Source organism: Camelus ferus, chromosome 1 (assembly GCF_009834535.1).
Source record: "Camelus ferus isolate YT-003-E chromosome 1, BCGSAC_Cfer_1.0, whole genome shotgun sequence".
Classification (NCBI taxonomy): domain Eukaryota; kingdom Metazoa; phylum Chordata; class Mammalia; order Artiodactyla; family Camelidae; genus Camelus; species Camelus ferus.
In genome coordinates, this window is record NC_045696.1 from 59,017,167 (window position 1) to 60,170,599 (window position 1,153,433).

Sequence of the window (1,153,433 nt, forward strand, 5' to 3'; positions counted from 1 at the left end):
CAGTCCTGACTTCTCACCAGAATGAGGTTTTGGAAATGGCCCCGAAGAGGGTCATGCTATGGAGAATCATATTTTTGCCACAGGAACCACATTTAATTGGGAGGTTGTGTTCTTGAACAAAAGCCCAGGAGCAAATAAATCAAGGGCATAACCGACAATGTGCCATAAAAATAAAGATACAATAACCATAACCCCTGTAGTAATTTAAAATAGTCAAACTGGGCTCCAGCACGTAGAATGTCCTCAAGAAACTTGATGGCCTCGAAAAGCCTCTAAAAGGAACGGGACTCATCTGCGTGTGTTGGACAGTGAGGGGAAAGCTGGGCTGCAGGCGGGCAGCTGTTCGCTGCCACGTTAAACCTGCCTGTTGTGCTGGAGAGTCTGTAGGACCTGGTGCTGTCTTGAGATCTACTTAATGATGGAAAGTAAAACCTTCTTAAGAGCATGCCGTCTCTTGGTTTTTCTCTGACGTGTGTGTAGGGCTTTCAGTCAATTCCAGGTTGCCCGGGCCAGGCTCCCAGAGCGGAAGCCCAGAGCGGAAGCCCAGAGCAGTGCCAGCTTCTCCAGTCGCCACACCCACTACAAGACTTAGAGCAGCACATCTGCTTTCTTAGCTTCGGTGAGTAGTAGAAAGGGGGTGAGGGTGCTGTTTTGATGACCTCCTGCATGTCTTTTGTTCCTGGGTGGGCCTGTCCCTGTTTGCACACTGCAAGCCCACACAGCTGCAGCGCAGAGCTGGGCAGGAGATGAAACAGAGGCTCTGCCCACGTCAGAGGACAGAAACCAAAAGGAGAGAAACCGGGATTATCCTAAGGCCAGGGGGAAAGAAGACTGCCCAGCAGGATACTGCAGAGTTAGAGAGATACACAAAGAAGCTGAGAGCAGTGAGCTGAGAAATCCTTATGGCCAGGAACAACAGAACAGAGGGCTGTCAATATGTCTTTGTCTGAATCCTGTTGAGTGACTAAATCAATGCTGAGCCTGAAGGATGCGACATTAAGGAAACCTGTCAGACAGATGTCTCTCCAAAGCTGGACAAAGCTGATTCTGCAACACGACTGTCTACACACTTACTCTGATTTCTTGTAGCACACCACCCTGAACTCTTTCCCCTGTTTCAAGGCAGCTTCTTCTATAGTGAATACATTCTCCTATGATAAATCACTAGACCATGGTTAGTGATTTAAAAACTGAAAAACAACAGGAAGTAAACCAATAGTGCTGAGGAATCCTCTGCCCCATCTCCAAGATAAACTCACCCAGATAACAAGTGGACACAGATGCACAGAAAGGAGAATTAAAACATTAACACCCCAAGCAATTTAGACTACAAACAATGCCTATGAAACTTACATCATGGGTCTATTATGAGGGTGAAGAGTGAAGGGTGAGCCAGGGGCATGGCATGACCGAGCTGAAGGGCCTGGGTCTGTGTCAGCAACTGGCACCCGGCCCATTGGACAGGCAGGGACTTAATTAAGGCTTTGAATAATCCCGTTACCAACAGTCAAAGGCCTTAACGGAACCCACAGAATCCACTGGGAAGAGATCATACCAGCTAAAAACAGCAATTAGTGAGAGGCTTGAAGTGCTGGATGCTCCCGGCCCTAAAGTCTAAGTTGGGAAACAGCGAGGACAGAAGTGATTCCATGAAAAACAAAAGCAGAATGTAGAGAACCATTCCTCAGTCTGGCCCAGTGAAGGCCTCCTGGGTCCTCAGGGACAGATGCTGAAAGTCTCTCTTTGGGAACAGCCACTCTCATTTTCTAGGGCAAGTTTCTTCTCCTCTGGCTCAAGACACAGATACCCTGGCACCTCTGTATCTACAAGCCTGAGAAGTTCTGGGTTCTCCCCATGAGAGCACGAGGCAGGTTATAGCTTGGCAGCCTTGGGTTACGCCTCAGGCCCTTTAGAATCTTTTAAACAAAAAAATCAATTTCCTTTTAACTAACCAAAGCTTATCCATGCATGCAACCCTTGGATTCTCTTTTTTCCAGTTTTTCCAAATTCAGAGTTTTCCTATAAAAACAAGCCTTTCTGTTTGAACTCCATTCCCTGTGGGATGGCAGTGGAATTCCAGTCTTACTGGGAACTTCTCTACACAAAGTCCTGAGTGCTGGCTTTACCCCCTCTCGTGACCACTTCCAAGGACATGGCATCTCCAGCTGGGTAGGCTGGCCTGGGAGCTCACGCTCCAGTTTCTACTGTCAAGCTGAGATACACTCTCAGATATATTAAAATATTAATAAGACACATGTGGTATCATAGAAGTTTAACAAATCAGTGCTGTGGCTTAGTTTTGTTTGATTCACTCAGGATCTCCTGCCCACCGTTTCCCATGTAAGCTCCCTCTCCACTCACTGATGCATGGTGGAGATGCATCAGTCAGCTGCCTCCTGACCAAAATGCTCGGCCTCCCAGAATGGGCATATGATCCAAGCCAGCCAATCAGAGCTCTTCCTTGCAATTTCAGTTAGAATAAAGGGAGAATGAACTCTCTTCGCAGGGATCCCATACTGAGAAGATGTAAGCCTAAAGTTATCTGTTCACAGCCATCCTCTCTCATCCAAACCCCGTTTTCTTGCCTCCACCTAAGAGAAGAAAGCCATTTTCAGAATAAGACATCACATACACAGTGAAGAAGAGATGGAGGCATGGCCAGGTAGAACCATGGTGGACTCAAGATCAACTCGGTTATATAAGACAATACATTTCTTTTGCTTAACCCAGAAGGAGTTGGTTTCTGTCACTTGCAAACATGAGTCCTGACTGATTCAGGAAGGTGTATGGCATCTGGAATCAGACAGACCTGTGTGTGGATGCAGGCTGCACCAATCACTCGTTGCCTGACCTTGGACAAGTCACTTAGCTTATGTGGCCCTCAGTTCACATAACCGTTAGATAGGATGACGTCAGTATCCACTTCCATGGACAAGTTTATGATCGAATGAGATAGTAAGTGTACAATAGCACATTCATAAATTCTAAAGGTTAGATCCTCTGTCTCTTCTTTTCTTCAAAGTCATAATTCCTTATTATAAGGTACCTTAGAACCCACTCAGCTCCCAGCTTTGTTAACAGTGTGAAACTGTTTCTGCCCTAAGAAATATCACTCCTTGTGAACCTCTGGGCTTGCTGAGCCTCGTCTTACACAACTCAAATTCTTATAGACAACTTCGATTATCACACTCATAATTAGATAAAAACCTAACACTTAAACTGAGAATACCTTCTGCTGAGCTGAACTGGCTTATTATTTTTATTTAAAGAGTAAGCCCCTTTTGAAAAGTGATCCTTGATTTTATGTAACATCACAAAGCACATTTTAAAACAAATATCCAGTCTGTAGTTTCATCTGCACCATCATTCCACTCCTATAATACCACATGCACCTTTGAGACAAGAGACCATCCCCTTGATTTCCACCTCACTGACTAATGCAGCCCTGGAATTTCAAGGGCATGGACAACTTTCGGGAAGGAAAGAAATCTGGCGTAATAAATCTTGAGTTTCTAGCCAGTCATGGTTGGACCTGGAGAGAGAGACATACTTCACTGGCAGAAGAGATGGAACAGAGGGATCCTCCCTAAACAACGCACTTGGCAATGTCTCCTAACCCTTCAAACAGCAGAGTCTAGATGCCACAAGGCTCAAAAACTGGCTATAGATTGTACTGGAAATGTCCTGTCCTAGGAGGACTCTCTGAGAATATGAGGCAATTATGTTTAAAAGCAGAGTGGGGCAAAAGTGACCACAGGGTCCCAACAACCTGAGAACATCTCCACTTGGCTCCCTTGGCTTAACTGGTCTTTCCTGGCTGCCGCTGATCACCTGCTCCAATGCACGTCACCACACAAAGCATGCATTCTGCTTAGACTCTCCCAGGTGGCAGACTGTGTGGGAGGGGGTGAGCAGGTGCAGCTTTGAAAGCAGGACCTTGCGGGCTGCCTGCATCAATATGGCCAGGAAAGTGTCTCTGGGATGCATTGAAAAATACTTGGCACAAGGGGCAGAGGGCAGCTGTGAGTTTGCTATGTGATGGCAGAATGTCCCTCCCAGGCCCCACTGCCCAAAGGGACCCGAATCTGCATAGAGAACCACGCCAGGTAAGAAATCAAAAGTTGCTCCTTGTGCAAAGTGTGTCTGACTGCCCACCAGGCTGAAAAACACAATCAAACATGTTCTCTTTGAATGTTTTCATTCTCTCTAAGACAATACCTGTACATACATGGTTAAAATATCAACTGGTACTGTAAGTCATTTAAAAAAAAAAAAAGCAGGCCTCTGCTCTACCCTTCCTACCCCTAATTTCCACTTCCTTGAGGCATTCATCTTCAATTCTTTTAGCCATTTCTTTTGGTATTTCTTTTTCTGTATTTCTAACCAACAGGCTTACACAACTACCATTTTATTCTTTTTAACATTAGACATGACTTCTTAACTTCTCCATATGGAATACGAGCTTTCAGCTCTCAAATCTCCCCCAACATGAACCCTTCTCCTACCCCCCAATAGCTACATCACAATTTTTATTATGTCAGTGTGTTAGGGTCTGCTTCATTTTAACTTTGCTCACTGCCAAGCTACATAGTATATCACGATTACATTTTTCCTGGAGTTAATACCTGCCATACGTTTGGTTGGATTCGTTTTTTAAGAATCCAACCCTCTCAAGAGAACTATCAAATTCTTCTCAGCAATGGTCAAATGCATTAGATAATGAATTCATCAGTGGCTTTTATTTTTTTCTTCTTTGGAGATACCCTCTTGGAACATTCTGTCATTGTCCTCCAATCTAAATGATGCTTTCTAGACTTGACGCACAGTGGTCCAGGGACCTTCCTTCCCATCCTCTGGGAAATTTCTTGGCAGATGCCTCCATTTTGGTTGAACACATCCTTCTCCAGTGGTTTCTTAAGAATGAATGCACGGAAGGTTAAATTTTTAAACCTGGCATTTCCAAAAGTGTCAAGGTTCTACTTTATACTCAACTTACAGTTTACCTAGGAAAGGGATTATAGTGGAAAATCTTTGCTTTCTTCAGAATTTTGAAGGGGTTGCTTCCTGGCATTTGAAGGCAGTGATTCTGGCATCCAGTGTTGCTGTGAGAGGTACAGCGCCATGCTGATCCTTCCTCTACGACCTGGTGAGTGCGGGTGTGTGTGTTTTCCTCCCATACATGTAGAATCTTCTCTTTATCCCTGACAGTCCAGAACTCCATGATGACTTCTCTTGGTGTGGGCCTTTGTTCACTCACTGCATTGGACCCTTGGTAATAAGTCTTTTCATTATTGGCAATGCAAGTCTTTCAATTTTGAGGGATTTTTGTGTTTCGACAATCCTCTCTCCACTGTTTTTTACTGTGCTCTCTTTATGGAACTCTTGAGCTGGATATGAACCTTGCTGGACTGACTCTTTACATTTCTTTTCTGTTTGCACCTGTTTCCCCCTCCATCTTTTTGTTCTCTCTGGGAGATTTCCTCAACTTATCTTCCAGCCAGTCTACTGAAGTTATTATTTTGGCTACCATGAATTTTTTTAAAAATCTCCTTTTTTGGTTTTTCAAAACTGCTTTGAATATTCTCGTCTTCTTGTTTAATGGAAGCAACATCTTATCTGTGAGATAAGATGAAATTTCTTCAAAGTTTTCTGTAATCTTCTATTTCTACTTGTCTTTTGGTCTTTTTCCTAACAGAGGCTTCCCTTGGACAGCTGATGACCCTTCCCTGACTTCATATACATGAGTGAAGAAATTAAAACTCTCAGCACACAAGTGGAGCCTTGTCAAGTTGTTGGACCTCCCAGTAGAGTGAATGAGTAAAAACTCTCAACTATCAATATCTGTGGATCTTGTCTCTTGAGATGATCAGTTTCCACAGAGAGGAATCTTCTAACTTCCTGCTTAGGTGGTGGTGTTGGGGACACAGTAATTAGGTCTTTCTACCAGTATCTGGGACTCTGGCTGAGGGAAGGCCATGAGAGGTCTCTATGCAATATGCCCCTCTCCCTGCTGACTACGACAACACCCCTGACTGCAGCTGTGCATATGCCCAGCAGTTGAGAGCTGGTCAGGTTCAGTCTCTGCACAGAGAACCTTGGATCTTTCAGGTGTAGGGGAGGAGCAGTGGCCTGGCACATGGAGAACAGGAGGGGATTTGGGACCTAACTGCTCCTTATTGCATTTTTAACCAATCCTCCAGTTTTCAGCTTCACTCCACAACCCAGGCTTTGAAAGTATATGATGCCTCCAACTGTTCAGCCTTTTGGGTTTTTTTTTGTTGTTGTTTTTTTTTTTTTTTTTTTTTTGGCACAAGAAGGTTTACTTTTTCTTATTTCCCACTCCCTTAGCCACAGGCCTAGCACAACGCAGGAAGTTAAAATCCAAGTCAGCCAATCACCTATTTGTTTTCCATCATCCGTCAATTTGTTGACATGACTTGTCTGCTATTGTCTCTCTCCCATTCTGTTTGTCCTCACAGATTTATAAATTTTCATTTTCTTTTAATAAAAACTCATGTTAAGGATAGTTAACATTTTAGAAAACCAGAAAATAAGTAAAGATATGGAGAAACTGAAATCCCTGTATACTGCTGGTGAGAATGTAGAATGGTACAGCTGCTATGCAAAACAGTATGGTGTTTCCTCAAAAAATTAAAAATAGAATTACCATGTGATCCAGCAATTCCACTTCTGAGTATAAACCCAAAAGAACTGAAAGCAGGGACATGAACAGATATTTGTACATCCATGTTCATATCAGAATTATTCACAGTAGCCAAAAGGTGGAAACATCCCAAGTGTCCATCAATGGATGCATGGATACATAAATATGGTAGATGTATACAATGTAATGATCATTCAGCTTTAAAAAGGAAGGAAATTGTGACACATGCTACAACATGGATGACTCTTGAGGATATTAAGCTGAATGAAATAAGCCAGTCAAAAAAGGACAAATACTGTATGATTCCACTTATATAGAGTAATCAAATTCATGGAGATAGAAAATGGAATGGTGGTTGCCAGGGGCTGGGAGGAGGCGGGAAATGGGGAGTTGTTGTTTAATGGGCATAGAGTTTCGGTTTTGTAAGATGAGAAAAGTTTGGGAAATGAGTGGTGGTGATAGTTGCACAACAATATGAATGTACTTAATACCACTGAACTGTATATACACTTAAACATGGTTAAAATAGTCAATTTTATGCTATGTATATTTTATACAATAAAAAAATCAATGAGTTATATATAATGGATCTATTTTGAACATTGTTTTATTTCAATTATCTATATGTTTATCGCTTTTCCAAACATGACATTGCCTTTAGTACAACAGCTTTATGCTAGGTATTAAAATCAAGAAATAAAAGTTTGAAAACATGTAAATCAGACCAAAGTCACTTCTTGATTTTATAATTCTCCAATGGCTTCTCATTGCACTAAGAATAATACCCACTGACTGTGGCTCCCAAGACCCTAGGTGGCCTGGCCCCTGCCTATTTGTCTCCCCTCTCTGTCCTTGCCCACTGTACTCCTGCCAAATGAGCCTTCTCCCACCACCAGGAAATAAGATGGAGACAACTGGTTGCCCACCCTGGAGTGGCTCCTGGTCTGCAAGACAACAGGGCCACGCAATTGACCAGAGCACGCATGATCAGTGCCGCAGAAGAGGCATGGACAGAGGACTAAAGGAGCACGGGGAGGATGGGGGAGCCCTACAATGGTGCAGCTGCTGTGAGCTGAGCAGGACTCCAGGGGCCACCTCCCAATACAGCATCAGCCCCAAGGGAGCTGGGGTGGGGTGGCTGAAAGATCTGGGTTCGTAAGAACCAGCCACTCAAGTTTGACTAGACAGGAGATGGTTCCCAGCAGCTCTGTCGACTTTGTGGCAGCCCCCTCGGGGTCCCCATCCTGGGATGGGCTCAAAGAGAGGTGAACAGAGTCGGATCCCAGGCCAGGGCAGTGAAAGCACAGCCTAGGAGGAGTCTTGAGGCTCCTTCTCCTCCAACCTCTCTCCACAAACAGTCCCAGTGTAATCGGGGGAGTGCTTTGCAGCCACTTCTGCCTGATTTATTGCTCCTGCCAACTGAGTTGCACGCAGTGCAGTTCTTGCACAAGCTATTGTTCAGGAATTTTAGGGCAGTGCCCCAGGGGACACAGGAAAGAGAGAAGAAACAAACACCAGGACCCTCATAGAAGGTCCCACAGTGAGCAAGTCTGTGCGTGCCGTGCTTGTCTGGGTGTCTGTTGGTGGCAATGTTGGGGTCAGGGAATGCCAAGGGGGTTTGAGTCTTAGTTCAAAACACACATTTAAAGCATATTTAGACTTCCTAGTCCAAGCCATTGAAATTTCTTTTCTGAAGAAGCATCTGGAAAACTGGAGGGAAAAGTTGCCCAGTTATTTAGTGAAAACAAAACTCAAAATTTCCTTTCCCCCCTCCTGCCAATGTCCCTTTCAACTATGTGATCCTCGGGGATCTGGGGGGCTGGGGCCCAGCTGAGCTGGCACCAAGCACATTCATCCCCAGAGGAGGCCAGCCCCACACACGGCAGCTATAATCACTAGCTAGAAGGCTAGGGTATCTCCCCATCCCCCAAAGCTGTGTGCTCAGGGTCCTTAGAGCCTGCTTCCACCCGACCAACCCCTGGCTGGTGGAGGAATATTCAAAATCAGCCCATATCCCAGATTACTACAAGAAAAGCAGACCACCCAGACCACCCAGATCAGAGAATTTCAGGTGCAGCCCATGCAGCTGCTAGACATGAGTGAATGTGCTGGCAGCACCAGGGTCACCCTAATAAGTAAGGTCTTTTTTTTCACATGAAAAATATCTTTTCATAACCAGAGAGTGGGCCATGATGACCCTGACAGGGCTAGGTTCAAGCCCATGCGACTGACCACAAAATACAGGGATAGCTTCTAGAAAATTGAATTTTTGAAAAGATTACTTAGATTAATTTTTTGATAGGTAATACAATCACATGATTTGAAACCTTAAAAGGATAGAGAGGTATAAAAAAATAGGTAATGACAAGTCTCTTTCCATTGCCTGTCCCTTACCAGGCCAGTTACTACCCACCATATAAGTATGTATTTTTTTAGTTTCTAATAAATAAGGTCTTGACTGAATTAAGCAAGTCAGCTATACTCACCTCCAGGCCTGAGGAATGGGGAAGAGGAAAGATGGGTTTGTCAGTCCCCTGGAGAGTGTCATGAAGTGGCAGGGAGAAGCAATTGTCACGGAAGAATGGCGCCTGTGCGGTGCTTTTGGGGAGGCAGGCTGTTGGGAGATGGTGCCGGAAATGATGGCTTGGTTCTTACTTTGTGTTGTGAAAAAGGGTCAACTTCAGGTTGGGTATCCAAAAGGTGCGTAAACTTCTTATGCCCCCAGAGAGTCCACTCTAGACCAGAAAAGCTTGACTCTTTCTGTCATGACCACTCACTTTCTTAGGGAGCCCCTAGCCTCTGGGAATTCTGGTAACACTTCCTGCCTCTCACTGACTTCCCATGGCAGCCGCTTCACCGACACTGGAGCCCACCCCGGCCTGAGCAGGACAGGGAGCTCTTGCCCCAGGAGCCTAGGGGAGGCAGGCCAGTCTGGAGCCCAGAAGGATCAGGGCTGCCTGAGGCTGAGAGCCCATTACTCTCAGTGGCAGGATGCAAGCGTGAGAGCAGTGTTTATTCCAAAGTTGTTTTCTGTCAAGAGCCTCTCAGCTGGGTAAAGGGCCAGGGACAGGCTTCCATTTCCAAGGTTGGTGTTTTTCCCTTCCTTTGGCTGGACAGGGAGAAGTGGAAAAAACCAGCACTGCCTTGGCCCTCGGCTTCTTTGGAGCTGATTTTGCTGCCCCTGGCAGAACCTCCCCCAGAGTAGACGTGCGAGCCACGAATGCAGGCTGTGGCAGAGTCAGAATCCTCAGCTCTGCCCAGCTGGGTCACTGGACCCATGCAACTCACCCAGGCCTCCTCTAAGGCGAAGACCCCTGACAGCACTCGGGGCTCAGGCCACTGCTGCTCCTGCCCCCACCCCACACCTTGGCCACAGAGAACCTACCTCTCTAAGTACACCTGCAGATGGGTACTGGAGATAGTGCTCCATCTCTAAATAGATGGTACTTAATTAAAAAGCTGAAAAAATATCTTCCAGCCAGGACTAAATGCCAATACAATGGATTCTCAGTTATCTCTCTGCTGCAAAGGAAATAACTGTAGTTCTATTTCTATTTGTATATAAGAGATACCACACACATCAGATTTATCCTCTTAATTTTGTCCTTTTTAAAAACACTTACCACACGCTGTTAAGTGAACAAGACAGATACCCTAGAGTCTTATAGCTAGTGGAACCCAGCGAGGAGCAGTTCCAAGATACTACTGCCTTCCCCTCTCTGCTCCCTCCTCCAGGACCACTCACTCCCCTTTGAGAGCCTCCCCAATTATCCAACCCCTTCTGAGCTCTCTCACCTCCCAACTTTCTGCACTTACACTGTTATCTAAAGTGATAACATTTTAAAAACCAGCAGACATTTATCTGATCACAGGGCAGGCTGTTTAAAATCAGGCCTGTTCCAGAAAATCTGGGGCAAACTAATCACCATTACATCACCTTCCATATTTCTTTCTGCCCTATGGCAAGCACAGTGACCAGATTTTCCATGCAAAATCAGCACACATTATCTGACAAGAGATTCATGGGCAGCCTCCAGGTGCAAGAAGCAGTCGGTGTTATAAAGTCTGAACATCAAAATTTTGGAACTCCAAAAGGATATTTGGATGACTTTACTGGAAAAAAAAAAATGAGACTTTTAAATCACATGGCTCACAACAATGTGAGATGACAGCACCTATATCAGTAACATGGGTTATGCTGCTGCCTTTTCCAGGCACATTTGGCACAACTCCCTACAGGACTGCGTTACTCAAGAGGGGGAACTAGACATTACACCTACTTAGAAGCTGTCTCCATGTCCAGCATGACTAAGTCCACTACTGAGCGGATGGTTGACTGATGCCTCTCCTCTCTACTCTTTATGTCCCAGCTCAACTGTCATGTCAGAAGGCCCTTTCTTTCTTGTCCCAAACGAGGTCACGCTGCTATGTGCTCATGGCACCTCATGTTCTTTCTTCAGTGGGTCTCATCACAGTTTATAATTCTTCCATCTGCAGTTACTCCCGCCTGCCTCACAGCACTAGACCGTAACTGCTTGTGGAAAGACCTACACAGGTTTGGCTCACCAGTGAATCATCAACTCCCAGCACACTGCTTGCCATGTAGTAGGTGATCAACCAGTATTTTGAAATTAATGACCTGATCTTTCTGGGAGGTCCCAGGACTTCATATTTCTCCTTTGCACCAACTTTTTTTTACTAATTACTTGAATGAAGACAGCAAAGCTGCTCATGAGAACTAAAGTTGGCATCAATACTGGGGTCATAACATGTGGGCTAACAGAATCGACATCCTAAAAGAACAAAGGTCCAAATGAATAGAAATTTAGCAGAGAACAAGTATCGTGAAGGTTCTAAATCATCAACTAGAAATAATCGGAGTGGCAGGGGCAGCTCATGTGTCAAAGGAGCTGGGCGAGAGTCTCCTAAACATTATTCAGTCTTAAGATGCATTAATAGAGCATAGTGTGCAAACAAGGAGGGGGCAGCCCCATTCTGTCCCACCACCACTGACAGGATGCTCCCAGGTACAGATGCCACATGTTAACAGGACACTGATGAAGGGGCTCATGATCTGTGAGGTGATGACCATGCCCACTGCCCTCCTGGCACCTTGCAGGTGCTCAACAGTTGTTTACTAAAGGAACATAAAGGCTAGTTGATGGAAGGAGGTATATTTAGCCTGAAATAAAACATGCCACAAGGAGGACATACCTGTCTTCAAATATATGAAGAGCTCTTGCATAAAAGATTCTATCTGCTGCATAGCTCCAGAACAGGGAAGAATAGGTCCAAAATCTAAGCAGACTTAGGCTGATACAAAAAAGGATAGCATGCCTGAACAATGAAAGGGACTAAGTGTAACATGACAGATCCCCAACCCCGGAAGTGCTCATAAGGAGGCTGGAGGACCACCTGGCTGGGATGTTGTCAAGGGAAACTTCCTACCCTCTGAGATGCCTTTCACCCCAAATCTTAGTCTTCTAAGAATTTACAGAGTTGAATGCATAAAGGTGAGAACGAACTTGAAAGAAATATTCCATTCATATTGTGAATAACCTTTGTGCTACAAATACAGAGCTTGGAATGATCTGTTCCTTGAAGGGTTTAATGAACTCACCCACAAAACTATCTGGATCCAGCATGTTTTCAGATGTTTCCTCAACCTTCCAGTTTCTTCCACTAGACTTTTCAGGTCTTCAATTTCTTTTTTAGTCAATTTTGGTAGTTCCTGTTTTCTTAGAAAAAAAATTTCTTTCAAGATTTCTAAATATATTATCAGAGTTGAATGTGAAAATCTCATTTTTGTCAACTCCAGATCAGTGGTTAGAGTCTCATTTCTAAATTTTATGTATATTTTCTGTTTTTCTTTGATTGGTCTAGTTGGGTTTGCCTAGTTCTTATTTTTAAGACTAATCCTTAAATGTATTCACTAATATCATTTTTCTACTTTGTAATGAATTAATTTCTTTTATATAAAAATCTTGCTTCTGCTTTCCTTTGGTTTGTTTTATTATTTGATTTTTGTGAGCTGAATGTTTGGTTCATTAATTTTTAGTATTTTTTGTTCAATAATAAAACCATTAAAGGCTATGAAGATACCTCTGATATTGGCTTTAGCCAGTTATAAACTACTCAAAAAGCAAGACTGTTTTCATATCTAGTACCTATTACCAGTTAGAAAAGATCTACATGTGCAGGTGCACGTGTACACAAACACACACTCACACAAACACAAACACACACACACACACACACACACACACACACACACACACACACACACACACACACACACCATCTAGGAATAAACTTAAGATATGCAAAGGTCCTATGTAACGAAAGTTTAAAAACTTTCTAAACAACATATGAGAAGTCTTGAATAAATAAAGAAAAATACTTTATCCCTAGCTTAATAGTAATCAGTGGGATCATACTGTTAAATATGGAAATGTTAAAAAACCATAATTAAAGTCATTTTGGTTCTGATACAAAAATAAACACATTATTAATAAAACAGTGCCAAATATCCAAAAGCAATCTCTATACATGTGCCTTTAGTACATGGTAAAAAAGTGCCTTTAAATGAATGGGAAAAATAATGAATTATTGAGTAAATATGGATCATTTGAAAAAACCATATTTAAGAGCCCTACCTCACACTACACACAGAAACATCCACTTTGATTAAAATGTTAAAAGTTAAAAAAATATCTAGAAGAAATGCATATATAATCTTAGAGATTCCAAGTGATACCATTGGCAGAAACCATAAAGACACTTACCCACTTAAATTTAAACTTTTGTACAAAAGTAAAATTATGACCAAAATGAAACAAATGAAAAATATTTGAATTATACATAGAAAACAAAGGTGGAAGTTCTTAATATATAAAAAGTTTATATGACTAAATAAAAAAGTACATAAAGAAAAAAAATAAAGGGTATGGGCAGTAAGTTCATGAGGCAGCCAAACATATTAAAAAAGTTTAATTTAGTAAACTGACTATACTTCAATTTTTAAAAAGTTTAATTTAAAATTAATCAAGCAAATGTGAAATAAAATGTGATATCGTTCATTATTAAAGTTTGTTAATTTCATAGGTAAAGTGATAACCAATGCTTATGAGAATATGGGAAAATTAAATTCTATAAACACTGATGATGTAACAATTTGAATTTCATTTTTCTTAGCTATGAAATTAGCAGATCAAAGCTGATCTTATGAGGCTGTCTTAACAATTTGGAAATAGCTATCAAGAGACTTAAAAAGATCCAGTAAGTCTAGTATTTGTTTCAGATACCAGGAGGGTAAGGCAGAGGGCAGATGCGAACTGGGGCCCAGAGAAGGATTCTTGCTCAGAGAATTATCAAAGATGTCTGTGATGATGGATGTAAGTTTATGTAAAAGATCAAATATTATCAAGCCAAATGTCCCAAACGTAGTCTATTTAAAATAACTCTCCAGCCAGGTGGGAGCCACTGGGAATGGAAGCTGGTGGGGGCCTCAGAGGTGGAAACAACACCACGTCCCAGAAGGAAAGTTCCCTCAGCAGTGTCTAAAGGAAGGAAACTGTGAAGCTTTGAAATACGCATTTTTTTTAATGTAAAAGGTAAATTTTGGATGCCAGATCAATTCAGAGGAAGAAAGGGATACTGATACTATTATACTGAAACCAGGATGAAAACAATGAAGGATATTCTCTGCTCATTAAAACAGAGAAGCCAAAATAAGAAGCATACCCTTTGTTACATCTGGTCCATTGGACCAGCTTTACCCTCCAAGAACATTGGAGAAAATGGATGAGTTCTGTTTTTTAATATGAAAAATAATTTTCTAGCTCTAAGTTATTTTGGAAGAAAAGTTTAATTGAACAATTATGGGCTGAGAGCATAATCTATTTTAAGAACTGTTCTAAAGCATAAAAAATTAATTAAAATTAAACAATTATGGTACAAAAGGATGAAATATTATACAACTATTAAAAATTATAATCTTGAGGCATACGAGAAAACATTAATTAAATATTAGTTTATATAAAAAGGCAACTCATAAAACTAGTTATTTAATATGTATAATACAATGTTGAATAACCATATACATTCTTCCTGTTATAAAAGAGAAACATTAAAAGGAAATATACAAAAATGTAAACAGCTGCTATTTCTGGTGGTAAGATTATTTTTTCTATACTTTTCTGTATTTCCAAATTTTTTTTACAGTGAATATATTTTACTTTCTTGAATAACACCAAAAAATTGAAAACTGACTGAAGTTCAAATTATGCAAATTTTCTATGAGCACATTTTTGGGGGGAAAGTAAATTAAAAAAGAGAATGGCTGTGACTAACAGTCCCCTCAGAGAGGAAGGCTGAGGGAATGGCATGCCATACTTGTCTGTAAGAAAATCCGGCTGAAATCGGCATGGCTGGTGACCAAGTGGAATAAGACCAAATGGGCTGCGGCTGGAGCAGGGCTGGGAGCATTCTCCACGGAAGGCCCTTTGCAGCAGAGGGGCTGAGGCTTCCGAATGGGAGCTTTGAACAATGTCCTCACTCCCTAGCTGCTGGCCAGCAGGACCGTGGAAAGGACTTCAAAGGACAACCAAGTCCATCCATCACTTGCCCAGCAGGCAGCCCACACCCATACCCAGAGAACCTCGCATTGGTTAACTCATCCTGCAAGGATGCAAGTCAGTGGTTAACTCCAAGCCCTGAGAGAAATAGCCACTGGCAGTCCTGGCCAAATCCTCTCAGATTTAACTGCTTTCAACCTTTGAGCTGGAGTCTGGACCTGGGCAGAGCCACCACCCGTCCCCAGCTGAGGCTGCCAGGGCTTTGGCAGAGTCCCGGGAACTGAGCTCTGTCCACGGAGCGAGACAGCTCTGGGCATGGAAAAGCAAGGGGAGGCTGGGCGCCAGGCTCTTCTCCAGCTGTTTTCAATAAGGCTCCACTTCTGAGGTTGCTGGCAGACCTCCGGAAAGATCTGAACCAACCTCACATAATGTTTTCCATCAAACCCGCAATTAAGTAATAGTCTCTTAACTCATGAACTGCACACGAAACCTTTTTCCTATCACTTCTCAACTCCTCTCCTAAGCAACCTACCAGCAGGTCAGGCTGGGGTTACAGTGCTTTTGCAGGGTCAGTGGAGACCACAGCACAGGCCTCCCGAGGCCATTACCACACCTCCTCCTGCTGCACAAGGATGGAGGGGGTGGACATCTGGCCTCACTCTATATACACCACATTATACACATCATTTCATTTAATCCTCCCAGTGGTCCTGGAAGGTCAGCATTACTATGCTAATTTTACAGGTAATAAAAATGAAGTTCAAAGAAGATAAGTAATTTGTACAAGTTCCTTGAATTCATGCTTTTTCCACTCCAGCCTTTCAGGGAGGTCAAACAGGCTCATAGGCGAGAAAGTTCCAGATATCAAAAAGCTATTCCAAGACCATCTCATCTTTTGGCAAGATACTTCACCAGTCCTCCCCTCCATCCCCAAAGTATTCTTGAGAGCACAGTGAAGCACCACAGCCTTATTTTGTAATTGAATAAATTAATGACTTCTGCAATGACCTAGGATGGATCTCACTTTCTCCATGAAGTCTTCTGAGAGCTTCTTGCCAATAGCTTTTGTCACACATTTTATAGTATTTTATACTCTGACCAAAGAGCATTGGGTCTTATTCACTGACTAGGGGCTGTTCATGCACTCACTTGACAAAGGCTTACAAAGGACTGTTCCCTGGTCCTGTACTAGACATTTGTAAGAGATACATAGATGATTAAGTGGTCTCAACTCAGCGAGCACCTACTCTCAGAGAGGAGACGGAGAAGCCAGATGCAACAGGAAATCTTATAAGACAAGTGTGCACACCCAGATTTGACCACCCTGATCAATGCTTAGGGAATAGGAACCGAGTCTTCAGTGTTTCCTGCTCACAGGATGCAGCCCTGTATCTGTTGCCTCCCTCTGTTAGAGTCAGTACAGACAGCCCCTGTCTGAGGAAGCTTCCTCTCTACTGGGGGAGACAGTATCCACCTCTAAAGATTCCTCCTTGGGACCCAATGAAGACAAAGTGACAAATACACTCTGAGTAAGAATATGATTCAAATGGGAAGATTAAAATTGATAAATACGTGGGCTAGGACCTGATGTGTGGAGAAGAAGAGAGAAAAAGTAGAACAAAGAGCAGTTCCAGACTTGACCCTGTATGACTGGAGGAATCTACAAGCCTGAGACTAGGAAATTGAGCCCACCCCTATGTCAGTCAGTGTCAGACACGGGGACAAGGCAGACGGCCCTGAAGAATAAGGCAGAGGGCAGATGCAAACTGGGGCCTAGAGAAGGATTCTGGCTCAGAGAGCTGTTTGGAAGATACAGAAAAGGCTCAGGCTATGAGCTGAGGCAGGAAGAAGCTGGTGGAGACAAACTGAAAAAGTTTGCAGCTCACAAATCAGAGAGCTGAGTCTCATCCCTTAATGAAGGCAGTGCGAGCCAAAGACTAGGCTTTTGGAAAGTATTAATGCTTAAAAATGCCCAAAGCCGTGGAATTTAAAAAACAAAAACAAACAAACAAACAAAAAAACAAAGTGTAAATACAGGACGGAAATAGACTCATAGACATAGAATACAGACTTGTGGTTGCCAGGGGGGTGGAGGGTGGGAAGGGATAGACTGAGATTTCAAAATTGTAGAACAGATAAACAAGATTATACTGTATAGCACAGGGAATCACAGAGGAAAAAATGTGATAATGAGTGTGTATATGTCCATGTATGACTGAAAAATTGTGCTGAACACTAGAATTTGACACAACATTGTAAAATGATTATAAATCAATAAAAAATGTTTTTAAAAAATGCCCAAAGCCTTTGTCCTCATAATCCCTCTACTGCAAACTAATCAACCCCAAGGAAATGATATTAATTCTGAAACTGAAAGCTTCATGTATAAAGATGTTCACCAGAATTTAATTTATAAACGGAAGTACTGGAAACCACCTAGATAACCACCAATGGAGGAATGATTCAGTAAATTGTAGCATATCAAATTTAATGGAATATTAACCATTAAAGTTATATTGACAGAGTTATTTGAAAAATATGTTGGGTGAAAAAAGGCAGGATAGAAAACAGTATAAAGGATTTTTAGATTGTTCTAGGACAGTATAAATGATTTTTAGAGCGGTGCTATGGACTGACCCGTGATCCTGATCGTATTACTAGGATAATGCCTACCATTTCATTGGGGAACGACTCTGTGTTGGCACACTTCTACTGCATCACCTTTCCCCTTCAATACTGCTGTGAAGTAGGAATCATCATTCCCAGCTCACTGCAGAGCTTAGAGAACAGATCTCCTGGCTGCAAAGCCTGTGCTCTTTCTAATCTTACCACTGCCCTATGGCACGGAGGTTCTTGGTTCCCTATCTTGATGTTTTATGATCATTTGAGCCCTGGCAAGTCCAAGTTTACAAGCACAGGGCTGACCATTGCTCCCTGAAGAAGGCAAGTTGAACTAGGCCTCCCAGAGGCACTTACCCACATTCTGCCACAGCTAGAATCTGGTCTCCCCACCCACACCTTTGACCCCTGAGGCTTCGGAGAGATCATGCCTCTCCCCTGACTAGGGGACACTGAGAGATTCAGGCAGCATGACCAAATGTAGAACAGAGAGATCTCATGGCCACAGGGAGATGAGTTGAAGAGCAACCGGAGGGGCCTGCACTGGTTTAGGAACGAGGAAGGGCAGACGCCCAGGGGATCTGAGTTTTGGGTCCAGGGGGGCAGGGATCACAGAGCAGAGGACAATGACAGAGCCAGGATCCTCCACTCTTTAGCCCAAATAGCATCTCTTACTGCCTTGAAAACGCAGATACTTCCCCTTACTTAGGCATGGGAAATGGGGACGTATCCACAGGTTCATACCAGAGCAGAGGTCCTATTGGTTATGTCCTGTGATTGCATCTCCTGAGCAAATGAGTTTACCTTGGTTGGACAGACTGGGTCTTGTTCCTGACCGTGATTTTTAGGAAGCTTACAGTCACACTTGAAGTCCATCTTTATCAACTCTACAAGACTATATGGCATTTATTTCTGTGTGCTCATTGTACCCCAGATCTGTTTTTCCCACCCTAACTTTCCTTCTGCTCTTTTCTGATCCCTCACCTCCACCTCAGGAGAGGATTCAAAGCACTATAAAATTCAAGCTATATGGGGGCAATATCACCCCTAAGGGGGTGAAAATTGGTTTGGGGAGGAGGGGCAAAAAGTCTTACTCTTTTTATCTATAAAGCACTATATACATTCACATACAGTTCATGAAAACAGCATATATCCAACTGATCTCTATGAGTCACCAATGTGCTTGAGCAATAAATACCTTTCCCAATCTGAGATTGTCAGACACATCATTCCCAGAAGTAAATTACACAGGACATGGAAGTCCAGTCCCCTCCTCCTCATCCACCGCCTCAGCCACACCCACGTCTTCCCCCGTGTGCAGCTGAAACCTGCAGCCCTGACCTTTGCTTCCACCTCTCCAGGCCAATAATCTCACTTCAGCGGCTTGAAGAAGAACCTGCGTAGGGATAGTGTGTTCAGATGCAGATTCTGTGGTCTCACCTCAGTGGGGTTGGGATGGGACCCTCCAAGCACCCTAGTGGGCTCTGATGGACCCCACTTTGAGAAACACTCTCTACACAGCATCTCCACCAGTGATTCTGGCACCTAGGTGTCCAGATTTCACCCCAAACTCCAAAAAGCCTCATGCCATGGCTGTTAAAAATGAAGGGGTTGGGGTGGGATGCTGATTGATTTGACTTTATTATAAGAGCTTTGCCCTAGGTAAGTTGTTAATCAAGCACAATGTTCATTACGCGTGGGGGGGACCCACCGGCTCTAGGTCATTATGTTCGCCACTTCCAGAAACCAGTGTCTCCCCTCTCCTCTCCGGACTTAACTGTAGCAAGTCTCCCTATCTCCTGGCCCCACAGAGCATGGCACTGAATGGGATGGTGTCTGCCCCCAAGCAGCCTGGCTGTGGAGGCTGCAGCCACAGAACCAGTCTCGACGGCCTCAACCTCCCCTCCCTGCTCATGGATGAGGCAAGGCCAGCATGACCGGCCTCGGAAAGTATGTTCAGGTGCCTGGGTCCCTCAGCCTCATGCCTTTTCCATCAGGATCCAGATTTGATTTGCTTTTCCTTGCCTTCCTGGCTCCAGCTCCTCCAGGCTTATTTTTCACTCCCCTGTCAGGCTTCCCAGGGTTGGAGGGGCTGGGTGAGCCAAGTCCTTCACACTTCACGGGCCCTGTGCCAGCCGCCTACACTCCAGCACTCTGTGGGCCCCCACCCTACTCCCTCCGGGTCAGCCTGCCCTGATCCTGCTGGAGTTTTCTGAAGGGGATGGACCTGCATTTCCTAGAGGTGCAGGTCAGAGACCCTGTGTGTCACCCAGTGAGAGAGCATGAGAGGGCCCATTTCTCAGCCTCACACCACTCAGCCAGTGCTGGCAGGACACAGGATATCTGTTCACATTCCTGTGTCCCACCCACTCTCATTTCAGAGTGTCCTCAAGCAGAGGCGAGGGACAGGGAGCGAAGCTGAAGGAGCCATCAGGTCTGACATCCCACCTTCCCAGAAGGCATCCCAGCACTCGATGCCGGGGTGTGTGGAATGAGTGTGGAGGGGCCGGTTCACAGCCTCAGCGATTGAGAGTGGGACTCTCTTGAATGGAGGGATGGCCTCTTGGTCCTCTGTCATCCTTTTATCCCAGGGGGCACCAAACACCCTGCCTAGAGTTACTGTTTGCTGAACTCAGTTAACCTGCAAACCATTGACTCAGGTCAGCCTTCCTGAGTGTCACAACTTCACGTACGCTGGGGGCGAGTTGGTGGGCACACTAATACCACTAGGTCTCTACTCTAAAACCTTGTTTAAGTTTTATGTTTATGGAATTGTGGAATGCTAGAGCAGGAAGAGGCATCAGAGTCATCCAGTCCAACCTCTATTTATGGATGAGGAAACTAAAGCCCAGAAATCAGAGCAAATTAGAGACAAAGACCCAGATCTATGACCAGCAGCCCAACACTCCTGCTAGTGTCACACCACTGGTCCTAAGAGAAGCCAACTCTCTGTGATAACCAGCAAACTGCCAAGCAAAGATGCTTGTGAAGGACGGCATTTTAGCATCACTAGGCTGACTACAGTGCTCTAGTGTATTTAAATGCATCCTTGTTAGCTATGATCTAACCACAGGCCTTACTGAATACCTGCCATGGCAGGGTACCCTTCTAGATGCTGTGAAGAACCCAGAAATGAGTAAGAAATCACCCCTAATGGGCTTTCATTTTAGTGGCAAGCACGTAAATAACCAGAACATGAAGCCAAAGGTAAAAAGTATAAGAAAGCCCCAGGTGATTCAGAAGGAAGGAGACCATAACTGGCAGAGAGAAGCAGGGTGGGCTCCCTGGTAGAAGTGACTTTTGGAAGAGCCTGGGTAGCACTCTTGTATATTTGGGATCCAGATTCCAGTTAGAAATATGACAGAAGTCAGAGAGGCAAAGCCTAAGAACTGCTCAGAGATGGTGGGCCCAGGTCATAGTGCAGTTGGGAAGAGCACTGATCCAGGAGCCTACCCCGCGCTGTGGACAACACTGAATGCCAAGCCGGGAGCCTGACCCCAAACCACGGAAGGCTTCTGGGCTGAGGATAAGTGCTCAAAGAAGAACCCCACAGTAGACGAAGCCTGGAAGGGGCTGAGTGAGGAGTACCTGGGACCCCTGGCAGGTTAGCCCAGCCCCATGGCAGGGTCTCATCCCTCAGGGGGTGCTGACCACGTTTCAGCTCCGCTGTCCACGAGTGGATAGGCAGAGTCAACTCATAGAAGCTAATTAGAGACCCGACCTCATCCTTCAGCCTAGTTCTCCCTGAGAGCGCTGTGCCCTGGGAGTCACTGGGCCTCCATTCATACGTTTCATTCCATTTAATTCTGCCTCTCCCTTCCCAAGAGCTTAGAAATGGGAGACAGAGTAATTAGCACTTTCTACCTTCTAATAAACATAGAAGGGCTTTGTACACTATAACATGCTGTCCAAATGTATAGTATATTATTAAAAATCTGTCCATTGATAGATGAATGGCTCAAGAAAATGTGGTGTGTATATATATATACACAATGTAATATTACTTAGCTATATAGAAGAAAGGAAATCCTGTCATTTGTGACAACATGGATGGACTTGGAGAGTCTTGAGCTAAGTGAAATAAGTCTGACAGAGAAAGACAAATACTATATGATTTCACTTACATGTGGAATCTAAAAATGAGCTCATAGATACAGACTGGTGGTCACTGAGGGTTGGGGGTGAAATGGGTGAGGGGAGTCAAAAAGGTACAAACTTTAGGTTATAACATAAATAAGTCCTAGGGATGTAATGGTAGCATGGTGACCACAGTTAGTTAATAATACTATATTGCATATTTGAAAGTTGCTAAGAGAGCAAATCTTAAAAATTCTCATCACTAGAAAAAATTTTTGTACTATGGTGATGGGTATTAACTAGACATTGGGTGTTTATTTTGCAACTTATACAAATATTGAATGATGGTTTTGTACTCCTGAAACTAGTATAATGTTATGTCAATTACATTCAATTAAAAAATAAGACAAGATCAGAACAAAATATAAAGAAAACTCCAACACCAAGATGTTGGAACTGAATAAAACAATAAAATGTTAAAGATGAGAACAAATGTCAAGATTATTTGGTCCAACTCCCAACCTGATTTGTGGATCCCATACAGTCCTCAGAAGCTGATACAGCCCTCCTTAAACACTTCTGGTTCTGAACAATTAATGCACACAGGACCTGGTTCACGGTGAAGTGTTCGATAAACAGTTAAATGAATCAAATACAAACACTCAAACTCTACCTTATATAAAAGCAGAACATTATTTTAATGATGCAAGAGATTAAAATTTGGAAAATTCACAGACTGAACAAATAATCTCTCTTTACTGGGCACCTAGCAGGAGCTGGGACTGAGGAGTGTTTTTTTAAAAATTAGACATGTGAAGTTGGGAATACACACTACAATAAATAAATCATAGAATTTCAGCTCACAAAGGGCCTTAAGGGTCATCTAAATTATGATTTTATAAGAAGGAATCTGAGACTCAGGGAGATACAGTGATTTGTCAAAAGTTTTGAGGCAACTTCATAGGAACAAGAAACCCAGGACAGTATTCTTTCCACAACATGTTATGTTAATCAACCAACTAAATTCTAGAGAGCAGAATATAACCTTCCTAGAATATGGCAATGGAAAAGAATACAATGGACTGGAAGAGCTGGAAAAGGCTTCAGAGAGGAAGAAAAATTAATTTTCCACTACAAAAATTGATAATCCATTAGTTGCAAGATTGCTGACAAGGGAGATCACATTTTATTTTTCTCTGTAGTGCCAGAATCCAGAGCACAGAGGAATATCAACTTTTCCTGTGTTGGCCAACTTTTAAGAAAGTTGCATCTTAATGATTAACTTCATTTAAAGTTGGAGGGAAAAAAGAAGACAAATAAACTTAAATATAAAACAGAAACAGACTCACAGACATAGAATACAAACTCATGTTTGCCACAGGGGAGGTGGGTGGGAAGGGACAGACCTGGAGTTCAAGATTGGTAGATACTGACAGGTATATATAGAATAGATAAACAAGATTATACTGTATAGCACAGGGAAATATGTACAAGATCTTGTGGTAGCTCATGGTGAAAAAGAATATGAAAATGAATATGTGTATATTCATGTATGACTGAAAAGTTGTGCTGTACACCAGAGATTGATACAGCATTGGAAACCGACTATAACTTGATAAAAATAAATTAATTAATTAAAAAATAAAGTTGGAGGAAAGTTGCATATTATGAGGACTGTGAACATCTCAGGTTCTGTAGAAACTAAAGCTATGTGAAAAAATAAACCAGACCTTCCTGAGAACTTGGGTGCCCATGGAGACCCCCACTGACGAATGTCAAACCTGGTGCTTCATACCGTGTTCCTTAGGTCTCCATGAGCAAACAGAGAGAGTAAGAAAAGCCTCATCTGGTGTCTCCATCTCTCATTGCTCATTTTGCCACACAGTTCTGTTTCCATTTCAAGGCAGACAGTCAAGTAATTGGAAACATGTTAAAACAATAGGCGCCTAAAGGCTGATTACTAGAAGAGACAGATATATCTAGACAGCACCTGTCTTCTCTTCCCTGATTGGTAAACTATTGCCACAAACTTAAAAAACACACATACTTAAAGAACAAAAAATAACTCTATTTGCATGGTTCCAAATCCTCGCCTTATTTTAGGCAGTGAACACGTAGATGCTTTTATGCGGCAGCGATCAGACTGTGCAATGTCCTCGCTCTACTTCTCTATCCACTTGGTGTTATTCGCACACATTTCCATTTGTGGGTGTAGCTCCCCAAATGATGTGTTTGTTTAATTATCTCCTTTGGAGCACAAACTAGCTCCTTTTCTGTCACTTTAAATAGTGTTCTGAACATTTCTGTACCAACTACTTTTTTCTTTCTACTTTAAGTCAGAGTGTCAAAAGCAAAATTCTTGGCAAAGCACATCAGGGTTTTATTGCGCCTGTAACATTCTGCCAGTCTGAGCCCTGGAAACGCTGAACCAGCACTCCCAGCAATGTTCCCTGTTGCACCTGTTTCCTCATAGCCCCAACAGTGGGCTCTTGGCATCTTTTATGTCGCCAGTTTTTCAGGTACATAAATACTTTAAAGGTATTTTAATTTCCATTTGTCTAGTTGCTGGCAGAGTTGTGTAATGTATATTGATGCAGTGCCATATATTTTTCCACACCTAGACTGTCTACATTCCTTTCAGTGTAAACTGTGTGTTTATCTTTGACCTTTTATCAAATAGAATCTAGACATTGAACTCAGATAGATATGCCAAGTCTTTTTACAGGCAATTTTATTGTGCTTTTTATAAATTACAGGAGTCATTCTCACCTACTGTTAAAAAAACTCAAGCAACAAGAATGTACATAAAGTGCAAGGTGAAAGTTGAGGGTATAAAATGATGAAATGTTTCTTTCCCTCTCACTCTTTCCCCTCCCTGCCATAGTATCACTTTCCAGATACGATCATTGAAATCATCTTCTTATTCTTATCATTAAACTCAGTAATTCTTTTTTGTTTGTTTTTTTTTTGGCGGGGGGAGTGAGGTAATTTGTTTGTTTGTTTAATGGAGGTACTGGGGATTGAACCCAGGACCTCATGCATGCCAGGCATGCACTCTACCACTGAGCTATATACTCTCCTCAACAACTCTGTCGTTCAAGGTAATACACTCTGTCTATTTCTTTAAGAATTTAGAAATCACTTAGTGAATTCCCACTATGAATGATGAGAAATTTCACTGAGTTAGACACTGCGTCCCTCTCACCAGTCCTTCTTTGATTTTTAGATCTTGTATTGGACATTAATGACAAGATCACAAACTCAAATGCCTACAGAATCTGGGGAGGATACACAAGTATAGAAAGCAGGTGGGGACAAGAAACATCACGAGGCTCTTCCTACCCACTGATCACTTTCCCACTATTAACATGAATGTGGCCGGGGAAAAGCACAGTCATAACTGGCAACAGATGCTTGCCCACGCACTGGGAGATGACTGGGAATGGGGGAGAATTACAGCAGCCTGGCAAAGACACGCTTAGATGCAGGGGGTAGCACCCACCGACCAGGTTTTGCCACGTGGAAGTATTGCTGGATCTTATTTTTTGAGAAAAGTCATTCAGAAATGAATTGTATGTGTAAGTTTTCCATTTTTAAATCTTAGCTCAAAGTTTTTGAGAATACTGCTGACCAAACATAAAAGGTCTGTGTGCCAGATATGGCCAATGGGCTGACCATTTTTGACCTCTGTCATTATGGTTTTAAGTCATATATACTCAAGCCTCTGTTATTTGATCCGTCTGTTTTAGATGGTACCGCCTCCCTTCCCAGTGTGTAAGATGAGGACATCAGTACCCTTAAAGTTTTCTCATCCTCCTTCCCCTCCTCTCCCTTACCATTCACCATTCCTTTACTTTTGGCTTACAGAGTTTATTTTCTATTCTGTAGCTATAACTGACACTTTTGAGCTTTATCTATGGATTGATATTTTTTAAAAAAGAACAGGTTACAAATCAGTCCATGGGTCCATTTGTATATATAAAAATATATGCAGAGATAGGTTTATATTTGCACAGAATATTTCTGGAAGGGTACCTAAATTGTTCACCGTAGCAGCCTCTGGATGGTGGAAGTGAGGGTCAAGGCAAGGAACTTTTTCACTTTGCTGGAGTTTTTGTTTTAAAAATAGTTTAACATATAAATCATTTTTTTCTTTATAATAAAGTTAAAGGCACAGAGATGATTAATGAATAATACATTTGTAAAAGGCCAAAGTGGTCAACTCTTTCCTGTGGTTATGACTCATAAATGATTTTATGTGATTATTGGGAATCTTCCACATCCTATTACCATGGCTCCTCTGTCCTCTAATAAAGTGCTTTAAGGAGAAAACATACGTAAGGAAAGTAGCCTGAAGGAGGTAGCATTAAAATTGGACTTTGATGCTGGATAAAAGAGAGTGGGAGAAGGAAGGGCATCCTTGATAAAGGTATGCCCTGAGAAAAAGAAGGGAGCAGGGAGGCCAGGATGTGGGTGGGAAACAGTGCAAGGAATAGGATGGAGAAAGGGGAGGAAAGACCCTATAAGAAGCCCGGGACCAAATCCCTACTGGTTTGACTGGCAAGAGGTCTGGAGTCAGACCCTACCACCTTGGTTCTCCGGGAACCAAACATTTATTGAGCACCCCTCATGTGGCAGGCACTGTGCTCCTCCTGGGGCACAGAAATGCATAAGAAACACTCAGCGAGTTTAAGGAACCAGGTGAGACCTGTAAAAGGAATGACATCCCGAAGTTCAAGGAATACAAGATTTGGACCGCAAAGTACTGCCTCCTTCACTTACTGACATAACCTTGGCAAGTTTTATAATTACTCTGAGCCACTAGGTTCTTCCTCTATAAAAAATAGGGATAAAGCTACTTTACCACGAGGACAAAATAACTAAGATCACAAGCCTGGTGCCAAGAGGGCACAGATAAACGCTAGCTCCCTTCCTTCACGCTCTGCCCCCATTCCTAACCCCATAATCGACAGGGAAGATAAAATACTTTCTTTGTTTACCCTTTTTCCACAAAGGTGATCCCAGGACAAAGTACCTGTGCTGCAGATGTGTGGGCTGGGCAAGCAAGGCTGGGGCAGGATGTGTTAGAGGAAGGAAGGGAGGAGCAGGGGTCAGGGCTGGGGAGCTAGGAGCTGACCTAAGGCTGGAGGATATTAAGCAGCGGGTGGCACAGTCAGACCTGCAGTGTAGGAAAGACAGGAGTCAGGAAGCAAGAAACCAGTTTCCCAATTCACTGCACACCTCATCTTAATCTCCACTAAATTCCTATAGTACAAACTGTTAATTGAACTATTTCAAGCATCTGATTATCCTGTCATATCCTACTGTTTTATATGCATGTTTTTCTCAAGAACCACACTGTTAAGACTTCTGAGGACAGAGTGCAGACCAGATACTTCCTCGAAATTTCTCTAAGTGGTTGAGCACTTCTGAGTTAGAAGTGAGCTGGGAAGAAGTGCGTGGGGAAAGGATATCACTGGTAGTGAAAGTGGAAGGAAACTGAGGAGTTAGTCCTGCTTTCCTGTGTCAGACCTTCTCTCTTCCCTTCCTCCAGCCTCCACAACTTAAACGTAAACATGCCTCAGTGAGGCCAGGCTAGCCCTTACCTGGGAAGCCCCCTTCAGTAAACATCAAGCCCCTGGGTCTGGGCAGAAACCTCATCTGGGCTGTACTTCAAGAGGCACTAAAGTATCAGCTCATTGGATTCACAGCACAGCCAGGGCCCATCACCATGTTTGCTTTTTCTGATAAGAATGAATTCCAGGGCAGAAGGGAAGAATTTCCAGTAATTTCAGTATTTTTCCTACCCCCTGGCTCCTCTCGTACTTGACTCTGTGCTGGGGGAAGCAGCCCAGCGGCCCTTCAGCCGCTCGCACGGGCACCAGGGCAGCTGGCGGGCTTCAGACGGCCCCGGGCTCTCTGTGCATGGAGGCCCCAGCGCGCTGGGTGCAGCAGTGCTCCCCGGGCGGTGGCACAGTCCACTGTGCTGCTGTTCTCATCTGAGTTGCATTCTGCATCATCGGGGTCCTCCTAAGCACAGGGGCAGACAACAGACCCCCACATCTGAGTTTCATCTACCTTCTTGTCCCCCCAGGCAAACAGATACCCCTTGACCATACCACTCAGGCCTAGAAGTATCTTCTCACAGGAAGAGGTCCACAAAGGCCTTAGAGGTAGCCTTTGGTAGAGAATGCCAAGGTCCTGGGTGCCTAGAACATGGAGAACAGCGTGGCTCCAGGGGGCACATCCCTTGGGCAGACAGATCCCTTACTCTGAGGTGAGGGTGCAGCCAAAGGAACAGGGGTTTCTGGAATGTGGGCTCGGGTTGCCTGGGTCTAAAGGTGGTACTGATGAGATAGAGATCCAAAGTTATATGAGATCTGGAAAATACAATCTCCTCAAGCTGGCAGAGCAAACCAAGAAAGGGCAGAGGTAGATAGTTTCGGCCTAATCAGCAGACCCTGATTAAACAGTAGTTTCTATAGTGATATTAAATTACTACTTAACCTCACGTGATTGACTTCCTCTCATAGGCCCTAGACCCTGTTGGGTCAAGCTAGATGCACACAGCCAGGGAGGAACAAATTCTTCCAGAATGTTTTAACCACAAGACCACATTCAACTCAAGCACTCCCCTTACTGTTGGTAGAAAGGTCTGAAAGGGATTTTTTTCTTCTCTGTGCTACGTCTTCTCCCCTGTGTATTCCATCATGTAAAGAGACAGTATCTCCACATGCATCTCATTAGGTATTAATCAGTTAGGAACAGTTTTTGCAAAATTTCCTTTGTGATGATCACAGCCAAAGGTCCTATCTGGAATTAGGCTAAGCCGTAGGAGTTTTGTCTCTTAGCTGCTGGTCTTTATGCTGCCTCCACTACTGCACCCCCAACCCACGTCCACCCCAACCAATCCTTTGCACTCTGGCTTGTTGCCTCATGGTTTTAATATGACTGCCTGAGCACCAAGTATCAAAAATGCTTTCAAGGCAGGAAGCAGGAGAGAGGTGGAATATGAGAGCGCCAGCAATTTTTTTAATTTTGTTTTGTTTTAATCAGAAAAGCTAGAGCTTTCCCAGAAATTCCCTAGCCGACTTCAGCCAAATGTGTTACTGAGCCAGTCTTAGCTGCAAAGGAAGCCTCTGCAGTGGCCTCTAGAGTGGAAGAGAGAAGGGCAAAGGGGATTGGTCATGGGTTACATGTTGGTTCAAAGTATCTGCCACAAAGTGGAAAGACCCGAATAGACATGAGGCATAGATGGTGTGGGATGAACATCTCACAGTTTGGAGTTTCTTAGAAAAAGAAAAGAACCACAGGGGCACCTTTGGTCCTGCCTTAAGGTCACTAAGTCTTTTTGATAGAAAGAGGGGCTTTATTGGAGGGAGGTGGGGAGGGGTTCATTAAGTCCTTGACCTAAAAATAGGCATAAAGAGGAAGAGGGGCAGGGCAGGAAGCAGTTTTTACCTCTTTTCAGGAATAAAACCAGAAAGTGCAAGCTTGAACTAACTTCTAATTATCAGCTTCAGAAGGCAGTAGGAAACAAACTTTTAAAATATTCTCACATCTGTGGGGTCCACTGTGTTCCTACAGTGATGGGAGGGTCCCTCTGCCCCCTGCAGAAGAAGCTGGCACAACCTAGTAACTTCCACACCCAGGCTTTAGAGCTCAAGCTGGTGGAGGCAATGCTTTAGAAGGGAGAGTGGGGAGAGGAAAGCTGACAGAGGTCATGAGGACTGCTGCAAGGAAGAGAAGGGTTCCAGCGGCTGCAGTGGGCACCAGCCTGGGCCTAAGAAGTAGTTTGAAGGCTTATTTTAAAAGTCATTCAGTTGTAAGAGATTCCGCAAGAGCTCAGTTACTGGAGAGCTGAGGTCCCGGGGGTTGCTGTGAAACTGACACCAGGACTGGCTGGTGCAGAAAAAGCCTCTAGAACAGGATGCATCCCAGGGCCTGGGGAGAGGGGTCAGCTGCAGGCAGGGACAAATGGCCACAGGAGAGAAGGTTTAAACACACTAGAGGCAGAGAACCCCTGGTTGTGATCAGGGGGTGGCCCCATTTGGCACTTGGTCTTTTATAATTAAAAACTCCTACTCCAAGCTCTTGTCACTTAGGCCACCACCACCTTAACCTTTCCCCTCTCTGAAGGCGCCAGGTCAGTATCCAATCAACCACCTCCTCATCCTGGAGTCATCTGACATGGCCCTTCCCTGATGCAAAGCCTTCCTTTCTGTTCTTTGCCACAGTGATAATATGCACTCTCAGCATGCTAGTTTACAGAGCACTCTCTAGGTCAGCCCCTCCTCTGAGTTTCTCTCTGCAAATTCTCAGATGTAGCCAGACACTCCATCTAATGTCTCCCTAGAATCATCTTCCTTCTGTGCCCACCATACACCAGCATGCCATCAAGGTGTTGTGCTGGGTTAACTCCAGGAAGTTGGGACATGGTAACGGAGATCTGCAAGCTGACTTTTAAGGAATACATTCATTTTGACCTATGGTCCACATGTAATATACGAAGTGAACTATTTCCTCAATGTAGGCAAAATAAAACGTTCACATGAAGAATGCTACACTCCACAAACATTGCAGTCAACATGGTGAATGCATGAAATGCCGCTGACTTGTTTAAGACTTGTTTATGTATGTAACCATCACCTCATTTTAAAAAATTTTGTTATTAAACTTTTTGACTTTATGAAGTGTTTTTACCATTTTCTTCTTCAGCTCATTTTCTTTTCACATCCCTGCAGGCCAGAAAATACAGAAACAACTAGTTGTTTCTTCTCAGATAAGGAAATCGAGGTCCAGAGAAGGTCTGACCTGCCTACCACAGGACGACTAACAGAGAACTTCAGTGTGTGGACTCCTGCGCCAGAGCTCATTCTACGAAGGTTCCAAGTCAAATAACCAGAAAGCTCAGCTCCTGCATGGCTTCCACAGTCAGCAAAGGGAGCAGAGACATCTTCATCTACAAAAGCTAAGTCATCTCTTTCTCTCCACATCTGTCTGGATTTGAGGAAGGGGTCCATCCCTGAGAAGCAGTAGGGTGGGAGGGTGGGTATGGAGAGAGGACGGGTTTTGCTAAGCCATTCTTTAAAAGTTCACTTTCCATTTCTAAGTGTAAATCCAGTGTCTTATAACACATTCACAAAGTGGTGCAACCACCACTACTATCTAAGTTCAGAACATTGTCATCATCCCCAAAAGAAACCCACAAGCAGTCACTCCCTACTCCTCCTCCCTAGGCTCCTGGCAACCTCTCATCTACTGTCGCTGCAGGTTTGTGGATTCTGGACATTTCAGATTGTGGAATAATTCAGTATGTGACCTTTTTTGTCTGACTTCTTTCACTTCACATGTTTTCAGCGCTCATTTATGTTGTAGCATGTGTCAGTACTTCACTCCCATTTCTAAATCCCCAGGGATTCTTCCTGTTGCCTCTTTCCTGCCAGCTGTGGGGATGTGGGGATGGGGGAACCACAGTCAGGGCAACAGGAAAGAGCCCCCAGCCTGGGAGTGCCCAGAGAGCAGAAACAGACCCTGCAGCAGCAACACCAACATGCCCCAACAATCTTCTTCAGGTAAAAGACACAACAAGGAACGTCATACCCACCACCAAACAGCAGGCTAGATGGGCCTGTGCAGAGGACACAATGCACTGCAGCCCCTGAATACTCTCCAGATGACCACACAGCCAGCCCTGCCACTCAAACAAAGGCAGGCCCAGTGTCATCCAGGAAGAGTGATGTACTTGACCCCTTCTTGCCACAAGATTTCAGGGGCCTGCTCTTAACTTGTAGATTCATAGTGCCACCTATGAGTTCCTCATCACCTCAGCTTTCTTTTGTTCAGATCAAACCTTTTAGCTTCTAAAGCATTTCCTGGGGAAGACTGCCCGTGTTTAATCCAGGACGAATATTACTTGCAAACCCCCTGTCTTCCACGTGCATCTCCACGTCAAGATGATGATTCCACTTCCTGGTGGCCTGAGCCAGCAGCTTATTAAAAGTTTCTCCAATTGGGCATAACCTCAGTGTTCTTACAGCTAACCTTCCCATCTTCTTCTTCTCCTCTCTAGCACAAGGTGGGCAAGAAATTATCATTGCCATTTGCAGAAGAAGAAATGGAGGTCCAGTAAGAGCAAGAGACCAACACCCATTAGCAAAAGGTGACAGAACTGAAATAAGGGGTCCTATCTGCCACCCCACTGCTCTGGGTGTATCAAGTGCATACACGAGAAGCTTAGTTAACCAAACACTCCCTCCAGGTAGGAAGTAAGAGAAAAATAAGAGTTAGCTCTCAATAGTCCAGATGTGTGTGCACATATTTAAATCCCAGCTGTGCGCTTCTGGCCACCACCCCATGTATTCTCCTCCTATAATCAGGTGCACGTACCCAGAACAAGACCTGTGTTAATAGCAAAACATCTCATTATGTTCCCCACCCAGCACACCCGAGTTCTTCACCATAGCCCGAAGTCAACCATAAACAAAAGAAATACAGTAAATTGGTATCTATTTACTTTATATGTGGGTCCAAAAGAAAAGCAGGCTTTCTGCCAAGTCAGCCTGCAGAGGAAAAGTCTGGAGTAGAAGCAGCGACCCCCCGACTAGCCTCCCCTCTGCCTCCCCCAGCACCCCTTCTTACCCTCCCTTCAAACTTGGCAGTGGCTCCTTCCTTGATGCAGAGGTTCCGAGGGGGAAAAATGAAAGCCGGGGCCTCGGTCAGGGGCATGGAGCCGACTCCCGAGTGATCCATGGTGAGGGAGGTTTTGGAAACGTGTGTCGAGGCAGCCAGCTTCACATCCCCCATGTTCTGCAAACAGGAAGGAAGACCAGGTCAGACGAGACAGAGTGCAGTCTGTCCTCCCTGCAGGTGGTTGGTGTGCCCAGTGTGCTGGTTGCGGCCACAGTGTCGTGGGTTTTACTGGGAGCCCCATCAGGTCAGGGTCCACCAGGAGCTCCTCCCTGGGAATGGGAGGCTCTCTGTCCCCCACATGCAGAGCTACAGGGGTGAGGCCCAGCCCACCCCAGATACCAGCACCCAGGGCCATGTCCTGGCCTCCCCAAAACCCCATGGAGAACTTCCAGGAAAGGGGCAGCTGAGGCAAGAACAGAGAAACCAGATGTTTCTCAGAGTTTTTACAGTGGGTGTCTAAAGTCAGCACTTAGTTGTCATTCAACCTTCAGAATTAATATCTACATTAGGCGCTTATGGCAGAAAGTACAAGCTGCTTTTGCCTGAACTGTGAGCTCACAGGCTAAAGAAAAATGGAAACCATACTCCAAGGAAGGAATTAGTTTGGGGTTAATAGGGCAAGGATCCTGGGGGAGGGCAGAGGAGAGGGTGGGGCTGAAAGAGGGAAGGGAGCAAAGCCTGGGAGGACATCCCACATCCGGGGACTAGGCTGCGAGAAAGCCTCAAAGGTCACAGAATGTCAGAGAAGGCAGCATTTTAAGATTATCCAGGCTAACTCCTCTATTTATAATTGTGACCCAGAGAAGGTAAGTCACTTGCCCAAAGAGACAAAGCAAAATGATGGCATCACTGGCAAGAAAACCTCAGGCTCCTGACTCCTAGACCAAGGCCTGGTTGGGATTAGACAAGATGTTGACGGGGGCTGGCAGGTGATCGGAACAAAGGAACTTCCTTAAGATTGATTCCAGCAATGGAATTACAGGTACTGAGTTCCTGGTTGCAAACTAGAGAAATTGACTCTGGTGCTTCTAAATGGAGGAGGGATCTGTTGGAAAGATGAGGAAGAGGGAAGCTCTCAAACTCCACAGGAAAGGCTGGAGAACCAGGCTGGGGAAACAGGCAGTAGACGAAAGAGGCCGGGTTGTCAGACCCCAGCCAAGGTCACTGGACACCAGTTGCCACCCCTTGGAGTACATCCCCAGTATCCCTGCTCCAGATTCCAAGTCCAGGTGGGAGACTCACCAGGCTGGGATGTGGGTCCAGGTTGGGGACCACGTCTTACTCACCATGGAATCCATAGTGCCTGGCCTATCACAGGTCTGTGACAAACATCCACTAAACTGAAGAGGAACAGTATTTCTAGTTTTTATTGTTCTGTTCACTTTCTAGGGATCTTTAGTCACAAGCTTAAGCCCCATGCTGAGTGTGGTCAGCTGACAGAAATGAACAGTGGTGTCTGGGCATGTAATTAGTTTGTTTAAACTTAATAACATCTAACAAAAATAAAAGGGAGATCTATTTTGAAGTACAAGTTAAAGTAACAAAGACCGAGTTTTGTTTGTCACAGGGCTCAGCCCCTGCTTGACAAACCCAGCTTCTCTTTCACTGATGATGTATTAGCTTTGCAAACAAAATCCTTTCCAAATGATAAGACTCACAGTTTCACTGCAAAGTCACAATAAAAGCAAAATTTAGGTAGCACTGACTACAAACCAGGAACTATTCTAAGCACTTTATAAATAATAGCCCATTTGCTCCTTACAACAACACTAAGTGACAGATAATCTCATCATCTCATTTATGGATTAGAAACCGAGGTTCAGTGAGATTAAGAAATTGGCCCAAGGTCATGGTATTTAGTAGGGGGCAGAACTAGCATTTGATCCCAGGGGTCAGGCACCGAAGCTCCCATTCTTAACCACTAAGCCCTCTTGTCTCCTGTTAGCAGTCAGTGTTGGCTGGTGGGAAGGGGGTCTGAGGCTGAGGTAATAAGGGAGAAAGTTGAGAGCTGCTACCACATACATACAGAACTGAGGTTTTCTATATGTCAAAGCATACTGTTGACAACATTAAAAGGCAGCTGATGATCTGGGATAAAACGTTTGCCACAAGAATGAAGGACCAGGATGCTTTATATGTAGGAAAACAGCCGGACAGATAAATGGGCACTTGGATGGTTCACAGAACATAGACAAATGACCACAACACAAATGGATACGCCCAGCCTCCATTAGATAGAATCCACGAGTGCAAACTAAGAATAAGTTATTATTTTTTAAAAATTACCAAACTTACATTCAAAAAGAAAGATAACATAGAGTACCAGTGAGACTGTGGGCACACTCACACCCTTCTGAGGAGTATAAACTGGTGCAATGTTTCTGGAGAGCAATTTGGCAAAAAGATCCTGAAAAAAAAAGTCCAGCTCTTTCCCTAGTATCCTGCATTTAGAGATGTATTATTGGGAAAGAATCAGAGATGCAGCCCCTAATTTATATATAAGAATGTTAATCACATTATTTATAGGAAAATAAATAGAAAAATAATCCAGCTAAATAGAAATAGAAAAAAAAACAGTTAAATATCCAACGGTAGGAACTGGTTAAATACAGTAGAATATCAGGCAGTTATATGAGTGTACGTTTACAAGGAAAATAATAATAGGAACTTAATAATATGGAAATTTTAAACTAAAAATAAGTTTTATTATGAAAAATTTCAAACAGAAAAGTAGAAAGAATGAGAATTTTGCTGTATTTACAACATTGTGCTTGCATATGTGTTTGCAGAATCATTTCAAAGTAATCATATCATTTAATGGTAAGACTCAGGATATAGTCATTCACTCAATTGAGATATTTTTATTGAGCATCTACCATGTGCCAAGCTAGGTGCTAGGGTTACAGTACTGAACAATTACGTGTGTGTGTTGAGTGTGATAACAGGGGAGTAGGGAAGAAATCAGGCTCTTATATCCTGCAGAGCCACCTAGGACCACAGCCCAGAGGGGACACTGCTCCTTCCAGCCTCTTCCACTGCCACTGAAGTTTGGGGAAGGATGCACTCTGTGCTGCCAGCTCCAGGGGTGGGGGAGTGAGGGCAGTATCACAGGGGTCGGATCCAGCCACAAACCCAGGGCACTGCTACATTCCAGCCATGGTCCGGGCAATGTACTTCAACACTCCTGGTCTCAATTTCCTTTTCTGTAAATTGGGAATGATAATATCAACCTCACAAGGTTGAGGGGAGGATTCAAATGAGAGTGTCTATAAAATACTTAGTACACAGCATAAAAGGCCCTCAATAATGGCATTATCCTGTTCTTAAAGGGAAAGCAGGTTCCCCACCCTGCAGGACAGATCTTTTTTTACCAAGGATAGAAAGCCCAGGCCAGCCTGCTTATCCTCAGGGCAAGGGTATCTGAGTGGGATTAATAGCAGTGGGAAGCAGATGGTAGACAGTGAGAAGTAGGAGGGCCCGGGCCCCCTGGCAGCCTCCACAACACTGTCCTGTCTGCCCTAGCGTTGAATGGGCAGGGTGCATGCACCTGACAGAGTGCTGGGCCCTAATCTCACTCAACCCCCTGGTCCTGCAAGGCAGTTCTGATTACACTCCGTTAAAAAATGAAGACACCGAGCTCAGAAAGTCAACTACACTTGTGCAAGGTCACAAAGCTAAGAAGTGGAAACCAACTTATCGCAGCTGTACACTGTGGGCTCCCAGGAGGGGCCCCAGACCCAGATGAGGGGTTTCCTGCTATCCCCAGTGATGGGAGATGCAATAGGCAGAAGCCTGAGAGTTGAACAAAGGAAGGGGCTGGGGAATGTAACACCAGCTTCAGCTTTCAGTTCTGGCTTTGGAAGACACAAGACCTTTCCACCTCTGCTTTCAGGGGACCCGGAACCTAGGAGTGGTGACACAGGCTCAGAATCCTCTCTACAAATTCTCTTGACCCAAGACCTTCTGAGGTCTCCCGAAGGCTCTGGATGCTATCATCAAAATGAACATGCTTGGCTTCAAACACATAAGACTGATGTCATCCATCCCTGGGCAGGTGGGAATATCGGGCGGGCTTCAGGTTAGAAACAGAACAGACAAGTCAATACAGCAAGGAGACACCCCATGCCCTGCGAGGCATAGAGGTGAGTGGATAGGGCAGCTATTAACTATCACGCAGGCAGAACCAGAGCCCAGCCCCAGGCTGGCTGGGCACACCAAACAGCTCTGCTGGCCTGTTGCCCCGCCCACTGCCCTCAGATACACAAACAGATTCCGTCCGCACTACCAATTAATGGTTACTGACATATTTGGAATGTGCTATCAAAATAATAATAACAATAATAATAAATCAAACCATCTTTATTCCCCTCTAATCCCTCATCCAGCCTGGTGACCACATTCCGATTGAAAATACCAGTGGGTCTGGCTGGCTTCTGCAATTATTTCTTCCTCCGCAAAGCAGTGCTCCGTGGCTGCAATCAAATACTAGCTAGGGGAGTACATTCAATACCAGTTAAATGTAGATCAAAGGGGAGAGGAGTAAGAAGAGAACAAAAGGAGGAGGGGATCAAGAAGAGCGGTGGTCCGGGAGCTGCAAGAAGCACCCTCCCCTCAACCGCCAAAGACACACAATGCTCAGCCAAAGCTCCCCTCCAAATAAGCTTTTCACAAGTAGCAGAACTTAAGAATCATTCAAAGCAGCACTAAATTAATTTGACTTTAATTCGATCAAAAGCACTTTAAATTATCCCTTGAACCCAGAAAGGAACACTTTCAACTTTGGCCAAAAGAGGGGCAACTCTGAGGCAAAAAGACTCAGAGAAGAGCTTAAATTAGGACTCAAGTTATAAACAAAACAGCTGTCCCCTTCCCTACCCAAAGTGCATACATTTTAAATGCTCGTTGTCCTTAAGCACCTGGTCAGGCAGCAAGGCATCCTGGAAATACCATCCCTTCCCTACAGGGAAGGGCTCCCAGCAGGCTCTGCACTGGAAGCCTGGCAGTCAGCCATGAGCCCACTGGGAGCCACTGGCACACAGCAGGCACAGCAACCACCCGAGGTGCAAAGGCAATGACAGTTCCCTCTCCCCACCTTAATCCTCTCTTCAGTGCACTCAAATCTGACAAATTCCCTAATCACTCCTAATCCGGGAACGAGCTTCTCCTCGGCTGTGGGCCGTACCTGCTGACTTGCTGTGACCCAGGGGAGCAAGCAGTGGGGCAGGGCCACCCACCAGGGAACGGACACGCCTTACCGTGGCTTCTTCCCCAGGCAGCTCTCCCGGGAGTCGGGCTGCATGGGCGGCCACTCTTTAGCACTGTCCTGCTGAGATGCCTGTCCAAAGTCTGCCCGAAAAGGAAGACAGTGAAGGAGAGCCAGGGAGGCTGCAGAGCCCAGGGCCAGACTGGAAAAGTTAAGGGGCGTTTGTCTGACTGCTTGCAGATGTTGCAACTTGCCTTGCGCCGGGCAGCCAACTTCACCAGGTCAGAGAGATCTGTTGTTCTAATCCGCCCAGCTGGGGTGACCTTTGAAACCCCTGGCTGCCAGCTGCAGAGGCTCTCAATGGAGTCCCGGGGAAATCAGGGATGGAAGCTCACAGGTTTTTACTTGTTCAGGGCTGTGGGTTCCAATCTGAGTGTAGAGCAAAGGGGTGATGCTGTCAAGCAGCGAGCTGAGTCCCCCAACTCCACATCTGGCCTGGGACACCATCCACCCCTGGTACATGTGCCTGGGATTACCACCCTGGGATGAGACACTTGTTGAGACACTTGCTGCCTGAGACTCAGCTTCTTCCTCCTTGAGCTGAAGAAGGCCTGTCTAGAATCCCTGCAGTGGGAGCAGGCCCAGAGAGCAGATGGCTGGGGGACACCTATGTTGCAACTGTCTTAGGGAATCTGGGCTGGGATTTGAACCAGGCTCTACAGATTGTGTGCACGTTGAAAACAGGACCTAGCAGTGCTGCTCATGACCCCTGGAGAGCTTCAAGTGAGGTCCTTGGCGCAAACCTCACTTTGTATCAAGGTGATGCCCAGTCCAGTTCCTCTTCTCCAGGGGAGAGAAGATATTTCCATAGTTCCAAAGGCATCTCTCATTTTAGGCAACTGACACCTTGGGACAGACTGCAGGCATCCAAATCAGGAATGACGTGGATTTAAGCTTTTCCACTGGCTCATGTCTGATTCTTGAGTAACTGGTATTCTTCTAACACCAGCTGACCCTTTACCCTCTAGCTCAGCAGTTCTCAAACTTTTTGGTCTCAGAGCCCCTATATGTTCCTAAAATTACTGAGGATCCCCAAAAGCTTCTGTGTGTGAATTGTTGCTATCAATATTTACTCTATTAGAAATTAAAACTAAGAAACAGTAATTCACTTGAAAAATCAATAATAAGCCTATTATATTTAACATAAATAACATTTTTAAAAGAAAAACATTTTATAAAACAAAAAGTTTAGTAAGAAGAATTGTTCATTTTTGCAAATTAATGTCTGGCTTAATAGAAGACATGAACGTTTTCATATCTGTTTCTGCATCCAGTTGCTTGTGACATCACGGTATTTGTAGCTTCTGGAAAACTCCACTTGAGAAAAAAGGAGAGTGGAAAAGGCAGATGACATCTTATTCCAAAAATTATTTGAACATCCTGGGCCCATGGGAGAGTCTCAGGGTCCCCAGGGCCCACTTTGAGAACCATTGCTCTAGCCTACACCTCTACTCCCCTGTCACCATCTGCTCTCACTTCTGTCCTCCTTAAACACACGAGTGCAAACGGAAAAGTGGTTTTATAGGAGTAGTGGTGTGCAGCTTTGGGAGGTGGGTGGGGAAGAGGTGAATCAATACCTAATTTGATTCCATATTTTCTTCTGAGGAGAATGGTTGAACAAATATAGACCAGAGAGGTCTGAAGACTAAGATAGACACTGATGAAGACCCTTAAGTCAATTAAATCCTTGGTCAAGACTGAATATGCACCCAGATACTGGAAGACATTATATATGGTAGATACTAAAATATTTTATGGATAATAAAGGAAGAAATGAATTCGAAAATACAATGCTGTTCATCCCTGAGGAACAGAAGTGAATCCTGATCTAACTCTCCTAGATGGAGGTCTCTGCGAGGTAATGGGGCTGGGAAGTCATTTTGCACAAGGACGGCGATTTGGACAAAATCATGGATGTTGCATTTATCACACATATCACAGCTGGATGCCATGCAGTTGTGTGGTTATTTGATTAACATCTGTCTCCCCTACTGGAACACAAGCTCTTCCACCAGGTCGTAGGTCTCCACCTGCATATTTCTCTCACTACTGGATCCCTAATGCCTAGAATACAGATGAGGATGCAGTACATTCTCAACAAATGCTTGTGGACTACTATGAATAAATTGAAATCTGGGCAAGAAAACATAAAAAAATCACTTCCAAACAATGGCACCACTTCATTTTGTTGGAAAGGAGTGGAAGAAAAGGTTAAAACGATTTTAAAAATTACCCCTCTGGGGCCTATAGACATTTGGTTCCAGACACATGGGTACCAGGCCTGGCTCAAAACCTGGCATGGCAGGGAGGGAGGGTATAGCTCAGTGGTAGAGTGTGTGCTTAGCATGCATGAGATCCTGGGTTCAATCCCTACTACCTCCATTAAAAAAAAAAATAAACCTAACTAACTCCCCCCAAAATAAAAAAAACTTTTAAGAAACAAAGCCTAGCATGGAACTCGTGCCTCCTTTCTGCTCTTTGCTTCTCAGGCTTCCTGTGTGTGTAGCAGACACAATTACACCTGGCCCTGGTGCACTCTCTGGCACTCTACTGACATCCCTGAGAGACTCGGGTCCAGGTTTCTGGGTTCTTAAGGGAAATCAGGCAAAGCCAGCCCACTCTGTCCCCCACAGCTGAGTTCTTCCCTGAGCCCACAGGCAGCCTCTCCCTCCCCATGGCATCCTGGGCCTTTCCTCTCAGAAAACACATTAAAGGAGGTCTGCGCTTCTGCAGGCTGACAGCTGCCCACGTCAGCCAGGCCACATCAGCAGAGCAGCAGACCACGGGCGGGAGGAGCATGTCTGCTCAGCAATTCTACCCTGAGTGCCCACCTCTTTGGCAGAAAGTTATGTTAAAATTTTCTTTAAAGGGGACACACACACATATACACAGATCAAAATAAGAAACACCTGCAACCAAACACACAGTGTGAAGGAGTGAGGCCTGGTCTCCTGGAGCTGCTCTCTTCCTGTGGGGATTCTTGCTTAATTTGAGATTTAATGAGACCAGCTGAGAGATGCTTGCTGCAATAAAAGTCACATGGCAAAAAAGAAATTAAAGCCAGAGCCAGAAACCCCGATTATAATTAAATTAGCAATATGCACATTCCTATCCCAGTCTAGCAACGTCCTAAAGTTCACCCAGTTCATTATCGGTATCATCCCTGCAGAAGTAAGTTTGGGGTCACAAGAGTATTTATTCAGCCATCCCCTTCTCAAATACCTTGCCTCCCATCCTCCAGTGTGAGGATCAGGCAGGAGCAGCCCACCTTAGTCCAAGGGAGCCCAGGAAATCCACTCGGGGAACAGGAACAGCGCTTGAGACTTCCATCCACAGGATGCCCCTTAGCGGGGAGCAGACTGCTGTGCAGTCAAACATGCATTCTTCACTGCTAAACTGTGTGGCCTGAGGCAAGGGATAACCTCTGAAAGTCTTAGTTTATCCATCTGTAAAATGGAGCTGGCACGAATACTCCCCTACCTTCAGGGTCACTATGAGGATCAGTAACATGTATCAAAAACAGCCCCACCCTAGTTTCCGGCACAGAATAAGTGCTCAATCCATGGTGACTGCTATTGTTAATGTTGTCTTAAGATTACTCTCAGAAGCTCAGAGGACAGATGCAGCCTTGGCCAAGGAAGGGACCAGCTCAGGAGAAATAAGGAGGCAGCACCCAAGGGTAAAATAGCACAGAAGAGCCAGCCACTCTGGTGCTTGCTGTATCTGCACCCTAGCCAGCTGTGTGACCTTAAGAAAGTCACTTCCCGTCTCTGTTTCTCTCTCTCTGACCTGAAGGGCCTCTCTGGACCTTCCTGCCCTAGCTCACCCGTGTCTCTAGGACTGCCTTCAGCTCTCTATAGGATACCTGGGCAGTTAGGAATGATTCCAGCAGGGGGAGCCAAGCCCAGAGCAGGACACCAGAGAAGAGGAAAGAAGTCTCCTGCTCCAGGCTTACCACGCAGGGCTTCACAGGCCAGCAGCTGAATCAGGCAGGAGCACCTAGTCCTCAAGGTACACTTAGGAGACACCAGCACAGGCCATGAAGACTCTGAAGACTGGACCAGCGCTAGGAACGGGCACATGTGTGGTTATTCCAGCTCCTCAGCCTCTGGCCAGCCCCCAGATAGAGCTTCTGATTCTGTGAGGTCTGTCCAGAGATGTGCTGGGACTGAAAGAGTGAGGGGAAACCCCAGGAAAAAAAGAAGAGAAAAAAAGAACCAATAATAGCCACTGTTTAGTGAGCACTTACTATGTGTCAGGCAGTGAAGTAAGTACTCAAAGGGACTTCTCTTAGCAGAGTGGCAAATATTAACAGCAAAATTAATGGGGCAGGGTGCTGGGGAGTATCATTTGTTCATAAAGTAAATGGATATATTCCTTTTCTTTCTACTACTTTACACTTCCTCTTCCTCCTCCAACTCAACTAACATTAGTAATCTGAGTTATTTTGAAACAGGAGTCTAGGGCAGTGGGAGCAGATAGATGGAGAGGCAGGTGGGGGCGCTGGGGCAGCCCCTGGCAGTATGAGCCTGCTATTGGGGTTGGAGTGTCAGAGGGTCGAAAGCAGAGGGAGAGGGAGTAAAGGGAAGGGTCACCACCTGTGCCATGACACTGCCCGGCAACCTCCCTCCTGGTCTATAGAGAAGCCTAGAAAAGCTTTGGAAAAGAAGGCCCAGGAAGGAAGGGAGCTCATGATTCTGCTGGTCACACCTGGAGGGGCCTTGAGCAGCTTCTCCAGCTCCAGACAGATGTGTCCCATCCCTTCTTTCTGAGTCACGAAGCACATGCTGCCCTTAAGCTTTCCGCAGGGAGCTGGCCCTGTGGTGATGATCTGAAGGGACTGGTCCAAAGGATCCTGAGCTGGGAGAGGCCTTGGATTCTGAGAACATGGGTGCAGATGAACTGTGGCCACTGAACATGGCCCCAGTTCCTCTCCACACAGTTTAGGGGAGATGCCAGCACCCCATGGCCTTTTTCTCCTGGGAAAACACCAGCCCTGTGGCTGGACTAATGCCTGGCTGATTCAAAGAGAAAGAACAAGGAGGACCCTTCTGTGGGAGGCTGGCCTTTCCTGGTAGGAGCTTCAGGCATTGGGCTGGAACAGTGTCTTCCAAGGAGAGAGGGAGCAGGAAGCACAGCCTCCGACAGGAGGGGATGCAGAGATGTGGATGCTGATAAGAACCAGGGCTGAGTTTGAAGACTGTCTCCAGCCTCAAGCATCTACAGCTCCTGCTGGACCTCCTGGGGCCCACAGTTGCCAGCACCCAGCCAGCTCTAACACATCCTGTTTCCCCCTGTGCTTCCCTTACTGACAGGCCTGAGGAATCCTTCTTTTGCAAATCCTGTGACACAGAACAGGAAAATGAGGCAAGCCAACCTGCTCCACCAACTCCTACAGGCTCCTGGATTTGAAATTCGAATTTGCAATTGTTTTCTAATTACCTCCACAGACACAACCTGCAGCCAACAGTGTATGTATTTCTAGTTTCCCTCCCACCCTTGGTTAGCGTGACAAGAAGGCAGGTGCACAGAGAAGGAGAATGAGGAAGGAGTCAAGACCTGGTGTCTCCATCATGCCGGAGGAAGGAGGGTGCTAAATCCAGGTGGGTTTTTCCCATGGTATCTTCAGATTGGCCACTTCAACCAGAGAGGACCAATTCCTACTCTAGAGTCAAGCCTAGAACTGTATTAAGAATGCTGCTGGGATAACCACCAGTCTTGGGACTGAAAATAAGAAACTGACAATCTAAGAGTAGCCTAGGTGGTGACGCCAGCCAGTGGACTTGGGTGGGTGATTCCATCACAGGCTTTGTAGTCAGACATGCTTGCACTTGAACCCGCTTCTGCCACTTAGTAGCTGGATGAACATGGGTGACTTAATCTCTCTAAACCTCAATTTTCCCATCTGTAAATCTGTTTTGTAGGGCTCTGTGGAGATTAGAGGGAAGGTCAAGTACCTAACACAAAGCAGATACTCAGAATACCTAGTACACTGTAACTGTAATGCAGTTTCTAACAATAGCAAGCACTCAGCAAATGGTGACTCTCAGGTTAACAGTCAGCCATGGGGACCAATCAGAGGTATCACATTTCACTTAGATGTTCTAGTTCATTGAAATATTGCCGCAAACATTGCCTTATCTATCACAGAGAGTAGATTACTACTTCATGCTCTCACGTTGACTCCTTTTATCAGTTACTTGTCATATGCATTGCTCTCAATCCTCCCAAATTCTCATTTACTGTTAGCATAGCAGAATATGGCTGGGCTGCAGAATGTGAGGATTGCTGGGGACCTAAATCACCTAGCCAACTCCCTTACTTTATAGATTAGGAAACGGACCCAGAATGGACCTATGTATCTTCAAAGACAGGAGGGAAGAGACCTGAAGTTTGCAAGGCATAGAGAATGAACCATGACCATCTAAACAAGTGAGCCCTGCAGTAGAGTGCTGAGCTGGGCTGAGGAGATGGTGGTACATGCCTCAGAGCAAGGAAATGCATCTGGGAAAGGGATGGGTCAAGAGAGGGTTTAAGAGATGTAGTCATTAAATTAATTGAGACTAGGTTGTGGAGGGTAGTAGTGCTCTTCAATAATGCTACTAAAACGCTTTTGACTTAAAATAAACATTGAGGAGAGGGAGGGTATAGCTCAGTGGTAGAACGTGTGCTTAGCATGCACAAGGTCCTGGGTTCAATCCCAGGTACCTCCATTAAAATAAATAAATAAATATATAAACCTAATTGCCTCCTGCCTCAAACAACAAAAAATTCATAAATAAAATAAACACTGAGCTACTGACAACTTATGAAGTGCTTTCCCAATCAAGATCTCATTTTAATTTCACAACATATTGAGATATGTTACAACCCCATTTTATTGATGGGAAATCTAGGTTCAAAGACCAAGTGACTTGCCTAAAGTCACATAGCTAATAAAGCAGAACTAGAATCTAGTCCTTACCCCAAATTCTGGCTCAATTTGGTAACATGCTCAGGAAAGATTTAGCAAGATGTGTTCAATCTTATCCGGTAAACACCATGCCCAACAGGAAATTTCCAGTATAACAACTGTGTTGATATTCCCTTAGATTTTATTGGAATGATAACTGATAGGTATAAATTTGACTAATGTAGTCAATCCTCTTCCAGAGAAAGCTCCTTATATTTGTCCCAAATAAATGGATGACTTCATTTCAAACCCTCGTGCCTGAGGGAGATACCATGCTTACTTGCTAATTTCTAGCAAATATATGCAGGACCGACGCCACCATCAGTAGATATGCCTCTCCCCACTTACAGAGATGCTCTCTCTTCCCATTCACAGGCCAGACACCTCTATGTTCTCCCCCAAGTCTTGCTACTCTTTTCCAGGGCCCCCTTGGTTCTCTGCCTACTGGCTGGGCACAATCCCAGACCTCGGCTGTGGGTGCTGCATCAGAACAGCAAGGAGGATGCCCTGGCAGTGTGACAAACCCTGTGTCTCCACATGCAGTTCCCCCTTGTCCTCACCTACCCTCCCATGATATGAGGGCCTGTCCCCAGGACATCATGCAGCTCTGGATGGGAAACAATGGCTTAGTGTTCAAGTGGAACTTATCTGGGGTGGTGGAGAGCTGCCAACCCAGCCCAGCCAGGTTTATCAGCCCAAGGGCCTAAAGTCAGGCTCAGACACAGCCCTGCTCCTCCTTCAGACTTCTTAGTCTTTCACTCCGAGGGGCTGCATCATCTTCCCTCCCTGCTGGCTGTACCTACTGAGAACTATGCAGTCCCATCAGGGATAGGGGCACAGGGGAGCCTGCCTCTCTGCGGCTCCTTCAGGATTCTTGGGTACCAACCTCAGGTCCTTTGCAGAGGAGAGTCACTCACCTTGGGAACCTGGGATGCTGGGGCTAGAAGGGACCTTAGAAATGACGCCATCACCGTTCCATCCCCAGAGGGGTGCCACTCATCCTTGAACATCAGCTATACTCAGAGATTTGGGGGAAGCATTTTTATATTAGAACCAATGTGCTCATGTTACTATGTAGAATGACAACTATAAGTAGATTTTACAAATAACCATAAGACTTCAAAGAAATGTGATGCTTTCTGTAAGCTGCTTCAGAGTAAGCCCCTACCCCCAGAATACAAGTTCTTTCTCCACTTCCCTTGGGGATGGTGAGTCGGAGAAGCACTGGTCCCACCCAACCCACCTGTTTCACAGAAAGGTAACCTCAGGTCCAGCTAAATGAAGTGACCGTGAACCACAATGCCTACTGTTACTAATAAAAATAGTCCATTTATTGAATGCTTACTAGGAGCCAGATACTGTACTGAGGGTTTTACCTAAGTTAACTTTTATTTTCCAAGCAACTCAATAAGATAGGTAGGATTTTCATTTTAAAGATGAAGAGAAGACTCAGAGGTTGAGCAACATATTCCAAATCGCAGAAGTAACAATGACAGCTACTTCTCATCAGCTGGTTTTGAACCCAGGCCTCTGACTCCAAGATGTCATCCTTGGTGACAACATCACACTGTTAGAGATGCCACAGGGCGGAGCTGGGAGCGGGTCAGAGTCCAGGGTGCTGGCTGGCATCTTGTCCTGGTTCTGCCACTAGATCCCACACAGCCCTAGTGTACCAGGGGGCCTTAGCCCACCCTCAGTCTGTTAATAAGCAAACGGAGGCCCAGAGAGAAGGGCTTAATTTAAGGCCAGAGCCACTGAACTTCAGGGACAGGGTCTGCTAACAGTGGGCCCTGGAGAAGTGTCCTAACTTCTCTGGGAGGAGATCTCCAACATCCCTCCTGGATGTACCAATTACAATCTGATGTGCACATCCTGTCAGCCCTTGTGAGCCCAAGGCCCTGCGGGGGCCTCTCTCACTTTAGTCTGCAGACAGCCGCTCAGACAAGCTACCCTTAACCTCTCACCAGGGGGCTGGCAGGGCCTGTTGAGGGAACTCGTTTGACAGTCACCAGCTGCTTCTGGTTCTGAACTGATCAACTAGTCTGCTAGTCACTAGCTAAGCCTTGTATGCCAGGAAGCAGAATGTATACACAGTAGCCAAAAGCCACAGCCACAAGCAAGCACACCCCTCTCAGCAAGGAAATTCCAGAAGTTCGTTCATTCCTGTGGTTCACATCTGTATGACTCTTCCTTCAGATCCCAGCTTCTTAGGCCCCTGATGTTTGTCTAAAAAGCTTACTCCACAGCTGGACAAATGCATGCTGAAAAGATGCAACTCCCTTGTGACTACTTAGAACATTTCCATCATCAGTGGTATCCCTATTGGTCACCTGGGCTGAGCAAGCCAGGTTTATCAAGACTGTGCTCCCAGTAGAGTAGGAAGAACACTGACTGAAGGGTCAGAACACTCAGTCTGTCACACACCCACCACTGTATGCTCACTGGGCACCTCCATTGCCACGATGAGCACAAATAAGGTGAGAGGTTAAACAGCGTGGCAGACACTGTATCCTCCCAGAGGACGACAAGCGCTGCGGGAAGAGGAAGGACACACCCCTCGTCTGGACCTCACTCTGCCCACGGTTTCCATCTGCTCCCGTGGCCTCCTCCCTCACACCCTGACTCCCCCCCACCCCATCCCTCCCCTGCTTCTCCTTCCTCACGAAGTGGCCACTCTGGGTGAGGCCCCCACTGCCACAGGTGGGCAGGGTGTCCTCGGGTCTGGAGCTGGTGTTTGCTTAGCCTGGGCCTCTCTGGGCCGAAGTTTCAGGCTTGGGCTGGCCCCGTGCCTCCGTGCTCAGATCCCCCTGCTTCATTTCTGACAGCCCAGTAGCAGAACTATGTGTCCCCCACCCAGCTGGAGCAACTGTGGAGCTATGCAAGGACAGACGACAGGACTGGAGTGAAGGTCAGGCACAAAATGAGGACATGAGTGTTGCCTCCAGGCACTCAGCAAAGACTCAAGCCCCTGTGGTGCCAATTGAGGTGCTGGGACCCAGCGGGAACCACACCCAGCTCCAAGTCCCGATCCCATGGGGATTCATGCACTGGGAGGAAGGTATCAGAACATTAGAGGGCGAAGAGAGAGAAGTTAGAGAAGTTGAGACTCAGGGAGCAGACATGAAGGGCCAGCACTTCTCACTTTGGCCCTGAGGAGGCCGCTGGACATTAGGAACCCTCAGGCTGCTGGGGCAGAGGCCAACTTGAGAGCAGATGAAGGCAGCTCAGGGCCGCCTGCCTCCTTCCTCCCCTACCCAGCCCAGTTTCTCCGCTCCCACCCATACTGTTGCATCTACCCTGAGCACACGGGTCTGCAGGTTCTGGGTCCCTCCTCCAGCTATGGCTCTTTAAAGCTGAGCTACTGTAAGTTCAGACAACCCCTGCCTGATGTTCTAAGCCTCTCCCAGCTCCCCAGGGAGGTACTGACTGGGGAGCTGCTTGCACGGGCTCCAGGCTCCAGGACTCTTGCTGGGGGCTGGCAGGCCACCACCTCTCACCTTCCCCTTTGTGCTCCTTGAGTTGGCAAGAAAACCCACTTGTGTGCCAGCTGTGGTGCCTGTGGCAGCGCTGGCCTGGCGTCCAGGCAGACCCTCGGCTGTCCTCACATGGCCCTCACACTGGTCTGCAGCTTGAGGCCCTTCTGCACCACGGCCTCCCTGCCTCCCTCCCAAAGGACGCCCTCTGGTTCCCTGTCTCAGCAAGGCATTAGGGATGTTGCTGAGAACATCCAGCTCTTACCACCAGCAACAACAGGTGAGAATAGAGAGTGAGGCATTTTCTCCATTAATGACTTTTTCCCTCAGTCAGGTCTACCTCACTTCATCCTCAGGTATCACTGAAGATACTGATGAGGCTAACATGTGTTTCTTCTGTTCTCCCATCCCCAAGCCTGCTCCAGAGAGGGGCTGCTGAGAAAGAAAGTGGTGCCCCTGGGAATCCAGAGGAAAGGGCGTAGAGAAAACTGACGGTGCATCAGCAGGAACTCAGGCAAGCGTGACTGACCCTCCAGACAGAGGACCGTGCTCAGAGGTGTCAGCTCAACTGGCCCCATGAGGGGTGGGGGTGGGAGAGCACCTGCCCCTCCAATTGTTTCTTGGAAAGACGGGGCCAGCAGGAAGATCAAGGGCCGCCCAAGTGTCAGCTGAGTTCACCTGGTCAGGGGAGCAGAACTTGAAGACAGGGGACTTGGAATCCTATTGGAGAAGCCAGATCAACAAAAGAGAATGTAACTATGTATAAAATAGATAAACAAGTTTATACTGTATAGCACAGGGAACTGTATTCAGTATCTTGTAGAAACTTACAGTTAAAAAGAATATGAAAACGAATATATGTATATTCAAGTATGACTGAAGCATTGTGCTGTACACCAGAAATTGACACAACATTGTAAACGGACTATACTTCAATAAAAATATATTTTTTTAAAAAGAGAGAGAATATAACCACAAGGGCCAGGAAAGTGGGATTGGAAATGAAACAGCTAGTGGGGCACTGGCCTGTCCACAGGCCTTTCACCCCTTCATGATCTTCCACTCCTGAACCCAACAGTTCTGCACCCTGCTTGGGACACTCAGCCAACACAAGTCAGCAGTTCATTTCTCAGTATTCAGCCTAGAGGGGAACATGGGCCCAGCATTCATTGGGTGTTAAGTGTTCTCTCTCCCCCACAGTAACAAGACTGGTACAGGACTCTGAAGAGAAGTATGTTGTTTACCATCACTGCAAAGCTTTGAAACGGCCATCCTAGTTGTTAGAACATTTTCTTCTGGACAATGTACGGAAGCATCCATCCGGTGGGCATAGTGGCCAACCAGCTAGGTCTTTCCGGGTGCGGTGGATCAGGCCAAAAATGTACTGAATGTGCTTATCTACACCAAATATACTAAATGAGTAACGTACTTCTAATTGTGCTAATGAATAATTTATCATTCACGCTTAATGTAAGAATCAGTTTTATTCTCGCTCTGGTTTTTTATGGTTACCCGATTTCAGGATTTTTCTTAGAGAAAGCAGTCTCCTGGGACTTCCCAGGGTCTGGTGTCTGATGGAGAAAAATTCAGGACATTATACTGAAGAACTCTGCTCCCCCGCACACCGATTAGTAGAGGCTGGGTTCCATCCCCTCAGCGGCTTTGTCTCTCTTGGATCTAGGCCCAAGTGAAGTTCTGGGAAGCTGCAATTTGGCACAAGCATATACTTGCTCAGGTGTCCTCTCTCCCCTGATCTTTGCAGGTTCCTGGCAAGTCTTTCTCTCTCTTAGGTGAGGCAGTACTTTCCCCCACGCTCCCCACAGCATCTCAACTAGAGGAATGAAATAGTATTTAAGTGCCAGAAGATAACTTCTTGCTTAAGTCCAGGAAAAGCCAAAGAGAGCTAGCTTATCCCCATACGCAAACAACAGGACAAAACATCTACAAAAGCTCTAGAGAGCTCTTCACTTCGGCCATCCCTGAAGCGTTTCTCCACCTGTTCATGTGCAGAGTGAGCTATACCTCTCTGGCTTCTCTGTTGAATGGAAGCCCCTCTGAGCTGAAACTGTGAGGAGACGCTGGTGATTTGGCTATATATTTTTTTTCAGATTATTTTCCATTATAGATTATTCCAAGATATTGAACATAGTTCCTTATGCTATACAGTAAATCCTTGTTGCTTATCTATTTTATGTATTGTAGTTTGTAACTGTTAATCTCATACTGCTAATTTATCCCTCACCTCTCCCTTTCCCCTTTGGTAATCGTAAGTGTGTTTTCTATGTCTGTGAGTCTGTTTCGGTCTTGTATATAGATTCATTTGCATTATTTTTTAGATTTAACATATAAGTGACACATTTGTCTTTCTCTGTCTGACTTACTTCACTCAGTATGATAATCTCTAGGTCCATCCATGTTGCTGCAAATGGCAATGTTTCATTCTTTTTATGGCTGAATAGTATTCCATTGTGTATATATACCACAGCTTCTCAAATCAACAGTCTATTGATGGCCCCTTGAGTTGTTCCCATGTCTTGGCTATTGTAAATAGTTCTGCTATAAACGCTTTGGTTCTTATATCTTTTTTAATTATCATTTTTGTCTTTTCAGGATATATGCCCAGGAGTGGGATTGCTGGTAAGTCTATTTTCAGTTTTTTAAGGAACCTCCATACTGTCCTCCAGAGTGGCTGCACCAGTTTACATTACCACCAACAGTGTAGGAGGGTTCCCTTTTCTCCACACCCTCTCCATTGCTTGCTGACTTTTTACATGAACTTTAAACTCACCCTAGTCCCCTTGTTCCATCCTCTTTTGTCATTGTTCATAAATAAACAATATTTGCAGAGAGTGTGATTGCAAATGACTTTTTTCCTAACATAAATACTATCATTTTCTATATATTTACCAGTATTTTTCTATATATGTACTTTCTAAAACAAAATTATACATGCACATTATCATTGCCTTCATCTTCATACTTTTGTTCAAGCCAAACCACAGACTTTCTCCTGGTTATGGAACACTCGTTCTAAGTCTCATTTTTAATGATTTTGTAATATTCTGTCAAGTGGATAAACCATAATTTACTCAATCATGCCCCTGTTATTTACCATTTAGGTTGCTTCCAATTTCACTAAAACAAACAACATCACAAGTCACAATTTCACAAACATAACTTTTCCTTCACTCTAAATTATGCTTCCTCAAGATATAGTTCAAGAATTTCGATTACTGAGTCAAAGTGCTTGAAATTTTTATGGCTCTCGAATCTAAGTCCTCTTAATTTCTGTCAATGTACAACCTGGGGGTGGCCTCATGGCTCCCCAAATATTTTGCTCTCTTTCCTCAGCCCCAGTTTGATCTTGAGCTCCTTGATCTGGCACCAGGGCTCAGGTATGGGCCAGGTCCAGGGGTTCCCACACAGTTTGAAGGGATTTGCACTTAGATAGATATCTGACCGGGTTAGGCAAGACTTGGGAATTGAGGCAAGTATTGACCAAGAGAGGGAAGGATCCAACTCCAAGCGGTCATGAAGTTCAAAACAACTGTTGTTATCAAGCAAAACATGGGGCCTCTGCTCTCTCCTCAATAATCCTGCCAGCGGGGGCAGCCCTGGAGGCCTCCAAGTGTTTTCTACCCAGCTGAGTCCTTCCCCAACCTTAAGGTCCCTCTTCTCTCAGGCCCTCTTGGCAGGATTTATGGCACTGGTTCACAAGCCCCATCCAGGACAGTTTCCATGATAAAATACAAAAATGAGGACAAGACATGGAGCTTTTCACACAACTCACTGTATATAGTTGAAAAGCCTGTCCTTAATGTCAGTTTTTGTCCCTCACACTTTTTTGGAGTTTAACGTATTCTTTATTTGTAAAAATGTCCGTGGCTTTGTCTAATGAGTAGCTCTTTCATTTATCACATTGTTTTGAAGGCTCACTACCTGCCAGGTGCTATTCTAGATCCTAGAGACACATCAGGGAATATATCATACAAAGGCACCTGCAGCTAAGTACCTGACAATTTGCTTTTTTTTTAAATTGTAATGTAAGTACCTGACACTTAGCTTTTGATTACTGAGGCCTCCACTTCAAAGGCATCCATTTGGAATAAACACACTGCCAGCTATAGGATTAGAGAAAGAGCCAGGCCACCACACCCGTGAAGTTCCCTTTTTTTTGAGAGAGGGAGCTCTGGTTGACCTAGATAACTGACCATTTGACTGACTGCTTTTCCCTTCTTGCACTTTTATTCTTGCTCTTATGCTTTAAATTCACCAATTTAAGAGTGAACACTCGAAGCCCTAGGCACCTCACCCTCGATTCCAATAAAAGCAAAACCCCAGGTCAACTCGCTCTCCTCCCTCTCTCTCTCTTTCCACTCCCCGCCCCTTGTTGTGTGGCCCCAGGATGCCTTGCACCCTCCAGGACCTGTGAGTAATAAACCTTGTCTTTTCTAAGTTCCCTGATGGTTGTTACTGAGGTGTGTCTTGCAATCTCAATAAGAACCACAAGGGTCAGTCAAGCCACAACACTAGCTCCCGTCAGGGGAAATGCCTGTGGGGGCCACCACGAGTGGCATGGCCCAGGGGAGTGCCCCCAGGCATTTCTAGCTTACAGCAACACTATCACTAGGCTGAGACCACCCTGAACAGTGTCCCCGCTCAGCCCAGCATGAGCTCTGACCGGGGACTCTGTCTCCACAGCTGCAGCGTGCTTGGGTTTGTACATCTTTGTGTCTTCATGGCAGTGTCCTGCACCGTCCCTTCTCATTAAACACTTGCTGAGGATGGACACGCCCAGGAGGATCAATGGGAACACTTGTGTGCACAGCAGAGCGCCTGTGGGCAGTACGAAGACGGCATGAAATCAAATAGCTCTGGGGCTGCCTGGCTTCCAATTCCCAGCTCTGCTGTGGGACCTTCAGCAAATTCCTTCATCTCTCAGCCTGTGTCCTCACTTGTAAAGTGGGCAGGAGAGTAACAGTACTTGCCTCAAGAGGCTATGAAGGTAGAAGCCCTCAGCACACCAATAAATGTGACCTGGTAGTAGCAATAACAATAGCATTATTTGGGTGCTAAATAAGCCAGCTAATAGGTGACTGTGTCAACAGTAAGCCAGGTAAAAGGTCACAGCCCGCAGAACTAAACTGAAATTGAAGGTACATTTGATGGGCCAGAAAAAGGCCCTTAGGTATAAAAGGGAAAAGTAAATTTGTGTATGAAAGAAGAAAAATTAAAAAACTAACCAGACTTTCTCTTCCTTCTCCACTGATGTCAATGATAGAAACTGACAGATTTCATTTATGTCAGTTATAGAAACATGGCAAAATGCTCCTGCCAAATCCAGGTTTCTCGGATGATGGGTACATGCCAGGACTCAACCACAAATGGCCACGATGATTTGGAGGAGTGGAACTGAGGATAAGCACACAAGTGCAGGGACTTTCCGAAAGCATGGACATCCCATAGACAGATAATTTCCGGAGCCACAGCGGGTTTGAGAATTTAAGAAGCCTGTGGAATGGGGTAGAAAACAGAACACTGGCCTCAACAAGCAGCAGGACAAAGGCCCAGGTTTGCAGAGGTTGCTCTTAGCTCTGCGATTGAAATGCAATGCTGTACAGACTTAGTATCAGTGGCGCAGAAGCAGTAATGTTAGCAAACTAGATAATTAAAGCTTTTTGGCTCACTTTTTCACTCTCTTGCCTTCTGGAGGGAGGTTGATAGAAAAAAAGAGATGGGTCCAATAAACCAAGAATTACTCAGAGTTTTAAGTGTATTTTTAGTTACTCCTGACATTTGGGATAGCAGAGACATTATTTCAGGATCAGAGATCAGATCCTGATCATGCCCTTTACACTGGGATAAACATCGCTCTCCAAAACCCTTTGATGAGAATGTAATTCTGTAAAAAGTATGCACAGGCTAATTGAGATCACGTTGAGGGTGTCTCCAGCCTCTGACAGAAGATGTTTCTGGCTGAGGGGAACAGATGCCATTAAACCAGTTGCCACCACCCCTATTACTCACCAACGTCCCAAATTCCTCCAAATTCCTCCCTGTACCTACATGTGGACCAGGTCTGCTCCACTCAGGACTGGAGCTGCCCAAGACTAGGGGTGTGACCACAGGTTCACAGCCAGGTCCTTACAGAGCAACGCTGGACATCAATCACCTGGTCCGACTTGCTTTTTACAGAGTGGGCTATTTGACAAGGAAAGAGTAAATCACAGAACCACAGATACAATTAAGAGACCATGGAGATCTTCTGACTCAACCTCCCACCCAGTAAAGGAATCCTGTTCTGTCTGAAACTGGGCAACTTTGGGACTGATGTATGTGGACAACTGCCAGGACCTGGTCAGGTGATGAGGCTGGGGATTACAGGGATGGAACCAAACCCATCAGGGGTAGAGGCAGGACTTAGCCAGGCTCCTGGTGAGTCCCTCCACGAGAATGTGGGGAGCTGCAGGACTAGGGATACAGCTGAGACTAACTCTTCCAGCCCCCTTAGGGCAGCCTGGGTTCCCAGTTTAGGTCTCTCCCCAATCCCACTCATGCAGGAAACCTCTCTGGGTATGTCTGACAAGGGAAAATTCTCAGAGAGGGGACAGGAAGGGGTGGCAGGGGAGGGAGTTCCAATCACTGAGTTCAGCAGGGTCTGCTGAGCCATGATATGCCTCCCCCTAACTGGATCCAATTCTGGGCCCTGGAGTCACATAAATGCTACCTTTCTACAAGACATGCTTACAAGCATCTGAAGACAATCACCGTTTATCCTTCTGCAGAGGGAACACACTTGGCCCTTTCAACTATTCCTACCTGCCATGGTTTCCAAACCCTTCCATATCCTTTGGGCACACACTAGTTTCACCAGGACCCCCTTGGTGTGCCCCTGAGGACTGAAGAAAGAACACAGGAGCACAGTCGTTAAACCACAGGTTTGAATCTCGGCACCATCATTCACCATGCCTCTACTGCAGTTTCCTCTGCAGCTCCTGATAATCTTAGTTATGAAAAATGGATAAGTCAGTTTGTAGAGAACTCTTAGAGCTGTGCCCAGCACCCAATGAGCAGCTATTTACATTTCAGCTATTTCTTAGCACAATGCTTAGCATCTGAGAAGTATGCAATACAGACACAAATCCTGCAGCTGATACTCCATTGCTAACCAGCTTCCTTACTGATAAAATAACAGTATCATGTCAGAGCTTTGACGAGGTAAGAAGCGAGAAGTCTCCTAGTCAGTGCCTGGTAACACACACTAGCTTCCTTTCTCTTTATACAGATGGAGCAGTTAGGAGCCATTCTCCGTGGGACTCTCACATTTCTGCACATGCTGCAAGCAGAGGCACTGACTGCTTTTGCTCCAGACTATCTTTTCAAGAATATTTGTATCTTCAGTAACCTTGGAAGAGAGAGATAGTATCTCCCTTTGGAGCTAAGTGCAGGCATGTGTACTGTGCATTATAAAAGGTTTGCATTCCCTCAGCTCAGGATTTCTCTCCACTGTGTGTGCAGCTGCCACCTGGCCCTCTGTGTCACCTATGGAGATTGGCGCTCAAAGAACCAGTGCGAGAAAATGCTGGTACTCTGGTCACTGCCAGTGCTGTGAATCATAAAGTCCTGTCCCTAACCCACAGAGCTCACTGTCTGCCAGCATTCATGAAACTGGCAGCTAACTTGTTAGCTTGCCAGTTGGTGAAATCTCAGACCCTCCCTAGTTATTAATGACAAAGTATCCCCACCTTCTGGGGAAGAGATGGTGGCAAAATAACACCCCACCACCACAGTAAAGATCTTAAATTGTCATTGATTCTATCACATTCTGTCCAGATTAGCTCATTTTTTAGAAATTCTGAGTGAAGAATTTTTCCTTATTTAATTACCTTATTTATTCATTTTGATTTCCATCTTCTTGATTTTAATTGAAAGTTTCATTCATCTGAGGTCCTTCCAAAGCTTTTTTTGAGGGGAGACATCTTTTGAACTTGAAGGTCCTCCTTTCAAGTGCCCTTGTCAGAGATGCACAGACCACAGTCTCTCCTCCCACTCTACTCACTTCTCCCACCAGACCAGGTAGCCCCTTCTTTAAAGCTAGACTCTTGTCTATAGCATCAGATACCTTGAATTGTACACAATCCTTGACAAGCTTCTACCTTCATTTGCTTTGTGGCCAAGAGCCCTGCGAGTTCTACTCTCATCCTGGGATGCCCTTTGCTCTCCACTCACCCTTTACTGAGAGCAGTGGGAGGGCCTCTCATGTTAAACCCCTACCCCAGAAGGTCGAGATGCGTGACCTATGGGACGTGAAACAGCTGAACAGCAGCAGACACCAGATGGCATAGTTGGGAAGAAGAGGTAAGAACACCCATGTCCTGCTGGGAAATCTGGTTAAAACCACTAACACTGTAACCCAGAGCAAGCCGAGATCCAAGAAGACAGCTGTGTGAACAGGGCAGGGAAATGCAAATACTGCCATGTACGTGCTCCAGACTCATCTCTGGCACTAGAAAGACAGGAGCACAGTTGAGGCAACGTTATGAAATGCAATTTCAACTCACCCCAGGCAGCTTAGTAGGAGGCCCACTGATATGGAAGCTGTCAGTGGTTACAAATCTTCCTCAGGCACAATGAATCAGTGGGACATGAGCTTTACCCCTGCCTCTGCCACTGTCACTTATGTTCAGATCAAGGATTCATGCACATGATAAAATCTAGCTCACACAAACCCACTGACCATTCAGATAAGCTATCAGTGATTTTCATCACTTCCTCCCTTGGGTACTTTCTTGCACTTTATAATTACCTTGCTCTCCACCACGAAACTGGCTACATCTAGGCCTCAGCATCTGTTATTTAATTATAACATGATTCTTTTTAAGAATAATTACAAATAAATAAGCCAATAAATCTCTTGAATTACAATGCTTTTCTCTTATTCATCTTTTTAATTTGGGGGGTTTATTTTTAGATTTTACTGTCTAAAGATTCCTTACAATATTTTAAAACATGACTGGGTATCCCAAGACCTCAATATCTGGTCATAAGTTACTTGCAGAATTTTGTGGCATAGTTTTCTTTCTTTTGAGAATGATTAATCTGTGATGGCTTTAATGGATATCAAATGAACAAAAACAGCTTTTATCTTAACATAGTTTCAGCAGTATGCTTGAGCTTTAATTGGGCCCCATGATCAGGGATCACCCAGAGAAGTTTAGTAATTAGATTCCCAGGATAACTCCAGAGGATGGATCCTTGGCTGGCAGGCTTATTTTCAGCTTAAATACTCATCCCACACCCAGAGTCTCCCTTGTGTTGTAGAGGGCTCTCAACTTCTGGTCCTGCCTCATTAGGATGGCCTCCCATCTCTTTCAAGTTCTCACAGTGCCCCTACCCTTTCCTATGATCCCACGGATCCTCTGGTTTCACTATGTCTGTGTAGGAGACAGGACAGAATGCAAATCTTGTCTCAGACTCCCAATTGCCGGAAACTTCATTTCTCTCCCTACACAGATTAACTCCTAGTGTGTCCAGCCCTTAGGGACTTTTGAGTCTGTTCCATCATGGACACTGCCCCCAGTCAGAGATGGCTAGACCTTCATACCTGGTATCCTCCACAGGTGCAGATCAGTGGAACCTAGTCAACGAAAGTGGCCCTGACTGTGTTGACGCACTGCCCATAGAATGCTTCCCCACACACAGGGGCCATTGGAACTCTGCTCTTTGTCAGGACTTGAACTGGCAGTTCTGAGTCTGGTTCCACCAAGAAAAGCCATGAGAGGCTCCTCCATCTATCCTTCTTCAGCCACAACAGAGATGGAAGGGAGAGAATCTGTAATAGAGGAGAACAAATCTGACTCTACATTGGATCTGTTCCTTTAGTTTTAACTACTGTGCCCTGTTTCCTAGGCTTAGTCTTGCTAGCTCTGCACCTTTTGTGAAACAGTGTTGCCTTTGGCCTGGAATATACAGGAGAGCCTATTCTCCGGGCTCTGACCTTTAAGGATGTTAGCACTCGTGTGCTTATGTAGAGATAGCAAGTTGCAAAATAGAGAATAACCTTTGTTTAGTTGGAGGTTTACAGGGACACCATGGCCTGACCCACATGGACGGCTGCAAGAACATACAATTCCTACAGCAGGAAGTTTGTGACAACCAACCACACCCACTCCCCTGTTTTTTTTGTATAAAAGGAGCTTGTATTCTGACTGAAGCAGGATGGTTCTCCAAGACATTAGTCTGCCATTCTCTCAGTCTGCTGGCTTTCCGAATAAAGTCACTATTCCTTGCCCTAACACCTTGTCTCCTGCTTCATTGGCCTGTCGTGCGGCAAGCATAACGAGTTTATTCAACTGATACATCAATCTATGGCCATTCAAAGAGCTCATCCTGACCCTTCAGTGCCCTCTTCCTCAGCTTTGAGCTATATGACTGCATTTAAGGGGCTGATAGTTTCCTAAGTCAAGAATCTGATACTTCTGTGTTTCCTTCCTGCTCCTCCCATCTGTCCTCTCCTATGCCACCCAATTCTTCTTACTCGGAGCTGGGCTATTACTAGCCTCTTTGCCTAGAGTGGGACTAGTCCTGCCCCTTCCTCATCAACACCGTCCCCAGAGCCCCAGTGCCGGACAACCCCAAAAGTAGTTGCTACACGGAAGTGTCCCCTCAGGCCTCAACGTCCACATAGCAAAGATTTGCTAGTACGCAATTAAGTGACACTTTGAGAGGCTCCAAGTACAAGCAGAACAACACTGAACTAATCCCTGGCTTCAGTGAGTTCCCAGTCCAACGAGGGAAGACAAAGCCCAGGAGCTTGAAAGAAACCAGGAAATCATCAAGAGGACACTATTCCCAGCTGAAAACGTATTTGAATGCTCCCAGCTGTGTTGGCACCGTTAATCACCCCTCCTTCTGGGAAGACTTTCTTCTCTTGGTTTCTTGGATCCTGCACTCTCCTCTTTTTCCTCCTACTTCATCTTCCTGGTCTCTACATGATGGGTGTGCTCACTCCCGAGGGGATCAACTCTAGTCCCATGGTTTTATATACCCTCTAGAGGCCAGAGATTCCCAAACACATTCCCTATCCCGACCTCTTCACTAACCTGCAGTTTTACAACTGCCCATGCCACATCTCCACTGGTTTATCTAACAAGATATAACAAGATTTCTCCATTGTCTCCCACCAAGTGTGCTCCTCCTGCAGCACTTCCCGCCCAGGCAAAAGACTCCATCATCCATCCAAACGCTCAGGCCTAGGAGTCACCACTCACTCACTCACTCTCACATTCCATTCCAATCCATCAGCAACTCTCATTGGTTCTATGAGAAAAATCAGATCACTCCTCCCACCTCTAAGCCACCAGCATCTCACTCTCAGACCACCACGGCAGTCTCTTAACTGCCTCCCTAGCTCCATGCATGTCTCCCTATAGTCAGTTCTCCACACAGCAGTCAGATCATGATACTCCCCCACTCAGCACCCTCCATTACACACAGAATAAAACCCAACTCCTCATCACGACCTGTAAGGCCCTGCCTCACCCAGCCCTGCCTATTGTCCCAACTCCCCTGCTGTTGTGCTGTGTCTCACCCTCCACTCTCCGCTTGTTGGCCTACTTGCTGTTCCTGCATCCACACCAAGTTCATTCATGCCTCAGGGTCTTTGCAATAGCCAGTTCCTCTGCCTTGAATAGAGCTCTTCCTCCAGATTTCTCAAGACTCACACCATAACTTCATTCTGTTCTCTGCTTACATTTTACCTCCATAAAGAGGACTTCCTTGACTACTTGATGATCCTGTATGAAATAACCCTCCACCCCAATCTCTCCATCTCATGAACTCTGCCCATTTTTCTCCAAGTTAAAATCAGTATCAGTCATTTCTGTCTTCCTCTCTCACTAGAATGAAAATTACACCAAGCCAGGACTTTGCCTCTTTCATGACTCCAGGAGTGTATGTTGAATGAACAGATTTCATGTCTGATACATTAATCAGATCAATGTTAGCCACACTGACATAGGTTACATTCTTTTCTCAGGAAGGGGACTGAATCTCTCATAAAAACATAGTATACGAGGTGGTTACAATATTGATCAAGGCCCTAATGCCCAACTTTTAAAGAAATATGATCAAGCCCCATACTTAGTTACAAGTTATATATCAAGCAACATAAAGCTCTCTAAAACACATGTGCTTTCATTAGAAAAGAATCACAATGAAGCATCTGTAAACACAACCTGATGTGATAAAGCATCACAGTTCATTGTTCAAAGTTATTTTAGCAAAACCAGAACGGACATCTTCAATAAGGTCATGAAATTCAGATATAAGATTTTCCACAGGCATCTTTAAAAAAAATGCTCATAAGAATTAAAAGATTTCTTGCCCTTTTAAGAAGTCTAGCAAGGAACGTTTATGCTTGCTGAAGGTCCCTGCATCATCCATCAGGGGCCAGCTGGCTCAGATTTTTGGGGGCCCCGGAGAAGGGCACTGAGTTCTGGATGGTCTCTGTACATACCAGGTTCATGGCTGTGCTCGTGAGGCCCCATTTCCTCACCCAGCAGGGAAAAGAGTACTAGATGATTTCTGCAGTCCTGTCCGCTATAGGTTTTACAACAGAAGTTTGTCCTCTTTTCCTCATTGCAAACCTCCCTGTCATGAGCCTCAAGATGGTAACTACACAGAAAGGGCTTCCTGAATAGCCCACTCCTTAGCACCAAGGCTCTGCCTTCAGCTTGATTTTAGCCGAGGTACACCTGCCCTTAAAATAAAGAGACTCACATTCATTTTTCCATCATTTGATTGTCTGCTTCTGCTGCTTCACCACATCATGGCTTCAGGGCTTTGCCTTTTACAGGAGCCATGCTCAGACATACAGAGTGTTTGCTTTGATCCAGCCTCCCCTGAGTCCAAAAATAATGCCTCCCATCTCAGCCACAGGTTCTGGATTTTCTTCCAGGCAGGGGTAGGACACCACTATTTTTTTCCTTTATCAGCCACATTAGAGTCCAATTTCACAGTCATTTTTTAAAATTCCTTTTAAAGTTACAGGATTTATTTTCTTATCAAAAGAGGAGCACTTACATACTTAGTTTTGTCTTTCCAAGTAGTCTAAGAGATCACTCACTGACTGCAGTGATGGGGTCATAGTTCAAAGCAGCTTTAGAACCACGGAGGGACAGAGTCAGTGCTATAAAATCACAGGCCACAGTTCCCTTCACTAATTCCTCTTTCCCCTCTTCTTCCTTCTCACTTTCTTTGCTTCACCGGAAGTGGGTGTGGCCCCATCAGCCTCCTTTGCACTGACAGTGAACAGACTGCCCTCAGGCTGACACTGGCTGAGGTTCCCTGCAGAGCTATAAACATGAGGGTCAGCATGGTGCCAAAGGAAAATCCATCTCCCTCACTGGCTAAAGCTGCAGAAAGCAATGGATCCCCCCAAATCACACATAAGAAATCCCAAAAGATCACCCACATGTTTGACATACTATTTCAAATCTATTTCAAATAATATTATTTGAAATATTATTCACCATTGTATAGCTGCCCAAAGAAGGCACCATTTAAACAGACTCACTCTGTTATTCTCAGGTGGGACTTCGCACCGAACAGAGTGGAGATGACCACGTCTGTGCACGTGGATGGGTGTTCTTGGTCAGGACCTGGAACAGCTGGGCTCACATTAACACAGAGTTCTACCTGCGCTCCGACCCCGATGATGGCTGCTTGCCAAGGAACCACAGAGTCAAAGGGAAATCAAAACCAGAGCAGCCTCCTGGAGCAGCAGGGGAGAAAGTCCGGGGCAGTTTGGAAGACGGAGCACCATGGTTAGCAGTGTGAACAGTTTCTAGCAGAGGCCAGAGCACCCAGCAGGAGGTCAATCAAGCTTGTTTTCTCGCTGGCTCTATCAGTGGCTCCCACTGACTTCACCAGTTCTAGAATCCTGAACAGCCAAGCCAAGGTCAACAGATCATGCTAAAGCATGCTGACTTCACCCCCACCTGCCCAGGCACCTGGCCAGGTGTCACCTCACCTTGGGGGCACTGGTCCCTCCCAGCCACCCAGGAAGATGCACAGTTCCCTCCCGGCAGCTCCTCGGGTGGACTGAGGGGGGAGGGTCAGCAGCATAGTTTAAACTCTGCCCACTCACCAGTGTCTCCTCTGCTGTTTGTTGTGGCAACTGGGCTGGGAGGACAAGGAAAGGTGACCTGGAGGTCCGCCTCCCTGTGGGGTGCCCTCAGCTGGGACGTTCCTGGAGCTGTTCTGAACTGCAGCAGGGGTGGCCGATTTGGCAGCCACCTGGCAGGTGCCTGGAGGGAAGGAGGACAGGAAAGCCGAGTCAGGGACCAACTCACAGAGCAGAAGTGGCGGGAGGAGCACATCCCTCAGAGAGGCTGGTGGAAATGTCCCAGGGACAATAGTTGCCTTTATGACCGAGTGTGGGGGTTACAGATTTAGAGTTCAGGAACAATAGTTAGGAGGAGAACCAGAACAAGGTGCCTCCTTCCTCCACAGAAGACAGATGCTAGAGAATCCAGGAGGGTGGAGCTGCTGAGAGGCCCTGGCAGGGTGAGGGAGGAAGGCCACTGGGCAGGGTACTCAGGAAGCTGTTGGGGCCTCTGGAGGGAGCTGGCTCCTGGGCAGTCAAGGGCCTGGCTTTGGTGACATGACCAGAGGAAGGAGTTGCTGACAGGACAGGAAGAAAATATCCATGCCTGGGATAAGCCTGTCCTCAGGAATGAGTGAGTCCCCACCCACAACTGTCCCAGGACCCAGCCCACATCCCACCTCCCGCCCCAAGAACCCACACCCAGGCAGCCAGCCCACAGGGCCCACCCCTCGGCCTCGGCCAGGCTCCTGAAGTTCACCCCTCACCCTGCCATCAGAAACCTGTTTCCCTCCAGCAGCAAACCTCATATACTTCTTAAAAGGGAAACAAATACTTATGTTAAGTAGTAACTCCATTATCTCAATGTACAAGTGAGTTACTTCTGATAATGTGCTGTCCTTCCAGGAAAGGATTCTTTGTAAACCCAAAGGAAGTCAAGCTCTCGCAACAGAATTTCAACAGAGAGACTTGCAGACGGAAAGGTCCTTATGCATGCCTTCAGTCACACAGGAGAGCTAGAGGTGGACGCTCCATCTAGGGTGGTGGTCCCCCACACTTTGAAGAGGAAATGGGAGTGACTGGGCCCTCAGAGGAGAGGTGGGATGGGCTGGAATCCTCAATCAGTCAGTCCCGTGGCTACATGTTCTTTTCCACCTGGACAGGGAGCTTCGGCAGAAGCTGATCCCAAGAGTGCTGGCCCCATCTGAACCCAGTTGCTCCTGGTAATCCATGTGGCCACAGGACCAGGTGGGAGCTGGAGCAGGATGGTGTTCCTATAAGTAACGGTCTCTGCATCTCTCGTGGGCTCAACCCATCAGTCCCAGCAGAACTTCTCTCAACCCAGTAGGCTCAGTCCATCCGCTGCCCCTCTCCTCAAGGAATCCCCACCCTTGTTTAAGGGCTCAGGGGCCTGTGGCTCTTAGCTCCTTGCCCCGATTCCACCTCCAGCTTGAGCGCACACGGCACCTCATCGTCACCGGCTACTCTTCCACTGACTGCCAGCAGGGGGCGCCTCCTCACCTGCTGCTCCTCCTGTGCCTCAGGCCCACATCCTACCCTGTGCCCCCAGGAGCCCAGCAGGCCCCACTATGTCCATTCTTTTGTCCAGCGGATTAGGCTACTTCCAGCTCTAATCTTTTCACAGCTCAGCTGTACCAAGGATTGTTTCTAAAAGGACCCAAAGTTACTCACAAGAAAATATAAAATTAAGCTGATTACTTAAAAATTAGAACTATAAAAGCTGGTAATACAAAATGGTTTTCTAAACTAATTCTGCAAACTTATCAAGCAACACATCTATCCCTGAGTTCCATGACACTCACAGTAAAAAAAACCAAAAAACAAAAAACTGAGTACATAATTCTCCCTGCAGTATGAGGATGCCAGTCCTCTGAAGCAGGACCCTCCAGTGCTAATTTGCCTCTCCTCCCTTCCCTCTACACTGATATCCACTAGTTTGTTTTTCTATATTGGTGAGTCTATTTCTGTTTTGCTATATACATTCATTTGTTTTAATTTTCAGATTCCACATGTAAGTGATAACATATCATATTTGTTCTTTTCTGTCTGACTTATTTCACTAAACATAATAGTTTCATGGTCCATCCACGTTGTTGCAAATGGCAGAATTTCATTCTTTTTATGGCTCAGTAATATTCCACATCTTTATGCATTCATCTGTTGATGGACACTGGGTTACTTCCATATCTTGGCTAATGTAAATAGTGCTGCTATGAACATTACGGTGGATTTTTCTTTACAAATTGGTGTTTTCATTTTTTTCAGATATATACCCAGGAGTGGAATTACTGGATCATATGATAGTTCTATTTTTAATTTTTTGAGGAACCTCCATACTGTTTTCCATAGTGGCTATACCAATTTACATTCCCACCAACAGTGTACAAGGGTTCCCTTTCCTCCATATCCTCACCAACATTTGTTGTTTGTAGACTTTTTGATGATAACCATCCTGACAGGCATGAGGTGATATCTCACTGTTGTTTTGATTTGCATTTCTCTAATAATTAGCAATGTTAAGCATCTTTTGGTATGCCTATTAGCCATCAGTATGTCTTCTCTGGAAAAATATCTATTCAAGTCTTCTGCCTATTTCTTGATTGGATTATTTGTTGTTGTTGTTGTTGTTGTTTTTCTTATATTGAGTTGTTTGAGCTGTTTCTATATTTTGGATATTAACCCCTTGTCAGTTGCATCATTTGCAAATATTTCCTAGTAGGTTGTCTTTTCATTTTGTTGATGGTTTCCTTTGCTATGCAAAGGCTTTTGAATTTAGTTAGGTCCCAATTGTTTGTTTTTGCTTTTATTTCTTTTGCATTAGGAGACAGATCCCCCAAAATATTGCTACAATTTATGTCAAAGAATGTTCTGTTTATGTTCCCTTCTAGGAGTTTTATGGTTTCATGTCTTACATTTAGGTATTTTATCCATTTTGAGTTTGTTTTTTAACCTGCTCAGTTGAGTTTTTAACATATATATATTTTTTTTTTTTAATTTAAAGAATAGTCAGTTTTACAATGTTGTATCAGTTTCTGGTGTACAGCATAATGCTTCAGTCATACATGAACATACATATATTCGTTTTCATATTCTTTTTCACCGTAAGTTAGTTACTACAAGATATTGAATATAGTTCCCTGTGCTATACAGTATAAACTTCTTGTTAATTATATCTGTTTGTTTTAGACTGGTAGTCATGTAGGCTCAAACACATCCTAAGAAGAATGAAAAAAAGAGAGAGAGAAAAAAAATCTATTATTTTCTTGCTTCCCTCTACCACCTTTTATGATTTTGATGTCTTTTTTTTTTTATATCTTCATGTTTATTCTCTTGCAACTCATTGTAGTTCTCTCATTTCCAATTATGGTTTTCTTGTTTCTATAGCTTCCTGCTTCTTTTCTATTTAGAGTAGACCTTTCAATATTCCTTTTAGCAAAGGTTTAGTATTGCTGAACTCTTTTAGTTTTTGCTTGTCTGTGAAATTCTTTATCTCTCCTACTCTAAAGGATAGTCTTGCCAGATAGAGTATCCTAGGTTGCAGCTTTTTCTCATTCAGGACTTTGAATATCTTGCCACTCCCTTCTAGCCAGCAGTGTTTGTGTGGAGAAATCAGCTGAAAGTATTATGGGGGTTCCCTTGTAACTAACTCTGTGTTTTTCTCTTGCTGCCTTTAGAATCATTTCTTTAACTTTGGCCATCTTAATTATAAAATGTCTTGGTGTAGGTCTGTTTGGGTTCTTCTTGTTTGGGACCCTCTGTGCTTCCTGTACTTGGATATCTGTTTCCTTCTTTAGGTTTGGAAAGTTTTCAGTTGTGATTTCTTCAAATACCTTTCAATCCCCTTTTCTCTTTCTTCTCCTTCTGGGACCCCTATTATGTTTAGGTTGGCACACTTTATATTATCCCATAGGTCCCTTATATTGATTTCATTGGTTTTTACTTGCTTTTCTGTCTGCTGTTTTAACTGGGTGACTTCTGTTATCCTGTCTTCTAAGTTACTTATTTATCCCTCTGCATTATCTGGTCTGCTTCTGACTGTCTTAAGCTCAGCTCTTATCTCAGCCATTGAGTTTTATGTTTCTAATTGGCTTCTCTTTGTAGTTGCTATTTCTTTTTCATAGTATTCTCTGTCTCTATTCATAGACTCTCTTATTTCCTTCAGTGCTTTTATCACCCCCTTTTTGAAGTCATGATCTAGTAGACTGTCAAGGTCTACCTCACTGTTCGCTCTTTCAGAGGACTTCTCTTGTTTTAATTGGGATGGTTCCTCTGCTTCTTCATTTTACTTACATTTCTCTGGCTCTGTGGATTTAGGAGTATCAGTTATCTACTGTGGTCTTGAAGGGCTGTTCTATTTTTTGTTTGTTTTTATTTAACATAGGAGGGTTCCTGTGTAGACTGTGTTCATCTAATAGTTTTGTTGCAAGGGCTGTTCTTAGTATGGATGGTTGCCATGTCTTTCTTCCATGTGTGTTGGCTGTTATCCCTTTGATTGGGGGTGTGGTTGGTGTTGTGGGGATCAGAGCTTGCTCTGGTTGTTGTTGTTGAGCAGGGCCTCCTTTTTTTGTTCTGTGGTTGTCACAGCCTTGACAGGGACCAGGTCTGCTCTCCTGTTGCTGAAATAGAGGCTTCTAGACCCACTTCTGAGCTGTGGTATGTGGTAGGCAGGGTTGGAGAGCTTCATCTTGGAAGAAGAGTCACTGAGTGTACCTCTGCTTAAGATGTCCACTGGGAGGTGTCCTCTGTGGTGTTGTCTGTCACTTGCTACGTGGGCTTAGAAAGTAATCTTTGCTGACACTGCCTTTCTCCCCACCTTAGCTGTGGGAATGTCAGCCACCTGCTCCAGTGCCCCCCAGGTTCTGAGCCCCAGGAACCACCAGTGCAGATTTACCAATGTCAGGCACTAAGACATGATGTAATGAGCGTGGAGTCACACACCTGAATCTATTGTGTGCCACAAGGTCAGCACAGACCCCAGCCCTGCCTCCACATACAGTAAGGTACAGGCTGGTACGCCAGCCTGTTGTAAATACCCATACTTGCCCCCGTCAGAACTCTGCTCACTGTCTGTTAGTCCCAGAGGTGCGGATCCACAAAGGTAACCGAGGAGCAAATCCACCCTCTCTGCCTGGAGCTGTAAACAAATCTTTGTTCCGCCTGTGACGCTGCAGGGCCATTAGGTGTGGATTCAGCTTTCAGCCCCACCGCCAGTAGAGAACTTGGCTATCACCAAGCCCCACCTCTCTTCTCGCAAGAACACACCAACAATGGAGCCAGAGAGAGGCTATGGCGTGGTTGCATTGTGCCCCTCCCCTCCACGAACGAGCAGTAGTGCTTTTTTATGGGGGGTGGTCTCAGACTATTCTGTTCTGCATACACCCCCAGACAGAGCTCATGCTGCCCACCAGTCCCCTGAGGCTGCCTTTGTGCAGTGGGCCCCAGCTCTCTGCCCAGGCTCCTCATTGATCTCTAGCAGCCAGTCCTGGCTTGTCCCTGCCGGCTCGCATCTAGGGCTGGGAACCGCAAGGACCCCTGTGCCAGTTTCCTTTAGTTCTGTCTGCCAAGTGGCTGCCACTTTCTCCTCGGAGCCTCGGAAGCTCTGCTTCTGTCCCTGCTGACTTCCTACCTGGAGAAGGGGCGTCTCAGCGTGAGGGTGCCTTTCTTCCTATGCCACTCCCTCTCTGCAGGACGGGTCCTGCAATAAGTTTTTCTTTTTCCTTTTTTTTTTTTTTCTTTTTTTCCCTCTTACTGGATTTTGTGAGAATCCTCCTGTATTTCAAAGCACCAGACACTCTGCCAGAGTGCAGTAGGTGTTCTGTGTGATTCAGTGGGTTTATAGATGTAATTCTTGGTGTATTTGTGGGAGAGGGCAAGCTGTCTCTCTACTCCGCCATCTTCACACCTCTCTCGAGTTTATTTTTGCATATGGTGTGAGGAAATGTTCTAATTGCATTCTTTTACATGTAGCTGTCCAGTTTTCCCAGCATCACTTATTGAAGAGGCTGACTTTTCTCCCATTGTATTTTCTTATCTCCTTTGTCATGCATAAATTGACAATAGGTGTGTGTGTGTTTACTTCTGGGTAGAAGAACTTTGTGTTTAATCAAACTTGTATTTCTCTCTGAATAGCCAATACATTTATATGATTCAAAATGCAAATTCAAAAGGTATGCAGGAAAAGGTCTTTCACCCTTGCCTGCTCCTAGGTGCCCAGCTCCAACTTCCCTTCCACAGAGTCTGCCATGTCATCAGTGTCTTCTAGGGATATATTATAAAAATACATATATGTTTTTATCCCCACTTTTTTTTCTTAAAACAAATGATAGCTTATTACCCAGACTGTCTTGAACCTTGCTTTTCTCACTTAATATATTTTGGGGATTATTCCATATTAGAAATATCAAGGACCACTTACCAGACTTCTAAGTGTCTGGAAACATACAATACCCCAGGGGCATGTGTGTCTTCTCTGCAGAGAAGGAGCATCTGGTAGACCATTACATGATACTTGTGGATTTCTTAGTGAACCCCCTAGAGAGATACAGTCCTAAAATTCTTGATTTGGAGAATTCACCACAGGCCCTACTTGTATGTTGTTTTGTAACAGAAGGAGATAATACAGAAACTCTGAGGTCATTAAAGTCCAACAGTAACAATACCAGGTAACACCAGCAGTTAGTGGGTCAGATACCCTATGATACACAATAGAGTGGAGCTTGAACACTAGAAAAGCAAGGAGAGGACTTGGAACTTTTAATCTGTAAGACTAATAACCACAAATCACATTTTATCTATAGGAATTAACAAAATATATGAAGGATAAAGACATGAACTAGTTAAGAATACTTAGGAGGGCCAGTTTTCAATACTTAGAATTGGATATACAAAACAGAAAAAAAAAAAAACAGATATAATCTCTACCTTTCTACCAGCTTCAGTTATAGTAACATCCTTCAGAATTATGTTTTGTTCTGTCCTTCAGAACCATCAGTAAAATGTCTTATCCCTTCCTGATTCCTGCCAGATTTGTATCAATGTAGCATTTGAACCTAAAGCATGAAGGTTTCTTTTTAGTAACAGCTTTATTGAGAAATAATTCACATACCATATAATTCATTCATTTAAAGTATTCAAGTCAGTGTTTTTAGTACAGTCACAGAATTCTGCACCCATCACTTCAATGCATTTTAGAACATTTTTATCACCCCTAAAGAAATGCTGTATCCATTTGCAGTCATTGCCCATAACCCCTCAAGTTCTCCTAGCTCTATGAAACCACCAATCTAATTTCTGTTTCTATGGATGAAAGATAAGATGCTTCAGCAGGCTTATAAGCTGACTCAACACAACTGAAGAAACAAAATTAGTGATCTTGAAGATAGGTCAACAGAAATGATACAAACTTGAATACACACACAAATAAAGGGAGGTGGGGAAGAACAAAGCATCAAAGAGTTATAAGATAGTATCATATGGTCTACCATATGTGTAACTGGAATCCTAGTAGAAGAAGAAATTGAGAATGATGCAGAAGAAATATCTGAAGAAATAATGCCCAAGAATTTTCCAAGAATAATGAGATACATCAAACCCACAGATCCAAGAGGCTCAGAGAATTCCAAGCAGTATAAATACCAAACAAAAACAATCAAACCCACCTGCACACATCATATTCAAACTGCTAAAAAAAAAAAAATCAAACATAAAGAGAAAACCTTAAAGGCAGTCAGATGGAGAGGGAGAAACATATTACATACAGAGGAAGAAAGGTAAGCATTCAAGCACACCTCTCATCTGAAACAATGCAAGCCAGAAAACATCAAAATGACATCTGAAAAGTACAGAAAGAAAAAAACTATCAACCCATGAAAATACCACTCAGAAAGTAAAAGATAAATAAAAACTTTTAAAAATAAAGGAAAACCTCAGAGAATTCATTACTCACAGAGTATCCTTCAAGAACTGTCAGAAAAAGTTCTTTAGGCAGAAGGAATATACTGGAAAGAAGCTGAGTCTAGATAAACTAAGATCTCTAGAAATGGTTAAAATGAAGGTTAACATAAGACATTTTTAAAAAATTACTCTGAAAGATAATTGTTTAAAGTTAAAATAATAGTAATGTACCATGAGTTTATAGGATACATAGAAGAAAAATGTGTGACAGTAATATGAAAGTCGGGAAGGAAGAACTTGCAATATAATGTTCTAAGATTTTTATACTATACACTAAGTGGTATAATATTATTTGAAGGTAACTGTGATTAAGGATGTATGTTGAACTACAGCAAACACTAAAAAAAATTTTTAAAGAAGTATAAACATGAAGCCAATGGTGGAGATAAAAAGAAATAATAAAAATTCTTAGTTAATACAACAGCAAGTAGAAAAAGAGGATATAGGAACAAAGAAGAGATAAAACAAATGAGACATCTAGATGGCAGATTTTAGTCCAACCATACCAATAATTACATTAAATGTAAATGGTCAAACATGCCAATTAAAGATTATCATATCAGATTGGATGAAAAAGCAAGACCCAATTATATACTGTCTGTAGAAAGTCCACTTTAAATATAAAGACAGAGATAGGTAAAAATAAAAGGAAAAAAAGGATAAAAATGCAAGCACCAATCAAAAGAAAACTGAAATTGCTCTCTTAATATCATAACAAGTAGATTTCAGAACAAGGAATATTAGCATGGTTAAAGAGAGTAATTCCATAATGATGGAAAGGTAAATTCACTAACATAACACTCCTAAATGTGTATGCATATGACAATACAGACCCAAAATACAGTATTCAAAAACTCCTAGAACTAAAAGGAGAATTAAGTAAATCTACAATTATACTTGGAGACTTTAACACTCCTCTCTCAGTAATTGATTTTTTAAAAATGTATACAGAAAACAAGTAGGATATAAAAGAACTAAACACCACTATCAACCAACTTCTGAAGTGACATTATACCCAAGAAGGCAGTTTACACATTCTTTTCAAGTGCATACGAAACATTCACCTAGATAAACCATATTCAGGCCAACAAACAGACCTGAATCAATTTTTTAAAAGTGAAATCATGTAGAGATATTATATGATCATAATGAAATTCAACTGGACGTTAATAACAGGAACATATCTGAAAAACTCCTCAAATATTTGGGGACTAAACAGCACACTTCTAAATAACCCACAGATCAAAGAGGAAGTCACAGGATATTAAAAATACTTGAAATTGAATTATATGAAAACACAATATATCAAGTTAGGGAGGAAGTAGCTAAGGTTAGGAGGAAATTTAAAGCAACAAATGCTAATATTAGAATAAAAGAAAAGCCTCAAATCAGTGGTCTAAGCTTCCACGTTAGAAAACTAGAAAAAAGAAGAGCAAATTAAATCCAAATCAATCAGAATGAAGGAAATAATAAAGATGAAGGCAGAAATCAATGAAATTGAAAAGAGAAAAAAATACTGATGAAATCACAAGTTTGTTCTTTGAAAAGATCATTAAAATAATGAGCCTGTAGCCAGGCTGATCAGGACAAAAAGAAAAAAATACAAACCATAATTATCAGGAATAATAGAGGGAATATTACTACAGATCCCACACACCTTAAAAATGTAAGTAAATATTGTTAATGATTCTATGCCCATAAATTTGACAATTTAGATGAAATAGACAAATTCTGTTAAAGATACAAACAACCAAAACTCACTCAAGAAGAAATAGATAACCAGAATTAAAGAAATTTTATGAGGCCAGCATTACTTGACATGAAAATTAAAGATATTACAAGAAAACTACAGACCAATACTCCTCATGAACATGAACACAAAATCCTCAACAAAATATTAGCAAATCAGATTTACTTATATATACATGTTTGTGTGTGTATAATTATATAAATATATAAACACATCATTATGTGGGGTTTATCCTAGAAATGTAGGGCTGGTTCAACATTTGAAAATCAATCATTATAATTTGTATCAACTGACTAAAGAAGAAAAATTATATGATCATTTCACTAGATAAATATCAAAAAATGCACCTGACAAAATTCAATTTCCATTTATGGTTCTGAGTAGCTGCTTTAGTCAGAATGCAAAACACTGCCCTGCTTACAAAATAGGAACAACTCTTTTGAAGGATCCAGAAGTCCTCTCATGAGACAGGTCTCAGGTGATGTTAGAAGATGGAGTAAGGTGACAGATACACAGCAGAGACTTTAAATATATAATTGTTTCAGATACAGCTGGTTATTTAAGCAGATTTCTAATGAATAAAAGAAGAGCTTCATTATTATCAGACCTCTGGGCAAAGGCAGCTGCTTCCCATTTGAAGTGGTAAGATTCTTAAAACCACAAGTGTTCAAAATATCCTAGATAGTTATCTGTTAGGGATACTGTGAGGAGTCTCCTACCTTAGATGGGCATATGGACTCAATGACATTGAAAGTTCTTTATGGTGCTAAGAAAGAGTAGGGGGAAAAAATCCATTTGGCTTAACTAATGTTTATTAAGAGTCAGATAAGGGAGTATAAGACTCATACACATTCTAAAAATCATATTGCTTATCTTTATGTAGTTTACATTGGTAATTTAGTAGAGATGTGTATTTCTATAATGCACCATGTAAAAACATTTCTTTCTGTATCTCTGCTACCCATACTAAAGTGATAAGATTAGTTCTTGCCCCTTAACCATTCACTTTCTGTCAGTTCCTTTTTATCTGCTTCCAGACATCTTTTCTTTAAAAAGACCCACAATTAGACCTATTGCTCTTTCCAGCTACCACCCTATTTCTAGCTTCCTTTCCACTTAAATGTTTTCAATGAGTCATTAACACTTCCTGCCACAATTTCCTTTCCACTCACTCCCTTTTTAACTCCCTGCAATCAGCTCAGTTCTTTTATGGTCACTTGCATGGTGAAAATGCTGGAGGTTAGGGGGCCGAGAGTATCATCAGAACAACACAGAGTTTGCATTCAAAGAGCTGATCAGACAAAAATCAACATAAATCCTCCAAACATCCACTCAACAGGGCCTGGAGGAAGGGACTGTATAGGAGAACTGACATTTATTAGGTATCTTCTAGTACATTGTGTGTCTCCTCTGATGGCCATCAACAATTCTTCCACTCTGATACACTCATGTCACTCCAGTGTCAACTGTGTCCAAAATCACAATAAATATAAATGAACCAAATTCACCAGTTAACACATACACACACACACATACAGGTTTGTTTGGTATCCCCGAATATCGTGGTGACTATCATGGTGACTCTGTCATGTACACTTGAAAAGAACATATTTTCTGCCTTGTTAGGTGCAGTGCCAGGTTGGTCAAGTTTGTTGATAGTGTTATTCAGTTCTTCTACATCCTTAATTATTTTCTGATATATTTATTTTATCAATCACTGAGAGGAAAAGAGTGCTGAAAAAAATATATGTATATTTACTTATTTATATAGCAGCTCTATGTTTCTTTCAGGATGAACCTAAAACACACAAAGAGGTTGAAAGAAATGAGTGGAAAATATGTCAGGCAAAAACTATAAGAGTTACAATAGCAAATTAGTATAGGATAAAATAGACTTCAATGTAATTAATCAGGAAAAAATAATCACTACAAAATGATAAAGAATGAGATAAAGGCGTAGAGGATATCCCAGGCATTGGTTTTAGGAACATGGGTCCAGTAACTGCAACCCAAATACAACAGCTCAGAAGCAGGCCAATTCTGCTCAATTTAACTCAATCCCATAATTATTTGTGTGAAAGTTCCCAAGTTTGTTATGATGGGCAACAAAGCTTGATCTAACAGACACATACAAAACCCTGTATCTGATCATTATAAAATATGCATTATTCTTTTCAAGTACACAGGAAATATTTTCAAAAATTAACCTGCAAGAGGCCATGATGCATGTTTCAACAAATCCCAAACAATCATATAGTCAGTATCAATAAAAAGATCAACTTGTCTGTTGGTCTTCTCTGCCAACATCTCATCCCTCTGAAAATCCTCTACTCACTGTTGTACTTATATCTTTAGGCAATGTATGTGAAGGTTGTATCCATTCATTCACTTACTCAACACATTTTTGTTAAACATTTAAATACCAATCACTGTTCTCAGCACAAAGGATACCTAAGGAAGAAAAGGGCCTGAAAAAAAGAAAGATGCCTCCAGATTCTTTTGGGGGGCTGTACAATGTGATGGTTTGATATATGTACACACTGTGAAAAGATTACCACAATCAAATTAATTGGCACATCCACCACCTCACATAGTTACTGTGTCTCTGTGTGTGTTTTTGTGTGTGTGAAACACTTAAGATCTAATGTCTTAGCAAATTTCAAGTGTATAGTAGAGTATTATTAACTATAATCACCAGTCTGTACATTAGGTCTCCAGAACTTAACTATCTTATAACTGAAAGTTTATATCTTTTGACCAAAATCTCCCCATTTTCCCACCTAGCCCCCTCCCTACCACCTGCTGGCAACCACCATTCTACTCTCTTGTTCTATGAGCTTAGCTTTTTTTGGTTCCACATATAAATGACATCATAAAGTAAAGGTTTCCCCACTATTTGAAAGTAGTGCATTCCAATGAGACCTTTTGTAAGTCAAAATGGCATAAAGGCATAAAGCAAAGAAGCAATTACCTTAGAATACATCCTGCTAATGGAGGCACAAAATAAATTGAGATAAATTTGTTCCTTGTCAAAGATTATTTGACTGTATATGCGTGAGTTTATTTCTGGGCTCTCTATTCTATTGCACTGACATATGTGTTTGTTTTTATGCCAGCACCATACTGTTTTGATTACTGAAGCTTTGAAATATAGTTTGAAACCAGGAAATGTGATATTTCCAGCATTTTTCTTCTTTCTCAAGAGTGCTTTGGCTACTCAGGGTCTTTTGTGATTCCACACAAATTTTAGGATTGTTTGTTCTATTTCTGTGAAAAATTTCATTAGCATTTTGGTAGGGATTGCATTGAATTTGTAGATTGCTTTGCATAGTGTGGATGTTTTAACAATATTAATTCTTCCAATCCATGAACACAGGTTATCTTTCTATTTACTATGCCTTCAATTTCTTTCATCAATGTGTTATAGTTTTCAGTGTATAGGTCTTTCACCTCCTTGGTTAAATTTATTCATATTTTATTCATTTTGATGCTATTGTAAATGGGAATGTTTTCTTAGTTTCTTTTCAGGATAGTTCGTTGTTGGTGCCTCCGGCTTCTGACACATGTTTTAATGAAGACTAGTTCCTTCCACAGGGAGGCAACCCTTTCCAAAGGCCACATCAATCCAGAGAAAAAAACCAAAACAAAAGTCCCACAGCAAGAGACAGGAAGGAAGGGAAGCTATTCAAACTCCCTGCCCCTCTCCTCCATAGTACACAATAGCTGAGTCCTCTGCTGGAGAATCACAGCTCCAAAAGAAACTCTCTGACCTGGTGTTTTCTGGTTTTTAAGCCTCTGTTTGAGCACTGTCACTATGGCGACAAGTCTGGGATGCTCTGCTCTAAGTGAGGAAGCTTATCCCTTCAAATATGCTCCTTGAGTTAGCAACAAAGGGATTCACTGAACCTCAACTAATCTCATATTCTCCTAGAAGACCTCTCTCAAGAGGCACTTTTCCCCCCTTGCCCTCACAAACCTCCCAGGTTTACACTGTTCAGCCAACAACCACATTTATATAGAGATTTACAGTTTTCTTTCACCTACATCACCTCAATCAAGCCTCAGGGAGTCCTCTTCAGTCACATGAGCCTCTTCTACAACAACTAAACAAAGACAAAGGGAGGCCTTTGGTTTTAGGGAGGCCTCCCCTCAAAGGCTAGCAGACATGGGCTCTGCAGCTCAGATACGAGAGAGGGAGGAGGGGTAGGAGGGCAAGGAGCTTACCCGCATGACTTCTTTTCCAGAGGGAAGAATCTGCAGTGGCTTGTAGCTCTAACAGTCCTGATGCTCACTCCCCTGAAGCTCTTCTCAGCCTGCTCCAGGCTGTAGTTCTGCCTTGGCTCTGCCTTGGCTCAGAGGGGTCTTCCTTAATTATGAGTTCTTAGAGTCAGCCCTGGCTACCTATAACACAGGTGTAAAGGGAAAATTCTCCTTTGTTTTTCTCTACTCTATGATGACACTCTACTTCACTTCTGGTTACCAAATGTGTATAGGTTTGCCCCTCACCAAGCAACTCTCTGCAACACTGGCTAAGTGTCCTACAATTTAACTCAATTCTGGTGCTATCTACCTGGAGATAGCATCAGATCCCACAGACTGCCTCCACTTCAGATGCCAACTGCAAGTCTAGGTTGTTACCAGCACTTCTGACTAACCAGCTATAAATCAGAGGTTCCCACAGCCCTCTCCTTGAGTTTGATCATTTGCTAGGACAGCTCACAGAACTCAAGAACACAGTTTTCTGGGGGGAGGGTATAGCTCAAGTGGTAGAGTGCATGCTTACCATGCATGAGGTCCTGGGTTCAATCCCCATACCTTCTCTAAAAATAAATAAATCTAATTATCTGCCCCCAAAAGAAAACAGTTTACTTACTAGATTAATGATTTATTACAATGGATACTAAAGAAAATAAATGAAAGCCAGATGAAGAGATACATAGTGTAAGGTCCAGAAGAATCCCAAGCATAGGAGCTTCTGTCTGATGGAGTCTCGGGTGCACTATCCTCCTGGCATATGGATGCATTCTTGGTCACCAGTCCAGAAGCTCCCCAAACACCATTCTTTTGGGGTTTCATGGGGGCTTCCTATCAGAGGCATGACTGATTACCTCATTGGCCATTGGTAATTAAGTGAATCTCCAGCCTTTCTCCTCTCCCCAGAGGTTAGGAGGTGGAATTCAAAGTTCCAACTCTCTAACCACCTTGTTGGTTCTGCTGACAACCAGCCCTTGTCCTACAGTTTTCCAGGGGTGTTCCAAAAATCACCTCGTTAATATAAACTCAGTAGTTGAAAGAGGCTTGTCATGAATAACAAAAACCAGTCGTTTCATCTTTATGCTCTAGAGCTATTTTAGGAGTTAGGAACAAAAGATTCCCATAGAGCTCTTATCATTTAAGAAATTACAAAGATTTTAAGAGCTAGTTCAGGAAACATGACAAATTAATTATATCACAATATCACAATAGGCCTACCTCTAAAGCTGTTACCTCATCTGTAAGATGGGGGCAATTACATCTATTCAGAGGGTTTTGATAAGGATAGAGGACACAGACACATTCTACAGCTCTTAGTTCCCTCCCATCCCAGACCACTCTGCCCTCAGGGGGTAGGCTCTCTCTAATCCTAAAAGGTTCATAACAAAGAGACAAAATGATGTACCAACCTCACCTTGACCTCTCCGGCTTCAGTGTCTTTGGTCATCTAAACCATTTCTCGGTGATATGTAATTCTTTTCCTCCAGTTTTCAAAACAAACAAATAAAGGAGGTTGTTCAACCCCATTTGTCTTTATTATGAGAGGCAATGAGGTGAAAATAAAGATCATTTAGGAGGCAAAACTTCTGGGTTCCCATCCTCCCTGCTCACTGAGTTCCTCAGCTTCTCTGGCCTCCAAGAATTTCTTCTGCAATAATTCCCCTGCCTTACCTCCCAGAGGAAAGGAGTTGGATAGGGTGTTCCCTCAGGGCCCCTTCCCGCTCTAAGAGTTCCAAATCCTAGGGGAGTACCAAACATGAAATGGGAATAAATCTGACCTTACAAAGAGACTGGTCATGTCCTCTAGGAGTGTACTAATGTATTCTAAAATCCACCCCCACTTCTTAAAATAAACATTCCATTTGGGAATAATTTTAGACTTTTAGAAAAGCTGCTAAGATGATGCAGAGAGTTCCTTTAACCAATTTCCCTTAATGTTAATATCTTACACTACCATGGTACATTTGTCAGAACTACAAAACCCATATTGGTACATTACTATTTACTAAATTCCAGACTTTATTTGGATTTCACCAGTTTTTCCACTAATGTCATTTTTCTGTTCCTGGATCCAATACAAGAAAGCTCATTGCATTTAGGATAAAACATCTTTTAAATGGTGAAAGATTTCCAACATAGAGAAAAACAGATCTTTAATAAAAAGAACATCAGATACATTTGAAGCTCTTTGTGAGCCCTCTCTTCCCATTTTCAAACCCTTTCCTTTCTCCCTGGAGATAACCACCATCACAAAGTCATTGCTTATCATTCCCAGGCATGTTCACATGGGTTCCTAAAAAGACAATGTAAGTATAAGCACTATGTAATATTGTTTTCCAGGTTTTAAAATTTATATAAATATTATTCTTTTCATATCCTTCCGTAACTTGCTTCTTTCATTCAACACTGTTTTTGCCATCCATTAAGAAGTACAGAGATAATTTTTTCACTTCTGTACACTTTATGTATAGTATTTCATTCTATGAAATAGTGATACACCAACATCATTCTCCTATTGATGGATATTTAGATAGTTTCCTATTTTTTTGCTGCAGTAAACATTTTAATGTATGTTTGCTGATGTACGTAAGATTCTCCATCTAGGACTAGAATTTCTGGGTTTAAAGATGTAACCAAATTGATTTTTAAAGCTGTTGTATTGATCTAAACTCCTTTCAGAAGTGAATGAGTCTATTGCTCCACATCCTATTCATACTTGGAAATGCATTTATTTTATAAATTAATTTGGAAAGAATTGGCATCTTTATAAAAATCTTCCAGTTCATGAACACAGCCTTTTTCTCCATTTATTAAGGCTCTTTTTTTCTTTTCAATATTGCAATTTCTCTAAAAATATTCTTGTACATTTTTTGGCCAGGAGTATGCCTATCTTGAGGCTTTTATTACTATTGAAAATGAGATCCTTTATCTATGAATTTTTCTAATTGGTTATTACTTATCAGTAAGATTTTTATGAGATTTTGTGTCTAGGGAAATTGGCAAGCTCTTACTATATATTTTCCAGTTAAAAACCTCAAGAAAATCATACTGTATGCAAATAAGGACATATCATCTTTCTTTCCAACATTCATATCATTTTTCTTATTGCATTGTCTAGCATCACCTGTATAATGCTGAATATAAATGGTGAGAAAAGACATCTTCATCTTTTTCATACTTTACTGAAAAGGAGCCTAGAGTCTTATTGTTAACGATAGTTTTTGCTGTGATATTTTGATAGATGCTCTTTATCAAGTTAAAAAAATTGCCTTCTAAGTTTCCTGAAAAGTCTATTCAATCATGTATAAGCACTAAATTCTGACAACTTCTTTTTCTGTATCTTATAGATTACTGGTGTTATTAACCTGTTAATGTGTTTTATTACCTTAACATATTTTCTGATGTTGGATCATTCTTAATGTCTTACATAAATTCTACTTAGAATGTAAATATTTGAAATAGATTTGTAAATATTTCATTAGCATCTATGTTTATAAATTGGATTGGTCTGTAATTTTCCTTTCTTGTATTCTTCTTTTTTAGTTTAGGTATTTGGGTTATATTATCATTGTAAAAGTAAGTAACTTTTCTTAATTTTATATTCTCTTGAACAGTTTATTACCATTATTTTATCTATTTCTTGGAAGTTGGATACAGTACATATATAAACCACCTAAGCCTGATATCCTGGGGAGAGGAAGTCTTGGTCATCAGTTTAGGTTCTTCAGTGATTGTGCTACTTTACTGGAATTTTCTATATTTTTGACATAGTTTTGGCAAATTATATTTACCTAGAAAACTATGTCTTCTCCCAATCCAAATTTTAGCATAAAATTCTTCAGAATATGATCTTATGAAATGTATTATCTATTACAAATATGTAGTTATAGTTCCCCTTCTTTCAAAATATTATTTGTGGCTCTTTTTTTGAAAAAAAAAAAACTTAACTAAGGATTTATCTATTTTATAACTTTTTTTGATTCTCCAAATTGCTTTTTATTTCATTTTGTTTATCCCCCTATCTTTGTTTCCTTACTTCTACTTGTCTAAGGGCTTATTTTGTTCCTCATCTAGCTTCTTGAGATGGACATGTATAGAAATATAATAGTTGCCTACACAATATTTATTCTCCCTTTGTTCCTTATTAACATAGCCCCTGTTTAGTTTGGGAAAGCAATATGCCAAGCAAAAAAATAAATAAATAAACAAATTATATTTTTCAGACTCCCTTATAGATAGGAAATGCCGTAAGACACAGTTCTTACCAATGACGTATAAGTAGAAGTTACTGGGTAGGGCTTCCCAGAAAGCTCTTTGATTAAAGACGGCTGACTCAGCTGGTACATGTCTCTTTTATAACTATCCCTTTTTCCCCCATCTTGTCTGGAGTGTGGATACAAAACTGGAAGTAAAGCAGCCATCTTACAATCATGTGGCAGCAAGCATGACTATGAAAATGAAGTTTAGATGAATCAAAAGTCAGGAGGGCCTGGGGCCATGATACCATCGTGGAACCTCCACATCTGCTTTGGACTGTCTACCTCCAAGTGAAACTGAGTCCCCCTAAAATCAAGTTCCTCTGCCGTGTTCATGATTAAGCTCCCTGTCCAAAAATTTATTTCCCTTTTTGTCTCACACCTGTTTCCCTCAGGATTGAGAAGTATCAAAGAAAAGGGGGAGTTGAAACTGAGCAGGCCCTCCAGGGTACAAAAGCCTTGCTGTGTCCCCCATTTTTTGTTTGTAGAAAACAGCCTTGGTCTCCTAGGACTTCCCTGAGTTCTAAAGAGCAGAATTCAAACAGTTGCTGATTAGGGACTTGAGGGAATGCAGAAACAAAGGAGAAGCAGTCAAGAAACTATAGTTCAGTTAAAAAAAGTAGAGTCCTGGTTCCTCCTCAAGGGATATACATAATAATCTGACACATATCTTTGAGTTGTTCTACAGGAACTAAGATCCCCACCCAGGTGGAGAATGGTAACTACACGTTGACCACAAGCACGTAGAGCCCAGGCTGGCTGGAACCAGAAGGCTAATGATTAAGATACCTGAAACACCACTCTGTTACCTCACCACCAACCAATGAGAAGAAAGTCATGCTCCCTGCAACCCTTAGCCCAAATGTTGCCTTTAAAAACCTACACCCCAGTCAGCCAGGAAGATAGATCTGAGACAAACCTACATTTCCCATCTTCTTGGTCGGTGCCCTCTCAATCAATAAACTTTTCTCTGCTCCAAGCTCCGACGTTTCAGTTTGTTTGGCCTCAGGGTATGTTGGCATATGAACTTGAGTTTGACAACACAAACTTCTTGTTACGTGACAAATGTTAAACCTCTAGGTCATTTAACCCATGACCATTTAGATTCTCTTTTATATCCAGCCAAATGTCATATAAAATAATACAATATTCAACTTATTTTTCATATTTTAAATGTTTAATAAACGCATTTAAGGTCATAAACTTTCCTGTAAGAAATGCTTTCTTGACTAAACTTAAAAATCAATTGTGCTGGCCCAGATTAGAAACACCACCTAACCAACCCCAAAAGTAGTGGTATTAATGAAAATGGCCATGGTTTAGGTTCCTAAATTTTGGAGTGGTTTGTTATGCAGCACAAGCTAACTAATACAGAAGTTGGTTTCAAGAGTTGGGTACTGCCATAACAAAACCCTAAAACATGTGGCATTGGTTTTGGAATAGGAGAGTGACGAGAAAATCAGTAAGGAAACAGCTTGCAAAGGCTCAAATGGGAAAAACAAAATCAAAAAACAAAAAAACCTGGCTATAACCAATTTGGAAAACAATGACTCATACTATGTAGAGACAGAACAACTGGTAAAACCTAAGCTTGCAGTAACTTGAGAGGAAAAATGAACCTAATGAACTTTCAGTTATAGCTAAGAAGATCTCCAGAGAGAAACTGGAAAGTGCCATTGGGTGCTCTTAACTGCATGTGATAAAGTATGGCAAGACAGAGATGCACTAAAGAAGGAAATGTTTGGTTTGCAGCCAGAATTTAGATGGAATACAGAGGGCCTGGGACCTGCTGTGTTGGGAAATAAAACTCTCTCTCATCTCTGTCTCCCCATATTTGAACAGTCTTCAAGTGAAAGATTCTCAAAGTAAAAGGAGACCTTGGGATAAAGAGAAAATCAAGGGTATGACTATTTGTTAAAGCCTCTGAAGGATTTAAGAAAGTGCCTAGTGTACTTTCTCAGCTAGACAAAAAGGCATGACAGAAGCCTAATCCCAATCACAGTGAATAAATTTAGAGAAAAAATAATTGTGGGTATAGCTTTTGGTGAATGAAGTAGACTATAATGTTACACAAAAAAACCCAAAATGTTAACAACAAACAAACAAAAACAAAACAAAAAACATGCCAGCAAAAGCACCACCTGCTTGAACTAGAGGGACTAAGATCAGTGAAATTAAAAAGAGGTCCCTAGGCTCTCAATTACTTATGGGCAGGATCCCAGATGAGACAGCTATTAAACTGTTAACATGGCTATTTCTTATGGAAATAAAGGGACAGTTTCTCAAGGTGGAGAACCAAAGGACTAGAGAATGGAGTTAAGAGCCTTGGACTGGGAGGACACTCCCAAGAAGCAGAACTGAGCCCTAATTAAGGGCTATTCTTTGCCCTGGAGTAGGGCAACCAGGCAACATTTGCCCAGCGGGAATTTTAGACCAGTGATTGCTACATGTCTCCTGATCCTCCTGCTTTTGCATGGAAACATCTATTCTGTTAACCTGCCTGTCTCACCATTGTACATCGAGTGTGTAGGGAGCAGGTGACGTCATTTTTAATTCACAAATCTCTGAATCAAGAGGAGCCTTACTCAAGGAGCCATATCCATCCTGATATGGTAAGATCATAAGTAGGATGAGACAGAAAGTCCTAAAATGAGGATTAGCAAACTCTGCATGTGGGAGAAATGTGAATAATCTGTGACCAAGGAGCAGACTGTGGTAGATTCTAAAAGCAGCCATAAATTCTTTTCCTCCTACCAGGGAGGAAAAGGGAGAGTCTATTTCTCCATCCCTTGAAGCTGGACGTGGGCACGTGACTTATTGTGCCTAACAGGACATTAGTGAATGTTATACAAGCAGAAGCTTAAAAAGTGCTGTTTACACATGGAGGCTCGCTCTCTGGCTGCATTTGGAAACCTGCGCTACAATGTGAACAGCCTCAGCAGACAATCTGGAAGATGAGAGGCTATTTGGAAGAGGACTAAGGCATCCCAGCAGGCAGGCAGTCAACTTCTAGAGACGAGTAAAGTTATTCCAGATCCTCTGGCCAGCCACCAGCCCATCACAGAAGTATGTGACAGTCAAGATCAGCTGAACTGGCCCAGATTTTAAAAACTGCTCAGCTACCCCAAAGATTCTAGAGCTACATCAGATGGTGTTTCTTTGAAGCCATTACGTTTTGCAGTGGTTTGTTATGCAGCAAAACTCAACTGATACAATTATAATTTTTTCTTACAAAATCTATAATTATCATCTTCCTGACACTGAACATGGCTTTAACATATCCCCTGCCCCCCAACAGCCTGCCCCATATTGCTAGTGATGTCTAGTTTTCATTTTAATTCTATTTTTAAACCACACACACACTTAGGAATTTTTTGCATTGTTAACAGTTAAATGAATATAAATATATTTTGTCAATTTCCATGTTCACTGTTGTTTCTTATATTGTGCATCTTTTCTCGTTGTTCAATTTTTTTCTTTCTAAAGTATATTTTTAAGTAATTCTTTCAGTGAGAGTCTGAGTTTATACTCTTGGTCTTTATTTTTCTCTCATTCTTGTAGGACAGTTTGTCTAGGTAGTATTCTGTGTCCAACACTTAGAAGTTGTTCGTCTATTTTCTTTTGCTTATGCTGAAACATCTATCAGTCTGCCATTTATTTATACGTGACATATTTTTCACTCTGATTTTTAGTTGGTTGTTATGGATTGAATGTTTATGTCCTCCCAAAATTCACAGGTTGAAGCCTCAAATCCCAATGTGACTGTGTTTGGAGACTGGGCCTTTACAGAGGTGATTAGAATTGAATGAAGTCATGAGTAGAGCCCCGATCAGATAGGATCAGTGTCCTTGGAAGAAGAGACAGGAGCGAGCTCGCACACTCTCTTTCCCTACCAGATGAGCACACAGTGAGGAGGCAGCCATCTCCCAGCTGGGAAGAGAGCTTTCACCAGAACCAAATCAGTTTTGAACTTGGACTTCCCAGCCTCCAAAACTGAGAAACAAACGTCTCTTGTTCAAACCACCCAGTCTATGGTACTGTTATGGCAGCCCAAGCAGATTCATACATTGGTCTTTTCCCCTGCCTTGATTATGCATTTTCATTACAGTATGTGTAACTGTGGATCAATTTTTATTTAAATTCATAGTATTAGGAGATACTTTTGAATTAGGAATTCACATTGTTACTCAACTCTGGAAAATTATTAGCCATTTATTTAAATACCACTTCTCTTTCATTCCCTCTGTTCACTCTGTAACTTTTATTAAAGAATGTTGAAGCCTGTCAATTCACCTTTCATACCTCTAAACTATTTTTTTTCCTTACAACTTTTATATTTCTGCACTACAGCCAGGGAAAGTTCCTTTGCACTATTTTCTAATCTCTTAACTCACACTTCAATGATATCTAGGAATCAGTGTATGCTATCTATTGTATCTTTATTTCAGTAACTACATCTTTCATTTCACATTTTTTATATATACGTGTCTGATCTTATTTTATGTATGCTTCTTTTTCACAATTCCTTTTTTTATAATGAAAGTTATGCCTTTTTTTCAGGGTGGGGGCACATCCTCTACCTACTTATTATAAAGTCTTTTTCAAACTATTCTATAAATTAATTTCACTTGGGATAATTTCCTATCCTTACAGTTGATTCTGCTACATGTATTTCTTGATTTATTTTCAATTTTGGAGTTGCAAGTTCCTTTTGAGTCTGTTCTTACTTTTGTTATTTTGTTCCTCTCTCTCTCACCCTGTTTCTCCTTGACCTTCCAGGCCTCCAATGCAGAAGCAGGTTGGGTGTTACAGCCCCACAGGAAACGGCAGCCGTGGTCACAGAACCAGCAGGCAGCAGAGCTCAGTTCCTGGGAGCGAGGCTATGTGCTTGTCCTTGCTTTCCTCGGCCCACAACTTCTGTCCCAGTCTCAATCCGCAGGCTGACACTCCTCCTCCCCTCTTACATACCCAGGCTTCTTTCATGACTCAGTGGCTCTTCTTCAGCCTTGGTTTCAAACCTCACTCTGGTTTCTCAACGCCTACAGAGCACTTTTGGTCTCTTACTTCATAGGAGCCAAACTCTTCACAGCCACTGCCTCCATCCAACCCACAGCACAAGAAGTTTCAGCCCCTGATCACTTTTTTGCAATTCTCTTCTTTTATGATCCACAGAGATGGTTACTTCACATCTGAGGCTAGTTATGTCCATTTTTTTTGCTTTCTCTTTCCTTTTGTCCATCACAGATGTGAGTCTGGAGCAGAAGCAGTTTTCAAAATGTAAACAAAATGTAAATTAGCAATCTGGTCCTCCTTCCCAAAGTGGCATGCGCCCCTAAAATGAAACTTAAAAAAACGACGAGGGGACGATATGTGAATGCCAATCACTTCTCTCTGGAGCCAGACAATATTTTTACCTCGCTAAAGCCTCTCTGTCCAAAAGTTGTGCAAGTATGGTGAGGAAGGCAAAGATACCCACTGCTCTCTGCCACCACTCACCCTGGAGATTTGGGAACTTCTCCTTTTATATCTAAGTTATGCACTGATCAAACCAACTGGAACAGAGGACTGTGGCAAGAACTTGAGAGACTAATATAATCTTTCCCATTCAATCAAGGGTAAAAACTTCAGGGAGAGAGAATCGGATGGAAAGAGGACAGAGTAAATGCTATGATGTGGCGTATCTCAAAACCACAAGGCCATTCTTTTCAGAATAGAACTTGCTACACTGGAACATGGGCACCTGAGTCTTCAGTGTCTGTGATGTTGTCCAAATAAAGGGACATAACTCAGTCTGGAATCAATAAATGGAGAAAACACAAGTAGCTTTCCCTCCCCTTTGACCTGGAAAGGGACTTCTTCCCTGCCTGTGGGCATATAGGGAGGTTTCACTTTCAAATAGAATAATTCAAATTTGGCATTCCCTTATAACATACCGCTACGACTTTCTCATCTGTTTATCCACTGGGATCTTCCCAGAATTGGCCTCATAAGGGTACCAGGTGGGATGAGATGAGGCACATCAATTTTGGCACTAACTTCCAGGGTTTTACTGTGTATGTGTGCTTACATTTGGTTTTGCTTCTTGCCAAGTCTACCCTAACACAGCCAGTTTTTCATTTAGCTACACTATCCATTCAAATATTTATTGAGCATTTACTGATAATAACAGCTCCTATTTAATGGGGACCTATTATATGCATGACAATGTATTTTACATACCCATTTAATCTTCATAAAACCTAGTCATTCGAAGTAGGCAATGCTATCCTCATTTTTCAAAAGAGAAAACAGGCTTACAGAAGTTCAGTGATTTCTCAAAGTCATACAGGCTGGAGCTTGAATTTGGGTATGACTCCAAAAACCATAATGTTTTCGTTATTGCAATCTGAGGACACCTGTTCTTTTTTTTTTCTTCCCCCTATAAAAAAAAATTGTGTGTTAAGAGCTATAGCCTTAAGTTTTCAACAGTGAGTCAAGGCCAGCCTAAAACAGCCTACTCTGGGGCTGTCACCTGGCCAGTATATATTCATTTTCCCCTTCCACCTCAATTCTGCCATTGGTGCTCCTGGGGCCCGGAGTCCGGCAACTCTTGTTACAGATAGAGGCAATAAGAACTGAGTCCCTAATGGTATTGGATTCTGGGCCCTGCTTAGTCAGTGCCCTGAGTCTTGGTAGTTTTCCTACTGCTGCCGTGGATGCTCTGAAGATTTGTCTGTTTGTTAAGCTTATTTTTATCGCTTGCAGTGGTGCTCAGATCCCGTGGTACTGGCCATGGCCCTGAAGATGGTATATAATAGGTATAAAAATGCAGTGGGACTTGGAAGAACTGAGAGGTCTCCAGAGGAGGAGAGGCCTCAAAGTACTAGGGAAAGAAAAACTGGAGCTGCTTCCCCAGAAATACGGACAGCCTCTAAGCCTTCACCCACTCCTTCAGCCTCTTTAGTAATTCCCTGGACAGCATGGGAGAGCCACGGGCCTTGGTTCACCAAAATGCTTTTCCCCACTCCATCCTGAAACCAAATGTGCTAAGTGCTCTGTGTGCATAACTTCATTTGAGCCCTACGACATCCTATGAGGTGTAGTGCTATCATCTCCATTCTGTAGATGGGAAAACCGAGGGAAAGAGAGGTTTTATAATTTACACAAAATCACACAGCTAGGATTTGAAAACAAGCAGTTAGATGCAGAGGCTGTACTCCAAACTTCTGTAGAAAGAGCCTCATAATAAAAATCAGAAAAGATGGATATAAAATCGGTATGTGTATATATTAGTTATGGGGATGGTGGGGTTGGGTTGTGCTAGGTCAACATCATATTTTGACTGGTGAAAGGGGGATGCTCTGTAACCTTTCCACACATTGTCTTCTAAGGGATGCCTGCTCAGTTGGAGGGGACAGAAGAATTCCTGGCCCACAGCACATCTGACTCACAGCAGCCAGCCAATAAATGTTAGCTGAAGCAGAAGCCCTTTTAAGTAAACTCCACCTACCAGAATGACCGTTTTAGGCAACACCCTCCACTCCCTCTGTGCAAGGTACTGACGGATGCCACTGCAGGCTGAATGCTCTGGGCTACTAGGTTACTCTCGAGTTCTTTAGCCCACCTGCCCCTCCTGCTCCTTCCAGGTAAGCTGTAGGCAAGAGTCAGCTGCCTTGCGCCAAAACCATTTGTGCCAATTGTATGTATTACTTAAATTACGTAACTAAATTCACATATGATTCAGCCTGACTCAATCATGCCAACTGCCAGCCATTTCCAAAATTCTAATCAATGAAGCTGTGTCATAACACATGATATTAAAAAGGCTGTCCAAATATCACTATCATATAAAGAGCTTCTATAACTCAAGAAGAAAAAGACAAATAATTTAATAGAAAAATGAGCCAAGGACAAGAAGAGATAATCTACAAACAGCCAAAAAAACATGGCGACATGCCTAATCTTACCAGAGGTAAGTAAAAATTAAATTAACAATGAGATAGCATTTATTACCCACTAGATTGACAAAAGTTTAAATAACGGGTACCATCATGATTTGGAAAGGTGTGGGAAATCAAACTGTTACCAGTAATTTCTTGCAGGTAGAAGAAATAATAAATCCATATACAGAAATAGATTATTAAGGAATGGAGTTTTCAAAATTTTCAGATGCAGCTAAAACACACACACACACACACACCCCCCTCTCTCTCAGAAGGAAAAAGGAACTGTTCTAAACCTGAAACACTATTCTTAAACTAAAATTCCAAAAACATTTAGAGCAATGTGGCATCACCAAAATAAGAGATGACAATACATACCCTCCGAAGAGGACTACTGTGATTTAGAGGATGACTTCCAGTATGTTGATTCAAATATGCTTCTCCCAGCTCCGCAGGCCCATCTCAGAGGGTGTGGCAGCAGCATGCCCCCCACACACTCCCCCAGCTTGGGGAAGCCACACTGGTCAGCGGCAGCCCCCGTCTCTTCTCTTCCCCACGCCCTCATGTACAAGGCTGGGGCTGTCCTGGGATGGACAGTTTGCCTCTCACATTCTTTGATCAGAACACTGCTGTGTCTCTGACCTCTCATGCTTGAAACAGACTTGCTGGTATTTGAGCCCTTAGGACACCCAGCGCCTGCAATAAAATAAAGTTCCAGCTTCTCTTCAGTGGGGAGACCCACTAAGCCAAGGACATAGTGTTCTATCTATACAATGAAATGCAGATTTCCCAATAAAAGGCAAAATTCTTGACTTCAGGAGGTTGAAAAGGATGGAAAAAAATTCCAGCTGGTTAAAGTTATGGCACTGAAAAAAGTCCTGTCTGAGACTAATTCTTGTGTCTGAGCCCAAGATGCTGTCATCTTGCCATGGATTGTTAAAATATTCACTCACAGCATGCTCCAATCCTCAAAGCTGTGCCCTGAGACAGTTGAAATTGGTCAATAAACACAGTGGTTCAGTCTTGCTGCCTCCACTTCTGAAATAAAGAATATTTTAGCTGAACTAGTGCCAGGGCAACATGTACGGGAGGCTGCCTTTGGTTAAAAACTGGTTGGACGCTGTGTTACTTGTTAAGATCATGAAAGAGATGTCAATAATCCTTCTTGCTCTGTGTCTGAAAGAGGAGAGTCATACAATACAGTGAGCTGGGCCTCGTGGGCATGACAAGTAGGCTCTGGGGCAACACTACTGGGTTCACAACACAGCACCATCACTTCCAGCTAGTGACCGAGCCTAAGTCTCCCAGCATCTCTGTCCTTCTATTTTCTCATCTGAAATACAGGGACACTAACAGAGCTCACCACACAGGGTCATCAGAAGGGGCAAAGGAGTTAATCCGTGTAAAGTGCCGTCCTCCAAGGAAACACTCAAATGTCAGTTATTACCCTGGGAAGGGAGAAGTGGTGGGTTGGGGGGAAGGTGGAAGGGCTTGAATGTCTATCATTGGCTTGACAACCAGTGTAGGAGGCATTTATTCATGTGCTCTCCCCAAGCTGTCCTCTGGCCATTTACATCTAGCACTTCCCTCGTACCTCTCTGTGCGTGTGTCATCTCCCGAACTAGATCGTTGGCTCCTGGAGGGCAGGATGGTGTCCTTACCAAGCACAGAGTCTGGTGCCCAGTAAGCCCTCAACAAATAACCTGATTGACTCTGCTTGCTGTTCACCTGTGGTGTGAACTGGACTCAAAATTAATCACACAAACGACATTAAAATTTACTTTTTAATTTTTGGGGGGGAGGAAGTAGGTTTATATGTATTTATTTATTTTTAACAGTACTGATAATCGAACCCAGAACCTCTTGCATACTAAGCACACACTCCAACACAAATGCCATGTAAATGGGCTTTTCTAGAAGTGCAGCCAATCTTGCAGGACAGTCATCAAAACCAGTGACAGAGATGGGTTTCTGTGATCCACTGGACAACAACACATAGCAAGTGCTATCCCTCCGGCAGGCAGAGTGCTCTCGTACTCATGGTCTGGGAGTGCTCTGGTGCTCTCAGCAGGAGCCCCCTCCCTCCCCGCTGCAAAGCTCCTGTGGAGACCCTGTGCAGTATCAGGGCCAGCAGTCTGCATCTTTCCCCAGGAAGTCTTTAAGGCCCTGTTGGCTCAGCACCAGCCATCTGGATTGCCTCCTGTGCCACCCTCAATATTTCGAGACCAGCTCCAGTTTACAGTCCTAGCTTCTTACTCTGACTTCCTGGCCATGTGTTCTCAAACTGCCAAGTTGCGCAATTAAAGTTGGAGAATTCTAGGTCTCTGGAGGTCATTCATTCATTCAGCAAGCTTCCCTGAGGGTCTTCTACACTCCAGGTACTAATCACATTCTTAAAATACTGAATCTTCATAAAAATTACTAACATGCCATTTACTGAATGTTGAGTATGTGTTAGATTCAGTACTAAGTGCCTTAAACCCATTGTCTAATTTAATTCGGGGAGGTTGATGTTATTCTCATTTTACAGATGAGGAAAATGAGACACAGAACCAAAGGAACTTGCTTGAGCTCCCATGGTTAGTGAGCTGCAGCAGGGCTGGGATTAAGGCCTGAAACCAGGTTTGTCTGAGAGTCAGCCCTGTGATCATGATGCCTGCTGACTCTCTCTGCCCTTCTTCATCTATTTGTCTTCTCTAGCTTTATGACACTTGTTCATGCCACCCTCACCACCTAGATTCAAAAGAGCTAGACTATTTGGAACTTGTCTATTTCACGGGCTCTTCTAGACCTGGGTTGATGTGACAGGTACCAATCCCCCGATGCTAAACAGAAAAGGTGAGGTTCAGGTTGGGGTTAACAATGTCCGCCTTCAGTACCTCTTGCCTCCCTTTTCTCTTGCTTCCCTCCCTGCTCCCTACTTGTCCTTCCCTCCTTTTCTCTATCCGCTTCCCAAGGTACCCACTCAGGTATCCCACGGGCTCCCCAACTCAACCTCAAATGAAACTTTCTTCCCTTCTTGACTTTTTTGCCAATGCTTTACACCAAGCTTCCTGGCACTTAGGTCAAAATCACAGAGTCATCAGCATTGAAGGAAACAGAGCACAGTGGTTAAATATATAGGCTCTGGGTTCAAATCCTAAATCTGACCACTACTGCAGGACCTATGAATGAGTTACTTAGCTACTTCTGTCTTGGTTTCTTCATGAGGATAAATACAGTACCAAACAACAAAGAAAGTGTTTTTGCAACAAATGGGGCAAGAACAACTGGATATCCATTAGAAGAGAAAAAGAATTTTGACACCCCTCCTTCATATCATACACAAAAAACTAACTTGAGATGGGTGACATATCTGAACATAATAGTTAAAGCTATCAAGCTTCTAGAAAAAAATATGAGGTGATCTTCTATGGGGGACAGCAAAAGTTTCTTAGGACACAGAAAAAAAATTAGCCTCAGCAAGAAAATTGTAAATTAGATTTTGTCAAAATTTAAAACATCTATTCTTCAGAAGACACTGTCAAGAAAATGAACAGGCAAGTGACAATTAGGAAAAAGATTTGCAAATCATATATCTGACAAAGAAGTTGTATTAAGAATAAAATAAAAATTCCTAAAATTAAATAATAAAAAAACCCACAATTTTTTAAATGGACAAAATATTTGAATAATTTGAATAATACTTCAGAAAGAAAGATATAGAAATGGTCAATAAGCACATGAAAACATTCTTAATACCATTAATCATTAGGGAAATGTAAATTACAACCATTTTGGGACACTGCTACATATCTACCAGAATGGCTAAAATTTAAGTCTGACAACATCAAATGTTAGTGAGAATGTAGAGCAATCAGACTCTGACATGCTATTTGTGGAAGTATAAAAATGGTACAACCACTTTGTCAGTTTCTTACAAAGCTAAACATTGACCTATCCTATGACCCAGTGATTTTCCATTCCTGGGCATCTACCCAAGAGAAATGAAAAACATGTCCACCCAAAAAAAGACCTGTACAAGATGTTCACAGCAGCTTTATTCAGAATAGCCAAAAACTAGAAACAGCCCACTGTCCATCAACAGATGAATGGAGACACAAACTGCAGTATATCCATACAGTGGTATATTCTTCAGAAATAAAGAGGAAAGAACCACTGATACACACAACAAAATAAATGGACCTCCAAACATTATACCAAGTGACATAAACTTCAAACCAAAGAATACATACTGTACGATTCCATTTATATGACATTCTAGCAAAGGCACAATAAATCTATGATTTAAAAATTAGAACAATGGTGCTGTCCTAGAGAGTAGGGACAGAGACTGACTGAGGAGGAATATGAAGGAATTTTCTGGGATGCCGGTAATGTTCAAATTCTGAAAGGGGCTTAGGTTGCACAGTTGTGTGCTTTTGTCAAAAGCCATACAATGGCACACTTAAGAAGTATGCATTTCAGGTATGTAAATTTTATCTCAAAAGAAAAAGAATGTAAACAACTATTGAACTCTAATGAATGGTATGCACACTTAAGTATTTAGGGGGAAATATACTAATGCTTGCAACCTACTTTGAAATGCATCACAAAAACAAGATGGCGGATGGATGATAGCAGGCTGGCTAGATATGTGACAAGGCAAATACGGCAGAATGTTCATTTTAGAATCTAGGTGGAGGGCATATGGCTATTCACTGTGCATTTGTTTCAACCTTGCTGCATATTTGATAGTTTTCATAATTACAGAACATAGTACCTATAATATAAGATTGTTGTACTATTTTTTCTCTCTTTTCGGTCACCACTCACATCTCCAACACCTGCTAACTTCACATCACTCACATCCCTCCCCTTGCTGGCTCCCCTGCAGTCTCCAGCCAGGTCCAAGCCCTGGACTCATACGTGGATTGCAGACCCACTGTCCTCCCTATCCCCTGTGTTCCCCCACAACAATCCACCCTGAATGTCACTACCATGTAAATTTTTCTCATTCACAGCTCTTAGTATGTGAACCCTGCTGCTCAGCAACCTTTGATGATTCTCCATTAAATAATAACCTCTAAACTCTCAGCCTACAACAAGGCCCTTGCATTCTAGCCTTATTCTACTATTACCCTACACAAATACAGAAGTTCTTTACTTTGAGGATAAGCAGTAATCTAGTTTTACTTTGGCAAAGAAAGAATAGGTTTCTCTTATTCTAAGCCACCTAGATTGTGGTACTTTTGTTACAGCATCCCTAAGAAACTAATACATATATTAAAAAGTCTGGAGTTACCCATGGTCCCCAGACACAGGTTTTCTCCCTGTAATCTTGGGTCAGGCGCTCAGAAGCAGCTCCTGCCTCCCGCAACACCACTCGTTCATATCCACAACAGTAAACATGCCAAGATCTCCCAAGGAGTCCGCAGGAAGCAGCAGGGAGGCCAGCCATTCCTAGGGTTTTCAATACAATTTGCTGACCAACTCGGTTTATATCTTGCTGTGGGCACAACCTGTTTTGTAAGGTTTGGCTCCAACAAGCCTAGGATGTGGTCTTTTTACCCTCATTTAGAATGACTGATGGTTCGTCTGACAGGCTGAGGGGTCACAGGGAAGTACCATCTAAAGGAGGTAGTTCACTCTCCTGGGTCTAATACCAATTTGGTAAACAGGAATCATCCCACTAATAGGCTGGCTGGCAATATGGAACAAAAGCGAAAAAAAGAGGGTCATACCTTTCAACCTGGTAAAGCTGTTCTTGGAATAAAATCCAAGGAAATGACACAACAGAAAAAGCAAACCATTTGGACAAAGATAATTATAGCAGTGTTACTCATAACAGTGGAATAGAAACTGGAAACACCAATTGCAGAAGAGTTAAAAGATAGTATCATAATAATACCTAACATTTCCTGAGCCCTCACTACATGGCAGAGAGCACACCAAGTGTTTCGTTTGGATTATCTTATTTCACCTTCACGAAAACCTTATGAGCTAGCTGTATTATTCCTGTTTTGGAGATGAACCTGTTCAAGGTCATACAGCTAGGAAGTGGCAAGTGACTGCTCTATTTTATGCCCTCTGCTTAGTGACTTTACAGTGGCCATGTGAAACTGGGCAAGTTCTTTTTAACTTCACTGAGACTTAGGTTCTCAACTATAAAACAGGAATAAGAATAACATCATAAAGACTGACAAAAATTAAATACTAAATATGTGAAATATTAAGTAAACTATAAAAAATTTATCCAAATGAAAAATACTTACAGTCACTCGACGATAACTGAGTCTCTTATATGGCAGGACTCTAACTGCAGCCTATTTTGTATGTGAAGTTGACAGAATTTTATCTTTCATATGGTACAAGATTAACATTGTTTTTTAACCAGAGATGTTACAAGCAGATCTGTGTTTTAATGTTGTTTTAAGGTGCAATAATATAAAATCATCTCAGGATGACAAAACTGGAACTTTATTTAATTTCTAATCCTCAACAAGTTTTATGAGCTCTCCACTAAAAGCCTTAGTCTGATTCCTCCAGAGGGTGGGCAGGATGAGCCTGGAGCAAGTTTCCTTAATTCACTGGCTTTCTGCAGGAAAGACAGGGGTCTCATCCCCTAATAGCTGTACCCAAGGGTCTAAAATATTGGCCAGTGGAAAGCAGGGGTGGAGGTGTCCTGATGGCTTTTAGAAGGGACTCTCCTCACCCCTTCCTCACCTTCACTGGTAGTAAGGATGGTTGCAAGCATGTTCTGCCAGCAGTGAGAGCCTACGCATGCATGAAGGAGAGTTCTTACTGTTGCCAGGTAGTAGGGGCCAGGCACCATCAAATAGCAGGCAATTATGCAATTGGTGTCACTAACCAGGGTCTAGCGCAGCCACAGGACTCTGTTCCCCTCCCAGTGAACCAGGCTGAATAACAAAAGACAAAAGCACCAAACAATCCAAGACACCACCCAGAAGTGGCAGTCAGCCCCTCCCTGCTCCAGAGCGAAACCAGAGACTTGGCCCCTGAGTCACTCCTCCCCACCCCTCAGTCAAAAAATACCTGAGGAGGGAGAAGGGAACCAACATCCCTCTCCATACCTTAGACATTCAAAGGATTTTCCCACCATGTTTGTAATTTGTTCTGCATTTCTCTATAGACTTGTCCACCACTCTCTGCTTAATATCCTTCAGAGTCCCCCCACATCTCCCCTAGCCCAGGAGAGGGGGCGGTTAATGTAACCCTCATGACAATGCTTCAAGGTTGTGAGCATCTACTTTTTAGAAATGAGTGAAGGGAAGTTCAGAGTAGTTAAATAATTTCCCAGGTTCACCCATCTAATAAGGTGTTGAACCTGGATTCAAACCCCAGTCTGTGAGCTGCAAAGCCCAGACCCTTCCCACCAACCACAGAAGTGGCTCTCTCAGCCAATGAGGAAAAGTAGCAGAGATGAACTCTGCAATGTGCCTGTACAGAATCTGTCCAATGCCCCGTGTTGCCACGGCACCATGTGGTCAGCACGAAGCTGACCAGAGTCACAAAGGTCAGGCGTGCTCACATTCAGGAGCCAGACAGCCCGGCCCCTCCTGTGGCAGCTCTCCCACACACCAGCACACACCTCTATAAAAGGAGACCAGGGCCCTGGAAACAGGTCAGTCAAGCCCTTTCAGAACACCAGCACCGCACTGGCATCTGGATGCCTGAGTTCCTGGGCCTGGCAGCCACTGCGCCAACCACAACTCTCAGGAAAAGGAGAGAGTAATTAGAAAGCAGAGCCCCACAGACCAAACTTAAGTCATGTTTCCAAAATAGCCTCTGAAATGAAAATCAGCCTATGCCTGCAGTGGTAGCACATGGGCCTCACTCCTCCACACAATGCCCATGTCTCTGGGCCCCAAGGGGGCCTCAGCAGAGACACCATGGATATGCACAGTTCTTTCCATCCAGCCACAAATAATTACTAACCACCCACTATATGTTTGATGGGAGATAAGAGGTGGTACTTCTGTGGCTCTGCTCCTGAGAAGCTCCCAGCTCAGTGACAAGCTAAGAAACAAAGACAGGGCCAGGTGCAGATGCGATGCTCTAAACTAAGTGGAGTTTATCTTGGGAATGCAAGGCTGGTTCAACATATGAAAATCAATCAGTGTAATTCACCACACTAACAGACTAATGCAGGGATGGGCAAACTATGGCCCATGGGCCAAATACAGCCTATTGTCTATCTTGATAAATAAAGTTTTATTGAAACACAGCCACAACCATTCATGTACATATTCTCTATGGCTGCTTTCATGCTATAATGGCAGAACTGAATACTTTTGACAGAGACAGTATAGCCTGCTAAGTTGAAATTGTTTACTATTGGCTCTTTTCAGAAAAAGCTTGTCCACCTTTAAACTATTGAGGAGAGCCCTTTCACCCATAAAACTGCAGCAACTCCAACTCTCTCTGCTCTCTGTTCTACAGGTCAGGTTGGGAAGCAGATGAATATTAGGGTCCCAGATTCCCAGGGCAGCAGGAAAGCAGTCCAAAGTATGACCTCTGATGCTCCCTCCCACTGGTCCCACACCAGGTAGGAGCTTCAGGACTCTCTGGACAAATATGGCACAGGCTTTTACTAAAGCTTTCATGGTAAGTGCTTAGAGGTGGAAAACCTCTTTCTGCACCTCCGTTTCACCTTCCCAACCCAACTATCCCGGAAAAGGAGAACCCTGGAGCTATCAAATCAATGATCAGAGCTTCCACTTTAGCAAACTAATAAAGGAAGAACAACTAACCCAAAGCAAGCAGAAGAAAAGAAACAATAAAGAGAAAAGAAGAAAGCAATGAAATTGAAAACAGAAAAATAATAGAGAAAAATCAACGAAGCCAAAAGCTGGTTCTTTGAAAATATCAATAAAGTTGACAAACCTCTAGCAAGACTGGCAGAGAGCAAAAAAGATACAAACTAAAATATTAGTAACAAAAGAAGAGAAATCACCATAATCCCTGAAGACATTAAAAGGATAATAAGCAAATATTATGGACAATATTTGTCTATAAAGTCTACATTTTAGATGAAAAAAATTACCCAAAAAACACCAAATATCAAAAATCACTCAAGAAGAAATAGATAATCTACATAGCCCTATGTTTATTAACTAATTAAATTTGCAGTTAAAAACCACTCCATCAAATCAAACTCCAGGCTTCACTGGACAATCCTACCAAAAATTTAAGGAACAAATAATAACAATTCTATACAACTCTTCTAGAAACTAGAAGTGGAGGAAAACACTTCTCAGTTCCTTTTATAAGGCAACCTATACCCTGACACCAAAATCAAAGACATTATAAGAAAAGAGAGTGAGACCAATAGCTTTCATCAGTCTAAACACACACAAACACACATACACACAAAACCTCAACAAATGCTAGCAAATTCAATCCAGCAATATATAAAAAGATTAACAATACATTTTGATCAAGTGGAGTTTATTTCTGGAATGTAAGGCTGGTTAAACATACAGAAATCAATTAGTATAATTCAGCATATCAACAGACTAAAGCAAGGGGTCAGCAAACTACGCAGCCTATTTCTGTAAATAATAGTTACTAGAACACAGCCACATCCATTCATTTAGGTATTGTCTATGGTTGGTTTCATGCTACAATGGCAGAGCTGAGTCATTGATCAGAGACCTTATAAGAGTTGAGTTAGAGACCTTATGGCTGACAAAGGCTAAAAGATTTACTTTCTGGCCGCTATGATCTGAATTTTTTTGTCCTCCCAAAAGTTATATGTTGAAATCTTAACCCCCTATGCCACAAAGATGATGGTATTAGAAGTTGGGACCTTTGGGAGATGCTTAAGTCATAACAGTGGCACTCTCATAAATAGGGTTAGTGCTCTTATAAAAGAGACTCCAAAGAGATCCCTAACCTACTTCTACCATGTAGAGGACGCAGGAAGAAAGCACTGGCTATGAATCAGGAAGAGGGCATTCACTAAAACTTGAACATGCTGGAGCTTTGATCTTGAACTTTCCAGCCTTCAGAACTGTGAGCAATAAATTTCTGTTGTTTATAAGCAACCTGTTCTGTAGTATTTTGTTATAGCATTCCAAACAGACTAAGACTTGCACTTTAAGAAAAAGTCTGCCAACTCCTGGACAAAAAATCTATATATATAAATTTCAAATTTTAATAGATCCAAAAAGAGCACTTGAAAAAAATCATAATCCATTCATGATTAAAAAGAAAACCTCAGCAAGCTAGGAGTAAGGGAACTTTATCAACATAACAAGGAGCATCTACAAAAACCACATAGCTAGCATCAAACATAATGGTATGAGACTGAATGCCTGCCCCATAAGATTGGAAATAAGACAATGATGTCTATTTTCACCACGCCTTTTTAACATTATACTGATCCTAACCAGCACAATAAGGCAAGAAAAATAAATACAAGTCAAATAAATCAGATTGAAAATAAAACAATTTTGAAAAGGAAGAACTAAGTTGAAGAATTAATACTACCTGATTTCAAAACTTAAAATACAGCCACAAGAAAGCAAGAAAGCAAGGTACAATAATCAAGATAGTGAGGTATTGCTGAAAGGATATACACACAAACCAATGGAACAGAATAGTCAGAAGCAGACCCACAAATACATTCTCAAATGATTTTCAACAAAGATACAAAGGAAATTCAATAGGCGAAGGATAGTCTTTTCACTATGGTGCTACATTAACTAGACATCTATATGTGAAAAAGAACCTGTATCAATACCTTGCACCATGTACAAAAAAAAACTCAAAATGGATTAGACCTAAATATAAAACCTAAAACTATAAGACATCTTAAAGAAAGTATTGGAGAAAATCTTAATGACTTCATATTAGGTAAATATTTCTTAGATACAACACCAAAAGAATACTTTTAATTGATAAATCGGATTTCATCAAAATTAAAAACTTCTGCTCTGCAAAAATAGATGGGTAAGAGAATGAAAAGATAAGCTATAGACAGTGAGAAAATATTTGCTAAACATGTACCTGATAAATGACTCATGTCCAGAATATAAATAATTATATCTCAAAACTCAATCAAAATGAAACAATTCAATAAAACCCAGGCAAAAGATCTAAACAGATACTTCACCAAAGAAGATACACGGATAGCAAATAAGCTAAATAACAAAGATGCTCAACATTCTTAGTCATCAGGGAAATGCAAGTTAAAACCACAATGATAAATTATACCTATCAGAATATCTTAAAAAATGTTTTAAATCTGACAATACTAAGTGCTGACAAAGATGTGGAAACTATAACCCTTATACATTGCTAGTAAGAATGCAAAATGGTGTAGCCACTGTGGAAAACAGGTTGTCATTTTATTATGATACATGCACCGTACCACCCAGCAATCCCACCTGTGGGTATCTACCCAAGTGAAATGAAAATCTATGTTCACATAAAAACCTGTACATGAATATTCATAGTGAATTATTCCTTATCACCCCAAACTACAACTCAAAATGTCCTTCAATTGGTGAATAGGGAAACACATACAATGAAATAACACGCAGCAGTAAAAAGGAATGACGTACTGCATTCCTTTGACCTAATGTATATGTAACAACATAGATAACTCTCCAACACATTGTGCTAAGTGAAAGAAGGTAAAGTTAAAAGGCTACATACCATCTGACTCCACTTACACGACAGTCTGAAAGAGGCAAAATCGTAGGTACAGACATCAGATCAGTGATTCCCACCTAGGATCTTCAGGTGGTAGAAGAGTTGACTATAAAGTATACAAGGCAATTTTGGGAAGTGATGGAAATGTTCTGTATCTTGAATGTAGTAATGCTTTTATGTTTGTTAAAACTTAGAGTTGTACACTAAGATAGGTGAATTTTACTGCATGTAAATTATACCTCAGTTTTTTAAATGAGAAAGAAAAACGCCTTCAAAGATTCCATCGTGATGCAGCATTGAAAAAAAGTTATTATGTACCTAAAATGATGCCTACCACTTGTCAAGCAATGGAATCAAAGGGCAAAAGAAACTGCCAAATGTATCAGAATAAAGCATAGACTTTTTTAAGACAGGAAAAGCTGGTGTTACTGATTCACGTGCAACACATGATCAGTTGGGTACTGAACAATAATTTTTCAAAGCTTCCGGTTAACTTTCAGAAGAAGATATTTATTCTGATACTATCTTAGCAACATTATTTACTTATAGAAAAACCAGAAGTAAAAGTTTAACCTAAAGGAAATGCAGATAAAATCCTGTTATACTTTAATATTCCTCAGAATTATTCTGTCAATCCTAAAAGGGCTGAAGATGCCAAAATTGTCGGTACATACAAAATCAGCCTAGGAAAGTAAAGACAATAGTTCTATCTCACTCATGACCATAAATGCAAAAAAAAAAAAAAAAATCCAATAAAGGATTAGAAGATAAAAGCCAACGTGTTTTTTTTTTAAAAATTATACATTATGACCAAGTATCTACCCAAGAATTTACCTTAAGAATTCAAGGATGACTCAACATTCAAAAATCATGAGCACAGGTTATAAAAAACAGGACTTTAATCTTGAAATCATGTGTAATGTAAGACTGATAGACAAACACAATTCAGAAGGAACTTAATATTTTGATTGTGATAATGATGAAGAAAGTGGTTATACAACTTTTATAAATAAAGGCATACTGAAATTTAGAAATTTTTCTAAAATTATGTATATTAAAGGAAATGCTTTTTTCCTGAGAATCTAGAAAGTGATATAAATCTTACAGCCTATCATAACTTGAAATCAAGAAAATATGGGACTGTTATCTCCTTTCACCACACAACTACTACCTTTTTTTTTTTTTTTTGTCTCTTTGGCTAGCCTGAGTTGGTTTCTGTTCATTTTGAAGAATCCTACCTAATACACAAATCAAAGAAATAATTACATAGCAAAAAAGCAATAAAGACTGATTCCCAAATCTGGCTGACATCAGAAACACCTGAGGAGCTTAGTAAAAACAGATTCCCTGACCCCACCCAGGTCAGGCTGGGGACTGGGAGGCATGGATTATTTTGCAAACAAGGCTGCCATTGGAATTTTGTCATTAGTTGGATCTGAAAGATGGCTATTAGGAAATAAAGGCCTTAGGCATGGCTTTCCCTTGAAGTTTTTTCAATGTAGTTGTGGATATAAAAACTTTATCATGAAAAAAACTAAAGATATAAACTTTTCAATATATGACTTGTCACCATCAAAAGAATTTTACAGGGACCAATTGCTACAGTAGTTCAAATGAGGAAGAAAACTTGAAGCTGAGCATGTCAAAGGCAGTCTCCATGCTGGGGCAGCTCCTGACAGGCATTAGAAACTCAATTCACTCCCTGAACAAATACTTAAGGATAGAGGGACCTGTCAGTAAAAGAGGCAAGTGAAGAATATTCCAGGAGAGGATAAACTCACCGTTAAAGGCAGAGAGACAGGGAAGTGTAAACTGGGTTTAGGGACAATAAGCTAACGAGCTTGGCGTGCAGGTCAGATGATGGGGCCCTTGCACTTCAAGTTAAGGTGGTCCTGTGAGCAGCAGGGAGCCACTGAAGGTTTCTGAAGGTGGAGTGACACAGCCAGATTGGACTTTAAGATTAACAAAGCAATCAAGTGTAAAATGTATTTGTGCCACAGAGAGGCCATAGTTAATAGTCCAAGTATGAGCGAGCGAAGGTCTGGTCATGAGCAATGACAATATGAAAGTAAAACCAAGGGATTCTCTGCCTGGGGTAACCAGAGGAGGAGGATAATCTCAGGAGGAGGGGCTGAGTGGCTGTGGTCATCTGCGACCAGCTGGTGCCCTAGGTGGCTGCCCAATCACAACAAAAAGCCTGACAACTCCCTAAAACACTTCAGTGGAAACACCAGGGGGTAAAATCAGGAGCAACTGCATTAACTGTCTCATGTCCAGAATGAGGCCCTCCTGCAAAGACACCAGCTTCAGTAGTGATCAGAGGCAAGTGACAGGGTAAGGGCTGTGTTCCTCCAGGCACCCTGCAACAGCCTGGTTCCTCCTCCTGAACACACCCATTTCTACCAGGTTAGCAACCAAGCGACCGCAGAAATGCTCTATTCACACAAATACAAAAATAAGGAATGAGAACTTAACCTGGATAATGGGAAGGGTAGGGATAGGTCCATTTTAGACACATTCTATAAGCAGTCTTAGTACTTAGCAGAAAAATGCAGGACGTTCAGGAGAAAATCAGAACAGTTATGACTAACCATAAAGAAGATATTTTGCAGAAGTGACGTGGTGAGTGGAGGTTACCTTCTCACAGAGCAGCATATGGAGATGTCTTAGGGTCTTTCTTGAGGACTCCTACTCATCCCACTGCCCATGCCTTCAGTACAGATGTCTGGGCACCTGTAGTGTGTCAGGTGCTAAGACTACTTACTGGGCTAAGAGTAAGGGCACAAAGATGAAGCATGACTTTGCCATCAGGAGCTCGTGGCCTAGTGGGGCACCACACCGCCGATAGCATCGCAAGTTAAAGGGTACCAAGCACTTGCTCATCTGCCCACAGCCTCGTCAGGCAAGCAGAGAAGGGGCTCCCCTCTGCATTTACTGATGGACTTACAAAGACCAGGACAGTGCTGGAGCTGACTCCAAACCATGGCCTCTTCCTGGTTTTTCACACAGCCTCAGAAGAAATTCCATCTAGTCCAGCCCTAGGAAAGGAGAAAGGCACTCTTGCTGGGTCAGTGGAGATGGCCAGAGTCTGGAACTGCTCATAGGGTGAAATTTCTCTGAACGATGGTGCACTGCAGAGTCAAGGCAGACCCAGAATCCAGTGTGAGCCCCAAGTGTCAAGTCTGGCTATTAGATGGGATAGACTTTAAGGGTGAGTGGAATCTGTGCGGGCAGACACATGGTACTCAGGGCCCCTAACAGGAGACAGATGGCAGTAATCATAGTCAGACCAGATGAAGGAATAGTCACCCCTGCTCCCCAGGACACCTCCAGAAAAAGAGGACAGCCTTCATAGACTCTGGAGAACCAGGTGGAACAGATGATAGATCCAACTTGCACTCATTTCTCTGGCCGAAGTCAGCCCTTCTCACCCCATCACATCTGCCACTGGGGTGGAGTGATGAGAACTGGCTGTTTCTGGTTCTGCCACCCAATTACTTGGACTCTTAGACCAGGGTTTTCACCTCAGTAAAACATAGGTGCCAAGTGGACTGACATAAATGCGGCATGAGGAAAGAATACAAAGCCTTGGGAATCCAAAAGTCTTCACGGGATGGGCTTTCACTCTGGCTATAGATTTGCTTCTCATTACTTCTCTTCTAGTATAAAGTTAAAACAAAATTGTTCCAGGAATATTCTGAGTGGCAGAGGGAAAACAAGCCTGGAATGAAAACCACCCCCAAAATAAATCTTGGGTCAAAGCTGGCCTGCATGGTTGAGAGCTCACCACCGGGTCAAAGATTCTTCACCAGGTTCCAACAAAGGAGCAGCTGAGAGCTTCGGGACACTCGAACCAAGGGTTCCTGCCTTCCTCTCTCCTGGCTGGTACCCACCCTCCCTCTTCCTCATCTTTGAGGCCTTTCCTCATCACTCCAGCCCCTGAATTTCTTGCTACTCAATTCCCCTAAATGAGTCTGTACCAAGAACTTATTCCTATCTTCCAATTACACGTTATATTTCCCCATATAGGCCCAAAGCCCCTTGGGCATACTAACTTCCTTTTATAATTCTCCACAAGGCTAGGTGGAGGGGGCTCTGTAATGTTTGTTGGCTGATGTACAGGTCATTCCATAGACATGGGGAACAATACTCAGTATGTAGAGTAATAGATATTCCTTCTTTGTGCCTCTTTATATTCACATACTCATTTCATTTCTATAACCACCCTTATTGTCAGATGTGGAAACTGCAGACAACCCACAGAGGTTGACTACCACGCCTAAAAACATGCAGCTAGTAAGTGAACAGGATGGCTCAGAACCCAAGTTTAACTCCAAAGACCACATTCTACTCTCATGCTGCCTCTCCTGCCAGAAATCTGAAGGAGAGCTACTCTGTACCAAAAACATCCATCTCTGGAAATAAAAAAGACAAATAGCATCCTCAACTATGGAAGTTCAACTTGATTCCCAAAAGATTATGGGAAACAACACACAAGGTCCTGCATTAACAAATTAGCATCCATCAGATCTGGAGGCCCAGAGTGGGAGGGGAGGAAATCAAGCAGCAGATCTGAAAGAAAAAGAAAACCTCTCCTCATCATGCTTCTTTTGTCTCCAGAGGGCTCTACCCTTAGGACCTAAGAAAAGAGGGGAGAGGAGAAAGGGGACAGAAGTATCAACAGTGGGATGAGGGGACAACATTGGGATATTCGAGAAGCCCAGTCTATACAAAAATTCCCACAGCTCCCTGTGCGGTGTCCATTGTGAGCATTCGCCCTCAGACACAAGGGACAGTGAGCACAAGAACAATGAAAGCATCCGGAAATCCAGCCTTATCCCCATGAGCTGCAAGCTGGGAGCAATTCTTACTGGCTCTCCTCCTGCCCCAGCCCCCTTCCCCAGGGCTGCAGCCCCTACAGACCAGGTGCACACAACAGGGCAGGAGGGATGCATCTGCCGGCTTGTGGTGACAAACACCAAGGTCCACCCACCTTGAGATTGTAAGAACTTGCATTTGCTCCACCTGTTGGCTTAAAACAAACAGAAAAATATGATGCTGAAACTCAATAAAGAGACAGAGAATTCATCTACAGAACAGCACAGTTAAGAGCAGTGAGTGACTCACATAGCAGACCTCAGCCCAGCAAACTCACCCTCTGTGCTGGTGGAGCAGAAGTCTCAGGGCACAAACGGAAGGGGGCAGAAGTCACATGGCGCAGAACCTGTCCTAGTGGCATCCGTGCTGCCCCCACTCTAGATTCCGAGCCCACATGCCACCCCTGTGTCCACTTGTACGTTTTCCATGCAAGCAGTCCTGCCTCGTGTCCTCTGGGTATACTCTCTCTCTCTCAGTCAGAGGAAAATGACACCACAACAGTCAAGCTGGAAGAGGACAACATCTTCTGTTGGCAAAGTTTACTTTCTAAGCGTTCTCTAAATTTCACTAAGTGTACAGAGAGGATAGGACAGGAAGCTTTTAAGAATGAACAACTTCCCAATCGAAGCGTGTCGGTATGAACTAGGGGAGGGGCAGTAGGCTTCCAAGTGGCTGTGGTGTATGTTTCCAGAATACCAAGCAGTGTTGTTCTCAGAAAGATACTAAATAAGCCTCCACATGTTCACGGGGGTCTCTGCACCCCGACCCCCGGGCTGGGCTGCATTCTCAAACTGCCATCTCTTGAAACTCTGAAAAGGCAAAGAGCCAATAAACCAACTAATTCAGTTTCAAAGACTCTAGACTCATATTTTGGGGGAAAAGCAAGGGGTCATTCTTGTAGACACTGAGCACACAGTGACCCCAGATCATTTGCAATCTACTCCTCTGAGGCTGAAGAAGAACTCCCCAGCTAGGATCAAAACCCTTCCCTCACCTTTGGCACTGCAAGGGCCTCTCTCCCCACACTACCATCTGGGGCCGGCCTCCTTTTCCGACAAGCCTTCCCCGTAGACTTCCCTGCAACTGCCAGCCAGAGGCCCCCGCCCTGCAGTGACTGCACCTGTCTATCTAAGCTCCAGGTAGCATGTGGGTCTCCCTAAATTTACCAGTTAGACCATGGAACTTCACCAGGGCCTAGTCTGCCTTGTACATGTCCCCCAAGATCTAGCTCTTGAGAAACAGTCTCCTAATGAGAGGGTTAGCAAATTTCATATAAAGAAAAACTGCTCCAAGGCCCCAGCTAACCCCCTCCTCAGCTAGCCATTGCTGTACAAAAGAAATCAAACACACAGATCCTTTGCCACTGTGGGGTGGTTCACCAAGCTCATCCTAGTGGTGCATGAGGACCAGCATCTTTTTGTATCATCAGTGAGTGAAGGGACAGACATGCGCATCCTGGTGAAAAGGCTCTTGTGCAGATCCCCAGAGTACCCACTACCCAATCCAGTAGCCAGCGTCCAGCCACTCCCCACCCAGAGCCAAGTGCCCAGGCTCCTACCTGCTTTGGCTGAAGGCTCTTGGCTCACCTAGGGTGGGAGACAAAGGGCCTACCTCACTATGGGCACCAAGAGGGAACATGCCACACTGGCCTAGGGCACTATGGCGTTAACAGCATCACTTCCCACTGTCCCTGCAGTGTGCAGGGCAGGGAGAGAGATTAAGACAAAGGATTACTGAAGAGGGAAGGGAAGGGGTCAAGAATTTAAGAGAAAAGTAAAGAGATAGAGGGGAACAGGAAAATGCAGTGGAAAAAATAAAACTACTTTACTAGAACCTGAAATGCCTTTTAGGTATCCAGTAAGTTTACCAGAAGCACCTACACTTCCCCTGGAGACTTGCATTGTAGATCCCTGATGCTTTGAAGTGTGAGGGGTTCCCAAAATGGTCCTTTCAAGTTCCCACCCCCATCTGCAAATAACTTATTGACAAGTTGTGCACATTAAAAAAAGATTGCACTGAGACAGGGAACAACTTACTTTCAGCTGGAAGGGGGATGCAGCACTAAGCAGGCTCCTCAGGGCTGAGGGGCCGGACATTGCACATACTCTGCTCTTTGCACGTGGGGAGAAGAGGGATGGTGAAAACCAGTGGCCTGAAGCCTGGCACTATTCCCACTGCCCAGGTGTGCACCTACCCGGCCCACCTCCCTCAATTGCAATAGCTATTTTTAACCCCCTCTAGGCCTCAAAAGAGCTGGGTCTTTCTCCTTCAGGTTACTATACAGAACATGTCCCACCACCTCGCCCTCAACAACAACAAAATTCTAGAAAACCTCTCCGCATCAGCCTGTCTTGGCATCTGCAATACCACGCCTAAAAATTCAGTCCTTTGGGTCTTGAAGAGTGTTAGGAGCCACAAGTTCCAGGGAGGAATTCTGCCTTGGCCACCGAGAGCTAACACCTGGAAATTAGTTTAGCCTAAACTTTCCAACCGCAATGATCTGCGAACAAGGGTCTATCAACCATAAAACTCCGTTGAAGCAAAGGAGACCGAGGAGTGCCTGAATAGGAGCAGGGAGTGAGAGCAAGACTGCAACGTCCGACGCCCCAGTTTTGCCTGGGGCCCCGGGGCTGCCCCCACTGCCCTACCTTCCCAGACTCGCAGCTGGGCTGGGAGGGCCCTCACGTGCCACCCCCGCCCCCGCCATCCTCGAGTCCTCCAGCAAGAGACTGGGGAGCTGGGAGAAGAGCTACCCCTCTTCCTTGAAGGCTAACGGCGATTTGCACCCCTCAAATCAAAAGCACCCCCTTCGAATGACGCCTATAGAGACAGCCGCATCACTGTCCCCAAGCACCTCACCTTCTAAAAGAAAACCCGGGCTGCCTGGAGTCGCTGAGGTCGCCCCCTTATGAGCCTCCCCCAACTTCTCGCGGTACCTAAGAAACCCTCCCCAACAGTGGAGCCAGGTGCAGGCTCCTAAGGTAGGGTCCCGACCCCACGACCCCCGCCCTCAGAGAGTGACTCCCAGGGGCCGCCCCGGGACAAAAGCGAGAGGCGGGCTCACTCACCCGCGCGGCGAAGGCGGCCCGAGAGCCGAGGCAAGGCGCTCGGCGGGGCGTCCCGGCCGCGGGCGCGCAGCGCGGGCTCAGCGCTCCCTCAGCCGCCGGCTGCCGACAGGGCGGCGCGGGGAGCCGGCAAGGCGCGTCCTGGGCTGGGCGGGGCGGGGTGCTTGGCCCGGCGAGAGAGCGAGCAAGTGGGAAAACGAATGAGCGCGCGTGCAAGCGACTGAGATAACAGCGCTCGGGGTCTGGACCCAAACTGCCGACTCAGGCTCACACGCGCTGATTTGCATGTTATTTGCATAGCGCTCTGGGAATGGACCTGCGATTCTTCCCGCCACGCCCACCCCACGCTCCTCCCGGGAGTCCCGAGTGGAGAATCCGGAGCGGAACCGACCGCTGGACGCCGGTCCAACTCTTCCCCGGCACCACCCCGGCTCCTCCTGGCACACCGGACTGAAGGCCTTCGGGGTGTTTTCTCATATCTTCCCCTGCAAGTCTCGATACGCATGAGAGGACCACACATTAGAAAAAGTCTGTACACTTTAAAATTAATTTTTTTCTTTGATGTGTCTGTCAAAAAACAGCAACGAATCGAAGAGATTCCCCAAATGAATATAATTTTGGGTTTTGGACAAAGTATCGCGAAAAACTTGCCTCATTTTCAAAATTGTCCACAACGTGCAATTTTGTTCTGGCTGGATAACATAGTCCTTAAAGCAGCGGGTTCTGGAGTTGAGAACTCTACTACCCCTTACTTTCTAGCTGCAACATTTTGGGCAAATTACTTATCTCTGTTGTTCCGTTTTCTTATCTCTAAAATGGGGATAATCTGCCTTATAGGATTGTAAGATTTCAGTGAGATAAGTCAGGTAAAGCGCTTAGGATGGCGCCTAGCATGTTACTTTTAACTCTTTAACGTGCAGGCATGATCTATATAGCTACTTTACCGAGAGGCAATCAGACCAAGGCGAGGCAAGAGGCTGGGAGAAGAGGGGAAGAGGCTATAGAAGTCAAAGAGAGAACATTCTCAGATTAGTGACAGTCTCTCGAAGGTTCAGGTCAGGATTCCCCAACCAACTCAGCTGTTAGGCTAACCAGACCCAGTTCTGAGAAAGCACTTCGATATTTTCTTTCCCCATGGACGATCCAACATTAAATGCATTTTGAAACGTTATCTTGGGAATGTTCTGGAAAAATATTAAATATTTAACTCAGCCACTTCAAACAAACAATTAAAATGTAAAGGAATCAAAGTCTGTTCTGTGGTGGAAAAAAAAAATCCCAGATTAGGAGACCTGAATGTTAGACCTGGTTCTGGTACTAGCTTTGTGGAGCTTGCTGGAATCACTCACTGTTTCTGGGCCTTAGTTTTCTAATCTCCATGGGATGTTTTTTGGTTTTATTTATTTATTTATTTTCAGGCAGCTTCCAGTTCTGAAACTTTACCTCGAGTTTCTTTGACATTTTCCTTTGTTGGGTGTTAAGGATCATCCATTTAGAGAATACCTTTTAAAATTAGTTTTTCAACTTGCTTAGTATTTAGTTTGCACCTGATATGAAATATTTTATGGAGTTTTCTGATCTCTTCGCTTGGACTCTACTTTTTTTTTTTTTTGAACTGTTTATGTCAGGTAAAGGAGTATTTGTTATGTTTACCATAAAACAAAAGCCAGGTACAGAAAACCATACAAAACAAATATATAGGCTGGTGAATTTTTATGAGGCAAACATCCTTGCAGTCACCACCCAGGTCAACCAATAGAACTCTGTCAGTCATCCCAAAAGTCTCCCAGTGTGCCCCACCCCAATCCCAACCCCCATCACCTTCCTTCCAAAAGTAACCACCAGCCTGTCATTTATATAATCGCTTTTGCTAGTTTCTTTACTGCTTTATCTCCCAAGTGTGCGTCATGCCCATTTTTTAAAAACTTGGTGTGCCTTTTAAGTCTTTTATTACATTATCTGTTGAAGAACTTAGGCCTTTTGACCTGTGGGCTTTCCTACATTCTGGGAATCGCAGTTCGGCGTACTCCTCTGTCCTCTCCACTTCCTAGAAGTTAACAGCTGATCCAGAGGCTTCGCCAGACTGAGGTTCAGTCCCTTTGGCAAGACTATAACAGGTGGTGGTGTTCCTTCATCAAGAGGCGCATGATGTCTGGTTTTGCTATTTTTTGAGCCTTACAGCTGGTGAGGCCTAATTCCTAGATCCATGAATTCACTGAGGGCTGCAAAATAATATTTTAATTCTATCATTTTTATAATGAGTTATAAGGAGAATACGTTTATAAGGAGATGCTTTCTCTCATCTAGTATTTAGTTAGGATGAGATAAGTTCGTAACAGAAAGTCTGGATAAATACTTATTTCTTCTTTTAATTACCAAGTTTTCAAGATAATGAACTAGTTCTCTGTCATCCTCAGAAAGTGATTTATTAGGTGTCATAGTGTCATAAATTTATGAATTTAAATATATTTGATGGATTTCAATCTACTGCGGTTGTAATCTTTATTAAAGCTCAAATTGTTCCATCTTTGGCCAGTAGGTACCTTTCTTGCTACCTAATATGACAAGCTGTTTTGAGCTTATTTTATACATTCGCTGCTCCAGACCTGGAATCAGCCGTTTTTCCAAAAGAAGTTTTAGTTTCCTTTATTGATATTTCAATATGACAATATGGGCATTAGGGGGTGTTAATTGCTACTAGGTTGGTAACTGTTTCTAGGTCTTTTCAGTTTAAAGTTAGGATAGACTTCTTCATGAGTTCACGTTAATATTTCTAATTCAATTTCAGGACTAGAGGGTTTTAAATTAATCCCTTCTAAAACACATCAGGATCTCCTAAGAAATTCCATATGGAGAATTCTAATTCTCAAGGATATAAGGGATGATGAAATTAGAATATCTTAATTTGCTAATTTGCTTTATTTCACATTAAAAATATAATAATCTCAAAATAACAATATTAATATTACCACCACTGATTATAGCTCTTGAAAACAGTTAATTGTTGCATATATTATCCCTTTTAGTATAGTTGTGCTCTAATAGTTGTCAGCTTCTATAGCCATTGCATACTACAGTTTTCATTAGCCCTCACTTAATCTTAGTTCTATAGGTAAGTATATATGTAATGCTCATGATTAATTCCTTATGTCTCTCTAATCTAGTTATTTTGGTTGTCTGAAAGTTTGTCCTCTATAGATTCCTTACGAAGAGTTTATGGAAATGGTATTCCCTGAGTTCTTATATGTTGTTTACAATATGTCTATGTGTTTATATTTGAAGGTCAGTTTTATGGAATATAAATTACGTGGCTTGTGTTTCCTTTCCTTGAAAACCTTAAATATATTTTGCCACTTACTTACGGGGTAATGAATTGCTATTAAAAAGTCTCATACAGTCTACTTTTCTTTCCCTTTTAAGTGATAGGCTCTTTTTGCATAGATACTCAAAAACTTCATCATTTTCCTTAAAGTCCAGTCATTTTACTAGAATATGTCTGTTGATCATTCTGGTTTGCTATTTCTCAGGTGGACAGTGTGTTCTTTTAAAACATAGCTTCAGTGATATATTGAATTTCTCTCTCTATATATAATATATATTTAATTCAGGAAAGTTTTTCTTCAATTATAGTTTTTAATATTTGTTCTGTTTCCTTGCTTTAAATTGCTTCCATTATCTGGATTTTGGACCTCTTTTGCCCATCTTCAGTATTTGCCACTTTCCCTGAAATCCTTTTAATTCTCTTCTTCATTTATTTTTTATTTTAAAACTTTCTCTCCTTTTTACCTTCTCTTTTAAGGTTTTATTTGTTGTGTGTTTGTTTTTTTTTTCTCTGTAGCCCTTTTAGTTTAATCTTCATTTCTCAAATGCTTTTAAAAAATATTTTAATTCTTCTTTGTGTTCTGATCCAATTTCTGAGTTTCTCTAATTCTGATGTATGTTTTTCTTACATCACTTTCTCAATGATTTTTTAGCTCTTTTAGGATATTGTATCTTTGATTTATTTATTATCTTTCTGGTAGGTATTCATTGTAGGGATGTTATACTGATCCTTATTCTACCAACCCACCCCTTTTTAGTAGCTTTGCATGAGAATTAACCTTGATAGTTTTCTGTTGCTCATTTTAACATGAATTTTGTATTCCTGAACTTTTAGGAGGAGGTTTGGTCCAGATAGCCTTTCTAACTTCACAGAACTCTCCATTTTATTGTTTCTGTGTAGTGTTAAAAAAATTTTTTTTGGTGGCTGGATTTCTGAAATTTCCTGGTTTTGTTCCTCTCACTCATTTTTATCTGGCTCTTCCTTTTCCTTCAACTCTGTTTTTCCTATCATGTGTGTGTGTGTGTGTGTATATATATATATATATATATATATTTCTTTTTTTTTTTTTTTTTACCACTGAGCTATACCCTTCCCCTGCAGTCATTTACTGTGAATGTGTACGTGTCTTTATGTTTAAAGTGGGTTTCTTATAGACAGCATAGAATTGGGTCTTGTTTTTTGGTCCACTCTGACAACATCTGTCTTTTAATTTGGTGTATTTAGACCATTGACATTCAAAGTGATTATTAATATAGTTGAATTAATAGCTACCATATTTCTTACTGTTTTCTATTTGTTACGCTTGTTCTTTTCTCTGATATTCACTGTGAGAACCACTGTGAGGTATTGGAGGTGAAACTTACAAAAGCTTAGGCCTCTTCCTCCCTCCATGTTTGGGTCCGCCTGAAGTTTTTAACTCTTAGATTCGTCTACACTGAATTTCCATCAATTTGTCAATTACAGTTCGGGTTTTTCCTACCCAGACACTGGTTTCTGCAGAGGTTTCTGCTCTTGAGTTTCTGGCAGTAAATTGTGATTTTTCTGTATCCAAATGTCTGTCTCTCCAATATTGGAAGTAATGGTCTGCCCTGTGAGGTCGCTTCTCTTACAGATCTAAGAAGAGTTGTTAATTTTTCAGTTTATTCAGCTTTTTATATGTCATTAAGATGGAGATGTCCGAACTTCTTACATGCCAGACCAGAAACCAGAAGTCTCTCATCAACATTTTAAATTTTCTGTTCTTTGGTTGGTTTTTTTTTTTTATTAATAGCCATCTTCACATCTTAGCAGGTGTGAAGTATATCCCATTGTGGTTGAGATTTGCTTTTGCTTGATGACTAATGATGTTGAACATCTTTTCATGTGCTTATTAGCCATTTATATATCTTCTTTGGAGAATTGTCTTTGCATTCTTTTGCCCATTTTTTAGTTAGATTGTTGGGGGATTTTTCGTCATTGAGTTTCTAGGAAATACATCACATAACTTGAAAAACACCATAGTCCAAACACACAAACCTAATGCATGATGGCTGGTTTGTAAAGATGAAATAAATCAGCTTCGGAGAGCAATTTGTCTGTTTGTTCCTTCAGACATCCTGAAAGAATACAAGTTAACTCCATTTCCCCAAAGCAAGACACTAGTAGTTAAAGAAAATATTCCTTTGCTTGGTGGGGAGGGGGTGCCTGTATATTTTTACTGCCTTCCTAGGAAGTTTAATCTGCAAGTCTTGGCCTCCATCTGTCTGTGCACATCCTCTGCACTTCCTTCTTGTCTCTGGATCCCTTCTCTAGCCTGGCCCCCTTCAATGCTGGGCCCTTGTTAGGAAAGCCAAAGGAGGAAAGGGAAGAAAGGAAAGATAAAATATCACAATTTATTAATCTCTCACAAGTGTTGAATAACAGATAGCTCACCTTAGTTTATAAATTCATTAAATTCACCTAGATTAGTATTGGTGGAAGATTAAAGACTTGGTGGTTCTGAAGCCTGGTTGCAAGTTGGATTCACTTGTGGAGCTTTTTAAAAATACTTATGTCTGGGTGCCCCTCCCAGATAATGATTCAGTTGGTTTGGGGTGCAGCTTGGGAAATTATTATTATTTTTTTGATTCCCCAGTAATTCTGATGTGGGATCAGAGTTGAGACCTACTTATAACTTAGGTAAAATTTACAGTAGAAAGAACAATTTGGAAATTAACCAACAATGCTTTTGTTTGGCTAATGATTTCTTTAAAGACCAATGCCTTGACCAGAAGTATTACTATATGAAAGTACAGACACACAGAAAGTCCAGAATGTGTTTGTAGATTTGTTCTTGTAAGTATTTACTGTAAACTAATTTTCTACTTTAAATCCTATTTTGTCATGCATTATTATTATATAATTGAAAAAGCTTATCGTTAAGGAAAAATATTTGATTACAAAGCCATTAATGAAAATATAATTCCAAATTGAAAAAAAATTTAAATTAATTTTTTAACCATTAAAGTCACACATTGTAATTGCTAAAAAGGAAAGAAAGAAAGAAAGAGAAAAAGAAAGAGAGAAAGAGAAAGAAAGAAAGAAAAGAAAAGAAAGAAAGAAAAAAGAAATAAAGAAAGAAAGAAATACAGAAGGCATAAAATAAAAAATGACTGTCATCTTCCCTACAGCTGCACCCTGCAGTCCCAGAAGTATCCTCTATTGAGAATTTCCTTGGCATCTTTTAGGAAAGGGCTATTTTATTAGGTCACTTATTATAATAATAATTATAAAATCTAGTTCAAAATGTTATTTTAAAGTTCCTATGGTTATTACAATGTTAGAAACAAGTTTAAGATCTAAATCAATGATTTCAAGCTGCAGAATCCCCAGATTCCAAGGAGGTGATGGGGGGAATAGAGTAGGGACTGGGGCAAGGTCCCCAAGCCCCCATCCGTTTCTTGCCCAGAGCAGCTCTGCTTTTCTATATTTCATGTATCAAGCTTTTGTGTAAGATTTTGCAGGACACTTAAATCCACTGTTTTATACAGCCTGAAAGAATAGCAACAACAGTTTAGATGAACAAATATGAACTCAAGTGAAATATGAACTAAAAAATCAACTCAGTGATCACATTCTATCATTCTTCCCATATTCTACCACTAATAACCTACAAGTTCTCTATTTGCTCCCCTTCCCCCACAAACACATTGTAGAGGTTTATCTTAGAAACCATAGAGGGAAGTGCTACAAAAACCCAGCAGAACAAAGACCACAGTTAAGGACAAAATGAGCACATGAAAATCATGGCTGAGAAACCTATACATTATAAAGCAAACTTGGGGGGGGGGGTTAATATATAAGATCCTTGATTTATAAATTCTGTAAACTCAACTTTCTGCATAATGAGAATCTACAGCCAGATGATATCAGTATCATCTATTAAGAATTCTTTGTTTTGCACAAGTGAAAATGGAGGTTAGAGGGCAAGTCATACATTTCCACCTCAAGTTCTCTGTGTGAAAGGAGTATAGTATAGTGGTAAGATCTTCTGAGTCAGCCTCTTGGCTTGCATGGAAACTTTGTCATTAATTAGTTGTATGATCTTGGACAAGTAACTTAAATTCTTCTGGGCCTTAATTTCCCAATTGTTAAAAATGAGATACAAATGAAATAAATCCTGTCCACTTCACAGTGTTGTTTTGAAGATTGAATGAGAAGATGCCCTGCAAAACAGATTAGCAGAGTGCCTGGTACATAGTAATTGTTCCACAAATGGTAACATTATTCAGTGGAATATCAATTAGTTATTCAATCATGTCATACCAAATTCAATACTCTGGCCTCCAGTGGGCTAAAATTCTTTCCATTATTCGTGAGTACACAAAGTGAATGAATGAGTACATTTACTGTAATCACTTATGTGTGTAAATAAACAAAAAGGTATTTATTGCAAAAACAAAACAACCAAACTATATCATAAAGCAAAACAGAATTTCTAAGAGGAAAAAAACAAACAAAAGAAATCCTTCTTTGGGAAATTTTTACCCTGAATTATCCCAAAATGTTTTATAATGGTCTCCTACATGTCCACGTACCCACTGGAAAAACTGGCTAATTAAGTCAAGAGCCCTCACATGAACAGAAGGCTGACATTAGGAGGTTGGGTAAAACAGCAACATTCTAGGTTCCTCTTCTTTGTAGGCCTTCCAGGGCTCATCTGATCCCTCCCCTTACCTCTCAGCAAGATCTTATGGAAAAGGTCTTAGAGAGACACATATCCACCTTTCCTTCCTAATAATGGAAGATGGAGCTTGCAATTCAGTTACGAGTTCTAGTGACTGGACAGTCTGTCTGAAAAGTTCTTTCTTATGCCTACATAATCTTCATGCTGCCAATAAAAATCCATTCAAATTGTGTCAGTGACAAAAATTCTAAATACTTACAAGTAAATGTAACAAGATAGACTCAGGACCTATATTGAAGCAAACTGAGGGGAAAAAAATTATTAAAAGACACAGAACAGGACTTTAATAAACTGAAAGTCATATCATGCTCCTAGAAGGAAAGACAACAAAAAACTGTTAATTCTGGAAATTTTAATATATAAATTTAATGAAGTTCCAATTAGAATTCCAGCAAGGTTTTTCTTGGAATTAGATAAAATGATTCTAAAACTCAATAGAAAAAGAATGCCAAAAAATAGCTAATGTAACTATAATAAAGTAAGAAAAGAGAGAGTATATATGGGGGCTTACTAAGGTATCAGTCATACTATAAAGTCTATGTATGTAAATCAATATGGCATTGGTAAGGGTGTATAAAAATGTATTTGTGGAAGACAGTAAATAATTGATAATTATATTACAGGGGCTACTAGAAATGTTTGTGTGCCAAACTGGTAGTTCAGTGGGGAAAAGATGAACTATTAAAAAAAATGCAGGCATAACTAGCTACCCATCTGAAAGAAAATAGAAGTGGATTGCTATCTTATACTAAATTCAAAAGTAAATTGCAAATGGATTAAAGATTTCAATGTAAAAGAAAAATAATTTTAAAACTTGAATAAAATGTCTAGGAGATTATATGTATTATCTGTAGTTTGGGGAGACTTTCCTTACCAAGAACCAAGAAACTATCAAATAAAAGACAGGCATATTTGACCATACACAAATAACATTTTTTGGTATGGCAATACAAAATTAACAGCAATCAATATGTCTGGAAAAATGTTTGTACTACTATGTTCTCACAAAGGATTACTTTCTATAAAAGCAATCCTAAAAACTGATAAGACAAAACCAATAACAGAATAGAAAATTGTGCAAAGTGTGCAAATAAACAATTCACTAGCGAATAAAGCCAAAAGGCTCAATAAACATATGGATATGATCAAATTCTCCAGAAATCAGGGAAATAAAAATGAAAGTATTCAGCCATAAAAAACGACAACATAACGCCATTTGCAGCAACTTGGCTGTTCCTGGAGAATGTCATTCTAAGGAGGTAAGCCAGAAAGAGAAAGAAAAATACCATATGAGATCGCTCGTATGTGGAATCTAATAAATAAATAAATAAATACAAAATAGAAACAGACTCATAGACAAGAATACAAACTTGTGGTTGCCAAGGGGGCTGGGGGTGGGAAGGGACAGACTGGGAGTTCAAAATTTGTAGATACTGACAGGCATAAGCAGAATAGATAAACAAGATTATACTGTACAGCACAGGGAAATGTATACAAGATCTTGTGGTAGCTCACAGCAAAAAAAAATGTGACAATGAATATATGTATGTTCATGTATAACTGAAAAATTGTGCTCTACACTGGAATTTGACACAATATTGTAAAACGACTATAACTCAATAAAAAATACGTTAAAAAAAAAAAGAAAGTAACATAAAATTGCTTGACACCTATCACACTGGCAAAAACAAAATCAGCCATAGCAAAGCTTCCACTAATCTAATGTGGGACAACTTAAGTATCCATAAGAATTATAAATACAATGGACTGAACACCTCAAATAAATTTAATCCATTAATTCATAGCGATACTAAAAAACAAATCACTGTTGAAGGATGCTAGGGATCCAATTCATTATTTTGAAAACTGGTAAATAACTGGAAAGAATCAAGCATTTTCTTATCTTATGTAAATGAACTTTACCAGTGGATAACCAAACAGCAGAGGTGAGGAAGTTTCTCTTTATAGATGTAGTCTATGCCACAAATGAAAAAGAATAGAGTTGGATGGTCATCATTTTGCAACCCTAATGGATCTGGACACTGGTTGCTAACATCACAAACAGAAAGACAACCAAACATTATGTGAGTCCCAGTGGAGGAAACAGACAGATGCCATCTATGAATTATTCTTGTCATAAAGGTCCAACCCAAATCTGACCAAGCCTCTAGATTCCACTACCAACTCACAGGAAATAACTAGGATGAGGAAAACATTTCACTACAATATAGGGATGCAACCTGCAAAATTCAGACTGCAGGAAACATCACGGCACTGACAACCTGGTTGTTCTAACAAATTGTAAGGAACAAAAAGATGGTGGGAGAGACTGTAATTTTTTTTATCCTCCCCACCTTTCCCTTTTGGTAACCGTAGTTTGTTTTCTGTGTCCGTGAGGGAGAGACTATAAATTTAAATACACATAGAACATCCTAATTAGTTGCAATTTATGGGCCTTATTTGAAACTTTCTCAAACAAAATGTAAACATTGGCTGAATACTTAATAATTATTATTAATTTTTTAGATATTATAGTAATATTGTGCTATTTTATCTTTTAGACATACATTTGTACTTATATTTGTAAGTGAAGTAATATGGTATCTGGAATTTGCTTTAAAATAACATGAAACAGGGGGAAGTGGGTGGGACAGAATCAGCCATAGGTGGATGGTTCCAAATGGGCTGCCAAATGGCAACCTGAGAATTCATTATATTATGTGCCTACTTTTGTGCATGTTTGAAATTCTCCACAATAAAAAGCAAACACACACACACACCAAGCCATAGTTCCTATTGCTGATTGTGTAGTGTGTATGAAGGCAATTCTCACACATTGCTGGCAGAAATGTAAAGTTTTATAACCTTTTCAGAAGGCAATTTGGCAAGATCTATCTTTTAAAATATATACATCGCTTGTCCAAGAAATTCTATTCCTGGGACCCTATTCCTTCCTTAGGAATAGAAGTGGAAACCCACAAGTCCACATGACAGGTATGTTTCCCGTGAAACTGTTCATAAGGGCACCCAATCTACAGCTATCTGCAGCAATCTACAATCTACAGCAGATTTGGTAGATTGTTCCATTCTCCCTCTAGTTAACCCTTTTCTTGTGTGTCTTTCTAGTTTGCAGAGGCTGAAAAACTAGGCATATTTCCCAGACTCCCTTGAAACTAGTGTTCTAGGTTGTGAATTAACTTCACCAGTCAGATGTGTTAGTACAGTTCTGACAGATGCGGTATGGGGCTGGAATCAAAAGTTCTGGTGATAGTTCCCTGACCACCAAGCTGGTAGGTGGCATGATTCTGGAACCAGCAGCTGAGACAGCAGCTTCCTAACTGTGATGGACATTACAGTTCCCTTGGGGGGCAGGTTCTGTGGGACTGTCGTGGAGTTATCCCTGGAGGTCCAGCCTATAGCCTGCTACTTGGGTCCCTCTACTGATTTGGTAAGTCCCGAATTTCCCACATTCAATCACTTTCTACTTAAAATGACTAGTTTCTATTATATACAACTGACCCAAATTATTGAATTGTAGCATTACATCTCCATATCATGCAATATTAAGCAGCCGTTGAAAAGAATGAATTAGGTCCATATAAATGACTTACTACTCATCTAGAGGAATTTTCATAGGCACTTCTAAGTGTGAGAAAATAAAAATACAGGAAGATGTGTACAATACGACCCACCTTTGCAAAACAATGATCAACTCCCTGAAATCTCTATAAATACAGGGATCCATGTAGGATTTTATGAGCATGGGGAAAATATTGGTTATGAATATAGGTTACAGGTGTGTGGCTAGGGAAAAGGAAAGGGGCTAATATGGGGAGAGGAGGTAGAGAGCAAAAAGGTGTTATAAAAAAAAGCAAGCATGATATGATTCTATATATGCACATTTATTTGGGTGTGTATGTTGCATGTGTAAAGAATGCTTGAAAGGAAAAAACCAACATTTTAACCTCAGGATGATGGGTAGGATTTACTTTCTTTTTTGTATTTTATATAAGAATCAGGTGTTCACAATGAGTATTTTTAAGTACGATTAGAAAAAAATAAAGGTTTTTCATTGTATAAAAAGCGAAAAAAAAAGGTGACTTACAATAGCAACAAAAGCTATAAGACTGCCTAGGAATAAACCCCACAAAAGTTTAACAGGATTTCTATGGGGTAAATAAGTGGAGCATTATACAATATTAATGGATTAGAAGTCTCTATATAACAAAGATGGCAATTCTCCAAATTAACCTGTAAATTCAAAGCAATGCCTGTAAAACTAAAGTGGATTTTTCACAGAACTTGATAAACTGATCCCTGAATTCACACAAAAGTGTAAAAGGCCCAGAATAGTCATGAATAAGAAGAAAAAATCACCCTATCAGATATCAAGATGTTATGAATCTGCAGTAATTAAAACAGTGTGGTATTGCACAGAAGCAGTTAATACATAAATGAAACAGACTAGAGAGAGTAGAAATACAGCCACAGATACTGAGAAACTTGGGAGTGACAGAGATGACATTACACATTAGTGGGGGAGGACAAGATAGGAAACAAACATGCTGGCCTCCCTTTAGAACCCACCCTAGAAATGCTACAGAAGCGACAGACAGGTTAATGGATAACAGAATATAATAATAAAACAAGAACCTTTCAGGAAGATAGGAAGTGGTTGCATTCCAAATGCAAATGGAAAATGGCAGCCTAGAATTGAAGATGGCCAGTCAGAGGATGAGTTGCAAAAATACAATCTCATATTTTCTTCCCTCCTCCACACTGTTCTGGGTAAGTCACTGCTCACCTCATCATCTCTGTGGGGCAGAAGAGTAATGCCAGCACAGTGTCACTGGATGTATGCATATCGTTGTGGCAGAGCTGGAGTCTGGCTAGGAGAGCAGCTGACAACAGGCACAGATCACTGTCTTGATCCCTGAGCAGCCCTAATTCATATCCCAATCGTAGGGAGGAAGCTTTTGAAAAAAAGCAGAGCTGAGAGAGGAGATACAGGAAAAGTCAATTCATGTGGGTAGGGAGTGATCATGTCCAGACTGAAATAACAGAAGTCATTGGTCCAAGGAATATTTCCTACTGCTATGACCACCACCCCAGGACATGAGATACATTCTATAAACTCATCATGAGGGATCTGAGTTAGAATCTGGATTTCAATCTCCTAACCCAAGTATACATTACCTGTCTATGTAGCTAATATTCCCAAGGTTATGCGCTTACAGGGGGAAAGAATGATACAAACAAGGTGCACAAGCTTAACAGTCCATGCTAAAGGAAACAGAAACAATGGACTAGATGGATAAGAATTTAAAACACATGTAATAAATATTTTAACAATATAAGAGGGAGTAGTGGAAAATGAAGCAGAAACAAGCAATTATAAAGAAGAACAAACTATGTGAATATTGTAACAACTGAAGTTAAGAACCTAATAAATTATCAGCAGAATGGGTATAGCTGAAGAGCAAATTGTGAGATGAAAGATCAGGTCAGGAAACCTTCCCCAGAAGAGTTAAGAATAGATACAGATGGTCAAAATAAGAAAAAAGTTAAGAGACACATAGGTTTGAAGGAGACGCATAATAGGAATCAAAGTAGAGAGAAAAACAAATTACAAGGAAGTATTTGAAGAAACAATGACTGAGAATTTTCCAGAATTAGAAAAAGATATAAGATCACTGATTTAAAGAGCTCACAGAGCACTAACAGGAGACATTAAATCAAAAAACACTAATATTCATTAGAGTGACATTTAAAATCAAAGCCAGAGAAAATTCTAAAGGCTTCCAGAGAGAAAACTGTATCACCTTCAAAGCCACACAAGGATCTGCTCCAACAGGCTTCTTCATAGCCACACTGGGAGCCAGAAGGCAACAGTGGAACATCTGTGCAAAGGGCTAAAGGTAAAGAAGTCAAACTTAGGATTTTACATCAAAATCAATGTTTTAAATCTGATTTTCCCTCGGCTTACTTTCAATTTTGCCTTCATTTCTGAGGTGGCTTCATTTTTTCCTTCCATTTCTTTCCTAAATTCTGCCAACCCCATGCTTCCGTTCCTCCCACTGTCTCATCACCTTGTCCCTAACTTTTTGCTTCTCTGTTTGGTGCTCTTGATGTGAATTAATAGTTGTTTAAATCAGTTTTTAAAATTCATGACCAAATATTTAGTCAGAACTTTTATCTACTCTATGGTAACATTTTTTTCTGATAAGTACTTTTAATTTACAGTTTTATTTTTCTATTTCTTTCTTCTTCTTTTCTCAAAATGTTCTGTATAGATCCTCTGCTGGTCCTTCTTGATGACTTGTTTTTGTGTTTTCGTTTTTGTTTTTTGAAGCAGATAAGGAAGGTTTACCTGCATCAGCTATTTGCAGAATGCTTGTATGTAAGAAGGGCTAGAATTTTCCTTAATCTTCAGAGTTTTGCGCAGTGACTTGTTCAGTGTTCTTTCTCCACATAGCAATAGGCATCTATACTTTCCCCCAATGTAAAAACTATGGATCCTCTTCCCATTGTCGTAAATTAAGGCTTTACAACTTTTCCCTCTGGGTGAGCTGCTCATCATTGAGCAGTGTACTCTGCTAGCTCATTCTGCTATCTGGAGCTGTAGCATTCCCTGTCTGTTTCCTTTCATATAGACCCAGCTTGATAACTACTGCTTTTGGCAGTTCTTCTAGCTCATTTGTGGCTTGGTTTTAGAGCTGTCTCCTAGTTTTCCCCACAAATGGAGCTTGTACTCCTCTTGTTGGTTTTGATTTCTACAAAAGAAAGGGGAAAGGACAACTTTAAACTACCATCTTCACACTGAAATCCAATGGAAACTATAGTTTAAATGTGAGGGTGAAATAAAAATATTCCTCAGAGAAGCACCACACAATCTCTTTGAAAGTGATATTATCTAGAAGAGAAATAAATATGGAGGGCACCTGAGATAGGAGTGTTAAAGGAAAAGACAAAGCACAGCAATTCAAAGCTAAAATTCTGTATGACCCCACAGTGAGTGTCCATGAGCACTGTGTGCCTACTTCCTTTGGTGTTGGGAACCTTCTTCTTGGAAGCTGTAGCATTTTGAGCTGCAGAGAGTCATTAAGATCATATTACCTCATCTGGCAGGTCCTGGGGCTCTAGGTCCCTCAGAGGCACACTTTGGTCTTTAAATGCTCAATGTGGCACACAGTAGAGAACTAATAAATTATAAACGGTTGAAGGTCACATAGACTATGAAGATAGTCACTTGTTCACCTGACTTCCAATCCAGGGCTCATTCTCTTCTAATGCACCGTTAATAAAACGAACTTTCCCATAGACTTAACTATCAGTGCCTGTTCAAGTTAGTGTCTTATATTCATCAATGATCTATCATGACCTTTTCTCAAACTTTGGCCAAAGATACAAAACTACAGTTTAAATTCTCATACTCTTTCTGGGTTAAGTTAGGGGACAAGAGAAGTTGCTTTATGTGTCATCTATTATTACAGAAATCTGACCAGATGGATTTTTAGACCAGTTGAGATGGGGGGAGGGAAAAGGTGATGACAAGTGAGTTCAGTCTGTCATGAAAAAAATGATCATTAGCTTTGTGTGGGGGAAGGGTGAAGTGGTGGTATATAGGTCACTGCTCTAAATGGTGAAGACATACTTACTCAAATATTTATTAACTTGTTCTAGCTTGTGTCCCATCTTCCACTAATCTATCTCCCTAGTTTAAGACAGCAAGTCTCATAGTATTGACTTAAAAAAAAAAGAGAGAGAAAAAAAGATTAATTTTCTTTCCTACCATTGAGGCTCTGGATTTAAAAATTTTCCCTTTACTCCTTTCTTCTCACCAAACCACAAACTACTAACCTCCAAAAGGGTCTGTTCTGCTTGTTTTGGAGCTGCTGACTTTTAAAAATACTTGATTCTGGTCTCCTACCCTATTCTGGGCCTAGAGCTCACAGCCAAGTGCAGAATAATCTGCAAAGGATGGTGGGATAAAAATATGTACCTTGGATGTGTGCTCTCTATTGAGCTGTGGACAACATTCCTTGTTTTAGATTTGAACAAATATGTAAGTCTCCAGCTCCAAAGGGGACAAAATTTTCCCTCTGGATAGTCTGTCATACCTCTGCATGTCTCCTTATCTCCATGGAAAAGGAGCCCTCTTACTCTCTGGCTGAAGAGAAGATAGTGTTGGGGTCCTGGAAATGTCAGAACTCACTGTGAGTGCCAGTGTTGGTGGGAGAACCAACTCATGTAACTTTTTCCATCTACTTTAAAAACAAGTTTGAATGACTTTTAATGGAATTGGCCAAGTGATAGGTGGGAAAATTGTTTTATTAGCATTATGCCACATGCCAAACAGAATTTAAGAACATTGTGTGCCTTTCATAAAGCAAAAATAAAACCTTAAATTTCTAGTACAACACACACACACATACACATATATACATGTAGACCAACTATATACAATTAGTGACCATTATCAACTATATAGTGTTGATAGTTCACAAAGCATTTTTCACTTATTTAATCCTCACAATAAATTACAGAAGGAATTTCTTATTATTAGACTGTGCTAGTAGAGAAAAAGGTATACAGCTAGATTTTGGTGACAGATCTGAGGCCCCAGCAGTTTAAGTGATCATGAGATTCAGCTGATATCCAGGAGACACCATAGTGAAGAAAACAGACGGAGAATCACAATATCCGGGTCAAGGTGTTAGCTGTGGGAACTTGAGCAAATGTCTTTAATATTTTTGGCTTCGATTTCCCTATTTCTAAAACTGAGATTGGACTAGATGATCGTAAGCCCCCTTTTATCTGTAAAAGTTGACGTCTGTAAAACATAAAACCAAAACTATCCACAGTGTTTTATACCAGGAGTATTTTAAACTTCTAAGTAGGGAATGCTAATAGAAATGATGATGTTCAAATATTAGTCCTGAGATATATGGAATTATTAAGAGATACCAGGAATATCAGAGCTTTTTGAATCATATGTGACAAATAATAACCTCCCTTCTTTATATAAATCTTCTTTGGAGTTGGCAGGGCCTTCCCACTGATTGGAAGAATGACCTACTTCATATACAGTTCAAAATACTCTGAGCAAAACCTGATGGTTAACTAACTGAAAGACACGTTTGGTCAAAATGCTAGGAATACATTACCAAATAGATTGTTAAATCATGGGGTGACCAAAGAGAACGTTTAGTCAAATCCTCACATTTTATAACTGGAAAAAAAGGGTTCATACAGACAGCAGTAGAACCTGAACCCAGGGATCCTGACTCCCAGTCTAGCTCTTTTCACCATTCCTTATGGCCTCTAAGAACAAACCTGGCTTCAAGGAGAACAAGCACTTTGAGTGATAAATATGAGCTCTTCCTTTAGGGACAGCTGTGGCCAATTGTTTGGCAATAACCTCAGTCTTTGAGTTACTGCTCATTTCTAGCTGGACAGGGCCTGGGACCCCTGAGCTGTCCTAACATGATGGCACACGAAGTACCAAGAATGACAATAAGAATATTATCTGGAAACTAACTATAGCCTTAATATGATGTGTAGTATACTGTGATGGCTAAAGATAACCAACTCAATCTTTGCCCATTTTAAAACAATTTTAACTAGATCATAGGAAATGATAAGCTAACTGTATTCTGCCTGATCATATCACATCTGGAGTTCATTGCTCATTGCTGGATTTAAATTTTAAGACCTTGACAAACTGGAGGACTTCACAAGTGGGCAAGCAGGATGGCGAGGGCTATTAATTATTATTTTTTTAATTGAAGTTTAGTGGATTTACAATATTATGTTAGTTTCAGGAGTACAGCTAAGTGATTCAGTTATATATATGTATTTTTTTCAGATTATTTTCCATTATAGGTTATTGAATATAGTTCCCTCTGCTATACAGTAAATCCTTGTTGCTTATCTATTTTACGTTGTAGTTTGTATCTGTTAATCCCCAAACTCCTAATTTGTCCCTTCCCATCTCCTCCTTTTCCCCTTTGGTAATCGTAAGTTTGTTTTCTATGTCTGAGTCTGTTTCTGTTTTGTGTATAGATTCACTTGCTTTATTTTTTAGATTCCACATGTAAGGGATTTATATGTGTCTCTGACTGACTGACTTCACTTAGTGTGATATTCTCTAGGTCCATCAATGTTGCTGCAAATGGCATTATTTCATTCTTTGTTATGGCTGCATAATGTGTGTGTGTGTGTGTGTGTGTGTGTGTGTGTGTGTGTGTGTGTGTGTGTGTGTGTGTGTGTGTAGCACATCTTCTTAAACCAATTGTCTGTTGATGAGCAATTGGGTTGTTCCCATGTCTTGGCTATTATAAATAGTGCTGCTATAAACACTGGGGTGCAGTCTTTTTGGATTAGTTTTCATCTTTTCCAGATATATGCCCAGCAGTGGGATTACTGGATCATATAGTAGCTCTATTTTTATTTTAAGGAACCTCTATACTGTTTTCCACCATTGCTGCACCAATTTACATTCCCAACAGTGTAAGAGGGTTCCCTTTCTCCACAGGGTGAGTGCTCTTTAAATGTTGTCGTAAGTCACAGATTGTACACTGCCCTCCAGCTGTCAAAGTGCTTTGCCTACATTTATCCCTCCTACAAATCAGTGAGGTAGGCTGGTGGACTAGATTAACCTTATAAGGAATTAAAAAAAAAAGTTTCTGCCCTATCTCCACTCCTAAAGATTTAAGTATCTGTTGCTTCTCCACAGCACAAGCCATAGTGTAAAACTGTTTGCTAAACAAGTGAATTTTGCTTCAGAAAATAACAGGTATAAAGAATACAAGTTACAGGGAGGCTAATGCTAGGAGCTTAGATGTGTGTAATAAAGCTATAAACCAGGTGTTGCATGAAATTACCTAGAAGTGAAGCCTAGATGACCATTTGTCAAGGATTTAGTTAAGGCCAACAACAGTTATTAACTGCTTACTATCTGATAGGCACCAAGCGTCACGGGGGTGTCAAAGATGAATAAATCCTGGCCAGCTGCCCTTAAGCATGTAGAGTAGGAGAGGCTGATATATAAACTGATACACACATCAGCAGGGGTATATACAGGGTACAGAAGTAGTACCACAGGTTTGAAGGGTGAGTAAGAATTTGTCAGGAGCCTGAACTATAGCATGGTCCAGGCAAACGGTGTACCTGGGATCTTACTGGTGGTACGTATGACTGTAAAACAGATGCCCTCTCTGGGTATAAGAATAAGACAGAAGACTCTTAAAGTCCTTTCAAAAACCAACTTTAAGTCCTACAGAAGTCCCCAAGACCTTACGATCTCTGGTAATTCTCTGGGAGGCCCTACTCAGGACAACAGCCTTAAATAAGATAGTGCCCAGTTCTCTACACATGTGTACTAAAACATCAAAATACAATGTGTGATATAGTCACAGAACCCATTTGTTTAAGTGATTCTGAACAGAGTGAAATAAAAAATTAACACTGATTATGATCAATGATTAAGGGAATGTTAGCTCGCAAATCAAATCCAACTTTAACTAGTGGTATGCTTAAATCCTGGGCTCCTAAAAACAATTTTTGAGAAGGGTCCTCTCACCCTAATAATTAAAATTTTAGCCAATTCTGTCATTTTGTCCTCTTACCCCATTTTCTTCTTCATGGCATTTATCCTTTGCTTGTGTCACACTGTAAGTTCCTTAGGGGTAGAGAATACCTGTCTTGCTCACTGTTGTATTCTTAGAGCCCAGAACAGCACTTGACACATATTAGAGCTTTCAATTCCCTTATTCATTGAATGAATGAATGAATGTTTAGCTGAAGAGACTGGCCCACAATATGAGCACTAGATACATACTTAAGTTGTGATGTGGCTGCATGCCCTTTCCATCTTACTAGGCTTTGCAATTCTGCCCTACTTCCAGGTAGTTGAAGCAGGCTTTTATAACTTAAAGCACTTGACATAAATGCCACTGTTAGTGCAAAGTGAAGATTTCTGGATGATTCACTACACTCCAAGGGTGGCAAGGATAAGAGAAGAATGTGCACCAAGTATTTCTTTGGCTTCTTTAGCCCTGCTCCTGGGATCTCTACACTTGGTAAAACAGATTCAGATTCTAACTTTCATCTTCAATCGTATTCACAAATACTAAATCCATCATGAACAATTTGTATATTACCTCTAGAGATCCAAGAAAGGACAGTAGAATAGTGTCAAAATGCTGGAGGATAGTTTCTTCCCTTTCTACACCCAGTATATATCAGGAGATACTGGATTCATCCTGCCAGAGGTTAGGGGACACTTCACGTGCTTTTCACATTCTAGGACATCAGAAAAGGCTTGTGAGAAGGCTGAGACTGGGGACCAGAACGACTCTTCCGAGACTATGATGAGGCAGTTACAAAGACTCCTAGTGTGAAGATCTCAACTGAACTACTGTGAATGGGCACTCTTTCTCTCCTTTTTAACCCACTCTCCATTATCAGTTATTAAGACTTAAAATTAGAATTTGTTAAGTTTGAGCTTAACCAAGAACTTGATTTGGGGGGGGGGCAGGTAATTAGGTTTACTCATTTAGTTTTAGAAGAGGTGCTGGGGATTGAACCCAGGACCTTATGTATGCTAAGCATGCGCTCTGCCACTTGAGCTATACCCTCCCCCGATTTTTCATTTTAGACATTGCTCAGGGTGACTTGAACTGATCAAATTAAAAACCTTAGTGTCATCTTTGATTTCTCATTCTCTTTCATTTTCTATTAAGTCACCAAACCTATTAAAAATTTTTTCAGTTTGTCTCTCTTTTTTCACTTTTATTGCTAATGGCTTATCAATTTATGTCTGGACTACTGCAACAGTTTCCTAAGGGGTCTCTAGCCTCTCCCTCCTCTAATACTTCTTATTTACCATTACTCTATGCAATTTTAAGAACATTCAATTCCATCTGTGATCCTCAATTTAAAAAAAAAACAAACACCACCAAAGATATCCTTACACTGAATGACTTCATAGTGTGTAATGGTTATTCCTCAGCCTGGAGCTCAAGGCATTCTACAATCTGACCCCAGCTCTTCTAAACTGTGTTAGCATCATCTGTATTGCCATTACCACATGGTCATCTCAATCCCTCTATTTTAGTCAGGTTGGTGTACTTACTGTCGTCTTAATATACCACTCAACCGCAACATTTTGATGATACTGACTTTCTATGGGGTTAACATTTTGAGGATTTTGAGGATTATCCAAATCCTATACATTCTTTAAGATCCAAATGAAGTTTCTTCTATTCCAGTTCTTTTTCTACCATTTTTGGGGTTCTTTCTACTCTAAACTTCTATGAAACTCAGTGTCTATCCCACCCACTTTGCTATGGTCTTATTTCATCTTAAAACTGAACCAAATTCTTTCATGTTTCTATGCCATGTGTGTGTCTTACATCAAATAAACAGTAAGCTCTTGATAAAGGTCCCTCAAGGATTTCCCAGTCTAATTTATTCTTTAATCAAACTATTAACCCCTAATTAACTGAACCTACAAACATCTAAAATTGTTCTTTGCACCTGATGATGCCCATCCTATATTAAGGTCAAAAGTGGACAATTTTCTTGTATTATCATCTAATAATCTTAAGAACTTACTTCTGCCTATGAATAACAACTGAATATTTGGGAGTAGACAGATGACATAATTTTCTTCCTTGCTTTGTTATTTCATATTTCTGAACTGTACCTCTGACCTTATGTGTTCAAGAGTTGTGACCTGTTACCTCCCCATAAACCAAGGAATTAATTTATGAATATCAGAAGTAAGAAAAATTAAAAACATTAACAGACAATTCTGTGAAAATAGATTAGAATTCATTTACTATTTTCAGACTTGAGAAATCTCTTTCTATAAACTCTGAACATGTCAAAGAGACTGTACCTGGGTCCTTCAGAAGTTGTAGTCCCAACATTTAAAAACCAGCAGGAAGAGGCTCTGGTATCAGCAGAGCACTCTTTAACGCTAAAATCTGCTCAAGCACTAAAGACAATGACCCAGGCAGGTGATGTGTATGAAGTATCACTGATAGCACAACATTCACCAACTTTCTAAGAGTTAAAGTGTGCTGCTTAGATGCAAGGAGATGACACCAAGTAGTTATCATCTTCTGGAGTCTAGCAATGTTGGCATCTAGTGCTGCAAGACCATTTCAAAAGTCTTGTTCATCACGAGAAGTGAACCATGAAAAAGAAGAAATGTGCTAGGTATACTAGGAAGTGCTAGTATAAAGAAGCAGAGACCAACCTAGCTCATATTACTTATAGAATAGACAGTGTTCTCAGCTAAACTGCTAAAAAAAAAAATTCATCCAGAAAGGCAGAATTACAAATAGTTCAAGATTTATAAAATCCACCACGTTCAAACATAATGACAAAAAACAAATAAACATTTATTTAAAAACCAAATTTCCAAAAGTAAAACTTATCTGTTAGTATTTCTTTATCAGTCTGACTTCAGTTTTTAATGGTCTTAAACATGAATTCAGGATAAAAATAAATAAAAGTGTCAAAATTTTAAGAAACCATATATTAACTTAGGATGTTATCTATATATTTTTAGACCAATCAACGTTTTTAAGAAGTGGAGATATTGGCACTTTTTCTCTTAAAATAAATGTTGATATGTCTCACCAACACCACCAGCCTGTAGCACAGAACATCCCATATAAAAACACAGTGTCATTAAAATCAAACAGGAATCCTGAAAGAGAAAAGAAACTCTAGTTTTAACACAGTAAATTATAACCAAAGACTCCCTTCCCATTATCCTTTAGGACGACCAGAGAATCCTTCTAACCTGCACCCTGAGCCCAGCAAAGTAAGAAAAAGCTCTAATTGCTAAATACTAAATAAAATATTTACAATACTTACAGTACTTTCCTAGTTATACACAACTTTCTTCTTTTAGCAAATGTCAATTTCTTAGGATGACTTGTTTCTATAAGCAGTGTCAATATATTCCAATAATAAATTTATTATTCAATTTATTCTTTCACACATAATTAATATAAAACTTTTCTCTAAAGAAATTTAAAATATACATTCAATGTAGCCAAGTTCTATTCTTAAAAAGGATTTTTCTCTTCTTCTGAGTTTACTTCTCCAGAAGACCGGTCCTTAAGGACTCCTGGAGGCGAGCAATGTTGGCATCCAGTGCTGCAAGGCCATTTCGGAAGTCTTGTTCATCACGAGAAGTGAACGTTGAAAAAGAAGAGATGCTCCAATCAGAGGTCAAGTCAGAATTTAAAAAGCTACCATCGGAGACTGCACTGCTTTTCACCTGAATGCTGCTCCTCTGACAAGTGGAGGGGCCGTGACATGCAGCCAATTCCTCTAGCTCCTTGGTGGCAGCAGGGATCTTGCAAATGGCTTCCTTTATTTTCTCGAGGAGCTGTTTGTCCTCCATATCAGCTGTTCTGGAAAGTTTCTCAGGCACATCTGCTTCCTTTTTGGAAGAGGAGCAAACTCCGAGTGCACACAATTTATTTTCTTTTTCAGCGACAACAAGTCCACTGTTGCTGACACACTGCGGTGGAGCTACACTGAGTTGTGGCTGGGGGGATAATCTCTTGGACAGTGGTGATTTCTTTACTGAAGTGCTTCTAGCAAATGGAATGTAAATTGTCTTATCCAAATTATACTCTTCTATTAAAGTTGTAACTTCACTCTCTTCATCAGAATCCTGTTTTGAAAGGGCAGAAATGATTCCTGGGGCTGATACTTCCTCCATGCTCCTAGTATTACTATGTTGAGGGCCTTTGGAGGGCAGAACATTTTCATAGGGTCTACCTGGCACTATGTTTTTCTCATTGCTAATTGCAGAAAGTGGTTCTGAATGTGTAATGATAGACTGATCTGGTTCTAACTTATTTAAGTAGCTCATTATGGAAGTGTGAGCAGGGATTGGGTCATGCTGAGGTTGTTTTTCATAAATGTTCAGAAGTGATTTGGTAAGATTATTCCCAGACTTGCAGCGAGCACTGTCCATACTAAGATCTGAGAGAAGCTTTGCCATACTGCTCTGTAAAGTTCTGTTAAGAAGAATTTAGTACACTAATTATTTCTTTTTACCCACTTCTTTATTTATTCAAACACACTCATCTTTTAAAAGAAAGGATTTGAGGCAAGCACTACTTAATATGGAAAAAAGCAACTAAAAGCCCAAAATCACAGAACATACTCTGGACACAGTAAATTAAAATGACAAATGAGAAAAGATCTTGGTCTGCATCCTAATAAACACTGGAAAAGACAGACTGTGTCACTTGGAAGAATGAGCAGGTACTAATTTGTTACAAATTTTCTTCACAAACGCATCACATATGTTAAACAGTATTTAGTCCAGTTTACCCTTTAAAAAAGATGTTATTTCCCTACGTATATCAAGGACCTAGAAGCTTTAAAGACTTGAATATGCCACATTTTCTGATCCATCAATTTGCACTTCTAGGAATTTATTCTCCTGATATACACCAAGAGGTTGTACCCAAAGATATATTTACAAAGATGTAATTAATCATAAAAAAAATAGATGGACAATATCTTTACCTTCAAGTACAGTGGACTGATTTTAGGTAAATTACAGTATAACTGCATCACAGCCATTTATACTCATGTTGGAGAGAGTATTTATTAATGGGGAAATATTCGTTGTATAAGGTTAGCCGTAAGTAACATAGTAACTATACTATTTTTGTAAAAACAGTTACATATCCAAATAAAATATTAAAAGGAAATCTCTATACTAAACACTTAGCAGTGATTATATCTTTAGGTATGGAATGAGTAACTTTTTTCCTACAAAAGAAAAAAAATATTTTTTCCAATCTGGCTTACACTATCACCTTAAATATGCTATGTTTTGAGTTCTGATTGCCCTTCAAATGGCAATGGCTCCAGCCACTTTTACTCACACCTCTTTCAAGAAGCTAATGAGCTACTATTAAAAGATAAAAAATATGACATAGAAACATATCTTTAAGGAAATGCTGTAATGAATAATGACCCACTAGTTAATTCAATCAGACGGCATACTGGAATTTTTATTTTTAGAAAAGAAATACTTATGCTGAAGTTCCTTTCCAGACTTAAATAAAAATGTTATCTTTGCTGTGTACAAAATCTGCAATATAGAAAGGAAGGAAGGGACAATGTAGTAAGATCTGAATCTCTGGAATTTAGTATCAATCACTAAGTTTCTCATGTGCAAACAAAATGTGACACCACTGTCTTTGAAATTAATAGAAAACTCTGTAAGTAAAGAGATAAAAATATGTCAAAATTTTAAAGGCAGTAATACAAGTACCTGAATAGCTACAAAGTGAATATATTCATGTTTCTGTTATATAAGACTTAGCTATACACACTGATTTTTAATGCTTAGAAAACTGGCATATTTTCATAATAAGAAATGTAATGTTCTTTTTTGGCTACTTAAAAAATACAGTAATTTATACAACTATCAGCACTTGTAAGAGTGCTCTTAGACACTATTAGAATATTTACATTTACTTACTGAAAAATATATTAATTTCCCACACATTTTAATGGTTTTATAACATGTTACTAGGGTAAAATCTAAAAAAAAAGGATAAAGATGTATTTTGAAATTATTGAAGGTTGGAGAAGAAAGAGATGGTTTAGGAAATTTGTTTAGAACTTGTATGTGTAACTTCTAGCCCCATTATCCTTCTAGTCTGAGAAAGGCATTTAAAAATTTTGCAAAATCTCTAAGAGCCTATTTAACACATACAAAAAACATACACCTATCTGACTGAGGTGTACAGCTACAGGAGGAGAGATGGGGAGAGGAGCATGAAGACTCATCTGTACTGTCAGATGTCACTGCTTTACTCTCTAATGTCAAAAATAAAATTTAAATAGTCACAGTAGCCCAGCTATAGTACTGGAGATGTTCCTAATTAACTGAATTGCATAGGGTGCCACCAAACATATTACAAATCATGAATGTGGGTGAATTTTGATACAACTGAGCTCAAAGAGCATTTGTGTGTGTTTATTTTGCTTTTTAATTTAAAGGACAAAACAAAAATTTTCATCAATGTGTATACTTAGCATTTTGAAGCTATTACTGAGTCTTCAGAAAATGCAGTGGTGGTACCCACCCCTACAAAGCACTGTGCTAAGCCTGTCCACTATGTTTCTACAACCATTTAGAGTCCAGTTAGTCGGACTAATAGGTGAGCTAGTAGTCACAAGGCAAGATTTATGCCCAGCATAAATAGAAAAGATCCTTGACAACAATGGAAAAAAAAAAAACTGACAGGAAAGTTCTTGAGAGTCTTCAGAAAAGGAGAACAAAATATCTGATCCCACATAGTCTTTTCTAAAAGCAGATAATATATAAGAATTAATGAACTTTCTCAGTTCCTATGCTTCTATGTTAGAGTAATGTTAAGGCTCTAATTAGCATGCAAATCATTACTCATTCCTAGAGAACACTGGAAAATACAGACTGTGTCATTTGGAAGAATGAGCAGGTACTAAGGTATCTTCTTACAAAGACAGAAGAATCTCTCAATAACGGGTCATCTTGTCTCAGAGAGAAGCTATCCTCTTCAAAACAGGAAGCAAGGCTGAAGAGGGAACCTGAAGTCCTGGTGCAGGTCCCAGCTCAGGCCCCAAGTAAGTTAATCATGAAAGTCAGGTAAGTCCCTTCATTTCTTTGGGATTCCACTTATACTAATTTCTAGAATAATTGTACTATTACTTAACTCTATTACTGTTTAACTTGCATGGCCCCAGTTTCCCCATGGAAATGCAGATATTTAAATTTTTCCTCCATAAATGAGGACAAATAAAATAATAGAGAAGACTTTGAAAAAAAAATTCAAGAACTCTACAAATAAAAGATAACATCAGCTTCTAAGATTTACAGATACTAACCAATATATATGTAATAGATAAACAACAAGTTCATACTGTATGGTACAGGGAACTATGTTCAATATCTCGTAGTAACTTATGGTGAAAAAGAATATGAAAACGAATATATGTATGTTCATGTATGACTGAAGCATTATGCTGTATACCAGAAATTGACACAACATTGTAAACTGACTATACTTTAAATAAAATATATATATATATATTTGTATACACATATATATACAGAAAAAAAAATCAGCTTCTAATGTCACACCTGGAAAGGAGCTGGATTTAGCAGTATGAAGAAAAAGACTGTAGGAAAAAACTCCCAGGAAACTAGATCTTCTGCTTTATTTCCTGCTTGGGGCCAACAACCATGCCCCTTAGAATGAGGAGATGTTCCCAGTGACACCTAAGAATTGCTCATGGAACCTGACCATGTTGACTGCTCTGTTTCTCTTTTTCAAATTGCATACCATATATACTTCTAAAAAACAGCTTATTGAGATATAATTTATAAACTATAAAATACACCCTTTTAAAGTGTACATCCTAGTGGGCATTTCGTATGTTCATAGAGTTTCACAACTATAACTTCTTCCCAGTTTCAGAACGTTTTCATTACCCTGAAAAGAAACTCTGTACCATTAGCAGTCACCCTGCATTCTTGCCCTCTTCCCCCAGCCCTTGGCAACTACTAATCTACTTTTTGTTTCCAGGGTTTGCCACTCCGGACATTTCTTATAAATAAAATCATACAATATGACTGGTTTCTTTTACCATACTTACTTAAAAATAACAGAGTTTTTACTCCAAAATTACTCCTTAGAAAAACATTTCTTTGGAGACCTTACAAGGGCTTTCATAAGAAGGGACACTCTCTTAATCACTTCACTTTGAACAAGAGTGGTATAAGCCAACATTTTAGAAACTCTGACTAGAGCCTAGCTAATTATAACCCTACATGGATATAAAAGTATATTTTGCTTTTCTCACTGTTTGATAAAAGTTTGAGTGAAATTATTCTGTGAAAGAGGAATGTGGGAAAAAAGTAATATTTCTATATTAACATAGCTTATATAAAGTCATTTCAAATGTTTATAAAACTAAGTTATTATATATACATATATAATATATGTATATACATTTATTATATATGTATATATAGAACTATTTCATCTATTTCCCTAAAAGTTTATAATTCAAAGTGGGGAAAAAAGCTTATAATTCAAAATGGATCTTCTCATGTGAAATACAAAGAAGACTGTTTTATATTTAGGACTGTTTTATATTTGGAACTATACATTTTCAGGATCACTCAAAGGCACGGTCAGATTTGATGATATTAAGGCCTAAAATAACCAACTTCTCAAGGATTTACAAAATTAGTTGAAAATCCAATTCCTGACAACTCTCAAGAGAAAACTGAACTTGATAAGTGCGTATCACACAAAAATTGAGCAAAGTGGTTTATTTATTTGAGATAAGACATGTTAAGGAACCAAGGTATCTTAGGGGCTGCTGCCAACTCCCTCATTTTACTGATGAAATGAATGAGACTCAGAGAGGCTAAATGACTTACCCAAGATCATATGAATGAGGGCTTACTGTGCTAAGTGCTTTTCATGAATTATTTCTTAGTCCTCCCATCAACTCTAATCATGTCTCCACTTTACAGCTAAGGTTTAGAAAGGTTAACTATCTCTTGCTCAAAGTAATACAGCTAATACATGGTAGAGCTGGGATTCCACTCAGGTCTCTCTGGCTTCAGAGACACAGAACTCTTAACCATTTTGCTAAATAAGTCTTCAGCTCATCAGAGCCCTTTTCCTGGAGTCATGTGGTTTAAAAAAGCATTTAGCCATGTTTGGAATTTAAACTAACTTAATTGGAACAGAAGAAAACATCATTAGAAATGAGCAAACACATCGAGAAAAAGATAGGGGTAAGAGGGCAAGTCTGAAATTATTTTGAAGTTTATAAATACATCTAACAGAAGGCCTAAGTTATTCAAATGAGGTCAATATTACCTGGTTAATTCTCTCAGTCGAGTCACCTCGGCATCACGCTGACGTAAGGTTATTCCCAATATCTGATTTTCCTTTTCAGCAGCTTCTAATTTAAACCGGGAGCTTTCCACATTGACTAAGGCTTCCTCCAATTCTAAAACAACAAAAAAGTCTTAGTTTCCTTATTACTTTAAAAAAAGTGACCATAACCATAGTTGAAACACATACCAATTTTCATTCTTGTTGTCTCAATGTCAAATTGCTGTTTATTTTCAAGTAAAGTTTGATCTTTCTCTTTAAATATGCCAGCAAATTTTCTGTTTTCATCTTTTTGATTTTCTATTACTTTTAAAAGCTCTTCATTTTTACTCTGTAGTAATTCCTGGCTCTTTAGTGACTCCTGTAATTGATTTTGCAGGGACTTGTTCAATGACTGAAGAGAAAACACTGTAGGACAAAATAGATCAAATAATTGTTACTCCAATTTAAAAAGTATAAACTTGGAAAAGATCTGTTTTTAAAAAAGAAGAGGCTTGGAATTTATTGATTTTGCTTAACAATTATATGCTTGAGCAGGTCTATGTAAATGTATTTTAAAAGTTGATTGGCAGAAGTCATATCTTTCTTCTCCAATTGATATTTGGGGCACTAAATTTTTTACCTTTTTATATGAAATAATAATACACGCACAAAGTAAAAAAATTCAAAAACACCATGAAACACCAGTGATACCAAATGATTCTCAGTGAAAAGTCTCTCTCCCATCTCACCTCCACTCTCCCCCCAGAAGCAATCAGTATTAACTTTGATGTCTTTCTGGAAAATACTTTTGTATATGACATATATTTAAACATAAATGAATCATAATATACCCACAGTTTCTAATCTTGCCTTTTTTTGATTGTTATGTTTCAGCAGATAGGTATATCACATCCTTTATGATGGCTATAAAAATGTATGGCACCACTCACTTAGTAATTGCAGCCTTGAGTGAAGGCTTACTACATGGGAGTATTAGAATCCCGGCATACAGTGGTGAACAGCAGAGATGTGGTTCCTGTTCTCATGGAGCTAACAGCAAACAGTAAGTATGAATAGTAATAAGTGCTCTCAAGGAAACAAGAAGTAAATGGCAGAGAGTAAAAAGAGAGAAGCTACTTAGAATGGCAACCACTGATCTCCTCACTTCCCATCTTGGCCTCCTCTCTCCCACTCCTCCCCATCGTTTATTCATAATGGAACCAGAGTGATCCTTTCCAAAATTACTCTGGTGAAGTTGAACATTTTTATGAAGTGTGTTCTGTTGGGTGCTTCTGTTTTTTTTATTCCTTTGTAAGAGATATTTTTATATATTAGGAAAATAAAGCCTTTGTCACATCATGTAGTACCAAAAAATTCCCCCATTTTGTTCATGCTTTTTGAAGTATTTATAATTTTGCTCTGCAGAAAATGAAAAAATTTCTGGGACATATTTTATTAATCTTTCCTTTGTGGCATCTGAGTTTTCGTCAGGCTTAGGAAAAGTTCCCAAGAAAAGTTCTCATCTTTTTCTCTGGTACTATTAGTTCTCTTTCTTTTCTTTTACTTTAAACTGTATGATCCATAAGGACAATTTGGCAATATCTGTCAAAACTGCAACAGTATATACCCTTTTACTCAGCAATTCTACAGCTGTAATCTACAAAAACGCTCACACGTGCATAAAGACATATGTATAAGGACTTTTGTTGCAGGATTATTTGTTTTTGGAAAAGGGGGAAGTATGTAGACATCTGTCAGGAGAGGGTTTTAAACACATTATGATTGAACTACATAAACAGAATAACCACGTAGTTCTTAAATAGAAACATATTTCTGTATTTTGATAGAGAAAAATATCTACTACATATTAAGTGAATAAATGCAAGCTGTATACAGTGTCATCTCATTTCTACAAAAGAAAAAGTATATACATAGTTCTATTAGCGCCTATCTATTAGTAGATATTCAGTAAGTATTTGTGAAATAAATCAATTATATATGAACAGGAAATAGGTGAAAGAAAATACAGCCTTTTAAAAAAATAAGGGTGTATTATTGGGAAGTGATAGCATAAGTCTTTTATTTTTGTGTTTCTGCACTATTTTAAATTTTAATATGGAGTATTATTCCTACTTTTTAAATATTTATTTTTTTTTAAAAGTCCACTTTAGACAAAGTAATTAGGAAACCTCAATACTTTATCAAGATTTCTAGAGCCACAAAGAATTTACCATCAATGCTTCAAGTCCTTTTACCTACATTCAAGGTTGCATTCCAAAGAACCAGATGCCTTTTGGGTTTTTTCTCGTTCTCTAAGTTGCTGGTTCAAAATTCTCAATTGCCTAAATAAAATAATGAAGAAACATGAGTACAAGAATCCCCAGCTCATTTAACTGTATACATCTGGCAGCAAATTAAAACACACCACACACAAACAGTGGCATCCACTAGGGCAGCACAAGTCCATCTTATCCTCCAGATAAAAGACAAAAAACAAACAACAAAACCACACTATTATTATAAGGCCTGAGATAATTTTTAAAAGATTGCCTGGGATAGCATAAAACCTCCCCTCACTAGAAAAAGGTTAACTTTTTTTCTTCTTCCCTATTTTGTTTTTGTATCTTTTCAGTGATTTCCTTGGTTTTTTTTTTTTTGTTTTTTTTTTTCTATTTCTTTTATTCCAATCTCCTCTTGCTATTTCCTTCTGCTTTCCTTCTCAGGAGGTATTTTTATTACTGTAGGAATCATCTACTTTTTAAAAGATCTGCCATAACCATGAACCAGAATACCTACAGGGACTGACTGCTATAAGACATCTATCTGCTTGGTTTGTCACACAGTGAAAACATTGGGAAACACAAATCTATGCTTCTACTAATTTCCTTGCTAGATGTAAAAGTTAATGGCTTTATTTAGGTGAAGAGAATGCTAATAAGCAACAACTTTGCCCCACAATGAACTTCAAAATACGTAGCTGCTTCACAAACAGGAACATACAAAAGGAACTACAAGTGTTTTCTTAACTTCTAGGAAGTTAACACTAAAAAAAAGTTCTCTAGTATCTTTCCAGAATTACTTACCTGGAAATACTCTGCACTAAAGTATTTTTGTTACAGAATCTAAAACGATAGATCCTACCTCACATCACTTGTATGTATTAATTCAGAATGGATCAAAGAACTAAACATAAAATACAAAAACAAACAAAATCTAACTATACAAGTTTTAGGTGGAAATCTATGTAACCTTGAAGAGGGAAAGGCATTCCTAAGCAAGACTCAAAATCCAGCAACCACCAAGGAAAATAAAAGATTTAACTATATCAAAAATTGAAATTTGCTCTAGAATTAATACAGCCTAAAAGAAAATACCTGCTGCACATGTAACAGACAAAAGGTCTGTAACATTTAAGAGCTTCTACAAATCAGTAAGAAAGGCAGTAAAATATGACCAAGAATGGGAAATTCACATAAGAAATAAAATAGAAATCATCTATAAGCATACGAAAAATGCTGTCTCACTAATATGAAGAAATAAAAATTTAAAACAGGAGGCATTTTAAGGCAATAGAATTGACAAAATAAAAGGACATAGCACTTTTTGTTGGTGACAGTATATGGAAATGAATTATCTCAACTGATAGGAGTCAACTGGTATAACCATTTTGGATGGTATTCTGGCATTATCCAACAAAATGTAAAATGCTCATAATCTGTGACAAAATAATTCTAGCTCTAAGCCACAGAAATAGTTGTATATGTGCAAAAACATCCATAATCTTGTCGATATAAACAAGGATGTTCACAATAGCAGTATTTAATAGTGAGAAGTTGGAAATAATTTAAAATGCTGTATAAATTATGATATATCCATACTGTGAAATACTAATACACAGGTATTAAAAAAAAGAGACTGACATGGAAAGCTCTCCAAGAGATCATATAAAGTAAAAAAAAAAGCAAGCTACAGAACAACAGTGTAATACAACCTCATCTTTGTTTTAATAAAATTCAGCTTTTCTGAAAAGGCTTCTCCTTTATAACAAAGAGGGCAGATCTAGAAAAGGCGGCATAGACTGGTACTTCATAACTTCAACTGGAATGCTTCTTTTGGTATTTTCCAGAAAAACAGCAGGTCCTCTTACACACCAACTGTGTAACAGAAGATTTGCTTGACAATTCTGTATGTCCTCTTCTCTTCTCTTTTGCTAGTTCATGCGCCTGAGTTGAGAGCATAATAAAATTGCTTCTGTATTAAGAAAACATTCCCTCCAACCTAACTGTAGAACTAGCTACTCTCTTCCCTCACATCCTCAGCTTTCAGGGCCAGGTTTTTAAAAAATGATTGTTTTATTAAAGTAATACTTGATAAAACATAAAAGATGTCTTTTAAAAACGGATAATGTTTTATGCATTATTTTAAAATATTGTGTTTTATACTTACGTTTACTTGATTTTAACAAAGGAAAGGAAGAACTGCTGACATTTAGACAAGCATTTCTTTTTTTCCCAATCATTCTTTAAAATATAGCTTTATTCCTAATTACCTCCCCCCCAAAGTAAATAAATAAGCAAATAAAATACAGCTTTGAGATAAAACTGATATACAATAAACTGTACATATTTAAAGTACATAATTTGGTAAGTTTAACATAGGATTTGTGAAACCATCAACACAATTAAGATATTCATCACCCGCTAAAGTTTCCTCAGGTCCATTTAATAACATTCCCTTGCCAGACAACTACTGATTTATAAATTAGTTTGCATTTTCTAGAATTTTATCTAATTATATTGTAAATGAAAGCATACAATATATACTTTTAGCCTGGTTTCTTCACTTAGCATAATCATTTTGAGATCCACCCATGCTGTTGCACATACCAATAGGTCCTTCCTTCCTACTGTTGAGTGGTGTTCTACTGTATGAATGTACCATCATTTGTTTATCCATTCACCTGTTCACAGACATTTGGGTTGTTTACTATGAATACACATGAACAAGTTTTTGTGTGCACATACACTTTCACTTCTCTTGGGTAAATACCTAGGAGCGGAATGACTGGGTCATATGGTGTATTTGTATTTCTAAGAAACTGCCAAACTGTTTTCCAAAGTGGCTGTACCATTTTACATTCCCATTCGGCAAATTATGAAAGCTTCAGTTCCTCAGCATCTTCACTAACACATGGTGTGGTCTTTTGAATTTTACTCATTCTAGTGGGTATGTAGTAGTATCTCATCATGGTTTTAATTTGCATTTTCCTAATGATTAATGATAATGAGCATATTTTCATGTGTTTCTTTGATACCTATGTATCTTTGACAAAGTATTCAAATATTTTGCCCATTTTTAAACTGTGTATTTGTCTTATTGAGCTGTAACCATCCTTTAAGCATTCTAGACATATGGATTGCAAATATTTTGTTTATTGTCTGCTTCTTCATTTTTAGTGTCTTTTGAAGAGCCAAAGTTTTAAATGTTGATGAATTCCAATTCATTTTTTTCTTTTCTAGTTCTTTTGTTGTATTTAAGAAATTTTTCCCAACCCGAAGTAACTAAGTCTTCCTCCCGTGTTCTGTAAATTTAGCTTGTATATTAAGATCTGTGATTCATTTCAAATTAATTTTACATACAGTGTAAAAGTAAAGATTGAGGTTCCTTTTTTTTTTTTTTTTTTTTTGGTGTACAGCTCTCCAATTGTTCCAGCATTACTTACTGAAAAGATTATTCTTTCCCCATTGCATTTCCTTGGCATCTTCGTCAAAAATAAGTTATCCATGTGCAAGTTTGTTTCTATTGTTTCAGTGATCTATTTGTCTATATTTATGCTAATGCCACACTGTCTTGATTACTATAATTTATAGTTGTAAACTGTAACTTGTCTTGAAATAGGACAGTAAAATTTCATTCTCCTTTCCCAAAGTTGTTTTGGTTATTTTAGACTTTATCTTCCATATAAATTTTAGAATCATCTTTCTACAAAAAACTTGCTGGGGTTTTCACTGGAATTACACATAATCTACAGATCAATCTGGGGAGAACTGCATCTTAACAACAGTAAATCTTATAGTCAGAGGATCTGGTTTATCTCTCACTTACATAGGTCTTCTTTAATTTCTCTCAGCAATGTTTTGTAGTTTTCAGTGTACAAGTCTTAGAAATCTTCTATCAAATTTATCCCTGAACTGTTCATATTTTTGATGCTACTATAAATAGTACTGATTTTAAATTTCATTTCAAATTGTTCATTGCTAGTACACGGAAATATAATTAATTGCCTTTTGTATACTGATCTCATATCCTGCAACCTTACTAAGATCACTTATTAATCCCAGTAGCTTTTTTTGTAGATTCCATAGGATTTTCTACAAAGATTATGATGTCATCTGTGAATAAGACAGCTTTACTACTTTCATTTTCAATGTGGGCTGGCTTTTATTTCTTTTCCTTGCCTTATTGCACTGGGTAGAAACTCTAGCACAATACTGAACAGAAATAATACTGAATATGATTCAGACATTTTTCTAGTATATACAGACAGAAAAAAATTAGCTAAACAGTATTTTTAAATTGTGAGATGATACTACAAATACTATGTTAAAATATTTTGTATTGAATTTAGGATTACATGATTTCAACTGAAAGAAAAGTAACAAGTGAAACCAGAACTAATGAACTTTAGGCAAATATTTCTTTACTTCAGAAAAAATTATTCCTAAACAGCCTAAAATAAAGGAAATATGGATATGAAAAATGAAAAACATTGATTTTGGAATTTTTATTGTCACTATTACTAACACATTCTAGCCTGAGCCCATAATCTCACAGTTGTCTTAGTTCATATATAGATTCAATGTTCATCTCTAATCTACTCCTTTATTTGAACTCATCTCTTGGTTGAATGGACTTTTTCATTCCAGAATCTTTTTGTTTTTAAGAGTCCAAGGGGACTGTATTTCCTAAGTTCTTGCACACTTTAGAGTATGACTATTGCCTTTACACTAAAAGGATTGCTGGACCACATGTGAGATTCTTGGGGCATACTTTGTTTCCCTCAGAACTTGGTAAATGATGTTCTATAATCTTCTGGCAATGAATATTACTGTGAAAAGGTTGGGACCAGCTTGATATTTTTCTCTTTATGAATGGCTTTTCTTTTGAGTATCTATTAAGTTAAATTTTTTTGTCCTTAAGGTATAGTAACTTTACCTTACATCTTGGTGTTGATTGTTTTGCATAGTTTTCCTGAGCAGTTGTATACCCTATTATCTGCTGACACAGATCTGTAGATTAGTTGTTTCCTCTTATTTATATATCTTTTAATATTATCTTTAACCTATTTGTTCTCCTCTTTTTTCCAGAAACACTAATTACGCCAATTTTGCATCTCTTTTCTTTCTCTTCCATATGTATCACACATTCTCAATAATGTTTAGATCAATCTTTTTCTATTCTGTTTTGTATGAATTCTTCAAACTTATCTACCACATTCAGTCATTCAACAAATATTTATTAGAGTGAGTGCTAGGCACAATTCTCAGCATTGGAGCTAACAAAGAAGATGAAAATGCAGCCTTCTCAGGTTCACAGAGACAGAAAAGAGAACAGAGGTTATCAGGGACTTGAGGGAAAAGAGAAGGGGACTTATTCTTTAATGGGTACAGGCTTTATGTCGGGGATGAAAAGGTTTTCGGTACAGGTAGTGGTTATTGCTACGCAGTATTGTGAATGTGTTTAATGCCAAAGCAATGTACATTTATAAATGGTTAAAAAAAATACTGTCATATATTATACCACAACAAAAATAAATTAATAAAAATATTTAAAGGGTTTGTGAAGAGAAATAAACTAAGGCTTATAGGAGACATTGAACTATGAATAGTGGCAAATGAAACAGAGAGATTTGTTGGGGGGCAGCAAACCACAAAAAACAAAACAACAAAATTCAGCCTTCATATTGCTTAAGTTCTAATGGAATATAATATTCCTGACTTGATGTTTGTTTGATGCTCATTTTTTTTGTTGTTTCCAACAGGGCTTTCATTTTTGTAATAGTTTTTGCTTTTCTATCTTATTTTCCTGTGCTCACCTAATCTATTTTTCTTCTCCTTTTGTCTTTTTTCCTTTAAGTACTCTATCTTTTTCAATCTCTCTTCCTGCTTTTTTTGGTATATATATATTTTTATTGAAGTATAGTCAGTTTACAATGTTGTGTCAATTTTTGGTGTAAAGGATAATGCTTTAGTCATACATGAACATACATATATTTGTTTTCATATTCTTTTTCACCATAAGTTACTACAAGATATTGAATACAGTTCCCTGTGCTATACAGTATGAACTTGTTGTTTATTTTTATACATATTAGTTATTCTCTCTTCCTGCTTCTAAGACATACTCTATCACCTTTAATTTCCTTGAAACTACAGAATATTGTTTCAAGCTTTCATAGGTTTTCTTTGGGTGATTTGTCTTGTGATGTTTATTCGTGACCTATCCTTGTCCCTTTGGTCAATTTCTTTATTTTGAATGTTATACAAAGATCCATAAATTCTTCCTTCCTGTAGCTTTTGTGACATCCCTCTCTCCCAGTTTTCCTGCTACCTCCCCATTTGCTCCTCAGGTTTCTTTCCCTGGCTCCTCTTCCTGTGTTCTCTCCTTAAAAAGCTGTTACTGCCCAGTAATTCACCCTTGGCTGTGTTCACAGTCCACACCCTCTTGGTAAGTCTACCATTTATATGCTGATAACAAATCACTTGCTTTCAATCATTACCATCTCCAGTGCCTACAGCAGTGCCAGATAAATAGCAAACGCTCAGTAAAACTGTGTTCAGTGAACAACTCCCAAGCTTACATTTCTATCCTGGATCTTGTTCGTGGCTTGACTCACACCACACGTATCTCTAGGTGGTCTAAATGACACATTCAGCCTGTCTAAATCCTAACTCACTGGCTCTCCCTCTACATCCTCTAACACAAAAATAAAATGAAATTAAAAAAATAATATATTCTTCCTCTAGTAACTTCCATCTGGAAGAATCATGTTACCATATGTCAAATTATCAGGCCAAAAGACTGAATGCCACACCCTAGCTCCTTCTACTCACTTCCATTTCATTTTTTTGTTCTGTATGGGTACCAAATGGTCTTGTATTTGAGTCTAAAATCAAGAAATGGTCATGAATTCCAACTTGCCCTTTAAATATTAAGGTACTCTCTAGCTTAACTGGAACCCCCAACCCTCATCTAGAAAATTTTGGAATGTGCCAGGGCTTTTGGTGGTCACACTTGAATGGGGCACTACTGACATTATGTGAGTAGGAACCAGGAAAGCTAAATGTTAAGTACTGCGTCAGGAGTTCCACATAAAAACAGTGCAGCCCCAAATGCCAAAGAAATAATGCAGCTAGCTATTTTTTTTTAAGCCACAAGATGGCAATAAACACCGAAAAAGTCCTTGAAAGATCAGTTTTCTGGCTAAAAAGGAACATGAAGTTTCAAAATGTCCAAACAAGAAAAAAAATTTTCTTTGATTGAAAATTCTGCAAAACACTTTTGAATGAGCCTACACATTCCAACTTTCATTTGTAATGGAGATTACAGACAACTCTTTTTAAATAAAGATTACCAGAGAGACACGAAACTTCTTATACTTCTGGAAATCTCATTCTGCTAAAAAGAGCATATCTGACAAATTCTTCATTTTTCAATAATTTCACTTTTAGAAGGTCAGGTACATAGTGGCAGTAACATGCCATATAATCTTTGTGCTCTAAGGACACAGAGCCAAAAAGCTTTGGTGCCGAGCAAAACATTATCTCACATACATCTCGGCAATGTTTTCCTAGGGCAGTCTACCCAGGCAATAGAAATAAAAGCAAAAATAAACAAATGAGACCTAATTAAGCTTACAAGCTTTTGCACAGCAAAGGAAACCCTAAACAATACAAAACAACAACCTACAGAATGGGAGAAAATATTTGCAAAAGATGAGACTGACAAGGCTTGATTTCCAGAAATATATAAACAGCTCATAAGACTTAATAAGAAAAAAACAAATAACCTAATCCAAAAATGGGCAGAAGACCTAAACAAGCAATTCTCCAATGAAGACATATGAATGGCCAATAGGCACATGAAAAAATGCTCAATATCACTAATTATCAGAGAAATACAAATCAAAAACTACAATGAGGTATCACCTCACACCAGTCAGAATGGCCATCATTCAAAAGTCCACAAACGATAAATGCTGGAGAGGGTATGGAGAAAAGGGAACCCTCCTATACTGTTGGTGGGAATGCAGTTTGGTGCAGCCATTGTGGAAAACAGCATGGAGATTCCTCAAAAGACTAAAAATGGACTTACATATGATCCAGCAATCCCACTCCTGGGCATATATCCAGAGGGAACCTTAATTCAAAAAGACACCTGCACTTCAATGTTCATACCAGCACTATTTACAATATCCAAGACACATATGGAAATAACCTAAATGTCCATCGAGAGATGACTGGATGAAGAAGTTGCAGTATATTTAATGGAATACTACTCAGCCATAAAAAATAATAAAATAATGCCATTTGCTGCAACATGGATGGCCCTGGAGAATGTCATTCTAAGAGAAGTAAGCCAGAAAGAGAAAGAAAATACCATGATATCACTCATATGGGGAATCCAAAAAAAAAGAGGAAATGAACTTATATGTAAAACAGAAACAGATTCACAGACATAGAAAACAACCTTGTGGTTATGGGAGGTTGGGGGTGGGAAGAGGGTGGGAAAGGATAAACAGGGAGTTCGAGATTTGCAGATACTGGCTGCTATATATAAAGTAGATAAACAAGTTTATACTGTATAGCACAGGGAACTATATTGGATATCTTTAGTGGCTTACAGTGAAAAATAATACAAAAATGAATATATGTATATTCATGTATGACTGAAGCATTGTGCTATACACCAGAAATTGACACAACAGTATAAACTGACTATACTTCAGTTTAAAAAAATAAAATTTAATTTAATTAAGGAAAAAAAGCTTTGGTGCCAAGTCTGAAGAATTAAGTTAGACATCAAACTAATATCTTTTTAAAAAATTAAAAACACGCAGTGACCAATAAAGCAGTAAGTCTCATTTTCTTAAGTGGCTAATAAATTAGCTCCTAAAGCAATTCTAAAATGTCCTAAGGAATAGAAATAAATAACAACCACTGATATTTCCCATGGTCACAATGTTGAAATAGATAATATGTGGAGACTAAGTTCTGGTATGCTTGTTTAAAAACTAATTATTTGATAGTCATACCTTTAAAAATATACACGTTTATTTTAAATGGATTATATTCTTTTGTTCCATAAAAAACAGCTAAACAGTGAAGCATAAACTAGTCTCTAATTCCAAGCAGAGGCAAGTTAGAAGTATAGAAATTAAACCCAATGCACTCTAAAATTAAACTGCTCAGGTTTGAGTCTTGTCTTTTACAGAGATCCACAGCCTTGGGTTAAGTTACATAATGTCTCTGTGCCTTGGTTTCCTCAGCTGTAAATAAGAATAACATAACATCTACTTCATAGAGCTGTTGTAGAATTTAAAGAGATGGCACATATAAAGGATAGTAGCCTGGCACATAAGAAACATTCCATAAATGTTAGTAGTAGGTTTGGCTATTATTATTATTATTATTTACACTTAGTTTTGATTTTGAAAAACTAATGCTACTATAGGAATCCCTTAGGTCAGGACTGAAGACAAAATTACTAGAGTTTAAACCCCATCATATATCATAGTATCTAGAGACTAATGATCTTTAGAGAAATAATCCTAAACAAGCAAATCTCACTAGCTATTGTGCCTTTGCAGGCTCCAGATCCATGAATTTAAGCTATCCTCCAACTAGAAATTCTATTTTATTGCTTTCTAGTTTCTTAAGAATGTTTATGCAGGTCCTTGCAGTTCTTATCTGGTACAATGTCTACAGCTCATGTAACTGTAATGCCCTCCCAGGGCACAGGAGTGCTGCAGTGCTGCAGAAGCACCTGAAAATGTGCTCCAATTCTCTCCAAAGTATACTGATAAACAGACACTGGAGCAGTGGTCTTGGTGATCACCACTGAAATGTTCAAAGTTAAGATATTATTGATAACATGTAAGTGGTTTCTGTATTTCAACATTAGGTACCTGGTTTATGTCTTTCCTAAACAAATTAAGACCATAATTTCAACCTAACTTAAGAGAGCCAAAAGAAAAATTACCTAAGAATTTAAATGATTTTTTTCCTATGTGTAAGTGTAGTGGGCTACTAGTGTTCACCCATACCAGGTTCTCCTTTCCTTCTGGAGTATATGGGAAGTATGAGAAAATTTCATATCCCAGATCTTTATATTAGGCAAGGCAGTAAGTTTCACTTTAGCCTGTAAAATCTATGGAGAAGTGAGACTGTCCCACTTCTGGGGACATGAGCATTTAAGAGCTGGTGTGCCACATCTATGTTCTCTTTTTCCTGAAAAACATATGCTGAGACAGTGGATCCTAAGACAGAGGGAACCTAAATCCTGAGTCACAGGATGAAATCCTGAGGACCCATGCTGGTCCTGGTGTGAGGGAGAGACAAACTTTTGCTCTGCTATACCAACTGAGATTTTGGAGTTTGCTACTGCAGCATAGCCTAGACTAGCCTGGTAGTACCCTGAGGTACTTCTTCCTCTCCACTCACTACCAACCAAGTGACAACAGATGTGAAAGAGGTGGTATAAAATACGTACTAGTGAGCAGAAGTAATGGGAGAGTAGAGGATGCTGGCAATGTTTGGAAAATGGGGAAGAAATAGTAGAAACACAGTAAGATAGTGTATCTGTCGTCCTTATGAAGCCTTAGATAGGTCATCAGGCACTTTTGTTCTGGCGATGGGACATCTTTGCACAGAGACAAAAAAATTCATAGAATAATTCTTACCTGCGTAACTGAGCATTTTCACTTCTTAGTGGTTGCATGGCCAGTGCTATTTCCACCTGAATATTTGCATTTCCACTTACTGCTGGAAGCAGAGATATACACAACTCCAATTCTGTAAGCAACCTCTGAATTTCTGAATCTTCTATAAAAGACAGAAGAAATGAGTAAAGGTAATATTATAAATTGCTTTTGGATATACTTAAAAAGAAAATGTTTCAGATACATTCATACTTTCTATAAACAAATTCAATTCAGTTATTTGTGAATTTATTATACAAATCCTATTTTTCTCTTTCCTGCAGCCTGTATTTCCTTATCCAGAGGAATTCTAAAGAAATTAAGTTCAGTAATGAAAGATTAATCTTAAGTGCCAAGATTATTATAGCAGTGATTTTTCCATTCAAGTGTCTAGTAGGAAGATGGTTTACACATATCTCTTAGTTCACATTTACCAAAAGACTCTGTTGGACTCCTATAGTTGCTAAAGGGTTTCCTATAATTGATTATAGTATTAACATTTACAATACAACCTCTGATCCTAGCATAAGTAAACAATTCACTCTAGATAATTCAATTTGGCAAAATATTGAGGGAAGGTCTACCAAGATAAGGTTTCATTGTTTAATTTTACAAAGTAGATTTAACACAACCAGCCACACCTCATTTGATGTAGCATCAAAAGCAGCATCATTTTTATTACTAATTGTGGGGAGTAGACAGGTTTGGAGGTGGCAAACAGGCAGAGGTAGAAGGTAGATTTTAGATGTTCTGTCCTTTTATTTTTGTCCCCTCATGTCTATTCAAATTTTCTGTGAATTGAAAACATTTAATAAATATAATATTAACTGTCTGATATCCAAAAGAGGTAGAAAGTATATTCTAAGTTACAAAAATTTACTCAAGTCCATGAGTATTTTAACACCCTGATGAAAAGTTTACATGCCTACAGTAAACAACTGTACCCAATTATTGAGCAGACTTCTACCAATCCTCTGTAGAGTGGTTTCGCTGATAAGCATTAGAGGCAGAGACCTGGGTTTCACCACTTAGCAATATGCCTTAGTCAAATTACTTAACTCTTGAAGCCTAGGTTTCTTCGTGGTTAAATGGAGATAACAAAAGTACCTCATGGGGTTGCTGGGAGGATTAAATGAAACACTGTTCTCCAAGCCTCAGTTTCCTCATCTGTAAAATGGGGACAATAACAGTACCTCATAGGGTTGATGTGAGGATTAAATGAGATAATGCATATATAACTAAGATAATGCATATAAAACTAAGTTGGCATAGTACTGGCCACATGGTAAGTACTCAATACATGACAGCCAATATTGTTACTATTATTACTGTTACCATGATTAAGCATCTGGTTAAGAGAACAGTAGTAAGTTGAAGGTCTGAAAACACAAGAAATTTTAATATATTAAACCACTGGATTAATACTGCTACAATCCTGTAGATAAATTTTAAGATATGGTATTTCTTTGTCAGTCTGAAGATATTAGGTATTCAATCAGTGCTTCCACAATCAATTACTGTGTGTTTTGGATGACAAATCTGTAACTCACTCCAAGCTAAAGGCATTATTTAAAACATACACACATAAGAAAACAAATGAATACAACCTGGCTCAAATATCTCATAACTTCACCTAAGCATTTTTCTTGATTGCATTAAAAAATCCCAAAAGTAAACTGAAAAGGGCATAAAAAGGTTTGGATTCCCTCTCAAAGTGAGTTTTGTTAAACATTATAACAGTTGGTTATTAAAGAAACGATGAGAGGAAAATTTCTGCACCTTTTTAAAATAGGAAGTTATTCTATTCTAGGGAGTTAATCATGTCTAGGGGTCCTCTAACCTCTTAAAGTTTATCTTTACAAATTATCTTTGGCTGAATCTTTTCAAGGTCCCTTTCACTCAAGTAGAATGAATAAACACTTGCAAGTAAAAGACTGATATTCCCTAGTACATTTCAAATTCACAGGAAATAAGAGGGATCAAAACCTAAAAAATAAGAATAAAACAGACAAAATTCATTTCCTTATTAGCATAAGACATAGTTCTATGGAAAATATCACAAACTCCATGTTGATTATTTTAAATAATGACATGCCACAGAAAATTATAAAGTACTTATCTACCTTGCTCTGCTACCAGAGCCTTGAGCTCTCCCAACAAATACTTTATAGTTCTAATTCTTTCAGCACTCTGGTTCACGTTTTTTGCCTTCTGCACATCCTTTTTTCTTGAATCTCGCACATGTATGTTTAAATCCTTTCCTTCACCTCTAACCTCTCCAATTTGTTCTTTGGCACATTTTTCTTCATTGGTAGCCAAGAAAGCTGGCTGTAATAGAGTGGGACTTCGGTGTGTCTGACTGTCCGGATGAGAATGCAACAGATTCATATATGTTTGGAAACACTTTAGTAGGTCTGACTCATTAGGAACTCTTTGTTGTGGCAGAATCCCATTAGCAAGATCCAGCTGCTGAAATTTTGGAATAGCTGGTTTGTCAGTTTGGGGCAGGCCACATGGAACTCCAAGACTAGCACTGAAGGAATTCCTTAGAACATCATCAGTACAGTTCACAGAAGTTGTTTTACCCTGTGATGCAAACTCGTTGTCACCATCAGTCTGAACTTCCTAAAGAAAGAAAAAACAAGTTAAGCCTTCAAAAACATGAGCATTGACTTGTAGGCATTAACTATAATAAACTCAAATAAAAATGTTGGAAAATGACATCTGCAGGATGGAGTTAGAAACTACCAGTGAGTAAGCTGAATTTCCCCTGAGCACAATGGGAACATTATAAAGCCATGACTAAAATAGATTGTTTATATATAAATGGCATAAAGGCATCAAAACTTAGTTCACTTTGGGACTAAAACAAACTTCCACTTTGGGAAACTACAATGTAAGAAAATAAGCTCAAATATACAAAAAGCTTTTCCATAAACATATTTAGAGACATGTTATGGGAGTAAAAAACTTACTTAAATGTCTAACCACAGACTATGGTACATCCACTAAACAGTATTAACAACTTATTTAAAAAGGTACAAAAAGTAAATTACAATAAAATGTTAAGCAAAAAAAAAGGAGTATATAAAACTGTAGACAATTTAACTATGACTAAGTTTTTTTTTTTTACAGCAAACTTAATAAATTAAAACCAGAAAATGAAACCTACACAGAGAATTAAATGACTGGAACATGCCCTGCCAATGTACCAAGAGAAACTGTACTTTGGTAGTAGGTATGGGTGAGTTCTTTTTTCTACTAATCTCTTTCCCTTTTCCCTCTCACCATTATCCTTAATCAACAGATAAAACTTTTCTAATTAAAAAAAAAACTTGGAAAAAATAATTGGTCTTTACATCCTAGGGCAATAAGATACAATCAGCAAATTCAGTTTTTTCTCTTAAGATAACAATTTCTAAATGCAAATTATTACTTGTATAGTATATAAACTGTACTCACACAATGAACCATTGGAGGGCAGGGTGAGTGCTGAGATAACAGGACTGGGGTGGAGTGGGATAAGCCATAACTAGAATGTGGAGTTGCCTGAGATTCTAAAAGGTAACAGGGAGAAAAGATCATTCACATCTCATACTGCTTATACAACTACCAGTCAACTTAATTAGAGCTTATATTCATGTCTTTTAAAACCTCATTCATACTAACCAGAACCAGACACAGTGTGGCAAGGTACAGTAGGAATTCCATTAGGGTTGCTCTTTGAAGCCAAGTCATTCATCAGTGACATTTGAGTCTGCACATGCTCACAGAGGGCTTGGTATATTACGGGTGAATACATTCTATAATGATCTTGTAGTGACCAATTTTGTGGTATATCTGATGAGTCTCTTTCACTTCCAGCAGAAGCTTCATTAGGTATAGGTTTCTTACTATCTGAAGATACTAATGTGAAAAAAGGGAAAAAAGTTCTTGAAATATGATTCTTCAAAAAGAATCTTTTACCATAAGCTTTAGGGAAAAAAGGACTCTCAGAAGTAGTTCAGTACATCATATAGTTTACAGAAGGGCTTTATTGCTATCACTCCCTAAAGAAAATCACCTCAAATTATTTTTTTTAAAGTAGGTAATGAATTAAGTTCTTTAGCAAAAAATTATCTATACTATGTCCTGAAAATCTTTATTAAATGCTATTCATAAAATCTCTCCTTCATTTATAGGTCTCCTCTGAAGAGTGTTATTTAATGAAACTCTTTTCACTTTGATCCTTGTCCAGTACATGCTCTTGAGAGGGGGAATGGAATAGGAAAAACAGAATACTTTGTATAATCCTGATGCTTTGACCATAAAATAATAATAATAATAAATTAGAGTTCTCAGAGCAAGAATAAAATTGGATTTAATCTACACATTGGGCCTCAAACAACACCTTAACCTGGCATTTAAAGTCTCCAAAAAGCCTGACAACAACATACTTTTCCAACCATCTTCCCATCACCCTCTAATCAGTAATTTTTCATTGCAATCAGGCCAATTTAGACTCCTAAAATAAGTTTTTCTCACTTTCCGTAAAATATTACTCATGAAGAACCACCCATTCCAATTCAGTTCCACCCACTCACCAAAGCTCACCTGAAGGCTTCCCTCTCCTATGAAGCCTTTTCCAATCATTCCAGTCTAGTGACTGCTCTTCACCATCCTAGAGCACACTGTCTATACAAATCATGTATCACTTGCATATGGTACTATTATCATTTATTTTTCATTCTCTTGCCTACCTGACTAAACTATAAGCTTCTTTAGGCAGGGCTGTATCTTACATTTCATTATTTTCTCCCACAGAATCTTGTACTAATCTATATACAAAGTAGTACAAAGTAGAAACCTGGTATTAATAAACTAATACATGAAAAACAACAAAGTTTTCTATATAGCACTACTGTAAAGATAAATATTAAAATCTCTTTGTCTAATAAGATCCCCTTCCCAAATGTTTTTTAAAGACTATTATCAGAAATGAGAATGTTTTTGGTAGATCACAGGTTATCAGGATACAAAATAAATTTAGAAAAATATATAGCTTTTGGTAGGACTTACCAAAGCTAAACATATTCTATGACACAGCAATTGTACCTCTGGGTATATGCCTAACAGAAATGAGTGTTTATGTCTACTAAGAGATGTGTACAAGAATGCTCACAACAGGTATATTTGCAGTAGCCAAAAACTGAAAATACCCTAATAGCCATGAATAGTAGAAATGGATAAACTGTGGTATACTCATATGATGGAACACTAGACAGCAATGGAAAAGAACAAATTACTCACATACTTAAACTGCCTAGATGAAATTAACAGATATGATGTTATGTGAAAGAGTCAGACTACATAGTGTACAACTGCATCTATATGAAGTTCAAAGACAGTAAAACCATCCAACGGAGTTAAAAGTCAGAAAAGTGACCTTGAGGAGGAGATAGGTGGTAGTGAGGATACTGATGAGTAGGAGCCTGGTAGGGTACTGAAATGTTTTGTATTTTCATCTGGATAGTGGCATTTAAAGTCTCCAAAGCTACATATGGGTGTAGACATGTGTAAAAATTTACCGAGATTTATGCACTTGCTTTATGAAAGTTACACCTTAATTATTTAAAAAGTGAAAACAGTTAAATTTTTTTAAATGGTATTGAATTCCCCAAACACATATACATTTTATTGAAGGAAAAACATTGCTAAAAGCATAAAACTTATAAGTAAAGGCAAAAAGTTAAAGGCAGATGAAATACTATAACCAATGAAGATAGAAAAATAATTTAAAGAAAAAGACTACTAAATTAATATTTGACTACAAAAATGGTTGGAGTTATTGGATCCTTCCATTTCGACTTGGGCTAAGCTTCCTTTTGAGATAACTTTTTGTCGTGAACATACTTCTGCGGCCTCAATACGAGCTCTAGCAGTTACTAGCTGAGTTAACTTCTGGCAAATTACTTAACCTCTCTTGGCCTCCTCCTCCTTGTTAGAAAAATGATAATAATAACATTATCTATTTCATAAGACTGTTGTGAAAAGTGAGATAGCACATGTAAAGTATCAATGTCCAACACATAGTAAGAACTCACTAAGTGTTATATCTATTACTAAATGACTACAAAGTCAATACAGACAAGTAAATATTTCATATTCACAAATCTTCCTCTCTGATACCAATAATATACCTCTAAGCATGTCCTCTCTGAGGTGATTAAAACCAAAAACATTTAACAGTTACTCTTCACTATCTGAACAGACAAGCTACAACAAATTGGTTAATAAACATTCTATTAACAAATTATTTCTTATTGGAAATACAATTTTATAATAAATCTAATGGAAAAGTATCCTCTAAAATATTTTAACTTTGAAATCTAAAATGATGAAGGGTGAGATCACAGGCAGCCCAAGGCCGCCCAGCACACTGCTCTTCCTTTCCTCCTGACTCCTGGGTCTCTCTTCTGCTCTTCAATTTCCTTTGGTCCCATAAGATAAGAACTGCCTGGTTTGAGGAATTCTCAGATTTTACACTCACATTGGCTCTCATTCACCTTCCTTTTTTTTTTTTTCATTCACCTTCTTCTCAAGGGGTGGTTTTCACAATCTCTGATAAAGCTGAACTACAATATTATGCTTTTGCCAGCAAATGTCATCACCCAACATAATGTAATAAACTTCAAACATTTCTTAAAAATCAGAGCTTTATAATTAAAATGACTTATTTTGCTCCTTAATTAGCTCAATCTATGTGAAACTCTACTGAGAATGTTGTATATTTATATTTAAGAGACAAAATTATAAAGCAAATTATCCAAGACAAAAATGGATATGCAATTTTAAAATTTAAAAAACCCACCACTACCACCAAAATAAGCCTGTTATTATACAAATACAAAGAAAGTATGTTTACTTGCTCTTGTTTACTATACCAAAGCACCCTACATAAACATTTTACCTAACAGATTAGGAGGGCAATGTCTAATTGGTGTCAGTTGGTAACTAGAATTCATGAAAGGGATACACTCATTTATTCAGTTCACAAAACTTTTTCTGTCCTGGAATTGTAGCTGCTGTACAGCACTTTTGTTTGGATATACAAGCACTGTCTGACAGGTAAGATAATTCCTGCCACCCAAATATAGAACATCCACTGCAGATAAGAGCTGCTGGATGCCCATCATAATTTGAAATATGTAAAAGAACACCTGGCCTTGATGGGAGCAATCAGTGTTCAAAATATTCTGCCTGTAGAGGTTTATTTCCCCAAGGTGAGGGCAGAAATATATATATGATACTGAAACTAGGGTCATGTGCCCACAGCATTCAACACAGTTATCAAAATGTAAAAAGCTGCTTATTAAAAAATTTTTTTCTTTAAACATCAGGAGCACTGTCAAGTAAGCTCTCAACTGGACACTTCTGGAACTGCCTTTCTGCTTCCTTCCTCCCTTATGCATCAGGGTGGGTGGGCATGACTCCACAGACACTCATTGATCAGGGAGGCCCCAGACAGAAAGTATAGAAGGAGCCCAAGCCCCAGATGACACTTAACACAAAAGAGTAAGATAATGTATCTTAAAATTAAAATGATACACAGATACTAGTTAACATGCTGTAACAGATTCCTTACCATTCTCTTTATGATTATCTCACTTGTGGAGAGAGAGAAAAGAAAGCAAACACTGAGTGTGGTTTTTGTGTGTGCTGAGCACTGTGATAACAGAGCAAAACCCTTGTACTTGTTAACAGCTGCCAACTACAGAAAAGAAAAGAAAAAAAGATGATCCTTTTTAGACAGTGCTACAGAGTTTGGTAAACTAAAAAAGATAAGTAATTTAACCAGAGGGAAAAAGGCTTCTGCTTCCAATGAGTCAATCTTAGAAGTGAGTAAGTCAATGAGAATCAATTTCTAATACTGCAGCTCTAAAAGAGATTGTCCTGTAAGAAGTAGGTCCTTCCTTCTGATGATGAAAACATAGGGGAAAGGATGACAAGAATGTTGTATCCTGATCACTGGCCAGAACTACTCATCTGACTCTAATGCAAATAAGAATTTAATGCTAGGGACAGAAGGCCAGATCTTTCTAATGTGCTCCTCCAAACCCATCCTCTACCCATTCTTTTCTGCTCTGCTGTCTCACGGATGCTGATCTGTATGGATTACATTGTTAAGAGACACTCCATCGTGGGTCTCTTCTGCTCCTACATGTCTTGCTGGGTCTACCAAGGAAGTAAGGACTTGACCTAAGCTCTTTACCTGAGCCATTTCTCAGGGTTGTGTTTGTAGCGAGCAGCCCTGAGGAAAAAGGTAATGTTTCCCCCTGAGGAAAGTATAAGCTTGTTTACTGCTTACTACCAAAGCAATAGATTCCTCAAGCTCAGTGTTCCTCAGCTGAAACTTAAACTTGTAGCATGTGCAGCATCCACTTGGATCTATTCCATCATCTCAGTGGGAACTAGTAGTGAGGGATAACTAACACAAATATGCTAATATACATGCTGCTTGCTGTGTTATGAGTGATAAGGTCCTTTGTCTCTGACCCCAGGAGTCTTGTGGTTCCTGTAAACATGCATGACATAGTAAGGCTGACTTATTAGCTTGTAAGAACAAAAATCAAACCCCAGACCTGATACACATCAACAGGGTTCCAGCTGGACCCAATCCAATGGGAGCCCTGGCATTATCAAGGAAAGGAAGAAGCATAAATTCAGAGTATTTGTTCCCAACTACCTCTCTAACAAGGCCACCTTGGCCTGGCTTTGTCCCTTAAAGCTCACTGCTCTTCTCAAGGCAGCCTACTCTACACAACAGTATCTCTGAGTCCCAGTAACCCCTTCCCCACCTCATCCCTTAAGATCTAGGGAGAGTAACAGCTCTGTTGCTGCTGCCAGCACTGGACTAGCACAGTCACTTGTGGTTTCCCTATACCCTAGTCACACTTTTGCAATGAGTTTCTTTGTAAATAAACCCTCTTTGAATTATCTTAATTTGAGTGTTGCCAGCTATTTTCTGTTGGAACGCTGCTAACAAACAGTTAAGCTAGGATCCAACGAGTTGCTACCATGGCACCATTGTCATCGATGTACATTCCAAATGAGAGTTCCTTGAGGACGGTGCCCTGGACAAAAAATAACCTGCCTTGAAGAAAAAAGCAGGAACAGGCAGTTGGTGCTACCACTCCTTTCTTTGTCCATTGGGCCCTAATAAATAGGCCTCTAGTTTAAGAGTTAGACCTGGGATTAGCACATTTTTTCTTAAAAGGCTAGGCAATAAACATTTTTCACTTAGCAGGCCAGATGGTCGTTGTCACAACTACTCACCTTTATCACTGCAGCACAGGAGCAACCATAGAAAATATATAAATGAATTAACATGACTGTGCTCTGACGAAACTTTATTTACAAAATAAATAAATATTATTTACAAAACAAAACTGGCAGTAGTATGCTGACCCCTGGTTTAGACCAATGTTGTCCAATAGAAGTATAATGTAAACCATATGTGCAATTTAAAATTTTCCAGTAGCTATATTAAAAGAGTAAAAAATAGGTAAAATTAATTTTTGTTTTATTCAAATCAATATAGCCAAAATCTTAACATTTCAATATGTAATTAACATTAAAAATTGAGATATTTTATGTTTTGCATTAAATCTTCTATGCATACTGTGTATTTTACTATAAAGCATATTTCAATCTGGATGGTAAATTTTCATCAGAAATCCTTGATCTGTATTTACATTTAATAAAATGTACAGTTGAAAAAGTAGATTCATTTACTCAAGTTATTCCAAACATATTTAAAAGTTTTCTAATAACTAGATCAAGTGTCAGTTTTCAAAGTTAAATTTAAATTAATTAAAACTAAATAACATTTATAATTCAGCACCTTGGTTGTACTAGCCACTCTTGGAGTGCCTGATTGGCCACTTGTGGCTAGTGACTATCATCTTAAGCAGTGCAAATAAAGACAATGTGAGGCTAAATGTGACTGGCCTCCAAGATAGGTTAGTAAACTGTTTTCTCTGCCTTACTTCTCTGATGCAGGACCATCAGCAACACCAACCTCTAGTCCTCTGAATGCTCTACCCTCATTTTCTCAGCCTCTTTGCCTGGATCCTGAGCTCTTAGTGTCTAGGGCAATTGCTATAGATGATTTTCTAGACCTTACCCTTTCCCTAAGCTGAATCTAAGCAGGTACTGCTATGCTAACACTTTTGGCCCACATCAACTGTGGAACTAGCTGGTTCCATTCTAGCTGGTTTCATCTGAATTGCCATTGTGGACATTTTCATCTCCATTTAGGGCTTTCTTGTTCTATAGGCCTCTATGGAACAACGTGATCAAAACTTGCTTATCCTAAACTGCATTATTACATTTAATTAAGTCAGGAAGTTAACTGTGAGGGTGTAAAATATCCTTGGCTATTCACTGTCAATCGGTGGCAGGCTTTCTTTCCTTATATAGCTACCTAACTTGGAATTTTCCCTTCCTAGGTACCATGTCTTCTAACTGTGCAGCTCAAAATGTTGAGCTACTGAACCCACTGAGAATATATGCATATACATAGAGTATTTTTTAAATAATAAGTATACACATGAAACCCAACCAATTTGCAAGTATCTACGGAAACAAGGGGCAGGGAGAACAAAGATAACCTTACACACCTACCAAATGTTATTCTGAGTTTGAACCTCTTCTCCCATAAAACCTAGTCACTTTTTTTCCTACTTTTTTTCTTGGGAAAGTGATAGTAAACAAAGTAACTACTCAGTGATTAGAAGCTAAATAGAGGGGGAGAAAAAAAGTACCAGCACACACACACCTGAATAACCAATGTTACTACCATGAAAGACCAACTGCATAATCCCAATAATTTATCAACCCCCCCCCCCAAATAAGCATTACGTTTAAGTAAATAGGAGAAAAAATACTTACAAATTTCTTTGCGGACTACTGAAGGAAAAGCATGCTTTTCATGTCCTTTCTTCTTAGATCCGTATCTTTTGCTTTCCAAAGGTTTGGGGTTATATCTATTTCCCAAATATGCTATTTCTGAACCTATTAATAATTAAGACAAAAATTCATTAACATTAAGAGAACTACTTAATTGAGAAAAGGTGATCAGCAAATAAACATTTAAAAAATAAAACCTGAATCTTCATTTCTTAAAATGTCCCGCAGAAGAGAGGCACAACCATCAAGCCCCTGTACAGTTTCAGTCTGTAAGGAGAAAGTCATTGAAAAATTTGTACATAAAATTTTAATGTAGGAAACAAAATTCTGTAATTTTAAAACTTCCTTATTTAGAAATAACTTATTATTGGTAGAAAACATGTATTGAAGCAAAAAGCCTTCACTCTTCATAACGGCAATTAATACTTTACCTTTGAATTTTTATTCCCACTTCTTAGCTTTTACCTGAAACTAACTAAAATTGTATATATTGTATCTGTTCAGCTTAATCTTACCTGACTTTCTGAATCGGAATGAGTGGGACAGCCAGAATCTGCATTAAAACGGGGTATCTTTCTTACATGGGTCCTAGAAAACAAGTTTGTTAATATTTTTACAAGTAATACAAAAAGTTTTTTTTCTCAAAATACATTATAGTCATTTTCTTTCCAGCAAAGGTTGGATAAGAAAGCTTGTCCAACTATGTAAAAGATTTACGCAGGACTTTATAAAGATTATAAAGCCTATTAAACACTCAGATGATCGACATGGGTAGATAGGCAAGGTTCCTCCCCAGAGTTTTGTGAAGGTAGAGACCCATCTAGTTTTCTGGGATAGGCAAAATTTAGTCCAGCCCAAAGACCTGAAAATCTCTTGACATTTCCTGAAATTGAAGACTTCCTTAAGTACTTACCCTTTCTTCCCACTTGTTAACTTAGCAGGTCCAGGGTGCTTTCCTGAAGATAACACCTACGACATAATGCATTACATTGTAGTAGGTAAACAAACATTTTTCTATTATATTCTCAGTATCCTGTTTTAACAAAACCTGAAATGTCATTGCTTCCTTTCTTTATTGTAGTAAAACATACGTAACAGAAAAAGTATCAGCCACTTTAAAGTATATAGTTCTATGGTATTAAATACATTCACGTTGTTGTACAATCATCATTACCATCCATCTCCAGAACTTATTTATCTTACAAACTGAAATTCAGTACCCATTAATCATTAACCTCTCATCCCCTACTTCTCTGAGTCTTTGATAACCACCCTTTAATTTGTCTCTATTAATTTGGCTACTCAAGGAAGCTCATATAAATGGAATCATACATTATTTGTCCTTTCGTGACTGGCTTATTCTGCTTAGCATAGTATCTTCAAGGTTCATCCATGCTGCAGCATGTGCAAAGTTCTCTTCCTTGCTAAGGTTGAATAATATTCCATTTTATGTATGTATCATGTTATCTATTTTTAATAAAATCCATGATTACAATTGAACTCTTATAATTTGTTCTATATAAAATGTCAAGCAACACAAGCATTTGTTCCATAAATTTATTTAAGCTGAAAATGAAGTTGAGATATTATTTTAACCAGATGTCCCTACTATACTAAGTTTGGACTATAATCAGTCCCTGAACATGTAATACATTCATCAATTCTTCAAAACATGCAAGTTAATTCCAGATATAGAACAGAATTCTTAACTCGGATTCTATTTATCCACATTCTTTAGAATATCTGACAAGACTAGTGCATGAAAACTCTATCATTCCTCTTTATCTACATCTTATCCTCTCAATCTTTATTTTTAAACTCATATTTATGAGTCATGTTTTTTTAATTTTTAACTTTAAAGGTAATTTAAGTGGGCTACTTTCTGTATAGAATACAGAAAAAAATGTATTTGCTTCTATATGTATCCAATATCTTGGGAGTTATACGAGAAACAACTAATTGCATTTGCCTCTCGGGAAGGAAACTGAGTATCTGGGAGACAGAGCAATAAGGGACTTTCCATGGTTACCTTTTTGTATCTTAATAACTTTATATCTGATAAATATTTCTATTCAAAATATAATTTTTAAAAGATGGTTAAATTCCATACTCACTCCCTCGTTTTACCCTTCAGGTATTGTCATTGTTGGCAATTACATTTATGATTTTTTTGGACATGTTTACACATTTCATCCCAAGATAGCTTTAGGTTGTAACTATTAAACTTCCTGGAGTTATATAATATTCTATTATTTGCTTGCATATATATACTCTCCTTCTAAGAATGCTACTGAGAACACAGTTTTTAAACTGGGTTGATAAGAGTTTTACTTTTCCTTAAGATAACTTGGAATATGATGGAGATACTCTGAGATTATGCAGACATCATATTAATCAAACTTTCATCCAGTAGTTTTGACACCCACTGAGGATTCTTGACTTAATCATGTGTCAAGTGGTTATTTTTCTAACTTACATCATTCCTTCCACATTTATTAGCTGGCATTCAACATTTGTGAAGTACTTTTTCATTTGTTACATGGACTCATTGATTCCTATTTTATTTAATGGGTTATGATGCATTATTATCATTATTTATTTTGATGTTCAAATTGTCCCAGATTCTGTCAGTAGGAGCCTCTTCAAACCTTAACATATGTCCCCATTATTTTTTAGCTATTCCTTACTTTCTAAAATAAGGTGCTATGGGTTTTGTTTTGTTTTTTTTTATTGTTAGAATATTTAACATGACATCTACCCTCTTAACAAATTTTTTTAAGTGTACAATACAGTGTTAACAATAGGCATGATGTTGTTCAACAGATCTCTAGAACTTACTTTTACGTTAACTAAAACTTTATACCCATTGAATAGCAACTCTCCATTTCCCATTCCCTCCAGCTCCTGGCAACTACCAATCTACTCTGCTTCTATTACTTTATTTTAGATACCTAAGAGGCTGAATAATATTCCATTGTGTAACCACTAGTCTATCAAGGGATATTTAGGTTGTTACACCTCGAATGTTGTGAATAATGTTGTAATGAACATGAGAGTGCAAATATCTCTTCAAGATCCTGTTTTTAATTCTTTTGGATAAATATCCAAAGTGGGACTGCTGGATCATATGATAGTTCTATTTTTAATTTTTGAGGAAACTTTTTAATAGTGGCTGCACTCTTTTACATTCCCATTAACAATGTACAAAGGTTCAAATTTTCTACATCCTCTCCAACACTTGGTTTTTTTTTTTTTTATAATAACCATCCTAACAGGTGTGAAGTGATATCTCATCGTGGTTTTGATTTGCATTTCCCTAATGATTAGTGAAGTTGAGCATCTTTTCATATACCTGCTGGCCATTTGTATGTCTTAAAGAAATGTCTGTTCAAGCCCTTTGCCCATTTTTCAATCAGGTTATTTGTTTTTCTGATACTGAGTTTTGGGAGTTCCTTATACATTTTGGTTATGAACACTTTAGATATATGGCTTACAAATATTTTTTTCCCATTCCATAAGTTGCTTTTTCACTCCATTAACTGTTTCCTTAGCTGCGCAGAAGTTTTGTATTTTGATGTATCCAGTCCCACTTTATAATTTCCCTGCCTCAGCCCTGGAGTTAACCATTTCTCTGAGCAGTCGTGGTTCTTTTTAGTGGACAACAGCATTTAGAAACCAAGATCTAGGCATGAGGTGTGCTCTGTGCTATTAGGTCTTCATATGGATAATTTACTTAGTCATCATGGCTAGATAGTTGCAATTTTGACTCTTGTGTTTTTACTTTCAAATATTTTTCCATATTAACACAGTCTTCAAATTTTTTAAATGGTTGTACAGTATTTCCTTGAGAGGAAGTAATACAATGTGTTCTTGGTTTGCTTCATATTTTTCACAATTAAAAAACAAACCTGAAATAAACCTTTTCATATATTGAAAATAGCCTTTCATATTCAGGATTAAAAGCTTAATTATTTGGTAAAAGGTTATTAGTAGTTTAATGCAAAACTGCTTTCCAAAAGAAGTGCCCCAAATGGCAATGCATGAAGGAATCATTTTGCTTTATTGTACATTTACTTCCACTAGGTATCATCATTTAACTTTTTACTTTGCTGTTTGAGAAAACCGTATTTCTTAGGAGTCGTATCTTCCACCAACAAGTGCAAGATAAAATTACATGCATGGAATAACTTAGAGCATACTAAAGCTTTCGTTTCCACTTAATCCACATCTGCAAGTTGCTATTATTTCTGTGAGGTAGGACCCTAAATTTCAGAAAGGTGGCTTGTTCAGTCTTACATGTAACTAAGTATAATGTTTAAAAGAATGGACTCTGACACCAGCTATTTGGACTCTGACACCAGCTATTTGGGTCTGAATCCTGTCTCCACTGCTAACCAGTTGTGTAACTGTAGGAGAGTTATCTGAACTCTCCATCCCTCAATTTCCTCATCTAATGAGGATAATAGTATCTACTTCCTAAGGCTATAGTGAAAACTAAATGAGAAATTATATGTAATACGTAAAAGCACTTAAATAGTGCTGTCACATAACTGGTACCTAAATGTTAGCTGCTATTATTACCATTAAGATGGTAATAAACTAAGTATTTTCCAGGAGACTAAACTTGCACATTTTATGCCAAGTTTGAAATAGATGTTTTACCAGGTTCTCTCATTCAATCTCCCCAATTCTTTGCTGGCAGCATTTTATAGAGAAGGGAAAGGAGGCTCAAGAATTAGAGTACTTTGGTTACTATCACTATGATAGTAGTGGCAGAACTGTAATTTGAATCTGTACAAAAACCATGTTTTTCCCTTGCTGACTGCACATATTTTGAGTTCACTCAATATAAAAGAAAAATCTATAAGGGTGGGGCTGGTCTGGAAGTACTCATGAAGAAAGTCTTGAGCTGGGTCTTGGAAAAAAAAGTGTAAGATTCACATTAATGGGGAAGCAGCATTAAAAGTGAGTTGATAAATAAAGGAGAAAAAAGGGTGGTGGTAGTGTGGATATACTTGAGTAAGATCACTCTAAGTAGAGGGTCTGTGTAAGGAGCAGTTGCTTCCTATTGATTGACTCCTACCGATAGACTTCCTGAAAATTCAAACTGTAGTAGCTAGGAAGATTAGCAACGCCTTTAGCCTAAACAGTGGTTTAATAATAATAAGCACACAAAAGAAGCGCTGAGGGGCACCCAAAGAATGGAAATGTGAGAGTGCTAGACAAAGTTTCTAGAAGTGGTCCTTGAGTTGAGGGACAGGAGACGGCGAGTGGAGATATCAGAGAGAAGGGCATTCTAGGCAGAACAAAGTGCAAAGGCATGGAAGTCTGGGAGAACGCTGGGATCCACGGCACGATAAAACAAACAGATGAAGCGTGCTGCGTATTACTGGAACGAGGGTGGGGGCTGGCAAGGAATGCACAGGCCAGATCAAGAAATGGCTGTGTTGACAGGCCAAAGAACTGAGATTTTACATGGGGAAAAAAAAAGTTTTCCAGAGTTGAATTTTAAGCCGGAAAGAGAATCGACGAGGAAAGTGCATGTGAGAGGGGTAAGGCTAAATGCAGGGACACTAATTGGGAGACTTATTTTTTAAACTAGTAGTAAAATACCAACAACTGTGACGGAGGATCAGCTAATAGCGGCACTTGTTGGAAGAGCCTAGATACTGGATTTGATGCAACAACGTCCTGAGGCTCGGAGAGAGGTTAAGTCACCCGAACCAGCGGTGGAGGCTGCACTCAAACCCGGGCCCCACACCAAAACCAGCGCTCTGGACGACTGTAACGATTAACACAGAATATATGTCTGTGGGCAGGACGGCTGGGCTACGATGTTAAGGTTAGGTACCCCAGCCCCGCCTGCTCTCCCAGCATTTTTAATGCAGCAGCACTGTCCTTGTTTTTATTTTTTCAAAGGAGGTTGTGCACTTCTCCCGGCCCAAGAGTCCCTCTTCCACCCCTACAGTGGACGCCTCAGGTCCGCAGACCTCACCTGGCCCGGTCGAGATCCGGACCTAACCATCTCTCGCAGCTTCAGGGAAGTCCAGACGGAGTGAAGCAAAGCCGCACGGTAAAAGGAATTAACCGCCGCAGACTCCCGGCCGCCCTTGGCCCGGCCCCCGAGCTTCCGCTTCCGGGAAGGAGCCCGCCGAACGTCGCGCCTCATGGTCTCCGGCGCGCAGCCAAGGCCTCTCCTCAAACCCCAACCCGGCTCCCTGGGCTTGCGCAATAGACCCCTCCCGGCTCCGGCTCGTCACACTCGGGCGGAGGGTGAGAGAACCCCGTAGAACGCAGGCGAGCGCGCGGGGAACGGGGCGGGCCGGGGCGGGCCGGGGCGGGGCGACGGGGTAAGGCCGGATCCCGTGGGGCAAGGCGGGGAGGGGAGGGGAGAGGCGGGACGAGGAGGGGAGGGGCCGGGCCGCGCGGGAAGGGACGAGGAGCCGGAGTGCTGGGCTGAGCCGTGTGCTTGGTCACCTGAGAGAACTGAGTTCTTGTGCGTGCGGCGAGGGCTTCTGGTGAAGGACCGCTGCCCTGCCTCAGCTGGGAGAAGTGGCGGCAGGGACCCGCCAGGAGCCGACGAAGGGACTGCGGTAGAGGGCAGATAGATTTCAGAAGGAATTGCGCTGGCTCTGGGTTTTGACTCTATTTTTAGTTTGGTGTTTTGTATGCTATTTTGAATGTTTCTGTTACTGATAATCAATAAAAATCAGTCCTCGGTCTCCTTTGCGTAATTCTGACGGCAGTTTTCAGAATTTTAATATGACCCTTGATTTCAGAATGGTGCTCATTAGTTGGGATTTTGATTTTCCTTCCATGAATAGTTGTTTACTCTTCAGTGGAGTGATTACTCTTAATGAAGAATAGCAGTATTCTTGCCGTTGGTATGCTGCACGAATTTTAATGAGAGTGTCTGTATTTTAAGGCATTGAGTTTTGGGTTAATGTTTTACATCAAGTTGGGAAGAAATAAAACAACCAAACTGATTACATTTTTTTTAAAGGGAAAAGAGCTATCTTTTGAAAGTTTTAATTACAGTTAAAATAAAACGCCAGAAACTGGTATCTGTCCACCAATATATTGCATACTCATACTGAGTGATTTGGGGAAGCTAGGTATGTAATAAATCTAACTTTGAATTAGACTAAACTGTAAAAACTTCTTTCTTCATCCCTCTCCTGTAAGTTTTCAGCATATTAACCTGAGGTTACAGATTTTTTTTTCTTAGTTGACTTTTTTAAACTTACACTGATTTTTCTTAATTAATACATGTTTGTTTTAGAAAATATAGGTCAGCAAGAAATAAATATCACTCATGGTCCCACTACCCAGGGAAAACCACTCTTAACAATTTCGTGCATTTCCTTATAGACTTTTCCCAACTGTGTATAGAGAGTTTCTACTTATGATAGTCCCACTAAGGATTTTTCAACTTTACGGTGGTGTGAAAGCAATATGCATTGAGCAGAAACTACTTTGAATTTTGATCTTTTCCCAGGCTAGTGACATGAGGTAAGATACTCATGATGCTGGGCAGTGGTAAGGAGCCTCAGCTCCCAGTCAGCCACACAGTGAGGAGGGTAAACAGCATATACTCTGCAGTGTACTGTAAGTTATGATGTTCAGTAGGTTAGGTTTGTAAGTGCATTTTTTATTTATGATATTTTCAATTTATTATGAATTTATCAAGAAGTAACCTCCAAAGCGTCCCTTGAGATTCCATCTGAATTTCAGGATGAGTTTTTCCATCTCAAAATTGGCACTGGGATTGTGATAGGAATTGAATTGTAAATTACTTTGGGTAATATTGACCCCTTAAAATATTATTTCAGTCCATGAACATGGGATGTGCTGCATTTATTTATGTCTTGATTTCTTTCATCGCTGTTTTGAAGTTTTCATTGTACAACTCTTTCACCTCCTTGGGTAAGTTAATTCCTAAGTATTTTATTCTTTTTGATGCTATTGTACATGGAATTATTTTCTTAATTTTCTTTTCAGATTGTTCATTGTTAGTTGTACAGGAATGTAATTTTTGTGTGTTGACTTTGTATCCTGCTACTTTGTTGAATTCATTTATTAATTCTAACAGTTTTTGTGTGTGTGTATGTGTGTAAGAAAAACTTTAATTGCTGTTGGAAAAGCATCTGTATGAAGTAGAAATTGGTTTCAAAAACATTAGTAGAGAATATGTTCCACAAATTGGAGGTAACTCGATGTAAAATCCTGGCAGCAATTTAATATAGAACAGTCCCAGATGGCTAGGCTGAGGCAGACACTTAATGAGGATGAAAGCCTTGTCTGTGGGGCTGACAGTTTTTTTGTGTGTTTGTTGAGTTTTTAGGATTTTCTACATATAAGATAAAGATAATTTTACTAAACAAAGATAATTTTACTTCTTCCTTTCCAATTTCAATGCTTTTATTTCTTTTTCTTGCTTAATTGCTCTGGCTCCCAGTACTATATTGAATAGAAACAGCAAAAGTGGGCATTCTTGCCTTATTCTTGTTAGAGGAAAAGTCTTCAATCTTTCACCATTGAGTATGTTATTCACTGTAGGATTTTCATATGTGGCTTTTATTATACTGAAGTAGTTTCCTTGTATTCCTGGTTTGTTAGGTGTTTCTATTGTGAAGGGATGTTAGTTTTGTCAAATGCATTTTATGCATCAGTTGAGATGATTATGGGTTTTTTTTTTTTTCCTTCACTCTGTTAGTGTAGCATATTACATTGAAGATTTTTCATGTTGAACCATCCCTGCATTCCAGGAATAAATACCACTTGGTCATGATATATACTCTTTTAATATGCTACTGAATTCATTTTTCTAGTATTTTGTTAAGGGTTTTTGCATCAGTATTTATAAGGGGTTTTGGTCTATAGTTTTATTGTAGTATCTTTGGCTTTGATATCAGGGTGATGCTGGTCTTATAGAATGCATTAGGAGTTGTTCCCTCTTCAATTTTTTGGAAAAGTTTGAGTAAGATTGATGTTAGTTATTCTTTAAACGTTTGGCAGAATTCAGTAGTGATGCCCTCAGTTCCAGCATCTTTCTTTGTCAGGAGATTTTTGATTACTGATTCAATCGTCTGATTAGTTACAGGTCTATTTAGATTTTCTACTTCTTCATGACTTAGTCTTGGTAGATTTTGTGTTACTAGGAATTTGTACATTTCATGTAGGTTATCCAATTTGTTCATAGTATTCTCTTATAATACTTTTTAATTCTGTGGAATCGATAGTAATGTCCCCACTGTCATTTCTAATTTTAGTAATTTCAGTCTTTTCTGTTTTTTTCTTAATCCATCTAGCTAAAGGCTTGTCAATTTTGTTGATCTTTGAAGAATCAACTTTTGGTTTCATTGATTTTTCTTTACTGTTTTTCTATTCTTCATTTCATTTATCTCTGCTCTAATCTTTATTATTTCTTTCCTTCTGCTAGCTTTGAGTTTAGGGTTTTCTTTTTAGTTGAGGTATAATTGACTTACAATATTATATTAGTTTCAAGTGTACAACATAGTGATTTGATATGTTTATACATTACAGAAAGATCACTGTGATAAGCCTAGTTACCATTTGTCGCCATGCAATTTCTTCTTTGTCAATGTAAATGTTCATAATTATAAATTTCCCCCTTAGCACTACTTTCACTGCATCCCGTAAGTTTTGGTATTTTTTGTTTTTGTTTTCACTCATCTCTAAGTGTTTTCTAATTTTCCTTATGATTTCTTTTTTGATATATTAGGTGATTAAGAATATGTTAATTTCCACAAATTTATCACTTTTCCGGTTTTTTGTTACTGATTACTAATTTCATTGTACTTATAGAAGATATTTGTATGATAATCTGTCTTTTTAAATCTCTTGAGACCTAATGTGTGATCTATTATATGGTCTATTTTGGAAAATGTCCCATGTGCATTTGAGAAGAATATGTATGTTGTTGAGTAGAGTGTTCTGTACATGTCTGTTAGATTTACTTGGTTTACTATGTTAAATCCTCTATTTCCTTACTTCTCTCTGGTTGTTGTAACCATTATTGAGAGCAGTGTATTGAGGTCTCCAATTAATATTATATAGCTATCTATTTCTCCCTTCGGTTTTATCAGTTTTGCTTTATCTATTTTGATGGTCTGTTATTAGGTGCCTAAATATTTATAACTGTTACATCTTCTTGCTGTATTAAGCCTTTTATTAATATATAATGTTCTTCTTTTTCTCTCGTGAACTTTTTTGATTAAAAATCTATTTTGTCTAATATAAGTATAGCCACACCTGCTCTCTTTTGGTTACTATTTGCTTTGAACATCTTTTTCCATTCTTTAACTATCAATCTATTTGTCTTTGGATCAAAAATGATTCTCTTGTAAACAGTATATAGTTGGGCCATGTGTTTTTATCCATTATGTTCATCTCTTTCTTTTGGGGAGTTTAATCAATTTACATTTAAAGTAATTACTGATAGCCAAAGCAATCTCAAGAAAAAAGAATGGAGCTGGAGGTATCACATTTCCTGATTTCAGACTATACTACCAAGCTATCGTAACTGAAACAATATGATACTGGCACAAAAACAGGCGCATAAATCAGTGGAACAGAATAGAGAGCCCAGAAATAAACCCACACACTTATGATCAATTTATCTATGACAAAGGAGGCAAGAATATATAATAGGGAAAAAAAATCTCTTTAATAAGTGGCAGTAGGAAAACTGGACAACTACATGTAAAAGGATGAAATCAGAACATTTTCTCATACCGTATATAAAAATAAACTCAACATGGATTAAAGACCTAAATATAAGCTCAGAAACTATAAAAATCCTAAAAGAAATCATAAGCAGAACACTCTTTGAAATAAGTCATAGCAATATTTTTGAGGCTCTGTCTCCTAAAGCAGAGGAAACAAAAGCAAGACTAACAAATGAAACCTAATTAAACGTAAAAGCTTTTGCACAGCAAGGAAACCATCAACAAAACAAAAAGATAACCTACTGAGTGCAAGAAAATATTTGCAAATGATGTGATTGATAAGGGATTATTGTCCAAAATATATCTACAGCTCATATAATTCAGTACCAAAAAAATAAACAATCTGATTAAAAAGTGGCCAGAAGACCTGAATAGACATTTTTCCAAAGGAAACACACTGATGGTCAACAAGCGCATGAAAAGATGCTCAGCATCACTAATCATCAGGGAGATGCAAATCAAACCCACAATGAGACATCACCTCACACCTGTCAAAATGGCCATCATCAAAAAGACCACAAATAACAAATGTTGACAAGAATGTGGAGAAAAGGGAACCCTTGCACACTGTTGGGAATGTAAATTGATGTAGCTACTATGGAAAACAGTGTGGAGATTCCTCAAAAACTAAAAATAGAACTAACAAATGATTCAGCAGTTCCACTCTTGGATATACATCCAAAGAAAACAAAAGCGCAAATTCAAGAAGATACATACACCCCAGTGTTCTTAGCAGCATTATTTACAATAGCTAAGATAGGAAGCAACCTGAGACCTAAGTGTCCATCAACAGATGAATTAATAAAGAAGATGTGATATATATATGGAATACTACTAAACCACAAAAAGAATGAAATTTTGCCATTGCAACAATATGGATGGACCTGGAAGGTATTATGCTTATTGAAATAAGTCAGACAGAGAAAACCAAATACTATATGTTGTCATTTATATGTGGTATCTAACAAATAAAATAAGCAAATGTCTATAACAAAACAGAAATAGATACAGAGAATAAACTAGTGGCTACTGGTGGGGAGAGGGAAGGGTAGGGGTCAGTATATGGTAGAGGCAGGGAATTAAGAGGTATAAACTACTATGTATATAATAAATAAGCTACAAGAAAGTACTGTACAGCACACGGAATATAGCCAATATTTTTTAATAACTCTAGGGCATAATCTATAAATATTTTGAATCAACTGTGTGGTATACCTGCAATTAATATAATATTGTAAATCAACTGTACCTAAAAAAAGTAATTACTGATAAGGAGGGATTTCTGTTAGTTTGCTATTTGTTTTTTTCATATGCCTTACAGCTTTTTTGTTTCTCATTCCTGGCATTACTGTCCTCTTTTCTGTTTAGTCAATTTTTTTGTGAAAATGTTTAAATTTTTTCTCTTTTCCTTCTATGCATCTTCTATAGCTATTTTCTTTGTGGTTACCATGGGGATTACATTTAACATTCTAAAGTTATAACATTATAATTTGAATTTATACCAGCTTAACTTCAATAACATAGAAAAACTTCTTTACAACTCCATCCTCACCCCTTTCGGGTGTTGATGTCACAAAATTACATTTTTATAAGTTGGGTGTATGAAAACATGAACTGGTAATTCTTTTTAATACATTATGTAGAAAACAAAATGTCAAGTTACAAACCAAAGTTACAGTAATAGTTAGCTGTTAGCCTAATCATTTTTTTAAAATGTGTATTAGTCTCTTTGATCATGTAGAAAACAAAAAGTGGAGTTACTGTTTGTTGTTAAAATAATTTAACTTTTATCAGTGCCCATGTATTTACCTTTATTGAGGGCTTTATATCTTCATTTGGCATTAAGTTATTGTCTAGTGTCCTTTCATTTTGTCCTTGAGCTGTTGAAGGGCAGGTAGTAACAAACTCCCTCAGTTTTGGGGTTTATAGTCATGTCTTTCACCAAATTTGGGAGGTTTTCAGCTATTGTTTTAAAAAATATTTTCTGTGCCCCTTTCTCTCTTCTCCTTCTGGGAGTACCACAATGCATATATTAATCCACTGGGTAGTGTCCCACTGGTCCCAAGTATGTAGATAGATAGATAGATAGATAGATAGATAGATAGATAGATAGATAGATAGATAGAGATATAGTTGTTTTTGTTATGTATGTATATAATTGTTGTAAGCTGTCTCAGTGCCAAGGATCAGCCTGAGGTGTAAACTTAAGGTCTTCTCAGGTCTTTTTTGAGTTTGTACATTTCTTGGGCATGCATGGTCACGTTCTAATTTTCCCTGTATATACAGTTAATTTTGAATATACCAGTCTTTAATGTCTGGCTCTCAAAAGAGGAAAAAGAGAAAAAGGAAGGGAGGAAGAAAGGGTGCCACCCCTTTAAATCCCGTAAGTCACTTCAACCAGAGGGAGAGGGGCTTGCAGCAGTGATGAGAGGTGCAACAACAATGGCCACCCACCTCTTTGTCAGCACCTTTGTGATCAGAAGCAACAATTAGTGATGAGAGCACAGACCCAAAATTTGGAGGACAGGGAGCTTTTTGCCTACCCTGGCTCACATAAGCTGTGTGCAAGCTGCGCCTGGAACCTGTGTATGGCTGTCAGTTATTGGACTGGGAGTTGGGGATCTGTTGCTGCTACTGTGCTAAGAGCTAAAATTGAAATTACCTGCAATTTACCATTCAAGCCTTCCCCTAGAAATTTCAACTTTTCAATAGACTCCAGAGTTCCAGAATGATTACATCCAAAAGATTCTGCCAGTGCAATTGTTATCTAGGTGGGGAAACAGATTCCTGGTGTTTCCTATTACAATGTATTTCCAGAATCCTCTCTCTCTCTCTCTCTCTCCTATTACAAATAACGCTGCCATTAGCTGAGATCTGAAGAATGAACTAGATAGATAGAGGAGAGAAGAATATTCTAAACATGTGGAGACAGCATGGTGACAAGTAAGAGATTTTGTGGCTCAAGTATTGACAGCAGGGATAGAAATATGTATAGGGGTCAGGCTATGTGGTTCTCAGAGGCCACATTAAGGATTTGGGTTTCCTAAGGGCAATAGGAATGTGTAGAAGTTTAAGATCGGGGCAAGGTGAAATGACTGGTGTTTCACAAACATCACTGTAGTGCAGCGCAGGAGTCCACAGTCTGTAGCCCCTGGCCGAATCCAACCTGCCATCTTTTTTTCCAATAGCTGGGAGAAGTTTTTACATTTTTAATTGATTTTAAAAATCAAAAGAATAATATTTCATGACATGTGAAATTACATGACAATTATACTTCAGTGTCATAAATAAAACTATTGGGACATAGTCACACACATTTCTTATGTTTTATCTGTGGCTGCTTTTGTCTTACAGCTGCAGAATTGAATAGTTGCAACACAGACTCTAGCCTGTAATGCTAGGAACTCATTTTGGGATATGTTGATTAGGGATGCCTTGGAATCATACAAGAGATGATATCAAGTAGTTTACTGGGTATTTGAGTCTGGAGCTTGGTAAGAGGTGTGGGGTACAGAAACACATTTCTGAGATATTGTGTTAACTGAAGCATAGACTTCTGAGTTTGCTGTCAGGTTACTTTTGCAAGAAAGCCCTTCTTTCCACCACTCCTGCAAACTAGTTAGTGTGTCCCTATGCTATGATGGTACGGCATCATGTTTCACTTATGTGATTAGTTATTTAATGTCTGTCTTCCCAAGTAGAGTTTAGTCTCTGTAAAAGCAGGGAGCTTATTTTATTCAGTGTAGCATCCCTAATACCTAGCACAATGCCTTGCACATAGTAGGAATTTTTTTAATTTTTGAATAAATAAATGAACCAACCAGCGTTTTGACTGCTTTGTTGCATTAGGGCTGACAGCCACTTAAATGCTTCAAGACTCAGGATTATCCAGGTCTCAGCTGTTTGAGCCTGATAGGGAAGTTTAGTTTCCTCTAGTGTTATGGTTAACGGCTCTGTTTCGTCTAGGCAGTGTTTTGTAATCTAGTGCATTGGACCAATGGCTTTCCCAGTTGGCTTACCCCAGAAGTGTGAAAGTCTCTGTTCATGTTTAACTGTGTTCCAGTTTATAGGAAACCACCAAAGTTGCAGTGTATATGAAAATCTAAACTAAAAACACATCTAAGATTTATAGCCAAGAGACAAGACTCACAAAGTTAGAGGCTGTGGACTAGATAATAAATTAAATGTTAGGAACGTGAGTTCAATTCTGCTTGGAGAGATCTGAGGCCACCCTGTTGCTTTTCCTCAAGCCATTTGGTGACTTCTGGAATTATTTCTAACCCAAGGGTTCTTAACCTTTTGAGATCTTATACAATTTTGGGAATTTGCTAAACGTTTCATATTTTTTCCTCAGAAAAATGCTGATGTGCACATTTATGAAACATACTTATGTATACAATTTTATCAGAGACATTCAGGAGCCTCTCCAAGAATATTAGGTTGAGAATCCTATTCTTAACATAATTTAAAACCAGCTTTCTACACTCGAGTGTCCAGCACCCTCTATTGCAGGGCACTGGTGATCTTGGAAGTTGTTGATTAACTAGGGATAAGGGGGTGCCTGACTGAACAGCATCAAGGAGAGAGAGAGGGCATGGAGCACAGAGAAAATGGAGTTGAATCATAATCTTTGCATATCTGACTGAAGCTTTAAATGTATCTGCAGTCTTCACTTTAATCAAAATACTTTAATTTATGAAAGAAAGAGCCCACTTTTTTCTTTAAAAAAATCCTGGTTTTATTGCTTCCTGAATGTTGTTCTTTTTAAAGGAGAAATACAAACCATATGTTACAGGGTTCTCAGTTTGACAGCTTAACTGGAGTCATGCTAGGATTCAGATATTTTTGGTCATGATAGGAAGGCCAGTGGGATGGGTCTGACAAGGGTCTATAGGCAGCAAGGACCAGGAGATCCCCTATGGAATGATCTCATCTGGGGAAGTTGGTTTGGGACAGAGTGTCAGATTTGAGGATCAACTGTGATTTTAGTATGGCACAGTGTCAGTGGCCTGAAGTCCCTATGGACTTGCCTCACCCAAGGAGAGAAGCAATAGTGATTAAAATGCTAAAAATAATTAAAAATCTCTGTAAGGCATTTATACAGAGATTGGTGGTGCCCCATCCATATGCCTCCAAAGGTTGCTAATTGTGCACACCTGTGACTTCCTACCTGAGCAGCTTTTCATCTGGAACAAAAGGTACAAGCGCAAGTTCATGAGTAAGGCAAGCTGGAAATACCAGCAGGTTGATGCTGCCACTCAGCCAGTGACAGATGGGAACTTGGTGAGGAAGCAGCCCTCAGCCTGTGATGGATGGAGAGTTTCCTCATCCCTCAGGTTGAGGTCACTCTGAGGCATGTTCTACACTACCTCCCAGAGTCCTCCAGCAGGATTGGGCTCCAGGGATAACTGGCTTGATAACACACCCTCTGTTGGCTTTCTTCCCTTCACTTATTTCCCTACTCCCTTTCCACTGTTCCTGGGATTGCCTCCAAAATAAACCACTTGCACTTAAATACTTATCTCAGCAGTTGTTTCTGGAGGGAAACTCCATACTCAGATGGGCAGTGTGAATACAAGGCAACATAAGTCTGAAGTGAGATAGACCTGGATTCAAATTCCTTCTCACCAATGACAGTGAGCAACTTAATTTCTCTAAGACTGCTTCTTCATCTATAAAATGGGGATAATCATATTGACTTCATAAGGTCAGATTGTAAAAAGAAAAATTGAGAATGAATGCAAAGCGATGTGTGTGCATGGTGACATGCACATAGTACTTAATGCTGGCTATTGTCATTAATAATAGTATTTATAATCATTGTTAATAACAGCATAGCACAGGTTGAGGGCAAAGCTGTTTTTCACCGTAAGGGTGACAGCTGAAGCAGGCTGATTTGGGAGATGTGCTGTGGAGGTTGTGTCTCTGAGGAGCATCTGTGGCTTAGCAATATCAATGGCTTAGACGAAGCATCCCCGCAGTGAGACAGAGCAGGAGAGGAGGAACCTGGTGGACACCAAGTGGTGGCTTAGAAGACCAGCAATTGGCAGTGCCACACTGGTATTGTCAATTGTCATTGGTCTCAACTGATGGCTACAATGCCATCAATGATTTCACATCTGTGTCCAGGATTCACTTTGATGGCTGGGGTTTCGTTAGCCTCACTCTTGAGGGATTACGCTCAGGGCCACTGAGGTTTAGTTTCTAATTTCAGTCTGCTTTCTCAACTGTACCAAAGATGTTTTAACTTTTATTGTGCTTATGAACATTTTGTTTTAGGGTCTTTCAAACTCCTCATTCCCAGGCAAGATCATATTTAAATTCTTTGCTCACAGTGAAAGAGAAATGGAGAGACTGAGGCAGGTTAAAGGAGTTCATTGATTTTCTAACCCTGGTTACTTGCAGTGCAGGGTTTCATCTTTCAATCTTTTAAACAGTCATGGGTCCCAGAGTGCATGTAAACAATGCGCCGCTTTGGTAAGATGGCAGGCAGCAGGGAGGATTAGCAGTTGCTCATCCCCTGCAGGTGTAGCCAGATGACCGTGGTTGGAGAATTTGTTTCAACCCTTTTCATTGTTTCACTCTAGGTCAAAATCAAGGGCCTGTGGTGATATCCCATTGCAATCTTCTTTTACTTATTTAGACACTAGTCAACAAAATTTCCCCCAATTCAGCAGAGAGAGATACATGTACATCAAAAAGCAACCTAACATGATTTTTCTACAAAAACAACTTGCAAGAGAGGACAGTATTAAAGATAGAAGGGATCCAGCAACCCGGGCACACCTGGCCTTAAGAACATTACCCACACAGCCTGTTAATCTCATCTGCTTCCTAGGAGAAAGAAAAAATCTTCTGGTGACCTTGTCAGAAGGTCTTAAGCTCATGCAGGGGATTTTCCTAAAAGGGCCCCATAACACCTGGATACGATGTCAGACACCTTAATGTAGACACTTCAAATAATGATGTCTGAAACACTTTACTGGTACCTCTCAGGGCCACTTAAAGTGATTTAAATTCATGTCTTATCTTCATGTTAGACTGTGAGCTCCTTGAAGGCAGAATTTAGATTTGATCATTTGTATATGTCCGGTTGCTAGGTTTAGCAAAAAGAAAAAAGAAACCTAAAAACTTGTTTATCCCAAGTTCAAATTTAACTGAGTGTTCTGTATTTCTGTACTTCATCTGGCCGTCCTATCCCTGGCATATAGCTAACCTCAATAAACATTGGTTGGTGAGTGAATGAATGAACGACTAGCATAATAGCTACAAATGGAGACATAAACTGGTAAAAACATAGATTGACCACTCATGTAAGACATTCCTAACAATCGCACAACATCAAACCTGTGTCTGGATAACACCCTCCCTCTGCAAAGCTGACAGCCTGTCTTTCACCTCAGCTGCATTTTCTATCCATGCTTCGTCGGCCACTTTACTCCGTGTCCATGTGGGAAGGATACTAATCTTCTGTTAATGTAGGTGTTTTGTTCCAACAGTTTTACAACTTAGTTCCACATGTTTCTGATTTCATATGTTTGCCTAATTGTTTATTAGTGTGTACCCGTTACACAAGAAAATTGACATTGGATGGTGTATGGGGTTCAGTCATTCTGAAGCACAATCATCTCTGTATCTTCCTTTAAAATTGCCAAAATTGTGCTTTTACTCCAGCCGAACCCTGGGGTTTTGGGTAAAGTCATTCACCTTGATTAAACCATCAGGACCAATTCTGTTTGGGGAAAAAAAGATATATATTGGGGGGTTAGTTCATTTAACAATTCGTCTTAAGAAAGACACTATATAAACAACTCTCTCACTCCAAATTAATTCTTCTGTGGCTCCTGCCCTCATCACTCTTTTTCTCTGACTTCTTGACTGCCTGTTCCTCCTCCTCCCCTCCTACCACACTGGTCAAACCTGAGCATGGGTCAGAGTCACCTGGAGCGCTTGCTGAGACACACATGCCTGGCCCAGCCTCCAGAGTTTCTGATTTGATGGGCTCAGGCGGAAGCCTGAGAAGTTACATTTCTGCCTCGTTCCCAGGTGCTGGTCTGGGTAGCACACCAAGAATCACTGTCCTCTACCATTCTTTCTCTTCGGTTTCCCCTTCCCTTTCAGATCTTCATGTTCTTCACAATATTTCTCTGTTCCCAGAGCAGTAAAATACAGTAACCTCAGTATATCTTGGCCTGCTAAATTTGTGTTCCCCTCCAGTTGGTAAAAGTTTACTCACACTTCCTGTTCAATGTAGCTCAGCATCCGACTGACATGTGAAGCAGAGATCTCCCCGTCCACTTCGGCAATATACGTATAGAGGAACTGGAAGGTGCTGAAAGGGATCCGGGCAGGGCCACCATCGTGGTCAGACGATAACACTTCACACACTATCTTCAGAGTTTTGGCAATGGTCTATAAAGTCATAAGATTGAATGAGGAGAAAGTCACTCTTCCAAATGAAATTCCTAACATCAGTTCAGATACAACAAAGAAAACAAAAATTTTCCTCTAGTAAAATGAAGTATTACATCATAAGATATTATACTCGGGAAAGCTTGAATATTTTTGTGCCCAAGTGTCATTTAATTCGATCTCAAAATATTGAGTATCTACTGGATGTCTTTCTTTTTCCTTTCCTTTCTTGGTTGGAGGGATACTCTCAAGGAATTAAGTTTATAAACTGTTGAATGCTTTAAGACATTTATTACTTTAATCAGAATAACCTCACTAAAGGAAAGGAATTTGGTTTTACATTCTACACAATTAGAATTTCTTCTTATTGAGCTCCAGTTTTCTCTCTAAAGGGCAAGGTGATTGGTCTCGCTTATATACTCTAATGAGACTCTTGGAATAATGCCACAGGAGGGGAGGGGACCACTTTCATTTACTCTCTCTTGGCCTTTAGAGTCTTCTCCTGCAAGTCGTTGGGAAGCACTGGATGAGGCAGTGTGCCAGGCACTTCCATGGGTGAGGGTGGGAGGCTGGGCACACAGGAGGCTGGTAAGAGGTTGTCAGTGAGGATGGGAGGGCATGTACATGAGAGGGCAGCATGACAGTGGTTTTGGGTAGGTTTGCAAGCATGTGTGCACTGAACCTCGTAATTTCCATCTATAGCTCATCCTCTCTGCTTCTAAAAAACCCCTACTGCCCTGTTGCCTTTGTTCTGTGGTCCTCTTCCTACAGTCTCATCCATACAGGGGTGCTGTTATGGGCTGAATTATGTCCGCTCAAAATTCATATGTTGAAGCCCATTCCCTAAAGCCTCAGAATGTGATGGTATTTGGAAATGAGGCCTTTAAAGAGCTAATTAAGTTAAAATAAAGTCATTAGAGTGAGCCCTAATCCAATAGATCTGGTGTCCTTATAAGAAGAGATTAAGATATGAGAGAGAGACAGACAGAAAGATACCAGACACATGGGGACAACCATATGAAGAAAGAGGGAGATGACAGCCATTTACCAGCCAATGAGGGAGGCCTCAGACACACTGAGCTCAGATTTTCAGCCTCCGAAACTGTGAGAAGACAAATTGCTGTGGTTGAAGCCACCCAGTCTGTGGTACTTGTTATGGTACCCCTAGCAAACCAATAAAGGTGCTTTCTACCTCAAATATTTTTTATTGATCATTCAAATAACAAACCTTCAGATTCTATTGCCCTCATAAGGTTTTTAAATGTTTTAAAAGATTTAATAAACGGATGAATTGGATGAGAATTCTCCAGAGTGGAGCTTTTTGATAAACTTAAATAAATCTAAAGTAAACAGAGGATCTGCATTCTGCTACACAAGATTTTTTGGTCAGCTGGGAATCCACTCCATAGAGATAGCCTTTAAGCATCTTACAAGCCTCATTTTCAAACTCAGAGGTGAAAGGCTTAGAAAGTGAACTATCTGCTAACAAAATATGCCCTTCCTTCTCGTGAGCACAATTACACGATCTCTTCTGTATATAATTGGTCTCGGTGGAACAGGAGGTGGAGTAGTCATGCTAGAGGAGGGAGGGCTGAAAGGGAAGAGGACACAGGTCTGCGTGCTGTAGCATTTTGAATCACGTGGGTAGATTCAAAGAGCACAAAGTGGAGTAAATACACCTGCTTCCTAAAATTCCTGCCTTAGATTCTTCTATAAGGAGGGGACTGGATTTTCTAAATGGCACAGAGCTTATGGCTGGCTGGTGAGTTGACAAAGCAAGTTGGGGATTTCGGGGCTTGCTTTCAGGATATGTGGATTAACAGGAATGTAACCTCCTCCAGATGGTGACACCCTGACCACCCCCACATTTAAGTTCCCAGCAATAGTCCAACCAGAAGCAAATAGATACAACAGGATGGTTCCTGGATTCACAGAGCACCCTTTGTTTGTGGACTAGACCTTCAGGCTGACTTCACCTCGGTGTTCTTTGACATAGGGATGACAAGGGGCAGAATCAGACACCTCTCAGAATTGGCAGGGTCCACTGTTACCCAGAGTCAGGCCTGAGGGTGTCTCAGTGGAAGCAGAGAAGGTGAAATGGAATGTTAGAATGTTTCAAGATCAAAAGGCCTCATGGACCATCTAATCCAACCTCCTGAAGCAGGGAGGTAGAAAGATAGAATTCACCTCATGGTTTCCCCTCCCCAATTTGGGTGGCAGCTGTAGCAAAGTAAACCTAGCAGCTGCGGAAGGAGGGTTGGAATTTGGTTTTCCGAAGTCACTTTGGTTACAGGGAGGTATGTGGACAAGGAGAGGACTCAGACATCTCCAATGTGCTGAGGGGCTGTGACGCAGAGCACCAAAGGCAGGGAGCAGGTGAGGGCCACCTGGGAGAGACTTAAGGAGGCCCCGAACACCAGTGAGAACAGAGGTGAGCTGGTGAGGGACTCTCGTGCTGTGAAAGGGAAGAAACCAAAGGCTTAAGCTGCACAGCTGGCGACCACACAGATGAGTGTTTCCATGGAGAGCGGAAGTGCTGGGAAGGATCAGGGATGTTGGAAACCCTCCCCTCAGCTGCTCTGCAGTCCCAGCACCACCCCGCCTTGTACACTCAGCCACCACCTTGAAGAGAGGAGTGGTGAGGAGAAATCTGAGAGACTGAGCAGTTTACCTTAAAACTGTTTTCAGTTACTTCAGCAGATGGAAATTCCTGGGTTGGGTTGGATCTACTTATTTTCTTACACCACCCTTCATGGGTAGGGTAGATTGGGAAGATCAGAATTAACTACAGAGAAAGTACATCCCTCACTACCCCCTGAATGTCTCTGAACGTGGTGTGAATACACTTGTGATCCTATGAGAATGTAATGAAGTATGTCGATTTTTTGTTTTCCCTCTGTGATTTTTCCCAAACATTGGGGCTATTTCCACAGAGGTGTAATAGTGCTGATTGGCAACTCATCTGCCTCTGCTGCAGAGAGTAATTTATTCATTATATGATAGTGCTAGAAAGGACAGCAGAGAAGGGAAAACCCCATGAATGGCCTCTCCTCCTCCTCTCTAAAGAAATCATCGCAGTGAGAGTTGAGCAGAATCCATGGGAAAAGCTGGACTACAATATTCCTGGTAACCTTTCTCATGAACCAAAGTGTCAAATATGCATTCCCAAGATACTGGAGAAGAAAGAACAAGATTGTGTTTAGATCTACTGAGTGATTCAAACTACCTTTTCCGTACCATTTAGTTTTGACAGAGGTAATCATTTTCTCATTAACTTTTAAACGTGTATGTACTTCAGAGATTTTTAAAAAATCATTTTTTGATTCCTTTTCATTTAAGTTATTATAACTGTTTAATAAGAGTGAGTCCACATATAAGATGATACCTTTTAAATATGCATGTGTACTGGTTGCAGTATCTTTTTCTTTCTGCAGTATCTTTTAAAGAAAACAGGAAAATGGCTTTTCCAATTGTAAATCACGTCAAATTTGGAAAAGGCATGAATTTGTATGAGCATTCTGCATCCCTAGTGATGTCATGACTCTGAGTCTGGAAATAGCTTCCTCCTTTCCTGCTCTCTTATCTCTGATTCTTGTATCCAGTTATGCTTATCAAATAGTAGTTTTCTATAAGGATGAAAATCTTCTTCAGAGTCTCTATTGACATATCTTTTAGGTGTCTGGAACCCGAGTCTAAGTCAGTCTTCTTCTACAGCTGGCTCCTAGTGATCTTTAGGAATATGAATGGAGGAAGCAGAGTGGTGATGGAAATAAATCTGAGTGCAATGGCTGAAATTCATAAATAATCCAAAAGCTGCATTTTAGTCAACCTCTCCCCAGAGTTTGATGACAGTTTTCCCCTCTCTCCTCCTAATTCCTGCTTCTGGCTGATGAGCAGAGAAACGACCTTAATTCAGAGAGGTGAGGAAGTCAACAAGAGGAGGTGGGCTCCCCATCAGCCCCGCAGAGTTGACTGTGGGAAGAGATAGATGTACTGCCCTTCCAGGCCCCGAGAGATTTCCCCTTAACACAAAGCATTAGAGCTAACTTACAACTCCAAGAGAGCTGCAAGCAAGGGCTAGAAACTTCAGCCACTCAATCTCCTCAGTAAAGCGGCCCACATTCATCACACTATTAAACAGATCGGTTGGGAGATTCAGCACCTTCCACATCTGGGCCAGCTCATCTGTATGGATGATCAGTCTGCCAGCAACCTGCAGGGCAGGGGACAAACACAAAACGGGATGAGGGACAGGACGAGAGAAGGCCCTGAGAAACGCCTGCCAGGACAATGGCCCTGTTTTCCCAGCACACAGCAGGCAGTGAGGGAGAGTGTTGGAGGTAAATGGGGTCTCTGGCAGTTCTCTTGGCAAGGGTGGAGAAATATTCAGCCTGATGAAGAAAATTCTAAGATATAATTTAATCATTTTAAACTTCAGATGTCAGAGTTATGGGGAATACATACATGTATATTACATTTTAATTTTTTTCTGATGCTTTTATTATATGCTGTTTAACCCTAGGTTGTCCCTAGAAGGCAAATAGGACAGCCTAAAAATGAAGCCAAAGGGCAGAGGACTTGTCTGACCACGAGTTAGTGGTGAAACTAGAGCTAGATGTTAAATTTCTTCATCTAGACTCCACTGAGTTCTTTGCTCTAGACCTCACATGCATCCCTCCTGCTTTCCCAGGAATTATATGGGGTCTATACTCAGGATGCCTAAAGTTGCTTGGTCCCAGGTATCTCGGATATCTGCCATGTCCACTGCACAAGGTGCTGGTGGTCAAAAGGAGAAGGGCACTAACGGCCAGCTGTTGGCCAGAAAGCCGTAAGTGCCACACCTTCCCTGGTCCTCTTGATTCCCGTGAAGTGCTGAGCCTCCAGGACCAAGGCAGTTAGTTGTCTGAGTCAGTCCTAAATCACCCCCAAACCCCTTGGTCCTGGAACCTAAAATCGGGTATGGTTGTGCTAAGCCATATTTCTTGGGATTTGGCTAAACTGCAAGCTTTCTCAAGACAGACCCTCCTCATCCATTTGTGGGGCAGCTCCCAGGATGATGTGGCTGTGGAGAGAACCAGAATTTTGCCTAAAAGCTAGGCTGTGTCTGCACCTAGGATGACTGTGGAACTACAATATGCTCCTCCCCAAACTGTGATGGGCATCATATATGGTCCTGATGAGTAAGGGTGACACTAGCCAGGGATGTGGACCTGCACTTTCTGAAGAGAAGGGACTCACATTGCCTTGAACCCCTGGACACTCTGCCAGCTTCAGGGCAACCTGGAATGACTCGACTGACAACTCAGCTTACAGCCTATTTCACCATCATTCCTGTTTCCCCAAGGGAAGATTTCCTCTCGGTGCTTGGTTTAGTGACTTTTTAGACAATGCTGAGTGACCAGGTGATGAGCAAGGGGACTTTTGTCTGAACCCACCAACCCTGACGTCATCCTGCACGCCCCTTTGCGCTGTAGGATGGTGCCTACCCGAGAATGCAGGATCTTTAACAGCTCCGGTGTAAGCTCGGCCCAGTTAGACAAAGCCACTCGCTCAGACCGCTCTCTGATTGGAGGAATCTCTCCACGGGACATAGCCCCGAAGTACCTACAAGAGAAAAACTTGGAGGTGGGGAGAGCAGCTATACTCCAGCGGCCTTTGGCTGCTTTGAGAGTCCCCTCTCTCTTTTTTCAGGGAGGGGGTGAGGGAAAGAACATTAAGTGGCTTCTTTGTGCCAGACACTGTTTTTAGTTCATTTTTTAGTACAGGAAAAGCTTGAATATGTTACTTTACACTTAAGGTACAGAGACAGTTTAGGAAATAAAAAGATTTGTTCTTCTTTAAGGATGAGGAATAACCAACAAAAGTTTGATATGGAATTCCCTGAAGCATATTGGGTCTGTTTTTTGGTTTTTTAAATTTTTTTTAGTCATTCCTTCCTAAGTGTTTTATGCATGTGTGTGCATGCACATGCAGAGACACACACGCATATAGGCATATATATATTGAGATATATATGTATTATATATGTATATATGAACAATATGTATATTATGTATATGTATATTAGGAGAGAGAAAACCATTGTTACTTTAAATTCCTTACTCTCTTTTATGAAGGAAGACTCCTAGTACCTGGAGGATCTTTTTTTTTAAACACAAAAATCTTTGTGCTTGGTACAATGGCTGTCTACATAAAGTTGGTATTGGGTAGTGGTAGGGGTATGTAAGATTGGAAAGAGAAGTTGGAAGAGAACTAAAATGACTTACATAAGAAAGGGGAGGAGTTGAAGGTGCTCTGGGATGAGCCAGGAAGCATTTCAGCTGGAGGCAGTGAGACGTGGAGCTTCACGGGAGGGGAGAGAAGGTTGGCAGGGCACTAAGGGAGGCTCAGGTGTGAAGACAAGCCAAAGAAGGGTTTGAGACGAACTTACATGGGGTATGTTCAGTGAAATTCTCCACTCTCTCCCCTCAAAAATTTCCTTAACATCTGCCTGCCCATCAGTGCTTTGTGTAGTGGACTTCATTTTGGTGCAGTGTGGAAAAACACTGAGCCATGTTTCAGGATTGACATATGATGGAAGGGGCTGCCTGCAGCAGGAAATAGACATACTCAGTTGACACCTGGGGCACTGATGCTGTATGGAAAGGCCTGCCTCCATCAGAAGTCTTGTAACTGACATCAGAAGTCTTGTAACTGACTACCGCTGGATCGCAGCCTCTGCCTCTCTCTTACTTTGTATTAATTTCTCCAGATCCAGGTAGTATAAAAAGAATACACAGGGAATTTTATACAACCTATTTTAGGGTCGAGCCATACAATGATGGAGCAAACCATTGACTGTCTCTAAGCCCCCACGCAACGCAGAGCTACAGCTACCAGGACCAAAGCAACTTCCAGGCACCTCTTGGAGGTCATCAGCAGAGAGGGCAGAAGAAATACTTTCAGGCCACCTCTACCAATTTGTGTGAGCAATCTCTGCAGACAGGTCAGTGTTGGGGTGGGTGTGGGCTCCAGGCATAGCACCAGACTTGGGTGATGTAAATGGGAGGGACGAGAGACACATGGCACTCACTTGGCAGAACTGACTGCCTAGGTAGAGAGTGACTGTCAGCAGCAACATCTTTAGAATTTTCAGTAGAGCTGGTTGTAGTCATGGATTTAGTCCTCTGTGGTTATTTAGCTTTGTTTGCAGCGAGCAATCCCATTGTTATTCAAATTGTGTGGTCACACATACCCACCACAAGACAGATTAGTTTATGTCCTGCTGATGCCTGGTAGGTGGTTTCCACATGGACAGCACATATGCAGGGATAGTTTTGCTTGTGATGAATTAAATAGACATCTTGTCTTGGAAATATGTTGTGGAGTTTCACCTCTAAAACTGCTGCAGGTTTGTAAGTCACATAAAACCATCTGACAAGGGCTTTTCGTGTCTGAATAGATGGAGAATGCTCTTAGGTCATGCTCTGCTTTTTTACTGTAGTTAAACTACAAACTGATTCTTCACGGATACCTAAAACATTTATAGCACATGATACAATATGGGAGCAAGCAGGCTACAACAGTGGAATGTTTTCTCCCATAAATGTCAGGGACAATACCAAGAAATGTCGTTTTTCTTGCTATAAAGCAGCAGTGCAACAATAAAATGGGATTTTAAACTATTGTATAGTATAAAACAACGTGTCTAGGTGTGCCAAAAGAAATTAGTCTTCTGACAGTAAAGTTCAGTCTTAGAGGTAATACATAAAATTTAGAATGGAAAACTAAACAGGGTTCATTACCAGGCAAAGTAACCCCATTTGTGTCCTTTTTTTTTTTTTTTTTTTAATGAGCACCACTGGCTTATTTTTCCTTCCATTTGTAAAAGCTTCATCCTAGCCCAGCCCAGGAGCATGAGTGCCCTGGCCGGGAGACTCTGAGGCTCCTCTCAGATTGTGCGCCTTCTCAAAGGCGTCCACACCTTTTACCCACCACCTGCTCAATCAGTGCATCTACCCAACCTCATGTGGAGGATTCTCCCTTCCCGCAACGAACCAGCTGTGCTCAGTAGTCTCTTACTCCCCACCCCTCTCTCCCTCTGAAGCGCTAGTAAGGAGGTCATCCCCAAACAGTTAAAAAAAGAAAAGCCTGAAAATGGTCTGGGAGGTCAGGTCAGCCCCCAACTCCTGCCCCAAGCCTCAGTTCCCCAGGTTCAAGCAGGCACTTTTGTCTTAAGAAGCAATTTCATAGCTGGGAGGCTTTCAGTGTGAAACTGTTTCAATCCCGGCCAGCACCTATTGTGTAAGCTCCTTCCGTTGAGCAGTCTCTCGGACACTCAGAGGACACCTGTGTTTGAGGCACACTGTTTGCAGCCAGGCGGATACTCCAACTGCCTCATCACTCTTGCCTCCTTTCTCCAGAATGCAACCTGTACCGGTGTGGACATCCTTGTGTTGAAGGAACAAATCAGTTCAAAGAAACACTCAAGGAAAGACAAAGATACAAAGACAAGATACGAAGTGTCTCTGGCTGGGCGCAAGAATGAGTTTTAACAGCATTAGAGGAAGGTGTCACATTAAAGGAGTAAACCCAGGAGTGAACCTGCCTGAACTAATCCCACACAGTCCGCCCCGCAGGCTCCTCGCATCGTTCCCCCAGGTGCACTGCTGCCATCTAGTGGTGAGGCCTGAGAATGAGGCCCTGGTTTACACCAGGGAAAGGCAGGCTAAACTGGGGGTACTCTTAAACCCTCCTTTCCAGTGGGACCGGGGTAGGGGTGGGGATTCTGGGACGGGGTGGGGTGTGCTTGTGCTGATAGGATGTGGTAATCTAACTCTTGCTGATTGCCCCAGGATACTCTGCCTATTGCCCTGGCGTCCTGCTGCTGTATGGTTCAATTAGGGGACAGCATCCACCCTCGCCCAATTTGCTGTATTTAATGTGTGGATTTTAAAGTACCAAAGCAATGCAAGAGCTGAACAACACAAAGATTATGCTAATCAGCCCCGACTCCCAGGCTGCAGCCATGACAACCTCCTCACAGTTTTCCAAGACCTTCCCTCCTCCACCCCAGCACTTCTACCTCCAGTGGGGACCAGGGGCTGGAAGTGAGAAAGGAGTACGTACTCTGCGGCCCACTGGATGAGATCCTGCGGCTGGGTCCGAATGGCAGCTTTGGTAAATTGCTTCAGCAATTCCGGCAGCTCCGGGGGAATGCATATTTGCTTATCTGTTTGAGGCATTGATTGATTCACCTGTTGGCAGGGGAAATAAATAAAACGGAAATTTTTGAATCATAAAATGACAGGAATCCTGGACATGAAGTCACCCAGTCTGTTTGACACTCTCAATATTGGGGAGTTCACTATGCCACAAGACAGATATATTGTTACAGAACTCTAAGGTTAGAAAGTGTTTTACTAATCCTTGGGTTTTGTTGTTGTAATTGTCATTTACGTTAAAAAAACGCACACTACTACCTATTCATTTAAAAAGTAGAGATCAACAAGAAATAAGAAGCTAGAAAGATATAGCTCAGTGGTAGATTGCTTGCCTAGCATGGACGAGGTCCTGGGTTCAATCCGTAGTACCTCCATTTAAAAATAAATAAATAAACCTAATTACCTCCTCCCACCAAAAATAATAATAATAAATAAAATTGAGTGGTGTTATAAAAAAAGGAAGAAAAAAAAAAGAAGTAAGCAAAAGTACCCCTAGTGATATCACCCTGAAATATTAGTTGTCACCTTCCACAATTTTTCCAATGTAAATATATATTTCTACAAATAAAAATGGGGTCATACAAAACAGCTTATCTACTTAACATCATAACATGATCATCTTCCATATCACACAACTCTTATTGGCTCAGTAAGAGTCATAGCAAAATTTACTCTATGAATCCTCTATTATTTGACATTAGGTTATGTATTTCCAAATAAAAATAATCATTAAACAGCCACTTGATTAACATCTCTCTTTACATTTGCATGTACTCATCCACTTTAATTGTAAAAGAGAAAACATATATCTTGCTCAAAAAGTTCCAGGACAAATTGCAGCAAAACATGTAGATCCATAGAAAGCATACAACACAATGCACAAATAAACAGAGTGAAAGACTTCATCTGCTTTTAATAGAAAAAGAGAGATTAGATAGTCTGAAAAGCCTTACATCTTCAAAATACCTGGATGCGAGACAAATCTCAGCAAACATACCTTTCAAATTGCTTTGCTGGGCTTACAAGAAAGTGAGTGAAGCAGAAACCAGGGTGGAAAGCAAATGCAGAAACTAAGGCTGACTTCAGGGCCAATGTAAACACCAGGAATTTGAAGCTTCGAGGTAAATGGGCTGGCAAGGAGTGAAAAAGTAACTGAACTGAAGGATTCTCTTACCCACTAAACCTGAAACCCATCAAGGCCCACATACTCTAAGTGTGAAACGGTGGGACTGAAAATATCTGCCTACTGACAGAGGGAAGCAGCACAGAGATCTGTCTTCCTTGCTGCTTCTTGTTGGGGGAGAAATAGTTTCCCAAGAATTTGTAGCCACAAGATAGATCTAAGTTTTAAATTTATACCATCAGCCTCGTTGGGAAATCCCAAGACAAGAAATTAAATGGTCTCAGTTTGTTGGTACTCCATTATCTTTTACTTTATGTTCTTTTATTTAGAGAAAGATGAATATAAAGATACTAAATTTAGACTTTGTAAAAAGTCAAGTATGCATAGCAAAATTTCAAAGGTAATTAATACAGAAGTAATAAAACCAACTAACCAGTAAAAAGGAGAAAAGGAATGAAAAACAACACAAAACAACTTGTTTGATCCAAAAGCAAGATGGGAGGGGCGGGGGGAAGCATAGGAAAAGTGTATAAGTAACAGATAGAGAAGAGTCCGTATATAACAGTAATCACAATAAAAAGAGAAGGTCTTAAATGTTCCAGTTAAAGATACAGAAATTAGCAGACTGGATTTTTAAAATATCCAGCTGTAGGCATATCTGAAAAGACACAAGAACACAGAAGACTGAAGGTAATAGGATATATGGATAAATAGTCAGATAAACAAAAGACGTGTTAATACCAGACAGAAGAGACTTTAAGGCAAAATGCATTGTTAGGAATAAAAAGGGTCACTGCATAGTCATAAAAGCCTCAATTTACTGGGAAGAGAGCGCAGGTCTCGATGAGAATGCTACAGACACCAACATGGGTAAATCTCACGATACTGAGTGGAAAAAGCAATATATTATTTAGGTCACGTAAATAAGGCACAATATTGTAAGAAAGAACAAGAGAACAAGGGATGATAAATACTAATTCAGAACAGCTGTTATCCTTGATGGGGAGGAAGAGGGGTATCAGGGAGATGGAACAGGAGTCCCAAAGCTATTAGTAATGTTCTATGTTTCAAGCTGGATGGTGGATGCCTACATGTTTGTTTAATTATTTTTATGCCTAAATATACACTATGCATTTTATTTGTATGCATGATGTATTTCATTATTTAAAAAGAGTTACTGCTACAAGTTGTTTCTGATAACTTTTCATTTTATCTAGCAAAGGGCAGTGACTTATTTTATTCATATCATATACATAACATAAAATTGACCACTTTAACTATTTTTAAGTTCAGTGGTATTAACTTTCACATTGTTGTGCAACTGTCACCACCATCCATCTCAGAACTTTTTCATCCTCCCAAATTGAAACTGCACCCATTAAACAAAAACTCCCATTCACCTCTCCCCAGCCTGGAAACCACCATTCTGTCCTCTGTCTCCATGAATGTGATTATTCTAGGTACCTCATATAAGTGAAATCAGACAATATTTGTCCTTTTGAGTCTGTTTTTTTTCACTTAGCATAATATCCTCAAGGTTCATCCATGTTGCAGTATGGGTCATAATTTATTTTCTTTTTAAGGCTGAATAATATTCCATTGTATGCATAGACCACACTTTGTTTATACATTCATCTTTTGGTGAACATTTGAGTTGTTTCCACTTTTTGGCTATTGTGAATAATGCTGCTATGAACATGGGTGTACAAATATCTGTTCCCAGTCCCTGCTTTCAGTGCTTTGGGGTATATGCCTAGAAGTGGGGTTTCTGGATCAGATAGCAATTCTAATTTTAATTTTTTGAGAAACCACCATACTGTTGTTTTCCACAGAGGCTGCACCATTTTACTGACTGCAAAAATTTTGACAGGACCTTTTAGTTGTACAATTGTTTGATTTCTATTGAAGGCTCAAGTGGCCTCATGTAAATGGAAAGATGGCCCAGCTCTAATTAAATAGGTTTCCAGGACAACAATAACAATAACCCTTTGTTCGTACAGAGCAAACCTAAGCAAAGCCTTCACCTCATTGCCTCAGTGAGGAGATCACGTCACTATTCTGTGATCTCTCTTCATTTTTGGGCAAAGAATCTCTAGTAAGTTCTTCATACACAGTGTCTTTTCTCAATGCTCAGTCCTTCTTTAACCTCTTGCCACTTTTTCTGCTCATCATTCCTTTGGCCCCTTAAAAGTCATCAGTTACATCTGTTAACTTCTTATCTGCACCAGATACTGTGCTAAGTATTCTGTATGCATTTTTTCACTTAATCCACAAAATATCCCTGAGGTAAGTTTTATTATCACCATTTTACAGATGATGAAACTAAGAAAGAGGATAAAACCTTTGAAATGACATGTAACTAATAAGTGACAGGCAGGATTTGAACATACAGAGTCTAAGGCCAGAAATGGCCTGTTAAACTTGATTGTCCTTTCTTTCTTGAGGCTTTGTTTGTTTGTTTGTTTGATTTGTTACGATCCAGCAATCCCACATCTGGGCATATTTCCAGAGAAAACTGTAACTTGAAAAGATACATGCACCCCAATGTTCACAGCAGCAGTATTTACAATAGCCAAGGCATGGAAGCAACCTAAATGTCCACTGACAGACGATTAGATAAAGATATGGTGTATACACACACAATGGAATACTCCTCAGCCATAAGAAAGAATGAAATAACGTCATTTGCAGCAACATGGATGGAACTAGAGATTATCAAACTATATAAAGTGAGCCATAAAGAGAAAGGCTTTCTCTTCTTTTGATGACATGCACCATTCTTGTTTTTCTATTTTCCTCAGCACTGTGTCCATAACTCTTATTCCCCCTTCCTCCTGCTAAGCAAGACTAGTAATCTTCCCAAAGCTCAGCCTCGAGCATTCTGTATTCTCGGAGCGCTCACATCCTCTAATGGCTCCGGCACATCTCCACTAAAACTCATTCTCCATCTTCCAACCAAGTCTCCTCTCCAGATTTGTTTCTCAGCATAATGCCACCATTTTCTGAGTCATTTTGCCTCAAAGCCCTGGAGCCATCTAGTCTTTTTAATCTGTTGAATCTGCCGCTCAATCCCATTGATATTTCTTTTGCCATGTGTCTCCAACTCATCCCTTCCTCTCTACTTCCACTTCTTTCACTCTGGTTCAGCCCCTCATCACCTATTTGTGCAGCCTCCTAGTTGCTCTCCTCGCTGTCTCGGGTCTTTCTCTGGTCTCTTCTGCCCAGTGTGTCCAGATCTCTCTTCTGTACTGCTGTGAATAGGTCAGAGAGCCCTGCTCGCAAAATGATCATCATAAACTGACTTTCAAGGTTCCCCATGATTTATCCATATAATTTTACTAGTATTTACCAACACAGATTTCTAAAACATAGTCTACTCTGGCCACTTTCCAGGAAATTATACATTCAAAGCCTAACACTTTGTCATTCATTGTTAGCAGTGCTCTGTCCTGCTGTTTTCTTTTCCTCAGTATGTTGCTAAGTCTGGCTGGCTTACTTGAGGTGCCCTCCCTCCCTCTTCCTCTCCATCTATTCAAACCCTGCACACCCCCCACCTCAAGTTTCATCTTGAGTCCATTCTATGCCATAGGCCTTCCTGCAAAACTTGAGTATCACCAAATATTATCTGTAGTACACATTTTACCATTTCATCCCATTTTGCCTTTTATAGATCTCTAAAGCTGAGCTGCTCGCAAGTGATCATGGCAGAATGGGCTACAGGTGTGCCTCGAGGGAGATTGATGATTGTAAACTTTTCATAGTGATACAAAATTTACAACCATTCACAAGTTAATAACAGTTGAAATTATATTTGGATACTGTTTTACTCAGTCGGTAAACTTCCAGATTTCTGTAATTATTGTTTTTGTGCTTAAGGTTTTGTGCAGAGCACCTGCCAAGAGATGCTAGTATAGAAATTCCCCCTTTAACCACATGTTAAACCCATCTCTATAAGTATGATTATTGTTTTAATCACAATGTATTTATTGTCAGTGACAGTCTTTTGTGCATATGTGTTTCAAATACTTAGTTCTTCCTTTGATTCAATTTGCTCTTATTTTTAAAATTATTTCCTCCCTAAAAAGAAGGCATATATTTTCATCATTATCATCATCATCATCATCATCATCAGTTGCCATTAATAAAACATAATTGACTTTGTCCATTTAAAAAAATTGACTTGATTTATACATTTATTTATTTTTGGCATTTGATGTAATATCCAAAATCTTATTCTTAATGGAATTTTATGACATTATTTGTTTAAAGAAATAAAATATATGTTTGCTTCTAAAAGCAAATAATAGTGGAAAATAATTTAATTGGTTCAGTAAAAGGACTGTAAGCCTTTAATAGCTTATAAAAATATTTTTCAAAATATTTTAACTATACTTGAGTATAAATAATATTTATATTTTGTGGAAAATTTAGCATTTTAATTGTTAAATTAACTGGTAACATTTCTAGAATTTCCCCTTATCAAAAAGCTTAATTTTTCAAAAGTTTTGTGATTTATTTAAAAATATTCTTAAGAAAATGGACAACCTTATTTTCTTTGAAAATTGACTTGTTGTAGTAATAAAGGCCTATAATCTCCTTAAATGTTTTATTTTTTGGTTGGGGGAGCTATTTAGGTTTATACATTTTTTAAGCAGCAATACTGGGGATTGAACCCAGGACCTCATGTGTGCTAAGCATGCATTCTACCACTGAGCTATACCCTCCCTTTTCCTTAAGTATGATTTCTTTTCCAACTATAAAGTACAATTTTAAATTAAATATTAATATTTAATTATAGTTTAATACTGTTTAGATATTCACAGACATATACAGTAGCCAAAAAATATAAATTTAAGTCACTTATTAGGTAATAAAGTGAGAAGTATTTCAAATTTGGATTTGTTTGCCCTGATAATTTTCTTTACCTAAATATCTGCCTAAATGTCTTATTTTCATGGAAAAGTTATCAAATGAAAAAAGCGGTGCCAGGTAAATTATGCCAGCGCCTTAATAGAAGATATCTGTATTATACAGATACTCTCTTAAGAGAGTAATTCTTTAAGGTTTGATCTCAGTGCCCCTGTAAATTCCTAAAGGTTCTTGAGGACCCGAAAGAGCTTTTGTTAATGTTGGTTATATCTAGCAATATTTATTTTAGAAATTAAATGTTTTTATTTTAAAATAAAAGTAAATCCTTTGTATGTTAATACAGGTAACAAATTTTTATTAAAAAAAAACAACTATAGTTTCCAGAGATTAAAAAAATCCTTAATGACAAGCATGGCATTGTTTTACATTTTTTGCAGATCTTTTAATGTCTTATTTAATAGAAGGTACCTAGATTCTCATATCTGCTTTGCATTCAATCTGTTGTGATATCACACATGATGTAGTTTCTCAAACACTCCACTGTATACTCATAAGAAGAGGAGTGAGAAAGACATATAGTGTCTCAGTATTATTACAAAAATAGTTTTAACTTCATGGATTTTTACTCCCCCAATTCTCAAGGATCCTTAGAAGTCCCTGAAACCACACTTTGAAAACTACTTTTTTTAAATGAAATTGCTTAATAACAGTATTTTCAACTACAATAATAGTTTATGTCAGATTGGGTTCAAGAGACTAATTAAAAGGTGACATAATTGAGAATTAAGGCCAAAATGTCTGCTACAATTACAGAATCACTCATTTTATCAACCTCCCTGGGAAATGACCAAGTTTGGGACAAAATGAAACAAGGAAAATATAAAAATGGAAAATTACTATTAGAAGATTCATTGTTGACAGTCTCCACAAGACCAATTAATCAAAGTGTTTCCTTGCAGGGCACTGAATCTACAGATGCTAATAACAGTATTCAGTTAATAGCACTAGATAGAATCCCTGGAGAGGAAGGCTTGGCGGAATATTGATTTGCCAGAAAGTACCAAAACAAACTACTCAGGAAGAGGTATTTGGGGTAGTAACCAAATACTTTAAAACAAACAAGATTTTCTGGATTATGCAAGCACAGCGGTTTCTGTACTGGTGGGAAAGCTGTGATGACAGGAAGGTGGGAAGGCTTTACATCATATCTGTTCTCCATGTTCTGAACACCTGCGATGCAATAAGACATTGCTTTGTTCACATAGAGCTCTTGCCTGTAGATGTGAATTCCATATTAAAGGATGTTACTAATAAAATCCAGGCTGCTATAGTTCCGTCTGGTTTCAGCTTTACGTGAAGAGACAGTCTGCTGTTTCCTACTAAGTCACCTATCAAAGAAAAAGCTTTTTTCTCCCCTGAAGATTAGGAGCAAAAAGAGGAATTGAAAAATGTCAATGATCCTCATTGCAGTTGTTGAGGAGAGTTTACTGTCTTCAGAAATTTGGCTTACTTAACATTTTCAAGCACCAGAATGAATCCAATCAAAATCACAATGAATGTGTGAGAATATAATAAAGTATACCAACAATGCTCATAGATTCAAAGGAAATGTGAGGTTAGAAGTAGTTCAGTGGGGCAGTTTAACTAATATTCTAACTTCAACCCTAAGTAAGACTAGTAGAAAAACATCTGTTAGGTGTCACGTTCTTTGGAAATACATGATATGAAAAAGTTCAAGTGCATTAGAAATCCATTCACATTATCATAAGAATTTCAACCAAAGATGAAGAAATGAAATTATTCAAATCCTGGTTAATAATGAGAAAAGAGTTTCTGTCAATTGGAGAAAAATTAATTAATACCATTTTGACATTTGCTGAGACCCATCTGCGAGGCAAACTTTCTCACTGATGGTAACTATAAGAATTTGAAGAGAACAGCATTAAAAATTTTTGATCAGGACCTGCATGATATAAAGCAAAATAATGATCAGAAAGTGAGCTTTATTTCTCTTTGAAAAGTTAAAAAAATTATTTTGAAAGTTTTATTCAAAGTAAAATTTACTATCTTCACTCTCACTCTGTATTTAACTTTTTATTGCAATTATGTGATAAAACTATACTGAAGTTTTCATAAGCTCCATATAGACCTCCCCAAACCCTACAGTGTGCCTGATGTGCTTTACAAATCTTTACAAATATTTCTGTGTGTCAGGACATGAAAAGAGGTGGGAAGCTTTGCTGTAAAGTCGAAATCCAAATACTTCTGTTGAAAAACTTGTAAGTTTTGTTTGTTTCAGTGTTTTAGGATAATGTGTTATAGAAGAGATTCTGCTGAGTACCGAAATCAATTTCCAGTAAAATCTGAGATTCATATAATTTATATATATATAATAATTTCTGTAATTTTAAAAGAATGTAATTAGAAAGTAAACTGTAAAAATACTGGTTGTTAAGGGAAAAGTAGCTTCTAATTTAAATTACTTAAATAAAGTATTGATTAGAAGCCAGCAGGAAGTTTGAGACCAATGAGAAAAGCAGATACACTTTTTTGATTGCAGAGAAATAGAGTTCACAGAGTGTCGCACAGGCTGAAGGCATATGGTATTTTCTAAAGAAAACAGAAGCCAAGAGAATGAAACAGCAACATCTCACTAATACTGGCAGCAACTCCCTTACTGAGGCAGCAAGATAAGGCAGTGTAACTTTGTTTATGTGTATGAGGTTCATGAGTAGGAGCTGTGATTCCCTGTTGAGGACTGAAGTTGCTTTCTGGGGTTGGTAGAGGGAGGGGGTTCTTTAAGATTTCTGGCACTTACAACAAAGCGTGAACAAATTTTAAGTTGGTCATGTAATTCCAAGATTGAGATCAGCTGAGAGTTTGAAAGAATGAGAAAACTGGCCTTCTATCAAGTTAGGCTTAATCTAATTGGCAATCACATTTGGACCCAGGTTGTTCTTCAGGCCTCATTCTATTATTTTATAAAACAATAACATCACAAAAGTAATCTTTACAGCATCATTCAGTGCAGCACACTCCATCCAGCCTTGCATTGCTTCTACTCTCTAGCTCCTTCACGCCTGCTTCTTCACTGATCTATGTCATCCCCCAGGAACACATTTCTATTTCTTATTTAATCTCCAGTGAATAACTTTCCCCTCAAGCCTGCATCCCACTTGAGTGCTGTCCTCACTCTCAGTAGAGGAATTTCCTACCTGAGTGAGATGAAGGGTGTCAGAATGAATTCACATGCCTTCCTCTGCCACTTCAGTCTACCTCTTTGACCTCATATTTTCCCCTCTACTGCTTGAGCTCTGAGCTCTTGCCTTGTCCAAGGCCCGAGGAACCAGCATTTGACCTTCTACACCCTCTAGAAAGTTTCATCTTTGCCACCTCCCTGGCACCTTCTCTTGTATCAAATAGGCACTGTCTGGCCTTCCCTTTGGAAAAAAATTTTTGTTTATTTGTACTTTACTCTCTCTCCCAATGGTCTAATTCTCCTTTTCACTGTCAGACTTCCCAAGTGTGTTACGGGCTGATTCCTTTTCCTCTCCATGACCCCTGCTCCTTTAATCCTTCTTATAAGGCTTCCACCCTGATTATTATGGTTTTGAAACTGCCTTCACAGGTATAAATATCACCAATGTCTCCCTGACTGCTAAATCTAGTGGTTTCCCCCACAGCACTTATTCTTCTGGGCTTCTGTATTGCGTTTGAGAAGCTGACCCCTCTCTGATGAACCGCCTCGCTCCACTGGATAGCGGTTGTACGGCGTCTTTCTTGTCCCACCTCTGTGCTCTTCCTTGTTCGTTTCTGTTGCTCACCTTTGTCTCCGCTATCACTTTTTAGAGGTATTGCCTAAGGCTCAGTCCCTGAATGTTTGTGTTTTCTAGTCTATACTTTTTTTTTTCTCAAATAATTTGTTTTTAAGAATTTTGGTAAATGTTCCATGTGCACCAGAAAAGAATGTTTGCTCCACAGTTGTTGGGTGTAACATTCTATATATGTCAAGAGGTTTAATCAAGGAGTTCAAATATTCTGTATCCTTATTTACCTTTTTTTGCCTGCTTATTCTATCAGTAACTGAGAGAAGTGTGTTTAAAATCTCCCATCTATGAGATGGTTTTGTCTATTTCTTCTTTCAGTTCCATCAGTTATTGCTTGATAAATTTTCAATCCCCATTATTAGGTGCATAAATATTAAGGGTTTTTTAAAACCTCCTACTGAATTTAACCTTTATCATTATGAAATACCTCACTTTATGTTTTATTTGTCTTAAAGTCAACTTTGTCTGCCAGTATTTTTTTTTTTAATTTTTGCAAGATTATACACTTTTTCCTAAACTTTTCCATTAAGTTGTTTGGTGTCTTTTGTAAACAGCTTAAAAATACACTGATAATTTTGTCTACTAAATGCCTTCCTTTTTTTAAAGGACATTCACTGAGTATAGAATTTCTAGGTTAGCAACTTTTCCTTTCAGCATTTTAAGTATGTAATCTCATTATCTCTTGATCTCCATACTTTGTTAAAAATAAGCTAGATGTCTTTATGTTGCTCCTTTGGAGGCAATGTGCCTTTCTCCTCTGGCTGTTTTTATGATTTTCTCTTTATCTTTGATTTTCAGTAGTTTGATTGATTTGCCCAGGTGTTCCTGGTTGGAGTTTGCTGAGCTTCTTGGATCTGTGAATCTATGAGTTGATATCTTTTATCAGTTTTGAAAGGTCCTTGAGCATTACCTCTCCAAGTGCTCACTGTGCTCTTACCTTCTGGGACTCTAATTATATCTATTTCAAGTCATATACTCTGTTTTTTCCATTTTTTTCCATCTGTGATTCAGTTTGGATATTTTCTGTAGACCTTTGAGTTTACTAACCATGTCTTCTGCTATCCAGGCTGCTGTTAAATCCATTCAGTGAATGCTTTATTTCAGATATTATATTTTGAGTTCTAGAATATCTGGTATTTTTATACATCTGTGTTCAAATTCTCCATTTATGCATCTTTCCCTTGATTTTCCTGGACATATCATTTCAGGTTATTTTAGTCAATGTCTGATAACTCCAGTGGTTGAATCTACCTGTGGGTCTCCTATTTTCCCTCTGGATTACTAGACACATTTTCCTGCTTCTTTGCATGTCTAGGATTTTTTAAATTGTATGTCAGATGTTATGTAAAAACTAAAGTGTGTTGGGGTGCCTCAAATTTCTAATCTGTCATGCCAGTGCTGTTTGACTGCCAAAAGCCTTGTTGGTTTCTCTTTCCTCCAGTAAAATCTGTCTGCAAGGGCCAAGCACAATCCTGAGTCCACATCCAAAGTTGGTAAAGAAAACGACTTATGACCTTCAGCTCATCTTGGAAGGGCTCAGCACCCTCCTGGAATTGTAATTAATCTAGTATTCATCACTTCTGAAGCTCTCTGGTGCACTTACAATAGCTTTAAAAATAATTTTTCTAGATTTTAAAATTCATTGCAGTGGGAGGCTTGAGCTGCTGCAAGCTGCTGTATTCTGCTGGAAGTAGAGGCCTTTTTTGTGGCTTTAACGAGAGCTCTATGCTGATGACTCCTGAATCTCCAATTGTAAACTTTCAACCATACTATGTCATATCCACCAGCTACCTACTCTGGAGTTCCCCTTTCCCATAAAAACATCCAAGATGAACTTCTTTTACTCTCTCAATTGCATTAGTCTGATATATCATGGCCATTTTTTATTCATCCTTCTTTTTCATATCCCCACTTTAGTCCTCATGGACTTTGAAAAGATTTGCCTGGAAAATAAAAAGGAACATCTTTTTCCAAAAAACGAAGGGGCTTAATTTGACTTCCAATATAGTTCAATGTCTTCAATTTACAAATGAGAGAACTGATGTACAAAGAGGAGACGTGACTGGCACAACAGTTTGTGTTGGAGCTGAGTCAAGAACTCGGGTCTCCTTCATTGCTCCTTCTACACTATACCATCCTGCCTGTCTCTGAATAAGGCAGTTACACACCATGGATTTTCTCTAGGACAATGCTAGTTTCTAACATTATGTCTGACTTTCTCCATAAGTCAATGAATTATCCTGGATATTCCAATTTGCCTCATAAGAAGTACACTTTTAGCGCCTTGGAGTGGAACAAAAATTATCTGTCAGAGTATGTCCTAATTTTTTTGTCTGGAAAATATAATTATTGTCTCTTTAACCATATTCCATACAGTTGCAAAGAATGGAAGGGGTGCCCAGCATAAAACAGGCTTAAAAGCCAATGCACATTCCTTATCTCATTTAATACCTACAGCAATCTGTGGGTAGGTAGGTTCTACTATTATAATCATTTTTCCAATGCCAGGAAATTGAGGCTTAGTTTTTCCAGAAAAAAGGTCCTAACCACTCACGTTGTTACATCACTCTGAAAAGCCTTTAGTGGATTTTCATTTCTTTTCTCATCAAAATGATGCCCTGTGTGACTTTCAAGTGCTCCACAATTTATCTTATTCATATTAGTTTGCCTCTCCAACTTTATTTCACAGAAGTCTGGATCTTTTTCTATCCGGGGGCCAACCCCTGGATCAAGTTAACCCAGCATTTGGATGCCAACAGCAATATTGCTAAAAGCAGTCCTACCTGACCTTGTCCTTTTTTTGAGTAGTACTTTTTGGCTCTGTTATTAGCAAATTTCTCCAAATTGCTTATATATCATGCTAGTACCACCTCTTGACATTTATGAGTTCCATATGTTTGTTATTTAAAAAGTGAAGTTACCTCTTTTGACTTATGTTAACTTAGTCATGTTCTTATTTCAAAGATTTCCCCCATGTTCATATCATGATCCACAAGCCCAGAGATACCACTGACAGATTGCTGTGTTAATTGTGCTCCCTAAGATATACAACACATCTCCTATTTTGGGGACCTGGTATACAAACCTAGGGCTACCTTAACCTTGTCATTCTAAAGTGTATGAAATTATTCATTTCTTCAGTGAAGGGTTAGAATATCCCCACATCACTTCATCCTTGTACTTGTCCTCCCTACTTCTGATTTCATCACAGCATCCCTATGATCCAGGGATTCAACATATACAAGGGCTCTGAGGGGTGAATGCACCACAGTTTTCAACAAAAGATCAGGGCTACGTTTCTCTCCTGTGTCTGCTACCATTCCTGATGATGTTTAATACTGCACTTGGCTTTTCCAAAACAAAACACAGGGCTGCTGTTCCTCATAGGTCCCAGAGGGAGGATCAAGCTCCAGTGAAGAAGCACTGGTGGCTATGAGACAGGAGACCAAGATTCTGGTCCTGGGCCTATCTTTGACTAATTATGTGATCCTGAGCAATAATTAATCCAGTAAAATGTTATCTGTCAGGAATAGCACTGAGGACTGGGAGACAGAAATAAATGAGTCACACATCCTGCCTTCAGGAGCTCAGAGGCTAGTGGAAGAAACTGATAGGAAAATCAGTGATTAAAATTGGGTGCGGTAAGTGTCAAGAACTCTGCACTCTATATAGGAGAACAGAAACGCCTAGATGAGGCATCTAACTCATCTGAAGGCAATAGATGGTAGTCAGAAAATATTTCTAAAATAGTGATTATATTGAACAGAGACTTGGGGAAGCCTAGTTTGTTCATTGCTGTATTCCCAGCCCTCAGAACAGTGCCAGGTACTGATACCAGCAAGAAGGGAATTCTTTAGACAAAGGTGTGGAGGTGTCAGAGAACATAGAGAATTCAGGGAACTGTCAGTAATTGTGGAGGGCTAGAGTGGATAAAGCGGGAGTGGTTGAGCCAAAGGCTGGAAAGATAGCCCAAGACCAGAATATAAAAGATCTGGTATACCATGGTAAGGCTTTTGAACTTTACCTTAAAGGCAATAGGGAGGCACTAGAAGTTTTAAGCAGTAGAGTCACACAGTCAGATTTGGGTGTTAACTTGATGCTCTGCTTATCAATTGATTGCCTCTCTGCTCCGAATTCAACCTGCCCTGCCTTCTCAGCAAAAACAGAACTAGGTCCTTTAAGTATTTCTCCTTTGCCAGATAGCATAATGTTAAGCTTTGTTAGTAGAGGGCGCTGGAGGGAAACTGGAGGAGGGAGCTTCTCTTAAGGGTTCCAATATGATCCTCCTGCTAGGCTCCAGGAGCATGCAGTTCCCAGTGCTGGGATCCTGCAGTGCACAGCTTCAGCAGCGTCTGCAGTACGTGATCTCCTAACTGCCCGACTGCTGCAGTGCCCAGTGGCTAGCCGCTTCCCCCGGCGCCTCTCTTGGGAAGCTTTGCTGAAGAATGCAGCCAGTAGTCATCTTTTCATGAATGGCTTTTCTGGCATCCCAGTAAATGGATCTCTGCCTGCCCTGCACCTCAGTAACTTCTCTGCCATCCAGTGAGCTGTGGCCACACCCTGTGAGACACACTCTTGGGAGGTCATCTCTTTCTTGGATGATCTATCTCAAGGGTAATGATAGCTTCTTATATCTGTGATTCCTGTATACTTTAGATTTTTATGTCTGGCTAACTAATCTTCCACTACTCCAATCTTACTATGCTTAAAATTTGTTATATTGAACTTTCTTTGTTAAACTGTTATATGATTTTCTCTTTGCTGGACTCTGAAACACACATTGACTGAAAGCTGTGGAGATAGGCTGAAGGGAGTGGAGTGAAGCTTCACACAGGGAGCCTGGTCAGGAGAAGATGGCAGCATTTTTGGAGACAACTCTGGAGAGCATCATTGCCTTGAAAAGCAATTGCAATGGGGAGGGATAGGAGAGACAGGAACTAGAGGACTTGGTAACCACTGGGGGAAATGGATGAGAAGAGAGGAGTTTAGGATGACTCCCCACTTTTCAAGCTTGGATGACTGGGTAGATGGTGGCATCATAGATGGCACATAGATCACAGATGGAAAACACTGAAGTAGGGGCAGGTCAAATTCTCCTCCCATATCCCCATGGGACTCAGGACTTCCATGCACTTTTAAACCACAGAGACTTAGAGTCATAGACTCCTTAAGTTGAAAAGCACTGAAGCCCAGCGTTTTGCCTTTGGGCATTATGGACCATTTGTTCACATCAGATAAAAGAAGTGGGGAAAGGTCCATTCTACCTTAACATTCCATGATTCCAATGTTTTGTGTTCTTTTTCATTCTTAAAGCTGTCAGTATGGTAGGCCTTCCTCAATTATCCATCATTCCTGCCCCACCCCGACCCCAACTCAAAATTCAACAGGTTCCTCTTTTGTTAAACCTACATGCCTCCCAGTATGGAATGGCAGGCCAACACCTTTGTGCTAAGTGCTGAAGAATATAGGTCTTATCAAATACAATATATATATATCTGTTTCTGGAATTTCTCATTTAGTTTTATTAGTATGGGCTAAACAGGGCTTCAGTTATGTAAACAAAAGCCTGCAGTTACCTAAATGAAAGGCTGCAGACACCAGAATTTCAGAGGCAGTTTCTATGAACAGCTCTTGGAAAAGAGGACCAGGCAACTGTATGTACTTGTTTGGGTTTGGAATAGGAGATGATGGATTTTGGATACGTGGTTGCCTTTGCTGGGATGCACTCCTCACCTTTCCATAGGTTCTTCTGGTTTCAAATCAGCTTTTCCTGACCTCTCTGACTGTTGGTTCCATTATATCTTCTCAGAGCATCACTTACTCACCTCTCCTTGGCAGCAGCTAGTTCTAATTTTACATTATTTATGTGATTCTTGGATTAACACCTGCCTCCCCACAATAGACTGTAAACTTCAGGGCAGGGTCAGTCATTTTCTGCTCACTATAGAATCCCCAGTGCCTAGCTAGGTGCCTGGAATACAGTCAGTACTCAATATATAGGAGGAAAATGAATGAATGGTAGCAGTTTATAAAGTACTAGTCATGTTCATTTGTCCTCCTGACAATCCCTCATAGGTATTCTTATATGCACGTTGCAGACGAAAAAACAGAGGTTTGGCTAGTCGGGGGAGGGGGGAGGGGGAGATGTCTAATCCCAGATTCTGTTTTGTTTCCAAATCACGGTCCTGCATGTAGAAATCATAGTTTGGGCAGAGAGCAGTAATCACCCATGGTTCTGTTTCCTTAAATACCACAGTTCCCTCCTCTTGCCCTGTGAACAGGAGGGGTTTAGAATCCTGATGGGCCCATCAGGCAGGACCTGAACAGCTGTCGGGGCGCTCCGGGTGCTGCCCTCCCTCCACTTCCCCTCGGGGTGGCTACCTGAGGCTTGCTCCCAAAGAGGCTATCCGGCAGCGGGCGGCAACTCGCGCCTGGCCTCAGGAGGGAGGTGTGCGGAGAGATCCAGCGCCTCGCACCTTCGGCGGGCGGAAAGCAGCAGAATCTGGGCGGGGAAGGGCGGCACCTGCCTCAGCCTCGCGGCACAGGAGAGGTGGGGCAGGACCCGGCTTTGTTAGCGCTTCGCCTTCGCCAGGCAACGACGACGCCAGCTGCGCTGCCTGGCAACCGCGGCGCAGGGGCGCGGCCGTGACCTCACAGAGCCGGCCCACCCCCGCCGCCCCGTCCCGCCCCCTCTGCTACGGCCTCCTGCGGAGTCTCATGCGGGTGGAGCTGGGAGGCGGAGAGCTGCTTGAGGGTCGGCTTGTGGCGGAAGGACCAGACGGCTTGGCTAGCGTTTAGGGCTGAGGCTGAGGGCTTTGAGGCACCTAGGGGAATGTGTAGCAATTTACAGTGGGCTTTTTGTCCGTTAGAGAGCAGAAGTGGACGACCTTTCAATGATCTTTTGGCTTGTGAAAAATGGGCAGGTGAGGAGAAGCCCTGAGGAAGAATTTTAACAAGGTTTTTGTTTTGTTTAGTTTTTTGACCAGTGACGATTCTATGTGCATGACACATATTAATTCACTTAATCCTTACAATCACCCCACCAGGCAGGGACCGTTATTATCTTCATTTTTACAGGCGAGGAAACAGCACAGAACACCCTAGTAACTTGCCCAAGAGTTAGCAAGTGATAGGGCTAGGATTTGAACCCACAGTTTGAGGCTCCAGATTCCTCAGATTCTATAATGATAAGAAAGGGGGTTGGATCTAGTGTGGGTAGGAACAGAGCTCAAGATGCCAGGGGCAACAGAGAAAGAAAAAATAGTCACATGCAGGACGGCATCACATGTGACGTCTCACATTAACTCTGGAGGTAGGTATTTATCTTCATTTTAGAAATAAGAGACAGGCTTAAAACATTGAGTAACTTGCCTATGGACAGATAGCTGACAGTGAGGCCCAATTTGACTCCAGATTTTCCGATTTCAAGATTTTTCTTTTTTAAGCTCCTCAGGAGGCAAGAAAGCCTCATCTTTCTCTGCTACAACCCTTGACACTTCACACCCATTTTTAAGGTGTCTGTTGTGGCAGCCAATGTTTCAGTCCAACCGTGGTGTGTGCTGGTCTAAATAAATGAATTAGTTCATCCAGGGCCTTCAAAAGTTTCTGTAGTTGTGAGATGAAAGCTGTTGTTTCTCCTTAAAGCAATTTCAAGCATCAGTGAGCAAGTGGGGAAGCTGGGTTTTTGGTTTATATATGCAGAGGGCTTTCAGAGCCTGCTGTCTTCTATTTGTAAAGGGTTCCATCTCTTGGCATTTGCCAGAATCTTGCAGGTCCTTGCATAGCTGGAGAATTCTGGATGATGTGAAGATGGCTGTTTGTCCATAGGCAAGATTTGGGGATAAAAGAAGTAGAATCACTGGTCACCATCTGCCTTGCTGAGCTCTCTGGAGAGGGGACACCTGATGTTGGCGTAGGCATCTGCTCAGCGTGTGTGCCTTAGGATTGGAGAGGGAGGCTGGAGGTTTTGTGACTGGAGGATAGGTTCTTATCTCATGTAGGAAAGAATTCAAGAGCAAGATATGGTGAAGTGAAGGTAGATTTATTCAGGGAGATAAGCTCTTCACAGGCAGAGTGCGGTCTAACTTACTCAGAAGGGAGAGCGATTTAGGAGATAACATGCTTTACAGGCAGAATGTGGGCCATCTCAAAGGGCAAGAGGGAGAGGCTGTGAGGTATGGCAGTGTTTAGTTTAAAGTAAAAATAGATACATGCTCCATAGACAGAGTGTGGGCTGTCTCAGAAGGCAAGAGAGAGAGAGCGACCATGAGGTGCGGGGTTGCTAGTTTCTATATGCTCAGTAATTTCTTATGCTAACAAGTAAAAAGATTATTCCAACTACTTTGAGGAAGGGCTGGGATTCCCAGGAATTGGGCCCTGTGCACTTTTGGTCCTTTTATGGTCAGCCTAGGAACTGTCATGGTGCCTCTGGGTGTGCAGTGAGGCTCAAGGTCTAGTGGAAGTCAAATCTTCTGCCATCTTGGTTCTAAACAGTTTGTCCTATCCTTAACTGCTGTGTCATTCCTTCAGTGGTCGTGCCCTGCCCTCTTCCCTCCTGTCCTATTTTAAGGGTTGTGGGTGCATCTTCTGGGGGGAAAAGAATGCTGTGGCTACTGGGGTCTGTTCTGCAAGTGCACAAGGGAAGAAGATGTGCTGATCCCTTCCTGTTTCATACAGGTTAAGTGGTACAGAGAAGAATGAATAATGATGATCTTTGTGCAGAAGAAGGGATACTTCAGGCAAAGCTAGAGATGGAAGAAGAAAAATTGAATGTTAGTGTAGGAAATTAAATGTAAGAAAGTAATTTCATGTTACTGCCTGACCAAAGTGATCTGACAGTCTGCAGGGGGTTAGGGTGAGGTTCTATCAGTCAATAAATACAACAGAAAATAGTGATGTGAATATGACTTTACAAGGAAATGAGAATCATGAAATTCAGAAACTTTGCTTTCTTCTAAGAGAGAAGCAGGGAGGATGAAAGAAGGAAGAGCATATAGACGTGGTTGGTGGTAGTCTAGCTCTTGGTGTGGGTGGGGGGTTTGTGGGTGTTTCAGAACTTACATATGCTTTTTTAATGTTTCAGATATTCCATAAGGCTTTTTAAAGTAAACTCATCAAATAGGTCACACTATTTCTCTCTGGTTTTTTGTGTGTAATTGAGAATTGATTATATATGTTTTATTTCATTTTCACTTTCATTTCCATCAATATACAATTATTTTCTAATTTCTCCCATCATATTCTTCTCCAGCTTTGCCCCATTTCTCTACTCCCCTTTATTGCAAAGTTCTTTAAAAGAGTTGTCTATACTTGCTGTCTCTAGTCTGTCTTCCCAGTTCTCTTGAATCCACTTGAATCAGGTTTTCATCCTCATCACTCCACTGAAGCTACTTTTGTGAAGATCTCAAACAACAGGATATTAAATCAAAGATCATCTCTTAGCCTTAACTCCACTTATCGGCAGCATTTGGCCCTGTTGATTACTCTCTCATCCTTGAACCTCTTTCCTTGGTTTCAGGACATCGTGCTCTTTTGGTTTTTCTCCTTCCTCATTAGCTCTTCCTTCTCAGTCTCTTTTGCTGGGTTGCAGTAGAATGAATGCTCCTGTCCTCCCAAATTCATATGCTAAAGCCCTAAAACCCAATGTGATGGTATCTGGAGGTGGGAACTTTGGGAGGTGATTAGGCTTAGATGAGGTCACGAGGGTAGAACCCCAAGATGGGATTTTAGTGCCCTTGTAAGAAGACTGAGGGACCAGAGCTCACTTTCTCTGCCATGTGAGGACACAGCAAGAAAATCGCAGTCTCTAGTCCTTGATTTGGGCCCTCACGGGGACCAAATCTGCCAGCACTTTGATCTTGGACTTACCAGCCTCCAGAACTGTGAGAAATATATTTCTCAATCTATGGTATGTTGTTATAGCAGCCAACCATTCTGCATCCAGTTCCAGTGTGTGCAGTTCCCCCCACACCCAGCCACACCACCAAGCAAGTCTCTGACAGCAGCCGGGTGTCTTACAATTCCACTCCGTTCTATCTACCTGGAGACAGCATCCAATTCCACCAGTAAGGACTCATTCCCACAAGACTTCAGATGCTAGTCTCAAATCCAGGTTGTCACCCATGCTTCTGACCCACTGGCTAATAAATCGCAGGTCCCATGACCCCCTCCTTGGATTCAATTAATTTGCTAGAGCAGCTCATAGAACTCATGAAACTAGTTTACTCACTAGATGACCAGGATTGTTACAAAGGATATTAAAAGGTACAAATCAACAGTCAGGTGAAGAGATACATAGGGGGAGGTCCAGAATAAGAGAGCTTCTGTTCCTGTGTAGTTTGGCACTTGGATGTGTTCTTGTTCATCAACCTGGGAGTGCTCTGAAACCTGCCCTTTGTGGGTTTTATGAAGGCTGTATTCCATAGGCATGTTTGATAAAATTATTACCCACCATCGGTGATTGATTCAACCTCCAGCCCCTTTTCCCTCCCCGGAGGTCAGCAAGTGGGACTGAAATTTCCAACCCCCTAGTGGCAAGTTTAGTTCTTCTGGTACCAGCCCCCATCTTCAGGTGAGGTCCAAAAGTCACCTCATTAACATAACAGAAATACCTTTGTTGCTCTTATCATTCAGGAATTCCAAAGGTTTTAGGAGCTCTGTGTCAGAAACAATGGCCAAATATACATTTATTATAAATCACAGTATCACACAGCCCAGACTGACTCAGACATTGCTCCTTCCTCCCCTCCCTGATACCTTAATGTTTGGAGTGTCCCAGGATTTACCCTTGGACTTCTCCCTCCACACTCACTCCCTTTTTTTTCTTACCCCATCTCATGTTTTCCTTTCCACATTTGTATCAACAGCCCTAATCTTTTCCTAAACTCCACCCTAGCATATCCAACTGTCTGCTTGATAGTGCCACTAACCAGCTTCTCAAACTTAACGTGCCCCTCATTGCACTCCTGATGTCCCTTTCCCAGCCAGCTCCTCTAATCTTCCCTGTAACAGCAAATGGCAACTCCACCCTTACAGTTGCTCAGACTAAACCTTGGCATTATCCCCAGCTGCTTTTTCTCTGACACCTTTCATCCAATCAGAGCAAGTACCGTTGGCACTTCGTTCAGAAGCTTTCCAGAATCTAAGCACCTGTCTCCACCTCTACCACCAACATGCTGGTTTGAGTAAACCTCATCTCTCACCTGGACCAGTGCAGTGCCTTCCTCAATTCTCTGCCTTTGCCTCGCCATAGTCCACAGCACAGCTACCAGAGGGAGCCCTTGAAAACCTGACTGGTCATGTCACTCGTCCATTCAGAGTCCTCAATAGCTCCCACCTCACTCTGAGTAAAAGACATGGTGGTCTGCAAGGCCTTAAATTCTCTGAACCCATCATTTTCTCCATTTCTCCTTCCTCACTACCCTCTAGCCACACTGGGTGTCTTGCTATTCCTTAGAAAGGCCAGGCCCTCTCCTGCCCCAGGACCTTTGCACTTGTGTTTCCTTTGCCTGGAACATGATTTGCTCAGATATCCACATAGTTCACCCTTTAGCTCCTTCAGGTCTATATTCACATGTCACCTTTGCAGGGAGCCTTCACTGACCCCTCTATTTAAAACTGAATATAAGTGTCCCTTCCAGTTCCTCCTTTACTATCAAGGCACATTGTATTTTTAAAGATTTTGTATTTTACCAGTCTACCTATATTCTCTCACTGGAGTACATGGGTTTCTGTTTTATTCATGTGTTTTTCTGGGGCCTCAAACAGGACTGCATACATAATAGTTGCCATAAATATCTGTTTATGACATAAACTTCTCCTTTTTTCCCAGTTGTGTGGAGATGGAGATTGAGAAACTCTGCTCTATGTCTATTCCTTCAAGCTTCCTGAATGTTATAGCCTGCCTCCTAAGAAAATACACTTTGCATGCACTATGGTATGTTGTTATAGCAGCCAACCATTTCCTATTTCCCATTTCCTATATAGGCATGTCTTCTTCTGCCCAAGATGCCCTCCCTTTTCCATTTCTATGCCAAGAAAGTGCCCCTTTCTCTTAAAATAAATCCCACAGCAAGGTGTCCAGCCTGTGCCTAGTCTCCACCTGTCCCTCTGTGTCTACTCCCCACTCTTGTCTCTCCCAATCTGTGTTCCAGGCCTGCATCTCCAGGCTCCCTGGCCCTCCAGTTTCTGGTTGGGCCTATGGGAGGCATCAGCAGGTGACCAGAGGTTGGATGTTTATTCCCCAACTTCCATCCTGAGCTTCCGGCCTCAGCTTCTGTCCAGCACCCCCTCTTCCATGTTGCCAGCTCTCAGTCGGGCTCCAGTGATATGATTCCTTGCCTTGCCCCTTCAGGCCAAGAGCGGTACCAGCTTCCCAATGTTGCTAGTTCCCTGTCTGCTGCCACTGTGATTAGTTGGCTTAACTCTGCCCTTACCCCAATCGGTATTTTGTCAAATTCTCAGTTAAATTCCTTGAGCATGCCGTCTGATTTTTCCTGGATCCTCAGTGACACATCAGTCAGGACCATTCCCATGTCATTCCACATGTACGTGTATGCCTTATACTGCTGTGATCCACTCACAGCTTGTACTTCTTCTGTTTCCCAGACACATTGCAAACCCCAGTTTGCATCATGTGCACCCCTCTTGGCATAGTGCCTTGCTCTATGTTTACCAATGAAAATGACAATAAAATGTATTGAAATATTACCTTATTTTATAAACAAAGTATTCTAAATTTAAGTTACTTATTTTCTTTTGTACCACGAGTGTTTGAGGTGATTTGAACTCAGTAACTTTTCCATGATGTTTTAAAACTGCCTAGGGCTTGGGCTTTGTGGCTGGAGGTTGACTGCTCAGCTCCTTCGTCTTGCTTACTTCCTGGTTCCCGTTGGCCTTCCATATGTTTATGGATGCTAAAGAAGGGACTCCAAGTAAAACTGGGGGTTTGCACACTGGCTTCCTCCCTGGAAACCAATATTCTCTCCCTTCAAAACTCTTTGCCGCATTATTCTATTACTGGTCTGCAAATGTTCTGTTTGCACCTAAGTCTAAAATGTGTGCTGCATGGGACCCAAACATCTGCTTTATAAATGCCTTTTTGTCCCACAGTTCAATTTGAGTTTTTATTTAAATATTTAATGATGCAAAAATTGGTGTAAGTGCCTCTTTAGGGAATCTTGGGAAAGTACAGGGATGTAATCAAATGGTTTGCAAATTGTGCTTATTTATTTATAACTCTAATTTGAAAAGAAGGACCAGAGTTATTAAAGGGAATGTTCACATTTCACAGAGACCTTATCCTAAGGAATGAGGGGTAATCATTTTTATGAAAAGGGAGAAACACCGAGTCATTTCCTTTTTGTCCTTCCTGTGTTGTAATGGCTTTTTTTGTGGACAATTTAAAAAGCTGTTTCTTATGCTCTCTGCTAAATATGTCTCCATCTGACTAATTCTGCTGTGGGGGTCTCAGTCTAACCTCATAGTTCCGGTTATTTTTCATGCCAAGCGTCCACACCCAAGTTCTGTTTCCTTTGTACCAGAAGGATGGAGAAGATGAACAATAGAGAGGCATGGTAGGCATTCTGGTCCGCAGTCCACCTTGATGATTTCTTAGAAGGCCTTAGGAAAAATGGAGCTGATATAGGCTGAGTGGGGCCACATTATGACTTTTATGGGTCTCAGGCATATTTGCATTTGTGTGCCCCTTCCACCGTTAAAAATGTCAAAACCTACATTTTACAACTGTGCTGGCATATGGCAAATACATTAATATATTAGTTTTTGTGGACCCCTAAAAGTGTTGTAGTCCCTAAGCACTGTGTCTCCTGTGCCTAATGAATTAGTCAGCCCTGTAAGTGGGCAAGGGGACAAGGAAATAGCCTGACTCCTTTTTTCAGGGTCTAAAAGTACCTAGGTTCCAATCTGTTCTTCTCAATGATGCCTATGTCGGATGTTATGGTCATAAATAAGGCGAATGAATGTTCTTCCTCTGAGAGGCTTTGAGGGGGCGGGGCTGTGGAGGGCTGGGCAGCACAAAGCTGGACACCTCCCAGAGCTGGGCTGCTTATCTCTTCAGCCTGCCCCACATACCTTCTCTGTATGATACTGCGGGTGTTACAGTCTCCACACTGGGAGGGGCCAGGGCTATTGTCCCACTTTGTAGATGGAGAGCTTAAAGTGTGGTGAGGTGAGCCTGGGTGGCTTGTTCTTCTGCAGCTGATTCAGATTCTAATGCCTTGCTGCTTTCTTGGCAGCACAAAGAAGAAACACTTAAAATAATTTTTTTCTGACTATAAAAGTGATACTGGTTTATTATGAAATTTGGAAAATAAAAGAAGTTGAGAGAAGATTTAAAAAGAACTTTATTCCTAAGTCCTGGAGCCAGCCACTGCCCACTGCCTGATGAAGTCGTGTAAATGGGTGAACCCTACCACCCGTGGGACAGGACTCTTCCAGTTCCCAGGAGCTGACACAGTAGTGCTGGTTGTCGTTGCTGTTTTTGCCTGATGTCACTCTCAACTATAAAATGACTGGACTTAATGAAACCCTCCCACCTTCCAAGGCTTACAAACTACAATGTTAACTGAAAAAGGCAGATTACAAAATTTATGTACAGTATGATCTCAATTGCATAGAAACATGCATAAAAATTGAGGAAGGAAATAGATAATTATGCCAACAGTGATATTAGTCCACGGAAGCTCCAGTGTGAGTGACGGACAGCTTTTTGGGGGGTTGGTAGCTTTTCAGCACCACCTAAACCCTCCCCTACAGAGAGTTTCCTATGCAATTTCCAGGCAGTTTCCTATGAATCATATTGCTGCTGTTTATACTCCTGGGAGAGGTCAAGGGGGGTCGGTGATCCCTCCATGCATAAACCCTACACCTTTGGAAGTAGCTGTCCTCCCTCGTCTCCTTTTCCCTGTGCCCACCCATGAAGCAGCAGTTTCTGCAGACTCCTATTTGTATTCGAGGCTGGCAGTGGGTTTTCCCAGCTCTCCTCTTGGGAACATGATTCTATTCTCTACATAAAAGCAAGGATGCAATTAAAGCTACGCATGAGAGAGCAATCAAGGGAACTAACAACTCCACATTACTGTGAAGAGGATGCCACTGAACGAGGGCAGTTTCTGCAGCAGACTCTTCCTACGGTTACCACAAATGCAGAAGAGCAGCTTCTGGTGGCTCTGAAGGCCCTCATAAGCAGAGCATTCCCTGCAGGTAGGAATCTGGCTCATCCCAGAGAGATGGGGATCTGCAGACAAAATACTTTGCCTTCTTCAGTGGCCTGGTCCAGGATCTTACCATGTTTCCTTTAGCCCTAACCTAAATCCCACCTGCTAAGTTTTCACCCCATATCTGCTTTCCTTGTTGAAGACAGGAAACATTGGCTCATTGTCCCCGTCTAACTCTCTGTAGCTCAATGCTGGGTTTCTTCTAAAGCATCTATGTCAGGCCCAGAAAATTAGAATAATACCAGGTTAAGAAACTAAGTCTAAGTGATACATTCAATAATTTAAGTCAACAAATATTTGTCTGAGTACTTACTATGTGCCAGGCAGGAAAGAAATAGACAAGGGACACAGACTGAACCAGAGGTTATTAGTGCGTGCTACGTTAGATGCTGTATTCAAGGGCCCCAAGTCCTCTGTCAGTTGTTAAAGTGAGCTCTGAAGGCAGATAGACTTGGGTTGAATCTACTTACTCTTTCTGTTACCTAAGCCAAACTGCTCACCTACCTGACTCTCAGTTTTATTACCCTAAAATGGGGATAATAGTATCTATTTCAGAGGTTGTAGAATAAATGAAATCATTTAAGCAAAGTACAACTTGTAATGGTGGACGTTGCTCTGTAAATGCTGCTCTTTCATACAGGTTTTATAATGATTTGGTGATGGGGACATCAGAGATATTGGGTGTAGTAGGAAATTGGTATTTATTTTTAAAAATGTGAATTTTAATATGTATTGTTCACTTTGTGGATCAGCTGTAATTCCAGATTGGCTTCCTGCAGACTCAGTTATGATCTATCTATTATTAATATGCCAACATTCATTCACCCAACAAGTATTTCTTATGTGTCTTTTATGGTATAGTCAATGTATGCTAGGGTAATAAAAACTGCCTTTAATGTAAACTTGGTGCAGACATGATCAGAAAGGGAAATCTGCTAGGAAGAAAATCTTGTATGGAAGGAGTTTCCAGGAAGCGGAAGATGGGCCCAGGAGAAGCACAGATGCCGGCAGAGACACTTCTCCAACGCTGGCAGAAGCCCTCCTAACCAATGCTTGCCTGCAGAGGAGTCCTGGGAGCCTGGACTTGCCACTCATTCTTGAATTGCATTTATTCTGGGAACCAAGCAGAGTGCTGTGTCAATCTGCTAAGGAGGAGGCGGAATTATAAATAGGATGTGTGCTGAAAATAGGAAATAAGACGAAAGATGGTATTTGGGGCTTTCACGGCTTTACCCCCCTTAAGCAGAGAGGAAAGCCATCCAGTGTTGGTGGGGGCAAGAAATTCAGGAGTCATCGTTCCAAGAGAAGTGGAAGAAAGTCAGAAGTAAGAAAGTGATGAAAAGTGGAGAGGTGGGAAGAAGTGAGTGAGATGTGAACAGAGGGGTGGGAAGGTAAGCTGTCCTCCACGGGCAGATGAGATAAAATCAAAGAGAAAAACCTTGTGCTAGGACAAGGAGTGAAGATTTACCCAGCTGGAGAGAAACTTGAAATAACAAGATAGTAATCACACATGGCCAGAAAGAAGGATTGGGTAGGAAAAGAATTTAAAAACTTAAGCCATAAAATTAAATGGAAAGGCTGATATGATTATGAGATAAAAGACCAGACTTCATCATAGCATTCCCAGGTAGTACCATTTACCCTTCCCCCCAAAGCCCACCTTGACCCTCAGCCCTCAAGGTGAATGAATATCTTCAGAGGCATTAGTGAATCAATAATGGGATATTCTTTCATCAGGGGTGGGAAAGGGTGTTCTAGCTATGGTTAAGGGAGGCTGTAATGGAAAGAAGTCTTGGAATTGGAGTTGGGTCCCAGCATTGTCATTAACTGGACATATGACCTCAGACAAGTCACCTGACCTCTGTGAGCTGGGTTTGGATATAGACTCTACCATGAACTGCCTGTTTGACCTTAATCTATTCACTTCCCTTTTGTAGACTTCCTTTTCTTTATCCGTACAACGATGGATATTAAACTGTGTCTTAAAAGCTGCTGCCAGGTGTAAAATTCTACATTTTAATACTTGGATGAATGCTTAGGATGAGAGAGAATAATGACCCCCCTATTTTAATTCGATCTATAATAGGAAACCGCTCTCACAGAGACCATCCAGCTTAGATACTGGATGAATGGAGAGTCCTAAGTCCTGGTCTAGACAGAATAGGTCTCCTTTTTGTATTGCATAGATACATGCCTTCTCCCATCTCTCTCTGTAGATGTGCCAAGTGTGGATCTGTGCTGCTTGAGACAGGGGGCCCTGGCAGCGTTAGCCCATACAAGAGAGTTTTTAGCAATTACCCACCCAGGATCAGTTGGGCAGGAGGCTGCTGGAGAACATAGCATGGAGGTTTCTCAAGGAGGCCTTGGAGGAAACCATATAACGGCACTCTGCCAAAGAGATGAGAGAGACCTAGTTATCTTGCAAATAGAAGGTATGGAATGGCAGGTCTGGTTTTGCTTCATTTCCCCAAAATGATCTCTTTCTGAGGCCAAAACAAAGATTTGGGGAAGTTGTAGGTCAGGGGATACCAAAGTGCATCAATGTTGAGAAGTATTCTCTGAAGCAATATTGCCCAAGCTCATGAATCAGGAACAAATTTAGGAACATGGTGCATACTTTTACCTTACAAATCACATTATCAATTCACCTTGATACAATCACTTGTCCTCCCACTGCTCCCTATGCTAAGGTTGTTTCATTGGATACAGGTTCCTATGAAGATTATCTCAGCTGCCTCTAGAGATTCTGTTGCTTCTGCTCTGCACTCTTGCTCATCTCTCCTCACCTCCCCACCTCCTCATAGGCGCTAGTATGCAAAAGCTCACCCCCGTTAGACAGATAACTTTGAATCTTAATCAGCTTTTATTCGCTTGTCTAGGGAGTCCTTAAATAGCTCAAACCTTATAAATTTCTGACAATAGGTATGAATCCAGGTACTGGGTCACTGGGTCACTGTCTGGGATGTTTAAGCCTTGGATATTGGAAGTCCTGGCCTAGGAGACTTATCATATCATTTTATTATATCAAGGATTGTAAATGGGGATCCACATGTGGGGATACATGTAAGTCTTGGTCAGAAACCTTGGTAGGAAACCAAGACCATTACCAATAGGCAGAGTGTCCCCTCTGCTACAGGTGTTTTGTCAGTGCTGAAGTATATGTTTTGATAAACTGATTGACTACTGTAACCTCTTAGATGGTTGTGAACCCTTCTTAAGGGCAGACTGGTGGCCGGGTCAGACTGAGTATTGCTTAGAGTTAGAGCTTTATTTGAGTTTGGGCCTTGCTCTTCCAGCTGCTGTCCTGACAGACAGCATCAGCATCGTCCGGGAGAGGGAGCTTGTCAGAAGAACAGAATCTCAGGCTCCATGTCAGACCTACTGGGTTAAAACTGCATCTGACAAGATTCCCAGGTGATTTGTATGCTCCTTAAAGGTTAAGAAGCTCCTTAACCTGGATTAGGGTGCTCCTTTAAGAAAGAATATAAATGTCTCTCCCAGAAGGTTACAACAGGCCAGTTACTTACAATGTAATGAGAACAATTTAAACAAGGTTACTTCTCATTTATCCCTTAGCTAAAATAAACCAGAATGGGAATTTTGTTTGAAAGGGGTGGAAAAAAATCACCAAACACCCAGGCTCTCACCCCTACTGTAACCTCAGCTTTAACCACAGGGATCTGACATATAGCAGGGCTCAACACATTTTTGTTTGTTTTTGTTATTTGGCTGAATAACTGATTTACAATAACAAAGGATATGTGGTTTTGTGGTTATCGCTATTTGCTATATGCTGCGTGTGGTAGGCAGAATAATGGATCCCAAAATGCCCAAGTCCTAATCCCTGGAAGCTGTGGATATGTTAACTTACGTGGCACTGACGATTTTATGATAGGGAGATATTCCTGGATTATCCAGGGGGACCCAATGAAACCATAAGGTTTCTGAAAAGTGGATGAGGGAAGCCAATGGGGAGGTCAGAGTCAGAGAAGGATATGTAAGAAAAATTAGACCTGTTGTTGGCTTTGAAGACGGAGGAAGAGGACCAGGACCATGAGTCAAGGAATGTGGGTGATCTTTACATGCTGGAAAAGGCAAGGGAACGGTTCTCCTCTAGAGCCTCCAGAAAGGAATGCAGACCTGCAAAATCACATTTTGCCCAGTGATACCTGTGTTGGACTTCTTACCTACAGAACTATACAATAATTTATGTTGTTTTAAGCAAGTCTTTTAAATTTTTTACTATTCTAATGGATGTGTAATGGTATACCATTATGATTTAAATTAGCATGCAAATAATGATGTGGAGCATTTTATATATGCTTATTGGCCATTCATATACCTTCTTCCATGAAATATTGCTTCATATTTTTTGCCCCTTTTAAGATTGCATTGGTTGTATTTTTATTATTGAGTGGTAAGTGTTCTTTATATATTCTAAGTCCTTTGCCAGATACATGCATTAAAAGTTTTGTCTCACATTCTGCGGCATAACTCTTCATTTTTAAATTTGTCTTATTTTCTTATACCTTTCCATTTTTTAGACAGTGTCTTTCGAAGAGCAACATTTAAAAATTTTGATTAGGTCCAATTTATTAACTTTTTGTTTTATCTTTCGTGTATACTAAGAAATCTTTGCCAACTCGAAGGTTGCAAAGCTTTTCTCCTATGTTTTCTTTTAGAAATTGCATAGTTTAAGATTTTATACCACTTGTGCGTAACCTTAACTGCCTCTTTTGATCTCTGAGATCCTTGGGTCCATGGGTCTTCCCAGTAGAATCTCTTTTTATTTGTAATGGGAATAAACCTTAAGACTTAGCTGGAGTCCTTTGATTCCATCATCAGCCATTTGAGGTCAAGGCCACATAAACATATAGAAGAAAATTTAGAAATTTCACCGAGTGATAAAATTTCTCCTCTACTTAGGTACTACAATGTGCAATATGACTAGTTGTCCCATCTTGAGCCTAAATAAGATTGATATTCCTCGGAAAGAAAGTGGGCAGCAATGCCAGGAGCTGATTTGGCTAAAGGAAGAGGGAAGGTGTTTTTGCTCAGGCACCTGGCCTGGAGAGACATGGGGGATCAGGAGAGAGAAAGGTGTCTATTCTGGATATTTACGAGTAGAGTTCATGAGACTCAAGGAGAAACTGAAGGATATGATTTCACAACTGATGCTGGAAGCAGAAGAACACAAACAGAGATGCTACTTTGGCATCTAGGGGAAAAGTGTCTTCTTCTCCACTTCACATACACCCAGCATGGCTTTAACCAGAAAAGACTCTGGGAAGTACAGAGCATCTTTGGCACCATGGAAATTTGCAGTGCTGGGAGCTCCAAGAGCCACCAGCCTTGGCACAGACATTAGTGTGGTCACAGAAAAAAAAAGTGGGGACAGAGTTGAAAAACAAGAGAGAAGTTCTTGAGTGCATGAGAGACTCCCCTGGAGAACTCTCCAAAATGCGGGAGTAGAGGATTATTGCCAGTAACAAGACAGGAAAGGAGGAAAGGAGAGCTGGGTAAGCCTTGGGGACAGTCACAATGGAAATGACTGGCCCAAGGGGGTGCTACGGATTACTTACAGCTCTTAGGAAGGAGGATGGGAGAGGGCAGGCATAGCAAGTTTTCTGTCTGTTGCAGCCATAAACCAGGCTAAAAAGGCAAGAGTTATCTGAACTGCCCTCCCTAGGAGGGTCATACATTCAGGATCTGACTCATGGATGACTATCCTTAATACTGATCTGTAGATGTTGGTTTCTCTAAGAGGGCTAAGAAAGTTCGACAATATTTTTTTTAAGTATTCTGGTTTAAAAGTATCTTCCCACAAATTATTTGGAAATTGCAAAGGCAAAAATGTACTTTATAATCTAGATATTTGTAAGCTACCCTTTAACCAATCATCACCACTAGTGGAACAACCTAATATTGTATATCTCCTGCTGGGATATATTATGATGTATGTAGCATCATCTATAAAGTATTCTTGCCCAAAGTGAATCTATTCAAGCTTTCAGGCCAGCATTGTCCAACAGAAATATAATATGAGCCACATGTAATTTTAAATTTTCTAGTAGCCACCAACAGACAACAACAACAACAAAAATATAAACTGGACTATGTCCAAATTAAAAACTTGTGTCATTAAAGGATACAATGGACAGAGTGAAAAGGCAGTCAGGGGTTGGACAAAATATTTGCAAGTCATATATCTGATAAGGGATTGATATCAAGAATATATAAAGAACTATAATGTAACAACAACAAAATATAACTAGATTAAAAAATAGGCAAAGGACTTGAAATATTCCTCCAAAGAATATATACAAATGGTCAATAAGCATATGAAACGATGCTCAGCATCACTAATCATTAGGGAAATGCATATCAAAAATGCAATGAGAAAAAAATGCAATGAGATCATACTTATTAGAATGGCTATTAACAAAAAAAAAAAAGGAAATTAACAAATGTTGGTGAGGATGTGGAGAAATTGGAACTATTGCTGATGAGAATGAAAAATAGGTGCAGCCTCTGTAGAAAACAAAATTAAACACAGAATTACCATATGATCCAGCAATCCCACTTCTGAGTAAATACCCCAAAAAATTGAAAGCAGGTACTCGAATACATATTTGTACACACAAGGTTCATAGCAGCATTATTCAATGTAGTCAAAAGGTAGAAGCAATTCAAATGGACATCAGTGGGTGAATGGATAAACAAAATGTGGTATATACGTAAAATGGAACATTATTCAGCCTTAAAAGGGAAAGAAATTCTGACACATGCTGCAACATGGATGAATCTTGAAGACATTATGTTAAGTGAAATAAGACAGACACAAAAGGACAAATGGTGTATGACGTCACTTATCTGAGGTGCCTGATGTAGTCAAATTGCATAGAGACAGAAAGCAGAATGGTGGTTGCCAGGGGCTGGGGGAAGGAGGAATGAGGAGTTGTTGTTTAATGGGTAGTTTCAGTTTGGGAAGATGAGAAAGTCCTAGAGATGGGTGGTGGTGATGGTTTCACCAACAAGGTGAACGTATTTGATGCCACTGAACGGTCCACTTAAAGATAGTTAAAATGGTATATGTGATGTTATGTATGTTTTACCACAATAAAAAGGCAACAAATGGCATTCTTGCAGCAATTGAGGATATTTGATGTTATAGAATTACTAATTTTTTAGGTGTAATGATGGTATCATGGTTATAAAGGACAATGTCCTTATTCTCAGGGGATGCATTCTGAAGTGTGTGGAGGATAAAAATGTCATGATATCTATGATTTATTTTCAAATGGTTCAAAATGATTAAAAAAAAAAACAAGAAAAACCCCAAACATACACATGCACACATACCGTATATATAGATGAAGCAAATGTGGCAAAATGTTAGCTGTTGATGAAATAGGAGAAGCATATACAGGTATTCATTTTTTGTATTCTTATTATTTTTCCTGTGTGTTTGAAAACATTCAGAATAAACACGGGGGCAGGAGGAAGAAGGTGACTGGAGACCTCGGAAATGCCCAAATCCTATTCTCAAACAAGGAACATGATCTTCTCTCTCTTCCCCATAAAGTTTCTAAGGACAGTATATGCACAGGGAACAATGACAAAGGAAAGTAGCTCTTCACTGAGCTTGTGTTTGAAAGCTACATGCCTCTCTCTCTATTAGGTGGCCTAGAGCACCTGGCAGAGGCCAGAGTCTTACCTGTGCCTCTTCTTCTGTTACCGAACGCTCACCCAAAGTAAAGCCAAACTACTGACACTGGGTTGTGGTGGTGGTGAGTGCAGCATTTATTGCAGGATTTAAGTGCAGCATTTAAGCCAGGAGTCCAGGTAGCTAGTGCTCAAAAGGCCCAGATTCCCCAGTGACTTTTAGGGAAAGGTTTTCAAAGACAGGGTGAGGGAGGGGGTTTGTGGGGTGTGTGATCAGCTCGTGGACATCCTTCTGACTGGTTAGTGGTAAGGTAATCAGGAGTTAACATTCTCAGCCTTCTGGTTCCAACAGGGTCTGGGATCTACATCCTTGTGGGGATATAATTAACTTCTTCCACCTGGTAGGGGTTTCAGTATCTGCAAAACAGCTCAAAGGATATGGCTTAGAATACTTATCTATAGCCCTTGAGGAGGAAATAGAGTTCCTTGACTTTGCTTAGTAGCTAAACTATTATTTTGTCTTGCTTGACTCTTTTCCTTTCTTTGTGTATTTTCTCACTTCTTGGACTGAATTTAATCTTTGGAACTTGGGGAAAGCCTAGGAGGCTAACATTTTTCAACACGCAAGAGACAGGCAGAGGACATGGGGTGGGTGAGGGGTCTATGGAACCAGGAAGCTTCCATAGGATCCTGCTCAGTTACACTTCCCCCAAGCACAAACTCAAGTTTGAAGACCTTTATGGGACAAGATCCCAAAGAGATGACTGCACCGCAGCAGGCATAGGAGACGAAAACTGTGAGCCAGACACCCTCTTCAGCAATGCGAAGGGAAGAGGAAGAAAGGAGAGTGGCAGAGAGAGTGCCGTCTTCCTTTACTAAGCCACGCCCACTCAGTGTGCCAAGATCTCTCCATCACATTGGCATGACATCTTCCTGAGGTACCGAGGTGAGGGCATGGGGAGAAGTGAAGACAGCTTGAGTTCCTTCTCTTCCCAGGGGTAAAGGGTTGATGGATGGAGGCTCTTAGTCAATATATTTTTTGTTGTTGTTATTGAAGTATAGTCAGTTCACAGTGTGTCAATTTCTGGTGCACAGCATAATGTTTCAAGCATACATGTACATACATATATTCCTTTTCATATTCTTTTTTCATTATAGGTTACTACAAGATATTGAATATAGTTCCCTGTGCTAAACAGTAGAAACTTGTTGTTTATCTATTTTATATATAATAATTAGTATCTGCAAATCTTGAATTCCCAATTCATCCCTTCCCACCCCCTTTCACCTATGGAAACTATAAGTTTGTTTTCTTTGTCTGTGAGTCTGTTTCTATTTTGTAAATATGTTCATTTGTGTCATTTTAAAATATTTTAGTCAATATCTGAAAGCCAGTCTTCCACCCCCATAAGTATCTCTAGCATCATGAATGGTGTGTAGGCCACTGTCTTTAGAGGAGTTGTGAAAAGGAGAAGTTCCAACTTGGAGAGGTCAGAATCGGGCAAAACAGTATTGTTGCTGCCTTCCCTGAAAGCTGTATCCAGCAACAAAGATGTCAAGCAGGAGAGGAGGCACTTTGAGTTAAAATGCTCAGGAACTTGGAGAGAAAATTAAAAGCACTAATAGTTACTTTTATTAAGGACCAAAGAATTACATGATGTCATGTTAGTAAAAGAGGTACAACTTATGTGGAGGAACCTCTACCCTGGCCCTTCCTAAAATGCTACCTTTTCTTCTCTTTAACTTATTTTTCCATAACCTGACAAAGGTTCAATTCATAGGTATAATTCAGGTTTTATAATTTGGAATACTGCGGAAAGAAAGTAACTGGGTTCTCTTTGGTATAAATTACTGACATTGTTACTCCCACTTTAGCCGCATTGATAAACGTTTTATAATATGGATAAACTCAGGGAAAGAGGAAGGGTAGCAGGTGAGATTTGGGGGAAAGGGAACAGAAAGTAATAATCTCTTGAAACAGAGCAGGGAAATTCTGACTTTCAACTTGACTGGATGTTGAATGATGGTCTTAAGTTGAACCACCATAAGTTGAGTCAGCTACAACTTTTCTTGCAGCTTCTCCCATACTCTGGTCTCTTGCTGCCAACTTCCTGAAACACTCAAACATCCTTGGCTCACAGTGAAAACTTCTTCCCTTGCTACCTCACTGTAAATTTTCTTAAATGTTTAGAAAAAAACCAATGCCTTTACTGAAGTGGTTGCTAGTTTCAGAGGCACATTTGCTTGCTTCGTCTGATCAAGTATTTGTCCACCCTGTGCTCCTATGACAACTATCACAGTGACCTAGCATCACGGGATGTGGCATGGTATGGGAGCGAGGCAGTCTTCAGTAGATATTTTAAGTACAGACTGCCCCCTGGATTCCCAGGCACCACTTCTGGTGGAGTATGGCTTCCCCTCACCTTCAGCTGTTGAGAGTCACTACTTGTAATGAGAAGTATTACTGATGTGGAGCCAGAAAAAAGGTTCTATATTCTCTGTCTCAGGGTGATGAGGAGGGGCGGTTCACCTGTGTCCTTGACTCGGTTATCTTCTTGGCCTGGGACTGTGGACTCAAGGTCCCACTCAGCCCACCTGGCACCTCAAAAATACCTGTTGCTCAGCAAGTAAGGGTACACTTAACTTCCTTCCAATTTGGTTTTCCCATCTGGAAATATGAAGCAAGTATGAGACCCAGTGAGGCAGACCCGTATCTCTCAGGTTTTATCATTTTCACTGTGCTCCAGACGTCTTCCGACTGCCAGTACCTGCAAGTTGGTGCTTGAAGACTTTATCTGGAACCCTGGAAGGCCCAAGATGCATGGAAGCTCAGAAGTTCTGGAAAACTAACTGCCTTCCCCCATCCCCACACAGGAGGGGGGAACCAGTGAGTGATGGGAGATGATGTATAAATATCCCAGCAACCCCAGCCCTTGGGCAGGTTAATTCTGAAGTGTGTGTTTTACACTGTTTCCCTGCAGGCTTAAGCTATAGTTGTCCACTGTGTGGTTGGCTTAATAATTCACCTTTTATTGGCTGTCTTCCCCTTCCTGACTCACTTCCTCCCTCTCTTGCTTGTATTTCCTTGGATTAACTCCCAAACAAACTACTTGCTCTCAAATCCTTGTTTCAAAGCCAGCTTCTGGAGGACCCCAAATGAAGATGATTCTCTAGCATAAGTTAGCATCATGAAACACACATTTCTGAAGAGCCGCTGAAGGAGAGAGATGCCCCCTCCTCTTCCTATTCCTCTGTTATTATCTGAGGCAACGGGGCTGTACCCAGAGATCTGTGGGGTGTACTGCATGTGCCCTCCTCTGTGTAGAGCCTCGTCTTGTAATAACATGTTCACAGATGCTGGGGAGGCTCCTTGTTATAATGTAAATGTTCGATAAAGGAACACGTGTCACAGTGGAAAGAGAGTGGATCAAATGCTGTGCTGATGGTGAGTGAGAGGAGTGGTCTTTATTGAGAGTGGCCCCTGGATTCCCCCTACACTGTGTTCCCTGGTGTTCTGAGAGGTGCTTAATAGATGGAAACACAAAAATAAAGTTCCTATGGTCAAACGTTTGGGAATTGCTGAAACAAGCAGAGGCTATTTTATGGTAGGACTTCCCAGGACCTTTAACAAGACAAAGCACATTGTGATTCTCTGAGGGAGGGATCACAGATTTGGTGTTTTCCAGATCTCTCTGGCCATGGACTTTTTGAGGAAACATCTATTAACACCCCATTGAAGACAGTCTGGGAAGTGATATTAGAGAGACATATATTTTCCCTCTCCCACGTCTTTCAATCATGAGTGTTTTGAAATGAGTTCTGGCCTCCATCTGAGTGACTGAAATGTCTTCTCCCTTTTTTCTCATCTGTGAAGCTAGGCTTTAGAGAGGGGCTGTAACTCATTATATTTAAAGTACCATAATCATTATGAGACCCAGCAATTGCCTGGACCTTTGCAGTCTCCAGATTGCTTTTCCACACATTAATCCTCATAACAACCCCAAAGGTGGAGCTTTTACATTCTTATTTAACAGGTGAGGAAACTAAAGTTCAGACGTTTTCCCAGGATCACTTGGTAGCACATCGTTTCAGGAAAACTGCTATTTGAAGCAAGCAACACAAGCGGTAGACTCATTTTCTCTACGTTGCCTGAATTTTGAGTAAAGATTCAACTAATATAGCAGACTTTTCGGTTTGAAAAGCTCATTGGACCAGGCCAAGAGAGAGAAAGATGAAAACGCATCAACTCTCAGAGCATGACATATGGGATTCTTTCAGATGGTGTGTGGGCTGGGTTTGAATTTTTGTGCTATCATTTACCAACTGTGTGGCTTTGGGTGAATTACTTAAACAATCTGAACCTCAGTTTCCTCATCTATAAAGCGGAGAGAATAATATTTCTCATGGGGGCTACTGTGAAGATGAAATTAGATCATGTACTTAAAGCTCTTCACATGGGAGGTGCCTGGCATGTAGTAGGAATGATAGAGAAAAGTTAACTATTACTAGTAGCGCAGTACCCATAACTTCATTTTTTCTGACATGAATTAATATTTTAACAAAAACCAGACATTATTTCTGTTGCTGCTTTACTAGAAACAGTGCTATTTTCTAATGACTTCTGGCAGTAGGGTTTTTTCTCCTCTTAAATTGTTTGTTTTTGGTTTTATTTTGTATAAAAATAAGACTCAGTGAGATAGGTCTTTGCAATTTTTTTCTCTCCAACTAAATAGCCCGTCAACACTCCTAAACACTCCACCTCAGCCTCTGAAAAAAAGGAAAAAAGGACAAGTTGAGAACATTTGGAACCACAGCTCAGAAACCTGAGTGTTTCCCATTTCAGCTTTTCCTGAAATATTTTGATGAAAAGCCTGTGCTGTGGTTTTAAATGGCATTGGGATACCCATCTTCTGTTCCTCCCCCTAAGCTCCTGAACATGATTTATATTTCCCTATTTTAAGTTAGTGCAGATTTATGAGACTTTAAACACCATAGTTGAAGTTATTGGAGGTTTAAAGGGATTAAGCAAGTCCGGCAGTACCTGGAGGTGTATAGGTTGTTGAAAAGATTTATCAGTATTTCCGTGTTAAAACTCACTTTTAAGGATTCTCATAGCCTGGGTCTGAATCTATTTATTTGGGCAGAGGAGTGAAATTTTGGGATTTCTCTCAGATGGGAAAAAGTCCATCCCTTTATTGCTTCTTGCTTTGTTTTGCGGGCTGTGCCTCTGCCGTTCACCTCCTCATCTCTCACGTCTAGCTTGCTCTTTCTTCTCTGGGGTTTCCCTTTCTTCTCTCTGGTCCTGTCTTCTCTCCAGCTGCTGAACTCTTGGTATTCCTCTGTGTTCGCGTATGCATAAGCTCAGCTCTAACACGTGAACCTAAGAGCAGCTGTGGGGAGCTGACACTCCAGGGTCGGGCTGCGAGGGTTGGGACTGCCTCGTGCCATGGGGGTGACAGATCCCTGTGTTTACAGCAGGGGGTGCAATGGCTCCGCGGCTGAGAGGGGCTGGCTGGAGGCTGGAGTTTCGAAATAAAATGTCCATTCAAGGCAAAGCATGTGAAATTCCCAGGCAGTTAGGTTTTAGAGAAGCCGTATTGAGTGACACTGAAAATAGGTTCAGGGGACAAAGTGGGCACACACTCTTTGTCATATTCTACCAGTGCTGGGAAGAGCCAGCGTTCTTCTCATTGCCAGTAATTATTCTCATCAGCCTCTGCTTCTTACCTCTCAGGTTTCTTCCAAGTCTTAGTTCTGCCTACCCTGTCAAATCAGTGTGGGTGCAGGGAACGTGAACTCATTTTAATATCAGTCTGAACCAGACATCACTGGAAAGGAAATCAGAGAAGCTCTTCCAAAGTCAAAGAAAAATAACTTTTGTTGAGTACATACTCTATGATTTCACTTACATGAAAGCCTAGAAAAGGCAAATCTAATCCATAGCGACAGAAGATTGGTGGTTGCCTGGGGCCAAAGTAAGGGAAGATTGACTGAGATGGGGCAGGCGAGGACTTTTGGGATGCTGGCGATGTGCTTTGTCTCAGTTAGGGTAATGGTATGTAAAATTGTAAAAACTCATTAAAATGTAGAATTTAAATGGGTGTAAATTATACCTTGATTTTTTAAAAATGTATCTGCTGTGCGTCCACACCCTTGTCACCTCTCTCAGCACAGATGATGGAAAGCTGAGTGTAAATCTTAAGAGTGCCCCCCCAGTCTTGGATGGTTGTTGAACCAGCCGAAGCTGTGTATCCATATAGGGCATGCGGATAATCTGAAGTAGTAGTTCAACACCTGATCAGTTATCACTGACTTTGGACTGCTCTCTGTGCCCTTACATTCCCTGAGTACAACCTGACTGACAGGGGCAGGAGGGAGCAGACAGCCAAGAAATGTGGTTGGGGAAGCCAGATTAAACAATTACCAGGGAGAGACAACCAAAGAGTGAATGACCACACGGATGATAAAGAATTGTTGACTCTGTAATGTGAGCCGTGCATTGTATAAAAGTGTAAAGGGATTCATGAGTTGGAGCAGATGCTCATTAGAAATCAAACTAACCACACCGAATGATCTTGGCATCTGGATAACAGGAGGTCTTCACCAACTCCATCTTTTTCACATCTCTAATGAAATTTTTGATATTGCTTAAGTCAGGCACAGTGCCCTATTCATTCTGGCTTCCAAATTTCCATTTTAAAGTTGGCCAGGCTCACCCAGAGGATGATGTAACTTGATCAAGGATGGAGTTAAGATTTAGGACATAATATTTTTGTCCCTGCTGTGTGACCTTCTGAAAAATCACTGTTTATTTGTTCACATATTCACTTATTTAATACAGTTATTGAACACCTGCGACAAATAAGGCTGTTGAAAAGACCCTGGGGATACATGACTCAAGGCTTCGCTTGCCTCATTGGTAAATGCTATTCAGGGATCCCTGCTCCATCCTACCACAGTGCTGATGGATGGCACGGGGAGCAGTGTGTGTGGTCAGGCTTTGAGAGCCGCAATGCTGTGCCTCCCTGATAAAGCTGCCCAGGAGCTACAACAAAAATAGGACTCCCTAACTTCTCTGGTCTCTATCTTTCCAAAGGGTAATTCTCGGGCAGGTAGAGCATCTTTGCCATAAAAAGTTCCATGGAAATAAAATTAAGCATTTTAGCTTGTTTGTTGGAAAAAAAATGCTCTTAAAAACCCTGTAAGGTGGTTTTTAAGTTAATTCCTTATTGCTTCAAAGCACAAATTCACATATAGTTATAAATTAACATTTGATCTAGTGCAGGCAGTAGACCAAGGCTTTTGTTCAGCCTTTCTCCCTGATTTGCAGTGTTCCCTGTCCTACTCACTCCATCCCTAAACAAAATTGGGAGGTCAACAGACACAAAATTGCTTTTCTTCTTGAAGTCCTTCTCACACTCATCTTTAAGTGTACAAGATCTGTTCCCTTTCAGCGCATCAAACCAACTCTCAGAAGAATCTGAGAGCATGGGATTCAAATTCTACTCTGTCCATTTATAATATGTGAACCCGGGGAAGTTCCCTAACCTTTCTGTGCCTTGGTTCCTTCATCTGGAAGTAGGAATAACAATATCTACTTCAAGTTGTTAGGAAATTTAAAAAAGATAATGGTATCTAGCCAATGGTAGAAAACCAACTGGTAGTTATTAAAGTCTAGCAAAAGTGAAGTCTGGAGAGAAGAGAAGAAGTCCATCATAGAGCAAGAAGTATTTCGCTGATTCTTGAAATGGAGGAACCAGGACTTTCAGCTTTTGTTGAGTTGGTAGCTACCATGGGGGTTAGGACCTTCAGATTATTAAACTCAGAAGAGCATATTACAATTGTCCCTTGGTATTTATAGGAGATTGGTTCCAGGACCCCTATGGACACCAAAATAAGGGAATGCTCAAGTCCCTTATATAAAATGGTGTAGTATTGACATTTAACCTATACACATCCCCCTGTATACTTTAAACCACTCTAAATTACTTATAATCCCTAATATAATGTAATTACAATGTAAATAGTTGTAAATACACTATAAATGTGATGTAAATACTTGCCAGCATGTGGCACAATTAAGTTTTGCTTTTTAGAACTTTCTGGATTTTTTTTTCTAAGTATTTTCAATCCGTAGTCAGTTGAATTCACAGATGCAGAACCCACAGATAGAGAGGGCTGACTATAAAGAAATATTTCCCTGCAATTCTTACTTTGTTTAGAATATTCATTCACACCTTGTTATAGGGATGACCCTTACTGTCATTTATGCTCCTCTTTTCTCATGCAGCCTCTTTTTTTTTTACACTTTGAAAATTTTTTTTTAATAACAAACTTAATCCTTGAATTTCCTGAGGATACAGAGGGCCGACTGTATCTATCTGGGACATTCTGAGAGGGGAAATAAGTCATCATAAGCCCTTGACCTAAGAGTGAGTTTTTCTCATTAATCTAATATCCAGCTATAGGAAGAATGCATATGGAACAATGATGGAAAAAAAAGTCATGTCCCCACTAGCTGCGATGGCTACATCAGCAGATGCCGCAGTCAGATTACCTCCACACTCCCCCAGGAAACGTTGACATCTCCTGGCCCTTTCCAAAGAAGGCCCTGTTCCACCCAAGAGGTCAAAATCAGTGTCACAAACTGGGCTGAGAACCTGAAGAGAGTCTGCCTGCTGATCCAAGAACAACAGACGACTTTAATCACGGCTCAGGCTGTGATTAAAGTTGGTTGGAATTCACAGCCGGCAGAACAATGACCACATTCATGAACTGAACTTCTGCTTACTCTCCTATTCCAAAGTTCTTCATCTTCCCTCTGCATGGACAGCCAGCTGTGCTGAGAGATTTGTGGTGTTAGCACCTGGAAGTGTTGGGTGGACTTGATTACTGTGTAATAAAATCTAACTTGAATGACTTGAAAATATAGTTAAAGGATGCAAACCTATTTGTAATTACTAGGAGCCCCCAAATAAAAACCCACTAGATTGTAGAGCTCCATGTGGGCAGTGACCATACTTGGTTTTTCTTTTTACTGCTTTATAACTAGTATCAAGCACAGAGCTTCTTGGGTAACCAACCATCTTCGCTTGCCTGGGACTCTCTGGCTTCAGCCCTAAAACATCCTGCATCTCAGGAAACCCCTCAGTCACAGGCAAACTGGGATTATTGGTCACTCTAGGCTTGGCACATAGTAGGTGCTCAAAAAATTTTCTTAAATGAGCAGCAGAAGTGTAACTGGAATTATAATGCAGTAAGTTGGATTAATTGCTGGGAATAGGAGTCTACCTTCAGCAGACACTGATTTGAGGTTGAGTTTGGTGAAACCACCATACTATTTTGATGGTATATAGGCCTGGTTTTGAGCTCTGAATACTGTCTCATTTCTTTTCCTTAGTTTGACTTAAGTTTATACATCCGGGTCATTCGTCAGCAATAGGCTGCACACTTTCAAATTGTCAAAATATGGTCAAAACATGACTGGGATTTCTAAAGTCTATTTTCCATATTTGGTAACTTTCCTACCCTATATACATAGAGGACAGGTGTTTTAATGTGATCCATTCTATGCAATTGGGAAGGGAGGAGCGATTCTCCAATCAAAGTAATTCAACCACCCTTTACTGAATGACTGCTCTGGGCACGGTGCAAGGTGCTGCAGGGCATTCAAAATGAGTTGAAAGGATCCTTGCCCTTAGCAGCCCTCCATCTGGGAGAGCTCCATATGTAAATATTTATGACAAGAAGCAGGCTTGATAGATGCATGCTACTTTAATGATTTTAATTGTGCCCTCTGTGACTATGGGAAAAGGAGATCAATCTTGAGACATTATGGAATGCCTTCTTAAGGAGGTGGGATTTAAGGTGGGCTTTGAAGAAAGTGCAGGACTTCAAAAACTGGCTAAGGAATGCGGAGAGTGACTCTCCAGGTAGAAGGAAGTGTATTAGTTGGGTTAGGCTACTCATTACCTAAATCTGTCTATAGGGCCTTAACCGAATGGAGGCACGTTATTCTCATTCAGTGAGAAGTCCAAGGCTGATGCAGCAGTTCCAAGGTGCCACCAGGGTCCCAGGCTCTTTTTCTCCTTCCTCTTCCTACCCTTAGCTTTGCTGTCTCATGCTTCCAAGATGGCTGTTCTACCTCAAGCCTCCTGTCCATGGACCAGGCAAGAAAAAGAAGAAAGGAAGGAAGGAAGGGAAGGAGGGTTGAGAAAGGAGAGAAGCATGTGGGAGGGGAAGTCAGGGGCCTGTGTGAGGAGGGCAAATACTTCCCCAAATCCCTAGCAGACTTTCTCTGAGTCATGTTTCATGACAAGCAACAGGTTACATGGTCACCCCTAGCTGCAAAGGAGTTGGGGAAGGTGAACATGCTAGCTGGACAGAGTGTCCTCCTGAATAATATTGCAGTTGTTTTAGTAAGGACAATGGATTTGGGGTAGTTAACCAGCAGTGTTTGTGCCTTTGAGCGGGAGTCTAGGAATGGGGACAGGGCAGGGATTGCTGGATAACTAAGGGGATGAAAAGTAGAATCTTGTGCCTGGAGTGGGGTGTGTGTGGGGTGGGGAGGGGCAGGACAAGATGTAGTGGGATGGCTTCATGGACTATGGGGAGGAATAATCTGAAGAAGATAAGATTGGAAAAATACAAGCCAAATGCAGGAGACGTGTGGCTCTCACAGGGCTCTTTAATTTCTTTGCAGAATCTCCCGAACAGCCTAGATGACTCTGTTTCATGTTTCATGGGGTAGAATTCACCCTTTACTCCCAGCCTTTTTCCTTCTCAGTCTCATGTTTCCAAGCACCTTGGATAGAAATATAAAAAATACCACTTTCAAACTTGTACCTTCATGTTAATATCAAAAGGAGATAATAGAAACATTTAAACCATTTCTTTCCCTAAACTCTCCTGTTATTCATATTTCAATTTCATGTTATTATTATTCATATATTATCTTGATCAATTCTCTTAATTCTGTTGGGCACCATACCATATCAAACTTTTCTCCCATGAAACAACTGATTTCAGTAATGTGCAAAATGCGATTTTAAAATACTAATCAGAAAAAAAAGTATGTAAAGAAATATAATGCTTATCAGAAATATAATACATATTTCCATATATAGATTTCTGATTAGTATTTAGCAATGCTAAAATTTTATCACACACACATATCCATATACATACACATATATATTTTCCATCTATAGGTGTCTTTTTGAGAGTTGGATTTGTTCTTCAGCTTTTTTTTTTTAAGTCCTAACAGTGAACCTAACCCTAAACTTGCACTTAGCCCTAACCCTGAACCTAGCCCTGATAGTGTATGTAGCCCTGACTCTGAACCTAGCCCTAACCGTGAACATAGCCCTCACCTTGAACCTAGCCCTAAACCTGAAATTAGCCCTAACTCATCACCTAGCCCTAACCCTGCATATTGCCCTAACCCTGAAACTAGCCTTAACCCTGAATCTAGACCTAAATCTGAACCTAGCTCTAACCCTCAACCTAGCCCTAAACCTGAAACTAGCCCTAATCCTGAACATAGTCTTCACCTTGAAACTAACCCTAATCCTGCACCTAGCCTTAACCCTGGACCTAGCCCTAAACCTGAACTTAGCCATAAGCCTTCTCCTAGCCCTAACTCTGAAACTAGCCCTAACCCTTCACCTAGACCTAAACCTGCACCTAGGCCTAACACTGAACTTTGCACTAACCGTGAATGTTTCTTGTCCTAACCCTTAACCTAGCCCTAAACCTGAATCCAGCCCTAACAATGAACCGAGCTCTAACCCTGAAACTAGCCCTAAACCCGAACCCAGACCTAAACCTGAAACTAGGCCTAAAATGGACCTAGCTAGCCCTGCACCTAGCCCTAAACTTCAACCTAGCCTTAACCCTGAACCTAGCCCTCAACCTGAACCTAGCCCTAAGCCTGCATGTAGACATAACCCTACAATGGGACCTAAACATGCATCTAACCCTAAACCTGAACCAAGCCCTAACCTTGTACCTATCCCTGACCCTGAACCTAGCCCTAAACCTGAACCTACCCCTAACTGTGAACCTAGTCCTAAACCTCAACATAGCGGTAAACTAGAAACTAGCCCTAACAATGAACCTTGCCCTATCCTTCTTTTTTTTTTTTTTTCTTTTCTCTTTTTGGCATCATTTTATTTATTTATTTATTTTAACATTTTTTATTGATTGTTCGTCAGCTTTGAGATTTTTTTTGTGTCTTGGTGTGATCTTGCTTTGGTCATTCTCTAAGCTATAGATCTGAATAGTTTTCCCATTGCTTGGCACTAGCCTTGGTTTCTTTCCAGATAATAGTTTCTGAAGATAACTTTAAGTGTAAAGAATAGTTGAAGAACCAGGAAGAGCTTACTAGTATTACAGGAAGTTATGATATTATTACTCTAAGTCAGGAGTCAGCAAACATTTTTTGTTAAGGCCAGGTAGTGATTATTTTTGACTTGCAGGCCATATGTCTCTGTCACAACTACTCAGCTCTGCTGTTGTAGCATAGACATTAAGTGAAAGAATGGGCATGGCTGCATTCCAATAAAGCTTTATTTACAAAATCCCTGCTTTAAGTGAACAGCAGGAACACTATTCTCCCTTTCTCTACCGCTCTCTTTCTCTATTTCATTGCCTTCTTATCAGCATCTTTCTTCCACCTTTGTCTTTATTCCACTCCCATCCTGACCCTTCTGTTTCTCATTCTCTTTTTCACATCTTGATTCCTTTCCTGTCTTGTCCCTTGCTATAAGACATATCCACGAGGGATGCTTGGCAGGTCCTCCTAGCCTCTGAGATGGCATCAGAGAGGAAACTTACTCTTCCTCGAGTCCACTTAGTGACACAGAGAGGCTCCTGGGCTGACTGCATTCTGAGTCTGGTCACTTTTTAAGCACATGTAATTCTTCTTGGGGAGCTTTAGATATACTTTGGTTTATTAGCTGTGGGATTTTTTTCTGGCTTCCTTTGGACCTGAATCTCTGAACTGTCGAAAGGAGGCTTTCTCTTAAAATGTCAGTGGAAAATGACATATGTTTGAATGTTCTTTTGTCTTTCTGAGTTCCCCCCTTCTCTTCAGGATAGGCAAGGCTGACAGAGGCATGGGTGTGGAGTGTATGAGGACAACTTCCTCAGGGTCTGGAGGAAATCCATCTTACTTTACCTGCTGCAGATTTCCTCATGCAGGCAGGTTTTTTGGCCACCACGTGCTTTCCCCAAAGACAGGATGAGAAGGAATGGGCTGCAGCTGCAGCAGGAAAGATTAAAAGTAGAGGTCAGGAAGAACTTTGGTTTTGTCACAACTGTATATTAAACCAGGCAAAGACCGGTGATGTTTTGGCGTTCCCTTGGAATTGTTAAAAGAACAGGACAGATTACTTCCTATGCTCACTCTAAACAGAAAATAGTGTGACAAAGGAAACAGCTTTGTGTTAGAAATTTCCTGTGCAGTATGGACTGAGGGCTGGGAATCAAGATTTGAGGCCCGAATATCTTCCACCAGCTTCCTCTGTGCAGACCAGTCCTCAGGATGCAGGCTGATCCCTGCAACAGGGAAGGCCACTTGCCCTTCCAGTTTCTGCGTGATGCTGATGGTTTTCCAGCTTCAGAGCTTTTTATCCCTCTCTTCTTCTTGTGGCTGTGTCTTTCAATTTTGCATAGCTAGCTCCATTTTGAAAAACAAAGTGAAATAAATATTTGGAAACTTGACTATCCTGTCTAAGCTATTGTCTTATTGTCTTTTTTCACTGCCTGAACTTCATGAACAGATGACTCAGCTCTGCTGCTTCCACTCTCAGTCCACACACTGGCTCCTGTCCTGTCTGCAGTTGGGTTTCGCACTCTGCTTTGCTCCCCCACCACATACTCTCTCCTAATATCGGGTTCCAGTCTCCTCTATCTTCTCAAAGGTGCCTTGAAATCTATCACTTACCCACACATCCTGTCTCCATGCCCCAGGTTTCGTTGGCCCTCACTCATCTGTGGAATCTGCCATTTTTGACTCCTGTCTGCCTCCTGACACCCTCTTGTCTCTCATGTCCATGGCCACCGTGCTCCTGTCACTTGTCGTCTGTTTTTTCTTTCAGGCCTTGACTACCCTTCTCTACCTCGCCTGGCAAAACCAGTTGACAAGCTGTTGCAGAAATTCAAGATTACAGAGCTAGAGCTGGGCTGAGATGGCCCTGGAGGAGAAAGTGGGCAACAGATGACAATTCAAAGGAAAACTTTGGCTTAATGACCATCTAGATGCTGGAAGTAGAAGAGATGAAGGAGCCAATCAAGTGTCTCAGGGTTCTAGTCTGGGTGAATGGAATAATGAAGTTAGGGAAGTCGGGAAGAGGTGCTGGTTCTAAGGCGAATTTGATTTGCGTGGAAAGCAGAACATACAAGTGGATAATATGTCTAAAGAGGATAGTTAATGGAAGTGGATAGAAAACCTTTTATCTCATTTGCTCTAGCTGCTCCAGCCAGCTCCTAGCTCCTTAATCAATATTTCCTGCTCCCACCCCTCCCAGGCTCTGCGCTGACAGTCCTAATTGCCGATTGGACATTTACCACCCAAATGCCCATCATCACTTCAGATCTTCAGGTAAGAAGTAATGTGTTACAGGGAAGCAGCATGGAAAGCTGGCCCAGGAGGCAGGAGTTCTAGGGTCTGCTATGTGACTTTGGGCAAGTCATTTTACTCTGTAGTTTTCTCAATGATGAAATGAGTGGTTAGATTAAGTAATATCCTACTTGATCGCTTTCCCATCTTTCCCTAGATGGATTTCTCCTCTAGATTTCCTTCTTCTGTTAGTCATGCCACCGTTCCCTCAGTTCCCTGGTGCTGGGAGGTATTTTGAACTCCAGTTTCCCACCCTTCCCTCTTTCCTGCCCACACCTGCTTCACTCCACATATAAGCCATCAACACATGCTACTGCTTTTCCTTCTCATTGATTTCTATAGCTTCCCGTTTCCTTCCCACAGCCACACCCTCCTTGAGGTGCCTACCACCACATTCCTTGATTATTTCTGTGAATTCCAAACTCCTCCACAGTCTTCTGGGCGCATCTGCCTTCCTAAACACTTCCATCTACTCTTATGTATCAGGCCTTCCTAAACACTTCCATCTACTCTTATGTATCAGGCCTTCCTAAACACTTCCATCTACTCTTATGTATCAGCCTGTCTCCTTCCTCCTTCCGTCTCCAAAGAGGGGTGGATGGAAGGGGGTGTTTGTCAAGATTATTTGAGAGATTTTTTCCTAAATACTTGTACCTGAACCTCTCTCCTCCTTCCTCCCCACTAAATTCTTATGCACCATGTGAAAACATTTCCCCTGGTCATGATCCTCTCTCTCTCTTCCGTTATTGTCAAGAATCCACATTATGAAAATTAAAATATTTATATATGCACTTTATAGTTCATAAAATTCCCAAATAATTCCCTCAAGATAACTGCTATTTCTTTGTAAGATGTCTAGCGTTACCCTATTCTTTTAAAAATTATTTTAAAAATAGCTTTATTGAGGTATGATTGACATTTGATAAATTGCATGTATTTAAAGAACACAATTTTACCAGTTTGACATAAGCATACACCCATGAAATCATTGTCACAATCAAGAACATGTCCGTCCCTTCCAAAGGCTTCCTTGTTCCTCTCCATAGTCCTAACTGCTTGCCCCTACTCTCCGAGTCTCCTGCTCCAGACATCTCCAGACAACCAGTGATCTGCTTTTCTATCAGTATAGGTTTGTTTTCTATCAGTACAGATTACTTTGCATTTTCTATAATTTTATATAAATAGAACAATTTAGTATGGGCTTTTTTTTGACTGTTATTCAATCAGCATAATTATTTTATCCATGTACTGTGGGTGTATCAATAATTCATTCTTTTTTATTACTGTGTAGTATTCTGTGTTATGAATATATTGTAATTTGTGTATCTCATCACTTGTTGATGAATTTTGGGATTGCTTCCTGTCTTGGGCAATTACAAACAAAGCTGCTTCATAGCATTTGTGTATGAGTCTTTGCACGGATATTTGCTTTTATTTCTCTTGGGAAAATATCCAGACTGGCTGGGCCATATCATAGGGGCATGTTTGACTATTTAAGAAAATACCAAACTGTTTTCTGAAGTGGTTGTACCATTTTACAATCCCACCAGAAGTGGAGGAGAATTCCCGCTAGTCCACATCTTCACTGACACTTGATATGAATAAGTCATTTTATTTTACTCTAATAGACTGTGGTATCTCATTGTAATTTTAATTTGCATTTCTCTAATGCCGAATGATGTTGAGCATCTTCTCCAGTGCTTATTTGCCATCCATACATCTGTAAGGTGAGTTCCTATTCAAATCTTTTGCCCAATTTAAAATAATTGGGTTTTCTTGTTTTGAAAGTTTGAGAGTCCTTCATATATTCTGGATATAGCCCTTCATCAGATATGTGACTCTCAAATATTTTCTCCTGATGACTTGCCTTTTCATTTTCTTACCAATGTCTTTTGAAGAGCAGAGCCTCTTAATTTTGACAAAGCCAAGTTTATCATTTTTTTCCTTTTAAGGATTATGCTTTTGGTGTCATATATGAGAAATCTTTCCCTACCAAGGTCACAAAGATTTTCTTCAATGTCTACTAGAAATTATATAGTTTTAGGTACACTTTTAGGTCTGTGATCCATTTTGAGTTAACTTTTGTATATAGTGTGAAATATTGATTCAAATTATCTCTTTTTTGTATATGGATATTGTGATAGGTACAATAATGCACTTCCCCAAGAATGTCTACATCCCAGTCCCCAGAATCTGCAATTATGTTAGGTTACATAGCAAATTACATGAGAATTAAGGTTTCAGGTGGAATTAAGGTCGCTAATCAGATGACCTTAAAATAGGGAGATTATCCTAGATTAATCTGGGTGGGCCCAGTATAATCACAAGGGCCCATAAAAGTCGGAGAGGGAGGCCAAAGAGAGAACTAGAGAGATGACAATGTGTGATGGACTAGGCCTGTAGGTGGTTTTGAAGATGGAGAAAGGAGGGTAAAAGCCAAAAAACACAGCTGGCTTCTGGAAGCTGGAAAAAGCAATGAAATGGATTCTCTCCTAGAGCCTCCAGAGAGAACATGGTCCTACTATCAGCTTCATTTTAGCACAGTGAGAACCATTTTGGACTTTTGACTTCCAGAACTAAGATAATAAAACTTATGTTGTTTTAAGCCACTAAGTTTGTGGTAATTTGTTATAGCAGCCGTAGAAAACTAATACAGGTTTTTAGTTTTTCAAGCACCAATTGTAAAGACTGTCTTTTTTATACTGAATTCCCTTTGATCTTTGTTGCAAAGCAATTGACAATATTGGGGGGAGGGTCCTGTTTCTGGACTCCATTGATCTATTGATCTGTCTTTATACCAGTACCACACTGTCTTGATAACTGTAACTTTAAAATAAGTCTTGAAATTGGGTAGTGTAAGTCCTCCAACTTTTTCCCTCTTTTTTAATTTGTTTTGGCTTTTCTAGATTCTTTGCATTGAATCAGTTTGTCAATATCTACAAAAAAACCTTCTGGAATCTTAATTGGGACTGCATCGAATCTGCTGATCAATTAGGAGAAAATAGATGTCAAATATTTTGAGTCTTCTGATCATGACACAGTATATCTCTCCATTTACTTAGGTCTTCTTTCATTTCTTTCAGCAATATATTGTAGTTTACAATGCATGGGTCTTGCATATCTTTTATCAGATTTAGTCTTCATATTTCATATTTTTTAAGCTAATATGGTGATGCTTTTTTAAACTTCCATTTACAATCTTAATTGCTAGTGTATAAAAATACAATTTATTTTTTATATTGATCTTACATCCTGAAATCTTGCTAAACACATTATTAGTTGTACTGGCATTTTGATGGATTTTTTAAATAGGCAATCATGTTGTCTATGAATAAAGACAGTTTTACCTCTTCCTCTTCAATTTGGATGCCTTTAATTTCTTTTTCTTACCTTATTGTACTAGCTAGAACATCCAGTACAATGTTGAACAGAAGTGAGAGTGGATATTTTGGCTTTGTTCTGATCTTAGGGAGGAAGCATTTAGTCTTTTGCCATTCAGTATAGTGTTTTTTTGTTGTTGTTGTTGAAGTATAGTCAGTTTACAATATTGTGTCAGTTTCTGGTGTATAGCTAATAGTTCAGTCATACATATAAATACATATATTCATTTTCATAGGTTTTTTGTAGATGCCGTTTATTAAGTTGAGGAAGTTCCTTCAATTCCTAGTTTGCTGAGAGTTTTGATCAGAAATAGACATTGTATTTTGTCAAATGCCTTTCCTGCTTTATTGAAATGATTGTATAGTTTTTCTTTTTAAATACGGTATATGAATTTTCTATGGATACCATAACAAAGCATCACAAATTAGGTGGCTTAAAAGAACAGAAATTTATTCTGTCCCAGTTCTGAGGGCCAGAAGTCTGAAATCAAGGTGTCAGCAGGGCCCTGTTCCCTCTGTGACTCTGGGTGGACTCCTTCCTTGTCCTGTCTTCTGGTGGTAGCCATCAATTCTTGGCCTTCCTTGACTCGCAGCTGCATCATTCTAATCTCTGCCTCCGTTGTCTCATGGTGTTTTCTCTGTGTCTCTGTGTTCACATAGAGTTTTTCTCTTCTTATAAGGACACTCATCACATTGGATTAGGGCTCACCCTAATGACCTTATGCAAACTTGATTTCATCTACAAAGACTTTATTTCCAAATAAGGTCATGTGCACAGGTACCTCAGATTAGGACTTTAACATCTTTCAGGGGGACACAATTTAATCCACAACATATGGTAAATTACATTGATAGATTTTCTTTCTTTTTTTTTCTTTGTACTTAAAAAAAAATTGAAGTATAGTTGATTTACGGTGTCATGTTAGCTTCTGGTGTACAGCATAGTGATTCAGTTTTATATATATGTTCTTTTTCATTATAGACTATTACAAGCTATTGAATATAGTTCTCTGTGCTATACAGTAGGACCTTGTTGTTTATCTATTTTGTATATAGTAGCTTGTTACATTGATAGGTTTTCAAATGTTGAATCAATCTTGCAACATTGGTATAAGACCACCCACTTGGTCATGTTATATTACCTGTTTTATATATTATTGGATTTGATTTGCTAAAATTATATTAAGAATTTTGCATCTATGCTTATGAAGGATGGTGGTCTGTAGTTTTGTTGTTTTCTCTTATATGGTCTTTGTTTAATTTTGGCATCATAGTAATGTTATAGAAATAGTTGGGAAATATTCTCTCTTTATTTTTTCTGGAAGAGAGTGTATGGAATTGGTATTATCTCATCCTTAAATGTTTCACAGAATTCACCATTCAAGCCATGTGGGTCTTGAGTTTTCTTTGTGGGAAGCTCTTAAGCTACAAATTTAATTTATTTAATTGATACATGATTATTTATCTATTTCTTCTTGAGTGAGCACTAGTAGTAGTTTGTGTCTTTCAAAGAATTTGTCCATTTTATGTAAGTTGTCAAATTTGTTGGCATAAAATTGTTCATAATATTCCCTTATTATTCTTTTTACCTATCTATAATGTATAGTGCTGTCACTTCTGACAGATTTCTGACACTAATTTGAGTCTTCTCTCTGTTTCCTTATTTCAGTCTGGCTAGAGGCTTATCAATTTTATTGATCTTATCAAAGAAACCACTTTTAGTTTCATTAGTTTTTCTCCTTTGTTTCTGTTATCTATTTCATTGCTTTCTGCTCAGATCTTTTAAATTTTCTACTCTTCTGCTTTGTATTTCATTTGCTCTTATGGTAGAACAGGAAATTATTGATTTGAGACTTTTTTTTTTCAAAATAGTTTTTTTGTACTATAAATTTCTAAGTACTGTTTTATCTCTAGTCCATATATTTTTATATGCTATGTTTTCATTTTTATTCACTTAAAAATTCTATTATCTCCTTTGGGTTCTTAATTGATCACAGGTAATTTAGAAGCACTTCTTTAGTTTTCAGGTGTTTGGGGGATTTTTCGTATATCTGTTGTTGATTTCTAATTTAATTCCATTGTGCTCAGAGAACACTGTATGATTTAAAAAAAACCTGAGGTATAATTTGCATATCACTTTGCATGATGTTAATCTTCTTATATATATCAAAACTTGTTTTATGGCTTAACATATAGTTTATCTTGTGCACTTGATACTTGTGCACTTGAAAAAATGTATATTTGTTGTTATTGAGTGGAGCATTCTATAAATATCAGTTATGTTGGTTGATAGTATTGTTCAAGTCTTCCCTATCCTTACTGTTGATTTGTTTCCTTGTTAATTATTGAGACAGATGTTAAAATCTCTGACTATAATTATTAATTTGCCTGTTTTTCCTTATTTTGTCCTATTAGTTTTGCTTCAAATATTTTGAAACTCTTAGACACAAAAACTTTTAGGATTGTTAGGTCCAATTGATGAACTGAAATGTCTCTATCTCTCGTAGCAGTCTTTGCTCTGAAATCTTTGATATTAATATAGCTATGTACATTTAAAATCTTAATAGAAATTGACAAATTTCCTCTTAAAGTCTGAGTCATTTCATAAGGTTTCCCCCATTCTGGTCCACACCTGTTGAGAATTTGATATGAACCTTTCTCTAAACTTGCAATATTTCTTCTGAATTTGGGATGAGCTAATGCTCTTGCCAGGCCTCTTGTTCTTTATGTGCACAATAGTGGCGGTTAATAGCGACTCTGTCTTCATGTGCACGTGTGGGAGTGCAGGGCAGGGTTTAGGCGTAGGGTTAAGGAGAAGGCAAAATTTAGAAAGGACAAATGAAAAATACTTTCATTGTCAGAGGAGGTGGTAAATAAGGGGCATCTGGCTGCTTTAAGGCAGTTGAAGCTATCAGACCAGATGAATTAGATCTCATGGCAGTGAACTTTGGATGTCAGAGTCTCTATTCATAATTTTTAAGAAATGAGGTCTGATAGATGTACCCAAGACTGAGGACAGACAACTGTACTTATTTTTCCATTGGTTAAAAAAAAATTGTGACATTCAGTAAAGAAAGTAAGGAGTACAGGGAACCAGAAAGGGTTCACTAAAAACTTATTTACTTCATCATATTTGCTGTTAGATCTGGAAAGGTCCCAGTTGCTTTGACTGGAAACAGGTGGAACCAAGTAGGTTACCAGAGACAAATAGATCCAGGAGATTCTAGCTGGTGGGTACCCATGTCATCAACTTTACACTAAGACCTGGTTTTCCTATTAGCCATGTTTTAACACATTAGGTGAGGCCACAGCCTCTCCATCTGTCTGGATGAGGCAGCAGCAACAGTCCTCAACACACCACGTTAAGTGCTCATGTCTAAAGAGCCTCTGTTTTGTAGGCTCGCAGTCACTGGGACTATAAACAGAATACTGGCTAATTATTGTTTAATTATTGCTTAAAAACCAATTGGCACAATACAATCACTGCATTAATTACCCCATACAGCATCTGCTTTCTTTTTAGAGGTCTTCCCCATTCCTCCCCATCCCCTCTCCCCACTTTAATTGAAATTCAGCTTGCTGTAACACCTCCTTTCTCCTGGCCAACTGGATCTCTCCATTCACACGAGGGAGAAGAACAAAACAGAGCAGCCCCTGGAGATTAGGGAGTTTTGACAGCTGTCCAAGAGGAGCGCTGAGATACGGGCCAAGTACCGAGGCAGGGCAGAGACAAATGAAAGACAGAAGAGAGTGAGGGAGGGAGGGAAAGATAGGCAGGGACACACCGCAAGAGGAATGACCTGGCGGTGTCACAGAGACAGGCAGAAATGTTTAAAGGGGCGCTGAAAAGGGTAAAAAGAAAAAAGCTTAAGAAAGAGAGAAACTAAGGTGAGTTGGTGAGGAAAATGCGAATGGCTCCGGAGAGGCCGGAGACAGGACAGACCTTGTCGCGAAGGAGGGGGAAAAAGTCCAGCCTCTAGGGACAGATCAGTCCAGCTCGGGGACAGGCAATTTGGGGGGGCGGGGGCGCACACACCTGGGAGTAGGGTGGGTGGAGGAGACGGCCACCAGGCCGCGAGCACCGGCAGCGCGAGGGGCGAGGCTGAGCGCGCGGGGCTGGGGCGTAGAGCCCTCTCGGCGAGCCCGGCGTGCGCCCAGCAGCCCGGGACTCGCCCGGCGGCCCCGCCCCCTCCCCGGCCGCCTCCTTCGCCGGGGCTTTTCCTGCGGGGTTCAGGAAGCCGGCCTAGCGTAACCGCGAACAATAGCTCGGGGCCCGAGCTTGGCTCCCGGAGAGACCGGCGCGGGGCGGCGCGGGAGAGAGGCGTCCGCGCCGCCGGGGGCTCTCGGCGAGCCCCCGGCCCGGGCCGGAGCTTCTGTTGAGCTCAGCGCTGCCCGGGTCATTGTTGGCCGGGACTGAGGAGCGGGAGCCGTGGGAGGAGCTGCGAGGCGGCGGCGCTGGCGGAGCCAGAGGGGGAGCTAGAGAGCGAGCGAGGGAGGGAGGCAGGGAGCGAGCGGGCGAGCGAGCGAGGGAGGGAGGAGGTAGAGAGACAGGGAGGGTGGGAGGGAGGAGGAAAAATAAAGAGGAGAGCCGAGCAGGGCTGAACAATAGAGACAGGCAGACGGGCGAGGAGGAGAGCCAGCTGCTTCTTCTAGGGGAGAGCGGGCGCCCAGGCAGCCCAGACCCCGGCCCCGGCCAGACCGCAGGCGGCCAGCGCCCCGGGGGAAGGGGGACCATGGGGGAGCCAACGGCAGGCGCCCCCAGCCCGTCTCGCGCCTCCGCCTGAGGTAGCCTCGGCGTCCTCTGCCCCAGCCCCGCCGCCCCGGCCGCCCGCCCTCGAAGCCCGGTGTCCGCCGGGTTTGCGGCCGCGGCCGCGGCCGCTGCGTCCCGCGCCCTCCGCCCACCAGGCGCCAAGCAGCCCTTGGCCCCAGGCTTCGCCAGCCCCCGGCTGCCCGCGGACGCCCTCCCCCAGTCATGAACCCCCCGGAGGGGGCAGCGGAGGAAGGAGGAGCCGCCGACTCGGACGTGGACGCCTTTTTCCGGACAGGTAAGCTGGGCAGGGCGCGGGGGCCGGGGAGGGGGGCTGCTGCCCTGGACGCGGCGTCTTGGACAAGTTTGGGGAAGGAGGGCTGTTGCTGGGGTGTGCGTGTTGGGGGGCAGTCCCCCTCGTCGTCGGGGCTGGAGTTGCCGAGATTCTTGTTGTTATGGCAATACTGGTCGCGTTTGGGGGAGGAGTGGGGGCTGGGAGCTCGGCGCCCCTCGGCGTTCACCCCACTTGCAGGAGTCTGTGTTGGGGAGGCGGGAGGCGGTCCCCTCGGGCTGCCTTCTCCCGGAGCGCGGGGATGGGGCGATGTTGGATCACTTTGCAGCGTGCGGCTACCGGCGTCCCCCGCCCCTCCCTCGGCTCCCCCCTTCCCCCAGCCCCTGTCAGCCGGGCTCCGGCCGCCCTGCGCTGGCACCCTTTCTCGGGCCGGCGGCCCCGGGCTCTGCTGTGCAGAGGGGCAGCGGGGACCGGGAGTCGTGTAGGCTGCAGACTGACAGTCAGGAGCGGAGCGGACCGAGGACGGTCGTGCTTGGTGTGTGTGGGGAGCCAGCGCCTCAGACTTGAGAGGCAGACCTGGCTGGGAGGGCGGTGGGCGCCTGGGACCTCCTCCTTGTCCTCCTCTCCTCCAGTTTTGGGAACGGATGAGCTTTTTTTTTTTTTTAAATAAGAATCACTCATTCCTGGAAGTGTGAGTTAGCGTCCCCCTCATACACACCCACTGAATCTTTGCTTGCCTGTGGTATGTGGAGCACCCCCCATATCTGTCTTTCCAGCTGTTCTCGGCTCCTGCCTCCTCCCAGACCCAGGTTCTAGAACTCCTCATGTTCCTTGGCTACACAGTCCCTTTCCCAGAGCGGACACCGACCACCCTCATCTCCCACCACCTGTGGCCCTGTTTCACTGATGACCAGGGATTCTCTATCTCCCCTTTACCTGTGGCTTTCACCAACTCGGTAGATAGAGCTCCCCATCTTCCATGTCTGGAACCATTTTGTCTGGAATTTTTGTCCCAAGGAATCCAGTAAGTTATGGGGACCCTGGGCATCTGCCCTCTTTCTGTGAGTTGGATCAGAGGACATGAACTGGTAGGGGTCGAGGACCAGGTTAGCTCTGAAGACTCCCAGCGCACCCATCTGCTTCCTAGCCTCATTGCCTTGTCCTGGAGGTCATCTAACGGAAGGGGTGGGGTGCTTTGTTGGGGAGACTTGTGGCTTTAGAAGTGACGTCTTGGTTGGCCATATGTTCATTTTCTAATTGGTCTGAAGAGAAAAGAGCAGGAGGACAGAAAAGAAGCTGAAGCCAGGGCCTGGAGAAAGCAAAGGGAGCCCTTGTTATCCTATCCTGCTTCCCAGGGCTCAGCCTTGCTTCTCCCTCTTCCTTTTTCCCAGACGTGTGGTCCAATATACACCCTGCGCCCCCCACCCCCAAACACACACACACACACACACACTCTCTCTCTCTCTCTCTCTCTCTCACACACACACACACACACACACTCTCTCTCTCTCTCTCTCTCTCTCTCTCTCTCTCTCTCTCTCTTTCTCTCTCTCTCTCTGCCTAGGAACCAAAGCATGGATTCTAAAGAGGTGCCTGCCCTGAGTTTATCACCTTAGTTTATAATCAAGGGGAGAGGTTCTGGGGGCTAAGAGATACCTGGAAACACTCACCAGCATGTCTTCCCTGACTCCCCCCCCCCCCCCCCACCTTGGCTCCCGTCTGGCACAAAAGTCTCCCTTTTCTTAGCTCTGGGGAAAACTCTTGAAGTGTGAGCTTTCCCACCTTCCCTTTCTGGACCCACTTTCATCTTTTGGCCTCCACTCCTCCTCTCTCTTTCCTACCATCCGAACACTGATTCCTGTGCATTCTCTGTCCCAGGCCCTTGGAGCAGATCTCACTTTCTGGAGGCTTGCTAATTTCTGATAAATGAATTCACACAGTGTTAATGGTGTTAATAGCCTCTAATGGTCCAATGTGTTACTTTTCCCAGGGCCTTTCAAAACACATCGTGGGGCTTACATTGTCTAGCTCTGGCTCAAATCACAGAGTAAATAGCAGACTGGGTCTGTCTCCTGTGGAATCCTGTTGGGGATATTCTCCTTCCTCCTCAGGCAGCCTTGTTGGTGAGGGGGAGGCTAGGTCTGATGTGCACTTAAAATCAGAGAAGGGTGAAATCTTCAGTACATAAGGCTGGAAATGACTGATGACCTGTAATAAGTTGTAAGAGGGGGTGCAGGCTGCCTGTGGTAGGGTCTGGGACCACCACCCACCCTGAATGGCCTTCTGTGCTCTACTTCCTGAACTTACCCCCTTCTAGTCTCTAGCTTGGGCTCTTGCTGGGGATTCTTAAGCCTGGAAAAGCCCGTATTTCCTAACTGTCTCCCTTCGGATTCCCCATCTTTATGGAACACAACACTACACCTGGTAGGCTGGACAAATGATAAATTGATGTAGTTGAACAACTGAGAAAGCTTTGAACACATTTTCAAAGATGCTAGTGCCAGGATTACCCCCTACTATCTGGTGGAAAATTTTACACACACAAAGACCAGATTGGCAATTGCATTGTCAAAACCCTGGCATACTCTGCCTCTAATTAGGCATGTTTCGAATAATTCTGTCATTTTGGTTCCTTACTTATCCTCTTCTGATTATTTTGGTATTTCAGATCTTTTGACCACTGATTAAGCTGGATTCCCTAAATCTTGCTTCCCCTGCATGCACATGGACAGACAGACAGACAGACAGACACACACACACACACACACACACACCCCAGACCATTATTTTTATAGATGTATCGTCTTGGAATTTTCTGGTCCAAGCCTGAGGAAGTGTGTCACAATAATTTTATTGATTATGGTTATGAGGCAGAGAAGGGGAAATATGGGAACCCAGAACTGGGACTAGAAATCAGTTGGAGTAGAAAACCAACCAGGACTTTTCAGTTCCTACTAGGAGCCTTCTGCTGTCCAGGGTGCTGTGGGATACAAAAGAAATATTCAAAGTCGTCTCTACCCGTGAAGAACTTTTAAAAGAGGATTTACAATTACTGCTCAATTATAGATTAATTAATTGCTGAACATTACGGTGCTATAAGATAAAAAGTTGGCAGAACTACAGAGGGTAGAACTGACAATAGCCCTTGAAGGGGAGATGGAGGTTGGGAGGAGAAGCGTAGGCAAAAGCCCAGGGAGGTAGAGGCATTGACTTTGAGTATCCCCAGGGGATGGAGGGTGAGGTGTAGGGTAGGGAGGAATGGGAAACTGGGTTGGGAGAGTAGGGCAAGGCCAGATAGGGAGAATCTTGGAAGCCTAAGAGATGAGTTTAGATTTGATTCAGGATTGGTAGGGAGTCATTTTAGGTTCTTGAGCAAGGGCACATCCTGAAGAAAGTGGTAGTTGGAAAGGTTAATCTGGGGGTCATATGACAGGTGAAGTGGAGAAGAGAGAAAGAATCCAGGGAGATGCAAAAGTGATCCAGAACTGATGGCAAGGGGCTTGGTCTGGGTTGATGGCAGAAAGAGGAAGTCAGGGACCACTCTGGGAGACTTTTCAAAGGCAGAAATGTGGGAGTTTGTTGACAAACTAGTTGTAGGGGGGAAAGAAAATTATGCTCGGAAGGACACGGGAATAGCTGGGTTGAAAGCATAGATGACCAAGTGTCCTGAATGACGCACTCTGGTTTAAGACAGGAGCTGGTTTTGCAGCGCAGATAATGCTGTTAGCTTTGGACATGGAAAATTAGAAGTGATTGAGGAGCATCCAGGTGGAAGTGTTTTGCAGGTGATGTGGGACTTAGGAACACAGGCAGGGGGTGAGGGCTTGTGGTGAGGGCTTGGAAACCATCTGTAGCAAGGCTGGCTACAGCTGAAGTTTTGTGAACGCTTCAGTTCTCAGAGGGAGGGGGTGAAGGAAAGAGGAAAGGGCTAAAGTTAGACATTGGGGGAGAACCCTTATCTAGGAAGTGGCAGCAAAGGAGACTTGATCTCGGAGACCCCGGGGAGTTGGTGTGGGTTCTGATGTGATGACAGGCTGCAGACAGGTTGAACAGGAGGAGACTGGCTAAGTGTCACTGAATGTGATAAAAAGAAGGCCACCTGTGAGGTCTTGGAGCACATTATTTGAAGATGCATTCAGAGTAGGAACTTGGGGTGGTGGGTAGACACTGTTTACTTGCAGAATTTACCAGTGAAAGGAAAAAGAGATAGGGAGCTAGTCAGAAGGGATGTTAGTATCAAGAAAAGGAGTTTTTATTTTTTTGTCAAAGAGTCAGAGCAGGTTTGGAAGTGGAAGGGACAGAGCCTGTGGGCAGGGAGGACTAAGATGCAAGATTGATGGTTGAGTTAGATAGTTGCAGAGGTGGGACAAGAGCAGGTTCACTAAAAGAAGTAAATGCGTGGCTTTGATGAGTGGAGGAGAAGCCTCTTTCTTTAAAACTCAAAGGAAAAAAATGAAGGCGAAGTTTAATGAGACTGTTGTGGAAGTATCTTCTACCTCTGTCTTTCTGTTGAGCATTCAGAGTAGGAACTTGGGGTGGTCCTGTGAGTCTATAGACATCTCTAACTGGAGTGTTGGCTGTTACCTGAATTTTGGTCCTCCTCAAACTCAATTCTGCCTTTTCAAGTCCCTAAACCAGCCTCTCCTCTTGCCTTCCTTAATTCTGTAAGTGGCATCTTCCCTCTCCTAGTCGTGATATTTAAAACCTTGGTATTGTCTCCGAGGAATCTCTCTCTTCTAACAAACCTGACTGAATTATCTTTCATAGTTAGCTCATGGTATTCATCCACAGGGCCTCTGGCCTTGGCCAGGAGACCCAGCATGTGGCCCATGGACCCCTTTAGTGGCCTTCATTCTTGGTCCTGGGATCCTGCTCTCTCATGCCCACTCCAAATTGGCATTTGCAGACAGATCGCACTTTGTAGATTGTACTAATTTAATTGCACCTGGTTTATGAACCTACAGTGACTCCCTCCTTCAGGGTCAAGTCTGTACTTCACACAGACTCCAGCCAGGCTGCTCTTCTCACCAGCCAAGGGTGCTTTGACTCATGTTCTACTCCTGCACCCCCACTCTACGAATGCAACTCATTCTCCAAGGTGTGAGCCCCACATTCTTCTGGAAGCTTTCATAGCTCACCAGACCAGCTCTCTCCTCTGAATTGCTGAAACACTCACTTGTCTACACTCATTTTCTCACTTCAGCAGAGGTATTGTTTTTAGCCCTTTCATACAATGAAGTTATTTGTTCTTTAAGAGATCTTTTAAAAAGCTTGTGATTCGTCAAAGCCAAACCAAAACAAACCATCTCCCCCCAGTATAGATAAAGCAAACATGGCAAAATATAAGCAGTTGCTGAATCTAGGTGGTGATATATCGGTATTCACTGTACAGTTCTTTAAACTTTTCTCTCAGATGACAACCCCATTCCACCCATACAGGGACCTGGACATTATCAGGTCTAGACCATAGAGAAGGGAGATTTTGAGGTGACAACCTATGTTGGTGTACAGTTCTTTGGGTAACAATCCCCACTCTGTCTGTGCATTGCCAGGCACCTAAAAAGAGAAGGGTCTCTTGCCTCCTGAGCTCTCTTTTGCAGCAAAGGAAAACACCACTTTTTGATGTTGTGCTTAATGCTCCAGGATGTAAACATGGTGCTTAAGTCAGTGTTTACCTTTCTTTCTTGATTCTCCTCTACTTCCCCCATTATGATTTGGGCTTTTGGTCACATCATCTTCCAGGAACTTCTTGGGGAGTATTGAGAGGACTTTGTTGTTCTGAAGAGGGAATGCTGTTAATATTTCTAATATTGCATTTATTTGGCTATTTCTACCTTAAGTACTTTAGAACATATCAGTGACATCCAGGTGCACCTTCATAAGATTTGGGAGGCTTTCCTTTATCCTTGGGTCACCAGTCATCAATAACTCAATTACTAGCACATTCTGTCCAACTATATTTGATAATCCTTTGGGGAATGGAAGCGGTATTGGAATAAACTGAAGCTACGGAAAGAAATTAAGTGAGATGTAAAAAAAATATATTCCTGACTGTCGATATCAATAAAACCTGAGAACGGATGGACTAGAGGTCCTTTTTAGATGTTGGAGAATGAACGCTTTTACTTCTCCAAGTTCTTTCTGGTTTAGAACTTGGTAATTTATTTCTGACGGTAGGCAGTATGGTATAGTCTAGTGGTCTTAACTGGAGGCAGTTTTGTCCTCCAGGAAATATTTGGCAATGTCTGGAGAATTTTTTTGGTTGTCACAGCTCAGGGAAGGGGGTTGGTGCTGGCATCTAGTGCACAGAGGTCTAGGGTGCTTCTAAGCATCTTATAATGCACAAGACAGTAAAGAATTATCCAGCCCCCAAATGTTGGTGGTCTGAGGCTAAGAAATCCTGGTATAGCCAGAAGATCATGGGCTTTGGGTCAGACAGGCTCAGTAATAATCAGGGGCAGAATCTTGGGTAAATTATTTAATCTCTGTCATCCTCAGTCTTCTGCAAAGTGGGACCAAGAATGCTTGTTTCACAGGTTGAGAGGATTAAATAGGAAGAAAAAGGTGTAAAAAATATCTAGTGGTTTCTGACACACATTAGGAGCACAAGAAATCTTGGCTGTTCCTGTTGTGTTCATTTTTACCTGAATGCGATGGCACAGAGGCTGAGGGAATCTCCGAAGGGTAGTGCAGGGCTTTTGACGAGGAGTGGGAGAGGGCGCTGGAGAGGCATCACGTCGGAGTGCAGGAGCCTGGGTGGAATCAGAAGGCGAGGGTTTGGGCCTCAGCTCTTTTCCATTCTTTCATTTAATCATTTGTTTGACAAATATTTATTGAGTGCCTAGTGCAGCCGTGTACTCTGCTATGGGAGTGTATAAAATCATTGCAAGAAAGACTACAGAGCAGGAATATAATTACTATACCCCCCTCAGGGAGCACTTGGATTTAAGCGGGGAAGGAAGGGAGAAAAAGCCTGTGAAAGAGGCAGAGAAGATCACGCAAGGGAGCAAGAGGTGAACCCCCACCTTTGCTCTCTACTTATCTGAACGACTTGGGCAAATGAGTAACATCTGTGTAAGATGAGGATAACCTCCCCCGCTCCAAACACACACACTCCCCAGTTCCCTTACCAGGCTGTTGAGAGACTCAAATAAGATACTGAATGTGAAAGGTCTTTGTAAGTTGTACCATTCTATCCAAATATGTATAGATAGTTCCTTCCATATTGAACATTCTATTACTCTAAGTACCTCTTCTGACAAATATTATCTTGTTTAATCTGACCTCCATGGGACCTTTTCCAATCCTTCTCAATTTGGTTTCCCAAGGGGACTGGATGAGGCACCCTCCTTACAATAGATCAGGGCACTCTTGTTCTCTCCTCTTCCACAAAGGTGTAAAAATGCCAGCCCCCCAGGCCCTGGGCCACGTGTCCCCATGCCATCTGGAGGAGACCAGTGAGGATGGAGTTCTTGCTTCCGCTGAGCCTCAGGTGGGTACAGAGAACCAGTCCCTTCCTTCCTCTCTGCCTGCGTGCAGTTTAGACTTCTTCTGCCTCTCCTTTGAGTGTGAATGACTGGCAGCAGAATAACTAGGAAATGATTGGCAGCCATAGAGTTGTTGGATCAATAGAGCTGCTTGAAATCGTGTCTGCCGAAGAGTGAAGGAACAGAAAGAATTAGCTGAGAGGACAGAGGAATTAATTCAGGGAGGTAAAGAAGAAACTGTTGGAGAATTAGCATCATCTCCTCCCCTTCTGTCCCATAGTATTATTAGAAGGGAGCTAGAAGTTAGCTAGAAAACAGATAACGAGACATAGACAAGTAGGAGAGTGAAAAGTGACAAATGAATTGTTCTCAAGGAAGCCGTTCCTTCTTGAGCTGAGACTTGAAGGGTGGGTAAGATTTGGATGGGGAAGACAGAAAGTGTTGGAACAGTGTTAGAAAAATGTGCGACCATCCATGGCATATATAGAGCAGTAAGTGGTCCAGTTTATGTGGCTTAGAGGATGCAGGTGGAGGATCAATGGGAGATAAAACTCAGAAGGGGATGGGGACCAAGTTGATTGCTTCATTTATCAAACATTTATTGGACTTCTCGATAATATAGGGCTTTAAATGGCAGGCCAAAGAGTTTGGCCTTTCTGCAGTTTGCTTTCAGGAGCCACTAAACATTTCTGAATGGGGTGGTGACACGATCAGGAAGATAAATCTGGCAGCCCTGCAGAGGGTGGATTGCAAGGGGGGAGGAACTGCTGGCCAGGGCTGGACTGGAAGACGACTTGATAGGTTAGGAGCGTCTGAACTTGGGATGCCACAGTGGAAATAGGGAGGAGGGGGTGGATGTGAGGGAGCGTGTGGAATGTAGAGTCTGTAGGACTTTGTAAGTTGGATGGAGAGGTGTTAAGGAAGAGGCAGGACTCAAAGATTGCTCCAAAGCTTAGAGCCTGGGTGAGGATGGAAGTACCATAAATGAAAATCGGGAGTTAAGGAAGAGGAGGAGAGGCTGTGGGGAGGCAGGAGGAAAGAAAGGATTTGGGAATTTACTTTGGGGACATGTTGCTTTTCAGGTGTCAGTGAAATAGCTTAAGGAGGTGTTGATTCAGTAGGTGGATAATGAAGGGAGTCTGGTGCTTTGGAGGGAGGCCAGAGACGAAAATATAGATTTGGGAGATATCCATAAGAAGTTGTGGCTGGAGCTATCAGAATAGATGAGATAATAAATGAAATGCATACACAGACTTAAGGGCAGAGGGCCAAGGACAGAGCTGTAGACTCCAGTGAAGGGCTGGAGGGGAACCAGGAGAGAGCAGGGCTGGGAAGCGGTCGGATCATCAGCAGAGACTGTGCTGCAGAGAGACTGAGGGAGAAGGGGGCTGAGCACACCTCTGGGTTCTGGAAATTGGGAGATCACTGGTAACCTTTGAAATAACAGTTTGAATTGTGTATGGGAGGTGGAATTCGAATTTCAAGGGGAATAGGGAGTGAGTGGATGGGGAGGAAGTGGTGGGAGTGCATATAGATGACTCTTTGGAAAGGTTTGGCTGTGAAGGAAAGGTTAAAAATAGTAAGGTAGTTGGAGATGGGTAGCAGAGTTGAGGGGAGGCTTTTTTTAGGTAGAGAAGATATGTGAATACCTAGGGGTGGGTAGGAGGGAGAAGGCAGGCAAGGGGAAGGGAATGAATATTTAGAAAAGAGAGGAGCAATTGGAGGAGGAAGATCCTGGATAAGCCTGTAGGGGTGGATCTCAAGGTTAGCTTAGGGGTGAGCCTTGGGCTAGAGGAGGAGACTGGGGGAAGGCAGACTTCAGTAAAGTTTGGCTGAGGGCATAATGTGCTGATCAACAGCCCCAGCAGAGAGAGCGTCACCTGGCTTGAAGACTCAGGGGCTTGTGGTACCATGCTTGGGGAGGGTAGTGCAAGCTGAGGCCAGCTGTGAAATGGGTGAGCTGGGTTGGTGTGGCTCTGAAAGGCTTCTTTGGCAGAGAAGCTAGAAAGCAAGGCTGGGAGGTCCCAAAATAGCAATCTTTTTATAAGTGCTGGTGGCTTCTTTTTGCAGGCTGAGGTGGGATTTGCTCCAGGCTATAGTGGGGTCTACAGAATCACTTCCTACAGAGTGTGAGTCAGAAAAGCAAGTTGAGGGGTAGGTGGAGGGTGAGTGAGGATAGGACAGAAGGAGGACTCAGGCAGGAAGGTGTCAGGGCAGCCTCCTGAGAAGGGGTCCATGCCTGGCCACTGGGTGCTGTCTCCTGTCAGGGATGGACCTGCTCTTGAATTTCCAGTTTCTTTAATGCCTCTAGAAGTTCTAAAAGAAAGAGGAAGCGGAGTAGGGGTCTTGGAAGAACCTCTTGCCCATTTTTCTCCATGAAGAGGAACCCTTCATACCAGAGGGAAGATGCCAATGAGTACACTCATTCCTTTGTCCCCAAAGGGGCAAACCCAAGGACTGTCGTCAAGTGAGGAGTCTTACGTGGCCCTCTAGGGGGATGGGGAGTAGGAATCTAGGGGCTACTATTACCACAAGGTGGGCTTTAGGGGACTGGGTTTATATTTCCTGGAGTAGGAGGAGGTGGGAGTTTCCTGAGGTATGGCTCAGTTCCAGAATCATGGAGTCTTAGAACAGGAACTTACTGGCCATGTGACCTTGTGCAAGGTACAGCCTCTTTGAGCTTCAGTTTTCTCATGTCTAAAATGGGTAAAAAAAAAATCCTTACTTATCAGGATTGCTTGATGTTTGTAGATACATATTGTGATAGTTACATTCACGTTATAAATAGTAATAGAAATGGGATTATATTACTAGTAATAGAATAGTCATATTCTATTACTAGTATAACTGTATTACATATATAATCATATTACTAGTTGCATTTTACAAATTATGAAAATTATGCTTCAGTAGTTTCCTTCTTCCTCTCCCCTCCTCTGTGATGCCCTCCCCATCTTCCCTTCCTTCCTTCCTTCCTCCCTCCCTCCCCTCCTCTCCATCTTCTCTCCCTCCCTCCCTTCCTCCCTCCCTTCCTTCTGCATAGATAGGTAGGGGTATTATTTCTAAGCTTTCAGTTACAGTTATTCCAGAGCATGGCAGGCAGAGACTGGGAATGTGTCTAAACCCCCTGCCTTTTACACTCTTACCCTGCAGCCCAGGGACAATGGCCATCTATGGGGAATGGGGGTGGGGAACACAGGATTCAGTTGGCAGCTGGACAGTGGGCCTAGAGGGAGACCCAGGAGACTGGCAGATGGTTAATTGGATGTGACAAAAGGGGGCAGGGAGGAGGGGTCTGGGGCTCCTGGGGGATTCCTGTCTCTGACTTCTTACTGTCCTGGAAAGGAGATTGTGGGGAAAGGGAGGAGTATCTCTGGGAGCAGTTGGGGAAGAAGATTGGCAGGATTCCATGCTGGGTATGTGGCCTTGGAAGGACAGAATGCCATTAAGAATGATGCCTCAGCTTTAATTTGTGGGGGAGGTGCAAGATATTGTCTCTTCTCTGTACCCCAGTCCATTGGCACATAACAGGCTCAAATTCTTGGATATAAAAAGAATGCTTAACCAACTATTGGAACAGTGTAATTTTCTAGTCATTCTTCATGATCCTAACCACTGAATTTGACAGCTAAATATTGTGATTACTTTTGATGAGAACTGGACAAAGTCTGATCAGTTTCGGTAGGGCACTAGATTTCAGTGAGTGGATCTCTTCATTTATTCTTGCATTCATTCATTCGAGTGTCAAACACCAGCTGTGCACCTAATAAGTGCCAGGCACTGGGGCTACAAAAACAAGTTAGAAATCAAATCATCTTTCCCACATGGAGGGTAATGGTCTAGTGGGGTTGTCTGACACATAAACAAATGATTGCAAGGTAGTACAAGTGCCATAAAGAGGACTGCAGGCTGAACATTGAGAACATAGGGGAAGCATCAACAACCTCCCCGGATGGGTGTGGGGAGGATTCACTGAAGAGGGGATGCTTATGCCGAGCTAGATCAGGAGGTAGTGAAAATCAAGATGGACCACTGTTCAAGAAGCTTGGCAGTAAAAGTAAGGAGAATAATAAAATGACAATTGAAGAGGTATTTTTCTAAGTAATCTTCTGTTCTTTGATCATAGGTGTGATCTGTTTGTGAGCTTTCAGTGAGCTGTAGGCTTACGTGCAATTTTATACATGCAAATGATACTTCAATAAAAATTTTTAAAGGTTATCAAGTCCAGTGAAGTTTTTTTTTTTTTTCAAGAGAGAAAAATCTTTGAATGTTTGAAAAAATCATGAGAGGAGACAGTGATAGCTGCTGAAAGTGATAGAAAGTGGTACATATGTCGGTAGGGTACTAGGGTGGGCACTAGATTCCTCAAAAGTCAGAAAAGGATGAGATTCCCAGGCAAAGAGGTTACCTCTGGGATGGAGAGACACTTTTCCTCTATGGCTATGGGAAAAGACCAGGTGGTTTTCAGGTCAAGTGTACAGGTCAGATGTTAGAGCTCTTATTAAGCTTATTAAGAAGACTGACCTCAGTTTTCTCTGTGAATGGGAGCCACGGTCATCTGAAGAACTGAGAAGGTGCTGAGAGCCTGTGAAGAAAGGGGATGGATTGGATCCATTCTCTGAAGAGTGAGTGAGAATTGCATTAAAGAATGACCTGTCCATTTGAGTTCAGAATGGGCCAGGTGTGCAGACTTCTGCATTTTGCTCAGCCCTGGAGTCTCTGGAGTAGAGGTGAAAACAGGACTCTTGAGTCCTTGGGTAGTGACTTGGACAAGAGATGTCCAAGGTGGTGGACAGACTTGTTTGGACACTAGTCTCTTTCCAGAACCTTACTGAACATTGATGACTCCAAAGACTTTTGGAAGCCCTACCTTAGAAAATGGTCATGTCTGGTTTTCCCAAGTAGGCTGTACTCATCTTTTGTTTTGGACTTGTCTGTCTTCTTCCCAATATCCAATTCAATGCCTTGCAGATAATACTTGCTTGATTAGAATTTGTTGACTTAATTTTTTTTAAAAGAGCTGTTTATTGGTATGTAGGTCATTTGGGAGTTTTATAATGAATTGTTGTGCTACGGAAATGAATCTTTTTTGTGGACAAGCAATTCTACCTTAAACAAAAAGACCTATGAGATAAATATTTACTGTGGAATATAATGAACAATTCTTGTTGACTCTGGATTAATTAGAGGGGACCTTTTATTGCTTGCTTACAAATGTTCGTATATTTCATAGGCACTGGAAAACTAAAGAAGCATATAGGGAAGTTCAAACATACAGATGGACCAACTGATCGATACTGACTGAGTGTCTGCCGTGTGCCCAGTATTATGCCGGGTCCAGATACTAAGGGGGCTGCTAAAGATTGGTAACAAATGGTCCTTGTCCCTGAAGAGTTTATGGTCTTGTTTGGTTGTGGGGAGACTGATACAGGAAAAAATGGCTAACTGGAGGTCATTCAGAAAGGGAATTTCACTCATTCTTTGATTCATTTAATATGTATGTATTGTCTATAAGGTAAAAGATAATTTAAGTAGTAAATAAGGTTTCATTTAGAGAAATTTGATTTTCAGTATACTTTCATAAAACATTTATTTTTTTGTCCTAAAGTTATTTTTTATTATAAAAATAACGCTGGCTCACTATAGAGCATTTGGAAAATGAGATGAAGTATAAAGGATAGAAACACCACTGTAATCCCATCATCCAGAGAGAACCCCTGTTTGTTAATTTGAGAGCTTCTGGTCTTGTTTCCTGTGTGTGTACTCTTTCCCTTGATCCAGGTTTGCTTTTTGATCACTGAATTAAATTAAAAAACAAATGGGAGGCCAGACATTTTCCTAAATGAAGTCATTTTTCCCTAATTAGTTGAAATGTATGAAGGGGAGAGTATAGCTCAGTGGTAGAGCATATGCTTGCTACCACTAGTATGGTAGCATGTACAAGGTCCTGAGTTCAATCCCCAGTACCTCCATTAAAAATAAACAGATAATAAACCTAATTACACCCCCCAAAATAAAAAAAATTAAATATGTGATATATCAGTATATGCCTATCTATTGAACAAAGCCAATTCCACCTTTACGTGGGGATGATATAAGACAGAAGATCCGTTGGATGTTTGGAGGAGTAAAGGCATTGACACTTGCTGTTGTCAAAAATAGTCACACAGAAGTACAGGATCTGTGGTTAAAAGTAAATGCTCTCTCTCCCTCCACCTCCATAAAGTTGATAAACTCAACAGACGTATGTACCTGTTAAATATACAAGTGTGTGTTTATACAAATGCATGGCTTTCTTTCATATTTTAACGAAAAGAGAATTATGCTATATCTGTTATTCTGCAGTTTGCTTTTATCACTTTCTAACCATGGACGTTTTTCCATGTTAGGACATATGTTCCATCTCATTTGTTTTAAGAGTCGTGTTACATTCTGTCGTGTGAATGTGCCATTTTGTATTTAACCATACTCCTAATGATGGACATTTATAACCCACCTTTTCTGTGGACCAGTGTTTGTTCTGGGACATTATTTAGTCCAAAGTGTAGCATGAAAGGTTACCCATTACTGGATCATTTTCAAAGGTGACTGTGGGACAACTGCAGGATCAGGATATTTCTTCTGCTTTTATCCTCCAGAGAGAGGGAGAGAAGCCAGTCCTGGCTAACTTTCTGTATAATGTTTACGGACACTTTTTAAAATGACATTTAAATAAATGGTAGAGACCATTCTTGGCTTCTTTTGCTGTGTGCCTTTAAGTGACTTAGGAGGCAGATTTACAGTCACAATTAGCCAAAAAAAGCCACATGTGTTTTGTGGGCTTGAGTGAAAGTTAATTCCAATACCACAGGTATGGAAGTGCTTTAGGTTGTGTGCAAAAGCCATAGTCTGTGTTTGGCTAGAAGAATCCAAGGATGTGATTCGGGAGACCCTGGTTTCCAATTCTACCCACCACTGATTATCTCTGTGACTTGGCCAAGCCAGTTAAAAATGTCTGTTTTTACAGATGGGACCTGTCTTTCTTCATCTGAAGAGAGAGGTAAACACACTTGCCCTGCCATACCTTATAGGAATAGTAGACGATAAAGTCAGATAATAGAAGGAGAATGCTTTGGACAAATAAAATTGCTGACTCAATAAAAAGAGTTTTTGTCTGCCGGCTTTCTCCGGGGTCTCCCTCGGTTTTGAGTGTGGTTGAAAGCTGAGCTAGGGGACTCAGAGGGGAGTGACAGCCACACCACGTTTGAGGACTGTACATTTTTTCATGTCTGGTAAGAAATTGGCAGTACTAGAGATAGAGTGAAACGTTTCATGATACGTTCCATTTGCTTTTGGAAAAGAGACAAGTGTGTGAGTGTGGAAGAGTGGCTCATCTAACTGCCCAGGGCGGCTGAGGATTTCTCTCCGATGGGTGACACTGAAGCTTGGTTGCACATTACTTATCATCCAGACATGCAAAGACAATGTCGCTTTAAAATTTTTCTAATGTGGAGCTAATCTTCCTCCACCCCAACTTGGCTAGTTTATAGTATGCCACTTTCCCCCTACTCCCCGGATCAGCTTTTTTGGATGACTGTTTCTTTCAGGTAAATTTCTCAGTAGCTCGGATTTTCTCCTGTTCTCCCACTTCTCTGGGTCTGGGTGTGTAGAGGTGTACCTGTGAGCTTGTGGGGATAGCGGTGGGGGCAGGGGAGACGGGTGCCATGGCATAATGGTTGAATTCCCCCCTGGTCTTTGCTTCATAGGGGCTAGTCTGGTCTGATCTGATCCCTGTACTGGTGTCTGCAAAGGTGTGGCTAGATGTGTCTTGCTTTTGCGGGGTCTTGTGCTGATATCCAACACTAACATTCATGTCCTGACTATTTGCCTACGGGGTCAAGGTCCCTGTACTTGGCAGCCTCCTCATCCTAACCCCAGGCCTCTGCCTGGTCCCTGGCTCTCTGAGCATCTCTCAGTACCATCATCAGGGAATGAAGAAATATGTGGATCCCTAGCTCACTCAGTGCCAACTGTGAAAAGACAGAACCTCTACACCAGGCTCACCTAACTAATACCCACTGGGCAAGTGCTGTGTTTTCATACGGTCACCTCCGCAGGTGGTGTAAAGGAGGATGCTGAGACCCTGCTATCTGATCTCCTAGACTGAATTTTTGCCACATTCCCCTGATGCTTGAGGGTGACAGCTTCCCCTCCCTCCCTCCCTTCTGTGGCATCCTGAGTACTTTTTACCGCTGGTTTAAAGTGATCTCAACAGTCAACTCCACCCAGTTTGGATCTTGATATGTTCATGGGAACTTGAGAATTCAAGCTGTTTACTAAGAACAATCCTCTCCAGGATGTCAATAGTTGAACATGGGTGCTTTCTCTTTGTTTGCTACTGTAACTATCTTAAACTTCCCTGAGGCAAACGGTTGTTTCTGATAGAGGAAGGGGCAGGTTAATATGTATAAGGACATGCAAAAGAGAAAAATACATTATATTTAATTTAATTTATTTCTTTAACTAGCTATCCTAAATGTTACTTTTTTTAAGATCTTTTTTTTTAAATTGAAATAGTTCACAATATTGTGTCAGTTTCTGATGTACAGCATAGTGATTCAGTTATACATGTACATATATATATTCCTTTTCATATTCTTTTTCATTATAGGTTACTATGAGATATTGAATATAGTTCCCTGTGCTATATAGTAGAAACTTGTTTGTCTATTTTATATATGGTAGTTAGTATTTGCAAATCTCAAACTCCCAATTTATCCCTTCCCACCTCCTTTCCCCCCGGGAAAGTGTAAGTTTGTTTTCTATGTCTATGAGTCTGTTTCTGTTTTGTAAATAAGTTCATTTGTGTCTTTCTTCTTCTTCTTCTTCTTCTTTTTTTTTTTTACATTATGTTTTAAAAAGTGTTACCTTTGTTAAAACAATAATTTTGGGGAAAAAGAGTTTAGAAGTGGGGCTTCTAAGACTGCCTTCATTGGAATTCTATCTACATACTTGTATGTGTTTATGTGCATGTAAGCATGCCAGAGTGCAGTGTTGTTGATTCTCCCAGCAAGCATTTAGCAAGTATGCCTTACATCCCATGCATCGTGGTACAGAGGTAAGTATGGCACAGTCTCTGTCTTCAAGGAGCTCCCAGTTTTAGGAGGGTGATGGATTACTTACAGAGCTGCACTGTTGACTCCTGCATTTCTATCTGGTGAGTCTGACTGACGTTTGTGTTGGGGACCTCTAATGGCTCTGGTTTCCCTCTTACCTTGATAGGATCTGCTTTCTGAGTCTCTTCAGCCTTCTAAAATGACCAGTGCCAGTCAGTTTTGCTTTTTCCAAATAAAGCTGATTCCTTTACCACTAGCCTCGGTTTTCATGAACATGTACTCTATAGACAGGATACGTTAAATAAGATCAATTTAAATAGAAAATAAATAGAAAAAGGAAGTCCAGCTTGGGGCTGTCGCTCTGCTTCTTCTTTGGTGGAGTTGTTTGTTTGCTGTTGTTTTTAACCACAATTCTTCCACTTCTTTTAACACAGGGAGACATCTATGTTTTACATGCTGTTCTTACTCCAGGGCTCTGGGGCTCAAGTATCCTTAGTGCAGTGTTTCTCATTTGACCATGGAAAGTGGGAACTCTGTTCCCTGTGAAGGTGACAGAAACTGGGAGACTGGTAAACTGGACAGGCAAGGAAAGTACAGGGCAAAAATACAAAAGCAGGCAAATGATGGTGCCAGATAGTTGGGTTCAAGTGGAAAGAGCAGTGGGCTGGGTGTCAGGAGCCCAGCGTTGTGATCGGTAAAGTTGGTAAACCCCTTGCCCTCTCTGAGACAATGAGGGAGATGAGCTAGGTGGTCTTGAGTTCATCTCCCATCTCCAACATTCTGAGCTAACTGGACAGCAGTAAAGTCAGCAGGGAAGGAAACCAGGTGGGACGTGGTCTCAGGTTCTCTGAAGACTTTCTGTCCTTTCGAGGCCTTTGGTCTCAGCAGCTCTAGACTGCTTGGTCAGACCCCTGATGCCACAGCTTACAGGTGACCCCACATCCTTGCTTGGTGAGCACGGGCTCTAATTCTCTCGGGGAGAATCATCCTGATGGTCAGCAGTGGCTTCAAACTGTTCTGGCCCTTAGAATCTTTTGAAAGAAGGGACAGGTTTCTGGGATTTCTGGGCCTGTGTTGAAAAGGCTACACTTCTCAGCCTGTTCTTTTGGACCCCAAGTCTGTCATTAGGGATATGCTGAAACATCGTAGAGAACACCTTCACCAGGGCTCTGTCAGAGCTGCCCTGCTGGCTCTCAAGGCATGGGAAGACTAACTTGTTGATCTTCCTGCCAGCTTACGTCCTTGAACTCTTCTTTTGAGTCACAGAGAAAAGGTGGTGAAAGCAAACCAAAGTCTTCATTTCCTAGGGCATGTGCAAACCCAGTCCAACCACATCATCTTGAAAGGAGGTCACTGAACTGTTATCTTGGCTTTCTTCTACATTTTCTTCTACCCAGAATGCTGTCTCCTTTCCCTCACATTCTTTAGACCTTCAGAGGACTCATGTTTTGAGAGAGGGAAACATTAGTTTTTTAAAAAGTACATTAAAACATTCCAAGTATATGAATGACTACATTAGTGGAATTCAGGCACATAAACTGGGGAATGGAGAAGCGTATTTTGGCAGATGTGTTGGTGGTCATAGAGTAGGAAATGCTTGAATGGCATTTGGAAGATGCTCTCATTATCCAAAGTGACAGGGTACAGAGGGAATTCCTGCAGAGGGAGAAGAGTAGGCAAAGGCAGAGGGTTGTGCACATTCCTGGAGAATTAGAAGTTGTGGGCACTTTCACCAAGCCTAGCACCACAGAAATCACATTGGACTCATAGGAACATTTCACATGCTATTGTAGCATTCTACTTTAAAGGGGTTTAGCACTGCTGTATTCTTCAACCTCTTAAAATATTTTGAATACAGAACATCAACAGATTGACGACAGCCTAGACAATTAAATACCCAGAAGTCTTTTCCCATGAGGATAGTGACTGGGCACACCTGTGTGCAAATGTATGCCGCATGCACGTGTGTGACAGTGCTCATGCTTTGGATGCAAATGTGTGCTTCTTCCATCATACTGGGTTCTTGACACAGTATCATTTTTCAGCATTAAAATTCCCATTGCCTCCCAGAAGTGGTCCCTTTAGGATCCATTTCTGCTTGGCTCGGTGTGCACAAACATTCCAGTGGGATTGATTGCTTGTGTCAAATTAATTTTTTTCCTTCCCAGGGAGAGTGTTTGACATGTGCAAAGTGGGGAAATCCCAAGGCCTCTAGCCAAAGGCAAGCTCAGATAGACGAGTAAAGTCAGGCATGGGTCAAGAAGTGGTGTAGAGGACCCACAGAGCCTGCACCTGGATACTTAAGCCACCTTTCCCAGCATGCTTTGTGGCTGTTCCTAGGCAACAGGAAAACTCTAGGTTGGGTAGAGATGGCTGCTGGGAGAGGCTTGGGTCTTTTCAGCATTAGCTGTGGTACCATTTCCTCTTCTATGCCCCATCTTCCTGTTACTGCATTATTTAAAAGGTTGTAGAAGCCCCTAAAGGCAAATGGAGAACATGCTGTCATTCTCCACTCAACTGTGTGCAAGCTTCAGAGAGCTCTGGGGCAGCTTTCCTTTCTGCTGGAGTCCTGATGCTTCCCTGCACCTTTGGTGGACCCTAAGAATGTACCTCTCAGACCTTTCCTCGTAGGTAGCCCTTCGCCTCATAGTAGCAGCCAGACAGCCAGCTGTACCATGCTGTGCCTGATTCTATAAGCAGGCAGCGGGCCTGCAGACTGTCTTTCCCACGTTTGGAGCTGTTGACCTACTGACCTGTGTACAGTAGTGGGTTAGACTGTGCTGCTCACTGATGAACTAGTCTGTATCTTGGCAGGAGGAGCTATGTGACATGTATGGTAAAGTCTCCCTGAGAATGGTTATGTATTCTTTTCCTATAACCTGGCATTTTGATGTCCTGATGAGCATTTATTAAGTTAAACTTTGTGGGTTATGAATATCAGCTTTGTGGGTTATGAATATCAGCAGTTCAAGCCAAAGTTGCTCTAGTTTGTTGTCTATAGTCTAGTTGAATGTGGCTCTTTAATTAGTGGGGTTATGGCAAATATCTTAGCTCAACTCATTAACCTCAGGACCTTTGGAACTTTAAGAAGGCTGGTGAATTCCTCATCCCAAAGGGTAAAAAATGCTTAATTTCCATATTATTTGGTGTTAGAATTACCTTTAGAGGAGGGAGGTGGGATTTGAATTCTATTTGCCAAAAACTTTCACATAAGTTGGTAACAAATGATTTTTAGCATTTCCCAACAGACTCCATAAGGCATCAGTTCTAGAAGAGGCACACTTCTGGCTCGGTTATAAAATCTAATGCTCTGTTAATTCTCATAGTGTCTGATTGTGATGTCTGATTTTTGAGCCAGGACAGCCAGGCTGCTGGAGGGGTGCAGGGTTGACAGAAGTCTGCTGGTTGTTAGCCAGAATGTTTCCTCTGCCCTGCTGCTGCTGCCACCTGACATGTCTCTTGAATTTAAAAGGAGATTGCCTAATTTCTTCTCTCTACTCTGGCCCAGTTTCTTTCAGCCTTTCAATCTGTTCTACCTAGTTTGTTTAGAAGTATTTATTTGATTTGTTATGCACAGAGGTAGTTCTCTGAGACTTTTTTCAGACCACTCTTATTATTCCATCTAGTATTACACTAGGTGTTGAATAAGCATGTTTGTGATTTCCCCCTTAGGTTTCAGTTTTCCCCATGACAAAGACCAAAGCAGATCCCTAGATAAGGTCCTCTCTGACAGACCCATGGCCAAATGCGCTATCACACGCTGCCTCAGGTTTCCCAGGCCCTAGGGCCATGGACCTCCAGATTTGGCAAGACCTGATGGCAGAGGTGACACCATCAAATCCAACTCTAAGTCTCTTTAAAGTATAGCAGAAGGCCAGTCCTTTTAGGACTTGTTCAGCCACTCTGGTGGGTATCATTTTCTTTTTTTCCATGACAAGACTTTTCAAGTCTTATGCATTTAAATGGGCTGCCTCAGGTACACACTTTATTCATTCCTTCCAGGACCCTCAATATGTGCAATACTGAGGCTTTGTTCTTTGGGGCTTTTCCAGTTCTGGGCTGTTGGATTCAATTTGGTCACCCCATACATCAGCTTGGATGGAAGAGCCTTGTGAATTCCTGGAGAGCCTTTGTGGAGGTTAAGAACAAAGAAGGCAATTTATCTCTTCAAGTGTCAGGACTTTTAACCCTATGTTTTTCATTCTCTCCTTCAAGGCTGTTTGACCTTTCACAGCCCCCTGCCTTGCCTATAATGTGTATGCTGTGGTTGGAACTGCACATTCCAGGCACTGCTCAGCGCTTGAAATAAAATTTATATATGATTATCTTTTTTCAAGGGGGGAGAGTGGGAGGACTCCCCAAAAGTGTAATCAGTGGAATCTGGCCCTACTTTAGATGTCAGAAGAGACCTTCACAAGTCTTCTGGCTGCTGCAGTGTGATGCAAAGGCGTATGCCGCTGTCTGGAGTTGGGAGAGCTGCGTGCTGCCCTCAGCACTGTGCTGCACTCTTCTGTGACCTTAGGCAGGGCACTGCACCTAGCTAAGCCTGAATTTCTTCACTGGAAAGTGAAAGCGCCAAAAGGGGTGATTGCTGAGATTCTATCTCTAGGTCATTTGAAAAGTCTAAAAGATCTCCTTGAGAATATTCTTTGGTGCGGGCCCTCCTCTGCTTATCTCACCTCTGAGAAAATGCCAGTCCTATAAAGATTGCCTCAGGGGAGGAGCAGAGTACCTGTTTTCACACGTGACACATAAAATTCAGAATAAACTATCATTGGCTGATATGTGTCCCCAGCCATTAGAAATCCAGCAATGACAAACTCCCAGGCTTGCCAGTCTCTGGGGGAGACGTACAGGATAAATTCTGAGCCAGTTATAGTATCCTTAGTTCATAGATTTATAGGCGCCACCAAACATTTATAGGCTTCCCAAGAAAGTGCAGTCGATAATTTTGGAGTGGCTATCATCTATATATAACAACTACTCTTAAAAGTGATTTGTTTCCTCTCCTGGTCTGTAAAGAGGATTTTTGAAGGGAGAAAAGTTTTGTTTGAATTTTCTTAGAGCCTCCAACTTCTTTAAATTGGATATTTGGCAAATCTTATTCCCCAGAGAGATCTGTCTTGGCTGGCCCTGCCAGATCTTTTCCCTCCCTAGTAGGGGGTTTTAACTTCCACTGATTTATCCTTTACCACCCTTGGCTTGGTGAAGAGCTGGACTGGAGGGCCATCCTCAGAGTGCCTCTCCCTCTGGAGAGTAAACCTCTAGGACCATATCCTATTCTTTTTCTTACAGCTGCCCCTTTTGTACCCCCTTTCTGCCACTCTGTCTTCAGATGTGAGTATTATTCTGGGAGCTGGGCTGAGGATGAGACACTGGGACAGAAGAAACACAAGTAAGGTTTAAAGGTCAAGAAGTTCTCAAAGTTTGTAGAATGACCAAGAGTCAGAACCAGAGAGGGTGGCCAGATTCAGGACAGCAAGGGGCCAGGGACAAGGAAGGTAGCTAAAGGCCAAGAAGCTGAAATGTGGAAGAGCAGCCATGGAAGGTAGTAAAAGATCCACTCAGCATCCAGGACACCTGCAGAAGCTGAAGGGGCAGCAGGAGAGAGGGAAACGGGTGTGAGTTCTCGCTACAGGAGGCCTCACTGAGGCCTTGCTTTGGCCCCGTGCCTGCATATGCAGGCGCCAGCTCCCAAGCAGGAGGAGCCCAGTGAGAGTGCCCAGCAGGGGCTAGTTCTTGATGTCCTCAGCTGCTGTCCCCATACCTCTCTCTCCGCCATGCCTGCTGCTCACGGATGTCCTCTTCGCTCAGTGAGCCTGCCAGCGTCCAGGCTCATTCTCTAACCCTGGGGTTACAAGGGGTTCAGATTCTCTGACAATGTTAAGGAAGTGAGACACTGGGCATCCAAGTTCCCCACAGAACATTATCCTTGAGCCCTAGAGGGTCTTCATATGTGTAAATTCCTCTTTCAGTTCATGGTAACAGAGCTACCAGTATGTCTTCCTCTGTCTCTTTGGCTGATGCCACATCTTTATGTTTCTGAGGCCTTGGTGGGGTTAACTCACTTTGAAAGGTGGGCCAGATGCTCTTTCTGGCCACAAATAAAACAGGTTGTGACCTGAAGAGGCCCATTTGTCTTCAAGCTTTTATTCTGTCAACATGGAAGGCCCTTACTGTTTTTTGATCCAAACTCTTTCAGTTACTTATTTATTTTTTCTTCCTCTCAAGCTTGAAGGTTTTGAAGTTACCCATCTCCCTATGGTGCCAGAGATCTTCAGCCTTATGGCCTGGCTGTGCACTGCAGGCTTCATAGCCTTGAGCTGCAATTGGGTTTTTCTGTGATTTCTTACTAGAATTGATCCACCCCAATTAAATCAATGAGCTTCCCTCTGGTTTCTGTCTTTGTATCCTTCACCTGTGGATTTAACATCTCCTTCATCCTTTTCCAAATTAGACCATCCATCCTCCAGGCTGAAGATGAAAGGGTCTAGATTTATTTATTTATTTTTTAAATATCTGGGTAAAAGTTTGAAATTTGGGAGTAGCTTCTTAGAATGTAATGTGAGAAATGTCACTCTGTGTCAGTTGTTGGTTCATCCCTGGTTGAATCCAGCTCTGGTTCCACTGGGTATGTGCTCCTCATAATCCACGTCCTTCTCCTCTCCTTCCAGAGATGTTCATTATATGAAAGAAACGGATTGTGTAGAGCAGAGATTCCCACAATTTCTCGGCTCACACTTCTTGAATGTCTCACTAATTTTTCTGTGGCTCCCTTAGGCCAAACAAACACTTCATAGATCTGTTCATTAAGTATTTAGGTCCACAAACTTAATAAGTGCTTATGTCCTAACAGTGCAATAGCCACTTGAAGAAGTAATACACATAAGTTGAAAGAAAAGTATTTTTATTTCATTCTTAAATAACCATGGTTACTTACTGCTGAGACGGATGTCCCTGTTGGGCACTGTGCAACTTCTCAGACCTTGGCATCAGTTTGGATATTACTTTCTTCATTTCCTGTTCTATATTTATTTTTGTGCTATGCTTGCTTTTTTCATAGCAACTGCCCCAAATCTAGTTTTGCAAAGATATGATGTCATCAAAAGGAATGGAGTGTGATTTAATGCTGCAACTGAGAACTGTCTTATGCTAGTAGCTGATGTGGTGTCTGACAGATGTCAAACATTAATGTAGTTCCCTCAGAAATGTAAACATCCCATGGAACCCCTATGAATTTGCTGTGGTGCCCCAGGGTACCTTGGGTGCATAGTTTGGGAACTGTGGGGATAGTGGCATAAATGTTGGGAAATCTTTTCTGGGGCTGATTTTAGTGCTTTTTATCTCCTCAGCCTCGTTGCCATTTCTCTAGGTTGCCAGATATCTTCTCCTGAGAATTCCTTTGCTTCCCGGTGGCCTTGGTTCTCAGGAGACTCTTCTTTTTCACTCTCTGTGAGCTTTACTGACCAATCTTGAGATGGATTGGTGCTTATTAGGGACTCCTTTCATGAGAAAGGGCTAGGCCTTGCTCCCTCAACATGAGATGAGGGGGAGGTGAATGCAGCACCAAGCAGCGGAGTTGGGGTGGGGCTGGAGGCTAGTAGTCAGGACCAGCTACATAATTTGCAGGGCCCAATGCAAAATGAAAATGTGAGGCTTCTTGTCCAAAAAGAGGGGAAAAGTGTTATTAAGGTGTTAGAATATGGAGCCTTTCCCTTTTCCCACAGTCTTTCTCTTAACCTGTCATGGTGTTTTAAATTTGCTGTTTATTGATATTCTCCCTTAGCATGGGATACTCAGGGGGGCCAGTGCAGACCCTTACAGGTGCCTGGCCCCCACCGAGCCTTGTGATTTGGTGCAAGTGGCCTCTGGATTGCTGGGATTAGCCAGCTGCAGGACTGAGCCCTGGCCAGGGGCAGAGAATTTGAGACAGGCATCTCCGCATCCCAAGGGCCCACTGCTTCAACCCAGACTGGACAGGAAACTTCCAAGGATATTGCAAGCACAGGGGCATGCTGGCTACCTGGATTGCTGGTGGGTGAGGTGCTTGCTCCTGCTGAGTTGCCCTCTGAGCGTGCTGTGGTGTGGCCAGCCCAGGGCAGGGATAGCTGCCATTCTGTGCCTTGAGACGTTGTGGGGTGTATATACTTGACCTTGACCCTGCCACCTCACTAGCTATATTTGTGTTGAGGCCTCTGCTAGGGGACAGGGATGGAGAGACTGGACAAGGTCTGGAGCCCCAGAGGGTGGAGGAGTGGGGACCTGAGTGTTCATCCTGGAGTGGCTAGAGGTAGACTGTGTGTAAGCCTCAGCCCCTACCCTCGGGCACATTCTCCATTTCCCCATTAGATTTCACTTACAAAACATATATTCAAAGATTAAATTATTATTATTTTTTTAAAAAATGAAGTATAGTTGATTTACAAAGTGTTATTTTCAGGTGTATAGCAAAGTGATTCAGTTATACATGTATATATTTTCTTTTTCATATTTTTTCTATTATGGTTTATTACAGGATGTTGAATATAGTTTCCTGTGCTATATAGTAGGACCTTGTTTGTCTATTTTATACGTAGTAGTTTGTATATGCTAATTCCAAGCTCCTAATTTATCCCTCCTCACCTTCCCCTTTGGTAACCATAAATTTGTTTTCTGTGTTTGTGAAACTGCTTCTGTTTTGTAAATAAGTTCATTTGTGTCATTTTTTTAGATTCCACATGTAAGTGATAAAATATTTGTCTTTCTCTGTCTGACTTACCTCACTTAGTATGATAATCTCTAGCCCCATCCATGTTGCTGCAAATGGCATTGTTTCATTCTTTTTTATGGCTCAGTAATATTCCATTATACATACATACATACACACACACACACACACACACACACACACACACACACATATAATGCAGTATTACTAATGGAATATTACTATATTACATAGTCATGGTATATGTACGTGTGTGTGTGTGTGTGTGTGTGTGTGTGTGTGTGTGTGTATACACACACACACCATGACTTCTTGATCCAGTCATCTGTTGATGGACATTTAGATTGCTTCCATGTCTTGACTATTGTAAGTAGTACTGCTGTGAACATTGGGGAACATGTATCTTTTTAAATTAGAGTTTTCTCTGGATATATGCCCAAGAGTGGGATTGCTGGATCATATAGTAATTCTATTTTAAGCAATCTCCATTCTGTTTTCCATAGTGGCTGCCCCAAGTTACATTCCCACCAACAGTGTAGGAGGGTTCCCTTTTCTGCATGCTCTCTCCAGAATTTATTGTTTGTGGGCTTTTTAATAATGGCCATTCTGACTGGTGTGAGGTGATACCTCATTGTACTTTTGACTTCCCTGATAATTAGCGATATTGAGCATCTCAAAGTTTAAATTACTAAAAATTTTGGGACAGTGACCATAGAGCATTAAATCCCATGCACAGGGCCTTCTCAGTGTGGCATCCTGTGTGACTGCACACCCTGAAGCTGGCCCTGCTGATGGTGGGATTCCTGGGAGGGGTAACAAGTACCCAGCTGGAGCCACTGACCTCACCTGCCCCTGTCACAAACCATGCTGACTGCGCCTGAGATGCTGCAAGATGGATGGAAAAGAATGAGCCAGTAATTTTTGTGAGTGTCTCTTTCTCCAGGGAAGGCCTATAAGGCAGGTACGTACTGATCAAGCTGAATTCCTCAGTGGTTGAGGAATCAACTAATCTGTGGTTCATTGGTTGCACTGACATCTCTGGAAATATTTATAGCCAGTTTGTATCAAATGCCCACCATGTGTCAGGCATCATGCCAAGTGCTTTACCTGGAGGAACTCATTGAATGTTCCTAATAACCCCATTTTACAGATGAGGAAACTGAGGTCAATGACTTATTCAGCATCCCATGGTATGTAAATGATGGAGCCAAGTTATGAAGTCAGACAGTGTGGTGCTGGAGCCCACCTCTGAGCCAGAAGGCCATTCTCCTGGGTGTAATCCAGTTTGTTCATAGTAATGGTGCTTAAGTATATTTTTATTTCTTGATTCCCAATAAAATTTTTTGTTTGGTTCTACTAGTATTTCCAGACAAGGGCATTTATTTTTAATTTGAAGTTTTCTTTCAAGTGAAATAGTCTGATTTTCTAAATACGCTTTCAAGAAAAGTGCATGGCTACATCTTTTTAAATCCCCCATTTTCGTCATCACATCATACTTTTTCAACATGGATGTTTCAGTAACAGAGCTGAAGCGGGAGGCTTGTTAGTCTCCCTTTGTTCCGAGTGCCATCCCTGCTGGCTGTCAAAAGGTGATTAGTGGCCAGAACCTGGAGGCAGCAGTGGAGCACCACTCACTTCACACGCAGCACCGAGGAAAGCGGAAGCACACTGCTTTCTGTGGGCATGAGTGCTCACTGTAAAGAAAGAGACCTTTTTTTTTTTTTTAGAACAACAGAAGGGTGATTATTTTACTTTCTAAGCACTTGCTACTCAGAGGGCATATTGTGAACCAGCGGCAGCAGCATCACCTGGGGCTTGTTAAAAATGCAAGATCTTAGGCCCCCTAGACTTGCTGAATCAGATTCTGCATATTTTAAAAAGCCTCATGTAATTCATTTACATATTAAAATTTGGGAAGTACCGTTTTAAGCTTGTGTGTGTGTGTGTGTTCGTGTTCGTGCGCGCACGTGTGCACACGCATGGGCATGCTTTTGTTTACTTCTGTGGAAAAAGACATCCTTATGTTAAACTCTGCCTTGGACTTGTATGGCCTTGGGTAGGTAACTGATCTCCTCTGAGCTTCAGTTTTTCTTTGTCAAATGAAGGAGTGAGACCAGGTAATTACTGTGGTCTGTCCTGGTTCTATGATTTTAGTAGGAATCTCTATGCAGCAGAGCTTTGTAGCAGTTTATTGCTTCTATTTGAAGCCGGCTTTGGGCATTTACACATTTTTAGCTCTGTCTGCTTTATCCTGTACTCAACTTCTAAAACCTGATTTTTCCCAGAATGTGACTTAAGACTATTGTATCCGAATCACTTGGGGACATTGTTAAAATGCAGATTTCTGGGCCCCAGCACAGACTTCCTCAAGTGGAGTCTCCGGGGGTGGGTCCTAGAAATACACATCTTTAACCTCTGTGTTCCAGTGTAGGTGTTAGCACTTCCCTGCTACTTTCCAAGTACAGAAGTCTTTACTGGTTCTCTCATTATTTTTCTCTCTCTCTTTTTTTAAACATCATACTCTTCCTTGGTGCCTTAGAAAAATGGAGACACAATGGAGGAAATTAGGATGTGGGGAAAGGGAGCTAATTTGGAGAGGGATGGCACTGACTTGTGGTGCAAGCAGGGGATCAAAATGCAGTTGTCTAGAATACACTGGAGGCTGTGGGGCTGAAAATATATGGAGAGAAGAGGGTTGAGCTGTGCATTTGGGAGCGCCTGATGTAGGGCTGGGACACTGAGGGATGGAAGGAGAAAGACTGCTGTGCGTTTACGTGTGAGAAGGTGTTTCTGAACAAGTCAGTGGAGCCCTCCCAGGAGTGGGAGTGCCGGGGTGTGTGAGGAGAGAGCTCAGATGACCTCAGGGTTCGACTTCAAGGACAGCTCAGATGTAGAGGGTAGGAGGGAACGAGGAGTCCATGAGACATTGAAGGAGAGTTGGAGAGGCAGAAGGAGAGGCAGGTCAGTCTGTCTCCAGAAGGACTCATGCATTTGGAATGAGAGTTCAGAGTCTTTAACTGTCAGAGCTGCCAGATTATATGTGGTTTAAGAGGGCAATGGGGAGAGAAGCAGAGGAGGGGAGGGCAGTGGGGCCGGTGTTGGGGTCATGGCACTGCTGACACTTTCATGAGGGGTGAGCCACTGGGACACTCTGATAGTGGGCTTGTCCAGGGTGCAGAGGTGGTGACCTCACCTCCTCAGTTGGGGGTGGATATTTGCCCTTGGTGCCCACAGAGTGCTTACACGGTAGTGCCTATGAAGTTGCCAGCTTGGGAAGGAAGTGATGTGGGTGCAATGCAGGAAGATGGTTGGTAAAGACACAGATATTCTTGGCTAGTTGGCAAACATTGGGAGCAGCAAGCTGGAGGCAAACAGATGTCAGTATTTAGAACAAGATATTTGGACATCTTGGAAGCAAGAAAGCCCTTCTCTCTGCTCACTTCCAGGAGGGATTGGTAATTTTCTTCCTTGCTTGAACTTTGTTGGCTACTTAGCATAATTCAAACACACTGTAGCCGTATTTGGCAGATGGTCAACTTCTCCAGGGAGCTTGGATCATGGACACTATCAGGTCAATTCAACAAGCATTTGTCAATGGTGCACTGTATGTAAAGCACTGACTTTGGTGTAGCAAGAATGGAAAAAGCTTGGGCCAACCCTTCAGGAGTCATGATATAAACAAGATTGACATACAAATCTCTAATAAGGGACAGACTTACTTCTCTACATAGACTCAAGTTTTGGGGTGATGTTTTCCAGTCACTTTGATTGTCAAGGGAGCTACTGAGAAGCAACTGAAGATTTTTTTTTTTAAGTAAAGAAAAATATAGAAAAAACTCTAGTGTCATTAGCAAGACACAGAAGGCAGTTTTGGGCAAAGGGCAAGAGTTCAGTACGTTTTGACCAACACTTGTTAAATGACTGATATATGACGGCTTTGCATTAAGGATTGAGGGTACAGAGATAAATAAGACGTGGTTTTGGCCTTAAGGAGCTTGACATCTAGCGGGGGAGACAGCCAAGGAAACAGATAATTACAGCTCATCCTGACTCACCCTGCAGTTGGGTCATCACTGGATGCTAAAGAGGCACAGATGAGGATGTCAAACTCAAGAGATGATTTTGATTAAGCCTTAAAGAACAAGAAGGAGTTTAAACTGCTGAGAGGTGGTAAGAGCCTTTTAAAAAAATCAGTGAATGGAATGCTGTGATTCCTCTGGCAGCCCTTTAGAGGCGGGACAACAGTTTTGGTATTTAGAGGAATGTTAGGCACTCTAGGTCCTGAAAAGTAGGCAGGGCAGACTCGATGATGCCCTCTTCTCTGTACTCTTCTTCCTCCAATTCTCCCTTCATCATCTTCCTCCTTCATCAAAGAGGTTGGAAGCAGGAGAAGAAGCAACAGTAATGTCCTCCTTGTCACCCCCCACCACACATGCTGCCCACGTGGGGTGGGAGAGATCTTCAGATTTTTATGAGGGTGCCCAAAGGTGACATCTGATTAGGAACTGATTAGCTGGGCCCTGAGGAAGAGAATGTGGCATGGATACTAGGACTGTTTCTGATTTGGGGTCTGGATTCTCAGAAGTGACTTTCTATACCTGGGAATGACCCAGCCTTGCCTTGCCTTCCCACCTGGCACCATTTGAGCTGCATACACATTGTTTTCAGAACAAGAGTGACCAAGGCAAAGACCTGGAGCAAAATTTGCCGATTTCCTCCCTCTTAGCATGAGTACTCACACCAGGGGTGCCCCTGTCCATCTCTTCGGGAGCCTCCCCATCTTGACTCTCTTCCTTGAGTTGCTCACGGTGGACGTGGCAGTCCTGGGTCTTGTGCGTGCTGTGGAGGGTGGCTGCAGTGGGCTGTGGCTAAATTGGGGAGGTTGGTCTTTTCCATCAGGAAAGACTGGTTTGCACTAGATTTACACAGTGAAGGAGAACTAGAGTGAGAGAGATTTTTCATTTAAAAAGACTTTAAGGAGGAAAAGCACAGCAAGGAGCAGATAGCATAGTGCTGACAGGGGTGGTGCAGCATATGAACTCAAATTGGAATAATTCAGATGAGATTGGACTGGCCTTGTGTGAGGACAACATGCAACTCATGAAGAGTTCCATATTTTGTGGGGACACTTGGGGAGATTTGAATATATAGACTGGTTGTTAGATAATATTAAGAAATTATTGTTAATTTTGTTAGGTGTGATTAATAGAACGTGGATAAGAAAATGCCTTCATATTTATTTGTTTTTTTTGGGGGGGGGATTAGGTTTTTATTTATTTATTTATTTTTAACGGAGGTACTGGGGACTGAACCCGGGACCTTGTGCGTGCTAAACACGCACTCTGCCTCTGAGCTATACCCTTCCCCACAAATGCCTTCATAGTTAAAAGATGTTTATTATTCATGGGTGAAATGTCATGATATGTGTAATTCACTTAAAAAAGATTCTGTAAAAATTATGAGGCAATTACGGCAACAAGGTAATAATTGTTAAATTTAGATTGTGAGTATGTGGGGACTAGTCACACTATCCTTTTTAGTCTTTGATGTGATTAAAACATTTCATAACAAAACATTAAGAAAAAGACTGAAGGCCCCAGAGCCAGACTCCGTGCGCCCGAATCCTGGTGCGTGGCCTGAACCCCCTCTCTAAGGCGGGCGGGGTGGTGAAAGCACCTGCTGCATGGGGCTGTGTGAAGACTGGGTTGTGTGACACATAAAACGCTTAGGTTGGTGTCTGGCGCATAAACATTCAGTAACTGCTTTGTTATTATTACTGTTTTATTAAAAAGAAACCATCTCAAGAAATAGAGATGCTAAGCTTAGACTGGGACTGAGAGAGAACAATTTCCACAGAGGCCGAAGGAGATCCTGCCATTTGTGAGGACATCATGCTAAGTGAGGCAAGTCAGCTAGAGAAAGACAAAACTGTGTAGTGTCCCTTATATATGGAATCAAACTCATAGAAACAGAAAGTAGAAAAGTGGTGGCCAGGGGCTGGTGGGTGGGGAAAGTAGGGAGAGGCTGGCCACAGGGTACACGCTTCCTTTATACAGTGAATAAGGTCTGAGGACCTAATGTACATCATGGTGACTACAGGTAACAACACCCTATTGTATGATTGAAATTTGCTAAGAGAGTAGAACTTAAATGTCCTGATCAAAAAAAAAAAAAAAGAAGATAAATATATGAAGTGATGGATGTGCTCACTAGATGGGTCCTTTCACGATGTATATGTACATCAAATCGCCATGATGTACACTTTAAATATCTTACAATTTTACATGTCAATTATACCTCAATAAAGCCGAAATTTAAAAAAAAAATTCTCTAGAGGCCAAACAAAAGCATCCAACTTGGGTCACATTCCAGTTTGTGGTGAGTCCAGAGGGGCAGACGTGGAGTTGGATTCAGTGGGGATCCAGGATCCTGATGGCACCCTTGTCCATGGGAGGGTGGGCTGGATGTTGTCAGGGAGAGACACTGATGCAAGGGGCAATAAGGCCACCTCCAAGGGGAGATGTTGAGTCCCAGGTTGGGTAGAAGAGCTCATTGGACAGTGACATGAATGTTGTGCTGCTCACCCATGCACAGAACTGTGGATTTTTTAGCCTTTGTGATACATTTTTTTTTTCTTTTCAAGTGGAACAGGAAATTTTGTAGGTAGGCATGAAGAAGGCTACAGAGAAAAGAGGCAACTCAGCTTCTTGTCTGGGAATTCAGCTGCACTGGAGAAACTCTGGAATGTGAGTTGCACAGTGTAGAGATTTTCAGAGTAAATCAACTGCTCAAAGATGGGACTAGAGAGAAAATGGGTTCATTAGGTAACATGAGTCAGGGCTCCAGCAGGAAACAGATGGCTCAGCCATTTTGGGTCATCTGAGGAAGGTTTAACGAAGGGGCTCTTCACATAGGTGTGGGCAGGGACTAGTAATGAAGAGGTTAGTTTCCCTAGAACCAACGGAATGAGGAAGGAGTGGTTACCAGAACTTGAGGACAGAGAATTCGTGTTGAGGGCTACCTCAGCAGGAGCCATGACTTGAGATCAGGGGACACAGCCAGCCAGCCCACCAAGGCCCCACAGGGAGGTCATGAAGAGGTACAGGATATCCCAGCCTCACTCTCCTTGCTGCTTCTGATCTTCTGCTAGGACTTCCCAATGGCTGAACTCAGCAGGATGCCAGAGGGCAAGAAAGCCCTGACGTAGTCTGCACTGGTCAGCCCCCCAGGGCTCAGAGCAGGCTGGAGAAGGATGGAGGCTGTTCCTAGAACAGGGTGCAGAGTGGTGGAGGGTGGAGGGGCAAACAGGGGACATCTTCATCTGGGCTACTAGGAGAATATGAGGCTTTTAGGGAAAAACTTTGTTTTTTCCAGCCTTGCTTTTAGTAACTTCCCCATTGCTAGTATGTAGAAGAGCCAGGTGATCTTGGCACCCGACTATGTAAGCATCAGTAGCTTTATGCAAACACCAGTTTCTAACGGTGTGCTATGAGCTGTGGTATGCAGGCTGGAAGCAGACTTTAAATCCTCAAATTGGAGACCCAGAAGAGATATTGGAGATAATTTAGCCCAACTGCTTCATTCCTATAGATAAGAAAACAGCATTTCTGAGAGGCAAAATGATTTCTTCATGGCAGAGCCAGAAAGGGGACACTCATATCCTGGCTCTCAGTGAAATGGTCTTCCCTCAAGAATCTATTTCTACTCTGACCTCAGACATGAAATTAGCACCTTTTTTCTCTTTCTACATTCCCTGACCTTGACTACTCAAGTTTACCACCCTCCCCTCCCCTCTCCTCCCCTCTGTGATAGGAAATTACATTGATGCAATGGTGGCCTCTAAGTGAGCTTTACACATAGTGGGTCCCCTGTCCTGAGGTCGGAACTGAAAGCTCACAGCCAGAGAGGGGTGGGTTTAGGGTACGAGTGAGTGGAAGGACCACATCCCTGGCTTCTGAGTCATACGGGGTCAGAGGTCCTTTCTGTCTCTCTGCCAGGTCGGCCTTCCCCTTGGGTGATATGGTTCTGGAAACCAGAAGTGAGGTGAATGGGAGGGCACTGCAGGCAGAAGGTACCTGTGGCTCACACATGCTTTTTTTGGAGAAATGCTGGGGCAGGTCAGCCGGCCAAGCCGTCCTGATGACCAGCGCTGGATCTTGTGTGGGCAAAGAACTCATGAGGCCTGAGTGGAGGGCCGCCAGAGAGCAGTCGGAGTCCGGCATGAATGTTAGGTGCGCACTTGGTCCTCTCCTCCCTTCCCAGCGCCTCCTCAACATGTGCACATGCTGATTGTATCCATGCCAACCATGCCTCGTGGTCCGCCTGCTTACTTGTTGCCTGTGCTGTTTTCTCTCTCTCATTTTGTTGCTTTCTCTTGTTTTCTAGAGAAGAACTGAACATCCTTAAATAACAGAGCAAATACACATTACACCCTCCATTTATTCAGGCTGAATGTTTATATTTTGTATTTCAGTTTCTAGGTTTGGAGATTAAATAAAAGAATCTGATGTTGTTTCTTTAATTTCCAAAGATAAAAAGAGCAAGAGGGCCCTCAAGTGACTTTCTCTCCACTGAAATTACCCCCATTTGCCCAATGTCATGGATCCCGGAACTGGATCATTACATTATCTCCAACTAATCATGACATATGAAGACACAGTCAAGAGGCTCCTCACATGGTCTCCTCCCCACCCACCCGCCTCCTGATGTCCCCATCAGGAGCATGTGTGAGGAAGCAGTGTGATCTGTGGTGTGGAAGGACCTCGGCCTGTGCCATGCCGTGGGGGTCGGACCTCCTGCTCTTGTCCTTCATGGCCTGGAAGCATGAGTGACACCAAGGGCAGCAGTCACCAGTCACCATTCCTGCTGTTTGTGACGCAACTTCCAGTGTTAGGGATGAGGCTGGGCATTTTCACAAATGTCTCATTTGATCTTTAAAACAACCTTTGTGCTTCCCATTTTAAAGATAAGGAAACAGAGACTAAGGGAGGCTAGGAATTTACCTAAAGTCATGCAGCTCCTAAGTGGCAGAGCTCGGATTTGAATTTAGAAATAGTCTGTCAGTCTACATCCGTAGTCTGTGTTCTTTGCTTTGCATTGCTATGTGCTACCAGTCTCATGCACTGCTCTGGGGGAACATAACTTTATGGAGACCTAGGAGGAGGAGGAGAAAGAAATACTGATGGAACAAAGTTAAAATGTCTAAGAGATTGGGGGTCTCCCAGAGCTGAGTCTATGTAGTGTGTGTCTATGTAGTGTGCGGCCCAGGGATGGTGCTGGAGAGTACACAGGATCTGCTGCTCCCCATTTATTTGTAGCAGAGAACAAGGCATAATTGAGAAAAAATGGGCAGTTTGGATTAGCAGGTATGTAGGATGAAGTAGGAAATCAAGCTAGAGGTATACTGGTGTTAAAGTGAGGGATTCCTTCATTGGGCACGGGGAGCCACTGCATATTGTTGGGTGAGGGAATGGCATGGTGGAGCTCCTTTGCTTTAAGAAAATAATAAATCATAATCATAATAATAACTTTACCAATGTTTAGAGTGGATTACAGTGTGGAATAGGGTAAGGGCTATAAAGAGGTAGATGCCACGTGCAGTTGAAGCTCAGAGGGGAGGGGGTGAGCTTTACTAGGGGGACTTAGGGAATGGTTTGTAGGAAGGGGGACATTTGACTTGGGCCTGGAAGGATGGATTTGGAAAGTCTGTAATGGGTCTGCCAAGGTATCAGCAGAGTAGGGACTGGAGGGCCTCTCATGTTAGGCTACTCTGCAAATGGGCTAGAGCAGCAGGCATGCATTTAGATACGACCTTGCTTGAAAAAGCAGTTACAGCGGCTTATTGAAATATATGAACTACAACAAGGTAAAATAAGGAAGTGATAAAGTAGAGGCAGAGGGAAAATTAAGGTAAGAAAAGTGAAAGGAAGGTAACACTGAGATTAGGACAGTTAGCTGGATGTGTCCCCTATTTTCTGGGGACATGCTCCCCAAAGCTCATGGACAGAAACTGCTGTAAAAGACCGAGTGTGTGTGGAGCAAAGAGACTGTGATGAAGCAGTGGCAGCACACACCTCTCAGCCCTGTGGGCAGCACTGAGGAGAGCTGGACAAGGCTTTGTGTAGAGCAGACATGAAGGCTGCTTCAGGGATGGAGTGGTCAGACCCTGGTGGAGCCCAGAGGAGAAGAATCCCCTGGGGTCGTGGAGCAGGTAGGAAGAGAGAAATACAAGCAGCTGACTCCATCACCATGCTTGTGTTTGTGTGTGTGCGCGAGACCTTAGTGCCACTGTGATTGCTGAGAAACTTGGAGTCCTCAAGGTTTCTGCTCTGAGCACTGCTCCATGTTCTGTTGTAAGAGATCCAGGAAGCAGCCAGGTAATAGTTTCCAGGTTCTTGGAGAGCCTGCTGGAGGCTCTCTCTTTACTTACTTGAGAACATACCATCCTCAGGCTAGCCTCCAAGACTCAGCTCCTGCTGGAATCTTTGCTTGAAGGGCCTTTCCATTCTAGCCACGGTCTACTCATAGTCTCTCCATTTTGTGAGGCTCCAGAATTATTCCACTCCAGGTTGGGGAAGAGGTCTTCTGTGACATCACTGTTCCCATCTCTGATCTCCTTGAATACTTTCCAGGACTTGTCATCACAAACCTCCTTTCATTATTGCTATTGCACACGCCAGGTGTTTTCTCCTCACCTTGATGAATGTTTAGCTCCTGTAGGATGGCTGGGAACTTTTCTGAAGGTATTAGTGCCTATCCCTGTGTTGTTGGTGCAGTAGAAGTTAAGTAAATACAAGCTCGACCTTCCCTTCCTCCAGCATCTTGCCTTGTGTGTCAGCTTCAGGGGGTCTGTGCAGTGCAGGAAAGTGAATAAGTCAGGAGGTCTTGGTTTTAGGATTGATCTATCATTGGCTTGATCTGCCGCTTCTCCTTTCAAGATCTCAGTTTTCCTACCTGTAAAATGAGAGGGCTGCACTGAATTATAGCTAGGGTCCCTTCTACATATATAATTGTGTGAAATTGCCTTAATTAGGGTTATTTTCTGCTTTGTCTTGCTCTCTCTACACTTTGTGTGTGTGTGCTAATGTCTGTCCTTGAAGGGTTTCTATTTATGTTAAAACTCTGGACTCAGGAAGGTAGCATTTCCATGTGAAGGATGACCCAGTAGGGGAGGGAGGCAACCTTATGCTTGGTTGGATGATGTGGTGGGTAGGGTGTTCGCGCCTATTTAGCTGTGCTGGGATGCTTGGTGCTCTGAGCCAGTCAGATGTTACTTGGTGGTGACTTCTCTAATGGTGGTGTCTTTGTGGTTGCCAAGTTAGGCAAAAATCACCCATCATAAGTGTAACCACTGATTAGGCACTTTCCAGATGTCATCTTTAGTCCTCCCCAAACTCTGAAAGGTAGTTGTTACTCCTGTACTCTGAGAGAACAGGTTCAGAGAGGCTGAATGATTTGCCAGAAAAGTCTCAAGACCAGGATCTCTCCCAAGGCTGCTTGGCTCCAAGTGTGGGCTCTGCTCATCAGCGTTGACTTGCAAGTCAATTAAACCCAGAAGAAGAGAGCAGAAGACATCCATACCACAACCACATAGGAAAGCAAGTAACTCCCCTAGCCCACAAGGTGTCTCCTCTGTTAGAATTTCCCTCAGACATCGTCCTTGAGCCAGAGGGATTCCTGAAGGACCTCTTGAAGACCTTCCACAGCGTAAGTGATTTGTGGAATAAGACATATTTCTGTCCCAGACTCCAAGTTTCCTTCTTCTGAAAACGAAAGCTGAATGTTCTGCCACGGGCTGTTAAGACACTGGGGTGGGAAAAGATGTTGGCCAGGATTAATGTGGTGGAAGAAGAGCTATTTCTAAGTAGTGGGTATCAATTTTCTAAATACAACCCGGGGACATGTTACACTTCCTTCTACAAGTCCTTGTAAAGACAGCAGAGACAGCGGCTCAGTGCACCCTCTTCCTGGTCTTGTTCTGCTCCGATCTGCTCCCTGAATCTGTGCGCTCTCTCACCAACGCTTGAAAAGTCATCTCTTCCTGTTAGTGAAAGCAAATGTTTGCAGCTTCACTTAACAAGTCAATCAATGCCATTGATGCATTGACTACTGCTAATGAATTCCTGTTCTACTCATTAAAGAACCATGGAATAAAATAGAAGATGAGGACCCTGGCCTGGGGAAGTTCTGCCCATAGAGATTTCATGGAGGTAACAGTGAGGTTTCCCAGGAACCTGGGAATAATAGAAATGAAGCTGCCTCTGAGGGTTAAATTTAGGTCCATCCATCCATCCTACATGGATGTGATCCATCATCTGCAGCTGTGGACCAGGAGGTGTTCTGCAAATGTGTGAAGGAAAAGAATCCCTCAGTATGAGCTGGGAATAATCTCAGGGATGCTGGGCTGAAATATGACTGTAATCTAGTAATCTAAAGGCTAATTAATTGCACCAAAGTGCAGCTTGGGGAAACTGTGTACAGAAGTTGTTGGTCAGCTGAGACACTTCTGAAAGGCAAGTTAAAGTGGCAGAAGTTGATAGTGCCCATTTAGGCTCTGGCCACAGACAAGGGAACACTGGTTCTCCAGCAAGTCTAGCTTAATCTTGGGGTATATACACCACCCCATTGTGGTCTGCTGCCCTTGAGGCATGAATTATTCTGCAGACTCCTCTAGGCTTGCTTTTACATGCTCAGTAAACAAGTTTTGGATGCTGGTTTGGTTTCCCCAGTCCGACAGCCTACACAGACCATGCTGACCTGAGCACTCCAGGTCCCGTTGACAGTTGCATTTTGTTGTTGTTGGCACCCAATAAATGGAGCTTCTGGCCTATAGCTTTGGGAACTTGGTTAATGGGTCTTCATCAACAATGGATCTGCTCTCAAAGTGCTGACAAAGTCTAGTTTCAGAGTGTATCCCCTTTACCTTGACAGATTCATCAAAAACAGTATCATATATGGACTCTCTTAGAAGCAGTTAGTGACCCGTTACTGATAAAGCTAGGCTTGCTGCCTATTTCCATGCAAACTTTACCCAAGAACAGGCAACAATGACATTGGCACATGGAAGGGACTTCACAGTGTATTAAGTGACAGACAGGTCTAAGCAAACACTGCACAAGAAGATAGTAGAGTGACAGCTGAGCCCTGGGGGGTTGTAGAATAGAGGCAGCTAGAATCAGCCAACTTTTGAAAACGCGGTCTTTTAAAAGCTACATGTAGGTTGGGAGAAAGTCAAGAAAGGAACTGATCTCTTAGAGCTAGAGGGAAGGAAGCCATTGTTAGTGCTAGGTAAATTTTTTTGAGTGCTTAATATGCACAAACTACTGTACCAAGCTTTTTATAAGCATAATCTAAGTTGATCCCTAGAACTTCCCTTTGAAGTAGGTAAACGTTATTGCATCCATTTGACAAATGAGGATGTTGAGCTCTGAATTTACTCAGCTAGTGATTAGTAGAGCCAGGATTTGAACCTATGTGTATAGCCACTATATGACATTATAACAAGTTTTAGCAAGTGACATAACATAGAACTCTTTTGTTTCTGCCATCTGCAACAAAGCACTGACCTCAAGCCCAAAATGATAGTCAGTTTTAAGCTCCCATGATGCTGGAGATGTCTGTGGGGAGAAGTTGTTTTGCCTGTAGTTTTGAAGGAATGAATAGACTTGGATAAGCAGAAATGGGTGCTGAGAAAGTGTTGCACAGTCTCTTACCATGTGGCAGTCACGTTAGAAGCACTAGGACAGGCAGATGACATGGGTCACAGGGAACAGTAGGGCCAGTAGGAGATGCTGAATTCACTCAGGTTTGCATTTCTATGATCAGCTCCCTACTATATGCCCAACGTAGAGATGCAATAACAAAAATTAATTCAAAGGAATAGGTGAATCCAATCATATTCTCTTCTTTGTTTTAGAATTTTTGGTTCATAGCATCCAAATGGCTTTTCTATGGATATGTGCCTTGGGTTTATAAACGTGAAGTTCTGTGTATGGAATGGGCACTGCAGGTAAGTGAAGAAGGACCGGCCCATGGTGAACCTGACTGGTCAGGGTTTAACCAAATGCAGTGGACAATCTCCATGTTAGTCTAGCCATAAGCATTTTCTGTGAGTTGAATCTGAATTTTTCCTATTTTTAGGGATATGTAGGTTCTGGAGCCCACAATCGTAAGGTCCAGAGAATGGGGCTTAGGATTCATCTTATCAGGAGAGAGGAGGCTGAGAGACTGTCAAGAGGCAGATAGATCCCATCACACTGAAACTCAGTCGCCTCTCTTACATCAGCTCTTAGAACCTGAAAAGACCTTCCTATCGTTTCTCTGGATCAGCGGTTCTTTTTCTTGCTGGAAGAGTGTAGACCTGTAGAGTAGCTCGCCACTACTCCCTCCAACAGATCGTGTATAAGAATGTTAGATAAGGCCAGTTCTACTCTTCGTGCCTAGAGAGCTCCACTTTTACTTCTTAATTTGAAGGTGTGTCAGTTTATTTTTTCTCTTTGTTACTGGTCTGTAAGTCAACTCTCTGAAAAAGTGTTTCCCGTGTTGCATTATTCAATTAAAACATTTTTGCTATAATCCCTTGCTAATAATTTCTTGGAAATTTACATAAGTTACAGCCACAGAGTCTCTTTAATTCACATTCATATTTACTCTTTCAAACATTCTTATATGCATGCTTTGCTATTATAAGAAATGTCCTGTCTTTTTCTCTGAAAGGTCATGCTTGCTTATACGCTTAGTAGGCCTGTTCTTCATACGTATTTTGTTGACTTTCCTGGTTTGAAAGCGAGAATTCTCCCTGGATCCTTTCTTATGAATGGAGGCTACATGAGTACTCTGGCAGTTCTAGGACACAAGTGACTTGGTAATAAGAGGTTACACATTTTGGCTAGCAGCTCTACAATTTCACCCTTGAATTCCTTTAGGACTCCAGGTGGATGCCATATGGTCCTCGTGATTTATTTACACCTTATTTGTCAGTCAGGTTCCTGAGCAGTTAACTGCAGTTTCAATCCTAACCACTCTTGTCAATGGAGGAGGGCAAGTTGGGAAGGACTTTCTTTCTCAAGGATGCTTCTTGTACCAGGAGCATCACTGACTGGCCCCCCCTGACTCTCCATCTCATTGTCTCCCTTTGGTGGAACAAAATAACCTCTGATTGACCTTAACATTGATATTCCTGTTTTATCTTGGCTTGATTAAGTTCCTGGGTTGTTTTGTGTTTATATGCCAATTCTTCCTCCATGGCCTCTTTGAAATTTCTCCCTAGTCATGCAGGGATGCTTTCCTCTTCGAGGGTCTACTGTTGTGTTCCCTGTCCTTGCCCTGTCTATCCTGGAAATTCTAACACTGTATTTTAAAATAGCCTCCAGGTTTCTGTAGACTTGTGACTTAATAAACTCTTAAATCTCCCCTTTCCGATGTGTGTGCATCTCTCTGAAATTTGGCATTCGGGGCTTGGGGTACTGCTTGAGAAAGGCCCTGGAGGCAGGAGCAGGACGAGCTGGGCAAGGGAGGTACTGTGCATTCTACCAAGAGGCCCTTTGGCAATGCAGATGGGGAGCTGAGCGTGCCATCCAGGTCAGGGCAAGCCCAGTTCCTGAGACTTGTTCTGTGAGTCAGGATCTGTGCCCAGGATGTGCCAAGGCTGCCAGACTTGTGAATATACCCTCCTCTCTGCAGTGTGTCCTATGTGCAGGCTTCCCTTCCACACCCCAACTCCCAAAGGGCCAGAGGAGTGATTGACTGGAGCATCCCGGCCCAGCATGCTTCCTATTATGAGGGAGCATCTTTCCAGGACAGACAGACAGAATGGGCTAAAGTTGCAGTGGGAGAAACTGATTTTGGACACAGGGGAGAACTTCCAATGAGCTCGAGTGGGAGGCTCAAGGGGCAGGTGGAAGCACTCTGGAGATGTTGAGAATATCTGTGTGAGTGGAGAGGCAGAGACCCAGCTGAGGTGAGGGCAGTGTGGGAAAGGACCTCCTGAAGCTTCTGGGCTGAGGCTGCTGCTGGTCAGGATCACTTCTCTGCTCCAGCAGTAAGTGCCTGACTGGGGTTGTTAAGCTAATTGTTAAATTAGAGAGGCTGGAGAAGCAAATTGCTTCATGATGGGATTTCTCCATCGGTGTCCAAGGCTGATGTCATCCGTGTGTTCCTCCTCGATGGGGTGGGGCTAGGGGGAATGGTGGGCAGTCCCGACACACGTTTTAATAAACCTCCATCAGTGGCAACAAGCCCCTGCTTCTCTGGGAGGCCAGCATCTGCCATTGTGAGGAGTTCCCTGCCAGTTTTCTGTGCTTCTGTTTATTGTCTCCAATTCCTGAGCCTCCCTATGATGATATTTTAGATCTTCTTCTTAGGGATTGTAAGCTCAGGTGCCTAGAAGAGAGAGACTGTTATCCTGGAAGACAGAAATGAGCCAAGTGTAGATGGTGAGTGGAGACTCTCACTCAGGGAGCAGTAAGGAGTGTTGGGGACTGTGGCAAACTGGAGAGTGGTGCCTCCTCTACGGGGCAGCAGCTACTCAGCTCCAGCTGATTGATGCCATGTGGAAATGTGAGCTCCTTGTTGCCACATCTTGTTTCAAAGAGGGTTCAAATATGGTTTTTTTTTTTAATTTGTTTTGTTTTTTTATTAAACAGCCTGATTTTTAAATGTTGAAACTAATTCAATTAAAAGACCTTGCATTGGTAAAACAAAGTTCATTTCCAGGGTAAGTTTGGCTTGTGGCCCTCCAGTGTGCCACTTCTGGTCCAAACTGCTTGTCTTACAGATGAAGAAACTGAGATCCAGAAATGTTAAGCCTTTGGCCCAAGGTTACAGGGATGTCAAGTTTACTGCCTGGGGCTTGTAACTCCCATCTGACACTCTTCTGCTTCTTCGTTCTGTTTTGGGACCAAGCAGTCTCTATGCTGTGGCAGGCTGGCCAGAGGAGAGTAGAGCCGGATGGACATGATTGTGTGGTGCTTCATGCCACATTGTTGTTCTTGTGCTTTTGTGCGTCACTGGGGCTCAGATGCTCCAAGTGGGTTAGGGGAATTCAGGGTGCTTTTGCAGATGTGGGGGGGTGGGGAGGACTTAAGTTGCCCCCTGTTTTGCAGCCCTCACCCATGCCTGCTATCATTCCTACTCTTTCCCACAGGCACTGGCTTCCTTTCCCACAGATGCTGCACACACATGCACACACGGAGGCACTAGGGAAGCATCTGTATGCCACTTCCTGCCCACTGTCACTCAGGTGTACACCTTGGGATCATTTTAGACTGTCCCCGCTCTTCCTCTGGATTCCTCAGCTTGGAACCAGCTTTCCAGTGTTACTGCTTCTCTCCCAGTTCAGGAGTTGCACAACATTGGGACTGACTTTAGATCTGACTGCTCCCAACCCCTTCTCCCCATTACTGTCTGATAAATCTTCCCAAGCACAAACTTTGATTCCTATTCAGAGTGGCTCTACATTGCCCGTTGATAAAGTAACAACTCCTTAACTTGGCATCTCAGGCTTCAAAGCCCTATGATATTGCTGCCATAGTCATCAGTGTGGCCTAGTTGTGGATCCCAGCCACTTACCAGCTGTGCCAACTTGGGCAATTTTCTTGACTTCTCTGAGCATGTTTCCTTCTCTATAACAAGAGGGTTTCACACAGAATTGTTTGAAGAAATAAATGAACTCATGAATGTAAAACACTTAGCCTGACACCTACTGATTATTTAACTAAAGGTATTTATTCATGGACCTCTAGGCTCTGATCGCAGTATGACCTGTCCCATAGCCTTAGCTCCAGCTACTTTGAACTACTTGGTAATCCCAGTGCCTTGGCCCATTTTCTCATTCTCTAATATCCATCCTTTTTTGGTTTTGCTGTGTCTACTCTGTGGCATAGGTATTGTGTACGTGTCTCAGCTTCCTTCCTCCACTGCATGTTCTTTGAGGGCAGGGCCTGAGTATGACGCATCCTGTACCACAACAGCGCAAGAGATGCTCAGGAAATGTTTGTGGAATGGATAAACATTATCCTGGAACAGCTGTCTGGACTTGGGCTCCACATTAATTCATTAATTGATAATGTGTGTATTTATAATAGTTACATGAATATTTATTGAGTCCTACTGTGTTCAGGGATTCTGTTGTAAAAGAAACAGATACAGACTAGGCCTTCATGAATCCTGCAGTGTAACCAGGCAGTGGGCCAGTACAGAGGCCACTGAAGTCAGGGTGGAAGGCTGGGGGAAGGGCCAGTGCAGGGCTGTGTGGCAAGGCAGGTGCTGGATGCTATTGGTGCACACAGTGAGGGCATCCAGCACAGCCCTAGCCCTCCTGAGAGCTTCCTGGAAGAAGAGGTGTTTCACCTGAGACCAGAAGGATGAGTAGGACCTTGAGCCAGGTATATCATTTATTGTGATGAAACTGTCTTAAATCTCAGTTTTAAGAAAATCTTGCTTTGTTTTCATTCACTCACCAGCTCCTACATAAATACTTTTTGAGATCCAGGTTTTCTGAAGTGATCTGTAACCAAGGTGATGTAACAGGTTTAGGTTGCTGGGGACTGGGACAAGAGTTGTTGATTGTATTCAGATTTTAAGCAACACCCAAGCTGACAGCTGTGGCTGGAGAAGGAAAGTTTCTCCTTTCTTTAAGAGCTGGGTGGGAGATTATTCTCTTCTAATTGGGAAAAGATAATCATATACTTTCATGCTGTCAGGATGTGGAGATTCAGCAGCTCGGCCTATTCTGTTTTTGTTTGTTGCTTGCTTGTTTTGTGGCTTCAGCTGTGTGGATCCAGGGACAGGAAAGCTAGAAGCAGGAAATGGCTGAGGTGTTTGTCTGACCCTCCTGTTGGGTCCTCTGCTTGGGTTGGGGAGAAAGGCTATAGTAGCAGACATGGTCTGCAGCTGCGGAGGAAGCAGAGGAGATTTTTGCATGAAGAGGAGACGCAGGGATCTGGAACTGTGTGTAGGTCAGGAAACTTGACACCAGAGAGAGGAGGCCACAGAAGAAGATAAGGTTGTCTTTGTAGACCCAGTACAAAGGAAATGCACAAGAGGAAAGCAAGTGATTAAGAATCATTGTGATGGAATAATCAGAAAAATTATGAATTATACTTACATGTTCCTCTGAAATGGGCTACTTTTGGGCTTAATGCTTGCATCTGTTCTTTTTTAAATTTTATTTTAAAAAGCGTTATAAAACTGTGCTAATTTCTTTTCCACCACAGCTAACATTTAGGACTCAGAGTCCAAAGCATCTACTGCCACCTGGTGGCAGAGTACACCACCTGTGGGATTTGAAGTTGTTGGGGTTACACAGTGATTGAAAATAGATTCTGCTGCCAAAATATGGAATCATAAAATATTAGAGTTGTTGGAAATCTTAAAGATCACATAGTTTTGATTCTAATGAAATCCAATATCTTTTTAAAATAGAGTATTTTACTTGAATGCCTCCAATAACAGGGAGCTCATGATCTTGCCTGATAGACTGTTCTGTTGTCATTCATTCTATCAGAATGTTTCTTCTTTTTAAAAAAAATTTTAATAGGAAGAATTCCTTGAATTTACTTGCCCTACTTTTACCTCTCAAAAAACCCAAAATAAGTTTACTGTGTCATCTTCATTATAAGCCTTCAAATATTTGAAGGATTTTCTCTTGTTTTGAGGTTAAACAGTTGTGGTTCCTTCAATCTGTATTCTGAAGTCACGCTCTTCAGACTCCCCATAGACATTTCTTTTCTCTAGCTGCATTCTACTTTGCCGTTGTCCCTGCCTAATTGTGCTGTCAGGCTTCGATCCAACACAGTGCTGCAGACACGGTCAGCTGAGTGATCCCCGGTACTTGCAGGCTACCTGGACACTAGAATTTGCTTTTGCAGTCTTTCCACAATGCTGACACCTCTTAGGTTTGTGGTAACAGAAAGCTCAAGAATTTGTGTCCGTTCCCATATTTTTGAACTTTTTCTTTTAAAGCTAAAAGCAAGACTTTAAAACCAAAGCTGAATCACATAGCTTAACACAATACGTTCTGAATTTCAGATGTTACAGATAAAGCCAAAACCCTTTTTAACTTCATAGCTTAGTTTCTCCCTGGAGGTAGATCCTGCTAGCAGATGTTAGGGACCCTCCAGACCTTTTCCTCCATTTACATATATGTATGTCTGTATATACATCTCTAGAAATGTGTAAATTTCTCTTTGTGTGTGTGTATATGGCTCAGGTTATCAGGCTTTTCATATCATTTTGCACCTTTTTTTTTTCATGCAGTGACATGTCTTGAAAATCTTCTGTATAGTATTCCTCATTGTAGATATTTCATAACTGTCTTAGCAATTCTTCTGTTATTTCTGTTCTTTTACTTTTTTTTTTTTTTACCATTATAAACAATGCTGTAATGGACATTCATAAACAAGCATGCACATATATAAGTGTTTCTCTCGGGTAGATACAAAGGACTGGAATTGCTAAGTAAGTGATAGGTACATTTTTTATTTTAAAATGTAGATCTCAGGCATAAAGTTTGCCTCTGTTAATTTTGACCGAGTGTTCAAATCTGCTGAGATTAAATTTACATACTGATTTTGGTCATCTCTTATAATATTAAGCCCGCTATACCAGTTTTGTATTATCTATCCACACTATAAGCATATCTTTCATCTTGTCATCTTAGCAACTAGTTTTTTAAAAAAGTCAAACACAACAGACAAGGGAAGAGCTTTGTGGCTACCACCATTGGCCAGTATTCCACCTATAGCTCACTGTATTGTCCTAATAAACACTCTTTGGGTTCTGCAGTTTATCTACCATAATTCCACCCAACTCTACTCTCATCCTGTGCATTTTTAACTATCTTATCTACAAGGATATTTTGGAGGACATTTGCCAAAGGTATAGCAGAAATCCAGACACACTGTGTGGTGTTCTCCTGCTCACCCACCCTTGTGGGCCTGTCACGGAGGGAAATGAAGATGACATACATTGCCCAGGATGAGTGTCGTTTGAAGTAGATCTGGTAACACTTTAATGAGCAATGTTTTTATGTATCCCCATGGAAGAATGCATTCCATCTCCAAGACATTAGGAAAAAATAAACTGTTCTCACATTACTCTTCTTACCTACATGTTCCCAAACCAGTTGGTCTCCCAGCAAGACTCTGTCTGGTGGCGGAGACACAGCAGCCTTAATGATAAGCTCAGTGCCTAGGGTTATAGTTCCACTGTTACTCAAGCTACTTTAGCATATACAGAGATATATTCACATGAACATGCGCATTGACCCACAGCCATGGACATATGTTTTGTCCCTCTAGTTCTCGTGATGAGAGGACATTTTCCAAGTCACAGCTTTTATTAGTTTACTTTGCCTTATCTGGAAGAAGGGTAGAGATGATAGGGCAGATAATTTCCAACTCACTTTTATCTGGCTTTGAAATTCATAATACGATTTGCCACAGATGACCCTCAAAATGAAAGCGATGGTGGGACCAGAGTCCTGGAGTGGATGGGACTCTGAAAATCCTCCTCCTCTAGGATAGATGTGCAGTCACATCACTGCAAATGCATATGGTGGTGGTCCTCCAGAGTCCCCCTGCTCCCCAGGCTGGGATTTGGGAGCTCTGTTGCCTTTCTGGAGGTGGCCAGGCTTGGACTTTTCATTGAGGAAAAGACCTCCGTTGCCTCATTTTTAGGGCATCCAGGATGGAAAACATAATCTCAAGTATCTGTGATGTAATCTCCAAGGGAAAAGTTGCGTTGGCTTTTTCTTACTATAAGTAGAAATTCTGTTTCCTTTTTTTCCTTCAGTGAGCCTGAGCTATCAAAGGCTCCTGGCAAAGTTACAGCTAAGTAGATCTCCAAAATCCCACAGCCAGCTTTATTTGCAGATTGGGATGGTGCTGGTGTCATTTCTGCTTCAGAAGAGAAAAATAGAAGGAACAACAAATACGCCTTTAACTCCTGATGTTTCTTTTTTCTTTTCCCTTAAGCAAATAAACAAAACAAACATAAAAAACATAGCGAGAAATGCGGAAGGGAAGAAATGATACAAGATGAGCTAACTGTTCCCAGTTTGCATCCTGCAATGTGTCTTTACCCTGGGATGAAGCACTATGCTAGGCACTCGGTGCCAATGGTAGGCAGATGTGGGGTGGGATAAAAAAATGCACCAACTATGGTCTTTGTCCGTAGAAGTTTACAGTGTGATGAAGATTGTGTGCAGACGGCATGGATACAGTGAACTGACCAGTGTTTTTCTGGCAGGAGTTAGATTGATAGTACTTGGGTAAATAAACTACCCTTATAAAGAAGAATCCACCTTTTGTTTTTCGTAGGTCATGCAAAGCCACATTTATACTTTGAATACAGAGATAATGAACAGAATCTGAGAATCTGAGGTTCAAGTCTTCTGTTGCTAGTTCAAGTTAAATAGACCCCTACTTGAGGCAAATCTGTATTTCCCTCTAAGAACCACTCCTTTCCTCTGGGACCTGGTGATCTCTTGCCTTGGGCAAGGCTACACCCATCCCCTCTTTTTTTCTTGAGTTACTGCTAGAAGGCAGAAATTACACTCTTCAGACTGTGCGTTCTTGGGGGAGACTCCTGGGTGTTCTGGTCCTTCATGTATTTCCAGGCTTAGTCCAGGATATGACACAGAGTCAGCACCTAATAAGTGCTTGTTGAATAAATGAAAGCTGCCTTCACCTATTCCTCATTCATTCATTCATCATTCACTGAATACATGTTTATCGAGTGCCTTCTCTGCCAGGCACTAGGGATATAGCAATGAATGGGATCCTGTTGAGGAGACAGCCATATAGACGACTGGAGTATAATTTGATATATAATGGATATCATGTGATACTGAGGAAGAACAGGATATGATGGGTACATATGCAGGGATGCCCAGCCCAGCTGGGTGGGGCGGGGAACTCCTTCTAGAGACTGACAGACTCAGCACAGATAGCTTAATGACAATGTTCCAAAGCATGGGAAGAGCATATGTGATGGACCAAAAAGGAAGAGCTAGAGAGCATGGAGAGTGAGGGCCAGACAGTTAATGATGATCATAAACACATATATAGTACTCACTGTGTGCCAGGTACTATTTTAAGCCCTTTTTGTTTGCTAACTTATTTAAATACTATTATTATCATCCTGATTCTGCAGGTAAGGAAACAAAGGCACAGGAGGTTAAGTAGCTTGAGCGAGCTCACACAGCCAGTCAGTGGTAGGAGGGGCATAGGAAGTCATGGTGGTGACACAGCACTTGAACCTATTTGGGGGTGGGGCTGATTTCCAGGGGGAATCCTGGCATCCTGCTGGACATGGATAGGCCCTGGTGGTAGCAGCCCGCTTGGTGGATACGTACTAAAGACTGCCAGGGCTTCTGGTATATCCTGATTGTCACGTCCGCCTTCATCAGGCAGTTGATGACACCTTCCCTTGCTGCTGTAGATGGTTTGTTGTGTCTTGTTGTCTGTGAACAGACTGCAGAGGAGAGTGTCTCCAGCTCCTAGAGAGAACGGACTTGGGACAACAAAGAACAGTTAAACCATAGGTGACCAGATTGCATCTCCACTTCAGTCTCTAAACAGGGAAGAGAAGGAGAAATGGTTTAAAGACATCTGCCCCCCAAACTGGACACCGTCTCCTGGTGCTAGGCCCCTGGATGTGATTGTCAGGACTATGGGTGGTGAGGGACGGGTGAGGAGGGAGAACATTTTGGTTGATTGCCCCTCAGTCTCTGGAGAGTGGGCCTGAAAGGGGCGGGGGTCTTAGTTCTGCTTTCTCTCTTCTGCTTTGGAAATGAGTGATCCACTGCGAGGCGTCAGTGTCCTCACAGGCCTTGCGCATTCCCTCCTCATGGCAAGGCACAACCCTCCCTCTGAACCCCTGCAGGCAGATCCTGCCCGAGGGGTGTCCTTGCAGCCCCCTCACAGCCTGCTGCCACTCGCTCAGGAAGAGCGCAGGAACTGCACATTGGTGTTTGGAAAAATTAATGCTTTCAAGATGAGTTCCACGCAGCCTTAGCATGTCTGTCTGTCTCTCTCTCACCCGCTGAAAGAAAAGAAGCATTCTTAGACAATTACTCCCCAAGGGAGCCCATGGACTGGCTTTGTTTATTGAGTGTTTTTAGTTACAACACGTGAAGTTCTAAGATTTTTTTTGGCTTTGGGTTTTTTTTTTTAAAACCCCTGGTTTTTGTTATGGGGATAGGGAAGATGAGTGAATTCCCAATTAACAGAGCACTTAAATGGTTTAAAATTGTGAAAAGTGTGTTCTTATGTGGGCACAAACTTGAGGCCCCAGGTTCAGGAACTTGGGAAGACCTGACAGATGGAACCCAGGCACAGGGCTTGCCTCAGGCAGCACTGTACCCAGATGTTCAAAGCTTTCCATCTGCAGCTCTTTGGGGCCACATCTCTACTGGTGAGTGGCTCCTTCCCTTCCTTGGACTCTCCATGTCTTCACTTTGTCTTCTGATGGACACAGCACTTATGACACAGCCACAATCAGCTGTCACCTCTCTTCTCCTCAGCCCCCTCCCACCCTCTTCAGTCCTTAGCTACTAAAATAACCAAACTTTCAGTAGAGACTGCAGATTTGAAAGTATCAGTGTTCGAGTCAGAGCCCACCGTTCGAGGGCAGGGATGGCAGACCTGCCAGCCCGTGTGTAACGGCTTTTCCAGCCTCATCTTGGCAGCCGTCACTAATTGACAGTGCTGCTCTTTCCGCATCCTTCCTGCCTGTGGCCTCAGGGCTGCCCCCCAGCCCTGCAGCCCCCCCCCCCCCCCGCCCACCCCAGCAAAGTCTCAAAGATATTTATTAATACAAAGGGAAAGATAGTAGTTTTATTTAGCAGAAAGCTCTGGACAATCACTGCTCCTGGTTAGAGCTGGAACTTGAGATGAAACATAGTTGCCTTTTCTGACCAAAGCCACACAAGCTGTCTAAGTGGATGACAAGCGAATGGTCTGAGAAGAATTGGGTGGTACTGAGTGCTTGTTGAGTTCACGAAGCGCCCACCTAGTCCTCATGGTAAGCAAGGTGTGGAGCCAAGTGGGGGATGAACTGCCTCTGCCAGCCAGTGGACAGGCACACGAGTCTAGGGAGTTGGTTATGAGGACCTGTGGGTTCTCTGGAGACTCACATTCCAGATCCTGTGAGTGGGAAGTGGACAAGGAACTTGCTTTCCTAGCCCCGAAGGAGTACCTGTTTTCCAGAAAAGATCTGAGCTGCTACTTTAGTCAGGCTGCATAAATGCTTTGAAAATTACCAAAGTAACGAATGCTTATGGTAAAAAAGTGTAACGACAGAAAATTGTATAAAATACAGTTATCTAACTACCTACCCCGATTTCCCTAGGGATAACCACTGTTAACAGTTTGGTGTATATCTTACCAGAATTCCTTTTCTATGCATATTGAAATATATACTCATAGTGTCTATGTGTGTATTTATATTCCATATCTCCTCTCCCTGCCAAAATGGAATACTACAAATTATTTCGAATTATCTTGCAGATTGTATTCTCCCACCCAGTAATGTATCATGGACATCATTTTATGTCACTGTGTATAAAATTGCTTGTCCTTTTTAATGGTTTCAAAGTATAATATAGATTGTACCATATTTGTATCACAATTTATTTAACTAGTCTTTTGTCATTGGATTTTTAGGTTATCTCCAGCTTTTTTTTTCTGTTGCAGAATACACTGAAACATTTGTGTAAGTGTGGCAGGTGAGAGTTTTATAAGTAGAATTGCTGGATTAAAGGCTATGCATTTCAGAAATGTTGCTAGGTACTGCCAAATCAGTCTCTAAAAATGTTATCTCAATATACTCTCCTGCCAGATTATATATATTTATTTTCCAATATGATAGGTAAAATATAGCATGCTGTTATGCTTTAATTTGCATTTCCCTGATTAGTGAAAGTTAGCATCTTTTTACCTTTTCTCAGTCTTTTGTGTTTCTTTTGTGAATTACCTGTTCATATTCTTGACTCACTTTTATACTGGGTTGTTTAGCTTTTTCTTAGTGTTTTTAGGAGCTCTTTGTAAATTAGAGGTATTAATTCTTTATGTGATGTTTCGATGCAGTGTAGTAAATATTTGTCTCCTAGATTATCTTTTAACATTTTTCTTGTTTTTGTAATTTTATATATTCTTTTTTCCCCTGAGGACTTAAAAAAATCCACAATTGTTAAAAAATTAATACAATATAAAAAGGTCCTTATATGACTTTATGCCTGTCTACTCAACCCCCTCCCCTATAGATAACTATCAGTGTTATTTTTTGTGAATTCTTCCAATGTGTTCTTTTTGAAAATAGAGGCAAATCTGAATCCACACTTATTTTACCACTTTCTTATCAAAAGCAAGTGAATGCTAACTTTATTGTTCTATGCCTTGCATTTTTAACCCAACAGTATGTCTGGACGGTCTTTTCATATCAATTTGCAGAAAGCCTTATCATTTTTAACAGCTGCAAAGTATTCCATTGTGTGAGCCTACCATACACAGTTCAGCGGGCTTCAGACTGCCTTGCTTATGTATGCCCTAAAAGGATATTGAAAACTATTTACGCCTGTCACAACATTTAAGTTGACATTGAACATTTGTCTTACCATAAGTTTAAGTGATTGCAAATAAAATATTTTCGAGCGTGTTGTATATTATATACAGACTTTAAATATATTCTTTTTATTTTGGGTTGGGGAGGTAATTAGTTTTATTTATTTTTTAATGGAGGTGCTGGGTATTGAACCCAGGACCTTGTGCATGCTAGGCATGGATTCTACCACTGAGCTGTACCCACCCCCCTAAATACATTTTCTTTAAAATCTTGGAGTTTCAAATTTAATGAATTGAAAAAGGCAGCTCTCACTGTCAAAGCAGGCAACCAAATCAGACATACTTACTTACTATCAGAGAAAGTCTGACTTCTTTTTAAAATTTAAGCATGCATGTTAATTAGATACCCGTGTAACAACCTTGTCTTCAGAATTCAAATCCCAAGATAGGTAGATAGGTAGATAAATAGATATGGTTCTGAGACTGGCCACACTTTTGTCTTCTAGGTGAAATAAGGTACAGTCCTTTTCAATACTTTCTTGTGCACTCATCCAATCTTGTGGCTTTAACTCTGTACTCAATGACTCCCTGTTTCATTTATCAGTTACACTGTGGTAAACCATTCCCAGTCTTTGTGGCTTAGAACAACAGTTTACCGTTTCTTGTGATTGCAAGGGTCGAGCACACGGTTCTGTTTCACGTGGTGTCTGCCGGGTTGCTGGGACGGCTGGAAGCTCCAAAGTGGACTCACTCACGTGGATGGCAGTGGGTGTGGGTGGGGCTGGACTAGCTGTGCTTCTCAGCCTGGGTCCTTGGTTCTCCTTCATGTGGTCTTTCCATGTGGCTTGGGCTTCTCCCTGCATAGCAGCTAGACTCCAAGAATAGTTTTATTTATTCATGACCCCATCATCTTAAAATGTCTTTTAAAAAGTTAGTTGATATAATTCAAGGGTAAAAATTTGAAAGGTGTAAAAAGATACCACATGAAAAGTATTCCTTGCACTGCTATTGTCCCTCCCCTCTTCTCAGGTGATTGATATATCCCCCCCAGAGATTAAAAAAATGCATATATGAGCCAGTATGTTGAGCATTGTGTCTTGCTTAGGAAAACTTTTCCACCCTAAGACTATAAAAGTTTTTCTTCATGAAGTTTTATATATGTAGATATATATGTGTGTTTGTGTGTGTGTGTGTGTGTGTGTGTGTATGTGTGTGTATATATATATATATATTTTTTTTTTTTTTTTTAACATGGATGTCTAACTAGGATTTCCTATGTGCACACTGTGAGGCTGGGAGTGGGTGATAGACTTTTAGGGAAGCCAAATCATTGGTGTTTACTACATGGAAACTCCATCAGTGAACTCCTTAAAGTTTTCCATCTTGTCAGTACCCAGGGCCATCCACATGGTTCATGAGGGTGTAGTCAAAGGACTTTTTGTAATTGAATCTCTTTTTGAACTTTGCAACCTGTGTTAAGGCAGAGGGAGGAAGCTAGATGCCTGGGGCAGTTGGGCAAGTGAGATATACACGAGTCTGCCCCTTCCTGCAGGGCAGGTAGAGAGCTGGGGGATTTGGAGTTGTGACTTGTCCCTAACTCTGGACTTGACAAAAGCTGCTTGGCTTACAGTTGTGCTCACTGGCAAAGCTGACATTGTTTTTAACTGGCTTATCTGTCCACTTAGGTCCCATGAATTGAGAATCTCAACCTGGCACGAGCTTGTTTTCTACTGTATGAGAAGGCGCTAACTTTATGAAGCACCTACTGTGTTCGGTACAATGCTTAGTATTTTATATATAGTATTTTGTTTTTTCCTCATGCAGGCTGTTCAGATTTTGTAAGATCAACCTTATCTTCATCAGAAATGGAGATTTAGGGAAGTTAAGTGATTTACTTCAAGTTACTCAGTGAGTCAAAAAAAGATTTGGGATTTGAACCCAGTTGGTCTGATTCAGCTCAGGCCCTTTCCCAAAACCTAGAAGGCTTCAGATTAACAGTATAAACAGATCATAAAGAGATTAGCTGTAGGATTTATGGGAATCTGTTATTTTCAAGAACCATAAGCAGAATTCATTTGCTAAAAAGTAAAGTAATCATGGCAACTGATTCTTTTCTTTTTAAAAATAAGAGTCAAGGAAGAGAGAATTGAAGTTGGCTAGTGTGCAGCTACTCTGGTGTGTGTGTGTGTGTGTGTGTGTGTGTTGAGGGTGGGTGTCAGGGCATTCAGGTTAGTCAAATATTCTTATGTAATAATGGAACACACACAAATTATATGTTTCCCACACACCACCCCCCTCCGACAGAATACAGAAAAAAATTTTAGTTCTAGATATATGCTAGCCAAAATTTAGTATTTCTTTGATGGGCTCTTTTGGATCCTGTTGAACTTCACACTTATTATTATCAATCCCAGTCACTGTAGCCTGGTGCCTAATTTTCCTGGGCAGATATGCCGAAGGGGGTCTATTTAGAAAAGAAGACGTGGGATGAAGAGAGAAGGGAGAGAATTCTCCACAGCAGGGCTCCCCATGGGCTGAGGGAGGCACGAGGTTTCAGCTGTGGTGACTGACAACCTAAGTTTTCTGATTCTAAGTCAGTGAACTGTGGGAATTGAGAGATGGGAGGAACCGTGAAGGGGAACCAAACCACAAGGGGTGAATGGCTCGCCGACGTGAGGGGCCTTTAGGTCACCGAGTCACACTGCCTCCTTTGACAGGTGAAGAAACTGCTGCTCGTGGAGGAAAGAGGGTCCTCTTACTGGCCGTGAGGGAAGCAGAGGAGGCAATACCGGGCTCTCTGGATGGCTAGGCCTGTTGGGTCAGGTTCTGAGGTGTCCTCTTCCACAATTTATTCGGGTTTTTTTTTTTTTTCCTTCAAAAAGGACTGCTTTACAGTTTAGGTGCTTTGGAGAGGGCAACCAACCTGGTGGTCGTGTGCTGGTTAAGAAATGGGAGGTCAGGAGAGCAAGTGAGGGAGGCAGAGTCCCTTGAGTTGCCTTCAACAGGATGCTGGACAGGCGGACGCCTATGAAACTTACAGGAAGAGAGTCGTGGACCCTCCTTCTTGCCCCCCACGTACCCCCACCACTGCTTACCTAAGGCCTAGACTTCTGCTCCCCTTTTTGTGATTGAATAAATTGTCATTCCAGATCATAATTTGTACAAGTTAAGCTCTTTGACTTAAGAACATATACATATGTATATGTTAACTTAGCATTCCTGGTGGTGGTATTCCATTTCTCTTTTTAAAAAATTGATGTATAGTTGACATACAACATTGGATCAGTTTCAGGTGTACAACATAATGATTTGGCTGTATTGTGAAATGATCACAGCGATAAGTCTAATTAACATCTGTCACCATCTACAGTTAGAGATTGCTTTTTTTCTTAGATGAGAACTTTTAAGATCTGTTCTCCTAGCAACTTTCAAATATGCAATACAGTATTATTAACTATAGTCACCATGCTGTATGTTACATTCCCAGGACTTACCTATTGTATAACTGGAAGTTTGTACCTTTTGACCCACTTTACCTACTCCCTGCTGCCCACCTCCAGCAACCACCAGTTTGCTCTCTGTATCCATGAGCTTGGCTTTGTTTCTGTTCTGTTTTCCTTCCTTTGACTCTGAAGGCCATATCTTTTGCCAAAATGTAGTATTCCCCAAGGGTCTAAATATTAAGCTCTCATCATGAAAACCTTAGAGTGGATGAAATTAGCATACTTTTCATGGGCCCATGGGTGAGCTTTGACAAGGCAGAGCTAGAGGGGAAGGATCTGGCTTTTGGGGCATGGGGCAGGGGTGTTGGGGCACATACTGTTGTTGGAGATTCAGGGCAATGTTGGGGCTCTAGCAACTGGTGGGGAACAAATGAATGCTCAGGGGAGGGGCTGGGGAGGAACTAGCATTTCTCCCATTTAACAATTTGGTTTAGAGCACAGTGTGGTGAAGGCTTGTGAGACGTCTTTGTGGGCTGGGGCTCCCCCAGCCAAGGGAGAGTTAAAGATGCCAGTGGAGGTCAGAGGTGAACAAGGACGAAAGTGACACAAAAGCCAGGGCATGGCGGGCTAATTAGCTCCCGCCTTTCCCTCCTGCTGCCCGGCCTGATATTTGAGGTGACATTTAAAGCCATTGTGCAGATGAACGCTTTCTGGAGCCTGTGGAGAGATGAGGCTGATTTTCAGCCTCTTGGTTGGCAGTTCCCAGCCCTCCGTCTGGGGCCCTCTCCTGGGCCCCCCTTTACCTTCCAGGAGACCCTCCTAGTTTTGGACCCAGGGTCCTCCTCCCTCCCGGACTCTGACGGTGTGTGGGGAAATGGGTTACACTCTAGAATTCAACCAAAATAGTTCAGTGAAGTAAGAGAGACGAGCAGGGACAGAAGCAGATGGATCACCGTTTCAGACTCACCTGGGAGCTCGTGAAAAATGCAGGCTCCGGGAGTGAGGCCTAGTGATCTGCATGGAAAACCAACCCTCTAAGGTGATTCTGCCGCCCATTAAATTTTGAGGACCTCTGAGCTAGAGAATGCATGAGGTTAGCTGGGAAAGCCCTCTTGGGAGAAGTGGACTTGAATTTCAGTGTGACAGGTGATACCTGTCCTAGGTGCTGTTCTCCTGGGGACACTGGGCTCTCACAGGACAGACTGGCCACTGTCCATCCCGTCCACGGATGGTGTTACTGACAATATGTTACCAAAGGCCTCACTTCACCACTTGGGAGCTAACCGCCAAGGGGACAGAAGTGGTGTGGGAGGTGGCTGAGGATGGTGTCTGCCGGAGCGTGTGATAACATGTTGCAACTGAAGCACAGCTTGCGGGCAAAATGGCACCCTGGTGGAGCCCACTTCCTGGGGCGGGTGGCCGGGGTTCGTCTTCACTCTGGTACACAGACTGGCAACTCTGCCGCCTCCGTGTGGCCTCCACTGATCAGATAGCCCGACGTGTCCGAGGAGCCAGCCAGCTCTGCTGCGGGAACAGTGGTCACTGTCCCGGGAGATGAGTGGGAAAGATTTGGGACACGATTACTTCTCTCCTCCCTCCATGCTGCTTGCCTTCTGCTCCATACACTTGTGCTGCCTTTGTCTGATCGGGAACACAGTGTTTCTCCGTTGGGGCGGGCAGAGAGAGGGAGAAAGAACAGTGCCAAATAGGAAGAAGGAACAGCGACGAGAAGGGAACACATCTATGTTGTGCCACCAAGTAACCGGTGATCATCCAGATGGGCATCGGCCCTCTGGAATGGATGGGCTGTTGCTGGTCTGGAGATGCTCCTTGTCCCTGGAGAACAGGTCCCCATAGCCAGCCAGGTGGGTTGGAGGAACCACACCAACGGGAATGGCTGTGCTTGCTTTGACCACTATGAAAGAAGGAGCTGCTGCAGGAGTATTGTGTAAGACAAAACAACAACAACAACAACAACAACAAAAACCTAATAAAGCCCCTTCCTGGCCAATACCCCATCCATTCTAATTGCACTGCAGCTAAATGGCAACTCTGACAGTCTCTTGGAACATTTTATTCAACTTCTGAAGGGGCTGCATTGAAACTACGGCTTATGAGGCTCTGTAGGGGTTGGAGAAATGAGCAGTGGTGGGTTGGGGAGCTCCAAGGAGCCCAGCTTGATGGGTTGAAGCCAATCTTTAGTAAAATTGCTGGCTGAGTGGTTTCACTCTGGGCCTGACCCCACAGGTAATGCTTATATTCTTAGGTTCACAGAGTATGGGGGAAGTGCTTGCACCTGTATTATTTGTTAACATCTTTATTCCCTTTCTCTCTTTGAAAACGAGGCTGTGTGAAATGTTTGGCACTTGGTTACTAGAAGGAGGGGGAAAGGGCCAGCTTCCTTCTCCAGGCCCGAGAATGGGCTGTGCAATAGTAGTATTAGCCCCAGCAGAGTACTCGAGTTTACTCAGCATCTACACGGGCCCTGGGACTGTGCTCACAGTCAGATGCTCTTTCCAAAGCCCATCTCTGCCTAGGTCTCCTGCTTGGTGGGAGCCCTGGGTGCATCCCTCCCACCTCAGGTTTCTCCTGGCTTGGGTTAGAGCCATTTTGTCAGTTGTCATTTGGAGATGCTCTCCCTCGGCAGCCACAAGCCAGGAGCCAAAAATGAAAGGCTGTCGCTCGGTAAGAGACCACAGGCAGCCCTCTACTCACCCTGTGCTCATGGCTCGTCAGCACTGCCCTGGGGGTCCTGCCTTACTGCGAGGGCCCCCATCTCTCTATGAAAGACACCACAGTTCCTCAGGAGATAATCCAGGGCCCCAGAAACTCTTCAGGAGGAGACAGATGGCACATACTTCTCCCTCAGCCCAGCCAGTTACTAGGTACTTGACCATGAGCAACCTGTTGGAACATGGGCTTTCTCTTCTGTAAACTGGGAAAGCAAGTCCCATCCTCCAGACCTTGTAGGGCTGTTAAGAGGCCCAAGGGAGATGATGGATGTGGAAGTGCTTTGTGAGCTAAAAAGGACTGGCCACACCTGAATGATGGATCTTGTTATTCATGAAGGAAGTGGGAGGCTAAGGGTCAGTGCACTTCTCTCCAGACAGGGAGTAGGAGGGGTTTGCATTCTTGTGTTAACTACACACTGGAGTCTTGTCCATTTAAGGTAATAATAAAATAATACTAACAGAGCCTGTGAGGTAGTCTGTGGGCAGTGGTGTCTGCTCAGTCCCAATGCTGGCCTTTAAGAGGGAACCACGATGCAGTGGTGGGCTGGGCTGATGGACACTGTGGCTCTGCTCACTTTCCCTCTCTGAGCTCCTGCTCCTGGACATGCCTCCTCCTCAGCCTGAATTCTGTCAGAATCTGCAGCCTGTGTCATCTTGGAGGCCTAAGACCCCAGGAAGAGCTGACGCTGAGGGAGGCCTGCTCTCGCTGGAAGCCTGGGGTGCCAACATTTCTATTAGGACAGCGGGAAGGCACTGCAGGCATGACCTGGGCTGAAACAAGAGCTGTGATGAATGTGCACATGGCTCCCGGGTAGTTTTTAGGCTTGGAGTCCAAGGTTATTCCAGACCTGGGGTCTCCTTGGATTTCACTTCTGTGAACAGGACTTCTGGTCACCTGGTGGCACAGCCTCACCTCACCATGTCAGTGGCCAGCACCCTGTAAAATGGGTTCCCAGCAGGGCAAGGCCAAGATGCCCTGTCCTCCTTCTACAGGCCTTAGGCGGTGCCACAGGATGGAGGCCCCGGCAGTCCACTGCTCTTCCTGACTTGAAAACGAAACCATGTGGGGTGCCCAGACTCACTTGCCTGCTCACTCATTCAGTTAGTAAACACGCAAGCTCTTGCATACTTCAAGATACTTCAGGGGATGCAACGATGATCACAGAGCTGATTTTGTCTTCATGGAGTTTATGGTCAAGTGAGGCAGTGGAGTCCTATTCAAAAGAGAAAGCGAAATGCAATATAGAGAGGGAGGCCAGGCAAGGCTGCCCGGTTCTGTGGCATTTGAGCTACACGTTGAAAAAATCAGAAGGATTTGGCCACGATGAAGTCGGGGAGGAAGGTAGACATGCCATGGGCAGGAAGAATGGGGCAAAGGTACTGAAGTGGGAAAGCATGGGATGTCAGGACGAGTGGGAACTGAGAATCTGGCGAGAGGAAGAGGGGTTGGAGGGAGAGGGGGAATGATCTCTTGAGCACTGCCATCCACCAAGTGCTGGACCAGAAATGTTAGGTTCTTCCTTTTCTTAGAGCCTCACAATAGCTCGCTGAGGCAAATGCTATTCTGTCTAGTTTGCAGAGGAAGAAGCTGGGGCTTAGCAGGGAAGTACTTGATCAAGGCAACTATGAAGTGGTAGCAGGATTTGCATCTATGACTATGTGACTCTGGAGCCCATGCTCTCTCCACTATAACCGAGGATCCACTAAGGGAGAAAGGGTCTTTTTCTGAGTTCAGCAGCCTTAGGCAGGGGTGGTTAAGGTCACTGAAAGCAAAGCAGTGAGGCTCTGGCTCTTCTGGGCTGACCTCAGAGTCCAGGATGGCTGAGCTCCCAGCTTCCCACCCCTGTCCTGTTAGGGGAGCCACTGGTATCTGGTGTGGGAGACAGGGGAAGCCAGGATAGCAGGAGATCCAAAAATGAAATTCAAGACATGGCCTTGAGTGTGGATTTGTGTTCCCAAGACCACCTCTCCCCTTCCCTCTTTGTGAAAGCCCTCCCTGGCTGCCCTCCCCTGCAGCTCTGACCTCCCCTTGGGCCCATGCAGGCTTGGTCTGCACAAGGCGGCGGTGTTCTGCACTTGTTCCTTTGTTGCTGTGAAACAGGGCTCCCAGCACAGTCAGCCTCTGTGTGGGAGGACTGGTGGCTGTCTTCACAGGCAGGCATTTGCTTAGAACAGGCTGCGTGCAAGCCCGGCGTCAAGTAATTCTGGCCTTCTTGAGTCAGCGGTGGTGGGACGAGGCTCTGCTGAGGGGACTGGCTGTGAAGGATGAGTTCGGGGTGGGATGACGGACCGCTTCTGGGACCAGTGGTATCTTTGGTATCTCCGCTTGCTCCGGCTGCTGGATCGAGGTATTCCTGGGGGAGAGAGAATGAATATGAGAATGTGTGTTGCGTATGTGTGTGTGTGTGAAAGAGAAACAGAGGAGATATGCACACACAGATATATAGAGAGACAGAGATACACACACACACACACACACACACACACACAAAGACATAGCACAGAAGGGAGCAGAGAGCAAGAAGAAAGAGAAGAGGGAATGAAACGGAGGTGAATAGCCAACCTATGGGAAGTTAAAAAAGGCTGTTTTTCTGGGGACATTTGTGACCCAGTTGGGAATCAGGAGCACAGGGCCATTTGGGGATCATCTGTGTATCAGGGTTTCATTTCTTGTGGGGTTGATCACCAAGCTCAGTACTGTAGTCAAAGACAAGTTAAGCCCTGTCTTGCAGGGCTCTCGGTGGAACACTGAGCAGTGTAGCAAGGAGAGTGGTCCCTGAGCAAGAAGCTGGGGGCAAACAGATGCAGGTTCCCATCTCAGTTCTGCCACCACCAGCTCTGTGACCTTAGGCTGATTTATGTGACCTTTCTGAGCTCGTTTTCCCATCTGCTGGGGTTGTTGTGGAATTCTTAATTTAATTCATACCTGTAAAGCACATTAACATACTGTCTGGTGCATAGTAGGTGCTTTGTAAGTGTTCGTTTCCTCCTTACATGCCCCTCAGCATCATGAAGCTACAGCACCCATCCTGAGGACAGCTCCCTTTGTGGGTTATCTGTGGACAGAGTCAGCACAGAATTTGCAGTTAGTCAAAAGGGAAGGGGAAGTCAGTTTTATTCCCCAGGTTAATCTGACCTTAATACATTTCACCATGAAGTATTCATGTGATTTAAATCTCCTGGTAATGTGATACAAATCTAGACATGCCATTGTTAGGAAAAGCCACTGTTAACTTGGTTAATTGATTTTTTTTTCCCCACAATGTTGAGTGGTTTTTGTTTGTTTGTTTTTTAAAAAAGCTTTGGCTCCTTTAAGAGGTTTTGGCAAGAATGAGATCAAATCCCTGATGGAAAATGTGGCCCTGGGGAGGCCCCGCTGCACAGCCCAAGGTGTGCTTATCTTCACCGGGAATGGTTTTAGTTGTGCCAGGAGGTCAGTGCCAGGTGCAAGAGAGAGCTGCACAGTAGCAGGTGATCCCGGGCTGTTATCGGGGAGAAATCAAAGATGGAGGAAGCCAAACCAGCACATCTGAAAAGCAATCTCTCACTAGCACTGAGAAACAGGCCAGGGGGAGCCCAGACGTGAGATGAGAGTGTCAGGAAGAGAGCCAGAACTTTCTTACTGGTGAAGATCATAGACCAGTGGAGGGAGGAGACCACAGGTGTGAATCCCCCTTATCTGTGTGACCTCAGACAAGTTACTTAACCTCTCTGTGCCTCCTGCACTGTAGAAGGGAATGCTAATGATAATAGTAGCACCAACTCTGAGGGTTGCTGTAGGGGTTAAGTGAAAAGCTACAAGTGAAATACTTATCCCAGTGCCTGGCATAAAGAAAGTGCCCTTTAAATGTTAGTTTTCATTACCAAGGTACTTAATTCTCACTGTCTTACAGACATCTTAGGAAAGACAGAGCAAGTGGTATATAATAACAAGGAGTTGAGAAAAGTCCAATTAAGAGTTATTAGAGGCTTAGAGACAATTTATACTTACGTAAATTAAAACAAGATTCAAATTAACATATGATGCTAATTATAAAAAGAAACTAGATGTTAATGTATAAGTTATTAATAATAATGTGGTTTTATGCTTTAGAAAATGCTTGAATCCATGATTTACAAACTTAGGTTCAAGTTTTGGCGCCATTACTTTCTAAGTGCCCTTGAATAAATGGTTTACCCTCCAACTGACCCTCAGTTTGTTAATCTGAAAAATGGGAGTGTCAATGATAACAATACCTATATTATAGAATTTGAGGGAAATTTATAGTGTTAGTGCATGTAAAAGTGTCAGGCATCCTTAGAAATGTCAGGTTAATGACTTTATGGATTGATGGTTTAAACTTTCCCCCTTGGATAGTAAACGCTGGTTGCCAGAATCGTGTGTTCTTCCGTGCATGTTTTGTCACCACATATGGCTGTAATTGGAAAGTTTATGGTCTTTCATAAACAGTGTCTCTAGGGTTTTCTTTAATGTGAGGCTTTAGACGAGCTGCTTCTGACTGTATAAGGCAACTTATTTCCAGGCTTTAGGAGGCTGGCTGTTGATTATGTTGCCCAGTTCTGGTTAATGGGTATCCCAGTATTACACAGGTAGCTGTGTACATACCCACATCCATGTTCAAGCAACTTCTCTCTAGTAACTAATGTTAGCTAACATTGTGTAGACAACAGCATGCTTTAACGTGGCGTGCTAGACTGAGCTCGCTCATGGGAGATGCTCAGTAAATTTTTGTTGAATGAATGGATGAATGATGCACCTGTCCTCTGGGCAGTGAACAGAATTCTCTTGGCTCTCTCTTTAGTGTAGAGGAATTTAGCTCCCATCATCTGTTTTAGGATTTTGTGTCATTTCACCCTTATCATTGTCATGCTGCATGTCATTTTGAAAGTAACAGGCCTCAAGAAAGTGAGGAGGGAATAAGCAATGAGAAGAAGTGGGAAATGATGAGGTTAGACCAGGAAATTGAAATAATCGACAAGCTGTGTGCCAGCCTGAGTCATTCTCTTGGCTGTGACTGGGGGATCAATGAATCTGTGACTTGACACACCTAGGAAAAGGGAGGAAACATTAGAGCAGAAATAAACTTTACTAAGCAGTGGCAGTGTATGCTTGGTGATTGCAGATGAGTCTTTTGTCTTCCCCCATCATGATTCATGAAGGGTAAGGATTTAAGAAAATAAAAGGATTGTTTTCTAAGGCTGTACTTAACTATAGTGAGGATTTATAAGAAAATGAACTGCCAGGTTGCTCAGACACAATTATTTTGATGATTTCTTTCATTAATAGCAGATGCTGTTTTTATGGTGTTTGTTACTGGGCGTTTGTCAGCTCTGCTGATTTTGCTCTGTGCTTTCGGATGGTGACTAAGGAGATGGTTCCTCTGGTGGGGACTACCCATTGAGACAGAAGTGCTGGTACAGGTAAGGAACGTGAGTGTGCATAGAAGAGAGGGGACGTAATGTTGTGTTCTGTTGTTGAGTGTTGGTAAGTCCCCGTGGATACGACAGATGAGGTAGGAGTTTACATTTCTTTGTTTAAATCTGATTTTTTTGGTAATGAAAAGGGAAGAGTGAAAAGACTGATGTTCTTTATTCATAGAACGTCAGGCAGTGTTTCCTAGCGTGTGGGGACAACCACTGCTGGTAGCATGTGAAATGATTTCAGGCAGTTACAGGTGTCCCTGGAGGGTTTCTTGCTGGTCGCTGCCTGGCACTGTCTGGAGCACAATCTGTTTTGTCCAGTGTCAGCTTCTACTGTGTTGTCCATTCCCTGCCCCACCACATCCAGTCAGGCCCTGAGCATCTCTCAGAGCTCCCCTTAATCCCACCTCCAGTCTCCCTTTTACCTGTCCACCAGCCCTATCTGGGCATCATCTCTGGCCCAGATATCTGCCTCCTCCAGCCCTACTGGTCCCTCAGTCTACTTTCTCTATCTCTAGAGCTCCTGTCCCATACCTCCTGTCACCCCATTCCCTGGGATTCCTTCCTCCTTCTCTAACCCATAGCCAAGACTTCATCCTTCTCACTGCTATGCCTGGGCTAATTTGGGCCCATGGATCCTGGGTCTCCTGCCCTGGGCCCACCCATCCCTGATTGTTAACTCTGAGTGTTTTCTCCTCTCAGGAGCCATGGTCTTTTCTTCTCTTTTTTCTGCCTTTTTATGTCACCTTGCCATTACCCCAGTTCACTAGTTTCTTTTAAAAACAATTTTAAGTAAAAGATGAAGTCGATTTGAAATGATATCAAGGAAATAACTGTAGGAGGTATGTGGATATGGTGAAATGGTAACAGAAGTACAAAAATGACTGATGTGTGGAAAATGTAAGTGATACGTTGCATTTACATCATAGGCTTTAGGCTACTGATTTCTTCTTGGTGCTTCGTCTGCATTCCTGTAGCTAACCACAAAGTGCTTTGGACTCTGAACCAGAAACCAACTGGTTCTCATTCCTGGGCATATACCAGAATTATCTGGGGCTCTTAGAAAGCATGACATCTGGTTCCTCCCTTCCCACCTCTCTGCCCACCCCCAGCCACATAAACTGGAGTCTCTGGAAAGGGGGCTGGACATTTTCTAGGAGCTCTGCAGGTGATTCTAATGACAGCCCCAGGTGAGAAGTGCTCATTGTCATGCCTTCATGTGCATGCCAGAGAGTAAAGGCAAACATGACTCTTTAGCAAATAACAAAATAAATGAGAAAATCAGTCACTTCATGAGAGTAATACATGTAGGAGTAAACAAAAGAATGTACTAAGGAACAAAATTTAAAGGAACACAATCCTTTGGATATAATTCATGTATTTCTCCAGAAACTTAAACTACAACCGTTTTCTGTCACTACCTAAGTTGTGACTTTCCTTCGTATTTCTTTCAAATTTTTTCTCAGGAAAAAATTTTACCTGTGCCCCAAGATGTTGTCTGGCTCCAGCCCACCTTGGGTTTCTCGCTCTCCGTCCTAGCTGCCCAGGGCTCTGGAGATGGGGTGGTGGTCTGTCACTGCAGATGTCAAAAACCTCTCCTTACTTGATTAGTATAACTCCAGTAGGAGAGCACTACCCATATTTGGCTATAATCAGAGAAAGAAAAGCCCCTTTCTCCCTTCGAGAAAATAGCTGGGCAGGGAGGACAGTGACTTTCCTCAGGCCTTTGTGGTGTTGGGCTCTTTTCTGGGCCAGGAATCTATTTGTTTCTCACTAAATTCACCTCTCCCTGCATGGCCATCCTCTATTGCCTCAGTTTTCAGATCTTCCAAACGTTCTATCCAAGCATTGACTATGCTCAGGTGCAGCGTGGGGTCAGGATGCAGCTGGCCTTCAGGGCCGGGGCTCTCGGGACCCTGATCTTTGGTCTCGGCCTTCTCATGCCTGCAGCCCCTGCTTTCCCATCACAGGCAGATGCCTCGTCTTTGGCTTGCTTGCTGCTCAGTTACCTGCCCAGCTCTGGCCCCTGACTGTGTCTGTCTGATTTGGTGTCTCTACTTAGTCCACTCCTAGCCTGCCACGGACTCTGGATATTCACCTTGGTCCGGCTTGTCCTGTTCTTGTTACCTATTGCGTATAAGTACCCAGCGTGATATGTAGCTTCTTTGTGACAGCTTTTATGACTTGTTCCTTCCTTTCTATGGTTGGCGGGGAGAAAGAAGAGCATAGCATGTGCATGAAAAGCCTGCAGGCTGGTTCTCCTGTGCTGAGAATTTTCTAACTAGAGGAGGTTAGGTTGTAATCACCTTCTGATTTGAGCTGAATATCCATATAATGTGACTTAAAGAAGTCACTTTAAGTTAGCTTTTTAAGCCACAAGTAGATATCTCTTATTCAGTTGGCTTTTGGCACAAGACCACTTTCCTAAAGGGAGCAGGCCTCTTATTCGATAAACAATTTAAACACAGCACCTGTTGAAATGCCATCCCAGGACAATTCCCTGTTGCTCCACACCAGAACCTCCTCAGCAACCTTCATATTTTCCTATGCTTCTGTTTGAGATGCCCTAAGCCTCCCCTTCTTACAGTTAATCCACATCCTTCCCTTTCCAAATCTTGTAATCCCTATGTCCTCCAGAAAAAGCTCCCCCAATTAATCATACCTGATTCTGTTCAGAGACATATGGGCACTTGAGGTGGAATGCCGGTGTTTTGTGATTCACAATGTGCTCCTGTGGGTGGCAGTAGGACGCGCCTTATCAGGAGGTGCGAGCCTTGAGGGAGTTAATATGCGTGACTGGTGCCTGGAGCAAATAAGTGCTCAGTAGGAGCATGCTGCCCTCTCAGATTTCTGTCGCTTTTAGGAGCTTAGTTTCTTCAGGAGGTCCTTCCCGAGAAGCACCTCCAGAAGCAACTAAGAGAGTAGAGCTTCCCTGAGGGCAGGTCCTTGTCCCATCATCCCTTTGTATTCTCACCCAGACCCCTAGTTCAAGTTGTATCCTATTAGGAAACCCAATAAATAGAGCTAACAGAGTATCTGAACTCTCCAGGGAATTCATAGACTGTGCTGACTATCACAGAATTGTTGGTGGCGGGAGAGGGGGAAGGGAAGAAAACTGCAATGATTTGACAGTTCCAATATCTTATCCCCCTTGGTCCTGACCATGTCTCTCTGAGAGAATTTACTTTAGTTCCCATTTCACAGATAGGAAATAGGGTCATAGAGGTTAAAGACTTTGCTAAAGTTGCAGAGCTGCGATAAGAAGAATCAAGATCCAGGACCCCTGACTCCTACCTGGGATGAGTTCTCTCCTCTACCTGCTGCTGTACAGGTGGGAAGATCCCCATCTTTCTCTCTGGCATACATGTTAAATGGGGGTATCTGCCCACCTCCTCTGTTGGCAGAAAGTAGAGTGTCTCGCCAGGATGTTTTGTCTGTGGTGTGAGATCACCAGCCAAGATATATCTAGGCCAAGTCCTGGGGGAAGGACACCGATAGCTGTGCTGTGAGGCCCCAGTGTGGTGTTTCTATCCAGTGGGGTGGAGGTGACTGTCATGTGAGAAAAGTAAAGCAAACACCTCCCTGGTCATGGCACAGCCTCCCAGCACCTGTTCTCCTGTTGTGGCGTTTTCAGTGATTGCTCAGAGCTGGGGGCCATTGGGGCAGCTGTGTCCCCGGATGTCAGAAAGCCAACTATGGATTCCCGGTGTAGGTGGGTTTGCTCTTCACCTTGTGGATGTAGGTGACGTGTTACCAAAGAAATTGTCAAAGCGATAAATAGTACTGTTATTATTAGTGGCAATAGTGACAGTATCTATTAAGGGCCCCAGGAGTAGTAGGGAGTATTTAGGAGTAGGAAGTAGGATTCTGCCCTCAGGGAAATTCAAACTCCTGAAAGATCAAGAACCAGCAATAACTTCTCTGAGTCTCTCTTGGCTCTTCTATCAAATGATGGATGAATTATAAGGAATATCCCTTCTAGGTGTAATATTCATGGTTCTACATGGACAATACCTGCAACACCTGCAAAGTAATACACCCACAACATATCTGTGTGATCCCACAAGGTATTATTTCATGTTGAAATGCTAGATGAGCGCCATGAATGCACAAGGGGGGAGACATAGTTGGGTCTGAAGGAAAGAGGAAATGCTCACTCATTCATCAAACATCTTCTGAGGACCCATTATATGCTGTGCCCTATTCAAGGCTCTAGGAATTCAATGCTGAAGAAGACAGTGTTTGTGTCTTCACAGGCTTTAAAGTTTAGTGGGGGAAATAGACAATAACAAATAACACAGTAAATAACACAGTGGCAGGTAGAATAAACAGAGAGAACTGACTTGAGCTTTAGCAGTGTTTAATGATGAGAATGGAAGGCAGAGAGTACAGACTGCCCGGAGCATCTGTGTCGTAAGAGTTAAGTTTAGAGAGAGAGGTTGGGGTCGCCTTGTGAAGATTCTTGCTTGCATATCAAGTTAAAGGCAAATATTGGCAGAGCAGTAGCATTTAATTTTTAAAAAATGTATTGAACAATTCCCATGTATGAGGCAGTAGGTCAGGTGCTGGGAATACAAAGACGTATAACGTGGTGTAACAAACTTCCCGCTTCCTTCATGCGAGGCATGATTTTGAGTCATCTACCCCAAAGTGATAGTGGAATTGATATTAGCTCAGGAAAGACAGTGTAGGGGAAAATATGACTAGTGTAGGTTGGTTTTGGACAGTGTGGACTTGGGGAGACAGTATCCAAGGAAGAGAATTCCTAAGGGTAGGAGGAGGGCCAGGATACAGTAAATCCATGGCAGTAGAGGAGAAGGGCCATTTCCCATCTGCAGGAGACAGAGGAGTTTGGTGACAGAAGGCATTGGTGACTACTCACAGCATTGTTTCAGCAGCCTCGAGGAGGAGAAGACAGATTGTGGTGGGAGGCGGTGGTGAAGATGAGGCAGCAGCCAGCACATATTGTTTGTTTGAGAAATATGTCAGAAAATGCGAGGTAAAAATAGAATGGTGGTTGGTGGGACATTGGGGTCAAGTGGTGGTTTTGTTAAAGAAGGGAAGCCTGAGTGTGTTTGAGGCTGGGGAAGCAGGCTGATGCCAGAAGTTTGAAAATGATGAGCAGAAATGGGTTTATTAATCCATTCAGTAAATATTCACTGAGCACCAACAGTGTTCCAGGGACTGCACTGTTTGCTGGGGGTACAGCATGGATAAAGCATGAAGTCTTCATGGAGTCTGCATTCTGATGAGTGAGGCAGACAACAAGTAAGTCAAGCAACAGCTGAATCCGTAAGAAGAGCTTGTGGTAAGTGCTGTACGTGCAGCAATGACCTGGAGGAGGTAGGGGTGGGTTGACTAAAAAGTGCAGATGGAAGTGGAAGACTGGAGGAGGGAGAAATGCTTCCTCACTGGAAGGAAGGAAGAAGGGGGTGCTTTGAGTGCTATTTTTAAGTAGGAAAAAGGAAAAATGAGGAAATGCAGTTCAGATGGCCTTGATATTCTTAGCAAAAGAGTAGGCAACGTCATGGCTGAGACTGGAGAGGTGGGTAGTTCAAGACTTTGGATAGGTTCTCACCTGCTTCATTCAAGCCTCCAACAGCCCTGTGTGCAGGGCATGTTATTCTCATCATATAAGGGAGATAGCTGAGGGGACTCAACTAGAAAGTGTAGGGGCGAGAATAGGTCTATCACCTGGACACTCAGCCACTGAGTAGCTCAGAGGGGACCGCTGATGAGTGGAGCCTGTTGGTCCCTTCAAGAGATCAGTCCCTGCCCCACCCCCTTGTTCAAAACCCTTGACTGGTCCCTGTGGGAAACCCCTGGAGTGGAGATGACACCTGTGCAGGAACTGTGTTAAATACTGATAAATCAAGCCATCAGCACATGCTTACTGTTAAGCACACTGTCCTTGTGAGTATTTGGATTTTTAAGGATTTAGAGAGAGCAAGGGAAAAGGGCATTCGGGGTGAGAGAAAATGCAGTGCAAACACTCTAGTGATTCAGAGAAAAGGTGTAATCAGAGAAGGATGGGGCTTTATCAGATAAAAAGGACATTTACTGGTTCAAGAGATGGCGTAGAGTCAAATAAGATCAGTGGTGAGTAAGGAGAGGTTCTTTATATTTCATCCTCTTTGCCTCCATAATTGCACCCCCAGCAGAAGAAAAAAGAGACAGAGTTGGAAGAGACCTCTCATTTAAGAGAGGAAGAAACTGAGCCCAAAGAGATGATTTTACTTCCTAAAGTCATATAGTTAGTTGTTGCCTGAGCCTACATTTGAAGCAAGGATGCGAAAACTCCTAGTTGAGGCCTCTTTTCATCATAGTCCCCTGTAGTTTGAATTCAGCTGTGCCCCTTTAACATGCTCAGCAGCCCTGATAGAGTTATTGTATGTAGAAGAATGGACAGACTGGAGAATTCATGGATTTGAGAGGTATCTAGTTTGGATTTGGCTTTTTAAGGCTCTAGGAAAAATTTCTAAGAAGCCCAATAGCTGGGTTGTATTTCTTTCTCTATCCTCCCTTGTTATTATCATGAAAAATAAGCAGAGTGGAGTTGAAAGTGGCACCTCCTGGCTCTGCCTGTCCATTGCAGAATCATGCTCTAAAGAACCCAGCCCAGAGCGAAAGCAGAGGAGTGTCTTCTTTATAAACTCAGGCCAGGAGGAAGGACTGGCATGGGGCTTTTAATCTACATTCATGCCAAATGAAATCTGTTAGATGGGATAATGAGCTCCATATTTTACAGACTATTTTAAGCCTATCTCAAAATAAAGTACAGGGCTAGGGGTGGAGGAAGGACGTAAGTCTTGGAGACAAAATGCCATGGCTTACTCATCAGTGTTTTCATTTTAATGATCCCAACCCCAGTACAAGTCCCTCAGTGACACTGTAATGGAAACCACATTTTTTTTTTCCCTACTGGAAATTTCAGTATGAACACAGCCAAATGCTTCAAGGCATAATTAAGGTTACAAACTCCTATCCCCAGTAATACACAGACCTTTCACCCCAGGGGGCTCAGCTAGAGATGATGTGGTTGGAAAGCAGTTGAAATTATAGAGACATTTCTTCCGCCAATCTCTGGCTCACCACAGCTTCTTTTCTGGGCCTACCTCCCCCTCTCCCTGCCCAGTCCCTCCTCCCTGCCTTCCTCTTAACCGCTGCTTCATCCTTGGGAAGGAATAAACCAACACATAAATAAATAACCCCAGTATTGACTCCTTCCCTGCCACAAGAAGAGAATCTCAGACAGATACTGATGGCTCTGCAGGAGGCGGGACAGGGCTGGTAGAGGTAGCACATACATGGAATGTGGGGCAGCCAAGGGAGCCTGCCAGTAGGTGTGGGGTACTGGGAGGGGAAGGTGTATGTGTCATCAGTAGGTATGGGAGGAGGTGAGGAATGTTCTGCACATTACAGGTTGGAAAATCCACCTCATAGGAGGGTCTTGAGGACCTAAGAGAACAAGGTGGCCCCTTCTTCTGTGTCTGAGCATGATGGGTTGAGAGCTCTCTGTTTGCATCTCCTTTGCCTTGACAAGCTTTCTGAATCTACAAAGATCAAAGTTAAGAAACTTGGCATGGCCAAATGGATTACGTGGGCTTATTTTTTTCCCCCATCGTAACCACATCTGAACACCTGGAATGTATAAGATAGTGGGAGCCCTTAGTGTGTGTATACAAACGTCCCATCTTATCCAGTAGGGGAGGCTCTGGTTAGCACAGGAACAAAGGAAGGACTAGGATATTTTCCCCCTGGCTGCCTTGGTCCCATACTCTGCCCCTGACAATGGATGATTCTGGGAAAGACTATGATGAGACCCAGCTAGGTGCTCTGCTTGGCTCCTTAGAGACCATATCACTGCTCCATTTCTCTTCTTACTATCCCCATCACTAAACGGCAGATAGTCAAGTTCATAACGTCGCCTTCAGGAAGATGTTTTAATGAGTACATTCTCCATTCATCTGTCTAACAAGTATTAAATACCTCTCTGAGCCTCAGCTTCCTCATTTGAAGGATTAGGGTGATATCTGTCTGTGGTATTCATAAGAGCCATCCACTAAATATTTCCAGCTCTGCACCTTCCAGGCACATGGTAAGATTACACTTCCCTACATCTTTGGCCGTGTGACTTGCTTTGGCCAATGAAATGTGAGCAGAGTCAGGTGTTTCATTTCTAAATGGAAGCTTTAAAAGCTTTAAAAGTAAAATACTATTTACTTCATTCTTTCACTGTTTCAGCGATTGCAGGAACTATGTTGGGATAAAGACTCCATCAGCCTGGAACCCTGAGTAACTGTGAGCACAGCCCTCTGCTGAATTATTTTGAAGATGTAGTATGAGCAAGAAATAATTATTTTTTCTGTTAAGCTACTGACATTTTGAGATTCTTTGTATCCATAAGCCTATAAGTCTCTATTGACTGATAAATACTACCTTATATGGCTTTGTGGGGAATTAGACAAGATTGAAATCTATATGTAGTGCCTGCCACAAAGTAGGCATTCAAGAAATGGAGGATACTTTATTCTCACCATGAATATCATTGAGGGTGCTTTTGGCTGCAGGTAACTGAACCCAAACTCAAAATGGCTTAAACAATAAATAATTATCCTTCTCCTTTTTTACTACTTCTTTTCCTGCTTCTTAACAAGAAGTTCAGAAGTTGGGCCATTAAATCAGAGGCTCAATATCATGACCAGATTTTCTCTTATTTAGTCTGCTTGGGTTCATTAGATTTCTTACATCTATAGATTGTTGCATTTCATCAATTTTGGAAAATTCTCAGCCATTATCTCTTTTCTTTCCTGTCTCTCCTTTCAGGATACCAATTGATTAAAATGGAAATTTCTTGAATTTGAATCCATTTTGAAGTTGATTGAAGGTGAAACTTCTCACTGTATCTTCTATATTTCTTATCATTCTATATTCTTCATATTTTTATCTCTCCATGATGCATCCTAGATAGTTTCTTCTGATTTCTATTCCATTTTATTAATTCTCTATTCAGCTGTGTCTAATCTGCAGTTAAATTTGTTCATTGACTTCTTAATTTCAAGTATATTTTTCAGTGCTAGAATCCCTACTTAATTCCTTTTCAAGTCACTTTAAAGTTTTCAGTTTAATAAAATATCTTTTAAACTTATCTTTTATTTTGAACATAGTAAGTATATTTGCTTTATAGTCTCTATTTGATAATTCCAATATCTGAAGTCCTTGTGGGTCTGTTTCTGTAGTCTGCTGTTTCTGATGGTTCTTGCTCATGCTGTTTTTTTCCTTATGCTATCTTCGATTGTTTTCTGGCTGTTATTTTTGAAAAAAGATTTTATGAGAATAATTTGAAGACTTAAATGCTAACTTTCTCCTGCGGTGATCATTCATTTTCTTTTGCCAGACTCCTAGGGATACTGTTAGCCCATTTCCACCTTAACCCACGTTCAATGCTTGAGGTTCCTTGGACCCAGATTACAGGCAGCTGTTTTACAAGTTTTCATGAGAGCTGGCTTGTTTCTAGATTGGCTTTACCTTGAAGGTGAAGTCCTCTATCTAGGAGGAAGCCCAGTTTAAAGTGGGGTGTTATTTATCAGAGCTCCTTCCTTGGGCTGGCCCTGAGCTTTGATTTCTGCTCCCCTTGCCCATTCTGGCTGCCAGAAGAAGCACGGCTTAGTTTTGGCGCTATTTCTTGCAGATTGGCAAATGCTCTCAGGGCCAAAGCTGCATTGTGGTTTGAGCTAACTTCTTTGGAGTGTCACCTTCTCCTAGGTTTTGGCTTAATAACTTAGCTCTTTAATGCTTCTAAGAAGGTTTAAAAAACCCACAGACTTTTTTCAGTGGGAGGTTGGTCCTAGGTGCCCAGCCAGCCGTTGCAAGAAATGAAGGTCCCAGGACCCTATTTCTTTACATCCTTCTATTCCTTATAGTCCCAAGATAGCTGCCACAACTCTGCATGTCTCATGGAGAACTGAAAACACCTGAAAGAGCCTGTTTTTCTTGTATTCCTAAACAAGTTACTGGGAAAGGGATGTCATTTCCATGATTAGAGTAACATAATTAAGATTTACTCTATGGGGCTGGAAGTGTCTCTGCTTCCCCTGAAGCACACAGCTACTTGACTCCTGAACACAATCTAGGTACTATAAGCCAGGAAGAAGTAAATGGGTGCTCAGCAGGCAACCAGCAGTATCTGTCATACTCTGTGCTCAGCTTGAGTTAAGGATTAAGAAGTATAGTCATGTTTCTTGTGCCACTTGGGGACCTTTGTGCTCTGAATGATGCCGAAAAATGTAAAGCCAAACCCTAGTGGAAAGAATTCAGAAGTGTTAAGGGCATGTTCCTTGAAAACACCCTTTGTAACCTAAAAACTATAAAAATTTGAGATAGCCTACAATCAAAATGTAATATTTGTTCAAAGATATTAAAAAATAAAATTCTGTAGTAGAAAGAATGCCCTCATTGGAGATTTATTCACAAATTTAATCACACTACAAATTACTTTTATAAATGAATATCACATAACAACTAATGCATCTGATGGAGTCATATGGCTCCACTGGGCAAGTGGGGTCTGTCCAAGTGTTTCTGGCAGAAATGGGATGCAGCTTGTAGAACAGGGATCATATTAAGGTTTAAGAATCCTCACAGACCTTGGGAACATGGACATCACTTCCCCAGGAGGGCTGGAAGGCTGTCCCTGCTCTAATATACCTGCCCTCGTTACCTAGGAGCAGGGTTGGAGGGCATAGAAGTCAGATACAAGGGCACCAAAGACAGCCTTTCCTGCAGGCTGCTTGCTCCCTGCCTTTGAGGAACCAGATGGACTCCAGATCCTCTCTTTGGGACAAGAGGCCCCATAAGGAGGGACATTTACTCTCCTTGCCCTGTCTGGCCCCTCCATAGTTTCCACCTGAGGAGAGGAGGTCCAGTTCCTGAACCAGTGTCTCCCACAGGTTCAGGATCCATGTCCCCCTCCCTCTTTCTATGTCCTGTGTCTATGCCTTGACCTCATTGTAGACGTTTTCCTTACCAGTCCATTACGTACCACAGGTTGCTAGCTCTTGGAAGTCCCTCAAAGAAGATAACCCAAAGAAGGTGTGCCCAGCAGGCTGAAAGTGTGTGTGGGGTGATACTTTTGGTCATGGGCAGATGAATACAGCTGGGTTTCGGGGTGGTGGTTTCAAGAGGGGTGAAACTGAGTTGAAAGTGTACATACTTGTAGGTTCGTTCCCTTCAATCACCTCCATGCTATTTCATCCTTAAGCGCTACCAGTTAAAGCTATTGATTTGCATGACTAGGCTCCCTTAAAAACCAAAGAAAAATCTAAAGCTTAATAAAGTTTGGAAGTGTTAAGCACCATGGCCAGGCTTACTTTGCTGATGGACTTGCCTTTTAGGCAGTATGCCGAATAGTTCAGTGTGAACAATAAATGATTCAGCTCTGCCACTCACTACTGCATAATGTTGGGCATGTCACTTAACCTCTCTAGGCCTCAGTTTCATCACTTATAAGATGCTGACAATATCAATATTTACCTCATTGGGTTACTGTATGAAGTGATGCTATGTATGTGAAAGCTCAATAAATGTTAGCTATTAATTCTTAACCCATATGGCCTAAAATTTAACTTTGGGATGAGAAGAGGATGGTAGAGTGGTCAAGGAGGGATCTGGGGCCTAACAGCTGAGGTAGGCAGGTTTTGAAGGGGTTGGGGAGACAGAATGTGCTGTGAGGGCTGAGTACTAGGCTCTGAGGGAGGGCAGTGGACAGCTGGGTATCAGGAAGGGAATCGAAGACCAGCCTCCATTTGCCTTGAAGTTTGGCCTGAGGCCCTGGGGGAAAACTTCAGCCCCAGGATGCCCTGTGCACCTTGTGTCTGGGATGTGTTTCCTGCAGGCGTGGAGTCATCCTTCAGTTGCTCCTTTTAAGACCCTGTCTCCTTACCTTGAGGCTACCTGCCAGGCGGCTAAGCTGGGCTGCCTCTGAGGGCCAGTTTCCCTGCTGTGTCCTGCTGGCTCAGCTGACTAGCTCAAGGTGCTTCCTGCCTCGCTGGAGCTCCTTCTCTATTAAGTAGATTAGGGGCTTGGATGTCCCAGCCCAGAATAATGGACACACTAATTGGCAGGCATTAGAAAGCTTCAGCATTGATAAATCTTCAGGCCCTGGGCAGTGTCTGCTGAAATCCAATCTTATCGACGACTTCTGGAGAGAAGGACCTGTGGGCAATGGTGAATGCCTATCTGAAGGAGAGAGGAAGGGACTGAGGCGGTGGGGTCCTCAGAGGTGTAGGAGGGGTAGAGTGGGCCTGGGCAGAAGCATTCAAAGGAGGAGGCAGGCAGAGGAAGGGTTTCCCATCTGTGAATAGAAAGGTGGTTATGGTGGGAGGGTATAGCTCAGTGGTAGAGTACATGCTTAGCATGCATGGGGTCCTGGGTTCTATCTCCAGTACCTCCATTAAAAAAATTATAAATAAACCCAATTACCTCTATCCCCAAACAAACATAATTTAAAAGAAAAAAAAGAAAGATGGCTATAGTCATCTCTTCTCCTTTAGCACCTCACACAGAAGGATGAGGGACGAGGCCTGAGACAGCAGATTGGGGGAGAGGAGTGTAGCTTCAGTGTACACTGTGGCTACCATGGGCATTTGGGCATGTCCTAGCCGTTTCATCAGAGAGGCAAGCAGCCCAGTGGTCTTTGTTTGTATGATGGGTTTGAATGGGAGGAAGAAGAAGATGGATTCTGGAGAGGCCACATGTTCTTTTCCCCATATGTTTGTCTTTAGCCAACCCTGTGAACTCATGTATGAGCAAATATTTTTAACATTTTTTTCAGTTGAAGTATTGTCAGTTTATAATGTGTCAGTTTCTGGTGTACAGCATAATAGTTCAGTCATTCATATACATACAGATATTTGTTTTCATGTTCTTTTCCATTATAGGTTACTACAAGATATTGAATATAGTTCCCTGTGCTATACAAAAGAAACTTGTTGTTTATGTTTTATTTATAGTAGTATCTGCAAATCTTGAACTCCCTATCAAATATCTGCAAGGATACTGTTATGAGAGTGAACAAGGCAGGCAGTCTTTGTCTTCATGGAAATTACATTGAAGGGAAAGGGTTATTTATTTGGAAAATGCCATGGGAGTGGAGAAGAGGAGAGAAGAATTCCAGCTGTGGACTTGGTCTTGAAAGGCCTTGAAGGATGGTTAGAAGCTGGACTTGTAGAGATGGAGGAGGGCAAGAGAGGAAAGTTGCAGAGTGGGAAGGTTCAGAGTTTGAGAGATAGTCTTCACGTGGAGGCAGGTATATGTGCTCATTACAAATGTGTGTACAGGGGCGGGGGTTGGGACAATGAGAGAAAGCTGGAAAGGCTGGCTGAGTGGGTTTTATGTTCCACATACTGGAGATTTAGGATTTTATTCAGTAGTTTATGGGCAGCTATTGGGAGATTTTGAGCAAGAAGAGTAACTCGATCAATCCTTTCCGTCCCTGGCTGAGGTCACTTAGTAGCACTGGTGTTAGGCAGGGCTTCAGGCCATGATTGCTTCAATATGTTCTCTTCCTGGCTTTCTCACAGGGGAGCAGTCGTCGTTTTATTTTTACCCACATCTCTGTTTTGGGTGTGCGTCAGATTAGCAGCTCTTTGCCTCCAGTTGGAAGAGAGCTTCTGTTCAAAGTGCTGCGTGGGTGGAGTCCTTCCGCCACTGTCCAAGCCTTGCTGCCCCTCCTGAGTGTTGACCTTGGCTGGAGAGGGTGTGTCCCTTGATTTAATGCATTTGCTTCCCCTACTTTTTCAGCTCCTTCCCGGTGGTGCTTCCAAATGACCCAGGTTTCTGCAGGGAAGCTGAGCAGGGGCAGCCTGTGGGTTGGGTGTTAGCGAGGGGCAGCGACTAATAAGTGAATAGTCAGTGATCTGGGGAACTTAGATCTTTGCTTCAGCCAGATTTACTTCCATTTTATCATAAATACAAGCAGCTTCATAAATTTAAATTGGTTTCCAGAAACAGACCCTGGTTCCAGGAACAGTTCTCAGTGTGGAAGACAGGATTGTCAACAAAGATGAGTATGCATTTTTAAAGATAAGGTCTATTTACCAGGACATGGTCTACAAAGAAGCAAATTTGGTGGCTTAAAACTTCTCTTCTGTATCCAAATGAAGGAGGTAGTGCAGATTTATCTTCCAGTGACAGTGATGGTTTTAAATACCCTTTGGTGCAGTTGGTGTAGTTGGCCCAGATACTATATTCATAAGGGGAAGGCTGTGGCTGAATTGTTTGTTGGACAGATAATTTCTCTCTGGTCATGGTTGGAGACCACATCTTCCATTCCAGCTGGTAGTCTCTCAGGAGTTTTTTCTTAGCCATGCAAGACCCAGCAAAAATAGTATAGACAGATAACGAAAATCTAGACCTTCTGCTGGAAAAAGAACCCAGAGAATATGGCCTGTTGATAATGGTTGTGTTGCAATTTAAGTGTTTGGGGATGTTGATTGTTTGCCAAACTGTGTTCCTAGGTGCTAGGAACTGTCCTAGATGCTTATTTCATATCTCACAACAGTATTGTCCCTATTTTACAGATGAAGAAACTGAGGCTCAAAGAAGTTATGTGACTTGACGAAGTCATTCAGCTTATATAATGATGAGTCAGGATTCTAACATGGATTTTCTTATTCTAAACCTCATGTTCTTTCCACCCCTCATCTGGAAACTGTGATGAGAATACCTATACCATAAATGCCTAGAGGCAGAGTTAGATGTTTGACTATTGAGTGATGTCTTGGGGTCTCCTCTGGCCACCAAAGTATATTTGGCTATGACCTTCGGCCTTTTCTTGCTTTGAAGCAGAGCTACATCTCTCCCATTTGGTTAACATCTGCTCATTGCCAAGTGGACCCCTGGAGGCCTCTCTTACTCTATCTTCCAGCCCCTGGCCCCCTGCCGAATTTGGGAAGTGACAGATGGAAGATCAAGTGGCAGATGGAAGATCGTATTTCAGACATTGCAGGCTTCATTCTGATCTGCAGCAGCTCTGAGGGAGAGGAGGGGGCCCTGGCTGGTGTGTGGACAAGTGTGTTCTGTTGACCTGCTGCCCTGAGCTGTAGGTCTCTACTGGAAATTTCTTTTATGGAAAAGAAAAATAGTGGCGTTTTTCTCTTGAGCATTTGGAGGAAAGAGAATCAGAAAATTATTTGCTATTTAAATAACTAAAACATTTATTAAGAGTTATTTCTGGGGAAGGCAGAATTGGTGTCATGTGAAAGGTGCAAGGAAAGTGCTCCCTGCTCAAAAGCTCTTTGACCCTGGCAGTGCCTTGGCACCCAGAATGGTTCATTCATTCTTTGGGGCTAATATCAGTCAGCTAATCCTTTTATGAATGTGAAAATAATGCACCCTGGTGTTAATTTAAGATTCCTTGGCTCCGGAAGAAGTAGAGGAACTTGAAGGCGGTGTGTCTGTGTGTGTCTGTGTGTGTGGAGTGGGGTGGGCGGTGTCTAGAGTGGATGGAATGACTCAGACATGGTGGGAGATATTCTGGGATGGCTTCTTAGAGGAGAAAAGTATTTAACATGATGTGGTGGCAAAGAGGATTGGTCTTTCAGGAGCTGTGGATTGGGGCATTCACTAGGTTACTGAACGTATTTTTAGTTTCTCAGATAATGGAATTAGCTCTAGTAATACAAGGTACAAAGCCATTATTAACTTATAAGCCTGTATAGTTACTTTTCAGAAGTCCTTTTTGCTTTGGCATAGTAAATCTTTCTCACAGTGCCAAGGGTTTAAGAATTTTAGAAATGACATTTAATTAATGCAAAAGGTAAAATCCCTTTGGATTTCAAGCTGCTTTGGGAATCTGCTCTTTCTCCCTCCTCCCCCCAGGCTCATTCTCTCTGGTCCCATCCAGGAAGCCCCCCAGAGGGCGATGGCAGGCCAGGAGGTAGGCAGAGGCAGAGGCAGAGGAGTGTGCCGTCCCTGAGGGTGACTGCTGTACTTTCTGAGCCGAAGAGGAGACACTTCCATCTGTACCAGGGGCCAGATTTTGGGAGGCTGAGTGGTGAGCGCTCAGCTGGGGTCAGTACATAGGGACCACAGATGGCAAATGGCTCTGGCTGCCACTTGATGGAGGCTGTTCTTGGGGCCAAAGGGGTGGGAGTGGCTTAGACCATGTTCCCTGTGATGGAAACGGGGAATGCTTTTCTTGGTATCTAAGGAAGCTTTAGCTGAGCGAAGATTCTACCATCTCTGTGGGAGAGAGAATCTTGAGGAGATTGTGAAGACGTGTATAAATGTGAACAGTTTAAAAGTGCGACGTACACCTACACACAGTAACCCCCTGCCCCTGACATAGGTCCTAGATACTACTAAGTGTTCCTTACCTCTCTATATGGAAGTAATGGAAGCAATCACTTAGGTAGCATGTAAACACGTTAGGCAGTGAGACCGAAATAGACATTGAACTCTGATAAAAGTAAACAAACTTCATTTTTCATATTTGTATAATGATGATGTCTTTATTTCAGTATTTATTATATACCGAATTTGTCCTAGACATAGCAAATATGTCTTCTTATTTAATTGTCACAACAACACTGGGAGGTAGCTGTAATTCTTCACAGTTTATGAAGCACTTCCATCATCTCACTTGATTCTCCCAGTAATATATATTTCCCCACTATACAAGTGGGAAACAGCCAGAAGTAGTGATGTTGGAACTTGAACCTGGAGCTGTTTATTGCAACTGCAGTCTCCTTTTTACCATACCATAATGCCCGGTGCACCCCCACCCCTATTCTATAGAGGTTTCTCAGGATTCTGTGTCTGGGAGAGGTATCCGAGCAGCGTGAGCTTTAAGAATGTATGTAGGGTTGAGAGATTCCAGGTAAGAGGGAGCAGGGAGTGGAGACCAACTGGCAGGGCCCTGGGCCATGTGTCAGCGACACTGTAAATCATGGCACCGGCTCCCCACTAGGAGGGTGCTGGAAAGGAAAATCTCGCACTTTAGAGAAGAAGCATCTGCACATCTGTGAGCGGGCTGATGATATGAAGAGTCACTGATGAATGGGCAGAAGTTTTCAGACCCAAGAAGATATTAAAATAAATATTTAATTGGAACAAACTATGCTGTGAATCATTAAAACAAACATAAATCTCATGAATAAGGTTTCTCTTATTTCTCTGAATCTCAATGAAATATTTATTGAGGAAAATGAAGTCAGCTCCCTGCTTGGTGTGACTAAATGCCATTGCTGGCTTCGAGAGCAGCTTCAGGATCCATGCTGGATCACAAGGATGGGGAAGGAGGCAGGAATGCTTCCAGGCTGACACAGCATGAGAAGGGATCAGACTGCCCAGATCTGAGAACGCTGAAGCAGGTCTAGCCTTGTGTCTGGGAAAGAAAAGGGAATTTAATTTTTGGTCATTTAATGTTGATTTTGAAGTTTCTGGGGGTACTTTCTAATTTGGGGAATGGGGAGGATGAGCTTCCAAGTAAGTGCAGTGAATTTTCAGATGGCAAATCCTGAGATATCCTGTGAGGATGTCTAGAACTTAGAACTCTCTGATTCAGGTTAATGCCCTCGCAGGTGACACAGACGTACTATGCCATTCCGAGGCTGGATGTGCTCTGCCGTGCTAATGGTGTGCTTATTAGTGGTATAGATGGGAGAGCCTCATCAGTTCACCTGATCTCACCTAGGGTAGTCAAGGATGTTGGTCCATCTCCCCACAGAGGTCAGCTCCAACCACTGACTTCATTAGCAGAGGCCTCCCCCAAGGGTTATTAGAGCAGGGCTGGATATTCCAGAAGATGAATTTCAAGAGGCAGAACCAAAAGACCAAAAGGGTGGGTACATACCAAGGGTCTCTGGCCTCCCTGGACTGATTTTGGCTGCAGCTGTACCTCTGACAGGGTAGGTGGCCCTGACTCCTGGGTTCATGGTCTTTGGCAAGTAGACCTTGTGTGGGTCACAAGATAGATGTTTCCATGGGTGGTCTTGTCCAAAGTCAGGCTTGCTGCTCCAATTTCATTCTGGTTTTCTTCTTGCAATGCACAGGTGGCTTATGTCAGTCCTCATGAATGAAGGATGACTTTATTCCTCTCTCACAAACAGTGCTCTGGTTTGGGAGACAGCTTAGCCAGCATGTTGGGGGATTGTAGGTCACTTAGGACTGATTATATTGTTTTCCTTGGCCATAGACTTCCCATTTTCTAAATCTAGGGTGTGATTAACAGGATTGGCATGGAAGAGGAACCCCTATTTCAAGTGGAATTGCTGAATTCAACTAAATGTATATCCAGAATGAGCCACGTACCCAGCCCTGGGTTGGATACTCTAGAAGATACAGAAATGTTAACTGAGAAATTCTTGTCTTTGGAGAAACTTACAAGCTAGATAGGAAAATTAAACATATTTATTTATTTCACATGACTAGCTAACTGTTCATTCAACGTATATTACTTAGCACCTTCTCTTACCAGACCATAAAAGAAATCAGAAATGCTTTTACCCTCATGCTGCTTAAAAAGGCATGTTCATAATTTCATAATTATGCTGTAAAGTGGAGAGTGATACGAGTTTCAGGAAAATGCTCTCTGTGAAAGACTGTATTTGATGCAGGGGGTATAAACTATTCAGATCAGAGGATGCTATTCAGATCAGAGGATGGAGCCACCAGATAGAGGTTTTGACTGTTTACCTTGTTATACCCCTAGAACAGCCTAGCACAGTGCCTGGTACATGTAGATGCTACATACATACATACATACATACATACATACATACATACATACATACATAAATGTTGACTGACTGAATGAATTTTTTCTAGGCTAGAGAGATCAGAGAAAGCTGTATAGAAGAAGTCCAGCTTCAGTTAAATACTTATAACATGATAGAGCTTGGGTAGCATGGGGGAGGGCATTTCAGGTTTTTCAGGGGAAATCACTGCCACCTCCACAGCACTCTGATATTGATTCCTTTCGTGTTTATAAAATATTGTCAATGTCACTCATGAGCACTCAGCTGTTTCTTACTATCTTTATCGGACCATTAGGAAAGTGTTGACTCTGGGGCCTGTGGTACCCGGTTGTACGATAAAGTGTGAGAAAGTGATTTATTTCTACTTGAAGCATTTTTATAGTTTGGGGATGCCTTTGGAGCCCTGTTGAAAGAGGCTGTGGATTGGAATTCTCCATAAGGCCAATAATTATTGAATTTGCTTTGTTGTAAAACAAAGGATCTGCTTATTGGTGTCAGCTGTTGCAGATGCAGAGCGAGTTCTATCACTCTGAGCTCTCCTATCACAGACAGACCTGTTAGCAGACACTCAGGGAAGAAAACAGGACACTGTCAATGCACTGCTGCAGGGAATATGGACAGTTAGTGGCTTCAGATGTCACATAGCATCCTTCTCTCTCTGGTCTCCCAGTACAATCAGACATTTTAGTTATGACTTTAGAAAAGAGTCCCAGTGAAAGAATTCTGGGCTATTAGCTTTCCAAATGGTGAGATGAGTGGTGCCAAGGATTTGGCTGCAGTGGTTGTGATGGTAGTTCTGCAGGTGGTTGTGCTGAAGAGGAGGAAAAGTTCCTGGGTGTCATGGGGATGATTCGTTTCCTGGGCAGTGGGGCTGGGTATACCAACCAGCATGGCCTGCAGGGTGGGAGGACTCTTGGCTCCATCTGCTGCCACCATTGTGTCCTTCAGCAGGCTCTGAGGGTTGGATCTGCTCCTCTCTCTCCTGTCTGGGAGTGCATGAGGCTAGGCTACAGGATCCTTCTCAGGAGGCATCTTTATAACGATGTGCGTGACTTCTGAATGTACATGTTACACCTGAGGAGAGGGTCTGTGTTAGCATTGTAGGGACAAGTGGGGCATTCAGTGACATTTCAGCCAAATCTGTGCTCAGGCTGTTGAGGGGTGAACAACCCTAGTTCAGACTCTGGAATATAAGGAAGAGACATGGTCTCTACCTCACCCCCAACAGAAACAGTCTGCTTTACAGTTTCCAAAAAGCTTTCACATCTTATTTGTGAAATCCATATCACCCTTTTCCAGATGAGGACACTGAAGCTCAGACAAGTGAAGAGATTTGCCTAAGGTCACCTAGCCAGCAAGGAGAAGCCAAGGACCTTGAATCTAGGACCTCAGATGGCATGCCTCTTGCTTTGTTTTGTTATATCATGTTGTCAGTTCCAAATCACGAGGATAGAAAATTTGCATGACCTGACTAAAAATGCTGATATTGTGAAGAGGGAGGCAACAAGGTTAGAGATGGTGTGGTGAGTAAGCAGGAGTTCCAGGAGCAGGTGACCTTGAGCTGTCAGGCAAAGGACAGGAAGATATGGTTACGGTGGGCAGAGGGCTATGTGTGGCGTTCCTGGCAAGTTTGGCAGATATCGCTGTTTAGGTCCACTCTTCATTATTCCTGGACATGCCAGGGAGGCTGGGGGAGTCAAGGGCACTGAAGGCCTGAATAATTGAGATCAGAGGAAATGCAAATGCTCTTTTTAACTTATAACATAATCCCCCTTTCCTAGAAATGCTTTCAACACACTGCCCACAAACAGCAAAATACCTTGGAATGAATTTCTTCCAGTCCTTGTTCTCAATTCCCCTGTGAGCAGGAAAATACTTAAGAGGACAGAAGAGGAGATGTCAAGAATCTGGAGAACTCACACTTAGGCCAGCAGCCTGGTTGATTAGGCCTGGGATGCACTGAGGAGGTGTTTCCGCTTTGAGCAACGGTGGCTCCATGAGTTGGAGGCCCCATCTCGATTTGGACGAAAAGGGGTCGACTCTTGACCAGCTTGTACCACAAATGCCACAGCTCACCTCCTAACACTCCCTTCCTCCTCTAGGATGCCTTTTAGGGGCGTCTCTTCTGCCTTCATGGTTTACCTTGATGTTCACTATAGAAATGTCGAATAAAAGAGGATCATGGTTTTGGGAATTCCTGGCCAAGAATAAGGAGAGACTTCTTTGCTTTTGCCCGACCTCAAATTAATGATTCTGTTCTCTTTTTCATATGTCACAAGTGAAAATTTCTGAACTTGAAAAGACAGACATCAGAAGGATTTTTCAGCTAGTTCTCTTTACTTTTTACTCAAAAATTATGCTTAAAAGTAATCCAGTGTTACCCAAACTATTTTCTTAACCACTAATAGTGAGGTTTCTCTCCTTCAGTGTTTGAACTCTTTCAAAAATCTGAGCAAATATTTGAGAGCACTTTTCTGCTCCCCACCACTGCTCCATCTTAGGAGAGGTGGACAACAGAAGTTTTCAGTCTCAGGACATCACCTGCTCACTCCTCTCCTTTGAGGTGATTTATTTCCCTATTTTAAACTCAAGGCAGTGGACAGAGATGACATCCAGTCACAGCTCTCCCTTTCTCATTCTAGGACACAACACAAAGCTGCATCTTGCAAGAAGTTCTCATGGTGTGACACAGAATGTAAAGGCTATTCCCTTACTGTAACTTAGGTAGATTTTCTTGTGGAGATGGGTTGGCCCAAGCCCCGTTGTACCATGCTCCCCAAGTGATAGTTTCATCAAGTCCATATGTTCACAGATGAAGGAAGTGTGGTCATATGGCAAATAGCCAAGAAAGCTACTGACCCTTTCCACACGGTTGTCCAAGAGTGCCTGGCACATTCCACCCCTCTATTATTCCCATCAATTGTGAACAGATGGGCACGATACTCTTTAAGTCATAGTAAAGTGACTTATATTTGGCCATTATCCAAGTGAAATAAAAGAAGGTACTGTTGTCTGTCTGGCTCAGCTACAACGTAAGACTCATAAAATAATGACCCTGGTTCAATAATGACAGGCATCCAAGATTGCCAGGATAGGCACTTTTGTGGCGGCACTCAGAGACCACCATTCACGAATTTCAAATTGGTTACAGATTTGTGGGCTAGACTTGCCTTGTTGTTGGTGTCCTTTAATTTCTAACTCTGTAGCCTCTCCATATTGCATCAACTTATTAAATATCTGATAAGATTTTCCCATTTCAGTTTGATCTAGGTTGAGGTTATCTACCAATTCAGGAAGGTATCAGTTTACTTTAAATAGATGGTTCTAAGAATAATACATACGGACCCTAAAGGTTCCCTGACACACTTTTACACGCTGATTTTTCTGATTCCTTCCTGCTTTAGTAAGGTTTCTGGGTCCTGTACGCCAGTACTCACTGTAGCAACTAGACTAATTTGCTCTTTCACATCATCGCCTTCGCGGTCTAACTGCAAACTCTCCTCTTCCAGGAAGTCTACTTTGCTTGACTCTATCCCCTTTTGACCACAGAGTTGTAGATTAGTAGACTCTTAGTTATGGATGACACCTTAGAGTCCATTGAGTCTAAGTTCCACTTGAGGCAGAAATTGCCTCTGGACGATCACTGAGTATTGATCCATCAGTGACAAGGCACTCACGACTCCACACTACAACTCACTGCAGTGTCGGGCAGATCTGTTAGCAAATCAATTTATGTAACTGAAATCTGCCTTTGTCTAATTTAGGCAAAATGATCTTAGATCAACCCTCTAGAGTCATACGGAGCTATATAATTTCATTTTTACTTGAAATCCTTCGGATAATTGAGGACAACAGTGATTATTGCCAGTCTATTTGGCAATGCTTTAGACTGGTTGATCCTTGTGGCTCCTTAATGTTACTTTTTTTCTTATGCTTCATTTACTTTATTACCCTTATTCCACAATCTTACAGGCTAAACCTCTCCATAATTTTGTGTCCCTTCAGGATTTATGCCTTTAAGGTGTACAATATGTTTTAGATTACTCAATTGTTTCTTTCATTCCTGTGTTCCCTCAAATTACTGGTTATTCAGTACCTTTGTGCAGGTCTGTGGTAAGTGCTAGGAAGACAGCAATGAGTAAGGCCAACTCTCTGCCCTCAAGAAGCACTTATGGATGTGTGTGCTCTGACTTTTCTCAAGTTGTTCATTGCACCTGTAGTCAGACTTATCAGTGGAATCAGACCAATGATCAGAGGAAGTTGGAAGGCTGGAATGTTAAGACAGATGCTACCAACTAATGCTATGTTTGTGTAACTGATGGCAGCTTCCCCACCCTCTCTCCATTTGTCACTTTCTGTACATTAAGGGATGTTTGTCCCTGAAAAAGAAGTGTTTCCTACAGAGATTATTTAGATAACAAACACTGACCAGGACAGAAGCCTGAGGTGAAACAAACTTTGGGACTGAGAATGGAAGTCCTGATTCTCATACCCTCTTTGCTGATTGGCCATTCAAAAATGGTAGTTTTACTTTTGCCTCCTTCAGAATGGAGATGTTCCCTCTGAGTTGACAGTACAGGGAAGCAGGAAAATCAAATGAAAATTTAAACCAAATGACAAGAAGTAGATGGTCCCTCAAAGAAGTGAGCTTGATGGAGGGGAGCATAGTGATCTAAGAACCATGTCTTTGTGTGGGTGGCTCTGGTATGGTGGAAGGTGTTCCCACATACCCCATTCAGATGCAGTTTCTGCCCTCTTCAACTGGTCCTGAAAGGCTCCAGGATCTAGAGTTACCTTGTGGATCTGACCCACCTGTGCCTGTTCCCTGTCCCCTCCCCAGCTCCCCAGTGCTAGCTGCCTTGTCAACTTGGTTACACCTCTGCACAGGGACAGAAGCAGCTTTCCAGTCCAGAAAAGCCATGGAGTTGTTCTTAGTGATTTGCATTTGTCATCTAGAGAGCCAGGTCAGAAACTATGTAAATTGAGAAATTGAGGGCTGTAGAATGCTGATAAGCAAGATTGTATACAGCTTCGTCCACCTGCTTATATGAGGATGTTTCTAAAAAAGTTCCTAAAATTCTCAGTCACTGTATTCAGGCAGCTTTTGTCTGAGTGAAGAAGTCAAGCTATAGTAGCTGAATTATATCTCAGCATCATTGTGGTGTGGAAAGCTTGTCCTGCCTATTAACAGACCCTAAAGGTCTCCTGTTTCTTCCTACTCTTGTCCTTTGCTCTGTAGAGGGTGGAGGACTTCCCACCATTGCTTCACTGCTCTGCCTTAAGTTTTCCATGCTTTAAGGGCCAGCTCAAGACCCTTCCACTCTTTGTTTGCACTTGCCATTTCACAGTGACTCCTCCTTAGACTTAATCCTGCATTTGGTGATCACCATAGATATGTTCTTTAAGGTTGGTATGTTCTGTAGGGTCAGGGAATATGTCTTGTCTTGGGCACATTTTCCCTGGTGGTGAAATGTGGGCAATGGCACCGAGAGAGTAGCTGGGGAGAAGGAAAGTGGTGATGGGCAGAGACCAGGGGAGGAAGGGATGAGGTGGAATTAGAGCTTGTTCTAAGAGAGGAATACAGATTGCAGTCATCACCTTCTATTATCCGTTTACTCTATCACCCACTGCAGGACATTTGGTCCTGTCCAAAACATTCATAAGACATTTGGTCCATGCTAAAAGATCCTTGACATTTGGTTCTATCCAAAACCATTTGACATGGACCGAATATGCTTATAGATGTTTTAGATAGGACCAAATTTCAAGGACCTTTTGGCATGGACCAAATGTCCTATGGACCAGGTGTCTTATAAACATTTTGGATAGGATCAAATGTCTGCTAATCCTATCACTGTGACCCTATGGGCAGGTCTCTTCCGTTTTTATCCCTTTAATACTAGCTTTCCCCTCCAAGGCCAAGGCCAAGGTCATCACTGGTGTTTGTTTTAATCTCATTTCATCTGTGAAAAAGTTTGAGTGGGTAAAGTGGGAAGAGGAAGGCAAATGACAACATTCCACATGATTTACCCTAGGCTCTGCCCCATCAAGGGAAAGCTTGTTAATTTTCTTTGTGACTTCCAGAATGTCTAGCTCAGTAACATAAAATATGTGGGTTTTTTTAAAACATTTTTTATTGATTTATAATCATTTTACAATGTTGTGTCAAATTCCAGTGTTCAGCACAATTTTTCAGTCGTTCATGGACATATACACACTCATTGTCACATTTTTTTCTCTGTGAGTTATCATAACATTTTGTGTATATTTCCCTGTGCTATACAGTGTAATCTTTTTTATCTATTCTACAATTTTGAAATCCCAGTCTATCTCTTCCCCCCCCCCCGCCCCCTTGGCAAACACAAGTTTATATTCTATGTCTGTGAGTCTATTTCTGTTTTGTATTTATGCTTTGTTTGTTTGTTTGTTTTAGATTCCACATATGAGCGATCTCATATGGTATTTTTCTTTCTCTTTCTGGCTTACTTTACTTAGAATGACATTCTCCAGGAGCATCCATGTTGCTGCAAATGGTGTTATGTTGTCGGTTTTTATGGCTGAGTAGTATTCCGTTGTATAAATATACCACTTCTTCTTTATCCAGTTATCTGTTGATGGACATTTAGGCTGTTTCCATGTTTTGGCTATTGTAAATAGTGCTGCTATGAACATTGGGGTGCAGGTGTCATCCTGAAGTAGGGTTCGTTCTGGATATATGCCCAAGAGCGGGATTCCTGGGTCATATGGTAAGTCTGTTCCTAGTCTTTTGAGGAATCTCCATACTGTTTTCCACAGTGGCTGCACCAAACTGCATTCCCACCAGCAGTGTAGGAGGGTTCCCTTTTCTCCACAGCCTCTCCAGCATTTGTCATTTGTGGATTTTTGAATGACGGCCATTCTGACTGGTGTGAGGTGATTCCTCATTGTAGTTTTGATTTGCATTTCTCTGATAATTAGTGATATTGAGCATTTTTTCATATGCCTATTGATCATTTGTATGTCTTCCTTGGAGAATTGCTTGTTAGGTCTTCTGCCCATTTTTGGATTGGGTTGTTTATTTTTTTCTTATTGAGTCGTATGAGCTGCTTATATATTCTGGAGATCAAGCCTTTGTCGGTTTCATTTGCAAAAATTTTTTCCCATTCGGTAGGTTGTCTTTTTGTTTTACTTACGGTTTCCTTTGCTGTGCAGAAGCTTGTAAGTTTCATTAGGTCCCATTTGTTTATTCTTGCTTTTATTTCTTCTAGGAGAAAATTTTTGAGATGTATGTCAGATAATGTTTTGCCTATATTTTCCTCTAGGAGGTTTATTGTATCTTGTCTTATGTTTAAGTCTTTGATCCATTTTCAGTTTATTTTTGTATATGGTGTAAGGGAGTGTTCTAGCTTCATTGTTTTACATGCTGCTGTCCAGTTTTCCCAACACCATTTGCTGAAGAGACTGTCTTTATTCTATTGTATATTCTTGCCTCCTTTGTCAAAGATGAGTTGACCAAAAGTTTGTGGGTTCATTTCTGGGCTCTCTATTCTGTTCCATTGGTCTATATGTCTGTTTATGTACCAATACCATGCTGTCTTGATGACTGTAACTCTATAGTGGTGTCTGAAGTCTGGGAGAGTTTTTATTCCTCCAGCCTCTTTCTTTCTCTTCAGTAATGCTTTGGCAATTCTGGGTCTTTGATGGTTCCATATAAATTTGATTATGATTTTTTCTAGTTCTGTGAAATATGTCCTGGGTAATTTGATAGGGATTGCATTAAATCTGTAGATTGCCTTGGGCAGTGTGACCATTTTAACAATATTGATTCTTCCAATCCAAGAGCATGGGATATCTTTCCATTTTTTAAAGTCTTCTATAATTTCCTTCATCAATGGTTTATAGTTTTCTGTGTATAATTCTTTCACCTCCTTGGTTAGATTTATTCCTAGATATTTTATTACTTCGGGTGCTATTTTAAAGGGTAAAATATGTGTTTTATAAATGTGTGTTGTTTGTTTGATAACTGGTTAATATTTGCCAAACCACAAACAAACAAATGAAATGAGTAATAACTCACTTATCTATTTATGGGGCAACCTTCACTGTTCCAGAAATAGAAATAACTTTATAGCAACAGTGTGACGAGAACTTATTGATTTATGATTGTGTGTAAATCATAGTTCCTGATTGGGTCATCTTCAATATTTCCTAGACGAGTGAGTAGAGAGAGGTGCAATGGCCTGCTGATACTTTAGTGATGTCCACCCATAAAGGAGGAAATAGTAAAATTCCTAGATATTTAATGTAGGGCAGACAACTCTCTGTATATCTCACTATGGACTGCAAGGGTTAGGTTGTTAACTCTGTTCAAGAAGTAAAATTGTTAGAATTTTTTTAAAAAATTGCTCAAAGACTGAAATAAAAATCAATTATCTGGAAACCTAGCTGGGGTACCTTATTTCCCAGTGATACTTTTAAAAATATTCTTTACCAGTGACACCAAGTGTTGATGAGGATATGGAACTCTTGGAACTTTCTTTGCTGATGGGAACGTATATTGGTGTAATCACTTTGAAAAAATTTTGTTGGTGTCTATTATGTATACCCCCATGATGCTACAGTTCTGCACCTGGATATACCCAACAGACATGAAGGTTTATCTTCATCAAGACATGTACAAGAATATTCATATCAGCTTTATTCATAGTAGCCCCAAACTGGAAACAATCAAAGCGTTTCTATCAACAGTAGAATGGATAAGTACATTGTTTCATATTGATTCAACAGAGTGTTATACAGCAATGAGAAGAAGCACACTGTTGGCTTATGAACAGCATAGAGGAATCTTACAAACAGAATGTTGAGGAAAAGAAGCCAGGTATAAAAGCATACATGTTATATTCTTTCATTTATATGTAGCTCAAAAACAAGCAAACCTTTTGTATGGGTAGAGGTTAGAATAATGGTTATTCTTGTTTGGAAGGGGAATGAGGGAACCTTCTGGGGGAGCTGTAAATGTTCTAAGTCTTGGTTTGGATGGTGGTTACATCAGTGTATAAATATGCAAAAATTTATCTAGTTCTTCCCTTAAGATTTGTACCCTTTACTGTATGCAAGTTATACTTTAAGGGAAAAAAAGAAAGAAAAAGAAAAATGAAGTATGATTGAAATATGATTCTCAGTAGTTTTCCCCCAGACTCCGATATATTCTGTTTGCCTGCAGGTTAGCAAACAATGTTTTTCTGGCTCTTGCCCCTTAAGTTTCTTGTAAATTTTTACTTCTTACTCCTATTCTCAACTTGCTCTGGAAAGAGCTTGGCTCTGGGAGTCCAGAGGCCTTGGCTAGTCTCTCAATCCCACTTGCCAGCTATTTACTTATGGGTAATCATCAGGGAAGTCTATGAAACAGGTGTCTCAGTCCCTTCTCCACCTTTAACCCATGGGGTTTGGTGAACAGAATGTTAGGTACAAGATGTCAAAAGACTCTGGGAAAAAATCAAATACCAAAGAGTAGTATTGTACTTGAGCTTGAGGAAACTGATAGCACCTACTGATTTGAATCGTATAAGGTACTGCTATCAAAGACCATGCTGTGATAGTCAAACCATTGGGCAGTGATTTTTGAATCATTCTGGGGCTCAACCTAGCGCAGTCAGTAGCACATGAAGGTGCCTTGGGTATAGGAAAACATGGTGATCACAGAGCAGCCACTGTTGGCAGGCCTGCAGGGTCCTGGCGACATATTCGTATCAGAGGTTTAGGCTGATGGTTCTTTTCAAAGGGGAAGCCCTTGAACCCGTGTGGCCAACTGAACAGGGCTCTGCTTAGACAATCCAGCTCTAGTTCTGGCTCTTCTACAAGCAGCTGTGTAATACGAGGCAGTCACTTCACTTCCCCGGGACTTAGTTTTCTCATCTGTAAAGTGAGGGCCAGGTGATGTCTCAGGTCCCTCACGGCGCTCACTTCCTATGTGTCTTCCCCACATAGCCAGCTCTTACTTATTTCTGGATGTCTATTATGTGGTCATTTTTAAATCCTGAACTGGCTTCCTCTTTTCATGTGGTTGTTCTCTATTCTTCCTAGTCTTTGTGTTCAGGAAATGCAAATTCAGTTTTGAACAAGCAGGTTCTTCACAACTCTGCTGTGAAAAATCATACTGTCTCCCAACAAACAATGCCCATGATTCTGGATTATTAGCTTTTGATCAGTTTGGTTGTCCCGTGTCTCTCTTCCACCATCAGTACGGATGACCACGTGCTGCCCAATGACACACCCTTCCCGTGTCCCTCCAGCCGCCCTCTACCTGTTGGAGCCTGGCCTAAGCGTGCCTGGGCAGATGGAACCGTGCATTGCTAATGCTCTGTTTTTGGCCACACATTCCTAAGGGTTGTGGTGGCAGCTCAATTAGTGCTTCCAGGGCCCAGGGTCTGGCACCCTAGCCAGTGAGAATGCTGGTGCGAGGAGGAGAAATGCAGGGAAATGCAGCCAGCCCTGGGGAGGTGAGCTCTGAGGCACAACACAACACCCTTGTGGGCTTCTTTCCCGGCCTGAGCTTTTTAAAGGCTGAATGAAAATGCAGAGCCAAGGAGGAAATATCTCATTCTTGTCTGGCCTAGCCTGGGCAGAGGTCTTATTTTGCACGTGGCAGGACTTGGGGAAGGAGGAGGAGGGCTGATGGGGCCAGGAGAGGGTGACTTTGTGGTGTCTGGGAAGGAATCGCGCCCTGGTATTACTGCTCAGAGAACTGGGGAAAAGCCACGTGGCTCCTTTATTTTTCCTGTTTCCCCAGGACTGTTTCTGCAGGGATTTTTTTTTCCTGTCTCATGTTCCAAATTCTTTTGTTGGGGGTTCTGTGGGTCAGGGGCAGGAAACTAGGCCAGGATTTGGCTTCTGAAGACAATGTTTTTCTCTGGCAGCCCCCGCCTCTTCGGAGGACAGGCCTGGTTCCTGCTTCTGGGTATCTATAAACCCTTTCCTCTGAAGCCAGATCCCTCCTTGTCTCTGTGTCCTCCTCCCACTCTCTTACTTGGGCTAGGGGTTTGGTTTCTGAGGCCCCTTGAAGATTGTGGCATGACAGACACTACACTGACCACTGCCAGCTGAGGGGCTGCTCCCTTCCAAGCAGGCCCCCGAGGGGAACCGATGGCTGGGGCACCACCTGTGTTCAAACTCTGTAGGGTCCGCATTCTGGGAACTGTTTCCCAGTCCAGTGGGGCAGGGTCATGTTGTTGTTTGTTTATTTAAACTATCCTTAATGGTGACAAAACTTTGTTCTTTGAATGCTAATTTGATTTTGGGAAACAGCCCAGCTTCATTTAAGGAAACTAGGGAAGAGGAAACCAAATCTGGGCAAGCTTGAGTGATCATGTTTTTATTTTAAACAAAAAAAGCAAGTTTGCTTATGAAGTAATGACGCAATTTGCTTTTTTTTTTTTTTTTAAATGACAGTAAAGGCTGTTCTCAAGAGAAGACAAAAATGTTTGTAGCATCTGCTGGGTTAAGCTGAGAGCTCAAGGGGGCAGCTCCAAGGACAGCCCGCATTTCTCTGCTCTATTGGGGAGGCCATAGGGGTTGCCTGTGGGTCTGTGGGTCTGCCGAGTTGTAGGCTGTCTGCTCTGGGACAGCAGATCCGCTCCTGTGCCTTGTGGGGAGGAAGGTGTAAATGAGTTTTGGGCTTTTATTAAGTCCCCCTATAGGCTGAATTCAGATGTTGCTGAGGAGGGAGACACAATAAGGAAAGGTTCTGCATCAGGGAGTCTACCTGATGCGGAGAGCTCCCCTTGAGCCAGTGGCTCTGCCTGGAGCCAAAAGTTTGGGAGGGGGCAGGCATAGGTCCATGTGTTCCTAGTGTTACTCAAGAGTCCTTTGTCAGGGTGTTTTAGAGAGCTGTTCTTTCAAAGAGTTGGGGGTGTCAGAGCTGTAGTCAGGCTGTGAGCAGCCCTCTGGGAGCAGTCTGGTTCCCAAGGACTCAGGCTGTTTTTCAAGACAGTGACAGAAGATTCTGGGAGTGTTGAGATGGCTGCTGAAGAGAACTCTTGCCCAAGGCTGTGAATAGCCAGGAGGTCTCTCCTTGGTGATGGGGCGGGGTCATTGATGATAAATGATGTCAGGGGCATACTAGACACATCAGTCCAGCTGCTGAGCTCAGAGTCAGCAAAGGGCCTGGTCTGGGGAAGGGAGGGAATTGATGATGACTTAGCAACTACTGTGTTCTAGGCATTTACATACATCATCACATGTAGGGTGGATATTGCAACCCCCATTTTACAGATGGGAAAACAGAGGCATAGATAGTGAAGTCACTTGCCTTGGCAGTGAGTGTCTCACTGCCTTCTTCCTTCTCAGTTGCCTGCACACTTATTCAATCTTTGCACTTAGCACATTGCACTATGATTATTTACCCATTCCTAGAGATTCTAATGGCATTGGTCTGGGACCAGGCTTTGGAGTTATTTAAAAGCTCCGCAGCTGATTTTAATGTGTGGCCAGGGCTGAGAACTACTGTTCTAGATTGTAGGTGTTTCATTTTTGTGTATCCCTGGGGCCTAAATCAGTGGTCCTCAAATTTGAATGTGCATCAGAATCACCTGAGGAGTTTGTTAAAACACAGGTTGCTGGGCCCATCCTCAGAATTTCTGATCCAGGAGGTATAGGGTGGGCCCAAGACTCTGCATTTCTAACAAGTTCCCAGGTGCTGCTGATGCTGCTGGTGTGAGGACCACACTCAGAGAGCCCCCGATCCCTTAGAACAAGAGCAGGCTGTCAGGAGATGCTGACTGATTTGGGCAAATCCCCAAATCACCCAAGAGTTTCAACCCTGGACTGCCTGGTCCATGTCATGCCTAGTCGTGACACTGGACTGACTCTCGGAGAGCGTGGGAGGACGCGTCAGGTGGGCCTGACATCTGCTTACCCTGGGAGGAGGGTAGAATTCATTAGTCTCCTCACAGTGAGAGACAATACCAGTTTCCCACCAGGAAACCCAGTGGCTGTTGGAGGCCCAGAAATTCTAGGTAGAGGTTTAAGGCAGTTAAGAGATCCTGGAATTCCAACCCAGGACACGGACTCCTGGTACAGGGTGTGACCTGGGAAAAGATGGTCACTGATGTGCATGTCCCAGAGTGTTTGTGACAATGGTGGTGACGTTGCTTTAAAGTTACACCTCGTTTGTGCTCCACAGGAAACCAGGGGCCTCTAGTGAGGAAAACATGGTTTAGTGAGGTCAGAGAGGGGGAGTGAGGTCCTGAGCCATCCTGGATGAGTAGGGGGTGGGCTTCATGGGGTGGAGCAGCTATGAGAGTTTGGGCAACTGGAAAGGATGTTTCAGGCCAAGCAGGAGTGGTGTGTTTAGAAGGGAGGAAGAGAGCTGTGCTGGGAAGGACAGCAGAGGACAGGGTGTGAGGAATCTCCATTCTCCTGGAGGACGTGCTTGAACACTTGGAGACTCGAGTCACCTGGTTTTGCTGAACAATGGGTAATTTTTTAAAAATCTACCCTAAAACAAATACTCACTTTAGCGCCTACAATGTGCACAACACTGTTTTAGATGCTGTGTGAAGCCTTCAGGACGATACTGACCAAATACAGGGTGTGATCTGTCAAATGATTAGTGCAGGCAGCAGGTCTTGAGGGGAGAAGAGTCCTGTGGGCAGTGTGCCCGGGGTGGCTGGGGGGAGGGTACGGCTGTTGGTCCTGGCAGGATGAGTGAGGGTGAGGTGTGCAGTGAGGATGGTGTGCGCAAGGTGGGGATGTAGCTCCCAGCGTGTGAATAGCCCAGTCTGGGTGCAGTGGGTGCATGTGGGGAGCAGTGGTCAGGATGTGGATGAAGAGGGGAGATGAATGTAAGACACCTTGTCCTGGATTGTTGTGCCATCTCTTCTTCAAAGCATGAGGGCTGGGATCTCTGGGGACCGCCCCGAGGACCCCTGCCTTCTGGCAGTGGGGCCGCTGCTACTGACTACTTCTTTAAAGAGTTTCTCCAAGGAGTCCTCACAGGCAAAATTTTATATTGTTTTTACCTTTTCCAGAAGTATTAGTGTCTGGAAGGAGGAGAGGAAAACCCCTCCCCTTTTAGAGATGGTAAAACTGAGATCCAGGGAAGGAAAAGGATAAAAATAGTTCTCCGGGGGTGGGCTGGTTGCAGGAGATGGCTGAGCTAGCCCTATGAATGGAATGATATCTGCTGAGGCAGGAAAGAAGACTTTCCCTGAATAGCACTGGGACATGGATGCTTGATCCTAAGTGTCTTCAGTGAAGTCTGTATCTTTGTGAGTCTGGAGAGGGAGTATAAGGAACAAAGGAGGTCAAAATAGCCCTGGCCAGAACGTAAGGCCCTGGACATCTCCCAGTGGTCCCAGTAGGCTGGTATCTCAAGCACCTGTCCTGGGTGCTCTGTCCTGGTGCTATGGTTTTGGGAGTCCCCTCCCATAATTCGTGCCACTTCCATCCTCCAGCAGCCTTCTCTCTGCCCTGATCCCACCTCTGGGCCCAGTGGGAGCTAAGCATTTAACCAGAGCTGCAAAATCCTGTGTCCTCACTGGATAGCCCATTAAACTCCAACTTAGCTGGTCTTTGGAGGCACCTACTCTTTTCCATTCCCCCAACAAAGCCATTCATGGCTCCACTCTAAAATCAGCAGACCAAAGGAGGGGTTGGGGAGGACATTGGTGCTCTACTCCACCAGCAGTATCACCCTTAAGTATTCATACTGAAGAGGAGTGTTCTGTTGCCTTGGTAACTTTCTTGCATAGGTTTTGGCACTGAGAATATCTAACAGATTTCAATGTTTCACACTCAATGGGCAGAGATGGAGGAGCAGGTCAAAGGGTAAATCTCAGTGATCAGGGCCAGGACCAACGATGAAAAGGGTAACTAAGACAGGATGTAAGAAACTGCTGAGCTCACAAAGGATTCAGTCCAGTCCTTCCCTCTCCTGTCTCCTCCCTTTCCACCTTTCCTTGTGTACCATCCTCATCTCCCCCATCTATGAAGTTCTGGGGGCCTCTTGGTTTTCTTTGGGTGTCTCTCAGGCACCAGCATCAGCTGCAGGTGCCTGTCTGGGCAGAGTTCTGCTGGGAGCTGAAGGGCAGCAGTGAGTACAGAGGGAGGAACAGGCAAGGATGACATGTGACTCTACATCATGGCTTTGGTCCTCAGAGAGCTCTGCACTTGTAAGGGAGAGAGTGGTCTTCCCCTCCGTGGCACTTCTGGGAGGAAAGACCTTGGTGTGAGGGAGCCCAAGGTTGGGTATGGTGTTCTTGGATATTGTTCATCTACGTGTTTATCACGGTACATATAATACAGATGTGAAGCAACAGAAAGACTGCATCGCAAAGAAAATTGCTACAGCTTGGGCAAGGGTGAGGGGATCCAGGGAGGATGCTGGAGGCCCGCAGCAGGGGGAGTGGGGACGATGGCCTAGAGGAGAAAAGTCCTCTTGTGGCTGAGAAGAGCTCTCCTCTCATGTTCCATCCTTGGAACTGTTTCCTATGGAGATGCAGTCCCCTGTGTGAACGTCTCCTTGGATACCAGAGACCAGAATAACGAGGAGGCAGTGGGCCCTGGGGTTGACGGCACTCCTTTTAAGTCGTTCTCCGGAGAAAACATGCTGAATGGGTGCTTGCGTGTCAAAGTCAGGGTGTGTATGTCGACTAAGTGCTGCCTTCTGTGGCTGACTTCCCAGGGCATCATCCTTTGAGCCACACTTTGGCCAGCGCTTTTGGCTTCCTTTGTTACATCTGCAATTTGTTATGCACTGGCTGTGCGCTTGGCCCTGTGCAGAAAAGACTTTTCAGAACCATTCATTCCTGCTCTTCTGAGAACTTCAGGAAGTGGTCCCTCTGCCTTGTTGGGGACGGAGTAGTACAGAGGAGAAAGGAGAGCCTTGGGGCACAGTGATAAGGAATGTGAGAGTGGTCACACTAGGGTGCCTGGGGTGCCCTCACACGGGGCTTTCAAGGAAGGCTTGGGCCTAGCCTTCAATCTGCTGAGGACTGAGGTAGAACCCTGGGTTTTGGATGTTAGGAGATCATGGGTCATATTTGAAGGAACAGTTTCAGGTGAGTGGTGGGGGCACAAAGGAAGCCTTTCTGGGCGAAAAGGGAGAATTTCTACGTCATCTGGAAGTGCTTCCTGGCTCTGACCCCAGTCTCTCCTGGTGCACCTTGATCCCTTTGATTTTACCTCCACAGGAGGTGGCGATAGCTTTTCTATGGTGCTTTGTGATGCGCTTTGGAGAGCTACAGCTGTCTCCTCCTCCACCCCAGTTCTCATATTGTACCCTCAAGGTCCCACACTTTCACGTGGTAATTCCACTTAGCAAGGGTATCTCTACTGTGACCTCTGTCATTTAGTGATCTGCGCTGATCCCTGGTGAAGCTGTGAAACTTGCTCTTCTAGGTCCTTTTGCCCTGTGGTCTCTAACTCACTTCAGTGGCCTCCCCAGCCTCCCCAAATAGGACCAGTGATCTCAACTCCAAAATGCCCCCCTCCTTTTCTCTAAAGCATCAAAACCCTTGCCACACACCTCATCCCTGAAGCTGATAAATTAATGCATATTTTGTTATTTATGGCGGGTAACAGCTCAATGGGTAATTCCTCATGGGAGAATTTGTTATTTAAAAGAAGCATGTTAAGCTAAAGAAATAAATCTCTAACGGTAGAATTTCATATGCTACTAACAGTCAGGTGGAGGTGATATTTTGAAGGCCCTGGGCTGCATTTATAGGAGAGCAGTCCATAGCCCCTCTGTGCTCTGTATCTGTCAGATCTTATCATAAGGATGGCACTCAGTTCAGGGTGCCCCAAATCCAGCTTCAGGGGAAACATGATCAACATTTGACAGGTAGAAGGGGAAACTGACTTATATTTTGTGCTATCCCAGAGAGTGTAAGTAGGCCTTCTGAGTAGATATTAATGAAAAAGCTGTTTCAGTGAGAACTGAGCAGTAACAGAAAGGCCTGCTCTAGGGTGGATGTGGAGGGAACTAACATTTAACTGATAACATCTATATGCCCTGCCCTGTGCCAGGCACTTGACGCTTGTCCTTTTTACTCTTCAAAGAGATTGCATAACTTTCCCATGTTCCCTGTGATGGTGCAACTGTGATTCTTACCCAGATTTTTCTGACTCCAAAATCTTATCCCTTGTCTCCATACCAAGATGCTGGATGAGGTCTCCTGTGATTCTCTGTCCCTGGCAGAGGTGGGAGATCCCTCACTAGAGCACAGAAGGGATTATTGCTTGGGGAGGGAAATGGATTCCATTCTTCTAGGATTGACTCTGATTGAGAGCCTCACTTGCTCTATTGACGGGAATAATTGAGTTGGCTCAGGGACTTTGTTTCCATTCTCCTGTGATTTCTCTTATCAGGACATACAGTTCCTAACTCACAGAGCAGTTGTCCTGTCTTCCCTGGGGGCTTAAGGAGCAGAGGAGGGCTCCCCTCACCCCACCCCCCCACCCCACCATGGTGGGTGGCCCCACCTACCCTCCCCCAACCTAAGGTTTCCTTTTCCTGAGTTTGTGATTCATGATTTTTTTCATTTGAATATCCTAGAGGTACCTTAGACAGAATGTCTAAAATGGAACCAATCAACTTCATCACCATCCTCCCCCAGTTTTATTTTTTTCTGGGCTTCTCTCATTATGAACATGGCACCATCATTCTGTTGGTCTGAAGTTTGGGTTAACTTTGTTCCATCTTCTCCCTCTTCCCATTCATCAAGACTTTTCTGTTCATCTTGAAACACTCAGGAATTAGTCCTTCCTTGTCATCTCCAGGGCCACCCCCTCGTTCAGACCCTCCTCATCTCATCCTGGCCCTCTAAGTGCTGCTGGTTGCCTTCACCTGACCTCCTCGTTAGCCTGTCTTTCCTGCTCAGGCCTAGTCAGAGGTTTCTCACCGCCTTCTTTCTGGTTAAGGATCAGCCAAGGCTCTCTAGGTTTGCCCAGCCCAGCTCTTTCCCAGCAGCTCTTTTCTAAGCACAGGAGCATATCTCCTGCTTTTTTCTCCCACATATGAGATTTTTTTCCTGTCGAATGTTCTCACCCCTTTCTCCTTCCCACCGTTCTCCTCCCTGGAATCCTCTAAGGCTCACATCCACACCTCCTTCCTCCACGGAGCTCCTATGGCCACCAGCATCAGAAGCAGCAGGTCCCCCACTTAAACTGTACTGTGATTTACTTTTGTATGCCTTCTTTGGCACTTTCTGTAGCATTTCACTAATTGTCAGTTTTCACATTTTGTTTCCTTGGTTGCACATTAATTCAGGGTGAGGACTGTGTTATGTACCGTTTTCTTTTCAGTAGCATTTACAATGCAGAGTGTTGCTGGGGGTCTGCTTGGTTCTCATTCCTTCTGCTCACCACAGCCTCCTTTCCCTCACAGCCCCCAGGAATGTCCCCTTGTTAATCCTGGGGGTTTTCAAGCTGTCAGTCTCTGCCCGTGCTGCCTCCCCAGGTCCTCCTCATGCCCCCCGTTCCTACCCCTGTACTAGCATTTTAGAGAGGCAATGTGAGCCAGGGGCAAGTGCACAGGCTGTGGAGCCAGGCGGATCTGGGTGTGAATCTTGAATCTGCTGCTTACTAGCTTTGTGGCTTTGAGCAAGTTACTCAACCTCCTGGAGGCTTGGCTTTTTCAATTCTGAAAACCCTTTATCATTAGGTGAAGGTATATAAACAGGCCCTCAATAAACATCAGTCTCCCTCACTCCATCTTCAAATCTTTCCTCTTCCACACGGCCCTTCCTGAGTATTCCACCTCATACTCAGCTTTACCTCCACTGAAACCCTGTAGTATTTATAACAGCAAAGACTCAGGCATGTCAGAACTGGAAGGATTGCTTAGTTTAAGTCTCATTTTAAAGTTCAGGAGACTGAGGCTCAAAGTACCTCAAGGGACTTGCTGCAGGCTGCCTGGAGCCCGTGGGGACCCAACCAGGTGCAGCTCTCAGACCCGGGACCCAGCAAGTGTCTGTTAGCGTGGTGTGGCCTCTGCATAGCCAGCATGATCCATGCCCTCCCTCAGCCCTGGGGCTGTCTCCGCCCCCACAGCATCCTGCACCATGCATCCTGAGCATGGAGGAGATGTTTAGCAAATACCTGTTGATGGACTGTTTTTGTGCATGTGTATCTCACTGCCCTGGTGGACTGTATGTTCCCCCTGCCCCGGCAGGAAACATGCCAGCCTTGATGCTGTTCTTTGTCCCTTTTTGGTATTCAGTACAGACCTGGTTTTAATAACTGAAGGTTAATTTCAGGCCCAAGAACAAGGGTTTTTGCAGCTGGGCAGGAGGTCCTCTCCGTGGTTCCTGGGGCTGTCTCCATAATATTCTGATGACCTCTGGCGAGTGTGATTCTGTGCAGTGTCCATTTGTGAGCGGCTCCCCGGCTGGAGCTTGTGTGTGTGCACCACTTGGCCTCCCACTCCCACTCCTCTGGTGTCCCCACCCTCCGCTGCTCCTGTCTCCTCCCCGCAACCACTCCCTGTGTGCTACTGCTGCTCTGCCTGCTCTGGCTAAGAATAAATCATCATGGTTGCATAGCAACACATTTGGTTTCCTTAACTCCTCCTTCTCCTCCCCTCCCTCAAAAGTGCCTCAGCTCTAAATTTAAGGTAGTGTGTCAGGAGACACCATTAACCCACAGATGCCTCTGAACTCCGGCGTTGTTCCCCAGATAGCTGCCAGCTTTATGAGGACGGAAGCTGACTGTTTTGCTAGCCTCTCTCCCCAGCACCTAGTAGGAGTGCTTGGCACTTAGTAGGAGCTAAGTAAATATCTACTGGATAGTGAATGAATGAATCATTTTCTCAGAATCCCTACAGTTGAGAGGTGCTTCTGGGACTCAGAAATTTTTTTATGGATTCTGGGATAGTCAGTGATTCACCTCTCTTGGCTGGATGCCCTCCTCCCTCTCTCCAGCCACCTAAGGAGCTGGTGTAGCAAGAGAAGGCACATATCTCCTCATATCTCACTGGCGTATAGATGGAGAATATGTTTTCCTCTCTTTCTTTTCTGGAAGCTGATGTTTCAGTCAATCCACATGGTTTATTGAGCCCAGTGGTGGGTTACCACAATATGCAGGTGGGCAGGGGAAGGGAGACCCAAGGAATGTCTGCTTTTGGGGGCCAAAGGGAGGGCTGTCCCTGGACCTAATGTGTTTATTTTTTCCTTCCTGGTTTAAAAAATGAATTGGATTTCACAACTGACTTTGAGGCCACCCTGTGTTCATCTCCTTCCAGACAGCCCCACTGTAACATCCCGAACTGACTCCATGTCAGCGTCAAAAAGGGGTGGGAGGTTCAGGGTCCAGAGGGAGAATGAAAGTTCAGTCAGTGGCTCCTCTGGGGTCGTGGAAACAGGTTTGAAGAGGAGGTGGGGGAAGGGCTGCTGTTCAGCTAAAAATAGTAGCAGCAGCAGAAGCTAAGGGAGGGGCCAGAGGTTAGAAGCCAGGGCAGCTGCAGGTACACATTCTCATCAGAGATCTTGGAGCCCAGTGAAGGTCTTCCCTGCCCCTTGGGAGAGGGTTGCAGATGTTGCGTAATCTGTTTGTCCCCTGTGCCTGCTCGCAGTGGGCCGCCAGCGTCTCATCTCCTCTCCCTCCTCATCCTCCTGTTCACCGCACACACCGCCCATGCGTGCCTTCCTGCCCTCCCTCAGCAGCCCAACCGCATCTGCTCAGTAGACTTTCACAAACCAGTCCCTTGGTACTAAGTGTTCTCAGGCCTCTGTCCTCAGGGGTCTGTAGTCTGAGATGGCATTGTGGTCCCAGGGACCACCAGAAAAACAATCAGGAAACAACTATTAAATAAACAGAAAATAGATGAGATAACATGTTCCCATCCTGTGTGAGTTGAGGCCAGTGCTATTTGGGGGGGCCTTCTGGGTGCGTATTCTAGAAAGTCCTGGAGTTTCCTGCTTGAAAAAGGTGAGGATGAGCTAAGCTAGTGCCTTCCTAGGGCCAGGGCTCCACGGGAGAAACAAGCCCTCTTCCCACCAGCAAGAGGATGGAAGGGGGATGTTTCTGGCAGGAGTTTAAAGCTGGACCTTGGAGGAAATGTGCACTGGAGGTCAGGGGTCTGAGGAGACGAGTCAAGGCCATCTTCACATTTGCCACAGGCTCATTCTCATCTAGTGAGTGAGTCGTTCATCCAGTGAACAAACATTTAAGGAACATCTGCTGAGTACTAAGTGTGGATGGGAGGGTATGCCACATCAGTGATATTTTCATCTTAGATGCACATTGAAATTATCTATGAGCCTGAAAAATACTGATGTTCAGGTTTTACCCCAGAACAATTACATTAAAAAAAAAAAATCTCTGGATCTAGGAGGCAGGCATGAGTATGTTTTTTTTGAGATTTCCCCAGGTGATCTGGCTGTGCAACCAGGATAGAAAAGCATCTAAGTGGCCTGAGGCTCCTTCCTGTAACAGCAGTCATTGCCACTTTTTGCCTTCTGAGTGACATGATGAAGATGGGACTTGCAGTGACTGAGGTACAGCCAGCCCTCCACGGCCAGTTCACACACACAGTTTACAGAGCAGCCATCATGGACCCAGCGATAGAGAGATGCAGTCAGGAACAACAGTACCTGCTGGAAATGTATTAATATAAGCACTCCATTTCCTTGAGTGTTTATCTGGTGAGCCACAGCCAGCTTTTCTTATGAATGGGATTTTCTGATGAATGGGATTTCTGTGATTTGTCTTGTCTTATCCCTCCGTGGAAGAGAAACAGTGACTATATGTGGTGCATTTCATTTACGTGGAGATGAAACAGGTGGTGAAAAAGACACACACAAATAGGTGGAAGGCAGGCAAACAGGGAGGGATGCTAAGCGTACAAAATGTGCCTGTCAGGCAGGTCTTCACAAATGCACTATCAAGTTATCTAAATCATGATGAAGGAAAAGTACACAATATGCCTGTTTAATATTTGAATTACCAGTAGGATTTGAGCCCCTAGGAGGCACCTGTCCTGTGCTACACACAGTGAATGTGGCATTCAAAGAACATGCAATCTTGGGAATTAAAATTAGTATCAAAAATAGAGATTTTTAATTACTTAGTAATGTTTTATGACTGTAAGGTTATTGGAAACTTGGAGGAAAAGCTACAAAAGAGGCGCTACTCAAAGTGCAATCCATGGCCCAGCTCTGCCAACTGTTGGTCATCAGTCAGTAATAAGAAGTATGGAAATTGAAAGGAAGCATTTAGAAACTTTTATAGCAATTTGCCAGAGTAATTTTGTCTGTTGAATCTAAAAATTGAAAACACTAAACTGGGCCTTATATTTTGTTATTGTAATTACGTTTCTCAAGTAATTCATTTTTACTGTATTTTACCAAAGTACCAGTCTATGACATGTTGGGAAAAAAATGAAAAAATCAAACAAACCAAGCTAGTCCTTCAGTGCAGACAGTTTGAGAAGCACTGATTGGAGTGGCTGGAAATCTGAGATGTCATGGCAAGCTGAGAGGTGCCAGCAAGTGGGGAAGGACAGATTGTTCTGTCTGATGTTGAAAGGGGAGTAAGAGTGTGTCCTGAAGACCTAGACTTGCCTCACTGCAGGAGACTCTAACACCACGAACATTTACTGAGTTTTTGGTAGATACTGGAGCTTTATATGCTCTTTGTCTGAATTAGTTTATTGACTCCTTTCGCAACCCAATGTGATAACAGTGCTTGTCTCCATCTCTGTTTTGCAGAGTCTTGAAGAGGGCAAATAATGTGCTCAGGCTGCCACAGCTGGTGAGTGGCAGACCTGCATTTTGAAGCCAGGTGTGTCAGACTCTGGAGCCTGATGGTTCACAACCCCCAGCCCAACTCCACATAGTTCCTCCAGGTGACAGGGAGTATGGGTCACAGACTCTGCCCATCCAGTTGTTCCACGATAGGAATGAGGAGAAGGCCCCACAGATTTAGATCACAGAGCTCAAGGTTATCCTTCCAGGAAAGTGCCCTACCTCCTAGGGAGGAGCAGGGTGTGGATGCTGATCTGACAGTTCTCTTCTCCTCAGTGCTCATTTCCAGAAGTTATTTCATTCAGTAGATAGATCCACCCTGGTTTGGACCTTTTATTAGTCTCTGAACTGTCCTGTCAGCAGCTTTTGCCACTTGTCATCTCATCTGTCCATTTATTTTTAAACTGTTAATTTTGAAATAATTTTAGATTCATAGGAAGTTGCAAAGAAGCATACAGGGAGGTCCTGTGCACCCTTCACCCAGCCTCCCCCACTGTTAACATCTTGTACAACTATAGTACAATATTAAAAGAAGGAAATCAACATTGGTATACTTCACAGACCCATCCATCTATTTTTTTGTCTATTAATTTTTAAAAAAGACTTATTGTTTAGAACAGTTTTAGGTTCACAGGAAAATTGAGAGGAAAGTACAGAGATTTCCCATTTACACTCTGCCCCCACCTATACCCGCCCTCTTCCACTATCAGCATCCCCGCCAGAGTGGTACCTTTGTGATAACTGATGAACCCACACTGACACATCATAATCACCCAAAGTCCAGAGTTTACATTAAGGTTGTTAACCTTAATGCAAATTAACTCTTAGTGGTGTACATTCTATGGGTTTAGACAAAAGTATAAAAAGTTATACCATTATACCATTATGTATCACACATAGTAGTTTCATTACCCTTAAAATCCCCTGTGCTCTGCCTGTTCTTCCCTCCCTCTCCCTAACCCCTGGCAACCACTAATCTTTTTACTATCTCCATGATTTTGCCTTTTCCATAATGTCTTATAGCTGGAATCATACAATATGTAGCCTTTTCAGATTGGCTTCTTTCACTTAGTAATAGGCATTTAAAGTTCCTGCTTGTCTTTTCTTGGTTTGATAGCTCATTTCTTTTTAGCACTATATAATATTCCATTGTCTGGATGTACCACATTTTCTTTATCCATTCACCTACTGAAAGATACTTTGGCTGCTTCCAAGTTTTGGCAATGAAGAATAAAGCTGCTATAAACATCCATGTGCTGGTTTTTGTGTGGACATAAGTTTTCAGCTCCCTGGGGCAAACGCCCCAAAATATCATGCTTTAAGAGAGGCATCAACAAGCCACAGTGTACATGGAGGAGGGAGAAGGTGGATGGTTAGAAGCCGGGTCACATCCAGATTGTTCTTAGGGGCTAGTGTAAGCTTCTTGTGTGTAGATTCCATGTGTTATTTAGCTCTCCTGTCTTAGCACCTAAAGCAGTATGAGGCACGTAGTTGACTCTCAACAAGTGTTTTTGAATTGAGTGTTTAATTCAGAGCAGAAAATCTGTGTACAGATGGCTGTCTGTAATGTAATGGCTGTCTGTAATGTAATGGCTGTCTTCCATATTGGTGGGCCTCCAATGTGGAGGAAGAGGTAAATTTATCTGTGCCTCCCATTGCTCTTTAGGGCAGAGCTAGGATTAGTGAATGGGGGAAAAACATAAGGGGAGACATCTCAACTGGATTTATGGAAGAACTTGACCAAGAATGGGAGCAGTGCAGCAGGGAAGTAGGTAGTCGACTCCCCCACACTGGAAGAGTTTAGCAAGTAGCAGATCATCAGGGATGCAGTGGAAATGATTCCTGCATTTTTTTGATATTGGGCCAAGCGGCTTTAATGGAAATCTTTTCCGTTCCTTGTTTGTAAAATTCTAAGAACATGCAGGCACAGACAGAAATAGGACAGCTGGGTTGGGAAGGCAGACCAGTTTATGGGTAGAGGGTATTCATGGGATTTGAGGTGACAGCAAAACATTTTTATGGAAGAACACTTGTAGATTTTGAATTTTTTTTTTCTTTTTAAAAGGAAAGTCTCCCTCACCTTCTTTGGGTAACCTGTGGAATTTGCCCAAGACAACATCTGGAATTAACTGGGCAGATACTTGTCTTTTTTTAAAGCAGCATATGACAACACCAGTTCTAGAGAAAATTATGCAAGCTGTTTTTGTCATGTTAATCATTTATTGAAATTAAGGAGAAAATTATTGCAATTTCTATTCCAGGAAATGAAGCAGGCACTGAGTTAATCAGATTATTTCCAGGTGAAAAAGGAAATAAAGGTCAAGGTTCTTAAATTAGGCCATCTGAGAAGGTTATTATATATTCATATGTGATTATCCTGTAAGATATGAATTTAAATGATTTATGTTTTTATTTCATTTTAGCATCCAAGGAAGACACATAATCATCATGTCATGTTTTTAAAAACTCACAAAAAGAAAATTAATCTTATTATTATCTACTTTTTAAAGTAGGGAGTAGGGAAAGGAACTTTACATATTATCTCATCAGTTTTTCACAATGATTCTGACGAGTAGGCACTGTTGCTGTTTTACGGCTAAGGAAACTGAAGCTCAGAGCAAAGTAACTTGTTCTGGGACCCACATTTAGTGCAAAGTAGATTTGGGATTCAAAGCTGGGTCTGTTGGACTCCAAAGCCAGTGCTCTTTATGCTGTTTAGTGTCAGGGTCATATCATCTCTAGCAGAATCCACCCTGACCATGTTTATGAGTAGACTGCATAACTATGTGGTATATATTTCAGAGCCATAAGTGTCTGTTCCATCTGCAGGAAAGCCTGCCTAGACAGCACATTTCCATCATTGCTGATGACCCTTCTGCAATGGAGTTGGACAGAGGCATTCAGGCCATTGCTACACTTAACAGCTAATTGCCACAGTCCTGGCTCCTACCCATGTCCCCTCCCTGTTCCTCCCAATGCCTCCAGGATGCATGATCCTGAAGGTGTGAACACTGTTCTTGGGCTGGGGCACAGTTTCCAGCTTGCCTGCTGCCCAGTGTCTAAATCTTCATCTAATTTTTTTTTCAAGTCTTGGGATTATGTTCTCATTCTTATAAGCAGGCCTAGAGAACAGCCAGGAGACCTCATGGTACAGGAGACAAGCACTGTTGCTGAATGTGCCTGTGTGACTTGCTGGTCTTGTGGCTCTAAGGAGTCCCTTAGCTGGCAGAGCCTCAATTCTTTCACTAGCAAAAACGGGGTAGTAATAACCCTTTTTTTTTTTTTTTTAAGGGTGAGACTAAGACTCAGGTGATAGTAGTATCTGGGAAAATGTAAACCATAGGTCTTGTACAAATGTAAGCCCAGCGGATGTAAGAGAATGATCGCATTCCCTGGAAAATCTTTCCTCCAGAAGGGGCGGAAGTCAGCGCACAGGAAAACATGAGCTCTTTCTGGCCAGCCAGGCTGTTTCACTAGAGCAGCTTGGTCTCTGTGCCCCCCTCTTTCTCCTGAATAGCATGACTGTGTTTCTTGGCTTGGATTATTGAGATAATTGCTCCCAATCTTCCCTTTCTGATGAGCATGAGCTGTTAGATGTGAGCGGCAGTCTCTGGCTGACACCTTCCAAAGATTCTGATTGGGCAGATTGTGTTCTGCTCAGCTTAATTTGCTTGCTGGCTATGTAAATACTAGGGTTGTTAATTTTCATTAGAGGATGTTAGCCAAGAAACATTGTATTTTTAAAAACCCATATATTAACATGGGGAAAAAAGTAAAAGTAAACCAAGCAAAATTTAACAATTTTGATGTCCTGAAAGCTTCCAATGAAGACTAAAAAGCCTCTAGTGTATGTTTTTTCAATAAATAAGACTGTTGTTTTCAGTTCTTTTTGAAAGTGGGACCTAGATCTTAAATGAATAAAAAATAAAATTTTCATTTGAGAACAGAATAATCTGAACAATTAGAAGTTGTCAATGTTGCTGTCATTTAATAGGTTTGGATTTATTTGCAAGACAGATTTATTTTCCTCCCACATAGACTTTATGCCTTAAATTTATTTTGTGTTTATATTTTCTCACTGTAAACTTTCTTTAACCAAAATATACATATGGTAAGTGCACAAATCATAAGCGTACAGCCCAATAAATTTTTACCCAGTGAGCACACCTGAGAAATCAGCATACAGGTCAAGAACCAGAACATCACCAGTACCCAGAACGCTGGCCCCAGGTGTCCTCTTCCATTCACTAGTCTCTCCTCTCAAGGGCAATCTCTAGGGTGACTTACAATACCATAGCTTAGTTGACCTCTCTTAAAACTTTATGTAACTGGAATCTTAAAGTATGTACTATTTTGTATCTGTCATCTTTTGTTCAACATGATATGTCAGAGATTAATCCACATTATGTGTAGCAACTGTCTGTCACTTTCATTTCGATGTAATATTCACCACATACCACGATTTGCTTACATGTTTTACTACATAAGGAATATGAGTTGTTTCCAGTTTGGGGCTATTTTGAATAAAGCTGCCATGAACACTTTTTTTTTTTTAACATTTTTTATTGATTTATAATCATTTTACAATGTTGTGTCAAATTCCAGTGTTCAGCACAATTTTTCAGTCGTTCATGGACATATACACACTCATTGTCACATTTTTTTCTCTGTGAGTTATCATAACATTTTGTGTATATTTCCCTGTGTTGTACAGTGTAATCTTGCTTATCTATTCTACAATTTTGAAATCCCAGTCTTTCCCTTCCCACCCTCCACCCCCCTGGTAACCACAAGTCTGTATTCTCTGTCTGTGAGTCTATTTCTGTCCTGTATTTACGCTTTGTTTTTGTTTGTTTGTTTGTTTTTGTTTTTGTTTTTTGGATTCCACATATGAGCGATCTCATATGGTATTTTTCTTTCTCTTTCTGGCTTACTTTACTTAGAATGACATTCTCCAGGAGCATCCATGTTGCTGCAAATGGCATTATGTTGTCGGTTTTTATGGCTGAATAGTATTCCATTGTATAAATATACCACATCTTCTTTATCCAGTCACCTGTTGATGGACATTTAGGCTGTTTCCATGTTTTGGCTATTGTAAATAGTGCTGCTATGAACATTGGGGTGCAGGTGTCATCCTGAAGTGGATTTCCTTCTGGATACAAGCCCAGGAGTGGGATTCCTGGGTCATATGGTAAGTCTATCCCTAGTCTTTTGAGGAATCTCCACACTGTTTTCCATAGTGGCTGCACCAAACTGCATTCCCACCAGCAGTGTAGGAGGGTTCCCCTTTCTCCACAGCCTCTCCAGCATTTGTCATTTGTGGATTTTTGAATGACGGCCATTCTGACTGGTGTGAGGTGATTCCTCATTGTAGTTTTGATTTGCATTTCTCTGATAATTAGTGATATTGAGCATTTTTTCATGTGCTTTTTGATCATTTGTATGTCTTCCTTGGAGAATTGCTTGTTTAGGTCTTCTGCCCATTTTTGGATTGGGTTGTTTATTTTTTTCATGAACACTTTTGTAAAGGTCTGTTGATGAATGTATGTTCCCAGTATGGTGGAGTATATAACTAGGGAGAGTAATTACTAAACTATAGAGGATGGGTATGTTTTGCTTTACTAAGATGCTACCAAATAATTTCCTAAAGCAGTTATAGCAATTCACATCTCCACCAGCAGGTAGGAGACTTCCAGTCACACCACATCTTAGCTAATGCTTGGTGTTATTTGTCTTTCCCATTTTAGCTCCTCTGGTAGGGATGTGGTAGTGCCACATTGTGGGTTTGTTTGTTTTTGTATTTCCTAGGTGATGAATGAAGTCAAGAACCTTTTCGTATGTTTATTGGCCATTTGGATGCTCTCTTTTATAAAGTGAATCTTCAGTTGTTTTTCCTAGTCTTTGCTATTGAATGATCTGCTTTTTTCTTACTGAGTTGTAGAAATTCTTTATATATTCTGGACATGATTTTTTTGTTGAATGTATGCATTATGAATATCTTCTTCCAGCTTCATGTTCTTTATGGTATATTTTGATGAAATACGTTATTCATTTTAATGTAGTCCAAGTGTTAATCTACCAATTTTTTTCTTTTACAGTTAGCACTTTTTGTGTCCTGTATAAAAAATTGTTGTCTATCCTAATTTTTTTTTTCTGGAAGCTTTATTGTTTTACTTTCCACATTTAGATTAGTAATCCATTTGGAAGTACTTTTTGTGTATAGTGAGGGGAAGATTCTTTTTTTCTTCTTCCTGTTTTGCCATCCAATTCACTTACAGTCTTTTGTTGAAAGACTGTTCTTTCCCTATAGCTCTGTAGTGTCACCTTTGTCATAAATCAAGTGACACACATATATATGTGGGTCTGTTTCCACGCATTAAAATTTGGAGGTTCCACCAAGTAATTGGTACTACTTTGAGTCTGATTTTATAGAATAAGTGACTAGTGAGACTCTTGGCACAGGTATGGATGACTAAGGGAGGCTCAGGCAAGATGGGATGTCCAGAAAGTTCCCAGATATAAAACCAACCAACTCACAGACTGTATTTAGGTATACTTCTCCAAATTAAATAACTCTAATGGAATCATAGTATATGTTGGTTAATGCTCCTCTCTATTAGAAGATAGATATACCATCTTGGAAAGAAGAAAAAATGGAATTTATAGGAACGAAATACGTAGTTTCAAGTTAAATACAATTTCTCACAAGATTCAACTGACAATGATCATTACTTTATCTAATGCCAGTTGTCCTCATAATAAGGGAATGCTTTCTCTCAAAATAGGCTTAGCTGGTGCTTACTCTTGGGGTTCATCACATCTGCCTGATTGTTGTGCTCAGGAATTAGATACCCAGAGCCTCTAATTGCTTGCTTATTTTAATGACTCTGTGCAAGACCTTTTGTTTGTGTTCAGCTACTTCCAGTAAACTGAAAGCATTTAGATCCAAAGGCGGCTGGGTCTGGGTTGCTGCTGAGGAGGGTTTCCTCAGGTGGATGAGCAGCCCTTTCCAAGGGTCCAGCCCCACTCTCCGTCACTGGCAGATCCCCAGCCCATCCAGATAACACATCTCCTTTCCATCAGGGATACCCAGGGAGGTCGATGAAGTGAAATTCTCCTTCCTAGGGGACTTGAACCTGGTCCAACCACCTCTAATCTTAGAGAGTTACACCATACTGGTCTTCCCCTCTCCTGGGCGACTTAGAAGTCTGAGCTGCCATGAATGAGAAACATTGTTCTGCAAACAATGGAACAATAGCTTCTTTGTAAGCTTCCATTTGGTCAAGGAATACAGTTGAGCATCTTCTATGTACCAGCACTCAAAATTCATTCCCAGACCTTGAGGGCTTAGATTACTTCTGACTGTGTTAAATGATAGTTTCTGCTTAAACTTGGGGCCCAAGAAAAACCTTACTAATGCTTGACTGCCTGACCATAATTCTTATCCGTCGCTATTCCCTACCAAGGCCAGACTTAGCTGAGTATTTGGTGATATGTCTCACCTGTGTATCCCTCTGTTGTACCCCTTTTGTACTTCCATTGTGACTTGAGCTCATCGGTGGCCTGTTAACCAGGATGATTCCAACCCAGATATCAGGTTTTCATACTAAGATCTAAACTGAGCACCTTCTGAAGCCCAGATTGTCCTACCCAAGTTGTTAGGTATCGTGAGATGCTGCTCTGCTGCCCCAAGATCTGCCATCCAGCTGGGGACAGAACAGTGCCCTTGCCAAGAGAGAATTAAACTTTTTCACATAATGCCGTCCACCTGTTGGGAACCTGGGTTCCCCCATGCCTGATGGCAAAAGGTGTACAACAGTGACGTGGAGTTAGGACTGTGGTTTATAATGTCTTCATAATTGTCATGTCTTACTTCAGTTAGCAGAGTCCAATCACCACAAGTCTTTATCATTCCAGATGTTGTATAGCTTTTCCCTCATCCATGCTCATTTTCTCTCTGTGTACACAGAATGGCTAGAGATTTTATTTTAGGCTCTTTAACTTCTGTTCCTTTAACATGGGCATTTAAAAAAGATTCTTCTGTTTTATTTTATTTATTTATTTATTTTACTGATCTTTGCACATTTTAAAAACCATTGTGAACCTGGAGATATTAGATATCATTAATCCAATCTTCTCATGACTAAATGATATTGTGAGATTTCTCTCCCTGGAGATATTTTTAAATGTCTTTTACAATCACAGGAAGTCAGAGCTGGAAAAGAACTGAGAACAGTGTGAGGCCAGCAGATGAGGAACTTGAGATTCTGGAGAGGTGATGGCTGGATCACACGAAGAGAGTGATAAGATCCCAGGTCTCTGGACTCCCCAGACTGGGGGTCTTTGTTTATGTAGACAAGGCCACTTCCAATTTTGCTTCATAATTGTTACCCAAAGACAGCTAGGAATTTCTCAGAGAATCTGTGAACGTGCTTGTCATGAAACATTAATCCATGCCAGGACTTAAAGTAACATAGATCTAGCCAAAATGTACCTTGGGCAAGAGCCATGAATCCCAAGTGGGAGTGGGCTGGGGTAAGTAGTTATATTAATAAAACCTTTCCGCATGAACCGTATGAGTCAGATTCAATATATGCATACCGTCAAGAAGTTACACACAGAGGGAGTTTAATTTTAGTTCAAACAGATCACCCATTTGCATCTCCCTTCAGAAATAAAGGGGGTGGAAGTTGTTACGTCTTTCAAATTAGATTGATGGCTTTAAAAGGGAAAACAATCTGGAGGAGGGTCCTTTTCCTTGTGGACTGCTGCCTTGGGTGCCATCTACTTCCAGCGGGGCTTGGACTTCCTGGCCAGTAGAGGTGGACGTGGAGAGTGTGCCTTTTCTCCATGTTGCCTTAGCTGTGCTCAGGAAGCTCCACATCTGCCCCTTTCCTCTGTGAGTACTGCCCCAGGCTCTTTCCTGAGGCCTGTTGCTTCGGGCTGGTTGACAGCCAGGCAAAGGTGGCTGTGGCTGTGGGCCTATGGGAGCTTCCTGTGCTGGTTGGTGTACAGAATTTTCCTTAAGGAGAAGGGGAACCAAAGGAGTCAGCCATCGTCCTGCTCCTTTGAGCTCCCTTCTGCTCACATCTCTCCAGTAAGGCCTGCAGCAAGAAAAGAAGCTCAGGGATGGGCCTTGACGACTTCAGAAATAATTCTGCCGCCCACACTCTGGGCTTGTTCCTGCTCCATCCATGTTATCTCCACACCACCCTCTGCTTCTTGAGGTCCCAAGCATGGGAATCTGTGGCAAATGAGGAGGATAGAGAAGGTGGGGGTGTATTACAGCCTCCCCTGGGCTTTGTGTCTGCTGACTGTGGGGACCCTAATGGAGCCTTCTGGGAGAAACAGCCCACCATTCCTGGGACATTCCCAGTCTAATGGGGAGATGATAATCACCTGTGTGGTGGCCGCCTGTGCAAAGCAGTGCCTGAGCTGGGGTCACTTTGTTACCTCCTGGGTGCCAGTGCCAGTCCTAGGGAAATGCAGCAGTGAGATGAAGCTGGATCTGAGCTGAGACAGGGATTCTGTCCTCTCTGGACAGGCTATTGTCCATGAGTGGCATTCATGTGTTGATTTGCAAAGTGCTCCTGAGCTCCTCTTTGGGGATTTTTGCCCGGAGGGTATCTCCATTCCTGGAATTCACTGAAAGCTCTCCCTGACTTGCCCTCTGCAACTCATCATGTTAATGGGAAGGGAGGGCTGGGGTTCAGCCAGGATGCCCCACCCCAGGCGCGTCAGGATGGCTGTATTGATTGCAGAGTCTGATGGAAGGTTATGGCCATGGATGGGGGTTCACTGTTAGTGGAGGAATAAAGCTCTGGCCCCAGAGTCTGTCTTCTTAACTGGGCTCCCAGCCAGGGTTTCCTTGTCAATTTCCTACTCCCCTGAGGCCATCATGCACACCCAACTAGATCTGGCTTTCCTAACACCACTTAATCAACTACCCCCCCCCCCCAGCTGCTTAGAAACCCTTAATGGGGGTCCTCTTGGCCTGGACGCAAGGCCCTATAGGATCAGGTGCACATCCACAAACAATTGCCTTTACAACCTTATCAATGAAGAAGCCTCGCCTTTGCAGCAAAGCCATTGTTTAGTCAGATGGAGCCCACTCACAGTCCTCTGAAAATTCCACCTTTGTTTGTATCTCTCTGCCTTTTCCCAGGTTGTCCCCGTGTCTTCTGCTTCTTCACCCGCTCATGTCCATTTCCTCCTTCAGTACCTGGCTCTTTGGCCTCCTCTGTTCATCTAAGCGTACAATTGCCCATTTCACTATTGTGTTCTAAGTCCCCAGAGGCCAGGAACCCCAGTAACCTGCAGTGTGAGGCTGGGTGTGATTTGAACACAGACTACTTCCTGGGTGAATAGGGAGAGATGGAGACTTGAAATAATGAACCCTCCATGGGCCACTTGGTATTATTTCCTTCTTGACCTAGTGTCCATACATCCATTTGCAGTGAGGTCTGGAATTGTTTAATGGGGCAGAGGAGATGGAGGCAGATGCCTCAGAAGTTCTTCAACAAAGCAGTGGTCAAGAGTAGGGTTGAAACGGAGAAGGTGCTAGAGGCAAAAACAAACAAAAACAAAGAAAACAAGAAACTGGATTTAACACGCCTTGTTGATGGAAGGTGGGTGTACTGGGTTGAATTAAGTGTCTGCTGAAATTTGATGTCTACCCCAAACCTCAGAATATGAGCTTTTTTGGAAATAGGGCCTTTGCAGATGTAATTAGTTAGGGAGAGATGGGGTTGTACTAAAGCCAACAACTGGTGTTCTTGTAAGATGAGAGAGGGAGTTGTAGAGAGGAAGGCTGTATGAAGAAGCGGGCAGAGATGAGTGATGGAGCTACAGGCCCAGGGGTATCAAGGATTCCTGGGATACATCAGAAGCTGGGAAGAGCCAAGGATGGAATCTTCTATAGAGCCTTCAGACATTGATTCTGGACTTTTGGGCTGAACTGTGAAAGAATACATTTCTGTTGTTTTAAGCCATCCAGTTTGTGCTGATTTGCCTTGGCAGCCCTAGGAAAGGAATACAGTGGGGTTCAACATACATCTGGGGCGTATGTATCAGAAATTCAAGGGATCACATGCTTGGATGACAGATTATCTGTGTGTGTGTGCAGCACTGGGACCAACATTGTGATTCCATTTATGGTAAGAAGTTTGCACTTGTCATTTGTGATGCAGTTTTGCCAAGAACTACACAGTAACAAAGTCACTCTTGGAAGCCCTTAGTCACCTGAATGGAGGTGGTCTGTGAAGCATTTGGACATCTTGAGTGTGATGGGGAGCCATGGGCAGAGCCATCTCTATGAGGTACAGGAAGGAGAAGTCACACCAGGCAGGATCCCATGGTCTCATTTTCATGCAGAAGAAATCTGGTTAAAATGGTCATCAGGAATAGGGATGTCCTCTCTTCCTGTGTGCTGGGAAGAGGGCAGAGAGAAGGGTGATGGAGAGTGTGAAGAAGTGGATGGGATGTGGGTTTGCTTTGATGCAAGTGAAAAAAATAAAAAGAGGAAAAAAAGTGCTAGGCAACCCAAGTTGGCTTTTGCAATGAGTACCATGTAAAAGAACTGCCTTCTTTTTCTGGGCTACCAGGCAGCTCTGGCTGTCTGTCCCCAAAGCAGCGAGAATCCCACAAAGCAGAAGGCAGAAGGTGGGACAAGAGACAGCTCTGCTCTTGGAGGATGTCCTTAGGCATCATTGCAGAGCCTTCTCACATCCCCTTCTCAGTGTTAGAGGTGGTGAGGTGTCATGGGATGCATGCTGGAAGCCTGGCCTGGTTCTACTCATTGTCACTGTTCTCTCTGAGCAAGTCTGTCTCCCTCTTGGAGTCTTGGTCTTCCTCCTTTAATAGGATGCATATGACGTTGGTGTGAACATTGAGGAAGAACTTTGTGAACCTTAAGATACTAGGTAATATTGTGTCTTTGAGTCCTCCCCAGAACTGAGCAGGATGATATGGTGGATTCCTCATCCTATGGGGTTCTGGGGTCGCTCACAGACTGTATGAAAGGTAATGCAGGTGGGGATTATGAAAAAGTTCTGGAGATGGTCATGTTGGTTGTACAACAATGTGAATGTACTTAATGCCACCAAACTGTATATTTTAAAACGGTTAAAATGCTAAACTTTACGTTATATTTATATTTTACCACAAACAAAAAATCACAAGCACCTTCCCCCCCAAAACAAAGTAATGCAGATATTAGACAAAGCTGATATTCAAGTAAATTTCACACTCTGGGTGTCATGGGTGATTATTGCAATTTGTGTTAAACACTCACTATTTACAATGATTGCGAGGAATTAGCCCTGTTTACTAGGACTCAATTAACACAATATATTATCCTTTCTTTGGGATGGCTTTAGAAGTTCCCTTGGGGGAGAGTAAGTTAGATCACAACGATTACATTGAAATGGACCGCAAACCGTGCTTACTAGCCTATGATCTGAGATCAGCTCGTTGGCTCTATCTCTGTCCCCAAGGTTCTGCTCCCTCCTCAGCACTACTCCTTCCTCTTTCTTCCTTCCCTTTGGCTCACTATTTACTTTTTATCCCATGGATGGGATAAAGGATGGACCTGGGTTTGCATCTGTGGCACAGATACATGCGAGTGTCATGTGGCCTCATGCACTTCACTAAAAATGTCCCGTGCTATCACAGACCCTGGTCCTCTGGCCCAGACTTTGCTCCTAGAAGTGAGAGCTATTGGCACACTTCCAAGAGCATTTCATTCTCCAGGCCTGTGGGCATTTACATCAAAGCCTCACAGCGTCACCTCCCAGTTTTCTCCTTTCTCAAGCCCTGAGTTGCTTCTGAAGGTCAGAACCACAGGCACCTCCTGATGGCCTCTCTGCTTCTCAGGAGGCCCCCACAGGCTGAAGGCCCAGAAAATCACTCAGAAAGGGGCTGAAAGATGGATATCATTTGGATTGAGAAATTGTTTCTTTTAGGCATCAAATAAAATGTTTAAAGTTTTGTGTTCAGATATTAGGACCAGTCCTGTGCCTCCTACAGTTCATCTCTGACAGTGACGAGAGCTCTGTTGAATGCAGGACTGCCTGTGGCGCTGGGCGATGTGCGTCGTGCACAGATGTCAGATGTCCTGGCTGCACATGTGTCTGTATTCAGGGCAGGTAGCCCATCTGCAAAGAGAGAGTGGGGTGAGAAAACTCAGTGCCTTCCTTTTGGGCTGCTTCTTGTTGAATTTTGCTCCACAGGTTGGAGGACAAGATCCAGTCCTCTTAACTAGGCCTTTAGAGTCTGGGTGGCCTGGATGCTCGCTGGAGCCTCGGAGGCTCCAAAACAAGGAGCTCACTGCCTCATGCAGTCACAGAGGCAGAAGTAAGAGCCAGTGTGAAGGTGTAGCAGTTGGAAGGAAATTGGAAATCAGCTCCTTGTGGTCCTTCACATTGAGATTCGCAAAGGAAAATGAGATGTCTCCTCACTGAAAGGTAAGAGTTTAAATTTATCTAAACTGAATATTATAGTCTGTTTTAGCTGTAGCAGCATATTTCCATAATGTATGTAAATTATATTTGAATTCTTGTGAATCCATGCTCTGAGGCAAAGCCAGACACCTAATCTTACTCCTGAGGCAGGGCCTTCAGAGCTGGAATACTGTTTAGTGCCCTCTGAGGGGACTATTATCAAAGTTTGTATGATGGCTAAAATTGTCTGTTAACTAGAGACACTGACTACAGTTTCATCCTTTTGCTCCTTAGCAGGATGGAGCCTCCTTCGTGCCCAAGATGCCCTTCCTCACTGCAGGTGATTCCAAAGGAGAGGAAGAAGCATGCCCTCCAACTACTACCAAAGGAGATAAGCGTGCCTAAGGATGAGCGCACCTTCGTGTGTGGGACGTGTCTGCTGCATAGACAATTCTTCATGAGTAAGAGAAGGTGCCTGACGGAGTGAACACCGGTGCCTCCTTCTCACACTCCAAACCCCCAGTCCCTGCTGCAGCTGTGTGCAAAATCACAGCATCCTCACCAGGACTGTACAGGGAACAAAGGCAAACCACCCACAGTCCCCTCCACTGTATTCAAAACACGTCATAAATAAGATGACATTTGAAGATGAGAAGGGTTTAAAAAAAAAAAAAAGCACTGGCATGACTGTATGAGTGCCTAAAAGTGGGTGTTGGCTAGAGATTTCATGTGCTCACCAGCCTGGGGTTTGGAAGCACTCTTAGCACACCTCTTTAGAGAGAAGATGTAAAGACATGAGCAATGGACGCATCCGTGAAGAGCAAGCAGCTCCTGCATGACTTGCCGATAGAGGGTTGACCACTGCCACAGAGGGGAGGGACCATGGATTCCATCATAGGACACTTGAACCATCTTTTGTGTTTCCAGAATCATTAAAAATAGAAAGGAACCACCATGTATGGAGTAGATGAAGTCTTCCAGAGAAGAGTGGCAAAGTATGTTTTGACAAATCACCTAGCAAGCGATGTGAAAGCAGTCTGGAGAACAATGCCCTCATCTAATGCTGCATCAGTGTGTGCCTCCTGTAGCCTAAATATGTTGATGACATTAAAATAGATTTTTGTTAGTGTTCTTTATAGATAGAAATAGAGAAAAATAGGTTCTTAGACACAGTGAAAAATAGGTTTGAGAATTGGTGCTGCATAAGGAGTAAAAAGAAATGATATAAAGGTAGAAGAAGAAATGTATAAATACTACCACAGGGCACTGAATTTTAGGGCCTTTACTCAGGGATTGGGAAAAATTGGGTAAGTTTATAAAAGACATTGAGAGGCCGTAGAAAGAAACTAGATAATGTAGAGGAATAATGTCCTTTTGGGAGTTTAAGACAAAACAAGTAAGTTTTCAAGAAAGGAGTATCTCAGGATCTTAAAGAACTATAAAGTGTAGTTCCATAGCTTAGAAAGATAACCCATTTCTGGGAACCCTTATCTCTATTCCAGATAGTGGGCATGTTCTGGGTCTGATCAGGAAGATCCTGAGACAATTTCAGAGGATTTCTGGCTGAAGAAAACATACTGATGACCATCCTGATGAGCTTGGGCCATTTAACATCAGAAGTCCCCACCCCTGGGCTGGGTGGCCCTTGGCCATGGTCCTCATATTTTAACCTCCAGGCTAGCTCTGGGCCAGCCTCCAATTCTGTGCCCCTCCTTCTGAGCTTCCCTGCACGCAGTCTTGCTCCTGGGTCACCTGACTGAATTGTAATACCTGAGGACTCGCTCCCATCTCTGCATGACCAAGCCTTGGCCACACCACTATTTCTGTTGATTTAGTTGCAACATCTGCCCCCTGCTGGGGTGGTCATAGCTTTTGTAGCTTACACATATCCAGCCTGAACCCAGTCTCTTCTGTTCTGAGGAGCAAGAAGCACTGTCTTTTGGATTCACGGCAGAACTCACACACTTACATGAGCAAAGTCAGTTTCCATATCTGTCACTGCATCCATATTGGAAGTGGCCTTGGTCCAGCTATTCCTTACCTCTGTTTCAGATAAACTCAGCTGGCAAGTAAAATCTTGGTGCTCTTCCTTCAACTTGTCAAGATGAAAATGAAGCGAAAGACTTTATCGAGAAATGGAGAACCACATGGCTGGTCCTTGCTGCTGCATGAACCTTGGATCTTGAGCTCAAAGATGATAGTGTACATGGAGGTGGCACTGCTGCTACATTTGCCTGGCACACCTGTAAAATAGGCAGCATATTTCAGCCTTCAGTGTTAGGTTAGTTTTCCCAAATATAGACTGAAAAGATCCTCAGGTGTTTGATTCTAACATAGAACGAGGATTCTGTCCTGCAAATGCATCCTGCAGCATTGGGAAAGGGCCCAGTCTTCTGTGTCTCCTGCTTCAAATCTTCCATCTTCTAGAGGGTAGAGAAAGATGTGGGGTTTCCATCTTGAAATATGTGCCTTGAACAAGAATTGCTAACATGTAGAAAACTTGTCTTATTTTGAACAAGTTCTCAGTTTACGGAAGCCTATGGAAGTATCAAAATAAAGCATCAGAGGAAGCAATAATCTTAGAGGTCATTAACTAAGGGGATAACCTGCAAAATAAAGTTCTTTGTACCCCAAACTGCCTTTGATTAGTTTGGACTTTTATTTTCCATTCTTTCCCTCTTTTATATTTCTCTTCTAAAATTACGTGCTCTTTCATGATCTACTTAATATTGTGAAAAATGCTCAGTCCAGAAATTAAGATGGCTTTTCTTATTTGCACAATAAACAAGCAACAGTGGTGTGGTGAAGAGACCTTGGGTTCCCGTTCTGTCTTTGCTGCTAACCTGGCTAACCTTGGCCTTGTCAAGGCCTCTCTCTGGACCTCTCTTTTTATATATGTAAAATAAGAGTGCTCTCAAGAGTACCCTTCTGGCTCTAAAGTCCATCAACAGTGTATTGCTAAAGGTTGCTTCTGTTTAGGGATGTTTCTAGATTTCTCATAAACTGTCAGAAGAGCCAGAGTTTAGGAGGAATGGAAATTTGTGACTCCATTTGCAACAATTCTCAAAACTTGAAAATGTAAATGTAGGTAATTAATCTGTCATCATTGTCTGAATATATTATACTTAAAAATACTGTATTCTAAAATATAATCTTTAGAAAAACAAACCTGTTATGGGAGATAAATAATTGTTACTGCTTGTCTCACCCCATCATCACTGGCAGTGGTGATTCTCAACCCTGGCCATGCGTTTGCATCACCCAGAGACCCTTTACACATCCCAGTGCCTGCCCTCCCACCTCAGAAGTTCTGATCTCATAGGTTTGGTGTGGGCAGGTGCCAGTATTTTTAAGATCCAAGTTAAGAACCAGTGGCCTGCAAAATAAATTCAGTTCCTGAGGCTGGTGTATAAGGCCTCCCATGTGTGTAGCTACTTGCCTTCATGCTGACTCCCTGTGTCCTCTCCAGCATGCCATCACGTTTCACACGTGTCACTTCGCACTTCCACACCTTTGCATCTTTCATTATGGCCTGGAATGCCATCACCCTAAGAGGCCTAGTGTTTTTGATCCTTTCCCTGCAGTGTAGGTTTCCTTACTAGCATAGTTCCTATAAAACTTTGTAATGGCCTGCTTTACAGTCATCTTCCTGTATTGTGAATATTTTATCCATAATGTAAGTATTTATATTCATAAGTCTGATCGTCTTTCTCTCATGCCTAAAACCCCTCAGTGCCTTCCCGTGCTCTAGGAATACCTGCCCACCCCTCTTACTGTCGCCTGTAATACTCGACATAATCTGAACCGGCCTCTTTCTCAGACCCCATTTCCTCCCACTTCCCACCATTCACAGCCCTGCAGCCTTGCCAGTCTTCTGTTCTGAAAACACACCAAGCTTGTGCTCATCTCAGGGCCTTTGCATGTGTTCTTCCCTCTGCCTGAGCCATCTTCCCTCACCCTCTCATTTGCCACCTTCCCAACAATCAGGCCTTTGCTCAGATGTCACTTCCTTAAAGCAGCCTTTCTTGAGGACCAGAGCTAAAGTAGCATGCTCATGCTCTCATCCTACTGCTTTAATGGTCTTTTAGGACATGCGCTATCTGACATGATATTTGTATTTTGTACATAGATTTATTGAAAGCCTTCCATTATGGGAATGTAAGTTCTATGAAGATAAGAACTTCCCTGTCTAGTAAGGTCTCAGTAAACATTGATGGTTGGATGTTACTTGTTCTACCTTGGATAGTGCTGTGGCCGGCAAAGTAACTGGAAAGAAGGTGTTGGATACGTGGTTGATGAATGAACAGTTATAGGTCACAGTTGTTTCTCCCTAACAACCAGTGTGACCAGAGATCTCTAAATAACACTAATAAAAATTAGACTGACATACATATTCATGCTTTTTAATTTCTAGTTTAAAAAACAGGGGAAACAAATATTTTTCTTATTACAAGAAAATTAGGTTCCATCTCTCCATAACTTCAAGATCTTCATTTCTAGAACCTACACCAGTGGGCACTCCCTCTCTCCAGGGATCCAATCAGCCAGTAACAAAGGGAAAGAGGTTCCTCTGGGAATTAATTTCCCTCAAAGCCCCAAATTTAAACCGTGACTGCTGCTCTGAGCTAATAGGGGAGGAGAACATTTTTTTGAACATCTAAATTTGGTGGTTTCCAAATAGGTGATTGACGAGTAGAGACAGAGCTGGGCAGCAACAAGAGAGAACTGCAGGGACCTGTGCTGAGAATTTGGGTCCAGCACTCCCATGGCTCTTTCCCTGCAGTTTGCTCCTGACCTCTGGGCTCCTGTGAGGTCCTAGAGGAGGAGACTCTCGTTGCTGATGGTGGTGGTGACAGATGTCATTTCTTTTCCCCAGCCTGGCTCTTGCCATGGGATACCTAGAGGTGAAGAATAATTGGGAAGGTTGTCAGAAACTTTGAGAGCAAGTGTGGAAAAGCACTGGACTCCCTACAGAACACGAATCGGTCAGGTGTAATCTGAGGAGAAAGGGGTAGTAAGTCTGTTTTCCCACCTGTGAAATGAAGAGGTCAGGCTAGATGGTCTTTTGTGGCACCTCTGTTTTCACCTGCTCAGTCTATAAGAATTTGTGAGCATTTTGCTGTTGAAGTGATCAGCATCCAAACTAGGCAAAGGGTAATCCGGTTAGCCTTTTTGTCTGCACATATGCCAGGTCTTCTCTGTGTGAAATTCCATGACACCCTTTGTTCTGTGGAACAATAGCAAATTGAAGCAGTAAATCACCATTGTGTTGAGGTCTGATTGGGGTGATTTTGTCTTATGTAGTAGCCACTAGCACATGTGGCTATTAAAATGAAAATTATTTACAATTAAAATGAATTCAGCTTTTCAGTTACTTTAGCTACACCTCAAATTGTCAATAGCCACGTGTAGCCAGTGGGGACTGTCTTGCACAGATTATATATGTGGGTGTCCATCATCACAGAAAGTTCTATTGGATGATGGTGGTTTCAAGGGGACCCCTGCTAAGTTGTTAAAGTTGGAGAGCTGCTAAGACTCAACCATCTCTAAGGCTGAGTGATCCTGTGCCTTTGTTGGGAAGATCAGATTTCTGCCCTACCTCTGCTGTAAGTCTCCACCTTTGGAGGCTGAGGCTGGTGAAGAAGGACAAAAAACAACTGCAGGGAGTTCCTGTCTGTCTGAGGACACTCATTCATCTCAAGAACTGCAGCAAGATTAAAAGGTGATAAGATGATACTGGAAAGCCCTTAGAAAAATTGAAGAGTTGCATGAGTATCAGGCATGATGATTGTTAAGGGAACACATTAGATACAAGTCAACTTGGTCCCATCCCCTCCTTGATTTCTATCCCTCCAAACCAATCGAAGTGAAGTTGGAGTTGAAGCAGTGGGGTTTAGTTGGAGTTGAAGCAGTGGGGTTTGGTTGCCGTTGACAACTGACTCTCTCTACCTTGTCTAAGCTTGGGAACCAGGTTAGAGAGAATGAGGGAGAGTTCAAGGAAAAGCATGGAGAGTTGGCTTCTGCTAAGGAGTGTTGTTTGCCTTGACTTTAAGGAAGCCGCCAGAGTGGTGGTGGGGGTTATGAAGGTGTGCCTAGATTAGAGTCTCAGGTTGGAAACCTAGAGGACACTCCCTAGGGAGAGGCTTAGAGGTACCGCCTTCTTTCCCAGGTGAAGAGTGAGCTTGTAGAAAAGGTGACTGTCTACCATCTCTGCATGTCTTTCTGCTTCTTCTCATGTCTTTTTATCAAGGTCTAAACTGTCACGACAACATAGTATGTTATATATTGTAGAAAAGGCACCGCTCTTGATGAATGTGGTAACTATGTTCACATGCCCTCAGGTTTGGGTTAGGTCTCAGTGGGCCGCTGATGGAAGAGGACTCTGGAAGTGATTTGGAGGGCAACCCTATCTGTCACCAATATCAACCCTGCCTCCAAACATGACACTGTGCTGGGAGCTATAGGAAACCAGTGACTGAGGCACAAACTCTGTCCTGGGTGGACAAACACCCAAACATAGGCACCTATATTCAGAATACATACTTAGAGACTACAGCTCTGCACGTTGACTCTTGAATGGAAAGTCATGGACTTGTATCCTATCTATTGACCACATTATCTTGGGCTCTATTAGCCTCAGTTTACTCATGTGTAAAGTGGAAATGATAATGTCTTACCCAGAGATATGTTGTAGGAATGAATGATGAACATCTGTGTAAAGGACCAAGCAGAAGGCCTAGCACATTAAGTCACTGAACAAATTATTTCCATTCTCTCATGAGGGGTCAATGCTGTGATTTGGATGGGAGAGATGGAGCAATCATGGAGAGTCCATGCTTGGAGACTGGGAACCACTCCATTTCACTAAACATGTGGGCTCTCCGGGGTGTTTAAATGATAGAGTAGGCATAAGGGTGTGTGGGGTTACTGAGTCAGAGAGTCCCTTCCACAGGATAAGGGCTCATAGGTATGAAGGAGTCTATTTCTCTTCAATCTGGAGCCAGTGGTTGATGTTTTAGCAGCTGGAGCTTCTGCCCAGCTGTAGGCTCTAGTTGGGCAGGGGCTGATACTTGTGGACACTCTACAACTACCTGTGCAGTGGGATCCTGGGGATAGAGGGTCAGTATGGGTACTTTTTGGGGGGAGGAGAGGAGGATCGCCATGGCTCCCTGATGCCTCATGTTCAGTGAAAAGCTGCTCCAGTCAGTGGTATTGACTGGTCTTTGTTGGAGGTTTAATTCTCTTAGTTCAGTTTCCCATTTTACTGTGGAATGCCAGTGTATATTTGTGTGAGAGAGATGGGGGAGGAATTCTGACCAACAGTGGACTGACTTTCTTGTCAATAGGGGAGCAGGTAGGGGAGGAGTTGGGGGTGAGTCTCTCTGGATGCTCAGTTGGCCTGGATGTGTGTGTGGGGGTGCTTTGCTGGAGTGGGACTAAGGAAATTAGGATTAGAGTTTTTTCTACTTAAGGAACTAGATACAGAGGTGAGAACAGTCCTAATGTCGGACCAGTGTTCTGAGCACAAGAGGTGAATGCCTATCGTTGGGTATGAAGTGTAAGACGAGAGGAGGCTGGCTTGGATAAAATGCAACCAAAAAGCATTTCAGAGTTCCCTTCTCAGAAAACACTGTGACAAGCCTTGGTTAGCTGCCTAATTGCTATATAGATGTACTTGGGATGTGCAGTAAAAAACAAAAACGAACTATGACACAGAGACCTAGTCCATTACTCTTACCAGCCACATCAAGCTTCAGGATGTGCCTTTATCCCAGCCTCCATCCTGGCATCTCACAAACTGTTCTCTGTGATGGAAGATGTTGAACTCTCTGGAAGGAACTGTCCGTTTAGTAAACATCCATTGTTTGCCAGGGACAATACTGGGCACTTTGTTATGTCATTTTACTTTTCATAACATCCCCCTGATCTATGCATGTAAAATCCCAATTTTACAGATTAAGAAACTGAGACTCAAAAGTGTAAAGTGGCCTGTCCAGGGCCACACAGCTGGTGAAGAAGTCTTAATGCTTGGATTAGATTTCCAGATCTGACTTCAGCACCAGATCATGGAGAACCCCTAGATGTCAGGTTAAGAAGTTCGGAGTTCTTTAGAAGGCACTAGGGAGTTGTTGACTATAACCAACAGCTTGATATGTGAGAGAAGACATTTTCTTCCTGAGTACACACAGAGAAGTTGTACATTAGTAAAAGCAGTCTCTAAACCACTCCCATTTTATGAGCCCTTGTGAAACCCTTGGGCTCAGGTGTTTGTTATGTGGTCACAACTGTATTTGCTGTCTGGCTCCAGACTTGGGGTTTCCTGGAGCCTACAGAGTCTCAGGCCACGAGCCACATCGGCTGCTTTCCTGAAATACACTTTACAGTCTTCCTCAGTTCCCACATTCTTTATGCCCTCAAAGTGATGGATTTGTGGAGTATTCCTCTGTAAGGTGATTTGGGAAATTGGACCCCATACCACTTTATTCCGTGTTGCCCATTTGTTCACACTTCTGCCCACCATGGACACATGCTGTGGTGCCAGCTGTGCATCTCACATCTCCCTTTGTGTTGCTGCTGTTTTGGGGCTCAGGTTATGACACCTGTAATACTGTGAGTTCATTGAGGGAAGAGTCCTCACCTCACACACTTATTAATACCCTGTACCCTATCCTACAAGTGCCACACTTGTAGGATACACTGTGTAAATATATACTGAATGAAAGTGGTTTTGGGAAAAACCTTCTGAAAGAATTCCTATGTAGAGGTGGCTTAGAACTGAAGGATTGCTTGCTGGATAGGTGAGTACTGCCGAGAAGAGGTGAGGGAAGTGTTCCCAGAGGCAAAGGGATGGAGTATCAGTTACTAATGCTGTGTAACAAAATACCCAAACCTTAGTGGCTTAAAACAACTGTTGATTTGCTTACAGTTTTATGGGTCAGCCATTTGGGTTGGGATCAGCAGGGCAATTCTTCTGCTGGTCTCACCTGGGATCACTGATGTAGCTCTAGCTATTTGACAGCTTGCCTGGGGCTGAGTGGTCTAAGATGGCTTCACTCACAGGTCTGGCAGTTGGTGCTGCCTGTCAGCTGGGTGTCTCTCTCTGTTCATCTTGTGGCATCTCATTCACCAGAATAAAGGACTGTTTTCTTACATGATGGCAGGAGTGTTCTGAGAAGATGAGAGTGGAAGCTGTAAGACCTCTTGAAGTGACACAGTGTCTCTTCTGCTATGTTCTGGTTAAACCAGGTCTTGACTAGCCTAGATCTGGGGAGTATGGAGGTAGAGCCACCTCTTAAGGGACAGAGAGACAGTCACGTTGCAAAGGAGCATGCACACATGGATGGGAGAACTTGATGTGACCAGCTTTGTAAACAATGTACCATAGAAGGACCTTTGTTTTTCTGACCCTCCTTGAAGTTTGAACTACATGTTCCCTGAGGAATTCCTGCATGTGGCAGAAATTAGAATTTGGATTCTCAGGCAGATGGTTTAATAGCTGCAAGCAGTTGCCATCAGGGCCCCTGAATAAAATCATCTTTGTGGGGGTTCTGGGAAAGGTCCTAAGCATCCTCCCTGCAAACTTTGCACTACCTGATATGTTTTTGGACACTTAGTAAGGAGGACAGCTTGCTGGGGTAAGCAAAGCATGGGTTTGGGAATTGGACAGACCTCAGTTCAGCCAGCTCAGCTTTAGCACTTGCTGGCTGTGTGACTTTGAGTAGATTACTTGACTTCTCTGAATCTTATTTTCCTTATCCCTCATATGACTGTATCCATTTTGTGTGATTAATGTAAAATGTCATTCATTCAACAGTGGGTGATGATGTTCCAGGAATCATTAGACTCCATTCCAAGGGCAGAATGAGCTCAGGTTTCTCATTTAGAGCTCCTCAAGCTGGTCCCATCCCCACCCCGACATCCCTTCACCTTACCTGGACATACTGGGCAAAAGGTCAGGAGTTTCCACAGGTTGTCCTGTTCTTTCCGTCATAATTGCTGTGAGCAGAGAAGGTCAGAATGGGTCCACCTAGCTAATCCTGGTCCCCTGCAGAAAGGCCAGAGGAGGAAGTTTAAGAAAAACAGCCAGAAAGTCTGCTCTAGACAACAAGACATTCTGCTTGAGTACTGAATGGAACAGCCAGAAATAATGCACAGAGAATCAGTTCAGGTCACTGCCTAGGACAACAGAGTGGGATTTGGATGCAGAAGACCTGAACTCTGGGCCTTCTAGAGCAGAGGTTTGGGGTAAGCCTCTTAGCCTAGCTTTCCTTATCTGTAGAATCAGGAGATCAGATTTTGTTTTGCAAGTTTGTTGAGAATAGGAGAAGAAAAAGTTTGCCAAGAGCCTAGCAAGAGTTCCTAGAACATGGTAGGTACACAGTAAGTGATAGCATTGTGATATTCTTGACTCTCAACACTGTGCATTGGTGTTCTCTGCGTGCTGGGGCTGTGCCATCCACAGGAAGTGATGATTCCACACTTTGAATGACCTACCTCCTGGGATATGCTAGCAGCATTTCAAAAAAGTTGTATGTCACGTGAATTTTTAGAAGTTGAATTCTATTTCTTTATTGATGGATCTGATCACTGATTTCAGTTAGATGGAGTTTATTGGAAAGCAGATATCACAGGAATGAGTAGAGCTGCCACAATCAACTTCCACCCCCATTGTCATTCAAGCCAGGAAATTGGGTTTCATGAGGTTAAGGAGATAACTCGCCCAAGGTCACACAACAAGTGATAGAGCTGGGGAATCAGGCTGTCTGATCCAGATGGAAAAAAATAAAGGAAAAATGCATAGCAAGTAGACCATAAGGAAATGTAATTTAAAAAATAATGTTAATAAATGGCGGTGGGGAGAGGGTTGAGACTTTGGGTCATTTTATTTCCTATGTCTACCTTCTTTTTCAAGTTTCCTATGTACTAGCCTTTATAATGGCCAAAATAAATTTGATAAATAAAAGGAGTAAATTGGGAAAGAGAAAGACTGAGAGGGTGGAGCCCAAATGGTGGCCCATGTTTGATTATGGACGTGGGTGTCCCAGACTGGATGGAAGGGCATGTGGGAGATGAAAGGAAAACACAGTTAGGAGTGGACGCGAGCCCCTCTGTTAGGCTCTGAGGATGGGACTACCTTGAGTAAGCGGTGCTTTGGTTGATTTGAAGATTGTTGGGGGATGAGGGGAATGTAGGATCAACAAACCATTGAACTGAAGCTTCCTCTACCTTCTTTGTCTTTGCTGTGGCCTCCTGGCCCAGTGATAACTAGGGTAAGGTGGAGTAGGAGGGAAAGGGCCAAGGTTTCCTGTTGGTTTGGAGTGGCCACGTTTCAGGGCCAATGGGAGAGACCAGGGCAGGGCCTCAGAAGTCCCCAGCCGGGCAGAGATGAAGGTTCTGCAGGAACTTTGGAGAAACTACATAAAGCTCATTATTGATACTGTGAATGCCCACCATTCATCAGTGCCAAGGAGTCCCTGCCATTCCAGCAGACTTTCTGCATGGAAGTCTGGAGGTAGGACCTTCACAGCATTTGTCCCTTTTAGGGACAAGGCTTCCTTGCTTATCAGTTGCTGCCATTCCTGCCTCAGGTTTGTGTTGTCTCTCCTGAGCCCCTCAACCAGTAACTCCTCTGTCAGGCTCTTTCTTGGAGCCAGCTAGGCTCCTCCTCCACCCCCAGGATGTCAGGCCACTGGGCAAAGTGCCCAGAAGTCCAAAATCACAGGTGTCTCCCTTGGGAAGGTCACGAGCACAGGGTTCCCTTGGGGCCCCCTTACATGTGCTCTGTGCTGGGTCTCTGCCAGCTCCCCTCTCCCTGCAGAGCAGACCTGACCTGAGCAGGCCCCAGGCAGCAAAGTATATCTAGAGGGGGGCTTTCTCGCAAGAGAGAGGGAGGGGCAGCCTGCAGGTATGCTGGAGGTCTCCAGAGATGTGCTCTGGGGACAGAGTCTCGAGTGTGAATGCAGGACGTTGTTGAAGTCTGGTCCAGAGTTCAGGCTCTTGGCTTTTGCTCTCTGATCACATGAAGGACGGGTGGGGTGAACCACACCAGGACCCCCGTCTCACCTGATGACGTGGAGCTTTCTGGTGCCCTCTAGAGAATGGAGGCCTGTGCATTCCTTAGGCATTCTCCACCCCAGTCATCTTTACTATCTTCTGCCTCAGATCAAAGGGAGATAGACCTTACCTTAAATCTATTTCTAAGTGACAGTAACTCTCTAGAGGTTGGATGCACCTGTTTGAGGAATTTATCAGCATCTAGCTGTCAGCTTGTCTGCTTAGCCCTTACCAGGGGCCCTGAAAGAGAGCTACGAGCCCTGCTGTTCTTATTGCAGGGTAGGTATGGAGTGGCAGATCGTGGGACTTTCCACCAGGGTCCAGGGAAGGGTAGGAAGGCTCTGTGGTCCAGAACCAGAGGTGGGCATTGGCCCAGGAGGGTCCTGTGTGTGTGTGGCCTTGGCTGCAGGTGGAAGAGTTTGTGGTAAGGGTCTCACCCACAAGGCCTGGAGCCTGGAGAGTCTTGGCTTCCCTTGTCAGTCAGGGCTCTTCTTCCTTTATTGATTTAAGCTCTTAAAATCTTAGCAGGGAAGGTGTTGGGATGATGGCTCAGGTCCTGTGAACTGGTCACTATCTTGAGAAAACAGTGGAAGGATTTAACCCACAAAGGGGCTTTCTTTTCTGCCTGGTGAATCTGTGTGGGGACCTTGCATTGTCCTCCCAAGAGAAGAGGGCAGCTGGCAGGACCGATGCCCATGACCATTGGCCAGGCTGACTTCTGTTGCCATGAAAGTTGAGGGTGAGACAGGCTTCAGCTCTGTGCCTCCATGTGCCTTGTGCTGGTTACTGCGAGGCACGTGGAAGTTGTCTGCCCTCAAGATGCTTACAGGATATTTGGGATGTAAGACACGCAAACCTGGAGGCACTGAGCGCCCAGCACAGTCTGCACCCTGCTGAGTATCCAGGCCTGTTCTCTAGACCACCGTGGATGTGGCCACCTTGCTTATGTCTTTTAGATTTCAGGCTCTCTTCTTTAACTCTCTGCTCTGTATACACTCTTTGTGAATATCCTGTCAGTGTGTCAAAAGTTAAACTGAGCCCCTCTTCCCGAGATCCAGTGTCCCTCTTTCTCAAGACTTAAAACCTTGAATTTCTTCATGATTTTCTCTCTCCCATGGCTGCCTCATCTTAGTCTGCAGATCCAGTAGCTGTTATAACCTCTGGCCTGCAACCTTTCCTTTCCACTCATCCTCACCTTTTTACCTCATGCCTAGGTGCTTCACAAGCCTCCTGACTAGCCTTTCTGGTCCTGTTTTCTCCTTTCGAGGTTGCCTAGACCAATCTTCCTAAAATAGCAAATATCTTCAGTTGCTCTGAAGCAACTGACTTAACCCAGTGACTTAACCCAGGATCGTATCAAGATCATCTGGGGGAAGATCGTCGGATGATTGGGTAACCAGGGAACCCATCCTGAGGGAGGCCCTTGATAGTAGCAGTGAAGTGATTGTTTTTGTTATGCAGCCATCTCTATATAAATTACCCACACTGTGATACATTTATGGTGACTTGTAAAGTCTGGGGCTGGCTTCTCTCTGCCACTCAGCTGTGGCTGTGGCGCCTTTCCTCATTATCTGACTAGTGTATGCTCAGGATTTTGACTCTTGGGGTATTAGCTGGAGCCAAATACCCCTAAGAGGGTAAAGCAGCTGCTGGTGCCCAGAGTCAGGGCACTGCTCAGCCAAATGTGGTGGATCTGAACAGTGCAGGGGGACAAGCACGAGATGCCAGGGGTCCTGGGTGACCCAAGTTCAACCATCAGCTATATCACCTTGTCTTTAAGTTACTCCTGCAGTCTGGCCGCAGTTTCTTCTGATGTAAAACAAAGTCGAGTTCTGGATACCGCTGCTGTCCTGTCTTGTCAAGGGGATTTGGAAGGTGATTGCATTTTCTAACTTTATGTCAGTTTTCTCCTTGCCTCAAGCCAAAAAGGCATACTTGCGCCTTGGCTGAAAGGAATTATAGAGTGCTGGCATTAGGCAGGACCTGGAGATCATCTGATTCAAATTCCTACCTGATAGGCATGCATAATATTCAGAAAGCAGAGGAGACAGCAGATTGATTTCCTGTCAGACTCCCGGGGCAGAGAGGCCCATTGGGTCCCAAGGGCTCAGAGCACTTAGTAAAGATCACCTGACCTTCCTGAGAAGAGGCGGAGGCAGAGTCTGCTGTTAGAGGTGGACAGAATGCCCGGGTGGGCACCCTTGCAGGGGGCAGATGCACTACTTGGCTTCCTTTGTTCTCTCCCTCTGCCTTTCCACGGGACATGGGAGTCTGGGGGCCCTGCTCTGTACACATGGAGACCTTCCCTTGGGAAAGGCCAGCTGCCTCCTGTGCACTCAGGACGAGGACACTGCTTGGCGAGCATGGACTCGGGCAAAGCCCCCTGTTGCCTCCTGAAGCATTTTAGCCACAATGAAAATCCAGGCAACCTTGACCACAACCTGTGGTCTAGTAAAAATGTCAGGAATGACAGTTGGTTGGGAACAATGTTAGTGGGGGAGGGTCACAAGGAGTCAGTGAGAAGGTGCTTTGCAGTGCCGATGAGGAGCGGGTATGAAGTAAGTGGGAGGTAAATGTATTTTATGTATGTTTCTTCTTATCCTCTAGTTTCCCCTCAGTTTCCTAAGCCCTGTGTGTTGGAGAGCAGTCCCAATCTAATCAGGGTATCTGTGTCACAGGAGGACTTTTCCATAGCCACTTGGTCCAAGCCAGTTTGGACCACTGACATCTGCACCCGCTGGGGGGCTCTTTCCGAAGGCAGATCCTGGTCTCCACCTGGATGTGCAGGTCCCAGCAGTGGCGTCCAAGTGTTTACTTGAGATAAAAGCTGAGCTCAGTTTTTATATCCTTCTTGTCGGGTTCACAACCTATCTCTTTATTAAAAGTGTGATGTTTAAACAACACTAAGCAAGCAAGTAAAAGGGAGATAATTCTTTCAGAGCAAACATTTTAAAGAAACGAATGCCCAGGGTACATAGCTGTGTCCTCCTCATTAAGCCATCACTTCCTCTCCCTCAGTTTTCCCCCAGCTATAATTGTATATACACATTTTGATCAGGATGATGCTGGGTTTCTGCCTGGGGTCACTGACGTTCAGCCTTTCTTGGTTGCCTAGCTGTGGCTCTTCTCAGCTGCTGCCCTTGCTGTGGCCCTGCTCCACTAGGGCTGCTGTTTCTTACCTGCCCAGGGAGGCCACAGTGGCTTTGGGAAGGAGGGCCCTGGCTTCCCTCTTCCAGTATTCTTGAGCAGGTTGAGGCCCAGCCCTCCAGCTCCTACCTTAAAGGCCACACAGCCTTCCGTGATTTGGGAAACATCAACTCTCTGGTTCCCAGACTTTCTCTGCAGTTTACTCTTGTGCTTTAGCATTCCCATGCCCCAGCTTTCATCAGGAAAAGTGGGACAATCCATCCCTACCTTTTTATTCACCTAGAAAAGGAAGGAAGTGGGGCACAGGGAAGTGACCAGAAGGTCCTTGCTGGCTGTTCACCAAGACCCAAGTTGGAATCTTGGCCCCACTACTTAGGAGCTGTGTGACCTTCAGCAGGTCATAGAAACTCTCTAAGGACCAGCCTCCTCATCTGAAAATGGCAGGAGGAGATGCCCTACCTCAAAGGACTGATGTGAGGATTGAGTGCAGCAGCAGGAGAAAGCTCCAGCACGTTAGTTACTCAGTAAGTGCCACGGACCTTCCACTCCCTCCCCTGGTTCTCTTCCCCACGTGGCTCACTTCACTCCCTGGTCTCCTTGCTCTCAGCTCTGCTCCTCCCCCTCGACTGTATTTACACATTCCTCCGTCTCTCATCTCACTTCCTGCAATCAACAACACCGTTCACACTCTACATACATGTATCAATGACCCCAACTTACAAGTGGGCTATGTCTAAAAATTCATTCATAGGTCAGGTGTAAGGACCAATCTTGTGCTTTTATTAAAACAGCAGCAACAACAAAAGACATTTATGCGTAATGGTTAAACATTCCCAGGTTAAACCCAAAATAACTCACCACATATCATGCATTTGCAATGGAAAAAAAAAAAGCAGAGGATAACATTGTTTTATAATGGAGGTACTGGGGGTTGAACCCAGGACCTCACGCATGCTAAACATGTGCTCTACCACTAAGCTATATCCTCCCCCTATGGCTTTAATAGTAAGCATAGCAAAAACCTCAGCAAACGGGGAGTCCTATATTTTTTTTTTTTCCTGGGAAGCTGCTTATGATCAAAAGCAGGTTAAGTTAAATTAGACGAAGAAGAGGTGGGCGGATGAAGCTTTTGTAGAGGCTCTGACATTGATTTTGGGGTGCTTTCATGGGCTTTAGAGTTGCTGGCTTTGGTTATTAGCTCTAATTTCTTTCAAACTGCATGTTTCTGCCTTTTTCCTGATACAGGTGTAAATCCCTGGCACTGATCTTGCTCTCATCGGCTGTGATTAGGATGATTTTTGGCTCAAAATGGAACAGAACAGGGAGGAAAAAGTAGAAGGCAGGGAGAAAGAAATCTTTCCCTGAGGTAGTTTGGAAAGAATTGGAAATAAAGAAGGGAGACAGTCCAGGATTTTACATACGTGCTGTGAAAATACAGTTTAGAGTGGAAAGTGATTCCTCCGACAGATATAGGAGAACAGCATCTTTTCTTTAATGTGGAAGAAAGGACCCTGTAGAGAAGAGAAACCAAGTCAGGAGGGAACATTCAGGAACAGGGTACAGTGACCTCGTGGCAGATCAGGGATGAGAATCTTGTTACCAACCTAAGTTTGGATGTTTCTGCACTGGCTGTTAGGAGCCCAGGAGTGCCTGTCTAGTGACTGTATCCTTTTGCAATAGGAAAAAATCAATCTGATGGAAATTATTTACAAGATAAAATTATCCTACAGGAATTAAACACAAATGTGGTTATTAGAAGATATTTATTGGTCAGAATTCAAAACAATAGGGTGGCAAATGTTGGGGGCTAGAGAGAGGGTGGTGTATTAGTTATCTATTTCTGGATAGTGGCTTAAAACAACACACAATTATCATCTTACAGTTTCTGTGGTCAGGAGTCCAGACATGACTCACTGGGTCCTCTGCCTCACAGTCTCTCATGAGGCTGTGATCGAGGTGTCATCAAGGTACCCATTAAACACTAACTCCCCATTCTCTCCTCCCCTAGTTCCTGGAAACCACCGTTCCACTTTCTTTCACTCTGAGTTTGACTGCTCTAGATATCGTATATAAGTAAAATCATACACTGTTTTTTATCCTTTTGTGACTGGCTTATTTTGCTTAGCATAATGTCCTCAAGATGCATCCGTGTTGTAGCATGTGTCAGAATTTCTTTTCTTTTTAGGGCAAAATAATATTCTAGCATGTATGTGCCACATTTTGTTTAGTTATTCATCTGTCGACGGACAGGGGTTGCTTCCATGTTTTAGCTATTGTGAATAAAGCTGCTATGAGCCTGCGTGTACCAATAGCTCTTTGAGACCTTGCTTTCAGTTCTTTTGGGTACATACCAAGGAGTGAAATTGCTGGACCATATGGTAATTCTATTTTTAATTTTTTGAGGAGCTGCCATACTGTTTACCACGGCAGCTACATCATTTTACATTCTCACCACCAGTGCACAAGGGTTTCAGTTTCTCCACAACCTTGCCAGCATGTTATTTTCTGTTTTTGTGGGATTTTTTTCCCTATTGTAGTCATCCTAATGAGTATGAGGTATTGATTTGTGTTTTGATTAGTGCTATAGTTTTGATTAGTGTTTCCCTAATGATACAGTGATATTGAGCATCTTTTCATGTCTTATTGGCCATTCGTATATCTTCTAAAAGTCTTCTTCATGTGTGATTACCTTTTATGGTAGGCTCTGGAGGGAGAGGACACGTCTCATCCATCACTGAATTGCACAGTGCCCCGCCAGAGCCTATTGCAAGTAGGTGCCCAGTTATTTACTGAATGAAATGCTGAGATCTCTAACTGCCTGCAGCTTCTGTCTTCATTAGGCAGGCGCTGAGGCTAAAAAACTTGTTTTTTTTCCCTAGGTATAAAAACCCTCTCACTGTCCCTTTAGAGAATCTCTCTCTCCCTCCAGACCACATTTCAACCATTTTAATGACTCATTCCTTTGACATAGATGTTTCTCTGGCCCTGCCTTATCCATGCTCCAGGCCTGAGAGTGCCAGATTCCTCCTCAGCGGGAGTTGTGAAAGAGGTGTCTGTGGTGAGAGTGTGGGAATAGTTGTTCTTCTGGGAGGGGGCTTGGCAGAAGAGGGGAAGGATGCCGGCAGAAACGGCTAGTGATTTGTTATATCGGTGGTTAGGATGTCTTCCTAAGAGGCACAGCAGCTGGAACATGCAGGACCATGTGCATTGTGCTGTCTTTAAGGACAAATTCATGTGGAACGGAGGCTCTGTATTACTCTCATCTCTCCTACCCTTAAGGAAATAAATATCTTATGTTTAGAGGTACCCAAGTAATCCTCCTATTAAGCGATACCCTCAAGAACATAGTGACAGGGAGACAGGCCTTCCACATCAGACCTGCTGAATTTAGTATCTAAATAGAGGCTTCTGTGGCACCCTGGTCACCCATCCATGCGTGGGATGTGGGCGAGAGGAGAGGCAGGGATCTTCAGTAGCTGTTCAGGCTCCACTTTATTAGCAAATGTTCCCAGTCCTCTGGTATGAAAGGGTATCTTCTTCCAGCTTCTGTTGCCCTGAAGATTTGGGTGCTGAGGGACGGGGGCAGAGGGAGGCAAGCATGGAAACCTGGCCATGAATGGAAGAGTAACAGGCCAGGAGAAACCCGGGGGTTTCTGAAGATATCTTTAGCGAGGCACATAGGGATTGATGGATAGATGATCTATAAATGGATCAATTGGAGCTCCGAGGTAGAGTGAAAAAAAAAAAGGGAGTGGGCCAATTAACTCTTCATTGTGGGGGTAGATTTCTGTTGTAAGTGAGTTATTAGAGAATTACAAGTGGGAGGAATTCTTAAGATTTATATTTGAAGGGAGAAGAACCAAATGAGTTTGTTGAAGGGCAGTTGGGATGTTGGAGCAGAGGAATACTGGCGAAAACCCCGCAGTAGACACAGTTTCACCTGATTCCTGTTCCCAGTAGGGTAAGTAGCCTGGGGGTTTTAAACCCTGACTGCAAATGAAATTTTCCTAGGAAAGCATTAAAAAACAACAACAACAAAACCCATGTCCCCAGGCCCCACTCCAGAGAAATGAATGAGAATCTAGGGCCTGGAGCCCTGACATCATACTTTCATGTGCAGTCAGGGTTGAGCCCTCAGTGTTTAAAACAAATTTTAGGATACTTAAGAATCACCTGGGCACTTGTTTCAAATGTGGAATCCAGGACCCCACCCCAAAGACTCTGATTCAGTAGGTCTGGGGTGGAGCAAGAATCTGCCTCTTTTACTGGATCCCTAGATAAATTCATTCTGCAGTACGGATATGGGACTGGAGGATGTGGACCTTCAGGACAGTGAGCAAACAGTTCTGATGGGTCGGGGTGGTGGAGGAGAAAAGCTCTGTAGGGAAAAAGACAGTTCTGAAAAGATTTCCCTTCAGAGTAAAAGCTGTTTTAGTTAGTATCATTATCCCTTCAGCATGGCTGATTCTGACAGAAATTGGTGTCTAGCGCTCAAATTAGTCACTTAATTACATTTACCTCCTGCTTCTCTTGTCTTGTGCCGGCACAGGCAGTGGGTTTGTCATCGAGGGTTTGGCAGAAGGAAGTACTTTGGGCAGGAAAGATGGCAGAGGCTGGAGCAGGGGTTTCAGAGGGGAGAGGTGTGTGCTCTATTACCTAGGGTCCAAAAATTCCGAAGGGCCTGAGCTGTACATGTTTGCAAGCTAACAAGTTAGTCTGAGTCAGAGACAAAGGACTTAATTACTCGTGGCAAACCGGTAGCATGAGCTTCAGCACATTTATGTTGGTGCCCCTTACCCCCACATCCCACAGGGACCCCGATGCCTGCTTCCCACACACAGCTCGGGAACCCTGACCCAGTCTTCTAAAGGGGCTGCAAGCAGATCTGCCCAGCCTTTGTACCAGAGGGAGACATTATCTTTGTTATACTGGTCAGCAAATAAATCTGCTCTCTGCCTCAGAGGAAAAAGGTAGCAAAAGTTATCAGGGCCTCTGCTCATAAAATGCAAAGAAATGCAGGACACATGGAGAGTCGTCCAACACCTGACACCTTGGCTCTTCTCAGGCTCCGTAAGATCTGGCTTGTAGCTGACTTTGGTCAGTGGAAGGCACTGGCAGGATACTGAATGGTGGGGGGAAAAAGAGGAGGCAGGAGTATCCCTCCCCTCCGCCCCCCTCTGATCACTGCATGTTCTGGGCAGAGGAAAGGAGGCTCACCTCTCCTGATTCCCCTTTCCATGGATGACTCTGGCTTCTGGTAATATCTGGGTATCCCCTCCATCCTGTTTGACTTCTTAGCTCTTCTATCATTTGGGTAACCAATTTCCTGCATTGAAGTCCCTCCATTTTTTTTTTTTTTTTTTGGTATATAGAGTTTATTCCAGAATTTCAAGAAGGTTTAATATAAAAGGTTTCAGCTAAAATTTAAGTTTACATATAATTTTAAAAAGTTAAACTTCAGTAAGCTATGAACACAAGAAAAATACTTCACTCTGCTAAAAGGCAGAACGAAAAAATGCATGCAGCTATATATGTGATGGTCAAAATAGAAGTATTCTCACCAGGGTCTGCAAGAATGAGACAAGGGTGCCCATTGTCATTGCTATTAGTGACTATGACTGTATGAAGAGAAATTTTTTTTAAAAAGCCTGTAAATATTTGAAGTGGAAGTTGCTCTATTTTTAATACCTTGAGTGATTTTTGTTTATGTGTTTGGACCCTGAATGAAAGATTCTTTTAATATATTTTTTCTAATTATTCTAAACATGTACCTCTCTTCACCCCCAAGCTCACTCCCACTGACTCTTCTACAAATAGAATCCAGTTTAACATTCATTCTGGAGTTGCTCTAAAGTGCAATTTCTGGCATTTCCAAAAGAAAGACAGAAAACTAAATGGAAAAATAGTAATCTTTAATAGTTACACCAGCCAGAGACAACCCCTCTTTAACCTTTGGTATATTTCCTTCCAGTCTTTATTTTTCCTTTTTTCTTTAACATATTTTCTCCATTTTTTTAATGTGTTTTTCACATAGTTGAGCTCTCACAGTGTATCTATTTTTGCATCCTGTCTCTTTTAGCTTGACATTTTATCATAAGCATTTTCCCATTTCTTTTGAATTCTTCACAAGCACCACTTTTAACTTGTGACAGGAGCCAGAAAGGTAGAATTAGGGAGAATTCTGACATCTGAAATTCTGTCCTCCAAAAAGAGGATGCTGACTAGGGTTTGCATCTGCCTCTCCCAAACTAACTGTTTACTAGTGCCTCTGGTGCCCATGACACAGTGGGAGAAGTGAGAGAAGAGATGATCTAGGAGCAGGGAGTGGGTGCGAAGCCAAGAGGTCACACATGAGGCAATTAGAAATAGGAGTGTGAAAAAAAATACCAGATGCTAGGTGGACTACTTTAAATTGTGAGTATAGTAAAAGAGCAGAGGAAGGAGAGGTCAGTATGAGCTGGACTGGTCCCCTAAAGTCTCTTCCTCTGATGCTATCAGAACAGTGAGTCAACATGGGCCAGGGTTCAGGTAGGGCTGGCGAAGAGGGAAGGAGCTCCGGGGGATGGAGGGTACAGATCAGGGACTATGGAGTCAGGCAGTCCAGTCCTGGCTCCATCATCTCTACTAGCTGTGTGATGATAGGCAATTTAGGAGCCTCCCTGGGCTCCAGTTTCTTGGTGGTGATGATAGTACTACCTACTTCTTGGGTTGAAAGGTATTATTCAAGAGTTATAACCTTATTTCTTCCCAGCAGGATTAACACTTTCCTCCAGGTGGGCATGGAAGTGAATAATCTCCATGTAAGCACATGCTGTTGGTTTTTACATGTGATTAAAACTGCATCTTCATGTTACTGAAAGCGTAAATGGCCTGCTCTATAAGAAAGGGGGGAGGTTAATGAGTTGAGTTAGGAGATGTGTCTCCTGGTACAGCTGAACCCAGGGGACACTAAGCCTTCCCCCAGGGCCCCTTGTACACGGGGTACCACAGAGCCTGTGGGTTAGTGTTGCTTCTCAGATTTCAGCCCGGCCCTCTTCCCTTTGTGGGTGGGCCCTTATCATCTGTAGCTTCATGGGAAAAGAGTTATACACTGGGGGAAGTATATTTTCTCAAGATACATGTTTGAGGACCCTGAGCTGGTAAAACCTGCATGTCTGGAAGAGAAGAAGGTAGTGATGGTAGTGGGTAGGGGTGGAAGGTTGGGGAAGTGAGTGGCATGAGAAAATATGTATGTGGTTATTGCAAATTCTGCAAACTGCTGTAAATGGCTGTGGACCCCAAATACCTTTAGATTCTGTTTGCAAAGTTGGCTTGTTATTACTGCTAGAAGAGATGTGGGGAGAAGAATTAGTGAGAAGGTTAAGACTTAGGGAGAAACCGTTATCCGCACACTTGGAAGCTGTGAAAGAACTTTTACTGTCGCCCCACATTAATTACCATCTCTCCTGGAGCTTAGCCAGACTGGTGAGGGGTTGCTTTCCAGACTTCCCAGGGCCTCATTCTCCCCCACACAGAGTCCCTCACCTTCCTCAAGAACCTCCTATGTGACATGGTCCTTGGGATGTTATAAACCAATAGGCTGCCCACTCCCCTGTTGTAAGGGTCAAACTGAAGGTGCATGTCCAAGTGCTTTGTCAGTGGTGGAGAGGGGGTTCCTGGGGAGTGAGCCTTGAACTTCTTAAAGCCCGAATAAAGTATGTTGCCATTTCCAGAACTTCTTCCTGAGGTCCCTGTGTAGGCAGGGTTGGAGGATGCAAGAAGTTTTTCCTTCTCCTCCCCAAAGGCCTTATAGAACTGCCCATCTTATCCAACCTGCTCTGAAAGGAGAAGGTCTTAAGATATGGAGCCTCAATGAATCACTGCCCTTGGGTGCTTATTCCTGGGCATGGAATTGGCTCCACAAGAGCCCCTCTCTTTGCTTCCACTCTCATCTACTGCTTGACTCCTTTGTTTGGATAACAATGAGGAGCCGAGTTTAGCAACGTGCGCGGGGTGCTTTGTCCATGCTTCTGCACAAAAGGACACCTGCTGAAGCCTGCAAAGTCCTACCTACCTGCCAGAAATCTAATTTCAGATACTTGCATCAAACTCACCTGCACTCAGTGCACTCCTGTGGTTGTTTTGGTTCTCATCAAATGTGCTCTTTTGCCTTGGGAGGAGGCAGATGTCCCCAGAGCCCAGAGGAAGGGAACTGGGGACCTTCCTTTCACTGCCAGCTTTGTCCTCAGGGCCTGGAACTCTCTCCCCAGCTGTCCACTCTGAATACTAGGAATACAAGGGAAAGGGGTAGAGGGTTTTCCCTGACTCCACTGGTCTTAGCCGAGAACTCCCAGAAGTGTCCCTCAGAGATACCTGCACAATGAACATGGTCCTTTCCCTTTCTGTGTGGTCTGAGTGGGCATCCTTGATTTCCTCATTTAATTCCTGGCCCAGGGGAGGTTGTGCACCTCAGGCTGAGGCAAGCTGCAGGTGGGGTCCTGCTCAGGGTCAATGGTCCAGTAAAGGTTTTAAAGGTTGTACATGAAGTGCTCTGAGAAAGGTGAGGTGCTCCTCCCACAGGGGTATTGCTGCTGTTATTGTTGATCAAACTGATAATAGTAGTAATAATAAAACAGGCTGCTGTTGCCTGTTTCTGAGACCAGAGAGGTCCCAATCCCAGTTCATGGACTGAAGACAAGAGAGAAGGGCAGGGTGAGGGTGGGGGCAGCGGTGACAGCCAGGAATTTTCTATAAGCTCACATCAAAGAAATGCCTCAGCTGCTCACTCCCGTAGAGCTTTTTCTGGCTGTATTGAAGTTGACATTTATTTTTTTCACTTCTGAGGGCAGAAATACTTTCCTGTTCTCCTTGCCTGTTCATTTCTGAATCTTCATCTCATTTTCTTAATCATCTAAATCCATACACATATAAAACATATACATGTAAACATAACTATATAAATGTATGAAAAACTAAAATCATGCATGCTTTGTGATCTGCTTCTCAAAACCTAAAACAAGTTGTTTGTAAATATCTTTCAATTTCGTATTTCTACCAATTGTTTTTAATGGTTCAATAGTATTCTATCATATGAACGCATCTTGATAATGACAACAAAACTACTATCTAACATTTATGGAATGATTTCTTGCTATATAGTTATATAGGAATATATCCAGTATTGTGCTAAATAATAATACCAGGAGGCAGTTACTATAATTATGCCCATTTACAGGTGAGGAAATGGAAGCTTAAGAAATTTAAGCAGTTTTCATAAGATCACGTGGTTGTCGAGTAGCAAAGCCAGGATTTACTCTAAGCATTCTGATTTCAGATCCTACACACCTAGCAATTTTACTATGATACCATGATTTATTTAACTACCCTTTTATTGTTGGACATTTGGGATTATTTTAACTTAAAGTATAAACCCTTGTTCACTTATTTATTTTTTAAATTTTATTTTTATTGAAGTATGGTTGATTTACAGTGTTAGTTTTAGGTGTTCAACAAAGCCATTCAGTTACACATACACATATATATATATATATTTTCAGATTCTTTTCCATTATAAATTATTAAAAGAAATTGAATGTAATTCTCTGTGCTATACAGTAGGTCCTTGCTGTTAATCTATTTTATATATAGCAATGTGTGTCTGTTAATCCCATACTCCTAATTTATTCCTCCCCTCAACCCCTTTGGTAACCATAATTTGTTTTCTATGTCCATTAGTCTATTCTGGATATAAACTCTTGTTTAATCTTCGCATACATCCATACTGATATTGCTGATTAGATTTGCCTTATATCATCCTAGTATCTTTGAAGAAAACAGTATCCTGCAAACTTGTAACACATTAAGCTTTTGACTTATATTCTGTTGTTATTTTTCATTTGGTTTCCTGAACATCCATGATGCTGGGGGAAGGATCCCACCTTCTTCAGGTACTTTAATCAAGACCGGCCCTCTTGCTTACCCAGCCCTTGCCTCTGGCCTTGAAAAGCAAGCCTCGGGGGCTGGTTGTGAACAGACACCCAGGGTGACTTCTTCTTCTGTCCCCTCATTCGCTCCCAGCTTTCTTTCACTCAGTCTTGTCTCCTGGATTCCAGACTCTCTCAAACCATATCTCGACTTAGTCTCCACCCCCTGGCCCTCCCAGCTGTGGCGCTCTTCCAGCTATGGGTGATACCTCTCCTGACTGTTCTCTGCCGGGCTCCCTCTCTCCCCCAAGCCTGAGCATCTAGCAAGACCAGCGTGTGACGGCAGTCCACTCTAAATGCCATTTCCAGCCCCCAGCCCTCCAGCAGGTACCTGACAGTGTCCGGCTTATCCTCTGTTCTGACCCCATGCCCCTGCAATATTGTTCATAGGAAGAAATTTATCAGGAGTTGTCTTATCTTTTGTTCTTGCTATACAGTTTTTCTGGGACTGTTCCATCCATCTGCCAGCTAATTTTTTTCATTACCTCTCCAAAGATGCTCCCCTGCATGTCCCTCCAGCCCCCTGCAGCTACTTACCACTGTTTCCTACTGGAGTGCTCCCTACACCTGTCTTCTGGTTCATACACTGACTCAGTTTCATAAACTGTCCACAAAAAAAGACTACATTTATATAGAACCAGAGAAATGGACACGTAACCATGAGGCATTATGTCTCTTTTTAGCTAGATTTCTTATTGTGGAATTAAAGGCTTTGTGCAACATGGAGGGAGCCGGTAGATTTTGGATGGCTGGGAGAGCTTTCCTTTGCTCAATCCTGAAGATAACCGAGCCTCAGGAACCGTCTCGAGTGTGGTACAGGTGAGAGCAGGCATGGATCCCGGACAAGCCTGGGTCTGATTCCACACTCCATGACCCGCTACGCATCTGTGCAACCACAGCTGATTCCGTAACTCCTTTAAGCCTGATTTCCTCATCTGAAAGGGGTTAATACATCCTTCACAAGTTTATTGTGAAGATTAGATTTCCAGAAAATGTATGTCAAGTCTTCTGGCTTCCCACAGCTTGCTACGCAGTAAGTGCTCAGTGTTTACTACATTAAAGGCTTCTGAGATGGGAGTGATCAAAGAAACAATTTGTGTTCTCTCTGTTCCAAAAGCTTCCCTGTGGGAAGGACAAGCCAAGAGTGGCCTGGGCTGGGCTACTAAGGGCTTCTCCTGGGGAGAGCCACAGCCCTAAAACAAAAGTTGTGCATGACCTTGGACCAGAAGTCCTTATTCTGGGTCCATGAGTGGGCTTTCCCATGGTCTATCCAGCTCCTATAATTGCACGGAAATGCTATGGTTGTTGTAAGTGACTGGGACAAAAGCTGTGGCTTTCATCAGATTCTCTAAGGGGTCATTGACTCCACAGAGACTAGGAATTGCTGCTTTTGAGGCACCTCTGGCTTCTGCATCCTCTTCCTCCATCAACAGTGGCTGTGGGCTACAGTGGGCAGGGCCTGGGAATGGGTCTCGGGGCCTCAGCTAGACTCAGGAAATCCATGGATCAGTGCTAGGAGAGAGTGAGGGACAAAGTGCCAGGGGTCAAGGCAAGGCAATGGGGCAGACTAAAGCCAGGAAAAGGCTTGAGAGGCCAGAGGCAGGGGGACTTGGAAGCCAAGTTCAGGCTGCCTGTGTGGTTGTGACCCTGATTCCCTGAATGGGGACCCAGGTAGTGTCTGGTGTTCACTCTCGCTGCTCCCGGGCTGGGCTTCTTCCCATTGCCCTTCTCTGCTTCCCTTGCACCAAGAGTCCTGCCTGGTAGCTGTTCAGAGCCCATTTCCCTTTCTCACACACCAGGCCCACCCTAGAAATGCAGACACATCAGTCCCAGTGCCATAGACCTCAGCCTCCTGGGGTCTTGCATCTAAGAGTTTTCTGGATTTGTGCTGAATGGCTCAAAGCCTGCCCTCCCTGGGATCTGTGGAGACCTGATGGGGCACCCACAGGAGTGACCAGCTGCTTTCTGTTTCCACTCTGGAGAGGGCAAAAAGAAACGTACAGATACTGTAATAAGAAGAATTGGTGTTTTGCATTTATTTATTTGAATATTTTTTATTAAGAACATACCATAGGCCAGGCATCATGCTAGATGCTGGGGAGACAATACTGAATGAGACACAGCCCTTTTTTCTTAAGGAGTGAAGGGTCTTGTGTGGCAGTCAGAACAGTGGCCAGGCAATTACCGTGCAGGGATAAAAGTGCTCTGCTGGAGGAGTACGCAGCCAGCCTGAGCAATGCCGAGCCTGTGTGGCAGCCTGCGGCGGGAGGTAATCGCAGACGTGCCAGAGAACTCCAAGATCTGCCCCTGCTGTTAGAGGGGTGAGGAGTGAGGGATATAGAGGGGATGACCCCTGAAAAGCATCCTCTAGTCTTGGATTTGGTTTTTTAGAACCTCTTTTGGGTGAACTTTGGGAGAGGGCGATGTGGGTTCTGTTGGTAAGAAGAGGTTCCTGATCTTTTTCAACCTTTTGTGATGCTTGCCAGTTTCCCCATGACCTCCCTTCTCCTTTGGCATTAATCTAAATTTTACAAGGGGAAAGGCTCATCATAAACAGGAAGGGTGGGGAGTTGCAGCAGTAGCAGCCACAGTCGGGCACACAGTGTGAGAAGAATGATCAATGGTATAATGAAAAAATACTGATTTGGGACTAGAAATCTGGATTCTGAATCTGATCCTGCCACTTAGAAGCTCTGGGACATTTGGCAAGCAACCTCTTTGAGAGTCCTATTCTTTTTCTACAAAAGTGGGACAGGTAACCATGCCTTTGAGAATTGCTGTGAGGAGTACATGAGAAAATGCATGTAAAAGTGACTCAGCATGTTCAAAGGAAGGGGACATATCTGTGAGCCTGAGAGGATTTTCTGAGCTTGGGGTAAATTTTTTTCACAGCCCTTCACACTTGAGAGAGCAGACAATCAAGAGGCCCCCTCACATTATTCCTCTTGGAAGGCTGTGAGTGTCTTTTTGATTTGGGAATCTGTATGTATGGCACAGATACTGCAGGTTGGTGTACTTAACATTCATTCCAAAGACTTTCTTCCTTTTCTTCCTTTATTATAAATGGTGGAATACTTAAATTTCCAGTTTCCCTTGTCATTAGGAAAGACTATGTGACATGATTCTATGTATCTATTGATACATAGGCACAAGTCAGTGCTTATCTTCTTAAGCAAAGATAAAAACATCCAAAGGGAAAGCTGTTTGCTTTTCACCCTTCTCCCTTCCTGGAATGGGGACCTGATGCTAGGAGGTAATGCAGCCATCTTGTGACCAAGAGAAAAAAGCCATGTGCTAAGATGGTGGATCAAGAAGATAGACATCATTAAGGCAGCTCCAGTTTGCCAGCTTCAGACTTCTTGTTGCTTGAGATATATAAGCACCTTACTTGTTTAAGCCATCATAGCAGGGCTTTTTGTTATTCTCAGCCAAACACACTTCTAACCAATGCAGAACTTTGAGGTCTGGGAAGTCCAGTGGAACTGGGGCTCAGAGGGTGGTGGAGACACTGTATGGTGCAGGCCATCCTTCATAGCAGGGAGAACAATGGCTTTCCTTGACTTCAGCTGGCTGAGCTCTGGGTCACTCCAGTGTCTTGGCAGTCCCCATGTACGACTGGAGCCTTGGATCTTTTCTCTTTTAACAGATATTGCTAGTTTTCAGAACTTTTCTCTTCCTGGAGAAGAATCCTTGGGGAATAACAGGAATTTAAAATGCCATCCTCATCAAAAAACACTTAGCGTCCTGGTGTATGGAGGCTCTGCTGGGTCTGCACAGGTTGATGCATGTGATTTCTGTTCTCCGGAAGCTCCTGGTGGGAGGGGAGAAGGGTTGAGCTGCCCTTGGGAACTCCAGATGTGAGGGAGAGTATCTCACATAAGCAGGTGATAGACTTGGGAATGTTTACTTTTTGAGAATATTTAAATTTTAGGGACATGTGAATTAGTTTAGCATACATTAAATCCATAAACACAGCCAAAGGAGAAGTCCAGTGATGTGGCTCCCATATCAGGAAGAAGCGGCTTTGATTTGGGCTGGCTTGTCTTCTCTAGTTAGACTTGGGCTTTGGAGCTGTGACTAGGAGCTGCTGGAAATGAGGATCATCCACTCAGCAGGCTCGGGCCACGCAGGCATCTTCTGCCACACTTCCGCTCTCACTCCCTCCCCACTGCCTCCCTCCCTTCACCGGCAGGGGAAAAAGAAAACACGGTGTCTTCAGAGCTGGCTCAAGTTGAAGTGTGAAATCCCATGTGCTCAGTGTACTTCATTTACATGGAAGTTATTTAGAAAATTTAAATTAGAAAGAAGCCAGCATGAAGATCTAGAATTTTCTCTGTGTAGCAGCCACTCCATCCTATTCCATTAATGAGAGTTTGGGTAACCTAATTTTCTTTGAACCCTCCCACCGTCTCCTGGTCTCTCTACTTTTTTTCAGACCACGTTCTCACAGACCCATCCACCCTTCCCCTCTTCCCAAGCCTGCCCCCTCCACTTGTGCTATTTGTTTGTCTCTCCTGTGATTCTCTGAAAACAGATACATTTTGCTTTATCATTGTCTCTTCAAGACACGCCTGTCTTCCTCTCTGGTAAGAGAGTGAAGTGCACCACCCTTAATTCCTGAGACTCTTCTGGAGTCCTGGAACTCCCTGTGCTGCTGCGGTCCTGGGTGGCTGTCCTGCAGCTCCTGGCTGGCCCCGGCTCGTTCCTAGTGTGCCGTGCCAGCTGGCAGGCTGGGTCAGCAGCACTCTCCACTCTTAGCTTTTCTTGTTTCCTATACTCCCTGACATGTTCTGGTGGCAGCTCGAGTTGCATTAATGTTTTATATATGGTGCCCCAGGAACCTTGGTTGCATTACTTAGGGGAAGTTTCCCATCCTCCCTTCTCCTCACTGCAGGCTCTGGGGCTGGAAAGATCATTTTATTTCCCAGAAACTTGGTGTTATCTGTCATCAAGTCTCCAAGTTAGCAGAAGCTCAGTGCAGCAGTTTGGGGGTGCCAGCCATCTCCCTGACCTGGGAGGGAGGGACAGCTCCCGGGGACAGCAACAGGCTGGCTCGTTATCCCTGAGCTGTCTGAAGCTTCAGATTAATCCATTCTCCTGGACTCTTCATTAGAGCCCTCTGGCCAAGACAGGTTCCTTTTGATTGTGCCCATTTGTCAGGACTAGAAATGAAGACCAAGGGAAGTCTTGTAGTGAGTTGAGGGCAGAGTCAAGTAAAGCTGCTTTCTTGGTTTTTGACCAAGTGCAGTGATGAGCCTCCTCTGTCATCCTCAGAAGATACTGGGAGCCCGCGATAGGCTGCTGCAGAAGGAGGTTGGAGGCACCCAGGCAGCAGCTCCTGCAGCTTTATATGCTGTGGCATGGGACAGTGTTCCCAAAGCAGGGTGAAAAAGAGAACGTAATAATAGAGTAATAACTAACAATGACCTCCTCTGTGCCAGGAACTACGAGAGGTGCTTTCCAGTCTCCAGCTGCCTAGCAATTTCGGCGTGAATCTCCCTATTTCACAGATGAGGATTCTGAAGCTCAGTGACACTGTCACCCTCCAGACATAGCAAACAAGTGGCAGTTAGTCTTCCTCCCTTATATTCAGCATCCTGCTAGATCTGGGTATAACCTCTTCAAAAACTGGAATCTCCTTCAGACCCTCTGTCTTCAGTGTTTTTCTCTTCCTGGCTGTACCTGGGTTAGTTGGTCAACCTTACTGAGGTTTCTACTTAGGATTCTTTAATCCTTTAATAATAATTATTGTTTTGATGTTAAGCTTTTGTGAGTCTTTCAATTCAGTTCTGGCAAACACACAGTTTCTTACACTCACTGAATATAAATCTAAATATAGACACGAGAGTCTGTATTAAAAAAATTTTTTTTTCAACCAAATCTGATAAGAAGCCAGGTTTGGGAACAACTGCTCTAGGCCACAAATAAAAGCACCGATTTCCTTATTTTTCACATGGGGATTATTTTCCACATGGGGAGTGTTTGTTTAAAAAGAAAAAAGTGATGCAGGGTGACTGCCCTTAACCACTCTGCAAGCGTCTAGCCTCCTTTCCCCAGATGTCAGATGGGCGCATGCTTGTCTAATTAAGATGCACTTTGATTACAGAAGGTAAACCGTGTGCAGTTGATCAAAGAAAATATTCCAGTCATTTCTCTTTGGCTTTGGAAAGCATCATGTGATTTTATCTTCTGCTTTGGATTATCTGTGCTACTGCATTAATGTGCTAACTGCAGGTTTGGGGGGAGTTTTTAAATTATTTTTTTAAATAATCCTTGTTTCAGAAGTTACCTCAAAGGGGCTTATGATGCCTCCCTAATCCCTTAGTTCAAAACTAAATCTCTAAGATCTTTCTTTCCACAGCTGTTCTCTCCATTGCCCCAGAGTTTAACTGCCACCTCTCCTAAAATAGTGTCGTGCTTTCTAACTGTTTCCTACCAGTTTATAAGGAGAGCTCTTTATGGAATTGTCAGAAAGCCTGAGCCATGTTGAGAGACCCATACATCTTCCTTCATTCCTTTGTGTCTTTCTAACATTTGCCTTTGCTTTTGTTAACTTTTTGTTTGCGAAGTCTGCCATCAGGTGCTTTTTCCTTCTAATTCTTATTCCTGAAATTTCAATAGAGGCAACGGTGTTGTCTTGCCATACTGGTCCAAATAGAAAGGTGTAGTTAGTGATGGGAAATGCTTCCAAGGGGGAGTGAAAGCCCTGATTGTAGCATTTGTAGCATTTGCTGATTTCCATTGTGTAAATACTCCATCTATCTGTGGCAGATTTCACGCTACCAACCTGTTTAACAACCAGCTGGCAAAAACTGACGATTACTCTTGGCTCTTGGGAACCAGAACAGCAGGCTTCAGCACACCGCCAGGTGTATTTAGCTGGTGAAGGAAGCATCCTCGTCAGCATAGGTCTTAAATAAATGAAAATCGTTCTTACAGTCCAGGTTACCAGTTATGTGACCTTGGCTAAACCGTTCGATTTCTGTGAGTCTCAGTTTCCACATCTGTGAAATGACATAATGAGATCTATCTCAGGAAAGAATATGAGAGGATTTAATGAGGTGATTACTATAATTATAATTATACATATATAATGTTATATATTGGGTCTGGCATATGTTAGGTGTGAAGCTAATGATTATTCCCCCCTCTGGCAGGATGGAGACATGACGTTGGGAACAGAGGAAGATTTGAACTTTGCATCTAAGTGGAAACACTTGCTGGTGGTTGGCAATGCAGCTGGAGCTAGGCTGGGTGAAACAAGCCCAAGAATTTAGATTTGGGAGTCAGAACAATAATTTATGTTAAGATTGATCTCAGAAATTTACCTGGTACTGTCACCTGTGTTTGTCAGAGGCACAGGAATGGATAATCTTTCAGAAAGGAGAATGGAGAGCCTGGCTAACTACTAAGTCCTAAATAGTTCTCAGTCCTCCCAGGTTTCCCTTTTTCTGTGTTTATTGTTCTCCTCTTTGAAGTTCTCCCACAGTTTTTGTACCCACATCCCTGACATATCCTTATTGTTTTTGAAGGAGACCTGTCCACCCTTAACACATTACCACTAGACTTAAGATTCTGGAATAGAGATAGAAAGTAATTTCTTCAGTCTGCACAGTTTACCATCATGATATTTCACTCAAAATTATGTCAACAACGTCGGTGCTCTCTGCTAACTGATCAGCATAGATTGACTACAGTAATAACCTGCAAATATCGGGGGTAATGTAATAGAAACTTATTTCTTGCTCACATCACAGTCCATTCCAGATGTTCCACTTCTGCTGAGTGATTGCCATACCTTGGAGTCCTCTAATAGACTCTCTGCTTCCAGCCTTCAGAAGAGGGAAAGAGAGAGTGGAGGACACACATGGGGGACGATTTTGTGGGCCGGTCTTTGACATGGCATATAACACTTCTGCCCGCATTTCATTGCCTAGAGCTCAGTCACGTGACTGCTCTGAACTGCAAGGGAGGCAGGGAAATTTAAGGATTGTGTCATTCAGAGAAGAGCGGCTTGGTGAGCATCCAGCCAGTCTCTAGACCATCCTTAATGTGGCTTGATGGAAACAATTTTCACCATGGATATAGGACAACCTAGGGTACCATAGAGGACTTCTGGGGTTTTCTGGGTGGTGTGGCACACTGAGAAGTACAGCTCCATCTCCACAGTCAGAGATTTCATCTAAGTTGGATTTATAGTTGCTGGATTTACTGTATTACATGAGTTCCCGAACTTTCTAGGACTGAAGTGTTTTGCTGACTGTACCAGCTGGTTTCAAGTCAACACTTGAAGCTGATAATAATATTTGCTGTTGTGTTTATAATTACCATGTCATTAACAGTCAGTGGGGTGGAGAGTTTCTTGGGACTCGTCATTTTAATTTAGCCAGTTGTTATTGTTGACTGAAATGCTTCAGACAGTCTTTTATGGGTTGTTTTACTCTCTTGCTTACATGAAGAAAACTGACTTCCCACTTCAAATCAAGATTGGCATTGGCAATTCTGAAAGGATTGGTAGTGTCTGGCTGAGAGCTCAGGGACTGTGAGGCTAGCCTGGAAGAGGCAAACAGTCAGCAGTGAAATAGGTGGGATCCAGTGGAGCATCACAAAAGAAAGTTTTCTCCAGGCTAGCATCACCATCCACCATCCAAGATGCGGGAGGGAGACACTTGGGGAGTCCTGGAAGAGAATGTCACCAGAGTCCACAAGTGGTGAGAGGCCTTCGGGGTCCAGGGAGCCTGTGGTCCTACACTGGGGCCATCAGTCCATTCCTGGCAGGCCCCCAGACTGTGACTTGGGAGCACAGGGATTAAGACAGGATTAAGACACTTCCTTCCAGCCTGCACCAGGAGGGGGGGCCCGGCAAGGGATGAGCAAGGCCCTAATCACTCAGGTGGAGTGTCAGAGCATGATGCTAGCTGCAGGGTACTAACTACCCCACATGCGAGGGAAGTGAGGCACAAGCTCAGCAGTCTGGCTGTCCTCTGACTCCACAGAAACTTGGGCCCTGGAGGCCCATCCCAGACACATCAAACTGTGTGTCTGGGGCTGCACCAAAAATGATGGCTAGATCCCAACCCTAGAGGGACTGATGCTCCCAATGTGCCTTGATCCTGGGTACTCGGGCACTAGAGGAGAGATCCATATGGTATGAGACTTTGTGTACAGGCTTTGGAATGGAATAGACCTGAGTTCACATCCTGCTTTCATCCTTTCCTAACCCTATAACTTTGGATAAATTATTTGATTTTTCTAATCTTTAGTTTTCATCCATCAAATGTGGAAATAATATATAGCCCATAGGGTAGTTATGAGACTTTAACAACATCAGGTATGAAAGGCACTAAGGGAGTCAGCCCCTAGGTAGTAACCTTTAATCAGTGGTAGCAAACATTTACTGCAAAGTCCCACAAAAGCGGCAGAAACAAAATAACAGCTGGGCAGGGCTTGCAAAGTCAGGAGCTGAAATTTGGGCTCTTGTGCTGCTTGGTTTACAAAAGCCATGTTTTGTGAGGTACACTATGACCAAGCAGGGCGGAGGTGCCTTGGTGATGCTTGCTGATTTCACTAGCTGGGCTTCCACAGGGTGGCAACTGTGGGGTTGTGCACGTGCCTTCCCCCTCTGTTAGGTGTCTTTAAAATGGAAATAGGACTGTTAAGTCAGCCCACACCCAAGCCACTCAAGCTCCTTTGGCATTTTCTTCTTCCCAGCTTGAGGGCCCACTGTAGCTCCTGGCCGCCTGCGGCATAATTATCACCCATTGTCTTCTAACACAGATCTAACTAGGAGCACAGAGATCCCCAAGAAGGTAGGAAGGGGCTTTTCTTTTACTGGCACTCAGCTCCCAATGGTTGGAAGTTTGAATGTAAATTGCTTTGACCTTGAGCTTCAAGTGGCTGTGAAGCCTTGAGGGCTGCCCACGCCTTGGAAAAGGCTGGCCTTCACTTTAAGACAAGCAGTGTGAATTAGGAAAGGTAAAGGACTTCTTCAGGGAGCTTGATGTTTAAAGTACTTATACAGAAATTTAAAGGGAGGGCAGTTTACTATATTAAAGCCAGCAGGAAGCGAGCTTGGGAACAGTAAAGATACAGAAAGGTTTTGGTTTTCTGCTTGGAAAAGCCTGTTTATCGTAAATGGAGATGGAGAAGGGAAGAAGGGTCAAACTGTCATCCTGCTTCCACTGTCTCCAGTCAAGAGGGTGTACTTCAGATTGGAAAAAGCAAAACAGATTATCCATTTAAGAACTGATGGCCAAGAAAGGTGAGGGCATAGTGGAAGTACCAAGATACTGCAGCAGTCATAGCCAAAATAACCACCATCAGTTGTCCGCCGACTCTGTGCCAGTGGGACTTTGGAGACATTGCCTCTGTATGAGGTTGGTGTAGGAGTCTCATCTTGCATATGAATCCACAAAGCACAGAGAAATTAAGCGTGCTGGGTTCCTAGAGCTAGGAGGCCCCAGACCCCACTGCTCTGTCCCCCTTCCCCACACTGCTTTGAGAATGCTCAGTATCTCAGTCCTGAAGGAATTGCATTAAATGCTAAAGGAACTTGCCTGTGTCATCACCAAGAAATCAATGTGTAAAGAGAGGAAATGCCTAGAACTTGAAAAAATGCAAATTAGCAGATTCAGGAAACCATAGACTTGAGAAGCTGATCTTATTACCTGGCAAAATTCTAGAATCCTAACTTTTGCACTAACTGGCTGTATAAGCTTGTGCAAATGACATAACTCCCCTGGGCTTTAGTTTCTTTGTCTGTAAAGTATGTGTTTATGTAACATTATCTTTAAGGTTCCTCGTAGTTCAAAGTGTTTTACCCTAGTAAGTTCCTTTAATATATTCTGACAATTTTAGTGTTTCAGCTCTAACTCCATCCAAAAGTGCATTTCCCCTTTTCATCAAATGCTCCAGCCTTTCTTCAAAGGGTAAAAGGTTAAGAGGATGGAGTTTGGAATGAAATAGTTACAGGCTCAAATCTTACTTCTACCGACTAGTTAGATGACCTCAAGCAAATCATGTAAAGCCTCTGTGCCTCAGTTTCCTTTCTGTAAAATGCTGCTCTTTTACACATCTCTATTTCTATTTCACTGAGTTGTTTGAGTTTTAAGTGAAATAATACATGTAAAACACTTAGTTTAATGCCTAGAATATAACGAGTACCCAGTAAATGCTAGTTCCCATATTTCATTGATTCTGAGATTCCCTTTTCCCCTCACATTCTGCCATCTCTGAAATGAGGATGCATCTTACAGTTTATATGTATGTAGTAGTTTAACTGCAACAGTTTTTTCTTGATGGTACATAAACTAATATTATAATTAATTAAATATGGTGTTTTCCCAGCATGATTCTTGAGGTTCTCACTTCCCCTCTGGGATGCCCCCTTCTCTAGCTTCTTGCCAGCCATTATCTCTCTACAGCAAACTAGAATTAGGCAGTGGAACAGCCGGGTAGGGGACAGCCTCAGGCATCATCTTGCCTGGCTTGTTCATTTTACTAGTGTTGAAATGAAGGCCAGAAAGGGGAAGAGATTTTGAAAAAGCCACAAGGTGAACTCAGGTCTTCAGATTCCTAGTCCAGTGTTCTTTCCCACGTCAGGAACATTATTAGCATGAAACAGTAGCACAATTGTGACTCAGTTGCTCTTTACATACCTGGGCCCAAGTTAGATCGGGGACACTTCCAAATCCACATTTGGATTTTGATGGAAAGATTTTAATCCTAGAAACCCCAAAGCTGAACAATGATTAGATTGTTGACTACTATTCCCATTTGCACAAACACAAAATCATAAAATTTTAGAGTGGAAGGCAAGATTTTTTTCCATGGGAGCTATAATGTCCTCACCTTTGCCTCAATTTGCAAGGCATGCTTTCTGTAGGCAGCTTATTTCCTCCTGGTTATTTTGTCTACAATTTCAGGAGCTGATAGCATGTGGGTGATTGTGTCTTAAATTGTGATTTGTTTCTGCAGTTTGGCTGCTTCCAGGTTTGTATAGCTAAACCCAGTGACAAATCAGTCACATAGTCCAGGCACTTCATTAATTCATTCATTCACTCCATCACCTAGCACTTACTGGACTCCTGTTACCTGCCAGTCACAGGATACACACATAATCTCAGTTAATTCTCACAACAGCCTTATGAGGTTGGTGTTACATGTTGCAGATGGGAAAACTAAGGCACAGTGATGCTAAGTAACATTTTGGGGAGTTGGACTTTGATGAATCCTCCATGTGAAAATGGGGCTAGGGTACTCCAAAGCAAAAGAGAACTCTGTTGTTGTAAGAAAAATGTCTTAAAATTGAAACTGCAAAATGAATTACTATACACTATAAGATGTAAACTAATTAAAAAATACACTCATAACCTATAGAAAAGAAATGGAATGTTCACTGAGTATCTTATTTGCTCTAAATATTAATTGCATCAATCACCTTAACTGAGCCAGCAGAACTCAGGGTAGCTCTATTTCTCACCTCATGTATAGTTAGAACTTCAGGTGTTGAAAATATCCAGGGAGGCCTGACTTTTTCCTGGCCTCTATAAGCAGCTAATCTCTCTCCCCTTTGGTCTCATTTTAATGAATGAAACTTTACATTAAAAAGAATGTCTTCATTGGAGGTTGTCATCCAGAAATTTCTAAAAATTCACTTTTTTTAAATTGGCAAAATGTTCTTAATCAGGCTTTTACTCAAAATTTTGAATAGAGCAGAACAAGTCAATCTTGTTTGCAAAGGGGCTTTTTCCTTGATAGAATGTTAACCCAGTCTTTTGAGGGACTCCTCACCTTGTGTGTTGGACTGTGGGCTTCCACAGCATTGGGCAGGCTGGCTTCTCATTGTAGAAGGCAGCCTGATTTCAGGTATGACCAGTCAGCATTTCATTGGCTTGATGGAGGGTGACTGGACGCTACAAAGTGAGCACAGATGCAGGTTCAAATTGCATCCTGAAAATGAGAGGTGAGCGAAGATTTTTTTTTCTCGCTAGAGAACCTGAGGACTTCCCTTCTCATTTAGACTACTTGGCCTTCTGCACAGCTACCTCCCAAAGTGACCAAGGCTCAAAGGCATCTGTGTGAAGCTTGGCAATTAGTAACTGAAGACTTGGTACCCACTGGAAAATTTGATCAAGTTTCAAAAATTAATAATCATACTTTTTGAAAAAAGAGGTAAGGAAATGGAAACTATGTGTTTCTTCCCTAGACTCATGTGCTTAGATCATTGAAGGCCATCTCTGTGGCTCTCCTGGATGGCTGATTTATGCTTCATGGACTCTGGGTCCTTGCTGGCTGAGCCCCTCACTGGTTGTATCTTGGGCTGTTCTTTCACTCATTCAGTCATTTGTTGTGGGTTATGGAGAACATTCTAAGTACATTCCAAGGGAGCTTTTGATACAGACTCTGCCCATAGGGAACTTAACCATTTGTAGGATAGCTATCCACCTAAATGATTAGCACTGTCAATAGAACTTTTCTGCAATGATGGGAAAGTTTTCTGTGTTTTCCAATACGATAGCTGTTAGCTACTTCAAATGTGACTGAGGAGCTGAATTTTTTATTTTGTTTAATTAATTGAAATTTAAGTAACCTCATGTAACTGGTAGTTACTGTGTTGGATAGCAAAGCTATAATTATCATCTTCTCATCCTTGCATTTTCATATGAATGTGTCTGTAATGGCGGTATTCTTCAAGCCATGTGATACGGAGCAGAGAATGCTTGAATTGGGTTTCTAGTCTCATCATGGGACCTTGGGTACCTTCCTCTCACTGGGTTCAGTTTCCCTCCCTGTAATTGAAGGACTAGCAGTCTGTAAGGACTTTCTAACTCTGGCATTCTACTTGGTTCTTCTTGGTTCTGGCCCCTGATGGGCTCTCTAGGAAAGAGGCTTCCTTTGTCACAGACCAGTGCTCTAAGGAAAAGGAAGATTGTTGCCTCTGTTCAACTCACCAGCATGGGCTGTTTGCAGAGCCACTGGGCACACTCAAGAGTTCTTTCTGAATGAGGGTCATGGGAGAGGGAGGTGAGAGGAAGTGATGCTTGATGCTTTACTCTGGGAGGCTGGGGAATATGTGAAGGGTGGAGGCCCTGGCCCCGTTCCTGGGATGGTGACCTACCTCTTTATGCATTCTCGAGGCTTAAAGGATAATATTCAGTTGTCAGAAGGGAAGGAGGTTGGAAGAGGTGATGAGACTCTCCTGGGGCTGGCATTTCATGAAGAACTGAGAGTGTCTCCCAGGTTTTGGTCTCAATGGGTATGCTGAGACAATTGCACATGTAGGAATTCAGGGATGTGCCTTTGGTTATTTTGACACAGTCCTCGTCCCACGTTGGGAATCATGTTCCCTGTGTTCCCCGAATGGGAATGGGAACATAGCCACACAGTCACCCCGCATCTAGTCCCATACTTGCCCTGCATACTAATGTCTGCCTGGAGTTCAGGGTTACAATTAGCACATTAATGTGCTGTACACCAGAGAAGTACAGGTAGACAGGGGATGAGCCAGGCTTTCTCTGATCATGGTTACCAAACCAGGGGGCTGCCTCTCTTCTGAGGCTGATGGTGATGGTTGCAGTGATGGGAGGGCTTTAGCTAGTGCCTAAAAGCATAGCCATGCTTCAAGACCAGAAAGGCTTAAAATCTGTAATTTCTTCCACACAAAGGCTGCAATACAGGCATGATAGCTAATACTTTACTTTTGTATGGGGCTTTGCAGTTTGGCAACTGCTTTATCTTGAATTTATTTAATCCTTACTAGGGTAATATTGAAATGTCCTTTTGAGGAAATTGAGTACAGAGAGGATGAGGAACCTCCTCAAAGTTGCTAAGTTGATGTTATGAGTTGAACCCAGATCATCTGACAACAAGCCTGGTTTTCTTTCTGCCACCTCGTGGGGCCTAGGAGCTCTGTGAATGGCACAGTCAAGGAGTGCTGGGAGAGGACGTGTCATTAGGAGGTCCTTGTCATGTAGTGAATGAGGATTCCTGCAGACATCTGGCAAGAATATAGAGCACAATAAGATGTCAGGCTGGGGGTGATGGATTCAATCTCACCAACGTGCTGTTGGAGGGAAGCTGCTGGTTGCCTTCTCCCAAGCCTGTGGGCCTTTACTTCTTATGTGTGAGCCTACAATGGGACAGGGGCAGGAACCTCAGTCCCAGCTCTAGGAAGTGGCAGTGACACGAGTGGGGAGGATTCCCAATGAGGATGCTGCCTGCTTTCCTCTTCTGTGGCACTTCTCACTGAACAGCATGGGGCCACTGCTGGGTGTTAGAAATCTCATGGCTCTCATGCCTGGTCTGGGGAGGCTTCCTGGAGGAAGGGGGCCTGACAGCACAGGTCAGATCCTTTTGGGGCTTTGCTTCCTTTTCTGGGGGTTAATTCCAAGGAGCAAATTACAGAACATGCAAATAAAATGAAGGAGAGACATTGATCTCTCAGTCTCCATGCTCTTTATCTAAGAGGCAGAGGACTGTAAAATCCAGGCAAGAGGAAACAGAGGTGGTTTATTCCATATTTGAGTTTTGTTTGTTTCTTCGTATGGTCTTCATGTAACTATACAACTTGGAAACTTTAATACCTGTTCATTGAAGAAATTTTGAAAACTATGGAATAGTATAAAGAAGAAAATGAAATATCTTCGTAATACTCACAACCCGGAAATATATTATATCCATATTTGGGATCATAACAAATTTGTATTTCTGAAGGTAAAAAAAAAACAATAGCTTAGCCTCAGCAATTTCATGTGATTCAACCTAACATATGTATAGCGCATGTATCATTAGTATCCTATTTCTTACTTTACATATTGTGAGCATTTTTCCATGAAATTATAAATTATTCAAAAATTAAAATTTTAATGGCTGTTTGGTATTCCGTTTAGAGCTATCTTAATTTTATCTAACTAGTCCCCTTCTGTTGGATATTTAGGCTGTTTGTAGTTTGGGACTACAATAAAAAGTGCTGCTTTGAAACTCCCTGTCCTCAAATATTTGCCCTCATTTTTCCTTGGTTCCTTAGGTGGACATCCAGAAGGGAAATTGAATTCCTAGATCATCGCTTTATGTGTAGCATCATTGACGTTCATATTACAGAACTGCCTTCTGGAGCGGGTGCGGCAATTTCACTTGCACTAGCAGGGATATGGGCAGAGAGGGCTAGCACTGAACTCTCGCCAACAGTAACCATTATAGCCTTTTCAAAGTCTTAGCAAATTTAATAGGATTTTAAAACGTCTCATTGTTTAATTTGTATTTCCTTGATTACTAATTAGGTTGACCCCTTTTTCTTGTTTATTGCCATTTCTCCTTTTTTTGAAATGTATGTTTATATTCGTTGCCTGTTTTTCAGATAGGGAGTAGTAGTAATCCTTTGTCAGATTTGTTGTAAATATGTTTCCCACCTTGTCATTTACATTCTAAATTTTGTTTATACTCTGATGTATAGTTTAAAATTTTCCATAGACAAAACCGTAAATATTTTCCTTTCTTATTTCTTTCAATGCTTTCATGTCTAGAGAGTGCTTTCTCATTCAGGGATCTGTTAAATTCACCCATATTTTCTCTTAAGGTGCTTTTTTTGTATGTCATTTTTAAGATTTGTTTTTCTAATCTGTCTAAAATTTATTTTGGTGTATAGTATGAAGTTATGAGGGTTAACTTGATTTTTCTTTGCCAACTGGTTCATTTTCCAGTGCAATTTATTGAATAATTTGTCTTTTCCCCATTTCTTTAGATTTTTCCTTTATCTTATATTAGGTTCTTAAATATGTCAGATCTTTATTAGGTCTATGAATCAGGCTCCATTCATTTGTATGTTAATTCTTGTGTCTGTGCCACCTTTTAATAACTGCAGTTTAAAAATATATATTTTAATATCTAGTAGGGCAAGCCCAACCTATTATTCATCTTTTTTCCGAAACATGTTTAATTACTTTCATTCATTTATTCCTCCAAATGGAAGTCTAGTTGAAAATCCCTTTGGCACGTAATAGGTACTTAGAGATTCACTCAACAGATATCTGTTATACTATTTAGTTTTTTAATCCAAAACCATGTTGATTTTATTTTACTTGAAACTTCTGTAATATCTTGCCTTCCTGAGATAAAGCCTATTTGCATACATGGCAAATCTTTAAATGGCATTTAATGAAAAATTAATTTTCTTTTTACAGCTTATTTGGACTTCAGTTCTTTCAGTCATAAGACAACTTTATCTGTGATGAATGGTAGCCATTTTTTATTCACCATGGAATCACATCATAGAGTGGACAGCTGCTTAACGCAGTTGTCCTAAACTTTAAATAAGTTTGCTTTTACAATGCTTTTTGTAGATAGTGTCATAACCACAACCTAATTATTAAATGTTTAAAGTGCATGAATATTACATAAAGATCCTCTATATAAAAGATTAATATACAAAGGAGAGAATTTACTCTTAAAATAATAAGAAAAATTGGATAGTGAAAAACATTAAAGAAGTGTTAACCACATCAGTCATAATACCATTTTCTAGAGATAACCACCATGTACATCTGTGTATGTGGTTTTTAAACTCACATACAAACACCAGTATATATACGATTGGGATAAGGTTGTACATACTGTTTTACAATCTGGTTTTCCCGCTTAACCACACACCGTAACATTTCCCATGGCCTTAATTATTCTTGTACAGTGTCATATTTAATGGCTACATAGAGTGGGTAGACCATGGATAATTTTACCAATCACCTGTGGTTTAACATTTAGGTTTTGTGTGATTTTTCAATAATATAAAGCTGTAGTGAATATCATTACTCCCTACTTTAACATTATTCAAGTCCTCAAGCATATAAGCTGTGTTCTGAGTACATGTGCACATTCATCCATGGCCAAGGCAACCTCATGGCTCCCTGGTCACGGCCAGGACTCCTCTTCTTTAAGTAGCTGGAGAAGAGCAAAAAGAGCCATGTTTCCCTACCTCCTAGAGGTATTCTGCTCAGATTATTGGAGAAAATTATCAGTATTGGGGAATTAATGAGAAAAGAATGTCAGGGATCCTGGAATAGAAAACCTTAGCAATTTGGAGCCATCTATTCTATACGTAGGTGGATTGGGGGTCCGACCCACTGGGATTTGTATTCACCATTCTCCTGGCCTCCACATCTAGCTCTGCAACCTCTCTGGTCTTTCTTCCTCTGTGAACTTTCCATTCACAATGGCCTGACAGCTCAAGGCCAACTAAAGAAAAAGACCCACAGGGCACGGGCTCCCCTCTGGCCTCCTGTTTCTCCCTGCGGGCTTCTGGGGCTCTGAAGATTCTGCCCATGGGTAGATGTTAGGGCTACCTCATCACAGATGGTGGCCCTGCTGTTGGGATGTGTCTTCAGTAAGAGTGCTTCTCAGAAATGCCACCTGGCCACGTATATCTTTGTCTGGAACCCAGAGCAGTTGGGGAGAGGAGCCAGGAAAGAAGGGATGAGGCTAGCCAGCTACAGGCTGAACACATGGAGATTAGTATGGGAGGGGTGCCCAGGACCATAGTCCTCTGGACACAGGAGGAAGGGGCAAGCACTCAATCACAGCTGCTCCCTTTGGGGACAGCAGGCTTTCTTTTGCATCTGGGGAATGTGGCTTTGGGAGCAGGAGCATTTGAAGTGCTCGCCAAACAGCTCAGATTGGATAAGGGAGAGAAATAATACAAATTCAGAGCAACTACACACTTTACTACACAGTGAGTGTGAGCAGCATAGCTCACAGGTGTGTAGTGAGAAGGTGAAGAGGTGGTTATTAGCTGCCATTTTCTGAATTTTCTCCATTTACTTACTTGTTCTCTTATTCATTCATCTGTTCACATAATCAACACTCATTGAGCATCTACGATGTACTAGGCCCCATGCGAGGCTGCCAAGGTGAACAGGGAGGAAGGAAGGAGTGTTACATTGACTTAGCATCAGGTATGTGTCTGGTACCTTTAAATGGATTTTCTCCTTTAATCATCACCATAGCCTGTGAAGTAGGTATTTTTATCTCTGATGAGGAAACAGACCTAGAGAGGTTAAGTACTTTGTCTAAGGGCACACAGCTGATAAGTGCTAGAGCTGGGAGTCAGACTTAGTTCTGTCTGAATCCAGAGCCTGTGCTTTCCTCAGGGCTGTGAACCTCCTCTCAGGATGTGCCTGCGCTGGGAGAGCCACCATCTTCTGCAAGATGGCTTGTTGCTGCAAATAGTGGCCAGGTTTGCCCCACTGTGGCTTCCTGACTAGGAACAGCTGAGAGTCTCCTTATCCTGCCACAATCCAGCCTCCAAGGGCTCTTAAGTAAGCTTGCAGACCCCCTGTGCTGGCTCTAATCCTGACCATAACCCCTCATGGATCTAGGGATGGTCTTGGGTCAAGTTGTCATCCCTCTGCCAGCTGGGGTCAGAGGCCAGGGGGAGTCTTCAATTAGTATGGTTTCCAGGAAAGACACTGTCTAGGCATTTGTAAAACTCACTTCGTGCTTAACCTCATCCCTTCTGGCCCTCAGTAACTCCGTTAGCAAGACAAAACCATCTCCAAGGCTTATCCTTAGAGTGTGGGATTCAGTGCACAGCCTTCACCTCCCACCATCTGCCTCAGGTTCCTTTTATCCAGGCTAAGGAATCTAAGTCATTTTTTCTTCTCTAGCTACTTTCCCTTACAGCCCAGCCACAGTACTGGGCTGTGAGTGAGGCAGATGCTGCGTGATAGGATCTAGTGGTTAGAACTCAGATTATAGTGTCTCATTCTGACTTTGCTTTAGACCAGAGGTTCTCTACCATTTAGGAAGCCTTTGACCCTTTCTATGAAAAAAAAAATCTCATGAAGACTAGAATTACACAATTCTCTTCTCATAAAAGTGGGCACATGTGGACATACACACAGTAACTTGCATGCAGCTTCATGAGGTTCAAGGCCTTTCCTACCACGCACATTTCTGAGGCAAGATTAGGAAGCCTGCTTTGGTTTAGCAGGTGCTCCTGGAATGTGCAGCTTAGTGTGTCCTCTGGTGAGCAGAGTTGAGTTTACCTGGGCAAGCCTTTGCAGACACCCCACCAGCTCCTTGTTTTCCATGTTCAGGGGAAGAATTCTAGCTTCATGAGATATTCAGGTTATCTTGTTTTCCTGTTTAGCACTTGACATGGTGATGCTTCTTTCTTAAGAAACAGCGGGCATCACGAATCAGACTCTTTCCTCGTCCTGGTCATTTCCTAGCTTATGCTGCCTCTTCATTATGCTAGGTCTGCAAGGGAAGCTTTGTTGCTTATCTCTGGCAAACATTAACTCATGTCTCTGTTACTGTGGCAAGGTCTGAGTAATGGGTGGGGGGAACTTAGCCACTCTTCTCTGTTCCCTGACCCCCACCAGAGAGACCTCAGTACGCACTGCTATCCTGTCCAGTCCAGGACCTTGCTGATGTTCCCAGTTACCCATTGCCTCTTTGCTAGTTACTGCTCCTTCACTTTTCAGACACTTTCTTAGACCTTGATTTTATCATCTCTTTGGGATTTTCTGAATATTTGTCCCTTGTATATACATCTATCACTGTGTTTCTTACCTGATATTAAAATTACATGTTGATATGTCTGATTCTCCCTCTAAACCAAAAGTCCTTTAAGGTCAGGAACTCTACATTTTTTATCATTGTACCCATAGCGACTGGGACTTGACTTGGCACATATAGGTGCTCAATATTTATTGAACTGAATTGTTTAGATACCCAAGGTAATAAGTTAAGAAGAGGTTTAAAAATTCCTTAAAACTCTAGGAATCTTTCCATGGCCAACTCATCCACTTCAGTTTATCCAAAAATCTAAACATAGTATTGGGGGACATAAGGAGTTCATGCTGTCTCACTTCCACGGGAGGGGTGTGTGTGTGCGTGCGTATGCGCATTCACACACGCACAGACCTTTCTTCCTTGGTTACTTCAATTATTTTAAAACAATACCAAAACAAGTCTCTTAAGTCTCTGTAGTAATCTCTCTCTGTCTCTGTCCTTCAACACTTTTTCATATTTGGTTATCTCCTTGATATATCTTAACATCTCTTTTGCCTCTGACTCTTTCTCATTTGATTCATATATCCTAAGTCTGAACAGCAGCCACTCTGAGTAGCAACTACACAACTAGCTCAGGACCAAGGACAGCAGCATGCATGGCCTTCAAGTGGGAGAAGGTGCTTTAGTTTGCTAAAGTTCACTCAGTAATATGACTTTTGGGTGTGGCCCTTCTCACCTGTCACGCTGGACTTGCGATTCTGCAAACCTGGTTATTACTTTGATCCTAGTTTTTCCATGCCTGTGGTGGACCTGTGTCCAATCTGTACCCAGTATTTCCCTGTGGCCTTGTTTCCACTGATGGGCATGGTATCTGAGACTAAGGCAGGAATGGCACAACTGTGGAATCAGAAAGCCTGAAGGTGGGAGCAGGGAGAAGCTCTGGGCTGGGGTGAGAGAGACTGCTCCAGGAGCTGCCCCAAGGATCTGCTCTGAGCTCTGCAATCAGCCATTGCTAGTTCACTGCAGCAACCCACACCTGAATTTCAGGCCATGGGATGGGGTAGGGGGGAGAGGTCTTGGGAAGGTGCTGGGTCATTTCATGTTTGGATGCCTGCCAGAGTGCCTTCCATAGTGACAGATGCCAAAGCTGGCTTTTCGAAGCAACAGTTTCATCTTTAACTAAAGTCATAATGTCCTGATTAAATTAAAATTAATTAAAATTAAAATACTACTGAGAAGCAGACTGGGGAAGAGGGAGAGAAATTGAGAGTGAGGGTCTCAAGGAGTGAAATTTTCGTATGTCTGAACTTCCATAGAACACACCTTCTGCCTCTGAGTACCTCTATAACCCTTTCAAAATAATAAAAGTATATACTGCTAATGTTTAGCAGTTGATTCATATTTATCATTGACTGATTCCACACTGGCTAATGTTCTCTGTTACTTTGTGGACCCATCCAAGAGTAATACTCAATGTAACGAAAAGAGGATAAATCTACTACTATCACCACCATCCATGAGGTATGAGTACTTGGACCTGATCAGTTGGCAAAGACTGTTAAAAAAAAGTGATCAGCAGATGTAGTCACTTTTGAAGTGTTCATTTCCTTCTGCCCAGAGCGCATTGAAGGATGTCAGCCTTTCTGGGAAGGACGGGAAGGAGGGAGTGTGTCTTGCAGCTGAGCTCACAGTTCAAGCTAATGTTAAAGCTTGTGAAGAATAAACAGAAATGGTTTGCTCATTAGCTGGGCTTAGAGAGGTGCTACTCACATGTTTAAAGTGCTAATTATTAGTGAGCTTTAATGGAGCTGATCTAGCAATGGTAAGTGTCACAAACTTCTGCCCTTCGAGAGTAGCCCATTAGCCAAGACCTTATATCTAATATTGAAACTGGCCACAGTTAAAGTTTGTGTGGAAGCGTGAGTGAGAGAAAGATGGAGATGGGGTAGAGATAGGCACAGAGAGGGACCAGGAGAGAGAGGCACAGCCATTATTAAGCAGATTTTGTATGGAAAGCACCATGGCACTGTGGATGAGTGAGATTTGGTTGCTCATTAAGTGCCAGCTCTGTGCCAGGCACTAGAGATACGGAGATAAGCATTCAGTCCCTGCCCTCAAGAGCTTAGAATCTAGAGAGCTTAGAATCCAGGTGCAGGGGTGGAGATGGCATGGCATTGAGGTACCTGCCATGTGACATACAGAGAAGGGAAACCAGGCTAGCCTGGGGTCAGGGAGGAGTTAGGAAGACACCCTGGGGAAGGGACACAGCTCACTATGGAGAAGGGCAGAAATGGTTATTATGACGAGTGAAGTTCAAATGCATGTCAGAGTTCAGAGAAGGTAGACACTGCATCCTTGTGAAAAGACGGCTCCATCTGGCTATCATCTCAAGCCCCTGGCTACTGCCTCACGCTGCATAAGGCCTCATCAGTTTGCTTGGAAAAGCTTGGTATTGAGCACTTGCCAGAAGAGGATCCCTTGTGTTTTTTTCCTCTCCCCCTTAGCATTGAAATCAGGTGAGCTGAAGTTTGTGAATGTCCTTCTCTCAGAAGTTACATGGCGTGGTGCCAGGAGGAGGAGGAGAGCCTGCCATGTTGTTGCTCCACTGTGGCTGCTGTCCAAGGGGAGAGAGGATGCTGCCTGCTGGTCTGACATTTGCAGGTGTCAGTGATGGAGGACGCTGCAGGGAGTTGGCCTCACTGGGGGCGATGGATCCCCAGGCTGGGGAGAGCCAGTGGATCCCCACTGGGCTGTGTGTCTGCTGCTGACCCAAAGCTGTCCAGTTTCTTTCTCTGCCAGGTTTATTCCTTCCATTCAGCATGTACTTGCTGCCTCAGTGGCAGTTATTTTAAGGAGATCTCCAAGGAATATATTTATAGTCCCTGGAGGAGTTTTCCAACAGGCAGTTTCCTTAATAGCTCATTAGCGTCTGTAAAGAGGAGACAAAATATTCACCTCCATTTCTGCCTGTGTGTGTGTATATGTGTCTTTCTCTCCAACTTTTTCTCTCTCACTCTTTACCCTTTTCCCTCTCAGCCTTGCCACCTCTCTCTCCTCTTGTGTTAATATAGAAAGGAGGGGAAGGAGAGAAGGGACAGATCACCGCCTCTTCACACTGATAGGTTCCCTCTCATCCTAGCTGCACTGTGTCTTTTCCCAAGGGCTCTGCCCTTCTAGTCCCCACACAGAAGGGGTCATGTCCTTAAGTCTCTTCCCTTTATGAGTCAGTTCCACACTGCATCTTCATGGGGACTTACACAAACTCTCAGCCTCCTTACTGGCCTGGCGGGCTCCCAGGAGGTACCTAGCAGATGAACATTCTTCCTGCCTTTCTTGGAACCTAGGGAGAAGATAAAAAGAGACCAAGTTCCAGTACCCCCTGCCCCCCTATTCCACCATCTACCATACAGGGGCCATGTGTCCCATCCCTTCCCACCCCCCCACCCCCCCGCAACCTGCTGTCTCTTTGAAGATAAAACAGAATGTGATATGGAGGTTGGGGTCAGCACCTGCTGGGTCCAGCTTTGTTTTAGAAGCACAGCTTTCCTTTGGGACCAGCCAGACTCTACCCAGCCCTGGCCCTGGCTGCAGCACAGCCCAGCTCTCTGAGCTTTGCAGGCACTTGCAGCCACAGCTTTACTGGTGCCTTCTCGGGAATCAACCCTGTTGAGATTGATCATGTTCAAAGTGAGATCACAGAGCCCAACCACCACCTCCAGGCCTCTCTTTCCATCACTCCCTAAGCCTGCTTTTCTGTTCTGTCAGTAAGCCCTCTCCGTCTCTAGCACACAGCTTGCTTGCCCCTCTCTCTCTGCCTTGGCACATGTTGCTTCCCACCAGAGCACCATCCTGTGGCCCTCCCCTAATTCAAAACCTGGTTCAAAGATCACCTCTTCGAGGAGCTGCCCTGATGAATTGCCACCAACTCACCACTCTTACTCTTTGTCTTCTTAGGACCTGTGCCTCCTCAGTTTCATTCAGTATTTCTGTAGTCTCTTGCATGACAGGCACTGTGCTAGGTGCTGGGGTAGAACAATGAGTAAGACATGGTCCCCACCTGCAGGGTGTCAGATCAATTAATGGGAAGCAGAATGAAAACACAGAAATGCCTTTCAGGAGTGAAAGAGTGCAGGTACAGTCAGGGGCAGCTCAGCTTGACGGGGAGGTCAGGGAACTGCACAGAGGAAATGATGGATTAGAGAAAGATTTAAGAGGTAGAACCAACGGAACAAAGTGACTGAATCAATATTTGCAATGTAGGAGAGGGACGACTAGGCTATGCCTCCTTTGCCTCCCAGGCTTCTATGTGGGTAACTCAGTGGATGATGGTACCAGTAATCAGGAGGGAAGGGATGCGGGGCAACCATGTTGGAGGCAGGTTCAGAACCTCAGAATCTTAAGTTGTTTTTGTATACAGTGTCTGGTAGCTTCCTGATGTCAAGGGAAGTGGGCACAAGGTATTAGGCTGGACATTCTCACAGGGCAAAAATTAAGTCTCCCCTCCCAGGGAGGGAATTACCTGAGATGAGCACTGTGCTCTCTTTAGAAATGGTGCTCCCTAGGGTGGGGGCACCTCTCCTTCCTCTGTTTCTCATCCAGCATTGCCCAGTGTTCAGGGCTTTGTACCTGTTGGTGGGAGTGCAGGTGCGAAAAAGAGGCATAAACCACCTGGCTGCTCTGTCCTCCAGGGCCATCTCAGAGATGGCATCTTGGCCTATAAATAAGATCAGTGATGGTATTTGTGGTACTGAGAGCAATTAGAGGAGGCAGAGGGCTCTGAAGGTTGGGACAGTGAGGAAGATTTGTGTAAAATTAAAATACTTGATCCATAAGAGAGTGATTTAAGTTACCAAAATTCTGACCAGTTTGGACAAGTGTTATTCATAAACGTCAAAAGATAAGACACGGCCCAGCCTCAGTGCCCTGAAGGCAGGTAGCCCTCCTGGATAGCCTTTTCATTCCAGAGCTGTGTTTGAGTTCTGGGTCACAGAGTAATGGCTGAATCTCTAGAATCCTGGACAGTGGTGAGGGGTCTTCCCGTGGCCGAGATGGGAGGGGTTGTGAGTGGCAGCACTGGACCAGATTTTAGAGGTTTCTGCTTAGACGAGGCTAAAGTTTGCTTTTATCTGTCTCTGCCTCTGAGGCAGCTCTGGGATAGAAAGACATGCTTTGGAGTGTAGCACTTCCCTAAACATAGTGTATATCATCACCTGGGCTTCTTGTTAAGGCACAGGCTCTGATTCCGTAGGTCTGGGGTGGCGCCTGGGATTCTGCATTTCTAGCAAGGTTCTAGCTGGTAGGTGATGCTTGTCACTTTAAGTAGCAAGGATTTAGAACTCACCTTTAGGAAGCCTTTCCTTTGAGCTCCCTTGCATTCTGTACAGGTGATGTCCTATCTCTGATAACAGCTCATCATCCTATCTGCACATCTGTTTCTGCCTGGAAGCCTCCTGGAAAGCAGGGTCCATTCCTTAGTTGTCAAAGTATCGCCAAAGCCCAACGTTAGGCCTAGCACATAATAGGTGTTCAATAAAGAATTGATGAACGAAAGAATCTGGAAATAGGAAACTGTCCAAATTACTCCCAAACCAAGGTTGGGCCTAATGAATTCTTGAAACTCTCAATTCTAAGCCAAATCTCTTTTGTCCAGCAGATCAGTCAGTGTTTCAGTGCCACCTTCATCAAGGCTCCCGTGCTGGACACCATAGGAGTGGAGTGGACAGAGGAGACAGAGACCTGAGCATTGAGAAATTTGCTGTCTCAGTGGTGAACCAGGGTTCAGGCCCATTTGATGCAACATTAGAATACTTACACAATAACTTCTAAATAAGTGCAAGTTGAGGGGGTGTGACTGAGAACCAAAAGGCGATAAAGAGCAATCCATGGGTACTGTGGCAGCTCGCACCTCCGAGTGCTCAACACTTACTTGTTTGTTTCTTTGCTTGTTGAAGTCAGGATTGCTTTCGGAAGGACATTAGCATGGATGAAGCACCCAGCTGCCCTGGGAGACTCACTGTCATCCCAGAGCCATAAAACCACGGACAGGGCCTGGGACACAGGGCTGGTCCTGCTCTTGCCATGTGGGGCCACAGAGGCTGGGATCCAGAGTGAGGATGATTGGCATTTTCCAGCATAGGAATGGTGACTAGAAAAATGTGAAGAGGAACAGGCAGCAGCCATATGAGCATAAGCCATTTGGAGCGAGGAGGAGGCAGGAGTAGGGCTTGGAGAAGACCCCTGCTGGAGATCCTGGGGAGACGCGGGGGTAATTTTTACCTCCCTAACAGAGTCAGAACATTTCAACTTTGCTAATTAACAGAACAGCAGGCTTGTAATTCAGACAGCAGCAGGACACGAATGAGGTGGGACTGGCACTGAATGCCAGCGAAGTATGCCTTGTCCTTAAGATAAAGCACAGCGTTCCTGTTGGGTGAGGTCCATGAGGGAGCCTTCTGGTTCTTTCCTACAGTAACCTCAAGGGCACAGGGGCTTTTATTTCTTCTCAGGGTTTCTTTAGAGACAGCAAGAGGCCTGGGGTTCACAGTCTAATAGTGCTATCAAATATACCTTGTATCAGAGAGAGTAGTTGCAGTTCAAGTCTGCCTCCTTCAAGGTATATATATCCCATAGGAGTTCTTCCATCACTAGTCTCCCATTTAGGTAAGTTGGGCTGTCTGCAGAATGGGCTGATGTGCCCTGAGCATTCCAATCCCTAAACTGATTCCTGGGAAAGAATGGTCTGGGAGGCCAGGGAAGAGTTGTTTTATCTTCCCAAAGTGCACTGAATTGTTTTAGGGAATTGGTTCTCAATACTTTCTTTCAAGGCATATTGATCTGATAATCTGAGGATCTTAAAGCCAATAAACATGAAGGAAAGGTTTAAAAAGTCTCAGAATATTAGAGCTGAGTGGTACTCTGGAGATCATCCACCCAGATCACCAGCACTTGGTGTGACAGATGAGGCCACTGACCTTGTGCAAGTCACTTTAGGAAGAGTTAGCATTTCATTCATTCATTTATTCTTTTATCAGATATTTATTGAACATTTACCTTGAGTCTGCCCAGACATGTACCTAATAGTGAAAACATGTTGCTATTTCATTGGTCCTGTTTGAGGTAGTATTCAATGAAGTTCCCCTTTATTATAGATTCAGACAGCTGGTTTCACAAGGGCCCTGGGGGAATTGATACATAGAATTTTTAGCCAGTGCAAATAGGTTTTCTATGCAAGGTCACCAACTTCTGAGCTGCTGGGCTAATTAGTTTAGCTCTGCTTGGCTTTACAGAATACATATATTGTTGAAAATTTATTTGTAATTCAATTTTTTGGCAAGTGAAAAACTAATTCAAACCACTAAGGCAGCTTTTATTTAAAGAGACCCTGGAGCAAATCCTTTTAGAACATGAAAAATAATGTTGCTGCTGTTGGAAATGATTATCCCCTGGTTAAAGATTTTGTAAATCTGGACACTTTAGGTTTTCTTCTGGTAGGCACACAACGTGGGAGATAGCTCAGCTGCTGTCTGAACTGGCTGGGGGAGGACTCTGGCCTGGGAAGAGGAAGCCCTGTGAATCTTAGTCCAGCCCACCCCAAGGTATTGATGTGTACTCTGGCAGATGATTGCGAGTGACTCGAACAAGCTGTTTCCCTTCTCTCAGATCTTGGAGTCTGGAGGGGAAGATAAAGAGGTGGAGCATGATGAGTGGAGTGTGCAGGATGAAAATCCAAGCTCTCTCTCTCTCTCTCCACAGGTAGGGGATGGAAGGGGGCAGGATGGGGAACCTTGTGCTTCTGATTTTGCAAATTCCAACCTCTTCCTTAATGTCTGGGGACTGTGTGGAATTAGAACCATCTCACAGACTTTAACATGGTAGGGGAGGAGAGAAAGAACAGTGGAAAAAAATTGGGCAGGAGTTTAGGAGAGAAGAGGGTTATGTGGATTCTTATTATACAGTAAAATCTCAATATAGGTCTTGCTATTTTTGAACTTGTAAATAATCTACAAAGACAGGACTGAAGTTTAACTTTTCTTATTAAACCTTTTTTTGTACAGAAATTAATACTGTATGTAGTGACATCAAGGAGGGTATTTTAACACTGATATATATTTCACATATGAAATTAAGCTATTTTGATGCAGAAGCATCATTCTACATGAGAAATTCAGTGTTAGAGATGGTCCTTGTCTAGTTGGTAAAGCCTGAGAAGACTCTTCCTTGCTAAGGAAGCTGAAACTTCTTATTGCATCATGATGAAAAAAATACCTGTGTATCTAGTTGTAATTTCTATAATAATTTATATTCATCCTAATTGGTTTCTACTAGTGAGGTTTAATAGCTTTTCTGTGTTGGAAGAGAAAGTCAGAGCAGAAAGATATGTAGAAACAAAGATAGAAAGTGCAACACAGTACTTATAGGCGGAGGGTATAGCTCAGTGGTAGAGTCTGTGCTTAGCGTGCCCAAGGTCCTGAGTTCAATCCCTGGTGCTTCCACTAAAAAATATATATGTAAATAAATAAACCTAATTACCACCCCCCAAAACAAACAGAAATAAATAAATAAAATGCAGGTGACAATGTGAAAAAAATTAAGAATTTGAAAAACAGTGCTTGTAGTTAGAACTCTCTTTCCTATAGTGTTTTTTTTTCTTCTGTTGCTCACTGTCTTCTTGGAGTGAACCTTGTGGCTGGTTACTTCAGCATCAGGGACTCTGAGCCAGCTTCTAAGGAGAAGCAACTGTGAATAAAAAGGCTCACTGTCTTCATTTAGTGAAAAATGAAAAAAGAGAAACAGATGAAGTGGTCAGAGGCACTTTCGAAATGTGTTTTGGGTTATGGTATGACCTCTGACCAAGGAAATGGGCATTCTGGGGACATTCCTCTTCTCCTCTTTGGTTGAGTGTGCAGCTTGCTTATTTCCCTTCCCTAGGCCAGTGATCTTAGTCCTGGGTTGTTGCCAAAATTCCCAATGATTTTCGATCCTTGAAATAGTCAATGTTTAGGGATTGAGATGGCCCAAGTGGGACCACCCTGCCCAGCACGTTTCTCCCCCTGTGGATGATCAGGCTAGGACCACAATGGAGTAAGCCAAGTGGAGAAAGGGGTGTCCATGGTCTCTGGTTCTGTCTCACTGAGCTGACACAGAACCGCCTCTCTTCCAGGGTCCCTCTGTGCCATGTCCCTATTGGTAGAACACAGCAGAGATTCCAGTGACAGCTCACAGGGCTCATAGAGTGGGCTGGATCTCCCTGAGAGTCCTTGTTGGGTACTCAGGGTAAATGACAGGGGTGCTGTGGGCTGGCCTGGGTTTTTTTTTCTGTGTGTGTGTGTGTGTGTGTGTGTGTGTGTGTACACTGAGTCCTCCCTACCCACACATCTCACAATGGGCTGGGTTGTCCTTTGCCTCCTGTGGCTACTGTTTCTCCAGTCATATTGTTATATTCCACTCTGTGTGAGCCCCAGGCTTCCACCTCCAACCCCCTAACAGAACTCAGTTGGACCCCAGAAAGGACTTTCCAACTGAGAAGTAAAATTTGGCAATGAGTTGCTGAAGAAGGGAGTATGTTCCTTCCCATGGGATAAGTGTAACTCACCCACTGTCCATTGTGGGCTGATGATGGTGACACTGGAGGGGAAGGAGATGGAGAAGGGTATGGTACTCAGCTTTGCTTCTCACCTGGCGATTTTTGCTTTTCCCATTTATAGAATGAAGACGAACAGTTGTTGTGCCACAAAGAAGAAAGGCAAAAAGAATTATTTAGGACATTGTGGCCCACCTTGATATTAACTAACCTATTCAACAGATATTTACTGAATGTCTACTGGATGCCAGACACTGTGCTAGCACTAGAAGTGCAAAAAATAATTTTTTAAAAGCCCCTGTCTTCAGGTTCACAGCAGCAGGGATAATTGTTGCCTCTAAGGCATGGAGCTTTGTGTACATGGTGGGGGATGGCTTGGACTGTCCTCTCCTTGAAAGGGATCCGGAAGGCCACACCCCTGGTCACCCCTGTGGCGTGGCGTCACGTGGAGGTGTCTTTCTGTTGTGGAGCCTCTCCTGTTCTTGGGCTGGGCTGGAGGACCTGAACAAGGCATGACTTTCTGGCCCCGATGCAGTTGGAAAGCTGAGGGTGGGACCCAGGGCTTCAGCCATTGGGCCCTTTTCACCCTGACTCTTTCTGTTTTGTTCTCCAACAGGGTCTTTTCGGAATGATGGTTTGAAAGCTTCTGATGTCCTTCCCATCCTGAAGGAAAAAGTGGCCTTCGTGTCTGGTGAGTGTCTATTGAAGTTTCCTTTGTAATGGACCTAGAGAAGTTGTGTGTGTTTATGTATGTGTGCGTGCGTACGTGCATGTGTGCGGGCACTCACATCTCTGTGTGTTAGTGAGAGAGAGAGGGGTGGGGTGGCAGCGATGCTCAGGGCAGCTGCTTCCTCTCTCCAAAGGCAGGCAGAAAGGGAAGGGAGTGCTCTGGTCCCGGCTGGGTGTCGTGGAGGATGTTCATAACCACAAATGGAGGCCCCCCCAGAACCCCTTTCACACTCCGCACACAAATCCACCTCACCCCACCCCATTCTCCCAGGCCTGTCAGGCTCATAGGAGCTGCTGAGGCCCCTCTGAAAGATACTCCAGCTGGAGAGATCTGTCCTCTGCACACATTCCCAGAGGTTTTATTTGAGTTTGTCTCTGAGTGGGTTGTGGACAGGAGATTTAAATTTTTTCTGGCTCCTCCTTATCTCCCCTTCCAGCAAAGGGAACTCAGCTGAGTGTCTATTTATTTTTCTGAATAATATTCATTTCTTACTTCTCTCTCCAACTCATCCTGTGCACATGGTCCTTTTCATATCTAATTCAGAGGTCATCAAACTATAGCCTGTCTTTTGCTGCAGGTGAGCCACCTGTGTTTGTAAATAAAGTTTTATTGGAACATAGCCAAGTGCATTCATTTAATAGTACATTAGCTTCCTACTGCTGCTGTAATAAATTGCCACAACCTTGGTGGCTTACAACAACAGAAATACATTCTCTCACAGTCATGGAGGCTGGAAGTCCACTGTCAGTTTACTGGACTGAAATCAAGGTGTCAACAGGGCTGTGTTCCCTCCGGAGGCTCTAGGGGAGAATTTGTTTCTTTCCACTTCCAGCTTCTGGGAGCGGCCAGCATCCCTTGGCTTGTAGCTGCATCAATCCCATCTCTGCTTTCATGGTGGTATTGCCTTCTCCTCTCTGTCTGTGTTAAATCTCCTTCTGCCTCACCGTGGGGATACCTGTGACTACATTTAGGTCCCCCTTAGATATTCCAGGATATTCGTCCCAGTACAAGAGCCTTAACATAATCACTATCTGCAAAGACTCTTTTTCCAAAAAAGGGTAAAATTTACAGGTTCCAGGGATTAGGACTCGATATGTTTGGGGGCCATTATTCCACCCACTTCAAGTATTGTCAATGGCCACTTTGTTACTATAACAACAGAGTTGAGTAGTTTCAGCAGAGACCAGATGGCCGCAAGCCTAAATATTTACTGTCTGGCCTTTAAGAAAGAGTTTGGTGACCCCTGATGTAATTGAAGCCAAACTATAAGGTGCACAGCATCACTCTGCATGCTGGTTCTAGGGCATCATTATAGGCTTCCTGGATCAGAGTCTCTGTCAGGGGCTGGGGAATGACAATGTGAGTAGCGAAGGATCGCATTTTAAGAAACACACCCAAGTGCTTAACTTCTGTGGACCATGGACTGAGCCTTTGTTTCTGAATGATTCTGGGCATCTACAAGGAGTGGTGATGGAATCACAAGGAAAGAGCCTACACAGTCCCACAGTGCAGGGGTTCACTTTATAGGTACTACTGGCCTTGCTGATGGGCAACAGCTGAAACAGAGAGAAGGGAGAGAGAGGAGGGGGGTCTGGGGAAGGAGAAACCAAGCAGCAGTGTCTCCTACCTGACCAGAGGGAAGAGGCAAGACCACTGATTCAGGGTATAGGGGTAGGAGGTGTGGGCAGAGTATGTGATAAGAGTATGTAAGTCTTTGTAAGGTACTAAGTGCATTTCATAGCAACAGCAGCAGCAGCAGCAGCAGCAGCAGCAGCAGCAGTAACAGTAACAACATAGAGTTTTATTCTTTTTGTTGATGTTGGAGAGAGGAACTGGGAAGCTGCCTTTCTCCGTTAGTGTTACGTGCTTGTGTATCTTATGAGGTACTGAGCCCCTGTCACTGAATATGAAGAAGCACAGGCTGCTCCCTTGGCAGCAATCTCATTATGGGCAGAGGTGTAAGGCAGCCTCCAAAGCCTTTGTAAACATAGATCTGAGTGCTTGCTGAGTGTGTGGGAAGACCCTTTGTAGAAGTTCTGGGGCTGCTGAGCAGCACCAGACCTCTGACTTCTGCTGCTGCCCATGATCTGGGCTCCCAGGACATGGCCCACAGGTCTCCAGGAGCCCAATCAGATCTTTTCCTCTCCTTCTTTAATGCCTTAAGCCTTCTTAACCTGGTGACCTCCCTCTTCTCTGGGTGTCCTGCTAATTCTTCCATTTCTCTTATGTCTGTTGCTTCTTCTATCTATAGTGCCTTCCCCACACCTTCTGCCAGTTTGAGCCTTTCCTTTCCTTCCCACATCAGTTCCTACATTGCCTCCTCCAGGAGGCCTTCCTGGCTTTAATGCAGACCTTCTGAGCACCATCCTGTTCCACATCAGTTCAGGGCATATGAGTGCAGACACAGTATACTCTGACATGAGGACCCTTGCTTGATTATTCATGGTTTATTTTCTCTCACGTGAATGCCCTCAGAGCCCTGGGGCAGGGCCCAGCCAGCCCTAGAAAAGGGCTTCTCAAGTGGAGGGAGCTGTCCTAATGGAGCACAGAGCAGCGTTGTGCCAGGAAGGCAGTCAGGCATGAGGCAGGTAGACGCTTCCCAGAATAGAAGTAAGGAGATTGGGGGTAGCAGCTACACCCGTGTGCCGATGGGGGCCGAGTGGCTTGGGGTAGGTCTTATTCATCTGCACATGATGCTGGGAGCTTTGGGGCTTAGGGAACATTGTCCTTCTGTGCCTGGGAAGGACCCTGAGGGCGCCAGGGAGATGACTAGCTATGTCTAAAAAAACAAAAACAAAAGCAAAAAACAAACCATAAAAGGCTCTTGTGTCCTAAGCTTTTAGAAGACAGAACACAAAAATAAAACAAAATAAAGAAACCCAGAATTAAGTAATTCAGTCTTGCAGTTAACACTTCTTTCTGGGAGGAGGCACTGTGGGAAGTGGTGGGCAGAGAAACACAGTGCTGGCTGAGCCCCCTCCCTTGCTGGTGCCCCAGCGTGGCCAGGGTAGTGGGAATAGACATTTGGAATAATCCAGCCCAGCCCAGCCCAGCAGCCTCTGCGTGTAGGCGTGTGCACGTATGCAGGACAGGATCTGTGGCTGTGCTGGGGAGGGGGAGCCTCCATCATTCCCGCCCTGCCCCATCCTGCTCTCCCTTTCTTTGCCCTCTCCCCAGCTTCCTTCATGTGCTGTGCCTACCAGTTACAGCACCCATTGCCCCTTTTCACCCCTGTTGTCTCTGTGTGCGCTCACACCCTCCTTGTGGCCACCCCCTGCCGTCCCCTCTGCCACCTTATCTCCTATCAACAGCATGCCCTTTGTTCCCAGGGAAACTCCAGGCGGCTGTGGCACAATCTTTTATACTCTGGACCCGAGTCTCAGAGAGTGTTCCATAGAACAACAGTGGCATGAAATGATTTTCAAAAAATAAAAAGGGGTTGAGGGGGCATGTATAGCTCAGTAGCAGAGCGCATGCTTAGCATGCATGAGGTCCTGGCTTTAAACCCCAGTACTTCCATCAAGAAAACAAAAAGAAAAAGAGGTTCTACTCTCAAATAAGTTTGGAAAGTGCTGCCTATTATAGCCCCTTCTTGGAGATTTGCCATGTTTATTAAAGCGCATGCCCGTCAAGCACATGAAAGCATTTCCCAAATAACAGAACAACTCATTTCCTTAAAAATATGTGTATCCATTAACAACTTGCAGAGCTATAGTTACTTGGGCCAAATTGTGGGTGTGATTCTCTAGATGTGTTTTCTTGTCCTCCCAGACTACCCCAATCTGCTTGCCCTAACTGGAGCCTGACTCCCCCTGAAAAATGAAGCACTGTCCCCCTCCACCTCCATCAGGGAAGCCTTAACTTCTCCTGCTTTCGGGTTGCCTCCTCCCCAGCCCCGTCCTATCCTGTAGCTCCCAGCACCAAGCTTTGACTGAGTAGGCAAACTGCAGGTGCTAGATGAGCAAGGAGACAGCGCTTTTGAAGATCCTACCACCATCTCTATTGCCTTTTAAAAACTTGGCTCCTTTTGTCTCCCTGCATCTGGGTCCACTTCTATAACTGAGGGCTCTCATTCTTCACTTCTGCTTATCACCCTCTGGAACATCAGCACTCATGTCAATTATCAGTTAAATCCTACAGTTTCATTGCTCCTCAGCCTCTTTGGCACCAAAGTCTTCCATCTCCCGACTATGGTCATGCACATCTATGAACTTGACCCCTAGTATGTCTGTCTGTGGCCTCAGCCTCTTACCTTTGACCATTTCTCATGTTTCCCTACCAGTTGGGAGAGGATAGATATGAGATGAACCAAACAAATGCTGTTCCCTCTTCTCTGGAAACTCATAATCCAGCAGGCCATGTCCCACCCTCCCTGGGTCCTCCCCAGCTGTGTATCAGCTTTATTCTGCCTTTGCTCAAGGTAGAGCCTAGCATGGACACCATGGCCAGACCTTTCAATAGAGCTCTCACTCTGCCCCAATTCCTGCCCCGTACCCTTAAACCCACATCATACATAGTCCTGCTGTCCATTCTTGAGGGATGCTCTGCAACATTGGTCCACTCCTCCTTTCTCCCAGGACCTCAAGCTCACCCTGACCCACAACACTATTTCACCTAAAGAAATAATGTCCTGCAGGCAGGCTGAACTCTTCTCTTTCCATAATTTATCTTTGTTTCCTCCTCGCTCTGTGAGGTCTATCAGTCTGCTGCAGAGAAAGGGGCAGGACCCTCCCCTTGTACCTTCTCTGAAGCCTTGATCTGCCCATTGTCCCCACTCTTTCCAGCCTAATGATTCTCTTCTTCCATGCTCGTTCCTCCTCTTCTTCCTACAACTTGCAAGGTCACCTCCTTTCTGCAAAATACCTGGCTTGATCCTGCTGCGCCTCTGGACTCCTTATCCATACTTCCTGGAGGGAAGGGATTACACTTCCCCAGGCCTTGTCCCCTTACCTCCTCTCCCCTGCACTCTGGGATCTTCCACAGCCAAAACTTATGAAACTCCTGTCTCCCAGGGCAGAACTGGCTGCTGAGAAGGAGGGACAGTGCCAACAGCCCTTTCAACCTCTTAGTTGGCCTTTACCATCAGACCAGCCTTGGCTCCCCATGTTTCCATAGTTCTACTCTTAAACTGTCCACAGAAGGTCAGGAGAAAGGCGACAGCTGCAGGTAAAATACCCAAGAGTGACAATCCTTCCGGTGAGGTCAAGGCTGGAGGGGAAGTTTGAGAGTGTGGGAGAAACTCCCAGCTTTGGAGAAACTCTCCACTTGATCCCTTCACTTCCCTTTCCTCGTGTGGAAGTCATCTGGGAGACAGGAACCACTTCCAAGATAGATGAGATGGGGCTGGTTATCTGTACATATAACCAGGGCTTGTGCTATGGAAGGTTTGGAGTTGGGGGCCGGGGCCCAACTCTGTGGTATATTTACACAAATCTGCCCTGGTTGGGGGCTGTAGGGAGGGGACAGTGGTGCTTCTTTTTCAGGGCCAAGTCTCTCAGTGGCCCTGATCTTTTTTGATCTTTTCTCCTTGCAGTCTCCTTCTTTCTTCCTCAGGAGTAGGAATCCCTGGAATGGATTGGATTTTGTTTGTTAGGCCTCTGTTCTGTCTTGTGGTTTCTGGACCCCACAATTAGAAGGAAACATTATTTGTGAACTTATACTTGGGTGGGGGCCCTGGGAGGCACTGCTTTTCCTTGGGAAACGTCCTTCTTCAGAGGGCCAAGCTTTAAGTTTCTTTTCCAGTATTGGTGGTGGCCATGCCAACCCCTCCTCCCTCTTGCATTAGATCCCCTTGTGGTCCCTGCTCTGGGGGATGTTGGGCTGCAGCCTGAGGTGCATGCAGGATGGGGCATCTCTGATCTTGACATAGAGGTTTTCTTTGTGTTATAGCCAGTGCCCATAAGGAGACGTTTACTAACCTTAGCTTCGTCCTGGTCTAACCCTCCTGAGAAACTTGATCCTGCTTTCTAATCACAGCACCCATTAGTGAGTAATTTTTAAAATCTTAGAATAAATAGTGAATAGAAAATTTGAAAAATAGAGGAAAGAAAAAGCAACCACGTAAAATTTCAGCCTTCTGATAGCAAACAATGATCGTCATCTCAATATACTCCTTCTGGCTTGTTTTTTAACGTGATATTTAGAAAACATTTATAATTATAGTGTGTACACATGCATTTGCAGCGATTAAGACCTTGAGCATCCTTATTTCCAATAAAGATTCATTTGTTCCTTCAGCAGGAGTGACAGGTGGCACCTCAAGCAGGCAGGCAGGGTGGATCCTTGGCTGTGTAGAAAACACTTAGTGTCTTTTCTGTGAATCTAAAAACCTCCGAGTGAGGCTGTGGAGAAAACGGAACCCTCCTTCACTGCTGGTGGGAATGCAGTTTGGTGCAGCCACTGTGGAAAACAGTATGGAGATTCCTCAAAAGACTAGGAACAGACTTACCATATGACCCAGGAATCCTGCTCCTGGGCATATATCCAGAAGGAACCCTACTTCAGGATGACACCTGCACCCCAATGTTCATAGCAGCATTATTTACAATAGCCAAGACATGGAAACAGCCTAAATGTCCATCAACAGATGACTGGATAAAGAAGAAGTGGTATATTTATACAATGGAATACTACTCAGCCATAAAAACTGACAACATAATGCCATTTGCAGCAACATGGATGCTCCTGGAGAATGTCATTCTAAGTAAAGTAAGCCAAAAGAGAAAGAAAAATACCATATGAGATCGCTCATATGTGGAATCTAAAAAACAAAACAAAACAATACAAAACAAACAAAGCATAAATACAAAACAGAAATAGACTCACAGACATAGAATACAAACTTGTGGTTGCCAAGGGGGCGGGGGATGGGAAGAGATAGATTGGGATTTCAAAACTGTAAAATAGATAAACAAGATTATACCGTATAGCACAGGGAAATATATACAAGATCTTATGGTAGCTCACAGAGAAAAAAATGTGACAATGAATATATATATGTTCATGGATAACTGAAAAATTGTGCTCTACACTGGAATTTGACACAGCATTGTAAACTGATTATAAATCAATAAAAAATGTTTAAATAAATAAATAAATAAAAACCTCCGAGCAGTGACGTCCCGGGTGGTTGCTCGCAGGGCTTCTCACCATGGTAGTCAGTTAATCCTGAGCACTCCCCCTCACAGAGGTCTGCCAAGAGAAGTGAGCTGGAGATTGAATTTCCAAAGACCACAGCACTTTCAATGGCTTGTTTTCTCAATAAGAGCAGTTATCATCTCACATTTGTAGATAGTACTTTTCAAAGTGCTTCCTCATGTGCCATCTTAGGTCTTGCAGCAACCCTGTCATGTAGTCATCATTATGTTCATCTACACTTTGCAGATGAGGCATCAGAGAAGTCAAACGACTTGCTCAAGGTCACTCATGTTCCCCACATCCAAACCCCATACCCTGGCCTTAAGTGGTTACCAGAATTTCTCTAGGTACCTGATTTCTGCCTGTTTCATCCAGCAATCAGGTGAATTCTTTTTCCTCGGTGGCACACTTTCTGGCTGGTTTTCTTAAACTCCCTTCTCTTCCTCACTGTAGGGGGCCGTGATAAACGAGGTGGGCCCATCCTAACCTTCCCTGCTCGCAGCAATCATGACAGAATAAGACAGGAAGACCTGCGGAAACTTGTAACCTATCTGGCCAGCGTGCCAAGGTAAGGCGAAGGGGACGTCCTTCAGGGAGGGAGGGGGAAGCTGGACTGATGCAAGTGAGTTGGAATGAGCCTGCATCCCTGCCAGGGGCCCTGCTGTTTCTGCCCTTGGACTTGATTCTGATTATTCCTGGAACGTCATCACCCATTGTTCGCCTCATTCCCACCATTCCCATTGTTTCTGCTGGGATCATAGGAGTGGAGTGGGAGCTGAATGTGAGAACCATAGGCAGAGGTGAAGGTCCCAGGCTAAGAGGACCCAGGCAGGCCCTGGAAGAGGAGACAGTGTGGCCTGGGGAGGAGGGATGGGAAGCTGCTCTTTACCTCGGGGAAATGGAAATTCTGGCTGATTCGACTCTGGCTTGTGTAATGGATTTTTTCTAAAACCTCTGGCCTGTGAATATGTTTGTGGCTTTTGGAGTTTAGGGCAAATAACTCCACTTATATCATGCAAGAGGCAGCCTTCAGCTTAATCCAGGTCATGCATTTTCAACAGGGGTAATATTGCCTCCAAGGGAGATGAAATTTGATTCTTGGGGATAGCAAAAAAACCTTACTCTTCTATGTATTAAGCACAGCTATATACATAATACATAAACAGATATACAGTATATTCATGGTATTAAAATTTCATTGGGTGGGTGAATAAGGAAAAAAGTACAAAAAGTCCTTTTTGGGGTGAGAGGTGATGACTAAACAAATTTTGAGAAACACTGGTTTCTAAGTGTTTCCAGGTGGTGCTGGCCTCAGAGGGTAATGAGGGAGACATGCCAAGGACATGGTCTGTATCTTTTAAGGAGGACAAGGAGGAGAGGCCTTTGCCTAGTAGGGGAATCATAGAACGTGAGAGCCAGAAGATCCCTAAGAAGTCATATAGACAAATACACGTCATGTTCTGCTTAGGCAACAGGGTCTGTGGGAGTTAGAGTTGCTTATGGGGGTAGTGGTGGTCAGTGGCAGAGCCTGGCGCAGAACTCAACCCTCCTGACTCCAGCACTCTCCCCATCCTCACTGGCAACCAGTGAGATCTCTGTTCTCTGTCTCTTAGGGGGGTTGGAGCCTGTTAAGTGTTTGTTGTGGCAAAGGAGAAGTGGCTTTCAGAACCTTCATCATTCTCTGTGCACTTTACAAGAGAATTAGTAAATGGCAGAAAGGAGCTCTGCCTTTGCTGGGAGACCTTGGATAACTGTTGAACATGCCCATTAAGTTCTTGGAGCAGGTGTCAAGTGAGGCAAACACTGCATTTGGAAGAGCTTCGGGGGGAGACGATTGTTCAGGGGTTGGTGGGTGGTGATGGGCAGGTGGCAAAGAGGATTTAAGAGCAGTCGTCACATGCTTGGAAGGGTGTTGAAAAGAACAGGGAGACCTCAAGAGCTCCAAGCAGAAGGCTGTGAACAAATAGACATCGAATAGGGTTTTTTTTTTTTTCTTTATGGTATCCACAGGGAACCAGAAAAGATCTTAAGCTTCAATGAAAGTGATTTAGGTTATAGCCAAAGAAGAACTTCCAAACTGAATGCATGAGACATGGATGAAGAATAGAATAGAAGATTTTTTTTTCCCTTAGAGGTCTTTATATAGAAGAAATATTCCCATCTGTCTTGGAGGCAAGGAGATGGGTTAAATAACCCATGATTGATGTACTAATTTAGCAATTTAGTTATCTAAGGGTTAAGCAGTTTTAAAAGCAACTTCCCTAAGTATACTAGTAACAGGCATAAAACCAGACATTTTCTTAAGAAATTTACAGGAAAAGTTTTCATGGGGACCCATGACAGACTCTGAGTTCAGTTAGAGCCAGAAGAAATTTGAGATGCTGAGATATGAAGGGTATGTTTTTCTTTCTGGTAGGTTTATCACATCCCTGCAGCTAATGCACACTGATTTTTTTCTTTAGAAAAGAAGGTGAGAGAATTGGAAGAACACTTTTCTTAATTCTGACTTGTTAAGGAAAGATGGGACAAAACAGATTGGAAGCAATTAAAAAGGAAAGGGTTTCTGCTGGGTGAAGGGGAACAAAACTCAAGAGGGGTTGAAAGGAAGGTCATGAAAAAAGAGAAACAATATGTTATCATTGAAGGAGCGTACTAGATGCAGGCTCTCTGCTTCTCAGAGGGTGGTCACAAGCATTGCTTCCTGGGCTCTTGAGAACATAAAACGTTCTTCACAGTTTCTGGCAGGTGGGAGGCAACTTGTAGTGTCCTGGTGTGCCTACTGCCTCCCTCCCAAGGGGCCTGTGTTCACCAGGATTGTATGTACCTGGCAGACTGAGGAGTTTACCAACTAGTCATGCCTACCCATCACTTCCTAATTCTGTTGGCCCCAAGATCACACATAATGACTGTTGAAAACAAAACCTGGAACGGAACTATCTAAAGACAGTGAAGTCTGGGGAGGAAGCTGAAGGACTCAGTGCATCAGTGTTTACCACTCTTCTGCTTAGCCATGGCTTTGGGAAAGAAGGGAAACTGTACAAATGAATAGCTAGACCAGGCAGGTGATATTGATGAGAAGAAATTATCTATTCAGGGTCATGGTCAAGTTGGCTGGAAAGACAGGAGCCTGTGGGCGTAGGTGGGCTCTCCAGTCTGGTGTAATCATTTGTGGGTGACATTTGACATTCATTTATTCAAGCATTTATTCATCATTTATTTATTTAACATGTATTTAAAGCCTCTATATGCAGGCAGATTTGGAATTCATGGTAAGCAAGATAGACATTTTGAGAAAGTTAAGGAAAACCTGGGTATTACCCAGTGCCAAACCAGTGACTATAAAGAACAGCACAGTATATGACTGTGCTGGTAGCACAGGGGATGAACCAGCCAGCAGAAGACAAGGAAATAAGACCAGTAAGTGATGAAAGAAGATCCCAGAATCTAAAGAACCAGTCAGTTTGATGCCATTTTGGGCACTATTCTAGAACAGGTGATTAAACAGACAGTTGTGATAATTTATGAATTACCATACTGTACCCTTTATGAATATGAATGATAACGTTTTCTTTTCTGATAGGTTTGTCACATCCCTGTAGCTAAAGCACACTCATCTTTCCTTTAGAATAAAGGGATTGGAAGAACACTTTTCTTAATTCTGACTTATTAAGCGAAGATGGAACAAAAAACAGATGGGAAGCAATTTGAAAGGAAGGATGGGTGCTGCTGGGTGAAGGGGGACAAAATCCAAGAGGGGCTGGGAGGAAGGCTGGTTGTGTGAAATGAATGGGAGGAAATAGCCCCACTGTCCTGTGTGAAGGCCCGGCCACATCTGGACCACTACATTCAACCCTGCAACATTGAACCCTGCCAACCCCATTTAAGAGCTACATGGACCAGTTAGAGTATTGTAGGGGGAACAGCATATTGGGGGATCCACAAACTGTCTCTGCAGTTGAAGGACTGAAGGGTGTTTTCTGGCAGGAGTGAAAATGGAAGAAAAGTGATTCCTGACTTCAAGTATCAGGAGAGCCGCCCCAAAGAGGAGGGGACAAGCATGGCCTCTGTTGCATCAATGGGTAGAAGTTAGGGACTCAGGTGGGGAAAGAATCTGCCCAGGTGGGAGCTGTCCAGCAGTAATGCTGCTGCCTCTGGAGAAAGTGAGCTGTTGCTGAAGACTGTAGGAAGGATTCCTCCAGTGGGTTGGAGGCTGGATTAGATCATTTCTAAGAAGCTTCCCTGCCCTGAATTCTGTGTTTCTATGATACTGGGGGAAAATACATCATAAAATCTAGGACCTCAAAACAGTATTACCACCTGCACCAACATACACTCTCCTCAGGTTCCCTAAATAAGTTAAGGTATAGAATTTCACTTCAGATCTTGTCTACATCTTAAAATCCTCAGAGAACTGCTTCCCAGTCCCTTTAGACTCTGAGTGGGAATTTTGAGGCATCACCTGGGCCAAATGTCATCCTGAGGTGTGACAGTTTGGAACACTACTAGTCACTCTTTTGGGATCCATCTCAGCCTGAGATGAGTCCTTTCCAGTTTCCCTTTTTTGCTCCTGATGAGTTTGAGTATCTATCTCCTGGGACTTCTCTAATGTTTCTGTTATCTTATTCTGAGGAATCATAGAATACTAGGGTAGGAAGATCTGCCTTAACGGTCTTCTAGTTCAACTTCCTAACAACTCCATTCATTCAATTCAATGAATATTTATTGAGTGCCTACTATGAGCCAGGACATGAATAGGGATCTTGGTGAATTCTTGTATTATCTTTTCTGTCATCAATCCTACACTTATCTAGATTTTTGGCCTCCTGCCCTGCTGTGTGCTTGCAATTACTTGTACGTGAAAGGAGTGGAAACGAAATACTCAGAATCAGTTGATGAATATCCCTAGAAATTGAGACACACATCGAAAATCTAGCCTGAGAGTAAACAATTGCCCAGGCATGGCTCACAGTGTGGATAATCTACCGACTGTGATTATTGGAAGTTGACCATATGCTTGGAATAGGAATTTCTAAGTATCTAGTAAAGAAACCCGTTATTTTTATTGCATTGAACTCTTCCTCTTCTTCATCATTGTTTTCTGCTTTGTCATGATCATCTTTCTACTGCTCCTAAGGGCACCAGTTGTTAACCCTTTGATATGCCTGCCACTTAACTCTGTTCTTAGCAGTGCCACTGAGGTGCTGAGTGTGCCAGAAAAGAAAGCAGGTGTCATACTGATGAGGGAAGATGACAAGAAATTAAGATGGGACATTCTGTAATGCTGATCAAACTAAGGTGCCAATATTCAAAGCTTATTGTTTAATAACATTTGCCCGTGTTCTACTGATTTCAGCAAGAGATAAATTGGGCTTATAGCCAGCACTGTCTATGTCAGCATCACCAGAAAATAGAATCAGAGAGAGCCAGAAAGACAGTAAAAGATGAGGTCAAAACTGCAAGGGTTTCCTCCCACTGTATTCAGCATGAGAGAACTCAAGCTATATAAACTGTCGTCACTGAATGTGTCTGTTGTAAGGACCTGCTGAGAGGTGTTGTTGGCATCTTGCCCTTTGCTCTAGGATCATCAATTAAAGGGAGATGTGGGGAGTAGTGATGGAAGGTCCGGAAGACAGGGCCAATGATGACATTTGCCTAAAGCTTATAGCTTTTCAGATCCGTTTTGTTGTTGTTGTTGCTTATGTTTAGAGGGCTTGTAATTTCTGTTATGGTTCCCACATTCTGTACAAATTTCTCAGCAATATCAGTTAATTGTCCTTATTGTTAGGTATATGCAGCACAAGCTCTGAATAGCAAATAGTGTCTTCTCTGCTGCTAAGGAACATAAAATCTAAATGTGAAGATTGTTGCAGGTGGGAAATGACTAAAACTCAGGTTTCCTCTGGCCAAGGCCGATGGTGTCTGTGGATGGGCAGGGCAGTGAAGGTGGGGGCAAGGGATACCTCAGACTTCCTCCCCTAGATTTTGTGTTCAGTTTTAAATGCCACTCATTTATGTTCATCTGTGGACTATTGTCAACTATTTTTCAGTCACTAAACTACACTAAAAGATGGAGTGAAAAAACAAAAGCACTTAAAACCATGGAAACTATTCAAAGAGATGAGTGAAAGACTGTCTGTAGTGGGAACCCTGAACATAAAGCCTAGAATGCTGGGGGTGGGCTCCGTTGTATTCTACAGTAGGTCATCCTGTTCCATTTCCTTGGGGCTGAGATGTTTCTTTCACTTAGTCACCTACCTGGTTCAATCTTGCATTGCTGTGGTGTCAGAAGCATGGTTCTGGTGGTAGGTAGCAGTCAGCTGATACACACTTTGAAGCTGTTCACTTCCCTGACCATGCCACTGCTGGACTTGGCATTTCTGTGTATGTGCTGGCAGAGTCCTTAATGGGGCAGAGGAGCCAAAGGGGCTTGTGGAAACCCTGTGAAAAGCAACTCTGTGTGTGTGTGTGTGTGTGTGTGTGTGTGTGTGTGTGTGTGTGTGTGTGTGTGTGTGTGTGTGTGTAGGGGTGAGAGCCAGCTGTGAGGCTTCAAATGCAGAGACAAGCGTATTTGATTCCCTGGAGAACAATAACCTGAACAATCAGAGGTGGAAACCATGTGCTCATGAAGTAACTATGAGAAGCAGCCCTGAGTATTCCAGGAATGCTTCCAGCAAATGCCCTTAGGTGATAAATCAAGGACCCAGCATCCGACAGAAGGATTCCTGATGGAGAAGGGGGTGTTGTTTTTTCTTCATGATCTTCAATATGACCCTCAGAGGGAGGTTTGCACATCGCCCCTGACTTGATGGGAGTGGAACTGTGGACTACTAGAGGAGAAAGAGTGGGCTCAATGACGAATACCGACCCTAGAAATTATGCATGGGGTTCCAACCCAGGAAGAATGGACGTCTGAACCCTCTCCTCTAGGAGGAGAAGTGTGTGTGCTAGCTGACAAATTTCCTTGCCTGTGGAACAGGCATAGAGACATGACCAGACACAACAGTAGTGAGGATTGCCTGAGAGCATGTGCGAGGTACCTAGCCTAGAACTTGGCACACAGCAGGGGCAGGCGGCAAGTGGCAGTTTCTTCCCCTTTCCTTGCTTAGAAGAGGGGACCTTGTTTTGTCACTTGTCCATTGTCTCTAGGACAGCTTTGTCAAAGGCGGGGTTGGGGTGTTGGTTAAGGTTAGAATTAGAGCTAGTAGGAATAGGAGTGATAGTAGTAAGATCAGTATCCCCTAACAGGCTTATAGTAAATACTGAAAAAAATTTTTTTAAATACTAAGTGAATGAATATATATGCCTAGTAGTGTGATAAAGTCTTGGCCTCTTTTTCAAATTATAAAACTCTTTCCTTATTATGGAAAATAAATGCAGAAAGTAGAAATAATTTTTTTAAAAAATAGAAATAATTTTAAAAAGCCACTTGTAACTCTACCCACTAGAAATAGAAACAATTAATATATTGACATTTTTCCTTCCTGTCTTTTTTCTTTGGAGATTTTTTAAAACATAGTTGAATCATATTATTTATTTAATTTTGCTTCTGTTTTATTCCACTCAACATTATACCCTAAGAATATTTACATAATGGTAAAAACTTTTTTTTGCATAATAGTGTGTCTTGGGATGCACCATATTTCAACCAACCTCTTTAATTAGACATCTGAGTCATTTCCAAAACTTCATTGCTGTAAATAACTCTCAGTAAACATCTTTGTGTCTAAACTTTTGTCTACATTTTAACGGTTTCTTTGGGATAGATTTGGGGCAATCATGGATTTTTTTTTTAAGGCTAGTGATATACATTGCTGCATTTCTTTCCAAATTTCCCAGTTTGTACTTCCAATATGCCTTGCCATAAACTTCCAAGCCTTTATATTTCTCCAAATTTATGTTTATATTCTCATCATTGCCCAAACCCCACTGTGCAAACAGTCTTAACACCATCATCAGGGACCCTAATTTAGGGTCATGTATTATGCACCTAACTAACCCTGATTCTGGATATGAAAAGTGGAAAGGAATTGGCCACAGGGACTGCCCCTTGGGGTCTCCCAGGTTAGGATTCCTTTTACTTTCCTAAGCTAATAGGCATCTTAACGGGGACCATTCATTACAGTTCGGATCTGATAAAAAAGTCTATAAAGACTTAATTGTTCTTTGCTCTTGGTGAATCTTTAGTTTTGCCTCTGGGTCTATTTCAGCTGCTTGGCTAGTTGCTCAGTTAGTTCCTGGCTTGGCCCAAAGTGATTGTTAACCTCTGCTCACCTGAACTGAGATCCTTATCTGCCTTCCACTGAGAAACTTGGGTCTTCCTGGAGTTTGTCTCTGGGCAGCAATGCTGAATGGGCCTCTAAAGCTTAGGTGGGGTCATTTATTTTCTTTTTAGGCTTCTGAAGTTTGTGGCTTACCAACAGCAGGCTGATTAGGAAGCTGATGTTTCTGGTCCCTCTCACATTAGGTAAACTTCAGCGTTTCAGGTGAAATAAGCCCCAGCGCATACAGAATTTCAAGAATTCATGCTGGGAAATCAAGATGATTTAAATTTAGTTCAGATTCATTTGGCTGGAATGTTGGAAATGGGAGCACTCCCTGAATATAGATGCTGGAGGGACAGTGTGGTGTTGAGGGAAAGGATTTATTTTTTCCTCGGCAGTTTCCAGATTTGGGGTGGTTTCTTTCTTCCCCGTTACATAATTGTTTGCAGCATGTTTTGTATTTCTCTCTTCACCTGTCATTGGTTAGGTTCTTTCATGTGCCCCTCACTAGTGTTTGGTGTATTTTTGAGCATGTATTGGATCCTTACACTTCATGTTACAATATTTCAGTTTTGTAGAGAGACTGCTTTTAGTACATACGTGTACTTCTGGCAGATTATGTATGCTGCCACCAAGTGGCGGAGTACCTCAGCTCAGCGGCCTGGAAGATACAGATGGGTTTGGTCAGAGGCTCCAAATGGTAATAGTCTACTCTCTCCTCATTAGACCTTAGATTTTTCCAGGCTTTACTTTTTAATTTTGTATTGAAACTTATGTAACCACTAAACAACAATTATTTTTCCTCAACCACAAAATGAGTTTAATATTATCTTTCTTAAGACAATTTTAGTAAATATTAAATAATGTTTGTGAAAATATTTAGCTGGAGTATGTAGTAATTGCCAGTTGAAATTTTATTGCCAGTGGAATTTTATAATGATGCTATTTTGGGGGAAAATGCTTAAATAATGCAGAATCTCTATACCAGTTCTTAACTTCCTTTTTTAAGATAAAATCCTTTAAAAAATTCTTTCCTATTGGTTTGTCTTTAGTGTTAGGTAGATCTGAAGTCACAGCACCCCAAACATACTTATCTCTTGGAATTTCTACTGTCTTCCTCACTGTTTGCATCAGTCACACACATTGAAGATAAAAGTCTTCATTTGTCTTTTCAAACCTTCCCTTTCAGATTCTGTTTTCTTTCTCTGAACGTGGAAAATGAGAACAAGAGAAACATTACTACCTAGGGCTTCTGGGGGCTGAGAGTATAACCCTGGTGAATACACTTACTTGTTGCCGAAAATTTCTGTACCAGTTTGCCACTGTAGCTTTTACTAAAAGAAGAAGGCTTTCCTCTCACCTGTTTCTCTCCATCTCATCTCTTCTTGGATTGCTTTAGATAAAAAGACTTATAAAGAATTTCTTTATGAAAAGAACAGCATCACCTGTGCAGAACAAAATAACTTGAAAAAAATTTGAAAAAGACTTTGAATCCAGAAAACTCATCATGTAGTGGTGATGGGTCCCATCTCTTCCACGAATTCCAGTTGTTCACAAGGTTTTCTCCCTGAGAGGTGACAAATCTCCTGAAGGCAAGGACAAGGAGTCTGGTTTGGCAGGAAGTTTGCAGAGCAGCACCTGCAAGTTGTCTGAATCTCCTTAGACTGGGATCTCCCTGAAGGGAAAGGGCAGTGTCTCACCTCCAGGGTCCTCGGAGCCAACGCCAGGCTCTCTCTTCAAGACACGAAGTCACTGAAGCCAGACCTAGGTCTCCTTGGGATGTTCACTTTCCTTTGTGAGGGGCTGTACCCATAGGGAATGCCCAGGCTGGATGGGTGGACTGGCTCTATGACAGAGGATGGAGCATGGAGGAGCATTGTGCGGGAGCTGGGAGTGGATGCTGTCTCACCAAGGAGAAGTGTTCCTGTTTCTAAATTGAGCAAGTATGACAGCCAGCCCGTTTCTCCTGGAACCTAGACAGAAGCACTTTGTGAGAGCCACCATGACTCAGCTAGGGCAGATGTTCTTCCGAATCATTTACTGACATCATCCAAGTGTGCATCCTGATTGTCCTCCTTCTTCCCCTTTCTGTCAGAGCCTCCCTCCTCCCCCTCCCCCTTACCTCATTCTGGATCAAGCAAGGACCAGCCTTGGTTTTGAGAGCTACTCAAAAACCTTAAAACCAGTCAATTTTCCCCCTTTTGTCTCAAACTATTTTGTGCAGTCCTGAGCTGGAATTTTATCTGTTACATTGACAGCAATTTTTGTGCCAGGTCTTGCACAGAAACTCTTTTTGGCCTGGTGCTCAAGGCAAGGTCTGACCCTAGTGCCAGGTCATGCTCCACCCTGATTCTCTGTCCTGAAAGAGAACGTCCTCTTATCCCTAGACTGGAGGCTGTTTTCCTTTGCAGGATACTCAGGCTTCAGAACTTATTTGCTGAAGATAAATTCCCTGTTTTGGACCTGGAGGAAGACAAGAACCATTCCCCCGACCGCAGCCCCGACTGGGATGGAATCCTCCATTAGGACACCTGCAAATTGGTCCAGATTGAATTCTGTGCATAGATGGGACAGTTGTTTAGTTCTTACATACCCACCAACTTAGAGAGAGGTCAAATAATCCTCTGGTTTTTTTCAGGCTACACTTGCAGACTATTGAGGGCAGTTCTTGCCCTCGGGAAAGCTTCAATCCAGTAGAAATTCCAGGACCCACTAGAGAAAACAAACTAAATGTTTTCCAAGCAGTTGTTAAATAAGTAAACCAATTCAATGGATGTCATCAGAGACAGTTAATTGAATGTATAACCTGAAGTGGATTTTAAAAGAACTAGCTGGATTAGCATCTGAGAGCTTGAGGCAGGAAGGGCTTATAGAAGTCAGCCAGGCCAACCCCTTCCCTTTAAAAAGGTGGAATTCTGTCCAGGGAGTGTAGTGAGCTGCCCAGGGCCATCCAGCTGGCCAGTAGTGTTGCTGGGGCCAGTCACTGCAACCAGACAAGGACAGGACCTGTGGGCCAGCAGGTGGCTCCCAGAGTAGCACACATTGGGGGCGGGGCCTCCCTGGGGTCTCCCGCAGGTAATTATCCCACTGACACACAGCTTTCAGAGCCTCTGAGCTGGCTGTGGGTGAGGGCGAGGACCTTTTTGAGCCCTTCCTGTTTAGTTTGAAGTTCCAAACCTGTCCCCCTTCCTTAGGTTTCTCTGCTGGCTTTCCATGACCTCCCTTGGCGCATTCAGGTTTATACCTGTGACTGAGCCCTCAGAGGGTTTTCCTCCATGGAAATCACTGGGACCCAGGCTGGTGGCAGAAGGAAGGAAGGCTGGCTTCTGAGTGAGGGCCACCTGCTCTAAGGGAGGCGGAGCCCCTGTGCTGGCAGAGCCCAGCAGGCTTGGCCCTGAGGGTAGCTGAGGACGTCTGTGGATGGGTTTATTTGGGCACCTGTGTGTGTGTGTGCGCGCGCGCGCGCGCGCGCGCTTGTGCGCACAGGCACATGGCCTCAGGCTTTCACGTAAGTGATTGTTACTTAAGGAGGAGGAGGAGGAGGAGGAGGAGGAGGAGGAGGGGAGGAGTGGAGGTGTGTGTGGCAGTTTGGACCAAAGATTGTTTCCTAGAGGAAATGTGTGGTTTATTAATGAGGATTCCACCTGCCCAGCCAGGAAACCGGAGCCCAGCTGGAGAGTGGGGGCATCCCCGGGAGAGAGCAAGGAGAGGTGAGGGTGTGGTGAGAGAAAGAGAAAGGTGGTGAGGACAACAGGGATGCAGCCAACAAAGAGGAGGCACTGCTCTGAGGGCGGAGCCAGCACACGCCACACCATTGCAGCCTCTCTTGGGTCAGCTGCCTTCCCTCTTCTCTGCCTCCCCATTTTGGAAAAGTGGCTTAAATGTTCCTGTGGCTTACAGTTGGGGTGACTGAGACACTGTGGTTAGACAGGTTATAGTCTTTGGAATGTGGATTCAATTTTTGGTCCGCTACTCACACATGTATGAGCAGTGATTATAATGACATATTTTTAAGTTAAAAAAGATGACTTAGTTTTTCACTCAGCCTGGGGAAGGGCTGTGTGGAGAGGTTGTGGTTTTTGGTTTCCGTTCGTTCTTTCTTTCCCTCGCTGCTTTGGTTTCCATTTCATTTCTGCTTCATGTTCTGAATACGCTAGAAGGAAGGAACCTACAGCTCTGTGAAGGAGGGTGGGAAATAGGAAAGGAGGCTGCGAAATAAGACAGGAGGTTGCTGTTGGGAAATGGATGTGTCAGTTTCCATCCCACGCCTCTGAACACACCCCTCTGCCACCTGCCCTCCGGCAGCCAGCCCCAGATTTCCAGAAGCAATGGTTCTGTCCTCCTCCTGAGTTTCCAAGCTCTTTTTCTCCTGAGATTAGCTCCTTCCAAGCACTCTGGCCCAGACCAGTCTGGCCTAGAAAGTGGTCGCCTCTTTTGGTGAATGGACGTTGTGTTTCAGAGGCCACGAGACTGTAAGGTAATGACCTGGTGGATTAACACACACCAGGGTTTATATGCAGCTGCCCAAGCTGGCCTCAGTGGGAAAATTCCTTTGGAAGGATGCATCCTTTTGCCTTGGTCCTGCTGTCACCCGGCCCATTTCTGGAACTCTCTTTGGGAGCTCCCTCCAACCTGTGGCATGCTCCTTTGACTCTCTGCAGGATGGCAGATCTTTGTGCTTCTCAGCTTTTTTGGTTCTTGGTTTTTAGAAAGTGTTTTGTTAAAAGATGGCATTGAGGACACGTCAGTATGTGGATGCAGAGGTCCTCCTGTGTTTTTTAGGCCACTGGACCTGTCACTTTGCGGCCACACTTCGGGATACAGGGAGTAAACTTGGGGTCTGAGTCTTCACCTCACCCTATCCAGGGATGAAAAAGAGAGTCAGCCACATCCCTGCCCCCGGCACAGTTGCAATCAGAGTCTTTTGTTTGTTTGTTTTTTCAAATAGCTTCATTTGGGTGGAATTAGTTAGCTGATTTCAAAGAGGTGGAAAACATAAACCTTTTTCATTTGAACTCCATTGCGAGGTCTCCCTGGGACTCTGTCTGGGCAGGAGTTGGTTTTGCTTCTGGTAAAGTTGAGGGTGGGGCATGAGCAACGGGGAGTTCCTAGACCTGGTACCTAGTAGCACTGGTAGTACCTCACCACGGCTGTGCAGCCAAATCACGGGGAACTTCTGAATACTACTGAGCCCAAACCCCAGACCCATTAGTCAGAGTCTCCTCACTTTACAGAGAGGGGATTGAGGCTTCAATTTAGGATAAATGATCACCTTTGGCCTTTGTCCCCCCAAGTCCTGGCATCACAGATCAGAGGTGCAGAGGCAAAAGATGAGTTGTTAAATGGGTAGAAAAGACACAAATTCTTTGGAATAATCATGACCTGGAAAAATGGACAGAACAAAGCAAAACAAAACAAAACAAAAAAACAAAAACAGAACCTCTGGATGGATTAACATAGATCCTGAAGTGGCCTTCATGGCAGCTGAATCACATCATGACAGGAAACCTGCTGATGGTGGACAGCTACCTGTGAGCCTGCCAAGAGAGGTACATGGGAGGCAGGGGGGGCTCCCCTCTCCTCCTTTCAGACATTTGGCCATTCAGGAGCCTGCCACATTGTGCAGGAAGAGCTTGAGGACTGTCTGGGTGACAGAACACTCAGACACAACATTCCTTGAGAATGGCTCATTTCTCGAGGAGGCACAGCCTCCTCCAGTGTTTTTACTGCTTCTGATTATACCAATGAGAAAGCTTAAAGCAGGTGCTAATGTGTCTTTAACACTTTTCTTTACACCTGCTGATTTCTGGTTGTTGAAGAAAGTGGGTGTAGTGTGGTTTGGGGCAGTCAGCATAGAGCCGCTATGACAGCAGCACTAAGGAGCAGAAAGCAGGTTAAGCCACATAGGTGTGGGGGACTGAAACAAAATCTGGGACTCTGCAGCCTGAGAATGGCAGGAGAACTCGGGCACAAACGGGCCAGGGGAACCGTTCTTTCATCGGAACTCCAAGGGCCTTTCTTGTTCCTCAAATTCTGAGTGGAGAATTCAGCTCATAAAGTGATTTCAGGGAGGCGTGGGTACAGCACAGTCCTGGGGAGAGTGTGAATTAGGTGACATCTTGGGGCTACTCTTCCTTCTGCCGTTTGCTGGTTTCTGTCTACTCGTGGTGAGCTGTCTGTGCACCGTGGTAGGACTGACCATCCAGGTCATCCTGCATTGCAGGTCCCACTTGCTCCTGTGGGGCCAGAGCTGTGTGTGGCAGGGAAGTCCTGTCTCAGCCTTCCCGTCCCCTGCCTACTCCTCAGTGGCCAGTCCAGCCCTCTACCCCAGTATTTAATTTGTCTCTTTCCCTGGACTACTTAGTGACTCAGTCTGCTTTGAAAGCTACTTCTGCTCCATCACAGTCCAAGTGCTGGGCCTTCTTGGGCTCCCACACTAGGATTCTGACACCCCACACTGCTGACACCCTGTTCCCTGCAACTAGCACCAACGAAACAGCCCCCAGCAGCACCCACTAAGCAGGATCCTTTGCTGCCCCCTCGCCTGATCTGCTGGCATGGTGCTCATTGCCAGTCTCTGCTCCCCCACCTGCCACCAGGAAGAATCAATGTTACATTTATTCTGACAGGTGTTTTGAGTGAGAATCTGCCAGATGTTCAGAGATATGGGGTGAACCTCAGGGGGGATCACAGAAGCTGGGGCAATGGAGTCAGGCTGTCTCTCTGCTGCCACAGCACAGTGCAACCATGAGTGAGATGGTCCTCACTCATTGGGAAGGGGCTTTGGTCCTCGACACAGGATACCCTGGGCCTTCAAACCAGATTACTTAACATCTGGAAGGACTTTTCTTCCTCCCAGTTTCAGAGTTCGCATGGCTTAATAGAAGACCTGAAGCGGGGAGATTGACACCTGGATGTCTGGCCCAAATGGCCAAAACACCTACCCAACTGTGAGGGAGGTCACTTCCCTGCTCTGGAACTTGTTGCCCTTGGCTCTGAAATGAAGGATTAGCATGAGTAAGCATTTAAGTTCCTTCAGGTTCAAGTGTCTCTCTGAGGCAAAGTAGCACAACAGATCCAGGAATCAAACAGACCGGATTCAAATATGATTTTACCTCTTTCTGGTGACTTGAGCAAGTTACTTAACCTCCCTGGGCTTCAGTTTCCTTAACTGTAGGGCAGGGTAAAAATAGCAGCTGCTTGTGAGTTTCATGTGAGGAATAAATAAGAAAATGCTTATAAAACCCTTAGCAGACATAGATTCTCATGTGCTCAATAAAATTAGCTTTTGTCATTAATATGTGTGTATGTCCTATTTTTATCAAAAACAGCTGCTCCAAGTTTCAGGAGTTTGGCTCTCATTTTCTATTTGTCTTCAGCTTAAGGTTTTGAGCTCCTCCAGATTTAGAGCCCAGATCTGACTGCTGGTCTCCTGCTTCCTTCCTGTCAGCCCCCACACAGCTTCTTCTCCACCTCAGGGCCTTTGCACAGACTGTTCCCTCTGCCTGCATTATTCTTTCTACAGTGTTCCCTTAACTAGCTCCTTCCCATAGTTTTGGTCTCTGCTTAAATGTCAGCTACTCACAGTGGCCTATTCTGACCACCTGATAAGTTGTTAAGACTTAGCGTGGTTTGCATTTATACTATTTATCTAGCTAATATCTTGTGTCCATCTCTCCCCCTAGAATGTAACCATGTTTCTGTCTTATCCACATCTGTATCCCTAGTGCCTAGCATCAGGCCAGCCACAAAGTAAGTGCTCAATAAATATTTGCTAGTTCAATAAATTAATGAATTAATAGGTAATATGGTATATTTATATGATACCATATTATTTATGAAGCCCCTTCATAACTAGGTTCCCATTTTGAAGCCATATAAATCTCTGTAAGGGATACAGAAGTTGATCAGACAGAGCCTGGCTGTAGTTACCCCACATATGACCTCTGTCACGTAGAGTAAGCACACGGTTATGGCAATGCATGGGAAGAGCGCTTATCCCAGAGGGGATGGAGTGGGATGGGGAGGGGTCTAACAGTAAGAGAGGACTTCCTGGAGGAAGAGGCATGTGAGTTGAGCATTGAAATATGAGTAGATGTTGTCTAGGCAAAGATGGAGTTGGGGTGGGCAAGCACAATGGCATAGGGGGATGAGAGGCTAAAGTCTAACACAAAACTGAAACTAGTAAAGAAGTTAATAGAGATGTGTATAAAATGTTGTTTGAGTGAGTAGGGAAGATCAGGGAAGACCCCAGGGAGAAGGTGGCATTTGAATCTGACCCCTTAGCCAGATGGTAATGGGAGTGGTTCACTGATGTGGCCAGGATGGAATCCAGAGGGGTGGTCTGGGCTTCAGTGAGCCAGGGACCTGGGGAGGAGCTGAGGGAGCAGGGATTGGGAGGAAGTGACACTTGGCTCCCTGAAGCCACACCCTGGTCTGAGGTTGTCATCTGTAGGCACGCTGCCCTGCTGCCCAGATCCCAGAGCAAGCCTTGGCTTGAGACACTGGTACCTTACCCCCTGCTCCCCAAGCTAAGGTCTTTGAGTCTTCTCATGTGACAGAAGAGGCAGATCCACAGGCCAGTGAGCAGACAGGTCACGTGAGTATGGGAATGAACTGGGAGTGGTTTAAAGAATGAAGAGTTTAAGCTTCCCCTGAAGGCACTTGAAAGCATTATAAACAATAGTAACAACTGTGCCTAATAAAACACTTTGGGGGCCTGGGTTCAATGGTGGGCTGCTAAACTGTAATCTCTGTTAGCATGGGGTACCACCAGGACAGCAGAGGGCCAGGAGTGACATGCTGATTCATTGGTTCCTCACCGCCCACCATAGAGGCCTTCTGCACCTGACCAATCAGACCCAGGACCATCGTCATAGAGTTCACAGCTCCGTGGGTCAGAGGATGACTCTGGGGCATCAGATGTGAGCAGGACCCACCAGGACCCAGAGAGACACCCAGAACTTGCCCAGAAGTTTAAATAAGGCTACCAGGTCAGGTGTATGATAAGAAGCAGGAACTCCATTAGTGATTTCATGGCAATTTAGAAGTACAGAGGGAGGCCGGGGAAGACAGCTCTCCAGTGGGCATCTGGTTAAGCACAGACAGCTACAATGGGGAGGGCAGCGGCCAGGCCCTTAAGGGAGAGTCTCCCTAGGCCAGCAGAGGAGGAGCTTGGTCTTTGCAAAAAGAACCAGAGAAATGCACTGCAAGGACAGAACTCCTCCCAAGCCAGGGCTTACAATAAATGACGCCACTCGAGGGAGCATGAGGCTATGGAGAGAGAAACCTGCTAACATTTTTGACCGACTTTTGTATAGCATAGCTGTTGGTTCACCTTGCAAACGTTGTTCTGACTGTATAGTTGTGTGTTACCTACTGTTTATTAATGCCTGTCCTCATCTGATTTAGACAAAGTGCGTTTCACTGAACTCTCACAAACCATACCTAAGAGAGTCAACGTGTTATTCGTAGATCACCTGGGGAGACTCCTGGGCCTCATCCCGGACTGATTTTTATCAGAATATCTAAAAGCTGCCCCCTAAATCATGACTCTAAAACAAGTGTCCTAGGTGATAATGAAAGTCAGTGAAGTCTGAGAAGCATCATCATAAAGAGGTGCAAATGCTGTTTTGAGGCAGCATGGGCTCGCTGAGTGAACCTCCCCCCCCCCCACCAAAGACATGTAATGCACAAAAGAGTAAACGCTGTAGAACTGTCTGATCAGTCATCTGGCCGCTCACTATACACTTATGTCCTGGGCCCGAGAGCTCCTGAGCGTCTATGAATCAGTTCACAGCTCAGTTGGAAGGGACTCTAATTTATCACAAAGGGTGAGAAGCTGGCTAAAGGGATCCAGGTCTCCAGCCCCTGTCTGGAAACGGGTGGGGCAGTGGCTGCGTTCTCCCTCTAAAGCAGGGAGCTTGGGGGAGGGCAAGGGTTGCTCACTCTCCTCTCCCTTCTTTAGTGGATTTGAAGGCCTGCTGCTTCAAATTTCACTTTTCTGTGTTCCCATCCTCACCATACACCATGCAAATTCTGCCCCTGAAAATTGAATTTGGGTTAAGAAATACCTTTCAAAGATAAATAACCTAAAGGGAAAAGGACAGCTGCCTGTTATAGTCTGGTGTAAGTTGGTTTGCTGTGGCTGCTCCCCATCTGATCACATGGAGTGAGAGGGAGAGAGGTCTGGGGGTCTGGAGGCTTGGGGAAGAGGTGGGCTGGGGAGCCTCTGTGAAGCTCCGGGTAGCCGAAGAGCAGTGTACAGACCCTTCTTGTTTGGGAGACAGGGCCAGGGGAGGGGGTGCACCAAATGCCACCTGTGATGATTTTGACACATCCTCCAGTCGTCTCAGAGACCAACTAGGAAGACTCTTTCCCTGCTCCACCCAATTCCTACCCCAGTCCCCACTGACACTGCCCTGACCAGTGGGTCCAAGGCCTCTTAGCTGCTAAATGCAATTGTTCTGACCTAAGTTAATGACCTCTCTGCAGCATTTGACACTGTAGTTCCTCCTTGAAATTCTCTCCTCCCTGATTTCTTTGACTTCACTCCTCTCCTGGTTCTATCTAACGTCTCTGCGTTTGTTCCTCAGGCTCATTTACTTTCTTCTCCCATCTCTTAAAATTGATATTCCCATCAGTTCTATCCCGGACTGAGAAGACTGTTCTTTTCATCGTACTTGTTCTCATTGGGCGATCTCATCCACTTCTGTGCATATCTGCTGCCACCATTCATACATTTATTCATTCAGAAAATGTTATTGAACACACCTACTATGTGCCAAGCATGATGATTCCCAAGTCAGAATTTGCAGCCCAAATTTCTCTTTTAATCTCCAAGCTGTATTTCAAATTGCCTTCAGAATTTCATATATATGTGAAATTTATGTATGTATGACTGTGGCTGTGTGTCTTGAGACAGGGATTCAGGTACAAATGATTCATGAAGGGCATTTTCTGTATGGAAAACTTAGAAGGGAGTTAGAGAAGCTGAGTAGGATGGGGTAGAACCGAGCAAGGATGTGGTCTCAGATAAAGTCTTGCTGGAGGCTGACTCGGGGAATGAGAAAGATCTGGAGCACAAGTCACACTTCAGAGTTAATCCACCTTGAGGTAGAGTGTCTGAGCTTTGGCACCCCTGGGTAGGGATATAGCTGCCCAAGCGTCTTCTGGAGAAGTGCACCCATCTGCCACGGGCTAGTCTCCAGAGACGATCTCAGGCATAAGCTGATTGCTGCAGCACTTATGGAACTGGGGACTGGGCCCAGTGGTCAATACAGGGGCCCTGCAAGGGACACCAGCAGCGCCCCCTACAGTGGCTAAGACTCACATAGTACAGATTACGCATCTGGCACCGTTACAAGTGCTTTATGTGTATTAACAAACTGAACCTTTAAAATAACCCTGGAATGTAGTTACTATTATTCACATAGTGAAAAAATTGAGGCGTAGAGGTGAAAAGTAACTTGCCTACGGTTCCTCAATAGGTAGATGATGGAGCCAGGATTCAGACCAAGGAATGCTGGTTCTGGATTCCATACCCTTAACTGCCTCCTCTCCTTCCTTGGTGTATCGAGGCTTAGCCCACACCCGGCACTGTAGGTGCTGGGAATCCAGCAGTGAAGTCAGTGCAAGCATCCCTGCCCTCATTAAGGTTACTTTCCTGTGATGGAAAATGGACAATAAATGAATAAGTTAAACGTATGATCCAAATAGTAATAAGTGCTCAGGAGACAAATCATTCAGGGAAGGGAGGGAGGGAGTACTAGGTGACAGCTGCAGGCTTGATGAGGAAGACTTCACTTGGGAGGCATCTTAGCAAAGATCCAAAGGAGGTGATTTCTCTGCTTCTGCTCTTGCTTCTCTGTCTGGCTGACCCCAATTTATTCTCTCTCTGCACAGCAGCAGGGTAATCTCTCCAAATCACCTGCCCGTGTTTTTCCCTAAATGGCACCCTTTAGTGATTCCTGATTGCCCTTAGGATCAATGCAGCACTCCTGCCGTGGTAAAAGGAAGGCGTGTTCTGATTGGAGGCCTGCTCCACTCCTGACTGTTATCTGCAAGGCTTGCTTCTAACATTGAGATGCCTGGGGCAGAAGTACAAACGGAAACCCATATACCCTGTGTCTAAATATTGAAAATTAATTTAGCGAGCTAACAAACTGTTAAATAAAACGTGTTCTACCCTTCTACCTTGACAGATATATCTTCAGAGCTACCTCAGAGGCCAATTGTGAATTCAGATTTGTTGGGCTCCTCTGAGTTCATGCTGGAACTTGGCAGGACAGGGAGACCTGTCTTCAGCCCTATGCGCTGCATCCTTTCTCTGCCCACCGTCCAGCTCTGTCGTCCACTACAGGGGCATCATGCCTGCTCATGGACACCCCAGTTCCCAAGTCCACATTTTAGCCGCATCTTTGTAAACAGCAGCTCTTTGCCACCCCGTAGGCTGAGGTGCTCACACTGGTGGTATTGCTTACCCGTGGGGGAATGGACTGGAGAGAGAGGCCCACATGGGTCTAGGAAGTAGGCTAAGGACTCTTTGAGCCAAGAATTTTAGGGTTTCAGCTACAAGGAGCTTGGTGTAGAAAGGGGGTGGGGGAAGCATGGACTCTGTGTGGCAAGTCTTCCAATTCCCTGGGGGGAGAGTATGTAAGAGGAAGGTCCAAGCCCAGAATAGGGCTCTCTAAGGCACTCAGACAGCACCCTCTCATCCCTCTCTGCCTCCTACCCACCTGCCTAAGCCAAAGTGAATTACTTGAACTTTCTGAATATGCCATGCCCTTTTGTTTCTGTGATTTTGTGATTTGGCAGACTGTAGAATGGAGGTCATACACTTGGATTCCCTGCCCTAATTTTCCCCATCTCCTATGAGCTCCCTAAACAAGTGCCCTCCTCACTGACCCTCACCCCCACACCCAGTCATGGACACACCGCACGTAGTGGCAACATGGTGAGGTGTAATGTGATACAATCCCCTGAGCGTGGGCTTTGGAGTCAGTGGTCCTGGTTTTGACTCTGTGCTAGGTACTTACTTACTGGTCATGTGACCTTGGGCAAATTCTGCACCTCAATTTTATCATCTCTTATATGGTGATAACCATGCCAAGTCATTGTGAGAATAAGTCATTGTGAGAATAACATGAAATAACATGTGTCGAGTGCCCAGTTCCTGGCACAGAATAAGCATGTGGTAAAAAGTTCTTTGCCCTCCCCTCGGTATGCTCCTTGCTTCAAGCCAAACCCAGAGAGCGCCTTGGGAGATTAGGCTGTTTTCGCAGAAAGATGCCAATCAGGGTATCTCTCAACATTCAGCCTCTGGGCCTGTTTCCCATCTCCTGGGTTAGTGAGATCGTCCTAGACAGTCTTAGTGCCTGATTTCTCTTTTAGTTGTCAGAAATCATTCATTAACAGTATGCAAGCTGTTACTGACCACATTCAGATGTTGGGAGAGTCAAACTCCAGCTCCTGGTCGCGACCCTGACTTTTTGTTGTTAGAGGCCAGGATTTCTCAGGTCAGCACAATTATGGTAACAGCGAGGGAGCCTGAGGAGCAGGTAAACAAGGAAGTCGGTCCTCTCTAAGGAAAAGCAAGACCCACAATAACTGTGCAGTGCCTGGCATAAGTGGCATGCAGCACATGTGAGTCAAGCTAAACAAAACTAAGCTCAGTGAGAAAAGTCACTAAATCCCAATAGAAAAACAGATAAAAGAAATGATCAGGTAAGTCACAGAAGAAATTCTTATGGGCCAATAAGCAATGGAGAGTAATCAAGGGAATGCAAATTTAAATGTAATGCAATATTTTCCTTAGAAAATTGGCAAAGATTTAAAAATTTGGTGACCAGTAGTGATGAGGATACAGTAAGAGGCAGGGTCCTCTCATGCATTGCTGATGGTCAAATAAGTTGATGTGCCCTTCTGTAAAGCAATCATGAAAATGATTAAATAAGCTATGGTATAGGTATAAGATGGACTGTGTGGCATTAACTATAACAGTTTCAAAGAAATTTTAGATAGGAGAAAACACTGTTAGAGTGAAAGGTAGAATGCTATACAGTATGAAAATTATATGCACAAAAAAGACTGGAAGGAAATAGGCCCGAGTATTATAAATCCCTACCATTTGTGCACCTTATATAGATTTTTGAATATTTTAACTTTTCTATAATTAGCAGGTATTTTCTTATAATGGGAAAGAAATTCTGCAATTTAAGAAGCAGTCACATTGCTTTCAGACACTAAGGTAGGAAGAATTATTTATGGGAGACGCTGGCCACTTGCTGACTCAGTAAGTGTCAGAGAAGAGGAGGTAACTCCTCTCCTTTGGGAGGCAGGATTTAAGGAGAAAGAAAAGGCTCAACCTTCCCTCTTGCAGAGTCTAATCCTTTGTATCAACAAGAAGAAATGGAAAGAGTGTCCTTACCTGGGGAGTTTGCTGTGTGACTGGGAGGCCTAACTAGGCTGCCTTATGCTTGAGATAGTCACACAGTCGTAGGAGAAAGTCTGTGACATCTCATCACTGGCTGAGATTTGAGAATGAAGCCTGAAATGGGATTTTGTTTCCTTTTGTAGCCTAAATCCCCCCACTGTGGTCTTAACCTCCAGTAGCTCCAAGCAATTGATAGGTGGTGGTGCAAGACTGTGGGGCATGCAACACGCACAGTGGTTTGGTTTAAGTGAGTACCATATGGGGAATAGGAAATTAATCCTAACACTCTAAGGAAATGCTATGACAGTATTTATATAAACATATGAATTAACTGAAGTCTATTTTGAGTTATAAAATAAACACATAGGTTATAACTGAGCTGTTATAACTGTTTTGACCTTCATTTTTTTCTTTTGATTCTTAGGAGTTATAAAGTCCAAGTGTTTAAATAAACTTTGCTACTTAGTAAGTTATATAGCAACACCTTGATTCACTTAGTCTGATTATTTTTTGGTTTTCAAATGGGTCACTGTCACTTCAGCTGGCCTTGATTTCGAGAGTGGTTTCCCCTCTCTTAACTTCCTGGAATGTGCCTCTTTATACCCTGACTCTTATCATGGAAGTACGTGGGACACCTGGATCCCATCACTGTTCTAATCAGTCCCACACTTAGTCATCTAAGTGTAAGAAGCATGACTCAGCAACCTGATGTTTTCAAAGTTGGCATACATTTTGAACTATAAGTAATACATCTTAAATACAGTGATGTTATCAATGCCTTGTGTACCATCTCTAATTAATTGATAGAATCAGCCTAGAGCCCTTTGTTGAAAAAGAGTCTTCGGCCCAGGTTGGGTTCCGTGGTAAAGTGTTCCAGTGGCTGCCATGGATGTGGGCCCAGGGAAGGACAGCAGTGATGCCAAGGACTTTCTGTCTCAGATCTGAGGGCAGCAGCATCCATGTCTTTAGAGAGCTTGCATTCAAATGGAGAAAAACAGAATTCATCCTAGGAACAAAAGAGGGAAACAAGAATGACAAGAAAATCAAACACGATGATGAATACCACCGCAGTAAATGTCTCAACAAATACATCGACTGCAGGGAAGGCTGAGTTATTTGCTAAGTGCTGGGAGATGGCAGATGCCCGTGGTCAGATGGGGTTCATCTAGAAAGGTTTTCTGAGGCAGTACATTCCAAATCAGATTGGAAGGCGGCCAGGGGACCTGGTGTGAAGTTGGGAGGCTGGTCCAGTTTAGAAGGAATGCAGGTTTCCAGATGCTTTGTGACTGCGCGCTCCACAGTCTCAGCTGCCCCATGGCGGTGCCTGACCTCTGACCTCCCCACAGTGAGGACGTGTGCAAACGTGGCTTCACCGTCATCATCGACATGCGGGGCTCCAAGTGGGACCTCATCAAGCCCCTCCTCAAGACGCTGCAGGAAGCCTTTCCAGCCGAGATCCATGTGGCCCTCATCATCAAGCCTGACAACTTCTGGCAGAAGCAGAAGACCAACTTTGGCAGCTCCAAGTTCATCTTTGAGGTGAGCCCGCCTTCTCTCTCAGCTCCCCTCCCTGCTCCCCTTCTGCCTCACTGCCACTTCTCTCCTGCGCTTCTCCATCTGCACCACCGGCCACAGCTGTCAGGGTCTGATGTTTCACTATTCCTTGGCCACTGTGGCCTTGCCAGTGAGAGTCTCAGAAGGAGATTGTCCCAAGGCAATCCTGTTACTATTGGTGAATGTAAATCAGAGCAATTGTTTTCAGAGAAGACTTGATAATTTGGGTCAAGTGCCTTAAAAAGAGTTTATAGCCTCTGATCTAGTGGTCCTCCTTCTAGGAAACTTTTTAGTATAAAAATTAAACAAAACAAAAAGCTGAAGAGCAAATTATAATTACAGCAAATGTCTACAAAGATGTCCATCACAGCGTTTTTTGCAATAATATACACACATATATCTACATATATTTACATATAGACATATATACACATATGTATAATTTGTATCCTAAGTATCCATTAATTTTGGTGACATTAATACGCAAATACTGTGAACCCATTAAAAGTCATATGAAGTCATATAATCATATAAATATGATTTTATAACCTGCCTTTTTAAAAACAATAATCATGCTAATTTTTCAATGACACCATGTGTCAATGACCATTCAATGACCACGTGTCACTGAAAAGCAAACATGATTATTGTTTTAAAAAAGGTAGGTTGTAAAACAGTATCAACAATATAATCTAAAATTTGTTCTTAAGTGTATAGTGTATGGAAAAGAAGGCTGATAAATACATGAAAATGTTAACAGTGCTTTGTCTGAGTTGGCTGGATTATGGGTGATTTTTGTTTTCTTCATATTTCTCTGTTTTCTTTTGAGAATTTGTATTCCTTTTACACTCAGAAAACATGTTGTTTTTTAACTAGATTTTTCTAGAGGCTATATATGTCCCCTGAGAGTTTTTAAAGACAACACATCAGATTAAATCAATGCTTTAGGAACCTTTGTTCCAGCCAAATTCGAGCTGTTCCCCTTTCTCGGAATTCTCGCCTCATCTCCGAGGGGACGGACCTCGTGTGCACGTGTGCACATTAGAAAGGCAGAGCTGCTCTTCATCTTGTGTCAACGTCCCATTCCAGATGCTTGTCCCCGGGGGCCGGGAGTGTCTGTGTGAGTGATGGTGGCTCCTATAGGCTGTGATTTGAGCTCAACACCCTGACCACCTCCTGACCACAGCAGTCCTCTGTGTAAATAACACCAGAAATTTGACTTGCTATAGAAAGAGTTAACTCTCATGCTCTCCCAGTACCCCTTCCCAACTCTAGGAATCCTGTAGGGAAGTAAATGCTTTGTATATTTTTGGTTTGTTTATACAGAAGCAGTGACAACAGGCCTTTAAATTTATTAGCTGAAGTGACTGGAAACAGTCTTTCCAGCAAGTCCTGAAACTGGCTTCAGCGTAGCTGCTCAGTACTTCCCATCTCCCTGCACCCCTTCACCGTAAGCTGAGCAAGCTTGTCTGCCTCCCAAGCAAGAAGAACAGGGGGTTTAGCTGGGCTTCTAACTTGGAAGAGTATTTATAAAGTAGTGTTTTACAAGTAACAGATGAAGTCCTTAGTGCAGACAGAGGCAGTTAGTGCTACAGAGATGAGAGTCTAGGCTTATTCAAGAGCAGATACTTAATAATTGGTGAACAGAATCACGGGAGACTTCCTGGAGGTGGTGAACTTTGAGCTGAATTGAAAGGAGAAGGGGCTCTAGAACAGTGCTCAGAGTTTAATGTATAGAGTCCCCTGGGGATCTTGTTAAATGCAGATCCTGACTCAGTAGGTGTAGATGGGACCTGAGATTCTGCATTTCTAATAAGCTCCCAGGTGGTACCAGTGCTGCTGGCTTGAGGACAGCAGTTTGACTAGCAGAGATGTAGATTAGCAGAGGTTTGTGTCAATGGCTGCACATTTTGGAGCTTTTTAAAACTACCATGCCCAAGCTGTAGCAGGGCTGGAGCACCAGTGTTTTTGTAAGCTTCCCCAGGAACCTTGATGAGCAGTCCAGTTTGAGAACCCTTGTTCCAAACACAGACAGCTCCTTCCTGTGTCTTTGGAATAAGATGGACGGGATAGGGAGACAAGGAGGAGATGCTCAGGCATCAGCAAGACAGAGGGAGACAAACTGCTTTTAAAGGTTCCAGGAAGGATGCAGCCTTCAGAGCATCCCGATGAGCGCTAACAGGGACTGAGCACGTGCTCCATGCCAGGGCCCCAGGTGCTTTACACATTGTCACATTTAATTCCAGCACAGCCCTAGGAGAAAAGCATTATTCTCTCCATTACACAGAGGAGGAGACTGAGGCTCTGAGAACTTAAGTAGCTCACCCAGTTCACATGACGAGTGACTGTAGGGCTGGACCCTGGGACCCGATATTTCTCTAGTAGCCTCTCTTTCTCCAGGGAGAGAATTGGCATATCCTATAGGAAGGAAAAGATGTTTCTTGGTAAATTGGGATGGTTGCCTGTGCTGTCATTTGCTGCTCTGTGTCCTGGAGACAGACATTCTCCACTCTGCTCTCCAAGAGCTTGTAGGGGGCTCAGGGAAAGCTGAGGGCCCAGACTCCCTGCCTCCAGCCCTGTCTGTTTCCCAGTCTCGCACCAGAGGACATCTGCTCATGGGGAGAGTCTCAGGGCAGGGCAAGGCCTGCCCAACCTGAGGCAGAAAGATCCACTCTGAGACCCACGCAGCCCAAGGACTGACGCACACGAATCCAACTGTGTTGACACCTTGGGTTTTAAAGCTGTTGAGAACTAGACCCCCAGGTACTCGGTCTATTCTTCCAGTGTCTCCTGCTTGTAGCATCTCAAGCCCTGTTGTGCTAGACTTGGAGGTGAGGAGGAGGAAGATGAGGACAGCAGGGACATAAAAGCAGTCTTCCTTTGAGTGGCAAATGGAGGGCAGGTGGAAAGGCTTTTTGACACAGTCAGCCAGTCAATTGAAACTGCTGACCTTGGCTAATTGTGGCTCCTGACCAGGGGGCTGCATGCTCTCCCACTCACTCTTTCCCAGGCAGGCTGTGGTCATTATATGTAGACTTAGCTTGGCCTTTCCCCTTGACTTTCTCTCTTCTACCTACGGCTGCCCTGGGGTCTTCCCCTGATTTGCCCCCACATCACTGAGTCTCCCTCTCTGTGTCTCTCCATCCCAGACGAGCATGGTGTCCGTGGAGGGCCTCACGAAGCTGGTGGACCCCTCCCAGCTGACGGAGGAGTTCGATGGCTCCCTGGACTACAACCACGAGGAATGGATCGAGCTACGGCTCTCCCTGGAGGAGTTCTTCAACAGCGCCGTGCACCTGCTCTCGCGCCTTGAGGATCTACAGGAGATGCTGGCCCGAAAGGAGTTCCCTGTGGACGTGGAGGGCTCGCGACGGCTCATCGACGAGCACACGCAGCTCAAGAAGAAGGTGCTGAAGGCCCCCGTGGAGGAGCTAGACCGCGAGGGGCAGCGGTTGCTGCAGTGCATACGCTGCAGCGACGGCTTTTCAGGGCGCAACTGCATCCCGGGCAGCGCTGACTTCCAGAGCCTGGTGCCCAAGATCACCAGCCTTCTGGACAAGCTGCACTCCACCCGGCAGCACCTGCACCAGATGTGGCACGTGCGCAAGCTCAAGCTGGACCAGTGCTTCCAGCTGCGGCTCTTCGAGCAGGATGCCGAGAAGGTAGGGGGGCATTGGCCAAACCCGAGTGGGAAACTGACAGAGGCTGCTAGTCCAACTTTCTGGTCAATGATAGTATGTTTGTGGAAAGCCTTTAAAAATGTGCCTACTGGTTTTGACTGGTATGCATTAACTCCAGTCTTATATTTGGCCAATGATCACTGACTTCTTAAAGCTCCCTTGTATAGTGTTTATTGGCGTATACACTTTTTTTTTTAATTGAAGGATAGTTGGCTTACAATGTTGTGTTAATTTCCAGTGTACAGCATAGTGATTCATATATATATATATATATATATATATATATATATATATAGTCCTTTTCATGTTCTTTTCATTATAGGCTATTACAAGATATTGAATATAGTTCCCTGTACTATACAGTAGGACCTTGCTGTTTATCTATTTTATAGATAGTAGTTAGTATCTGCAAATCCCAAATTCCCAATTTATCCCTTCACGCCCCTTCTACCCTTATAACCACAAGTTTGTTTTCTATGTCTGTGAGTCTGTTTCTGTTTTGTAAATAAGTCCATTTGTGTCATTTTTTTTAAGATTCCACATATAAGTAATATCATATGGTATTTTTCTTTCTCTTTCTGGCTTACTTCACTTAATATGGTAATATTGCTAACTATTAGAGAAATGTCGCCTCACATCAATCAGAATGGCCATCGTTAAAAAGTCCACAAACAATAAATGCTGGAGGGGTGTGGAGAAAAGGGAACCTTCCTACACTGTTGGTGGGAATGTTGTTTGCTGCAGCCATTATGGAAAATAGTATGGAGATTCCTTAAAAAACTAAAAATAGACTTACCCTATGATCCAGCAGTTCCACTCCTGGGCAAATATCCGGAGAAAACTCTAATTCGAAAAATAGAGTGCCCCAATATTCATAGCAGCACTATTTACAGTAACCTAAACATAGAAGCAACCTAAATGTTCATCAACAGATAACTGGACTTGGAGATTGTGTAGGGTTTATTATGTGCCAGGTACTTTTCTCCGTGTACCATGTGTAGATTAACTCATTTCAATCTCTCAAGAGTCCTGTGAGGTGGGTGGATTATGATTATTCCATTTTACAGATGAAGAAACTGAGAGGCTAATTAACTTGGCCCATCTAGGAAGTGCAGCGTGGCTGCAGAGTCCATGCTTTTACACTGTTGGACACTGCCCCTCTCAGGGCAGGCCGTGAGTGGTTCAAGCCTTCGAGCTGGCTGAGCAATAGAAGTCACAGCACTGTGACCAGCCACAACAACATGACTTAGCGATTATTGTCCCGCAGTGCACTTGACTGTTGACGAAGCACTTTTACGTACAGAGTCTCATTTAATCTACACAGCCCTTTGGTCTTTTGAGGTGGGTGGTGGTGTCTCTGCTGATGTGGCAAAACCAGTGCTCTTTGATTTTGGGGGCTTCAGTGGCAGACTTGACCTAGCAGTCCAGCTCTCTTCTGTTTGAAGTCCAGGGCTCTTCCTGCCACACCACTTCTTTCTGGAGGTTTTTTCTCAGCTGCTGTGCACTTTCTCAAGCAAGACACCATTTTTCCTGCAGTGAATTTTCAAAGCTTTCCCCGTATCAGGGGGGATATGAGAAACTGAAAAAGGAAAATACCATACAGTGCCTCTTTGCTGAGGATGCAGAAGTATCTTCTCTAGTTTCTCTCCAAGCTAAAGAAGGGAGTTTACTGTTATTGCACTTCTGGAAGAGTGAAACGGGCTCTCCTAATAGTTTTCTGGGAATAACTTGTATTTGAATGCACAATACTATTTGTAGGAATACCATGACATCTCATGGTATCCTGTGAGTTTTATAGATGGTGTCTGATTTAATGGTTTTGTGTCTTTCAAGGGCCCATATTGAAAATGTCTCTAGCTATTTAAGTGATGAAATCAGGATATAAAACTATATAATTATGATCCCCTTTACATTAAGTGTGCCAACGTAGGCATAACTGGAAGAAAATTCACCACGGTGTTAATGGTTTTGATTTCTAGGGGCCAGGCTTTTGGTTGATTTTAATCTCTCTATATAAATTTTCTGTGCTTTCTAATCTTTTATAATTTGTAATCAGTTGAAAATCAATATGTATAATTTTAAAAGAGTGCATAGCCCGTTTCTACAACAGAACTATTGAACATCATTTAAGCCAGCATTTGAAAGAGACAAGTAAAGAAGTTTTTCTGTACAACCTTAGGAGTCGCAAGGTTTCCACTGGCCTTCTTGAGGGCTCTTTGCCCAGTTGCCAGACAGCCTGGGTCTGACCTGGCCTGGCCTGGATTTGGGGTTGTGGGCACTTGGACCACAGAAGCCTTATTTATTATATCCAAGTGAAGGGAGACACCAGATCAGCAGCCAGCTGCTCTGTAAAGTTAGAGGCAGGGACTTTGATTCCTGTGACCGATGTTGGAAAGGTCTGGAACATCTCCTTTTGACTTGAGGCTATTCTGCTTTGGGGCAGCAGGGGATCTGCTTTGCAGCCTGGACTGCATGCCAGTTTCAGTGAGCCAGGACAGAAGGGGTGGTAGGAGACTTAGGTCTGCCTAGATGTGTTTAGTGTTTGAGACACTTCACTGCATCCCTGAAGCTGAAGAATAAGGGAAGCCTGCAGGGGGCACAGACAGTGCCCATCTCCAAAACAAAACAGTATAACACACCTTAGTCCCAGCAGAGTCCAGGCAGGGAAGGCTGACCTTCTAGAGTCAGCCAAGTGCTAGTCCACCAAGCCGTAATCGCTGTCACACATATATGTTCTCAATTGCTGCTCACAGAATTGTATTGTATATTATTATTCCTATTCTATAGTTGAGGAAACGGAAGCTCAGAAGGATGAAGTGGCTTGACCAATCACACTGCTGGCTGGACAGAGCTAATATTTTGTCTGTCACCAAAGCCCACCCAGGCTCCTACCCAATAGCCCTGTTATCCCTCTGCTGCTAGGATCCAACTCATGCCACCACTGGCCACTGTCTGTTAGCCTGGGTCCCCTGGCCCATGATGACTACAGGGAAAACTCTCAAATCCCACCTTCTAATGCTTAGTCGACAGCAGGGGCTCATAACCTTTCTGTGCTCTGGACCCGTTTAGTCTGGTGAAGCCTATGGACAGCTTCTCAAAATAATATTTATAAACATACAAAAAATATATGGGCTTGGAAAATAATTATTGAAATACAGTTAATAAATTTTCAAAGTATAGCAACATATGTACTTCTTTAGGAACATGTTAAATAACAAGATGGACTTTAAGTCATGTAACTACTGTAATTTTGAAGTAGTCATGACCATGATATTTCAGGGCAACAACCCAGGTGTGCTTTGAAAATGTGTGAGTTTCTATTGATGTCAGAGGCCAAAGTATTGGTTAACATTAATGAAGTTTGTTGACTGTGTTCATAAGTGAAGAGAAAGCTGTATTTTAGTTAGAGGTTAGTGAAAATAAAGGCATTTTTTTTTCCCATCCAAATACAGCATCCCTGAATTCTGTGCACAGACTCTAAGTTAGGATCTGTGCTCATATCTTAAAAAGAAGTGTGTGTGTGTGTGTGTGTGTGTGTGTGTGTGTGTGTGTGTGTGTGTGTGTGTGTGTGTGTGTGTGTAGGAGAGACTATCAAAAACAAAACCGGGAGTGAAAGGACAACGGAGGAGGGCAGCCCAGGAATATTTCGATTTTGAGTCAGTGGTGAAAATGCCACTCAGGCCTGACCCATCTGCCACAGAAATGTGCTGGGTGAGGGGCAGGGGAGTAAAACAGTCCTTTTAAGATTAATTTAAAATATCTGTGCAGAACAGAGTGCCTCAGCCCTTGACTTATTTGGTGTTTTGGAAAGGGGGTGAGGAGGGTGGCGGTTTGGGTAAGAGTCGTGTGTGCAGATCCACATCTAAACAAGGGCCTGAGGAAATAGTTCCTGCATGAGCCATGTCTTAGCCTCCTTCTGGTGGGAGGCTTGTCGGAGGCCTCTAATTCCAGATCTGGGAAGCTCTTGGCAATTGGAGGAGTCTGGTGATCACCCAGCGTCTATTTTTGTATTTTATAAAGAAGTGGGCTCAGAAGCCTCCCCTCTGGCCCTGTGGGTGACAGCTTCTTTCCCAGGCCTTGAATAATGGGTGGTACTCCCCGTTCACCAGCTGGTCTTGGGAAGTGAAGTCACCCCTCACCACCTTCCCCGACCTCTAGGATGACCCCATGCACTCCCAGTCTTGGTGGTGGTGGGGAAGGAGCCACTCTCTCTCCCAATTAAACATTTTGGGAGGAGGGACTCTTTTCCAGAGATGATCCATAAAGCAGGCCACGCGTTCATTTAATAAACTGCTGTTGAGCAGCTGTCATGCGCCCAGAACAAGGCAGTTGGATAAAGATGAGTGAGCCAGAAGTTCTGTCTTGGAGCAGCAAGTTGTCATCACGTCCTGTTTTATATTACTTATGTCTGCTGTGTGCACCCCACCAACCTAGGCCCAGCCTCTGCGATTAGGGAGTTCTCAGAGATGGGGGCACTGCAGCTCAGGAATGACAGGAAAGCCTTAATGAGCAATTTGTGGGAGGGCTGGGTAATTCAGAGGTGATTTGAGTAACACACAGTGCATCTTGTTGGAAGATGAGCACCGCTGCCTGGGCCCTGTGCCCTCTGGTCTGTAACTAATGGGCCTGTCCTCCACTGTGTTCACAGAGCACCGGCCGGTCGCTCTCATTAGCGGGCGCAGACTGCGGCTCTCTTTGCAGCTGTGTCTTACAGCCGGTTGCCCCTTTTCGCCACCCCCGCCCCAGCTGCAGTGGACCCTGTGTGATGAAGCTGTCTGCCCTGCAATCACATCCCATTACTGGAGAGAAGGGAGGCCTCTTCCCCATTAGGGAGCAGTTTGTGGTGTTAAGGGTCATTAAGTACTCGTTGTCAGTGTCCCCTTGGGAATGGGAAGGGTGGGTGCTGTTCACTGCCTATCCCCTTCCCCTTTCCTGGGTGCCTAGGGTACATCTGAGAATGGTAGAACTGGAAGAGACCTTGAGATCAAAAAGTTTACCTCCCACGCACTGTAGGAAACCCAGCCTTGTCATCCTGATGACAGCCACTGTGACCTCCTGATGCCCATCTATGTGCTGACGCCAGTCACAAGCATCAGAAAATACCAAAGCTGACGCACCATCTGCCTTCTGATCTGGGGAAGACCCACAACCTTCCAGTCTTTGTAGATAAGGGGAAGTTCTTAGAAGGGCTCTGGTGCATAACTAGTCTTAACTGATGGAGGAAACTTGGTCTACTTCGCTTCTGAATAAAGGAGGCTCTACTGCTGTCTACCTGGGAGGTCCATACTCTAATCTTGCCCAAAGCCATTCTGGAAAGGAGCATATTCCCACTTCTTGTGAGAGAATCCCCCAAAGAGAACACAGCTACCCAGTGGGGCTTCCAGTGCTGGAACTGGGTTTATTACTGGTTTATACAGCTTGTTGTGTCCTGTGTAAACCTGTGCTTGGGACACACCCAAGACAAGATCTTTATCCTCACACTCAGGAGGATATTTAGGTGCCCATCTCCTCTGTGACCATGGCATTTGCCCAAATGAGAACCCTTCATTTGCTTAGAGGAGACTGGCCTCAGTGGCTGCCCTCACCATGCCACCTGTGGGAAAGCTCCCTCTGGAGAACCTAATTTTAAATGCTTTCCTGCATATTCATCCTTGCATGGTGAAGTTCTGTTCACCCCCATGGGTGCCATGTCCATGCTGAGGCGGAGCTGCGTGAGTGGGGTTCAGATTGGTCCTGGAGTGCCACTTGCCACTTGGGATATAGGCCACATCTTTAACCTTTGACCCCCAATTATGTTCCCCCAAAAAACAAAGATGAATAATTTGTGCTAACTCAGCATCTTTTGATTTCTTTTCTGCTTCCACATGGCACTGTTCTCACATACAATATTTTCTCTTTGTGGAAATGTCTTTCAGTGGGAGTAGTAGGGTGGCAGGGCATGTGTGTGGTCATGGTGGTGGGGGAGGTGGTGGTGAAGAATAGGCTTGTAAGGGGACATTTCAGTGTCTCCAGGGTAGTTTGATGAAGGACCCCCCCTGCCCCCACCCAATGTGCCGGCCGTTCCTCCTCCTTTGAGACTTGCCGCACTACATTATGTCGAAGCCCCTTTAGAGCTCAACAATTCTGTAATAATCTTTGCCTTTTTGGTCTTCATTCTCCCCTGTATATCTACAGTTAGCTCGTCTCTCTTCAGGGTTGTCACCTTGGGTGATGATGGAAAATAAGAAATTTTTCTTAGCAGATAGGACCATAATCTGTTGAGTTCTTTTCCCTAAAAAAAATGCCCAAGCTGCTGCCCAGAGTTGTTAGAAGGCTTGAATGGGATGGTGTGTGTGGAGGTGCCGGCCCCATGCCTGGCCCAGCATCGCTGCTCCCTAGTCCTCGGCTTCCCTTCCTTCTCCCTGTGCTGTGTCAGCCATGATTCACTCCTCAGTCATCAGGCACCTGCAGAGACCTCGCAGAGTGTCATCGATGCTGTCTTCAAAATGAACTTGATCCAAATAATTTTCAGTGATCCCTAATGGAACAGAATCAATAATTGAGTTTTGAAAGAAGTTGGCAATTATGCTGTAGGTTCATGACCCTCCCCCACCGCCAAGATCACTAGATTGAGTGGTCCCCTTGAGTGAGGAGGACCCCAGGTCAAATTGCGGTCATATCTGATGGGTCAGGTTTGGGGGAGCTGCCACAGGGAAAGATCTCTGGAAAAACAGCGTCTGTCCTTGAAGCAGCCTCAGAGGAAAGCGGTTCTCCCCAGTGGGCTGTGATTGCCCCTCCCGATGCACCTTCTACATCTGAGACACTTATTACCTCCTGCCATGCATTATAGCTAAGAGCATAGTTGTCTAATTCTCTTACAAGCTTGCGGCCAGAAGCACTTCCTACTGTCCACCCAAGAAATATGTCTATGCATTTCAATATTCTTGGAGGTCTGTGCAAACAAAACAATGTTGCTTTCATCTTGATCACCCTGAGAAAATATTTATGGGGCCCTTTGGGTGAAGAGCATCATGATAGGCAGCAGGTCACTGCACTAAGGGTTTTGTGCTTATTGTGTTTTGCTGTTTGTATGTCCTGTTAATTCTATTAGCAATTCAGGACATCCCCAGGATGCCCTGTCACTGGGCAAGGTATCCATTGCTGTTTCCTGCCCTCTCCCTCTGAGATACAAACAGTTCTGATCACTCCCCAGGGCCCAGAGCAGGACCCAGAGTCTCACTCTGCCTGGGCTGACAAGAACTGGTGAGGCCCCTCCTCCCTGCCCCACACTTGGCCCACTGCCTCTTCTCTTCACCAGCTCTCCAAGCCCCACGCCCCTTGAGCCAGCAGTGTCATTTGTCAAACTGAAGTGCCATTGTAGTCATTATAATACGAAATATTTTTTTTGAGTGTCGGTTTTCAAAGTGTTCTCACACTCCTGACCTTAGAGATTTTCTGGCCTAGCCCTTCCTTTTACATAGAAAACTTTGACCCAGAGCAGAGACCCACCCAGAGTAACCCAGTCGGGAGTTCCTCATTTGGTCTGCCGTCTCCTTTTTGTGGCAGGCCTGGGGCATGCATGTGAGCATCATTTTAGGGATAGAAAGCTGAGATTTGGTGAGGTTGGGAGGTGTGCCTGGGATGGAGCCAGGTAGGTGGGCCCTCTGCTCTAAGTCTGCAGCTCCTGGCTGCCCCAACACACACACGCACGCACGCGTGCACACACACACACACCCCTTACTCTTACCCTGCAGGAGAAAGTGTGCAGATGCCAGCAACCTGGGAGGTGGCTAGAGGAGCTGGGGTGGAGTGGAGAGCAGTGGTCACCTGACTTGTGTCCTTACAGCTGCTGTGATAAAAGGGCAAACACTGGTCCGGCCTCTAGGGGGCGTGCCGACAAGTCTCTGATTCAATTGCCTGAGCCCTTGGTGTTGGGAGGGAGGCTTTCCAGAGCTGTGACCCTTCACGGAAAGGTCTTTACTGGGCAGTTTGTAATTTCTTGCTTTTTTCCAAGAAGGTCTCTGGTGCCCCCTTGCTCCTGCCCTCCCTCCTCCTCTTGGGGCCTAAACCATCTCCCCGCCACCGCCTGTTGACTGGGCTTAGGGCAAGGAAGTGTGTCGTGTCCCGCCCAACACAGGACACAGTGTCCTGTGTTATTTCCAGCCTGCTGGTCCTGGGAATCTCTACTTACTTTTTCTCATTTCCTCCCCTTGAACATTAGAAACATTAGATTCCAAAAATAATCCAAGTCACAATGTTCTGCAGGCTGCATGTGTGTTTTCTGCTGAAGCTGCTTTCTCCTCTGTACAGTCTTTCACCCTCTCCTTCCTTCCCTCTGCTGCGTGTCAGCCCAGTGTACGCTGAGGTCGCCAGGCCTGCAGGAGGAGTGTGGGTATAGGGAGCAGGGTGGGGGAACACTGGGCAAGGAGGCTGGGCACCTTCCCAGGTCTCTTATGAGGGCCAGAAAGGGCCGAGACCTGAATTATCATATGGATCAGTGGTGGCCTCTACTTGTGTGTGGACCCCATAGTGACCCCTTGGAACTGAGAACATGAACACTGTGTTAAGGGCACTTTCCAGAATTGAGGTTGTCATACTGACTCTGTCCACAGCAATTTAGGTGAGCTAGGAAAGGAAGATCCTGCTCAGAGACAGAAGTTGTATGAGGCACAGGGAAGTGACTGAGAACCATTCACTGACATTGAGTGTCCACAAACGTTGAGTGTCTGCTGTTTGTCAGGTCTTCTGCTAGGTGCTGAGGACCTGTCCCCATCCCAAGCACAGGATGGGAAAATAATGTGGGTAAGTGTAGGGAAAATCAGGTTTGGCATTGACGTGATTCCCCATCCTTGTAAGAAAAAGATGGCTAAGAAATAGAACCACTCTAGTGGTTAGAACCCAGTTAGGTACCAAGGTCTCTGTGACTTACAGGCAGGGGTTAGGGTTGGCGGTCTAGTGTGTGCGAGGGAGAGAGGGGGGAGGTGGTCAAAGAAAGAAAACATGTCAGCTCTACCCCAGTAGGGGAAGTGGTGGAAATGTCTAAAGTACCCTTTGTGAAGAATAAAAGACATACAAGTACAATTTATAAAGTGAAAAAACAAGGTGCATCTCTATTTAGGGTGGGGAAATTTTTCAAGATTTCTTTCCAGGCATCTTACTTCGAAGAACTCACTTTCCTTCCTTCCTTTCACCTTCCATCCTCCCCGCTGCTCCCCTTCTACTTCCTCGCCCGCCCGTTTGAGACCCCTCTTCTCCTCGCCCCCTGCCCCTCCTCCAGCCCGCATCACCCCACCCTTCTGGAGCTTCCATTCTTTCAGGACTTGTTGCTTTGCTTCCCTTTTGTGGTCCCGCTTCCTTCCTTGGGTGGTTCCCCATTGTGGCTCAGGCCTCCCATGGAGGTCAGAGAGAGCACAGGCCCGAAGACCCAGCCTAAGGCTTCTAGAAAGGACACCAGCTTTGCAGTCATAGAGACGTGGGTTTGAATCCCAGCTTAGCTACTTGCTAGCTAACTAACTATCTGGGGTCAGTTTACCCTCCCTGAGCAGCTTCTTTATCTGTAAAACATAGATTTTAATACATGCCTTAGGATTGTTGAATGGATATAGAAAATGTCTAGAAAAAGCATCTAATGTGCTGGGAGCCCAATAAGTGCTCAACAGCTGGAAGTTTTGTGGAGACAGGCTTGAGCTGGACTATGTAGTCAGATGGGATTAGGAGTGGAAGGGAAGCACTGGGAGATTTTCCTGGGGAGGTGGGGTGAGAGTAGACAGTCATCTACAACAAGGGTGCTGGAGCAGACGGTGGGCAGCCTGTGCCAGCCGAGCATGGAGGTGAGGTAGGGACCTGGTGCCTGGAGAAACCAGTAGTCGGAAAGGGAAGGAGGGAGGGGTAAATTGGGAATTTGGGATTGGCAGATACAAACTACTATATACAGAATAGATAAACAACAGAGTCCTACTGTATAGCATAGGGAACTGTACTCAATAGCTTGTAATAACCTATAATGAAAAAAGAATATATATATGTATAACTGAATCACTATGCTATACACCTGAAATTAACACAACATTGTAAATCAATTATACTTCAATTCTAAAAAAAGAGAGAAAGGGAAATTAGAAGCATGTACCCAGGCTGGCAAGATATTAGAACACTGTTGCTGAAGACAAGCCAATTAAATAAGTGCTGGGTACCGTGCTGGGGACAGACAATTAGGAGGTGAGCTGGAGTCAGGCCTTCCCACCTTGGGGCAAAGGACACTAGCAAACAAATAGCTGCTGTATGGGGAAGGTTGACTGAAGTATCTGTCACTGCTGTGGGAGCAACAGAGGGGAAACATTTAGCCCAAGCTGGGGTGCAGGACAGGGAAGAACATGAGCAAAGGCATGGCAGCCCCAAAGGTACAGGGTGGGTTCTGGGAACATCCACTGTCAGGTGTGGCTGGCACTGTCTGGTGTGGCTGGAGCTCCCGCTGCATGGGGAGGAGCGGAGGAGGGTGGGATCCATGGCATGTGGATTACCAGGAGTCACAAGAGGGTGTCAGAAATCACGGCACTCCCTGAGCTACCAGGGACCATGAAGAAAGCTGGATTCTTGCCCTTTCTTGGTATAGAGAAAAAAAGGACGTTGGTTTCCTCCATGCAAATCAGGTGGACTGACTGGTCCTGCCTCAGAGTGGGCATTTGTTCTGTCCCAAAAGATTTCCCAGGGAGACCCCTTGTTATCAAGTGTCACAGGGAAGTGCAAACCAGAAGAGCCTAGAATGGAGAGTGAGACTGGTCTTGGGCATTCAGCCCCCATCATGACATCCTTCTCTGTGCTTTGCACAGTCTTGCCTTCTCACACCTTTGTTTACACCAACCTGCCTCCCAGTCTGCCTACTGAAACCCTCCTCTAGCTGAAGGTCCAGCTCAAATGCTGCTCTCCTCACTCTTCCCTGCTGGAGGTGGTCTTTCTTTCTCCTCTTTCCAGTCTTTATCCATCCCCCTCAAATTGGCCCTGTTCCAACCCAGTTATATTGCAAATTACTGGAGGTCAGGGTCAGTGTGGTAGATAACTTTGTGTTCCCCAGAGGCACACAGTGAGTGCCAAATGAAGAGTGGACCATGGCGCAGTCTGTACTCACTAGGCTGCCTGATGGAATAAAATTTTTGTACACGCTCTGAGCTGGCACAAGAGCACCACCTACTGCTGAGTGGTTTCAGGGGATGTCACTCCAATACTTTTCCTTAAAAACTGAGGTTTTAGTAAGTTTCATCTGGCAGTGGAGAGGGAGATTTGGAGGCAGGGAAACCGGTTCTGGTCCTTTTATACTAATCCAAATGTGAGCAGATAAGGTGATAGGTGGGGGTGGAAAGGAGAGGGGCAAACCCTAGAGATACTCTAAAGGAAAGAAAGTGGGACCTGGTGACTGATTGGATGTCAGAGAGGAAGGAGAGCTAAGGTCTTCATGTTAGGATGATGACAATAGAGCGGTGGTGGAAAGAAAGCCCAAAAACACTTTGGAAGGAAGATGAATAACTAAATTCAAAAGTTAATTTCTCTTAAGGCCCAGAAAAGTCAGAGAAGTGGTGGTAAAGGTTACTGAAAACATTACCAAGAGTTATCTGGTTATTGCATTTCTGCCTATTCTTAGGAACATTGGCACTGTCTAAACACAGGAATTTACTGTAGTCCTCTGAATAAGATTATTAAAGAAGTGGAGGGTGTTGAAGACTGGGCTCTTCATTCCATAAGCCTTTCCCGAGCTCCTGTGGGAAATGCTGTCCCAGGTGGGGTCTGGAAGCATCTAAGCATCTCCTGCTCCATGTTCCTGAGCCTGGCTCCCATGTGGTCCCCCACCTGCCTAGGCCCCATTGTTGAAGTTGCCGCTGGAACAGGGGAGAAAGGAAAAGGGAAGTGCTAGCTCTCTCAGCTCAAGGTCAACCCCACCTAGCATAGACCCCTCCTAGCACAGCACTGGCTCGCTGGTCAGTCAGAGAGGGACTCCTGAAGGGAGGGCCACCTCCTCCCTAGCCCACATGGAATTTTTTCCCCAGATGTGCAAGTAATTGCCACAGCTGACTTTAGGATGCGTGGGAAGACTCGATGAGACCATCCAACAGACACTTCATTTTTGTAGTAACAATAATGGCTACCATTTACTGAGTGCGTCTTGTATGCCAGGAACAAGCATTAGCTCATCTAGATTAACTTGCAAAGGGCCAGAGCTCAGTTTGTGCATAAATCTAGCTCTTGGATAAAGTTGGGCACTATTTTCTCAGCTTAAATTAAATAGGGTTTGACTTCTTCATTTCTACATTTTGGAAAGTGAGTGAACATTCCCTCACTCTGTTCCTGAAAATATTTTACCAGCATCTGTGGTTCAGATGGAAGGAATTTGGCTGCTCAGAGTCAATATCCCGGGGCCGCCCGGGCTGATTCCTGGCTTGGTTGGTCCTGTTTCTTGTCTGCTTGACTTGCTGGCTCCTGGAGGACCATTCCTTCCCCACAGTGGGGTAGTGTGTATATTGCCAGGGCTGCAGGAAATTCATTCCATCCAGGCAAGCAGACTGGAAATAAAATGCAAAAAATACCACATTATTCAAAGTCTGAAAATATTTATATTAATAATAGACTTGGTGAGACTTTTCATTACATCACTTCGATGAGGAGGGCAAGCCCGAGGAGAGTAGCCTTTAAAGGCCTAACAGGAGTGTGCTGATTTTCAAGGACAGTGTATGATTTTAGCATGAAGGGTTGCAGCCAAATTAGAAGGCAACTACTTTTGTGACTGCCAGCTTATTCTGTCAGAACCCAGGGGAAGTGGAAAAGAACCAGCCTGCATTCAGCATCTACCACATGTCATGCACTGTGCCTGGCACCTTTCATATGTTATCTTTATCTCCGCCTTTGTGTTTATCTTCTTCAATCCAGGCATTGAAGGGTTTGTAAGAAACAGGAGGGGAGGGGCAGAGAGGGAGGAGGAGGATGGGGAGGCAAGAGCCCCAGTTGGTGAGAAGTCTGTAATGTTCGTGTTGATTTTGTTTGGAGAGATCAGGGCTGGCTTGGACTCTTCTTTGCAATGACATAGATGACAGTGTATCTGTCAGTGCAGGCACCCAGTTCAGGGTGAAAAGAAAATTTGACCTTATTACTCTTCTTCCGTAGTTTCACTGCCACTGAATAAAGGCCCAGTTCTTCTGCTTTACGACCTGGGCCCCTCCCTCCCTTCTATCCCCCCTCCTCACTACCTCTCACTTCCTGCTCCAGAGCTCCTTGTACCCGCTCTCATTCCATGCTGCTTCAGGCCTCCCGGCCTTTGCTCAAGATGTTTCCTCTCATTCAGATACCCTTCCCATCTTTACCTTCCTCACGTGGCTAAATCCTGTTGTCTTTCCTGTATCATTCGGCTGTTGCCACCTTCTGGGAGCCCTCCATGCTTTTCCCTATCTCTACCTCTGACAAGCTGGACCAAGTAGTAGTCCTCTGCTATCAGCTCATTGTATACACTTTTCATAGTGCCTTTCACACTTAAAATTGACAGACTTTTGAATACACTTGTCTTCCTCACTGGACTCTGACCTCAGTCTTTCATCAGCAGTCCCTAATCCAATGTCTGGAGTACAGTGGGCACCCAGTAACTGAATAGAGCATCGTACTAAGCATCATGGGCATCTGACTGTTTATATCAGAAGGCTTTTGACTAGAAGAAACAGAAAACTGGACTCTGTTGCAGGGTTCCATCTTTTAATCCTTTTTGTCCCTTTCCCTTCTATTTTTTAAAGATGTTTATTATGGTTATGTTGAAAGTCTTGTCTGCTAACTCATAGCCTGATCATTTCTCGATTTGTTTCTATTGACTGCTTATTTATTTATTTTATTATTAGTCACTTTTTCCTGCGGCATATGTCTGGTCATTTACTAGTTATTATAGATGGTGTATTTTACAGACCCTTGATTAGGTTATCCTTCTCCAAATATTGTGAAGCTTTGTTCTGGGAAGCAGTTAAACTATAGATCTTGATCCCGTTGAGCCTTGGTTTAGGCTTTGCTGTGGCCAGTCTCCTTCCATCTTCTCATTAATCCTCAAGTGCAGCCCTGATTCTTAGGACGCTGTTCTTACTCTTACAGCCTGGTCTTCCTAGGGTCCCAACTGAGTGTCCAGAGTGTACAGCAAAGTCTCATCATACTGTTGGATTTAGAACCCCTAACATTCCCCCAGCACTGTGTGTCCCCTAACATTTTTCTGTTCAGCTCTCCACCTCCCAGACCTGTTCTCTTCTAGAGCTTCTGGAGTCTTACCTGGCCTATGCATAGCTTAGGATTTGGCCAAGGACCTGATGGAAGTTTTAGTGAAGACTTTTAGGGCTCCTTTCATAGCTCCCTCCTCTCTAACTTCCAGTCACCCTAATTGCAGCCACCTTACTAGCCCTGAGCACGAATCTCTTGTTTTTACACCATTAAAACTGCTGCTTTCAGGGGGAGGCGGGGATAGCTCAGTGGTAGAGAACATACCTAGCATGCATGAGATTCTGGGTTCCATCCCCAGTACCTCCATCATAAATAAATAAACCCACTTACCTCCCCTGCAAACAAACAAACAAACAAAAAGACTACTACTGTCTGCTCGGCTCCTGTTTCTCTGCTCCACAGTGTGGAAAACACCCTCAGGGAAGAAGCCAAGGTGACAATGGGGCTTACATTGTATGTTTCCCTTTTTTCAAGGATCATTGGCCTTTAACTAGTTTACATGTGGCAAAGTCTGATACCAGCTACCCCATCAAGAACAGACTGTAAGTCTCCACGTGAACTGTTTAAATAAAAATGCAAGAATATGAGAATCACCTGCAGGGCTCTGCTGAATCACATAGTGCCTGGGAAGAAAACATTTTAGATAGTTCTGAATGAAGGCTAGGTTTGTGAACTACTATAGTAGATACTTGAGCAGTGAGTTTGGAGGAAAGAGAAATCGGTATGAGCTCAGTTGGTCAAAGAAGGCATCGAGAGGAGGTGAGACTTCAGTTGCATTTTGAAGAATGAAAATAATTTGGATATTTGGATGTGGAGTATTTCAGGGAAGGAAAGATATGAGCTCACATATGAGTGTGGCAATGAGCATGTTATGATGTATTTACATGACAGTGAATAGAATACAGCAGGAAAGGATACTTGGTGTAGGACGGTGGTGTGAAATAATTGGGGAAAGGCAGATTAGAGTCAACTCGGGGTAGGGAGGAGGTAGGTGCCTTGAATGCCAGAGTATGGAGATTGGATTTTGCATTGTAGACAACAGTGGTAACAATAATTTTGTGGGGCTTTCTGGTTCGAGGGAATGACAGGGTGAAAGGGTGTATTAGAGCAGTGAGCCTGGCGGGGGCTGATGGCTTTGTAGAAGGAAGGAAACAGAGTCATGGAGACCAGTAAAAGGGAGCAGTTTGGCAGGAGGGGCTGAGTGGTGAGTAGCAGTAGCAGTGGAAAGTGGAGGGTATATTTCAGAGTGATTTGAGGGAAGAAAGAACAAATGGGCTCTGGGGGTTGGGGTGAAGACGTGGGAAGTCAAGGGAAGGTAACGGTTTTCATAGAGAAGACAGAGTAGTTTAAGATGCTGGTTGAACATTAAAGAGACACTCATATTGAATCTACAGGCACCACGTTACTAGGAATAACCTGAAATTCAGGTGTGCATTTGGGAGACAATTTGATGATGATTTAAAAGTGTGGACTTTGGAGTCATACAAATTTAGATTTGAGTTGTTAATATGCCATCCTGACTGTGTGACCTTGGCCAAGTTATTGAATCTCTCTGAATCGGTTTTTTCAACTAGAGGAAGGTGGTGATGATGGTATCTACTACCTTGTAGGGCTGTTATGAGGCATGAGATAATGTGTATAAAGCTCATTGTGCAGAGCCGGGCACATATTTATTCTTGTCAGTTATCAGGGAAGTTAAAGTCAGAGAGCACCCTGGAACAGAGGAAATTGGGTTCAGATGGACACTAGATTCTAAATTTATCTCTATCACTTACAAGCTGTGTGATCTTAGGCAATTTACTTCAGCTCTTTGTGCTGAGTTTTCACTATGTCTAAAGTGGAATTAACAATACCTTCTTTTTGCATGATTATAAGGAGCATGTGAGATAACCAGTGGAGACACTTGGCACAGGAAATACTATTTGTGTGGCTGAAATTGTGAGCCTGGATGGATTTTCAAATGAACAGAGCTGATGCATAAAAGGCAGAGGGCTGAGGGCTAAGACTGAGACTATCCCAGTAAAGGTGTGCGGGACAAGGAAGAAAGCCATGAAGGGGCAGCTAGAGCAGTGGGGGGCAAGTTTGGATGAATCAGTGTAGAATTGAAGGATTGGCGAACTTTTGAAATTGTAGTGTTCCTCTTGTTTTTGTCACACTGAGACTAGACATGGTGTGTCAAGGCAGAGAGCGTGAGTGTGTGGGAGCACTGCTTCTCCTGGGAGAATTAGTGTTGGGCAGGGACTTGTCAAAGCAGAAAGGGGATGCTGACCACGTCTGCAGCTGGATGGCCTGCCCCTGAAAATGACCTGGTGCACAAAGCCAGAGTGGGTAGAGTTTCTGAAAGGACTGCATTGGATTCTGATGCAATATCAAAGGAAGGATCAAGAACTCAGAAGGGAGGAGGCAGTTAGTTTTCATGGTGGGTGCAGACTTAGGAAAACAGTAAAGGTAGAACATGTCACAAGAGGTAATAGATGGAGGGAAAACAAAGGCATCAGGGGCAGAATATACTTCTGAAGGTTTGGGGATGATGGGAAGGGTAGACAGAATGAAGCTCTGAGCATTTTAGAAGGTGGAGCAACAGGGTTAAGAGCATCAACACTGAAACTAGGCCTCCTGGGTTTGAATCTCAGCTCTGCCACTTATTAGCTTTGTGGCTTTGGGCAAGTTAATTAACCTCTCTGTGCCTTGGTTTCCCCGTATGTAAAATGGAGGTGATAATATTGGGGGTTAATATGGGGGACATAATTATGAGAATATTAAGAGGATTAAATGAGTTAACATAAGTAAAGTGCTTAGAAAAGGGCCTGGAACATTGTGAGATTTCAGCAAATGTCAGTTGGTATTACTATTGTTACCATTATCTCTATGGCTGTCATTGAGAAAAGTTGAAAAGAGAAAGGAGAATGGAGAAAGGGAAGACAAGGAGAGAGACTGTGCACACAGAGTTTGGCTCTGCAGTACAGATGCCATACCTACCAAGAAGTCTTCTTCAACCCCACTAAGCATTCAGATGTAAAGACTGCTATGGGCCACCTTTGGTGCTATCTACTCAGGACGCTATAAGATGGGAGCTGTGGTTTCCCAGCAGGACAGTCCCTGCAGCAGTCCAACTCAGGTGCAGGGAGACAAGATCCATGGCCTTGTAGAAGCTGCCAGGCCTCAAAACCCATGCCCCACAGGAGCCAGTGTCTTTTGTAACAACTCTACTGCTGCAGCTTCCAGGATCCCTGCAATGCACACACCGGACACAAGAGTCACCTCCCTCAGGGAAGACCAAGGAATAGTGTCCCCATCAGGGATTTATAGTTCATTGATAGTCCTTCCAATCCAGAGATAGTTTACCAATCGAGAGTGTTTTTACCATTGGCAGCATAATTTAGTACCATGTTGGCACATACTCTCTGTATCTGTTTCCAGGGAAACAGGATTGGGGTGTGAACTGAAGGTTGGATTAGCATGCAGAAGGGGAAAGGGTTTTGTTAAGGGCTTGCTCACTGTGGGGCATTTGCCTGTTTAATAGAGAAACTGGGGCAGTTCTAGATGTGAGTAACGTTAGGATGTTAGATCTGAGATCTGGGAATTAAGGATTTAAGCAACATGCTAAGGAAACAAACAATAGCATGTCTCCAGGTCAGAGACACAGCTGGGCCAGTGAGACTGGTGTCCTGGCTGATTCCTGAGGCTACAGTGCTGAGGTCTCCCAGGGAACCAGGCTGAGCCATCCTCCCAGAGCAGCTGGATTTATAGTGAAAGATAAAAATGGCTTCCCTGTTACACAATATATAGAAGTATGCCAGCTGACTTCCAGAAGCCTAAAGGAAAACAGGCAGAGCCCCAAACACCTTCTCTCCCCCAGTAGAAATTTATTGACGATCTCTCATGCACAAGTCCCAACTACCTCTCCTGTCTCTAGACACCAGTGTAAAGATGGTCTTCCCCAACCTTGGACTCCCTATGGCCTGCAAGCCTTGCAGGGTATAGAAGAGGCGAGATGTCCAACTCCTTTCAGTGAGGAATTCTAGGAACCTAGAAACTTGGTCCAAATTTGAGGCTCCTTTATTTTTTCTCTCTTTACCCTGCTTTGGAAAAACATAAAAGCTCCATCCTGGTGGAGTGAAGAATTGAAAACAAGGGTTGAAGGGTCTTAAGAATCCTGAACCAGAACACACACATGGGGTCTATGTGTTGCCCTGTTTGCATGAGGACACGTGCCCAGGGTCAGTCAGAGTTCCTGTGAACTTTACAATTCTGCAATTGTAAAGTGGGAAATTTGCCCCTGGTTCCCACCCACTTCTCATTTTAGGGCCTCTTCCCTTACGTCTAGGAATCTCCGCCACTGCATTTTAAGATCTCATCCCTGGAACATGCTCACAAAAGGCCTTGCTTTCTTACTGAGCTGTTTCTGTATCTAGGATAAACTAACTCCAGGAGGAGTTGCAGGAATAATGCATTTTAATGGGAGTCTCTCCTGAGTGAAAAACTGTTAAGAGCCAAAAGGATTGAATCCCTAATAATGAAAGGGTTAGGGTGTAGCAGAGAGGATGGGGAAGGAGGGTTTGGCAGCAAGGCAGGATGGAGTGAGACCCATGGTCTGGCTACATTAGGAGGCCTGGAGGGCACCAGTGCCCTTGGGCATAATCCTGAGAGAGTGTGCGGGTCTCTGAGTCCTGTGTGGGCAAAGGCACCACAGGGCTCTGAGTGTGTGGAGGGTGGGGGCAGTGGGAGGATGCAGGGTGTCCCTGGTCTGTGCAGTGCCCTGTGGTCACCCTGGGGGAGTATCTCCAGGAGGGGTGGGCTGTGAGTGTTTGTGTCCAAGCTGCAGGTGTGATTCCCATTAGCCCATGGTGATTTTGCAGTAAGGTGAACATAGTGCAATTTTAGATCCATACCTTTCATCTGTTTTGTGCTCTAAAACAGAACATTAGGGAAATATGTGTAGTAGAATATGCTCACTATATAAATCTTAAAATCTATCAAGGGTGTAGTACTTACCAAAGCATAAAGTCACTATCTTATTTGAATCTCACTTTTCTAAGGCTGAAATAGTGTAAATTGTTATCCCCATTTAGGTTTAGACCATTAACCTAACATGTTAAAGTTTATGCAGCAAAATCTGCACTAGGACCCAAGTCTCCTGATTTGAAGCCTCTGCCGTTTGCGCTATAACTGACATATAATGCTTTATTGTGGAATTGACTGCACACCAAGTTTCCAGATGTAGCAAGGCTCACTGGTGAGGAGGTTGTTAGTATTCTTTAGGGCACAGGCTTTTATGGATGGGTCACTGTAGTGTCCAGGCAGGGTACAGGGGACATAGGTGATATTGGAATGTGCATATTTAGTAACAAAAATCCATTGGTTGTCTTCTGTCCTCTCAATCAACTCATCATACCTGAATATGAGCAACTTTAAAACCAATATAATCTAAATTGCAGACAGTATAAAATAGTAACACTAGGTGGTAAGGTGGTTTCAAAGTTAAAACTCTAAATCAGATGCTGTTGCTAAATTTGGCAAATGAAGGAAAATAAGCCCAAGATCCTTATTTAATATCTTTGTTCTATAAAATAGTTTATGCTTCATTAAAAACAGAACAGAATGATAATAACCTTTTAGCTATCCCCGTCTTTAAAAGAAAAAGGGAAAAGATTTCTGTTTATTTTCCTAATTTTCATTTAAATAGATTCTTTTTATCATTTATTATATATTAAGAACCAGATTTTTATATTTTTACTGATTTTTAGCCAGGATAAAAAAAATTACTTAGCAAAAGATGAAAAAAAAAAAAAAAACAACAACCAAGTAGCTTCTATGGAACATCCATCTTCTTAATGAGACAAAACTATGTTGGTTTCCAAACAAAGAGATAAATTTTCATTATTTAGACATGAACTTTCCTCCTGAAGGAATTTTGTTGTTATATTGCATTTTGTTGAGCCTACCATTTGTAGCTTCTCAAAAGAAAAAAAAAAAAAGAGAGTTCAAAATGTTTGAAAACACTGTGGAGATATATTCTTTAGTTTTTCTGTTTTTATTTCAGATTTTTTGGGTCAGCCTAGTTCAAGTGTCTTGTGTCTTCCAGATACCCCAGCTCAAATAGATCAAATCATAAGATGTCCTAGCTGGAAGGGAGCTTAGAAAGGGTCAGCTTGTCTGGAGATTAGCAACTCCAGAGCCTGTGGCAAACTCGCTCATGCATTTCTTTCATTCACTAAGTATTTACTGAGAGAAGCAGAGTTGTTTGAATCAGCTGTCCCGGGCACTTGTGGGGCAGGCTGAGGAGGGCAGGAGGGGCTGGGTATTGGAGAATGAATGGCCCCATGTGAGGGACAGCATCTTACCACAGCTGGAGCCCCACAGTGCCCTGGTGGCTGCCTTCTAGGGGCCATCTGCTCTGTGGAGCCCAGGCAGAGGAGGTCCTACAGTCAAATGCAGGAGGTGGGCAGTGTCCCAAGAGCCTGGATCAATAGACACTTGGTGAATGTGCATTGGGCAGAATGAATGAAACCCATCCGGTGGGCTTCCCTTATCTCAACCTGTTTCCTGTCTGTAAATTGGGCCTGATGGAGGCAGTGAGATGACGCATGCCAAGGGACATTTTGAACTCTGAAGCAGCAGACAGATGTCAGGGCTGAGACTAAGAAGATGCCTTTCTCTGGCTATTGAAAACAATGCCAGTTTTCTCCCTGATATTCATTTTATTCAAAAGTTAGAAATGTGAGTTGTAGCAATGAATATGCATTCTGATCCAGGAGACTCAATAAAACTGTTTTTTATTTTGAATGAAAAAATACATTCCATAAGTTTCCAAATTGAGCGTAAACCAAGATGCTTACCTCCATTCTGGAAACTGCTGTCTCTTACAAATGAGGAGAAGCTCAGAAATGAAAAGACAGGCTCATGGGTAGTTAGTGACAGAGCCAGGTCCAGACCTAGCCTAGTCCTCATCCCACTTAACTGCACACACACACAGAGGCACACACATGCACGCACACACACACAAACACACACACATTCTTTCTCTGCAGCCATTTCCACCGCGTGCAACAGAAATGCTGGTGACCCTCGCAGACAGCTGGCTCACAATGGTGAGGGTCATATACAATTAGGCAGCAGATTCAAACCCAGAGAAGACTTGAGACGGTCCCTAGAAAACAGCCATGTTGGAGAGACCCTAGTTCCTGATATCACGTAGACTGTCTGGCCCTTAGCTCAGGTCTTTGTCTCTCTGCCCGAGATGAGTATCACCTCTTTGGAGCACAGCCTCCAGTCTCCAGCATAGCTGAACTTTCCCAGGAGGTGCGGCCACTGGAGACATACCATGTGCGTGCTCCAATGTGGAAGGCAGATCTGTCTGAATGGCCTGGGCACGGACCTCATCGTGTGAGAAGTGCATTCAAGGAGGCGTCAAGTTCCCCCAGTACTCTCCACTCTTGCCTGCCTGTTAACTCACTGTTGTCGTCCCTTTCCTCCCTAATTGGCCTGTGTTCAGCTCTCCTTGCTCTGTAGTCCAGCAGGGACCTGGCGCCGGGCAATCTAATCATTCTGGTGCTAGCACATAACTCTCTGCTTATTAGCATTTCTAAATAGTCATTTAACAGAAAATAGAGGGAAGGTCACTTCTAGGCCACTGGGATTGCCAAGAAAGTATAAAGAGTGAGCCACTCTTCATCACAAGTTCCAAGGACTTCAGGCATTTCAGATTTTCATTAACTTTATTGATTCTTTTGTCCACAAAGAAAAGAGATGAGAAATTATTTTAAAATGGAATTGAGAGGCAGAATTTTATAGAAGAAAAATTAGACGATAAGCTTCCTTTAGACTCCTGAGACACTAGTCTTCTTCCCTCCTTGTCTTTAATAATAAAAATTTTTAAAAGCCCTGACTGAATGCCTGTGGTGTGGGGTTGACTGTGACTGGAGGACCCAGGGTGGTGACCCAGCCTCCACAGGAGCCCCCAGCCTGGAACATCCTGTTACTCGAAAGTGAAGAGTGATCCTTTCCTCCTCTGTGTGTGTGTGTAGGTAGCCAGAGGTGATCTGGGTCATTCAAAAGGGAAAACCATCTCCAAATCACGCACATTTGCCTTGGGAAGGTGATGCGTTTATACTTAAGTGTGAGTTGTCATAGGCTCGATGTCTCTCTTGGGAAACCAGACATATAATTCTGCCCACAGCACACCTCTGCTTCCTAAGCTCTCCTAAGCCTCTCAAACTCAGCATCTAAAACGGAACCCGCTGTCTCCCCTCTTCCATCCCCTTTCTTACCTTCCTCTTGAGGAAGCATCCATAGGGTCACCTTCTCTTACAAGGACCCAGGGTGCTGTGCCAGACACCTGGCTGTTTTCCCTTTCTCTTTCTTGCCCTCTCTCCCTAACAGTTGTGAGTCCTCAGTCCCATTCCTAGTAGCTCTCATTCTGCCCCCTTGTCAGACTCCACAGCCACTCCCTACGTCCAGGTTTCCAGGTTCTCATCGTCGTTCCCCAAGGTTACTGTAATAGCCTCCTAATCATTTTCACTGCTCCATCTCATCTTTCCAGTCCATATACCACGCTATTCTCAAAGCTCATGTTATACTTCACTGCTCAGCTTACAAACCTCCACTGACATCTTGCTGCCCACAGTATATGGTCCAGGTTTCCTAAAGCTTGTGTCCAGGCCTCTCCATGCCCCCATCTCTTTCCTCAGCCTCACATCAGGTCCAGAAGCACAGCAGTGGTGCTTTCAGATCTTCGACACACTGGGCTGCCCCACAATTCTGCCCCTTTAATCTCCCGTTTGCCTGGAGCTCACATCCCACGCATCGCCACCTGGCTAATTACTTCCTGAGTCTAGGCTCAACTCAGGTGTCCCTTCCTCTGGGAAGCCCTGTCTGCTCTTCCCTGTCCCCACACCATCAAAAATGGGTGCTACCTTGGCCACATTGACCTTTATCTTGATAGATTTTGTCAGGTTGTGATTTTAACCAAGCCATATGTCAAGTAGTACTAACATTGTATCTGAGTCCATATTTGCTTTCCACACTGGTTTTAAGCCACTTAAACTCAAGAGCCACATATTAGTCATTTCTGGGACAATGCCTAGTATATACTGAGTTTCTGATAAAATTTGGTTAAATGTAATTGAAAAAGTAAATTCACTTTTCTGTTTAAAGGGGAAAAAAATGGAATGAGTCTGCAGTTCTGCCTCTAGGACAGCTGGCGTGATCTTTGCAGCTTCTCAGACTACACCTGTGCTCCGTTCCTCCCTACTCTGCAGCAGCTGCAGCCTTTACCCCATGCCAAACTATGGAGCATGAGTTCCACGCAGAGCAGTCCTCTTCTCCAAAGGTTTCACATCTTTCCTTGCTATATCTCTTGACTGCTCTGGGCAGAAAATTACAGAAGGTCCAACTTAAACAAGCTTGAATAATTAAGAGGATTTCTTGGCTCAGGTACTAAGAAGTCCAGAGATAAGGTGGAGATCAGGCAAGACATAATCAGGCCACTGCCTGTTTCCTGTTATTGTTTTAATTACACCTTTTCTCTGCCCATTGGCTTTACTCAAGCTGCCAGTGGAATGGCTGCAGCAATTTGAGGCTCAGGGGCACAATGACAGTATCTGAGGAAGAGAAGTCGAATCTAAAGATTACAGTTCTGTTTTCCCAGAAGCTTCCAGCAAACTTCCCTTCATTTTTTGTATATATTTGTGTGTGTGTGTAATATATATATTATTGAAGTATAGTCAGTTTACAGTGTTGTGTCAATTTCTGGTGTACAGCATAATGCTTCAGTCATACATGAACATACATGTATTCATTTTTATATTCTTTTTTACCATGTTACTACAAGATATTGAATATAGCTCCCTGTGCTATACAATATAAACCTGTTGTTTATCTTTTTTATATGTATTAGTTAGTATCTGCAAATCTCAAACTCTCAGTTTATCCCTTCTCACCCCCTTCCCCCTCGGTAACCATAAGTTTGTTTTCTATGTCTGAGTGTCTATTTCTGTTTTGTAAATAAGTTCATTTGTCTTTTTTTTTTCAGATTCCACAAGTGATATCATATGGTATTTTTCTTTTTCTTTCTGACTTACTTCACTTAGAGTGACATTCTCCAGGTTCATCCATGTTGCTGCAAATGGCATTATTTTATTCTTTTTTATGGATGAGTAGTATTCCATTGTATAAATATACCACAGCTTCTTTATCTAGTGATCTGTCAGTGGACATTTATGTTGGTTCCATGTCTTAGCTATTGTCAATAGTGCTGCTATGAACATTGGGTGCATGTATCTTTTTGAATTAAAGTTTCCTCTGGATATATGCCCAGGTGTGGGACTGCTGGATCATAGGATATGTTCATTTTTAGGCTTTTAAGGAATCTCCATACTGTTTTCCATAATGGCTGCACCAAACTACATTCCCACCAATAGTGTAGGAGGCTTCCCTTTTCTCCACAACCTCTCCAGAATTTATCATTTATGAACTTTTGAATGATGGCCATTCTGACTGGTGTGAGGCAATAATTCACTGCAGCTTTGATTTGCATTTCTCTGGTAATTAGCGATAGTGAGTATTTTTTCGTGTGCCTATTGGCCATTGTATGCTTTCATTGGAGAATTGCTTATTTAGGTCTTCTGCCCATTTTTGTATTGGGTTGTTTGGTTTTGTTTTTGTTTTTTTATCTTATTAAGTTGTATGAGCTGTTTATATATTCTGGAAATTAATCCCTTGTCAGTCTCATTACAGTTAGCTCATTTCCAATTATGATTTTCTTGTTTCTATAGCTTCCTGCTTCTTTTCTGTTTAGAGTAGACCTTTCAATATTTCTTTTAGTATTGCTGAATTCTTTTAGTTTTTGCTTGTCTGTGAAATTCTTTATCTCTCCTTCTATTCTAAAGGATAGCCTTGCTGGATAGAGTATCCTAGGTTGCAGCTTTTTCTCATTCAGGACTTTGAATATATCTTGCCATTCCCTTCTGGCCAGCAGTGTTTGTGTAGAGAAATCAGCTGAAAACCTTATGAGGGTTCCTTTTTAACTAACTCTTTGTTTTTCTCTTGCTGCCCTTAGAATCATTTCTTTATCTTTAACCTTGGCCATCTTAATGATAATATGTCTTGGTGTAGGTCTATTTGGGTTCTTCTTGTTGGGGACCCTCTGTGCTTCCTGTACTTGACTTGGATATCTGTTTGCTTCTTTAGGTTTGGAAAGTTTTCAGTCATGATTTCTTCAAATACTTTTTCAATCCCCTTTTTTCTTTCTTCTCCTTCTGGGACCCCTATTATGCATAGGTTAACACACTTTATATTACACTGTAGGTCCCTTATATTGCTTTCATTGGTTTTTACTTGCTTTTCTGTCTGTTGTTCTGATTGGGTGACTTCTGTTATCCTGTCTTCTAAGTCACTTATTCATTCCTCTGCATTATCTAGTCTGCTTTTGACTGCCTTTAGCTCAGCTTTTATTTCAGCCATTGAGTTTTCTGTTTTTATTTGACCCCTTTTTATAATTTCTATTTCCTTTTGATAGTATTCTCTGTCTCTATTCATAGTTTTTCTTATTTCCTTCTGTCCTTTTATCACCCCCTTTCTGAAGTCATGATCTAGTAGACTGTTGAGGTCTATCTCATTGTTCATGCTTTCAGGGGACTTTTCTTGTTCTTTTAATTGGGGTGGTTTCTCTGCTTCATAATTTTACTTATATTTCTCTGGCTCTTTGTATTTAGGAGTATCAGTTATCTACTGTGGTCTTGAAGGGCTGTTTTTATTTAAAGTGGGAGTGTTCCTGCGAAGACTCTGTGTATCTAATAGTTTTGTTGCAAGAGCTGTTCTTAGTATGGATGGTTGCCACATCTTTCTTCTGTGTGTGTTGGCTGTTATGCCTTTGATTCAGGGTGTGTTTGGTGCTGTGGGGATCAGAGCCTGCCCTGGCTGTTAAGCAGGGCCTCCTTTTTTGTTCTGTGGTTGTCACAGCCTTGACAGGGGCGAGGTCTGCTCCCCTGTTGCTGGAATAGAGGCTTCTAGACCCATTTCTGAGCTGTGGTGTATGGTAGCCATGGTTGGAGTGCTTCAGCTGTAAAGGAGGGTCACTGTGTATACCTCCGCAGGAGATGTCCACTGGAAAGTGCCCTCTGTGGTGTTGTCTGTCACTTGTTCTGCGGGCTTACAAAGTACTCTTTGATGATGCCAGCTTTGTCCCTGCCTTAGCTGCAGGAATGTCTCCCACAACCTCTGGTGTCTCTCAGGTTCTGGGACTCATGAACAACTGGTGCAGATCTGCCAATGTCAGGTGCTAGGATCCACCTTAGTGAATGTGCAGTCATACACCTGAATGCTTGGTGCACCACAGGTCATTGCAGGCCCCAGCACCGCCTCTGCATACAGTACACTTGTTGTAAATACCCATACTGGCCCCTGCCATGCACCAGAACTCTGCCCACTGCCTGTTTGTCTCAGACGCATGGGTCCACAAAGGATCCAGAGAGAGCAAAGCCACCCTCTCTGCCTGGGGCTGTAAACAAATCTCAGTTCTGCCTTTGAAGTTACAGGGCCATTGGGCATGGATTCAGCTCTTAGCCCCGCCTCCATGTAGCAGCAATGGCTATGACTGAGCCCCACCTCTGTTCTCTCGAAAACACACCAACAGTGGAGCCAAGCGTAGGCAGCAGATATGGTGTGGTTGCTTTGTGCCCCTCCCCACCATGCACATCAGCAGTGGTGCTTTTTTATAGGCGTCCCAGACAGTTCTGTTCCACATACACTCCTAGCCAGAGCTCACACTGCCCTCCAGTCCCCTGAGGTTGTCTCTGTGCATTGGGCCCTAGCCCTCTGCCCAGGCTCCACACTGATCTCCAGTAGCAAATCCCAGCTCGTCCCTGCCGGGGACCGCAGGGACTCTCCATGTCAGTTTCCCTTAGTTCTGTCTCCCAAATGGTTGCCACTTTCTCCTTGGAGTCTCAGAAGCTCTGCTTCTGTCCCTGCTGACCTCCAGGCTGGAGAGGTGGCATCCCAGCATGAGGGTGCCTTTCTTCCTGTGCCGCTCCCTCCCTGCAGGACTCCCTGCAGCAATTTTGTCTTTTTCTTTTTTCTTCTTTTTTTCTCTTACTGGATTTTGGGAGACTCTTCCTGTATTCTGAAGCAAGAGACACTCTACTGGAGTTCAGTAGGTGTTCTTTGTGATTCAGCGGGTTTGTAGATGTAATTCTTGGTGTCTTTGTGGGAGAAGGTGAGCTGTGAGTCTCTCTACTCCATCTTGGCAACCCCCCACCATGTTTTATTGTACTGAATTGGATAACATTCCTGTTTCTGAGATAGTCGCATTGGTCAGGAAATGCCATACACTTATTGGCTTAGATTTGATGTCCTGAGGAGGGATAACCCTTAAAGTGACCAGGCTCTCTTTTGGCAGAGGGGTACTGGTCAGCACCCCTTAAAGTGTGCGGGCCGCCTGGGAGAGAGGTAGATACCTGAAGGAGAACCAGGTGCAGAGCCAGGGGAGGAAAATGGCTCGGTGTCCACTGTGCCAGGAAGTATTTACCCTATCCTTAAAAGCCTCCTCTTCTGGTTCCTAATGCGTTACAGCAGAAACTTGGGAATTGTGAAGCTGTGGAATCACAAGAAAAGTTGATTCAGTTCAGAGTCAATTCAACAATGTGTGTAGTTGCGCAGCGTGAGTGGAGTAGGGGCATGTTAGGATACTCTGTTGCTTCTGACAAGGGTTTCTCTCTCCTGCTGGTGCACTAAAGAATAGATTAAGCCACCCCTCATCACCTATCCCTAAAGCACACATGGGGCCCTTTGATGCTTTATAGGAGATTTTAAAAGGAGAAGTAACTAGGGAGAGTGAACAGCTTGCTCCCCACTGCCCTTGGTTCTCTCACTCACCTTCTCTTTTCCCTTAGGCTCTGTAGAGAAACACAGAGGCTGACAGTGGGTCCTTATGCTAAGAAGGAGGGCTCTTCTGGGAAGTCAGGCTGTGGGCCACCCCCACCCTGGGCAGGATGACTGGCTCTCGCTGGGCATCAGCAATGGGGCTGTTTTTCTTCCAGTAGCTCTGAAAGATTCGCACTGTTGGACCCATAACCCTTCTGATTACTCTGTGCCTTCTTTCCCCCTCCAGATGTTCGACTGGATAAGCCACAACAAGGAGTTATTCCTCCAGAGCCATACGGAGATTGGAGTCAGCTACCAGCATGCCCTAGACCTCCAGACACAGCACAATCACTTCGCCATGAACTCCATGGTGAGTGGAGGGTCTGTTCTCTGGGGGCAGGGGAATGCTGAGGGAAACAGGCTTGGGGTGGGGAGGGCAGAAACAGACTTCCAACCGGACTTAAGAATGAGAAACTCTGAACACACAACCGGTTTGGCATCCCATTCTTCCGAATGGGACTGTGTGCAGGATGCGTGGCCAGCTGGCTGTCTCTACAGCAGTTTGTGGCCCCATTTCTGCCTCCACACCCCGCTTTGCCTGGGAAAGGAGTGTTCTGGGGTTGTAGAAGCCATTAGCTCCGTGCAAGACTAGAAGAAAGAGCACCAATTCCACTCCACTGACTTACCCAACTAGCATGTGTGAGTCACTGAGCTGGGACAGAGAGGGTCCTCAGTCTGTGGCACATTGGAAACAGTTCTGTGAACTGGGCTTCTTCACTAGAGAAGAGGAGCCTTACAGGACACACGGTTGCTGCCTTCCGCAATGCAAAGGGCTGCCTCAGAGAGAAGAGGGTAGTGTTGCTTGTGTTGGTCTGGGAGGCATAAATGTCCAGGGGATGGCTTGGGAGGTGGGCCGTACTGGAAGCCAGTGAGCTCCTGTGATGGGGAGGGTCCAGGCAGGTGCTGAGTTAAGAGAGGGCTATCTGCTATCTGGGTGGCCATGGGAAACTTACTTCTCTGTGCTCCAATTTCTTTATCTGTAAAGTGGAAATAATAATAGCTACTCTATAGGGTTGTTGTGAGATTCAATGTGTTAATTGTAAGGCTGTTGGAGATGTGCATGGTCCATTGTCCATTATCAGTAAATATTGGTGTTGTGATAGTGATGATGGTGGTGATACAGGAGTGTACTCCAGGTAACACCTTGATCCCTCATAAAACTATCACTTTGGGATACTGTTTTTCCCTTGTGGGCACCCCAGGACTTAGCAATCTTGTCAGGCCCTGGATCCCATTATATTTGAAATGCCTGCAGCCAAAGTATGCCTTGACGTCTCTCTCCCCTCTGCCAGCTCTTCCTGCTTGTACTACTGGTCCAAAAGAATATTTCCACCACTCCCCACATATCTGAACACCAAAGACCTCTTATCATTTCAGCTGGTGATGTTGGGAGGGGGCTGGTGTTAAGAAAACATAAACACAGAGGATCACAGAGGCCAGGAAGGAAGACAATTTCATTTTCTACCAAGTTGTTTTAACTGTGTTAATACACTGGACTTAATGTACTGAAGAAGAAATAATTTTGGCCTTCAGTTTTTAGTGTGTAGTTGGGGAGATAACTCAGACCATGATGGTGCAGCTTGATATGTGCAGTGACAGAGAATTGGTGCGTGAACTAAGAACCTTACAATCTCAGTAGTTTTAAACAATAGGGGTTTATTTCTTGCTCCTACCACGTGCCCATCACTGGCTGGTGGTGGGCTCTGCTCATCCCAGTCACTCAGGGACCCAGATGCTGCAGTGCGTCACTAGACAAGCATTTAGCCAAGCTCACGCCAGCTCTGAAACCTTCCACTTAGAAGTGACACATTTCATTACCCAACACCAGTCACACAGTCACATCTAACTTCATGGGTGGAGGTATATGGTCCTACCTCCACATACCGGAGAGGAGAGAGTGGATATTTGTGAGCAGCCCTAGTGATGAGCACAGGGAGCCACTGCAGGATATGAGGTAGAGATGAACGTCATGAGATTTGCATGGAAAGGTACCTCTAGCTGCAGAGTAGAGGGTTATGGGACAGGCAGAGAAAACATCAATGTTGGCTGTGTTATCAATTTTGGCTGCGACTCACAGCCTGTGTCTTCATCTGAATGTAAAGACTCATTCCCTTCCAACCAGTCTTCTATAATTAGCTCTCATCCTGGCTCCCTTTAGTCACAGAGGAGCAAAGCAATTGATCACAGGTGATTAAGAACGTGAAGTCAAATCTAGTCAGGTTTGATTAGCTGTGTGCCTTGTGGATTTCCCCTAGTGAATTTTACAAATTCTGTGCCAGAACCTTCATGTCACCCAACTGCCTAGCCCTAAGTCAGACAAACTCATTTTGTTAAGAAGCAAAGACAAACATAATTAGGGAGGTAAGTCTGCCACCAAGCCCCTCAAAACAATGAACTACAAAGTTAAATCGAAAGAGCCTTTGGCTTTGAATTAACTGCACCACTGCTCTTCTCTGTTAATATGGATAACTGAGAGTTAATGACACATCAAAAACCTTTCCTCTGACACATTTACTTTTGAAGTCTCCATTTTCAGGACAAAAAAAGAAAATGAGCGAAGAAATTTATTGAAGGGAAGCATCTTCTGGAGCTGGGAGAGAGGGAGGAAGAGATTTAACATCCAACAGCCAATTAGCATGTTCCAGCCCATCTTGTAGTCTCCCACTGCTCTGAGTGCCTGCAGCACTCGGAGGCCTGTTGAGCCTGATTAGGCTGGATCTCCTCTCTGGCTGCAGGCAGGGGAAGGGAAATCCCTGGGTTGTTCAGTCACATTGTCCAAACTGGTGCTTTATAAAGGTGGCCCGTGCCTTTGTTAACTGGGAGGTTTGCAAGTTTGTTATTAAAAGGAACTTCCACAAAGAGAGATGTCAGCATCCCAAACAGATGAAAGGAGGGAATTATAGACTCCTGTTCTCTGGCCTGAGTGATGGATGTTGCTGCCAAGAAACAGATGAATGAAGCAGCTACTGCTGGAGCCCAGTGACTGTAGGATGATCAGTTACTCAGGGGAAGTGAGAATGCGGATTGTTCTGTGAATTCACTGAGGCATTTCCTTTTGGGTTCTTGGAAATTACACACACCCATACATACGCCCACACGTGTGTCCACGAAAAGGTACATTTAGCATCTTTTGTTTCAGGCTACAGGTGAGTTCTTTGCTATTGAATCGTGTTTTACTGAAATAGGCCAGTGATTCCTTATCTTTCAGGGAGGTCACAGACGCCTTTGAAATCTAATTAAAGTTTTGGGTCCTTTCTCCAGAGAAATGTACATGGACAACTTTTTAAAGATAATTTCAGGGAATTCAAGAGAATCCTAAAGCCTATCAATCAACCTCCCCAATTTAAGAGACCAATAACCTCATGACTTCTTTATTCAGTCATTCCACAAATAATTAAGGATCAGACCATTGTGTTGGATGTTGGACCTAGTAGTGAACAAGAGAGCCAGTGTCCCACGGAGGTTGCAGTGGAGAGACAGATGTTAGTATATATGGCTATAAACCAACGAGTCTTATGTTGGGAGAATAAGGGATGCTCTGATAGATTATAATGAAAAGGGATCAATTTAAATGAGGGGAAGTCAGGTGCATTTTCCAGTCAATAATCACTATTGACTTAATGTTCATTGTTCATTCATTGTTAGTAATTAATGGTCTGTGAATTAAATTCTGTAATATACCAAACAAATTATAATTTAAAGAAGCCCTAGGTACATTGTTTTGTAAACGAAAAGCTTCTAGGTATAATTTATCTGGTTTTCAAGTTTTATTTTTGTGTTGCTAGTTTAATATGCCTGTAAAGACCTGGCTCCAACTGAGGTTACCATTACTGAGAAGTCATTGCATATCATTAAGTCCTGGAAGAAAAATCAGAAATTTTCTATATGTTATCTATGATTTGTACCAATAAAGGCTATCAGTTATTAACATGCCATGGGTGTGGGAGGAATGCCCCACTGAGTATGGTACATGAACAACTCTGAAAGAAAAAGGTTAAAATTGGTTGATCTTTAGCTTTTTGTCGTAACATGTTTTTTATACTTCTCACTGGAGAATCCTATTCTTTTGATCCTCAAAATAGTAATAGTAGTAATGATGATGATAATAATAATAATCATATCCACCTACTAAACACAGTAGTAAAATATTATCTGGCGGCTTATAGTGTCTCAGAAAGCTGTCCTTCCCAAGCAGTCGGGAGCTCTCTTGTTTCTTAACTCTGCCTTCTGTTGTGGAAGCCTTTTTCAAATTCTCCTTCCCCTGAGTGCGGCCTTCTCCTCTGTTGGGAGTGTGGGCAGATGGAAGGAGAGTCAGGCTGTAATCTGCAACAGAACAATCATGCAGCCACCTATGCTCTAGTCCTTCAAGAAAAAGACACTCACAGGAGTGCATACACATACAATGCAGCTTTATTTGCAGTTTTAATTAACTGCTTCTTTGGGGAAAAAAATAGACCGCTAATGGTTTCTGTCTAGAGTTTTAAAATATGAAATGATATTCGTTTTCTATTATTACAACTCTGAGGACTCACATTAGTGATAGCCATGTGCAGCTGGGCAGCAGGAAGCCCTTCAGCCATGGCGTGTTGCTAGCTGCCTTAATCCTGTTCATTTGCTCCCCAGAGGCACATACTGCCACTTGATGGTGTGCAAATCAGACCAATTGCAGCAAAGCCTGTGGTGCTCTCTCTTTGTTTTGAGGGAAAGTTACAAATAGTAGCACCAAGGAAAAAAATTACATCTGGTGCAAGAGAAATAGAGATTCTGAGCAGGTTTCCTGATCCCAGTTTGAGAAACCTTACTCTGGGGTGCTCTGTCATCTTGGCAGCCCTAAACTATGATTCTGCAAGCACTGCCCCATGCCCAAACAGGCAGCATTTCCTATAATACAGTGTTTCTAGATTTTGGTGAGAACACATGCTATTGTGATCTTTAATAGCCAGGATTTGACCCTGCCATAGCTGCAAAGCTTCTTAGTAGACATAGAAGCTGTGGGAAAAGAGAAGTGATCAGTTTGAGCTGGTATGTGTTAGTCTTTTTAGTACAATTCTTTTTCCAAAGAATCATGTAGTGGACTTACTAAGAATGCAGATTTCTTTTTGGCTTTCTCCCCAGTCCTAGCAAATCATAATCTCTGGGGGATGGCACCCCAGGAACCTCTATTTTTAACAAGATTCACGGGTGATTTACATGCATATTAAAGTTAGAGAACTGCTGTTCTATAGAGATGTATATGTATAAAATAGTCATGCCCGAAAATAAAGCATTGCAAGTTCTGAAAGATAGTCCACTTCCAGCATGACAGCATGAGGAGCTATGCAGACCCACTCTCCAGAGAAACTGGTGAATGTTATTTTAAAACAACAACCATTTAAATTCTCTAGAAATGGTCTTAAGTGCATACAGCAAATGATGAAACATTTATTCAAGAAAATTTACTAAAATTTGATTAGAACAATGATTCTGTGGTATTTGAGCCAAGACCCACTTTCTACCTCTCTCCTCCCCACTACCAGCTCGATGAGATGGAAACTCTACTCCAGACTGGTGCAACCAAGAACACAGGGTCCTCTTCCCCCTCAGCTCCCAGTTGAAGGACCACCTTCCCAGATAGGGCAGTTCCTATCCTGTTACAAACTACTTGTTACTGAAGTTAAGTTCTAGGTGAGTGTGGCCAAGGGGTGAGGATTCCTTCTTCTGCCTCGTCCCCACTCATGGAGCAGAGGCTATACAATGGGTGCAGCATTGCAGAGAATTCCCAGGTCCCAAATGCTGTTGCTCCAGCTTATAAGGCAGAGGTTTTATGCCAAGAAGACTTGAGACTACTCACCCACCTCCACTGAGTCTTTGGCTTCTCAACTGGAGGTGTCACTCAGGGGAGCCCCAGCTCCAGAGTCATGGCTCAGAGATTTTGTCTGGGAGTGGAATCAAACTATAAAACAGAGAGCTGCAAATCTTTTCCCAAAGCAACTGACTTTATTTGTAACACAGAGTAGAGAATTTCAAGCTAATAGCACTCTCAAAAATTCCCTTACGGAGGTTCTGGTGAGAGGTAACTGGGAGAAGATTGGTAAAGTTATTGAAGATATAGGATAAATGGTAGGTGGGCTAATTTGCCAGAGAGAACTGGAGAAAGAGACCTTCTGAGGCCAGAACAAATCTCAAGTACTGACCTTAGGATTATTCCTTCAAAGGAGCTTGGATTTATTGATTAGGTCTGTGGAGCAATTTATGCCCCAAGGCATTGCTGAAAGCAAAAGAATAATGAGCTGGCAATCAGTGAAATTTAACAGCAGGGTATGGTCAAGGAAGGAAGTTATCTAGTGAGGACTGTGGAGACCACTGCCATCCCAGAGTGAATGTGGGCATACCCAAGGCTGCACCCTCTAAGGAGCAACATCAGAGGTTTTCCATTGTGGGGACTGAAGTAGAAATAGACTTTACTAAAATAGTCCAGTTAGTCACTAGACAAATAAGCAGGCAAATAACAATAACAAGCCTCAGAAATAGGGGACCAGTACCCAGAGTTGCTACAATATATTATCTAAAATGTCCAGGTTCCATCAAGAAATTACAAGCTATGCAAAGAAACAAAAATGTATGATCTGGGTGAAAAACAAATGGATAAAAAGCACACACTGGAAAAAGCAAGCAGCATAAAATCCCTGTAAGAGCAACCAATGTCAGATTTAACAAAGATTTCAAAATATCCATTATAAATATGTTTTAACAAAACACAAAAGCTAAGGGAAACCACAATTGAAGAAGTAAAGGAAGGTATGATGACAGTGTCTCATCCAATGGAGAATATCAATAAAGGAATAGAAATTATTAAAAAAAAGTTGAAATTCTGGAGTTGGAAAACACTGTCACTGAAATGAAAACTTTACTAGAGGAGGTCAATAGTAAGTGAATTGGCAGAGGAAAGAATTAGCAACCTTGAAGACAGAGCAGTAGAAGTTACACAATCTGAAGAACAGAAAAAAACAAATAATGAGAAAAGATGAACAGAGCCTCAGAAAAATGTGGGGCATCATTAAATGTACCATCATCTGCATAATGGGAGTACTAGAAGGAGAGAATAGAAAGGAACAGAAAACATATTTTTTAAATTGTGATTGAAATCTTCCTAAATATGTTGAAAAATATTCATTTACACAGCCAGGAAGCTCAAGGAACTCAAAGTTGGATAAAGGAAAGAGATCTACAAACAGATTCATTGTAGTGAAAATACCAAAAGCTTAAAACAGGGAGAAAATCTTGAAAGCAAGGGAAAAATGATTTGTCACAAAGGAATTTTAATAAGAATAATAGCTGATTTCTTATCAGATACAGTGGAGTTCAGAAGGAAATGAAATAACATATTCAATGTGCTCAAAGGGAAAAACTGTCAACCAAGAAGCCTATATCCAGCAAAGCTATCCTTCAAGAATGAAAGTGAAATAAAGATATTTCCAGATAAACAAATACTGAGGAAGTGTGTTGCTAGCACACACACCTTATGAGAAATAATAAAGGAAGTTCTTTAGGATGAAAGCAAGTGACCCCAGACATCACTCTGAATTCATAAAAAGAGGCAAAGAGCACCATTAAAGGTAATTATGTTATTATAAAGGAAAATATAAGTGCAAATTTCCTCTTATTTAAACATCCATTTTATAAAATAATATGTATATAATGTATTATTGAGCCTATAACATATAGAAATTTAACATATTTTTCAGCAGCAGCACAAAAGAAGTGGGTCAGAGCAAAAGTGTGTTGGGCTAAGGAAATTACTCTGGGTGATAACTTGAACGCACAGGAACAAAAGAAAAGATCCAGAAATGATAAATAAGGAGGTTAATATAACAAGAGCTATAAACTTATGCTTTGCTTTCTTGTCTCAGCTTCTTTAAAATACACAAAATTATAAAAAGTGATCATCATAACAATCTAATGTTGGGTTTATAGATTTATAGATGTAATATATATAACAATAAATCACAAAAAGTGGGGTAAGATAATGAAGGTATACAGGAGTAACATTTTTTCATCTCACTGGAATTCAATTGGTATACATCTGAAGGTGATTCTGATAAGTTAAAATGTTCATGATAAGCCCTAGAGCAGCAGCTAAGAAAATAACTAAAAAATACATAGTGAAAAAATTAGTAAAGATATAAAAATGCTACATTATATTCACTTAATACCAAAGAAAACAGTATAAAAGGAATAGAAGTGTAAGGAAATACATATGACAGAAAAAAGTAAAATGGCAGACATAAATCCGATTATATCAATAATAACATTAAATATGAAAGGATTAAACAATCTAATCAAAGGTAGAGATTGTCAGACTAGATTTAAAAAAAAAAACAAGCTCCAACTATATATTGTCTACAGGAGCAACACTTTAGATTCAAAGCTTATAGTAGATTAGAAATAAAAGGATGGAAAATTTTGAAAATAGTGATCATAAACAAGCCCAGAGTGGTTATACTAATAATAGACTTTTAAATAGACTTTAAAACAAAAACATTTTATTGGAGAAAAAAGGGGAACATTTTGTAATGATAAAAGAATTATTCCATCAGGAAGATATGACAATTATAAACATATATGTACCTAACAACAGAGCACCAAAATTCATGAAGTAAAAACTGACAGAAATGATGGGAGAAATACCATTCAACAATAATAGTTAGAGGCTTCAATGCCCCACTTTAAATAATGGATAAAACAGCTAAGCAGAAGGTCAATAAGAAAACAGAAGACTTATATTAGGAAATAGAAGATTATAAACCAAATCAACCCAACAGACATCTATAGAACACTCCACCCAGCAACAGAAAACCAGACATTCTTCTCAAGGGCACATATAACATTGTCCAGAATAGATCATATATTAGCCATAAAACAAACCTCAGTAAATAAAAAGGCTAAAAATAATATAAAGAAAGTATGTTCTCTGACCACAATGTAATGAAATAAGAAATCAACAGGAGGAAATTTGGGAAGTTTACAAATATAGGAAAATTAAATAACACTCCTAAATATACAGTAGAGGAAAGAAGAAATAAAAAGAGAAATTAGAATATACTTTGAGATGAATGAAAATGAAGACATAGCATATCAAAACTTTTGGGCTGCAGCTAAAGCAATACTTAGAAATTTTTAGCTGTAAATACCTGTATTAAAAAAAGAAAAAAATCCCCCAAGTTAATAACTTAATCTTCTACCTTAAAGCACTGAAAAAATAAGAGCAAACTAAACTTAAAACAAGCACACGGAAGGAAATAATAAAGATCAGAATGGAAATTAACGAAATAAAGTACAGAAAAACAGTAGAGAAAAATTAGTGGAACCAAAAGCTGATTCTTTGAAAAGACTGACAAACTTTTAGCTAGAATGATTAAGAAAAAAAATTACTAGAATCAGAAATGGAAGAGAGGCCATTACTACCTACCTTACAGAAATAAAAAAGATTATAATGAATACTATAGATAATTGTATACCAATAAATTAGATAACTTAGGTGAAATGGACAAAAGCCCAGCCCAGATGGCTTCACCAGTGAATTCTATAAAGTGTTTAAGGAATTAATACTAGTTTTTCAGAAGCTTTTCCAAAAAAACAGAAAAGGAGAGAACACTCCCAACTCATTCTATGAGGCGAATATTACTCTGATAAGAAAATCTGAACAGAAACATCACACAAGTAAATAAAGCTACTGATCACTATTGCTTATGATATGGATGCAAAAATTTCCAACAAAATGCTAGCAACAAACCAAATCTAGCAACGTATAGAAAGGGTTATATATCACATCCAATTAGGAATTATCCTAGAATTGTGAGGTTGCTTGGTAAAATAAAAAACAAAAACCACATGATTATCACAAAAGATCCAGAAAACTATCTGACAAAATCCAATATCCTTTTATAATAAAAGCATTCAACAAATTAGAAACAGTAGAGAACTTTCTCAATCTGATTAAAGGCACCTATCAGAAGGGCACCTGTCAGCCGTGGGGAAAAACCCACAGCTAACACCATGCTTCACTGTGAAAGACAAGATACTTTCTTCTTAAGATCAGGAACAAGACAAGGATGTTTACTCTTGCCACTTCTAATTAATGTTGAAGGTTCTAGCCAGGGCAGTTTTTCAGGAAAAAGAAAAGGCACTCAGATTAGAAAGGAAGAAGTAAAACTACCTCTATTCTCAGATGTCATGGAATTGTCTATGGAAAATCCTAAGGCATTTACTATGAAACTATTAGAGCTAATAAATGAGTTCAGCTATTAGAGATAATAAATGAGTTCAGCAAGGTTCAGGATAAATAATCAATATATAAAAATCAATTGTATTTCTACACACTTACTATGAACTATCTGAAAATGAAATTAAGAAAACCACTCCATTTATAATAACGTCATAAAGAATAAAATACTTGAGAAAAATTTAACAAAAGAAGTGTAAAACTTGTACTCTGAAAATGTTGTTGAAAGAAATTAAAGATCTAAATAAAGGGGAAAACATCTCATATTCATGGAGTAGAAGACTTAAATATTGTTAAGATGGCAGTGCTCCCCCAAATCGATTTACAGATTCAGCACATGTCTCTCAGAATCCTGCCTGGCTTCTTTGTATAAGCTGGCAAGCAGAATTCTAAAATTCATTTGGAATTGCAAGGGACCCAGAATAACCAAAATAATCTTTAAAAAGAACAGAGTTGGAGGACTCATATTTCCTGACCTCAAAACTTACCGCAAAGCAACAGTGAGTAAGACAGTGTGGTACTGGCATAAGTATAGACATAAAGATCAATGGAAGAGAATTGATAGTCCATAAATAAACCCATATGTCTGTGGTCAACTGATTTTTGACAAGGACACCATGACCATTCAATGTGGAAAGAACTGTCTTTTCAACAAATAGCACTGGGGCAACTGGATATCCACATGCAAAAGAATGAAGTTGGATCCTAACCTCATACTGAAATTAAAATAAAAAATGAATAAATTAGACTTCATCAAAATTTTAAAAATTTGTGCTTTAAAATGTATAATCTAGAAAGTGAAAAGGCAACCCAAAGAATGGGAGAAAATACTGGCAAATCATTTATCTGATAGGAGACTTGTATCTAGGACCAAGAATATGTAAAGGAGAATAAAGAACGCTCAGAGCTCAATAACAAAAATACAAATAACCCAACTGAAAAATAGACAAAAAATCTGAATAGACATTTCTCCAAAGAAGATAATATAAATGGTCAATAAGTGCATGGAAAGATGCTTGGAAGTACATGAAAAGATGTTAGTCGTGAGGGACATTCAAATCAAAGCCACAATTAGCTACCTTTTCACATCCATTAGAATGGCTGTAATCAAAAAGTCAGATAATAACAAATCTTGGTGAGGATCTCGAGAAATCAGAACCCTCATACACTGCTTGAGGCAGTGTAACATGGCGTGGCCACTTTGGAATACAGTCTGGCAGTTCCTCAGACGGTTAAACATTGAGTTACCCTGTGACCCAGTTATTCAACTCCTATGTATATACTCAAGAGAAATGAAAACATATGTCCATACAGAATGTGTATACATTGTACACAAATGTTTATAGAAACATTAATAATAGCCAAAAGATGGAAATAACCCAAACGTCCATCAACTGATGAACAGCTGAACAGAATGTGGTATATACATGCAATAGGATATTATTTGGCCACAAAAAAGGAATGAAGTGCTGATACATGCTAGAACATGGACAAACCTTGAAAACCACTTTACAAAGTGAAAGAATCCAGTCATCAAAGACTACATGTTTATATGATTCCATTTATATGAAAAGTCTAGAATAGGCAAACTTACAGAGCCAGAAAGTGGTAGGCCTGGGATGGCTGGGAGATAGAGGAATAATAGGAAAGGAAAGGGAACAGGATTTCTTTGGATGATAAAATGTAAAAATGTGATGTTGGTTGTACATATCTGTATACTAAATACTATTATGCCTAAAATCATTGAGTTGTATATATTAAATTTAAATGTGAATTATATCTCAATAAAACTGTTAAGAAGAAGAGGGGGAGGAGGAGGAGAAGGAGAAAGAGGAGAAAAAGACAACTGGAGAGTGAATGTTTTGTAAATGGGTTCCCACTACCTTTAAGATATAATCTTCTTAAAGTCAAAGGGAACGACCATGGCAGAGCATGGACAGTCACCATGGTGGCGTTACCAAAGCTGAGTTGGGAGGATTTGGGTGTACTGCTTGACACTCTCTTGTTGGTGTATTCAACAAACTTTTGCTGTTGCATTCTCTTTGCCCTTTGCTAGACACTGAGAACAGCAAGATTCACAAGACACAAAGCTGTATTCAAGGAGCTTGTAGTTTAGCCATCCTTAAATTCATGTACCTAATGTGAAGAAAATTTTACCTACTAGGATATAAGCTCCTCAGGGTAGAGCTTTGTCTGTTTCATTCACATCCGTATCTCCAGGGCCTATAAAAATGCCTGGCACCTAATTGGTGTCTAATAAATGTTTGTTGAATGAATAAAGATGTTAAGTTTGCCACAGCATCTGTCACCAACCTGGAGCAGAGAGTGGGAGCAAGGACACAAAACTGGTAAGGCATGGCCTTTAGTTTTGAGGGAGGCCTGCAGGACGTCACTCCAACAGAAGCTGAACAGCCATTGGAAGGAAGGTGAAAGAGAGCAATGGTTTCCATCAGGGATGGGCCCGGGAACCAGGTTGCTTACAGGGTCCCCAGGTGATGCACAGTAAAGTCCAGGAACTACTGGACTGGATGATCTTTTAAGTTCCACCTGACCCTAAGCATCTTTGTTTCTGAAGTTCTTATCTTAAAGATGGAAGGACAGCCATTAAAAGGTGTCCTTCCTTGAACAGGATGAGTGTGATCCAGTGTTTGCTGTTAACACTGAGATTCCCTGAGGCAGGCCTTCTGAGGAAACCAGCACTTATAAAATACTGCGTGTATCACCAACCAGACCTATTCTTGCTAATCAAGTTGAACAGGATGCAGTGTTTATATCTCTACAAACAGCCTGGTGGGTGGAATTTCCCTTTTCTTCCAACTCAGTAGGAGGATTAGATTTATTTTCTGATCTGCTCAGGACCCATTTATTTTTCCTTGCTCTTGGCACCGTTGTCAGGATTAGACTTGTCCTAAGGAGAAAGGAGTGTGCTTTGAATTAAGCGCGGTGAAGCAGGTGCACGTGTGTAGGCAGCAGCCCTTCGTCCTGACTGCCCGCTAGAGTTACCTGAGGGGCTTTGGAAAACACCACATCTGGGCCGCACTGCCCTCAACTCTGATTTAGCTGTGCTGGGATGTAGCCCAGGAAACCTGGGTGAGATGGAGAGTCAGACTGAGAATCACTGGACCAGGCGAAGAAAATAAGCCAGCTGACATGAACCCTGGGGTCAAACTATGTAGCTATTGAATAATTAGCCTGTGGAGTTGGAGGACTTCCCTTCAAGTCAGGAGTATCCAGAGAGAAAGAGTGTCTGTCTTTACTCCCTGTTCCTTACTCCCTGCTCCAGCCTCTCTAGGTACCCTATTTACCTTTACTCACCAGTCTCTCATCAGCCACGTTTTGGGGGCTGGCTTCTATTCAAACCAGAAACCCAGGGAAGCTCCTTGGCACGGGCAAAAGATCACTCTGCATCACTCAGTATCACTCTCATATACAATGCTGGCTCCACTCACCTGCTGCCCAGTCCCCTGGCCAGGGTCCCTTCAGAAGGGCTTTTCTGAGATGACCTGCAGGGCTTGGCTGACCACTCAGATTTCTGACACTGGCCTGGTTCAGCTTTCTCTCCTGATCATTCACTTGCTCCAGGCCCCAGATTTCCCTCCTCTGCCCCACTGCTGGTTCTCTGCCCAACACCCCTGGCACTTCTTTTCTTGGGGCCATCTGTCAGCATGTCCCATGCCCTCAAGGTATTTGCTGTGCCCTCTGAGTGTTTACCCCCTGAGCCTGTAGCTCAGTTTACCTGCACACTTTAGCATACTCACATGCAGCCAGTGCCTGCTCCTTACCAGGTCTGCAGCTGCCAAGGAGTTAATTTGTCTGAAATTCTGCCAAAGCTGACTCGTGCTTCTTCTCTGTGATCTCCTGCAGCCAAATAAAAAGCATGAAATGGTCTGTGAAACCTAGCACGTCAGATGAGATAATGCACACGAAAGGGCTTAAGCTGTAAAGCACGACACAGTATGAAATGTGGATGGTAACAAGTAGCAGCAACGTTGCATGTGCCATTCTGGGGCATGGCTGGTAGCCAACCAGGAGCACCAGACGAGGGACAGAGACTGATCACAGGCAAGACGTTTACAAATCAGAAGATTCAAGAACTGAGAGGTCAGGACCAGATAGACAGATGAGAAGGGAGCAGTGCAACCACACAGGTCAGAGTTCATGACACAACTAGAGGCCCAGAAATGAGGAAGAGCTAAAGGATTTCCATCAGCAAGTACTTTCAGTTCCCTTCAAAGTATGCCCAGAATCTGGCCACTTGTTACCACCTCTGCTGCCACCGCCCTGATCCAAGCTGCCTCTGCTCCTGCTTGCACTGTTGTAGTGGCTCCTATCTGGTCCCCCTGCTTCCACCTTTGTTCCTTTACAGTCCATCCTCAACACAACAGCCCCAGCAATGCTGCCAAAAGTAAGGTACATCACATCATGTCACTTCTCTGCTCAAAATGCTTTAATGTCTTCTTTTCATTCTCAGCTGACGTCCCTTGCCATGGCTTACAAGACTCTACGTGGTCTGGACCCCAGTTACCCCTCCAATGTCATCCTCCACCACCTACTCATATGCTCCAGTCTCCCTGGGCTTCTTGCTATTTTTTGAATGCTCCAAGGTCATTCCTCATGGTCTTTGACCCTGCTGTTTCCTCTACCTGGAATCTCTCTCTGTTAGTTCTCTTACTTCATTCAGGGCTAAACTCAGGTGTCACCTTTGATTTTAGGGATCAGCCTGCCGTGACTTCTCTACCTTAATTTGCACTTCCCCAACCCTATCATGCTCTATCCTTTTCCAGCTATATTTTATATAGCACTGAAATAAGAAATATATAGTAGATAGTACTTTATTTTCTGTCTCTTCTACTAAAATGTAAGCTCCATGAGCATAGGAATTTGGTCTGTCTTGTTCCCAGCTTGCACAGTGCCTTACATTGCTGAATGAATGGTTGAATAAACAAATAAAATGGCAGATTGAAGTCTCCAACAATAAAGCAAGACATGAATTAGAGGGGCAAAGAGTTGCCTTAATCCTGAGCTTTTCTATGGTTCTTTGGAGACAGAGGCCTTCTCAGGGTGACTGGCCTTGGGTTTATAGGTTTATTCCTCCAAGAAGGGAAAAGACAAGAAAAGTCCACCTGCCAGGCCCTGCCCATTCCAATCTAAGCTGTTCTGGGAATTCCAAGGGCAAGTCAAGGTCCCCAGTGGGAAGGCTTCAGGATGAAGAAATTCTTATTGAATTCTCTCTCCAAGAGCCCTATTTCTCTGGGATATGAGTTTTTGAATCTTTGGGAGAAATTCCTCTCCGTCATCTCCCCTCTCTCTTGAGGGACTTCCTTGGCCAGCCCAACTGCTTTCACATCTATGGCAAAATAAAACATCATAGTGGGAAAAAGCATGAGCACTCGATGCTAACCCTGGCTCTGTGTTTCCTTCCTAGTTGTGAGATCATGGGCAAGTTATTTCAATTTTGTAGAGCTTTACCACCTCTTCTGTAGATGGAGGCTAGTGATAGTACCTATGCCAGGGATGTTGTGAGGATGAAATGTGATCATGGGTTTTAAACATAACATTTGGCATGATGCTATGCTTGGCAAATATTCAGCTCTTATCATTGTCAGGGTCCAGAGTGCTAGAAGAAGTAGTTCTCCTTGTTCGGGACAGCCTCTCACAGTTCCCATCTTCAGAGCTCTAAGCAGTTCGCAGGTTGTGCTGATGTCATGCACCAAGCTCTGAATAGCCAAGAGAACAGAGAAAGATGTGGGGGATAAACTACCAGTGAACATGTTTCCATGAAGTTTTATAGCCTCTGATTCCAACCTTTAAGGCAGCCTGAAATTACTGCAGCCTAACCCAGAAGAGCTGCATTGTTTCCACCTCTTTCCCTGCTGATGTCCCTGAATCTGATTCCAGCTGTACCCATCCCTCGCTGCCCTTTCAATCCCACAATAATGCCTCACACAAAGACGCTCACCCTTTTAAGGAAGTTTCACTCAGGGCTGAGAAAGGAAAGAGTAGGTTTCCTCTTTTACTTAAATCTGCTTCTGGGTCTCCTTGGCCCTCAGACATATGGCCAGGCGCTTGTTTTCATGGCTGCTTAATGGTTTGTGAAGCAATTACTGGAGGAAACATTGCTATAGCAAGCCAGGCGAGAGACAGAGGGATTCACGGGCCAATGTTATCTTTGTTGATCACCAGGGCTATTCCAACTCTTTTGCTCTCTCCTCCCGACAGTGACAGATGGCTTCCACATGGTTTGACCTACTGTTTTGCCAGCCCTGACCAGATAGTCATCCATCAGCTGCCCTATTTGGCCCCCTAGAGGGCACCCTGTGGTTTGAGGGAGACAGAAGTTCGAGGTTTCGTTGAGAGCTCACCACATCTCATAGGTGTTGTAGTAGAGTTTCGAGCATGGACAGTTCTTATTCCAGATGTTACCATCCCAGTGTCCATATGTTTCGAGGTGGGATCAGCAGGTTTACATGGTAATGTTCAACTAATTAATCATAGGCTGATGTGTTAACAGCTTCAGGACCCAAAGTGGGTTTGATACTAGCAAAGATGTAAACAATACATATGGTATTATTAATCTGGAAAAAAAGAGATGAGGTTCAGCTTTTTCCATTGCTTTGGCATGAAGCCTCTGAAAGCTGTGCGGGAAAATATCCAAATACTTCTCCTCATGGCTATCTTTAAGTGTTACAAAACAAAACCTGAAATTAATATTACCTCTAGGACATGAGTGAAAGGTAGTTCAAGCAGAGGGGTCATGTAGATTAGGCTTCAGGAGACCTGGGTCTAGTCTCAGTTTGCCTTTTTGTTACTTTGAACATAATACTTGATTGATTTAATAGATTTTTTTTTAAGCACCTACTAGGTGGATTCAAGAAATATCTGTGTTTTATTACTTTTTTTCTAACTATAAAATGAAATTGTTACATGGACTTGGCTTCTAGAAAACATTAAATAAAATGTGTTTATATTTCTCCCCTTATTGAAGCCTAATTTGCTCACTAAAACTTGCCTATTTTGCTTGTACCTAAATTGTACTTTACTTGTGAAAAAAAGTGCTTTACCAAAGTAAAGAGATAAGGGGACATTTGAGTAATTACAACTTTCGTGGAATGTAACCTTACCAAATCTGTTAAAACTAAAGATACATCAAAATAATTCTTAAAACTAAAAAATATTTTAAATGCCAAATCTATTAAAATTAAAAATACCCTGCACCCCCTAGCATTACTTATAGAGAAAAACAAACAAACAAACAAAAACTAGAAACAACATTTGTGTCTCAATAAAGAGAAAGAATTTGACAGAAGTAGAAGTTTGAACATAAATTCCCCCTTTGCTCCATTACCCATAGCATTTGATGTTTTGATGTGTTAATTTCAGGGGGAGGGAAGGGGCTGGGGGATAAAATACTATATATTTCCTCTGTACAGTTTTAAGAGCATTTTCCCTTAATAGTAATATATATATAAATTATTTTTTAAAAAGCTTCTCTGTGCACAGGAGAACTGAGCTGAGAAAAAGACCCTAGTGAAAACTCCCCCGCACCAGGCAGATCTCATACAGAACAGCATGGAGTAATCTTTGGTGGGCTGCGCTAGTATGCATAATGGTTTTCTCAGCTAAAGCTATACTGTTTATATATTTTGTATTTCACATTTTGATTGAACATTCAGTTTTCATTTGACCCAAATGATTTTGCTGAGAACTTGGCCCTCGGTCAGTTATCTGCCCGACCTCCCTCCCTGGACTTCCGGATTTGGAGAGTCAAGCTCTCCAGGGCTTGTCTAGAGCACTGAGCCCCTTTCAGGAAAGTGGCCCATGTGTGGGGGTTGGACTCACTTTCTGTGATGCTCTGACAGATCACAACTTCCATCTTCATGATGAGAATTTAAAAGCTGCAGCCCTGTTGGGCAGAATGGAATTGAGAACCCTGTGCCCAGGACTCATTCCTTGTAGAGATGAGACAGCTCTTCAGGGACTCCCCTCTGCCTCTCTGGAGGTGAAGATGAAAAAGCCATCCCTGTCTGACAAATTGATGGGTCTCCTCGCCTGGCCTGGGGAGGACGCTTCTGCCACCTTTGCAGTATGATCAGTGAAAAGGAGATGGGTCTGTCCCTTTGTATGAGGATAGGACATTCCCACTTCTGAGTGCTCTGGGTGTGGCTAACACAAGTCAAGGTAGTGGAAATTCCTTAATAAGAATATCCCAAGAGACAAAGGCCTCTATTTTCCGACTTAAGGTTGAAGGGGCATGGCTCCCAGAGCAAGTCGGCTGATTCGGAATCCTCTGATCTTTCCGGGTCAAGGAAAGACCTGTGGACAATTCAGAGCCCCAGACCCTTGAATCCTAGGGGAAGGGCATCTGCCAATAGAGAGGGTGCAGTTTGCAGGGCAGTGGCCTGACGGGCAGCTCGGACCACTTGGCCCGCTATGGGGCTGGGCCCACGGGGCAGGCTCCTGTGGAAGGGACTCTTCCTCAGGAATGGTAGGGGACCTTGTGGCATGCTCTCTGGGATGTATAATGAGACTCTGGACTCTGAAATATTTGCCTCTAAATGGAATAGTTGATAGATTTTTCTTTTGTTCTACTTTTTACTAATACTTTGACTGGGTTTGCCCTTAATTTGGAGAGTTAACACCTGTCTGCTGGAATTGGATGTGGGAAAACATAAGACATTCTTTGAGTTATCAGTTATATGCCAGACAACTGACTGGTTGCTTTATGTTATCTCATGTAACATACAGGAGGGAGTTTCTAATTTAGGGTGGGGACCTCTAACCAGAGGAATGTACAATCACCCCTGATTTTAGGAGTGAAATGAATGGGACTCAATACACATACTCAGAAACAATCTACTCTTCCAATCAGCCCCTGACACAGACCCTACGATTACAAAAATGATAGCTTGCATCAAATGACTATTTCTAGAAGAACCAGTATCTCTTTCAGAGTATACCACATAAGAAACTACGCTTAAAGAGAAAATTTAGCTGAGATTTTGAGTGGAAGGTTATCATTATCTTGCAAGCAACTTTGTATGTTTTTGTAGCCAGTCAGGGCAGCGAGGAGCCAGGTTCAAAGTGAGAGCCTTTGGCAGAGCTGAAAACTTTCAAGATTCTGCCAAGCAGTTCTTTCAGCAGAATTACTCTATTCCATCGATTTTAGTTAATCACAGCAGGAGACAAGACCTCAAGAGAAGGGGCCGGCTGTCTCTCCTGTGATCTCCAATTAATGACTGCAGGAATGAAATGAGAAAATAGAAAATTTTGTGGGCACCAAAAGTGGGGGCAGATTGTAAGTATAAAAGGTTTTCAGTTAGCAAGATTTTGCTGGAATTTAGCTATTTTTCCCATTTATGACCAAAATGAGTGGAGGAGAGCCTTTGTGGGGAGATAGGATGGGAGATGCAACAGACCAGGCTGCAGGCACATGGCATACTGCAGGGTAGGTCGTGTTCATACCTTGGACTATGTGCTACTTTGTATAATGCCTAGTAACTGGCAGCACTGCTATAGTGCGGGCTTTAAATTAATAAAGCAGTATTGAGATAAGGGTTTAAGAAGATACTCACTAAGCCAGAACTATTAGTCATGTTGTCAACTTCTGGCCTGGGAAGCTGGTTAGTCTAGGCAGCTGGGCTCAGGGGGAGGGGTTGCAGAGAAGAAGGGGAGGAGCGCAGCCGTCCCTTGGTCCCCCAGCTCCAGCTGTGGCCTTCACACGACAGGACGGAGAGCAGAGCCAGACTGAGGGCTGAGGCTTGGACAGCCGAGGCTGGGCTACCTGAACCCCCAGGGTGGGCCACACTACCCTCCCCAGACTTGCGCCTTGCAGCCTTCCCCTGCCAGCCCTTTAGCCAACAGAGCAGTTTTTTGAACGCATCAACCAGATCATGTTACTCTTCTGTATAAAGCCCTCCCATGGAATATGGGTACTTGAAAGCTTTATAGCCTCAGTTTACGCCCCACCTCCTCCATAGGAAAGAGTCTATGGAGGGGAGTAGATTTAGTTAGTATTCCCCAAGGCACTGAAGAGAAGACAGAATAAGCACCCTGTTTATTCAGACTCGCAACCTTTCTCTGTCCTTTGAAGTCATATGGGACCTTCTCTGCCATCCTCTCCTGTCGTTTGGTTTGTGACTCCAGTTTAAAATCTGTCTGCTTATTTGTCTCAAGTTCTAGGCTGGAGGAAAATGAAGACAATGATGATGAACTTGGGCAATGTGGCTTGCCTGCAGAGTTTTGTTGCTCTGCAAAGGGGCTGTAGAGAAAAATAATGAGCAGATTCATGAGTCAACATTATATTTATCCCTCTGTTGTGAGGAATACTGCCTCTACTTCTTGTGTGAAGCATAATCACTTGTTAGCTTTAGTAAGACATTTCTCTGCCCACTGATAAGCGAACACAAAGGCACTTATTGTGCTCGTCTCAATGTGAAATGTAAGCTGTGGTCTTTGTTTGTTTGTTTTTAGCTTAAGGGTTGAAGGGGGCCTTGGAGGACTGCCAATCTCACTACCCCATTCTGTGTAGGAAGCCCCTTCCCAGCATCGTTGCCCGTGGTTTCAGATCCCTTTCCTCTGCATCTTTATACACGAGTTGCCTCTGCCTCTATTGAAGCACTTACTTCATTGTGCTTTCAATTACAGTGATTTGAGGGCTTCTCTTAAGTCTCAGCTGTGAGTCCTTCAGCCAGGATTCCTGTCTCGTCTCTCTTTGATCTCCCACAGCCCCCAACACAGAGCCTGGCCCACTCTCCATAAATATTTGAATGAGTGACAAGGTGTTAACAGCCTCCAGAGGCAGCCACAGTTCGACGTCTCTAATAACTAGAAAGTTCTTCCTGTAAGTGAGCAGAAATTTGCCTCCCCAAGTTCCCTGTGGGAGAAAATTTAAACAGGCAGTGATGACAAAGGGTCAGGCGTCCGTAAGATGTACATGAGAGACCCTGGGGACAGGCCATGCCCTGCTCTTATTGCTGTTCTTGCTTCCTGTCTGGCCAAGGGACACAAGGAAGCCCTGCAACCCTAGAGAGATCTGGATAAATGTGTTTGGTGGGGAGAGGGGAGAGTTTCCAGGATTGAGTCCTGTCTGGAGGGATAGCTCTATCAGCTCTCTCATTGTCCCACCCGTATCCCCTTAGTCTGCCCTGAGGGTCATCTGCAGATAGTTCCCAAACGCAACAACACTCCCTGCCTTTCTCTGCCTGTGGTCACTCTCTGACCTTGGGAGTGTGGTTGGCTTGTGTGGAGGTCAGGCTGGAAATGCCAGGGAGTAACTCCAGGAGGGACCTTCAACCATGAGCGATGGGACTTGGCACGTAAATACCCCACGTTCCTCATCTCCCAGTGGGATGGCTCGGAAGTGTGTTCTACATAGTCTCTCCAAAGGTTTCAGGAGGGGTGACCCCAAATGCTCACGGCAGTCACTCACTCGTGAACACATTCTTCCTTCATTTGCCCCCCTGCCCTTTCTGAGGTGCACACTCCCTCACTGTGCTTCCTGGGATCACCCAGATAAACAGGCTGCCCCAAATCCTTGTCTCAAGGTCTGCTCTGGGGGGAGCCCAAGAAGGAAATTTAGGAGAAATCCGAACGTTGGTCCCTTAGAAGACAGAACTATTTAAATTAGTATATGCCTCCCCCACCACCTTTTCTTTCCTTCTATTTCTAATTCAGAGTGGGTTTTTCTGTCAGTTCTATAAATAGAGTTTAATTTTAAGAAAAATCTGTGTTCTAACACAGAAAACCGGGCTGATAATGATTCCTAAATCTTTGAATGAGAGTTATTTCAAATAATAAGAGTTAGTAATATTCTAGTTCTATCAAGGAATGGTGCTACGTCAGAAAGATCTCAGGCCAGACTAAAGAAAGAGATTACGCGTGGGGGTCATTAGACAGCAGGGTGGATTTGTGTGTTCGAGCACTTCACTCAACCTTTTCAACTTCCACAGAGACCTTTTCAATGATGAGAGGCCTTATCAACCTGTTTCAGGTTTGGGATGAGGGGCTTGAGGTCAGGGACAGCAAAGATGAATGGGGAGCATGAAAGGAGAAGGAAAGGAAAATAAAGAGCCTTCATTAAGCTTACCCATTATTAATGAACTACCACTGAGCTAATAGAGCCAAGAGAAAACGCTGTTGCCGAAGAGTATTTATTATCACATGAGAAGATTTGTAACAAAGAACAAAGGTGTGCAAGCCACCTGCCGCCCTGGTCCTTCTTCAGACAGACATTGTGTGAGTCAGAAAAGTTCCCTGTTGGTGCCACGTTATTACCTGATTGTTTTGACACCTCAGACAATTACTAGGAGGTAGCAGTTAAAAATAGCCATGCTCCCCATTGTCTGTGTTTGTGGGAGTTCTCTTTTATCTTGTTTCTTCCTGGGGAGTTTTCTGCCAGCCTAGTAGGGAGCAACACACATGGTCATGAATTTTTAATTGGCAATCAGAGATGGGAATGAATATATACAAAATACATGGTGAGAGGAGTCAGCAGGGCCAGGAGACCCCCACAGGTGCCTTTTTGGGGTCAGGTGAGGAAATATTCCCAAGTCAAGTAGGGATAAGGAAAGACCACAGACCTTATTTTTCGCATGCGTGTTGTGGCTTCACAAGCTCTCTTTATTTAAGCCCTGGCTGATGGCCAATGCCCGAGCTCTCTCGTTAGGGCAGATGGGGGCAGTGAGTGCCTGGCTTGGTGGTAGGAAGGTGGGTAGTTATAGGTGACATATATCCTTTGCCCTCTTTGATGAGCACTGTTGCCTTGTTGTGGTTGACAGTGCTGCCCTGGGTCCAGCTCACTCCTGACAGAGGTGCTTTTGCCTCCTCCCACTCTTGCTCCAGTCTGAGCCATTGCTTCCAGAGAGAAACTCTTGGAAGTACCATGCTGTCCCCTTGGCTTGACTTCATAAGATGATGGTGAGGGTTATTAAGGTAGTCCGTGTAAAGTGACTGCATTCATGGGCATTAAGAGTTGGCACAAAAACTGAGTTGGTCCCCAGAATGAAAGTTCTCAGTTACTGTACCTGCCATCCACTGTAACTTTACATTGCAGGCAAAGACCTCCTTTGGGCCCAAAATGGATGCGTTAGTGTGACCGATGCTAGCCTCTCTCAAACTTTTTGTTTTCGGTAGCCTCATCCCCCAAAGACTCCCCCCTGTCAAAGTGCTCCGGGGATGCCTTTTCAGCCCACCCCACTAAGCACTTGCTCTCCCTTGCTCCCCAGAACGCCTATGTCAACATCAACCGCATCATGTCCGTGGCATCCCGCCTCTCAGAGGCCGGCCACTACGCATCACAGCAAATCAAGCAGATTTCCACGCAGCTAGACCAGGAGTGGAAGAGCTTCGCGGCTGCTCTGGACGAGCGTAGCACCATCCTCGCCATGTCTGCAGTGTTCCATCAGAAGGCCGAGCAGGTGAGGCCAAGGGAGCAGCTGCGGCTGCTGGTGGTGGCAGGCGGAGGGACAGGGGAAGGGCGGGGTGAGAGTTCACACACTGAGGTTGAGTGCCCCTCTTCTCGTTCTGAAACACCGAAGACCCTGCTGAGTAGTTGTGACAGTAACCCGTGTTCTACCACTTCCATGCCCCTTTTGTATAAAAGAGACGTTGGTAACTCTGGGCGGCCTTATCTAACGTCCAAACAGGAAGGAACCCAGAGCTTGTGTACATTCTGCTTAGTAGTTTATTGGGTGTGTGTGTGTGTGTGTGTGTGTGTGTGTGTGTGTTTGACTGCTTAGTTTGCATCCTATGAGCATAGACCAAAGGGGTGAAAGTAAACTGATCATTGAGTGCTAAGAGCAGGGGGAAGCTAATTTTACATGAAGTACTTGCTGTGGATAATAATGATGTAATAATAATACAAGGGACAGAAATAATAATTATCTGTTGCCATATGCTTACTGACATTGGGCAGTGACATTACTAACTCGTTTTATAGAGAGGAGCAAGGAAGCTCAGAGAGATTAAGTGACCTACCTAAGATCCAGTGGCGTGTTGGAGCTGACTAACCAGCTTAAGGAGAGCCAGTTGTTAAATTTTCAAGAATTTTACAAGCTGGTTGTTAAACATAGATATTACTTTATATAAGTTTATAGTAAATATATCATATTAAAAATAAAGATAATAAATACTCAGAACATCATTTTCAATTATTTTGCTACATTTTATTATTTTCTGTGTTCTTGAGATTATTTCCATCTATTTGTGTCTATGGTGGAAATACACACTTGTGTGATACTGATCACCTCTTCCCGACTCCACATTTGGTGTTGTCGCATTGATAGCTTGAAATAGACCAAGGTAGAAGTTTTTACACCATGGAAATCATTAAGTTTTACAGACTAGGGCTTGATCTGATGTTTTATTGTTTGGTTGTCTAGAGTCTTGAGAAAATATTTTAAAATGCAGATTAAACTTTAAAATGTGTCCCTCCTATAGCTGTTACATCAAGAATAGCACACAAAATTAAGGAAATATTCTTTTGATATTCAAAAACTATCATTCCATTCAGCAAAGAAGTCACTTACAATCGCTGATGAATGAATAACGTTCTGACATAAGTCTCCAGGTACTTTTTCACTTTTGTGTTACACCTTAACGGAGTGAAAATGTCAGCAGCTTTTGTGTTGGAACTATATGTTTGTCATTTGGAAACAAAAGCATCTGTGAGAATCGGTTACATGGAGTTTATCATAAGAAGCATTCTATATGTTATTATTCTTTGTAAATTATGTGCTACGCACCTTTTATGTCAGTAAAATTTATAACACGTGTGTATATACATACACACATACACACATATATTCGTATATATGCTGCTTATTAAACATTTATTAATACACCGCTGAGAAAGTCACATATTCATCTATGGGCAGCTGGATTTCAACCCAGATGTGTCTAACATTAAAGCCTGTGGTCTTAACGTCTACATTTCTTTCTTTGTATGACATTTGGGTAGCTCACAGATAATACAGAGTCAGACACAAGGTCATACCTTTAATCTCTTCCTCTATTACCAACCTAATGTGGAAGGCAGCCTGGGGTAATTGAAAGAGTCTAGGCTTTGATACTAGACACAGGTAAGTTCTAATTACTAACTCTTTCGGCAAGTCACCTCACCATTCTGAGCTTGTTTCCTCATCTCTAACATGAGGATAACCATAAATCTTGCAGCACTGTTATAAGAATTAGAGATGGAGCACATAAGGTGCCTAGAATGTTTTTTAAATGGTTGACAGTACTACCGTAGGCATTTGTTCAACATACCTGTCCTGGTATCTTTGTATTTCCTTCACCTGTGTCTGTTTCCATCTGAGACCTTCCAGAGACTGAAATACTTGTGTCATAAGTCAAGAGCAGCCCTGCACATTGAGAGGGAGCTAGCCTTTCTTTTTCTTTTAAGATGATGATGGTCATGACTGATAGCAACTGACAGTGAGTGCATTCTTAGGACCACGACAATATTCACGTCAGATCTGCTGTTCTCTCTTCAATCCTATCACCTGCACACTTTGTTCAAGATTTCTCCAGATTGGCAAGGGAGACTCAGTGCTTCCCTCTGTGTCTCTCTGTCTGTCTCTCCTTGAGATGACCATTTTGTGGCATCTGCTATAGGACTCTTGTTGGAATACTACAGGGAAACCCCAAGGGCCTTGAAGAGGTGCTTCCTCCATGACTGACATAAATGTCAAGTTACTTTCCAGTTCCTTTGTAAAATGATTACTGATGGACCAAAGCAGCTTCTGAGATATTAGCAAGTACATGCAATCTAATACTGAGTGTCACCCAGCACTCTTCCAGAATTGTTAGGAGATGGCTTAATGGGATAAAAATCATACAGAATGAAAAATCGACTGTAACAGCTGACTGGCTAAGGACTGAAAGCAGACAATGATACCAAGACTAGAACTCAAGCAGTTGCAGAAATGCGGTACCCGAATTGGGAGTAACTGAAGGAGTCAACTTCTATTTGCTATTTCCTGACTTGGATTAGTTTGGATTAGAAGCAATTTTATTTGTATCTATTTTTTAATGCAATTATCAGGTATTACCAGTGCTTCAGGGAAACTCATAAACCACGCTTCTTTTTAGCTGGCAACAACACACACACACACACACCAAAGGATGGATTCAAGGCTATTTTTTCAGTGCATTTATTTAGGCAGCTCTTTATTGTCCTCAGATGGGCTGTTCTAGGCAATGAGATAAAAAGGTATTTAGGCAATTAATTTAAGTGGAGCTGTGCATCCAGGCAAGAGGAATCGCAGACAGCACCATTCCAGACTGTTGGGTGAAAGATTATTTGCATTTTAGAGGTGTATTTTCCACTCAGTAAATCTGAGTGATTTCAGTTAGCTCACCCTTTGTGCATGGAGACCCATCATCTTCCATAGTTGTTAATTTTAATTTTTAAATAATTTAATGTCTGTCAAGATCTATATCTATATATCATGTCCCAGGAGCCACTACAGGCATAGTACAGTCTGTCCCCCAAAGTTGCCCCTCCCCACCTCCACCGCTAGGGACTGAGCCAGCAGCAGGGATCCTGTTGAGGGTTAATCTTCATTCCCTGAGGGAATGGTCTCTGTGAGTTCCCTGGGGTGTCTGATGGGCCTGTATGAGGTGTTCTTTGCTCCTCTTCACAGCTTGATGTACACACTATAAAGTGCACGTGTGGAAACATCCCATTTCATTGCATCCTGTGAGTGTGCACAGGCCAAGAAGCTCTCATGTACACATGTAATGCAGTGAACTATTTGCATACCTATAGTTTATAGTCAGTGTGTGGATGTAACCTGTTGAACATACGCACACTCCCACCCCCAGCAGTTTCGTAATAGTCATCTTTGTTTGTGGAAACTACACTTCTTAAACAGGCATTGGGTCTGATTTCTTAATGGGGTTGGTGTTCGTAGAATTAAAGCAAAAGCTCCACCCTCTGCATTGGTCTCTAAGGCTCCCTGAGGTTCCAGTGCTTCTTCCGAGGGCATCTGACCATCTCCATGTAATCCGCCCATCGCCCTACCCTGGTGCTCCCACACTGACCCAGCTGACTGGCTTTTCCTTCCAGTTCCTGTCGGGAGTGGACGCCTGGTGTAAGATGTGCAGTGAAGGTGGCCTGCCGTCCGAGATGCAGGACCTGGAGCTGGCGATCCACCACCACCAGTCCTTGTATGAGCAGGTGACCCAGGCCTACACAGAGGTGAGAACCAAGGGGGTCCTGGCTGTGCATGGGTGGATGGGCGGCAGAACCGCTGGCCTGTGTGCTGTGAAATAGCCTGGGTCAGCCTAAAAAGAAGAGAGGCCGTTTCCTTTTGGAGACAGCACTAAGATCTTTCATCTGTGAATGATGGTGTCTCCAGCCAGGAAGCAAAAAGATGCGGCCATCAGCAGGTACTGCCTTGGTGAGCATGCATACACCTGCATCCCTACCCCCACAACATGCGAAGGTGGGACTCTCTCCTCTGAGGGAGGACTGTGAGGAAACAAGGTCGTGCTGCTCTGGAGTTGCTTTCTGGCTGGTGTACGGGCATGCACACACCAGTCCAACCACCCCTTTTATGAAGCAGCTCCTCAAAAAATACTAATTTTCTCAGAGGACAGCTCACTATGGGGTAGAGATAAGTGTTTGCAAGAGCGAGAAGCTGCTGTGAAAGTGAAGGACAGACTAAAAGGCTCTTCTGCTGAAAATTCAGCGGCAGGAAGCATGGCACAAGTTAAGAGGGGGGAAAACTTCCTTTCAAAGTAAAAGGAGAGGGGCATATAGCTGCATCTGTGTGGATAGACACAGGTAAGCAAGCTCGTTGAGTGGCGTGAACTCTGAGGGAGGGGCTGAGGGATGTGAGGAAGCTGGATGGGGGCGCGGCCACGATGGCGGAGTAGAAGGACGCTCGTAGCTCACCCTCTCCCACAAATACACCGAGAGACATCCACAGACCTACCCGCTCAACTCAGAACACCTGCTCTAGAATCTACATTTTAATAAATATTGCCCCACTTGAGTCTGGTCGCATGTTGAAGTCGAAGAACCAATGCTTCTGGGTGAGAGAAAGAGTTTTTGCCAAGTCAAAACCCAAGTTTGAGTCCTAGCTCCGCACTTTCCTGCGTGACCTCGGGCAGGTCACTCAACCGCTGAAAGCCTCAATTTCTTCATCTGTAAAATGAAGGTGATAACACCTGCCTGTAGTTTTAAGGGCTGTAAAGATAATTCATATAATGCTCTTGGCCCAGTGCCTGAAGATAATAAGTACTAAAAAATGGTAATAGGTTTTGTCATTATAGGAAGCAGAGAGGAGGGTTTGTGAGCCAAATCTGATCTCATCAGCTCTGATGCACATGGCCCAAGGCTTTCTGAGGCCCCTTGCCTCTACCTGGGGGTCAAGACTCTCTAAATCTACTCTTTGTAAATACAAAAATAGAGCATACAAATGAGATTAATATTATACTTACATATTTCACACTTATGGAGTGTGAGTGTAATTATATAGAGAGACACAGTTTTTCTCCCACTTAATTCTCAGGCTCTAGCACTGCAGGACATTGACACTCCCTCCAAGCCCCCTTCAGAGGTCAGTGGGCTGTTCCTGCCTCCCCCACATGTAGACTGAGGCAGAGGAATGAAACTCTGGGTGACTTGGATTTGAAGACTTGGCCTTCCATCTCGAACCACCCTGCCCTGGACATAGCACAGTGCCCAAAGGCAGCATCTGCTCAGAATTCCCTGAAGAGAGCTCTCTCGGTTATGGCCACGGGATGTGCGTCTTCTTCATATCTCTGGAGGGCATTACTTCTGTGTTATTTGTGAGGTACTTCCTCTCCCCTTCCTTGGCAGGACAGCATGGGCAGCAGGCAGGGTGAGATGGGGTGGACAGAGGTAGTCACCTACTCTGACTGTATTCCTCCAGCCAGGTTTCCTTTCCTGTTTCAGCTGTGTTCTCCACTGGTGCTCTTCTTACTCATACCCCAGCCCAACTCACACTTCTGTGGCTCTGTCAAGGGGGGAGTAACAGCTGCCTCTGTATTCCTGAACACCCACCCCCCAGCCAAGCTATTATCAAGATGTGCAGCTGGGGTGAAGGCAGGGTGTGAGCCCAGCAAATAGCTCCCCATTCATCATCACAAGGCTGGAGGTGGAAGCACACCTCCTTTCCTACTTGCTGGAAAGGAGACCATTCCAACTCCGAACCAACTTTTATTTCATTATTCACCAAATTAATTTGGGGTCTAAGTTTCCTATCAGTTCCCTAGACACCCCTGTTTTAAATTAGAAAGACACATGCTCTGCTGGATACTCTGCCAAGGACTAGAGAGCCACAGGTGTCAATCAAATGATGCCATTTTCTAGAGATATTGCCAGGATTCCAGTGAGGAATGACAGGGAATGTCACCCCCACCGGTTTCAGCACTGACGGTGAGTGTTGGGAAACCCAGGAGCATGGATGTTATGTTTATAATCTAAGGGTCCGTCCCTTACCCTGCATGTTCCGGAAAGACAGGGATGTTAACAATTTCAGGAGAAAAAAAAAAAAAGGTGGTTCTATTAAAGGAGAGCAAAACAAAGATAAATAGAAAAGAAAATGACAATGAAATGAAGAAGACAGGATAGAGACATGATGATGATGATAAGGGTTGAATTGGTACTCTGGTACCAATACTACATGCTGGGCCCTATCCTAAGAGCTCTGCATGTGTTAACTCGTTCAATCCTCACCACAACTCTGAGGTACGGACCATTACTGTCCCTATTTCACAGACAAGGAAACTGAGGCCTGAAGAGGTCAAGTAATATAACTCTTGCCTCTGGTCACATACCTAGAAGTTTAGAGGTAGGTCAAGGAAGGTAAAGAAGGAAGAGGGAGAGAGGTTTATGGTATCAATTTTATTTCTGAAATGAAATTCTGCTGCTGAGCTAGTCAGTGAGCCAGTCAGAATATTTATCAAGTATCAAATGTCAGGTACAGTCCTAGGTGTTGGGGAGAGATAAGGCAGGGTCAAGAGGCACTGATTTGAGGTCTCGTAGACCACTGGCTGCTGCTCCCGCAACTCCTCTCCCATAGGATCCAGGACTCTCCGCCCTCCCTAGGTGCAGGCTGGGGACCTGGCAGCTCTCGCTAGCACAGTCCTTGGTTGTCATGGGTCTAGATAGCACTGAGGTTCTCAGTCCTGATCAGGGACCCTCCACAGCCTCTCATGCCCTCTCTGTGCCCCTCACCCCTCTGCTCCCTTGACTTGACCTTCTTTCCCTCTTGCAGGTCAGCCAGGATGGCAAAGCGCTGCTGGATGTGCTGCAGCGTCCCCTAAGTCCTGGGAACTCCGAGTCCCTCACGGCCACAGCCAACTACTCCAAGGCAGTGCACCAGGTGCTGGACGTGGTGCACGAGGTGCTGCACCACCAGCGGCGGCTCGAGAGCATCTGGCAGCACCGCAAGGTGCGGCTCCACCAGCGGCTGCAGCTCTGCGTCTTCCAGCAAGATGTCCAGCAGGTGAGAGACCGCTTCCCTGCACCTGGCATCCGTCACAGGCAGGCAGACAGCTGGAGTCCCTGACCTAGGTGATGAGGCCTGGGAACGCCTGCATTGTGGAGGGAAGAGGGCAATTCAGTCCCACCTGCTCCCTCCCACCCCGCACCACCTGGACTTGTTTATGGATGCTTCTCACCTAAGCAGCTGTACAGACCAGGCTTTCTCACTCTCTGCTGTTGGGAAGGGGGACTCAATCTAAGAAATAGCAATTCCTTGTAATCACATGACATTGTTTTCTTTGGAAGAAGCTTGACCCTCCCTCAGTCATGAGCTTTCTGGACGACTCCAGTATCCGGGGAAGGGGGGATATCTTAGTGCTGCCAGGGCTGGACCACACATAGAGTGAGCTCACTTCTCAATCAGAGATACAGATGGCCTGTTAGAGTTGGGGTGTGATGGGGTACAGGGCCTGTGGGGAATTCTTTGGTGAGACAGGACTTGGGAAATCAGATTTAAAACATGGACTGTAGATAACTGTATATTCCATGATTAGGGATTATTTCTAGCCTAATCTGTTTTTGCATTGTTAGTACAGTCAGAGCTTTTTCCTTTACCACAAATCATAAAGAAATGGTTATGTTTCTAACTATAAAAGGACAGCCTTGCCACAGTTGCCCTTTTGGATGAAATGACCCATTCTTTTCTCCTCATACTTCCTTTGTTTCCCTGGGGACCCTGGGAGCTTTTCTCTGAGGACTGATGAGCTAAGAGGGGAAGCTGGTTGGGAGCTGGAGACTGAACTTAAGATTGAGCATCACCTCCCTGCTAGTTCTCTGTGAGAGGCAGGGGTGGGGGCACTCGTGTTATCAGACTTTTCTGGCCACCACATAATTTCAAGATCATACATGTAAAATAACTCCAGATAAGAACATGGGCTCTGGAATCAGACAGCCTGAGTTTAAATACTGCTCTGTCAAGTCTTGGCCTGTGACCTTGGGCAAGTGACTTCACTCCTTGTGCTTCAGTTTCCTTACCCCTAAAATAGGACCCATCATGTACCTGTCTCATTGGACTAATGAGGTGTAAGCACAGCACCTGCCTACTGTGTAGGAGATCCTCCAGCAGTGTTATCTGGGTTTAGTCACATCCTCTTGAGTGGTACTCGGGTGTCCCCTGGTGCTTGTGCTGTTGGGAACCCAGCATGATTTTCCTGTCTCCACAACAGCAATTACTTCGTGGATCTGCTGAGTTCCATTTCATTCAGTGATAAAATCTCAGCACTGCCAGGGACGTGGAAGAGCATCCAGTCTAACCTACTATAGGGTCGTGGAAATTGAGGCCCAGAGATGTAAAGTAACATGGCCATAACCATGCAGCTAGTTAGTGGTAGTGCCGGGCCCAGAAGCTACATCTTCTGACTCCCAGTCCGGGTGTCCTACAGAAAAGCCACATGAGAGAGGAGCAGGCAGACAGAGGAGGAGAATGGAGAGACAGGGAGCACACATGCACACTTACATAGAGAGGGGACAGACAGACAGACACACACACACCCCAAAACAGACAGAGAGAGGGAGAGACAGAGACAGACAATGGGGGAAGGGAAAGAGAAGAGAGATTTAAGGACAGAATGCAGAGAAACAGACACACACCAGCTGGAAGGAGAAAGGGAAAGAGGAGGGTACGGGGATAGACAGAAGAGAAAGAGACAGGGCCTCCTGCTAGCAGAGGGAGAGGGCAGAGTGAGCCTGCCTCTCCCCACCTGACTCCTTGTTTGCTGCCATTTCTGGGCATGGCCTTTGCCCAAATAGGAATACCTTGACCCAAAGCACAGTAGAGAAGTTGAAACCAAAGATAGACACTAGTGAAAAAAGATTCCATTTAAACATCTGCAGCTAAAATTGGCCTGACACATCATCTCTGTGTAGATGTCCCTTGGGTGCCAACAGGTGTACACTTAGCATTCTCTTCCCCCCTGGGCTTGAGGACAGTGGAAATAAGTCACCCTAAGGATCAAACTGGGACTTGGGTTCATTAAGCTGCAGAAGGACATAGACGGGCCCACCTGCCATTGATTGCTGGTGGAATAATTTTCGGTGCTATTGTTTTTCCAGTTTGGAGTGGGACAGTACTGACCAACAGCCAAAAGAGCTGTTGCCAACCTTTAACTTTCCGTTATTCTCTCCTAACTCCTGCGGCTTCCCAGGGGAGTAAAGGACTCCTTCCAAGACCAGGTAGAGCTGACTTTGTCGTGAGAAGAACAGGGAGTAGCTAGAGTCTTGATCTTTCTGGTATATGCAAACTCCATTCCATTTTTTCATAGCCAGAGTAAGTGTTTTGAGCACTCTACAGGCCCTCTTTTTCTGCCTCCCTTTCCTCTTCTTCCTCTGTGTTGTGCAAGAATACATTGATAAAGTGTTTTTGAACAACTACTGTGTGCGAGGCCCTGTGCTAAGAACTTGAGATTGCTGGCCAGAGAGGAGACATCTACACTTGAGGATGTCTGGATGGCACATGGCTATCTGGGCTCAGGGACAAAGAGCGAGACAACAATGGGCTGGCGGAGTCAGAGCAGAGAAAGTTCCCTGCAGTTGGGGTGGGATTTGGACTGGTCCTTGGATTCAGGCAGAAGAGATGGGGATGGTGTTCCTGGGGAAGGCCAGGAAGCAAAGAATAAGTTATAGTAGCCAGAGGAAAGGGAGGAGGAGGAAGAGGAAATAAAACTGGGTGCTTGCTCTTGGCAGGAGTAATGGGAGGTCAGGCTGGAAGGGTTAGGAGTGGTCTTGGTGGTATGGGTGGGACGTGACCCATTGGAGGCTCCAATACTCTCTCTTAAAAGCAATGTGTTTTGCTTTGAAGTGATCCAAAGGTGAGCTAGGGAGGGGCAGTGATGACAGAATTTGTCTGGCTCAGTGACTTAGCATTCTGAATGAACATATTAATATTAAAGTCCATAGTTCTTGTACTACAAATGAATCTCACCTGTTTCTATCAGGTTTTTCTAGAGCCTCATGGGGGAAAGTTATAGCTTTTACTGTCAGCTCTTGCCTGCCAAAGGATGTGTAAAAAGGATTCAAGAGTAATTTTTAAAACTCCAGATATTCAGTCCTTTACTAGCTATAGTGACTACAGCCCCTTAATTGTATTAAACCAGTTTGGGCATCATATACTCCAGTGGACAGCTTTGCATAGTAAAAGGTGAGCACTTTGGGTTACAAACAGCATGCTTAGAAAAAGGTGACTGGAATGATGATGGGTTGGGAAATGAACTCTTCCTGTAAGAAGGAAAGATTAAAGCATCCGAGAAGGAAAATGCTCAGGGTATAGTCTCAGATAGATGGGGGAACACACACAAAGGGGAGCCATCCTCAAAATCTGAAATGCTGACTAGTTAGTTCCTTGGTGGGTATGTTGGGGCGGAGATTCAAACATCAGAGGGATGGTTGGATTCCAACCCTGAGGTTTGGTTACTGGGATTAAATGTGTCTATAAAAGTTTTATTGTTCATAGCTCAGGATTCATCATCTTTGTGAGTAATTGAGCTTCTAATTCCTTTACTTATCTTTTCTTGTTTAATCATCCAACACTATGAAGCATGTGATAGTCTGGTGCCCACCTTACTGGTGAGGAAACTGAGTTTTAGAAAGGTTAAGTAAACTTGTGCAAGGTCACACAGCTAGTGGCAGAGGAAGGATTCCAACCCACGTTTGCCTCATCTCGAGGTCTATGCTCTTAGCCTTTCAGCTCTGCCCGGAGCACTATGCCAGGTGATGGGAATGCACAGAGACACAGCTCCTGCCCTTGAGGGGCTTATAAGTTAGTGCTGGAATGTCATTGCTCAAAGGGCCCCGAGAGAGAACGCGATCCCAAAGGATGAGACTTGCCCAAGATCATATAGCTGCTGACAGCTGAGATTCATCCCCAGCCTGCCTGTCCAGTAAGACCCACCCAGGCAGTCATACTCAGATCTGAACATTATTTTTCACCTGTTCCATCTTTATAAAGTTTGCCCTCTATGGTTATTTATCTCTAACACAGATTTCCCTAAAACAGGCACCACCCATTCTCATTTGTTTTTCACAACCGTGATTTTGTTAACTCAGCATTGCTGATGCCTTTCTTTGTAGGATATATCTTGAATAATATCCATTTGCCCAAGGTAATATTTAGTATTAAAGTTCTCAAGTAAGTTTTGCTGGTGATGATCTAATCATTAATAGACAAGTAGATAATAGATAATTCTTTGGGCAGGATGAGTGTCCAGAAAGAGAGAAGGGTTGAGGTGCAACTGAACTGGGGGAGGTAGAAAGGGGAGAAAGGGAGGGCTCTGCTTGTCAGGGTTGCTTCCTGGCTGGAGTGAAGATAGGGGAACTTTCCCATCTGCCGAACTGGGGGCACTCTATCCCTCTCCCTGTAGTAGGAAGCTGCTACTGAAGGGTCTGTTCCAGTCTTCTACAAGCACTCCCCAGCTAGAATTGGCAGGGCTGGGGAGTGAGCTTTAGAGGCTTGCCCCCAATGTGCTCAGACCCTCCTGCCTGGAAATTTCACAGACCCTTGGTACCCCTTTGTGCTCTCCACCTCACCTCCATTCCTCTCTGCCCTACTTTCTGCTTTCTCTTCCCTTCCCCATCATGGCCTTCTCCCTTGGTGCTTACTTTGAATTTATGAATGCAAACTCTGTTCTGACTGAGCATTGATCCTTCTGTGATGAGCACCTTCCCAGGAAGGACTTGAGTGCCTCCATCTGGCAGAGCTCGGAGGCTGATGGGTCCTGGAAGGCGCTGAAAGTCCCTCAGGAGTTACTGAGCCACAGGGCTTTGTTGATCCATAGTAATTTTAAACATCTTTAATACCCTCAATTCCTTTTTAATTATTATGTTAACAAGTGACAAGAGAGTCACCACCCAGGGTCACTGCTTTCTGATAACACCTGTGCTCAGCATGTCCTTGACCTCAACATGCTACTTCTGGAACCTTGAATACCAGGCTAAAGGATAAAAGGCTCACCCTTTATAACTAGTGGGGAGCTCCTGAAAGATTTTGAGCAGAGGAAACAGGTGATCAGAGTGGAGGTCTGTAGTAATTTCATGCCACTTGGTGGACTGGGTTGGAGTGGGCGGATCCTGAGGCCACAGTCACGGTGCAGCCATACAGCATGAACTCAGGTGATGAGGCAAGGGTAGACTGGAGAATATTTATGAAAAAAATCACTGGAAATTGCTTTACATTTTGTTTATAGGAAACAAGGGAGGTGTCATGTATGACTATGAAACCATATTTTTCAAATGTGGTCCTTGGACCTGTTAATGAACTGAACTCAGGTCTGCTTGTCCAACTCACAGCAAAGACAATCTACTGACATCAGGTTGTGGTGAAGGAAAGTACAGCATTTATTGCAGGGGGCAGCAAACAAGGAGAGCAGGAAGCTCATGCTCAAAAGACTCAAACTCCCTGATGCTTCCAAGAAAGGGTTTTTAAAGGCAACATTAGGGGTAGGGATAGCAGGATATGTGATCAGCTCATAGCCATTTTTCTGATTGGTGGGGAGATAACAGGGTGATGTTTGGTGGATCTCAGTCATCAACCTTCTGGTTCCAGCCAGTCTGGAGTCTACTTGCTTGTGGTCAGCATGTAGTCACCGTCCTGTGCTAGGTTGGTGAGGTTGGCAGTGGGGGTCTTAGTTTCTTCAGAGCAACTCAAAGATGCGTCAGATTGTTATCTGTATCCTTTCGGGAAGAACTAAGAGTCCTCTGACTCCATTGTTCTAATCATTAACTGCTTGAATCTGCTTTTTGGAATTCAGGGAAGGCCAAACAAGAACAGGGGACATGGAGGGGCCCTGGAAGGCCATGCAGGGGCCTGCTCATTGTCAGGCCCCTCTTTTCTTTGAAGCTCTTCAGTCCTGATGGGAACAGGGGCAGGACAAGAACAGGAATACAGTTTTGGATAGAGAGGTTAATCATAAACTTGGCGGGGAACTCGGTTTTAGGGAGACTCCATTTCAGGCCCCTGGCATTAAAATCATCTGGTCAGAGTAGGGGCTTGTTAAAAACAGATTGTCTGGCCTTATTCCACACTTTTCGATTCAGAATCTGTGGGTAAGATGGTGCTTATATTTTAAAAAGAACCCCAGGTGATTATTCTGAAGCATTCTGAAGTTTGAGAAGCACTGACTTGAGAGGTTCAGTCCTTAGTGATGAGAAGTGTGGTGACACCACAACAAGAATCAAAGGCACCAGGGTTAGGAGATTCTCTCAGGGAGGTGCCAAGGACAAGGACGTGTTCTACTCAGCTTAGCCTGTTGGGAAGGGACAGGTGTGGACTAACTGGGAGTGGGGGTGCGGTCTCTTAGCTGGCTTCCACTCAGCATCACATCCGTCAGGAGGAAGGACCATGGTTCTCAGGGGAGGAGGGTCTGTACACCTGCAAATGACTTTCAGCTGAGCCCTCTCAGAAGACTGATGGCTTTTCCTGCCATAGCAAGACATTTATTTTGATCATGCTTGTTTCAAAGAGTGGATAGAAAATGAATTGTGGGTAATTGGGCCTTTCAAGTGGCGCCTGCAGGCTTTCTGGTCACAGCCAATGGGGAGCAGAGGATGAGATTTCCCCCTTCAGAACTAATGCTCAGCGTGCTGAGCAAGGAGACAGAAATACTGATGTGATGGACTGTCCTGGGTGCTCTCACACATTGTGTGTACTTGAGCCTTTAACAGAACACAGTGTGTTGTTGACACCTGATGGCATGTAAACTCCCCTTCAGGGACCTGAAAATAACGGCTTTCTCCAGAGTAGGGAGGCCAGGGCTGGGGCGGGGGTGAGGGGGAGCACTCCTTTAGCTTACTTCAAATAATAAAGCGTCTCGCCTGTTTTATCATGGATCAAATTATGACACAGACTTAATAACATATTTCAAATAAGACAACTGATCAAAGAGAGCCAGAGGAGGGGATCAGAGAGTTGGGATTCTGATTTCACAACTACTTATAAAATATCTCCATTTCTTTGAACGGTTTTTGCCCTTAAGGAAGTTCTCAAATCAGATTGGTTGAGTTCATTGACTCGTTTATTCAGCAGGTGCTCTTTGAGACACAGCGACATACCAAACAAAGCCCCTGCCCACTGGGAGCTTACATTCAGGAGGTAGAGAGAAAACACTGCCACAAACAAACCAACATGTCGAGGCCCTAGAGTGAGAGCCAGTGACATCCGAGCAGAGAGCTGAATGAATAGGCCATGGGGTGTGTTTAAGTAGAGGTTCCAAGCATGTGAAATGAGGCCTACAAAGTCCTTGGGACCAGGGCAAGCTAGGTGCATTCATGAAAGCAGGAGAATGGCCCGAGTACCAGGTGAATAGAGAGGAGGGAAAGAGGGTAAGAAGTTTGAAGGAATGGACTGGGTCCAGATCAAATCAGGCCTTAAAAGCTATGGAGAGAATTTGAATTTTTTAAGTGTGGTGGGAAACAATTGCAGAGTTTTGATAAGAGGAGTGTCATGATTTGATCTATGTTTAAAGAAATGTTATGTTTAAAGATCTGGCTACCATGTGGATGGGTGTCAAGACTAAAAGGAGAAAGACCACTTGGAGGGCTGGTGGGCTGAGTAGGGACAGATGGTGGCTTGGACTAGGTGGTTGTGGCGGAAATCAGTGCACAGGAAAGAGCAAATAATGCAGACTCTCAGGCTTGCGGCTGAGCAGTTGGGTGAACTGTGGTGTCTTTGAGACAAGGAAAACCAGGAAAGGCGGGGAGTAGGGGCAGAAGGGAATAAAGAGTTCGTTTTAGGTATGTTTGAGATGCCCATTATATACCAAGTTGGAGAGGAAGAGTAGGCAGTTGGGAACAGGAGTCTCTATCTCAGGAGAGAAATGAAGGCTGGAACTGTGAATATGGAAATTACCAGCACATAGATGATATTTTAAGCCATGGAACGGGGTGAGATCGTGCACGGAGTAAGAGAAGAGTGAGAAGAGGTCCAGAACTGAGCCCTCAGACATTGCAAAATTTGGAGGCTGGGAAGATAAGGATTCAGAAAAGAAGATGACGGTGGAGATCAGTGAGCTGGGGGAATTCCCAGGGAGGATGGTGTCCGAGGACATCTGTTTGCAAAACATCTCCATTTTGTTTAATGAAAAAATGTTTCCAGAAAGGGAAGGCTCTCCCTCTTAAGTGGGGCTGAGCGAGGTAGGTATCTCTACAGGGTAGGAGGGCTGCAGTGGCCCAGGGAGGTCAGAGCCCAAGTGGGCTGAGGATGGCTTTGGTGGGAGGGCAGCCCAGCACTGGGGGTCCTCAAGGAAGGATGGTCCCGAGTGGAGTGAAGTGAGAGTCCTTATGCAGGGGAAGTCTGGTGTCAAAGGCTTATGCAAGTCCTTATGCAGGGTGTCGAAGCCCAAGCAAGGTGAATAGAACACCTATAGAGGATGGTGGCCCCGCATAGGTGCAGACACTGAGCAGGTCAAGGAGGCCATCTGTGAGGAGTGGGGGCTGTGGTGTGCAGTGTCACAGCCTGGGCAGAGGTAGGAGGGCATCCATGCACAGAGGGAAGCCCAGCCTAGAGGATCGGAGTCCAAGCAGGGTGAGGGGGTGTCCACATAGGGTAAGGTAAACTTACCCAGAGGAAGTTTATTAGAAGATGGTCTTGGAATCAACCCCTGAGGAAGGGAAGGGAAGAAGCAAGATTAGACAGAGGGTGACATTGAGCTACAATGTCATCTCAAGGGAATCCTTAGTCAGCCCTACTGGGTGTTCTGAAGAAGGTCCCAGGTTGTGGAATGAGGTCTGGGCCTTGGTATGCTGGGGTCCATCACTGGTCAATGTAAGAAGGGGCCTTGGGCAAAGCTACTTTCTTCAGTCAAGGGTAATAATCCCCAAAGGGGACTGACACCCGAGGGTTGTCTGCTTGCTGGTGGCACTATCAGCAGCGTGGTACAAAGTCCTTTATGGCACATCAGGCATCTACCACCTCCATGGTCTCAGACTGCCACCTCCATATACTTATTCATTACAAAGGAATAAGAGTGACTTTTCTAGAAAAAAATCTGGAAGACACTACCTTGACCAAGTGATCAATGTTAACATCACCAGTAATGGAACAAATTGAAACTATATCCCACCAGATAGAATGCAGTGGAAAGAACAAGAATCATTTCTATATTTCTGATTCTAATCATGAAAAAATATCAGACAAACCTAAACTGAGGGACATTTTACAAAGTAATAGGTCTGTAACTGTTAAAAGTGTCAAAGGCAGGAAAGACAAGGGAAGCCTGAAGAACTCTTCCAGAATAAAGGGACAGCTGAACATGACATGTGCCTCTGGACTGCATCCTTTTGCTCTAAAAGTCAGTGTCGGGACAGATGGCAAAACTCGAATAGGGTCTGGGAATCAGACAGTAGCACTGTTGCCAGAACTACTTGGGATTGAATACTAACTCCACTATTTGGTAGCTGTGTGAGCTCAGGCAAGTTAATTAACCTCTCTGAGACTCATTTTCTTCATCCAGACATGGGGATAATGACTCTCACCATCCCAGGGCTATGGTGAGGTAGCATAAATGAGATGATGGGTGGGTTCCCTGACCTAGTGCTAGACAAAGTGCAGACCCTCCACAGACAGTAGCCTCTTCTGAGGAGGGGAGCTGAGCTGCCTTACCCTCAATGTAATAAAATCATGAAATATTTTCTTTGGAAGGGGGTGTACGGAGATGGTCTTATCTGACATTATCATTTGGCAGTGAGGTCCAGAGGAGAAAGCACAGGCCTAGCTGGGCCACAACTGGTTAGGGGCAGAGCTGGGATGAGAACCCACTTCCTCTGTAAGTTATGGTGTCTTTAACTTAGAATGATCACAGTGGTGCCACATTTCAATGATGCTTTAAGAGCCTAAAACACTTTTATATGTAAATAGAGCTTAGACACCAACTTAAAACTTTGTTCTAAAGGTGGTTGCCTCTAAGTGCAGGGGCCTCCTGCACTGGGCTGGGTGATCCTTGAGGTCTTGCCCAATACTGAGATTCTATCATGTTAGAAGAATCCAAAAAAATCAGAGTCCCAGGACAGAAATCAGCTAGGCCTTTGATTTTCTCCCATTAACTTGTTTGCATTCATGGCCGCTGTTCAGAAAATATCAGTAGTTCTCTTCAAAAAATCTTTTCTCCCCAGCAGCTAGAAAGGACTGTCTCCTCTCTTGAAAAGTGCTCTGTCTTGATTGTATGCTGGTTGGAATAAACACAATTAGATGAGGAAGAAAGGGGGTGATTAGGGAATTATGCATAATGGCTGTTAGATTGGCTCCCAAATCCGGTTCAGGATGTGAGTGTCTCTCTTGGAAAAGGCTGCTCTGGGAAAGGACTAATTCTGGTTGAAAAGTTGGGGCATGAGAAAGGAGGAAGTGCTTTACAAGTTGTTTACAAGACTGCCTGCCTGCTATAGTGGCGAGGAGTCCCAGGCTGACCAGGGCTGCTGTTCCCAGTGACAGAGCAAAGAGTAGGCCTCTTGCTGGTAGAGCAAGACAGTAGGCCAGCCATATTTGCACTTGACAATTGACGGCTATATACGTTCATTGAGTAACTCGTGTGTGTTCAGTGCTGATGGTGATGCTGGGGGCAATGAGGGGTGAAAGGGTGGAATACAATAGTGGAAACCCCATACTTCTTCAGGAGCTAATCTCCTGCCAAGTGAGGCAGCGGAGAGGGTGGACACACAGAAAAAGAAGTAATGAGAAAGAGTTACAGTGGGCGTACAGAGCTGAAGACCTTCACCCCAAAGTCGTGTATTGGGGGATGAGTTTGAGTTGAGTTCAGTCCACTCTGTGCTGAAGACCAGGCTGTGTCCAGGAATCACAAGGAGGTCAGAGTCTCGTGAGAGATCAGCCTGTGGGCACTAATTGTGGTTTGAACAGAACCGAGAAGAGTGACACCCCTCTAGCTTGAGTGGGTTGTTAAAGAGAAAAGGCTTTCCAAAACTAGAGATTTTGAGATGGTGCTTAAAGGCTGAGTAAGAAGGAGCCTAGGAAGTTATTTAGAGGGAAGAAAGATAAGGACATTTCAAGTAAAGTTAAAAATAGCAAGAGCAAACTTCAGGAGGTGAGAAACAGCTTTTGGGGTGTCTAGGTGTGGGCCAGGAACTCATGGGGTGGGAGGTGGGGTTGGGGGGATGAGGCTAGTCACAGAGGACTTTGTGTTTCAGGTTAAGGGGTCCCTCGAAAACATCCCAGTGAAATGCCCCTTCAAGAATGCGTGGATTAATTCCATGTAAGCCTAAATTTGTGTTTTTGGGGTAGATTTCTTGTCCCTAATTTCTTTTTATTGTAGAACCCAGCTCTATGAACAATTTCTACTTTACTTTTAAACCTTAGTGTATAAAATTATTTCTTTGAAATTAAAGGTACATCTTGCCAGAATCAGATTGACAACTATCATTGGGTGCTACTTCCTACTCAGGTTCAGAGGCACACCTGTCATTTATTAAAACCAGAGTGTGAGTATGAAAATGGAAAGAAAACTTAAGAAAAAGTCTTAATTTTTGTGCTGTCCCTTGTAACTCACTTGCCTCTGCACCAGTGACAAGTTCCTCTTCCACGCAGTTATTCAAGCCTAACCCCTAGGGGGTCAGTCTTCTCCCTGCCTCTTCCTCACCCCATGCCCAGTCACCAAATCCTGCCCATTCTGTCTGCTAATCTCTCCGCAGACACTGCCACTGGCCTCACCTGAGCCACCATCGCCTCTTGTCAGGATTTCTGCCAGAACCTCCTGTTCCCCACCTCCGTGCTTGCCTTCCTCCAACTGATTCTCTGCAAAGCAGTCAGAGCAATAATTTTTAAATGCAGATCTAGTGATGTCCTTCTCCTTTCAGCCCTTCAGTGGCTTGGAGGCTGAACGCTGGAATCGGACTCCGCACACCAGGCTTGAGCGCCACCTGGTGCCTGCCCTCTCTGGGCGCGTTTCCTACTTAAGCCTACCCAAGCCAGGCTGGTCTTTTTAATTCCAAGCTTAGTTAAGTTCTCGTCTCTCTCAGACCTCGGCTAAACCTCACTTCTTCATACTGAAATTCTCTTCTGTTGGCACTTGTCACCCTTGCAGTTATTGATGAACTGTGTGATTTCGTGTCTAGTGCTCATTACCCACCGAGCCTGCGCTCCTGGAGTCAGGACTGCACCTGCCTTGTTCAGTCTTGCACCTCGGGCTGTCCTAGTGCCTGGCGCTAGGCTGCAGTGAGACTAACACCTGCTTGAATATGTGGATAGTCATATCCCACATGTGCTCCTCTGCATCCTGAAGACCCCTCAGACAAAAAAAAAGGAAAACACCTCCTATTGTTGGAAACTTGAATACTAATTCAGAGCCATAAATAGGTATGAGTAACCATCATCCTGGACTATCCTGACTATAACTGATAACTGAGTATTTTTAATAAGATCTTGTGGATGAGATCAATTAAGTAGGAGGCAGCTAATAAGGGGTACCTCGATGGGTGCTTAGACTTTGGTAGGGTCCAGGGTAAGGCAGGAAACTCAATTTATTCTTCAACCAGTGATGTTCAGATTCTGAGACTCACTAGACTTAAATGCTGCACATTAATTTACGGTGTGTCATGTAATTGTCAGGCACTGATGGTGTCATTTCTCTGCCGTGCAGTCCATGTAGGAAGCTGGATTGTACTCCCAGGGTTCAGAGACATCAAGGGTCAAGAGAGCTATGCTGGCTCTGAATGAACTATGTGAAACAAGATTGCCAGAAGTCATCATACATTGATTATGTTTATCTGTCCTCAGGTACTTTTTCAGTCTCAATGTATTGCTAAAGTAATTTTGTCACCAAGATCCAGGTCTAATAGCAGAAGATGGACTAAATGGAGGCCATATAACATCACAGGGCAGTCAAAGTAATGTTTAAACTAAGTAAAATTCTCTTAAATATGAAATAAATCAATTTTTAAGTTGTAAAGGTAGAGCTAATTAAGTAAACTAAGTGTCACTAACTGAAAACAAATGGACATTTTGAAGAAAGCAAAATGACTTTAAAAAGAAATAAACTGCTTTTTAAAAAAAAGTTTAGAAGTTGTGAATCACCCTCAGGGAGTATAAAAGCTAACCATTTGTGAGCTAGTGGATGAGAAACGTTTCTCTTTAACCAATTTGCTTTAGAATATTATTTAGAATATTTATTAAAGCTAGAGATAAAAATGAAATGGAATAAAATAAAATTCATGAATAAAGTGCCAGACAAGCAAGTCACATTTAACTGCTCAAAACAAAATAAAAAAAAAAAACAATCATAATCTGAAAATATTGCATAAATTTCAAAGCACTCATGAAAGGATCCAAGACAGCTCTTTTGTTTTAAAAATTATCTCCAAGCTTCAGTTCATTCTCAAAAAAGGAATTAATAAAAGTTAAAGTATGCATGAAAATGATAAAACGACACTATCCACAGTACACAATGCATGGGAAAGTTTGTGACTAGTTTTACCTTTGACCTTGCACCCTGACACTTGCCATCCCCTTTATAGTACAGAATTGTGGGGTCACAATGTGGCAAATTAAGTACAAATGCATTCTCCTGATTTTTTTGTTATTGAAATTTCACCATAAGTAATTCAAGAGAAAAGTTGGCTCTTCTTCCTTCAAAGAAAGCAATATTTAAAGTTCCTTTCAGTGTTGCCTTTCATTGTTTGCAAAAGGTAAAAATTCATTTCATTTTCTACTGCAATTTCTTTTTACAGATGTACCTCCAGAATATTTTTTAAATGGCCAGAATTTGTTATATAAAGTGTCTCAAATCTTTTTTAAATTGAAATATAGTTGATTTACAATATTGTGTTAGTTTTGGGTGTATAGCAAAATGATTCAGCTATATATATGTATTTTTCAGATTATTTTCCATTATAGATTATTAGAAGATATTGAATATAGTTCCCTGTGTTATATAGTAAATCCCTGTTAATAAAGTATTTGAAATCTTTACACTAATGTTTATATAAAGTAATTTTTTACAAAAGCCTTTTTTTCCCTTCACTTTAATAGACAATTACCTGACCTGGCTTTGTACTGTGCATGTTTGTTAAACCTCGTTTTGTATATATGTGTATACACACACAACACACACACACACACACACATATGTATTTCTCTAATTAATACCATCTTGGTATGACTTTATGATACTGCCACTGAAGACTTTGAGAGCGTCCATACTTTGCACAGTTGCAGGCATTAATTTATTTCAAATGTCAGAGGAAGTGAAGCCAAAGGCTAGATTCTGTAGAACCAGAACTCCTGTGCCTACCGTCCATGGAATGATTTGATCTGTCTGCTTGCCACAGGGCAATCCATAGAAGAAACAAAGGAATGGATTAAAGCATTCTTTGAAACAGGGCTAGTTCATCTAAATTATTTTCCCAAAGGTCCTTCCAAAATCTGAGCAAACTAGTACCTCATTCATCAAATGTTTCGTTGAAGTTTAGTACAGTAGGAGCAGAGTGGGCTTAGTTGAGTTTTGGCAGGATCTGCAACAGGTGTGTCTGTACTGTAATTCTGATTTAATTGTGGCCATCTGATTTATTGAGTGCCAGCTCCTCAGAGCCCAGATGAACCGCTTCCCTTCTGCCCGGGAGGCATACATTTTGTTAGGTTGTGTGGGCAAATGCACAATGGACTAAATACTTTGATCCTCCCTACAGTTCAAGGCTTTTACCCTAGGGTTTCCAATTCCCCTGTCAAGTGCCCTCCAGGACCACATATTTTCTCCCCTCTTCAACATCTCCTCACTCATCTCTCCACTGCTCCAGTGACCAATTTGACAGCTTCTCTCAACTCCAAATGTCAAAATGTCTTATGACCAGATCACTAGATTTTAAGTCTGGAGAACAAAGAGAACTCTACTGCTACCCAGGAAAATCATAGCTACTAAAGACCTTACTTATCTGGTTGGTTGATGTTGATAGGAAGGAGGTGGAAAGGAGACAGAGAGGGCAGTTGTCTTGAGGATCAACTGTCTTGAGCATAGCTCCAGGGGAGACTGACTACTCTGGACTTTCTTTCCAAGATTAGGAAGAGTGTCCCAGGAGCACAAGGAGGCAGGACCCCCAGTACTGGTTTCCCCCTGCTATGAGCATTTTTATGGTGGAAGGAGGGCCAAGGAACTGCCCTGACCTGATACTGCCTAATTTCCTGGAAATGTGTCTGACCTTACATGGTTGGAACAAAGGTAGTGAGGGGGTTGAACTGTGCCTGATGGTCTGTGTAGCTTGTTTAAAATAATGGGCTAATTAAGGCTGAGAAAACTGAAAAAGTAATTAGGGGAGATTCTGGACATCAAAGAAGATAAGCTGAATGTTGTTAAGGGTGAGATTGTTATATTGCCAGTGACAGTAATGAAATCCCCTGTATCTGCTGTGGATTGGGCATTTCCACCTGACTGCTGCTTTCTGACTGTGTTGGGGACTTGAGGAGCCTAGCGGTCACACATATTGTCACTTGTCTTTCCTTCTGCCAAGAAGTCATTGTTTCTGTCTTCCCTCTCTGGCCAGGTGTTAGACTGGATTGAAAACCATGGCGAAGCCTTTCTCAGCAAACACACAGGGGTCGGGAAGTCTCTGCATCGAGCCCGGGCCCTGCAGAAGAGGCATGATGACTTTGAAGAGGTGGCTCAGGTGAGATGCTGTAGATGGCTGTGTGCTGTGCGCACGTGTGTGTGGAGCCGGGTATGGGAGACCAGGGTTATGGCTTTGGTGTTTGGTGGACGTGTTGGTTGGATAGCCCATGGCTATTGGACTGCCTTCCTACCTGATGCAAGGAGACTCTTGTCTGCTCTTGGATCGCCAGGTGAGTGTTAAGTAAACCCTCAGTTTATGGTCTTCAAAGAAAATCTTCCTGCCAGCATGCTTTGTCAATACCTTGCCCACAAGGTGGTGATGGCAGGAGAGATGCTGTTATTAGAACCATCAACAGGCCAAAGTTACTGCTTATGGTTATCGCTGCAGGCAAGTGGGAACTGAAAATTAACATGAGCTCCACTTGCAAAGCTGTGTACCTTCCAGGACCTGGAGGAAAATGGAACCTGTTCACCAAGCAATGCACCCACAAGGCTGAATGTGCCCAGAGAGTGTGCCTTTATGTCACTGGCAAAATATGTGGTCTGTCATTTGCACAATGTTTACCTTTTAGCTGAGCTGCATACCTGATCTAAAAAGGGCACCGTTTTCTAATTTTCACAAAGATGCTGTGTGAGAACTTAACCATTTGTCTTAATGATGGAGTGTTACAGGAGGGTTTCTGTCCTAAGCCTCTACCCTCCAAATTTTATCCGAACTCCCTTATATTCCTCTCAAGGAGTTTTCCAAATGGATCCTGCAAATCTTCATTTTCAAGATGAAATACTGCTGTCCAGTTATTTTGTCAGGTGTGATCAGTTGTAGTAGGAAATCAAACTCTTAAGAAGGCAGAGGAGGGGAACCTGGAAGGGCATCAGTGTGGAACAGAGAGGTGGCTGCTGCTGGAGTAGGGAGTCTGACAGAGCTTAGGTTTGCCACATCACAGCATTAGCCAGGGCTGGCTCTGGTCCCATTACATGGGCAGTCCTCAGTGTGGTGTCATGCTGGGCGCTGTCCAGAGCCCCAAACCTCACCCAGGAAGGTGACCAGCGCCAGACGGATGTGAGCTGTGGGTGTGAAAGGAGAGGGCCTGCCAAGGAAGGAACCTGCTGGAGGACGGGGTGTAGTGGGAACACATCCCATCTCCAGGGGAGCCACAAGTGATGCTGACAAGAGCCAGAAGGGCTGTGTCAGCAGTGACCTGAACCTGGGGAGGCGGGTGGATTAGACCCAACTTACAGAATAAAGAAAGCCTCACAGGGAACCTTTGTGTGCTGTTGGTGGGAATGTAAGATGGTGCAGCCACTGTGAAAAACAGGATGGCAGCTCCTCAAAAAGGTAAACATAGAATTACCACATGATTCAGTACATACCCAAAAGAATTAACAGAATGTGCAGAGGTATTTGTATACCCTTGATCAGGCAGCATTTTTCACAATAGCCAAAAGGTGGAAGCAACCGAAGTATTCATCAACAGATGAATAGATAAACCAAAAATGGTGTATGCAGATAGTGGGATATTATTCAGTCTTTAAAAGAAAGGAAATATGACATGATACAACATGGATGAACCTTGAAGATAATGCTATGTGAAATGTCAGTCACTAAAGGACAAATATCCTATGAGTCCACTTATATAAAGTGCCTGAAATAGTCAAGTTCATGGAGACAGAAAGTAGAATGGTGGTTGCCAGGTGCTTGGTGGAAGGGGAGGAAGGAATGGGGAGTTATTATTTAATGGGTGCAGTTTCATTTTTGCAAGATAGAGAGTTCTGGAGATGGATGGGAGCAATGGTTGCACAACAGCGTGAATCTTAATAACACCACTGAACTTAAAAAGTTTTCTTTTAAATATATTTCACGACTACCACCATAAGAGCAAAAGGCCAAGCTTATAACCACACAAGGGCCTTCTGCAGAATGAGCTGGACTTTGCCAACATAATGCAGACCCAGGCTCAGTGTGCCTTTGGTGGACAGGATGTAGCACAGACCCAAAATATCTGGGTGACCAGGCATTCTGGTGCCTGTCCAGTCTGTTAGAGGACAAGGGGTGGGAGAGGGCCATCCGGACTCCCTGCCTGCTGAGACTGGACACTGTGGTACCTGGGATAACCTGTTGTTATAGAGCCATCCCGTATCTTTGGCTCCCCTGCCTTTTGGCTGTCCCGTGGCTCAGCTCTCTTCACTTGGGAAGGACATCCCCAGAGCCACCCACAGCCCTGATCCAGCCCACTCCTTGCTCTCTTCCTGTTGTAGCCTCATAGGCAATGCCAACCTTGGCTGAAGGCCCATGAGGGGGCTGCCATTTTTGTGTATTGTTACAACTGAGCAAGTGTCATGGCCACCCCAACTTCAACCCCGTTGCTCCCAGTTACTCCTCCACCTTCTAACTGGTGCCTGATATGCCCTTCATGTGGGACAATGCCTTTCATTTAGCACTGGAGACACATTAACTTAAATTCACATTGAAGAAAGGACGGACGCATTTTTGAGAGCTTATGGGTCTGTTATGTGTTTTGTCTCCCACCAATCCTGAGTGATAGACAGTATTACCCTCATTTTGTAGAAGAGAACACGAAGGCTCGGAAAGTTCTTCAGCACCCACGTCACCTGGTGGCTCTGCTAGGGTTTCGACCCAGGTCTGTCTCCAGACTCATGTTCTCAGCCTGACTCCATGCTGTCCCTCCTTACTGAGGTGTAGGAATGGGGTGTAAAGTTCATTTCTGAGTGCCAGTTTCCTCATGGAAAGTGGGAGCAAAGAGCAAGAACGGGGCAGGGGGTGGTGCTGTGGCCATCCCATTTCACACGCATTCCTTTTCCCTGGTCCCGCCAGTGAGTAATCTCTTGATAAAATCCGCTTCCCCCGCCTCTGCTTTCTGACAAGACTGTGTCTTTATGAGAGAGGAGAGAGGGTTCTACCTTCCAAAAGGCTCATGCTTTTAGGATTGGGTTTCCTCTGAAAAGGGCAGCAGCAGATGCAGGCCACAAATGTAGCACCTGAGTGAGGGGCTATGTGGTCACTGCATTGCCCTGGACATAGGCCTCTAGAGATGGGGCTTGTAGTCGGGAAATTAATCCTGTCTTGTTCCCTTGTCCCCAGGCTAGGGAAGGGAGTGGGCAGTGGAGCTGCCTAGCATCCTAGAACTGGGAGTCCACATAGGAAAACCAACTCTGACTGTGAGTAGCCACCTGCCTCAGCCCTGCTTTGCTCTGTGCAAGGTGACCATCACGCTCAGGTGGTGAGAGAGGGGGCGATCGGGCAGGAAAGGGTGCTCTCTCTCTTGCTTCTGTTCTCAGTTAGGTGAGAACCATGGGGAGGAGAGCAGTGAGTTTCATCAGGAAGTGGATCATTCTTGAGTTGGGCAGAGATCAGTGGCACAAAGTGAAAGTATTGGAACTTGTTCCTGGTTGTTGTGGGCTGCTAGGTATGAGATATAGTCAGGAAGGGCATCACACACAGTGAGAAGTAGGAGGCTGGGTGGGGGTCGCCTGTCAGCAGCGCGACAGAGGGTCATGATTCAGTGAAGGAGCCTCTGCCAGCTTCATGATTTTATGATTCTTTGACCTGAGACTGATGAGACAAGGGAATTCTAAGCTCCCATTCTGTGCTTTCAGATTTAAAAAATTGTTATGAATCAAAGCACGAAGAGAGCTGTTTCATTGGTAGCAGCTCCTGGAAATTTGCCCTTCTGCAGGGAAAAACAGAGAAATGCCTGCCCCTGGGGAGAGGTCAAGGGGCAGCATAAAGCCCCTGGACAAGCGCTTCTCTGTTCTAGGGACAGTGGGACACCTGTGATTCTCACCATTGGTTACCCTTTGGGGTAAAGACATTTAAGGCAGTCATGAAAATAAATACAAATGATATCTGTGAAAGCTGAATGTAGCAGTTCATCACCTGTTATTAAACTTTAACATCAGTTTTGTGTTGATTAGTTCTTGAACATGTTTTAAAAAAATTCTTCAACTACCATTTGAAGGGAATGAATTTAGTATTTATGAGTACTCCCTTCATCCTGCAGATGGCACTCTTTGAATAGTCTGCATAGAAGCGGAGCAGAGTGAGGAAAGGAGCCTCACTCATGAGAGCCTGACGGGCAGATGGTGAGGGGCCAGGGCCAGGGGATGCACCAAGGGTCTGTCTCTACAGGGCTTTCTAGTCTAAGCCGCTGAGATTGTCCCTGCTCAAATAGAAGAGCTGGGGGCCAGTGGGAACTCTTCCTGGTCTGGAGAGATACTTGACTCAAGTTACCTATAAACTGATCAATGACTCAGGCCATAGAGTAAATTCAATTAAAAAAAAAAAACTCACTTATTACATATATATATTTAAATATTCATACATGTGCTTTATTTTTTTGTTTGTTTGTTTTTATTTACTTTTTATTGAAGTATAGTCAGTTTATAATGTGTTAGTTTCTGGTGTGTAGCATAGTGATTCAGTTATACATATGTATGCCTTTTCATATTCTTTTTCATTATGAGCTATTACAAGGTATTGAATATAGTTCCCTGTGCTGTACAGTAGGACCTCGTGGTCTATTTTATATATAGTATTTAGTGTCTGTAACTCCTGAATTCCTAATTTATCACTTCTTACCCCCTACCTTTTTTCCTTCTGGTAACCATCAGCTTGTTCCCTTTGTTTGTGAGTCTGTTTCTGTTTTATAAATAAGATCATTTGTGTTTTTTTTTTTTAGATTCCACATACAAGTGATATCATGTGGTATTTTTCTTTCTCTTTCTGGCTTACTTCACTTAGTATGACAATCTCCATGTCCATCTATGTTACTGCAAATGGCATTATTTTATTCTTTTTTATGGCTAAGTAATATTCCATTACACACACACACACACACACACCCCCCCCCCTTCTTTATCTAGTCATCTGTCCATCTGTCATTGGACATTTAGGTTGCTTCCATTGTCTTGGCTATTATAAATAGTACTGCTATGAGCACTGGGATGCACGTGTCTTTTCGAATTAGAGACTCCTCTGGATATATGCCCAAGAGTGGGATTGCTGGATCATATGGTAAGTCTATTTTTAGTTTTTTTTTTTTTAAGTTTCTTAAGAAATCTCCATACTGTCCACTATAATGGCTGCACCAGTTTACATCCCCACCAACAGTGTAGGAGGGTTCCTTTGTCTCGACACCCTCTCCAGCATTTATCGTTTGTGAACTTTTTAGTGATGGCCATTCTGACTGGTGTGAGGCGATACCTCATTGTAGTTTCGATTTGCATGTCTCTGATAATTAGCGATATTGAGCATTTTGTGTGTGTGCCTATTGACCATTTGTATATATACATGTATTTTGTATGTGTGTGTTGCATGTTAGGTATCACTGGGAGTATAAACAAGTTTAGGGATGGAGTTGCTGCCCATAAGAGTGTAGCTGTCAGGGCATGGATGTGTCCATATCTGCCCGGGAGGTAGACTGGGCAGTGGTACTGCCCTTTTGTCCTGAGATCCTTGCCACGACTCAGCAGGAAAGTAATCAGGGGCCTGCGGTTTAGATAGCAGCTGTGCCTGCTGTGTTAGCGGTCTGCTTTATAACCTCATTATCTGAAACGCCAGACTCTCTGTAAGCTAGTTTAGTCAAAAATTAGCAAGCATTTACATTCAAATATATATTATTTAAAATCTCAAAGCACCAAGTCACATTTAAGCAGCTAAGCATTAGTGTAACATTTTTGAAAGAACAGACCATTTAAAAAAAGATTTAAAGAAATACAAAAATACAGGCATCATTAAGTAGTCCATTCAATAATCTCTGGTTAGTTATTTCTCTATCTGACCCTCGCTTTTTTCTCAAACTTGAATAGAATACATTTTTTTTTTAAATCATCCTGAGTCTTGGAGTCAAAATAGGCAAGAATGGAAGGAAAACATTTCAGTGGACCTATCGGTGACCTTGCCCTGCAAAGATGCTCAAGGTGTAATCCGCTAACCTACCAGAGTACTAAAGGAAGGTGGAACGGGATAATCCCTGGAGATGGGGAGCGTGTGCCCACAGAGTGACAGTTGCACTCAGTTTCCATGGCCTGTCAAGTCTTCGGTGGGCACCATGGAAAATTAAAGAGATGCACAGTTCTGTCTTGAGGAACTCACAATCCAGTGGAAAAACATACAGCAAACATATTCAAACTCTCTAAGTCCACAGTAAGAGAGGAGGCATAGTCTTTACTCTTTTCGTTTTCAAGGAGCACATCTAGTGAAACCAAGGTAAACCCTTAGTTCATTTAGTGATCCAGGAAACATGCCTGCCTGGCGGTGGTGTAGTGACCTTTGGAGTAAGTCCTGTCTTTCTTTTCACACCTGAGATGGTGACCAGTTATAGCAGCTGCAAATGCAAGCAGAAGGAGAAGGTGGGAGACCTTAAATAGATACTTTTTTGCACTCTAGTTTCTTAGAGAAGATGAGAGGTTCTTAGGCAGGATGGAAAAAAAGGAGTGAGGAAGAAAGCCAGGAAAATGCAGATAAATTAATGTCATGAAGCGGGCAAGTGGAAGAATGTGAAATGGCAGAGAAATGAGGGACAATTACCCTTTGGATCTTGCCTGGCACTCTTCCTGTTGGGGTGGACTCAGGACATTCCTTCCACAGAGCTCTGGAGAGAAGTTGCTGGCGTGAGCTCTTGGGACCACTGTCAGGAAGAAGAAAGATGTTTTATATGGTGGATAATTCCCAAACAAGGGTTTTGAAGGTCACTTTGTGTACACTTGATGTGGAAAATTGAGAGGGGATCAGAGCCAATATCCAAGATACAGAGAGCCTGCCAAAAACTTCTTATCAAGACTCTGAATGGTTCCCCCACTTTTGCTGCTTCCTGAGTGGAACAAATGGCATGCTCAGAAGAAACTGTGACTGCATTCCTAATGACTTTCAAGTTCTGGGTAGCAAACTGAAAGATTCAAAAGCACAGGTGGTGTTTTTTATCTCTTGTTCCGTGTGATGGGAGTGACTATGGAAGAGAAGGGAGGCTGAGAAACAAGTGGCTGCCTGTGTAGATGGTGTTTTTAAAAGTTTTCTGGACTATATCCTACGAAGCCAGGATGATGGGCTTCTGGCAAGGGGTAGAGTGCATCTTGTAAAGGTTGGGAAGGATGTGCTTTGGCAGAAAACCTTGTTGGTCTGTCTAGAAGGATTTAAGTGAATTTTAAAGTCAAAGGAGAAAATTATCCCAGTAAAGCCAAAACCAGATGTGTGAGGCACCACACAGGTGACACAGAAAGAAGCATCTTCTGAAGGAAATGCCCTGAGGTCAACTTAGGTTAAAAAAAAAAATCAAGAATACAGATTGCAAGCAATATTTATAGCCTCCCTTATCTATATATCAACCAAAGGCATGTGTAACAAGTAAGGTCCTTAAACTTTAACACAAGAAGATAAAGATAATAAATATTCCTGAGACTTTAGGGTAGTGAGCTCATAAATAAAAAATGACAATCGAAGATTTTCTGTTTAAAGGACTCGTTTAATAGGAGAGTTGAGGGTATATCAGAAAGGCTCTCATCTATATGAGATCTACAAAACTGGGAGTAGTAAACAATATGGAGAAATATTAGAGATTAAAGGAGAGCAAAAAGAAGCCATGATGGTTACTGGAGAGGACTGTAGTCTGCTCCATCAGATAGAGGATATGGGAAATGCTATTCTGATATGATTTCAATTCTGGCTCAAGGAAAACTGCAGTGGTTATGAGAGTCCTCAGATTTCCTGGCATCTCTTAAAAATTGTGACGCTGTAAATAAAACATCAATAAGTTGATGAGAGCAAAGGGTTCTACAATGTAGAGAGTGAAGCCTTATAGGAAAGCTCAAAAGAGTATGGGTTATATCCAGACTCTCAAGAACCTTAACCTTTACATGGAAGGATTTAGACATTGCTCTTAGAGCAAAGAAGAGTTTTAAAGGCTTTTGAGTAATGATACAAATTAAAATATAACCTCTAAGCTGGAGAAATAAGAATTTCTTTGTATGCTGACTGTTTAGATTGCATATGGAATATTGTGCCTAATTCCTGAAAATACATTTTCTTCTTTTTCTTTTGAATTGTATACATTTATTTAGGAAAGCAGAGAAAAGCCTAAATTTAAATTAGGAATTGAAACAATTAAACATTTAGTATGGCTTAGTCTGTTCAGCTATGGCTATGATAAAATGCCCTAGAATGTGTGGCTTGTAAACAACAGAAATTTATTTCTCATAGTTCTAGAGGCTGGAAAGTCCAAGATCAATGTGCTGACAGTCTGCAAGCAAAGAGAATTGAGCAGATCTGCAAGAAACTCTGTAGCCCCTGAAGAAAGAGACTTAGAGATTTCAGCTCATTTAGTTTCCATGGGGCTCAGCTATGCTCTGAAAATACATTTTCAAAAGGATATTGACAAACTAGGCTGTGATTGTTGGAATGCTGCCAGGAGAGTGAAGTTAAAGTAACTGGCTATGACCAGTTTTGAGTAAATAATTTTTTATGGAAGGCAGGGGTTGAGTTTGGTAGTTGAAGGCTTCCTGTAAAAGAGATAGGGTAGAAGGTACAGTGAAGCTAATTTTGGCTTAATTCAGGTATCATTTCTAACCCACAGTTGCTTTTTTATGAGCTGTCCAAAACCAGAATGAAATGTCTCCTGATGTAGTGTGCTTATCACTGGAGGTTTTCGAGTAGAGGCAATACTTTTGTCCTTAGGATATAAACATTCTCAGATTTTTCCCATCTTAGAAACAAACAAGCAAGCAAACAAAAAGAAACCAAGAGTACCTTTTCTGGACCCTACTTTCCTCTGTTCTTCCTTCCCTTGACAGCCCAGGTGTTTGAGAGAACATTTTACACATGCATCTCCACTTCCTCACCTCCTAGATGCCCTTCGACTTGAGCTTCTGTTGAGTTTCTGTTCTCTCTGACCAGCTGAGGTTAATCTTACCAAAGTCTCTTTTTGTTTGTTAAATCCAAAGGACATTTTTCAGATATTCATTGGTCTTTCTGAAGCATCTGACCTTTTGTCAGCCTTCTATGACACTTTGCTCTCTTGGTTTCCTTAATGTATTTCTGACTGGTCCTTCTTAGAGTTGTCTCCCTTTTCCCCAGGATTTTTTTCCTCAGACCTTCTCTTCTCACTTTATGCTGCCTGCATGATTTTATACTCTTTCATGACCTCAACTGCCACTGCCTACTCTGATGGCTCCCAAATCCATGTCTCATCTCTGATCTCACCCCTGTGCTTCCCATTCGAAAACCCACTGGCTTTCTAGACTCTTCCACTTTGATTTTTCAGAGGGTTTTCAAACCCAATGTGTCCAAAATTTATTTGACCATCTCCTACCCCTTTCAGGTGTCCTTTTCCTCCTGTATTGTGTAAGTGAAGGGTACCAACCACCCAGCTGCTCAAGCCAGCAACTTGGGAGTCATTCTTGATTCCTCCCTTGCTCTCACCTTTCATGAGTCTTTTGCAAAGATTACTGTTTCTATGTATTAATAAGTCCCTCTCCTTCCATTTTCATTGCCTCTGCCCTAGATAGGAGTCTCATTATCTCTTGCTTTCAATATCCTCCTGTTTTCCTTGACTCTAGTCATGGTCTCCTTTACTCTGTGCCCACACTGCTACCAGAGTGGTTTTCCTAAAATGCACATCTCATCCTGCTACTCTGTTTGTTATAGAACTCATAGGTGTCTTCCCATTGGAATAAAGTTCAAATTCTTGATATTATGAACCTTTTATGAGCTGGCTATTGCCTTCTCTGGTTTTCCTTTTCAGCCCCACTCTGTATTCCTCCTGTCCCAGATTTTACCTAAATATGTCATGATCTCAAGTGTCAATGCTGTCTCCTTTTTAATCCTTCCTACATCTTTAACTTTGACTACTCCTGACCAACTTCTGTTCCTCTTTGAACACTCATCTCAAATATTACCACTTTTTCTGGTCACATCCCTGTCATGGAAGTTATCACACAGTGTCATAATCAATTTTATGCTGACCTCACTCCCCAGCTGTGACCTTCCTTAGAGCAGAAATTTTATCTTATTAGCCTTTTTATCCCAATGCCTGGTACAGTGAGCCTAACATGTAATTGGCACTTGAAAAATAAAGGAATGAATGGTATAGAGGGGATTCCTTTGTTGGGTGGATATCAAGCCAGGTGATGTCTGAGGTCCTTTGCAACTCTAAGAATGATAAATGGAAGAGAGGTGGATTGAATGAATATTCATTAAAAAATACAGGCCTCAGAAACATAAAACCCAGGACCTAATTGGTAGCCATCCTGATAGAACTAGTAGGATTACACTGAGCAAGAGTCAGCGTGGACAGCCCCAGTCCAGAATCCCACACTTGGCAAGAAGCATCTTTGGAGTCAAATTTTGAGTGAGTTATTTGGACTATTCTGTATTCTTTTAATTGAAGAAAAAAAAAAGCCTAACAGATTATTTCAGATGAAATTATTTCCTATAAATTGGTTCCATGGGAAACCAATTTTGACAAGAGGGCATGGTAATCCTTAGTACTCTGTCCATGTCACCAGCCCTGCTAAGTTTCCATGATTTTCTGACTGGGATAGTTAGCATCACACTATGCCTGACTGCTCAGGAGGCTCTAACTCTCTCCCTCTTTTGGCTGAAATGTGGTGAAGTTCTTTTTACCTTTCAAAAGTTCTCCCTTAGAGAGGTGAATAAGATTAGAGGTGAATAAAACTGGCCCTTTTCAAAGGGACCTTAAAGGCAACAACAAAACAAAAGGTAAATCAGACCAAATAAGTATACTGATTTTATGTTCAGTATATTGATTTTGTGTCCAAGACAACTCACCTAGTCATATTTTTTGTTCAGTCTGTCATGTTTGTTGATAGACATTTTTTCCTTCTCCCTGTTGAGGAGACCCTAACAACAGCAGTAATGATAAGAACAGTAACACTTACTGAGTACTTTCTATGTACCAGACACTCTTCACTTCATTCTCATAACATCCCATGAGTTAGGTACTGATATTCCCATTTACAGATAAGGAATCTAAGGCAAAGAGGTGAAATAATTAGCTCAGGTTGGCAGAGCTAGTAAATGGTGGAACTGGGATTCAAACCCCAGGAGTCTAGCTCCAGCGCCCAGGCTGTCAACCACCTTCCATGTTGTAGAGTCTCTTGATTCACAGAAACTTTGGATGTCTCTGGGATCAGGCCAGGCAGGGGCCTCAGTTCTACCCCAGAACCAGTTCCTAATTCTCTTCTATGCATGGCTCTGGGTGGTCCTTCAGACAGCCATGTGTTAGCACTGTGATCATACGACCGCTGAGTGGCACTCTTTCCCTCCTGTGTCTAAGATTTCCCTTGGACTCCAGGGTCACCTTCATGACCCTCTAAGACATCTTCATCTAAAATTTCTTTGTGACGTCAGGACTCTGGGAATCCTGTGACTGCCTGTCACCTTTCTTTACCTGTCCTTTGCCTTATCTGAAACATATGTACCCAGCTGGCTCTGCTGACTGTTAGAGCTTGGCCAGTTCAGCAGTTAACTTGACAGTTAATCGGTCTGGCCTGGAGCTTCGTTTCCATTTTCTAGCTCAAGGTGGTGGGCTACACTTGAACCAGCCCAGGAGATTATTTTGTCTCTTTCTTTTTACCTTTTGCTAAGGTCAGGCTATCATTAATGAAGCCTCCTTGTCTCCAAAACACATCCCCCTTGATAGCTCTACAAGCCTGTTTGAGCCATCCCTCTCAGTTCTAATTTCCCATCTATTTGGACATACGATATAGTGAAGAAAAATGTAGCATTTGCAGTCAGTCTGTTCTTTTATTGGCTTTGTGGCAATCACTTAATTGCCCTGAGCCTCAGTGTCCTCTCTAAAATGGGGGTGGTGACACCTCCCCTGAAGAGTGATGTAGGGGTTAGAAATAACACTTGGAATGTGCCTAATAGAGAAATTGGTTCATAAGAGATGCTTGATAAATGGTAGCCTCTGTGGCAGCAGTGGGGACCGTGGTCGTGGTGGTAGTGGATATATCTAAGCCTCACTCCCTTTCAGGATAAGTTATCAAGTACCATGCTGTCATCTCTCAAGACTCAGCTGGGTATGGTCTGCCTAACTAGGTTGGAAAGAGTAGGCTTGTCCTTCGAGATGGGCCAGGTGCCAAGGGGAAAGATCAGCTACAAGTACAGATAAGCTTGGCCCTTGGGTTAAGCATATGGAAGAGATGGCCATCCAATTTGACCAGTCGGAACCAAGGAAAGGCAATAGAGTAATGGCACATCCTGCCTCGGGGTGGTAGGTAGTGGGTACCCAACACTGGTCATCCAGGAGCCAATGTACTCAGAGACCCAAGGAGGAGGATGGGCAGTTTGCATTGGGAAGGCTGTTAACAGATAGCAGGCTCCAGTCACTGGGCTACAAATCAGGTAAAGTGAAGAAGAGTGTAGCATTTGCAGTCAATTGCTGGGGCACCAGGTAAGGAAGAGCTGGCTCTTAGGAACAAGACAAAAGTCTAATTATCAAATGTGGGCACCAGAGCAGGGCTGGATTAGCTGCCACTGGGACCTGATATGGAGAACCAGTCTATTGGTAGGATGTGTGATTCCATTTGATTTCTTTAATGGGATTGGAGATGAGCCTGCCATAGGATCTCAGAAAAGAAGGAAGGAGAGAGAGTCTGGGCACCAACTGAGAGTACTCTTCCTTCCAAAGCTTGCTCTGACACATGGTGCCTCTTTAGAGAGGTACCAAGTGTGTGACAACTAGTTTCACAAGGTAACAACATATTAACCTTGCACAGTGACAAAACACACCAATGGGAAGAATACAAAATTGCTGAATCTTAGAGAGCACTGACATGTTTTAGAAAGGGAACAAGGAAAGCTGTTCCAGAAGAAAGCTTTCTCGTCTGCCCGGTATTGATTCAGAAAGAAAACCATGTATTACCATGCCTTTCAATAATTAATTTCGACACAGGTCAACCTGCCCAAATTGACTTCCTTTCTCTTGCCTCCTTTCATTTCTGACACTGTGGGCTTTTGGAAGCTAGCACTGTCTAAGCTAAAACTAAGAGGGGGCACGTGAAAGATGTGTGCAAATTCCACAGTGAAAACATTTCTCCTGGATAAATATATTTTGAAAAGTATTTGTGAAGTTTTAAGCCTATGCAATAAAAATATATGAATAAGTAATAATAATAACTGCCATTTATTGAATATATACCTTTAGAAGAAATATCTCATTTAATCCTGGAGACATCTCTGTGGAGTATGTTTTAATATTACCCTCAATTTCCAGATGAAAAATCAGGCCTAGAGAGGAACATTCAAGTGCAGGAAATAGGCTTTGAAGCCAGGCAGTCTGACCCCAAAGCTCATGCTTCTAGCACATATGTACACAGAGTAACAGGAAAAACTGAACTTATTAAATTCTCATTTTGATTTTTTTCCAAACGAAGTGTCTATTTTATTATTTTTTAAATTTCTAAATACAAAACTACACATTTTTGATATAGAAGTGCAGATGAGCAAAAAGGAACAAAAATAATCCACCCAACTCGGTTGTCCAGCTGTCTTAACAGTTGCTAATACTTTGGTGTTTCTTCTTCCAGATATTTCTCTATTTATATGTGTATGTATGTTGGTCACCAGCTTTTCTCACTTAATGGTATAGTCATAGTAATAGATACACATGTACAGTGGTTTTGGGTTTTGCTTTGTTTTATGTTTTTGCTGGTGAAGTCTTTAATGTTAAGACTTCTTACTCTTTCCCAGATTCTGGTAATTTATAATTATAGACTATTAAAAGCAGGTGGAGTTAGAAATGGATAAGGAGATGGAGATTAAGTATTGAAAACAGAGGACTGGATTTCAGCCAGGCATTCGAATCTTTTCCCAAGAGAAAGCTTCAGAGAATGGCAATTTACAAGCACCCTCCCAAGCCGCTCACTTCTTGTTGTAGGTGCATGTATATTAGAGGGCTGTGAGGGCCTTCTGAGCCCCTAAAACTGGCTGAAGTAGGGTGCATAGATGGTGATGGATGTGGTGGTGGTGGTGGGTGGATGGGAGTGCTTCAAAAAAGTCCCTTTGTACCCTCTTTCCTCCCCTTCTTCCTTCTCTCCTTCCTCTTCTTTTTCCTTCATGTCTGTCCCATCTTCTCTTGGGACATCCCTTCCTGAAATAGGGGCTCTAGTCAGGGTCCAAGGTGCAGCAGTTGGCTCTGATCCAAGTGTGATTTTGGGTGGGCATTGCTTTCCAGGACCCCTAAGAGCTCCATGAGGCAAGCACTCGCTTGATGTGGCATTCATGGTGATGGGAAGATCAACAATGTCTGGGTTGAAGGGTAAGGGGATTTTGAGGACTTGTGGGTGGAGGTGCCTCTGGGATAGGTGGTGAAAGTCAGCAACCAGCACCTAAGAGTGAAAGGGCTTCAGTGTATATACTATGAAAACCAAAAATCAGACATCCATCACCAACATGAACAGCCCACCAAGCAGTTATGTGTGTTTTTTCTCTGCCAATGAGCAACTGGAGGCATTTTTATGAACCAATTTTGTTTGGAATAAATTTTGAACAGGAGAAAAGCCCACTGCCAAGTTCTGACAGGAACAAAGCCTTACCTCTGAGTTACTCCACCTGGAAAGGCAGCCAAGTTTGGGGCACAGAGAGCTGAGCTCTTGTGGCCTCCTGTGGTGCCAGGTGACATCCAAGCCTCATCAAGAGAGGTGCCTTCATTGGTTTGGGGATACATAAGGCAAATGCCCAGCCAGCCCAGCACACTGCCCTCTGGGTCTCAGTAGAGACTAGTACAGCTGTCCTAGTACATTCTAGGAGCCGACAGCATTAAATATTGGCAACGTCAGCTGTAATTACATAGCTCCATGGTGTTTCACACTGTGGGCTATTTTGTACAATATATCTGAGCTCCAGCAGTGCCAATTATGGACTGAAATAACTCTGGTGGACTTTAGTCCATCACATGCCTAGAATTTGAAAATAATTTTGAGAGAAGGGGGCAGTGAGTAAGGCTAGAAAGGGAGTGCCAAATCCATGTGATAGACATCTTTCAGTTTTCTTCTTCATGAGGCTTGGACTCTGCCTAATATTATGGACTTTTTAGTGTCTTGAGAGTTCACAAGATCAGTCTCATTTACTTAAAAAAATACAGATAAAGAAGAGAGGGTTATTTGGATGCAAAGCTTGGGTCTGACCCACCTGCTGTAGCTGTCACACCAATTAAAGTTTTACGAATTTATAGTGTTAGAAAAGTTTGAGGTTTTAGATTTACCGCCACCCCCCACACACACACAAGGAATTGCAGTCCACCATGGCTTCAGGTGGCCAGATGGTTTGGTACCAGATGACCTTGACATGGTAATTTCCTAGATTCTCTCCTTCCTTACCCTATGCCTCACATGAAGACCATTTCAATAGTTAGAGCTATAGTCTCATCATCAACAAAATGAGAGTTATAAATTCTTCCTCCTTTTTTTCTTGTGAGAAGCAACAAGGTCCAGTGAGAAGGAAGGATAAGGGATTGGAACACCTGGGTAGGAGGCCCAGAGCTATTCCAGCTGTATGTGCAGATCACCTAACCTCACCAAACCTCCTTTCTACATCTACAAAACAAGAAACTGTTTATTCCATCATAGTTGAAGTAGGCATTAAATGAGATAATGTACTTAAAAGCACTTTAAGTCAAGAGCGCAGAGCAGATGTAAATTATCATCATTATTTTTGGAGGGATATAGTGACAGTGGATGAGATCATGTCTGGAACATGCTCAGAAAAGAGGAGCTAAAGATACAGAAAAGACTGATGATATTGCCCCATACCGGGTGTTTCCCACGAGAGAGAATGTGCTGACCAGTCTTTGAGTTTAACTGAACTCTTCACACCACAAACTGCTGACACTGTTTGAGGGCCAGATTCCCATGTGCAGCAGGATTAGCTGAGGAAACTTTCCACATTCTAAAGCTAAAGCTAGTGATTTAATGAGCCTCATTCTGATGTTTATATAAGTGTAGATCAGTGAGACTTTGGGGTCAAAAGTCAATTTTGGAAATGGAAATGGAAACAGCATGATGCTTTGTACAAACAGTGCTCTGACCACTTATCTTACACACCCTTCTACCCAGAGGGAACAGGAAACCCCTGCTGCCAGCAAACAGTGTTGCCCCAGTTCATGCCAAGCCCTTCCAGAGAGCCCTCGGGGTCTACGGTGACTTTGGGATCTACCTTTTTTGGGATTCTGTGAAGGTTTTCATGGCCTGCCAGACCCCGCCTCCTGGCCAGCTCACTCCTATTTATTGTGTTTCCATTCACATAACTCCATTGCTTAATTTCTCCTTTGTCGTGTTGAGGGTGGTTTTGTACTGAATTGCTTATGATTCTTGCCGAGGTTTTCGTGGCTGTGAGGATTCTGGGTAGAGTCTGTGGTCATGGAAGACACTTCTTGGCCTGCGAATATTAGGAACATTCAAGAACTCCAAATAGCGAGGTGAATGATGGGATGTGAGCCTGAACCTCATGACCTTTCCCTGCCTCATGGTCCAATCTCGAGCTGTTCGTTTTCTGCCCTTTCCCTTGGAGGCCGTATGCAGGGAGACTTTGATCTCCCATAGCATCTCTGCTCCAAGGAAATGCTCCAATGGGTGAGTCAATCTTCTAAGGAAAGGAAATACAAAGAACATGTTGTTCCCTCGTTGAAAGAGGGGTCCTGAGGTCTCAGAGGGCCCTGGGTCTTGGTCGACAGTCTGTGGTGAACAGTTCTTGGTGGATATATGGTGTCCCCTCTGTCTTAGACCAAATCTCTGAATGTGGCCCTGTTTGAGGAAAGTGTGCAGGTGGCCCCATTCTTCATTGAGCTCTCCTTTCTGTGTCTCTCCTGTCTCCCTCACACCTCTTACTGCCACTTCCATACTGTCTGGGGCTTGGCCCACAGTGCAGGGCTAGAGCTGGGCTCTCTGCTCCTGAACTGTGCTTCTCTGAGGGCAGGTGGGCTGTTCTTCCTGAAGAGCCAATAACCACTTCTGCTCTACACCCTCAGTAAGCTTTCCATCTCCATTCCTGACTTGAAGGAGGAAACCCCAGGACCATCCCTCTCTCAGTTCCTCACCAAGATGCCTCACATCTTCCTGACTTGCCAATCTGGACCCTTGCCCAAGCCGCTCTTTTGCCTGACAGATTCCTCCTCTTTGTCTTCACATTTTAGACTTTGTAAAGTTGACTCAAAAATGTCCCTCCTTCTGAGAACTTCTCCAGGCCTATACATCTTAACTTGATCATTCATTACCTACTGTGCCCTCAGCATCATGTCATCACTTTGTATTACTGTTACACATCATTTTTTTCTCGTCCTTGGAGAATGAACTGTTCTACATCATTTAATTTCACAGAGAACCAAGACTGAACTCTAAGCTCTTCATGCTGAAACTTTTCAGATTTCATTTTTATTTATGTAAACTTTCTCAAATACAGTTTAAACTTTCCATGCCTTGTATACAGATCATTCTGAACATAATTCACCCTTTTTTGGATGCTCAGGGTACATGGCAATGCTCAGTAATTCCAGTCTGGAGTAGAGACACCTCCAGGGCCACTGCAGAGGCCAAGGTTTTCCTTTTCCTTGGTTGAGGGTCCCTCCCAGTACTGCAGTACCCTTCCAGGGCTGGCTTGCATTCAGAGGGGTCTAATCAGGGAGTACAGCCCTGTGGCTAAAAGCTGTGTTTCTCTTGGATGATGATGATGATGAGCTTAATGGCACACCTGGGGAAGGTGAGCTGTTTGTGACCTAGGCCTTCTAAAGCCACTGACACCCCAGTCGCGGAGCGCACCAGCAAGATTAGAAGAGGGAGGATGATTCTTCTAGATGTAGATGTCTCCTTTTATTCCTGTGATCTTTGCATCACTCCATCTTTATTTTGCTCATTTTCATTTAAAGGGTCCTAAGCATTTCAATCCACATCAGCTTGTCAGTTTTATACACATAGGTACCCAAGGACTGGCCGCTACCTGTCACTCTGTGCTGCTGTCAGCTCCATGCCATGGACATTAGGGTTTAGATTTTTATATGATGCTGATAAAGAAGGCTTTCAACCAAACCACATGGCCCCATTCCAGACACAGGCTCTTGGGGTGTTGTCTGAGAGTCTGCCTCATTTTGAAGTGTTTTCAAATTTGACATGTCTCTTATTTTTGACTGCTGAGGGAGACAACTCAGGGTCCTGGGTAGTTGATGTTAGCATTGTGCCCAGAGGAAATAATTTCCAGGACTTCATAGGTGATTATTTTTAACTGGATCTTTTTTGCATATATGTGTCATATCAAAATCATGTTTCTTCTAAGCTATAATGAGCAGAGTCATAAAGTCCAAACTGAGAAAGCTGAAATCTCTGACTGGGGCTGCAGGGAGATTTTGCGTTTTTGTGTGATTGTATATTTCACAGTGGTTGGTCAGGCATTAGTGTCTTCAGGATCCCAGAACTAGGAAATGCATCCATCTCTAAGGTAAATACATTTATAATGAAATTTATTTGTATTTCGAAGTGTACTCAACTGACAGAAGTATATTAGATCTTTATCTTTTCCTTTAAAATTTCTTTTAAATCATATTTTTCAAATTCTGAAAGAGATTCCTGTTTGTTGTAATAACAAGTGAAACATTGCAAAGATATGTGTAAATAAAAATGCTAATTACTCCTCCACTCCCACTTCCCAATCCCTCCCTCCCAAGGCAATCACAGTTAGCTTGCCCATTTTCCTTCTTACACATACAAAAAAGAAGCAAACATATATAAATAGACAATTTTGTTTACTTTTTTGGAATCATTTCTAAAGAATGCCCTGCATATAATTTTTATACTTTGAGTGATTCTTCAACTTTTTCTGATTATAAAATTAATTCATGTTCACCATAGAACATTTGGAAACAAGGAAATAGTGGAAAAGAAAAATCATCCCTAGTATAACTTAGAGATAATTATACATAAACTATTAATATTTATTGGAAATTTTCCATTCAGCACAGCAGAATGCAAAGAATGTTTTGCTTGGAGTCAAATAAATGTGAATTCCACGTCAGCATCCACTATTCACCAGCTTTGTGAGCTTGCTTGAGTTATTTTACCTTTCCAAGCCTCAGTTTACTTACCTGTAACATAATGTAATAGCATAATCTACCACATGTAATAGTGTTTTTAAGTGGATCCAACACTGGCAGCCACCATTATCAGTAGCAGTTTTATTCCGATAGACAGATGGAAGGAAGGAAGGAAAGAAAGAAAGAGAAAGAAAGAGAGAAAGAAAGAAGGAAGGAAGAAAGGAAGGAAGGAAGGAAGGAAGGAAAGAAAGAAAGAAAACCATACTTCGATTTATCCTGACTTCCTCATTTAATTCTTGCATCGGGAACACTCCCTCAGATCCCTGCACAGTCTTCAGGACACACTGTAATGACCGCGTCATGTGGTTGGACCACAGTGTATGAACCGTTCCCCTATTATTGAACAACTTGGGTATGTCTAGTTTTCACTTTCATAAACCACAGTTCCTGTATTTTAATTACTAAGTGAAGTGTTAAGTGCATTACAGTCCTTAATTCTCCAAATTTTTCTGTTCTTCAGGAGCATTATTATTCATTCAAAGCCTGTAGGTAATTTAGGGCAAAAAACTAGACTTCTCTCACCTTAGGATTTCAGCCCAGGCTGTGAGCCCTGCCCTTAGATGAGTGGTTTCAACCTTAGATAGTGGCTGCAGTTATAGTTCCTTGGGGAGCTTTTAAAAAAAATATGCTGCCAGGGGAGAGGGTATAGCTCAGTGGTAAAGCACGTGCTTAGCATGGACGAGGTCCTAGGTTCAATCCCCAGTATCTTCATTTAAAAAATAAATGAGTAAACCTAATTACCCCTTTCCACTGCCCTGCAAAAACAAAAAACATGCTTCCAGATACTCCCCTTTCCCGCCCTTGGCCCATTCTGATTTTAGTAATCTTGGGTAGGGCCTGAGCACTGCTTTTCTCCCCTAAGCTCCTTTATCTGCCCCTCAATCCTGTACTATGAGAACCATATGATTAGTGATTTCTTAAGGCTTTCTCCATTTGAAGGATTATCAGGAAAGCACTGTAAGCTGAGAGAGTTGCATGGTCTCCTTCACTGGGGCTTATGGTCTCAAATAGTGTTTGTCAACTGGAAGCCAGTACACAGAACCGCCCCTGTATTGGTTTCCTGGGGCTGCAGTAGCAAAGTGCCACAAGCTGAGTGGCTTAAAACAACAGAAGTGTGTTGTCTTACATTTCTGGAGACTAGACGTCTGAGATCCAGTATTGGTAGGGTTAGTTCCTCCTGTGAGAGAGAATCTGTTTGCAGCCTCTCTCTCTGGGCTTCTGGGGTTTGCTGGCAGTCTTTGGTGCTCTTTTGTCTCACTCCAGTCTTGACCTTCACGTCACATGGCACTCTCTGTGTGTCTGTATCTTCATGTGGCATCTTTTTATATGGCCACAAGTCATGCTGAATTATAGACCACCCAATTCCAGTATGACCTGATCTTAATTAAGTACACCTACATTGACACTATTTCCATAAAACATCACATTCTCAGGTTCTGGGGGCTAAGACTTCAGCATATCTTTTTGGAGGGACAGAACTCAACCCATAACAGCCCCCCACGTATAGAATTGTCCAGCCCAGAATGGTAATAGTGCTTCTGTTAAGAAGCCCTTTTCCATAGGATCCCAGCGAGGTTAGCTAAGGTAAGAATGGGGCCAGTAGGAGGGGTCCAGGGTCTGCGAAGGTGGAAAGTGAGCAGGAACAACATCTGTAAAGAGGGTCCAAGGCTGTGAGCTCCTGCAGATCCATGTCGATGTGGACAGGCAGCCCTGGACACTCAGGGCTGTATGTGACCACAAGAGGGGAAAGGACTCAGGAGCACTGTGCTAACTGGGGTGGAGGCAGAAGTGTGGACCAGCCCCTCTGCTCATTCACCCCATCACCCAGCCCCACTTCCCTGGATCAGGCGCACCTTTCTTGATCTGTCCTTTTCTGGATGGAACAGAAAAGAAAATTAAATCCACAAGCCTCAATATTTTCAACAGTGTTTTCAAGCCAACTGTCTTGTCTCTCTAAAGTCCTGTCTTTTCCCTCTCACACCCACTGCCTCCCACTGACAGCCAAACATAGAATATGGAAAACAGGAAAAGGAGCAACATTGCAGTTACTCTTTTGAGAGGACATCACTTTGGGTATATTCCCCCCACCCCACAACGGCTCTTGAATTGCCATCCCTGCAGCAGGTGGCCCTAATCGCCTTTGTTCCAGGAGACGCTGTCTCACCAACTGCTGTTTCTTTGGCTTTTAGAATTCCACGTGAGAATGAACTTCTACAGGGCCAGGCGACTGGGCAAATCCACATATCCACATCTGAAGGCTTAGGTCTGCCTTCTTCACTCCTAAAATACTTTTGTCCGCATTCTTCTGTCGTGGTTACATGTTCCCCATCATTATTTTTCCAGTGTGGGCTGAGTGAGGAGATGGAGGAAGGGGGAAGGGTGGCAGGGTAGAGACCGTGTTATCAAGTTCTGAGCATGGCGGGTTGCTTCCCAGCAGCGATGTGGACGCCAGCTGGCTGCATCTGGGACTTGCTCAGTGGGAAGAGGATTAAATGCTTCCCTCTGCAGGTCTTCAGAGCTTTGTGTTTGCATGGCAGTCTCCTGGTTTTGATCTCCTAATTGCTCAGCTCCCTAGGATCCTCCTCTCAGCCCCAGCTTGTAGGTCTGGGCCAACCTCTGGCTTCTAGGCCTCTTCCTATCTACACTGTCTTCTTTTTGTCCAGTTTAAGCATTAGGCCTGGCTTACACACAGCCCAGTCTCTGCCTTCAACTGCTCTCCATGCCCTGGAAGCATCAACAGGGGAGGGTCAAGGAGAAAGTTCTTCTTTGCTTTGTGTCTCAGTCCCTTAGGGGTGGCCACATTTTCTGGAGCCTGGCTGGTCCTTTCTTACAAGCTGGACCTGGTATTTTCTGTCAAATCATATTTTGTCATCGGTATTGGCAACCTCTAGGATTGACAGTACACTTTTGTCCAAAAGAAGGTGTTGCATTTTATCATTATATTAAGTAGATAATATGCCAATAGTTAATTCTCATTATGTCTTTTGCTATCTTGCCTGAGAGTGCCTAGATATTCGGCTTCCAGCTTGCAGCTGAGGGGAAATACATCAAAGTTCCTTTGAGCATAACATGGAAATGAAGAGGGTTAGTGAAGATTAGAAGGAAAGAAAAGGAGTCAGTAAAGGAGAACACCCCAGCAAAGGACACCTGCTTTTCTTCTCTCAGAACTCTTCACTTAGGTACATTCTTAAACACATAAAAGTTAGACTGTAGGAAACAGAACTTTACTTAAAAAGTGTGGAGTTCTGAAATTGCACCATTTATCATTAATAGGAAAAGGTGTTGAAGCATTTTAGATGCAGAGAGGAAAATACTTTCCAGCAAGTAATGATGTGTATGAGAATGGGATGGGGTGATGATTGTATATGTAAATGTGATAAAGCCAGTGTTTAGGTTCCCAGAGATCAGCTCAGCACCCAGACTGTTTGTATTGGGGGGCTATCGGCATCTGCTACAGTTATTTTTTGTATCAGTCCCAATTAGTGGACTCCTGGCAGATTGGTACAATCTCTGATTTAACGAGTATCTGATTAGAACTAGTCATTAGTTACTCCTTGTTTGTACATACAACTTGCCCTATTAGAGGCAACTATTATTGTTTGTTCCCTTGCTCAGGACACCTAGGAAGATATATCCTTCCAGCAGATGTAATGTGGTGGGTTAACATGTCACTGATACCAACGAGTTTCTTCCTTTCCATCCTGCTGCTTCCCACAAAGACCACTTTGCCATTGTCAGAGTCCAGCACTTCCTTCCCTGCAAGAGCCAGCAGACGGTGGGGGAATGTGTGCTTGATTCTGCAGGGTGAAAACTGAAAAAGCATTTTCTTGTATCACCCGAGTTAAAAATTTTGGTTGATTGTACATGACATGCTAGATCAGTACTGTATTTAAACATGCTCTGTGCTCAAAGTAAATTTCTTTATTTTGTCATGGGACTCTAACTCCCATTTACATGGAAAACACTAGGAGATAAGGTAAACATCTATTTCCAAGCCTTACTGCTGACAAGATGCTGGGCTGCAGAGTTTTTGGGTTGAGTACCTACTGAGAGCAGAGCACTGTACTGGCTAGGTACATTGGTAAAAAGTAGATATAAAAAAGATAAGTAAAGATAGGACTTCTTCCTTCTGGGAGAATTCAGTTCTCTCTGGAAGTCAATATGTACACATTGGAAGTGTGTTGCAAGCAAAAGGATAGCAGTTGCAAGTGAACAATTACAATGTCGTATTGAAAATCAGAGGCGTAAGAGTGAGTAAAGTAACAGAGAAGCAGAGAGATGGAGATTTTACACTGAGTCTTAGAGAGGTAAATGGTTCAATGAAAAGAGCCTTGAGATTACAGTTAGAAATAGAGGCTTTCCATTTTCTAGCTCTGTAACATTCCTCAAACAAGTTACTTAACCCCTCCTAAACTGTTTTCTCTTTTGTAAAATGAAATTAATAATGTCTATCTTATGACTGATCCCAAAGCTTAGAGGTAATATATATAAAGAGCCTAACACAGTGCCTAGCATACTGTACATACTTGGTAAACCGATACTGCCTTCTTTGACCCTTGGATTATTTAGAAGTGTGTTATTTAATTTCTAACTCATTGAGGATTTTTCAGAAGTATTTTTGTTATTGATTTGTAATTTAATTGCATTATGATCAGAGAAAATATTTATGTTCCAAAATATTTTTATCTTGAAAAATGTTCTGTGAGCACTTGAAAAGAATGTGCCTTCTGCTGTTGTTGGGTGGAGTGTTCTATAAATGTCAATTGGATTAAGTCAGTTGAGAGTGTTCAAATCTCCTATATCCTTAGTAATTTCTTGCCTACTTTTCTATTAATTATTGAGAGGAGGCATTATAGCTCTGACTCTAATTGTGGATTTGTCTATTTTTCCTTGCAGGTTTATCAGTTTTTGCTTCACATATTTTGAAGTTTTGTTATTAGGTACATAAATGTTTAGGATTATCATAACCTCTTGATGAATTGACCCCTTTATCATTATGAAATCACCTTATTTTTCCCTGGTAATACTATTTGCTCTAAAATCTCCTATGTCTGATATTAATATAGCTACTTCAGCTACTGTTGATTAGCGTTATCATACTATGTTTTTTCTATTCTTTTACTTTTAACCTATTTGTGTCTTTACATTTGCAGTGCATTCTTTATAGACAGCATATATTTGGGACCTGCCTTTTTAACCAATCTGACAGTCTCTGCCTTTTGATTGTGGTATTTAGACAATTTACATTTAATGTGATTATTGATGTATTTAGGTTTAAGTCTATCATCTTCCTTTTTTTTTTTTCTGATGGTTTCACCTATTCTTAATTACTTTTTCCTTTTTTGGATTGATCATTTTTTATGATTCTGTTTTATCTCCTTTGTTTAGTTATTAGTTATAACTATTTAGTTACTTTAATGGTTTCTTCAGGGTTTATAATATTTGTCTTTAATTTATCAGTTTAATTCAAGTGATATTATCCACTTTACATACAGTACAAGAACTTTACAATTGTATATAATTGTCTCACTTCAGATTTGAACTTCTTGAGTCCTCTTATACACAGATATTTTTCAACAGTAAATACCACAGTACTACATGGTCTATGGTTGGTTGAATCTGTAGATGCAGAGGAACCTTAGGTATGGAGGGCTGAATATAAGTTATATGCAAATTAACTATCATGTTGTTCAAAGGTCAACTGTATTTCTGTTTTTTCCTTCCTGGCCTTTGTGCTGTTGTTGTCAAATGTTTTATTTATGTATCTGCTATAAACCCTACACTACATTGTTACCATTTTTGTTTAACCATTCAATCATCTTTTAAAGAGATTCAAATAATAAGAAAAGAAATATTATATATTTAACCATATAAGAGCACTTCAGTGTTCTTTATTCCTGTGTATGGATCTATATTTCCATCTGTTACCATTTTTCTGCTTCCTGAAGGACTTCTTTGAACATTTCTTGTCATGCAAATCTACTGGTGAAGAATTCTTTCAGCTTTTGTACACCTTAAAGTGTCTTTATTTCACCTTTGTTTTTGAAAAATATTTGTGCTGGGCGTAGAATTCTGGGTTGACAGGTTGGTTTGTTTGTTTGTTTTGGCTGAGGTTTTTGTTTGTTTTTTACTTGAAAGATGTTGCTACACTGTTTTCTCAGTAGCCTTATTTCTGATGAAAAGTCTGCTGTGATCCTTACCTTATTCCTTTGTGTATAATGTATCTTTTTCCCTTGGTCACTTTTAAGAATTCCTTTTCTTTTTTTCCACTGAATTTGATTTTTATGTGCCTTGATGTAGTTTTCCTCATGTTTCTTGTGTTGAGGACTTGCTGAGTTTCTTGGATCTGTGGCTTTATAGTTTTCACTTAGTTTGGAACTGTTTGGTCATTATTTCTTCAAATGTTTTTCCACCTCCCTCCCTCTCTTGGAGATTTCAATTACATGTATATTAGGCTTTTTAAAGTTGTCCCACAGTTCACTGATCTTTTTTTAATTCCTTTTTTCTGAGCATTTAATTAATTAACTTAAATTATAGTTGATTTACAATATTGTATTAATTTCAGGTATATAGCATAGTGATTCAGTTCTCAGCATTTTTTTTTTAGTAGTTTCTATTGCTGTGTTCTCAAGTTCAGTAATCTTCTGCAATATCTAACCTGCTATTTACCATCTAGCATATTTTTCATCTCTAGAAGTGCAAGGTCTTTTTTTTAATGTCTTCTATTTCTCTACTTAACTCTTTGAATATATTAAATAGTTAGAATAACTTTTTAATTCCTTGTCTGTTAATTTTAACACTGTATCAGTCATGGGTCAGTTATGATTGATTTTTGTTCAGATTGTAGGTTATGCTTTTTTGCTTCTTTGTATGCCTGATAATTTTTCACTTAGACACAAGACATTCTGAATTCTACCTTGTCAGTTGCTGGATATTTCTGTATTCCTACAAATATTTTGTATTCCTACAAATATCTTTAAGCTCTGTTCTGGGTCACTGTTACTTGAAAAGTTTGGTTCTTTCAGGTCTTTTAAGATTTGTTAGGTGAGACCAGAGAAGTGCCCAGTCTAGGGCTAATTATTTACCTCTGTTGAGGCAAGACTCAAGTTGAGTATTCTACCCAATATCCTGTGAATCATGAGGTTTTCCAGTCTGACTGGTAGAAAAAGGCATTGTTCCTTGCTCTGTGTGAGTACTGCATGCTGTTACATCTAATACTTTCAAGAGTTTCTTTTCCCAGTCTTGGGTAGTTTTCCTCAAACACAGATGGATCCTTTGAAGTTCTGCCCCAGATTGGGTAAGAAAGGAAGATGAGAGAGATTTATTTGTCAACTGTAAAGTACTTTTCAAATGGCAGGACCTTGATTTGCCTGCCATTCACTAATGTCAAGATCCAGAGATCAGTTTGTGCCTCCCTAATGCCTATGCTTCTGTGTCTTTCTCTCTCTCTCTCTCTCTCTCTCTCTCTCTCTCTCTCTCTCTCTCTCTCCTCTCTCCCCCCCTCCCTCCCTCTCCCTCCTTAATGCTTCTGTCCTTTTGCTGCTTTCCTCTCACTGCTTATTGGTTCCAACCATGACATCCTGGAAAAATAATCATCAGGAGGCGAGTTCTGTACTGGTCCTCTGGTAGTCATGTTCTCCCGTCCAAAGTGCCTCTTTTGAATTATAAAAGTGACTTTTGACCTCATCCTTCCTCATCCCCAGAGTGTAGTGCCAAGGGTGCTAACTTCATGTTGCCAAGGAAGTAAACTCTTGACACCAGAAGTGTTTTTATTCACTGTCTCTTCCACACTTTGCCTTTAAAAAGCCTGCCTCCTGTCCCTCTGCTTCAGACTGAAACCATAGCTGTATTGCTGAGATGCCAGTGTTATGGGACAAGTTGCCCTAGAGTGCTCTGTTTCTTCCCTGAAGAGAAGGCAGAAAGATAATGGGCCAAGGCTGCAGCCAGGAGAGTGGGAGGTATCCAGGGAGACCTCAGAGATATTGTGGATTTGGTTCCAGACCACTGTAATAAAGTAAATATTGCAAGAAAGCAAGTCACATGAATTTTTTATTTCCCAGTGCATATAAGTTATGTTTATACTATACTGTAGTCTGTTGAGTGTGCCATAGTATTATGCCTAGAAAAGCAATGTACAAACCTTAATTTAAAACACTTTATTGCTAAAATATGCAAACAATCATCTGAGCCTTCAGCAAGTCATAGTAGTAGCATCAAAGATCACTGACCACAGATCACCATAACAAAGATAATAATAATGAAAGAATTTAAAATATTGCAAGAATTACCAAAATTTGACACAGAGACACTTGAAATGAGCAAACGCTGTTGGAAAAACAGTATCAATAGACTTGCTCAAAGCAGGGTTGCCACAAACCTTCAATTTGTAACGAACACAATATCTGCAGAGAGCAGTAAAGTGAAGACGAGATTTTATGCTTGTTGACATAAAGGCTGAATTAACCAGGGCATTTTACCTGGTTGACGCATCTCTGGCTCAGGGCTCTGGCTACCACCAGCCCTGCTCAAAAGCCCCAGGGGCCAAGGGCTTGATGTCCCAGCGCTCATAACCTGTTTTGGGTTACATCAATTAGGAAATGTCAATAAGGCATCAAACCCAAGGTGGGCTCAACAGCCTCTTAGGTGTTCCACCCCAATGTGTTAGTGTTTGAGGGGTAACAAATACCACACGCTGGGTGACTTAAGCAGCAGAAATGTCTTATCTCACAGCTCTGGAGGCTGGAAGTCCAAGATCATGGTGTCAGCAGGGTTGGTTTTTTTCTGAGGGATATGAGGGAGAATCTATTCCATGCCACACTCCTAACTTCCAGTAGTTTGCTGGCAATCTTTGGCATTCCTTGGCTTGCAGATTCATCCCTCATCACCACCTTCGGTGTCACATGACATTCTCGCTGAGTGTGTCTGTCTCTTCACGTGGTGTTCTTTTTGTCAGGACAGCAGTCATACTGAATTATGGGCCCACCCTACTTCACTATGACTTGATCTTAACTAATGATATCTGCAATAACTGTTTGCAAATAAGGGTCCCATTGTAAGGTACTGGGGGTTAGGGCTTCAGCATGTGAATTTAGTGGGGGACACAATTCAACCTTTAACACCCAGGTCTTCAGGTCTGAAGAACTCCATGCAGACTGGAGGACACTTTAGACATAGGCCAAGTAAAGCACCATACAGTCATTGCTCCACAATTCCATTCCATTTCCCCTCACTGTGCTTTTGTTCTTGACTGCTCCTGCTGCCAGATTCACATCTTCACCAGTAACCACCTGCTCACCATTCTATAGGACATTGGGCCACTGTAGGGATATTAAGAAATATAATGTACACCTGAGTCACCAATTCTAACTCAAGGTCTATCAGGAGATCTTTTTAAAGGGAAACCTGCGTAGGAAAAGACGTATGCATGGCATGTATGTAATAACTGGCATATTTGTATTATAAAGGCAGTGACTGTCCTGATCAGCAATAATTATGAGTTGATTGCCTTTTTAAATGCTCTGGAGAATACAGACAGGGACAGGAAGAGAGTGTGTGTGAGAGTGAGTGTGTGCATGTGTGAATGTGCATGCGTGCAGTAGCTTAAGATAAACAAAATCACCAGACTCCTCCCCAACCTTCCTGCAAGCTTTAAGCCTTTGCTTGGCACCCAGAGAATAGCCTGCATCTCCTCACCCTGGCTGTGCCTGCTTCCTTCTGTCAGCTCCCTGAGTTGCTGACCCCCTTCCCCTCCAAAGAGATAGCTTTGTTCCAAAAGATAAACACCAGTAGTTACAAGGGACTGGAGGGGAAAGTCGAGCAATCTCCCAGTTAGCATTTCCCGGGTGTTCTCACATAGAAACCCAGCCCATCCCTGTGGATGAGGTATTTCTAGCTCTGGCAGATACAGCCTGAGATGTGAGGGCAATGATGGATTTTCCTAAGGGTGTGGGGCCGGGGCAGCTGGGGAGTGGGGATTCTTGTGTGTCTCCTCCCTTCTTTCCAGGGATGCCCCACCTCAGAGAAATCCCAGGGATGGAGGAGGCACCTAGCTAGTGCCCACTTGTGCTGAGCTGCCAGGCAGGCTGCTGGCTTGCTGAGAGGTGGCGGGTGAGCCGGGTGCTCAGCTCCTCTGTGCCAGCTCAGGGAGCTCTCGGCTCAGCGCCCACACCCTGCGCTCCAGCTCTGGACAGCCCTGGTGGGCTGGGGGAAGGCGTGAAGCTCGGTTCGTGACTGCAAGTTGACTCTCCCTCACTGTTGTTGCTGGCAGAATACATACACCAATGCAGACAAGCTCCTAGAAGCAGCAGAGCAGCTGGCTCAGACGGGGGAATGTGACCCGGAGGAGATCTACAAGGCAGCTCGACACCTGGAGGTGCGCATCCAAGACTTCGTGCGCAGGGTGGAGCAGCGGAAGCTTCTCCTGGACATGTCTGTCTCCTTCCACACACACACCAAAGAGGTAAGGGCATGTGGTGGAGGAGGGGCATTGGCTGGGCTGCTTCCTTCTTGCAAGGGTCAGGTCAGTTTTCTAGCCCCCAAGGTATGCCCGGGGTCCTGGATGGTCTGGGGGTTACCAGCCTCCTAAGGTTGATGATATTAACAGCTTGTTCCTGTATTTAGGTCTCGACCAATGTGAGGCAAAACTCCCTCCTCATCTCTAGTGAGGAGAGGGCTGATGAGGCAGGTGTTTGGGGAGTCTGCTAGGGCATTCAGTCTGCAGCTGGAGAAATTTGGGAATCCTTGGTATAGAAATAGTTGCCATAAGAGAAATCAATAGAGGATCAGAGACTCCCTTCCTACCCCACACTCAGTTTCTCTTGGTTGCTGTCTCCTGTCAGAAATCAGAGTCCAGCAGAACTTTGATCATCTTTGCTACCCGCAGGGAACATGCAGAGTTTCCCAATGTTTTCTGTATTTTTATTTATTTATTTTTAAAAGAAGATTAAATCTTCTTAATGCAGTCTGCCCCAGGGTGATATTGAAATGAGATGGTCCTCACCTTTTTCACTGTGGAGTGACAGCCAGTGAAGAAAGGGGGACTGGGGTGTCTTCCACGCAGGAGGAAGCTAGATGGGCTTAAATCTGGCCCCTGAATCATTCACAAAGTGGAGATCAGAGCCAGAGGATGATCGCGTTACAATATTGACAGGGCAGAAGGGCCCAGAGAGAGGAGGAGGGTTGCAAACCTGGGGTTGCTTTTCATTTCTGATTAACACGGGCACTCTGAAACTGAGTAAGTGGCCAGTAAGGAGGCACGTTTAGCATCTTCTGTAATAACACCCTTGGCAGATGAACTCATTAGGTGTGTGCATGCTTGTGTTCCTCCAGGAATTCATTTTAATGGAGTATTAATTAAAGTTTGATTGCTGCTCACGAAGAAACATTAACCCTACTTAATTAAGTTGATTTTTGATATTTGAAATGCATTAGGAAGCCTGGTTGTTACTACTTCACAGGTTTTTCTGACACTTTGTGGGAATGAATGCAAATCGTTGCAGTGCCTATCAGAGAAAAGCATGAAAAGATAATGTTTTCTAAACAGATTCCCCAGGCAGATGAAGGGCTGGCAAGCCCCGTGAAGCTGGCTCTGCCTCCTCTCTGTGGGACCTATAACCACTCTCTGATGAGTGTCTGTAAAGCAAGGGGATTATCTTTAATCCACGTTTTCCTGCCTGGTTGTCTGCTTGCTTGTGGCTTACCTGATTCTTAATAATGGTCTCAGAAACCAAAGGCATGTGTATTCTCTTTTAATTATGAGCCTGTGGGTGAGAGAATGGAGCATGAATGAACAGGAGTCACGTTCCTTGTGAGGGCTATGGGGGTGTCAGTTGCCAAGGGAGGGGGTGGATGAGGTCAGTTTCCATGGAAGTCCCACTCCTGAGAGGGTGACTGTGGCTTCCAGGAACCCCCTCTAGCTACATATCCCCCCTTCTGTACTTGGAACTGGGAGGCTGGGATTCCAGTTCAGATCCTGCTGCTGGAGAACCATGGGAGCTTGTGCGAATCCTTGTGTCTCTGGCCCCGGGTTGCCTCATCTACAAAATTATGTGATTGGACTCAGTGGCTCTGAGGCCCCTTATGGTTCCAATGTGAATTCAAGTTCCCTTTCTTTCTCTTCTCCTCTTCTTCTGTATTTGATGTTGATAATAATTATTATTAATAATAATAGTAATTAAGCTTGAAGTAATTAAGCATTATTACTTAATTACAACTAACTAATCACCTACAGGTGATTTACCTAGCCTAAGATTTGGTTCATTGCAAGTATTCAGTGTATATTAAGTAGTACTTTTTTCTGAGTACTTAGTACTTGCTACACATGTATGTCATCTCATGTAATCCTCATGAGACTCTTATGATGTAGACTTTATTAAACGTGTTTTCAAATGGGGAAGGGAAGGCCCAGAAAAGAACTTGTCTAGGGTTCAGAGCCGCTCAGTGCTGCAGAGACTTGACCTGTCTTCCTGAATTCTGCTCTTGTGCTCTCATTTGCTACCCCACACTCTGTTCTCCTTTTCCCCTTTGTGTCTCCTCCTCTCCTCCACTCTCCTTCCTTCTGCTTACTCTTCTTTTTCCTCTTTACATTTTCAAACCCCAAAGCAGAGGCTTGATGGGGAGGGTAGCTTCAGCTGAGAAGAGTAAAGCATTGCCAGGGTTGGGGCTGTGGCAGATAGGAACAGTCAGGGATGCAGTTATCAACCATTCTTGTCCCAGATCTCTCCCAAACCTTGCTAAGCTTGGTCCAATTTAAATCTGACTCTTGTTTTCCCGCTGCGGCTCATATAACCATGTTTGCCTGAAATAGTACTGCAGGGAGCAGCATGATATTGAGGGCAGGTGAAGAAAGGGAGAGGGAACTGAAATGGATTTGGCCTCTGTTGTGTGCTGGACTATTTATCTATCTAATCAATAGCCATGAGAATAATTTGCCCAGTGTCTTGTAGCAAAGATGCAGTAAATGTAGGAATTGATCCCAAGTCTTTCTGACTCCAAAGCCCATGCCTTTTCTCATTTGCCTTTCATGTAAAGACTTTATATAAAGGCCAGGAAACAGAGACTTGGAAGAGTTTTCTCCACCAGGGAATTTATTCCAACTGGAGTTTGTCAGGAAGTAGCAAAATATCTTCTTTGGGACCCCCAAATATGAGAGAAATTAGGAGCCGTCCTGCCTTGATGCAGAGAGGTGTGTGATAGTGAGGCTTTTTCTTTCAAGAGATCTGCAACCCTCAGGTCTTTTTTTTCCAGGATGGAAAGAAAAGCATCATTCTGAGTGGCTGTCATGGAGAGGCTGTTCATGGGAGCCATCTAGCAGGACTTTATATCTGCACATTTTCTCTCAGTTACCTTCCCATCCCCAAACTAGTCTGTCTGAGGCCCCTTTTAGGCAGAGTAGAGAATAAGGCATGTGCACATATGTACACACTTATGCATTATGTACACATATACATGTATATGCATATGTATATTGCACATACACACAGATACATGTTTACCCACACGGTAAGTACAGCAAGCTCTTAGATGCCAGGGAGATCTGATTTCCAGATCTAGATCACTGGTCATGCTGTGTGCCTTTGAGAAAATTACTTAGTCTCTGTTACTTTGTGATAATTATGATGATGGTTATTACAAAATTGAGTAGTACAATACTAATACCTACTTTTTTTCCTAGTAGAAAACTCCCTCCCAAATTTTTCCTTAATGCTTCTCTAATATAGGCTTAATAAGGAACTTGAGGACTTAACTCAGGCATCACGTTCCCTTGAAATTCTTCCCTGGGGCTTCCAACTGCCCACCCAGATGAGACAGGAGCACAGTGTGCGTATCTCATCGAGGGATCCCACTGAGCCAAGTGGCACCTCCTCATCAAGCTGAAAGTGCTCATATGTAGAGAACACATGTAGATGTATGAATATAGATTCTACTGTATGTTTCTGCTGCTGTGTCTGATACACAGTGATGGTGAGTAAATATTGAACAGGTTTACCTGACTGTGAGAGGCTGGTCATTTCTCCTTAAAAAAGAAAATTTAAAAAACCGAGGGGAGGGAAAAGCCCTTTCAATCACATCTTTTATCTACTCCAGTTCTTTGACTTTAGCTCTGCAGACAATATAAAGAAAGGAGGACAGGCGGGGAATCTGGATTGCCTGTGGGAGCTTTCCTCTAGAGCCTGTGTAGCGGGCAGAGACGGATTATCAGGTGGGCAGAAGTGAGCATCCTTGGATGGTCTAATAAAGAAGGAACTCTGTATCATTTAATACCTCTTAAGACGCACCACCTCTCAGACCTTGCTAAATGTGGGTCCTGTTTGATCCCATGTCTATTAACTCTTGACTCCTTCCTCTTGAGTCTATAGGCAAACTTCTGGCTTTTTACTCAAAGCAAGCTTAGTGGCCAAGTCTACAAGCCTGTGCGGGAACTGGAGTTGCTATGGACGTTTTCTCCTTTTACAGTAAATAGGGTGAATGGAAGGATGACCTTCTGCTCAGTTTCGCTCAAGTGGCCTTGGGTGGGGCTAGGGCTGATGGTAAACATTGTCACAGATCTTGTGGTAGCTCCCGTGCTTGTCGTGGCTCCTTCCTTCATTCATTCTCCCCTCCTTCTTTTTCTTTCTCCTTCCTACCTACCTACAGTTGCTTGCTGAGTTTTTGCATTTGTACCAAAGTGTAATAGTGTCATTGTATGATGTAATTTTGAAGGAATTAAAGTCCCCTTTATAGGAGATTTCTGAGTGGGAACTGAATATCCATCTTCATAAATGATATAAACTATACTTCCTATGACTCCCCAGGGTGAAGTTCATCATTTTACTTTTGCCCACTTCCTACATCAAAAGATTTACTCTAATTAGGATCAGAGAGGAAACAGAGGGAAGATAGGAAGAAGGTATCCTCCAGGCTCATTTTTTCAGCAGATTGAAAATTCTGCTTGATCCTGTTGGCCCTGCTTTGTGAATTTGTGGCGACTAAAGGAGCCTGGAGAGTTAAAACTTTCTAACCATTTTGTTACAGTGTTATTCATAACCTTGAATAATTAGCAACCATCTAAATATTCCATGTTAGGTGACTCATTAAACAAATCACAATCTATATAGTGAAATATTATGCAGTTGTTATAAATTGCATTGTCAGAGATCCTTAATGGCATGAGAAAGGGCTTGTGATATAATATATAAAAGATTGTATGTCCAGTAGGACCACACTTTGAATCACACGTATGGAATAAAGACTAGAAAGAAATATACAAAGAAGTTAAGAATGTTATGGGTGATTTAATTTTCCTTTGCATATAGTTTTGTTTTATAATTTTTTCTCAATGATACTTTCAGTAGAAAATCAGGAACAGTCCCAATAAATGTTATTTTATAGCAACAAAACTTTCATCCCTACTTAGAGAGAAGGGCCACATAATGAAGAGAAGTGACAAACATGCATTTGGGACCCTCTTATGCCTCCAGAACCTCAGCTATGAGTACAAATTGGCTGAACTTTCAAATACCTTCTTTTTTGCCTGGGGACAAGAGGACAGCTGGCTGTTTGCTAGTCTGGAGAGCCTGGGGAGGATGCAGGGGGAAGCATTTACCCAAATCCTCATTTTCTTTGTCCAAGGAAAAGGCATTTGTAGCAAGTGTCATCTGCTATGCAGAGATTGTCCAGATAGAATTCTCTCTCTATGCTGTGTTTCCATGGAAATGCTGCAATTGCTGGGTTTTCAAAATATCCATTTTTAGATATTTTTATAGTAATAATATGAGAGTCAAATTAACTAAGGAATGTGGCCAAGATAATCAACCTCAGCTCTTTATTAGGTAGTTTAGTTAAATGCCCATTTCCGTTTGTTTATAACCCTGCAAAATCATTCTTGCCTGCTATACCCTGCTCAAATAGGTACATACACATACACACACACACGCCCCACAAATGCCAGACACTCACATGTACACATGTTCCCCTGGCCACCCACTGTAGAACCAAAACTAAAGCAATCTTCCCAAGAGATGTTGGCCTCGAGAACAAAACTGCTTCATCCTCTATGTCAGTTGCCAAACCGTTATGGTGTTTATTTAAGAAATAAAAGCTAGTAGTAGGTGCTAAAGAAAAACAATCTCTTCAAAATGAGGGGGAAGTCGCTCACCCTGTGGAACTGGTGTTTCTTTCCACATCTCTAGGGGTCAGTCAACTGTGTCAGCACAGTAGCTGCCAGAACTGAATAAATGGCACAGCCAATCAGAAGGAGAAGGTGATGGAGTAAATTACCACTTTCCTTAACCACTCATCCCTAAGCCTCATTAGTTCTACAGACCCCCTAGTTCCTCCCTTCCTTGTCGTTCTCTTTCTGCCCTTTTCAATTGCCCTTTTCTCAGGTTGCCCCACTATGCAAGCAGGATGAGGTCTGGGCCCCCTGGACTCATTAGTTCAGTCTTAGAGCTAGCTTTATGGAGGGCATTCAAAGGACTGCTTTAACTCTACCCCTGCCAAGGTTCTAGAAATTCTCAAAATTGGCTCATTCTTTTGAATGTAGGCGTTTTTGGACACAATTCCGAGAGAAGGAATACATAAAGCCATCTCAGTGTATATATTAGCATGGACCAAGTAGTCATTGCCAAGCAGAGAGCAGAACCCTGAAAGAATGATCATGGTACAGGGGTGTTTGATCAAGAGGAGGGGTCTGGAAATGGCTGAAGCATGAGATTCTTTCTGGGGAGCAGGTGAGTTTGTGGCAAAGGTGCAGTGCTGTCCTGTTAGACTTTAGATAAGCAGAGGTAAAGAGGATTATCCTAGGTGAGAGAAATGGAAGTGGAGGACAGTGAGAGAAACCATGTGGTGGCTGCAGCCAAGCTGCCTGACTCACTCCATGATTCCACTTCATTCTGGTAACCGTTGGCTCATGGTAATTTGAAGTGCGAGGTGATTCTGACTCAGTCTCATCGGCTTCCTGATAATTAGTAAATTAATCATAGAAGCAGCTCTCCGATTTGGATTCCTTTCAAAGCAATCTAGGCATGCTCTTCAGGGATAAGTCAGATGGACACATACGTAGGAGACCTACAGGAAATTCTGGTAGTAGGAAAATTATAGCCTAAGGAATGGAATATGAGTCCTCAGAGTTTAGTGACACTGCTGTTTATGTCTGTTCACTTTTATGCTTCAGAGGTGCTTATTCAAAATTATGAACCTGCAGTTTAAGTTTGCTGCCACCAAGGGGCAACTGTGCGTGTGTGTATGTGTGCGTGCGTGCGGTTTGGGATTTCAAGGTTGTAAATGGTCTCTTAACTTGGTATCATAATTATCCTCAATCTGCTACGAAAGTCTCTGGACTTTGGGTGTCTTGGTATCAAAGCTGTGACTGCAGGTTTGCAGTTCGGAGAGTATCTCTGTTACTACCTCTTCTTTAGCTCAGCTTCTGAAGGGAAACCATGGCATGTTAGAGTTGGAAGGGGATTTTAGAGACACGCTAGAGAAACCACGAAACACACACATATGCATTCATGAACACAGACACACATGTGTGCACATACACTTTAAGTATGAAGTAATTGAAATAAGTAGTTTTCTCATGATCATAGAACTAGCCAGACAAAGACTGAGTCAAGAATTACTCCCAGTAAGTATCAATTCCATTCAAGAACTCTTTTCCCTCTGGGTTGTTTTGTTTTTGTTTTTACAGAAGGAAAAATAGAGAAAGATGTAGCTAACCCTTTGTCTCTGGTACTATAATCCCCTTCCGTATCTGAGTCCAGTTTCCTAGCAGTTTTACTTGGCATCTTATCCTCTTGAAGGTAGATGGGCCGCTTCCTTTGCTTACCAGGCTGCTGACCACTGAGCTGAGTGGCATCTAATGTCATATTTGATTGTTTATCTCTTAGCTGACTTTCTTCAACAGTAGGTTTTAACTCTACCTTAGACAAGAGTTTATTTAATAATAATATAGTAAATATATGACCAGAAATCTGAGAAATCAATTTCAACTCATTAATCAGAGAATATTTGGAGGGGAGGATGTATTTTTAAATGATACTGATTTCTGAGGTTAGTGTGTATCCTCAAAATATCCCTAATCTTTCTCTAGTCTTTTTGTTTGTAATGCTGACACATCATCTCGGGCAATGTTTGGTCTTTGACTGTCCCTGCAATTTAGCTGTGTGACCACCAGGCAGAGGGACTGTCCTGAGTTGTGGTGGATTTCCTCAAAAAGGAATGATGCTGACTTTCTTCCCTAGACCTACACCAGAGGTGTTCAAGTTCTTATTAAGGAGGGAAAAAAGGACCTCCAAGCTATGAAGCCGTTAAAATAGCTTAAGGATGGTACTGAGAATAAAATTGCCTTCAATAAAATCAAATCCTCAAGATCTCTCTAAGCCCCTTTCCTGTCTCTTATTCCTGTAGCACAAGTGCAGCCTCATCCTAATCAGGTGCCTGTCCTCCACTGACGCACTGAGTTTGTTTTTCTTCTCTTAAATGTCCTGCTCTCTGTCCACAATGTTCATCTCTCTCTCTCTTCATGTCTTTTCTTTTATTTTTTTTAAAAGAAATATCTGAACTTTTCAATCTCTAGGCTTTCCTTAGATATTCCAGGACAAAGCTGCAGAAACAGAACACAGAGGCCCAGCTCATCATCCCATACTGAAGGACCAAACCCAGTATTGATCTTTTACCAATTTCAAAATGAAGGAGCACTTCAAACCTTCCCTCTGTCTTCTAGTGGGAACTGGAGATGGCTCGTATCAAAAATATCTTAAATATCATAATACTTAGCACTTTATGTAGCACTTATTAAATACCAGGCACTGTTTCTAAGTGATATACATATATCTGTGTGAGCATGTATGTGTGTGTACAGATAACCATATGCATATGTGTATATATATATATATATGTTTTTATAATTTACATAAATACTGAGTATATATACATATACACAAATACACACTTATATCTCACTTATTTGTGTGTGTATACACACAGACATAACACACACATATATATCAACTTATTAGTGATCTTTACAACTCTGGGGGGGTAAAAACTATTATTATTCCCACTTTACTGATAAGGAAAACTGAGGTGCAAAGACTGTAGGTTACTGACTCAAGGTTATATAGGTAACGTGGTAAAACTGCAGTTTGAAACTCTTAACCACTATGCTATATTGCTTCTCCATACGGTAATTTTTCAGGGAATTCATTATCTCATACCCAAGGGTTAAATACATTTGGAAAATGTCTTTGCTCTTTAGGCAAAATGACAGCCGGAAAGAATGAAGTAGCTTTAAGTTATAGTGACCAATATCCTGAACTTCCTAATTTCATACTGATTTGAAATAAATACATTCATACCTTTAAGAATATGAATCCCAGCTTATATGGTCTAGAAAACTTGTGTTTTACAACAAAAGGTTTATTTGTAAAGAAAGGAAACTGAACTAATTACAACCAGAAGCAAGCTGCTACATGACAGGGACACTGAATAATAACAATTTGTATTCCTCATAGCTATAATGACAATACTACAGTCTTATTAATAATCATGTATATTTATGTAAAGCATTGATAACGTAAATAATTTATTTCTCATAATTTTTGGAGTGAGCAGGGCAAATATTATTCTTCCCATTTTGTAGATTAGGAGACACAGGCTTAGAGAGGTTCTCATCTATCCAAAAAGAACATTTGTTAAAGCCCTTTATTTACTATCTCCAGGGCTTTTTAATCTTGTTAACCCAACCTCTTCTGCCGCATTTATGGCCTTTCCTGTCTAAAGAACAAAGAATGACTTGTCCAAAATCTGAAGACTATTTTTTGTCTCTCTTTATTGTCTCTTTTCTTACCTCTTTTTACAAAGGCTATACCATGATTTACTGTACTGAGAATCAGCAAGATGAAATAATATTCTTAAGGTGGATATTTATCCATGTTTGTAACATGGAGGACTTACAGAACGCTAGATCCATAAGGTCACTAACCATTTTATGCTGTGCTTTCCCCAGCCTATGTTACATACGAAGTCTTGGTGAGCAAAGGGTATAGTGATTTACTCAGAGGCGCCACAGGTTATAGGAAGAGCACAATCCACATCTCCTGGCTTCTTCTACCAGATTTTTCCCCCTGGTGGAGCCATGAGCTTATCTTTCCTGCTGTCCAGATGAAGATTCCTTGTTTCTAAGATAATGTCAGACTCATCTTTGCCTCCATCATTCATGAAAATGCCCACTGAGAGCAGTTAGAAGAGGAGCACTGTGGTAGGCCACTGGAGACCTATGTTCAATATGAGGAAGAGGTATCAATAAATGGATTTTTAGGAATTCAGCTCAATTCCTCATCATTTCCAGTGCTTGTTCCATTCAAAACACTATAATTAGCTCCTTTCAAGTTGTCTGACCAGTAATATCATCCTGACTACATTTCATCATCTTGAATATCGTGAGGGAAATGTTTCATATTTATATTGAAATTAAGCTATGTCTCTAGCATTCAACTTTCTAACCAACTGAGCAATCCTGAAAAGAATAAAATAATTTAGCCTAGCACATATTTACTTAATCTTCATTTGGTTCTTTTTGAGCATCACATTCTTTTTTGCATATTTGTAAAATCATGATAGGTTTCTAGGAACCAGCATGAGTGGTGCTTTCCAGTGGGAAATGCCTTGGACAGTATCTTGGATTAGATGCAAGATAAGTCATAATATCCTGGTCTTGGGTCAGCTGCCTGAAGGAAGTGTGCAGAGCCCTACTTTATGAAAGATGAAATAAGATTTGTCCATCACCAGTTTCCTATTCTTCCCAGTCCCTCAAAGATGAGGCAGCTCCCAGCTCTAAGACCACAGTTTCCCTAAGCCACAGGGAAGTAAAGGTGAGGGTGGTTCTGTCCTTAGGGAATGCCAGCACTAAGGGAGTAGACTTAGCAGAGATGGATAATGAATCAAAATACAGAAATGCAAACTGACCCATCAGTGTGCTGATGAGCAAGACAGTCTGCTATCTCATTGACTGGTTGAGGGTCGGTTAGGTGACCTCAGTTCAGCACTCCTGCCCTTACCTCAGCCCTGGCCTCTCCCATCTGCCCTGAGTGACTCTCTGCTCTCTCCTCTGCAGTTGTGGACATGGATGGAAGACCTTCAGAAGGAGATGCTGGAGGATGTCTGTGCAGACTCTGTGGATGCGGTCCAGGAACTGATCAAGCAGTTCCAGCAGCAGCAGACCGCCACTCTGGATGCCACGCTCAACGTCATCAAGGAGGGCGAAGACCTTATCCAGCAGCTCAGGTCAGCGCCTCCCTCCCTGGGGGAGCCCAGCGAGGCCAGGTCAGCATGGGCGGTGCTTTCCAGAGGGAAATGCCTCGGACTAGACGTGAGATAAGTCATCATGTCCTGGTCTTGGCTCAGCCACAGCCAGCTTTGTGGTCTTGTGTGAGCTTCAGTTTCTCCATCTGTCAGATATACAAATGCTTGCACCCAACTTGCATTTAGAATGAAATAGTAAATGGAAAAGCGCTAATGTTTCAAAGCATTATGTATGATTGAAGATGCTATTCAGCATCCAACAAGCAATACGAATACAACAAAAATTTAACAACATTCAATAGAAAATAAGCAGCATCTTCATTAAGAATTATGGCATATTTGGTCATGTGGAGAAATAGCCATTATGGAATGTCATGTTATTTGGCATCTGTTCTCAGGCTACTCTGAATTCCAGTGCTCCAGTCAGAAAAATGTAACCCCAAATGGTGCCTGTGGCCCCATGAAAATGTAGAGAGTGTGTGATGTTTTCTCCCTCTACTTTCCACCACCGACATACAACCTTTCCACCATTTCCTGCTGCCCAGAAAATAAAACTCTTTCTATATCATTCTAAACAAATACAGCTTAGAAGGACTCTTAGAAAACCCTGTCTGATGCCTTACATTCATTTAGAATCATCCACACCATTGCCTCCTTTCTCTTGGCATCAATGTCTGGTTTCCTGTCCCTGTCAAGGGCATCGGCTCCTCAGATAAAGTGTCATGAGGCCTTGAGCAAGCCCTCAGCAAGCAGCCCTGTGCCCAGGTGCTGTGTAAATAGGATTTGATGGGGCTAATGATGTCTGCCTGTGGGAGCTTGTTCCTATCCCCAGATCACTGAGCACCAGAACCTCTGCCAGCTCCGGACAGAAATAATCTCATCAACACGTCCCAGGACAGTCCTGAGGCTGGAGGGAATTACTTCAATTGGAGAGGGCTTTCCCCCCACCCATACTAGTTGTCCAATTAAAAAGCAATGAGAACTTACCTTGGGATGGCCCTGGCATGTTTTCCTGTTAGATTAATCATTTCTATTCTGAACATGCAGTTGAGATTTTCTGAGTCCTCTTATTGCTTACTAACGAGACAGCCTCTTTCCCTTCTTCCCCCAATTCATCCTCATGAATATATAATACATGACAGTTGTGTCTGCCTATCTAGGAAACCCCACTGTTACTTGCTTCTGAAGAAAACTCCAAATGGTGGGCAGTCTAACCTTTCTGGGCCTCAGCTGCTTCGTCTGTGTCATTAAGGGGTTCACTCTAGGAGCCTGTCAGCTCGAGAATTTTGTGATGGCTTTGCCTTTCCCCTCCAGATAATTTACACAAACTTGTCTGGCCTCCCTGTGGGGCAGGGTCTGTGGAGATGCCACATGCTCTTACCCACTGCCGACCTTGCGCCACGCCTGAGGGCTGCAGGCTGCTCAGTGATAGTGAAGGCAATGAGATGGCTGATGCCTGTCCTGCAAGTTTAAGTTTCATGGATTTCACAGGGGACTATAGGCAAGTGACAAGAACCACTGCTGACTGTTCATTCTTCCCCAAGCCTGATGCTAGCCTCCCTGATATCAAGACCAGTCAAAGAAAAAGAGTGGATGATGCCTGGTGGACGTTGGCCGGATGCCTCACACACACCGGCGCACACATCTTCCTAGGCCTCCACGTCTCTTCCGCTACTCATCACCGAAGTACCTAAAGTCATTTTACATCATCTCTGCGATTCCTAGCCAGTGTGCCACTGACATAGGTGCTGTACAAAATGGCCAGAAATCCTCCTCTTTCTTCTGGAAGCTGTGATAGAGAAAGACAGAGGGGAGCCGTCAGAAAGAACAGTCATATCCTCCCAGCAGCAATATTCTCAACAGATGCAGAAGGCATAGTGTTGAGTGCAGCTCTCGTGTTCTTCTCGTGGTTGGGTGATTCTGCGCCATGGTGGGCTTTTGTGCCCGAATAGGCCAGGGTGAGGAGGTTGGGGTTGGAAGCTCCCTGGATGACAGAAGGAGAGACTGTGGACAACTGACCTTATGCTCCCTTCAGAATCAGTATGAGCTCAGATCCCATTGCTTCTGGATAAAGACCAGCTTCAAGGCCCTGGTTTTCAGAAAGGCTGCTGAGGAAAGCATTCAAAACTAAAGATTTTCCCCTGACCTCTGACTTCTTAAGTTATATAAGAAACCAAGACATCACAAGATAATGAATATGCCTGTTTATTTCAAGTTTCAGGGCTCTAGCTTACTCACTGAAGGCCCTGTGGAATCTAAACTTCTTCAACTCCACAGTTGTCCCATGATAATGGTCTCTTTGGAGGTGTCATCACCACCTCACTTGTCTGAGCAGATCACAGTGTTTATCTCTTGGTTGTCTCTATGACATGTCGCCTCCCCTTGCTAGTTTTGTTTAGATGCTCTCTGCTCAGAAAGCCCGCCCCTCCCGTCTACTTGGCTGGGTTCCTCTTTTTCTTCTAACTCCCAAATTAGAGCTCATCCTCTTTGAAACCTCTGTTGGTTGTCCAGCCTCTTGTGCCCTAGCTTCTACTCTCCCCAGTGGGACCTGTGCCCTAGTCAGCACTTGACATTTCGGTGTCCTTTCAGGATTAACATTCATTGGTACAGCATGTTCCTGGTCACAAAACATGTTCACAGACACTGTCTTATTGAACAGCAAACCGTGATGGGAGCAGGCTGGGGATTATTAAGTGCACTTTACAAGAGGCACCTGGGCCTCAGGGAGGTGACTTCCCAAGGTCACCAGCCCATATATGTCAGAGCAGGGACTTAATCCAGACTTACAGCCCCAGACCCCATGCTTTCCGAGCTACAGCTTAAAGGTAGTAACACAAGCCCAGAACTTTGGCATAGCATTATAAAGTGGATGAATAATTTTGGTAGCCATGATCTCATTTTATTTAAACAATAATCCTGTGAGGTAAAACTAGGAAGAGCTCCCCCCTCATATGCCTTTAATTTGTCTACTCTTATGTATTGTATTTGTGTTTGTGTGCATGTGTGTATTGAAACTGTACACATTAGACTACATATATGTGTGGAACCATCCCATTCCTCTAACATTTGTGGAATCCTTTCGCATGTATTCATTTGATATCTGTCACAATTCTGTCTGAAGAACAGGATAGCAGCTAGTCTTGGAGCTACTGTGCTGTGAACTCAAAGAGGATACGTGTATCTTTGGTTCACCTACTAAGCAGATGGTGCCAGGCTCACACTAGGAGTTTGATTAAGATCTGTCAATTATGAGTGACTTAACTAATTCACATCCCCCTTGCTCAGATGAGGAAGGCCCCCTGTTCCTCCATCACTTTTAACATGGCAAGGCCCCCTGCCTTCTTTCTCCTGCTCTGCCACAGGGACTCGGCTGTGTCCAACAACAAGACGCCCCACAGTAGCTCCATCAGCCACATCGAATCAGTCCTGCAGCAGCTCGATGATGCTCAGGTGCAGATGGAGGAGCTGTTCCACGAGCGGAAGATCAAACTGGACATCTTCCTGCAGCTGCGCATCTTTGAGCAGTATACCATTGAGGTAGAGGTGGGGCAGGCATGTGGTGGGAAGACAGAGGGCAGGCTGCTTCCTGGCCGTGGGCGCTGCCCCAGGGACCTGGAAGGGACTATTGGGCGGGAGCCTAGGGGGGTGACAGGGGACTGTGCATCACAGATACATTTTTAGGAATCAGCAAATTCACATTCCACCATATTGTATTCCTTCCAGTCCCTCTCACCCCCACCGCCAAGCAGAGCCCCTCTGCTCGCTTCCTGTGTGGGATTACTCCATTGAGAAGGGTTTTGTTGGTATGCATTGGACTCTTCCTTGGTACTTTGGTTCCTGAAAGACCATGGAGCTGGCTGTTGGGTGGTTGTGGTAGAGTCGTTGGATTCTATAGCCTTGTGAGGAGGTAGGTGTTAAACTTAGGTGGTCTCCGCTGGTGACTGTAGATCAGGGATTAGACAAACTCACACAGCAGCCAGGAACTCAGGAGCCACAGGAAGGAAGACGTGTATCCTCAGTTTGCTTTCTGCTCATTAAGAAAGTGAGCCACTTTGAACGCCGTTTGCTGGTTCATCTCATTGACTCCTCAGTTCATTCTGGAAAGGTCAGAATCAGGTGTTCTGGTTATTTATGCTCCCTTTGTGATTGATACCTGTTAATATTGTCCACCCTGCATAATATCCACCTTTTATTATTTTCTGCTCTGACACAGGAACTAAAGCCAGACCAGTAGGGTTTCTGGGGTATGGAGAATATTCAATACCTATAGCGCATTGTCCTTTTCAGGGATAGCAAAGAGTTAAATTAAAAGCTCTGTCTTCTCTTTGCTCCTGACTAGTGTGGTATGAAGGAAAACCAATTCTCCATCTACCATTTGTTAAAACTTTACTTTGCGTTCCAACCATCTCCTCTGAGTTGGGACTTCTAGGGGCCTGGGATTGATTTCCCAGAAGTATCTGTTTTAAACTTCTGTGGAACTAGTTTGAAAGGAAAATTATTATTTTTTCAAATATTGAAAGCTCCAATATCCCCGTCCCAGTCCCATCCCCAGCCCCATGCAGGACCAGAAAATGGTCCTGGCAGCAGGTGCCCTCTCCTTCAGTCCTGAGACCAAAAATATTTATAATGAGAATCAGAAATATACAAGAAAAGCAGTGCTCAAGCAGTCCTTCCTACCCCTTACTCTCGTGTGAGCTTTCTCTTCCCCTCTACCCTGACTTCCCGGAAGCCACGGCAGTTTCTTGCTTAAAGATATCATGTTCTCAAAGGTGCTTTCTAGACAGTTTCTGAAACAAAGGAAAAGATATGCCTTTAAATCTTGATCTTGATTATCCCTCCAACTCATTCCATAACTTTAAGTGAATTTATTTATACTGTTTATTTATAATTTACTTCGAATCTATACTCAAAAGCATTTCAGGTGGCAAACAGTATTAAAACATATATTGAAAGAACAATGGAAATGCCAGTGGAAAAGTAGAGATATTGGCATGTGGTGAGGAGTGACTGTGGGAAATTTCATAAAGGTGAGGTGACAAAGGTAATAAAGAAAGGAAAGAGGGGGTGGGAGTTATTATTCTTTGGTAATGGGGAGTGAGACGCAGAAATAAGCAGAGGTTAACGTTTGGTTGCAGCAGCAGTGGCCCCAGGCACTCCCACAGCCGTCCCTCGGCTCCATTTCACCCACCGAGAGTGACTACATCCCCGGGGGAAGTTACATTAGCAGGTGTGGGAATTCAGCTGTTGTATTCTTTATTGACTCTCCTGTCATTCCAGATCCACATCAAAAAATGCTTAAGGAGGAGGAAGTAACCTGAGGGTTTGGATGCTTAAGATGTATTCAATTAGATGGATGGAGTTTTGAGGTCAGGGTTGCTGGTTTAGTTCTGGAATAGATCAGTCAGCTTTACTTTGCCACTCGGACTGGACACCTGACATCAGCTGGGGCATCACTGTTTGCTTGCAGTGTGATTCTGGGAAAATCCATTTCCAGTCCAAAGCATACACACACACACACAAGTCCTTTTTTTTTTTTTTTTTTACAAAGGAAGTTGACTGTAAATCAAATAATTTAAAATTAGATCCTATTTAAACGTTGTGATGCGCTTGATATGTAAATTGTAGGATTTGCATTCTTCGGAGATTGTACTGTATAAAAATTCCCCTTCCCACCCTGAATACTAGACAAGTTGGACAGCTTGGTGTGCAGCAGAACAGAAGTAGGGAAGTACAATGAGGGTCTAACAAAATGAGGGAGATAAAAATAGTAAGTAGATCAAATGAGAGAGATAAAAACTTGGCTCTGCCCCCTCTGGTTTAGGCAGTGACACCCAGGTTTTAGAAGGAGTCTTGTTCCCCATTTCAAGTGTGGCCCAAAACTTGAGGAAATGCTGTAATTCATCTTAGATAGAAATGGAAATCCTGCCAGACCTATGGAAAGTTTCTCTTTCAAGTCAGACTGTCAGAAGTTATTTTTGAGGGTGAGGAGATTATTTCAAATACCAGCAAGTGTTTCACTGTGGAGATGAAGGGCAAACTTCTAGAGAAGATTCAGAGTGTGAAACTGAGGGTGGTTTCTGTAATGAGAGATGTGTCAGAGCTGACATAAGCCAGGGCAGAGGCTGTTACTGATCTACAGCAATGGTTTCCTTCCCCAAAGGAAGGCATTTGATGGACATACTCAGAATTCCTAGGGATTACTGAAACCCAGAGCAGGCCTGCTCCCCTGACGTCTGGGGAATCTGAGTGTGACTCCTTAACCATATCACTGATGGCTGGCATGGATGAATTAATTTTAAAATTAGGGTAACACATGAATTGCTGCACCAGTCTCCTTTTACTCAAGAATATGGCTCCCACAGTATACCTGGGGTAGGGTCAGGGGTACTTCCACTGAGGGTGAAACTTATCCCAAATGTATGAGGCAGATGTTCAGAAACCAGGACTACAGCTGCATTCCTGACATGCCTGAGGCTCCCTGGAGACTAGGCAAAGTGACCCATAGCAGAACATGATGTTCTCTAAAGTTTTTTTCCTGTAAGTTCAGCCTCCTTCTATGAAAAATATGTTACAGGAAACAGTTACGATAGAAGGGACACTTCACCAAATGCAAACAATGTTTATTTTGTGGTGTTAAGCATATAAGTAACTTTTTCTTGTTTTTGATGCCTCTGTGCATTTCACCTTTCCTACCATTAATCAGAATGATCAGAAAGAAATAAAAAATATTTTTAGAAGCAAGAACAAGATAGTGGTCTCTAAACTCTTGGTTGTATACTCTCAATAAAATATTTTTGAACTTGCAACCCCCTCTACCTGCGTCTATATTAGTTTATAAATTATACATATGTTCTGCTATCACTAATAATCTCAAAACTCACTGAGCCCTTAGGGTAAAGTTTCGCTTTTTCATTAGACGTTGTGGTTCCATATTTCAAATAGTCTCCTTGATAATTTTCAGTTATTTTTTGCTTCTGGTTTCCTGACAGATCTGACTGGATTGTCACTGTTTCTTTACCCCATAATGTGGTTGCCAAAGAGTTCAAAGTTCCCTTGTGCTTTCATGATTAGAATTATCTTCAAACTGCAGTTTCTTTGAGGAACCTTGTTAAGCCACATGTCCTTTTGTGAAGGTTAATTTAGTTAAAACTAGATAATAGGTAAGTTCATTTAGCTAGGCACATGAACAGAGCAATAATTTGAAGTATGCTGAAAGCAACTGGATGAATGAACCCCTCTGCATTGTGGTCTTTCCAGCGTCCCTGAGGAGCCCTCCCCTGCCACACCATTTGACATGTGGTCCGAGTGAGACTCCAGCATCAGTATACTAGTGAAAGTCCAGGGAAATATCATACCTTTTCTATTGTTTTGATCAGATATGTGTACAGGTCAGTATGTATATGTACACATACATATGCATATTTAAATACAGATAATTTTCCTCTCTGTTTTCAACAGTTAATCTTGGGCATCCCCTGAGGTGAGCATACAAAGGTTGGAGAGTACTAGAAATGACACCAAGAAAGCCACTCTGTGCAAGGGGCATTATGAAAAATGGGCTGCAGTTATGGTCTTTCTTTTAAATCTCTGACTCCATAATTACAATGAAAGTTTGCTTAATGCACCTGAAAATTAATCTGCATAATTAACCCAAGTAAGGAATGGAAGAGCCAACTATAAACCCATGGGGTTCATTTTAGGACCAGCTGGGGCCAGGCTGAGGCTTGGGGAAAATGGCCCTCAAGGAGGAAAATTCTGCCTGGATGAGAGAAGGCTGATTGTAGTTTACTGTGGTCTCAATTCTACAATTGGTTGTATGCAGAGACCCTTAGCATTTTATACATGAAAGAGATCCTTCAGGCAGCCTTTCACCTGATAGAAGTTCATCTCGTAAACATTTAACGAGCACCTACTATGTACCAAAAACTGTGTTGGGCATTGAGGATAAAACAATCCCTGCCATTAGGGGTCTAGTTGGGGAGAACCACAGCAACAAAATCATCCCATAATGTGATAATTCTATGGTAGAGAGAGACTCACAGTTTGATGAGAACACTGAGGCAGGAATGCTTAGCTTTGTCAGGCTGCCCACAGAAGGTTTCCCGATGAGACAACCCAGGGAAGAGGGGTCAAAGTTGGTGGCCAGGATTTGGCATTTCTGAAGGATGCCATATAGCCTCTCCCAGATTATCTCCAGAGCCCAGAAGCAGGGATAGGGTAGGGGTGGGATGTGGGGAGAGATGAGAAGTCAGGATCTCATTGTATTGAACCAAAATCTCCATCCTTCTACCCTTTGGTCCTAGTTCTGCTCTCTGGAAAAATGGAACAAATCTGCTCTTTCTTATTTGGCAGCTTTAAAAATATTTGAAAATGGTCATCATAGCCCTCTTTCCTTTATCTGAAAAATGTTGTGATGTGTAAGTTATTTCTACAGTCCCCTCTGACTCTAAAACTCCGGTAACTATTTCTCTTCATTGTCAGCCTTCTCTGTAGTACAAGTCTCCAATATATTCACCGCTTTCTGGGTGTGTTTTGACCTCTCCTGGTTGCCCCCTGCTGGCAGAACTCTAGTTAGCCACGCCCGGCTTCCACACACGCCCCTGGGAGCTGTGCATCCAGGATGCTGGTACTCTCCCAGCACAGCCCAAGGAGACAGGACCCTTTATGGTGACTCCATCACTTGCCCTGCTGAGGCTTGTGCTTCCTTAAAAGCCCCTGGGTTTCTTTGGTTTTTTTTTTCTTTCAAGGTAAGTGCTTCCAATACATTGACCTTTTTTTTTTTTTAACTTAAATGCAAAATTTTTATATATTTTTCCTCTCAAATTTTACTTTGTTTTTGGACCCAGTTCTTCAGCCCATCAAAATGCATTTATTATTGCTATAAATATTTCAACAATTTGAAATATCGGCCAGGTCAGGCAGCGCCCTGTGGTGCTTCACTGAAAGTTCTCATTCAGGTGACACAAAGCCATCAGCCTGCACAGGCATTCCTGCCAAGGGCCACATCATCTTGTGCAATTTCATAACCTTTTCCTCCGCAGATACAGTGTGAGGCTCTGCAGAGCCTTGCTGTTCTCCATGTTTGTAACATGCCTCCAATCCACCAACATAGTAACTCTACCAAGAAAGAAAATGAGACCTGTTTGAGATCAATCTTCATGAGTTTGTCCTGGGGTCCCTGTAGCTTTTTCTAAATGTACCCCCAGATCTTTTGTGAAGGAAATGCAGGATAAATACAAGTAAACCAAAATTCTCACAAAATATTTATTTGATAGTTTCTTCTAGACTTTTGTCTGATTGATTTCAGGATCATTGGGGGTTTCCTCTACCATATTCCTTTAAAAAATAAAAATAAAAGGGATTATTCACACAGCTTTAGTATTCCAACAAGTCACTTGTTTTTGGTAGGTCATCAAAGATCCCTGATGGAACTTTTCAGATCATCCTGTAATAGGGTGGGTAAGGAGCTGTGAGCCTGAAGTCAGGTTATGTTATCAAAGTTCAAATGCTATCTGCTTCTTGTTTCTGGTAAAGATGCAGGGAACTCGGTAGAAGGAAATGATGTAAGGTCCAGCACTGGGTGTTTAGCCTTCACAGGAGAAAACCCATTCTGAGCCTAAAGCATTGATAAGTTCTGGAATGGGTAAACAGTATATGTCATAGGAGCTCTTCAACAGAGGGGAGATCTTTTGAAAAGAATAGATTCCTAAATGTCTCAAACTGATTAAGAGGCAAAAATACAGACAAGATAAACAGCCAAGATCCCCTCAAGATCAGTCATAATTATATCAAAGATCTCAGTTTTCATCATGATGATAATGAAAAAAAATAACATGAACTTGGTCATAAAAGTTGTGTTCAATTATCCAAATTATCTAATTGGAATAGAAATTCAGTAACTGAACAATTAGAACTCATCAGTTACAGTGTCGCAATATGTTCTTACATTTTTTTTTTGCCAGAAATCAAAAAACTAAGTGGATTTCTTTAGTGTTAAGTCCTTCTTTTCTAGAAAACTCTTGCAATATCCTCAAAGGTCTTCATATAGCTACGTAAATAAACAGTTTAACTCTTTAGAAGGTTATATACATTTCCAAAACAGATGAAATTCTATTATATACTTTTAAAATAATCTGTATTAGAATTCACTAAATCTCATCATTTAATAAGTTATGATTAACAGAAAAGAACACTTGACTAGACAAGAAAAACAAATGACTATGGTAATTTCTTTTAGTTTCACAGTGGTGACTTACACCAATATACATACTCACTATAGATAAAATGGCTCTTCCCATGCAATGGGACTGTCTCTTTAGCTGCCGTATGTCTTTCCCTATCAGCCAGCACTTGTAGATCAGTGAGAAAATTTAGCTTTCACTTTTCTCATCTTAATACAAATAATGACATTATGAAAGGGAAAGGTGTTCATTTGCAACTGACAGCTCATGTATTTCAGAGCATCTTACCACAATGAAATGCCTTGGATCCTTCCTCCTCACTGTTAATTGGAATGGAATTGGACCTTAATATACATAACATATGTAGTGTTTATACACACGCACATGTACACACAGTCACACACACCCTTTGCTGAGAAGCAGTATAGTACAGTTATTGAGTGTGCAGTATTTTGAGTTAGACTGTCTGGGTTTGAAACCTGTTTCACTGGCTATACTAATTGTGTGATTGTAAGCAAATTACTCCCTTAGTTTCCTCATCAGAGAAATAGGTATGAAAATAATAATTCCTAGTGCATAGGATTATTAAGGATTTAGCGAGTTAACACATAGAGCATTTTTAGCAAAGCTCCTAACAATAAACACTTTAATACATTGTAGTCAGCATTATTATTATTAATGAAATACCTAAATATCTAAATAATATGTATGAATATACTATATATACATACACGTGTATATATAGATATGTATATATATTTGCTTCCAGATTTTAAGCAAACTTCCCATCTTACTCTCCCCCATTGTTTCTCTCTGAATTTGTTACCTAATCATCATTAGACGATCCCTGAGTGTTCATGTAACCGCTGTGAGAGCCATGGCATTTGCTCTTGTCATTCAGAAAACATGCCCACACAGAGGGCACTTACACTTCTCTTTGCTACAGCTTTTGTCCCAGTGTTTACACCCCAATGCCAGATTGCACATATGTCTCTTGTTCATGCCAAAGGCCCCTGGGGGACCAGAGAATTCTAGATAGGTTAACGTGGCCCTTTATACTGAGGATAAATACTCAATTTTTTAAAATTACTGAAGTCTTAAACAAAAATATCCTATTGGAGGAGAGCTGTGTTTTTTCGAAAGGCATTATATAAGGCTACAAACACAATTTATTGATCTGTTCAGGGAACATATGGTTAATTTAAAAGGGTCACATGAGATGAAGAAAATGGAGTTATCATATGTTTATGGGGGTTTTTTAGAGAAGAAAACAGGGGAAAGGTTAATCGGGCACTTCCTCAAGTGAGAAAAAAAGAAAGAAAGCTGTCCCCTGAAGTTTGTTCTTGGACCAGCTCTATGCATATGACACTGTGGTTGAGAGCACTGGACTTTGTAGTTGAATGCTCAGCTCTGCCACCACCAGCTCTGAGACCATGGGGCAAATGATCTGACCTCTCTGTGCCTTCATTTCCTCCTAGAGTTGCTATGAGGGTTAAATAAAAGGAAATCAAATGCTCAACACTGTTCCACGATAAATGCATGAAACAGGGTAAAATACCTTCTTTTAACCAGTGATCCTCATCTTTATCATGATCACCAGCACCTAAAAATGGTCTGAAGAGAAGGACCACACAGTGAGATTTCCAACTTTGCAGCTGATAATAAAGAGCTAAGTTGATGGGGGTAGACCATTAGAAGTGAGAAGAGAAGGGGCAGGTGAGTTTTGTTTCAGGCAGGTACACTTGGGGGTGAGGGGCAAAAGTGTTCTTTATAAAAACTACTGGGAAGGACCCAGAAAATGGGAGGAGACAGTGAAGAGGGCTCTTGAGAACCGAGCCCAAGGCGGCTGCTAAACTCTGTCCCTAGGGTCAGTTTTTGGCAGCAGAATACTGGACTGAATGAGTCTCATCTGGCAGCAAAGTCTTGGGCTTCTTTTTGAAGTGCTCCTCATTTCCCCCTGCCTCTTATCCTTTCTGAATTCCTGTTTAGCTCCTTCTCCGATTTCCCTTATGGCTGTGGCTCTAGAGTGGATAGTTGCTAGAATAGAAATACTGCCAGTGTATCTCTCAGAGAGGTCATGGTATCCTAACACTCCAATTAATTCAGAAGAGTGAGGCAGAGAGAGGCCACCTGAGCCAAGAGAGGAACTGAGTGAGCCCCGAGCTGAGATGGAGCTAACTGAGTGGAGGGAGAAAGCAAAATAGGTTGATTGAAGGCTAATGCCCTGTGGGTACTTTGTGTTCCATCTTTCGCTCATTTGGTTCAGGCCCTGGTTTCTGCCCAGAACAGATTCTTCCAGGTTTCTTTTCCAAATGGAGTTAGATCACCAGATTAATCCCCTAGGCAGGTTTTTCTTTTCATGGCCTTGTCTCTGTTTGCAAACTAGCCCATGTCACCTGTTATGAGATAAGCCAGAGAAAACGTCAGGGTCTGGGGGTTGTCATGAAGTTCTTCAAGCCAGAAGGTTGACTCTGAAGGACGGTGAGGACTTGAGCAGATCGGAAGGATGGATAAGGGTGTTTCCGGGCTGCTGGACTCGGGAAGGTGGCTGGAGAGGGCAGAGCTAACTCTCAGGGTCAGGGAGTAAAGGAGATGACTGATTCATGGAACAAAAGAGTGTGAGATGAAGTTGGAAAGCTAGGTTTGTTCATGAGCAGTAAAGTAAGCTTCAGGTTTGAAGACAAGTTTTTTTCTTTAAAGAAAGAAAAAGAGCCCCCTCTATGTATGTGCCAGCCTTGTGCTCTGGAAAGAAGATGGAGAGGAGGCTCCCAATGACAGAATATTCCTTTAGAAAACAGAAAATATTCAGGAAAGAAAATACTCAGGAAAGAAAATAATTCAAACTCTAGAAAAACATAAATCAGACTATTTCAAGACTCCAGGCATCAGTGCTTGAGGGAATTGGGAGGAGAGAGTCAGACATAGAGGAAGTAAAGAGCGTATAGGCTGAGGGAGGGCAGACTTGGAAGTCAGGCTGTTGCACTGAGTAGCTCCTTGAAATTCTCTTCAGGCTTCATGACAGGCTTGGACCCTTCAGCTTAACGGTATTGGGTGCTGCAGGTGGAGAAGCGGGCAGGAAGGAATAGGGAAACATTGGATGTAGAATCCTGGGCATATTTCACATTTGGTTTAGATCCAGATTCCCAAGACACCAGACCTCCAAGCCTCACTCCCCCAACTCAAGCACCTCCCCTTTGCTCTGCCCTAACCAGGACCCTGCACACTTGCTTTTCCATTCCACAGATTCAGGCCTGGGACCCCTGTGAGACCTTCCTGCAGCAAACAGCTTCTTCATAGACTCAGTTTCATGGAAGCAAAACAAAAACTCAAATTTAAAGGCAGACTGTTCCTTTCATACATGTTATCTTAGTTTTAGTCTTATTTCCCTCAGTTTGTACACATGGAAATGGACTAAAAATTTTGTTTGGTCTCTTTTCAACATATTATCTGATAAATGACTTATAGCCAACATATATTAAGAACTCTTATAAATCTATATCAAAAGATAACCTGATTTTTGAAAAATGAGGAAAAAAACACGACACTTTCTAAAAGTAGATACCAGTGGCCAGTAAGCATATGAAAATGTGCTCACCATCGTGAGTCATTAGGGAACTACAACCTAAAACCATACTAAGATAACACTTCACACCTACTAGCATGGCTAAAATTAAATAGACCAATAATACCAAATGATGGTGAGTAGCTGGAACTGTCATATGTTCCTGATGGGAATGTGAAATTCCTCTTGGGAACGTTAAATGTACACCTACCCTATGACCCTACAATTGCACTCCTAGGTGACTCTCAAGTGAAAACCTATGTCCGCAGAAAGACCTGTGTGAGAACTGTCACATCAGCCTTACTCATAATAGCCAAATCCTGGAAACAACCCAGGAGTTCATGAGCTGGAGAATGGATAAACAAGTCACTGTGCATCTGCTCAAGGGAACCGCACTTAGCAGTAGCAAGGAATGAACTGATACAATAAGAATGAATCTTAAATATAGTGTGTGGAACACAGAAAGCCAGACATGTAAGCGTCCATACTGTATGACTTCATTCGTATGGAATCCAAGAATCTGTGAGGATAGAAATCAGAAAGTGGTACCTGAGGTGGGAGGCAGGGGTGGGTGCAGGGGGCAGGACCTGACTGAAAAGGGGCGCAAGTAGACTGTCTAGGGTGATGGAAAGGCTCTGTATTTTGTTTTTGGTGATGGCTACCCTGGTATCTAAAATTGTCAAAACTTAATAGAACTGAATGCTTAAAATTTGTGTGTCTTATTGTATGTAAATTATACTTTAATGCAGGAAGGGAAAACACATTTATAAGCTCTGTCTACAAAAGCCTATTCATCCTATAAAGTGATCTCTTATAAATTATAAATTATCTCTCTTATTTTTCTCAGTTTAACTCCCTTCTCTAGTTAAAGAATGAAGTGCTTTTCAAAGCTGAGATACAACAAAAACCTGTTTGCCTGCCAATGCACAGGTCCCCAAGGACTCCCCACAATAAGTGGATAGTAGGTTTTTGGGCAGAGCTCAGTGGATCCCTTTGTTGACCTGCAGAGAGGTGGGGGCATAAGGTGAGAACCCACAGCAGTGAAGGCAGATTTTTTCAGTTCCCCCATTTCTGCTTCAAAGAGAGCAACTATGCTTGCAATGGAGAAAAGTCTTACTGTTAGACAAAAAATGGAATCCCTTGACCCAGACGGCAGCCGCTCATGAGGGACCGCTTTCCCATCCCACCCCAGGACATATGGCCCCAGCACAGGATGGAACAGCGCCATCTCCTGGCTGCATCAAGCTGGTCTTTCCATCCCTTTGTCCCCTGCTACTACTCCCCTGGGGCCAGCAGTGTTTGGTAACTGGGAAGGTTATGCCACAGTTCAGCTGGAATGAGACCCAACATGGTGAAAATCACCAAGCTGGGGCCCTAGACCATGTGCTTAGGCTGCCTGGGCCATGCTGCCACTGCGCGATCTGGGCTGAGGCTTCCGTTGGGGTAGCGTGAATAACACCTGAAAACCACTTTAGAAAAGGTTTTATCTGATTCATGAATCAGGTGGAATTATTATCCAGTTCAGTACTTCTGAGTTCCTACTCTGTGGGTGATTGCAGCGACTGTAAAGGAAGTGTAGGATTCAGTCTCTGTTTGCAGGCACATATTTGAGAGCAAACAAGGTCAAGTCATGTGAGTGAGGGTGTAGAGCAGTAACCGAATTAGCAAGCTCATATGAAGGCAAAGTTTCCCTTCATTACATGCTTCAGTCTTCATTAGGATCATTCATGCCTTTCAATAGAGTATAATCTGCTTGTATTTCTAGAAGCTACACATTTACACCTTGTTTAGTCACCACTTCCAGGTATTGGCCTTTGTAGTAGAGAGAATCCTGTATAACAGAATACGGGAACCAGATTGGAACCCCTGGGTTTGGTGTGTACCGGCTCTAACTGATTGTAACCTCAGGCCCTTCACCAGGCTTCTCCAGCCCTCTGTTTCTGTCTCTTGAAGAGCTAGACTCAGCGTTTAATTTCTAAGGACCTCTCCAATTATGAGACTTTTAGAACAATGGTTACAGTATGTATGGTGGACAAAGTCTTTGCAGTCTGGAGAAGAACCAAATTATGTTCTCAGGTCACGCCCCTTGTGAGCACAGTGAACTCTGGCCAAACCATTCCATCTGTGTGAGTGAGCGTCAGCTTCCTCTTGTGTGAGATGGACCTGGAGATCTCCACCCTGCCTGCCTCTCTAGGTTATTGTAGGGGTGGGATGAGATGGAGTGTGCAAAAACTTTCTAAACCATAATTCATCATATAAGTGTTTACTGCTGCTGTAGACATTGATGCACAGGGAGAACACTTTTAAAGGCATGCATACCTGGGTGCATGGTACCATTGCTTAAATGTGCTCTGGGGGTCAAAAAGGAGATGCAAAGCAGAGACAGATCTGAAAGTTGGATTAGTTAGTAAGGTTTGGAATCAGTGAGCTTCAACCTAGCAGCCTCTTGTGGACCAGCGAGCCTACACTGATGGTGGTTCTCTCACAGGTGACAGCAGAACTAGATGCCTGGAACGAGGACTTGCTTCGGCAGATGAATGACTTTAACACGGAGGATCTGACCCTGGCGGAGCAACGGCTGCAGCGCCACACGGAGCGGAAGCTGGCCATGAATAACATGACCTTTGAGGTCATCCAGCAGGGCCAGGATCTGCATCAGTACATCATGGAGGTTCAGGCCTCAGGTAGGCAACCTGTCCCAGGCTCATTCTTCCAATGGGGAGATGATGAAAACAAGAATACGACCCTGGCTCCAAAGAGCACTTCTGTTCCACTCATTTATTCTGTTCTCACAGGTACTGGAACAGAGGGTTTTGCCTCCATTTTAAAGAAAAACTGAAGCCTGGGAGCTAAAATTACTTGTCCAAGGTTGCCTGGTTAGGCTGTGGTAAAGATAGGAATAGGGCCAGGATCTCCTGGTACTGTGGGATGTGGGGGAAAAACCAATGATGGAAATCAGCACAGATTCAAAAACATGGTGGTTGAAGAAACAAAGCCCAAGTGGGCTCCAAAAGCAGTCAGCCATCCTTGTGAACTGTATTCAAATGTGTAGATGTCGCTATTCCACCCTGCCCTGCCCCACCGCCCACACACACACACACATTTTCCTGCCTTGTCCTCCACCCTCAGGGCTAGCTCCTCATCTCCAGTTCATGCTTCTGAGTCTTCATTTTTCTTATCACTGGTCTGTGCGTGCATGTAAGAAAAATGCTGATAAAATTTATGGCAAGGTCATATAATTTTATAACTTCTCAAAAAACACTGGCTGAGCTACCCAGACTTGACTTCTTTTCCTGCTCAGGATTTATTCACTATTTATCTAACAGAAGCCCTTACTGTTACACCTGCCACTTTCCAAAACAGCCTTTGATGTTAGAACTGGAGAGAGCCATAGCGGTCCACTTGTCCAGCTAGTCCAGAAAAAAGAAGTTGCCGGTCTGGGCACACACCAGTAGAGTTCTAGAAGTCAGATCTCCACATCCCCACCCACCCTGGGTCCTCCAGGAGGAGGCAGACAGGGGCTCAGGCCATCAACTCGTTAAAACATGATTGGTCCATGTCCCTGTAGATCATGAAGGACATTTAGAATCCTGAGATCGTCAGGCAGACCTTAGCAATCAAACTTGACTTTAGGGTACTATGTTTCTTTTAATGACCTGAGAGAATATATACCAGCATTCAGAGGAACTTCACTTCTCACCAGAGGAGAGACCATCTAGTAAATTCTATTTACTTTGGTCAGCATTATCTTTCCTTGAATTTTTATTTATGTTGTGAACAGACTGCAGCTGCCTGTGAGACCCAGGCCTGTTTACTGGGTATAGACCAGGCTCCACACAGCTCCTGGAAGGACCCTCCATTTACATCATAGTCTGTCTGGGGACTGTTTTCAAAACGACAATGCCCAGATATTCTGATTGAACACCTCTCAGTAGGACTTGGGTATCAGCAAAAGCTCCGCAGGTGATGCCCCCATGCAGCTAGGGCTGAGAACCACTGTTTTTCATTGCGATGGTTAAATCACAGCAGCTGATATCTATGAAATGCCCTCGGGCAGTGACTTCCAACCGCAGTGCCCAGATCAGCAACATCAGCATTACCTAAGAACTTGTTAGAAATGCAAGTTCAAGGGCCCATCCCTAGAACCTGCCACATCAGGATCTCCTGGGGGTGAGGCCCAAAAATCTGTAGTTCAGTAAGCCCTCCAGGTGATTCTGATGCACCTCCAATCTACCGACCCTGATCTAGGACCTACTCAAAGTGTGGGCCCTGGACCAGCAATGCCAGCATCACTTGAGAGCTGATTAGAAAGGCAGAATCCCAGACTTAGTGAGTCTGAATCTGCATTTTAACAAAATCTCCAGGTAAATCTTGTGCATGTTAAAGTTTGAGAAGTAGTGTTCTTGGCCATGGCTTGTACCTTTTCAAGGCCTTATTGGGGAAGGGAGAAACTGTGACTGAGAACCTTGTCTGGACTCAGGGTTTTACCCTACAGCTTGTCCTCATGATGCTCACGTTAGCTGGCTATCCAGCTAAGACTGGAAACCATGAGAGTGCAGACATGGTACCCAAAAAAGATGCTGTGCAGAGAAACCCTGCAGGGATGCTGATCCCTCATCCTTTCACATACTGATGTGTCTGGCAGGTGGAGAACCTCATCTGCCTGAAAACCTGCGGCACTTAGGACCAGGATGCCGGCAAGACCTTCAGCAAGCACATCTCTGTTTAAGTGCCAAGTACCCTTGGTAACAGAGCTGGCAGTCCTTGAAGACTGGCTGTGCTTGGCGGCCACCTTAACTGTGAGGGCTGAGTGGGTGAAAATACCCCAGGCAGATGGGCTGCTCACCCCCACAATATCCTGTTCTAGGAATGAGCTTTGTTAAAAGAGCCTTGATTGGCCTCTTCAGCCCTCTCTGCTGGGACTGGCTGTTCCCCTGCTCCTGCCTCAGCCAGCTGCTCAGGCTGACATAGCCCAGGAAGCCTCAAGGGACATGATTCCAGGGCCTCAGGGAAGCTCATTCTGCTGCCATATACCTTGGGCATCTATCTCATCTCTGGATTGGAGGAAGGGACAGGGCAGTCACACCAGAGCTGGGGTTAGGGATTGGGGTTGGAGGTGGACCTAGAACGGGCCTTGCCCAGGACTTGAATGGCCAAGGAATACAGGACTTCAGAGACACAGGACTGAGGGAACAAATGGGCTGGGCATTTACTTTGTATGTCTAATGAACTATATTTGAACTAAAGGTAAAGTAACTGTTGTCTCAGAAAAAGGACAATTAACACAATCAAAAAGTTGGTTGGTATTTAGCCCTCCAAGCCAAATTAATTAAGGGCTCACGCTTTGATTTTTACAAACGTAGATGGAAGTAGGGAATTTCCTTATCTTTATTTTCAGGTATGAAGTTTTAGCATTCAGCCAGGTTCTCCTAAATCCATCTAATGTGCCAACAACCCTCACCAAAAGCAAAAGCCTTCACTTAAATCAACATCAGCCTTAGGAATAGTTGGCAAAATAGGAACAATTTCTTCACTTGCTCGTTGTTTAGTGTTACCTATTTGGGCCTCAAGTTGGGAAGTGGTAGGGTTTGCTGGAAAGAGTCAAATTGGGGAAAACATGCTGGCTGAATCCAAGGTCCAGTTGCATCACCAACAAGCAGACTGACTTTGGAAGTCCCTGTTCTTTCTCTTTAGACCTTAGTTTCTTCTGTCTAGTGTGGCCGATGGGCCTCCATTCCCCACGTCCCCTCCAATTCTCACCTTCCGTGATGCAGCCTCATTGCCCCCATTGGTTATGCCCCAGATCTTCTCCCTGCTGTGACTTGACCATATGACTGTTACACGTGACCTCAGGAAGAAGACAGAATCTGCGTTTCCTGTAGATATGTCACTTTTGTTGTTTCATCAAAGCATCAAGTTCTCTCTCTAAACAAGGTTTTTAAGTGAAAACTCTTTGGAGTCTGTGCCAATGATGTTTAAATTTTACTGTGCCTGGGGAGAACCCTGCCCCAGCATTTAAATAAATTCTTAAATTAGGTTGTGAGGCTCACTCTTCTCCTTAAACGTAGAGGTTAAGAGTACTGGTAGGAGAGCGAGAGACTTCCTGGGTTGGCATCATGGCCACACGTCTCACTACCTGGGTGTCCTTGAGCATGTTACCTCATGTCTCCAAGCCTCACCTTCCTCTGGAAAACAGCCATCATAGGAATTCTAACCATATGGAGTCATTGTGAGGGTGCAGTGGGGTAAAACCTGCGTGTGGTGAGAGTTCAGTAAAGCTTGTTACCTGCTGCACATTATCCTCGTGTTCTAGCTCATGCTGAGTTCTGCTGGGGTTATTTGTGTTCCCGTAGTTTCTCCAGCAGCGTGAGGGCAGGGTCCCTCCTTCCTTCTCTTTACATTCCCGGCATCCAGCAGAGTGGTTACGTCTTGATATTGATGTTTGCTGAATTAATCAAGGAGGAACATCAGTCCAGGGGGAACAGATATAGGGAAAAATAATGGGCCATAAATAATTGTACTGTGTCATAAAAGGAAAGAAAAGGCCCATATTTTTCCAAAGTGGAAGCTTCTCGGGAGTGAAGGAATATGGATCTGAGGGGAAGGTAAGAGGCGCTGATTAAAAATAAAAAAAACAAGACAAAAAACAAAGGTTCTCAGCCTGGCTGCATATTTGGAATCACCTGGAGAGCTTCTTAAACATACCAGTATCTGGGCCCCACCCCTCAGGGGTTCTTACTTAATTGGTCTGGAGTGGGCCCAGATTTTTTAAACTTCCCAAATGATTCTGATGTACCAGGGTTGAGGATACTGATCTAAAAACCTGATTAAAGGACTTTGTCATTTCTGAACTGGGTGTTATATTGAGGGAGTGACACAGAAAGAGGAGTGGGAAGCGGAGGAGAAAAGAGAAAAGAAGATGTTCTCTGTCTGAAGCAGACAGATTTTTGAAGAACACACAAACTGTTCAAAGACACGTTATAAGTACAAGCAGCAGAGGCAGGAGTACCTCACTGCTACCCTAGACCACAGCCACCTCTGTCCTTGAGGAAATTAAAGTGGTACCCTTGACCTGGCAGCAAAGGAAAGCAAAGTAACATTTTATTATTAACTGTGGACTTGAGCCCTAAGTAATGGCATTGCCGGGCATTCTGATACCAGAGTGTAGCATAAAGAATAACTCTGTCCCTGCATCGCTGACCATTGTACCCCCTACCCAGTGGGTTCCAGTCTTGGTTGCATGTTGGAATCACCCTGGGAGCTTTAAGACTTCCTGATGCCTGGATCCTACCCACAGAGATTCTGATGTTATTGGTCTGGGGTATGGCTAAGACATGGCAACTTTTTAAAGTTCTCTGGATGAATCTAATTTGAGCCAAGGTTGAGAGCACTGGTCTAACAGCATCCAAATCAGCATAACTTCTAATGATACACTTTGAGCAAGTTCATAAACACCTGATGGTAAGATTTTATATTTCCATTTTATATAAGCCATTCAACAGTCCCATCAGTAATCAACAAAGGATGTGTTATAATTTCCCCCAGGGAAAGGAAAAAGTGGGGACATGGATGTTTTACTAACTAGGCACTGTATATACCTTATCTCTTAGTCCTCACAACACTCATGAGGAGTCACTGTTGGGATTCCCATCTTACTCAGTCTCAGAGGGGATTCGGAGCCCAGAGACCCCCATTAACAGGCTGCAGAGCATGGACTCACACCCACATCTGTCCCTAAAGCTCTCAGGTGACCTGAGCTTTTCCTTAAAGAGACCCATGTGTTCACTAAACAGGTATTTTTAGGGGTGAGTCAAGCACTGTGTTAGGTCCTAAAGATGCAGAGATGCATAAAATACACCTGGCCCTGGCCCCGGCCCCAGGGAACCTGCATTCCTGTGAGAACATGGACTAGTTAGTAAGGAACCAACCTCAGTGGGGCTGTTCTGACACAGGACTGTGTATAGGACTTGTGGGGGCACATCAGAAAGAAACCTCAGTGCAGCTTTTTTAGAGAGATTGATGAACTATTTCATTATGAATCTATTTCACTCCTTGATGGTAAGAACACATCTTGCATCTCTGGAGACCCTGTAAGGAAGACAGTTAGGCCTCTGATTAGATTGAGGGCAGTAATGTCAACATAAGAAAACACTATTTGCTATTGATTGATGGCACTTACCAGGTGATGGGTATTAGCTGGGACTCATGCCAATGTGTTTGGGGGCACCAGAAGAGAGAGGTGAGTTTCTATTCTTCTTGGTGTGGCTGGAGTCACTCTTCATGTTTCTCCCACTCCATCCACAACATGATGAGTGGTGAAGGAGAGTTGTAGGCATCATCTTCATCCATTTTATTTCCTGTGTTCATCTCACATAAAAAATATCTATATATCAAGCAAGATAGCTGAAAATGAAGGGCTCAAGTCTCAGGGCGGGCAGGCAGCCCGCTCTGGATGATGTTCTAAGCAGGTGGCTGGCCCCTTTGATGAGTACCAGGCTTAGAGAGCCCATTTGCATGTCATGTGGCAGAGGTGAGCCCATGAGCTTCTCCTAGAAAGACACTTTGCCCAAGCCCATCATAACAAACACCAGAGATGCATGCAGAATGAAAATGAGCTGGGAAAAATCCACATTGTGGCAGGAAGCAGGGAAGAGCCTCTACTTCTGCAGGTGGATCTTAAATTACATTTTTAAAAAGTAAACATGGAGGTCTAGTGTCATTCCACGAAACCTAGCACTACAGAGGTAGAAATTTTTGTATTTTTTCTTATTTTTTTATTTCAGTCAAGGAGATGCTCTACCTCATCTCCTTGTTAATTAAAAACAGTAACTGGAGGAAGCTGACTGCCAAAAGAACAAGCCATTCTTTCCTGTGTCTTACAGATATTTCAGGAGCTGATCTTGGAATTATGAAACTGACAGAAAAAAATAAATGTGAAAAGATACTGAAATTATTACCATGTAACACCAGAAAAAAAATTTTACACTCTCCCATATTGTCCTTATGTAAAACACTATTTTTGCCTTGAGAAGTGAATTTCCCTTATCATGTACAGACTTTCCTTATTCGCCCCCACTGTATCAGGCAGGTGTGGTGGTGGGGGGTGATAAATTTCTGATGTTGTGAGTCACAGGGAGGAGGAAGTGTCCCAAAGGGGACTGATTTTTTATGTGGCCATACGTTGAGATTGTTGGTCTCCTCTGAGAGTGATCCCCATGGAAGTACACTACCCTTTGGTGCCCTTTGGAAGTATTTATCTTCTGGGCTTTTGAGTCTGAGCCCCATTGTTGGTTGAGACTCTATTCATCCGTATCCATAACTGCATTGGGCCATAGATTCCAGGATGTGGACCCAGGGAAAGGATCTGGACAGAACTAAGAATCAGCAGACCCAGGTGGAGTCAGGGATCAGAAGGAGGCAAGCAATCCAGAGTGAGGATTTTCCCGAAGCCAAGGCTGAAACAGAAATAGCTGGACAATAAGAATCAAGAAACAGTACGGGTTACAACTTGCATGAAGTTGGAGATAAATAGGAACCAAGAGGGCATGAATGTCAGAAGGCAAAAAGTTGAAAGTTTGGGTCAGAAAGCGGGCCAGCCCTGGAACTAAGGAGCAAAGCGTGTTTATTGTGATCTGTGACAGACGCCTCAGATGCATCATCTCATTTAATCCTCCCAACCAGCTCCTGAAGTAGGTAGCCTTTGAGGTAGAGAGAGACTTAAAGTCCTCTTGTACATATAAGGAAAGCGAAGTTGCTGGGGATTTAGGTAACTTGCCCAAGATCATGATTCTGACTCAGGGCCGGCTCCCCACTTTCCGTGTGGTCTATCACAGCTAAGTAAGGGATCACATTCAAGTCACTAGAGGACAGGCTAGAGGACCTAGATAACTACGCAGCACCTTCACTCTGTCTCAGAGTTTGTTAACAACCCTTCCTGAAGCAGAAATCTGTTGGAGGAAGGCTACTACAGGTGTGCTGGTGATAATGTGCGAATCGGAGCACTGGCTTGGAGCAGAGAGCGAATGTGTTTGCTGGGAGAGGTACACACAGGAAAAATAAGACAAGGAGGTGGGGAGGGGGTGAGCAAGGAATGGAGCCACAGCTTCTGTCTGGTGGGTATTGATTCGAGGCTCCCATCACAGGTCAGATGGTTGGCAGTTTATTAATCACACTGGCAGCCCTTGTCAGCGACTGGCTGGGCTTACTATGCTTTGAATCAGTAGAAGGATAAGCAAACTCTCCAGGTGAGGGCACAATTTCGTGTGATGGTTTTTCCAAATGGATAAGCACTCAGTACCCCTGTGACACTGCTGGGGTGTGGTTATCAGGTGTGTTTGCCTGTGTCTGAGAAACAATATAGAGAGCTAGCATGTATTTCTTAGAGTTGCTCTTTTAGGGGACCTAAACAGTTGGCTAATAAAATCACCACTGCCCAACTATTCTCTTGAGAGTTTACTTAACATCTAATGGTAAATTGCATCTGACCAGCTAAAAGAGAGGTGCCTTGGGCAGAAGTTCCTGAGACAGGGTCTTTTGGACTTTGTATTTCCCAATATGATGAAGAGGCTTGGTTGTGAATATTCTGGTATTGGCAGTCCCCTTGTGGGGACTGCCGTGTGCCGCCTTGTCTGGGGATGGACTCCAGAAAACCACCTCTTTGACCCCAGTTGATAATTAGGTAAGCAATCATCTGTTGAAGAGTTATTCCCTGGCAAAAGATGAGTTAATCCAAAAGAGATGGCATGGTTTGAGCATCCCAAACAAAGGCTTGTTATGGTGATTTGTCCGATTTCACAGAGGGATATGCAGAGGTTGAGAGCGTGCTGTCAGTGGCTATTTCTGGATTCCAGCTTTCATATGCATATTGGAAGAAATATAGTCTTTACTACCGGGTTTTTAATTGTTTACATTTTGTTTAAATCAGGAATTGAGTTAATCTGTGAAAAAGACATTGATCTGGCGGCCCAGGTGCAAGAGCTATTGGAGTTTCTCCACGAGAAGCAGCATGAATTGGAGCTTAACGCGGAGCAGACCCACAAGCGGCTGGAGCAGTGCCTTCAGCTACGGCACCTCCAGGCCGAAGTCAAACAGGTGAGCCTGGCCATCTAGCCCTCTGCCTTCAGCCTGGGCTTCCCAGCAGCTGAGTCTGACCTGAGCCTGTTCCTGGTACGGGGTAAGGCATACAGAGCCACAGGTATACCCGGAACTTAGGAAATAGGTAAGGTAAGGTGTGGTTGCATTTGTTTCTGAAAACTAGGCTGCTATCTATTGGCTCCGACAAACAGATCTAATGGTACAACGGCTCAGACTACACATGCATCATTTCTCTGCCTTATAACAATCTAAGGAGAGCATTCCAGTACTTTTCCAAGTTGTTCTTAGCCACTGAGTCCATTCTCTTCCTTTCTATCCTCAATCCTGCGCAGAGTTCATGGGAAATACAAAGCCCTTATCAATAAGCGTATGCAGGCTTTAGAGCCAGGCTGATTAATGTGGGGCACCTGTGTGCCTAGTACCGCACTTGAGATATAGACAGTATGTGGTAGCCATCGTTCAGTTCCCATCATTCTTTCAATGTGTGTATAGTTCTCATAAGAAAATGTTCTAGACTCATTAAAGCCACTTTTAAAAAGAGAAGAGTTCTTACCTGTATGAGACATGATACTATTTTACTAAAGAATATACCCTTACGGTTCCTAGGACTCTTTAGGAACATACATACAATGACCAATGGCACATTTTAAAAATACTACATATTTATATTTTGAACAGACTAAGTGGGAATCATTAGCATAATGAATGGGGATTTCCTATTTAGACAAAGTGGGATTGAAGAAATACAAATGTAATCATAATTCCATTTACTGAGTACCTGCCTTTTGTACCTATCTCTTAATCAGTCCTCACAACCATTCTCTGAAGCAGATATTACTGTCCTTACAGAGGAGGTCTCTGAAGCTTAGAGAAGTCACCAGACAAAGGTCACACTGAACTCAACATCACCCTCCATGGGTCCAGGACGGCTTCCTGGCAGGGCAGACTCCACAGCACTTCAGTGTTTACTCCTTCCGCTCCACGCTTTCCCAAGCAACCCCATCCACCTGCTTCCTCTAAGCAGAGCCCCACCCAAAGTATCCTAAGCAGAGATACATCTTCCTCTTTTAAATGTTTTTTTCCTTATGTACAGTGACTGCTAGAGTTTTTACATTTGTCTATTAATTTAGCACAAGAAAAAAAGACATCATATTTTATTTATTTATTGCTCAGGCCCTTTTATTCAGGGTATTCCTTGCTGATGCTTCTCTTTTAGTTATTCTATATTATTTATTATAATATGCAAAATGATCTTCCCTACCCTCCTTCTTCTCCAATCAGTGCTCAGCCAGGGCCCGCCCTCTCTGTGCTGATGATCCGTCTTGAGCTCAGGTGAAATCACTGAGCCCCAGGCAAAGCCAGACCACTGCTGCTTTTCTGTTTAATTGCCCTGGGGTCACACCTGAGTCCCTGGAGAGACCTGTTATTCATGGGGACATGGGAGGAATCCTAGCTAGCCCAGTGCAGTGATGAGTATACAAATTCTGAACCTCTTGGCAGTAATGATAGTCTTTATTTTCATAGGAGAAGTACTTTCTTACGTGGGATCTCACTTAAGGAGAACAGGCCCATGGGGGACTGTGATATACATTTACTTTACAAATGAGGAAACTGAGGACCAGAGGATTAGTGCTCCCAGGGCCTCTTGACTAGTTAGCTCAAAGTTGAGCCCAGGCCTCATGAATCCAAGGTCCTACAGTTTGCCTCTGCTGGGCCCCTCTCCCACCCTGGAGTCCCGGGAGAAATAGAAAGAAGCCCTCCAGCAGAGTGCAGTCTGCTGCAGCACCGTGGCAGAGGGCCGGCGCCTGCCTGGTGAGTCAGTGGCTCCAGCAGGCCATGGGAGTTCTCCTCCATTCTCCTTTTTCACAGTCATCTGAATAAAATATCCAGATAACAGGGAAATTATTCCTAATTGACTTTGAAATGAAATATATGCCATTGCTTTTGTTCCTGGTGTTTTATTTTATTTATTTTTCGCTACAGCACTAATAATAGGGCCAGCTTCCTAATTATGTTTTTCTTGACTGAGATGAAAATGGAAATGAAATGAATTTTCATCCTCCAAGTATACATTTTGCACAGGATGGGGAGCTGGGACGATGAAAGGTAGTTTGTCAAGTGGGGAAGTGGATCATCCGTCCATGGATAACCCAGGCTTGACTAATATCTGTATACATTCCCATTAAGTGTTTCATGAACTGGAGGACAAAAAAAAAGTATTCGTCTGTGGGAGTGAGAACATTCCTTCTTCTCTCCATCATGGCAGGAATGATGCAAAGGGAGTTGTAGTTCAAATTGGGACTGGATGGCTCGGGTCAGCCTTTAGGAAACCCGTGAAGGCCTTTGCAAAGGACGGCGGCCCCTGGAGGCGCCGAGGTACTGCCTGCACGGTTAAGCCACCATGCCTCATTGGACAGACTTGTTTTCCTTGTCGACATGGGCTCTTTCTTTTGGGAGTCGTCTGATGCAGTTTCAGAGAAGGTGTTTGTGTTTGATGGACGTTGGTGGAGTGGGAAATATTGATTTGGAAGCTGTTGACACTTGGAAACAGGGAGTTAATTTAGATGTCAGTATTGATCAGTGGGGCTAAATTTAGACACTAGCTCCAGAGTTTCTCTTTTGAAGTTACTCTCAAAAAAAAAAAGGGAAGAAAGAAAGAATGAAAAGACCTTATTGAAATGCCATCAGTGGGGACAGGAAGGGAGAGGACAGCAATGTGTCATCATACAGCTCTGTCATTAGAGCTCATCACTTAAAGGTTTAGATTTGGCCTTCATACCCGTAAGTGTAGTTACGCCACTTCAGTTATATAAACTGAAGCTTTGAGGAATGATGATGTCACAGAAATTGGACTGAAAATTATTTTTAAGCATTTAGAGCAAATGAAACTGATTAATGCAAGTGGTTTTCTTTCTGAAGGGATTATACAGGACTTTGTATCTAAAATAAATGGCCTAACCCCTCCAGAGAAACACTGAGCCTTGAAGGGAAGCTGCTCTCCTGATTCCAGCTCATGGTATAGGGCCCTGGACCACCCAGGTGCTCCCTTTCTTCTAGAAAAATAGCTTAGACCATTCTCCAGACCCCACAGAATGCTCTGATTGCTTTCCAGGAAAATTGCTACTCTGGTAAGGATGACCTCACATTTATTAGATAATTCAGGAAGGTTTGAAAAACCTATTTAATGGGCATAAAACTAACTGAATTTCCATATGTATTCCTACAGAGCAATGCATTTAGCAGAAAATAGGCCGAAATGGATTTATAAGATGTTGGAGCTCTAAGCTATGGAGAAAGAAATCATGCTTATTTGTCTACTAAAGACATTGCCTTAAATTACCCCCATGGACCAAATACTGGCCAAAATTTGCATGTGATCAAGATGGGAATTTAAAACAAAGAAGAACATATTACCTTCTCATGTTCCTCTAGAGAATATGGTGTTTTGTTCTGTTCACTGTGCATAAAAGTTAGAAAGGAGCTGGAGTAGATCCAAAAGAGAGGCAGCCAAAGGGACAAGTACTATCCATTTGTTAACAAGACTCACAGTCACAGCCTGTAAAACCATGAAGGATGAACATGTATAATCTCATAAACCGTGAATTTTTCAAACTAAGAAGCACTAGAAATGTGGCAGGCTCCCAGTTACTGTCTGAGGGGCTGATGGTTTTCCTGTGGCTGGAGTTTCAGAAACGACTGTGCCTTGTGATAAGTCATCTGCAGTAGCAGGAGTTAGAATCAGTGTCCCTCATAGCCTTATTGTCAGCATTACCTAGAGAACACAGCCTATGTGAGCAGCTGCCCTACCCTGCGAAGTCACAGGATCCAGCTTGCCCAGCTTCGATGGCATCATCATTGTGGACATTCACGTCCAGTTAATCACATCCATTCTTCTCCTAACACGGGATCATCTGAGCTTCCTTGGCCTGAGGATGCAATATATCTCCATCACTCAGTTCCCCCTCTCAGCTCTGACCGAGCTGAATTTGTAGCCTAGCTCCTAAGTCCCCAAGCAGCAAGGGTCTTCCAGACCCTCATTTCTACAGAGCCAAGTTTCTCTGTTATCCTGTGGTCACAGGACAGTCTCTGAATTTTGAAAGAAGTAAGGAATGTTAGGGCTCAACGTGACCTTCAAAGACCATGTAACCTATAGGTAAACTGTTGTCTAAGGTGGATGACCAACATAAAATGTTCGTTCTAAGGGTCACGTTTTGTGGTTTGCAAAATACTTTTATGTTAGTTATTTCATTTCATCTATACCCTGTGACTTACCATATGACAGATGAGAAAACTGAGCCTCAGAGAGATTAAATGACATTTCCAAAGTCACACAGCTCAAGATCAGTAGGACCAACATTTTCTCATTCTTGTTACAAAATTTCTTCTGCTGCCTTTCACTCACTTGGATGCTCACAGAAGAATAAATCACCAATTTTATGAACCAGGAAGATAAAGGATTACAGTAATAGAGTATTTTTTAGTAAAAAGAAAACTTATTGTTATTATGCAAAGCATAATTATTTAAAGAATGCTCAAGTAATCTTTTTTCTTATTTAATCTTTTTTAATTGAAGTGTAGTTAATTTACAATGTTGTGTTAATTTCTGGTATACAGCATAGTGATTCAGTTATGTTTTTATATATATAGATACAGGTATAGATATAAATACAGATTTCTTTTCATATTCTTTTTCCTTATAGGCCATTACAAGGTACTGAATATAGTTCCCTGTGCTATACAGTAGGACCTTGTTTATCTATTTTATATATAGTAGTTAGTATCTACAAATCTCAAACTCCCCATTTATCCCTTCCCACCCCCTTTCCTCCCTGGTAAACGTAAGTTTGTTTTCTATGTCTGTGAGTCTATTTCTGTTTTGTAAAAGCAGTAATAGAAAATTATACCAACAAGAGTTGTCATTGATCAGAGTACAAAGAAGGATGATAACAAAACAGCTAAAGTGTCTACATCACATCAGAATAAACCAATAAGGCTCTACAAATACTAGAATAAAAATCAATATTCTTAAACTTTCTCTTCTCATTGTGAGAGGTATAAGTGAAGAATCATAGCATTACCTACCTAGCTTTGCCTCAAAACTAAAACTCACCAGCACCACCGTCATCAGTCAGGCTTTGCATTTCACAGTATGTTGCATCAACCCTGGTACAGAAGGGAAGGCACTGTTACCCTACCTTTGCAAATGAAAAAGTTGCGGTTCAGAGGGGTTAAGTGTTTTTACCAGGTTGTAACAAAGCCACGTGTTCTGCCTTTCGATTTTGTGCTCTTTCTACACTGCCTCAGTTCAGCTTCTAGGACTGAGTCCAGGACTTCAACATGGGAGATTTGATTTTGGGAAGATGAAAATGCATGGGACTTTAATCATCAGCATCTGTCCCACCCCTGAAGCCAAGCCATTGATTAAATAAACTACCATACGTTTTTATCTTTCTAAAATCAAATCTCCCATGCTGAAGGCCTGGAATGCCTTTATAAACAGCATCTAGGAAATAAAAATGAACAAGAATATCAAGGTTATGGTATGATTTAATGAAAGATGGAGAGACTGAAACCTATAATATTTCTAAATGAACAACCTGTTAGATGGGGATCCCACAACCATAGCTCTAACTGATGTTTTCAGTTGGCTGAGACCAGAAAGGAAATATTCCAGCAAGACTCAGGAGGCCCAGAGGGAGTCAAATTGCCCCTCAAGCATTGATTTGTGATGCACATTGAGAAAATGTTTCTTTGACACCTTTAAATGAATCTTGAACCAAGCAAAATGCAGTGAATCATGGCAGAAGGACTTCCATAGTTCAAAACTATAAATTGTAAGCTCCATTTTCCAAAGATGAGAAGCGTTTAGGCATGCAATTCGTGTGTGCATGTCCCCAAACTTCCAGCCAGCTTTCAGAAATCATTAGCAGCTCTAGTCAGCCAGCCACAGAACACCAGTGGCATCAGAGATTTCACACATACACTCTGAGCAGTTATTTCCTGCAACTAATTGCTTTACAGATTGGCATCTTATCCACAATCTGCCAGGCGGCCCATGAATTAACATCTCAATCCAAATAGCCCTGCTTCAGTGGGATTTATGTCCCGATGTTATCCGTGCACAATAGGGCATCAGTCATTTTCTGCCCAAGGAGGGAATTTGAGAAATACCTGTGAGGTTTATGAAATAGGAGACCAGGCTTAGTATTTTTCTAACTGTTTAAATGAAGAAGTTGAGAGAAGGAAAAAAATCTGAAACTATTTGAAACAGATTGTGGTGTCTTCTGCTTTGCCTTGAAGTAACAGATGGATGGTATTTACTGATCTCAAAATTTCAGAAGAATTTTTATTTCCTCTCCAAGCAAACTCTCAGATGCCTTAATAAAGCAAATATTTGGCAATTTTCTGATGATCAGACACAAGGTAGATTTTCAAGGTTTAATATTTCTGGTTGGATTATTTGCACTTGACTCTATTAGCTGGATAATTGCCACGTCTCCATTTCAGCCGAGACTGTCTAGACAGTGTCAGCTGTTTCTCCTTCTATTCTAATATTCCCTAGCTGAGTTTTCTTTCCCCTAGTACTAATTAAGGTCACCTAGAAATTTTACTCAGCCTAGCCATAGCCTCTAAATAATTTAAGTCAATTAGAACATACTCCCTCTTTCTAATGGTCCAGTGTGTAGACAATTCATACTATTTTGCTTGTTTTCCTTCTTCTCCCTTTGCGTTATTTAACCAATCAAAGCTCAAACCTGCCTACTCTTGACTATTTTGCAAGATGTAGGAGATTGGACCCACTGCTCAGTGTATTTTCCATAGGTAGTCGTTCACTCTTTTAAAAACATTACTACATACCTGTCTCACATGAGGTACTATGCTAGGAACTGGGTCAGATTAAAATATGACTAATATATCACTCTAGTCTTCTGGGAGTTTATGTTCTAAGGAGGTGGGAGGGAGGGAGAGAATGGTCAAAACAGAAGTCAAAATAACAGAATAAGGCAGGCTGTGGTGAGTGCCACAGAGGTGGTACATACAAAATGGTCTGGTTTTAGTGGATGATGAAGAGATTGTTTCTAATGGGAGTGGTTAGGTATGGGAGATTTCAAAAAGTTGTTGATATTTGACATGGGCCTTAAAAAAAAGAAAACGATACCAACAGATGGAATTTATTCATTTATACCTTACTATGTCCCAGAAGGAACTTCAGAAACATACATACAATGCAATCAGATAAAGTAATGTTTAAACTAAGTGGGTGAGGAAATGGACTGAGGAGTTATAAAGGTTGAAAAGAAAACATGATGCTGGGAATGAGGTTGGTACTTAAAATAAGTCTCTTGTGGCACAGGATGCAGGCATAATTAGGGAGATTTTAATTATCTAGACCCGTCCTGTCCTCTCTTCAACTGTGGGTAGAAGATAATGAGCTCTCTGGCTGAAGGATCCATCACAGAAGGTAGCAGCTCTGTGGAAGCTCCATTCACCTATGTTCTTGTCCTGACACCTGTGTTCTAGGTCCTGGGATGGATCCGCAATGGGGAGTCAATGCTCAACGCCAGCCTGGTGAACGCCAGCTCTTTGTCTGAAGCAGAGCAACTGCAGCGGGAGCATGAGCAGTTCCAACTGGCCATCGAGGTAACACCCAAATCCGGCTATACTGGCCTCCCTTCCCCTTTCTGCTCTGCACCTTAGGCAGGATGATTCCTCAAGATGTGGGCACTTCTTTATCTATTGAAGTCATCACTCTTTCTAGTGAAATGGGCCAGGTAGCCTCCCTGTCACCCAAGAATTGATGGAGAAGTAAATGCAGTGGTTCAGCACCCCAAGGAAGCCTGGTATTAGAAGACAAGTATTCACACTACTAATGTGGATCTTTCTTATTTATTTGTAACTTTAACCTTCAAGGCTTGCAGTGCATTGAGTTTTTATATGTTAACGGACTACTCACCATGTGAGAAATGGGAAACTAAAAGTTCAGAAGTCACTTCTACTTGAAGATCACTCAGAATTGAGGATAAACCACTGCAGAAGTTACTAGCAAATTAGGATTCCATTTTTAAACATTTAGTTTACATGTAATATTTAGGTTCTACTGTCAGATTCTGCCTTTTAACAAGAGCAGCGCGCATGGGAGCAGACGGCTCTAGGTAGTATGCATCACTGAACTCAGTTATTCAGTTGTGCTAATGAAAGTCATATTTAAGGATTAAACTGAAACCAGAAATTCACCAACCAAGACTTGTTTTAAAGGCTATTTTAAAATAAAACTCCACTTAATGATAGTCTGATATAAACTTTGTCTTGCTTTAAATAATACCTTTAATTATCCTTCCTGCTAGAATATTTCCTTCCCAAAGAGACTTGAGCTGATTGCTTTAGAGTGACATGGGGAAAAGAGTAGGAAATGGGACATGGGCACTATGTTAAAAATAAAATAAGTTCAGCACCAATGGGAAAAGAGATAAATTACTTGTTCATTACTTGTGGTTTAGTATGAAACTCAGCCTACTTCTGAGTGTGTAAGAAATGCAAAAGTATTGTTTTCTACCAGAAAAAATACAACAATGATTAAAGATTTAACTGTGTATACCAGTAAGTATATCTTTAATACAGTAATCCAACAGATTTCTAGCCATTTTAAACTAGTATTGATTGATTTCTACTAATCTTCCAAGAACTATCTCGTATGTGAAAACATTTAAACATTGTCACGAATGACATATTTCTATAAGATGCCTGATATATTCTTAGGAACCATTGCTAGAATTAGAGTCCTGTCTGAGATTTGAGATTTAAAAATAAACTATATACCACACACGCAGCATGGGCAAATCATTTTCTAAGGAAGAACTAACCGGAGGAGAGAAGTTTTATCATCGTCAGCTGTCTCTGCTGCATTTTATTGGCATGCCCAAATATGAGAGCGTTAAGATCTATTCCTCGTAAAGGAGAAATCAGGACTGGGGTTATACTCAAGAATCAGGCACACAGTGGCACGGCCCCATAGAGAGGCAGCACTGAAGAGAATGATGAAGGTTGGGCAGTCATACTAGAGGCAGGGCATGGAGCTGTGAGGGATGCTAGGCGGAGAGAACACAGCCCTTGGCTATACCGCCTCCTTGTTTATCTTGAATGTGAAGGTTTACCTGCTTTGTTCAGGTAATTAAATTTTCAGTCCCTTAATCAAACGTTGGGCAAGTAAAACCATGACACCCTTGAGCATCTCAATGAGCAAGTAGAAAATAGTGGGTAAATGCATTAGCAGTGCTGTTGAAATGACTGAGTTCCACGTGACTTGTATACAAGTGCAGTGTTTGTATTAATTTGCATTAGATGCTGTTGCATCCTTACAGAATGGAGGCTCACTAAGCATATACATGTCTGTTTAATTTCATGGGTGCAACTTGATCAAATATCCTTGAAATCGATGTTGAGATATAGACCCCTGTAGAATTTATGTCTGTGGGCTCAAGAGGACAGAACAGGTGGGATTTCTGGAAGATCTTGGGAGTGGAAGGTAGGCAGGGTCTGCAGCATGGCTAGAATATTGAAGAGAACAGAACCGGAATTTCAACATGTGTTCCTTCTCCAGGTGGCCTTGGCCTTCTCTCTAAATGTGTCAGTTTAGACCAGGTTCTACACTGGGGGGAAATAGGCCAGGGAGGATTTAAGCAAGTTGAAAGGACATCTAACTAGTCTGGTTTGATTTAACCCATTTTGGTGATGTTCCTGGAGGCCTTTACAGTGATCACTGATAAGGAACATAATTCGACATTTTGGGCCCTAAGAAAGAACCTTGGGCTCCAGAAGGGAAAATAAAAAGCTATGGGTAAGATGATCAGATAATTTATTGTTAAAACTGAGACACTTTTAAGAATGAAGGAGGGATTTATTAATAACTAAGCCAGAAAAATCAGCAAATGCTAGAACTGTCATGGGCAGACCAAGATGTTTGCTCACCCTTGCTTGGGTGACATCATGAGTCTGAAGGTTTTGGTTTCCCCAGAGAAGGTCAGAATGTTTATCTGAAGGAGCCTTGGTTTCAGAAAAACTTCTCCAGGGCCATTCAGAGTGGAGAGTAGTACCCAGCACTCAGAGACATGGCTTTTTCAGCAAACCCAGGTTATTACTTGTTAGTATCCGAGATGTTGTGGCTGATGTGTCTTCAAGGACTGTGAACATCATAAAGACAGGCTTGATTTTAAAATCCATTTTTATTTGAAATCCTCTTATGCATTTTAAGCATAAGCATTATGGCAGAAATAGTAGTTAAAACTGGATAATAAATTCAGTTGATTTGGTTCAGTTTTCTTCCATGTACTCCTACTAAATATGAACATCCTCAATAATCCGTGTCTCCAAGGTACAGCACTCAGTAGGATTAGATAATGGTAGAAATAAATGCAAAATAATGACTCAAGCTTAGTAAAGCAAAGATTATGTCATATGAAGAAGAGTCTACAGTTTAGGAAAGTAAAGGGAAGAAGGGGCTCCCAGGACTATTAGATAATAATGAGTTTCAGAATAAGGAAAAGGATTTATTATATAGCATGAATTGTAGGAAAACTAAAGTTACTCCTCCAGTCTCAGAGAAAAAGACATGGTAACGAGTTTAGGATGACAATTATATGCTGGTTTCATATACTGAGGAGAGGCCAGATAATTATCATAATGACTAATGTTCATTTGGCGAACCTTCCTCTTCATGAGAAATTGTAGATACCTTTCTAATTGCTAGAGGTAAAATGATGTGGTGTGAAAGAGTGGAAAGGACATAGATTTGGGAATAGGTCACACCTGGTTTTATCACCTCCTTGGTTGTACATTTTTGGGCAAGTCACTTAACCAGCCTGAACCTCAGTTTCTTCATCTGTGAAGTGGGAATAATAATATCCACCTTGTAGTAGTGTCATGAGAACTAGAAAAAAATATGCATAAGTACAGTGCTTTGCACGGAGTATACACCTGCTGGTTAAATGACAGCTGTTAAAGTGATTTTTTTTTAAACAGTCCTTGCCTTGAGAGTTTCACCATCTAAGTATAGAAAATCAGCCAACTGTTAGATGAGTGATAATAGGCATTTAGAAGAGGGTCGTTTTTAGTGAGTCTCAGTCTGTCCAGAAGGGCTCTTTGAAGAAGGTTGGAACTGAGCTTTGTCTCCAAGGAAGACTGGAACACAGACAAGGAGAGACTATGGGGTGTTCCTTAAAGGCAGGGAGAATGAAGATGGCAAAGACAAGAAAGTGGTTCAATTGGTTTTGTAAGGAAGTTGTAGGTAATGATGTTATAGAAGTAATTGGGACCACAATGTGAGGGGCTTTTAATGAAATCCTCTAAAGTTTGGGCTTGATTTCATAGCAATGTGGGATCACTGAAAGCATCTAAATTGAGAGAGGGGAGTGATACTTGGAGCATAAAATTATAGTTTTAGCTATTGGAAAGGATGCTAGAAGTCACTTAATCTAAACACTTCCTATTGCAGAGAATTAATCTGTCAGAAGTGTAAGGGATGAGTTTGGCGGGTTAGTAATAGAAAGTAAGAAGACTAGTTGGGTGACCACCACAGCAGTCTAGGTATGAAGTGAGAGCAGGACTGGGATTCGGGGTGAGGACAGCAGGCAAGGATGATGACATGATTGTAATCCTAGGTGGCAGTGAGGAGGGCACCATCAACAGAAGGCGGACTGCAGTGGGAAGACTTTTAGGGGGAAGAGGAGTTTAGTTTTATATGTGGAGCTTGAGCAGGGCTGTGGGAGAAAGGTGGAGGCTTTGGTTGGGCAGTAAAGCCACTTGCATTCATTGGTGACGTTTCCTCCTCTCTCTTGGAAGATCTTTCATTTGTACTAACAATGCATCTTTGTAAGTGACTGACATGGGGCAGACAGCTAGATCATCCAAATCAGTGCTACTGACCTGGGTGAGAGGTGTGGCAGGCAGCTCACCGTCACATCCAAAGGCAGTTAAAGATGAGGGTCAGTTGTTGGGCGAGAGATAGAGACTGGAGGGTCATTTACAAAGAGGAGATGATAGAAGCCAAGGGAATGGATGAGAACTCTGCAGTAGTGGACAGAAACCAAGAAAGGACCTTGGGGTACCTCTGCATTTAGGAGACAGTAAAAGAAATTGGTCCCAATATGTAAAACAGAAAGAAGCCAGAGACTTGTACTGGGTCATTTCTGCCTGTTAGTTTACCTTTTCTAGCTTCATCCAGAAATTAGGAACCCAGATGCTAATGTGGTCAATCAGGACTGAAGGCTGACTCAGGGGCAAAGCAAGGGAATGAGGGAGTCTAGGTTACTATAGGAGATCGTGTTAACATAGCGAATACTGAGGACAGATTCAGGAGCAGGGGAAGGGAAGCCAGGAGGTGGCGGATAGACTGGGAAGAAGGCATAGGACTGTGTAGACTGCCGACTGGGATAAGGGTGAAGGGGGAGGTAGGGGTGAAAAGAGGAAGGGTCGTACTCCCATACGGGGAGTGCTGAATGGAGTGGCCTGGAGAATGGTCCCAGTGCTGCTGCCCACGAGGGCAGAAATCATTCAGGAGTAATTTACTGGGCTGCTAGCTGCCCTTTTCCACTGCCGGCTAAGCTATACTCTCCTCCAAGTGCAAAAGCCAAATTAGCACTGGGCCATGGGGTTGAAATGATCCCAGCAGCTGAGGTGAGGATCATATTACCTCTTTAAAAAAAAAAGTCATATGGCTCATCCACATCAGTCCTTTATTTTAATAAATTTTAAGCCCATTTGGCTCTCTCCCTGCCACCCAGTTTTCCAGCCTGTTCTCTTCACCTTAATGTGAACTGAGAATGCAAACCACATTTAGCCTGAATCAAAAAATAAACTTTCTACAATATATATTATCATAAAGGCAAACTTAAATAATGTAATAATGCAGGGTTATGTGTTGAGCTGAATTATCTACTGTGCTGTTCTGCTCCCTTGGTGAGGTAACTAAGAGATGGTGTGAGATGCTACTCTTCTGCTTATTAACCTGCCAAATTTCTTCCTTCTACTGGAATCCTTTTAAAACTGATCATTCATGTTAAAATGATTGCATTATTGGCTGAGATTTGTTACATGGGGATGTTTTTTATGCTCTATGTTTATTTGCTCTGTAAAATGGGACTACAGCAGTAATCTCCTTTGAAAACGCACAACGAGTTAATTTATAATTAGATTTGCAAAGGAAATTTAACTAATGTATGAATCAATCGTGGAGCATATTTATACATAACTGCATTTCACTAGCACAGCAACTGAAATGTCTTTAAAACGCAGAGTGATGCAAGTAGGAGAGAAGGAGTGGGGGCAGAAATTAAGGACCTGAGCAATTAGTTAATGAAAATGCATGATATACTTTTTCTAAATATGCTTTTAAAACAATGATATATTGAATCATCATGACAGCATGTTTGAATCAGTCATTTAAAGCTTTTTAACTTTTCTGCATCTTTCCACTCACGCCTCACTCCACCCCTTCCCATACCACGCCTGGGTCATTCCCACGGACCTCTCTCTCCTCCCCTTGTGCCCAGTCCCTCTTTCATGCCACTTCCTTGCAGAAGACACACCAGAGCGCCCTGCAGGTGCAGCAGAAAGCTGAGGCACTGCTCCAGGCTGGCCACTACGATGCCGACGCCATCCGGGAATGCGCTGAGAAGGTGGCCCTCCACTGGCAGCAGCTCATGCTGAAGATGGAAGACCGGCTAAAACTGGTCAATGCCTCAGTGGCCTTTTACAAAACTTCTGAACAGGTGAGAGAGAGGGTTGTGGACTGTGTGGGGCTGAGACTGATGGAGGGCTATTTTCTGCCTCACACTGCAAATCTGCTGAATCTTCCTGGCAAGAAGCCAGTCCTCTGAGCCTTTGAGAGTAGAAGAATGATTTGTGGAGACACTGCAGTTTGCTTCCTTATAATCCTTTCCATTAGAGGAGTGGACCTTGTGATTTGTTTCTTATAAATTTCTCAAATTCATCATATTTAGGCATTGAAGTGGAAACTGGGTAGGTTTACACCGAATGCTAAATTTGAGTGGTGTACCAGTTAGCTGTTGCCACAATGGTGGTGTGTAACAAATCACCCCCCCCCAAAACCAGTGGTATAAAACAATGAGAATTTATTTTTTGCTTAAGTATTTGGAGTTCAGCTGATCTTGGCTGAGTTTGGTAGAGCTAGGCTCCAAGCTGTAGACTGGGTCTAGATCTGTTTCCATGTCTGTTATCCTTCTTGATCAGCAGCTACTAAAGGCACATTTATAGTGAAAGGCAGGAGTGCAAGCATCCAAAATCTGCTGTGCAAGCACATTTCAAGTCTGCTTGTGTCACACGCTCTAGCCTCCTTTTGACGACAACTCACATGGCCAAGCCAGTATCAGTGAAACAGGGCAGCCTATGACTCCTATGAAGGTTGAGAGAGGAGAATGACAATTTGCTGAACATAATCTAATCTACCACAGTCAGGCGGTATGTACTGCTTGAAAAACACACAGCTCTTTTGCTCAAGGGGTTCCCAGTTTGATGGAGGAAACAGCTCTCTGTCATTGGAGAACTATGAGCCTAAATGGTAGGATGGTGCAGCTGGGGGAGAAAAGGCAAAAGATACATACAGCAGGGCCATAAAGATGCAACCCCATTACTAGTATTTCTGTACAGCAGTATGCACAAGGGCTAAGAGGATTTTTAAATGATTTGGGTGCTGTTAGGGAATTATCTTTATGAGATAGAGGTTTAAGATAGGAGTAATTTTATTCAGCATAAAATACTTTCCTCATTCAAATCAGTCCTTGATAGAAATTGATCAGAGAAACATTCTCCTCTGGGTGACTTACAGGGACCATGGGAAAGTCTATTTCGGAGCAAAGGTAACATGCCTGTTAGAGGGCCCTGCAGCCAGTGTTCATCTTACACCTTCTCTCAGACCTCCTTCCAGTAATTCAGAGAGATGATGCCTTTGATTCCACGGGAGAGGGAGCAGCAGACTAACATGACAGAGAGCTTCCCCAGTTGATGTATAAATTCAACACATCCCAGTCACATCCCAGCAAGCTTCTTTTTTATTTTAGAAATTGATGTGCTGATTCTAAGATTTACATGGAAAAGCAAAGAACCTAGAATGACCAAAATAATCTTGAAAAGGAAGAACAAAGTTGGAGGAATTACACTACTTGATTTTAAGACTTATTCTAAAGCCGCGGTGATCAAGACAGAATGGTATTTGTGTAAGAATAGACACAGTGGAACAGGATAGAGGTTCCAGAAGTAGATCCACATATATATAGTCAGTTGATTTTTGACAAAGCAATCCAATAAGTGAAGTCGTTTCAACAAGTGGTGCTAAAGAAGTGAATATCCATATGAAAAAAAATGAGGCTCAATCCCTGCCTAACATCACATGTGGATTTTAATTTGAGATAGTTGAAGATGCTGAAGGGGACAAGGCACTAGATTAAGAGTCAGGAGGGGGAGGCTATAACACAGTGATAGAGCACGTGCTTAGCATGCACGGGGTCCTGGGTTTGATCACCAGTACCTCTGTTAAGAAATACATAAATAAACCTAATTAGTTAGCACCCCCTGAAAAAAAAAGTAAAACAAAAATTTTTTTTTGAAAAGTCAAGAAATTTGACCTTGAACTGACCTTGCCAAAGGTCACTTTATCCCTCTAGATTTTTTATTCTTCACCTATTAAATTAGAGGACTAACACTGGATAATTTTTCCATTTCTTCTAGCTCCCAAACTGATTGGTTTTAAGTCCGATACTATCATGGGACAGATGTTAAGTACTCATTTTCTTAAAGTTTTTGTGTGTACATAATCTGTTTTTTCTGAAGATATCAGCCTCCTGCGTGTTTTCATGCCTTGCCACAAGAGCAGTGTGCGGTGCTAAAGAAACCAGCTAGAGTTCAGGGACAAGCCTTCTCACGACATAGGAAGCATGTTGGCTATGAGGGTGTTCTTCTTGGGACATCTTGCAGCTTATTTTTCAGCTCAGTTCATAACTCAGTAAGCATCCTAGCCAATGCCACCAAAAGGGATGACTTTCTCAGACAGAGGAGGCCAAGGATAGTTAGAGCTGCTCTCCTCTGCTGTCATGGCCAGGTATGTAATTACAGCCTATTAAAGGAAGGTATAGAGATTAGTTCCTATTTTCTGCATCCTTCCCTCGACTCTGACCCTAGGCTGCCCTGGGTCTCCTACTGCCACACCTAACCTGACTTACCTTCCAAGCCTCCATTTGAAATGCTTTTAGCCTTTTGAGTATGTTTAGAGCTGAAAGACTTCTTAACCATCTTTTAGGTTAACCCAAATTTGTTATCCCTCTGAAGGAAATGTACATTTTGCAACAGCAGGCCTGGAGACATCATTGGCTTACAGCAGTACCTTGAAACACTTTGGCTGGGATATTTTTCTCCAGGGAGGGGAAAGTTAGCATTCTTTTGTAGCCTTTAAGTCATACAACATAGGCAACTTCCTTCTTTACCTCTGCTTAAAGCTACTTCCTTCAAATACTGATGGTTGAACAATCCAAGGGTCTTCTCCAAACCTCCTTTTCCTGTTCTACCTATCATAGAGGTTATAGCAATATCATATATATAAACACTTTGAACCCCCCCCAAATTACTAGTCTCTCTTCCTTTCTACCTCTGTATCCCATCACTAGGTGATGTCATTAACCCCCATAGCTTCAGCCTTCAACCATCAACTGTCAGAAGATGATTCCAAAATCTGTATCTCAGTAGTAATTTGTCTCCCAAGCTCCAGACGCTGGATTCTTACCACCTCTTGGACTTCTCTTAGATGTCTCAGGGGCACTGCGTACCTAAGTTTACAAATTGAATTTCCAATGGAAAAACATCACTTGTGCAAGAACCTCTTGGCTAAAGGTCCTCATAAAATACTTCTTAAATGATTAATTTACTGAGTCTTTTCCTCTATGATTCATTAGGTCTGTAGTGTCCTGGAGAGCTTAGAACAAGAATACCGGAGAGATGAGGACTGGTGCGGTGGACGAGATAAACTGGGGCCAGCGGCAGAGATCGACCACGTCATTCCACTCATTAGTAAACATCTGGAGCAAAAGGAGGCCTTTCTTAAGGTCAGAGCACATTGTCATCCAAGGTCTGGGATTTTAGCCTTGTTTTTCATCTACTGTCTCCCTCTCTCCCCTCTCTTCACCTCCACCACCGCCACCACTACCATCATCACCTCCACATCCTCCTCCTTTCTGACTCTGTCTCTTTCTCTCTCTCTCCCTGCTTCATGTGGGCTTCCCACACCCCTGCTTTTTCTAGCTTATCTAAAAGGAGGCATTTGTAGAACAGATATTGGCTGGTTAATTTGAAAGGTTGAAAGGTTACACTTGAAACATTCTTTATTCCTCTCAGCACTTTTTGTATAATTAGGCAATTCAGATGCACCATTTCTGCTGGTGCTGTGTACAAATATCCTGATATCCCATTGATGTTAAATGAGAAAAATACACAATTTTACTCAGTTATGTTTTGACTATAAAAATATTTCTAATTGAAATAAATAAGCCTAGATAGAAAAGTATTAAAATACAACTTTTATAAATGGATGATGCAAAATTTAGGGCAGGAACTGAAGAAATAAATTTAGACATCTTACTTATCAATCTAGCAGTTATCGGTTACCAGTCAATATAACACTGTTTATTCTACTGGGTAGAGAGAGAAATACCTTATCTTGTTTGTTCTGTTTTTAAAGGACCCCTGGCTCCCCAGGGAGGAAGCACAGGCCTGCTCTGAACAGCTTTCAGCTGGTGTGGGACGGCCTCCTAAGCCTCTTTCCTCCTGCTTTGATCTTCTGTCTGACAGAGCCTTCTATGTTAAAATGTATTTAAAGGCTCCATTTACTCTCAGATTCCTTGCTTTCATGTTCTGCGTCCTCTCAGGTTACTGAAAGTACAAAAGAGAATTTTTGTACCCTGACATGTTGCCACTGATTTTCTACAATTCTGTAATTAACTAACTGCCTTTCTTTTATTAGGGATTTTCTCTACTTGACCACCTCTTTAAGTTTTATTTTCATTCTTTTTTTTAAGACAGCCTCCCCCTGCCCTTCTGCCATCTCTCTGGTATCTGCACCTGCATTTGATCAGAACCCTTAGTAATCAGCTCTTACTCATAAGATTAAATAGAAATTCTTCCATACAGGGCTTAAGATGATTTTAAAAGGCTTCCCTATTATAAAACAAAGTTTAAAATCAAAACAATTTAAGTAGAGCATATCAAAGATTTTCAATAGAGGTATAAAGGTATTTCTTCTTAAAATTAAATATTTTTTGAAAGAAGGGGGAAAGAAAATGTTCTGGTCTGGTGTTTTCTGTATGTACCTTAAACCATAGCTGAGAAACTCCCTACTGTGGGAATGACGTGCCCAGTGGACAGAAGATCATCTCCATTTGTATACATTAGTTCCTCTATTTTGGATTCCTTAGCTTTGGACCACTTTCCAGCTGTTAAATTCTCTTCAGAGTGGATGGACCCACCAGCAGTCTTTTACTAGAGCATCCGGAAGCCATTATTGCTAATGCAACATTGAAAAGAATTTTTTACCATATAATTTGTATTATCAGATGCTAAGTGTAAAAAGGTTTAAAATTTAACAGTTTTCTTTAGAGATAATTCAGTTCTGAAAACTGTGGGTTAAAAATTAATGGACTAGCACGTATTACTTCTCCAATGGAGAAAAATTCTGCTTTTTAAAGAAATTCAGAAAAATGTATGGTCTTGAGGAAAAACTAGAAGTACTTTGTCAGTGGATCTAGGTTCTAGCCCTGACTTGCTTCGTGACTCCTGCCTTTGCTGGGCCTCGGCCTCCTCCCTGGGTCCAAGAACAAGGGACAGACCTACCCTTTTTGCCACCCGCTGCTGTTGTGAGTCTTAAGCGGTGGTCCAAGGGCTCTTACTCCTTTCCATGATAGATATTTCCCAGCAATAGGATGTTTATTAGCGTTTTGATGGACAGATAAGTTTTTAAAATGTGGATACCTTCCATTTAGATTTGGGACATATGGTTAACAGGTTTGTTTACTAAATTTGCTTTAAGTCTAAATTAAGCTAATGTTGAAGTGGCTTCCACCAGTGTTCATACATGAGACATTGTGGTGGCCGAGGGAAGCCAGCCTGAGAGTGAACGTTAGTCAGACTGAATCAGCACGCAGTAGTCAAGGGGGCGCTGATCTGATTTTTGTCTGTGATGGAAAGGGGAGAGGCACAGGGCAAAGTTCTTCTTTACTCAGTACGAGAGTGAGTGAGCGTCCTGCATTGGAACTGGTCCGTGAACCAGAAGTGGGCCCCGGGCTCACCCACAGCTCCTGAAGCCTCATCACAGGCACCCCTTCTCCAGGGTCTTAGATCATATGCACCTGCTGGGCTGGGACTTAACGTGTGGCGCTTCACACCCTGTCTCTGTCAGGCCTGCACCCTGGCGCGGCGGAACGCTGAGGTGTTTCTCAAGTACATCCACAGGAACAACGTCAGCATGCCCAGCGCCGCCAGCCACACCAGAGGACCTGAGCAGCAAGTGAAAGGTCAGTCTGAGCCCCGCTGGCCTCGAGCCGCGTCGGCCGCCCAGACCAGCGGCTGTGTACCTGGTCTCCACGCCACCTCAGATTTCCCGGTCCTTCTGCCTGGAGAAGAGAAAGTGTGGTGTGGGATGTATGGGCAGTGGCGAGTCATGGGCAACTTTTTAACATGCATCAAGATTTGGAATGGAAACATGACGATAAAAATTTCCCCAAAGCTTTTCCATTTATCTTAGCATCTAGAGCAGCGCTAACAGAATTAATAGGACAAATATTAATAGAATAAATGGTCTACACAGCTTTACATGCCAGTATCATAGCCACTAGTCACATGTGGCTGTTGAGCATTTGGGATGTGCCTAGTGCAACTAAGGGACTATGACATAATAGCCAAATGTGGCTGACACTGAATAGCACAAGACTGAGGTATCTCACAGCCTGGGAATAAGGCAGGGACTGAGAATCATAAAACCACATTCTAATCCTGGGTTTATTACCTTCTGCCTAAGTTTTTAAAACTTCAGTTTTCTTTTTTAATTATTCTTAAATAATGAATTTATTTTTCACTATAACTTAATAACAGTTGCAAAATAGAGGGAAAGGTTTTCTTATTTAAAAATGAAAGACGATGTCTAGACTCTTGATGCTCAAAATGTGGTCCCCAGACCAGCAGCACTGGCATCACTTGGGAGCTTGCAAGAAACATAATCTCAGGCCCCACTTAAACCTACTGAATCAGAACCTGCATTTTGGCAGGAACTACCCCATCCAACCCCAACCAGGTGATTTTTGTGCACATAAAATTTAATTAAGTGCTGGCCTAGATAATCTCTAATATCTCTCTGAAGTCTATAAAGTCTATAATTGTATGGGGAAAAAGTCAGTAACCTTTAAAATTGCTCATTAGCTGACCACGTTAAGCTTAAATTATTATTGGTGGACTCACATACTCGAGACCTTGCAGAAATTAGCCTTTGAGTGGGTGAAGAATTTAACAAATGTCATCTTGACACAGCAGAGAAATGCAACCCCGGAGACAGAGGCTAGGGAGGGAAGTGACACTGACTTGGAGTGAGGAGTTCGGACAGTCTTGGAGAGCTGCGAGTGGACAATGGGAGGCTCTGATCTTGTTTAGGAAGGGCCTCTCTCCTGCTCAGAGAGCCCAGGAGGTGGGAAGATCAGAGGCCACTGGGAAGAATTAAACTTAGGAATCAAAGTTCCTTGCATAGGAGAGGGAAGCAGAATTCCTTTTCCAGATGTGCTGCCTTATTTATGGCTAAGAGGCTGGTATTATGTCACCTTCCCCTTCCTACATATTTTCAAAGCGTATGTTCTGATGTCCAAATGCAGGTGGCAGCTTGGGTGAGGCCAGCTGCCTGCTGAGAGTGCACGCCCCAGCTCCTCCCTGGTGTGCCAAGAGAGGTGACCACCCAGAGAGAGCAGGGTGTGCTACAGCTTCGTGGGGCCTGGACAGGGTTTACCCACAGGAAGCCTTTCAAGAAGGGGCAAAAGTAAAACCTGAGACTCATTAGGATTTTCACCTGAGCTGGGTTGATTCAGCCACCATAGAGGGACCTCAATAAACAAAGCTTGGACTAGGAGGAAAAAAGACTAGAGGAAACATAGGTTCCCACTGTCTGTGCCCAGTTGAAGCCTCCACCTGAGCAGGGACCTATAATCTCTCCTATATCCCTTTCCTTTTGCCTGTTGCCTGGGCCCAAAACCAATGCCACTTATTTTAAGTTTTTGTTACACGGGCAATTATTGCTATATAACGACCACAAAAATTCAGAGGCCAACAACTGTAAGCATTTGTTGTTCAGGTGACTGTGCATTGGCTGGGGACCAGCAGTCTTGGCTGGGCTTAGCAAATGTGGTTCTGCTTGAGGCTACAGGTATGGCTGGCTTGGCTCCTTCACTGCAGGTTGGGTTCTTGTCTGCTCTGTGGAATTAATTCTGGGACCTTGCTTGAAGGGACAGCAGTTACCCAGGAGAACTTCTTATAGTGGTGATGGCAGAAGTACAAAGGGCAAGGTCACAAGCACAAGCACACTTCAAACCCCACCTGGGTCCTATCTATTAACAACCCGTGTGACAGAGCAAGTCACATGATGGGGTCCAAGGTCAGGGGTTAATGAGTACCCTTTGTCCCTTTGGGGAGAAATTAAAAAGTTACATGATAAGGGTGAATAATTGGGACCCATAAAAGCTCTCAGCCTAAGAGAGGAGAGACAGATTCTATCCTTAGAGAGTCAGACTTCCATGGGGCATGAAAGGTACACAAAATCAACAAAAAACTTCTAAGTACAAGCACTGCAGTTTGGGTTGGGTCCTATTCATAGAGCACAGTAACTTGTGCTTTCGAGCTCCGGTGACCTAGGAGACCAAAGTGGCTAAGAACTCGGGCTCTGAAGTCAAGCAGCTCCACCCTTTTCTGTCTGAATGACCCTGGGCAAGGTAACCATCTTCTCTAAGCCTCAGTTTCTTCGTCTGTAAAATGGAGATAACAGTAGTACATGCATCATGAGGTGCTGTGAAAATATGCACCTGCCACATAGTGAGCACTTAATAGACATTATTTTTCATAGCATCATTATTGTGTATTTTATTAGTATATAATGCACTTAACAGGAAGCAGAAGAAGACAAACAATACAAAGTAAATTTGATTGCTTCAAGCTTCGAACATACTGTTAAACCCTTAGGAAATCTGTCCATGCAGCTCCTAGAACAACAGGAGAAGTAGTGGGGATGATGACGCGCATAGCGCCTCCCATGGCCCACCGTGGGGCTACCGGCCGACATGCACATCCTCACACTCACTGTCATTAGAGGTAACATGAGGGACAGATTTTAGCTTGTTTTATGATCAGTTCTAAAACAACATGGAAATTTGGGCCTAGAGACATGACTCCGTGGTGACATGATTCTAACACAGCTTCCCTCTGCCCACAATTCGGAAGTGTTAAGATTGAGGTTCTGATGTTAGAGTGCTGAGCGCACTGGCCTCTCGTACAGGGCAGAGAGTGTGGTCTGTGATGTGGGTCATCCATGCAGTCATCCCAGTCCTCAGCCCTCTGCTCCCTCCCTCCCTCTCTGAGAACCCCTCAGGAATGCCTGGGATCCCTGTCAGGTCCTTTCGCTCTCCGAGGCTACAGTTGAATTAGTTATTATTTTGGGAACCTACACTTCCCGAGGTCTCTTACCATCAAGGACTAGCTTTGGTGTGAAGAGAATCAGGGTCACTTTTAAGTCACCCTGGGGACATCCTCTTCCCCCTTTATTGATGGAACCTCATCACCAGGTCCTCTTCCCAGACCTCCTGATCGTCTCTCCCCTGGGAAATTCTCTCTGGACTGAGCGATTGCTCCCTTGCTTCTGGTGCCTGGATTAGTCCTGTGGGGAGGCTTGAAGGTCACAGTTATCTGGCACCTGGGATGTGGGGCTGAAGCGGTTGGTCAGATTTGTTCAGGGCCTTCCTGTGACCAGTGCCCGTCTCTGCCCTGCAGCCATCTTGAGTGAGCTCTTACAGAGGGAGAATCGTGTCCTGCACTTCTGGACCTTGAAGAAGCGGCGGTTAGACCAGTGCCAGCAATACGTGGTGTTTGAGAGAAGCGCTAAGCAGGTATGTTCAGAGCTTTCCCTACTTCGCCTCAGTTCTGGGGGCCATGCAGAGGCCCAGGTGACCAAGACTGGGGCAGTCCAGAAGAGGGTCAGAGCAGAGGCGGAGTAGAGATGGGAGGTGGGGATGAGGAGAGGGAAAAACAGGCTGTCACTGACCAGGCATTCAGCCTTCACCAAGCACTCTCTTCAGAGTTTGGTACCAGGAGTTGGGAGAAGATGCTGGGGGCAGATTGTTACTAACTCATGGGTGATACTGGGCCTGGCCTCGAAGATTCCCCATTAATGAACAAGACACTCTCTTTGCTGGTGGGATGTTCCAGGTCTAACAAGGGAGGGCTCATTCATAACATCAACTTCCAGACTAAGTACTGATGGAATCATGCCAGCATTTCCCAGATCCATCATGTTGTCCCAAATCACAAACCTTCACATCAGACCATTAGCATGTTTTCCTGCTAACAGCTGGCTTTCAGGGGCACTGAGTGGATTGTTTCCTCCCACAGGCGCTAGACTGGATCCAAGAAACAGGTGAATATTACCTCTCAACACATACCTCCACCGGAGAGACCACAGAGGAAACTCAGGAACTGCTGAAAGAATATGGGGAATTCAGGGTGCCTGCCAAGGTAGGAAGCATCCCAGAGCCTTCCCCACATCCACACAGCACTGCCCGGGCTGGTCAGTCTCACATTGTGGAAGGGAGAACAGCCTCTATATGCAGAAGGGCTTGACCACAGAGGCATGGGGGGAAGCACAGGTAGGATCATCTCCTTGGAAACCTCAACATCCAAAGAGCTGCAGCTGCTGGGCAGAGGCTCTGCAGGCAGGAAATCAGCTCCTGCATGCTGTGCTTCCAAACAGTGCTCATCTTCGTGCTTCACACTCTGGAATCTGCTGTGTTCTCTCAGACCAAATATGGCGAGGGAACGCATTTGTGTGAAATGCACATTGCTTGTGGGAAGATCTGCACCCAGCCGTGGATTCTTGGCATTTGAATGGCTTAGGACGTCCACCTTACGGGAAGGGCCAGTGGCCATGGGTGGGTTCACAAGGCAGGTGAGTTTAGTTCTGGAGCTGATGACTTCCATCTGGCCTCAGCCCTGCAGATGAGCCAGGCTGGGGTCTCTGGGGAGCAAAACACGCACTGGTGCACATACCACACACCCTCATGCCCCTGTTCACACTGAGGGGGACAATGCTGTCATGGGAGGAAATCTCCTTTTCATCTGTTCTCACAGCCAGGATTTGATCTGAGGATGCTTGGATTTGAATGAAATCTGATCTGTCTCAGTTCCCTCTTTGTAGCATCCTTGTCCCTCATGCTGGGCTCCCAGCCACAGAGGACCTTTCTTGGCATCACTGCCACGCATGACAGATGCTCTTCCCAGGGGGAGATCTGCTTTTGTGGGAATACCTGTCTTACCCAGAGATCCTCAGACACTACAGCAATAGTCCCTCTAGTTTGCTGCAACAAAATTAGGCCTTTAGCCTCATTCCAGAGCTAGTATTTCAGAAGTGCTTATCCACTTTGTGACTCCTACACTGTGAAGTTCTGGTAGTGGGGAACCTTCCCTGCATGCTCGCGAGCTTTTGGACCTCTTCACGCAATGTGAGAAGCTGTCAGTGCAGATAAGAGACCCATCTCACTACCAGCTAGAGCAAACAGCACTAGGAAGGTGGCAGATGCACAGAACCCTTTCCAAATCCAAGTGAAAATGGTTTTGAATCACCCACTTTGCATCTCTCTTTCCCTCTCCAATTAATGTCAACAATGACCCATGCATAGGCTGAATGGAATCAGGCCCACTGGTGTTCCTACTCACAAAGGATGGATCACAGCAGATACCCAGAGCTTCCTAGGATCAGACTCTGCCCTAACCAAAGAGGAAATGTGGAGAATCATTTAGTCAGTTTAACTTATCCTTCCTTTGCAATTCATCCATCCTCTTCCTGTCTTTCTCTTTTCTACTCACATTCTTACCACCATAATTGGGTTCCATGCTTTTCCCTTTCCTTCCTTCCAATCCTTCCTGCCCTTCACTGGTGTTCATCTTTAAGACACTCCTTTGGGCTATGACCACCTAGCTCAAGAACTTTAATGATTCTCCGGTGCCTTCAGGCTGACACTCAACAACTTCTACAACTGTGCCACCTTCCTGCCCCAGCTGTGTCTTCAGTTATTTGTTTGTGCAAATTTTATGCCCTCTGAGGGATCCAACATTTCCTTTCTTGTCTCTGTACCATTTCTTTTTCTCTGCCTAGAATACCCATCCCTTCCCTCTAGTTTTTACCTTTTAAAAAGATCCCACCTTTCTACCTCAGTGGCTCCTCCTGTGTGATCCTGCATACCTGCCAGGGTACCATCTGGCCTGGCTCTGTGCTGCAGCTGTGGTCGGTATAACCCTCAAGGCACCAGGCATGGACTGTCCTGTTCTCCCAGTGATCTCTGTGCAGTGTTGTCCCACAAGGACAAGAACTATGCTTTATTCACTTACCTAACAGTATCTTTTGCATTGAAGGGAGATTACAGATATTTGGGAACATAGGGGAAATAAGTTGTGGTAGGTTTCAACAACACTTCCTCCCCAAATCTCTTCTTAGTATGATTCTTTTCCTTTGGCTCTCTGTCTGTTCTCTCTCCCTCTTAACTATTTCCGTTAATGGGATGTCTGTCATCCTCCCAGCTATCATTTCCAAGTCTCAAGGCTATTTGTTATGAGAATATCTACAAGATAACAAACCCAGCTGGAGAGTTTCTGATGAAAAGCAATAACCTCGTGCCCCACCCAGTCCCACTTCCTCGAAGCAAATCTTTCTTAGCCAGCCATCTTTGGTTTTAGTCTTATGACCAATAAAGTGAATTTGAAATGAAAACCAAATTGACCTTAAACCATAAGACAGTAAGTATGGTGGACCTTATGAATGAGCAAGGCAATAAAGTATACTGAGTATATTAAAGTATTATACTCTGCTCCAAAGAAGTAGATCAAGTAGAAGAAACACTGAATATAAAAAGGTACTTTCTATATAGCAATGCACAAATGTAAGAATAAAAATGATAATACCTGAGGGTGGAATGGTTGGGTCATGTGCTGACTCTGTATTAACTTTCTGAGGAAATGCCAAACGGGTTTCCCAAGGTGTGTACCCCATTTTACATTCCCCCTGCAGTGTATCAGAGTTCTGACTTCTCCACATCCTCTCCAGCGCGGGCTATCAGCTGTCTTTTTATATAGCCATGCTAGAGGGTGTTAAGTCGTATCTCACCGTGGTTTTTATTTACATTTCTCAGTGAGAGATGATGTTGAGAAAACACTTTTTTAAACTGATTATTTTCTCTCTGAAATTGAAAGAAGCTCTGATATAAATGGACTAAATACTTCTTAACAAAAGAGAATTAGGTGGTAATGAAAGTGACTGGAGCCTTAGCTGAACTAAATTATGTCTTGGAATTCAGATAGCCAGCAAAAGGGAACCCTGGGCTTGTCAGAGACACACTTTCTATGAGAAAAGTAGAGTCTAAGCAGTTCAGATAAAAGATGGACGTGTTTCTGTTTCTGTAGCTCCTGTGTGGTGGACATTTTTGAAAAGTTTACTTTTTCATGCTTGTATATTGACAAACTCTCTCCTGTGTGGAATGTATATGAAGATACATCTCAAGAAACTGTTCACTCACACAGGGAGCTCAATAAGTTATACCTAAAAAGAATGTGTCAGTACATACAAGGGTCATATCGGCAATGCAAGGCCAATTGGAAGATTATAATGAGATTATAAGAATAATATCAAAAAGGCTAAATTTTAAAGACTTAATGAGATATCCTGAAGACACCAGAAGGGCTTTTTACAAATTGCATTCAGAGTAAGGTTCTCTGATTAGGGGAAGATGGTGTCATATTTACTGATTGAAGGAAGGAGGAGAAAGAAAAAGAAAAACAGAACTACTGAACTCGTATTTATCACCTCTGTCTTTCCCAGCAGATACCATAGAATTCAAAATGAAAGGGCAAAATACACATTAGGGGACACAAGAAGCCCAAGATAAGTGAGATGTCAGCTCCAAATTTCCAGGCCCAAATGAATTATACCCTCCCTTTGCCCACAAGTTTGTGTCCATACTTCTGAATCTAACACACAAGCACGTCTGACCCCCCTTTATCTGTCTATATAAGTCACTCTTCCTGGTGGCAAGACTTGAGTTTCAAACTGGCTTAGGTTACGAAGGGGAAAAGCTATTGTATGGCTGTATGTGGGAATAAAGAAGACAGAAGGTATGCGGTAGGACCTCTCAGGAGCCCAGAAAAAGCTGAGTGACTCAGCCTCACGGGAAGAACAAGACACGTGGCATGGTCTCACCTCTGGAGTTGAGAACTGGGATGTCGCCCGGGACCAAGGGCAGTTCCAGCAGCCGCGTCACCTGGTCAGCTCATCGGAGGGGATCAGGGATACACGACCACCACCCATGACTTAGCTTCCCTTCTTCCCTAGCTTTGATGTTTCAGGATATAGTTTCCTCTGATAGGGCTGCTCTGGTAGGACTGCTGCCACCAATTGGCTTTTATAAAACTCCATCTCCTGTTCAAGTCTCCTTACCAAGAGCAGAGAATAAATATGTATTTCCAAGTCTTTTCTATAAAGCTGGATTTCTTGATTATAGCTACAAAGGTTTACCTCTGTTTTAAGTAAATAACAAACCTAAGAAAAATTGTTTTCAGAGAGGGAAAAAAGCCCTAAATGTGCTAAGATCGAAGTCCTTGGAACACCAGATATCTTTTATTAACCAATTCCCAATGCTATTATTCTTTGCCTTTTTGTGGTTAGGGAGGTGTTTCTCCTGTCCTCACACCCACCTTCTTTCCTTCACACCAAAGCTCCTTGCCTCCCAGCCCTGGGTACCAGCCCACTGTCCTGAGAGAGGAGAGGCTGAGATGTGTTGAGTGAGTTGCTGGAGAGCTAGAGCCCTGGCCGTGTGTCAGGTCAAGTCCTCTCCGCTTGCCTCCCGTCAGAAAGCACTCACATTCTTTGAGAGGATTAATCTCTCATGAGAGGGGCTGTAGATGAGCCTGGAAAGGTGAGGCATAAAGAAAGAGAGGCTCTTCTGTCTTTTCTACTGTTGCTCCGGTGATTTTTCTGCCTCAGATTCCCTCACTTATGCAGATTGTAGCATGATCCAAACCTTGGACCTACCTTCCCCTCATTCCAAAAGATAAAAGATTACTTCTTGGAATATTATTTAAATATTCTTTCCTTTCTCTTAAATTAAATCTATCAGGCTTTCTTGATAGGTTTTAGAGTTTCAAAACCCAAACTTAAGATGAAAGATGAGCAAGTGTTTGCTTGTTGGGACAACCTCTCCAGTTTAATATCTCACCCAGCGTGCGTCCTGCCTCCCCCCTGAGACCTTTCCTGCCCCTGTCAGCCCACCTTCGTTTTTTTCCGGTTTTAAAATTCTTGCGATGTTAACTATACATACTTCTCATTCCAATATTCAGTTACACAATGCCCTGAGTTATTTAACCACTCTGTGTGAAAATCTTGTCTCTATAGAGGTATAGACTGTCTGCAGAAAATGAAGACCTCTTTTTCTTCTTTTGTTTACCCCCCAAGGCTGTCCCCACATCTCTCTGCACAGTGCTGTAGACAGAGTAGGTGTTAAAGACACTCTTGTTAGAAATTAAACTAACCCAATAAATGTCAGGGCTCCACTCCATTAGCCCTGTAATGGATGCTAACTTCGTTAAGTCTCTCTCTCCCACTCTCCCTCTCCCTCCTCCCCACCTCTCTTTCTCTCTCTCTCATAGTAACTAAAGACAATATCTTGGTGGTGAAAGGAACAGACTTTACCCTTAAATCTGGTAGTTGGGTTTTTTTAGATCCTGGCATGCTAACTCACTGATGTCTAGAAAACCTGCTTCAGACCAGGACAGTGCAGGGAGAGAACGAGGAACTGTGGACCACAGGCAGACAGGCGCTATCACTTACAGGTTGTATGAAGTTGGACAAGCCCTAAGTCTCTAAGCCTCAGCGTTTTTCATCTGTGGTTCAGAGAGACCCCTCACCACCTCCCTCCACCTGCCTCCTAGGGATGCTTTAAGATTCAAATGGGGCTCGGATGTGACATGAACATACTCTGTAAACTGATAAAGTATTATATTAGTGTAAGAGGTTCTTACATCAATAGTCATACTGGCTAATACTTATTGCTTACTGAGTTCTTACTGTAAGCACCGTGTTCCAGACACACTCTACGTTGTCTGCTCTGGTAATGCTCATATCAACCCTACAATGTAGGTACTATTATGATCCCTATTTTTCAGATAAAGGAACTGGGGCACAGAGGGCTTAAGTAGTTTGCTCAGGATGTCCCAGCCAGTTAGTGACAGCACTGGGATATAAACCCAGGCAGTCTGGCTCTGAGGTATCTCTGGCTGCTGTGAGGAAGGAAAGAGGGGTGGGGTGAAGGGCCATGAGAGTAAATGTAATCTAGTAACTTACAACTATCTTTTGGGGCAGCAAACAAAGGAGAAGGTGAAGCTTCTGATTCAGCTGGCCGATAGCTTTGTGGAAAAGGGCCACATTCACGCTACAGAGATCAGGAAATGGGTGACCACGGTGGACAAGCATTACAGAGACTTCTCCTTGCGGATGGGGAAGTACCGGTACTCCCTGGAGAAAGCCCTAGGAGTCAACACAGAGGTAGGTGTGGGGGTTGCCCAGCTGGGACATCCTCCCTTCCCACTTCCCTCAGTACTGCTGCTCATCGCCATGGAGAGAAGCTGGGTTTGCAGAGGAATCTTCCCAGCTGTTGACCCCTAGAGCACTTGCCTTGTGTGGTTTTTCCCGTGGAGGGGCTGGATCTTACTGAGTCATTGGCCTCCGGCTCTCCATGACTGGTGCTATATATGTATATTGCAAAATTGGCTGGCCAGGGATGGGGCTATGGCTACAGAACTGAGTTTTTCTTTATGTAGAGTTAACTGTTGACTTTGAGGATTAAACCCTTTATCTTGGCTTCATCAGAACAGTCTTGCATCCAATTATGTTAATCAGCAAGTGATTAGAGTCCCCAGTATGTATAATGGTGCTCTTTCAAGAATAAGGGATGTAATTTGTGTAAAGTCTATTTGACATTTCAACTGAAAAGAAGTACTATTTGCCAGGAAGCAAGGGAAGACTGACTTTTAATCTCTTCTTTATAATAGGGGTCAGTAACCCATGAATTAAGAACTAAATATAGGCTGGAAATTTAATCCTAGGATTTCTAATTCTTTAATTTAAATAGGCTCATACTCTGAAGCAGGGCAGACTAGAGAGTAGAGTGGTCAAACCACTACAATTGGGGGAATTAACGTTTCCCCAAGGCTTTAGCCTGTGAGACTTTTTTCCTAGAGGTTTTTATCCTATATAAATACCAAACAGTGTTGAAATAAGTAGGGAAGGGTAATTAGAAAATTCAGTAATTGTTCTATCATTTAGCTTTCTATTTCCAAAAGAAGTTGCTTGTTTTAATAAAAATATTTACTTTTATTTTTTCCCTTGGCAAATGAAAGTTTTCTTGTCTTTATATATCTGTTTCATAGCTGTTTTAACTGTTACTAAGCAATCTTGGACTAATTTAGATGTGTGTGTGTGTGTTTGTGTGTGTGTGTGTGTGTGTGTGTGTGTTTGTAGATACAATCAAGATCGAAATCCTTTGGGAAATATGACACTAATTATCAAATATGTTTGTATTTTTTTTCTTTGTTGTGGGTATTAGCCCTAAGCATTTGACCTGAGCATTTCATACTTTTCTTATTTGAAAAAAAAATTATCCCCTGAAGAAGAGTGGGTGGCAGTTAGTGGGATTCCCTGTTTTCTCATACTTCTCCATTATATCTTTCTGTTTTTCCCCTCCACCACCTCCCCCAACTCTGGTGAGTTGCTTCCCCTGAGCATCTCCAAGGTGACCTCTGCAATCTCTCTGTGTAGGATAACAAGGACCTGGAGCTGGACATCATCCCAGCAAGCCTTTCAGATCGTGAGGTCAAGCTCCGGGACGCCAACCACGAGGTCAATGAAGAGAAGCGGAAGTCAGCCCGGAAGAAAGAGTATGTCTTGGGGGCGGGGAGGGCATCTTCTCCCAACTGGCAGGCTCTTCTGACTGTGCTTGGCTTTCAGTGCCTCCCATCCCTTTAGTCAGCTTGCTGTGTCCTCGTGACCACCTACAGAGGTTGGAATGGACAGACGTGATGCTCCCACCCACATTTCACACTAGCCAAGGACTGTTAGGGCAAATGATGAACCATGTCAATGTCACAAACCATGTCTTGATCACTCTGCTTTCTTTATATTGGTGTTGCAAACTCACACATATCTAAGGATATGCAAGGGCTTTATGAAGAATATTTTGATAGATTCCTTTTGAATACTGCTGGGAAAAAAATAGTGTATCCTAAGATTAAGAAGTCCTCTGTAGTTGACTTTATCAAAACGAAGTAGGACCACAGGTCCCTTGAAGCTGAAGAAATTGAAGTTGGTCTGTGAAGTCAGAGCTAGTGTTTCATCTGGGAGGTGTATTAGTTTGTTAGCGCTGATACAACAGACTCTGACAAGCTGGGTGGCTTAAACGACAGAAATGTATTATCTCACAGACCTGGAGGCTGGAAGTCTGAAATCAAGGTGATGGCAGGGTTGGTTCCCTCTGAGGGCTGGGGGGGCAGGCTCTGTTCCAGGCCTTTCTCCTTGCCTTACAGATGGCTGTCTTCTTGTTCACATGTCTTTCTCCCTGAATATATGCCTGTGTCCAGATTCCACCCCCTACCCTTTAAGGACACCAGTCATTTTGGAATGGGGGCCCGCCCTCCTCCAGAATGACCTCCTCTTAACTGACTGCATCTGTAATGACTCTATTTCTAAATAAGGTCATATCTGAGGTACTGAGGGTTGGGATACAACATATGCATTTTAGGGGAGACACAGTTCAACTCATGACAGGGAGGGGAATGAGGAGATGACACTAGGCTGGATCTCCCTTCCAGGCTCTCTCCGCGACACCAAATAGCCAGAAGATGGTAAGGGGTAGGTAGAAAATAAAACAAAATGGGGTCGAGGGTACTAGAGCTAAATTATGAAGAAAAACAGGCAAAATTGCAGAAAGCAGATGAAGAAAAGGGAGAAGAAGGTAGAAGCATGCCACAACCCTAGGCAGTAAAATCAAAGACGACTTTGCAAAGCGTGTGGGATTACGTTCCTTCTGATCTTCCTTCTCTCCTTGTTTACCAAGCACTTACAGTGTCCTGGAAACTTTGCTTACAGGATCTTGTTTAATCCTTGCAGCAGCCCTGTGTGATCAGCTGTTTTATAAGTAAGGAGTCTGGGGCTTGGAGAAGCAAGTCCTACTTCTAGTAAACAGCAGTCGTAATTCAATTCCTATTTGTCTGACTTCAAAGCTCTTGCATTTTCCTCTCTGCCAATGGAGTAAGAATAGTAAGAGAGTGGCTCATTAACTCCTGCAAAAGGGATTTTTTTTAATTAATACTTTAATTTTAATAGAAAGGCCCCTGCTAAAACCAGGTATTGCTTTAAGGAAAATCCCACCAAGATAAAGGTTCAGGAAAAGATGCTGCTCGTTTTAATTTTTCTTATGAAATTTCTAACAGGACACCCTTTGGGGACAATCTTTCTCAAAAATGTTCATGTAATGAAGCGCCTTGGAAATAGGAATTCTCGTTATGAAGTACAATGAAAACTTGACATAGAAAGCCTAAGATAAATGTATAAATATATACTTTGTGCTAAATTAGAGATTATTGCATATCACATGCCAGCTAGGAAGCACCTTTTCTAATACAAATTTGTGAAAAAAAGAAAACAGAAATGAAAATGTAGGTACACTGTGATGAAGCCACGCGTCATTAGTTTAACACCCTCTAAGTACCTTGTGTTGTTTAGGGGCCCAAGGAGGAGGGAGCCCTCTTCTTGCACATGCACAGCACAGGCTCCTCTTTATGGGAGGCTGAAGAGCAGTCACTTGGCCTTGTTAGCGTGTGCTGACACACACTCAATTTCATGCACAGCAGTTTGTGCAGTTTGTGATAAAAAATAGCCCCATTCAAAGCCAGAGGTCGGTGCACTATGGCCTACAGGCCAGATCTGGCCCACTACCTGTTTTATGTAGTCTTTAAGCTAAAAATTATTTTTTAAATATTTTTAAGGAGTTGAAAAATATCAAAAGAAGAAGATTTTGTGACATGAAAATTATCTAAAGTTATTTTCTATCCATAAACAGTTCTATTGGCCACACTGTTTTTTTAAACATATTGTCCGTGGCTCCCTCCACACACAACAGCAAAGCTGGGTGGTCGTGACAGAGAATGAATGGCCCACAAGTGTCTACTGTCTGACTCTTTACAGAAAAAACTTTGCTAATCCCCCGTCTCGGTGGTGGTGTCTTGCTTGGCCATCTGTTTCTGGCTTTGAAACCTGGTTTACCCTACAGTACCGTGAACTGTTTTGGTTTAATAAGTCAGCAGTTCTGCTGAACAGGAATGATCATTCTGGGAGCTGTAAGAGAAATGTGGGGACCTGAGATTCAAGCTGTCTAGTTGGTGGAAATGAGTGTGAGCAATGCTGCAAACTTGTGCCCCCATGCACACAAGCACACATGTGCCAGCAGAGAGTCACAACATGGTGGAACCGGGGTGGAGAAGGGGGAGAGCATGGAACCACTGAGCACAGACATGCTGAAGGGATACAGAGCAAATGATCAGAGACAGGGACTTGGAGGATAATACTCAGCAAGGAGTTGTGAGAAAGGAAGAAAGGTATATTGGTAAAGTAGAAAGATAGAGCGTCCAGGATGTCATGAATACTGGGAGCAGGGGGCTGTGAAGTTTGAAGGAAGGGAGATAGTACCTCTCTAACCGAAAAAGCCCATTGGTTCCTTCTAGATTCATCATGGCGGAGCTGCTCCAGACAGAGAAGGCTTACGTGAGGGACTTACACGAGTGCTTAGAGGTAAGTTTTACAGTAATCAGTCCTCAGCTGTGTTAGAAAACGATGTGCTTGCCACATCAAGTCCTGGAGAGGAGCTCAGTCCTCTCTGTCTTCTCCCAGAGCTTGGAGAATAAAAAGCCAACCAGAGGACATCTTTTTCCTAGAGTCAGTAATAATTGCATGGGAGTTTAAAGTGCTTTGGAAAAGAAAACTTTTCTCAGACTGGAACTAGACTCAGCAAAGAAAAGCATGTAAGACACTTGAATTCAAAATAAAAACCATGACACAGTCAGTGAACTTAAGTGGAGTCTGAAAGTCTGCATCCTCCCCCGACACACACATTTAATAGATGAAAAGGGTGTGGAGTTGTGCTCTTGCTGAAGTCCAGGATGGGAGTTTCCCCAGCAGCAGTTCAAGATGATGGGGCATTCAGGTTTTCCCCTTCCCCTTCTGCTCACTTACCATCGCACTTTTTACTCTCTGTATGTGTCCCCAGTCCGAGCCTTACCCCACAGGGTTGAAGCCCTGTTTGCTTCATGTGTGTTTCTGGGGCAGTGCTTGCCAGTGATGGGACTGTCGCTGTCTTACAGACCTACCTGTGGGAAATGACCAGTGGTGTGGAGGAGATCCCCGCTGGGATCCTTAATAAGGAGCATATCATCTTTGGCAACATCCAGGAGATCTACGATTTTCATAACAAGTAGGTTGGTGGAGGGTTTCAGTGGAGCACTCTTAGGGCCAAAAGTACCCAACAACACAGCTGCCCCACTAGTGGACCAAAGCTGGTTGGGAAGGCTCTCCCGGTCAAGTGTTGCTGGTTACATTTTCTAAGTCACTTGCTGTCAGACTTCTTTCTCACTCACCCTTCTTTCTCCACAGTAGTCCTAAATTCCTAGCGAAGGGTGAAGTCATGTATTCAGCAGTGTCCCTACCCTGATCTCCTAAGGGACCTAACATCTTTATACCCAATCAGAATGATAGCCAGGCTTTGAGGAAATAAAAGTAGCTTTTCCTCGTTGGAACTGTGGGGAATTCTGACAATAGAATTCATCCGAGGCTAACCGTTCCACCCTGTGGGCCTTAGGTTTCAAATTCCATTGAAGTTTTCTTTCAACCTATTTCCTCCATCCCCAACTACCTGATCATCCTCACCCTCAAGCAAAACAGCTACAGAGAGAGAGAGAGAGAATCAAAATACCTCATGGAACATATTTTTTGACAGCTTATAGGCTAGAGCATCCATCGACCCTGTATGTTTTGTTGAAATAAGTAGAATCATAAAGCCCTAAAACCTCACAACTCATTTCTTTCCAGCCCCTAACTTGATTTAAGTATCTTTCTACAGCATGTTAAACAACATATTCCGTCGTTAACAAAGGGTCAGCCAGAACATTGGTTGGTTAGTTATATAACCAGCTAATGGTACTCAGTTTCCAAAGTACAAAGAGAGGGAACCTCAAGACACAAGACATAACGTTGACATACAGCAGTCACCCCGCACTGTGCAGTGGCGCTTTCTGCAGGGAGGGAAATGGTCCACATCTGTGCTGTGCTCTACAGGAGCTGCTGGTCATGTGCGGCTGTTGGACACTTGAAGTGTGACTAGTGCTACTGAGAACTGAATTTTTGACTTTATTTAATGTAGATGGCAAGTGGCTGCCATGTCGGACAGCCCAGCTCTAGAAAATGAGACGTCAGCGTGGCCCTTTGCTAAGAATGACCAAGAGGCAAGTAAGAGTGGGTATAAAAGTATCTTGAGTTCTGAAAGGTCTGAATAAGGGGTGGAGAGTCACTCCTTTCTTATCAACTCCTGATAATTAATCCCCTGGAATGTCATCAGATGGCATTAGTGTAAAGGGAACATAGAATACATAGTTCCCATGACATATTAACCTTGTCAGATTATGAAGGCCTAGGGTGAAAATACCTTCTGACTCTCTGGAGTACTTAATCAAAGTTCCCAGTATTTCTTTTTTTAATCCAAATTTTAACACTTTCCATATGGTGTGTCTAGAAATCTCCAGACATAGAAATATTCTTTCCTCTTGCCTATATAGTAAGATCCCGTAAAGCCATTCTTGACCTTTGATCCCAAATTCTGTCAGCTGAGCCCAGCTTAGCATTATCCTGTCTCCTGCAGGGTATCTGGGAAGACGTGGGCCTGGAAAGCAGTAAATTACACTACTTTTCTTTTCTGATTTATGATCTCTAGGATTTAGTCAACAAGTCTCACTTTCCTCATATCCTTACCAAACTGACAAGGTATAAAAATAGAGATCGCTATGTGCACCTCCTCTGAGACCTGTTTTTGCCAGGTCGGTGTATAAGGGGAAAGACTGTTCATCTCAAAACTGACCAATTGTAACAAAATATCTAGCATAACCATGCTGTGTTCTGGTTTCATGATGTAATTCCAGTAAGCTACAGCAAGCAGTTTGGTAGTCTTTTAAATAGCTGAAAGTCTACCTACCAGCTACAAAATATATTTCTAAGAAACTCATAAAGTGAAAAAGTCAAGTTAAACCATGTGGAATGTTGCATTCTGTACAGGAGTAAATTCAGTGATGGAGAACACAGCTACTCAGCAAATGTTACCTATTTATAACATTATAAAGAAACAAGAAGAAAATAAAAACCAGCTTCTGAGCAACCAAAAGAGGTATCACAAAGATAAAGTTCTTATCTTTCCATAGAAATACCTTTCTATTCTTCCTAAAAGCCACTTTACCTGTTGGTTAGATCGTTTCCAAACCCATAGCAATTTAGAAACAGCAAATAAGAATCAAGACCTTGAGCAAGTAGTTTGATACCAGCAGCATAAAGTAAAATCTGGCAGGAAAGAAAACAGATAAACTGGGGGGAAAAAAAGAGGCAAAAGAATCCCCCAAATCGTAGTGGTCAAGGGCTATCCTGTGTTAGTGCAAACAATCCTTTGCCCCAGTATAGAGCCCAACACAGCCACCATATTACAGTAGAGCATAATCATATGTTAGTAATAACCCAGAATCATGGGCATATTCTGCATTAAAAAGCAAGGAACTCTGTAGTGCATTTAGAAAGCTATCCACCAAAAAACCCGTTTTAAATTATCCACAATTTAAGGGAACATCCAAGAAAATCAAGCTGCGTATTAACCATACAGGTTTTGGAGGACTAAGACTTTCCTCTTCTCATAACACATGTTTCTACTTATGCCACACACATTTTGATTAATGTAGAAAGCATAATACTTCTAAAATTTTTAATGAGGAAGAAATAAAATGGCAATTAAGCCAACTTTGAAAATGCAGAAACTGTCAATTCCATAAGAATCCACATCTTTCACTGCCTGGCAGTGAAAGTAAATAGACTTTAAGTAAATATTTGTTTGGTGGACAAATGGATAAATGGACTAAAAATAGAATTGCAACTTGCAGACTATGGCTAATGCCATTCAAGTTATAATTCAGTCTTTTGTTTATGAAAGTCTCAAGACATGAAAACCCATTAGGTAGTTTTTTTTCCCCATCATTACCAGAACCTTCTAGACCAGTAAAATAATTGAATGTCTAAATGAAGGAGTTTTCTGGGCACTTCTTAATGGGAAGACCAGACAGTGGTCCAAACACCTGTTTGCTCTTCAGGAATACTTTTCTGAAATAGTCACTTTTTTGCCTGAAAGGGTTCTTTTCGACCCCAGTTGTTTGCATCTTTTCAAAATTATGATCAAATGCTATCTAGCAGAGAAGCATACACCTCTCATTTCCAGTGCATCGCAAGAGGGAGGGAGGGAGGGGGTTCGGAGGCAGAGGGACTGACACTGACACTGCCTGTATAACCACACTAGCTGAGTCACTGGGAAATTAGTACCTAGACCAAGGGTGAATATGTTAAATATTTCCACTAGTTAGTATTGATCCTTTTAAATGGTGTCACTTTGAAAAATGACAATCAGTATTAGTTGTGTGTGTGTGATCTTTCTCTAGGCCCTTCATCTATATAGATTTTGAATGGAGAATTCCCAAGTACCATAATTTTTATAAAGAACAATTCAAAATGTAGAACTTACTACCTGTGAGTGGTGGTTTTAACACAGATTGGAGGTTTAAGTGGAATGATGCTTAGTTTAACCCTTCACTCTCCCCGTTTTCGTATTACATCTCTTCTCTGTAGAACTAAATGTAAAGATCATGAAACTTCTCTACTCAGAAACTACTTCCATTTCTATTACATCTTGCTACGCATTCCAGGATCACTCAGATGAGGCAGTATATTCCAGAAATAGATTCCCCCAAATGGTAATGGTTTCGTTAATTCTGTCTCCACACTTTGACTAACCTACAACTTGTAATTGGGAAAAATAATTGTTTTCAGTTTGCCTTGATTGTTAGATTGTAAGCACAGCTGTTCATTTTAAATGCTCATCACCTTCAGTTAAACCTGAACTTTACGTCTTCCTTTTCAGTTATTGGAGATACAGCCATGTGTGAGTCTGGGCAATAGCATTTTTATAAAATCTCTGCTGTCAGCGTTCAGGGTCTGCGGGACCATCAAGTATAAGCAGAGAGGCCAGCGATTTGCCCAACATGTGACATCCCCCCACCTAAAGATTAGGTGTAGATTCCAGGGGCTGGGCCTCCCCTCCCCCACTCTATAGACCGCCAGCTGCACTGCCAAATCTGGTTTGTCTGATTCATATCTAACCAGCTTCCATGTGGATACCCAAATTTGAGGCACACTTCACCCCATTTCTTCCATAGGTATGTCATCCAGGTCACACACCCTTGCAGTCACCTAAAGTGAGTCAGTTTTCAGCAAAGGTTGGAGAGGCAGGTGGGTGACCAACAGCCAGGGCTGGATATCCCTTCTGCATACTCCCTCCTCCAGGCCTGGCCAGAAGCTATTCAATTTGGCCTCAGCCACCACCCACGGCCCTCCCAGCCTTGTGTTCCCCAGGCCCGAGGCTCACAGATCAGGGCTTGAGTTATGTGAGGCTGAGCCTGGAGCACTGGTCAGGCCAGGGCAGCCCACCAGGGCACCAGGTGGCCGGGGTCAGCCAGAAGCAGAGGGTAGTGTGCAGCAGAGGGTGAAGACAAGTTGGGGGAAAGTGGTGGAAAATGTTGGGGAACAACTGAACAAGGCCCACACTTCCACAATCTTCCCAGAATTCCATCCTGGAGTCAGCCCTCTGCTGGTTTAGAGACAGAGCTGGTACCCAGTGAGGAATCTAACCCAGGCTCTGCCCTCTGAGTTCTGGGAATTAGTGAGGTACCTGTGGTAAGGGTGGAGGTGAGCACAAATGCAGTTCAAAGGAGCAAAGAAAATAGCCTCAGTTGACTTAACGGGAAGGCTTCCCAGAGGAGGGGGCATTTGAGATGGAATTTAAATAACAGAGCTGTCTCCATTGATGATGGAGGAGAGTTTGAACACAGGCATTCCCAGGGAGGGGTGTGGTGAAGTCTAGCCGGTAAGCTCAGAGACTACGAGAGGACTTTGTGAGTCTCAATCCTGGAGCAAGGGTTGGGGAGATCTGGCTGTCACACTCCCAGTTAGACTGTGTCTTCTCACATCTGTGTCTGTGATACTGAGGCACAGGAAGGCAGAGGTGGGGGGTGGAGATAGTCAGAATGGTAATGGAGGGGAGCGCGAAGGAAGGGAGGAGACAGACAGAGTGAGTGGGCAAGTGGGATAAAATACCTGGAGAGAGAGGTGAGAACAATGAGGTGGTGGAGGGGGAGGAAGAGATGGGGGAGAGAGGAAAGGAGATGGGAGAGGGGGCAGTACTGGAGGGAGGTTCTAGGTAGATAGAAGGGGGTCGGGAGACTAGAAAGAGAGAAAGGAGGAGGGACGGTTGAGGATAAGAGGGAAGGGGAGAAATGGATGAAGAACTAGACCTCCCTGGGTCTACCATCCTAATGCAGACAGGGGGATCAACAATGTGCTTTTCAAACATTTTTTTACCATGAACAGAAGAAAAAGGTTATACATTATGTCCTGATACGCACATGCTTGCATATTATATATAATAGGAAAATTAAGTTCTTCAAAATAAGACCCGCACTCTGTGTGGTGCACTCTGATAGTTTGAATTAGGCTCCATTTCTCCTTTTTTAATGCTGGTGTCCTCCCACTGAATTGATTTTACAACCCCTTGAAACGCAGTGGGTGGATCTGTTGCTGCCAGGTGAGGAGCTGGCTCCACCAAGTGGTGAGAACAGGATGTGCAGGCCACCGCCCCTCTGCGGGGCCACACTGCCAGGTGGTCGGTGGCTGCCTTCTCTGTCTCTGCTACTCCTTCCCACACACACACCTGGCTTTAAAATATGCATATTCTGTGCCTTCTATGCTTCATCCCCCTCTCCAAATGCCTTTGGTATTAGTTTTATCCCATTTACGGAAAAATTAGAGAATTACAATTTAAGTTTGGAAGAAAACCTTTAAAGAAAATCTCGTTCTAGTCTACTCCCTTGTTTCACAGAAACTGGAGCTTACAAAGGTTTGTGACCTGCCCAAACTGATTCACAGCGCAGCCGAAGAAGCCAAGTCTTCACAACTCCCTCTTAAATCACACTGTCATTTTCTTCATATTCAAGTGCCAAGCAACGAGGAGGGGGAAGACCTGTTGTGATTTTTCTTGGGCCCTAAAGCCACACGCTGAGGGATGACCCCTGTTGCAGGCCTTCCACAACCCACCAGAAGGGCCCTAGAAAATGCAGCTGTGATTTTGTTGCTGTTTGCTTTCTCAGGAAGCTGTCAACACTGTTGCTGGTTATAGATGTAGCAGGATAGAGTCTAAATGTGTCAAAGTCCTGTTCATTTTAGCTGTGTACACTGACTGCTTAGCATTCATGCCTACTTGCTAAACAGCACATCAATGGCTATGAATAACATTAAATGTGAGATTAATTATCTTTTACTTTAACATTGCACTTACATTTGTGCAATTCTTTTTGATTCATCTGCTAAACAAAATTAGAAAATATAAGCAAAATATATTCATCAGATAGCAGTGCCTCGAGGTGAGCTGCTGCTTGAGGTCGGGGGCTGAGGGTGGGGCATACGCTGAGTAGGAGGCCAGCCCTGCACACCTTTCCCCTTCATCTCTAGCCTAGGCTGAAGTTTCTGCCGTGAAATGAAGAGACAGACCCCAGTGATGGGCATGGCTCAGCCCAGGTGATCAAACTGTGCTGATTAAACACTTTTGTGAGCAATCTGGCACCCTCCCTGAGTGCGTATGCCTCTCTATTAGTTTAATAACTGCTCGGTGTGCTAACCAGCTGTCCTGGCCTGCAAGACAGAGCCTCTTCCCTGCTAGGCTCTGAAGCTGTCTGGTTACTAATGGGTCCCTTGGAAACGATCTCTTGCTCCACTAGTATGAAAGCATTGATGAAGGCAGTGACTTAGGCCTCCTGCAAATAGTGAGCCTGACATCTTTCTCCCCACTTAATTGATTTATGTCTCCTCACTGTTCTTCTTTCCCCCTTACCACAGCCCAGCCCGCTTCATTCCCCCTCTCACCAACAAGTATGCATGCACAAGAGCACAAGCACACAAGACCATCACCCTTATTCCCCTTTAAGTGCAAGCTGCACCCTTGACATAAAGGTCTGTCTTCTGGACCACATTGTGAGTTCCTCGGGGAAGGATACGCTTTTCCAGAAGCAGTAAGACTACAGGTCAAATTTACCTTTGGCAAGAGTAACAAAATCAAAATGACTCAGGGTGCCTTTGGAATGGAATGCTGTTTCCATAGTACTTAATGGCAAAGCTCACAAAGCTTTTCTAACAATAAATGCTAGAGGTTTCATTTCCTAGGATTCTATACAAAGCCAGAGGGAAGCATTTTCCTCATAAAGTAGCTGCATAACGTATTACATCACAATAATTTGATAGAGTAATGACATTGCTTAGATCTTGACATTTCTTTTTTTATTAAAGTGTAGTTGCTGTACAATGTTACATAAGCTACAGGTGTACAACATAATGATTCACAATTTTTAAAGGTTATGCTCCGCTTATAGTTAGTATAAAATATTGGTCGTATTTCCCGTGCTGTACAATATGTCCTTGTGGCTTATTTTATACCTGGTAGTTTGTACCTCTTAATCCCCTGCCCGATACTGCCCCTCCACCTTCCTTCTCCCTACTGGTGACCACTAGTTAGTGCTCTGTATCTGTGCGTCTTTCTTTTTGTTACACTTACCAGTTTGTTGTGTTTTTTAGACTCCACGTATAAGTGATGACATACAGGATTTGAATCCTGACATTTCTTTAAAAGCTTTATTCATTTCTGGAAGAGCCCCAGACATTCACACAAACACTTAAACTCCTTGCTGTGCTTGTTCTCCCGTGATACAATAATCACCGCAATGGTGGGGACTGAGGTGTTGCTACAGAACAGTGGAGGTGGAATATTCCATCATTTGTGGAGAGTGTTGGGCCCTCTTGTGCTTTAATTTAAACTCATCATGTCTATTTGAAGTAGGCAGAATGATACTGTCATCCTCATAAGCTTCAAATATAAAAGCAAAATAGAGTTTGATATCGCCACTTGCCTTCAACAAATACATCGAGATGATAGAGCACATCTTACTCAAAATTATGAATTGAGATGCCCAGCACAAGACAAGTAGCTTTTCTACTCCTTCGCTTTTTTTATAAAATGAAGTCATACGGAGTTGATATCGGGTCTGCCAACTGGGAGCACACTGGAATGGGGCATTTGCCTTCAAAAGCCGATCTGTGGGCTGGATGCATTAAAATTACCCAGGGAGCTTCGCTAAGCAGTACAGATGCTCAGATCTAAACCCCAGAGGGCAGTGCACAGCCAGGTCGTGGGCCCACTAACTAATGTTTTCCAAGAATTTTCCTTGAGGCAAAGTCTGATACTTCCCCCAAAAGTGTTCTCCTTGCAAAGAAGTTTGGGAAGCCCTGCACACTGTCTCTACCTCAGAGATTTATAGTGTGCCTCATCATATTACAGAATTTCAAAAGTCCTGCAGTACAGAAACCAGTTTAGCCCGGCATTTCCCAGACTTAAATGATAGGTGACCTTGAAATCCAATTTGTGTGTAATACCCAATCAAGATTTTCCCAGGATGTGGTTTAGGAAAAGGTAATCTATTACATATTTTCCACCAGGGGCTTGGTGGGGAGAGCTCCCTGGGAATAAGTCTCCAGGAGTGGAGTGGAGGAAGATTGGGAAGCACCAATTGGAAGAGCTAATGTTTACTAGTGCCTGCTGTATGCCAGGCACTGGGTTGTGTTCTTCACCTTCATGGATTTATTAAGTCCTCACAACAACCCCATGAGGTTATTTTAAAATGAGAAAAATGGGACTTTGGAGGAGCCCCTCACAGCTGTGACTAGGTGCTAATTCTGATTCTTTAACCTGTGCTTGGTTGTGGGAGGAAAGGAAAGTGAGTCCTGGGACCATAGTAGGGGGGCTAGTGGCATTTGCTCTTAAAACCTTCATTTTTTGGAAAGGCAGTAATTGTAGAAATGATATTCTATGGACTTAATTCATTTTAAAGTGCTTTCATTTCTTGAGAATTTCCAAAGAGAGCATCTTTCCATTGGTTTTTGATAGCTGCTGTCACGAAAAGTCAGGGTATTGCTCTATTTAAATCACCAAGATTTTAAATGAAATTGCTAGCACCATCTTCAGCATCAAGATCAATTATCAGCTTTGTGGGTATAATTACCACTGTCTGCTTAAAATTAACCTTAAGTGACCAGGCCACTGACCTTGGGTCATAAGTCAAGGAAAGAGAGAAGCTCTCTCTGAGTCATCACGGAGTCATTGCAACTTCAACAGCAAGAATACAGGCTTTTTTCCTCTCATTTATTTGAAAGACTCTTTACTTACATGTAATCTCAGCAACATAAATGTAAAAGATCCTGAAATTCTAACAACAATGCTTTTTCTTTTTGGCCCAGATTTCCTTTCTGTTTTTGAAAGTTAGGCTCTTTGATATTAAGATATATGTTATTACCTTTTTTTAAATTGAAGTATAGTCAGCTAGAATGTGTCAATTTCTAGTGTACAGCATAATGTTTCAGTCATATATATATATATTTGTCTTCATAAAGAATACAGTTTTATATCCTGTATGGAATGTCATGATTTAGGTTGTATCATTTATTTAATCGCCTTTAAAGGACTTTGAAGAGCATGTGTACTATGGGAGTCAGAGTGAGGGGATTGGAGTGCGAGGCTGAGAGTGGGGAAGTGGAGGTTTCTTACGAGCTGAGAGCATTTATCCTACATGCCCTGGACTCCAAATTCTCCTCTTTCTCTCTGCTTCCAAGTACTCTCTTCCTCCTGGTTCTCCTTTCTTTAAAGCAGTTCTTTTTCTTTCACAAGTCCTTGTCCTAGAAGAGCCCATCAGGTTTTCTTTCCCCACTTGCCAAGCCATTCCAGCCCCAACCCCAGGCCTGTTCAGTCCATCCTGGCTCAGAGCTGGAGTTCACCCATTGTCTTCATTGAGACTCACACTGAAGGGTAAGAAATGACCACATGAAGAGTACCTCAACACCTGAAAAACTACCTCTGAAGATTTTGTACATTATAGTATTTAGTGTTCCCATGGAAAAGAACCACATAATAAATGACTTCTAGAATTCAGTTCCAGAAATAAAAATTATAACATATCACAAATATATTAATATATCTATAGTAACATATTATATTTCATTATGTATATATGGTAATAAACCAGGTTGCTTCTCTTTACAACAACAGCAAAAAAAAAAGATGTTTTCTTTTTGGCTGTGAAAAAAGTTTGATCCTCAGTGATGGTATTAAATAAATTTTTTTTCTGTTTCTAATTTAGAAGTCATATTAAATACATGTGTGTCACCTGCAGTTCTTCTTAAAGTAGCAACAAATATGATACTTTATTGATTTTTGAGTGCTACATATTTGCTTTTCAAAAGCCCAAATAGCATTATAATCACTCCTTCCGTGATTCAGATCAGGATACTCTAAAATTCAGGGGAAAGATGATTATCATCAAATGGGTACCACTAGGAGTCTTCAAAATTTTTAGGTGACTTTTTCTTATTACTAAAGTCATACCCATTTATTGCAGAAAATTTAAGTGGTAGGTGGACAAAAATATGTATCCTCTGTGACCCCACCAGTCATTATTAGCATTTTGGCCTTCCAGATATGACTTGCCAAATACTTTTTAATTGCACATATGTATTTCTTTAAACCAAAACCAACATCTTTCTATGTCATTGAAGGGGGAACACAAGTAACACATACATACAGCCCATAACCGCTTGTAATTATAAGATACTGCCAGAATGCTTGGGCAACAGGAACCAGGGAGTGTACGTCAAATCAATAAAATGTATTTGTTCTAATGGTAGAGGTAAGTATTGGAATAATTCAGACCTGCTTCATATCCTTTAATTTTTGAATTAGTTTTTAAAATAAAAATTAAATAGAAAAGTGTAGGTTGATATCTGGCTCTCAAACGGAGTTCTAGTAACCTGAGGGCAGTCTTTCAAAAAAGAGACAAGGAGACACAGATACTGACGCCTGGAAGTTAAAGCACACAGCTGCCTGATGCGTATAAACATGGTAAAGGAGTCCGAGTTTAAACAGGCAGAACATTAACAGTGTCTGCGCACCGTCAAAGCTGATCTAGAAGACTGCAGCCAGGAACTGAGGCTTTGTGCTGGTCCCAGAGTGAGCTGTGGCAAAGCCACTCTGTGTATCCTGTCCCCAAACTTCCTGGGAGAGCCCTGCCCCCATGCAGTCTCTGGTTACATCCCACGGTCAGTAAACACTCCTATATCCTCCTCCCTACTGACCCACAGGTAGCATGAGCCAGAAATAAACTTGTTGTTTTATGCTTTAAAAAAAAAACAGGTATAGACTGAGAAAAGTCACTCATCACTATCGTCATCCACCCTGTTCCTTCACCTGGTTTCCTATGGTAATGACTTTTTTAAAAAAGTATATTTGAGTCATTTCCAACCCTCTTTTATTTCATGCAGTACTGCAGTGAATGCTTTTCTTTACATGTCATTTTGCACATGTGGAAGTCTATTTGCTCAACTCTTTTTTTATTGAGGTATAGTTGATGGACAGTGTTGTAAGTTTCAGGTCATAGTGATTCACAATTTTAAAGGTTATAATCCATTTATAGTTATGATAAAATACTGGCTATATTCCCTGTGTTGTACAATATATCCTTGTTGCTTACTTATTTTATACGTAGTAATTTGTACCTCTTAATCTCCTACTCTGATCTTGCCCCTCCCTCTCCCCACTGGTAACCACTAGTTTGTTCTCTATATCTGTGAGTCTGTTTCTTTTTTGTCATATTTACTACTTTGTTGTGTTTTTTAGACCCCACATACAGTAACATCATACAGTATTTGTCTTTCTCTGTCTTACTTATTTCACTTAGCATAATACCCTCGGAGTCAATCCACGTTGCAAATGGCAAAATTTTATTCTTTATGGCTGGGTAGTATATATATTATATATAAATAACACATCTTCTTTATCTTTTCACCTCTTGGACACTTAGGTTGCTTCCATATTTTGGCAATTGTAAATAATGCTGCTATGAACATTTGGGTGTATGTATCTTTTCAAATTAGTGTTTTCATTTTTTTTTTTTTTTGGATATATACTCAGGAGTGAAATTTCTGGATCATATGGTAGTTCTATTTTTAGTTTTTTGAGAAACTTCCATATTGTTTTCTACAGTAACTGCACCAATTTACATCCTCACCAACAGTGTACAAGGCCTCCCTTTTCTCCACATCCTTGCCAACATTAGTTATTTGTGTTCCTTTTGATGACGGCCATTCTGACTAATATGAGGTGATGACTCATTGTGATTTTAATTTGTATTTCTCTGATGATGATATTGAACATCTTTTCGTATGCCTGTTTGCCATCTGTATGTCTTCTTTGGAAAAATGCCTATTCAGGTCTTATGCCCATTTTTAAATTGGGTTGTGTGCTTTTTTGATGTCGAGTTGTGTAAGCTGTTTATATATGTTGAATAGTAAGCCCTTATCAATTACATCATTTGCAGATATTTTCTCCCATTCAGTAGGTTGTCTTTTCATTTTGGGTAATGACTTTTTTAAACACTTTATTCAAGTGTGATTGATGATTAAAAACCTACTTAATCTAATATCTACAACCTGATGAGTTTGGGCATAAGTATACACCCATGAAACCATCATCACCATCAAGACCATAGATGTATTTACCACCTCCCAAAGTGTTCTCCCCTATTATTGTTATATAAGAACACTTAACAGAAGATCTACCATCTTAGCAAATTTTAAGTATCCAATGCAGTAAGGTGTGTTATAGATATTAAGCTGTATAACAGATCTCCAGAACTCATCTTGCATTACTGAAGTTGTACACTTTGACCATTAGTTTCTCAGGCTGAAAATAAGAGTATATATTCCCGACTTAGACAAAAGGCAGAATGTTAGATACATTCTTCCACACCTTGCTTTTTTCACTTAACAGCCTGCCTGGAGATCTTCCATATGAAAACATAAAAAGTTTTGCCATTTTTACAGCTACATAACATATAGTTCTGTAGATGTGGCACATTTTTGTCATCTACAGACCATCTTTTGCTGTTATAAACAGTGCCACAATGAATCCACATGTGTATACTTCATCTTACACATGTGTGACTGCAAGTATAGGACATTATCCAAAATTAAAATTGCAGAGACAAAGATAAGTACATTTTTAATTTTGATAGATACTGTCAAATAGCCCTTTGCAAAGAGTATACTGTCTTCCGTCTCCATCAGAATGTTTCCCCACAGCCTCATTTTCTATTTGAAAAACTTTGTGTGATTTTTAAAAAGCAAATTCTATTCCAATGATTCTGGCTAATTTGGACTTATATTCTCTGAGCTCAGATCAGTTGCTTAATATATTAATTTGAAGTAGGTGTAGTCAACCCTTTCTTCTTTATTAACATAGAAAGGAGCCAGGATTCAGATAGCCACCCTGGCAGATAATTCAGTAGTAATTTAATTCAGCTTTGAAATGTATCATGACTTTTTCCCCATTAAATTTTCTTTCCTGACAATGTCTGCATTAGGAAACAGTAACTCATAGTTTTTACAAAGATTGGGTACTAGTGGAAGAAAGAAGCCAAGAATTGGAAAGAAGTCAGTGTAGGATTCAAATTTTTTACACTCACCTCTGGGATCATAGATGACATTTATTTTGTTCTTTTTGATACCTATATCCATATTTTTTTTAAATGTTACAATGTTCTCAAGATTACTTGTATAAAAAAAATTAGAGTCGTAGTTACCGTTAAAAGGAAATGCCCCTGCACGAGTATATCATTTCATTATTTTCATCCTGAGAAGTGTAAACCCTTGAGGAAAACATTATTAGTTTAAGTAGCACCAATTAATCAATTAATACAAATTTTAATGAAATGAGTTCCAACATATTTTAAAACTGCTCCTTACCACATATCACTTAGAGGGTGGAGAAGCCATGTGTAAATAATGGTGTTTGTAAGGTTAGGTTGGCCTCAGTGTAAGCCTCTGGCAGGGAGGGGTGTCAGCAGTACAGAGATGTCTGATTCGGCCTTTCTCTCCCGTTGCAGCATCTTCCTCAAAGAGCTGGAGAAGTACGAGCAGCTGCCTGAGGATGTGGGACACTGCTTTGTTACCTGGGTAACCAACCTGAACTTATTCTCCTCCCCCTGCCCCATGCTTTCCAGGAGTGCAGTTGGCACCAGATGACAGCACTATTTGGTGCCTGAGCTGGGGGTTGGGGTCCCTGACATGCTAACATAGGACCAGGGACTGGAGAGAGGGGCCATGTAGATCTGAAAGAAGCAGTCTGTACCCCTGAGGAGCAGAGCCCTCCTTGGGAAAGGTCCTTACATGTCATGTCCAAGCTCCACCTAAGCTCTCTAAGAACTTTCTAAAGTTGAGGTATCAGGAAACTGGAACAAGACCGCCACCCTTGGTAGAAGAACTACTCCAGCTCCATCCACGAGTTACTTTGTTTTGTTTTTAACAGGATGAGGATTAAGGAATTCAAACTTTAGAAATCCACCAAACCATTGGTCACATTTTCTTCCTTAATAGAGCCTCCTTGGGTATCTATCCTGTGACCTACAGGATATGTGTCTAGTCATTCTTTTTCTTGGTGCTGTTGTCATGGGCCAAGTAAATGGGCTGAATGTATCAGGTTCTAATTGTGCAAATGAAAACATTAGTCTCCATTAGCGTCTCCACACCACGTTTTTCTGAGTCCGTGTTCATGGTAGGAGGACCAACATCTCCAGATTGGTTCACCTAGTACAGTAAGTACAAGTAAACGTGGAAATCCTCCCCTAGGGTCAGGAGTTCCAATGTTCAATAATTATCTACTTAAAACTCCCACTCGTAATGGGCTAATTACTTTTTCAAATTCTTCCTGATTCAGAGAGTTTATGCTCTTAGCCCTATGGAATAGGCAGGACTATGATTATGTTTTAAATATTATAGATGGAAACATTTCAGATGAGCTAGGATGTTGGCTAGTCCATTGACGTGTAATAAATATCATAGTTTGTCCCACAACTCAAGACCTTTTCATGAAACCGTAAAATGTGCTTCCTGGCGTACTCTCATTTCTTAAGGAAGTCTCAGACTGCCGTCGTATTTTGTGTTAATACATTTCCTACCTCTAAATACATGAGCCCATGCATAGTTCACATAAATGCTGATAAATAAGTTATGATCCCTCGCACAGCCAACGTGGAGAAAAACTGAGATGGACTGTCAAATGAAGGGATTTTTTTTTTTTTGGTATCTTGTTTCATGCATTATGTGAATTTGCCTTACCATCAACCATAAGTATGATTTATCAGCATCTCTTAGGGATGATAAATGCCTCCCAGATAGTGTATAAACCCTAAGATTGATTTCATAAAACCTTTAGTGATTACATAAAATCTGCGCATTTTGCCAAGAATTATCCCAAAGTGACTTTCTTGAGTCTCATAATCTTAATGTATGAGTGTAGTGCAGGAGTAAAAGGTAGCAATAGAGTTGTTGGTAATGTATTGAACGGTAATGGTTATGACCAAGAAGCCTGAAGTCAGCTTGCCTGGGCTGTACCTCTTTCTAACTGTGGGACTTTAAAGTTCCTTAACTAGCTGATGCCACCACTTCACATCTGTAAAATGGGGATGATTATAATAGAACTTCACCTCATAAAATCCTCTAGGGATCAAATGAGTTAATATACATAAAGCACTTGGGAAAGTGCTGGCTAGATGAAACCTGCTATAATTAACACATATCTAGGCTGCCCTCAGAAGAGGATATCCCCAATGTTCTATACGCACCAAGATGGGCAGCATTTCACAAATGGGAAAAATACTTGATGGCCAAGATACACACAATGTTTCCAGTGGAAGGGGTGTGTGGCACTAACAAAGAGGATCTCAAGAGTAATAAGAAATGAATTTTCACCAAGTCAAGGTTCTTAACTTGAAGTAGCAGTCTGGTTAGGACTCATCGTTCAGACCCTGCCCCTGAGCTCCTTCCCCACCCCCACCCCCACCCTTCGTTGCTTCTGGGAAAGGGGGGATGGTGGCATAGTCGCTTGGCAGGACCTGCATACTGCCCGCAATGGAGACATTTGGAGCATGAGCAGATCTCCGTCTGAGATCCCGCTTCATTTTCATTCTTTGATTTTTGTTTGTAGAGCCAATGCTGTCATTTTTCAAGATAGGAAGCGTAATTGTAGGTAATCTAAAAAGGGGGAGAATCTCTCAATTTCTGTCTAGCTTCAGAATACGTTATGATATGTGGATTGGTTTGTCTAATTCTACCTTGCACAGACTAATATTACAATGAGCTCGCTTTCAGCCAGCTTCCCCACCCTCCCTGCCCCACTGATAGGAGGAAAGTATCCCAAAGTTTGTTGGGGGAGCATAGACTCGATGAGCCCAGAACATTTGCCACAGATAATCCTGCAGCACACAACATCTGGGGCTCAACTGCACAGTCAACGGGAGGGAGCAACTGATGGATACTTATCTATAATTGTCTTTGTTCTTTTTAGGCAGACAAATTTCAGATGTACGTCACCTACTGTAAAAACAAGCCTGATTCCAACCAGCTGATCCTGGAGCACGCAGGCACCTTCTTTGATGTAAGATGTGAAATTCCATTCTTGAGCCACTGATGAGCAGGTGGAAATGCTTCTCTACTTTGAGATAATGGGTCTTTAACTGTCCTTTGTCCCTCATTTTTCTTTACTGGCCACCCCAAGTCTCTCTCTCATAGATAAATACAACTTTTTTGTTTTTCTCCATGTTTTATCTTTTGTTTTACTCCATCCTATGCCAAGTGCTTTGGTTTCAAATAAGGCACATTGGACTCCATGTCTCCAGCCCAAGCCGAGCGAGCCATGCATGTCACGTGTAGAGGAGGCGTGCTGTGATACAGGTTCTGATTAAGGTGTTGCACTTCAACTACATATACAGCATCCTTAAATGCAAGGCTTCTCAGTGTGGGCTCAGCCCAGCCTCACCAGAATCACCGAGAACTTGTTAGAAATGCATATTTTGGACCCCACTCCAGATCTGTTGAATCAGAATCCCCAGGGCTGGAACCCAACCACCTGAGTTTTAAGAAGCCCTCCAGGTGATGCTGACACCCACTCAAGTTTGAGAATCCCTGCTCTAATGCAGTTGTTTCAAGCTTGGCTACGCATTGGAATCACCTGCGGAGCTTTGAAAAATACTGGTTCCTGGGCCCCATCCCTGATTCTGGTAAGATCAGCCTGGGCTTAGCCTGGGCGTTGAGGGTTTCACACATTTCTGGGTGAGAGGAACATGCAGCCAGGGTTGAGCACTTGTGCTGTAATGGAAGCCAAGAGAAGACTCAGAGCTGAGGTACCTCTTTTAATGTCTATCAGTCTGTCTTTCTGCCTACCTCATTCCTTCCTTACACATTTGACTGTCTACTGTGTGCAAGATAGTGTGCCAGGCCCCCTGGGGAATCGGACATTCGAACATGGCTCCCATACTCACGTTCACAAAATAAAGCTTCTCTGAGCATCTTTCTAGCCTGACACTGCTGTGGTAGAAATGATTCTACGAGTATCCTGTTGGCTAAGTGACAGAATGACACTTGACTGGGTGAAAGCCAGACAAAAAAAAGCAGACATGATTTTTTTTAATGGAGTATTATTATGGAAATGGTCCCAAACTGGAATTTGATAGAACAGAAAACCCAAGAAAAGTACTTCTCTCACGTGTTGGCCATCCTATTAGATGCCCTGTACCTTATTACCTTTGCTAAACAATGTATTTCTCTTATGATGCTTCTGGTTGATTATTTATCAACAGCATCCAGAAGGGTCTTTTTGAGGTTTTAAAGCACTGTGTGTGTCCTGTCTTCAACTTTGAATTTGTTTTGAGTGCATATGACCTGTGTTCTGAGTGTGCCTCTGACTCTTCTGCTTCCTTATCTTTGCTCACACAGCTCTCGCTGCCTAGAAAGGATTTGACCCCTCTGCCCGCACGTGTGCACACACGCACAGTCGCTCTTAGAATTCTTCCTATCCTTTAAAGGTCACACGTTGCTTCCTGCCTGAATCCTTGCATTTCTCTATGCTTGCAGTACGGTTTGTGCCTCTCCACAGCATCTGTAACAATTGCCTTTTGGCAGGTTAACAATGTACCTTTCTATGACCACACCTCCCCTGGCCCGTGGGCCCCTGGAGGTTGACTGGTGGTTTGCCTAGTTCATTTTGTCCATGTTACAGTGTCTGGTGTTAAACTGTATTTTCCTTTAGTCCTGCATTCCTCATATCCCTGTTTCTAGCCAATTTCTCAACTTTGACTTGTAAGTCAAATATGCCCCAGATTTCACACCCTACCCCCCATTTCCTGCATGCTGCCTGAGGAGCCTGTGTATTAGTTGGAAAGGCCAATGGAAGCCAGAAAACCGGCCCAATAGGAGTCCCTGGGGCGTGGCTGGGGGCTGAGGAGAGCAGCACACTCTCCGGATTGTTCCCGAAGCTTTCCAGAAAGCAGAGTCTGTGCGGCTTTTTCCCACTCCATCAGGTGGGTTTCCCTAAGCCCTGCCCTCAGAAACCATCTGCTCTAGGCCCACATCTATAAAAAATTAACCCTCAATAAAGAAAATCCCTTATTATCCATTATTGTAAAGAGAGCACAGAAAACTCAAGTCGCAGAAAGGCCCGCACATTCCCAGGACCCAGAATTTTCTACTCCGGATGTGGGAGCTGTGAGGCTGTGTGATTTGTAACTTGGCTGGGGGGACCCAGGCACGGGAGGCAGCCCCTCCCTGCTCTACACAGGAAGCGCACCCAGAGCTGGGCATCTGGTCAGAGAGAGAAGCTGACCAGAGGCGTGTGACTGCCTGTCCTCTCCTGCCAAAGGCCCCCCGATAAACTCACAATGCTCACTTGCCCGAAGAGGGTCCAGCCACCAGCTGTTTTGCCCATTTTCCTTGAACAAGTCCTGCTGTAACGACACACCTCTGGGGAAGAGGCACGTGAGTGAGAAAATTGCTACTTTCTGGGATGGTTGGCGGGAAGTGGAATTTTTTGTTTTATTTCCGGTTGTTTGGCTTCCTTCACAACCACGTAGCAAGTCCTATCTTGTCTAGCTTTAAAATGTTTCCTGTAATCCTTCCAATGTTTTGTTCTCACTAATCTCAGTTTATGGCAAGCCCCCACATTACACACCTGGAGATATAGATATGTATTATACACAAATGTAAAGGGTACATTTTATTTTAGTATATTCACAGACACGTGCGGCCGTCCCCACAGTCAACTTTAGAACATTTTCATCACTTCCAAAAGCAACCCCACACCCTTTAGCTATCACCCCTCCACCGAGCCCTCTGACCTACTCCCCGAGCCCTAAGCAACCGACAGTCTATTTTCTATCTCTGTAGATTTTCCTATTCTGGGTATTTCATTAAAAAATGGTATGATGTAATGTGTGTTCTTTTGTGACCTTTTTTGTGGTGTCTTTCACTCAACGTAAAGTATTCAAGGTGTGTCTGTGTTATAGCATGTCTCGGTACTTTGTTCATTTTTATGGTCAAGTAATATTTCATTGTATGAATATAATGCATTTTGTTTTTTCATTCATCAATTGATGAACATTTGAATTGTGTCTGTCTTTTCATTGTTATTAATAATACTGCTATGATCATTTTATACAAGTTTTTATGTGGACATGTGTGTTGGTTTCTCTCAGGTATGTACGTGGGAGTGGAATCCCTGGATCGCGTGGGGACTCTGTGTTTACACACTCGGGCTTTTGCAGCGATCTCCTAACTGGTCTTTCTGTGTCTGTTCCCCAGTCTCCACCCTCTGTGTTGCTATTAGGCCTGCATTCATCTATCTGAAGCATTGCTTTCACCATGGTTTTTCTTCTTTTTAAGATCTGCAGTACTTTATCATTGAGAAGCTCACCATCAAATCCTAATTCATTCCTCTAGCTCGATTCCATCGGTGGCCTACATACATCTTGCTTGTCTAACTGTAGTTTCACTTTTTCTAGAATCTCAATGTGCGTTCTCTTTAAATGATAATGAGGTCTTTGGAGGATAAGGAGGACCATGTGCTCAGGCATAGTCCTCATTGTCCTCTGAAGACACAGTGATTATTTCCCATGTATTTTGGTTTATACGTCTTCCCTTTATAGAGTGCCACTCCTCCGACTTTCACTTCACCAACCTCTACCTGTCCTTTAAACCCTAGCTGAAGGCTTTGTCTTGGCTAAAACTTCAGTGACCACTCCCAGGCCCAGTGATTTCTCCCTGTTCTCGCTGGCTGTAACCAGTGAGGATACCTTCTCTTGTCTCTCATTGCTCTCTATTTTGTGTGTGTTGAGGGTGGTTGAAAGTCTCAGCCAGCTAGAATATAAGGTTCTTGAGGGAAGGAACTAAAATGTACCCTTCACTAACCTTCACAACACCCAGACCTTGGGGCATGGAAGGTCATTTTGGAGGACGACAGAGAGTGGACTGGGGTGAGGGCCTAGAGGCACAAACAACGGTTGGAGGCCAAGATCTTAGCCTGGGAATGAATGATGTGAGTATTGTTGGTGAAACTGGAAAGGAAGGACTTACACCAGGGAAAACAACTGGACATGACTCCATGGTTTCCAGCTCAAGAGACCTGAAGGATGAGAGAGGTCATTGCAGGGAGAAAGTGATAAGGAATAAAGTGGAGACTCCAAGTTGGGAATGTGTGGAATTTGAAGCGAGGAGGGTTGGTACAAGAGATTTGCTCTTGTGCAGCTTTAAGAAGGAGGCTGTGGACACATACAGAGGTGGCAGCCATCGGAATAGACACCCGTGCCTCCCTCCCCCTCCCTGCATTCCCTTCTCTTTTGTCCCCCTCTTATTCCCTCCGTTCTGGGCTTATTTCCCTTCATCCCCACTTCTTCACCTCTCTTCCACCCTTCTGCCTGTATTTACAGTTTCACTTCCTTTTTCTACTTTTATCTTCCTCCATTTCTTTTTGATTCCATTTTTCTTTCACAAATCTACTTTCTTTCCCTAACGTTTCTCCCTTTTTCCCACCTCTCCTTTTTTTTCTATTTCTGTATGCATCTTTATATCTCTTGTTCCTCTTTTACCCTCCTTTCCCCATCAAAGAACAGTCTGCCCTTTTTCTTTTCTCTTCTCTCCTTACCCCACCCACCTCCTCCCAGAGCACAGTTGTACACATGTCCCTCTGTGTCTAACGGGGCCTGTTTTCATCCCTGTAGGAGATACAGCAGCGGCATGGTCTGGCCAACTCCATCTCTTCCTACCTGATTAAGCCTGTCCAGAGGATAACCAAGTACCAGCTGCTACTGAAGGTACCTCCCCTCCCCTCCCCTCCTTGTCACCCCGACCACGCTGCTGACCAGGCCCAGGGATGGGAAAGCTTCACCTCAAGACCTTTCCTCTACCAGGAGCAGAACTTCAGAGATGAGCCCACTCTGGCTCTCCTGGCTCCAGACTGCATGTTCTATTCTGTGACATTCCAGATGCTTTTGGGGGGGAGGAGGGGGTGTGGGAGAAGAGGAGAAATGAGAGCAGGAGTGATTGTAACTATTTTTACATGCACTCATCACTGCACAGCTTTTAGTGAATGCCACCCCAGGCACTGGCTGGTCCCTCCCTGAAGCCTCTCCTGTCCTTCTGTTTTGGGCACATCCTCCTGATGGTCCCTACTACTGACAGGATCCAGGGTTGAGGTCTTAGAGGCAGTGCCAGGCCACACGGGCAGTGGGGGCCCAGGGCAACACCTACCATTGCCTTGATCTCTGTGTTTGTCAAGACTATGGGGTTTTTGAGAAGATATAGTTGAAAGTCCAATTAAAACACAGTGACACTTTTATATCTGTTGGATCCCATATGTTAGGGTTTCTTCTGGTGCCAACTAAGAGATGTGGATTTTCTCCAAAATCTTTTCTTTAAAAGTCAAATAATCAAATTATGCAAAACACTAAGTAATTTGGGCTGATTCTTCTCACAGGAGGATACAGTGACACTCTGAAAATGACATTTTCCCACAGAAAGCCTGGGAAATTGATCAGAGGCAGTTGTATAACCCTTTTCTATATTCATTCTTAACTTATAAGGGTGGAGTTTTCCCTCCGTTTGAATAGTGTGCAGGTCACTCCTCAAATGCAAAGAATAAAAGGAAGGTGAGAGGCATGTCACAGGAAGTATATAGTTCCAGGGAAATCTGATGAAATGCAGCTCATGTTTAGAGATGCTTGCTCAACCTCACGTATTCTAGCTGCTTCACTAAACCTGAAACCAGTCTAGTTTCAAATCTAGGTTCTAGTCATGCTGGAGTGCGCCCACCTTTCCTGTCTTTGGGGTCTTCCTGGCTCAGCACTTCTGGTTGCATGATGAGGAGAGTAGGGGCAGCAGTGAGCCTGTGCCCTGGCCTCTCTTCTCCTCCTAGGTCAGGGCTGGGCTGTGCACCATCCTTCCCCTCCCTCCTCCTCCAAACCATCTCCTTCCTTGTCTCCAGGAAGAGAGCTGGGTTTCATGTGCAGGCATTCCAGTCTCCCAACCCTGCAGAAATGACTTAGAGAATCAGCACACGGCATGGCCTTTATTGAGGACTAGTGTTAGAGATAATGACGTGTAGAACATCACGGCCATTTGGACAGAACCATTTTGGAAGATGCCATCATGTTTGTTTTTGAAGTTTCTTACATGAAGACTCCTAGAAATTCTCCTAAGATCTCAGAGCTGGGCATGGGGAGTTCTCTCCTGAAAAACCAGTGTGTTTCCTGCCTTTAAATGACAAGAGCTTGAGGTCCTCCTTTGCCTTTGACTGTTAGATGGCTAGCACCCAGTTCTGTGGTTGCTTACAGGAGCTCCTCCTTAGCCCAGATTTCCCTGTGTAACATCCCCTCCTTCCCTAACCCACTTAATGCATGACACTTCTAAATCATTTTTCTTGTATCAGATTTTTTTTTGTAGTTTTCAAATTTAAGCATCCCAAAGCCTTTTTAGAAATTGGTGGGGTTGTGAATTAAAAAAAAACAAAACTAACCTGACTCATCCATCCATACTTCCAGTGTCTTAAACCAATCAAGATGCAGTTCTAATGGGGGGGGGAGGGGGCGCTATAGCTCAGTGACTGAGGGCCTGCCTAGCATGCACAAGGTCCTGAGCTCAATCCCCAGTACTTCCATCAATCAATCAATAAACCTAATTACCTGCCCCCTCCAAAAGGGAAAAAAAGATGCAGTTCTAAGAGAAATACAGCTTTTCCCCTCTCCCTATTAATTCCATAACACTGAGGTTCCTAGGATTAATTCTGTGGCATGGACAAGGAAGGGAAGTGGAGGCTGGATAGGCTGCCCTGTTTTGCTGTAGGCAGATGGAGGGGTGGGCTCTGGGTCTTCATTTGTAACTTCTTGTTTTAGGATGAGAGGACCATGCAGGTCACTGAAAAGGGAAAAAATTAAGTAGTAGGAATTTATTGTAGAGAGGTTATAAAATTATTGGGGATAAAAGCCTTAATAAGATACTTTTGACCCCTTTTAAGTGTGCTTGTAGCAGAACGGCTGCTGAGTAAAAGAAAAATGTTTTGCTGAGCTTTTACTATACATAAATAATATACGATTTATTTTCTCATTAAAGTCAGTTTTATTCCAAGTAAATTGATATTTAATTATCAGTATTCTCTGGAGTTCCTCCCTTTAGGTGTTGCAGGAACATAAAAACTTTAGGAGTGTTCAATATTCTCTGTGTAAATCTGCTTTGGCGGTCCTTGTGGAGTCTAAATTAAATGTGGAGCCGCCTTCTTATCATAAACCATAGCAGGAATCCAAGGAGACCTCATTGGTTTTGGTGGTTGATTGGTGGACTTGCCAAATTTCTTTGGGAGGTTAAACTAGTTGGTGTTTTCTATTGCACACTGAAGCATATTTCTTATTTCTGTCTTATTTTTATGCCTAGAAGTTCCTTTGATGATGTATGAGAACAGATTGGGAGGGCTAAAATTAGGAAAGAGGTGGGGAGAATCAGAGAACTTCAGATTAGCAAAAGTAAATGCAACTTTCTGAACAGTGATGCTATTATACTAACCAGAACCAAGGACAGGGCTGAGGACTGATCATGTCTTCCTCCCAAACATGAGCTCTGGGCAGTTCACCTCTTCTTTGATCACTCAAAGCTCCCTTCTTCATACAGGAATGTCTCCAAGATAATACAAAGGATTGAATTTTCTTATCAGATGCGCACTAATTAGGTATCTTACAAAGTATAAAGCTTTAGTAATAGTTTCAAAGATACAAATAATCTTAAGCAGGGGTAAAACAGAGAGAAATCCAGAACTGCCAATTGTTCCAAGTCCTTTCTTACAGCATCAGGATGTGCTATGGCCCAGATTCACGTACATGCTTCTAAATGATATATATTGCGTCCTGTCACTTACCCTGAAGAGAGTAATATTGGTCATGAAATGTAATCAGTTTTTACCTAGGGAGTTACATAGCTTATGTGATACTTTCCCAAGGAGCCATGGATTCCAGGTTTGTCTACCATAAGAAGTCCTAGTCAGGCCACATATATCCTGCTAAAAGCATTCCTTAAATACTCTTCTGCCTGCAAGTGCCATCAGTTTGTCAGGAGGTCTATCATGAATATGTTTATAAGGTTTGATCTTGTCAACATCTTTCTTTCCTGGAAGTGCGTCCCCACCCATCCACCCAATTCCTGCCTTCCCTCCCTTCCCCCTGAGAAGAAGAGAGTATGGATTGTAGATCTGTGACTTAACTATTTCCTTCCCAGTGTCAAAGTGAGCAAGATACAATAACTCTGATAGGAAGAGATGAAAGCTAGCATTCCGCTGGTTTGGGCAAAATCATTCCAGGGTAGTCTATGGTTACTGAAATAGTTGGAAACAATTTTACTTTACTCCATCAACCAGACATTACGTATCTCTTATGGAGATGGTAATGACCTAGTCTCTAATGAGGAAGTAAGAGAGGGCATGCTCCAGGAAGTCTCAACATGGTGGAGGACATGAGGGAGACAGGTTGGCATGGTGGATGGATTTGGACTCAAGAGACCTAGATTCAAGCCCCTATATGGCCTCCAATGAATTCTATAGCCTGGGGGAAATCTCTATCCTTGATCAGTGTCCTCGTCTGACAATAGTAAGACTAGTCCATAATCCCATCTATTGGCCCCAGGTTAAGAATTCCTGGTCCATATGATCTAAAAATCTTTTATAACTCTGAAAGGCTATAAACCTATAATGTCTGTAACCCCTGGTTGCTCCCAGTGTGGTGGAAGTCAGCATTCAGGCAGAAGAAGTGTGTAAATAAAAGTGGTGCTGGCAGTAGGTGAGCGATATGTGAGAGCTGTGTGTCCTTTGCACACTCATTGTCTCTTCTTTATGATCATACAGTACTGCATCTCTGTTCATGTGTTTTGCCAGGAGTATTCCCTTCTCTAGGAGGTCAGGGGAATGACAGAGAAGGCCTGGTGGCTGACTTCTAGTGCCAGCTATTTGGAAGTTAGGTTGAATTGAGTTAGTTTGGATTAGATTGAGTTGAGGAAGCTTAGTGTGGGGAAAAAAATTGTGGTTGAATTCTTTGGATATAACCCCTCAACCCCACCCTACTTTCCTTATAGCTCAGAGGGGACATTTCAGAGAATGAAGATGGTGTCTTAACTCCTTGAGGAATCGGTATATAATTGCCTTGAGGGTTTAGTTGGTGGGAGGGTGGGGACACTGAGGGAAGTGGTTCTAATGGTGTCTGGACTTTTTTTTCTCAGGAACTTTTAACCTGCTGTGAAGAAGGGAAAGGGGAGCTCAAGGATGGCCTGGAGGTGATGCTCAGTGTCCCCAAGAAAGCCAATGATGCCATGCACGTCAGCATGCTGGAAGGTAGCTGTCCTCCCAGTCTCCCGGGGGAGCCTCCTTCTTTCCTAAGACCACGGAGCTTGTGTCGCGGGAGGGAAGTGGCGTAAAGGCAGGCCAGGGGCAAAGCTGGAAGAGAGGAGAAATGGCAAGTTGTTATGTAGGTCTTTGGGAGGTGAGAATTGATCCACAGGGGTCAGCTGGGCTAACACCTGCCTCCAGGTAGGACCCGGCCTAAGCCGTGTAGGTGTGTGGACAACTTGCTGCCTGGGAGGCAGAGTAGGACAGGCCATCGTCGTTGCTATAGGGGTGCTAGAGCCCTGACCCACAGCGGTCCCGTTCCTCTGAATCACATTTGCATGGCATTTGTCATCAGAATAAGTAGAAATCCTGTGCACACACACAGACCCACTGTCTTCAGCCTTATGGCCTTCTCTTTTTTTATAGTAATGAAATATACATGACATAAGGTTTACCATTCTAAGCGTTTTTAAGTGTACAGTTCAGTGACATTAAGTACATTCATGTTGGTGTGCGACTGCCCTCATGCCCTTCCTCGCAGGTGAGAAAAGTCCAGCCAGATAAACGTGATAGGACTTTGCCAAAGCACTTTCAGTCGCTGGTACCATGTTCTTGGGACCCAGAAACCTATTGGAGCGAGACTCCAATAAAGTACTCTTAACACCACAAAACAGAGCAGATACGGGCAGAGCCGGCATCCTGGGGTAGAAGCTGTTAGATGAGTTACTCCTCAACATCCCAGTCTGGGCTGGCAAACAGGTGTTAGGGATGCAAGTCTACTCTGTTGTACTTAGTAAACTGGTGGGGGATTTTCTCTTTTCTGGGTTCCACATCCCCCATCACCCTCCCTACCCACCCCCACGCCATCTGAAAGACTTGGTCTGATCCCAGTACTTCCTGGGCCACCCTTAGCACAGGAAGCCCCACTTCTCCACACACAGGAGCCCTGATTACCTTCCCCAGACTGAGCACTGATCCACTGAACGTGTTCCTGGGGTCACAGTTTCTCTACCTTCTTCTTTTCTGTTTGCACCTGCTCCCCACCCCGACTGCTGCGTGGCTGCCTGCATAAATACCCTCCTCCTCCAGCCTGTCCCTGACCTGTATATCCAATCTAGCTACTCCAAGTATGATCTGTGGACCAGCAGCAGCAGCACCTGGGAGCCTGTCAGAAGTGTGAATTCATTGGCTCCATCCCACCCCTACTGAATCCTGATCTCTTACGGGTTGAGAAATGGATAGGAATCTGTGTTTTTGTAGGCGATCCAGGTGGTTCTTATGCACGCTGAAGTTTTAGAACCTCTGTTAAAGGTTTAAAATGGTATAAATATAAACTGTTGAGACTTGTGCACCCCACTGTACAGAGGCAATCAAAGGGAAGATCTTAGGAGTGGGGTATAAGAAATGAAGCGACGACAAAGAGAGTGGAGTCAAGGGCACTCAGGCAGTGTTTGTCCTCAGCCTCACTTTGAGCTCCAAGTCAGGGACAGTGGGAGCTGTGGAGGAAAAAGAGATGGGGTTTATACCATTATAGGAGGTCCCTGGCTAATAGCGGGGCTGGGGGAAGGCTGCCTAGGAGTTTTGCAGGAGATCCCACTGATACTGTTCTGTAGAGGAGACCTGGTTCAGGAAGGTGGGTCTGACCCCAGTTCTGCAGAGCCGTGTCCTCAGGTGTTCAGAAGTTGCAGGAATCAGCCCAAGAGAAAAGTGCTGTGGGGGCGGAGGTTCTCACAGTCGGGGCGTGGAGCGTGGCACCCACACATGGCTCGAGAAACTCCACAGGCTGGGAATGCGTGTTTTTCAGGGTTCGACGAGAACCTGGACGTGCAGGGGGAGCTGATTCTGCAGGATGCCTTTCAAGTGTGGGACCCGAAGTCGCTGATCCGGAAGGGGCGGGAGCGACACCTGTTCCTCTTTGAGATCTCCTTGGTTTTTAGCAAGGAGATCAAAGACTCTTCAGGACACACGAAATATGTTTACAAGAACAAGCTACTGGTAGGTGGGGCAGGTGGGGTCAGATGAGTCTCCCCATTTGCATAGCGCCCTTGGGCAGGAAGGGATCTCGGACACTCAGCTCATCTCTCCCCTGGTGCCACACCAAAACCATCCTGGACAAGTGCAAATGCATCCTAGCTGGAAAGCCCCCACTTCTGCATCTTAGAGGTCACTGTTCTTCCTGCTGGCTTTTGGCGCCTCCCTCTTCACCTTCCCTCCCTGCTGCCTGCTCATCAGGCGTGCCTGTAGGTCCTTTCATCCCGGGTAGAGGAACAGAATATGCGGTCTGTTTAAGTTTGATTGACAGAGCCCCTCCCTCGGTCCTCTCCTCTCTGTTGCCTTTCCCTCCCCACCCCAGCCCTAAGTCTCCCCACCGCCCTCCCCTCCCCCGCCTCTCACAGGCATTTCCTGTCTACAGACCTCAGAACTGGGTGTGACCGAACACGTCGAGGGCGATCCCTGCAAGTTCGCCTTGTGGTCTGGGCGCACCCCCTCCTCAGACAATAAAACAGTGCTGAAAGTAAGTACTGCTCTCTGCTGGGCACCAGGTCGGGTTTGGGGTAGCCTGAAGGGGGCAGAGGGATGTGGGCGTGTTACACCTACAAGCTGGGGCCTGGATACTCCACTAAGCCCCTGCGCCTCTCTCGGGAAGGGCAGCCTCATTGAGAAGCAAATTCTATCATGAAAGTAGACTGAAATCTCAAAGACGAATGGTCCCCTAAGTCCAGGCCTCTTTGGAGCATGGAGGGAAGAAGGCGGGGAGTGGCCTCAATAGACCCACTTCAATATGTTCTGCCCATGTGTCCCCTTCAAATGGCAAGGACAACGGTTGACCCTTTAGCAAAAGGCACCTTGATTTGCTCCACATTCAACATTTTTTTCCTGCACATCTTATCTACATATAAGATATCCTGCTCAGTGCCGTGAGGAATGACCGTGAATCAGATATGGACCCAGTCCTCTGGGAACGTACATTCTGTAAGCTCTAGTATATCGTACTAGCATGGGAACTAGGCTGTGAGAGGAGTGTTGAGAAAGGGTCTTAGGGAGTCGCCTCAGCTTTCCAGGGTGCATGTAGCCTGGGAACTGAGTCCGCACGGCTGGTACTGTTAGTGTTGCTCAGGAGAGACGCTGCAAACGGAGCACCCACCGGTCGTTTGCTTATCAGGGAAGAGCCCGTCTCCAAGAAGAAGATGGGCCAGCCCTGACCAGGCTTCACGCTTGATCACTCTGAGTTGCCGGCATAGCTGCTACCTGACATGAGGTAGAATTACCTGGCAAAAATCCCATGAAGACAAATGAAATATTCATGGAAAGGTAGCAATCCCTTCAGTTCACAGGTTTACCAGGCTGAAAACCGAGGACTGGCTGAATCAGTACAAGCCTGGGCAGCCTTATAGGTGTTGAACATCCTGACGTATATTCAGTTATACTAGTTGGTAAATGGCTGCTGCCTTCAAATGCCCCCTTGCTGCCCCTCCTGTACTTCCCAGGCCTCCCGCAAATCTAGTAACTGAAGTGTTAATCCTCGGCCCAGTGAGGGCAGATACTGACTGGTTATTAAATACTTTGAAGATCACCCTTATAAGTCTGCATTGAGTATTGAGGTCATAGCCCTCTTCTAGGAGTTGGAGAAGCATGTCCCTGGATTGAAGAGTCAGAAGTATAAGAGAAATAAACTCCTCAAACATTTGGTGTCCTTGACGATGATGGCTTAAGCCTGCAAGTGGAGGGTTGAGAACTGTTTGTGTGGATTGGAGCAGAGTGGGGTTCTCATGCCTTCTCCCTGTGGCACTCCAGGCCTCCAACATAGAAACCAAGCAGGAATGGATCAAGAACATACGAGAGGTGATTCAAGAGAGGATCATTCACCTGAAAGGAGCTTTAAAGGAGCCAATTCAGCTCCCCAAAACACCAGCCAAACAGAGGAACAATAGTAAGAGGTAACCAGCGTCTCTGCCCCCAGCACGGCCTCTCGTGCTTCCGGGAGCGGGAATGAAGTGGGAGTGGGGGGAACCTTTGCTTTGCTTCCATGGGGCACTGTGCTATGCAGTGGCACTCAGCTCCGTGACACCCCACTCAGTTCCACCTAGAAGAGTTACCTTCTCTTTAAGCATCTCACCCGTTGCTGTCAGTTAAATTCAGCAGGGTTTCACTGAGCACCTCTTTTCCAGTAGATGCTCTGTTAGGTGCTACAGGAAGATAAAAGGAAGTGTAAGATGAGTCCATTCCCTTGAGAACCATCTGACTGTCAGGTCCCACACATGGAATAGTTAGGCAGGACGAACCAGTAAATGCTGCAAGAATCAAGGAGAGTGGACTTTGGATGAGCACTAGAGTGAGGTGTCTGGGGAAGGCTTTGGGAAGGAGGTGGGCAGTGAGTGGAGAGCCAAAGGACTGCAGTGTAGGAGGTGGGGGGTATGGTGGGGCTATCCCTGCAGCTCTTACTATACCCCCCACCCCCCTGCAGATTCCTCACCTTCATTCATCTGACATAGGCAATGTGATTGGGCAGAAGAGGACTTATTTTTTATATCTTCATCTCTCTGGGCCCTGCTGAATCCCAGTTTTCCTTAGACCAGTGGATGACTGCTTAAGTATTTCTCAAGTCTTCATGTGACAGTCACTTACAATGACTCTTTTGGAGGTCGCTTCAAAATAAAGCATACAAAACTTCAAGAAAAAAACTAAAGAAAAACAGTTCTGAGGTGATGGATGTTGGTGATAGCAGGCTGTCCTCTCATCTCCTATTCATGAATGGAATAAATGCAGAAGATGTAGTTGACATTCAGGACACAGGCTTGAGAACCACCAAGGGAGGTGGAGGCCAAAAGAAGGGTGTGGCTAAAAGAGAGATTCCTCCATGGGGAGAAGCCCCAAGACCAGTATGGCCAGGGTAAGGTCCCCTCTCAGTGCTGGAAGCAAAAATGATGACTGTATTGGGGAGGAGTTATTTTGATTTCAGTTACCTATGTCCAGAGTCCAGGTAAGGGGCAGATTTAGTTCAGCACTAGAGACAGACCCTGCTGTAGGAAGCCCCTACTTCAGTAAAGAAGACAGAATGGAAGCAGTTTTAAGGAACTAAAGGCCCGGGACCCTGCTGGGAAGATATTCAGGTGAGGGTGGCTAGGGTTACCCTCTGAAAGAGCCCCTCTCTCCTACAGTAGGGGAGTTTGAGCATCTCTAGATCATGGGATGGGCATACCTTGGAAATGCTCGCACCTTTTCTTGGTCATTGTCCTGTGATGAGAGGGTGAGAAACCTTGGCAGACTCTGCAGAGAACAGCCAGGCATTGTGTTGTTTCATTGGTTTGGCTCCCTGCATATGGGGACAGAGTTTACGGAGGAGTGGATTGGCTTAGGGAATACTACCTACACTCCTGGATGGGCTCCCCAGATCCCCCAGAACTGGCTTCATCTGGAGTGGACCAGAAGGGCCTGCAATGGGCCAGAATAGTGGGAAGCAGAAAGTACAGCCAACTCTCAACTATCTACAAATGGGGGAGGAGGGGGAGGAGCAGTGGTCCAGATATCTAAAACAACAGATGATCTAAAAGTCCTTTATTTTTGGTTTTGAAATGCATCACATAATTTCTTTTTACAGCAGATTTTCCTTCCTACGAATGTGTGGCTTATATTATTAAAATAAGCTGACATTTCCCAAGCCCACATATGGTGATGAGAGAGCAGTTGACTTAAAAGTGTTTTAAGTGGAGAAAACACTTTTTAGGACTAGTAGACCCTGTGTACATACATACACATCGTATGTGTGCCCACATGCACGCACGTGTCCGCATACACTCACACGCCAGATTGTGATTGTTTAGACTCTGAGGCGGCTTCAGTGTATGGATATACTGCCCATGTGGTAGTACTCTCAGGCAGCCAGTCCCCATTTCCCTACTGCCGTACGTCTCCACAGGCAGTATCGGGGTGTGACTTTCACAAAGACCTCCATAGGAAGAGCTGCCATTTCCTGTGCTGACTTATGCAACCCCAGGCCCCCATCTCCAGTTTTCTCTGACACAGACTGTTCAGCCTTCACCAGTTCCCAGGCATCTAATCCCCCTTGGCCCGGGCTTTGAGTTCAGTGTAGGATTGGGACCCAGATCTAAAGCTGGGGAGTTAAGAGAGCATGAGCATGGGACAGCTATATGGCCCAGGGGCCCAGGAAGGGGTCCAAATGCCAGGAGTGTCCTTGGGAGACTGTCTTCTCAGAAGCACAGGAACACAGCTGGCTCACGAGCTGCTGTAGAATCTGTGACTGTCTCCCTGTCTTTAAGAAGATGCCTTGGCCTTCTGTGTTAATAAGTTGTCATTGTAAATCATCACGAGCTCAACAGGACCCACCAAAGTGAAGGCAACAAACTCCTCCTCCATACCCAGGAGTTGAGGGTCCAGCATGAGGACAATCCCAAAGGATAATCTCCTCTAAAGAAAGTAGCCCACCCCATTTTCTTGAGCAAAAGAAACACAAGTCAGACAAGTGTATTATCAGTTCTGTTTTTTTAATCAGCCAGCTATAAGCCACCCGCCATCCTGTTTCAGCATGCAGAAAAACTATTTGAATACTCTGAACTCCGGGATTATTGGAGAGGACCCAGGCAGCAGGATAGAAGCCTAGGTTCTAAGCAGGACATACTTCTTCCTGCTGCCAATTACAGACCCATTCCTAGTAAAAATAAATAAAGAATTGTTCCACCTGCACCGTGGGCCAGAGGAGTTATGGACAAGGAGTCATTTTGTGTCCAGTTATCAACATAGTGATTATGTATTTGCTAAGTGCAGGAGGTGACGTCACTGAAAATCACATGGGGCTGCTTCCTTTAGTGGGATAATTTTAGACAAATCCCTGCTAGAAAGTGCTAAGGCTCTGCTCTGCCAGCCCAGCTGGAAATGCTTGTGTGCTCTAAACCCACAGTGGTTCCCCCCACCCCCACCCCTGTTGTTTTTCTCTTCTTCCTGCAGGGATGGAGTGGAGGATGTTGACAGCCAGGGGGATGGAAGCAGCCAGCCAGACACCATCTCCATTGCCTCTAGGACCTCTCAGAACACAGTGGACAGTGACAAGGTAGGACAGTGCCCCAACCTTCCTCCCCGCAAGACTTCTTGTTGGCTTAACCGCCCCTGGAGAGTTACCCCCCGAGGAGTTTCTCTCACGGTGGAGCCTGACCTCAGGAGCCAGGGGTCTCTCTGTGCTGGCCAAAGGGAAAGAGCAGGGCTGGAGGAGGTATATCATGGTATGGAGATCTTGTCTGAGGGGACAGAAGACTGAGGCAGCCGGCCAGACCTCTCACGTTGTGACAGTTGAGCAGAATCGGTGCAGGTGAAGAGTGAGTCTGGGTCTCCTCTCTCCTGAGATGCCGCACCGGGGCTGCTCTGTCTTCTGGGAGGCTAGAACTCAGGGAGCGAAGTCTGAGATAGTTTCCTGAGACTTTAGTGGCTGTGATTGGCTCATCTCAAAGTTAGACCAAAAGCAGTGATGTGGGAAATGGCCGCAGAGATGCTGATTGGAAGGGGCTGCCTATCTGAAGGGGTCCCGTGGAAATGATGCCTCCCTCTGGCCGGAGAATTGTGGCTCCATTTCCAAGGGGGAAAGGACCTGGAAGTGGTGTTTGAAGCAGTGTAGAGGGGTGTAGTAGTCTCGTGAGAAAACCTGGTCACTTGCTCTCTTACATTTTGGAGCAAGTAAGCAAAAGTTAGGAGCTCTGATGGGTCGAAAGAAAGGAAACTAGCCAAGACTCAGTGTATTTGCTCAAGCAAGGGGAGGGCTCCAGCGGTCTGAATGTGCAGCAGGGGCAGCGGAAGATTCTGTCTCCGACCCTAATCTCATTTGCTTCCCTCAGGGTTGGAAGAGTATGAGGTGACCTTTGGCTGCATCCTAATGATTTCATTAATAAAAGTGGATTTTCAAAGACGATTTAGCCCTAGTTTATCTAGACCTAGTATTTGGGCATTAGTCCTTCAGCCCCAGGCAACAGGCTGTATCCTTGCTTCATTTTAGTTTTCTAAATTATGGGCATTATTAAAAAATAAACTGTATTCATTAGGATTTTTCCTCATTTTTTTTTCTTACTGGGGAAAAAAAAAGACCTTGTCCCCAAACCTCCTAAGATCACGGTGCTAAATCACATTCTAGACTAGGATGCTCAAGGTAATTCATTCTGTCTGACCTGCTGCCTTCAAGTTTCTAAGCCATTTTCGACTGACTATCCAAGTGGATGGAAAATTAGTTTTTTTCCACTTGTAAAAACATACAAGGAAAACTATTTCTGTACTTTCCTTCTTTTTGGATCTGTTGTTTAGAAAAATAACCTAGAGTACCCTATGAACGGAAGTGTTTCTTTTTAAACGGTCGGTGGTTAGTGAAGTGCAGTGTCTCCCATGTTCAGACATAGCCTGTTAGTTCTGTGCTCGGGGGGTTCATCCCTTCCAGCTGCTTCTCCGTCTTTGCCACCGCCCTGACTTAGACAGACAGCTCTGCGAGGGACAGTTGTCTTAGGAAGCCCTCAGCTCCAGCCATTCCTCGTCTTCTGACAAGGGGAGGGAGGCCAGGGTAGAACGCCTCTAACAGCAGGCATTTCATTGTTAAGGAGGAACCCTGGTCCTTATGCATTATTCTACAAGTAAGGAAACTGACGCCCAGAAAGACTGAGTGACTTGCCCAAGAAAATTCTAATAGTGGAAAAAACAGGAGCTAGAACCCAGGTCTTCCTGATTCACTGTCATGTTTTTCCCTCGCTCTAAAAGTCAGAGTGTGGAGCTCCCGATGCTAAGACGGACTCAGCTGGCCAGTCCTTCTGCAGGGTCCACACAAACATCGGTTACGTATTCGTGAAAAAGCACCCACCATGTGGCGAGCTCTGTGCTGGGTACTGTAGAGAGATGTGGGCTCTCTGTTGAGTGTAAATCCTCATTTGTGTGATTTTCGTTTCATGTGTGTCTCCATAGCCAGACTCTTAACGCCCTGATGAGGGCACAGGTTGTGTCTGTCTGTTTCATTGGTGTACCTTTGGCACATAGCACACACAGGTGCTCTGGAATACTGTGGAATGAGTGAACTGACCTCAGGGAACTCCAGCATTAAGAGGAAGTGGTCTGAAAGCAGCCAAACATACAAACATGGTATTTTTAAACATGCTAAAAAAGCCTGGAAATTCCCTTTCCCCTATGCAGAAAGCTTCGGTCAGCTGGAGAGCCTGGCCTGCTGGGAACATTGACCCCCAACTATCTTCTCAGGCCTTGGGAAACATGGGCAGCAGGTTGGGAGATGAGGAGAGATTCTGTGTTCCGACACGAAAGCTGGAAAATCGCTTAGAAATCGTCAGATAAAGGGAGGGCCTGTCTATGACCCTGCGCTGTAATGAGATCAGGACAGCCGTGTGTACCCCTGACCTGCACGCTCCTTCATCAGAGAAACCATTCATTGGTATCTTTGAATCCATAGATGTTACCAACAGTGTTAGATTTCCCTCTAACTACACTGGAAGACCAGGAAACTGGGTCTCTGTTGGTTTCCAAGTGGTCAGGTGAACAGACTCTGAAGAAGAGAAAAAGAAAGTGGATGGATTCAGGTAGGCTGAACCATGTTCAACAGAAGGGCAGACAGGGTGGCTGTGGGGAGGGGATGGGGCAGGGACATCTCACAGGGGTCTGGGGCATTTTAACAGTGAGTTTCTAGAAAGGGCCTCAGTCTTCTTCTAATCCAGAGGAGTGAGAAGAGTGGCCCTGCTGGGCTGGGTAGATGAGGAAACTGTAACCATTAAAGGGCCATGACAATGGCCTTGAGGAGCTGTGGGGCCCCAAGGCACCTCTGCAATCACCTGGGATGTTCTTTGTGTGCTGTGGTGGGATGGAAGGAGGTGGGTCTAAATTCCAGCTCTGGTACTCACTGTCTGTGTCATGTGGCATGAGTTCCTGCACCTTAACTTCCCTCTCTGTACAATGAAGGTCATATCCATCTCACTGAGTCACTGGGAAGATCAAGTAAAATGTATTTACCTGGTACCTGTTAGACATTAACTAAAGGTTAATTCCCACCCTTATTAGAGGGGAAATGGAAATTTAGATAGTATAAATAAGAGTGCACAACTATTTAGAAGACTGGGGATCTTTGGAAGTTCTTGAGTAGAGTTCTGCCCTCTAGGTTCAGGGTTCATTAATTTTCAGTGGATTTTTCTATGTTAGACCTAAGGGGATGTGGCTTCCATTTATTGGTCTGTAGATTGAACAACGTTACTTCTCTTTCCATTTGTTAGCCCTTCGACTCTAAGGAATGGGTATTTGTTGTTAGCATTGGCTCATGGCTTATTTTATTATCTAATGGGGTTATGATCCACTCCTGTCAGCTTTCATTCTGGTCCTCAAATTGTATCACCTTTGGCCCGTGGTAAGTAACCTCTAAGGCTTTAGATAATTGAAGACGGCAGTCTTGTCTTTTAATTTTCTTTGTTTAGAAGTCCTCAGTTTCTCCAGCTATTCTGTGTATTAGTATATTTTCATATCCTGGTTGCTGTCCTCTGGTTTACTCTAGTGTGTAATGATCTATATGAAATGGGGCATCCAGAATGTCGTATGGTACTGCAGGAGTGACCCAACCAATGCAAATTCAGGTCCTTGTTCTAGAGCTACCGTGCCTGCTCCCCTCCCTAAGATGGTACACCTTATGTAGTAGTGCACAGTGCTGGCTCGTAACAGCTCCTTGCCTGTTTTCATGGACGATCCTTAGCTGGGTAGGTGTTTTAGTAACCTGGCTGTCAGACTACTTTTTATCTATTAGATTTTCTCTTGTTTAGGTCCAGCCTAATATTCCACCATGTTTTGAATATAAATTATTATTCTGTCCAGTATGTAAGCTCCAATTCCCAGGATTATTAGCTAAATATACCTTCTGTGGCTTCATCCAAATTCTTCTTGCTAAAAAGACAAGATTGAGGACAGAAGACCAATGCTTGGCCCCTTCTCACTTCTCATCCAGGTTTTGAAACTTGGAACCCTCCTCGTCTGACTCTTCTTTCTAGGAAAGGGAAGTCCGCCACTTTTCTCTATAACAGAGGAGCTAAGGTTGCTTGTTTTAAATTTTTCCGTGATGAAGAATCAGACTAATATTCTTAATTCTGCACTAAACATTGATGAAGCCAACATGGGTGCCTCAGCAAATGGCATGAGTGGTTTTCCCCAGAGTTGCTTTTGTTCACCTCTCAAATGGGTCTGCATAATTAGGTTCTACCTTACACCTGTCCCATGTAAAGGTGTCACTTCCCTGAGGGCAAATGGACATGCTTACTTTGTTCCATAGAGATCTGGGTCTGAGCCCCTTCCTACTCTGTCCCGAATATGCTCATGCTACTCTGGGCATTCCTCTCTTTTGCTCCTCCATGTATTAAGTGATGGAGCTTTGCAACCACACTTCAAAGAAATCCAGAATTATAGAATTCTAGTCAAGCAAGGCTGAGTAACGAGGTGACAGTAAAGAAGTGTCTTGTTGTTGAACATGAATTATTCTGCTGAATAATTACCAGCTAGTGGTACAGGAGCAGCCATCTGGGCATTGACAGTCCCTACGCATGGATTTGCCATTGAGTCTAGGCATGCTAGAGACGCTCAATAAACGCTTACTGAATTGAACATTACAAACCCCTCCAGCAGGGTGCTCTCCATTCAAAATACACTATGACTTTCTAGACATGTCCAGGCAGGCTGGAGGCAGGGGACTGAAGTGAAATTGAGTTGCGAGTGCTATTCTATGCAAAAACTGTAAGGGAAAGCACACTGTGGAAACATCCCAGGGCTGATTTGAATGCGGGGTTTCAAAAACAAGCAGATCTGATCTAAGATACAAGCTAGGCTGATAATGGCAATGTGCTGATTGTAACAGGGAAATGCCTGGAGAAGCCTGGAGATTCAGGATCTAACTGTATAGTTTTTAAACTCTGAACTATCAAGTCAATATAATGGGTCATGACCAAAATTTTGTTTTACCATTTGAGAAGAAACGCTTGGTTTAGAGATGGTGAAGACCCACCTAAAGGGAAGGTCAAAAGGTTCGTACAAGGTCACTCACTGCAGTAACATGATGCCTATAACAAGGGGCAAGGCAGCCTGGCTGCAGAAGCCTTCTGGGAATAGATTGCCATTGAGCCTCACCTGGTTTCTCAGAACCTAGTAATCCTGACACATGCACTCTGGGAGCACAAAGCAGGTCACCGGCTGCAAGGGCTATAGTCAGAGCGGGTCCAGCTGCTGCACAATGCATTGGTGAGGGCACAGCCCACACACTGCTACTTTGGTGGGGATCCAGCCCCTGCACTAGTATGTTAGTGAGGGCATAGCCCCTGCATTGGCCTATTCCATCTCTCTTCACTCATATTCTGTGTTAAGGGCCAGCTTACTCCACAGCAGGTGCTGCTCTCTGTGCTGAGAGTACAGGAATGAATGAAGCAAGGCCCTGCCATTCTGTGGCTTACTTTCTTATAGAGATTAAAGGTAAATAAAAAGAAAGAGAAAGGATGGCATCCCTGGTCTTCTGCTAATAGCACCAGAAATAAAAGACGACTCCTAGGTTTTTCTTGTAAGAAAAAGTAGGCTAATCCTGCAACTGGAAGAACGTGAATTAGATGTAAGAAATTAATTCCCTTGTCGGGATTAGGGTTAATAGGGGGGCAGAGGACCAGTGGGGAAAAGTAGAATCTCTTCATTTAAATGGGCTCATAAATAGAAAAACCCTCCAGAGAGTAGGGTTGGAGATAGGGCTTCTTTTGGGAGGAAGGAGAGCATCCTGGGTCCAATCCCCTAAAAGCAGAATCTGTGACTGAGGTTCCTGTGTGTGTGATTTATTGGGGGTGTGCCTGCAGGAAAAGGGGCAGGGCCCGGTGTAGAAGGAGCTAAGGCAAATACACACGTGGTTTCAGCTGGAGTCTCAGTCTGATCCCTCCTGGGGCTGGCGCAGGCGTTGCACCCAGCATTTGCCCCGCCTTGAGGCGAGGGGGCTAGCCTTTTCTGTCATCTGTGAGCTGTTAGCAGCCACCATGCACAAGAGCCCTGGTGGGAAAGAGGATCTGAGGGGTGCAAAGGCGTCCCCTGTAGGGAGGGAGGAGGTGGGTTTGGGAATCAGGCATGGATTCAGTCCCTGGTTGTTTACCAGCTGCAGGACCTTGAGTAGGTCATTTAATTATTTCATGCCTCAGCCTCCTAGTCTGTCCAGTGAAGGCAATGATTTCTGCTCCCCGGGTTTTGAAGGATTAGGCAAGATCCTGTATGAAAGAGTATGTGGAGTAGAGGAGACAGGCGGTGGGTAGGTTGCTGTCCAGGTGACTGCAGGCCATTCCCATGCGAGAAAATGGACAACATGCTCCCTGGAGTTTTAAGGGCCCACAGATCACTGGGTACTGTCACTGAGGATAAAACCAAACATCTGGAAATGTGGAGTCTTAACAGTGTCAGGACTAATAAAAATCCTCACCCAGGGTATTTTTCACTCAACAAATTCTTAAAAACCATCAAGGTGGTCCACCCACAGTTGAGTCTCCAGAACAAGGTGACCGCGTGTTGCATTCAGCTGGGGTGCCTGAGCAGGTGAACCTCCCGCTGGAGATCCAGCCCATTAAAGGCACTGTGTTAAAAGCTGGGTGGAAGTGTGACAGGTCTCCAGGAGGGAGTCCTGAGCACTTGTGTCACTCTGCCCGTTGTCTCAGGGCCCTAAAATACTTCTTTAGAGGAAGAGGTTTATGTTGCCGCCCATCTAGTAACAGGATACTTTCTAACCCTTAATAAATACCTATAAAGAGCGTATAATTGTACTCCTTGTTCCCGGGGTTTGGAGCGGATATATCTGATACCTCAACTTGGACTTCATAAACTGTTATCCCGAGACTCAGTCTCACCTTACCCACACCTGGTGGTAGAGTGGGTTAGATTTGTTGTCTGAACCCTAGGTAGAGGCATTATGATTTGTCAAGGACTTGGTAGTCACCCCAAAGTAGGGAAAATGGCACTTTAAGTTTTAAGTTCAAATTGTGATTTTTTTTTTCATTTTCTGAATAATCCAAGTCCAGGACCGGGTCTGAAAATAACCATTTTTCCTAGTGTTACTTTGTTACACTGATCTGTGGTGGGCGGGGTGGAGGGAGTGGTGGCAGCAGTGAGCAGTGAAAAGCAGAGGATTCCCGGATCCTTGGGACACAAAGCTCCTGTCGAGGCTGCTCTGTCACCTCCCCAGAAGCCCAACTCCATCCTCTCCTGAGCAGCGTTCCGCACAGGACAAACATGTTGGCTTTTCAGAACAAATCTTTAAAGTGCAAGAAGTTGAGGTCGCAGGTTTTCCTCTAAATGAAAAGTTGCTCAAATAAATGACTGGCTTCCAGCCTTGCATACAACCCAACAGTAGGAAAGACACTTTGCTGAAAAATATGACTGAGGTTCACAGGGCAAAATCTCTCACAACAGCATTGTTTTACTTAATACTTGACTTATACTCACTCCAGAGCTTGAAATCCTCCCTCCGGAGACCCACCTTTAAAGTTACCAATCATCTGAAAAAGCAAATAAGCTTCATAAAGCATAGCAGCTGGTGAGCAGCTTGCTGCACGCAGGCAGAGCGCGGGACACTGCGCCTGCACAAAATCTCTTTGTTTCTGGTGGCAGCGTTGTGCAAGTATCTGTTCCAGAGATAAGGAATTTGCAAAAGGTGACTTGCCAGGAGATTAGATCTCTGTGTGATAACTGCAGGGTGGCCGGAGGCCAGATTTAACTCGGGGTGAGTTTGGAATTTGGAAACACAGAAGCTCAGGGAAGAACAGAACCTGAGAGATCCTCTAGCCCTCTGCCTTCTTCCTGTTTAAAGGAAACAGGGACTGTGTTCGGCATCACAGAGCCAGTTCATGGCAGACCTAAGGCTCAAACCCAAGTCACTCTCCTGCCTGTTAAATTGGATTTAAAACATAATACTTTTGTAGTAACCCCAATAGTTCAACTTCTAGAACTTTGTAGCAAAAAGCAAACACTCTTGTTCCTGGCTTCTTCTCCAGCTGCCTCTACACCACCCTGCACCTGGCCCCAGCAAATCCCAACAACCCAAAGTAAGTCACAGAGTGGTTCTGTAGGCCAGTCCGCTGTCTCTGGGGCTGGCGTGTGGCAAAAGGGAAAGAGAACTTCTTGACTGTTAATGCCTATCACAGACTCTTTGATACCAAGTACTTGTGACTCATCTGGTGGCCTTGGCGGGAGTGTGATTCTGTCCCAGACAGTCTTCAACCCTTTCAAGGCAAATTCCCGGTTGGGTTCTGAAAGCTTGGCAGTGAGCACCGGTAGCAAGGCTGATCCCTGCCTCCAAGCTGCCTGGGAACAGTGAGTCTCCAGAATCAGCTCAGCCCTGCCACAACCCAGCACAAATTTCAGTTCTACTTTTAAAAATTTGGGTGGAAGGAGAAAGCAAATTTGAGATTAAACCAAGATGTTAAAGTGGATTAGCTGGCGACAGTCCAAGGCAAACAAGACCCAAGTGAGTACACTGCCTGCTGGGGAGAAGGGGCACGAGACAAGACGGACGGATGGACAGCTGGGGAGATGGCATGGGGGGGGGGGGCAAGCATGGAGACTGTAGGCAGAGAAGCGGCAGCTCTCAGGGCGAGGGTTTTACTTGGTATTCTGCACAGACCTCTTGGCATATCACTTACTCTTTTCTCCTTCTGTGTAAACTGAAAAGTTATTTTAGTGCAGAACAGGTTGACTGAGTCTGCCTTATTAAAGCTAATGGTAAGGGGAAATGGGCTGTGGGAACTATTATTTAAAAGTTGTGCTCCTCAGTGACTAGAAGTGCCACCAGGAGTTAGGGTATCTAGAGGTAAGCTCTGCTGGCGGAAGTGAAAATTAACTCTTAGAAGTTTCAAGCAGAAGTGTTACTGGAAATGAACGTCTAGCACCCAAGCAGTAAGACCAGAGCCGGTGGGGCTGGTGAAGGTGAATTTGAAGTGGTGGCCCTGCTTTCCCTGGGACTGCCTTCACCCATGCAGCTGTGCTGTAAAATGTGACGTATATTTTCTGTGGCCATAACAGGAGTCTTGGGAAAAGCCTGTCTGACAGACAAGTGGATAAATATTACCCTATTTCTTGATCTTGACCTTAGATTGAAAATGCTCGTTTGGGCTTTACCTGCCAGGAAGCTTAGTGTCACGTCCTCACTGCCAATGGCCGCTGCCCACCTGTCTGCTGTGACCAGTGTAGTTGGTAGCCACGTGACGGGGATGGGTAGACCTAAGGATTTGTGGCATTGGGGTGAGACGATGTGATCCTGTTGCCAGAAAGCAGGATCTTGTCAAGAGAAATGAGTTTGCATGTCCTCCGGGGCCGCCTCCCACTAGAAGCAACAGTGAGGATGTGATTTTTGGCTGAGAGTCTCTCCCCAGGGCACCAAGTAGCAAACGTCCACCAAGTAGAGCAGCCTGCCTCTCCCCTGATAGTTTTTCCTATCCACTCCCTAGTTTTAACCAGACCCTTCCCTCTGCTAATCAGTCTTTCCATTCATCTGCCACCATGTTCCATGCAGGTCTGGTCCTAGCTGTGTTTCAGAGCTGTCAGTCAGTTTCCAGCCTCCCCAGGTGTGAGGGCTTAGGGCTGAGTCTTCCAAGTTCAGAATGTTCATCTACTGTCATTATTATTATTAGTAGTAGTAGTAGTAGTAGTAGTAGTAGTAGTAGTAGTAGTAGTAGTAGTAGTAGTAGTAGTAGTAATAGTAGTAGTAGTAGTGCTGTAATTGGTTCTGTTTGAAATTGCTGATTGCAGAGAGATGTATATACACTAATTAGAAGTTCAGGAGTTACCGCTCTAATCTGCGTGGCCCCTGCGACGCTGGCTCTGGGATGCTCACTGGATGCTCCCATATGCATTGCTCTCTGCACTATCTGCAAGGGCTTATACTCCTCTCGAACTTTATGATGTACTGAAGAGAAAAAACAATCAGGCTGTATCTTTCTGTTCATCTCCTGTCTCCTGCTAGCTGGTCCTGTCTCCCTTCAGCTGCAGGAACGGGGTTTAAAAATTGTTTCACTTACTCTTTGCTGTTACTCACTTACACATGGACAATAGTCTGACTTAGTGAGCACTAGAGGATATTAAAAATTCATTATCTTTTCTTTTCCTTGTGATTTTGATGTATGTTACCTTTTATCTCGTTGATTAATCTATCAGCCCTTCATTGAGCCCCTATGTGTGGCAGACACTATTTAAACACAGAGGATATGGCAGTGAGCAAATAGACAAAGTGCCTCTGTGACCTGCTTAGACCTTTCTCTTTTGTGCTGATGTGAACCTAAATATGCTCAATTTTGAGGGCTTTAGAATGCACTGGAACTTGCTTCTGGTGGTTTTTTTTTTTTTTTTTTTTTTCGGATGTCTCTACTTGCAGTTACAGAAATGTCCAAAAAAACAGAAGTAAGTTTTTATTTTAAAAGAACACAGCAATTCTTTTAAAAAAGATCATTTGAGATATCTTGAAGGTAGTCCCCCAGTTTTTAATTTCCTGATTCATGACCACTTCAAACCAGAAGTTTGATTTCCCACCGCTGTCACCTTTGGGCTATAGTTGCAGTCAGCAGATTTCCTGATTAGGGAAAGTTACCTTCATTGCAGGTAGACATTCTAGACAAAGAGAAAGATTAGGAAGTATCTACATAGCCCCCAAGTATTTTAAAATTATTTCTGTCTCATAAAACAGGAATATCAAAAGAAAATTGTTCTTTTTTTAAAAAGGGAAAACTGTTATAATAATAAAGGGGATGAGGAGTGGAGAATAGTTTGTTAGAAGGGGTTCCTTCAAATTGTAGAACCTGAAATCTGTAATACAGAGTCTAACTCTTCTCAGCTGCCCCACAACCTCCCAAAACAGGAATGGTCACAATTTTTATGCCTGTTTACACACAGGCTATTAAGAATCTTTATTGTGATCATGAGAAATTTATTGAAAACTCCTCAAAGAGATGATTTTTAGGATATGTTCTCTAACATTAAATTTAAGACAGTACTTCTAAGAGGGGCATATAAAATCCCAACCACTAGATTGGTTGTGTTATTTAGAGGGTAACTAAGGAGGCCCTACCACTAACACCTGATCAAGCAGAAAACTCTGTTAATGGAGAAGAATGAAATTAGCTAGAGGCAAAATGGAAAATTATTTCAAATATATCAGTACACTGAATTCATTCTTTTATTTGACAGAATTATATTGAGTGTCCACTGATGACAAGATACCATGGAGATTCAAGACACATAAGAACAACCTCTGTCTTTGTCCCAGAGTCTTCTGAGTTCACACCCCCAACTATCTTATATGTGATACCAAATAGGGCGGCTATAGACATATTACATGTGTTTATAGAAGGAGACAGTTGTACTTAGCACTTCCTTTATGCCAGTTGCTGTGCTAGGCATCAGAAAAACAACAAAGATCAATGGTTTAGATACATACACAATAAGCTACATTTTATAACAGAAGTATGCCCGCTTTGAACAACAAACTTAGCCTGGGAACCAGAGAAGACATTTACACCAGAAGTGAAACTTGAGCTTGGCCTTGAAATTCATCTTCCTATTTCTCCTCCTTTGTATCAGTGTTGATCCCAAAATAATTATTCTAATCATGGACAGTCTGTAAAAGAGCAGTGCTACTGATACATCTGTATCCTACTGATATATCTGTATCAAAAGAATTATTTTGTTTTGATGGAGAATTAGACTTTTTTTTCAATAGGACTGTTAGCTCTGACGGGAACTAGTCAAAAGTTCCCTTAGAATTTTTACCTAAACTTTCCTATGCTTTCTCATAATAATCTAATTAAACATGTTTTCCCTTAAGCACATGCATTTAAGATTTTTTAAATGAACTTTTGAAGCAATAATACATACACATGGTTCAAAATGTAGGTATTCTTCTAGAGATATTATTTAATATAAAAACTCATACTTATTCTTTTTTAAAATGTTTGAACAATTGGTAGCAAAAATATTATTTTATGCTGTTTTCCATGTAACAAACCTGGGTGATTTCATAGCAGGACGTGTAGAGCTACATCATCCTTTTGATGGCTGCACAGTATTCCATTACTCATAGTACCATAATTTATTTAACTAGTCCTCTATTGATGGGTGTATGGGTGTTTCTAGTCTTTTACCATGACAAACAACACTGTCATCCTTGTGTCTCACAGTTATGAGTTGTGAGTATATTAACAGGATAACATCCTAGAAGTAGAATTACTGCATGAAAGGGAATATGCATTTAAAATTTTTGATAGACGTTGTCAGAGCACCACCTATAGAAATTGGACCAATCTATACTCCTCCAGCTGAGTATGAGTGTCACTTTCCCCAATCTTGCAATCTAGTACATCATCAATATTTTTTATCTTTTCCAATCAGATACTTTAAAAATAACCCTTATTCATTATTGTTTTTGTATATTTCATTTAACTGATATTATCACAGCTGTATAATTGTCGATTATTTTAATGCAAATGTTTGGTATTTAATTTATACTGTTACCTAAGGAGAGTTATGGGTTTGTCTGATTAACTAATTGTTGTTTATGCTCTTATTTCTATGGATAAAATGCATTCCTAATCATATACATCTGGCTTACATTAAACTTTTTAAAAATGTGTTAGTGTGAAATGTATATGCTGAAAACACATAAAGACCACTAAACATTTGAATGGATAGTTATAAAGTGAACATACATGTAGTAACCATGCAGGTCAAGAAAGCAAGACATTGTCAGCTTTCCAGAAACCCCCTGTGTGCCCCTCTCTGGTCACAACCCTGTCCTCTTGCCTGGAGGTAACCATTCTCCTAACATTTATAATAATAATGTCCTTACTCCTCTTTATTATTTTACCTCCTGTATTTGTGTCCCTAAACAATATAGTTTCAATATGGCTGTTTTTAAATTTTATATGGCTAGAATCATACTGTATGCTTGTGTGTGTGTGTTTGTGTGTGTGTATGTGTCTTTTCTCACTCAACACTTACTTTTGTGGAATTCATCCATGCTGATGTATATAGTTGTTCATTTATTTTCATTGTTGTATAGTATTCCATTGTATGAATATACCACAATTTATTTATCCTTTCTGTACATGGGATGTTTGGGGCTATTGTGAACAATGCTTCTGTGAATATTCTTGTATATGTATCCTTGTACACATGTACTTGAGTTTCTCTAGGAAGTAGAGCTAGGAGTGAAATTGCAAGGTGAAAAAAAAGCAAGAAGTTGCTAGGTGGTAGATGATGTAATCTGTTTTTCAAAATGTTGGTACCAGGTTGACACCTCTACCAGTATCCATGAGATACTGTTGCTCCACGTCCTCATGTATATTCGATAAAGTCAGACTTCAGAAAATTTTGCGTATCTGATGGGTATGTAGTAATATCTGTTTATGGTTTTAATATGCTTTCCCCTGGCCGAACATCTTTTCATATCTTATTGGGCCTTTGGATGTTGTCCTTTATGATGACCCTGTTCAAGCCTTTGCCTAGTTATCTAGTGAGTTGTCTGGTTTTTTTCTTAAGCATGTTAGGACTTCTTCGTATATTCTAGATATTAGTCCTGTGTTGGTTGTACATGTGTTAAATATCTGCTTTCACTCTGTGGCTTGTCTTTTCACTCTCTATATTGTGTCTTAATAAACACCTTATTTGACGTTTTGAAGGTAATGCATTTGTAAGTTAGAGGCTCGTGTGATGTGACATAATGAGAAATTTCGTACATTTAGTACTTTAAATTCAGTTCATCACTTGTTTCTCCACAGAATAGTGTGCCAACATGGAAACTTTATATATAATGTGGGTTTCTGCCAATCCCTAAGTTTACCTTTGTTTTAGTAGAAGAATAAGAACTAGTTGACTTTTTAAAATATATCTGTCTGTGCAATTTACTCTACACATTATGTGACAGGTACTACAGTTAAAGCAATGAAGCGTATTAGAAAAAAAGATGACAAGTCCATTGCATTTGGAACTCAGTTGTCTGACAGATTCAAGACCCAGAAAAGAAATCTTTGCATAGCAAAACTAAGTATCTATGCTCACAGGAAAGCCTCTCAAATCCTAGTTTTATATGTAATTGTTACTATCTTTGGCATCTAGTTACTGAGCCCATAAGAGAACTGGAAAAGGAGAAAGTTACTTCTATGTACACACACTAATAGCCACAAAGGCTGAGCTACTGACAGCAAGAGAGGGAGCAGAAAAGCTATGAAAGCAAAAGCTGATGGAGGAAATAAAACTCCAACAGTTGGGTTCTATTTAGTGAAGGGACCAGCAGTGCTGTGTGACCCAGCAGGCCTTAGGACTCCCTTGTGTCTTGTACTACACCATAATTATTACTCACATTGGTGTTTGTAATTGTCAACAAAAGGGGAAATTATGTTCAGTGTCTGTTGCTTTTTAAGGAGTCAGAGATGTAAACGTATTCATTAAGAAGATTTAAATGGGGAGAAAAAGTTGGTGTTGGTGTTTACCTTTAGTCCAGAACACTTGATTTTCCTGACAGGCACATTTCCTAAGGGTTCTGGAGAGCTGAGGTGATGTTGACTGTGGTTTACATTAGTGGACAGATATGTAAAGGTGAAAGTCAACTCTTCTCAGGCCTAGTGACTGACTCTCACTCCTAGTGATTGAGCCTGCACACCTTTGGTATTTGTTGAGGGTCTGTATAATCCACTGTAGTGCAATCCACTGTCCTATCACACAAGGCCTGTGAAAAAAAAGCTTCCTAATTTGTCCTCAGACATTTACCGTACCTCCCTCTAATCCTTCCTCTACTCTGCTGCCAATGTGATCTTCACATCTGTGGCGTCAAGCCCTTGATAGCATCCCTTTGCTCTTTGAATGAATACCAAAATCCTCAGTGTGACCCATGCGGGCTGCATGATCTGGACGTTGGTCCACTTCTCATCACTGGAGCCACTCTTCCTCTTGTTTCCTGCCTCACCACCTTCCTGGCCTTCCTTGAATATGTCAGGTTTCTTGCCATCTCAGGATCTTTGTTTCCTCTGCCTGGAAAATTCTTTCTCCTCTCATGCCACAGTCCACCCCATCTGCTCTCTCTTCTTTCAGGTCTTAGCCTGTCCTGACTAACTTAGCCTCTGACTAACTCTGCTCCCCAAGTCATATCTCTCACAACATCCTATACTGTTATTTCTTGGAACCTGTCACCATTATTAACTATAGAAGCATTTGTTTGTCCACACAGTTGCCTCCTCCAGATGTTAAGTCCGTGAGGGCAAAGACATACCTGTTTTATTCCCCAACTGCATCACCAAATCTAAAAGAATACTGATTCATAGAAGGTACTCAGTAAATATTTGTTAAATGAACAAATGAAGACCAAATAAACCCAAGGTAATGTGTTTGGCATTGTGGGTAAGAAAGAAATCTAGAAATTGGGGACAAATATAAGTAAGAAAATAAAACTTACAGTTTGGGAAGATTAGTTTGGGAAGATTCAGTGTTAAACTTTACCAAGTGGGTAGAGGGTAGAGTTTATCCAGGCAGCATTAGTGTTGGGAGTGGGGAGCAAAGTCACCCTAAATGCATCAAACAGCAAGAGCAGGGAAAGGGAGAAGGAAAGTGTATCCTCTGGGGCATGTGGAGTGAATATGTCTGATGAAGCATGCAGTTTGGGAGGTGAGCTTTGGGAAACAAAACTGGAATTATTGGTTGGGTCAGATCATGGCAGACGCCGGACACCGTTCAAAGGGATTTAGACTTTATTGAGTAGCATCCAAGAAACACTAAGTGGCTTTTTTTTTTTTTTTTCAGCATGATGGTTACAGAGTTACTCTTATCTCACCTGGTTGTGTAACTGTCCTTTTATTCTCTCATTCTTTCTCTTGACTCAGAAAGAGTCTAAGGTTAATCCATCCACATGCTCTGGCTCTCATCCCTTATTCCACCTCCATCCAGCACACCCATTCAACACCTCTGCTCTCTCACATTGTCAAACATAGCCTTTTCTTCTGCCATTTGACACACATTTGTTACCTCCTGCTCCCCACAGTGGAACTTCTCCTGATTCTTCTTTTTCTAGCTCCTCCCCAACCTTCAACAAGGTTTTTGTTGCTTCCATTCTGATGTCCATGATAAAAATTCCAAGAGTATGTCTCTGAGGTAATGTTATTCCTAATGACAGGTTTGTATTCATTATTTAGTCACTCAGAACTTTTTTTTTTTTTTGCGTACCTACTATGCTCCAGGCTGGAGATGCAGCAGTGAAACAAAACAAGCCAGTCCCCACCCTTATGAATGCTTTCTTCCAAGAAACCAGGAAACCAACAAGCAAATACAAGACCATATGGTGACATAGTGAACACTCTCACTGCAGGTTTTTCCAGTTTGATGTCAGCTTCCCTCAGTCTCAGCACCAGAAAGTTTTCTTTTTCTCTCAAACCAGCAACCTGGCTTGATGTCCCTATTTGGGCAGAAGCAAGAATTTCCAGATCCTAGATTTGTATCTGTGGATCCATTTGGAGCATATCCTCTGATAGCCAGCCAGTCTGTTGCCAAGACCTGAAGGTGATTCCCTCAAAATGTCTGTCTCACCACCCTGGTCAGGCGTTGGCCACCCTTTGCTTAAATTCTTTAAATAGCCTCGTAGATGCCCCCCACTGCTTTCTGGGATTTTATCTTTTCTACTGACACCAGATTCATCTGCCTGAAACATTTCTTCCAATATCTCACATGTCTGTTAAAAGCCCTTCAGCAGCACATTTACTTAGAAGAAGGTACAGGCCCATCCCCAGAGATGTGTATATAGTTTTCCCTCCTACACATGATCCTTTAGAGACCCTCATCTGTTGTACACATTGCAATGCACTTACGTTAGACTGAATCACATGAAACTGTCATTTCTGTGGATCCAAAATGGTTGATTGAATTTTGGCAGTTTATAGGTTGCAACCTCACTGGCCTACCAAATAATTGGTTGCCTCTGTGTCTTTCTCCCCTGTTACATTGTGAGCAACTTGACAATCACGTCTTGGTCTTAATGATGCTTGTATCTTTATTGTGTACTGCAGCATCTGGTACCTAGTAAACAATGGCAGTCAAGTGCCCCCACTCATGTCATGATCTGCTCCTGCTGCTTCCATTTTCCAGAATGCCTCGTGACTGTACCTAATCATGTCCCAACCACCCCTCACTGCCAGCCTGACTCATGCCTCCTTCAGGACATGCTCACTGCTTCTCCATATTAATCCCCTACCACCACCTCTGAGTCACCAATATTGCCTCCCCCCAAAATTGAATATCATTCTTTAACATCCAAAGCATATGTTATATGATTTACTTTGTATTTGCCACATTTCTTAGCATAAGGTTGCTCTTGTAATGATGAGTTGAAAGATCTCTGTTCCTAGCCCTTACTTTTCGCTGTAGGATCCAGTACCACATTTGCAACTGTCTGTGACATAACTGCACTTGGTGACTCTTCATTCTACTCAACAGAACTGAAACTAAATTCATATATCCTCTCCCAGATCTGCTTCTGGTCTAGACAGCCCCCCCCCCCCAAGTTGGACCTCTAAGGCATCTTAGCTCTCTTTCATTCTCTGTCCTCTTCCTGAAATAACACTCCACTGGACCATCACAGTGATGGCAATTCCTCAGCCTGACTTTAGATTTTAATATAATGTATAAAGTCTGTCCCTGGGAGTTTTGAGAGGAGATGCATGTCTCCCAAACCACAGCAACATTCTCTAGGACCTAGAGCCTCCTGATGAGAAAACCCCTTCCTCCTGGTCCTGCCCCTCCCCTGGGTCCCTTGCTGTCTGCAAACCTCTCCTCTAGTAAATATGTGTGATTATCTTCAAGTATAATGATCTTTCAAATCATAATCACCTTTGTCTACCAAACTATACTGCATCACTGTGTCTCCAGAATTCTCTCTCTGTCCTGATAGATGTGTTTCTGACCTCAGGAAGAATGCTGTAACACATCTTCCTCACTATTAGCATGATCTCTGGAGTGCCTTCCATCAGTACTTTGTGAGAAAGCATCTTCTTCCAGTTTGCTGTGGTTTCCCATGGGTTTATGTTTGTCTCAGCAACTGAATCCTGAGACCCACAGAGACAAGTCTCATATGTGGTACCCTGTGTTGTCTGCAACACACTGAGGTAGAGTTGGGCGTTCACAGAGAGTGCTCAGAAAATAGTTGTTTTATGGATATGTTTTATGTGTATAACTTCTGTTTGTGTATATTTATGAATTACTGTGTGTCTCTGGATGTGTTTCCCATATTACTCTCAGAGAAGTATTCATCTCTGTGGTTTGGGAGGCAGGAATAGCTTGCGTATTTTTCCCTGACCATCAGGCCCATGGCATTCTAAACCAGTAAGTCATGTGCTCCAAAGGTTTGTGACCACACCTGGCACAGGTGAAGAGCCTACCTGAGCTGCAGCCTGGGGTTATTTTTATCTCCCACCTGCTTGGGGTCTCCCTTTTCCCTCTAAATATGAAAGACTAATTTTTCTGTTAAACATTAGAAGGAATGTGGATGTGTATATATGTGTACAAGTCTGTGCTTCTGTATGCATGTATACATATATCTGTATCTACATATATGCATTCATGTGTGTATATATGAAGGAAATACACCAAAATGTAAATAGTGGTTATTTCTGGATGGTGGCTTTTTCCAAATTCTCTATGACAAGTCAAATTACTTTTATTAACAAAAAACCCCACTAATAAATGTTATTTTTTAAGGATAGGCAGGGACAGGATTATTAGATGATTGCTGAGATCCACCCTCTGAGTGAACCAGGGACGAGGGGACAAGCAGGTGCCTAGTGGGGAACAGAGAGATGGACTTCTCAGTATCTCAAGATGAGAGAAAGTGACCAGGGAGTGAATTTGGGCTGACTTGCAAAATGGGCCAAGGTTATTGAAGGCTGTGAGCTGAGGAACTGGCAACTTTGTTTGGTTTGAAGGTCAGGACCTTGGACAATGAAAGGAAAGCGAAGGAAAATTTAGGGGGTGGGGAGTGGCAAACAATGAGTTCATCAGGGTTTCCCCCCAAACTCAACTGTTTAGAGAAGTGTGGAAAAGATGAAGAAAAGCTTGAAATATACTTTCAAGTTCATGAAGAATTTTTACGAAGAGCTATGCAGTGGGCGAGGAAGAAAGCAGACATGTTTCAAGATAGGTTTAGCCCACTGTGATTCCAGAGGGAGGGGTTTCCAGAGCAATCAGTGTCAGGGCACTGGCACCAGGGGTAGGAGGGCACAGGGAGCCTCCATTAAGGGAACGGGTTACCCCTGTGCGGGCGGCAAGCTTCCAAACAGCAGGTTCACCATTAGGTCAAGACATAGCTCCCCCACCCCTCGCCTCCCTCCTCCTCCCTCATCTCCATCGTCTAAGGGCAGAGGGAAAGTTTGTGATAAGAATTTTTAATAAAGAGACAGTTCCTAACCTTTCTGAACTTGAAACAAAAAAATTACATGAAGCAAGCATTGTCAAGGGTGTTTCTCCCACACGGCCTGGTCCCATAGTTCTCTCCATGAGCTCCCTGAGCAGGAGGAGAAATGGAAAGATGAAAAACAGAGAGATGGACTCTTCCTCGCTGTGGCTTATTTCTTTTCTCTGTTCTGGAAGTGGGGAGCCCCTGGCCTGTCACTCAGGAGGAGCACACCCCAGCATGGCTCTGCACCACCTCCAAGGCCTCCCTGCTCTCACTGAGCTGCTCGGCCAACCGGTCCTTATCAGTAACTTCCTCACTTTGGGATGAGGAGCCTGGGGTCAGTATGAGCAGCGAACAGATGCCTAGAAGGAGAGCCAAAGGGAGACCCTTTAGGCAGAGTAGGAAGCATGAAGGAGCAGAGAAAGCCATACAAATCAATTCTTGAAAAAGAGCTAAACTGAAATATATTTCATGATGTTTATGTCTTTTCTCCCTGCACGATGCAACATTTTAACTTCTCTATATCTCAATTTTTCATTCTGATGGTTCCATCAAGGAACATTTCCAGTCTGGGCTCTAGTTTGAAATGTGAGGTGAAGAAAGTCTCTTTTAAGCCAGTCAGTTTAGTATTCGCCATTCCCTGGGTGTAAAGGAGGAACATACACAGAGCAGTGAAGTCCCCGCCGAGGACAAATCCCCCCATCTACTGAGAACCATGCAGTCCTTCCCCTTGGAAGTTCCTGCTGTAACTGGGCAGGCCAAGGAAGCTTCCAGAGCAGAAACACCCAACAGTGACCACAGTATTTCTTCCTGAGCTCCTACTATAAGCCTGGTCATTTACGTATAGTCTCTCATTCGATCCTCACAACACTTTTTCAAGGTAAGTATCGTTATCCTCATTTTGCAGATGAGGAAAATGTAGAAGTTAAATAACCTGCCCAAGGTCACACCTCCAGGAAGTGGCAGAGCTGAGATTTGAACCCAAGTCTTTCTCACGTCCACTGTGCACACTGCCTTCTGCCCACCGAGTCCATTAACAAAAACAGTTGGATGATTCAGGCAGAAACACACAAAGCCACATTTTGGCCCCAGTGCTGTAAGTCCTATTAACCCTCCCTTCTGACCAACTGAATGAAACTCACCTGAATTAAAAACCAAGCCCATACCATGTTCTGTGTCCACTGCTCCCTGTCTGCTGTGCCTAGCGGAGCATCACATAAGTCAGGAATTTAGAGGAAGCTGTTTATTGTGTCTTGGCCATAGGAGTAGTAATTCAGGCCCATCATTGCCTCCATGGCTTCCAAACTCATCTGACAGAAACATCTAGAACATATAGTCCACTGAAGATGCATTTAAAAATATTTTTCAAGATAACTGCCTCATATTCTTTAGGGAACAAGAAAGGATGTAGATCTATGATATAATAAATACATTCCCCCACTTGTGGCTATTCTTATACCACTGGATTTCTCATGATGTCTCTTGTGCACCTGGGAACTGTAGAACATCTCTTTATAGCTCAGAAAACTCGTATTATGAGTGTCTAGTAGAATCGGACCTCCAGTATGTTAAATAAATAAGTAAAGTGTTTATATATGAAGGGGTCTGTACCAGAATAGAGGTAGATGGGAGAAATCTCAACCTAAGCACCCCCCCCGAAAAAATAATTCTGGGGAGATCTGGTTCATAGAAGCCACTGGCCTATTCAAAGCAGGTCTCACTGATTCTTGCTTCTCATGGAAAGTACCAAAGACAGGAGCTTCTGGACAGCATATGCTGGTAGATGTGAAAATGCAGATGAAAGGCTGCAAAACTCAGGGTTTCCAAGAATGGAGTGGCTGGGGCCTAGAAGAGTTCTCTCTCTGCCTTAAACATTCTAAACCACATGACCCTTGGAATTCCCAGGGAAACATTATAAAAGCTAATCCCAGGCTCCTCACTGGCCTACTGAAGCAGAATCAGAATGCCAGAGGTAGAGGGTGATTGAATTTGGGATATATGTGAATTCCAAACTGACAGTTATTTTCTAAATAATAGAGATCATTAGCATTTCAAGAAAGAATTAATGGCCATTTTTTTAAGCACACTTCTATTTAAACTTTTCCCACTAGTCTGCCCTCGGCCAGATTTTTTAAAAATCACCTCAATGAGATCATGAATGGCCATTGTTTTTAAAGTTAAGAACAGGGCATTGGTGTTAAGTACCCTTTCCATGTACCAACTGAGCCATATAAAATAATGGCTTCCTATGTAAACATGTGTGTGTTTTCTCAGAGTTCTAGAGAACGAGTGTTCAGTTTGCCTACATGCTTTTAATTCTTAGCTGTCTCACATACTGAACCATCATCAGACAGATTTGCGGGTGCACAGAGACCATCACAACATGAGGTTTAAAAGGGGATAAACGTTTCTGTGTAAAATCTAATGAATGTGCATTAATGAAGTGACCCAAACCACTTCTAGTCAAGTCCTCGAAGATAAAATCAATCCTCAAAATATGGGAGGGGTGTTTTCCAAGACCTTTGGAATCCACAAACATACACATGTACAAATATCATTTAGCAAATGGAGTCTCCTTTACAAAAGGCAACCTCGCACAGTGGCTAGGACAGCTTTGGAGTCAAGCCAGCCTCAGTCCAGATCTCAGCCCTCCACTTGCCAGTTAGTTGTGTGATCCTGGGCAGGACCTCTCGGTGCTTCAGTCTGCAAAATGGGGGTAATGGTATTACCCACTGCATGAGGTTGTGGTGCAAATTACATGAAATTGTGCATGCCAGACACTCAGCACTTTGCCTGGCACGTGGTAAACACACAATAAATATTAGCAACTGGTAGTAGTGATGATAAAAATGACAAATTAGCTATTAATAATAATGACACTAAAAGTAGTTTTAAAACTCTTCTCCCCCTTCAGAACTTTAACCACTGTATAAAGAGCAAAATGTCAAATTCAGCACTTATAAAATTATTACTGCAACTAAAATTAATTCTACAGACACATCTATAGCACATCTATAAACTACATTGATACTGAGAGTGAGTTGTGATGTGGGGGACTAGCTAATCAGAACAGCTGATGCCACCTCCCATTAATGTAACATCATGCAAAGGAAAATGCAATTTAAGATTATTGAGTCCCTTTTGCCCTGGGAAAAGTAAGCTCAGTGGTCACCAGCACTTTGCTCTAAGGTACTTCAGTGCATGCACACTGCTCCTGGCATTCTTCAGAATCTCATCTCCTTCCTGAATCCTTAGCATCCCCTCCCGTCCCCAAGGCTCAGGGTAACTGCCATTGGAGCTTGATGCTGAAATGTTCTCTCTCCCTTAATGAGCAGTTTTCGCCTGGCTAAAGTTCTTACTAACAGAGTTTCTTATTTCTATAAGGCAGCCTTTGGCACCATGAGCTGAACCACAGTCAAATGAGAGGTCATATTCTTTAATTCATCTTGAACGTTTCTCTTGGCTGAGAGCCATTGCTTTTTAAAATGTTTCGCTCTTCCAATAGCACTAGAAGTTGGTTCTCTTTGAGGGGCCATCATTCTTAAAGACACAGTGATTCCATTGCTTCTGATGGACCGGTAGAAATGGTGTCACCATACTGGAGTTGGGGTCTCTTCCACTCTCTCCCTCGCTCAGTCAGTAATCCATTCCCTCAGACTTGCAGCCTGCATGGACCACATGCCTTAGAAAAATTCCAAATTACCACTTGATGGACCCCAGAAACACTTGAAATAGGAATTTTAAGTCAGTTACTACTAAAGAGCTGCTACATAAATGCAAAAATTTTTCTCAGTCTCTTTTCTCCAGTTGAATGACTTGTTGGTAAGGCAGAGGGACCCTAAAAGAGCTGAAGCAAGAAAACAAAACAAAACGAAAATGGTATGAAATTAACACTAATGATCACTGCCACGGGACCTCATATTTAATGCATCTCTATTTATATTATTCCTGATTCTGCTCTTCCTTATCTGTCTGGAAGTTGGGAAGCCACAGCAGGAGTGCTCTACAGGGAACTAATGTGAGGAAAAGTGTATGGATTTGAGCTCTGACAGTTAACAAAAGTGGCCAGTCAGCGATCCTTATCTGGATCCTGGACCTAGTTGGCTTCTTCTGAGTCTTCAGACCAAGCAGTGTCCAACACACACTCTGCTTCCTCCATTTCCTCTAAAACAAACGACTGTGTATTTGCCAGGCTGCACTGTGCATTGGGTTGCTAGAAATACACCAGGTTGCACTGATGGTTTAACTCTGTTTTCTATAAAGGGCTGCGGGATCTCATGGAAATTTTTGCAAAGTCATATGCAAATCACAGAGCCCCGGCCCTTTTCTTAACAGGATGGCAACCTTGCTCCTCGGTGGTACCTGGGACCTGGAGATCCTTTCTCCACTTACGTTTAGCGCGCAGCCTGGGACTTGTCCCTGCAGCTCACCGGGTTAGCCGTGCCGCCGTTGGGACCTCCCACCTGGACTCCCATCACCCACCTTTCTTGAGACTGCTCTGGCAGGGCTGTTGTGGGGTGCAGCCTTTGCTCAGAGGGCAACATGTTCCAAGCAAAATCTGCCCACCTGGGCCATGGGCTCACCTCTCGGGGCTCCTTGCTTCTCTACTGGGTGCGATTTGGGGTTGCCAAGCTTCTCTCCAAAGTCTAAAGTGGTGGGACAGTAGGGACCTGTGAGAGGCCCCATGGCCTGATGCACTCCCCCAGCTCCCCAGTCTGAACCCCAGGTACCCCCACCCCAGGCCCTCGCTGCCTGAAAGGTCTGCCGTGGGACTGAGCAGGTTCATTGGAGGGATGTACCTGTCTCTAGAGTTTTTCTCTAGATTGAATGTTTCTATTGTCAGTGGTTCCAATCTGGAAAAAACTCACCCTTCTAATCTAGCCTGCCTCCCCCACATCATGAGAAAAAGGGAGGAGGAAGGAGGGACAGTTTATGTTTATGATTTATGGAAGATTAGGGTTAACTCCAGTTGTTCCCAAATATTGGCAGGAACCACTTCTCCCAATGAATATTTTATCCACTTCTACCTACCCAGATTTTGTCACGAGTTTCTAGCTCCTCCCTAAAATTATTCACTCCTGAGGTGTCTGGTTCAAAGATGACCCTCCCGGCCTTCATTTGCTTCCAGATTCTCCTGTTGGGGGGTGGGTGGGAAGTGGGAGAAGAAATAAATGAAACAAACTGGCCACATGTTGATAATTGCTGAGACTAGATGGTGGGGATGTGGGTGTTCGTTATACCTTTCTCTCCACTTTTATATATGTTTGCAATTTTTCATAATAAAAAGTTTTAAAAATTTTTTAAAAGTCATCCAGCTTCCAAAACACTCAAGAGAACCCAAAGCCCAACACAGAGCTTCATGGAAACCCCACACCAAGGCAAGAGGCAAAGATGATTCCATTACATATATATATAATATATATATACATATATATATTCATTTTCTAATTTTTTAAGGCCCACTGCTTTATTTTCAATAGACTATACCTTATTTCTAAGAGGTCCCAAAGTTGGGCTTACTTCCTCCAACTGGGTTAGTGGGGAGGGCTGGGGTAAAGGGTTCCTTAAAATCCTGAAAGTTTACACGTCCATGTAGCTCACAGTCTTACTGTGAGGGTGGGAGTTGTTCAGTGTTCTGAACTTTGCAGAGGAAATATGCTCTCAATTCAAAGTGTCATTCTCTGGAATTGCACCTGGCTCAGGAAAGGACTGTCTTTGTACTTGAATTTAAATCCAGTGGAGAACCTTAACATGGGCATTTGCATGATGGAGAATTGCTGCTGTCTTTTTTCCATATGTCACTTTCTTGAATGTGTTCTAATAAAATGATTCTAAAGCAGGCTGTTGATATACAGTGATTTATAAATACTTTCTGTTGAGTGCTGAGGCCCTTAATTTTCTACCAAGAATTCACCCCATCCCACTTTCTGGAAAGCTCTATCTGTTGGGGACAGATGCAGTGAGTGTGCGTCTGGCATGGTGGCGGCACCACTGCAATTGCAGTCACTGATCAACCACACTGATGTTGTCTTCTGGTTGCCTAGCGGCAGAATTTGTCTTCCAGAATGAAGATGGCTATATGAAGTAGATGAGTGTGGTGGGGAAGGTGGAGGGGGGCGGGCAGGAACAGGAGGGCAACTCCCTCCACCAGAGAAAGAGCAAGGCAGGAGACAAAAGCAGCCAAGAAGAGAGGTCAAGTTCTAACCCATTCTGTTCAGTGATAAGAGTCAGCACGTTCAAGTTATAATCAATTGTTAAATTTTATTTACAAAATCGCACCTTTGGATAGCAAGTTATAGCAAGTTACAAATCTCAAAATCTCATTAAGCAAACTGGAAGCCAATGGAGAAAATATGTATTTCCAAAGGTAGATATTTTAAGAAGCACTTTTTATTCCAATCTGTATCCCCCTTGTGTAAAGACTGACTGGGGCACTCCCATGAGCTAGTAACAAACTTAGGCCAGTTCTTGGGGAGAGGAGGCTGTGTTAAAAAGCCTTACAAGGGGCAGGGAAGGCAGGACCAGACCAGCAGGCTTCCACATACTGAGCACCTTTCCCACACCAGATGCTAGGAAGGCACTTGATGGTGCACGTTATCTCCTCTAATCTTCACAGACATCCTGGGAGGCAGGCAGTACTGTCTTCATTTTTCAGATGCACAGGCTGACGCTGAGAGCAGTGGATAACTGGTACAAAGTCATAAAGCTAGAAAACAGCAGATCTGTGATTCAAATTCAGGTCTCTGATCCCCAGACCCATGCTTCTTCAAACCACAGAGCTGATGGCCCAGTGCCCAGCCTGGGCTCTCCCTTGTACCTTGCTATGGTCTTCACGTTAATGAACTGTGCAACTTACGTGTGCCCTGGGGGCTGGTAGGGGCAGGCAGAGCCAGTGCCCTGCTCTTCCTGTGTGATTGGAGATCCCTTCCAGGGCAGGGCCTTCACAACTCACAGCCACGTCCCTGGGACTTAGTTGTGTAGAGCACAGGTTGATGAGGCTGAGGTCCCCATTTGGTTTTCACAGAGATGCTCACTCAGCAAATATTTGAGTGCCTACAGATGCTGGGCATCATGAACTAGGTGGGCAAATATAGACACAGGCCCTGTCCTCATAGAGTTTACCAGAAGAGGAGACAGGCATTAACCAAGTACCACTTGAATGGATGTATAATTACACCTAGAAGGGACCGTGGAAACCACTGAGATCCACAGATGAAACTGAGACACTGAAATGCTGAGAAGTTTGCTTAAGACTATATAGCAAGTTAGGGGCAGCATGAGAACCAGCACTCAGTAGATTTCTATTCTTAGACTACCTTCATCCCTGCTGTGTCTCACTCTCATCTGTTGCACACCCACAGACTGCCCCCTAAGCATAGCCAGCCATATGAACATATTGATCAGTCAGTACACTATCCCCTGCCTAGGAGAAACCAGAGAGCACACTTTGTAGTGATAATCAAGCAGGATAGTGAACCAAACCCCTGAGGGTGGCATTTGCCCAAGCCTTGTCTGCAGACTTATTTCAGAGCCCAGAGCAGGAACAGAGGCAAGGCTCCTGTGCTGTAATAAGGGTGCTTACAGGTGTTTCAGTGTTTTGGTCTGACCCAGTATTTTCTCATCTCTCGGGTTCAGCAGTCATTCATTCACTCATTTAATTCAACAAATATCTATTGAGTGCCTGCTAGGGACCATGCAGAGTTCTCAGAGCTGGGGATACAGCAGGGAACAAAACAGACTGCCCTCGTGGGGTGAACATCCCAGCTCGGGGAGACAGATGATACACAAAATAAATAAGTAAATAAGAGCATATTAGAAAGTGATAAATACTACGAAGAAAGGTAAATCAGGAAAGGGAGATAGGAGGTGCCTGGGGAGGGGAGGATGCAGTTTTAGGTACGGTGGTTGGGAGAAAGACCTCCCTGAGAAAATTATGTTCTCGGACATCATTTTACACACACACACACACACACACACACACACACACACGCGTACGTACACACAACTGTGCCGTATGATTTGAAAAGTCCCATAAGCCTTCCCCTGCCTCCTTCAGAGAAATAAAGAATTTCTCAGTACCATGTCCCAGAGCCCAATTCCTAGCTTTCCCATTTTTCCCTTGAGCTAAATCTGTGGTTCTCAAACTTGAGTATACATCAGAATCATCTGGAATGCTTGTTAAAACACAGATTGCTGGGCTCCACCCTCAGAGTTTGTGATAAAGTAGGTCTGGGGTAGATCCAAGAATTTTCAGGTGCTGCTGCTGGTCCAGGGACCTCACCTTGAGGCCACTAGGTTATATATAACCCAGGTATTATAGCTGGAAGATCTCTGTTAAAATCCTGAGAAAGGATATATCTGTTCATTAGGATCCGTGGACATTATCAAAGTGGCTATCTTGGAAGAGCAGGATCCTTAAGAAGTGTGAGTTTTTTTTAAACTGGAATAAGTTTCAGAAGCCACAGCCCAAGACCCCTAGCATTGGGGAGTTAGGGCGAAGGAAAGATCCTAAAAAGCTGGTGACAGTATTTCATTGTTTGTCTATCAGTGCTTTGCATTTTCATAGCATTTAATACTGCTATAAGCCCTTGTACTCACTGCTGTCTTTGGCAGTTTAACCTGTTAGGTAGACAGTTACAGATGTCATTATTACATTTGTAGATTAAAGAAAACTAAGACACAAAGAGGTAAATGTCCTCCCTTGGGCACCAAGGAGGAGAACCCCAGTTCCCTTACTCCTAGTCCAGTGTTCTTTTCCCACTACCACTCTTCATAGCACGAGCTGTAGCTTCCCCCTGGGGCGTCTATCTGGGGCCATTCAAATCCAGGACACGTCATTGCTCTTTGCATTTTGCTCCGTTCAAAATCCCACTTGCTGTAAGTAGATTGTCCATATGGGTGATTAACTGTGACAAATACTAAGCTCTGCATGAGTTTCCTCTGCCATAAACACATATCTCTTCTTCTGCTACCAGGTATCGTACACAGAAAATGCTAACTCATTTTACTATTAGCCCACGCTAGAACTAAGGATGAAAGCAGACCTGCTGGGGAAGAAGCACACATAATACTCCCGAAAGGCAAACAGAAATGGCATTTTGATGATGTGTACCTTTGCCTCCATTCCATTAGCAGAGATAATTGAAAGTTCCTGTATCATTAGAACACATAGCAAAATGAGAGAGATTTTGTTAAATCTGATGGCTGATGAATCACATTCTCAGATACTTAAATATTACCAAAAAAAATGGGCATGAAAGGTAAAATCCTGTTTTCCAGTACTTGCCCATCTGTTGTTTTCTCCAGTCCTGCACCGATGCCTCGTAGTGAGAGAGTGAGGTCTCCCATTGAATCTCACAAAATAGTTCATGCCCACTGCAATGCAGGATCGAGCTTATGAGAAAACAGGTTGGGTTGGAGGGGATGGAATGACACGGAGCTGTTTCCCTTCAGCTTCCATTCATTTCTTGACCATCCAAGAGTCCATGGTTTTAGAAGTTTCTTTTCTAAAATTGCCCTCGAATATCTCTCAACCCATTGATATTCTGACATCTTCCTCCCGTACAGCCATTGGGACCACTCATTTATTCCATAAGCACATATTCAGTACTTACTGTGTACCAGCCACTGTGAAAGCCACTGAGCAGGCTCTGAAAGTGAGTTAGAACTAATCCTGTCCTCAAAGAACATGGCATATATTAGAATCACTTTGTAAATTATATAGAATAATCAACATTGAAGTATATTCTAGATGTAGATAAGCCCTTGTGAGCTTCTCCCCATTTTCATTCTCTGTACTCACTGTATGATCAAAGAAAGCCAATTTATGGGTTATTTTAGCTTCAACATAAAAGAGGCATCATTAGGAAAGAAAAGACACCTGGGGAGGAGAAGAGGGGTAAGGAAGAAGCTCTGAGGACACACTGAGATGGCATCAGCAGCCCTAAAGCATGGTAACAAGGGGGTGGTGTAGGGTCTAATATCTGCTGTAGATAGTCCACCTGTGGACCATGACAAATTAAATATATAAGAATCATAAAACTTGGGTGATTAGAAATTCCATATTGATGAAAGATCCAGTGTGAATGTGTTTTTTCTGAGATTTCGACTCCAGTTGTGCTATAAAAGTGACTGTTCCTTAAGAAAAAAATAGTTCATGCCCACTGCAACGCAGGATTGAGTTTATGAGAAAATAGGTTGGGTTGGAGGGCATGGAGTGGCAGGCACAGCATTCAGTTAGTTGGGTCAGTGTTAGAGAAACCATGAGAAGAAGAGAGACAGACCATAGTTCCACAGTGTGTGCAGGGGCGTGTGTGTCCACATGTGTGCACAAATACACATGCACGGGAAAGGTGTTGAAGCCCAGGAAAAAGGATTTTGTGTACCCTTTAGGTACATTCTAAATTCATAATCCAAAAAGGAAGACAAGTTTAGAAAACCAAAAGTGCAGTCAGAAGACAAGGATAAGATTGCAGTTCTGGTGACCAAGTGGCTCATGGAACACCACTTACACGCCTTCCTCCGGTTTGTACTGGGTCACCTGATGGTACAGCAGCTCTCACACCCTCAGCTGCTTAAAGGAGCTGCTCAGGCTCTGACTCCACTCTGCTGCAGGCTGGGCTTGGTGAATAGTGGGATCCCAAAACGGGGGCTCAGAACAGATATGCAGCTGGATCTCAGATCTGTCCTATTTCGCCAGTCCTGCAAGCCTGTCCTGGCCTGGAGGGAGCCTTCACAGCATAGGTGCTGTATCCAGCCTTACCAGTGACCATCTAGGGTGCTAGTGGGGCGATAATAGAGCCAGGCCTGCTATGGATGGGCCTATCATGGGTAGCAGTAGCCACAGGGCCAAACAGCAGTGATGGGGGGAGGGGGTCTCTATGCATCTGCCTTTGAGTTTCTGGGATGGTGGATTAAGGAGTGTTATTCTATTTGTTAGGCTGTCCAGGGATTCTGTTGCCTGGCAACGGTGACCTTTTAGTGCGCCCTACACCCAGGCATACTGTGGAGTTTTTAGATTTGGCTGTGCTGAGTTCTGTAGGGTGGTTGCTATAGCACCAATCAGGGTAAGAGGATCCCAAAGTGAGAGTGGGGACTGGAGCAGAAGTGACATAGATTTCCCTAGTGTGGCCCTCTGACTCTGAGAGTGACCCACAAGTATGGCCCTCCAGCTGTTGCTCTGGTATCTCATAGATTCTTGAGGACTTGCATGGGCATCCTGGCCCTAAGAGGAGCAGGTGTTTAGATTGATTTACACAGTTAAGTTCCTCCAAGGCTGCTGGAAGTTAGCAATGGAAATACGAGGCTTTGTACTTCCAAGACTCTTCCTTCATTCTCATTTGGTGTTAAAGATATTGACATATTGCTCTATTTTCTTTTGGTATTTCTGGGACTAACCAACCAACAGACTTGTTGGAGAGCCATAGATATGGCCTCAAAACCAGGCCATCACAAATAATCTGAGGACTCTCTATCCACACTGCAAGGACACACAAGCAAGCTTGCAGATGGAATAGATCATTAAAGAGGGAGGCCCTTGCAGGGCTTGGTTGGTATTGCAGGATATAAATAGTGACATTCCAGTTTAATGGCACAGCACAACATTGCTGATAGGGCCAGGCAGGTGCATAGTCTTCTAGGACAGGCAATCAACCCAGCATTTCTAGCTTCTGAGGAATGAATGATTCAGAAATTAAACTGAGAAGGCAGTTAGCCCATTGAGCCCGATGAGCGTTTCAAAAATGACTGCTTAGACCACTGCCACATGACAGTTTCCCATCAGACCTCATCTGGCTTAAATAGTCAGAAATCTGGCTATTTTCTCCTGGATTAGACATCTTACAAAAGAAGCACATGCAAGCAGGGATGGTGGTGGGCATCCAGAAGGTTGACATGGAACAGCACCAATGTTTACATTGGGCACATGGGTCTCTTTGGCAAGCATGTGACATGGGGGAGAGATATCAAAGATTATGCCCAAAGTAATGTGATGATTTGGGTTCTGGAGGGTCCCACTAACTATCAGGGACTATGGGAAAGGCTAATACATCCTTGCAGGTCAATAAAGGGTCATTTATCCAAAAAACAAAAGAAGTAATATTGTTAATAATTAGTGACCTTTGATAAATACTAGCTATCCATTGTATCATTTGTTCACTGAACAAATATTTGTTGAATACCTACCATGCTCCAAGCACTATCCTAGGCAACAACAACAAAACAGACAAGAACTCCTGCCCTCGTGGAGCTTATATTCTGATAGGAATACAGGCAAATAAATAAGTAAAATATATAAAATACCAGATGATGACTCATGCTACAGTGGAAACTATAGCTTCAAAGTGCTCTAAGTAGCGCAGGGGATGAGGGAAGAAGTGAGGAGAGGATCTGAGTTCTGGTGACTGACCTAATTGGAAATACAGATTGTAATGTAATTATCCCAGATGGTCTCAAGGCAGATAGTGGTACTGAGGCTGGGAATGTTGGAGGAGAGGGAGGATTGAGGGTTCTGCTAGGAGCACACACAAGGTCTTAGAAATCTTTCTTCATTACTCCCCAGAAAAGCACAAAAACTTGGGGAAGAGTGGTCTTACCTAGGGAACAGGTGGGAGCTCTCAGGGAAGATGGCCCCTCCCCCAGTCTTTATGCCTCCTTTGGAGCCAAGAGGATGCCCCAGGAGTCATGTGGGACCCCAGACTACTCCCCCAGCCTCCACCAGGAGTCCAAGGGAGCCTTTCTGATATGGCCTAGGTTAGAGTTGCTGAGATTCCATTCAGTCTGATGAGGACTTCACCTATGGTGTGACCAGACATCCCTCAAAGTTCATATGGTAAGATTCTTGAAAAATAAATCCACATATGATCCAAGTATAAATAGTCTATAAAATGAAGATCCAAGAGTTCATGGACTACACTTTTCATAAATCCCTGGAAGCTCAAAGGAGCATTGCAGATTCTGAGAAGTGTGGGGTGATATTTGTTTTGTACTTTATAGGCTTAAGATATGAATTCCCTTTGGTTGCCTCCCCTGACTCCCAGCAGACTGCAGAGCCTCTCAGGTCTAGCTTGATGAAGTTTCAGCAACAGGAATAATAGTTTCCAGTCATGCCTGTTTGGAGACAGACGCCATTCACAGTACAAAGGTAGAAAAAGTCCTGGTTCTCTTTATCAAAAAATTGCACAGGGCCCCAAGAGACCCAGCGAAGAGGTACAGGAATTCATCCTAGATTATTGATATGTTAAGTCATATAGAATCTGTTCCTTGGGCCCAAGTTAACAGATATGTTCAACCTAGATCTGAGTCCCCAGTGGCAGGAAGATGGCTCAATCACAATTGTGGGGTAAATATAGGTTCCCCATTTTCCCTCTGCAAACCCCATTTCAGACTCATTAAACTTAGGCAGCAGGCTGGGGAGTTAAGGAGAAGCTGGCTTTCTCCTCCCAGCTGCATCAGTTTGCCCTCAAGAGACAAGCTTTTGAGGTTGAAGCCAAATAAAAGAGGAGCTCAGGGTACTAGTGTGCATACACACATGTACACACACACACACACACACACACACACACACCCTCCCATTCATCATGTAATAGCCTCCCACCCAATGCAAAGCCTTATCTCTGGAGAGATACATTATAGGACTAAGTCCAGAGAGTCATCTTCCGTAGCTATATAGAAAAATTAGTTTCAAATGGCATTGGCTAGCCCTCTAGAAAAGGGCTGCATGGGACAAGTTCATTGCAGCTCAGGTTTTAATCCAAGGACCAGTTGACATCATGGCAAACAAAGTCATGTTCTCCGTGTGGCTCTGAGAGATCAAATGTGGCATTTGATTATTTTCTATTTTCTTGGATCAACACATGTGCTCAGGAGGGGAGCTTCTGACCATATCTAGTATGGGTCAACAATCTTTTGGCCTATCCTGATAAAAATTTAATCTTGAACTAAAATTAAAACTATAGGATGCAAAAACATTGGAACTTACATGTAAGTGTAGTTCATTATCTAGATAAAAAACCAGCAATTTTATAGGATCCATGTCAAATTATACTAGTAATTGGATTTGTCATTGCTACAGAATGAGTTCTGTGAAAGCAAAGATTCTTGTCTGCTTTTTTCGCAGCTGTACCCCCCCCTACTTGTCCTAGGGCCAATCACATAGTAGGTACTACAAGTACAACTGCATAGTATAGAACAAGTGCAATTTTTTGTGTGTGTGTGTGGAAATACAGAGAGAAATATTTTCCATCTTTATTGCAACCAGACTGGTTACACCACTGGGGAGTAGGAAATTCTGCAGAATAATGTCATACTTGGCAGAAACAGGGAGCATGCTGCTTGAGTTCCAGATAATGCAAGAGTGGAAGACAGGTTTGGTGCGTGATCTGATAGGCAAAGTTAGAATCTGAGATCGAGGGCCAGGACTGATAAACAAGGAGAGCAATTGAAAGACTTAGCAAAGAAGCTCCAAGGCCATAATGAAAGGAGCAAGCAGAAGCTCAGGTGCACAGCCAGGTATGGGAAACTACCCTATGGCTTGGTACCTGACAACTCAAATGATTCTGATAAATACCGACTCCTCTCTCAACACAGTTCTTATTGTATTCCCCCCATGAGTTTTTAAATGTATCACTTGACTTTTGGAGTCTGTAGATCATTTCTAATTAAGAATGGCAAATGGAAAGCTTGAAAAAGGAAAAGCACTGAGGGCCAGGAGCAATAAAAAGGAAGAAGAAACATAACAAAGCACATGTCCAAAAAAGGAAACAATTGATATGAGAAGTCAAATTTGAAAATGTCTCTCATTTGCTTTGCTTCACTAAGTTGGTCACCAGTGAAAAGGACTAAGGATCCAAAGACAATATTGATTGAAAATGCACTTCCCCTCTCTGCCCTGACCCGCCCCCATGCTCAGGATTCTCATTAAGCATTCCTGACGCTCCAGGAAATGAAAATGTGCGAATTGATGCATCTGTCGTGAGTCAGCCCATGGATGGTCAACAGTGGGATCTGATGCCAATTCCCTAATAGCAAGTGAAGCTGGCCTTCAGCTTGATTTTATTGAGCTTCAGGACGGTTCCCAGAGTGCACACAAGGGAAATAAAATATGATCCTTAACTGCAAGAATTGTATAGTACAACTGGGAGAGAAAAAATGTAAATATTCAAAAAACAAAATTCATGCTATGTATGATGAATAGCCATTGCATTAGCCTAAGAGATCCCAAAGCTAGAATTATCTCTCTTCCCTCTGTTTCTCTATCCAACACCAAGGATGAGTCATAGCATGTAATGGCAGTAATCTTCAGGTTATTTTTTAAAAACTAGTAATAAAACTAATAATAATAATCATGGTAGTAGTGGTAACAACAACAATAATAAAATCTACTAGGTCTTCCCAAATTGCATGTAATTTGTATATGTGTATATTTGTCTTGGAATGGCCCCATTACATCTCCCTCCCTTTCTTAACTTTATCTTTCCTACCACCCTCTTAATGTCCCTGGGCTCCTACCACTATCTATCCCTAAGACAATATCTTCTCAATCCAGAGAAGAGAATGAAGACAGATGTATCTGTCAGCACAGGCTAGGTTATGCTGTAATAACAAACAATTCTAAAAATATTGGTGGCTTAAAACAATGAAGATTTATTTTTTTCTTATACTTCATATTCATAATGGATTAACTGGGGGCTCTGTTCATCATAGGGAATCAGGGACCCTGGCTGATGAATTAGCTTCTAAAGTTACCAATTACTGTCTTAGACAGAAAGAGAATTCTGAAGAATCTGAACCCAAAATTAAATGATTGAGCCTGAAAATGACTCAACGTCAATGGCCAGAACTAGTCATATAGCCCTACAAAACCAGTTGGGGCCAGAAAAACATTTATGTGTCCAGGAGGCAAAGAGCTGAAATATTGGTGCACATCAGAATGACTATATTAGCAGTAACATCAAGTCATATTTGCAAATAATTTGCATTTTGGCTCTAACTCAATATTTACATTTTGGCTCTAACTCAGATTTTCAAATCTGGGGTTTACTCAACAGATGTGTGTGTGTATGTGTGTGTGTGAATTTCAAACCTATACATTGAAAGACTGTTATTCATATTTAAGTCATTCTTTGCTTTCTGTAACTCCCACTGCCTAATTTTCACTATGTCCTGTCCCTGACTATTAGGCCCTATATGTATTGGGTCAGTACATCAATGTCTAGTCAGAGTATAAAGATTAGAAGGCTTCTTATTCTTTTGAAACATTTTCCAGACTTAGGGGACCAGTTTTTGAGGGTACAACGTCTAGAGGACCATAATCCCTTTTGTATCTTAGGGCATAATTTATTACATTATTGTAATAAATTATATATACATAATAAATTATGTTGGTATCTGGCATCAGACTCTACACAGTAGAGTTACAGAGTAGGGATATGAATTTATTGAATCCTGTATGGCAGAGTCACTGACTAATGTTTGAAAGTGTGCTTTACCTAAGTGTAAGAATATGACCCGTGTGCCACATTGCTCCTATTATAAATAATGCTATAAGATTGCATGACCTTGTTCTATAAATCACATGGTTACTCCATCATTAAGCACCTAATGGTTTCACTGGGAAGCAAGGGCAAACTCTACTGTAAACCACATTCAAATTGTCTGCAAACACAGGGTGTTGGATACAAGCAGACCTGAGCAAGAAAAAATAGCACTGCAATGGATGGAAGGATCCCTGGGTTGGAATCAGGAAAGTTGGTTTTGCTCCTAATTCTGCTATTGACCAGCTGTATGAGCTTTGAAGAACATTTTAGGCAAATCATCTATCTTCTCAAAACCTTGGTTTCTTCATCTGTAAAATTAGAAGGTAATAGGAACTTACCTCTAAATTTCATTCATACCTGCACTTTCTGTTTTTCTATTACTGGCTTAGTTATAATCTAGAAGCCTATGACTTTTAGTGGGAAAAATCAAAAGCATCCATCCTAAGTAACATAGAACTGGGAAAATGATATTTACATGTAAGGGGTAACCTAATTTTATACCTAATTATTATATATATTAATAAAAGATACATAGTACTAAAAAGCATTAATTTTTAAATGTTTAGCTTTGAAATATAGGCAGAGAGATTGTCAGAAATCATCATACATACTCCATTTTCTCATTTATTTATTTATCCAATTATTTAAAACTTATTGAACCTCTTCCATGTAATCAGCTGTGTTAAATGAGCAGAGAGGGGCAAAGGAATTGAGAACGCTGGCAAGAGCATTACTGAAACAATGGATCATGGACTACAGGCTGCACAGGAAGGAAAGTGATGAGGGGAGAGTACTGACAGATTGGGACGCAGTAGAGGGCATCATGAACTAGAGGTCCCAACGGGGTTAAAGAAGGTCATAGTAAGAGTAATTAAATAAGCAAGTTGGAAGGAGAATAAGTTGTGGTCAGGAAGGAAGATGTGAGACTTCTGACCAAGAAGATAGAAAGCAAGGACCAGATAGATCCCCCTGCCTGAGACAACTAAAAACCAAGCAAAATATAAGAAACGATTTTCAAGACACTGGACATCAAACAACAGAGAACAGTGTGATTTCTGAGAGACAGGAAACAAGCAAAGTGAGCCCTATGAGTACCCTAGCTTACTGCCCTAAGTTTCCAGGCCTCAGTGCATGGAAGGGTACCCTAGTAGTCTCCCTGAGTTAAGAAGATGGAGCTGAAAGTCCAATGAGACCAGGGCTTCTAGATTTCACAGGACAGAGTAGTAGGGAAAAGAAAGCTTCACAAAAAGAGAACTCTGGAGCTCTTTAGAGGGTCTCCCTCAAGTACTCATCAAAGTATCGATCAGCACATGCTTAAAAGGAAACTACCCCAGGATGGGAAAGAATTACCTGAAATAATTAGAGGGAAGAGTACCCAGTGCCCACAAAGAGTCTGCAGTAGTGCCTGTTCCCACCAGCCAGAGTAGGAAACATTAAATTCTCACGACATCAGTCTGAGTCCTCAGAAGGATCTTACCTTCGTAGTGGGGACTAACAAGCCCTAGAAGAACGAGGCTCTGGTTCTGCCTAACTGAGTCTTAAAAGGAGCCAGGCTGTTTTGAAGTAACTTAGCTGCACACCAGGATAAAGCTCAAGAGTAGCTATAAGAATATATAAATATTGGATACCCATTAAGGTAAAATCCACAATGTCTGGCATCCAATCAAAAATTACTGGGCATGCAAAGAAGCAGGAAAATATGACCTATAATAAGGGGAAAAAATCAATTGAAACTTACCCAGAATTGACACACATGTTAGAATTAGTAAACATGGGCATAAAAACAATTATTATTAAGTGTTCCAAACTTTCAAAATGTTAAGTAGAGGCATGGAAATCAAAGAAAAATCCATGTTGAACTTCTAGAGGTGAAAAATACTTGGGTAGGTTTAGGAGTAGATTAGACATTGCAGGAGAAAACTTAAGTGTACTTAAAAGCATAGTGATAGAAATTATGCAAAATGAAACTCAGAAAAATAATATTTTTAAAAAGAAGATAGCATTAGTGAGTTGTGGAAATATTAAAGCAGCCTAATATTTATGTAACTGAAATTCCCAAAAGGGAAAGGGGGACAGAAAAAATTTAAAACAATAATGGATGAAAATTTTTCAAAGTTGATAGACTTTAAACACACAGATCCAAGAATCCAAATAAACCCCATGCACAAGAACTATGAAGCAAACTACACCAAAATGTATCATAATCAAATTGCTCAAAGCCTGTGATAAAAGAGAAAATTCCAAAAGCAGTCAAAGAAGAACAGACGTGCTAGATATAGAGAAACAAAGGTAAGGATGAAAGCGAACTTCTCATTGAAAACAAGGCAAGTAAGAAGTCAGTGGAGCCTCAGAGTGGAGCAATGAAGATAAAAAAACAAAACTGTCAACTTTGAATTCTACACCCAGTGAAAATATCTCTCAAAAATGAAGGCAAATAGATTTTTTTTCTGACATACCCAAAAGCTGAAAAAAAATTCTTTGCCAGTGGAGAAATGTTAAAAAGAGAGAGAGAGAGAGAGAGCCCTTTAGGTAGAAGGAAATGTTAGCACAGGGAAATGTGGCTCTACACAAAAATGAAAAGCACCAGAGTTGGCAAATCCATGGGTAATATGCGAGATTTACAGATAAAGAGCAGTATGAAAGAGCCTTTAAACAAGGATGTTTAAAATCCTCGAAGAAGTAAAGGATGAATGCCATATATGAAACAGAAACAAGTAACTGTAACACAAGAATGCACACCCTGAAGAGAGAATTCCTGACTTAGGAAACAGAAGTGAAGAAATCTCTTAGAGCACAACCAGAGGGATGGGGATGAAAAGTAATTTTAGTAAGAACTCTGGGATAAAGTGGGGAGGATGGCAAAAAGACATTTTTCAAACAGATAATAACAAAGGGTTTTCCAGAAATGAGGAAATATAGAAACATTGTAGTAAAACTAGAGAACATCACAAAAAAGAAAAAAATGTTAAAGTCAAGAGGGAGAAAGAAGTGGTCATCTGAAAAGGAATGTCAGTCAGCTTGATAACAGACCTCTCACCCACTGCCACAGAGAACAAAAGGGTGAGGTAGGTGCCTCGGTGTTCTAGTGGAAAACCTTCGCAGCCTAGAATTCTATGCCCAGCAAAATTATAATTTAAGAGTAAGGATTTTCAACATACAAGAACTCAGAAATTTTACTAACCATAAATCCCCACTCTTTTGCAAAAATAAAAATGAACCCAGGAGGGAGGAATTAGATGCAAAAAGATATTGATAAGTGAAACAAACACCAAAATACTGTGGTGAATATAACATACTATTGAGCACAAGTAACAAGAATAAAAAGAATAATAACCATTTGAAACAAAATGGAGTATTCTGAGGGAGGGCAAAGCAAACTCAGATCCTTGCTTGACTTAAGAACAGGATAGAAGTAGGAATTAACTTAGACTTTGTTAGAAAAATATACTTTTTTAAGGGTAATGTAAGGATAGCCACTGGGAGAAAAGAAATAGAATATGTAATTTCAATACTAGTAGAGGAAAGTAAGGAGAATAAAACAATATTAATCAATCCGAGAAAGGGGAAAAAAAAAAGAAGCAAAGAGAATTCATGTTTCTGGCAAATTCAGTTTCCGATAAAGACTGTCTTCGTGGCTTCTCCCTGTGTCCTCAAATGGCCTTTCCTCTGAGTTCGCACGGCGAGGGCTCTGGCGTCCCTTCTAGTTCTATTAAGGACAGTAGTTCTACTGGATGATGGGCTTCAGCCTTATGACCCCATTTAACCCTAATTACCTCCATAGAAGTCTTGTCTCTAAATACAATCACGTTGGAGGCTGGAGCTTCAACATGAATTTGGGATTCAGTCTATAACATAAGTTAAAATGGAGTCATAAAACAATCTCAGGTAATCCAAAAGAAGGCAGAAAAGGAGGGAGAGGGGAACAAGGAACAGAAGAGGAAAATAGAAAACTAATAGCAAGAAAATAGACTCAAACCTCATCATATTCATAATCACAGTAAATTTAAATGCTTTAAACATTCCAATAAAAGACAGAGATTGTCAGATTGTATTTTTCAAAAAGACCAAACTGTATGCTGCCTTTAAGAAATTCACTTAAAATATGAATATACAAATAGATTTTTTAAAAAGATTTATATCCTAACACTATTCCAAATATATATATATATAGAGAGAGAGAGAGAGAGAGAGAGAATGGCTACACTAATATCAGCCAAAGTAGATTTCAGAACAAAGAATATTACCAAAGATAAAGATGGATATTTCATAATGATAATCAAGAAGACCTAACAACCCTAGGCTTTTTTGTGTATAAGAGCAGAACTTCAAAATACATGAAGCAAAAACTGATAAAACTGCAAGAAGAAATAGATCAACAATTACAATTGGAAATTTTAATATCCCTCTTTCAATAATTGATAGGATAAACAGAAAGTCAGTAAGGATGTAGAAGACTTGGAAAACAATCAACCAACTTGACCATATTGACATTTGTAGGACATTCCACCCAGTAACAGCAGAATACGTATCCTTTTTAAGTGCCCATAGAGTATTTACCAAGAGACCATATTGTGAGTCATAAAATAAGTCTCAGTACATTTAAAGGGATTCCAGTCATACAAAATATGTTCTCAGACCTCAGTGTAATTAAATTAGAAATAAATAGCGGAAAGACCTCTGGAAATTTCCCAGGTGTTTGGGCACTGAATAACACACATCTAAATAACCCACAGGTCAAAGTGGAAACCAAAACGGAAATGAGTTGAACTGAATGAAACTGAAAATACAACTTAACAAAATTTATAGAATACCACTAAAGAAAGGAAGATGTCTACTTTAGTGCTGTGGGAGTCAGAGAAGTCAAACACAGTGACCATGAGATCCACTACCTGACCTTGGGAGGGGGCTGCTGATGTGGGGTGAAGGAGGAGCTCAGCGGAGATGAGGAGGTCAGAGAACCGAGGCCAGGGTGCTGGGGGGCTGCCCACAGGGAGAGAAGTCGCTCAAGATGCTGATGGAACTTGGAGCAGAAAGGAAAATCATCAATGTGGAACCATAGTCACCAGTGAAGCAAGGGCTTCTAGTCCCAATTATCTTAACAAATTACTTCATCTCTCTGAGCCTCTACTTCTTTATGTATCAATAAGGGAGTTATGAGTTCCCCCTCTCTGTATAGCTTTTGATAGTCTCTTGGTATTTTCAGTGTTTTAATGTATATACATTTTACATAAGCCTCTTCAGATCCTTTTTGGGAAACAGCAAAGTATTAAATGATAAATGAACATGTAAACACATAATCTCTAAGGTCCATTCAAACCCTAGCACTCTGTAATTTATGCCTGCCGGCCACGTCTTCTCTAAAATGCCACTCACAGCCAGGCAGCAGCAGGGAAGGTATCCTCCAATTACTGTGGACAGTCTAGAGAGGATGGACTTGGACAGAGCAAATGAGGGAAAGGAAAGTATTTTTCATGCCTCCAGCCTGGCCTGAGCTGAGGTTCAGATGCAGGAACAGCAGAGCCCAAAAAATAAATGGTGAAAAGACTCCCAAGGTTGGAAGTTGTCGGAATGGAACCGTGGGGCAAGTAAGATGAAATCAGACTGGGAGAGGTGTTGAGACCTCCACTTACCATGCAGGGAGTCTCTGAGGACAGGGACATCCACAGGAGGGGCGGGTTCCAGGGCTGCATTCACACAGAAGGGCTGGGGATTACAGGCTGCAGGACTACAGTGCATCAAGGAACAACAGAGAATAACCAGAATTTGCTGGTAAAAACAGAGAGAGAAAAAGTGCATGCAAGTGACCCTGAGTGCAGGAATTTAACGCTAACTATGTGAGCTTCCAGAGGACAGAAATCTTCTAGAAGTTTTGGGATTGGGGAAACGTGGAAAAAAGTGATTTTACTCAAGACAAGCGAAGGCTGGTGTAGAAGTACTGGACTGCCTTTTGGGGGTTAAAACTGAGCTGATAGATGTTACTATTTAATAGGTTTAGAAATTCAAGTCTAGTCCTATAGAAGCTAATTATCCCATCACCGGCAGTTTTCCTGCAGTTTTTGTAGCTCCTGCCAGGGGATTATTTGGGTCTTTTAACAAGTGAAAAGGCCTCAAAAAGAATCTCCCTAGGAATGTAAATTTTTTTTAAAAAATCAGTACATGATTATAAAGTCAACTAGGCAAGTAGTATTTCGTATAAAGTTTTTTTAACACTATAAACGTATAAATATTAAACTTGTGAACATTAAAATATATAAAATGAAGCCAATTTGAAAAGAATGGTTATTCTATACAGGTATTTCCACAAAACCCCATCATTGTCAGCCACTCTAGGTTGCCCTGTATTTACTTCTCACACTGATTTACAGCTTGTTTTTCATATTTGAGGCAGAGACTTTCTGGGCTCTACTTATACCAACAACACGAGTTTTCCAAGAACGCTGTAGCATGACCTGTGTGAAAACTTGCCCCTTCAGTCTGTTTTCAGTCTGTTTTGGTCACTCAGGTTCAGAGCATCCGTGTCACAGGCATTACTGTCAGCTGAGCTTTCCTAATTAGTCCTGTGGCATTCCCCTCCCTCTGTCTTCTTTTGTCAAAGAGATATGGTTCTTTTTTTTCCCTTTAAATTGAAGTATAGTCAGTTACAATGTGTCGATTTCTGGTGTACAGCACAATGTCGTAGTCATGCATATACACACATTATTCGTTTTCATATTCTTTTTCATTACAGGTTATTACAAGATATTGACTATAGTCCCCTGTGCTATACAGAAGAAATTTGCGTTTTGTTTGAGATATGGTTCTTTGATCCAAGCTGCTTTTGAATTTTTCTCTCCTAATCAGAATAGAAAAACATGGGGACAAAACAAAAAACAAAAAAAAAAATGTCCAAACTTCCCCTTTCTACCTTTATGAGATTCTATCATCCATATCAGTTAGGATTAGAAGGTTTAGCTACACAGAAAAGCTCCCAGTGACTGGGTTAGATAAGGTAGAAGTTTACTCTCACGTGATGGACATGGGATGTAAGCAGTCTAGGACTGATGGAGAAGATCCACAGACTCATCAGGTTCCCAGCCTCCTTCTAGCTTATTCATCCACCATTTGTAGGGTTTGGTCTCACTCATCATCCATGGAGCATTTTGGGCACAAGAGGAGAAGAGGCATCCTGCTCACATTAAGGACACTCATGCTTACGTCTCACTCTCCAAAGCTTGACAACAGGCTACTTTAGCTGCAAGGGAACGCAGGGAATGTAGTCTTTTACTGGGCAGCAGTGTAAACCCTCCCTCAAAAAATGAGTCTTTATTACTAAGAAACTAGGGCAGAATGGACTTCGGGACGTACACAGAAGTCTTTGCCATACTCTCTCTTATTATCAGAAAAATGAGTGGCAGTCCATTGTACATCATGTTGATTCCCTCCTCCACATTTTGTGCATATCTTGTGCAGAATATTACTGTATAGCAAAAGTATCCTCGAGACTCACGGCTCCTAAGTCCTTCCATATCTCATAAAGGATGGTTGTGTTTTCCCCCCTCTTAATATTTAAAATATATTTTGAGGCAGATTAATTTTTAAAGAAGTTATGAGCTGTTTCCTCAGAATCAGTGATGGCCCAGTGAAAAGTCCAAAATTATAAGCCAGCAGAAGGCATTTAAAATATACACTCTCCCTATTTCCAAAAAGACTTGAGAGAGTTTAATTAAAACACTGAAAAGGATGTGAAATTTTAAAATTAAACACAAGAGAGTTCATATGAAGGAAACAGAGATGTAGAAGTTTCAAAAATGTGATGAAGCAGATTACAGCACTTTCTACTTCAGCAAATTTAAATCAACAGTAATTGAAAGTCCTTTCTGTAGAATACAGTTTTTAAAACCACACAGGCTCCACTGTTGGGGCACTTTGAATCCAAAGACCCAAGGCAAAAGATGCACTGTGATACAGGGAGACAGAGTGCTCTGCTGGGGAGGTGGGGGAGGAAGATTCAGGATTGCTGGTGGCGCTGGCATGGATGGTAGCTGCGTGCGGAAGGCTTCATGGATGAGGCTGCCTTGGAGCTGGGCTTGAAGGTGAGAAAGGACTTCCAGAAGATGAGAAGAGTGCCGTTTGGGAGGGGAAGGTAGAACCTATTCCAGACTAAGAAAACATCGTAAATAAAAGTCAAGGAGAAGGGAAAATGTTGGGTGCGTTTGGGAATCAGCAGTGTAGGTGTGACTTGGAGCACAGGGTCCGTCTTGGTAGCACATGAGTTGGAAAGATTGAGGGGTTGAATCTGAGAGATCTTAAATTACACGCTCAAGGATTTAGACCTGGTTCTCTAGGCAGTAGAGGAATCAGAGGAGGAAGTTGAGCATGTTCACATTTTAGAAACTTTACTTTCTCAGAATGTAGTGAGCAAGACTCTACTGTTGATGAGAAGTTTGTTAGCTTAAAAAGAATATAAAGGGTTTTAAGGAGGATAATATGATGAGGAATCAAAAAGGCATCAACAAGGGGTTGTGAGCAGTTTCAAAGTCGCCAGCGAGGTGATGGAAGTGAATTTGTCTTCAGACTGTGACAGCCAGAGCAAAAAGGCAAACATGTTAGGTTAAATAACATGTAGTTTTCTGACAAGTACAAGTATACTGTGGTGCGGTTTTCTTAAACTGCATGGACTGACATTTCAAGTTGTGCCTTCTCTCAACACTGCCTTCTTTTAGCACAGCAGGGTGACTGTGAGTGCCCTTGCTGTAGGAGCCAAGGAAGATGACACTGAGTAGCTGGAGAGAGAGAGAGAGAGTGTGTGTGTGTGTGTGTGTGTGTGTGTCACAGAGAGCAAGAGAGAGACAGAGGCAGGAGTCATACTTGTTACTCTTAGTAAAGTCAGTAAGGGTTGTCGTTTGTGGTCAGAGGAATGAGATATGCGTGCATGTTGCAGAGAAGCTGGCTGACATTTGCAGTAAATTCTTAAAGCAATGCTGGCTATTCTGGGGCACGGTGACACTGAAAAATGAGGAGAGAATTTTCCATAAAAGAACTTTTAACAAGAGAAATTTAAATGGGAACGAAGAGATGTTATCTCTGGAGTGGGAGGGAGACAGACTTTTCCCTCGGTTCTTTCAGAAGGGCTCTGTAAAGACAAAATGTCAAAGATAAATCTGGAGAGGTAGGCAGAGCAAATGGTGGGGCCCCAAAATGCCGAGAGCTCAGAGAGGCTGGAGCCACTCACCAGCTGCACGTGCGCTCTGAGTCCTCAGCGTCTCCACCTCGTGATTCAGTGAAGGGCAGCTGCGAACGGGAACACAAAGTTAGAGCGCAGGGATGCTTGGATATTTTTCAGGTACCCAGTGCTCTCATTTAGAGATGAGTAAATGGACCCAGAAAGATCCAGTGGCTTGCCCTAGATCACCATCCACCTAGGGGCAGATCAGGATGGCTGCCCAAGACCCTTGTCTCTTGGCCCAGGGCTCCCCTACCATCTCTACTATGTTGTCACATGGTGTCCTGAGAACCGGGCGTGTCACTCCCGGAGAAAGAGGCCACATGGGGGAGTGATCGGTGGCCTGCGGATGAAGAGGAGCTAGTGGAAGATGTCAGGTGGGGATTTCAGGAAATATCCTAAAATGGTTTTAGAGGGTTTTAGGAAAAAATCTACTTACCACCATGATTTGGGGATATTAAAATACAGTGCAAACTGCCCTCCTGCATTGAGGCTGTCTGTGCCTTTTGGGGACTGATAGATCTTCTTTCTAAATTGCGTTGATCCTCTGAGGGAAACTGCCTACAGTCTAGGTTCCAAATCCTCTCCCAGTTGAGAGGTGCAAGACTGGAAGCTTTAAAACACTGAACATCGTTCCGTTAAATGATGAGCCTGACAACGGTTACATGAACCACTTTCCCACGAGCTCACGGTCGATCTCATCGAGGCTGGGGACCACTGCACCCCTGTGGTGGGCAGCATGCTTTAGGGCTTGGTGCAAAGCAAAATTGGAGGGGATGTAAATATTCTGCGCAAGGGGTTTGATGAGGTGCTGAATTAGAAAGGGGATGTGACCACTGGTGTTTGGTAAGAAAACCTGAAAGAAAGAAGCTAGATAAGCCTTAGGTGTTCCAGGTTCTTTTTAAAGGAGGTAAGAGAGGAAGGGCAAGAGGTCAAAGATGTGTAAATTTTTGTAGATTTGACCTTAAATTATTTTAAGTATGAGATAAGAAATGAGCCATACAGAAAAGTCTCTTTTGTGCTCGCTTCAGCAGCACATACACTAAAATCAGAACGATACAGAGAAGATTAGCATGGCCTCTGCGCAAGAATGACATGCAAATTTGTGAAGCGTTCCATATTTAAAAAAACGAAACAAAACAAAACAAAGAAGTCTCTTTTATTTTCAGCCACCCATTCAAGCCCTACTAGGAGGACAATACAGGCCACCTGGGGAGCCATCGGCCCAGGTCTATCTATAAAGTAGTTTATGGAGCAATTCTGATTTCAAAGACTCTGTCCTATGGCCAGAGCAGGTGTCCTGGTTTCTTCTTTGTTTGGAGTTTACAGACACACTATGGTTGCACTCGCTGTGCGTGGGTGGTTGAGAATCACGCTGACACAGTTTGAGAGCAGGGATGGACCTCGATGATCTTTTATTCAGTCCACACTTGTGGTGGCATAGATGGAGTAACTGTGGCTGGGAAAGTTGAAGCTGCTTGTCTAAGCCACGTGGCTGCTAAGTGAAGAGCCAGGATCTTTCATTCTCAGTCCAGAACTCTTTCTACTGTGTCCAGATGCTGTGAAAGCCAACTTTCTGGTAGGTCAAGAGCTGCTCAGTGGGCACCATTTAACGACGTGCAGCCTTTTATGAAGCAGCGGTTTACGGCCGGCCCCTGTGGCATTGAGACGTTCGCAAGGCTCTTCTCTTATTGTTTGCCAGTCAAACCCCCACAGGAGAGCTCAGGACCCACAGGTGTCTTAGTTGGTCTTCACATTGCTGTGAACTAATTTTCACCTTTTTTGCACAGTTAGGAGCAGTTTCTTAAAAACTGAAAAGCGGTTGGTTAATTCCTAGTCACAGCTTGTGCTGTGAGGGAGTCGGGTTCTTTCCCTGTGTCTCAGGGCCACGAAACGCAGCAGTTTTTGGTGTCACAAGTGTTTCTGTTGTTTAATTGTCAGAATCTATGCAGGTCTTTGTGTACGTGTATGTTTAGAAAACTCTTACGATTCTTTGAATTTTACAATCACAGTTTCTTTTCTTTTCTTTTCTTTTTAATTTCACATCCGCCATGCCAGCTCTAGTTAAATTTATTTAGTGTCAGGGTCAAGAGCTCTCTCAAGAGAGCTCAAGAAAGTGGTGAGTAGTACTAGGAACTGATGAGGAAGGTGGAATTTCACAGGAGTGGATCCCTGTGGCCACAGTAGATCTGGACCTTGTGGAGCCCGGGTCTGTAGGATGGTCCTAGATCCAAGATGGCTGTAGGGACCCCAGTTGTGGACCCAGTTTAAGTTCTTCTCCCTAAGTCTGCTTTTTTCTGCCCCATCTCTCTTAGATAGATAGATAGATAGATAGATAGATAGATAGATAGATAGATACACATCTTTTCTTCACCTTATCACCTCTGCTTACTCTGAGGTCCTTTTCCCACATGACCATCTTACCTGTGGCCCATTGTGTCCCCTCTGACCTTTTCTCCCCCTCGTTAACACCTTTACTGTCCTCAGGTAAGTGTGTCATTCTCCTGCAGTTTCCTACTTCACATTTTTTGAAAGATGGAATCTAGTTGGCCCCACTTATCTTTTTGTCTCAGGCTGTGTCATTTGTCACTGGTCAGCCTTTAGGGTAGCTTTCCATGGGCAGATGCCCACTCTGGTCCAGTTGCCTGGGGGAGGGCAGAGTGGAGTTATGTGATGGACGGTGCTGCTGTCTGAGGCCTGCCCCATCAGCAGCTATAAGCAGGGCAGCTTCTTGTAGAAGGGACTGTGCCATGGCAGGCAGTGGCCTTCACCTGCTGGATATAATAAATCCGTGGTCAAATCATCAGGGAAGCAGCTGAGAATAATGGAAAGTAAATTCAGCAACAAAGAGTTTGTGGTGCAGTCTCAACTCTGGAACTTAGTAACTGCATGATGTTGAGCAAGTTACCAGAACTCTCTGAGCCTCAACCCCCTACCTGTAAAATGAGATGTGTGAGGACTAAATGAAAGCACGCGTGAGAACAGATTGTCCGCTGCGAAGCACCACACCCAGGTAAAGGATGGTGCCTCTCTAGGACCCTCCTAAGCATAAAGCCTTCTGTCTGTGGGATTTTTGTGTATCCCTTTCTAAGCTGAATGTCACCTCCTAGAACTCAGCTTGCACCTCTGGGTTCAGATGATGCCCCCCACCTTGCTATCGGAACCTTCAGAAATAGCCCAGAGGGATCAAGGTGGTGGCTTTTTACATATAGCTGACCCAAACCACGTTACTCCTGGAGTGCTTTGTTCAGAGAACATAGGGTTTGAGAGCTGCGGCTCCTAAGTCTTCTGACCCAAATCTCCTTTACTCACAGCTGAAGAGCGAAGGCTTGGAGAGGTTCATTGACTTGCTCAATGTCAGTGCTAGAACCAGAACAGAACTCACTCCATTTCTACTGCTGTATTAAAGCTTAGCTGCTTAAAACAACAAACACTGATTATCTAAGAGTTTCTGCAGCTCGGGAATCCAAGAGTGACTTAGATGGGTGGTTCTGAGTTGCTGTAAAGAGATCAGCCAGAACTGTGGGCTCTGAAGGTCTGACCAGGGCTGGAAGACGTGCTTCCAAGGGAGCTCCCTCGCATGGCTGTTGGCAGGAGGCCGCAGCTCCTCACCAGGTGGACCTCCTCTTAGGGTCCTCGTGACATGTATCTGGCTTCCCCCTCTTCCACCACATTCTACGCATTAGAAGCAAGGCACTAAGTCCAGGCAACACTCAGGTGGAGGAAAATTAAACTCCACCAACCACTGAAGGGTGGAGTATCAAAGACTTCGTGGGCACATTTTTAAAACACCACAGGTTTCCTTTAATATGTTCTTTCCTCTGCACATGAGTTTCCCTAAGAGATCAGCTGCACCACCCCCCTGCCATCGCCCTCCCTCCTCCACCCCCAACACATACAGCTCCTTGATGAAAGGTTATTCCCATTCAGAAGCAGTTAGTGGAGGAGAAATTAGTTTACAAGGGTATCTTCTCAGGAAAGTATTAAGAAAACCTCTGCTGCAAACAGGAAAGGAAAACAAGGAAAGGAATGAACAGGAAAAAGAGCACTGAAGGGGAGAAAACAGAAACCAGGGTGCACTAGAGTCTGACTGCTGCAAGCAGAGCTCTCTCTCAGTTCAGGAAGTACTGTGTGAACAGAGGCTGTGTAAAGCATGTCTAAGGGCTGGAGTTTGAGGATACAAAGTCCCCAGAGACCTGTATCCATATATATATATATATATATATATATATATACATATACATATATACATATATAGAGAGAGAGAGAGAGAGACAGATAGTATGTGTGTGTGTGTGTGTGTGTGTGTGTGTATATATATATATACACACATACATATATACATAAATAGCCCCGTAGACATACGAGGAAGCACAAGGAAGTGTAGGTTAAACTCTGTCATCGAGGTACCTGTGTTGTGCATTGACAAGAGAAAGAAGCACTTCTGATTAGTGGGGTTGTGGAAATCCTTGCAGAAGAAATGCAAACCAGTAGATACTCCCCCACCCCACACATACCAGACTTCCTAACCCTTTCCTTTCCGTGCAAGGACCCAGCATTCTAATGCGCCACTGATTTTGCCTAGTGATCTTGTTCCCTGCCTGCCTCTCTGATGAGAATGCGAACTCTGTGGGGGCAAAGGTGTTTCTTCTGTTCAGGGCTGCTCCCCAGCACCTAAAGGAGTGCCTGGCACATAGTAAGCCCTCGGTCTTTGCTGAATGAATCAATTAGATAATGAATCAGGACCTGAGGACTCTGAGCTCAACCATGAAGGGGCGGGGGAACTTGGCAGGCGGCCCTGGAGGGCGGGGGTTCCAGGCAGATGGGACTCCGACCAGAGGCTCTCGGGTGTCAGGGCCTGTGGACTGTAGGCTGCTGCGGCAGAAGGTAAGGCTGGGGAGGCAGGTGCTGGAGGATGTTGTGAATAAATAATAAATAAAATTATAATAATAATTAGATATAATTATAATAATAAGCACAAAGGGGATTCGCTTAGGTTTTAAGGCCAAGGTGACATCCATGCTCTTCCTCCCTGTCTGGCTGTACTTACACGTACACAACACTGGAGAGGTCCCGACAAGCCCTGTGTTGCCCGGCATTTGACTCGCTGCACGTTGCCGAGAATTCTGACTCCTCTGCAAGCATCTCATTCTTCACGTCCTCTGTCTGGTGCAGGAACAGTAGAACTCCGTACGTCTTGGAATCTTTTATGTTCTCCTTGCTTTGCCAGTGAGCCTGAGATCAACATTAGGCCTGGGAAGTTGGGTGGCTTTTATGGCACGTGTGACACAGTGGCTTTATGCCTAGGGAATGAGTCATGAATTTTGTACTCTAATTTTCAGCTTCCCTGATGTGGAGGATTCCTTTCTTTTCTCAAACTTCCTGTGCTCAGATTAAAAACAAAAAACAAAAAACGCACCTTGCAGCTGCTAGCGGCAGCTGTGTGGAATTGCAGGGCCCTCACACAGAGGCAGAGCTGTTCCTGGAAGCCGAGCGGGGGAGGGACCTCTGCTGCTGTCCTTTACCAGAAGAGATGCAGTCCACCGGCCTCCAGGCGGGGTCCCCAGCGTCCTCTGCCCAGGGGCCGGCGCGGGAGGCTGAGCGCCCCCTGCCGGGAGAAGACTGTGCCATCCTGGTCGTGGACGTGGCATTTCGTCTCCGTTCAGCCTTCGCTGTTAAGGCCACTGTCGGGGTCTGGACCGAGACTCTGGGCCCCGGCCCACCCTGATGGAGCTTCTCTGAGGCCCAGAGATTCCAGACCTCTCTAAGGAAACACAACTTTAGAGGGCAACTCTATGAAATCTCCTCTCAACTGAAGGTCAGCTCACAGCCCCACCCACACCTGACTTGCTGGTTGAGAAGCCAGGGACTGAGCACAGCAGAGTTTTTGTCCTAAATTGTCTCCTTGGTCTCATATTTCTCTCTTGCAAGCAGGAGAGGCAACCAGAAAGACTGGAGAGTGTACTTAATCATGGGAAAGGGTACGCAGCCCAGGAGAGCTCTCATCAGCCACTGATGTAACTCCATTTAAAAAAAAAAAGGTCCTTCAGTATTTAAGATTTAATGACATTTTCAAAAGAATAAAATACCACCCTGTTGTCCTTTTCACTGACCGCTCAGTGTTACCTTGTCAAAGTGCCTAGTGGTTGCCAGGCAGGGCTGATTGTAAGCAGTGACTTCAGCTGAACCCCAAAATAAAAGAGGACTGTTATAGAGGGGAGTGTGGAAGGTGAGTGCCTCTGGGGCAGTGCAAAATCAGAACATCACCTTCACAAAGGAAACCTTGCACCCTCGTGATACTGGGATTGGTCCTAGAACCAAAAGCCCCCGGTCTGGGTCCATGTTAGACACAGCAGACAGAAGGGAGGGAGTGTCTGGAACAATCCTTTGGAGGTCTCGGAGCCTAATGAAGCCTTTCTCAGGGAGATAGGAAGCAGGTAGAGGAGAGTGGTGGAATGCAGTGCAGGCAAGTTTTAGCAGTGTGATGGAGCTATGAGAAAGTGGAGTCCCTCCTTACCTGCATATGCTGGGGAGATGTGTTTGTGGCACTAGGGCAGGCATCTGGGGATTGCATTCTATCCTGGCTCTAAATCCAGAGACAGGGGTACTTAATACATATTTGTTGAGTGAATGAATGAATGAATGAATGAATGAATGAATGAATGACTTGAGGTCAGCCTTAAAGGAGAAGAATTTCTACCTTCAAGTTTACCTTTGACTACCTAAGCAGTTTCTTCCTTCAGAAATTAAGTTCGTTTGAAGTTGACCAAGACTTTCCAGAAGTCAGAGCACTGAGAGAGGGGTACCTCTGTGTACATGGGGGAGAGGTGATGGTTTCTCGATTGGAATCTGGTGGCTTGCCTAGAGCTGGAGACCCAGGAAAGTGGGGAGGGGCGCATACAGATGTCCATGGGGGCTCCCCTGTTGTGATGCTGAGTATCTGTGTGCTCTCCCATTTGTCTCCCAAAGTTTTTAGCTCAAGAAGGGGACTCTTTTTTTTTTTTTTTTTTACCAAATACATGTACCAAATACATCCTGAGGTTGGCACTACTAACCACTGCTATATTAAGAGCTCATTATTCTCCCTGTGTGCTAAATTTTGGGTCCTGGGAGTCCTTCCACAGGTGCAATTGCCAAGTCTTCTATAACTTGTCCAAGTACTACCCAATTTTCCATCTTTTCCTAAGGCCATATATCTGCTCTCCACCTGAGTGCTACCACTAGGAACTCTTAGCTGGGGTGGCGCCTGCCCTGGGGGCCATCTGCTTCCTTCACCAAGTCCTCCCCTCACTTGCTTTGTTAAATTGTCCAGGATGTATTTCAAGTCAAGTTCGCCCTTTCTAGCTGCTAAACTTCTAATCACAGGAAAAGGGGCCCAGGGAAGAAAGGATCATAAAATTTTTAAAGATATCTAAATTGGTTTTTGCCTCTGCTTTCTCTGAAACTATATGGTTGGCTGCTCTCAACCCATATTTGGCATAGCTGATTTATATTCAAAGGAAAATAAAATTCCCATCTCTTCCCAGTTCGTGGATGGTCTGTGATCTTGACTTTGTATCCTGCCATAGCTGTTAAATCTTTGTCTAGCCCAAATGTTCTAACTGGACTTACAGTTGAAGATTCTTCCTTAATATTTGGCCCCAGCTCCTGCAGCTATCAGGAGGAAGTGAAAATTGTCCAGTTCTGCTGAATCCTCACTGCTCAGGGCCACTGAGCCCCTCAGCAAGACCACAGGACAAGAGGGCATAGGAGGGCATGTTCCATGTTCTGGAGATCCGCTGTCCAGCACTGTGCCTGTACTGAGCAGTACTGCACTGTGCCCTTGAAAATGACTTAAAGGACAGATTTCAAGTTCGGTGTTCTTACCACACACACACAAAAGTGATGAATAATGGGTTAGTGGGGAGGGGTTCATGCCTGGAAGTGAATGTGAGTGAGGCTCGCGGGAGCTCTTGTGTTCTTTCCTGGAGTCTGGGTGCTGATTACATAAATGTGTTCAGTTTTAGAAAATTCACTGAGCCGATAGATGCACTTCTCTGGATGTATATTTTTTGAAGTTTTAAAATAAAATGAGTGATTTCTCTAAAGAAAAGGGACCCTTCCAGGTGTACTCGGTGACTCAACCAATCACATCAAATAATACTGACAACAGTAATAATACCAGAACAACAGCCTTTAACTGGGTAGCAAGTGCTTTACATGCACTGTCATCTTTAATCAAAGTGGCAACTCTACGTTAACTTTAGTACCTCAGTATTTACTATGCGGAACTGAAGCCTGAACAGAACTTGTATCTTCAACACGTCCAAGGTGACATAGCTACGCAGTGCTGGAACCTGGGTTCCAGCTCAGGCTGCTGAATTCAAACTCCAGCCTGCAGATCACCACATTGTCCTCCAGTGAACTCCTGGCCTTCCCAGTTCCCTCACCCTCTCCTAGCCCTTTGCCACCACTACCAACTGAAACACATATTCTCGGTTAGAAATATTGACATATTTTTGTAGGAAAAAACCCAAAAAGCTAAAAATTATGAAGAAAAATGCTATGACATGGCACACACTCACAGTCATTTTGGCTGGTACCCAGCACAGAGCTCTGGGCTGCCCCATTGCTGAAACAATGCCACAGAGTGGGAGAAAACTGATAAAACTAAGGCACTCTAAAAATGACTATTCAGTAACTAAGCCAAATAGCCAAGAAATACAGTAAGTTTCATAATATACACATATACACACACCACCTAAAGTGGGGTGTGTGTCCTTCTGACTGTTGTGTATCGAACACATCGGACAGGCAAGCTTAGTCCCAGGAAGAGGAAAGCCCATTGTGCAGACGACTGTCAAAGAAGGTGGGAGACGTGCAAAGTGGTCAAGTTGTGCTTGACCTTCAGCGGCAGGGAGGACGGGGCCTGCAGAGGAAAAGGGAGACTTCTAGCTGGAGTGTCACCCATCAACAGCGGCCCAGAGGCCAACGGGACCGGGCCCTACCTGGGCACTGTCAAGAGACTGAGCAGAGAAAAAGCTCCGGACACATAGTGGAAGTTGGGTTGACAGTGCATGGGAGGATTATGAGGGGCTGTGAGGCGATGATGAAGCTGGTGGAGTCTGAAGAGGCAGATGTCAGAGTGGATGTGAATCTGTAAACAACAGAGCGTCATGATGAGGGAGAGCATGGAGGGGAGCAGACGTGAGACATTTGTAGAACCGCAAAGGTAGGGGATGAGGGCCTGAATTAGCAAGGAGCTGCCCAAAAGACAGATTTCTAATAACCTGACAGGGCCAGGTGACAAATTAGATCTAAGGGATGGAGAGAAGCGTCACAAGTGACTACAGCTTGTCCAAAAATGTTTTGGAATTTGGATAGGCAGGTAGTTGATCTGGTTGGAAGAAAGAGGAGGGAGTAGTGAGGGAGGGGAAGGAGGGGGACCTGTGTACTGTGTGATGGAAAGGCACGCTGGCCTAAGAACTGGGAAGCCTGCGCCCTGGCACTAATTTTGTGATCATGTCACATAACTTCTCCTGGTCTCTGCTTTCTTATATGTAAAATTGGGGGTTTCATCCAGAAAGCATGTACTGAGCACATACTGTGTGCTGGGCGCTATGCAACTGTCCATCTTGTATTTCCTACATGGGCTAGTGTTGTGTCCCAGCCAGGGTCGGGTCCAGCTGTCTGTTCCAGCAACCTAAGTGCAGCTGCTCCCTTTAGTAAATCCTAGCTTTTGCTGCCCTCTAGTGGCCACTTCACGTCATTAGAACTGCACCTTTGCCCTTTTATTCCTAGACAGCTGATCCAAATTGAATGTTAGAGCTGGATCATAGATCACGCACAGGTGGTAGGAACAGGTAGGAAGTGGTGTCCAGAGGGCACATCCTGATAGTTGGTGACCAGGCAGGGAGGCAGTGGTGAGGAAGATGCAGTGTCATGAACCAGACCCAAGACATGGGGTCAGTCACAGAGCAAAACCAGCCAAAGGCAGCAGATAGAAGGAGAAAATCCCATTCAGATTCACCCACTAGTAGGTGAACCTGGGCAGGGTCACAGGTAAAGGCCCATCTTCACACTGAAGTAGGGGGGATAGGAGCAGGGAGGAGAGGAAATCCTCATGGAGATCACTGATGGCAAACTTGACAACCTTTAGGGAAGCCACTGTAAGACTCTGGGAACCCTTTCCATTGCTGCTGCTCTTCTCCTTGCTGAGCACAAGTTCTGGGTCATTCGTCACAGAGCTGGCATCTCCTGCTCCCACCACCAGAGTGGTGCCAAGCGCTGTTGGAGATGGCCTGGTGGTGATGGAGCCCAGCCGGCTGGCAGAGGAAAGAGGCAGCCCCTCTGGGATCCCCCTGGCTGGTGGGTGAGTGGGAATGAAGTTGTTATTCCCTGTCCCAGCCCAGGGAGGGGCTGAAGCCAATAATAGAAGCAGCTTGGAGCAGACACAACCATGACAGTATCCATGGGGCAGTGACGGGAGTGCAGGTCACTTCTGAGGGACCCCATTCCTCATCCCTGGACCAGGACCTCTCTTGTCGTCACACTCAGATGCTCACTGATGTTCCCCAGTAGACAGCCAGCTTGATGAGGACAGGTCATCAGGACCATCTGCCTCGCTGCTCTGTGCCCTGCACCCAGCACAGTGGCTGGCAGCAGAGTAAACGAATAAACCTGGAGGAGATAGCTGCTTTCCTAAGACTAGGAGTCCTGCCTCTGCGATTTGCCATCGTGTGACCCTGAGCCAGTCATTTCCCCTCACTGAGCCTGTTTCCTCACCTGTAAAATCAGGGATCTATGAGGATTAGATAATGTCTGTGAAAGAGTCTAGTACCCTGGAAAGGGTCATACAAATGTAAATTATTATCTTATTCAGCTTGATAATGAGAAATTAACAAGATACCCCCTGGCATCTCTTTGGGCCAAGGAGACAGTCACCATGGGCGTCTGCTTTCTGAATCAAAGCATTTAGAATGTGCTGCTTCTGAACATGAATTTGTAGTTAACCCCCTAGGCTTCCAGCAGCTGGCCAGCCCCCTCTCTCAGAGGGTACACAGCACACCCCTGAACTCCACCCACGCCCTCCTCCCAATTCTGTCCTGGCCGACTTGCTGCCTGTGCTCAGATTACCCAAAAATAATCAGCCTGACTGGTGTCCCCTGGTCAGCCAGGGGCAAGTGTGGCCTCTTCTTTCCAGGGATCATTTTGCCAAGTTTCTATGTGTGAATGGACGCCTCCACCCTATCACCGCAGTGTGAACGTGTTACCCACCCTGGTTTGGCAAATAGTTCTAAGAAATCCCTTCCTGGCTTGATGTCAGTCTGTTGTTTATCTGGGAGGCCTGGTGTATGACGAGGAGGGAGGTTCACATCCATGGCCTCACAAAGGAAAATAGCCTAAATCACACCCTAAATCTTTTAGCCTGGGCTTGAGAATGTATGGTGTTTTTTTTTTTTTTTAAATGGAGGTACTGGGGATTGAACCCAGGACCGTGAGCATGCTAAGCATGCGCTCTACTGCTGAGCTATATACCCACATCCCCAATATATGGTTGCTTTTAATTTTTTTCCCAGTCCACTAGTTTCCTTCAATATATGTCATTAAGGGTGCTTTAGAAATGGATTTCTATTCCCTAAATACAAGGTATCAGTGCAGAAAACATGTCAAGTTATGATTACTGGTTAAACAGCAGGTAACATTTGTTGAGCATGTAGTGCGTGTCAGTGTTATCTGTGGTAACTCATGTAATCCTTGCAATAACTCTCTGTGGTAGGAATTAGTAATACCCCTGTTTTACAGATAAGGGAAATGAACCAATGCCAGGCTAATTAACTTGCTCAAGATTATACAGATAGTAACAGTGGAGACAGATTCAAACCTAGCAGTATGACTCTAGGCCGAGTAACCCACCAAGTGGGAAATGGGTGACTCACATCTGACTAACTTAGGAGTGATAGCGTTTTGCATTTTTGTGAAGTCCTCTCTGGTCTTTGGTAGGATTTCCCCTGAAGTTCCACTTTTCTGTGTGGCACAACCTGTGGCATACAGTGGACAGTTTGCAGGAATGCCTAGGGCAGCCCACAATTCCTTATCTATCTGGAGAGTCGCTCATGGTAATCCTGTTTCTCCCAGCCACCTCTCCTCCCTCTGCTGCAAATAACCTCAGGGTTTTCAGAGCCATTCCCTTGGGCGCTTTCCCACGTGCTGTGGCATGTGTTTGCAGGGAAATGCCTTCCTGCTCAAGTACAATGAGATCCGCAGTGTAGACAGCCTCTAGACAGCCTCGGGCAAGCACAAAGAGCGGGACATGCCTCCCTCTTGGCAGGGCAGTTATCTCCAGACTAAGTGTCAGAGGCCCGAAGTTCATTGCCAGGCTGTTAATCTTCCCAGCCCCATCTCTACTGACAGCTTGTGCCTACTCTAGATGGTTCTGAAGCCTGGTAGGAGGGACAGAGATAAAGAGCAGACACCAAATTCTGTATCTGTTTGCGTTTCCCTCTCCCTTGCTGGAGAGCTCTAATGGGCATTTGATAAAGTCATGTTGAATGAACAAATGAATAAATGTTAAATTGAGCCAAATCTGAACTGAACCTGTAACTTCCACCCTTGGTGACAACTGTGCCCAGGAGCAAGTTTAGTTCCTCCTCTGGGTGGATCTGCCCTTCTGTTAGGAGCCTACAGTGTCGGGTCTCTGAGCTCTGTCCTTGGTCCTACCTTTTTCTCCATGTTTATCTCTCACTTGAGTGAACACATTGAAGCATAAATTTCAGGTCTTCAGATAACACAAAACTGGAAGAATCACCACTCTGATAGATGAGAGAGTCAAGATTACCATGCCTTAGCTAGAAAATGTAATTTAATGAAGATAAATAGAAAATTCTCTGAGTTAAATGCCTGAGAGCCCCAAGTAGAGAAGGGGGAGGAGCAGGGCTGAGAAGACCCCCCCAATCAGATTGGGGTTTTCAGTAGGCCCTGCATCATAGATGCCCACAGCTGGACTTAGCTAAGAGACTCTTGGACCCACCGATAGAAGTGATAGTGTCTGCTTAGGGGAAGTGAGCGCGGGACTTAGTCTGGGCTGAAAGACTCCATCTGAAAGACTGAGTTTCCCCCAGTTAGAAGGGACAGTGACATACTGAAGTTTATCCAGAAGAATATAAAGAAAATATTGGAAACCACACATTCTAGAGCCATTCGAAGGAATATTTGGGAAAGGGAAGGCTTAAGAAATTTTTGACCAAGTTGTCACATATGTGAAGCTCTGTTGAAGAAAGATTTCTTCTGGACTGCTCTGGAGGTCAGACTGAGAACTGTGGATGGAAATTACAAAAACAAATTAAATGTTCTTAAAATCACAGCTCTCCACCAGGAAGGAACGGTGTCATAAAACAGAGAGCTGGGTATCTTTAAAAGGGTCCTGCCATGAGTAGGGGGTCAGAGAAGCCCATTAAGGCCCTGGGCTTCTGTGATCTGTAATCCCGGCTGGCTCTTCTGGCTTTGTGTTCTCTGCAGCAGGGTTCAACAGTCCTCCTCCCTCACTGATGCCGCTCCATATATCGACGCATTTGGTGGAAGCCTTGTGTTACTCTCCTAGAACAATGCACTTATCTAGCAAGGTTTAGTGAAATGTGTTCTGAGCCTAAATTTGAAAACCTGAATCTGGTCTTGGCCCTGCTACCAACAAGCTTGGGGTCTTCAGTTTTTCCACGAATGAGATAAGAGGGTTGGATAATCTCTGACTTAACTCATTTACTTACTAACCCACACATTCATGCAACAAATATTTATTGCATATCTGTCATCCTCCAGACACTTATCTCCCTTAGATAAATCCCTTTCTCTTCCAGGGATTTATTTTCGTCATCTGTAAAATAGGAGGATTGGATCAGATGAACCCTAAAATTCCTCTCACTTCTCATAGGCCACGGACTCACCTGACAGGTCCATTACCATCTCAGCACTCACGTCATTGTTTTGGCTGAAAGGTTATCCCTTAAGTCTTGGATGAATGCTTTGCTAAAATCAAAAACCATTTTGTGCTTCAGGCATTTCTCAAATCGGTCTACCTATTCATTCATTTTAAAAAGAGAGAATGAAGGGATTATTTTGTATATATCAAAGGCCTATCACATTAAGAGAAACCGAAAAAAAGAGAATAAAAGGAAAATTGGGAAAACAACAAATGCTAATCATAACAGTTAATACTCATTGAATGCTTAATGAGGCAAGTTTTTGAGTCTTTAAAAGTCTGGAAATGCTTTTAATGTACCCTCATCTTGATGGTGGCTTGTCTGGGCATAGAATTCTAGGTTGGAAATCATTGTCACTTCAGATTTGGAAGAAACTGCTCCATTTTCTTTTGTGTTTAATGTTGTTGAAATCTGTTGTCATTATGATTCTTGATTTGTTGGCCTTTACCTGATGTTGGTCCCTCCTCTATCAAAGCTTTTAGGATGTCCTTTTCTTTGCCAGTATGTTCTGATGCTGTGTGTGCTTGGGTCTTTTTAAAAATGAATTACACCGGGCACTTGGAACATTAGATCAAGTTGGCAATTCACACCCTCAGTCCTGGGAATTTTCCTTTACGATTTATTCCTTTCCATTCTGTCTAAAACGTGTTAGATTGATTCTCTGATTTTCTTATACTTTCTCCCCTGTTTTCCTCTCTTGGTGATCTTGTTCTGCTTCCTGGAAAATTTGACTTTATCTCTAACCCATGTGTGAAATGTTTCTTTTCAACCACATTTTTGGTTTCTAGGAGCCTCTCATTCTGTAATGTTTCCTCTTTCAGTGGGAGCTTGCTCTTTTTTCGTGGATAAACCATCCTCTCTTACCTCTCTGAGGATAGTATAGTGTGGTTGAAGTTTTATTGTCCTGCCTGCATTTGTTTCCTCTGAGTTCCTGGTCCTCTTTGCCCAGTTTGGTCTCTGTCTGAGAGGCTTTTCTGAAAAATCTGGTGATCTCTAGCTGAATTGTATTCATATTTAGGAATGCGGCACCGAGAAAGCTGACTGGATATTCTGTATAATGGAAGGAGCCTATTGACTGGAGGGCTTCACGGTGTTGTGATCGGGCAGGGCACTGGAGCTTTGGGGGACGGGTCTCCAAATGTCAGTATTTGAGTATCTGTACATTTTTTTTTTTATTTCTCCAACCAAAGAGCCTCAAATCTGACTAATATGTTTCTATTTGTCTGCCAGTGTCCTGGGAGCCAAGAGGGACAAGGATGTGGCCATCTCTTAGTTTGTACGTAGACATCCAGTGAATTTCAACCTTCTTGTGGATTTATAACTTCTCCCCCTTGTGTAGTTTTTGTTGGGGTTAGGAATTAGTGGTGATATAGCCAAATGGCAAGATAATTTTTTCAAAAAAGGTCTCAGAACATAAACCATGGGATCCAGAAGACACTGACGAGAATAGGCGGGCAGCCAACGAGAGCCTTCTCAGGCGCTGGAAGGAGATAGTTACATATCAGGCAGTGTCTCATGGAATGTTACTTATGGATCGCCTGCCATGTGCTAGGCATCCCTCTCGACTCGGGAGATCCAGGAGCAAGACAGGGAGAGCTGGATCTCACATCCCTTCCTGGATCTGACATTCAGGTTTGCGATGCGATAGCCAGTAAGTTAACAAATAAACACAATAATGAGAGGTGCTCAAGAAAATTAAACAGGGTTGTGTGTTACAGAGTAAATATAGAAACTTCTCCACTCATAGAACAGAATTAACACTGAGAAGGGCCCCGAAGTCCAATTTCCTCATCTTAAGAACGAGGAAACGCAGGTAAGGAGAGGGGAAGGGATTTTCCCAGAGTCACTCACGGGGAAAACCTGCACCAGCACCAGGGCCTCCCTAGTCCCGCTCTCGCACGCATCCCGCCCGCATCCCGCCCACTGTTAATTACTGGCCAGTTCCCGAGAGAGACACTGACGACAGGCCACCCCCTGCCCTCCGTCTCAGCAACGTGGGGACAACTAAACCACACAGCAACTCGGCTGTGTCAGCAGCAGCCCCAGCGAACAGAGATAAAGCAAAGTGTCAGCTTCAGGCTCCTCTGGACCTGACGGCCCCGTGGGCTACCAAGGTACAACCTGCAGACGGCCCAGCGCTCACAGCAGCACGCCCCAGTGCCCAGACATGGCGTCACACCTCCACCTCAGAAGTCCACTTCCAGAGAAAGCCGGAGCCCTGAACTCCAGTGGAGAAGCCTGGTGTCGGGAGAGCTCTTCTGGGTTTCACAGGAGCGCAGGGACAGAGGTTTATAGGGACGGGTTTTGAAGCCTCCACTCAGACATCAGCAGTGACTCTCACTTTTCCCGAGGCGCGTGTGGTGGTCCTGGGGCAACGCTGGGAACTGTCCAGCCATCTACCAGCCCTTCTTTCCCTGAAAGTATGATGCCTCCTGGGAATGTTCGCATTTTCCCCCTTTACGTTGTTGACCTGTCTTACAGGTGGTTAGTGTGGATGGTTTTGTTCCTTTCATTATAAAATAAACTAACTCCTGGGTAGGGAATATTGGGCAACACTGGAAATTGGAAAGGAGGGGGGAGATCACCCAGAGTCCTCCACCCAACAAGGCCAATCTTAACATTCTGATGACATTCCTTCCTGTTAGTTTCCTGTGAACAGAGTTGTCAAGTTGTTCATGTTCTTCTCATAGTTACATAAGCAACCTTACATCCTGCCCTGTTTTTTTCTTTTTCACATTGTATGTGAAAGCAATGTGTAAGCTATTACAAAGCTTTATAAATACCTAAGGGCTGCTTAATTAAACATTCACTTAGCAGAGGTATCACAATTACTTAACCCTTCCCTTCCTGTTAGATTTTTATATTCTCGTTTTAGGGCTTTTCAATGTTGTGGCTATTAAGTTTTTCTCATTAAAAAATGCTCTTGTGAACATCTTCTTGCTTAAAGCCATGTGTGCACAGCTGCACATCACCTGTAGGCTGCTTTTCATCTTTTTGCCTAGAAAGGAGTCATAAACATACTCCACTTGGAGGGGGTTTGTGGTCAGGGGATTAGTAAATAAAATGAAAATAATCTCTGATGGTGGGGTTCCAGGCTCTGGCAGCAGATGCAGGGGTTGCTGAGGGAGAGAAGGACAGCTGTGCACAGGAGTTGGCAGTGACCTTTGAACTGTGCCACACAGACTCCCTCCAACTGCACATTCTGCTGAGCCGGCTCTGGCCTCGCGTGCTGCCATTCACAGGTGATGTTCACAGAACTCTCTCCGGGCCTCGCACTGCCTAAGCGTCACGGAAGAATTAGGCAGAGGGAGCTGGAGAGCAGCAGCTGGGAGAGGAGGAGGTCTGACTTATCTGATGGGCGCCTCCCAGCACAAGTCCCTGTGTGTCAGCATCAGATCCAAGCGCTTGGCAAAGCAGCGTCAGAAACTGAAGTTCACAGTTATCAGTGGGGTTGGATGGCAGACACTGTGGGCAGTTAGACTCATGGAAAGGAGAGCATCTTCAGATGCAAGGTCCATGGAAAGCAATGCAGAATGAAAAGGCAGGAGTAAATCCTCTTTTTCCATTAAGGGATCTGGGGTCCCACCATCCCCTTGTGTTTAACAGGAGAAGCATGTGCTGACTTGGGGAACCTTTAAAGGCATCTGTGCCACCTTTCCTAAGACAGCTAGGGACAGTTCTTCTAGTTGGCCAGGGTAAGGGCAAGACTCCATTAAGATTTTTTAAAGGAAAAAATTAATTTACATAATAATTCATTAATAATTAAATAATTCATTACATAATTATTACATAATAATTTACATGCCTATACACATCTGGTACAATCTATTCCCAGACAAATGTACCATCCAAATTGATTTCTTTTTTCCATTTCTTCTCTACTCCTAACTTTCCCCTCAAATTTAAGTCATAATAATTAATCAATACCTCTGGAATTTATTTCTAAGCAAACATTTAGAGAGCTAACTCTGCTCAAGGCAGTGTCCTAACTGCTTTAAAAGTATTTAAAAGTATTATCTCACTTAACACTTTTAAAGTATAATCTCATTTAATCTTCATAGCAACTTATGACATAGTGATTATACCCATTCAACAGATGAGCAAACTGAGACCAAGAGGTAAATAACTTGCCCCTGGTCGCACAGCTGGTGAGGGGCTCCTGAGCCCCTGCCCTTACCGCTAGGCTGGGCTGCCTCTGGAGACTCAGGTTAACAGAGCACACAGAAGGTGAGGCCCTGAAATGATAGCAGGGGAACACTGGGTAGGTTTAGTCCTACCTTTCTGATTGTCACTGGAAACCCTGCAGAGAATTTAATCATGTTCTTTTTCTGTAACATGGAGGGCAGCTCACAGGGGTAAATAGCTCACACTGTTTATTCAAGAAAGAGGTTCAGTTAATCTCCAAATAGGAACCAAACGAAAATGGACGTAAATGAAAGCAATAGTTTCTGGCAAATATGAGCAGAGCCAAGGCTGGTTATGAAGCCTCCTCTGGTGAATAGCGGCGCACGCTGGAAAGAAGGCCACTCAGCTGCCGCCGAGAGGCAGCAGGAAAGTGAGGGTGTGAGGCACTCCATGTGCCTTCTGGGAAGCATCGCAGGGGGTAGAGGATGAAGTCCACCCTGGATTGGGCAAGAGGGGAACCGGCGCCACCAAGAAAGGCCAGCCCCAGAAAGGAGACTGGGAAAGGAAGGGAAAGAGTCTGATCTGACTCAGCAGCGGGCGATGGGAGGAGATCCAGGTGGCCGTTAGCATCACAGAGGTGTAGCTGGCCTTGGGCTGAGTCAGAGACTCACACAGCGGCCAGACTGGCAGAGTAGGGGTCACTGCAAAGGGAGAAAGGTGAAAGGTCACAGAAACTGGGGTACAAGGTCAGAGAAGACTCAGCACACCTGACTTTAGGCTGAGTCTCTGCTGTCGGCTCAAGGCTCCCAACATTTCTCTAGTAGGAATAAATTTGGTCTTAGAATCTGGAGGAGGATCGAACTGATAGTTTGGAAGTTAAGCATCTATCACAGATAGTTTAAAAATACACAGTTAAACTATGATGTGACCTCAGAGTTTTGAACGGGGCGTGATAGCTCTTCCTGGTGCCTGTCAAATCACCTCTGACCTCTGTGGTGGTGAGAGATGGGCAGAAGGGCACCCAGCAAGGGGGAACATCAAGAGAGTAACCAACGGGCTAATAGAAGAGACCCAAACATACATCATGAAAAGGCCAAAAAATAGCTCAGGGGAGGAGGTCGTCTTAGAGAAATCAGGGACCCTGCTAAGAGAGAGAAAAGTCAAGCTTTCACATTTCTGTCAGTAAAAAGGATCTGCATGGCACAGCCTGCGTGTCCCTTGAGAAGAAGTTAGATCATAGCTTTGACTTCTTTGAGAACTAGCATAACTCAGCTCAGTGGAGAGCAGGACATCTGAAGTGCCTGCTGGGAAAGTCAGCCAGCTGCCCGACGTCCCATCTGTGTGGGGTGACTTCAGAGGGAAGCCTGCAGTGAAAGAGGGTGGGGCCGAGACAACACGGTATTGAGGGGCCGACAGCGGGCAGCTGGCGGCAGGGGAAGAGCAGGCACTCGCAGGAGGCAGAGGGACCAGGGTACCAAGGAAATGCTGAAAGCAAGCAAAGTTGGGGGGAAGGTGTAGCTCAAGCCGTAGAGCACATGCTTAGCAGGCATGAGGTCCTGGATTCAATCCCCAGTACCTCCTCAAAAAATAACTAAACCTGATTACTTCCCCCACCCCCTGCCAAAATAATTAAATAATATGATAATAAATAAAGTATTTTAAAAAAAGGAAGTAAGCAAGGTTTAGAACCATGAAATGGGAAGATGGTCTGGGGGAGGGGAGGAGTACTCAGGAGGAAGCAGCTCTTCAAGGACAATTAAAAATTGACAATGAAGAATAAAGTCATCTTTACAGTAAGTCAGTATGTGGGAGATGCAGCCATTGAGAGACAGTGAGAGAGTGTAAGACAGAGGGGCCGTGACTGGCCCTAGCCGGGGAGGGGTCAGGTGGCCAAAGACAAGCCCAGTAGGGAGGCAAGGACGGCAAATGGGCAGTGGTTTTCCAGCTCAGTCGGTGTCTCCATGGTTAATTAGTCAAGCAGGGGACCGCTGAGAGACAGCGTTGTGTGTGTGGCTTTGTGCTGGGAAAGCACACAGGGGTCAGCTCTGACGAGGAAGTGCTGAAAATGAAGCCAGACGTGAAACATGACCTGCAGGCCCAAAGGGAAAATTAGACAATGACTATGCCAAGAAATACAAAATAAAAATCTAAAGATTTGCAAAGGAGGATATTCAAACTTCTTAATGTTTTTAAATGGCTGTGGAGGAGGAAAGAATTAGGTGAAAACGAGAGATGTTGTCTCCAGCGTTTTCTACAGCAGGCTGTCGGGTGAACCCATTTAAGTTCCTGGGACCTAGGATTTAGCTCAGGGAGAGAAGTGGCAAAGGATCGGAGTGTGGCGGTGAGAAGCCGTGGGGGTGCGGACGCACCTGCGGTTCCTTTGGAAATGGGAGGAGAAGAGAAAATCACAGCCCTGGGGCTCAGGGACACACACCCCAGAACCGGTCAGAAAGAAGAAGGACACACGCGTACTTTTCTATGAAACTGATAATTTAGTATTTGTGAGGGAATGTGGGTTTTACTGGTTCATGAGGGTCACACTCTAATTAACGTTCAGCAGATGTGTGGCTCATCCCAGTCCTGCACGAAGCGCGAAGCGTGAATGAATGCTTGTAAGGACTGCAGGTAAAAGCCTGAAGTGCGCTAAGCCTCCTCAGAGGTCTGTTGGCCCCTCTACCCTCAACCCCTCCCCCTGCTGGCAGGGGCTCTTAGAACGTCCCAGTACTGATTCCATGTGTGTTCTCTGAAGCAGTTTCTCAAGTGCGAACCCCAAGTCCCCGTGTGCCCTGAAACTTCCCTGTTGCTCTGGGGAGAGGATGAGGAGGGACTGTTTCAGGGGCAGCCATCCTGACCACTGACTCATGCGTTTCTCCTCACCCCCTCAACGGGCACCCTTTGGAGTTCCCTCATGACCATGGGGTGGGCACCCCAGGCGGTACATCTCTTGGACCAAGCCATTGAGGTGCAGGGAGCCAGGATATGCATCCTGGGTTTGACTTATAATCGGTTTTGGCTGGATCTAGAGCTTGAGCACTGCAGAAGTGCCTGTCCATCATCTCCCTCCCACTTCCTCTTGGGCCCTGGACCCAGCAGCCTGCAGGAGGCAAACAGCACCACCTAGTGGTGTTTCCAGGCTTCTCTCCAGGAACTGGATCTTGAATTGTAGAAACACACTGCCTGGTTCTTTATCCTCTCCTGCCCCCACCTCAGCCCACCATGGAAGAATCTGAGGACCTGAGGTTGGCACCGAGGAGAACTCCACAGAGGCATAGAAACCCAGTGACAGAACTTCTCAGACTTAAGGAAATTTCGTGGTCATGTAGCCCAGCATTCTCAGATGGTCCATTAGTGGAAAGTGGAATCGATTTAGTAGGATGCCACCAGCCATTGAGAAAAAAATATATAGTGTCAGAGTGAAATCTGTGTTTCAGTGATACAGCTGTTCATATGTGGTGTAGACTGGTCATGATGTAAATTGCAATCCACAAAGTCTAAGAGACTGGATATAGGGCAAGCAAACCCTTAGAGGTCCAGGAGCTCAGGCCACTGATGTCTTCTTCTCCCCACCTGCCTCCCATCCCCTCCAACCATAAACACTCCTGAAAATATGCCTATAATTTGCCCCATGGGTGTGATTTATGGTGTGGTTTGTGGGATTTGTAGTTGAGGTCTGGGTTCAAGTCCAGCTGGGTGACTGTGGGAAACCAGCCAGCTAGCATTTCTCCTGCAGTATCCCAGAGACCCCCCTTCTCAGAATTGTGAGTTTCAGGGGGAAGGGACACTCCTTATTTAAAGTATGCATGTCTGGACCCTAACCCCAGCCTTCTGACTCATAATCTGTGATGGGGGGTTGGAGCAAGGAGGGGACCAGCTAGGGAATCTGCATTTTCAGTAACCTCCCTAGGTGATTTTTATGCACACTCAAGGTTCCAACCCCTGATCTTCACATTTCTGAGACTTTTATTTCTTGACCTATGAGATGGAGACGTTAATAACGCCTGGTTATTATGATGATGGAATGGATAATTTATGTGAAGGTGTTTTACGCACTGTAAAACCACTCTTCAGACCTGAGGCATTACCACCCCACAGCATCCTTCTCTAAATGACACTTTAGGGAAGATAGCACCAGGAGAGTCGGGGAGTGGGGTCTGCTGCATTTAAAGGAACCAACAACATTAGTGGAAAAAATGAACCAAAAACATGTTGATTTCTTCTGTCTCCTCCCATCTCCCACCTTCTGTCCTACAGTTTCTCTCCTTGATCTAACCCTGACGGCAGTACCACGCCCATCCATGGAAATGTGTTTAGAGGGGGCTTCCTGCTCTGTGGTTGGAGATTATGCACTCTGCAACCATCAGTCTGGCGCATCATGTTAACCTTTTGAAGCCCACTGTGACATTCAATTTCCTTTAATAGAAAATTGTCACAGTCCTGAATGCGGAGCTCTTGGTCCTGGTGGGACCGTTGATCCCCTCCTCACTGTGATGTTCGCTGTGTTTAGACGCCTCCCAGAATGTGTGTGGAATAGCTAACAGCGTATCTGAACTAGTGCATTAATCTGAAGGCTTAAATCAGAGATGTGCAGATTGGAGGCGAGTTTCCTGGAGGTGGGAGGGGGCTTTCCCCTTGAACCTTAGAGAACAGGCTGCTTGGGGGGCCCCCTTTCCTTCCCTTCCCTCCTTCTCACGCTCTCCCTAAGGGCAGCAGCTCTTCCAAGAGGGAGGCTTTGTGCTCAGTTCTAGAAGGCAAATGAATACTTAATGGTTTCTCACGGTGAGGGTGAGAGTCTCAGTGTTCAGCTCGTAGAGGGTGTTTCTATCCTGGGGTCTCTCTGCCCAGTTTTATTGGTTCTGCCCCAGGCTCGGTGCCAGGCCCTGAGGGAGAACAGGGTGGAGCACTGAGGACAGCGCCTAAGAAGGATGTGCCCCTTCTCCCCTTCCCAGTTTCCCATCCTCTCTCCTGGTCCCCAGTGGCTGAGCTGGCATAAAACAGTTCTATTCCCCTTCCAGATAAACCGTGTTCTGCTTCTGCCTTTGAGTTGAGGGCTCATTCTTTTGTATGTCACTGGTGCCTCCGTTTTATGCTAATGGTCCAGCTAGTGGTGGGGATGGGGAAGGTGGCAGGGGTGAAAGGGAAAGGATGCCGTCTCTTCCATTATTCCCAACACCAGCTAGAATCCAGTGAGGGTGAGTAGAAATTAGGCCAAGAAGGGGTGGAAGTGCAGGTCGGCAGGGGGCACAGGGCGGAGCCCTTGTAAGAAATCAAGGGACACACTGGGGAAGGGGTTGGAGGACACAATTAGCTGGAAGCTTGGTAAAGGAAAAAGGGAAAAAACTCCAACCAAATAAAAAGGAATTAGAAGCAAAGACTGGTTCTGGGCAGGCTCCAGACTGTTGCTGCAGCTGGAACAGCTGAATGATTGAATGGTGCTATGTTAATTTCTGTTGTTTTTTTTTTTTTTCTTATTCTCTTTCCAATTCCCAACCCCCTTTTCCATCTTCTGCCTTGTTGGCACCCTGAACCCCACCTTTTCTCTTTTCCTTCCTTGTCTCCTCTGCTCTCATGCACTCTCCCTCCTTCCCCTCTTGCCCACCTGCATCCTTCCTCTCTGCCCCCATGTCTTACTCTCCCCCACCCTACCCCCAAGCTCTCAGGTGGCTGTGAGTTGACCGTGGTCCTCCAGGACTTCAACGCGGGCCACAGCAGCGAGCTGAGCATCCAGGTGGGACAGACGGTTGAGCTGCTGGAGCGGCCGAGTGAGCGGCCGGGCTGGTGTCTGGTCCGCACCACGGAACGGAGCCCCCCCCAGGAGGGCCTGGTCCCCAGCAGCGCCCTGTGCATCTCCCACTCCCGAAGCAGCGTGGAGATGGATTGCTTCTTCCCCTTGGTGAAAGGTAGGGAGAGTGGAGGGAGAGGGGTGTGGCCCGGAGGCTGCGGCAGGTGCTGGCCCTTGCTAACTGAAGAGCATCATGATTCTCAGCTGTCTCAGGAACCTTTTTGACCTTGTGGGATCTCTGGGACCTACCCGTGAGGAGCATGGTTGGGAGCTGAAAGGGAAAGAGCTATGGAATCGCCGTGTGACTTTGGAAAAGTCAGTTCACCTTTCTGAGTCAGTTTCATCTTAAAAATGAAGGTTGACTTAGATGACCCCTAAGAGCTCTTCTGAGTCTCCCACTGTATCGCCCAACCTCCAGAAGAGTCCTCTTCCACCCGTGGCCAAAAGCCGCGACTCCTCCTTTCTCACTGACCCCACCCCCTCCACAGCTACTGCAGGCTCCCTGGCCCCCTCACCCCACCTGGATGCTCACACTTCACAGAGGACTGAGCAAACCCCAGGGGAACACAGAGCACAACCAAGTCAGGTGTGACCGTCCCCTCAGCCCTGCAGGGGTCTGAGACACTCATTTGTGTATCTTTGTGGACAAATTATTGGAGCCTTGGCTTCTGTTTTATATAAGCTCTGTGTTCCCTCCACATGGCTGTTTATTCACTTTTCTCACACCGGGAGACTGAACCACAGAAAACAGTGATTCTCCAGGGCGAGGGGGGTGGTTTTGGACTGACAGCATCCCCAGGAAACTTTGAGGAATGCAAATTCTCAGACCACACTCCTGACCTACCAGGCCAGAAACACTGGGGTGGGGCCAGCAGTTTGCATCTTAACAAGCCTCCAGGGGACTCCAGTGCACACTGAAGTATGACAGCCACTGACTCAGAAGTCCAGGCTGGCTGGAGCCTGGAAGTCACTCATTTTACACTGAGGAAACTGAGGCCCAGAGAGCGGTAGACACAGAGTTCTCTTAGTTCTGAGCTTCTTTTGGTAACTACATCAGAGTTTCCATGCAGACCTGTGCCGGGTATTTATGGAATGGCAAGAGGGAGGGACCTGATTCCGTCGGGAGGCAGGGATAAGAGTTGCCATGGAGACCTGTTGCTACTAGGGACTAATTGTGAAATGTTTTCGTTTCTGGAATTCCATGTTTCATCTCCAAAGTCTAACTTCCTCCTTCCCTCCACGAGGTGGCGCTAGCAGGCTGCATTATTGGTGCTGCCCTGCTCTTCCATGGGCCTTGGGGCTTTTTTCACCTGGAGAATAGCAACTAAAACCTGATTCTCCATCCTCCACACACACAGCCACACTCTGTGCTCCCCCTCACCCAGCCCCCTTTTCTCTGAAGACTACGGAAGAATTGTGTCAGGAAGTTGTGTGGAATTTGAAATTGCAGGTGCAGCCCCTCGGCCCTTTGAAGTAGCCACCAGAGAAGCTCGTGGTGCCAGGGAAGGGAAAAGCAGAGGAACTGGGGTGTATGGTTGTCTGAAGTCTCACCAAGGGGGAAACTGGGGCACAGAGAGGTTAGACTTGTGTGGGTGAAATGAGATAAAATATACAAAACACTTAGAACATTGCCTGGCAGGGGGAAGGTACAGCTCAGTGGTAGAGCACATGCTTAGCATGCACGAGGCCCTGGGTTCAATCCGTAGTACCTCCTCTAAAAATAAATAAACCTAATTAGAACAAAAAAACAACAACAGCTCCTGGCACTCAGCACATCTTAAAAAAAAAAAAAAAAAAAAAAGCTCCTGGCACTCAGCACATCTTAGTTGTCATAAGTTACAGTTATTGTATCACTTATCATAGATTATTCAGTGACATAACTATAGACTCCCACGAGTCCAGTCTAGAGACAAAACCCCATCTCCAGAGACAAAACCAAGGACAGCAATTTATTTTCTGGGAAAGGCTAACTGGTCATACACCTCCAAGTGTGGGGAAGTCCATCAGTAAGGACTTTTGCATCAAGGGAAGACCTGAAATTTCTTGCCCCAGGCTTGGCCTCCCTAATCTCTGGCTGGGTGCATCCCCTCCCTGTCCTGGCTCAGCCACCCCTATGTGTACATAATATGTGTGGCAGTAGCAAACCCACAACCAAGATGCAGAGTCAGAGTGGTCTGTGATCCAGAGGTGGGAGATGGAGGCACTCAGGGTAAGAACTCCAGTGGGAGGGAGCTGAGGATGATGGATGCAAAATAGAGGCAGGAGAGAAAGCAGGGAGGGTGTCACAGAACTTTCCAGCTAACCTTGCCGCCATCGTGGCTTCTTACAGGCACCACCTCCAGTCCCCCCCCCCCCCCCATTTCCTTGGCTCTTCCTGTTTGCAGGCTGTTTGCTCTCTCCAAGCCTAGGCTGATTAAGCTGGGCCTTATAATGGCAACCTCCGAGCTCTTTCTGCCCTCTCATCTCTTTGGGCTCAGGACATACAGGTGCCCGACTCCCAGCAGTCAGGCTTAAGTCTCTGTTCTCCGTGGAGCATCCTTATGGCCCCAACAAGGCCTCATCTGGAAGAATGTGCCCCAACTTGGAAAATCCCCTCCCTCTCTCTGTCTGGAGTGCTGGCCTCTTAGCAGAAATTCCTTAAGCTGTTCCCCCTCCCATCCAGCTGGCAGCCGCTGGCCACCTGGCCTGCTCTTCTGTCAGGGTGATTTGTCTCTGGCGGGAGCTCCACCTTCTAAGTTATTCCCAACGGGACTGAGAATTCCTAAACGTTCTTCTGGGGGTTGTGGGAGAGGATAAGTCTTACTGGAAGTCAGAATCCAGTTCTTTTTCCATCCTTAGAAGGCAGCTGGTCCTCTTAACCTTCGAGAGACCATCAGGCCAGTGCTCCTCCGGGCTGTGAGAAGCAGGGAAGTTTCTGTATGATCTGCTGAATTCCATGTGAGTGCTCAGGCCACGACTGCCACCCCCAGAAACAGAGGCCCAGAACCCCAAATGTCAGCACCGAAGGGGGAGGGTAGAGAACCACTCTACCAGGGTTCTCAACCCCACTGCCTAGAATCATCTGGAAGTGTTACCAAATGACAAGGCCCAGACCCCACCTGGAATGTGAGGAATTGGAATTTCCCGAGTGGGCCCGAGGGCCCAGGTATTTTAAATGCTCCTCAGGTGAATCCCAGGGACGGCAGAGCTGAGAACCACTGCACTAGGCAGTTTCCTCTCTTACAGGGGCCCCTTTGGGCCCAGGAAAGCAAGGTGACTTCCCCAGAGCCCTGGGGAGAGTTGGTGGCAGAGCTGGAGAGGACTTGGGGCTCCCGCCTCCTCGACCCACAGCTCTGCAGGCCGCCTGCTCCTGGGCTTCCGGGAGGCGTGGGACCGGTCTCCGGGCTCTCCCTCCTGGGCCTTTCATCCTGTGGGTGCTTTACTCACTAGAAAGAGCCTGGTGTCCCTGGCTGGAGCAGAATGGCTCTGAGCAGCATGCTGGATAGCAGGCTGAATGGGGTCCAGCTCTGATAGGGGCCAGCCAACCCTGGGAGCTGGTCCAGCCGGTCCCACAGATTTGCTGAAGGATGGGAACTCCCTGCACTTTCTGCTTCCAGGAGCCAAAATGTGCCTTTCCTATCTCCTCTGCTATCAAATCCAGACACTTAAAGTCTCCTCCTGCCTACTGACTCCAGAGAGTTCACTACAGGTCTCTCTCTCTTTTTAGTAATTCTGCATTAGGAGTAACCAATCAGCAATGAAACCCTCAGGTTTTTAGTTTACTCCGTGGCATCAAACATGAGGCTTTACCATGGGAAGCTGGAAAAAAAAAATAGTTGAAGGATGAATATTCCCAAAACATAGGCTTTCAGGTATGAAGTGACATGTTAAAACTACAGCTTGCTGGTCTCCACTCCTACTCCATCTGTGGTGGACCACATCTGTAATTGGCCAGCTGTGAGGTAGCCACTTTGAAATGCAGAACTCACTCCCTCGAAGAACAAAATTATACATGGAAGTGTAATGAATGAGTTAGGAATAGGTTTCCACGCCAGCCTACAAAATTTTATTTAAGAGTAATGTAACTGAATGGTATGTTTGCAATGAAGAATAGTGTCAAGGTTGTTCTTTAAAATCACTGTTGGATAAGGATAACTAAAACCAAAAAATAATGCATTTGAATGAGAACTGTAATTAAGTTGAGTGCTAATACTTCTTGAAGAAAAATGCATTTTAAGATAGATGAAGATGTATTTGTAGAGACTCTGAAAGTAGTTCCTAGTCATTTTTCAAAATTATCAAAGGTTAGAATTAAAACTTTCTCTTTTTATAACCGAATAAAATTGGTCCTTGATTAGATTCATTTCACTTCATAACATTGAATTTTATGGGTTCTTGGAATCTTAGAATTGAAAAGCATCTCGAAAGTCTTGTGGTTCACTCTCTCCCCTAATATAGGGACCCTCTTCTAAAATGTCTCTTTTGGGTGACCAGCCAAGCAACACTTGAGCACTCCCAGGGATGGGGAGCTATTACTTTTAGAGGATGCCTGTTGCATTTTAGTGCAATTCTGATGGTTAGAAAATTCCTCTTATTTAGTCCTGAAATTCCAATACTTCCTGCTCATCCCTCCTCCTGTTCTCCCCTCCTCAGTCCCCCACTTGAAACCCACCAGTCCTGATTCTCATTCTCCATCTCCTTCTGATCTTTATCAAGAGCAAAGTAACTCGATTTGCATCTAAAATGATAGATCCTTCTTTCCTAAAGGACAATTTAATAAGAGCCCAGCAATTCCTCCATACAGCTTCATTAAATCCTTAGAGCAGAACAAAACATTTTGGATTGAATTCAACAATCCTGCCTTGTTTCAGGTGATTGTTCAGATGTGTGGTTTTAAAGTCGTCCTTGAATTTAGGAAGTTCCAGGCTTAACCCTGTACATTGGTGCCTGGCCTCTCACGCACACACCTCTGATCTTGTCCCCTTTTCTCTGGGCTCAGGGCATAGTGGTAACTGCCTTCCACTCTGAGGCTCTCCACAGGCCGCTCTCTTTCCCTGGTTATTCCCTATAGTTTTTCATTATGTTGCTTGTTCTAAAATAGCACCTTTATTACCTTTCATCCGTATCTTCCTGATTTACCTCTAGGATCCCTCCCAGTTCTAAAAATGTGTGCTTTTTTTTTCTCTCTATCCAAATCAGGCAAGTACCCTTAGTAACCTAAAGTGATAAACCTGAGTGTCTGATGTTTAATCCATCCAAGCATAGCATAAACATCTTCACTTTGAAGTCCAATTTATTAGGTTGAACCACATGAATTACCATTTTTGTAGTCAAAAATGGCTGAATACCAGCAATTTTAAATGATTCAACCTAAGGAGTTACAATCAGTCTATCTTTTCCTTGGAAGTGTACTTGCTAATCTTTGAGAAACCAGGGGAGGGTTTGGTACTCAGGAAGTCATATGGGCCGGGAAGAGGATGGGGTTTGGCACAAGTAGAAAAATCACTTTGTCTTAAGTTTCTGCATCTCTGAGGGAAGCTGATAAAAATCTCTCTCTCTCAGAGTTACTGGGAGGCTCAGAGGCAACACTGTTAAGTGAAAGTGTTTTTAAACTGTGAAGTTGGTCTTTTTGTTATGTGCACAGGCTAATGGTTGAGAATAAGACAAAAGTGACCCTGCTATGCATGAGGCCACACGATGAGATGGTGAGAGGCGTGGAGTAACTAAGAGTCTTGGGGTGGAAGGCCTGGGTGTGAATCCCAGCCCAACCACTGACTAGTTGATAACCTTGGACAAGATGCTTAAAATCTATAAAATGAGCAATAGTGCTGACGTCCCTTGGGTTTGACTTCTGGTCTGCGTGTACCGCACTAGAGACAGTCAGTTACTGTTAATTTCCCCGCCTGCCCTTTGTCCCAGCTCTGATACCTCTATAGGGATGAGCCTGAATCCTCTCCAGTGCTGCTCAAGGGGTCAAGGTTCTGTTTCTAGTTTCATCCATAGATTTTGCAAAGGCCTGACATTGTCCCTAGTCTGCGCTCTCCCCATTCCCTCAGCTCCTGTTCCTGGCCTACCCCAGGTCCTCTCTGCAGTCTTCCAGGAGTAGGTCCATCTGGCTCTGTGACTTCCCAAGATATGATGGTTTCCTCCTCTCTTCTTTCTTTTGCCTTCTACCCAGAGGGTGGAAATAATATATGATTTATTTGAGCTGAAAATTCAAGTTTTTCCCTGGCTTGTACCTCTCAGTGCCCTTTCAGTGATTAACTCTGCTCATGGAAGGTGGGTAACATTCGGACCCCACCACAGAGATGGGCTGACCTATGTGATGGAGGACTGTGCTGAGATATTGAGTGCTTAGGTGGGCATAAATGTGTCCTTCCTCAATTCAAAGAAGAGAAGGACAAAGGGGAATTTTGTGAAAATGGCCTTATTTTATTCTTAACTGAAATTTTTCCACTTACCTGTCTGTGTTAGGATCGGCCAGAAATGGCTCAATAGTTACTAAGTTACTGACCAACAAACAGTCTGGGAGTCCTCCCAGGATACAGTTTCAGGAAGAGGGAGATGTAGATGCCATCCAGTCCACACTCTTCCCTTTTATTTATTTATTTTTTCCTTTTAAGACCAAGGGAGCAGTAAAGACAGTTAGAAATTGCCCCAAGCCTGCTTTGTTCTGGGTGTGATCTCCTGCCTGTGACTGGCTCCTATCCATCTGATATTACTTAGGATATCAAAGGGCTCAGAAGTGAAACCTCAAATAGGAACATGTCAGGCCAGTGTGGTGCTGCCTCCAAGGAGAACTGAAGCAGGAAGAAACGAGCTGTCAAGAGAAAGAACTGATCTCTCTGGGACCCTCCCCAGAGAGCCTGCCCTCCTTTTTGTAGCCAGCCTGCTGACACCTGGCTTATGCCAGATGCCTGTTTCAGCAGCATGTTCTTGTGCATCCTGGTGTAACTCTGTGACTCCCACATGAGGATGGTGCCTCTTATCATCCAGAGGGGAGAGAGGGTGAAGCTTGAAGAGCGTCTTTGCTCCTCGGAGCCTATGAGCCAGCTCAGAGCTGATGGAGCTGAGCTCAAATTTGAGCCTCGGATTCAGTCCCAGAGAGGACAGGCTGCCCTGATTGTGCTTGCTGAGGAGAAGCTGGAGATGGATGATGGAGAGGGGGTCATCCCAGAAAACAGAGCGTTCCCTACAGAGAAGATGATGTGAGTCTCTTAGTCGAGCTAGCTAAGCCGAAACCACTTTCCCCCTCCAAAAGCTGGGGACCTAGAAATGACATGCATTGAATGTGCTTGGGAAGCAGAGGTGGAGCAGTAGTGGTCCAAGGGCTGGGGATGCGCCCACCCTGTCTGCTCAGGGAGGGTCAGAGGTGAAAGTATCTTAAAGGTGTTGAGGAGCAGCCGTTGCTTCGGCCCAAGGTGCTTTAAGCAACGGGGTTGTGATGCTACTTGGCCAAACACAGTGGTCAGGAACCCCCTTGCCTCAGTGCCCTCCTCTGTGTCCCTTGAACCTTGAAAACAACTCCCCCTCCTCCAGGACCCCTGTAGGATTGAAACTGCAGTCAGAAGCCCTGTGTTCCTTCTGGAGGCTTTAGGGAAGAGGCTGCTCCCTCACCTTTTCCATCTTCCCAAGGCCACCTGCATTCTTTGGCTTGCAGTGCCTTCCTCCATCTTCAAAGCCAGCAATGTGGTACCTCTCTGATCCCTCTTCCAAAGTCACATCTCCCTCTGACCACAGCAGGAAAGGTTCTCTGCTCCTAAGGACTCATGGGATTACATTGTGCTCACCTGGATGATCCAGGATACCCTCCCCATTGCAGGGTCCTTAACTTAATCACATCTGCAAAGTCCCTTCTGCCGTGTAAGGTAACATATTTGCAGTTTCTGGGGATTAGGGTGTGGACATCTGTGGGGAGGGTTCATACTTCCTACCACATGCTGCCACCTCCTGGCCATCCTGCCTCACGGAGCTCTTCCCCAGTTGAGCCACGCACTCTCCCACCTAGCACTCAAACCTTGTGTTCCCTCTGCTGGAACATTCTGGATACCCCAGGTCCTCTTATACCTGGACAGCGTGCCACCACACTTCCTCCATGTCTCTGCTTGAATGTTATCTAACTAGAGAGGTCTCCCCTCACTCCCACCCTCTACCATCACACTGTAAACCCACGTCCCTGTTTTACTCTCCCTCATTGCAATTATGTCACTACCTGACATATTTATCAATGTTTATTGTCTCTTCCTCCCACTGCCCCCGAGATTCCCCCTACAAGTGCAGGGATTTTGTCTATTTTGTTCATTACTCTATCCCTGGTGTCTAGAGCAGCGACTGGCATGTAAGAAGTTCTCAGTAAATATTTACAGGAAGGGAGGGAGGGAGGGAGCAGGGGGAGGGAAGAAGGACCAAGTATCAAGGACCCCTAAGAGAGTTTATGTGTGAAGGACCAGGCTCCGTGTGTCCTCCATTCCTGAAGAATCGTAGAGGAAACTGGTGAAAGCTTTAGCAGGAGGGAATGGGAACGAGAAACAATGTTCCAATGCTAGGAGTTCTGACTGAGAGAGTCTTTGAAATCCTGCTTCCTGGGAAGTCTTCTCTGGGGACACAAGGGCTAAGCACCCCTCATTTATTTGGAATGGTTGAAAATACAGAAATACAAGGATGGGCAGCATCTTCTACATCCCTCCTAGTATTGAAATCTTCTATAAACTGACCTGAGTTACATCAAGGCAAAATCCACTTTGCATTTAAGGTATCAGAAACTGCTTCATCGCACCCCATGAATCTACATGCTGTGAGACAGCTGCTACTTCTGCCTGTGGGAGGGAAGGTGGCATTGACCGTTAGGATGAAAATACCATCCCTTGTAGTGGACACTTAGAAGTGGAAAGACTTCCCAAATTGGAACTCAGTCAGAGTGATAGACTAGCACTTCTCACTGCCCTACTTTGGGAACGCTTTGACCTACTTAGAAGTGAACGTTTCTGGAAGTAGATAAAACCTGGAGTGGTTTGTTTGTAGCAACTTCAGCTGCAGCTATTTATTGATAAATAGCTTGTCTCCTCCTGAGCTTGGATCTCCAGGAACCCGTCCTGGCTGCCTGCAGCTCCACCTCACTGTCCCCCAGAAGTGCATGTGCACACTGGCTGTTCGGGGGAGACCCCTGGGTCCTTTGTGAAACCCCATGGTCTTCTCACCATCGCCTGGACCACCCTCACCTGGGGCTTGGTTCAGACCAGAGGGTGATCGGTGATATTTCCTTCCTGAAAAACAGAGGGTGACTGGCAGGGTGAACTCGGGCTTAACTTTGAGCCTAAGTGAGACAGCCATAAGGAGGCAGACAGGTGTCAGGTGGGCAGGCACAGAGGGACAGAGGGACACGCTTACAGGGCATAGTTGAAAATGGATCGGACGAGCTCAGTGGAGGTTTAGTCCTTGGAGTCTGGGAGCTGTCACTAGGTGGATGGAGGCACCCACAGGGCCAGCAGTGGTACAGTGGTTAGCCCACACTAGACAGGAAAGATGAGAAGAGATTACTGTGCATAATGCTGGCAACCATGCTTTTTCTGTAGACATAACTATAAAATAAAGCAAATTACCCGGGAATGGTTGTTGGACATGGACATGACACAATTTTGAAAGACATATTTGGAGTTCAAATTAAATACAGAAGCAATCTACAATATACCTCCTTTCTTTTTAATTTTAAGTGTTTCTAGTCACTGATAATTGTTATCTCAGTTCCTCATCTTCACATAAAGATGTAACTTCTACTTTATGTCCAGTCCCATTCTGTCCCCAGTTTCTTTTTTCTGCCAAAAAAAAAAAAAAATTGAACTAGCTGCTTTTCCAGAACTCACCCTGCTTTCCTTTGTCTTTGCTCAGGGAACACGTTTTATTTGATTTATATTTCTCGTATCAGTTTCCCATATAAATTCCCATATACAGGTTAACTTAGTGACTTGCAGGTACTAGATATTCAAAAAACCAATTCTTTTTTTTTTAATTGAGCAATAGTCATTTTACAATGTTGTGTCAAATTCCAGTGTAGAGCACAATTTTTCAGTCATACATGAACATACATACATTCATTGTTGCATACTTTTTCACCGTGAGCTACCACAAGATCTTGTATATAGTTCCCTGTGCTATACAGTATAAACTTGTTTATCTATTCTATGTATACCTGTCAGTATCTACAAATTTCGAACTCCCAGTCTGATCCTTCCCACCCTTCTCCCCCCAAAAAACCAATTCTTTGTTGAATAAATGATCAGTACCTGGCAAGAACCTTAGAGTTTTAAGCCACAGTCACACGTGGAGGCCAGGACTGGAGAATTGGGGGAAAATTATCAACCACTCTGTATCAGCCATCAGGCAGTTCACAGGTCAGAAACCTACACAAGGAAGATGAGCTCAGGAGTGTGTGGTTAGTAACTGGAGAGCATAGCAGGCAGTGGGAGAATGAGTCAAGGGACCGCTGTCAGAGTTGGAGTGAGTGAAAACATCTGTGTCTGTATCTACCACGCGGGAAGTAATCCCCGAGGCTCAAGGCCAGCGGTCCTTGGCCCTGACTTTACACCTGGGTCACGTACAGAACTTTGTGAAAACTCTAGATAGGACTCTGGATCCGAATCTGAGAGTGGCTGCTGAAGCCAGATTCTCTGCTGGAAGGAAAGGCAGGTAAGTGACTGGTTGGGGTGGGGCTGAGAAGGGCAGGCCTGTCCCCCACACTCACCAGAAACCACGCCCACAGCCCTCACGGAGCCTCTCTGGACATGTTCTGTAGGAGGTGTGCGCTGTACCTGTCACTGGAAGAAGGTTCTCACAGGAATCTCTAGGCCTGCCCTGGGGCTCAGATGCCATTTCTTCTGTCTCTGGGCTGAGCTCTCCCTAAGAAATGTGGATAAACACTGTGATTTTTTAAAACTCTGTTCCTGTAAATCTGAAGAGAATAAGTCTAAAGGAAAAAATCGGACATATATCTGTCCATGAAAAGGGCAGATGCCTGAGGTTACAGCCTAGTGTTCTTGACGCCCGTGACTAGCTTGGGAGAGGGCACTAGCCGTGGTACCAAGCCCAGCATTGCGGTGTACCTGGCCCAGCATGTCTGGAGGCTGAGACCAGCCCGAATTCTTTGGGGTTCACTGTTGTGGAAATGGAGATGAGATCAAATGGACACAGGGGTAGGTAGAGAGCTTAATTCATGTAAGACAGACTGACGGGAGGCATCAGTGAAGACAGACTCTGTCAAAAAAAAGAATCAGACTTAACTGTCTGGAAGTCAGGAACACTCTAAAGGTATTGCTCAGTGGCTCTTAGCCTGAACTTTGGGAGTGGGTGGGATGGAGTTGGAAAATCCTGAAACTATAGATATTCAACTGTCTTATGCAAAAAGATGTTTCTTTGGCATGGGGTGGGGGCTCAGATAAGGTCCAGAGATAGATAAAGCTTTGAGGGGAAAGCATATCTAGTTATTCAGGTGCTATCATCAAACCTCTCTCTCACCCACACACAGTATACATCTTTCTCTCATCTCATCTCTCCTCGTGTTGGCTTTATTCTTAGGCAGTGCCTGCCTATATGGTTGTTGCAAAGTGGCCTCCAGCTGCTTTAGGTTAACATTCTACCAACTGAAAGTTTGGGAAGGGGTTGCTGCTTTCCCAGTAGTTGTAGCTAAGGGCTCACGGTTTATGACCACTGGCTGAAACGGAGTCACGTGTCAAATCTGTACACAGTCCCTGTAGCTGACTGGCCAAACCCAGGTCACAGGCCCATCCTTGGAGTGGAAGGTGAACGGAGGGAGGATGTCAACCAAAAACATAGTCTGAGAATGCAGAAGGCCTGGGTCCTCAAAGAAAAATCAAGGTTCTATTACAGAAAAGGGGGCACAGATTGCAAACTGATGGGAAGAAATTCACTACACTAGTGGTTCTCAAAGTGTGGCTCCTGTACCAATGACATCAACATCACCTGGGAACTTGCAGAAATGCAAATCCTCAGGCCCCACCCCAGACCTACTGAATCAAAGTCTGGGAGCGGGGCCCAGTAACCCGAGGTTTAACTCACTGTCCAGGTGACTCTGATACACACTCAAGTTGGAGAACCGCCGCACTGCACCGATGGTTCTCAAACTATGCTGCATGTTACAAACATCAGGGGAGCTTTAAAGCACACTGATGCCCAGCCTCACCCAAAGTAAATTAATCTGAATCTTGAGAAGGATTAGGGGGTTGGGGGAGACCCAGGCATCAATGGTTCTTAAACTTGGTTCCAACCTGGGAACACCCAGAGAACCTTAAAAAAATATTAATGTCTAAAATTAGAAGAGCTTCCTTGATAATTCTAATAAGCATCAGTGTTTAAAAATCATTGCCCTACCCTTCCCTCTCAATTGTCCAGAGGACGTTACCTTAAAACGCTGAGTTGTAGGTTAGAGGACTGAAGCACTTATTTTCTTAAATCCCTTCACTCAAAACTTGGTCAGATTTCTAACACTGATTCCCTTTCCTTTCATGTGCACCTTCATGTTGGGTCTGTTCTAGTGGCTAGCTCCACAAGGGCTGCGATTGTTTGTTTGCAAATGTGGACCCAGTGTCTAGAACAGAGCCTGTCACATAGGAGACAAGAAGTGTTCGCTGAGTGAATGAATCTGCCTGTAATCAGTCAGTGTCCTAGTAGTGTTCAAGACCTCCTTGCCAGGTTGTAGACATCCCTGGTCTCGTTCTGGAAGGCACATGAGGATGGCAGTGGGACTCTTGGGCTATTGATGCCTAGCCAGTTTCCTAGATGGCCAAAAATGTGCTGACCATATCAACTTAAGATGGGCAGGTTTTCCTAATGGCTTTATGCCTGTAAGTTGAGAGTAGGATGGATTCCTGGATTATAAGGACCAATGGAAACATGCCTAATGGATCCTCTTCATAGAGACTAAGACTACTTTAGGGTCTACTGGTACTCTGGTTTCTTTTTTTTAATTGAAGTATAGTTGTACAATATTATATAAGTTACAGGTGTACAATATAGTGATTCACAATTTTTAAAGGTTATATTCCATTTATAGTATCAAATATTTGCTATATTCCCCATGTTGTACAATATATCCTTATAGCTTATTTTATACCTAATAATTTCTGCTTCTCTGATTTCTGAAGTAAGGGCTGGATCTTCATCAGACATCTAATTCAAGCCCATTTCTGCAAGATGATGTCATCAGCCTCTTGCAAAGGATTATGATGGAAAGATGATCCAGTGTCACCTGAACACAAAGGCCCAGAGGAAGGTTTAAGTAAAAAGGGAATTGGTTACTCAATTCAAGCAGTTTTGAAGCATCTTTGAATTCCTACCTGAATACCCCCAAAGTATTCAAAGAGGTGGACTGGGTGGGTAGACCCAGTGTTGACTCTTGTATCACAGCACCCATGCAGTAGATCACAAGCAAACCAAGTTCACTTTTAGAAGGGCTGAAGGTCCTGGCCATTTTCTGCTCTGGGCTTACAAGAACTGCAAACAGGGTGTTGTCTTTAGGGATGTGGAAGAGAGAACTAGACAATAGTACTGGTTGCCATGGGTCAGAGCTAGAACCCAGGATAAATGTGATCCTCCAATAAGTCCAGCTGGCAAGATGAGACTGAACAATAGTCAGGATGATCAGTGAATTCAGGAATCTGGGGTGTGGGCTGCATGAGCAATTTGAACTTCTGTTTCTCTGTTTCGTATGTGGAGCACCAGGGGCACATTTCCTGCTCGACAGTGAGATTCTTAGAGAATTCTTGCCAAGAGAGGCCATGGGTTGCAGTGGTAGACCTAGAAGTTAGATTTTGACTTTAGGTTCTGCTGTTCCTATGGGAGGAACTTTCTTAGAGTTTCTCTTTAGAGTTGAACCATCAAAGCCTCATCATAATTCATTCATTCAGTTTCTTATAAGGCTTTTTGGTGTGGATAAATGAGCTAATGTATAGGAGGCAATTAGGAAACTGCTTGGCACAAATAAATGCATAATGAATGCTATGTATTGTTACTTGTGAAGTTGTACTACTGTATTTACTGAGCACCTACTGTGTCCCAACCATGTGGCAGGTGCTGCAATGCAGATAAATAAGGCACAAAACCTAACCATGGGTCAGACTGAGAAAGGAAGCCCCAAACCTTGGTAACTTCCAAACATCTTGTCCTGTGGCTGTCTTTCTTCCAGGTGGGAATTGAGTGATCAAACTTCTGTTTTTTATTCCTCTCACAAACTTCCCTTTTCTTCTGATGAATAGGCTCTCTCTACTTTATAAGTGCTGTATATTTCCAGCAATACTTTCTCCTAAATCTGGACACAAAGGAATGGGAGAGATGCTTTGTGAGTGATAAACACAGTGGTTCATGGAAAGGTCCAGCTGAATGTGGTCCAGGTGGGCTTCTTGGGGGACAGGTGGGGATATGAGCTTGGCCTTGAAATATGGAAAAGACTTGAAAAGGAAACAGGGATTTAAGTAAAGGGATGATAGACCGCATGGGCATAGTAGTGGAGGTGAGGGGTGAATGGAAATCTTCCACTACGAGTAAGGTGTCTGTAGTTTCACTCACTCAACTGGAACGTCTCTCTAAAACAGCTCCTTCCATGGACATGTCTTTGAAAATTCTCTTAGAAACCATATAATACAGGAATTCATTTTCCTTTATTTATATGTTTTTTTAAATGAGGAAACTGAAGATCGGAAAAGTGAAATGACTTGCCCAAGTTCAAACAACTAGTAGGGGACACAACAGCTTTGAATTTCAGTTTGGTGGTTTCCAATGTGGAGTGCTTTTGCACATCACTCCATCCTGGAGCTGATAAAAGGGGGAGGCACTATTACCATTATTAGCATCAAATATTAAAAAGAAGGAAAGAAAAGGGTAGGTGAAGGTGTTTTCAGCACAGAGGGACTGTCTATGTTCGGAGGCTGAGGAGAAGGAGAGGGTGAACCTGTTAGGGAAAAAGCGTCATGAACCTTCTAAATCTGTTCCTCTCCCACCTCTTTGGCCTCAGTGGGGTTGTGTGTTTAAGCCAGAGCTGACTGTGGTAGCCTTTGAGGAGAGGAGGCTGCACTAAAGGAGAAGCACCTGTTTCGTGCCGGGGTTGGGGGGCTGTGTGCGACCGTCCTCCCTTCGCTCCCCCTGCGCGCAGAGCCACAGCCGCGTTGCATAAGGCTCTGGGCCACGCTGCCGGCGGGCCTCGGGCGAACAGCTGGACTTTGGAACTCCGCCCCAGTCCCGCCCTCCCCGCCGGGCCCTTCCCCGCCTCCTCCCCAAGGTGGCTCCGGCTCCCAGAAAGTCTGAGCGGCGGCCGCCGTGCTGGAGAGGACGGCGGGGAGGGAGGGACGAGGTGGCAGCTGGCTTCGGGGCCGCGGCGCCGAGGTGGCCTGCCCGCCGCGCTCCCACCGCTGCTGGCGGCCCGGGCCATGCGGGAGCGCTGGGGCCGCGCGGCAGCATGAAGGGCGGCGACCGCGCCTACACCAGGGGTCCCTCTTTGGGGTGGCTCTTTGCGAAGTGCTGCTGCTGTTTCCCGTGCGGAGGTGAGTGGCTGTCGGCGTAGGCGCCTTCTTTTCAGCCGAAGCCTGGGACGGCCAAGTACGAGGGAGGGATGCGGGGAGAGCGTGGGGTGGGGGAAACGGGGGTGGGGCGAGGAGCGCGGCGAGAGCGAGGAGTTTGCCGGCAAGTCGGCTCATCTCAGTTTTCTCCGCGCGACGCGGGTTCGCTCGCTCTCGGGGAGCTTCTGACTTGGATGCAGAGCGGCAGTTTGGGAACTCGGTTACTTATCAGCGACTTTGGTTGTCTGGGCTCCAGCCTGCAGGGGGGTGGGGCGCGGATGCGGGGGATGGGGAGAGGGCATTCAGCTGTGCGCGTCCCTGTAGTGACAGAGTCACACTTTCCTGCCCTCATTTACATATGAACCTCAGCCGCGGGGGTAACAGATGACTCCTAGCTACAGGAATGTGTTTGACACTTGTGTCTACACCAGGAACTGTTTTTGCCAAGTGACAGTTTTCTTTTGGGACTGGAGCAGGCTTTTCTCCGCCTGGGCTTTGGCAGGCCAGCGTGGGTTTTCAGCTCTGGGCCGGAGCTTGGCTCATTAATTAACCAAGAACTCTCTATGTACCCAAATAGGACTGTATTTAATTATTCTGCTAATTTTAATGTCGTTGAGGAGACTTGCAGGAAGTAACTAATTTCCCCTAAATCAGCCTGCAAAAGAAGGTGCTGAGAAGGTGGTGAGAAGGCAGAAAGAAGGTTATCAATGTGTATGTAGCCTCTCCTGAAAAGGAAACTGGAACCTTCCTAGACAGAGTTAGCAGATGTTTCTAACGCAGTTCATGTCACTTTAACACCTCAGCTTGGAGGAAGATTGTTTCTGTGTTGTTAGAAGTGAAAATACAGGCTCTCACTTGACATTTGCCCTTTTAAAATTTAACCTATTAAGTCTCTCGCCTCCAACCCCATTTATAATGCCCCAGTCTCGGTACCCATCCTTGCCTAATAAAGTCCTGATGGCATTTTCTCTTGGACTTCCTGGTGAATGAACTTCATTCAAGTGATCGCCATCCTCTGTGCGCCCCCCTACACACACACACACACATAGCCCTGACAAATTCTCCATCCTGAGCAGATGTAAGGCTGCAAAAACTAAATCTAAAGAACCTTTCCTCAAGTCATTAAGGTTCATAATCCCAGCATTAGATTCCTTCAACCTCTGCATTTAACTAGAACAGCCTGGAGCTGTAGTAATTCTGGTTTTAATTCTAAAAGCCAGAACTCAGGGGAGAAAGAATTTTAGGAGGCCAGGGACCCTCACAAAAACCCAGACCTAGTTCAGAAACATTCAAAGCCAAGGCTGGGAACTAAAGGAAAGGGGTATTAAAAGGGAGAGGAAGCAGGAAATGGCCAAAGGGACTCTGAGTGGGTGGGTTTGCCCCGAAGGCTGGCTGCTTTCATGGTGAAGGGTTTCCAAGTAGGATTTCTTGGGAGTCGTTTCCTGTCCAAAGGCAGAATGCAAGGACTTGGGCGGTGCTTATCTAAGGGCCAAGCAGCTGCCTCCTTGAGTCCAGATGTGTGGCAGCTCCAGCTTCCTTACAGAATTTAATTCTCCAGGGGTCTCTCAGCCTTTGCTTTGTTTGTGACTTGCCCTGGCCATCCCTTCCCTCTATGCTGCCGAGCGCCTGCTGGGCCGCCTCCTGCCTGCAAGACTAGAAAAGCTGTGGCTGTAGGCTCTGTGGCTTGGAGAGGGGGTGTTCTGGAGCCAAAGTTGGAGAAGACCACCGACCCTCAGCTGAAAATTGAGGGAGGTAATCAGCCCAGGCAATTGAAAGCAGCTTAAAAGAGAAAAGGAGAGTAACAAAGGTGGGTGCCACTCCCCTTCTCCCGCTTTACTCCTTACTCTTTCCTAGATTTAAAACATGCAAAGATGGAAAACTTGGGCTCAAAGCTGAGGAAGATGGTATGGGAGATGAATTAGCTACCCTGGGCAGGGTGATAGTCTCTGAGGTGTTGGGCACTGCTGAGGCTCCTTGAGCCTGCTCTAACAGAGGAAGTTAGGGAGTTCTGAGGGAGTTCTGAGTCCCCACCCAGCCTGAAGACATCTATTTGGAAGCAGACTGAGAAGATAAGGTCTTGTACTGAGCTTGAGTGCACTGTCCAGAGCCCCAAAACTCCATAGGAGGAAGCTTGCCCAGTTGCAACACAGAGAACTTAGGGAGGAGGCTGAGAGGCTGATGGGAGTGGAGGGCATCTGTACCAGGGACGGTCGGCCTCCCTTTTCAGTTAAACCAGTTTCTCTGGTTGTACAGACGACTCTGAAGCTCATGGGTCAGAACCCACTACTATGGTTCCCAAGTCAAGGGGCCTTGACTCACAACTGGCTTCCAATCACTCAGCATTTAAAGGACACCTCCCTTAAAAGTCTGAGGAAAAGGAACGAAGAGGCAGTGGAATGTTCTGGTTATTTTACCCTCAAAGCTAAGTAATCCTGGACTTGCTCTGGTGAATCCCAAGCAGTTGTAATTGTTAACACTAGAGGGAGAGTCAAGGATTTAGGGATGTACCTGTATGGCCTTTAAAGATCACATTTGAGAAAAATGTGGACAAAGTTAGTAGAGAGCTTGTCTTTTGATTTGGAAAGGTAAGGAAGGAAACATCTAATGTGTTCTTCTGATCTAGTTTTTGATTCTGTTGTGTATGGGTGTGGCAAAGGGGTTTTAATAAAAATGATCTTCCTTCCCTACCTTGAAATTAGTCTTGAAAGGCAGGAAAAACTGAAAAACAGGGGTAGAATGGAAATAGAGATAGGTGAGAAGGAAGGAAGACAGCAAATACATTTATAACTGGCTTTTTGGAAGTAAAAAATAGCCAAATGTGAGATCACGGCATGTGTGTGTCTGAAGAGTGATGAATTATTGATGTCACGCTCTGGGGGACGTTTCAGGATGGCTCTGGCTACTTAGACTTCCTCTCCACCTGAAGAAGTGGGTCCATTCTGGATTCTTCTTTAGTGGTCTTAAAATTTTTCAAGGCACCTTGTTTCCGAGTGATGAAAAGGATTTCAAGTCACCTGGAGGTTGCTAAGTTCTGTTTTGCAGGCTGGAGTTGGTGACTTCTTAGATCCCGGAGCCTGGACTGTTTTCTGACGTTGGTAGGTGGAAGCCAGTTTTAGAGCCTTTCATTTTCAACTTGTAATTAAGTTTGGGTATGTGGACAAAAGTCACTTCTTGGAATCCTTCCCTGACCACTGCTCTCCTCTGCTTCTCCACAGTGCGCATGGGATTTATTTATACTTGTTTGCTATTGTACCATTGTCCTTGCATCTCGAGTCCACGTGCCATGGTATCTCCCCATTTAGACTGTGAGGCAGTACCTGGTTCAGGAGGCTGCGTATCTCAGAGGTAAAGGAAGGGTTGGTGCCTTGCCCAGGCTGAGTCCGCCAGCAGGAGAGGTGCTGGGATCACATACCCGTGGCTCTTCCCACTGCAGGGGAAGTTGGGTTCCAGCGTGAGTCAGACATCACAGGGTGTGGGTAAGGGTTGTGGGGATTCACAGGGCATCCTAAGTCCTTCTCATCTATAATTTCTTTTTTTTCCCCTACCTTTTCTCAGAGTCACTAAGCAGGAACCTTATGACTTAAAGTGAATGGCCTATGAATTAATACAGCTCATTTTATAAACTGAATTTAATGTGTGAAACCATGACACCAAGTTCCTTTAGAAAGGTATTGGTAACCTCAAGGAGGAACCCTTGTGACATTCACTTTTGTTGACCTTAGTTCACCACCCAAGGGACAAAAGCCTTGGGACCTTGATGCATACATACCCTTTTATTTCTTTATCTTCCAGGAAGTACCTTTACCACTATGAAAATTGAATTGACCATTTTGCATGCATGCTTTTCCAATGTATCTCTTAGTCTTCTCTGCCTCCCAGGGATGTGCCCTTATCTGGGGAAAATTTCCACACGTGCATACTGTTCCCAACCTAGATCCCATGCTTTTCTCCCCATACCTGATTCCCCATAGTAACAGGGATTTCAGTTATGACCTGGACAACGGTACTGCCTGCCAGTCATAATGCAGCCTAGTGGAAACAGGAGTATATGGATTCGGTTGGGGTGGGGGAGATTGGAAACTGAAGCCAAATATCCCTCCTCTGGTACAGCTGTGGGTCCGACAATCGTTGATCACACTGTAGGCATGTCACCCCAGTGGTTCCGTGTGTTACAGGTTGATAAGTCCTAACCTGAGATAAAAAGATAAGAATTCCAACTCCATATCTGTGTTTTTATGCAAAATGAAAGTGTGTGTTGGGGGTGAACATGGGGAATTCGGTTCCGAGCCCAGACAGCGTCGCAGGCTGCCCTCCCGGGGGCATAGTGTTTGTGGTGTTCCACTTCACGTGCTCCCCGTGAATCTTGATGCTGCGCTCTTCTGCCTCACAAATGCTCCCCAGGCTGCGGAAGGGCCACTCCTTTTCAGTGACTGTGAGTGGCTGCACGGCCTGCCCTCTCCTTCAGACCAAACCCCAGGCTTTTCCAGGCCCTAGAGAGAGCATGGGCTTGAGAATGGAGGGCGCTTCTCAAGCAGAAGGGGCTATATCCTGGGAAGTTAGAGCTGGGTGCAACCTTGAAGATGACTTAATAGATCTTATTTTCTACAGGAGGATACAGATTTGGCCACTTAGTAGCAGGGTCAGAAGTAGAGCCCTTTTGCTAGTGTTCTTTCTTCAGCTCCATGATTGTCTTCCTGGGTCTGGGGTTTCTCTTACTTTGGACAAAGGCAAGGCTGACCCAACTGAGAAGGGTAGAGGCTGACCCAAGCCAGAACTTGGGCATTGACTGTGGAATGACTGACCTGTGGTTCTGGGGGTGACTGCATTGCCTGGAGCCATCTGGACCTGGAGCTGCCTGGTGTGATCTGAGCACCTGTTCTGTCCCAGGACCACAGAAGGCAGAGACCGCAGCCACATCCCTGTCTTTCCCAGGGTAGCTTCTACACGTTGTTCTTAGTAAATATCTGCTCATGGTCGCCCCTCTGGTTAAATTTAATTCCAAAGGTCCCTTTTCCCCCTTTCTCTCTTGTCTCTTTTCATGAAGTGTACCCTTTCAGGTAGAAATGAATCAATGTAATACATTCCTGCCATTCCATTTTTGAACGTCACTGGTTTTTATGTAACACACAGTGTTTTAATTCATTTGACAAATGTTTATGTGCTGACTGCCCGCCAGCCCTGCGCTGGATACAGGGGAGAATGGATGGGGGTCATAATGGCACTGACCTCATTGGGCTCTTGTGAAGATTAGTTAAAATAACATATATAAAGGGCTTAGCATAGCCCCAGGCGTATAAAGTGCTTTAAAAGGGTTAGCTCCTAATGTTACTGTAATACTAGACACTGAACCATCTTCAGGGGACTCCCAGCTAAATATCTGTGGGCCTTCTAGGTTGTCATATTGTAAATCACTTTCCTAAGCAATGTAATGGTCTTGGTTCAAACCATTGTCAGCTGTGCCTCAATTGTGTAGAGTTGTCAGTGTGGGGAAAGAAAGCTTGTGATCGAGAAGTATGATAGGGATTTCCTTCCGTTTTTATTAAGCCAATTAAACATAAAAAAGCCTGTAACACTTCTAGTATTAGAATCACTATGGTTATGTAGAAGATCATTTGAAAGAAGGTGCTGGCAAGATACCCTAAGTGTCTTCGAGTTAGTCTTCTTGGAGGGGAAACACAAGGTACGACGACTGGAACATGGCTGCGTTAATATTGAAGTTCAGCTCCTGAGAACCTCATGTAAAAGAGGGTATGTAAAAAGATATCACTTCTTGGCCTGCCTCTTGACTTTGTCTAAGAGTCTAATGAGAGACATTTTTTCTGATCACATCAGCCCACTTTTATTGCACATTCATGTGCAAAGCTTTGCAGGCCTTCTTCAGGCTGTTTTTGCCTAGATAAAAATCATGACCTGCTGTCCGCAGCAGCCCCCAAGGTTCCAGACATTTCTCTGAGGTTTGGCCAGTATCTTGTTTATTCCTTGTAGATGGGAGATGTGGGTAGCTTGGCTCCCCCGCTTGGGCTATTCAGTGACTAATGGAGTTCCTCCTTTGAGGTTGACAGAACCTTCTGTGTTACAGTTCCTGGAAGGAGGGGAGCCCTGGTTACACCTGCAAGGCAGCCAAGAGGTAAAAGATCAGAGTGACAGAACAGGTCGTTTCACATTCTTGCTTTTCTGGAGCCCACAGTGAGGAAACTGGCAAATTAAAAGGAAGGGAAACCCCTTCTGCTGCTAGGTTGAAACAGTACCTCATAAAACATCTCTGTTCCCATATATCTGCTCTCCTTGGGGCAGGATTAGTTGTAGGCATGTGTTTGTTTTCTTCCAGTGCCTGGAAGTGTAACAGATTCTGAGGACATTGCCAATTTCTGCCCTCCAGCCAGTAGCATCTCCATTGTTGCCCCCAGGGAGGAAGGGATATGACCTTTCCCCATCCAAAGGGGAACCAAGCCTCACTGTTAAGAAGAACTGCGAACATCTCACTTCTGCACAGATTTTGGATCTCATTCTCTCACCCGTGTGGTGCCTCCTTCTCTTCCTCTCTACGTAGAGCTGAATTTTTCCAAGTGTGGTTTCTCCAGAGAATGTGTTCGAAATGCAGGTTCTTGGCCCCATTGACTCAGAAACTTTAGGGTGGGACCCAGCAGTCTGTGTTTTAACAAGCCCCCCCCCATATATTTGGCTTCTTTCCTCTCCACCGTCCCCACACCTTCCTCCTCCCTTCCCCTAGCTCCAGCAAAAGTGGCTGTAACCTAAAGCTGCCTGCTTCTCAGGGATTCTGCTTTGAGAAGTGGTGGAGGACCGTCCTGTTCATTTTCACTTGCCAGGCAGGGGCAGAAATTAGGAATCACCTACATCCTTCCTGAGCCCTGCAGCCCCCCGAGGTGAGGAAGGGTGGTTGTGGCATCTTCCTTCCCAGTTAAGACTCCTTCACTTTTATGTTTGTTTTCCTCAGACTCTTAAAGCTAACTATGCTCACTTCAGGAAAAATCAAAAGTTCTGCAAACAAAAAGACCATAAAAACATAAATTTAGTAGCATCCTAACCACCTAGGAACAACTACTTAACAACTTGATATATTCTTTTTTATATGTTTACCCCTGCATTTCCAGGATATTTTTAATGGCTGCAGAGTGTTTCTTTGTAGATAAGACTTGAACTTGACCGTTGTTGGTATTGATTTAATGTAATGGCTACAAGTTTGGTGGGAAGGGATGAGGAAGAGCCCTGGGTTAAGATACAGATCTTTCCAGAATCAGACTGTACAGACAGATTCTTGTCCTGGAGTTCACGTGTCTCTGCTCTCTACATCTCAGCTTTCTGGGAGGTATGATTTAGGTAGGGGAGGGGTACAGCTGACCCCTCTCCCTTGTGAGACCAGTGTGCACGGTGCTGCAGCTGCTGGCTCCACCCCCTCAGCCTTTTCTTGCTTGTGTGGTACTAGGAGTTTCCTCACTCCTAAGGCTTCTAATTGTGCCCTTGTCTCACAAGCAGATCCAGGATTCTTCTTTTTCTGTTTTTGAGACATGCCTCTGAAGATAGGTCATTTTAAAATTACTGTTATTGGGTAAGACAGCCTTGATTATTTTTTTTCTGCCTAGCTAAATCATACATAAACATTGGGAAAACATTGGGAAATGCAGATAAATGAACATAAAATCCCATTACCTAGAGAGAGCCGTATTAATATTTTGAATATATCCTTTTAATTTTTCCCATGTGTATTTTTTTTCTCGAAATATGATACAGTAGTGTTATAAACTTTTTTCACATACTAAACAACTTCCATGACGTTTTCATGGATCCATTCAGTGATATGTTGGGGCCAGCCCGGCTTATGTTGGGATTGTTAAATATTAAGGATTCTGAGAGCAGACGATGTGGTAGCTTGAGATCAGCCAATCAGAGGTAGGAGTATTGATACCGGGGGAGTCACCCGACACCACCAATCAAGGTTTCATGCTTTCTGCGAAGAGCTGGTTTATCAGCATACCACTAGGTTCTCATTTCATCATGTGTAAATATGGCTTGTTTTCATTCTCACCCTCCCTATTTTGGGTTGTTTCTAATTTTGCTAGCAATATTATAATAACCATTCTTACAGTTAAGTCTTGGCACACACCCTTAACTTTTTCCTTAGGATAAATTCCTTGAAGTTTCTGAATTAAAAGACATCCCAAATCTCAAGACTTCGTTGTTACCAGTTACCCTCAGTTTTACACCTTTGAGAGGAAGAGTGAACTGTTCTTTATTTAAAGGAGATTTATGAGAAACCTCCTCTGGGACCAGGAATTTCATGTCTCTCCTATTGTTTACTTCTGTTTACATTTTCTGAATTAACTTAATTCTTTTTATGTAAGGAAATACCCTGGCTGAAAGCAATTAGAGTCTTAGGCTCCATACTGATCTCTGGGGTGTAAAAAATTTATTCTGTAGTTGTTCTGGACTGAGAGGCAATATATCGTGATGATTAAGTGCTTGGACTCTGGAGCCAGAGCAAGTTTGAATCCCAGTTCTGCTACTTACCTGTGTGACTTTGTGCAAGTTACGTAAACTCTTTGCCTCTGTTTCTTCATCTGGAAGAGGGAGATGATGATAGAATCTAGTTGCGAGGTTTTTACAAGTCTCAGATTGGTTGACGTATGTAAATCCCTTAGAACTGGCACATGGTGAGTGCTATGTAAGTGTCGGATTATTATTAGCATTAATGAGTATATAGAAGTCTCTGTGGAACTGTGCCGACTGTCACACTCAAATGATTTCAGCAGTTCCTTATAGCATGAGAAATTGAGCTGAACTTTTTTTTTGTATCAATCCCCAAATATTTGAGTACCATGTGGCAGGTGTTAGACTAGCAAACATGGAGAATTTAAGATGTTTCCATGCCCCCAAGGATCTTGCAATCTAACTTGGGAGCTACCCCGTAAGTGTGAAATGGTAAATAATGACACCCCCCCCCCACAAAGGAATATAGTTGCTGAAGACAATAAAGGAAAAATGCTTGAAGGTCCTACCTGATTTCTAACTAAAATAATTATGCAGAAGCTGACAGGATCACAGTGACCTGGGGTGATCTAGGAGGACATCTCAGGAGATGTGGGGTTCTCTCTGGGTCCTAAAGGGGTTTTTAAAGGGCTGAGTATATAGTATGAGCAAAGCAGGGACATGCAGGGCACCACAGAGGAAAGGTTAGACCTTGCCTTCTCCATCTGTGCTAATTCTGCAGCCACTAGCCATTGTGTGGCTATTGAGGACTTGAAATGAGCCTAGTCCAAATGGATATGTACTGTAAATATAAATTACGTACCAGATTTCAAAGATTTAGTACAAAAAATGTAAAGTAGATCAATAATCTTTATATTGATTACATACTGAAATTACCGTATTTTGGATATATTAGGTGAAATACAATGTAATAAAATTCATTGCACCCATTTTTACTTTATTGTGACCACTAAAAGATTTTAAATGATATAACATTATATTAAATTATATAATTTTATTTTTTATATAATATACGTGGCTCACATTTGTGTCTTGCATTATATATCCTTTGGATGAAGCTGTTTTGGAACTTACAGTCCATGATACATTGATGTGCCAGAGTAGAAAGTTTGTAACTCTGTATCCTTTCACCCCATTCCAGGGCCAATCTGAAGGCCGTCCTCGCAGCCCCCTCCATAATTCCAGGAGGATGGCAGTTGTCTGATGCTTAAAGATGCCCACAGCCTTCTCAGCTGAAACTTTCAAGAAAAGCAGTTATACATTTTCCTTTCTGAGCAGTATATAGGAAACAAATGGGGCTGAAATCACAAGTTCTGCTCACAGAGCTCAGACTAGCCAGCTTTTAGGAACATAATGAGGGGAAGCCCCGAAAAGAACAGAGAACAGGAAGAGAGTAACAACGCACTCCCAACTCTAACCCTCAGCTCACTGGCTTCACTCCAGCACTGCCTCTTCACATGACATAAGAAGCGTGGCTGGCCTGCATGTCCCCAGGGTCTGAGGGATAAAACAGGGCTGTGTGGCTGGGCGGGGGGAGACTGCTGCTCTGACTGGGGACTGAGGTCCAGAGGAGACACAACTAAGTGGATACATTCAGCTCCTGCTTGAACTTGGGCAAGTTTCATTTGGTCCTTTAGCTGAATGCCATTTGAGTGATTGTTTCATTCTGAGCAGCAGTTTTCATCCCATCTTTGTCCTCCTGAAGCATCACTGAGTGACTGGCTGAGGGCAGCCCTTTACAGGCCATTGGAACCATCTCCCTATTTGTCTCGAGAAGGCTTTGTATGCACGTATTTGTATGGTTTCATAGAACACTAGAATTTTACAGCATCTCAGAACATAAAGATCTCAGTTTTATCCATGTGAAGAGTACTTGGGAAAAGAGGAAAGACTTGCTTATACCTTTAGAGAGAAAACAGAGAAATGTAGAACAATCCTGCCCTTATGTTTGGGCAGATGGGGAGGGTAGAAGAATTGGATCAAGTCTTCCGAGAGATCCAGCTCTTTGGAAGGAATCTAGGGGCCAGGGATCCCAGGGAATCGGAAATCACTCTCGGGTTCCTGAAACTATGTCCTAGCCCCCTGCTCTAGATTTGCTCCCATGTAAATCTGCCCTACAGTGGCCACCTGCATCCAGTGTTTCTAAAAGTCTAGAGGGATGCTGGGGGAACTTTACCACTCTGAAATCATAGCTGGATTCCCAGAACTAGAGCTGAGGACTAGGTGCTACTGATCCTGATGAAATCAGGGTCGACCCCACTGGCCCAAAGTCTCCAAGCAAGGCCAGGCAATACAGGGACCTTCCTCTGACCTTCCAGACCTGATGTGAAGCCAGGCCTGGATAGCCAGTGTGCTCCAGTCTAATCAGGTTCCCAGGAAGCCTTCCCAGACAACCCAGGGAGGTCTGTGGCTGCCGCAGTAGTCTGGGGCCTTACCCAAGGTCTCCTGGACTGGTCATCTCTGACTCCTCTGGGACTGGGGGATGATTGGAAATCACAGCCCGTGAACAAAATGATGGACATGGCATTGCCCTCATAAATTTACAGTTTAGAGGAGGTAGCAGCACATCTCTCTCTCTCTCTCTCTCTCTCACACACACACACACACACATATGCAGATCTTTATAAGTGTCCTCAAAGGATGCTATGAGACTATCTCTTGGAGGGGGTGGGGAAGAGGTAGAATTTACACTGGGGCAATAGGGACCTTGTCTGAGGAGCTGATTAAGTACCAAAAGTCTTGTTCCTGCCATTCTCCTGGTCCCCAAATGGGTATCGTTTGCATTCCAGACCACATTTAAAGAGTCTTTCCAAAAGGTTTTGCTTACACATCATGGAAGAACACAAGAAAGTAGAGTAAAAGAAGCATAAAGCCAGACAGCTTTATGAAGTTCACGTTTCTGGTACCTTGCCTGAAGCTGGCTTGCTTCCAGTGCTCCTGGGCCTCCATTCTTTGGTCCACAAGCACCTGAGGAAGTTCTGCTGTGTCCACAAAGGCTCATGGCTGAGGCCCTCTCTTCCTAATGCATGACCTGAGTCCCAGAGAGCTGTCATATTCCTACATATTTTTACACTGGAATCCAGGTGAAAGGGCCACATTCCCATCCACTATTACTCATTTTTGTCTCCCCGCCACGTTCTAGTTTCTGCTCTGAGGCGCTGCCGCCCACAGCTGCTGCCTCCTGCAGGGATACGCCCCCAATCATAGGTGGTGACTGGCTTCAGCTGAGTCTGGGTGACTCGGCAACGTTGTAACCTTGACTCTACAACATGAGGGCTATTGTACTCAGTGGCCTCTGAGACTTTTCCCAGTTCCCACTCCACAAAGGGATTTAAAAAACAGAGATTTGCTTGGATTCTGTGTGAAAGCAGAAGACCTCAGTAACCTTCTGAGGTTTTTTTCAGCCTTTCTAATTTTTAAGTCCCTGTTTCTTTGTGCTTTGGTTTGGAAATTATACCCCACTTCCCAATTTAACTTATGTCCTGACCACCAAATAGTGCTTCCATTTGGAGTGTAGTCAGCCAGCTCTCCCAGAGTGTCTGTGGATCTCCTCAAACAGCCAGTTTCCCGGCTCCTGCCCAGTGAGGGGGTCAGGTCTAAATTTAACTGTGACCTTCTGGTAGCACACGCCAGCGAGGGCTGCAAGAGCATAATCAGAGCTGGCCTGTTCTTGGGTTCTCAGGCACACACCTGTGTGTGTAGGAGTTAGAAGAGTAGGTAGGCAAGGCTCCCCAAAGGCCAGGTCAGCCCTTGGGGAACTTCAGGGTGGGGAGAAGTATAGTGATCCCAAGTGACTATTGGCGTTTATCCTAGCCTGGCTGGGTCCCCGGGAGAAAAAGTCAGCCAAATTCTCCACCCTCTCGGTTTCCTCCCACTATAAATTATCAGTGACGTAACTCACCTGGATTTGTAATTACTATGACTTCCTGCCAAGGTAAGTGCCACAATTATGTGTTCACTCTTGCCTCTTATTCAAAAGTCACCAATCCCACATTTATGGGATACAAGCTGCACACTGTATTGTATAGATTTAAGCCGTTGTTTGGATGTCTGGGATTCAGCTTTTTCTGTATCAGTGTGTATGTATCCCTGAGACAGGCCAGAGGCAGTGTCTGTAATTCTGTTGGTGGAATAGCCTTGCCAATTTGTTTATACTAAACATGTGTAAATGTAAAGCATTGAAATAGGTTTAGTTTGTAAAATATCACTCATTATAATTTAAGCATACCGCCAGTGTGTATTTATAGTCATGATTAGCATACTGCCCCATAAAATTCGTACATACATTTGTGACATTTTTAGAGTGATATCGGATTATGACTCAGATCGGACAGCCTTATTTTTCTGCTTGATCTCTAACAAACAGAGACAGATTTGGAGAGGCACGTTGAGTGCATGTGTCTTTCCGCAATGCCCTAGTTGCAGTTGAGAGGAGAACCAGATCACAGAGCTGCCGGAGCTGGGGTTCCAGCACAGTCTGACAGTGCCCAGGTTAGTCTCACAACGGGGACTTGGCTACAAAGGAAACATGGGCCATTTTGCTCTCTTGTGCTCATCTGTCATTTTCTGTAAGTAGACGAGAAGGTTTTGAGGGCAATTCTGTAGCTCAGATCTCTAAGGGAAAAACATGGATTAGCGAGGTTCAGAGTGAGTCCCCGCCCTGGCATTAGCGTTTACTAAGTTACGTTAGTCTAGTTACTTAGCTTTTTTATGCTAAGGTCTCCATCCGCACACCTGAGAAAACCCAGGTGTTTATGGGAATGTGTGTGTATCACCTAGTATAGTCTTGGCGTGCTGGCACATCGAATGCACTCAGTAAATGCTAGCTTATGAACAATACTATTTTTTCTCATTATCAGATACTTCTCTGTCGTGTAGGGCAGTAGTTTTAGGTGGACCATTCAGTTAGATGGAGGATTATTGGTTATTTTTCAGTTTTCCAGGAAAACAAACTTGTAACTGATTAGGCCTCTAATTGCTGGCCTTTTGCCCAATTTTTGATCCCTGTTCAAAACAGGTTGCCAGGACTAGGGCTAATTTAGGGGGACACTTTTTCTTAAAGAGATGAAAGGTCTCTTCCCTGCACCCAGAGGCCAGTGTGTTGGGTTCCTGAGCAGTTCCTCGGCAGGTCACTACTGAAGACCTTTATATCTCTTTATTAGTTTAGTTTGTGCCGTTACCCTGTATTCATGTCCGAAGTTGATCATCTTGGATGTTTTCCTTTAATGACTATAATTATCTGCTGTGCTCTGGTAAATATCTGATCTTCCATTTAAGGCTCAGAAATTTCTATTCTCTCATCAGCCACCAGTCAGAGCTTCTTGTATTCAGGAACCATGTTTATCACTTTTAGACAAAAACAAAGAGGCTTAACATTTTGGATAAATGTATTATTGGTTAGGGTTAATGACTTTTTCCCATAGTGAAACTCTCATGCCTTCATTTTTGGTGAGAAGGAGGAAGTCAAAAGTCTCCAAAATTGACTCTCTTTGGGCCTCTCTGTGTCAGGCCATGTGACCATCCTTGACTTTCGATCCCAATGGCCCAAGGAATAAAACATTCCGGCTATTTTAGGACCCACCCCTGGGGTGGAGGTGGGGCTGGAGATTGAGCTGGGACAGAGTTTCACTCCGCAAAGCTGGGAATCCTGGGGTGCTCTTATGAAGGGGAAGGAAAGAATTGGGTGCTGGGGAGGCAGCCAGCAGGCATCCTTTCTGTTGACTGTAGGCCTCCTGATCTAATGAGAAATCGTGGTGAGTTTAAGGACAACTGAAGTCCCTCTGCCTCTTCTGTTGTATGTGCTCAGAGGACGCATGGCCTGCTCGGCTAGAGGAGTGAGGAAGTTGTGTGCAGGGGAGGCCTGACTTGAAGGGTCACTAGGCATATTCATCTAAGAAGCTGGGCAAGGGAAAGAGCAGGGGGAAGGGCGTAGGGTCCTGGATGGAAATGATTTACCCGGTGGTACTTCAGAATCCCCTTTGTTCTTTCCTGGGGAGTCAGTCGACACATTTCACATCTGAGAAGACTGAGGCTCAGACAGATTAAGGGATTTTCTCAAGAGCAGCTGGTTAATGAGTTGAGTTCTGGTTTCTTCTCAGTATTCTGCTCTCTCTCCCACTTACCCTGCTGCCCAGCGAGGGTCCGATCCCTGTGTCAGGTTCTGTATTTTTTATTACTATAATGGAATTTGGAACAGTTCCATTTTGTGTCTCTGAAAAGATGGGGTAGATTAGCAGTTCCAGAAGCAGCTTTTTCTTGAGGGGCTATTACTTTTATTTGCATATATAAACCCTGTGCCGCCAAAGCTCTTAGCATAAGCATCGCCTGGCAAACACACACACAGACTTTTATACCCTAAATAGCAGGGGCCTAGAAATGTTTGTCTACTTTTGCCAACATCTGACTGATTATCTTTAACCACAGTCACACTTGTTTGTCTCTTAAAATAGAATTGACTCTCCCGGGGAGGCTGTTTCTGGTCGTCACAGCCCTCACGGAGCCGTGAGTTCCACCTGCCTGCTCCTGGTAGCTGGGCAGCCCGTGATTGACCGTGATTCATGTCCCTGCACCCTTGTGCTGAAACTCCTGAGCTCTTCCTTAGGATTCACGGACCTCTCCTAGTGAGAGTGTTAGAGTCACCTCAGGGGCCCACCTGTTGGCTCAAGGAACAGCAAGTTTAACTCTCCTTGCGATGGCCATCAGCCCTTCCTCCTTCCTGTCCCTGCCTCTGCCCATAGGCCATGCCACTGTGCCGGGATCCACTTCCCCAGAGGAGAGCCACCTCCAGGCCCAGCTGTGTCTGACCTGTGGGATGGACCCAGCCAGTTTTGGAAATGTAGTATCCCTTCTCTTTGTTCCTCAACATGAATATTAAAAATGTACGTCCTGGCTTTGGGAATCTGTCTCAGAGAAAGTCAGTGTTCCCTTCTGCAAGTCTGTCGGGTTCTTTCATTTTAAAGTTGCCTCATTTTGACTTTGAACTTGATGAGAGTAAAAGGAGGAGAATGAAGGTGTTTTTAATCTGTTTCCATCTACAAATCGCCCCCAGCCCACTCTCCCCCACCTCCTGGAATAATACATCATACCAAGCTAGGGACACCTGCTCTCAGATGGAGCCTGGTGGTCCTCTTTGAGCAGGTCTTTCTCAGAACCATCACCAGGATAAACGAAATGGACAGCATTGGCTCACACGTGTGATTCTGGGTGGTGTGCTCTGGACTGGGATCCAGGTGGCATGTGGGTGGCAAACACAAAAAAAATGAAGGAAAAAAAATTGTCAAAATTGCTTTCCCATTTGTCAGGCTTGCTCTCTGATTTGAACAGTGTGTTCTCCACAGAGTCGAGGCATGGGGTCACTAATCAGGCTCTGACAAGAGCCGCTCCTGGTGCCTCTGTTGGACTGTATTGCTCATCCCGAACCACAGAAGTTGTTTCTGCATAACCTTGTGATTGTAGAATGGAAAGGTGAGGCGCTTAATGGTAGAAAATAGGTTTGGGAGATGAAGGCTGCAGATGAGCTCATGAAAGCCCTATAAATATTTTTATGATCCTTAAATTATCCCATTAAATAAAGAGAATGAGTACTGTGCAGTTTCCATTCTATTGGGTTAAAAATAGTTCAGATTTTCCTAACTTGAAATTTGAACTAGAAATTTTTAAATTCATCTTTGTGTGGATAATAGGTGCATTAAGATTCTTTCACCCCATCTCTACGGTGGTCCTCTGTCCTAATAAGGCTGAAAACTGTATAGATAGATTTTAGAGTCATGCATACCTGCCTGAACACTGGCTCTGTCATTTACCAGCTCTGCAACCTGCCACATTCTCCTCATCGGTAAAATGGGCATCACAACAGCACCACACACATGCAGTGTTGCAAACGTCACACGAGAATGGAAGTAAAATGATGAGCACATTGTACGTTCTCAGTAAGGAACAGCGTATAAGATGTAAATGTAGTGGTGTGATAGTAGCACATTGTTGTACACTCAAGTGTTTAAAATGGTACATTTTAGGATATATATATTTTAGCACAATAAAAAATTTTTAATTATACCCCTCAAAAGGTAAATATATGTGTGAAAGAGAGTGATTTATTAACTTGTAAAAGGCTGGAAGGTAGTTTACCAGAAACTGCTACATGGTAGGATTCTGGATGATTTTTTTTTTTTATTCTCATCTGACATTGGAATGAGGTAAATTATGTCCTCAAATACCATTATACATAAAAATTCCAGATGGATTTCAGGCAAATGTAATAGGCACTATAAAAGAAGTTAAGACAAATGATAGAGTGGGAGAAAATACTTGCAACCTACCTAACAGACAAAAGATGGATACCCAGAATGCATAAAGGATTTTTATAAATCAGTGAGAAAAAAGGCAACAATGCAATAGGAAAGTGGGCACAAGTTAAAACGAAGTAGGACTTTCAAAAACAAACCAATAAACTTTTGAAAAGATAATATCAGTAGTAATCAGAGAAATACAAATAAAAATAAGATAATTTTTAACCCTTCAGATGAGCAGAATTATTGGTAAGGGGATGGAGAAACAGTCACACACTGGTGGAAATATAAATTGATACAGTCTTTCTGGAGGGCCATTCTGCAGAATCTTATAAAAACTGAACATGTGTGTGTCTTTTGACATACTTCTGGAAGTACACCCTGAAAAGTTCTCTCTTTGTCCCAGGCAGTTTTTGTCAAGTGGCAGTTTTTGTTAATAGCTAACAAGAAGATGGACAGTAGCATGATTTCCTGTAGGGGATTGGTTGTGGTACAGTTTTAGTGTGGAATTCTAGGCAATCGTCTAAAACAAACAAAAATGAAAACACAGACCTGGGGAGATCTCCCACTTATTAAATTAAAAAAATTAAAACAGTCAAATCTATAGCGTGAACTGCTTTGGGTAAGAACAAACTGTATACACGTGTGTGTATCTGAGAGTTAACATGTGAAACAGCTACGGTTACCTCCAGGCAGGAGATGGAGTTGGGTTTGGGAGGAATAGCTGGGAAGGACTTAGGGCTGGAGGACGTTTTACCCTATAGTCCTCTAAGGTATTATTTGACATTTCAGAAGCATGTGTTTATGTGTGATGGACTTTTAAAATAGTATGTATTTATAACATAATTTGGAGAACATAGGAAAAATTAAGGAAAACATCTCCTGTAATCCTAGACACACTTTGGATTCTTACCTTTTTTTTTTTCTATAGGTACTATATATAGATCAGAGCTGGTTCAGTTTTTAAACTCAACATTGTATTCTGCTTCTTTCACTAAATATTGACTAAGCATTTCCCCAGTTTTACAAATTCATAATCTCTCATGCTACTTTTAAATGTTATAAATTCACACAGTTTAAGGCCCAAGAATAGATGGCAGGATTTTCAAGGGCCATGATGAGCAGGAACCTGGAGGCTGAGCCCCGGCCCTGTGTGCCCAGTGCGAGTGGCAAGTGGAAGGCAGCTGATTCGGGTCCAAGGGCTTGTTCGCGGGAGTCTGCAGAAGCCCTGCAGCATCCTGCCTGGCCTCTCACCTTCTCTCGTGGTGATTAACAACCTTACGGTCTTGCTTTTCCTCAGCTCTGGTTCCCACTCTGACTTCTGGGAACTGCCTCCTCTGCTGTGGGCCTGCCTGAGAATCACGATCAAAGTGCAGAACATGAAATGTTGCCCCCCCCGAAATCATGGCACCTGAAAGTCAGCTTAGAACGCAGACTTCAGTCTTCTGTATCCCTGAGTTTTAAAGGTGAAAGGGCTGGTAAAGAGGATGTAGAGTTGTTCTCCCATTTGACAGATTGGTAAGATGGGGATTTGTCTGAGACCGTGAAGCAAGTTAGCAGTAAAGCTAGGACCCTCCCCCTGGGATTCTTGGCGTGGCCAAGGGCTCTTTTCACTGTACTGCACTTTCCCTCTCTGAGGGAGTGGGGGGCCTGGGGCCTGGCCTAGGACCGTAGGGTGCCGTGAAAGGGGCCCAAGCAGCATTCAGGCTGCCTGGAATCCTGAGACTTACCCAGAGGGACTGTGAGCTGAAGAAGGGTCATCTGGGCTCAAGTTTCGGTTCATTCATTCAGCAAATACCCTGGTCTAACACATGCACAAAGAGGGGGGGTAAACTTTCTAAAGTGAAAGGTGGCGTTATGGTGGGTAGATTACAGAAACGTTTCATTTTTCTTCTATTTTTTCCTACAATGACTAAAAGTTACTTTTGAAAGCTTGACTTTTTAAGTCTTCTTGTTCATCTAAGCATTTTTATTTGTTGAAGTCACGATATAGTTCATAACTTTGAAGAGAGAAACGGGTGGAAAATTTATAAACCAGATAAGTCCTCTCGTGATGTGAGTCTGGTTGTTCTGGGGTCTCCACCTTGAGTTCGTGGAAGGCCTACGTGTGCCGTGCCCCTCACGCATGCACACTTGTCATGTGTGTCTGTGAGTGTGTGTGGGCCTGCACCTGCCGGGATCCGCTCCTGCATCTGCGACTGGTGAGGAGCAGCAGGTTTTATAGAAGGCAATGAGGGGACTGGAGCTGCTCAGAAGGAAGTGTGTTCTCCCTTTGCTGCTGTCCTGTGAGAGAAAGCGAGAGAGCTCATACACCAGCTGACTCACAGCACCGCAGTCTGACGGCTCAGGATCTCAGGATGGGGCTGGCCTGTCTCCCAGGCCTTAGGCCCCTGGGGCATTGCTGTATGACAACACAATGCTGTTGATTGTCATTTAACAATCATATAACAAGTTACTGTTACATAATAACCTTTCACTATTTAAGTATTATGTTCTCAGAGGTAGGTATTGGTTATCCCCATTTTACAGACAGGAAACCAAGGCTCAGAAAGGTTAAGAGGTAGAGCCCAAGGTCAGGTCTCAAGGTCAGATCCCGAGGTCATCTCACTCCACCACTTGACTCCTGTATTTAACTGTGCTTACACAGACAGGCACCTTGGCTTCCTTTTCATTCATTTACTATTTAGAACATATTTATTGAGCACTTCCTGTGAAATCTTTTTTCAACGAATGAGAGTTTATTGAGGGTTGTAATTCTCTGTGTCAGCCACTCTTCTAGATGGTGGAAGCACAACGGTGAACAAAAGCGGAGAAAAATTCCCTGCTGTCATGGAGCTGATAGTCGAGTGAGGGGAGTAAGAGAGACAGATAATTAGTTCTATAGTAGGTGTTTTTTAATGCAGTGTATTCATAGAAAATTTCGAGGTTCAGTGAGGCCAACAGGTCAGGAGTGATTACCACTGAAAAGATCTTCTATTACTCATAGTTCCCATGAGGAAGGAAGCGCATCCCACAGGGCCACAGGTGGAAACACTGAGGGTGGTTGCAGGGAGGGTGAAGGAACTCGGGGCCTAAAGCCTTTAAGAGGTGAGTCAGGGTAATCACGTTTAGGATGAACTAGTTTGGATAATTTCAGCAGGCTCTGGAGCTCAGGGGCCATCCCCAGTGGGCTGGTTTCCTGACCCTGGGATGATTAGGGCAAGTAGATAGTGGCCCGAAATGAGAGCCTGATAAAGAAGTTGGTTGGCAGTATAGACTCTGGCTTGATAGGTTTGCATATGAAAGGCACAAGCGGAAGCAAGTTGTTTGCCACCTCTAGGAATCAGCTGGCCCTGAGAGGGGCTTTTTCTCCAGGGTCAGCAGGACTCCAGATACCACAGCATCAGAATACAGAACACTAAGAGACATGGTTAGATGGCAGTAAGTGCTGCAGGGAAAGTAAAAGAGAAAGGGAATAGAGAGTGTCCGTGTGGAAGGGTGGGATGCTGCACTTTTAAATAGAGTGCAGGAAAAACTGGGAAAGTAGCATTTCAGTAAGACCTGAAGGCAGAGAGGGAATGAACCATGTGGGATCTGGGGAAGAACTTTCTAGGCAGGGAGATCAGTAACTTTAGAGGTAGGAGCCATTGATAACATCACCTAAGTGTGCATCAACATGCCCTAGACCATGGCAGGAAGAATAGAACAGAGATCAGTTAGGCGTCACAAGCTGATAGCAGGAAGGGGTGGGGTGCCTTAGGTGTGTGAGCTGAATATGGAGTGTTTTGTCCAGAAACCAGATTTGAATATCTTGATATTCCCCATTTATCCATATTTGGTAAGATACTTCTCCCCAAATCTTTTTGAAGAAAAGTTGATTCTTAGTGGAAAGGTGATTCTAATCCATAATAAATTTATCCGACAATACAACATGGACCAATCAGAAGTGAAAGATTATCAATTAAAGTAAATCATGTCTTATCATCAATCCCTCCAGTGATTTCCCATTTGGATTTAGGATAAAGTTCCAACTCTCTGCCATGGCCTGCAAGCCTCGGAATCTAGCCACTGCCCACCTTTCCAACTTCATTTTGCATCTGTCCACCCACCAACCATGCTCCAACCTCAGGAACTTCCCCCAGATAACCTGAGCATCCCAAACTCCTTTCTGCCTTAGGAGTTCTGCACAGGCTGTGCCCTTGGCATGAGGCCTTCCTCCTATCTTCCCACAGCTGGTTCCCTCTTATCATTCAGGTCTCGGCTTACTTCTCAGAGACTATCACCAGCTGCTCACTCTGAAGAAGTTATACAGACCATCTCTAGCTCAGTAGCCAGTTTAATTCTCTACATGCTGATCAACTGCTTTGGAAATTTTTCTAACTCATTTATTAGTTTATTATCTGACCCCACTTCCACCTCAACTAGAATGTCAACTTCCTGATGTCAGGGACTTTGTCTCCCTCACTGCTGGAGCCCAGCATCGGGAATAGCACTGAGCATGTGGACAGCATTCAGTAGACATTTGTTGAGTGAATGAATAATAATACAGTATCTTCAGATATAAATGGATCCTACAGGACCCAGCACTTAAGGAATAAAAGAGCCGTCTAATGTGGCAGGGTCTAGGCAGTCTTCTAGGAAAGAGGTGTTCTTGTGGAAATAGTGATTCCAATATACACAATACTAATTGTGTGTTTTTCTTGCAAAGGATGTCTCCAGGGTTTCTGTGGCGCTGGGTGATATCTCACCCCAGTCTTTGCCGATCATGTCACGGAGGGCTCTGCTTTAGTAATGAGGAGATGGCCTTGTCACTGTTGGGCAGGCATGGCAGACTAGCAGCCCTCGGGCCTCTGGTCCCAGGTGTATAGCATTTGGCAGCAGAGTGTTTGGATTCTGTCTTAAAACATGAATATGAATGTCTTTAGCAGACCTGCACTCTCCATTTGGCCATTCCATGCCACTCCTGATTGTCCAGTATCCAGACTCTTCTCATGTTTACTTCCTTGTTAATCCCTGAGGACACCTGAGCTTCGACCCCCTGCCCTGTGTGACTTAGTGCACAGTTCTCTAGCAGCCCAGTGGGCACTTTGGATGTTTTTCTTGGCTGAAGAGAAGTTGGAATACTACTGGTAAGTCTCTAGAACCAGCTCATGGCTGGAGGACAAGGAGTCAGCTTGTCTCACCTGTCCCAAAGGCAGGGAATGCTTGCTAACGGGAGTGTCTGGTTGCAATTATGCAAGTAACTTACACAGTGTTTTTAGAAAGGGACCCTTCCAGGGTCCCCTCAGTATCATCCCAACCCAGTCTCTCTACCCAGCCCTTCCTGTGTTCTAGGGGCCAGCTGAGGTTCTCACTAATTATTCTCTCATCACCTACTTGCCATTTCTCCCACATTTAACTCTCTTAAATCAGACTTGTGAGACAGGAAATGCCTCACTGTCTACCAGTATCTTAGAATCATGTTTCCATTTTTTCATCTGGCCTTTTCAGCTGGTCAGCTTTCATACTCAAGACTAAAGCAAGCATCATTCTTTGTCATGATGATATTTCTGTATTTATTAGTAAAATATTGTGAGTAATTAACAGAGCTGGTCAGAATTTTATGCCTCCCCCAAAACCTCCAATACCATTTTCAGTGACAATTTCAAAATCTATAGGAGGACGTCCTGAATTGTATACAAGCCTGACCCCGGGTTAGCTTTCAGAATCCCCATTTAGCAACTTTTACACAGAAACTTCAACTTTACTGATTTTGGAAACCCACAGGCTAAAATCAATTTTATTCTTTTTTTTTTTAATTGAAGTACAGTCAGTTACAATGTATCAGTTTCTGGTGTACAGCGTAATGTCCCAGTCATGCATATACATACATACATTCGTTTTCATATTGTTTTTCATTAAAGGTTATTATAAGTTATTGAATATAGTTCCCTGTGCTATACAGAAGAAATTTGTTGGGTTTTTAAATCTATTTTTATATATAATGGCTAATATTTATAAATCTCAAACTTCCAAATTTACTCCTTCCCAGCCCTTTCCCCTGGTAACCATGAGGTTGTTCACTATGTCTGTGAGTCTGTTTCTGTTTTGTAGGTGAGTTCATTAGTGTCCTCCTTTTTTTTTTTTTTTTTTCTTTTTTTAGGTTCCACATGTGAGTGATATAATATAGTACTTTTCTTTCTCTTTCTGGCTTACTTCACTTAGAATGACGATTTCCAGTATAGCACAGGGAAATATACACAAAATGTTATGATAACTCACAGAGAAAAAATGTGACAATGAGTGTGTATATGTCCATGAATGACTGAAAAATTGTGCTGAACACTGGAATTTGACACAACATTGTAAAATGATTATAAATCAATAAAAAATGTTAAAAAAAAAAAAAGGATGATTTCCAGGTCAATCCATGTTGCTGCAAATGTCATTATTTTATTCTTTTAATGGCTGAGTAGTATTCCATTGTATAAATAAACCACAACTTCTTCATCCAGTCATCTGTTGATGGAGACAATCAACTTTAAATAGCAAGTCAAATAAAGCACAACCTACCAAAATTTGACAAAATCTAATTCTAGCCTTTAGCATAATCACTGTTTTCACTATACATTGTTCAATCTGTTTTCAAGGTAATGGAAAATTATTCTATCATATTTATGATCAGGAAATCATTTCATGAGTGGAATTGGGTGTTTTACACATGATTAGGTTCAAACATCATTTACAGTTGATTTGTAGCAGAATTTTAAAACACCAGGACTAAGCATATATGCAGTTTAACTTGATGGATCAGAAAATTTGCCCATAACAGATACCACCATGACCAGGGGATCAACGTTAACATCACTAAAACTGGATCAAATTGTTATTATGTGCCTCCTGATACAGCACATCATGTTCAGGGGTATTCTTGCCAAAAATGCACATTCTCAATCTAATATTAAGGAAACATCCAGCAAACCCAAACTGAGGAAATATTCTACAAAATAACTGTCTTGTATTTATACTGTACTGATAAAAGATGTCCAAGTCATGAAAGACGTGGCCTTTTTCTATAAAGGATATTACAGGAGTGATTGGCAATTAAATTCCTGATTTTGCTAGTTATGCTGTGGTTATGTAAGAGAACACCTTTGTTTTTAGGGAACATACACCGAACTATTTAGGGGTAAAGGGGTATCTTCTTTTTAACTTATTCTCAGTTTAGAAAGAGACAGAGAAAAGGAAAAGCAAGTGGTAAAATGTTCATATTTGGGAAATCTGGGTGAAGGAGATGTAAGAATTCTTTGTACAAATCTTGCAGCTTTTCTCTAGATCTGAAATTATGTCGAAATAAAAAATTATTAAGAATTTATGCCAGTGGCATCATACTCATGAATGTATCGCCAGGTTGATGGGGATGGGAAAAACCCAGACGGTGGATTTTCCCGGCCACGTGTGCCCTCAGTGTCAATCTGTGCTCTGCGTCCAAAGAGGCCAGGGAGGACCACAAGGCCACCGCTGCAGGAAGAACACAGAGCGGGGAAAGCAGAAGGAGAGAGCCTGGGCTTGGTTGGGAGGCCCAGACCGAATGCAGTCTTGTTTCTCTGCTGCTTTTTTCCAAGCCAGGTAGCAAGGACCTAGAGGAAAACTCACTCAGCACAGGTCCTCGGGAGAAACAGGGCCAGGCTAAGACTGTAGGGTCTCAAACTACATTAAGTCCTGGAGACACTAAATCTTACACTTTCTTTCCTACCTCACACACCAAAAAATGTAGATTCCTTAAAAAAAAAAAAGGCCGAAAACAGAAGTCATTGACCACCAGTCACCTGTTTCTTCCTCCAGATAAGCAGTTTCCTCCCTTTCTTCTTCCCTTGTGTTCCCTTCCCTCGGAGAGTTTCCATTGTGACATTTTCAGTTAAGTAGCACTTAATCACAGTCTTAAATGTTCCAGTGGCACCCAGCTTAACTCTTTCCCTCTGCCTCTGTAATCAAGGCTGGCATGGTTACCTCTGGTTAAGATTACTACTGAACGGCACATTATGAGTTAAATCCAGGTCAGGCTCCCTACTGGCTCCCCGGTACTCTAATGTGATAGCACATAGCCAAAAATAACTGACCTGGACAGCAACTTACCTCCTACTTTGGTGTTCATAAAAAGTTTTGAGTTTGACTGTCAACCCTGTGTCAGGATACCATCCTCAGGAGTCTGATTCACCTTTTGTGTTCCAGACTGAGATGGAGTAATAGCCAAGATCGATGTTAACCATACTGCTTTCTGCAGCATATTAATAGAATTTGGTAAATACTCACTTTGGAGAGTCGTCATCTACCAGAGCATGTTAATTAGCATATTAAAGGTTCCTAGAAGTCCTGCAGAAAAGAAACAGGTCACTTCCTTTAACCCATCTTAATTGACTGGGCAACACTTAGAACATCTTAAGGGACAGGAAGCCCTAGCCTATACTGATAGTCACTTTGCTGAGTTTAAGAGATGACAGCCTCAACGACATTGACTTTTTCTTAGAGGTCTCTGGACCTAAAAATAGATGCCAGTGATTTCTCTTGATTTGTGCTTAGCTATTCATCACCAGCCATTTAATGAGCTCCTCTATGACTGAAGAGCTTGTGCTGGGATACAAAGATGGGGGACGTCTCTGTCCTCAAGGACTTCCCTTAGAGTTAGGGAAGTAAAGTACATAAACAAGCATTTATCAGTGCCAAATGAATGGCACAAGATGTGCTCCCAGAGAAATAGGAGAAGATGATGGGCTTAGTCTTCTTAGAAGCCCTAGGCAGGCTTTAGATAAGCAGAGAGGCTGCAGAATGGTTTGAGTGATGGGAATCACAATATGGGTGGTGCAGTCAACTGAATAATTAGACTAAAGTGGATGGTTCATATAGAATAGTGGTTTCCAAACTTTAGCATACATCTCCAATTACTTGGAGGGCTTGTTAGAACAGAGTGCTGGGCCACCCCCATAGTTTCTCATCTGGTAGCCCTGGAGCAGGACCTAAGACTCTGCATCTCTCACAAGTGCCCAGACGATGCTTACATTGCTGGTGTGGGAACCACAGCTTGAGAACTTTGGGTTATCAAAGAATGGACGCTCATGCGGCTGGAAAGGTGAGCTCCGGCTTGATCATGGAGCAGTTTAAATGGCAAGCTGACAAGTTAGATTTTGTTGATCAAGTTTTAAACAGTGACTTGCACATAGCAATAGGATTGTTCTGGTAACAGAGATATAGCAAATGGGGAAGAGAAAAGGACTAGCTGCAAAGAGACCAATTTGGAGGTTGTTACGTAGTTAGAGCAAGTGGATTTAAAAGCTCCGAATTAGGGCAGTGACAGCAGGAATGGAAAGAAAAATATCCTTTCAGAAATCTTTGTGAACGAAGACTCTGCCTACAGGAGAGAAAAACTGCAAGAGAGCCTTGGTCATTCTCTGAGGGAGAATGCAGTTATATGCAGTAATGTGTATAATGTTATTTTGAGGCTTTGTGTGTATTACTGGAGCTGAACTGGTTTATGTTCACACAGTGCGAAAAGCGGAGAATGTTACCATGTAAGGTAATAGAGTAAACTGTCTTAGAGAGCTTACATTTAACCTACCTGAGGGCTTATTTGAAGGCCTATGAGAAAACTCTGATGTGGATAGATCTTGGACTCAGGCGTGGCCCTATTTTACCAGGAAAATTTGGCTTCCCGGCCAGGCATGGAGCTTGGGAGGGTGGCCTGCAGGGAGATGAAGCCAGAAGAAGACGCCCTCCCCAGCCTTGAAACTTCAGGTGCCGTGAGTCGTGATTAAGACCTCCCTGTGTTCATGATATCTTTTTTTTTTTAATTTTAATCTTTATTTTTTGAGGGGTGGATAATTAGATTGATTGATTGATTGATCTTAATGGAGGTACTGGGGATATCACCCAGGACCTCATGCATGCTAAGCACGTGCTCTACTACTGAGCTGTGCCCTCCCCGTCAGAAGCCTTTTAGGAGAGTTCCCTACTCCACAGTTGAGAAGAAACGTGCATTTCCTCTGCAGAGGCTGTGGACAAGTCTGAGAGCATGAAATGGGTGTATACAGAGGGAAAAAGTATCGGGACTGTTTACTCTGGGAAGAGCAGCAGAGCTGCTTTCACTGCCTTTTGCCTGATCTGATAGGTCAAGTTTCAGATTCTACCCCTGGAATAGAGAGAGAGACTTTTTAGCTCTTAACTTCCAAAGCCAGCTAGAGGGAATAGTGAATCAGTGACATCAGTGTGACAACATCAGCGTCACAGCAATGGCCTTGCAAGTTTAGAACGTGCTTCTCTGGGGTGACGGGGCAGACTGACTCAGTGCCCTTTGAGGTGTCTCCTCTCTCCGTCTCTGACTCAGAGAGAGGATTAAACAGGGGAAACTGAGGCTAAGGAGACCTGAGGACAAGCAGTGGGAAACTTTATCATTTTAACCCTCTGCATCCAATGGCATCCTTACCGAAGTCAAAGCAGGGAGGGTGAGGACAGGACCCTGAAGGAGCCAGCAGTAGTTGATGGAGATCTGGACTGAGTTAGAACAGAATTCCAAAGGGTTCATCTAGATTAAAGCCAGAGGTGCTGACTTTTCACCCCTATGGAGATTGTTTTGTCTTTTGAAGAAGATCCTGATAGAAAGAGCTCATGTCCCAAAAGGCTCTGAAGATGAAAAGGATTCCTGCCCTGTGTGGCTCCCACCAGATTTAGAATCATCCCTGTGGTTCAGACCTCTGTGCACATGCTACCAAACAGGAACAGGAGTATAGGGAAGAGAAGGGGACCAATGAGTAGAAATGAAGTAAGATATATCCCAGTGCAATGTGCCTTTAAGGCTTAGAGTGGCCCTTCATTTTGTACTCTTAGTTTAATGGGAAAAACCAGACACAGATATTATAAATCAGAGATTTACATGTTCAGAAGTGTATTGAAAAACACATGAAGCCTGAGTAGAGTGGTGAGGTAAGGAATGGTGGGTTGGCAGAGGACTCACTGGAGAAGAAATTCCTGAACTAAGTGTGTAAAAGCTATGGCTTAGTGAGCAGGAGGCAGAGGCTTGCGTTCTGCCTTTGAGAATTGAAACTCAAATTCATTCTCCCATAAGAGATGGAGGAAGGAACATCCTGAGTTAAGATGTTTGCCAGGTTTAGTCTAACATTATGGTACGAGCAATTGCAAGGGCAAGTTTCCTAGTGATAAGAAACAGTGTTTCTGGACCAGGCTGATTCTCTGCCTCCCCCATATCCTGCTGCTGTCACCACAGCAACTTTCTTCCAGCACCAAGTGGCCCAGACATCGAGAAGGCCAACCAAAGGGGTTTCCGGGATGCCAGCCAAGCCAGGAACTGGTGTTGTGTAGCCTGAGGACCTCAGCTGAATGTGCAACTAGGAGACTGGCTTTGCTAAGCATTCCGCTAAAAGACCTGCCAGAGCCATTAGTACATCACACAAGACGTACTGATACTTGCTGGAGGTTTGGTGCTCTGTAGTTGAATTTGTGGATTTATTACCCAGAGAATTTTCACCGTTGACCTTGCCATGATACACCCTTCTCCATATAAGCAATTTCCAGTGTGAAGAAAATGTATATATGATACTTCTATGATTTTGTATTAAGTAAATTAGTTATAGAAAGCCAAAGGAAACAGGAATGTTTGAGTATATAAACTCTGCAGACAGATGTATTGAAATGCATTTGCCTTATGTAGCTCAAGCCTTGGGAAGCAATAAGGATGAGTTTACAATTATTCCTGTATCATAGGAGCTAAAGCAAGACAGAAGAACAGGAGGTTAAAAGACTCTTCCTTAAATATCTAGTGGGTTTTAGGAACCTATGATTTCTTCTGATTTCAGCTCTTGGAGTCAATGCTTCCAATTCAATATTACAGTGAATACCAGGGAGACTTTTATAGCCCTATTATATCCATCTGGATGATGGGTAGTGAAGTATGATTAATACAGAACAACTAGACCCCGTATCTTTTAGCAATTACATAATACAGTATGTGAAAGACATGCCTTTGGCATGCGATTGAATAGCATCACTGAACTCCAGAAAAGTGGATTAAAATGAGTTTCCCTTCTTGAGTTGTGCCCCTGAAGCCAGTAAGGAAAATGATGGGCGAACCCAGTGAGCTACGCGTCTGGGGCACTCTTAATCTACCCAGTGCCGTCCGCACCTGTGTGTACTCTCTGGGCTATGAGTCTAGCCCTTATAAGGACACTGTTCCTGGTCTTTGGGGATATTAAACCCACAAAACTAATAGAATTGTCTTCCCATTTTGTCTAGGAGATGTGGTCCTTCTTTACTTTCAACTCACTTTGAGATCAGTGGACAGAAAGCTGAACTAGTATTTTGTGATTAGAAAAATAGTAGATGACAGCCCTGTGGATGCAGCTGTAAGGCATTTGCCACATGCTAAATTTGCATTCCTTGATGACTTGTACACAATGTATTCTGCTTTCCGAATTGTTTTGCAAATTTTACACTAAACTAAAAAGAGTAGAAGCCTTTTTTTTTAGGTGTAACGTAAAAGTGAAATAAATAGGAGCTGAACCTTTTTAAAAAAAGGGATTGAATTATAAATAAGCAAAAGTTCTAGTATATTCATCTGCTACCCATGTTGTACATAAATATCTTGTATTCTGATTGCTAATGAAAGGCTACCCAGGTAAAAGAATGTTCGACATGGACAGTGGGCTTATTAGGAGGTGTTCGGTGTGTAAACGCTCATGAGCTTTATTCCAGTTTTCATCTTCATGTCAGGCAGACAACTCTTATCTCCTGTGCTGCTTAGAAACATGCTGCTGTAATTAAAACACCTGAAATCATGGAGCCTTTGTCTCAAGGCTTAGGCTAATAGTATTGACATGTTTATTCTAACCCCATGATGGTATCTGAGACCCTAATATCAACAGCTGTTCAATTGCCTCATCACCAGGCCCATCAGAAGCTCCCATTCTGAGGGATACCCTGTAGATAAAGAGGCAACTGTCATCTCCGGGAAATAATGTGTGCTGCCTAAACTTCCAAATGGTGGGAGAGGTGGACACCAATGACCTGGTAGCCCAAGGATGTGACTGCCTTATTCTGGGATGAGATTTCAGTCATTGTGTGTAGGAGTGGTTACTGGAAGTGGGGATGGAAATGACACAGAACGGCAACTTGTAGCATTAAGTTTTTCCTTGTTTTCATGAGGCATGGAACTTTGAAGCTAAAAAATGGCCTTAAATTATCTAGTATAACCTTTAGAAGAACACAGAGACAGAGTGAAGGAACATACAGAATAAATTTCAGAGTCGTGAAATTAGGGGAGATAGCTATGGTTTTATTTTTATTTAACTTAGATGGTACTTCCAGTGGAACTAGACACTTATAAGCACTTCACAAATATTAACTTCTTAATCCTAATAACCCTGTAGGGTAGATACTAATATTCATTCAATGATGAGAAAACCAAGATATACAGAGATCAGGTAACTGGCTGAGAGTCACAGAGCTAGCCAGTGGTAGAGCGAGACTTTGAATGCATTCTGTCTAATCTGTCCATTTTGTAGATGAAGAAACAGGAGACCTGAGTGTCTGTCCACTGCTGCCGCCTCTGTCATAATCCACTGAGTCAGCACCAGTGGATTATTCTTGGATCATATAATCAAGGCAGGAAAATTATACCACCAAAGTTTCTCTTTTAGTCAACATGAACAAAAATATCATTAAGAGATGAATGTTGGCACCAAGAATTCTCTAGTCATTGGCAAAGCTTTGGAACGTGTTCTATGACCATGCATCATGTCGTCTTTTCTCAAATATTAAGAAAGTGGGCATTTCAGAGAGGTGGCTTGGGAATTGGAGGAAGTAGGGATGAAAAATAGTATGGTAGTCTGCTGGTGGATGAGAGTTTATCGTTTGTTGGCTATTTAGATTTTCTTGATTTCATTAGTATCTTCATATTCCCATGACCAATCAAGTAAGCTTATCCCTCTCAGTCTTTGAAGTAGGACCTTCAACCTCATAGGTTACCTGTCATGTTTCCTATTTTTCCAGTTTGTGGCTGAGAACTGAACTGTAGGATGCATTTCCTATTGATCTAGAGGCACTGGTTTTTACCTTTTTATTTCTTCTTGAAACATTCTGCTTCATCCCAATTTCCTCCTTTGAAGTAGGTGTTTTTGGTTAGGAAGGGCACATTTAATTTTTTCCAGAGGAAAGTTATATACTAATGTGCATAATGAAGCACCTAGGAGAATTCAGGAGGACGAGAACTTTTGTACACGATTGGTGGGAGTAAATCAGAGAGCAGTTGGCAGTACCTAGTGAGGTTGGTGGTGTGTATATGCTAAAACCCAGTGGTTCCACCTTGAAACAGATGCTTTAGAGTTGAGAGCAGGACTACTCAATATGCTATCTGCAGATGGTGAAGGTTTGTGAGTTGTGCTTCTAGTCCACAGTGAGGCAAGTACAGAAAAAGAGAGCAAGCTTTTAGAGGCTTTTACAGCAATTTGATGTTCCATAACATCCGCCAGTGTGACTTTGTATTTTATAAAGGCATTGGCCCAAAACAGATTGGAAATAAGAAAAATGGGTCCTTTACCACAGGGAGTTTGGGAAGTATTGCCCTAGAGGAATTCTCACACATATGCAAAGAGACCTATACAGGGTTACGTATACTGCCTCTGTGTGTGTGTGTGTGTGTGTGTGTTTAACAACCTAAATGTCCCTTGTTAGGAAAATGTATTATAAATATCACAATATGTCCTATGAGAGAATATTATTCAACACTTAAAATGAATGAACTATATCAGCATGTGTGAACATGAACAATTCTAAGTCATTTTGAATAAAAGAGCAAGTGCAAAATGATACCTACATTATAATTATATATATAAATATAAAATACAAAGTAATACTATATTTGCATGTGAAGTAAATGTCTAACAACATGGACAGGAAAGCTGCACACCAAGTTCAGAAGAGAATTTAACTCTGGGAAGGAAAAATGGGGGATGAGATTGAGAATGAGTGAAAAAAAATTAAAAGGCTTTAACTACAGCTATAATCTTTTATTTCTTTTTTAAAAAGCTAAGCAAATGTGGCAGAAATGTTGCATTTATCTTATCTAGGTGGTGGGTACCTGGATGTTACACTTTTTCTATATTTCTATCTCAAAAATATCCCGTAGTAAAGTTAGCCTCAGAATATGATTTTTTTCTGATCAAGAAGCAAGTTGAACATGCCAGAACATCCAAAGAACTTTATTCCCTGAAGGATCCAGGGACACATTTATCTTCCCAGTGACTTAAAACCAGATATCAGCCTTATGGGCAGTTTTTATGCCTCAGGGTTACAGAGTAAGCCTTGGTTCAGAACCCTGGAGAGATGTAACAATGCCTGGATTCTGGTCCTAGCTTCATGACTGACTAATTTGTGACCATGGATTTCCCATATACAAGCTTTCTTCGCCTTATCTGTAAAAATTAGTGAGACTGAGATTATTTTCAGCATGGAGATTTTATAACATGTAAATTATATATAAATGTATATTTGAAATGTTACATAGACTAGCGACTTGATGTTCCTTTTTATAATAATTACAGAGGCTAAAAGAATATATGAAAATTGCATCCAGAAAATAAAATACTTAGAAATAAATCTGACCAAGGAAGTGAGACTTTTATGTGGAAAACTACAAAACACTGTCTAAGGAAATTAAATGTGATTTAAAGAAATGGAAAGATAGTCCCATGCTCTTGGATTGGAAGAATTAATATTGTTAAATGGCCATACTACCCAAAGCAATCTACAGATTTAATGTGATGCTTATCAAATTACCCAGGACATTTTTCACTGAACTAGAACAAATAATCCTAAAGTGTATATGGAATCACAAAAGACCCAGAATTGGCAAAGCAATACTGAAGAAAAAGAATGAAGCTGGAGGAATAACCCTCCCAGACTTAAGACAATACTACAGAGCTACAGTAATCAAAACAGCATGGTATTGGTACAAAAACAGACATAGTATCAGTGGAACAGAATAGAGAGCCTAGAAGTAAATCCATGAACTTTGGGTCAATTAATCTTTGACAAAGGAGGCAAGAACATGCAATGGAGTAAATACAGTTTGTTCAGCAAATGGTGTTGGGAAAACTGGACAGCTGCATGTAAATCAATGAAGTTAGAATACTCCCTCACACCATACACAAAAATAAACTCAAAATGGCTTAAAGACTTAAACATAAGACAAGACACTGTAAACCTCTTAGAAGAAAACATAGGCAAAACATTCTCTGACATAAATCTCAGCAATGTTCTCCTAGGGCAGTCTACCCAGGCAATAGAAATAAAAGCAAAAATTAATAAATGAGACCTAATTAAACTTACAAGCTTTTGCACAGCAAAGGAAACCATAAACAAAACAAAAAGACAACTGGAATGGGAGAAAATATTTACAAAAGATGAGACTGACAAGGGCTTGACTTCCAGAATATATAAACAACTCATACAACTTAGTAAGAAACAAACAACTAAATCCAAAAATGGGCAGAAGACCTAAACAAGCAATTCTCCAGTGAAGAACTACAAATGGCCAATAGGCACATGAAAAAATGCTCAATATCGCTAACTATCAGAGAAATGCAAATCAAAACTACAGTGAGGTATCACCTCACACCAGTCAGAATGGCCATCATTCAAAAGTCCACAAATGATAAATGCTGGAGAGGGTGTGGAGAAAAGGGAACACTCCTGCACTGTTGGTGGGAATGTAGTTTGGTGCAGACATTATGGAAAACAGCATGGAGATTCCTTAAAAGATTAAAAATAGACTTACCATATGATCCAGCAATCCCACTCCTGAGCATGTATCCAGAGGGAACCTTAATTCAAAAAGATTCATGTACCCCAATGTTCATAGCAGCACTATTTACAATAGCCAAGATATAGAAACATCCTAAATGTCCATCAACAGATGACTGGATAAAGAAGATGTGGTATATTTATACAATGGAATACTACTCAGCCATAAAAAAGAATAAAATAATACCATTTGCAGCAACATGAATGGACTTGGAGATTGCCATTCTAAGTGAAGTAAGCCAGAAAGAGAAAGAAAAATATCATATGATATCACCTATATGTAGAATCTTAAAAAAAGGAAAAAAGACAAACTTATTTACAAAACAGAAACAGACTCACAGACATAGAAAACAAACTTACGGTCACCAGGAGCGGAAGGGGTGGGAAGGGATAAATTGGGAGTTTGAGATTTGCAGATACTAATATATATAAAATAGATAAACAACAAGTTTATACTGTATAGCATAGGGAACTATATTTAATATCTTGTAACTTAAGGTAAAAAAGAATATGAAAACAAATATATGTATGTTCATGTATGACTGAAGCTGTACACCAGAAACTGACCCAACATTGTAAACTGACTATACTTCAATAAATATATATGTATATATATATATATATACACACACACACACACACAAAAGAGAATACATGGAATAAACAGATGTAGGAATAGATTAAATATATGTGCAGTGGAGTCAGATCTGGGTTTTAATCTTGCCTCTCTGCCACTTACCAACGATGACCCTTGGTTTCCTGGAGGACTATTTCCTAAGATAATAATCTTACTACATAGTACCTATCCCAGCTTGGGAAGATTTAATAAGATAACAGTATTACTGTTGTTGTTGTTACAAATTAGTCAATTAACTGTTGTGCCTGGAAAGGTACTAGAATAAATTCTCAAACAGCTCATTGCAGCCGTCTTCCAAAAATGGGATGAACCTAACATGCCAGTTACTCTTTAGAGTCGCAATGAACTAAGCACACATTTTCTGGACTAAATGATGGCACGTTCTTTTGTAACCGTGCATCCAAAATAATTTAGAAATGGCCCTGTCTCAGTACAGGACCCTAACGAGATGATGCATTACAGCTTGCTTCCAGCTCTTGAATGCTCTTTCGCGTGGGCTGTGGGTGGATGGCCCTAATTGTTTACACAGAATAAACCTGAAACAACAAAACTAAGATTGTAACTCTTGATTTTCAATTGTACTTTATGATATGTACGCTTGCCATTAATTTGTACCGAATGTACCAAAGCAGGACCAGATGACCGAAAAGAAGAATGATCAGTCAAAATTTGCACTGGTAAATCTCAAAACCAGGCTATGGAACAGAAAATTTGGGCAGTCATCCTTCTTGCTTAGTAACACAAGGCACAGTTAATGTGGCTGGGCCTCTAGCTCTGCTGTCACGACACATGCTGATAAAGCTACATTTTGAAGGCTTGGATTTAAGAGAGCCTTGTGATACCACAGGGGCCTGGTGACTGAAATCTTCTGCAGCTTATCAGCAGAAAGATAAGAGAAGCCCTGGTTCCACCACCAGTGCGGTGGAGATGTTTATCACTCAGTCTTCTGAGAACAGGAGTCTGACCCATGCCAAACACTTCAGAAATAATGTCAACATACTCAAGACATAGCCAGCACAGAGTTCTCCGAGATAAGATTACCACTTTGTCCTTAAAGGGATACCAGCCAAGTCAGTCGATCCCCAAATATTCCCTTAGCAGAGCAACCCTGTGAGTTATCCTTCATCCCAGGGGACTTGGGGAGCTCAATTTTTATAACACTACATGCAAATATTCTGCTGTTGTTTTCCAAAGTATGCACAAGACTCTAGCCATATCTAAGAGAGTTTCCACAGGGGCAAGAGCCTGAGCTTGGTTCCTCCAAAATCAGCCAGTTGTAGAAGCTGGAGGCAGCTCTCTGATTGGCAAAAGCATTTATCCATCTTATTTCAAGATTTTGTTTCTAGTGTATTGGCTATGTCTAGCCCTAGGGCTTCCAAGGCCGGGTTAGACCTCTAGTTGGGGTCTAGGATGAAGTCATTTTAGAAAAAGATGATTTAATCTTAGATGAGTAGGTGTAAAAAGCCTCTGTGATAATTTGTTCAAATACCTCGTCATACGGTTTAACTATCAATATGCAAACTGGCACCGGGGCGACAGGGCCCATCACGGGTTGAGCTGAAGCTGGTCAGGTCTTCTCCCAAGACCTTTTTGGCAATGAGAAGAAATAGCATAAGAGAGACAACCCATGTTTGATATGTCATCCAGACACTAACCATATCTCTTCCTGCTCTGAAACGCTTCACATTGATTGCTTTGTCCTCCCAGTGCACAGTCCTAGTGTGGCCTTCAGGATTCCAGTCCCTTGTGCCCAGGGCTGTGCTGTATGTAGTTACCGGATTAATTAAAAACCTACAGACAAAAGCCCTTTCTCTTGTGGCTTTTTTCAGTAGAATCTCACACTGAAGTTCATACTCCTCCAGTTCACTATTAAATGTTTTCACTATTCTTTCTATCCAGTGTCTCCTCCTCTGTTCATCTTTATTTCATTCAAAGGATCTACTTAAGGGCTGTGCTAACTTGTTCTTCCATTTTTCCTGCCTCTGTGCTTTCGTTCCCACTGTCTCCACTTTTGGAATTCCTTCTCCCTTCTCTTCTACTTGGACACATCTCTTCCATTAAACCTTTTCAGACCAGCCCTGCCAACACTGATCTGACCCTCCTCTGAACTCTGCTTCCTTATCTTCTAGGTCTGTGCCAGGCCTTTGGCAATTAATCACATACCGCTCTGGGGGCTTATCTTTATTTTGCATGTTCTGTCTTACTCTTTTGCTGTTCTCTTTCTTTCCCTGCCCCTCTCTCTGTCTCTGTCTCTGTCTCTGTCTCTGTCTCTCTCTCTCTCTGTGTGTGTGTGTGTGTGTGTGTGTATGTGTGTGTTTCTGTAGCTAGATAAGGGGCCTATGAAAATAAAGCCTGCGTCTTACACATCTTCAGAATATTCATAGGTGCTCCATGACGTTGCTTTTGGTTGATGGTTCTTGCTTGGGATGATGGGATTTAGTCCATGAAGGATGAAGTCTTTGTCTTCTGCCCACTGAGTGACTGTCAGTTGTTACCTCCCAGAGAGGGTTTCCTTGACCGGGATCTGCAGTTGGCCCCGCCATCCTGCCCTGTGTCCTGGCTTCCTGAGGATGGAGCTGCCTTACTCGCAGGCTGGCAACCTGCCTTAACTGCCCCTGACACGGCTATGTCTTCTGTTCTTTTCCCTCAGATGCATATTCTCATTCCTCAAGTGAAAACGGAGGCAAGTCCGAGTCTGTGGCCAACCTGCAGTCCCAGCCCTCCCTGAACTCCATCCACAGTTCCCCTGGTCCCAAGCGCTCTACCAACACCCTGAAGAAGTGGCTGACGAGTCCCGTGCGTCGGCTCAACAGCGGGAAAGCCGATGGAAACATCAAGAAGCAGAAGAAAGTACGAGATGGTCGGAAGAGCTTTGACCTGGGATCGCCCAAGCCTGGGGATGAGACGACCCCTCAGGGAGACAGCGCTGACGAGGTACTCACCCGAGGCCCTGGTGCCTGCCGTCAGGGAGGGGCTCCGACATACCTCCTCCTGGAGCCCTGGCAGGAACCCTCCCCTGGGTTTGTAACTAGCCAGTCTCTCGTTCCCAGGAGTTGGTCTTCTTGGGCCTGGGTGATCTTTGCATTCTCAAGACCTTGCCAGTCTGCTTTGTGACCCACTTAGAGACTAACCAGCACCAGGATATCCAGCGGATAGGCACCATTTTGCCACATTTGGAGACAGGGGCTTGGGCCCATGGGGTGCCAGCTGGCCACCAAGTCCCCAGACTCTGTTAGAGACTACACAAACCCTGCTGGGCCTGTTTAGAATAAGAATAAAAGGATGGAGATCGTTTCACTTGGAAAACAGATGGCTGTATTGGGAGATTAGGGCTGTTTTTGAGTATCTTGAGCAGTACCATATATAAAAGGGGGTAGATAATTCCTGGTTGCTCCAGAAGGGAGAATTATGATTAATAGGTGAAGGTTTGCAGTAGGCAAGGTTTCAGCTGAGAGAGGGAAGTTTACCAGGTGAACGGTGGGGCGGTTCATCAAGTGATGAAACAGGCCTTCCTGAGAACAAATGAACACCCATCCTGGAAGGGTGTCAGGCCGTCCTCACACGATGGTCTGAGAGACCTGTGTTAGCCGAGAGGCCACACTGAACAACAGCCTCTTACATCCCTTCCAAAGCTGAGGTTCTGTGATCAAAATATAGTGGCTATGTTTTGGTTGGGGAATGAGATAACTGTTTTATCTGGCAAACTAACCTACTCTAGTCACCGACGCGGCCAAGAAATTCTTCCTAATGTGTAACCAGAGTCTCTTTGTAAATTTACTCTGTCTGCCTTTTGTAACTCTGAAAGTAGGCAGGAGAGCCTGGTGATATCTAAACTGTGGTTTAATAGTCCTTCGAAAACTAAAAAAGTTAGTTTCTCTCTGACCGCTCTTTCAGCTTTCTCTTTTCCTGCCTAATCAGTAAGGTTTCCTGTGTGTGTGTGGTTTCCCCCGTCTGGTCCTCACTGTCCTTTGAGATGAGCAGGTGAGCCCATTCCACAGAGGAGCACACTGAAGCCGAGAAAATAGGAGTGTGTTAAGAGAGGAGGGTAGCTTATAATGTTACTTCTTAAAACACCCCAAGTCCTGAACCAACTGGCATCTTTAACTGTAGGAAACAGTGACTAATGCTGCTCTTTTGTTCTAGAAGAGCAAGAAGGGGTGGGGTGAAGATGAGCCAGATGAAGAGTCACACACCCCCCTCCCTCCGCCTATGAAGATCTTTGACAACGACCCCACGCAGGACGAGATGGTAGGACTTTTTCGCTTTCTCACTTGGAAAAGCAGTGTGTAAATCACGGGATTTCGTTGTGGGTGTGTGGTGGGGGTAGTGACACTCTCTCTCCCGTGTTACCTCTTACACCACGTGGGCCCGAAGCAATGCACATTCCGTCTGTATTTGGTAGGGGTCCCCCATCCCTGGAGGTCTGACTTCAGTCCGCACAGTGGAGGGGTGTGTGTAGAATTCGCAAAGTGGAAATCTGCCTAGTATCTCGCCCTGTTGATGGAGGGTAATGGCTCTGTCTTTGGAAGCAGCAGATCCAAAAAAAAAAAAAAAAAAAGACCTGTTTATCTCAAAAAGGAATCTGAGGTGCTTCAAGGTCATGATCATTTTGGTGTACCTGACTGTTCAACCTATGTTTCAGTAATTCTTTTCCTTACACACAACTCTGAGATCCAAATCACAGCAACCTCCAGCCAAGCCCAGTGCTGTTAAAATTCTGCAACCACAGCGTGAGGGATGGAGATGCTGCTAAGGGGCAGCTGTTGTCAAAGACTGCCAACCTGATATACCAGGTTGCCCCAGTTGTTTGATTTGCAAAATCCCTTGCTCACTGGTGTCTGAGACGCGAACATCCACCAAGCCTCTAAGCGCAGGGTGATCATCTCGATTGTTCTGGAACAGAGACTCAGGTTGGATGTGCTTCAGGTACTGGCTGAGGCTCGGTCAGGTCCCTGCTTTCATTGTGTGCCCCGTCACCGGCCTTCCTCACCAAGCACGCTCCCACTTCATCGTGCTTCTCCTGCCTCCTCTCAGTGTTGCTGTCCCAGTGGACACTGGAGGCTGAAGTGGTGATTTCAGTTTTTGATGGTCCTTTGCATTTGCTTTCCAGAGTGCTGTTTTATTGGGTTGGTGGTGGTGATTAGCCATCCCTCCAGGGTCTCCTGATGCTCTCCAGTGCTCTGCCCTGCAGTCGGCAGCCCCTTCAGGGCAGGGAGCAAACCTTTACACCACCACCCGGATACAATTCGGAAAGTATTGTGTGCAGATGCTTCGGTGTTCCTGGTGATATCCCAGGCCTTGCTTTAATTCTCCCTGCTTCGCGTTTGGATCGGTAGTGCCCAGACATTGGTTAAGGCCTTGCAATGTGCTAAGCTAGTGGGACATTGTCTAGGGACAGGCCCATGACTAAGAATGGTCACCGCCCTGCTCTGTGACTCACCCAGGAGAAACACACAGGTGTGGCCCTTTGTAAGATGATGTTGGTGGCCCTGGTCTCCAGGGCCAGCTCTGACTCTGGACTGATGGGAAGCAAAGTAGCAGGCAGCATGGCATGGTGCCCATCCAGGATTCCCAGGGGTGGAAATGCCTGTGCTTCGCCTTGAGATGGGAACCAGAACCTACTTACTGTGTTCCCAGAGGCCTCCTGTGAGATGTTTTAGAAACAGTGTTAGTGTGTGGGGGGAGCAGGGCGCTCAGGTCGCATTATCTGCCACCCCACACAGCCCTCCACGTGGCAGTGCCAGCTTGCACGAGATAAGTAGAGGTCACGAACCCTTCCCCTCGAATTCCCTCAAACACAATTTGTTTTGGGGAAAGGATGTTATGTTGTTTCTGGATAATTTTTAACAGAATGTGGACTTACCCTCGGACGTTTGTGTAACCCTGGAAAAGGGTTAGAGCAGGTGGCATTAGCCCCATTTTAGACACCTTAGCCTCCACGGTCCTGCTGTTTAATTTCTGAATGTTTCTTTTTCTGGAATATTTGGGAGTGGGATGAGCTTCAGAGATTCTAGCAAACGGAGTTGGATTTATTAAAATAATTTTTACCACTATGTTAAAAGAGTTTTTAAAAGATCGCCCATTCTCACGTACGATAGATTCCCCTCATTTGCTTCCATTTGTTCATATGCGTGTATGTTTTATTTTTATAATTATAATATGCATATGCTGTGTTCAAAATCCTATAGTTTTAATGTTTATAAAGTTAAATATTAGTAATGTTTAGTATTTCCTAAAATCTTATTAGTTTTACCTTCAGAACTATAATTTCAATAGCCAAGGTATTAAAATTATTTCACTTACTTGATGTATTTGATGTAATCTGCTTGACCAGCCTGTCTGGGGATATCCAAGGTTGTTGACTCTAGGTAATTCGGCTACAAATCACTCGGTGTATACAGCATTTGTTCTTTTGACTTCTGTCCTTGGAATAAGTTCCCGGGGTAAGATTACTAGATCAAAGTGTAGATAACCTGCATTTCCCAACAGACTTCAGCTCTTTTCCTGTGTTCCCCAGGAGAGAGTGTTGCTCTCGCTCTCTGTTAATTACATTTATTTGATTTTTTTGGCCCATCTCAGAAGCAAAGACCTAAAGTGAGTCTTAGATTAGACAACAAGAAGCTTCCTTTTTGAAGTTCTTCCCCTTAAGGGACAAATCTGAAGCCTGAGCCCAGCCAGGCCAGTCAGCTCACCACTCCCACAGTCACTAGCCCATGCGGCCTGGGCTCCGGGAACACCATTGCCCTCCGCCTTGAAGTGCAGGGCAGGGAGAAGCTCACACGTGCATGTAGGGTTAACCATTTCTCCCCCGAGTTTCTTCTCAGGTATGAGAAGGAAGGAAAAAAAATACCATCCCTCAGTGAGCTGGAATCCCCAGACCACTGAATGGACAGGCACCTGGGCCAGTCCTTAACTGCTGGTGTTGGGGGTGGGGGGAAGGAAGGCCCTGGGCTGGAGCCCTGTTTCACTGTGAATGGGATGGTCCCCGGTTGCTCCAGCGTGAGACACACAAGTCCTGCTAAAGCCCTTTATTACTTCCAAGTGTTTCAGTTTGGGGGCCTTACCAGGAAGAGCTGTGTTTGTGGAGGAGCGTGTGGAGTGTGTGTGTGTGTGTGTGTGTGTGTGTGTCTGTGTGTGTGTGTGTCTGTGTTTGTGTCTGTGCGTGTCTGTGTGTGTCTGTGTGTGTTGGGGGGGCAGTTTCTCGTCTACAAGTGCCCTGCCCCTAGAATTTCTACTTGACACACGATGACAATCTATATTTACCATCTTCATCTAAGTAGAGCAAGGACAATTTCTCTTCTTTGGACACAGCCGAGGAGGCTAGGCCTGTTGACCGCCCGTTTCCTGGAATGCCAGTGGGCAGCCCTGTAGTGGCCAGTCCTGTCACACACCGCCCCCCCCCCAGCCCCTGTTGCTGTCAGTGGGTGCAGCCCTTCCCTGTTGGCCTCCTGGGAACTCAGTGACCCCTCCCTCAGCTCCTCTGGAGGCCTGGCTAGGGAGAGCCTCGACCCACCCCTGCTCCGCTCCTGGCCAGAACTCCTGACAAGGGGTCAGACAGACTAGCCCCACACCCTCACTACCCCCCACCTTCTTCAATCATCTCTTCCCTCTAATCATAGAGCTTTGCTTCCCTTGCCTGCCTTGAGCTTTGGACTTGCGCCTTGAGCTTTGGACTTGCGTGTGGCTTCCTAATTGCTATTCTGCATTCCTCGCTAATCTGCTTTTCCTTTGCTGCTCAATGTCTTGCAGTCCTCCTCTTTGCTAGCAGCCCGGCAGGCTTCCACCGAAGTACCGACTGCTGCAGACCTTGTCAGTGCAATAGAACAGTTGGTCAAAAGCAAGCTGGTAAGTGGGGTCCTGGAGGCAGTTCTGTGTGTCTCACCTCCATGCGGCTCCCGGGGCCTTACATCTCTCTGCCATGGTCTCCTTTGCACCTTTCCTCATTTCTCCTATAGGATTGTTTCCAGCTAACGATGGTTTCTAAAAAGCTGCACCCCAAAGTCCTTTTTGGCTTTGTTTGAGAATGGGCGTGGGCAATTAACAGGTCCTTTTGGGATTGTGACATTGATGAAAGGTGAAAAGTATCCAAGACAAAACAGCCTCCCTGTAAGCCTGGTCCCCTGGCCAACAGGGAAATGGACTGATGTGTGTCTGGTTAGCCCTGGAGCTAACTATGCTGCTGAGACACAGAACATGGATTGGATCTTTGAAAACACTGGATTATTTGGATAGTTTTATTGGGGGACCTCAGATAGTTTTCTAGCTCGCAAAGTCTTGCAAAAGTAGATTGCTGATTATAAAGGGGAATGGGCTAAAGTATGCAGACACCTCGTCACAAGAAATTAATGGAGATGGTGCATGTCCCCATCATGAGAGTATGCCACTGAAAACCGGTCTAGCTTGTGACGGTCTCATGGACCAGTCAGACCGTTGGAGAGAAGTTATGGGTCTGAGCTCATTTAGGGTTTCGGCATAATGCTGGTGAAAGAGCTCCTTTCTGGTGTTTTCTTTTTTAACATTTTTTTAACTTTATGAATTTATTTTACAATATCATATTTTTAAATTGAAGTATAGTTGATGTATAATATTACATGTTCCAGGTATACAATATAGTGATTCACGATTTTTAAAGGTTATACTCCATTTATAGTTATTATAAAATGTTGGCTGTATTCCCCATGCTGTGCAGTACATCCTTGTAGCTTATTTTATACCTGATAGTTTGTCCCTCTGAATCCTCCACCTCCATCTTGCCCCTTCCCCTCCCCTCTCCCCACTGGTGACCACTAGTTCCATCTGTGAGTCTGTTTCTTTTCTGTTATATTCACTAGTTTGTTGCATTTTTTCAGATTCCACATGTAAGTGACATCTTACAGTATTTGTCTTTCTTTGTCTGAATTATTTCACTTAGCATAATGCCCTCCAAGACCATCCATGCTGTACACCAGAAACTAATACAATATTTTAAATCAACTGTACAGCAATTAAAAAGCAAAGCAAACAGACAACCCATTTAAAATATGGGTAGAAGAACTGAAGAGACATTTTTCCAAGAGGAAATGCAGATGGCCAACAGGAACGTGAAAAATTTCTCAACATCACTAATATCAGGGAAATGAAAACCAAAATCACAATGAGACACCATCTCACACCTGTCAGAATGGCCATTATCAAAAAGAATATAAATAACAAATGTTGGCAAGGATGTGGGGAAAAGGGAAACCTTGTACACTGTTGGTGGGAATGTAAATTGGTGCAACCACTATGGAAAACAGTATGGAGGTTTCTCAAAGACCTAAAAATAGAACCACCATATGGCTCAGCAATTCCACTCCTGGGCATATATCCAAGAAAAAAAAAAAATTAATTCAAAAGGAGCTCATTTTTTGGATAGCTTGTTTGAGTAGGACTGTTCTTCTACTCCCATATTTTCACTCCCATATTTTAAGTGTATCACTACAGGATGACAATTTGAAGCATTTTCCTTTCCTTTGCTATCATCCATGTTACTCATTTGGTTTTTCCTGCAACTCTCATTAGGATAAATGTGCTTCCGCCAGACTTCTGTTGGGCAGTCCTGTTAATCAGCACCATTTAAACCCTTCTCCACTTGGTCCAAGAATTAAAGGAAAGTGGTGGATGCTCTCTGGGGAAGGCTGCCTGATAATAATTTTGATTACAGTAACTCCCTTTTCAAATATCCCAACTTACAGAGTACCAATGAAATTTAACACATACGGCTTTCTTCTTCTCTTTCTAATTTTCCTTCCTAATTAAAAAAAAATTAGCTGATATTTTAGTGCTAGTGTCAAACTCCTGAAGGTTGGTTTTCCCACCATCTCTGCCTGTCTCAAGGGTGGGAGTTGAGTGCTCTTGTGGGCACTACCTTGACTTTTCAAAGCCCATCTCCCTGATCACTCTTCACTTACTTGCCTTTTCTCTCCACCCTGATCCATACGTCCTCTTCATTCTCCAGATAACCATTCAAATTTTTTTCCTTAAAAAATCATCTGTTTATTTGCATTTTCTCTTTCACCACCTGGGCAAGGGCCCTGACCTCATGCCCAGAGTAGCTGTTGCTTAATCCTTCTCCACCCTCATCTGCCTCCCAGCCTCACTCCATCATTGCCTCCCTCCTCAGTGAGGGCTCCCTGCCTCCTTCTTGCCGGTATAAGCAGTGGTCTCCAGTGTGGGGGCACCTTGAGGTATGCAAGATGGGTTTTTGAGGTGCTGAAGGAAAACATTAGAATCTCTTTAACTCATCATTTTTAAGTGGTTTTGTATATCTTTTATTATGTGCATAATGATAACACAGGAGTACAGAAATTAATTTATAAATAAGTTGCATGTTTTGGGAGTGCATGATCAAAATTGGGTTTACTAATTAAAGTATATAATCAGAGTTTGGAGAGCCCTGTCCCATGGGAAAAGTCCACAGTTACCCAGGAGTCTCATGTTTTGAAGTCTATTCTCCAAACTACATTTGCAACACCCACGTATGATTCTGGCAGAGGGACTCTGCTCCAACCAAATTGGTTTCTTCACTATCCCCCAACATGCGTTTGGCTTTCCTTCACCCTTATGTCTGTTCATACCACCCTACTTGCCTGGAATGTTCTTCCTCTTATTTTGGCTTATCTAAAACACAATAGCCCTTCAGGGTCCCACTCAGATCCCATTTCTGCACAGGGCTTTCCCTGACCAGCCCAGACGAGATCTCTTCTGCAGTCCCACAGCAGTTTCTGTGTAAGCCACCAACTGCCCGGGACAGCTCTTAGACAGTCCCGTTGTGTTATTTGTTAAAATATCTTCATCTTTTCATTTGCAGCTTACCTCTGCAGCTAAACGATGAGTCATTTAGGACTTCATTTTCTCCTCCTTGTATTAGTGTGCACAAATCTTTGACATTTACATCAGTGAACACTTGTTTCCAAAAATCTGTATTTTTTCATGTTTTGGGTTACCTTTTTCCTACTACTGCTGTTTACGTTAGCCTGTCAGGAGCCTCTACAGGCCTCGAGTTTGTGTGATCAGTGTTAAACATGTGAGTGAAGATGCTCAGAAGCCCCATAAGAGCAAGGGTCCCAGAGGAGAGGGAGTGTAGGGGGGTGTTGGAATTGATCGGCCCTGTAACAGGCTCTCAGCAAATAGCTTTTGGATGAATGGTCTTCCTGTGGTGATCTTACCGTAATAAGGGCTTTAACATCTTCCACCAAGAGCTGCTTTTTGAGGACTTGCAGTGAGCCCAGAATTACAGAGATTTCTTTGGCCAAACACATAAAACCAAGCCTATGCCACGGAAAGAAATGAGAGGGCAGTGGTTTGGTTTCTCAGAAGCTTCTAACCAAAATTTGATCCTTTCTCCTTTCCTCTACTTTCTCTTTCTCCTCATCCCAGTCCGTAGCCACTGTGGGGTAGCGAGGGAGCACCAGGAGGTGGTTGTTACCTCAGCCGTATTTGAGAATTCTGAGTTGCATCTTCACCCCACAAGACTGATATGCCCATCCCTCGTGAGCTTGTTAACTTAGGAGAAGAAAAAATCTAGGGCCCATAAAAGTTCTGGCGTTTTTATTTGACTGTAAGTACAATAGTGTGCCAGCTGCCAAAACAGCCAGTGCGGCCATCATAGGCTGGGCTGATGACAGTGCAACGTACGGGTTGAGGGGAGTAACGGCCCCATTGTACTCAGAGCTCTTCAGACCACACCTGTCGTGAGTTGTGTGTGAGTCATGTGTTAGGTTCTGAATGCAGCATTCTAAAATGTTCTTGAACTCAACAGAAGGGCCCTGGAGGAGGTAACCAATATCATGTGGTCCATGTTATTTAAAGGAAAGTTGAAGACACCAAACTGAAGTATGGGGAGGAGTTAGGAGAGAGAAGACACACAAGAGCTGTCTTCCAAAAACTGAGCATTACTAGGGGAAGGAAGGGCTGGTCTCATTCTTGGTGGCTCCACAGGACAGAACCTGTGCGTGGAAGTTAGTTCAATATAAGAAGAACTAATAAGGTCATTCCCAATTTACAGAGTCTGGAAATGTTACAGGAGCATCTGGTATACTTGGACTTCTGTATCTAAGGCTTAGATTCTTTGTGCTTTCTTTTTTGGTTGCTCAAGAGATGGCACCAAATTCTGTAGTTAGAATTCATTTGGCGCCCCCCCCCCCCCGCCCTAAAGCCATGAGATCCTTTGTGTCCCTGAGTCCCAAAGCTGCCCTTGGTGCTTTATGGTCACATGATCATACCAATACTATGGCCTCGAGGAGCTGTGACCTCTGCTGCTGGAGAGCTGCTGTTAGGGAACCAGAGCAGGTGCTCCCCACTCACCTGCAGTGCAGATAAAACCCCAAGACTCCCCCAGAAACTCTTGGCGAGTCCCTCTAGACATGAATGGACACTTCTGAGTTTTCACCTGCCAACCCTGGTCTTTAATCAATGTTTTATTTACCAAGAGAGCAGCTCCACCCACCTCCCCCCAAATAGAGCTAAAATACTTCTTCTAGTTTTGTATTAAGGGATTGTCTTCAAGCCAGGAATAAGGACTCCCCCTGCTTTTCCTGTGTGCTTTTTAATAAAGCTTTTCCTGGACATACGGGGTGCTGGTGGTGCTGATGGTATTGAGTGTGTAAGGACTCAGAAGACCTAGGTGTTGGTCCTGCCTCTACTATTTACTGTGTAGCCCTGGGCAAGTTTCTTAGTCAGCTTGAGTCTCTCACTTATCAACAGTGATGTTTTGTCCACCTGGGTCTAATCTCAAGAGAGTTACGGTGATGACCGAGTAAGGTGTGAATGTGCTTTGTTAGCTTGATAAGTGAGCATCCCACACATGTTAGCTCTTAGCCGCCTCATTTGCATTGTGAAGGGCAGGGAAAGGCAACCTTGTCATTCTTTATCTTCCGTAATCACACCTGGGGCACAGGGACACAGTATTTGTCAGTCAATAGATCAGTGAATGGGTGACTGTTGTAGGGTAATAGCTTAACAATCTATATGATTTGGTTTTATTCCTCAAGCTTGAGGAGCAAGAGCTTCCTGGTCATGTGAGAGCCTACAGTGCCTCTGAAAAGCCCAGGATTCCACCTGCTTGAGATGAAAGACTGAGCTCCTAGAAAGAAAGCCTCCTGCCGGAGCTCTTGTCTTCAGGTGGCACATTGCAGTAGTTCATTGGGCTCAGGATGACACTGATAGACCCTTGGCTGATAATCTTCTGTTTTCAGGAAAGCGACCGATCAAGGCTGAGCTCTTGGTTGGTCTACCTGGTAGCCTGGCATCCTGAGAATTAGTCCTGCCTGCTTCAAGCAAAGCTTCCTGCCCTCTGGTTCCTGCCCTACTTTGATAGCATTTCCCTCCCTAGGTCCCCCTGGTGGGCCACAGAACATGGCGAGGGCCAGGCTGCGCTTGTGTGTGCGCTTTGCTCTCCTCTAGATGAATCAGCTTGCTTCATCAGACATGAGACAGCGTTAGCAGAGGTTCACAGTCCAGATAGGGGGTAATGACGGCCCCATCATATCCGTTGTGGAGGTGTGTGCTTTCAGGAACTGGTTCCTCTGGCATCCCTCTGTGGAAGACATTCCTGAGCTAGTTGAAAGAGAATAGTTTGGATTTCCACCACAAAGGTTTAACCCCAAGTCACAAACCTGAAATGTCATTTGCCTGGAAAATCCAGACTTCAGTTTTTCTACTGTAAAATGTCTTTTCCTACTCCTATCCCCAATTTGCCTGGGAATGACTGAGCTCTAATACTTTTTGTTGGAGGATTTTATACTAATTTTTATAAAAGGGTGGGGCAGCTTGGAGGCTGGTGTGGTAGGTGGTGCTGGACCAGCTCCCTTACCTGTTATTTTATCAGATGAACTTTGACCTCTCCCCAAGAATTTCATTTAGAATTCTGTTGAGTTTCATTCACTAAATTCTTGGATTCCTGCTATGTGCTAGTCCTACCAGCACAGAACCTTCCTTAATGGAGCTCACAGTGTAGGGTTAATGCTCACAATCCTTTCCTGCCTGGACTGTTGCAACCATTTCCTCCCTCATTTCAGTCTCACATCTCTTTATGTGACTACCAGAGGGATCTTGCTTTTCTTTCATTTTTTTCCTTTTTTAAAAAAAAAAACTTTAATAGTTCTTTTCTGACTAATAAAAGCATTAGATGCTCATTCAAGAAAAATTGGAACAATAAGAGTTTAAACACAAATAATCTCCTAACATCATCTAGATACATTCAGTGTTAAAATTTAGATGTATTTTCTCCTAGACCCTTTTTAAAATAATGTAGTTAATCACAGAGTATATAAAATTTAAGTCCTATTTTCCTTTACTGTCATATCTGAGCTATTTTCCCAAGTCATGAAAAGCTCTTAGGAGCATTCAGACTGATCTTTCTAAAACTTAAATTCAATCATGTTAACTTCCTTGCTTAAAATTCTCCCATCATTGGTCTTAGAAAGTAAAGTCTCTACTTCTCTTTTTTTTTCTTTAATTGAAGTATGTTTGATTTACAATCTTGTGTTTAGGTGTAGAGCATAGTGATTCAGGGAATTTTGCAGATTATGTATGCTACACACAGGGCTCCTTGTGATCTGATCCCTGTGTACTTCTTCAGGGTTATCTGTTTCACTCCCTACCTCTTCTCTCCCTAGTACCCACTCCCTGCAACTGATATAACACAGTTACTTGCCAGTCCCTCACTCCTCCCACTTCACAGGCTATACCCTACCTACACCAGGCAGCTTTCAGCTTCCCCAGGCTGCCCTATGCAGTTTCACAACTTGATCCTTTACTCTCAGTGCTGCTTCTGCCTGGAACATCCTCCCACTGGTGTATCCAGTGAAATCCTTTCCACTTCTCAATCCTCAGTTCAAGCACTGCCCCTTCCATTAAGCCTTTCCCTTCCTGCCCCACCCCACCATAAAGCTGCGTGCCCCTTTTATTCATCCCCCACAGTACCCTCCTGTCTAGAAGAATGCCCATTGTAACTTGGATTATGGTGGGCAGGGAACCATATCTTATCCATCTTCATTTCTCCAGCAGTTTGCAAATATTCAGCATGTTGTAGAAGCACAATAAATGTTTGCCTGAGTACAAACAAATGATCGGTCAAATGAATGCTGTTCACAGGGTGTGTAAAGGGCGCTTCTGGGAGCCCAGAGGAAGGGCATTTTATGGGTACGTGATCCAAGATCGAGCTGACAGGCAACGTGTTCTTTTTTTTATTGTGGGGACAGCCTTCCTCCATACTTAATATGGTTTTTTGAATTCTGTTTGCATTTCTGTTCCCTGACCTCGCATCGGCTGTAGGAGCACCCATTGGCAACATTTACTGCTTCCTCCTTTGTACACCTATTCCTTTGTCTTCTGAGACTGCTGTGGCCCTGAATCCCAGACAGGGCAGAAGTCCTCCCTGTGGCTGCCCAGCTCACCACTCATCCACCAGCCACCTTGTACCCCCCACCAGGAGCAGCACAGACAGTTGCAGGTCAACCCTACTTAACTTGGCTGGAACCCCGTGTCCCAACTCTAGCCCAGGCAGCGAGGTCCTCAGAGGGAATCACTTTTGAATTATTGTAAGTATTTATAGCCAGTGCCACTATTTGAGACAGATCACCCAGCATACAGCTTAATCAAACCCTGTATTTCCCTCTTCTTCTCTCACTGCCTTGCCTTCCTCAGCTCCATCCCAGAGACTCTTTCCCCAGATATAACTTGGGCTCCTTTGCCCATAACAGGTCAGGCAGGAGAAGATGGAACATATTTCCTCGTGTGACACCTTGGACTTTCCAGGTGTCCTTCATTCTGTAGAAGAGACGAGAGCAGAGCAGCCAAGCGGGATGGTCCCCAGGAGGGCCTTGCAGCAGACATGTGAGCCTGTTTCCCAGGCCTTGCAGCCAGCACCCTGCCAGCCAACAGGCTGCAGAACAAAGGCTGGAACAGGACAGTGGGGACAGGGGGAGGGGAAGTAAAAGGCATGTAATCAGATCAGTCACCAGCTGAGTCCATCTGGGTCCATCTGGGGAGCCTGTCCCTGGTGATGGCACTAGGGGACATGGCACATGTCGTTGGAAAGCCCATCTGTCCGGTGGCTTGTCAAGCCTCAGCACCAGACACTCATTTCCTTAATCACTGGCTACAGATCCTGAATCTGTAAATTTAGCTAAACTCTTCTTGACCTTTCTGTATTTTTAGCCTGTGCTCCTTCTCTGGAGGACAACTTCCATGGTTGATTACTTGTTCTGTGAAATACCTTTATGTCAAGTTTAAAGAAAGCTCTCAAGCTTGAAGACCCTGTCCTCTTAATTCTAGTGTCTAGTGTTGATACCACATTCATGTTCGGTTCTCGGAACATTCTGTTGATTTGGGGGTGGAGTTGGGGAAAAGAAAGTTGACATCTCTTCACGGCTTTAAGTTTTTCAGCCTCCAGTTCTAATACTCTCCACCTGTTTCATGTAATGGCCACTGGTCACCTCATGCACTTTATGTATCCTGGACTTTTCCTGCCTCTATTCAGCCCATGTTGAAATACAGCAGCTAAGCGAGTGACAGGTACTCCAAATATGGGCTTTTTAAGACCATGCCCAAGCCATTTGTTCCTGCTGCCTTTGGGGGCACTTCTTGATCTTTGTGACTTTAACCTTAGGACTGATCAGAGTCTTCAAAGACTATTGACGTAAAGCCTTTCCTTTTCCTGCAGCAGCTGCAGTAGACAAGTATCTTGTATAGATGGTTTGGATTACTCTTCCATATTTTATTTACAGTTGCCCACCTTGACCTTGATCTCTGGTCTTACTGTTTGCCCACATTGCTTCTGCCAATTTGCGTAATGAAATGCTAAGCATCGCTGTGTGATCTTTCTTCCACGGCACTTGTAAAAATGTTAAGATTGACCCCATTTTTGAGCATCCTTATTGTTAACAGTTTCATCCGTGGGAACGGTGGGGGAAACTCAGCATTGTAGAGCATTTCTTATTTTTCAAAGGGTTTTACAACTGTTGTCTCTGTCTATTCCTTCACAGTCTATAGAAAGGAGAGACCCAGTTTGCAAATTAAGAAAAATTGAAACATAGAACAATTTTAGCTGTCTCACTTAAGATGATCCAGGGGTTAGCAGCTGCAGATGCTAGTCCCTGGATTAGAATCCTTTACCCTTAGCTCTTTCTAGAGTAACATATTAATCCCTTTAACTTGCTTCTCAGTCCTGCAACACCTTAATTAAATGATGAAAGAAATTAATGAATGAAAGAAGGCCCTTGGTAGATAACCTTAGCAAAGATGTTTTTAGAAAAGGGTAAATAAATCTCTTCACCTTTTCTTATCCACATCTCATTGGCCTCTTCACAGAAAATTGTAGCTGATTTTACCAAACAAATTCTCCTATCACTACCCTCCCTTTATCAATTTGCATTTGCTGGTCCTACAACTAATTTTCTTTTCTAACTGCTTGTTTGGTGTAGAATTGCGATGATTAGCTTTACCTCTGGAGCTCTTACCCAGAGATCAATCACTTTGATAATGTTCGTTATGTCTGGGAAATTAGCAGCCCATTAGGCCAAGTACATCCTGACTGCCTGAGAAGGCGGCGGCTCTGGGCTCCCTGCCGCAGGAAGATGGGCGTCTCTGGTCTCCTGGTGCCTCACTGAGGTTCGGTGAGAACAGCCTTGATTACTGATCTACCATATTGGCTGTGGCTAGGCTGGGGAGGGCACGAGGGCTTCCAGATGACTTTCTAGCGTACACTTCTGTAAGGCTATTTATTCTTCTCTTTTCAGAGTCTAGAAGGAGGCTCATACCGGGGAAGTTTGAAAGACCCCACAGGCTGCCTGAACGAGGGTACGACCCCGTCCACACCTCCTAGAAACCTGGAAGAAGAACAGAAAGCCAAGGCCCTGAGAGGCAGGATGTGAGTGGCTTCCCCAGACTCCAGCCTGGTGCGCGTCGTGCGAGCGGTGGACAAGGGGCAAGGGTCCTGGCAAGTCTGGGGAGAATGAGAGATTCCCCACACTGTGTTTCCATTGATACCATTCATTCTAAGTAAAGGTGACCTAGGCCTGTACAGTGTGGCGTTGATCAACAAGGAGCTCCTGTGGCACTGACTTTAAGAAATTTCATCTGAAATATTTTCTGTGAAATAGGGGCTATTACTCACAAAGTGTGGTTGTAACCAAGGTCTGTTAGAAATGTCAAACCTACTGATAAAAAGAAAACAACAAGGCTCAAGGGACTCTGGGACCATTACTGTGGCCCCATATCGAAGAATCCGTGGTAGAAGGTTGGATGGAGTTTCATCCATCAGGATGCGTTTCCCCACATACAGGAAAGTAATGTATGGAGCTGTTGTGCTACCAGGCCGGGTTCTACCTCCAGCCCTTCTCCAGAGGTTTTATTTATTGGGGAAAAAAAAAAAACCTTTTTATGTGGTGACCCTTTTTTTTTGCAGCCCAAGTTTTTAAAATTGAGATACAGTTGATGTACAATATTAGTTATAGGTGTACAACATAGTAATTCACAATTTTTAAAGGTCATACTCCATTTATAGCTATTATAAAAGAGTAGCTATAATTCCCGCATGTTGTACGATATGTCCTTGTAGCTTATTTCTTTTATACATAATAGTTTGTACTTCTTAATCCCCTCCCCCTATCTTGCCCCTCCTCCCTTCCCACTCCCCACTGGTAACCACTGGTTTATTCTCTATATCTGTGAGTCTGTTTTCTTTTTGTTATATTCAGTAGTTTGTTGTATTTTTTTTAGAGTCCACATGTAAGTGATAATCATACAGTTTTTGTCTTTCTCTGTCCGACTTATTTCACTGTGGGCTGAGTTCCAGGAAAACCTCTTTACTCTTTGAATGGTTAGGGGTGGATACCTTTGACGCTGCAGTCCGTTTCACAAAAACCCATATGTTATGCAAGGTTTGAGTCATCTACCCTGATGTGAAGTCAATCGTCTATCAATTGGTTTGACCAAGAAGATAGCAGATACCATTCATGCATAACCACAATCCTTCTGAAACTTCAGTTTTCTTGTTTAGGGTTTGACTCTGTTGGAAGCAGAGCTGCTGATGAGTCTTGAACATAGTTGGATGTGTGAGAGGTTATAGACGCAGTGAGAACAGCATAGGCAGGCATAAAATTTTCCTCCCGGTTGCTAATTAGCCTCCCCTTCTCCCTTTAGCCTGGTCGTAGACATGAAGATTAGCACAAATAAATGAGATCAGGTCCTTCTGTTGCCTAGAGATGAGTTACCATTTATGACTGTTTCCTAGGAAACATCATAGCCAGGGCCTGGCCCCCGAGCAGGGCTGCCATCTCTTAGTGGAGATGAGCAAGTGCATGTAAGCTCTCCGATTCCATATTTACCCCCTTAACTTTATGAGTGCTCAGGGGAACCCCAAGAATAGAATAGAGGCAAGGAAATATCTTCTCCAAAGGGAAATTTCTCAGGACTTGTACAAAGCTGGTTCTCCTTAGCTTTTCAGGTTGTTTTTACACAGATGAGGAAGAGTTGGAGCTGATGCTCCAGTCTTGTCAAGCCAAAGCAAAACTTAGATCAGGAAGGTGAAAGCTGATAGTCACAGGGGTGACCTCTGAGGCAACAGGATGGTCCTTGGCAAAGCCCATCACTAATCTTGTAAATGGGGCTAGGAATAGTCATTGAAGCCATTGTTTTACTTCCAGACGTAATACTGTCCACTTTTGCTCCAACAGGCAGAAGTTTGTTGCCTCTTTTATCCACTTGACTCTCTTCCTTCTTCTCATTCTCTCCCCCAACCTCACATCTCTGCACATCCCGAGCTGTCCTGAAAATCCAGCCCTTAGGATGACTCATGCCTCTTACTGTATACTGCCCTTATTCTCCCCTGCTGTATTTTATGGCCATGATGAAAGAGAAAATGTGCCAGTGTTTAACTGTAAATCCTATGTGGGACTGGAGGCTAGAGAACAGAGACTCAGTCCAGTAAATGTCAAAGGGTTAAATGGGAGATCCATGGAGAAAAGATGAAAACAGGGTTATTTGTCCAGGAGAAGAAAGAAGCTGAGAATGGACTCAATTGTCCTCAAATTTTAGTCACTCATTTATTTAACAGATATTTGTTGAATACCTATTATGTACCAAGAGCTTGGAATACATCAGTGAATGAAACAAACAATACCAACAAAAGAAAAGTCCGTGTTCTCATGGCCAGTTCACATTCTAATGGGAGAGGTCATCCAGTAAACAAAATATAAAATAGATCATGTAGTATGTTAGAAGCTGGAAAAAAGAAAAAAATAGTAAAGGAGGTCAGGAGTATGGATGAGGCTAGTTGTAGTTTTAAATGGTTCTGACATTCGCACAAAGAACAAGAGGAGGTTAGGAACTGGCCTTTAGCCATGGAGGAAAAGTACTCTCAGCACAGGGAACAGCCAATACAAAGGCTCTAAGAGATTTTCTGTGTAAGACCAGCCATTCCCTACCATTGTGAGGGGATAGGGGTCAGAAGTAGGTCTGACCTGTAGTTGGACCAAAGAATAATATTTACTTTGTCAATAATTTTTATTAATAAGAAATGAATATGAAAAAAATGCCTGATTATCAGCTCAGTTGATTTGGCAGTTAATTGTGCACTGCCTTGAGATGCATGTAGTTTAAATCTTCTGTGTGCCTTTTCAGAGTATCTTTTAATGTGTCATTATCTTCCCAAGTATTTCATCCGCTTTTCAAGGGAGGAGATGCTTGGTCCACTGGCAGCACCTAGTCCAGTCCCCTTCCCTGGAGGCTGGAAAGCCTAGGACAGCCTTCAGTGTCAGCAGGTACCTTAGGATAAAAATAACGTCTGGAGGCAGAGAGCTGGATTCATCTCCAGAAGGCCCTTCTAGCCCCAAATTCCCACTCTAACTTTCCTGTGGGTTTTCTTTTACCACTTTCTCCCAAGCGGTAATTGGACCATGCTAAAGATATATTTAAATGCTTTTATTTGGCCTTGCCAGTTCCTTCCTGTGGCCTAAAACACATAATTGTGTGTGTTAGAGAGAGGGAACTGGTTGGAAGTGCTGGACTTGCTGATAAAGAGGCATGTGTTCCCCTTGCCTCCTCCCCATCGCCCGAGGCCCCAGACAGCAGGGAGTTGGTGGCTTCTCTGTGCTGTATGCAACAAGAATTTCAGATGAATTGCTTCTTGGGTTCAGAATGGCTACCACCCTTATTCTGGGGCCCCTCTTTGGCATCCCAGAACTTGATCCCTTCTGCCACTTGGGCCAAAAATGCAGTTGTGTGGCTGCAGGCAAAACTCTTTTAAACTTAGGTAGTACAAGGCAGACTCTAGGAAGCCGGCTACAGCTACCCTGCCCCTGTGCACAGTCACATGTGTTTTCTGTCCAGCTTTTTACGGGGTTTGATACTCCAGAGAGCCAGTCTGAGTGGCTCAACCAGGCAGCGGGCGACAGTGAGAGCAGAGACTTGGGACTCTGGTACAAGTGGGTTCCGATCCCAGCCCTGCTTCTCACGTAGTCACCTTGGGAAGCACTGCCTCAGTGTCTGCATCGGACAGGGCTGATGATCCTCACCTCCTCCGCAGCTTGAGGAAGCCCGGACAGGGTAACTGGCACAAAGAGGAGGAAATCATTAACAAGAAAGTAAATGTCCTTGTAGTGGTTAAATCGCACAACTGGTGGGGTGGGGAGGTGGCCGTGTTGAAAGTGCTGATTAGGGAATGTCTGTGGTCAGTCTTTCCGGCCTTGACTGGGGATTTTGCAGGCCAGTTACCATGGACACCTATCTGAATAATTGTAGCTTCTATATCTTAAATGCCTGACTTGATGTCAGTGTCTCTGAGACCCAAAGGTTGCTTGTCAAATAAATGTCTTTCTCTTCTTGTTAAGCAAAGAATGGAGCTGACTTGGAGGAGGAAAAGCCTCCTGCTGACCCCTTGGCCTCGAAGCTTTCATAGCTCAGTCTTGCCAAAGCGGCTGTTATTCCTTCTGCCTTGTGTCTGTGCAACTGTTCAGTTATAGGTGAGGGAGGAGGCAGCATAAAGAGTAGAAAGATGAATGCTGGGCTGTAAGCATCGTTCTTCGTCTGGCTCTTGGGTGCTGTCTGGGAAAGCCCTCTCGGTCTCAGTGCCCCCAGCTCCTCACCGGGGGCCCCTCATGCAGGGACCACCGGCCAGCACCTCCCCTGGGGTGCCTGGTGTGGGGTTTGGGTGGTCTTGTCAGAGAGGCACCAAACTAACTTCCCCGTGAACTTTAGTGTGAAGACCTAACTTCACAACGAAAAGGAACCCTCATTGTTCTTGATCTCCTGCTCAGGTTCGTCCTGAATGAGTTGGTACAGACAGAGAAAGACTACGTCAAGGATCTGGGGATTGTGGTGGAGGTGAGTGGATGGCTCAGGGTGGGTCCATGGTCACCCAACCAGGGGCATATTGGGCCATACCTGGGCCCTGAGGGGTTTTAACGTGATGGGATGTATTTCACTCTCCCTGGGTATTTGCAGAAATGAAACTAAAAATGGTAATAGATCAAATAAAATATGTAGGTAAGTTTTTTTTCTTTTCCCCTTAAACTATTAGAAGAGGTTTAGAGACAGGTAGGGCCCAAAATGTTTCAGCTTCTTGGTTAGACCTGAATCCATTTCACCTTATTTTAGGTGACCAAGTTATTGTCTCCAAAACTGTTCAATGGTATTTAACATATATACACACATATATATATACATATAACCATATATGTAAGAGTATATATGTATATATGTATATATATTCTTCACAGCTATGAGCCACCATGGACACTAAGCAGGTCAAGCAGATCACTCTTAGTAAAACCTTGGGGCTTATATGTTTCCTTAGATTTTAAGGAGAGCATTATTGATAGCAAGGGGACAGACAAAGAAGAAACCACCAATAAGGCAAGATTAGCAGGTCCACAGGTAAGAGTCCACTTGGAAGTAAATAAAACAGCTCTCTCCATAGGGGTTTACTTTAGGGGGACTTAGACACTTGGATGAGAAAGTCTAAGAAAGTAAATGGATAATTTAGATGGCTTAGCTCTGCTGTTAATCACCTTAAATGAAAGGATGTGAAGTCTGAAAAGTGAATGCCGGATAGCTAAATCACCTGCTGGTTCCTTACATTTGGTCGACAAGTCCCCATCTTATGAAACCTGCTGATTTAGGGGTTTGTATTTGCCTATCCTGAGCCTTGGATAAACAGGCTAACCTGGCATAGAGAGGACTTGAATTTTAACTTATGGAATCCTCTTCTCCAAGGTAGGATGGGGGCGGCTAGAGGTGCAGCAGCCTCCACATGCAGTCCAACCTAGGAAGGGAGGGCTTGGGAATCTGGAGACCGAGATCCAGGGAAGTCAGACATCACTGGTGTGACATAAGACCAATTATGTAATTCCCCATGCACTGGCTCTCTTATCTGTCAGATGGGGGTAAATGCTGTCTGTACAACCTCACAACTTGATTTTAAAGGTGAAATGAAATTATATATGATAGCATTTTACAGAATCTCAAGTAGTCACATATTGAGACTTATTTCTAAGTCAGACATACCTAGTTTTGAGCCTTTAAAGACGTAATTCAGTAGGATTGGGAGACTGGAGAGGAACAGACAACTGTTTCTTCTTTGTCCTGCTTTCTGAAGGGGACTGGAGACAGAGGGACCCAGAACTTCGTAAAAGTTTTGTCTGTCACTCTGCACAAGGGTGAAGTCCTGGTTGAGTGGTGAGAAACTGCAGAAGCCCTGGCCCTCGTGCTCACACAGAGGGTGGGCTTCCACGGGGCTGCAGGGCATTTTCCTCCTGAAAATGCTATACTCACCATTGTCTCTGCCCTGCAGGGCTTCATGAAGAGAATAGAAGAGAAGGGTGTCCCTGAGGACATGCGAGGAAAGGATAAAATCGTGTTTGGAAATATTCACCAGATTTACGACTGGCATAAGGAGTAAGTGCTGTGTTGCCCTGAGGACCAGGCTGTCCTGGGGATCCAGGACTCCACCGCCCTCCTCAGGCTTCTGACCTTAGGGGTGGGATTTGGGGAGAGACTTCCATCATTTACCTCTTCATTGAGAAATAATAGGATTCTGAAGGATGCGGTTTCCTTCTCTTACCTCCATCCTCTTTTAGTGTTTTCCTGGCTGAACTGGAAAAATGTATCCAGGAGCAAGACAGATTGGCACAGCTCTTTATTAAATATGTGAGTGTTTCCTTGCAGCCCCTCCCGTCCCCTTCCCCCCGGGCTCATTTACATGCATTTTACAGTTCCTTCTCCCCTCTGCTCTTCCTTCTCCTCCCTCTCTGAGTTACTAGGTGGGGGAGGGGGTTCTTTTTTACTTTCCTGGCAGTCTGGGAGACAGGCTCTTGCCCACTGTTTTTACTCTTCCATCCTTGATATTTAACCACCTGGGTGCGTCCCTGCAGCGTGGGCCATATCTTTGTGCTTGCCTCAGTGTGTAGACCAGCACAGCATTCTGACTGAGTGCTGGGCAGGAGATGCCTGAGCGCCTGTCCCTCTGCCTTTGCAGGAGCGGAAGCTTCACATCTATGTGTGGTACTGCCAGAATAAGCCGCGCTCCGAGTACATCGTTGCCGAGTATGACTCTTACTTCGAAGTAAGCTGCTCAGGCTTGGCTGAACCAGGGCGGGGTTGGGAAACTCCGGCCAAGATCGCCACATTCAGAAACTCCAGCCTGTCATCCATCCACAGATGCCCCCGCTCAGCACTGTCCACCCCTTCTGGACAGGGACGGTGGCCTCAACAGAGCCATTAGCTTCTTACCAAGTTCTCATGAGCACCTTGGTGGAGAGGAGCGGAGCTGGCCGGCGCGGGGACTGCTTGTCGCGCCTGCTCGTGCATGAGGCCTCTGTAACACGGGGGCTGCTTCAGAAGCTGCGGGCCTCCTTCCGGGTCCCAGGAGCTGGCTGTGCCCACACTCTTCCTCACCGGTCCCTGGAGACTTGCTAAGGACCCTCACCTCGTAGCCTCTGCTCCCGGTCCCAGAGGTCTGGCAAGCACCTCAGAGTATTTCCTTTGCTGGAGGAGAGGCAACATCGTTACTTGGAGAGAGCCCTCGACTGAGCATTTGCAGATCTGAGTTGAGGGCCCAGCCCGTGGGATTGTTTGTGTCTTAGGGGAGGGAAGCCCTTCTTTCCTGACTTGGCCCTGGAGTGGGATGGAGAACAGAAAACCCATTCCAGCTTGTCCCTGGGACTGGGGTGAGGACACAGGGTGTGACATCTCGACATGTAAGGAGGAGATGGTGAGGGGTGCTCTGTGTTGGTAATAACAAATGAGCAGTTGGGTAGGCCATTCCACACAAGATTCTAAAACTTTACTGGCAATCACAGAGACCTGCCTTCCTTGCCTTTGAACCCTGATCCAGAGCATCCCACTTCTTTGGTCCCTTTTTTCCTCACGTAGCTCCCTTGTGTTCCAGGAGGTGAAACAGGAGATAAATCAGAGGCTGACACTTAGCGACTTCCTTATCAAGCCCATTCAGAGAATAACAAAATATCAGCTGCTCCTCAAGGTAAGAGGGCTGTGAGCCTGGCTCAGGGCCAGAGAAGGGGCTTCGTCAGGCCTGAGTTAGGGAGCAGGTCAGCGTGGGGATCTGTCTCCACACTTTTCCTGTGAACTAGTTGGGGGCGTGTGTAGGTTTTTGCCTTACCTGCTGGTTATTTTGTGTCAGCTTTGCCCCCAAATAAATTGCATGGCTCTTATTCTTGCCTTGAAGGTTGGTTGTCACCTGATTTTCTTTTTTCCAATTCACATTCTTATTTTGTTGCCATCACTGACTTGGCACCTTTAAAAAATAAAAAGTAAAAATAATAAGAGCATAAAATCAGAGTGGACTACGAGGAGAAGGGAAAGGAAAGGCAAGGCCCTAGAAACCGTAGATGAGTAATACCTACAATGTGATCGTATTTTACTTCCTAAAATCGTTTAATTTGACTTGTCTTCGAGAAATCTGAGGCAAGTGGGCGAGGGATTTAACTGTCCTTTCTCCCATTCCTTCTTGTCATCGTCCCCCTTTCGACCCTATTCACACACTTTCTCTCCCCTTCGCCCCTCCCCCCCTTCCCATAGCTTTGAATCTTTGACTGTTCTGGGGGGTTTTCTCTGTGTTACGATGTTCGCTGTGACCCATAACGTCGTATCTCAGCCACTACAAAGCATTGCCATCTCTGTTAGGAGGGAAAGTCTTCTGGGTGTTGTCTTGGTTTTCATGACGTTAGGTTTTTAATAGTGCTCTCTTTTCCTAACTGATTTCTCCCTCCCCTCACCCTTGCCTGCTTCCCCCACTCACTAGGACTTCCTGAGATACAGCGAGAAGGCTGGTCTGGAGTGTTCAGATATCGAGGTGAGTTTTCTGCTTGGAATGCCGGCGGTTCTTAGAGACATTATTGGATGTCTGCCTCTAAAAGGGAAAGATACTGTCAGGGTGACCGAGGGTCCAGGCTGACTTCTCTCAGACAGCAAGAGCCCCTTGCAAATAGCTGCTTAGCAGGATGAGGACTGGTGAGTAATAAAGAACACATTGAGTGTTTTTCTAGAACTCGAGGATTCGATCCTGAGCCAGACCAGAGCAAGCCCTGCCGGTGTTCTCCATGGCTCTCAGTGACTTGTGGTGGGAAAGGGTGGTATTTGAGCCCTCTAATATCCTTAAGGATTGGGTGCTTCACTGTGCAGTTTTATCCATGAATCCAGGTACAATTTGGGTCGAACATATAAATTATTCCATTTTCACTCCCTCCTCTGCCCCTGAGGATTACTCCCTAAGTGAAGTCCTTTAAGACAATGTCACCAGGGGGATTATTTTAAGCCAGAGAGGTCCCAGACCATTCTGGCGGGTTATCTTAGGTTAAAACCTGTTATGTTTCACAAGTGAGGCTAAGCTGTTGCCTGAGCAGCCAGGAAGCAACAAAGAAAGAAAATGCAAGAAGGAAAGGAAATTGATAATCAAGAGTGGAAAGGTAGGGAAAAGATGGTCTGGATAGCATCCTCCCCACATGTGGTCACTGATTCACGAGGAGCCCCTGTAGATAACCAACGTCTCCCCAACCTAGAACAGAAAACCCCTCCCTCCTCTGAAGTGGGCAGCAGGGACCGGTGTCCTTTCCTAGGATCGACGAGCCACTGGGAGGCCCCTGTCTACTGGCATGGAGCTGCCCTGAGCCCCTGCCCGAGGGCTGCTCCCTGTCCTGACCGCTGTTGTTCTTTCCCACAGAAAGCAGTGGAGTTAATGTGCCTTGTTCCAAAACGCTGCAATGATATGATGAACCTGGGACGCCTGCAGGGCTTCGAGGTGAGCCCTTAAGAAGGCTTCTTAGCCCTCTGTCTTCGGGGCCACAGGAGCCCAGGTGGTGGGGCAGCTTCCCTTTGAAGCCCCATGCCCGCCCTCCCGGCCTCCTTCACTCACCACCTACGCCTTTGTGCCCGGGCCCCTCTGGTTCACATCCTATTTAGGATGTCCAGTGATAGGGCAGTCATGGGAAGTCAACCAAGCTGGAGTCAGAATTCCAGTGGGACTGGAAAGACTCTGAATTCTTTCTAACCGTGAACCTGCCGATGACCTCTTCCCTTTTCTTTCTTGCTTGAAAAATGCTGGGAATGTGAGGGAGAGCAGGACACTGATGGAAGCAGAACCAGAGGGAAATTGTAAAACCACCCCCCTTTTTTCTGAGAGGGTGGTTCTAGTAAGCAGATCTGTATAGTGGCTGGCTATTTAGTTAAACGAATATTTAAAGCTCTAAAACATCACAGTGCACATTTCTCTTCTCTGAAGAGGAGAACCAAGTTTTGCGGGAGACAGCTAGGTGTACCCAGGATTTCGGATTCAGTGAATATGCTAGTGTGCTTGGGCCGCCATAACCATGTACCACAGACTGGGTGGCTTGAACAACAGAAATTTATCATCTCACGTTTCCAGAAGCTCGAAGTCCAAAATCAAGGTGTGGGCAAGGGTGGTTCTTTCTGAGTGCTGTGAGGAAAGGGTGGATTCAGGCCTCTCTCCTCAGCTTGTCTTCATGTTCGCCTGGTGTTCTTCCTGCATCTTCACATCGTCTTCCCTCTGTACACATCTCTGTGTCCAAGTTTCCCTCTTTTCTAAGGACACCGGTCATATTTGATAAGGGCACACCATAGTGACCTCACTGGAACTTGATTCCCTTTGTAAAGACTCTACCTTTCAATAAGGTCACATTCTGAGGTACTAGGGGTTAAAACTTCAACATATGAATTGGAGAAGGGATACACTTCAACTCATAACAGTGAACCTTTGAAGGGCACGTTGACTTTCCTAATTTAAACTTAATAAGTGCCTATTATTAGTTTATATCCAAACTCCATTTATTAACTAATCATAATCTATTTCAAATATTAATATGATATAATAGGAACTGACACAGTTATTGGTTGGTGCTTAATTGTTGTCGAACCCCTTAGAGAAAGATGTGGCTCTTCTGATCCTGTTTCCCAGTAATCCTGCAACCTAAGATGTCATTCCTTTCTGGAGAAGAGGGATTTGGTGGGGTGGAGGTGGGGGGCTAAGCTAGAATAGAGAGAATAGACTAGACTTAAGGCAGACTAGTGCGTAAGTAATTTGAGGGAAAGCTATATTCAGGATTGGGTTAATGGGTTGGTTTCATGATCTTGAGCCAAATTCTTTGGTCCTTTTTGCCCTTCCAGCCCTTTCTGGTGTCCCTGTCAGACTTCCCTTGCTCTCTTGTGACCAGGAACTATATGGAGGGTCTTTTTCGCTATTCATTCTTTCACAGGTTCCTGTTCTCCACAGTAGACTGCAGCATTTAAGAGCAGGGTCACACTGCAGAAATACACCCCGAGTTCTCACTTGGTGTCTCTTTAGTCACACTAGATGAAGTTTTTACCCTTGTTCTCTTGGAATTACACTAGATCTGAGGCTATTCTGCACAGGCCAAGTAATTCCTTTTGCTCTTAGTCCTTGATGTCCAATGTTTCTCTGAGTTGGAGTCTCACTTGCCTTTCTCTTGGTCTCTGGAGGAGCTGACCGCTGACAGGAGGAACAGCGTCTGATGTGCTGTCTGACCCAAGTCAGACTTCACAGGAGCTGTGTGCGTGCATCCATGGAAGGCCACCACAGGAGTGTGGAATGATTTTATCTTTTAAATCAAGCCCCACCATCTCCTTTTTTCATCAAATCCCAGAGAATCTGCTTTGTATTCCTTCAGCTCATTGGGAAAAACCGTGAACATACTTCAATTCCTTCTGAGGTCCATGGTTTTGAGCCTGGGAGAAGTTAGCCCCTTCACTCACATTCTCTCCTTTTAAATCCTCTAGCTTTCCCTTTAGCATTGGCAGGGCTTTAACTCATGGGTCAGGCTCTTACGTAAAATTAGTAGAGCTTTTAGAGCTGGTCACTGGCTTAATATTAACCAAGGTAGAGATAAGCCTGTTTGGCTGCTGACCTTGACCCAGAGGGCAGGTGTTTCTCAGGAACAAAAAAGGAAACTGACTTATGTGTTGGGTGATGTTTGCAGTAAGGTGCAGAGAACAGTCCACATTTGCACTAAAGGGCAAGAGTTATCACCTGAGAGTACAGCTCAGAGGAGGCCCTCTGGCCACTGTCTCAGACATAAGCATCTTCTTGTTGTGGACAGTAGGAAAAGCAAGGCTCTCCAGTAGCATCTGTGAAGACTTGCTGGGTTAGGCTATATTCCCTCTGAAGATGTGAAGGTGTCTCTGAGAATCTGTTTAGAACTGGCAAACCAAATAGGCTCCACCTCCTAGGCTGGGTGTCCAGTGGTCTGGTAACTGGAGGCATTTTAAGGAGGATTACAGGACCCAGAAAAATATCCATCAGCTTATAAAATATGGGCACCTGTCTGTGGTACCTCAATTGGACCCATTGCTCTGCAGCAGGAAACTAAGACTGCAGAATTTCCCTATCCTGAAATAATAGAAAAGCGGGGCCCAACTCATCTGATTTTTCGTGGTCCTGCCTCCATCACCTCCCTTGGCCACAGGTTGGTCTAGGTTCATGGCTGTGGGAGCCTCCCGGGTCCAGCCCGTGCTGCAAGGGCCAGACAGCCACACTTCTCAGAGCTCCGAGGACGGAGAGGCCACTTCAGCCCCAGGGCTCCTTTTAATAAAAAACAAGAAGGGCCAGGATAATTCCTGAGCGTCTTTTCGGCTAAGAATTTTACCTTCCTTCTGGCGTCTTCCTGGAGTTGCTTCTTAGTGGTTCCATCGCCTTCTTTCCCTTCCCTCCAGGGCCCTGTGTGAACAGGAAGGTGGCCACAGTCTGCCCTAGATGACTGGGTGGGTCCTGATTCAATCTCTTACTAGAACTTGAGGCTTTCGCTGTGAGGTCTGTTGTCCATGTCCCCAGAGGGGGAGGTTTTGCAACCCAGAGGGCTGTAGTGGTCTCCCCATTTTGCACTTAATTCACCCTGGCCCTCCTTTCCATCAGGGCACCTTGACCGCTCAGGGCAAGCTGCTCCAGCAGGACACCTTCTACGTGATTGAGCTGGATGCGGGCATGCCGTCCCGGACCAAGGAGAGGCGTGTGTTCCTCTTTGAGCAAATTGTCATCTTCAGTGAACTGCTCAGGAAGGGATCCCTCACCCCGGGTTACATGTTCAAAAGGAGCATCAAGGTGAGGATCCCAGTGGGGGTGAGCGGGGACATGGAGGAGCCACACTGGGGGAGCCACTTCCCCAGGACAGAGGCACTGGCATCATGAGTGAGGATCCAGAACATTGAAGATCTTTCTGCCTAGTGACCTCTGGGCTTGGAGGTCGAATATCTGTGAGAAGGGTCAGGCTGAGTGCCAGCCTCTAACGTGATCCTACAGGTTCTCCAAGAGCGTATCATTCACTCAAAGAAACCAAAGTGTTTAAGCTATTAGATCCAGAGCGAATTTTTGGAAACATGTCCTGAAATAAAAACTTGGAGGAATTGTAATATGTTGTTGATTTTTTTTTGAATCACTTAGATATAAAAAAGAGGCAACTTGGTTTCTTCCAGATGAATTACTTGGTCCTGGAAGAGAACGTGGACAATGACCCCTGCAAGTTTGCACTCATGAACCGGGAGACTTCGGAGAGGGTCATTCTGCAAGCCGCCAATGCTGACATCCAGCAGGCCTGGGTGCAGGACATCAACCAAGTCTTAGAAACACAGCGAGACTTCTTAAATGGTGGGTACTGGGCCTGGCTTCTAGCCAAGCCATTTCAGGGCACCCCACACCTCTGAGCCTCCTTGGGTCTGGGCTCGCAGTAAGTTCTGAGCCCCGATCACATTTATGTGATCTGAAAGCTCGGTAGCTTTCAGAAACACTTTTGTTTAGAAATTTTCTGAACCTGAATATGCAAGTGGACAGACGGGGCATGATAAAGAAATCCATCTTTTCAGAAGAAAGGGTGATCTCTCGTAGCCTCGACATAGGGGATGTGCCTTGTGGCCTCCACTATCGGCAGGTAATAATTGGGGCAAAAGTCTGAAATGGGCACACCCTCTTTGTCTCAGGGGCCAGCTATCAATGACGTATATTTTTCCATTTGGTAACTAATGGCTGGTAATCTCCTAGGTTGTCTAGTGTTATCTAGAGATAACTAGGGGTTTGGCAGATCAGCTCAAATCCCTTTTTCTCCCAACAGATAGGATTGCTAACTCTCAATTTCACTAATACCTTGAAACTTCCCAGAACAAACTGACCCGGTTACAGAGACAGGGATGAACTCTGTGGACCTGCAGGAGCACTGTGTGGCCATATGTGCTCACACGTTGGCACGCACGTGTCCACCCGTGGGTGGGTCACTTCTTGTTATCTAGAATCTGGATTCTCTCAAATGATGCAGATAGAGCACTTGCTGGGTGTCTGGCACAAAACTGAATGCTGTGGGGAAAGATTAAAGGTGACACACTCATTGGGGACGTTGGGCAGGTAGCGGAGTTTCTCTGGGCTTCAGTTGGCTCTTTTGTGAAAAGGAGAAACGATCTACTCTGCCCCCGGCGGGCAGGTGCCATGGAGTTGCAGCAGCTCTGGAAACAGGAAAACAGGGCACACATCCCATAGAGAGCGTCAGTCTCTGTGTAATTGTCAGTTTGTTCCGGAAACTTTTAAGGTTATTACCGAAATTGAGAGTTCGCAATCACCTCTGTTGGGAGCAAAAGGGGATTTGAGCTGATCTGCCAAACCCCCAGTTATCTCCAGATAACACTAGACAACCTGGAAGATGACCAGGTATCAATGTGGGCCACGGTGAGGGACCTAACACATTGTGTTTATTTTAAAGCAAATAAAAAGAGATTGTGTAGCAGGATGCTTTGACTTTTTAAAATAGAACATGAGACTTCAAAGCCATTACACACTTAATGGAGAGTATTTTGGGACCATGCCCCTGATCGCCCAACTGTAAAACAGTTTGGTGAAAAAAAATAAACCAAGTAATCTCTAGGGTTCTTTCTCATTCTAAACTGTCTAAAATTAACCACAAGCCAGGCCCTGAGGGATTGTAATGAAAGTTGTATATAGTTTACACTTTCTGAGTATACAACTTTTGAATTAACGCTTGTGTGGATAAAGTAATTTTAAGCAAAAATATGTGCATATAAAATATATTCAGCAAAATGCATCCTATTGGTTAGGAATTTCTGATAGATTCTAAGCTGGAATGAGGTTTTTAAAAGTTCATTAATTCAGAACAAAGGAAAAATAAGGTAGGACAATAAACCGAAACCGGAAACAATTAATGGCTAATGTAAGTGAGTAAAATAATGGCTCCCATGTACTGAGTCCTTTCTCTGGGGGAGGCACGATGCTAATCATTTCACAGTATTATCACACTTAGTCCTCTCATCAACCTGGGAAGCTAAATACTATCATCCTGTATTTTTCAAATGAGGAAAAGGAGTATCAGGGAAGTTAATAAACTTGTCCAAAGTTGCAAAAATAGTGGTTGATAGAACAAGAGCTTGAACCCAGAACTGGATGACTTGAAATTAGACTCTTACCCACAAAACTGTAGTGGTCAGGCCACTTTTGTCAATGAGACAAAGTGCGAAACAGGATCAGATGTAAGACAGTGTGTCCATCAGCCAGATACAGACCCTGTCAGAAGATGCACGGCTTTCCTGATCCTAAGACCTAAGTTATGAAGATTGAGGCGGGTAGAAGAGTGGAGGCTCCCTATAGTGCTTATTTTAGAAGACATGCTATTTTCAAGCACGTTAGCCCAGCCATTGCATGTAATCAGGTAATGCCCCAGTTCTATACGATGGGCATTGGTTCATCAGATCCGCTCGCTACGGCCTGCGTCACAACCCTCTGCCGTCTACTTAATACTTGGAACTGCGCTTCTTGGGCATAGTCAGTGATTCAGACTTTTTATGGTTCCAAGAGACCTTTCACCTAATAACAGTGAATTATGGAGCTATTACTGAGCTAGCATATCAGAACCTAAATATTGAATGCTCTCCAAGGAGAAAAGTTGAGGTCTGGCTGGAGCCTATCCCATACCTTGACACACTCAAAAGAAGGATGTGATGATGGACTGGGGCCAGGCTTTTACTTATAGACACATGTGCAGCCCACTCAGAGCCAACCTTTTCCTCCTGAGGCCTCAAATAGAAAGGAAATGTTGACCGTATCTTGAGTCCTATTGAAGTACATACCTGTTACTATAGAGATAGCCTTATAATTGAAAACTGTCTGGGTCCCAGCCATTAAACCAATTAAATATTTGCTACAGCGAACACCAGTAGAAACAGCATAATCAGGCCAGCCCTGAAGTCACTGTTGGAGAATTTGACCTGTGTGGCTTTTGCCTGGCTGTACCTCTTTAGTACTCAGACCTTGGAACTTTATCTTAAACTCAGTAAAACAAAGCTCACATCTTTCCCTTCAAAGCAGCTTTTCTTCTGTCTCCTGAGTTCCATTGACCACTGTTCTCTCAGTCTCCAAACCCGAGCAGCCCTCGATTCTCGCCAGCTTTCCCGTCTAGGCTGTGTCAGTCTTATCTCCCGCTGGAGCCCTGGCCACACCGCACCCGCTCCGCATTCCCACGGCTCTGCTCTGGGTCACCCAGGGCCTCTCCTCTGTTACTATCTCATGCCTCCTAATGACCCTCGCCGGTCCCTCCTCCCACCTGCTACAAGGTTAATGTCCTTCAGGCGCACCCTGGTGAGATCTGGTGAGAGCGCCTGGATTTCAAACATTCAGGTTCACTTAATTCAGTCACTTGTCATGATCTTCAGAATTAAATCAGACTCATTAGCCTGGCTTTCTAAATCTTTTAACCATGGCACCTCCAACCTCCTTAACCTGTCTCATCTTCCCTCCCTCTGCAGAGACCCATAGCCCTGTGCTCCAGGGAATCTGACTCCATCCTGTTCCCCAGACCTGCTTCACACTTGCTTCCTTCCTGCGAGCCTGCATGTCAGGGCCTGAGGGCTGGCGGTTTCTGAAGCTCTTTATTACCACCACCGCCTTTCCCTGTGTCCACCACACACACACATCCCACAGAGCCCTCTCTCCCTTCTTTTGTACAACACTTGCCCCTCACACATGGCACCATTTTGTTTGTGCATTTTCATCACTTAGACAAAACTAAGAAGAGTTCTCAGTAGAATATACATCCCTTAAAAACAAGGGCAGTATCTTCCTCACACATCCTCACTCTTGCACAAAACCTGTACCTCATAAATGTCCAAGTCCTTGGGGGATTTCCAGAGCTTGGAGTAACAGTCTGCTCTTACCCTGCAGCACTGCAGTCACCCATTGAGTACCAGCGGAAAGAAAGGAGCACAGCCGTGATGCGGTCCCAGCCTGCCAGGGCTCCCCAAGCCAGCCCCAGGCCCTACTCCTCTGCCCCCGTGGGCTCCGAGAAGCCCCCAAAGGGCTCCAGCTATAACCCGCCTCTGCCACCCCTGAAGATATCTACCTCCAATGGCAGTCCGGGGTTTGACTACCACCAGGCTGGGGACAAGTTTGAGGCCAGCAAGGTAAGTGACAGCCCAATACTGCCACTCTCACCACCTTAAGGGCGCAGCCTCTGCCTACTTTAGGAAGTAGTATTTTGTTTTTAATTTATTTTTAATTGAAGTATAGTCAGTTTACAGTGTGGTGTCAATTTCTGGTGTGCAGCGTAATGTCCCAATCATACATACACGTACATATATTCGTTTTCATATGGTTTTTCATTATATGTTACTACAAGGTATTGAATATAGTTCCCTGTACTATATAGTATAAACTTGTTGTTTATTTTATATATAGTAGTTAGTATCTGCAAATCAACTCCCAGTTTATCCTTTCCCACCCTCTTCACTCCTGGTAACCATAAGTTTGTTTTCTATGTCTGTTGAGTCTGTTTCTGTTTTGTAAATAAGTTCATTGATGTATTTTTTTTTTTATGATTCCATATATAAGTGATATCATATGGTATTTTTCTTTCTCTTTCTGGCTTACTTCACTTAGAATGACAATCTCCAGGTCCATCCATGTTGCTGCAAATGGCATTATTTTATTCTTTTTTATGGCTGACTAGTATCCCATTGTATAAATATACCAACTTCTTTATCCAGTCATCTATCAATAGACATTTAGGTTGTTTCCATGTCTTGTGCTATTGTATATAGTGCTGCTGTGAACATTGTGGTGCGTGTATCTTTTCAAATTAGAGTTTCCCCTGGATATACAGGAAGTAGCATCTTTTTATGCGATCATTTTAGCAGGAATAGCCCACTAAATTCAGACTAGTCTCGATAATTTCTCTTCCTTCTCCTGCAAATTGAGCTAGTTTGACCAGTTCCCCCTGCTTCAGACACTCCGTGTTAAAGGGCTGTTGTCATCTGCAGAAATGCCATGCAAATAGAAGGTAATATTGTAGTGGCAGTTATAATATATAGCACATCACAGCACATCCATGTGGTGTGGATCATCTAAAAGTCACAACTCCAAGGTTTGACGTCTTGAAGAGATTGCCCTTTCTAAGAACAAGCTGCTCAAGTGAGCTCACAGTTACTCACCACCTGTGAGCTGTTGCGTCCAGGGGCAGTTGTTCATCGATGTGTGAATGGGAGAAGCTAGCCTTAGATTAAACATTTATCACAGATCAGCCGCAGTTCAAGCATAACCATGAGGATAGTCATCAGTGTGACTGTAGGTCCAGTCTACACAGCTGTTTTAACCCCTCAAGATAGTTAGGAATGACAACAAATGGGAAAAGTGCTAGATCAGGAATCAGGCAATCTGGTTTCCATTCCAATTTCTGCAGCTCAGAACTCTGCACCTTGCCCTAGAAACTCAGCAAGTTACTTAATCTCATCAGTCCTGTTTCCTCTAGAACTCAGTGAGTCTGTAAATAGGAACATCTACATTTCTGACCTACATTTTCTCACTTTTATAGTTTTATAATACTATTATAATAATAATCAGTTATTATAATAATTAGTATTATTAGATGATACTAATTTTTAAAAATTAAGGATTAATGTCTAAGTTCAATTCTGTGTTAGAGTAACTATACTGACCTGGAAATGATTTTTCATCTTAAAAATTTCCTGCTTGGCAAGTAGGGGGTTAACAGATGCATGCTACCATATATAAAACAGAAAAATAACAAGGATTTACTGTATCACACAGGGAACTATATTCAATATCTTATAATAAACCAAAATGGAATTGAATTGAAAAAATACATATATATGTATATATATATATGTAACTGAATCACATTGCTGTACACCTGAAACTAACTCAATATTGCTAATCAACTATACTTCAATTTGAAAAAAAAAATTCCCTAACCTCATGAATAGGTTGAAGTCACATTAACTTACTGAAGACTTTCTGGCTCTCACCATGCTCTGTGAGGCAGCCTGGCCTCCTTGGGAGTTATAAGTCTGTCTAGGGGCAGCTTCCCTGGTGCAGAGTCGCATGAAAAGGCCATGGAGGCAGGACCCCTCATATTAATGAATACAGGGGGGCTGGAGGAGTTCTGTTCCCACAGCCATTGGGTCAGGATGGGTGATGGCCTGGTCTTTGAATTGGGCAAATGTCTCAACATTACTCCTGTCTCAAGGAGGGTCAGAATTTAGAGTAAGGCCAATGCCTTTTCAAAAGGAAGAAAAAAAAAATGTGTCAAAGAGTCTGTGTTCTTTTCATTGGCGGATTGTGACCCCTGACCTGACCTTTGCCTGGACCTCATTCCGCCCCAGTGCTTACATATCCCCGTGCCTGTGCCGCAGTCTTCCTTCCACCAGCTGGAGGGTGCGGCCGGGAAGGTGCATGCTCAGGAGGACTTCTAGCTTCCTGCCTTCACCCCAGGCTGGGCAGTATCTCCACCTTTTCATCCTTAGTTACAATATTATATGAGACACTGCTATCCAACATGTTTTCAGAGCCCGTCTATGAATATGATTTCGTTACTCAAGACAATCTTCTGCCCACTGTTCACCATGCTAGTGGGAGGGCTGGCTTTCAGCCCCACAGTAGATTGCAAAGCAAGCCCTTGTGAACCAGCCTTCTTGTGTGTGTCCCTCGTGCCCTTGTCTGCTGGCAGAGCGATCTAGGAGGCTGCAATGGGGCCTCATCCATGGCTGTGATCAAAGACTACTATGCACTGAAGGAGAATGAAATCTGTGTGAGCCAAGGTGAGGTGGTCCAAGTCCTTGCCGTCAACCAGCAGAACATGTGCCTGGTGTTCCAGCCTGCCAGCGACCATTCCCCCGCGGCCGAGGGCTGGGTCCCGGGCAGTATTCTGGCGCCCCTCACCAAAGCCACAGCAGCCGTGGAAAATAGTGACGGGAGCATCAAGTAAGTGCCTCGTTGGCTTCCCCGGGAGAGGAGTGAATGTGGATTTAAAAAAATTTAAAACAAAGAACACAAAAATGCAAACACACGGTAGGGAATTACTGCTGCTTACTCTTGACAGCGCCTCGGGGACCGCTGTCTGAGCGCTGGAACCGCGCGCAGCATGGGGCCTCCAGCCGGGACGGTTCCGAGTGTTCTTGGTGGTGGTGGTAGTGGCGGTGGTTTTTCTTTCCTTTTCATTTGTAATTTTCTGTTTATTTTTTTTCTTTTCTCCCCACCCTCATTAAGAAAAGAACCCTACTGAAACCCTAGGTGACAAAAGGCATGCCTCCTGTTCTTCATTTGACTCACCACAGGATTCACTGGACTGGACTTCTATTTATATTGTATTAAGTAACTGATATATATATATTTTTTTTGATTGACACCAAAAAATGACCTTAGCACAAATGCCAGACCTGTACAGGTCAGAGGCCTGCTGCTTCTCCCAGAAGAGAGGGACTTTTTGGTTGTCTGTGGCAATTCCTCTGTACAGATTGTAACTTTTTTTTTTTTAATTTTCCCCCTCCCCTGTCACTTTAATATATGTTCATGGTAATTTGTAAGATATTTCTTTTCCTTATTTTGGTTGCGAAGACCCTTCCATACACATTCCTGTATAAAGTATTTTGCACTATTTAAAGAGACCCATATGGATGAAGTCAGGCTGTGCAATATAGTGAGAGTCACAATGGTCAACATTGTACCTGTAATGTACCTAAGAATTTTAAATGTACTATTTTAAATATGTAAAATAAATTTTCACCATGAGCATGTTTTAATGAGGTTCAAGACTAGTGGACCCTTTTTCCCCATTTCACTATTCTGGGGCTTTTCATTCTGTACAAATGATTCTTCTTCTTCTTTTTTTTTTTTTCCTTCTTTGTGTTTTAGGAGTTGGTTGAATGCATTAGCAGTTTTTTCCTTCACAAAAAGTGCCTTTATCGCTAAAGCTCCCACCCTAGCCCTCCCTTGTAAACAGCCCCCATGGATTCTATCTAACCTCTGAGAGGAGGGAGGATGCAGAGCAGATGCCGTCCAACTGGGTGACCCAGAGGTTGATGTACATTAATGATGGGGGTAGGAGGTGGGGTTTTGGCTCTCAGCCCACACTGCTCTCCCTGAGCGTGGTCCCCGTGGCTGGGGTGAAGGAGATCCCGTAGACACCTGGGCAGCAGCACCAATACCCCTGCACTTCCTCGGCGCTATCTCCGGCTCGGGCAGGGGGCTGCTGACCTCACCCTGGCCTCTCTAGGTCACCACAGGCCCAGTTGGAAATCAGTAGTGGCCGCGACAGGGCAATAGGCCCCAATCACTTTATCCTAAAGACCCTTGGTTTCAGTACCTTTCACAAAGCCTTGCGAACTAAGGCCCTTAAAGCATTGAGGTTCTTATTAATCAATGTCTTCCAGAGCTAACTCTTGTAATACATTGTGATCTGATTACCCGAGCACTCAGCACTTCTCCCTCCTCACCTTTGCATCTTCTGGTCCCTTTTTCACACCTACCATAGGAGGGGCCGTAGAAGGGGTGTCAGGCTGGGTGAGAGGGAGCAGCTTTAGATACCAGTTCCTTGGCTCCTTGTTAGCTGCTCTTGCATGAGGTGGGGGTGGAGCAGAGCGACGGGCTACAAGTGGCTGTCACTGTTTATCAGTGAAGGACACTCACCACACCCCAGGGCCTGCTGTGACCACCAGGGTCGAGTTGGTTGTGATGCCTACGGGATAAATGTCACTGCAAGCCTGTTTCCACATCAGTCCCTGGGCTTGTGGCCAAGAGATGGAAGCTCCCCAAACCATGATGAAATGTTCTTCTGGGAAGAAGAATATGAAATTGAGTGGGTCCTGCCGCTTGTACTACTGAGTCTCCCTTTGGAATGTTACTTGTAACATTTCTGGTTTCTCACCAAGCATACTGAATGACCCCCAGGGCTGCGATAAGCACAGGAACCTATCTCCACACTCACATACACACACACTGTGCTGGCAGCCCTGGGAGTCTTTTCAGCAGGGACCTCCCTGACTCAAGATGTTCTCAGAATGAGCCAGGGACATGGCTTTGGGGGTCAAGACATGGGATGAAGTCTGAAGTTAACAGTGATGTTGTCGGAAGTTAGTTTCCATGACTGGCTCTCACTCAGAAACAATGCTTGAAGCAAGGAGCTGGTAGGCAGGGGACCCTAGGGAACCTGCCTGTTTAGGAACTACAAGAGAAGGTCTGGCCAACAGACTCTTTCTTGCCTCTTGAAGGAGCCCACTTTCCAAAAAAATTTGAGGACATGACTACTATTGCTTTTTCCTACTCAGAAGAAGTTGACTGTGAAACATGTCTTAGTGATAAATATTTTGAGAACACTTCCCACAGGGCATCCTAAAATCCTGACATTTGTGGAGTTCCGTGGAGGAGATGCTACACATTTTGGAGCATCGTCCTTCCTCCTCAATCTCATAGGCCTCCTTCTCCCCTCTCTCCCTTAATGAAGGCTCTTTTCATTGAGCCATGTCTGCATAGGCCTAAATTTGACAAGGAGACACTGCAGGAAAGCCAACCTCACTTATTCTAGACATGGTAGAACTTCATCCAGACTCTGTGACCTGAAGTTGATGATGCCTGCCCATGGTCCCTGATGCTGTCTGTGACTTGGCTTTTGGTGTCTTTGTCTTTGAGCCCTGCTCTGAGCCTCTCTTTATGGTTCTATGAGGAAATAGCTCCCAATCCCCTCATGAGAAGAAAGAAGTTAGGTTAGTGTGAAAGGGCATTGCTGCCCTCACATCCCTGAGAGCACGTGTTGGGTCTTCTCCCAACAGGAAAATTCTAGGACCTCTTAGGGGTTGACAGAGCCCTGTACTCACAAACATGGAGTGATGTGGAGAACATAGGCCGAGAAACCCTTCGTCCTAAAATATGCGGATAGATGAGTAGTGCTCACCTGTTTGTCAAGCAAAAGGCCCTAAAATCTCCTGTCTGTACTGTGGTGTTTGGGAGTGGCCACAGCCCAAATACAAACAGTGAGATGGAAACTTCAGCATCACCCTTTGGGGTCTTTCTATCTGATCCTGGGAAAGTACTGTAGAATATACTTCCCTTATCTTTCCTGTTTTATCCTCCACTCCACCCCTACCCCACCCCCTGAATCCTCTCCCATCCACCACACCCTTCAGGAAGGGAATTCCCAAGTCCTATAATAAGGCCTCATCAGTATGATATAAAAACTTCCCCGGTAGAGTTTAATAAGTCAGTACTCATACTTTCCTGAAATGCTACAACCAACCTTGCACATCTATCAGGAGGGGTCAAAGTTCATCCTCACTCACTTCCTGTTGGAGGTGATACCTGCTGCCAGCCACCGCAGGAGCTGGTGTGCAGGTCTGGGGCCTCTGAAGCCGGGGCTTGACCGGAGCACCTCACCTACTGACTCACCCAAAGGGTGGCCAGCCCACCCACCGCCTCAGTCTGCCCTGACCTGCCATTTTGATTGGTGCATTTTTTGGTACAACAGGAAGTCATGTTCATGGCATACTCTACGCATGAGAAAGCGGGCGGAAGTGGAGAACACGGGTAAAAATGAAGCCACAGGGCCTCGTAAACCCAAGGATATTCTGGGCAACAAAGTCTCTGTTAAAGTGAGTAAGGTATTCCGGAGCTGTGTCCCACCTCTCATCCACTCCCACCCTGCAGCATCCTCCCGAGGCAGTGCGGGTGGATGGGGACCAGAGGGGAAGTAGTTTAGTAGGATTTTGCATGCGAGATCAATTTATTTTTTATTTTTTATTTCTCCTGGCAACTTCGATTCAAATAAGTAAGTATTACTTTTTTTCTTTTATACCTTTCTCTGTGTACTATGCAGATGTTTTATAGCAAAATTATCTGCAGTATTATTCTGTTAGAAATGCAAGATGCTTGATTCATACTAAAGTTCCCCAGGCCGCCCATTCAGTATCCTAGGTTTGAAAATACATGCAGGGTAAAGAGATTAGGATGCTTTCCAAACCTCCAACCCTTTGAAGTCTGAGGTTTGGAATTTAAGGGCTACTGTGTCCTTGGTAAAGTTTCATTTCTTTTCCCCAGTATTCAGACGCCATCACCTTCAGGCCTCTGCATGAGCAGAGAAGAGAGGCACATTGATGAAGCCCAAGTCAGTGCTTTGTAATAATCCAACAATTACCATGAACTCACTGATTCTAAGTTTGGGCAGACCCTGGAAGTCCCTGTAGAGACGACATGCTCTGTTTTCTCTACATTGGGCCCTCAGAAAAGATCTGCCTCTGGACAGTGGAAATCGGACTGCTGCTGTTTAATATTATTACACTGTGTGATTATCTCCCTGAGTCTTATTTCCCTTCCTCGGCAAATTAAGAACAATCGAAACCCATTCTAATGTCCTTCTTGGGGAAAAGAAATTGTACTCTCTTCTTTACCCTCATCTGGGAAGTCCAGCCTCAAGGAAGGCAAGTTTAAATTTGACAGCACTCAGGCTTCATTTGGTTGCTTCCATTGCTATTTCCTGTGAGATGAGCGGCTGTCCACACAGTCCCAGCCTCCTCTCCCCGAAAAGAGCATGCTGCCGCCCTCGGTGATTCGCACCCCACCTTAACAGCACCGGTATTTCTCCACCTGATTTCCCATTGTCCATGCTTCTCTCCAGTTCTCCTCACTCTCCAGCCAAAGCTGCCTGTGTTCTAACTGTGTTCTCTTTCTTCCCCCTTCCTCATGCTGCCCATCAAGGAGACGAACAGTTCCGAGGAGTCAGAGTGTGATGATCTTGACCCTAATACTAGCATGGAGGTAGAAGCAGCTATTGTCCTCTTTCCTACAATGATTGTCTTTTCTCGTGTGTTCTGTAACAGTGGCCTTGCTAAAGTGACCAGCCAGTCAAGGATAAATTGTGACGTGAGGGCACCTCTGGGTGTCCCATCCCACTTAAAAACCAAGACAAAACAAAACGAAAGAATTCAGTTTGATTTTGATAGAAAACTCTACCTAGATATCTTTTTCCAAGCTTCTGGTTCTCTCGAGTGCTCGCATAATATTTTCTTCTTTGGCGAATTTGACTTCATGTAGAAAATCTCCAGCTTCATAACTGGAAACACATTTCTGCATGGAGAACAGCTTGCTAAAGAGTGGTTGGTTCCCAGCTAAAGATAAGAACCCATTCGTTTTAGTTTCTCTCTCCTCCCTTTTCATCTTTTTTCTTTCTCCTTTATGTTCTGCTGGGACCTAGTCCTCCCTCAAGGCTCCAGCAAAGTCATTGCTTCCGTCCATTTGTTGGATGACCTGGCCCCTGGGCGCTGTGTGTAGCTGGCCAATAGTAAATGAGGAGCTATTGCAGCAACTCCAGAACCCGCCTTTGCCCAGCCCCCGGGGCTCCTGGGCCCCGCTGTGCCTGCCGTGAAGGGAAAGAGCCCTGGGAACAGCGTCCCTCGTGGAGGCCTGGCAAAGACCTCAAGAGAGTCCTGGAGGCTGAGACGCTGCCCAGGGGCCTTTCTCATACTCTAGGGTTACAGGGATGTGGGAGCAGAACCAACACCTCCAACAACAAGAACATCGAATTAACTTCCAACTCCTTCTAGGCTGGGGACTGTTGGGAGGTGTAGAAACAGGACTCTTACATGGCTTGCCACTGAGTGACAAGCATCATCAATTTACAAGCCCTAGAGAATTGGAGCAAACGTGGAGCTGGCTTTCCCTGTCATTTTGTCCTTCAGACTAAATTGAAATGTCTTTCTCCAAATCTGTGCCCACATCCCTAATAATGGATAGAAGTTTAGAGATTTCCTCTATGCACAAAATGGAGATTTTTTTTAAACCTGTTCATTTTTATAGCTCTATGCTTTCCACTTAACTAGATGGACCTTTATTATTATTATTCTAACTTGACCTAATCCCAAAAAAACCTACCACCGTATTATGACAACCACCACAAAACCCAAGGAAGACCATGTGGCTCAAGAAGGGGTAAGTCGCTATGGAAGACAACAGTTGAGTTGAATCAGGCCAGAGACAAGTGGTTGCAAGTAGGAGTTCTGCCAAGATAGATCAGTTCCCTGGGGATGTGGGTATTGCCACAGAGCTAAATCTGGCAGGTGTAGGTCAGTGCAGTGCTCCCCTGTGGGAAGAAGCGGATATGGCGTTTGTAGCCTAAATGTATCTTAGAGAATGAGGAAGGTGGGGGACATTTCTGGCTCTGCTTTCCTTGCTTTTCATAGGATAGGCACCAGCTGTCATGGAGCCCACACCTGACAGCTTGTAGATGCCTCATGGCACCTGTATCTCCAGACCTAAGTGTTGCAGGCATGTATTGAAAATGTCATCTGCAAATACATAGAGGAAGGCCAGGCAGAGGGAGGGGCAAAGCCGGGTATCTGTGTTCCAGAAGGCAATTTGGGACATTTTTTCAGCTCTGGTGGACTAGGGAGACTTTCCCACTCTGCTCTTTAAAGGAAAAATTGGTCACAGGGGAATGTGGGGCCAGGTGAGAGCAACAGACACTGAGAGGGTTAACTGATGTAATCCAGTGTTCCATTCTATTCTTAGATAAGCAAAAGCTTCTGCATGGGCGTGCGCACGCGTCTTAGCCCTGATTTGTGAATTGCACGCATTTCTGGTATTCTCATTCCTCCAAGGCTTGCAGCCCTCTGCATGGGCTGAGTCACATGGGTCCAGAGAGATGCTATGGGTGCATAAGGAAAGGTATTAAGATGGCAACGCTGAATAGAGTGAAGTCAAAAATGATGTTGATGCGTTTCAAAAGGTTTTCAAATACAGTCTTTGAGGCAGAACTGGAACTCTTGAGGAGGCATATGGTTGGAAGCTGCAGATATTCTAGTTAAGCCAAGGTCCCTGCAGCAGGCATGCCTGCAGCCCTTGTATATTCCATACGGATCCTTCTAAGGATCCGTGAGCTCTTCTGAACTGTGTTGCCATGCTGAAATTAACTTGGAGCACATATGCAGGTGCTGAGGGAAAGCAGGCATCTTGGCCCTGCTGGCTTAGTATTTTCAGACACAGATAACAGATAAGATAACCCGTTCAATGTGATTTGAGAACTTTCTCAAGGGATAGGTAGGTAGAACTTTCTTGCAGTGTCCACCGCAGAAGAAAATGGCTGGGAATGCCTACTGAAAAGAGCTATTCCTTAAAGACCCAGTTTGAGAAATAGGTGGCCAGCCACCTCATAAAGGATGCTTGCTGCTAAATTGATAGCTTTGGGCATCTTTACGAGGCCCAGCCTGGCCCCCTAGCCCCACTCCTGTCTTTGAGCCTGATGACTGGGATAGGTGGTGTCTCATTGGGAGCATGTCTCTGTGCACTGCTGAGCTGAACAGCAACTCCCCTGGCCTGTGCTAAAAGCCACTGGGGCTGGGATCCCAGCGGACATCCCGGCCACGCACCCCAAGCACTGTCAGTGTTAGATCTCTGAATGCTGAGTCCTGCCCTGCCAAATGCCTGCCCTTGACCTGATGCCAGTATGTTGGCTCCCAGCCTACAGGTGTATGGGCTCTTATCTCTGGCCTCTACACGAGCATCACTGCCAAAGCACTCTTTACTTATTCTCAATTGGTAGATTAAAGGGTTCCTTTAAGAAGCAGTTTCCCCAGGGTCTTTGCTCACACACCAGCTGCTTGATACTCTCAGGGCTGGCATATTCCTAACGTATTGCTTTAGGTACATCTGTAGGCACATCCTTCAAAGCTAATTAAGAGGAAAATAAAGCACCTTGGATCCTTGGAATCCAATTTACACAGCTTTCCGAGAACACCTAGTTATGTAAAGGGAGGCCATTCTGCTCTAATGTGAACATCCTTTTTCTGCCCCTGTAGAGACACGCTTGTGAATACTCTCAAATACAAACCCACCTCCCACTCCCAGCACCGCAAGCCACGCCAGCAGCCCCGCAAGACTGTCTCCGGGTCTATGCGATCCCATCGTGGCCTGCCACCCCCCTTCCCTCCTGCTGATCCGTAAGCATACCTCGAGGGAACTGTTCTAAAAATGACGAGAATCTGCCCCTAGTTGAGCTTCCTTCTTAACCTTGCACTGATGACACTTCGAGGGGCAGAGTGGAGGGGGTAGTGTGTATAAGAGAAGTGTCTATACATGGAAGAAGAGTCAAATCAGGCTGAAAAGCAAACACTAGGCTCTCTTGGGAACAAGTGACTATTCATTTTTTCCCATAGAGCTTAGACTGCTGATTGCCTTCTAGGACAAGGTGGGCAGGCGTGATGATAGGCTGGCACCACATACCCACCTACCAGCTTCTCACCCTGCCCCTGCCCAGTGTCTGCACTGACACCAGGCTGGAGCCAGGGTCCAGGCTCGAGGCCCAGCATCTGCCTGCTTAGCTAACTCCCGCATCTGAAAAGTCTGGGTTTCTCCTGGGACCCAGGACACACAGGTTCCCACATCTGTGCCACCTCTGAAAAGTTGTCTGAAGACTGTCAGTGCTTGGGTTTGGGCACCTACCCTCCAACCCCAGCACTGACACTTGGCTGCATCATACGCTGGCGTCGGAAGGCCTGAACCACCCTCCCAGACTCGGGCCTCTGTCTTCAGGGACAAAGACTGTCTCAACCCAGCTTTCATGTCAAGGCCAATGAATTAAAGCATCTTAATTTTTTTTCCTGAATACTTGTAGCAGAGATGGTCAATCCATCAGAGTAAGAGGTTGTCATGATTCCAAAAAGACTACGTCTCTGCCTCAGCCATTTAACTCGGGGCCAGCCTTATCCATGACACAGACTAAGTGCGATCATAATGCCGGCCACCAGATATTTAGCTCAGGGGGTTGCTTTCTGTGGTAAAAACGGGGTTAGGATCCTGTGGGAGAAAAAATATTTCAAACAGTGAAGCTAATTTGGAAGGAAGTTTCCAATTAGTGTAAGAATCATTGACAAACTTAGAAATTGTTAGTTAACCCTATCCCCCTTCATTTATTTATTTTTTTATTGTGAAATATACATGACATAAAATTTGCCATTGAACCTTTTTTAAGTGGCTTTAAGTACTTTCACCATGCTGCACAACCATCCCCATCGCTCACTTCCAGGACTGCTTCATCATCCCAAACTGAAACTGTACCCACTACGCAACAGCTCTCCTTTGTTCTCCATCCCTCTCACCTCTTTGGAGACTAGGAGGAGAAACTGAGGCAGAGGAAGTTGTACTGTTCTGTTTGAAAACGAGCAGGTGCCCTGCAGGCAGTGTCTGGTTTTCCCTGGCCCTTGTCCCCCCACCTATACCATATTCTGCTCCCCTCTTGGAGCCCCCATTTCCAGGTTATTTTTCATCTAAAACACAGATCCTGGCAGACAAGAAGGCCTGCCTTCTGGTACCACTTTTTCTGCTTGAATTTGTTATTCAATTTTCCAGCTCAACAAAGAGGAATATCTTTCCTGCCCCTCCCAGCTCTCCAAGGCTAAAGTATGACTTAAAAATCACACAAAGGCAGTATCACATGGAAAGAACCCTGGAACGGGAGCTAGAAAACCTGGACTCCAGTCTGGAGACAGTCAGCTGTGAGGCCTCAGGCCAGTCAGGCTTTCTGAGCCTCGGTTTTCTGTGGGAGGCGGCACAGCTCTGAGGGCGAGGGCACAGGCGTTTATGTAATTGGTGTGAACCCTATGAGCCCCATGCAGAGCTAAAGTGTGATATCCAAAGACTTCCCTCTCCCGAACTGCTGACTCTGAAAACAGACCCCAACAGAAGGGGAGGTGCTTTTGCTCCTGAAACTTGCTTTGCTGGGGGTATGGCAGGAATGGCCTGGGTGCATTTCCCCCTGAGACCCAGCTGGAGTGCCCACTCCTGGCTCTGGAAAGGGTTTGAGTGTCCAGAGCTGACCCTTCCTTCCCTCCCCAAACCCATAGTTCCCTAGCCACAGCTTCCATATCTTCAAAGAGCAAGCCTGCTGCTCCCTCCTCAGCCGCCTTGGCTCCTTGTCCCAGATTCAGAGCTTCAAAATAACCTGGCCAGACAGATTGAAGGAAATTTTTATGCCCCTAGTCAGGTGACTGACCTCCTGGCATCAGCAGTGTGTTTCCATCAGTGCCTGTTTCTGCATTTTATAAAAAGAATTTTTTTTTATGAAAAGAACTCTGGAGAAAAGAAAGTGGAGCCTCACATTCCTCCCGTTTTATTTTTACAAAATATTTTCCTTGTAATAGATCTGATAGGTTTGGCCCAAAGACTCACCTTTTTTCCTAGCTTTGTTCTAACTCTCCATGCAGATTGATTTATATTCTGCCACTGGGAGGAGGGCATTTAGCTAGATGGAGCTGGGGTTTCTCTCTCCCAGGAGAATTAATTACAAGGTCTTCTACTGCGTGGTCACATCTGTTATGGTTTCTATTTCTTCCAACCACTTGGGGAAGATGAGGTTTTCTTACCCTCCTGGAGGGAAGAGGTTCAGAGAGGTCATGGTCATGCAACAAATAAAAAGAGCAGGTCTTGGTTATGGTGCAGAGCTAAGGTGTGATGGCCAAAGATTTTGCTCTCCTGGGTAGAGAGCCGAACTTGGCACATGATAGGAAGTCTGCTCCCCACGTGAGGCCCAGGTACTTTCTTAAGGACGGTCAGGTTCAGGCCCTTCCTTGTTGCACATCTGCTTGTTGGAGGAGAATTTCTTCCTCAACAACTTTTTTAATCTCTTGACAGTTGGGGTGATTATCTGGCCTCACCCACACCCTTTCCCAGTGACTCAGGAGTCCAGCCACAGAAGCCAAGAAAGAGGTCCAGTTTCAAGGGCTGGAAATGTCTGCACTGGTTTCTCAGGCCAGCACAGTCACCTAGCCATGCGTGTCCAATGGCACCCTCACCCTCTGGAGGCCTAGCCCATTTCATGTGTGTCACTCACTAATAAGATTACAAGGTGCCACTGACCTGGGAGAAGTTGCTCTGAGAACCAGCTCTGAGAGGAGCAAAGGCTACCGCCTCCCTTTCCCACACCCCACGGCATCAGGGTTCACCTACAGACTCACTCAACGTGATTTCCTAGTAAATTCAAGTTAACAAAAGTTGGTTAACACAGTATCACAGTGAATACTATAAAGGGCCAACAGATTATGTGAGATCACGTCCCTCCATGTGACTGTAAGCAGTTTTGATTAAATGCCTATGTTATATAGCGGATTTCAAAACAGTGCTCTAATAGAGGCAGGAGCATTCATGTATTTGTTCAGTGGGTATTTAAACACCCACTCAGGCACTGGGGTAATAGTAGTAGCTACTCTCTCAGTCTCTCCTGTGTACCTGGCTCCGTACTGAATTCTTTCCTCCCAACAGCATCATGACATAGGTACTGTTATGATTATTTTTGTCGGACAGGTGAGAGAGCACAAAGCGGTTAAGGAACTTCCCAAGGTTGTGCATTCACAACCTGTCTCCCAGGATGCCTGTGAGCATGGTCACTGGCTTCACACGATGGCAGGGTTAGGGTTGGATGGACTAATAGGATGTAAACCATCTTGGAGAAGGGTAAGGGTGAGGAAGGGGCTTGAGCAAAGGCCCTGCGGTATGAAAATGCCTGGCACATCTTGAGAAGAGAATTCGGTCTGGGGACCTGGGTGTATGTGGGAAGAGTTGTAGGAGACAGAGCCTGGCAGGTGAGTTGGAACCAGACTCTGAAGGCCTCAGGGGACTTGCTAGGAAGCCTGGACTTGACCCAGTGGACAGTGAGGAGGCAGTGGAAGGTTGTTAGGCAGAGTCCGGGGGATTCATTCTGTACTTTAGGAAGATAACTGGCACCTAACTAAGAACAGTGGGGACGGGCAGGCCTGTTGGAGCGCAGGTTGCAGAGGACCTAGTGAAAGGTGGAAAATGCCTGATGGCCTGGCCAGGGAGAGGAATGAGTGCTAGTGAGAGGCCGATAAGGAACAGGAAGAAGCAGCAGTGAAAGCGGCTGAGTGCTGCCCGGGATGTCAGGGGAGCACCGTCGGGTGTGGGAGTTCCCCGGAATCAGCCTTCCCCTCTCCCATGTCCTCGGGGCAAAGTTTGACCTGTTGTGGGTCCACAGACTCTGGGAGGCTGGTTCACTCAGTAAGAGAAGTTTGGGGAATAGGGATATGATCAAGGTCAATCATTAAGGGATGAGACCCCAGCATATTCATTCCCTAAAGTCTTTATCCAAAGTCAAGATCTTGGCTTCCAAGTTGGAAAGGGGAGTTGCAGAAGGGAAGGCAGAACACCACCACCACACCGTCCCACCCTGCAACCCCAGCCCCTCTCCTGACAGGCTTCTCGTGGGCTGAGCTCCCCCACCGTGAGGCCAATGCGTGCACAGCAGCAAACCACCTTTCAGTTCCTTTCCTCTCAACTATTTGTGGGAGAGGTGGTAGATTTTTTTCATTATTCTGTTGAAAGTCATATTTTTGTCCTTTTATTTTTGAGGACATTCTTAATGTTGTCTAAGCAAAATACCAAGGAGAGATAGGAGAGAGATTTGGACTAGAAATCCCCATAAAACAATGTGCTTGACACACAGGCATTCATAGAGAACTATACCCAACAACTGGTGTCTCTGCGTTCTTCTCAGGGACACACGGGACTTTTTACAAAAATTGACCGTGTTTTACTCTTTAAGCCAGAGCCAACAAAAATCAAGGAATCAGTGTCTTATAGACCAAGTTCTCCAACCACAATGAGGTTAAGTTGGAAATCAATAGTAAGAAGATAATTTTTTTTAATTTCATACATTTGTAAATTTTAAAACATTTCTATTACAGTTGGGTCAAAGAAAAAATTATGGTTGAAGAAAAAATACTTAGAGCTTAATGATAAAGAAAATACTTGGGAGGTAAGGAACTGGTTCAAAAAGAGCATTCTATTGCTTTTTGGGATTGTTGCGTTTGTGTGGGGTTTTTTTTGTTTTTTTGGGGTTTTTTTGTTTGTTTATTTGCAGCTTGTTTTATGTCCTCTTAGAGATGAGCAGAGGTTGGAATATTTTCCAAATTTTTAGAGAAATGTTTTCTAAAAAGTTAGAAAATCATATCTGGTTTGGCCAGATTGAAAACACGAAGGGTTAAACCTCCAAACCAGAAATCATACCTCAGTTTTTAGAAATTGTTTGTCTGGTATCTGTTCATTTTATTACCAAATCTCATCACCTAAAATCATCTAAAATCCCTTTCCTTCCTCCTCTGAACATGGATTCACATGAAACAAGCACAAAGAGACTAGGAAGAGGAGGCAGAGTATAGAAATTTTGCTTCATTCAAGACAGCTCTGAGTCAAGTTTAGGACTTTTGATTGGAGTTTTGTTTGACCATTTTTATTCCTTCAGCATCCTCGGTATGTAGTTTTGAACTGTGTTTTGTGACTGGTGATGCGGGATTTAGAAAAAAGCAGGTATTTTCCTTCTGGAGTGAGTTCTGGCGCCTGGTTTTCTAGGCAGATGAGGATTTCATCCTCACTCTCAGGTCGTGGAGTCAGAATCTTGGACCCTGACTGGCAAGAAAAATAGACTCAAGATTTCCTCAGAGCTCAGCATGTTGTTCATTGCTGGTTGATTTTACCTGTAATTCTTTCCTGTTATGGCACTGCCCTCCTATTTTAAAGAAAAATCAAGAAAATGGCTGGAACTCTCTCGAGAAGGAAGAACCAAGTTGCTGCTGGACTGTGTTGTGCCGGCTCTGGGAGGATGCTCTACCACCTGCCGCCCTCTGCTGTTCAAATAAAACCAGATTCCTAAGCAGCTCTTTCCCACACTGTGTATACCAGCCTCCTCCTCCCTGTACGCGGGTCTCCCAGAGAGAGAACGACGTTATCTTTCTTCCTCAGCCGCTTCCATTTCGGATTCCAGATCTCTCCTTTTTCCCGCCCAGGCCTCTACACGGGCCCCCAAACTGGTTCTAAGGAAGGAAAACATTGGGTTTCAAGAAATATGTACAGCTTATGATTAACCCTTCAGGGCCCAGGCTGATACCCCAGGTCCCCGCACACACCAGACAAGGTGGTCAGACCTAAATTCTAGTCCACTCATGGAGTGACCTCGGTTAATTTGACTTAACAAATACTATCTGATCTTCTGCTATGTGCAAGGTGCTATGTTAAGCAATATGGCAGGCGGTACATAGACCCCATAAACAGGTTACTATCTTCAAAGGGTTCACAAGTCCAGTAGGGCAGTCAACATGCAGGGACGATGTTGTGATAGCTGGCAGCACTGACCAGAGCCACGGGTACCAGCCTCTGAAAGAGCAGAGAGGAGGTGAGGATCACTCTTGGCTAAATCTCAGACCCTGACGGACCAGTGAGAGTCCAGAACAAGTCGCATTCCAGATTAATGGAAATAGGAGAACACTGCAAGTCCACGGCAAGGCATTTTCTCAACTCTTCTCTCCCAAATTAGAACCTCCACCATTTTACATTTTCATTGATTGACAAGTATCAGTGGAGCACATATGTGCCAAGTACTGTGCTAGGCTCTGCAGCAATGACAGTGAACGAAACGTGGCCCTTGCCCGCATGGGCCTTCGAGTCCATAGGGAGCCACAGACAAATATAAAGACACCGTGTGAGAAGGTCGTCATGACCCTCCTCCACGTCATACTCTGATTTGCTTCAAAGGAGAAAGAGAAAAAAATGAGGGCGGAATCTCCTATGGGCATAATTCAGAGTCACAGTTAGAGAAACATTAGTGTGGATATTCCCAGGCTCTTGGTCCTTGCTGGAGGAAAGAGGAGGACTCCCGTGATGGGGAGCAAGGCTGGGGAGCACAGGTCAGCAGGCAGAACTTTGACATTGATGACAGTTTCACGATGCTTTTCCCAAGATCTGGCCTCAGCACTGAATGCTGAGGTGGAAGGAGGGCTCAGAGCCAGTCCTCTGTCACTGTCCCCGTGATCTTACACTTACTTCCCTGTTGCCTCTGGAAGTAGGAATAAATAACACCTGCTCGGCACTTCCTCCAGAGTTCTGAAGGAGCAAATGAAGGAATTTATGAGTAGTTTGTGCCAACTATATAACGTAAACAAATCAGAGATGGTATTACTCTTATCAGCAACACCTGGGCCGGCCGAGCCGCAGAGGTGTGAAGATGGGTGCTTCCCACTAGCCTCTTCTAGATGGAGAACCTGCAGTTAAGCCATATGGACAGCCTTTCTCTCCAAGGTCCCCACTAAGGTCTACACCCAAACTAGGAAGATTTTCTTTTTAAATGGTGCCTGTGTTCAATAACAGACATCACCAGTGGAGTTGTGATGAGAAAGAAAAATAAGGCAAGAATTCTCTAAGCAGCAGCTGGGGGCATTTATAAAAGTACTGCCACAGTGCAGGTTTATGACAGCCCACTACATGTTTATAATGTAGGAGACTGCTATTTGTCTCTTCCATTTGTCATCCATCTCCTCACTGAGACTCCTGGTGTGGACTCAGTGCTCCCTTGTGGAGTCCCATCAAGATGGGAAATACAGAGCTGGCCACATCCCCCAACTCTTTTTAACCCTGGAGTCCCTCTGATTGAGCAGGAGTAGGACGAGGGAGAGGGCAGTCCTTCATGTTTGCTGAAGCTGGTTATTAACATCAGCCGGGCACCGTCCTGGGCACGGAGATGTCACTGAATTCCATCTTCCCCACTGGACTGCTGGCCCACTGAGGACAGTCAGCATTCTGCCTCACTCCCGGCTGGACGCCAGCCACCACCTAGCAGGGTCGGCTCAAAAAATCATCAAATAGATTAATTCCTTCTGTCAAACAGCTTTCCGGGTGGGCATTACTGTCCCCACTTTACAGATAAAACCAGGGCCTAAGCTGCTTGGGAATGTTGTTCAAGGCAAGAGATCACGTCTGGCTTAGGGTCTGGATACTATGTGCTCTGCTGCTCCCAGAGTTTACCATCCCTCCAGCGCCACACCCCACTAGGAACCTCCTCCCTCAGAGGCTATGTATTTTATGGTTTTTAAATCATTTTCCAAAAAGTTTGCATTCCACTGTGTTTGCAAACAGTCTTTAGTCAAATATGATTAGTAATATACCCAGAAGTAATTATTTTATAGATCTTTTCCGGATTCTGTGTATGAATCTGAAATGAGGACATAGGTCAAATATTCATTCAACCAACACGAATTAAATGCCCGTTACGAGGCAGACCAGGGGCTAGAGACCTGAGGTACAAAGCTGAATAACAAACAGATCCTGTCCTTGAGGAAGCTACAGTCTAATAGCTCTAACTGCACCTTTTTTCTATTAAAAAAAATAATTACAAAAGTGAAACATACTGACTGCAGAATATTTGGAAAACTCAGGTAAGAAGAAAAAGGAAAAAAAAATCACGCAGCATTCAGTTGTTTTATAAATCCTGAGGTCAGGACCTTTGTCTTAGCATCTCTGTATCTAGAAAACCTTACACCAGCCTAGAGAAGACAATGCTTTTTGAATGAGGGGGACAGTCACCCTTCATCCCATCACCCTGAGAAAACCACTATTAACGTCTGGGAAATATTCCTGGTTTCCTTTTCTTTGCATATGAAACGACTAGTTCAATGTCATTCTCCTGACTCACCTAAACCAGGTGGATCAATTCCTGGCTTCCCCAGCTTCCCCTGCAAGGGAGGCCGTGCTGCCTGCCATACCCGCCTTGCGTGCTGGTGGTTTATTTAATTGTTCAACTGGAACCACTCCTTCTCCCTCTGCCACTGCCCAGGGGCTCCTCACAGAGAGGGAGTCTGTAAGATGTGGACAAAGCAGTGGCTTTTACCAAATGCCCCAGGCTTCCCCTGCTCCATTCCAGAGAAGCCTCAGGGGCAGGAAGTGGGTTTATCTAAGATCAGTTCCATTGGATAGAGGGGCATTTTCAGCAGCTTTCCTCAAACTAGGCTGTGTGTTGATTCACCTGAGGCGGCTTTCAAACTTCCTGATTTCAACCTCACTTCACACCAATTAAAACAATTTCTAGGCATGAGGCCCAGGCATTGGCTTGTTACTGTGTTTTTTAAGCCACCTGGGTCAAGGATTGAGAACCACTGATTTAAAAGTAAGCGGGGGCAGAGGTGTGAGTGACCTTTTGAAACTAGCAGAGGGCTCTGCGGTGGTCAGTCTTGAGACACTCAGCCCCAGGACTTGGCGTTGCAAGAGTTTTCTGCAGTTCGCTATGTGAAAAACCTTGGTGGTAGATGTGGGCGGTCGGTTTGCAGAGGGGAACTCAAAAGAAGAAATAATATCTTTTTTCCAAAGTGCTCATATGGTTGCCTGTAGAAGGGAAAACCCACACAGAAACCAAGTTTGCATGGGTAAATCAGAGAGAAACGTGAGTGCCCCAACAGGGAAGGCACAGGAGACCTTCTGGCTTCATTATGAAGAAAAGAAGGCTTTTGCAAGATAAACTATTGAGATAAACCACTGCCACAGTGGGCCTCTTAGCAAAAGGGAGATTAGAAGTAGGTCATCTTTATTTAACTAGTCGTGGAAGACTCATTCTTTGCCAAGCACTGTTTAACATACATTATTGCATTTAATCTTTGTGATAACACTTTGCACTAGGGATTATTTATCCCCATTTTATCGTGAAGGAGAATGCCTGATAGTAGTTTTTAACTAATTAGGAGAAAACCACATTGAACAAAAGAGATAATAAGCCTCAGCCTCTCCTCCTCCTGAGCCCAGGTTTTGTTCACCCCGCTCAGATTTACGACCCAGACTGTAGAATTAGAGGTCAGGCCAAAATGGGAAGAAAATCAAGGTGACCATCCTCTCAAGAAGAGGTAACGGGTTGTCGCCTGGAAGATCCGTGGTATCCCAAGGCAGGCAGCTCTGTGTGTGCAAAGAGCTCCCGCGGTCCCCGCCAACCAGTCACATGACCAGACAAGTCACACGGTTGGCCCAAGTCTCCGTCGTTTCACCCATGCGGCCAATAGGGCCAGAACCATCAGGGCAGTGGTTTTTAAGTTGCCTTCTGGAGGCCTGGGCAAGGGAGGAGTGCTAGGGACCAGATGGACCAGGGGTGGGTCAGGTGGGACACTTCTCTCTTTCCCCTTCAACCAGACAAGCTCTGAAACGAAACCCCTGGGTTTGTTCATGTCCATGACCCTTCCAGTTTGATAGATGCCAGTTCCTCTGTTTTGAAAATTCCTGATGCTGGGAAGAATCAATGCCCTCAAGGTTCTTGAGGGCATATTGAGGTGGGGCACAGGGGGCGGGGAGGGGATGGTGGGGAATGGGTTTTTGTGCCTGTGGTAGGGAGGAAGAGCAGGTGAGGTGATGGAGGCCAGAAAGACACAGTAAACCTGCCTGGGACCTCGGCTGCCCAGAGTTCAATGTGAATAGTCAGCAGACAAGAAAGTAAACCAGGTGCCCTTGTTACTGCAATAGCGATACAATCTCAAACGACAGAGCCTGGGCTCCAGGCTTCTCTCCCCAAATTGTGCTTTTTTTACTCAATAGGGTTTGTCTCTTGTTCTCTTGTAGTAGTTTAGGCTTTAAGCAATTTTCTGTTTCTTTGTGTTTTTCAGATCTTAAATCCAAATTTCATCCAAGAAGGTGAGTTAAAAATGATAGAATTGAGAATACAGAGATTGGCTAAATAAATTATGGCAAATCCAGCCCTGAGGTAGCGCCTTTAAACAACGATGATGTACTTCTGTATTTATGGACGAGAAAAGTGTTTACAATAAACTGTTAGGGTGAAAAAGACCACAACTTGCATTATGCACAGTGGGATCCACTTTTTGTAAGAAAAAATGTGTTTCTATGAAGTCTGAAAGGATATATTCCAGACTCTTCACGGTAACTGCTGCATGATGGCATCATGGAGCCTTTCCCCCTCTTTTTAAATCTGTATTTCCTAATTTTTCTAAAATAAACATTTATTACTTTAAAAATACTTTTTCACGGGACACAGATGACTACACTGTTAAGCTCAAGTTTATGTGAATTGTTCCACAACACAGGTGGGAAATGGGAGGGTTGTGTTATAAAATAACTGTTTTATTCTAAGTTTGTTCTGAATGATGCAAATTTATGTCTATTTGACCACAGTGGCCCCAGAATTCCTTGTGCCCTTAGTGGATGTGACCTGCTTGCTTGGGGACACAGTGACACTGCAGTGCAAAGTCTGTGGCCGCCCGAAGCCCACCATCACCTGGAAGGGTCCAGATCAGAATATCCTTGACACTGACAACAGCTCAGCTACATACACCGTCTCCTCCTGGTAAGCCGATGGCCCCACGTCAGCAGCCCCAGCACCTCAGCACGGTACCTGGAGGCTGAGTCTGGGATGCAGCTCCTACTCTGGTTACTCAGTCTCTCAAGAGAATAGCTGCCCCAGAGCCTATTCTAACACAAACCATTTGTACCCCTCGGGATCTCGTGAAATGATGGTATGCTCAATTCCCCTGTTAGCTTAAGAACAATTTTCTTAGAAGAATAAAAAATGACTGACTCCAAAGTGTGCATCCAGGCACAAGCGTGCTTCTATGCAAAGACTTTAACAAAACTTAGCTGACTGCCTTCTAATTATTCTGTTAATATTTATTGCCACTAATTGAGAGCTTTATTGCACGGTACCACTTCCAGTGGACAAGCAGTAACAAGCCCTAGATACTTAAGAAACATTTATGAAAGGAACACCTAGGATCAAGACACTTCATCCTTTAACCTAATGTATGTGCCTGTGAGATGGTGTTCCCAGCAGAGACTCCCTGGCCAGGTGCTAAAATGTCAGTGGACCCAGGGAGCTTGGTGGGAGTGTCAGCGCCTGGTGAGGATCAGGAAGATCACTAGGTTATGTCACAACCAGTAGGGAGCAAGTGGGCTGACTGTGACTTCTGCATTTAACCCTTTCAGAGCAGTTCTTCCCTTGTGATGTCCTGGACCCCTGGCTGGGACCACTGGGAAAGTTATTTAGTAGAAAAATTTGCCTTTACTTAATTCACTTAATTATTTTGAGGGTCCCACATGGAGAATGCGAAGTACTTGAATCTTTTCATTTTTTCAGTCTTTCAATTTTCTTATACCATTCAGTATTGATCGTGAGACTGAAGATATTTTCGGACAAAGTGGCTAGGTGGCTTATTACCGGTAATATTGGGGACCAGTACTTGAATAGGACTTTACATATTTCATGTTCTAATTCTTATCTCACTTACTCCTTTACCATCCCTCATTTACAACCAGCTTGAGATATGGACATGCAAGAATTTTCTTCCTCTATTGGCATTGGGGAGATAGACAAGTAGTGTGATCACCCAAGGTGTGTAAGAAGGGAACAGAACAGAGATTAGACCTTGGGCCAAATGATTCAGCTCAGCACTCCATGCACCAATCCTTTACTATCAGCTGTCTCATGACTGGACTTTAAAGGGCATCCTTTTGGTGTCCCTAGTGATTCCGGGGAAATCACCCTGAAGATCTGCAATCTGATGCCCCAAGACAGCGGGATTTATACCTGCATAGCAGCCAATGACCACGGCACCGCATCAACGTCTGCTACCGTTAAAGTGCAAGGTACAGTCTCTTTTATTAGTTGAATATTTTTATGCTGTTTTTAATATTCAGTTTTAATTTGTGATAAAATACACATAAGCAAAATTTATCATCTTAACCAGCTTCAAGTGTCCAGTTCAGTACTGTTAAGTGTATTTGCATGGTTTTGCAGCCAGTCTCCAGTGACTTTTCGTCTTGCAAAACTGCAGCTCTGCACCCATTAAACAACGACTCTCCATTCCTCATAGTCCTCTGACCAAACTGTCTCGCCAGTGTGCAGTAATTAGCCCGAGGAAGAACTTCAGACAGCAAGGTGTATCTCCCAGGTCTCCCAAGGGCCAAGAGAAAGGTGTGCCACTGGGTGGAGAAGGTCATAGGAAACATTTGAGACCTGGGTTAGGTAACATTCCCTAGGGAACTTCCAGCCTTGGTGTAAGATGCCAAGTTCTGCAGAAACAGCATTTGACCCTAGTTTCTGTCCTGGTAGGTGTTCCAGCGGCCCCTAACCGCCCCATTGCCCAGGAGAGAAGCTGCACCTCCGTGATTCTCCGCTGGCTGCCCCCATCCAGCACGGGAAACTGCACGATTTCTGGTTACACCGTGGAGTACAGAGAGGAAGGTAAGCCATCTCCCCTGCCCTCCTCTGTCTAGCTTCGTTTCCTCGTAAGGAGGTCCTTCAGGGTCATGAAACTATTTGATCAGCTGTTCCTTCTTGTGCCTTCCAACTCAGCACAAAGGCCTCAGTGCCAAAGGACAGGCGGCTTTGATCTCAAATACCAAAATGATAATGACTCCGGGCAGGTTTCAAAGTACCTTCACATGCATTTCCCTACTTCCAAGCCCAATCACCCAGACAGGGCTAGTCAGGTCTGTTTTATAGGTGAGGAGGCTAAGGCTTAAAGAAAGTTAAGAAACATAAGGCTGGGGTTCATAAGATGCAGAGCTGGCGTGAGCGGCCCGGTCTCTAGTTTGCTAACCTGTGATCTTTCTCCTAGAGTAGTAACTGGGGTGGGAAAAGCAGAGCTCTACACCACCCCCGACCCCCAGACAAAATTCAGAGATCTCTATCTAAAATTATTCAACTTTTAAATGTGTTACACTTACATGCTGAGTGCATACAGCTCCTTAGTGGTTAGAAATAGCTGAGCCTGAAACCTATTAGCAGGAAGAATGAGTTAAAATGAGATGCCGCCAGGAATTGTTAATAATACATCTCTGAACCACATAATAACTCACACTGAATTGAAAGCAACTGCTTTCACCTGGAACCTGTTGACTGCGATAAACGCACAGCCTAAAAGTTGAGAGTTATGTTTTATTTAGTGGACATTTCTGAGGACTCGTACCCCTTCAAGCCTGGGGTGACAGCCTCCCAGATCCTCTGAGGGACTGCTCCGAAGACGTAGGGGAGGAGCCGGGATATACAGGAGTTTTTTTACAACAAAGGCCAGGTAGTCGGAATGTTAAAAGATTACTTGTTAACTAAAAGAAAACCGGGCATCTCAAGTTAAAGAATTTAGCGCTTTTCTATGTATGGGAGGGAGCAAACATTTGGGCTCATTGAATTCATTCTTTTGACAACCAACTAGCTGTCTAGGGCCAGTATCCTGTCCTTTCTTATTCTGAGTCCCCTGAGGCTGCAGAGGCCGGGCTGCAGACTCGTCTTCACTGTGGGGGGTGGTGCAGCGGCTGATGACTTGACGGCTTCAGCATTCTTTGTTTACTGATACTGTTGGCGGAATTTTTCACTCACTAACTGGAAGCCTTTATTTCACACCACTCTCCATTACTCTTCTTATTCTAACCCTTCTTTTTTCTATTAAACAGGCCCTGTGCAGTTAAAAAGCTATTTATGTTTGCCTCTTTCGTTAGCTGTTCACGGTGTCTCCCAACTCAGCACAAAGCTATCAACGCAGAGCTGAAACTGTATTTGCCGTGGCTTTATTCAGGTCATAGTTCATCTTATAAACTGAGATCTCTTGGGAAAAAGTATTTAACCTTTTCTGAGCCTCAGTTTCTTCTTCTGTAAAGTGAGACCAATGCTCCCGACCTCCTAGGAAGTTCTGTGGATTTAAGTGAGAAGGTTACGTGAGAGAATTACAGGACTCCTCCGCAGTATTTTACATGTACGCAGTGCTCAGTGAGTGTTCATTTCCCTTCTGTTTCTATTTCCAAATGCATATTTCCTCCCATTTTGTTATTCATTCACAATGTATTTTCTTGGCCTCGTTACACATTTGCCACATGTCTGTCCATTCTGCGTGCTCTGTGTCTTTTCTCTCTCTCGGGTGCACATTCGAAAATGAGCAGACGCTACAGGCCTGCTGCTTTCACAGCTTCATATGTATTCGGTCTTTTAGGAAATGGAAACCCGCAGGCTTTCAAGGCCCGAAGCAGTGACCACAACTGTCCCTTGAACGGGATATGTCAATTTTCCTTTCTTTGTTTGCTGAAGGTCTTTGAAACAATGTCCCCCTGGCCTTTTCTTTCCCTCTCCTCGAAAATCTGCACCCTAGGTTCCCAGGCCTGGCAGCAGTCGGTAGCATCGACCTTGGACACATACCTTGTCATCGAAGACCTCAGTCCTGGGAGTCCTTATCAGTTCAGAGTCAGTGCCAGTAACCCCTGGGGCATCAGCCTTCCCAGTGAGCCCTCGGAGTTCGTGCGACTTCCAGAATATGGTGAGTCCCATCTGTGCCCGGCACCCCAGGTGGTGGAGACAAGACACCTGACCTACTGTCACGGACCCACTGGCATGTCAGGCCACAGGGCTAGAGGCGACCTGGATTTGCTTGTCGGCTTCTGTCAAGTAGCATTTCAGAGGCCTGACAAGGAAGGTTTCCAAAAAGTATGATTTCAAGTGTCTTGGAGCAAAAGTTCTATCTGCCACCCACGTCACCCCTGGGCCTGCCAGGTTCCCGGGCACCTATGTGTCACCTGTGTTCCTAAGCATCCTTGAGTGACATGGATGCTGTCTAGCCCTCTTCTGAGACAGGAACACCAAGCCTCCTCTTCCCTGGGAACACTACCAGGCCTATTTGTATTTTATAGCATTATGGGCAGCCCCACTCAGCAATTTAAAATGGGGAGAGGAAAGCAACCTGGTGGAAAGATTTGAATCAAAATGAGTATTTGATAGTTTCTCCACCCCTAACCCTCCCAGAAAGTCTTCTTTTTTTTTTTAACCACATTTTTATGTAGCTGTGTTGAATAATTAACTAAGATATCCATTTAACTAGCTATCCATGAGTATTTTACAAATGTGGTCCTCATTTTGCTCCCCTATTCACTATCTCATCAAGCCACCTTGGTCCCAGGGACATTTTGTAAGAGGAAACATGTTAACCTAAAGAAATCTCCAAGTATTGAGGTTTTGGGCGGGGCCAGACAGTAGACGGTGTATGTGGGGGCAGGGAGAGGGGGTCACTGTACTTAAAAGACAATGAACCTGTCTCGGCTTAGGGGAGCCCGGAGTCTCCAGAGGAGCTGTGCAAGCCTCTCTAGGGCCTCAGGCTGCAGCCCCGCCCTTGCAGTTAACTCCGGAAATGCACCCAGGCCCCTCTCCACAGCCAGCCCAGCTCAGCTCTGCTCTGCTCCTATGGGCCTGTGACTCCCTGGGAAACCTTGGCCCTGCTTCTCTAGTTCCTCAGAATTCAATATGGATAAGCCATGTCCAACCTCAGCCCGGCTATGCTCTGGGCAGCCTGAGGTGACTGGGGTCAGGAGAGACGTACTGCAGCTTGACTGTTCAGCTCCCAAGCCGTGGCCTAAGTCCCACCCGGGATGACGACTGCTCACGTTGTGCTTCTTGTGAGCCTTGGTCCCCAGCAGACAGCACAGATAGGTAGTGTGTGCGCGCGAGTGTGTGTGTGCACGCACGCGCATGCACACATGTGTGTGTATGTGTATAAATCATTGCCTGGAAATTAACACATCAGACAAGGTACTGCTGCCAAAGATTCTGCTCAGGCGTATATTTTGAATTAAGCTAAACATTCAGTATACAGGATAAACTCATTAATGCTGAGAACAAAGCGGTGGGAAAGAGCAGTGCTTAGAATGTTTTGAGCGCATAGCTTTCCTTTTCTCCTTGGCCTTGTAACTCTTCCCCTTTCCTCTCTGCCGCGGCCTCTGCAGCCCTGCTTCTCACTGGCTTTTCTAGGCCTTCAAAGTGCTTTTTTTCCTCCCTTTTAATTTTCTCTATTAAATTTCTATTTGAAAATATCCAGAAGTTACATTTCTGATTGTCTGAATGTTAATGGATAGAGGGACCCCCTAGTTGGAAAGCCCACCAAACAGGTGGGTAAGCCCCCCTCCCCCCAGATGTGTGGGTCCTTGTCCACCAACGGACAAAGAATTCTCAATAGAGGCAGAGGGACAAAGTAAAAAAAAAAAAAAAAAAAAAAAACGAGCTGCTTTTATTGCTCAGAGAGGAAAAGAAAGTGCTCCAGTGGGAAGCCATCAGCCTGGCAGCCGGTGGAGACATCTCCAGCCTCCCTCCACACCCCCTCCCCACCAGGGCCACGGGGTCTCTGATAGGAAGACTCTGCCATCGCTGATCTTCCCTCTGGTGGGGCTAGTCATCTTCCACTATGGGCTCTTTCCTCCCGTGGAGCTCAGCCCTAAAACTGAAACTTCAGGGGGAGAAGGAGAAGAAAGAGATACTGGGATATGTCCTTGGGATTAAAGCAGCAGTTGTGGAACATAAATTGTCCTGTTGTAGGACTATGTCGTTGGAATTAAGGAGCCACCTGTGGCATAAGACAAGTGTCCTGCCTTTCCTCAGCCTGGCACTTTCCTTCCCTCGTTAATCAGCCAGGGTCAGTAAGCCTGCCGAGTCACCCCTCTCATGGACTTTTCCCTTCGTATATGTAGATGGGACAGGGAATCTGACTCCGTCATGTCCGTTTCCCCTTGGATACTGTTTTTTAAAATAACATTTCAGAGAACCGTGGCATTTTCCCACTGAGTTAGACTCCATATTTAGTCACAAGAATTGCTCTGGGGATGATGCCAGAGCTTTTCTGTTAACCTTTTTGTTACATGACTTCCGCAGTAGAGTAAATGGCTTCTCTCTCTTCCAAAGATGCTGCTGCTGATGGCGCCACCATTTCTTGGAAGGAAAATTTTGATTCTGCTTATACTGAGCTGAATGAAATTGGAAGGTAATAACCCAGTTTTCTGTTTTCATTCATGAACACTTAACATCCCATCAGAATAATGACTTGCTTTTCTTATTTTTTGTTTCTTTCACTAAGTGCATTCTGTCTAGATTAAGAAAAAAATAGAATATTTTTGTGTATTTCTATGTCTCTTTTTTTTAACTTTTTAAGTTGAAGCCTTTATTTGTCAACTCTCAGCCTTTCTACTTTTAACATAAGAATTTAAGGCTCAACCTTTCCTTCAGAGTACAATTTTAGCTACATCCTGAGTTCTGACATGTGGCATTTTCATTATCCTTAAGTTCTAAGTATTTTTCCTTCAAGTATGATTTTTTTGATCCAATTGTAATAGAAATGTTTTTAAATTTCCAAATATATGAGCTTTTTAAAAATTATCTCTAACTTAACTACATTGTGGTTGAAGAACTTGTTCATTATAATACTGATTCCTTGATTTCTTTTGGGATTTGCTTTATGAGTAAAACATGGTCAACTTTCCTAAAAAGTTCCATGTGTTCCTGGGAAGAATGTGTAATCACTAACTGTTGAGTACAGGTCTCTATATATGTCCATGTGCCAATCACATTGTTTATGGGGATTTCTATTCCAACCCCCCACTTCCTCTCTCTCTATTAGAAAACTATGTCCTCAAAAATAAGAAGGACAAAAATGTAACTTTTCACAGAATATAGAAAAAAAATCTATCACCTGTCTCACAAAATAGTTGTTGAGAAGGAACAAAACGAGGTTCGTGCCCATGATGCGCTGGTCTCCGGGTGGTCTACGTGAGAGAACATGGGTGGACCTTGCAGGTCGCCCAGCCTCCTGTAATGCATAAATAAGAACAGCCACTAGCTACTGGCCATTAGCATCTTCTCCATCGGTGATTGACGTCTCTCAGTGAAAAATAAAAATTCCCTAAGTGCCTGTGACAGAGGTTGTGGAGAGAGCCAAAATGCTTGTTATTGCTGTTTCTTAGGCAGGAGTCACAGTGTAACTCGCTGTCCTTTGTTATAGCTCCTTTCATCAAAAGCTGACTTTAGCTCTACTTTCCTATCTTCTTTGTGCAGCCAAACAGAGAAAAAAAGGACCAGTGGAAATTTAAGTGGTGGTGGTGATGGTGATGTGTATTGAGTACTATCATGTTGCAGATGCTTTGCGGATATTATACAAAAATTATTTAATCTAATCGTTACAAAACCTTGAGGTAGTGTTTGAGTAGATGTCCCATAAAGGAAACTCATGGAGGTTAAGTAACTTTCTCCAGGTCCCACAACTAGTAGGTGTAGAACCAGGATTCAAACCCTGGGCTATCAGACTTTAAGCCTGTGCTTGTATTGCTAACATACGTTGTTTCTTGTTATAGCAATTGTTGTTAAAAATAAGCTCTAGGAATTGAAATCTAGTTTGCTCCATGATGTTAAAGTTTGTGAAGCTATATATGACCCCAATAATAAGCAAGTCAAATCCCCATCTGGTTCTAAATGACATTGGTTCCATCCCCTTGATATACCAGTTAATTCTCCCCGAGGCCTGGATTTGCTGTTGATTGCCATAGGCGAAGGCATGTTTTACCTTAAAGAGAGGGATGTTTTGATATTTCTCAAGGGGAGATCAATTTTCCGATCTGTTCAAAGCAATCAATTTTTTTTTAATTTCATCTCCAACAGCCTGACACTTTTCCTCTCTCCCAACTATAGTCATCATATGTTTAGAAGATCCTCTAAAAATGCTGTATGGCTAGCAGAATGGAAATAAAACGTATAGATACTTTATGAGATACATGAAGGATATCTGTGCCAGGGCCATAGAGGTGAGTCAGCTTTCCCCACCACACCGAAACCAAGAATGCTTGGTCTGTGTGACTCTCTCATTAAAAATAGCTCTCCAGAAATTAAGTACTATAAAAACCAAAAAGAAATATGTTGACTCCTATAACCCATCCATAGAAGCAAAGAGCACATGAGTGTGGCATATTTAAGCCAGAAGTAAACTATAGGCCCCCTTCCATCTTAAAGAAGCCCAAAAGTTATCCCTTGGGAATGCTGACTGGTTACCTATACAGGATCTGAAAAGGTAGCGGTACCAGGCCTCCAGGTAAGGGCGACAGGTTGAACGCAGGCATCCATTTTCATTCCCTTCTGAGACTTCACTGAATCCACAGTAAAGGAAATTTTGAAGCAGGCACATGAAGATGAGGACATTGGTATTAGAAGCAGAAAAATAGGTGAAAGTGACGAACGACTAAGGGACCTGAGAAACTCAGTCCAAGACAGTTGGTGGGGTAAGGTGAGCGCCAGTATCACTTTTTTTTTTAATTGAAGTATAGTCAGTTTACAATGTAGTGTCAATGTCTAGTGTGCAGCACAATACTTCAGGGGTATAGGAACATACATGTATTTGTTATATTCTTTTTCACCATAGGATATTACAAGATATTGAATATAGTTGCCTGTGCTGTACAGTATGAACTTGTTGTTTATCTATTTTATGTATATTAGTTAGTATCTGCAAAGCCAGTATAACTTTTGCAGCAGAAAATTCCCTGAAGGCTTGGGTCCTGGCAGCATCCAGTACCTCTGGAAATGTGTCTTAGGAAGATGCTAAAATTGGAAAGACTGTCTGAACCTTGTTTGAGAAGAAGCTGTGGCTCCAGATCTCCACCCCAGCTTCGGGTAGTTATATGATTGTCCTTCCAAGTCCAGGAAAACCATCCTCCGGGTAGGGTAAGGCAGAATGCCTCTGTTCTCAGGGACACAAGCACAGCTGCGAGCAAATGGAACTCCACTCCCAACAGGACATTAATGAGGACATATAAATGCTAGATGCTGAAGACCACTGCTCTCTTACCCACCAGGCCTCCAGAGGTGGACAGCCAAGGCTTCATCTTCTAGGCAGAAAAGTAAGAGAGTCTTTCTCTGGGGAACCTGACCAGCTCAGGAGGAAAGATTTAAAGATACTGACTTTGGATTTTCCCCCAACTAAATAGTCCCTTCAGATCACCCTGTAGTGAAGGTCAACTTGACAGGCTCCACCCCCACACTCAGAACTTCCAAACAGCTTTGTAGTCCCCAACTTTTAAAAGGAGACAACTTTTGATGCTGGCCAAGAAGGAATAAGCCCATTGTAGCCTTTCCCTCTCACTGATTAGAACTAGAATCCTTGGGCAAAATGCAAATATTAACTACCCGAGGATTCTGAAAAGTAAGTAACAGGGAGATTGGGGAGGGAAGTTAACACCTGCAAAATACAAAGACAGTGGAAGTGAATTTTCTGGTTTTTTTGAGGTTTTCGGGTTTTTCTTTTTTCTCCTTGATCTCCTGGCTTTGACCAAAGGTGGGCCAAAATCAAGGAACTATGCAGCATGCACAGAGAGCAAAATCTCCAAGAGAAACCCATCCTTATGCCAAAAGACAGGAAGAGAGCAGGGAGATTCCTATTTTTCCCTTCTTCTTTCTCTTACTGCTTTACCAAGGGCATTCATGAAGAAGTGTATGGTGATGCAAGAGGCTAAAACTCTGATGCAATTCCATCTTTCTGGCCAGAGGAACTACAAAAAGGGTCCATTTGAGCTAAAGAATATGCGGGAAATCTCGGTGAGGAGAGAGCTAAATATTTTTATATGGGTCCTATGCAAAGGATTCATAATGCTTTGGACATTAACAGTTAACATCATCAATCATCCTAGAAGTTAGAAAGCAATAGAATAATTCCTTCAAAAGTTTTTACCAGAATTATGTGCAGCCAAACATACAATCAAGTCTAAATGTATAAAAGAACATTTTAGATATGCAAATCTCAAATGACTTACTTCCCGTGCACTTTTTGCTAGAAATGATTGAAGAATGCATTTTATCAAAAAAGGGAAAAATAGTCATAATTTACTAGAGGTTCAGCTGTGAGCAGCACTGACATAGCTGCAGTAATGGGAACAATGAATACTGATTACAAAATAGTTCTCTTGGGAGGACAGAGGATGAGAAAAGTGCTTATGTGGTGGGGACAAAGGAAGGAAAGAGACTAAAATCTCATCTTCCATAATGAGATGTCAACAGATAATAATTAAAACTGAAAAATCAAGATGTAGCCACACAAAACATACTGTATTTAGTGTCATAGAAATAAATACCTAAATAATCAGCAAAATATATTAAACTGTTATATTAAACTACCTCAAGGGGAAGTTAAAGTGGGGACAGGTGAAGGATGAGATACTGTTGCTTTTAATAACAAAGCTTATTAAAGTTAATTGACTTTTTAAACCATGGGGATGTATAACTTTGATAACACAAAATGTTTTTTAAAAATTAAGGTAGCAGTACTTTGACATAGCCACTAATTCAGGTGCCCTCTCCTCAGCCATCAGTTGTTTCCCTGTATCCAAAGTCCTCCGGAAGGAGTCACCTATAATAAACAAACAAGAGAGAGTGCTGTCCAAAACGCAGAATGGCAATTTATTAATTGATGATATAAAATAGAATCCCCCATTTGACCAAATACTTGTTTACTATGCCAAGAATGATGTCTGGCATATAATAGGCTTTCAATTAATATTTGTCAAATATTTGCTTCATTGATTAGGGCATTCTCTTCTTTGGGGAAAATCTATAGCAGAAAAAAAAAAATTATCATTATCAGAAGTTGCTTGATGAACACAGAGCCAGGCCAAGGAGTCAGTTGGACAACCTTAGTGGTGGCCGTGGTGTCTGATGCATCCATTTCTGCTAGAAGGGTGGCCTGCCCTTCAGACCCTGGGTGAGGGCACCTCTGGGACAGGCCTTGGATGGTGCTGCTGTGCCACCTCTTCGAGCTTCCATCTCTCAACTTCTTCCTTCCATTTCACTCTCTTACCACCTTCCAAAGGCCTGCAGGTGAGTCTAGGAACCATTCTACTTCAGGCATAACTAATTTTGCTAGAAGTGAAAATGACACAGTGGTTATGTATTTTTAAATGTCCTTGTCAGCTAGAGATGCAAACTAAGTATTTATGCGAGAAATAAGATACACTTAAAACACCCCAGAAAAAAAAGGCAGGAGGTAGGAAGAGGATAGATGAAGGCTGGTAAAATGTTGATAGTTATTGAAACTGACTGCTGGGTGTATAGATCTGTTACACTATTCTCTACTTCTGTGTGTACTGGAAATTTTCCATAATAAAAGGATCATAAATACAAAATAAAATGAAAAAATACTACCTCTTTAAAAATGTTTTGAAATTATAGAGCAGAATTCCTCCTACTTTAATATTGTTACTGTTGTATTTTACAGAAATATAGAAATATACTCTTAGAAAAGAAAACTGAACCTGTGCTTAATGATCAAAATGACAGAGAAATACATTGACTAAAAATGTTATTTAGTTTTTCGCATCTCAAAGAACCCTACAATGCTGAGGACGGAAACAAGGTTTTTGTAAATGATAATATAATTAAAAATACAGGAAAACAGGATTCCTAATGAAATGTCACTGTCTGACTGCTTCAAATAAAACTTTACACATCCTTGAATAAAATGATACCGAGCTAATTGAGGAATCTTAGCAAAACACTTTTTCCCTTTTGTTTTCCAGAGGCCGTTTCTCCATAGTAAAGAAGTGCATTCACAAAGCTACTCGCAAAGATGTCGCTGTGAAATTTGTTAGCAAAAAAATGAAGAAAAAAGAGCAGGCTGCCCATGAGGCCGCCCTACTTCAGCACCTGCAGCACCCCCAGTACATCACTCTCCATGACACCTACGAGTCCCCCACTTCCTACATCCTGATTTTAGAACTGTAAGTACAGGTGTCATCTCTTCAGAGTGGTCCCCAGCTGTTTGGGTTATTTATTGCCCACAATTAATGGAAAAGGCAGTTACATTTTATACAGTGTCTTCTCGTTTACAAAGTGTTGCATGTAACAGGCACTCTCCCCTCCATTGTATAAAAATGTTATTCCCGTTTTATACATTAGATAATTAAGGAGAAGGAAGGTCATTAGAACTAGTTCCTTAGAACTAGGAAATGGAGAAGCTGGGACTTGAACCCATATCTCTCTCACTTCATTTTTCATTTTCTTTCTCTTGTGGGCTCTTGGGCTGGGCAGGGATTTAGGAAAAGCTTATTGACAATGGGCTTATTGACAGGGGTGGTTGAAATGAAAGAGAAGAGCTTGTGCATCCATCCACTGCCCAACATCCCCAATCTACCACCCAAGAAATTCCTTTAAGGATAGAATCTTATCTCTCATTCCAGAATTTCTAAGAACTCAGGCAACTGTATACTTGGGGCCACGTACTGGGCCCCAGCACAGAGCAATAAAATCAAAGCGGGAAGAGAAATCTTACAGAGGCTAAAGAGAACAGCCTTTTCAGGAGTACTGAGCCCTCATGGAAATGTTACTTGATTAGAACTGAGGAGGCCCTGGCCCTGGAGACATTTACACCAAAGATCAGTGCCATATATGGCTCCACGTGAACCTACGTTCAATAGAGAAGCCCTCTATTTACTGCTTTTCAACTCTCATTTTCGTCTTGCTTTTGGGTGTTTATTAATCTAGGTGTGTGTGTGTGGGGGGGGCTTTGAAGCAGTAACTTACCATAAATTTATGATGAAAAAAAGCCAAAATGAAGACATCTTAGACCACATTTTTTAGTTAGTTGAAAAGAAACAAGAGGAAACAAAACCATCACTGTTAGTATTTGTAATCCTTTTGTGATACTTGACTTTCTATAGCTGTGTAGTAGCTGGTAAGATTGTCATTTTGGACTTCATAAATACACTTACAGAAAGCCTTTCAGAGCCTAACCTGTTTGTTGAGCGCTTTCTAACTCACAAGGCACATTCTGTCAACAGGGAACTATCCTTGTGTACAAGTGACAATGTGTTGTACTTGAGTCCCAGTAAAAGGTATTGTCACCTGTGTGCCAAAGTGGTACAGCAGACCCAGAACCTCTGCCCCTTCAGACTTGCCAATTACCATCCCAAGGGAAGGTGTTGATTACCAGGCCACCACAGAATATTGGAGAGAAGCTGTTCTTGGCATGGAGAACCTGGGTTCTAATCCCCGCTCTGTGATTTGGGGCAATGGACTTATTTTCCTGGGCCTCATCTGGGAAGTCTGAAGAAGTATTTCCACTTCTCAGAGATGTTGCAGGGATTAAATCAGATGAATATTGCACTGAACTAGTTTATCAAACACTTACTGAGCACTCACTGTGTAGACCTGGGCCTGGGTAGCAGAAACAAAGATGAGAAGTTCTAGTTCTTGACCTTGAGGAGTTATGTCTAATGAGGAAGTCTATAGATAAATGAGTGATTTCAACATAGCATGGTAAATGCATATTTTGGAGAGGTTTGTGGTGAGAACATAGAGAGGAACTTGGCCTGATTTGAGGTTCAGGGGTGACTAGAGGAGAGGCAGTGCTGGAGCTAGCCCCTGGGCTAACTCTTGGTTATGCCATGACTGTGGGTACCCCTTTGGTGGCCATCCAATGGCTGGTAGAGCTTTTCTCCATCAGGCAACTGAGGTTCTGATCCCTTAGTCTCAGGTGGGGCTTGGGTGTCTGCATTACCCAAGAGCTCTAAGGGTGAACTTGGTGGCTGAGACTTTCTGGTCTCCAAGCAGTTCCACACTTAACTTCTCTCAAATCACTCCAAGAAGGTCAGAGAGATGCATCTAACAAGCCCAGTCCTACTCTCCTCCATGCTCACCACTCCCACCCCAGCCTGGCAGGGTCAGAGGAAGGCAAAGAAGGCTTCCCTTGGTCCTAGCCTGTGCTCCTGTCAAGGAAAGCAGGAGGTGAGACCAGTGGGAAGGAACAAGCGAGGGAAGAGAATGGAAACTTGGCAGGGGGTTGTCAGCTGTGCTCAAAAGTAGTTTCTGGCTCAAGTTCCTCTGCCTGGGCCTCTCCTGGGAATCGGCCTCTATCAGCCCAGTGCATGTTAGAGAACAGCTGCCTGACAACTGGTCACTCCCCGCTCAAGAGGGCACAGGGCCCCTGAAGATAGTTGCCATTTGTTGAGCACATACTGTTGCTACCAATTATGCTTAAATGCCTCACTGTCTCACTTGATCCTTGCACAATCCTCATAATGAAATAGACATTGTTGTTGTTGTTGTTACTACTCCTACTTAAAAGATGAAGAAACCAAAACACAGAGAGCTTAAGTGACTTGCTCCAAGCCCCTTGCCTGTAAGTGGCAGAACCAGGATTCAAATCTAGGTCTGGTTGGCTCCTGGTACCAGCTTCTCAGTCACAGTTTTAAGGTTGGAAAGTTGCCCAAGAGGGAAACAATTCAAAAAGGGGTCAGGAATGCCAAGGTCAAACTTTGCCTACTTTCTGTTTTTCCCTAACTAAACGTTGACAAGTAAAAGCAATTTGCAAAACATACGCGGGATGCCTTGCAGTCTCCAGATTCCAGTTACTCAGACGATTGCAAGAGTGCACTGGCTCTCTCCCTCCTTTCTCTGTTATGCAATCTAACCTGTCTTAAAGGAGTGTCAGACCTTTTTCCCTGTAAGCAATTTCAGAAGTTCACAAAACAGAATGTGTCTTAAATTTATACAGATTTCTTCCCTGAAGCACACATTCATTTATTTTCTTAATATAAGTTCTGAACATTGTGCTAACTGTGGGCTGTAACTAAAATATGCACGTGTTGCAATGTGGATCTTCATTTATAAGAGAGAGTGCGAGAAATCTTAGACATCTTACAGATTTGTATGTGTACTATTTTTCTGTTTCTTTGCAAGCATATTTCCTTTGCCTTTTCCTCCCTATTTTCAGGATGGATGACGGCCGGCTCTTAGACTACCTTATGAATCATGATGAGCTGATGGAAGAAAAAGTAGCTTTCTACATCCGAGACATCATGGAAGCCCTACAGTACCTTCACAACTGCAGGGTTGCACATTTGGACATAAAGGTAATAAGAAATAGCGACCCTAGCAGGGGAATGGTTAAGTCCAACCTGCCAGTCATTACCCTTGAGAGATGTAAATTCTTATTTTATTTTTTTAACTGACATTAAAATCTCTGAATATTGGGTTGTCACACAATTTGTGTGTTATTTGTGAGTGAATAAGAACACACCAGAGTCACATGACCTCTGGGGTAAGAGAAGGTAGGGAAGCTTTAGCCACTTTGTCTGACTCTATAGAAGGAATCCAATAAATGTCACCTTCCTTATCATGGTGCTCAAAAAAGAAACTCCTGTTTTCCAAAATAAAGAATTTACCTTTTCTTAATTCAGTGCAGAAGTAAGGGCTAGTTAAGAAGACGTGATTTTCAATGTCCAACTTTTCTGAAGTCCCATCCAAACTCAGAATTTAGTTCAGTTTGAAGCCTCCTGGGCACTCTGCATAGGAAATGTCCCATACACGACAGGCTTGATCAAAGAATAGCAGAACCATGTTTGAACGGATGGAGTCCTCCTGGTAGTCAGAACAGAGAGCTGAACTTGCCTTCTCTTCTCCCCACCTCCTTGGATCTCCACAGCCTGAAAACCTGCTCATTGACCTACGGATTCCAGTGCCTCGAGTGAAGCTCATTGACTTGGAGGATGCTGTCCAGATCTCAGGTCACTTCCACATCCACCACCTTCTGGGGAACCCTGAGTTTGCTGCCCCGGAAGTGATCCAAGGCATCCCTGTGTCCCTGGGCACCGACATCTGGAGCATCGGAGTCTTGACATATGTCATGCTGAGCGGGGTCTCCCCCTTCTTGGATGAGAGCAAGGAGGAGACATGTATCAATGTATGCAGGGTGGACTTCAGCTTCCCCCATGAATACTTCTGCGGTGTGAGCAATGCCGCCAGAGATTTCATCAATGTGATCTTACAGGAAGACTTTCGCAGGCGTCCCACAGCAGCCACCTGCCTGCAGCATCCGTGGCTGCAGCCCCACAACGGCAGCTACTCCAAGATCCCCCTGGACACCTCCCGCCTGGCGTGCTTCATAGAGCGCCGCAAGCATCAGAACGATGTGCGGCCTGTTCCCAACGTCAAGAGCTACATTGTCAACCGGGTGAACCAAGGGACATAGCCATCTCGCAGGCCCCGAGGTTTCACATGGAAGTGCAGTGTGAGCCAAAGCAAGACTGAATGTGTCTGTAAATAATTCTGTTCATTATTTCACTCTACATGGTTCTCTGGATTGAGAGGTGTACCTCTTATACCTTGTCAGTGGTTATTCAGGGTCTGAGAGGCACTAAGATCGCCCCAAATCTAGGGACTTTCCAGAAGGTCATTCAGATGGGATACAGATGCTGAGTCACAGAAAGTATTCAAAAGCAAGGCAAAGGTAACAGGAACAGTAGCTGTTATGAAATTCTAATTGTGAGTTCCAAAATGAGAGGTTAACTGGACAAAACTTAAACTGACTGTCATGAGTATAAAAGATTTCTGCCTTTGCTGAAATTTTAAGAAAAAATTCTATTTAACAGAGATGTCATGTATGTCAATTATTCTGGTGTAGATTACTTAGATATAGTTTCTTAATAGGATACATATACACATACGGTAAAATATATTCCATTCCGTTTTCAGAGTTTTATAATATAGAGATATATATGAAATCAATCATAAGTAACTTTGAGTGCTCCAGTTAAGACAATAACTTATTTACCGAAGCATTATATTGTTTTGACGAAGCACAATTAGATGACAGGTTTTTTAGAGCATTTTTAAATCTTGTATAGAATTCTTTTACTAGAACCTGTGCATTAAGAGAAAGCAATGTTACCCTTTTGCAATCTGTGAACGAGAAGATTTTTCTCTCAGTCACAGGTATTTGACTCACATAGGTTCTGTTTATGAAATGCTACCCCCAGATTCACTGGCAGCTCAGAGTTCATCTGGCAGGAAAGCCTGCTAAGAAATGAGTCCAAATACAGTAAGAGTTGTGGGGCTATTTTTATGTCTACTCTTGGTTTGAAATAGATAATGAATAAAACAGGTTCATACAAAAGTGCAAATAGAAACCTTTCCTATAATGCCTGTGAACAACGTAAAAAACCACACTTTCTGACGTCTTCTGCAGCTGCACAGCGCAGTCCTCAGAAAGCTGGCCTGCTTTATTTCTAACCCTTTGTGGAAGCAAAGGGGTGCTTACCAAAAGGAGGCAGCCATATAGGTCTTCTAAAGGCCTGGTCCCAAGTCCTTTTTGAAGCCATGGAATAATATCTGATACATCACCCTATCAGAGCATTGCGTTTTAATTGCAATCGCAAATCCTATCACCGTTCAGCCGCCAGTGTTTCCCTGGACTAAAAGGACTACTTGCACTTTGAGGCCAACGCTGCTTTCCGGTGTATATTCTCCGTACAAGATGATTATGAATTGCCCATTTTTTCCACTGGTGGAAAAAAAATTTACACCTGGGCATTCCATGGTTTCTTTCTTTTTGCTTTTTGGGAAGGAGTTTTTGTTTTTGTGTTTGTACATGATCCACCATTTGTTTCCTAGGATGTGTTTTAAAAATTGTTGTTATGCAAATGATATTTAAAAAATGTAACTCAAGTGTTCGTCCCAATCAGGTTTAATGGCATTGCCTCTCTCCTATACTAGGACTGAGAAAATTAAAATCACGCAGCACAGAAGTGCAAGGAGAGAGTTTACGAAGGATAAATAGAACTACAAACCTATCTAAATGAGAAAGAATGATGGAAACGAAGCCTGAACCTTAAAAACACTCCCGCAGTGGAAATGTAGAACTAAAAATATTCATCATTCTTTTCCATTGGTTTCAAAGTCAACTTCCTCATCTACCCTCCACCTCATCCCATCCAAGATTATAGATTAATAAAATAGTAGAAAGTACAAGCAATAAGACTAGATAGCACTTATGTATTTTCAGGATTAACCAAATACATGGAAACTGACTCCGACTGTATTTGTTTCCTCGCTTTCGAATGGTCCTGGGTCACCAACTCTCCCTTCCTCAGACCTTTCTCTTGACTAACCTTCACAGTCTTCATGTATATACAAATACTATGTGATACGGTATTTTGAAATTTAAAATTATTTACTGAAAAGTCTTTTAGTAAACATGTCTTCATGATAAGATGGAACATAAAAGAAGAAAGGCTGGTCCCTGGAGCTCATCATAGGATAGATCACAGGCACTGAGGATTCCAAGTATCTATGCAGGATGGCTTGGCAAGATCTGCTCTGTACACTGTGGACAATGACTAAAGGGCCCCCCGCTGAGTCACTGTGAGTTTTTATGACCCTGGAGGAGACAAGCTGAGTTTCTGCTGGAGAAGGACAGTGGTGTACAGACTGCACAGGAGAGCACTGACGAAATCATGCTGTGGGGAGGGCAGTTAGGAGAATGTTAGAGCCAAAGCTTTTATAACAGCTTTTACATCAGAGTGGGAATGGTCCAGATGGGAGGCTGTGTGGAATCCTCCTCCCCAAGTACACATGCTGGGGAAGTGCGGAGACAGGAGAGGAGGGACAGAGGGATGAAAAGTAGTAGGATTTTGTTCACTGGCGCCAACATACAATCATTAGAGTAGAATGAATTTAATAGAGGTCCCAAGAGAAAGGGTGTATATTTTATATAGCATGATAACTGAAGAAAACTAGTAGGGCGGCTCCCTGTCTGCAAAGCTCCTGGTCCCTCCCAGCAGGGATAGGATAGTGTTCCTGATTCGAGAATTCTCCATAGCAAGTTGGAAATCACAAGGAATCCCAGAAGATGAGGAAAACATACTTTAGGTTGCTCTGTGGTCAACTGTGGAGAGGGCTGAAGGGTTAGGAACCACTTTCTTGTATCTATTTTGGCAGAGGTATTTATGACTTTGTGGTAGAGAAGAGGGGAGAGGCAAGAAAATAGTCCACTTCTACCTAATTATCGTAGTTCTTGAAATCCAAATGTAACAAGGAATTAGTAAGAGTGAATTTCTAGTTAAAACGGGAAAAATAAATTTTAATTAAAGTTGCAAGCTTCTTACTTGGCTTATATTCGTTGCATCTGATTTGGGGTTTTTTGTTTTGTTTTGTTTTGCGGGATGCAGAAAGAAGCAAAAGATCAGGGACCACAATAATTTTTTAAAGGTATAATAATTTATGGCATCTTTTACCATTGTTTCCAATTAGATTTATATCCACTTACAGCTGAATGTGAGAAAATTTTGAAGAAAAAAATTGTAATGTTGGAGGTGCCCTTCAGGTCTCTCACAGCCATAAACACTCTTGGGGGAGTAGAGAAAACAGAGGAGAAGCTGGCTTCACTGCTTTGTGGTTCACAAAGTCTTTATAAACAGTAGTGCCTTTCAGAGGGGAAGATGGGAGATAAAGAAGTTCATTGTATTTAGACTGACTGATATTACAGCATTTTTCCTTTATTTTAAAATATCTTTTAAATGAAACCATCTGAACATAGTGTGAGCCCAGGAATTCTTGAGTTTCAACCTCAGCTATTCCTGATTCGTCCTTTCTTACAGAAAGTCTTTGTTTTTTTCTGCCCCAAATGTGCCCATTGTTAAAATGGGAGTTGGGGGGAAGGAGAGAGGAATTAATCTCATATGAATGTTGGGAAAATACCTTAGTTGGGATGTCTAGAAAATACTTTAATTTTTTTTAAGTGCTATACACTGCCAGTGCTAAGGATTTTGTCAATAGTAACTTGGAACATTGCAGGATTTCAATATTCACATCTTTAGATACCATTGGCAAACTCATGAGATTAAATTCTGTAAATTGATTTTCATTGGAAGTACTAGGTGCTCTTTGTCTGAATGTTATTTGGTCTTAGGCTGTAATTTTGATCACTTAAAAGCTTGTCTACAGAAAAAGGCTAGGAGGGGTGGTGAGGTCTTTGTCAGTAAACTGTTTTCTCCGGTATGTCTTACGGCAGAAGCGAAGAGCGAGATGCCCTCCAAAGCAACCATGGCTCTCTTCTCAAGTGCTGGCCTCTGGAAAAACTAACAGAGAAGAACCCAAACAGCCACTTTCCTTATGGGAGGGCAGATGTGAGAATAAAATAATTTCTGATATCACAACTCATATCTTCAGAGTCTCACAGGTATCAATTATAAGAGGCAAATGGAATGCGCAGGTGTAGAAATGAATTGGACTGTTGGGTTTTGGAGGGAAAACCTTAGATCTTTTTTTTTTTTTTTTTTTGATAATTAAGTGTTTCAGGAGCAGCATATTTGCTTCCCCATATTCTCCGTGATTTAGTGCCCGTGAGTCAGTCATTCTTTTTTCTTGCCTATGTGGAAGAGCATGGAAATTTAGATTTGTGAGAATATGAGGGAGCAAATATGTTATAAACTGGATGGTGGTTATTTCCGAGTATTCACCAAAACTTTGTCCCATGAATTTGATAGAGGAGGAATTTGATAGTAGGGCAAAAGTGGAACTCACCACTTCCTTTGGGGAATGCAGGCCTTATTTCTTTCTATCCTGGGTGGCATGTCTGTGGAGTCTGGGTTAGGCAAACATAGTATGTGAGCTTTTACTGGATTTATTTACATTACAGTTTTTCTTAACTATTTAAAATCTAGGGATCACTTGGAAATGAATGATTAAACCCAGGGCAGGGTTAGGAAAGATAAGGTTTACACATACTCCACTAATAAAAGAGGAGCTACCATGTTAATATCTGTTTTCTAAAAACTATAAGACTTTTAGTTGTCTCATTAATTCTAGGAGGTCAAAGGGGCTGAAATTTTCCATAGCATTAGATATTTTTCACAGAGAATATTATTCATGTGAGAAATCTATACCAAAACAGTAGAACACAGAAAGAATTTCCATGAAGGCATTTCTTCCTCGTTTTCAATATATGTAGAAGTTATAGAGGAAAGGGAAAAGCAATTATTCTAAGACAAATTTTCATCTTTAAGGGACATTTCTGGAAAGCCTGAAATGAATACTCATAGGCTATTGTGTTTCCTGTCAGCCTGTTTGCTGGGAGATTCTAAAATGTGGTCAGATTCAAATGATCGAGATTAATTGTTTATTCAGACAACTGTTATTTTGGATGGTGAGGATAGCTGAGAAAAGGGAAGGTGGTAGAAAAGAGTGCAAAGAACAATTCTCAGAGCACCAATCCTGAGGCTTAACTTAAGCAAGCAAATTTGCTAGCCCAGGAATACGTAGTATAAGAGTTCCATCAGTGCCTGACTTCTATCAGGAAATGAATCCACATCCTGGAGTATTTATGGGGACTGTTACTGGGATCTCAAAGACTGTGGTTATGAATTTGACGTTAACAGAACATACATCTTCTCTTACTAACTTAAGCCATATCTGTCATCTCTGTGTTTGATTTTTTGACCCTGGTGCTTTTACTTCTGTTTCTGCCAAACTTCAGCCTACTCTATGGGGAAGGTGAGTAAAACGAGTAGTTAGGACAAATGTGAAGACTGTGAAAAAGCTAAACATATTCTTCAGAATGAGATCCTAGTCAGAGAACAGTAGTGATCAAAGTGCAAACTGTTGGAAAATATGGATATATGTACGTCTGTACATGTATATAGTGTATAATATGTATGTATATGTTATTGCTCATATGCAGAAATCTATCCATTTGAAGACAGCCCAGAGGGTCAATTTTTCTATTAGAAAACCATTTAAGGCCATTCAAAACCATTAGGGCTGATGGGCAGAGTTAGAGTCTACTCATTTGGGAATTATTTGCTATCTATTGACATCTGCAAAGCTAAATGAACAAAGCTTGAAACATAATGGGACCGTTATTAAGGTTATTCTGTCTATCTGGAGTCAGGAGAATCTTTATGTTTGAACTATTAATGGTTGGTTTGAAAACTTCATTGGCACCTCTTGGTTTTGAGTGACTCCTCCCCACCAAGTATTTTGAGAGTTAGGGATGGGTTTCTCTGGCCATTCAGATAAAGGGCCTTATCCAAAAGTGGACAGGTTTCCCCATAGGGACCATTACACATATACATATAAGTACATACTTCCATCAGGCTTGTAACAATTGATTTAAAATCACTCCACAGTATTGATAAATAGCTCTATATTTTCAAGGTGCAGAAGAATTCCACAGCCTTAATTATTTCAGTGTCTTGCTGGTCTGCCTTAAGTGTATCTTCTGGGTTTTTGGTTGTCTCATTCTTTTTAAATTTTTCTGCAGTTGTTCATTTTGTATGCACACAATGTCGTTTTGTAAAGGTAGGTTGTAAATATTTTATTTGTAAGTCAAAATCACTCATGTGTAATGTTGTAAAGTGATGACCTGCTGTCTTGTTATTATTACTACAGTAAATGTTGTAAGTTATGGATGAAACTTCAAAATGTACATCTCACAAGTTATGCATTCCTATAAATATACTATACTAAAGATATTCTTGCTGGTGATCTTTTGTTTTCTCATTAAAACTTCTGTTATAAAGAAAAGAGTATTTTTTTTTTTTTTGCTCTTTCTCCAAATATATGAAAGCCTTTGACAAGGTGAAAATATTGCATTATTATTACAACACATTTTGCCCAGCACTTTGGAAAGAAAGCAAAAATTTGGAGCCTGGAGAAGTATTCTAGGCCATTTCTCTATGCAAAGATGCCAAATAAGTCTCAATGTGAGTTGTTAACTTCATTCTGTTGCTTTATTTGGCAGTTTTGTTAGAAAATTGGCAGGTCATTTGGGATGGATCCAGCATGTTTATGCATCATAGTGTGGACTCCAGGAATCTGGATTAGCCTATTCAAACATGATCAGGCTCTGAAAGAGTGTGTGTGCCACTCAAGGGCAAATGAAACTGATTCATAGAACACTGTCAATTAGCTACTGTGTGAAAATTATTAAATGAAAACTTCATTTAAATTGGAGTGAGAAAGCCTTGAAGGAGGAGCTCTCAGGTACACACCAGCACATACCACCCTATGCTATTTATTTTACATTCCTGGGAAGGATAGAGGCTTATTTTACTACCCCAACATGAGGAGGGAAGATTTTCTCCTTGCCCACCAATGCTTCCAGTGAAAAGTGACCAAGACTCAGCCAATAAGAAACTGTTACCTCGAACTTTTCATTTACTCCAATAGACTTTCCTTCAAAGCAGTCGCTCCCAAATTCCCCTGTTTCTCTATCAAGTAACATTCCTCTCCTTTGTTTTCCAGGCTTGTCTATGTTCACCCTAGTTTGCATGTCCCAAATGCAATTCCTCTGCCATTCCCAAATAAAATTCATTTTGCTGGTAAAATAACTGGCCATTTTATTTTTAAAGTTGACAAGTGTTAGGGATTGAACTATTCTGATTAGCTTATTTTGCAAATAAGAACATAAATGTTTTAATATTTGGTTTCTATTTCATCAAGATTTTATGCATTTATTTGAAATGAGAACTGTCAAAAGCATGGGTTCCTTCACACTGACTGGTCATCATAGTGTCTTCAGAGAAAATACAGACATACATAAAGAACACAGAAACATAGAAATGAAATCAGAATCAATTATTACCCTTAAAATATTGCCTTCTACACATAATGGGAACTTCCACTACTTTAAGGGATTTATTTGTAAATACCAAATACGATTAGATTTTCAGATTGACTGGGAAGATTATCCTCCTAGATAACCTTGATACTAATCAATTTATCTTCCTCTACTCTCTTCCCTCTCTTCCTCATCTGCTGTATACTTATTATGAGCCAAGCACTTGAGCTACTCTAATGGGAATAAATACGTTCTCCTCTAGAGGCACAGGGCAGACAGAAGTAAGAAACAACTACCTGCTAAGTGCTTTATAGTCGCATGTGCAAACTGCTATGACACTGACGTTTGCCAAATAAAAGAATTGAGCAAAGGCCCCGTCTTCCAGAACTTACACTCTATTTGGAAAAAGGGGAGGGCAGGGGGAGTCGTGTCTAATAAGAGGCAAATAACATGCTCGCCCAAGAAGAGCATCAAAAGAACACCGAACTATAAAAAGTGCAGGATTTATAACAACTCCCTTGAGAGTCTTGATTTTATGATCCCGGAGCCAATCTAATTATACGGGGCTTCAAAATCCAGCGATCTCCCCTAAATGCAGCACCGAGGTGAGGTTCGCTACCGCCACCCGGGACCCAACCTGAAACCCTCCACCCTCGCTGCTTGGGACCCGGAGCGGCGCGAATTGCGCCGGCGCAGCTGTCAGAAAAGGGGCGGAAGAGGCGGGACTTTTGATGTGACGTCATCGGACGGCGCAGGCCAGCCGCACTTTGGAGTTTGGAGAGAACCGTGAGCGTCGGAGCATGGCGGCCGCTGAAGCAGCTTTAACGTCGTTGGTAACGGGCCTTTACGATGTGCAGGCTTTCAAGTTTGGGAACTTCGTGCTGAAGAGCGGGCTCTCTTCCCCGGTCTACATCGACCTGCGGGGAATTGTGTCTCGACCGCGTCTTCTTAGTCAGGTGCCAGCCCGGGAAAGGGAAGAAGAGGTTGGGTGGCCGGAATGGGGAGCGGGAGTTGGAGGTGCCAGGAGTTGGGCTGTGGGTGAGAGCAAAAGAGCAAAGGAGGCGGGTGGGCCTGGGGTACTCGGTTTGCGAAGCCCGGAGACCGGGAACTGTTAGGCTCTTGAGGACCTAGAGGGCAGCCTGCCCTTTGACTTGCCTCCTTTGACACGTGCCTTGCAAAAGCTGAGAAACCGGGCTCGGGGCTTTGGCTTGCACAGGAAGTGGTTGAAGGAGTTCCGCATATTTAACCTCGAGAAAATTAGACCTGGGGAAGAAAGAGAAAGGTGGGTGAGGTGAGATTTAGAAGCTGCTCAAATACGCGAAAGGGCTATTGCTTGGAAAGGGGGATTTGATTTTGTGCTGTGTGGCCGGGAGCAAAAATTAAGGCCAGAAGGTGAGTATTTCATGGAGACTTCTTCCGATAAATAAAAGAAAAAAACTACAAATTGGAGGTTTTTGGCATAGTGCTTCTCAGACTTTATGAAAGCCAGATGGTGGGCATTTCTTGGCGACTTTTTGGTGAATAAAAGAAAGAACTTTTCTACAAATTAGAGGTTTCTAGCATAGTGCTTCTCAGACTGAGTATGTATGAATTACCTGGAGTTTTGTTAAAATGCGTAATCTGAGTAGATGTGAGGCAGGGTCTTTTTAACAAGCTGCCAGCCAAAACTGCAGAGACCACACAGTAAGTAGGAGGGTCTAAATGTGCTGTCTTGTAATAGAGTTGCTACTAGCCGCATGTGAATATTGAGCATTATGAGTTTTTAAATTTAAAGTCATATGTGACTATGGCTACCTTATTGGACAGTGCAGATATAGAGCATTTCCATTATCACAGAAGTTCTATCTAGAAGACATATGTAAATTTTCTCCACCACTAAAGGTTTTTGTTTCGTTCACCTTTTGCGAACCCCACTGTGTGAGGTTATTAAGAAAAGGACTGAAGCACTAGTTGAAGGGGATTAAGCTATTCTCACCATCCAAAATCTTGCTTTGGTGCACCTCATCAGTGCTGAGAAAGTGAATGACTAGGGAATCTTCCACTGAAAAATTGGTTTATTTTTTGAAGAAGTGATGAGTTGACAGATGACTAAAAATTATTATTTTATTTTTATTTTTTGATTTAAAAAAATTTAGGGGAGTAATTAGGTTTATTTATTTATTTAATGGAGGTACTGGGGGTTGAACCCAGGACCTCGGGCATACTAAGCGTGCACTTTACCACTGAGCTATACCTTACCCTCTAAAAATTATTTTGTGATTCTAGATCTTAGGGGGTGTGTGTGTGTGTGTGTGTGTGTGTGTTTGTCTGTGTGTGATTTTTGGTAGTTAATTTGGAAGGAGTTAAAAACACCAAGAGACCTGGCTATAACAGAACTCCTTCCATATCTTCTTACTTCAGCAAATAGGGTTTCTTAATACTTGCACCCCCAAAAAAGCAACAGAATTTATACCAAACTCTTAACCTCCTAGCAGTAATAGTCGTTGCAGTAGATACATAAATTAATTGCTAGGGTGAGGTACCATTCATCTCTCTAAGAAGTACATTTCCAAAAGAATCTGATTTTTGATTCTGTCAAAATTTGTAGATTATGTTTTAATTAATTTTATACTCATAACAATTATAATGGTAACAGAATTTTTAACACTTAGAGACTTAGATCATGGAAAACTTTTTAATTTACAATTTTAAAGTTCAGTTTACATGCCTTTTTGTTGTGGAGAAGTATCAGAATGATCCGTAAAAGTTTTTCCAGCATTAAATATATATTATATTAGGATAAAATTCTGTGGAAACAATGGGATGAAAATATGAGTTCCAAAAAATGTAAATTTTTACAACTTTGATAGTACAACATTTTTGTGTGTTTTTTTTTTTTTATTTTAATGGAGACGTTGAGTATCAATCAAATCAGTATAGCATTTGGATTCCATTGTATTCACTTAAAAGAGTCAAGTAGCAGTTTTAGGATAATATGTTAATTTTTTCACTAGTCTAGAAATTACATCTTTTGTAGCTTAAAAATACTCATAAGTTTTTCAACTCTTTAGAAGTACAGGAGCAAAATATTTTAAAGACCTCTGATTTAGTTCACTAAGCAACTCTTTGCTTTTCTTTCATTTTGAAATAAGATGGTGTTGGGTGGGAGTATCCATTATAGAATTAAAATGTGATGGTTTATGTGGAAATGATATTATAAACCAGTACTTCCTACAATAGGCTCTGCATGAGAACTTAATGAAAAACACTTTGGTGTATATTCTTCCTTTTTAAAAACTGACATACAGCATTATATTAGTTTCAGGTGTACAACAAAATGACTCAATATTTGTATATACTGTGTAATGATCAGCATAGTAGATCTAGTTAACATACCTCTGTTCATAGTACAAATTTTTACTTGTGATGAGAACTTTCAAGATCTCTCTGCAACTTTCAAATACACAAAACTATTATTAACTATAGTCACCTTGCTGTGTATTCCATACCCATGACTTTTTAATTTTATCACTGGAAGTTTGTACCTTTTGACTGTCTTCACCCATTTTGTCCACCTGTATTTGTTCTCTTTCTCTGTGTGCTTCTTTTTGTTTGTATGTTAGTTTGTTTTTATGAGATTCCACATATAAGTGAGATTATGCAGTATTTATCTCCATCTGACTTATTTCAGTTAGTGTAATGCTCTCAAAGTCCATCTGTGTTGCACAAAAGGCAAGGTTTCATTCTTTATCATGGCTGAATAATACTCCATTTGTGTATATGTGTGTGTGTGTACTGAATTTTTTTTTTAATCCATTTGTTCTTCAGTGGACACAGGTTGTTTCCATATCTTAGCTATTGTAAATAATGCTGCAGTGAACATGGGAGTGCAGATATCCTTTCAAGATAGTTTTTGTTTTCTTTGGATAAATATCCAGAAGTGAAATTGCTATATCATGTGGGAGTTCTGTTTTTAATTGAGTAACCGCCATACTATTAAGATTCCTGCCGAGGGGAAGGTATAGCTCAAGTGGTAGAGTGCATGCTTAGCATGCACAAGGTCCTGAGTTCAATCCCCAGTACCTCTTCCAAAAAATAAATAACTAAACCTAATTACCTTCCCTCCAAAAAAACAGATTCCTACCACCACTGTACAAGGATTCCCTTTTATTCACATCCTCACCAACACTTCTTATTTCTTATTCTTTTGATAATAGTCATTCCAACAGGTGTGAGGTGATACCTCATTGTGGTTTTGATTTTCATTTCCCTGAAGACCTGGTGATACTGAGCATCTTTTCATATACTTTTCAGTCATTTGTACAAATTCTGAGGAAAAACGTCTATTCAGATCCTCTACCCATTTTTCAATCAGATTGCTTTTTGTTATTGAGCTGTATGAATTCTTTATGTATTTTTGGATACTAGCCCCTTATCAGATGTATGATTTGCAAGTATCTTCTGCAGTTCAGAAGATTGCCTTTTTTGTTGATGGTTTCCTTTGCTGTGTGGGAACTTCTAAGTTTCATGTAGTCCCATTTGTTTAGTTTTGCTTTTGTTGCCATTGCCTTTGAAGTCAGATCCAAAGAAATATCACCCAAGAGTGATGTCAAGGAGCTTACTACCTATGTTTTATTCTAGGAGTTTTATTTCATTTTTGTGTGTATGTGGTGTAAGATAGTGGTCCAGTTTTACCAACACTATAGAAGAGACTGTCCTTTCCCATTATCTATTCTTGGCTCCTTTGTCATAAACTAATTGAACATATGTACTTGGGCTTATTTTTAGACTCTATTCTGTTCCAGTGATCTGTTTGTCTATTTTTTTATGTCAGAGTCATACTGTTTTGATTATTGTGGCTTTGTAATATAGTTTGAAATCAGTGTGGTGCCTCTAGCTTAAAAAATTTATTTTTATTTTTATTTTTAATTTTTTGGGGTGGAGAGTTAATTAGGCTTATTCATTTATTTATTTTAATGGAGGGAGTTGGGATTGAACCCAAGGCCTTGTGGATGCTAAGCGTGCATTCTGCCACTGAGCTATACCCTCCCCACCTCCAGCTTTACTCTTTCTCAAAATTGCTTTGGCTATTTGGGATCTTTTGTGGTTCCATACAAATTTTAGGATTGTTTGTTCTATTTCTGTGAAAAATGCCATTGGAATTTTGATAGGGATTGCATTGAATCTGCAGATTGCTTTAGGTAGTATGATCATTTTAATAGTATTCTTTAGAAACCTGAGTATGGAATGTCTTTCATTTATTTGTGATCATCTTCAGTTTTTTTCATTGTGTCCTATAGTTTTTAGTGTACAGGTGTTTCACCTTCTTGGTTAAATTTATTCTTAGGTATTTTGTTCTTTTTGTTGCAGTTATATTTGGCATTGTTTTCTTAATTTCTCTTTCTGATAGTTTGTTTTTAGTATATAACAATACAATTTTGGGGGTATATTTTTGTATATTGATTTTGTATTTTGCAATTTTACTGAAGATTGTTTGTTACTTCTAACAATTTTTAGTGGAGTCTTTATGGTTTTCTAAATATAAAATCATGTCATCCACTTGTTACTTCTTCCTTTCTAATTTGCATGCCTTTTATTTCTTTTTCCTGCCTAATTGCTTTGACTAGGGCTTCCAATACTGTGTTGAGTAAAAACTGACAAGAGTAGGCATCTTTGTCTTGTTTCTGATCTCAAGAGAAAAGTTGTCAGCTTTCACCACTCGATATGATGGTTAGCTGTGGGCCTGTCATATATGACCTTTATTATGTTGAGATACGCTCCATCTCTACCCACTCTGTTGAGAGTCTTTATCATAAATGGACGTTGTGTTTAATGCTTTTTCTGCATCTGTTGAGATGATCATATGATTTTTATCCTTTGTTTTGTTAATGTGGTGTATCAACTTCATTGATTTGTGAATGTTGAACCATCCTTGCATCCCTGGGATAAATCCCACTTGATCATGGCTTATTGTCCTTTTAATGTATTGTTGAATTTGTTTTGCTAATATTTTATTGAGGATTTGTGCATCTCAATTCATTAGGAATTGTTGGCCTCCACTTTTTGTTGTTGTTGTTGTGTCCTTATCTGGTTTTTGTATCAGTGTAATGCTGGCCTTGTAAAATGAGTTTGGGAAGATTCCTTCCTCTTCAGTTTTTTGGAACAGTTTGGGAATAATAGGCATTAAAATCTTTTTTGAATGTTTAGTAGAATTTACCAGTAAAGCCATCTGGTCCTGGACTTTTGTTTGTTGCAGGCTTTTAAAAATTATTATTACTGATTCATTCTTTTTACTAGTAATTGGTTTATTCAGATTTTCTATTTTTTCATGATCAGACTTGGAAGACTGTATATTTCTAGGAATTTATGCATTTCTTACAGATTATCCAGTTTGTTGATGTGTAATTCTTTATAGTAATCTCTTATGATCCTTTGTTATTTCTTTGGTTTCAGTGTTAATTTCCTTTTTCATTTCAGATTTTGTTTGAGCCCTCTCTTTTTTTCTTGGTGAGTCTAGTAAAGGATTGTCAATTTTGTTTGTCTTTTCAGAGAATCAGCTCTTAGTTTCATTATTTTTTTAAATCATCTTTTTGGTCTCTTTTCACTTATTTCCACTCTGATCCTTATTATCTCCTTCTTTCTACTAACTTGGGCTTCATTTGTTCTTTCTCTAATTCCTTTAGGTATAAAGTTGGGTTGTTTATTTGAGATTTTTCTTGTTTCTTTAGGTAGGCTTATATCACTATAGACTTTTAGAACTACTTTGCTGCATCCTATAGATTTTGGTATGATTTCTTTCCATTTTTATTTGTCTCAAGATATTTTTAAAAATTTCTCCTTTAATTTCTTCATTGATTCATTGGTTGTTCAAGAGCATATTTAATATTCACATATTTGTGATTTTTCCCATTCTGTGTGTGTGTGTAAAATTGATTTCTAGTATCATGCCATTGTGGTCAGAAATGATATTTGATATGATTTCAGTCTTAAATTTGTTGACTTGTTTTGTGGTCTAGAATGTGATCTATCCTGGAGAATGTTCCATGTACAGTTGAGAAGAATGTGTATTCTGCTGCTTTTGGATGGAATGTTCTGTATATATTAAGTCCTTCTGGTCTAGAGTATTCTTGGTTGGAAGTGCTTTCCTTTGAGCACTTTGAATATATGATGCCACTTCCTTCTGGCCTGCAAAGTTTCTGCTGAGAAATCTGTTGCAAGTCTTACGGGGGAGTGTGGGGAGGGCAGATTCTCATGTTCATAACAAGTTGTTTTTCTCATGCTGCTTTTAAGATTCTCTCCATGTCTTTAATTTTTGACATGTTAAATTATAATGTGTCTTGGTTGAGGTCTCTTTGAATTTATTTTGTTTGGAACACTGAACTTCCTGGATCTGGATGTCCACATCCATCCCCTAGTTAGGGAAGTTTTCAATCATTATTTCTTAAAACAAGTTTTCTCCCCACCCCAACTTTTTTTCTCTCTTCTTCTGGGACCCCCTGTACTTTATAATGTGAATGTTATTCTGCTCGATATTATCTGCTAGGTTCCCTAGGCTATTTTCACTTTTTAAAATTCTGGTGTTTTGTTTTGTTTATTGCTACTCTGGATGAATTCCACTGCCCTATTTTCCAGATCACCAGTCTTTTCTTCTGCTTCATCTAGTCTGCTATCAAACCTCTCTAGTGTATTTTTCAGTTTAGTTATTGTATTTTTCAGCTCTGTGATTTCTCTTTGGTATATTCTTATATTTCTATCTCTTTGTTGAAGTTCTGTGTTCATCTATGTTTTTCCCAAGTTTTATGACCATTGCTTCGAATTATTTGTCAGGTTAATTACTTATCTCTGTTTCATTAAGGTTTTTTCACTGGAATTTTATTTTTTACCTTTGTTTGGAACACATGTCTGTTTCCTCCTTTTGCTTGACTCTGTGTTTGTTTCTATGTGTTAAGTGTTACAGTTATCTCTTCCTGTCTTGAAAGGGTGGTCCTGTGTAGAAAATGAACCTTACTGTTTAATGTTGCCCTGGTTCATGTATTGTATCTCAAACTGTCTCTTTGATTGTTTCAAACCTATGGGACCCAAAAATATAAACCCCCAGGCCACCAGAACACAGTACCTGAGTGTTGTCCCCTTTTTGAGCTGTGTGCCCACTGGCTCTGGCATGTGTCCACATCTCTGGTGTGGCTGCAGGAGCAGTGCTGGGGACCAGGCTGTAGCAGCAGCATGTGGAGGTGGTCACCTGCCCCCTCTGGTCGGGCTGGGACAGTGGCTCTCAGAGAGGAGCAGGTGCTAGCAGGTTAAAATAAAAGTGTGAAAATGGTACCTGCCAGTGCCTACATACCTGGAGAGAGGCCTAACAAGCTTTTGTGTCTCTAGTAGACACTTTAAGGTTAGCAAGTGATTCTACTTCATGTATGGTCTAGACTTTTTTCAAACTGCTTCTTTTAAAAGCTGGGTCCCAGGGTGAGTGAGTCTGCACACAAGCCATTTAAGAGTAAGTCTCCATTCCCTACATGCATATGGTTTTCCTGGGTGTAGACCTTTTGGTTTTCAAAGCCAGGTGTTTTGAGTGTTCATCTCTCTGGTGCAGGTCCCAAATCTTAGGGTGACTGATATGGAGCACAAACCCCTCGCTCCTCATGGAGAAATTCCATATTTGTGAGGGCCTGCCTGGTTATGGGTTGCTGCAGCAGGATGGGGTTTTTGGCAAGACTGCAACTCTAAGTCTCCCACCCATCTCTATGTGCCCTTGTATCTGTTGTTGTCAAGTAGCTGTTCAGCTAGTTCTCAAGTTCTTTTCAGAGGGGATTGTTCTATAAGTAGTTGTAGATTTATTGTGTCCACAAGAGAAGGTGAGTTCAGGATCTTCTTACATCCCCATTTTTGTTGTCTTTCCTTTTGGTGTCAAATCCAAAAACTCATTGCTAAGACTGATGTCAAGGAGCCTACCACCTGTTTTCTTCTAGGAGTTTTATGGTTTCAGGTTTTATATTCACGTCTTTAGTCCATTTTTGAGTTAATTTTTGTGTGTGGTGTAAGACAGAGGTCTAGTTTTCCCAAAACCACTTTGTTGAAGAGACTGTCCTTTCCCCTTGGTATATCCCTGGCTCCTTTGTTGTAAATTAATGGAACAATAATGCTTAGGTTTATTTCTGTGCTTTCTGTTTTGTTCTGTTGACCTATGAGTCTATTTTTAATGCTAATACCATACTGATTTTTTTGTAATAGACTTTATTCTTTTAGAGCAGTTTCAGGTTCACAACAGAATTGAGCAGAAAATAGCCCTCCCCACCCACACATACATACTCCCCTACCCTCAACATCCCTCATCAGTGTGGCGTATTTGGTACAATCGATGAACCAACGTGGGCATATTATTATCGACCAAAGTCCATAGTTTACATTAGGGTTCACTCTTGATGTTGTACGTTCTACAGGTTTTGACAAACGCATAATGACATGCAGCCACCATCAGTATACTATCATATAGAATAACTTTATTGCTCTAAAAATCCCTTGTGCTCCATCTATTCATTCCTCCCTCCCTCCCTTTCCCCAGACCCCTGGAAGCCACAATATTTTATTGTTTCTGTAGCTGTGTCTTTTCCAGAATGTCATATGGTTGGAATCGTACAGTTTGTAGCCTTCTTAAACTGGCTTCTTTCATTTAGTAATATGAAAAACTTTTAAGTTTCTTCTATGTCTTTCATGGCTTGACAGATTTTTTTTTTATTGCACATATATTTTTAAATTTACATATATGTACTGTTCATTGTCTCTAAGAACGTTTAGAGCTTTAGGTTTTTAAACTTACATAGTTATCAAAGGAATAATGCCAACCACAAGATAAGAATTAATTCAAGAAGATACATACACCCTACTATTAACAGCAACATGATTTATAATTGCCAAGATATGGGAGCATCCTAAGTGCACATGAAGATACAGCATGTATACACACACACATACATATACATGTATTGAAATACAGCTCACCTATAAGAAAGAAGGATATTTTTGTCATTTGCAGCCCTTCATTCACCTTTTTGTTACTTCAAAAACCAAAACTTTATAACTGGCAGAGGCATTTCCATTACATCAGAAACAACAAAATACCTAGAAATAAACTTAACCAAGGAGGTTACCTATACTCTGAAAACCGAAATGACACAAAGAAATGGAAAGATTTCTTGTGCTCTTGGATTGGAAGAACCTATACTATCAAAATGGCCAAACTACCCAAAGCAATCCACAGATCCAACGCAACCCTCTTCAAAATACTCACGACATTCCTCACAGAAGTAGAGCAAACAATTCCAAAATTTATAAGAAACACAAAAGACCTTGAACAGCCAAAGCAATTTTTTGTAGGTCTCTCTCTCTCTTGTTTTTTTTCTCTCTCTCTCTCTCTCTTTTTTTTTTCCTCTTTCTTCTTTTTGTTCTCTTTTCTTCTGGTTTGATAACTAGAGAAGTTCCTTTAACATTTGTTGTAAAGCTGGTTTGGTGGTGCTGAAATCTTTTAGCTTTTGTTTATCTGTGAAGCCTTTTTCTGCATCAAGTCTGAACAAGAGCCTTGCTGGATAGAGTATTCTTGGTTGTAAGTTTCCTCTTTGCATCACTTTAAATATATTGTGCCACTCCCTTCTGGCCTGTATAGCTTCTGCTGAAAAGTCAGCTGATAACCTTATGGGAGTTCCCTTGTATGTTATTCATTGCTTTTCTCTTGCTAATTTTAATATTTTCTCCTTATCCTTAGTTTTTGTCAGTTTGATGACTGTGTGCCTTGGTGTGTTCCTTTTTGAGTTGATCCTGTGTGGAACTCTCTGTGCTTCCTGGACTTGGGTGGCTGTTTCCTTTCCCAAGTTGGGGAAGTTTTCAGTGATTAGCTCTCCAAAAATTTTTTCAGGTTCTTTCTCTCTCCTCTTTCTGGGACCCCTATAATGCAAATATTAGAACACTTCATGTTGTCCCAGAGTTCTCTTAAACTATCCTCATTCCTTTTTATTCTTTTTTCTGTTCTGAAGTAATCTGTCTTCCACTAATCTGTCTTCTAGCTCACTGATCCATTCTTCTGCCTCATTTATTCTATTCTTGGTTCCTTCTAGTGTAGTGTTCATTTCAGTGATTTTATTCTTCAACTCTGTTTGGGTATTCTTTATATTTTCCAACTCTTTGCTAAAAACTTCACTCTGTGCATCTATACTCCTCTTGAGGTCTCTGAACATCTTGGCCATCATTACTTTACACTCCTTCTCAGATAAATTGCCTATCTCCTCATCACTTATTTCTTCTTCTGGGATTTTATCTTGTGCTTTGGCCTGGGAAATATTCCTTTGCTGCCTCATATTGTCTATCTTTCTATGTGTTTGTGGATTCCTTCCACAGACTTTGGGATTATTGTTTTCTTATTTCTAGTATCTGCCCCTGGTGGATGAGGCTGAACTAGAGGCTTATGCAGATTTCCTGGCAAGAGGAGCCAGTGCCTGTCCACTGCTGGGTGAAGCTTGGTCCTGGACCTCTGGTGGGTAGAGCTGTGTCTAGAGGCCTTTTGTGGCTTAGGGAGTCTGCTGATGAGTGGGGCCTTGTTCCTACCCTGTATGTTGTTTGGCCTGAAGCTTCCCTACAGGCTGTTGGGTGGGGCTAGGTCTTGGTACTAATGATCCAATCAAGATGTCACCCTCCAAGAAAGTTCATGTAGGTTAACACTCTGCCACAAACTTTTATGTCCCCTGAGTGAGCCACAGCCATCCCCCACATCCCCAGGAGACCCTCCAAATCCAGCAGGCAGGTCTGGCCCATGTTCCTATGAAATCACTGCCTCTGCCCTTGGACCTGGTGCACGTGAGTTTCCATGTACGCTTCTCAAGCAAATGGAGTCTCTGTTTCCCCCAGTCCTGTGAGGCTCCCAGAGCCAAGCCCCGCTGGCCTTCAAAACCAGATGTCCTGGGGTCTCCTTCTCTTCCCAATGCTGGGACCCAAGCTGGGGAGCCTGACGTGGAGCTTAGAGCTCTCACTCCTGTGGGAGGGCCTCTGCGACTTAACAAATCTTCAGCTTGTGGTTCGCCCACCTGGAGGTTATGGGGCCCAGTTATATCATGAACACGCCCCTCCTACCATCCTGTTGTGGTTCTCTCTTTATATTTCCAGTTGCAGAAGATCTTTTTTGCTAGGTTCCAGTCATTTTTCGCTGGTTGTTTAGCATTCAGTTGTGGTTTTGTTGTAGTCGCTAGGAGAGGCAAGCTTGTGGTCCTCCACTCTGCCATCTTGACTGGAACCAATACCATACTGTTTTGATACTATAACTTTGTGATATAGTTTATAATAATGGCGTTTGATGTCACCAGCTTGATACTTCTTCCTCAAGATTGTTTTGGCTATCCACGGTCTTTTGAGGTTCCCTACAAATTTTAGGATTGTTTGCTATAACAATTAATTCTTCCAATACATGAGCAGGGAATATCCTTCCATTTACTTATGTCATCTTTTTTTTCTTTTAATCAGTGTCTTAATAGTTTTTAGTTTACAGGTCTTTCACTTCCTTGGTTAAATTTATTTGTAGGTATTTTATTTTTTTTGATGCAATTGTAAATGCAATTGTTTTCTTAATTTCTCTTGGAAACTTTTTTAAATTGAAGTATAGTTAATTTACAATGTTGTGTTAGTTTTAGGTGTACAGCAGAGATTCAGCTTTATATATATGTATGTATATATTCCTTTTCATATACTTTTCCATTATAGGTTATTATAAGATACTGAGTATAGTTCCCTGTGTTGTATATAGTAGGTCCTTGGTATCTGTTTTATATATGGTAATGTGTATATGTTAATCCCAAACTCCTAATTTATCACTCCCTGATCACTGCTTTCCCCTTTGGTAACCGTAAGTTTGTTTTCTATGTCTGTGAGTCTGTTTTTGTTTTGTAAGTTCATGTGTATCATTTTTTTAGATTCCACATATAAGTGATATCACATGATATTTGTCTTTGTCTGACTTACTTCACTTAATAATGATAATCTCTATGCCCATTCATATTGCTGCAGATGGCATTATTTCATTCTTTTTAATGGCTGAGTAATATTCCACTGTGTCTATAAATACCATATCTTTATCTGTTCAACTGTTGATTGATACTTAGGTTGCTTCTATGTCTTGGCTATTGTAAGTAATGCTGCTTTGAACATTGGGGTGCATGAATTGTTTTGAATTAGAGTCTTCTCTGAATATATGGCAAAGAGCAGGAGTGCAGGGTCATATGGTAACTCTATTTTTAGTATTTTAAGAAGCCTCCATACTGTTCGCCATAGTGGCTACACCAATTTACATCCCCACCAGTGTATGGGAGGGTTCCTTTTTCTCCACACCCTCTCCAGCATTTATTATTTATATACTTTTTAATGATGGCCATTCTGACTGGTGTGAGGTGTACTTCATTGTAGTTTTGATTTTCATTTCCCTGATGATTAGTGATGTTGAGCATTGTTACATGTGCCTGTTGGCCATCTGTATGTCTTCTTTGGAAAAATGTCTGTTTACTCTCGCCCATTTTTTGATTGGGTTGTTTTTTTCATACTAAGCTGTATGAGCTGTTTGTTTATTTTAGAAATTAATCCCTTGTCAGTAGTATTGTTTGCAGATAATTTTTCCAGTCCGTAGTTTGTCTTTTTGTTTTGTCAGTGATTTCCTTTGCTGTGGAAGTGCTTTTAAGTTTAATTAAGTCCCATTTGTTTATTTTTGTTTTTATTTCCATTAATCTAGGAGAAGGATCCAAAAACGTATTGTTGCAGTTTATGTCAAAATGTATTCTGCCTATGTTTTCCTCTAGAAGTTCTATAGTATCTGGTCTTATATTCAGGTCTTTAATCCATTTTGAGTTTATTTTTGTATATGGTGTTAGAGAATGTTCTAATTTCATTCTTTTACATGGAGCTGTCCAGTTTTCCCAGCATCACTCCTGAGGAGACTGTCTTTTCTCCATTGTATATTCTTGCCTTCCTTGTTGTAGATTAATTGACCATAAGTGCATGGGTTTATTTCTGGGCTGTCTGTCTTGTCCCATTGATCTGTGTGTCTGTTTTTGTGCCAGTACCATAGTGTTTTGATTGCTGTAGCTTTGTAGTGTATAGTCTGAAATCAGGGATCATGATTCTTCCTGATTCTTCCAACTCTGTTTTTTCTCCAGGCTGGGTTTTTTTGTGTGTGTTTCCAAACAAATTTTAAAATTATTTGTTCTAATTTTGTGGAAAATGCCACTGGTATTTTGATAGGGATGGCATTGAATCTGTAGATTGCCTTGAGTAGTATTGTCATTTTAGCAGTATAGATTCTTATGATCTAAGAACACGGTATCATCTTCAATTTCTTTCATCAGCATCTTTTAGTTTTCAGTGTACAGGTCTCTTGCCTCCTTAGGTAGGTTTATTCCTAGGTACTTTATTCTTTTTGATACATGCAGTGGTAACTGGGATTGTTTCCTTAATTTCTCTTTCTGATATCTCATTGTTGGTGTATAAAAATGATGTATATTAATTTTGTATCCTGCAACTTTACCAAATTCATTAATGAGTTTTAGTAGTTTTCTGGTGACATCTTTAGGGTTTTCTACGTATAGTATCCTATCATCTGTGAACAGTGACAGGTTTGCTTCTTTCTAATTTGGATTCTTTTTATTTCTTTTTCTTGTCTGATTGTTGTGGCTAGGGCTTCCAAAATTATGTTGAATAAAAGTGGTGAGAGTGTGGGCATCCTTTTGTTCCTGATCTTAGAGAGAATGCTTTCAGCTTTTCACAACGTTAACTGTGGGTTTGTCATATGTGGCTTTTATTATGTTGAGTTATGGTCCTTCTATGCCCACTTTCTGGAGAGTTTTTATCATAAATGGGTGTTGAATTTTTATCGAAAGCTTTTTGTGAATCTACTGAGATGATCATATGGTTTTTATTCTTTAATGTGGTGTATCACAATGAATGACTTGTGGATATTGAAAAATCCTTGCATCCCTGGAATAAATCCCACTTGATCATGGTGTACGATCCTTTTAATGTATTGTTGGAGTCGGTTTGCTAGTATTTTGTTAAGGATTTTTGCATCTGTGGTCATCAGTGAATTGACCTCTAATTTTCTTTTCTTGTGATATCTTTGTCTGGTTTTGGTATCAAGGTGATGGTGGCCTTGTAGAATGAGTTCAGAAATGTTCCTTCTGAAACTTCTTAATTGAAGACTTGTTCAAGAAAGTAAAACTAGCAAGGTGATACAAAGATTTAGACACTCAAAGCATAATGAATTAGTAAGGGAGACTGTGAAGCCTGGGGGTCATACTTAGTCTTTCAGGGTCAACATCATAGCCTTTTCTAACACATTCCATGTTGCCCTCAGAGCAGCCCTGAGTCTAGAGAATAGGTTTATTCTTCTGCTTTTATATTTAAATTTGTAAACTGGGATTTGCAGAGAGGGTAATTTAACCAAAAGCTTTTATATCTTTCTGATCAGGTTTGAGGCTGTACCCTGCTGGGTTATTATTGTATTTATGTTAAGTTATTTATATATCAATTAAAATAATAATAATAGTAGATCCTGTATGTGTTCTTTTTTTCTCCCCCCACAGGTTGCAGAAATTTTATTCCAAACTGCCCAAAATGCAGGGATCAATTTTGATACTGTGTGTGGAGTACCTTATACAGCTTTACCATTGGCTACCGTTATTTGTTCAACCAATCAAATTCCAATGCTTATTAGAAGGAAAGAAACAAAGGATTATGGTAAAGTAAATAATTCTAGAATCTTTTCTTCTTCTAGGCACTCATGTTCATAGACTTGAATATTCTTCACAGGTCCTTTAAGTTATTATGGCTTGTGGAATTTGTTAACTGTTATAAATTACACCTTCCTTTCCTTTAGAGTCTGGGGTGAAATTGCTTCGTATTAATTAAGTAATGAAAAAAGTGCTTTTTTGTGCACCAAATTTATGAAACCCAGCATTTTCACCAGCACTTCCCTGATCAGCAGAATGTTCTAAGAGCACTTGCTTTCCTAGTGTATTTATATTTAAACTGCATGAATAGAAATGCATGAAGAAAAATCATTTTCTTAAAGCAGTATAAATGTCACATGAAATTACAAATGGAGATTTTTTTTTTCATGGGTCTGTGGCAAAAGGTTACCAGATAGTTGTTTTAAACATGTAGGCTGCTTTAAAACTAAAATACTCCAACCTAAAAATACTGGAAATGATTTCCTATTTGATGATGTTAGGGAATTACTGGGGTTTTATGTGTTGTTTTATGTTGGTGTGATACTATTTTGTTACTTTTTTTTTTTGAAAAGAGTTCTTTTTACAGTTGTATTCTAAAATTTTTTATGATGAAATCATATGTCTGGAATTTGCTTCTAAAAATAACAGGGGCAGGGAGGAGGGTATAGCTCAGTGGTAGAGTGCGTACTTAGCATGCGTAAGGTCCTGGGTTCAATCCCTGGTGTGGTACATCCACTAAAAGTAATAATTAAATAATCCTAGTTACATTACCTCTGCCCCCAAAATAAAAATAAATGAATAAATAAAAATTACTGGAGGATGGTGGGAGTGGAGTTATAGCAGAAACAAGATTGCCCATGAGTTGTTAACTGGCAAGGTGTTGTATTTGTGGGGGTTTGTTATTCTGTTTTGTCCATTTTTGTTTGGTATTATCTATTATAAAAAATTAGAAAAATATTTTTGCTGCTTAGTGGCACAGTGTTTATATGAATCCCTGCCATAAGGAAACTTATTTCTATTTCTGTATTGTATGTCTTCAAAAATGTTAAGATCTTAGAATAAGATCATTAATTGTTAAATATACCTATAAATACAGTTCTAAGTTCTGGTCTAAGCTGATTCAGTTAAACTTGCCAGTTCTTCCAGGGAAGGAAAGGATTTAAAGGGAAAGGGATGGGACAGGGCAAAGGTGGTACCTGTGAAAAGGCTCCAAGAGTGGGCAAAATGCCCACTAATTCTATTTCTGTTTAAAAAAGCAAATTTGGCAGTAGAAGATATAAAACTGAGTCTCTGAAAACAGGAGTCCACATCCTGAGTTATTTAGTTTGTAGATCATCTGAAAATGGTCTGTAGTAGGGGGTTGGAGTGGGAAAGTGTATCTAGTCACACTACATTATATAATTCATAAAGTTACAGTGACTGATCTGAGTGGTTTTTAAACATTTTCACTCCTGAATTTATGTTCTCACAAGGCCAGTCGTTTGATCTTGAATAATGAAATTGCTTGTTAATGGAAAGAAGCATGCTTTCATTGGTGATAGTGGGCTATGCTTTATTTCATAACTTGCGTTGATCTAGGTGGTCTTCCCTTAAGAAACCCCATATTTGATATTTTGATCATAAACACATTAAGTGGTATTTATTTACACTGTTAAATAATTTGCTAGTTTTACTTTAAATTTGCTGTATTGTAGCTTTGACAGTTTTGAAATGGAGACACTGAACAAGACAGTAATCATAGCACAACGAAGATTTATCAGAAATCAAAGTAGAGTATCAGAAAATATGATTAGATCATCCACCTCTTCATTAATACATGCCAAACTTATACTGCAAGATACATCTTGAATTGGCTGAAAGATATAATTTTAAAATGGAATCAGTGTAATTTTTTCTTTTCTAGGTACTAAGCGTCTTGTAGAAGGGTGTATTAATCCTGGAGAAACCTGTCTAATCATTGAAGATGTTGTTACCAGCGGATCTAGTGTTTTGGAAACTGTTGAGGTTCTTCAGAAGGAGGGCTTGAAGGTCACTGATGCCGTAGTGCTGCTGGACAGAGAGCAAGGAGGCAGGGACAAACTGCAGGCGCATGGGATTTGTCTCCACTCAGTGTGTACATTGTCCAAAGTGCTGGAGATTCTTGAGCAACAGGAAAAAGTTGATGCTGAGATGGTCGAGAGAGTGAAGAGATTTATTCAGGAGAATGTTTTTGTGGTAACTAATCATAATGGTTCTCTCCATTCTGTAAAGAAAGCACCCAAGGAACTAAGCTTTGGTGCACGTGCAGAGCTGCCCGGGATCCACCCAGTTGCATCGAAGCTTCTGAGGCTTATGCAGAAGAAGGAGACCAATCTGTGTCTGTCTGCTGATACTGCAGAGTCCAGTGAGCTGTTGCAGCTAGCAGATGCTTTAGGACCCAGCATCTGCATGCTCAAGACTCATGTAGATATTCTGAATGATTTTACTCTGGATGTGATGAAGGAGTTAACCACTCTGGCAAAATGCCATGAGTTCTTAATATTTGAAGACCGGAAATTTGCAGATATAGGAAGCACAGTGAAAAAGCAGTATGAAGGTAAGTATTATTCAGGAACCTGCAAGAATAAGAAATCCAGCTTAAAGTTGCTGAAGAATAAAAGAAAATGTATTGGCTCACATCACTGATAGCCCAGCCATAGAGCAGCCTGTCAAGCATGGTTGGATCTGGGAGCTCAAGTGATGTCTTTTGGTCTTGCTTTCTCGCCAAGTCTCAGCTCTGCCTTCTTCTCTCTTGACTTCTTTCTCAGGTAGGCATTCTCCTCAAGCCTTCTCCAATCCACTCACTCTGCTCTGTGGTATAGAATACCTTTATTAGCTCACCTGGGCAACAAGCCTCACCCCGGATAATGTGAGGCTATTAAGTTTATGTAAGCTTCTTGAACCAAGATTTAGTCAAGGGTAGTTCCCTTAAAGAAAATGGGTATGCTGATGCCAGGAGAAAGGGACATGGGTTCTAGGAAGGAAGAAATGACAGATGTTGGCCCTGGCAGAACACAATGAGTTCTGAATATTTGAAGAATGAGAATTGTAGATACAGGAAGCAATTAAAAAGTAGTATAAAGTTGTAAGATTATTTTTAGCAGAAAGAGATCTGTTGATATACATCCTTTTTTAAAAATGTTATGTTAAATAGGAACTCCAGGTAGAGCATATGTTAGTTGAAAAAACTGCTTAATTAATTCTTTACCTAATCTTTTATGCAAATTTCTGTATTATTGTTTGTGTCCTGTGCTTTTTCACTTAACCTTACATCAGACATTTTATGTAATTTAACTGTTACAAGCGTCTTTTCAGATGACAGTTTTTCTTTAATGTGTATGTATTCTTAAACTATTTCTTTAGGGTAGATTTTTCTGTAATTGACTTTCTTCATGTGCTTATGATATTGACTGTTGAGTGAGTTATACAGAATTTCTATAGGTATGCATATAGATTTTTTCAAACATCTAAGGTTATTGTTGTCTGCTTTTAAAATGAGTGCAATTGCCTGTTGAAACGTGAAGAACTAAAGAGACCTGAGGAACAAGTAGAAGATGTGAGATGGTAAAGTTGCTGAGAGATTCCTACAGAAAGAAAGTTTGTCATCTTCAGAGGAATTTCAGAATGTTGATATCTTTGACCTCAGCAAACCCCTGTCTTCAGTGGCATACCTTTCCAGTTTCATAGATTTTATTGGTGGTCACAAATGTCAGCCTGCAAGGAAAAACAGTCCTAATCAGTTTTCTTCTCCTTATGATCTCTCAGCTAGCTAACCAGGTAGATAGATAAATTTTCACACATAGGTCCACTGAGAATCACTAAAATTCTTGGACTGTTGCACTCTTTCATTAGCATGTTACTAGGAGATTATTTCCATATTGTAGTTGGTTAATTAGTTGGATAAAAAGTTAAAGGTTTTTATTTGCAAATTGACAAGTATCTTTTCCCCTCCTTTTTCTTAGGTGGTATCTTTAAAATAGTTTCCTGGGCAGATCTAGTAAATGCTCACGTGGTGCCAGGCTCAGGAGTTGTGAAAGGCCTGCAAGGAGTTGGCTTGCCCCTGCATCGGGCATGCTTGCTCATTGCAGAAATGAGCTCTGCTGGCTCCTTGGCCACTGGGGACTACACTAAAGAAGCAGTAAGTGAAAGAGGAGGGGTACTGGGGTGGAGAGGGCTGGGGCGGTGATGCTACATGTTACAGGGGAGGAAAGTATCTTAATTTGGGGTCTGTGGAATCGCTACCAAAAATAAAAAAATCAGTTGCTATTAGTGTATTAGTTTATTAATACTAGTTGCCTAGAGTGCCCTGTTAATAGCATTATATATCTTGTAGTGGACACTGAAAAGATTTGAATTGTACTCTAAGAGAGAGACATTGAAACACAAATATTGGGTCAAATATCTGTCAATACTTATCTGGCCTTTAGGATAGGTGAGTTTTGTCCGTCTCACCATAAGCGGAAATTGAAGCTCTTATTCCCGGATATGCGCTTTCTTAGACTCTCTGGAATCCCATAGAGACGCACAGTCTCCTAACAGCAGTCCACGTGAAGTGGCTTAAAGTCTTTGGTATTGATTGGCATTGTATGGGAGAGTTCTTAACTAGAGTCCAGACACATTGTTTCCTCCAGTAATTCCCCATTATTAAAAGTTCTTATAACACCATACATGTTAGTACTCAGCTCCCACCCCTGCACACCAGAACAAATGAGAGATGGATAATCACCTAGTTCAAAAGCTCCTTTTCACATTCTTCTCAGGTTGAGTTTCATTGTTGGATAGTCACCTAGAAAGATGAATGGATTACTTTTACAGATATTTTAAAGACTATTAATTTTGAAAGTAATAGGACTTTTTATTTTAATTGAATTTTACATTTTACATGGGAATTTACTTTTTCATATTATTTCAAAGGCTGTCTGTGGAACTGTGAAGAACTTAACATGTCCTAGGGCCAGGTTTTAACCCCCTCCTGAATTGACCGTGTCTGTGGTTCCCCAGCTCTCACAGCAGAAGGTCCATGAGTCAGTGCTGGTATTTGGCATTCTGGATCTGGCTCAAGGACAATATATCGCTTGTTGGTAGGTGGTAGTACTTAGTGGCAAGAGTGGAACAGCATGAGCCTCAGAGAAGAGTAATTTAGAAAATCAGACAATCTAGGGAAACTTGTATCGTAATGGTAGAGAAATAAATTGTGGACACAAGTTACTGACAAATGTTAAAGAAGAGAGAAAGGAGTAGAGGTCAGATCTCTTTAGCTTGCTGGTAACAACAGAGCTGTTTTTTATATGGTGGCTGTCCTTAGATATATGTGTAGATAGATGAGCAGTAAGTCTTCAGTGTGGTTTTATACCATTATAAATGTATTCTAGAGTATTACTCATATCCTTTTTGGAAATGGTCGGTCCCCAAGCATTTTTACAAAAAAGTAACTGCAACATTTAGAATTAAGATGTACATAGTAAAGGATTTTTAATTTTTTTAGTGTGTAATTATGAGGGAAAGGAACAGGAGGAGTTACTTTAGGGCTTTAATGGACCAAGTACGTAAATTCATATCTAAGGTTACCTGTCTTAAATATAATAAGTTTAATATGAAATGAGAAAGGGCATCTATAAAATAGTAAATTCTCTTACATTCTGTGTGATTAACTGCTTTTTTATTATCTGTTTATGATGTTCCCTTTAGGTGAGAATGGCCGAAGAGCATTCTGAATTTGTGATTGGCTTTATTTCTGGCTCCCGAGTAAGCATGAAACCTGAGTTTCTTCACTTGACTCCAGGAGTTCAGTTAGAAGCAGGAGGTAAGAGCGCGCGCGCGTAAGGGAGTGCGGGAGGAAGAAGGAAGGCAGGCAGGCAGGCTTTATTGCCTGCGTTTCTGCAAATCACACGTCCCATTGCCTGGCACTGTATGTATTACCGGCACTTGCCACTTGGAGGAGCTCTTTGAGATTCCTCTCAAGTATGTTTCTCTAGATTGCTTTATTGGCTACATTTGCCATGTTGTCACTACATTTCCTGCTTCTACACTTTTACATAGTTTCTCTATATCTTTGAGTCTGCTGCTTTTATGTTATATTCACTAGTTTGTTACATTTTTAGAGTCCATGTACAAGCAATGTCATATTTTCTGTATAGTTTCACTTGGCATAATGCCCTCCAAATCTGTAATGCCCCAGTTTTTGTGGCTGCTGCCCCAGGGGAATCCCCTTGATCACCAGGCCACCAGGTGGCCATCGGGAGGCTTGCCTTTGCCGGTCCCATGGGACTGTAACAATGAGACACAATTCTTGGCAGGTTACCACTCCTACTCTTTCTGTCAGAGGGGCCCATTTGCTTGTCCTGGAGCTTTGGCCTGAGGCTTCAGTTTTGGCACACACCAGGGTTTACAGAGCTGTTCTCTGGGAACGTCAGGTGATTGATAGACACCGTCTTTATGCTCTTTGTCTCACTAGAACTTGCTGTTTTATCTCCTAGAAAAAAAGCTTCTTATGCATTCATCTGTAACACTGAATTTTTTGACTGCCACTCAGGGGACACCTTCAGGTAGGGCACTCGTGGCCAGTAAGGCTTACACTTACAGTCCCACAGGCCTGTATGTGTTTGCATACTTCAAAAGCTGTTGCCTGAGTGTCTGAACTAATCAGGGTGAATCTAGGTGCTGACTGAGACCCTCTCCTTTGGGACACTGACGGGCCTTGGCATACCCTCAACTACTGGGAGCTCTTACTGGGAGCAAAGGCTGCATGGGCAGTCAAAAGTTTTGAGAAATGACCAGGAGCCAGGAAAAGGTTGAACACGGTTCAAGTCTTACATCTTTCCTTCAAGACCAGGAGAAATGCATAGAAACCAACACAGAGTCAAGCAAAATGAAGGAAAAAGGAACAAGGTGAAACTTCAGGAAAAACCTATAGTGAAATGGAGATAAGTAATTTACCCAATAGAGTTCAAAGTAATGGTCTTAAAGATGCTCCCTTAACTCAACTTCAACAGAGACAGAAAATATACGTACTAAGTAGAAGTCAACGATGAGGAATACAATAACTGAAAAATACACTAGAGGGGGTATCAGAGCAGCAAAAAAGAGAATGAAAAAAGTGAAGATCTTAAGGTACACATCAAACAGGAATGACATTCTCACTATAGGAGTCGCAAAAGGAGAAGAGAGAGAGAAAGGGGCAGAAAACTTATTTCCTGAAATAATGGCTGAAAACTTCCCTACCCTGGGGGGAAGGAAGTGGACACCCACATGCAGGAAGCCCAGAATGTTACATATGAGATGAACCCAAAGAGCCCTATATCAAGGCACATTATAAATGTCAAAAGTTAAAGATAATGTTAAAAGCAGCAAGAGAAAAACAGCTTGTTACATAAAAGGGAACCCCCACGAGACTATCAGCAGGTATTTCAGCAAAAACTTGGCAGGCCGGGAGGTAGCGGCATGATAGAGCCAAAGTGTTGAAAGGAGAAAGTCTGGAACAAAGAACTTTGCCCAGCATCAGAATTAAAGGAGAGAATTAGTTTTCCAGATCAGCAAAAGCTAAAGAAGTCCATCATCACTAAAGTGGCTTCGCAAGAAATGTTAAAGGGACTTTAAGCTGAAAAGAAAGGGTGCTATTTAGCAACAAGAAAACAAAAGAAAGAATAAATCTCACTGGAAAGCTAAATATATGGTAAAGGTAGCAAATCAACCACTTAAAAGGTTAAAAGATAAAAGTAGTAAAAATATAACTACAATAATTAGCTAAGGGATATACAAGATTAAAAGATGTAAAATATGACATCAGAAACCTGAAGCCTTTTGGAGGGAGTAAAAATGTAGAGCTTTAGAAAGTAATCAAACTTCAGTTGTTGTCACTTTAAAACAGACTGTTACGGATACAAGTAAGCCACATGGTAACCACACAGCAAAATCCTGTAGTAGATACACAGAATATAAAGGAACCTAAGCATGCCACTAAAGACAGTCATCAAAACACAGTGGAAGGGAACAAGAAGGAACAGAGAGACTCAGCAGATGCAGAAAAAGCATTTGGCAAAACTCAACCTCCCTTTATGATAAAGACTGTCAACAAAGTAGTTATAGAGGGAACTTACCTCAATGTAATAAAGGCCATATATGACAGGACCATAGCTTGCATCATCCCGAAAAGGCCAAAAGCTTTTCCTCTAAGATCAGAAACAAAAGAAGGATGCCCACTATCAGAAAGATAAGAAATAGCAAGTGTGGGTGAGGTTATGGAGAAAAGGGAAGCCTTGTGCTTTGCTGGTGAGAATGTAAATTGGTGCAGTCAGTGTGGAAATGGTATGGAGGTTCCTCAAAAAATTAAAGCTAACATGATCCAGCAATTCTACTTCTGGATATTTATCCAAAGAAAAAGAAAACACCAACTTGAAAACACCCCCACGTTCACTGCAGCATTATTTACAATAGCCAAGATATGGAAACAACCTAAGTGTTCATTGATGGATGAATGAATAGAGGTGTTATGTATATATACAGTGGAATATTATTCAGACATTAAGAAAATGATACCCTGCCATTTGCAGCAATGGCTGCCCATGAGGCTGTTATGCTAAGTGAAATAAGTCAGACAGAGGAAGACAAATACTATATAATCTCATTTATCTGTGCACATCTAAAAATAAAAAAGTAAACTCATAGGTACAGAAAACAGATTGGTTGTTGCCAAGTCATAGGATAGGACTGGCTGGAATAGGTAAGGGAGTCAAAGGGCACGAACTTCCAGTTGTAAATAAAGTAGGTCATGGGGACATAGCGTACCGCACGCTGGCTTTGTTAATACTGCTGTATTGCGTATTTGAAAGATGCTAAGAGTAAATTTTAAAAGTTCACATCATAGAAAAAAATAATTTCCTGTGATTAAGCCAGGTAACGTATGCTAACTAGACTTACTGTGGTAATCAGTTCACACTGTCTACCAGTATTGAATCACAATCTTGTATACCTGAAACATACCGATTATACATCAAAATTTTTTTTTAAAAGAACAGAAGAGCGGAAATTAAGGATTAGGATTTGTACATAACCTAAGCACCTGATAGGGTTGTGGCAGAAAGATTCACATGTGTCGTCATGGTCAGGTTAGCTGCCTTGTGAAGACTTTTCCAACAGCATGTCACAGTGATTACGATGTATACTGAAATTGTCTTCAATTATGAGACAAACTTTTATTGCATTTCATTTGGTGGTGAACCTTTTTTGGCAACAGATTTGTTTTTTGATACTGTTGAACTATACATGCTCTAAAATTAGACACTGAAAAGCTGTTGATTAGCATGTCTCCACGGTGGACATCTATGGCCAATCCAAGGAGTCTTCTGCTTTTATTCACTTGCTGTGTGTGCAGAAGGGGCATGGTGAGCAAGAGCATATTTCTCTTTAAAGCAGGTGAGATCCTTTTCAGAAAAGTCATGCGACAGGTTTTCTGATTCTCTGTATTTTGTTAAACATTTTTGTTTTTGTAGGTGATAATCTCGGCCAGCAGTACAGAAGCCCACGGGAAGTTATTGGCAAACAAGGTTCTGATATCATCATTGTGGGCCGGGGCATAATAACATCACCAAATCGTCTGGAAGCAGCTGAGATGTACAGAAAAGCTGCTTGGGAAGCTTATTTGAGTAGACTTGCTGTTTGAGTGTCTCCGACATATTTTTGTGAAGGCCTTGAAGATACATTGTCTCCTGAGATGCTGCTGGCTTGAAATAATAAGCAACCTTTAATACTGCTTGGAGTCTTCCACTGGTCCTGTCGGAATGACTTCCGGAATTACCACGGGCTATGGGGATATAGTGACCTGTAATCACTGCACTGTCGCTATGCTCAGTTCGTTTTCAGGCTGGCTTTTATTGAGACTGATGTTGGTGAGGCAATCCATATTTGAAGATCCACTCATCTCTGTATCAGACTTTTTGATTCTTTTAATTTCTATGGGACAAAAATTTGAGGACATCAAGAGGCTAAAACCAGTACAGCATTTCTTGTGTCCTTTATTTGGTGTCTCTGATGCCCTAATAATGTTTAGATATTTCCTGTTCTCCTCCTCTTCTGCTTAAAAGTGATGGTCGAAGTGTCCAAAAGGTGCTGGGTCCCAGCACTGCCTTTGCTCACTCACCCAAGGGAGCTGGGGGAGGGGAGGGGAGGGGCAGGTGATGACGGTAGCTGAGCCCCTGAAGCCAGTGCCCGGCCTTCATTTCAACAGGCAGGGCTGTTGACTCATCTCTTCCCCGAGGCAGGTGTTGTCGGCCCCAGTCATTGCTTTCTTTTGCCTTTTTTCTATTACCAGTGGACCAGCTGCCCCTTCATTTATTTAGAAGGGAACAGTGGTAAGAGGTTCATTTGGAGATTTGCTTGAAGATCCTACATGATTCTCCCAGCCATCGTTGATAGGGATATCAGCCTCACATTTAGAAGTAAAGAGAAAGCAGACCAGCGACAAGAGGTAGCAACCACTTTGGGCTGGGCGCATCTGCCTTCCCTCACAGGCCCCGCCTTCGTGCACATGGCAGTTGGGCAGCCCTCATTCTGGGCCCCGGTGCAATTTCTCTTAGAAATTCCTGAGTTTCTGGATGATCCCTGTACAAATAAAGCTGTTCCCCATTTTCATATTTCTTTGATCTGCTGAGGAAGTATCTTAGAGGGAGGGGAGGGTGTGGGCTCAGAGGATCATTTTGAAATGGCCCCACTGCACATTCAAGGCCCTGAGGGTCTTGCGCAGGGCTAGGGTGGCAGTTGCATTTGAAGGAAGGCTCTCAGTTCAGACTCCACCAGCACACTCATAATCTGCCTTTCCTTCTCAGCTCCATCACGCCTGCAGGCAGTGGCAGGTATCCGAGGATGACACTTGCCACTTCCTCATGACAGCTGTTCCCACCCTGCTTGCCCTACTCTTCAGCTTTCATGACTCAGATAGAAACCTCTTACTTCAACTAGGTGCTTATCTTGGAGTCCACACTTACTAGCTTCTGCTCTAAAGTTCAGTTTGACCTTCGGGTCCCAGTGCTGCAACTCCAGAGCAGTTCCCTCTGGCAAAGACATATTATCAAGGAAAAGGCAGGAAGGCAATGGAAGAGCTGTGGGCTTGGGGCTACTCTGAAGGAGCTGAAAGAGGAAGAGGTGCAGATTTTTCTAACAAGAACCTACGAGGATCCCTTGGATACCTTCAAAGTATTGGTGACCTCAAGGCTGAGAGACCGTCGGAGTGGTGTGCTGAGGACTCAGGTGCCCACTTACCGACTTACTCACTGGTTCTCACGCTTCAGCATGCGTCAGATCACCTGGAGTCTTGTTAAATCAGACGCTGGCCTGGCTCCAGCATTTCTGACTCTGGATAGTTCCAGGATCGGACATGAAAGTGCATTTCTCACAAGTACCCAGGCAGGGCTGAGGCTGGTGTGGGGACTGCACTGAGAGCCGCGGCCCTGGTTAGTCAGTTTTCTTCTGCAGTAACATAGTCTTTGGGGTCTCCCTGCATCTCCTACTGAGAAACCTACTCCAGTCATACCCAGTTCTGTTACTGAAGCTCCCCAAGGGCCCCTTCTGGGTAACTTGAAGGGAAATCAGAGGAATGCCGAAGGGTCGCCTGGCCCCTGCCCTGTATTTAAAACGCAGATCCCTGGGCTCCATTATCAGAGATTGCTTCGGCAGATTTGAGGTGAGGCCTGGGAATCTGCATTTATAACAGGTGCCTCAGGTGATTTTGATGCTTTTGGAGAATAAGCTCCGTGCAGTCTGGAGGCATAAAACTTTGTAGCACAAACTGGTTGAGACAAGACAAAGAACTTGGCTCTCTAGGGCCTGTGAGGGGCTGCTAAGCATAGAAGTATTGTAGAGGCATCAGATGTTTTTAGCCCTTCCTCAGTCAAGAAATATGTGTAGAGCATGAGCTCCAAACCCAGTAACACATGGTCCTGATGAAGAAAACGGGAACAGCCCTCACAGGGCACCCAGAATGTGTAAGGCTAAGAGAGGTGGAGAGTCCCACCAGGACTGGCCTCTTCCCGGACTCCAGGCGTAAACCATTCGGTCCGTGACGCCCCAGGAACCCGAGAAACCTGGTCTGCTGTCCTCACTTAAGGGCTGCACGAGTGTAGACCCTGAAAGGCAAAGAGCCTTGCACACAACCAGCTTGTGGCCAGCAGAGGCCTGGGGTCTCTCAGACCCCGCTCAGCCTCCTGCTGTTGTGGACTGTCTCTGGTCTCTGGGAAAGGGCACTGGAGGGTGAAGGGCAGCCTGAGGACAACCTTCTCCCATGCACCCACCTTTCCTGAACAGAATAGCTGGCGAGGCCCAGAAGCACGGCCACAGGCTCTGCCAGGATCTTTACAGGAGAGGACAGACAGGGCGTCGTCTGTCCTTTGAGGTAGGTGGGCACAGGAAACAGTGGGGCGGCTCAGGTCTAGGACGCACGTGCATGTGTGTGCACGCACATCAGAGGACCAACTGGATGATCCTGGCTTCAGAGGAGCTGAGGTTCCTGACCGCCTGTCCTGGTTAGTGCAGTGCTGGCCCATGGATGCAGCCTGTGCGCCTCCTACCAGTTGCGGGTTTGCTGCTACATGAGGGTCAAAGTGTACAGAGCCGAGGGTAGGCCAGAGAAGCACCTGAGGAAATCCAGCCACCCGGGGAGAAAAGCAAAGAAAACCACCTGTAACAGCTGTGAGCGCCAAGAGAGCAGGGATTTCCCATCAGTGCGGTATTCTCGGCACCTGGATCAGACCCAGCGAATGTTTCTGAATGAAAGCGAGCACAAGTGCCCTCTGCTGAAACTGAGCTCCACAGGACACAGACCACACTTCAAGGACCAAAATAGCAAAGACAAGATGACACAATTTGTGGAAAGGGACTCAACTTAAAAATGTAGTTGTTAATTTGGAAATTTGATGGGAAATTTAAAGATGGTATGATAATATTGAGAACTACATCTGTGGGCAGGAAGATCAAGTGGAAGAAATATAAAAATTCAAAACAAAAGGACAAAGATGGAACTGATGAGAGGCTTAGAGGACAGATCCATGAATGTGAGAAGACAATGGGAGCAGAGTAAATAATGATCGAAATGAACAATGAGGAAATTTTCCAGTTTGAAAAAATACTTGAGTCTGCAGATTAAAAGGGCTCACTAAATTCCAGGCAGGTGTTACGGACAAAGGCATATCCTGTAAAAATTAGGGCACTTCAAGGAAGAATTTTACAAGCATCTAGAGGAATAAACTACTTGGAAAAGGAATCCAACTAGTAGTGGACTGTCCCTGGAACACTGGAAGCTTGGAGACAGGTAGTGACATCCACAGACTCTGAGGAAGGACTGTCACAACCAGGAGTCCTGAGCCCAGCTGTGTGATCTGCTCTTGGGTTGTAGCGGCCTGGCTGTGAGTGTTCTTAGGCTCCCAGCAGCCCGATCATGGGGCACTTCAGTGCTCGGACTGTATCCACACTAGTGAGGGAGGTGCCCTGAGCTTGTGCCTCTGAAAGGCTCGTCAGGGGAGGCTGGGAGTGTGCAGTAGAGTAGGCGTGTCTGCCCAATAGGAACGGGCCTGTCAGCAGCTGAAGTGGTGACTCTACCCTAGGATCTTCAGAAACTGATACTGGAAGCTCCTTAGAGATCATCTGATCTGATCACCCCATTTCACAGATGAAATGGAGGCCAGTTGGGAAATGGTTCGCCTAAGGTTACAGAAGAGCTAATGACAGGCAGAGTAAGGACTAGAATCCCTGTCCTTACCCTCCAGCTTGGTATTTCGTTGTTACTTTTTACCCTCTTGCTGTAAGGCAGATAGATTCAACTTTCCCCCTCTTATGTCCACATGCAGCTACATACTATACGTATAATAGTCTTTCACCATGTAATCAAGTATTTCCTGAGCATGGAGTGACCCCGACATACACTGTTCGAGTCATTATGGAACTTAGTTTCTAAACTAAACTTTTATTAGGACCTCCATGCCACCCTAAGAGACAGCAGCCAGGCTTCCTATCAGTCACCGTTCAAGAGACACGTGCTTCTATTGCCACCAGGATTCAATACAAAGTGCCCAAACCATCCATGTCCCCATGCTTCCTTCCCCCTCCCGAGTCCATGCACTTCACTGTATGGCCCAGCAGCCCCTCCCATTTCAGGTGGAGTATTTCCACGCCCCGCTGCTGCTGGGCTTAGCTGTTACCTTTCTCTGACCAATGGACTGTGGGTGGAGGGATCAGGGACCCAGTTCTGAGCCTAGACTCGTGTTTCTACTCACTCATCTTTCACTGCCACCACGATCAGGCCCTGATTAGCCCACACATCCCAGAAGAATAAGAAAAAATTAAGAGTGGAGCCCACACCAGCCTTCCACAGCCTGAGGTGCCGAGGCCCCACCTGGTGTGCAGGCCCCTGAGCAGGATGATAAGTGCTCAGTATCGTGGCCGTGGGATTTGGGGGAGGCTTGTTGTGCAGCAATAGCCGGCTGACACGTTTACAGTGCACCACGCCAGTTGTAGCCCTGGTTACGAGGGAGACAAAACTTTATTCCACCAAGACCCAGGCTCCCTGTCTGCCTTCCCCTTTGACTGCTTCCAGTGATCTCTCCAGAAGCAGCAGCTGCCGGGCTCCTGCAGGGATACTGTGCTTCGTCGCCATGAGCCCATGTCAGCCAGCCGGTGACCCACGGACTCCGCAGTGTGCGGCCTCCACCCCTCCGCGGACGGGGCGAGTCGTGTCGTCAGTGCTGGGGTGTGCGACTGGCTGACTGAGCGCGGGCCGAGGGGACCAGTGGAGCAAGGATACCAAAACATGCCTTTTGAAGGAGTCTGGTACTCCAAAAGAGGGGTGGGGGGCCAGGACTCTTGGGGTGCTGTATGTTTATTTTATGGTTAATGCTGTTTTGTTAATTTTTAATTTTGGATTATAGGGTGTGGGATGCCACATTTTTTAGATCCTCAGGCCTTCAAAGTTCATAATCAGGCCTCGTCTGAACTATCAAGCTTTTTCCCCTCCCTCCTTTTTTGCCCTGCAGTCTGCTTTCTCCAGTTTCTGTACTTGGCCTTTGGCCTCAGGAAAGGGATGCCACAATGGAAACACAAAGAGAAACAAAGCAATTAGAATGCTTTTTAACTTTTAAAGTTCAAGGTTCTGGCGTATGTATTGGTTTGGAAGAACGTTTGCCTCTCCTTCCCACCAAGGGAGCAGGGGAGAGGAACAGAAGGCAGAGGGGTGGTCACAGTCACCCAGGGGTGGGCTGTGGTACAGGCTCCCTGACCCCAGACTGAACTCCAGGGCAGGAGGGAGGGAAGAGAGGAGGAAAAAAGGCGTGCAGGCCACAGAGGAGCTCTGGGCCTCGCTCTTCTAGGAGGGGCCCAGGAGAGCAGGGGACTGTGCAGAGACCCAGCACGGGCCGTGGCAGTGGACTTGGAGGCCATGCGTGGCTGGGGCAGAGCCTGAGGTGGCCTGAGCCTCCTGTCCCTCCAGATAACATGAGGGAGAAGCCACGAAGTCTTTTCATTTCTCTGAAAGGGTGTGGGAGTTAACTGAGAAACAGAGCTGGTGGACTGGAAGGCTCTCCACGAGTGTGCAGGGACACTTCAACGGAAAGTGGTTCTGATGAGGACAGTGACGTCTTAGCAGGTGTCGGGTGCACAGACGGTTCCGTGGGCCACCTCCAGGGTCATGACACTGTACCTAGCAACCAGCAGGGTGGGGCGTGGGGGTCCTGAGACAACTGTGTTTAACAAGACACTGTCCCTCTTTACCTAGTAACTGTTTTCTGCCATCACTTGAATACTTGAAGTAGAGGTGATATGGAGTTAAAAAATAATGTTTTTTTGCATACCTGAGTGATGGCCCAGAGATTCTTATTCGCCTCAGAATTTGCTCAGGGGAAAACAGCCTGGTCAGATCTCCTTCCCTGCCTTATGCTCCCCCCTCCCCTGCCCACGCCATCCTGCTGCCCTTGGACTTCCCTGAATCCCACAGTCTGTCTCCTTTTGGGCTGCAGCATCCCCTGTTCCTCCCTTTTAGACTCCGGGTCCCTCCGATACGGGATGTCTCCCAGCTCAAGTCAAGCCTACATTCCCTGCAGGGACAGCTGGGCAGGCGGGAGAGGCAGGCAGCCCTGGCCTTCCCGTCTCTCCTGGGGCCTCTGCCCCCACCTCCCACCCACGTGGAGACCCTCACTCAGGATGTGGCCACACAACCCTCAGCTGACGGTGTATTCTGTTCAGTGTAGGTTTTTTAAAATAGTTTTATGGTCACAGGCTAGGATGTGAATGCCAACCAGTACCCACGTCTGCTCATGCAAGTACTCCAGCTGGACTGGCAGGGAGATGCGCCACGAACCAGTGCCTACACAAACCATGGCCACATCCATGGAAAGGACTCTTTACAGTGTTGAACTTTTGTGCCAGGAATCATGAAGTGTGTGTCAGCTGTCATCTTCCCTCATTTTTTAGATAGACAAGTTCCTTGAGCTGTGCGTGGATTCGTGGTTACCACCCATGTACCAGACTGCTCCTAAGCTGGGGACAAGAGAGAGATGCAAGGAAGAGGTGGGGGAGAGATACTTTGTAACCTGTCTGTACGTGGAGGTACATTTTATTTCAGTAAAGATGTGTGCCTCGAAGTGGGAAACTCAGATGACTCCCTAGTCATATGAGGGAGCTCTAGGATCAGGAAAGACAGTCTTGCTTTTCCTGAGAGAAGGTGCGACGCAGAGGAAAGAGCAGCAGACCAGAGAAGGGATCCCTGAGCTGGGGTGTCACGTGCCCACCCTCACTCCACAGGTGACCAATCTCAATCTCCTCCTTAGAAAGAGAAGGCATTACCTTCCCTGAATACCACGTGGGCCTATTGTGAGGGTCAAATGAGGAGAGGCTGCTTTTAGTCTCAGGTGTTTGACAGTCTGTGGAATAGGACCAATGAAGCTACAATTGGCGAGCCTTCCAGGGTGTTTCTGAAGTCAGACTACGATGGTAAGTGGTAACCAGTTGCCTGATAGATAGACCCAGGCTTTTCAGGATGTTCCTTATTTACACATTCATGAGCATTATTCTGACCAGGGGTCTGTAGCGGTCACTAGAACACCAAAAGGGTCCCCAACCCAAAATGGTTAAGAACTATCCTAGAAGGTTGCTGGGGCTCATAACCCTATGGTTATTTGCAGTTTAGAGCCTGCCTTTTTGCAACAAGAATTTGAGGCCATTTAAAGTGAAGACACTATGCAAGACACCTCTCAGAAGGATGGGAGAGCAAGGGTGGAGGTGGGGGCGGGGGGGATGGGGGCAGCAGAGGGAGCAGGGTTCGGTGGAGAGGATGAGGAGCCTGGTAAGAACCCGAGGTAGGTTACGCTTAGTGGCATTTATTTCCCAGCCTCCTGACTATCAAGACTCAATTATACAGGTGCCATTGTGTGACAAAATGAAGCCTCAGAATGTCCCAGCACTGAACTCCAGAGAAACAAATTGGCTGTGAAGACCATCTCACTGTGACATGTCATCAACCCGCCTCGGCAGCCTTGTCAGTTGGGGCTGGCTGGGCAGTGACCGTCCCTCCCAAAGCCGCAAGCTCGGCAGGAGGATCCACGCGGACCGAGAAGGATGAATCTCCCAGCACAGCTCTCCCTTCCCAGCACCACCGCCTGCTCAGCTGTCTCGCTCCACTTACATCTTCCCCCGGGGGCCTGGGGGCAAAATGGAGCCGTGTCCTGCCTGCCTGAGAAGCCTGGAGCTCCTGAGCTGGGGCAGGACAGAAGCCAGGTGGGGAGAGACCTGTCCCAGCCTCCTGAGCCCGCTGAGCCGGAGGAGAGGGACGGGAGCACCGCCGTCACGGACACGTCCAGCAGGGCCCTGGCTGTACTTCCAGGGCTGGCTCCACGGTCCACAAGGGCTGCCTCAGACACACTTACCTCCTCCTGAGTCTCCTCTATGCGGCTGTGCTGTCTCCGCTGCTCCTCCGGGTCAGTCACAGAGCCTGCTGGAAGCTGCACTCCAGGCAGCAGGAGCCCCGCACAGAGGGAGGAGCTATTCAGGTAAGAGATGGCACTGGGGCAGAGAAAAGGACCTTCTCTCCACCCCTCTGATCTCCCCATCTGTTTGCTGTTACCTGAAATTCATCCCAAGAGTTCCATGATCATCAACCTCCAGCTCTGAGTCTAATTAAGCAAATTAAAAACACATGTCTTCCCAGAAGAAGCAGCTGTTAGTTATTTTAGTTTGACTAAGGCCTAGTCAACCAAGTGGAATGAGAATCCCCATCCTTTTTAAGAGTGATACTATAATCCTAATTTGCTTAAAGTTACACATATATCCATAGAAAAAGAAAGACAGGCATCATCCACAAAAAGAGCAAGAGTGGTTACCTCTGTGTGGTGTGATTATAAAAGACTTTTACTTTATGATCTCTTCATTTTCCATCTTTTCAATGTACTACTTTTACAATTAAAAAAAATTGTTAAAAATCAATAAAAATAAGTAGCATTTGGAAATACTATTAAATCAACAAATTGATTACAAAAGAAAGGAAAGAAAGGAAGGAAGGAAAAAGGAGGAAAGAATGAAGGAAAGGGCCTGTCAGCCTTCGGTTTGAGAAAGTTTTGCAGCCCACCTTCAGCTCCTGCTCCATCATTTGTGTTAACCCAGGCGAGATGCAGGGCGGGGGAACAGGGAAGTGTGGCCGAATCACCTCAAGAAAGAAGGGAATCACGTAGTGAGGATCTCAGGAGTCGTCTCTGAACTGCTGTCCCCAGGGTGTCCAGCAGGGGGCAGCAGACCACTGTGAGCAGCTGCTCTGACAACAGCCATCTGGTGGCACCAAGGGGATACCCCTAACTTCCACATCAGGTGGAAACCATCCTCTATGTTGGCGGCTCAAGAACACTGTGCCCTTACAGAGCTGCCCAGATAGAAAATGATTTTGAACAAGTTAATGATGTGTCTCCAAGAAACCCACAGTCAAGCAAAAAAGAAACCCAAAGTTTCTTCCAAAGTCGTATTTTTCTGTTTAGAAAGGTTTCAAAGCCACCATTTATCTGTTTTGTATATATACCTATATTTGGCTTTATTCCAAAAGGGATTTAAGGCAGCTTCGCCTTCACGAGATCTGTTTCATCCTAATTACATAGGACAAAGGAAACTCAGAATCTGTTCCTATCTCCCCCAGGTAATGGGGCTGTTTTCTGATAGACATCTGTCTTAGTGTTTGCTAAAATTAAGTAAAGGGAATTTGGTCCAAGGCTGAGAGCAGATGAATTTGGAATGAAAACCCAATAGCCTTGAAGTGATGCCAATAGGGGAAAAAAAGTGAGATTTTAGGACGGTAGCAGGAGGCCGGCACTCCAGTTGCCAGACCTGGCTCTTCCTACCAGTTTGTCATTAGGCTCCTGACACCTGGGAAAGCCAGCATCCCCTCTCCAGCAATTAGCTTCAGTCTTCTTTAAAGAGGATAGAATCAGGTAACGTGTGGGGGCCCTCTTGCCTCAGATACGGGAAAGATGGGAACAGATGGGGACTTACGGGCTCTGCAGGGAAGGGAAGGTGAAATGGGTTTTGTGCTTTGGGGCATGGAAGTTTGGCTGGGGAAGGCACTGGAAAGAAATTGTTCTTGATAATATTGTGCAAGAAGTTTGGAAATCACATCTTGACCCTTCATCTGTACAGTCTAGTTCCAGCCTCAGCACCTGTGGACAGGGGTGGGAGGCCGAGGGGATGGTCGGCACAGTTTCTAGCCTAAACTCTTTAAGCAAACGTTGGGAGGGTCCAAAGGCACCTGCCCAGGCCTCCCTGGAGCACCCCCACCGGCTGCCCCCGAGCCCCACATGGAGCTGTGTGAAGAGCCCTGATCTGGAGTATCAGACGGGCTGGTGTGGAGTCCCCTGAGGGAGGGCACAGCCATTTCAGTCCCCACTGGGTCACCATTCACGACCACTTAGAAGAACGTGCACGTCATAAAGAGTGTCAGGCAAACACGGAATCTTTTGGTTTTAGTCTTTACTTTCATTACCAAACAATCTTTCCTTTTCATTACAAAAGTACTAAACAAACATGGACAGAAGAAAGCTGACATTTGCAAACTATGTGCCTTCAACCGGCGTCTCAATAATCCCATCACCAACGCCCATGTGCGAGGCAGACACCAGGCAGGTAATTCTCAGGAATCAGGACTATACCATAAATGCACGATCTTTTTATTTCATATAAAAATGATCAACACGAGAAAAGCTAAGACTGTGTCTGTCGGTGTTTTACACTGACGCTCCCAAGAGCCTTCCCCTCTGGCCAGGCTGGAGGGAGAGGCAGCCCAGTGTCTCAGCAGTTCACTGAGACCATGAGCCAGATGTGGTGAGGAAAGTCAAGAGCGCCAAAGTCCTGGCCGGCGCCGGGCTCGGAGGGGTGGCCAGGTGGCGCGGCCGGGCGCCTTGCTGTGCAGCCGCGGGCTCCTCGGCCAGGCCCACTGGAAGGTCACCGTGCTTGGCCGTGCAGGGAGCCGTGAGCAGGCTGAGCAGCTGTCCCAGCGTGTCCGCCTCTAACCTGAGCACGTGCCCCTCCAGCCCTTTGAGGAGGAGGCACCGTCAGTCCACTGTGCCGTTGTAGGATTTGTTGAACTTGTTGAAGGTGAAGTCCACGGTGTGTGTGGAGATGGGCTTTCTGTACAGAGGGTTCGAGGCCTGCAGAACAGGGGAGGCCAGAGGACGTGCGTTAGTTCGTTTGTTCAAACATGCAGAGTCAGGGCTGGGGGCCCTTCTCGGGTCAGTGCTGTTGTGCTGCAGGCCTGGCTGCCTCGAACCTGCCGGCCTGGGAAGGGCCCTCCCTTCCCAGAGCTTTCTGTCTGTCTCTGCAAGGAGGGGCTGCATCAGATGGTCTCTACAGTCCCTTCCAGCTTTAACAGAAACTAACTGGGGATTCAGGGGCACTGACTCAGTGCTCCATCCTTCGGGAGCAAGCAGTTTGCTTGGGGACCCGAGACTCACACACACAGATCTGTGACAGACTGAGCACTTGGGGTCCTCTCCGGGACTGTGTCCAGACCATCCAGACTTCCTGCTGATGCTGCACTGAGCGCCTGCCTGTGAGCCTCCTAACCCGGGTCTGGCACAGGGCTCTGTGCAGGGCATCCAGGATTGGGCAAATACTGCCTGCGATCACATTTTGCCTTTGTTTTCAATTCCAAACATGTCAGTGGGCTTTTGTCGGCTGTTTGAACACAACTGGACCCCGAAGCCTGATCATTTTTCTATTTCCAACTTCCCACTGGCTTACCATTTCGTAGCGGGCCCGGGATCGCTCGCTCTGGAACTTTGCAAACTCTCTCCGGTCGTGGATGGTGACGAGCAGCTTCCAGATGGCCAGGAGCGCAATCCCAACCAGGAGGATGCTGCCAACCACAACCAGGAGGATGGTCATGGCATTGGGGGCGGTTCCACACTCTGGAGGGGACCAAGGCATGGTGAGGAAAGCCACCAGCACCACCATTTCCCCAGCCTCACACCCAGACCTCAGGCACATCTGTGATGAAGGGGATGCCTCTCCCCAAAGGCCTCCCCTCAATGCTTTGCGACCCCCACATTGCTTCTGGGAGACCTGGGGGGCAGGCAGGTTTCTCCAATGCACAAAAAGTGAAAGATTCAAAGAGGGCTGGTGACTGTTCTAAGGCCCACAGCAATCGATGGCAAAGCCCAGGAGAAGCCTGGTGGCCACTCCACTTTACTCGGGCTGTGTGTGCACGGCTGCATCTCCCCAACTTGAAGCTCCCACACCCCAGCCTGGCCCCGCCTTCCGTACAGGACGCTGGACCACATCTCAGCTTTCATGTAAACAGTTTCAGGAGCAGACTGGACAGGCAGGAGGTATCATGAAGCCGCTTCCACAAGGGCTGGGCAAGGGGCCAGCCAACATTTGTAAGCCCTTAGTGTGGAGCTCTTTGGAGCAAATGTGCTTATTTTCAAAGAACCACAAAGACAGCCCTTGGAAACAAAGCCTCATTCTTACAGGCGTGCATCCTGGGCCGGGACCACAACACTTCCCTCTGCCTCTGGCCTAGGGAAGGCACATTATGTGGTCTGGCCCCATATGGAAAAACAGTTTGCAATGCTGTGAATTGAAGAGAGCAGATCTTTTTCTGCCCCCCACACCCCCGACTCCTCCAGAGAAAAGTAAAAGAGGTCATACCAGAAACCCTAATTACCTCAAGGAAGGGGACCAGAGCATGAGGCAGAATTGTCTGTGTTGGATTACTGTGCCGTCCTCAGTGACCCAGGGAGCTAGACACAGCAGCACTCCATCTGCCCTTCTTAGACTCCACGCCAGCAAGTGCGCAGCCCAGCGAGGGCTGCGTGTGCACCCGGATGCTCCCTGATGCAAGACTGGCCAGCCCAGCCCTGATGGTCCAGACCCGCCCTGCACACTCGCACCACCACCAGCCGTGTAGGTTAAGTGTGTTCTGTGCTTACTGTCACCGCTGTGACCACCTCCTTCAAGATGAAACACTCCCCCAGGGCAGGGCCCTAGCCTCCTGTAACTCCCAGTACCCCAAGCTGTGCCCCCCAAGCTCCACGCCAGCAGTGGGCCCCCAGATGTACAGCCATCCTTCCAAACTCTAGCAGTAGGGGAGGGGTGACCTTAGACCTTGATCTTTGTAAGGAATGTATCTCTCCTCTTTCTCAAGTATGGAAAGGACGGTGAGAACAAGTGATATGTCAGAAACTGAGCCCCCAGCGGAGGAGAGAGCTGGCCCCCACCCACCTGGCTCCCTGAGGACCGTCAGGTTGGACTTCCCACTGGGGAGCTCTGTGTAGGTGAACATCATCACACAATCCTTGGCAGTTTTGTAGAAACAGAGCACAGCCTCCTGGTCATCTTTCACTGGAAGAAAACCAAGCAGAAACATCCTGAGTATGTCTCTGAGCAACTCAGAGCCGCTGATGGACAGGGTGAGGATTCAGACCCCTCAGAGAAGGAAGTGGGTGCAGAGAGGCTTAAAGGGGAGGCTGGGCCTGAAAGACGAGGCCAGCTTTCTCACATCAAGAGTGCAGGCCCAGGTGCTGAGTTAGCTTCTCTGGGGACATGAATTTCCTTCCAAGCAAGGGAGGCCCCTCAGTCCTCTGCAGCGCTTGCTGGGGCGACATGGAAGGAGAGGAGGCAGGACCCCGGGCGGGACTGAGCAGCAGAACTGGACAAAGCGAAGAAGGGCCACACTGGTGCTCCTGGAGGCCGAGTGAGAGCTCACACGTGAGTCCACTGGGCCGGGAGCTGGCTGAGAAGCCAAGAGCCGGCAGCTCTTTCCTGGGATATAAAACCAGAAAGACCCACAAGGAGACGAGGATGTCTGGACGAGAGGCTGGCAGCCCCCGTGGGGCCTGCGCCGATGCACAGCGAGTCAGCGCCGGAGGCCAGGGCCAGGCCGGACACCGCTGGCCTCGCCTTGCCCTCAAGGAAGCCCCCTTCCGTGAGCTGCTTCCACACCACCCTGTCCCCACACAGCTGTTACCCAAGGCAGAGGTGTCACAATCCCCCCCCCCCCAGGTGTTAACCCCTGGGACGGGGTTAGACTGAATTCTAGGAGGGAAAGGACGCAGGGAAGAGTGTTAAGTAAGAGGGAGGCGGGCAGCGCGGGAATGGCCTCGGCCCTGAATGACGGCTGCGGGCCAGGCTGAGACGCCAGGTGCTTTCCAGCCCTGGCCTACATGAGCCTGTTGCTCAGAGGTGCTTCCACCTGGACCCAGACACTTTGCTGTGGGTATCGTACAGGGAGGCCGGGGCTTTCTCAGCTCCCAGTCCTAAGTCCAGTCTGGGTGAGAGGGCGTGTGGGTGCATGAAAAGGCCTAGGCGAAGGAAGGAAGGAGGTAACTGGGGAATTCGAACAGAAGCCCTCTGTGAGCAGCTGATCCATCTCAGAGGCACAGACTGCGAGGCAGCTGTGCACAAATGGCTGCATTCCCTCCAGAGTGAGGGAACTGCTACTGGGCTGTGGGCAGGCATCGCCCTGTCTTTCCTGCGTGTGCCTGGTTAGGGGCAACGGTCCCAGGGCTGCAGGCGGAACTGGCTGGGAGCCAGGCCTCAAGTCACTAGACAGAAGCAGGGCAGGCAAACGGGCTCCCGGCTGGCTCCCAGGTCCAGCACAAGCCCTGGCACAGCGATTATGGGTTGGCTGAATACAAGACTCGGCATCCTCAGGAGCTGGTACCTGGCCAGACAGAGCAGTCAGTCAAGACCAGGGAGGCAGGAACGCGGAAGTCTACACAGGGGTCAGGTCGGGGCCAAGACAGATGAGTGGCCAGGGCGAGGAGGCTGCAGCAGCTGAGGGCGTGGAAGAGGGTCGGGCTGCCTGAAAGGGAACCTCAGAGGCAGAGTCCCTTTGAGGGCACACACTCTTTCTTCCTCACCATTGTAACCACTGTGAAGTTTATCATCCCATAGTTTTAGTACATTCGCCACATTGTGTAATTGTTCCCACTAATTCCAGAACATTTCCATCACCCCAGAAAGAAACCCCACACCTCTTACCACTCAGTCCCAATTCCCTTCTCTCCCCAGGCCCTGGCGACCTCTAGTGCAGTGTCTGTCTCTGTGCTTTCATCTATTCTGGACATTTTGTAAAAATGGAGTCATACATGTCCTTTTCTGTCTGGCTTCCTTCACTTAGCATAATGTTTGCAGGGTTCATCAATGCTGTGGCATGTCTTAGCACCTCATTCCTTTTTAAGGCCAAATAATATCCTATTGCATGGATGTACCACCACAGTTTACTTTTGCATTTATCAGTTGATTTACATTTGGGTTGTTTCCAATTTGGACTGTTATGAATAATGTCACTATGAACACTCATGTACAAGTTTTTGTGTTAACGTATGCCTTCAATTCCTGGGGGTATACACCTGGGGGTGTTAACTGCCGGATCATGTGGTAACTCTATGTTTAATCTGTGGGGAGCTGCCAAACCGTTTTCCAAAGTGGCTGCATCATTTCACATTCCCCAGCAGTGCATGGGGGTTCAGGCTCACTTGGACTGGATGTAACTAGAGTTTTCCAGACCCGTACTAAACCCCGTGACGTGTCTGTAGGGCTAAGGTGTGTGATCTGCAGCCTTACCCTTAGAAACTCCTCAGCCTGGACAGCAATGGCTGTACCAGGAAAGAATGGACGCAGCCCAGAGATGGTGAAAACAAACATGTCTGCACCTCTGTCGGAGCCTCCTTGTGGGCTCCTGGTCAGAACTGGACCTGTGGTAAAGGCATGGCTGGAAGGATGAATGGATGGGGTCAAACTGCAGCGGCTGGAACGAGAAGAGCCTGTGATGTAAGCTGCCGGGCAGGACAATGGAACAGGGAGTGGGCGACCCGTCACCAGGAGAAGGGCACCGGGGCGGCACTGGACCCCGGGTTCATCCAGACTGAATGTGAGCTCTGCCTTGTCCGATGCCAGCAGCATCGGGACGGCTGTGCTAGGCCGAGGTCAAATGGGGCAGAGACTGGCTAGCTGGTCACCAAACATGGTTTCCTGGCTTCCTGGACGTTTCTCACCATCCTCGCAGTTAAATGTGGCCGGACAACTGGGCTCTGGGTGCAGGTTATGGGCACCACTTCCAGGTCTGGCCCATGAAAGCCCCCCGCCTGATCCCTCCCTGTCTTCCCCACTTGCTGACTCAATGGAGGGGATTCCAAGGACCTGGAGGAGGGTGGAACCACCATCTAGAGGGTACCTGAGTTCTGCAGGACCACATGGAGTCCTTGTCAGCATCTTCACTGGACTTTCAGTAGTGACAGACTGACTTACATTTTGTTAAGTCTCTGAGGTCTGGGGTTGGTTTGTTGTGGCAGCTAACAGCACCGATTCTAACATGCCAACTTCAAAGGAAGCCTGGGAGATGAGGCTAGGAAGGGACTGGGCTCCAGGAACCGGACAGAGGAGGTCTTATACCTGGAGAGCCTGGAACCACTGCCCCAGCCCAGGCGCCCCAAGTCCTACGGGGGAGCCAGCAAGGACTGGCCAAGGCGCTGAGGCTGCTTCCTAACTCAAGACTAAAACTACCCCGCCTGCCAGGCAGTCCTGACGGTCATCCTCGTCAGGGAGAAGGTCTCTGTGTGTCTGCCAAGATCCTAAAGGGGCAGCTGCCCGGGGCCACTCAGCACACTCACCGATGGTGTCCACCCGCGTGATCACCTCATCCTTGCACAGGTTTTGGCAAGTCTGGTTGTCAGCTGAGCTCCCTGAGTGAAGCAGCAAGCATTCCACACAATCTCTTTGGAAAAGAGGCAACAAATGTGGGTGTTAGACGCGGTGTAGCAGCTGCACGTGGGTAACTGGGTGCGTGTCCCACGAGTCCCAGCCCTCCTGCCTGCCCCTGAAGGCTTCAGCCTCTCCCATCTTCAAATGTTTGGCCTCAGGGACTGTTTCTGCCTTGCCCTTCTTGTTGCCATCACACGGGGAAGCCCGAGGGCTCTTGGAGGAGCGTATGTGAGTGTATGTGCATGTCTAGTCCACAGGTCAAGCTGCAGGTTGGAGATTTCAAGTTCTGATATCAGGAGCCAAATCCCAACAAGAAGTTCCTGATGATGAAAGTGTGCCCAGCCTCGAAGAGGGGTCCTCACACCCCTATAGCCCCAATTCCCAGGATCCTCACCAGGGTACCTGGCTGGGACAAAACAGCCAGCTGACGGCAAACCTGCAGGGAATCTGTGAGGTGATGGTGCTTGGTGGCCTGCAAGGAGGGTGAGAGCCCCTGAAACAGGGGCTTCCCTGGGAAACGGGGTGAGGAATGCAGAGCCAAGCGTGCTGGGAGGGCCACTGCCTCCTCCGAGCTGTGCCCCGGCACCAGAGTGCAGGCGGTGGCCTCACAGCGCCTCGGCCGCACGGGGGACAGCAGTCCTACCTACCCCACAGGCCTGTGGGGACCAAAGGGGCTGTGTGTCTGGAAAACTCCCCAGCAGAAATATGGAAGGATGTCCAGTCACAGTGCATCACCTTTATTATTATCATTTTTAAATTCCTCGGGGTGAAGAGACCAGTTATGACACTTCCAGTGCAGAAACTGTGGATGGAACGCCAGGCCTGGAAGGGAGCTGGGGGCCGTTTAAGTCGCCCACATTTTACAGGAGAGGGGAATGAGGCCAAAAAGCAGTCAGTGGCCGCAGGGTCCAGCACCCAGGCACCTGCCTCTCCGATAAGTCCCTCCCGAGTCCCTACTCTCTTTCTGAACACTGAGGAGGAACGGGTGAGGGAGTGGATCGTGGAGAGAAAGCAGGTAAGACTTCTTACCAGGGTTCTAGTATAATATGCTTAAAAATTCACAGAACTGGCCACAAAATCCTACTCTCCTGGGAATGACTTCCTGGAAACATTTTAGAGTTAACAAACAAGTTGGTAATTTTTGCATTTGAGCCCCAGTGGGCAGGACAACTGAGACTCAGCTGGGGACCCGGGAGGGGTGGCTCCAGCTCTGGTCCTCCAGCCCCTGGATGAACACAGTGCAAGGAAAGGGGGCTGCTTCGGTCTCTGCTAGGACTCACCGGGCCCTCCATCCGCAGCCCCTGTTGTCATGAAAGCACAGGGCCACTTCCAGGAAACATTCCCTAATTATCCATGTGGACGTATCAGTTCAACCTGTGAGCTCCACGTACTGGGCTGAAGCTTGTGATGTACTGTAGTCGTATATTAAAATAAGTCTGGCCTTTAAGCAAACAAAGTTGCTGAGACAGACTTTACTCAGAGAGCCTGTTAATTGAAATCAGCTGAGGCTGAATGTGAACTCACCCAAGGTGAAGGGTGTGTTTGGTTAGCTCTAGAAAGTAGAGACGGGCTGTCCTGAAACCCTAGGGGAACAAAAGCACATAAGGCATTCGAAACCTGGTGGCTCTCAGCAAAGCATTAAGTAGAAAAACAGCCTGATATAGGGAACTATCAAAGGGATAAAAAAAAAAAGCTACAACTAGGGTGTGAAAGAGACAGAGGGTCAGCGTGGCCCAGAGACAAGTGAGCGGGAATAGTGAGCTACTCTGACGGCATCTTTGCTCCCCTCGCTCCTGTGGTATTGCTTAGTGGTTAACAAATCGAGTCTCTGTCTTCTTGGAAATGAATGCTTTAAACAGTTAAAGTTTAGGTTGTCTTCCCAAGGGCCTTTTAACTGATTTAAGCTAACCCTTGCTGCTCCAGAGGAAGGGAAGAAACGGGCCTTATCTGCTTTCATTAGTTCCATGTGTATCTCCTAGCTTGGCCCCGCCCCCCCATTAGCCTCCTGTGCCCCAAGGGCTGGGAGCATGTACTCGAAAGGGTTCCACTGGTGGGAGCTGACGGGAGGGCACCTCCCTCAGGCCTTAAATGTTGATAATGGCCCCAGTTCCAGGCTCAACCGGCCACAGCTATTTGGGCTCTAGGTCCAGGAGCCTAACCTCCTCCCCTGGGATGTTACTATTTGGATTTCTCCTGTTTCTCAGCTCTCAGTGGGTCTAAAGTGGATCTGTGTTTCTTCTTCCTTACTCTGCTGGCTCCCCTCTAATTACGCAAAATAAAATCCGGCCCTGTCTATCTCTTCTATCCATCTGCAGCCAGCTTTCAATTACCCTGAATTATTTGTGGCAAACATCCAACCTGGGGTCCCGCCACCCACCACATTTCTGAGCACGGCCTGACCGGCAGCCACGGCAGCTCAGGGAGCATGAACTCCTCTCATTAGGAGCCTGAGCCAGGCGTTTGGAAGGGAAACCTGCCAAGAAAATTGCACAGTTGCGTTTCCCAGCCAGAGAGAAACAACGTCGGCATTATTATTTGTTTCTGATGATCTGTGCCCTGCTTCCCTTTCTCCTGGCCCCTGAGCACGGGTGGTGATGGCACCGCTGTTTCTCTAGCAAAATGCAAGGGAAAGTGTCATCGTGCGTTCCTGATGGCATAACTCCCCGATTTCATTCATTCCCTCTCATTCCCACTCCGGTGGGGTGTGAAGGGCAGCGCCGTGGGGAGGTCAGCCGGGGAACGCGACCCCATGGCTGAGTCAGTGAAGGCCTGGAGCCCGCGTCCAGTCTCTGCACTCAGCAGCCGTACAGAGACCTGCCCCATTATCTGTGCAAATGGAGCAGAAAATTCAAAAGCCACTGCGTTTTGTTCCTGGCATGCCTTATCTAGGTCGGTGTCCTCCTATTCAATTTACCTTCTGATTATGTGTTGTTTAAAGCAGCATTTCCCATGGAGGTCCGTGAAGCATTGTTTGGGAGATGTTCATGTGACGGAGTGGGAAGCAAATTCATTTGGAAAAAAGATGCATGCTGGCTGAATCCCCTTTTGAAATACTCAGTAGCCCTCTAAAGACTCAAGAAGATGTTATTTTGGTACCAAAATCAGTTTAATTTCATTTAACTCAGTAATCTGGTAATTTCTAAACATGGTTAGGAAGAGCAATCTTTTTGTTGTTGTTGTTCTGTTTTTCTATTTTTTAACAAAATCCCCATGGAACCAGTGTTTCAAAGATACTAGTCTAGTTAATGATAGTAAGAGTTTTGCTCCTCAGGAAGGCCAGGTGGGGCAGGTGCAGGAGACGGGGAGTGAGAGGCTGGCCGGCCCTGACGGCTCACTGGGTGGGTGACAGTCCTAGTCTGAGGGAGAAGCTGGAGAGGGGCCATTACCTCTTGGTGCTGCAAGCATCGGGGCAGGTCGGGCACTTCTCACACGTCTCCCCGAAGGCTCCTGGCTCAGTGCACTGGCACTGCCCGCAGACGCAGTGCCCGCGGTCGCTGCAGATCTGGCCATCCCTGGCCTGGCACGTGCTGATGTCTGTCGAGCAGTTACAGTTGTCCCCGATGTAGCCTGCGTGGCACTTGCATTCTCCGCAGTGACACTCGCCGTGGCCTAAAGGGACACACGTAGCACATCAGCACCTGCCTGCCCGCACAAACATGCAACCAACCACCCCGTGCCTGGGTCCAACAGGACGAGACATTGGTGGTGCAGTCCCCTGGAGTCCGTCCGGGCAGAGAGGGCCTGGCGCTGACCTGGCGTGGCAGCAGGGGGCCCGGGCAGCGCATGTGTCTAAGTTGGTCTAGAAGTTGGCCAAGTTGTGCCACAGGCTCAGGACCCAGAGCTTCTCCCTGTGTCCGTTGTTTTGTAAATAATGGCCCCAGAACCTGTGAATGATATCCCGTACAGCAAAGGAGACTTTGCAGTGTGATTGAGTGAAGGATTTTGAGGTGGGAGAGTCTCCCAGATTCCCCAGCTGGGCCCTTAATGCCACCCCAAGGGTCCACACAAGAGGAAGGCAGAGGGACAGCTGACCACAGAAGGTAGGGGTAACGAAGAGAAGCAAGATGCTGTGCTGCCCCTTTGAAGGTGGAGGAAGGAAGAGGCCTCGAGGAGCCAAGGAATGCAAGGAATGCAGCGCTGGGAGATAGAAAGGCAAGGGACCGGACTCCCCCAGTTTCCAGAGGGAGCGGCGCCCTGCGGACACCTTGACTTTAGCCAGTGAAAACCGTTTCACACTCTGACCTCCAGGACTGTAAGAGAACACAGCTGAGGTGTTTTCAGTCACTAAATTGGTGGTAACTTGTTACAGCCATGAAGGAAAGCAACACAGTCACTGCCCTCAGTCTCAGTGAGACGCTTGCTGGTTCCTGCTCTGGCCTCGCAGCCGTGGCCCAGAGCAGGATGACTCGGGGCAGGTGCGGGGGCAGGTGCGGGGGCAGCAGCGGTCAGGGCTAACACTGAACTCACTGCGTCTGTGTCAAGCTTTACAGCACGAACTTGAGGAAATCTTACAACCACCCATGTGGAAGGGACTGTCACCATCCTTGCTTCACAAGTGACAAACCTGAGACACAGGATGAAGCGGCTCGCTGGGGTCAGATAGCCAGTGGCACAAGGACTCGAACCAGGGAGTGTGGCTGCAGGGCCCACGGTCTGAACTCCAAGATCCACTGCCTCTCAGGAGAGGTCAGAGCAGCCCTAACTGAGATGAGGACCGGCTGAAGATCCCCTGCTCCCCCTGCAGGAGGAACCTCTTCCACAGCCTGCAAGGGATGTGGGGCTGGGCATCCCCTCCTGGTTCTGCGGCACCAAGGGCAGAGGAACTGCTGGGCTCAGAGGCCTGAGTGAGTGAGTGTGTGCACCAGGCACGTGTGTGTGAGTGGGTGCGCGTACGCACGCTGGACAGTGAAAAGCTCGGAGAGTGCCAGCTTCCAAGGGACACAAGAGCCCAGCAGTCAGTGGTTCTCCATTCTCTGCACTAACAGGGGCAGGAAGCTACGAATGGCACTTAAGTTTTAAAAATCTTCCTGAGACTGTTATTGCAGCATACTTTCCTTCCTGATGCCGTTCTGCTAAAGCTAGTATTAATAGGGTCAAGAATTTGTATTTACTGAGCCCCCACTGACATACCAGCAGAAGAGCAGACAGGCAGGAGGGAGCGTGGGACAGATTAGGCTCCCACCCTGAGTCAGTTATCCTGCTACTTGGAGCTCAGCACCTGCTGTGAGACCCCTAGTGAGTGTGACCCACAATTTAGGTCAGGACCTAACTCCAGAGAGCCTCTTCACTCCCACTTCCGTCCTGTCCCGCCCTGTGCCACGACTGCTCTGTAGTGCCCAGAATCTGCAGGAGGCAGGAAGGCCATCTGGAGCCACCGAGCCTCCCCAACCTCCCTGAGCCTCCCCAACCTCCCTTACGTGTGGGACAGCCTCTCCACTGCCCAGGAACTGGGAGCCCAGCAGACACTGTGCGAGGACAGAGCGCCCTCCCACGTCACGGCCAGTGTGGAGGCATGTGGCAGCCCTCTGGGAGAGCTGAGGAAAGCCAGGTCCAAGCCAGGAGGAGGCTGTGCAGGGCCTGGAAGCTGGCGCGTGATGTGTGGGCCACAGGCAAGAGCAGCACCCCTGCTCAAGGGTTACAGGGCGCGGGTGGGGGCGTGCAGCAGAGCTCCTGGCTGGGGGAGGGGAGGCCTGCACGCCTCTCCTCTCCACCAATCCCTCTCCTCTCCACCAATCCCGGAACTGTCCTGGCAGACAGGAAACCACCCTCCACAGGAAGTCTTCCCAAATGGATCCAATCCGCACAACTTCCTCACTCTCCAGCCTCAGGACCACATTGGTCAAGAGCCTGTTTTAAATTAAAATGGTTCACTGTCAGGTTAATTTCACCCCAACATTTTATTTTGAAAATTTCCAAACCTGCAGCCAACTTGAAATGACCGTGCAGTGAACAGCCATCTACTTACCACCCCACTCCACCATTAGCATGTTGCCTGCTGCTTTATCCCATACCTGTCCATCCCTCTATCCCTCCATCCATCCATCAATCCACATTTTTTTAAATGCATTTCAAAGTGAGTTGCAGCTATCAGTGCACTTCAGGGGTAGGTTTTTAACAGAGCTCTGGCCGCTCCAGTGGTTTGTACCGCACACCACCCCATAAAATAAAAATACAAGAAGTAAAAGGTATGGTTGGTGCCATATTTACAAGCAGCAAAGACACTACTCGGGCCAGGGGGACTGCTTTGTTGGAGATGATGCGTATTGTTTTCCTTCCTCCTCCAAATGTTTCTGGCAGCAATGTGATAAAATGAACCCAATAGAGCCTAACCCAATATTCCAAAGTGTCAGAGGTTTGGAGAAGAGGTAGTATATGATTTTGCTCTGGGTGAAGGGTCAGGGTGTGTGCTAAAGGGAGAAGTTGCTCCCCTGCTGGGCAGCTACTGTGAAAATGCCAAAGCTGCCAGCTGCCCCATCCTTTCCCCATGACACTTAACTGGCAAGTAAACCCAGCTGCCCTGGGTACATCTGACACCATGCCAGCTCCAAAACCCAGTCCAAGGTCAAAGCAGTTGAGTGTGGCCCCAGATCTTGGGTTCAAGGAGAGAGAGAGAGAGTTGGGGATCCAGGGCAGGAGACAGAAGGAGCTGGTGATGCACCGAAGGTCACCGCCATTTCCTGGAGAAGGACAGGACTCACTGCCGGAGACACAGCCTTTCCTGAAAGCCTCCCGCCACGCCCAAGGCAGCGGCGTACAAAGACCTGGGCGCGGGCAGGGCCGGCTGGGTGGGCAGCGGGCAGGCGCTGCTGAGGACTACAGGGCATGCGAACGTCCCTCGTGTGGCTTTCAAGCCCCAAACATGCGCCAACTCCAAAGCAAGTCCCGGCAGCCACACTAGGAAAGAAGGCACGTGTGGTGAAGTGGCTGAAGCCACCTGAGTGCTTGCCCTCAGGGACCCCCTGGATGGCCCCAGTTTAGTCCGTCAGGTAGTTCATTGCCTTTCAGAGACGAGAGTAAAGCAGCTGTGGCAGAGGTGCGGCGCGGGCCGCCACATCCTCCCTCCCTCCCCCGGCAGCGTGCTGGTGCACCAGGGGCCTCTCTCCCAGGCAGCCCGGGCTTGGCCTCAGAACCCTCAACACTGCACTCCCAGGGGGTTCTACCAGCTGAGGGGGGCAGGCACGCAAGATACACCCACTTGTTATCTCGGTTTAAAGCTTCCAAGTCTCCTCTGAAAGTGTGATCCACGTAGAGTGTCAAAAACAATGTAAGTCCGGTCTCATTTTATCCTAATCCAAGTGTCTGGGCCTCAACCTGCCTTTCCCTTGACCTGCATGCGGGGAGATTTCCACATCTTCTGGTCAGCCCTTGGCCTCTCCTGATGCCCTAGTAGTAACACATGTTATTAAAATGACAAGGGTCATTTGGCCCCGTCCCCAAGCTCAATAATCCATCAATCACCAGGAGAACGGAATGGGGAAGAGGGAACACGATCCTGGCTAATGGCACCCAGAGGACCGAAGCAGGGGCTCTTCATCAAAACACAGCTTATTTATAATGCCCCCCCAACACCTGGGCAAACTGGGCTGAACTTAATGATGCCTGTTTAATACCGTGCAGACGTAAAAAATATTTTCGTTACACACAGACAGGGATGTTGAAGGGCATGTGAAGGCGCTCTGTAAGCTGTGAACTGCTGCATGTGCAAGTTATTAGTACCTTTGTTAGAATGAGTGATAGCTAAATGGACAGGAAGTTGTAAATGTGTCTATTTATACAGAATTTCAGCTTGACAGAATTCAACAGCTTTCCATCAGCAAAGCAGTGCTTGTGTGGGCCGTGGGCCAAGAGCAGGCCCCTGCTATTTAGAGGCAGGGGTACCCTTGAAGCAGGCGAGGAAGGAGCTGCCGGAGAGGAGGGAGGGGACGCGTGAGGAAACCCCAGCATCAATGCTCCACAGGGGTCAGGAAGGGCAAAGGCGATATCCACTGACAGAGCAGGGAGGAAGTGGCCTCAGTGAGCAGAGCAACTCCCCCAGGGAATCTGGTTGTGCAGGGAAAGGAGGAGATGCGGGGAAGGAGGCTGGGGATTTTGAAGAGGGGATGTAGTTGAGCATTCTTCTGATTAAAGAGAAAGATTCAGAAGAGACAAAGTTCTAGGGGAAGTGGAGGGAGGGAAGAGCAAACTCCAGAGATTACAATAGGAGAGACAGTGGAGGGAGAGGGCAGCTGGGGGGTAAGGGCTGTGGCGGGAGGAGCTCAGGGTAACAGCTGCGTGAAAGGCCGGGTGGCTGTACTGGAGACAAGTTCAAGTCTGTCTCCACCATCAGCTAAGTCACCTTGGGCAAGTCCCTAAACCTGACTGATGATCATTTCCTCATCGTCAGTGAGAACAAGGCCTTCCTGGTGGGAGGGTCGTCAGAAATATTGGTGCCAATGTTGGGGGAGAATAGGTCCTTGCCTCACGCAGGAAAGAATTCAAAAGCAAGGCATGGTAAAGTGAACGCAAGTTTATTTAGAGAGATACCTCCATAGACAGAGTGCAGTCTGTCTCCCTCAGAAGGGAGAATGGCTCAGGAGATACACACTCCATAGGCAGAGTGTGGCCCATCTCAGAAAGGTGAGAGGGAGAGAAGCCAAGGTGTGGGGTATTTAAAGTAAAAGCTGATACGCACTCCACAGAGTGTGGGCCACCTCAGAAGGCGAGTGTGACAGAGCTGGGGCAACAGAGCCAGAGCGAGAGCGACCGTGAGGTGGGGTGGTTAGTTTTTATGGGCTCAGCAATTTCACATGCTAATGAGTAGGATTATTCCAACTACTCTGAGGAAGGGGCAAGGATTTCACACTTTTTGAGCTTTTATGGTCAGCCTGGGAAATGCCATGGCGCCTGTGGGTGTGCCATGAGGCTCAAGGTCTACTGGAAGTCGAATATTCCGCCATCTTGGTTCTAACCGGTCTACCTGTCCTCAGTTGCTGTGTCGCTCCTTCAGTGGTTGTGCCCTGCCCCCTCCCCCTGACTCCACCACTGCACATAAAGCCCCTGCTGCGGCACACAACCACCCCTGGAGCTGAGCGAGCAACGGGCTTGGAGGCCAGTGTGTTGGACTGAGTCACAGCGCCTCCGTGCAGGGGTGACAGGGACAGGCAGGGAGGAGGAAAAGTCAGGGATCACACAGTGGGAGGGCACAACCTCAGAGAGCGGGTGGAAAGCAAGGGTCTGCTAACTGAGAAGAATGCCATCTCTGTGTGGGAGGAGGCCAGTCCTGAAGCTCTCAGGAAAAGGAGGGGGTGGGCATTCCTGCATAAGGCAGAGGCTGAAGGGGAGCTTGTTTACTGTGGAGCATGGGTGGCAGACAACAGAGGGGGGATACAAGGAAATATTCGGAAAATGAGGCAGCAGAGTGTGGTGGTTGACACGTGGCTTCTGCAATCAGAGCCTGGGTTGGCCTCCTGAATCTGCAATTTACCAGCAGTGACTGATGGTTACCCTCTCTGCATCTTGGTTTCTTCATTTTAAAATGAGGCCAATAAAGATGCCTCCCTCAGTGGGTTTTTGTGTGAGTTCAATCACTTAAGCTGCATAAAGCACTTAGTGTTTGGCATATAGTAAGTGCTCAGTTAATGCAGGCTGGCTTCATCATGTTGTTATGGGGAGGGTGATCGCAGGGAGGCATGGGGTAGATCTTCTCAGAGAATGGGAGAAGGAAACATTTTCTGGGAGCTTGGATCAAAAACTTCCAAGGTTAAAAGCTCCCATAAGATTACCTAATCCACATCCAGCCAAAAGTGAGAACCCCCAGGGCCTGGTGGAGTTGCTCACTGGCCCCTCAGAGCCTGAGCCCTGCTGGGGAGCTCTCTGGCCCTCAGCAGGAGGGGGACAGCTGGATGTCCAGGGCAGGACATCTGTGGCCCTGAGCCCCAAGCTGAACTCTGGGTCTGCAGAGGCCCGAAGTGGCCCTGGGGTGACCTCAGAGGATGTGCCTGAGGGCCCTGGGGCTGGAGGAAGGAAGGAGGCAGCCTGGGACAGGGCAGAAACAAGAAGTGGGTCTCTTCTCCCTGTCCTGGCTGGGCTCAAGAGCAAGGGTCACAACCAAGCAGACGTCAGATCATCTCTCCATAGCTGGTCCAAAAATAGTTCCCATCCAGCTCCGGAATGTAGCTTCCGCCTCCGCCACCCACCCTCCACCTCGAGGCTCCACCCCCCCCCCCCCACCTCGAGGCTCTGGCAGAGGGAGGGCTGGGCTGAGCTCCCCAGGAGGGAAGGGTGCTTCCCTTGCTCTTCTCCCAGTCTCCCTCCCTCTGCCTCTCCCCACAGTCAGTGTCCCTGGCACACAAGCGTGCACCCTCTGTTTCTGCCTCTCCCAGAGCACCCCATGGGCATCTCCCTCTCGCAGCCCCCAGCATCCCTCCTCTCACAGCCCTCTGTCTGCCCATCTCCCCATCTCTCCCCTCTTCTCAGGATAGGTGGCGTGTAAACAGGAAGTGGTAAGAGAGAAAAGAGACAGGAGGGGTGTGGGCTGGAAAGCCTCTGCTCACTTGGGTGACCTCCCTGTCACAGAAGGCAGTCTGGTCTGCAGTGTGGACACCTCTGGGTGAGACCCTGGGCCTGACTTCTGGAACTCTTCAAAGCCACCACCTGAGAAGAGTAGGAAAACCCGCACAGAGCCTCTGTTCCACCGCTGTCTGTGTGACTCGGGGCCCCAGACACAGCTGAGCAGAGAGGCACATGGACCTGCCCTCCTCAGCACGAGGTGGGAGTCCGGAGCAGCTCTCTGAGCCCATGTACGCAAAGCAGAGGGGCCGGAGTCACAGACATCCCAGGCACTCACTCAAGTCTCCGTGGAGAACCACAGCCAGACGCGGGCTGACCTCTCTGTGGCCAAACGCACACACGGGCTTCCAGAGGGAAGGGGAAATCCCTCCTAGTGGGGCGCGCTGCCTGGCGCTTTGTGGACCAGCAGGTTAGGTTACACAACGGCCCGCTGGGCTGCCTGTGCGGCAGGGAGGGTGTTCTCTGTGTCTCCCAGCCTGGTCCCCCCGGGGACGCGCCCCTCCCACCATCTCCGCGTTTCCTTCCACGCGCTGGCTTTGGTGCCGCCAAAGTGGAGAACAGAGATTTTTGAAATGCACAGGACAGCCACCCAGTTCCCTCATGAGGGATCAGCCTGGCTCCGGGCACCTCAGCAGAAACTAAATGAACCTCCAGGGGCCAGAGAGAAGTCGCTCTGGAACGGCTGTGTCCTTCTCACCACGGGCTTCCTAAGCCTGTAAACACAGCCTTCTCTTGGCAAGGAGGAGTTACTGACTGGAGAACCCTCCAGCTAAGGGAAGGGCTGCTCCTCCCCAAGAAAGCACAGCACTGCCCCGGCTCGGCACCGACCCCGGAGCTCAGCTCTCGGGAAAGCCTCACACCAGCCCAGTCCCACTCCTGCCACTCTCCTTGGAACACCTGGCAAGGCTCGGCAGGGGGCGCCGGGGCACCTTTTTTAGGCGGGAGCTATGGTGCAACCTCAGCCACCCGCTGGCCAGACCGGGCAGTGGTCCAGGTTCTCCATCAGTAAAAGGCAGAGAGTGCCTGTCGGTCTCAGGACTGGGTCAATTCTTTGTAAATGTGTGATAAAGAAATGTATTGTTTACTGCCTTCAAGAAACTTCTAATTTCACTGAAGTATCAAGCCATTAAAATCTCTTAACAGAGAAACTTCATGGAATACTTACAGTAGGACAGGCATTATTCTAAGCACTTTACTTGGATTATCTCATTAGTCCTTCCAATCACTCTGCATAGTAGTACCATTATTACCCTAATTTTTGCAAATATGGAAAATGAGGCCCAGAGAGGCCAAGTAATTTATCCAAAGTCACACAGCAGGTGGGTGTCAGGGCTAGGATTTAAACCACATTTATTTGACTCTGGAGCGCATATTCCTAACTACATGTACTACCTCTCTAATATAGTCCAGTCATGACTAAGTAATGAAAACTAAAACAACACATAAGATAAATGTTAAAGGTGACCCAGGCTGTGTTATAGTTTAAAAACGTACAACAGATCCATCTACAGGGCTGGCTCTTTTAGTCACTGATCATTAAATCACCCTTGGCCTCCATGTTCCTATCTGTAAAGTAACAGAGGTAACTTGGTGAGCTCTACCATTCCTCCACCACTGACGTTTACTGTTCTAGGTCAGAGCAGGGAGAAATCCAGAGAGCCTGGGACAAGCTCTGGGTTAAGCTACAGGTTTTGGAAGAGTAGAGAAGAGAAAGCATTTTGGACGCAAAAAATAGAGTGGGTTCACTTGTGAGGATGGATTGAGAGAGTGGGCAGCCTGGAAGGGAAGTACTTGAAAAGTAGACACGAGAATGGGTAACAAGGGGCTAGAGACGGACTTGCTGTTTGTGTGTGTGTGTGTGTGTGTGTGTGTGTGTGTGTGTGTGTGTGCGCGCGCGCGCGCGCATGTGGCAAGCACGCATATGTATAAATAGATGGAAGAAAGGGAGGGGAGAAAGGGAAAGAGGAAGAGAGGATGATTGAGGAGGAAGGAGGGCCTGAGGGCTGATCGAGCCTCAGACGCAGCAGGACACAGCCATCTGGGACCCAGAGGACCTGCTGTGGTGGAACCATGGGGCTGAATCCAAACTGGACTGAGGTGAGGGCTGACTGGGAGGTGACACATGAAGCCAGTGGGTGTAGACAAATGTTCTGTGAAACATGGCTGTGAACATGGAGGAAAGAGGAGCTTGCAGGGAGCAGGCCGGGAGGCTGAGAGTTTCTCTTTTCCTATTCTTTTTTTTTTTGTTTGTTTTTGGTGGCAGGAGGTAATCAGGTTTTATTCATTGTTTTAATGGATGTACTAGGGATTGAACCCAGGACCTTGTGCATGCTAAGCACGCAGTCTACCACCGAGCTATACCCCATCTTTTTATTTTTTGAAAGATTAAAAAGTCTTGAGCACTTTCTAAAGCTGACCAGAAGACTTAGTTAACAGGGAGAGTGTAGACACACAACCACTCATCACACAGATATATGTGTTTACTCATTTTCCTCATCTCACTCGCCCACAAACCCATACAAAATCAAAGTCCGTGTTTTATTTTTGTTTGCCCGATGTCTAGCATGGTGTCTGGCACACAACAGGTGCTCAGAACCTGTTGGTTGTTGGAGGCTGTGAACGCCATCAGGACAAGCTTGAAGCCCTGGGGGAAGATATCCGATGCTGGAAAAGAGAAAAGAAACAAGTACTATTGATGCTATAAACTTAAATGTGATTCTTGAAATGCTTCTAAGTTTTAGCAAATGTCCAAGAGACCCAGAGACTTCAGGATGACATGAGAAAAAAAAGATGAGGAATTCTCTTTCCTGTGGCAGCAAAAGGGTCATGGTCAAGCAGAAGCCATAGGCTTTGCACCCAATATGCACTGTTCTTGCATATTGGTCAGATTTCTCCAGCAAAAGGCTCTTCAGAGATGTGAGCAATGATGCATCCTCAGCCTCAGGGCCAGCTGCTCCTCTGTCTTTGGCTTAGTGTCAATGAACCAGCCCTGACAAGTTCAACTGGTGGTGCTTCCCAAGAGGCAACGCCCTGACAAGCCCCTCATCCTTTGCCTTTATTGGCTGGACCGCATACAGCATTCTGTATCTGAGCAGCAAAATCTGACCACTACTAAGCAACCAGTGTGATGCTTCTTTAAGCTAACCTTTTCTAAACCTCAAGTTCACTTTGAGATGACAGATCGGGCTAGAAAGCCAAGACTCCACTGTCAAAGGCAACAGAGCCCCCTCAAAGGCCACCTTTGCCTCTCTGGTCTTAGCACCTGATTTCTCAGTGCTGATGGCCAGCTGCCAAACTCTTCTAGTGACTACTGCATCCCACAAGAGAGCACCAAGGAAAGGACTTGGTCTCTGGCCCAACTCTATTAATCACAGGGAGATTAAGGCAATGGAAGGAAGATGGAAAAAGCCCAAGTTCCTTAATGAACTCACCTTTCCAGTTTCAAAGAAGTCTATAATCAGCTGAGTGCAATGAACTACTAGTCCTCACAGGACCCTAAGAATGCTGACTCAGAAAGAAAAACAGAAGGCCGGTGACCAAAAGAAACAGAGGTGCCTCAGATCAACATCTTGAATTTAGCTTAACCTGCCGGATCTGCCCAGCAGGCACTTCAGGGGAAATGCCAGCGGTATCTGGGGAGACATGAATTCACCACCGTCTCTCCTGGTCACTGCAACAGGATGAGAAGGTTACTATTTCCAACCTGGCAAGCTGTCATGTTGTTGTGGTTGGTTAACAGTTGCCATATTCCATCCTCAGCTGGCCACCGTTCAGAGCCTAGAGCTGCACTCTCAATGGACAGAGCTGGTTTGGAATGTCACATGAGTGGGCCATGCTGAAGCCTGGCTGCCAGGAGCCCAGCCAAGCCGCGAGGTGGCAGGAAGCAGCCACCCAGAGCAGAGCATCCCCTGAGGGTTAGGGGAAGCGGGCTTTTCTTAGGTCAAGGCTTTGGGCCAACCACCTGTGGGGAGTGTGGCCAACATGCCAATCTTCTCAGCCACGGCCTCCCCCGCAGGGCTGATCAGTAACAGCCACATCAGTCTCCTGGTAGAAGAACAACAGCTAAATGAAATCATTCATGCCAAGAGCGTTTTACGAATTAGAATGGGCTAACAAAGGTTCATTTAAGGAAAGCAGGTCCAGCCTCATCAGTAAGAACAGCCAGACGCCCACTGAGCACCAAGAGGAACACGCTGAGCCTTCACCAATAACGGATGGGGCACTTCAGCCGGACTCTCGGTCCATGTGTGTCCTCCAGCCTGGTCTGCCGGGTCTGGTATATGCTTACGTAACCCAGAGAAACTCACTTAAGCAAAACACAGACTAAATGTTTCCTAAATTTTTGACCAAAATAAAGAGCATTTATTAGGTAAGACTTGGAAAATGTGGGCTCAATGCTTGGGTGGTGGCAGGAAGGGCTGTGGTGGTAATAAGATTTGGGAAGGGCCTCAAGCTAATCAAAATGAGTGAAATTTGGTGGAGGTTAACTATTTACTTGCAAGTCTGAATCTATAATCAAGAATTACAAGGTGCGTTAGTCCAGGTTCTGGGCCTCAGTTTCCCACAATGTAAACAGTCAAAGCAGGTAACAGGCAGCTGGCCCACTGTGTGTCACTGGTGGTGCTAGGCAAGGCACCAGATGCAGATAATACCACTCTTTAGTGCTTGCTTATGATGGGCACCAAACACTAACAAATTAGCCTCAGTGTGGTTCCAAGGAAACACATTTCAACATAGTAAACTAAAGGGTCTTCAAATAGATTCTCCTTGCATTATTGCAACATCTGCCTAAAGGCCAACGTTATGATGTCAAATCACATACCAACCTGGGACGTATAGTCCTTTAGCTTAAGGATGGTGGGGCCACCTGATCAAGACTTTTGGGGGTGGTGGTTGTGGGCTGGGGTGATAGGAGGCCACCTCCTTTGGGTCAGAGGGCAGCAGGCAGGGCTCGGGAAGGTGTCCAGTGACAGAAAAGTGTTAGCTTTCTAGGCCTTCCCCCAGTGTTAAAAAGCAAATTTTATCAGAGAAGTGAGAAAATGCAGAAACAAAGGAAAGCAGTCAAGCAAGACAAAGTAATAATAGTTTAGTCATAAAACAAAGTCAAGAGCCTTTAGCATCTCCTCAAGGGCTACAGATAACATCCTGAGCTATATCCTTGAGTTGTTTTGCAGAAACTAAAACCCCCACCAAGTGGAGGAAGTTGAATGCTTGCTGACCCACCGGTAGTCCCCAGACCTTAGACCCCAGGCAGCTGGAGGCAGAAAATTGATAATTGAGATTTCCCCAAATACCACCCTGTTACCTCACCACCAGCCAATCAGAAGAATGTCCATGAGCTGATCAGATTATGCAGCCCTCACCCCAGTGTTGCCTGTGAAAACCCTTCCCCGAAGGCCATTGGAGAGTTCGAGTCTTTTGAGCACAAGCTGCCTATTCTCCTTGCTTGGCCTGCAATAAATGCTGTACTTTCCTTCACCACAACCCAGTGTCAGTAGACTGATTTTGATGCATGTTGGACAAGCAGAACCCAGTTCCTTTCATTAACAAGAAGCAAAACTTCTGGCAGGTTGAACTCATTCAGAGCAAATTCCAGACACCAGGGAGCATTTGGATCTGGGTGGAGCTCTTAGGTCAGTGTTCTGACAGTCAGGAACACTTATCCCAAAGGAAAACAGGGCTCCATCCAATCCTGCCCCACCCCACCAAGGCACTGAGCAGCGGAGTCCTATAATCAGTTATGTCACAGTTTCCAAAACTAAGTGACAGCTCAACGCCCAAGAAGTAGAACCAAAGGAGCCTTAAGGACAACTATTTCAGTCACCAGAGGTCCTCATGGCTTCTTGTTAACTAAGAACGGACAACATTCTATCGGGTTGTCCTGTAACATGGAAAAGTTAATACCACCCAACTCTATACAGGACTGAGATCTCGTCTTTGGCATGCTCACGGTCTTCCTAGGATTTTCCTTTGCTTTTTAAGTTCCATTATTTCCTTCACAAGCCAAACTTCATGACCTTAAGGACCAGGCCTCAAGAGGCCTGGGCGTGGGCAGAGGCCTCATCACCGGGTCTCCTGTCGGCACACTTCCCCTTCTAAGGAGAGAGACAAGAGTGGGGACACGAGATCCAACACTCAGATTATTCCATTTTTCACAGTCACTGTGACCTGCTGCTTAAGCTGCTTCTGGAATCAGAATGTGAGCAGGGAGCAAGAGCAGTAAGAAAACTGCATTCCCAGAGCTGAGTTCAGAGCATGGAACCAGGCAGGCTCTCAAAATGGCTCCCCAACACTCCCTCCCATCTTTCAAGATCTCACTAAGTCTGGATGATGAAGGTAGAAGCTTACATGGGTCATTATCCTTATTCCTCAGTCCCAGAAAGTTTCTAAGGAATGGAAAATTCTAGGGACAACAAACATTTAGAAATTCAATGCTGTGAGCAACTCCAACTCTGCACCCCTGGCACCCCATACAGCACACGGCACATGAGGAATGCTCAGCGAGCTCTTGAATGAGGTGAACACAGCACCCTACCTAAAACAAAATGAATCCCAGTGAGAGATCGCTGTTTCGGTATCTATAGCAGCACGAAGATCAGATACTTACTATGCTACAGTTTTTCCAAAGACCTTTCTCCAACCACAGGCTGCAAGAGGCTGGATGATGCCAGACCGAGCGGCCCAGCTCACCTGGTTCATGCAGCCAATCTAAAAGGTGCCCTGTCTTATTATATGACTAAGCCCTAAATTTTGGGACCTTGTTGCCTTTCAAATGAATTTGAGCAATACCTGGATACAGATGGAATTCTTAGAGGATTCCTGACCGTGAGATGGATGCCTGTTGAGAACTTCTGAAACCAGCCTCTTTTGATGCCATGAATGTCTCTGATGCTTATCTTCGGGAAAGAAAATGTTCCTCTGGGAAAGCAGGGAGGGGGCAGCCAGCTAGTTACATTTACTCAACAGGCCGGGTGGGGAGGCAGCATCTAAGGAGCTTTACAGCTGGTGTCCTGTTTGCTGCTCACTAAAACCCTCTGGGTATCTGACAGATGAGAACATCCATCAGAGAGGGTGAGTGAAGGGTCCAAGGTCACAGAGGTAGAAAGGGGGCAGTGCCAGTTCTAGAATCTAGATTTGAACATGCACTGGCCTCGCATCCTGGTAAATGGTCCTCTGTGGAAGTATCTTTACTAATTACAGTATATCATTCCTTATAATCATAGTTACTGAAGAATACTGTAACAAGTTCTATTCTCATAGCCACCATATTCTGGGTACTCCAAAATGAAATATGCCTCTCTTGGCCTTCGCTGTCATGTGCATAATTAAGATTTATGTAGTAACCGATAAAGAAAACTGCTGTGCAGGCTATTCCTTTGAGGGAGAGGAGCCCTTGCTCTAGAAGATATATATTTTTTGCATCCTTGTTTTTGCAAATAGCATCCAGGGAAACATCAAGAAACTGAGCAGAGGTTAATATACATGAAATGAGTTAATATGCATGAAGAGTTTTCCAGGCTCTCCCACCTGAGGCACACAGTGGTAACAATCCCACCAAGAGGGCTCTTTTTCCTTGGGAAATTACATGTCAAATCTTGGCTCATTCAAAAGGTATTTTGGGAGGCCTCTGTCATGCAGCCACATTCAAGATGGTCCTAAAACAAGTCATTTATGAAATATGCAAACTGTGATGCAGTGATGGGAGGTAGCGTATGAGCATGGCCCCAGAAGGGGCCACCACAATACATATTCTGAGAGTGAAAACTACATTTCTGAAGAAAACAGTACAAATAGGCTGAGAAGTACTTTTACAAACATATCTAGGTAACTGTTGCATGGGAGGGGGTTCATTTGGCAAGAATCCAGAAGTCTAGAATTAGGCCCTAATGTCAGAGGCACTTTTAACAGGAGAAGTTTAACGTAACCTTGGGAAGCCTTCTGGAAGCCATCAGCCCAGTCCAGGAACCTGTATTTGGATGCTGGCTCTGGCCACCAGGAATGATGGCACTAGTGTCACTCTCCATTTTTTTACATCTGGGAGGACACTGCAGATGCCCTTTGATCTCTAATTGCCTGCCATGTTTTAAAGGAGACGCATATATATATATGGATAAATATATACATATGGAGATATATATATATCCACATATATATGGATTAAACTGGCCAAATAACTTATTAGATGAAGTAAAATATATGATACCTTACTTAGATGTACCTTTGGGATCTCAAAATCACAAGACCAAAAGTGTTCTGTTCAAAATTCTATATCCTATTTGATACAAATTTTCTCAATATATGCAGCCCAAGAAGGAGGCTGACTACTAGCAAATTATTCCATGTACCCCAGACATTTTAAGTATAGAGACTGCTGAAAGCATCAGGGTTGGGACTGATTTCAACAGTTTACCATAATGGAGTAACTCAAATCCCAGGAAATGCACTGTTTGTGTGCAGAAACCAACAAAGAACAACAAAGTCTGAGCACTAATTTTTAGTTACATTGAAAACAACTACACAGACCATGTCCTACTTCTCGTGTTCTATTAGCAGAGGGATTCCGAAAGGTCAACACTTCATGAGACTCAAAAGAACAGAAACTCTCCCAACAGCCCCACACCTCCTTCTGCACACACGGGGAGAGTCTGTGGACAGAACCATCCTCTAAGTTACGCTGCCTCTAGAAACCAGAGGGGGACCCAGCAGTCCTGGCTGCCCACCCATTCCCGTGACAGTGTGTCACAAAAGCCATCACCAAGTTACTCAGTTGCTTCCAGATCTTAGTCTGATTTGCTTCACTACTAACTTTTACGACCTATCACATAACAAACCTGTCCTGTCTCGGTGGGGGTAAGGACAAGAAGCCTTGAGCAGGCAGAGAGACCAGAGAGAAGTGGCAGGAGCTTCTCTAGAACATCCCCACCGGCTCTGGCCCTGGCTCCACCTCAGCCCCTGTCTAAAGATGGACCCCAACCGCACAGTCTGCATGGGCCAGGCCGCAGGAGAACGGCCCGAGAAAGACTGAGAGAATGCTGAAGTCAGCTGCCTGTGAGCCTCTGAGTCAGCAGCTTCAAGACCAGAGCGGTTGTTGAGAAATAAGACTTTTCTCCCACAAAAACCCCAAATGTAACAGCAATCCGAGAGCTCGAAATCAGTGGGCACAATTCCGGAGGGGGAGCCCGAGCTCACCGCGGGTGCAAGGAACCGGGGGCGAGCCCCTCACCCACCCGCTCACGCCGCCTCCCTCCTGAACAAGCTGGAGTGTTTGCGAGACGACGAACTGAGGCTGGGAGCTGCACCGGCGGGCGACGGTCCTGCCTGGAGCTGGGCTCGGCTGTATGTCCTTCCTGGATGAGCACACACAAGCACGAGCTCATTCCAGAAACTACTGTACCCAGGAGGACTTGAACGGCGCCACATTTCAACTAGTCATTGCTTTCAAAGTAAAGGGGTGGACAAGGCTAATCGGGGATGCGGTGGAAAGAAAGACAGTCAAATGTTCCAATCCGTGATGTATTCAAGTAATTCAACTTCTTGAATTATAGCCTAAGTGCTTCTTAGGAGATAATATTACGTGAAAAAAGATACAAAATTGTGTATGGACACACACATACTCTTAGGAAAAAACCGAAAAGGAAAGATACTAACCTCTAAAAGTATGAGTGATGGAATGATGAACAATTTCTCTCTCTTCAGAGCTTTCTAGACCTAAGAGTAACCGGCCAGCTAGCTGGAGTCGTCCTCTTGACTGAGGACACAGCTTTGGAAGGGATGTATGTGAACCAGTGAGAGGAAAGGAGTTCCTTGTCTGGTTTTCCAGATGGTCCAAATTAATCCTGGTCGCCAAGAAGGAGGCAGACAGCACAGACTGACCACACATCCACCGACTCCCCTGTATTTTTCAAATTTTCCAATGGGGGAACAAAAGACACCCCAGCTCAGCAATCCCTAGGAGTTAGTGACTCGAAGCACCGCACATGGAGGGGCCTCAAAGGCTTCTCGAACCTCCTGTTTCTCCACCCTGGGACACATGATAGTCTCCCAATACCACAGGGCTGGACAGAGTACAGGGAGGAGAGAGGGCAGTGGGGTCAGGCAGAAGTCTGAAATGCAAGCCTAACTCAGGAGAACTGTGGGTTCTGGGGGTTGAACAAACAGCTGTGTATTCACTCAGCTACAGAATACTCTGGTTTCCAAATGACCAGTTTTCCCCACTAAGGCTGCTCGCACCTCAAGTACCACCCTTCGGGCCCCGCACTTCCAGGCTCCCTGCCGTATCCAGAGGAACGTAGCATCTGAGGTGGGGGTGGAGGCACCTACCACATGCTGGGTCTTGCTTCCTGCCAAATACCATGCCAGATCCTCTGTCTACATCTTCAATTCTCAAAATTTTGCAGAAACAAGGAGTGTTGGGCCATTTTTAGAGACAGGAAACCCCAAAGTCCAAGACAACCCAGGCAGTAGGCTGATATTTAAACCGTGGGGACAGGATCTGCACGTTGCCCGACCTAGCAGCCCCAGTCCTTAGGCAACATGGACTCAGGTAGCCTTCCGGATGAAGACACGTCAGAGGATTATTTTTGGTTCCTGACGGGAAAGGAGGGAGTTCTGTGATATTTGCCAATCTGTTTTGTTTTGTTTTTTAAATCCACCACTGAAAGCTAATTACAGACACAGCCAGGCTTCTTGGAGCATTTATGGAGGCTGCTAATGGGATTGGGAAGTCCATCCATCCCGCCATGCTGGAAGTCCTCAGCAAAGCCGGGCGATTCACAGGGAAGGTGGCCCCGCCTGCACGCTGGGCAGCAGCTGCAGCTCCCACAGGTGCACGGTACTGACTCGTAAAGGCAACCAGCGGTCAGAGAGGCAATGTGCTCGTTGCCCTAGACACATTCTCTTACTGCTCACAGCAGCTCTGTGCCCGGAGTGACACAAGCAGCACGTGGTGGTGTTGGCTTTAGACCCAGGCCCGCCTGATCCTAAGCACTTCCTCTGTGAATCCAGACAAAACCATCCAACCCATCAGATAGGGCGGATCCCTGTTGCCTGTTCAGCACGTCAAATCTTAACTCCACCCCCAGCTGACTCTTCTATGGCATTCCCATGTCCTGCACGTTCCGGAGCAATTCCAATTTTGAACGTGCCGCTGCCGCTGCACCCGTGGGTGTACTCGAACTTGTCTCAAGGTGCAGTCGGCCCCAGGAGGCCCCACTCGCTCACCCTCGTCTGTGCAGCCCTGGGCACTTATATGTCCCGTGGAGGGATGGTACTCCTCCCACAATGGCAGACTGTTTATATGCTCTGATTTACTTCACATGTTTGTGCTTTTTCTTCCCTGCTATATTCTAAGTTCCTTTTAAATCAACACTTTACAACTGGAAGACAACTTTCAAGGAAGGAATTCTGGAAACAACAGAATACACACAGAATACACAATGGACTACACGGCAGTAGAAGACACTACAATCCTGCCTAAAATTGTTCTGCATGACCCATGTGCAGGTGGCATGGTGTTGGAGAGAATGACCCTTTTGAGACACAATTTCACAGTATCTCATCGGAATGCAACTTCCAGAATGGGGACTGCCAAAATGTAATTTAACTGGAATCCATGTCAAGTCCTGTGCTTCGATTCAAAGATTTACGTGCTCAAACATGACACAATAGCTAAAGTTTGTTCAAAATATTAAAAATCTTCAACATTTGGTAGTCAAGTTAAAACCAAGCTCAGTAGTACGACATGACTGTTTAACAGAAAAGAAAAAGAAAAGTGAGCTTTGTTAGGATGTGCTAATGGAAGTGGAATGTCCAGGGTACAGGAAACAAATGTTTAGCCAACGTCTGGGCTGAGTCCTCGTTATCCAGACGGCACATAAGTGCCTGGACCTAAGAAGCACACTTAACAAGGTAGAGCCTCAGGGAAGGAAGAGACCCAGTGTGCAACCTGAATGAGAACACAGAAGAGAGAAACAAAAAGATCTTTTCGGACATTTGACAGGTTGTCATGTGTAAGAGGGGGCCTAAAATGTGAACCCTGAGCGGGAAGTGACTGAGAAACAATTTTCTGTACAACATAAAAGGAAACTTTCAAATCATGTTGTGGGAGGCAGAATGACGGTCCTCAAAGATGTCCATGGGCTCCTTCCTGGAACCTGTATCAGGGTTACTTTACACAGTAAAAAGGACTCTGCAGATGCGATTAAGGATTCTGAGATGGGGAGACTCGCCTGGATCATCCTTGTGGATCCAACACAAACACAAGGCTCTTTATAAGGGGGAGGCAGGAGCATCAGAGAAAGATATGTGACAACAGAGCAGAGGTTTGTTGAAAGGTCAGAAAAAGAAATGAGGATGCTACACTGCTGGCTTTGAAAACAGAGGAAGGTTCTGCAAGCCAAGGAAAGTAGATGGCTTCTAGAAGCTGGGAAGGGCCACGGAACAGATTCTCCCCGCTTAGAGCTTCTAGAAGGAATGCAGCCTGCCAATACCTAGGTTTTAGCCAAATAACATCCCTTTCAGACTTCTGACTTCCAGAACTGTAACAGAATAAATCTGTTGTTTTAAGCCACTAAGTTTGTGGTAACTTGTCAGAGCAGCAGTAGGAGATGAATGGGATGTCAATCAAGGGAACAGCCATCCCTGTCCCCAGAGGCAATCAAGAGGCTGATGGTCTACCTGTCAGGAGTGCTGTGCGGCAAGTCCTGGATGACCCGCAGCAGACTCCTCCAACTCTGAGAGTGCAGTCACGTGGCAGTGCCCTCTCCTGCTTTTGTACTCACCGTGCTGGCCCCACCCCCAAGGAGTGTCCTCGTCTTCTCCCAAGAGGACCGTGGCAATAAGCAAAAGGCATGCTTTGGGGATGTCCTAAGGGCACCCAGGCCTGTGCCTGACTCAGAGAATAAGGGCTTGTGGGGGCGCCTACCTGAGCAGAGGACGCCTTTGTTCCTGGCACAGGAGAAGTTGTCGCACTCACAGAAGGGCCCGTAGATCTTGCCGAACTCGCTCTCAAAGCAGGAGCACTGGTTGCAGCTGCACTGCCCGCGCCCGCTGCACAGGGGCTTGCCCTCCGCTTCGCGGCACAGGTTCTGGTACCCGCTCTGGCTCTCCCCTTCCTGGCACTCGCACCTGGTGCCCAAGTAGCTGGGGTTGCACTCACACAGGCCGCAGACGTAAGTCCCGTTCCCGCTGCACCTGGCGCTGTCGGGCTCCAGCACCTCGCTGCAGCTGCACCTGCAGTTGTAGGTGACCCCCACCTCCAGGCTGTCCCGGAATCCCACGGGCCGCAGGGTGAACGTGTGCTGCGTGTGTTTGCCTGGGCAGCTCCGGGCCTCCACTGACACCTCAAAGGACGCCTGGGCACGAGAAAGAGAGGGGACATTGTGACCACGGTGTGTCTCCAGCCACTCAGGGATTTACCCCAAGCACAGTTCCTCCAAGGTCCTCAGTGAAGAGCTGGGGCCAAATCCAGCCCCTCCCCACCCTCAGGGAGGAGCGTCCGGGCAGCCCGAGCAGGAAGGGGCCCCGGAGTCAGCAAGTGCTTCACTTTACCCGGGAAGGGTGTCTTCAGGACGCCAGTGTTTGACAGGCATCATGCCTGGTTCTTCCGATCATTTTTTAGTCATTATCTCTTTTAATCTTCACACCTCCAAAAGGGCTTCCTTCCACAGAAAGGTAGACGGATTCACTCAAGTTTACATGGTTCTTTTCCTCTGCTTTTTTCTTTTCCCCCCACTTCTATCCTATCCTCTCACCTCTCCATTTTGAACGTCAACAAAATACACAACAAGTATTTACCGGGCATCTCCTCTGTGCCAGGCTAGACGTGCTCTCTGAACTTATGGGGCGCCGGGGCCGAGGGCCCTGGCAGCTGCCTGCCCCTGTCGAGGTGTTTCCTCCCCTGCTGGAAAGGGACAAAATGACTCCTAGGTCCCTCCCAGCATGACTGTTCCCGCACAGACACACCTGAGCTTCCCTCTGCCCCAGTTCCTCTCTGAGTGGTCCTCCCAGCTGCATCTTTCACCATCAGCCCACGGGCCTGAGGCTGTCAAAGAAGAGTCATTACCACAGAAGTGGACAGACTTTTTCCTATTAAACAGAGCAAGTAAAGAAGTGTTGCTAACTCCTGAGCAGCTCATGGGTTGTCATGGAAACAGACAGCAAGTGGACCTCGCTGGCAGATGGCGATGTAGGAAAGATGCCTGTTAGCTGCCCACGTGGCTGGGATGCGAGGAAAGCAAGAACATTGCTTACAGCGATTCTCCCAGGAAGCGGAGCACAGCTCCTCCAGCTCTCCTCCTCCCTTTGTGCAGTAAGGATCACCCAGCACTGCCCTCCGAGCAGGGCACTGTGCAAATCCACACACAGGTGGCTAGCACGCCCTGGCCAAATGCCATCCTGAAGTGCTTCCTTCCCTGAACGGACAGAGACCTGGGCCCACTCCAGAAACCAAATCATCGCCTCTGGTCCAGATGCCTTTTTCAAAAGGCTCCTCAGAATATTCTAAAGTGCAAAGCAAGTTAGGACCCACTTTTAGCGATTTTTACTGTCAGTTCTACTACTTGGGTTGGAAGAAAGCTGATTTTTCAAAAGTCAGTAAATAACCTGCTTTACTGGGTGCCCTTTAGGTAACAATGTATATTTTTGGAAAATATCCAAAATTTGTTTTTCTAAATGTTCTACAGATTTTTATCACTGTACTAATTCTAAAAGGCTTCTCCTCAGATCTGTGACATCTAGGGATCCCTCGGGGGAGAGCAGGAGTGTGTGAGACTGTGCAGGACAGCCCCAGCTCTCTAGGTCCTGGAGAGAGTACTGCTTGGCAGTAAGCCACGGCTCTGGGGACTCAACAAGACAGCCAGGAGTCAGCACTAGCAGGGGAGCATCCCAGGAGATGCTGTTGGACAGGTGAGCTGAGGACGATGACCAGGAGCCAGGGTCAGAGGACACTGGGAGAACCAAGCCAGTGCAGACACTTGGGACTGGCCCACCCCTTATGTCCATGTGGTGAGTGGGAGGAAGCAAAGGGAGAGATTGACGAAAGCAAGTTCAAGACCAAGTTCCGAGCCCTGAGGTACAGGTGAGCTCTCAAGGGAAGGAAACAAGATGGGGACCCATTTGGGGCACTAAAATCTGCCTAAGGACAACAAACACTAATGGTTACCAGGTGCCAGGTACTACACACACCAGACGCTGTGCTGGGCATTTCTACGAGCATCTCATTTATCCGCCCTAGAGGAAACATCCTCTTTTACTAGAGAGAAAATGGGGTTGGTGGCTCGGGGATCTTAGTGCTGGTCACAGAGCTGGGGGTGGGGGGACTGGGTCTGTGTTCTCCTTTGGCATGCCACCTCCTAGAAACAGGGGACGAGGCAGATGCCCAGTGTCCGGATCTGGGTACAGAGGGAGAGGCCCGGCTCACTGCATGGACTACTAGATGGAGCCCCCCAGGCAGTGACCAGAAGCTCCCTAAAATCTTCCTGTCTCGGGCTGGGGATGATCTGAGCCTGCAGATGGGAAGGATGCGGGGGTGGGGGGCTGCACCTGACCGGGGCCACCCATTCATGGGGCCATCAAGAATGTGGAGGTGAACATCCCTCCCTTGGAGGCTCAGAGAGAAGCCATGACTTGCTCAAGGCTACTACTTCCCACGGGAACAAGTTTGCTGGACTTGTTAAATGGGAAGTCCTGCCCAGCAAAGGCATATGGGGGTCAGAAGTGGGATAAATTGCAAATAACCTAGACCACGAGGCAAAAGCATTTAATTATTGCAAGACTGTGGGGACTGTCCATCTGTGAGCATAACCTTGCCCCGGGAAAACTTGCCTTATAAGGGATCGAGGAGCAAGAGATAATTAAATCTCCTGGGTCTTGCCCACGTGTCTGGGTTTGCTCAGGAGTAAGTGGAGATGCTGGGGCTGCCCAGAACCAGTGCTGGAGCCTATCACTGAGGATTCAGAGAGGCTCACTCACTGTCTGCCTAGCTGAGGGAGTGAGGAGGACCCAGCTTTCAAGCAGGTCCCAGCGGCCTTCCTCAGCCAAAGCTTTGGTCTAACCGAGGTCCTAGCTCTCGGGCCCCACACAGCCTAGCACGCAGCAGGCCACCTGATAACCAGAGAACGGCTCCATTTCAGCCACTGGGTCTCAGGTCCTGCCAGGCACAGGAATGCTATAAAAAGCACTTCGGGAACAGCCAGTAAATCTGTTCTGCTACCCCTCCCTTCAGAGTCCATCTCCCTAAGGGATCAGGAAAGAATCCAGAGAGACTGTCAGGCGGCTGGAATGAGGCTTCTCTTCCCTGACGACTGTGGACTTTTTAGTTCCCAGAGACTTTCCATTCTCCCACTCGGAGATTCCAGAGCAAGGTCACAGACAAAGCAGCCCTCCCTCCCGCTCAGCCCTGTTATTCCAGCCTCATTGGGATGCTCCTGGTTCCCCCGCAGGGCTGCTGGACTGACCCACCCTTTCAAAGGGGCTGCCCAGCCCCCACCATACCCACCAAACCCAGGGCTGCGCAGATGCCAAGTCCCCTAGGAGAGCACTGAAACAAAGCGCTGGACATGGGCATGGGGTAGAGAGCCCCAGGGAGGGGACAGGAGAGGGGGACGCTGTGGGAAGCCCATGACAGGGCTCAGGGGGTCCTTTGTACTGGCCGCGTAGCCGGCCACTTGTGTACTGATTCGTCAAAGCCGGTTCATGAGAAGACTGGCTCGCACTGGCCAGGCCCGCTCAGTCAGCGCCTGGTTGGTGTTGGAAGGGAAATTAAGAGAAAAAAATGGAAATCATTGGATTTGGGACTTCAAGGTTTCATTTAAGGACTATTTGTCTGAGGACAACCTTGTCCCTCACCTCCTACCACCTCTCCAGCTTCTTGTCTGGACAGATCTCTTAATCCAGAGAACACAGGACAGTCACAGAACCACTGGTTAGAAGTGACCAGGGAGCCCCGGCCTGCCCACCCCCACCCCTGCAGGAAGCTCTGGTTACACAGAAGTGAGACCTGCTCGGATGCAACTTGAGCCCAGCTGTCCCACGGCTCCCCCACCCTGTGGGCCATGTCCTTCTCCAGAGGCCAGACCCTGAGACACCCCTGGCGACACCCCTGACGACAGTTACACCCTGCCTGCCTAATCCTCTTCTCCAGGTGATGCCCCCGGAGCCCCTGGCCCTTCTGCTGTGCTCTCGACTCCTGCCTGCCCTCCTCGCCATTCCTGGACTCGCCCCACCCTTCTCACTTGTGGTACTAAAGAATGGACCCGCCTGCCAAACAGCAGCCGGACACGTAGCCTGGCAAGTACATCCTACCATGTGGCCCAATCCTGCCTCTGCAGCCCAGCCCCACCCCCTCTCCCCTCAATCCCCAAACTACCCCGCAGCTGCATTCCCCCTGCAGCAGGGCAATGCTTTCACCCTCTCCTGGACTCAGCCGCTGCTCTGCACATGCCATGTGCGCTAATGGGGCCTCCCCACCCTATTTCTGTGTCTGGAAAGCTGAGCCTCAGCTCGACAGCACCCCTCTGTGATGCAGGGCCCTTCTTCCCTGGGGCTCCTGCAGCACCAGGCCCGGCTGCTATCACTGCACCCCACTCCCTGGGGTTGACTCCTCTGCACGTATATTTTCTCCACCAGATTTGTCCCTGGGACAAATGTCAAGACAGAAATGCCTGCACACTCAGTAACAAACCTGACTGCCGAGGTCCAACTGTCAACTCTTTGGAGAGAGTTCAGCCTGAGAGAAAGGACAGAAGTACATCTCCCCTTCAGCACAAAGGGGGCTGAAGGACAGCCCCCCAAGAGCCCCTCCGGGGCCAGCTCAGCAGGCAAGTGCCTGGGCACACAGTGCCCATACTCAGAAAGAAGGGCCTGTGCTTAGTTTAATGCTCTGCTATTGTCATCTTGAAATTCTTTATTTTTGAACAAGAACACCAGTTTCATTTTGCCCTGGGTTCTACCCCACCCCATTGCCTCCAGGGCCCTCAAAGAGCTCACCTCTTGTGGCCTGGTGAGCAGCACCATGTGGTTGTGACAGGCAAACAGCCACAGCTCTTTGCCGACCTGTCTCCATCGGCCCTGGCGGGGGAGCCAGGGGTCATGTGACAGTGGCCCCGTGGACAGAGCAAGGAAACCAGGAGCCAGCATGGGAGGCCTGCCTTTAGGCCACTCTGTCTCAACAGGGTCACAGCCCCTCAGAGCCCAAGGGAGGCTCCTGCCTGCCCACCCGTGTGGAAGTGTGTCAAAGGCATGAGAGAAGCACCGTTCTTCCTTCTCTTTTAAAATCTATACATCATCCAAATACATCTGCGATTTTTCACTTTCGCGAAGCAATGCCACTTAAAATTTTTTCCTGTATTTTGGATGTTGTCCCTATTTTTCCGAGGTCTCCTAGCAAAAAATAAAATCTTACGCACTGGAGTATCCCTCCACAAGTGGCAACGATACCACTCTGCACTTCTCTGAAGTCTTTACTGCCAAAGTGCATGAGGTAAAAGGAAAAAACATGGACTCTGGCATCAGTGGTTGTGGATCTGACTCCTGGAGCGTGTGGCTCACCAGCAGCCAGACTTCCGGCAAGTCTCTCAGGCTCCCCTTGGAGCCTCGGTCTTCCTCACAGAAAATGGGGATGTCTACCTGACACGGATGCTGCGGGCAGCAGAGGACCTGGCAGCAAAACCCTGGTGCAGTATGGGGCACATTATCAATTCCCATGAAATGGCCTGTGTCATTCCCTCCATGGTCAGGAGGCAAGGAGAGGACTCGGTTTGGGCTGAGTTGAGTCCACCACCCGCCGTGGGTAATCTTAAGACAGGTCAGCACATCCCCAAATCTCAGGATGCTGGGCAGCACTGAGCCACAGGGGTGTGCATCAAATGTGGGGAGGCGCACAACGGCACCCGATACTCTGTGCTCCCCGCTGGAGGCCTGCTCCTTGTTACTGTACTTTGCTCTGAGGTGAGCCCTCTGAAACAGGTATGATGAACAGAACCGTGGGCAGCAGGAGGCCAGGGAGAGGGGGCATGCGGTGCTGGTGTCACAGCCAGAAAGCCCTGACTTTCAACTTTCACTTTGCTACTTACTGGCTGTGGCACCTTGGGCAATTAATTAAATTCTCTGTGCCTCAGTTTTTCTCATCTGTCAACATGCATAACTATTTCCTTGCAAAGAACTAGGTGAGGAACATGGAGCTAACTCATTGTCCAGTTACTTTCCCAGGTTTTCCCAAGACTAAGTGCATTTCCCTCTTTGGTCCACAAGGGACCCAACGTTCTTATACCAATTTCCCTTTTGCTTACGGTAGCATAAATGGGCTTCCGTTTCTTGCATCCAGAAAGAATTGACTTTATGCTGTTATTATCAACAAACACCAGTTCCCTTGATCTTCCTAGTTTCTAGACAACTCATCCTGATGGTTGCTTGTGGCTGGCCTTTAAAAAAAAAAAGAACTGAACCGAGAACTGAAGATGCAGTCTGACCCACATGAAGAAGAGTGAAGCCATCATCTCTGGGGTTTCAAAATACTAAAAAATACTTCCATTAATGCAGCCTCAATTGGCATATTTTTTTTTAAGCAACATTGCTTATTCACATTGAGCCTCTGAGAATTAGAATCTGCCAGATCTTTTTCCTAAAAGCTACTATCAAACCAGGTTCCCTCCATACTATAAATGCAAGATACTAATCCTGATTACTTCAACTCAGCTCAGTTTTGAAAAACATTCTTAAATCTTGGGTTTCCTATTTTATAGGATAACCTCTTTTCCTCAGCTTTATGACCTTCCCATCTTTGATGAGCAGGTCTTCCGCGCGAGTTCAGCTCAAGTTAGTAGTAAACAGGAACAGGAGACATTTGGAACCTCAGTCAAATCTTCCCCCAGCTGATGTTATCAACGCTCTTAGAAAGCAAGTTTTCTCAGCTACGCGTCTGCCTAGCTGTGCTGTCCTCAATCCACACTACTTGCCTTCGCATAAGGATGTCATTAGAAATTGTCAAGGGACTTCCTGAAACCCAGGCACCTGGTGTGCGTGCTGCGTATCCTCCTCTCTTCCGGTGCACCCACTTCTCCAAGTAAAGGGCTCCTTGTTTGGGTGTTTTTCACACATCACTTTAGGTTTCCTGACCCACTGCACCAAACATTCCATCCACAGACCTACAGAATCTGCTTCTGCCTCCCTCCATTTTTCACAGCTGTCTCTTCAAACCGAGTTTATGCTTTTTAAAAAAGTCATCTGGATTGATTAATCACTGCAATTCATCAAAACGACATAAATATATCACAAAATTTGACAAGCATTAAAAAAAAAAGTTTATTGGAAGTGCATTTTAATGAGATGGGGCTTTCCCCACCCAAAGAGTCCATGTATACTGAAAATTTTACTTTTTGCTAAGACAGGGATCAGCATCAATTCTATTCCTATTTTTTATTTGTATAGATTAAAGCACACCCTCCAAAAATTATTCACATAAACAGGAAGATGCAAATAGGAGTTTCATTATAGCCATGTCATCTTATTCTGTGAGTGCCTTCTGAGCTAAAAGCCATAAACAATCAATCATTTTGAATTTTTAATCATCTGTCATCTATCAACTTGATTAGGCCATCTTTCTTTTTTTTTTTTCTTTTAAGCAAAAAGAAACTTGTAAAAAAAAAAAAATCTGTGTTAGGAAAAGATTTGTTACCTAGTCATTAGAGTCCCTCATTTTCTGAACCTTGATACTGCACATTTTGAGTGGTCCCTTTGCTTGGACAAGGCACTACTGTAAGATTTAGAATGGGTGCCTGTGGCTCATAAAAGGGGCGGAGGGTAGTTGGGCTGAGCAAGGAGGAAGAGAATCAATTACAGAATGTGAGGAAATCACAGAAGACCAGGCTGCAGTGTAAGCGGTCATGCGGCCACACCTACAGCTTTCTGAGCTGTTTCCGGGGAGTCCAGGGTATGTTTGCTTATAGCCACCCTGGCCATCATTAGTGCTTAGGAAAGCTTAGAAGCCCAGGTCTTGTATTTTTAAGGTCCTTATGGTTCTTTTGGTTCCAACCAGATTGTTTTAATTGCAGAAGAGAACTTTTCCTCACTGCCTTCCTATTTTCTGAGCAATGGAAGAGTCAACAAAGTAAGGAGTGGAGCTCACAGTCTCTTCTGGCAGCAGGAACCTCTAGGAGATGTGCAGGTGACTCTCCATCCCCACTCTGCCTGCCCCTGAGCCAGTGTTTCACCTTTGTTCTCATCACCCATGTACCCTCCTCCCTCCCACAAGTCCTTGGTTTGGTACACAGGTACACAACTTTACACACAATGTTTCTTCCCCACCATTTCATTATATCCACTTAATCCAGACAAGGGGCCTGTGGCTTCCACTGCTACAAAGCTACCCATTCCAAATCAGAAGACGTGGATAGCTTGCTTCATGTTTTACAGAAGGGAAAGGTGAAAGTCAGATTATCCAAGGCACAGAGCAAGCTGTAGAAAACTAGGAAGGAAGGTTGAGTCTTTCAGATTCCCACTGACACTCTCCTACCCTATCTCATCCCTGCCAAAGACAATAACAAAGGCACAGTGCTGACCTGAAGACGCCTTACGTGGCAACTCAGAGGGCTGTGTATTGACCAGAGCTTTCTTAACAAGTCCACCTACATCCTGAAGACACAGCACAGAGCAGGTTTAGGAGAGTCCCCGGCACGCTGAGTGGGAAGATAGATTCAAACCCCCAAAGGACTCTAATAAGTCACAAAAGTTTTCAGAAGCTGAAGAATGATGACCAATGTTAAGTATAAATGAGCAGAGGGTGAGAACTTACCGTGTCCCCAATCTTTAGGCCTTCACACTTCCTCTGACCAGGGTAGGAGACGCCATCCTGGCAGGTAGCAGTGAAGAAGAGATTAAGATCCTCAGGCTGATCCCACACGGACAGTTCCACTTTAGACCGGATGCTCTGAACAGAGAGAAGCAGCCAGAACCAGTTAGTAAAGGCTGCAGCGAGATGCTCTCCATACTGGTTCTCCAATGCCCATGTGGCTTCCTCTAACTCAGGACTCAAGCCAAGGCAGGAGCCAGCAGGCTAGGTTCACTGCCCGTCCCTCATCCCTTTCCTTCTCTCCACACCCACGTGCCGTCTTGCTAGCCCTGGCCTGAGGTCTCCCTCCGTGAGCTCAGAGAATTTCTAATGGTCCATGTATCATACGATAATCTCCTCTGCTTCCAGGGGTGATGCTCTATCCCTGCTTGTCTCTGCAGTCACCTCTCATCCCCACCCTCAGCTTCAGACAGGCAGTTCCTCAAATCTTGCCATGTGCTCTCCAGGCGTTGGGCCTTTGCATGTGCCTTGGATAACGTTCCTTTGCTCAATTGCTCCTCTCTCATCTCTCCCCTGCCGCTAGCTCTTTATCACCCTACCACGTCAGCTCAGCAGGCACTTTCTCCAGGAACCCACCCTTTCATTCTTCACACTTACCCCCATCAGATGAGGTCCACATTCGTAAGTTCTGACCTACATTCTGAAATCCACCTTATGTGTGGATTATGTTCTCAAGATGATGGATGAAATAAAAATCAAGCCACAATTACCCATCAGAATAGAAAAAAATGAAAGACTTCAACATATCAAGTGTTGGAAAGGAGCTGGGACCACTGGGGCCCTCATTCCATGCAGGTGGGAATGTGACCTGGTACAACCCTTGAGGAAAACAATAGGCAGTGTCTACTAATGCTCAGGTCAACCTCAGACAAGCAATTCATGCTGGAATTATATCCAACAGAGATGTGTACTGACCAGAACACATGTATAAGAATGTTTACAGCAACACTGTCTGTAACAGCTAGAAACTGGAATTATCCAACACCTATCAACATTTTTTTTTCAATTATGGTGTGTTCACATAGAATATCATACAGTACAAGAATGAATGAAATATGACTACATGTCATGACATAGATGAATCTCCTATCACATGGCCTGAAAGAAGCCAGACGCAAAAGGCATATATACTGTTTGATTCTATTTATATGAAATTCAAAAACATGAAAAAACTAACGGTTACCCTTGGAGGACAGTAATAGAAGAGGACATAATAGGGGTTCCAGATGCTAGTGATACTCTGTTTTTTGACCTGGGTGGCCCAATACTTAGGTGTATTTAGTTGTGAAAAGTCTGTACAATTTTCTGTATGCCTGTTAGTTTAAAAAATTGCCATTGAAAATCTCTAAGGAGGTACTTTGGAGACTGAGACCAAATGAAGGACATATCTTACAAAAAGAATTTTTTTCCACCAAATGCACTCAGTATAGCAGGATGCACACGCTCCGAGAGACACACGGACCCCCAGATCAACGGACAGCCCATCACACTCCCATCTCCCCTCTCAGCTGCATTCCAGGGAACAGGGCATTGGACACAACAGCAGGCAGAAGTGCCTCCTGCTCTTGTAGGGTTTCTCTTCTTTCTTTTTGCTGAGCACATCACGTTAAACTTAAATTAAATATGCAGTTTCCCCAACACATTAACAGCCTGTTGAAAACACTCTGCAAAAAATAGTCTCTCCCTTTGCAACAAATTGTCTAAGCTCTTCTACAGCTCTAAAAATACTCTCTCTCTTAAATCCACTTCCTCTTGTTAGTGCCAGCCTCCACTGGCAGCCGGCTGCCAGCACCACTCCACACACACAGCTCTCCTGCAGGATGTGATTAGTTATTTACAGATCTGTTTTCCCCACTGAGCTGTGAGTTCTGAGGACCCTATTATATTTCTCTCCAGGACTGAACATAAGCTTTTGTTGAATAGATGGATGGAGGGATGGAAGAGTGGATGTTTTCACAGCGGCTCAGATCTAGTGGAAGAAACTTAAATTATTTTTGAAAGACAAAATAAATTAGAAATTATATAGTTTAATTGTGAATAAGTATATGAGGATGAGGCAAAACAGTGTATCATAAAAGGGTTAGGCAGACTGGAGCTATTTAAAAATTACTGGGGACCAGTCTCCTGAAATATGAGGGCCGCGTGGCTCCCAGACAAGGCTTTGGGAGGAAGCATCAGCACTTCCCATCAAGATCTGCTGAGGCCACCTCCTGGAAGCGTTAATGGGGAACCCGGTCGTGGGAGAAAGAGCACTGGGGACTGGGACTCCGATTAAATGAACCGGTGACTGTAACAGATGGAAACTGAATCTGATGTTCTATTCTGGTCATAGGACCCTAAAGTTTTGTGTTCCGATCTGATATCTGTATTATTTCTGATCTCCACATAGTCTCTAGAATCAGAAATTCTTAAGATGTTAGCAGTGGTAGGAACTGTGGAGACTCAGTTCAAATTTCTCATCTTACGGAAGCGGGAACTGAGGCCAAAGAAAAGGCCACATCTGGGCCTACTCAGGGGCAGGCAGGACCAGAATCAGGCCTTCTGGGTCCCCTTGCAGGACGCGCTGTCATCACCAGATCTGACACTTTATTTGGAAACTGGCTCTGACCTTAGAAAGTGTGGTCAGGTCATATCCCAGTTGAGACTCAGACTCCCCTCAAAGATCGTGAGCTCCTTCCTGGAGGGTAGAACTGTGTTCTGTTCACTGCTTTATTATTTATTGTAGCATGGTGCCTGCCACACCAGGAGTGTATATTTGTTGGACAAATAAATGAATGAATAAATGGATAAAGTACAAGACACAGTAGAGGATCAAAGCCACAGCCAACTCAGTTCTGATGCACGAAGACTTATGTGTGACTCCTGAAATTCAGTGAACTCCTATCAGACTGGCCCATGAAGATGACTCCTTCCTTCTCATCCTAGGACAAGGAGATAATGTCAAAAATGTCATTAGTTTATAAAGACTATTGAATACTCAGTCAGGCTGGGTCACATCTGCAATCGCTTTAAGCCAGGCCAGCTGTGGAGCGGGTGGGAGCAGACTTTATGGCAACAACAAAAAGAGAAACGTGCTCCGCTAGAAGCAGCACACACCACGGCCTCTGACGTCACCCTCCACATGCAGCTCTATGGTTTCCAGCTCATTCTGCTCTTTCTCCCTTTGAAAAGGGACCCTCGTGATTCCTCTCCGAGTCCTGCCCCCTTTTTCTCAATGTGACACAAGGCCAGTGTCGTGTGTGTGCACCCAGCGCCCCACCTCTGAGCTCACCGGCACCCTCGGCGCGGCGAAGCTCCGCACCGGCGAGTTCCCACAGTGAAGAATTCGGCGCAGCAGGAAACAGCGTAAGTCAAGATTTTACCCCGTGAAAGTCGAGTACGACAGACTCGATTCTGCCAGGCGTTCCATTAAACGTGCCCTTTCCGTCTTGCTCCCTCCCCAGCCGACAGCCACGCCAAGGCCATTTCCTCTGTTCCGTGGCTCCACTGCGATCCTTTCAGGATGTCCCCAGTCGGCCTGCCAGCTCCAGGGGAGGCCGAAGTCAGCACCACACTTAGTCACGCGTTGCATGACTCATGTGAAATCCACCGCAAACTGCGGAGGCGGCGAGGTGAGGCGGGGAAACGCACAGTCCGGTCAGTGCTCCGACCCGGCTGGGGGAAGAGCAGGGCCCCTCTGCCGGCCAAAGCGCGCACGCACGTCCACACCGCACCCCAGGCGCCGGCGGGCCCCGATCCAGGAGACGCGAGGGGGCCAAGGCCCAGGCCGGGCCTTCCCATTTGCCAGAAAGGACGGCAGCCAGTGACTCGAGTACTAACCAACGTCGAGCACCAGCGTATCCGCAACACGGCTGCCACCAGCTAGGCTCTGCTCCGAATACCTTGCCTTTTCACATTTCTGTATGTAATACCTGTCTTTAAAATATCCGCTGAAGGGAAGGGCAGAAGTAGGGAATTACCAAGGGTCCCAGCGTTTCAGAGCAAAGGACACATTCAAGGTCTTGGTGGTGGTAATGGTTTCACAAGTGTATAGAAGTATAAAAACTTATCAAACTATACACTTCAAATCTGTACAGTGAATTGTATGTTAATTACCTCTAAATCAAGCTGTTTCAGTTTTCCACTGATTTTGAATAGTCATTGTGCATAGTATTCCGGACACGCTCATTTTAAGAACTGAGTTTCAAGCGTTCACTCCTAAGTCATATGTCTGGTTTCCTAATATGCTCTCTTACAGTTTAACTCAGAGTCAAGCTGCGGTGCTAGATTCCCAGAGCTCCTGGGGGGCTCAACCCGGGTTCCAAATGTAGCTCCTGACTTCCTCTACTTCCTCTACTCATCTGGGTCCCACCGCTTCAGTCCCAGAGTGGGGTTCCCTGCTCCTCTCCTGACCTCTGCCCACCCCAGGCCCCTGGATTTCCATTAAGAAAACGAATTTACCTTGCATGAGTCCTGCGCAGGGCCAAGGCAACAGTGAGAGCAGCACTGAGCACCTGAGACCCTGCCCAGGGAACCACAACCGTCTCATGCATCCTGGTTTTCAGTGGACCCGCACACAAGTATGGACGTGCAGACCACTTGGCCACATGCAACGCTGACTAAGCGAGTGCCTTCCCCATTTCTGGGGAACACCACCCTGCCAGTCCTTTAGAACTGAGTATCACGATGCCCTCTTTTATCAAAGCCACAAGGATCGGGGACCTGGGCCTTTGGCAGAAAGCACTCCTGGGGGAGCCCCAGAGGTCCGCCAGCCAGCCGCCCAGCTTGAGGCCCAAGGCAGCACAGTGAGGAGTGACCCTCGGGATGGGGGCCACATTCAGCAGGCCCAGCCCCTCCCTCACACACACTCTCTTCTCAGACTTTCAGTATGTCACACTTCCATCCGCTGTAGAAATCTGAAAGCCACAAAGTGTAGCTAACCTGGAAACCTAGTCTCACCAGGTTCAGAGGTGGCCCCTGGATCTGGTGAAGATTTCAAGGTCAGAGATCAGAAAAGAGGATGTTAGTATGTGGGGAATTAAGTAGAAAAGGAGAAGGAAGTCTTGAGCTTCTCTCAATAGGAAGTTCCAGGAGTGAGGAGGAATTGGAGCACTTGTGAGAGGAAGAGGGCCCTGAGCTGCAGCAGAAAGCGGGGGTGGGGAGAAGGACGCAAAACGAGCCAGAAATTCTCACTGTTGCCCCCTCACTGCCTTTAAGACACTGAGGCTCCAGGAGACCAGGTGAGGGCTGACCACGTCCCAACCTCCAGGTCCCCCGTGGTCTAGCTGAGCAGTATTTTGCAGCTCAGAACAAGGCTGCACCAGTAGGGTGACAAAGTCAACTAGCAAGGCAGAGTTCCAAATACACATGTGTACATCAGTCACTGGAAAGCACATGGTTTTTCTAACACCCAGGGGATGCTGTAGTGGTTAATCAGGTCCCCAGGTTAGCCCACAAGTCTATTCTATATAAGTTTACAACCACTAGTGTTACTCAAACTATATATACTCTATGTAGAACTTTGTTTTAACAGGAAGATGCACGCTGAATTCCAATTTGGGAACTGCCTGGCCCTGTGAAGGGCTACGTGGGGACTGGAGGCTACGGCCACACTGGGACGTCACGGGGAGGGGACAGCTGAGGGTACATACTTGCCAGCACAAGAAACTGCTTGCCATCGTCTGGAGAAAAAGTAGGTCTGAGTTGAGTACTTCTTGGGTATCAGGATTGAGGGAAAGGAGGGTAGGAATGAGACACATTTGGCAATCAGGGACAACTGGCTTGGGAAGTGACAGTGCCACCTGACCACTTATGTGCTGTACTTCCTAAAGCAGAGCCAAGTTAACATGATGCGTTACAACAGCACAGAATTTAACAGCCCCGCTCAGCCTCCCTCTGAAAGGACCTGATTACAGTCAGATCCTAAGTGTGCAGGCAGAAGACCTGGTGTTGATTCTTCTCAGGTTCTTCTGTTCTGTTTCAGTCTGCAGCTCTGTGTGGAGCTCCAAAAGCCCGGGGAATTTCAGCCCTGCCCACTGGGAGGCGAGGTCAGTGTGCACGCTTCTCCCTTCTCAACACAGCAAGCACAGTGGCAGCATCGTCCCAGCAACTGGATAGGTGAAGAGCATCTGTACCCACCCGAGCCTAGAGCTCCGACGGGGCCTGGGGTTATCACCGGGTCAGAACCCAAGCACTTCCAGGGCCGCCAGCCTGAGCCTGACTGAGCCACGTGCTGCTTCACTGGGATAAGCTTATGATGAGAGTCAAGGAGGCGGAGATGAGGGGAGAGGGATGCACCAAGCAGGATGCCCTCTCCACCCTGAACCTGAGTGAAGGAGGAAGGCGCCAAACTCAAGAGGCAGGAGGCGAGAAACAGAACCAAGTACACCAGCACGGTGGTGCACGATGGTCCACACCAGCTCAAGGAGCCTCAGTGGGAGGCGGGGTGGGGGGTGTCGCAGGGAAGAAACCGGTGACTTACATTGTATGCATTGATGATCAGTTGAATAATATTTTTGGAGTCTCCATGTAAAATCTCCACTGTTGTTCCAGGTATCAGGGCTGTAAAATTCTTGGAGAAAAAAAGAAAGAAAACAAATAAGCCCATTTTGCCTTCCCATACTGTCAGAGTGAACACTGGCCTACTGAGCTAGAACAGTCAGGGCCCCGGAGTGAAGGGGAAACTTTTCCAAGCGTCTCAAATACAGTGTCTTTTCTCAAAAGGGGACTGAGACATGAATGGTGCCTTCCAAGGAGGTCTGGAATCGCTGGGTGACGTCCTGTGGCTAAGCAGGCAGCCCTGAAGTGGCTGTCTTTCCTCTTTCACTTGTACTAATGCCTAAGTATGTCACTCACTAAAGTGACAAAAATGTCTAGAAACACCCACAGCCCTCAGCCTGCCTTGGACTGGATGAGCCTCCTCCCTGAGGAAGATGTTCTTGGTTCTAAGCAAGGATAGCTTAGCCAAGGTGGGGCTGTCTCTTTCCCCTTGAAGCATCCAGAGGCATTCTCAGTACAGTCTGTGCAACTGATCCCTCTAAAAATGGTCCTTATAAATGGGTATGTTCTATCCTGCTGTTTTCCACTAAACAAACCAACAAAAGACAAACAATCCTCTTTCCTTGTTTTCATATTCTAAAATTGATTCAGACTAAAACAAGATGAAGAACTCAAGAAGATTTAAGTGGCATTTTATCAGTGATAATCTCGAGTAGGAGCACTAGAAACACATTATCAGCAAAGGTTGTTTTGTGGACATTCAAGAGTAAGGAGAGGGGACCAGGGCTGGCAGTCCCAGAGGTGTGGGTTCAGTTCTCACAGCCTCTCAGCGTGAAGGGTGTCAGAGCTGAGCTGGGCCTCGCACCTCCACAAGCCTCCTCAGGTAGTTAGGTGGAGAGTCCTAGTAAAAGGTGACTTGCCTGTGACTCTGTGGTCCTTGGGATGACCCAGAAAAATTCTCTTTTAGACAGAATAGCCTTATAAACAGACTGCTCTGTTCACTCAAGACATTTACTCTTTGCTTCGGAAATTCCTGTCCCAGATTAACCCACGGGTCTCCTGTCCTCTGCGGGAAGGCATAGAACTCTGGACTACGCAATCAGTGATGGAGCCTGCTGAGATGCCTAGTTCTTTCTCTGTACACTTTCATTTCATATTGTCCTTCCCTATTCCCTGATGTTTCCATTTCATCATCTGGAAGATAGGAATCGGTACTATTCCCAAAGTTTTTCTCATTATCAAATTAGACACCATATGTTTAACGTCCTTGGTATGCACTGTTCCTTAAAACTACTACTTTCCCCTGGATGAAGACAGGGCTATATTCCACTCTCCTCTGGATCTCACTCCGCCTCCCTACACTTCACCTGAGCCCACATTCCTGTCTCCCACTCATCTTAGGGTCAGCATGGCCCCCAGGTTCATGCCACCAGGCTCCCACTCCCTCCAGGTATACCTTGTAGAGCATATAATGGTTTTTTGTCACTGCAAAGATGAGGTTGATGTTGTTCTCTGCCAGTTTCTCTCCAAGCAAGGCAAGCGATGGATAGTCCTAGGGCCAAGGCAAAAATCAAGGCTGTAACATTTCTAGCAGGCTGAGACACTAGCATCTGGCTCCAGCATGCACTCAGTAGCTCATCTTGCCATGATAAGCGTCTTTCCCTGGCAGTCCCTTAATAACCAAGCCCCGGCAGCTCCTAACTGAGGAACTATGTCGGGGAGACCCTCCAGGATAGGACCCTCTGGCACCTACCAAACTAGACTCACTCCTCCCACCCCTCCCAACCCAGAATGGAGAAGTGATGATGGAGGTTTCCCACACCTGGCCCATGTCTCCATCCCTTCAGCAGAGATGGGGCAGAGTGGGGAGGCCCCCAAAAGAACGGCCATCACATCCTACCATCTACCAGCAGCACCCTTCCTCTCTTCCCTAAGACCCATCTCCTTGCTCAATTTTCCTTTTCCTATGCCCAGTGTTGGGCCTGCCAATGTCCCCCACAGGTTCTGCTCAGTCCTGCTCATGGCTCAGAATGGGCAGAAGAGGCTGCTGACATTATACTAAAAGCCGGGCTGTGGCAGGGGAGGGGAGGGGATGCAGAGCAGAGAGGGAGGAAAGGAGTTTGTAGGGGAGTGAGGAAGAGGGGGCGGATGCTGCAAGCAGCTCAACAATGTCCTGAAGGATTTCAAGGGCTGATCACGGGTCCAGGGTCCTCATCAGGGAGGTTCTATAGTTATCAGGTCCTTTTTCCAGACTCTGTTACTCTTGGGTAATATGGAAGTCTTGAGCACTGACCACCTTTTGAAACTAGAGAAAATGGGCTAGTCCAGCAAGAATTAGAGTTTCTCTCTAGCCAGACACTAGAATGGATTTGGGAAGGAAGAGGGTGTAGATTTGGGGGAAAAAATTGTACAGCAAATGTGGAAAAATCTTAATTGTTGGTTCTGGGGATGGGTAGGTAGAAGTTCATTTCACTGGTCAGTTATTATATGTTTGAAATTTTGCACAAGTTCTGTTTCACTGCGTGGTCATAGTGACAGTAGTGGGAGTGGAAGGTCCTCGGGGCTTCCCCATGTGGGTCACCTGCCACCCTACCCCCGACACTGACGGAACTCAGGGCCTCAGGGAACCCGTTTCTAGAAGTCAGACAGTTTTGTCTTCACTGCCCTTGCCCTAGAACATCTATCCCAGTTTGGGCTCTGTTGAACACAGTCCTCTCCCTCCTGTACCATCACCTCTCCCACTCTCTCTCCTGCCTCCCTGGGTCACCTCTTCCCTGACTCAGCAGTCCCCAGGTTGGAAAGATGAACCAGCTACAGAGACCCCTGGGAAATGTTCTAAGTAAATGAGGAGGAGGAATTCTGGAAGCCCACCCCCAGGTGGAGAAAATGGAATAGAAACCCGGTCCCAGGATGGATGGGAAGGTCAGTGAGCAGGGGTCCAAAGGAAGGTGGCACAGGCCAGGTGAGGCCTCAGACCACAAGGAGGAGGCAGGAGCGGTGCCGGGGTCCCAGGCCCTCACCATCTGGTTGGACGCAGTGTACTCGTTGGCCTCATTCAGGTGGCACTGGCCATCGTGCGGCTGCACAAGGCCCCCCAGTTTTCCATCCAGCGCAATGTGGGGCACGTCATCCGTTGTGAACACCAGCAAGTGCAGCGCATCCTTTCGCCAGCCGATCTTCTCCTGGGGGCAGAGTGTGATGGTGAAAAGCCTTTCTGGCTGCTGCTGCCCAAGCCTGCGGGCGGGGCGCTGGTCCATCTCCAGGGGTCACAGACTGAATCAGAGGCATTTCCTCTGTGCACATGGCAGGGGAGCCTCATACAACCACTGGGAGAGGGGATCCCACAGAGCTCAGAAGAGACCCAGCTTGACCGGCTGGGGAAGCCCAGCTGCGGAGACCAGTCTCCACGGTGTGGCCCACACAGGCTGCGAGCCTGGACCCCTCCCTCCAGACCGTCCCACTCTTCACCGCTCCTACTGCTCTTCACCTGATGGCTACTCCTCCAGGATGCCTGCTATTCCTTCCCCAGAACAGCCTTGAGCCCACTCCAGCCTCCCTACAACATGCTCGGCTGGCTGCCCTTGTCAAAGATGACCGGTAAGTGACCAGTTCAGTCCCCCCAGGTAGGCACAACTCACTCAGAACAGAGTGCGCCAATGACCAACAGACAGATCTGTCTTTGGAGGATCCGGTAAAACCTGCCATCCTTCCTGTAGATGCAGACCGCTCCAGTCATTCCTTGAACTACCCTGGTGCTTAAGGCCAATCAGGTCAACTCTCTTCTCCCTTCACTGCTTCACGTGTGGAACGTAGCCACCCTTCAGATGGAGGCACAGCTGAATACAGGCTGTACTGCGAAGAAAGGTCTCTGTCTTTCATATGTAGTCACTGTGGCCCCAACACTGCACAAAAACACTCCCAGTCACTATTGTTAGGAGCAACTAGACCCTGATACAGGCCAACAAAAACTGGGATAGGGTCGCCTCCCTACCAGTAGTGAAAGGGCATCCCAAAATATGTGGGTAGCAGGGTGAATGCAGGAAGGGTTTACGCATTGCTGAGTTATCTACACATGCACACTTGACCCTGGAATAGGAGACTGGATTCACAGACTTTAAAAGTTAAAAGCTATCACCTAATGGCAGATGAGGGGTTGAGGGTATCATCCTCTCTTTCTTATCACCACAATGATGGATAAAGCAGCCTTCAAGAGCTATGACGTTTCCTCACTTGCTCCAAGAGTGGCATGGAAATAATTAAGTCACAAGAAGTCAGAGTAACACGAGGAAGAAAAGGGGGTTTGAAAAGAAGCCAGTGAAACTGAAAGCCAGGAGGCCAGCTGTGAGCAAGGAATTCACTTTTGGGGAATCAGTTTCCCAGACTCTCAACAGTCATCCTACAGACAATTACTGACCGCCTACTGTGTGCAGGCACCACAGAAGGCACTGGGTCTACGAGACAGCTTGTTCCAGACCTCAAAAAGCTCGCAGTCAAATGGAAACACAACTTTAACACATCACGGTAAGCATGCCGATGAAGGTAAACAGACTGCCAGTGGAGCCCGGGGAGGAGGAGGGGGGAGCTTCCTACGGTAGAGGAAACGTAAGCTGAGCTGAAAGTGAGGAGGATCCTTCACGGAAGCTGGAAGAAGAAATGACGGGGAAGGAAGGAGGGGGAGAGGGGTTCTAGGCGCTAGTAAAGGCACGGTGAGGAGGTGGGGGTGGAGTCGGGGGCTAATAACTGGAAGAGGTCACAAGAGTGGCTGGTAATGTTCTGTTTCTTTACCTGGTAGCTTCACCTTGAGAAAATTTACCAAAATGCATTCTTATACTTCTCCGTATGTATATTATACTTTGAGAAAGAGCTTAAAACTTTTAAATAAATAAAGCAATCATTATAAGCCATGGAGTGTGGAAGGGAGGGGAGTGGGATCCTTAGAAGTTAAAGCATAATCAAGAAAGGATTTTTTTCTGGCGTGGTGGGGGAGGGCAGGAGAAACGTGGATCTGTTATCCAGAAGGGCAGAGCAATGTGCTAAACACCCTAACAGGAAAGCAGAGGACCAACCTTTATTTTAACAACGTGTATCAAGAACCTTAAAGAAAATGAAACCATTAAAGAAAAACAAAGATCATTTTCATGGATTGGAAGAGTCCATGTTGTCGATGTCATTTTTCCCCAAATTGATCTACAGATTTGACACAATCGCAATCAGAAGCCCAGAAGGCCTTTTTGAGAAAGTGACAAGCTGATTCTAAAATGTATATGGAAAGGCAAATAATGAAAACTAGACAACGAATTCTGAAAAAGAGCAACAAAGTTGGGGGATTCATTATCTAAGGTCAGGACTTACTGTAAAGCTACAGTAATTGAGACAGTGTGATACTGAAAAAAGGATGGACGTATAAACCAGTGGAACAGGACAGAGACTAGAAACAGATCCACACATATAGGGTCAATTTCAAGGTAATGGAATAATTAGACATCCATATGGGGAAAAAAAAAATGAAGCTCAACCCATACCTCTCACTATGTACAGAAATTAACTCAAAGTGATCACAGACCTAAAACTATAAAAAGTCTGAAGGAAACAAAGGAGAAAAGCCTTGTGACCTTGGTATAGGCAAAGATTTTTTACATGATTCAAGAGATAAAAATTTGATGAATTGGACTTTGTCAAAATTAAAAACATCTGCTCTTTGAAAGATACCACCAAGAAAACAACAAGACACAGATTGGGAGAAAACATTCGCAAAAAATAAAAATCTGATAAAGGACTTATGTCCATAATATATAAAGAACTCTCATAGATCAGTAACAACACAAATATCTGAATTTTAAAAGATGGAGAAGACGGAGCCTTGAGCAGACATTTCACCAAGAGATGTGGATGTTAAGCCCATGAAATGATCGTCAACCTCATTAGTCATTACGGAAGTGCACATTACACTCACCACGAGGTTGCCGTTAGATGGCTACTCCCAACAGCAGACAAAACCAGCCCTGAGAATACCAAGCGCTGGGAAGGGCATAGAATAATTAGAAAGCTCATAAATTGCTAATGAGAATACAAATTGTTTCAGCAACTCTGGAAAACAGTTTGGCATATTCTTAGGAAGTTAAATATACACTGACCTTCAATTCAGCGATCTTACTCTCTGGTATTTACCCAGGAGAAATGAAAACTTACGCTCACATAAAAACTTCTATGCAGACATTTATAGCAGCTACTCATAATCACCAAATCTAGAAACAACCCAAATGCCATCAAGTGGTGAATACACAGACACTGTAGTACATCTCTACAATGGAACAGTAGTCAGCAAAAAAGGGAACAAACTACTGGTACATACAACTTGGATGAGTCTCCAAAGCATTATGTTCAGTGAAAAAAGCCTGACTCAAAAGGCGATTTACTGTGTAACTCCATAAGATATTCAGGGAAAGACAAAAATACAGGAACAGAAAACAGACTGAGAGCAAAGGGTGGCTGAGAGCAAAGGACGAGTCAACAAGAGATGGGCACTAGGAAACTTCCTGGGGTGACAGAAATCATCTATATCTTAATTGTGGGGGTAGTTACAAGACATTATGGCTAAAACGAGTGAATTTTACTCTGCATCAATTACTGCCGAATAACCTTGACTTTAAAAAAAACCCTAAAGAAGTATGTATCTTTTGACTCAATGATTCTACTTCAGGAGTCTCCATCTGCAAGAACCTTTCTGAAGTACATACAGCAGTATTTTTACTATTAGTGACAGAATAGGAAAGATGTGAACACCCTACTATTCGGGAACAGTTAATTAGACTGAGATCCGTCCTCTTCAGCCATTAGAAACTATGTTCACAAAAAGTATGAAATTATGTATAAACATGTACATAAAGTGAAAAACAAAGAATATAGTACTGCAATTGCAGTGTGATTGCAAACTGTGAGAAACAAGCACCACTCTCTACTAAAAAGAGAAGAGATGAAAACAAAAAAACACCATAATGTGGTTGGGGGTGAGATTATAGGTGGTATCTTTTCCTTTTTTTCCATTTTTTCCCAAACTGTCTTTAATAAGCAAGTGCTAGTTTTACGAGACTAGGCTTTGAATGCTGGCTCTGTCGTATAACTTTTTCAGCCTCCTTTTCTTCCATGCCAGCTTCTCAAGGGACAGGTAGGGACCCAAAGGAGGGTGGAAGTGAACAGACAGAATGACATGGAACTCAGAAGCTTGAAGATGGGCATGTGAATTTTTTGCCACTACCAGTTACCTGTGTACCTTTGACCAAATTATTTAATACCTCAAAGTTTTTTCTTGTTAGGAAGACAGGCATAATACTACTTAACGTTTACTGATCACCTCCACTACTCCATTACATCTTCACAGTCCTTGTGAAGGAGGTAACATATTGCCATCTTGGAGATGTGGACATTGGTGTTTAGGGGCATTAAGTTACTAGACAATAGGTACTGAATTAGTAAGGACCAGAGAAGTCAGATTCAGATGATCCACCTCTCTTACCCACAAAGCTAAACTACCCCATCACACAGGGAGAGGGGAGGGTGTGTAACAACTGGGATAATTCATGAAAGTACACGGCAGGTTCTCAGTGATGACGGCTGGATCCAAGAGAAAAGGTTGTTGAATTGCAAGACTGCACCTGAGACAGAAGCAGCTCCACAAAGGAGAAGTGGCACGGTGTTGTAGTAATAATGCTGCCTTCTCTGAAGTGGACTCTTCTTATGTAAGTGAAGTTAATAAACATGGCCCAGAGGCCGGGCTGCAGAGAATGACATGCTTATTCGTTACCCAGGCTTTTGGGCTTGGAGATTTTATAAAGAGTGACTCCACAGAGAATTTACACTAGAAATAATTTTCCCACTATGTGTCTAGACTATCCTGAAGGCTTAAGTTCTGTATCCCACATTTGGGGCAGAGAGCAGTAGTAGGAAAGCGGATTCTTTTTTTCTTTTTTTTTTTTAGGAATAACTACAAAACAGAGTATGGCATGGGGGCCAGCATATGAGAGCTTTAGAACAGACAAGGCTGAGTTCAAGTCTTTGCTTTGTTTTGTGAGACCCTAAGTCAGTCACTTCACCTGTCTCAGCCTCAGTTTCTTCATCTGTCAAACAGAGATAATCCTACTTCGCAGGGTTGATGCTGGTTTAATGAGTATTTAGCACGTAAGGGGAACTAAAACAAGGATCTACAGTTATTACTCAAATACTAGTAATACCTTTTGCATTTCTTTTCTTCTCCTTTTGTTGTTTGATGTCTGAGGCTCCACAGTTGTTACAGGGACTATGAAGAACTCCATACCAAAAAGTTTAAAAGCATTGTATTAACTAGAACCACAGTGAGCTTCTACGGCACACCTAACAGAATGACTAAAAATTAAAAAGACTGACCACATCAAAAGCTGATGGAGATGTGGAGAAAATGGAACGAGCATACACTGCCCATAGGAATGTAAAATGATACGTGCACTTTGGAAAACAGTTTGGCAATTTCTTAAAAAGTTAAAACACTGACCATGTGACCCAGCCATCCCACTCCTAGGGGTTGACCCATGAGAAATAAAAGCATCCATTCACACAAAGACTTGAACACATTTATAGCAGCTCTATTTGTAACAGGCAGAAACTACCAAATATCCATCAACAGGTGGATAAACTGTGGTGTATCCATACAATGGGATACTACTTGGTAACAAAAGGAATGAATGGAGACACTCAACAGCACAGATGAAGCTCAAAACTATTGTGCTGAGTAAAATTAACCAGGCTCAAGAGTATACACTGGATTTTTAAAATTTTAACGAATTCAGACTAATACATAGTAACATGACAGAAAGCAAATTAGTGGCTATTGGGGTAAAGGGGCAGGAGGCGCAGGGGGGAATACTCTTTGGGAGGAGAAGGGTCTATGTTCATCATCTTGATTGTGATGAAGATACAACTCATGGGTGTGTATATATATGGGTGTGTATACATACGTCAAAGTTTGTCAAACTGTACGCTTTCAGTATGTGTAGTTTATTGTACATTGATTATATCTCAATAAAGCTTTTTTTTTTTTTTAAGAAGTCTTGGTTTGCTCAAAAAGTCATTTAAATACAGTTAATAAGTTGACTAGACTGAATATCAGGACTGTGCTGGGAATACCACGTATGCATATTCCTTTGTTTTTTGTGGTACCCACACAGCAGCTGGGAGTGGGGGCCCCACGTCTTCCCTTGGCTTGTCTTTGTGACCTTGGGCAAGTTACTTAATCTTTCCCAGTCCCAGCTTCTCAGCTGTAAGATGGAGATAATAAGAGTACCTAGAATAGGGCTGTTGAGAGGATTAAACAAAATTATATACACGGAGCACCCAGCTCAGTACCTGCATGGAGTAAACAGTCAAGGACGGATAGTGGCTGTCCTCGGTATTTCGATGGAGATGAAAACCTGTGACTTAAATTTGTAATCCAGAGACACACAATCTTATTTTTGGATTGTAGGGTTATGGGTGATGTTTATCTCCTTTCTGCTTATCTGCATTTCCTACATTTTTAGATTGAATATATTCTCTTTTTATACAAAATTATTTTAAGAGGAAAAAAAAAACCCCAGAAATTTGTTTAACTAAACTTTTCTCCAAGTCTCTGGGTAAAGACAAGATTTTTAAAAGCCAGTCTCATCAAACATGATGGCAGTCAGCCCTCAGATGAAAATGTCAGGAGTGGGCGGACGGAAACGCACTGGACTCAGGAGCCAGAAATCCGGCGTCTGGCCAAGATGGGAGTTCACTTGCCTTCTCTTTATTTGCTGGTTGAATCTGCATCAAATCCACTACAGCATCTGTTTCAGCCTTCCAACTTCCAGTTCCCACGTGCACTCAGGAGGCAGCCCGCAGACACAGGTAACAGGACTTGTCTCCATCTATTCTAGTCACTCAGTGCCCCAGCTCCACAGCCCTAGGATGCCTTTCTGTCATAAACAAGTGGGACGTCCTCCTGGCCTGTCCTCTGTCTCACCGCCCCAAAGGAAGGCGTGTTCTCCCTCCCCAAGGAAATGCAGCCCCCAAATCCCACCCTCTCGGAGAATCTGTTCTATAAACCAGTGTCCCCTCTGTTTCTGTTCCTTGTGCCTGAAAATATGCTTATGACTTATGATAAATAGCCCTGCTTGGGACCCAGCATCTCTTATCACATGTCTCAAACACTAGCAGACTGGTCCTCAATCCCACATAAACAACCTCTCCACACACCCCACTCTCTCTCCCAGGCGGTTCTCAGTCGCCATCTCCCTCCCTCACACGCACAGTCGTTCTCTGTCCTGCCTGCACTTGAGGGTCCTCGAGGGAGCTTTGAGGATGCTGATGCCCAGTAGTTCTCATGTGACCTGCAGCCTGGCCACTGAGGTTTGTAAAGCTCCCAGGTGACTCTACTGTACAGCCAAGGTTGACAGCCTCACGCCAACCCCACAGCCATCCTCTGGTCTTGCTCTCTGGCCTCTTTGTTGCTGATCAGGGCCTTCCTCTAGCCCTCCTGCCCTTGGCTTCCTAGACACTGCACCATCAACTCCCCCCTCCTCTCTGGCTGCTCAGATTCCACCTCCTCTCCTGTCGTTGGATGAGGTCAAAGGTGACATTCTCCCCCTGTGGAGATTTACCCAAGTTCCCTGCATCTGCTTGGACAACTCACAACTACCTCCCCTACCTGATCTGTCTCCTGAGTTTTGGTCCCAGGTCCCGACCAAAAGCCAGATGTGTCTGCCATCACCCCGAAACTCAACTTCTCCAAAGCTGATACACCATCTTCCCCTCCAGATTTCCCCATTTCTTACAATGGGACCATTAAATGCCTTGTCTGGAAACCTTGGAATTATATTTTTTTCATCTTACTTCCCTGGTCCCCCAGTAGCACCCATCCAGTCCCAAAATATCAGTTGTCTCTTACAGTCCATTCCCAGGACCTGTGTTGAGCCAGAGCCTCCGAGCAATGTTACACATTAACCTCCCCTTCCTAAGCCCTCTCCAGGTGAGCAGGGCACCCCTCTCCCGGCCACGGCCTGCCTTCTGCCACCCCAGGGTGCTGTGTTCTGTGACGTTTACTCCAGCTGTTCCAGGTGAGCCACATACGTGAACAGGTGACCACGCTACGTGAAGAGCAGCCATCCAGAGACTCTGGACATACGTGTCAGGAGCAATGGGGAAGGGAGCTGTCACCAAGCCCAAAAGCTCTGACTCTGTCCAGGTCCCAGGAGGCAAGCCTTCTGGTTTTTGTGGGGACTGACCACTCCAATCAGGGCTGGGGCTGGGGATGACTTTGTCGGGGTGGGAGCTCGGTGGAGAACTTACCAAAGCTGCTCTTCTCTCAGAAAGCAGCAGAGATCTGAAGCTGAGAGAAGAGAGGAGGGGGGCAGTGCCCAGAGTAACCAGAGCTCTGCACCTGGCACATACTCGGCTCTCTGTGAGGAACGAGCGAGTAGAGACACAAACAAAATCAGGGCTGGGTACCAAGAAACCTCCCTCACAACGTCTCATCTTCAATCACATCACTCCCAACTCCACCGACTGTTTAATATGCTTTGGAATCTAACAAGCATCTTCTTTTAATCTTACAACTATGGGAAGCATTAAGGGGCTAGCTTAAGTGAACACATTTAATTAAATCACCTGCCATGTGCTGAGATCTGAGGACACTAATGGGAACGGCAGGGAGGGTGGCAGCAGGGCCAGGGGTCGTCTGACAAGTGGCAGGAGGGCGGAGGAGGGGAGAGAGGCAGGGGCGGTCAGTGGGATGGTTACTGGAGGACCTGGGCAGCCAGGCCTGGAAGTCAGTTCGGGAGACCTGGGACTTGGAAATGGCAAATAAAGAGTAGTAGTCCAAGAAAAGGGGAAGCGGAATGGAGATGGAAGACCAGATTCCACAGCCTTTGAGAAAATAATTAAAAACTGGCTTTTCCTAAGAGTGAAGACAGATGTGCTGACTTGTTCGCCTCCAATGTCTGGCCCCAGATAGCCTGGGGCTGGGGGAGAAACAGGAGTCACGGAGTAAGGATATTGTTTCTCTGTTTAAGGACATGAGCCTCCAGCCTGTGGGGCAATTTGGTTTCTGGGGTTGGGTGGAGTCACACCCCGGGGCTACCAGGTCTGACAAAAGAGGAAGGTCACTCAAAGGACCAAAACCAGCTTCCACCCTTCCCAACCACCTCCAGAGTGCCCCTGGGTCCCCTTGAACAGCTGTCCCACCCCACCTGGACTTTTATGTACTTGCTAAGGTGGCTCCATAGGGAAGCCATTGGGAGCCAGGGAGAGCTTTTCTAGGCGCCAGCTCCAAGCAAGGTGAGCCTGGCACACAAAACGAGCGTGGATGGTAGAGCTCACGGTCATGGTGGCCAAATACAAATCCAGCTTAGAGGGTGCACTGCTGAGAAGAGAAGACAGATGAGAAGGGGCCACTACAGAATAAAAGCACCAACAGATTACTGGACAGAAAAGATGACTGGGAGGAAATACATAGCACCTGGACTTTGGAAGGAACCCCAGAGGCTAGCTTATCCAAGCTCCATCCAGTGCAGGGATCTTTCATCTGGCACCCCCACAACGTGGGCTTGGGACCCCCACACAGACTCCCTGCCACACCTGACAGCCTGCTCACTGCTGAGCAGAGATCCTTGTTAGAAAATTCTTCCTTGCGTTGAACTCAAACCTGCTTCCTTGTGGCTACCAAGAACATGCCCTGGAACAGCCAGAGGCGTCCACTCTCCTTTCAGTAATGATGTCTGAGGTCAGGTAACACGCTTCTGCCTGCGGTGCTGCTCCTCCTGGTTAACCTTTAACCACTCTGAGGGGATGTGGTTTTCACACTTGGCACCATCCACTCACCCGTCTCTGCTCTCTTGCTAACACCGTCTGTCTTAAACACGGCCCAGGAGGAAGATGCATTCCCTGAACGTGGTCTGGCTGCAGAGGACGGCGGGGCTGGGACTGCGGCCTGCAGGCCCTGGAGTGCAGTCCTGTTTGGCAGCTGAATCTCCCAACAGGCTTGTGTTAAGCCTCTGGGTCCCCACATCCATTTCACAGTGACTGGGTTACACACAGGGGCCAAGGCAGAGCATCACAAGGGTGAGAGGGAGGCTCAGGGATGCCCTATGGGAGGGGGCAGGAAGGGCCTGGAACACAGCGTCCTAGGAATCTGAGAAAAGCCGACGTCCCACCCAGCTGCCTTAGAGAACACGGGTGGGGGCCTGCCTGAATGCGGGCTGGCCCGTTCACCTTGGCTTCCCCGTTTGGAGGCAAGGCTCACAATACTCTCTCTGGTAAAAAGTGTTCAAACACAGGGGAGGCCTAGACAAGATGTTCTCCAAAGAGCAGTTTCACTGAAGACAGAAACACTAGCTTTAGATAACATGATTTTCTGACCTTGATGTCAGTCTAAGTAAGATCGACGGTCCCCCAAATACCTGGGTCCTCTAGCTGGGTGTTGACACAGTCCACGGGCCTTCGTTGTCACTGAAGAATCACCAGCCACATGCCCCCTCACTGCAGAAAAGGATGTACTGTCTGAAAAAGTGTCTCCCCAGCACTTTCTGCGAGAGCTGAACACCAGAACCCATGGCTCCGAGGCGCCCTGATTTATGAATGACAAGGCAGGTACGGAGTTCCCATCTCACAGACAGAGAAGCCGAGGGCAAAGACAAGCATGCTCACTCAAAGGGCCGGGATCCAGCAGCACACTGACTGAGCGACGGTACCCGTCGTCCCCCTAGAGAACCCGAAGGCTGCCAGAGCCATGTCATAACTGTGTCTGATAAACAGGAAACTCTTAGCTCCAGAGAACAGCACAGCTGCCTCCCCCGGGACTGATTCAGTTCTGGCTCTACTACTGGCAAACTGGGTCACGTGGGAAACTGAAATGGTCCTTAGACCAGGACTTTGCCCGCTTTGGAAGCACATTCCTCCCACTTCTCTGCTCCTGTGTGGCCACAAAAGATGGCAGGCACTTTAATGTCAAGGTTAAAAACTCTATCTTTGGAGCCAGGAGACGGGTACAGTTCCATCTTTGGCTCTGTCATTTTTAGGTGTAAGACCTTCAGGGAGTGACTCAACCTTTCTAGACTTATTTCCTGATCAAAAGAGGACAGTAAAGCCACCTTCAAAGGATTAAGTAAAATAAGCCCAGTGAAGTGCTTGGCATAGAGCCTAGCTCTCACGGAGCGTTCAGCCAACAGCGATCAATAACATCAGTGGCCACAGAGCCTCAGGGCAGACGTGGGGAGGCAGAGACCAAGGTGACCCCTCGAAGAGGAAGCACGCTGGGATTCAACCATGGGTCCTACAGGGCCAGACCTTTCACAGAGTTTGCGCGCTCCCGCTGGTACCTTACATTGCTGTGCAGGCATCTGCCGTCCGACGGCAGTGCTGCTTAGGACAGGAGCTGGGGCTCAGTCATCTGTGCATCCCACAGCAGCTAATGAGGCATCCTACACACAGCAGGTGCCCAACAAACTCCCCAAAATCCTAACTAAAATACCCTGCACACTGACCTTTCAGGCAAGCACAGAGAGGAAACAGTTCGGGGAAGGAAATGAGGAAGGAAAGGGGGCTGGCCTGACCAGCCAAGGGGCAGACCCTACCGTGGACCTGAGCTTGGGGACCGAGGAGTCTCAGTTCCAAAAAGGCACATAAGGAAAAACAAGGTGGGATGTTCTCTCTGTGATGTGCTTCGCCATCATGCTGACATTCAAGCCTATTTCTGTAACTCTGTAACAATATACACGTTCTCATTAGTAGTTTATTGATTATGCTTCCATCCGGGCTTTGCAATGAAAGATCTTTTTAAAAAAAACTGTCTATGGTTCAACGTAAGGAAAGCAAAAATACTGTATTTCTCCCCTTGGGGGAAAAGAAGTCTTGGCCTGTGACTCAGGATTTAGACGTTCATCTGGAGCCCAAGCCCCAGCAACGTGCGGCGGAACACGTCCGATGCAGACTCCATGGAGAGGCCAGTCCGAACTGAAGAAAAACGTTTGTAGTACATGAGGCTCAACCAAATGAGTTTTCTACTTTTATAGGAGAAACAATCAATAGTCAAATACCAAACTTAATTGATAGTCATAATTTCACATGGTTCCATCTAACGTTTACAAACAGGTTGTTCTATTTGTCTTCTAGCGGATCAACAAGCTCAAATCAAATCCCTGAGGATGGGGACTTTTTCTTATCTTTCCTTAATTTTCTCCATCATACCTGTCACTGAGCCCTAACCAGGCATGCTGTAAACATTCCCACATTGGAAAGTATTGCCAAGTAATAGTCCTTCTGGTTCCACTGTAGTGGACATGTGAAGCACTGTGAATGACGTGGAACCTGGTATAGCGGAAGGGTGGTGGAGCCAGGCAGACCCTGGGGTCCTGAACTTCAGAAGCATAAAGGAATCAGCGAGAACAAAGCATCTGTTTGGTCACCAAATGTTCAAGGAGAGTATGTTGTGTGCAGGCAGTGAGCTCGGTGCTGGGGATACATGGTTGTGACGAAGCAAACAGACGTGGTTCCCTGCCTTCGAGGAGCTTCCTGTCTCAAAGGGGAGGCAGACGTCGCTCAAGGAGTAGCTCAAATAAAAATAAAATGTAACTGGTGTTGATGTGACCAAGGGCCTGCTGCACAGGACTCTGACCTCTTTGGGAAGATCAATAAAGGAAGGCTTCCCTGACACACAGACAAGCAAGCAGAGGTCCAAAACATAAGCAGGCAGAGATTAAACATCAAAAAGAAAACCATGCTCAGGGGAGAAGGAGGGATGCATGGGCAGTGAAAATGCTCTGTATGTTGCCACAGGGAGACATGTCATTAGGTATCTGTCCAAACCCATGCAAAGTGCACCACCAAGAATGAACCCAAAGTCAACTATGGACTTTGCCTGATAATGCTGTGTCAACAGTGGTTCATCGATTATGACAAATGCTCCATCCTGGTGAGGGATGTTGGTAGTGGGGGAGGCTGTGTATGGGGGAGGGGCACATGGGAACTCCGGTGTATTTTATGTTAAACAATTTTATTTTTTAAGAGCAGTTCTACAGCCACAGTAAAGTCTATTAATTGAAAAAAAAAAAGAAAAAGAAAAAGAAATGCAGGAATACAGGGGAGGAGTATTCCAAGCAGAGGAAACAGCGTGTGCAAAGAGCCTCACATGAGTCAGAGTAACAGATTCAAGGTCACTGTGGCTGAAATGCAGAGGCCAGGGTGGAGGCTGGGACGCCCAAGAATAAATCCTTCTCATTCCTCTTTGCCAAGTGGGCATTTAAAGCAAAAAGGAGGCCATAACTTGAAATGACATTCTTGCCAGGTATGGAAATCCAGCCTCAGTCATCGCAGGGGCCTCCTAACCTTCCCAGCATCAGCCTTCCCTGCTATCATCAGCCAAGGGCGCCAGGGTGTGCAGACACCTTCCAAGCAGGGGACGGAGGTTTACATTAGAGGATGAAAAGCCACAAACTCTCACTCGTACCCTGTTGACAATTCTGAGTTGTGACTCCGTCTGTGCCCACCCTCGTGTGGAACAGGCAGCTGTGAGCAGGGCAGTGAAGCCTACGTACAGCACAGTCCACGGGCAGAAGGCCAACCAGGGAAATGCCACTCCAGGGGCCAAAACAGCTGAGTGATTCACAAGCACACATTAAACCACAACCATCTGTGAAATAGAAAGCCCAGGAGAACATTTACCACCTTCGACAAAAACACTGAGCAGGCCTGGGTGGGGGGGCCTGCGTAGCTGCCACACAGCCCCCAGCTCCATGGGCCGCAGGGACATCTGACACTTTCACAGGCTTCAGAGACAGTGAACCAGAGGAAGGGCAAGCAGGTGAGGTGTGTGAAGCGCAGAAACCGTGGTGCGTTCGGCCAGTAGAAATAGTTCACACTGGCCAAGACAGATCACCCGGACTGCGTGAGCACAGGACTCATGGGGGCGCCCCATCGCGGGACATAAAGGCGTCAGGGCGGCTGCCTTCCTTGAGGAAAGAAAAGCAATTTCCTGTATTTTTCAACCCATGCTTGGAAAAATGACAAGTCTGAGGTCTAAAAGAAATCCGGCAACAAGTGGAAAGAAGCCAGATCAACTTCGAAGGAGGCTGGGCAGAGTGAGAACCTCTAAGAGCTGAGCCTGCCTCCAGGGACCAGGAACTCTCCACCCGCTACTGGTATCTGGGCAGCCCCTGCCCAGCCTGAAGCTCAAGCCTGAACCACGAGAGACAAAAAGCAAAGTCAAAGGCTCTGGGCACAGGGGCACAGGGCTGGGACAAGCTCTTTGTGAAATGGAGCAGCCTGGAGAGCCTCCCCTCCATCCCCAGAGAGGTCAGCGGGAGGTCAGAAGAGGCACAGCTTGAATCAGGACAACAGGGCTCTAAATCGAGTTCCCCCACTCTGCACGGTACCAGGTGATACACAGGGCTTGGACTTTAGAATCAGCTGGACCTGGTTCAAATCCTGGCTCCAACCCTAACCAACAGTAAGTATAATGCACCCTGTAAACTGGGGACAAGCACCACGAATACGCTGAAGGACTGTCATGAGAATCAGAGACAATGGATACAAGACATCTGGAGCACGGATGACTGTCGAGCACGGTGGTCATCATTCTGCTTCCAGAGGCCCGCAGAATCCGTATTCCTGCAGAACGTCTTGCTGGAGGAAGCTGTCCCTCCAGCCCCTCCGGGGCTGTGGTCTCCATTTCAGATTAGGATGCTCTCACCAGCAGAGGAATAAAGGACCCAATCTTTATGCCAAGACTTTTTACTTCATTTGCTTTGAGACTTACTCATCCACCTATTTCTGAGAGGACATACCACGCTTTAAAAATTTAGTAAACAGTGCAAAATTAGGTAATCAAGATTAAAACAGAAAGTCTGTCTGAGGGATACAGAGGATAAATGTTGGGGTGCTAGAAGCTGATGCCAAAAGGGAAACAGGCTGGGGGAAAGAGATCTGACTTTCTGTCCAACGGGAGAAAGGACCAGTAGAATCTGTGCGGCCAGGAGGTACCCAGCCAGGCTCAACTTCGCAGGGAACTCCTTTAACCTGAGAGCCAGCAAAGTGGTGACTGGCCACTTGGAACAGAGTTCCTGGCCCATTCCACCCTCTGTCTCCCCAGGCCACAGGCGCTCCCTGTTTTGGAGGAGACCAGCCACGGGTCCAGTCTGAACCACTCATCACACTCCTGCCTACACAATTCCAGAGTAAACAACTTAAAGTTAACCTCTAGAAAATCTCAGGAGAGCGATAAAAGTGGTAAGGGGAGAAACTGTCACTCTGACCAAGAAAAAGTATGAACAGCTTTAAAAATAGGTTTCTAGGTAAAGGTAAAAAGTTAAGGGCAGGCATCCCCTCATTCCAGCCCAGCCCAGCGCAGCACTGGGAAAACGGCCGCAATGAGGACAGGGGAGTTCATTCCTTAGCTGTGGACACCGCTCGGTGGCCTCTCCTAACAATGGGGTTTTCTAAGGGGAAAGATGGCAGCTCAAACCTTCCACTCGTAGGGCTCTATTTATCCTAAATAGAGTCCTAAATAGAAACAAACTGTTTCCTTCTCTTCACACACACACACACACACACACACACACACACAAAACAAAAATCAAAACAAACAACAGCTTCCCAAGAAGCGTTAAGTCCACCACAGGAGTGGGATTTAAGGCCAGTCACGTGCACATGCCAGTCCCCCAAGCCCCTCAAGTCCGGAACTAGCAGTCCACCCCAGGGACACCAGAGTGAGAGTGAAGTCAGAACAAAGGGCCCCCTGTGGCTGTGAGATAGGCCTGTTCCGAGCTCCGAGCTCTGTCTCCAGGGCCTGGGGTCAGAGGAAGCCCAGAGGGCATGGGGCTGCCCAGCCAGCTCCAGCCTGCAGGAGCCGCCTCTCCCACCGCAGATTACATGTCTGCTGGCTCTGTCACATTCAGTTTGCAGGATTAAGAGGAAGGGCCTTTAATCCAGCCAAATCAGGAGGAGGCAGAAAATTCAGTCAACAGAGAAAGGCATGCTTAGGGCTTTGAAGAAATCTTTAAAAATCTAATTATCAGGGAAATCTAATTAATATTAAAAATCTAAATATCATGGAAACAAACAAGAGCTGGGATGTGCTTCAAATAATGGGGGATAAAGTGGTTAGGAACGCAAATAAAACAAGATTGGCTACAAACTGGTAACTGTTCAAGATGGACCCTGGGTACACGGGGTTTTATTTCACTGTTCTCCCTACTGTGATATGTTGGAAATATTCCAACACAAATTTTAAAAATCACACATCTTTATTGTGGAAATTTAAGTAAATATAATAAAAAACAGAAGAAAATAAAAACCACACATAATCCTATCACCAGAGACAACTGCTGTTAACACTTCCATGTATTTATTTCCAATCTTTTCCATATTTTTTCTTTTGTTTGCAAAATAGAATCGTATGTCTATACTGTTTTATCACTTGCTTTCCGTTCCTCTCTTCATTTATCTTCAGTATTTTTCAAGTCCTCAAATACTCTTTAAGGGGACAACTGCTACAGTCTTTCATCCATAGGCAACTGTAACCTATTCCCAATATTTGGCTACTATAAATAAGGCTGTGGTGAACCAGGAAGAGGATATTTGTTACAAATAGGTGGTTTCAAGTGAGGAAGAAATTGCCTGCTATGTACCCAAACACAGACTGACAGCACAAAGGAACAGCAATGGCGAAGAGAAAAGCTGGGGTCTCAAAGACTGCTGAATTCCAAGCCATTAGTAACTTCCTGGGGACCAAAAGATTAAAACTGAAACCTGCTCTGAAGTGCCTCCTGGCCAACAGTAATCCACAACTGGGTGCAGGCATGGGGGTTAAGAAATCTGCCAGCATCTCCTCTGAAATGCTCAAGTCTTGAAATACTGAGTTTACCAAGGGAAGGGTATTTTCATGGGTCTGGGCTGGCCCAGGAAGGTTCTGTGGGCAAAAGAGTGAATCAAATGGCTTCTCACAGACTGTGGTGCCTCAAACATCCCATCTTGACTCATTTAATTCAACAGAATTAACTTAACTGGACATTGTGTAGGCCTGTCACTGGGCTCTGTCCTCCAAGCCTTAAAGATGATTTCCTTCCCACAAAAGAAAATCCACAAAATTCCTGAGACAGGAGATGAGAGAGCACCGACGTCCTCCCTGACTATGTGTTCCTGCCAAGAAGCGGATTTGGCGGAACGTCTGGGAAGACAACACCTCATACAATCAGTCTGAATGCCAGTCAAAAATGCAATTTTATTTTCTGAAACAAATCCATTTTGGGATGCACCCAAAAGAGTCAGAGCTGAACACATCCTAGCTGTGTCCCACCTGGCTTTCTTGGGCTGCTACGAAGTGTCAGGGGCCCCTGAATCAAACCATTTGACTCCAGCCAGCGGCTGGGCAGGGGCCGCTCTGTAGCCATCCTGGGTAGGGGGCCACTGTGAGACCTTCCTCCTCCCAGGAGGCCCCAAAGACACAGGGACGGGCAGGATGACACTGGGACCAAGAAGAGGACTGCAGGAGGCTGTGATGTTTTCCTCATAATTTTCTTTCCCCTTACCCGCCTCTGTCTACCATTCTGGTGTTTTATTTCAAACAGGACAATCGTGGCTCTCATTCTGTGGAGGACAGAGGGGAAGAGGGGAAGTGGATCTGTGACACACTAAGTATAGGCTCTCTGAGGTCAAACATGCAGCCTCTCCTAACAGTTATAACCTCCTTACCCCGCCCTCCCCCGATATGAGTCCCAACCACCGCCCTGGTGCTGAGCCCACCTAGATTTTCAAGAAAGCAAGCACCACCAATGACGCATCGCCTATGATGACCACTGTGGGAAAAATTTTTAAAGTATGTGTTGGGATAGTAAATTCAAGAGTGATATTTATTTTTATCTTCTGTTGTTATTGGGTTGTTTTGACAGAAGAAAATTATTTTAAGAATAAGTTATTACCAACATTCCATTTACATATTTCGCTGAGATTGGAACCTCTCAAAGCATGAGTTCATTTCTGACCTAAGTCTGTGTCCTCCCTCTGGATTCATACATCACAGAGAAGCAGGATAAAAACAAACAGAAATGCAAACAAAGATGACGTGCGATTCTCTTTCAGCTGGAGTCCCCATAAGAGCAATCTTTAACATTTACCAAAATTGAGCCATAAAGCTCTATAAGATTCTATGCATATGGCTTGACCTTTCCTTTTTTCCCTCGAAAAGAAGCAAAAAAGCCAAATGTAGAAACACAGAACAGCTGTCTTCTGGCAAAGACAACAACCCATTGTACACAGCCACACCCCAACACAGACACACACCAGCTCTGAGCCATCCCTGCACTCCGGCTGGTTTGACTGTTGTAAATTTCCCCAAGGGTCCACTGAGCTCACCCTCTGATGTAAGAGTGGACAGGAGCCACAGGCTGGGGTGGCTCAGAATCTGCCGTCTCCTGTAGGCTGTGCCAATACCCGCATTGACGCCTCTTCCGTGACCTGCCATGCAGGGACAGGGCCAGAGGGGAAGGTTACCTTGCAGACAGCCGCCTGGAGCACCGCGTCAAAGCCACCCTCCGGGGCATCGCGGTTCCGGGACACCCTCTGTTTCCGAACTTCCTCATTGAAACTGTCGACTCTGTCTGTGAGAGGCAGCAGATGGCGGAACCCAAAGGAGGGGACACAGTTGGGGAATAACTTGTAACTAGAGAGAAAGAGAAGAAGAGTCACTTTTCCATCACTGTCTCTAAATCTTAAACAACCAAGTACCCTGTGCATTTACTGAATGCCCTGAGCGACACAAACGAGTATCTACTCAACACCTATCATATGCCCCTGGGACAAGGACAGTGGGGACAACAGAGGACAGTGGGGACAACAGAGAACAGTCCCTACTCTCCAAATACAAGCCTTAAACTGTAGGCAAGACGGCATATACCAGGTTGTAAGTAAATGCAATGGACAAACGGGTCAAAGGAAGTAGAGATAACAGTGGGCTGCTGTAGTCAGAGGAAGACGTCGTGGAGGAGCCCTGAGGTGGGCCTTGGAAGAGGCAGGGGACTGGTGTCCAGGCACCGCAGCCTAGGCAGCGCCGAGGGAAGGCTCTTTCAGGCTGAGGAAGGTGGGAGATGCTGAGAGAGGGCAGTGTGAGCAGAGTGACTCTGGGAATCCAGCTTCCTACATCAATTCTGCTGCTGCACATGACAGAGGATCACAGAACCCCTCAGGTCAACCCACTCAGAGCCCACAGGACGTGCTGGCACATGGACACACGCTGAATGCAACTGGAATGAAAGAAAATGTTCTTTCTGCTTCTTCACTCATTTTATCAACATTGGAATGACAAACCATCAGCTCTCCTAGATGCAAAGAAAAATCGTTTAGATACAAACCATCTTCAAATGGAAAACTCTACCTGGGAATTTGGAAAAAGGGAAGTACTGCGTCTCTAGTGGAGGTTGATGCCATGTCTTTCTCCTGAAATATTGGATGCTCTCATCTTTAGCCTGCAGTAGAGACCCCAAGTGGCGCCATTCCTGGAGGAGGTTAGATCCTAGCCACAGTTCTAGATTTGGTTGGATATACAGCCAGTGAAGTAGGAAGAGGGGCCTGGCATTGTTTCACAGATGGGTTCACTAAGTAAAAGGGGAGTAAAAGCAGAGACAGGGAAGAGCGTCCTGGCCAGAGCACATGCAAAGGCCCTGTGGCAGAAGGAGCACCAAGAGCCCCAGGGCAGAAGCAGGCCAGTGAGACTGCAGTGCAGGGAGTAAGGGCAAAGATGGGCTGTGGGAAGGCTGGGGAGGCCAGCGGGACCAGACTGTGCAGGTCTGTGGCCATGTTAAAGAAGCCTCTCTTTCTGAACAAAAGATGAAAAACAAACACTAACAGAGAGGCATAAGGGGAAGACTTCATAATCCAACTCAGGCTGTGTGCGTGGGAAGGGAAACACGCTTAGCAACTGCTAGGGGCTCCCGCCTACCTGCCCAAGAAGGGTGGCCAGGGCAGGACTGAAAGGTTCCCCTACTCCATGAAAGAAGCAACCTCAGGCTTCCTAAGAGGCCATCTCATCCCCCGTCCGGGCCTCTAGTACCTGTTTCATCAGTCACTCTCAACAAGCCAGCCTGGCCAGTCAGCCCCCCTGCCATCATGGCCACAGTGCCCTCCAGACAGGGAGCAGCAGCCAGAGGCTGTCCCCGCTTGCCTTTCCTTTGCTTCGCTCCCTATTCCTTCTCCCCAAACCTTCTCTGCCCCTTGTGCCTGGACAGCTCAGACTCTTCCATAACCTGTGCCACCCAAACTGTCCGTCCCTGTCTCACTTCGCCACAAAGAGAGCAGGAACTGAGCTGAGGTCCCAGCCTAGCTGTCCGACAGAGGGGTGGCACAGGAGGAAAGAAATAGACACACATGATCACTCCCCTGGCTCTCCCTCCACAACTTCACCCTCCATGCGGGTCCCGTCCATGGTGGAGGACTTCAGGTGTCTGAGTGCTGTCATGGTTGGTCGGGTTGGATGAGGAAAAAGGGAGGAGGGGAACAGAACAGTAACTGCTGTTCAATGAGAAAACCAGAAAAGCTGTGAAAAGCTCGGCTAAGTTAGCTCAGCATTTTCTACCGCTTCCCTTCCCTTCCTGCAAACAGTAGTGAGTAGATCCATCTTTACTGTGGAGAACTACTGTTAATAATCAGGAACTACAAAATGTGTTTGCCAGAGAGATGCTTTCATTGCAGAGAATTTAGAATAACCAAACCAGAGTCACCTCTTGGTGAGAGGAAAACAGCTTTGTCACACAGGGTCTGCTGAATGTCCGCACAGTCCTGTGTGACTAGTTAATTAATTTAACCCCTGGGAGCACTGTCGGAGTGACCTCAAGATCTGGGTGTTTGAGGGTCTCGTGCCAGGAAGCCCTCCCACCCCTACCCTGTGTCTGTGCCATAGGGCCCCAGGTTAGGGCCGTGGACTGGGAGTTACTAGATTAAGGATTATGAACCAAGAAGATAAATAAAATATATATGCTTAAAGAGCCTGAGGGATTGCTTGTGTGTGTAAAAATGAATCCAATTTGAAGACGCTAGATCTAGGGATCCAGAAAACAATCTAATGCTGCAAGATAACCCTGTGAGTCATCGAGCTGACAAGGAAGGAGCTTCCCTCTTTCTCTAAACGTAGAGAACTGGTGGGTAGAGTATAGTCTTTAAAAATGTTAATATGTAGCCAAGATTGGAAGCTTAGCAGGGAAATCCCGGGTGCCAGGAACCAAGAGGAAACCATTCCACAAATGGACTCAAGAGACCAGGTGGGAAGGGAGCAGGAGCTCCCGCTGAAGGGCCCCCTGGTGTGTTGGGACCTGACAGGGCCTTGGGGCTGGTTCTAACAGGGATGGAGGAGAGATCGGAACAGGGCTCTGCGTAAAGCTGACTCCTACAAAGAGCTGCCCTGTCATTAAAATCAAAAACAGAAAGATTCCAGCCACTGGCCTGGGAAAGAAGTAAGGAAGATGCACTTCAGGCCCAGGGCAAGATGAATCACCCATGAAGATTGTAACTCCAGACCTGAACAAGTCAGAATTCATTACTTTTACAGGGAACGAACCCCCAGCTGAGAAATAAAGAGGAAAACTAGTCCCACAGTGAAACGGAGGATCCTGGCAACAGGGGACATAAAGCCACCCTGCAGGGGAGTCAGCACACCTGAGGCGCGTGATCCCCAGATGGAAAACCATCTGATGAAGAGAAGCTAATGAAAAAGCCAGAGGCCCCACGAGAAATAAGCCACCATGTTGGAATGTCAGCAAATTCAACCAACTGAAGGAAGCAGATAACAAAGTGTTCTAAAGTACTTTCAAACAAAGATATCTCAAACACTGAAGGAGAGGAAGGAATAAAATATGCCAGACCAGAATGGGATATTATTAGAAAGGAAAAAAGTCAGAAGTCTATGAAAAGATAGTATGAAAAACAGAAGTCTGAAAAAGAACCAAATAAAAAAGAAGTCACTGGAATTCAAAAACGAAACTTCAGTGTATGGATTAGAAAACTGAAGAACAAAATGGTAAACTGGAAAAAAATTTCCTACTCTGCAGCCAAGGGCAAGAGAGAGGTAGAAAATGGGAGAAAAATTAAGAAGCATGAAGTTTAGAAAGAGAAGCCTGAACGCACACCTAGTAGTGCTAGAAAGAAAAATGGAGAGAATCAGAGAAAGGAATCAGATGATGTCTGAGAATTTTCCAGAATAAAGCTGTATTTTCAGAGTAAACAAGCAGAGCAAGTTCTGAGCAATGTAAATAAAAGTACTAAATCCAACCCAGCCACCCTGGAGTGCTCAGCATTATAGAACACGGAAAGCACAGGCAAATATTAAAAGCTACCAGAGAGAAGGAAACCCATTAGATGGACAGCAGACTTCTCATCAGCTATAAGACACGCCAGAAGACAGTGAAATCTTCAAGGCGGTGAAGGAGTACATGACCTCTTGGAAGAAATATGAAGGGTAAGAAGAAATATAAATGAGGAAGGATGAAATGTATTATCTCACTTGCAAAGATTTTTACATGTGACATCCATTGTGTGTGTGTGTGTGTATATGGTGAGAACATTTAAGCTCTACTCCTATAACAACTTTCAAGTATACAATTATATACCATTTCAAGTATAGTATTGTGAACTGTCACCATCATGCTGTACATTAGGTCTCCAGGGCGTATTCATCTTATAACTGGAAGTCTGTACCCTTTGACCAACATCTCCCCATTTCCCCCACCCCCACTTCCCAGCCCCTGGGAACCACCACTCTGCTCTGTTTCTGTGAGTTTGGCCTTTTTAGATCCCACATGGAAATAAGACAAGGCACGTATTTCAACAACAGCCCAATACTTCTAACAAAAGAAAAGGTGTTCAGAACCAGAAATAACATCCTGGATTAATCTGTCAAATCCTGTTATCAGTGAACATCATGTGACTCTTCCCAGTGACACTATTCCTATTACTCAGAATAGCAATTAAACAGTTCTTTGATGATTAAATTCCTTTACTTATTAATTATTTTTCTTTCCATGGCAGCCCCAGTACTACTCACTTCAGTTCTGGCATTTCTGGTGCATTCTAAGACGGGAGGGGAATGAGTCTAAGTGTTTTATCCTTTGGCAGAAACTTACGGAGCAGAAGGAGGTGGGACAAACCGCAGGAAAGCCCCAAGAAAAACTGGCTCTCTTCTCTGAGCTGCCCTGCACAGGTGGTTAGATCACCCCTCCTGACTCCTCGTCTCCCCGAAACTCCCACCACAGGGGAGAACCACCTAACAGAGGTACCACTGAGAGAGAACCCTGTGGTTTTCTCTCCACTTGGGAGGAAGGAAAAGAATAAGCAAGGTTCACAGACAGCATCTACGGAGCCATGCATGGAACACAAACTGAGACAGGAAGACAAGGGTACAGCCATTTCGGAAAAGGACCAAGGGCCCAGCCTTGAGCATGGGGGCTTGACAGGTCCAGTCAAACAAAGTGCCTACAACCTTGCGATTCTGAGACAATAACCAAACACCCACAGGAGTAAAAGATTAGCTCCATCTCTGTTCCACTGATACACATACATGGTTTCCAAGGACAAAAGCAGGACTATAAATCCACCACCCAGCAGAATCACCGAAGTCCCAGTTCCCTGAAAGACACAGATAAAGGCCTGACACACACCGCTAGGTCGTTTGGGCCGGAAGCGGGCCCCCACCAGAGGCAAACGGCTGACTACAAGCACAGGGACCCCAGACTGGTTGAAACCAGAAGGCTGGTGATGCTCAAAACTTCACCATGAAGCCAACCAATCCAAAAACTGAGCACAAGCTCATCAGGCTCCTGGGGCCCCCTCCCTCACATGGCCTTTAAAACCCCTTCCCGGAAAGTCCTCGGGAAGCTGGCACTCTTTTTCACCTTCTCGCTTGTACACAAGCTATCCTTTCAATTAAAAGCTTTGCTCGCCTAAGAGTCTTGTGGGAGCGATATGAGTATCTATGGTACTGCTGTCCAAGAATCTGGAGAGGGCCTGGTAACAAAACTAGGGAAGCCTGCCAGCTGGGAGACAGGAGGGAGTGGTAGGGACTGTGGCAGCCAAACAACATATGGCACAAACCAGCCTTTTCCAGATCTCCTTGTTTTTTTAGAAATCCTAGAAATCCTGGCTATTTCTGGTTAAATCTTCTATTTTTAACTGTTGGTAACTAATTCACAGTGCTGCAGAAACTTAGGAAGGCAAACAAAGCACATATATAGCCTGGATCAGGAACAGGAACAGCCAGATTACATCCCCCAGCTTGCTCTGCCCCACCCCACCAGGAGCAGTAGGGCATCTCTGAGGACACCCAGGGGACCGCACACGGTCCACTGCATGGATGGGGGCGATAACCTCAGCCTGCTCACCGAGCCATGGAGGCACTCCCCAGTGTGCTGTCCAGCTTCAGGAAGAGAGATCTGCATAACACAGACCTGATACTTCCTTCAAAATTCTTATTCTTCACCGGATTTCCTGTCTCCCAAGCAGCTTGTCAGTGAGACTTACTGTCTGCAGTTGGTTCTGCCTTCTCTGGCTGGGAGAAGGAGCTCTGAATAAGTAGAATGTAGTAACTTTGACTATTCAAACGCTGAGGGCCCCAAGCCAGTCCTTCATCCTCTGCCAGCTTCCAATCTAGCCTGTGATGATTTGCTGATGGTCCCCAGAAGATGGAAGCGGGGACACACCCTGTCTGTCCGGAGACAGGGCCCAAGCAGATGGCAGAGGTGAAAAGCAGCAGAAAGAATCACTATTTCAGAGGAACTGAAAACAGTTTTGACTAAGATGCCATTGCTCTTGCTAAGTAGCAGAACTCCAACAAAAGGACACGTGGCACTGGGACACAGCTGAAAAGGGCCTTGGAGACAGGACCAAAGCAACAATAATGCCAGCAGCCACCTGTGGCCAGGAGGAACCTAACCCAGCAAATGACTACTCCTAGGAGCTCTTCATGGTTAAGGAGCTTAGAATCTCATTTGTATCTAAAACACTTTCTTATCTTACTGTTTTTTCCACCAGCTGTGTTGTTCCCCGGGGGAAGATCTATGGTAGCTTCTAGGAGAGTGCACAGAAGGATCAGAAGGACACCCACCTCTAGTAAAAACCACCTCGCCTCACCCACCCACCTCAACCCAGAGCTGGGAGCCGCTGAGGCTACCAAAGGCGAGGTGGCAGGTCAGGCAGGCTTAGGGGCTTACAAACAGCATTTCCCCCCAGGGGCGGCCAAGGAGACCAAGAATTGAAAATGACATCACAAGATACCTGAATCCCAGAGTCACCATTTGAAGAAGAGCTGCCACAGAAAGTGGCTCCCATCAGATTCTGTACATTTTTTATCTTTGAAGAAATAAACGTTCATTGTGTTGAGCTGCTGAGATCTGGGGACTGTTTATCACTGTAGCAAAGCCTAACATTACCCTCAGGCAAGTGCCCAGAGGTGGGTGGTTTTGGAACAGGAACTATTACTCAAACTCAGGTACAGCATCTGTGTGGCGGTGTGATTTGGATGGAGGAAAAATAAGCATTATATTAATGGAAACATAGAGCTGGAAGTAGTTCATCTTGATTTATATTCCAAATCTACCCCTTACTATTTGTGTAATCTTGGGTACGTTGTTTATTCTCTCTAAACCTTGGTTTCCTCACCTTTAAGATACAGCTCACTTCTACCTTAGAGACCTCAGAAGACTGCTATGAGATTTAAGTGAGATATTCCATATAAGATATTTAGTACAATGGATGCCTAATGCTTAGTAAGAACTTAAGTCTTAGCTATTCCTTATCTAGTGACTATTTTGGGACCTTACATGCCAAAGCCTAACTAAAGTTAAACGTGGAGATGAGGCAAGAAAAATTAGGAAGTTATCACTTGTTGTCACACTGCATAATCTCACCATTTAAAAGAATATTTAAAAGACTAGGAAGGAAACCAACCAACCTCACAGAGGTTGTGTTAGGGGAGGTGAAGGAAGTGACATAAACGCACCATGGCAGAGACTATGCACCAATCCCTTTTTCCTGTTCTGCCTGGACACAGCCAGTCTGGCTCCCAAGCCTCCCTGCTGGAACCCAGTTCTGCAGAACAGAATGTAGGCGCAAAGGCCACTCTGTCCTGTCCAGTCCTTCTCCAGGGAGCCGACCTTACAAGCCACACGTGGACACACGGAGCCTGGATCCCTGAGTCACTGCTTGGAGGACAGGCGTCCACTGATCAGGAGACCCACGTGCACTTAGGTGAGCAGGAAATAAACTTCCATCAAGTCTGAGCCGCTACATGCTTTTGGATTTGTTCATTGCGGCAGTTAGAACTCCTGTTCTCTCCTAATTTGTCAAATATTTTCTAATTCAAGTATTTATATTGGGGAAAAAACATACCTATAAAATGCAGGGTTTTCATTTTGTTTTGTCCAGGTAAGTTATAGTTATTTATATAAACACCAACAACAGACTGTGCATTCACTTATCCCAAACATCTCAGGTAACCCAAACGAGGGGAAAGTTTACGTTGTTCTGCCAGCTCCCTCCTTGATCACCTGGGGGTCCATCACTTCCTGAGAACATTCTCAAAATCTATTCACGTAGCAAACAGTGCTGTGTCAGGCAGGCAGGAAAACAAAGCAGCTATGATCATTACCTCTTTATGAAATCTTGTAACAGTTCATTTCTTCACACTCAGAGACAACGGGAGAACTGGACCAGCGTCAATCAGATTTAACACCTAAGCCAGGTTCCCTCCCCCTACCCAGATATGCCCTCCTGAGTCCTGTCCTCAGGTTAAGCCTTCCTGCTGATCCATTCCCCACCCAACAGAAGGGCGGCTGGTCACTTACCCAATGCAGGGGTTGGTCTGGTACCTCGGTGCTGTGTAGGAGAAAGGAGAGATGTTCTTGTCTACAAAAGACCCGAACCCCAGCCGGAAGTTGCTGGTGAGCTTCCTCATCTCCTCGGCCAGCTTGGTGCCCAGGCTGCGGATGTTGTCCAAGTCATCCTTCATGGACAGAGAGAGGTCCATCAGGTAGTACAGGTCCACAGGATAATCCTCCACCTGACGAACCTGCAGCTGGAAGGTCGTCTGCTCACCTGTGCCAACAGAGAGACCGTGTGTGTGAGAGGTCATCCAGCTTGCTGGGGCTGAGTTCAGGGATGGGTTTTGTTTTCAAAGCCGGTCCACCTCTGAGTTTTCTTTAGTGACTGTGTGCCTCTCAGAAGGAATCTTTTTCTTGGAGGCAGAGTGACTGAAGGGGATGTGAGTGCTGAAGAAGCCGCTCTAAACACGAGACAGCATTTTTAAAGAAACTCTTTGAGAACCAGTCTCCTTTTAGGGTTTTCTATATATAGGAACATGTCGTCAGCATATAGTGACACTTTTACCTCTTCTTTTCCAATTTGGATCCATTTTATTTCTCTCTCTTGCCTGATTGCTGTGGCTAGGACTTCTAAGACTGTGTTGAATAGGAGTGGTGATAGTGGGCAGCCTTGTCTTGTCCCAGATTTTAGTGGGAAGCTTTTGAGTTTTTCACCATTGAGTACTATGCTGGCTGTAGATCTGTCATACATAGCTTTTATTACGTTGAGATACGTTCCCTCTATACCCACTTTGGTGAGAGTTTTCATCATAAATGGGTGTTGAATTTTATCAAAAGGTTTTTTTGCATCTATTGAGATGATCATGTGGTTTTTGTCCTTTCTCTTGTTGATGTGATGTATTACATTGATTGATTTGCGTATGTTGAACCACCCTTGTGTCCCTGGGGTGAACCCCACTTGGTCATGATATATAATCTTGTAAGCCAGAAAGAGAAAGAAAAATACCATACGAAAGCGCTCATATGTGGAATCTAAAATTAAAAACAAACAAACAAAACATAAATACAAAACAGAAATAGACTCTAGACGTAGAATACAAACTTGTGGTTGCCAAGGGGGCGGGGGGTGGGAAGGGATAGACTGGGATTTCAAAATGTAGAATAGATAAACAAGATTATACTGTATAGCACAGGGAAATACACACAAGATCTTATGGTAGCTCACAGAGAAAAAAATGTGACAATGAATATAAATATGTTCATGTATAACTGAGAAATTGTGCTCTACACTGGAATTTGACACAACATTGTAAAATGATTATAAATCAATAAAAAATGTTAAAAAAAAAAAAAAAAAGAACCAGTCTCCTTCGTAGTGTTCTGTTTTCTCAGCAAAAAAAAGTTTGTTATTAGGTAATTGGTGGACAGTGAGCCAGACAATTTCATGGACACAAACTGAGAGAGAGGAGCCCACCAACCACACAACTTCAGAGAAAGGACTGGCCAAGATGGCGATGTGGCCAGGAGACATAAAGGTGGGTGTGAAACAGAAAACAGGGAGGCAATTAACAAAAGAAAGGTACAGACATGAGTAAGAACTGAGGTGGGGAAGGGAGAGATGGACAAGGCAAAGGAGAGTGGGGACACAAAGACGGTTACTTAAAATACCCTCAAAGGGCAAAAATGTTTATGCTCATGCCATATCACCTATTTCTAGCTCCCCAGTCATTTATCAAACAACGGTATTTAGTTCTTGGGCATATTTGACACCACCGACACAAATCATTATTATCAGAAAGTATACATGTAAATACAGGAAGACATACTCCAAATTTTGGCACCATCAAAAAGAAGAGAAAAGGGGGAAATCATAGCTCAGTGGTAGAGTGCGTGCTTAGCATGCACGAGGTCCTGGGTTCAATCCCCAGTACCTCCATTAAAATAAATACATATATACCTAACTACCTCCCCCCCAAAAAAAAACAAAAAATAACTTTACAAAACAAACAAACAAGAAACCTTCTTAAAAAAAGAAGAGAAAGAAGAAAAGGAAAAGAAATACTACTAGATTTGTCTACCAGCTATAAGAGAAAATAATTTTTGGTTCTACAATAAGATAGCCAACAGACAAAGGGAAAAAGAATTGATTCAGAGGAAAAGAACAAAGAGAAAAAGCCAGTGTCTGAGAGGCGTGGCCCGTGCAAGCTCACCCCGCAGGGTGTGCAGAAAAGCCCAAGTCAGCACAGGAGGACTCACGCCAGGACAATGATCCCACATCATTTCATAATCTCTAAAAACACATCGTTCAGAAAGAGCATCAAGAAGTGAAGCATACCGAGTAATTCCACCTGCCCTCAGTCTCATCAGCTCTCAGAGGCACCAAGAGATGTCCCTGAAGTCTTCGAGTGGAACTGTCCACACGCACTTGAAGTCCAGACGTACTCTGCGGGCTCAGAGGAAAGGTGGTCTGGCTCCCGGACAAGGGTCCACGCCTGATCTGCCAGCACTCACACCTCAGAGGAACCAATCTTCCACCTCAAGCTGACAACCAGCAAGCTGAAGCCTTCGAGAACTTGCAGGATAGGGAACCCTGTGCTCTGGGACCCCTCCCCTCATCCCACCCCAGACGAGGCATACTTCATTAACTAGACCGTGAAGAATCATGGGGCCAAAAGTTCAAGTTCCAGCTCTGCCCCTCGACTAGGGGTGCAGCCCAGCCCTCAGTTTCCTTAACTGTAAAATGGCAGGAACACCACCACCACAGCATTAAGGCTGAAGCACTGAGGGGGGAGAGAAGTGTTCTGTAGCCATGAAGACCTGCCCAAATGAAGTATTTTAATTACAACTGTAGCCTGAGTGACAGCGCCAAGCCCGCTTTCCCAACTTGTCTTTGCATGTGCTGTTCTAGCCGCCCCAGGATTGATGTAGTTTGGGCTGCCTGTTGGTAGGAGCCTATTTTTAAAAACCATGGGAGTCTGACTCAAACAGAGGAATGTTCGAGATTTTTTTCCAGAATGAATTCCGGGCTGCTGCAATGTCTGTCTCTGGTTCCCGTCAAGCAGACAGAGCAGGTCCCTGCACAGGGCCCCTCCCATCCTTGGGTGCCACATCTCAGTGGGGGAGGGGCGGCAGGGCCTGCAATCATGCCCCGCCCCCCGCCGCATCCCATGACCTCTCTGTGAGGTCTTCTGCTTTTTGTCACCTGTGTCCTTCCCCCAAGTTCCCAGCTACACTTTCTTCAATCCAGAATCCACTTCCACCTTCTCTGTGGATTATGAGTAATTAACTGATGAGCACTTTAGGACCAGAAAACAGGGAACTAGCCTGGATTCAGGGAGGCTGGGAGGCACCCACGGGAGGGAAGTGGACACCAGCCTTGGAGAGTAAGAGCTGGGTTGGAATCCAGACCTTGTCACCAAGGATTTGAGATCTCAGGGGCCATTAAACTTCCTGCTCAGTTTCTGGATCAGTGAAACCGGGAGGATGTTAATTCCTGCAGGTACTGAGGAGACCACGTATATAAACACCATACATCTGCTCCTCCACAAGAAAAACTTCAGCCTCAGTTCCCCTGAAAGTCAGTTTTTAAAGCAATTTCCTGTAGGAATAAAAAGAGAGACAGAACATTCTGCCAAAAACTTGAGTGTAAATAGCTAATAGCCATTCAACTCCAAATTTTCCAGACATGAAGGCAAGAGGGAAACAAGATGTGATGTACCGGTCTCTTTCTCTGCTAAGAGAGTATCCATTCTGAAGTGAGAAATCTCTTGCCATCAAATTCTAAGAGGAATTAAGCACTGAAACACACACAGACACACAGACACACGTGTCTCCCTACAGGGAGGCTGCAAATATTAAAAAGAAATATTTCTCTCCCAGTTTTCCAGAAAGGAAGGGGTGTAAGAAAAAGGGTAAAACCATTAATCTTCAGACTGAGGGTTTATTGCTACCTCAACTATGCCGATTTTAAATGCTACAAACTTCTCAATGGGCCTTGGCAATGATGGAATGTTCTATCAGTGTAACAGGGAAGAACCTCTGCATTCCATGACAGGTTAATCACTAAAGGGATGTTGCCTATGAGCTTACATTGTACATAATGGCCCACCGCCGGGAACCTGCCTCCAAGCTAATGAGCGAGCTCTAAGCTAAAATACCTCTGTTTAGCTCATAGGAACCATCCTGAATAGCCCACCTGTGAATGGCTCCAGGAAGGAAGAAATTAACACATCCCCTCGAGAGTCTGGTGGGAACCAGGACTTCCCCTCCTCTCTTTTTAGTATAAAAGAAGCCTGAATTCTCAGGGAAGATGGTTCTTTGGGACACTAGGCCACCATCTTCTCAGTCTGCTGGCTTTCCAAATAAAGTCACTGTTGCTTGCCTCAACAACTCATCTCTCAATTTACTGACCTGTCGTGCGGTTTGCAGTACAAGCTTTGCCTCGGGAACATCAGCAGGTTTTGGAGGGACTGACATTTCTGGACCAGTTCTCAGTGTGGCCCTGCGAGTGGGAGTTAAGCTACGGTGCCCCAACTCCCCAGAGAGGGAGGCTCCGTGGTTAGCTGACTGAAGGTGCAGCCGCTGCTGCAGGCTGGGGGCACCTCTGCCAGGAGAGGGTCTGGGTACATTTTCCACCTTTGGGTACACTTCCAGAACCACACACACTTGGAAGCACTCGACAATACATCCAGCCACCCAGTTCTGCACCACCTATAGTGTCACCACCTCCCATGTGGCCAGCAGAGTGAGAGCCAGGCTCACCTTCCCTGTGGGTGCCTGTCTCTGGTGACATCAGCTCAGCCCACATGTCCCCTTCCTCCCTCTCCACGTAAGACCCCTATAAGCTCATCTCCCCGTGCGGCTGCACCCCTCCTCTCTGCAGCCATTCCACGTAATCCCCACCTCAGGGCCAGCAGAAGATTAGAGAAGCAGGATAAAGCAAGCCCCAAAGACAAGCTGATCACCTGGCACCTGTGAGAAGGAAGCTACTCCTGTAGGCAGCCCCTCCCATAGCCTTCTGGTTTTTCCTGTTTCCAAAGCACCCAGCTCCAACTGTATTTTGCACAGAATTCCTGCCACTGCTTGGCTCATAAGCATAGGTTTCCCACCATAATCAAGTATCAACTAGCATTCCCTCTGAAATGTATTTTTAAAGCTTTCACCTCTCTGTCTTGCCTTCAATAAAAAGCGAAAATTAGCTTTTGTCCTTAGGGACATATATCACATGACAAACATTCCTGGAGAACGAAGGTAGAGAATTCCAGCAAAAACTTTTGGTTTTTTTAAGACTGATTTTTGTTCAACCATTAAGATAAAGTAATACCTCAACAGATAAAAGACTCTGACTATCCCCAATCTAAGTAATTTTTGATTCTCTAGAATTACATTTCTGAGCTAGAAATTAAAAGAATGGAAACATTAAAATCAGCGGTATTATAAATGGACAACAGCTGAACAGGGAATTAGGGTCCTAGTACACACCTCCTAAGACTATCATCCAGTTCTTCTGTTCACTGCAGCAGAAGGTAATCAGTACTCAGAATTAAATCCAGACCCAGAACCAAAGAATAGCCTCACTGGGCCAGAACAAGGCGGCTGTGCTGCACCCCACCCCACCCCCACCTCGGAACTCTGACCCTGGACAGACAGAGCCATCTGAAGACGTGGTTGGCCTTTACAGGGCTCGGCATTCCTAGTTTCCCTGCAAATAATCTCATTTTAGTCAGTTCGGGCCCCTGTAACAAGTACTGTGGACTAAGCGGCTTATAAACAACAGAAATTTCGCTGTAAACCAGAAATTGACACAACATTGTAAACTGACTATAATTCAATAAAAAAAAAAAAAAAAGGAAAGAAAGAAATGTCTTTCCATAAATGCTGGAAGTCCAAGATCAGGCCAGTGGGGTGGGGTTCTGGAGAGAGCCCTCTTCCATGTTGCAGACAGCTGACTTCTTGCTCTGTCCTCATAAGACTGAAGGGGGAAGGGCTCTCAGGATCTTGTGAGGATTTTGGTTTTGGTTTGTTATTTTTTTTTTCCTAGCACAAATTCCATTCACGAGGGATCCATCCCTTGTCCTAATCAGCGCTTAAAGGCCCAACTTCACTTCCTAATACCATCACACTGAGGGTTAGGATTTCAACATATGAATGTTAGAGAGATACAAACATTCAGTCCACAGCAAAACACTTATCCACCCATCATCAAGTCTTCTGAAGCGTGTGCAATGTCAGTCTGGGGAGCAGAAGCGATACCAAAGTCAGGCACCTGGCACCTCCACAAAGCAGAACATGGGAGAAGGGGAAACAGCAGCATAGACAGGGGCTGGCAGGAAACCTGTATCAAAAGCAACCAATCCCCCATAGTTTAGTTAACAGTATGGTACCCTGGTCAGTTTCCCGGCTTTGGTAACACACTCTGGTTATATAACATGTTATCATTGGGAAAAGCTGAGAAGGGTACACAGGAACTCTCTGTTATTTTTGCAACTTCTTGTGACTCGAAAATTATTTCAAAATAAAAAGTTAAAAAAATTTTAAAGCTACTAATCAAAGGTCATTTTTTAAGAAGCTAAGGGATTAAGGCAAATAAAGACTTAAGTAAACCCTTCCTAATTGCTCCACCTCCAGCTTTTCACCATTTCAACATGCTTTATTCTAAAGTTTATGCCCTTTCTTAAGAATTTTATGTCCTTTGTTAAAGTTTTTTTAAGATTGTTATCCTGACATACAGTTTCCAGGATTGGAAACAAAATGGAAAACATGAGCCTGTGTTTATACAAAAGCCTGCTTAAAATCTGGCAGTTCCTCAAAAAGCTAAACATGGAATTACCACATGACCCAACAATTCCACTCCTAGCTATCTACTCATGATTACTGAAAACATATGTCCACACAGAAACGTGGACAGAAACCTTCCCAGCAACATTATTCATAACTGTTCCAAGGTGGAAACAGCCAAATATTCATCAGCTAAAATGTGGTATATCTATACCTACACCACGGAATAGTATCTGGCCATAAAGAGGAAGTCCTGATACATGCTGCAACATCAATGCACCTGGAAAATATTTTGCTAAGTGAAAGAAGCCAGACGTAAAAGACCACATATTATATGATTTAAATGAAATGTCCAGAATAAGCAAAACCACAGTGACATAAAATAGATTAGTGGCTGAATGTGCTGGGGAGGGAGAGGATAAGGACTTATAATGAATGAGCAGAGGATGTCTTTATGGGGTGATGAAAATGTTCTGGAATTAGACAGTGGTGATGCTGTACAACCTTGCAAATAGACTACAGTCCACTGAATTGTATACATTAAAATGGTGAATTTTATGGTATGTGAATTATATCTCAATTTTTAAAAAACAAAACAAAAAATCCTGCTTAAAGTAGAGGAAACTTTTTCTTTCTGTTTTCTTTTCCTCCAGGCTTGTTCTGGAACAATAACCTTGCCTTGGTGAAGTACTTCACATATTATTCTGAGACTTGTCCTTGACTTGTCCCGTATAAGGCTGGTAAAGTTCTACATTTCACTCAGCAAATATCTATTACGAGGTGTGGGATGGAGGGGGGGCAGGGAGCAGGGCAAAGGAGGAAACACAAAAGCATTTCTAAAAATATGTAATGGAGAAACCAACCATTACATACCTGACCGCCTTCCCCAGAGTCAGGGGGGCATCCACCTGAGGTAAGTATGCACTTGGTGAACTGGAAATGTTGCTGGCTGTGACACACCATTCCTCCCTCCCCTAAATAAATAAATATCTGGGCTTTGCCTGTAGTTATCTTTATAAATAATGAAATTTTCAAAAGTTTAAGAGCACCATTGGCTTCAAGGGTTTTCATATTTGAGAAATATGTTCAGAAGGTTCCAGAGCTCTAGGAATTCGTATTTTTCATATCTTCTCCTAGTCTTCATCTTTACAGACTGAAACATCCTCACAGCTTGGCTGTGTCTTCACAGGGCAGCCAGCCCCTCCATCACCTTGACCTCCACAATGGGCTCTCCACCACTACACCTTCCACAGGACCAGAGCTACACACAGCGCCGTGACTTTGTACAAACAAAGGATCATATTTCCCATGTTATTTCCAATACTGGATACTGAATCATAATGCTTAGCAAGAGATGTGACTATACCAAATAAGACTTCCTTTTTCTTTAATTGAGCACACTCTGAGCTTTATATATAAACAGGCATTGTGCATAAATTTAATGCCAGGAGAACTTTGCCCAAGGAGGCTGCCCTCACTCAAATCACTTCCTGAAATACTTTCTGGGGTCTGTTTCAAAACCCAGTTGGTAAGTCAAACCAAACAATAGTCTCTCTGCCTCAGAGTCACACCTTAAGTCTGATTTTAAAAACCAGAATTAAAACTGTGACATCTCTGGCTTTGTGTGACTGCCAACTCTTCCCTAAATGAAATCCATCATAAAGAATGAGGATTTGCCACAATCAAGGTTATTTCTTGGAGGAAGCACCACAGGCTCTGAGAGCAACTCTAGATGAGGAATTTCAAAATAAAAGTTAAAAACCTCCCGTGATGACAACCCGCAAACTATGAACTTTCGGAGGTGTGGATTTCAGTCCTTGTTTTCAAAAGTTATTGAGTGAAAACAGTACACAATAATAAATACATTATAAGTATACGAAAAATATGAACACATGAATAAAGACAGAAGATCTAGTGAAAACGAAAGATAATACTGTGTTAAAGTGGATGATTTTTCAAGAATTCTCTTGAAGTCACCATTATAGTGTTACTATGATAAAAAGGAAAATACACCATTTCTCTTAGTCAGTAACCACTTCTATCCTACACTGTGTTCTGGTACCTTAATAGTGTACAACTCCTACATCCCCTTCCAGGTCAGAGCCCTTGACCCTGAGCCTGACTCCTCATGATGAGAATTCATCTTTCCCCAGAGGACACCACCGAACATCTGCCCCCAGAGACTCAGCCACCTCTTTTCTACCCACGCGCACAGCTCTGTAAGGGCTCCCTTCTCGCTCTCAACACCGTATGTCACTCAGCGAAAGGCTAAGCATGCCTTCCAGTGAGATGACTTGTGGAAACAGTAACTTCAACTCATCCCAGCACTGGTCCCTGAGACGTCCAGCAGTTCATGCTGCTCTACGCAGCCGGGCCACTTACGCCCTCTTTTGTTTCTCATTTCCAGGATAATTCAACAGGCAAGATAAAACAGTTCTCAAACACACAGTAACTCAGAGTTCTGCCTAACAACAACAACAAGAAGCATTACTGAGTGCTCACGATGGACAGGGCTGAGCTGGACCCATTTCTGAGACAGCAGACTCTCTGTCCAAATCTAGATGTGGCTGACTCCAAATCGGCATCTTTGGCCATTACTCTTTGAAAACAGTAACTAAACATTCTTAAAGTGCATTTTTACAAGAAGTATCGCTTAAGCCTCTGAGCATGGCCTGAGGACTGAGGGTGACGAAGACTCTCAGGTGCTAAAGGGAGGAGCAGCTTGCCCCGGGCCCCCAAGCTAGGGCCACAGCCAGAACTAGAACCCAGGATGGCCAACCAGATCCCTCATCTTTCCACTGGCCCAGTCGCCCTGAAGTCTGAATAAACCACCTGGAAATCGTTATTGCCAGGGGTTTCCTAGACAGTGAGAAAGACAAGGCTAAAAATCAACGGGCTTTGAGGGGAAAAGCTGTCTTCTCTCAACAATGTGATGCTTTCCAATTTGGCCACATTCACATCCTCCTTGACATCGCAAGGAGCCTAACATGTAGATGTGAGATGACAAAAGTGGTGCACACGAAACAACCATGAGCTGCACTGTCACAAAGACCTATGACTGAGTCAGGTTCCCGCTAACTGGGAGACCTTGGGCACGTGGCTCCTCAGGTGTAAACTCTATCAGCTGTCTTTGGGTAGGTCAAGTATTTAGCACATAGTAGGCACGCAGAAACTGTTCCCTTATATCACAATCAACTCCAGGGCTGGCTGAGGCCCCAGGGTCATAAAAAAAAATCTCTACTCTGAAGAGTAGAACACCACCCATTAAAATGGGATTTGCTAACAGGGAAAAAAATACTTTCTCCTGGAAGCAGCATGTTTCCTGAGAAACTTGTATTAGCTAGGGAGTAAACTTATACCAGCATTCTCCCCTAAAAAACAAGAACATTATTCACAATAGTTGAAAGGTGGAAACAACTCGAGTCCCTCAGTGGATGATGAATGGATAAACAAAATGTACCCTTACACACAACGGAGCACTATGCAGCTTGAAAAGGAAGGGAATTGTGACTCCCACCACAACATGGAGGAACCTGGAGGACACTATGCTCAGTGAAACAAGCCAGTCACAAAAGGACAAATACATGTGTGAGTGCACTTATCTGACGCAGGTACCTCGAGTAATCAAGCTCACAGAGACAGAAGGTGGAAAGGTGGTTGCCAGGGCTGCGGGTGGAGAGGGAGTGAGGAGTTAGTGTTCAGTGGGTCCAGAGTTTCACTCTGGGATAATAAATTTCTGCAAACGGATAGTGGTGATAGTTATACAACATTGTGAGTATACTTAATGCCAATGAACTACACACTTAAAAATGGTTACAGTGGATAATTGTATGTTGCATATATTTCAACACAATTTTAAAAAATAGCAGAGATATTCCATCCGTCTACAAAGGCCTTGGAGCCTGCATCCTGGGGTCTGGGGACACTGTGCCATGGCGCTCTCCCCTCCCGGCTCATCCTCCCAGCAGGAGCGGGTACACCCCGAGGGCACTCACCAGGCCGCAGGTTCACCGTGACCTCCTGCGGCGTCATCTGGATGACATCGGACCCCGCGGGGCTGGAGCCCTTGCTGCTGAGAGGCTGGCTCCGCAGGACCTGGGTGCTGCTGACTGGGCTCTCGAACTCGCCACCACAGCTGTTCCTGACCAGGTTGGCCCTCAGATCACAGCGGGAGGTGACCGACCGCAGGCTGCCGAAGTCCTGGAGGCACAGAGACGGGGAAGAGGGTGGGAGGCGGCCAGGGCATCTCAGAACACCTCAGGCTGTGGACTCCTCAACATCCCTCGACCTTAAACCCTCCACATTCCACCTCCTAAAAAGGGACAAAACAATATTCCCCACCCCAAATGCCTCACCACGCAGCACGAGGACTGAGTGGCTAGACTGAAAGTACTTCGTCAAGTTGTAAACGCATAATAAAAATGTTTAGTTTCGTTGTTATTTTAATGGTCAAAATGCTCCCTTTAAAAATGTCCCTGTCTACATGATTAGCAGAAGAAAGTAACTGAGCTGCAAAAGCTGCAAAACTAAAAGTCTGTGAAAGATGCCATATAAGTGGCTGAGCAGTCGTCACTCAATGAAGAATTAACTTCTGTGCTGCTCCCTCATCCACCAAGCAGCCACAACTATTCTGGAGAGTAATGTGGTGACATACATTGTACCCCTGACTCCACAGTCTCCTCTTAGGAATTTATCACAAGAAAATTATCAAAAGGAATGCAAAACTTTGTAAGAAGATATATACTGCATGTTCCTTAGAACAGCACAATCATACACTTGTAAGCCAAATCCCTAAATCCTTTAAAAAAAAAAAAAGGATATCACCTCAGTAGATGATACAGCCATTATACATAATTATGAAGACTAAGCAGAAATTTCTAAACATTTATACTAGAGGAAAAAAATCAGAAAATAGAATTGTATCTGCAGGTTCAAAAGAAAAATTTTAAATGAAGATGGATGAGGTATTAGGGAAGAGGGAATAAAATGATATTTTTCTTTTTAATCTTTACTGTTGTTTAAACAATAAAGCTACATTGATAAGAAGAACCTGTCTTAAATTGGATTTAGGAGAAGGCTGGGCTTCAGGACGACCCACCCTAATTTGGTACACAAGGAGTTTGGGCCATTTACTTGAAAATGAAATTATATACTTTGTTATATCAAGTATGATACCTGTAAGCATTGATCATTTTCCAGGAAGGGAGTTTTCAATGGCAAAGCAAACCCTCTCAGTGCTGGATGGAGAAAACAAATTACCTTTCTAGCTGGCTAGATGCTAGTGCCAGACCGGAGTGCTGGCTGGAGGAGTCAGATGCTCTCTTCCTCCCCCTCCTCCTGCCCCCCTACCCAAAACACTTTGCCAAAAAGCCTCAAGCGTCCCCTGACCGCAGAGGCACAAACACGCAGAAGGACCCCCCTTCATTGTGTCTAGTTTGCCCCAAGACTAGCCAGTGCCCATTAGGGCCTTTGCAAGATTCAAGAGCAGGAAGTCAAGAAGACTTCGCAGTATTTTTAAATAAGTAAAAACAGATGTGTTGCTCTGGGCTCCTGTGATTTTGTTTGTTTGCTTATTTATAACTGAAACTCTTTTTTAAAATTTTATTTTATGTGTTGAACCCTTGACATGGCAGGAGATCTTGCCTGTCAACAACCTCTAGCAGGGCACTGTAGGCGGAAGAAGTGGCTCCACAGACATGTGGAGCAAGGTGGGAAAAGTGATTACGCCAGCTTAAAATAATTATTCTTGAAACTACAAGATTTCAAGGCCAGGGTTTCTAAACTGGGTTCCAAATGACCAAGGTTGGCTCTGATATAATAATTCTAATAAAGCAGTAAAAAAAAAAAAAAAAAAAGACAACACAGAGATGTGGGAAAGGAGAGTTAACTTCCTAAGGGCCCTACAGATATCAGTCTGCCGTCCTAAACTCTGAAGCAGAGGCTAAATTAGCTGTTGGGAGCTGAAAGGGCTCAGGGGCTCATCTGCTCAGAGCTTACTTGGCTAGAGGATTTCTGAACTTCTTGCCGGCACACCAGGCCTTGCTGCCAGCTCCTCCAGTTCTGAGGAGCTGGCTGTCCTCCACCCAGTTCTGATTGTCAAAGTGCACCTGTTTTGACCAGACCAGTGCATATCCCCACCACCAGGCTGTCAAGGAAAGAATCTTTAGTCTCCCCAGAGCAGTGGGAACCCCCAGCACCCTACCCGATGGTTTGGAGCAACTTGCATTCCAGAATAGACCAGGTCACAGAGCCAATCTGCTTCACCTAAATCGGGAGGCAGCTGCATGATTCCTCATCCAAGGCATCAGCCATTCGCTTCCTCAAGATCATCCCCTAATGCCTGGATACCTGCACCAGCAATGAACTTCATCCAAGCTTCCCAGTCATCCTGCTCAAAGGCTGTTTTTGATAGACGCTCCCAGTCCCTGAGGGAGGACTTCAGGGCCTCCTCCTGGTCCGGGAAGATGTACCCGCCAGGCTCATCAGGAGACTTCAAGTCCAGGTCATACTTCCCAAACCTGAAGAACTCAGAGGCAGCCAAACAGTGCCAGTGACAACCTTGTTGGCATAGCTGGCTTTCCTGACAGTACTCTGGGGCTTCTTTGCTCCCAAGGATGTTAGGGGCAAAGCCCTCTGCATTCTTCTCGTTGGTAGCAGCTTTCCCTTATTTGTCCTTAGTAACATTCTTCAAGGTTGTGGCAAACCTCCACTCCAATGCACGTGGCTTCCTTGACATTTGAAGGACCAGCACGGAAGATCATGAACTCCTGTCACCTGGTTGCCAGCATGAGAACTACCTCTGACCACATTAAAACTGCACCTTGCAGGATGACTTCAGAAGTGCCAACCACGTCAGCAAGGTGACAGCACAGGGAGCCCCCTTCTCCACAGCTCCAGCTTCACTGGCAGTAAGGGACAGCCTATGACAGCACTCGTACCAAATTCAGACTTAGGCTCAGAGCCATCCTTCTCTATCCTGTTTGTCAACCTTCTTACTCCTCCGGGCAGCCCCAGTGGTTTCACTGACATGCTCGACAGCCTGTGAGATACCTTTACCTACATACTGAGTCCTGTCATTGTCCCAGAGCTTTAGGGCCTCAAAGACACCAGCTGAGGCACCTCTGGGTATGGCAGGTCTGAAGAACCTTTTGAGAGTAAGGCAGCTACCTCGACATCTATGAAGGATCCCCTCAAGGGTTGAAGGTCTCTCATGAAGGAGTCTGAAAACAGCCATGACTGATTTCTGGTACGAGCTCTGGTTGCCCAAGGAAAGGACAGAGAGCGCTGCCGACCCAGCAGGGAGGGTTGACCCCACAAGCCCAAGAGCTTCTCCTCTATTCCCCTGGGTTCCTCTCTAGATATTTTAATTCTGAATAAGAACAGATACATATTTAAAGAGAGGAAACCAAAACCACAAAGACCAGGGGCATGTACTGTGGTGGTTATGACCTTCCAAGTACACAAACACTATAAATAAACACAATGCCTCAATACCTCCATTTCCAAGCTCCAAATTCAATGAATACAGACACTCCAAATGATAAACCTTTGGAGGAAAGGAAGACTTGTGATTAAGAAAATCCTCCTCACATGAGTGACGTCTTGAAATCTCATGTGCTAAGAGCCTTCAGCTCCCAGAGACCGGACACCTGAGCCTCTGCCAGTGTCAGAATACAGCAAGTTCCAGGGGGAAGGGATCCTGGATGCATCCCTGGCACCAGCCCATCATGTCTACAGATGAGGAACCAGAGGCCCACATGCCTAGGTCCATGCATATGTTCACCTGAGAAGTTTAAGTTCCTCTGGCCTCAGCTTTCTGGACCCAAGTTCAGTGTTCTTTGCCTCATCTGCTCCTCTTCTCACCCAGGGTCATCGCTGAATCTCACCGCAGGAAACTAACTCGGCCCAGACTCCAACCCACTGAATTTCGTTACTTCCTTGCTGCCTTAGATGCTGAGCTCTTCCTGCCACCTATCAAACTTGGAGGATAAACATCCACCTGATGCAGAAAAACAGGTATGAGATTTCATCTCAACATGGAAAAATGGAAACTCGTTTCACGGTGGGCGTCTCATGGGGCAGCTCAAATGTTCACAGGTGCTCACAGCGCTCTACACTGGAAGAGAGTTGATGATGGAGGTGTCTGTCCATGGTCTCCAGAAACACCGTCATCAGCGGACTCACAAAGGGTAACTGCACTGCAGGCAAATTACCAAGAGAAGCAACAGAACAGGAACTTGAAACATCTTTCTTAGCTTTTAGTCACTAAGTGGTAATAAAATAAAGAAAAGAGAGGCCTTCCAAATTTTGATGACTCTTTCTTACAACACCAGCATTTGGAGTTGTTACAACCTGGCCCTCTCTGCTCCCTCAGTCACCTATTACAGAGAGGATATAATGAGGTCTACTGTTTGCTGTAACAATGTAACACTTAACTCCCCTACATTTTTGTCAATCAGACCTCCCTCTTGCAGCCAAGGCCAGCGCTCGGCAGGCTCTCAGCTGTCCTGGCACCGCAGCCAGCGCGCTCAGGCTTGTCGTCTGCACCACACCAGTCAGCACGTCCTCCGTGTGCCACGCTGCCCGCTGTGGAAGGCCAAAACTCAAAAGAGATGTGGGTGGTATTTGGGAGAAAGGATGGGGTTTTGTTTGTTTCTGAAACAGCAGGGTGGAAGAGTTGAGAAACTGCAGGCCTTGGGGAAAGAGGAATGAACCCAAGCAGGAAAGGGAGCAGCGGCTGATCCCTGGACTGAAGGAGCAGAGAAGCGGGCAGGGGCAGGGAGCTGGCTGCCCTGTGAGGCTACAGCCCTGGCTCAGCAGAGCCCTTGGGGATTTGGGGGTGGGGGGGAGGGGAGAAGGTAAGTGATGACAAACTGAAATCTGTGCACCATCAACACCACCACATGTGCTGCCTGCCCCGGGGATAGAGAAATCCCTGTCAGCTTCCACTTGGCTCCCTTAATGCACCGGACAAATAAATGCTTACAAAGCACCAGCAACAGGCCGAGATGTTTCCTCTCATGACCACAAAGAGATGTTCTCTCAGAGATCCGTGTTTCATTGTGAGCTGGAGTGGATGCTCATGGTTTTACTTTCTGCCCAGCTCAAAGGAGAATGTACATAATTTGTCCTCCACTTTCCCTGCCACCATAATTCCCCAGGAGGTCCAGTCGGGTTGGTCTTGCTTCCCAGCCCCTGATCTGTTCCCTTCCTCCTGTTCCTGCTTCCAGCCCTCCCATTCCTGCCTCCAGCCCTCTCGATCCCTTCATTCCTTTCCCACGTCCACTCCGAGGCAAAGACCCTCCACTGCAGCCCAGGCTCCCCTAGTCTCCCATGCCGCATCCTACATCCACGATCCAAGTGCCACAGGCCTCCTGTTCTCATCCCTGCGGGACTCCAGCTTCCACAGGGCAGCCTTGCCTGCCTGGTCCTTCTGGTTTCATAGAAGCCTGGACTGCCCAAGGCCAGATCACCTCAAGGTGTCCCCCTTTCACACCAACAGGCTCCCCTCTCCCCCAGCCCTGAGAGCAATCGCCCTGCCTGCCTGTCTCCTCTGGCTCCAGGCTCCCAGCTCTCACAACCCTGCTTTCTGTCCTGGGGGAACACCGGTCCCTCAGCCCCACCCACTCCTCCCAAAACACTGTCCTGCATCACACCCGCTGCCCTCTTGGCCTATAGCAAGAAGCCCCTGCCCCTTTCCCCCTGGGCACACAGCTAAATGAAGTCTCCCAGCTCCTGCTGCACTTAGGCACAGCGAAGCGCCAGTTTCAGAGAGAAAATGTAAGTGGAAATAACGCGGGCTGCCCCCAGGCTTTGCCATACAAGCATCCACACATTCTCCCCACACACACCTCTTCACAGCTCGCTGGGCTGTGAAACCCACTCTCTCAGAGTAGAGGCAAACTTCTACTTTAAAAAGTGAGGGGCAAAATAGATACTAACCCATCAGATCTTGTCATCCGTTTTATGCTGTGTGGTACAAACAGGACCGGGAGTGTTCAAGCCGGCCCGGAACAGCACAGGGCCATGACCAAGGACGAGGGACAGGGGCTGAGCTGTGTGGTGCAGACAGGCAGCCCTCACCCCACACATCCTCGATTCGGGGTAGGGGAGAGTCTGGCAACTCTGGTCTTGGAGCCAGAGGGTCAGGTCTGAAGCCAAGGAAACCAGTTAGGAAATGAGGACAGGTGAGCCAGGTTAACAGGCCATGCAGCAGGACGAGGTAGACAGAACCAGCGTGAAGTGCTGTGCAGGGGGCGGTGAGGGCACCGGCGGACTCAAACTCCACTCCTGTGGGAGCACACGGTAACAGGAGGGGGACTGGAGAGAGGAGGTGGAATTGGGTCACAAGTGGTGTTTAATTCAGAGTAAGGAGTTCCCACCCCCACCTCAAGTAAATAAGGTAGCCATTGTGGGATCTGGAACAGGGGAGCCCCAGTGGAATGTGTTCTGGGGTTAATCCGGGGTGGTATGCAGCCACAGGGTGGGCAGGCATATCAGAATCCCCAAGAACCCACTGGTTAGGGACTCGGCCCTCCCTGGCTGTCCACTCAGTACCAGCCCTCTGTGCACACACGTCATGTGCTCTTGGCACATACCTTACTTCTCTGATGGCATCCCAGGAAGTATGGTTAAGGCACTCAGCCACACTCACCCTGTCCTGCTAGGGGTAGAGGTTGATCAAAACCATTCCTGAACTCCCCTAACTCAGCTCCCTGGAACACACTCAGGCCCTGGGGGCAGCTCACTCCAAAGAGGATGGGAAGCCTCATTCCCAAGCAGGCAGCACAGGAGGTCCTACAGCCAAGACTGAGGCTCTTCCTAAGCACGGGGGGAGCCCAGTGGGCAGCAGGGCGGCCCAGCTGTGGGCGAGGACAGTGGTCAGCTCCTTGGGATGAGGTCAGTCACCACCAGTATCAGGCCGTCAGACCTGTGAAGTGCCAGCACAGGAAAGGAAGGAACCTCAAGTGGACAGTTCAGACGGCTTCCAGCTCCCCTGCCCACATTTCACTAGAAAATACCTACCGATGACAAGGTTCAGGAGGCCTGGCTAATCAGCAGCCCCAAGCACAAGCCCTCTCATGAACTGACCTCATTTTGTGCCCCCAGTAATGCTGGAGGGTGGGGACTGCCACCTTCATTTGACCTATCAAGAAACTGGGAGTAAGTCATGGTAAAACTGAGACAAACTTTGGTTGTCTAACTCCATGTCTTTTTAGCAGACCTTACCAAATAGGAATTCATGCCAGATTCTTGGCTAGATCTGAAGATGAATAAGACATAGTTTAGAGACTCAAGAAGATGATGTTTTAATTGGTAACAAGCGTGAAAACAAATGCATAGAATAAGAAGTTGCAGGTGCTATGGAAGGAGGACAGACTATGGGGAGACAGAGAGGTGGTCATGGTGTGTTCATGCAGACACGTAATGAACAGCCGCCCAACAAAGGCCTTCCATGAATATTACTAAGCAACAACTATCTGCCAGGCATCATTCTGAGTGTGGGGGTGTCCAGCAGTGAAGAAAACAGATAAAACCCCTGCCCTGACCTTCTGGTGAAAGGGGCTTACATTCTCATTTGAGATGGATGGATAGATGGACGGACGGATAGGTGGTTGGGCAGACAGACAGATGAGTCTGGGGGGAACCACAAAAGTCTTCATAGAGTACATGAGTCTTGAACTGATTCTTGAAAACTGGAAGGCAAGGTGTTGGTCAGGGGAAGGAGGGGGAAGGCCCCCAGGAGAAGCAGCATCACAGGGAAAACCACAAGGGTGCTCATCAGTCTGGGCTCTCTGGGGACCTTCAGGTCATTCCCTGGGGCTGAAGTGCTGGAGGCAAGCAAAGGATGAAAGTGGGGAGGCAGGGGCCATGGAACCTGGATTTGTCATGCAGGTCAGGAAGGAACCACTGGCAGGTTTAGAGAAAGTTCATAACAAAGACTACAATTAAGCACAAATACAACCAAGAGTTCATGTATTGGGAAGAATTCTCTCTCAAAGCGGCTTGGTTAGGAATCTCACTCTACTAGAAAACATTCTAGAACAGTCACATGTAACAGGCAGTGCAGCCTAGAGGAAAGGGCCTGTGCGCAGAAGTCCCAGAAGCCAGACTCAAACCCTAGCCTTGGAACACAGTGTGGCCTTGAAACAGTCACTTAATCTCTCTGAGACTCAGACTTGCATCAATAAAACAGGTGTATTACCACCCACCACACAGAGCTGTTGTGAGGATTAGAGACAAGATGTACAAAGAGTGTGGCATCAAGTAGGGGTCCCCACAGGATCATTTTTAGCCACCACAGGCAAAAGGAACCCCTAGACCTCTGGGGCAGCATCACGGCGAAGAGGCCCGGCCCGCCAGGAGCCATCCCTTGGGCCTCCTGCACAGCACACACTGTAAGCAGCGGCTGAGCCAGTCTAAAACAGCAAGTCCTGGGTTCTTTTAAAAATAGCCTTAATGGTGCACCAGTGCAAAGAGGGTTTGTGCCCCATGGTTCTAACAACAGTTTAGAAAAGTGACCCAGAAATCTCCCCCAAGACGAGAGCTTTAGAAGTTACCATGTCCCGACTAGCCCGCCAAGCACTGCTGATCGTACTGCTTTATGACAGCAATATGCCTGTCACCACCCCAAACTTACAGCCCCTCCTATAGGACATGATGAAACAGCAGCCATTCTTTTCAAATAAAATCATTTCATAAAGGCCAATTCCTAACATCCGTCCTCAGATAAGCCACTCTAAGATGACTGGTGTCTACCAACGGCCACCCACCCAGGCATGTTTTAAATTGTTATGCGACAGAGTCACTTCACAAGCTCAGGTCTTTTACCAAATAGCAGAAAACTATACAAGAGTTGTGACTGGTTCCCCTACAAAAGGGAAGGAAGGCCTTGCTTCCCTAAAACAGGATTGAAACATTCAGCACTACCTGAGACCCAATTCATGTTATAAAAAAGCAGCTTCTCTTTCACCACTGTCCTGGCAGGAAGAGGTAGTCTGCAGCATCTGAACACACTTTCTCTGCAGAGTCAACGTGTGTGTGGTAGTGCAGCCCACCCACCCTCGCCCACATACCTCTTTGGAGCACCAGGCACATTTTGGGTGGATCAGCAGACATTCTTCACACGAGGTGGCACTTCCACTAGTGCATATGTTCAGACCTTCAAAAAAAAGATACAGATGCACCAATTAGTTTCTGGCCATAAACCCTACTGATGAGGCTTTTGAGTGGGGTGGGAGGAGGAGTCACTTCCTTTTGTGACAGGGGGCCTCCGTGAGGCCGAAGGGTGCAGCCCCTGTGCTAACTGCAGTTTCTCACTGACGGTTTCTGAAGCCCCCATCAACCGTGCACCCTTGTGTTAGCAGCTCCCGTTTCTTCTGCTGCGCCCACTTGGATTTCCACTGCCTTCTCCCGTAACACAGCAGGCCCTCCCTCACTGAGGGGGCACAAGGCCCTGTACACTTAGTCCAGCTGAAAAGACAAAAATACAAAGGACAAAAAAAAGAAAGAAAAAAGAACAGATAGGTCTTCTTCAGACATCAGAAAAACCTAAATCGGGTCCTGTCGTCCCAAATCCACAGTGTACCGAAAGAAGCCAGCACAGCCCACAGAGGAGAATGTACCCTGGGAAGACAATGCTAGATTAAGATAATGCAACTCCATTAACTCAATACATGTATTAGTAGGGGGGAGGGTATAGCTTAATGGTAGAGTGCAGGCCAAGCATGCACTAGGTTCTGGGTTCAATCCCCAGCACCTCCACTAGAAAAATAAATAAATAAACAAATCCCACCCCCCAAATTTCTTTTTTAATTTTTTTAAATTAAAAAAATAAATAAATAAAAATTAAAAAGGGGGGAGGATATAGCTCAAGTGGTAAAGCGCATGCTTAGCATGCACAAGGTCCTGGGTTCAATCCCCAGTACCTCTTCATAAAATAGTAAATAAATCTAATCGCCTCCCCACCACAAAAAAATTAAAAAACAAACAAACAATACATGTATTAGTAGGTCAAGTAAGAAACGATATACCACCTCAGAAGGTGATACAAAGGCATCTGATCAAATTCAAAACCCATCCCTGATTTTTAAAAAAATCAGAAACTTAAGAGTAGAGGAAAACTTCTTTTTATAAAAGTCACTTATTTCAAACCCAGGCCAGCCCTCCCACCCCCTGTCCCTGTCCCATTAATGTGGGGAGGGGTCTCTGGAGGCAGGAGCAACTGTGGTATTGAGGTTAAATCCACTGTCCCCCACTCCTTTCCCTCCCCCACCCCTCTACCCAACCCCATTTCCTCCTCCAAATCCCACCCCGCAACTGCACAAGCATCTTTGGTGAAATTTATCAGCCTTCTTTTCCTTCCTCTCTCAAACATCCAGGATAGATTTCTTTTGAACAAGAGCAGAACTAGTTGGTTTTCCTTGAATAGAAATAACTTTATTTGGTCCTCACAGCCCTAAAAGACCCACTGGTCTCTTCTGATCGTTGCCTAGGGGCACACTGGATAAATGAAAAAAAAGGAAAACCCAGGGCCACCAGCCCTAGAAGAAGGGCTTAGACCACAAAGGGGAGAAAAAGAGTCAAGGAGATTAACAAGGGAGAGTGGAGAAAACACAGGGATGTGGAGACTGTTCCCTAGCTCTGCTAAACACCATAACAACACTGGTTGTGAGACATCTTAAACCTGTAATATTTCCCTCACTTGCTAATTTGAACTCCCTGCTTCTTCTCTGTCACTGGCAGTAAAAACCGACAGAAATCGAGTGACTCGGAGCTGCACTGTGTCATTCTGAGAGGCACTAGCAGGAACAAATACCATTTGGGATAAGAATGGCAACTGGGATAGACGGGTGAGAAATTGGCAAGACCTGAGGTGCAGGGAAGAAAGGAAAGGCAGCTTTGGGGACCCATGGGGGTGAGAAAGATGGTTTTCCCCACCAGAGACCCCACCTGGAACCCTGGGCCCCTCACCTCCACCAGTGGTCGCCCTGTTGGGACTCCTGCCTTACACCCCCAGAGCTGGGGGACCCCAATCTCACTGCCAGGCCTGCAGCAGGACCTCCAGGGTGCAACGCTGGACTCAGAACCCATTTTCCAGGAGGAACAAGCTGAGACCAACCACGGTGCATGCCTCCTTTCAGCAGGAAGAGCCCTTCCTGGGGCCAAACACTGACCAAGGTCTTACAATCCAGCCCACCGGGAAGTTGAGCCTGCCTGCCTCCTGCTTGTATCGACAAACTCCTTGCTCATTTTAATATGAATCCATTCACTTGGTGACTTTCAAATAGGCACTTGAGACTTTTAAAAAAACAATGAGTGCAAGAAAAGAGTCAAGATGCCAGATCCATTTTTTGGTCAAATATCCTTAGTGGTCAGAAACCACTACCTGGAGGGTGGGGATCAAATCTAGAATGAAAATGACTCTCCTGCTCTCCTCAACCTTATCAGAGAGAAGTGCAGGCCCTGTGGCATGTCATTTGCTTTGATGTATAAAACTATTTCCATGAAATTTTGGAATTGCTGAACCTTGGAGCTGGAAGTGCTTTAGGATGAGCTAATCAAGTCACCTCATTTTATAGATGAAAACGTGAGAAAACAAAAGAGTGACCCAAAACAAGGAGCTCAGCCTACAAGTGAGTTCAGAAGGAGCAGTGGCCAGTCAGTGCCTGTCTGGAGTACCTACCTGGGGGTCCCTGCCCCACCCTAGACTCAGGGCCATGTGACCAGAAAGCTCTGGAGTCCTCTGGAGGAGATGTCCAACAGACCCTAGTCAGGAAGGAATCTGAGGTTGGATGTCTCATGTATGTCTCTGTCCCAGCCCACATAAATTCACCAACACCACTTTCCAATTACCAGGGCCTCATCACTGAGCCCTGGGACCTTGGGCCGGGGTCTCCGGCTCACGGCACTAAGGGCTCCTCCATTCTGACCCACATCAGACTGGGCTCTGGTCTTCCTCTGTGTCAGCCTAAAAGACCTTGGACATAATCCTGAAGAGCCTCCAAGGATGTGGCAGGCATCTGGCATGAAAACCTATTAAACAACTGCAAAATATCTGTCACACTGCATTCTTAATTGTTTCTGTAACTATTACATATTCACAAGCAATAGTAAAGGAGTTTCACTGTACTCAAGATAATTCCTCTAAAATTAGGTTGCTGTTGGGACAAATTCAAATTCAAGAAACCCTGCTCTAAGCATGTCCTAAACGCCAAGCACTGGGCCCGGGGACGCTGGAGATACAGAGAGGATTGACCCAGGCCTTGCTCCCTGGGAGCACATGGTCGGTGGGTACCAGGCAGCAGCCAGGCACTCCGGAACCAAGAGCACAGGCCGCGCTGACCGGTGCCCCTGTGCCAGCGTTACTCCCTTTGGCATCTCTCCTCTCTCCCCCTATTAACACTTCAGAGAGGCTGGATTTGGCTGGATGAGTCACTCGGCACCAATAGCATTTTGAAAGGAAGGAAGCAATGAACAGAAAAGCTAAACAGCCGGAGTTCACAAATGTCAGAGTATTGTGTCTAGGTCATGGAAATAGGCACGAGCAGCCCAGCCGGTGGCCACAACTTTTCTTGGTTGCTGTTTGCACCATGACTATTCCCAGCTCGACGTCAGTGGCCTGCAGCCCTTAATGTCTCTGAAGCCAGGGGTTTACTGCAAACCATCATCTGAAAATATGGTCTCCTTCTGAAACTCATTGACTCATCCCTCCCTTTATCAGTCATAGTCAGGCAGCCTCCACGTCCGGCCGATCCTTCCTGCAAGACATATGAAATGTTTCTCCTAAATCCAACCTTTCCTGCCTGCCACCTCCAGCCCTACACAGCCCCAGCCAGGTCTCGGCAGACTTCTGCAGTAGCCCTCCCCTCCCGCTGGCCTCCCTCCACTCAGCCTCTCCCCACTTCTGTCATCCCATGTGGCCAAGGTCACACAGCACCGACTGACACACACCTTCAACTGCTGGAATTTTCTGACCCAAAACATGCAATGGGATGACAGAGGCGAGTACCAAGCAGGAACGGCCCTGCTGGCAGGGGGAGAGGAGACACGGCACTCCTCAGTCGGGACAGTGGGAAACGCTTAATGAGTATATAGGATATGCACCCACCCTAGAAAGCACACGAACAAGAACAGACCACGATACTTGGAACAGTTGATGTCTGTGCGTCCACCTTCATACGAGTGAGAAGCCAGGCAAGAGAAACAGAATCCTGAATCATATTTTAGTCACTGTTTTCACAACAGAAAATAAAAACATTTCATTATTCTTGTTTGGAGAAACAAGGTGGTAAGTGCTTCTGCCGATGCCCTGAACCCTGAACCACATCCTGCACATGTGTCACACAACAAAGTATTTCCACTACTGAATCTAGCAATTAAATAGTCATCGGTCTAAAGATGTTACCATGAAGTGTAAACACGAGCTCTAGGAAGGATCTGTCTCAGTTCCAATCTTAGACTGCCTTTCTGAACACCAGACATCAGATCACCCGACAATGCCAGCTTTACAGATATGACTTGTTTTTTTTTAAACACCAATTCATCCATTAGAATACTATGCAGCTTTAAAAAAGAATGTGCACGTTCCCTATTCCCCATGTACGAAAGAAATGAAGCTCACCCTGACAGATTTACCACAGAGTTAACATAAAAGGCATGATGCAGAACAGTGCGTTTAGTGCTGCCTTTCAATAAAAACAGGGGAGGGAAATTTATAACGTGTACAGAAAATACTCCAGATACATAAAAACCTGACAGGCATGATCTGAGCAGGGGAGGGGGTCAGGGCAAACATCCTGGACTGATGGGCAAAAAGAACAGAAAAGAAGAGAAATCTCTCATCCTACATTTGTTATGCTTAAAAAAACTAGGTGAATAGATTACCTATTTTTAAAAGGCGACTGATTACCTCTACGGTCTTCCTCCAAAAATCCATAACTCCAATCTAATCACAAGGAAAAACATCAGACAAATTCCAGTAGAGGGTCAGTCTACAAAATATCTCCTCAAAACCGTCAAGGTCATCAAAAGCAAAAAAGACTGAAAAACTGTCACAGCCAAGAGGAGCCTACAGAGGCAGGACAGCTCAACGTAACGTGGTATCCGGTACAGGATCCTAAGACAGAAAAGGGACATCAGGGAAGAACTAAAGAAATCTGCAGAAAGCATGGACTTTAGTTAATAATAACATGTTGATGTGGTTCAGTAATTGTAACAAAATACCATAAGAATATAAGATGTAAGTAATACGCAAAACTGGAAGTGGGCGTATGGGAACTCTCTGTACTCTCGTCTCAAAATTTCTGTAAATCTAGAATAGTTTTACCTGTTTAAAAAGTTGAGGGTTTTCTTTTAAAGGTCATTGAAACCATGGTGGGGGTGGGGGTGAGAAATCAACTGAGTACCAATCATCAGTCTGTATCAGGGACCAGAAGGTAAACAAGACCGGGGCAATTCACCATGCAGCGGGTGAGGCAGATCCCTCCCAGCCCCAGACAGAAGATGCTATGAGAACAAGGGAAGGAAAGGCCAATTCTGCTCCATCTGAGGGATGCAGACAAGACTTCACAGAGGACAGGACATCTGGGCTGGAGCCATGGGATGAGGGGATATCCTGGCACAACAGATTCAAGGACTTGTTCTGTCACTTATTGGTGACATGACCTTGGGCAAGTCACTTAACCTTTCCTGGCCTCAGCATCCTCATGCAAACAATTCAGGGGGGTAGACTAAATGGCCTCTATCAGAGATTCCAGCTCAAAAAAAAAATCTCAACACATTCAAAAGGATTCTCTCCCCAGCCCGACCCAGAATGTTTCTTCCTCATAAACTACATGCAGTCACTGACCTCAAAGCTAGTTGGAGAAGGTGGCAAGGAGGTGGGTGGGACACTCCCCTTCCAATACACACACACACACACACACAAAGACCCACAACCAAGACTTGTGTTCATCCATTCATTCAGCAACTATGAGTCAGGCACTGTTCTAGGCACAGAGGATACAGTGATAAATAAAAACAACAAAACTCCCTGCCTTCAGGGAGCTTACATCCTGGTTGTGGGGGTGGAATCCTCGTAGGGGGAGATGGACAATAAACCAGATGATGGTACATTAGATGGTGATAAATGCTAAGAAAGGAGAGGAGGTAGGAAGAACATGGGCCGGGAGGCTGCAGCGTGGGTGGGGAGAGAAAAGGCTGCAGGGTGGAGGAAGCTCTCCATGCAGAGACCTGGAGCAGGAGAGTGGAGGGCTGCAGCCGGAGCTGGAAGAACAGTGTGGCCAGCGGTGCCGGTGCTGGAGTGAAGTGGGCAAGGGGAAGTGGTGAGAAAGTCAGGGGGCAGTGGGATTTCATGGAGAGCCTAGCAGGGCACAGTCAGGACTTCTGGAAGCCACTGGAGGGTTTCAAGCAGATTGACAGCCTCTAACTTGAGTTTTAACAGATCACTCTGAGTGAGAGTTGAGACCCTACAAGGGACAAGCAACCACCTCTGAAAATCTCTCGTGGGGTAGGGGAGGGACTCCAGTACGGAGTGCGGGCCACGCCACAGCCCCCTCCAAGCGCGGGCCATAGGGGAGGTGTCAGGGCCTGCCTGGGAGCAAACTTGGCACCACGTGGCCCCGGAATCAAGCTCTGCCTTCAGTAGAAACAAGAAGAGGCCTCACAAACAGGCCTGTGAAGAGTTCCTTTACGTTTATAAAGGCCATTAATCCCATTCCAACTAGAAAGAAAACAAAGCCCTCCTACCTCCCCCCTCAAAAAATAAAGTAAAAAAAAATTTTTTTAACTTTAAAAAAAGGAAACAAAGCCCTCAGCCACAGCCAGTGGAAAACACCTGCGAAGAGCCCCCCCGCAATTAACCGGGCTGCACACCACACGTGAAAGGGGCACTCGCTGTCCATGACGTTCTGTGTCATCATCGCACATTACTGATGTCGTTAGAACTTCTCAGAACACTTCCCTGAGCTGGCTGAAGTAGCAGTTACCAGGGTAGGCAGGCACAAAGGGCCTTTGCCAACCACTCAGATACTTTAATTCTCCGTTGCCTCAGTAGCTAAATAAGCATGGAGAACAAGCAGGAGAGGAATACTAATTAGAGCTAATTAGACCCTGCCCTCTTCTGCCTCAATCTCCTTTATTAAAAGCCCCCCTAATTCAAGGATGGTGGCGCTAAAGTGTAAACACCTCGGGTAAACAGCGGCCGACACACCAAGCCCCTGTTTGCGTTTCATTGTCCCGTCCTTTGTAAACCTTTGCCTGGTTACCTGAGAGCTGCAAAGCTAAGGCCACTTTCCAGCAGTCCCCTCACAGACCGAAAACGTGGTGGCGGGAAGTGCTGCCAACAGGAGTACAGTAAATAGGATAAAGGGTTCTCTTAGGATTTAGAGCATTGTAACGTGCAGGGCATTTGCTAAGAGAACATTTGAATTTTTTCTTTTTAATAAACTATGATAGCAAACATGACTCCAGTCCTGCAGCCAAATCAATGCCACATTCCTCCCTCCTACTGTGTAGAGACAAACGGCCTCACCCCAGAGAAACCCTTCGCTGGTTTCCTGGGAATACCACGCCCTTGGGTCCTGTCTAGAGGCCCTTGGCCAGGGGATAATAAGGAAAGCAGGAGATAACCCTGGGATGGGGGGGGGGGGTGGCAGGGGTGATCAGCCTGCCAGGGACTTGTTTGAAGTGAGTCCCCTTAAATTAAGTCTATTTCCTGCTGGATTAAGCATACAGATGAAAGTGTGGTGTAAGCAACAGACGAGTGACTTGGCCACTGATCTAGGGACCCCCAGGCAGGCATGACCCTGCAGATCACCTTTTCCTTTTACTAGGTAATGAAGAGTTTTCTTTCAAATCATGTTCCTAGTAGCAAGACAAACTCTGGATAAAGTACCTCAGTGCATCATGAAAAAAAAGAAGAAAAGGGAAGGAAAAGAAAAACTGTTTCAAACTATGCTTGCAGTTTGCTCAGCTACATAGGGAAACTAGGAAAAATTACACAGATGTGTGTCACCCCTTCTAACCTTAAGACGCTCCAGAGCACTAAGAGGCAAGTGGCCAGGACTGGAGGCCAGAGATGGGTTTGCTCTACCACTGCTCTGCTCATCCATGGAGGGCTGGCTGAGCTCTAAAGCAATGGCAGGAGAAAAGAGAGCATCGCAGGAGTCGGAAATAAACCACTGCGGCTCAATGCTTTTTTTCCCTCCCTAAGCTGCTTCAGGTCGGACAGAGGATACTGGACCAAAAACCTATGGGGTCGATGGACAAGGAGGATGGGCAAATAATCCTTTTGGGCCCACCCGAAAAATGGAGATCGTTGTGAGGATGCATGTGAGCTCTGAAAAACAGAAATCACAATGTAAGCGGAAAATGATGTATTGAAAGAATTACTTGCAACTGGAAGTATTTAAGTTTTTATTAGAATCACAGAACATCAAGCTGTAAGGGAACTAAGAAGTCACCTCCTTCAGTAGCTCCCAAATTTTTGGATTTCGCACATCATTAAAATTTAAAAAGAAAAAACACAGAAAAAGAGAAGGTGAAATTTACATAGGACTGCCCGATTTTTTAATGTTGCCCAAAATGAAAATCTACCCTCTATTATTTATTATCACTACAAATTATTAAAAGAAGTTTTCCTACCAAAAAATAAAAAAAGACATAATTTCAAATTAAAGGATAGTCTTGTGAAGCAGGGGACTGTTGGCAATGTCACACACTTCTATGTGTGACACAGGCTACACCTTTCTCTTTGTATTTCCCTGGGGACCCATGAAAACATCAGCGATGAGCACTGGTTGCCAGATGGGTGTTTGGAAACCTCTGATCTACTCCAAGCTCTGGAGTGATAAAAGAAGTCTTGCTACAGTAATAAGTATGAATTAGGGCTTGAAGGAAGTTTTTGTTTGCCCAGACTTCTCTCAGACGGAAACCTCTACTGCCTTCATGCAAATGAGACACAGTAAGGGGACACTCCTTCCCTCTGTCGGCAGCCAGACTCTTGGTTCACAAGAGCAATCAAGTATCTCGGGCTTGAAAGTTGAATGGAGCAAGCACTCCAACACAACTGTCCCCTACGGGAAAGGAGAAAGTTTGGAGCCTCCTGCTTTTGGGGGGCAGGGTGGGGGTAGCTCATGTGCCTGGCAGCCCTAACGCCCAATAGAACATCCTCTCTCTGGGGCCTCCCAACTGCCACAACTAGCCCTCTCCTAATGACAAAAACTTAAAGCAGGTAAGCGAGGGCTCCTCACACAGCCGGCAGCCCAAGGCAGTGTCGCGCGAGTGCAGTCGCATAATCCCTGCCCTTTGCTCCGGAATCGTCCACAGTTAAGAGGAGTGTGCGGGACGGAGCGTTTGTAAACCGCGGGATAAAACCAGGCAGAAAGGAATCAGATCCGGATGTCCCAGGTGGGGCTGTGGTTTGGGATGCGGGTCTCCCCTCGAGTTTGCGGGGCTCGGGAGAGGAAGCTGGAAGAAGGCAGCTGGCCTCGGCGCGGTCAAATTCTAGGGATTAGCCACTGGGCCCTGAGCACCCATACTCCCAGGAGACGAGCCCTGAGGAGTAGCGGTGGCCCCCACACTTTGGCTCCAGCGAAGATTCCGTGTCACGCGCTTCCAGCGGCCCTTCGCCTCCCCGAGGCCAGGGCACCGGCTGCATCACTCAGCGCCTGCCAGCAGCTCGACAGCCCCAGGCCGGCCACAAGGGCCGCTTTGTGCCGGGGAATGCAGAGACCCGTCCCCAACGCGGTGCTGGCGGCGGCCCTCCCCGCGCACAGGGCGCGGGTGCTCGCGGGCTGGGTCAGCAGACGGGCAGGGCTGTTTACACAGGAAGGCTCCTCCTCGCCCGGGAGGCGACCGGAGGCGGACGACAGCCGGGCGGGAATGCAGCGGGCCGCGCGCGGGGTGGCGCACGCAGTTCGGAAGCCCTTACCCGGCAGTTCCCCGCGGCTCGCCCACCTGGGAGTCCCCGGGGGACGCCTTCCACCTTCAGATAACATCCCCTGCCCCAGCCCCTCCGAGATGCCTGCGGGCCGCTGGGTGCTCCACAAAGTTTCTTTCCGCACGGCGGGTGGCGCGGCTTACCTGAGAGCCGGGGCACGAGCGCGCAGAGCCCGAGGAGGCAGGCGTACAGGGGAGCGGGGGCCCGCGGCATGGTGGGGCGCCCAGCTCAGCGGCGGCGCGAGCGGCGGACGGCGCGGGGGCGGAGGGCCGGGGACCGCGGCCGGGCGGGAGGCGGGGGCAGCTGCGCTGGCCCGCGCCCCGCCGCCACCATCCCTCCCGCAGCGCTCGCCGCCGAGTCCCCGGGCCGCCGCTGCGCCGACTCGCCGGCCAGGACGCTCGGGGTGTCGCCGCTAGGGACAGCCCCGGCGGGCGGCTCCGGGCAGAGGGGACGGCTGGCTTCTGAGCAGCGGCCGCGACTTCGGCTCCGGGACGCTGTCCGCGCTGAGGCTCCCCAACACGCCGCCACACACTGCAGTCGCCTCCGCCCCTTCCCTTCCTCCCTCCGGCCCGCCAGACTCTACTTTCCTCCTCTCCTTACTCCTCCCCTTCTTTCCCCTTCCCGGCCCCCGCCCGGCTGCCACACGGTCAGTTTACGGCGAGGCGGGGCGGGGCGATCTCCGCCCCGCGCGGCGGCGGGCCCGGGACCGGAGGCCGAGGGCGTCCAGGTGGAAGTCGCTTCCGGCGCACCTAGGGGCGGGGACGGTGATCAAAATCTCGGGGTAGGGCCTGGCTGGGCTTTCCTAGCAGCTGGGCCATACTGGAAGGGGGCGGGGCACGCTCCACAGGCAAGACGAGCTTACTTGGGGTTTCTAGACTTCAGGAGTGGGGTTCGGGGAGGGGGAATCATGCGGTGGCCATCTCGTCCTCCTAAAGCCGCGCTCGCCCAAGGGGTGGAGGCCCCTCTCATGTCACTGCGAGGCGACGCGCTCCGTGGGGAAGAGAGGGCACGTGGGGCGTGGAGGCACACAGAAAACCCACGTTAACCTCAGTAAAGTTTGCTCCTTTCGCGGATTCGAGACTAGCCAGTATGTCGCTATTCTGCGTTTTCCTTATCTCGATACACTGGCGGTTTCCGTGAAGTCAAACTGATAAACTAAAAAAACAGATGTTCAGGCTTTCACCTTATCCTTTACATCTGAGCCGGTTCTGAAGTTGCCAGTTAAGAGTGGGTGTGGGGAGCTTCCCGTGACAGCACGTGCAAAGGACCAGGTGGGATTAGGCTGGGCCAGGTTGAATGGGTTAAGACTGAAATAGTTTATAGGCAAGAAGAGAGGAGGCGGCTTCCATGTAGAAGGAAATAATAATAGGATGCCCAACATGAACAAAAAGCATACTGCTAGCCAGGCACTGTAATGTAAAAATACTGCCTTAACTCCCGTAATCCTCCCCACAACTCTCCTGTTATCCAGATAAGAAAACTGAGGCACAAAAGGCTTAACTTGCAGAAATGCAGGAGCTGGATGCATTGTCCAGAAGTCTAGAGTGCCTTTACTGAAAGCAGAAGCAATAAGGAGTAAAGAGCAAAGTGATCTGACTTTTGTAAATCAGGAAGCAGTTGGATAGATGGCTCCCAGGAGGCAGGCAGGGGAAAGTTCTAACCACTGAGATTAGGGAATTTGGAGTTTAATCTTTAATTGTACACCTCCACTCGTGACTCTACCAAGGCAGTGCCTGATGCCAGAGGAAGTAAACATACTCTTGTGGTATAGTGTACACAGAGGCCAAGCTCCAAATTTCACTTGAAGGCCAGTGTTTCATCCTTAGACTACATGCAAATATCATCATACTCTAAATACTCCCATGTTTGTTCTAATGTAAGAGTCATTCTTGTCCCTAAACATTTTCCAGTAAAATTGGTGCTGCAGAGGCTGCCCCAGGTTTATCTTGGGTCTTTCTGCCTCACTGGAGTGACCTTGGGGCTACTCTTATCCATGCTTGAGAGGCAATGATTATAAATAATGGGCAGCCAGTGAAAGAGTTTGAACTGGGAGCTGTTATGTGCTGAGTGGTGATTTTAAAAGATTTGTCTGGTAGGGATGTGAAGGATGGATTAGATGGAAGGAAAGTTAAGTTGCAGAAACTAGGTAAATATTGCATTGACATGTACAATAGAAGCTTGCATTTATCAAGCATCCTTTAAGTTTAGGCCCTGTGGCGTCTGATCTGTGCATCACCTTCCCCACTCCAGCATTGTGCTTCACTATTCAGACCCAACACAGACCCCTGTTTACCTGGACTGCACCTGGAAAGTACACTGCAGTCAAATCTGCCTTCCTCCTGTCCCACCTCGTGGTTCCCAACCTGCCCAGACCTGCCGTAAACCGCTGAATCCCAAGTGATGACAACATTCTTTTATGCTCCATTATCTCAGAACTGGTTTGGAGATGCCTCTTCTAATTCCTCCCAAGCCTTTGCTTTCTGGTTTGTAGCTTTTTCTTACCCAAGCATCCTCCCTTCCTTTTATTAAGCTGGAGGGTGGAAGTGCCCTTTAAATGCTTTGCCTTCCTCTGATAAGCAAATTTGGGGGGTCCCCCTCAGGAGAGAGACAAGGCAGTACTTCCTGAAACAACCTTTGTGGCTGCCTCAGGAACGCCTTATTTCTGATCCTTTCTGAGCTTCTGGGCCCAAAGGAGGCTGCTGGTTGGATTGAGTTTGAGTCTCAAGGCTTGAGCATGAATAACCCAGAGAAATTTTATGTTTCTTATTACTTTAAAAATAAGATTAGTTCCTCAAAAAGTTAAATATAGAATTAACATTTGATCCAGCAACTCGAACTCTCAAGTCCCAAAAAAATTGAAAGCAGGGCCTTAGACAGATACTTGTACGCCCATGTTCATAATGGCATTATTCACAATCGCTGAAAGGTGGAAACAACTCAAACATCCATCAACAGATGAATGGATAAATAAAATGTAGTATCGACATACAATGGATTATTCGCCTTAAAAAGGAATTAAATACTGATATGTGTTACAACACAGATGCACCTTGAAAACATTAAGCTAGGTAAATTAGTGAGACACAAAAGAAAAAGTACTGTATGATTCTACTTATATGTGGGACCTAGAATAAGCAAATTCATAGAGTCAAAGAGTATAACAGAGGTTTCCAGGGGCTAGAGAGAGGTCATGGGGAGTTATTAATTAATGGGCACAGAGTTTCAGTTTGGGATAATGGAAAAGTTCTGGAAATGGATCATGGTGATGGTTGCACAACATTGTAAATATACTTAAGGCCAGTGAATGTACACTTAAAAATGACTAAAATGATCAATTTTATGTTATGTATATTTTACCATAATTTTTTTTAAACTGCCTGAAATCAGATTAGTTAAGTTTCCTATTTCACAATTCAGATTTACATGCTAACTCTCTCCCACAGAGTTGTCATATTGTGCAATTCAATTTATAATCCAGGTCAAAAATATTTTACTGATAAACAGTTGCCATTTAATATGCAGGGAAGAAAGTTGGAGCAGCAAAAGACAACAACCCTACAGTAGTCACCTGAGTTTGGGTAATATGCTTCATTTACTTTACTTTTTGTTTTTTAAAATATTTTATTTATTATTTTATTTTGGCAGGTGGGGGGAGGGGAGGTAATTAGGCTTATTTCTTTTTAGAGGAGGTATTAGGGATTGAACCCAGGACCTCATGCATGTTAAGCATGTGCTCTTCCACTTGAGCTATACCCTCCCCCTTCATTTACTTTACTTTTAATAGTAATTTCTGGTATTGTCACAGTGGAAAAAATGAATGATTCCAGTGACAGAATATTACAAAAAATTTTTGCAGCAATTGATGGGGCAATGAAACATGTATAAACTTTTCTTTAAGGTTAATATTAAGTTGTCATTTTAAAAATACCAAATTATATTCCTTTTTATAGGAAAATGTTCTATATAGGTTTTTGTCTCCCTACAGTACTCGGTCCCGGTTAGGAAACCATAATCCCCATGCCAGCCCTCAGAGGTTTGCTGCCCATCTGGGACTGCCAAGGACAGATCTAAAGGCATGGTGCAGATAAAGGACAAACAAGGAGAGAGGCAGATGACAGGCCAGAGTGAGCATACCAGGTTCCATTTTGGTGAAAATAGCCTACTAGGTGAACTGGCATATAGTAGATCCTTCAGTAAGTTTTGGTGGTTTATTTGGAGTTAAGCATGCACACTGCGGTTATGCCAAGACTGAGATGGGTAGAATTTCATATTGAGAAATGGAATACAGAAAACATCTTGATGGAAATTTTCAACAAGGAAAGGTGTTTCTGTTCATTGTTGCTTTTGATATACCAATGTAGTTGTAAATCACAGAAATGCCACATTCCTCTGAAGCTGTTGAGAAGCACATTCAAACTTATTTACAGAGCAGCTAGCACATCCTTGATAAAGAAGTCATGTGTCTTCAACCTCTCTGTTCATAGAATTATCAATTCTGAAAGGGCTCATTCATTACTATATCTTTCTGATAGCAATTTTTCAAAGATTAGTTTTGAACATATTTTTAAAATTACATATTCCAGAGAGAATGTATGTTTTCCAGCCTTCATGAACTGAAATATTTTAAAACAATATCCATTAATAAAATTACAGTAAAAGTTGTGATAGTTTTCAATTAATTTTGGCGTGTCTGTTTCCTTTTTTAGAACACTTTTCTTTAAAATTGTCTGCAGAGCTTAGACCCAGAGGAGACTGCTGGAGTCTTTCTCTAAATGCCCCTTTTCCAATTTAGCAAAGCCATCACAATTTGTTTCTTTTTCTAGAAGTTATCTCATACCACCTAAAGAACACAAACTCTTTTCTAGTTATTTAAATGAAAACTACAATGAATGAGGACAAGTACACACACACACACATACACACACACATCCCCCTTTTAAATTAAACATGTCTAGAGACTTCTGGAGTAAATGTCAGGGAAAAAGGAGTGAGAAGGGAATGGGGAAGGGGCACAGGACTGATATGGTCCATGCAGATGTGGCCTGGGGAGAAATGCCACAGAATGGGGGGATGGACAGAGGGCAGTGAACACCACAAACACGGGCAAGGAGGAGATAGCTGAAGACTGGAAGGAATGAGCAGGTACCTTGGGAATGTGCTGGAAAGCTGAGCCAGCATTCTGCCTCGGCCACTTGAGTACCATTTTTTTAATCCTCCTTTTCACCCACACTTTTGTCCTTGCCACCCCCGACTTCTTTCTTGCCTTTCTCTTCTGCCTTGTCTTCTTGCTATCAGTGGTCCTGAAGATAATGCTTAGCTAGGCACTCAGCAGCTTTTCAAAAGGTATGACAAGCCTCGACCCCCTACCCCTTTCTAGGGGCCAGGTTTGGGGCTGCAGTGGGGGTGGAGTCTGTGCAGCTGCTCAAGGACCAGGTCTGCAGAAGTCAAGGGCCAACAGCCCTGCAAGAAGGCATCAAGCCTCTAGCTTGGGACCCAACTTTGGCCTGTGGACAGGGGCTACTGCCCCTTTCATAGAATATAGCTCTTCATATTTAATTGCTAACGGAGGAAAACTATAAATCTGGGCTCGGAATCAGAAGAATTCAGTCCCGTTCCTCAGTGCCATCAACTAGCTGAGCAACCATGCAATTGCCTGCCCCTTTCTCAGTCTCAGCTTGCTCACTTGGAAAGCAAAAGATCCAGTCCATGCCAGAGCTGGCTCTGTAATTATTACCTGTGAAGTCAGATGTGTTTGGCACTTGGCAGTAGGCTCTGGTTTACATAACCTGTTCTACCAACTAAAAACTGTCCTTCAGAAAACCACTGCCTTTTAACAGGTTGCAGGACCTGGTCGAACACGTTCTCTTCATGGGAAGATCGTGAGGGCCTGAGAACGGACTCTGAAAATGAGCACTTCACTTCTTTGAGGGATGTTCCAAGGAGCCTCCATCAGCTCCCCGGCTAATCTGCTCTGATTATTTAATCATCAGTCACAGTAGGTTCTTCATTCTGTGTAACCCAAGTTCCTTCTTTGGTAGCTTCCTCTTCCTCAGCCTCCGTGGAGATAGGTCATTGTCTGCTCTAACATTTCAGAGGCCATAAAATGAAACATGATGCCTGCAGTGCCCACCAGTGGTTCCTCCTAAGTTCAACTAAATATTCAGACTCATGAGCCTTCCAGAGGCCACACTTGGCTTTAGTCAGAAAGATGTAGGGAGGAACCACAATTGACCAGCATGGCAGCATCAAGAGTTCGTCTCATGGGTGCCCTAGTCCAGTCTCGCATAGCAGTCATCTCAGGTGCAAGGAGATAAGGTCTCTGTTGCACAGGCATAGGTGCCTCCCTGTCTTAGAAGCCATTATATTTTGTAATAACTCCAGGGGTATAGTCTCCAGGTTCCTCACAAAGACAAGCCCGTTCAAAAAGCCACGACACTTAGAATGGCCCAAAGAATGGTGCCCAGCAGGTATTTGTAGTTCGATCAGGTAGTTACAGTATCAATCATTGCTATAAAACATACCCCACTCTTCCCATTTGGACTCTGACGCTTAGAGAAGTAATAACAAGCTTAGAGTCAACATCTCCTGACTCCAAGGTCCACTGTCCTTTCTGTTCTACCACAGCTGCCTCATTTCGAATGGAAATTTTGATCTTCACTGTGACTATGACATAGTCTTAATATAATTTGTACTTAAAAGAAATACAGCTTCAAATTTTCTGAAGTGCAATCCCACCTAACAGTGGGTCTTATCTGTGATTATTTCAGAACATATTTATATGCAGGAAATATTTACATAAATCAGCAAATACATCTGGAAATACCTGTCACACAGGCATTCATTGAATGTTCATTGCATAGTCATGTGCTTCCTGAATTGGGAGGTGGACCCACATGATTTCTCAGGGAGAGAGTTTTGACCCACTAGTCTTCCAAGTCATATTACACAGGGGGGCCATCCGGGGTCACAGCGGGCCTTTCATTACAAGGAGCTCCATGCTTTATAGCTATCCTCATCCCCAGACCACAATTAACAGCAAACACAGGGCCTTTTACCCTCAGGTCAATAAGCTGAAGTGTAGTTAGCTGTGGAGATTTGCAAGCCATGCAAATCACTGTTTTCCAAATGCAGCCGAAGGACAAAGCCCAGCCAGGCCCAAGGCAGGATGCCCACAAGTTATAACTTGAGCCAGCTGGGCTCCCTCCCTCCAAAGAGACCAGGGAGGGCACTGCAAGTTTCTCCATGCAAGAAGACAGGACTTGAGTAAATGCCTTACCAAGTTTAGTTGTTCAGCCTTCTCATCAGAAAAAGCAGGCGGGCACACACTTGGTGTAATTGAAAGGTCAGTAGACCAGGAAATCAGATGATTATGCAACACACGAGGCCCATCACAGACTGGCCCCGACCCCCACCCTCACAAACACATTCTCACCTTTGCACACCGTGTTTCTTCTCCTTAGAAGGTCCTATCCCTGATCTTTCCAGTTGGTAAACTGACTCATCTTTCCATACCCAGCTCAAGCCTTCCAGAGCTGATGTTCACAGACTCTTTTCCTCCTTGTTCTCAAAGGGCTTGGTCCTTGCTCCATCACATGAGCTGAATTCGAAATTACTTACTTACGTTGTGACTGACTCTCTGACTTAACTGAGAATTAAGAGAATAGGCACTTAAAGAGTATTTGTGGCATGACTCATTTATTTAACAAATATTTACGGAGTGTATACTCTGTGCCAGATACTGTTCTAGGTTAGGGATGGAATAGTGGTATTTATGCAGAATCTTGAATGATGAGAAAATGCTGTAAGGTAAAGGAAGGGAGAGAGAGAGACGGGATAGCTGTTCACAGAGCACCCATTTCTTCATCTTCCTGGACATATAGCTCTGCTTTATTCCTCTGCCTCCCCTGGTGTGTTGGGTGTGGCTATATGACTGAGCTCTAAGCCAATGTGATGTGGGGAGAAAGGAGATGTATTAACACCAGACGTGACCCCCCCAAAAATCTCTCTTGCATGGTCCTCCGCACTCTTTCCTCTTCCACTAGATTGATGCAGATGAGTGCAGTGTGACCTTGAGAAACATGTTCCTAGTGAGGAAATCATAGCAAGAGGGAGCCTGGATCACCACTTAGAGGAGAGCAGAGGGCTCATCAGGAACGCCCAGGAGCAAGAATAGACGTCTCTGGATTATAAGGGGGTCCACTGTCCAAAAGTTTATTTGTATTGACACTTTTGAGGTGTGTGTGTGTTTTCTGAAAGTTTGAGACTTAGAATAATAATGGAAACATTTAAAAGATTAGTTAAATATAGATGTTCTATTACAGAATGAGAATTATGTACCATTTTGAAGATATTATATAAGTTAACTCTTTTCAAGAAAATGGTAAAGACGCTTAGTCAGGGCTGGGTAAGAGAGTCTTTCTGTTGTGGCCTAAGCCTTTTTAAAAAACATACTTAAAAAGTGTCAATGCAAATAGACATTTGGACAATCGACTCCATTATAATCCAGAGACTTCTCTTGTTTTGCCCTAATTCTATTGATTTGCTTCCATAATCCAGATTATTTTTTGCTCTAGGATGTTACTTCATTGAAATAGGGCCTTCTTTCTATCATTCAGTGAATTTTTTTGAGGACCTTCTACATACCAGAGAAATGAGACAGAGGGCTTTTCTCCGGAAGCTCAGGAGCAGAGAAGGGCTGGCTGATAAAGGTAGTATTAAGGGGGAATGAGGATGTCAGCCCAACGGGGGGGGGGTCACTTCCAGCTTGGACTCTGTCAGGAGGTTATTGTTTCCAGCAAATGGAAAGAAGCCTCAAAGATTCGAGAATGGAGCGACTTCTCACTAGAGAGAGAGAAGCTGGAACCGTGCCCTGACCCCAAACAGAGGAAGCCAGAGCTGCAGGTGGCAGTCATACACAGCAGGCATTTTGCAGATGATTTTAGCTGATTTACTTCAATGGAGAGAATACTTTCTGAAATTTGAACAATTGCATAAAGACAAAATGTTTCACTTTTGGTAATAAAGACCCGTAAACCTACAAGCTCCAGGAAGCTCTGTTTGTGTCCGGCACCAGGCCTAGTCAATATAGGACACTCTCAGTTTCAAATGTATGTCTCACTGTCTCTACTGACCACTGAAATATCCTACATATGTCAATATTTTGGCATTAAATGCCAGAGACGTAGGCTCTGGGGTCAGACTGCATGGGTTTGAATCCCAGCTGTATTGCTTACTACCTATGGGACTTTGAGCAAATTTCTTACCTCTGTTTCCCCAACTGTTGAACAAGGATAATAATAGCATCTACTTCATGACTGTGAGAACGGAAAAGGGTTAATATATGTAAATATATGTAAAGCATATGCAACACATTAAAGCATATGCAATAATATGTAAAGCACTAGAAATTGTACCTGGCATGCATTAAATATTCCATGCTATATTACTGTGATTATTATTGTTGTTTGTCAAACTGGTGCTCTCATCTAGGAGCAGGAGAGAAACCTTTTATTAGAGCACATGTCATGATTGTGGGCTCAACAAAATATTATTGAGCCTATAGGAATTATGAAGCCTTTGATGGTCTCCTCCAAGGTTCTGTCTTTGAATAAAAGAACACACGTCACAACCTGGAGGTTGAAGAGAAGATCCCCACACTGTGCCCCAGGGTTCTTCTTGACCTCATTCTCTAAAAGCCCAGCTACACCTTGCTCACCTCATAAAAACTGATGAAAGACAGAAACCTCTCACTGGTGGCATTTTTTTTTTTAATTTAAAATGAAGAATTGTTCCATGAAAACGGGTATATCTCCTTTTTTATTTTGGAAAACCATTAAATAAAATGTTACCTGAATAATTCTACCAAACTATACACACCATTAAGATGACATTAACATGACTTCAATACTAATCTTTATTGGACCACTAAAAAGAAACGTACTATCTCTAGCGATCCAGTAACAATTATGCAAATAGTGCAACAACAGTGAACTGATAACATTCATATTTCCCTGACACAACAGTGAGGACAGAAGAGACCAAGAAAAATCAAAGGGGAATTATTTAGAATTGTTGCCTTAAAAGTGAAAGATTTCAAACAAACCTTTTAAAAGAGCTGTCCCCCAGAAGCCCGGTGTTGGCAAGCCATAGGAGACAGCGCCACCTACTGGCCATGGAATTTCCCCACCTGCTAGGAAGGGGCAAGAGGGTGGTGGGTAGTTAGGTGGGGCAAAACTGCCCCCAGAGATGTAAGTTTCAAGCTCTTCTGGTGCTGGTGTCACCTGGATGCCTGACCTCCTCCACAAGGAGGCTCGGAGCCCTCTGAAGCTTCTTGTGTGTAATGGACTCTTGGTTTCTAGAATCTCTGGGGAAGGGATGAGATATGTGATCTGGGGCTTGACTGCCAGGAGCAAGTGGTTCTCAAACTCCCCTGCACATTCGAGTCACCTGCGGAGCTTAACAAGCCTGCCCTAGACCAATGAAGCGCTGCGCTCTGGGATGGGACCCAGGCATCAGTGATTATTAAATCTTCTCAGGTGACTTGAATGTAAGCTGAGACCTGCTGCTGTCGGGGCAGCAGCCCATCATCCCCGGCCGGCTTCACCCAAGGCTGACCTCAGAGAGCCTTCAGGCGGAAGTGGACATCAGCAGAATGACACGTATGTGCTCCTGCCCTGTCTTAGGGCTGTGATCAGAGGATGCCTCCCTCAAGGTCAGAGAGGCCCCTGCATGAGCGGCCACCCCTACTTGAAAAAAAAAAAAGCTTTGTTGTGGTACACTTGATGTACAATAAACTGCACTTACACGAAGCATACGATTTCAGTTTTGGTAGACCTGGGAACCTTCACCACCATCAAGATAATCAACATACCCCTTGGAGACCAAGCTGGAAGAGTCCCGTTTTCTACTGTCTCACAAACTGTTTAATATTCTGCACCAGGCACTGTGCTGGGTAAGAAGGAAACAGACTCACCGTGTGGAACCTCTTTCCTGGGGGAGTGAGTTCCAGGAGCCCGTTGGGATCTGAAGGACTAGATACTTCTACTCGGGAGTGCCGGGTGGAGAAGAGGAGAATTAGGAAAAGCTGGTCAGAGGAGGCAGAGGTGCTCACTAGGCAGCTGAAGGAAAGGGGCATTTCAAGTGTAGGGCACAGCACAGGCAAAGACACGGAGGTATGAGGAGGTGGACGTTCAGGGAGCAGCAGGTGTGCCAGTGTTAGTGCCCTGCAGGGGAGGGGAGGGGAGGGGAGGCGAGGCCAAGCTGGAGCAGCTGGTGGCAGCAGCTGCAGGACTGAGGAGCCACAAGCAGCCTGGCTTGATTCTCTCAATAGAGAACCGCTGAAAACCTTAAGCAAGGGAGTGTCCTGATCAGATTCACATCTTCGAAAGTTCATTCTGACAGCCCTCCAAGGTTGCAGGACAATCAGAAAACCTTTGCAAAGGTCCCAATGAGCAGAAGCAAATGAATTACAGGCCATATTATGCAAGAATCAAAAGCAACTTTGGAGGCTAAAGCCATCTACATAAACATTACACATACACATACTTAGAGCATGATTTTTATTCAAACAATAGCAATGAAAGTCTCCCAAGAATGGATGTACTCTGGTCCATGAAGCCCAGAGTTCTGCAGGCCCAGGGCCTTTGAGAAGTGATGGAAACTGGCATGGTCTGGTGCAGAGGGGCACAAGAGAAGTGGGACTTTTTAGTAAAGAGGTAGAAATAGCCTACGTTTAGCACTAAATCCAGAATCATCTTCAGATGTAAAGCAGGTAGCACACAGGTCAGAAATAGAATCTGTGATGACGTTACAGTGGCCAGCCAATTTAAAGTTATGTCTGCATTGATTCTGCTGGTGTTAACCTATTGATGGATGGCCAGTGTCTTTACAGTGGGCATTAATAGCTCATAAAAGTGTTTCTTTTATTCCTTTTGTTACCGAGTCCAAATTTGTTCTGCTCGCCGCATGACAGGCCTATAAATCGGGAGACAAGGTGTTGGGGCAACAAATAGCAACTTTATTCAGAAAGCCAGCAGACCGAGAGGATGGCAGACTAATGTCTTGGAGAACCATCCTATCCAGTCAGGATACAGGCTTCTTTTACACACAAAAAAAAAAAACCAGGGGAGGGGGTGTGGCTGGTTGTTGCAAACTTCCTGCTGTAGGAATTCTGTGTTCTTGCAGACGTCCACTTGGGTCAGGCCACGGTGTCCCTGTAAACCTCCAACTAAACAAACGTTATTCTCTATTTTGCAACTTGCCATCTCTACGTAAGCGCACGAGTGCTAACATCCTTAAAGGTCAGAGCCCGGAGAATAGGCTCTCCTGTATATTCCAGGCCAAAGGCAACACTGTTTCACAAAGGGTGCAGAGCTAGCAAGACTAAGCCTAGGAAACAGAGCACAGTGGTTAAAACTAAAGGAACAGATCCAATGTAGAGTCAGATTTGTTCTCCTCTATTACACCTTCACTAGCTAGCCTTGAGAACACAAGAGATGTGTCAGTGAGGATGCTTTCACCTGCAAAAACAGAAACAATTGCTCAAACTGGCCTAACAGTGAAGTGTAGAGACTTCAGGTATAGTCTGATCAGCTTTGCCCTCATCTCTGTGTCAGCGCAGCAATACTGAAGGAGTTCAAGGCCTTACATCCTCAACCCAACCCTCCAGGAGAGTCTCTCTTCCTCCAAGCCTCCTACCAACATTTGAGCTTTACTCCAATTGCATCCACTTATGCCACGTGCTTATTAAGTCAATCACTGTGGCAAGGAGGGTGGATACAGTCAACTTGGGCCAATCAGGGCCTACATTTGGAGCTGGGGATGGGATCAGTCCCACCCAAAATGCTTGATTGCTTCATAACGGAAGAGCTGTGAGGTATGCTTGGGGAAGCAGCCAAAAATATCTACTCCATGATAAAATAAATTACCGTGGGTATTCCAACAGGCCCTCATGAGGACAGCAGACGTCAATCACCTTGGTTTGCCATGTATCGTGTTTGCCATTGAAAGTGACACATAACTGCTATGTGCGTCATCCAAAGTCCCAAATACAAGGATGGACACCAGCTACTAAAGACACTTTATTTGTTAACAGTCAAGAACAAATAATAACAATAACAAATAAAAATGACTTGCCCAAGGAGACCAGACATTAGACATAAACAAGGATACTATTATCATTAAAGAAAGACTGTGCTGGATGTAGCTTCCCCCTTTCTTGGCTGTATGTGTGTTGGTAGCCCCTGCTAAGCCTCTGTCCCCAGGGAAGGCCTCTGTTCTTTAGTGAGGCTCCAGAATCTGCATCACGAGGGAGGGTATGTGTTTAGCATGCACGAGGTCCTGGGTTCAATCCCCAGTACTTCCATTTAAAAATAAATAAACCTAATTACCTCCCCCTCAAAAAAAAAAAAAAAAAAAAAAGACCCGGAATCTGCATCACAAGACTGAACATCTGGATCCAGAGCACAGCTGCCTCTCACCATCAGCCAGACAGAAGGCCTACAAGTTTGAAGTGACTTTAACCTCTTGCTCCGGGAGTTTTATCTTCACACCCTTTCCTAGCTTCTGAGTCTTGGGTGGGACACGAAGTAGAGGAAGTGCCCATTCGCTCATCGAGGCGGGGACTCTGAGGGTGAAGGTGGGTCCTGGGTATCTTCTCCCTGACTCAGCCTCCCCGTCCAGCTTCCTTACAGTCACTTGCCCGAGAATGAACCCAAGAACCTTAAAGGATGGTGTCTCTTCCCATCCCCTGGGACCTCCACAGCTGATGTGTAAGAGTCTCCCAGAATTAGGTCACTTATGCACAGGCTGTCAACTCAAAGTGACACTCTTGTAGACTCTTCCAGGAGTGAACGATCTGGGGCACTTCCGTCTAGATTGGAAATGGTTACTGTTGCTCCACCGTGTAAAAGAAACCCCAACCCCTGTACTGACTGGAGCAAATCAACTATCTTAACAAGTGCTGGTCCCATCTGTGTGCATTTAATTTCACAGGTACTTAGCAAACAAACTGTATTCACTGCAAATTGTCACAACTTCCATTCAGAGAGGCTAGGTGTTGGTTGGAAGAGAAATCCCAAACGTCAGAGCTTCTCAGCTGCTCACGTCTCCTTCAGTCTTCCAAACACTTGAAGTAAAAGCTCATATGCTGGGTTCAGGGCCATGAATGGTCCCAAACTTTTACCATCCTAGACAAAAAGAGAGGTGGGGGGGAATTCTTAGAAAAGTATTCCAACAGAAACGTATGAGACAATTTAGATTCATAAAGGATTACTATAATTTTAATTAACATTATTTAATACTACTGTTCCAATTAGAACCCATCATTGTGCTGAGTTCTTTATGCATATTAGCTTATTTGATCTTTATCCTTTGAAGGAGGCATCCTTCTGTCCATTTCACAGATGAGAAAACAAACCCAGAGAAGTCAGGGAACTAGCCCGAGACCACAGACTTAGTAGCAGGAAGGGCAAGGCTGGGAAGCCAGGTGTCTGATTTAAATCCCACACCGACTCAGCCACCAAAGGGCTTTCTTCAGAGGTTATACTTGAGGTAAGGGCTCCAGCGATGTGGAGAAAAGGTTTGAAATGAGTTCGATGGTTAAGGTTCACCTCAGGTAGGACCAACAGGGGCGCCCACGGGACGTTCACCTGGGCCGCCCGCAGAAGTGATCGCACTCGGGGGTGGGGATGGGAGTGGGGGGTCCGGTGCTGTGCTCCCTCCCAAGCCCCTCCCCCACCTCCCATGTCTCCTCCTCTCTCAGCCTATTTTCTACTCTCCTGGGGATGCCTCACCCCACCTCTCCCTCCATCCCTTTCTCCTCACTCTTCCTTTTGAAAACAAATCCTTTCTCTCCTCTCCTGTCTTCTCTCCTCTCTGGCTCCCTCCTCTTCCTGGGCCATCCCTCCTTCCTTCTGTCCTGTCCCTCTTCCCCGCAGGAGTCCCCTGAAGGCTTTCTCCTCTCAGCATTTCACTGGGTTGCACTAAGCAGTGCCAGCTGCGCTTATCTAATGCACATCTGAGGACGAGCTAGTCGCATCGCAAGCCCTCCCATGGGAAATAAAGCATTACCAGCCTCAGAAATTGATCTGGCTGCCTTGAGGTCTGCGGGGAGGAGAGGGGAGCTTTGCCCTTCTGTGGGCTGGATGGGAAGGGTCCACGTAAACAGGACCGTGCTTACATCCAGCAGTGCTGCCCAGGCCTGAGCCAGGTCCTAGTTCCTGCAACAGTCTGGGAGCTGTCATCACAACCACTGGAGTCATATCCGTAGAAACGGATTTAAAGAGACCATAGAGGCATCTAAATTAAAGCTTCTCTTTTTACAGCTGAGGAAATAGACAGCCAGAGAAATTAAGCGATGTGTTTAAAGTCACATAGATGGTCAGTGTTAGGGACCAGGTGGTGGCTATTTACAATAGCTTTGGATTGAAAAAAAAAGCCTACAGGACAGCCAAGGCTGGTGATGATACAACAGCCAGGTCCCTGGGGCATCTCACTCAGCAAAGGAAACAGAAAGCACGTCAAGACTCACCTAATAGTTGGGCGGTGGTGTACTAGCCTGGTCTGTATAGAGACTCTGTGGCTGACTGTCTTCGGAGAGGTTCAGCTTGACTCTAGGGAAGATGCTCCCATGTGCTCCGAGATTGAGGTTTCCATAGGGACCCTGTGGCTGACTGTCTTCAGAGAGGTTCAGCCTGACTCTGGGGAAGATGCTCCCATGTGCTCCGAGATTGAGGTTTGCATAGGGACCCTGTGGCTGACTGTCTTCAGAGAGGTTCAGACTGACTTTAGGGAAGATGCTCCCATCTGCTCCGAGATTGCTAAAGCTGGTCATCTCCTGTAGTCTCAGATTTTGAAATTCATTCTCAACCAAGTTCTGTTCTTCCATATTCTTGCCTTTGATCTTTAATCTGTAATCAGTAACAGGAATTAGAATCTGACAATGGTGGCAAGTTCCTTGAAGCGAATATTAATATTTTATTTAAAAAAGATTTAACATTTTGAGTAATTTCAAATTTACGTATAAGTTACAAAAAACAGTATTACACGAAGCTCCCATACATCTATCACCCAGATTCCCCGTTGTTAATATTTCTGAGCTATTTAAGAACAAGCTGCAGACCTGATGTCCACCACCCATAGTGTCTCATTACTTCATTCCATGCAGATTCCCTCAGTCCATTCATAAGTTCCAGGAAACCATCAAAACCAGAACGTTAATCCTGATCTAGCATTACTGTCTCATTCTACTGATCCCATTTACTATTTGCTAATAATGTTAGTATTGTTAAGTGTGTCTTTGAATTCTTTATGGAAATGATAATAAAGGTCAAAGAAAAAAGATGATTTGTGACAAAACTTTCATTCAGGCAGAGTCACTATCCACAGAAGCACCTCAGTGAATAAAGTGAGTCCCAGGTATAAAGGTCTCAGGAGGAGGAACCAAAGTTTCCCAGGTTCTGCTGCAGGCCCTCAGGGATCTCAAAGGGTCAAAGCCAAATGGAAGTATTTGCAGGTGAAGGAGGCATCTGCCCCAAGTGAACCTCAAACCCCATCCATGGTCCTGCCCTTCAGAGTGGGTCGTGGGGCCAGAGGCACCTATGATGGCCACAGGGCAGTCCCACGGTGAGCCTCAGACACTGGGAATGTCGTAAAGGAAGACCCAGCCCCCTGGTGACCGTGATGGCCAGCCCAGCCCACAGTACAGCTCCTGCCCTGTGACAGCCCTCCTGTCTAAGGTGACGGAGGAGAGGTTTCCTTCCCTTGAAATGGACAAGAAATGATAACTCCTGGCTTGCTCCCAAGAGTCACGAGACTGAGGCTGAGCTAAGAGCAAGCCAGGCTCTGCACTAGGAGGGAGAACCGAGAACCAGGGCTGTCCCAGGGGCGAGCGTCCCCCCACGGCCCCGCAGGGCAGGAGCCAGTCCCGAGAGAGACAGCCTGGCTCCAGAACCCTGGGTCCTGGCCCTCTCCCTGCAAAAGGAGTCATTCTCAGTTCCCAGCTTGGCATCCTGGCAAGCAAGTCTCTGGGGAAGAGTTAATATCAAAATGGAATAGAAGAGAAATAAAATTTTAGAAAAGTAAACTCTATTTGTCCTCTCTTGTTACAGTGCAAAAATACCTATTTTGCCAAAATTTGATAGCAGATAAATGTTATTTTTAAGTAGCTTGGTTTTACCACAGTGGCTCCTCACTTGGCACATTTAGAATGGACTGGATAACAGCTTTCCACCCTGCTCATGGAGGGAACTCAAGATATCTAACTATTCGTTCAGGAAATGAATGGACCCCACTCAAGTTTTAAGAAGAGCACTTAAGACACCGCGCTGAGGAGCAGCCATGAGGAGATCATGTTTCTAAAGCCCAGGGGCTCACTTGAGGTTGTCTGGCTATTTGTGTGAAGACCTGGGCAGGGGAGTGATTGATGAAAATTAGATCTGACAACATCAGTGGAGTCAAATACGCTAACAGCCGAGTCTCAGTGCCATCAGAGAGCGGCTGCTCTGTCACAGTACAGTATTAAGCAAAAACAAACCTCAGGAAAAAAATTTTAAAACACAAAGAATACAAAATTATCTATGTCATTGTAAAAGGTAGAAACAACCTGGAAGAATGTATTTCAAAATGTTGGTGACTGCAGGGTGTCAGGTTTTGTGGGTGAGTGTTTATTCTGCTCCTGTACACATTTCTCTCTTTTCTTCAATGATCATGTGTAGCTTATAGAATCAGAAGAAAATTCAGGTAAGAAAAAAAGGTCATTGGTGTGAGAGAGGCCTCGCCGTATTTTTCAGCTCTTGCCCAGGGAAGTCTGGGCACGTCTGGAAGTTTGGAAACCAGAGTGTAATGATGGTATCACTGTGTCCCCCAAAAGGGACACTTCATCCTATACCTTATCGAGAAGATGAATGCAGTCACTACACCGAGGATGAGGATGCCAGCAATGGTACCCACGATGGTGAGGATCAGCTGAAAATCTGAAAGAGAAAAGAGCTGAGTAGGAGAGGCTCCCCCGAGCACACCTCCACTGCCTACTGCACAGGTGCATGCGTTCCCAGTGGGTCCTGGCCCTGAGGACAATCAGGCTGTGGTCTCTGATGCCTCCAGGGCCAGGATGGAGGGTGGCCCACCTCCTTTAACCCTCTGTCCACCCACCCCCATCTGTGTCTTCAGAACTCAATCAGAAGAGACAGCCTTGCCAGATAAACCAAGACCATAAACACAAAGGAGGCCATGGTGACAGGACCCTCCTGGGCTTCGTGGTGGGTGGGATCTCATCTGAGGTCCACACACCTCCGTGCCTCTGCTGCCTGTGCCTGCCCATCGCTGACCTTGCTGATAAACTAGGGGAACCAGGTGGGGGTTAACTGTGCCAGTAACAGAGGATCCAGGAAATGGCCTGATGGAACCGGTGAGGGAAGAGCCTGGGGGTTCATTACCACCCATCCTCCTCTAGATCTGCTCTGTCTGGCACTACTGAGCCCTTGAAAAGTGGCCTTGGGCTGGCCTTTAAGTGTAACATGTGCAGCGGATTCTAAACACACAGTATGAAAAAAATGTAATCCATCTCATTAATAATTCCTAGATTAATAACCTGTTGAAATGATAATGTGTTCAATATCAAGCAAAATAAAATAATTAAAATCATTTTCACCTATTTCTTTTTACTTTTTACATTTTACTTAACACTTTTAAAATCTGAAATTAATTCTGCAGCTCATGTGCTGTGTCTGTTGGACGCTGCTGCTCTAACCACTTGGATTTTTTCTTCTGCATGACTGCCCTGCGTATCACCTCCAACCTCACTCACGGGGCCATCAACCATTAAGTCTAGGAAAAAACCCTCAAAGGTGATCTGGTCCGAAACTCTCATTTTATAGGTGTGGACACAGAAACCCCAGAAAGGAGAAATGATTTAGCAAACCCAGCCTCACAGCAAAAGATAGTAGGAATTGAAAGCATTTCTCATCACTAACTTTGTGGCTGGCTGAGAGACTGACAGGGGTATTTCATTCATCACTGATCTTTTAATTCATTACATACAATTTCAAATATAAAATCATTTAACATATAAAGTTAGTATTGACCCCAACTGGTGGGAAAGAACTAAGCAACTGAATTTGCAACAACACATGCAAACTAAGAAATCACTCTCAGGCAGAAAAGATTTGAATATTTAACGTCTGTTTTCTAGTTCTGCTCTCCCATGACCACACATTTTTGGAAAACACTGGCCTTGGATCCTTTCTAGCAGCAGACAAGGTGTATTTAAGCTACTGTAGGAAGGAAACATAAGGTTGGGACTCCCTTCTTGGCCTGGGGCAAGTCCAGAGGCAGCAGCCCACGTGCTGGACTGACTTCTCTGATTTCTCACAGCAGAGGGGCCCTGCCCGAGACTAAGGGTGGGCATGGGATGGCCTGACCCAGAAGACAAACACAGGCAGGTTTTCTGTGTCTTTGAGAAACAGGCCCGAGACTTGGGGCACTGGACAGATTCTGAATGTGGTCAAGGTTTGTATCTCAGTTATTGAATAACAGAGCAAGACTTTTCTACTCACTGTCTTTACAGCCAACTCCGCTGTAGCCAAATGCACACCTGAAACACAAGGAGCAGGAAACCGTGGTAAAGAGCCTTGTGGGAGCAGGCCAGACCTCCCACCCAACCTCCGTATGGTCCTTGCATCTCTTTCTTTATCCTCCCTGTTCCATCTTCTTTTCGTCATTTCTTTCTTACCCTCCCCATCTTCCTGGCTAAACCTGGAAGGTTGAGGGGGGCACACAATCCCACATGCTTCCATTTGCTACCATGAATGCTCATGCTGTGAGCACCAGGAGGATTCAGCAATTCAGGGGAGGCTGAGCCTGAGAGGCACGGAGCATAGCAGGACCCCCTCGGGCTGTGGGCCTACCTGGCCCTGCTGAATATTTGCTGCCCGGTGAGGTGGGGCACGTTATTTATATTCTTTGAGCTTCGGGTTCCTCACCTGAAAATGGGGACAGTGCTGTTGTGTGAGAAGAATTACCTAGTGTGGTTCCTAGCACACAGAGGATGTTCAAAAGCTGCTGCTGCTGCTGCTGATGGTGATGATGGTGGTAGTGGTGATGATGGTGATGATGGTGATGATGGTGGTGTAGCGGTGATTGTGATGGTGATGGTGGTGATGGTGGTGATGGTGGTGATGATGGTGGTGTAATGGTGGTGATGATGGTGGTGGTGGTGATAGTGGTGGCAGGGATAGAGGTGGTGTTGGGTGGTTGGTGGTGGTGGTGGTAACGACGATGGTTATGATGACGATAGTGATGATGACAGTCATGGTCATGATGCTCTGTACCTACCAGCTTTTGGCAGGAGCCAACACCCTGACCCTAAACTCATACATCTGTTACAAGCTCTATCCTTTTCGCTCAGCCTCAGCTACGGCAAGATGAAAAAGCAGTGTCTTCTCTTACGGTTGACAGGCCCCGTGACTGTCCTCCCGGTAGCCCGGCAGGCACACGCAGTCCGCGCTCGTGCTGCTCCTCACTAAACATTGCCGCTTGTTCTCTGCGTTGCAGGTGTCATCGCAGGTTGGACCGAAGGCTGCAAAACAGAGTGATTTCTGGGTAATTTTCAGACACAACCTCCTCCTATCCAAAGTGACATGTCACAGAATACAGTGTTTTTCACATTGCTCTTTCTAGGTAAAAGGAAGTGCTCAGTGGTCTGCACGTAATGTGCCCCCTGTGAAGCTGCACAAGGCTCTCCTCACTGGCTCTCAGCCAAGGCCCCACCCAGGTCCGTAGGTCTGCAGCCAACATTCCCACCCCTTAGACTCTGAAAAGCACATGGGAACTTGAGCAGGACAGTCTGTATTTTGAAAATGTATAAGGAGAGAGGAGAGGGACATTTAGAACCAAGGGAGCCCTTACCGACACACATGGGGATCTGCGGGTTGGGCCTCACCAGCCCCTGTTTGCACTGACACAGTAAACCACTGGAGCAGTTGTCCTGGTCATTCTTCTTCTCACAACCATAGTAGTCACACCGGTCTTGCTCTGAGAGGCACACAGAATTCAAAGATGAATTAGGAAGACAGTATGGATAAGGTGACTTGTAAAGCACTCACTCAATTGTTGTGGTAATTGCTTTTTAATAGGTTTGGAATTTAACAAATAAAGACCTGAGACTCTAAAATTCAAGTCCCCAATCATTTCTTCTATATCTATATCCTATATTACTCAATTCAAATTAATTCAATCCAATGCAGTACAGTTATGTTCAATTTCAAGACCTCTTTTGCACCTGGCTCTTTGCTGGATTCCACAGGGGACACAGTAGCTGTGTAAGTTTCAGGCCCCATCTTTGTAGAGTTACATGACTGTCACATCCAGCAGCAGCCTTAGGAACAGTGGGAACTCAGGGGCTCGGGTAGCTAAAGGTCACATTGTGGAGGAGGTGGGTACTGGGCCAAGTGCTGAAAGATGGGGAAGATATGAACAGTCAAAGGAGAGACAAAATCTGTCGAAGTGCAGTAAGTGAGGCATGAAAAGAAGTGAAGGATTGTTGTCCGGGAGTGACGGAGTTGTACGTGGGCAGAAGAGAGGCAGAGAGGTGAGGAGGGAACGTCAGGATTTCTCAGCACTGCCGTTGATTGGCTGTGGGCTTCCTGTTCAATTATTTCATTGGTGGTGGGTCCACGTTCCCTCCATCTATGAACTAAGGCTAATGATTCTTGTTTCGTGTGATTGTTGCGAGAATTGAATGAGATCATGGAAATGCAAGTGTCCACTCAGCAAATAATCGTTGTTTTGTTCATTCACAGGTAGAGCAGGGTTTGAACACAAGGCTAAGGACATTGATGTTTATCATATAAGCCTGAAAATCATTGGTCGATTTTGACCAGAAGCATGGCAGGAGGAAGCAATCTGGTAAGTACGTTAGTCTAGAAGCAGAGCGGAAGGCATTAGGGATAAATGGGGGAATGTGAGGATGGATGATGGGGAGGGGATAGGAGCAGGTAGAGCAGATACGTGCTCACTCTCTTCTAAACACCCCAAATCCATACCTGACCTTCCTTCATCACCTGCCCTTTCAAAATGCCTCCAATTAAAAGCTTAGAGAAAGAGATTCTATAGCTTTTGACACAGAAGAATCTGTCTTTGCAGCAGGAGCAAGAGAGCAGGAGAAGCTGTTTTTCTCCAGAAGTTTGGCACTCTCACGTCCATTTGCTGGGCGGTTCATGCTCCTGTGGCCACCTCGAGCTGGCAGCATGTGGTATTTGCTAATGTATCTCAGAGTACGTGACTGGTCTCAGAGTGGGGAGATGCTGAGAGCAGCTGGTAAAGAAGAGCATTTCTCAGTCTGAGGCTGAACGGTTTCAATTTGGCCAGAGCTCAGAGCCAAGTAGAACCAAATGAGAGCACGGCAAAGGGTACTCAACTATGTCCTGAAGGGTACAATGGTTATTTTCATCTAGTACCCACTCTGAGCGGTCAGTCCCCATGCTGATGGGAACCCTCAACTTCCTCGCACTTGCTGGAGATCTCATCTAGCCCAAAGCAGAGCGTAGGATAAGGTTCTGTCTTGCCCTGCTGACAATTTCACCTTCCGGGGGAGAGGTTCTGACTGCATGAATTGCTACCCTCAGCCAAATTCTGACCCCAAGGAGAAATTTATCGGCAGGCAGAAGTGATGGGTCTCCCGGAAGACAAGGATCACGTGACAGCCAGAAAGAGGAGTGTGACTTAGAGTAAATGTTGACATGTTCAGAAAGGACAAGGTGTAGGTCCACGGCACGAGACTCTGGAAGATGAATGTAGAAGAGAAGGTAAGAAGCTCTGAAAATGTGATTATAACTGTGCAGCTGCAAATGATCCCAATAGATGTATAAAAAAAATACAGTGGGAGAGTGTCTGTAACTTAAGAAACTGGCATGGTTTGCACAGAAGCTCTCAGATGAGAGACAGAAACAAAATATGAAAAGAAGGTCCTGGAACCAAAGATGGAATATTAAACATGTGACACAGTCTAGAGTCCCAAATGAGTTCAAGTTTGCCACAAGCAAAACCCAAAACAGCAGCAAGAGTCCAATGACACAGAGCAAAGGGTTAAACATGAAAAATGGGTAAATCAGTGAAGGGGTGTGTGTCTCTTCCACCAGGAAGTAATACTTGGATGGAAAAGAGTTGAATGGACATGGCTAAGGGAACTGAAGTCCCCGGAAAGAACACAGAGCAGAGCAGCCCCCATCATTCCTGACAAAAGTTTAAGTATTTTATTCCAGAGCATTTATATTCCAGGTCCTGAGAGAATAGTGAGAATCTTTGTGGAATCTTGAAAAAAAGATAAAAGAGAGAGAGAGAAGGTGCCGGAAAACGATCGATGACCAGGATTTCTTTATATTTTCAAAAAGAGAAATAAATTTTGCAAACTAGGCCATGGAAGTTCCAAACATCAAAAAGCAAACATTCAAGAGACAAAAAGAGGAGTCTTGGAAGGATCAAAAATGAGGATGAGGGAGTCGGGCAGGGGTCAAGGGAAGGTGGGGGGAGGCCCAGAGAGAAGACGACTTCAGGACGGGGAGGGCACCAGTGTCAGAGGCTACAGAGAAGTCAGAGAAATTGTTCCTCAGCAGAAGCCTTTGGATTTGGTTGCCACGGGAAGAACCAGTTATAAAGAACTTCCCGCAGGCCAGCCGGCCCTAACAGCTCCCTCTGAGGGGAGGACCTCCTGAGGACGGCTGTGCTGGTTGCAGTCATAGTACCAGTTTACTCCTGCCTTCCTATCTACGCCCCTAGCAGCACCGGGCACACTGTGTTTGGTCATGTGAACTGAGGACAGTTGTAAATCTAACATAAGCAGAAAGTGAGAAACACCTGTGTATTGAAACTTGCCCTCTTGCTGCTCTTGAAACTCTTTGGGACTAACCTGCTGGGGGATGAGAGACCACGTGGAGCAGGGACTAACCGTCCCGCTGAATCATCTGAGATCAACTGGTCCCCAGGAGGCCCACCCAGCAGCTAACGGCAGATGCCTAAGTGAGCCCAGCAGAGAGCAGCCAAGCTCCACCTAGGTCAGCAGAAGTGCCCAGCTGAGCTCAGCCCACATTCTGACCCAGAGAATCACGGTGCGGTAATAAATAAATGGTGGTTGTTTTAGGCCACTAAGTTTGGGGTGTTTGTAACACAGCAGAAATGAACAGTCACAGCTCTGCTGTGGGCTTGTGTGTCTGCCTAGAGGAGAGCCAGTATAAGTAAAACTTTCTGTGAGCATTTGGAAAGCTCTAACTTGGTAGAGAGCCCTCTTTTTTCTCCTTCTTCATCTTTCCATGTCCAGAGGCTATTTGTCCAAGACTACCTTCCAAGCAGAGGGACAAACTAGTCCATTTTTTGACTTAGGAGACAGTTAGGAAGGAGCAGAAGCCACGTGAGAGAGGAAAGGGAGGGAGGAAGAAAGGACGGTGCAAAGGAAACTCGTCTGTGGACGTCAAAGGACAGATGTCTGTGGATTCAATTACCCAGTTCTTCTGGCCCCCTTCACACAAATAATAGCAAAGTTTATGAAAACCTAGATAGGTCTTCAGGTAAATGTGGAATAAAATTATTTGATACTTACCAGTATATCCTGTAAAGACATCTGCATTGTCTTCAATTGCTTTTGTAATTGCATTAGATACTGTAGTCTCATTTAGTTCTGTAGTTTCCTTAAAGATGTTTACTACTTCTATGTCAACATCCTTGTCACCAGCACGCAATTCAGATCTTGCTGCAGATGTCCTAAGACTGAAATGAAATCATTACTTGATGAATTGAACTTAAGCTTCAACAAATAGGTCTTCAGACCTCCCAGACTCTCAAATCTCCCAGCACTAGTCCCAACCCACTGTTCTAAATCCACAGTTGAGGCCCACATAGGGAGACCTGGGGTTGCAGTAAGATGGCAGTTCATAGCCCAGAGATCTCTATTCGATGTGCATTCAGAGGAAATCTATGGCTACAATAAGGTCCTGCTGGAAGGTACGTAAAAACATTGTGGACAAACTTGTTTAGCATCTAGGAGCCCGGAGTGAACCAGAAGTAGAAGTTGCATCTGAAATAGGAAAGTGTCACTTTCTGCAGAAAATCAGGAGTACATTTCTTAACAACATGTAAAATCTCAGACTTGTGCTTTGAGAGAGACAGATGGGTGTGTGTTCCTCCCTGTGCACAGAGAGAGCAGTAATCCACCACACAGAGTCTGGGTCATTCCCAGAAAAGGCCCAGGAAGCCAGCAGGCAGTTCAAAGTGCATGCAGATTGGGCCTGGGCACATAGGACCCAGAGAAGAACTGATCCCAAGGAGGGTGGGGCTGGGGGAAGCATCAGCATACAGCCCGACATCACATCCCCAGACACTAAGTCCTCCTACGACCAGGACATCGTAAGGGCCTCTCTCTCGAATCAGCGCTGCAATTTGGGGCCCTAAGAACAGCTGTGCCAAGTTCTGTTTCATTATCCAAAAGGAATCAAGTCACACAACCACTGAGAGAGAGAGAGAGAGAAAAACGACTGTTAAAACCTGCTTCCCTCTCTGATTAGTGTCCGTGTTTTTTTTTAAGACTCAGGATCTATTTTTCCCGTCTAATTATTTTCCTGTATTCTCTTTTGACATCTGAATAAACACAGAAGCTTGAAAACATAGCCAGCCTGCTTGGGAAATGTTCACCGCCATGTGGGTTCTGCAGAACAATCAAGAAAAACCGAACATGAACCAAATTCTGCTTTTTAGGAATCATCCCATAAAAAGGGATTCCAAAACGAAAAATGGGCTTCTAATTCTAATTAAAAGTTTCCTACAGTAATTTGCTCATAGTAGGATTTGAAGGCGGGAGTGGAAGGAACAGGGCAGTGAGAAAGGGGTACTTGACACAAGCAATTCTTTATCGGTTGAAAGATGCCCAGAGATCCACGGTGTAACTCTGCAGTGGGGCTAGGGAAGAAATGCCGTCCATTATTCATTGATTCAGAGAACCTACTAGCACACACCCCAAGTCAGGAGGCAAGACGTCCCACTCACAGAACATTTACAGGAAACACTGGAGCAGCCGCGCACTTACGCGACAAGAGGTGCAGAATGCAGGACTACAGCGCGGCTTGCAGTTAAGCACCCAGGGATCGAGACCCAGGATGGACAGGACACCGTCTTCTGTGGCCCAAGACCAGTCCCAGCTTCCCTGAACCTGAGTGTCCTCCTCTGTCCAAACAGAGCTTCGAGTGTTTGAGAAACTCTGAGGATCCTTCTCATTCCAACATTTAGGCAGGAAATAAAAAGATCTTGGGGAATCAGAGGCAAGGGCACTGGTCTGGAGTCTAAGAAATGCCTTTGAAAGTGAAACCAAGGTCCACGTGCCGGGCAGGGCCCCTGAGCTGAAGGGAGTCACTCCTCCCCAGGACACTGAGCTCACAGGTGAGGGGTTGCCTCCAAACACCGCTGGCTCCCTTTCAGTAACTTCTTAGGAATGACGGGAGTGCCAGAGCAACAGGGAACCCCCAGATGACCTTGTGGGGCCAGCTCTCCCTCACACTTGCAGGGTCTGTTATTCTGGACGGGAAACAGACAGGAACTAACATGTTTTGAAACTGACTCTGTTCCAGGCACTTTGCACAGGGAATCTTCCCAAGGGTATCTCATTTGCTCCTCCCGGGGTTTCAAAAGTTGATTGGATTATCCCAGTTGTACAGATGAAGTAATAAAAATTTAGAGAGGTTAAATCACCTGCCTAGTCACACAGCAAGTGGTGCCAAGGCCAGGATTCGAGTGTGGATTTAGCTGACCCCACCACACTGCACTGATCCTGTTTTTATCCAGTCATCCCGATGCACGAACTCCTTGTTTTCCCTTAAGCCAAACCTAATGCCCTGACAGTTGGTGGCTGTACCTCCAGCTTTGAGCCTCCACATCGGGGCTCAGCTCCCTGCCTGCCGCTTGCCCTGGGCCTCCTATTGGCTGCCTGCTGTCCTGGCCACCAATCATATGGGACCCTTGTTTACCGCCAAGATCAAAACGCACCAGCTTTAGGAGGTCTTCTCTGAATTTATATATATGAATGTATATATTGTACATTTTTCTAGTATGGATTTGACAAAGCTTATAAAGATAGATGAGGTAGTAAAACCATAAAATACAAATACATTAGGGCTGCTTTTTCTGCATGACTCCGTTCACCTTAGAGCTGCCTTTCCCCGGCCTGCTGCACTTGTGTGTCAGCATGCTTCAGAGAAGGCCGAGATGGAATCACTGACTTTTTGAGGCTCCTCTGCCTTTTTGGGTTCCTTAGTAGCACGTAACCCTGGTCATTGGATATTCATATGCTCACTGAATGCCTGTTCTTCCTGAAGAAAGAGCTCAGGACGGGCCCTTCAGTGGCCAGGTGTGTGCCTGGGGAACTCCTCTCTGCTCATTTCCCCCATGAGGGAAGAGACAGCCATGAGTCACTCATTGTGCTCCTGGCCCCCTGGAAGGAACATGGTTTGTAGCCAAGGGATCAAACCAAACAAACTGATGACTGGTGATGTCACGTGTGCACACTGCTGCGTTGCCAATCACAGGCAGCATCTTGCTGTTCCCAGGCTGCACCCTGCGCACCCATGCATGGCTCAGTGTGACATCAGAGGCTGGGCCCTCTGCAATGAGTGCTCTTCCTGACATGTGACTCGCCACCCTATGGCCTCACTGCCTCACGGGGAATGCCAGAGAAGATGGGAAGATAGGCATACACACACCTGCTTCCAAAGTTCCCCTTCAGTCCACAGCAAACTTACCTTATTTTAACAATTACAGTCTGTCCGTAATCAGAATTGTTAAATGCCTTTTTAAACTGTGGAGGAAAAGAACAGATTTAATAACTACAAAGAGGGGGGAAATGTGATACTGTATCTATGTTTTAGCATAAGTCCATTTCTAAACTCATTTATACAAATAATACAGCAAATTATTTATTCTTTACATACGCTCTAACACCTTTCAGTAAGTTTTGCTTTGAAATAGTAAGATTCTGATATAATTCAGAGCTACCCAGGAAAAAGCAGGAAACCTAAAGCACTCAGTCTAATCAATGATCACACTCTTAAAAATCAGCTGACTAACTTCAGTTTTGTCTTATCAAAGCCACGGTGAAGTTCTGCAAGTCTGTTACACTTACCTGTATGCAAACTTCATACACTCATCATTTATCCAGGAACACATAATTGCCTGCCTTCCCAGGGCGTCAGGCCAGGAACACGGAGATGACCAAGGTGGGCAGAACCAGCCTGAGAGCCAATGGGGGCTACACCATGAACTTGAGTGAGGGGAGCACCACAGAGAGTATGATCTACCCTGGGCGTTCAGAGAAACTCCCTCCAGGCTGCAGAGAAGCAGAGCGAGCGGCACAAAGGAGAGCAGCCTTCCAGCACTTCAGCGGGTGGTGCGGGGCCAGGGCGCGGAGGGAGCGGCAGCGCGGAGGGAGCGGCAGCGCGGAGGGAGCGGCAGCGCGGAGGGAGCGGCAGCGCGGAGGGAGCGGCAGCGCGGAGGGAGCGGCAGCGCGGAGGGAGCGGCAGCGCGGAGGGAGCGGCAGCGCGGAGCGAGCGGCAGCGCGGAGGGAGCGGCAGCCCGGGCCGGCCTTCAGAGGTGGCGGGGCTCAGAGCGGAGCGGGCTCAAGTGCCACCTTTCTCCCCCTGTCAGCTTTCTTTGAACCTCGCTGTCTGACTGGGAAGTGTGAGATAGCAGTAATTTCCACCACCCAAGGCCGCAGGTGTAGACGAGGAGGGGGAGTAAAGGATCGTGGCTTTGTGCGCTGGAAGGGGCTCCAGCACAGGTAGATCTTGCTAGGCTCGAGTTGTGTCCCAGGAGCAGAGACAACTCTAGAAATTTATACAGACGTGGCCAGAGGTAAAGCTGGGACTCTGGCAGGGGTGAGGGGATGGGTGTCCCAATTAGAACATAAGTTCTTTGATGACACAAATGAGATTCATTTTCTGTTTCTTAGGACACAACCCCCCTCCCGCCTGCTCACCCCTATCCTCGTCCCACAGCGCCCAACACCAGGCAGCCCCCAGGAAACACCCACACCAGCTGACTGATGACTGAGGGAATTAAATGTGAAAGTCATGACCTTGGACGTGTCTTCTCCTTTTTGGGCCCCAGTCTCCATGTTTATTACATGAGTGTTGAACTGGGTTGGTGCAACTGTTTTAGAATCCAAGAATTTTATTATTTTTCTCCCACGGGGGCCCTACATTTTAAAAGATCTTGGCAACCAATGTCACTTAGAAAGATGTTAGAACATTTCTCTTTCATTCTAGTCAAATCCAAATAAATTTGATGCTCTCCTTATTCTGGGCAGCCTTATATCTGGAATATGTCAGATTCCTTTTCAATTCTTTTAAATATTAGGAAGGGCTGGTATTTCTGTAAACCATCAGGGCCCCAGGTATCTACTTGAAAAAAGTTCACTGAATGACCTCCAAGTTTCCATCATCTCCCCTACTGACCACTGCCCATTTAATTTCCTTAATCTCAAAGAAGAGATTGCAAAATTAGCATCTGCCATTGGAAAAGGGTTTCCATTTTTCCCTCTTCCAGGCCACCCTTTGAGGATTTGGGGATATGCACCTCTTCAGCGGAAGGGCTGCAAGGCTGGGCAGGAGGGCAGGAGTTATCCAAACAGGCCTGCCGGCTTCCACTGCACAGCAGAGCCAGCAGGGAAGGAGAAGCAGCTCCGTGGTCAGGCAGGTCTGGGTTCACATCCCCCCACCCCGTCCTCACTCATCAGCTGGGCGACCTTCGGCCAGTTACTCAGCCTTCCTGATCCTTGACTACCCACCTCACCTGCAGAACAGTTCCACAGCACCGTCTCCCCCATGTGGCGATTTTGAGAACTAGAAATATTATGCATAAAATGCCAGGTACAGCAGCAGTAGGGAAACTTCAAAACCCTGTGCAGACTGTCCCTTTGAATCTATCTGGGGACAAAAAGGACCCTGGGAGACGTCTCAGGGCCTGAGCTGGCACTGCCCTGGCTATAGAGTCTGCTAAGTGGACCTGGAAGAAAGTAAATGTCTCTCTTTCCCCACCTCTAGTTGTTGCAAAGGAGTTTTGGTGCTTCCCTTTCAGATTGATAGCCTCTTAGAAATTACAAGAGTGCTCTAGCCCTTCCTGCTTCCCCAGGATCATTGAGACCTGCCTGAGATCAAGTCACTGAACTAGACTCTGAAGCCCGGGGCCTAGGCCTGTAGCCAGAGGGGGTTTTGGACACTCGTACTCAGAGCAAGTTGGGAAGTGCAGTGGCCACAGTGGCCAGAGATTGGTAAAGCCACACAAGACCATCAGGGGTTCCCTGGAAGCAGGAACACACTGGTGTTACTGTCCTCAATGTAGCACGTATCATGCAAGCGGGGATTTGGAATGTAGACCCAGGGTGAGAGGCTAAGTCCGTCCAGCTGGCCCCTGGTGCACAGGTGGTGCAGCAAAGGGGCAGGGCAAGCCCGGGGCACCCGGGCATTGCTCACAGTGCCTGGCACCGGCTGTTTGCTTGTAAGCACTCACTCTGTCTGTACCATCTGTAAATCATTTGGATAATAATTTTTCACGTTTAACAAATTCTAATAACAAAATTCTTTTGTAATGTTATAATTTCAAATTGAAAGACATTGACATAGAGTAAGATTTTAATTTTTAACATCTTACTAGAATTCTAAGATGTATTTACAAGCTAACATTTTCTTCTTCAAAACCAAACTTTGAGAAATACTGGCTGGAGGCCCTAAGACCTTCCAGATCTGACAGCAGTTGGTCCAGAATGAAGATCTCCATCTCTCCATGTTGACATTCTTACTCACAGTAATCAAAATGAAACGAAGCTATTGTTCATTTTGACATTTTTGAACATGGGAAAATGAAATAACGGATGTTAAGTCAGATGGAGTTCCTCTTCCAGATGTTAAAAAAGCCAGACAAGCACAGGAAAATGTGCAAATTTGATTGTAAAAAGAAAAATATCTTTAAATTTTTTTCCCTTCAAGACTATGAAAATAATTTATTTTAAAGCATCATTACATTTATCTGTCCATTTAAAAATATTTTAATAGCCTCTGTAAGAATGAGTATGGCATGGCCGCCAGGTGTAGGGGCAGGGGTGCGGGGACCAGGGCCCCAGAGGAGGAGCCGGGCAACCAGGAAGCAGTGACACCCGGGAGCTGGGGACAGTTACTGTTTACCAGCCAATAAGGGTGCATTTCTCTGTTTGAACCACTGGTACAGCCACACCCATGTGAACCACCTGAATGTCATTCTCTAGTTAGAGAGAGAATAGTCAGTGTTAGAATAAAGAATATCTGTATGGAAAAGATAGTTAGAAAATACTTACAAATTCAGTAATTTCAAAATGTAATTTTTGATAGGCCACAGAATTTTCATCTTTCAAGTCCTCTATATTTGATGTTTTGAATGTAATTGTACCAGGGAATATCTTTCCTGAAATTCAAGCAGAATATTTCTGTGATACTTAATGTAAAAAGGGCCATTTCCATTTTGTTTAAAACATAGATTATTGTAAAAAAATTCTAAACTTATGAAGATACTACTGGAAGTATGGGAATACGAAAAACATTACCCCCTATTTCTCCCAGCTCTGTTTTTTTTCTGTGCCTGGTTTACATCGTTATAGCTCCAATATATATCACGAGTCTTCTTTACTTATTATTACATAATAAACATTTTTCCAGATTATTACTTAGGCTTTGCAACTATCATTCTAAATGCTATATAGTATTCTATGAAATACATGTTCCCTCCATTGATTTTTTTTAGTGCTTTTAATTATTTAAAAGGGAAAAAAAGCTTGCAGTGAACGTCTTCATACACAGAGCTTTCTATTTTGGAGGTCATTTACTTAGAGTGCACCCTCAGAAATGAGATTATTAGTGCTTAAGATAGGACATCCTTCTGCGTTTTGGTATATCTCTAATCCCTGTGGCCAGTACAGTTCATTCATGTCCTATAGAGTTGGTCTGCTCTGGGAAGGAAGGGTATTTCTCATTCAGAAAACAGATCCACATTTATAAATCAGTAAACAGCCTTGGACTTTCATAGCAGTCAGCTGGTCTAACCAAAAAAGTGTAGTGCTGATTTGCTCCTAAAGTCCGTTTCTAGAGCTGAGAAGCTCTTAAGTCTCCAAAAATAGGGTTTGGTGTTTGGAAGAAGCAAATCCTATGACAACACAGAACAGGACCAAGGTCAGAGCCGAAGTAGCCCGGCTTGTCTGGCTGAGTGGTTTTAGGCATACGGCCTTATTCTGTATCAGAGGAGCCACGGAGCAGCACCACCCTGTGTTTATGCAGCCTTTGTACTTTGTCAGGGACTTCAGCACCTCTCATTCTCATTTTGACCCCATGGCACCGTTCCTTGAACTGTGAGGTGAAGGGACACATGCACTCCTGTACCTTCAGGACTAGCTCCCAGGTCTGACTCGGTCCATTTCCTCTCCCACTAGGTCCCAGTGAGATAAAGACAGGTGCCTCTTCTCTACTTGGTGGGGCTTTGTGGCCTCCAAATTTGCCTCTACCTTTAGAATTCTGGAGGCTCTTTTCACCATCATCTTAAGTTTTCTATTCCATTTAGGTCTGAGGTGCAGGTCTACATGGTTCATCCCTTGTCACTCACCTTTACTGCATGTGGAAGAGTTATAGTATTGCCCTTCTGGACACAGGCAGAAAAATGTATCATTCAGACTCACACACGAAGAACCACCCTTACAGGAATCCTCTTGGCAAGGGTTGGTGGGACCTGCAATGGAGTAGAAAGAGATTAAAAATCCATAGATTGACAACAAATAACACTCAGAAACATACTTTTAAACCTTCATGCCTCCCTCCCAGGCACTTTCTGTTCGTTAGCTGTGTTATTCCATGGTACCCTCTTAGAACAGCTAGAAACAAATACATATTTTCTTACGTCTCTAGGAAGTTTGTTGCTAAAATTCTGGAGCCAAGCGCTTGTCAACAGTAAAGGTCAGAGTCTGGTGGGTAAGAGTCTGCTCAGAGAGGGGTAGCAGCCTTCTAACTGCAAGGAGTACGGAAATATGTTGGACCTCAAGGATCCTCCAGAACCTTGACGTCTGGTCCTCCAGCACTAGGTAGGGCTCCCACAACCATTTTAGAGAAAGCATCGTATTTTTTCAGGAAGATGTGAATAGCTCAATTACAGGGAAGACCAGGCAGGACGCTCCAAAAAGAAGCTATTCTATTCTGGTTAGCATCATGGCATACAGACCCAGGAAGAAAGGAAAGGGATAGTAAGGGAACAATGTGGATTAACTCAGTGAACATTCCAAGAGCAAGCAATGCGGGGACACTCCACCCTCTGGCTTTCTGAGTGGATGACCTGAATAAATGGTGAGAAGAATGTTACAGTGGTCTCTGCACCACTGGCCAGGACTCCAAGACAAGGCCAGGTGCAGCATCCTTCCTATCTCTGTAGAACTGATGGGACCCGAGAAGGGAAGATAGGTCACTGGCCAAACGGTGGTCTTGGCTAGCCACTTTCTTCATCTCTGTCCACTGAAATGATTCTGAGCTTTGATTTCAGAATAGATCATGTGACTGACAACCTCCAGAGCTGTCTTAAGATTCACATGATCCTATAGGTGAAAATCACTGCTCTTAAGAAAAAGCTGTGTATAAGCTACAATGTGTACAACATGGTCTCTTTTCTTATTGAAGTACAGTTGATTTACAATATTATAATTTCAAATGTACACTACAGTGATTCAGTATTTTTGTAGATTATACTACATTATAAGTTATTATAAGATAATGGCTATAATTCCCTATGCTATATCATATATCCTAGTTGCTTATCTATTTTATAGATAGTAGTTTGCATCTGATAATCCCATACCCCTAATTTGTCCGTCTCCCTTTTGTTAACCACAAGTTTGTTTTCTATATCTGTGAGTTTGTTTTTGTTTTGTATATGCATCATTTGCATTATTTTTTAGATTCCACATATAAGTGATATCATACAGCAGTTGTCTTTCTCTGTCTGACTTATTTCACTTAATATAATGCCCTCCAAGTCCATCGACATTGCTGCAAATGGCAGAACTTCATTCTTTTTATGGCTGAGTAATATTCCATTGTGTATGTGTGTATATATATAAAAATATATAATGTATATGTATAATATATAATGTATGTATATCATGCATTTTATAAATATATATATGTGTGTATGTGCGTGTATATATCTCTCTCTCACATCTTTATCCAATCAGCTGTTGATGGGCACTTGGGTTGCTTCCATGTCTTGGCTGTTGTAAATAATGCAGCTATGAATATTGGGGTCCTTGCATCTTTTTGAATAAGTGTTTTTGTTTTTTCCAGCTATATACCCAGGAGGGGAATTGCTGGATCATATGGTAAAACTAAAAACAGAACAACTATATGATTCAGCAATTCCACTCCTGGGCATGTATCTAGAAATAACATGCTTTGTTTTATGATAAAGGAGGGGACTACATACAAACATACAAGTGTATATGTTTGTATTTGCCCAAACACAAGCAGCTGGCCACAGAAGCTGCCTCTGGGGAAAGAAACTGGGGTCCTGTATCCTAGGGGTTTAAGATGGGAAGGAGATTTAATTTTTACTGCATATACTTTTATTCTTTTACTTTAATTAAATTTAAGCTTCTTTTCCCATAACTCTGGACCTAATGTAGTTTTATTTTAAAATGAAAAATAAAATAGTGCTGGTGAGGAACTCTTATATTGGCAGGAATGTTAAATGGTACAGCCACTTTGGAAGATAGGTTGGCAGTTTCTTACCAAACTAGATGTACTCTTACCATGTGACCCAGCAAGTGCCGACCTTAGTACTCACCCAAGGTAAATACTAAATATTAACTTTGTATTTACCACAACTCACATCCGCTCATAAACCTGTACACTGATAGCAGTTTTATTCAAAATCACCACAACTTGGAAGCAACCAAGATGTCCATTAGTAGGTGAGTGGATAAACAAACTGTGGTACAGCCACACAATGGAAAATTATTCAGTGTTCAGTCTCGAAAAGACATAGCGAAATGTTAAATGCATATTATTCAGTGAAAGAAGCCAATCTGAAAAGGCCACATACTGTGTGAATCCAACTACATGACACTCTGAAAAAGGAAAAACTATGGCAACAGTAAAAAAGGCCAGTGATTGCCAGGGGTTAGCTGGAAGGGAGCGGTGAATAGGCAGAGCACAGGGGATTGTTAGGAAAGTCTTTATGAACATAGCCTTTATGAAACCATAATGATGGATACACATCTTCTACATTCATCCAAACCTATAGAATATACAACACCAGCAGTAAACCCTCATGTGAACTGGACTTGGGGCAACTATGATTTGTCAGTGCAGATTCATCAGTTGTCACAACTGTACCCTCTGGTGAGGGATGTTAATAATGAGGGAGGCTATGCAGGCATAGGAGCAAGGAATACAGGAAATCTCTGTACCTTCCTCTCAATTCGGCTGTGAGTCTAAAACTGCTCTAAAAAGTAAAGTCTATCTAAAAAGAATTTTTTTAAGAGTGAAGAAAAATCAGGCTCCATGCAACACAGGAGGCATAATGCAGTGTCTCATAAACAATGTAAGGCTCTCCCCTCCAACCAGGTGTAAATCAATATTCTAAGGAAAGTAAATAGCTTTTTAAATAAGCCTCAGCTACGCTGCAAGGATAATTTGGAAAATCCTAGGGAAGAAACTGAGTGCAGCACCCTTCTGGACACACTGGACAGACAACTCCCTGCATGCTTTCTTCCTGGCAATAAAGGACAGACTTGTTAGCTCTTCTGTGTCTGGGAATAAAGTCACATGATGTTACAGTGTGAAAGGGATTTGGGAGGCTATTTAGTTCAATCACACCTGATTACAGATGAGCAAGTAGAGGCCAAGAGAGAAATGATTCGCCCTGCACCCCACAGTAGTGAGTGTAGGGCCAGAACACAGATTGCCTTACTCAGGGGGGTGGGGGCATAAATGGCGTAGAAAAGCTGCTTTTCCTGATCACGGGATTTGTGTAGCTGCCTTCAGAGTGGCTCCTCCTGTCATGAAAGAAGACTGGGAATCCGGTTGTGACACATGCTCTGCCTCCATTTGCTTAATCATCCATATCTTAGATCTATCCAAGAACATTAGGGAAGCCAAAGAAGTAAGCGTAGGGAGACATCAATTGTTTTTTGACTTTGGGCAACTTGCCGCCCTCACTGGGCCTCAGTTTCCCTTTCTGAGAATAACAGTTTATCTAGACCCTTTTCGCAAAGGTTTGAGGATTCTTTTAGACCAGGGGCTGGCAAACTCTCACTCAGGAGCCAATAGTGGCCAGTCTTCTGTTTTTCTTCTAAAGTTTTATTGGTACACAGTCAGGCACATTCATTTATATATTGTCTACAGCTGCTTTGATATTAAAATGGTAGAGCTTAGTGGCTGTAACAGAGACCTCATTGTGGCCCACAAAACCTAAAATATTTACTAGTTTGCCTTCACTGATAAAACTTGCTGACCCTTGCTCTAGACCAAGTTTTGGGAAATGAGGCAAGTGGTTTCTGTTTCAGTAACTTTGGCTTGAGGTCAATTGTCCTCTCTTAGTACCCCCAAACACCCATCCTCTGGACCATGGCTCTGCTCACGTCTAGGACGAGGACTGAGCACTGCTGTGGTTTGGCTTTTTATCCCTCAAATTCCAAATTGCGATCAGCTACTTTTGCAATGTCATATTTCTCAATAGCACTTGGTCAGGAACCGGGGTAGCACTGACTCCTTCCTTCAGGAGACCAGGGATCTAGACCAGTGGGGCTGGAGAGTCAGTGCTTATTAGGACCTGACCTTCTCAGAGAAGCTGAAACTATTTCCAAAAATCTCCTAGGAAGACAGAATCTGGAAAAGCAGATTTTCTGAAGTCCAAGTTCATAAAAATATTCCCCATCTGGCAAATTGCTGGAGGAAAGGAAAACAGAATAGACCTACAGGCAACCTTGTAGCATCTCTGTCATCGCTCTTAGTCTTTGTGACTGCAGACTTTTTAACTCTAGAGTTTCGTATCCAAGGAAACCTTGAGTCACTTCACAAGCACTTCCCAAGCACTTCCCTACTACATGAGAACACACTTACCTACCATCCATCACAGTGCTGTGACTCCTCACTGAGGAGTCTTTCCTGGAATTGCTCTTAACCTGTGGGACCAGGGTTTGGGCTGTTGGTCTCTGATGAAGTGCTGCTGCCCCAAGTCACTGAAGGAACAGTCCCTATGAAATTACCTTTCGTGACAGTGGTGCCCGCAGCTACCGTGGTGGGAGGAGGAGGGCTCGATGCCGTGATGCCTGCAGCCGCCGTGGTGCTCTGAGCCCCTGTGGAGGAAGGAGGAGGGCTCGATGCCGTGGTGCCTTCAGCCGCTGTGGTGCTATGAGTCCATGTGGAGGAAGGAGGAGGGGGGGATGGCGTGGTGCTTGCAGCCGGCGTGGTGCTTGTAGCCGCCGTGGTGCTGTGAGCACCCGTGGAGGAAGGAGGAAGGCTCGATGCCGGGGTGCCTACAGCCGCCGTGGTGCTCTGAACCACTGTGGAGGGAGAAGCAGGGCTCGATGCCGTGTTGCCTGCAGCCGCTGAGGTGCTCTGAGCCCCCGTGGAGGAAGGAGGAGGGCTCGATGCTGTGGTGCCTACAGCTGCCGTGCTGCTCTGAGCCACTGTGGAGGGAGTAGGAGAGCTCGATGCCGTGGTTGCCTGCAGCCGCCGTGGTGCTCTGAGACCCCGTGGAGGAAGGAGGAGGGCTCGATGCCATGGTGCCTGCAGCCGCCGTAGTGCTCTGAGCTCCCGTGGAGGAAGGAGGAGGGCTCGATGCCATGGTGCCTGCAGCCGCCGTAGTGCTCTGAGCCCCCGTGGAGGAAGGAGGAGGGCTCGATGCTGTGGTGCCTACAGCTGCCGTGCTGCTCTGAGCCACTGTGGAGGGAGTAGCAGGGCTTGTTGCCGTGGTAGCTGCAGCTGCCGTGGTGCTCTGAGCCACCGTGGAGGGAGTAGGAGAGCTTGATGAACTGGTGCCTGCAGCCGCCGAGGTGCTCTGAGCCCCCGTGGAGGGAGAAGGAGGGCTCGAAGCCGTGGTAGATGCAGCTGCCGTGGTGCTCTCAGCCCCCGTAGAGGAAGGAGGAGGGCTTGATGCAGTGGTGCTCTGAGTACCCGTGAAGGGTGTAGGTGGGCTCGAAGCCGTGGTGACTGCAGCCGCCGTGGTGTTAGGAGCCCCCGTGGAGGAAGGAGGAGGGCTCGATGCTGTGGTGCCTACAGCCGCCGTGCTGCTCTGAGCCCCCGTGGAGGAAGGAGGAGGGCTCGATGCTGTGGTGCCTACAGCCGCCGTGCTGCTCTGAGCCACTGTGGAGGGAGTAGGAGGGCTCGATGCCGTGGTGCCTGCAGCCGCCGTGGTGCTCTGAGACCCCGTGGAGGAAGGAGGAGGGCTCGATGCCGTGGTGCCTGCAGCCGCCGTGGTGCTCTGAGCCACTGTGGAGGGAGTAGCAGGGCTTGATGCCGTGGTAGCTGCAGCTGCCGTGGTGCTCTGAGCCACCGTGGAGGGAGTAGGAGAGCTTGATGCCATGGTGCCTGCAGCCGCCGAGGTGCTCTGAGCCCCCGTGGAGGGAGAAGGAGGGCTCGATGCCGTGGTGGCTGCAGCCGCCGTGGTGCTCTGAGCCCCGGTAGAGGAAGGAGGAGGGCTTGATGCAGTGGTGCTCTGAGTACCCGTGGAGGGTGTAGGTGGGCTCGAAGCCATGGTGACTGCAGCTGCCGTGGTGCTAGGAGCCCCCGTGGAGGAATGAGGAAGGCTCGATGCCGTGGTGCCTACAGACGCCATGGTGGTCTGAGCCACCGTGGAGGGAGTAGCAGGGCTCGATGCCGTGTTACCTGCAGCCGCCGTGGTGCTCTGAGCCCCCGTGGAGGAAGGAGGAGAGCTCGATGCCAAGGTGCCTGCAGCCGCCGTGGTGCTCTGAGCCCCCGTGGAGGGAGTAGCAGGGCTCGATGCCGTGTTACCTGCAGCTGCTGTGGTGCTCTGAGCTGCTGTGGAGGGAGTAGGTGGGCTCGATGCCGTGGTGCCTTCAGCCGCCGTGGTGCTATGAGTCTCTGTGGAGGAAGGAGGAGGGCTTGATGGCGTGGTGCTTGCAGCCGCCGTGGTGCTGTGAGCACCCGTGGAGAAAGGAGGAGGGCTCGATGCCGTGGTGCCTGCAGCCGCCGTGGTGCTGTGAGCCATTGTGGAGGGAGTAACAGGGCTTGATGCCGTGGTGCCTGCAGCCGCCGTGGTGCTCTGAGCCACTGTGGAGGGAGTAGCAGGGCTTGATGCCGTGGTGCCTGCAGGCGCCGTGGTGCTCTGAGCCCCCGTAGAGGTAGGAGGAGGGCTTGATGCAGTGGTGCTCTGAGTACCCGTGGAGGGTGTAGGTGGGCTCGAAACCGTGGTGACTGCAGCCGCCGTGGTGCTCTGAGCCCCCGTGGAGGAAGGAGGAGGGCTTGATGCCATGGTGCCTGCAGCCGCCGTGGTGTTCTGAGCCCCCGTGGAGGAAGGAGGAGGGCTCGATGCCGTGGTGCCTACAGCCGCCGTGGTGCTCTGAGCCACTGTGGAGGGAGTAGCAGGGCTTGATTCCGTGGTAGCTGCAGCTGCCGTGGTGCTCTGAGCCACCGTGGAGGGAGTAGGAGAGCTTGATGCCGTGGTGCCTGCAGCCGCCGTGGTGCTCTGAGCCACTGTGGAGGGAGTAGCAGGGCTTGATGCCGTGGTGCCTGCAGGCACCGTGGTGCTCTGAGCCCCCGTAGAGGTAGGAGGAGGGCTAGATGCAGTGGTGCTCTGAGTACCCGTGGAGGGTGTAGGTGGGCTCGAAGTCGTGGTGACTGCAGCCGCCGTGGTGCTATGAGTCCCTGTGGAGGAAGGAGGAGGGCTGGATGGCGTGGTGCTTGCAGCCGCCGTGGTGCTGTGAGCACCCGTGGAGGAAGGAGGAAGGCTCGATGCCGTGGTGCCTTCAGCCGCCGTGGTGCTCTGAGCCACCGTGGAGGGAGTAGCAGGGCTCGATGCCGTGGTGCCTGCAGCCACCGTGGTGCTCTGAGCCACTGTGGAGGGAGTAGCAGGGCTTGATTCCGTGGTAGCTGCAGCTGCCGTGGTGCTCTGAGCCACCGTGGAGGGAGTAGGAGAGCTTGATGCCGTGGTGCCTGCAGCCGCCGTGGTGCTCTGAGCCACTGTGGAGGGAGTAGCAGGGCTTGATGCCGTGGTGCCTGCAGGCGCCGTGGTGCTCTGAGCCCCCGTAGAGGAAGGAGGAGGGCTCGATGCCGTGGTGCCTGCAGCCGCCGTGGTGCTCTGAGCCACCATGGAGGGAGTAGCAGGGCTCGATGCCGTGGTGCCTGCAGCCACCGTGGTGCTCTGAGCCACTGTGGAGGGAGTAGCACGGCTTGATTCCGTGGTAGCTGCAGCTGCCGTGGTGCTCTGAGCCACCGTGGAGGGAGTAGGAGAGCTTGATGCCGTGGTGCCTGCAGCCGCCGTGGTGCTCTGAGCCACTGTGGAGGGAGTAGCAGGGCTTGATGCCGTGGTGCCTGCAGGCACCGTGGTGCTCTGAGCCCCCGTAGAGGTAGGAGGAGGGCTAGATGCAGTAGTGCTCTGAGTACCCGTGGAGGGTGTAGGTGGGCTCGAAGTCGTGGTGACTGCAGCCGCCGTGGTGCTATGAGTCCCTGTGGAGGAAGGAGGAGGGCTGGATGGCGTGGTGCTTGCAGCCGCCGTGGTGCTGTGAGCACCCGTGGAGGAAGGAGGAAGGCTCGATGCCATGGTGCCTTCAGCCGCCGTGGTGCTCTGAGCCACCGTGGAGGGAGTAGCAGGGCTCGATGCCGTGGTGCCTGCAGCCACCGTGGTGCTCTGAGCCCCCGTGGAGGAAGGAGGAGGGCTTGATGCCGTGGTGCCTACAGCCGCCGTGGTGCTCTGAGCCACTGTGGAGGGAGTAGGAGTGCTCGATGCCGTGGTGCCTGCAGCCGCCGTGGTGCTCTCAGCCCCCGTAGAGGAAGGAGGAGGGCTTGATGCAGTGGTGCTCTGAGTACCCGTGGAGGGTGTAGGTGGGCTCGAAGCCGTGGTGCCTACAGCCGCCGTGGTGCTCTGAGCCACTGTGGAGGGAGTAGCAGGGCTTGATGCCGTGGTAGCTGCAGCTGCCGTGGTGCTCTGAGCCACCGTGGAGGGAGTAGAGGAGCTTGATGCCGTGGTGTCTGCAGCCGCCGAGGTGCTCTGAGCCCCCGTGGAGGGAGTAGCAGGGCTCGATGCCGTGGTGGCTGCAGCCGCCGTGGTGCTCTGAGCCCCCGTGGAGGGAGTAGCAGGGCTCGATGCCGTGGTACCTGCAGCTGTGGTGGTGCTCTGAGCCGCTGTGGAGGGAGTAGGTGGGCTCGATGCCGTGGTGCCTGCAGCCGACGTGGTGCTCTGAGCCACTGTGGAGGGAGTAGCAGGGCTTGATGCCGTGGTGCCTGCAGCCGCCGTGGTGCTCTGAGCCACTGTGGAGGGAGTAGCAGGGCTTGATGCCGTGGTGCCTGTAGGCGCCGTGGTGCTCTGAGCCCCCGTAGAGGAAGGAGGAGGGCTTGATGAAGTGGTGCTCTGAGTACCCGTGTAGGGTGTAGGTGGGCTCGAAACCGTGGTGACTGTAGCCGCCGTGGTGCTCTGAGCACCCGTGGAGGAAGGAGGAGGGCTCGATGCTGTGGTGCCTGCAGCCGCCGTGGTGTTCTGAGCCCCCGTGGAGGAAGGAGGAGGGCTCGATGCCGTGGTGCCTACAGCCGCCGTGGTGCTCTGAGCCACTGTGGAGGGAGTAGCAGGGCTTGATTCCGTGGTAGCTGCAGCTGCCGTGGTGCTCTGAGCCACCGTGGAGGGAGTATGAGAGCTTGATGCCGTGGTGCCTGCAGCCGCCGAGGTGCTCTGAGCCCCCGTGGAGGGAGAAGGAGGGCTCAATGCCGTGGTGGCTGCAGCCGCCGTGGTGCTATGAGCCCCCGTAGAGGAAGGAGGAGGGCTTGATGCAGTGGTGCTCTGAGTACCCGTGGAGGGTGTAGGTGGGCTCGAAGCCGTGGTGACTGCAGCCGCAGTGGTGCTATGAGTTCCTGTGGAGGAAGGAGGAGGGCTGGATGGCGTGGTGCTTGCAGCCGCCGTGGTGCTGTGAGCACCCGGGGAGGAAGGAGGAAGGCTCAATGCCGTGGTGCCTACAGCCGCCGTGGTGCTCTGAGCCACCGTGGAGGGAGTAGCAGGGCTTGATCCCGTGGTGCCTGCAGCCGCCGTGGTGCTCTGAGCCCCCGTGGAGGAAGGAGGAGGGCTCGATGCCGTGGTGCCTACAGCCGCCGTGGTGCTCTGAGCCACCGTGGAGGGAGTAGCAGGGCTTGATGCCGTGGTGCCTGCAGCCGCCGTGGTGCTCTGAGCCCCCGTGGAGGAATGAGGAGGGCTCGATGCCGTGGTGCCTGCAGCCGCCGTGGTGCCCTGAACCCCCGTGGAGGAAGGAGGAGTGCTCGATGCCGTGGTGCCTGCAGCCGCCGTGGTGCTCTGAGCCCCCGTGGAGGAATGAGGAGGGCTCGATGCCGTGGTGCCTGCAGCCGCCGTGGTGCTCTGAGCCACTGTGGAGGGAGTAGCATGGCTTGATGCCGTGGTGCCTGCAGCCGCCGTGGTGCTCTGAGCCCCCGTAGAGGAAGGAGGAGGGCTTGATGCAGTGGTGCTCTGAGTACCCGTGGAGGGTGTAGGTGGGCTCGAAGCCGTGGTGACTGCAGCTGGCGTGGTGCTAGGAGCCCCCGTTGAGGAATGAGGAAGGCTCGATGCCGTGGTGCCTACAGCCTCCGTGGTGCTCTGAACCACTGTGGAGGGAGTAGCAGAGCTCGATGCCGTGTTGCCTGCAGCCGCCGTGGTGCTCTGAGCCACTGTGAAGGGAGTAGCAGGGCTTGATGTCATGGTGCCTGCAGCCGCTGTGGTGCTCTGAGCCCCCGTGGAGGAAGGAGAAGGGCTCGATGCCGTGGTGCCTGTAGCCGCCGTGGTGCTCTGAAAGCCCGTGGAGGAAGGAGGATGGCTCGATGCCGTGGTGCCTGCAGCCGCCGTGGTGCTCTGAGCCCCCGTGGAGGAAGGAGGAGGGCTCGATGCCGTGGTGCCTGTAGCCGCCGTGGTGCCCTGAACCCCCGTGGAGGAAGGAGGAGGGCTCGATGCTGAGGTGCCTACAGCCGCAGTGGTGCTGTGAGCCCCCGTGAAGGGAGTAGCAGGGCTCGATGCCGTGGTACCTGCCGCCGCAGTGGTGCTCTGAGCCACTGTGGAGGGAGTAGCACGGCTTGATGCCGTTGTAGCTGCAGCTGCCGTGGTGCTCTGAGCCACTGTGGAGGGAGTAGCAGGGCTTGATGCCGTGGTGCCTGCAGCCGCCGTGGTGCTCTGAGCCCCCGTAGAGGACGGAGGAGGGCTTGATGCAGTGGTGCTCTGAGTACCCGTGGAGGGTGTACGTGGGCTCGAAGCCGTGGTGACTGCAGCTGGCGTGGTGCTAGGAGCCCCCGTGGAGGAATGAGGAAGGCTCGATGCCGTGGTGCCTACAGCCTCCGTGGTGCTCTGAACCACTGTGGAGGGAGTAGCAGAGCTCGATGCCGTGTTGCCTGCAGCCGCCGTGGTGCTCTGAGCCACTGTGGAGGGAGTAGGAGAGCTTGATGCCGTGGTGCCTGCAGCCGCCGAAGTGCTCTGAGCCGCCGTGTTGCTCTCAGCCGCCGTGGAGGGAGTAGGAGAGCTTGATACCATGGTGCCTGCAGCCGCCGTGGTGCTCTGAGCCACTGTGGAGGGAGTAGCAGGGCTTGATGCCGTGGTGCCTGCAGCCGCCGTGGTGCTCTGAGCCCCCGTAGAGGTAGGAGGAGGGCTAGATGCAGTGGTGCTCTGAGTACCAGTGGAGGGTGTAGGTGGGCTCGAAACCGTAGTGACTGCAGACGCCGTGGTGCTAGGAGCCCCCATGGAGGAATGAGGAAGGCTCGATGCCGTGGTGCCTACAGCTGCCGTGGTGCTCTGAACCACTGCGGAGTGAGTAGCAGGGCTCGATGCCGTGTTGCCTGCAGCCACCGTGGTGCTCTGAGCCACTGTGGAGGGAGTAGCAGGGCTTGATGCCGAGGTGCCTGCAGCCGCCGTGGTGCTCTGAACCCCCGTGAAGGAAGGAGGAAGGTTCGATGCTGTGGTGCCTGCAGCCGCTGTGGTGCTCTGAGCCCCCGTGGAGGAAGGAGGAGGGCTCGATGCTGTGGTGCCTACAGCCGCCGTGCTGCTCTGAGCGACTGTGGAGGGAGTAGGAGTGCTCGTTGCCGCGGTGCCTGCAGCCGCCGTGGTGCTCTGAGCCCCCGTGGAGGAAGGAGGAGGGCTCGATGCCGTGGTGCCTGCAGCCGCCGAGGTGCTCTGAGCCGCCGTGTTGCTCTGAACCGCCGTGGAGGGAGTAGGAGAGCTTGATGCCGTGGTGCCTGCAGCCGCCGTGGTGCTCTGAGCCACTGTGTAGGGAGTAGCAGGGCTTGATGCCGTGGTGCCTGCAGCCGCCGTGGTGCTCTGAGCCCCCGTAGAGGTAGGAGGAGGGCTTGATGCAGTGGTGCTCTGAGTACCCGTGGAGGGTGTAGGTGGGCTCGAAACCGTGGTGACTGCAGCCGCCGTGGTGCTAGGAGCCCCCGTGGAGGAAGGAGGAGAGCTCGATGCCGAGGTGCCAGCAGCCGCCGTGGTGCTCTGAGCCCCCGTGGAGGGAGTAGCAGGGCTCGATGCCGTGGTACCTGCAGCCGCCGTGGTGCTCTGAGCCCCCGTGGAGGAATGAGGAGAGCTCGATGCCGAGGTGCCAGCAGCCGCCGAGGTGCTCTGAGCGCCCGTAGAGGATGGAGGAGAGGTTGATGCAGTGGTGCTCTGAGTCCCCGTTGAGGAAAGAGGAGGGCTCGATACCGTGGTGCCTGCAATCACCGTGGTGCTGTGCACACCCGTGGAGGAAGGAGGAACGCTCGATGCCGTGGTGTCTGCAGCGGCCGTGGTGCTCTGAGCCACAGTGGAGGGAGTAGCAGGGCTCGATGCCGTGTTGCCTGGAGCCGCCGTGGTGCTCTGAGCTCCCGTGGTGGAAGGAGGAGGTCTCGATGCCGTGGTGCCTGCAGCCGCCGTGGTGCTCTTTGCCACAGTGGAGGAAGGAGGAGGGCTCGATGCCGTGGTGACTGTAGTCGCCGTGGTCCTCTGAGCTTCCGTGGAGGAAGGAGGAGGGCTCGATGCCGTGGTGCCTACAGACTTCGTGGTGCTCTGAGCCACTGTGGAGGGAGTAGCAGGGCTCGATGCAGTGGTAGCTGCAGCTGCGGTGGTGCTCTGATCCGCCGTGGAGGGAGTAGGAGAGCTTGATGCCGTGGTGCCTGTAGCCACCGTGGTGCTGTGAGCACCCGTGGAGGAAGGAGGAACGCTCGATGCCGTGGTGTTTGCAGCGGCCGTGGTGCTCTGAGCCCCCGTGGAGGAATGAGGAGAGCTCGATGCCGAGGTGCCTGCAGCTGCCGTGGTGCTCTGAACCACTGCGGAGGGAGTAGCAGGGCTCGATGCCGTGTTGCCTGCAGCCGCCGTGGTGCTGTGAGCCTCCGTGGAGGGAGTAGCAGGGCTCGATGCCGTGGTGCCTGCAGCCGCCGAGGTGCTCTGAGCGCCCGTAGAGGATGGAGGAGAGGTTGATGCAGTGGTGCTCTGAGTCCCCGTTGAGGAAAGAGGAGGGCTCGATACCGTGGTGCCTGCAATCACCGTGGTGCTGTGCGCACCCGTGGAGGAAGGAGGAACGCTCGATGCCGTGGTGTCTGCAGCGGCCGTGGTGCTCTGAGCCACAGTGGAGGGAGTAGCAGGGCTCGATGCCGTGTTGCCTGGAGCCGCCGTGGTGCTCTGAGCTCCCGTGGTGGAAGGAGGAGGTCTCGATGCCGTGGTGCCTGCAGCCGCCGTGGTGCTCTTTGCCACAGTGGAGGAAGGAGGAGGGCTCGATGCCGTGGTGACTGTAGTCGCCGTGGTCCTCTGAGCTTCCGTGGAGGAAGGAGGAGGGCTCGATGCCGTGGTGCCTACAGACTTCGTGGTGCTCTGAGCCACTGTGGAGGGAGTAGCAGGGCTCGATGCAGTGGTAGCTGCAGCTGCGGTGGTGCTCTGATCCGCCGTGGAGGGAGTAGGAGAGCTTGATGCCATGGTGCCTGTAGCCACCGTGGTGCTGTGAGCACCCGTGGAGGAAGGAGGTACGCTCGATGCCGTGGTGTTTGCAGCGGCCGTGGTGCTCTGAGCCACCGTGGAGGGAGTAGCAGGGCTCGATGCCGTGGTACCTGCAGCCGCCGTGGTGCTCTGAGCCCCCGTGGAGAAATGAGGAGAGCTCGATGCCGAGGTGCCTGCAGCTGCCGTGGTGCTCTGAACCACTGCGGAGGGAGTAGCAGGGCTCGATGCCGTGTTGCCTGCAGCCGCCGTGGTGCTGTGAGCCTCCGTGGAGGGAGTAGCAGGGCTCGATGCCGTGGTGCCTGCAGCCGCCGAGGTGCTCTGAGCGCCCGTAGAGGATGGAGGAGAGGTTGATGCAGTGGTGCTCTGAGTCCCCGTTGAGGAAAGAGGAGGGCTCGATACCGTGGTGCCTGCAATCACCGTGGTGCTGTGCGCACCCGTGGAGGAAGGAGGAACGCTCGATGCCGTGGTGTCTGCAGCGGCCGTGGTGCTCTGAGCCACAGTGGAGGGAGTAGCAGGGCTCGATGCCGTGGTGCCTGGAGCCGCCGTGGTGCTCTGAGCTCCCGTGGTGGAAGGAGGAGGGCTCGATGCCGTGGTGCCTGCAGCCGCCGTGGTGCTCTTTGCCACAGTGGAGGAAGGAGGAGGGCTCGATGCCGTGGTGACTGTAGTCGCCGTGGTCCTCTGAGCTTCCGTGGAGGAAGGAGGAGGGCTCGATGCCGTGGTGCCTACAGACTTCGTGGTGCTCTGAGCCACTGTGGAGGGAGTAGCAGGGCTCGATGCAGTGGTAGCTGCAGCTGCGGTGGTGCTCTGATCCGCCGTGGAGGGAGTAGGAGAGCTTAATGCCGTGGTGCCTGCAGCCACTGTGGTGCTCTTAGCCCCCGTAGAGGATGGAGAAGGGGTTGATGTAGTGGTGCTCTGAGTACCCGTGGAGGGAGTAGCAGGGCTCGATGCCGTGGTGCCTGCAGCCGCCGTGGTGCTCTGAGCCCCCGTAGAGGAAGGAGGAGGGCTCGATGCCGTGGTGCCTGCAGCCGCCGAGGTGCTCTGAGCGCCCGTAGAGGATGGAGGAGAGGTTGATGCAGTGGTGCTCTGAGTCCCCGTTGAGGAAAGAGGAGGGCTCGATACCGTGGTGCCTGCAATCACCGTGGTGCTGTGCGCACCCGTGGAGGAAGGAGGAACGCTCGATGCCGTGGTGTCTGCAGCGGCCGTGGTGCTCTGAGCCACAGTGGAGGGAGTAGCAGGGCTCGATGCCGTGTTGCCTGGAGCCGCCGTGGTGCTCTGAGCTCCCGTGGTGGAAGGAGGAGGTCTCGATGCCGTGGTGCCTGCAGCCGCCGTGGTGCTCTTTGCCACAGTGGAGGAAGGAGGAGGGCTCGATGCCGTGGTGACTGTAGTCGCCGTGGTCCTCTGAGCTTCCGTGGAGGAAGGAGGAGGGCTCGATGCCGTGGTGCCTACAGACTTCGTGGTGCTCTGAGCCACTGTGGAGGGAGTAGCAGGGCTCGATGCAGTGGTAGCTGCAGCTGCGGTGGTGCTCTGATCCGCCGTGGAGGGAGTAGGAGAGCTTGATGCCATGGTGCCTGCAGCCACTGTGGTGCTCTTAGCCCCCGTAGAGGATGGAGAAGGGGTTGATGTAGTGGTGCTCTGAGTACCCGTGGAGGGAGTAGCAGGGCTCGATGCCGTGGTGCCTGCAGCCGCCGTGGTGCTCTGAGCCCCCGTAGAGGAAGGAGGAGGGCTCGATGCCGTGGTGCCTGTAGCCACCGTGGTGCTGTGAGCACCCGTGGAGGAAGGAGGAACGCTCGATGCCGTGGTGTTTGCAGCGGCCGTGGTGCTCTGAGCCACCGTGGAGGGAGTAGCAGGGCTCGATGCCGTGGTACCTGCAGCCGCCGTGGTGCTCTGAGCCCCCGTGGAGGAATGAGGAGAGCTCGATGCCGAGGTGCCTGCAGCTGCCGTGGTGCTCTGAACCACTGCGGAGGGAGTAGCAGGGCTCGATGCCGTGTTGCCTGCAGCCGCCGTGGTGCTGTGAGCCTCCGTGGAGGGAGTAGCAGGGCTCGATGCCGTGGTGCCTGCAGCCGCCGAGGTGCTCTGAGCGCCCGTAGAGGATGGAGGAGAGGTTGATGCAGTGGTGCTCTGAGTCCCCGTTGAGGAAAGAGGAGGGCTCGATACCGTGGTGCCTGCAATCACCGTGGTGCTGTGCGCACCCGTGGAGGAAGGAGGAACGCTCGATGCCGTGGTGTCTGCAGCGGCCGTGGTGCTCTGAGCCACAGTGGAGGGAGTAGCAGGGCTCGATGCCGTGTTGCCTGGAGCCGCCGTGGTGCTCTGAGCTCCCGTGGTGGAAGGAGGAGGTCTCGATGCCGTGGTGCCTGCAGCCGCCGTGGTGCTCTTTGCCACAGTGGAGGAAGGAGGAGGGCTCGATGCCGTGGTGACTGTAGTCGCCGTGGTCCTCTGAGCTTCCGTGGAGGAAGGAGGAGGGCTCGATGCCGTGGTGCCTACAGACTTCGTGGTGCTCTGAGCCACTGTGGAGGGAGTAGCAGGGCTCGATGCAGTGGTAGCTGCAGCTGCGGTGGTGCTCTGATCCGCCGTGGAGGGAGTAGGAGAGCTTGATGCCATGGTGCCTGCAGCCACTGTGGTGCTCTTAGCCCCCGTAGAGGATGGAGAAGGGGTTGATGTAGTGGTGCTCTGAGTACCCGTGGAGGGAGTAGCAGGGCTCGATGCCGTGGTGCCTGCAGCCGCCGTGGTGCTCTGAGCCCCCGTAGAGGAAGGAGGAGGGCTCGATGCCGTGGTGCCTGTAGCCACCGTGGTGCTGTGAGCACCCGTGGAGGAAGGAGGAACGCTCGATGCCGTGGTGTTTGCAGCGGCCGTGGTGCTCTGAGCCACCGTGGAGGGAGTAGCAGGGCTCGATGCCGTGGTACCTGCAGCCGCCATGGTGCTCTGAGCCCCCGTGGCGGAATGAGGAGAGCTCGATGCCGAGGTGCCTGCAGCTGCCGTGGTGCTCTGAACCACTGCGGAGGGAGTAGCAGGGCTCGATGCCGTGTTGCCTGCAGCCGCCGTGGTGCTGTGAGCCTCCGTGGAGGGAGTAGCAGGGCTCGATGCCGTGGTGCCTGCAGCCGCCGAGGTGCTCTGAGCGCCCGTAGAGGATGGAGGAGAGGTTGATGCAGTGGTGCTCTGAGTCCCCGTTGAGGAAAGAGGAGGGCTCGATACCGTGGTGCCTGCAATCACCGTGGTGCTGTGCGCACCCGTGGAGGAAGGAGGAACGCTCGATGCCGTGGTGTCTGCAGCGGCCGTGGTGCTCTGAGCCACAGTGGAGGGAGTAGCAGGGCTCGATGCCGTGTTGCCTGGAGCCGCCGTGGTGCTCTGAGCTCCCGTGGTGGAAGGAGGAGGTCTCGATGCCGTGGTGCCTGCAGCCGCCGTGGTGCTCTTTGCCACAGTGGAGGAAGGAGGAGGGCTCGATGCCGTGGTGACTGTAGTCGCCGTGGTCCTCTGAGCTTCCGTGGAGGAAGGAGGAGGGCTCGATGCCGTGGTGCCTACAGACTTCGTGGTGCTCTGAGCCACTGTGGAGGGAGTAGCAGGGCTCGATGCAGTGGTAGCTGCAGCTGCGGTGGTGCTCTGATCCGCCGTGGAGGGAGTAGGAGAGCTTGATGCCATGGTGCCTGCAGCCACTGTGGTGCTCTTAGCCCCCGTAGAGGATGGAGAAGGGGTTGATGTAGTGGTGCTCTGAGTACCCGTGGAGGGAGTAGCAGGGCTCGATGCCGTGGTGCCTGCAGCCGCCGTGGTGCTCTGAGCCCCCGTAGAGGAAGGAGGAGGGCTCGATGCCGTGGTGCCTGTAGCCACCGTGGTGCTGTGAGCACCCGTGGAGGAAGGAGGAACGCTCGATGCCGTGGTGTTTGCAGCGGCCGTGGTGCTCTGAGCCACCGTGGAGGGAGTAGCAGGGCTCGATGCCGTGTTGCCTGCAGCCGCCGTGGTGCTCTTTGCCACCGTGGAGGGAGGAGGAGGGCTCGATGCCGTGGTGCCCGCAGCCCCCGTGGTGGGAGGAGGAGGGCTCGATGCCGTGGTGCCCGCAGCCCCCGTGGTGGGAGGAGGAGGGCTTGATGCTGTGGTGCCCGCAGCCCCCGTGGAGGGAGGAGGGCTCGATGCTGTGGTGCCGGCACCCCCTTTGGAGGGAGGAGGAGGGCTTGATGCCGTGGTGCCGGCAGCCCCCGTGGTGGGAGGAGGCGGGCTCGATGACGTGGTGCTGGCAGCCCCCGTGGAAGAAGGAGGAGTGTTTGATGTTGAATTGCCTGCAGCCCCTGTGGAAGAAGGAGGGATTGATGTGGTGAGGCTTGTAGCAATTATGGTGGGAGGTCTATTCGCTGGAGGAACAAAGATATCAAGTTTTAGAAGACAAAACATTGAATATATAATAGCAGCTGCTATTATTTAAAACGAATTAGTACCTAATGTATTCTTTTCTGAAAAATAAGTATCGTGTACTACATTAAAAATAAAAAATATATGGAGGTTAGAGGTCAAGGTGGTGGAGTAGTAGGACCCGGAGCTCACCTCTCCTCCTGACTACAACAAAACCACAACTGTCTGCTAAACAACCATCAAAAAAATAAACCAACAAAACAAAATGAAACAAAACAAAAAAACTGGGACCTAGCAAAAAAGATATTTCAACTGGAAACATAAAGATGGAACCACAGTGGAACGGCATGAAGGGTGTGATCACAATGTAATCGGGCCAAAGCCCCACTGGGGTGGGCGACCTACAAGCTGAAGAACAATTAAGTTGCAGGGCCCCTCCCACAGGAGTGAGAGTTCTGAGCCCCATGTCAGGCTCCCCAGCCTGAGGTCCTGGCATTGGGAGGAGGAGACCTAAGGACATCTGGTTTTGAAGACTAGCAGGACTTAGCTCCAGGAGCCCCACAGGACGGGGTGAAACAGAGGCAGTGATTTCATACAAACCTGGGCCAGACCTGCCTACTGGTTTGGAGGGTCTCCTGGGGACATAGGGGATGGCTGTGGCTCACCCTGGGGCCATGAAATCTGGTGGCAGACATTCTGGGAGTGTTCATCTACGTGAGCTTTCCCAGAGGCTGACATCTTGCTTGGGACATTAGCACCAAGACCTAGCCCCGGCAAACAGCCTAAAGGCTTAAGTGCTGGGAAGCCTCAGGCCAAACAGCATACTGGGTGGGAACACAGCCCAACCCATCAGCAGACTTCCTGAGCCTTGAACCCCCCTCTAGACACGACCCTAGAGATGGCCCTACCCACAGAGGACCAGGACCAAGCCTCACCCAGCATTGGACAGGCACTAACTCCTCCTGCCAGGAAACCTGCATAAGGCTCTAGTCCAGCCTCACCCACCAGGGGGAAGAAGATATCAGAAATAAGAAAACAACAATCCCAAAGCCTGTGGAAGGAATCCACAAACACAGGCCAGATTCTACCCTGGGACTGGCTGGACCCTGGCCCTTGGGTGACAAGAGAAGAGTGTACTGCTGGGATGCATAGGACATTTCCCACAGAAAGCCAATTCTCCAAGGTCAAAAAATATAACTAAACTACCAAAAAATACAAATAGAAAGATAGTATGAGGCAGCAGAGAAATATCTTTGAGGCTAAAACACAAGATAATAAAATTCCAGAAGAAGATATTAGTGATGATGAGATAGACAATCTATCCAAGAAAGAGTTTAGAGTAATGATGGTGAAGATGTTTAGAGAACTTAGAAGGAGTATAGATGCACAGGGGGAAGTTTTTAGCAAAGAGTTAGAAAATATAAAGAATGCCCAAAGAGAGTGGAAGAATAAAATCACTGAAATGAATAACACACTAGAAGGAACCAAGAATACGACTAAATGAGACAGAAGAACAAATCAGTGAGCTAGAAGACAGATTAGTGGAATTCACTACTGTAGAACAGAAAAAAGAAAAAAAGAATGAAAAGAAATGATAGTTTAAGAGAAGTCTAGGACAACATGAAGAGCACTAATATTCACATTATGGGGGGTCCCAAAAAGATGAGAGAGAGATAAAGAATCTGAGAATATATTCCAAGAGATAATAGGCCCAAACTTCCCTGACTTGGGAAAGGAAACTGTTAGCCAAGTCCAGGAAGCACAGAGAGTTCCATACAGAATTAATCCAAAGAGGAGCACACCAAGGCACATAGCAATCAAACTGACAAAATTAAAATCAGCAAGAGAAAAGCAACAAATAACATACAAGGGAACTCCTATAAGGTTATCAGCTGATTTTTCAGCAGAAATGCTACAGGCCAGAAGGGAGTGGCACAATATATTTAAAGTGATGAAAGGGGAAAACTTACAACCAAGAACACTCTATCTAGCAGGGCTCTCATTCAGATTTTATGGAGAAATCAAAACCTTCTCAGATAAACAAAAGCTAAAAGAATTCAGCACCACCAAACCAGCTTTACAACAAATGTTAAAGGAATTTCTCTAGTTATCAACCCACAAGGAAAAAGAAGAAAAAGAAGAAAGAAAGAAAGAAACTAAGAAAAAGGACCTACAAAAACAAACCCAGAACAATTAACAAAATGGCAATAAGAACATACGTATCAATAACTACCTTAACTGTAAATGGATTAAACACACCAACCAAAATACATAGACTGGCTGAGTGGATACAAAACAAGACCCATATATATGCTGTCTACAAGAGACCCACTTCAGAGCTAGGACACATGCAGGCTGAAAGGCAATGGAAAAAGAGATTCCATGCAAATGGAAACCAAAAGAAAGCTCAAGTAGCAATACATCTATCAGACAAAATAGATTTTAAAATAAAGACTGTTACAAGAGACAAACAAGGGTACTACATAATGCTCAAGGGATCAATCCAAGAAAAAGATATAACAATTGTAAATACATATGCACCCAACATAGGAGCACCTCAGTATCTAAGGCAACTATTAACAGATATAAAAGGAGAAATTGGCAATAAAACAATAGTGGGGGACCTTACCACCTCACTTACATCAGTGGACAGATCATCCAGATAGAAAATCAATAAGGAAATATGGGCCTTAAATGACACATTAGACCAGAGGGACTTAATTGTTATCTGTAGAGGATTCCATCCAAAAGCGACAGGATATACATTCTTCTCAAGCACACATGAAACATTCTCCAGAACTGACCACATGCTGGCCCACAAAGCAAGCCTCGGTAAATTTTAGAGAACTGAAATCATACCAAGCATCTTTTCCGACCACCATGCTATGAGGTTAGAGATCAACTATAAGAAAAAAAAAAAAAAAAAAAAACAAACCCCAAAACCTGCAAAAACTGCAAACACGTGGAGGCTGAAAACAATATGCTACTAAACAACCAATGGATCACTGAAGAAATTAAAGGAGAAAACAAAAAATACCTTGAGACAAATGAAAATGAAAACACAATGATCCAAAACCTCTGGGATGCAGCAAAAGTAGTTCTAAGAAGGAAGTTTATAGCGATAAAAGCTTACCTCAGGAAACAAGAAAAATCTCAAGTAAACAACCTAACCTTACACGTAAAGCAGGTAGAGAAAGAAGAACAAACAAAATTCAAAGTTAGTAGAAGGAAAAAAGATTAGAGCAGAAATAAATGAAATAGAGACTAAAAAAACAATAGACAAGATCAATAAAACTAAAACATGGTTCTTTGAAAAAATAAATGAAGTTGATAAACCTTTGGTCAAACTCATCAAGAAAAAAAGGGAAAGGGCCCAAATTAACAAAATCAGAAATGAAGAAGGAGAAGTTACAATTGACACCACAGAAATATAAGGGATCAAAAGAGGCTACTATGAGCAACTATATGCCAACAAAAAAGGACAACCTAGAAGAAATGGATAATTTCCTAGAAAGGTACAATTTGCTAAGACTGAACCAAGAAAAAATGGGAAATATAACTAGACCAATTATCAGTTCTGAAATTGAATCAGCAATTTAAAAAAGTCCCAACAAACAGAAGTTTGGGAGCAGATGGCTTCACAGGTGAATTCTACCAAACATTTAGAGAAGAGTTAACACCTATCCTTCTGAAACTATTCCAAAAAATTGCAGAGGAAGGAACACTTCCAAACTCATTCTATGAGGCCATCATCACCCTGATTACCAAAACCAAAGATATCACACAAAAAGAAAATTATAGGCTAATATCATTTATGAAGATAGATGCAAAAACCCTGAACAAAATACTAGCAAATCATCTCCAATGATGCATTGAAAGGATCATACACCATGATCAAATGGGATTTATTCCAAGGATGCAAGGATTTTTCAATATCCGTGAATCAATCAGTATGATACACCACATTAACAAATTCAAGAATCAAAACCATATGATCATCTCAATAGACGCAGAAAAAGTTTTTAATAAAATTCCACATCCATTTATAATGAAAACTTTCCAGAAAGTGGGCATAGATGAAGCATACCTCAACTTAATAAAGGCCATATATGACAAGCCCACAGCTAACATCATACTTAATGGGAAAAGCTCAAAGCATTTCCTCTAGGATCAGGAACAAGACAAGGATGCCCCCTCTCACCACTTTGATTCAACATAGTTTTGGAAGTCCTAGCACTTACAATCAGAGAAGAAAAAGAAATAAAAGGAATCCAAATTGGAAATGAAGATGTAAAACTATCAGTGTTTGCAGATGACATGATACGATACATAGAAAACTCCAAAGAAGTGACCAGAAAACTACTAGAACTCCTCAATGAATTTGGTAAAGTTGCAGGATAAAAAATTAATACACAGAAATAAGTTGCATTTCTATACACTAATAACAAAATAGCAGAAAAAGGAATTAAGGAAACACTATCATTTGCCATCATACCAAAAAAAACAAAAAAAAAAAAAAAACCTAGGAATAAACCTACTCAGGGAGGTAAAAGATCTGGACTCAGAAAAATATGACACTGATGAAAGAAACTGAAGATGACATAAACAAATGGAAAGATATACCATGTTCTTGGATTGGAAGAATCAACATTGTTAAAATGGCCATACTACCCAAGGCAAGACACAGATTCAATGCAATCCCTATCAAATTACCAATGATATTTTTCACAGAGCTGGGACAAAAAAATGTTAAGATTTGTATGGAAACACAAAAGACCCCAAATAGCCAAAACAATCTTGAAAAGGAAGAATGGAGCTGACGGAATCACACTCCCTGGCTTCAGGCTATACTACAAAGCTACAGTAATCAAAGCAGTATGGTACTGGCACAAAAACAGACACATAGATCAATTGAACATGATAGATAGTCCAGAAATAAACCCACACACTTATGGTCAATTAATCTACAACAAGGGAGACAAGAATACACAATGGAGAAAAGATAGTCTCTTCAACAAGTGGTGCTGGGAAAACTGGACAACTACCTGTAAAAGATTGAAATTAGATCTCTAATGCCATATACAAAAATAAACTCAGAATGGATTAAAGATCTAAATATAAGACCAGATACTACAAAACTCCTAGAGGAAAACACAGGCAGAACACTCTTGGACATAAATTACAGCAATGTATTTTTTGAACCAGCTCCTAGAGTAATGGAAATAAAAGCAAAAATAAACATATGTGATCTAATTAAACTTAAAAGCTTTTGCACAGCCAAGGATACCATCAACAAAATGAAAAGATAACCTACAGAATGGGAGGAAATATTTGTAAATGATCTGACCAAGAAGGGACTAATTTCCAAAATACACAAACAGCTCATACAGCTTAATATCAAAAAAACAAGCAACCCAATTGAAAAAAAAATAGGCAGAAGACCTAACGGACATCTCTCCAAGAAGACATCCAGATGGCCAACAAACACATGAAAAGATGCTCAACATCACCAATTGTTAGAGAAATGCAAATCAAAACTACAGTGTGATATCACCTCACACAGGTCAGAATGGCCATCAAGAAGTCTACAAATGAACACAACATTGTAAAATGATTATAAATCAATAAAAAATGTTAAAAAAAAAGAAGAAGTCTACAAATGATAAATGCTGGAGAAGGTGTGGAGAAAAGGAACCCTCCTACACTGTTGGTGGGAATGTAAATTGGTTTAGCCACTATGGGGGGTAGTATGGAAATTCCTTAAAAACTAAAAATAGACTTACCATATGATCCAGCAATCCTGCTCCTGGGCAAATATCCAGAGAAAACTCTAATTCAAAAAGACACATGCACCCCAATGTTCACAGCAGCACTATTTACAATAGCCAAGACATGGAAACAACCCAAATGTCCATCAACAGATGGCTGGATAAAGAAGCGGTGGTATATTTATACAATGGAATACTACTTGGCAGTAAAAAAGAATGAAATAATGCTATTTGCAGCAATATGGATGAAACTGGAGAATGTCCTTTTAAGTGAAATAAGTAAGAAAGAGAAAGAAAAATACCATATGATGTCACTTACATGTGGAATCTAAAAAAAAAAACAAACAAACAAACTTATTTACAAAACAGAAACAGACTCACAGACATAGAAAACAAACTTACGGTTGCTGGGGCGGGAAGAGTGTGGGAAGGTGTAAATTGGGAGTTTGAGATTTGCCGTCACTAATATATATAAAATAGATAAACAACAAGTTTATACTGTATAACACAGGGAACCATATTCGATATCTTGTAACCTATGGTGAAAAAGAATATGAGAACAAAACTATGTATGTTCCTATGTGACTGAAGAATTGTGCTGTTTGCCAGAAACTGACACGATATTGTAAACTGACTGTACTTCAATGAAAATACATTACAAAAAAATACAATAAACAACAAAAAAATTTAACAGACAAAACTGCAAAAGTTAATATGTATCTTATTCAGTTATATATTAATTCTATTATGGTAATGTGACATATAATTAATATGGAATCCATCATTTATGCCTGCGGTTGCAGAACTATCAGTGTGAGTTTAATACTCCTCAGAGCAGTTCTCTCTGACAACTAGAAATGCCACCAGGTGGCGCTGTTATGACCTGGAAGTGGCCTCGTTGATCTCTTTACAGCTTAAGTCATTTGCCCCAATTTTCCAATACGGGGCATTTTAGCTGAAGGGTGGTAGGAAAGGGGAAGTGTTTAAAGAATGAGGAAATAAAACTATATAATTAACTGTGTATTATACTTGCTTCAAATTTTTTCTAATGATGTTTACTCATTCATAATTCTAGACACAAAACCCTTTAAAGAGTAAGATGAATAGAGATGATATTTGCCCTAATGGCTAGGGGATCATCAAAGTTGCCTTTTTTCAAGTCTTAGGAACCCCTGGACACAGAGGGCAGTAAACTCTCAGTGATCCAGTCATCACTTTTCTAGAACACTGCACTGTCTCTAAGAACTCTGACAGTGATGTTAGGTTAAAAAAACTTATTAAAAGAAAATGTTTTAGTGAGGAAGCTATTCCTAAACCTTCAGACATAGAAAATTGCTGAAGATGCTACCTGACTCCCCCTTGGGTCTGGAAGCTTTGGTGCAGAATCTGGCTCCTCACCTGGAACAGGGCCTGCCTGAAGCAGTCCTTCATAGGCACCCGCTTTTCAGGGGTAAGAAAGTAGTTCCCCAGCTGGCCATCGGGGCTGCTGCTACGCCTGCTCTGGCTACTACTCTCCTTTGTCAGGGGCTGACCCTGCGCCCAACAGGGCCTATGGAATAGATGTGAGCGTCCACATTTGACAGAAATGCCACCAACACTCAGAGGTATTAAGGAATTGGCCAGAGGTAAGTTTCGATTCCCATGCGTAAGGGGCAATAAGCTCTGGATGCCAGAATCAGGGATTAAACCAGGTCCCTGCTCTGCAGTAGGACTCAGATGACATCTGGGGGTTAAAGAGAAGGGGGCATAGTGCACTGGGCCCTTGAACTACGAAGTTGTTCTTGTCTGGCTCCAGGACTCTCAAGGACAAACTGCTGGCTTGCCGAACCCCACATCTCAGTCCAGAGCCCTCTTTCTCTGCGGCTCAATCTGCCTTCATCACAGACTGAAACGCCTTGTGTGTTCGAGCCCAGTTGGAGGGGAAACTCCATCCACAATGTAGTGCACCTGATGGGGCTGTGGCAGCACAAGCCTGTGGAGTCTCCCTCAAAGACAACAAACAGGATTGAAAGAATCAAAAAGTTTAAATGTTCCTTACCTGAGATTAGAAAAAGGAGGGCAGGCAGAGTGAGGTGACTGAAGGCTTTCATTCTCTATGTTCTTGCTGGGTAATCCGGGGAGAAAATGACTTCCCTCCTACTGTCTTTCCTTTTAACTCTCTCTCAGGTTCAAAGTCCAGTCATTAACTGATGTCAATCCAGTCAAAGGCAATTACCAGTTAGGGTTTGGTCATACAGCGTAGGTCTCTCCTGAGCTTTTGAGATTGAACAAGGAGGTGAACAAGGCCTTACAGATTATTTTTCTGTCTCATGGTCCAGGATAACTCAGGACAGTCCAAACATCCTTGGGAGTTTAGAAGGTGGTAGGTAGAGGGAAGTTAATATCTTTATATTCCAAATTTCCCCAAACTACCATCTTTTAGGAGGTGACCATTCCTTTAAACACCCAGTTATGTAGTTTCACTCACTCCATTTGAGTGTGGAGAATCCAGTTTCCTCCAGCTGTAGATCTGAGAACCCCTGAGGGGTGCTTCGTGTTTCCCCAACTGCTTGTTGCTTAGCTTTTGTCACCTTTCGCTGTGGACACCACTGGGCCTCTCTGATGGTCACTTCCAGCGACTCTGTCATCATGCCTCCAAGCGTCCATGGTTCTCCACATATCTCTGTACCTGGACTCGGTCCCCATTAATGCCCTCAAAAGCAGTTAATATCAAATTGTAGCATTTACCCTAAGTGGCCTGAAAGCTGGTGGGTGACAGGTCAAGGAAGGGAAAATACAGTGCAGACAAGGAAAGACTTAAAACAGATGACTGATCTCCTCATTCCTGGTCATTCACTGGAATGTCCCCCTCCCAGGTCCTCTGCTTACCTCTCAATCCCCAGCCCCTGGCCTCTCACCATGTTTCAGGAAGCAGCTTTAACACCTAGAGGAGGGTCTTCTCTATCCAGTCCTCCCTCTTTAACACCCAGGTCTCCAACCCCCTGCATTTAGCCCCAGGTAGAGGATGCAGCCAATAACACCTTGTGAGTGTTAGGCAGAGCTTTAAGTCTGACCTTAGCAAAAATGAAAAATTTTATGTTATTTCACAGCAGAGGAGTTCCCTGTTGTACCAAAAGTCTCTATTCAGGAATAGGTTTGGGGGTTTGCTCGTATACAGCTGAGAAGCGACTTAAATCTTTGTCCCGAGCAAAGACACCTCTCAGGCCCATGTGTCTTGCTCTTATTCTCAGCCTGAACGATTCCTGGCACCAGGAGTTAAACAAAGCCTTAAAGTCCTTTTCTCTTTTCTTTTTAAACTCACTTTATTAAGGTAGATGTAATTTACTTCAATAAATGAATTTATAGAAAGTGTAAAATTCAGTGAGTTATGATGGATGTATATACATGTGAAATCACCATTACAGTCAAGATATAGAACATTTCTATCACATCCAAAAGTTTCCTCTTGTCTATTTGCAGTCCATTCTTTCCTCCTTGTCCAACCCCAGGCAACCACTGATCTGCTTTCTGTCACTGGAGGTTAGTTTGCTTTTTTCAGAATTGTGTATAAATGGAGTCATGCAGTATGCACTATTTTATGTCGGCTGCTCTCCCTCAGCACGATGACTGTGAAATTTGTCCACATTGCTTTGTACTAGTTCTTACTCTTTCCTGCTTCCTTCCTTCCTTTCTTTCTTTTATAAGTTCATGGTTGTATAATTTATGTACACTGCACATATTTAAAGCTTCAACGTGTGCTCACCCAAGAAACCATTAACATAATCGAGATCTGAAACATTTTCATAATTCCCAAAAGTGCTCTGGTGTTCTTCCTTCCCACACCTCCAGTCAGAGGTAACCACTGATCTGCTTTCTGTCACTATAGATTCACTTGCACTTCCCAGAATTTTATATTAATGGAGTCATCCAGATAGGGGATTTGGGGGGTTATTTTTTGGTCAGGGTTCTTTGACTTAGCATCATTATTTTGAGTCATCTATGTTGTTGTGCATATTAATAGTTTGTTTTTTCTTATTTATGAACAGTATTCCACTGTATAGATGTTCTAGACATACCATGGCTTGTTTATTCATCTGTTGATAAATATTTGGATCATTTCCAGATTTTAATTTTTACAAATAAAAGTGCCGTGAATATTCCCTGTACAAGTCTTTGTGTGGACATACACTTTTATTTCTCTTGGGTAAACAGTTACCTGTGGAATGGCTGCATTATATGGTATGAATATGTTTCACTTTTAACAGACTCTCAAACTGTCTTCCAAAGTTGGACTATTTTATATTCCCATCAGTGATATATGAGTTCCAGTTGCTACCATTCCATGCCACACCTGGCTATTATCAGTCTGTATGATATAAACCACTTTTATGGAATGTACTTTGGTGCAGCCATTATGGAAAACAGTATGGTGATTTCTCAAAAAACTAAAAACAGACTTACCATATGATCCAGCAATCCCACTCCTGGGCATATAACCCGAGGGAACTCTAATGTGAAAAGATGTGTGTTCAGTAGCAGCACCCCCAGTGTTCACAGCAGCACTATATACAATAGGCAAGACATGGAAACAATCTAATTGTCCATTGACAGATGACTGGATAAAGAAGTTGTGAGCATGGGAGAAGCAAGATGGCGGAGTAGAAGGACACTTGTAGCTCACCCTTTCCCACAAATACACCAAAACGCACATCTATGGACCCACTCAGACAACCAGAGCCAACCAACCTGCTGAACTCTGACAGAACATTGCCCTCTTTGAAAGACAAAGATGCCAAAAATCTGGTAGGAGAAAAGGAAAAAAGAAAGAAGAAAAAGCAAAGCAGTGCAGGACTGGTCCTGCGGGGAGGGAGTGGCAAAGGAGGACTAGCGCTTGTTCTCTGGGTCTCCCCCTCTCAAAGGAGAGGCCAGCAGGATAGAGGGGGAGCCTCTGAGGCTCAGATCTGCCCGGAGCACCCCTTGACCGACAGAACTAAGTTAAAGGGGCACAAAGGGTCCCAGTGACATCCAGCCCGAGACGCAAGCCAGCAGCTGGGGCCAGGCCAGGCTGCCTGAGCTGGGCGGAGGACTGGGGCGGCTGCACTAGGTAGCCCCAGGGGACTGCAGGGGGCTGCGCACCCTGGCTGGGAGGGGATATGGAGCAGAACAACCTCGGTCTCCCATAAACTGCGAAAAAAGCAAAGCAACACAGCTGGTGTGCCCTGGGGGCAGGGGTGCATAGCCTTTGTCTCCTCAGACCCACAGCGCCATTATTGGAGTTTCTCACAAGAAGAGAGGCAGGGTGCAGCCACAGCCACCACATCCTCCTGTGCGCAGTGCCCGGGCAGGGGCAGGGCCGAGACCTGAATCCGCACCCTGGGGGGCTCTGCAACCTCCTAGGCAGGACTGAGACTTGTTTACAGCCCATGGCAGATAGGCTCTTTCTGCCCTGGCACCTCAGAGAACTCGCGGCACCAAGACAAACAAGAAGCTGAGATTTGGCATGGAGCAGGGGCAGGGTGGTTCCATGGTCTTCCCTGAGCCCACCTTCAGAGTGCTGACCCAAGGTGGAGTGGGCAGCTGCTCAGAGCAGTGGAGCAATTGAAGCTGGGAGAGGGCAGGTGGCCACCTGCCTTCCTGGCAGTAATGCAGAACCTGACCATGGTGCTGGGAGGGGGCACAATCCACCCACCTGCCTCACCTGAGTTCAGCATCTGACTGCAACATCGGGATGGGGAGTGACCTGCCTGCCCACCCACTGGTGCCAGAGAGATATGAGCAATATGAAGAAGGAGAGGAACCAGTCCCAATTAAAAGATCAAGAGAAATCCCCTGAAAGCACGATCAAGGAAATAGATATCGATGGCCTACTAGATCAAGATTTCAAAAAAGGACTGATCAAAGTACTGAAGGAACTAAAAGAAATAGTGTTTAGATATAAAATATGTCAAAAATGAAATAGAAGCTATAAAGAAGAACCAAGTAGAATTAGTAAACTCATTTGCTGAGATGAGAGCTGACCTAAAGGCTGTACAAAGCAGGCTAGATAATGCAGAGGAAGGAATAAGTGACCTAGAAGACAGGACAACAGAAAGCACCCAATCAGAACAGCTGAGAGAAAAACAAATAAAAAACAATGAAAACAATATAAAGAACCTATGGGATAATATAAAGCATGCTAATCTACACATAATAGGGGTTCCAGAAGGGGAAGAAAGAACAAAGGGGATTGAAAAGGTATTTGAAGAAATCATGACTGAAAACTTCCCAAACCTAAAGAAGGAATCAGATATCCAAGTACAGGAGGCTCAGAGGGTCCCAAACAGGAAGAACCCAAACAGACCCACACCAAGACATATCATCATCAAGATGGCCAGAGTCAAGGATAAAGAAATGATCCTCAAGGCAGCAAGAGAAAAACAAAGAGTGAGTTACAGGGGAACCCCCATAAGGCTCTCAGCTGATTTCTCTACACAAACACTATAGGCCAGAAGGGAGTGGCAAGATATATTCAAAGTTCTGCATGAAAAAAAGATGCAGCCTAGGATGCTCAATCCAGCAAGGCTATCCTTTAGAACAGAAGGAGAGATAAAGAACTTCACAGACAAGCAAAAACTAAAAGAGTTTAGCAACACTAAACCTAAAAGAAATATTGACAGGTCTACTCTAAATAGGAAAGAAGCAGGATGCTACAAAAATGAGAAACTCATAACTAGAAAGGTGATAACTACCATGAATTCCAAATAGAATAAACACAAAATTGTAAAAGAAGACATCTAAATCATTAAGAATGGGAGAGAGAAGCAAGGAAAGCCACTGTGGAAAACAGTATGGAGATTCCTCAAAAGACTAGGAATAGACTTACCATATGACCCAGGAATCCCACTCCTGGGCATATATCCAGAAGGAACCCTACTTCAAAATGACACCTGCACCTGAATGTTCATAGCAGCACTATTTACAATAGCCAAGACATGGAAACAGCCTAAATGTCCATCAACAGATGAGTGTATAAAGAAGTGGTATATTTATATGATGGAATACTATTCAGCTGTAAAAACCGACAACATAATGCCATTTGCAGCAACATGGATGTTCCTGGAGAATGTCATTCTAAGTGAAGTTAGCCAGAAAGAGAAAGAAAAATACCATATGAGATCACTCATATGTGGAATCTAAAAAAAAAAAGAACATAAATACAAAACAGAAACAGACTCACAGACATAGAATACAAACTTGTGGTTGCCAAGGGGGCAGAGGATGGGAAGGGACAGAGTGGGATTTTAAAATGTAGAATAGATAAACAAGATCATACTGTATAGCACAGGGAAATATATACAAGATCTTGTGGTAGCTCACAGTGAAAAAAAAATGTGACAATGAATATACGTATTTTCATGTATGACTGAAGAATTGTGCTCTACACTGGAATTTGACACAACATTGTAAAATGACTATTACTCAATTAAAAAATGTTAAAAAAGGTTGTGGTATATTTATACAATGGAATACTGCTCAATGATAAAAACAAATAAAATAATACCATTTGCAGCAACATGGATGGACCTGGAGATCGTCATTCCAAGTGAAGTAAACCGGAAAGAGAAAGAAAAATACCATAGTATATCATTCATATGTGGAATTTAAAAAAAAAAGAAACAGAAAAAAGAGGACCCTAATGACCTCATCTATAAAACAGAAACAAACTCACATAGTAAATAATGTTATTATGGTTACTGGGGGAAAAGGGGTGGGAAGGGATAAATTTGGGAGTTTGAGATTCACAAATGTTAACTACAATATATAAAAATAGATAAAAACAAATTTCTTCTGTATAGCACAGAGAACTATATTCAATACCTTGTAATAACCTTTAATGAAAAAGAATATGAAAACGAATATATGTATGTACATGCGTGACTGGGACATTATGCTGTACAACAGAAATTGACACATTGTAAACTATACTTCAATTAAAAAAATAATATCAATCATTCTAAAGGGTAGGTAGTGGCATCTCACTTTGGTTTTAATGTGTATCTCCCAATAACAAATGATGTTGAGCATCTTTTCAAGTGCTTATTAGCCATTCATATCTCTTCTTTTCAAAAATATTTTGTTCTATCATTTGCCCATTTCAAATGGAATTGTTTGTCTTCTTATTTTTGAGTTGTCAGGGGTCTTTATGCATGTGTTGCAATATGTTCTCCCTTTCTGGATTTTTCCATGACATTTCTACCTACTACATCCACTTTATAAAAGGCTAACCAGGAATTTAGGAAAATGGAGAGAGTGGCCAGAGGTCATATAATTGGCTGCAGAGTCTCAAATGCAGGGACTCAAATCCTGTCTCCTGAATCAGGAGGAGCCCACCGCTCTATCCTCTTCTGGCTTCAAGACAGCAGGAGAGTAATATCCACAGAGCTCTACTGCCAGTGTCTGCTAATGCCATCCTATTGTAGCAGGGTTGATGCTACCATGGTTTGTCCCACTTCTCTGCTGAGGACACAGGAAGAGTGACCAGGGAGGGACACAGGTATGCTAGCACCTGCCTTCCTGACGCTTCCCTGGCCTTCCCTGGGAAATACGGGCAACAAGGTCAGGCAGTCAGTCCTGAGAGTGTGACTCCACAGCCATCCTTCTTAGGTCTCCTTCATCCCAGTCCACCACTTCCCAGGCTCAGAGAGACGATGTATGCAGAGTCTCTCAGCAGGGACGTGCTCTCCCAGCTGCCCACGTCTCCTTCCACGTGGAGGCAGCTCGGTGAGCATCGTGCTCCTGGCCTCTCCGCGTGCCTTTATTCACTGGCCCTACGTGAGGTGTAGTGAGTTGTTTCAGAAGAATAAACTGGGAAAACTCACCTCTGATGTGCCTTTTCCCTTCTGGGGGGCGAACCTGTGTATTCAGGCTGGTTGTAGCTGGGAGGGTAAGGATGCAGGACTAGGAAGCCCTAAATCACATTCTCCAAAGTAAACTCCTGTTGAAAGTGATAGTTCCTCTCCGTCTACCATATTCTTTGTCCTATTTCTCACATCATTCAAAACCTGGGCAAAGAAAAGGGGCGATAATAACTAGCACCTCACTGGCTATATCCTAGATATTTAACTGTAAGTTGAGGACACAGTCTGCATCTTCCTGTAGAAACATTATATGTAGGTGACTTTGTCACAGAATCAGCTAAAAAGAGCTAAATTTACCCATAATTACCTGGTCACCGCAGAACTGTTTGTCAGCAGGGACTTTATCAATGGCCTATTGACTATAGAGAAGGACAGGACATGCCCATTAATCTAAAATTATATCTGACTACTCAAACATAGGGTAAACAGAAGGGAGTTGTGTCAAAGCGATTTAGGACTGGAATTTGATCTGTCAAGGACCCCTCTTCAGCTACTCTCGTTCTGTAATATGGTGGTACGATCATAAGGTTCTAAGGCTTTGGAAGGATCATTAGATACCTAAAAATCGCTATCAAGATTAAATAACAAGACTTACCAAATTTTTTTCTGTCTACAGAATCAAGTGTTGCAAGAAATTTTAACTGCCCTTCACTGCTTCTCACTAATTCTAGTCCCTTGGTAAGTATTTTCCATGCTATAGTCTTTCCAGATTCACTAATACTAATTATCAATATCATATTTTGATAATAATGAAGTTGATCATTTATTTTCCTCTCTAATTCAGTAAACCATTCCCACAGAAATGGCTTGTGGGAAAGCAATCTTCCCAACTCAGGTGTTTAACTGGTTCCACTTTGACAGAACCATGTCCAATCCTGGCATTCACATCTACTGAAATTAACTTTCACCAAATGGATACTCTACAGGAATAACATTCAGGCAGCTCTTCAGATATCGGATACTTGAGGCACCTCTGTACATCTCTCAGCCTCTGAATATGAAGCAGTGGACAAGACAATGGAGGTCTCTACTCTCTTGGGGTTTATAGGGGCGGAGGGGTAGACAGAAAATAATTAAATAGAGAGTGAGCAGAAGAATGACAGGAGTGTTCTCCTTGGTGGTCTCCTGTAAAAGAGCCACCTGACTATCGATCCCCAGTTCATTTCCTCTGTGGCCTCATTACAGGATGAAACTATTTTTCTTTTTGCTGGTTCAGTTGTCTGCTGCCCGTAAGAGCCCTGTCTCGTGCCTTGTCTCCCAGGAGAGCTTCCCTGTCATGTTCATGCCTCTGCCCCCAGCACCCAGAACACCCGGCACAAGCAGGTGCTCAGTAAATATTTATGGAATAAAGGAAAGAATGGACGAGTATCATCCAGTTTGTTGCAGGTGTGGGGAGCAGGGATGCCAAGTAAATAGATATTGTCCTGGGTCTTCAGACTCAACGTGCATTTGGATAATTTATTTTCCCAAAGTTGGTTGTCATAATCAAATAATTCACAAACAGAAAATAAATTAGTAAAGAAATGTGGGGAACATACTTGACTTTTCATTCATTTTAAAGACATGCTACTACAAAAACAAGAGTAAAATAACATTTTACAGCTGTTAGAAATGTTCACATTGACAATGTTCAGTTCTGGGGGGTGCAGATAATTTAACATGCTTACAAATGCTATGTCTGCTTCAAAAGGCGATTCAGAAACAGACATTAAGAACCATAAAAAATATTCTTACCTTTTGACCGAGAAACACCTCTAGGACTCTAGCCGAAGGAAACATTTTCAAATGAAGGGAAAATTATACATACAAGTTCATGTGCTGCACTATTATGTGTATTATAAAATTAGAAACAACTATTAATTCCCAAGAGCAGAGGAATAAATGCGGTGACTGTCCTTGATGAAACGTATGCCAGCGTCGCACAGGGTGAAGATGAAAGCAGCAGTAGGGGAGGGTGCTTATTCTACTCAGGCATGAGAAAAAGGCAGGGTTCCGACTATACAGCCAAGTGCGTGAAAAGTGTGCCTCTGTAAAGATGGGCCCTGGAAGCAAACATGGACAAATTAATGTGCTTTGACTTGTTGGGAGGCAGGACTGTGGGTGAGCTCTCCTCTTGAGATTTTCTCTCTCACACACAAAGACGTCAAGGGCTCTGAGGTGCTTCAAACTTGGGCACCCATTCGTAAGCTATTTCCTGGGAGGCAGCAAAGCACCAGGAATCAATTACATACTCTGACTGTGGGCCTATTTTGCTGACAAAGATGAAAAGAATGATACTGCTTGCTGTGGACCACGGTGTGTGGGAAACAGGCCTCGTACACAGCCTTTGGGGGAAAGGAAATCTGGCAATATGTATCCCAGAACTTTAACATGGACTTAACGCTTGATCCAGCAATTCCAGGAATGTATCCCAAGGAAGCAGCCAGACATGTGCTCAAAGACAGTGCTACAAGGATGTATCACTATTATGTTTCATAGGAAAATATTTGAAACTATGCAAATATCCAAAAGCTGGAGCTCGGTTAAGACAAATGTAGTCATTATGACAAAGGAAATTTTCAACAATGCTGCGTTTACTAAGTATGAATAATTACAAAACAGTATATACAATGAGGAGCTATGCTGGGGTTCTACCAGCCCGTGTCGGGTTCTGATGTTTTCCTTTATTCACTAAATACTCTTGAGCATCTACAAGTGCCAGACGCTGTCCCAGGCTCTGGGGATGGAGTGGTAATCTGAAACGAGCGTCTCTGCGGTAACTCTGCAAAGGGCTGTGAAGGACATGCTGAAGGTGTGGTGGGAGCAGCAGTGGGAAGTCCTCACTCTGGAACACTCTCTGCAAAATGCACCCAGGAATCACCACCAGCAGAGGCCAGCAAACGGGGGCCCACGATACAGAGCCCTCGACTGACTGACTTTCTTTGAGGGCCAATATCCCCATCTCTGCTCCAGCCTGGACAGCAGCTGCCACACAGGGCAGGGCCAGAAACCACCCTCCCCTCTGACCTCCTCCCATGATGCGGGGTCTGCCTCCCTTCCTTTATGGAAACGCTCTCCCACCTGCCCTGGGCCTCTCCCCAGAAGGTTCCTGGTGTCTCTGTAAATCACAGGGATGGGGAGTGGGTGGTGGGAGGTGGGGCTGGGAGGGAATGTCTGCAGAACTTCTCTCTGGAAGCCATCTTGTCCTGGCTCCTGCTGAGTCAAGATGCCCTGTAATAATCTGCCCTGTAACTATGTGGAGTTCCTTGAAAAATATTTCCAGATCTCTCAATAATGCCTACCCAGAGGGTGGCATAAATGTGTGGGTTTTATGAATGGAAAAACTAGGTACCTCCGAGGCACAATCTCTGAGAATCTTTTCTTCTCTGAGAAAAACTTAAATTTTAGTGGAAATACTCCAGTGCTCTTGCAGGGCTGGGTTCCCAGGGTGTTGTCCGCAACGGGTCCCAGTGTGGAGAGGTGAGGAGAGTGGTTTTCCCCAGTACCCACTCCCAGAGAATTAAAAGTGAGCTGGGTATCACATTTTCGTCACCAGGATGGCTGTGATCAAAAAGACAGTAACTGCAAGTGTTGGTGAGAATGTGGAGAACTGGAATCCTCACACAGTGCTGGTAGGGAGTAAAACGGTGCAGCCACTTTGGACAACAGTCTGGCAGTTCCTCAAAAAGTTAGACATAGAGTTACCACGTCACCCAGCAATTCCACTTCTTCCTAAGAGAAAGGAAAAAATGTCCACACAAAATTTTGTACATGAGTTTGTTATTCATGATGTCCAAAAGACGGAAAGAACCCAGTCTTCATCACTGATGAATGGATGAACAAAATGTAGTACATTTAGTCAATGGAACACTGTTCCACCATGAAAAGGAATGAAGGACTGATACATGCTACCGTGTGGATAAAGCTTGAGAATAATATGCTCGGTGAGATAAACCGGTCCCAAAAGACCACATATTGTGTGATTCCATTTATAGCAAATGTCCAGAATAGGCAAATCTATAGAGAGAGAAAATGGATTATATGTTCCCTAGGGCTAGGGGGTAGGTGGGAGGATGAGGGGATGATGGCTAAGAAGTATGGGTTTCTTTCTGGGATGACGGAAATGTTCTAAAATTGGTTGTGGTGCTGCATTGAACTTAAATGGGTGTATTGCATGATATATGAATCGTATCTTAATAAACCTGCTACCTCAAAACTAAAATTTAAAAAAGCAAGCTGGGATGGATTAGGTGGAAACCCCTCCAGGGCAATTTTAAAGAGGACTGGCTTAAAGGAAAATTTTCTTCACCAGTGGCCTCCCTCTGCCTACAGACAAGCTTGGTAATGATCACAACTCTGTATAGCTCAGAAGAGTTATAGAAATAGAGTTTATTAATGTTCATAAGAACTTAAAAAGCACCTACCACATGTCACCATTGTACATACTTTACACTTCTTAGCTCAAAACCATGAAGGTGACTTACTATTATAACACACATATTTTAGCTAGGAATCAGGAGCACAGGTGAGACTTTAACTTAGATCTGGGTTAGTAACCTTTTCCAATAAAGGGCTGGATAGTATTTTAGGCTTTGTGGGCCAAGAGGCAAAACTGAGATTATTATGTAGACATTTATATAACAAGAGAGAAAACAAATTTCAAAAAAATATATTGATGAAATTTAAAATAGAATAATAACTGAGCACAACTTTTGTTAATACTGGTTTACTAATAGAGAATAGAATCATTTTGGTAGGGGGGGTTAGTTTGCTTAACTGACGTTCAGAATTAGGTTCCCTATGTCATTAAAACTGATCACAAATGTTCAACTGTTAATGCTGATTTATAATGAAATTCATGTATTTCATCTTCAAAAATGTCTTTTCATACTCAGAGGCTATAGTGCCAAATGCTGATATTTGCCCACCAGCATGTAATTTTCATTAAGTATATCCACTGCTCAGAAGGCAGCTATAGGAATCTATTAGATTCTTCTATTGGTAGTTGCCCTTTAGCAGCCATTACATTGCAAATTAATCATTTCCAATTGAATGTTAGGTAGATGCTCCTCAATTGCATAGTAAAACAGATTTTGAAATACAGAAAGTTTCTTTGCACTTGCATTGAAATCAAAAAGCAGAGCTGGAACTGTGGTTTAAATTCAGAATATATGTCTGCTGCAAACATGTGTGGGAAGGAATATCTTGCTTCTCATTTTAATTTTAGACTACATGTGAAGTATAGAAATTAGCTTGATATTACTTGTGAATTACATAAAATTATTAGATTGCTATAAAAATGACTTTTCCACAGTATAAAATTTGCATGTATTGCTTTTTTGGGTTTTAACTATAAGTTGAATTCATTAAGAAGCATGATCAAGTCTTTAGCAGAAGATACCTTCAAAAGTCATTCTTGTTTGATGATAGTGGTTGAGAGTGGTTCTTCTCATTCAGATTCAAATTTTTGCCCTTTGCTCAAAAACTTGCAATAAAAGTTTGCTAATATTAAGCCATCCAACTGCTTTATAGTAGATTAAATCAGGATATTATCTTCTGTACTGGATTAAAAATTCACGGAAACAGTGATGGTTAAGTCCACTGATAGTGAATGAAGTTACACTACCAGCTTACAATATATGATGTATACAAATATTTTCCACAAAATACTTATTTATAACTAATACAATGAATAACCATAGGCTTTAAATGCCTAACATTTTCACAAACTTTATAAATGAGCCCAACTATAGCTTTTTCTGCTTTACACATATTTCTACCACCTTTAGTTGTTATATATCTTAGCAGATTCTACTTCAGTTTATACTGAAAATAGAGTTTTCTCAAATTTTTGAAAATATCCTCTTTCAAACAAGAGCTTTATTGAGATTAAATTCACATATCATGCAACTCACTCAATGTGTGTAATTCCGTTTTGAAAATATTGTTTCCTATAGTTGTTCCACAGAGGCTGCCCATAGAATCTAATTCTTCAGTTACTTCAAACTTGTCACTGACTCCTTGAATAAACAACAACTGAGTAGTCCTGGTGACATCTGTCAGCTCATCAAGAGCCTAGGAAAACCACTCAGAATTATTTTCCTTGTTTATTAATTGGCCATTGACACTGTTCCCAATGTTCTCAACTTTCTGAGCAACTGTTCTGGCTGAAAGAGTCTTAAGCACATTTCTTTATTTCTAGACATATCTCCTTGGCTGCTGTAAACAAATACAATTTAACTCATCCCTACATGGCTTCCTTTGCTTGGCTAATAAATGAGCCACATGGAAACTTTCTTTGATTATAGGCTTATTTTCATTATTTAATTTTATGATGGAATTCTTCTGTAATGAGATATTCCATTTAAAAATTTCTGTTTTTCCTGATGGCTGCTTTCCTGTGAGTTGGGAATATTGTGATAAATCCTTGGTATGGAAATGTTAACATAATCTATTATTTTAGCCCTACCTATAGTGTCACTGCCTAATAAATAATGCTTTGCCATCAAATTTGGTAACTAATCCATGTTGGATTCAAAAGCATGATACTTGAAAGTCCATTTTTGTCTTCTTATTTTGATATGATGTGTTGCATTGGTATTTTAAAAATAAAGTGATGAAGAATTGGCATTTCCTAAGAGACTAGAGACAGGACACAAAACTCCTTCCTATTGCTAATATAAAGTCTGCTATTGGGTGCGGCCAAATGATGGAGTGGGAAAGTCTTGAGCTTACCTCCTCCCATGGACACACCAAAATCACAACCATTTACAAAGTAACTGTCAGTTAGAACAATCTGAAGACCAGCAGAAATGATTTTCCATCACTAAAGATATAAAGAAGGAACCACAGCGAGATGGGTAGGTGGGACCAGGATGCAGTATATTTTAACACCCACACCCTCAGGGAGGAGACCCACGAATTGGAGGGTAATCACAATTGCAGAGGTTCTTCCCAAGAAGCGAGGGTTCTGAGACTCACATTGGACTCCCCAGCCCAGGGGTTCTACACTGGGAGAGATGAGTCCTCAGAATGTCTGGATTTTTAGGCCAGCAGGGCTTGCATTCAGGAGAGCCAGAAGGCTGTAGGAAACAGAGAATCCACTCCTATAGAGCTCAGGCAAAATCTCATAGGTCTGAGTCCCAACTGAGAGACAGTAAATTGAAAGGAACCTGAGTCAGACCCACTTGTTGATCTTGAAGCACCTCCCAAAGAGGAGGATGCAATTGGGAAATCCCCCTAGGGTCACAGACATTGGCAGAAGCTATTTTGGGGAGCCCCTGCTACTATAAGGGAACTGGTGTTGGAAAGTGCCATTTTGGAGTCCTCCCCTTAGCTTATTAGCACTAGGGATTTATCTGCTTACCAGTGGACTAACACATGCCATGAGACCCAGCCTTGCCCATCAGCAGGCCAGGACTAGCTCTGGGGATCCCTGGACCTTGCAGCCAGCTTCCCTAGGACTCAGCCCCAACTACCAGTGGGCTAGTAATCACTGCATGAGGCAAGACGTGGCAGCCTGCCTGGCTGGGGACTGGGCCTGCCTACCATGTGTCCATAGCAGTTGGCCCTGCCAGAACAGAAGGGCTCATGCAGCCCATATAGGGGGCATCATATGAGCATATAGTTCTGGTGACCAGAGGAGAGTATGCTGCTGGGCCCCATAGGATGTCTCCTACATAAAGTCACTTCTCCAAGATCAGGAAACATAATTGACCTACATAATACATACAAATACATGCAGAGAATTAGGTAAAATGATGAGACAGGGGTATTAACAAATGAAGAAACAAGATAAAACCTCAGAAAAAGAACTAAACAAGGAGAAGATAACCAATCTATCTGATAAAGAGTTCAAGCTAATGATCATAAAGATGCTCAATAAACTCAGAATAAGAATGGATGAATATAATGAGATTTCAACAAAGAGAAGACATAAGTAAGAAACAGAGCTGGAGAATACAACAACTGAAATAAAAAATACCCTAGAAGGAATCAACAGTAGATTAGATGATACAGAGGAACAGGTCAGCAAACTGAAAAACAGAGTAGTGGAAATCACCAAAGCTAAACAGAAGAAAGAAAAAAGAATTTTAAAAAATGAGGAAAGTTTAAGAGATCTCTGGGACAACATAAAGCATACTATATTTGGATTATAGGGGCCCCAGAAGGAGAAGAGAGAGAGAAAGGGGCAGATGATTTATTTGAAGAAATAATAGCTGAAAACTTCCCTAACCTGGGAAAGGAAAAAAAAAATCCAGGTTCAGGAAACAGAGAGTTCCAAGCAAGATGAACCCAAAGGGTCCACACCAACACACATTAATTAAAATGACAAAAATTAAAGAAAAAGAGAAACTCTTAAAACTTGCAAGAGAAAAGCAACTAGTTACGTATATGGGAACTCCCATAAGACAATAGGGTGACTTTTCAGCAGAAATTTTGTAGGCCAGAAGGAAGTGGCACAATATATTCAATGTGGTAAAAGAAAGAAAACCTATAATCAAGAATATTCTACATGGCATGGCTATCATTTAGATTTGAAGGAGAAATAGAGAGTTTTACAGTTAAGCAAAAGGTAAAAGAGTTCAGCACCACTAAGCTGACTTTGCAGGAAATGTTGAAGGGACTTCTCTAAGCAGAAAAGCAAAGGCCACAACTGGAAATATGAAAATTATGAAAGGAAAAATCTAATTGGTAAAGGCAAACAGACAGTAAAGGAAGTAAATCAACTACATGTAAAGCTAATAAGAGGGTTAAAAGTACTAAAATCATCTATATCCACACTAATTAGTTAAGGGATACACAAAACAAGAAGATGTAAAATATGATGCCAAAAAATTACACATTGTGGTAGCAGGGTAAGAACACAGGGTTGTTAGAATGTATCTGAACCTAAGAGATCATCAACTTAATACTAGTAGTAGTAGTAGTAGTAGTAGTAGTAGTAGTAGTAATAATAGTAATAATAATAATAATAATAATAATAATAATAATAATAATAATAATAATAATAATAAACCTCATGGTAATCACAAACTAAAACTCTATAATGGATAATTTACACAAAAAAAAAGATAGGAATTCACACATAACACTAAAGATAGTCTCACATCACAAGGGGGAAGAGCAAAAGAAGAAACAAACAAACAAAAAACCTCTACAAAACAACAAGAAAACAATGAACAAAATGGCAATAAGTACATACCTATCAATGATTACTTTAAATGTAAATAGACTAAGTGCTCCAATCAAAAGACAAAGAGTGGCTAACTGGATGAAAAAAAAATCTGTGTATATGCTGCCTACAAGTGACTCTCTTCAGATTCAAAGACACACACAAATTAAGGGGATGGAAAAGGTATTCCATACAAATGGAACCAAAAAGAAATCTGGGGTAGCGATACTTATAGACTTCAAAAAATATATATATAACAAGAGGCAAAGAAGAACATTACATAATGATAAAGTGACCAACCTAACAAGAAGATACAACAATTGTAAATATATGTGCACCCAACCTAGGAGTACCTAAATATATAAAGCAATCATTAAAAAACTCAAAGAGAGAAATTTACAGTAACACAGTAGTAGTGGGGGAACTTTAACAACACATTTACATCAATGGACAAATGATCTAGACAGAAAATCAATAAAAAAACACTAGCTTTAAATGACACATTAGACCAGATGGACTTTATATATACACTAGGCCACAAAACAAATGCCAATTAACTGAGGATTAAAATCATATTAAGCATATTTTTAACCACAAGAGTATTAGACTAGAAATCAACTGTAAGAAAAAGACTGCAAAACTCATAAACACATGGAGCCTAAACAATGTGCTACTAAATAACCATTGGGTAACTGAAGAAATCAAAGAGGAAATAAAAAATACCTGGAGACAAATGAAAATGGAAACACAATGATCCAAAATCTATGGAAATAGGAAAAGCAGTTCTAAGGGGGAAATTAATAGTGATACAAGCCCACCTCAGAAAAAAGATCTCAAACAATCTAACCTTACACCTAAAGCAACAGAAAAAGAAGAACAAACAAAACTCAAGTTTAATACAAGGAAAGAAATAATAAAGATCAGAGTGGAAATAAATGATATGGAGACATAAAAGACAGTAGAAAAGGTCAATGAAACTAATAGCTGGTTCTCTGTAAAGATTAACAAAATTGATTAAATTTTAGTAGGACTCATCAAAAAAGGAGAGGGCCCAAATCAATAAAATCAGAAATGAAAAAGGAGAAGTTACAACTGACACTTCAGAAATGCAAAGGATCATTAGAGATTACTGTGGAAAACTATATGCCAATAAAATGAAAACTTAGAGGAAATGGACAAGTTCCTAGAAATGTACAATCTCCTAAGGAAGAAATAGGAACAATGAACAGATCAATTCCAGTAATGGTATTGCATCTACAATTTAAAAAAAAGAAAACTCCCAATAAGCAAAAGTCCAGGGCCAGATGGCTTCCCAGGTGAATCCTACCAAACATTTAAAGACTTGGCACCTATCCTTCTCAAACTATTCCAAAAAACTGCAGTGGAAGGAACACTTCTGAACTCATTCTATGAGGTCAGTATCACCCTACTGCTAAAATCAGACAAAGATATCACAAAAAAGGAAAATTACAGACGAATATCACTGCTGAATATAGATGCAAAAGTCCTCAACAAAATATTAGCAAACTGACTCTGACAATACTTTAAAAGGATCATACACCATGATCAAGTGGGATTTATCAAGGAATGCAAGGACGGTTCAATATCCACAAATCAATGTGATACACTACATTAACAAATTGAAGAATACAAAACATATGATCATCTCAATAGATGCAGAAAAAACTTTTTATAAAATTCAACATCCATTCATGATAAAAGCTCCCAACCAAGTAGTTTTAGAGGGATCATGACTCAACATGATAAAAGCTGTATTTTTCGAAACTAAAATCAACATCGTACTCAATGGTGAAAAGCTGAAAGCATCTCCTCTAAATTCAGGAGTAAGACAAAGATGCTTACTCTCTCCACTTTTATTCAACACTGGCAATCTTAGCCACAGCAATCAGACAAGAAAAAGAAATAAAATGAACCCAAATTGGAAAGGAAGAAGTAAAATTGTCACTTTGCAGATGACATGATAATATACAAGAAAATCCTATCATCACCAGTAAAAAATGATTAGAACTAGTAAAAATAATTCAGTAAAGTTTCAGGATACAAAATTAGTATACAGAAATTTGTTGGTTTTCTTCCTTTTATTTGCTAAGTGGTATTTCATTGTATAATGGTCCCATAATTCACCAGGTGAAAGGCTTTCTGGGCATCTTTAAAGTGTTTAGTCCACAAATGCCTGCTGGAGCTTTGCTACAAGAGATCTTTGCTAAGGGTCCCTGTTCGGGTACATGTCATAACTACCTATTTATCCACCCCCAGCTGGTCCTCAGCCTTCAGCTACTGGATGGGGTAGATCTCCAGGAACTTTAACTTCAATCATTTCTTCTGTTGGGTGATTTGTCCACCCACTTACTCACCTATTCTTTGTTTTAGTGATGCCTGCTAGTTGCCAGGCACTGAGCGTATCAGGTTGAACAGGACAGTCTTGGTTCCTAGCTATAAAGAGCGTACAATTTTGAGCTCATTAACTCCTTCATGATATGGGGTGCAGGCTGGAGAAGGATGGGAGGGGAAATGACAGGAACACTTTAAGGGCAAGTCCAAGATCTTCAGGACCAGTCACTAGTGAGTCAGCATTGAAATGACACATTAATCCTGTAATTGTTTGTCTTTGTTTTGGTGACAACAGGGCCCTATTGAAGAGAACTGATTTGTGTTGTTCCTTTGTAGTTTCAGAGTGTCTTCATTTGAATTCCCCCTTTTAGTCCTCACAACTCTGGGAGGCGATACTTATTATCCCCATTTCCCTGATCAGGACACTGAGGCTCAGAGAGCTGAGCGGACTCTTAGGCCTGACGACATGATCTGAGAAAACAGCCATGAAACTGTCAGGGAGTGTCTTGTACCAGCTGTTAGAGCCCAGGCCTACTGTGAGTTTTTATGTGGTCATTAAAAATCACCTACATTTCTGTTTCCTGGCATCTCTCTAGTATCTTTCTGATGTGACGTTCATGCTGCATCACATGGCTTCACGTCCACACAGCCCAGCTCTGGGGGTTTATAGCTGTCCTGACATTCAATATCCCAGACAGAAGGACTCTGGCCTGTGTAATCTATATATTGTGCCCCTGACTTTCATTACCCCTCAAGCAACTGGAATATGAGTGTGCATTGCTGAAGCCCTTTAAGTCCAAGGGCCTAAAAGTACTGTTTAGATCTTGACTTACTGGCAAATCAAACCCTAAGGTGGAGGCTCAAAACTGCTGGGTCGGAGACACAGGCAGGACAAGCATCAGGCCAGCGTGTGTGTGGACAGCAGAAGGGCCTCCCATTTTCAGTCCTGAACAGTTCCCAGGGGAGCCGAGTACAGAAATGCTGTGATGTTTACAATGTCTGGCTAAATTGGGTAGGAACAAGAAAATTTCATTGCAGCATTATACAATAGCCAAGATATAGAAGCAAACTAAGTGTCCAGTTGATAGATGAATAGACAAAGAAGATATGATATATTTACACAATAGAATATTACTCAGCCATAAAAAAGAAATGTTGCCATTTGTGACAACATGGATGGGTCTGGAGGGTATTATGCTAAGTGAAAAATCCAGATAGAGAAAGACAAATCCTGCATGGAATCTAGAAAGCAAAGCATTCAAAAAATAAAATGAAAACAGACTCATAGATACAGAGAATAAACTGGTGGTTTCTAAAAGGGAGTGGGATGGGGCTGAAGGAAATAGATAAAGGGATTAAGAGGTACAAAACTCCAGTTCTTTAAGATGTCACAAGACTGTAACATACAGCATAAGGAATACAGCCAATAACACTGTAATAACACTGTATGAGGACAGATGATTGCTAGACCTATCATGGTGATCATTTTCTAATGTATATAAATGTTAAATCATTATGCGGTACACCCGAAACTAACAGAATGCTGTACATTAACTATATTTCACAAAACGTCATGGGATAACTACACATGGCATTTGAAACACTGTTGAGTTACAAGTGTATCACTGTGGTGTGAGGTGTGCTGAGCAGCAGTGTGAAGTGATGAGAGAGTCATGTCATGTCACCTCTAATCCGTTATGATACTCGACCCTGCCACTGTAGCATGGAAGCAGCTGTAGACAACGTGCAATCAAATGGGGTGGCTGTGCCCCAATAAGACGTCATTTGTGACACTGAAATTTGGATTCCACAGGATTTACACATTTCACAAAATACGATTCTTCTATTGATTTTTTTCTAGGTTTTTTTAAATGTAAAAATCACTCTTAGCTTGTGGGTCCTACAAAAACTGGCAGCTGACTGACTGTGGCCCTGGGATGTAGTTGGCCAGCAATTGGTCATGAGTGCAGTCAGCCCAGTGGGGACAGGTCCTCTCTCACCAAGGTAGGAGCTTGTCTGTGTCCAAAAGAATTCTCAAGACAGACAGAGGGATGGGTGCTCACTTTGAATCTCCTAGAAGGACCACAAGACTTGACCTCCATGAGGATGTCACCAACCATCATCTTTCAGAGTTATCTCCTGGTGCTGAGCTGAAATTACAACACATCCATTGTCTCCTTTAACTAATTCTGAAAGTCAGTGCTGTGGGCAAGCTTTTACAGATGAAAAACTTGGATCTTAGAGAAGTTAAGTAACAAGGGGATTTGTGGCAGCCCAGGGACTGAATTCCAAGTTCCAAAGACCATGTTTGACTCACCACATCACTCTGTTTTTATTTCATCCAGACGCCTCTCCAGGCCTGCCCCACATCCCTGCCCCTGCTCTCCTCCAGGCCTTCCCACAGAATCCCTGGTGACTCCGGCCTCCGTAAGGGAGCTCTGCCTCTCAGTCACCACGGCTGGGCTGCTGGCCTCGCCGTCTCACGTACCTTCTGTACCTCACATGCTCTTATGACACATATTTTGATGACAACATGTGCCCTGGGACTCATAAGACCTGGACCCCTAGCCCAACCCTTTCATGAACCAGCTACATCACCTTGGAAAAACGTCCTCTCTCCGGGCCTCAGTTTCCTTATTTATAAAATCAGAGTGGGGGTGGAGGGATACCCCCCTTTCCTGAGCTCCTCTCCAGTTTTAAATTTCTATGAGTCAACTCATTCCCCACCATGTTTTATTACCCACAAACTACCACCTCCCTCTGTTAGTAATAGTTATGGAAAGGATACTGCTGATAGGCCCAGAGTGGCATGGACTCTGAACTTTGCTTTAAGGGACATGACACAAGAGTCCTTTAATAAGTATAGCACCCCTGAAATGCCAACTAGTTGGCACAGACTCGGGGACATTTAAGAATAAATCAGGTAAACAAAGAGGCCAATTTCACAAATGCACAGACTAAACAAGGTAGAGAATGAGGCTTAGGGAGTGGGGAGCAGCCTAAATGACAGCCAAATATCCGTGACACATCCCCTATGTGAATGTTTGTCTCAGGGAGTAGAGATGGACACAGAGCAAAGATAAGACTGTGGTCCCACCCTTGCGGAGTTCACAGTCTAGTGGGTGATAACCAAGGTGCTAATAATAAAAACTTAGGAATAATAGAAATGCAGGAAGCAGTAGCAGTGAAATTAGGAGGATTTGACCTACCTGCCTCTGTAGAGAAGTAGGCTGACTAAGCTTGCTTTATTGTACATCCCTCAATCAGGGGACAGAGAGCTTCAGAGGACATTAATAGCCTCAAAATTCCATTATCCTGAAGGTTAACTGACTTAGTTCCTTAGATATAAGCCTAGTGCTGGGGGGCAGGGGAGGGAGAAGGCTGTGCCTCTCTTGTTTTTTGGTTTTGTTTTGTATTCTTTCCTTAGTATAAATTCAGGGAAGTAAAATTACTAATTCAAAGGGTAAACATTTTAAGGCTTCTAGAAATTGTTGCTAAGTTATCTTCTTAAAGATTCATATTAATTTACTCCTCTGTGGTTTTCCTTTCATCCATTGGCATAAAGTATTTTCGTTTTTAAAAAGTAGAGCTTTTTTGCCACAATGATAGGTGAGAAATGATAGCCCAGGATTTAAATTCTCATTTCTTTGACTACTAATGAGATAGAGCATTCTCGATATATTTGTTCGGTTATGTGTAATTCCTGTTCATGATTCTTATCTACTGTTTCAAGGGAAAGTTTATTCATCATGTTCTAATGAAAGTGTATGAGTTATTCATCTATCTTATGGATTAAAGATATTAATATTTGTCGACCTTTCATCGTCACCCAGCCCTTCCTTCTTCTCAGTCCAAACCCACAGGCATCACTCTGAGTAAAGTCCTCCAGCCAGTATCCTCCCACCTGGTGCACCTGCCAAAACCTCAAGTCTGGCCCCCTTCTCTGCTCTAATACCTACTACTGAGTCCTGCTGGAAGACAATTATCTTATGTCGGGGTTGCTGCTACCACAAGCCCACCGTTCTCAGCCTCTGTCCAACATACTCCATGTCCTGAATCAGCTTCTTCCCACGTTCCCAAACAGCTAATTCCCGGTTTTTTTTCTCCTCCCTGCTGTTCAACCCCACCACACTCTTTCTTTCTCTTTCAGGAGAAGAACTTGTGTTTTCTCTTTCCAATTGAGACATAATTGACATGTAACATTGTTTTAGTTTTTGGTATACAACATAATGATTTGATATATTTTTATATTGTCAGATGATTATTACAATAAATTTAGTTAATATCTGTCACCACATATAGCTCCAAAAGAATATTTTTTTTCTCGGGATGAGAACTTTGAAGATTTACCCTCTTAACATCTTTATATTAGAATGCCTCTCTCATTATGTGACTCTCAACTTCTTTCATAATTTAAGAGATTATCAGGAATATTTTTAAAAAGTAACAAGGAAGTCAGCTATATAAATTGTGAAATCCAAATCATGGTTTCACAGAAATTTTCAGTTTCAATTCCAAAATGTCTTACGTTTCACAAACACTTACACTGAAGTTACTCTGTGTAAATTACTAGTGTGTTTTATAGATACTGACCCATTTAATTCTCAAGACAACTCTAAGAGGTAGAGTGTTATTATTCTACCTGAGGAAACTAAAGCATAGAGCAATTAAAAATAATTGTCCAGGACTTGAAACTAACACAACATTGTAAATCTACTTCAATTAAAAAAAAATAACTTGGTCACAGAGCTAGTAAGTGGGGATGTGAACCCAGGAAGTCTGCATGAGTGGCCAGGGTCATCTCCCCTGTCCCACTATCTCGTCAGCCTCTGCCCTCCCCTCACCACTCCTGCAAGGATGGCTGCAGAGAAGGCTGCAGAGGTGAGCAGGAGCCTCTTCCTCCTCACACATTTCCCAGGTCTTCCCGGGTGTTGGCTATGACTCAGGCAGAGCAGAAGAGCCTGTGTCCCCTGGTGTCTCTGCACCTGGAGCCCACCCTGCCTTCAGACTCCCCCCACCAGCCTCACCTCTCTCCTCTCTGCTGCTCAGCTTTGCTCAAATCTGTCCCCATACAGCCCTAACCTAAATCCAGTTCCTCCACCCTTCCAAGCCCCTTGCCACTCCCAAGAGGTCTCTCTCATCCAAGAAGAGGGAAGTAAATGGGGTGAAAGTCAGGAGGAACTTTCTAACAATTGGAGTTATTGAGATATGCAGAGGGCTTCCTCAAACACATGTGCTCCCTGTTCCTGGTACATCTACTCAGATGAGAGGGAATTTAACTGGAATTCACAATGGCTAAAATCTCTTCCAAACCTGAGATTCTGGGATTCTATATTTTGCATTTCCTAGCACTGTTTTAATTCATATTTAATATTTTTTAAAGCAAAAGATCTCCTCTCTGATGTCCTGAAACATCTCTGTTATCCAGCTGTATTTGTTCTACTTTTAGTGCTGATAATTACCACAAAGAAGGACGCCACTGGACACATCCGCTTCATTTGGAGAAGTTCCCCTAGATCTTCCTTCTTCTATGATAACCACCTGCTTCAAAAATCCTGAATACCCTACTTCCTCTCATTTCTGACATATTATTTTTCTTTCATGTCCAGGTCAATACCAATTTTGATAATTCTTCCTCCATCACCCCATGTCATCTATTTCCAGGAAGCTGAATTATAGGTCTTCATCACTCAAGGGCTTCCTTCAGGTCCAGAGCTCCACTGATGTGGGCCCTGAGTGCAGACTGAAAGCACACAAAGGTAGGAGTCAGACAGATCAAGGCTTAATTCAAGGCTCAACTCTGAGTGGCTGGCAAATTACTCAGCCTCCTGGAGGTTCAGTTTATTCACGTGTGATAGAGAGACAATGACCTCCTTCCAGAGACAATAAATGGCAAGTATGGTTATTTTTCTTGCTGGAATCATGTTTTAATTTCAGAATGATATATTTTTCTAATATAAAACTATAGCATTAGTAATATATTAAAAAGAAAGTTTGAAAATAAAATAAGGAGGGAAAACCTCCATTGTCCTTCTACCCTACTATTGTTGATATTTTGGTATATTTATTTTAAAATTTTTATCCTATATACTTTTCCTCATTTTTTTAAATTATAAAATATTTGAAAAAATTTCCAAGAATACAGAAATATAAAAAGTGAAACCTCCTTCATTTTTCCACTTCTTATCCTGATATCAAGGGGGATCAGGTTTATTTTAAAAACTGTATGAAATAATTTTTCCCGTTTTACTTCCTAATATTTATAACAAATATTTATATTAGCTATGTAATGTTCTATTAATTGGAAAATAAACATTTATCAAGTAGACAATTTCTGGACATTTAGTTTGTTTCCAATTGTTTACTCATAAATCCTTGACAAAATCTTTTTGCCAATAACTCTTTCCATATACTGAATTATTCCCTAAGACAAGATTCCCTCAATGTGGAATGACTGGATCAATGGAAATCAGCATTTTTATGGCTCTTAGTTAAGTCTTGACAGATTTTAAAGGGTTTTATTTATTTACTCACCCACCCATAACCTCTCATGAGCTGGACTCTTCCACTACACTTTCATCAGCACTGGGTCTTGATAACTTAATAGGCAAAAAATCACACCAATCACTAGAGAGGCAGCTTGAGGAGTGGAACGACACTGGTCCTTGAAGACTGACAATCGTGGGTTCAGCTTCAGCTTTGCCAGTTGACATTGATCAACAAGCTATCCCACCCTTCAGAACCTCAAGTTTCCTCATTTATAACATGGAAATTATGGTACCTAATGTGACCGTGGTTGTGAGGATGAAATAAAAATGCATGTGGGATGCTTGCCGCCCCCTCCCCCACCCCGGCAGTGGTAGTCTCCCTTCCTCTCCAGCCATGAGTGAGCATTAGTATCTTTCATCCCATGTGTCTTTTTGTACCTTCTCCCTTGTCAATCATCTGTGCATGTTCTCTGCCCATGTATCTCTTGGGTTCTCAGTGGGATTATTTTTTAAATTAATTTGTATGAGTTTTGGAACATCAAGATATATTAACTTTCCTTCTGTCATATCTGCTGTAAATTCTTAGCTTATTGTTTGCTTTTTAATATTTTCTTTATACACAGCTTATATTTTTATAACAAATCTATCAATTTTTCACCTAAGAATTGAGAGGTCTCTGATAACACCATTTACATTGGATAAGGGGTCCCTTCTCTGAGTTTTTAGAATTTTATAGTGGTCCCCTGGTATCTGGGGGGGGGGAGTGTGTGAGACTCCCCCCCATCCCCCACAGGTACCAAAGTCCTAGAATGCACAAGTTCCTTATATAAAAGAAAGTAGTATTTGCATAACCTCCCATATACTTTAAATCACCTCTAGATTACTTATAATACCTAATACAATGTAAACACTATGAAAATAGCTGTAAATACAATGTAAGTGCCACGCAAATAGTTGTTAGTGAGTGGCAAATTCAAGTTTTACTCTTTGGAACTTTCTGGAAATTTTTCTTTTTTAACATATTTGATCCACAGTGGGTTGAATTCCCAGATATGGAATCCATGGATACAAAGGGCCTCTTGTACATAAATATATTTCAATGAATTGGGAAAACTTTTGAATGAGTAAGGAGCCAATTTACAATAACTTTCAAGTGCTCTTGAAATCTTTTGGCCTTTGGATCACCATGCTTTGTAAGGGATACTCAGATGGTGCAGTTGACAGTGATGCCCTGTGTGAGGCGGCTCAGCTTCTTGGACCACCCTTCCTGCACCAGGGATCTCCCCGCGAGCCCTGCCTCTCCAAGGGAGAAGCCAAGACCTTGCTTTCGCAGCCTCTCTTGTCTCTGGGGTGTAGGTCTGTGACTCTGCACCATAAACCACAGTTACCTATACAGACCTGGTATTTAGAAGAGGAAATTAATGGAGGCAGCACCAGGTGAAGTCTACTTTCCTGGCTGTCACGGGCAGAAACAAGGTGCCAGCATCGTGCTGGGGCCAGCGGTGGGAGCTGTGGGGTCCGTGCGGAGCAGTGTGGCAGAGGGGCTGTCTTTCCGGATGCTCACTCCTGCAGTGTGATTAGGCCATTGCTCCCCCCTGGGAGATTCTGTGAGTCACCTGATATCATTTAATAAACCAAACCGAAGGGATGCTCATCTCTGCAGCTAAGAACCTCAGCTAATACAGGAGAATATTACAGTCGAGATTTAAGGCTCTTCATCTCTCCCCAAGAAAGCAGTAACAACAGCACCTAGCATCTACTGAGTGCCACCAACATGCCAGGAACTGTGCGCGGCGTAACTTCCTCACACACACATACACCACTACACACACACACACACACACACACACTTTCTTTCAACAATCTGAAAGTTACACATTGATGTCCTCATTTTATTTTTTAAATTAATAATTTTATTGTTTTTATTAAATGAGTCATGCTTGTTAAAATAAATTTAAGCAACATGGAAAAGCATGAAGAAGAAAGGAAAAGTACCCACAGTCCAGTAACCAGTGTTATCATTTAGAGGACACCCCGTGAGACATTGCTCTCCGTGTGTGTAGACTGACAGTGGGAGAGAGAGAATAGATGGAGGGAGACAGTGGGTAGGTGTGATTTTACAAGTGTGAGGTCATAATATAGACACCTTTTCAATTGCATATGACATTTAGTTTTTAATTTGACTTAAGGAAAAAATCAATTGAAGTGAAAACGAAATGATTGCTGAACTTTGAGAAAATGTGTTTTTATACAAGAGATAATAGTTCCAAGGACACTTCTCCAAGATGAAGAAAAAAATGTGAAAACTATAATAAGCTATGCTGTTTTAAAAGACTTACTAACTTTAAACTATGGATTGATCTAGCCATTATGAAAACAAGAGAAAGAGCATCTTATTCTCCCACTCCTCCTGTTTTTCTTATTTCTAGTTTGTCAGGGTTTTGTAACATTTATATTCTATTTCCAGGTCTTAATTCTTTCATTTTCTTAATTCTATATCTTAATTCTCTGTCTAATCAGATCCAATACATATCGTTCATGGCTTCTCCATTTCCAAATTCAGTGTTTTGATTCCTCCTCTTGGTTGGCAGGACCTCACCATGGAGTGGTTTTTCTTGGGTGCTGGGTTCCTTGAAATCTTTTCTTTTGAACAATCTCTGCCTATTGCTTTCATGATTAAGAGAATAACCTTATAAATATTGCTTCACTGCCTCCAAGCTTTGCATGTTGCTATGAGGGGCAGTCTGAGACCAGCCAGATTCAACCACTTGAAGGGGCCTTCCTTTTTATACTTGACACAAACCTCGTCTTCAAAATGGGAAAAAAACCAACGACTAACAAGATTTAGGGATGGCATAATTTGTCAAGGCTCTATCCTAGTGAGCAATTCATTGGGGCCCTGGACTTGTATCCAAATCTGTCTCTAAAACCTGCCCTCTTTTATCCCACTGCACGACAATGCTTCTGTCTGGCAAAGTACAACCAGTGACACTGGGAAATTTTGGGAAAAGTAACAGCCTTCATCCTCCGTGGGCCTCAGTTTTCTCTTTTGTAAGATACAGGACTGGACCATGCTAGTGGTTCCCAGACTTACAGATTTTACAAAGCTAGTGATGTGTCCCAAACTAATGATGTGGAAGGGCCTGACCCAGAGGTGCTTGCTGACAAAACATCATTGGTATTAAAAAAATAAAGAAAACTGCCACCTGCTATTACTATTGTTTTGTAAAATAAGGGACATTTTTATAACTAAAAAGAGTAGAAAGCACATTATCTCATAATAATGAGATTGTATTTAAATGGACTCAATTTAGTTTTTTGAAAAACTCTCCACATACTTCATACATTTGGCCTCAGCCCAGTAATGGCCTCTTCTGGACCAGTCACTCTCCAAGGGCAAGATTTGTAAACTGTTGCCTAGATGACCTCACTGAAAATCTTTCCTGGTCCCACATTTTCTATGATACTGAGTAATGGTGAAACCTGTCCTGATTTTCCCAGGTTAGGATGACTATTCCAGTCCCTTGGTCTTTAGAAAGGAATTAGCGTCAATCTGAAATGTGAACCAATTAATAAGGAAGTGAGGGACAAGATATTCCACAGTGAAGCTGATGGGTGTGGAGAGACAGGAAAGATGGACCTTGTTCTCAATTAATCTAGTTATCACTGAGCTAAATACAGATCAAGTTTTACGTGGATTATAAAATCACAGCATATTTCCCCAGACAACCTTCATCTTATTGATGGTACTAGAATCATTGTGATAACGCCTTACAATAAAATTTGACAACAACAATGAACTAAGCAGGAAGGAACGGCAGAGGAATTAAAATTGTAGCTTTATATCAACAACAAAAAAGCTGCTTTAAGCATGCCCACCATGGGGCCTAACACACATATATTCAGTGCCTGCTTTGTCCAAGGCCCAGAGCTAAATGATGTATCCCACCACTGAGATACACTTTAGAGACATCCTATCATTTAATCTCTCAACACACCTCTGAACTAGGAATGATCATTATTGCTATTTTATAGAGGAGAAAACTCATGATCAGACTGATTAAGAAATTTATCAAGGTCACATAGCTAATAAATCTAGGTTTCAAATCTAGGACATTCTAGTTCAAAAGCTCATTTACATCACAAATCCTCACACCTCAGGCTTGGAAAATATTCGCCATCAATAAATGTTTCTGATTTGAGTTCTTATAAAACAAACAAACTTAAAACAGCTTAGTTGAAGAATTTTAATGATAAAAATGCTCTATGGCATTGAACTAGGAATCAAGTAATTCACATGAAGTGTAGTAACCAGTGTCACTTTTTGTCCAATTCACGTCCAAGCCCAGTCAGCAAGGGGCTATGTTCCTCTTAGTCACTGGGTGTCCCAGGCCAACAGTGCCTCCATCTCAACACATATTTCCACGATTGCTGAGCAGGAGACATGAAGGCCACACACAGCTCTTAAAGGGTCTCCCAGAAGTGACACACTTCACTTCTATTCACATTTCTTTGGCCAAAGGAAGGCACATGGCCATATGTCAAAGTGGGTAGGGAAGTCCCAGCTACCATGCGCCTGGAAGGAAGAAAGCCCTTCCTGACCTCCAGGGAAAGCACTCCCCTGCTTTCTGTCCCTATATATAATCTTCTCTTTTCCAGAATGAAATACAATTGGAATGACACAGTCTGCAGCGTTTGGGGCTGGCTCTTTACACACAGCACAGCACTTCTGAGACACGTCCGTGTTGCTGTCTGTTGAGGTCGTTTGGGCCTCCTGTTTGCTGAGTGGTGTTTCATGGCATAGTTGCTCCACAATTCATCAGGTGAGGGGCTTTCTGCTGCATCTTCAAGTGTTTAGTCCACAAGTGCCTGCTGGAGCTTTGCTACAAGAGATCTTTGCTAAGGGCCCTGCTCAGGTACGTGTCGCAGCTACCTATTTGCCCGCCCCCAGCTAGTCCTCAGCCTGCAGCTTCTGGACGGGGTAGATCTCCAGGAACTCTAACTTCAATCTGTTTCTTCTGTTGGGTGATTTGTCCACCCACTTACTCACCTATTTGTTTTAGTGATGCCTGCGAGGTGCCAGGCACTGAGCGTATCAGGTTGAACAGGACAGTCTTGGTCCCTAGCTGTACAGAGCGTACGATTTTGAGCTCATTAACTCCTTCATGGTACAGGGAGCAGGTGGGAGAAGGATGGGAGGGGAAATGACAGGAACAACTTGAGGGCAAGTCCAAGGTCTTCAGGACCAGTCACTAGTGAGTCAGCATTGAATGACACATTAATCCTGTAATTGTTTGTTTTGGTGACAACAGGGCCCTATTGAAGAGAACTGATTTGTGTTGTTCCTTTGTAGTTTCAGAGTGTCTTCATTTGAATTCCCCCTTTTAGTCCTCACAACTCTGGGAGGCGATACTTATTATCCCCATTTCCCTGATCAGGACACTGAGGCTCAGAGAGCTGAGCGGACTCTTAGGCCTGACGACATGATCTGAGAAAACAGCCATGAAACTGTCAGGGAGTGTCTTGTACCAGCTGTTAGAGCCCAGGCCTACTGTGAGTTTTTATGTGGTCATTAAAAATCACCTACTATTTCTGTTTCCTGGCATCTCTCTAGTATCTTTCTGATGTGACGTTCATGCTGCATCACGTGGCTTCACGTCCACACAGCCCAGCTCTGGGGGTTTATAGCTGTCCTGACATTCAATATCCCAGACAGAAGGACTCTGGCCTGTGTAATCTATATATTGTGCCCCTGACTTTCATTACCCCTCAAGCAACTGGAATATGAGTGTGCATTGCTGAAGCCCTTTAAGTCCAAGGGCCTAAAAGTACTGTTTAGATCTTGACTTACTGGCAAATCAAACCCTAAGGTGGAGGCTCAAAACTGCTGGGTCGGAGACACAGGCAGGACAAGCATCAGGCCAGCGTGTGTGTGGACAGCAGAAGAGGCCTCCCATTCTCAGTCCTAAACAGTTCCCAGGGTAGTGTGGGTACTGGAAATGCTGTGATGTTTACCATGTCTGGCTGAGCTAGGCAGGATGGTGAACGGGGTCAGTACTGGGTTATGCTAAGTAAGGTCTCAGCTGGGGGACTAACTGGTGGCGGGGAGAGGGGAGTGGGAGGGACCTGGTCAGGAGAGGAGAGCACTGTTGCTCATCTCCATTCAGAGATGTCTGATGGGCTGCAACTGTGATCTCATGTGTCAAAAGGTCAACTTCCTGGCCCAAGCTGCCATTACCAACCCCTCCTAGGGCCAAGGTCACTGTCATAAAGCATATGAGAGGCTCATTGATCCCTGTCACGAAAGGCACTCAAGGAAGCAATTCATCAACGAACATATATCGACCAGGAGGCCACATTCATTGGCCACGGTTAAGTGTAAGGCCCACGGCCACCATCTTCAAGTTCAAGATTCTCCCCACCACAGAGCCTGGGCACGCTTACTATCCCTCCTCCTCCAAGACATGAAGATGGGAAATGGAGAGGTGGTGGGAGGCATTCAGGAGGAAGCTTTCAGTGTCTGAAAATTGGTTATTGACTCTCCAGTTCTCAGAAAGAAAAATAAACAAAAGCCAGTGTTATACTGAATCAAGCTTTTCATCATTTAGGTTGACCTATCTGCGCATCCATCTGTCATCAAAAGCATATTTCCTCATGGTGTCGAGCACTGAGGACACAGTGATAACTCGGTCCCTACATGGGCCATGTAAGAGGTCAATGTACAGCCCCATTGCTTAAGCGATGCCCTCATGAGAAAGACCTTGCTGAACTCTGGTCTGGATTGTTTGTTACTAGGAGAAAAACACAGTGACAATGATATTTATTTTATTGCATCATTTTACTGACTAGAACGCCAGACTTATAGTGGATATAGTATAAAAATAATCAAATTCTTACAAATAATACATTGCTGCTACAGTACGGAATAATTAGTGGAGGTAGCAATTATAATACAAATTTAAATAACATTCTCATAATGGGTTTAACACTAAGGTTTAAAGTTTTGCAACAAGAAATCTGGGACCCTGTGAGAACTCAGAAAGTTCATTTGCCAGCTACATGCTTCATTTAACCATAAATCCAGCAACACAAACAGTAACAAGACTCACAGCCACCCATGATGAGAGGTCATTTTTTCCTAAGAAACAGGCCAAGGTAACACAGAAACCTGGGGTAGCTTCCCGGGTAGACTGGTTCCATCTCATTCCTATCCAGTCCCATCCTTCCTACCCAAGGACTCTGCACCTGAGGTGTATTTCTGTGTTTCCCCTAGAAAAAGACAAAGCCAGAATCCAATGGGCAAACACTTTAGAACGTCCTCATTAAAATGCCAAGAGGACAGAGTCAAAGATCTGTCTCTTTTTAGACCTCAATTGTCCCCTTTGTTTTCACAGGCTTTTCTGTGAGCAGTTTATACCAAATGGGACAGATTAAAACACTCTTAAAAATATACTTTAGCACAACAAGTTAAGTGACACTTAGTACTTTAATTTTTCTAGTATATTAACCAGGTTCGTCCTCTGGGGATTTGAGAAAGGAAAAAAGAACACACTTAACAGCCAATTCTACAGAACATATGTTTTCAAAAATGCACACGAGAACCTCAGAATGACGCTTTGTCAACAAGAAGAAAATGAAACGTCCCTTCTAATTCCCACAAAAGTTTTCACAGAAAAAAAATCTGTGAAATTCTGATATTAATATTAACGGTATTTTCCAATGAGATGCAAAATCCTGAAACACTAAACTTTGCATTTTTCCTCTCTCCAAAGAAGTGTTCTAGTTTCCATATGAGTAAGTATCTTAGAGCCCGGGCCCAAATCCCTGGTGTGGGGTGTGCTAAGCTAAACTCATCCAGGAGCAAGGAGAGAAACACTCTGGCTTCGTCAGCCGCCTTCACACAGTTACAGGCACACCTCCCACCCCCCGTGGGCAAGGGGGCTTAACAGAGGCCCCAACAGCCACGTGAGACACGTGACCCTGGCGTGTCTGCTCTGGGACGTCCACATCTGAATAAATAGCATCCTTCAAAGACACTTCCTTGGGCAGCCATCCGGCCTCGTACTGCAAAGATGCTGCCCTCCCATTTGGACCAACTTTAAGAACGACCTCTTCAAGAGCTTAACTGTTACATCTTCGTTTTGGACCTCAAATGCCATCAGCCAGCTTGAAAACACAATCCATTTAGTAATGTTGGTTCTTAATGACATAGCTGCTTCTGAAATTAAACTTCTGTCAAAGGAGGGGAATTTGTCAGCATTTAAGACATTCAACTGAATAAGTTCCAGACTCTGATAACATTCACAAAGATCTGCTTCCAATATGTGGGAAATCCGGCCTTACCACGGAACCAGGTGAGGCAGCCTTCAGATGGATGTCTAAGTCTAGCTGTGTCTGTCAAAACCCAGAGCATCACCGTACACTCCTACATCCAAAGCCATGTACCACTGTGCTTCTTGCTAAGCACAAGCTGACCACAGCTTTCTTAATGACCATCACAGGTGTCCAAAAAATACATGTAACAACATACCTGAAAGGACTTTTTCAACATTTTGTTTTTGTACTTCATGTCATCAGTTTAGTTCCAGTTTAATAATATCAAAGTTCTAAAAACCCAAACCAAAACAAACCCAAACTTATTCTCAGCCCACTCTCTCATGCTCTCTTTAATACTGGATGGTGAGGCATCAGCCAGGAGGAGCAAGCCACGTAAAGGGTTTGGATCCTGACTCTCCAAGGCAGGGGCTTGTCCTCTCTGAAGGTTCCCACATCCGAGAATGAGTGCTCTCATGTCCACCTCACCAGGGTGTGGTGAGGGCAAGGATCCTGCACAGATCCTGGCCCTGCTGGAAACACAAGAGATGCTCTTGGGACTATTAAGACTTCCTAAATTGTCTCCAGTGCCCTGGGCTGGCTCGTGGGGCAAAGAGGAAGAGATACAATAGGACCTCTGGAGCTACAACCAAACCCACAGATGTGGGAGGCTCCAGGTGAGCGCTGCCCTGCTCTGCGTCCCCAGGCTCAGGTACGCTGCAGGATGCGGGGGTTCTGTTCAGCCCACTCTTCCCTACCCTCTCAGCATCTCCCGGGCTGCTAGGGGCCACTTTTCCTTTCCTCCCTTTGTCCTCTAGTCCTGGGACCCCATGTAGGACTGGGACATTTCTGTGCACAGGAAACGCACACCCCAGGTGGGAGGACTAACACTGAGGGCTTCTGCTCCCCCAGGGTGCATCCAGCTTGTCCCTTCAGTCCAGGGCTGCTGCCCCACAAACAATTTCTTGGCTCAGGGGGGACCCTTCTGGAGGCATATTCACCCCAAGCAGGAGTGAAGCTGGCCTCTCCCTTCCTCACCCAGGCAGGCAGCCGGCCCTGAGGAACAGTCAGGCTGCTTTCATGCCTTCTTAGACCCTGACACCCTGGAGATGCACTTTTCCACTCTCAGAAGCCTCCTAGAAACTGCACAGAACTGTGAACTCAACCTTCGGGGGTGTGCTACAGTACTCACGATAAAAGAAAAAGACAACACTCTTAATCCATTTCACATGCACAAAACCCACTCACAGGAAAGCATTCTTGGAACTCACAGCACACTCTTTTCTGGACGTTGGGATCCTGCTCCAGGATGCTTTGGGGACAGACCACTCCATGTGGGGGAGCATACAGCTTCCGGCCCTGGTATCGGAGATGATTTGCCAGTGGAGGCAGCAGGCGTGTATGCCTGGGAACAGCCCCCACTGTGCTCTGGGCCCTGGAGGTGAGCAGGGCTCTGCGTCTAGAGCAGGAAGCAGCTGCCTCAGGAGGGACCCAGTCCTGTTGGCTCAGGTGAGCTGAGTGCAGGAGCTCCGAGCTCTCCAGTTAGATGCTGAGGCCGTGAGACTCAGAGGGCTGTTTGGTTCCACGGGGAGAGGCAAGACCCAAGATTTCTCAAAGGGGATGCTCTGAGATTTTAAGTTGGCACCCACTGACAAAAAACAGGACTCTTTGTATCTATCTCATGAGATGAGTGCAATTGAACTGCAAAAGTGGCATCGCATCTGAGCAGCCTTCCTGCTCGTGGAGACCATGGGACACAGGAGTTTGCACTTAAAGCTGTTAGGATGAGAATTCCATAAGATTAAGGATTAGATACATTCTGAAGACAGTAGAGAATCTTGAAGAAACCACCATGCCCAGGACAGAACTGTCTCCAAAGGCCGCACCATTTCCAGAAACGAGTGTGCCATTGGGCTCCAAGCTTCAGGGTGGGAACAATTTTTTTTACCTCTGTGTTCTCTTTACCCCAAACCAGGATGTTCAAAAGTAGATGATGAGAATGATCACAATTCCACAAGGAGTAAAGACACCACACTGGATATGCACCCCCCCCCCAACCCTCCTCCGCACACAGGATCCAGGTCACGGGCATAATAAGTAAGACACAGGGTGTTTCTTTCCCCAAGGCAAACGCTCAACTCCCTAACTGGCCAGGAGACTTAGTTCTCCAAAGCCGACTTGAATTATACCCATGCTTCTGGAGGGAACTATGTGATACTATGAAGAGTTACAAATTACTGTCTGAGAGAAAATAAGTTATTTCTTCAATGAATAAATAGCATTGAGTGGTTGGTGGAACCACTCAAGCTACACTGGGTGTGGACGAGACCAGAAATTCTAGGACAGGTGCTGCACTAGGTAAGCAGACTCACGTGTGGCTCCCCTCAGCTCCCTCTCCTTCCCCAGCAATATGCAGGGCTTCCCAAAGGGCTGGCGTTCCAGATAATCGAACTCGCCTATCCATCCTGCTCCTCTAACCACATCCAGCTGCTTTTGTATTAGTGGTGAAATAGCAGCTCAGACCCAACCTGCAGTCAGCTTTTCACTTCTGCTCCCTACGTGGCAGCCTGGGCCTCAAAGCAGGCGCTCAGAGCCCCCACACCACACGGTGCCCTCGGGGGTCGACCTTCCACCAGGAACTTCACCCCGTGCCCGCTGCTGCCTGCTGGGCTCACTGTGGGGCAGCTGGAGCCTCTAATTAGAACCAAGTGCAAGTTGTTTGCCCTGATGCAGGCGTGTATGGAAAAGCGAGCTGTGACAGCAAAGGGAAAAAACCTTAAATAAACGTGTCACCTGGACTAAAGAAAGCACACTGGAGTTGTGTGCTGTGCCTCACACATTTCAGCTCCTCGTTTGGAGGCGGGTGGGGGGGTCTGTCTGGCCAACGTAGCACAAGAAGACTTAGAAGCATGTGGAAACCCTGTGCCTTAACCTGCGGCATCTCCAGACACTAGTGGTAGGCCCGTCGGCACCTGTGCTTCAGCACGGAGCTACTGGGCAGGAAAACAACTGAGGAGGCAGTATTTCGCTGTCAAAGCATCACCAAATTGAGGCCTCTGGAAGTGTCTGAGGAAGAGGCCTTCTTTCCGGAGCAGTCTTGAAAAACACCTGAAAGGAGACCTCCCTCCCTGCTTTTGCATCTACCGAGGTGCAAGCTAAGGAAAACCTGGGTCCTTGCAATGATGCCTAGTGATCAGCCCTAAGGAACGTCATCCCCCAGCCGTGGCCCTGCTGCAGGCACGCGGGGATCCCATGGTACTGGCCCGTGTTCACATTCACAGTAACAATGCAGGTGCCGATGAGCAGCCGGCAGTTCCAGGTCCACGGGCTCCCGCTGTCGCCTCCCCTGTGGTCACGGCGCTTCCGCCCGGCCCCTTCCGCTGGTGTGGCTCCTCTAGCCCCGGGAGCGGCCCCGGGCGCTGCTCCCCGTCCGGTCCTCTGAGCGATGGAGGCCCCTGCGCCGTCTGCACTTAGAAGTAGTCCCTCCTCCTGCTCTCATCGCTGGTGAAAGCTGGGTTATACTGTCCGGGGAAAACGCAAGAATGCCGCGATCCTGGCAATCCAGTGTAGGCCGGGTAGAGGCCTTTCCGTTCAAGTTCAGGATTCCTTATACTGGTGAGCTGGTGGCCAAAGAGAGAAGAGAAGTCGGTTTATGATTCTTGGGTTTCAATTAGATAGTTAAAAACAACGACGACGACAATGACGAATGCTCCATTTCGATGAATTTATGCGGAGGCAGCTATTCCCGCAGAGCAAGGCTTGACTTGGAAGTCACACCTGCCAGGTCAGTCTCTGTGGAACCTGAGGCACCTTTGCCCATATGTCAAAAGGGGATTTTTAGAAGTATTACATCGTCAAGAGCAGCCCACAGGCCAACAGAGGAAAAGCCTAAGTTGATTATTATCTTGATTATTATCGAAATTAATTATTATCTGATTATTATTTTGACTTAAAAAAAGAGTATCTTTCTCTGTGGAGCACAATGGCTTTAAATCCTCTCTGGCATTTACCAGAACACTAGTATCCCTGCCGCGAATGGGGGACTGACCTTGGCAATATCATCTGAGCACCTGTCACACTGCTCAGCCTACCATGTCTGAAATGAAGATGGGGTTCATCTAAGTTTGTAATTCTATCTATTAAAGGCAACTTTTCAGCTAGTGGCCAGAAACACGCAGCTATACCTCAAACAGCTCCACAGGGCATGAGAAGTCACCTGATGGCTGTTTATTTTTCAGCTCAGGTATCTCCACTCGTGTTTGCTTTATGGTTGATATCGTGTAACCTGAGATGAACTGACAGGGCACCGGAATATGACATGCGCTATTCAATGTGGGACAGGAGAAGCAGGGTTCAGGGTGGTCTCTCATTTGTCCAACTGATGCAGTCCACGGCCAGATACAGAAAATTATTATTTTTTTACATTAAAAAAATCTTTTTTATTGAAGTGTAGTTGATTTACAATATTAGTTTCAGGTATACAGCAAAAAGATTCAGTTATGCACATATACGTGTACATACATGTATTTTCAGATTCTTTTCCATTATTGCTTATTACAAGAAATTGAATCTACTTCCCTGTGCTATACAGTAGGTTCTTGTTTGTCTATTTTATAAATAGTAGTGTGTATCTGTTTATCCCAAACTCCTAATTTGTCCCTCCCCTCCCCTTTTTCTTTGGTGACCATAGTTTGTTTTCTATGTCTGTGAGTCTATTTCTGGTTTGTAAATAAAATTTCTATCTTTTTTTAGATTCTACATGTAAGTGATATAATATTTGTCTTTCTCTTGGACATAGCAAATTACTAAAGATCTACTGACTATTAAAGACCTATTGAATCTGCGAAACCTCTGTCATGGGCTGGTTGAGGACAGCATGTTCTCTCTACACCTTTTCCCCGTCCCTCAGTTTCAATTTCCCAACCTTATGACGTAAAGCATGGCCAACAAGATAAAAATGGATGGGCCAAAGGCTAAATATCATTAAATTCTTTCTGTATCTTTTAGCTTCCAATCCTGTAACTTAAAGGCAATTTCAACGACAAGAGGTTTATTGCTACAACCCCATAAATTATGGACTGTGTTCCATGGAAATATTATCTCAACGTCAAAACTAATAAATACCAAGCAAAGAGATAGTAAGTAAACTGAATATTAAATTATGTGAATAATGGGCGTAGGCCACCATTCTCTTTAACCCTTAACTAGCTGGAGTGCTCTGACTACCACAAAACGGAAGCCCTTGAATTCTCAGAGGAAAGTGGAGCCCAGAGACCCCCGGGGGTGGACATACACACCGAGTGATACACGTCCGTCATCTGGAGGAGGTTCTTGGTACTTCCGTTCTCGTGCATCTCGACAGCTTCCCGGCCCCATTCTTGGGACCGAGGGTTCTTGGGGTACTCAGCATATGGGGACATTTGGAAATCGCCACTTTTGAAGATGAGTTTGCTTATGTCATTTTTATTCTTTCTGTGGGAAAAAAAATTTAACATTTAAATGAATAAGTTCTGTAAAGAAACGGTATCTGTGAAAGTGCCATCTCGTCACTTACAAGGTAAATTAGACTAAAGCTACCACTATTTTTTGTAGCTGCCCACTGAGGAATGTTATTGTTAATTTTAGTATTTGCCTAAAACAAGTAAAAATGCAATTAGGTGCAAAAAAAAAAAAAAAGCCAAAAATCTTTGAACCCAAAGGGCCAGGTTTTTGGGGGCAGAGAGGACACAGCCCCAGTGGAGCGGATTTAGACTCTTCTAGGGGACAGAGATCTCTAAATCATGGGGGAAACAGGTGCAAATAAGGCTCAAATTCACAAGCTGTTGGAGTCAGAAGGGCCTTTAGAGTTCTTTAGCCCAGCTGTTCCCCACCTGCTTGAGGAGTTGCGGGGCTGGGGCAACTCTGGCTTTGTGAAGGATGTGATTTGTCCTGGGGTCACAGTTTGCTACTAGCAAGGCTGGGCTAGAATTCAGGCTTTCGAACTCTCTAGTCAGTCTTCTTTTACTGCGTGAAGCTACTTCACGAACCGTAAAAATATGATGTTTTGTTTGCAGAAATGTCCAGCTGTCTTTATACCCATACAGATTCTCATTTCAGGGGGCAGGAAACCCTAGGACAAGTTCCCTACCTGTGAGAGTTCTCTGACTGGAAAGGGTTGGAGGATATGTCAGTCACCTTGTGCACCCAGCCTAGGGTCAGACATGTTTAGTTATACTTGCCCTGGGTAAGAGAATCTGGAGTTTCCTCCCTTTACGTAGCTTTCCTGTAAATAAACTTTCTGGGGAAAGCACCAAATCACTCGGGATCATAAAACCAAACGTCCAGCATGGGGCTTAGGCGTTGTCCCTCCTGACAAGTTCAGAACAGACTTGCAATTCTATTGCTCCCTGGGGGTGGAGCATCCGGTCTCAAACGATGACTTAATTATTCACAAAGACCTTCTCCTCCCAGGGGCCAGCAGAGACAGGCTCTCCTTCCACACTACCTGGTTGCTCCGGGACACTTAGCAGACCCCTGAAGCATTCGAGGTTCGTCTCTCTAGCTCCTAGTCTCATTCCCAGTGTTTTATTTCCACTCACATAGTTTATCTCTGATGCTTTGCTAGCAACATTGTAAATTATAGGCAATGGCTGAACCGTGAGGCCTGAATCCCTGGATGGGAAGTTGGAGCAGCTTGCTCTCTGCAGCCTCCCTGGAGGAAGAGGATATCTTAAACTGTCCTGCATATCAATGGTCCAAAAGATAATTTGCTATTGTGTAAGTTCCCTTCATCTGTGATGTCAGGATAATTCCTGCTGTTTATTACCATCCAAACCAAAGGTCTGAGTTTTCTCTTATCTGAATAATCTAGGAGAAGGGGACCAGCTCTGTTCTTTCTCTTCCTTTTCCAGTAGAAACCCATCCCGCTGGTGTCCAGCAGCCCAGAGCCAAGTTTACTACTGTCTGCTCCTCGCCACTGCTAACGACTTCAGTGAACCCCTTTCATCTCTTTTTGTTTCTTCATTTTCCCACTTAAAATGTACAAGTCAACGGTTTGTAGTATATTCAGAGCTGTGTAACCATCATCACAATCAATTCCAGCACAATTTCATCACCCTGGAAAGAAACCCATACTCCTTAGCTGTTACCCGTCATTCTGCCCCTGCCTACCCAGCCCTAGGTAACCGCTAATCTACATTCTGTCTCTCTTTGACTTGCCTATTTTAGACATTTCCAATAAATGCAGTCATACATATGTGGTCTTCTGTGACTGGCTTAATTCATGCAGCATACTGTTTTCAAGGTTTATGCACATTACAGCATGTATCAGTAGTTGGTTCCTTTTCGTGGCTGAATAATATTCCATTGTATGGATATGGCATTTTGTTCATCCATCAGTTGATGGATATTGGGGTTATTTTCAACTTTTGGTGACTATGAACTGGTCCTCTATGAAAATTTATGTCCATATTTCTGTGTGGACATCATTTTCATTTCTCTTGGTTTGTACCTAAGAGTGGAAATGCTGGGTCAAATGGCAACTCTGCTTAACTTTCTGAGGAACGGCCAGTTTTTTTTCAAAGTGGCTACACCATTTTACGTTTCCAGCAGCAGTGTATGAGCATCCTAATTCTCCCACATTCTCACCGACATTTGCTATTTTCTATTTTTTGTTTGTTTTCAATAGTCATCTTTGGGTGTGAAGTGGTATCCAATTTCGGTTTTTTGGGTTCCCCCCCACCCCCGATGTTGGTTCTGATTGCATTTTCTGATAGCTAATGACTTTGAGCATCTTTTCATATGTTACTGGCAATTTCATATCTTCTTTGGAGAAATGTCTATTCAAATTCTTTGCCCACTTTTAAATTGGGTTGCATTTTTATTACTGAGTTGTAAGAATTCTTTATATGTTCTAGACACATGTCCCTTGTTAGACAGATGATTTACAAATATTTTCTCCCCTCCTGTGGGTTGTCTTCTCACTTTTTTGGGAGGAGGGGTAACTAGGCTTATTTATTTGTTTAATGGAGGTCCTGGGAGACTGAACCCAGGACCTCCTGCTAAGCACGTGCTCTACCACTGAGCTATACCCTCCCCTCATCTTTTCAGTTTCTTGACAGTGTTCTTTGAAGCCGAGTTTTTCATGTTGATGAAGTCCAATCTATCTTTTTTCTTTTGTTGCTTGTGCTTTTGAATATTCTTTTTTTTCCACTAAAATCCCATTTGCTCTCCTTTTCTTTCCCTGATGGCAGTGCCTGTCAGAAATTTGCCTTTCTTTTTCTCTAATGGTTCAGTCATAGATTATCATTAATACTGTACACCACCCCAGACATTCTTTATGAGGATAAAAATGGACCCTTGTTTAGCACAGGCAAAGGGACAGAATTGGGATGTGGACGCCCGGCACTCACCGGCAACAGGTAACAATCAGTGCGATGCCCAGGATGAGGAGAAGCCCACCTCCCGCTGCCGCAATCACCACGGTGATAAGCTGATAGGCTAAACACGGTTCAGGAGAAAAGGAAAACGTGGATCGGTAAGAGGTAATGAATGAATGAAGGAATGCCCCAAAATGGTCCCCCTCCCCACCCCAAGGCCACCCCAGTACCTCAGCTGGGGACCACCTTTCATTCCCTGGGCCCCCAGCAAGGGCGGCTAAAGGCTGGCTCTGCATTTTCTCTACTGAAGGGGAGCAGAACGTGTCACCCCAAAATATGCCTCTTTACCTATTTATTATTTAGAGCTGATATTTCTGCAGGCACAGAAGAAGCTCTGAAAACTGAGTCCTAGTTACCCCTTGGTAAGGGAAATTTACATTAGAAGGAGGCTTGTACCAGGAAGAGAGCTAACACCAGAGATGACCTGTTCACCTGAGAGACTTATCTGCTGGCAGGAATCTTTGCTTCCCAAACATTTCCTCTTCGCACTTTTCCCCTGTGAACTGCCTTTTCCCATTTGCAGCCCCAGGCCCCCGGCCCTTTCCTCATCTCAGGAGGGTATATGAGCCTCAATCATCTGGCTGCCTGAGTCTCATATCTTTGTGGGGGCTCCCATGTGTATGCACATAATTAAAATTGTGTTTTTCTCCTCTTAGTCTGGCTTCTGCAGAGGGTGGGGGGATGTGTCTCAGCCAAGAACCTAGGAAAGAGAAGAAAAATGATTTTTCTTTCCCTACAATTTTTGGGAAGAGCTTCCCTTTCTCATCCATGCCTAGAGTGGGGGTCCCAAGTTCTACTTGCAGACCAGCCTGATGACACTGCCACCAATCCACCAACAGAAGAGAAAAATAAAGGAGATGCATGTATTTTTCCAAAACTACGCTTGTTTTTTCCTTAGTTTTAATACCGCCTAAGAGTTGGTCCTTCCTTCTTTGTCTCCTTACTTACTCTAGATGCACTTTATTATGTGTAAATTACGCCTCCAATAAGGCTAGTTTTTAAAAAGTAATTGAGAAAAAAGAGAATCTTTTTTGGCTACTTTTAAAATTAATTGTTCTAATTTTTTTTAATTGATGGTGAAGATAGATACAAATTTTTAAAATTTGGTTTTAGGTTTTTACTTCATAAAATAAAAAGGGGATGCTCTGAAATTTTACTTCAGATTCCCCAATTTTATAAGACATATTACCCAGAGCCTGGGAATCACTGCATAATCCAGGCTGGCACTGGGTAGTCTCAACACATACAGATTGAGTTTAATGTCCAGAAGTTAGCAGTCATACAAGTCATATATAAGTCATTTATAATAAACAATATTAAAATTTTAATTAATTGGTTTATGCCTGTGTATTTCTGGAAAAATCATATTTTCAACAAATTCCATTAGATATTCAGATTGATTTTGTACTGTGGCAATATAATTAAAATTGTGTTCTCAGGTTGTAAAGTCCAAGATGGAAAAAGGGCCAATAAACCAGGTAAATCTGGCTGGAACCACACTCTGTATGTATTCAGGTAAAGTCAAAGGGTAATACACAGAGCTGACTATGAACAGATTGTAAGATAAGAGCAAACACAAGTCATGCAACCATTTACCTGTCCTTTCTTGAAATAAGCAGCACGGATACCAGATTTTATGAGAAACCATCAGTATGTAGATACACAAGAAACAAAGCAAACCAACGAATGAGAGAATTCTCTCCCTCACCTCCTGACACATGTATTCAAGCTTCACTTTCAAAAAAAAAGTAACGACAAAAGACAAATCCTTAAATTTGTGGACTGCTCTTTACCGCCCTAACACCACCCCAAGCCCCCGTCGAGTCCTGACCAGACAACTGTAATCACCTCCCAACTCATCCTCTTGCCCACGTCTTGCCCACTCATTTCTTTCTTTCTTCTTTTTTTAAATTGAAGTATAGTCAGTTTATCATGTTATGTCCATTCTGGTGTACAGCATGAAGTTTTTGCCCATTAATTTCAAAAAGCAGCTGTGATGGTGCCATTTCCCTGCTTTAAAAACCCCACAGTGGCTCCCTTTGTTCCCAGCCAGAGAGCAAAGTCTGGCTCCTGCTTATCCCTCCACACCAAGGTCACGTCTCCTCCCTTCAGCAAAACAAACGAGCACTGGTTGTAGAAGCGATCCTTGCAGTGGCAGGTTCCTCTATGAAACCAGCATTGAAAGAGACAAAGACAGTAGACCAGTGCTTCCCGAACGGCCTGTGGTCGAGGATGAGCTTTTCTCTGCCTGTGCTTTTGGATGTTCTTTTTAAATGAAGAAAATAAAGTCTCACTTGCTCCCCTCATCTCTCCCCACAGGTACCAGCTCTCCTTCTTTCCTTTTTTTTAAGGGGTCTCCTGTGGACCGAAACTTCCGTAAAATACAATAGAGATTTTTTTTTTTCACACCCTGCCCCATGCTTGGGTGTCATGGCCATGTCACTGTAAAGGAGGTCACAGCCCCCAAACTTTGAGGTGCTCTGTGTTGTGAGCTGGTTTGATATGAATTCAAATCCCCTTGTTTGTGACAAAAATGAAGTTGTTTTTAAGGATGAAGTTACTGTTTTGATATAAAAGTGAACTTGTGTGTCAGGATGTCGTCATCCACATCTGTGGTTGCGACATCACCCAGCTCAGCTGCAGGGTGCGGCTAGGGGTTTATCTCTAAGAACCTAAGAAGAAGTAAGTTGGCTGAGGGAGTGTTTAGGCTCTAAATACTTAGTTTGTGAGGCCCATCCGAGAGTGTTCCACTGGGACAAGGCTACCCTTTACTGACCTAAATAGCTCTCTGAAGACCAAGGGGAATTAGCTCCTGCCACGGGAAAGGGGACTCTGTTACCGGCAGTGGGAAAGCCGTGCAGCGGCTCCAACACGGGCATCTTGGTCCCCTAGCAACGGGCTCTAGGAACAAGGACTTTGGTTTTCGCGCTGGCAGCTGGAGATCAGCTAAACCGTCTTTTCTGAGAGCCAACTCGAAAGGTGCGCCTCAGTTAAGTTTGAACTTTATTCCTTTCATGACCCCTTGCTGGGAACAAGAGTGTGATTAATCTGTCATTGGTCTGGACTCTGTTATTTCTTTATTGACTTATTAAGAGACATTACCCTATGTGCTCTTGGCTTGTGAAATTATAGCTCCCGCAGTCAACCTGTGTTAAATAAAATATTGACAAAGACCATCGCAGTCTCTGAGAATAATTTGCCCCCTGGAAACAAAGCACACTGGGATAGACTAGTGCTTCTCACACTTTTCCTGCACATCTCAGTCACCCAGGGGGCTTGTGAAAACTCAGATGCCTGGTCCCCAGCCCAAGAGACTTAATTCAGTAAGTCTGGGCTAGACCTGAGAAGCTGTATCTCCAGCAGGTTCCAGGGGATGGAGATGCTGCCAGCCTGCAGACCACACCTAAGTGACACTGGCTTCGATTATATAGGAGAGGCATGAACACTGGACCAAAAGCCAGAAGACCTCTGGGCACAGGAGCACAGAGAAAGCGCTGGGGAGGGAATTCACAAAAATACAGATGTTAGCGCTGCCTTGAGTGATAAGGGTCTTGTGCTTTCTTCTCCGAGCTTCTCTCTATTTCCCACATTTTATTCATGTGTTTACATACACACAACCTCCTCTAAATCTAGACATTATATGTGTATTGTGGACAAAGAGTGTTGCCTGTCATATCAGTAAATAAAAGATGTTGTGACCATCAAGCCAGCAGCCACTGCAGCCGCCCTGACTGTGCACCCTGCGGGGACCCAGGGTGGAGAAAAGCAGGATCCTGGTCCTAGATCACTAAGGTGCACATCAAGGGAATGATTTCCATGAGCCCAGACTCTTGCATCTTCCCATACACAATAAAGAGCTAAATTCATTAAGTGGAGATGTCTGCTTTTCTTTAATTAACAATAATTCTTTGATGTTCCCACTTCCTGGTTTTTGTTACAAAAACTCCTGTGTATCCTGGTTCCTCCCCTAGTCTTCGGCGCAGTCCCTGAGAGTGATCTGAGAGGTGACTGTCTTTCAGGCATAAGTCCTCAGAAAGTCAGCCGAATAAAACATAATTCTCAACTTTTAGGCTGTGCTTTTTTTTTTTTTTCAGTTGACATTAAGATGAGAGTGAAGGCAACACTTGCTGTCTTGGGTTTATCTGTCCTATCCTCCCTAATTTGAAGAGATCTTCCAGAATGATGAGCCTGGAATTCTTAGTCTTACTTTGTCTTTGACATTTGTTGACATTTCACAGTCTTTCCCAAGCAGTGGCTCTGTCTTTATTCTTCCTGTGGTAAGAATTAAATGATTAAAGGGATCAACACACGTGAAGCACCAAGAAATTATGCCTGGCATAAATTAAGTACTCCAGAATATATGGACTATTATTATTCTTGATGTTTTTCAGACTGGCTCCCTCATCTGAATGCAGGAAGGAATTCTTCAATTGGACCACATGTCATGGCCGTGGGCTCAGAGAACGTTACTTAGCCTGCAGGAGTTAGGAAGCTGTTGATGATCTGCTCCAGCTTCCATCTTTGAGTAAAAGACCACACAGGTCACATGTCAGAGCCTGGAGGCTAAAGAGAAGATCCCCACATGGTGCCCAGAGTTCTTCTCAACCTCATTCTCTAAAAAATTCAGCCAGAACTTGCTCACCTCATAAAAGCTGATGAAAGACAGAAACCTTCTACTAATGGTATTCTCTTTTTTTCTAAAATGAATGATTTTTCAGTGAAAATGGATTTATCTCCTTTTGTATTTGGGAAAACCATCAAAGAAAACATTGATTATCTGAATAATTGTGCCAAACATTATGCACCATTAAGATAACAATGACATCACTTCAATACTTAAGCTTTTATAGGGCCACTGAAGAGAAACAATGTATGATCTCTAATGTTCCAGTAAAAATTATGCAAATAATGCAAGAGTGAACTGATAACATTCATGTTCCCCTGGCACAAGAACAAGGAATGAAGAGATCAAGGAAAAATCAAGGGGGAATTATTAAGATTGTTGAATTAAAAGTGAAGTATTTCAACCCACAGATCTACGGTCAATTAATCTTTGACAAAGGAGGCAAGAACATACAATGCAGAAAAGACAGCCTCTTCAGCAAGTGGTGTTAGGAAAACTGGACAGCAGCATGTAAATCAATGAAGTTAGAACACTCCCTCACACCTTATACAAAAATAAACTCAAAATGGCTTAAAGATTTAAATATAAGACAAGACACAATTAACCTCCTCGAAGAGAACATAGGCAAAACATTCTCTGACATAAATCTTAGCAGTGTTCTCCTAGGGCAGTCTACCTAGGCAATAGAAATAAAAGCAAGAATTAACAAATGGGGCCTAATTAAACTGATAAGCTTTCATACAGCAAAGGAAACCATAAGCAAAACAAAATGACAACCTACGAAATAGGAGAAAATATTTGCAAATAATGCGACTGACAAAGGTTTAATTTCCATAATATACAAACAGCTCATACAAAAAAACCAAACAACCCATTCCAAAAATGGGAAGAAAACCTAAACAAGCAATTCTCCAATGAAGACATACGAAGGGCCAATAGATACATGAAAAAATGCTCAATATTGCTAACTATTAGAGAAATGCAAATCAAAACTACAATGAGGTATCACCTCACATCAGTCAGAATGGCCATCATTCAAAAGTTCACAAATGATAAATGCTGGAGTGGGAACTCTCCTACACTTTTGGTAGGACTCTAGTTTGGTACAGCCGCTATGGAAAACACTATGGAGAGTCCTCAAAAAACTGAAAATAGACTTATCATATGATCCAACAATCCCACTCCTGGGTATATATCCGGAGGGAACTTCAATTCAAAAAGACACATGCACCCCAATGTTCATAGCAGCACTATATACAATAGCCAAGAAGTGAAAACAACCTAAATGTCCATCGACAGATTACTGGATAAAGAAATTGTGGTATATTTATACAATTGAATACTACTCAGCCATAAAAAATAATAAAATAATGCCACTTGCAGCAACTTGGATGGACTTAGAGATTGTCATTCTAAGTGAAGTAAGCCAGAAGGAGAAAGAAGAATACAATATGATATCACTCATATGTGGAATCTAAGAAAAAGAAAAAAAGAGGATACTATTGAACTCATCTACAAGACAGAAACAGACTCACAGACATAGTAAACAATCTTATGGTTACCAGAGGGAAAGGGGTGAGAAGCAATAAATTTGGGAGTTTAAGATTTCCAAATGTTAGCCACAATGTATAAAAATAGATTTTAAAAAACCCAAACAAACAAGTTTCTGCTGTATAGCACAGGGAACTATATTCAGTATCTTGTAATAACCTTTAATGAAAAAAAAAGAAAATGAATATATATATGTACGTACATGCATGATTGTGACAATGTGCTGTAAACCAGAAATTGATCCATTATAACTGACTATACTTCAATTCAAAAAAAAGTGAAAGATTTCAAACAAGCCTTTTAAGAGCTGTCCCCCAGAAGTCAGATGTTTACAAGCCATAGGAGACAGCGCCACCTACTGGCCATGGAATTTCCCCACCTGCTAGGAAGGGGCAAGAGGGTGGTGGGTAGTTAGGTGGGGCAAAACTGCCCCCAGAGATGTAAGTTTCAAGCTCTTCTGGTGCTGGTGTCACCTGGATGCCTGACCTCCTCCTCCACAAGGAGGCTCGGAGCCCTCTGAAGCTTCTTGTGTGTAATGGACTCTTGGTTTCTAGAATCTCTGGGGAAGGGATGAGATATGTGATCTGGGGCTTGACTGCCAGGAGCAAGTGGTTCTCAAACTCCCCTGCACATTCGAGTCACCTGCGGAGCTTAACAAGCCTGCCCTAGACCAATGAAGCGCTGCGCTCTGGGATGGGACCCAGGCATCAGTGATTATTAAATCTTCTCAGGTGACTTGAATGTAAGCTGAGACCTGCTGCTGTCGGGGCAGCAGCCCATCATCCCCAGCCGGCTTCACCCAAGGCTGACCTCAGAGAGCCTTCAGGCGGAAGTGGACATCAGCAGAATGACACGTATGTGCTCCTGCCCTGTCTTAGGGCTGTGATCAGAGGATGCCTCCCTCAAGGTCAGAGAGGCCCCTGCATGAGCGGCCACCCCTACTTGAAAAAAAAAAAAGCTTTGTTGTGGTACACTTGATGTACAATAAACTGCACTTACACGAAGCATACGATTTCAGTTTTGGTAGACCTGGGAACCTTCACCACCATCAAGATAATCAACATACCCCTTGGAGACCAAGCTGGAAGAGTCCCGTTTTCTACTGTCTCACAAACTGTTTAATATTCTGCACCAGGCACTGTGCTGGGTAAGAAGGAAACAGACTCACCGTGTGGAACCTCTTTCCTGGGGGAGTGAATTCCAGGAGCCCGTTGGGATCTGAAGGACTAGATACTTCTACTCGGGAGTGCCGGGTGGAGAAGAGGAGAATTAGGAAAAGCTGGTCAGAGGAGGCAGAGGTGCTCACTAGGCAGCTGAAGGAAAGGGGCATTTCAAGTGTAGGGCACAGCACAGGCAAAGACACGGAGGTATGAGGAGATGGACGTTCAGGGAGCAGCAGGTGTGCCAGTGTTAGTGCCCTGCAGGGGAGGGGAGGGGAGGGGAGGCGAGGCCAAGCTGGAGCAGCTGGTGGCAGCAGCTGCAGGACTGAGGAGCCACAAGCAGCCTGGCTTGATTCTCTCAATAAAGAACCGCTGAAAGCCTTAAGCAAGGGAGTGTCCTGATCAGATTCACATCTTCGAAAGTTCATTCTGACAGCCCTCCAAGGTTGCAGGACAATCAGAAAACCTTTGCAAAGGTCCCAATGAGCAGAAGCAAATGAATTACAGGCCATATTACTCAAGAATCAAAAACAACTTTGGAGGCTAAAGCCATTTACATAAACATTACACATATACATACTTAGAGCATGATTTTTATTCAAACAATAGCAATGAAAGTCTCCCAAGAATGGATGTACTCTGGTCCATGAAACCCAGAGTTCTGCAGGCCCAGGGCCTTTGAGAAGTGATGGAAACTGGCATGGTCTGGTGCAGAGGGGCACAAGAGAAGTGGGACTTTTTAGTAAAGAGGTAGAAATAGCCTACGTTCAGCACTAAATCCAGAATCATCTTCAGATGTAAAGCAGGTAGCACACAGGTCAGAAATAGAATCTGTGATGACAAGTTACAGTGGTCAGCCAATTTAAAGTTATGTCTGCATTGATTCTGCTGGTGTTAACCTATTGATGGACGGCCAGTGTCTTTACAGTGGGCATTAATAGCTCATAAGAATGTTTCTTTTATTCCCTTCACTAACTAGCCTTGAGAACAAAAGAGTAAACACAAGCTATATCAGTGAGGATGCTTTCACCTGCAAAATCAGAAACAACTGCTCAAACTGGCCTAACAGTATATTCCAGGGACTTCAGGTACAGTCTGATCAGAGCACCAGCTCCAGGTTTGCATGGTTCTTTCAGCTGTCCCCTCCTTTTTGTGTCAGCTTAGCAAAACTGAAGCAGTTTAAGGCCTCACATTCCATTCTCCAGAACAAAGAGTTTCTCTTCCTCCAAGCCTTCTACCAACAATTGAGCTTTGTCCTATTTGCATCCATTTATGCCATGTGCTAAGTCAATGACTGTGGCAAGGAGGGTGGACAGGATTCCACTGAATGACTTGGGCTCCTGCATTTGAGCTGACGGGCAGATAGTCCCATCCAAAATATTTGGTTGCTTCATAATGGAAGAGTAGTGGGGTATGCATGGAGAAGCAGCCGATAATATCTACTCCATGAAAAAATAAATTACCGTGGGTATTCCAACAGGCCCTCATGAGGACAGCAGATGTCAGTCACCTTGGTTTGCCATGTATCGTGTTTGCCATTGAAAGTGACATGTAACTGCTATGTGTGTCATCCAAAGTCCCAAACACAAGGAAGGACACCAGCTACTAAATATACTTTATTTGTTAACAGTCAAGAACAAATACTAACAATAAAAGCAAATTAAAATGACTTGCAAGGAGACTAGACATAAACAAGGATACAATTGACATTAAAGAAACTGGATATGACTGGATGTGACTGCCACCATTCTTGGCTGTGTGTGTGTTGGTGGCCCCGTTAAGCCTCTGTCCCCAGGGAAGGCTGGAGCTTCAGTGAGGTACTTCTGGAATCTGCATCACAAGGCTGAACATCTGGATCCAGAGCACAGCTGCCTCTCACCATCAGCTGGACAGAAGGCCTACAAGTTTGAAGTGACTTTAACCTCTTGCGCTGGGAGTTTTGTCTTTACACCCTTTCCTAGGTTCTGAGTCTTGGGTGGGACACGAAGTAGAGGAAGTGCCCATTCCCTCATCGAGGCGGGGACTCTGAGGGTGAAGGTGGGTCCTGGGTATCTTCTCCCTGACTCAGCCTCCCCGTCCAGCTTCCTTACAGTCACTTGCCCGAGAATGAACCCAAGAACCTTAAAGGATGGTGTCTCTTCCCATCCCCTGGGACCTCCACAGCTGATGTGTAAGAGTCTCCCAGAATTAGGTCACTTATGCACAGGCTGTCAACTCAAAGTGACACTCTTCTAGACTCTTCCAGGAGTGAACGATCTGGGGCACTTCCGTCTAGATTGGAAATGGTTACTGTTGCTCCACCGTGTAAAAGAAACCCCAACCCCTGTACTGACTGGAGCAAATCAACTATCTTAACAAGTGCTGGTCCCATCTGTGTGCATTTAATTTCACAGGTACTTAGCAAACAAGCTTTATTCACTGCAAACTGTCACAACTTCCATTCAGAGAGGCTAGGTGTTGGTTGGAAGAGAAATCCCAACCGTCAGAGCTTCCCAGCTGCTCACGTCTCCTTCAGTCTTCCAAACACTCGAAGTAAAAGCTCATATGCTGGGTTCAGGGCCATGAATGGTCCCAAACTTTTACCATCCTAGACAAAAAGAGAGGTGGGGGGGAATTCTTAGAAAAGTATTGCAACAGAAACGTATGAGACAATTTAGATTCATAAAGGATTACTATAATTTTAATTAACATTATTTAATACTACTGTTCCAATTAGAACCCATCATTGTGCTGAGTTCTTTATGCATATTAGCTTATTTGATCTTTATCCTTTGAGGGAGGCATCCTTTTGTCCATTTCACAGATGAGAAAACAAACCCAGAGAAGTCAGGGAACTAGCCCGAGACCACAGACTTAGTAGCAGGAAGGGCAAGGCTGTGAAGCCAGGTGTCTGATTTAAATCCCACACCGACTCAGCCACCAAAGGGCTTTCTTCAGAGGTTATACTTGAGGTAAGGGCTCCAGCGATGTGGAGAAAAGGCTTGAAATGAATTCGAGAGTTAAGGTTCACCTCAGGTAGGACCAACAGGGGCGCCCATGGGACGTTCGTCCCCGGCTCTTGCTGACTAGACCTGTGTCTGACCCCAAGTGGCGCACTTTGTGGAGTCGTCCCGTGGTGCACACACGAGACATCCGGACTTCCATGATTAAAAGGAACTTGATGTGTGAAATCAGCCATAGGATTTCATAATAAAAATAAGTCAGGTTTTCCCAGAATGTTCAAAGTGCATTAAGGTCCTCAAAGGATGACTCTCTCACCAGGGCTGCCAGCAGAAGTGATCGCCCTCGGCGGGGGGGGGGGGGGGGGGGTGGGTCCGGTGCTGTGCTCCCTCCCCAGCGCCTCCCCCACCTCCCATGTCGTCTCCTCTCTCAGCCTATTTTCTACTCTCCTGGGGATGCCTCACCCCACTTCTCCCTCCTTCCCTTTCTCCCCACTCTTCCTTTTGAAAACAAATCCTTTCTCTCCTCCCCTCTCTTCTCTCCTCTCTGGCTCCCTCCTCTTCCTGGGCCATCCCTCCTTCCTTCTGTCCTGTCCCTCTTCCCCGCAGGAGTCCCCTGAAGGCTTTCTCCTCTCAGCATTTCACTGGGTCGCACTAAGCAGTGCCAGCTGTGCTTATCCAATGCACATCTGAGGACAAGCTAGTCTCCTCGCAAGCCCTCCCAAGGGAAATAAAGCATTACTAGCCTCAGAAATTGATCTGGCTGCCTTGAGGTCTGCGGGGAGGAGAGGGGAGCTTTGCCCTTCTGTGGGCTGGATGGGAAGGGTCCATGTAAACAGGACCGTGCTTACATCCAGCAGTGCTGCCCAGGCCTGAGCCAGGTCCTAGTTCCTCCAACAGTCTGGGAGCTGTCATCACAACCACTGGAGTCATATCCGTAGAAACGGATTTAAAGAGACCATAGAGGCATCTAAATTAAAGCTTCTCTTTTTACAGCTGAGGAAATAGACAGCCAGAGAAATTAAGCGATGTGTTTAAAGTCACATAGATGGTCAGTGTTAGGGACCAGGTGGTGGCTATTTACAATAGCTTTGGATTAAAAAAAAAAGCCTACAGGACAGCCAGGGCTGGTGATGATACAACAGCCAGGTCCCTGGGGCATCTCACTCAGCAAAGGAAACAGAAAGCACGTCAAGGCTCACCTAATAGTCGGGGTTGGGTATACAACCCTAGTTCGAATAGGGATTCCGAGCACTACCGTCTTTTGGGAGGTTCACCCTGACTTTAGGGAAGACGTTCCCATCTGCTCCTAGGTTGCTAAAGCCAGTAGTCTCATACAGTCTCAGACTGTGAAAGTCGTTCTCAATCAGGTTCTGTTCTTCCACATTCTTCTTTTTGCTCTTTGAACTGTAATTGGTAACAGGAATTAGAATATGACAATGGTAGCAAGTTCTGTGAAGCAAATGTTAATATTCTTTTTAAAAAATGTTTAAAAATTCTGACATAATTTCATATGTACATGTAAGTTACGAAAAGAGTATTACACGAAGCTCCCATACATCTATCACCCATATTCCCCCATTGTTAATATTTCTGAGCCATTTAAGAACAAGCTGCAGACCTGATGTCCGTCACCCGTAGTGTCTCATTACTTCATTCCATGCAGATCCCCTCAGTCCACTCATAAGCTCCAGGAAACCATCAAAACCAGAACGTTGATCCTGGTCCAGCATTACTGTCTCATTCTACTGATCCCATTTACTATTTGCTAATAATGTTAGTATTGTTAAGTGTGTCTTTGAATTCTTTATGGAAATGATAATAACAGTCAAAGAAAAAAGATGATTTGTGACTAAACTTTCATTCAGGCAAAGTCACTATCCACGGAAGCACCTCAGTGAATAAAGTGAGTCCCAGGTATAAAGGTCTCAGGAGGAGGAACCGAAGTTTCCCAGGTTCTGCTGCAGGCCCTCAGGGACCTCAAGGGGTCAAAGACAAGTGGAAGTACTTTCAGGTGAGGGAGGCATCTGCTCCCAGTGAACCTGGCTCATGACCTTCTTTCTTCTGGCCCCCAGACACAGTCCTGCCCTTCAGAGTGGGTCGTGGGGCCAGAGGCACCTATGATGGCCACAGGGCCATCCCAGGGTGAGCCTCAGACACTGGGAATGTCGTAAAGGAAGACCCAGCCCCCTGGTGACCGTGATGGCCAGCCCAGCCCACAGTACAGCTCCTGCCCTGTGACAGCCCTCCTGTCTAAGGTGATTCGTGGAGGAGAGGTTTCCTTCCCTTGAGATGGACAAGAAATGATAACTCCTGGCTTGCTCCCAAGAGTCACGAGACTGAGGCTGAGCTAAGAGCAAGCCAGGCTCTGCACTAGGAGGGAGAACCGAGAACCAGGACTGTCCCAGGGGCGAGCGTCCCCCCATGGCCCCGCAGGGCAGGAGCCAGTCCCGAGAGAGACAGCCTGGCTCCAGAACCCTGGGTCCTGGCCCTCTCCCTGCAAAAGGAGTTATTCTCAGTTCCCAGCTTGGCATCCTGTTAAGCAAGTCTCTGGGGAAGAGTTAGTATCAAAATGGAATAGAAGAAAAAACAAATATTTTAGGAACATAAACTCTATTTGTCCTCTCTTATTATAGTGCAAAAGTACCTATTTTGCCAAAATATGATACGAGATAATGTCATTTTAAAAAAGCAGCTTGTTTTTTTTTTTACCACAGTGGCTCCTCACTTGGCACATTTAGAATGGACTGGATAACAGCTTTCCACCCTGCTCATGGAGGGAACTCGAGCTCTCTACTCATTCTGGAAATGAATGGACCCCACTCAAATTTTAAGAAGAGCACTTAAGACACCGCGCTGAGGAGCAGCCATGAGGAGATCATGTTTCTAAAGCCCAGGGGCTCACTTGAGGTTGTCTGGCTTTTGTGCGAAGACCCGGGCAGGGGAGTGATTGATGAAAATTAGATCTGACAACATCAGTGGAGTCAAATATGCTAACAAACGAGTCTCAGTGCCATCAGAGAGCGGCTGCTCTGTCACAGTACAGTATTAAGCAAAAACAAACCTCAGGAAAAAAATTTTAAAACACAAAGAATACAAAATTATGTATGTCATTTTAAAAGGTAGAAACAACCTGGAAGAATGTATGTCAAAATGTTGGTGGCTGCAGGGTGTCAGGTTTTGTGGGTGAGTGTTTATTCTGCTCCTGTACACATTTCTCTCTTTTCTTCAATGATCATGTATAGCTTATAGAATCAGAAGAAAATTCAGGTAAGAAAAAAAGGTCATTGGTGTGAGAGAGGCCTCGCCGTATTTTTCTGCTCTTGCCCAGGGAAGTCTGGGCATGTTTGGAAGTTTGGAAACCAGAGTGTAATGACGGTGTCGCTGTGTCCCAGAAAAGGGACACTTCATTTTGTACCTCATTGAGATGACCAATGCTATCAGCAAACCGAGGATGAGGATGCCAGCAATGATGCCCACAATGGTGATGATCAGATAAATATCTGAAAGGGAAAAGAGCCGAGTATGAGAGGCTCCCCCGAGCACACCTCCACTGCCTACTGCACAGGTGCATGCGTTCCCAGTGGGTTCTGGCCCTGAGGACAATCAGGCTGTGGTCTCTGATGCCTCCAGGGCCAGGATGGAGGGTGGCCCACCTCCTTTAACCCTCTGTCCACCCACCCCCATCTGTGTCTTCAGAACTCAATCAGAAGAGACAGCCTTGCCAGATAAACCAAGACCATAAACACAAAGGAGGCCATGGTGACAGGACCCTCCTGGGCTTCGTGGTGGGTGGGATCTCATCTGAGGTCCACACACCTCCGTGCCTCTGCTGCCTGTGCCTGCCCATCGCTGACCTTGCTGATAAACTAGGGGAACCAGGTGGGGGTTAACTGTGCCAGTAACAGAGGATCCAGGAAATGGCCTGATGGAACCGGTGAGGGAAGAGCCTGGGGGTTCATTACCACCCATCCTCCTCTAGATCTGCTCTGTCTGGCACTACTGAGTCCTTGAAAAGTGGCCTTGGGCTGGCCTTTAAGTGTAACATGTGCAGCGGATTCCAAACACACAGTATGAAAAAAATGTAATCCATCTCATTAATAATTCCTAGATTAATAACCTGTTGAAATGATAATGTGTTCAATATCAAGTGAAATAAAATTATTAAAATCATTTTCACCTATTTCTCTTTACTTTTTACATTTTACTTAACACTTTTAAAATCTGAAATTAATTCTGCAGCTCACGTACTGTTTCTGTTGGACGCTGCTGCTCTAACCACTTGGATTCTTCTGCATGACTGCCCTGCGTATCACCTCCAACCTCACTCACGGGGCCATCAACCATTAAGTCTAGGAAAAAAACCCTCAAAGATGATCTGGTCCGAAACTCTCATTTTATAGGTGTGGACACAGAAACCCCAGAAAGGAGAAATGATTTAGCAAACCCAGCCTCACAGCAAAAGATAGTAGGAATTGAAAGCATTTCTCATCACTAACTTTGTGGCTGGCTGAGAGACTGACAGGGGTATTTCATTCATCACTGATCTTTTAATTCATTACATACAATTTCAAATATAAAATTATTTAACATATAAAGTTAGTATTGACCCCAACTGGTGGGAAAGAACTAAGCAACTGAATTTGCAACAACACATGCAAACTAGGAAATCACTCTCAGACAGAAAAGATTTGAATATTTAATATCTATTTTCTAGTTCTGCTCTCCCATGAGCACACATTTTTGGAAAACACTGGCCTTGGATCCTTTCTAGCAGCAGACAAGGCATATTTAAGCTACTGTAGGAAGGAAACATAAGGCTGGGACTCCCTTCTTGGCCTGGGGCAAGTCCAGAAGCAGCAGTCCACGTGCTGGACTGACTTCTCTGATTTCCCACAGCAGAGAGGCCCTGCCCGAGACTAATAAGGGTGGGAATGGGACGGCCTGACCCAGAAGACAAACACAGGCAGGTTTTCTGTGTCTTTGAGAAACAGGCCCGAGACTTGGGGCACTGGACAGATTCTGAATGTGGTCAAGGTTTGTATCTCAGTTATTGAATAACAGAGCAAGACTTTTCTACTCACTGTCTTTACAGCCGACTCCGCTGTAGCCAAATGCACACCTGAAACACAAGGAGCAGGAAACCGTGGTAAAGAGCCTTGTGGGAGCAGGCCAGACCTCCCACCCAACCTCCGTATGGTCCTTGCATCTCTTTCTTTATCCTCCCTGTTCCATCTTCTTTTCGTCATTTCTTTCTTACCCTCCCCATCTTCCTGGCTAAACCTGGAAGGTTGAGGGGGGCACACAATCCCACATGCTTCCATTTGCTACCATGAATGCTCATGCTGTGAGCACCAGGAGGATTCAGCAATTCAGGGGAGGCTGAGCCTGAGAGGCACGGAGCATAGCAGGACCCCCTCGGGCTGTGGGCCTACCTGGCCCTGCTGAATATTTGCTGCCCGGTGAGGTGGGGCACGTTATTTATATTCTTTGAGCTTTGGGTTCCTCACCTGAAAATGGGGACAGTGCTGTTGTGTGAGAAGAATTACCTAGTGTGGTTCCTAGCACACAGAGGATGTTCAAAAGCTGCTGCTGCTGCTGCTGATGGTGATGATGGTGGTAGTGGTGATGGTGGTGATGATGGTGATGATGGTGGTGTAGCGGTGATTGTGATGGTGATGGTGATGGTGATGATGGTGGTGATGCTGGTGATGATGGTGGTGTAATGGTGGTGGTGATGGTGGTCGTGGTGATGGTGATATTGGTGGTGGTGGTCATAGTGGTGGCAGTGAGAGGGGTGGTGTTGGGTGGTTGGTGGTGGTGGTGGTAATGACTGATGGTTATGATGACGATAGTGATGATGACAGTCATGGTCAGTGATGCTCTGTACCTACCAGCTTTTGGCAGGAGCCAACATCCCTGACCCTAAACTCATACATCTGTTACAAGCTCTATCCTTTTCGCTCAGCCTCAGCTACGGCAAGATGAAAAAGCAGTGTCTTCTCTTACGGTTGACAGGCCCCGTGACTGTCCTCCGCGGTAGCCCGGCAGGCACACGCAGTCCGCGCTCGTGCTGCTCCTCACTAAACATTGCCGCTTGTTCTCTGCGTTGCAGGTGTCATCGCAGGTTGGACCGAAGGCTGCAAAACAGAGTGATTTCTGGGTAATTTTCAGACACAACCTCCTCCTATCCAAAGTGACATGTCACAGAATACAGTGTTTTTCACATTGCTCTTTCTAGGTAAAAGGAAGTGCTCAGTGGTCTGCACGTAATGTGCCCCCTGTGAAGCTGCACAAGGCTCTCCTCACCGGCTCTCAGCCAAGGCCCCACCCAGGTCCGTAGGTCTACAGCCAACATTCCCACTCCTTAGACTCTGAAATGCACATGGGAACTTGAGCAGGACAGTCTGTATTTTGAAAATGTATAAGGAGAGAGGAGAGGGACATTTAGAACCAAGGGAGCCCTTACCGACACACATGGGGATCTGCGGGTTGGGCCTCACCAGCCCCTGTTTGCACTGACACAGTAAACCACTGGAGCAGTTGTCCTGGTCATTCTTCTTCTCACAACCATAGTAGTCACACCGGTCTTGCTCTGAGAGGCACACAGAATTCAAAGATGAATTAGGAAGACAGTATGGATAAGGTGACTTGTAAAGCACTCACTCAATTGTTGTGGTAATTGCTTTTTAATAGGTTTGGAATTTAACAAATAAAGACCTGAGACTCTAAAATTCAAGTCCCCTAATCATTTCTTCTATATCTATATCCTATATTACTCAATTCAAATTAATTCAATCCAATGCAGTACAGTTATGTTCAATTTCAAGACCTCTTTTGCACCTGGCTCTTTGCTGGATTCCACAGGGGACACAGTAGCTGTGTAAGTTTCAGGCCCCATCTTTGTAGAGTTACATGACTGTCACATCCAGCAGCAGCCTTAGGAACAGTGGGAACTCAGGGGCTCGGGTAGCTAAAGGTCACATTGTGGAGGAGGTGGGTACTGGGCCAAGTGCTGAAAGATGGGGAAGATATGAACAGTCAAAGGAGAGACAAAATCTGTCGAAGTGCAGTAAGTGAGGCATGAAAAGAAGTGAAGGATTGTTGTCCGGGAGTGACGGAGTTGTACGTGGGCAGAAGAGAGGCAGAGAGGTGAGGAGGGAACGTCAGGATTTCTCAGCTCTGCCGTTGATTGGCTGTGGGCTTCCTGTTCAATTATTTCATTGGTGGTGGGTCCACGTTCCCTCCATCTATGAACTAAGGCTAATGATTCTTGTTTCGTGTGATTGTTGCGAGAATTGAATGAGATCATGGAAATGCAAGTGTCCACTCAGCAAATAATCGTTGTTTTGTTCATTCACAGGTAGAGCAGGGTTTGAACACAAGGCTAAGGACATTGATGTTTATCATATAAGCCTGAAAATCATTGGTCGATTTTGACCAGAAGCATGGCAGGAGGAAGCAATCTGGTAAGTACGTTAGTCTAGAAGCAGAGCGGAAGGCATTAGGGATAAATGGGGGAATGTGAGGATGGATGATGGGGAGGGGATAGGAGCAGGTAGAGCAGATACGTGCTCACTCTCTTCTAAACACCCCAAATCCATACCTGACCTTCCTTCATCACCTGCCCTTTCAAAATGCCTCCAATTAAAAGCTTAGAGAAAGAGATTCTATAGCTTTTGACACAGAAGAATCTGTCTTTGCAGCAGGAGCAAGAGAGCATGAGAAGCTGTTTTTCTCCAGAAGTTTGGCACTCTCACGTCCATTTGCTGGGCGGTTCATGCTCCTGTGGCCACCTCGAGCTGGCAGCATGTGGTATTTGCTAATGTATCTCAGAGTACGTGACTGGTCTCAGAGTGGGGAGATGCTGAGAGCAGCTGGTAAAGAAGAGCATTTCTCAGTCTGAGGCTGAACGGTTTCAAGTTGGCCAGAGCTCAGAGCCAAGTAGAACCAAATGAGAGCACGGCAAAGGGTACTCAACTATGTCCTGAAGGGTACAATGGTTATTTTCATCTAGTACCCACTCTGAGCGGTCAGTCCCCATGCTGATGGGAACCCTCAACTTCCTCGCACTTGCTGGAGATCTCATCTAGCCCAAAGCAGAGCGTAGGATAAGGTTCTGTCTTGCCCTGCTGACAATTTCACCTTCCGGGGGAGAGGTTCTGACTGCATGAATTGCTACCCTCAGCCAAATTCTGACCCCAAGGAGAAATTTATCGGCAGGCAGAAGTGATGGGTCTCCCGGAAGACAAGGATCACGTGACAGCCAGAAAGAGGAGTGTGACTTAGAGTAAATGTTGACATGTTCAGAAAGGACAAGGTGTAGGTCCACGGCATGAGACTCTGGAAGATGAAAGTAGAAGAGAAGGTAAGAAGCTCTGAAAATGTGATTGTAATTGTGCAGCTGCAAGTGATCCCAATAGATGTAGAAAAAAAATACAGTGGGAGAGTGTCTGTAACTTAAGAAACTGGCATGGTTCGCACAGAAGCTCTCAGATGAGAGACAGAAACAAAATATGAAAAGAAGGTCCTGGAACCAAAGATGGAATATTAAACATGTGACACAGTCTAGAGTCCCAAATGAGTTCAAGTTTGCCACAAGCAAAACCCAAAACAACAGCAAGAGTCCAATGACACAGAGCAAAGGGTTAAACATGAAAAATGGGTAAATCAGTGAAGGGGTGTGTGTCTCTTCCACCAGGAAGTAATACTTGGATGGAAAAGAGTTGAATGGACATGGCTAAGGGAACTGAAGTCCCCGGAAAGAACACAGAGCAGAGCAGCCCCCATCATTCCTGACAAAAGTTTAAGTATTTTATTCCAGAGCATTTATATTCCAGGTCCTGAGAGAACAGTGAGAATCTTTGTGGAATCTTGAAAAAAAGATAAAAGAGAGAGAGAGAGAGAAGGTGCCGGAAAACGATCAATGACCAGGATTTCTTTATATTTTCAAAAAGAGAAATAAATTTTGCAAACTAGGCCATGGAGGTTCCAAACATCAAAAAGCAAACATTCAAGAGACGAAAAGAGGAGTCTTGGAAGGATCAAAAATGAAGATGAGGGAGGCGGGCAGGGGTCAAGGGAAGGTGGGGGGAGGCCCAGAGAGAAAAGGACTTCAGGACGGGTAGGGAGCAGTGTCAGAGGCTACAGAGAAGTCAGAGAAATTGTTCCTCAGCAGAAGCCTTTGGATTTGGTTGCCACAGGGAGAACCAGTTATAAAGAACTTCCCGCAGGCCAGCCGGCCCTAACAGCTCCCTCTGAGGGGAGGACCTCCTGAGGACGGCTGTGCTGGTTGCAGTCATAGTACCAGTTTACTCCTGCCTTCCTATCTACTCCCCTAGCAGCACCGGGCACACTGTGTTTGGTCATGTGAACTGAGGACAGTTGTAAATCTAACATAAGCAGAAAGTGAGAAACACCTGTGTATTGAAACTTGCCCTCTTGCTGCTCTTGAAACTCTTTGGGACTAACCTGCTGGGGGATGAGAGACCACGTGGAGCAGGGACTAACCGTCCCGCTGAATCATCTGAGATCAACTGGTCCCCAGGAGGCCCACCCAGCAGCTAACGGCAGATGCCTAAGTGAGCCCAGCAGAGAGCAGCCAAGCTCCACCTAGGTCAGCAGAAGTGCCCAGCTGAGCTCAGCCCACATTCTGACCCAGAGAATCACGGTGCGGTAATAAATAAATGGTGGTTGTTTTAGGCCACTAAGTTTGGGGTGTTTGTAACACAGCAGAAATGAACAGTCACAGCTCTGCTGTGGGCTTGTGTGTCTGCCTAGAGGAGAGCCAGTATAAGTAAAACTTTCTGTGAGCATTTGGAAAGCTCTAACTTGGTAGAGAGCCCTCTTTTTTCTCCTTCTTCATCTTTCCATGTCCAGAGGCTATTTGTCCAAGACTACCTTCCAAGCAGAGGGACAAACTAGTCCATTTTTTGACTTAGGAGACGGTTAGGAAGGAGCAGAAGCCACGTGAGAGAGGAAAGGGAGGGAGGAAGAAAGGACGGTGCAAAGGAAACTCGTCTGTGGACGTCAAAGGACAGATGTCTGTGGATTCAATTACCCAGTTCTTCTGGCCCCCTTCACACAAATAATAGCAAAGTTTATGAAAACCTAGATAGGTCTTCAGGTAAATGTGGAATAAAATTATTTGATACTTACCAGTATATCCTGTAAAGACATCTGCATTGTCTTCAATTGCTTTTGTAATTGCATTAGATACTGTAGTCTCATTTAGTTCTGTAGTTTCCTTAAAGATGTTTACTACTTCTACGTCAACATCCTTGTCACCAGCACGCAATTCAGATCTTGCTGCAGATGTCCTAAGACTGAAATGAAATCATTACTTGATGAATTGAACTTAAGCTTCAACAAATAGGTCTTCAGACCTCCCAGACTCTCAAATCTCCCAGCACTAGTCCCGACCCACTGTTCTAAATCCACAGTTGAGGCCCACATAGGGAGACCTGGGGTTGCAGTAAGATGGCAGTTCATAGCCCAGAGATCTCTATTCGATGTGCATTCAGAGGAAATCTATGGCTACAATAAGGTCCTGCTGGAAGGTACGTAAAAACATTGTGGACAAACTTGTTTAGCATCTAGGAGCCCGGAGTGAACCAGAAGTAGAAGTTGCATCTGAAATAGGCAAAGTGTCACTTTCTGCAGAAAATCAGGAGTACATTTCTTAACAACCTGTAAAATCTCAGACTTGTGCTTTGAGAGAGACAGATGGGTGTGTGTTCCTCCCTGCGCACAGAGAGAGCAGTAATCCACCACACAGAGTCTGGGTCATTCCCAGAAAAGGCCCAGGAAGCCAGCAGGCAGTTCAAAGTGCATGCAGATTGGGCCTGGGCACATAGGACCCAGAGAAGAACTGATCCCAAGGAGGGTGGGGCTGGGGGAAGCATCAGCATACAGCCCCACATCACATCCCCAGACACTAAGTCCTCCTATGACCAGGACATCGTAAGGGCCTCTCTCTCGAATCAGCGCTGCAATTTGGGGCCCTAAGAACAGCTGTGCCAAGTTCTGTTTCATTATCCAAAAGGAATCAAGTCACACAACCACTGAGAGAGAGAGAGAGAGAAACGACTGTTAAAACCTGCTTCCCTCTCTGATTAGTGTCCGTGTTTTTTTTTAAGACTCAGGATCTATTTTTCCTGTCTAATTATTTTCCTGTATTCTCTTTTGACATCTGAATAAACACAGAAGCTTGAAAACATAGCCAGCCTGCTTGGGAAATGTTCACCGCCATGTGGGTTCTGCAGAACAATCAAGAAAAACCGAACATGAACCAAATTCTGCTTTTTAGGAATCATCCCATAAAAAGGGATTCCAAAACGAAAAATGGGCTTCCAATTCTAATTAAAAGTTTCCTACAGTAATTTGCTCATAGTAGGATTTGAAGGCGGGAGTGGAAGGAACAGGGCAGTGAGAAAGGGGTACTTGACACAAGCAATTCTTTATCGGTTGAAAGATGCCCAGAGATCCACGGTGTAACTCTGCAGTGGGGCTAGGGAAGAAGTGCCGTCCATTATTCATTGATTCAGAGAACCTACTAGCACACACCCCAAGTCAGGAGGCAAGACGTCACACTCACAGAACATTTACAGGAAACACTGGAGCAGCCGCGCACTTAAGCGACAAGAGGTGCAGAATGCAGGACTACAGCGCGGCTTGCAGTTAAGCACCCAGGGATCGAGACCCAGGATGGACAGGACACCGTCTTCTGTGGCCCAAGACCAGTCCCAGCTTCCCTGAACCTGAGTGTCCTCCTCTGTCCAAACAGAGCTTCGAGTGTTTGAGAAACTCTGAGGATCCTTCTCATTCCAACATTTAGGCAGGAAATAAAAAGATCTTGGGGAATCAGAGGCAAGGGCACTGGTCTGGAGTCTAAGAAATGCCTTTGAAAGTGAAACCAAGGTCCACGTGCCGGGCAGGGCCCCTGAGCTGAAGGGAGTCACTCCTCCCCAGGACACTGAGCTCACAGGTGAGGGGTTGCCTCCAAACACCGCTGGCTCCCTTTCAGTAACTTCTTAGGAATGACGGGAGTGCCAGAGTGTCAGGGAACCCCCAGATGACCTTGTGGGGCCAGCTCTCCCTCACACTTGCAGGGTCTGTTATTCTGGACAGGAAACAGACGGGAACTAACGTGTTGAAACTGACTCTGTTCCAGGCACTTTGCACAGGGAATCTTCCCAAGGGTATCTCATTTGCTCCTCCCGGGGTTTCAAAAGTTGATTGGATTATCCCAGTTGTACAGATGAAGTAATAAAAATTTAGAGAGGTTAAATCACCTGCCTAGTCACACAGCAAGTGGTGCCAAGGCCAGGATTCGAGTGTGGATTTAGCTGACCCCACCACACTGCACTGATCCTGTTTTTATCCAGTCATCCCGATGCACGAACTCCTTGTTTTCCCTTAAGCCAAACCTAATGCCCTGACAGTTGGTGGCTGTACCTCCAGCTTTGAGCCTCCACATCGGGGCTCAGCTCCCTGCCTGCTGCTTGCCCTGGGCCTCCTATTGGCTGCCTGCTGTCCTGGCCACCAATCATATGGGACCCTTGTTCACCGCCAAGATCAAAACGCACCAGCTTTAGGAGGTCTTCTCTGAATTTATATATATGAATGTATATATTGTACATTTTTCCAGTATGGATTTGACAAAGCTTATAAAGATAGATGAGGTAGTAAAACCATAAAATACAAATACATTAGGGCTGCTTTTTCTGCATGACTCCGTTCACCTTAGAGCTGCCTTTCCCCGGCCTGCTGCACTTGTGTGTCAGCAGGCTTCAGAGAAGGCCGAGATGGAATCACTGACTTTTTGAGGCTCCTCTGCCTCTTTGGGTTCCTTAGTAGCACGTAACCCTGGTCATTGAATATTCATATGCTCACTGAATGCCTGTTCTTCCTGAAGAAAGAGCTCAGGACGGGCCCTTCAGTGGCCAGGTGTGTGCCTGGGGAACTCCTCTCTGCTCATTCCCCCCATGAGGGAAGAGACAGCCGTGAGCCACTCATTCTGCTCCTGGCCCCCTGGAAGGAACATGGTTTGTAGCCAAGGGATCAAACCAAACAAACTGATGACTGGTGATGTCATGTGTGCACACTGCTGTGTCGCCAATCACAGGCAGCATCTTGCTGTCCCCAGGCTACACCCTGCGCACCCAGGCATGGCTCAGTATGACATCAGAGGCTGGTCCCTCTGCAGTGAGTGCTCTTCCTGACATGTGACTCGCCACCCTAGGGCCTCAGTGCCTCACGGGGAATGCCAGAGAAGATGGGAAGATAGGCATACACACACCTGCTTCCAAAGTTCCCCTTCAGTCCACAGCAAACTTACCTTATTTTAACAATTACAGTCTGTCCGTAATCAGAATTGTTAAATGCCTTTTTAAACTGTGGAGGAAAAGAACAGATTTAATAACTACAAAGAGGGGGGAAATGTGATACTGTATCTATGTTTTAGCATAAGTCCATTTCTAAACTCATTTATACAAATAATACAGCAAATTATTTATTCTTTACATACGCTCTAACACCTTTCAGTAAGTTTTGCTTTGAAATAGTAAGATTCTGATATAATTCAGAGCTACCCAGGAAAAAGCAGGAAACCTAAAGCACTCAGTCTAATCAATGATCACTCTCTTAAAAATCAGCTGACTAACTTCAGTTTTGTCTTATCAAAGCCACGGTGAAGTTCTGCAAGTCTGTTACACTTACCTGTATGCAAACTTCATACACTCATCATTTATCCAGGAACACATAATTGCCTGCCTTCCCAGGGCGTCAGGCCAGGAACACGGAGATGACCAAGGTGGGCAGAACCAGCCTGAGAGCCAATGGGGGCTACACCATGAACTTGAGTGAGGGGAGCACCACAGAGAGTATGATCTACCCTGGGCGTTCAGAGAAACTCCCTCCAGGCTGCAGAGAAGCAGAGCGAGCGGCACAAAGGAGAGCAGCCTTCCAGCACTTCAGCGGGTGGTGCGGGGCCAGGGCGCGGAGCGAGCGGCAGCCCGGGCCGGCCTTCAGAGGTGGCGGGGCTCAGAGCGGAGCGGGCTCAAGTGCCACCTTTCTCCCCCTGTCAGCTTTCTTTGAACCTCGCTGTCTGACTGGGAAGTGTGAGATAGCAGTAATTTCCACCACCCAAGGCCGCAGGTGTAGACGAGGAGGGGGAGTAAAGGATCGTGGCTTTGTGCGCTGGAAGGGGCTCCAGCACAGGTAGATCTTGCTAGGCTCGAGTTGTGTCCCAGGAACAGAGACAACTCTAGAAATTTATACAGACGTGGCCAGAGGTAAAGCTGGGACTCTGGCAGGGGTGAGGGGATGGGGGTCCCAATTAGAACGTAAGTTCTTTGATGACACAAATGAGATTCATTTTCTGTTTCTTAGGACACAACCCCCCTCCCGCCTGCTCACCCCTATCCTCGTCCCACAGCGCCCAGCACCAGGCAGCCCCCAGGAAATACCCACACCAGCTGACTGATGACTGAGGGAATTAAATGTGAAAGTCATGACCTTGGACGTGTCTTCTCCTTTTTGGGCCCCAGTCTCCATGTTTATTACATGAGTGTTGAACTGGGTTGGTGCAACTGTTTTAGAATCCAAGAATTTTATTATTTTTCTCCCACGGGGGCCCTACATTTTAAAAGATCTTGGCAACCAATGTCACTTAGAAAGATGTTAGAACATTTCTCTTTCATTCTAGTCAAATCCAAATAAATTTGATGCTCTCCTTATTCTGGGCAGCCTTATATCTGGAATATGTCAGATTCCTTTTCAATTCTTTTAAATATTAGGAAGGGCTGGTATTTCTGTAAACCATCAGGGCCCCAGGTATCTACTTGAAAAAAGTTCACTGAATGACCTCCAAGTTTCCATCATCTCCCCTACTGACCACTGCCCATTTAATTTCCTTAATCTCAAAGAAGAGATTGCAAAATTAGCATCTGCCATTGGAAAAGGGTTTCCATTTTTCCCTCTTCCAGGCCACCCTTTGAGGATTTGGGGATATGCACCTCTTCAGCGGAAGGGCTGCAAGGCTGGGCAGGAGGGCAGGAGTTATCCAAACAGGCCTGCCGGCTTCCACTGCACAGCAGAGCCAGCAGGGAAGGAGAAGCAGCTCCGTGGTCAGGCAGGTCTGGGTTCACATCCCCCCACCCCGTCCTCACTCATCAGCTGGGCGACCTTCGGCCAGTTACTCAGCCTTCCTGATCCTTGACTAGCCCACCTCACCTGCAGAACAGTTCCACAGCACCGTCTCCCCCATGTGGCGATTTTGAGAACTAGAAATATTATGCATAAAATGCCAGGTACAGCAGCAGTAGGGAAACTTCAAAACCCTGTGCAGACTGTCCCTTTGAATCTATCTGGGGACAAAAAGGACCCTGGGAGACGTCTCAGGGCCTGAGCTGGCACTGCCCTGGCCATAGAGTCTGCTAAGTGGACCTGGAAGAAAGTAAATGTCTCTCTTTCCCCACCTCTAGTTGTTGCAAAGGAGTTTTGGTGCTTCCCTTTCAGATTGATAGCCTCTTAGAAATTACAAGAGTGCTCTAGCCCTTCCTGCTTCCCCAGGATCATTGAGACCTGCCTGAGATCAAGTCACTGAACTAGACTCTGAAGCCCGGGGCCTAGGCCTGTAGCCAGAGGGGGTTTTGGACACTCGTACTCAGAGCAAGTTGGGAAGTGCAGTGGCCACAGTGGCCAGAGATTGGTAAAGCCACACAAGACCATCAGGGGTTCCCTGGAAGCAGGAACACACTGGTGTTACTGTCCTCAATGTAGCACGTATCATGCAAGCGGGGATTTGGAATGTAGACCCAGGGTGAGAGGCTAAGTCCGTCCAGCTGGCCCCTGGTGCACAGGTGGTGCAGCAAAGGGGCAGGGCAAGCCCGGGGCACCCGGGCATTGCTCACAGTGCCTGGCACCGGCTGTTTGCTTGTAAGCACTCACTCTGTCTGTACCATCTGTAAATCATTTGGATAATAATTTTTCATGTTTAACAAATTCTAATAACAAAACTCTTTTGTAATGATATAATTTCAAATTGAAAGACATTGACATAGAGTAAGATTTTAATTTTTAACATCTTACTAGAATTCTAAGATGTATTTACAAGCTAACATTTTCTTCTTCAAAACCAAACTTTGAGAAATACTGGCTGGAGGCCCTAAGACCTTCCAGATCTGACAGCAGTTGGTCCAGAATGAAGATCTCCATCTCTCCATGTTGACATTCTTACTCACAGTAATCAAAATGAAACGAAGCTATTGTTCATTTTGACATTTTTGAACATGGGAAAATGAAATAACGGATGTTAAGTCAGATGGAGTTCCTCTTCCAGATGTTAAAAAAGCCAGACAAGCACAGGAAAATGTGCAAATTTGATTGTAAAAAGAAAAATATCTTTAATTTTTTTTCTCTTCAAGACTATGAAAATAATTTATTTTAAAGCATCATTACATTTATCTGTCCATTTAAAAATATTTTAATAGCCTCTGTAAGAATGAGTATGGCATGGCCGCCAGGTGTAGGGACAGGGGTGCGGGGACCAGGGCCCCAGAGGAGGAGCCGGGCAACCAGGAAGCAGTGACACCCGGGAACTGGGGACAGTTACTGTTTACCAGCCAATAAGGGTGCATTTCTCTGTTTGAACCACTGGTACAGCCACACCCATGTGAACCACCTGAATGTCATTCTCTAGTTAGAGAGAGAATAGTCAGTGTTAGAATAAAGAATATCTGTATGGAAAAGACAGTTGGAAAATACTTACAAATTCAGTAATTTCAAAATGTAATTTTTGATAGGCCACAGAATTTTCATCTTTCAAGTCCTCTATATTTGATGTTTTGAATGTAATTGTACCAGGGAATATCTTTCCTGAAATTCAAGCAGAATATTTCTGTGATACTTAATGTAAAAAGGGCCATTTCCATTTTGTTTAAAACATAGATTATTGTAAAAAAATTCTAAACTTATGAAGATACTACTGGAAGTATGGGAATACGAAAAACATTACCCCCTATTTCTCCCAGCTCTGTTTTTTTTCTGTGCCTGGTTTACATCGTTATAGCTCCAATATATATCATGAGTCTTCTTTACTTATTATTACATAATAAACATTTTTCCAAGATTATTACTTAGGCTTTGTAACTATCATTCTAAATGCTATATAGTATTCTATGAAATACATGTTCCCTCCATTGATTTTTTTTAGTGCTTTTAATTATTTAAAAGGGAAAAAAAGCTTGCAGTGAACGTCTTCATACACAGAGCTTTCTATTTTGGAGGTCATTTACTTAGAGTGCACCCTCAGAAATGAGATTATTAGTGCTTAAGATAGGACATCCTTCTGCGTTTTGGTATATCTCTAATCCCTGTGGCCAGTACAGTTCATTCATGTCCTATAGAGTTGGTCTGCTCTGGGAAGGAAGGGTATTTCTCATTCAGAAAACAGATCCACATTTATAAATCAGTAAACAGCTTTGGACTTTCATTAGCAGTCAGCTGGTCTAACCAAAAAAGTGTAGTGCTGATTTGCTCCTAAAGTCCGTTTCCAGAGCTGAGAAGCTCTTAAGTCTCCAAAAATAGGGTTTGGTGTTTGGAAGAAGCAAATCCTATGACAACACAGAACAGGACCAAGGTCAGAGCTGAAGTAGACCGGCTTGTCTGGCTGAGTGGTTTTAGGCATACGGCCTTATTCTGTATCAGAGGAGCCACGGAGCAGCACCACCCTGTGTTTATGCAGCCTTTGTACTTTGTCAGGGACTTCAGCACCTCTCATTCTCATTTTGACCCCATGGCACCTTTCCTTGAACTGGTGAGGTGAAGGGACACATGCACTCCTGTACCTTCAGGACTAGCTCCCAGGTCTGACTCGGTCCATTTCCTCTCCCACTAGGTCCCAGTGAGATAAAGACAGGTGCCTCTTCTCTACTTGGTGGGGCTTTGTGGCCTCCAAATTTGCCTCTACCTTTAGAATTCTGGAGGCTCTTTTCACCATCATCTTAAGTTTTCTATTCCATTTAGGTCTGAGGTGCAGGTCTACATGGTTCATCCCTTGTCACTCACCTTTACTGCATGTGGAAGAGTTATAGTATTGCCCTTCTGGACACAGGCAGAAAAATGTATCATTCAGACTCACACACGAAGAACCACCCTTACAGGAATCCTCTTGGCAAGGGTTGGTGGGACCTGCAATGGAGTAGAAAGAGATTAAAAATCCATAGATTGACAACAAATAACACCCAGAAACATACTTTTAAACCTTCATGCCTCCCTCCCAGGCACTTTCTGTTCGTTAGCTGTGTTATTCCATGGTACCCTCTTAGAACAGCTAGAAACAAATACATATTTTCTTACGTCTCTAGGAAGTCTGTTGCTAAAATTCTGGAGCCAAGCGCTTGTCAACAGTAAAGGTCAGAGTTTGGTGGGTAAGAGTCTGCTCAGAGAGGGATAGCAGTCTTCTAACTGCAAGGAGTACGGAAATATGTTGGACCTCAAGGATCCTCCAGAACCTTGACGTCTGGTCCTCCAACACTAGGTAGGGCTCCCACAACCATTTTAGAGAAAGCATCATATTTTTCAGGAAGATGTGAATAGCTCAATTACAGGGAAGACCAGGCAGGACGCTCCAAAAAGAAGCTATTCTATTCTGGTTAGCATCATGGCATATAGACCCAGGAAGAAAGGAAAGGGATAGTAAGGGAACAATGTGGATTAACTCAGTGAACATTCCAAGAGCAAGCAATGCGGGGACACTCCACCCTCTCGCTTTCGGAGTGGATGACCTGAATAAATGGTGAGAAGAATGTTACAGTGGTCTCTGCACCACTGGCCAGGACTCCAAGACAAGGCCAGGTGCAGCATCCTTCCTATCTCTGTAGAACTGATGGGACCCGAGAAGGGAAGATAGGTCACTGGCCAAACGGTGGTCTTGGCTAGCCACTTTCTTCATCTCTGTCCACTGAAATGATTCTGAGCTTTGATTTCAGAATAGATCATGTGACTGACAACCTTCAGAGCTGTCTTAAGATTCACATGATCCTATAGGTGAAAATCACTGCTCTTAAGAAAAAGCTGTGTATAAGCTACAATGTGTACAACATGGTCTCTTTTCTTATTGAAGTACAGTTGATTTACAATATTATAATTTCAAATGTACACTACAGTGATTCAGGATTTTTGTAGATTATACTACATTATAAGTTATTATAAGATAATGGCTATAATTCCCTATGCTATATCATATATCCTAGTTGCTTATCTATTTTATAGATAGTAGTTTGCATCTGATAATCCCATACCCCTAATTTGTCCGTCTCCCTTTTGTTAACCACAAGTTTGTTTTCTATATCTGTGAGTTTGTTTTTGTTTTGTATATGCATCATTTGCATTATTTTTTAGATTCCACATATAAGTGATATCATACAGCAGTTGTCTTTCTGTGTCTGACTTATTTCACTTAATATAATGCCCTCCAAGTCCATCGACATTGCTGCAAATGGCAGAATTTCATTCTTTTTATGGCTGAGTAATATTCCATTGTGTATGTGTATATATATAAAATATATAATGTATATGTATAATACATAATGTATCTATATCATGCATTTTATAAATATATATATGTGTGTATGTGTGTGTATATATCTCTCTCTCACATCTTTATCCAATCAGCTGTTGATGGGCACTTGGGTTGCTTCCATGTCTTGGCTGTTGTAAATAATGCAGCTATGAATATTGGGGTCCTTGCATCTTTTTGAATAAGTGTTTTTGTTTTTTCCAGCTATATACCCAGGAGGGGAATTGCTGGATCATATGGTAAAACTAAAAACAGAACAACTATATGATTCAGCAATTCCACTCCTGGGCATGTATCTAGAAATAACATGCTTTGTTTTATGATAAAGGAGGGGACTACATACAAACATACAAGTGTATATGTTTGTATTTGCCCAAACACAAGCAGCTGGCCACAGAAGCTGCCTCTGGGGAAAGAAACTGGGGTCCTGTATCCTAGGGGTTTAAGATGGGAAGGAGATTTAATTTTTACTGCATATACTTTTATTCTTTTACTTTAATTAAATTTAAGCTTCTTTTCCCATAACTCTGGACCTAATGTAGTTTTATTTTAAAATGAAAAATAAAATAGTGCTGGTGAGGAACTCTTATATTGGCAGGAATGTTAAATGGTACAGCCACTTTGGAAGATAGGTTGGCAGTTTCTTACCAAACTAGATGTACTCTTACCATGTGACCCAGCAAGTGCCGACCTTAGTACTCACCCAAGGTAAATACTAAATATTAACTTTGTATTTACCACAACTCACATCCGCTCATAAACCTGTACACTGATAGCAGTTTTATTCAAAATCACCACAACTTGGAAGCAACCAAGATGTCCATTAGTAGGTGAGTGGATAAACAAACTGTGGTACAGCCACACAATGGAAAATTATTCAGTGTTCAGTCTCGAAAAGACATAGCGAAATGTTAAATGCATATTATTCAGTGAAAGAAGCCAATCTGAAAAGGCCACATACTGTGTGAATCCAACTACATGACACTCTGAAAAAGGAAAAACTATGGCAACAGTAAAAAAGGCCAGTGATTGCCAGGGGTTAGCTGGAAGGGAGCGGTGAATAGGCAGAGCACAGGGGATTGTTAGGAAAGTCTTTATGAACATAGCCTTTATGAAACCATAATGATGGATACACATCTTCTACATTCATCCAAACCTATAGAATATACAACACCAGCAGTAAACCCTCATGTGAACTGGACTTGGGGCAACTATGATTTGTCAGTGCAGATTCATCAGTTGTCACAACTGTACCCTCTGGTGAGGGATGTTAATAATGAGGGAGGCTATGCAGGCATAGGAGCAAGGAATACAGGAAATCTCTGTACCTTCCTCTCAATTCAGCTGTGAGTCTAAAACTGCTCTAAAAAGTAAAGTCTATCTAAAAAGAATTTTTTTAAGAGTGAAGAAAAATCAGGCTCTATGCAACACAGGAGGCATAATGCAGTGTCTCATAAACAATGTAAGGCTCTCCCCTCCAACCAGGTGTAAATCAATATTCTAAGGAAAGTAAATAGCTTTTTAAATAAGCCTCAGCTACGCTGCAAGGATAATTTGGAAAATCCTAGGGAAGAAACTGAGTGCAGCACCCTTCTGGACACACTGGACAGACAACTCCCTGCATGCTTTCTTCCTGGCAATAAAGGACAGACTTGTTAGCTCTTCTGTGTCTGGGAATAAAGTCACATGATGTTACAGTGTGAAAGGGATTTGGGAGGCTATTTAGTTCAATCACACCTGATTACAGATGAGCAAGTAGAGGCCAAGAGAGAAATGATTCGCCCTGCACCCCACAATAGTGAGTGTAGGGCCAGAACACAGATTGCCTTACTCGGGGGGGTGGGGGCATAAATGGCGTAGAAAAGCTGCTTTTCCTGATCACGGGATTTGTGTAGCTGCCTTCAGAGTGGCTCCTCCTGTCATGAAAGAAGACTGGGAATCCGGTTGTGACACATGCTCTGCCTCCATTTGCTTAATCATCCATATCTTAGATCTATCCAAGAACATTAGGGAAGCCAAAGAAGTAAGCGTAGGGAGACATCAATTGTTTTTTGACTTTGGGCAACTTGCCGCCCTCACTGGGCCTCAGTTTCCCTTTCTGAGAATAACAGTTTATCTAGACCCTTTACGCAAAGGTTTGAGGATTCTTTTAGACCAGGGGCTGGCAAACTCTCACTCAGGAGCCAATAGTGGCCAGTCTTCTGTTTTTCTTCTAAAGTTTTATTGGTACACAGTCAGGCACGTTCATTTATATATTGTCTACAGCTGCTTTGATATTAAAATGGTAGAGCTTAGTGGCTGTAACAGAGACCTCATTGTGGCCCACAAAACCTAAAATATTTACTAGTTTGCCTTCACTGATAAAACTTGCTGACCCTTGCTCTAGACCAAGTTTTGGGAAATGAGGCAAGTGGTTTCTGTTTCAGTAACTTTGGCTTGAGGTCAATTGTCCTCTCTTAGTACCCCCAAACACCCATCCTCTGGACCATGGCTCTGCTCACGTCTAGGACGAGGACTGAGCACTGCTGTGGTTTGGCTTTTTATCCCTCAAATTCCAAATTGCGATCAGCTACTTTTGCAATGTCATATTTCTCAATAGCACTTGGTCAGGAACCGGGGTAGCACTGACTCCTTCCTTCAGGAGACCAGGGATCTAGACCAGTGGGGCTGGAGAGTCAGTGCTTATTAGGACCTGACCTTCTCAGAGAAGCTGAAACTATTTCCAAAAATCTCCTAGGAAGACAGAAGCTGGAAAAGCAGCTTTTCTGAAGTCCAAGTTCATAAAAATATTCCCCATCTGGCAAATTGCTGGAGGAAAGGAAAACAGAATAGACCTACAGGCAACCTTGTAGCATCTCTGCCATCGCTCTTAGTCTTTGTGACTGCAGACTTTTTAACTCTAGAGTTTCGTATCCAAGGAAACCTTGAGTCACTTCACAAGCACTTCCCTACTACATGAGAACACACTTACCTACCATCCATCACAGTGCTGTGACTCCTCACTGAGGAGTCTTTCCTGGAATTGCTCTTAACCTGTGGGACCAGGGTTTGGGCTGTTGGTCTCTGATGAAGTGCTGCTGCCCCAAGTCACTGAAGGAACAGTCCCTATGAAATTACCTTTCGTGACAGTGGTGCCCGCAGCCCCCGTGGTGGGAGGAGGAGGGCTCGATGCCGTGGAGCCCGCAGCCCCCGTGGAGGGAGGAGGGCTCGATGCCGTGGTGCCCGCAGCCCCCGTGGAGGGAGGAGGAGGGCTCGATGCCGTGGTGCCCGCAGCCCCCGTGGTGGGAGGAGGAGGGCTCGATGCCGTGGTGCCCGCAGCCGCCGTGGTGGGAGGAGGAGGGCTCGATGCCGTGGTGCCCGCAGCCCCCGTGGTGGGAGGAGGAGGGCTCGATGCCGTGGTGCCCGCAGCCGCCGTGGTGGGAGGAGGAGGGCTCGATGCCGTGGTGCCCGCAGCCCCCGTGGTGGGAGGAGGAGGGCTCGATGCCGTGGTGCCCGCAGCCCCCGTGGTGGGAGGAGGAGGGCTCGATGCCGTGGTGCCGGCAGCCCCCGTGGAGGGAGGAGGAGGGCTCGATGCCGTGGTGCCCGCAGCCCCCGTGGTGGGAGGAGGAGGGCTGGATGCCGTGGTGCCCGCAGCCGCCGTGGTGGGAGGAGGAGGGCTCGATGCCGTGGTGCCCGCAGCCCCCGTGGTGGGAGGAGGAGGGCTCGATGCCGTGGTGCCCGCAGCCCCCGTGGTGGGAGGAGGAGGGCTCGATGCCGTGGTGCCGGCAGCCCCCGTGGAAGAAGAAGTAGTGTTTGATATTGAATTGCCTGCAGCCCCTGTGGAAGAAGGAGGGATTGATGTGGTGAGGCTTGTAGCAATTATGGTGGGAGGTCTATTCGCTGGAGGAACAAAGATATCAAGTTTTAGAAGAGAAAATATTGAATATATAATAGCAGCTGCTATTATTTAAAACGAATTAGTACCTAATGTATTCTTTTCTGAAAAATAAGTACCGTGTACTACATTAAAAATAAAAAATATATGGAGGTTAGAGGTCAAGGTGGTGGAGTAGTAGGACCCGGAGCTCACCTCTCCTCGTGACTACAACAAAACCACAACTGTCTGCTAAACAACCATCAAAAAAATAAACCAACAAAACAAAATAAAACAAAACAAAAAAACTGGGACCTAGCAAAAAAGATATTTCAACTGGAAACATAAAGATGGAACCACAGTGGAACGGCATGAAGGGTGTGATCACAATGTAATCGGGCCAAAGCCCCACTGGGGTGGGCGACCTACAAGCTGAAGAACAATTAAGTTGCAGGGCCCCTCCCACAGGAGTGAGAGTTCTGAGCCCCATGTCAGGCTCCCCAGCCTGAGGTCCTGGCATTGGGAGGAGGAGACCTAAGGACATCTGGTTTTGAAGACTAGCAGGACTTAGCTCCAGGAGCCCCACAGGACGGGGGGAAACAGAGGCAGTGATTTCATACAAACCTGGGCCAGACCTGCCTACTGGTTTGGAGGGTCTCCTGGGGACATAGGGGATGGCTGTGGCTCACCCTGGGGCCATGAAATCTGGTGGCAGACATTCTGGGAGTGTTCATCTACGTGAGCTTTCCCAGAGGCTGACATCTTGCTTGGGACATTAGCACCAAGACCTAGCCCCGGCAAACAGCCTAAAGGCTTAAGTGCTGGGAAGCCTCAGGCCAAACAGCATACTGGGTGGGAACACAGCCCAACCCATCAGCAGACTTCCTGAGCCTTGAACCCCCTCTAGACACGACCCTAGAGATGGCCCTACCCACAGAGGACCAGGACCAAGCCTCACCCAGCATTGGACAGGCACTAACTCCTCCTGCCAGGAAACCTGCATAAGGCTCTAGTCCAGCCTCACCCACCAGGGGGAAGATATCAGAAATAAGAAAACAACAATCCCAAAGCCTGTGGAAGGAATCCACAAACACAGGCCAGATTCTACCCTGGGACTGGCTGGACCCTGGCCCTTGGGTGACAAGAGAAGAGTGTACTGCTGGGATGCATAGGACATTTCCCACAGAAAGCCAATTCTCCAAGGTCAAAAAATATAACTAAACTACCAAAAAATACAAATAGAAAGACAGTATGAGGCAGCAGAGAAATATCTTTGAGGCTAAAACACAAGATAATAAAATTCCAGAAGAAGATATTAGTGATGACGAGATAGACAATCTATCCAAGAAAGAGTTTAGAGTAATGATGGTGAAGATGTTTAGAGAACTTAGAAGGAGTATAGATGCACAGGGGGAAGTTTTTAGCAAAGAGTTAGAAAATATAAAGAATGCCCAAAGAGAGTGGAAGAATAAAATCACTGAAATGAATAACACACTAGAAGGAACCAAGAATAGACTAAATGAGACAGAAGAACAAATCAGTGAGCTAGAAGACAGATTAGTGGAATTCACTACTGTAGAACAGAAAAAAGAAAAAAAGAATGAAAAGAAATGATAGTTTAAGAGAAGTCTAGGACAACATGAAGAGCACTAATATTCACATTATGGGGGGTCCCAAAAAGATGAGAGAGAGATAAAGAATCTGAGAATATATTCCAAGAGATAATAGGCCCAAACTTCCCTGACTTGGGAAAGGAAACTGTTAGCCAAGTCCAGGAAGCACAGAGAGTTCCATACAGAATTAATCCAAAGAGGAGCACACCAAGGCACATAGCAATCAAACTGACAAAATTAAAATCAGCAAGAGAAAAGCAACAAATAACATACAAGGGAACTCCTATAAGGTTATCAGCTGATTTTTCAGCAGAAATGCTACAGGCCAGAAGGGAGTGGCACAATATATTTAAAGTGATGAAAGGGGAAAACTTACAACCAAGAACACTCTATCTAGCAGGGCTCTCATTCAGATTTTATGGAGAAATCAAAACCTTCTCAGATAAACAAAAGCTAAAAGAATTCAGCACCACCAAACCAGCTTTACAACAAATGTTAAAGGAATTTCTCTAGTTATCAACCCACAAGGAAAAAGAAGAAAAAGAAGAAAGAAAGAAAGAAACTAAGAAAAAGGACCTACAAAAACAAACCCAGAACAATTAACAAAATGGCAATAAGAACATACGTATCAATAACTACCTTAACTGTAAATGGATTAAACACACCAACCAAAATACATAGACTGGCTGAGTGGATACAAAACAAGACCCATATATATGCTGTCTACAAGAGACCCACTTCAGAGCTAGGACACATGCAGGCTGAAAGGCAATGGAAAAAGAGATTCCATGCAAATGGAAACCAAAAGAAAGCTCAAGTAGCAATACATCTATCAGACAAAATAGATTTTAAAATAAAGACTGTTACAAGAGACAAACAAGGGTACTACATAATGCTCAAGGGATCAATCCAAGAAAAAGATATAACAATTGTAAATACATATGCACCCAACATAGGAGCACCTCAGTATCTAAGGCAACTATTAACAGATATAAAAGGAGAAATTGGCAATAAAACAATAGTGGGGGACCTTACCACCTCACTTACATCAGTGGACAGATCATCCAGATAGAAAATCAGTAAGGAAATATGGGCCTTAAATGACACATTAGACCAGAGGGACTTAATTGTTATCTGTAGAGGATTCCATCCAAAAGCGACAGGATATACATTCTTCTCAAGCACACATGAAACATTCTCCAGAACTGACCACATGCTGGCCCACAAAGCAAGCCTCGGTAAATTTTAGAGAACTGAAATCATACCAAGCATCTTTTCCGACCACCATGCTATGAGGTTAGAGATCAACTATAAGAAAAAAAAAAAAAAAAAAAAAAAAAAAAAACCCAAAACCTGCAAAAACTGCAAACACGTGGAGGCTGAAAACAATATGCTACTAAACAACCAATGGATCACTGAAGAAATTAAAGGAGAAAACAAAAAATACCTTGAGACAAATGAAAATGAAAACACAATGATCCAAAACCTCTGGGATGCAGCAAAAGTAGTTCTAAGAAGGAAGTTTATAGCGATAAAAGCTTACCTCAGGAAACAAGAAAAATCTCAAGTAAACAACCTAACCTTACACGTAAAGCAGGTAGAGAAAGAAGAACAAACAAAATTCAAAGTTAGTAGAAGGAAAAAAGATTAGAGCAGAAATAAATGAAATAGAGACTAAAAAAACAATAGACAAGATCAATAAAACTAAAACATGGTTCTTTGAAAAAATAAATGAAGTTGATAAACCTTTGGTCAAACTCATCAAGAAAAAAAGGGAAAGGGCCCAAATTAACAAAATCAGAAATGAAAAAGGAGAAGTTACAATTGACACCACAGAAATATAAGGGATCAAAAGAGGCTACTATGAGCAACTATATGCCAACAAAAAAGGACAACCTAGAAGAAATGGATAATTTCCTAGAAAGGTACAATTTGCTAAGACTGAACCAAGTAGAAATGAGAAATATAACTAGACCAATTATCAGTTCTGAAATTGAATCAGCAATTTAAAAAAGTCCCAACAAACAGAAGTTTGGGAGCAGATGGCTTCACAGGTGAATTCTACCAAACATTTAGAGAAGAGTTAACACCTATCCTTCTGAAACTATTCCAAAAAATTGCAGAGGAAGGAACACTTCCAAACTCATTCTATGAGGCCATCATCACCCTGATACCAAAACCAAAGATATCACACAAAAAGAAAATTATAGGCCAATATCATTTATGAAGATAGATGCAAAAACCCTGAACAAAATACTAGCAAATTGACTCCAATAATGCATTGAAAGGATCATACACCATGATCAAATGGGATTTATTCCAAGGATGCAAGGATTTTTCAATATCCGTGAATCAATCAGTATGATACACCACATTAACAAATTCAAGAATCAAAACCATATGATCATCTCAATAGATGCAGAAAAAGTTTTTAATAAAATTCCACATCCATTTATAATGAAAACTTTCCAGAAAGTGGGCATAGATGAAGCATACCTCAACATAATAAAGGCCATATATGACAAGCCCACAGCTAACATCATACTTAATGGGAAAAGCTCAAAGCATTTCCTCTAGGATCAGGAACAAGACAAGGATGCCCCCTCTCACCACTTTGATTCAACATAGTTTTGGAAGTCCTAGCACTTACAATCAGAGAAGAAAAAGAAATAAAAGGAATCCAAATTGGAAATGAAGATGTAAAACTGTCACTGTTTGCAGATGACATGATACGATACATAGAAAACTCTAAAGAAGTGACCAGAAAACTACTAGAACTCCTCAATGAATTTGGTAAAGTTGCAGGATAAAAAATTAATATACAGAAATAAGTTGCATTTCTATACACTAATAACAAAATAGCAGAAAAAGGAATTAAGGAAACACTATCATTTGCCATCATACCCAAAAGTATAAAATACCTAGGAATAAACCTACTCAGGGAGGTAAAAGATCTGGGCTCAGAAAAATATGACACTGATGAAAGAAACTGAAGATGACATAAACAAATGGAAAGATATACCATGTTCTTGGATTGGAAGAATCAACATTGTTAAAATGGCCATACTACCCAAGGCAATACACAGATTCAATGCAATCCCTATCAAATTACCAATGATATTTTTCACAGAGCTGGGACCAAAAAATGTTAAAATTTGTATGGAAACACAAAAGACCCCAAATAGCCAAAACAATCTTGAAAAGGAAGAATGGAGCTGAGGGAATCACATCCCTGACTTCAGGCTATACTACAAAGCTACAGTAATCAAAGCAGTATGATACTGGCACAAAAACAGACACATAGATCAATTGAACATGATAGATAGTCCAGAAATAAACCCACGCACTTATGGTCAATTAATCTACAACAAGGGAGACAAGAATACACAATGGAGAAAAGATAGTCTCTTCAACAAGTGGTGCTGGGAAAACTGGACAACTACCTGTAAAAGATTGAAATTAGTTCTCTAATGCCATATACAAAAATAAACTCAGAATGGATTAAAGATCTAAATATAAGACCAGATACTACAAAACTCCTAGAGGAAAACACAGGCAGAACACTCTTGGACATAAATTACAGCAATATATTTTTTGAACCAGCTCCTAGAGTAATGGAAATAAAAGCAAAAATAAACATATGTGATCTAATTAAACTTAAAAGCTTTTGCACAGCCAAGGATACCATCAACAAAATGAAAAGATAACCTACAGAATGGGAGGAAATATTTGTAAATGATGTGACCAAGAAGGGACTAATTTCCAAAATACACAAACAGCTCATACAGCTTAATATCAAAAAAACAAGCAACCCAATTGAAAAAAAAATAGGCAGAAGACCTAACGGACATCTCTCCAAGAAGACATCCAAATGGCCAACAAACACATGAAAAGATGCTCAACATCACCAATTGTTAGAGAAATGCAAATCAAAACTACAGTGTGATATCACCTCACACAGGTCAGAATGGCCATCAAGAAGTCTACAAATGAACACAACATTGTAAAATGATTATAAATCAATAAAAAATGTTAAAAAAAAAAAAAAAGAAGTCTACAAATGATAAATGCTGGAGAAGGTGTGGAGAAAAGGAACTCTCCTACACTGTTGGTGGGAATGTAAATTGGTTTAGCCACTATGGGGGGCAGTATGGAAATTCCTTAAAAACTAAAAATAGACTTACCATATGATCCAGCAATCCTGCTCCTGGGCAAATATCCAGAGAAAACTCTAATTCAAAAAGACACATGCACCCCAATGTTCACAGCAGCACTATTTACAATAGCCAAGACATGGAAACAACCCAAATGTCCATCAACAGATGGCTGGATAAAGAAGCTGTGGTATATTTATACAATGGAATACTACTCGGCAGTAAAAAAGAATGAAATAATGCTATTTGCAGCAATATGGATGAAACTGGAGAATGTCCTTTTAAGTGAAATAAGTAAGAAAGAGAAAGAAATATACCATATGATGTCACTTATATGTGGAATCTAAAAAAAAAAAAGAAACAAACTTATTTACAAAACAGAAACAGACTCACAGACATAGAAAACAAACTTATGGTTGCTGGGGCGGGAAGAGGGTGGGAAGATGTAAATTGGGAGTTTGAGATTTGCCGTCACTAATATATATAAAATAGATAAACAACAAGTTTATACTGTATAACACAGGGAACCATATTCGATATCTTGTAACCTATGGTGAAAAAGAATATGAGAACAAAACTATGTATGTTCCTATGTGACTGAAGAATTGTGCTGTTTGCCAGAAACTGACACGATATTGTAAACTGTACTTCAATGAAAATACATTACAAAAAAAATTCAATAAACAACAAAAAAATTTAACAGACAAAACTGCAAAAGTTAATATGTATCTTATTCAGTTATATATTAATTCTATTATGGTAATGTGACATATAATTAATATGGAATCCATCATTTATGCCTGCGGTTGCAGAACTATCAGTGTGAGTTTAATACTCCTCAGAGCAGTTCTCTCTGACCACTGGAAATGCCACCAGGTGGCGCTGTCATGACCTGGAAGTGGCCTCCTTGATCTCTTTACAGCTTAAGTCATTTGCCCCAATTTTCCAATACGGGGCATTTTAGCTGAAGGGTGGTAGGAAAGGGGAAGTGTTTAAAGAATGAGGAAATAAAACTATATAATTAACTGTGTATTATACTTGCTTCAAATTTTTTCTTGTGATGTTTACTCATTCATAATTCTAGACACAAAACCCTTTAAAGAGTAAGATGAATAGAGATGATATTTGCCCTAATGGCTAGGGGATCATCAAAGTTGCCTTTTTTCAAGTCTTAGGAACCCCTGGACACAGAGGGCAGTAAACTCTCAGTGATCCAGTCATCACTTTTCTAGAACACTGCACTGTCTCTAAGAACTCTGACAGTGATGTTAGGTTAAAAAAACTTATTAAAAGAAAAGGTTTTAGTGAGGAAGCTATTCCTAAACCTTCAGACATAGAAAATTGCTGAAGATGCTACCTGACTCCCCCTTGGGTCTGGAAGCTTTGGTGCAGAATCTGGCTCCTCACCTGGAACAGGGCCTGCCTGAAGCAGTCCTTCATAGGCACCCGCTTTTCAGGGGCAAGAAAGTAGTTCCCCAGCTGGCCATCGGGGCTGCTGCTACGCCTGCTCTGGCTACTACTCTCCTTTGTCAGGGGCTGACCCTGCGCCCAACAGGGCCTATGGAATAGATGTGAGCGTCCACATTTGACAGAAATGCCACCAACACTCAGAGGTATTAAGGAATTGGCCAGAGGTAAGTTTCGATTCCCATGCGTAAGGGGCAATAAGCTCTGGATGCCAGAATCAGGGATTAAACCAGGTCCCTGCTCTGCAGTAGGACTCAGATGACATCTGGGGGTTAAAGAGAAGGGGGCATAGTGCACTGGGCCCTTGAACTACGAAGTTGTTCTTGTCTGGCCCCAGGACTCTCAAGGACAAACTGCTGGCTTGCCGAACCCCACATCTCAGTCCAGAGCCCTCTTTCTCTGCGGCTCAATCTGCCTTCATCACAGACTGAAACGCCTTGTGTCTTCGAGCCCAGCTGAAAAGGAAACTCCATCCACAATACAGCCCGCTTGGTGGGGCTGTGGCAGCACAAGCCCACGGATTTTCCCTCAAAGACAACAAACAGGATTGAAAGAATCAAAAAGTTTAAATGTTCTTTACCTGAGATTAGAAAAAGGAGGGCAGGCAGAATGAGGTGACTGAAGGCTTTCATTCTCTATGTCCTTGCTGGGTAATCCGGGGAGAAAATGACTTCCCTCCCACTGTCTTTCCTTTTAACTCTCTCTCAGGTTCAAAGTCCAATCATTAACTGACGTCAAATCAGACAAAGGCAATTACTAGTTAGGGTTTGGTCACACAGCGTAAGTCTCTCCTGAGCTTTTGAGATCAAGGTGAACTGGGCCTTACAGATTATTTTTCTGTTTCATAGTCCAGGATAACTCAGGACAGTCCAAACATCCTTAAAGATTGGGGGGCAAATGGGGGTGTTAGTTAATATCCTTATATTCCAAAGTCCCCAAACTACCATCTTTTAGGAGGTGACTGTTCCTTTAAACACCCAGTTATGTAGTTTCACTCACTCCATTTGAGTGTGGGGAATCCAGTTTCCTCCAGCTGTAGATCTGAGAACCCCTGAGGGGTGCTTAGTGTTTCCCCAACTGCTTGTTGCTTAGCTTTTGTCACCTTTCGCTGTGGACACAAATGGGCCTCTCTGATGGTCACTTCCAGCAACTCTGTCATCATGCCTCCAAGCATCCACGGCTCTCCACATATCTCTGTACCTGGACTCCGTCCCCATTAATGCCCTCAAAAGCAGTTAATATCAAATTGTAGCATTTACCCTAAGTGGCCTGAAAGCTGGTGGGTGACAGGTCAAGGAAGGGAAAATACAGTGCAGACAAGGAAAGACTTAAAACAGATGACTAATCTCCTCATTACTGGTCATTCACTGGAATGTCCCCCTCTCAGCTCCTCCCCTCACCTCTCACTCCTCAGCCCCTGACCTCTCACAATGTTTCAGGAAGCAGCTTTATCACCTGGAGGAGGGTCTTCTCTATCCAGTCCTCCTTCTTTAAAACCCAGGTCCCCAACCCTCTGCCCTTAGCACTAGGCAAAGGAATGCAGCCAATAACACCTTGTGAATATTAGCCAGAGCTTTAACTCTGACCTTAGCAAAAATGAAAAATTTTATGCTATTACATAGCAGAGGAGTTCCCCATTGTCCCAGAAGTCTCCATTCAGGAATAAGTTGTGGGATTTGCTGTGGGGTTTGCTCGTATACAGCTGAAGAGCCACTTAAATCTTTGTCCCGAGCAAAGACACCTCCCAGGCCCACGTGTCTTGCTCTTATTCTCAGCCTGAACAATTCCTGGCACCAGGAGTTAAACAAAGCCTTAAAGTTCTTTTCTCTTTTCTTTTTAAACTCACTTTATTAAGGTAGATGTAATTTACTTCAATAAATGAATTCATAGAAAGTGTAAAATTCAATGAGTTACGATGGATGTATATACATGTGAAATCACCATTACAGTCAAGATATAGAACATTTCCATCACATCCAAAAGTTTCCTCTTGCCTATTTGCAGTCCATTCTTTCCTCCTTGTCCAACCCCAGGCAACCACTGATCTGCGTTCTGTCACTGGAGGTTAGTTTGCTTTTTCCAGAATTGTGTATAAACGGAGTCGTGCAGTATGCACTATTTTATGTCCAGCTGCTCTCCCTCAGCACAATGACTGTGAAATTCATCCACATTTCTGTGTACCACTTCTTCCTCTTTCCCGCTTCCTTCCTTCCTTCCTTTCTTTTACAAGTTCGTGGAGGTACAATTTATGTACACTGCACATATTTAAAGCTTCGATGTGTGCTCACACCCAAGAAACCACCACCATAATCAAGAGGTCAAACATTCTCATAATTCCTAGAAGTGCTCTGGTGTTCATCCTTCCCACACCTCCAGTCGGAGCTGACCACTGATCTGCTTTCTGTCACTATAGATTCGCTTGCACTTCCCAGAATTTTATATAAATGGAGTCATCCAGATGGGGGCTGGGGGGGGTTATTTTTTGGTCAGGCTTCTTAGACTTAGCATCATTATTTTGAGAGTCATTCATGTTGTTGTGCATATTAGTAGTTTGTTTCTTATTTCTGAACAGTTTTCCATTGTATAGATTGTGCCAGACATACCATGGTTTGTTTATTCATCTGTTGATAAACATTTGGGTCATTTCTAGGTTTTGACTTTCACAAATAAAAGTGCCATGAATATTCCTGTACAAGTCTTTGTGTGGATATATGCATTCATTTCTCTTGGGTAAATACTTGTATGTGGAATGGCTGCATCATATGGTACATTATACATTTCACTTTTAACAGACTCTCAAAGTGTCTTCCAAAGTTGGACCATTTTTCATTCCCATCAGTGGTATATGAGTTCCTGTTTCTACACATCCCTGTCAACACTCGGCTACTATCAGTCTGTATAATACAAACCATTCTAAAGGGTATGTAGTGGCATCTCACTTTGGTTTTAATGTGTATTTCCAGATGGGAAATGATGTTGAACATCTTTTCATGTGCTTATTAGCCACTCATATCTCTTCTTTCAAAAATATTTGTTTCAATCATTTGCCCGTTTCAAGCAGAATTGTTTGTCTTCTTATTTTTGAGTTCAGGGGTCTTTATGTATGTGTTGCAATATGTTCTCCCTTTCTGGATTTTTCCATGACACTTCTACCTACTACATCCACTTTATAAAAGGAATAACCAGGAATTGAGGAAAATGGAGAAACTGGCCAGAGGTCATATAATTGGCTGCAGAGTCTCAAATGCAGGGACTCAAATCCTGTCTCCTGAACCAGGAGGAGACCACCACTCTATCCTCTTCTGGCTTCAAGACAGCAAGAGAGTAATATCCACAGAGCTCTACTGCCAGTGTCTACTAATGCCATACTATTGTAGCAGGGTCAATGCTACCATGGTTTGTCCCACTTCTGTGCTGAGGACACAGGAAGAGTGACCAGGGAGGGATGCAGGTCTGCTAGCACCTGCCTTCCTGACGCTTCCCTGGCCTTCCCTGGGAAATACGGGCAACAAGGTCAGGCAGTCAGTCCTGAGAGTGTGACTCCACAGCCATCCTTCTTAGGTCTCCTTCATCCCAGTCCACCACTTCCCAGGCTCAGAGAGACGATGTATGCAGAATCTCTCAGCAGGGACGTGCTCTCCCAGCTGCCCACGTCTCCTTCCACGTGGAGGCAGCTCGGTGAGCATCGTGCTCCTGGCCTCTCCGCGTGCCTTTATTCACTGGCCCTACGTGAGGTGTAGTGAGTTGTTTCAGAAGAATAAACTGGGAAAACTCACCTCTGATGTGCCTTTTCCCTTCTGGGGGGCGAACCTGTGTATTCAGGCTGGTTGTAGCTGGGAGGGTAAGGATGCAGGACTAGGAAGCCCTAAATCACATTCTCCAAAGTAAACTCCTGTTGAAAGTGATAGTTCCTCTCCGTCTACCATATTCTTTGTCCTATTTCTCACATCATTCAAAACCTGGGCAAAGAAAAGGGGCGATAATAACTAGCACCTCACCAGCTATATCCTAGATATTTATCTGTAAGTTGAGGACACAGACTCCATTTTCCTGTAGAAACATTATACGTAGGTGACTTTGTCACAGAATCAGCTAAAAAGAGCTAAATTTACCCATAATTACCTGGTAACCACAGAACTGTTCGTCAGCAGGGACTTTATCAATGGCCTATTGACTATAGAGAAGGACAGGACATGCCCATTAATCTAAAATTATATCTGACTACTCAAACATAGGGTAAACAGAAGGGAGCTGTGTCAAAGCCATTTAGGACTGGAATTTGACCTGTTAAGAGCCCCTCTTTAGCTACTCTGATTCTGTAATATGGTGGTACTATCATAAGGTTCCAAGGCTTTGGAAGGATCATTAGATACCTAAAAATCGCTATCAAGATTAAACAACAAGACTCACCAAATTTTTTCTGTCTACAGAATCAAGTGTTGCAAGAAATTTTAACTGCCCTTCACTGCTTCTCACTAATTCTAGTCCCTTGGTAAGTATTTTCCATGCTATAGTCTTTCCAGATTCACTAATACTAATTATCAATATCATATTTTGATAATAATGAAGTTGATCATTTATTTTCCTCTCTAATGCAGTAAACCATTCTCAGACAAATGGCTTGTGGGAAAGCAATCTTCCCAACTCAGGTGTTTAACTGGTGCCACTTTGACAGAACCATGTCCAATCCTGGCATTCACATCTACTGAAATTAACTTTTCACCAAATGGTTACGCTATAGGAATAACATTCAGGCAGCTCTTCAGATATTGGATACTTGAGGCACCTCTGTACATCTCTCAGCCTCTGAATATGAAGCAGTGGACAAGATAATGGAAGTTTCTACTCTTCTGGGGCTTATGGGGGTTGAGGGATGGGTTGCAAACAAATAAAATTTCAGAGAGTGATAAATGCTATGAAGAAAATAAAACACAATGGCACAGAGATTCGTGAGGTAGAAGGTGCTTCTTTATATGGGATGGTAAGCAGAATATTCTCACGGGAGCTGATATCTGACCTGAGACCTGATATTAAGTAGGAGACTGACTGCCACTATGGAGGACAGTATGCAGGTGGCTTAAAAAAACTAAAAACAGACATACCATATGATCCAGTGATCCTACTCCTGGGCATATATCCAGGGAAAACTCTAATTCAAAAAGACTCATGCACACCAACATACATAGCAGCACTATTTACAATAGCCAAAACATGAAAACAACCCAAGTGTCCATCAACAGATGAATGGATAAAAAAGTTGTGATATATATATAACGGAATATTACTTGGCCATAAAAAAGAATGAAATAATGCTATTTGCAGCTTCCCTGTCTTATTCACACCTCTGCCCCCAGCACCCAGAACACCCTGGCACAAGCAGGTGCTCAGTAAATATTTATGGAATAAAGGAACAAATGGACGAGTATCATCCAGTTTGTTGCAGGTGTGGGGAGCAGGGATGCCAAGTAAATAAGATATTATCCTGGGCCTTCAGACTCAGCATGCATTTAGATAATTTATTTTCCCAAAGTTGGTTGTCATAATCAAATAATTCACAAACAGAAAATAAATTAGTAAAGAAATGTGGGGAACATACTTGACTTTTCATTCATTTTAAAGACATGCTACTACAAAAACAAGAGTAAAATAATATTTTACAGCTGTTAGAAATGTTCACATTGACAATGTTCATTTCTGGGGGGTGCAGATAATTTAACATGCTTACAAATGCTATGTCTGCTTCAAAAGGCAATTCAGAAACAGACATTAAGAACCATAAAAAATGTTCTTATCTTTTGACCAAGAAATTCACTTCTAGGACTCTAGCCTAAGGAAACATTTTCAAACGAAGGGAACATTATACATACAAGTACATTTGCTGCACTATTATGTGTATTATAAAATTAAAAACAACTATTAATTCCCAAGAGCAGAGGAATAAATGCGGTGACTGTCCTTGATGAAACGTATGCCAGCGTCGCACAGGGTGAAGATGAAAGCAGCAGTAGGGGAGGGTGCTTATTCTACTCAGGCATGCGAAAAAGGCAGGGTTCCGACTATACAGCCAAGTGCGTGAACACTGTGCCTCTGTAAAGATGGGCCCTGGAAGCAAACATGGACAAATTAATGTGCTTTGACTTGTTGGGAGGCAGGACTGTGGGTGAGCTCTCCTCTTGAGATTTTCTCTCTCACACACAAAGACGTCAAGGGCTCTGAGGTGCTTCAAACCCTGACATGTGCACTTTCCATCACAGGAGCAGCATTCCAACCACCTCGGCCTTCAGAAGGGGAGGCACTGGCTTTTGGATTCTTGGCTTGTAAAACTCCACAGTTGCTTATCCACGCACCTCACTGAGTTTACGCAGTTCTCAAAAAAAAAAAAAAAATTCTCATCATAGGAAGTTTTATGGACTTAAGTCCAACTGATGACCTCTCTTCTGGAAATTCAGCTCTAGGAGAAGTTGTATGGAGGGGTTTGCCCAAGGAAGTAGTTTGACTTCTCACCTACTTCCTCCTCTGCTTGCAGATGATAAAGAACGTTTACTAAGGGCAGAAAGCTGTCTCTTGGCCACACACTGCAATCCAGGTTCCCTCCTGGAGGAAGAGAGCGGTTCCAGAGATTATAGCGCTGCTCTCATGGCTGCCAGCGCTGGGCCTGGGCTTGTGCCCGTTGAGAGGAAGATGGTCCACAACGGACGGGAGAAGTTTTGCAGCTGTTGGGGGTTGCAGTTGTTTCTGGTTTGCACCTGCCAGCCTTCCCCAGCCAGCTCTCCCTGAAGTGAGAGGCCATGCAGTGAGGGCGTGCCTTCGGAGTGTGTGCCCTGGGCCAGCAGCACCAGCGGGGCTTGGGAACTTCTGAGAGGTGCACGTTTCAAGCCCAGCCCAGACTTATGGAATCAGTCGTCTGTGTTTTAACAAGACTCCAGAAAACGCTGCTGCACGCTCGGGCGTGAGAGCCACTGCGCTCGTGGCACAAAAGAAAAAGTGATCCGTGCAAACAGCGTTAGAGAACATTGGTTCACTTAGACAGGGAAGGTATTTGCATTTTCACATTTAAGTCAGTCATTCTGATTATACAATCTTATTTACTTCAAGTATATGTTTAATTGTCCTCTAACACTTGCATATCTCCCATTATAAGGAAGGGAACTGCTCAAAGAGCCTTTGGCAAACAAAGATATCCACCTATAATCCAATCACATTTTATTTTTATTGTATTTATTTTATGGTTACTATTCTATTCATGGAAAAGGAAACTCATTTTTTATTTGAGGTGATGATGTAAAATTTACTTTAAAAGTCAATTCATTTAGGCCTTAAAAAAAATAAGTTGATTTCAAGAAAAAGATTATGGAAGAAAGAGTAGAGACCTTAAACGGTTGTTCAAGAATCCTGCGTGGAAACACGATGCTAAGACACATCACTGGATGGGTGTTGAAGAAGAGGGCCTTTAAAAGTAGGTGGTTGGGAAAAGCAAACAGGAAAATTAACTAAAAAAGAAATACGAAAAACATGAAAAATATCACATCACACTAGTTAAAGAGAACATTGACCCAAGCCTGCACTGGAGCTGAACTCTGAGTTATTTTCTAATAATTTGGTTATTTTCAGATAAGCACCTATTCCTGGGAAGTCGCCCCCTACCTTTGCCGAAAGATCGGCTTCTGTCCCTGACTAGGCAAAGAATTGAGAGACCAGGTCTTGGAGCCTAGAAGAAAAGAGGCAGCTTTATTATTTTGCAGGGCAAAGGGGACTCCCAGCAGGCTGGTGCCTTCAAAACTGTGACCCCGTCTTAGGGTTGGGGCTTAGTGATTATATAGTGAACAAATTGGAGAGTAAAAGGGGAGTCTCTGCAAGAGTCTCCTGTGAAGCTTCTTCCTAAATCTTGGCGAGTCTGTCCGGCATCAGGGGACTGTCCAGGGGTCTGGAGGGTCATCAGCCCATGACCTTCATTATCTGATCAGACTCATTAGGCACCAGGAGGGACTTCAGAGGGTCTGGTTACACTCCTGAGGTTGTTGTCCAGGGACTCCCTTTCTAGGGGAATGACTCAGAATCCAAACATGATTGTAAATTTCAATTGCCAGAGTGAGGTAAAACAACAGGGAAATTAATAACTGTAAGTCTAACTCTAATTGTGACAATGGGCCTGGGGCTGGGGCAGTGTCTGGTCAGTCAGATTTGCCGACTGTTTTAAAAGCAAAAGGCAAGTATAAGGCCAGGAATTAGCTTAAGAGCGGCCATTTTATTATTTCTCTTTCACACTCCTGCTGACTGTGAGTCTGGGGAGAGTGCAATGACATTTAACTTGACACTGAAGGCTCGATGTCGACTTGCAATTAGCCCAATAATCTTTAACCAGACATTCTTTTTGGTTGTCGCCGTTTCTCGTCACCTATACAATGTCTCTTCCAAGAAGGAATCTTTGGTGTGGCTTTCTCAGGAACTGTTTTCTTTACAGCAAATTTGAAATACAACTTGGTCATGCATTCGTAAGTGATTTCCTGGGAGGCGGCAAAGCACCAGGAATCAATTACATACTCTGACTGTGGGCCTATTTTGCTGACAAAGATGAAAAGAATGATACTGCTTGCTGTGGACCACGGTGTGTGGGAAACAGGCCTCGTACACAGCCTTTGGGGGAAGGGAAATCTGGCAATATGTATCCCAGAACTTTAACATGGACTTAACGCTTGATCCAGCAATTCCAGGAATGTATCCCAAGGAAGCAGCCAGACATGTGCTCAAAGACAGTGCTACAAGGATGTATCACTATTATGTTTCATAGGAAAATATTTGAAACTATGCAAATATCCAAAAGCTGGAGCTCGGTTAAGACAAATGTAGTCATTATGACAAAGGAAATTTTCAACAATGCTGCGTTTACTAAGTATGAATAATTACAAAACAGTATATACAATGAGGAGCTATGCTGGGGTTCCACCAGCCCGTGTCGGGTTCTGATGTTTTCCTTTATTCACTAAATACTCTTGAGCATCTACAAGTGCCAGACGCTGTCCCAGGCTCTGGGGATGGAGTGGTAATCTGAAACGAGCGTCTCTGAGGTAACTCTGCAAAGGGCTGTGAAGGACATGCTGAAGGTGTGGTGGGAGCAGCAGTGGGAAGTCCTCACTCTGGAACACTCTCTGCAAAATGCACCCAGGAATCACCACCAGCAGAGGCCAGCAAACGGGGGCCCACGATACAGAGCCCTCGACTGACTGACTTTCTTTGAGGGCCAATATCCCCATCTCTGCTCCAGCCTGGACAGCAGCTGCCACACAGGGCAGGGCCAGAAACCACCCTCCCCTCTGACCTCCTCCCATGATGCGGGGTCTGCCTCCCTTCCTTTATGGAAACGCTCTCCCACCTGCCCTGGGCCTCTCCCCAGAAGGTTCCTGGTGTCTCTGTAAATCACAGGGATGGGGAGTGGGTGGTGGGAGGTGGGGCTGGGAGGGAATGTCTGCAGAACTTCTCTCTGGAAGCCATCTTGTCCTGGCTCCTGCTGAGTCAAGATGCCCTGTAATAATCTGCCCTGTAACTATGTGGAGTTCCTTGAAAAATATTTCCAGATCTCTCAATAATGCCTACCCAGAGGGTGGCGTAAATGTGTGGGTTTTATGAATGGAAAAACTAGGTACCTCCGAGGCACAATCTCTGAGAGTCTTTTCTTCTCTGAGAAAAACTTAAATTTTAGTGGAAATACTCCAGTGCTCTTGCAGGGCTGGGTTCCCAGGGTGTTGTCCGCAACGGGTCCCAGTGTGGAGAGGTGAGGAGAGTGGTTTTCCCCAGTACCCACTCCCAGAGAATTAAAAGTGAGCTGGGTATCACATTTTCGTCACCAGGATGGCTGTGATCAAAAAGACAGTAACTGCAAGTGTTGGTGAGAATGTGGAGAACTGGAATCCTCACACAGTGCTGGTAGGGAGTAAAACGGTGCAGCCACTTTGGACAACAGTCTGGCAGTTCCTCAAAAAGTTAGACATAGAGTTACCACGTCACCCAGCAATTCCACTTCTTCCTAAGAGAAAGGAAAAAATGTCCACACAAAATTTTGTACATGAGTTTGTTATTCATGATGTCCAAAAGACGGAAAGAACCCAGTCTTCATCACTGATGAATGGATGAACAAAATGTAGTACATTTAGTCAATGGAACACTGTTCCACCATGAAAAGGAATGAAGGACTGATACATGCTACCGTGTGGATAAAGCTTGAGAATAATATGCTCGGTGAGATAAACCAGTCCCAAAAGACCACATATTGTGTGATTCCATTTATAGCAAATGTCCAGAATAGGCAAATCTATAGAGAGAGAAAATGGATTATATGTTCCCTAGGGCTAGGGGGGAGGTGGGAGGATGAGGGGATGATGGCTAAGAAGTATGGGTTTCTTTCTGGGATGACGGAAATGTTCTAAAATTGGTTGTGGTGCTGCATTGAATTTAAATGGGTGTATTGCATGATATATGAATCGTATCTTAATAAACCTGCTACCTCAAAACTAAAATTTAAAAAAGCAAGCTGGGATGGATTAGGTGGAAACCCCTCCAGGGCAATTTTAAAGAGGACTGGCTTAAAGGAAAATTTTCTTCACCAGTGGCCTCCCTCTGCCTACAGACAAGCTTGGTAATGATCACAACTCTGTATAGCTCAGAAGAGCTATAGAAATAGAGTTATTATGTTCCTAACAACCTACACTTAAAAAGCACCTACCATGTGCCACCATTCTACATACTTTACAGTTCTTAGCTCAAA

General features: G+C 44.0%; 9 protein-coding genes, 1 long non-coding RNA gene and 2 other non-coding genes across 42 annotated transcripts in view; 3 read left to right on the forward strand and 9 right to left on the reverse strand.

Moving 5' to 3' along the window:
- MYLK (myosin light chain kinase) overlaps positions 1 to 32,745 on the reverse strand; it is a 150,936-nt gene extending 118,191 nt beyond the window's left edge. The window contains 1 exon segment of the mRNA XM_032481411.1: positions 32,578 to 32,745. Coding sequence (XP_032337302.1) covers positions 32,578 to 32,742 — 165 coding nt within the window. The 5' untranslated portion in view covers positions 32,743 to 32,745.
- Positions 24,942 to 25,013, reverse strand: TRNAA-GGC. The gene has a single exon. It is a non-coding gene; the product is annotated as a tRNA-Ala (tRNA).
- A 93,652-nt stretch (positions 32,746 to 126,397) lies between the features above and the next one.
- Positions 126,398 to 167,370, reverse strand: CCDC14 (coiled-coil domain containing 14). Of its 5 annotated transcripts, none has more exons than XM_032480803.1 (13): positions 167,077 to 167,367; positions 161,995 to 162,050; positions 161,597 to 161,669; positions 161,279 to 161,348; positions 161,064 to 161,186; positions 153,801 to 154,037; positions 153,594 to 153,688; positions 152,717 to 152,756; positions 150,114 to 150,255; positions 139,412 to 139,494; positions 137,360 to 137,578; positions 137,153 to 137,285; positions 126,398 to 132,265 (listed from the first exon to the last, which is right to left on the reverse strand). In XM_032480803.1, the coding sequence occupies exons 1-13, from the start codon at positions 167,248 to 167,250 to the stop codon at positions 131,329 to 131,331; spliced, it is 2,382 nt and encodes a 793-aa protein (XP_032336694.1). In that variant the 5' UTR covers positions 167,251 to 167,367; the 3' UTR covers positions 126,398 to 131,328. The 5 variants fall into 5 exon arrangements, with proteins under 5 accessions (XP_032336694.1, XP_014419121.2, XP_014419122.2 ...); XM_014563635.2 differs by having other exon boundaries at positions 126,400 to 132,265; positions 152,255 to 152,756; XM_014563636.2 differs by having other exon boundaries at positions 131,737 to 131,916; positions 152,255 to 152,756.
- An 11,990-nt stretch (positions 167,371 to 179,360) lies between these two features.
- On the reverse strand, positions 179,361 to 205,885 carry ROPN1 (rhophilin associated tail protein 1). Its single transcript, XM_006189848.2, has 6 exons — positions 205,648 to 205,885; positions 189,353 to 189,480; positions 185,731 to 185,848; positions 184,296 to 184,457; positions 180,069 to 180,244; positions 179,361 to 179,564 (listed from the first exon to the last, which is right to left on the reverse strand). Exons 2-6 carry the CDS (start codon positions 189,466 to 189,468, stop codon positions 179,498 to 179,500), a joined length of 639 nt encoding a protein of 212 aa, XP_006189910.1. The 5' UTR covers positions 189,469 to 189,480; positions 205,648 to 205,885; the 3' UTR covers positions 179,361 to 179,497.
- A 19,028-nt stretch (positions 205,886 to 224,913) lies between these two features.
- LOC116663873 lies at positions 224,914 to 236,209 on the reverse strand. The gene is made up of 3 exons (XR_004320236.1): positions 235,957 to 236,209; positions 233,072 to 233,075; positions 224,914 to 224,925 (listed from the first exon to the last, which is right to left on the reverse strand). It is a non-coding gene; the product is annotated as an uncharacterized LOC116663873 (long non-coding RNA).
- Positions 236,210 to 244,374: 8,165 nt separating this feature from the next.
- KALRN (kalirin RhoGEF kinase) lies at positions 244,375 to 860,419 on the forward strand. Of its 26 annotated transcripts, none has more exons than XM_032480571.1 (60): positions 244,402 to 245,215; positions 419,450 to 419,524; positions 427,154 to 427,268; positions 450,742 to 450,934; positions 454,099 to 454,611; positions 482,948 to 483,070; positions 506,245 to 506,436; positions 510,090 to 510,221; positions 513,271 to 513,501; positions 529,005 to 529,127; positions 558,449 to 558,640; positions 569,276 to 569,484; positions 572,826 to 573,000; positions 585,695 to 585,890; positions 594,131 to 594,297; positions 601,822 to 601,941; positions 607,845 to 608,063; positions 611,256 to 611,405; positions 613,751 to 613,865; positions 617,368 to 617,483; positions 617,986 to 618,108; positions 623,996 to 624,178; positions 625,451 to 625,569; positions 628,411 to 628,477; positions 629,047 to 629,156; positions 643,069 to 643,138; positions 645,528 to 645,617; positions 650,230 to 650,322; positions 654,761 to 654,872; positions 656,671 to 656,861; positions 657,280 to 657,381; positions 658,662 to 658,804; positions 661,830 to 661,932; positions 730,777 to 731,023; positions 783,349 to 783,632; positions 784,842 to 784,946; positions 788,448 to 788,543; positions 798,458 to 798,588; positions 802,976 to 803,042; positions 804,511 to 804,614; positions 804,797 to 804,866; positions 805,195 to 805,281; positions 806,107 to 806,199; positions 806,980 to 807,030; positions 807,898 to 807,975; positions 811,120 to 811,305; positions 811,677 to 811,848; positions 815,416 to 815,654; positions 818,216 to 818,469; positions 822,005 to 822,128; positions 823,231 to 823,290; positions 836,943 to 836,970; positions 837,469 to 837,640; positions 838,814 to 838,935; positions 839,402 to 839,533; positions 841,431 to 841,595; positions 844,001 to 844,079; positions 849,646 to 849,846; positions 852,840 to 852,978; positions 853,551 to 860,419. In XM_032480571.1, the coding sequence occupies exons 1-60, from the start codon at positions 245,143 to 245,145 to the stop codon at positions 854,094 to 854,096; spliced, it is 8,967 nt and encodes a 2,988-aa protein (XP_032336462.1). In that variant the 5' UTR covers positions 244,402 to 245,142; the 3' UTR covers positions 854,097 to 860,419. The 26 variants fall into 26 exon arrangements, with proteins under 26 accessions (XP_032336578.1, XP_032336593.1, XP_032336609.1 ...); XM_032480579.1 differs by having other exon boundaries at positions 784,845 to 784,946; XM_032480598.1 differs by having other exon boundaries at positions 607,872 to 608,063.
- Positions 708,065 to 708,171, forward strand: LOC116666722. Its single transcript, XR_004323627.1, has one exon. It is a non-coding gene; the product is annotated as a U6 spliceosomal RNA (small nuclear RNA).
- A 1,791-nt stretch (positions 860,420 to 862,210) lies between the features above and the next one.
- On the forward strand, positions 862,211 to 887,838 carry UMPS (uridine monophosphate synthetase). Of its 2 annotated transcripts, none has more exons than XM_006189843.2 (6): positions 862,211 to 862,420; positions 877,046 to 877,199; positions 879,096 to 879,767; positions 881,173 to 881,348; positions 882,899 to 883,013; positions 886,699 to 887,838. In XM_006189843.2, the coding sequence occupies exons 1-6, from the start codon at positions 862,265 to 862,267 to the stop codon at positions 886,866 to 886,868; spliced, it is 1,443 nt and encodes a 480-aa protein (XP_006189905.2). In that variant the 5' UTR covers positions 862,211 to 862,264; the 3' UTR covers positions 886,869 to 887,838. The 2 variants fall into 2 exon arrangements, with proteins under 2 accessions (XP_006189905.2, XP_032336710.1); XM_032480819.1 differs by lacking the exon at positions 862,211 to 862,420 and adding an exon at positions 872,841 to 872,964.
- A 9,332-nt stretch (positions 887,839 to 897,170) lies between these two features.
- Positions 897,171 to 1,002,493, reverse strand: ITGB5 (integrin subunit beta 5). Its single transcript, XM_032480815.1, has 15 exons — positions 1,001,984 to 1,002,493; positions 991,975 to 992,060; positions 982,894 to 983,098; positions 972,146 to 972,395; positions 963,816 to 963,984; positions 945,311 to 945,472; positions 943,747 to 943,842; positions 942,274 to 942,363; positions 935,757 to 935,891; positions 926,892 to 927,321; positions 906,808 to 907,030; positions 903,331 to 903,434; positions 899,939 to 900,058; positions 898,457 to 898,623; positions 897,171 to 897,864 (listed from the first exon to the last, which is right to left on the reverse strand). The coding sequence occupies exons 1-15, from the start codon at positions 1,002,051 to 1,002,053 to the stop codon at positions 897,769 to 897,771; spliced, it is 2,403 nt and encodes an 800-aa protein (XP_032336706.1). The 5' UTR covers positions 1,002,054 to 1,002,493; the 3' UTR covers positions 897,171 to 897,768.
- Positions 1,002,494 to 1,014,984: 12,491 nt separating this feature from the next.
- LOC116664144 (mucin-13-like) lies at positions 1,014,985 to 1,040,708 on the reverse strand. The gene is made up of 15 exons (XM_032481488.1): positions 1,040,597 to 1,040,708; positions 1,040,048 to 1,040,236; positions 1,039,791 to 1,039,868; positions 1,039,331 to 1,039,597; positions 1,039,138 to 1,039,161; positions 1,034,493 to 1,034,615; positions 1,033,198 to 1,033,304; positions 1,029,614 to 1,029,669; positions 1,026,430 to 1,026,596; positions 1,022,745 to 1,022,870; positions 1,022,286 to 1,022,415; positions 1,021,394 to 1,021,431; positions 1,019,728 to 1,019,812; positions 1,017,370 to 1,017,748; positions 1,014,985 to 1,016,026 (listed from the first exon to the last, which is right to left on the reverse strand). Exons 1-14 carry the CDS (start codon positions 1,040,706 to 1,040,708, stop codon positions 1,017,370 to 1,017,372), a joined length of 1,881 nt encoding a protein of 626 aa, XP_032337379.1. The 3' UTR covers positions 1,014,985 to 1,016,026.
- A 55,922-nt stretch (positions 1,040,709 to 1,096,630) lies between these two features.
- LOC116663875 (protein HEG homolog 1-like) lies at positions 1,096,631 to 1,102,411 on the reverse strand. Its single transcript, XM_032480829.1, has 3 exons — positions 1,101,705 to 1,102,411; positions 1,098,612 to 1,098,786; positions 1,096,631 to 1,096,934 (listed from the first exon to the last, which is right to left on the reverse strand). The coding sequence occupies exons 1-3, from the start codon at positions 1,101,965 to 1,101,967 to the stop codon at positions 1,096,785 to 1,096,787; spliced, it is 588 nt and encodes a 195-aa protein (XP_032336720.1). The 5' UTR covers positions 1,101,968 to 1,102,411; the 3' UTR covers positions 1,096,631 to 1,096,784.
- An 8,258-nt stretch (positions 1,102,412 to 1,110,669) lies between these two features.
- On the reverse strand, positions 1,110,670 to 1,134,903 carry LOC102524207 (mucin-13; the record flags this gene model as incomplete). Its single annotated transcript, XM_032481579.1, is given in 12 exon segments — positions 1,110,670 to 1,111,653; positions 1,113,208 to 1,113,412; positions 1,115,424 to 1,115,508; positions 1,117,090 to 1,117,127; positions 1,118,015 to 1,118,040; positions 1,118,042 to 1,118,145; positions 1,118,475 to 1,118,600; positions 1,122,164 to 1,122,330; positions 1,125,345 to 1,125,400; positions 1,128,777 to 1,128,883; positions 1,130,075 to 1,130,197; positions 1,134,705 to 1,134,903. Coding segments are annotated over 11 exon segments (1,209 nt in total), but the record flags the coding sequence as incomplete, so codon positions are not given.
- Between the last annotated feature and the right edge of the window lie 18,530 nt (positions 1,134,904 to 1,153,433).

Excerpts from the sequence above, each read along its gene's own strand:
- CCDC14 (XM_014563635.2), bottom strand. The coding sequence starts at position 167,250 with ATGAGGCGCGACGTTCGGCGGGCTCCTTCCCGGAAGCGGAAGCTCGGG. Across the intron at positions 162,051-167,076 it reads CCGGATCTCGACCGGGCCAG|GTGTTATCTTCAGGAAAGCA; the intron begins GTGAGGTCTGCG and ends ATTATGTCGTAG. Across the intron at positions 150,256-152,254 it reads GGCTCTGGTAGCAGAGCAAG|AAGATTCAGAAATTCAGAGG; the intron begins GTAGATAAGTAC and ends TGTCTTTTATAG.
- UMPS (XM_006189843.2), top strand. The coding sequence starts at position 862,265 with ATGGCGGCCGCTGAAGCAGCTTTAACGTCGTTGGTAACGGGCCTTTAC. Across the intron at positions 877,200-879,095 it reads GAAAGAAACAAAGGATTATG|GTACTAAGCGTCTTGTAGAA; the intron begins GTAAAGTAAATA and ends TTTCTTTTCTAG. Across the intron at positions 883,014-886,698 it reads AGTTCAGTTAGAAGCAGGAG|GTGATAATCTCGGCCAGCAG; the intron begins GTAAGAGCGCGC and ends TTGTTTTTGTAG.
- LOC116664144 (XM_032481488.1), bottom strand. The coding sequence starts at position 1,040,708 with ATGGCGTCTGTAGGCACCACGGCATCGAGCCTTCCTCATTCCTCCACG. Across the intron at positions 1,034,616-1,039,137 it reads GGGCACCACTGTCACGAAAG|GTCCCACCAACCCTTGCCAA; the intron begins GTAATTTCATAG and ends ACTCCATTGCAG. Across the intron at positions 1,022,416-1,022,744 it reads GCAGATCCCCATGTGTGTCG|CCTTCGGTCCAACCTGCGAT; the intron begins GTAAGGGCTCCC and ends TCTGTTTTGCAG.
- LOC116663875 (XM_032480829.1), bottom strand. The coding sequence starts at position 1,101,967 with ATGCAGAGCCAGCCTTTAGCCGCCCTTGCTGGGGGCCCAGGGAATGAA. Across the intron at positions 1,098,787-1,101,704 it reads CTGATTGTTACCTGTTGCCG|AAAGAATAAAAATGACATAA; the intron begins GTGAGTGCCGGG and ends TTTTTCCCACAG. Across the intron at positions 1,096,935-1,098,611 it reads TGACGGACGTGTATCACTCG|CTCACCAGTATAAGGAATCC; the intron begins GTGTGTATGTCC and ends TTTGGCCACCAG.
- KALRN (XM_032480571.1), top strand. The coding sequence starts at position 245,143 with ATGAACCCCCCGGAGGGGGCAGCGGAGGAAGGAGGAGCCGCCGACTCG. Across the intron at positions 450,935-454,098 it reads GCTCCAAGTTCATCTTTGAG|ACGAGCATGGTGTCCGTGGA; the intron begins GTGAGCCCGCCT and ends TCTCCATCCCAG. Across the intron at positions 569,485-572,825 it reads GGGGAGCCCAGCGAGGCCAG|GGACTCGGCTGTGTCCAACA; the intron begins GTCAGCATGGGC and ends GCTCTGCCACAG.
- ROPN1 (XM_006189848.2), bottom strand. The coding sequence starts at position 189,468 with ATGCCTCAAACAGATAAGCAAATATGCATTCCCCCGGAGCTGCCGGAA. Across the intron at positions 185,849-189,352 it reads CTCATCCAGTGGGCCGCAGA|GTACTTCGGGGCTATGTCCC; the intron begins GTACGTACTCCT and ends TTTCTCTTGTAG. Across the intron at positions 180,245-184,295 it reads CTTGCAGCTCTCTTGGAGTT|ACCATTGCCAAAACTCTGAA; the intron begins GTAAGTTAGCTC and ends ATGACTTTATAG.
- ITGB5 (XM_032480815.1), bottom strand. The coding sequence starts at position 1,002,053 with ATGCCGCGGGCCCCCGCTCCCCTGTACGCCTGCCTCCTCGGGCTCTGC. Across the intron at positions 898,624-899,938 it reads GACGGTCCTCAGGGAGCCAG|AGTGTGGAACCGCCCCCAAT; the intron begins GTGGGTGGGGGC and ends GGTCCCCTCCAG. Across the intron at positions 897,865-898,456 it reads CCCGGGCCCGCTACGAAATG|GCCTCGAACCCTCTGTACAG; the intron begins GTAAGCCAGTGG and ends CCTGTTCTGCAG.